This window comes from Gorilla gorilla, chromosome 18 (genome assembly GCF_029281585.2).
Source record: "Gorilla gorilla gorilla isolate KB3781 chromosome 18, NHGRI_mGorGor1-v2.1_pri, whole genome shotgun sequence".
In the NCBI taxonomy this organism is placed as follows: domain Eukaryota; kingdom Metazoa; phylum Chordata; class Mammalia; order Primates; family Hominidae; genus Gorilla; species Gorilla gorilla.
In genome coordinates this window covers 91,829,894-92,983,326 of record NC_073242.2, presented here as the reverse complement: position 1 = coordinate 92,983,326, position 1,153,433 = coordinate 91,829,894, and the positions used below count along the sequence as shown (strand labels likewise).

General features: G+C 36.2%; 3 long non-coding RNA genes and 1 pseudogene across 5 annotated transcripts; 2 read left to right on the top strand and 2 right to left on the bottom strand.

Annotated features, from left to right (window-relative positions):
* Window positions 1–145,163: 145,163 nt before the first annotated feature.
* Window positions 145,164–146,533, bottom strand: LOC129527677 (uncharacterized). Its single transcript, XR_008672699.2, has 3 exons — window positions 146,396–146,533; window positions 146,133–146,307; window positions 145,164–145,373 (listed from the first exon to the last, which is right to left on the bottom strand). It is a non-coding gene; the product is annotated as an uncharacterized lncRNA (long non-coding RNA).
* A 111,412-nt stretch (window positions 146,534–257,945) lies between these two features.
* On the top strand, window positions 257,946–750,762 carry LOC134757516 (uncharacterized). The gene is made up of 6 exons (XR_010131584.1): window positions 257,946–258,297; window positions 344,378–344,457; window positions 545,358–545,425; window positions 574,531–574,604; window positions 748,458–748,618; window positions 749,978–750,762. It is a non-coding gene; the product is annotated as an uncharacterized lncRNA (long non-coding RNA).
* LOC101129149 (NEDD8-conjugating enzyme UBE2F-like) lies at window positions 697,949–698,625 on the top strand (annotated as a pseudogene).
* Window positions 750,763–949,666: 198,904 nt separating the features above from the next.
* LOC129527371 (uncharacterized) lies at window positions 949,667–1,152,667 on the bottom strand. Of its 3 annotated transcripts, XR_010131582.1 has the most exons (5): window positions 1,152,160–1,152,617; window positions 1,148,295–1,148,359; window positions 1,109,764–1,109,856; window positions 956,186–956,284; window positions 949,667–949,737 (listed from the first exon to the last, which is right to left on the bottom strand). It is a non-coding gene; the product is annotated as an uncharacterized lncRNA (long non-coding RNA). The 3 variants fall into 3 exon arrangements; XR_008672310.1 differs by lacking the exon at window positions 949,667–949,737 and having other exon boundaries at window positions 954,090–956,284; window positions 1,152,160–1,152,637; XR_010131583.1 differs by lacking the exons at window positions 949,667–949,737; window positions 956,186–956,284 and adding an exon at window positions 1,043,182–1,043,258 and having other exon boundaries at window positions 1,152,160–1,152,667.
* Window positions 1,152,668–1,153,433: the final 766 nt, after the last annotated feature.

Below are 1,153,433 nucleotides of genomic sequence, written 5' to 3'. Positions count from 1 at the left end.
TTTGTTTTGTAATTTTACCATATATTCTTGTACTGCATAATGACATTTCAGTTAAAGATGGACCACATGTGTTATTGTGGTCTCATAAGATTATAATATCCTATTTTTACTCATCTTTTCAATGTTTGGATGTGTTTATTTTTTATTTTATTTGAGACTCAATTTTGCTATTTTTGCCCAGGCTAGAGTGCAATGACACCATCTTGGCTCACTGCAACCTCCTTCTCCCGGATTCAAGCGATTCTCCTGCCTCAGCCTCCTGAGTAGCTGGGATTGCTGGCCCCCACCACCAAGCCCAGCTAATTTTTGTACTCTTAGCAGACTTGGGGTTTCACCATGTTGGTCAGGCTGGTCTTGAACTCTTGACCTCAACTGATCCACCCGCCTCAGCCTCCCAAAGTGCTGGGACTACAGGTGTGAGCCACTGCGCCCAACCTTAGATATGGTTAGATACACAAATACTTATCACTGTGTTGCAATTGCCTACAGTACTCAGTACTGTAATATGCTGTACAGGGTTGTAGCCTAGGAGCAATAGGCTATACCATATAGTGTAGGCGTGTAGTAGGTTATACCATCTAGGTTTGTGTAAGTATGCGCTATGATATTTACACAACAACAAAATTGCCTAAGGATGAATTTCTCAGAATGTGTCCCCTTCAGTAAGTGATGCATGGCTGTATATGGTAAAGCTCTCCCCTCCACATTATTCTTCTTTTTGTTCCACCTCCCCAAAGCCTGTTTGTATGTTTCATTTTCACCAAATGGACTTCTTAATTTGATTGGAGAATATCTTTATGGTATTTTTATTGTGAATCTCTTGGATTTATTTGTTAAATTAGGTATGCTTTATGTCTTTATAATAGTGTGGCTTTATATCCATTGCTTCAAGCCTCCTTCCATTACTCTTTTAGAAAAATTAGTGGGAGTGACATGTTAGGACCATGGCAAATAACCTAGGCCAAAAAAAAAAAAAAATAGAAGATCTGAACTTGGAAAATGGCAAATTGTAGAGAAAAAATAAAGGATTAGATTAACAGCACGTTTCTCAAGTCAACATAATGAACCCCTTGTGTAATTGGTTAAATTTGGGGTTTTAAGAAATACTAATAAACTAATAAGATTCATTTTCTTTAAAGAGCAATTGTTTTACTCCAAGGTTAGTGGTAAGGAAATAGTAATAAAAACAGGGATCTGTGACTTTTGTGGCTATTTAACATATTTTCCTCACTCATCCCGCCCTCTCACAGAGCAGATGGAGAAGTGTAAGAGTGGGTAGAGAGAAAGCGAGTGAACATTATTAAATAAATAATTGTCTATTTAGTTTGCAGAAAGAAAGTTTTTTGTGGCTGTGAGCCTAGGAAGCTTTAAGCTTAATTGTCCTATGTGCAAATAGTAAGAGAGCTTCTAATAGAAATTTATATTTGTGGAAAGTGCAGAGAAATGGCTTCATCTTGGTGAACACTTAATAATTTATATGCCTATTATATAATATTTGATATAAACACAATATCTGCAATATATTTAACTATTATAAAGCATAATAATAAATTGAAAACACCCCAGCTTAAGAACATATACATTATCTATATCTTTGCAGATATTTTTGTGTATTGAACTCTATTTGGCCACATGGGAGGAATATGTGTAAAATTATACATTATCATTTTCTCTTCCAAATCTGTTTCTCTATTGTCTGTATTTGTCTAAATGGCATGCCATCCACCTAATCACATACAAGATCATGTTTAGCTGCTTCTCTTTCATCACTTACCTACTGAAATGATGAATGAAATATAAAATTTGCTTTTTACTTCTGTCATCTGCAAAACTTTGCAATTGCATCCTCAGAGAATTTTTTTTCCAAGCAAAGTATGTATTTCAAAAATCAACAGAGTGTCATTTTAAAGGCAATCTCTACATTTATTGCTAAAGTCAAGAAACAAAGTTATAAAGACAATTTTAAGGAAAGATAAAAGCATGAGTGGAGTCAATGAGATAAAGGCAAAACAAGTAGAACGAAGCATGAAGATTACATAAAGGAAATTAAATAGAAACAGAGAAATGACAGATAAAAGAATGAAGAAACTAAGAAAGACCTATCCATGACAACAAGTGTGTTTTGATACAAATGTTAAAAGCAGTTGATAATGGGCAGAATGCTGTCTACGTGAGGGGTGAATGCTGAATGTGACGTGCATGTTGCAAGCCCACGTAGAATGATTGGAAGGCAGTTTGAAACCAGACTGGGATGTAAAAAATGGATCAAGATGATAAGATATGGGTTTTAGAATCCATTGCATACAAGTAAGTATGTAAACTTTGAACATGGATTTAAGATGGTTATAAAATTTAGACCGAAATAAAGAAAAAAGGAAGTGACAGTAAGGAAGCAGCCTTATGTAAATAATGAAAGAAAGAGTAACAGCTATAGGATAAATACATTTTCAGAGCTACAGAAGATGTGTAAGAAAGAGCAGATTTGAGAATGTAAAAAGAAAATATTACAATAAATAAAGAATACAGTATAGAAATTATGAGAAATGAGAGGACATTATTATAAAGAATCACTAGGTTCTCTTTCACATTTGAGTAAATGGATTCCACTGGGATATGAGGTTAGTTAATTGCAGGAGGTGAGAATGTAAAAGTGGCCAGTGGAGACTAAGATCTTATAAAAAACCTGTTTTCATTTCAAGAGTGACATCCCAGCCATCCCAGTATTATTATCTCCTAACAATATGACTGAATTTTCTAGATTGTAGAAATTTTTATTTTAAAAGAAATAACAATGGTCAAGTGGGTTGTCTCATATTATCACAATCTATAGAATGTATCATTAACTGCACACCATGTGTCATACTGGTTTTTTTATTAAGAACACTAATTTTTTTAAAATTAACTTTTAATTTTAGAAAAGTTTTAAAGAAAAATTGCCAAGGCAGTACAGAGAATTCCAACAAATTCCCATTCAATATCCCTTCTCATTAACATCTTAAATTACTCTGGCATAGTTGTCACAATTAATGAGCCAGCATTGATATTATTATTAACTAAAGTCCATACTATATTTAGATATTCTTAGTTTTTACCTATTATCCTTTTTCAGTCCTAGGATGCTATCCAGAATATCACATCACATTTAGCCACGTTACCTGTAGACTCCTCTTGGCTTTTACATTTTCATAGACCTTTCCTATCTTGATGAACTTAAAACTTTGGAAGTGTACCAGTTAGGTGTTTTATAGACTACCCCACATTTTGGATTTTCCTGATGTTTTTCTTATGATTAGACTGGGGTTATGGGTTTGAGGGAGGAAAAACATGGGGATAAATTGCCATGTTAATGATATTATATCAAAAATACCTATTATCAACATTACTTATTACTATTAATGTTAATCTTGCTCACCCAGCAGAGGTACTGTACGAGGCTCCTCCAACATAGTTTGTTTTTTCCCCTTCCCTACTATAGTCTTTAGAAGAAAGTCAATATGTGCAGTCAACACTTGAGGAGGGTGGAGTTCTGCCTCACCTGCTTGAAAGCAGAGTATCTACATAAATTATTTGAAGTTCTTCTGTACATGATATTTGTCTCTTCTCTCCCATTTATTTATCCATCCCATGATTTATTTATGCCAGTATGAATTAATTGATTTTTGTATTATACTTTGGGTTATAATCCAAACCAACCTTATTTATATTATTGCTCAAATTATTCCAGCTTTGGCCATTGGGGACTGTTTCATTTGGCTCCTGTGTCCCTTTGAAATACTCCCATTATTTGGTTCCATATGAAATTTAAAGTAGCTTTTTCCAATTCTGTGAAGAAAGTCAGTGGTAGCTTGATAAAAGAGCCTGCATAGCCAAGACAGTCCTAAGCAAAAAGAACAAAGCTGGAGGCATCACGCTATCTGACTTCAAACTATACTACGAGGCTACAATAACCAAAACAGCATGGTACTAGTACCAAAACAGATATATAGACCAATGGAACAGAACAGAGGCCTCAGAAATAATACCACACATCTACAACCCTCTGATCTTTGACACACCTGACAAAAATAAGCAATGGGAAAAGGATTACCTATTTAATAAATGGTGCTGGGAAAACTGGCTAGCCATATATAGAAAGCTGAAACTGGATCCCTTTCTTACACCTTATACAAAAATTAACTCAATATGGATTGAAGACTTAAATGTAAGACCTAAAACTATAAAAACCCTAGAAGAAAACCTAGGCAATACCATTCAGGACATAGGCATGGGCAAAGACTTCATGACTAAAACACCAAAGGTAATGGCAATAAAAGCCCAAATAGACAAATGGGATCTAATTAAACTAAAGAGCTTCTGCACAGAAAAAGAAACTATCATCAAAGTGAACAGGCAACCTACAGAATAGGAGAAAATTTTTGCAATCTATCCATCTGACAAAGGGCTAATATCCAGAAGCTACAAAGAACTTAAACAAATTTACAAGAAAAAAGAAAACCCCATCAAAAAGTGGGCAAAGGATATGAAAAGGCACTTCTCAAAAGAAGACATTTATGCAGCCAACAGACATATGAAAAAATGCTTTTCATCACTGGTCATCAGCAAAATGCAAATCAAAACCACAATGAGATATCATCTCACACCAGTTAGAATGGTGATCATTAAAAGTCAGGAAACAGCAGATGCTGGAGAGGATGTGGAGAAATAGGAATGCTTTTACACTGTTGGTGCGAGTGTAAATTAGTTCTACCATTGTGGAAGACAGTGTGGCAATTCCTCAAGGATCTAGAACTAGAAATACCATTTGACCCAGGAATCCCATTACTGGGTATATACTCAAAGGATTACAAATCATGCTGCTATAAAGACACATGCCCACATATGTTTATTGCAGCACTGTTCACAATAGCAAAGACTGGAACGAACCCAAATGTCCATCAATAATAGAGTGGATAAAGAAAATATGGCACATATACACCATAGAATACTACGCAGCCATAAAAAAACGATGAGTTCATGTCCTTTGCAGGGATGTGGATGAAGCTGGAAACCATCATTCTCAGCAAAATATCGCAAGGACAGAAAACCAAACACCACATGTTCTCACTCATAAGTGGGAGTTGAACAATGAGAACACATGGACACGGAGGGGAACATCACATACCAGAGTCTGTTAGGGGGTGGGGGCTGGGGGAGGGATAGCATTAGGAGAAATACCTAATGTAAATGATGAGTTGATGGGTGCAGCAAACCAACATGGCACATGTATACCTATGTAACAAACCTACACGTTGTGCACATGTACCCTAGAACATAAAGTATAATATATAAAAAAATGAAATACTTCCATTATTAAGGGCTTTTCTTCCCTAGCACTTTCTTACTTTTCAGTACTACGAAATACTCCGGGCTCACCTTGCATAATTTCTGTCCAGTCATAAAATCAGCAACTCCTCCAAAGAGTTCTTGTTCCCTTTACCAGAGAATTGTATTAGAAAAAGAGATCTCTAGGTTAGATATGCTCATTGTTACTGTGGTATTGATGCATGTATACCTCTCAGCTATCAGAGCATGGACATATATGTTTGTATTCTAAACTCTGTGTATGCACATATCCATAAATATTTCTATATAATCATATGTAGTTATTTGAATCCAAATATAACTTCATACAGATATTTCCAACCACGATCCATAACCACATGGATTACTGCAGGCTCTTCTATTTGTTAACCAGCAAACTCCCACTCCGACAGTAAGAAATCTAGCTTCCACCATGGGCCATGTATTTATATAATTGTTTATTTTGAGCATATATATATATAAAGAAATAATACCACATTTTTTAGTCCATACTCTCATGATAAACAGTTTTATCAACTACAATCTAGTGTTTATGTACAGTTTCTTTTGCCTTTAGTCTATTTTAAAAGTATTTTTATTATAGTAAGAACACAACACACGATCTACCCTCTTAAGAGATTTTGAAATGTACAGTAAAAAGTATTGTTACCTATAAGCATGCTGCTGTACAGCAGATCTCCAGAACTTATGCATCTTGCATAACTGAAATTTTATACTCCTTGTCTCCACTCATTTCCAAAGTTACTTATGTAACTTTATATAAAAAGATATTATACCTTTATATAAAAGGGTGCCATATCCTTTCACCCAACATTTATCACTGAAGTTGCTTCATGTGTTTGTACTATATTTAGATTGCTTTGTCATGTTATACATTCCGTCCAAGTATTCCATGACCTTCTCAATGATTTTTAAATTTGCATACATTAAAGTTCACTCCTTGTCCTAAGTTCCGTGAGTTTTCACAAATGCACAGCTTCATACATCAACCATTAGTATGTCATACAGTTGCGTTTCACCTAACATGTCTTTTGTGCTACATCTATTTAATCCCATCTCCTGCTCTCAAACCCATGGGAACCAGTAATTTTCTTTAACCATTTTTATAGTTTTGCTTCTTCCAGAATGCCATACAATTGAGAGCACAAAAATGTACCCTTTTTAGACTGGCTTTATTCACTTTTTTGTGCTGGTTTTTACGTATGTGTGTTTTCAAGTAAGTTGGATAAATACCTGGCAGCATAATTGCTAGATCATGAGTTAAGATCACGTTTTACTTTATAAAAAATTGTCAAACTATTTTGCAAAGTAGCTTTAGCCTTTTGCAGTCCCACCAACAAAGATATGAGCCCCTGTTGTTCCCCATCCTCTGCAGTAGTAGGTAATGTCAGGATTATTTGGATTTTAGCCACTCTAGTAAGTGTGAAGTGGTGTCTCATTGTTGTTTTTTTAATCTTTAATGTGTGTGGGTACATAGTAGGTGTGTATGTGGGGTACGTGAGATGTTTTGATACAGGTATGCAATGTATAATAATCACATCAGGGTAAATTGGATATTCATTTTCCCTCAAGCATTTATTCTTTGTGTTACAAGCAATCTAATTATACTTTTTTGTTGTTTTTTAACAATGTACAATTAAATTATTATTGACAATAGTGACCCTATTTTGCTGTCAAATACTAGGTTCTTATTTGTTCTTTCTAATTTTGTGTGTGTACCCATTAACCATTTCCACCTCTCCCTGACCCTTGTAACTTTCCCAGCTTCTGGTAACCATTCTTTTTCTCTCTATCTCTATGAGTTCAGCTGTTTTGACTTTTAGATCCCACAAATAATGAGAATCATTAACTTGCAGTTCTTTAATGAGAAATTATGCTTATTTTCCATCTGCACATCTTCTTTGATGCGGTGTCTGTTCAGAGCTTTTACCCATTTTAATTGGTTTCTTATTGTTGACTGTTAATAGTTCTTTGCATATTTTGGATATATGTCCTTTATCAAATATGGTTTTGCAAGTAATTTGTCCTAGTCTGTGGTTTGTCTTTTCAGTCTCTTAACAGTGTCTTTCACAGAGCTAAATTTTCCAATTTTAATAAAGTTTATCTTACTACTTTCTGTTTTTATGGATTATGCTTTTGGGTATCGTATGTAAGACTCAACACCAAATCGAGATTCTTTGGACTTTATCCTATGTTTACTTCTAGAAGATTTATAATTTTGCATTTTTTTGTGTGTGTTCTACTTCTCTGTTTAATAAATACATACATCCCCTAAAATGGTAGGAAGAAGGATTTACAAACGATCTGTAGTAATATTTGGGAAGTGGGCCTAATAGTAATGCTTTTATTTTCATAGATATATTTTGTAGTTTTCTATAGTTTGCATTTATAAACTGTATAATAAAACCCCACAAAATTATATATTTGTTAATTTTTCTTGTAAGAAATTCTTTTTTTTTTTAAATTATACTTTAAGTTTTAGGGTACATGTGCACATTGTGCAGGTTAGTTACACATGCATACATGTGCCATGCTGGTGCGCTGCACCCATCAACTCGTCATCCAGCATTAGGCATATCTCCCAATGCTATCCCTCCCCCCTCCCCCCACCCCACCCCACCACAGTCCCCAGAGTGTGATATTCCCCTTCCTGTGTCCATGTGATCCCATTGTTCAATTCCCACCTATGAGTGAGAATATGCGGTGTTTGGTTTTTTGTTCCTGCGATAGTTCACTGAGAATGATGATTTCCAATTTCATCCATGTCCCCACAAAGGACATGAACTCATCCTTTTTTATGGCTGCATAGTATTCCATGGTGTATATGTGCCACATTTTCTTAATCCAGTCTATCATTGTTGGACATTTGGGTTGGTTCCAAGTCTTTGCTATTGTGAATAATGCCGCAATAAACATACGTGTGCATGTGTCTTTATAGCAGCATGATTTATAGTCCTTTGGGTATATACCCAGTAATGGGATGGCTGGGTCAAATGGTATTTCTAGTTCTAGATCCCTGAGGAATCACCACACTGACTTCCACAATGGTTGAACTAGTTTACAGTCCCACCAACAGTGTAAAAGTGTTCCTATTTCTCCACATCCTCTCCAGCACCTGTTGGTTCCTGACTTTTTAATGATTGCCATTCTAACTGGTGTGAGATGGTATCTCATTGTGGTTTTGATTTGCATTTCTCTGATGGCCAGTGATGATGAGCATTTTTTCATGTGTTTTTTGGCTGCATAAATGTCTTCTTTTGAGAAGTGTCTGTTCATGTCCTTTGCCCACTTTTTGATGGGGTTGTTTGTTTTTTTCTTGTAAATTTGTTTGAGTTCATTGTAGATTCTGGATATTAGCCCTTTGTCAGATGAGTAGGTTGTGAAAATTTTCTCCCATTTTGTAGGTTGCCTGTTCACTCTGATGGTAGTTTCTTTTGTTGTGCAGAAGCTCTTTAGTTTAATTAGATCCCATTTGTCAATTTTGTCTTTTGTTGCCATTGCTTTGTCCTTGCCCATGCCTATGTCCTGAATGGTAATGCCTAGATTTTGTTCTAGGGTTTTTATGGTTTTAGGTCTAATGTTTAAGTCTTTAATCCATCTTGAATTGATTTTTGTATAAGGTGTAAGGAAGGGATCCAGTTTCAGCTTTCTACATATGGCTAGCCAGTTTTCCCAGCACCATTTATTAAATAGGGAATCCTTTCCCCATTGCTTGTTTTTCTCAGGTTTGTCAAAGATCCGATAGTTGTAGATATGCGGCGTTATTTCTGAGGGCTCTGTTCTGTTCCATTGATCTATATCTCTGTTTTGGTACCAGTACCATGCTGTTTTGGTTACTGTAGCCTTGTAGTATAGTTTGAAGTCAGGCAGTGTGATGCCTCCAGCTTTGTTCTTTTGGCTTAGGATTGCCTTGGCGATGTGAGCTCCTTTTTGGTTCCATATGAACTTTAAAGTAGTTTTTTCCAATTCTGTGAAGAAAGGCATTGGTAGCTTCATGGGGATGGCATTGAATCTGTAAATTACCTTGGGCAGTATGGCCATTTTCACGATATTGATTCTTCCTACCCATGAGCATGGAATGTTCTTCCATTTGTTTGTATCCTCTTTTATTTCCTTGAGCAGTGGTTTGTAGTTCTCCTTGAAGAGGTCCTTCACATCCCTTGTAAGTTGGATTCCTAGGTATTTTATTCTCTTTGAAGCAATTGTGAATGGGAGTTCACTCATGATTTGGCTCTCTGTTTGTCTGTTATTGGTGTATAAGAATGCTTGTGATTTTTGTACATTGATTTTGTATCCTGAGACTTTGCTGAAGTTGCTTATCAGCTTAAGGAGATTTTGGGCTGAGACAATGGGGTTTTCTAGATATACAATCATGTCATCTGCAAACAGGGACAATTTGACCTCCTCTTTTCCTAATTGAATACCCTTTATTTCCTTCTCCTGCCTAATTACCCTGGCCAGAACTTCCAACACTATGTTGAATAGGAGTGGTGAGAGAGGGCATCTCTGTCTTGTGCCAGTTTTCAAAGGGAATGCTTCCGGTTTTTGCCCATTCAGTATGATATTGGCTGTGGGTTTGTCATAGATAGCTCTTATTATTTTGAAATACATCCATCAATACCTAATTTATTGAGAGTTTTTAGCATGAAGGGTTGTTGAATTTTGTCAAAGGCTTTTTCTGCATCTATTGAGATAATCATGTGGTTTTTGTCTTTGGCTCTGTTTATATGCTGGATTACATTTATTGATTTGCATATATTGAACCAGCCTTGCATCCCAGGGATGAAGCCCACTTGATCATGGTGGATAAGTTTTTTGATGTGCTGCTGGATTCGGTTTGCCAGTATTTTATTGAGGATTTTTGCATCAATGTTCATCAAGGATATTGGTCTAAAATTCTCTTTTTTGGTTGTGTCTCTGCCCGGCTTTGGTGTCAGAATGATGCTGACCTCATAAAATGAGTTAGGGAGGATTCCCTCTTTTTCTATTGATTGGAATAGTTTCAGAAGGAATGGTACCAGTTCCTCCTTGTACCTCTGGTAGAATTCGGCTGTGAATCCATCTGGTCCTGGACTCTTTTTTCTTGGTAAACTATTGATTATTGCCACAATTTCAGCTCCTGTTATTGGTCTATTCAGAGATTCAACTTCTTCCTGGTTTAGTCTTGGGAGAGTGTATGTGTCCAGGAATTTATCCATTTCTTCTAGATTTTCTAGTTTATTTGCGTAGAGGTGTTTGTAGTATTCTCTGATGGTAGTTTGTATTTCTGTGGGATCGGTGGTGATATCCCCTTTATCATTTTTTATTGTGTCTATTTGATTCTTCTCTCTTTTTTTCTTTATTAGTCTTGCTAGCAGTCTATCAATTTTGTTGATCCTTTCAAAAAACCAGCTCCTGGATTCATTAATTTTTTGAAGGGTTTTTTGTGTCTCTATTTCCTTCAGTTCTGCTCTGATTTTAGTTATTTCTTGCCTTCTGCTAGCTTTTGAATGTGTTTGCTCTTGCTTTTCTAGTTCTTTTAATTGTGATGTTAGGGTGTCAATTTTGGATCTTTCCTGCTTTCTCTTGTGGGCATTTAGTGCTATAAATTTCCCTCTACACACTGCTTTGAATGCGTCCCAGAGATTCTGGTATGTTGTGTCTTTGTTCTCGCTGGTTTCAAAGAACATCTTTATTTCTGCCTTCATTTCATTATGTATCCAGTAGTCATTCAGGAGCAGGTTGTTCAGTTTCCATGTAGTTGAGCGGTTTTGAGTGAGATTCTTAATCCTGAGTTCTAGTTTGATTGCACTGTGGTCTGAGAGATAGTTTGTTATAATTTCTGTTCTTTTACATTTGCTGAGGAGAGCTTTACTTCCCAGTATGTGGTCAATTTTGGAATAGGTGTGGTGTGGTGCTGAAAAAAATGTATATTCTGTTGATTTGGGGTGGAGAGTTCTGTAGATGTCTATTAGGTCTGCTTGGTGCAGAGCTGAGTTCAATTCCTGGGTATCCTTGTTGACTTTCTGTCTTGTTGATCTGTCCAATGTTGACAGTGGGGTGTTGAAGTCTCCCATTATTAATGTGTGGGAGTCTGAGTCTCTTTGTAGGTCACTCAGGACTTGCTTTATGAATCTGGGTGCTCCTGTATTGGGTGCATATATATTTAGGATAGTTAGCTCTTCTTGTTGAATTGATCCCTTTACCATTATGTAATGGCCTTCTTTGTCTCTTTTGATCTTTGTTGGTTTAAAGTCTGTTTTATCAGAGACTAGGATTGCAACCCCTGCCTTTTTTTGTTTTCCATTTGCTTGGTAGATCTTCCTCCATCCTTTTATTTTGAGCAAATGTGTGTCTCTGCACGTGAGATGGGTTTCCTGAATACAGCACACTGATGGGTCTTGACTCTTTATCCAATTTGTCAGTCTGTGTCTTTTAATTGGAGCATTTAGTCTATTTACATTTAAAGTTAATATTGTTATGTGTGAATTTGATCCTGTCATTATGATGTTAGCTGGTGATTTTGCTCGTTAGTTGATGCAGTTTCTTCCTAGTCTCGATGGTCTTTACATTTTGGCATGATTTTGCAGCGGCTGGTACCAGTTGTTCCTTTCCATGTTTAGTGCTTCCTTCAGGAGCTCTTTTAGGGCAGGCCTGGTGGTGACAAAATCTCTCAGCATTTGCTTGTCTGTAAAGGATTTTATTTCTCCTTCACTTATGAAGCTTAGTTTGGCTGGATATGAAATTCTGGGTTGAAAATTCTTTTCTTTAAGAATGTTGAATATTGGCCCCCACTCTCTTCTGGCTTGTAGGGTTTCTGCCGAGAGATCCGCTGTCAGTCTGATGGGCTTCCCTTTGAGGGTAACCCGAACTTTCTCTCTGGCTGCCCTTAACATTTTTTCCTTCATTTCAACTTTGGTGAATCTGACAATTATGTGTCTTGGAGTTGCTCTTCTCGAGGAGTATCTTTGTGGCATTCTCTGTGTTTCCTGAATCTGAACGTTGGCCTGCCTTGCTAGATTGGGGAAGTTCTCCTGGATAATATCCTGCAGAGTGTTTTCCAACTTGGTTCCATTCTCCCCATCACTTTCAGGTACCCCAATCAGACGTAGATTTGGTCTTTTCACATAGTCCCATATTTCTTGGAGGCTTTGCTCATTTCTTTTTATTCTTTTTTCTCTAAACTTCCCTTCTCGCTTCATTTCATTCATTTCATCTTCCATTGCTGATACCCTTTCTTCCAGTTGATCGCATCGGCTCCTGAGGCTTCTGCATTCTTCACGTAGTTCTCGAGCCTTGGTTTTCAGCTCCATCAGCTCCTTTAAGCACTTCTCTGTATTGGTTATTCTAGTTACACATTCTTCTAAATTTTTTTCAAAGTTTTCAACTTCTTTGCCTTTGGTTTGAATGTCCTCCCATAGCTCAGAGTAATTTGATCGTCTGAAGCCTTCTTCTCTCAGCTCGTCAAAATCATTCTCCATCCAGCTTTGTTCCGTTGCTGGTGAGGAACTGTGTTCCTTTGGAGGAGGAGAGGTGCTCTGCATTTTAGAGTTTCCAGTTTTTCTGTTCTGTTTTTTCCCCATCTTTGTGGTTTTATCTACTTTTGGTCTTTGATGATGGTGATGTACAGATGGGTTTTTGGTGTGGATGTCCTTTCTGTTTGTTAGTTTTCCTTCTAACAGACAGGACCCTCAGCTGCAGGTCTGTTGGAATACCCTGCCGTGTGAGGTGTCAGTGTGCCCCTGCTGGGGGGTGCCTCCCAGTTAGGCTGCTCAGGGGTCAGGGGTCAGGGACCCACTTGAGGAGGCAGTCTGCCCGTTCTCAGATCTCCAGCTGCGTGCTGGGAGAACCACTGCTCTCTTCAAAGCTGTCAGACAGGGACATTTAAGTCTGCAGAGGTTACTGCTTTCTTTTTGTTTGTCTGTGCCCTGCCCCCAGAGGTGGAGCCTACAGAGGCAGGCAGGCCTCCTTGAGCTGTGGTGGGCTCCACCCAGTTCGAGCTTCCTGGCTGCTTTGTTTACCTAATCAAGCCTGGGCAATGGCGGGCGCCCCTCCCCCAGCCTCGCTGCCTCCTTGCAGTTTGATCTCAGACTGCTGTGCTAGCATTCAGCGAGACTCCATGGGCATAGGACCCTCCGAGCCAGGTGTGGGATATAATCTCGTGGTGTGCCATTTTTTAAGCCGGCCCGAAAAGCGCAATATTTGGGTGGGAGTGACCCGATTTTCCAGGTGCATCAGTCACCCCTTTCTTTGACTGGGAAAGCAAACACCCTGACCCCTTGCGCTTCCCAAGTGAGGCAATGCCTCGCCCTGCTTCGGTTCGCGCACGGTGCACACACCCACTGGCCTGCGCCCACTGTCTGGCACTCCCCAGTGAGATGAACCCGGTACCTCAGATGGAAATGCAGAAATCACCCGTCTTCTGCGTCGCTCATGCTGGGAGCTGTAGACCGGAGCTGTCCCTATTCGGCCATCTTGGCTCCTCCCCCCATAATTTTGCATTTTACATTTAGATCTATGGTTCATTTTTATTTCTTTTATCTGAAAGTTATAGTCTACATCTAGGTTCCATGTTTTCTAATGGTTACCCAATTTTTCCATCAAAATTTGTTGAAACAATTATTATTTTTATATTCGATTGCATTTGTTCCTTAGTCATACATTAGTTGATTATTTTTGTGTGGGTCTATTTCTGGGTTTTCCATTCTATTTCATTGATAAAGTTTATTATTTTCCCAATTTCCTAACACTACACCATTTTGATTACTATAATTTTATGGTAAGCCTTGAAATAGGAGAGATAGTGTAAGTCTTCCAACTTTCTTCTTTTTCTTCTCCCTTTTCTTCATCTCCTTTTTTTCTTTTCTTTTTTGTTTTTTGCTTTTTTTTGACAGAATATTGCTCTGTCACCCAGGCTGGAGTGTAATGGTATGATCTCAGCTCACTGCAACCTCTGCCTCCTGGGTTCAAGCAATTCTCCTGCCTCAGCCTTCCAAGTAGTTGGAATTGCAGGTGCACACCACCACGCCTGGCCAATTTTTGAATTTTTAGTAGAGATGGGGTTTTGCCATGTTTCCCAGGCTGGTCTCAAACTCCTGACCTCAAGTGATCCACCAACCTTGGCTTCACAAAGTGTTGGGATTACAGGTGTGAGCCACCGTGCCCGGCCTGCATCTCCTTTTTCGTATCCTTTTTCTTCTCCTTCCTCCCTTTTTGTGAACAGAATTCTTTATATAAATAAACATTGTAGGGCCTCCGCCTTCCAAAATGTTCTTAAAATGGCCTAGGAAGATAGGAAGGACACTGTTCATGGAAAAGCAGGAACTAGGTTCAAAAAATAATAACAATAGAGATTCATGCCGATATAAAGATAAATCAATGGTCAAAGGAAGGGGAATGTAATTATGTGCATTAGTGTATTCACAAATTGATTGATATGGTTGTCCAAAATATTTGCTTCTTTTCTATTTAGACTACATAAGAATTCATCTTAAATGAGATGCACCACATGCTAAGGACTATTATTTATCTGTGTTATCTCATGTAATCATTAAACCAATCCTACTATGTACATATTAATATTCCTTACTTGAAGATAATGCACTGGGGATCAGAGGGGTTATGAAACTTACCCGACATTCTAGAAAGTGCACAAAACCAAGATTCAAAACTTTGTTTGGCTAACTCCTTTCATGGTATATTTGGGTAATGTTTTGACTTTAATATTGAATGTAGGGAATCCATGGCCCAGAGCTATTTGAGTATGCTTAGCAATGACTTTTTGTTCCACATAATAATAACTAAATGACTTGGCCAATTACTGTGGGTACAGAGTGACTGCCTGTAGGTGGCTACAGGAAACAAATAGACCACCCAAGTTAGTATAATTGGAGGAAAGTTTAATCAAGGGACTATTTATAAAGTTATGCATGGAGAGCAGAGAACCCCTGCCCCCCCCCCAAAAAAAAAACAGAACAGAAACCTAGAATTAGTGAAAACAGTAATTTACCTACTGCTAGACCTAAAGAATTGAGGGAGGGAGTGGTTTCTAAAAGCTGGAAGGTGAGATGTGGAGGTAAGACTGCCTTAAGAGGAACAGTGACCTTTATATGAGGGACTCTATACACTTTACTGACTTTCTTCCCTCTACTCCTGCCATTGCCCCTTTTTAGCTAAACCAAAACCAAAGCAACATATCAAGGGAAGTTGCTGATGTTGTCCATTTACTCAGCCTCTCAGGGCATAGAGCAGGAAAGAGAAGGAAAGGGACTAGACATGGAACAGCAGATAGAGATCCAGCAGAGCAACCTCTTCTGTTCTCAAAACCAAGCCTAGGCCACGCATGGTGGCTCAAGCCTGCAATCCTAGTACTTTGGGAGGCTGGGGTGGGAGAATGGCTCGAGCCCAGGAGTTCAAGAGCAGCCCGGGAAAAATGGCAAAACCCATCTCTGCAAAAAAATAGAAAAAATTACACTGGCATGGTGGCACGTGCCGATATTCTCAGTTACTTGGGAGGCTGGGGTGGGAAGAGCACCTGAGCCCAGAAGGCCAAGACTGCAGTGAGTCATGATTTTGCCATTGCACTACAGTGAACTCAATCCTGGGCAATAGAGTGATACCTTGTGTCACACACACATACCCCAAGCCTAAAGCATTGTGTTACCTAATTAATCTTCATATCATTCTGAAATGTATTACACACACACACACACACACACACCTTGATGCTCCCCCAAATGAAGCTAACATTCCCTTTTAAAAGCTGAAGATTTATATAAACGGTAAATATATTCCCTAGAAAGAACTCAATTTTCACTTTTAAATAAATCACATTTAGTGTTAATTTATATGTTTAAGAACTCATGTAAAAATAAAACAAAACATTGCCAAAGATTTATATATATTATAAATACATACATATACTTTTTGTGTGTGTGCAAAATTTTAATTATCTTCCTTTTATAATTTCTAGGTGCCCATTTTCTTAAATATATTATAAACATCAAACAACAATTTAACAAGCTGACCATTAAATTTTACCTGACATATGCTAGGTAATTTTCAGGTACAATTTAACATTTCAATTCACTCAACAAACATATATTAAAAGTTCAACATGTGCCAGACATTATGCTATGTATTGATTTATTTCATCAAACTAAGTCACTTGGATGGATTCTCTGGAGTTATTTTCCAGGTTTAATGGCAGGGGGAGAGGGAAGGCACTATATTAATTTAGAGCTCGTAAAAAAGGATTTGATTGACAAATCCAGAGATAATGTGAATGTGTGTAGATGTCAGGAAATAAAAATAAACAACCATTTTCAAGTTAAAAATAACAAACCCTAATTTAGTCAAGACTTGTTTGTGGGCTTTTTCTAAGGCAGTTCGATAGTTCTGATCCTTGCGTAATTCACAACTCCTTTAGATAATTTTCTTCTCAGTTGTAAATAAAACAACATATTGAAGTCAGTGAGTTAGCATTGTGTAACATTACAATTTATTTCCACATGGGTTAGTCAAGAAAACATGAGCTACAAAGTAAAAGTAGAAAATATATGTGGAAGTATCTGAATTTATGTTAGTGGCAGACTAGCTTAACTCAGAACATCACTATCTCTAGAAATAACACCTATCAAATACTAAGTTAAAAAAGAAATAAAAAATCAAAACAAAAGCAGAATTTGAAAAAAAATATTTTCCATGCAAATTTTGTGGAAAAAAAAAAAGCCTAAAATCAGAAAGGTATGTAGAATATAGGAGCACCAAAACTACATGTATTCTAAATTACTCATCACGAATACATGTTTTGCAGTTCCCTGGTCACTCTGAGCCAGAGCCAGAAGTAAGGACCCAATCTCGAACAGGGGTGAGGTTGTAATATCACCTTCCAATATTGATCCAGTATTGATCTGGGGTCTTAATGTCTATGTTCTCAGGGTGAGAGGAAGCCGAATCTATAATTCCTTCCTCCTCTCCTTTGGCCACAATATTTATGTCTATTCTGAGAATTCATAGCCTTGTGATCAACGGACTCTCAAACTTTGAACAAGATTGGATGCAGCACCGTTAACAGTGACCCTACGTGCCCCTAGGTGCTTAGCAGAAACAAATACACAGCCTCTGTATAGAACAACGTATCAATCTGACTTTCCAGAGACACACACACAAAATAATTTTGAGGGCAATAGCAGGAAAGCAACAACTGCTAGGATTGTAGGGAAAAAGACAAAGAACATATAATAAAACTAACAAAATCCAGGCCATCTATACTGTTAACAAAAATAAAATGAAAAAGGAAGTTAAGGCAAAATTCATTACTAGACATAAAGGAACCTATTATTGAAAATGATAAATTGTGAATTAAATTCACAATTTTAATTACTTTTCTCATCTAGTAATATGGCCTCAAAATATACCAACAAAAGCTGACAGAACTGCAAGAAGAAATATACAAATCTTAATGGGCATATTAAAAAACATGTTGAAAATCAGTAGAAAACCTTGATAAAATATTACAAATATTATAACATAAATACCATTATTTAAACATTTAAAAAAATTGAGTTTTATAGAACATTGCATACAATAACCACCAAATCAACTGTTTTTTTCAAGCATTCACAGAACATTAAAAAGGTTGATCATGTGTTTGGTGATTAAGCAACTCCCCCAAATTTCAAAGTTTGCCCTCCATCAATAGTGCAATCAGTCAGATTTCAAATGTAAAGATAAAACTAACATTGTGTTATGTTTGGCAATTAAGAAATTCATTGCTCAGGCCGGGCGCGGTGGCTCACGCCTGTAATCCCACCACTTTGGGAGGCCGAGGCAGGCAGATCACGAGGTCAGGAGATCGAGACCATCTTGGCTAACACGGGGTGAAATCCTGTCTCTACTAAAAGTACAAAAAATTAGCCGGGCGCGGTGGCTGGCGCCTGTAATCCCAGCTACTCAGGAGGCTGAGGCAGCAGAATGGCGTGAACCCGGGAAGCGGAGCTTGCAGTGAACTGAGGCAGCGCCACTGCAGTCCGGCCTGGGCGAAAGAGCGAGACTCCGTCTGAAAAAAAAAAAAAGAAATTAATTGCTCCATAATTCATGGGTGAAAAGAGAAAATGAATAAAAATAGTTTATATTTTGACTTGAGTAACAAATAAAACAAAACATTCCAAAACCAATTTTTATCAAAAGCAATACTTAAAGAAAAATTTAAAGCCTTTTATTTATGCTATAAAAAGGAAAGGGAAGAACAGCTTAATGACCTTAGCATTGGAAACAGAAATATGAGAAAGTATATAGCAAAATAAGTTCATAGAATATATAAGGGAAGAAATATTAAAGGTAAGAGCAAGAGTAGGAGGAAGAAAAAGCAAAATATACAGCGCATCAATAAGACCCAAATTTGGTTGCTTGCTTAGTTTTTTGAAGGGCTAATAATATTTATAATTCTATAATAAATCTTACCAAGAACTTAAAATAAGAAGGTCATGAGAAGAAGGCATGGCTACAGATGATGCAGTGAATAAATACTTAATAGAATAATAATTTTAAGTAGATAAATTTGAAAATACAGATGAAATGGACACATTCTATGCATACAGTTCCAAGAAAAAATAGAAATGCTTATACAGTGATACAAAAATTAAGCAACTATAAAAAGATTTTAAATGTTGATACAAAGAAAATTCCAGTCCTACATTTCTTCAATGAAGAATTTTACCAAATATTTAAAAAATAATTTCAACTGTGGATATATTCTTCCATATATTAATAGAAAGAAATATTTCTCAACTTATTTAATGAAGACAGAAAAACTTTTATCCCCAAAATAAAGAAATGAGTAATCATGTTCAGCATTATTAATACAAATATATTAAGCAGAATATTAGCAAAGTTACTCCAGTAAAATACAAAATATGTTAATATATCATGACCTAATTAGTTTTTCCCCAAGAAAGACTTGCTTAACGTTAGAAAATCAGTCAATGTGATTAATCACATTAAAAGATTAAAGTGATTCACTGCCTAATTAATTTCATAGATGCATACAAAGAAGATTTATAAAACAATTTAATGTTTCTTCCATTTATGTAAAATAGGAGATTGTGTAGCAACTTGGAAGATAAGGGTTTTTTAAATTCTAATAAAGAATATCTACAATAAAACTTAAACATATTTTGTAGAACATGGAAAACTTTCTCTTTGAAATAAGAAAGGAGAAATTTCTCTACTATTACCTGTTACAATAAACTTTGCATTAGAAATCCCTGCCTGTGCAATAAGGCAACAATAAGAAACAAAATGTATGAGAATTAAAAAAAAACACAGCAAATGAAATTTTCTTATTCATATGTGGTATCATGGTGTACATAGAAAAACTATGGTTCCTAAAAAAGAATCAAACTTTAAAACAGATTTTCGATGGAGAAATCAGTACAAAATAAAACAAAATTTAAAAGGAACATTTTAATATCATTAAAAATCAAGAAAAAGTTGTAAATCTAATAAAACATGTTTGCAAAACATTTTTCAGGAGACATTTGAAATGACTTAAATAAATAGAAAGATGGTTTATGTTTATAGATTAGAACATTCACTATTATCAATACATCATTTCTGCCTATATTGATTTAGAGATTCTATCAAGGCCAAACAGAGCCCTAATCTTACTGTATTGTTTTGTCCTGCTTATTTTCAATTTCAAGAGCCAAGATGCCATTGTATCACAAAACACTGTTGTATAGAACATTGTATCAAAACACTGTTGTATAGTTGTATAGAACAGATCTTATAACTACAAAACTATAAAATTGTGAAAGTGCAACGATAGAACTGGAATAAACAAATAATAAATGGAACTAAAGAGAGAACCCCCAAAATAGGCCTTTCACATTTGATTTCTGAAAAATATAGGAAGTATTAGATATAGTCTGGGTTTTGAATGAATGAATAGATCTAGAATAATTGGGTATTTTTATGTTTCAAAATGCTTCCCTATTTTATATCAAACCACAAAATCAATCAAAAACAGATTAATAACTTAAATATCAAAGGGAAAAAGTATAAAGCATTGATAAAGGATTGTGATTATGATCTTATTAATAGATAATGCTTGATCAAATATATACATGCAATACCATATCCTCTTATTATCTATCTAGATAACTGCCAAATAATATATGTGAATATGTTTCCATATTTAAATATGTATAAATATATATTAATGTATTCATATATATGAATAGCTCTTAAATGTTCATATATATAAATATATCATATATGTACATAGCTCTGATATATGCACATACTTTTATTTATACATATATATGCATATGTATGTGTACATATGCATATACTTTTATTAATATTAATAAACTTGAAAATATCAAAGAAAATAAGATTTAGAGTTATTTTTAAAATAAATATCTGTATTCTTCAGAAAAATCAAGATTATGTAAGGCAAAGAAAGACTGAGAAAATTTCCATTTTACAAGAGACCAGACTTTTTCTTTCTTTTGCAATGAAGACAGTGGTGGGGCAATTGAAAAAAAACATTAGATTGAAAAAATTAGATAAGGCCTGTGTTTTAGGTGATAATAATTTAAGAATATTAATTTCCTGATTTTAAGTATACTATGATTATGTAAGATAATTTCCTTGCTATTAAAAAATAAACTGAATTTCCTAGGAATAAAGGGGAATATGTATGCAACATCTTTCCAAATGATTCAGAAACAAAGTGTATGTATGTACCTATTATCCATTTGTATGTGTTTGGAAAAATGTGTACTTGGGTACTTTGTCCATTTTTAAACCAAATTATTTATCATATATATATTTTGCTATGTAGTTGTATGAGTTATTTATATATTTTCAATATTAACTCCTTTTAGAATCATGGTTTGCAATTTTTTTTGCATTTCATAAGTTGACTTCTCATTTTTATTTTTATTTTCTGTGCAAAAGATTTTAGTTTGATGTAGTTCCACCATTTTTTTAACTGTGTTTTTGGCGTCATATCCAAAAAATTATTGCCAAAAGCCAATTCTCAAGAGCTTTTCCCTATATTTTCTTCTAGAAGTTTTATGGTTTAAGGTCTGACATTTAGGTTCTAAATCCATTTTTAGTTCATTTTTTTGAGTGGCTTAAGGTAGGAGTCCAACACTGTTCTTCTGCATATGGATATGCAGTATTACTAACACCATTAATTGAAGAGATTACTCTTTCCTCATTGTGAATTCTTGGCTTTTGCCAATGATTTGTTGACCTTCAATATGTAGGTTTATTCGTGGCTTCCTATTCTGTTCCATGAGTCTACTTTGTTTTTGTTTTCATGTCTGTACCATGCTGTGCTGATTACAATTGTGTTGTAGTTAAACTTGTTTGGGTTGATGGTGTCTCAAAGTTCCATAGACTTTCTTCAATCTAATTCAAACTTTTTTCTTTTTCCCTTTCTGACTTGACAATTTCTTATTACCTGTCTTTGAACTCATTTTTTTTTCTTCTGTATCACTGAGTCTGCTGTTGAAATAGTCTATTAAATTTTTGAGCTAATAAAATTAATGAGAATAAAATTAATTCTTCAGCTGTAGGTTTCCAAAATTTGTTTGTCGAACTCCTCCTTTTGCTCATGTATTGTTTTTCTAAAGTTGATTAGTTAATTATAGTTCACTGACAATATCTAAGAGGATTATTTTGAATTTTTTTTCAGTCAAATCATAGATCTCTATTTCTTTAGGGCAGATTATTGGAACTTTATTAGTTTCCTTTGGTGGTGTTCTGTTTTTCCAGTTCCTTCTGATCCCTGTATTCTTCATTTGTGTCCAGGCATTTGAGAAAGTGACCACTTTTTTAAAAACTTCAGAGCCCCTCCTTGTTAAGGAAAAACCTTCAACATTCAGGGCAGCCTGGGGTTCTAGACAAGCAATCAAGTAATGTCCGTGGGCAGGTGGGACTTGCTGCCAAGACTCTAGTCAGGCAGAGCCACTGTACACACTCTTGAGGTCAGGTAAGGCTGCCAGCTGGCCTCTCCAGTCAGTCAGCATAAGTTGAACTTCATAATTGGGCATAATCTCAGGCTGGGCTCTGGAATCATTCATGTTCAAGTAGAGCTACAGGCTAACTGGTATTTCTGGCTATACTCTGTGCTCAGGTAGTACTGCAGGGTGTATGCTGCAGTCAGGTTAGCAGGCAGGGACATTATCTATGCCCTTTAGTAGCATGGATTTGTCAGGCTTCTTAGTCAGCTGGGCCTGAAGGCTGTGCTCCACAGTTGGTTGGGTTATAGGCCGGGCTCCACAGCCAAGAGAGGCCACAGGCTATACTCCATAGTTGAACTGAGCTGCAGGCTTGCTACCTCCCTAGTCAGGGCTACCTGTTGGGCTCAATTCCCAGGCTAGACCATTGGCTGGCTAACTTAGATAGGACTGCTGAACATTCTCCCTTGCCAGATGGGGCCACCGGGCTAGGCTCCGTGTGTGGGCAAAATATCTGGCTGGGCTTTCTGGTTGATTAAGGCAACCGACAGGGATACACATGAGCTAACTAAGAGTTAGCTCTGTATGCCTTCTTTGTTCCTAGCTGATCCCAGGTGTTCTAGCCTTACCAATTTCACCAGTGTTCCTTGCAGGGTGAGACAAAAATGGATATCCTGGGAAGTTCCTAATAATGCTATGGAAGTTAGATTTCTGTCTCAGGTTCTCTTTTTCCCATGGAAAACCTGTAGCCTCAGGGTATCCTCCTCAGCGTGGTACTGTGAAGCCTGGTGAATAAGTGGTACCTTTTCTTGGTTTTTGAGCTCCAAGGGGGTACTTCAGCCTTATCCCTAGATTCTGGGATTTTCACAGAGGTGTTCTTGTCTGTGGTTAGCTAGTCAGTAATTTTGTAAAGGGAACTAGAGCTACAGATCTCCAGTTCCATCATTTTGCTTACAACCACAAGATATTTAATTATAAATAGTGACAGAAATTAGGTCAACTATAATTTGCATACAGCACTATGGCAATCAATGAAGTCTTCGAAAATATTTTTTAAATGTTTCAGAAATAGCATAGCTAGGAATTGCTTATACGTGATAATTGAACTTGTCAAAATTTCTTAGGTATCTGTATACTTCAGTGTTATTTTGAAATTCAATAAATTTTTTTTTGCCTGTTTTGAAGTCTTATGTACATGGTTTACTTGTTTACTGATGTCACATTAAAAAACTTATATTTATGGCTTCCATTCAAAAGTAGAAATCTGGCTACAGCGAGCTCTCATTTCTCCATGGCAAAAATTGGCTAGTACATATATTCTCCAGCTAGCCAAGGTCCCTGCCTCACTTGTGTATACGACTGTTTCCTTCATGCAGTTCACATGCATTCTTGCCACTTGTAGGAATTTTAGTTTATGATTTCTGCTTAAACCTTTCCATTGCAATTTCATATATAGAAAGTAAGAAAGATATGTTTTGTAGATGTTTTGTAGATGAGGAAATTGAGTGCTGAAAGCTGATTTGCCTTGGTCAAGGTTACACAGCTATTAATGACAGATTTAGAGTTTGAGACCAGAATGGTGTGTCTGTGAAGTCTCAGGTTAGCTGCTTCTAAATAAAGCAGGTATATACAGGAAATGTTTTTTCTGTACGCTATGAAGTGATTTTAGAAGGATGTAGTAGCCTGAAGAATTGCAAATAAAGAACATTATTATTTCAACCATTCTCATCTATTCAATAAATGTTTCTTCAGTGTCTACTTCATGTTAAAAATCCTGAAAAATAGAAAATAAACTGTAACTTTTCTTCTTTGTGTGAACATGCAGATTATTATATTTATTTTAAAGCTAGAGATAACTTCTAGTGTAGCAGATAAAGTGGTGGGAAATTTTGGGAAAATATGTAGATAATTATAGGCAAAAGTTCAGCATAATGTCACAGTAAATTTTATAAGGTAAGCTTCATGGAAGTACAAAATAAAAATCTAAATTAAGCCTGAAGTCTCAATAGTAACTCTCTTTCTTTCCCTTCCTCCTGCATCCCTTCTGCATGTAGATTATCCCATGTCTTCTCTTTAACAATAATTTATATGTTTTTCTCTAGAACTTCCTATTTTTGATCCATGCGCCAAAAGTTTCTGTGATAAAATAATATAAATAAGCCTTAAAGATAAGTAGAATACTTAATGGAGCTGTTAGCTACTGACAATTGATTTGATTTAATAAAATATAAGAACTATGTAAAGTTTGTAAGACAAAAGTAATCAAAGGAAATTTGGATAAAGGAATAGGTAATTCACAGAAGAGAAAAATTCCAGTTGCCAAATCAACACATGAATAAGTGCTTAATCAGGACACACACACACATACATATACACAGACACACAAATTACATGGGTAAACAAAAAGGCTGTAAATATTGATTGGACTAATATAAGGTGGTATGAACATTTTTATAATACTGGAAAAAGTGTAAACATTGAATATTGGTTCCAAAATGTTGGATAAAAATTTGTCACTGTCTGATAAATGTAATAGGTATATCACTACTGCTGAGAAATTCTACCTTTGAGCATATACATGTATACTTACGGCAGCATTGTTTTGCGATAAATAGCTAAAAATAAAGTGAGAACAATATAAATGTCCTGTATAGGGGAAAATTTAATGACATGCAGTTTATTGGGAAAATAAATTTTTAAAAATGATCCTGATTGCTGGCAGCTGGTTGCTGACAGTTAGGAGATGACAGGTCAGCAGTATTTCTGACTGAACATAAAGAGTATTCACAGAATATGAGCAGTGCTACCACAGACACCGTGTAACCATGATGAAACAAGAGGCAGATATGAAATCATCAGTGAAACAAGACGGAACAGACACCATGCAACAACCAAAACAAATAACCAAAAAAGAGAGACACAGAAAGAAACACACACACACATAAATGAAAAACAAAAACAGTGAACATCATGGTTTTTGATTAACTGGCTTACTGTTTCTTGGAAATAAATTGTATAAACTCTAGATAAATGAAATATAATGAAAACTCTAGCTGCACATTAATAATCCTTCCTCCTATATAAAAAGTAAAAGGTATCCAATCTCTGGATTGTCTCTATTTTTTTAATCAGACCCAATTAAAAACTGGCCATTACTTTTCTAAATCTTCCTCAAAGACCCTTGGCACAAGACAGGCTAAGGATCCCTTCTAATTATGATTGTAGCTTCACATATTGACTTTAATCATGACACTTATTACACAATTTTTATTACATTGTTGTGTTTCTATGCCTACTTTTTCTCAAGAACTTGAGTCTCTGAGGAAACAGATCTTGTATTAGTTTGGCACCTTGTGCCCAGCACAAGAACTGAAACGTATATGTTCAAGAAACATTTTATTGGCTCAGTGAACAAAAGAATGGATTCATTAATGCATTATTAACCAAATAAACACAATCACCAAAGAACAATCTGCATTTTATTCCATGCATACAATGTTGCATATAAAGGAGATATTATAGATGAGTTAAGGACTAAGTAAAAGTAATCTGGTTTTGTTTTTACATTTCCTTATATCATCTCACATCTCACCTCTCCATAATCCCACAAAAGGAAAGGTGTGGAGATGAAATATAAAAAGATGAGAGATATTGCAGTTTATTGATTTTCAACCATGCAGCCTCTATTTACAACTTCTGAAGCCCAATTTTGAAAGTTGTATGCACAGTAGTGTATTAATTATGGGGATTATGAAACCCTGTAGCTTGATGTGTTGAAAAAGAAGAGGGTTTTAATTTTAGGAGAACTCTCTCTAGATTTTCATGTAAAATAAAATTTCTTGCATCGACCGTGCGCTAATGAAGATCAGAATGTTCTCTTAGTGTGATCAGAGCTACTCCCATGTTGACTACCTCTTAGTGAGTTGAGAGGAAATGGAAAAGCAAAAGCATTGATTTTGAAGAAATTTCTCATCTTGCAAACCACATATTACCCAAATAGATTTAGTCTTAATCTTTTAATAAACTGAAACAGTTAGTGATTTCTGCAAATGGTGTCTCAGCTTAATCTCACAGAAGACTCTACAGTTCTGCAGTGGATTAGAAAAGTCTCCCATCTTTCAATATTTGTCTTTGTTCCTTTCAGTAGCTGAACTTAATTCTTATTATCCTCAATGACAAGGCAATTTCAGATGATGAAATTTCTCATGTGAAACCTACACCTTTCAAATAATAATTCACAACTTCAAATTGGATGTGTGTGTGTGTGTGTGTGAGCATGAATGCATTCACAGCTACCTGAAAGATGCCAGTCTGATTTGTGAACATATAATTCATTTTATAGATTAAAATATTTTAGACATAGGAAATGAAACACCATTGTTTGCAAGAAAAGATTAAACTGACATTATTCTCAGTTTCATAATAAAAGATGAAGTTTCAAAAGTAAAAAATAAATAAATAAATAAAAACTTCACATTCTAATCAATGTGGGTGAGCCAGTAATATTAGGTGGGTATGAAAGGCTAGTGCTCCTTTTTTTTCTGATTCTTGTACCTCACTAGTTCAGATGAGCATTATTTATTGCTTAGACCCTATATATATATAAAATCTTCCTAATTGATTCCCCTATGAAATTTCACCAGACTATCTAACCATCATATCTTTTCTATTAAGTGGTCTTTCTAAAACCACATTAAAAAAAGACTAAAACAAAGATGAAATTTTCCAGCTAATATCTAAAATATTAAAGTTCTTAACCATACACAGGCATTGTTATGAATGTGACCATCTATTTTGATTTTGACTATCACGGCTTCTACATAGATAAGACTCTCCCCTTTAACAAAGGAGGAATCAGAGATTCACAAAGGTTGGGATTTTTAGAATATAGGCTACAACAAGGTTTCTCAGTAGCACCATTATTGGCATTCTAGGTTGGACAGTTCTTTGTTTTGGATACTCTCCTGTGCACTACAGCATCCTTAGCAACTTCACTGACTTTCATCACTCTGTACTAATAACATGCCCTTACCCCTTGATGTGAAAACCAAAAATGTACCCAGACATTGCAAAATATTCCCTTGCCAAATTCCAAGAATTTCCCCCAGTTGTGAACTACTTGGAGTTTAGACACAGTGTTTCTTTTATAATAAATTAATTCACAGTTAATAATTAAATAGACACTCCCAAATAGCCATTAATTAATTCATTCTTTGATTCAGGGTTGGGACATGTTTAAGAACTTGGACTCAGTGCTAGCCTGCCTTGGTTTTTACCCCAGCTCTGTCATCCACTGGTTTTATGATCTCTTGTCAATTCTCAACCCCTCTCTGCTTTAGGTGGCTCATCTGATTTTGGGAATGATGAACACACTTAACCCACAGGTGTGTTCTGAGTACCAAACTAGGTTTTCTACATAAAGATTTTAGAAATAGTGTTTTTCTGGATTGGTAATCATGGTGATCAAGATAAAATATCTCAAAGTTTTCCATTAAACTGCTTTTTTATCCACCCTTACCCTGGGTTAATCATGTCAAAGAGCAGAGAACCTGTCCAGTGAAGTAACCCCATTGAGATGTCAGAAGATATCAGTAAGTGCCTTCTCTATCACCCTCACCAGAACTCCTGCCAAAAACATATCATCACTACAATGTCTGGTTACCATATAACCTGCCGTAATTACTCCTTTCTCATGACACTCTTCAGCACACTCTTACCACTGGAAGGGTTACCAGAGTTGTTACATTTCCAGCAAATAAGAAAGAGGGATCTGCTGTCACATCTTTTCTTGAGAGTCTTGGATGATGTCTTATTCTGCATTGTGAATCATTTTCCACTTGCTTATTTTGTGTGAACACATGTGCTGATTCTTTCAGTTTTGGCAGACTTTTTAATCTTTCTAGAACTAATGATCTTCTCTTTACATCTTTATTAAACCCTTCTTACATATTTGGAGTGGCAGTGCACATTTATCTGTAGATTAAATACAGAAATGTCTTAACAGAAAAAAAAGAAGGCCCATATGTACTTATAGTTAAGGGCCATGGAAACCTTATATGATGTTTGCAATTAAACCTAAATGGAAGAGTCAGTATTAGCCAAAAATAAATGAATGAGCCAGTGAGAGAATACCCTGGCAAGAGAAAGCCAACAAAATACTAAGTACATGAGTCCACAGGTAAAAAAGCATGCATACTCAAAACACTGAAGCAAAATCAATGTACATATATCTGTGAAATAAATGAATGTTTTGACATTTGATATACTGGAAGATCCTAGTGGAAGACATGTCTGATTTATGCACTGATTCACGTAAAATAGTCCACTCCCACCTTTCCCACCTCCATTCTTTGTTCTTTCTATGACTAGCTCTGTTTCATCTTTCAGAGGTCAGCTCAAACTGACCTCCCCAGAAAGTTCTTCTCTTAATACTCTGCCCTGATATAACAGTTTCTAATAAGTGTTATGGAGAAAATCTCCCAAGAATTCTTTGTTTGTCTGGGTGTGGTGGCTCATGCCGATAATCCCAGCACTTTGGGAGGCCTGGGTAGGTGGATCACTTGAGGTCATGAGTTCGAGAACAGCCTCGCCAACATGGTGAAACCCCATCTCTACTAAAAATACAAAAATTAGCTGGATGTGGTGTCACACACCTGTAGTCCCAGATGCTTGGGAGGCTGAGGCACAAGAGTCGCTTGAACGTGGGAGGTGAAGGTTGCAGTGAGCTGAGAGCAGCATGCCATTGCACTCTAGCCTGGGCGACAGAGCAAGACTTTGTCTCAAGAAAAGTAATAATAATTATTTGCTTAACTTTTTATTGATTGTTTTCTAGCCAATACACACACATTTCCTGAGGGGAAGGATCTTCTCTGTTTTGTTCACTTTTGCATCTCCAGTGCTTAAAACATTATCTGGCACACAGTTGGCACTCAAAAAACATTTGTTAAATGAACAAATGAGTGAATGAATAAATGGGTAAAAGTAGCCTTCTGCAATGCCACCCACCAGTTGCATTCCAGCAACCTGAGGCTTTACCAACAACTCAATACCCTGTGATGCTAAGGACATCACTCTGTTCAGAAAGGAGAGAAAAAGAAAACTTCCTTTCAATAAGCCTTCCCCCAATACCCCTTTATACTGTCTTAGTCAAGAATCTGTCTTTTCCATTCTTATCTAATGCCAAGAATAGGTGTGTGCCAGGCCAAGATATTGTACATAGGCTTAATTCGGAGTTATCTTCCATTTCTGGAGGCTTAAACAGGAGCACTACACAAATTCATTGACAGCAGGAGATTAGGCCCAAACACACATTTTTAACAACAGAAATTGTTTATACACTAGATTTACATTAAAATACACACAAGATTTTTCTAAAGATCAGTTGCCATTTTGGAGGTTCAGGGCTGTGTGATTTAATTTGTTAAGGTAGCTAACATAAGCAAAATACATATGGAGGGAAGCTCTGTTTTAAACGTGGGCGGGAAGCAAAATTAAGTCCTGTACTATGTACCACATTTTAGCTATACTAATTTGCTCAGTTTCATGGGCCTCATTTTTTTTCTAATTATCATTAGGAGTATAAAATGAGTGCATGTGAAGTACGTTTCTTCATGAGTCCAGATTTCTAAGGGTCTCATATAGTAATATGTACAATTTAAAATGTATTTCCAATTACAATAGTTTCAAAACTATGAATACAGTACAATAATGGATTTTTTTTAAGCAAAAACCAGCTAAAGTCTAGCTCATATATTTGCCATTTTCATTTCTGACCCCTTTCTGCAGATGTGGGTCCACGAAGTCATGATTCTGCTGAATTCATTTTCTATTACACTTCCTAGAACAGTGTTTTGACCACGTCTGATTATATAGCTCAATTGGAGTGGAGGAAATTACCCGATAATTTAGAAAAGAGTTCCCTTTCAAAGCCTGCAGGAATCTGCTCTTCAATTTAGAAAGAAATTTACAGAATCAGGTTGTTTGTGTGAGTTGTAAGTATTGTTTAGTGTTTTGACCCAGGGTTGCTTGATATGTCATTCAACCAAATATGATTTTATATCTGCCTCTTTTTCCTCCTCTCTGTGATATGAATTCAGACGAACTCAGAATATCTTCTCTGCCATCAAGTCTTGCACAGTCTTTTTCTCCATAGTGTTGTTATACATTTCCAGTAAATGTATTCAAACCAGAACTATAATAAACAAGATTCCCACTTATAACTTTGCTTAAAGTAAGAGACGAGAGCATTTTCTATTTTCATAAGACTGCTTTTTAAAGATATTTCCATTTTTAGAAAAAGAAAGAAAAAAATCACAAATGCATATGTTAACAACCTGTGTTGATTGGAAATGCCCGAAGGTGTTTGTGAAATGGAGCCTTCATGAGATCAATCTTACTTCCTTTTATGTCTTAAACTTCATCTTCATTGCAAATTGCCTAGGCCTTGTGGAAGATTGCTGTTGGGCACACATACGAAGAGGTTAATTACTACCTTATCTCCCACACATTTCTCTATTTCACAGCATCTAGGCTTTTTCTCTGTTACTCAGTGGGGATGCATTAGATTTTGTCCTTCAATTGCTGAAAAGGATTCTGGCTCTATACAGAACTTGGAATAGACCTTCCACACAGCATCATCACACTTTCTGCTTTTGCCATGCTCCCAAGATCAACCTTTTAACATGAAATGCTAGGCACTCTATGTTCACCAATAACTACAATATGCAATTCTGTCTAGTGAGATCAGGTTGGTACATTGGCAAAATAAAACATCAAACTGCAATATCAGGAATGGTCACTCGGCACAGCAGACAGGGAAGAGCGTGGAAAAGGAGATGACTGACTCTTCCTGAAAGGCTTAGGATATATGAGACCGGACTTTGAAAGGAGGCAAAGGGAGGAAGGACATTTTGCAAGGAGGGCATAAAATATGTGAAGCCATGATAACCTCAGAAATATAAGATTTAGTTGGAAATATAAAAACCTATATAATATTTTAGCATCTCAGGGCTCAGGTGGGGGAATGAGAATATCAAATTTGAGAGCAAGGATCAAAACATAGGGATATGTCATAAAATTTTCAGATCTTATCAATCCATATTCACAGAGTAGACCAGAAAAAAATCTTAATGACTATTTATTTCTGTAATAGAAAGAATACAGGGCTTGAAATCAGAAGTCCTGTGTTCTCACCTGCCCACTGAGTTATTTTGGGCAAACCGTCTTCTCTTTGGCCTTAATTTCCTCAACCGAACAATCAGGACAACATAATCATTAATATCCTAAGTCTTTTTGTAAATTGTATGCACGTTGAAAGAGTTTTGAAATTTAAAAAATTCCATTCAAATGAATGTCCCTTCATATGTTTACTCATCTACTCTTGAATGTTTGACTGCTTACCATGTATAAAGCATGGAGCTACGCATGGCCAATTTATCAGTAAGCAAGACAAACAGATAGGACTCCTTGTTTTCAAAGCTCAAGATCCTCTTTACTGTCACCTGTAATCTGAGACCTGTAAAAGACAGAGGGAGAAAGTGTTTCAGGCAGAAGAATCAGAAAATATAAAGACCCAAAAGCAGAAATGACATTGGTATAACACACACACACATACGCATCCGCACACACATGTACAGAAGATGAGAGGGGCTGCAGTGCCCTTCAACTGTTGAGTCCCTTGGGAAAGGACTGGAGCAGTGGAAATTTTATATCCAACTCTTATAATTGCAGCTATAGGACATATGGGCCATGAGGCCAGCAGTGTAGGTGCCATGGCTTTAACCTTTGACACCCTCTCACTAAAACAGAAGAAAAAGTTTGTGTTGCTAGGATACCTCCGCATTCTAGATTCTGCAATGCCTTGAGCCTTTGACTCTTGAGTTTTATGTCTTATTTCATCTGTGAAGGTTCTCAGATGAGAGGAGGGTGTCAGGAAGCCATGCATTGGCATCTTGCTTTGCAAGATACAGATTGACTTCTCTTATTGCTTCTCTCACTTACACATTCTCCTTTCCTTTCTTCTACTTGGTTGCAGAAGTTCTTTATACAAATGTCATATTGGATGAACAATGGCAAATTTGTGCTAAGTTAAGTGCCAGTTCTGCCCCATTGTGGCAGCTGCCTAGAAAACTGTGTGAAGAAACATTCTAAGCTAAGGTAAAGGGCACATCAGGCAGTGGGAGAGAAAACTAGTCAACATCTTTATTGAATTAGGTCAGTAACAAAGTGACAAACTTGGGCTAGATCTTTCTTAAGGAAACCTGCTTTATTACCCCTTTTAAGATTAAAATCACAATCAGATTGCTATGTTCTTGAACATATTTCATTTTCAATATATTTTGTTAGGTGCCAGATAAAAGAAAACTTATCATAGTTGCCTTAAGTACAAACATTACTGCCAAGAGTGTGGCGTAAAAGACTACAGGTATTAATATTATTGCTTATGGTAATTTTTTCCCTTAATAATAATTTCACATAGCCCACCACTGATATTCTCAGCTTCTTGGACATTAAGCAAATGACTTAATATTTCCTAGCCTGCATTCTTAGCTGTATTATGGGGGTAATAATAGAGCTTACCTCCTACATTTGTGAAAATTCAATGAGAAAATTCCCTTAATATACTTGTAATAAGACTAACACTTAAAAATTCCTTAGTAATTTATTAATAAAATTTAAATATAGTGATGATAATCGTATCTCCTATGCTTGTGAAATTAATTCTCCCCAATTTCAACTCCAAAAAGGAGAAACTAGCCAATTCCTAAATCTAATCTCATAAAATAGGGTAATCACATATTTGAGACTTGTTTATTTACTCCAAAAACCCACTGAACTGCTCCACCCAGCTGTCATTAGAAGAAGTTAATTAACAAGACATGCATGATTTCTGCCACTCTCTGTCCCTGTTTTCTTTTAATCCAAGTTCGGCTTCCATTACATCTCCTTCATATTTTGTATATGTGCTACTTTTTCTCAACTGTAGCAGATGAAGCTAAGAGTTAAATCATTCAGAATTAATCTTTATAAGAAAGAAAAAAATAATAAAATATAATTTACAAGATAGCTTAACTTTGTGGAAATACAGGTAAATCTAATCTGAATTGAAAGAGTATTTACAAAACGGACAAATTAGTTTAATGTATAAGTTACTAATTTATTATCTAGGTATCAATTGTCATATTTCCATGTTGTGACAGGGTTTAGATCAGTGCTGTATAATACAAATAATAATCCAAGATACATACATAATTTAACTATTTTAGTAGCCTCAGTAAAAAAGTAAAAAGAAACATATGTAGTTGTAACAATATATTGTGTTTAATGAAGTATATGGAATATATGATTCTTTTCAACATGTTGTCATTAGATAATGTATTCATGAAATATTTTAGGTTCTTTATATATTAGGCCTTGAATATGCAGTTCTGCCTTTTATACTATTAGCATATCTCAATTAAGATGCTGCATCTTCATCAAAGAAACTTAATCTGTACTTAGATTTTCTAAGATTTGCAGCTGAAGATGTAAATCCATATGCCCTAGTGTTCCAAACATATTTTAAATTTTTCAGTAGCTGAATAGAGTGCCCCCAAATAATTTTCTTTGGATATTCACATTGACAAAACTCAATCATCATTTTAAGAAGAACTGATATGACTTTGAAGCAAAAACCAATTAATTTTAAAACTTTATTATTCCTAGTTAAGTAAATTGACGAAATCTTGGGTCAACTCATCATTTTAAACATCAAATTAAAAGAAGTGTCAAATAAATTGAAAAGCAATACTACATATATCAATATCAAAAAGTATTCATCGTTTTCTCTTGTAGCTTTATAGTCAATTTACATGATGCCATTGTTTACAAATACAGTCTTCTGCGCTGATTCTCATTACACAGTGTAGTAAATCATAGCCAATTATCCGTTTTATGAAGAATTTCAAGTCTAACATAAAGTCTCTTCCATAGCAAAATCATGAATAAGTTTACTTTTTCCTTGGAGCTTCACATTTATCTCTTTAATATTCAGCTTAATGTCAACAAGAAAACATAAAATAGGCTGTTGTTTTTATCTTTGATTATTGAAGATTTGGCAAACATTCTTCTATTTCAAGAAAATTTTGAATTAAAATTAACAGTACAGTAAATCTTTGTGAATCGCTTGACTTCTCAACCAGTGACATAACAAAGAACATGAGACCATTTAATTATCTTTTTATAAGCATTTCTGAAATATTTACATAAATATATCAATGATATTTTTCAGAAAACTAAATTTACTTTTTTTTTTTTCTGGAGACAGAGTCTCACTCTGTCACCCAGGCTAGAGTGCAGTGGCACAGTCTGGGCTCATGGCAACCTCCCCATCCGGGGTTCAAGTGATTCTCATGCCTCAGCCTCCCAAGTAGATGGAATTACAAGCATGCACCACCAAGCCTGACTAATTTTTGTATTTTTTGTAGAGACGGGGTTTCATCATGTTGGCTGGGCTGGTCTCGAACTCCTGGCCTCAAGTGATCCACCCACCTCGGCCTTCCAAAGTGCTGGAATTACAGGAATGAGCCTCCACACCCAGCCTCTAGATTTACTGTTGAGTGACACAAGGTGAACATCAGTCTCTTGCTTTAAATTATAATAACTTTAATTTTTAACTTAGCATAGTTGGAGCATCATTTGTCTTCATAGAAACTTTGGAAAATATTTAATCGAAATTCTTTTTCAGATGCAAACATTTCAAATGTATGTGTGTCATGAGTTCAAATTTTTAGGCCATGAATTGACTTTTTTTTGAATTTGGAAGTCTTTTGATTAAAATGTACTCAGATATTAATTAGGCAGTATCTCTCATAGCAAGACCAAGTTAAACTAATTTTGAGTCAAGTGATAATTGATATTGTTAGAAATGTTTTACTTTTTACAGGCAATTATTTGCTGGCTTAATCGAGGATTCATCATTTTAACTGAAACTTTTAAATGTTTTCATTGTAAGAAAATCTCAAAATAATTATTGCTTTTGCCATCTGTCTATCAAAAAATGATTTTCTCTTTTCGTGTACAAACCCAACCATTTTTACGTCTGGTCAATATTACAAGGCCATATCATTTTATAAGTCATTATGATTTTTGTTGTTATTAGACATTTATTTATGATTTTAAGCAAACAAATTTGTCAATTCTATTCTGACTCTTGAGAGAAGCACATTTTTAAATTTTATCTAGTTTATTCTCTTAATTTTTTAACATTACAAACAAATGGTGTCTTCACTCTGCCACAGTTACTTGTATTTGCTATCCAATGTGAATTTTTATATATACCTATTTCTCATTTCATTTTTTCCTTCAGTCTTCTACATAGATGATATGGTTTGGCTGTGTCCCCACCATATCTCATCTTGAATTGTAGCTCCCTAATCCCCACATGTTGTGGGAGGGAACTAGTGGGAGGTAACTGAATCATGAGTGCAGGTTTTTCCCATGCTGTTCTTGTGAGAATAAATAAGTCTCATGAGATCTGATGGTTTTGTAAAGGGCAGCTCCCCTGCACACGCTCTCTTGCCTGCCACCATGTAAGACATGCCTTTACTCCTCTTTCGCCTTCTGCCATGATTGTGAGGCCTCCCCAGCCATGTGGAACTGTGAGTCCATTAAACCTCTTTTTTTAAAAAAATTACCCAGTCTCAGGCATTTCTTCATAGCAGTATGAAAATGGCTTAATACAACATATCACAGCTACTCTGCTGCATTTCCACTCAATTATGCATCATGGATATGCTTTTGCTTTAATCTAAAAATGTGTTCATGTCTTTATGCTGGAGACATTTACTTTATATTAAAATAGTAAGTACCCCAATCTAATTACCAGTTACTATTGCATTGGTGCCACCATAACTCCTGTTTTCTTCATAAACTGTTCAAATAAACGTGTTCCAACACATTAGAGACATACCTACAAAAGGTCATTTGAACTGAAGCAATCTATTAACATTGTCTAGATTAGTGATGGTTTTTTGTTTTTTTTTGAGATGGAGTCTCACTCTATTGCCCAGGCTGGAGTGCAGTGGCACAATCTCAGCTGACTGCAACCTCCGCCTCCCAGATTCAAGCCATTCTCCTGCCTCAGCCTCCCAATTAGCTGGGACTACAGGCACTTGCCACCACACCCGGCTAATTTTTTATTTTTTAGTAGAGTCGGGGTTTCACCATGTTGGTCAGGCTGGTCTCAAACTCCTGACGTCGTGGTCCACCCGCCTCGGCGTCCCAAAGTGCTGGGATTATAGACGTGAGGCACCTTTCCCAGCCAGTGATGTGTTTTACATAATATTTCAAGTAACACACATGTGTATCATGCATACCACATGGGACAATATCTTTTGTAACATATATACATCAAATAAAGTCAAATGCACACCTGAGGAAACAAGAAAGATACGTTCAATGGAAAAATAAATCATGCTGCTTCCTTTTTTAATGTAAATGTAAATTAATTGAAATGAAAGCAAAATAAGAAATGCAGTTCCTCAGGCACATAGCCGTATTTCCTGTGCTTGACAATCATATGTGGTTAGTGGCTACTTTCCTGGTTACTCCAAGTCAAGATCCTGTCATAGCTAGATAACAAGGACTTAATAGAGTGGCCATAGGTGATTAGTATCAAGTATATATTTACAAATATTTATAATTATCAAATATTTGCTTTAAACATGCTTTGCTGTGACAAGTGGTTGTAGCCATTTGTTATTTTAATATTTTAATTTTTAAATAAATATATACGTGTGCAGTTTTGCTGCATGCATAGATTGCATAGTGGAAGTCAGGGCCTTCAGGGTATCCATCACCCAAATAGTGTACATTGTATCTATTAAGTAATTTCTCATCATTGACCCCCTCTCCAAACACCTCTCTTCTCAGTCTCCACTGTCTATGTCCATTCTCTATGTCCGTGTGCACATTATTTAGCTCCCACTTATATGTGACAACATGAAGTATTTTTCTTTCTGCATCTGACTTGTTTCACTTAAGATAATTGCCTCCAGTTCCACCCATGTTACTGCAAAATACATGGCTTCATTCTCTTTTATGACTGGATAGTGTTCCATTGTATATATGCCGCATTTTCTGTATCCGGTCATCCTTTGATGGACACTTCAGTTGACTTCATGTTTTTGCTATTGAGAATATTCAGATTGTAACCACTTAGACTGAAAGAAAATCTCCACTGTATCATGTTGGAAGAGCTAACAGAGAAGCAAATGCATACCTTTAGTTGATTTTGCCAACCTGAGTGCTCTCAGAGTCATTGTCAATTAGGACAGGTAAAAGTTAAAAAAGAACATCCAAAAATGTGGGGGTAGCTGTGGGTGGAATCTCTGCGAGGTAACCTCTCCAGCTTAATTCAGATCTATGATTAAATGTCATCACCTTAGGAATATTCTCTCTTATTACTTCTGTCACCCATTTCCCTTACGTGGTTTAGTCATCTCTGTATCAACAGTCTAGAAGTTTTTAATATATATATATATGTGATTTTTCTTACCTTCATTCCCATAAAAAATAACTCCATGGAAACTGAGAGCTGGGGCACCTGTCCCTTTTAAAGTTTTCTTTCCAACCTTTATTTCAGGCTCAGGGGTACATGTGGAGGCTTGTTACAAGTGTAAATTGCATGTTGTAGGGATTTGTTGTACAGATTATTCTGTCACCCTGGTGATGAGTATAGTATCCAGTAGGTACTTTTTTGATCCTTACTCGTCCCCCACCCTCCACCCTCAAGTAGGCCACAGTGTCTATGATGTCTTTCTTAGTGTCCACTTGTACTCAATGTTTAGCTCCCATTTATAAATGAGAACATGCAGTATTTGATTTTCAGTTCCCACATTAGTTCATTCAGGATAAATGACCTCTAGCTCTATCCACATTGCTGCAAAGGACATGATTTCATTCTCTTTTTTATGGCCATGTAGTGTTTCATATGATATATACCACATTTTCTTTATTCAGTTAACCATTGTTGGGCATCTCGTTAGATTCCATATCTTTGTTATTGTGAATAGTGCTATGATACACGTACACTTGTATGTGTCTTTATGGTAGAACAATTTATATTCATTTGGGTATGTACCCAGTAATGGGATTGTTGGGTCAAATGGTAGTTCTGCGTTTTTTTGAGAAATCTCCAAACTGCTTTCCACAGTGGCTGAACTAATTTGCATTCCCACCATCAGTGTATAAGTATCCTCTTTTCTCTGCAACCTCACCAACATCTGTTGTTTTTTTGACCTTTTAATAATAGCCATTCTGACTGATGTGAGATGGTATCTCATTTGTGGGTTGATTTGCATTTTCTTAATGACTACTGATATGAGCACTTTTCCCTGTGCTTGTTGGCCACATGTATGCCTTCTTTTGAGAAGCAATTGCCGATGTACTTTGCCTGTTTTAAATTGAGTTGTTTTTGCTTGTTGATTTATTTAAGTTCCTTATAGATTCTGTATACTAGACCTTTGTCGAACATTTGAAAATTTTTTTTCCCATTCTATAGGTTGTCTATTTGCTCTGCTAATAGTTTCTTTGGCTGTGCAGTAGGTCCTTAGTTTAATTAGGTTTCATTTGTCTATTTTTGTTGTTTTGCAATTGCTTTTGGAATTTTCATCATGAAATCTTTACCAGGGCCTATCTCCAGAATATTTGCTAGGTTTTATTTTCCTAGAGTTTTTACAATTTTGGATTTTATGTTTAAGTCTTTAATTCATCATGGGTTGATTTTTGTGTATGATGAAAGGAAGGGGTCCAGTTATAATCCTCTGTATATGGTTAGCCAGTTATCCTAGCATCATTTATTGAATAGGGAATCCTTTTCTTATTGCTTGCTTTGATCAACTTTGTCAAAGATCAGATGGTTGTAGATTTGTGGGACTTTATATCTGGGTTCTCTAACTTGTTGCATCAGTCTATGGTTCTGTTTTTGTACCAATACCATACTGTTTTGGTTACTATAGCTTTGTAGTATAGTTTGAAGTCAGTCAGTGTGATGCCTCCAGCTTTGTTCTTTTTGATTAGAATTGCTTTGGCTATTTGGGCTCTTTTTAGGTTCCATATGAATTTTAGAATAGTTTTTTTCTAGTTCTGTGAAAAATGACATTGGTAATTTGACAGGAATAGCATTAAATCTGTACATTGCTTTGGGATGTATGGCCATTTTTAATTCCTATTCATGAGTATGGGATGTTTTCCCATTTTTGTTGTCTTTGATTTGTTTCAGTAGTGTTTTGCAAATCTCATTGAAGATATATTTCACTTCCCGGTTTAGCTGTATTCCTAGGTATTTTATTCTTTTTGTGGATATTGCAAATTGGATTGCATTCTTGATTTGGCTTTCAGATTGAACATTATTGTTGTATGGAAATGCTACCAATTATCCTACACTGATTTTATATCCTAAAACTTTTCTGAAATTGTGTATCAGATCTATATGTCTTTGGGCAGAGACTATGGAGTTTTCTAGGCATAGAACCATACCATGTGTGAAGAGAGATAGACTGACTTCTTCTCTTCCTACTTGGATGCCACTTATTTATTTCTCCTGCCTGATTGCTTTGGCTAGGACTTCAAGTACTATGTTGAATAGTAGTGGTGAGAGTGGGCATCCTTCTCTTGTTCTTGTCCTCAAGGGGAATGCTTCCAGCTTTTGCCCATTCAGTGTGATATTGGTTGTGGGTTTGTCGTAAATGGCTGTTAATATTTTGAGATATGTTCCTTCAATATCTAGTTTGTTGGGGATTTTGAACATGAAGGGATGTTGAATTTTTTCAAAAGTTTTCTCTGCATCTACTGAGATGATTATGTGGCTTTTGTCTTTAGTTCTGTTTGGTGATGAATCACATTTATTGATTTGTGTATATCGAACCTTGTGTCCCAGGAATAAAGGCTACTGTGGTGAATTCGTTTTTTGATTTAGTGCTGGATTTGGTTTTCTAGTATTTTGTTGAGAATTTTTACATCTATGTTCATTAGAGATTACCGGCCTGGTTTTTTGTTCATTGTGTCTCTGCCAGGATTTGGTGTCAGAATGATGCTAGCCTCATAGAATCGGTAAGGGAGGAGTCCCTCCTCCTAAAATTTTTAGAATACTTTCAGTGAGATTGTTATCAGCTATTCATTTTACAACGAGTACAATTTGGTTGTGAATCCGTCTGGACCAGTGCTCTTTCTCCTTAGTAGGCTTTTTATTAATTATTCAATTTTGAAATTCCTTATGGGTCTGTTCAGGGTTTCAATTTCTTCCTGGTTTAATCTAGAGAAGTTGTATGTTTCCAGGAATTTATTCATTTCTTCACGTTTTCTGGTTTGTGTGGATAGAGTTGTTTGTAATAGTCTCTGAGACTTCTTTTTGTATTTCTGTAGGGTCAGTGGTAATGTCCTCTTTCATTTCTGATACTGTGTATTTCAATCTTTTTTATTTTTTTCTTAATTAGTCTAGCTAGCACTCTATTAATCTTATTTATTCTTTCAAGTAGAAAACATTTAGTTTTGGTGATCTTTTGAATGGGTTTTTGTGTCTCAATTTTATTGAGTTCAGCTCTGACTTTGGTTATTTCTTTTCTTCTGCTAGATTTGAGATGGGTTTGCTTTGGTTTTTGAGCTCCTCTAGGTATAGTGTTCTATTGTTAATTTGAAAATAATTTATTTTCAGATAAGCAAATTTATTTCTCCTTTTTTTATTAAACGTAGTTTGGCTGGATATTACATTTTTGGTTGGAGTTTCTATTCGAGAATGCTGATGACAGGCTCCTAATCTCTCCTGTCTCATAGGGTTTCTGTTGAAAGTTTCACTCCTAGCCTGATGGAGTTCCCTTTGTGGGTGACCTGCCTCTTCTCTCTAGCTGCCTTTAATATTTTTTCTTTCACATTCACTTAGAGAATCTGATGACTATGTGTCATGGGGATGGTCATCTTGTATAGTATAACTGAGTGGTTCTCTGAATTTCCTGCTTTTGAATGTCAACCTCTCTTGCTAGATTGGAAAATTTTTTGTGGAAAATATCCTCAAATATGTTTTCAAAGTTGCTTGCTCTCTCTTGCTCTCTATTAGGGATGTCAATGAATCATAGGTTTGGTCTCTTTATATAATCCCATATATTCATGGATGTCTATTAATTCTTTTTTATCTTTTTTTTCCATTATTTTTGTGTGACTGTGTCAATTCAAAGAACCAGCCTTCAAGCTCTGAGTTTCTTTCCTCAACTTGGTCTATTAATACTTATGATTGTATTATAAAATGTTTGTAGTGAGCTTTTTTTTTTAAGCTCTATCAGATCAATTTGTTTCTTTCTTAAAATGTCTACTTCTTTCAGCTCTTGTATCATTTTACTGGATTCCTTATATTCCTTGGATTGGGTTTCAACTTTCTCCTGAATCCTGATGATAGTCATCGTCATCCAGGTTCTGAATTCTATGTGTGTCATTTCAGGCATTCCAGCCTAGTTAAGAACCATTGCTGGGGAGCTAGTGCAGTCATTTGGAGGTAAGAAGACACTCTGGCTTTTTGAGTTGCTAGAGTTCGTGCATGAGTTCTTTCTCATCTGTGTGGGCTAATGTTCCTTTAACCTTTGAAGTATCTGTTCTTTGAATGGGACTTTTTGATTTCATATTTTTTGATGCCCTTGAGGGTTTAAGTGTGGTGTAAGTTGGGTGTATTCAGTCGGTTTCATTTCTGGTCAATTTCAGGGGGCTAAGGCTCAGCTCAGAGTTTCTGAACTGCATGATCTTACCCTGAGTGGCTGTGATCAGGCCCACAGATTCATTCTCTGGCCCCTAAAGTTAAGCACCTGCTATGCTAGAGGAGCCAAGGTGGTCCTGGTTTGCTGGCAACAACACTTCAATGGGGGAGTGCCAGCAAAACCTTTTTGTCAGGGCTGTGGCCATGCTGTCTGCACATATACACACACACATGGGCCAGTAGTGGTAGGGTGGCAGCACACTGGGATCTACGTACACCCATGCTTTGGCAGCAGGTAGGACATGGGGTCTGTATGCATGTGCTGACAAGAGCAGGGCAGTGGTAGGTTCCTGTGCATGCATGTGAGCAAGTTAGAAAGGGGAGGTTGTGGGCAGGTATGTGCTGGAAGGTACCCATCTGCTGAAGCTGTCTGATGGTTAAGCAGAGTCTCTTGGCAAAGGAGCTATGGTGGTGACCACTGAAATGTGCCCTGGTTGGGCATGCAAGGATGTGCTACAAGTGGGTGCATCCAGGCAGGGACCCCAGGAGAGGCCAGCAGACAGGGGAGTGCTCAGATTTGACTGACCTTGTCCAATGGGCAAGACATCCCAACTCTGTCCAGGTCAAATAGTCAACAAAGGTCAAAGCCACCTAGAGGATCAGGACAAGCCTTGGGGATAGACGGCCATAGCCATGCTCCACTGCTGCTCTTCCCATGCCAAACCCTCCAGGCTCTGCATAGATCAGAATCTTGTCCCTGCCACCTCTCCTGGCAGCTCTCCCTGACAGCTGAAATATCTGTGGGAGCTGTGAAGGCTCCTACAGCTAGGATTTCAGAGGTACACAGTGAGAGTGGGCCACTCCATGCCTCTTTAATTCATTTCTTCCAAAGAGCCACTCGGGGACAGGAATGAGTTCTGGTGCTTGGCAATCATATGCAGTGTTCCAAGCTTCCTCTCCTTTACATCCAGGGTCTAGATCCCCTCTCTATCCACTCTCAATGCCTTTCTTGTGATAGTCTGCTCAGAGTTTGCCCATCCTCTTGATGGGCTGGTCTCTCAGTAGAAGAAGGTCTTCCAGACTGTGTCTAGTTGGCCATCCGGACTCATCTCCAGAATAGATCTTTTCCAAGAAATAGTTTGTATCCTTCCTTGAGGTGTCCAGGAATCAGTGCAGGAGAACTCAATGGCACAGGGACTGCCCATGCACTCTGAGCCTCCCCATCTCCTCACGGCAAGTCAGTTGTCACCCAGCATGTGTCTTGTTACCTCTACCCAGACCCGCATCTGCTCATAAAGTGCTCAGGTCACCTGCGATTGGGCCAAGCTAAGCACCCTGTCCACCTGTCAACCACACTCCCTCTGCCTCTTCCCTCCATGCACTGCCCAGTGACTCAGCTGACTCTGCTGCACACCAGTGCATATGGCCTGTGATGGCCTGGGCACATCCAAGTGTGAGGCATCACCAGGCAACTAGAACTAGGCACTTGCCAGCCCACCCCAACATGTGTCTTTCAGTCTTTCTTGCACACTGTCCATCTGCCTCGTCTGCCTCATCCACCAGTCCAAGGAACACTGAGGTGCGAACTGGCACCACCCAAAGGTGGAAATCAGCCCTTACCCTTTCTACCACCCATGTGCTAAGCCTAGCACTGAGATTTTCCCTTTTGCTCATGACTGTATTCCTCAAAAGTGGAGGAATTTCGGGCCTCTGTTGAGCAATCAATACATACACAAACACCTGTGAAATGAATTAATACATTTGCTAACAATGAATCCTACATGCTTTAAGATTGATGTGTGTATATATGTACACATACATACAAATGTCTATATCATGTGAACGTGTACATTTGTGTGTGTGTTTATATATATTTATATATTAATTCCTTTATTCATTGGCATATCCACTATAAGAAAACAATGAAATGATAATGTTAAGGAAACAAACTTAAGAGTGTCTGCCTTTAGATAACTTAGAATCTAACTAGTGAAATTTATGTAAATCCAACTATCACCCAAAATGATCATTTCTAGCAATGGTGATTGCTAAGAAGAAAAGCCACACCATTTAATAAGGGCACAAAGGACTTCAGCTTTATCTTGAATGTCCGGGAAAGCTTATCTCATGAAACAATACTTGATCTGAAATATGGTTAATAAAGATAAGTAGACAAAATAGAGAAAAGGGAACAGCACAAGCAAGGGCTCTGTAGAAGAGGTCACATGGAGTCCTTAGAGAACTTTCAGAAGGACAGCAGCTGAAGCACAGAAAGCAAAAGAACATTATAAAGGTGAAGCTATAGAGCCACGTCCATTGTGTTGAGACTTGTGTAGGCAACACTGAGTATTCTGACCTTTACCCTAAGAGAAATGAGAAGCTACTGAGAGACTTCTAAGCAGTGGGTGTGTGGTGTTTATGAAATATGCAATCAATATAGATACCTTGGATTAGAGAAGTTATAGCACAGATCTTTTAAGGCCATGCATACATGAAATAGCACAGAAACTGTCCCCATCTTCCTAATAGGATATTCACCATGTCAACTTGAAGTTTTGCTTTCCAGACTTCAATGTTTTACCTGTATCATTAAAACAAGATTATATCATTCCCCAAACAACCACTCTAAATGACAACCAGAACTCAAATCTTAACTGTCCTCTTCTTAATAGTGCTTCTCTGAATTCAGACACAGACTTGCATTTATTCTGAATATAGCAATCATATTTAATACTCTAACACTAACATAAAGGTAGTATTCTCCATCTTTTGCTTCTGTTAAAGAATTATTCAATTGTCCACCTACCCTTTGAAATAGGTGATATTATTCTAATTTTACATATAATGAGCTGAGGCATGGAAGTGTTAAATAACTTGCCCAACTGCAAAGAGCAAATAGAAGCCAGAATTCAAAACTTGAGATTCAATTTCCAAAGTGTAAGCTTTTATGAACCATACTGTACAGTTTTGCATACAAACCATCATTTTAAACTTCACAAAATGTAGTATATACATGTTGTTAACCTAATTTAATAGATGGAAAAACATACCTCAACATATGAAACAGTTTGTCCAAGACTGCACAAATAGAAAGCGGCAGGACTGGGTTCTAAGATTTCCAATGTTAATGGCTACATCCATCTACATGTCTATAATAAGAAGATGGCTCTCACCCTCCAACATTGTGATCATATTCAAGATTGGAAACTCATAATATACAGCCCTTCCAGAGTTTTACCTGGAAGGCATGTCATTATTATCTTCTATAGGAAAATATACCAGGCAATGGTATGGTCATAAGTCCATGTTTCATCAAATGCATGGTGAAGTGAAGCAGTAGAGAAAGTTATAAAGTTTCTTTAGAATGTATTTAAGCAGAACAATGCCTCAGGATGTAGGCCAGCTAGTGGGGCCAGACATCAGATGAGAACTGGAAACAAAATATTAAAGATTTTCATTTATTTATTCAAATACATCTCTTTTTAAATGACCATGATAAAGTCTAGGGCTAGAAGGTAATTTTATATGGGGCTATTTCATCAACAGCAGCTTAAGTTTTCCCGGCTATGCTTAAGAAAGAACCAAGGAGACTAAAATAAAACATAATTATCAGTAAAATAGTTTTAAACTTAGGCATTAGCTTCAGTTAACTACAGAATAATTGTTTTAGAATTACTGAGGGATTCTGTGCTGGATGAGAAATAAACTACAAGGTCACAAGGTTGTAATATGCTTTTATATTCTTTCTCCTCTCTGACCTCTTTTTTGTTTTCACCTTTCTTTTTTCAAAGAGAGATTTAAAGAAACTCATTAGCAGCTATGGTAAAAGGTTAGAGGCTGACAGACCTCGGTTTAAATTCTGGCTACTCTACACAATAGTGTGACCTTGAACTAGTGAGTTAACCTTTTAATTTCTCCATCCTCAAAAGAAAAAAATGGTAAAAAAAAAAATTACTGTGCAAAGTTTTGAATTTTAAATAATATAGTGCTTTACTAAACTATCTCGGACATAACAAGTGTTTCTTGGTAAATGAATGATTGAATGATTTCATGTTATTTCCCTTACATTTTTTATTTCCAAGTTATTTGCAGGAAGAGGCTAGGATTAAAAAAAATTGAATAATGATGAAGTAAAGAAAAATACAAATAACACTTGGGAAACCCATCTATGTTACACCATTCTTGCATTCCTGTAAAGAAATGTCTGATATGGGGTAATTTATAAAGAAAAAAGATTTAATTGGCTCACTGTTCTGCAGGCTGTATAGGAAGCAAGTGCTAGTATTTGCTTGGCTTCTGGGGAAGCCTCAGGGAGCTTTTACTTATGGCAGAAGGTGAAGTAGCAGGAATGTCTCATGACTAGGGCAGGAGCAAGAGAGAGAGAGAGTGAAGGATTTGCCACACACTTTAAACAACCAGATCTTGTGAGAACATACTCACTACTATGAGGACAGCAAAAAGCCATGATAGATTTGTCCCGATGATCCAAACACCTCCCACCAGTCCCCACCTCCAGCACTGGGGATTACATCTCAGTATGAGATTTAGAGAGGACATCCAAACGATATCACCATTCTTTTGTAATCAACGGGTTCTTCCTGCTCACTTCATCAACAAAACCAGTTCACTATTGCAGTAAAGAGTTTAATTAACTCTATGCTAGCCATGTAAAGATTGAGTTATCACTCAAGTCATTCTCCCTGAAGGCTTGGAGGTTAGAGTTTTTCAAGAGTAGTTTGGTGGGCAGTTGGCTAGGAATGGGGATTGATTTGTTGAGGTAAAATAATGGAAGTGTTGAAAACAGCCCTCTTGCACTCAGTCAGCCTCAGGGTGAAGGTCATAGGACCACCTGAGTCTTGAATGGTGGGTCTGGGTGGAGTCAGCCAGTCACTAAAAATGCAAAAGTTTGAAAAATATCTCAAAAGGCCAATCTTAGATATTACAATAGTGATGCAATCTACAGGAGTAACTGGGGGAAGTTACAATTCTTGTGACCTCCAGAACAACGGTTGGTTATCTGCTAACTGTACCTGTAACTTAGCAGAGTTCAGGCCCCTCTTATAATTCTACCTGGTGACCTTTTGTTAGTTTTACAAAGGCATTTTGGTTTGGGAAAGGGCTTCTATCATCATCCTTGCTTTAAAGTTAAACTATAAAATAAGTTCCTCCGGTGGTTAGCTTAGTGAAGACAGCCAGCCTGTGAGGCTAGAAGCAAGATAGAGTCAGCCATGGTAGATTTCTCTCACTGTCATAATCTTTGCAAAGGCAATTTCAATCTCCCCTTAATTTTCAGCACACTCTAATCCCGAGGTGTGAGTTATGGAGGTGGGAAAAGGCCAACAATCACTCTAACTTTTTCCCTGTTGACAGATAGCATAATAGGGGTAGGGTTTTGTATTAGTCCATTCTCATTGCCAAAAAGAAATACCTGAGACTGGGAAATTTTTTAAGAAAAGAGGTTTAATTGGCTCATGGTTCCACAGGCTGTGCAGGAAGCTTGGCAGCATCTACTCAGCTTTTAGGGAAGCCTCAGGAAACTTACAATCATGGTGGAAGGTGAAGGGGAAGCAGGCCAGTCTTACATGGCCAGAGCAGGAGGGAGAGAGAAGGGGGAGGTGCCACATACATTTAAACAACCCAATTTTGTGAGAAGTCACTAACATGAGAATAGCACCAAGGAGATGGTGCTAAACCATTCATGAAAGACCCACTCCCATGATCCAATCACCTCCCACCAGGCCCCACTTCCAACATTAAGGATTACAACTTGACATAAAATTTGGATGGGGACACAGATCTAAACCGAATCAGGGATGCTCCCAGGATAAGAGGAGTGAAACTGGTTTTTTAGTTGTCTTTATGTATTCATGAGTGCCTGGCTGGGATCCCAAAGTCTGCATAACGAAAACATTAGTATTTTATGCACAGATTTAGTACAGCACGTAAGTGAACAGCAGACTATAAGACAAATAATGAGAACTATTATGAATAGCAAATGTCCTAGTTTCAGTAGTCCCTGTTGAACTGACCTGAAGCCTTGATGGGTTCAAGTGAATGACCTTGAGAACCAATCAGATACAGTGTCATCAGCCGAAACTCATAAACAATGGACAACAACAAGTGTACTATACGTTTTGTCTGAAATAAAATTTTTGTCTCGCCAGCTCCTCATTTTTACCAAAGACAAATTGCAGTAGAACCCATTTATTTGTAAAATAAGTTCCAGCCTTATTATATATGGCCTGATTATTTGCATAAAATTCAGCAAGAATAATTACTTGCCATATTAGCTTTTTTGTTCTAAATTGGCTGTGCTGGATTTTTCTTCATGTGAAATCTCAGATTAGACCTTCTAAAAGCCTCTTGAGCCCAAAAGAAGCTTTATTTATGTCTGTAGATACTTACATGAATTGGGTGAATTTCTCTCTTCTTGAGGTCCCAAAACAACTTGGGGTTCCTAGGCCTCTCAGAAAGTAACAATTCTTACTTAACACAGGTCAGGAAACCTGTATGGGACAAGGTACAAGGCCAGTTTCTCTAAGGGGCTATTATCATCTCTCTAAGTCAACATCAATTCCTCAAAGCAGTGGGAAACCTGTAATTCCAGTCAAAGCCTTGGTTAACATAAACTTTGTTTCCAATTGTATCCTGTTAGAAATGAAAACAAATTCTTATTGAACTTATACAAATAACTATATTGCTATAAAGTAAGAATACTCACAAATGATTTCCAAATTCTTGAGAAATCAAATAGAGAGAAAAAAATGTGTTTTACATTTTGCCCACAAGTATACTTTACTCAATGGTTAAAAGCCGTAAATAGCTGAAAATAAAAGTTTTCTTGACTCTGAAAGTTGAAACAAAAAGTATCAGCAACACTTCAGGAAAAGAGTTGTAAAAATATTATTTCAATCTTTTATTAGTTCAGCCCATGCAGTTAACTCCTGTTCTGCTCAGTATTCATGAACACATCAGCTGTCCATGAGAGTCCTGGAAGTTTTTCCCTCTATTCCAATGGCATAATCTTTACAAAGTTATCAGACACCTGCATTCAAGACTACCTGTCAGAGTTCTATAGCTGATAATAAAACTATCTTTTGAAAAAGATCAAAGTAAAACAACAGTTGTGGATGATAACAGTCTCAGGCCAGCTATGGTTAATAACGCAATTGACAAAAAAAAATTTGCTTATTTTTCTGGCATACAACAATTTACCCTAATAATCATAGTTATTCCTAATAATATATACAAAGTCAAATAAAATTATTGGAGTCTCACACAATTCTGCAACATACATCAATAGCACATTTATACAAATACATCCCCCAAAAAAGTCAAACACCATCCTATACTTGACATTGCTCTCTGTATGAATTTAACACATGAAATGAATCAAGCATAACTCTTTTAGGCTTCAGGGGACCTAATAGCTAAAAAAAGGTAAATGAAGTTAAAAGGACTGAATTTGGAACTTGAAATTTTGATTTTGGAAGGTCTGTCATATATCAAATTTTAAAATACTTGATATTACAATATAGGAACAGGTCACTCATATAGCTGAAATAATATCTCAAAAAATGTCAAAAAGACAAAAACCTTTACTCTGACAGAGAGAAGTCTCAGTGTTTCAAACAAGAAGACCTAATAAAGATAGCATGAGGCCAATAGAATCTTTCTTTTCTCTCTTCCCTCTTGTCTTTTCTCTGTAGTTTACCTAAAAGGCAAACAAAGGCCGAGGGCACTGGCTCATGCCTGTAATCCTAGTACTTTTTGAGGCTGAGACAAGAGGAATGCTTGAGCCCAGGAGTTCGAGACCAATTTGGGCAACAGGGTGAAACTCCATCTCTACCAAAAATACAAAAAATAAAACAGACAGGTATGGTGGTGCATGCCTGTAGTGGTGGCGCATGTCTGTAGTCCCAGCTACTTAGGAGGCTGAGGCAGGAGAATCGCTTGAACTTGGGAGGCAGAGGTTGAAGTGAACCGAGATCGCGCCACTGAACTCCAGCCCGGGCGACAGACCGAGACTCTGTCTCAAAAAACAACAACAACAACAAAAAAAACACTCAAAACAAAAATCTGTCATTATCTGTCAATATTCTCCATGTTACAAACAATCTTATTCAAACGGGAAAACCAAATTTCTCCTTAGCATTAGTATAATGTTAAACCCAATTTTTCATAAAACCTTATAAATAATCTAACCAATCTTAATCAGTTTGACCATAAGGTAAGATTTCCATAAACCTTTTATAACTCCACAATTTTTTATTACAGAGCAGATCAGTGCAAAAAAAAAAAAAAAAAAGAAAGAAAGAAAGAAAAAAAACCACCTGTTATTTTGATACATGACCCCAGATTCTGGCCCTGCATCAGTGTAGTTTTTATTTTAATGTTTGATTTATAAAAAAACTAAATAACCTCCTTGGCTGACTTGCTCACACTGATAGAACTTCTTTTACAAGATCTTTCATACATCTTCTATAACTTGATTAAACCTTCAGTTTTGTCTTATTATTTTTTAATTTAAGGCAATCTTTAAAACTTCTAAACAAGATAAAATTCCTTTTCCTTAGAAAAGAAAAAGCCGTATTTCCATGGCTTCTTGTAACCTTTTCTCAAAACACATTTTCTTTTCTTTATATACTTTGCATGTAGAACTGTTTCTCTAGCAGTCTCACTACATATGTTACAATGCAAACTCCCAGCAACTTTTATTTTTAGTGAAAAACCTGGTAAGTAAACAATAACACTGTGTATGAGATGCAGAGCACAGGATAGGGACAGAGCTTCAGAGAATGTCTCTGGTTCTTTTCAGCATAACCAGGGGACATGGCTAACTACAAATGTCCCCAGGCTTTACCTATAATTTAATGGCAGTAAAACAGAAAAGTCAAACAATTATCAAAAAAAAGTCATAGAAACAGTTATAACTTTAAAATATCTAGCAAAGACAGTATCTGCCCTGCCTAATTCAAAGTTTCTAAATTCTGAAGACATTTTTATTTTGTTTCACCAATGTTACTAAAGTCACATGAACTGAAAGACATTAAAATTTATATTTTTGTGTGAAAATATGTGATTTAAGCTCTTGCTTTTTCTTTTAAGCCAATTAATTAGATCTCTTTCATATATTTTGGTAGTGAAACAGCACACATATGACACATATAAATACCCAGACAGAAGCAGATCTGGTGGAAGTTGGAAGATTCCTCATTTGCCCAATTTTTAAGTTTCTATTCCCTATTTTAGACCATCAGTTTCTTGATTACCTGTTCTCTGCCCTAAACAATTCCCAGCTGGACAACTCTAAATTCGTATTTCTAAAGAGACAATTCTTAGGTGAAACAAGATACAAAATTCATATTTTACCCAAACCAAGGAAAAGTGGTGTGAGTAAAAGTTCAATTAAGAAGACCAGGAAAAGCAGACACCCTTACACATGGAGATTTCCTTACAGATGTAACTTTCTTAATTGAATTACTGGATATAAGGTGCAGTCTTTTAAGTAACAGGGCCAAGAAAGCATTCAGTTTCTAGGTCCTAGTAGGCAGGGGTAGCTGGAAGGCAGAACACATGCCCCCAAATCAAGGGTCCCATTTTTATACTAAATCCTGGGTCCCCAAAGAGAAAGTAATGCTAGGGGATGAGAGACTACAGTATGGTTCATTGTAAGACCACTTCCTTGAGGCTGCCGGGCAACCCAGCACCAATCAGACCACTCTTGAATCAGTCAGTCCATTCCCCATCCCATACCCTCTAGGTGCCTAAGAGTGTGCTGTGTTTATCCAAACACAAAAAGAACTGAGTATCCCTCTTATCACTGCCATTAACCATCCCTAAAAGTGTATCTCTCATGTAGCCTTTATATACCAAGGCTAAAAGTTCTCTTCTAATGCAAAGTAACGTCTGATGTACCCAAAATTCAAAAAGATCAGGCAAGACAATGCAAAGAAAGCAGAGCCTTAGATTTTGAGAGGCATCTCTCCACTTACAACTCTTGGGGATCCATACGGAAAACAGAGGTTACTCTAAAACTGGAGTCTGTGGTACCTCTCTTTTTTTTCCCAAGGTGTCCCAGGCTATCAGAAATTCCCTTGGCTTCTCTCATGTGGGTATTGATGGTGGCAAGAAGATAAACAGAAGTAAATAGAGAAACAGAATTCAGTGAACTGGGAAGGAAAAAGAAATTTTTTTTCAAAAAAAATTAGAGAAAAATCATAAAAGCTTTTAAAATACTTAAATATTGATGTATGTATATATATTTAAAATATATATCTGCTTATATATTTTAAAATATTTATTTATAGTTAATCAAAAAGCTTATGCATCTATATGACTTGGATATCAGCTTTTAATTAAGCTTGTTTTTAACCATGGAGCTCTTTTTTAAAAAATCCTTCCAAATCTGTTATTAATAGACACTAGTGGGGACAAACCGCCAATACCTCTGACTTTTACACCTTTTCTTTTCCTCAAACATATTTTCCCAAGTGAAATCAATAAGTCTTAAGTTATGACTTAACTACAGATGCAGAACGTGTGGGCAGAGATGGAAAGAGGTTTTACAGGATCTAGAATCACCCAAAAGGTAGCTCAGAGAAAGAAATTCAAGAGAGGAAATTAGAAGCTATCCAAGGAGGGAAAAATAATAAATGACAAAAGTCTCACAACTATCAAACCAGAAGGAACTCATTCCTTAAACCAGGAATTGAACCCTGGTCAGCATGATGAAAGGGCAAAGCCTTAGCTGCTGTGCTATATCATGGGCAGGTGCCATTGCCCTTGCCAGAAGGAGTCTAGGGCAGCCATTTTCAAGCTTGCAAAAGGATTTTTACTGCTCAAGAGAACTTTCTAAGGCTAGCTATGACATTATTAGGCATCTTCCTATTAATTCAAACCTTTTATTTCAATTGTGGAAAATAAGATCTCTAAAATCCTTTTTATTTCAATAGTATACTTCCAATAGTAACTCAATCTAAAAGCCTTTTTAAAGCCCAAATGGTACTTTTCCAGGTTTTTACCGCATAGGCAAGAGATACTTCTAAAGAGGGAGTAGAAGAGGTGTCCCCATGATCCCCAAGAATTCCGTCAGAAATTGTAAGACAAAATGTATTCAAAGGCTTGACACGTTTGGGTAAAAGAGTGAGCTTTCTCGGTAACAGAGGGAGACTCTGCGACAGAGAGAGAGAGAAAGAGAGAAAGAGAGAAAGAGAGGAAGGGAGAAAGGCAGAGAGAGAGAGAGAGAGAGAGAAAGAGAGAAAGAAAGACCTCAGACCTCAGTCCTTTCAGACTGGCCACCTGATAGGAACCTGAAAATTCTTGCCCTCCTAATGGCAGAGTCTGAGAAAGAGGACCTCCACATGGTCACAAATCAAGCTCCCAAGGACATAAAGCAAGATGAGAGGGAAACCTCATTCAGTTTTTGTTCAGGACCCTTCAGCAAAGTTGTAACTGAGCAGTCTGCAGGGCTGGCTTGAACAGCAGGCTCATGGAGAACATAGGCCCACATTTTATCTTATGGTAACTCTCTTTATGACAAAACAACACAGAAAGGCAAATTCATAACACAATGTACACCAGATTCACTACAGCCTCAGACTAGTGTCATAAATCCATCTTCCCACTAGTCATAACCTTACATAGGAGACAATCAGTAATTTTTACCATTCACTCAACTGGCTTGCACAGAGAGAGAAAGAGGGAGAGAGAGGTCAAAAGCCCAGCTGGTAAGAAATACTATCCTTTTGCTAGCTTGCCAGGTTTCTGGGTTCCCTTTTTCTGCAGCTTCCAGAAGAGCAAAGCTGCTTTTGATAACTCTGTGCGCTGCACCATAGCTGTGGGATCCAAGCCACATTACAGAAAAAATGGTTCTTTTTCTTTTTTATGGAACCATAGGCAAAAACATTCCAGTTTTGCAAGATGCAGTCCAACAGTCTGCCTGAGGGAACTGAGTTATCATTCCCCATTCCTGCCAGAGTGATATACACATGACAAAACACAGACACTAATCACCCTGCTCGGTGCCCAGGTATCAATGTGGCAAGGCTCAAACTTGTCCTTGTTGGTCCTTGGCATCTTTGATCTATTCAAGGTTTGGAGGGAAGACCTCCAACCGGGAGTTTAAATGGGTGGTCTGTGGGCAAAATGGAAAACCTGAAGGTCACCCTGAGCTAGCTTCTGCTAACACTTCCTTCAGGGCTCACCAAATGTGACTGATCAGACCAGTAGGAGAGTCTGCTGGATGTCCATCAGCAATTTCTTCAGAGATCTCCTTTATACATATAAGCTCACACAACAAAGTAAAAACAAGCAAAAGGCATTCCAAACCAAGATCCCAGACCAGATTCCAATCCAGAAGAGTATTCTTCCAAACAGGCCCCCTTTTTCTTCTCTAAGTGGGGAGAAATCTCCCCAGCCTTAGATTCTTGCTGTAATCCAGGGAGAGGTGAACAGTCCCGTGATGAGTCTACAGTACTCCAGAAAAGCCAACAGATCAGAAGAAGGAAGGGGGCATTGACTGTGCCTAGAATATTCACTAGACTGGTTTAAAGACATTTTCCAGGAACTTTCTTTCCACTGAAATTAGGCCCAGGAACCATGGGTTGACAGTGCCGGTATGGACAGAGCCAGAGATGGCCCATCAGCTCGTTAAAAATAAGCGACTGCCAGAGTTCACCTCCAGGTCTGTTATTCTGTGGTGGCTGACAAAGTGTTGGCAGGCACCCGCAAGGGGTGACTCCAGATGAGCCCTCAAGTTAATAGTCTCCAAAAGATTTCTCACTGTCCACTGTACAGACAAAACCAATTTACCAGGACTCTGGTATTGCATTAAAAAATGTAATTGACACTAGGGTAGTTATGTGAAAGATAGCATAATATTGCTCAAATCAATCTCGCCAAAGGTTTGGAGGGTTGTTCAAGAAGAGTTTGGTGGGCAGGTGACTAGGGAATTAGTGGGGAATGTTGATTGGTTGGAAATGAGATCACAGAGGTATGGAAAATAGTCCTCATGTGCTGAGTCAGCCTCTGGGTGGGGGCCATAGGACCAGTTGGGTCATGGGTGGTGGTTTTGGGTAGAGTCAGTCAGTGACCAGAAATGTGAAAGCCTAAAAGTCATCTCAAAAGGCCAATCTTAGTTTCTACAATAGTGGTGTTATCTCCAGGATTAGTTGGGGAAGTTGCAAATCTTGTGACCTTCAGAAGAATGACTGGCTGTCATTTAAGCATGTATCTTAGCAGAATTCAGGCCCTTCTTATAATTCTACCTTGTAGCCTTTCATTTGCTTTACAAATGTAGTTTAGTTTTGAGAAGGGTTACTATAATTTTGCTTTAAAGTTAAACTATAAAGTAAGTTCCTCCCATTGTTAGCTTGGCCCAAACCCAGGAATGAGTGAAGATAGCCAGCCTGAGGCTAGAAGTGAGACAGAGTCAGCCATGTTAACTTTCTCTCACTGTCATAACCTTTGCAAAGGTGGTTTTACTTTTTCTTCATTTCTCTTGGGCAATGCTATCAGAATTTCCAAGTTATGGAAATTTAAGTAACTATTATTATTATTTTTTAAAAGAAAAATATTATGTCTGAATGTGGCCTGTCATATTCACGTACTTAATTCAGACAGGAATTATCTGGCCCAAATCCTTTGCGTGTAATTGGTGGGTTGAATAAAATGTCTTCCTTGGTGTAATTTTTCTTTAACAGCAGGTAGCTGGGTTTTGGATTCTGTCCCATGTCTAGTTTTTACTTCTAGGCTGAAATTTTGTGAGCACGAAACTACTTTCCATTAGGTAAAATTATAGTTATTATGTAGCATTAGAAGAAAAAAATCCAAGTATGTTCAGTGAAAATTTACATCAATTGCTAATAGTTCTTATATCCTTAAAAAATATACATATACCACTTTCCATTTTAGGATTTTTATTTCTAGTATGAAAACCCAAATACCAGATTAATTCAAAGAGCTGTAGCCCCAAAAGGACCTAGCTTCTCTTAATGAGGAGGAACAAACTCTGATTAGTTTTGATTAAATTAGAAGTATCACATTGCTTTCCTGAGACATAATAAAAAGACACATTTTATAGGTAGTGAGACACTTAACTCCACCCTTAACCAGCTGCTGGGCATTACTGATTCCGGTGGAATTTAGCTGTCTTTGGAAATTAACAGAGCTGGATGAAATTAAAGACATTTTCTATTTTTTTTCTGATCTAAAGCTTTTTTTTTAAATTATATTTTAAGTTCTAGGGTACATGTGCACAACGTGTAGGTTTATTACATATGTATACATGTGCCATGTTGGTGTGCTGCACCCATTAACTCGTCATTTACATTAGGTATATCTCCTAATGCTATCCCTCCCCACTCCCCCCATGACAGGCCCCAGTGTATGATGTTCCCCACCCTGTGTCCAAGTGTTCTCATTGTTCAATTCCCACCTATGAGTGAGAACATGGAGTGTTTGGTTTTCTGTACTTGTGATAGTTTGCTCAGAATGATGGTTTCCAGCTTCATCCATGTCCCTACAAAGGACATGAACTCGTCCTTTTTTATGGCTGCCATGGTGTATATGTGACACATTGTCTTAATCCAGTCTATCATTGATGGACATTTGAGTTGGTTCCAAGTCTTTGCTACTGTGAATAGTGCCGCAATAAACATACATGTGCATGTGTCTTTATAGCAGCATGATTTATAATTTGGTGAATCTGACAATTATGTGTCTTGGAGTTGCTCTTCTCGAGGAATATCTTTGTGGCGTTCTCTGTATTTCCTGAATTTGAATGTTGGCCTCCCTTGGTAGGTTGGGGAAGTTCTCTTGGATAATATCCTGCAGAGTGTTTTCCAACTTGGTTCCATTCTCCCCGTCACTTTCAGGTACACCAATCAGACGTAGATTTGGTCTTTTCACATAGTCCCATATTTCTTGTAGACTTTGTTCATTTCTTTTTACTCTTTTTTCTCTAAACTTCTCTTCCCGCTTCATTTCATTCATTTGATCTTCAATCACTGATACCCTTTCTTCCACTTGATCGAATCAGCTACTGAAGCTTGTGCATGCGTCATGTAGTTCTAGTGCCATGGTTTTCACCTCCATCAGGACATTTAAGGTCTTCTCAAGGCTGTTTATTCTAGTTAGCCATTCGTCTAATCTCTTTGGAAGGTTTTTAGCTTCTTTGCGATGGGTTCGAATATCCTCCTTTAGCTCGGAGAAGTTTATTATTACCGATCGTCTGAAGCCTTCTTCTCTCAACTCGTCAAAGTAATTCTCCATCCAGCTTTGTTCTGTTGCTGGCAAGGAGCTGAGTTCCTTTGGAAGAGAAGAGGTGCTCTGATTTTTAGAATTTTCTGCTTTTCTGCTCTGGTTTCTCCCCATCTTTGTGGTTTTATCTACCTTTGGTCTTTGATGATGGTGATGTACAGATCGGGTTTTGGTGTGGATGTCCTTTCTGTTTGTTAGTTTTCCTTCTAACAGTCAAGACCTTCAGCTGCAGGTCTGTTGGAGTTTGCTGGAGGTCCACTCCACACCCTGTTTGCCTGGGTATCACCAGTGGAGGCTGCAGAACAGCAAATATTGCAGAACGGCAAATGCTGCTTCCTGATCCTTCCTCTGGAAGCTTCATCTCAGAGGGGTGCCCGGCTGTATGATGTGGCCTCTATTGGGAGGTGTCTCCAAGTTAGGCTACTCAGGGGTCAGGGACCCACTTAAGGAGGCGATCTGTCTGGTCTCAGATCTCAAACTCCATGCTTGGAGAACCACCACTCTCTTCAAAGCTGTCAGACAGGGACGTTTAAGTCTGCAGAAGTTTCTGCTGCCTTTTGTTCAGCTATGCCCTGCCCCCAGAGGTGGAGTCTACAGAGGCAGGCAGGTCTCCTTGAGCTGCTGTGGGCTCCACCCAGTTCGAGCTTCCTGGCTGCTTTGTCTACCTACTCAAGCCTCAGCAATGGTGGATGCCCCTCCCCCAGCCTCACTGCCAACTTGCAGTTCAATCTCAGACTGCTGTGCTAGCAGAGAGCAAGGCTCCATGGGCGTGAGACCCTCCGAGCCAGGCGTGGGAGGGATATAATCTCCTCGTGTGCTGTTTGCTAAGACCGTTGGAAAAGCACAGTATCAGGGTGGGAGTGTCCTGATTTTCCAGGTGCCATCTGTCCTGGCTTCCCTTGGCTAGGAAAAGGATTTCCCCAACCCCTTGCACTTCCCCGGTGAGGCAATGCCCCAGACTGCTTGGGCTCACACTCTGTGGGCTGCACCCACTGTCCAACAAGCCCCAGTGAGGTCAACCCGGTACCTCAGTTGGAAATGCAGAAATCGCCTGTCTTCTGCATTGCTCATGCTGGGAGCTGTAGACTGGAACTGTTCCTATTTGGCCATCTTGGAACCTCCTCTTAAAGACATTTTCTTAGGAGAAAGAATTACACGTATTTTTTAATCCCTTGGATGACATTTTCACTGTTCTTCCTTGACATAGGATAGTTCTTGGCTGTAATTATTACTCCATTGACCCAGAAGCCCACAGAATTTTAACTGTTTCCCTCCAGCCCCCAGTAAAAAAAAAGTTTCCTGTACTGTTATGTAAGAAGTATTGACATAAGGTCAAAAGTCTAATAAAGAAGTGGAAATGTAGAGGCCATCTTGTCCAATATTTCAAGTGAAGTTTGAATCTCCTTAACACACTTAAAGAGGTTTGTGCTAGAACATCTTCCTCCACAGTGACACTGCTACCTTTTAAAAGTATCGATGAACAAAAGGAGCAGTCACCATGACTTTCCCATGAGGTCTTATGTCCAGCCTACACGGCTATATATAGCAATACTCTTTCAAAGTGCCTTTTTGTTTCCTTAACTCCACAGGCATGTCAAACACATGAGAGGGTGTCAATAGGCAAGCCATCACTGGGAGGAAGACTCTTGATTTTAGCTAACCATGAACACAAATGGTCCATAAGTTGGTGCACAGCATGAATTACCTTTGAGTACATTCACTCTATTTAAGATCAATGTTTGGCTGGGCGTGGTGGCTCACGCCTGTAATCCCAGCACTTTGGGAGGCTGAGGCGGGCGGATCACGAGGTCAGGAGATCGAGACCATGCTGGCTAACACAGTGAAATCCCATCTCTACTAAAAATACAAAAAATTAGCCAGGCGTGGTGGTGGGCACCTGTAGTCCCAGCTACTTGGGAGGCTGAGGCAGGAGAATGGCACGAACCCAGGAGGCAGAGGTTGGAGCAAGCCGAGATCGCACCACTGCACTGCAGTCTGGGCGACAGAGCAACACTCCATTTCAAAAACAAACAAACTAAAAAAGATCAGTGTTTAATAGGCTTATTTTCCTCTGATCCTCTTTCCTGTTCTCCTCTCCCTTTGTTCCTTTTCATCTTTTTGTCATTAACTCAACGTTAGCCTATTCCTTTCTGGAAAGAATCCTTAAGGTTCTTGACTTCATCTTGGAGGACTGACAAAAATGGTTATTCCAGATTCATTGAAATTGGTTCTTCATTAACAGACATTTTTTTTCTAATATTGGCAAGCTCTACTTTAGATTATACTAGTTGAAGTTTAAATGTATCAACAGAATTTCTGAATCTTAGTCTACATACCCACTCCGAGAAATGTGTTGTTTTAACCACGTTTACTTAGACTTCATATTTGTTTATTTGCCATCCATTCATCACAGGGTCTGTTATGTTAATTATATTTTCTTATATTCTTTATTCTTGATGCCCTACCAGAACTATTCAGTTCTTCGAGGTAGTAAAGGGCTCTGCAGAAGCATGAATTTCATATGCAAGCCAACCAGTCGGCAGTCTCTACCCTCCAACTACCCTCTTTATTTAGTTCTCCCACACCAAACCAGTATGTCCCCTGCCCTAAGTCAACCCAGAGTGAGGTAGCAGCCCACTGGAGACTCTCCCTGTAGCCCAGAGCCTGTCAACTGTATTCATATTGGCCAACCTTAAGTTCTTTATTCTGCCCTGCCCTGTCTTTCCTGAAGAAACCCCAGTACAGGCTCTGCCCTAGTTTTCTCCCTCACTGTTACTTCTTGTCTTGACCAAAACCAGATGCTTCTCCTGTGGCCCTGAATAGCATTGGATGCCCGTCTTTAGGGAGATATAAGTAGTAAAAATATTTTATGATGATTAGCCTTTCCATGGCATCAATCAGTCACCTTTATAAATGAAGATCCAGGCACAAAACGTGGACAAGAAAGAAAAATAGAAGGAAGGAAGGATGTTATTATAGGAATAGAGAACAACTAGTTCTGCACCCTCATGAAACCAATAGGACATCTGATGACATAAAATCTACTTCCAAGAGGGCTACCTTTAGACACTCCGAGTTCCAGTCTCATGGATTTGAGAAAGTGTATTACTTCACAATTTTTCCCCTCAGATAAATTCCAGAACAAAGATATCATGCTTATGTATTTGGCATCTTGATCATGTGGTCATTATTTTGTCAGCTGAATTGTCTTGTAAAATCTCATAACTTATTCTTGGTAGGCTACTGTACTAGTCCGTTTTCATGCTGCTGATGAAGACATACCGAAGACTGGGAAATTTACAAAAGAAAGAGGTTTAATTGAACTCATAGTTTCACGTGGCTGGGGAGGCCTCCCAATAATGGCAGAAGGCAAGGAGGAGTAAGTCGCATCTCACATGGATGGCGACAGGCGAAGAGAGTTTGTGCAGGGGAAATCCTCTTTTTAAAACAATCAGATCTTGTTAGACTCTTTCACTATCATGAGAACAGCGCAGGAAAGACCTGCCCCCATAATTCAATCACCTCCCACCGGGTTCCTCCTATGACACGTGGGAATTGTGGGAGTTACAATTCAAGATGAGATTCAGTTGGCGACACAGCCAAACCATATCATTTATCTTTCTTCAGCCCATATGTGTCCCTATCTTCTTCTCCTAATGTAGCCTATTTGAACATAATATGAAGAACTCTATAAGTGAAAACTATGATATAATATGCATTATACAAATATATAGTAATACTAAAATACCAATACTCTTTTTACTAAGGTATAGATTGACCTGAAATTTGTCCTTTTATGTTCTTTTACATACTTGTACAGAGCCTGGAGCCATTTTTCAAAATCATTTGTTAAGAATAAGGAAAAAAAGGGTCTTCTTCCTAAAATGTTTGAATCAAGAAGGATCTTCACCCACTTTTCTTGGCTAAACACATCAAACCCAGAGATGCACAGGTTCCTGGTGACTAAACTTCTACTTTGTACTAATTGCTGTGCCTGGACGGTGTCTCAGTAGTGACGGTGGGAGGGCTGGCCTGTGGGGTGCCAGGGGTGCTGAAATGCCTTGCTGTAGTGTATAGATGTTCCTGTCTTCAAAGGATAGCTGTTGGAGAGAACAGTGTCTGAAAGCGTTAAGAGAATATGCCATGAGAAAATGCTCATTTAAGAATTAGTTATCCTGATAAAACATTACAGAGGCACGGGGAAATAGCAGATTGCTGACTTGAGGCTTGTTAACAAGAATCTGCTGTAGAGATGCAGAAGATCACGGCCCCCAACTAATGAATATTGTAGCAGGGAAATGGCATGACAGGTTCCTTCTTGTTCCAATTGAGCCTGCTTCTGCAAGAACAAAAGGTCAGTTGTGCTAAAGATATTGAGAGAAGCTTAGTTTGGACATGTCTTTCAGTGCACCAGAGTTCGATGGCTGCTGTGGAATTGATTTCTTACACCAAGGCCAGATGGTTGCAGAAAAAAATGTTAGAATATGACACTCTACGCAGCAAGGAAAATTTAGAACAAAATCACTCTCAAAAGAAGATGTGAATCTTCAGTGGGCCACAGAGGTAGCCTTTGATTTAATAATAAAATTGGCTCAGTGAAATGCCGATCAACCTATTGCATCAAACAGAGTTTTTGATAATAAATAAATCATTATTTAAGTCAAGGATATTTGAAAATAATAAAATGAAGCATTCTTCATATCCAGCTGCTTTTTGGCATTCTGAACAGAATTTTTTTCCTTCATTTTGAGTGTTGTGTGTAGATATATATGTAATTGTATATATTTTTAAAATAGCATTGCTTCATTAAGAAATTTTTTAAAACCCAAATAAACAAAATAAAAGAAAATATAGTTTAACTATCCCTGCATCTCAAAACAGACACTATCCTTTCCCCATGCAGAGCTCTTTTTTTTTCTCTTATGTCAATCCATATAGATTTTCTTTAGTTCCTCTTTTTCATGTTGGTGAGGGGAAGGAAATAGATTTTTTAATGTAGACACTATTTAAAATAGTTCTTATTTTTCTGATGCTTATAGAACTCTAGGAAACTAATCTCCCTGTGTTCATGTCCTAAATTTTAACAGATTGTCTTATAGAAGTTACGTTGTACCACCACTGTGTGTTTACACATACAGAAGCACATGTGTTTACAGCAGGTCCTCTAATAACATTGTTTCATTCAAGGTCATTTTGTTATAAAGATCAACTTTAATTTTTTTCCCCCATCAAGGGGGAGTAAATTGCTTCCTGGTCAGACCACCGTCTGGGTACAGTTGACAAGTTCTCCCCATGTTCAGGTGGGTTTTCTCTGGGCACTCAGATTTCCTCCCACATCCCAAAGAGGTGCATTTCAGGTTAATTGGCATGACTAAACAGTCCCAGTGTGAGTGAGTGTGGGTGCCCCTTTCAAGGGAATGTCATCCTGTCCAGGGAGGCCTGGAGCCCCATGCTGCAAGGGATAGGATCTGACCACCCATGACCCTGAACTGAAACAAGCGGGTAAATAATTATCTCACTTATCATTAGTCTTTCTTAAATGTATGCATAGTTCCCATTTATTTCAATGTTTAATATTAGACGTGTTTTGATCTTTATGTACAAGTTTGGTGGTTTTCCTGACCAGAAATATGCTGTAAGAGCTTAAGTCTTGTTTATATCAATTAACCTATGGGAAAATTAGTTTCATTATACATTCTTTTCCTGAAAGTCACAATTTCCAAGAACCTATGGATGACATTAACTCAAGACTTCCTCTGTTTATGTGGTTGTGTGTATGCGCATATGCAGAATTTTAGTGCTCAACTGGGTCATTACAAATTGTTTATTGTTTAGTCCTAAACTCACAATTACAGAAGAAAAAAAGCCTGAATATGTTAAATAATTTTACATTCATGTTTGTAGTAATTAAGGCTAGATATTCCTTTTCACTTGCTTCTTCATTTACCTTTCACAATCAGCTGAGAGCACATACCTAAAATTGATATGTATTTCAGTGCATGTGTAATGTAATGTTCCTTTTAGAATATGGCAAGTGCCATGCTGAGGTAGAGATATTCTAAAATTCACTTTGGGCTCAACATACATCATTATCTGCAAAATGTGTGGTACCAGCAATATCACAAAGGGAAAAAGGTACCGACTGAGGCAACATTGGTTTATAGAATATCATACAGTATTTAGACATACAGTTTGTAGATTTTTCAGTTTGACTTCTTTCACTTAGCAATGTTGACTTACATTCCTCTATGTCTTGTCCAGTCACCCATTTCTATCACTGAATCATATTCCATTGCATGCATATACCACAGTTTGTTTATCCATTAACACACTGGAGGCCATCTTCCTTATGTCAAATTTTAGCAATAATGCATAGAACTCCTATAAACACCCATTTGCATGTTTTGCATGGACACGTATTTTTCAATTAATTTGAAAGGAGCACAATTGCTGAATGTTGTGACAAAAGTATGTTTAGTTTTGCAAGACACTGCCAAATTGCCTTTCAAAGTGGTTGTACCATTTACATTTCTATCAGCAATGAATGAGAGTTCCTATTGCTTCATGTCTTCCCTAGAATTTGATTCTGTGTTTTGGATTTTAAGCATTTAAATAGGTGTATGGTGGTTTCTCATTTTTACTTGCAGTTCTCCAATAAAACATGAGGTTTTCATTAGGGAGCTGCAAATAAAAGTTGGAGTTTTATTTGCATCTTTCATATGCACATCTGCTATCTATTTATCTTCTTTGGTGAATTGTCTGTTTAGAACTTTTGCCTATTTGTTAATTGGGTTATTTCTTCTTGTTGATATTTCTAGGGGGCTTAGGGGCTAGAACTAAGTATTTCTCTTGCTCCAGATTGGTTATTCTTTGGTGCAACTCAAAACTGTAAGGGTCTGGCAAAATAGTTTCTTTTGCAGGCAGACTTTTGTTAAAGAGAACAGAATACTCAGAAGTATTTAAAAACTGTTACTTTTCTTTTCCACCTGATAAATATGAGGGGATTTTTTTTTTTCATTCTGCACACCGAGAACCTAGTGGGGTTCCTGGAGGTAAAACTCAAGAAAGTTTGGGGCTCCCTTAAGACTAGGCCCCCTGGAGTTTTTAACTCTCAAGTTTGTTCACACTGAGCCTCCAGTCTTTCACCTATTATGATTTAAGTTTTTCTACCCCAGTACTTGCCTCAGTGGCAGGTTGATGCAAGCGGGCTTCTCTGATCAGCAATGACTCTCTGTATTTAACCATTTCTACAATTTTCACAGTCCACACTTTTGTCTTGGGACTTGAGTTCTCCCTTGGACCCAAGAAAAGTTGTGGATTTTCCGTTTCTTCGGATTTTTTCTTCTTCTGTCCATGCAAGTGATAACTTCCAAGCCCCTTACATCTTGAAATGGTAACCAGAACTTTACCATTTTACTTTTAATTTTTCTCCTTTCTTATACATAGTTTGTGACTTTTAGAAAGAGGATGTAGTTGATTTTTTTTTTCCTGTCTGAAAATCTTATTTTTTTGTTGAAGCATTCATGTATTTATATTTAACATATTGACTTATTTTGGTTTAAGTCTATTATTTAAATTTTTATTTTCTCTTAGTTCAATCTTTCTTTGTTTCTTCTAATCTTTTTATTAATGAAATTTATATTTTAGTTATTCAATGTCTCTACTAGTTCCTAAATATGCATGCTTTTACTCTAATATTGCTTGTGTTTTCTTTAAATCACATTGAATATTCTTGACTCTGTAGGGTCTAGTATAAATTAGTAGGTTTACCATTGACCAGAAAATGTAAGTATTTTGGATATTTAAGCTCCATTTAAAAGTTGATTTTCTGTTAATGTTGCCATGTATTCTATTTCTACACATATTTTAAATTTCAAGGGATGTTATAATTTTGTGTAAAATAGATAATACACTTTTAAATTAGCAGCATATTTAACCCTTTGAGATGGTCTTTCTTTCTCTTCATTTCTGATTTTTTGTCTGGGATTTTCTTCTGCTTTCATGCTTGAAAAACATTTTTTTTCTCACAATTTCTTTACTGTAAGTCTGCTCTTTTCCAATTCTCTAAGCTTTTGTTTGTCAAAATGTCTTTATTTTACTTTTATTTTTGAGGGATACTTTTACTAGTTATAGAAATCAACCTTGCAGTTATTTTCTTTTAGCACTCCAAAGATACTATTTTTTTATGTCTGGGCTCCATCATTGTTGCTGAGACATCACCTTTAAAACTTAAAGTGGTTCTTTTTTTGATAATGTATATTTTTCTTTTGTCTGTTTTCAACATTTTCTCTTGCTTTTGGCTTTCAGTACAGTTATATCCCTAAGGTTTTTATGTTTCTTTGTTTTTGTTAGATGTTGCTTTTGGTTATGGTTTTGGTTTTTCCTCCTTGGAGTTCCTAGAATACCTTAAAACTACAGGTTGTTGGTGTTTACCAATTTTGGAATATTCCAAGGAATTAGCTGTTGAAATACTGCTTCTTCATCAATATCTCTCTCCCTTTTTTGAGTTTCTAATTACATTTAGTTACTACCTGTAACCATTGTCTTATTGTCTCTGACATTATTTTCTATGTATTCTTTCACTTTCTGCTCTTTGTGATTCAATCTGGATGTTTTCTTTTGGCAGATTTTTGGATTCACTATTTTCTTTCTTTCCTTTTTAATCTGCTATGTCCACTCTGTTGATAAATCTACAAACTAAAATTTTATTTTTCAGTTTTAAAATTTCTATTAATACTTAAATATAGATTCCAATTTCTGTTCAAATTTTTCACCTTGTCATCTATTTCCTTAAAAGTATTTGCCACTTTTATATTAAGATCTGATCATTAGAGTGATCTAGGTCCCTGTTTTGGCTTATTACCTAAATTTCTTTACTCATTGGTATTTGTTCCATACAGAGTAGGAAGTTAAAAGAATAAAAAGAAATGTACCTCATAGAGGTTGAGAAGCTCAGCAAAGATTTTAGCAGTTACCTAGTGTTGGGGGAAATATAAATGGAATTCAGAGCCCATTATGGGTTAAGAATCCTGATAAATTCCACAGACACTCAGGTGTGATGTTGAACTGTGCAAGCCCAAGTTAAGGGCAAGCATGATTGGGCTAGATCTTTTAAACACTGGCATCTAGCTTTGAATTAGCTGGATACTCAATTCTAATAAGTATATAAATATATCATCTTCCATAAAAAATGACATCTTACAGAACCTCTTCAGTTTTTCATACATGATATTTGATAATCAATATTTTAAGGTGAAGTAAAAGAGATTAAGAGGGGATTTAAAAAAAAACAACAGGTGAACACGTGATCTAGATGCTTTGATAATCTTTTTGATAAGCCAGTATGTGACTGTGGGCAGAAGACTCAGGTCATGTTTGTTCATGCAAGACTCCCTCTTTTACAAGAATATTTTTAAGAAACATGATTGATATACATAGTAAAGAGTTAACAAACACTTGATAATTATAAAATGAAATGATTTCACTTCAAGGCAATAAAAGTCTTCAAAATGTTTACAAAATTATTTCTCAATTCTATTTGCTGTTGTAGAATATTTTGGTTTTATTTTCAATGCCTCATATTGATCTTGAGCCTCAAATGAGTGGAACAGTGACATACTAGTGATTTGTAGGCATTTCTTTGGACCGGACAAGCATACTAACAGGAAAGCAGATAAACTAGTTCTGCCAATAGATGAAGGAGTCTACATAGAAAGATTTAATCTGCAAATACTTTTTGGTTTATTTCCTGAATTGATAACAATGAATAAGAAAATATTATATCTTTTCTCTTGAACTTCAGAATAAAAACATGTCAAAACATGTATTTGCAGTCACATACCTTGGAAATGTGATTCCAATGTAGATTTTTTGCCTTGGTTCCAGTAACTTACATACAATAGTATTGTGCCTTGAAATAATCCTTTATTAAATAGGAATATGAAAATGAACTTCCTTTCACTGCCTTTGCTTGCTACTCTATGTGCAGGTTGAAGGCAGAACAAAATCCTGCCACATCATTTTTGTGAACTATTATTCCATTATGAGCAGAGGGATTCAGATCCTGTTAGAATAAATTCACCCAGAATGTTTTTTTAAAGCAAAGGAAATTAAAAGTATACTACCAGAAAATGTTTATAATATATATCAAAATTCTTTTGTTTATGCTTTCTAACTTAATAATATCACAGGAAATAATCTCAAATGTGAACAATTTGAAGAAAAAGATATTTTTTGCAGTCATGTTTAGAATTGCTAAAATCTAAATCCACCTAAGTCATCAACAAGAAACTAATTATAATTCAGCCACGTGATGTCTTTTCATACAGTACTGTATCCATATTAAGGAGTAATTCCTTTAAAAATGAAAGCCTATGTTATAATTTTCATTGAACAAAGCAAAATAAATGATGATGTAATTTGTATAGTACATCAAAATTATCAAAATGATTTAATATGAAGCGATTGATGATATTACCAGTTGTTTCTTTTGTGTCTTTGTGCAAGAAATGTCATGTAGCTTTGGGGATAAAAAGAGAAATCTAGTTGTCATTTGGAATCAGGAAGTAAATAATTATTTCCAGAGAGATTTAAAATGGCTTCTACTTTTACAGTGGAAGATTTATGCATCATTATAATAAATACAGTTTTGGGTTGGAGACAGACCTTAAGTATCGGAGTCCCTAGGTATAGCTACACCATGCAACCCAAAGCTGGTGAACAGCCATGGATTAACGCAAATGTTCCAACATAGATTAGGTCTTCTAGGATAAAATTAAGTGAACTCTGGTCATGAGAACCACATCATTTTATACAAAATCCACTACTGGATGTCCTCAGTTTGGACAGTAGTGCAGAGCCGCAAACATATCCATGAACATAGAGAGTGAAAAGTGGGGCCAGGTGTGGTGGCTCACGCCTGTAATCTCGGCACTTTGGGAAGTTGAGGCAGGCAGATCACGAGGTCAGGAATTCAAGACCAGCCTGACCAACATGGTGAAACCCCATCTCTACTAAAAATTCAAAAATTAGCTGGGCGTGGTGGCATGCGCCTATAATCACAGCTACTCAGGAATCTGAGGCAGGAGAATTGCTTGAACCCGGGAGGCAGAGGTTGCAGTGAGCCAAGATCGCGCCACTGCACTCTAGCCTGGGCAACAGAGCAAGACTCTGTCTCAAAAAAAAAAAAGAAAAGTGAAAAGTGGTTTTAAAAATCAGTTGGAAAAGTTGTGATTGTCTGTGATCTTTATAAAAATTGTCAAAATGATGAAAACTCTCTTGCTTTTGATCACAGATATATCTGGGAAATAAAAAGAAAGTAGTAAATCGAGATTTATTTTGTGTACTCTAATTAAAACACTGGAGACTTATGCATTAAAATGTTTTATTTCATGCCAAAAAAAAAAATAAACTGATCAGGTATAGTCTGAACTGTGCTTATTCTCTTCTTGTTGTATAATTTACCATACAGGGTATCTTTTCTAGTATTAATAAATTATGATAAACCTTTCTACATTTGGATCATTCCCCAACACTTTATTCTTCATACTTTATATGTCATAAAATGCCTCTGAACTATACTTTTAAAGGAGCTATTCTTTTACTGTGAAGTTTTTGTGAGTATCATTTCCTCTGGGTTAGTTTCATCTTTTTTGTCACAGACACATTCCTCATGTATGTGAGTAAATTTACCTTCACTAAGTTTCTCTGACTGCATACCTAGAGTCTCTTAAACTGTGGCAGTGGCAGTGTTCCCATGGTCAGCTATTTATTCTATAACTCCATTTCATGTTCAATTCAAACAAAGTACGGTAAACACTTCTGTCATCTTATATACATACTGTTGTTACTTCCTCCAGGATGCTCATCACTTTGCTGTTGCCATTTTCAAATATTCTAATCAAATCCAGTTTCACTTTCAATGCTACCACTTTTGTTTCTTTTCTGCACATTCATCCTTGCTACCTAATTCTTTCTTTTGATTATCAAATTTTGTAAAATGTTACCATGGGTTCATCACTGGAAGATAAGGAGGTGACACAAGTACATAACTTCTTTTCTATGCATGACCTAAAAAATAGACGTGCAGTGTCCAGTCACTGCCAAATGTGATAAGAAGTAATGTGATTGATCAGTGGATCATGATGCACATTTGCCATTCATGTAGTGATTTGTGGACTCAAGAGTTAACAGTGAAGTTTGTACTTTATGCAATTGCTCACAGTTAATAGACTGTGGTAACGGACATTTGAACTGTGTTGTTGAGGGACTGGTGTGTTATTTTAATAAGGCATTGCCACTGAAATATCCCTATTGAAAATGTACAAAGCAAGGACTGCCTTTAATTAGTTCTGAATGGTAGGATTTGGCTGATCATGATTTTCATCTTTATACATTAATGCATGTGCATATTTTTCAAATTAGGTACTGACTACTCACTTAAGAAGAAAGAAGTACATTATAAAACAAAATCCTTAAATCAACAACCAATTCCTGCTGTTATTTTTCTAATAACCTTGGCTGCAGTTATTAGAAATAAGATGCTATAATCTTACCATTAGAACAGTAAAAGATCTTTTCTAGAAAAACTCACCTGTAACTCAAAAATATGCACATTGTAATCTGTTCCATGTTATCCAAATCACTTAATTGGGTTGCTTTACTTTTCTGTAAAATTATAGTAATGTTACTTACTGTTTTATGGTTGGTATGAGGATACAATGAAATAACAAATGGATAGTTACAGCACAGTACCTAGTTCATAGTGGGTATTTGATATATACCATCAGACATCCCAATAGTCTCTACAACAGAAATATCAAGAGACTGAATGACGTGCAGGATGAAGGTACAGGAAATCTCAGAGTCCACTTCCCCTTGTAGAAAGTTCAACTAAGAACTATCCCCAGACCAGAACATCCTTGCGAAATGTCAACAGAAATTTGTCAATGTCTCATCTCCCCATTTTGTTGTGTAGTGGCCTCTACAAGGCAAAAATTAAAGGTCTTTTCTCACTAGACCATGTGTGAAATCACTATATAATAAAAAGCCTTGGCTCTTATACAAAAATCCCTTTGGCAAGTCTTCTGACGGCCTGGAAAATTCAATAAAAAGGTCTTTCAAGGTATGTTAGTTTAGTCATCAAAAACAATCTAATGGAGCTCCAAAGCACTAGACAGAAATTAATCTGTGTGTGTATAACAGCAACGTAAAAAGGAGGCAGTACATTGCAGCCACTAAGCAGGCAAGCAACTCTGGAAGGATTTCACATGATAATAATACTCACAGAGATTTCTCCTTTTCTTTCTGTGCTTAAAAGCTAATAAATGCCTTCTGTTAAATGTCACAGTAACCACATTCTCTGACACATTCTGACACCTTTATGAACTGGGTCTCTATTTACCTTTTTGAGCAATGGAAGTAACCTTATATATACTCTGTGTGGTTTAAAATGGGAAACAGTGCCAATAAGACTGTCTCTTCTTTGCTTCTCTATGAGTCCAAGATTAATAGGAGAATATCATCATGAATCAGATACATTCTAAGAAATGCATCATTAGACAATTTTGTCATTGTACAAACATCATAGAGTGTACTTGCACAGACCTAGATACCATAGCCTACTATATACCTAGGCTATATGGTATAGCATGTTGCTCCTAGGTTACAAACATGTATAGCATGTTATTGTACTGCACACTGTAGGCAGTCGTAATACAATGAAGCATTTATGTATCTAAACATACAATAAAAATATGGTACAGAAGATTTAAAGTGGCACACCTGTATAGGGCATTTACAACGAATGAAGCTTGCATGACTGGAAGTTTCTCTGGGTGTCAGTGAGTGAGTGAATGTGAAGACCTAGACATTATTGTACACTAATGTAGGCTTTATAAATACTTTACACTTAAGCTACACTAAGTGCACTAAATGTATTTTTATTTTATTTATTTATTTATTTATTTTTTGAGACAGAGTCTCACTCACTTGCCCAGGCTGGAGTGCAATGGCACAATCTCGGCTCACTGCAATCTCCGCTTCCTGGGTTCAAGCGATTCTCCTGCCTCAGCCTCCTGAGTAGCTGAGACTACAGATGCCTGCCACCATGCCCAGCTAATTTTGTATTTTTAGTAGAGATGGCGTTTCATCATTTTGGCCAGGCTGGCCTCGAACTCCTCACCTCAGGTGATCCACCTGCCTCTGCCTCCCAAAGTGTTGGGATTACAGGCGTGAGTCACTGTGCCTGGCCCACTAAATGTATTTTTAAAATATCTCTTTCTTCAATAATAAATTACCCATACCTTACACTGTAACTTTCAAACTTTGTAAACTTTTAAATTTTTTAAATTTATTTGTAAGAATACTTAGCACATGCTGCTGTATAAAAATATTTTTCTTTATATTCTTATTCTATAAACTTTTTTTCTATTTGAAAATGTTTTAATTTATTTTATTGTTACTTTTTAAACTTTCTGAAAAACTAATACACAAACATACATATGAGCTTAGGTCTACACAGGTCAGCGTCATCCGTATCACTGTCTTCCACTTCCAGCTCGCGTCTCACTGGAAGGTCTTCAGGGGCAATAACAAGCATGGAGCTGTCATCTCCTGTGGTAACAATGCTTTCTTCAGAAAGTTTCTTTTTTTTTTTTTTTTTGAGATGGAGTCTGGCTCTGTCGCCCAGGCTGGAGTGCAGTGGCGCAATCTCAGCTCACTGCAAGCTCCGCCTCCCGGGTTCACGCCATTCTCCTGCCTCAGCCTCCCGAGTAGCTGGGACTACAGGCGCCCGCCACTACTCCCGGTTAATTTTTTGTATTTTTAGTAGAGACGGGGTTTCACCATGTTAGCCAGGATGGTCTCGATCTCCTGACCTCGTGATCCGCCCGCCTCGGCCTCCCAAAGTGCTGGGATTACAGGCGTGAGCCACCGCACCCGGCCTTCAGAAACAGTTTCTGAAGGACCTGCCTGAAGCTGTTCTACAGTTACTGTTTTTTTAAATAAGGAGAAGAGATAGACTCTAAAACAATAATAAAACATGTAGTATTGTAAACACATAAACCTGCAACAGTTGTTCATTATCACTATCAAGTATTATGTACTCTACACAAATGTGTTAGACCTTTATATGACTGGCAGTGCAGTAGGCTTATTTACCGTAGCATCGCTACAAATACCTCAGTAATGCATTGTGCTATGACATCACTAGGCGATAGGAATTTTCCAGCTCCATTAAAATCTTGTGGGAACACCATTATATATGTGGTCCATAGTTGACCAAAACATTATTGTGTGTCACATGACTGTACTGTTAGATAAATAATACCCTAATATAAGGTCAATATGAAAAATTCCTATGTTAACAAGAAGCAAGAATTTAAGAAAGATCTCTAGATTTACTTTCTAAGAGTGAGAGAAGATAGAACAGGGGGAAGGTAGAATTAATTAAAATTAAATTTTAAGGCCTGGCGCGTGGCTCACACCTGTAATCCTAGCACTTTGGGAGGCTGAGGCAGGCGGATCACAAGGTCAGGAGTTCGAGACCACGGTGAAACCCCATCTCTACTAAAAATACAAAAAATTAGCCAGGTGCAGTGGCAGGCGCCTGTAGTCCCAGCTACTCAGGAGGCTGAGGCAGGAGAATGGCATGAACCCGGGAGGTGGAGCTTGCAGTGAGCTGAGATTGCACCACTGCACTCCAGCCTGGGCGACACAGCAAGACTCTGTCTCAAAAAAAAAAAAAATAAATTTTAATTAAAATTAAAATTAGATTCAAAAAGTTAGTGGGAGAGAAAAGCAGAAAAAACTAACAGAATTGAATAGTTAAAGATTTTGGGGACATCAAGGTATGTTTGCTCCAGGACTTACATATGGTTGGAGTTGCAGTGATACAGTGGAGACAGGATATAACTGTTGTGAACCTAAAAAGAAATACTATTTAGTCTTTAAACATTAAATATGTATGCATTAGTGTCAGATGTATTCAAGTGTCAGCACCAAATACATCACTAATAGTATAATTATTTCAAACTTTATACCAATATATATTCCAGATATTCCACAATGGATGATTATAATTATTATATGTGTGTATGCTATGCTTGATAATTAGAGTGTTATCAAGTTAATATAAATTTGTAATATTATTGCAAATAATAATAATAGAGTGTTACCAAGTTAATATGAATTTGCAATATTATTTCAATGCCTAGCAAGTACTAGACACTCTTTAAAGCACTTTACAGGTATAATCTCATTTCATGCTTACAAAAACCTAAGAATTATGTATACTGGTAACCTTCATTTTACAGACAGAAAAGCTGAAACCCTGAGCCATCAGAAAAAAATAACTACTCATGGCTCACACAAGTGGTAAACATGAGAGTCTGGATTCAAACTCAAGGCATCATGAGTGTAAAACTTAAAGACAACGAAGCAAAGGAAAAGAGTAGAAACAAAATAAAACTATAACATATTGCAAAGATCCCAGCTATACATTAAGTATGGTTATCTCTACTATTTAGGAGATTACTGTTTCTCTGGAGAAGCAACAGAGATTCAAGAAAGACTCATAATACAAGAAAAATACAACATGAATGTCAAGTTCAAATGAGTCAGACATTGCTTTTAATGATGTGGTGAAAAAGAACTTGAGGAGGTCCAGTATGAGTAGAAAATTGGAGCAGATGTACATTTATATTCCATTTCTTAGAAAAAGGGAACAAAGTTTCAGAACAGAATAATGCTAAGATGTCAACTTTACCTATCTTTGGTTCTCTAATCGCAGAGAAAACACTTTGAATCAGAAGAGCTGCAACAGTACCTGTCTTAACAATATCATTTACTTTATAGAGAACAATGAGACGCTTGATAGGCACTCAGTTTTTTTGTTTGAAGGCATAGATACACTCAGTAAAAATTGACTTGTTCTTTCTGCAATATTATATTTGTCATTTTCTTAACTTTTGAAGATGTAAATCCTTCCCAGAGGAATTAACATGTGAACTACTACATATTAAACACCAAGTAGCAAATGTCACTCTTTAGTATTTAATAATATTTAAAATCCTAAAATCCACCTAAAAGAAATTCCCTGATGAAGCAAATTGCAATTTCCAATTTCACCTCTGACTTCTACTATGGCCATGAAAAACTTTTCTTATCTATGAACAAAGAAAGTTAGACAAATTTTAGCTCCCTTTTTTAAAGGTCCAGATGCTTGAGTCTAGGTCCTAAATTGAATGCATCTTTCCTGGCCTCTTACTTTAAAAGAACCCTTTAGTTGGGTTTTTTATTTAATGGTAAGAACAATTCTGAACAACTTAGCATCCCTGCTGCGTCCATTGCAATTGCTTCCTATTTTCCTTCTGAAAGGAAGATTTAGCAAATTGGACTTTAGGCTTAATGTCCTTCAGAAGATATCCCCTCTATATTTTTTTCTTGATAAACTACTTCAGAACTACTTAATACACCATGAACCAACATTGATTAGTATTCATCTTAGTGTTACACATTTCCTGAAAAATAAAATGGTTGCGTGCATTTAGTTTGAAATGTTTTACTAGTTGTTTTAACAGCTTTTGAGTAGTTTCACAATATAATTCCATTTAAGAGGATAGAAAATAATAGGCAATAGAGATAAACTGAAGTAGTAGCTCAGAGGAAGTTAACACTTTAAGTGTCAAAGTAACCTGGTGAAAACACATACTTAGTAATTATTCCCAAACTGGGGTGGCATCCAACTTTCTTCACTGGTATTCTTAGCAAGACATTGTTAAGAGGCAACCTCTTGATGGTAAACTTTATATTGCAATGCCAGAAGATGAAGCTGTGCATTTCTTGTCTGGGTAAGAACAAGCTAGGGCAGGCAAGGCTTCTGTGCTCTCAGAAGCATTCAGTTCTTAAATCACAAAGCCACTTGCAGGTGTTTCTCTGAATCCCTAACAGTAAATCCTTCATTTTACACTATTGCTAATTTATTTTTCTCTCGCTCTTTCAGTCTTACTTTTGATCTCTTTTAATATTACCTTTAGTAGTTATTTTTAAAATAGCCAATTGGAGGTGGAGCAAAATGGCTGAAAAGAAGGCTTCACTCATCACCCCACCCCCACAAAGACACCAATTTAACAACTATCTACTCACACCAAATAAAACCTCAGAAAAAAACAAAAATCAAGTGCGCACTCATAGTACCTGGTTTTAACTGCACATTACAAAAAAAAAAAAAAGGCACTGAAGAAGTAGAAAAAACAGTCCTGAATCACCAATGCCATGCCACCCCCACCCCCAGCAACCCCAGCATGGTGTTGAGAGTATTTCTGTGCACTGGGAAAGGGAGAGCACAGCAATTGTGAGGCATTGAACTCGGTGCTGTCCTGTTCTGTTAGAGCAGAAAGAAAAACTGGAGGAAACTCAGCTGACGCCCACCCACAGAGGGAGCATTTAAACCAGCCATAGGTAGAGGGGAATCACTGATCCCAGTGGTTAGAACTTGAGCTTGTACAACCCTTACCACCATGGGCTGAAGAGCTCTGGGTCTCGAGTAAACTTGAAAAGCAGTCTAGACCATATGAACTGCAACTCTTGTGCAAGTCCTGGTGCTGAACTAGGCTCAGGACCAGTGGACTGGGGGGTCATATGACTTTCTGAGACACACACAGGGTGGCTAAGGAAAAATTGGCATCACCCCTCTTGTAAACCCAGGCTGCACAGCTCACGGCTCCAAAAGACAACTCCCCTTCCTTCCACTTGAGGAGAGGAGAGGGGAGGGAAGATTGAGGAGAACTTTGTCTTGCATCTTGGATACCATCTCAGCCACAGCAAGATAGGGCAGCAGTCAGAGTTGTGAGGCCCCTATTCCAGACCCTAACTGCTGAATGACATTTCTAGACACACCCTGGGCCAGAAGGGAACACACTGCTTTGAAGGGAAGGACCCAGTCCTGGCAGCATTCATCATCTGCTAACTGAAGAGCCTTTGGACCCTGAATAACTAGCAGTAGTACTCAGGTACTACAGAGAGGGCCTTGGGTGAGCCTCTGAGACTTGCTGGCTTCAGGGGAGACTCAGAACATTCCTAGCAGTGGTGTCTATGGGGTGAGACTCCTTTTTCCTACGAAAAGCAGAGGGAAGAGTAAAGGAAACTTTGTCTTGCTCCTTAGGTACTGGCAAGGCCACAGGAGGGTACATCACCAAGTGGAGTCCCTGATTCCAGGACTTGACTCTTAGACAGCATTTCTGGACATACCCTGGGCCAGAGAGGAGCCCGCTGTCCTGAAAAGTGAGTCCCAGGCCAGGCAGCATTCACCACAAGCTGACTTGAGAGTCCTTGGGCTTTAACAGAACATCAGTGGTAGTCTGGCAGTACTCCCCATGGCCTGTGGTGGCAGTGGCCATGGGGTGAGGATCCTCTGCCTTTGTAAAGGGGAGGGAAGAGTGGGAAGGACTTCATCTTGTGGTTTGCATCCCAGCTCTGCCACAGTGCAATAGAATACCAGATATATTTCGCAGGTTTTTGACTCTAGTCTCTGATTCCCACAGAGCCCACAGCACCTCTGGACTCTTACAGGGCCTGAGAGAACTCACTGCTCTGAAGGGAAGGACACAAACCTTGTTGGCTTTGCGACCAGCTTACTGTAGAGCCTCAAGGCCTTGAGTGAACATAGGCAACAGCCAGGGAGTAGTTACAGCAGGCCTTGGTTGACGCCCAGTGCTGTGCTGGCTTCAGGTCTGACCTAGTGCAGTGATAGTGATGGTGGCCACATGGGTACTTGTGTCACTTTACCCCCAGCTTTTGGTGACAAAACAGAGAAAGAAGCTCCATTCATTTGGGAGAAAGTCAGGAAAAGGAACGAGAGTCTCTGTCTGGTAATCCAAAGAATTCTCTTGGATATTGTCCAATATTATAAAGTCGGCAACTCAATGAGTCTGCAAGAACCACAGTGTTACTGGGCTGGGGTGCCCCCTCAAGCAGATATAGCTTATATCACAATACCCAATTCCTTTATAATATCTGGAAAGCTTTCCCAAGAAGAATGGGTACAAATAAGCCCAGACAGTCAGACAGTAAAGACTATAGTAAATACCTAACTCTTTAATGCCCAGATACCAAAGAACATCTACAAGCATCATCACCATCCAGGAAAACATGACCTCACCAAATGAACTGAATAAGCCACCAGGGACCAGTCCTGGAGAAACAGAAATATGTGACCTTTAGACAAAGAATTCAAAATAGCTGTGTTGAAGAGACTCAACGAAGCTCAAGATAGCACAGAGAAGGAATTCAGAATTCTATCAGATAAATGTAACAAAGACATTAAAATAATTAAAAAGAATCAAGCAGAATTTCTGAAGCTGAAAGATGCAATTGGAATACTGAAGGATGCATCAGAGTTTTTTAATAGCAGAACTGATTGAGCAGGAGAAATAATTAGTGAGCTTGAAGAAGGCTATTTGAAAGTACACAGAGGAGATAAAATAAAAAGGAATAAAAAACAATGAAGCAGGCCTACAGAATCTAGAAAATAGCCTCAAAAGAGCAAATCTAAGACTTACTGGCTTTAAGGAGGAGGTAGAGAAAGAGATAGGGGTAGAAAGTTTATTCAAAGGGATAATCACAGATAACTTTCCAAGCCTAGAGAAAGATACTGATATCCAAGTGCAGGAAGGTTATAGAACACCAAGAAGATTTAACCCAAGGAAGACTATCTCAAGGCATTTAATAATCAAACTCCCAAATATCAAGGATAAAGAAGGGATCCTAAAAGCAGCAAGAGAAAAGAAATAACATACTATTAAGCTCCAATATGTCTAGCAGCAGATTTTTCAGTGGAAATCTTATAGGTCAAAAGAAAGTGGTATGATGACATATTAAAGTGCTGAAGGAAAAAAAAAACTTTTACCCTAGAATAGTATATCTGGCAAAAATATCCTTCAAGCATAAAGGGGAAATACAGACCTCCCCAGACAAACAAAAGCTGAAGGATTTCATCAGCACCAGAAATGCTGAATAACTCCTAAGTAACTAAGTTTTAAGGTAGATTGTGCTCAGCAATAGGTTATTAATATACCCTCCAATAAAATTATTTCCAAACTTCCACCATAGTTCAATTTATATGCCTGCCACTTGCAACCACATAGTCCTGACTTGAATATCTTTATTTACCCAATTACTAACTACATTATGTTGTGCAAGTGACTGTTAAGTTGTCTCACCTGTGACAAGAATAGCAATGTTTTTGCTTGGTGCGGAAGATATGAGGATTGAAATAATGCATTTGAGGTCCCCATGGAAAGAATAAATTTAACAAAAATTATTATACTTGTTATTATAAATTAATCTTTTATCATATACTTAGAAGATGATAGGGAATCTGGTACAGAACAGGTGCTTTACTGAATGAATTAATAGAAGTCATTTGCTGATATATTTAGATTAAGATTTGTTTTAGGAAGACACGAATATGATCTAAAAAGAGAATTCACACACATACAGATACACAAAATTATGCATATAGTGTAACCACACGTTCTTAAACATATTTAAAATTAATGCCTGTAGATTTGCATACTTAGAATTTGTTTATCTACTTTAAGTCTCTACTATAATCAGTTAATAAACATTATAGGACATCACATTTATTTTACATCATATAATAGAAATTGATTTGCTATATTCTAGTGAATTTAGCTAATTATGTTCTGCCATATTAATTCAAGCATTTAAAATGTTATTAATAGGAATGGAATAGACAAGTTGAAATGGAAGTAAGCACAGAATACCTTTTTGAACAGACTATTTAATGGGTCATATCTTTAGATTCACAAAGTGGTATGTCCTTCTATTTTAAGGACCTAGACAGAATTATACCTTATAATCCAAGAATGGAAAAATGATGTTGATTTATTTTATTTTATTTTATCTGTTTTTATTGATACATCATAGATGTACAAAGTTTGGGGATACATGTGATAATTTAATACACTCATGTAATTTGTAAAGATCAGATCGGTATGTTTGGAGTATCTATCACTTTATGTTTTTTTTAATGTTCCATCAGTCAAATTATTATTTTCTAGTTATTTTGAAATGTACAATAGATTATTGTAAACTATATCCACCCTACTATCTATCAACCACTAGATCTTATTTCTTTTATCAAACTGCATGTTTGCACCCATTAATCAACATCTTTTCATTCTCTCTTCTCCCCTACCATTCCCAGTCTCGGGTAACCACAAACCTCCTCTCTATTGTCGTATGATCCACTTTTTAGCTCCCATATATAAGTGAGAACATGTGATATTTGTCCTTCTCTGCTTGGCTTATTTCACTGAAGAGAGTGACCTTTAGTTCTATCTATGTTGATTTTTTATGGCTGAAAACTATTCTATGGTGTATATATACAGCATTTTTCGTTTATCCAATTACCCATTGATTGATAGTTAGGTTGATTTTATATTTTGGATACTGTGAATAGTGCTACAATAAATGTGAGAGTGAAGATATATCTCTAATATATTGATTTCCTTTTCTTAGAATATATACCCAATAGTGGAATTATGGAACCATATGGTAGATCTATTTTTAGTAATTTGAGGAACCTCCATACAGTTTTCTATAGTGGCTGTACTAATTTACATTCCCCTTTCTCCACATCCTCACCAGTGTCTGTTATTTTCTATCTATTTCTTTTATGAAAGCCATTTTTACCTGGGGTAGGATGATATCTTATTGTGATTTTGATTTGCATTTCCCTGGTGGTTAGTGGTGTTGAACTTTTTTTTATATACTCATTGGCCATTTGTATGTCTTCTTTAGAAATTCAGATCTGTGTATTTTTTAATTGGATTATTTGCTTTTTCTTTTACTGAGATGTTTGAGCTTCTTATATATTCTGGTTAATAATTCCTTGTGAGAGGCTGGGAGTGGTGGCTCACGCCTGTAATTCCAGCACTTTGGGAGACCAAGGTGGGTGGATCACCTGAGGTCAGGAGTTTGAAGCCAACCTGACCAACATGGCAACATCATGTCACAACTAAAAATACAAAAATTAGCCAGGCATGGTGGCGGGCACCCGTAATCCCAGCTACTAGGGGGTGCTGAGACATGAAAATAGCTTGAACCTGGGAAACAGAGGTTGCAGTGAGCTGAGATCATGCCATTGCACCCCAGCCTGGGTGACAGAGGGAGACTCTATCTAAAAAAAAAAAAAAAGAAGAAGAAAAGAAAAATAATAATAATTCCTTGTCAGAAGGATGATTTCACAAAATTTTTTAAAATAAGAAGCTATTTTTACTAACTGAATTTCTATATCCTAGTTGGTGAAGAGTTTGGGAAAATCCAAAATCATAGAGTTTAATCAAATGTGACTATGATATATGTCATATGCACATATCTTTTTATTTGGCTTTGGTTTTAAATATATTGGAAAAATAAGACTAATGTCTTTTAACAAAACAATTACTTAGCTAGAAAGCCAACCTGCATAAATAATGTAAAAGGTAAAAAAGCTTTATACAAAATATTATTATTATCCATGGTGTTAAAAATAAAGAGGAAAATAAGGCAAGTGGTCAAAATATAAATTACTGGCTAGATAAAATAAGGTATATACATTTGTATGTTTTTAGTGCATATTAACCATATTAAATGCATAGGTAATAAAACAGGATATTATTTTAGAAGTTAAGGATACAAGCCAATGCATAATATAATGACAAATATAATATAAAACTCAACAGATATGCAGATACATATTTACACAGGAAAAAATATCTAAAAAAGCCACATGCCACAGCTAAAAAAGCACAAATAAGTTATTTAATCTCACTGTGTGGTTTCCCTTATCTATAAAAGAGAGATACTAGTTTCACTTACTTTGCAAAGTAAGTACAAGGATTAAAAATAATTTACCTGAAACACAAGGACCATAGTGAATAGTCAATTAATTAATTATTATTATTATTGTTTCTATTGCTGGTAATTAGGTGGAGTAATTGGTGGTGATTTATTTCTTCTCTTTTCATCAATTCCATACTAATTACTTTTACAGTGAAAAGCCTATATGTACAAAGAAGGAAACTAGAATTCAAGCCTTGATAATGCCTCTTGTTTTGATGTCAAATCAGGTTTCCAAGACTAGAAATGCCATTCTTCATGTGCCAGGTGATCAATTACATCCTCAATTACACATCTGTACTTTTTCTTTCCTATAAGTAGAGCATAAATTTCTGACAGGGACCCAAACCTTATGAACGGCAGAAAGTACTTGAGAAGAGTATGGTCACACGTTCTTAGTCCCATCAAATTGAATTTTTCAAAAGTAATGCCAGGTACATCACTTCATCTTCCAGATATACAGCTACATAAATGTAAATATCACAGCACAAAATATCTAAACTATCCATATAATCAGTGCTTCACAGACAGGAAGGAGACTCAGGGACAGATTCGCCTGGTAAAGCAAATTAACTTTCACCTTCCTATTTTTTTTTTCTTCTGTTGTACTGTTGAAGTTAATTACAATTATTATTTGAAGTGTATTTGGTTGATGAGAAGTTTTCATTCCAATCATCTGTCATTAAAAGTCAGGCCTTCCCCACCAGTGAAAAATCCACCAACTAACCTTAGAGGTCGTATAGAGGTCACACAGCAAGTCACATAGAGGGTGACTTTTTTAAATGATTTTCTTTTTCTATATTTTTCTGTCTAAGTTCTTCCATTTTCTGGTCTAAGGTTTCTAAAAATGCCTAATGTCAGATAAATCCCAAAGTTTTTACTCAGGAACACTATATTATTATGAAATTTATGAATACCCACATTTTTATTATATGATTCCTATGACTTTTTTCACTGCACAATTAGTTTCCTTACACACTGTATGTTGAAATCAGCTTTCAGTTTTGTTCTGATAGATACTTTTTTAAAAAGTAGACTAGGAGAAAGTTATCATTAAATGTTACTTCTCAATTTAACTGGTATTTACACAAAGAAGCTTTTTCTGATCTAAGAGAATGAGCTTTTTTTCTTCCTGTTACACTGTATCATGACAATTTATGTTTTATCTTCCACTCTTCCTCTGTCATTTAACTGACCATGTTGCCTCTTATCACTGGCTCTTTTCTCCTCCCACCTTTTGGAAGATTTTTCCCCCATCCCTCTTCAATAAATTAATTTCGCTAATTCTTAAGATCTAAGTTTCATTACTGCTTCCCCATCAAACCTTCCCTGAACTCCATGACTATGGAAAATCTTTTTTTTTTTAAGGGCAGTCACACGAACATGTACATCTATCTCATCCACAGCACTTTTCCAGTTGAATTTTACACTGGTGTATAAACATTTGAATAATATCTTTATCACTATTAGACTACTAATGTCACAAGGGCAAAAAATGAAGTCTGTATTTGCTAACAGTTATATCCCTATTGTCAAGGACAGTGCTGAGAACATTGAAGTCACTCAGTGAATAGTTATTGATTGAGCAAATGAAGATTTTTAGCATTAAATAAAACCACATATGTAGAAGATCTGGTACATATTAAGTTATATTTTGTAATTAGAGTAACTTCTTTTGGACGTAATTTGGATTTTGTAAAATATCAAATGATAGTTTATCAAAATCGATCACTATGGGTAGCTAGTGTAAATTACTTTTTAATGTATTACAAGAAATAAGAGTTGACATCAAAGATAGAAGAGGCAGTGATCCTTTTGAAAGGAACAAGGAAGAAGTGTGAGCAGTGCATGCAGACTGGCAGCTGCATTGGCAGAATATGTCACCGTCTGAGTGGGATCTGCTGGAAAACACTATATTTTCATCTTAAGTAGTTCTAGAAGATTATTTTTAAAACAAACACACACACATTATGGTTTAGCATCTGAAAAACCATGGATAGTAACATGGATAGCTATCCATGGAGAGAAATATTATGTGGTGCAGCAGAAATGCTTTGGGGCAAGATTGATGTGTTTTTGAAGCTGAGCTCTGTCACTTTCTGTTTGTTAGTCTCCTCCCATATAATAGGGAGGCCATGATACCAGTAATCAAGGATTCCTTACAAAATTAAATTAATATGTTTCTCAAATGTTCTGAGTCATAAAGTAACATAGATAATGATCCTTCTCTCCAAAAATCAAACATACAATCAATCAAAGGTAGACATACAAATGTCAGTTAACTAGTTGTACCAAAAAGGAGGAAAAGGGGCAACATTACATGTTAAAAAATGTAACATCTACAAAGCATATTCATGTGAATCATCTAATATCCTCATAAACAGGCTGAGAAGTTGATGCAAGAGAGGAAACTGAGCTCAGCACGATTAACTACACCGGTCCAAATTCACAAAGTCTTCTTTTCAAAAGAAAGAGGTGAAGCCATAACCTGTGAGGCGTATTCAAATTCTGTTGGCATAAATATCTTAGTAGATAAACCTACACTCTACAGAAATGAAATCACTTTAAAATTCTAGCAAAGGAACACACAGCACTTTTTTATATTCCTGGTTTTTTTTAAAAATTTTCTAGCAAATCAATCTACTAATTGTTTAACAAACAAAATAAAAGCATATGAAAGGAAAATTCAACATCAAAGCTATGCAAGGAAGCTATCATCTTGGTAAAACCACCAGTATTTCAAGCAAAGACTTTATCTTGTTGAAGGCATTAAAACATCCAAGTTGAGCAAGTGCCAAAACAAGTTCATGTGATGTAATGAAATTATTTGCTTTTTATGACAAAATGATGAATATTCCAAACTAACCTCAAAAAATTCTAGCCATAGGATCTTAACCCTATAGTTAAGGTCAAAGAAAAAATTATCCTGGTTCCTATTTTTCTCTTTTGTCATCAATATGAATTTTAGATGAGAATTACCAATATAGTATTCACATACAAGGTGACTTGCACAGAGTCAGTGTTCAATTAAATAGCTATTAAGCTGCATGTTAAAGTGTCTCAAAGACAATGACTGGCACACTTTGAGTGCTCACATTGCTAATTCCCTAAATAAGTGAGAGAATTGAGAGCTTATTTTACTTTTACCAAATTACGACCTGCCTCCTACCACCTAAAATGGACCAAGGCCCCCAAATGAATGAAGACAGGTAGCGTAATTACTAATTAAATCGCTGTAGCAATTTACTTATATTTTCTAGCAAGAAATAAACATTTACATAGCAAAAATCTTAACCTAGAAAAAAAGAAAAGAACTTTATATCTAGAATGAAGTAACTGGGCTGGAATACTAATGCACAGAAAGCAACCTAGTAGTGATGTTGGCCAAACCAGAAATGCAGCATATTCATTGAATTCCACTGAAAGTAGAATTGTGTAAGCACTCACTCAGTCTCAACAAGATTTGCCTAATAACAGGAGAGTTACTTTGTTCATTTCTTCAAAAAATTTTTTATATGTCCAATTATTTCCAAAGCTCCAGATAGAAATGAGAGAGAGAGCTCAACCTAAAAAAAAAAAAAAAAAAAAAAGGCCAGGACATTACTATCTTGTGGCATCTGCACCAGAATGGCTATATCAGAATTCCATAAAGGGGACAACTCATAAATGCCATAGAGAAAACACAAAATCTGATATGCTAGTCCCTGAGCAAAGGAAGACTACTTAAAAATTTGTTTATACAATAAACTTTATATAACATTTATAATCTTAAACTTGGGCTTTCTTGATGATTCAATTCTGTTACCATAGCAATTTTCATGTATTTCATTAGATATTGATGTGTTCTTTGTATTGTCTGTCATTGTTAAACAATTACAATCTGTACATGCAATGTAAGAATAATTTGGATTTAATCTATAATAATTAATATTATATGACCTACTTTTCAAAGCACCTTTCAAATAGCAAACACTTTTATGTTCATTGACTTTATGTTATTGATAGTAAAATTCCTGAAATCCTGTGATATATAAACCACAGATATAATCATCTGATTTCACAGATAAGAAAACTGAGACTTAGTGTAAGCTACAAAGTATGTTGATGCTCTTATAGAAAATTAATGCAAAAGCTGGAAAGGAGCCATATTAGTCAGTGTTCTCCAGGGAGATAGAAACAATGGGAACCAATGTTTCTCCAGAGAAACAGAACCTATATACGTGTGTGTGTGTGTGTGTGTGTGTGTGTGGAGAGAAAGAGACAGGAGAGAGAGACAGAGAGAGAGTGAGAGAGAGATTTCTTATGAGGAATTGATTTATAAGACTGTGGAGGCTGGGGAGTTCAAGATCTGCAGTAGGCAAGCTGGTAACAAAAGAGGTAAGACTGACGTAAGTTCTGCTCTGAGGCTAAGTGCGAAGTCAGAATACTGATGTCCCAGCTGAAAGACAACTAAGGGAAGAAAGAATTAATACTTACCCAGACTCCTATTCTATCTGGACCTTCAATAGATTGGATGAGGTTCACCTACATAAGGGAGGACAATCTGCTTTATTCAGTCTACTGGTTTAAATGTTAATATTATCCAGAAACATTCTCTGAGACACATCCAGGAATAATGTTTAACCGCATATACAAGTACCCCATGATGCAGTCAAGGTAATATATAAAATTAACTATCACAGGAACCGAGATATCTAGGTATTCAATGGAAAATACAGGGTAATCAATCAATAGGTTTTGATTACTGTGTATACATTATATAGTCCCAAATAAAAGAACAGCTTATGGATGACTTCATATTTGCAAATTTATTTCTAGAAGGAAAGATTCTCTTAGTTTAGCGAGTCACAGGAAGTCCAAATCATTGAATCCTCACCACCAGCCTTTGCCTGAGAGTTGTGTCCACTGAGGTGTACAGCTGAAGACTGCTCATTTAACCCGGCCATATGCCTTCTGGTTCCATGCATTTGACCATATGGGAAAAGCACAGAAAACTGGATAATCAGCCAAAAATCTTGGAAGAGTTTTGTTAAAAACTGAGCTCTAACAGTCAACATTACAGATTTGCTGCCTGTTTAAATCTTTGTAATAATGCACATTTGTATAATTTGCTCCCAATGTTTATTCATCGAGCATTTAGTCAACAATATTTATTGAATATTTTCTTGGTGAATTTATAGTAGAGGGTGATGCTAGTGTTAGAGGATAAAATATTATCTATGCCTCCTGGGAAAGTTAAGTGTATTAAGATGTTTTCCTTTAATAAAACACAATTGCCTGAATAGAGATATTGTCTGCCTGCTACCTGATAAGATTCCCTAAGGAAAACTCAGTTTATTCACTTCGGTGTTGTTTCTGGTGCTAATTAGATAAAAACTAGAAGCTGGATATTCTTGGTACCTTCTAAATTTGGACAGACAGTTGCTGACAGGCCACTCATAACTAATACTGCATGAGCTCAAGTTTCATATGAAGGGCATTGTATTATATTATTTTGAGTAATATATTTTCCACATATCCACATAGCCCTAATAAAAATCAAATCAGAGTGTTCAGCGGAGGTGAAATTAGAGAAACTTAAAGGGACCATTTTAAAATAGGTATTTGTGTGGTTGGAAAAGTAATGCCTATTAATTAGAGAGCATTAGAAAACCTAGAAAATAGAAATAAAATACAAAGATTGGACCACCTAAATATAACCATTAACAGCCATAGTTATTAAAATATGCTTTTAGTTTATATACATGATATATAAGATATCTAGTATTTATGAACTGCTCTTCTGCTACAATTTCTGTTCACAACAATTTACGTTCATTATTTCATTCCATCTTTTGGACTATCTATTTTTAGTAGTTCTACCTCATAAGTAATAAAAACAAAGCAGAAAGAGATAAAATAACTTGCTCTAGTTAGTCATATCTAGTTAAGTAAATAAACTTTTTTGCAGGTGAGTTCAAAATGTGTGCCCTTAATTATTATATTCTAATGAATATTTATACTCACAGACATACAAATTCATTCATGTTCATAGTTGGGTATTTCTGTAGAAAGCAAGAGCACTGTGTAAATTCTGTTTGTAATATGCTTTTTACAAAATCGTATTATAAAAACATTTTGTTATTTATGCACTATGTATGTTTTCAGAGTCTTAAATTGTTTTAAAGGATAAACTAGAGTTTTTTGTAACACACATGGTACTTGGATTTTTATTTTTAATGTTTTACTATGATTTTTATGAAGTATGTTATCTCGAAAAATATTTCTATCCTTTTCACTCTTTTAGAAAATGAGTAATCCTTTGGAATACCTACTAAACCATGGTGAGTCCTAATGAATTAGAACAGAAAGAACCTTTTGGGGAATGTGAGGATTCGTGATATCCCAGATCCAGGTTAACTCTTCAGGGATGGTGTTGTCCACGTACTGAGTGCATTTGCTCCTGTTTTGAGCATTGACGTATCTAAAAAGAATAGTGTAAGTTATCTTTTTTCCACATGACACTGGGAGAGAAATGATAGAAGGTTCAAATAACCTCTTTAGTCCATGCTGTTTTCTTTTCAGTTGACATATAATAATTATACATGTTTCTGGGATACACAGTGATATTTTAATATATGTAATGATCAAATTAGGTTAATTAGCATGTCCATCACCTCAAACATCTATTATTTCTTTGTACTGGGTACGTTCAAAATCTTCTAGCCTTTTGAAAATACACAATAAATTGTTAACTATGTTCACTGTACAGTACTATAGAACAATAGAACATATTCCTCCTATTTAGCTGTAATTTTGTATCTTTTATCCAACCTCTCTCTTTATCCCCCTCCTCTCTAATCTTCCCAGCCTCGGAAAAACACAATTCTACTCTCTACTTCTATGAATTCAATTTATTTCAGCTCCCACATGTGAGTGAGAACATGTGGTGTTTATCTTTCTGTGCCTTTTTTTACTTAAAATAATGTCCTCCAGGCTCATCTATGTTTCTGTGAATAATAGTGAGGCAGGAGATCAGCTGGACTTACTTTCTAGTCACAACTTTGCTAACCAAAATAGGATCTTGTCCCGACGAAGTGAAGATACCACAGGAACCAGCAGATGGCGATGAAAGCAATCCTCAACTGCCCTCACTGCTAATTAGCCTAAGATACTCCACCAGCACCATGGCGGTTTACAAATGCCATGGCACAAACCCAGAAGTTACCACCTTTTTTCATGGCAATAACCTAGAAGTTACTTCCCCTTTTCTAGAAAGTTCTAAACAACCAACCCACAATTTGCATTGATCATCCCTCAGTTTGCACGTACTTGAAAGTGGGTTTACATGAGTATAAATACGGTTGCCAGCACCCCATATATTGTTGACTGGGCACACTGCCCATGAGATACCCCTGCTCCACATGGAGCAGCCCTGGTTCAATTAAAGATTTCCGTTCAATAACACTGGCTTGCCCTTGAACTCTACCCTGAGATAAACTAAGAACCTACACACGATAAGCCCCAGTTTGGGGACTCACATGTCCTGCACCATTTGGTGACCATGAGGGGACAAAGAAAGCAAGTGACGGACAGTGACTGATACCATTGTGAGACACAGCAGAGATGGCAGTGATTGGGTGGTAAGATGGCAAGTCAGTGCTGATCAGCAGAGAGGGGGTGAGACTGCAGTGATTGGTCACCAGTGGAGATATGGTGAGGTGGCAGTTGATGGGATGGCGAAACAGTGAGAGGCAGCAATTGGTAAGAAACGGTGAGATGGTGATCAATGCTATAGAGTTGTAACACTAACCAAAGGCTCCTTTAAGAGTCATCATCTTTCCTGGCAGGCCATGGAGCTGAGCAGATGAGTGAGTGGCCCTAATGCTACTGCCTCATATGGGACCCACTGCTCCATCCATTAGGATGAAGCTATAAAAGCAACAATAATACCTCAAACCTCTATGAGTCTCAACTCTATGACCTTTAGAGTTTAGAACAAAAGGGACAGGGCAAAAGAGGTGAGAAAAGAAGAACAAAAATAACCAAAAACCACAACTAGTAACAGTTGCTTTAAGCCCCTGGCACCTGAGAATTACCCATCCCAAGAAAGTGTTGCGTGATTGGCATCTAGGATAAACAGATAAGAGCCCTCGATTTTCTGGCCCCTGGGTCAGAATAAGTATGCTTACTATAGGAAAAGGTGCTGCTGACAATAATAATGTCCTAACCATCTCTCTGGTGAGAAAGAAAAAAAATAAATAAACTCCCCGTCAATATTAAGGCTAACCTTCTTCCACTAGCCCCAACATGCTGACTTGCTCAAGTAAATTTACTGCAGGTCTTGGGATCTTGACCCAATATTTGTGTAATGTGTGTTTTGTCTAGCGTGCTATCAAACTGGCTTATAAATAAAAGGACCTTCATAATTAAACAAATAGGATTAATCTGAACTTGTTAGGCTGAAGAAAATGTGTTTTCTAAAATTTAAGATTTTTACCTAGGTAAATCACTAATGTTTGTAGGCTTTAGAATGGTTAAAATGGCTTTAAATGGCAATTAACTTTTTATTACTTTTTATTAAAAGTAAAAAACTTAAATACATTTGAATAGAATGGATAATTAAATAGTGAACTTGTTGTGTCATTTAAAATCTTAGAATTACAAAATAGTTCTCATGTATAGAATGCCAGTTTCTCATAGGCAGTTCAGAATTTCTTGCTTCCTAGGCTTATACAAAATGTGCCAAAGAAATATATTTGTTTATTGGCAGGAAATAATTTTTGTCTAATTCAGAAGTTATTAAAAGGGAGGATCAAATTATGAGGGAAGCAGTGAGAAGAAAATAGAGATGTAAAGAATGTTATAGATAAAAAATGTATTTTTTTATGCTGTAAGTTCTGGGATACATGTGCAGAATGTGTGGGTTTGTTACACAGGTATACATGTGCCATGGTAGTTTCCTGCATGCATCAACCCATCATCTACATTAGGTATTTCTCCTAATGCTATCCCTCCCCTAACCCCGCATTCTGCAACAGGCCCTTGTGTGTGATGTTCCGCTCCCTGCATTCATGTGTTCTCATTGTTCAACTCCCACTTATGATTGAGAACATTAAGTGCTTGGTTTTCTTTTCCTGTGTTAGTTTGCTGAGAATGATGGTTTCCAGCTTCATCCATGTCTCTGCAAAGGACATGAACTCATCCTTTTTTATGACTGCATAGTATTCTATGGTGTATATGTGCCACATAAAATTTATTTTTTTGGTCGGGCATGGTGGCTCACGCCTGTAATCCCAGCACTTTGGGAGGCTGAGGCGGGTGGATCACGAGGTCAGGAGATCGAGACCATCCTGGTTAACATGGTGAAACCCTGTCTTTACTAAGAATACAAAAAATTAGCTGGGCATGGTGGCAGGTGCCTGTAGTCCCAGCTACTTGGGAGGCTGAGGCAGGAGAATGGCATGAACCCAGGAGGTGGAGCTTGCAGTGAGCGAAAATCATGCCACTGCACTCCAGCCTGGGCGACAGAGCAAGACTCTGCCTCAAAAAAAAAATTTATTTTTTTGCAAGGAAATATCTAAGAAATAGTAATTTTGTACAAAAAGAATATTGTGTAGTAAATTCTTGTCCTAGGGTAAAATAACTGGTTATTTAAGAAAGAAATAGTATTGGACAAGTCAGAAAGTCAAAGCATGTTGTAGATGGTCAGTGTTAAGTGACGGCAGGGTTTATGAAGGGGGATTTATGAAAGAAATTTTGCATGTGATTAAGCTAGCTATAATTAAAAGAAAATTTTTATAATAGAATTTATTAAAAAATGGTCTTCATGTTAAAACCAAACTTTCTTAAAGGATTGGTTCACCAAATTACAGGAAATATTGCTTTTAATGCTATAATCATTGTCTCTTAGTACATCTCATATTCGTGTCTCAAAGATTCAGCTGTTACTGTGTCTTGCTTTCAGCTCTTTCTCCCTTTAGAAAGGCCTGGGGTAGGGACAAGGCGTGGTGGCTCATGCCTGTAATCCTAACACTTTGGGAGGCCAAGGCGGGCAGATCATGAGGTCAAGAGATTGAGACCATACTGGCCAACATGGTAAAGCCCCATCTCTACTAAAAATACAAAAATTATTTTTGTGATGGCATGTGCCTGTAGTCCCAGCTACTCTGGAGGCTGAGGCAGGAGAATTGCTTGAACCCAGGAGGTGGAGGTTGTGGTGAGTCAAGATTGTGCCACCACACTCCAGCCTGGCAACAGAGTGAGACTCTATCTCCAGAAAAGAAAGGCCTGGGGTAATGGCTCTCTCCTTTAGCTTCTTTGTCAGCTTTTATAACGTGTTCTCCTCCAGTTCTGAGTGTTATTTTGGCCTGATGATAAAATATTTAATCTTAGTGGTCTATAAAAGCGATCTTTCTCCAAGTATAATTTGATTCTATACTCTTGTTTTTTTTTTTAAGTGTAACTTTATTTTTGGGTTTTAGTTTTGGATTCTTATATTGCTTAAAGGGATTTTAAGTGTTAATCAGTGCCTGCTCACCTCCATTCCTGCCTGGTCTAGAATGTTTAATTGGCTATAAATCTTTTGACTCTGTGTCCCTTGGCCAAAGGAAGTCCCAAAGAAACCTGAAAAACTAACTTAAGCCATTACAGGAGACTTCACTATGCCCCCCTTGATATTTAGGCCAGGTTCATGATGCCTTTCAAAAGTAATGGAAACAAACTATTCCCCTTTTCCACAAAGGAGAAAAAATAGCTCCTTGTTCAACCAAAAAATTTAGTCATACTAATAATTATAAAAAATGTAAAAATAAAAGATGCTCTGGTAATAAATTACAACCAAAATAAAAGTGCCTTTCATTATCAGATATTAGTAAGTACACCCATTGCAATTAAACTTCAGAAAGTCACTACTTGAGTACACTTGTCTATGATTAAACTTGTTTCTTATGAGTCCCTGCAGGCAGAAAAGGTGAACTCCATAACCTATACTTATAAACCCTAGAAAACTTAAGGCTGTTTTTTTTCAAACATGTAAATAAATAATGTGGACACAGGAGCATTAATTTTTTTCTTGTTTTGAATTTTAATTTTCTTCTTCAGCCTCCTACTAAAGTTTGTATCTTCTAGATTTCACATAAAGATGATGCTGGCACAAGGATTTCAATCCACCCCATTTTCTGACACAGAAAATTAAGACATCCTTCCATTGAGCTCCTTAGATCAGGTATCCAGAGAAAGTTTACTCCTCCAATGCTAGTCTGGGACTACACTCATAAAATCAGCAAGAAGCAGTTATAGAAGGTGGACGTCTGCCCTGCTGCAGCCCCATTAATATTAAAGAGGAGTATTTAACCTCTGTATTTAACATAGTAGGAGTATGTATTTAACATAGTAGGAGTATTTAACATAGTATGTATTTAACATAGTATGTATTTAACATAGTAGGAGTATTTAACATAGGAGACCAGCAGAACTTATTTTCTGGTCACAACCCTGCTGACCAAAACAGGATCTGGGCCAGATAGGATAAAGCAAAGAAACTAGCAGGAAGCAGCAAATGGAAATGAAAGTGATCCCTAGCTGTCCTCATTGCTCATCAGCATAAGACATTCCTACCAGTGCTATGACCGTTTACAAATGCCATGGCAATAAACGGGAAGTTATCACCCCTTTCCAAGGCAATGACCTGGAAGTTATGGCCTCTTTTCCAGAAAAATCTAAATAATCCACCCCTTAATTTGCATGTCATTTAAGCTGGGTTTGTGTGAGTATAAATATAGTTACCAAGAACCCATACCTTGCTGACTTCAGACACACTGCCTCTTAGCCCTGCTCCACACGGAACAGCTTCGGTTCAATAAAGGATTGCTTTTGAACAACCCCCAACTTGCCCTTGAATTTTTTCCTGAGAGAATCTTAGAACCCCTACAGGCTAAGCCCCAATCTGGGGGGTTGCATGTCCTGCATCAACAGGATTTCATTTTTTAAAGAGTGAATAGTGTTCCATTGTGTATATATACCACATTTTTTGTTATCTCTTCATTTGTTGTTGGACACTTAGGTTGATTCTATATCTTGGCTACTGATATTTCTTTTCCAAAGGAAAGAAAATCAATATATTTAAGAGATACATGAACCTGTAAGTTTATTGCAGCACTATACATAATTGTCAATGTTTTTAAAATCAGTGCTCAGGATTCTAGAGGCAATCCTGGATTCCTACATGTTCTGGTAGGAATAACCCAGCCAACCAAATAACTGTCTTCAAAGGTAAAAAGGGATCATATGTAAAAGAGAGGGAGAGACATAGTGAAAGAGTTCAGAGAAGAAAACGAGTCCTTCAGGTGAGCTGAATAGGAGAACTCAAGAGGAGGTGACATTTAAACCTAGAATGAAAAGAAGCCTCTTTAGCAGAGCTGTACTGTGTAATACTAGTGACAAAGAAGCTTTTTCATTACTACAAATGTTTGTACACAGCTGAATTTCTAAACACTAGCAATAAATCACTTAAAACCAAAAATTTTGAAATAATTACACCTATAATATCTCTGAAACATAAAACTTTTAGGTATATACAGGATCTGTGTGCTGAAAACTTACACAATTCTGTAAACAAAATCAAAGAAGTTCTAAATAAATCAAGAGTATATGGATTCATGGATTGGAAGACTCAACATAGTAAAGATTTTAATTCTTCCCAAATTGATCTATACCTTTAATGCAACTCCATCAAAATTCCAGCAAAGGGAACAATGAGAACACATGGACACAGGAAGGGGAACATCACACGCCAGGGACTGTTGTGGGGTGGGGGGAGGGGGGAGGGATAGCATTGGGAGATATACCTTATGCTAAATGACGAGTTGATGGGTGCAGCACACCAACATGGCACATGTATACGTATGTAACAAACCTGCACGTTGTGCACATGTACCCTAAAACTTAAAGTATAATAATAATAACAAAAATTTTAAAAAATTAAAAAAAAAGAAAATCTTTTATCACTGAGACACGGGTAGGCACAGTATGTCTATAGACGCATGACCAGATCATGCTCAAGCTCATTCGTCATTAGCAGTATTTGGGAATACTACTATAAAGTGTGTTCTTCGTTTTATAAAATACAATCTTGAATCATACACATCCTTAACAAATTTTAATAATTTATCACAACCTCTGGATGCAAATTAACATATAGCTGTATGCACAGAAATATAATTTAAGTAATGATTGGAAAAGCTGAATGAAAACATGACAGCCCCAAATCCCATTTAATTCATTTAATCAAAGACACTATTACATGTAATCCATTGATAAAAACTGATAGAGTTAGATATTTTCAAAACACCATAATCTGGCCAGTGGTTTAGGTAGTAATGAGAAAACCTAATTTGTGGTTTCCAATTTAACAAATGATATAGCAATATTGAGAGAACTATTAGCATATACTGCAGATAAAATTGTGGACTAAGCAGTTATATAACTATCTAGATGCATTTTATTTACTAAGAGCAGTGGGCCTTGTTAACTTCAGTTCTAAGATCGATTTAAGTATATATTATCAATAAGCTGAAATAGAGTTGGAATAATTATCTGACCTATAGAATCTTACTCTTTACTCTTTGGATTTAGCAATCTTTCCTCCTCCTTCTCCTGTCCACAAAATAAAGAGTCTATGAGGTAGACTTTAATATTAAGATCTCTCTTTTTAGAGAAATTTTCTAAAAAGTTTCTTGACATTAGAAGATTTAGTTTCTGCATCCCAGATCTATTTATTTGTCCAGAACACTAGGTTGAGGCTCTTTTCATATGTCTTAATTCTATTGATTTCCCTAACCCATACCACCTCTGCAATGAGACAGATTTGGGAGGGGTTTCCCAGCGAATAAACATGAGCTTTCTACAAGTATTACAAGTCAGGCATCAGAGCAACATCTGCATTCATCCTCGGCTAGTCAGTCACTGAATTTAATAAATTATCAGGCTTATGTGTAAAGTAGTGTCCATGCCTGATTTTCTCTGACTACCCAGCCAGTGCCTATTTTTATAAGTCAGATAAGAGAAGATAGAAATCTGCTCCTTCTACAAAACTGCAATATAGCAGATATTGATAATAAAGTATTTCTCATGAAATATAGGATTAATTCCACTTGAGAGAAAGTTGGAAGGACTGGATACAAATCTGAGTAATTCCTTTATTTCTTTTTGCTATGATTTATTGAGTGAATATTATGTGCTAGACCTGCTACATGCTGGAGACACAAAAGTGAGCACATCTCATTGAGGACCTGGTCTTCTTGGAACTTACAGACTAATAGGTGGACATACTTTACTATATTCTCACCTATAAATGTAGAGTTACAATTTTTATAAATGTTTAAAAGAAATAAATGATGCTGTAAGTATATAATGAATTCTTTGTCCTCATAAAAGGTTTCCATGAAGGCTTTCTATTGCATCACCTGCAAATTCAAAACAGCTCTATGAATGTTTTTGAGGAGGCACTGTATAAATTACAACTGTCTAATCATGTGCACATAGCAGTACATATAAAATAGTATATATACTAGATAAATTATTTAGTATATATTTAGTACATATGAGAATTTTATAATACATTTATTTAGATATTTATATTTCACACATAAGCAACTTCAAAATTTTTTAGAATTTCAACCACTTATTTATTTGATCTTAAACAGCTAAGAGTTATGCGCCTGTATATATTGCTTTCAAAGAGATTTGAATTTAAATGTGTTGCCATGAAATCATATATACAGTGATATATGAAAATCATTATAACTGAGCACATTATAAACAAATCTAGTGTAATATACATGTATTAGTCTGTTCTCACACTGTCATGAAGAAATACCCAAGACTGGGTAATTTATAAAGGAAAAAGATTTAATCGACTCACAATTTCTGATAGCTGGGGAGGCCTCAGGAAACTTACAATCATGGCGGAAGTCACCTCTTCACAAGGTGGCAGGAGAGAAAATGAATGCCAGCAGGGAAAATGCCAGATGTTTATAAAACCGTCAGATCTTGGGAGAACTCACAAGTTCACGAGAACAGCATGGGGGAAACTGGTCCCATGATTTAATTACCTAAACCTGATCCTACCTTTGACACGTAGGAATTATGGGGATTACAATTCCAGATGAGATTTTGGGTGGGGACACAACAAAACCATATCAATACACAAACCCCACATGGAGATGTAGTGTATCCTCCTTGCTAGGGAGGGCATGGGCTTCAGAGTCATATAAATCAATGCTGTATCCTTGGCTCTGCCACCAGTTATGTGACCCTGGGTGAGTTATTTCCCCAATCCAAGACTCAGCAATTTGTTGAATTTGTAAATTTAAAAACAATTAGACTATTTTTAGGCTTATAAATAATATATGAGTTTCACCCATAACAGTGTTTTCTTCTAACAGAGTCTTTTTGAAAAGTTAGCAAACAAGATTATTGTACACTATTGAGTTGGTTCTATTATCGAGGTTACTTTTCTCCCAGTAGAAAACCCACATACATAATCAAATCACATCTCTGGTTTATCAGAAAGCCTATCAACTGAAAAAAAAAAGTCTTTGTTAACTCTTAAATTAAAAAAGAAGAAATGAGCCTACTTTCCTCCAAGCCAAATTCTAGCTGAACATTTTTCTTTACAACATGGTTTATTGATTGAATATGCATTGCAGCTTGTTTGGTACTTCTTTCTGTAACCAGCACAGACAGTGTTCTCCATGATATGTTAATACAGCAGATGCATAGGATTTTTATCTGATGCCCAAAGGAACGAAAGTCTGAAGGTCACCACATGCACGTTTGTTCCTAACATTTGTTTTGGTTTTGTAACTTTGTTTTAAATCCTTTCCTTATAAATGGGTATCAGGAAGTCTGTATTCTAACTCCGGCCCTGCTTTTGTTGTTGTTGTGTGTTGTTGTTTGCCCCTAGGCAGTTGATTCCAATTTTCATCAGTACCATACGCAGGTTGGATTATTTTGGGATGGTAGATTGATATTATTTGTATGGCATTGTAAAGGAAGTATAAGATAGAATAATAGAAAATAACTGTGAAGCAAGGTACCTGAAAATGGATAAGTTATGTCTTCCATGAGAACAAGAAAGGGACACAAGAGGAGGTACATTGTGCATTTTTTACATCCTCCACTAGCTGCTTTTAAGGGTCCTCGCGGCATAGACATTTTATTATGAAGCTAATCTGTGAAGACAATTAGCACTTTGTTACATCTCCAAGGGCTTTTGGTGGAAATAATATACATTTTGAAATATGTTATGTGACAGTGCCTTTCTTTTTACCAACTCTAGACTTCCCAATAAGATGAGCCAAGAACTTCTCTTTCATGGATTGGCTGGTCGCTGCTGGCAATCGAAAGTATCCTTAAGAGCAGAGATGCAAAGATACAGAACTTCAGTTTTCTGGGCCTTTAAGCAACCTTCAGCCTACCAGTGTGATATTTGTGTGTACAAACAGCAGCATCCCAATGAGATTCTGAATGGGAATCTTCAATTACTGGATGGCAAAATACAATGAGAAGTTCTTAACAATGTGAATTATGGGAGATAGAGGATTATTACTCAGATTTATTACTCCAACCTTTACATTTCATAGTCACTTTGAAATGACTCTTCTGGATCCTCCAGAGATCAATAGTGTATCAACAGTATGTGTATTATCATCGTCATATTTTCAATAATTAGTACACTTGAATGTTTCATATGTGCCAGGTACTTTGTTCTAATGATGAATAGACACAAGATGTGTTCGGGAAATATATACACTCTGCTGAGAGAGACAAGGATGTCAACAGAATATGACAATAATCAGTGATATACCCTCTGGTAGAAGAAATATAAACAGGGATTGTGGGAGCACAAAGGACAAAAACATTTCTATGAGTATTAGACTTATCTTAGCCAATTAAAGTTTAGGAGAGTGCAGAAACTGTTCTAAAAGAGAACAGCCAGTACAAAGACATGGAAGCATGAAGGAACATTAACATTTTCAAATAAACAAGTACATTCGTATATTCAATGTAGATTTACAGGGAATTAGGATTGGGAGGGGAGACTAGAGAGGTAGAGAAGTACATGAGAAAGAAGGAAGGTCCACAGTAAATACAAATAAAGCAACCAAAGTGTTTAAAAGAACAGCTTTAGCCCTTGGTACAATGTGGAGAATGGATTGGATGGTAGAAAGCCTGGTATTGGTTAGGTGTTTTAGGAATACTGATAAAAGATGGTAAGGACTACAACCAAGTAATAGCAATGAGTCTTAGAGCACTCTTTATAATAACTTGTGATGACATCACATTTGCTATGTGCCTGCAAAAAGTTATTCCCATTTCTGAATTTCAGTTTGCGTATACAACCCATAAGATCACCTGGGCCAGATAAATCCCAAAGATTCTTCCTTTTCTAAAATGTGAGACTCTATGACCCATGTATCAGGTATGTGAAGAATTCAAAGCATTCATAGGTTGGCTTTATCCTAAAAACTCAATTGAGTTCATCAATTCAGCTCCAATAATGCAAGTGACAGTTCTGCCTATCTACACTGAGGAACCTAAGTTTATTATGTCTCCATTAATTTCTATAAAGGTGCTAAATTCACAATTTACTTGAATATAAATTACCTTTTTTAGTGCAGCTGTGATTTTCTACTCTTACTCCAAAACCTTCTTCTCTGCACAAAGATCTATCTCTGTGTGTCTGTCTATCAATATTTGACATAATTAAAGTCCTTATTTTTATGTATAAAATGGTTGGTACCCTGCTAAGATCCCATGAAATTCATTTTAGCACGTCTTTGGACCCATCATTCAGCTTTTCTGTGCTTTGCCCTTAACATCTTAGACTTGCAAACTTCTGAGGGTGGCTCTTTGGGCACTGGAGCTTCCATACCCATGGGGAGACCCAGAAACACTTGAGAACTTACCGTTCCCCTTTCCCCAATTCCAGGGTGGCCCACACCCCATGACTGGTGAGGGAGTACAACAGCCCACTTCCTTTCTCTCAGAATGTGGTAAATGCAGGTGTAATTTATTCTTCAAAGCTCTACTGGGGATGATGGTGCATCTGGGACTTCACCTGAAATCACTTCTTTGTTGGCTTCTCTGCCTCCTAGACTGGCTCTCCTCACTCCCTTGCTATTAACAGTTCTTCGTAGGATCATTTTCTTAACACATTTCAATTATACCTGAATTGTTCATCCAGGCTCTGCTTCTGATAGATGCCAATTTAAGACACCTGAAATGTTCAACATTAGTCTTTTGTGTGGCTTTTGTTAGGCAGTTGACGCTGGAGGTATGATTACAGTATTTGGAAGCATAAGGGACTAATTCTTAAATACTATTATCCTGTGCCTTAGAAATTGATGCTAAACAAGAAAGAGATTGTGAGTAGAAAATGATTCTGTTCAGAAAGACTCCACTAACCATAGAAAACTAGCCAAGTGGAAATCAGAGAAAAGTGTCAGAGGTCACTTAGAGCTCGGCAGAGAACATGAACACTGGTGGAAATAAACATTCTAGACACTGTCTTATTTAAACAGGCCTCAGTCCTCTCTGGATGGAACATCACTCAAGATGAGCTGCTTTTGTTCACATTCTGTGATTCTCAAATAGATGACTGAGAAATGTGGAGAAAGGAAGTGATAGTCCCGGGAAAAGTAATTGAGTGACCAGTTCTATCTGGTTCTAAGATAGTCTTTGTTTCAATTTTCCAGCCTTGACACTATTCTTGAAAAATCTCTTACTTCTTGCTAAACCTTTCCTTGGTGGCATCATGTAAGATACCTTTCCCTACTTCTGGGTCCCAGAACCAGCCTTTAGCACCAGAACTTTCCATACCTATGTCTGGGAGAGTCCTATGAGGATGCTGTCAGCCACCAGAATGTACTACTAAACTATTACATCAAGCTTCATTTACATGTTCTCTTGGAAAAGAGACTACTCAGCACATCTCTGTGTCCTAATACATCTCCATATATAAAACACAGAAAAACAAAACATGACTTGTAGTCTCACTGCTAAACAGAATTTTCTGCACCAAGCTGTGGCTTGCCATTTTGTAGGTTTAGGCAAATCTATTCCACAAAAGAGAAAAACCTAGATGTGTTAATTAGTGTGTATTAATCATCCCACAATGTAAACATGTATTTAAATATTACATTATACCCTGTAAATATGTACAATAATTGTCAATTAAAAATAAGAATTCAAAAAGAATATCTAAAAAAAGGAAAAATCTGGAGTCCTTGCTATTCAGGCTATTTTATTAAGCAAATGGTTTATGATAGAAGTCTCTAGTGATGCACTAATCACAAGTTAGCAGCTGAAGTAAATTGTAAATGCATGGTCAGCTTTATTTTTTTTTAAGATTGAGCAAATGTATTATGTCATTTTATATAAATTAACTCATATCTCCACCAACACTCCAAACAGGGCACATGCCCTCTGTCTTGGGTGCATTCAATTTGAAGATGCATTTTTGGTCAAATATATACATTGGCCAGTTTGATATTATAAAATCTGGATTCTGTCACACAATTGCAACCCACAAGAACTCATTAAGCATATAGTTATTGTAATCCTAAAAGAAAAGTTACACACTTTTGCAAATTCCTAAAGTTGTTCATATATATTATCTGAATATTTTGAGCCAATGCAGATGTAGCTATACTTTAGAAAGGCTCTTAAGATCGAAGAGCCACTGTTTCTAGGCTCCAAGGGTGGGCCTGTTACAGTTTACATTAATTATTTAAGCATGACTTTTCTAAAATGCCTATTTTTATATCAAGATATCTTAACAATATAAATAAATTAGCTTAAGGCTGGACTAGGGCATTAATCTTTATGCAATGTGAATTGGGACAAGGAACTACGTCCACATAGGATAGATAAGACCTATTAAGTAGCAGACTTTCAAAAAAGGTGAGATACTTATTAGATGTCATATACAGATTTTTCAGTAATATATGAGTTTACAAATAATGATGATATAGATTTCAGAATGCTTTGCTCCTTATATAATATGTATGGTTAGAAACAGGGAATATGGAAAGAGTATAAGCATGAGAACAAAATCAATTTGTAATCATTTAATGCACCACACTGGTCTATCCTAAAGTAATAGGCAGTTGAAAAGAGTGCAGGATATTCCATTTCTCTCACTGCTCAGTTATGAAAAAATATTTGGTTGCTTCCATTTTTCAACATTATGCTAATGAAATGCAAATAGAAATGGTAGAAAGGAAAACTGGATGGCAAGATGAGACTTTCTGCTGGGTTCAACATTTTAGAAAAAAAGCCCACGGCACAAATCTCATTTTCTGTGTGAAGCAAGAAGGTTAAAATTTGTATTTAATCATGGATTGGACTTGCTACAGCTCTGAAAAGCCATCATAAAGCATTGCTAGCGTGGGCGCATTTGTTGACCAGATAGTAGCATAGGATTCAATTTTCCACCCTTTGCAGTTCAACACAGATAAAAAAGGAGTGAAATGTATAAATTCTCTTCCCCAAAATGATATTTCTAGTTGATGATATTCAGCTGTATCAGAGTCTGCAAAATTTCTTGGCTTTCCAAAGGCAATGACTAAAAAAATCGGAAAGTTGACAAGTTGGCAACCTTAAAATAAGTAGAGATAAATTTTTAAAAGAGAAATTAATAAAAATAAATACAGAAAGAATGTATATGTCCAGGGTGTAAACTGTCCTGCTTTTCAGCTGCCCAGGTCCTTGATTCAGCAAGGACCTGGCCAATGAAAGCTCAGTCCTTGTTGGCCCTGAGAAGTCCTGGTTTAGCAGAACATTTTCTCTGAAATAGCACAAAACACCAATGATGCAAAGTGATTCTAAGTTTTTAGGAAAATCCAAGTATTTGGATTTTCCAGCACCACATGTCACAATCAGGATCAAATGTAGGACCCTGACTGTGATGAGATCGGGAAAAGTGAAAAAGATCCCAGAGAATTGGCAGCAATAGCAGACAGGCATGAAGGCCAAGCAGTGGGGAAGACGGTTAGTGAGGTCACAAAAGGAGGGGCTTAACCAGCTAACTGGCAGAAACACTGAGCCAGTTGGAATTAGCATAACTTGGCTGATGGAGAGATCCCAGATGTTAAGCCACAACGGAATCGAATTGTAGCTATCCTCCTTTATGGACTGACTAACTTTACATTTACAATCTCCTAGCATTGTAATTTCATCCATTTTAAAGCAGTTTCACAAATTTTTAAATGTGAGAATTAAAAGAAAAAAATGTTTACCATATATCTGGCTTGATTCTTATCACATAGGATGTCATAAATAAATATTTTCCTCCCATTTTACTAGAAAAGACAGCATAAATTTTACTTAAAAAGATTATCATGGATTTGCATTTCCTCTGAAATATCAATTTGAAAATCCATTTGAAAACTTTTGAATTACAAAGTGTAATGTCTGTTCATTTACTGAGACTGTTGGGAATATTCAAACCATCTCTTGAATTTATCCACCAGCAAAAAGCCACAACTTTGGAGAATAATCAAATCAAGATAAAATATGCTAAAGAATAGTCCTCAATTCAATTCCAGAAGTCAAATATAGGAGATTAAAGATGGAGACAGAGGGTGTTCCTTATGATTGCCAAGATCTTAGCCGAGGGCCTGTGGCATGGCTGGTGTATGTGCATGATTTGAGAGTTTGTCAAACTTATCATGAAGCTATAGTCCAGCATCTATGAAACAGGAAGCAAAGACGACTATATCATGACTGCTGACGGAAACCCCAAACCCATTATTCAATCACTTGTTTATAATCTATTTTTATTTTTACCTGTTGTCTAGTTGAGCTCCTGATAATATTGCCAGGCCTGCAACTTCATGGCAATCAAAAAGAAAGCAAAAAAACAAACACAATATTTAAACTTGGCTTTGTTTGACATAAGCACAGATATTGAGTTCTTGAATCTGGAAATAGCCGTGATTTCCTTTTACTAGGAATTTTAATGTGGAAGACATAGAAATGAAAATGAAACTACAAAACCCCTGTTTGTGTGTTTCTTTGGTAGCTGTTTAGTGGGGCATTTTATTTAGTCGGTGTGGAATAACCTCAAGCTCCAGGGACCCAAACCCAAGTCAGCTTTCAACATGAGAAAACTCATTTTGATTCCCCCATTTGACAGAGGTGACAAACCTGTGCTGACCTTGGTGACAATTACAGGCAGGAGATGGGCACAGGGTGTAGAAACAGCAGGCATCAATGAGTCGGCTCTCAGAGGTAATGAGCCAAAGATGAGACTCTCTTTCAATTCCTTTGGGAAATTGCTAAAAATAGAATCTTTGCTGACTATAAGTATAAAACTAAAATAAGGATCTGGGAATATTGAGGCCATGAGATTCAGACATAAATTTAAGACCTGTAAAATGAAACAAATTTCCAAAGGTGAAAAGATTGATTCTTGAAGAAAATTAAACTTGATTGAAAGTGACAACAAAATCCATGTAGCCATGGAGTATCATAGCTAAAAGGTCCCTAAGGAAAATAATTCACCCCCTTGATTTTACGGAGGAGGAAAGAAGCCCCGGAGAGCTTATTTAACTTTCTCAAAAAACTGAAAAAGTTTGAGGCAGAGGCAGGTCTAGAACCCTGCAATTTGGAGTAATAGTTTACAGTTGTATCCCACTATCATAAATTGCTTCCTGTGTAGAAGCTACATGTTGTTATTTTCTTAGATATGATAGCAGTTATATAAAATATTTTAAAGTGATACAGATTATTTCAAATATTGGAAGCTGTATTCACCTTCACTAACATTCAGTCTTGTCCTTGACACATAGGAATCATGACATTCATGGTGTTCAGTGTATGTGTGTGTTGAGTGTGTGGGGTTTCTAATAACTTTTTTGGGGGCCCCTATGGATGTAAAATGATTAAGTAAGTGAATTATCAGTTAGTATTCAATTTTAAATCTTGTTGACTAACCCACAAATTTTAACTGAATTAAATGGACTTTAACTCTAGGCATAAAAATACAAAAACACATTCTTGCTTTATGAGCAAAGAAGAAAAGACACAAATTGTAGTAATTTACCAGCTGACCATTCTCATCTTTGGCCCCAGAAAAGAATATTGCTTTCCCTTAGCATGAACATGGCCTTCAGGCATATGTTACGTGAAACTCCACACTGGCCACAGCTTCACTTTGCGGATCTCCATTTTTCTCATGCAAGGGAAATCCAGAGATATAGGGTTTGTCTTGGCATTGTCCTGGTGGAATGGAATGCCCAACATGCAGAGTTTTTATTATACAGTATGCTACTTGTGGCCAAGACATTTATTTGGCTATGTCAATATTTGTTTTAACCTTCTACCATAATAATAATAACAATAGTAACATTTTTGGCTGGTCACATGTTAAACATGAGCAAAGACTATACCTTCTCACTAGTTTTTTCTCAGTAATTAAGTTCTTAAGAAGATGAAAAAGGGAATGTTGTGGGATTTCTGATTCTTGGTTAGAGAAGGAGTTTACCTCTATTTGCCATTATTCATTTTTTTCTATTCTGTTTCTTGAAACAGATGTGATGGTTGGAGAGCTGGCAGTCATGTTGGATAATGAGGTTGAGATCCATAGCCAGGTTCTTGAGGGATTCCTGGAACCACATCAGGCATAAACTGCCTATAGCTGGCCTAGGTTGAAGTGGAGAGTACTATCTTGTCAACTTAACCCATTGCTTTAAGTTATATATTGCATGGAGATAAAAATTCTAATACATCACCTTTCAACAGAGAAATGATGATTTCTTATTGGTACTTCTCTCTGGGGCATCAAACGAAAGCTAATATCTGTCTAAAATCAATGAAAATAGAGGGTCTTATTATTATTGATTCAATAACTTTGTTTAGGAATTTAGTCCTAATAAATTAGAACAGTGTTTTGGCTGTACCTTGTTGATCAATTAAAAAAAAAAGTTAGTTTATAGCTAGGTGCAGTGGCTCATGCTTGTAATCCTAGCACTTTGGGAGGCCAAGGCAGGCAGATCACATGAGGTCCAGAGACCAGGCTTGCCCACATGGTGAAACCCCATCTCTACTAAAAATAAAAAAATCAGCTGGGCGTGATGATGCATCTCTGTAATCCCAACTTTTGGGGAGGCTGAGGCATGAGAATTACTTGAATCCCAGAGGTGGAGGTTGCAGTGAGCCAAGATGGCACCATTGCACTCCAGCCTGGGCAACAGAGCGAGACTCTGTCTCAAAAAAAAAAAAAAGAAAGAAAGAAAAGAAAAAGCTTTTATTCTTGTCACATTTTATAACGTTGTATACTGAACAATACACTCACTTTTCAAAGGGAGGGGAAATATTTGCCTAAAAATATCACTGGTTAAAATGTTAACTACCTTATAATTTCAACTAAAATGTTAGATAATCATCTATAGAACATAATATAAACAAAAATCTCTCTACATTCAACCCCATCAATATTATACCATCATCTATTGGCTTCTTTATTGAATAATTTATTGAGCACCCTGCTCTGTGCCAGGCACTGCACTCTGCATCTTGGATATTTTGCTCTACTTCAATGCTCTTGAAAACCTAGGAGATAAACTTAGTTTTGCCAACTTTTGATTAAGTTCACTTTTCAATGGACTTTAATTAAGGCTTCTCTTGATAACATTACCCTAATTTGCTTGCAGGAATTCTGCATGATCCAGGCTTTCTTTGCCATCCAATATGGCTTTCACATGACATTGAAAGAGAGCAAGAGAGAGAAAAAAAATACAGGGAGAAAGTGAATGCTGGCAACTGTTTGTGTGTGGTTGTGTGGAGGGATGTGTCAGTGCATATGGTCAACCTTACACAGTACTCTTAGATTCTAGAAAGCAACATTTACAAGGGTGTTTGAGTGCTACAAGTGCTGACATCCACTGCCTTAGATTTGTCAGGCTGGTTACAGGGTAGCTTGGGCAGCTGGAGGATTGCTCTTATTTTTCTGGCACTGTAACTGTACCTCCTGGCTGGGCTCAATATGGTTGGTGACTTTCTCAAGCCCCAGAAGACTTTGTAAATTTGAATACTACAAGAAGATCATGAAATTTTAAGACCTCTGTGCTATCTCAGTGTCAGCTGTGCGTTCTTGTGACAGTCTTTGCAACCCCCGCAAATAAATGTATGATTTTAAGACAGTGCTAAGGTCTGGGCTGCCTAGTGTTTCTGTTACCTGGGTTAACACTGATGGATTGGGTAGGCTCTCAGCATGGTCAAGAATCATTCTTTTTGTTCACCAGCCACAGGTACCTGTCAAACCAACTTCATTAATTTGAAATAATAGTGTCTTAAGAGCTGACTGTGTTGAAGTGGTAAAACACCTGAATTATTAAATATCTTAAAATATTTAAGTATATATTTTGTTTTGGGAAGGTATGTTGCTTTATTCCCTTCAAAAACACAGTAACTCCAGTGAATTGCTAATACTGTGTGGTGAAAATCAACTTTGATATTTAGATGAGGACTGCAAGACTGTTTTACTAAGAGATAAAACTAACTATGTATATTTATGTGTAGCCATAATGTGTTTCAACATTTAGTTTGCTTTCATGTAGTACGTGCCAGGTGGGGGCTTCTGAAAAGTGCCCTACTTAGATATAGAAGTCAATTGCTTATAGTTCCAGGCCACAGGCAACAGGATGACAAAATTTAAATGAATAGCATTTGAAGTCAGATTTGGATTCAAAATTCGATTCCTGTATTTAAAACATTTGTGTTTTGGATGATGTGTTATTTCTCTGTGTCTTTATATGAGCATCAGATATTTGTGGAAAGAAGCATTAAAGTCAGTTCCAAGCTCAGGGTATTTTTGTAGCCTTTGTTAGTTCCCTTCCAGTTCATAAGAGAGAGGAAAATTTAATGACCTGGGAATTTGAAGGATGGCATGATCCCTTTTGGCAATCATAGACAGAAAAAGTTATAACACGACAAAGTATTGGGACTAGAGCTTGAAACAGGGATATTCTGCTTGGAGAAGTTAAAATATGAGTAGTGTTTGGAAGGGTAAACTTTGGTTGACAAAGGGGAATCATTTGAGAAAAATATTGGAGACAGTAATGCATGATGCCTGTGTAGAATGTGTGCATTGTCAAATTTACTTGAAGCATAATTTAATTATCTGAAACTATTTTCCTCTGCACTTTCTCCGTCTTGTTTAAAATCTTTGTTGCATCATTAAGCCTATGTGTTTCATTGATATTATTAGACTGGGTATTTCAAATAGCCAGAGCCTGAATTATCACACTTTTTCAATTAATGGAATCTACATGAACAATCAGTGAATACTGAGCACATGACAGCCTAAGAATAAACTTACCACCTTCACTGCCTTCAATAAGCGCTTGACATGCACAACTCCAGAGAAATAACACAATGTCTCTGTCACAATATCTTTTTTTAAAAAACTTGGTCTTCCTTTCTTTGATATAAATATGCAGAGAATTGTTTATAAGATGAGATAACCTGGCTCTCTTTGAAGTGTTTACAACAAAGATTCCCCAGGCTGTTAAAGAAAGATTACAGAAACTATCAAAGCCTTGTTAATGACCATCAATAAAACTATGGCTTAGTTCATCTCACGTTAATCTAAACAACATTTTGTGATCCAAGGTCAGCCTTTCATCTTGGTTAGGCAATCAAACCATGAATGAAAATTCATTTTAGCAGTTATTGAGTGGCATAGGTTTTGGTATCAGAAAGATCTTGATTTGAATCTTAGTTGTACCGTTAACTAGTTTTACACATATAAATATGTTTTTATACATATATATGTTCTAATTTTTATATTTAAAATGGGATGATATCTTTCTCGTATAGTAGTAATATTTTCAAGATATATTTTTTTAAAAAATCTGTCACAGGGCCTAATAGTAAGATTTTAATAATTATTTTTATCTTAATCATGTACAGAACATGTAGTATGTGCATGTATACACTAGACCCAATCACTATCTTAATGGAAATTTATAGTGGAGGAAGGATTCATTTATTACCAAGAAATTATGGTAGGGTAAAATTAATCTTTAGTAAATTCATAAGTGTAGTTCTGGAAGAGTGCAGATGAAAGAATGATTAATTTGGGCTAGAGAAATTAGGGCAGGCATCCCAGCTGCATTGACATTTGAGTTTAGCCATGAAGGATGAATATTCTAATAATCTGAGAACGAAACAAAGGGCATTTCAAATGAAGGAACTGCATGGAACTCAGGAACAGGAATAGCAGTCCTCATGAAAACTGGAATGGAGAAAAGAGATTAGTATTATGGGCTCTAAGAGACAATGACATTCCTTATATTTGCTTCCATCTGAGAATCTGCTACAGCTACGTTGCCATCTCTGCCTTCCTCCTCCTTCTCCAACTTATACTTCCCTTACCTCTCTCTTTTTTTTTCCATTTTGCATTTCATAAAGTCCTGCCACAGCTGTGTTTCCAGAAGACCTATGCTTAGCAAAGGAATCACCAATACACCTCACTAGCACCAAACATATTTTTTGGGAGGAAAAACATACAAATAGAGGAATAGTAGCTTAGTAGCATGCACACCACCTCTTCAAACTTTAATTAAAGCACATCATAAAGCAGTCATAGATGTTTATACATTACAGGCAAAGTTCCAATGGAGAGTATCCCTGCACCCATGATTTTCTATATATTATAAACACAGGAGGTAGGGAATATTGATATGTTTATATGATGATGGAAGCTCACCGGTTGGGAGAACTGCCTTGCTAAAAAGAGGAAGAAGCTTCCATACCTCATTGACTGCCATCAGCTGGTTGCTCCATTTAGCTAACTCAGAAACTTTGAACTAACTGTCTTCTAAGCAACAGTATTCAGATTTGTCTTTTATGCAGCCAGCTTCCAGCTCTAGCCCCAACCGTTGATTGAATCTCTGCTATCCAAGTGTAGACTCTTTTTCTTTCTTTCTTTCTTTCTTTCTTTCTTTCTTTCTTTCTTTCTTTCTTTCTTTCTTTCTTTCTTCCTTTCTTTCTTTTTTTTGACAGAGTTTTACTCTTTTTGCCAAGTCTGGAGTGCAATGACATGATCTTGGCTCAATGCAACCTCCGCCTCCCAGGTTCAAGTGATTCTCCCTCCTCAGCCTCCTGAGTAGTTGAGATTAGAGGTGCCTGCCACCACGCCCAGCTAATTTTGTATTTTTAGTAGAGACGGGGTTTCACCATGTTGGCCAGGCTGGTCTTGAATTCCTGACCTCAGGTGATCTGCCCTCCTTGGCCTCCCAAAGGGCTGGGATTACAGGCATGAGCCACTGCGCCCATTTTCAGTGAGAAGCCTTGATTGTCCTCACCTGGGTTATGTGACCACTCAGCACTCATGGTGTGGGTCAGGGCACTGCAATTAACTTGACTGGAATAGAAAACCTTATATGACAAGAAATGCGAACCAATGTATCTCTCAAGACTTTCCAGAACAATGGGGAAATGATATCCAGAAAGGTATGAAGGAAGAGGTAGCACTGCAAGTTTTAGAGGAATTATAACTCGGTAGCATAACTCAAGAGCATAAAGATATAGTCTGGGAACTAATAGTGAGGATTATCAAATGCCTGGCAAAATGGGGCAAATATTATTAATTATGCATGGTACTGTACTCCTGAAAACTCTTGAGTCTTTAGAGCCTTTCTCAAGCCAACACTACATGCAACCACCACAGATTGTTTCAAGTCGATTTCATTAGACAAAACGTATCTGGCATCCTAGAGTTCTACACTACAGTCATAGAGGAAGTGAATCTCTGTGGATAGTACAGATATAAAAAGTTCTTTAGCTTCTGTGAATCTCTGTGGATAGTACAGATATAGAAAGTTCTTTAGCTTCCCCTCTCCTCGTTTCTACCTCCTTGGTGCTTATATTGGTTAAAGATTTTCTGGGATAAAAACGTTAATGTTGCTATGACAAATGGGGATCTACACTTGGTTTTTATTCCTATCACTAGATTCTCATCCTAATTTGTAACAGCAGGGTAAGTGATGAAGGATGAAGGGGAATATGAAAGGTCTGGACTAAAAATAATTTAAAAATGAAGTTGAGGGGGGAATAAAAATAAAAAAAAAACTGTCTGAAGAACCTAGAATATGAATGTCTTATAAAATACCATACATATACAAAATGGCATAATTATACTGTAATTAAAAACATCTTGGAACATCATTTGGCTTCATTAACATGCTTTATAATCAGGTTTCTGAGCCATATTTGTTGGGTTTGACATAGGAGCTCATATGAGCAACGTGGGCTCCCCATTTCTGGAATTACCCATTAGATAAGAGCAGTAAAACACAGGACAAAAAACATGTGTTGATCACTTCTCCTTTATTTTCAAACCACAGATCATAAATAAAGATTTCACTTTCAGTAAACTAAATTGAGTACATGGAATCTATAGATTTGTTAAGTCACTAAATTAATGGAGGGCTCACTAATTCAATATAGAATGTATATACACATTCACTATGTACTCATTTTCACTATTTACCTATATTTAAGTCAAATAGAGGGTTTCTTAAACTTATTTTAAGCACTTACTGAATAATTATAATTAATCTTCATAAATTAATCATAATTATAAATTAATCATTAACTGATTAACCACAGCATTGGTCTTATTTGATGTATTTGACAAGAAAGAATTATTAATAAAGGTTTTATATTGCTTTGTCCACTGGGGATTTGTCTCTGTAGATTTTGATTGGCCACAAATTCAAATACCCAACATTTTCAGGCTGCTACCCAGATATGTGATTCTAGACTGCTTGGATTTGGTAGATTTGCATAAACTTTCATAGTCTCATTTAATAAACTTATGTAACACTTTATCTAAAAGTTCATTTTATAAACTTTTAAAAAATAAATAAATAGAAGTATTATGGGGAAAGAGCATGTTGTCCTAGATATTTAGATTCCATCTAGATTTAAAATTGTACAAAAATAGGCACTTTATTTTTCTCTGTTTTTCCAAGGCATGGAGAAACCTAGGAGAAATAATCCATATATATTCAAATTGCTATTGTAGTTATTTTTGTATGCGAACAATAAAAGAGTTGAAATTGGACTGTAATATTGATTGCTGCTGAATCCATTTGGAAAGCACTAAGTGCACTTGCAATTTAAATAGCACCATTGTATAGTGTTGATTTAATCCTTCATATAAATATGGTTTACTAGACTTCTAAGAAAGGGAGTATAAATGGATAACGACATATATGGAGTTTAACATTACAAACTTCACAACCACAAATGAATTAGATCAAGGGAGCTTTGAAAAGCCCACTCAGAATTGCTCTCCAAGAATAGAATACAAAAGTAGTAATTGATAGCTCTTCCTGGGGACCCTTCCTGAGAATTCCCAATAAAGCGTGATAATTATAAACAGGAGATCAAAAACGGGTATACTGTTTCTGATTATTAGAAATTGCTCAGTTTCTCATACAGTAGAGACAAATTAATAGCATAAAAGCCAAAAGTGAAAGCCTGTTTTATTTTTGTTGATTTGTTTGTTTGCTCCCCACACTCTGATATACACTAAGCACCAACCACACTGCTTGGCACAAACTAAAAGTATTTCATGAAAATCTTAATAGGCTGGTTTTCAAAATGCGAAGAGCTATCGAAGGAGAAATAATACCTATTTATAGTGTTTTCTTTAAATTTTTGTTGATAAAATAGTCTTTTCAATTCTGCCTTCCAAGATGTTAACTACACATGTTTATGTTTTTTCTTTGCCAGGAATTAATAAGTGGTAGATTTTTAGATGTGTGGGACTGCATTAGGGTTCTTCAGAGAAACAGAATAAGGTAGATAGATAGAGATAGATAGATAGATAGATAGATAGATAGATAGATAGATAGATAGATAGATAGATAATTATGAGAATTGCTCTAGTAATTGTGGAGGCTGAGGAGTCCCACAATATGCCCTCTGCAAGCTGGAGAACAAGGTAAGCCTGTGGTGTAATTCAGTTTGAGTCAAAAGGTCTGGAAACCAGGGCAGGTGATGGTGTACTCTCAGTCTAAAGCTGAAAGCCTGAGAAACTGGAGGACCACATGTATTCGTTCCAGAGTCCAAAGGCCAAAGAAACTGGAGTTCTAATGGCCAAAGGCAGGAGCTCCAGAAAAGAGCAGATTCACCTTTCCTCTGCCCTTTTGTTGTATTTGGGCCCTCAACAGATTAGATGATTCCTCCTCACATTGGGTAATGATGGATCTTCCTTACTCAGTCTACTGAGTAATGCCTTACCAGCTACATGGGTATCCCTTAACCCAATGAAGTTGACACATAAAATTAAACGTTAAGCTCTTCAATAATCCTGTGGCTCAGGAATTGGTCAAAATAAGTCAAAAATGTCATTAATAATACAAAGATAAATGCTTAACTACTGCTTCGTAAACTCTGTAACTTAGGAAGTTTCAAAAATAAAAGGCTTACAATCTAAACAAATTACTAAATGAATTAAAGAAGTAATACTCAATAAAGCAAAACTATCAAGTTATAGTAAATATATCTCTAATGATTATACCACTCTTTATTGAAACAATTGCATTATGTGAAGTTTAAACACAACATGAGCCCATGTACATGAATGCATGCCCCACTTTCATATTGAGCAGCTCACCTAAGCATACTTACATGCTTAGCATACTCACCTAAGCATACTTCATATTGAGCAGCTCACCTAAGCATACTATGCTCACCTAAGCCTTGCTAAACTAGCTGACATTGATGCTATTGTCCCCCTGAGAGCAGCATCTCATCTCTATCCTGATGTGCAGTATCCCTTCTAATGCAACTACAGCACATTTGTGTTTTTGTTGCTGTGGTTTTGTGTGCTGTTAAATCCTCAGTGGCCCAAACAGTGTTGGATACCTAGTAGGTAATCAATACATTTTATAGAATGAATGAAGATGACAAAATACTTCAAATCCTGTAAGTAACCATTGGTATGAATAAGCTTCACATATTTTCTTGCTCTTAAAGCTGGACTCAAGACCAAGAGACCAATTCAATATAAGCTTATGTATTTTCCTAATACATTGCTCTATAATATTATCTTATCTTCCACAGTGACTTTTTCTCTGGTGATTATTTAGCAAATAATAATGCCAAATAGGGTCTATTTAGCACCTCCTGTGCATTGTAAGATGTGTTGGCATCTTCTTAAAAGAGTCAGGTGCCTCTTTTCAAGTCCAGCTATTCTTAACATAAACCATTTATGAAAATAGAATATTGGGGACACAATTATTCTGCCACATCTGAACCAGAACTAACATTTAAGTTGGGTTTCTAGAAGCACTTTATAACTCTGGAAGTTATTTTCCCAAAAAACTTTTTTTACTTATCTTTGTTACATTTGTTTGTGTCTTGTTGCTTGTTCCTAGAGGCTATTTTTTAAGAAAAAAAAAAAGTACATGGCTTTTATCAGCAATGCAGAAAACAAGAACTTCAGTGCTATTGTTATACAAATTATTTAAATAGAACATATTCTACAGAAAAATATCGAGATTGCAAAATAGCTGTGGCTCCGTGGTTTTGACTTTGGTGACGAAAACTGAATAATCAGTGTAAGTACCAGAAACTTTTTTTTTTTTTTTTTGAGACGGGTCTCACTCTGTCACCCAGGCTGCAGTGCAGTGGTGTGATCTCAGCTCACTGCAACCTCCGCTTCCCGGGTTCAAGCAATTCTCCTCTCCCAGCCTCCCGAGTAGTTAGGACTACAGGCACACACCACCATGCCTGGCTGATTTTTGTATTTTTGTTAGAGACAGGGTTTCACCATATTGGCCAGGCTGGTCTTGAACTCCTGAACTCAAATAATCCACCCACCCTCAGCCTCCCAAAGTGCTGGGATTACAGGCGTGAGCCACCACTCCTGGGCTAGCAGGAACTTTTTAGTAAGTAGGCTTGCACTCTTATCCCTGATAATTTTTAGCTTTGGAGCCTTGACCAAATTACTTACATTACCTTTTGAGTCATAGTTTTCTCCTTTCCTAAATGCAATTAAAAATGCCTACAATAAAAGGTCATATAGTTTTGTAGAAAATGTATGCAAACATGATTCTCAGAAAATGATCAGTGCATGACTTGGGCTATTGTGATTGTTTTAGAACCCCCTTTTCTGAAGAAAAGGAAACACCTAATTTCTCCCCATTCACATGTTAGCCACTTTCAATAATGTAAGTTCCATTCTATCAAATAATTGGTTCATACTTATAGATTTTTTCTTAAAAAATATTTTTTATTAATGCATATGAAATGTACATATTTTTGGAATGTATGTGATAATTTGATATGTTCATGCAATCAAATCTGGGTAATTGGGATATTCATCACCCTAAATATTTATTATTTATTTTTATTTTTGCTGGGAACATTTGAATTATTCTGTTCTAGCTATTTTTCTTTTTCCTTTTCTTTCTTTTTTTTTTTTTTGAGATGGAATTTCACTCTTGTTGCCCAGGCTGGAGTGCAATGGCAAGATCTCGGCTCACCGCAACCTCCGCCTCCCCGGTTCAAACGATTCTCCTCCCTCAGCCTCCCGAGTAGCTGGTATTACAGGCATGTGCCACCATGCCTGGATAATTTTGTATTTTTAGTAGAGACGGGGTTTCTCCATGTTGGTCTGACTGGTCTTGAACTCCCAACCTCAGGTGATCCACCCGCCTTGGCCTCCCAAAGTGCTGGGATTACAGGCATGAGCCACTGCGCCTGGCCCCTTCTAGCTATTTATAAATGTGCAATAAATTACCGTTAACTATAGTCACTCTAGTGATCTATCAAATACCAGGTCATATTTCTTCCATCTAAATGAATAGTTATACCCATTAACCAACATCTCTATCCCTCCCTTCTCTCAACCCTTCCTGGCCTCTGGCAACCATCAATCTACTCTCTACCTTCATGAAATTCACTTTTTGAAGCTCCCACATCAGGGAGAACATGAGTGAGAACGTGCGATATTTGTCTTTCTGTGTGCCTCGCTTACTTCATTTAACACAATGACCTCCATGGGTGGACCATGTTGTTGCAAATGACAGGATTTCATTATTTTTTTACACCTGAGTAATATTCCATTGTGTATTTCTACCATATTTCTTTCATCCATCCACTGATGGACACTTAGGTTGATTCCATATTAGGCTATTATGAATAGCGCTGCAGTAGACGTGGGAGTATAGCTGTATCTTTGACATATTGATTTTGTTTCTCTTCGATATATACCCATTAATGGAGTTGTTGGATTATATGGTAGTTCTATTTTTAGTTTTTTGAGAAACTCTGTACAATTTTCCATAATGACTATATGAATTTACATTCCCACCAACAATGTACAAGGGTTCCTCTTTCTACACATCCTCACTGGCGTGTGTTATTCCTTATCTTTTTTTGATAAAAGACATTTTAACTGTGTTGGGGAAACTAGCGCCACAGACCAGGCGGGTACCCCAGTCCAGCAGGGACAAAGGAGTTAGAAAGAGACAGAATAAGAGTTTAAAAGGCGGGTCCAGGGGACCTGAGCCTCTGAAGCTTGCTTACAGCCCAGAGCTCTTCAGCTCCGCCTAATTTATTGATATACAAGCTCTTTGTTCTTAGGGCAGACGGGAGGGGTAGGAAGGGATGAGGAAAAGGATTAATTGGTTAAGGAGAAATCGTGAGTCATTCAATAAGATGTATAGCAGTGGCGGTTTCTGTGAATTTCCTTGAGCAAAGGCGTGTGTCTAAACTACTTAAGATCTTTAACTTATTGGGAGTGGAACGGGTGGGTGAGGGTTTCAGGAGGGGGAGTGTTATCTCGCCGAGCAACCTGTGGAATTCCGCTGAGCGGTTATGCTGTGGGGGCATAAAGACAGGAAGGCAATAAGGAGACTTTTCTCCCCGGAAGCCGCCCATGGTTCCCCATGGGTGTCTCACACAGGGGAGACCAACTCATGTGGCACCCTGGAAACTGTCTTTCCCACAAACTGGAGTGAGAGGATATCTTATTGTGGTTTTAATTTGCATTTCATTGATTATTAGTGATGTTGAACTTTTTTTGCATATACCTGTTGGCCATTTGTATGCCTTTTTTTTTTTTTTTTTTTTTTTTGACACAGGGTCTTGCTCTGTCACCCAAGCTGGAGTACACTGGCATGATTATAGCTCACTGCAATCTCAAATACTTGGACTCAAGCAGTCCTCTTGCCTAAGCCTCTTGTATAGCTAGGACTATTGGCACATGTCACAAAAAATTGGTTAATTTTTATTTTTATTTTTATTTTGGTAGAGATGGGGGTCTCATTATGTTACCCAGGCTGGTCTTGAACTCCTAGGCTCAAGCCTCCCCATTCTCTCGCCTCAGCCTCCCCAGCTGCTGGAATTATAAGGATGAGCCACCCCACCTTGCCTGTATGTCTTTTTTTGAGAAATGTTTGTTTAGATCTTTTGCCCTTTTTAAAAATGAATTTTTTTTTTTTGCTATTGACTTGTTTGAGATCCATAAATCCTGGTTATTAATCCCTTGTCAGATAGATAGTTTGCAAATATTTTCTCCCTTTCTGAGTTGTGTCTTCATTTTGTTATTTCCTTTGCTGTGCAGAAGCTTTTTAACTTTGTGTAATTCCATTTGTCTATTTTTGTTTTGTTACCTGTGCTTTTGAGATATTACACAAAAAAATCTTTACCCTGACCTGAAGAGCTTCTAGAAGCTTTGTAGTTTCAAGTCTTAGATTTAAGTTTTAAACTCTTTTTTACTTGATTTTCATATGTGGTGAGAAATATATGTCTAGTTCCATTTTCTGTGTATGGTTATCCAGTTTACCCAGCACCATTTGTAGAAAAGTTTGTCTCATTCCCATTGCATGCTCCTGGTGCTTTTGTGTAAAATAAAATAAAATAAAATAAAATAAAATAAAATAAAATAAAATAAAATAAGTAGGCTGTAAATGTGTAGATTTATATCTGAAATCTGTATTCTGTTTCATTGGTGTATGAGTGTTTTTATGCCATGCTGATGTGATTACTATACATCTGTAGTATATTTTGAAGTCAGATAGTGTGATGCCTCCAGTGTTATTCTTTTTGCTCAGGAAGGCTTTGGCTATATGGAGTTTTTATGGATCGATGTAAATTTTAGGATTTTTTTCCATTTCTATGAAGAATTAGTTGGCATTTTGATAGAAATTGCAGTGAATATATAAATTGCTTTGGGTATAACTGTCATTTTAACAATATTAGTTCTTCCAAACCACGAGCTTGAAATATCTTTCCATTTTTTATGTCTTCTTAAATTTATTTCATTAGTGTTTTATAGTTTCACTTGTAAACATCTTTCACTTCTTTGGTTAAATTAATTCCTAGGTACTTTATATTTTTGTAGCTACTATAAATGTGATTGCTTTCTTGATTTCTTTTTCAAATTGTTTGCTGTTGACATATATAAATGCTACTAATTTTTGTATATTGATTTTTTATCCTGCAACTTTACTGAATTTATTAGTTCTAGCAGTTTTTTGGTGGAGTCTTTAGATTTTTCTAAATATAAAATCATATTGTCTGTGAACAAGGCTACTTTGACTTCTTCCTTTCCAATTTGGATGTCTTTTATTTCTTTCTCTTGCCTAATTGTTCTGGCCAGGACTTCCAGTATTATGTTTAACAAAAGTGGTGAAAATGGGCATCCTTGTCTTGTTGCAGGTATTAGAGTGAAGGCTTTTGAATTTTCCCCATTTGGTATGATATTGGCTGTGAATTGGTCATATATGGCCTTTGTGAATTTGAGGTATGATTTTTCTCTGCCCAGTTTGATGAAGGTTTTTTTCATAAAGGGATGTTTAATTTTATTGAATGATTTGTTTAGAATCTTAAAATGATCACATAGTTTTTGCTCTTGATTCTGTTAATGTGACATATCATACTTACTTGTTTGCATATGTTTAACCATCCTTGCAACCTTGGGATGAATCCCACTTGATCATGTTGAATGATCTTTGTAACATTTGATGAATTCAGTTTACCAGTATTTTGTTGATTATTGTCGAATCTATGTTCATCTGTGATATGGGCCTGTAGTTTTCTTTTTCTGTTGTATTATTGTCTCATTTTGGTGTCAGAGTAATGCTGGCCATGTAGAATGAGGTTGGAAGTATTTACTCCTCTTAATTTTTTTTGAAGAGTTTGCATAGAATTGGTGTTAGTTTTTCTTCAAATATTTGTGAGATAAGATTTGGCAGTGAAGTCATCAGGTCTTGGGCTTTTCTTTGATAGGATTTGTGGCTTTGATCTTATTACTTGTTGTTGGTTTTTCAGGTTTCTTATTTGTTTATGTTATATTTTGGCTTTGATCTTATTACTTCTTATTAGTTTTTCAGGTTTCCTATTTGTTTATGTTATAAACTTGGTAAGTTGTATGTGTCCAGAAATTTGTGCATTTCTTTTAGGTTTAACACTTTGTTGGCATACAGATGTTCATAATAATCTCTAATGATTCTTTGTATTTCTGTGGTCACAGTTGCTATGTCCTATTTTGTTTCTGATTGTATTTATTTGAGTTTTCCCTTTTTCTTAGTTAGGCTAGCTAATGGTTTGTGGATTTTCTTTACTTTTTCAAAAAACAACGTTTTATTTTGTTGATTTTCTGTGTTTTTCTTTAATCTCAACTTCATTTACTTTTGTTCTGATCCTTAACATTTGTTTTTCTTATACTAATTTTGGGTTTGGTTTGTTCTTGTGTTTTTAGTTCTTCGAGGTCCATCATTACATTGGTTATATGGAGTCTTCCAACTTTTTTTTACATGTGTTTATTGTTATAAACTTCTCTGTTAGTACTGTTTTTGTTGTATTCCATAGATTTTGGAACGTTTCATTTTTATTTGTTTCAGAAAATAAATTTACTTTTAAATTTCCTTCTTGACCTATTTGTCATTCAAGGGCATGTTGTTTAATTTCCATGTGTTTGTATATTTTCCACAGTTCCTCTTGTTATTGATTTCTAGTTTTATTCCATTGTGATCAGAAAACATTCTTGATATAATTTCTACTTTTTTAATGTATCGAGACATATTTTGTGGCCTAAAATATGTTCTATTGTGGATAATGTCCCACGTACTGATGAAAAAATGTGTATTCTGTCGCAGATGGGTGAAATTTTCTATAAAGGTCATTTAGGTCTATTTGGCCTAGTGTGTCGTTTGACCCTGATATTTCTTTGCAGACTTTTGTTTAGGCAATCTGTTCATTAATTAGAATGGGTGTTGAAATTCCCTACTACTATTATATTTCAGTCTATCTCTCCCTGTCAATCTGGTAATGTTTGCTTCATATACTTGTGTGTGTAGATATTCACAAGTATTCAATCCTCTTGCAGAACTAACCCCTTTATCATCACATAGTGACCTTCTTGGTCTTTTTATAGTCTTGGATGAGCAGTCTATTTTATCTGTATAAGTAAAGCTACTTGCTCTTTTTTGGTTTGCACTTGCATGGAATGCTTTTTTTCCATCCCTTCACTTTCAGTCTATATCAGTCTTTACAGGTAAGGTGAGTTTCTTGTAGGCAGCATATAGTTGGATCTCATTTCTTAATTCAGTCAGCTAGTCTGTATTTTTTAATTGGAGAATTGAATTTATTTACATTCATTGGTATTATTGATAACTAAGGACTTACTACTGCAACTTTGTTGCTTGCCTGCTTTATTTTGTAACTCTTCCTTTCTTCCTTTCTTAATGCCATTCTTTGCAGTTAAGTGATTATATCTGATAATATGTTTTTAAGGGAGGAGACCACCCCTCATATTGTCTTATGCCCAATTCCTGCCTCCGAAGAAAGAAGACATAAAAACTAAAAGACAGAAATGAAATCCACAGGCAGACATCCCGGCACCACACCCTGGGCCTGGTAGTTAAAGATTGACCCCTGACCTAATCAGTTATGTTATCTATAGATTACAGACATTGTATAGAAAAGCATTGTGAAAATCCCTGTCCTGTTCTGCTCCATTCTAATTACTGGTGCATGCAGCCCCCAGTCACATACCCTCTGCTTGGTCAATCGATCATGACCCTCTCACGTGGACCGCCTTAGAGTTGTAAGCCCTTAAGAGAAACAGGAATTGCTCACTCAAGGAGCTCGGTTTTTGGAGACGTGAGTCTGCCGATGCTCCCAGCTGAATAAAGCCCTTCCTTCTACAATTCCCTGTCTGAGGGGTTTTGTCTGCAGCTCGTCCTGCTACATTTTAACTTGTTGAATTTTGTTTTTAGTGTACCTATTATACATTTTTGCATTGTGGTTTCCATGAGGCTTACAAAAACCAGCTAATAGGCATAGTAAGTTATTTTAAAGAGTTGACAACTTAGATCATGAAATATGTATAAAAACAAAGAGCAAACTCAAACCAAAAATCTCAATTTTAATTCCATACCAAACATTTTGACTTTTGGTTGTCTCTATTTACATTTTTTAATATTGCCTATCTTTTAAAAGGTTGCGGTAGCTACCATTGTTTTTAACAGATTTGTCTTTTAGGCTTTAAATTAGTGTTATAATTGGATTGCACACCACAATTACGGTAATACAGTATTCTGGGGTTGCTTTTGTACTTAATATTACCAGTGAGTTTTATACCTTCATGTGCTTCATTTTTTGCATACTATTGTTTATTTTTTTTAAATTTCATATTGAAGACTTTTTAAAGATATTTTTATAAGATGGGTCAGGTGGTGGTGAATTGTCACTGTTTTTGTTTGTCTAGAAAAGACTTTATATCTCCTTCATATCTGAAGGATAGCTTTGTTCTATTCTCAGATGGCAGTTTTTTCTTTCAGCACTTTAAAAATGTTTTACTCCCTCCTGGCCTGTAGGATTTTCATTGAGAAGTCTGTTGGCAGAGGAATTAAAGCTCCTTTATATGTTATTTGCAACTATTCTTTTGTGCTTTTAGGATCCTAATTTGTCTTTGACCTTTGAGAGTTTGATTATTATTTATCTTGGAGTAGTCTTATTTGCATCAAATATGTTTGGCATTCTCTGATTTTCCTGTAACTGTATATTTATATCTTTCTCAGGTTTGGGAATTTTTTGTTATTATTTCTTTGAGTAACTTTTCCACCTCTTGCTCTTGTTCAACTCCCGGTAGAACACCAGTAGTTCTTAGATTTTTTTGAGATAATTTTCTGTGTCTTGCAGGAGATTATCATTTCTTCTCTTTCTTTTTTTTTTTCTCTAACAGTGTAATATCAAATAGCCTGTGTTTAAGCGCACTGATTCTTTCCTTTGCTTATTCCATTCTTCTGTTCAGAGCCTCCAACGAGTTTTTCAGTTTAGCAAATTCATTTTTGATTTCTAAGATGTCTATTTGATTTTTAAAAATTATTTCAATTTATTTGTTAAATTACTTTCATAAATTTGTGAATTACTATGCACTGCGTATTCTTAAAACTTCTATTTTAAATTCTTGGTCAGAGAACTCACATATTGCTATCTTGCTATGGTCAATGACTTTTTTTTTTGGGTGGGGGAGGTTATGGTTCCTAGTGGGCTGTTGTTTCTCATGATGTAGGTCTGTGTCTTTGCACTGAAGAGCTAGTTATATATTCCAGTCCTCTCCGTCTGGTTTGATTTTTTTCCTTCAATACGTTAGAGGTGTATTTAGCTAACATTGAAGATGCACCTGGAAAGAAAAACACACAAATTACGGTAACACTTGTGATCTATGCTTTTTCCAAAGGGGTTTTTGTGAACTTCAGTATTTAAATGGGAAAGAGCAAGCAGGAGGGGAAAAAAAGATAGGGAGGGTAGACAGTGAGTTAAATGGTTACATGCTCATGAAGCTCTAATTAGTATATGTAAATCTACATTTTACATGTGAAAAGAGAGAGTAGAGAAAAAAATCAATTATGCACTGTCTCACACTTAGTATATCTACATTTTATATAAGATAAAGTAAACATATGAAAAGAAAAAGTAAAGAAGAAGTAAAGGAGATGAGGCTATGACATGTGGTTGTAAAATTACAGCTGTCTGGGAAAAAAAAGAAGACAGCTTTGATGACTCAGTTCCCAAGCTTAACTTTCCCTTTGGCATAGTGAGTTTCATGTCCCAAGATTCTATTTTTTTTTTCTAATTTTCCCCCATTCTTCAAAATCTTTCAGAGAAAACATTGCAGAAGAAATATATATATATATATATATATATAGTCTTCATGCTTCTTCTCTTTTGGGATTCTGTTTCGGGTAATTTTTTTTTTTTTTTTTTTGAGACAGAGTCTTGCTCTGTCACCCAGGCTGGAGTGCAGAGGCGTGATCTCGGCTCACTGCAAGCTCCACCTCCCGGGTTCATGCCATTCTCCTGCCTCAGCCTCCCGAGTATCTAGGACTACAGGCGCTCGCCACCATGCCTGGCTAATTTTTTGTATTTTTAGCAGAGATGGGGTTTCACCTTGTTAGCCAGGATGGTCTTGATCTCTTGACCTCATCATCCGCCTGCCTGGGCCTCCCAAAGTGCTGGGATTACAGATGTGAGCCACCACACCCGGCGGCTAAAACATTTTTAAACAATTACGTACTTGGCACGTCTGTTTACTTCCTTTCTTAAAATTGTTCTATTGATTTTTAATCCACCTTATTCCTCCTTTCTGCTATCTTTAGTTTCTTTTGCATTGCATTGCATTGCAGCTAGCCTCAGGGGTATGTCCTTACAGTCAGGTACACTGTGAAAGCATTTTATCCTGTAGCATTTTCCTCTTTGGAGGAACCCAAGATTTGATGTAAAAATAGGACCCTTGATTTTTGGGGGATCTGTGTTCTGCCTTCCAGCTGTGCTTTCTTCTCATGTATTTAAATATTAGGCCCTAAAATCTACATGTTTCCTTCCCATATTCACCACAGGGCTCCACCAAGAAGCTGGTATTCTAATTAAGAAACAAGCTAAGTTTGAGCACCAAAATATAAATTTCTATCATTTAGCTGACTCCCCTCAAACACTTTTGTACAAAAAATTTACATCTTTATAAAGGTTTCCACTTGGAAGGGTGTCTGCCTGTGTATGTTAGAAACTCATAGCATTGTTTTAAATTTGTAAGTAATACCTTTGTTTAAGGTACTTTTCCTGGACATCTCAACTGAACTTTTACTTATACCACTGTTTCTCCTGGGTTTGAGCAAATGGCGGTACAATATTTAGGCCTAATATTTTGATTCTGTGCTTTGAGACATAAATTTTCTACCTTGCATCACTTACGAGTTGTCCCTTTAGAAATTCAAATTCAGGCTTGCCTAGGGAGCAATTATTTGGGACGGAAAACAGAAAATCAAGAGATAGGGAGTCTAAAGTGTAGGACAGAAACTAAAAACTGGCAAATGAAGAATCTTATAATCTGTAAGATCTGCTTCTATTTGCCTCTATGTCTATATATTTATATGTGTCTCATGTATGTGGTGTTGCACTACCAAAAGATATGAGCTTTAATTAATTGGCTTAAAAATAAAAGGAAGCACTCAAATCAAATATTTTATCAAAAATATAAAAGCTAGCTCAAATGCCTTTTAGTTCATGGAATTTTAGTAATCTTTGGTTAATGAGACAGTTTTAAAATTATTGGTAAGATAAATTATAAAAGACTTCAAAATTTAATTTAGACATTTGGTCTGAATTAGGGAGGTCAGATTTTGTCTGCTGGATGGTTTAATGTTATAAACTACTTCTGTGATATTTTTTTTTTTTTTTTTTTTTTTTTTTTTTTTTTTTTATTTATTTATTTTTTTTTTTATTATACTTTAAGTTTTAGAAACTACCATCAGAGTGAACAGGCAACCTACAACATGGGAGAAAATTTTCGCAACCTACTCATCTGACAAAGGGCTAATATCCAGAATCTACAATGAACTCAAACAAATTTACAAGAAAAAAACAAACAACCCCATCAAAAAGTGGGCGAAGGATATGAACAGACACTTCTCAAAAGAAGACATTTATGCAGCCAAAAAACACATGAAAAAATGTTCTGTGATATTTTTGATAATTGTTTAACTTGTCTGTATTAGAGCCATTAGATTCTAGGCTATAAAACAAATGGCCATGACAAGGCCTAGTAACATGTGGAGCTCTCCTGGGCCCAACTCTGCCTCCTGGCTATGCTGGGAAGGGTCAGCCCTTATCTGCAGCTCTGCCCTTTGTCCCAGACTCTGCATCTGATTCATAATTAAAATTGCTTACTTCCTAGTTCTTTCACTAAATATAAGTTAACATTATAACAAATGTATGTAATTAAAACAACTACATATAAGATATAAAATTCTTCATGCAAAATATATAAGGAAAGTAAGATGTGTTTTTAGTAAAAAAAAAAAAAACATAGTAAGGCAGCATGAGAATGTGGTTTTTGTTAAAGTATAGTAAATTTGCATAGAGTTTTTTTTTTTTTTTAAAAACTAAAGGAGTAAAAAAATGATAGATAAAACTATATGAATATAAAAAGTTAGAAAAAAAGTAAATTTATATATAGGCAAGATGATCTCTGAGTATAAGGAGAAGTTATAGCCACCTGCAATAAACTTTCACCTTCTGCTACCAAGTCCCAAAATGAAACACGAAACCAGCTCCTTACCTGAAGATAGAATCATTATTTAAAAAATATTAGCTTTACACAGTCACCCAAATTTTTATTTTATTCAAGATAGTATTGAATTTAGCAAAGATTAATTACTATTTGTATAGTTATAAGGATGCTAGTTATTAGAGTTGTTACTGAAATTCAGCAGTGTATGGATATTTTTCAACTGAATCATTCTATCTTCCAACTTCTCTATGGAGAAGAAATATGGTCACATTAGCTACTTAATGTGCCATACCTAAATATTTGATGAAACGATGGAAAATTTATATATTTTCAAAAATGAAATGGAATAATGATTTTAATCGAATCTTCAGAAATAAACTATTTTATTTATCTGAGCATGTAAAATGTCGGATTGGAAATTTCTAACCAACTTATTTTTTAATGGAATTAGCCTGATTTTGAAAAAAAAGTCCTCTAGAAAATATGAAGTATTATCTTGATTTTTCAAGTAATAATGTATAAAATAGTCTTGCTATGACCTTTAATTATTTGGGGGTTGTTTATCAAACACAAAATGTCATTCCAGTGATTAGATAATACTATCAAAGTAATAATTACTTAGGCAGAAATTTGTATGGCAAATTATATAATAGCGTGTTTCTTAGTCCGTTTGTGTCGCTATAAAGGAAGGCCTGAGGGTGGGTAATTTATAAAGAAAAGAGGTTTATTTGGCTCATAGTTCTGCAGGAAGCATGGTGCTGGTAGCTGGTGAGGGCCTCAAGGTGCTTCCACGCACGGTGGAAAGGAAAGGGGAAATGGCATGTGCAGAGATCACATGGCAAGACAGGAAACAAGAAACAGAGAGAGGAGGGAAGCGCTAGGCTCCTTTAAACAACCAGCTCTCACAGAAACTATGAGGAAGCTATGGGGTTGACACTAAGAAATTCATGAGGGATCCACCCCCTTGACCCAACCACCTCTCATTAAGGCCCACCTGCAACACTGAGAATCAAATTTCAACATGAGGTTTGGAGGGTCAAATGTTCAAACTCTAGCAATCATGAAATAGGTATTTCCGTGTACATAATAAGAAAGCCCTGCATTTTGGGAAGAATTGAATGCAGGAGCAAAAAAACAAGCTAGTAAACACAAGGTGTGAAGATGGAATAGTTAAAAGAACAGGTTAGAATTGCCATTATGGTATGAGAAATGACTGGAAGCCAGATGTAAGATGTATCAGTGTAGAAGATATTGGGGTTTTAAAGACTCAATTTATATATAACTGTAGGAAGTAAAAATCAGGGTTTGACAAGATGAGAATGAGAAAATACAATAGGATTTCAAATTTTGTCATCTATCTACCTAGTATCCTTGTCTGGCTATCTTAAGAACTATGTGTGTTACAGTGGATAGCTAGTTGGACATGAGGAAGGCCGAAGCCTCAGCCCCCCAATCAGGAATGTCAGGCAACCATCAGGTGATAGGCAGTTGTTATACTGTCTGTCTAAAATAATAACTGGTCGCAAACAGCATCAGGGAAAAGCAGTCTCCCAATAGCTAGAAAAAAACGGAAACGGGGCATCAGCAGCTTCCTAATAAAATCTCAGGAATTAGGTGAGTGGACTCAAGCATGTGCATTAAGAGGAAAAATGGTGGAGTTTAACTGGTATACGACCTTCTGGGAACATTTGGCTGGTAAGGGAAGAATGCCTTAAGTGAGCATGCATACAACTCTAGGAAACACACTGCACATGTGGCCCCTCTCAAGTGCTGGAAAGCCACTGTGCATGCAGACAGCTAACCCCAAAGGAAGATTCAGGGGAGGAGAGAGGCAGACTCCGGAAGAATACCAACATAGAAAACTCCAAGTAAAACGTCAAACTGCATGTGTCAGTCTCTCAAGTCACACACTTGGCCCTCTTCCAAGTGTACTTTACTTCCTTTCATTCCTGCCCTAAAACATTTTAATAAACTTTCACTCCTGCTCTACAACTTGGCTCAGTCTCTCACTCTGCCTTATGTTCCCTTGGTCAAATTCTTTCTTCCGAGGAGGCAAGAATTGAGGTTGTTGCCGAGGAGAGACAAGAATTGGGTTGACCCATAGGAATTCACCTCTGGTAACATGTGCAGATGCCTTTTCTTTAGATGAGATAAGATTTTGTCTGCAACCCCTACATGTTATGGAAAATTCTAACACCTGCATGCAATTGATTTAATGGGATTTTGCTGATACTTAGCCATAAAACTTCCCAACAGGAAAGCTACTTTCCTGGAATGGTATACATTCCTGAAGTCTTGGCTCAAGCTTATACTACTTTTTACAATCAGAAGAATTACTGTCAGAAATACCCCAGAAATACTGTCAGAAATACTGACTATACCCCAAGAAGTGTTGCTAAAATTTGAAGTTTATTGCTTCACATCAGTCTATATGGTTTCCTTCCTAAGTTTTAATTACCTCTTGGCTTCATTTGAAGTGTTCCTCATACTGATTAATCAGAACTTCTGTACTGCTCATTTCCTGTCCTTATACACTTTCCATACCCCTTGCCTTTTTCACATATGGTTTGGCTCATTTGGATTTGTCTTTTGGTGAGATACTCTTTTTTTTTTTTTCAATAAAAGTCTTTCCTTCTCCTCTTTGCCCATATGTAAGTGATGTCATGCCTATAAACCCCAACCTGTGCTTGAGTTGCTGTAATCAGCTTCCTTCATAACAGAGGACTGTCTTTCTGAAACTAAAGCTCCAGAGAGACTTTTCTACTACTGAGGCTGAGACTGTTTATTACACCCTTTCTGTTCTTTTCCATTTTCTACCTAGCCATGCAGCAAGACTATATTTTTGTGCTCTCCTTGCAGTGAGTTGTGATGTTGTAACTGAATTCTGGCCAGTAGAATATAGGCAAAAATGGCTCTTAAACAACAGCACAACAACAACAGCAACAACACATTCCATAATCCTTCATGATCTTTCTCCCACTGTGCTGACCTAATGCAGGGAAGCTATTGGAGGACGCTAAATCTCTTGGTGATGTCAGATTTACCAGATAGAAGATGTAGGGGTCCTTGCTGACTTGAATTGCACCCTAAAAGAGAAGAGAAATAAAGAGAAGAGAAATAAATTTCCCCAGTATTATGGCACTGAGCTTTTAGGTTTGCTACCAACAGTTATCTCTGTGAATTATGTAGCTGAGCACTACTCGGCCAATAGCCTGGAGCTAGACCTGAAGTTGCTGGCAGACCCTGCACAACTCACTGAACTTGGCTGAACCTTAGCTTCATTAGCTGAAAAATAAGAAGACATAAAGAAAGATTAACATTTATTCTTTCAGCTTATGGTGATGTTATAGACTGAATGTTTGTGTCACTTTAACCTACTGTCCCCTCTACTCCATGGTATTTGGAAGAAGGGCTTTTGGGAAAAAATTTACGTGAAGATGAGGCAATGATGATGGCATTAGTGGACATATAAGAAGAAGAAGAGAGAGGCCAGATCTTTATTTTTTCTCCACAATATGAGAACACAGGAAGAAGGCAGCCATCTGAAAGCCAGGAAGAGAATTCTCACCAGGAATCAAATCAGCCAGTACCTTAATCTTAGACTCCAAACTTCCCAGACCCTACAACTGAGAAACAAACGTCTGTTGTTTAAGCCATCCAGTCTATGGTAGTTTGATATGGCAACCTGAACTAAGATGAGAAATAAATAATACACCATTACTGATAATATTTACCACAAGGCCTAGAACACAGTAGATTAGTAAGTGTTACTTTCCTTTATTCATTCTGCTTTCCTGCTTAAATGTTCCAAGTCAAGTATTTTATTACACATTTTCCTGAAATAAGAGTCAAAAATATTTACTTTATTTTTCTTTAAAATTTAACAGTTTACCAAGCCACATAATTTACACTCTAGTGATTATATTTTTTCTCCTTCCTTGCCACTGCCCTGTGGCTTTTTATTTTTAATTTTGAAAATAGACTCGGTAGTAAAATCAATGGAAAAAAATTTTAAATATCTCTTAACTTAGTCACTCATGAATAATAAAAGTATTTTATAGTCGGCATTATAATTTTTATCAAAAAACTACTTTATTAACCATTCTACATAATCTGCATTGAAAAAACTATTTCAGGATAACATGGGATGGTGGCTGCTATCACTCTGGCTTTCTTGATCCACCTGAACTCTTAAAGATGGGAAGGTTTCAAGAGTAGACATGCAGATTAAATTTGGCTAAGTATAGTCTTTGCACTGGAAAAAAATTGTTACTGCCTTTTTACTTTTTATTCCATTAGACTGTGAGTAACTTGTAGATGAGCGCTATTCTTTACAAGTTTGTTGAAAGAATGAATAAGTGATAGACGGACATATACATTTATACTTTGTTTCCTGTTTCTCTGGCTCCCATGTAACTGCATTTTTTTAAAAATGCTAATAAACTTTATTTTTTAGAAAAATTTTAGATGTATGGAAAAATTATGAAGATAGTAAAGGAAGTTCCCAAAACTCTAAATCCAGTTTACCCTATCATTGAGATCTTCAATTATTATGGTGTACTTCCCCATAGTACAGTATTGATTAATAAATCAATACTGATACATTGTTATTAAACAAAACCCACCCTTTATCTAAATTTTCTCAGTTTTTCCCTGTTGTCCTTTATGTGTTCCAAAATTCCATCTAGGATATCACACTACATTTAGTAATCATCTCGCCTTAGGCTCATCTTCACTGTAACAGTTTACCAGGCTTTCCTTGTTTTTGATGATCTTAATTTTAGGGAGTACTGGTCAGGTTATTTTATGGAATGTTCATTAAATTGGGTTTGTCTGATGCATTTGCTATGATGAGATTGTGATTATGGGTTATTGAGAGGAAGACGACAGAGGTTGTCATTTCATCACATCATGTTGATGATGCATACTAACAACCTTTGTTATCACCACTGATGTTAAACTTGCTCACATGGCTGAGATAATGTCTGTCAGATTTCTCCTTTTTAAAGTTACTACTTTCTCTCTCTTTCCGTACTGTATTCTTGTAAAAGAAGACACTCTGTATAGCACAAACCTGAGGGGGGAATTATGCTCGATCCCCTTTAGGGCAGATTATCTACATAAATTATCTATATTCTGCATGTGAGATTTGTCTTTTTTGCCTCATTTATTTATAATGAATTATTATTCATCACTTATCTGTATATATGGGTTCATAAATATTGCTTTACTACTTTGAGCTATTATTCTATCCTACTGTATTTGTTTTGTTGCCTAAATTGTTCCAGCTTTGGCCATCTGAATGCTTTTTCATTTGAATCTTAAGTGACTTTGTTATACCTCCCCCCTTGTGTTTTTTGTTTTTTGTTTTTGTTTTTGTTTTTGTTTTTGTTTTTTATTCTTTATTGAGACGGAGTCTCGCTCTGTCGCCCAGGCTGGAGTGCAATGGCGCGATCTCGGCTCACTGCAAGCTCCGCCTCCCGGGTTCACGCCATTCTCCTGCCTCAGCCTCCCGAGTAGCTGGGACTAGAGGTGCCCGCCGCCACGCCCAGCTAATTTTTTTGTATTTTTAGTAGAGACGGGGTTTCACCGTGTTAGCCAGGATGGTCTCGATCTCCTGACCTCGTGATCCGCCCGCCTCGGCCTCCCAAAGTGCTGGGATTACAGGCTTGAGCCACCGCGCCCGGCCTGTTTTTAGTATTTCTTTACATTTGTCACTACAAAATGCTATAGGCTCAACTTGTATATTTCCTGTTCCCCAGTCCTAGAATTAGTAATTTTTTTTTTTATAGATAGTTAGCCAACTATTATGTGGTTGCTTTATAGTGTCAATGGTCTATGTACTTAAGTGTGTTTTTGTGGTGGCTGGTAAAGGTCTTTCCTTTCCACATTTAGCACTCCCTTCAGGACCTTTTATAAGGCAGGTTTGGTAGACAAGTATTTGCTTGTCTGAAGTATCATATTTTTTCCCTTTGGTTATATAGCTTAGTTTGTCTGGATATGAAATTCTTGGTTGGAGTTTCTTTTCTTTAAGAATCCTGAATACACACCCTCAGTCTCTTCTGGCTTAAAGGGTTTCTGTTGAGCCTGGTGGGAATATGTTTTAACTGATCTTGTCCCTTCTCTCTAACCGCCTTTAATATTTGTTTTTTCATGTCCGCACTGGAGAATCGGATGACTATGTATCTTGGGGATGGTCGCGTGCTATAAGTATGTGGTGGGGATTCTCTCCATTTACTGAATATGAATGTTGGCCTCTCTAGCAAGGTTGGGGAAATTTTCATGGACAGTCTCTTCAAATATATTTTTCAAGTAGCTTGCTCTCTCTTACTCTCTCTCTCGGATGCCAATGAGTCATAGGTTTGGTCTCTTTACATAATCTCATTTTTCTCAGAGGCTTTGTTCATTTTGCTTTATTCTTTATTTCTGTCTGACTGAGTTATTTCAGAAAATCCGTTTTTGAGCTCTGAAATTCTTTTATCAGCTTGGTTGATTCTGCAGTTAATACTTGTGATTGTGTTATGAAATTATTGAAATGAGTTTTTTAGCTCTATCAGATCAGTTTGGCTCTTTCTTAAAATGGCCATTTCATCTTTCATCTCCTGTATCATTTTACTAGATTACTTAGATTACTTGGATTGGATTTTCACTTTTTCCTGATTCTCAATCCTATCCATATTCTAAATTCTATTTGTGTCATTTCAGCCATTTGAGCCTGGTTAAGAACTATTGTTTTGAAACTAGTGTGATCATTTGGAGATGAGAAGAAACTCTGGCTTTTTGAGTTGTCAGCGTTCTTGCAATGGTTCTTTCTCGCTGTGTGGGCTGATGTTCCTTTAATCTTTAAAGCTGCTGTACTTGGATAGGGTTTTTTGCTTTTATGTTCTTTGATGCCCTTGGGTGTTTGATGGTGGTACAAGGTGTGTTCAGTTGACTGGCTTCATTTCTGGAAGACTGTAGAGGGATAAGACTCAGCTCAGCACTTCCAGGCTGCATGCTGTAACTCTGGTGGTTTGTATTGAGCTCCTGGTTTTGTTCTCTGGCCCCTTGAATTTAGGAACCTGGTGCACTGAAGGGGCTGAGGTGTTCCCAGTTGGCTGGCCACAACACTCCGAACGATGTTGACGGCTCACTTTGTTGGGGCAGTGGCAGCAGGATTTGTGCTCGCTTGCACATGCCAGCAGTCGCAGCAGTGTGTCAGTGTTCACATGTGTTGTCTTGGGTCAGATACCATTAGTAGCGGGGCTGTGACATTCCTGCACTTGCTCACATGAGCAGAGACAGAGCATTGGCAGGAGTGAGGTGGCTGGTGTTTGTGCTTGCACTTGTACCAGCAGCAGCAGCAGCAGCAGCAGGGTCAGGGCACTGGTGGGTGCGAGGCTACCAGCCTCCATGCGTGTGTTTGCACTAGTGGCAGTGCTGGTGCAGGGCGGGTGGGGCCACTGGCATCCTTACATGCATTCACCCTGGTAGCTGTGGCTGTGTGGGGAAGGGGAGGTGATGGGGTTGCCAGAGTCTATGCACATATTGGCACTTGCAATTGAGGTGTGGTCTTGTGCCTGTGTGTCAGTGGGGAGAGAGGAGACGGTTTGTTGTGCTCATGCCAGCAGCAAGCAGTGGCACAATGCAGCGCATAGGCACATATACACTGGAGGGGGAAGGTACGCTAGGTCAGCCTGAGCCATCCACCAGCAACGTGATGGGGTATGGCTGCGGTCAAGTACATGCCAGCAAGCAGGTGTGGGGGAGGCTGAGGTGGTGGGAGGATGAGGGTGGGCTGGTGTGCATTGGTGGGGTTCCCTCTACTGCAGCTCTCCAGTGGTCAAGTGCGGTCTGCTGGCAAAAGAGCTATGATGAAGGTCCCTGGGAACACCCTGTTTGACCATCTGAGGCTGTGCTACAAGCAGGCGTAACTAGGCTAGGGCCCTAGGAGAAGCCAGCAGACTGGGAGGCACTCTGATTGGACTGGCCCTATCTCATGGGCAAGACTGCTCTGCTCTCTGTCCAGGTCTGATTCATGCTAAGGCTAAAGTCTTCTAGAGGAGGATGGTGAGCCTTGGGTACTTGTTATTCCAGGCTGTGCTCCACAACAGACATTCCTACACCAAACTCTCTGGGCTCCATGCAGACTGAAGTCCTGTCCTTGCCACCTCTCTAAGCAGCTCTCCTTGTGAGCTCAAGTATCCATGGGGGTCATGGGGTCTCCTGCTGCCAGCATCCTAGAGGTCTGTGGCAACAGTGAGTCACTCCTTACCTGTTCTACTCACCCCTTCCCCAGGAGTCACTGGGGGCCACAAACAAGTACTGGTGCTTGTTAGTCCCATGCGGTGTTCCCAGTTTCTTTCCCCTTTAGCCTGGCATGTGTGTCCTCCCTCCACCCATTCTCAATGTCTTCCCTCCAAAGAACTGCTTGGAGTGGGTCAGTCTTCCTGATGTCCCAGTCTCTCAATGGCAGATGTTCCTCCTGCTGTGTCTCGTTGGTCATCTTGGCTCCCAAAAAGCTCAGCAATTTTTCTAGGGAGGCCTTGCCTGTTCCTTTTGTTTAGTAGCAGTATTAGAAACCAAGATCAGGGTGCTGGATGAATTCATTGCTACTGAGGTGTTGTTGCTTCTAGACTCTCTCAGTTGAAAGAACAAGAAAATAGATGTGTGTATACACGTCTATATTTATACATAAAATCTTCTTTATCCATTTTGATCCAAACATTATTTCATCTTCGTGTCCTCAACTCTAATCCCTATATAATTGTTATAATCATTATAGGCACTTCCACTTACTTATCCCTAAACTCCAACTCCAATGATGGGAAGCCTGGCTACCAGTATCTATTATTTATGTACTTAAGTGTTCCATTACATAATTCTTTTATTTAATTATCTGAATTGTTAAACCTACCTCTATGAGAACTGACTATGTCAGCTAGAATACAGTGCTTTTTTATAGTTTTTATTTTCATAGTTGTTGTTTCAGTTTTATAGATTCCTCTCATTTCCGAAGTTTCTTAGGTCACATTTTTCTCTGGCCTTTTCAGTGAGGTTGTTCCATATATTTGTAATCCAGTAGACTGTTTTGCTATTGTCTCCTTACCACATAGGATTCTCCAGACCTTCTAGATTATATTATTTGTAATTTTCCTGCATTAGGGTTCATTCTTTGTGCTGTACCATGCTCTGTGTTTTAACAAATGCCTAATGCCATTTGTCCACAATTTCAGTATCAGAGGAAATAGCTTCACCATCCTAAAAATTGCTGGGTGATTAAACTCTTCAGTCCTCTCCTCTTACTGATCTGTTTGTTGCTTGTTTATTGCTTTTTATAGAACGTCATATCATTAGAATCATGCACTATACAGTCTTTTCAGGCTTGCTTCTTTGGACTAGCAATGGATATTTAAGCTTCATCCCTGTCTTTTGTGGTTAGATAGCTCATTTCAGCTTATTGCTGAATACTCTTCTATTGCATAGATGCACCATATTTAGTTCACCCATTTACCTATTGAAGTTTATCTTGATTGCTTATTACCTCTTACAAAATTTTTGGCAATTATGGGTAAACTGATATAGACATTCATTTGTAGGTATTGGTGTGCACATAGTTTTTAATTTTTATTTTTTTTTTTGGTAAATAGCTAGGAAGTATATTGCTGAGTCATATGTTAAGACTATATTTAGTTTTGTAGGAAATGGCCATACAGGCTTTCAAAGTGGTAATATCATTTTGCATTCCCACCAGCAATGAATAAGAGATTTTGTTGTACAGCATCCTCATCAGAAATTAGTATGGCCAGTGTATTTGGATGATCAAGATTTTTGTTGTGGTTGTGGTTGTTGTTTTGATATTGTCATCATCTTAAGGTCAATTTTTAAAAACGATTCTAATAAGTATATAGTTGTATCAATTTATTATTTTAATTTACAATCCCCTAACAACATATGATGTTGAACATCTTTTCATTTGATTGTCATGTCCATATCTTCTTTCTTTTATGAGGTGTTCATATCTTTTGATCACTTTTAGTCAGATTGTTTGTTTCCTTATTTATTTTAAGGGATCTTTTTTTAAGTAAAGTGGTGCATATTTTGCATACACATCCTTTATTAAAAACATGTTTTGCAAAAATTTTCCTCTCAGTTTGTGGCTTATTTTTAAGTCTTCTTAACAGTGTTTTTCTTATAGCAGAAGTTTTCATTTTAATAAAGTGTAACATCAGTTTTTTCTTCTTTCATTGATTATACTTTCGGTGTTGTGTCTAAAATGTCCCTATTATATCCCAAGTCACCTATTCTCCTGTCTTTTATTCTAGAAGTTTTACATTTAATGGTTAAGTCTATTATTCATTTCAGATTACTTTTTGTGAAAGGTATAAGGTCAGTGTCTAGATTTGTTTTTTTGAATATAGATGTCTAATTGTTCCAACATCATTGATTTTTTTTTTAAAAAACTATCCTTTTTTCATAAAATCGGCTTTGCTTCTTTGTCAAAGATGAGTCAGCTATATTTGTGCAATTCTATTCCTGGACTCTATTTTATTACCTTGATTGATGTCTCCATTTGTCAATACCATCATCTTCATTATTTTTGCTTTATATTTAGTCTTCATGCCAGGAAGTGTTAATTCTCTAACTCTTGTTTTTTCTGCAGTATTGTGTTGCTTATCCTAGGCCATCTGATATTTCAGATACTCTTTAGAATCAGTTGTCAGTACATACAAAATAGAATATTAGGATTTTGATTGGGATGGTGTTAAATCTATAAATCAAATTTCATTCAGTTTACATCTTAACAATATTAAATCTTCGAATACATAAAAATGAAATATCTCTACATTTATTTAGAACTACTTTGGTTTCTTTAATCAGAACTATGTAGTTTTCTGCACGTAAGTAACGCACACAATTTGTTAGCTTTATACCAGTATTTTTTAATCTGGTGTTATTGTAAATTGTATTATCATTATTTTTACTTCAAATTCTGATTTCTGTGCTGATACAAAAAAATTAAGTTTTTCTATATTAACTATAGAAAGTATTCAGTGGCCTTGCTATGCTTGCTTATTGTTTACAGAAGTCATTCTGATAACTCATCTGCGGTTTTCCAAATCTTACTTTTGATTCCGTTTACTTTTTCCTTCCCTTCTTTTGTATTTGAACCGTCCGAAATGTTCAGTACAATACTGAACTGAATTGGTGAGATAACTTTCTTGCCTTTTACCTGTTCCTGTTCAGTCTCGTAGCATTTAGTATAATGTTAGTTTTGTTTAATTTTTATTCATTTGTTTGTTTGTTTCTTGGTAAATATTCGTTGTTAAATCAGGAATGTTTGCCTTTATTATTAATTTGCTGAGACTTTTAAAAATATATTACTGTCAGATGTGTTTTTAAAAAACAATTGATGTAATCATATAAGTTATCCTCCATTATCCTGTTCACATAGTTCATTGCAATGATTAATCTATGAATTCTCAACCGGCCTTGCACACCCAGAATAAATCCCACTTGTTGGAGGTATATAATTCTTTTTTTATTTTGTGTAACTTGATTTGCTTATATTTCACTGACAATTTTTTGCATCCATGTTCATGAGAGGTATAGATATGTATATTTCCTTTCTTATAATGCCTTTGTCTTGTTTCAGTATCAGGATAATGCTGGTCTCATACATTGATTTAAGAAGTTGTCTCTCTGTTTCTATTTTCTGGACAACTTTGTGGAGAATTGGGGTTATTTCTTCAATAAATGTTTGGTAGAATTCACCAGTGAAACGATCTGGGTAGGGGGCTTTATTTTTTGGAAGGTTATAAATTATTCATTGAATTTTTTAAATAGACATGGGCCTATTCAGATTATATATTTATCCACATTCGAGTTTTGTGTTTTATGTCTTTTAAGAAACTGGTCAATTTTATTTAAATAATAAAATTTAAAGTCACAGAGTTTTTTGTAACATTCCAGTGTTATTCCTTTAATATCCATAGGGCCATTAATGATTCATCCCCCTCTCAGTTCTGATGTTTGTAACTTGTATATTCTCTTTTTTATTCTTGGTTAGCCAAGTTTACATTTATCGATTTTATTTATTTGTTCAAAGAATCAACTTTTGGGTTTGTCTATTTCTTTTACTGTTTTCTGTTCATTAATATCTTTTATTTCTGCTCTAACTTTTATTGTTTTCTGCATGTTTTAGGTCTAGTTTTTGCTAGTTTTCTAAAGTGAAAACTTTTACATTATTTATTTGAGATCTTTATTCTTGTCTAATATATGCACTGGATGCAATAAATTTCCCTCTAACCTCTAATATTGTTATATCTCACAAATTTTGATAAGTTGTAAATTCATTTTGATTTAATTCAATATATATTAATACCTCATATGTATATCTCAGTGTATTATATAATGTGAAAATTGTATATAATATATTAACATATCTTAAGTCTTTTTTGTTATGTATGTTCTTTAGAAGTTTTTTTTAATCTCCAGATGTTTAGGAAACTTCTAGTTATCTTTCTCTTTTTTGATTTTTAGTTTAATTCCATTGTAGTCTAAGAACATATTTTGTATAACTTCTTTCTTTTAAGTTTGTTAACGTGTGTCTTATTTGCCATATGTTCTGTGATGCTGAATATTACCTGAGAAGTTTGGGAGAAATGTGTATTGTGTTATTGCTGAATAGAATATCCCAACAAATGTTCATTAGATTAAGTTGATTGATAGTGCTGGACAAGCCAACTATTCCCTTAATGATTTTCTGCCTTCCTATTATATCAATTACTGAAGAGGCATGGTAAAGTCTTCAACTATAATACTGTATTTGTCTATTAATCCTCACAATTCTATCAGTTTTCATCTGACATAGTTTATCACAATTCTATCAGTTTTCATCTCACGTATTTTAATATTCTGTTGTTAGGTGCGTACACCTTAAGGATTGTAGGTGCATACCTACACCTAGGATTCTAATGCCTTTTTGGAGAACTGAACTTTTTGGAGAATTGAATTATTATATTAATGCCATATTTATCCCTGACAATTTTCCATGTCCTGAGATTTGCTTTGTGTGCAACTAATACAGATACTCCAGCTTTATTAGATCAGTGTTAGTATGAAATATCTTTCTTTATCCCCTTACACTTAACATATATAAATATTTGTACTTAAATTAGTTTCTTGAAAACACCATATATTTGGCTTTCTCATTCACCTTGACTGTCTTTTAGTTAGAATTTTATATTATCTATATAATAAGTGATTATTGACATATTTGGATTAATATCTATTATATTTTTAACTATTTCTTATTTGTTACACTTCTTTGTTTCTTTCCAGCCCTCAACTTTTAATGTCATCTCTGCTTCTGATTATTTTATATGATTCTATTTAATCTAATTTCTTAGCATACCAAGATATTTTCTTTTTATTTTTAGTCATTACCCTAGAGTTTGCAATATACATTTTTAACTAAGCCTATCTTCATATGAAACTGTAACTCTTCACATGAAAAAATATATTTTATTCTTCTTTCATCTATTATTTTCAGATGCTTCTTCTATATTTATGTAGATTTAAGTTTCAGATTTTTTTATTTAAATCATCCCTAAAGAACTTTTTGAAAATTTTTTTGCAGGACAGTTCTACTGGCAAGGAGTTCCCTCAGTTTTTGTTTGTCATAGAAAGGCTTTATTTTCCCTTCACTTTTGAAGGATAATTTTATTGGCATAGAATTCTAGGTTGGAGGGTTGTTTTTCTCACAAAACTTTAAATATTTAATTCTACTCTTTTCTTGCTGGCACAGCTTCTGAAAACACATTCAGCGTAATGGCTATTTCTTTAATTCTATAGGTAAATAAAAGGTTTATTCCCTGTCTTCTGTCACAATATTATCTTTGTCTTGGGTTTCTATAGTTTGCATATGATACAACTCTTTTTTTTTTTTAAATCCTTCTTGGTGTTTTCTGAGCTTACTGAATCTGTAGTTTCATGTTTGTCATTCATTTTGAAAAATTCAGTCATTATTACTTCAAGTATTTCTTCTGTTGTGTTCTTTTGTTTCCTGCTTCTGTTATTCCAATTGCATGTCTGTTAGACATTTTGAAATTATCCCACTGTTCTTGGGTGTCTGCTCTTTTTTTTAACTGCATGTTGGAAGGTTTCTACTGGATTATCTCAAGCTCTCTGATTCATCTCTCTGTCATATGCATTCTACTGATAAATCTATGAAAGTTCTCATTTCCATGTTTTGTTCTGATTTTTAGGTTTTCTTTGAAACTTTATTATACTTTCCATCTCTCTGAATGCCTACTGTTACTTCTTATCCCTAGTTCTTTGTTTACACTGTATATTCCATTTTTTGCTTTAATGCAGCTCTTTTTTACATATTTGTCACACACCTATTATGCCAAACAGTGTACCAGGTACTAAGGGTATGGAGAACATGATCTATGCACATCTCACTCTAATATAATTTGTTTCTCTCTCTCTCTCTCTCTGTGTGTGTGTGTGTGTGTGTGTATGCACACACGCACACACACAAGCACTGTGTAGTAGAGTTGGAAGATGTAAAGACAAAAAATGATAACCATATGAATGCAAGCTTATGTCAGAAAATAATATACGTTAGGAAGAAATTGTATCATGTTGGTCTGTTACTGAGGGAGTCTTGTGAAAGGGTACTTTATAATGTGTAATCATTCAAGAATATCATTGTGAGGAGATGACTTTGAGCTGAAATAAAATTGTTTAGAAGAATCCAATCATTTGAAGAATCGAGGTAAAACATTCCAAGCAGAGGAAAGAATGAGCCTGATCTATTTAAAAAGCAGAAAAAATACCCATGTGAGTTGCTAGAACACAGCAAATGCAGTGAAGTATGGTATATAAGATGAGATTTTCAGAGTGTACTGGACGAAGATAAAATAGGGACTTGGAAATAAGGTGACTGCATTTTTATCATATGTAGAAAGGCAGTAACTGGGAAGGTTTAATTATGTGTGTGGGGAGGCTGAAGTTTTCTTAACTGATTCACATATTTTTATCACTAATAAAAGAAACATTCTCCCATCTGCTACCTCTTAGGTTAGATGCCTACATTTGCCTCCATAAAAATATGAACTTTGCTGGGCGCAGTGGCTCACGCCTGTGATCCCAACATTTTGGGAGGCCAAGGTGGGTGGATTACCTGAGGTCAGGAGCTCGAGACTAGCATGGCCAACATGGTGAAACCCTGTCTCTAATAAAAATACAAAAAGTAGGCAGGCATGATGGTGGGTGTCTGTAATCCCAGTTACTCGGGAGGCTGAAGCAGGAGAATCCCTAGAACCCTGGAGGTGGAGGTTACAGTGAGCAGAGATTGTGCCATTGCACTCCAGCCTGGGCAACAAGCATACGACTCTGTCTCAAAAACAAAACAAAACAAAACATAAAAAAAAAAAAAACTTAACTGTAAGATAAGTTTATTCTTTCTCTCCGAATCTCTAAAACTGGCCTAGTGCTTGCATACTAAGTGATACTCAATAAATGCCTATTATTTCAGTTAAATAAGTAGATCTACTTAATTATATTGACAGATTTCTTACTCTAATAAAAGATGAAAGAGACATAAAAGTGATTTGTTCATTCATATCCTGAGATGATGGAGGATATGCCACCATAGCTTGCATACCTTGTTCAGTGCTATCAGCATGAACAGGTGAGCTGATTCTTTCCTTAGGAATATTATCCATGGTTTTCTCTAAAGCCACCTACTACTCTCTGCCTAGTAGGTCTGAGATTCCAAGGAAATGGATTTTGTGAGAATCACTTATTATCAGAGGCAAAAAATAAATTAAAGGTTATTTAATCCAGTTCTCCACAGCAGTTCGAAGTTGCCTAACACTAACCCAATTTGGTGATTTTACATTCTATCATAAGGGAGTTTGCTGTCTCCTAAGACAGCCAATACTATTTCTAATGTGAGTTCTTGGCAGTTAGAAGTAGCCATATATGGGCCTCCTAAAAAAATTAGAAAAGAACTCATGCTAGTATTAAGTAACTTTAAATTTGAGAATAATTTCCTTATAATGAGCCTAATTTATTGTTGAATTATAATTTGCATCTTACTCCTGTCTACTGTGGACATAAAGTTCAAGTCCAATCTGTAGCTGCTCTGCACATACTATTTTATGAAGATTTCTATTTCTTTCCATAGAATTCTAGTGAATGACTCATGCACACTGTTCAATATGGGACACCACGAAAATAATATAGTTATCTTAATGAGCTTGTGCAGTCTTCAGATGTTCTAGAAATTTTTGTGCCTTTAAGAAGGTTGAAGTTCATGCCTGGTTTTTGGAAGAATAAATAATGCTGGATTGAAGTAATGATTGTGCAATCATTGTGGTGACATTAAAAACAACAATGGCCTTGGAGCCAAACACACCTAGTTGAAGTTCTGAAGCTACACCTTATTAATTCTGCAAATGAGATCAAGGGACTTATTCTTTCAGAACTTCATGGACAATATGAAAAATGAAGACTTGTTTATCTGGCCATTTGTAGGAGCAATAGATACTAACATGGTTTTAAAATTGTAATATTCACACACAAAATATTATGTCATCATTGTTACCTTTGTCAACATTATCATTATTTTTTGTGGTCGTTGATTTCTCATGAAGCACTGAAGTGAAGAAGACTTTTGAAAATAGTAGAGTGACCATGAAGTAGTAAAAGGGGCACTGAAAAGGTGGTGTAAATTATAGGATGTAATTAATGAGTTAAAAACATATACTACCTCCTTCGTGGTTTGCCAAAATACAGAACAACCCCCATGTGGTCCTTTTTTGGTTATAAGCACCTTACCATCTCTTGATCTGTTATTTTTTCACCCAGTGTGTGGTATGAGGCAAAACTAAAATATTTGTTTTCCTTGACAATCCTGAGGATGAGCAAGAATAATATTTTGCTTACTTTAAGAATGTGGAGGCTGGGCGCGGTGGCTCATGCCTGTAATCCCAGCACTCTGAGAGGCTGGGGCAGGTGGATAATGATGTCAGGAGATGGAGACCATCCTGGCTAACACAGTGAAACCCCATCTCTACTAAAAATACAAAAAATTAGCCAGGCGTGGTGGCACGCACCTGTAGTCCCAGCTACTCAGGAGGATGAGGCAGGAGAAAGGCTTGAACCTGGGAGGTGGATGTTGCAGTGAGCTGAGATTGCGCCACTAAACTCCACCCTGGCAACAGAGCAAGACTCAGTGTCAAAAAGAAAAAAAAGAAAAAAAAAACTGTAAACTGGGGTTTTAGAATCTAGAAAATAAACATGAAGTCCCAAATTTTGTTTTAAAGATGAGCTGGAATCCAATTCAAAAATACAGAGAATTTATTGTCACACTTGTGCCAAAGCTCCTGTCCATATACAACATGGCTTCTTGCCAAATGTAGGTCACTTGATGCTCCATTTAATCCCATCAGTTTGTGAATATGTCAGTTTCTTACAGTACAAAACAGCTAGAAACTCATGGGTAAGATTGTCTATGTGCTATTGACACACTCAAAGTCCCCTAGGTTTCAATAACCCTTTTTCATCCTGAGGGCAGAGTAATGCAATCATAACAGTTAAGCATGGAACATATCTATCCCAACCTGAAAAAAAAAACAGTGAATTCTGGTTTAAATGTTTATTGCACAGAATAAATGTTTGGACACATTCTAATTACATAAAGAATGTCACATTGTTCTAATAAGCTGTCATTCCACTCTGGTTTTAGATATATAGTTTAAAAAGTGAAAGGGTGAACCACCTACAACCCACGGGTGCTTAGTTTCTCTAGCCATTGTTATGGTAGTGGTGATAATCTTTTGGACTCCCATAGGGAATACAGACATAGTTTGGTTCAGTAGCATTATCAGCAATGCTAAAAGGAATACTCCTTCAAAGGAGAGAGATTTCTTATACATCTGTATGTGCACATGTATCATGTACTAATAGTGCATAATAATTCCACTACAGAATATGGCTTCCATTTAGAGAGTAGAAAGAAGATTTGGGTCTGATTCTCTGCCAACTAGTGACCATTTCATGAACTGGAAGGCACGAAGGGGCCACAGAAACTCTGGAAGAAGAAGAGGCTACACTAACTTTTACCAGTCCCTTAAAGGTCATCTATTAATCTTAAAAGAAGAAAAACAAAACAAAACATTCTTTTCTTCCTAGAAACATTGTCTGGCAATGTGCCTATGGTTTTACCATTAGCATGGCAAAATCATGATTTTGCTTTGGGAAAAGCAATGTTGCATACTGCTGGAAGGGTCATTTGGCTTTTGCCTCCAAGAGAGACATGAGTTTTGTGGCCAAGTGCTCCAGCTCAGGGCATCGAATAGTCATACTAAAGCATCTTAGAGTTCTCATGCATCACTTCAAAATCTTCTTAGTCATTCATAGTTTCTGTGACAACTGATTTAAGTAGGCCTTGACTAGTTTCCTGGAGGAGCAACTTGAACAGCACATTGTCTTGGTCCATGTTGTAACTATTTTTGTTTCATACTCTGGGGATTCATTTGATGTGTAAAGATGGGACTGTCATAGTAAAAGTCTCTGCAAGCATTCATGTGCAACCTGGAAGTGCGGGCTCATGGACCCACCCTTGGCCAATGGGAACAAAATCTGATAGAAATTTTCCCCCTATTATCCCCAAGGCAGCAAATTTTGACATATATTTCATAAAGCTCTGCAAAAATTCCCAGTGGGACTGGTCACTAGTTATTCACACTAGCGGCCAACTTGATCATTTATCCTTGTATTGGCTTTTATTCCTTCTCTGTGTCACTTACCTGCCCTGTATTCCTATTCCCTGGTATCATATTACCAAATAAATCACCTTCACATGAACATTTTTCTCAGGCCCCAGAAGAAGACACTTGCTTTAAGTCTTTGTTCCTTGAAGTATGGTCTGTGTAACATCAGTATTGGCATCACCTGGGAGCCTGTTAGACAGACAAGCCTTAAGGAGTATCCTGGACCTAGGGAATTTCAACCTGCATTTCAGCAAGATCTTAGGTGCTCATTAAAACCTGGACACTTTGCCTTAAAATTCAAATATCATACCAGTTTCTATCAGATGACAAATTCAAATGCATCAGAGGCCAGACAAATTATTTAAACAAGTTAAGTTGACTGATTGTCAGACAACAGAGAATATTGGAGTCTTCAAATTGGAAAGCATACCTACTGTGCTATTCAAAGGGTGAAGCCACCACATGAGCATTGAAAACTGGAACCATACAGTAACACAAGTCCCACTTCTTGCAAAGTGTTCTAGAGACACAGCAAATAGAAGCTATAAGCACTTTGTGGGCCCAACAAAGACACCTAGAGGTTGTACATAACTTAAAGTCTCCTACATGGCCTCCTTCTCTCTAGACATTTAAGCTTATGAGGCACCAGCGAGTGAAGGGACACTAGAAATGGACAATCCAGGAATTTTGTAAAGGTATCTTTCTAAATCTCAAGTTTCTTCCATTTTAAACTTATTAATTCCTTCTACCTCCATATGCTCACTTGTCAAATCCATTGTCATGTATTTCTCAGATTTCTCTCCATGCTCTTGAAGGCACAATCTGGCCTCTCAGTTTGATCTTATTCTATGGTCTTTACTCCATAAAGGAATCAACTGTCCCTTTCTCTTTCAACTTTGTTTGAGGGGATATGCTATCATAGACCCCACTGGAATCAACTATGACAATCACCTCCTCAGACCTGCTAGGTTTTCTTGAAGGTCAGGAATTATTTGGATTTCCCAGAGAGTTGTTTTGCTTGCCGTTGTTACCACTGTTGTTTATGATCATACACTCTGCACATTTTCCCATTTTTGAAATCGAACAAATTCAATATTAGCCATTATTTCTCAATAAATACAATGTTACTACATTAGAAGATATTCTAAAAACATGGTGACCATGTAGAAAAACAGCAACAAAAATGTTCCAATTCAAAAAATAAAATGTTCCTCCCCTTGGAAGGGAAAAAATAATCACTGTGCCAGGTTATCACTAAGGATCCTTTAATTTTTGACTTTTCATGATTTTCTCATTCACTGCAATTTATTCTTATCAGCAACTTACGAGGTTCCCTTGGATAGAAAAATGACATGCACCACGGTAGGATTATTACCTCTTCCCATTTGATTATGAATTTTGTTATCACAGTGTAAGCAAATTCTACACTAAGCCTTGTGATCTGAAGATGGATAATAAGAATCAGAAAATCAATACTTAGTAAAATAATTTAGCAAAATAAAACAATAAATTTTTGTATTTGAAGATTAACTTAGTTGTTTGTCTCTCCTTATGAAATTACTTTTGTTCAAGGCCTACTGTGCAGAGAAGGCCTTAGGGAAATAAAGTGGCACATTTTTCATTGTCTTCAAATCTATTTTCTGCTTGAATGGAGTCAGCATTAAATTTAAAGCAAGAAAATCACTCGTTGATGGAAGTCTTAGCATACAAAGCATGGTAGAAAGTTCCACTCACTTCTGCGTGGTCACTCAAGGGCACATATCCTGACCACATAAACATCAGGGATGTGATTTAACACAGCTTGAACGCCTAACCTGTACCACAAAAAGAGGAGATTCTTATTTTAAGAACAAGGAATATTGCTATTTTTCGGTAATCTGGTAGAACAAAGAGCCTCACCTTTTCTGTGTGAGAGACCTGGCTTTAAATCTGTGCTCTTATACTTATTAGCCATGTGATCTTAGATAACACACTGAACGTCACTGAATATTTTGACTCCTATAATCCCTGGTATTTCTATTATATTAGCATTTGTTTGCACATATACAATTTTTATTGCAAAAAGATTAAGTAAAATCTTTTCCTAAATTTCCAGTATTATATTCTGTGCCCTCAGAGTCCATAACATGTCTGTTCTCACCCCATAATACTTTATCCTACACAAATACCCCTTGAATTTCTAGAGCTAGTAGTCTATTTATCAGATAGTGACCTACATAAATCCAGTGTCTGTTTTTTTCCATATCCATTTCCCTAAATTAAAGGACCTCTGGAAATTAGTTGTTCCTTAATAATTATTGATTCTTCTCCTTCTTAGTCCATTTAAATATAATATAGTTGTCCCTTGGTATCCATGAGGGATTGATTTCAGGACACTTCATGGATATTATATTATGCAGATGCTACAGATCCTTATATAGAATGGAGTAGTAATTGCATATAACCTACACATATTCTTCTGTATACTTTAAATCATCACAAGATTACTTATAATACTAATGTAATGTAAATGCCATGTAAATAGTTGTCATATTACGTTGTTTAGGGGACAGTGACAAGGAATGTGTGTTTACCTGTTCAGTACAGAAACAACCATTCTTTTAAACTTTTCAAACATTTTTTTATCCATGGCTGATTGAATCCACTGATGCAGAGTGCATGGCTATGGAGGGCCAACTGTATACAGTAGTACTGCCTTATCCATGGTTTTGTTTCCCATGATTTTAGTTTCCCCTGGTCAACTGTGATCTGAAAATATTAAATAAAAGATATCAGAAATAAACAACTTATGAATTTTAAAGTGCACGTCATTCTGAGTAGCTTGATGGAATCTTACACTATCCAGCTCCATCCTGCCTGGGATGTGAATAATCTCTTTGTCCAATGTTTCCATGAGGCAGATGTGGCTTACCCATTAGTGATTGACATCATCTGTTCCTGATATCCAACTATCAACATCTTCATGGCTCCATGATCCAGGATCATCTGAAGCAAAGGATCCTCCTTTGGCTGTATCCCTGGAAGGTCAATAGTAGCCTAATATTATGTCACAATGCCTGTATCATTCACCTCATTCATCTTATCATCATAGGCACTTTATCATCTCACACCATCACAAGAAGAAGAAAAGAAAATATGACTAAATTATTTTGAAAGACCACATTTTCATGATGTTTATTACAGTATATTATTATAATTTTCTATTTTATTATTAGTTATTGCTGTTAATCCCTTGTTATGTCTAATTTATAAATTAAACTTTATCATGGTGCATATGTATAGGAAAAAATAATATATATAGAATTTGGTACTATTCCTTGTTGCAGGCATCCAGTGGGGGTGTTAGAACATATCACCCATGGATAAAAGAGGACTACTATGTGTTCAGTAAATGTAGACAATTTCAAAGTAATATTATCTGCAGATTATATCTAGCTTTGGAGTTCTCTGCTTAAAAGAAAGGTGAGAGAAATAATTCAAAAAGTTGAACAGCATTTTATGTTAGAGAAAGAGCTGTAAACAAGCTAGTTGTTACTAAACAGTGTCTCAGGTTGATGGCTCAATTTTTTCTCTTTTTAACTGTGTTCATTTCTCAGAGTAATACGTGTTGCCGGAGGGACAGAAAGGTCATATGTAGCATGAGACATATGTCACCTCCTGTGTCATTAGTAGGAGAGTTTACTTTGCCTTGTTTACCTCTTGACAAGCTCCTACTTATTTTCCAGTTCTCACTCAAGTAAACTTGTTTCGAGGGTAAAATTCAGGGAGCAGTTCTACAGGAAGTAAGAAGGCAGCATGGATGGTTTTCAAACAACTGTGCATGTGAAATGCTTTCCATGGGCAAATATTCAGCTTTGTATCCTGCTTTTGAGTGTAATTCATCCAGCTGAGTGACTGCATTGCAAAAATGAGGCTAAAGAAAAATTAATTAATCACTAACAGACCCACATTTCAAGAAAGGTTAAAAAGTTATCCTTCAGACAGTAGAAAAATCATTTAATCTAAAAATCTACATTTACACAAAAGAACGAAGAGTAACTACAAAAGTAAATATATAAGATATTTTCTATTATTTTAATCTCTTTAAAAGACAATTGAGTGTTTTTACAAAAATAATTTAGTGGGAATGTTTATTTACATATATAACAGCAAATTCTGTGACTGTAACAGCACAAATTTCAGGAGGGAGAAATGAAAGGGGACTTCAACAAGTTTGTGAAAAATTAAATGAAAAGAGAAAATAAAATACATAAACTTTACTTCTCAATACAAGCTCTATCACGGTCAAGACACTTTTGTAAGTTGTAATACTAGCCATTTAGTCCATCCCTAGAGAACTGAGGGTACTAGGAATTTAATCATGTCAATGTAGAAATTTTTTATTTTATAAACTGAAAATAAATGGGTGGCCTTTAAAGAATTTTTTAAGATTAGGAAACAAAACGATGTCAGAAGGAGCCAAATCAGGACTGTGAGGTGAGCGCCTACTGGTTTTCCTTTAAAACTCTCACAAAACTGCCCCTTTGATGAGCCAGGAGCATTGTTGCAATGGAGAAGGGGTCTCTGGTAAAATTTTCTCAGGTGCTTTTCTGTTCAAGGTTTAGCCAACTTTCTCAAAACACTCTCATAATAAGCAGATGTCATTGTTCTTTGGCCCTCCAGAAATTCAACAAGCGACATACCTTGAGCATCCCAATAAACTGTTGCCATGATCTTTGCTCTTAATCATGTCACTTTTGCTTTGACTGGACCACTTCCACATCTTGGTTTCCATTGCTTTGACTGTGCTTTGTCTTCATGATTGTACTAGTAAAGGTATATTTCATCTCTTGTTACAATACTTTGAATTAATTCTTCAGGATCTTGATCCCATGTGTTTAAAATTTCCATTGAAAGCTCTCCTTTTGTCTGTGGCTCGTCTAGGTGCAATGGTTTTGGCACCCATTGGGTAGAAAGTTTGCTCAACTATAATTTTCCAGTCAAAATTGTGTAAACTGAACTAATTGAGATATCTATGGTGTGAGCTATTGTTTGTGCTGTTAACCTTCAGTCTTCTTCAATTAGGGCATGATTAAATTGAACTTTTTCTTTGAAAATGGATGTGGATTGTCTGCTACTGTAGACTGCATTTTCAACATTGTCTCATCCCTTCTTAAAATGAATTATCCATTTCTTTGGAGCATTGTTGCAACATAAAATTTTAATAAAGCATCAGTAATTTCACCATTTTTCATCCCAAGCTTCACTATAAAATTGATGTTTGTTTTTGCTTCAATTTTAGTAGAATTCACATTGCTTAGGTAGGAGCTCTTTTTACACTGATGTCTTCTTATGACCTCAAGTTAGATCTTGTGTAGACACATTACAAAAGGAAGTCTGAGTTTATTTTGGTACAAAAAATTTTAAATCCATGCATAGTTTTTTATAATATGTTATTTTCATGAACTTTCTGAAGACCCCCCAATATACTATGACAAGTTTCTTATATTATGCATGAAGTGATATTATATTACTCTAAGATATATTTTGAAAGGCTATGATGGAGGCTATAAACCCTAAAGCAACCACTAAGTTAATTAAACAAGGAATTGCAGCTAATAAACCAAAAAAGGAGATAAAATAGAGTCATAAAAATTTGAAATCATTCAAAGAAGGCAGGTAAAGATTAAAGAAACCATAGGACAAATAAAAAGCTAGAAATAAAATGATAGCCCTAAAACTAATCACACAACTAAATGCAAATAGCAAATATCCCATTAGATTTTTTTAAAACACCTGCAAGACCCAACAACATGCTAGCTGAAAGAAATTATCTTTAAAAAGACAAAATTAGGTTACAACTAAAAGAATGGAAAGAGATATACCATGCTAATATTTATCAAAATAAAGTTGGATATCATATTATATAATAGTAATATTTGACAGTATATTTTGGAGCAAATATGTTACTATGGACAAAGATGATCATTTAATAATTATAAAGGAGGCAGGCCTTCAAGAGACTATAACAACCTTAAATATTTATGTACCTAATAACAGAGATTTAAAATGCACAAGTCACAAACCGATAAAACTGCAAAGAGGAATAGACAAATGCACAGCCAGATATTGCAGTATATATCTCTCAGTAATTGATAAGAAAAATACACAGAACATCTGTAAGGATTAAGATTTAGACAACACTTTCATTTGCCTTGACCTAAATGACCTTTATGGAACAATCTTTTCTAAAACATGAAGGAGTGATACCTAACAAACTCCAAGACAAAATATCTAATGAAGACCAAAAAAAATATACAATTTTGAATTATTCAAGCCTCTTCCAGCATTGACTTTTACATGCCTGTACTCCTGAAGTAGTCTCTTACTTGGACTCTCTGGGCTTTCCTCATTTGAATCCTTCTTTTGCATCTCTCTCCAAAGATTATCTTCTAACGTCTTTGGTTTTTCATTTCTCTCTCCGCATACACTGAAGAGATTTGTTCTAGAGCCAAGTGCTGGAAGTTCCATTCATCTACATTACTCAAGGGTCTGACTATATTCCTCATGGACTTCCAACATTACTCCTCTGGTCCTACCAGATTCTGCCTGGGATTTGAGGATGCTTTAAAGTGAGATCAATTATTCAAAATTAGTATGTTAACCTAGGAATACAGCTAATGAGGGATGTGAAGGACCTCTTCAAGGAAAACTGCAAACCACTGCTTAAGGAAATAAGAGAGGACACAAACAAATGGAAAAACATTCCATCCTCCTGGATAGGAAGAATCAGTATCTTGAAAATGGCCACACTGCCCAAAGTAATTTATAGATTCAAAGCTATTCCTATCAAACTACCATTGACATTCTTCACAGAATTAGAAAAAAACTATTTTAAATTTCTTGTGGAATCAAAGAAGACCCCATATAGCCAAGACAATCCTAAGCAAAAAGAACAAAGCTGGAGGCATCACGCTACCTGACTTCAAACTATACTACAAAGCTGCAGTAACCAAAACAGGATGATGCTGGTACCAAACAGACATATAGACCAATGTAGCAGAACAGAGACCTCAGAAATAACACCACACATCTACATCCATCTGATCTTTGACAAACCTGACAGAAATAAGCAATAGGGAAAGGAACTCCTATTAAGTAAATGGTGCTGGGAAAAATTGCTAGCATTATGCAGAAAACTGAAACTGGACCCATTCCTTACACCTTCTACAAAAATTAACTCAAGATGGATTAAAGACTTAAATGTAAAACCCAAAACCATAAAAACTCTAGAAGAAAACCTAGGCAATACCATTCAGCACATAGGCATGGGCAAAGACTTCACGACAAAAACACCAAAAGCAATGGCAACAAAAGCCAAAATTAATAAATGGGATCTAATTAAACTATAGAGCTTCTGCACAGCAAAAGAAGCTATCATCAGAGTGAACAGGCAACCTACAGAATGGGAGAAGATTTTTGCAATCTACCCATCTGACAAAAGTCTAATATCCAGAATTTACAAGGAACTTAAACATATTTACAAGAAAAAAAACAACCTTATCAAAAAGTGGGCAAAGAATATGAACAGACACTTCTCAAAAGATAACATTTATGTGGCCAACAAACATATGAAAAAAAGTTCAACATCACTGATCCTTAGAGAAATGCAAATCAAAACCACAATGAGATACCATCTCATGCCAGTGAGAATGGCGATTATTAAAAAGTCTAGAAATAATAGATGCTGGCGAGGCTGTGGAGAAATAAGAACACTTTTACACTATTGGTGAGAATGTGAATTCGTTCGACCATTGTGGAAGACAGTATGGTGATTCCTCAAGGATCTAGAAGCAGAAATATCATTTGACCCAGCAATCCCATTACTGGGTATATACACAGAGGAATATAAATCCTTCTACCATAAAGACACATGCACACGTATGTTTATTGCAGCACTATTTATAATAGCAAAGTCATGGAACCAAGTCAAATGCCCATCAATGATAGGCAGGATAAAGAAAATGTGGCACATATACACCATGGAATACTATGGAGCCATAGAAAGGGACAAGATTATGTCCTTTGCGGGGACTTGGATGAAGCTGGAAGCCATCTTCCTCAGCAAACTAACACAGGAACAGAAAAGCAAACACCGCATGTTCTCACTCATAAGTGGAAGTTGAACATTGAGAACACATGGTCACAGAGAGGGGAACAACACACACCAGGGCCTGTTGTGGGGTGGGAGTTGAGGGGAGGTAACTTAATGGATGGGTCAATAGATGCAGCAAACCACCTTGGCACATGTATATCTATGTAACAAACCTGCACATTCTGCACATGTATCCCATTTTTGTTTTTAGAAGAAATTAAAAAATAATAATAATAAAACCCAAAATTAGTATGTTAGAGACATACCCAGTGGTCATGATATTCTGACAGACATTTACATAGGTGTGTACATTTGTGTGTGTATATGTGTATCTATATATTAGATAAATCCAAGTTCTGTTGTACATAGACTATAAGTACTTGTGTGAGTCATTTAACTTCCCTGATCCACAGTTACTACAGCTATAAAACGAGCATAATAACTCCTGCGATGCTGCCCTCATGGGGTTGTTATGAGAGATATAACAGAAATAGGACATGAACGGTCTTTGAAAATATGCTCTTTTTTACATGCATGAGAGATTTTTATTGTGTGTATATTTGAAATATAATGAAAGTAATTAGGTAGTGAATTTCAAAATTTTATTTGTAAAACTTAGATATCAAATTAGATGATAATTAATCAAAATGTTCCCAATCTGTCAGTGGTTTATATGAGAGTATTTAGGTTCCTATCCTGGTTATACCTTTTATTGTTTTTGTATTTCACTACCAATTATTGTTTATCGATTTTAAGCTAGTTACTTAACTTCTCTGAACCTTAGTTTCAACATGAGTTGAAGGTAATAAAAATATCTGGTTCAAGAATATTTGTGAGAATTAAATGAGATAATGTAAGAATCATCCCTACAGGATATACACAACTTAATGGACTTCGTATATAGATATATAGACAAAGGCACAGAGCATGTGGAAATGTAAATTATCTAGTACATTTTCTTGATCATATTAGACCCTTAATTCATTTTGTAATACTATGGTTCTCACTGTTGCCCCCAAGAAACATTTGCCAATATGTGGAGATATTTTTGTATCACAGGCAGGGGCAGAAGGGTGCTAGTGGCATCTAGTGGGTAGAGGTTAAAGATGCTGCTAAAAATGCTACAGTGCACAGGATAGCCCCTTGCAACAAATTATTCAGCCCAAAATATCAATAGTGCAGAGGTTGAGAAATCCCGTTGCAATGAATAAATAAAGCAGCTGTGCAAGATTCTGTTCCCCATATATGTACAGCTTCTAACAAATGAAAAATTTATATATGCAGAGAGAGAGAAAGAGAGGGAGAAAGAGAGGGAGAGAAAGTAAAGTAGAAGCATACGTTTTGTTATTTTCTTTCCTTTGTCTCTTTTGTTTGCTCATATTTTTTTGGTGGGCTATTCTTTAGTTTTGTCGTGGTTAGTGGTCAGCAGGGTCCAATAAAGCAGCCACATCTTATGCAGAAGCTGTGACTACTGTCATAATAAAACTAGAACATTGTGCCCAGCATGGTGACATTATTCCTGATTCATTTTCCCCTGTATCTTTTTTCTTGGAAGATACTTAAATTATTTCTTAGAGACTTTCTGTTCTTCCTCCATAAACTAAATCAAAATATAGGCTGGTTTGGGGTAGAGATAGGCAGCCTTCTCAATTTTGAATTCTATTCCTAAAGACACTAGCAGGATTGCAACTTTTGACTCTGATTGGTAGGATCATTAATATCCTTTGTAGGCTAATTTCATCAAAATTAAGAAATTAAAATGAAAAACAACCCTGAAAATGTATCACAAATTCTCATATTCCACATCTAGACAAATAACAATTTCTGGTTGCGTGAGATAGATACCAGATTGTCAATGATAAACCCCAGATTCTAAATCCTGTGCATACGACCCATGAAGAGATGCCTGATCTCTCATTGTAAATCAGGTTATTGCTCCTCCGACGAGAATTCATTCAGGTGTGGCAGCACAAATGAACAGAGGTTCAAAGTCACGAAGACAAGTGACAACGCTGCATTTTTAGGGCAATAAACATTACACGAATGGCATGAGAACAGGTATCTAGATGAACATAGTGGAAGCGTGATCCTGGAAAGAAAGCAGGAAGGTTATTTTATGTCATGTTTTCGTCAGGGAAGTCATCTGGCTATTTTATTATATTTTATGGCAGCAGTAGGGATAGAGAAAAGATTGATTAGCCATGAGGTGGGAACTCACAGTGTTTGTCAAGCATAGTTAATTATTATTAATACTTGGGTGGCTACTTAAGATGAAACGATGGACTTCCCATTGTTCTTAGAGTAAAAGCCAAAATCCTTTATATGATTTGCAAGGGTAGCTTTCTTTCAATGCTGTGCATCTTGCCCTCCACAACTAGGGCCTTTTCTTAAGCTCTTCTTTCAGCCAAAATATTCATGAAATAAGCTCCTATTTATTCTTCAGATTGTGGCTTAGAATCTACCTGAACATGTTCTCTGATTCCTAAACATAGTATACGTATCTCTCCTTTATATTACCTATTAAATTTTAATTCTATATCAATCAATGCAGTAATTTGGTGAATCACCTACATATTCTATAATAAAGGCAGAGGCTACAACAATCTTAGCTGATCAGTTTATCACCAATGTCTATACATAGTACCTGCTCTTTATTGGGCCCTCAGTAAATACATTTGAAATAAAGAAATTAATAAGTGAATGAGCATATGAGTCTACACACCCTTTGTGTTTTCTCAGGCCATTCTAGGCACAGAGAAATATGACAAAATGTGTAAACTGTATTTTTGTGGAAGTATCTCACAAGCTAGTAGGGGCTCTGATATGTGAACATACAAAGCAAAATAAATATGAAAATAAATAGATATAAGAACAGTGAAGCAGGAGTATGTATAGATATTTGCACCCCTCATCCCCCAGGGAGCAAGGTGTGCATCATCTTCTACCAATTTCAATTTGTGTATCACATTCCAATAAAACCATTCTTCTGTTGTTATTTTTCTTTCAAACAGAACAAATTTGGTTCCTTTTAGATCTTTCGTATTCCTATATCACGTTTTTGAAATCTCTGTCTCTCCCACTCTAGCTCCCTTCACTCATTCAGTTCAAGAAAAGGTTCCTAAAAGTTGCCTCCCTAGGCCGGGCACGGTGGCTCACACCTGTAATCCCAGCACTTTGGGAGGCTGAGGCAGGCAGATAACGAGGTCAGGAGTTTGAGACTGGCCTGATCAACATGGTGAAACCCCGTCTCTACTAAAAATACAAAAAATTAGCCGGGCATGGTGGCGCGTGCCTGTAATCCCAGCTACTCAGGAGGCTGAGGAAGGAGAATTGCTTGGACCTGGGAGGTGGTGGTTGCAGTGGGCCAAGATCACGCCACTGCACTCCAGCCTGAGCAACAGAGCGAGACTCCGTCTCAAAAAAAAAAAAAAGTTGCCTCCCTAACAACCAAGTTTATGACACTCATCCCTTTTCCCTGGCATTTTTACATTATAACCTTGGTTTTATTATTGTACTCAATATTATCTTAAAATACATTCTTACTTGTTAATTTTTAATTTTTCTAGCCTTTAAGATATAAATGCCATGGGAGAAAAAAAAAGCTTTTTTGTGTGTCTTTTTTTTTTTTTTTTTGGCATTTTTCTTCCTGACATCTCAAAGAGAGCCAAGGACCTAGAAAACACCCTCAAATATTTTTCGACTGAGTATATGGATTGAGAAAAGATGAATGCATAAGTTAGGAAACTATAGAAATTCTAAAATTTAGATTTGATCTTGCAGGGTGAAAATGGTTTGCTATTCAAAAAGAGAGAGCTAAATCTGAAGCAGAAAAAAAAAAAAGATATACACTGAGTCACTGAGGCATAAAGGAAGTTATGATATATTAGAGGATTGTTGTTGTTGTTGTTGTTAAGCAGGGAAGCATCCCACTTGTCTTGATCAGGGGCCAGAGACAAGGCTACACAAGTAGAAAGGTGAGGGTAAGGCAGATTATGGAAAAACCTCAAAGTTAATGAATGTATCTTCTCTTCTCTAAGCAATAGGAAGTCACAGAAGGCATTTAGACTGCTAAATGAAATGATGCATTTTGCATTTTAGGAAGATCAGTTCAGCAGTTGGATGGAAATGAAATGGAGGAGAAGGTGGCTGCTAGCCAAGACACCAGCTAGAAGACTGTTGCCAAAGTCTAGGGCGTATTTCTAAAGTGCCTCCTTTAAGACTAGCAGTTTTGTTTTCCTTAAAATATAGACCTGACAATATTTAGTATGATGATCAGCCTTAAAAATGTATCCCTCTCATACTATTTTGTTTCTTTTATTTCTAATGCATTTAATAGCTTTTATTCCAAGTTTATAAATGTAGGAGAATGCAAAGAGACAAAAAAGGATCAGAGACTTTTTTAAGCCTATTCTATTTAATATGCATGTTATCAAAGGTTAAGCTATATAAATGCATTCATAAATAAAGGATAAAGAGAGACCAAGGTAATACACAAAGAAAGGCTAAAGCCAGGGTGTAAGGAGGCCAAGAGAAGGTCAATATTACCATATGAGACTTAAGTAGAGATTATAGGATAGCATACACAAAGAAAAAACAGTAATATTAAAATTAAGAGCACTGGTAGGTATCAGAGGACAAAGACGGTCATGAGGGCAAAGATGTTGATACAAATGCAACAACATGCATGAACCTGGAGGGCATTATACTAAATGGAATTAGCTAAACATGGAAATACAAATACTGCATGATCACACTTATATGTGGAATAAAAAAAAAGAAAATTCAAACTCATAGTAACAGAAAGTGGAATAGTGGTTATCAGGAGCTGAGGGAGAGAGAAAAGTGCAAATATTGGTAAAGGTACAAATTTTCAGTTAAGTTCTGTAAACATAATGTACAGCATGGTGACTGTAATTAATAATAATTCTTGAAATTGTTAAGAGAGTAGATCTCATGTTCTCACTGTGTAAACACACACATGTATGTGCACACATACAAATGGTAGGTAAGTGAGGTGACGGATATGTTAGCTTGATTGTGGTAGCCATTTCACAATGAATATATATGTCAAAACAACACATTTTTACACTTTAAATGTATTTTTATCAATCATATCTAAATAAAGCTGGAAGAAAACAGTGCAATGAGCCAGGGACTCAGCTCCATCCAGTCTCCAGTTCTAACTGTGGTCCTCACTAGCAGTGTAACACTGCGTGAGAATACTACTTTCTTTCCCTAGAATTTACCTCTTTTCTCTCTTAAAATAAAGCATTGGTCTCAAAGTGCTATTAAAATTAGGGGTTCCCTGCTTTCTAAAAGACTGCTAGCTGAAATTAGAGGTAGAGGTATGAAAACCACATGCGTCATTTCAGGACTGTAGAAGGAGTTCTACGTTTTCTGATGAAAATGCTACAGCAGGTATTGCAACATCAGAGTCCCATTTTATGTCTGAAAATATGACTCATTGTAGTCATTTTGCATTGTTGATAGTTCTGATTAGTGATTATATATTTTGTGTTCATAAAAATTGAAACATTACTGCTGTCTTCAGGTGATTTATTTTGCAGACAAAAGTTTATCATACATGGACCAAAAAGGAAACATAAATAACTGAAGAGATGCCCAAGAGACAGGCTCAGATTTTCAGTGCCAAATGATGAATGACGATCATTCCAGCTATTTTACCTGTTTCCTTCTCATAATGTTTGGGTAAGAAAAACAACAGAGTTTTCATTTGATAGCCTCAAAGAAGCACCTGTCAGAATATTTCCTTAGCAGATCCATGAGGCGTTATTATTATGAAATGTTAATTTGTGATAGGCAAAAACATAACTAGGAATCTTGGGGCTCTTTTGTCGTTCTTTCCCCTGAAGTTTCCTATGGGTGGTCTCTGGGATTATAGGAGCTCTGCGTGAGTTTCTCTTAGGCTTTCGGAACTAATTTGTTGACTTTATGGATGAGATAAAATATTCTATTTCCAAAATTTCTCATTTCCCCCAGTGGTGGAAAATGAGTTAGTTGGCAAAAGAGCCTATTTTCCTTTTGATAGAAAATAATTTAGAGCATGTAGAAATGTTGGTCTTTGGGAAAGCAAATTTAGAAAGTGTATCTTGGGCATTGCAGGACACTATTTGAGGAACAAATAGAACCTGATAAACTAGAAAAACGTGGAGAGGCAGGGCCGGGCGCCGTGGCTCACGCCTGTAATCCCAGCACTTTGGGAGGCTGAGGCGGGAAGATCACGAGGTCAGCAGATCCAGACCAGCCTGGCTAACACGGTGAAACCCCGTCTCTACTAAAAATACAAAAAATTAGCTGGGCGTGGTGGCAGGCGCCTGTAGTCCCAGCTACTCGGGAGGCTGAGGCAGGAGAATGGCGTGAACCCGAGAGGCGGAGCTTGCAGTGAGCTGAGATCTTGCCACTGCACTCCAGCCTGGGTGACAGAGTGAGACTCCGCCTCAAAAAAAACAAACAAACAAACAAACAAAAAACGTGGAGAGGCATTAATTGGCATGAGAACATGCTCAAGTGCCGTCTGAGGAGTGGCCTGGTGTTACATATGCAGGATCAACACATATTGGACTCTTTTGGAATCATCCTGGTTTATTCCTTCTCTCAAAATCTGACTATTATTAGGGCCTTCACACACTTCAAGAAGGGTCCTAATTTGGATGATATACTAAATATGCACCCTATATATACATGAGATTAGGTGCAGGAATGAGGTAATTTTGAAGTGTCTTCAATCGTCTGGGGTAATACCCGAGGTTCGTTGCCTCATGCCAAGGAAATCAAGAACACAGACACACAAGACGTGAGTTTAAGAGTGGAAGTTTAACAGGCAAAAGAGGAAAGCTCCCTCGTGCAAAGGGAGGGGGTTCTGAGCAGATCTCCCCGTTCGTGGGGAGATGTAGTTGATTTTATAGATGAGCTTGAGGAGGCAGTGTCTGATTTACATAGGGCACAAGGGATTGGTTGGACCAGGTGTGCCATTTACATAGTGCATGAGGAAGCTGGCCACTCTCCCCTAGTCTTTTATTATGCAGATGGGTTCTCTACCTGGCCGGCGCCATGTTGTCTGCTTCTTTACTGCACACGTGGCAACAAACAAAAGGGAAGAATGAGCCTCCATGTTGAACATACCTGGCTTCCAGGTATCCCTTTTCTTTTGGCGCAGCTGCTGGCATTTACTTATGCAAGCTTCCTGCTTGCTTAGCTATGTTTGCAGCCTGATTTTTCAGGCTGCTTTTTGTTCGAAAAGAAATTACTTTGGGGCTGCTTTTTATTAAAAGGAAATTTCACAAAGGACTCTCTTACCCTCACTATCTGCCTAAATAATTTTTTAAGCCCTTGTATCAATTTCACAGGCTTCCAACAGCTTCTACTTCAAAACTTGGGTATATCTATCAGAGGCCATATCTCTGTTGTTTGTCACCTTTAGCATGGTAGCTAACTCTACCTCTTTAATTCACCTGATGCTGATGTTTCATACCTGAGAATTTGATTTGATTTGCCAGATCTAGATTTGGAAAGGGGTTTCCTCTTTTTTTCCACAAAGTAAATAAGAAGAGAAGGGTGGTTACTTTCTCTAGCAAATATTCAATATTTACTATTTGTTCTTCACATTGTTTTTTCTTGGCCCAGCTCTGGTTAGTTATTGTGGAACTGCATGGGTATGGATACCAATTTCCGCCTATTTTAGGCCGTCAGTTTCTTGTTAACACTTTCTAGTGGAGAGTTAGACTTTGGATCTCAATTCTAAAACTGATTTATTCTATCAGTTATTTACCCCTTCACCAGCTGTATTATATTAGAACATCATCAGTTTTAAGTAATGTTCCATTATTTCAACTCTAAACAGAAAATAGTGTGATATGACATTTTGGGGGGAAAAAAATAAAAATGTGGGCCAATCACTCACCGTAGTACATGACATAAGTACATATTGATTAAATGTTAGTTCTCACTTTTCCTAATTCAAAAATGCCAAATAGGAAAAAAGAGATCAGGGAATTGACATGTTGCTACTCAGCTTTTGACATTCCTGACTTAAAATATCAGAGTAAAAGAAAAATACCTAGGGTATCATATAAATCGGGCTAGAATCTGATTTTTTGTTTCCTATGATGGCATGACCAAAATATTGGATATTGGAGAGGCTTGGATTATGTATAAAATGAACATAGCTAAATGATTTGTTAAAGAAAATGTATGTGAATTGTCAGACACATAACATTTGCATAAGATATTTTTCATTTTGCTTTCCTCATTACAGAAAACACACAGGATTTGGAGTAAAAAGTGTGATGCCTTACAAAGCAGAAATCCAGGATATTTAATGCCCCTGCATTTGGTACATTCTAATTCAGTAAGGTGTCCTCCGGTCTACAGAAACTTCTTCATTATCTTAAGAAGAGTGCATTTTTTATTGCGGTAGAGGATTACCTGCATGAGGCAATTATGATTTCATACACAGTGCAAAGTTGTTTAATAAAAAAGCAGGAATAATCAATGATAATGACTGAGGGAGAATATAAAGTCACATAATATGAACTGTAGTATTCAAATAAACATTAAGGCCTAAATGAATACATATAATGGAAATAAATTAATAAAAGCATAAAGGAAGTGACAACCTTAAATAATGCAAATCAGGAGATGTGATTAAATATAGAGTTTATTCGAGTGCCAAGCTTGAGGATAGCCACCTGGATAACACTGACTGCAAAAGAATGGAGTGAGTGCTTGCAAGTGAGAAGTAAAGATTTCACCTATATAGGGAGAGAGAGAGAAATTTAGGAGTTGCAACATTTTCCATTCCAAGGCCAATACATAAGTTGCAGCAACGTGATTGGTTACAGTTTGCTACGTTCGAAGGAAAATTGCTTTAATGTTCCCTAAGGAGGGTTAATGGGCTCAAGGAGGGGTCTTATCTCTTTCACCTTTTAGTCTTTCCTAATCATCCATAGTACAGGAATAAGGGTGGGAGTTAATCTATAATGAGAGAAGCAGAATTTGCAGCTGCATTCTATGTGATTCAGGCTACATAGTCACATTCCTCTCAAGGCTCAAATAATTTAAAGTTTCAACAGCTTTATGTTTAAATTTTTTAATTTCAAATTTCCTCCTTTTCATCAAGATCTTTCAAAGAAAACATCATAGATGAATTCAAGCTGTTTTGGCTCCTTTTATGTTCAGAAGCTTAGTCCCACATCGCTAGGAAGGCTCATTCCTAGAAAGTCACATCCCATAGCAGAAGGAATTTGTCAGGTTATAAAGCTGATGTGGTATAGAGCAACGTGAAGGGCATTCTTATGTGACCTGAATCAGACTACACAGCTGTATCTCTTCAATTAATGCAATTCTTTGCCTGATAATTATTTTGTTTTATTTAGTTTTGCATTGGGTCCACTGCAAACAAATACCACAGCAGCAGTAAAGGCAAAAACAGAATGAAACACAACAAATGATTATAATTCCTAGAATAGGTAACAGCTCCTTCTACGAGGGTCCCCAAAATCCAAACAAGCTGCTTAGCCAGTTGTTTAGAAAGGACCGGTTATTTGGGTTTTAATGTCAGCCAGTAATTTAGTGATGTTGTCTTATTCATTTAGGATATACACACAACACCCAGCTTTTATGATAGCCCAGCTTCTCACTTAGGCTCCAGTGAGTATATCTAATGCCATATGGGTCTGTAACACAGCCTTTCTCATAAGACAAACTTTATTGTTGAATAACAAGATATCCATGAGGTATTGTTTCAGGCTTTTTTCTATAATTGTTTAGGGCATCTACATGCCAAATACCATCTGTAGTACCCAGTTGTGGCAGAAAGATAGAAGCTAAATGATTATACAGAATGAACCCGACAAGATTGTTAGTAAGGAAAATGGTCATGCTTTAAAAGAGTATGAAATATTTGAACCTGTACCTAGGTATAACCTAGAAAATAAAGTCCTAAATAACCTCCTGGTAGCCATGACCATAGACTGGTGCTGCATAGCCAATAGGCTTTATTTGGAGCTAGTGATTAAACACCCAGTCACTCTTCCCACACAATAGCATGTCAATCAGTACTTTTAATATAATGGTGTGGGTACACTGTTCCCTTAGGTATCCTTCCCATAATTCTAGTGCTATCGGGCCATGTGTCTTTGATGGGATTCTTTTGTTCCCAACCTGAAGGAGCAAGCTCACTGAGCAGACCAAAAGACAGGGTAAACCAAATAAGACCATCTCAAATTGTGTTCTATCCTCCTCAAATTGAGTGGCCTTATTGCTCAGTTTGATCAATGCTATCATTAAGGCTAAATAATTGGTTTCATTTACCAAAAATCTTTCCCTATATCCTTTACTTTGTAAAGTACTATAATTAAGCCAGTGATGTATAACATCCTTGGTCATACAAGTGTTAAGCACCAATGACTATCCTTGAGAAACAGATATATTTCTGGTGTTCTACCCAATATTGTCTTGGAACGGAGATATCTACTACAGTAGGCCAGACTCACTGGAAAGAGGCATGAGGCTGTATACCCAACAAGTGGTTTTCTGTAATCCATTAGTCTTGAGCCCATTGCAAAAAAAGGTTTGCTTCATTGGCAGCAGCTGATGATAGTAGCAACAAAACATAACAGTCTGGTGTCTTGGAAAAGCTGTCTACCTCAGATGTCTTTTTCTCATCTTTGCTAGTTACGGAGAATTTCCATTGTAGATCACAGGTTTGAGATGAAGTACAAATTGGCAAAGTAACTTTCTTTAAATGGGTGATGTGTAAATAGAAATCAATTACTTTTAGCTTAGCAGCACGAGGGTTAGTTTGAAGCACCTGATAATGTCTTTTCTGCCTCGGTTGGGGGGAGCCTTTTAAAAGATTCTGTTTCAAATAGACAAAGACTCCTGGTTGAATCCCAAGGTCCTTGAGGTCCAGGAGCTCACTGTGGAAAGAGTCTTGTTCTAAATTACAGTTTTCAGTTAGCTGTTTTTAAGACCACATTCTCTTTTAATATCATTGATTCAAAATTTTCCTGGAGACATTTTCAAAGATCTACCTGTTACAATTCCAAGTGGAGACAGTTGGTGCTTACCGAAGGGAGTTAATCTTAGGCTAAGCAAAACTAATGGAAAATATTTTGGCCAAGGAATTTTAAAAACCTCAGTTAATTTTGCCATTTGAGGTTTTCATTCTTATTTATTTAAGACAGCGTCTCACTTTGTCTCCCAGGCTGGAGTGTAGTGGCATTATCTTGGCTCACTGCAACCTCCACGTTCCCGGTTCAAGCCTCAGCCTCCAGAGTAGCTGGGATTATAAGCATGTGCCACCATGCCCAGCCAAATTTTTGTATTTTTAGTAGAGATGGGGTATCGCTATGGTGGCCAGGCTGATCTTGAACTTCTGGCCTCAAGTGATCCACCCACCTTGGCCTCCCAAAGTGCTGGGATTACAGGCATGAGCCTCTGCATCTGGCCTATTTATTTATTTTTGAGACAAGTTCTTGCTCTGTTGCCCAGGCTGGAGTGCACTGGTATGATCAAGGTTCACTGAAACCTTAATTTCCTGGACTTAAGCAATCCTTGCACTTCAGCCTCACAAGGAGCTAGGACTACAGACATGTGTCACCATGCCTGGCTAAGTTTTAAAAGTTTTTTGTAGGGACAAGGTCTTTCTATATTGCCCAGGGTGGTTTCAAACTTCTGGCCTTAGTCTATCCTCTTGCCTCAGCCTCACAAAGTGCTGAGATTACAGGTGGTCAATTGAGTTTTAATTATTTTGTTTGTGCGTTCCACTAATTCAGATGACTGGCAGTGATAGGTATTTTTCATACTGACTGAGTTATTTGCCTACTGAAATGAGCACCTCTGTCAGTATAAAGTTCTAGGGGAACTCCTCAGGTTGGAATACTTTTTTTATCTAAGATAATTTTACTTGCTGCTAAGGCTATTGCTTTTCTGCTTGAAAATACTTCCACTCAATGAGAAAACATACAGACCATCATTAGAACATATTTGCATCCTTGTAATAGTGGTAGATGAATAAAATATAATTGCCATACTTTGAAAAGGCCTTCTGTAAAGAAAAAGGACCTTAAAAACTATGAAAGCTTTCCTGGGTTATGTTTCAATGAGTTGGAAAATATACTAAGAAAGATGATTATAATTTGGTTAGAACTATGGGTAGACCATTTGGTCCATACCACAGTCAGTTTCAGAAGATTATGTTCCCCTATCTTTCCCAATTTTCTTGTTGTGCTTTTGGAGCTTTAGATCGAGCTAATTTTCTATTAGAATCAAATGCTTTCTTAAAAGCTAAAATGGGTTGATTTTCGTGTTCAGATACATTTAGAGCAGCTCTTTAGACCATGTAATCTACTAATTGATTTCTCTTGCTTTCTGCAGTGTTTGACTTTGTATGGCCTGGAATCTTGATAATGGTAATGATTTTGGCAATAATTTGACTTCCAATAATTGTAAAACAAGGTGTCCACTTTTTAATGGACTGACTGGAAGAGGTCAAAAAGTCCTCTGTTTCGTAGTATTCCAAAGTCATGAGCTACTGCAAAAGCATATTAGCTGTCTGTGTAAATATTAGCAGTTGTTACTTTTGACAATTGACAAGCTCTGATTAATGCTATTAACTCTGCTTGTTGAGCCAAGATTGCTTCTGGAAGATAAGCACTTTCTGTTTCCTCAATTGAATATACTATAGCATAACCTTCATGATGAATTCTACATTTATACTTTAAGTAAGATTCATCTGTCAACCAAACAACATTAGTGTTTATGGGAAATAGGGGTTGTAGGTCTGCCCTGGGAAAGAGAAATTATGTAATCATGTGGCATTTCTTCTGATGGCAGGGGTAGAAGAGTGGCAGGATTTAGATTATTACATCTGGAGATTATAATATGGGGAAAAGAAAGAAGAACTTTTTAAGAAGCAAGCCTACTCAGTGAATATCATTGAGTGTGGTACAAGTTTAGAAGCACTTTGAGGAATAAAGCACAGAATGAGGAACAAAGACCCTACAGGGACATCTCATCACTATTTATTTGATTTATCTGTGCTCTGATTAACAGGGCAGTAGCAGTTGTTACTTTCATGCAAGTTGGAAATCCTTTAGCCATAAGGTCCAGTTGTTGACTACAGTATCCGACACATCTATTTTGACTTTCATGTTTTTGAGTCAGAATGCCTAGGGTGTTTCCCTGATTTTCATGAGTAAACAATGAAAACTGAGTATTATAATTTGGATATCCTAATGCTGGAACATCTATAAAACTCCTTTTAATGTGTTCTCATGTTAACTGATTTTTCTCTGTCCATTCCAGGTGGTCTGGCTTATCTCATTTTAAAAGAGTATATAAATATTGAGCTTTCAAAGTGAAATTTGGAATCCAGTTTCTGTAGTATCCTGTCAACCCTAAAAGTTCTCTCAGTTGTTTAACAGTTTTGGATTAGGGAAGGCTAATATTCCTTTTATTCTATACAGATTGATAAAAAGAACTTCCTTCAATACTAGATGACCTAAATACCTCACCTGTTTTTAACAGAACTAAAGTTTTTCTTCTGAGACTTTGTGTCCCTTTGAAGCTAATTACTGTAAAAAAAAAATTATTACCTATGGAGGCTTGCTTATTCCCTGAGCAGAGAATAAATAATCTATGTACTGTATCAAGGTGGATTTTTTAGGGAAGACGACATCAAAAAAGTCTGCCTTTAATATTTATGAAAAATAAGTTGGGCTCTTCATACATCCCTGAGGCATGACTGTCCATGGGTATTGTCTGTCTTCCCAGGTGAAAGAGAATAGAAATTGACTATCTTTACCCATGGGAATGCTAAAGAATGAACTACATAGGTCTATTGCAGTAACAGTTGGGATGACAGTCAACAATATATGGGAGTCTGGTACTCATAGATGCTGAGGAATAACAATATTATTCATTTTTCTCAGATCCTATAAAAGTCTTCATCCTCTACTCTTTGGTTTTCTTATAGGGAGGATTGGAGTGTTACATGGGCTTGTATGAGATATAATCAAGCCTCTTATTATATAATTCAACAATATAGGTCTTATCCCTTTCAAGGCCTCTGATCTTAGAGGGTATTTTTTAAGGTTCAGAAGAGGTTCTGTTAGATCTCTTTGAATTTTAATTGGCACAGCTGAGATAATTTTCCCAATATTGATGGAGGATTTTAACTCCATCAGGTACTGATGATCACACAGTATTTTTAACAGTTCTTGTAATTTTTCATGATTTAACATTTTAGTTACTTCTATGACAATATAAATAGTAATCTGTGAATTAAAAAGATCTGAGTTCAAAGAAAAATTTTACCAAATGATTCTATTTTGTCTTCTAATTCTAAATACATTTCCCCTTTCTGAGAGAAAGAGATGCGGTATTGTATAATTCTGAAAAGGGTCTCTCTATCAAATGGATAGGGGCTGAGGGAACCAAGAGTAAAATATGTGTTCCCCTAGGGGATCTGACTGAAAATTGTAGGTTGAGGTATACATGCTGTTGTAGGAATATTTGTTAATCTCACCATTTGTATTGTTTTGTGATTCTGAAGAATGAGACCTTGTAATAAGGTGGGATTTATCACTGCTAAGGTAGCTCCTGTGTCAATAACAGTTTTGTTTGTTTTCCATGTAAAATAGTTTAAATTTACACTAAGGTATAAGTGAGGAGAAAACAGCAGGTCCCTTTGGTTTTCTTGAAACATTCCTATTCTTCCTTTTCTTTGGCCTCTTGTTGTTCTTTCCATTTTAATTTTTTACAGTCTTTAAAAACTATCCAGGCTTTTTGCAGTAATTGCAAACCAGGGAATGGGTTGGTTCTGAAATGTACTAGGCTGTTTAGGGGATACAGATTAGTTGAACAATTGTTCTAGGTTTAAACTCATGACCGTATTTGCCTTTTCTCTCTATTTATGTTTAGTTTTCCTTTCCTTTTCCTCCTTGGTTAGGGTACAGGACATTTGGTTGGCAGAGTTAACATGGTCATGAGTTTGACAGACAGCCTAAATGGGGTGTTGTCTCTTTATTGTAATTGCCAGTTCTTCATCTAATATGTTTATAAAGTTTGAGTTAAGCAGTGTTTCATTTTGGTGGTAAATATAACTTTCTTCTGACAGGTCTGAATATTGTTTAAACTTTTTTTCCCCAAAATCTTCTATAGTATGTTATTACAGGCTCTTCAGTATTTTGTTGGCTTTGTTATACTTTGTTTCAATCAACTGCTTTTCAGAAAACTCAAGGGGAAACATCTAGTAGAGTTTTGGCAGGATTGTTGGGGCCATCCATGATCTGCTTTAGAAAATTTATTGACATCCTAAAGCATTTCTTTAATTTGTCTTTTCAATCCAATCTTTGCCTTTACTTTCTGACACTAACATGTGAACTCACTGATATAAATCAGGGAATCTGGGATCATACATTCAAATATTTAATTCAAATTTCCTAGTAAATCAAATATGGTGCTGAAGAGGATCTGAGAATTCTTTAATTATGTCTTCAGGTTCTATGATGGCCCATGGTTAGTAAACCAAGGCAGGATTTTCTCTAACAGACATGGTGTTCCTGAAATGGAGTTGGAACACAGAAGAAGGAGGAGCAGAAGGAATGGGAAGTGAGTCCCCTGAAAGACGTTTTGTCAGTGGGGCATACAGAGAAGGAGGAGCTGAAGGAGAATAAATGTCAGCAGTCTTTTTCAATTCAGAAATTGTTTTAGTCAATTTTTTGTTTTCCTTCTGCAAATAAATGATTTTATCAGAATGTCTTTTAGAAACTTCTAAGTACCACTGAAAATAACTCTCCCAGGTATTTCATTTTATTTTAGAGATTATTTTCTAATTGAATACACAGATAAACTACTTTAGGTATTTCAAAGATACCCCATTTTGGACATTGCAATTTCAGGTCATTGAGAGTTATGTGAGACCATTTTTCTAAATATTTGCATGAAGAGACACCGTAAGTATTATACATGAATCCAGCAGATGTTTCTAACAATGAGTCTCTTCCTTAAGGAGGAAGACTTGGTTTTAGAAGTGCGATTGCCATAATTTAGATTTTCCTTTTGAAATTTAACAGAGTTGTCAGAAGACCTAGTGGGAGGTTTTAGGATTGGGTATGCTGCTTGTGGGAATAGCTCCTAAAGAGGTCACCCTTGAGTTGATTCCTCCCTTTTATGTGCCTTGGTGATCCCAAGAGACTTGAGAGGTTTGTTTTGTTTTGTTTTGTTTTTTGTTTTTTGTTTTGTTTTGTTTTTTGAGACAGAATCTCCCTCAGCCGCCCAGGCTGCGGTGCAGTGCCATGATCCTGGCTCACTGCAACCTCCTTCTCCTCCTGGGTTCAAGTGATTCTCCTGCCTCAACCTCCCAAGTAGCTGGGATTAAAGGCACCTGCCATCACACCTGGCTAATTTTTGTATTTTTATTAGAGATGTGGTTTAACCATTTTGGCCAGGCTGGTCTAGAACTCCTGACCTCAGGTGATCCGCCCACCTCGGCATCCCAAAGTGCTAGGATTACAGGCATGAGTCACCGCGCCTGGCCGGGACCTGAGTTCTTAAGGTACTAGCTGATCAGCATTTACATGTGCCTCTCAGATTAAGCATAGTTCTCTGTATGTTCTGCTTAAGGGATTTCCTATGAGACCATTTCACATCATGAGCTATGAGCTCCAATACCCCCATAACACCTCTGTCAGCTATAGTGTCTTTTAGCCAGGAGGAACAATGTCTCATCTTCAGGATGTAGTTTGTCCTCATAAAGAATGTTTATGGCCAGGTGTGGTGGCTCACGCCTGTAATCCCACTACTTTGGGAGGCTGGGGCAGGTGGATCACGAGGTCAGGAGATCGAGACCATCCTGGCTAACACAGTGAAACCCCGTCTGTACTAAAAATACAAAAACAAAATTAGCCGGGTGTGGTGGCAGGTGCCTGTAGTCCCAGCTACTCGGGAGGCTGAGGCAGGAGAAAGGTGTGAACCCGGGAGGCAGAGTTTGCAGTGAGCATAGATCGCACCACTGCACTCCAGCCTGGGTGACAGAGTGAGACTCCATCGCAAAAAAAAAAAAGAATATTTATGATTTTGGTCACTCAAAAATAAAACTGCAGATTTGTCAATTGAACCTAGCTTCAGAATCTGGCCAGTTTAAAAGATTACAGTTTTTTCACTTAAGTCACAAAGATTATCTTTCTCTTTTTAAAGAGAAACCATTTCCTCCCTGATCAAAATTTTGAATGAGAGAAAAGATTGTAAAAATTCTGAGTAATTGAAACAAAGAAAGAAAGAAAAACTTGGCCTCACAAAGTAGTGAAAATCATAAATCTACAATGAGCAAAGTATTGAGAGAATAGCAAATGAAACTTCTACCTTGCAGGTAGCGCTTCTATTCCAACCCCGTCAAAGTAGGAATTTGTACTGCTTGAAAAAGTCTGAATCTCAACCAAGCCCAGAGATTCAAACTAAAGACTGGCCTTATCAGAGAACCTTGGTGACTCCAGCAAGTTCTCATGAACCAAAATTACTCATGATGGTACCAAGGCTCTGGTTGTCGGTGAAATGATGGGGATGACTGGAGGTTCACTCTGACTCCCTTTTTGGTAACCAAAATGTCAGCCTTGAATAATGAGATTCAGAAAATATGATTAAGTTTAGAGTTTATGCAAGGGCAAAGCTTGAGGATAGGCACTCAGATTAACTCCGATAGAAAAGAGTCAGCGCTCCCAAGGGGAAGTTGATATTTCACTTATATAGGAAGAGATAGAGAACTTTAACAGAGTTGCAATATTTTCCATGTAAAGAAATACATAACTTACAGCAATGTGATGGTGACATTTTGCTGCATTCCAAGGAAGGTAGATTGCTTTAATATTCCATAAGGAGAGGTCATAGATTTGGGGTGGTGGTTGTCTTATCTCTTGAGCCTTTAGATCTTTCCTCAGACCTAAAGGTTTTTATTTTTATTTTTTTTACTTGAATTACCTTCCTTTATTTAAATGATCTGTATGGATTCGGTGATGACATTGAAGAGCTCCTGACACAGACCGCAGGGTTTCAGGGCTGATGGAAATCAGGGCTGTTCCATGATTTCCTCCTCCATTTCCATGGGGCCTTCTCGAACCCTAATCCAGCAATGTCACGGGGATGAGGTAGCCAGTGGGTATGGCCGATGAGTGTGTCTTTCTGGATTTTGTTCACCATGGCAACCAGGTACCCAGATTTTATTTCGGAAAAAGAGTAATTTGGTCCCAAAAAGAACCTATTCCAACATGGACTAAATAATCGTCTTGAAACCATCCTGAGAAATGCTGATATCTGCTGTTACACGACAGAAGAAATGCAAGACTTCCCAGGCCCCGCCCCAGGGGAAAGTGGAATAAAAACGGCAGCTGGCGTCCATTATCTGGCTGAGAACTTGAACCATCGGCTCTAACAAGTGACATGTAGAAAATAAGGTCTTTCCAGGATCTCTGAGCGGCTGCAGCTCTTCATGGTCTCCAGGTAGCAGCAGATGAGCACATCGGTCTTCACCTTGTTCCCCCACCAGTAGGAGATTCCTGGCTACAGCTTATGGTGCCGGCCCACAGAGCTCTGGTCCTCGTAGTAGACAATGACCTGCTGGCCCCGGGACCACAGCTGCCACAGCGTCAGCACCTCCTGTCAAAGGGCAGGACCTGTGGTCTCTCAAAGGCGGAGTCACCTTTTCCTGGGGATCTGTATATGCCTTGCTAAATCAGCTCTTGCCATCCACACATTCCCCACATACTTCTGCTTCCTACAACTTGCTGAAATGAATTGATGGAATCTTGACCAAAATTGGATGTGGATTTAACGTCTCAGGCTTCCTGCACACAGGGGAACCTGTGTGGAATCAGAGTGGAGCTGCCACAAGCCAGGAGGCACCTGCTTCTGGAGAGAGGCCAGAGCACCCTCTATGGGCGCCTTGATTCTGTCTGCAGAGTCGGGCAGGCACACGTCTCTTCCTACAGTACAAGAGTAAGGGAGGTAGTTAATCTATAATCAGAGAAGCAGAAGTTTCAGCTGCATGCTACGTGACTCAGGCTACTTAGTCACATTCCTCTCAAGGCTCAAATAATTTAGGTTCCAATGCTTTAAGTTTGAATTATTTAATTTCATAGAACACATAAAAGAAAAAAAATAGGCTGTCCTTTCTCTGGAAACGGAATATTGATGTGCACCACACACAATGTTATGTATGTTCTTTCCCTATTTACTTACAAGAAAAATCAGGTATCCCTGCTCTTTCTCCTCCCACATTCCAATTTGTCTGCAGTCACATACTGATATATGAAAAATTCAAATCTCAGAGGCCATTTATATTTCTACAAAAAGTCCTAGATAGCATTAAGGTACATTTATTGAAGATGTGTTGATGGGGTGACTGAAAATTTACAAACTTACAGACTCTAGCAAGGAGATTTTATTGGAACTGGCAATAAAAACACAACTTGTTTGTAAACCACTGTATTTGCTGGTGGTTCTCATTTTTATCTTGCTCATATGCAGGTCATTTGTTAAAATACAGTTGGCTGTCATGTACCCTATGCTTATCGACTCAATTGGTAGGAACAAGGCTGAGGCATCTCACCCAATCCCCAGGCCTCAGTGGTCCCTGACTGATTCCTCTTTTTCTTTCTTTTATTCTGAGATTTTCTTCCATGCGGTGATGAAGTAAGTTAGAACAATAAAGATAACATGGCATCGTGAACATATGGTGTAATTAAGGTGTTCATTGCTGTGTCAGGTGGATAATGAAAGGCTAATACTTTCCCAGGACATTCTGTGGCATGCAGTATAAATGTCTGCCCCTCAGGTAGGTATTGATGGAAAGGTTGAAGTCTACTCTTAGGGGACAGTTTTGTTGTTTTATTCCCATAGCCCTGAGTCAAACACTCACAAAACACACTGATATATTTTTGTTTATTTTTCACCAACTTTAGCTCTTTAGTAACTCAATGGTTTGTCCATTTCTCCCTCGAGGCTGTACAAATATCAGCTCATTTGGTCAGAATTGACTAATGCCCCCTGGATAGCGGAAGTGTTCATGCCCATGTTCCACTCTCGTTTTCAGTTTCCACTGATGGTTTGGACTTTGGGGATGTTCTTTAATTTCTTCTAAGTTCAACTAGGCAATAGAAAGCATTTTATTATGTTTATTCAACATTCAAGGGGTTCCATAATGTTAATTTTTCAGGAATCTGGTCCATTGTATTATTGAAAATGATGTCAAATTATTCTGTTTCTACTAATAAACACAGTATTTTTAAATAAATTCCAAAAAGAAATGATCATGTACAGAATTTCTTATAAAGTGAATTTCCTGGAAAATTTGTTACTCTTTTAAATCAATGAAATTCTTTCCTGGGGGATAGTACCCATTCCTAGGTATACGATTTCCAATTCTGCAACACACACCCAAGGTCTTAACAGAGTGCCAAAAAGCTTGTCAATGCTGCCCTGGCTACAGCTCCCACCTCGCTCACCTGGACTTGCCTCATCCTCTGGTAATACAGTGCAGCTAACACTTACCACTTCTCACATTTCTGCCTTATTGTTCTCTTTATCTTGAAAATCTTGCTGTTCTTCCTCATATAATAACATACGTCTGGGTACAATGACTCACGTCGGTAATCCAGCACTTTGGGAGGCTGACGGGGGCAGATTGCTAGAGCCCAGTAGTTCAAAACCAGCCTGGGCAACACAGCGAGACTTTGTTGTTACTCAAAACACAAAAAATTAGCCGGGCATGGTGGCACATGCCTGTAGTCCCAGCTACTCAGGAGACTGAAGTGGGAGGATCATTTCAGCCCAGGGAGGTCGATGCTGCATGGTGCGACTGCACACCAACCTGGGTGACAGAGTGAGACCCTGTCTCAAAAAAAAGAAAAAAGCAAGTCCAGTGACATCTTCTACAAAAGCTTCTTGGATTTCTAAAAAAAACTCTTCAATCCATATGACAAACACGATCTCTCTCAATAATTGCCTATGTAACTCTAAGAAAATAATCAAAGCAATGCATACGTTATTATTCTTTAATTTCTCAAACTATATTACATAAATTATTTTTACAATAATTTTGTATTTCTTAATTGTACATATTGGAGATTGTTCTATATCATATAATATGATATTAACCAAAAAAGCATTCAAGTTACTAGCTTAGACATTTGCTTTGTAGTTGGACAATTTCCTTCTTTGAAGACAGGAGATAACTTGCTCATCTATGTATATGGAGTGCCAACAAGGGTAGCAGTTATGGGGACATTCAGGACATAGTTGTTAAATAAATGGAAGTGGGTTAGTTTCTACTCATTAATATGTTTTTATTTCAATGGGTAATGTTCATACTGTATCAACTATCTCAGAAAATTCCACTAACTATTATGTCAATGTCTCAGCTTTCGGGGACAATGCTTTTCACCTTAAATTGTGGAGAAAATTTTGTTGAACTCAGTGTCAATGTGGCTTAAAAAATATACGTTAAGGATTTGAAGTACCTTGAATATTGCTTCATTTGAGAAGAAAAAAAAAATAGAAAGTTACCTCTAAAATTCTCCCGTACAGGCCCACCCTGCAGGCATATAATCAGCTTTGCCTTTCTGAAAATTTCTAGCTAACCTTTAGAAAAAGCTGAGTTTTGGGAGCTCTGCAGTAATAACACAAAGTGTTGCTACTACCATTACGAATTTTGAACAAAGAAAAACTCATGAAATATTTAAAAAGATGGCCTTAGTTACTTAACAATTATTATTTTTAAGTTCATGAATAGAAATGGGATTTTAAGAACAGGAATATTCAAACATAGATACCTCTCTCTTGCTCATGCCTTTTATGAGTGTTTTCTTCTTTTTTTTTTTAAAGTTTCAACTTGCCACTTACTAGTTGTACTGGTTAATCAATTTCTGCAACTCTTTCCCCTATTTTCTTACCTGTAAAATGACAATAACTGTAGTAAGGTACACAGCATAGTATAATCGGAATCACTTAATATTGAATCAGATACAAAAGTTACCATGCACATCCCCTGCCAGATGGTGCAACCCAGAGGAAAGACACTGTCTGGTTAATCAGAGGATAACGGTTTAATTCTGGCTTTGCGGCTAACTCCCTTTTTATCCATTCCCCTTTTGTGATCAAATGAGAAGTGTGGACTGAATGTCTACAGAAGCCTTTTTCGTTTCTTCAGGTTCAGCAAGTGCTCGCCGTGGAACAATATCGTATGGGCTTCCTCTGTATCCTGCCAGAGGTGTGGCTTCTCATTGACCTTCATTAAAACTTCTTAAAACACATTCCTTTCACATGGTGTGTATGCCTGTCAAGAACTTATTGAAAAATCTACTGCTTCAAAATCAGGAAATTTACTGAGGAAAAATAAAACAGCAAGGAAGCGTCTGATGAAAAAATCAATATTAGAAAGAAGTGAGGTGAATTCCAAAATGGCAGCTGCCTGGTAGACCTGGAAAGCAACCAGTGTTTTCTGGAACAAGGAACTGTGAGAGTCTAGATGGAGGTCTTTGAGGTAAAAACAAACACATTTTTAAGAAGTAGCCGGGCGTGGTGGCACACACCTGTATTCCCAGCTACTGGGAGGCTGAGGCAGAAGAATCGCTCGAACCTGGGAGATGGAGGTTGCAGAGAGCCGAGATCGTGCCACTGCACTCCAGCTTGGGCGACGGAGCGAGACTCTGTCTCCAAAAAACAAAACAAAATAAAGAGGTAATAAACGATCTGAATTTTTGACAGTACCACAAGTTATTTTTAAAAGGCATTTTAGAGAGCCCTCGGGAAGTATAGAAACACTTAGATTTTCAAAGACTATTGAGAGAATAAAAATGAGACAATATTATATATAAACAAAACAAAAACTAACACTTGTTCAAAATGTGGAATGAAGCCACAGTTTATTTCTTGGTTTAGTAATAAATACTACTTATTTAGATATAGCAATAACTATATAAATATTCATTTATCGGAAAATGGAGACATAATTTATTTGGTAGAAGAGAGAAAGGACAGAAATGTGAATAAGCTCAATCTACATCTACCTTAAAACAACACATAATGTGGCTGGGCGCGGTGGCTCAAGCCTGTAATCCCGACACTTTGGGAGGCCAAGGCAGGCGAATCACCTGAAGTCAGGAGTTCGAGACCAACCTGGCCAACATGGTGAAACTCTGTCTCTACTAAAAATACAAAAATTAGCCAGGTGTGGTGTCAGGAGCCTGTAATCCCAGCTACTTAGGAGGCTGAGGCAGGAGAATCGCTTGAACCCTGGAGGCAGAGGTTGCGTGAGCCGAGATCCAGCCATTTGCACTCCAGCCTGGGGTACAAGAGCAAAAGTTTGTCTCAAAAAAAAAAAAATACATAATGTCTAAATTTGATTAGTCAGTCAGGAGACAATTAGAATATACATACTATTTAGATATATGGAGGTAAATAAACATTTTATTACGAATTTTAACCACATATCTGATCTTCAAAGCATTATCAAGTAGACTGTAGAATAACAAATACAAAAGAAATTGTTAATTAATGGCATATGTAGAATGAAATTTCAATCTCATGAAAAACATTGGTAGTAAACATACGTTTTCATCTGACTTTTTTTTTTTTTTTGAGATGGAGTCTCACTCTGTGGCCCAGGCTGGAGTACAGTGGAGTGATCTCGACTCACTGCAACCTTCGCCTCCCGGGTTCAAGCGATTCTCCTGCCTCAGCCTCCTGAGTAGCTGGGATTACAGGTGTGTGCCACCATGCCCAGCTAATTTTTGTATTTTTAGTAGAGATGGGGTTTCACCATGTTGGTCAGGCTGGTCTTGAACCCCTGACATCATGATCCACCCACCTTGGCCTCCCAATGTGCAGTGATTACAGGCGTGAGCCACCACGCCCAGCCTTCACCTGATTTTTCACAGACACTGTGTATGGTGTAATTTATTATTATTCCGTATTGTAGAGGAAGAAAGCCAGGCCTAAGGAGATAGTGATATTAGCAAGATGATAGTGACAGGAATCATTTCCAAATCTTTTGACGTTAAATAAAATGTAATTATCCTTGCAGAGCACTGCCACTTTAACATGGGCTAGATCTCTCTACTCCTAGTTAATTGAGATTACAAGGACTTTGGAGTGCTGTTGATGCCTTCTATACCCACTTCCAGATAAACAGGCTTACTTTAGATACAGTGTCCTGCACAAGTCTCTGGGGTAGTTTGAGGTCAAGGATACAAGCCCTAAGAGCCTCTTGCTATGTTAAACGTTATGGCAATAGTCTTGCAGTTTAACAGATTAAAAAAGCTATATGGCAAACACAAGCATGTTACCACCATACAGTGATTTCCATTGTAGCAGAATTTTATTTGCTGTCCCTGGAAAAATACAAATAATTAAAAACAATCTGCACAAAACTGACCTGACCGGTAATTAGATAATAATTTTTCTAGCTGTGTGTTTGGATATTGTGTTTGCAATTTTCTCCTCCAATGCTTCTGGATATTCATTCACCTTTATTGATTGTTGACGATAGTCATCATTAGCAAAAAGATATTCCAGAGGCCAAAACCTCAGTGCTTCTGGCAAAGGAGAGAATGTATGCATTATAAGAAAGCACTCACACTTCTACATTTTTAGTAGTCTGTTTCTATACAAATATTTCAAATAGGATGGAGTCATGGGGCATTTTTCATCTGGATTATAAACTCCTTAGTACCTGATACCTGATATCTTTAGGTTCTAAGGCTAACTATTACAGTCAGGGATGATAGCAATACAAAAGGAAAATGTCAGAAAGCTATTATTGTGGCAACTTTTTTTCCCTGGGACACCTATTAACACACAAAGTCTAATACAATTTGACTGCAATCAATACTTATTAATAAGTACTTTTATCTTCTAAATGATACCATTCATTAATCCTTGCATGCATGGATGGATACATTCACCTATTCAGATGTTTAACAAATGGGTACCCACCACAGGCCTGACCTAGTTCTGTGCCCAAAGGATACAGTTATGACAAGCACTGTTCATACTCTTTATATAAGGAGACAGAATGGCAGGACATGGTTTTAATGCAAAATGACAGATGGGATAATCGAAATGGAGGAAGGCCCCAGCTTGAGTTCAGGGTAAACTCAGCTCTGTCCGCTGTGTTAGCATTCCCTGTACGATTAGTACTGCTGAACATTTCTTTTCACAAGAAGGAACAGAGGGAAAATTCAGAAAATTGGACCTAGTTCCAAGAGAAGGGGTGATTCAAATCATGTCTGTATCTTGCTTCTCTGATTGTCCTCCAGCCCAGGTCTCTCCAGTTCTTGCTGAATACTAACTAACGTGAGGACTAACACCAGATGAATGAATAAGAATTGTAATGTCTCTTCCCTCTTCTATGTCGTCTCCGTGAGTCTTATGTTGAGAAAACTGGGAGAGTCAAATGCAGAAGTCAGACAGAGGTCGGACATGGTGGCTCACGCTTTTATAATCCTAGCACTTTGGGAGGTCAAGGCAGGTGGATCACTTGAGGTCAGGAGTTCAAGACCAGCCTGGCCAACATGGCGAAACCCCATCTCTACTAAAAATACAAAAATTATCCAGGCATGGTGGCACACACCTGTAGTCTCAGCTCCTTGGGAGGCTAAGGCGGGAGAATTGCTTGAACCTGGGAGGCGGAGGTTACAGTCAGCCAAGATCGTGCCACTGCACTCCAGCCTGGGCGACAGAGTGAGATTCCGTCTCAAAAGAACCAAAAAATGAAAAAGCAGAAGTCAGACAAAGATCAAAGCCAAGTTTTACCCTAAGCATATCCTTCATGGGAAATATCTCCTAGAATTTTCATCAAACACAATATCTTCAAGATATGCCCAAATATCATACTGTGAAACAGACCTTAAATAGGTATTACCTGCCCTCTGAGCTACAGGTAGAGGGCACATAAAACAATGGCGAGCCTGTTTTTCTCTTTGGCCTTCAGGAACTTTAAATAAGAATAGGATAACACATTTAAAGAATGTTAAATAATACTAGGATACCACCTAAAACATTCTTGGTTCACCTTGTCCCCATAATTTAGCATATTATTAAATGTAATTTATTAGCTTAGTGAACCCTATGTTAATTTTGAAACTGGGAGGAGAATTAGGGAATATATTCAGAGTCAAAGCAAACACTGTTGTTTTTGTTTTAACAGCTGTTGGGAAATAATAATTTTCAGGAGAATTACAGGCATAAATTGGAGAAGAAATACTACTTCTGATATCCCTTGTATTTCTAACTTAAACACATTTCAAAGCATCTTCAAATATTGATGACATAAAGCTACTATTTTTACTCTCCCAGGACAAAAATGAAAGATGTTTATCTTACACAGATTTTTGCCTTACTGAACAGTTTTTCTTGACAAAAGTGTCCTTTCATTGGTTTAATAGCTGAACAAATGGTGCTTTCAATCTTGTGTAATTTGGTCTAAGTATCTGTCATTTCCTAGGACTAATGCCAGATGGACCCTGGGAACATTTCTAAGAGTTCACTGCTAAAATAAAGACAGAGTACAAATACACACCTGGTCACAGGTGATAAGAGTGTGTGGGTAAGAGAGGCATCTGTTCAACAGGAGGCTATGCATGTGGCTTTGCAATAAAGGTATGAGATCGAGGCTGACCTCTTAAAACAAAATGCCACAAAGCAAAAGCCAGAAGGCTGGTTTATCTGTCCTCTTAAGTGACTGCTTGATTCACTTCACTGAGTATTTACTGTCTACTGGGCAGTGAGCTAAGCACAGTCCTTACAACGAGGCTCAAAGCTCACCCTCATTTTACGGATGAGAAAACAGACTCCAAAAGATTAAAGACAATCCCAGATTCATGTTAAAAAAGGTGGCAGAGGTGGGGTTTTAATCCAAAGCCCTCTGATCTGAAACCTATGCATATTCCACTAATTTTTGGAAACTTATAAAATCTTATAATTTTAGGGCTGAAAAGGATGAAATCATTCATAAATCCGTCACCCCTATCTTTCACCAGAATTCCTTCCACAACATCAGCAGGAGATCATCTAACCTATTCAAATACCTCTACTGCTTATGCCTCTGAACATCTTTTCAAACATCACATATTGTATTTGCTCACTTCTTTGCTCCTTCATCCACACTGCTGCCAGGCTGACCACATATACAGACGACAGGAATGTTTTCCCCTTCCAACCTCTTGATGGCTCTCCTTTGCCTATAGGATACATTGTAGAACACTTCAAAATTTGACAAAAATCTGTCTCTCTGGACTCTTTCTGTTCCCACATATTGTGGACAACAGTGATTAACATCAAGAAATACAGTTGAATTATTAAAATGCATATTATTATTTTAGATTCAGGGGTACAGGTGTAGATTTGTTACATGGGTATATTGCATAATGCTAGGGTTTAGGCTTCTATTGAACCTGTCACCAAAATAGTGACCATCGTACCCAATAGGTAGTTTTTCAACCCTACTGCCCTCCCTCCCTCCTCCCACTTGGAAACACTTGGAGTCCCCAGTGTCTATTGTTTCTATCTTCATGTCCATCCACACCTAGTGTTTAGCTCCCACATCTCACAGTATTTGATTTTGTATTTCAGCATGAATTCACTTAGGATAATGGTCTCCAGCTGCATCCATGTTGCTGAAAAGGACATAATTTCAAATTTTTTATGGCTGCATAGTATTCCATTGTGTATATATGCCACATTTTCTTTATACAATCCACCATTGTGGGTACCTAGGTTGATTCCATGACTTTGCTCTTGTGAATAGTGCAGTGGTAAACCATGAGTGTAAGAAATCATTTTGATAGAGTGATTTCTTTTCCTTTGGGTGGAAGCCCAGCAGTGGAATTTCTGGGTTGAATGGTAATTCTATTTTTAATTATTTGAGAAATCTCCATACTGTTTTCCATAGGGGTTACACTAATTTACATTCCTAGCAACAGTTTACAAGCATTTCCTTTTCTCCACATATTTGCCAACATCTGTTATTTTTTGTCTTCAAAATCGTTTCTAAATTTTGTGAAGCTTTGCATTCCTGTGTCACTGGTTATCCTTTTTCTGCCTGGAATTGGCTCCCTAGACCTTGCCATCTGTAGAAAGACTATTCATAAATCATAACCCATTCTAATGATCAACTTATTTGAGAAGTCCTGTTAGGTTCTTCAATCAAAACCAGTCTCACTGAACAATGAGTTTGATGTTTATTTGCTTATAGAATTTTGTAACAAAAGAAGCAGCATATCCTGACTTATTTCAACATGTTTTCTTTCCCAGAGGATCGTGAACATCTTGGGGACAGTTTCCATATTATCTTTTGTGCCTCACCGTGTTGCCGTATATCCCTGGAACACAGTAAGTAGTATTAGTATAATACTAAGTATAGCTTAGAAATTATCCGATGCAAGAATTTAACTTGAGCTATACAGCTGCAGACAAAGTTATATTTTTCTTGAACTTCATTTTCAATCTATCCCCTTCTGTTTAGGCTCTTATTTCATTATATCTGTACTACATTCTAGCTCGAATTCTTTCTAAATCATTCTTAGGTATACACAATGATTAGCTCATCTGGGTGTGGTTATCACATGATTACACCTCCACATAACTCATGCACACACACGTGGAAAATCAAACTCATTGATTTACGAAAATTTATAGACAGTGGTAGGCACTAGCTAGGCAATGACTACTTATTAGAAACATTTTCCATGCTAAATATTTATTTAATTTTTTTAAAAAAAATTCTAAAATTCCCACAATGTGCAACTTCACAACATTTTAAGAGTATTTGAAGATTGTTTATAAGGATTTTGTAAAAATCCTTACAAAGCACTTTGTCTTTTTATTTAACAAATTTAACAATTTTATATGATTTAAACATTTGGGGGTTTTTTAGTAAAAAGTTTAAATACTTGAAAAGTGTACAACTAGTATTATACTGAAAAATATTTAGGGATCAATACATTGCGTATGTATGTGATTAAAGTAAAAACTGACAACAGTTAAGATAACAGAGGATGCAATGAAAGAGAACAACTGTTAAAGAAAAGGAGGGTAGGCCAGGCATAGTGGTTCACACCTGTAATCCGAATAATTTGGGAGGCTGAGGCAGGAAGACCACGTGAGACTAGGAGTTTGAGACCAGCCTGAGCAACATAGCAAGACCCCATCTCCACTAAAGATAAAATAAAAAATTAGCCAGGTATGGTGGTGCACACCTGTAGCCCCAGCTACTTGTCAGGCTGAGGTGGGCAGATCACTTGAGCCTGAGAGGTTGAGGCTGCAGTGAGCTCTGATTGCTCCACCGTACTACAGCCTGGGCAACTGAGTGAGACTCTGTCTAAACAAACAAACAAAACAACAAAAACATGAGAGTGGAATGTCATAGTGCTAGCGCTAGTCAACTAACAAAACTAGCAATCTAGGTGTAAACAGCCAATGAGCTGCAGTCAATCTGAATATCCTAGCAAGGGAAGTGTGTATTCCAAATGCCAAATGTAAACACTGAGATGAAAGCTACCAGGGATGAAAGTTAAACATGTGAAATAAATACTCTGAGTTTTCTCCATCCAAACTGTGGAATACCTGAACCATAAAACTGCTATTCAAGTTTAAAATAAGAGCTTCTAGAATATTATGTCAGGTTCAGATATTATATAGAGTATATATTCTAGTTTTTGTCGTCTATTTCCTACATTTTTCACCTTTATCTTTTCTTTCTCTCACAAGAAAAATACACTTTTTTATTTTTAATTTTTTATTTTTTTGAGATGGAGTCTCGCTCTGTCACCCAGGCTGGAGTGCAGTGGCGCAATTTTGGCTCACTGCAACCTCCACCTGCCGGGTTCAAGCAATTCTCCTGCCTCAGCCTCCCAGGTAGCTGGGACTACAGGCACACACCACCATGCCCAGCTAATTTTTTTTTTTTTTTGTATTTTTAGTAGAGACGGGGTTTTGCCATGCTGGCCAGGCTTGTCTCAAACTCCTGACCTTGTGATCTGCCTGCCTTGGCCTCCCAAAGTGCTGGGATTACAGGTGTGAGCCACTGTGTCTGGCCGACACTTTTTAAAATGAGAATTAAAGTAAAACCTAGACACAGGTGAAGGCAGTCAGTAGGGTATATGTCATGAGTGTTAAGACAGACTAACCATCTTTCTTGCTTTAATCCAGCTTTGGCTCTTCCTCCTTTATAGCTTCTGATTCCTCATTGCTAACGTTTCATAGTCCCAGCACTAGATAACAGAAAGTAATATATATGTCTTACTGTATTTCAGTTCATCCACATAGTGTCTGTCTGCATTTCTGCCCAGAAAGCTACATGCATTTATTCAATCATCAAAAAAAGCCATGGCACATACTATAGGCAGTAGACTACTATAGACACTGAGTAGTAGAGATAAATAAAAATATTCTCCATCTTCAATGGGATCATAGTATTCTTGCAGAGTGTTAATTTCTTCCGGTTTTTTTTTGTTTTTTTTTTTTTTTTGAGACAGAGTCTGGCCCCATCCCCCAGGCTGGAGTGCATTGGCGTGATCTCAGATCACTGCAACCTCCACCTACCAGGTGCAAGCGATTATCATGTCTCAGCCTCCCGAGTAGCTGGGATTACAGGCACCTGCCACCATGCCCAGCTGATTTTTGTATATTTAGTACAGATGGAGTTTCGCCATTTTGGCCAGGCTGGTCTCAAACTCTTGACCTCAGGTGACCTGCCTGCCTCAGCCTCCCAAAGTGCTTGGATTAGAGGCCTGAGCCACTGCATCCAGCCCAGAGTGCTAACTTCTAACTGAATGTTAGAACCTAAGTAGAGGAAGTCTCAGGAAATGAGAGAGAAAGGCATTTAAGTTACACTAGAACACATGTTCAGGGAAAGCATTATATATGAAGATATATATATATAAGCTAGGTTGTTAGAAATAAATAAGAGTTTTCTCTTTGAAAAAAATTCCCAACAAGCAGAAGAGCGTGGCAGTTTTACTGTTATTAAAGTACGCATCACCCCTTTATGACTCTATGCATTACAAATGCTGACTTCTTTATATAATTTCATCTCTCCCACCATATGCGCCCATTAATATTTCAAAATTAAGTAAAAATGCAAATTCCTTTAGATTTGAGGTTTGCTCAACTAGTTAAACTGTGATATTTTTACCGTCCTCTTTAATCTGGTAGTCAAAACGTATAATACATATTCTTTGTAGTGGATTCTGTAGTGTTGCACCAAGATCCTCTCTTCGTGGTCAAGAAAAACTACACACAGCTGCTGGGAATATCTGCTGTTGATGGCCCACAGCTGTGTCTTTCATTATTCGGTTCACTCAGCTGCAGGAAACCGCCTTGTACCTTCTCCTATGGGTGGCCCGTAGTCATGTATTGGCTGAAGGGGAACAGAGGGCCATTTCTTTTCTTTAAATTTAGGACAAGTAAAAATATTCTTTATGAGCTGAGCTCCTTTAGACCCATCAAGTGTTAAGGTCGGGTGGGATCAACACAAATTGGAAGCAGAACTACCAGGATCCAATAATAATAATAAGAAAAAGCCCAGGTAAGCTGCAAAAGCAGGCAGTTTGAAACTACCTGCTACTGTTGTGCTTGTGCCTCACCCTCTGCTTATACCCATGTCTATATGGGGAGGTGGATGTTTCTTATCACCAAGTGATGGAAGAGGAAATGGGATGGTGTGGTGTTTTTTTTTTTTTTTTTGAGATGGAGTCTGGCTCTATTGCCCAAGCTGGAGTGCAGTGGCACAATCTCGGCTCACTCTCTTCCATTGGTCTATGTACCTGTTTTTATTTTAGTACCACACCATTTTAATTGCTATAGCTTTGTAATATAATTTGAAATTAGGGAGTACTATGCCAGCAGTTTGTTATTTTTTCCTTGAGATTACTTTATCTATTTGGAGTCTTTCATGGCTCTGTGTAAATTTTAAAACTGTTCATTTTTCTGTAATATTATTGAAATTTTAATAGGGATTACTTTCAATCTATAGATCACTTTAGGTAGCATAGACATTTTAATTATTCCAATCAATGAACACAAGATACTTTTTCAATTATTTGTGTCTTCTTCAGTTTTTTACATCAGTTTCTTATAGTTTTCAGTGTACAGCTCATTGACCTCCTTGTTAAATTTATCCCTAAGTATTTTATTCGTTTTGATGCCACAATAAACAAGATGTCTTTGTTAATTTATTTTTCAGATAGTTTATTATTCGTGTATAGAAACACAACTGAATTTTGGATATTGATTTTGTATCCTAAAACTTTACTGAGCTTATTTATTTTTCACTGATAACACTTTATTTTTCTTTCTCCCCCGCCTTTTTTTTTGATGGTGTCAAAGATAACCTAAAGGATTTTTATGGGTAGATTCATGTCATTTGCAAAGAGACGGTTTTACTTTTTTCTGTCCTGTTTTGATGACTTCTATTTCTTTTTCTTGCCTAATTGCTCTCCTTATAACTTCTAGGACAATGTTGAGTAGAGGCGGATGGGAGGGTACTTATCTTATCTTGTTCATTGTCTTAGGGGAAATGCTTTAAGATTTTCACTGCTGAGTATAACATTAGCTGTGTGTATGACATATATTGCCTTTATTATGTTGAGGTAAATTTCTTCTGTATCAGTGTTTTTAGAGTTTTTGCTGAAGGAGTGTTGAAATTTGTCAAATGCTTTTTCTGCATCTACTGAGATGATCATATCATTTATCCTTCATTTTGTTAATGGAGTATATCACATTTATTGAATTGTATATATCAAAACACCTTTGGATCCTAGAGATAAATGCAATTTAATCAAAGTGAATGATACTTTTAATGTATTGTTGAATTTGGTTTGTTAGCATTTTATTGAGAATTTTTGCATTTATGTGAATCAGGAATATTGATCTATAATGTTATTTTAGTTTTCTTGTTTGGCTTTAGTATTAGGGCAATGCTAGCCTTATAAAATGAGTTTGACTGTGTTGTGTTCTATTTAACTTTTTGAAAGAGTTTGGGGAGACTCAGCATTAGTTTATTTATTTATTTTTATTTTTATGTTTGCTAGAATTTACCAGTGAAGCCAACTGGTCCTGGACTTTTCTTTGATGAAAGATTTTTGATTACTGATTCAATCTCCTCACTCATTATTGGTCTGTTCAGATTTTCTCTTTCTTCATCACTTACTCTTGTTAGGTTGTAGCTTTCTTAGAATGTATCCATTAATTCTAGGTTATCCAATTTGTTGTCACATGATAGTTCAAAGCAGTCTCCTACGATCCTTTATATTTCTGTGTGATGGTCATAATGTCTCCTCTTTCACTTTTGATTTATTTTGGTATATTTGAGACATGTCTCTTTTTTCTTAACGTAGCCAAAGTTTGTCAATTTTGTCCATTTCAAGAAACCAAGTCTTAGTTTTATTGAACTTTTGTATTGTTTTTCTAGTCTCTATTTTGTTTATGTATTTTTTGATTTTTATTATATCCTTCATTCTGAGGACTTTGTGTTTAGTTTTTTTCTAGTTCCTTGAAGTATTAACTCAGGTTGTTTACATGAGATCTTTCTTGTTTTCCTAATGTAGGCCTTTATCACTATAAATTTGTCTCTTAGAATGTATGAGATGCTTTTCCTGCATCTAATAAGTTTTAGTATATTGTGATTTCAATTTTTATTTGAATCCAAACTTTTTAAAAATAGTCTATTTTGGTTTCTTCGACTCAATGGTTATTCAGAAGTGTATTTGTACATATTTGTCAGTTTTCCAATTTTCCTCATATTCTTGATTACTAGTTTCATACAATTGTGGCTGCAATAGATGCTTAATATCATTTCAAAATTCTTATTAAATGTGTTAAGATTTATTTTGTAGCCTAATGTATGTTCTATCCTGGAGAATGTTCTTTGTGCACTGGAGGAGGATGTGTATTCTGTTGTTGCGGGATGGAATGTTCTATATATGTCTGTAGGTCCATTTGGTTTAAACTTTGGTTCAAGTCCAATGATTCCTTATTGATTTTTTGTCTGGGTGCTCAATCAATTGTTGAAAGTGGGGTAATGCAGTCATGTACTATCTGTTAGTATTTGCTTTATGTATTTATGTGCTGTAGCATTGGATACATATATATTAATATCTATAATTATTATATCATTTTGTGGAGTTATTCCCTTTATCAATACATAATGACCATCTTTGTCTTTTGTAAAAGATTTTGACAAAGTCTATTTTGACTACTATAAGAATAGCATCACTTGCTTTCTTTTGATTTACATTAGAGTGAAATATCTCTTTCCATATCTCCACTTTCAGCCTATGTGTGTAGTTAAAGCTAAAGTGACTTTCTTTAAGCGGCATATGGTTGAGTATTGGTTTTATCCATCCGTTCTATGTATTGTGATTAGAGAATTTAATTCACTTTACATTCAACATAATTATTGAGAGGTAAGGACTTACTACTCCCATTTTTTGTTAATTGCTTTTTGTCTGCTTTGTTGATTCTTTGCCTTTTTTTCCCCTTTCCTTACTATATTTCCTTGTGATTTGATGATTTTCTGTCATGGGATTCTTTGATCCCTTTCTCTTTATCTTGCATTTATCTACCATAGGTTTTTGCTGTGTAGATAGCATGAGGCTCACATAAAACATCTTATAGTTAGAACAGTATATTTTATACTGATAACAACATTGATCATATACAAAAGCCATGTGCTTTTGCTCCTCACCACATATTATTTGTTTTTGATGTCACAATTACAACTGTGTATATAATATGTCCATTAACAAATTATTGTAGCTATTGTTATTTTTATGACTTTGTCCTTTACCCTTTATACTGCAGTTATATGTGATTTATACACCAACATTACAGTATTAGGATATTCTGAATTTGACTATATATTTATTTTTACCAATTCATTTTATACTTCTGTATGTTTTTATATTACTAAGTAGCATTCTTTGGTTTCATCTTAAAGATCTCCCTTCAGCATTTCTTTAAAGGCAGGTCTAGTGGTGATTAATTCCCTCTGATTTTGTTTCACAGGACAATCTATATCTCTCCCTCATTTCTAAAGATAGCTTTGCTGGGTAAATTATTGTTGGTTGGCTGTTATTTTCTGTAAACACTTTGAATATATTATCTCTCTCTCTCTCCCTGGCCTGTTAAGTTTCTATTGATGTCTACTAAAAGTCTGATAAGATTTCCCTTGCATGTGGTGAAACTCACTTCTCCTGCTTTTTTCAGAACTCTCTTTGATGTTGACAGTGTTATTATAATATGTCTTGGTGAAGTCTACCTTTAGTTGAACTTGATTGGAGAATTTTTAGCTTCATGTACCTAGATATCCATATGTCTCCCCAGATTTGGCAAGTCTCCAGCCATTATTATTATTATTATTATTATTATTATTATTATTATTATTATCACTCGAGACAGAGTCTTGCTGTGTTGCCCAGGCTGGAGTGCAATGGTGCAATCTTGGCTCACTCAACCTCCACCTCCCAGGTTCAAGGAATTCTCCTGCCTCAGCCTTCCAAGTAGCTGGGATTACAGGCACCTGCCACTATGGCTGGGTAATTTTTGTATTTTTAGTAGAGACAGGGTTTCACCATGTTGGTCAGGCTGGTCTTGAACTCCTGACCTCAGGTGATCTGCCCACCTTGGCCTCCCAAACTGCTGGGATTACAGGCATGAGCCACCGCGCCCAGCCCATTATCTTTAAAACAAGTTTATTGCCCTCATTTTGTCTTTTCTCCACTATAATCTCTATAATGTGAATATTAAGTCTATTAATGGTGTTCCATAAAATCTCATAGATGTTTTAAAATCCCTTTTCATTTTTTTTCCGTGTTCTCCTATGATTAGACAAGTTCAAATGATCTGTCTTTATATTTGCTGATTCTTCTGCTTGAAGCTCTCTATTGCATTTTTTTTGTTATTTTTTTAAGGTGGTTTATTTTTTTTTCTTCAACTTTTATTTAAAGTTCCAGGGTACTTGAGCAGGATGTGCAGGTTTGTTACATAGGTAAACGTGTGCCATGGTGGTTTACTGCACATATCAACCAATCACCTAGATATTAAGCCCAGCATGCATTAGCTGTTCTTTCTGATGCTTTCCCTCCTCCAGCATCTCCCAACAGGACCCGGTTGTATTGTTCCCCACCCGTGTTCCTATGTTCCCATCATTCAGTTACCACTTATAAGTGAGAATATACTGCATTTTTTATTTTAGTTACTGTATTTTTTAGTTCCAAAATTTCTTTTCGGTTTTTAATGTTTTATATCTCTTGAAATTGTTATTTTTTCTTGTATTGTTTTCCAGATTTTATTATGTTGTTTATATGTATCTCATATTCACTGAGCTTCTTTAAACCAATTATTTTGAATTATGCTTAGGGAATTTGTGGAACTCTATTTCTTTGGGTTTGGTTATTAGAATTTTATTTTATTCCTTTGGTAATGTCATGTTTTTCTGATTTCTTACAACTCTTGAAGCCTTGCATAGATGTCTACACATTCAAATAAATAGTAACCTCTTACAGACCTCATAGACTGCTTCGGTAAGGAAAGACACTTACCTGTGGGGTGGGAGCCTGGCTGGAGTGTGCTGTGTCACCAGACACAATGTATGGGGGCATGAAGAGGCTCTCAATCCACGGCGTCACAGTGTCTCATTAACTCAAGCAGCTGGAGTCTGCAACATCTGCATGGTTTTTGGCAGTGAGGGCTGCTTCAGGGGTCTGCAGTGGCTGTAAGGTCTTTTGGGGTCTTCGGCAGCATCTCTGGGATCAGTAATGAGGGATTCGTGCTACTGGTTGTGGAGACTGGGGCCAGTAGTGTATACAGTCTCTGTTGTAGGGTCTGGCTAGCTGTAGGCATGTACATAGCAGCAGGGGTCACTTGTGAGCACATGCATAGCTAGCAGCAGCAGGGTCCTGTGGCTTGCATAGGCTGTTACAGGGACTGGGGCTAGTGGCAAGCAAGTACATGACTGCAAGGGCCATTTGCAGGAACATGTGTGATTGGGAGGGCTGGCAATAGGGGTTAGGCCCGTTATGTGCGTAAAGTAGCTCCTGGGGCCGAGGCTAGAAATATGCACATGTGCAGCTGTAAGGGACAGCTATGAACTAGCACATGGTGGTGGGGATTGTTGACAGTGGTTAGATTGGCTGTGTGGACACACAGTGCTGCAGAAATTGGGGCTGGTGATGGGCATGCGTGTGTCTGTAGGAGACAGCTTCGTATACCCATACAGAAGTGGGAACTGGGACCACAAGTAAACGTCTAGGCCATTTGCAGACACAAATGCAGTGACCTTGCTAGATGCTGGGGCAAAAGCACACTTGCAACACCAGCTGGAGCAGCTCCAGAGAGTGTGGAGGGAGAGGCATGGCTCAGACAGAGAAGGCAAAGAAACTGCAGGGCCCTCCCTGGTAAAGACTGAGTAGTCCACAGAGGCTGTGCTGGGCTGTTGGTTTCCTTAGCAGTGAAAATTCTTGGTTTCCTCTGTGGCGCAGCTCTTTGTGGTCCGTGATGGTGAACCCTGCGGGTTCCTCAGCAGTGAAAGCTACAGAGGATGCACATAAGCTATGAGGGATTTTGAGGCCCTCAGTGGCAAATGCTGTTGGGATTCTCCGTAAAGTAGACCACTGGAGATAGTCGGGGACCTGCTATGTGGCTGAAACTGGTAATCCTTGCCTTTCATCTTTGTTCTTAGCTGTCTTCAGATGTCTCAGCTATTTTAATTTCCCTTGCAGTCTGAATAGAGTATAATCAAAGTGGGTCCTTTGGAAAGTATTCCAAAAAGCCAGGGAAATTTGTTACTCATCTTTCTCTCCTTTTCCCTGTGAAGGGAACTCATGGGTTGGGCATTCCCACTCAGTGCTGTGCTGACCTGAGGGATGAGATAATGCAGGGTAAATGAAACTACTTCTTCCTATTTGTTTTGTGCCGCTATTCTCAAATGTGGTTGTCCCACTGTGTTGTTACAGCTTCTTAAATGGACTCCTGAATTCTCTAGGGATATTTTCATTTATGGATAGATGTATAATTGTTGACTTGCATCAACAAAAAGGCCCCTAGCACTCACCTGAAGGTCTTTCCCTTGGTGGTGACAAAGGCTGGGATCCCCTCTTCTGCTCTCTTGCTGATGTCACTCCTACTTTTTTTTTATTTAGGAAGATAATTTAAAATCCACAATATCAGAGTTTCTTGTTTGTTGTTTTATAGTCTGCTTTGTTTTGCATTGTTAAAATTTCTGAACCCAGGTAACTACATAGCAATTATGAAACTGAGACTATAGAGCTGATTAGCCTACATTCCTTATGGATTCCATGTTAATTAATTTCACACTAAAGAAAACTGATTCATCTTTACCATTGATGCAATCACGAATTATGCATTTATTTTTTGGAGAGGCTTTGACACAGTCCAAAAAGCCTACAAGAAACTTTAAAAAATAATAATGAAAATATCAAACCATCCTAACCAACAAACACAAGATGATATGTTCATGTTATGGCTATTTATGTGTGTCAACCTGGATATACTATGGAGTCCAGGTATTTGGTCAGTCAAGTGGTATGAATGTTGCTGTGAAGGTATTTTTGATGTGATTAACATTTACCTCAGTAGACATTGAATAAAGCAGATTACCCTCCATAATGTGGGTAGTCCCCACAGTTGAAGGTCTTAGAAAAAAAGACTGAGGTCCCCTGAGGAAGAAAGTATTCTATTTCCCGACTACTTGCAGACTCAAAATTGCAATATCAGCTCTTTTCTGAGTCCCTAGCCTACCGGCCCAAGCTGCAAATTTTGGACTTGCCAGCACCCACAGTCATGTGAGCCAATTATTTAAAGTCTCTGGGTCTCTCTCTAATCTCTCTTTCTCTCTCCTCTCTCCTGTCTCTCTCTCTCCTTCTGTCTCCAGCCCACCCTCATACAAACTGTTGGTTCTGTTTCTCTAGATAACCCTGACTAATATAGCTCAGTAATAAAGAACAACTCTAGAAAAAATTCCAGAGATGACAATGATCAACTTCTGTCATTGTAACATAATACTACAATTGAGCATGTAGTTTATCAATTAAATATGAATTGTTTATATTTTAACAAATACTGTGGAGTTGTTTCGTTTTGGTTGCAGGATTTCATTTGTTTATTTTTTAAAGCACAGTTACATTTTTTAAAACAGGCACTCCAGTATTTTTGTGATGCACTGTCTATGACCATCAGAAATCTATTTCTAGATAATCTGCTTAAGGATTAGAAGGATTAGTCCATACTTCTTATTAATCAACCCTTCAGCTTTCAATTAATTTAAAACCAGTTTAATTTGAATATATGTGGATTACTTTTTATCTCTTTAAAAAACAATGAAGAAAAATATTTGTGAAAATGAATCTGGACTTTGTGTTCACAGTGGTTTCTATTTACAGTTGCTTTTAAAATTGAAGGTGATATTGTCATAAAAATGTTAATGTAAACTGTTTAAATTTTTTTAAGTGTTGAGCATCTTTTAAAAATCTGTGTTTTATTTAGTTTGTGATATGTTACTTGGGTAAGTTATTGCAATGAAAAGGGGTAACTGCATCTTTATACTTCAACTATATTTTTAGAGTAATAATACAAATTACTTATTTTCCAAAAAACACACAAAGAGGTGATTTCCCTCCAGGGAGCTTGAATCACTGTTGATGTAGATCAGTGACAGTCTGTTGGGACATGCCTGGCCCTTGATTCTTGATTCTGAGTGTTTGGAAACAGGAGCAAGACTTACTTTTGAGTATCCCTTTCCTAACTTTAGATATATAATTGTGTGTTAAATCGGTCAAAGCCCAGATGTCAGACATATATCAAATAGCCAAATATCAAGAGACGGCATCTATGTTCCACTAAAGCAGTATCATTTGCCCACCATGCTTCTTGGGTTTTAAGAAGATGCTTGCCATTTTATCAACAGTCACTGCTGAGATAATGCAGTAGAACAAGTTATACGAGAACCTGAAGGAGCTATGGGAAGTGATGTAATTGTTTTCCCTCAAAAAGCGGATCTCCTTTTACAACAAAAAGATAAGTGTTGCTTTCCATGATTTCGGTAATTCAGTAACACGCAAAATAACTGACTGGTTAACAACCTGGTTATTAACAATTAAAGTGCTTGACCTAAAATTTTGATTTAAATGTTGACATTTTCATGGTTTCAGGGAAAACTGGGATTAAATTAAAGCAGCACACAAACCATAATAAAACTTTTTTTCAAATGCATTCCACATCCCTGCTCCTAGTGCCTGCTTGTGGAAGTGTATGAGTAAAGTGTGCATGGTGGACTAGGTAAATGATGCCTAAGGTCTGGGATAGCATTGCCGTAGAGCTTCATAGTCTGACTCTCACCAGTTCCACGAAAGGCACAGAAGAGTAAGCCAAAGAGCATGCATCTGTAAGTCCTTCTAAATCAGAAACTCGCTATCTCAGAGATAACAATCTGTCCTTCTTGCCTATGAAGTACATCCTTCGGAGCTAGAGAAAGGTGGAACATGGCCCAATGGTATAACTCTCTTAGAATTCAAAATACATTTATTTAATGCAACTTTCAATCAACTCCTCAAGGAAGGTGAAATGAACTCATTCTGTAAGTGGATGTACTAAACAAGGTTCTCAATCATCTCTAAACCCAATGGGTCTGCCTAGATTAGGGGTGGTAGGGGGAAAAAAAGGTAAATGGAGGAAGTACTTTACTAATTCTGTGCAAGGTATCATACTTAGTAATTTTATTTGCCTCATTTCATTTTCAGGCAAAAAATTCTGAAGTTTATATATTATCTTTATGATGCAAATAAAATGACAAATTTTGGAGAGTTTAAATATTTCGCCTATAGTTACAACATGTATCTAGAATTCATATGCATGCATATTTTACCCAACATCCATGTTCTTTCCACTGTACTATAAAGTCTTTCTGTATGACCAGTCACCTCATATACAACATAAGTGGAAAGATTAAGCTTTTCTGAAAAGTCGAAGGACATTGTTAAATATTGGAAGTAACAACATTAAGGACATTGAATGTTGTCCTGCATTGAATGAGGCCATAAATATGTACATCTCTTTTAATGTCTTTCTAGTGACCATAAATTATAATACTATTTTAGGGTATTGTAATAGAAGTTCTAGGTATCCGTAAAAATTGTAGTTCTTGTCTTCTTGAAAGTACATGGGAAAATTAAAATTTCCTAATTTCCTGAAATTGGGATGATTAAATATCTAATATTTTGTCAATAGAATACATGAGAAGAAGTGGCCTGCCACTTCCATTGATATGGACAGGAGACAGGGAAACAATGGGTAGAAGAGAGTAGTCCCCTGAGAAAGGACCCACCTTCAAGCCTGGAGACCCACGGCCCTATATAGGGACAGGTGTTTCTGTTTTATGCCCCACAGTTGCCTTTTGTCCACCATGCCCCCTATCCTGTACCCATATAAACTCTGAACCCCAGGTTCCAGAGGCAGATGAACAGACAGAGAGACAAGGAGGCATGCAGATAAAGGGCAGAATGATGTGACAGAGAAAGAGAGAGGAGGAGGAACATCTGAATGCTGAGAGGAATTCAGCTGGGGGCGGTGGGAGAGGATTTTGACTGTTAGACGGCCAGGCTCCAGAAGAAGATCATCTCCCCACTCCATCACCATTTCTGGCTCCCCGTCCATGCTGCCAAGAGCCACCTCCACCACTCAATAAAACCCCCGTATCCATCCTTTCAGTCCGTGTGTGAACAAATTCCTCCAGGACACTGGACAAGAGCTCAGGATACAGAAAGCTGTCACACTGGCCCTCTGCCCTTGCAGAAAGGCAGAGCGTCCACTGAACTGGTTAACACTCAAGCCATCCATGGACTGCAGGCACACTGTAACACATGCCCACTTAGGCTCCTGCACCTGTTCCTCTGTATGTTCCGCTTCTCGTCAGGGGTTTGAGCAGCAGCAGCAGTGACCAAACAGGCAGGCCACACCCCCGCCACCCAACCTGTGAGGGGGATCAGGGAATTTACCTGTTTCACTAGGCCAAAGCATTTAATTGACAATATTTGATTTTTCAGCTTTCTCTTTCTGTGTCACAGTGAACGTCCCGGCACATGTGCGTGATTGCATCATAAAATGGCATAGGGTGATGTGTGGACACAAACCCACTACCAACTTGTGTTGAAAATATAAAGCTTAATATAGTTTAAAATAAAGTTTAATTGTGTTAAGCTATGAAGAAGTTTGATATTTAGTTACTGCAGCATAGTCTAGCTTCTCCTGATTGATGAACTTAAAATGAATATATTTCTCATGTATTATTCCTTCCTCACAAAGTAGAGAAGTACATTAAATAGCTTATACGGGTAAAACATCAGAAGGAAGAAAATGTTCCCATGATCATTATTGCATTTCATCCTTCCTACAACCTATATTTCATCATCTCATTTTGAAGAAGAGGGTGTTCAGATTCACGGGGGCAAAGGAATTTGTTCTGTACTGCACAGCAATTACCTAGAGTCTGGATGTGAATGCAGATAACTTAGCTTTTAGCCCAGGATTTCTTTCTTTTGTCCTTGGCCATTCCCAGTTCTTAGTGCCAAATCCAATAAATGTGTTTTAGATCTAAATGGACTCTTTTAGTAGGTTTTTCCATTGCTTTTGACATTATTGATGTTGTCGTCCTCAAAATTCTCTATTCTCTTGACTTCTGTGACACTACCTTTATTTAAATTCACTCTTTTATCTTTCTTTGCTTCCTTCATGGACTTGACTTCCTCTGCCTGTCTCCTAAATATTCATATTTTTATGTGTTCACAGCTAATTTCTGTCCTTTTTTCTAGCATCTCCAACTGGGTGATCTCATTCACTCTTATGATTATAATTCTCAGTTTTATGCTAATGACTTTGTAATTTATAGGCAGGTACAATATTTTTTTCTGAAATTCAAAGCTCTATAATAGAGTCAGTGCCACAGAGGCATCTCTTTTCGAACATCCCAAAGCCACTCAAATCCATTATACCCAAAATAAATGCACCTTCCTTTCCACCTGCAAGTTACATGGTTCCCCGTATTTCAAATAATGTCATTATCATTCACTTAGTCATTTAATCCTGAAGCTTGGATGCCACTCAAAACCCATTCATCTTCTTCATCACAACACAGCCTGTCAAACTGTAAAATATAGTGATTATAACTTCTGGATATTGTAGCGGTTTTGTGCCCGTTTCCTTCCTTCTGCCAAAATTCCAGATTAGTTTTGTTGTTGTTTGGTCCTTTCCATTGAACTTCTATGCAGACAATAACTAGGCATTGTGCAGCCATCTCCAGCTTTATTTCTCATTCAATCACATTGCTAACAGTGTGCTGTCCTTAGAGCATCTTTTAATCAATTTTATTGAAGTATAGTTAATATATAATAAAATTCACACACATTTAAAAAGTGTTTAATATGTCTTAATAAATGTACTTGCCCATTGTATTCACCACCTTGGGCTGCCATAACAAAAGTATCATAGGCTGGGTGGCTTAAATGACAAATATTTATTTTCACACAGTTCTGGAGGCTAGAAATCTAAGATCGAGGTTCAGTTTTCAGTGAAGTCTTTGTTCCTCATTTGCAGACAGCCACCTTCTCTCTGTGTCCTTATGAGAGAGAGAGAGAGACAGAGACTGAGAGAGACAGAGAGAGAAATAAGAACCTGATGCCTCTTTATAAGTATACTAATCCTACAGAATGAAGGCCACATCCTTATGATTTCGTTTAGCTTTAATTACTTCCATAGAGGCCAGATTTCCAAATACAGTAATGTTTTGGGTTAGAGCTTCAACGTATGAGTTCTGGGGGTACACAATTCAGTCCATAAAACCCATGTTTTCACCACTGTAGTCAAGATATGTAACATTTGTTTAACCATGAAAATAAATTGTGCGTCTCTCACTTTCAACATACTCAGTGTCACAAAAAACAAATGAGACAAAACTAAACTAGTAAACCACTTGTCTGCTTTTGGTTCCTATATTACTTTGTCTTTTTGAGAGTCCATATAAGTGAATCATACAGTGTTTATGCTTTGTGTTTTGCTTCCTTCACTCTGCATAATGTTTCTGAGGTTTATTTGTTGTGTCTTGGCAATCAGTATTTCTTTCCTTTATATTGCTGAGTAGTATTTCATTATATGGAAACACCATGATATCCTTATGCATTCATCTGTTGACTGAAATATAGGTTGTTTTTACCTTATGGCAAACGTATATGTTGAAATTATATGTTCAATTATGGTCTGATTACCTTGTGTATGTTTGTTTTTATATTTTATTAGTGGGCATCTATAGAAAGAGCAAGGTATTTAACTTCTGAAGGAGTGAATGGCACTTTATCTAAGCTAAAAATCTTACCAAGTCTTAATTTTAGGCTTTCTTTATGCGGAGAATACATCTTACTTGTCTGTGTGATCTTTAATCTGAAGTCACAGCCTTTATTGTATCCTAAATATTGCCATGTCGGAAATAAGTTAATACAGGATCCTGTCCACTCTGCCAGGGACAGGATCCCATGTCCTTTCCCATTACCCTTCTCTAAGCACTGCCTGATGACTAATATCTCCCCTGCTTTCAAATCTACAGAAGTTTACTCTGGTAAGGCTCAGATAATCCATTCTGTACATACACAATGTAGCCCTCAGCAACAAACATGGGGGAGACCCCATATGGATTTCTGGGGCCCTCTTTGATTCACCACTGTCTTAGTCAGTTTGGGCTGCTATAAAAAATTAAAATGTCATAGACTGGTTTGCTTATAAACATCAGAAATTTATTTCTCACAGTTTTGAAGGCTGGGAAGTTCAAGATCAAGGTACTGGCAGATTATGTGTTTATTGAGGGCTCTTTTCCAGGTTGTAGACTGCTGACTTTTCTTTGTATCCCGACATGGCAGGGAAAAATAAAGGTCAGAGGCTCTCTAAGATCTCTTATGTAAGGACACCAATCCCATTCATGAGGTCTTTACCTTAATAATTTAATTATCTCCCAAAGGTCCGACCTCCTAATACCATCACATTGGGAGTTAGGATTTCAACATATCAATTTTTGGGGGGAGTGTTATGATCTGACTGTTGTCCCCCAAAATTCAAATGTTGGAATACAATGCTCAAAGTGCTAAGATTAAGAGAAGAAACCTTGTGGGAAGTGATTAAGTGCCCTTATAAAAGAGGTTGAAGGGAGCTTCATTGCCCCTTCTGCTGTGTAAGCCCACATAGAACGTGTCATCAATGAGGAACAGGCCCTCGCCAACACCAAACTTTTTGATGCTTTGATCTTCAACTTCCCAAACTCCAGAAATATGAGAAATAAATTCCTATTGTTTATAAACCAGCGAGTCTAAGGTATTTATGCTGTAGTAGCAGAAACAGACTAATACGGGAGGACACAAATGTTCAGTCTGTAACATACACCTATCAGACTCAGCTGCCCCATCTCTGATCTCCACCTTCTCAGCTCAGAATACAGCAGTGTCCTGCTCAGACATTGTCCCGATATATGATGAGAAATTTCCCATAGACAGATATCTAAGCAATGGGTCTCACCTGTGAGCTCCCCTTCTCTTAGCGATCTCATGGTGCACTGCATATTGCCGGAGCCTGAAATACATCATGTATCTTTTCCAGTTTTAGTTTTAATGGTGCAGTTGATGGCTAGCCTGGAAAATTTTACTACCTAAAACATATAATTTTATATATATTATTTCATAATATTAATTTATTTTTTATTTTTATTTTATTTTATTATTATTATTATTTTTTGAGACGGAGTCTTGCTCTGTCACCCAGGCTGGAGTGCAGTGGTGCGATCTCGGCTCACTGCAAGCTCCGCCTCTCCGGTTCACGCCATTTTCCTGCCTCAGCCTCCCAAGTAGCTGGGACTACAGGTGCCCGCCAGCATGCCCGGCTAATTTTTTGTATTTTTTGTTTGTTTGTTTGTTTTTAGTAGAGACGAGGTTTCACCGTATTAGCCAGGATGATCTCGATTTCCTGACCTCGTGATCCACCCGCCTCGGCCTCCCAAAGTGCTGGGATTACAGGCGTGAGCCACCACGCCCAGCCCATAATATTATTTTAGATATATTATGTCCAAGCTAAAAATCCCTTAAATTTTATGTATCAAAAACAGCTCGGTATGTTTTTGTTTTTCAAGGGCCTCAATGTTTGACTCCTTGGCTCTATTCTTTAGCCTCTTCTAATCTCCATTTCATGCCTGAAATTTTAAATTGCTTACAAAGACCATGATGCTGCTAGGTCCCATCCATTCCAACACACATTTTATCGTTTGACACCATAATTAATTCCTTGGAAATTGGTTATGATCCCCAAAATGTTTCTGACGTCACTTAGATATGTTTACCCAGTATTTGACAATAGGCTACTGTGAGCACATACAACAACTGAGTTAACAAGAGTTTTATGAATCTCTCCAGGTGTGGGAATATAATCTTTTAAATCTTTTAAGCAGTAAACAATCAAATGTCAGCAGTATCTTTCAGATAAACAAATGATGGCAAGTTCTCCTTTGTTCAAGGTGGGGAGCATGCCTGTTCTTTTGATTGTAATGAATCAAGTATAAGAAAAGCCATTTTAAAAATGTTCTTATGAAATACTAGCACTAAATTGGAGGTCAGAAAAAAGTAATGATCAAATATTTTAAAAATAATAAACTTGGCTGGGCACAGTGGCTCTCGCCTGTAAATCCCAGCACTTTGGGAGGCTCAGGTGAAATGATAGCTTTAGTCCAGGAGCTCAAGACCCAGCCTGGGCAACATGGTGGGGCCCCATCTCTACAAATAATTTAAAAATTAGCCAGGCATGTTGATGCATGCCAGTAGTCCTAGCTACCCAGGAGACTGAGGTAGAAGGATCACTTGAGCCCAGGAGGTGGAAGCTGCAGTGAACTGTGATCGCACCACTGAACTCCAGCCTGGGGGACAGTGAGACCCTGTCACAAAATAATAATAATAATAAACTTAGAAGTACACACTTTTAAAGCCTTTAGCATATAAAACTTTGTACATTTCATTCATGTATCTATCAAATATTTATGAATCACCTTTAACATATATAGTACTTACCAGGGATACCCAAAGATGACTGAGGCATTCTTCCCCAAGAATGTCTTTTTAAATTGTTTCCTGAACATATCCTAAGAAAAAACTCTTCTCCTAAATTGAAAAGTCCAAAAGTAAATTCCTTGAAAGACAATCACTTATGGGCGGGAGCAGTGGCTCACACATGTAATCCCAGCACTTTGGGAGGTTGAGGCGGGCCGATCACAAGTTCAGGAGATCGAGACCACCCTGGCTAACACGTTGAAACTCTGTCTCTACTAAAAATACAAAAAATTAGCCGAGTGTGGTGGTGCACGCCTGTAGTCCCAGCTACTCAAGAGGCTGAGGCAGGAGAATCATTTGAACTTGGGAGGCAGAAGTTGCAGTGAGCCGATCTCGCGCCACTGCACTCCAGCCTGGGTGACAGAGTGAGACTCTGTCTCAAAAAAAGAGGAATACAATCACGTATGTGTATCTCTCATCAGCTTAGCAAAGAGATGAAATGAGAAATGCTAGATTTGTCATCATGGAAGGGAGCCACTTAAGGTAATTTAATAAGATTTTGCTACCAAAATAGCTTAATGATTTAACCAAAAATAACAACAAATAGCATTTGGTTAAAATTTTTCCTTCAAACCATTTTAGTATTCATGTTATTTATGCCTGAAAAATATTTACACCGGACAGACCATGAGTTATTATTCCTGTTTTATGGACAGAAAATTTTGGATTTTGTGAGTATAGGCAATGTCAGCACCTTATCTGTATGTCCTTAGCACTTACCATTTTTATATACATTCATGGTTTTCTGCTTCCAGCACTTGTGACATTTGACTGAGAGTTTTGCAATTGGAGCGGGCTCACTTCCATGGAGCAGCCCAGAAATGATAGGGATTAATACTTCTAGAGCATTCCCTGCTCTGTGATGGACAGGAGTTGGTAGATAAATGCTCCAGCTTCTTCACTCTTCCTGGGAGACATGAGGTTTTAATTGTCCTTTGCAAACTCCCAAAGGTCTCAAGTGGGACTGAACCCTGTTTGCCTACACTGTGACCAGCATTGACTTCCTATTTCCCTATTAAGATGTCTAGGATTGATTCAAAAAAAAAAAAAGAAGAAAAGAAAAACTTGCTCACAAATTTTTGTCGCAGGTCAGCTTGCCGAGGAAACAACTTATGAAAATCAGTAACTACCTTAAATTCACATAGTAATAATTCATGGATGTGGGACAAGAATACATGTCCTACCCACACATTTTAGTTTTTAGCCCTAAGAATTGAACTCAGATAAAGGTCTTCTTACCAAATTGTCCTTTTCTGTCATCCTCTTATCAAGTGGTTCTTCACTTTACAAATAAAGTGTGGGCATTTAGCTTACATAATTTGACCTCCAGTTCAGCTCTATTTCTCCATAATATGTGCTAATTATTATTTTTGAAAGACAGTGTAAGCTAATGGAAAAATCAGGGTTTTGAAGTAAGAAAGAACTGAGTTTAAATCTCTTTTCCACCTCTTATTTGCTGTGAATATTAATTTACTATTCTGGTTTTTAAACAAAAGTTTCAGGAGCCTCTTCTATTACATGATGCAAATAATAACAGTATCTAAGTCATAGGATCTTGGTATGAATTAGATGAAATAATGCACATGAAACAACATGGCTTTGTTGGCACTAAATATGTGGCACCTTTTGTTCTGATGATGATTTCTTCTTTGAGAGTAAGAAAAAAAGTATTTTTCATTCAATTTTGGATTAGTGGCGAATGAATGCTTAGAATAAAATCAAGAGCTGGATTTACTGATCTCTTTGAGTAAAAAAGGCAAACTTAAGACTTCTTATATGAAGGAAGTGACTCTGAGTTTTTTAATGCACAGGTAAAAGCTTCAGCAGAACAGAAACCCTCTTACAAACTTTGGGAAATCTGGCTATAGAGCCATCAATTCACAGGCCGAAAGACACTTAGAGAGCAGATAACCATATCTATTTATACCAGTTGGTTTCCCACCGATACTCTCTCTGGCCTCAGGTGACAACATATGAAAGTTGAGCTTATCTGGAAGGCGTTAAATTACTTTTGTTTAAAAAACAGAATAACAATGTGATTCTGTCTAAGCAGGATTATTTATTCCTAAGACTCCATAATGTGCTTCTATGAATAGCCAAGCCTTATAACTTTTGGCAATGCCAGTATAATAGCTATCCACCACTAGGTGACTTCAAGGTTTAAGGTCCTTTATATATTTTATATAAGTTCTTACAATGTTGATGTAATGTGGGTAGGAAAAAAAAAAAACAAACTTCGAGTTTGTTAAATTACTTTTTCAAGGTCAAACAGCAAATGCTTGACAACAAAGTTTGTTTTAATCCTGTTCTGTGTGATTTTAAAAAGTGCTATGGTGGAAAAATATGATGGGGAATGAAACTTACTTGAGGATTCTGAGAAGTTTTCAAAGAAACATTGATTTTGAGTCTATAATATTGTATGTTTTGAGTTCGTACTACAAGCCTGGTACCTTCTAACTGTTTTATGTACATCAGCTCTTTCATTTCTTGTAATAAACATGCGTATTGAAGAAACAATGCCATTTTTAGACCACTAAGATATAAATTAGAGGCAAAGAGAAATTAAATGACTTTGCCAGGGTCTCACAGCCAGTAAGTGGTACAGAATTTGGGCCTGAGCAATCTAGCTCAGAATCCAGTAGGCTATGCTAAACTCACTTTTAACAACAAGAGGATGAATTCATGATAAACAACAAGAAGCAAAAGGAAAGAGGAGATTCTTTTTTTTTTTTTTTGGTGGAGGAGGGGAAGGAGTTTTGCTCTTCTTGCCAAGGCTGGAGAGTAATGGTGCGATCTCAGCTCACTGAAACCACTGCCTTCTAGGTTCAAGTGATTCTCCTGCCTCAGCCTCCCGAGTACTTGGGATTACAGGTGCCCACCACCACACCCAGCTAATTTTTTGTATTTTTAGTAGAGACGGGTCACTATATTGGCCAGGCTGGTTTCGAACTCTTGACCTCAGGTGATCCACCCACCTTGGCCTCCCAAAGTGCTGGGATTACAGGCATGACCCACCGCGCCTGGCCCAGAAAGAGGAGATTCTAAGGAAAGGGAGCAGCATATGCTGCAAGTGAAAGAGTCCTCAACATAAATAGTGGTGTTTCCAAACCATGTTCTATCATGCACTGTGGGCTAAATTACCATTACATTTTGATGGATACATTCAAGAAACAGCTAAATATACTGAAAGTAGCTACTTATTTGAAAGCAGCATCCTTGTGGTTTCAAGAGGAACCACAATTTCTAAAAAGCCTGAATTATATCATGTGCATCTGGAAGGTTTAAAAGTACAAAAAAAGAAAAAGAGAAGAAAATGGCATCCTATCTATAACAGATTGCAAGAACTGGCCCTTTAAGTTTATGGAAAACTGATTACTTAGACCCTGGCTTATTTGACCTACGTATTGATTTGCATCTCATTCAAAACCTCTGTCTCACATTTTTTACTTTTCTTTTCTTTCTTCTTCTTCTTCTTCTTTTTTTTTTTTTTTTTTTTGACAGGGTCTCCCCTGTTTTCCCAGGCTGGAGTGCAGTGGTGTAATCATGATCATAGCTCACTCCAACCTTGAACTCCTGGGCTCAGTGATGCTCCTGCCTCAGCTTCTGAGTAGCTGAAACTACAGAAATGCACTGTCAAGACCAATTAATTTCTTGTTAAAATATTTTTTAGTAGAGACAAAGTCTTGCTATGTTGCCCAGGCTGGCCTCGAATTCCTGGTCTCAAGTGATCCTCCCACTTCAGCCTCCTGAAGTGCTGAGAAAACAGATGTGAATCACTGTACCTGCCCTGCATGACTTTCTTAATTTCTCTCTTTATTTCCTTTCTCCCTCTTCTTTCTTTCTTTCCTAAAGAAACTACTTAGACCCAATGTAGAAAATATAGCACACATCCTATCTTTCACATTTATGTATCTGTACTATGTTGAAGTTTCAAATAGCCAGTTTTCTTTAAAACTGAATTTAAAACATAGGGTTCAATTTTTTCCATTTTGAGAATGAATGATCTTTTTCTTCTAATCTCTACTTGTCTTTAACCAATGGCCTGAAATACTATCTTTCATTCCATCATCTCCTGTGGACTGACTGCTTAGGAATTCAATACCATTCTTGACTTCAACCTTATATCATTATCAATCACTATGAAATAAATGACGCCAATAGTTAACAGCTTGAAACCACAACCATTTTACTATATTTCATGATTTGGGGAGCTGGCAAGAACAAAAGCCATGACACTTAAAAGGTGAAAAAGAAAGTGTGTGTCTATAAACTCATATAGATATATATGTATATATATAAACACACAGATATAACAGCTAAATATTGTGAATTTAATGTATGCAAAATGTTGTTCTAACACACTGAATTATGAACAGATGGAGAACTCAAACACAGGTATATATGAATAAATCAAACACAGAGTACATACATACATATACATGTGTGTATTTTTATATTGCACTACCTTGCTTAACATATATTTATGCATTATAAGAACCATTATATAAAATGCTGTATGTTATATAAATATATCTGTAGTAATTATGATAAAAGTATTGCAGAAGTACACACATGCTCACATACAACATTTGGTACAGAAATACTATAATAAATAAGAAAAAAATTACTGCTTCCCAAGAATGGCTCTATCTAGTTTTGAAACATATAAAAATAGACTATTAACAGTGAGATCATAAGAATGATGTGGGTAAAAAGTATCAATATATTTTTACATTGTTCTTCCTTAGTGAATTTACAACCTTTGTGCACATGAATGTTTCTATTTGACTAAATGAATATTTTTTTCTCACTTCTTAATCTATGTCTGTTCTAGGTTAGTATCATCACCCAGGAATATAACACATGGTTTTTAACATGCACCAGTATTCTTATATGTCTGCCTCATAAAAACTTCATAGTGTTTAAGTACCTAAAAGGAAATGAGGAAAATTGGAAAAATTACTTACACCTATAAATCACCCAGTGTAGGCTAGAGTATGGTAGGCACTTTACCCGTATCATCTGATTAAATCAACCATGTAGTTTAATGAGACAGATATTTTTAGTCTCCATATTGATATGATAGGTAGACTCATGTCCTTTCTCCAAAGATGTCCACACACGAATCCACAGACCCTATGAATATGTTATCTTACATGGAAAAAGTAATTTTTCAGATGTGATTAAGGTTGTAGACTGATATGGTTTGGGTCTGTGTGTCTCCACACAAATCTCATGTTGAATTATAACCCCCAGTGTTGGAGGTGGGGCCTTGTAGGAGGTTATTGGATCTTGGAGGCAGATTTCCCCCTTTGGTGCTGTTCTTATGATAGAGTTCTCATGAGATCTGTTTGTTTAAAAGTGTCTGGCACTCCTTCCTCTTCTTTTCCTTTTATTCTGGCTATGTAAGATGTGCCTGCTTCCCCTTTGTCTTCTACCATGATTCTAAGTTTCCTGAGGCTTTTCCAGCCGTGCTTCCTGTACAGCTTGTAGAACTGTGAGCCAATTAAACCTCTTCCCTTTATAAATCATCCAGTCTCAGGTATATCCTTATAGCAGTGCAAGAATGGACTAATACGTAGACTATGAGATGAGAAGATTATTTTGAGTGAGATTTCTAATTACACAGGTCCATGAAAGAAGGGAACCATTCTCAGTCATGATCAGAGAACAATATAACTATAAAATAATGATAAGGAAAATGCCGTTATTGATCTCAAAGATAGAGCAAGGGAGACAGGAACAATAAGTGTAGATGGGCTTTAGAAGATAGATTGGACAAGAAAAAAAATTATCTCCCAGGGCCTCCAATAATAAATGCAGTTCTGCCAACATGTTGATTTTAGTCCAGTGAAACCTGCATCTGATTTCTGGCCTAAAGAACCATGCTGTAGTAAATTTGTGATGTTTTAAGCCACTAAGTTTTGGTAATTCATTACAGGAGCAATAAAAAAACTACTGAGAATGAGACAGAGGGTCAAAGAAGGACACACACACATATACAAACATCCCAGACTTAGACGTGTGAGAGTCTTACTGTAGGCCCCATAATCTCTTCATCACTCCAACTCGTGTTGAGAGACTATATTTTCTCTAGAAGCCTCTCTTTTGTGGATCAAGGACAGATTTTACGGCACTAGAAGACATAATTCCTGCAGCCGACAGGAAAATACCTTCACAGAGTAAAGATATAATATTATGACATCAGATTTTATGGAAGGTGAGTATAAGAGACATCATTTTGAAGAGCATGTCTGTATCTTCTTTAAACTTGTAGTAGAATATGTTGTCTATTAAGCCTGATGATGCCAGTTATATTAGGACCTGACTGATAAACACTGTCTTGCTGTTTCCTGAGAGAAGACATTGTGCTAACTGAATTAATTAATAGTACCACAAAACGGCAACCCCATACTGCATTGTGTTTCACATTACCCTTGTTTCTCGGTCCAAAAAAATGAAGAAAAACATTCACAATTTTAAAATATGAGAACCTAAGAGTGAATATTAAACAAAATGAATTCTAATAATTAAATCTAATTTCATAGGCTTGATCAAAATTATATCACTGCTTTGTATTAGTATGTTTGTTCTATTTTGAATTTCTCTGTTTTGTGGTTTCTTTGATGTTGAATGCCAACTCAACCATTGTGGATATGTACATATATATGTATCCATGTATATACATAGCCAGTTTTCAAATAATTATATTACATGCACTGTAACAATATATGTCAGCATGTAATATAAAATTATATTTTGAATGTATTCAATAATAAAACGTAATTCAAAATAAATTTTGTGTGATGCCATAGTATATGTGTATGCCTGTGAGCACTTATCCTCTCCCATCTCTCGCCACACACACATTACATTTAGGCTTACATAGTATTGGAGTTACTGGGTATGACAGAGATTTTTATTTCCAGTGGTGGCTTTGGATATTTAGTAGCAATTTTCAAACATGCTATATAGAAAAAGATTCAGAGGCTCCTTGTTCATGGGAACATACAGGCATAATAAGGGATGCTGTGGTCATGGTAGGGGGAAATTGCTGGAAGTAAACATCTCATTTGCCAACTCTAATATAACAATACACATATATTTCTATATTCTGTGGGTTCGAGTGGGTGTATAAGTGTAGTTATTTTATTTCAGGAAGTGATCCTAGGGATTAGGAGTGAGGAATTAGATAGGGTAAAGAGGGAAGAACAAAAAGCCAGTCTAAGGGTGTATTATAAAACTAGTCATCATTATGGGCATCTGAGCTTCTACATCTCTAAGAATATCTAAGGATCCATGTGGAATGCGTCTCTGAGTTGTGTGAGCAGGGGACAAAATTGAGGTGTCATCTGCTGGGCGTGGTGTCTCATGCCTGTAATCCCAGCACTTTGGGAGGCCGAGGCGGGCAGATCATGCGGTCGGGAGATGGAGACCATCCTGGCTAACAAGGTGAAACCCCGTCTCTACTAAAAATACAAAAAATTAGCGGGGCGTGGTGGTGCGCACCTGTAGTCCCAGCTACTCAGGAGGCTGAGGCAGGAGAATGGCGTGAACCCGGGAGGCGGAGCTTGCAGTGAGCCGAGATTGCACCACTGCACTCCAGCCTGGGTGACAGAGGGAGGCTTGGAAAAAAAAAAAAAAAAAAGAGGCATTATCTACTGTTTTGTGTTGTTGTTTAATCCTATGAGTTAAGGATTGACCATGGGATGTAAATCCCTTCCTTGTCCAGTTTTATACTGCATGGGAATAGATACCTCCAGACATCCCATCCTGTGGCATCAAAGAAACCCTAAGACAGCAAGAGAGAGAAATGTGGCTCAGCTGAGACAAGCTATTCTAAATGTTTTTCTAGAAAACTTGTCATTGCAGCAATAGCTGGAATGAAAGATGGGGTATGAGAGGTGGCAGAAACATATATATGTAGATATAACATTCATATGCAAAGCCAGCCTTTTTCAAGAAATGATTTGCCTGACATTTTAAAGTGCGTATGTGAACATCCCAGCACGTTCACGCACGAACGCAAATAATTTCTGTGAATGATTTTTCATGGCTTAAACCAAGAGTGAGCAAACATTTTAGACAATAATTTAAAATGTATAATTACATTAGCATTATCTAGGGGCATCTTAGTACACTAAAGCAAATTGGCCACATACATGGATTAACACTAATATAAGGGCCATGTTCAGAGTTAGAACTCTAAATTCTCTATGGCAGGAGTCTGTAAAAGGCCAAATTATAAATATTTTAGACTTTGCAGGCAATAAAGTTCGTGTTGCTGCTTCTCAGCTCTGCCATCGCAGGAAAAAAGCAGCCATAGACAATACATAGACAAATGGGTGTGACTATCTTTCAATAAAGTTTTATTTACAAGAGCATGTGGTAATTTGCTGAATCTTGGTTTAAATAACAGAAGAACATAATGTTTGTAATATAAGGTTTCCAAAAAAATACATGTTTCAGGTTTTTTTTTTTAATTAGATAATAAGATGCTTGGAAAATAGAGACAATGAACAGGAATTGCCAGGCACCATCTGAGCATGAGGTATTAAATCCTTTAAAGTCAATGTAGAAAGATAAGAGGTCATATGTTGAGAGTATAGGAAATAGCTCTAAGTTAGAATCAGGAAACCTGACTTCTAATCTTTTGTTTCCTGCTTCATCTCTATGATTTTAGGAAAAAAACACTTAAGTTGTCTGTACTTAAATTTCATCACTTGTAAAATGGAGACAATATTAGAAACTTCACAAAATTGTTGTGAAAGTTAAATGCAACCATGTGGAAATGCATCAGCTCTGTGCCTGCCATATATTAGGCATTCAATAAATACATGGAAAATCTCAACCAGATATAGCTTGCACAGGAGGTGCGAACATTCTAGTCACTCTCATCACTGAGAATAATCACTGTGCCTACATAATCTGTGTGGATCTGCAGCAATTAAGAAATTTTGTCTAAAATCACACATCAGCTGTGGTACCGTCAGCAACAGCAGCTCTTGCTTGGGGTAAGACTCTAACAGAGGCCTTACAAAGGAATACCTGGGCAGAAATTCAAGTACTCCCATGACACCAGGTGATTTGTGATGCTTCTCTCAAATGTGGTATAGTATGATTCTGAATCCCACTGCTGATTGCTGTTAGAAAAGTTAACAATATTAAACTTTTTGACTTTTAATAACTAACTTTATGAAGCAGAAGTTACCTTAAGTGCTTTCAAAGCAGAAATATTAGCAAGCAATTCATTTTGGCAAGTAAGAGCATGGCATTTCCCTTCCTCTAAGATTATTGCCTAATGGATCTACTTCCCTGAGAGACAAGTAACTATGTGATTCACTTGAAATGGACCCACATCCTGGGAAAAAGCCTTTCCAGGAATACATCACTAAAAGATGGGGAGGCCTCATCAATTTGTTCAATAGAGTCAGCTTAGTGGGTTAGGCAGGACTTCCTTTAGAATGGGTTTTGCTTTAATATCATGGAGGGAGACTTCACAATTGCACCATTCACTTACCAAGGATCAATAAGCTTCATAGTAAAAACTCTTTCATCAACAGCAGGGAGGGGAATCTCCCTACCATTGCTTTCCTTCTTGGCTGCTGTTTTGGAGTGCCTGCTGTTGCAAGGAATGGTATAAGCCCCTCTCAGAAGTGAATGGAATTCAGCATGAAATCACTCTTCTCACAACATCACTTCTTTGAGAAGATATCTCCAAAGTCATTAAAGGTTTTCTGAGTTCTCCTTAGAATACTGCTGATGTGAGACCTGGCAAAGAGATGCAGAGACAGAGATTGGAGGAAAAAAGAAGCTGGCATCATCTGAATTTACCAAGATCAGAAAAATATTTCAGCCAAAAGTTCTGGGCAGTTTTATTATAATTACACCACTATTCAGTTATTTAAGTGACGTTCTTGTTGCTGCCTTATGATAATTTTTCATTCATTAATTCAACGAACGTTCATGGCCACTTATTCTGGCTCAGGTCTTAAACTAAGTACTAGAATTAACGTGATAAATAAAATGCCATCTCTGTTTTCAAGAAGCTCATATTGTAGTCAGGAGGAATACATAAAAAAGAACTATAAAATACATTAGGAAGATGGTTATGTAATGGAAATATTTCTTTGCTGTATAACTGACCCTCTATATACATATTTCTCAACAAATAGGCACAGATAAAAATGGGCATAAAATTTACAATTGTGTTTTTGACAACTTAAGTTCAGAATTTTTCTAAACCACCTGCTGATTGCCAACTTTTTATTTATTCAGTTGACTTTCCTGTTTATTTCTTATTTCCCTTTGGCCAATACTTTCTGTCACTGTAACTCAGCGACTATTATCATCTCAACCTTATTGTTTGGAATTTGGATGGCAACAACATATATATTCTGATTTGAATGTTGGCACTATTTCAGACATATTTTTAAGTATCAACATCTGGCATTATATGTCAACTTTTCCTGGAAGAAAAGCAGAACACCCCACCCTTTTCCAGGACATTCATCCTAGGAACTCCCTACATTTATCTATCTCTGCTAAACCCATCAATATGTTAGAAGATCAGTCCAAAGAGGATGGATTAAAGAAAAGATAAGAAGCAAAAGACAATTGCTAGAGTCAAGATGCCAAATGACAAGGGTCTGAAATACCATTATATAACGATCTTCATAATGTATTTTATACTTATTTTTTATGTATTCCTCCTGACTAGAATATGAGCTTCTTGAAAGCAGAGTATTATGGATGGACAGCACAAAAAGATGGGTTATAAAAATATTCAAAAACTTCAGTTGGTGGAGCCAGTGGGTCATATTGGTAGATAACAAGTTGGCAGAGCTACGCATGGATTGGAAGGTCAGAAGGATTCTGATTTGAAGACATTTATTTGGACATTTTCTGCATAGGCATAATGGCTAAAATGATTAGAGTTGCTGAGATTCACTAGGGAGAATGTGCTAAGAAAAGAATGTGAGAAAAGAAGAATATCAGGGATGCAATCTGGAGACCTTGATCATGAACCACCATTCATTCATTCATTCACGTAACATTTATTGATGGGCAAGATTGGTTAGCCTCAAGCTTCCAACAACAGGGAGAGAGGGGAGGGGCAGGAGAGAGAGAAATGAGAGAATGCAAGAGATACGTTTAATATTTAACATCTTTTAAAAATAGGAACAAAATACAAGGCACCAACACCTGAGTTCACTTATGAACTCATCAATTTATTTAAAGATAAACTTAGATAATACCTTTTATTTTGTCTGGGACTGTGCCAGGCAACTAAGATGCAGCAAGAAAAGGTTAGAATCACAGATTTTATGTGTGGTGGCAGAGAGACAAGTGTATGTGTTGTTTTCTGTGTTATCACATGACTTGCCCAAATGGCCATATCTGGCACTTGCTATTTACATAGAATGACACTTGTAGAATAATGGATATTACAATGAATAATTATAAAAAATAAAATTGGACCAGGTCTGTGGCTCATGCTCTAATTCCAGCACTTTGTGAGGCCGAGGTGGGTGGATCAATTGAGGTCAGGAGTTTGAGACCAGCCTGACTAACATGGTGAAACTAATCTCTACTAAAAATACAAAAATTAGTCAGGTCTGGTGGCACACACCTGTAATCCAGCTACTTGGGAGGCTGAGGCAGGAGAATCGCTTGAACCTGGGAGGTGGAGTTTGCAGTGAGACAAGATCATGCCACTGCACTCCAGCCTGGGCAACAGAGTGAGACTCCATCTCAAAAAAAAAGATGACAATGTAATAAGTTTCATGAGAGAAGCACACAAAAATCTTCATTGCATTCTGCAATGGAGGGGCTACATGGGTAAATTCATGTGTTAATAAAAACGTAGGCTGGTGTGGTGGTTCACACCTCTAATCCCAGCACTTTGGGAGGCTGAAGCAGGTGGATTGCTTGAGCCCAGAAGTTTGAGACTAGTCTGGGCAACATGGCAAGACCCTGTATCTGTGAAAAATACAAACATTAGACAGACATCCTGGTGCACACCTGTAGTCCCAGCTTCTCTGGAGGCAGAGGTGGGAGGATTGCTTGAGCCTGGGAGGTTAAGGCTGCAGTGAGCCATGATCGCACTGCTGCACTCCAGCTTGGGCAACAGAGTGAGATCCTGGCTCAAAAATGCAATAAAAATAAATAAATAAATAAATAAATAAACTATTTCATTCTGCCAGGCACTCCACCCCTTCAGAGGTAAAACTCATCCTTGGAAACAAAGTAAACAAGACTCCAATTGTGTTGCCCTTTAGACTTTTACTAGAAAAGACAGCTGATGTCATAAGAGATTATAATGTGCACCCTCACCGAAGTTAACCCTCCATCACTTTCCATAACTAACAGACTCTTTTTTTTTTTTTTTTGAGATGGAGTCTCGCTCTGTCGCCCAGTCTGGAGTACAGTGGCGCAATCTCGGCTCACTGCCAGCTCTGCCTCCCGGGTTCATGCCATTCTCCTGCCTCAGCCTCCCGAGTAGCTGGGACTACAGGTGCCCGCCACCACGCCCGGCTAATTTTTTGTATTTTTAGTAGAGACGGGGTTTCACGGTGTTAGCCAGGATGGTTTCGATCTCCTGACCTCGTGATCCGCCCACCTCGGCCTCCCAAAGTGCTGGGATTACAGGCATGAGCCACCGCACCCAGCCAACTAACAGACTCTTATAAGACATAACATTGCTAGCATTAAACAAAGATTCAGATGGTCAGTTTCCAATTGTCTCTCTTATAACAAAGGTGCCAATTTCATCTTTCAATGCCTCAACTCCTGCTTATGAAAATGTTGCCTTGTTTAAAGGAAGAAGAAGAGAAAAATGTCAGTTGGCTATTTTGTTCAACTGCATACAGTCAGCAACTGTGGTTTTCTGGGCTTATTCTGAACACATAGGAAGTATACTGAAGTAGGACTTGCTGGAATGCACCAAAGACAGATGAACAAATGGTTGCTAAGTTTCAAGAGTCTTCTGAATTCAAGGGCCAGTCCAAGTGGGAGCCGATTATACCCACAAAAGACACAATCCCAAATGCCAAATCCCAAATGTTGAAATTCTGAAAGATCAAAATCCCTAGGGTCAAAAAATCACAATCTCAAAAGATCAATTATCTGCCAATATAATTTTGAATAAAACAATTTAAAAGTTATTTAAAAGATGATTATTTATATTTTTAGAAGGGGATTCATTTCAGAATCATAAAAACACACAATAAAACAGGTGATAGTAACATACATATTGCTGCAAGCATAGGCACTCAGGTACAGTAAAGACAGTCGCATGGGTGTAATAGTGTAATAGTTATAAGCAGACAAAACATATTTTTAAAGAAATAGGTCAAAGGGAAATGTATAAACAGATATTATTATAGCTGGTAACTGTGTACACCCAGCATCTGAATTATTGTGAAGAACAATCAAAGTCTTTTGATAGATCAATCAAAAATGGCAATGTTGTCACCTCTTCATATGCAGTTAAAGAGCCAAGATCTCTAGAAATTTTATCTTTCATAAATGCAGATGGACAAAAAGGACATCTCTTCATTTACTGAGGAAGTTTCAATGTTTTTATGTACATGCATGATGCTTACACACAAAGTCAATGTTGTGATAATACACTTTTGTGGAATTAAGTTTGCAAAAAATGCATACTACAAATTAGAACTCTCTAAAAGTCTTTAAACAATTTATACCTACACTATTGGAAATAGAGATGAAATATGTAGCCATAGCAAATTGCAAAAAAAAAAAAAATACTGCTTACAATTTAACATGGTGAAAAAATACTAAAACCTAACAAGATAATTTGACATATGGAAAAGTGTATTGTGGGGATAGGTGTTAGGAAATTGCACGAAAATAGTCTGTAAGAGCTGGCCACTTTCATGATTATTAGCGTATTTTGAAGTCTTGCATCACAATGAATAGCTGCTTTTTATTTTTTAGGATGTAGTTATCCTCAAAGAACTATTTCACATTATTTTCCACAATGCCCTCCTCTTTGAAATTCTTCCACGATTCGATATACACTGACATGAGCATTCCACCGAATCCACTCAGACTCACACACTAATCTCCTCTCGAAACACGCTCACAGACATACCCAGAATAACGTTTACCAGGTTTGTAGGTATTCCATAATCCAGTCAAAATGACACCTAAAATTAAGTTCGCAAGTCCGCCCCTTGTCCACTTGGCACCCATATGCATCTCCTGAAACCATACTTCATTTTTAAATAAAGACAATAACAAGGTAATGGTTCTACCTAATATGTTGCCACTATCCTGGGATTGAAATTTTCACGATTTTAGGTGTTAAGAATTTGAGACTTTAGGGATTTGTAATTTAGGGATTGTGATCTTTTAGGATTTCAACATTTGGAATGATGGCATTGGGATTGTGTTTTTCAGGATTATGATTCGAACCTGTCCAAGTGAGCAGTGGTCACATTGCATACATAATTTTGTGTACAACATTCAAAACTACCATTAGTAGATGGTATTTTTTAATATGTGAAGCCGTGATTATTATTATTATTATTATTGAGATGGAGTTTCGCTCTTGTCTCCCAGGCTAGAGTGCAATAATGTGATCTCGGCTCACTGCAACCTCCGCCTTCCAGGTTCAAGCAATTCTCCTGCCTCAGCCTCCCGAGTAGCTGGGATTACAGGTGCCTGCCACCACTCCCGGCTAATTTTTGTATTTTTAGTGGAGAAGGGCTTTTGCCATGTTGGCCAGGCTGGTCTCAAACTCCTGACTTCAGGTGATCCACCCGCCTCGGCCTCCCAAAGTGCTGGGATTACAGGCAAGAGCCACTGTGCCTGGCCATGAAGCTATTATTATTATTATTATTTATTTTATTTTTCATTATATTTTAAGTTCTGGGATACATGTGCAGCATGTGCAGGTTTGTTACATAGGTATACATGTGCCATGGTGGTATGCTGCACCCATCAACCTGTCATCTACATTAGGTATTTCTCCTAATGCTATCCCTATCCTAGCCCCCCATCCCGTAACAGGCCCCGGTGTGTGATGCTTCCCTCCCTGTGTCCATGTGTCTCTTATTGTTTAGCTCCCATTCATGAGTGACAATATGCGGTATTTGGTTTTCTGTTCTTGTGATAGTTTGCTGAGAATGATGTTTCCCAGCTTCATCCATGTCCCTGCACAGGACATGAACTCATCCATTTTTATGGCTGCATAGTATCCCATGGTGTATATGTGCCATATTTTCTTTATCCAGTCTATCATTGATGGACATTTGGGTTGGTTCCAAGTCTTTGCTATTGTGAAAAGTGCCACAGTAAACATATGTGTGCATGTGTCTTTTTAATAGGATGATTTGTAATCCTTTGGGTATATACCCAGTAATAGGATTGCTCAAAGACTTAAATGTAAGACCTGAAATTATAAAAAACCCTAGAAGAAAACCTAGGCAATACCATTCAGGACATAAGCATGGGCAAAGATTTCATGACAAAAACGCCAAAAGCAATGACAACAAAAGCCAAAATTGACAAATGGGATCTAATTAAACTAAAGAGCTTCTGCACAGCAAAAGAAACTATCATCATAGTGAACAGGCAACCTACAAAATGGGAGAAAATTCTTGCAATCTATCCATCTGACAAGTGGCTAATATCCAGAATCTACAAATAACATAAACAAATTTACAAGAAAAAACCAAACAACCCCACCAAAAAGTGGGTGGAGGATATGAACAGACACTTCTCAAAAGAAGACATTTATGCAGCCAAGGAACATATGAAAGAAGCCATTTTTAAGAACTTCATACAGCCTGTCATATGCATATATTATTTTTATGTAGTAAAATGTCTTGGTTACCAGTTTTTATCCAGGTTTTTTTTTCTTCCTGTCGTTTGTCTTTCTTTTCTTCCTATTTTCCTTCTTTCACCAATTATACATGATTTATTTATTATTACAATATTTGCCTCTCCCTGCCACTTCATAAGCTAGAGTGCCAGAATCAGAATTAATAAAATAGGTAGCATAAAAATGATTCTTATTCATATTGCCATATTATTTTTTCCAAGTGTTGCATCCATTTTCTTCCACAGGGATGTGTTTGCCTACTTTTCCTCCTGTTCCAAGCACTGAAGATAATTTAGAGTTGAAAAATGTTTGCTTGTTTTCCTGCCTTAGAGTAGTCAATCTGGTTTTCTGTGCCAGCCATTTAAATTTTCACATCTGTGTTTTATATGTCGTCAAGTTTTCTGTTTGCATAAGCAAAAACGTGTGACTTCTATGCCCCTCATTCATGTAACTACGTATTTTAAAATTTTCCTTTCAAATCTAATAATTTGAAACTGAGATCAATTTGTTGTTTGTTTCAACATTTAGATGTTCTTTGCTTTTTTTTTTTTTTTTTTTTTTTTTGAGACGGAGTCTCTCTCTGTCGGCCAGGCTGGAGTGAAGTGGCGCGATCTCGGCTCACTGCAAGCTCCGCCTCCTGGGTTCACGCCATTCTCCTGCCTCAGCCTCTGGAGTAGCTGGGACTACAGGCGCCTGCCACCACGCCCGACTAATTTTTTGTATTTTTAGTAGAGATGGGGTTTCACCGTGTTAGCCAGGATGATCTCGATTTCCATCTCCATCTCCATCTCCTGACCTCGTGATCCGCTCACCTCGGCCTCCCAAAGTGCTGGGATTACAGGCGTGAGCCACCGCGCTGGGCCTGCTTTTTTGAATTGTAACTTTCAATGGCAAAATCCGCGATAGCTTTTGCACCGATCTAATAAATATAATGCAAGGTATCGACCACATGCAGTTTAATTTTCCTCCCTTTAACCCTTCACTATGCTGCAGAAAAAGAGGAGTAAGGTGCTATTTATTTAAATGACAGACCGATAACAAGAAAAGAGCAGACTAATTTTTTCAGCAAATTTGGCAGCTAGAATACAGGTGGAGGAGGAGGAGTTGCAACTGTTACAGAAGAAAGTTAAATCATAAGTGCGTTCTGAGGGGAAAGACAGAAATTGGACAATTTGCCCTGCAGAATCCCTGGTGGGTGGTGGGGAGTTCAGAATTAGAAGGTGGATTGTTGAAGGTGTGAACACAGGGTATTTACAAATATTCTTTTGTATCTCTCCTGCTTCTCTTTTATCTCACACACCTTAGAAATTACTCCTTCCTCCTCCAAAGACTCTTTCTTTTATTATTTAGAGAAATCGGTTTATTTAGGTTTATTATTTAGAGAAATTTAATCAAAATACCTGGGCTCAGCCATACTAGTCAGAATGTGGAGGTAAGGTGAACAGGGGATGGGACAGTTAAAAGTGAAAAAGTAATGATTTACATAGTGTACTGAAGACTATTTCTTCTTTAGCCATTGTTTTCACAACATTTTGGAATTGTGGCTTATTCATACTCAAGCGAGAGATGAGAGGATTCTCTTTTGGAGAGACTGAATGACCCAAACACCTCCACATACATATCCCAAATAAAATGTTGGGCTACAATATATAGACTGTAACCCAAGGATAACTAGTCATTAATACTTTCTCTATGCATGTTTTGTTGCTTTATTGAATGGATACCCAAGAACTACTAAATACTTGAGGAAATACTCCAACATAAGAGCGACCAATCAAGCAAATAGGAAATCATAAAATTCAAAGAGCAAATAAAATTATTTTTTCATTAAGAACATTTCATATAAGTGTGTGTGTGTGTGCATGTATTCCTTAATCATTAGAATGCTGAAGAGATAACATCAAGAGAAGGTATTAAGAGTAAGCCAAAAGCAAAAATAAAAATACGAAAAGTAGAAGATGCAAACTTTTTTAAAAGTGTAATTGGAAGTCTCAAAATTTAATTCAAGTTTTAGATGGAGATAACAGTAAAAACACAGAAGAAGATACTTGAAAGTGTCAAAAAGAGCCTAAAGGAAACGGAGTAATGCACACTCACACACACAGACAAACACACACACACACACTCACACACCCCATGGTATACAATCATGAAGTTTTAGAACATCAGAGATAATGATCTTCACTGTCTTCTAAATAGACTAACAGGTCATGTGCAAAATAATGTAAATGCATATAGAATAAGACTTGTCAACAGTAATATTGGATATTAAAATATATCACAATAATGCTATCAGAATTCTCATTAAAAATACTTGAATCCTAGGCTTCTATATCAAAACCAATTATCAATCAAGTGAAAGAGCAGAGCATAAAAGGGCTAAAAATTGTATAAACACTCTTGGTGGAAAATGTACATTAATTAAATTATGGAATAAGTTAAAATGAATACATATAGAAAAGAGGACTCTACATCAAGAGGAAGGCAAATGGATTTCCCAGGATATTCTGCAACCTCAAATTTTGATTATGGATTTTGGAGAGAACAACCAATATAAATTTCAGCATTAACACAAAAGGAAGAATGAAGAATTAATTATGTTGTGGGTTAGGACATGGGGAAAATATTGCTTAGTTCAAGCAAACAAGGCCAAATGATTAAGATGCACACATGCACAGGCTTCTTAGAGCAGCATTTATTGAGATAATCTCATAGGAACAATGATGATTGCGGGCGTGTGGGCTCCTGTTGCTCACTGCTTTCACAGTCAGCACACAAAGACCTAGTAGGACTGGATACCAGACTCTGGGAAAAAGACTCAGACTTTTGTTCGGTGAGAATTTCAATATGTATGAGAGTCAAATCACTAGCCTTTCACCCAGCATCATCAGGAGTTCAATGAAATAGAAATACAATTTCATGGTATCTCTTCTTGCTATGATAGAGCTCTTTCTGGTGTCTTGCACTGTGTAAGTTCACATATGGCTTCACATATTATTTTACATGAAACTTGAATACAAGTCATGACTTATAATAAAGAGCGTTTGTGTCTCTTAAGTCAAAATCTCACCAGAGGGAATCATATACGGTACCCATTAAGTCACTGAATTTTCTGTTACACAGACTTGCCTACATAGGGTTTATAATCTGAATAATAAAAAATTAAACAGGCAATTCCTGGCCATTGTGATGTAGATTTTGATGGGTGAATCTACAGTTAAGATTTCTGAAATTGCAAAAGTCTGAAAATTAATTGATCCAGGACCATAGTGAACAGAATGATATTATTAGTCTGTTCTTGAGTGTGGTGATTAAAAATTATTGTATTAATTTATAATCTTGCATTTTTCCCCAAAATATAAATATATCCCATAAGTGGCACTGGCAAATGTAACTGTCATTTGTCGTGTGACCAGAATGGTTGAGAATCCTTAAATGCAATGATCTCTTTCTTTGAGAGCTTGGAGTGCTTATAAATCATACATTTATGAGACAAATTCAGTAAAAGGGATTTCTTAGCTGATTTTTCTTCTTTAGTTCAGCACTTAGATTGAACCTGCTTGAACCTGGAGACACACAGGAAGAGGCTATGCTCTTTCTTAAGAAGTTTACAACCTGGTGGTGGAGGCAGACAAAATAGACAATCCCAATGCATAATTTTAAATGTTTTCATAGTGGAATTACTGAGATACCTGAATTACAGAGAGGAATTTCCTTAAAAAAGTGATGCTGGGTGGTATTCAGAACTATGAGTTGAGCTATAGATGATGAATATTGTAGGAAGAAGGGGCAATATAGATAGAAGAATAAAGGCATGGACAACATTATCAGAATTGGTCAAAGCATATTAAAGTCAGCTGTGTAATTGCAAGAATAATTTCAGGGTAAGAGAATATAAACTGCCCCTATATGGAGAAACTGACATCGAAGTCTGTTATAGCTGCCCTCAATTTTATGGCTACAGATTTGCTGTCAGAATTTAGCTACCTTTAATGAATCAGGAGCCCTTTGTGTGTTATTTCACCCCAGAATTGTTCTAAGGGTCAACCTTACCGACATTATTTACCACATATCCTGGCCAGCTTTGCATCTTTGAATTGCAGGTTAAGATAACCTGAAGCTAGCAAAAGAGCTTCCTTTTAAGGCTACTGTGATGAAGATCCAGACTTTCACAGTTCCATTCTTCACCAACTCCCCTCCTTGAAACACATCTGAAGGCAGATCTGAGAACTAGTAGGAAGCCCTAGTGCCAGAGAGGGCCACAGAGTAAGAGCAGATCACAGCCTATGTGGGAAAGGGCCTCATCAAAGTATTGTTTTATTTATTTATGTATCTGTGTATTTATTTATTTAAGACAGGGATTCACTCTGTCATAGCCCAGGCTGGAGTGCAGTGGCGTGATCTCGGCTCACTGCAACCTCTGCCTGCCAGGTTTAAGTGATTCTCCTGCCTCAGTCTCCCCAGTAGCTGGGATTACAGGTACCCACCACTATAACCAGCTAATTTTTGTATTATTAGTAGGGACAGGGTTTTGCCATGTTGGCCAGGCTGGTGTCGATCTCCTGACCTCAGGTGATCCGCCTGCCTTAGCCTCCCAGAGTGCTGGGATTACAGGCACCTGGCCAAATGTATTGTTTTAAATGCGGATTTAGTTTTGAGTGACTCCTTCCATCTCCCTTGCTCAGCTTGGACTAATGTTAGGATGCTCTTGAAACAGAAGCATGGAAGGGGGCATCAAAGGGTCTCTTCTGCAGCCTTTGAGACTGTTTCCCACACTACCACATAACCTCAAATAGAAAGTTCTGGAAACACAAACCTTTAAAAAAATCAATCTCCCATATCTCTTCGTCTCCTTGCGCAGTGCCGGGTAAATACTAAGACATAATAAATGTTTACTGAATTGATGGTATTGGCAGCTCATTCACTTTATTCTAATTAAATTTCTCTCTCTAGGTGTAAAATGGCTTTTCATTAAGCACATTTCAGATAAAATTTTTTTAGACAGAGACAATGTAGCCACAAAATGAACTCAAATCCTGTTTGGTTTGATGAGTGCATTTTATTATCTACTGTTTGCTAGCAATTAGATACCAAAAATCTGAAGCTTTGTAAACACAAAGGGGATTAAAGTAGGGCGAGCTCATCAACTACATGTGATGCTTTTCAAGGTGCTGCAGATGAACTGTTCTGTTTTGTACTGTTTGTTTTGCTTTGTTGTAACAGATTCTCTAGAGCATATCTGTTCTCTCAAAGGAACTTGGTACAAATGGCATTTGAGTATTTAAGAAAAGAGCCTCAGGACATATAAACAGACTCTCATTTATCCAGAGAAGGTAACCCACTTTGATAATCTTCCCAAAAGATCTTCATGTCAGTTTAGCTGGCGAATCTTGGAAGCTCATATATGTATTGTCACAGCTGTGTGTGAAATATTATGTAATTAAATTTTACATTACATCAGTCCCAATACATGATAAAGTGTCATCTGGTTAATTCTGGTTTCCAAATGCGCTTTAAAACCAACTCAGAGTAAATATTACATGTGATTCATGCCACAAATTGTTACGTAGGCATGTACTAGCATATTTGTGGTCTTATACTGCATGCCAAATTATGCACTAAATTCAAATATGGACATGCTAATTTCCCTTGTGTTGACAATATGAAATTCTAAGCATTATTCTTTAATCAGAACACAACCAGTTCACTGAAGTCGTAAAGTGGACTTCTCCCACATCTGCTTGCTTTATTCCTTTTTCACAAAGAACTAAGTTCATTAATTCTTCAACATATAAGTAGACAAAGGGAAACTTTTAAAGGTTACATATATGTAACTATATAAACAGATCACAAATATTCACAGTTCCATTAAAGAAAGGGGATAAAGGAATAATCTGGAACAAATATTACTCATCTAATTATAAATGTCTTTGATAGTGTTCCATGCCAAAATTACTAGAAAACTGATGCAGGTAAACAAATGACTTGGGTAAGAAAAAGTACTGGGATATAGCATGGTATCTTAGAGGTAGTCTCAAACCAGAAGAAATGGGGGTATGAAATTAAAGATATACTTCACAGAAAAATAAAGATGTGCCTTTAATTTTATTCTTTTTACAAAATTTAGAAATGACCTGGAAGAGAAAATGGTTTTATTGTAGTTACATTAAGTTTTAGACATTGGGCTATTTACTTTATACATTTAAACAAAATTTTATTGTCACTAAACCCGCCCTAGTTGGCTTTATTTAAAAATTTTTCTCTTTTTGACATGAGAAAACTGGGATCAAGCCCAATCATTGGTATTATAATATTGGTGTAACTACTGAGTGGATTTCAAGATGGAATACAAGTAACAAGGTCAATGGGCTGTGTATCAAGTTCTCTAAATTCAGTGTATTTGTTAATCAGCACCAAACTATGAGCTCATTTATGTGTTTAACAAACAAAGAGAATCATTGTCAGCAGTTCCTTTGAACATGATGAACACAGTGGTGCTAGGGATAGCAGCCAAAGAGTGGTTTGGGAGAGCTTTAGCTAATCACTGCAACCCCAGCATACTATCAACATGGTACCACTAGTGTAAATTACAATATGAATGGTCCATCCCAGATTTACACAATGTATTTTAGTGCCTCTGTCTTTAATTTCATAGGTACTGATCCCCAAATCACCCAAGATAAATAAACAATACAAGTGAAAACAGAAAGCTTGCTATGCAAAATGGAGCCTGCAGGAAAGATCTCGAGAACGCATATTGGCAACTCTAAGGTCCCCCCATAAAGAAATCTTGGATTTTTCAATTTAATGAGCTACTAATACTGATCGGGACAAAACTTTTTGCCTAGATTTTGAGTAGTATCCCTGGAAATCAATCCATTTATTAAACATGTGAGTGTATTCACATGTAAATGTTAGAAAAGCTGTATGCTTAACATTTGTGCCTCTTGCTATATATAGACAGACACACAGACACCCACATAGACCCACACAGACACCACATATGCACACAAACACACAAACAAATACAACCACAACAGTAGCAACAACAAATTTTTGCCATAAAGGAATAAATAATTTGGTTCACTTATATAAGTTTAGAAGTTTGAACATTTGGAAGTTTAAAGTGGTTCTTTGTTATTTATATTTATTCATTCTCATTTGTTCATTTAGTATACACATTGTATAAAATGTGTTCCAGGTATTATCTTAGACATTATAAATGGAATTGTGGGGAAAAGAAGAGACACAGTCCATTTTCTTAGAAATCTCACGTACTAGGAGATAGGAGTAGATTAAGACAATTTAAAAATTAACTTTTATACAGTATGATAAAAATTTATATAAAAAACAAACAGAATGCAAAGGAAGAAATCAGGAGGGACTCCTAACACCATTGGGGTGTATCAAGAAAGTCTTTATGCATAGTTATTTTTTATTTTCTCCTCTTCTTTATTTTCCTCCGTTTTCTGGCCTGTCCTGTTCTGTGATCTCTAAGGAGGACATCTCCTTGGCTCCCATGCCTTCTAACTTTTGTCGAGTTTGTCCAATAAGAGGCATTGAATATAATCCCAGCACTTTGGGAGGCCAAGGTGAGTGGATCACCTGAGGTCAGGAGTTCGAGACCAGCCTGGCCAACATGGTGAAACCCCATCTCTACTAAAAATACAAAAATTAGCCAGGCATGGTGGTGTGCACCTGTAATCCCAGCTACTAAGGAGGCTGAGGCAGGAGAATCACTGTAATGTGAGAGGCAGAGGTTGTGGGCTGAGATCGTGCCCACTGCACTCCAGCCTGGGCAACAGAGCAAGATTCCATCAAAAAAAAAAAAAAAGAGGCATTGAACAATATAAAGTTTGGGATTATTTCCTGCTTTTCTGTGGCTCTGGAAATGACTTATTTTTCTGTGGATACAGTTGGGTAGCCTTTCTCCCAAGCTCTATTTCAACAGAATCTCTAGGTAAATCAGTCACGTCCCTTGTCCCATACAATTTAGTTGTGAAAACTGCTTTTAGCTATTATTAGTCTGTGTGCAATTCATCATCTCCTTTTTAATTTAATTTAATTTAATTTAATTTAATTTTATTTTATTTTATTTTATTTTTGAGATGGTGTCTCACTCTGTCACCCAGGCTGGAGTACAGTGGTGTGATCTCGGCTCACTGAAACCTCCGCCCCCTGGGTTCAAGCAACCCTCCTGCCTTGGCCTCCCTAGTAGCTGGGATTAGAGGTGTGCGCTACCACACCAGGCTAATTTTTGTATTTTTAGTAGAGATGGGGTTTGCCATGTTGGCCAGGCTGGTCTCGAACTCCTGACCTCAAGTGTTCAGCCCACCTTGGCCTCCCAAAGTGCTGGGATTACAGCACTTTGAGAGACTGAGGTGGCTCCTTTTGATTTCCACAACTCTGCCTACAACTCTTTACATAATTTCTAATTACATTCTCTTTAGTTAAACCGTTTTTTGTTTTCCATCATTTTCTGCTATAACATAGACTGACAGACTTTCTTGATAAGATAAACCCTATATACTCTGCAGATTGTAACAATGAGGAATGTTAGCATCATAGTTAGACTCAAGTTCAGATACATGGTCACATGTTAACAGTGGTAGTTACTAAAATTAGTCTTTCTAAAGCTCAGTCTTCTCATCTATAAAACCATAAGATTTGGAAAACCATGAAAATAAGTTTATATCTTGTCCAGAAAGCAATACGAAGCTACACTTTTAAGCAAAGGGTGTATTTCCTGTTGTATGACTTCAAAAATATTATGCTTGAATTTGTCGTTGAGAGGAAATAATATATATAACCCTGAAAGCTAAAGACCAATACTTATTGTTTTTGTTCTTAAATTTTAGCCAGTGTAATTTCATAGGGGCAGTAAGAGAAGATTAATAAGTTGATGTTACTTATACAAAGTCATGGGAATGGCTTTTGAGTTCATATATTGAAAACTTAATTACCATTTTGACAGTATTAAGAGTGAAACTTTTAAGAGATGATTGAGTTAGAAAGGCTATGTCCTCATGGTGAAATTAATGCTGTTATCCTGGGAGGGGGTTATTACAAAACTGAGCTTCTGATAAAAAGATAAATTTTGCCCCCATCTTGCTCTCTGTCTTGCCATGGTTGCTCCCGCCCTTCTGCCTTTTGCCATGGGATGGCCTTCCTCAAATGCCAGCAATATGCTCTTAGATTTCTCAACTTTCAAGACCATGAGTCAAATACATTTTTTTATTTATGAATTACCCAGTCTGTGTTACTCTGTTATAGCAGCAGAAAATAGACAAAGGCAGCTTTCATCTAATTTCTAACACTGTTTTTAAATTCTCTTTCACTACACTAAGTCAACCAATAGAGAAGTTGGAAACATGGTTGAAAGCAGAAATGGGCATGGTATTTTTATTAACTGACATCCTTAATTAATAAAAACGTTAATTTTTTAGTGTTGAAAAGTTCTGGAAATTGTAGGTGAATCATTAACATGAGATAAAATTGTAAAAATTTGAAGGCTAGATAAAGATTACATTTCACAAACTTTTTTATGTGAAAAGTTGCTACCGCCTAATATTTATATATATAATTGCTTACAAAAATCAAAATGTTGATTACATAGTTCAATTTTTGCTTGCATGTCATGCTGGACAACCAAAACAGTTAAAAATTTTAGTACAATATATTTCAGAGTTGGAAAACTCTACAAAATTAGCCTATTCTGAATCAGAATTGAATTTCCTGTTTCCTTGTTCATATCATTTTAGTGGCCCATCTACCATAGAGTTTTCAACAATCTTTGGACCCAGGGTGAAAGAATAAATCTGATTTGGAAATATCTAGGAGTTTAAGTAGTAAGCATTAGTTTACAACTCTATGCCTCACGTTAATTTAGAGGTAATTTCAACTAGAATTCATGAAACATTCCAATAATTACATTTTCAATGTTAGTAGAGTTGGTGCCTTGGAAAATATAAATAATTTCACAACTGAAAAGATATCTTTAACTCATATGGTCCAACTAAACCAATTCAACTGGTATATGATGGCAATTTCAATTATGTCCCTGTTTCTAATAAGTCATTACCTGCTAAGCTTCACCATGCAAAATTTATGATGATCTGCAACGATTTTTTTTCATTTTTTATTCTAAGAGGTGTAGAGAAATCGAACAACTGTAAAAGATGATGAAAATTTGAGCCTATAACTTTCCACAGTAGATGAGATGGTATATGAAGTATCCCCTGACTATGCCCTCATTTGTGATGTTCGATGAATATGGATTAGCAATTAACCATGGCTACACTCAAAGCTAACATAAACTATAGGAATAAATTCAAAGTGGATGATGTGGCATGTAATCTGTATTGATCAACTTACTGAAAAGGATCTTGAAACTACTTTCAAATTTAGTGGCTAAAGATATTTCTTGAACTAGTGTTTTGTTTAATTATATAGGAGCTGTCAGACATGTTGGGAAATTGCTAAGGAAGCAATTAGTCTGGGATAGATTCCAGAAGAACTGTATTTATTTGGAAACTGAAAATAAAATCCATGTTCCAATTTTACAGGATCATAATGTTATTAATAGCTCAATCATTTATCTTTTCTCCCTAGATTTTCATTGTCATTTACTTACCAATTATTTTTTACTGGATGATATGGCTTGGCTGTGTCCCCACCAAATCTCAATTTGAATTGTATCTTCCAGAATTCTCACCCATTATGGGAGGGACCCAAGGGAAGGTAATTGAATCCTGGGGACCGGTCTTTCCTGTGCTATTCTTGTGATAGTGAATAAGTCTCACGTGATCTGATGGGTTTATCAGGCATTTCTGCTTTTGCTTCTTGCTCATTTTCTCTTGCCGCCACCATGTAAGAAGTGCCTTTCACCTCCCACCATGATTCTGAGGCCTGCCGAGCCATGTGGAACTGTAAGTCCAGTTAAACTTTTTTTGTTCCCAGTTTTGGGTATGTCTTTATTAGCAGCATGAAAATGAGCTAATACACTGGACCATGAACACCTTGAAGACAGATACTGTATTTTGAGTCCCTACATACCTCATACATGACACACAGTAGAAGGTAAAGGAACGTTTGTTAAACTGAATAAGGAATCTGGCATTCTCTAGAAGTTTGAAAAGTATAGAATATGTTCTCATCCTACCTATTGGATTTTTCTCAATGATCATATGGATCAGGAGAATCTTTCATGTAAAACTATTTCCAAGCCATAAAGCAGAGAAAAGGAACCATCCCTTTGCTGTTCTCAAATGTTTCTCATAGAAAACTAAACCTAAATGAAAGTTTGAATATTGTCAATATCAATCTTTCTTTGGGGAGAAGAAGAAACTAAAGAAGAACCAATTTAACTTTTTTTATTCAGGAAGATAAAGCTAGTTAATCACACTCATATATATTATCCTAATAAGCTCCAAATATAGATGTTTATACTGATACCAGACAGCAGAATTTAGCAAGATTGAATGTCATTCAAGTCCCAGGTTGTCCTTCAAAAAAAATGGAAGGAATGAAAGGCTACGTTCTTTTAACTAATAAATCTGCAGTTTCTAATGATTTGTATGATATTGTGGAGATGGTATGTATACAATAAGTTACTTGTATTCATCAATATAAGTAAAATAATGTATGTGGGAACATAAATGAATTATTTCCTCACATAATCATGTATTTTTAGGTTTGTTTTCTTCTATCCAGGGACTGTGCTCTCTAAATTTTCAAAAATAACTTAAACAGTCCAGATCCCTTTGGGATTACAGAAATTTAGAAAATTTTCTTAGACCAAATAAAAATGAAGTGTGTCTTGATTTCAGCCTAATTCAGACAGGGAACATCACAGAAAAAAATATAAGCCTCAGGCTAGCAATATCTTATTAATTTCTCACCCCAGTGTCCTTCTCCATCTAAACTACATTTCAATCAAAATAATTAAGATATATTGGCTTCTGATTGATGTCTTTGGGTTCTTTTCCCTCACGTTGAAATCTCCAGGGACAGACTCAATTATTTCCATTTATATGTTTATTGTGTATTATTTAGAGTAAACAGAATCAGTACAGAATCAGTAAAACACACATACACACACACACACACACACACACACACAGAGAGAGAGAGAGAGAGAGAGAGAGAGATAGACATATAAAATAGGAATAAGCTCACATAATTATGGAGGCCAAGGACTCCCATGATCTGTCTGACAACTGGAGAAACAGGAAACTTAGTCTGAGTCTGAAGTCTTGAGAACCAGGACTGCCAGTGTTTGAGGGCAGGAGAAGGTGGATATCCATGTCAAACAAAGAGCAAATTTGTACTTCCTTTGCCTCTTTGTTCTGTTAAGGCCTTCAATAGATTGGGGGATGGCCACTCACATTGGTAAGGGTATCTTCTTTATCCAGTCTGTAGATCAAATGCTAATATCTTCCAGCAACACCCTGATAGACACACTCAGTAATAATGTTCTACCAGCAATATGGGCATCTTTTAGCCCAGTTAAGTTGACACATAATATTAATACCACAAGTCATTTCTACTTTTGTTGTTGTTCTTTTAAAGTCATTTTTTACAATAAGTCAGAATTATATTTAAAATATAAATCAAATCATGTCATTACTTTAAATACATTATTCAAATAATAAAAATCTCAATGTTTATTGAACATAAAATAATATTAAAATCCCTTATCAGATTAAAAAGTGTTTGAAACTCTCCAACTAAACTTTAAGCCATTCTCCCCTTTCTTCATTATGTTCTAATTCTCTATTATTCCTGTGAATTTCCAAAATAATAGTCTTGTTTGTTTGTTTTAGAAAGGTTGGGAATACCCTCTGTTCATCTTGGAATTTCAACCCCATAACTAACTCCTTCAGGTTCTAAAAGTCTTCCATTGATTTTCTTTTATTGCTTTTTTTCCTCAGGTCTTTCAAAGTAAACCTATCCCTGTAGCTTTCTTTAATTAATCTTTATCAGAGTCGTATTTTGTTTATCAACACCCTAGCATTTCTTTCTTACTATCTAATTGCATGCTTATTGGTTGACCTGTGAATTGACATTCTTTCCTCATAGACGCTATGTACTATGAAGTCAGGAGTGATCTTTGTTTTTCTAATTACTATGCATCAATTACCTAAGATAGTACTCAGCATATATTAGGCATGAACAATCATTTTTTGATTTAATGAATAAAATAACTAATGGATCATGGGCTCATCTACTTGGCAATCACATTATTATAAAGATGCCTGAGGGCTGGTATGGATCCAACTCAGGATATATATATGTGCCCATGTCATTACAGTGACAGAGGTATAAAATTGAGGATACAACTTTGAATCATCAACTGTATTCTGCTCCACTATTCCGTCTTTATTGGCCCCCAAAATGCCCATGGTTCACAAATATAAATTATCTTTTAATATTCTTTTCAGTAGGCTTATTTTTAAAGGGTTATGAATAATTCTTCTCTGAAATTTAAAAAAAGGTTTTATTATATTTCTATTCAGATCTGATTAATCTTCCCTACGAATGTGTGCTAGTTGTAATGTGGTTATACATGCTTATATTAATCAACTGATAAAAGAAAGCTATCACTTTTTTAAAAAGATGCTAAAAGTAATCTTCCCTTCTTTGCTAAGAGTTATTGATTCTCTGTGTATATCATCCTCACAGGAAATCAGATACATGTCATGCTTGGGTAAAACTGCTCAGGGCAAAGTAGCCTCAAAAGATTCCCTGAGGACTCAGAAAGAAGCCCAGACTCTGCTTCCCCAGCACTCTGAGCATGGTACAAAGAGTATCAAGGGGCCATCGTCCAAGCACCAGCAGTGCTTTACCATTCCAGAAAGCAACACAGAAGAGACAACCTGTATATGTCTGTACCATAATGTGTAATAAAAATTAATGATAGATAATTTGGTGGAAGAACACTAAGTTTGAAAAATATCTCTGAAATAACTGTTTTAAAAGAATTTATTTTCCAAGGCAATTAGAATGATAAATCACTCAAGGTGTATTTATATCAGAACAGAAAAACAGTTTTACTTTGTATTATAAGTTTAACAAATATTTAGTGAACGAATACATATACCAAAAACTATTTTAACCCAGAAAGCATTTGCCTAATCATTCATTCTTCCACCTACCAGTTTGTCTTTTCAACTGCTTATTTCACCATGCAAGACACTTTTGAGAAATGACTCTATTTTGAGGACTGGATGGGACAATACACATAAAATATGATGCAAACATACTTAGTTCCTACCTCTGTGCAACCCATACCTGGTAAAAATCCACACTCTAAATTAGAGAATAGTATAAAGAAAACTTGGTAACAATAAATAAAATATTTTATGTCCTTGAATGTACTAACTACCTGAGGGAGAGATACACATGGACATATATAACTATGATTCAACTTATTAGATAGGCTAAGAGGTATGTGTTCAGTGTTCCAGCACCAACACTTGCAGTTGATTTAAGCATTTAGAAAATATTTCATGGAATAAGCATCGTATGTTCTGGTTGAAGAAAGAGCAAAAATTTGGGTGGAAGGAAAGCAAAGAACACTTCAGCCAAACACAAAGTCCTTTTAACAAAAAATATATAAAGGATAAGGCACACAAAAATTGATAGAAATTTAGTGGTGTCTTGAATATAAAATATGTTGAAATGTGTTGATATTTTGTTGAGCAGGCCATTATAAGTCATGTGAATTTGCTATTTGCAATGGGACCTACCAAACTCTTAGGATGAGTAACAAACACACTTTTCTTTGAGTAGATCACCTTAGTGAAACAACTTTCATTTGTTTTAGACCGAGATATCACTAAAGCAACAACTAAATGTTTTGCTTATCTTATTTCCTAAAAAAGTGAGGTATAAGATTATTTTCTCCCACTTTATAAATGAGGAATTAAGTGCATTTCTGTAGGTTATCCAGCTAGCAAATTACAAATATTAAACTCAGGCCTATTTGACCACCTACACTTGTTAGTTTCTATTAATTTGTGCTAGTCATCTCCTACTTTGTTTCTGAGATTAAAGGAGATGAGAAATAAAACAAGAGAGAAGGAGAATTAATTCCACCATATCAAGATATGGAGAGCGGCTATAAAGAAAAATTTAGTATTTTAAGAGATGAAGTAAAAAGATTCGGGAGAGGGAAGCCGAGGCGGGTGGATCACGAGGTCAGGAGATCAAGACCATCCTGACTAACACGGTGAAACCCTGTCTCTACTAAAAATACAAAAAATTAGCCGGGCATGGTGGCGGGCACCTGTAGTCCCAGCTACTCGGGAGGCTGAGGCAGGAGAATCACTTGAACCCTGGAGGCAGAGGTTGCAGTGAGCCGAGATTGCACCACTGCACTCCAGCCTGGGCAACCGAGCAATATGCCATCCCCCACCCCCACCCCCCAAAAAAAAGTTTTGGGAGAGTGATTGTATGGGAGAGAATCAGAAAAACGAGGATTTCAGAATTAATCCTCCATGGGTTATTAAGTCAAAGTGGAAAGCAATGGGGCTATTTAACAAGATAAGTAGAAGGAGAAAATACATGGAGAATGTATCCAGGAAAATCAATTCACTGATAATTTTTATTTCAAAAGGAAAGATCCAAAAAAATGAGAACTCAAAAAACCTAAAAAAAAAAAAAAATACATATCTTACATTAAAAATAATCGAGCATTTGATTCAAAAGATCAAAGATTAGTAAACAAATTAATCCCCCAAATCTGCATCCTAGATGCATTAGTAGACACATCTTCACTCCATTTGTTTAGTACACCATCTTTCAGAAAACTACATGCCATGCAATGTGGCCTTAATTGAGCTGAGGATCTTAGCAACCTGTCTAGCTTTGTGAAGAGAAGGTCCTGTGACACAGGGTCTGGCAAAACATAGGTCACTTTCCCATGGTTTTGATTGTTAATTCAAGGGCCGTGACATTGCTCGGGCTGAAAACCAAGTAGAGGAAATGTTTTCTTACGGCATTGATCTAGAGAAATTCAATAAAGAAGCTCCATTTTTCAATGCAAGTTCTAAGACTGGGATGTTTGAGTATAGACTTATGACATTTATTTTGGCAGCTATATGTGAAAAGCTCATTTCATAGTAAAAGCAGGTAGAGCTAAGCAGAAAGACCAAAAAAGCAGAGTCATTGTCCCTTCAGGACCTAGTGCCTAACTCTGAGATGCTGGATCCTGCAATTCTCTCTTTTCTTCAAGATTGCTTGACCTTGGCATTCTTCCTAACAAAGGAATGTTGGTGAAATCAACCACTTAGACATGTCTTAATGAAAATTGTGTATTTTAGGATAATGGAAACAGTATTACAAACACTCATGCATCTTTGAAAAACTGAATCAGAGAAATGCAAAGGAACAAAATTCAGGATGGCCTCCAATTTCTCCTTGAACAGAGGTTCAGAATATATAGAACATGAAGGAGCATAAATGTTTAAGGAGACCCAAAGAAGTAGGAAGATCAAACTGGATGTGTCTCTTCTATGATATTTGAGATATGTTTTCTGCTTTCCTCGGTTAACATTATAATTCCCCAGTTCAAGCATTGTTACTTACTGTTATTTCTTCTATAATTATCTCCCTGAGAATCATTAAACTGGTAAATGTTCATCTTTCTTGTACCTGACTTTTAGGAAGATTGAATCAAATGAGACAGGACAGTTTAAAAAGTCTAATTTTTATGCTTGGCTTAGGAAGCAAATCTAAAGATATGTAAACACAGCTTAAATATTGTGAAGATTGTAACTACATCAAAATCCATATTAACTTCCCATTAAACCAACTCTGACAACATCTGGTCTCTCTTTAAAATCACCATTTGCGTTTCAAAGCCATTACTCATATTTCTCACCAAGTTTGCTTTTTCTTTCTCTTCCTCCTCCTCCTCCCTCATTTTCTCCTTCAGATTAACATCCACCCAAAGAAAAAAATAAATAAGAAGTACATAAAGACCATGAAACTTTAGTGCATAGCTGAATGATTTAATATAAGTAATCATATATAGCCATGATCCAGGTTAAAATATAAACTATTCCCAGTATACCAATTAGTAGTATTTTTAATACCAAGCAAGAAAGTACGGTTGTCTCTCCATATCCATGGGGATTAGTTCCAGGACTGCTCCAGAATATCAGAATCTATGGATGCACAAGTCTGATATAAAATGAGGTAGTATTTGCATATAACCTGTGTACATCCTCCTGTATATTTTAAACATCTATAGATTACTTATGATACTTAATACAGTGTAAATGCAATATAAATAGTTATCACACTGTATTGTTTAGAAAATAATGACTAGAAAAAAAGTCTTCACATATTCAGTACAGACAAAAATTCTCTTCTGAATGCAGTATTTGCAATTAATATTAAGATCAGAAGGCTAAGTGAAGTATCTCTGATCACTATGTTGTCCCTGTATGAAAGGGGAGGTATTTATATCTCTTAATAAGCTCAACATATATTATTGCTTGTTTATAACAGCCCCATGAGATGCAAAGGCTAAAACTTGAAGTAACCTGCCCCTGTTATAAAGACATGATATGAACTTGGGTATGTGTGGCCATCAATATTTTTCTATAATACCTCTGGACTCACAAACCTTCCATTGAAATCTCTTATAGTACACATCACAGAATGTAGTGCACTATACATATGAAAATCCACTAGAAAGTAACATCTTGAGCTCAAGGATCATGTCTTATTCTTACATTGCCACCACCTTCCACAGAACTCAGAACATAGTAAGATTTTAGGAAAATGTGGGGAAAATATTTGAATGGATGGAAGAAACACCAAATGAAGGAAAATAAGAAAAGTGGAAAGAAGTAAGAAAAGTAGGAAAGAAGAATGTAATAACCATAGAAATATCAGAAATTTTCTGATTCCTTTTTTTTCTTTAAAATGTTGTAAATATGGTGTTGGAAAATCTCGATAGCTCTAAAAAACGATACTGATGAATGAATGAATGGATAAATATATGAGCAAATTAAAAATGAGGAAGTGTAGGTGAAAACTCGGTAAATATAATCCTTACCCACATTCTCCACTTCCACCACCACCTCTACCCATAGACTTCAATGTCACTTCCCAGACACAGTGCATTTCTCTATGTGGACCTAACTTCTATGCTATAATTTCATTTCCTGAATCTCCTGAAAGAACCTAATTGAAAACAAAATTATATCCCCAAACCTGCTTTAACTTTTTGCTAAATAACTCAAGAGCGTCAAATTAAACTGTTGGACACTATTACAATCTGTTCAGGGTTGATTATGTAAAAATGGTGGTATATGGCATCTCACACATCTTCAGGAAATCTGCCTTGGTTTGGTGTTCAAAGATTCAGGCAGCATTGAGATTTGAGAATGAAAGCACTACAGTTGCTTAAAAGTTCAGATCAAATTCTATCAAAATGGGACTGAACCATTTTGGATTATATGAAAAGTGAAGAATTATCTTAGTCTTAGACAAATTCTCATCTTTCAAAACAGTCCGGAAATGGTGACATACTCCTTTTTTTTTTCAATTTAATTGACATTGCAATAGTTTTAAGAAGGGATACCTTTAATAAGTGATTAGGCAAGAGGGCTCTGCCCCCATGGGTGGAATCGGTGCTGTTATAAAAGGGAAAGTAAGCCCTCCTCTCTCTTTGCTCTTTCATCATGTAATGACGCACCAAAAACGCCCTCACCAGATGCCTCTGGAGGTCATGAAGTCCTCATCTTTGACTTCATGACCTCCAGAACTGTGAGGAAATAAATTTCTGTTCTTTTTAAATTACCCAGCCTCGGTTATTCCGTTATGGCAACACAAAACATACTAAGATAGCACTCAACAAATGGATGCTATATTTTTTGAAGTATTACCAACTAGTGTTTATCACAGCCAGTAAATGTTGGTCTATATCTAGATACAGTGAGCAATAAATTTGACAAAGTTCCAAAGGCCTTTTAATATCTAACAGAAATTTAAAATGTTGCTTAAAAATTACAGATATGAAAATCTCAATTTTTATACAGCCCTAAGTGGCCATGGGACCTGGTAAAAGAACTTCTGACTTATGCAGCCATATTTGTTAATGAAGAGCATTATTCTACCATTATTTGATTTGGATATTTGTCCCCTCTTTTGAAAAACTGGAATAAATATTTGGGATTAAGAAACAATTTCACTTGCAATATTTTTATAGTATCTCCAGAAAGGATTGGAAATATGCCATGGTCAATTGTAAAACTACACTGCTACATATTTAAGTTTTTAGAGAAAACAACAAAATATTAACAGTAATCATTAGAGGGTGGCAATATCATATGTGACTGTCTTCCTTTGAATAATTCTGTGTATGTGCCAATGATCTAGTTAACATATATTGTATCTTTTTCAGGATGTCATGAGGATTAAGATTCTGTGTTACATATCAAAAGGCAAATAGCATTATTTTGCAACTTCCCATGTGATTCTTTCCAACTAGATGTTAAATTTCAAGTAAGCAGCAACATTTCCATTTGTATTAATGAATCCTCGAAATGGTATACCATAGGTGTTCAATAAGTCTACCAATACTACAGCCTGGACCAAGATGAGTTTTTGCTTTTTCAGAGCCCACCAGAAGTCATAATAAGCTAGTTAAAAGTAGTGCTAAAATTATCTGTCAAATTGCCAAATAAACAATTACTCCATTTTCTTTCTGTATTCTCATCTTCTCTCCCTTCTTTTCTCTTTTCTTTCTCCTCTTTTTCCCCTCTCTCTTTTTCCCTCTCATTCTTCATGTTCTTTATTTCTCTCTCTCTCTTTCACTTCCCCTGTTTCCCAATATTTGGTAAGCATTTGTAAATTGTGGTGTATAGGGGGTAAAATATGAACCTGTGCCCTCTGCTTTCAGGGAGATTATGATCTAGCAAGGAACACAGGCTTTAAGCAGTTATAATCACACACAGCATACACATAGATCACAAACTGTAAACTCAAACTTTTTGCCACAAATGTGCAAAGTAAGAGAGTGGGAAGAACTTGGTTGGGGGCAAAGAAATAATCCCAATTAGCAACAAATGGAATGTTTTGCCTTCAAGTAACAAATTAGTGGCCAGTCTTGCTGGTATGTAGGGAGAGAAAAATATGTCACGAGATAAAGTGACATGATAGGAAAGAGCTAGATCTTTACGGATAATGGCAGATGTGGAGAATCACAAGGGAAAATAAAGGAATATGAAGAAAAAGCGAGAGTCCATGGAACTGGCCAAGTTAGAAGGAGTTACTCCCATAAGCAATAACTCAGAGGTTAATATAAGTGGTATTTTAGAATAGTTTTATTGGAAGCAACACTTCTATTGAAAATTCTTCTCTTGCCAACAGATCTACATCTTATTTGTCCATCAAACTTTAGAGCTATGTAAAACTTACTCTTAGCATAAAACATGAAAATAAAACAAAGAAAAAATAATAGACATTTTGAGATAGTAACCTTGTCATAGCAAAAACAAAAATAGTGCTTACAAGAGAGAAATCTATATACATACTTGCTTATTTGGATTATTTTATTTTTAACATCATTAATTAATTACTGCTATTCTACACATTCCTCCAGCCATGAAGTCAAGAGCCAACTTGCAGAGCATTGACCAAGTTTTGTGCATCTCATGGCCAAAACCATTTTTTTAAATTAATTTTATGTTGGCATAATTGTGGACTCACAGGCAATAATCAGAAACATAGAGACACCTTTTGTTTACTTTATCCAGAGAAACAGTCTTGCAAAACTATAGGACAATATTCACAAAGAAAAGTTGTGACATTGACACAGTCATAATACACAGTCATAATACAAGCAATTTCTTTTTTTTTTTTTTTTTTTTTTGAGACCGAGTCTTGCTCTGTCGCCCAGGCTGGAGTGCAGTGGTGCGATCTGGGTTCACTGCAAGCTCCGCCTCCCAGGTTCACGCCATTCTCCTGCCTCAGCCTCCTGAGTAGCTGGGACTACAAGTGCCCGCCACCACACCCGGCTAATTTTTTGTATTTTTAGTAGAGACTGGGTTTCACCATGTTAGCCAGGATAGTCTCGATCTCCTGACCTCGTGATCTGCTGGCCTTGGCCTCCCAAAGTGCTGGGATTACAGGCGTGAGCCACCGCGCCTGGCCACAAGCAATTTCTTTACTAGGATTCCTTATTTTACTCTTTTATAGACATTCCCACATCCCTCTATGTCCCCACATCCATCACTGACAACTGCTATGCTCTCATCTTCACTCCTATGTTTGTCATTAAAATTGTTATATTAACTAAATCACACAGAATGTAACCTCATCATAAGTCTCTATAATTCTCTAGACCACATCAATGTGTTGTGTGCATCATTAGTTCATTCCTGTTTATTATTGAGTAGTTTTTCATGATGCATATGTACCACAGTTTGCTTAACCATTCCCCTGTTGAGAGGCATTTTGGTTGTTTCCTATTTTTGGCTACTAAAACGCCATGAACATTTATTTACAAATTTTTGTGTGAACATAAGCTTGGATGAATACCCAAGAGTGCAGTGCAGTTGATAGATTGAATGATACTGAAGGTTTAGTTTTTAAAATAATAACTTACTTGTTTTCAGAGTGGCTGTACCATTTTACATTGCCACCAGAAAGGTATGGGTGATCATTTCTTCACATCCTTGCCAGCATTTGATGTTCACTTTTTTTTTAGCCATTTTGATAGACAGGTATGTATTGACAACCCTTTGTGCTTGCATTTCCCTAATAATATTGAATATGTTTTCACACACTTACCATCTGTATTACCTTCATTGATAAAATGACTATTCATGTCTTTTGCCCACTTACTAATTATTTTCAACTGTTGCATTTAAGAGTTATTTATATATTTAGATACTAGTCCTTAGAAGAATATGTAGTTTGCAAATATATTTTCTTTTCTGTGGCTCATATTTTGATACTGTTAATATTATCTTTTTTTCCTCTTTTTATTTTTAAAATGATACTCTTAACTTGATCTTTTGCAACAAAAATTTCGATGGCAACTAATTTACCATTTTTTTAATTCATTGTCTTTAACTTGTTGAATCTTTCAATCCTAGAACGTGGCATGTCTATTTATTTAGATGTTCTGTTATTTCTTTCATCAAAATTTTGTAATGTTAGGCATGCATATTTGTTCATGTTATGCATATATACTTTATTTCATTTGAAATTAGAAGTTATTTTGCATGTTTAATTTGGAGTACCACATGTTCACTGTTGGTGTATGGAAATTCAATAATTTTTGTGCAATTATTTTTATACAGTGAGGTTTCTGAACTACCTTGTTAATTTTAGGAGCTCATTGCCTTATAGATTTGTTGGCATTTTGTACATAGACAATCATGCCATCTGCATATAGGCTCATTTTATTTCTTCCTTTCTAATATGTATATCTTTTGTTTATTTATTTTTCACTTATTTGGTGGCTATAGTTTTTATATGTGGAATATGAGTGGTGATAACTATAGTTTTCTTACAGAATCACTTTGCTAGTGTGAAGAAGTTATTCTCTGTTATAATTTGCTGAGTGTTTGTTCTGAATAGGTACTGGAAGTTGCCAAATGCATTTTCTGCGTCACTTAATAATATCTCATATATGTTTTTCTATTCTATCTTGTTGATGTATTGAATTAGTTTGCTTTATTTTCAATTGTTGAACCGGCCTTGTATACCTAAAATAAATCTCATGCAGTCGAGCTGTATACTTCAACTTGTTTTCCTCATTTTGAGAAGTTTAAAATATGTAATACATAATAATCTGTAGTTTCCTTTAAACGGTGGTATTATTGCTCTTATAAAATGACTGGGGGATTGATTCCTTCTCTTCCATATTCTGGAAGAGATTGTATAAATTTGATGCTAATTCTATTTTGAAACTTTTATAAAATTCTCCAGTGAAAACACTTGGGCCTACTGAAAATATTCACCAGCTATGCATTCGACAAATGACTAATATCCAGAATCTACAAGGAACTCAAACAAATCAGCAAGAAAAAACAATCCCATCAAAAAGTGGGCAAAGGACAAAAATCGACAATTCTTGAAAGAAGATATACAGTCAACAAACATACCAAAAAATGCTTAACCTCACTAATTATCAGGGAAATGCAACCCGATAATTAGTGATAATGCAATTAAAACCACAAAGAGAGACCACATTACTCCTGCAAGAATGGCCATAATTTAAAAATTAAAAAATAAGAAATGCGGTGAAAAGGGGACTCTTACACTGTTGGTGGAAATGTAAACTAGTACAACTACTATGGAAAACAGTATAGAGATTCCTTAAAGAACTAAAAGCAGAACTACCATTCCATCCAGCAATCCCACTATTGGGTATCTACCCAAAGGAAAATAAGTCATTATATGACAAAGACACAGGATCATGCATGTTTATAGCAGCACAACTCACAATTGCAGAAATATGGAACCAAACTGTATGCCTATCAACCAATGAGTGGATAAAGAAAATGTAGTATATATGCACCATGGAAAACTACTTATGCATAAAACAGAAGACAAAAATGGCCTTTGCAGTAACTTGGTTGGAGTTGGAGGCCATTATTCTAAGTGAGGTAACTCAGGAATGGAGAACCAAACATCGTATGTTCTCACTTATAAGTGGGAGCTAAGCCATGAGGATGCAAAGGCATAAGAATGATACAATGGACTTTGGGGACTTGGGAGGAAGGGTGGGAGGGGATGAGGGGTAAAAGGCTATATATTGGGTACATTGTACACTACTTGGTGATTGGGGCACCAAAGTCTCAGAAATCACCACTAAATCACTTATCCATGTAACCAGAAACCACCTGAAACTGTTGAAATAAAATTTTTTAAAATTAAAAATGATTAATTTTAAGTTATATGAATTTCACCTCAAAAAAATAGTACAATCAAAAACATAAATACATTATAAATTAAATGTAAGTAATAGTTATTAAACTATGTATGTTGTCTGTTTTATCTTGGAGTTTTGGTAATTTGCAGTTTCAAACAGTTGGTCCATTAATTTTTAGTGGTCAAATTTATGAGTAAAGCTCTTACAATATCCCCTTATTATTCTTTTAATGTTGCAGAGACTGTAGTACAATCCCTTGGTTTATTCAGATATTGGTCATCTATGTTTTCTCTCTTTTTATTTATGTATGCTTGTATAATATTCATCAGTTTTAATGGATTTTTCCCAAAGGACTAGATTTTTGTTTACTATTTCAGTTCCATTAATTGACAGAGTAGGAGCACCGTCATCTCAGGCAAACACTGCCACTTTAAGTTCCAGCTTAAATTTCTAGCCTCATGCATTTCAAGGAAATCCCTTCTAACAACAAACAAGCAGACAGAAAGAGCAGACACTAAAACATAGATAGGACAGCTCTGGCACAGAAGGAGATGGGGGGAAAGCCTCTTACATACCTGCCAGACTTCACCCTCATACAACGGGCCTCAGTAAAACAGTGGGACTTAATAAGCACATTCCTTTCCCTTCAGGTGCACTAAGATAGGGAAACTAAAAGCAGACTTAAGGCCGGGTGCGCTGGCTCACGCCCATAATCCCAGCAATTTTGGAGGCCGAGGCAGGTGCATCACCTGAGGTCAGGAGTTCAAGACCAGCCTGGCCAACATGGTGAAACCTGTATCTACTAAAAATACAAAAATTAGCTGGGCGTGGTGGCAGGCACCTGTAATCACGGCTACTCGGGAGGCTGAGGCAGGAGAATTGCTTGAACCCAGGAGGCAGAGATTGCAGCGAGCTGAGATCGTGCCATTGCAATCCAGCCTGGGCAAAAGAGTGAAACTACATCTAAAAAAAAAAAAAAAAAAAAGATAAAAGTGGATTTGCAGGTGTGCCAGCAGCTGCAGGAAGATGTATGGGAACAGACACACAACTCTCCTTCCCAGGTAAACACAACAAAGAGACACAGAAGCAGTCCAAGTCTCTGATAAACTCTCCCACCCTAAATCTTTAAAAACTCTTAGTCTGTAAGAGAGTGTGCCTCTGACTTAACTTGGCCAGAAGCCCCTCTCAGGTATATTTTCTCTAAAATAAACCTGTCTCTGACTGTTGAGCCACTTTTCATGTTTCTTTCCTCTGTCTTTAATTTTTACATTCATTTCTTTTATCTCTATTATTTCCTTCTTCTTAGTTTCAAACTATTATACTCTTCTTTTTCTAGCTTCTTGAAGTAGAAATTTAGATTACTGATTAAAAACTCCTCTTTTAATGCGTAACACAGAGTGCTGTACATTTCTTTTAGTACTGCTTTATCATTTTTCCAAAAGTGTTGATGTATTGTATTTTATTGTCATTTAGTTCTAGAATTTTATTTTCTCTGATACTTCCTATTCGACTTATTGATTATTTAGAAGAGTATCATTTAGTTTTAAATATTTTAATGATTTTTTGTTATAATTAACTTCTAGCTTGATTTCATTGAAGTCAGAGAACAAATTCATCATGATTTCAACTCATCTAAACTCATTTTTTAATGGCCCAGAAAATGGTTATCTTTGAGAATATTCTGAGTTCTTAAAAATAAGTACATAGGCCAGGCACAGTTGCTCACCCCTGTAATTCCAGCATTTTGGGAGGCCAAGGTGAACAGATCATTTGAGGTTAGGAGTTTAAGACAAGCCTGACCAACATTGTGAATCCCCGTCTCCACTAAAAATACAAAATTTATCCAGGTGCACGCCTGTAGTCCCAGCTACTTGGGTGGTTGAGGCACAAGAATCACTTGAATCTGAGAGGCAGAGGTTGTAGTGAGCCAAGATGGCACCACTGCACTCCAGCCTGGGTGACAGAGTGAGACTGTGTCTTAAAAATAAATGAATAAAATAAATAAATAAATATATTCTGCTGTTGTTGTTGTGGCATGTCCTATATATGTCAAATGGACACTACTGGTTTATTTTGCTTTCTAGATCTTGTTTGAACTTGCCTGCTTTTTTTGTTTAGTACTTCTATAGTTACTAATATGGGGTGCTAAAATTCCTTACCATGGCCGTGCGCAGTGGCTCACGCCTGTAATCCCAGCACTTTGGGAGGCTGAGGTGGGTGGATCACGAGGTCAGGAGATCGAGACCATCCTGACTAACACAGTGAAACCCTGTCTCTACTAAAAATACAAAAAATTAGCTGGGCGTGGTGGCAGGCACCTGTAGTCCCAGCTACTCGGGAGGCTGAGGCAGGAGAATGGTGTGAACCCGGGAGGAGGAGCTTGCAGTGAGCCGAGATAGCACCACTGCACTCCAGCCTGGGCGAAAGAGCGAGACTCTGTCTCCAAAATAAAAAATAAAAATAAAAATAAAAAAATAAAATAAAAAAATAAAATTCCTTACCATAATTATACATGGCTGTATCTATTTTCTTTTTCAGATCTGTCAACTTTTGCTATATATACTTTGAAGTTCTTTTATTCAGTATGTAAATATTTATGATTGTTGCATCTCCTGATAGATACTTTTGTCATTATATAATGTCCCCCTTTATCTCTAATAATTTTCTTTGCTCTTACGTTTACTGTAGTTGATATTAATATCATCTTTTTTTGAAAAATGTATTGTTTTCATCATCTTTTCCGTATTATTTTAAAATTAAATCTACCTATGTAGTTGTATTTGAAGTGAACTTTTTGTAAACAACACATTGTTGGATTATTCTTTTGTTTCTTTATCCTCCTTTCTTGTCTTTGCTCTGTTTGTTTGTAGTGTATGCAGACCATTGATACTTAAGGTAATCATTGATATAGTGAGGCTTAACTGTGCCACCTTATTTGTTTTTGGTTTGTTTCCTGTGTTTCTCTTTCCTCTGTTTGTCTTTTATTGCCTTTCTTTGGGTTATTTAAACTTTTTAAATTATTTTAACTCGATTTATTTACACTGATTTTGAGTATATCATTTTATGTACTTTTCTTAATTGTTGCTCCAGGAATTACATGCTGCATATGTAACTAAATATAACCTACTAATATTGATGCCTTACCACTTTAGATGAAGTGTAGAAACATTACTTTTATTTAGGTTATATATGGCCCCAGACTTTAGAGATAATTGTCTTAAATATTTATTTTGTATACATTGATCATCTCTTCAGATGGTGTGGTTATTTTAGCTTAAATCACCAAAGATTGTTTTAAAATCTCATTAGAAATAGCATATTCTATTTATCTACTTTTTCTTTAACCCACTGTGATGTTCCTTTCTATCTGAAGCTGTTAAGACCTATTCTTTATTGCTTCCTTTTATTTTGTTAGAAAAAGTCCCTTTAGTCGTTCTTTAAAGTTAAGTTTGATAGCAAATTTTTAGTTTTCTTTCAGTTGACACTATCTTTATTTCTCCTTCATTTTGAAGAATATTTCAACTGAATATACAATTTGCAGTTAACAGCTCATTTCTTACAGTACATAAAAATATTGTGGTGTTTCTTTCTGATCTTTATGGTTTTATTTATTTATTTATTTATTTATTTGAGATGAGTGTGGCTCTGTCGCCCAGGCTGGAGTGCAGTGGCGCGATCTCAGCTCACTGGAACCTCCTCCTCCTGGGTTCAAGAGGTTCTCCTGCCTCAGCCTCCCAAGTAGCTGAGACTACAGGCAGGCGCCACCACACCCAGATAATTTTTGTATTTTTATTTTATTTTATTTTATTTTGAGATGGAGTCTTGCTCTGTCATCCAGGCTGGAGTGCAGTGACACGATCTCGGCTCACTGCAAGCTCTGCCTCCCAGGTTCACACCATTCTCCTGCCTCAGCCTCCTGAGTAGCTGGGATTACAGGCACCCACCACCACGCCTGGCTAATTTTTTTTTTTTTTTTTGTATTTTTAGTAGAGATGGGGTTTCACCATATTAGCCAGGATGGTCTCGATCTCCTGACCTCGTGATCCGCCTACCTCAGCCTCCCAAAGTGTTGGAATTGCAGGCGTGAGCCACCGCGCCTGGCCTAATTTTTGTATTTTTAGTAGAGATGAGGTTTCACCATTTTGGCCGGTATGGTTTCGATCTCTTGACTTTGTGATGCACCCGCCTTGGCCTCCCAAAGTGCTGGGATTACAGGTGTGAGCCACCGCATCCGGCCTGATCTTTATGGTTTCAAATGAGCAATCTGCTGTTATTCAAATTAGTGTTTATCTATAAGTAATATGTCTCTCTCTTGCTGCTTTCAGGGGTTTTTATTTTTACTTAGTTTTTCAGAAGTTTAATTATAATCAGAAGCATAAATTCTTTGGTTTTAACTTGGTGTATATTATTATGTTTGGTTTTAACTTAGTGTATATTATATTCCTTGAATCTGTGGTGTATGTCCTTTTAAAACTTTGGGAAGATTTTGATCATTCTTTTGTCGTTCTTTTAACCTCACTCTCTTTCCCTTCTCCTTCTTTAACTCAAATAATGTAAAAGTTGGATTTCTTTTTATTATTCTACAAGTCCCTGATATTTGGTTTGCATTTTTTAAGTTGGTTTATTTCTCTCTGTCGTTCAGAATGGGTAAATCCTATGGCTATTTCAATTTTACTTCTATTCTTTTTACCTCTAGTATACTATTTAGCTCATCCAGAAAAATTTTTATTTCAGTTATTGCATTATTATAATTCCAGTTAATTCTTTATAACTTCTGAATCTTTGTTGGTATTTCTGCTTTTATTTGTTTGAGAATTCATAATTGTTTGTTGAACCATTTTTTGTGATAGCTGCATTGAAATTTTTGTCAGATAACTCCAACATCCTAATTTATCTCAGTGTTGGTGTCTATTGGTGGTATTTTCTCATTCATGTTATGATTATCATGGTTTTTGGAATACTGGGTGATTTTCAATTGTATCTTTGACATTTTAAATTTTATAATATGAAGCTTGGGATTCTATATAATAATATTTTAAAACTATATAGAGATGTTTTATAATGACCTTTAAAGTCTCCTGTTCAGATTTAGTGGAAACGCTAAATAGTTGTTTATGTTTAGCTTTGCATTGGGCCCATTCCGCATCACCCTAGCAAAAGTGAGGCACTGATTCACAGTGCCTTAATACAGATGGGTGGTGTGGAATTTCAGCTGACCTTCAGCCCCACAGACACCTTCCCAATAAAACTGGACCCAATGACTTGAACCATCTCACTACTTCAGAGTGAGGATGTGAGCTCAGCTCCCCACTGGGTCTCTTGCCACCAGGTATGTAGACACAGAGAGCTGGTTAATATCACTTTTACTGCAGATTGGCAATAGAAAGTCAGCTCTTTGCCAGGCCCCACTGATACCAGAAGTGGGAGACTAGAAAAGGACTGCAAATAGCCATACCTTACATCACTTTGTTCCATCTTGTTGATGTTGGATGAGAATGGAGGTTCACCTTGCCACAGGGCCTGCTTACATTAAAAGATAGGGGAAAGCACACTGCTCCCTAGCCTATACCCATACCAGCTTTTCTGACTTATTGATGATACGGCTTTCCACAAGACCCCACTGACACTTCCCTGGTAGTGGAATTAGAACAATATCTGCTTCCACCACCTGGAGAATAGAAGAACAGCCCCCTGCTCAGCCTCATTGTCCCTGCCTCAGCAGAAGACTTGAAATACCAGCACCTGCTTCTGGTGGGCAAGGGATGAAAGATAAAATCCTTGCTTTGTCGTGCTATTCTCACAGCGTTGGGAAATAAAAGCACTGCTGCCTTTTTCTGCAAGGTGGTGTGAGGAAGGGCCAAAGATAACTCTGTGCTTGGCCCCACTGAAAGCATAGTAAAGTATATATTTCCTGTTGGTTTGTGGCTTGTAGTTGAGCATGTATTGCCAAAAAAGAATGTCTTATTTTGGTTACGTCACCCTCTTTTCTATGGCTAGGAGCAAAAATATTTTATTTGGAGCTTCTTTTATTTTTGCCCATTAGTGGTAAAGGGTTGGAGTCTTCTGCAACTTTCTGTATGGGGTGTATGCAAAGCAATACAAAAACCTCACGGGATTCACAGAAGTGTAATTCAAGTCTTAAGCTTCTTAGGCAGCCAGGCTTCTTTCCACCTTTCAGAGACTATCTATGCTCCTTTATTATGTTATTCCCACAGTTCCTGAGTTGCAAAAAGGAAAACCTAAGAGAGATGGGTCTATTCTACCTTAGTGAATCTAGAAGCTGACTTTACCTCTTGAGATAATTTCATTTGGAAATATCCTGAAATTTAAGTAATATATAATGATAAATATGGTTGCTTTTTTTCTTGTTATTAGTCTAATTTCTCAAATATCTTCTGAGGTAGTTTTAGCACTACTCATAGATGAGAAAACTGAGACACGGAGTTTAATTTATTCAAACTTGTTTGTAAAACTAATAAGTAGTAGAACTTGGATTTGAGTCCATGTGTGTCTGCCTCATATTCCATGACATTCTAATAAAAGCATCAATGTTCAAATTATAAAAGAAGGTGTGATTTATCTAAATAACTTACTAAGAGTCTTCCTTTTGGGAAAGAAAAAGAGTTTAGATCTTTCTTATTTTCAGATTTTTTCATTTTGGTCTCAACTTCAGGCAAGATGAGATACATGTATGTGATTTGGTTAAGCTTCTATCCTATCTCCCAAGGGCATTACTGATTACTGTTTTGTTTACCATCTTAAACTAGTAAATCTATTAGATTCCAGAAAGTGTCTCCAGTTGAATTGATTACTGTTCATAATACTCTCCCACTTACACATTAAGAATATCATCTATAGTGGTACCTCCCTCACCTATTCATTTAAATTCTTGCAATTAAAATTTTATATGTAAAGTCATTACTATTGTGCTTGATATATATGAGGCACTCAATTGTTAGTTCCGTTCCCTGATAGATTTTGCAGAGCAAGTGGAGAAAGGAAAAATGGTTCTATCCCTAGTTGAATTAGGTTTATCATGCCAAAATCTGTTTCAATAAGATATTTCGATATTTCAAATGTATACCTAAGTCCATATGGCCTCAGTTTCCACTTAAACATAAACTGTCAGTTCAGTGAGCTGAGACAGAAATCCAGGCTTCAAATCCCTCTCTGCTCCCTAGATAGTCAATACCCTCACCATATTATATGATACAGAATTTGTCCTAGGTGTTTGTGTTTGGCTTCATTTCTAAATAGGAATTTTCAACTTTTGTACCTCACAAACATTCCTGGTCTTCTCTATCATTCTAGGATAAGCAACTAAGATAAAACCCTCCCTAGTGAAAGAGGTGTTCACCCCAGCTTTACCTAATTAACTATGTTTAGATCACAGTTGGGAATTACAGGGAAGCAGACAAATGAAAGTACAGTGTGACCCATAAAGACACCGTTTCTTCAATTTTAAGTTATGCAACGTATAAATGAAATTGTTTTAGTAGGGGGTTTCCATTTTTAGCTGCTACATTTTCAGTTGGAGACCAGCACATGAAATTCCTATATTACTCTATTTTAACTGCATGAGAGATTTCACTAAAATTAAATAGAATGACATTTATTGTCTCACCTGACTTTTTAAATAAGTGCTTAGAATGATAGAAGTAAACACCAATGCCCCAAACTTTTGACTCTTTTTTCCACGTAAAGTAGAAGCATTATTAGCAGTAGAAGTAGAAGAAAGAGTGAGGAAGAAAAGCACTGTTGCTAGTACTGCTAACTAATCTAACAGCCCTTGAACTAAACCATGCTAAGCTCTTTGCCTGTATTATTTTATATCATACACTTTCCACCAAAAAGCAATTAGGATTTCTAAAAATGCTCAGTTTATACACAAGGTAACTGAGGCTTGGAAATGTTGAGTAACTTGATCAAGAATACACAGGTTATAAATAGCAGGGCTGAGATTGGATTCAGGTAATCTGAATCCAGAGCCTATGTTCTTAGGCAATTTGCTATGTAGATTTCTCTACAGAGAATCTATAAAAATGAGTACTCATTATTATTAAAGTTACGTAATTTAAAGTGATTGTTTCAAGTGCGTGTGTATTTCAAGTATGTGATATGTACATATGATGTGTGTGTGCGTGTTGAAGCATGGTGTAGGTATTAGGTCTATGGAAGGTTCCAGAGTAGTTTTTATTCATGCAATCATTGCCATTTTTAATTATTTGGAACTCATAAGTTTGGATTTGGAATAATACTGCATAGAATAAATATATCCCTCTTTCTAAAAATAAAACAATATATAATAGTTGTTCTACACAAAAAGATGATTTGCGGAAAAGCAGACGGTAATTTGGTATATTAGTGATTTGTTGGGATACAGTCCAATGATTTCATTTAAAAGCAAACAAAACCAATGAAACAACGTATCTTCCTTTTGCTTCCCCAGATCCAGTTCTCACTCTTTTCCAATCTGATTTATGCTTCCTTTCCACTCAGTGTACCCCTAACTGAGATTGACAGCTATGAAGTTTATCAGCGCGACCCCTTATTCCTCTGGCTTCACATTGGCTCTGGTTTCATGACAGAATTGGGGAAGAGAGGAAGAAAGTGAGATCAGAGTATTTATTTCCTCTCTGAAGAATCACCACTGAATGTTTGTGACTCAATTAAATAAAGGCTCTTTTCAAGGTTGCACTTAATATAGGGCACTTGCTTTTCAAATCTCTGTAATCCCTTCCCTTTAGTTACCACTTTGGACCTAGGGTGGCTAAAAACTTAAGATAATCCACCATCCTTTGTGGTTTAACTGAGACATTGCTATGTATTTTGAAATGGTGTCTTAAGGCCTCCTCAAAATATTGTAATTTCTGTGTTTCATTTGCTTCTTGCTAGGATATTAATATAGATATATTTTTAAAGAACTTCTTGTTTCATTCTTTATAAAAACTTTTCATAATAAAATACATTTATTTTTTAAACACACACATATACATTCACATGTATTTTCAAAATTGAAATTTACAAACTCAAATCTAGAGAAATTGAGAGAGAAAGATTTTTGAGGGTCCAATCCTCTCATTTAACAATGGAGAATTAATCACCCCTAGGTCATAGTGTAAGACAGTGACCAAGACAAGACTGTAATTTTGACCTTGAAAATTCTATGAAGGTTGATGCTTTTCTACTGTAACTTTCTTCTGTGAATTGCAATATTTATAGAGTTGAGAATTCCATACCTCTCTATCCATAAAATTGTATTGTATTCAGTGCATTTTTCACAGAAACATACTTCATTTTATACCACACGATTCCTTTTGGCTTTGAACCATAATGATGTAGTATAAAGTATAAATAAATAGCTTCACTTAAAATGCCATTTTCAAAATTACTGCACTTTTGTTCCACAGTGGAAAGAATTTAAGTCAGAGCAACAATGGGTTGACTACAAAGAATATCCCATTTGACAGGTATAAGCTCTGAAGTACAAATATATTTTGAGTTATTCTTAGACATGCCCTCTTTCTCTTCAGTGACCAAATAGATTGTCTGTGACAAATTAGTCTAGTCAGGCACGGAATATACCCAGTATCACAGTATTTGAAGATTTCTTTTCCTGCTAGGTATCAAACTGATCAGGTGTAAGTCATCTTTACTGACTAAAATAATTAGAAAGACCCTCATCCATGAGGAATTTTTACATCACACAAGCCATGAAAGATCACAAATACATTTCTGTTTCTTTCTATGCTAGCATTTCATGGCGTTTTTAAATAATATTAATAATTTATTTCTTACATACCTTTGAAAAGTTCACTAAGTACTTATGTACATAAGGCAAATCCAGTCAGATATAATTATTGTTGAAGCAACATTCTTTTGGGGGTAAAGGGACTGAGCTCATCTTTGATTAACCCTTCTGGACAACTGGGTTTTTACTTAGTATCCACATATGCTGCTCTCACTATTAGGACCTGTGCCATCTGTAAGGATTTTAAGGTATAAGGATAACAAATTCATAAAGTGAGAATGTCTTGTTAAACTTCATAATGAGAATCAGATGGAATTCACTATGTCTTTTATATTGCATAATTGTAAAAGCTAAAAATTGACTATCATCTAACTTATTTTGATATTAAGTGTTAATTCCTCCTCTCTAAAGAACTAATGCGAATTTTTGGACAATATGGCTGAAAATTGTTTAATGTGGTCTCAATATTTTTGTCTGTTTTCTTCTGTCATCTTTTTGTGTCCCATGTCTCCCTTATTCTACACCTCTATATCTTTACTGGTCATTTTCAAAATCCTTTAGTATCATCCTTTAGTATGAAATGTATTTTTGGTCTCCACTGCAATTTATAAATGTCCCCTTTTGTTGTAATATTCAATCAACTTATTTCTGTGAATGTTTGCTCATTCAATTAATTTAGCAAAATGCCTCACTCTAGCTATTCAGAAAAAAGTTTCTCTCTATAATTTAATTGCTTCCTCTTGATATTGATTCACAGTATTTATTGTGATATTTTATTATAAGGCAGAGTCATACTCTGAATATTGTCCAAGCTGAAGGATGCACCTGTTATTCAACAACAACAAAAACTACATTTCCAGTACACTTTTAAACACCTGGCTACCACTCTTACTTTCTCACCTCAATTCCTCCATTTCATTTTCACTACCCCACTCTAGGAGAAAATCATGTTTGTTCTTTGCTTGTTTGTTTGTTGTTCCCTGTTTCATCATTGAATGTTAATATTAAGTATTCTTCCATTGTACTATTTCGATTTGTTCTTTTAATGTGAGAGACATATAGGCAAAATTAATCCTATAATAAATGAGAGACAATACAACCTTAGAGTTTAGGTGCATTCCTAAGAGTATTTTGGAATTGGTTTTGCAGTAGCCACCCCCTACACTAACACACTCAATTTATTTCTTGTTGTAGCATTTCTGGTTTATTTAGATCATAAGTAATGAGTCGACCCAGGAAAGATACACACTGCCTAAACTGGTTGTATGGTTGGTTTTACAACTTTTGCAGGCATCAGAATCACCTGGAGAACTTATTCAAACACAGATTTCTGGTCTGCTCTCAAATAATTATTAATTTGTACTATTTTTAGAAATTTAATTCTTTTGACCAGGTTTGCTCTAAGGAAGTGCACTTTACTCAATTCTGGGTAATAAGAAATTAGTTAGCTAGAAAGCGATTCTCATCTGATATAAAACTATAACCTCTTTCTACAATAAACTGTTGCGCTTTTACCATACTTGCTTCTTTCTGCTATGGAGTAAAGATATATTAAGATATGCAACAATCAACTTCAGCAATGTCATGAAACTGTGAGGGGATAATCATATGATATAAACCTACTACTTCTAGGATGATGGAACACAGAGGTGGAAATAACTTGGGTCCTGGATGATCTTATTCAATCTCTGACCTAGCTTGGGGTCGCATCCTTGGAAGTTATAGTTTTGTTATGACCAATAAGCCTCTGTTAATTTAAACTGAAGTTAGTCACAAATTCAGTCACTTTCTATCTCAACATACATAGGTGCTCAATAGTTTAGAGTAACTTGGATTTCAAATCGGATTTTCAAATCCTAGTATACTCTTTTTCTCTTGTAGGCTACTGATGTCTTATTATTGGGTCAGCTATCCCTGCTGTCTATTTTCCCCACATTGCTACCTTTTCCTCCTCTAAAAATATTCCAAACATTGGTTTTGTTAGAGATCCATCAAAAAATGTATTTGAAAAAAGACAACTTTTAAGAAATAAGCATCATTTAAATAATTGCTTATTAAAATGTCAGAACGGAGTCTTATGATGAATTAAACATGGGGATGAGTTTAAAATCTCTAAATCATGGCAAGACAGCTATTTAGGTGCTATTGTGTACTATTGGAAAACATATTCCAGCTGTTCTAGAAAGCATTACAACAGCACAATCTGGCAAATAACTCTGATCCTAAGCATGTTTTACTCCAGGCCATTGCCTAACATATGGATGGAAATTCCTACAGACATCAGCCTAAGCCTGATTGCACAAACAAGCAGAGTCAAGCATAGCTCCACTTAACTCAGTAACTTGGTATAATACAGTAAGTGTTGTACAGTTTACAACAGTTTATAGTGTTATCTTGAAAATCTTTGCCTGTCACACAATTCAGAGACATAAAGAAATGATAATATCTTCATTCATTTTTAAACAATTATTTTTGCTGTCAATTTATAATTAGAAAAACAAAGCCTGCATTTTATAGTTCTTAGAGTAATTTTGTATCTGCTATTTCAAACGTGAAACAAATCTGTGCACAACCAATGTGACAGAAAATATCAGAATTTTTCAACTGAAGAGATTGGGAATTGAAATTTTAAAATATTGTGGGAAAAGGATCTTTGAAGGTATTATTTTCTTCTATGAATGAATGGAGCATTCATACAGCAGATCTTCTGGCCACTGGTCTGATATATTTTGCTTAGCAGACATAGGGACTGGCATGTAGTCACTACTGTGGTCACTGTTAGAACTAAAACTAGAATCCAGATCAACTGACTTTTAATGTAGTGTGTTTCAAACAGGTGATGATTCTTTCCGTGTGACGCTGATATTTGACACTGAACTATGGTCAAAGGTCTCTTGTACTGTGTCACCAGTGGGTAATTAATACCCTCAAGAATTGCTAGAATGGTAGAGATGGAGGTACTTGTATTGGAAGGCTTGTGCTATCTCTGGGTGAGACCAGCAGGGGAACAGCCTGAATCATAATAAAGCGTATTTGAATTGTCATTCCGTGTCTGTTAAATAATCAGACTTTCTCTGACACAACAGAAGAAATGTTAAACCAGGTAGAATTTCCTGTGATGAGGCTGTAAAATACAGAAATATAAGTATAACAGAATGATGAGATCACCTCCCCTTATATAAGATAGTTTACCTGCTAGAGGAAAAGTAAATAGTGAACAGTTGCTGGGATGATTCCATTATAGATTTTTTGATTGAGATACAAAGGTAACCAAAGAAGGTAATTACTTTACAAAATTTTTTCAAGTTTAAAAAAAACTTTCTAAGTTAAGACATATAAGTTAAGAGAATTAGGAAAATGAGCTAATGCATGTTGGTCTTAATACCTAGGTGATGGGTTGACAGGTGCAGCAAACCACCATGGCACACATTTACCTATGTAACAAACCTGCATGTCCTGCACATGCACACTGGAACTTAAAAAATTTAAAACAAAACTAACATAAATAAATAAATATAGACGTTGAAAGATACATTTTATCTTATATGAAATCTGTAGACATAGAGAAAGATCTACCATTATAATGGGTTATTACCTGGATTGTGAAGCAACCCAGTGCATTTTTAAAATATTAATTCAAGTGGCATTTAGTGAGCGTCTCCTTTGCACAAGGCCCAGAGGGAGGCGTTATGGTGTATGCAAAGATTAGTAATACCTTGCTCATGTCTCTATGATAGGGTTCATTGTGCTGTTGCAAATACGTTTTGTGTTCTTACCAGACAGTGGCTGCAATGGGGGAATCAGATCATAACTGATACTTCTTTGTTTCTGTGGTTCCTGGCCAGTGGCATGATGAAGGGCATTTTATTTTTATCTGCCCACAATCTTGTTATTGTTGTCAAGATTAGGAGAGACATATCAGAAGCCAAACAGAGCAAACACAGAAGTCTCTCTCTGAGTTATAGGGACCTTTAAATTAAATGTTCTATGACGGGATAAACAAATAACTCCAGCATATATTCCAACTTTTCTTGTCCTGTTTTACTTGTGTTGAATAAAGAAGCAAAAACGTTCTTACTATGAACTACATTTTATGTAACATTTGTACATAGTAAGACTAAAAATATCAGTCTTTCAATTTATATTAACGGGCCTCATTAATTTTGTACATCATTTAGAAAAGATGTATTTCCAAATTGCATGGGAAAAGTGCTGGTGTGCACAAGCAATAGCATGAACCTGACCCTTCTCCCCCACAATATGATAGAAAACAAACAAGGACCATAGCAGAAAATGTAAGTTTGTATATAAACACAGACACACAGAAAAACACACACAGACAGACAGACACACACACACACACACACACACAAGCATAATTGTTTTTACTAAGATGATAGGAAATATGTAAGATTCATTGCTAAATTGTGTTTGTGTATAAACACACACAGGCACACACAATATTTTTCTTTTCTCAAAGAGGCAAGTGACCATGCTGTCAAGATATTATTTTTGAACTGTTTGTTTTCACTGACAGTGAAAGTGTTCACTGACAGATTTTGCTTAAAGACATCTCAAGTAACTTTGAAATCTGTGAACCTGGTGACCATGTTGGTTAAGATGCTAATGCTAGATGACGAGTTAGTGGGTGCAGCGCACCAGCGTGGCACATGTATACATATGTAACTAACCTGCACAATGTGCACATGTACCCTAAAACTTAAAGTATAATAATAAAAGAAAAAAAAAAGAAACAGAAAAATGTGGCATAAAGATACTGGCTTATGTACCTTTCAATTGTTGGGTTATTCAGGTATTTAAGCACAGCTTGATTCATGGTCCAAACGGTAGCAACAAGTCTCAAGTAAGGTCCAACCTTGGGTTGCCTTCCTTTCCATTGTCTTCACTTTTTCAGCCACATAGTTGCTAGAAGGAAGCAAAAACCCTTACGTATTCAGAGGTTCAAGTCCATATGACTTGAACATGTTTGGCTTTTTTCCAGAAAGCCCAACATTTATTGATTCCATTGGTTTTATTTGGGCATCAGCTCATTCCTTACCTTTAAGAAAAATAACGTTTCCAGCCTAGCTACACAGAAAGCTGAGATGAGAGGATTGCTTGAGTCTAGAGATGGAGGCTGCAGTAAGCCATGATCGTGCCACTGCACTCAAGCCTCATTGACACAGTGAGATCCTGCCTCGGAAAAAGAAAAAAAAAAAAGTAAAAGAAATAAAAAATTTCTGATTGGTCACATTCTGGTTTCATCTCTAGAATTCTGTTGCCTGATTTGAGCCCAAGTTCCCTTGATTATTGTAACTATATTGTCTTGATCAAGCTACTTAATCTTTTTTGCTTCCAATTTGCATATATAAAGGGTAAATAGTAATATATAACTCGTATTTTTAAATAACGTTTGTGTGCCTGGTTTACAGAAATTGCTAGCACACCCTACGTAGGGATGTCTTCAATAAATTTCCACCATCGTTATTATCACTGGTGAGCTCTAACTCATACAAATTCCATGAGTTAAGAGTAGAGGATGAACAGACCTCCAAAAGGAAATTGAGTTTTTTTTTAAAAGGCGAATAATAGGCCACACCAAAACATATATGTATAGCAGTAAATAGAACTTTATGTGGTTATACTTTATAAAAATGTGTATTACAGCTCCTTTTTTTCAAAATAAAGCCAAAAATAATAAAAGTATATAAAAATGTACACAGAACAGATTTATGGTCATTCTACTTGGCTACTTCTAGTTGCTATTGGGGCAAAGGCTCTTTTACCATTGCACTATGTGGAAATCACTATTCTATTATATTGGGTAACTTTTTTTTGTCAGGAAAATAGTTGCAAGTGGTTAATAGACTTTCTTCATCCAACAAGAAGACTCTAAAGGTAATATTATTAGTTCTTTGGAGCTTGTAATTGGTATATGATGATTGACAAATCTCAAAAATTAAGTCAGTTGAATCCCAGAAAATATTTGCTTCACTAAATCCAAAACTTTTCATGATCTAGTATCAATTTATTTCACAGGAATTTATTAATAAAGATAATGATGGACAGTATTTATGAAGAAAATATTTGACTATACTGCGGTAACCTAGTGACAATACTACTTTCACTAGGGGAAATAATTTGATGGTAAAAGTGCTCTCTGTTATGCTCCTCACCACTCTCTAAACACAAAGATGATTCAAAATTTACTTTGGTCCCAGAATATTTGACATAAGTGTCTTGAAGATTGTGGCGTTTCCACGGTGGTGCCTGAATGTTCTGTACTGTTGTGAAAAGTAATAGTGTTGAAATGCCGTTGCTTTCTACTTCCATAGATCCTGTACTTTCTCGGTTATAGTTGTTATCACATGGTGTACACATTGTCTATTTACTTCTTGTCTGAACTATCATATTTGAAGCTGTGAAGTGTAAGATAAATGTGCATCTTCCACAACTTTGATCAATGGTAACTAACATGATTGAAGAAACCAAGTATTCAAGATAAAACGTGAATAAATTATTGGGTAAATGGACATATTAATTTAAATCTTGAGATATTTTAATTTGTATAGACTTGATGCTGGAGAAAATCTTTTAGGGCACCCAGTTCAGCTAATCTCTAAAGAAGAAATGGTATCTTTCTCATTTCCTTTAGTCAGTGAACCACACTACTTAGTCACGGGCACCAAATTAAACTACTGTGGGACAATTCTTACTATTTCATCCTCTTTTTTCCTTTTCTTTTAGAGTGATCCAAATTCTTCCTCCTTTTAAATGTACTTTCCTTGGGAGCAGGATAAATAGTCCCCAGTGTCTCTTTCTTGTTAAATTCTGTTAAATTTCAGGTATTTGTAATGGTGACATGGATACTTTATTTTTATTTATTTATTTATTTTTATTTTATTTTATTATTATTTTTTGAGACAGAGTCTCACTATGTCAACCAGGCTGGAGTGCAGAGGTGTAATTTCAGCTCACTGCAATGGCTACCTCCTGGGGCTCCTGGGTTCAAGCGATTTTCCTGCCTCAGCCTCCCAAGCAGCTGGGATTACAGGTGCACACCACCATGCTTGAGTGGTTTCTGTATTTTTAGTAGAGATGGTGTTTCACCATGTTGGCCAGGCTGGTCTTAAACTCCTGACCTCAAGTGATCCACCCGCCTCAACCTCCCAAAATGTTGGGATTACAGGTGTGAGCCACCATGCCCTGCCAAGACTTTATCTTCATACCCTGAACAGCTCAAATTTCTTCAACTTTAATACCTCTGATATTGTCTCAAGGTCAATCGTTATAATCATTCAATGAAATTTTATTGGGTATCTGTAAAACATCTCAAAATCAAACTGAATAATCATCCTGCTTATCCTCCTTTATTTTTGTTCTAATTAAAGTAAGAAGCTAAAACTATTAAATTTTACTACAGAATTTATCGTCTTGAGGTAAGTAGCAAAAGAGAACTCTACTATGGGATAAAATGTCATATTTAGGCTGGGCACGGTAGCTTATGCCTGTAATACCAGCACTTTGGCAGGCCGAGGAGGTTGGATCACCAGGTCAGGAGTTCAAGATCAGAAATTAGCCGGGCGTGGTGGCAGGCACCTGTAATCCCAGCTACTCAGGGGGCTGAGGCAGGAGAATCGCTTGAACCCGGGCAGCAGAGGTTGCAGTGAGCCGAGATCACGCCACTGCACTCCAGCCTGGGCGACAGAGTGAGACTCTGTCTCAAAATAAAAAAAATTTAAAAATTTTAAAAAGTCATATTCTTAGTGAGAAAACTATTTATACAGTATTATTATCCTAAAATAGATGCTTCTTGAATATTAAGTTTTTCTTATTCCTGTGGAGAAGCTGTGTATTTCTATGGTGGAGAATAATGTTTGGTTATTATTTAAACCACTACACACACACACACACACACACACACACACACACACACACACACACACACACACACACACAGTGGTTCTAATGATTTGAATATGATGAGACTATTTTAGAGAATGACCAGATAGATTTGAGCAGCTTACCTGGAAATACAATCTTTTTCCATCTCTCTGTAGCCCTTTTGATACATTTGTTTTGACCACAATTTCATTCTGAGAAATGAAGGTTTAGCTTTTCCTTTCAAAGGACGTTAAAAGAAGTGTTTCAACTTAAATTCCCCAAGAATTATCTAGGTCACATTCACAGCCTTTAACTGGCATGATGAAAACCTTTCTTTTTCCCTCAGACGACAAAGGCTATGAAAGTGTGTAGGAAGATGGATAGGGAATTATGGCTTCTCAGTCTTATTCTCACATTTTCTTCAGTCCCAGGGGTGATTTTTCAGCTTTTCAGATTCACAAACTTAATTTCACTGGTTTACAATGTGAGAAGTCTCTAGCCTTGGTGAATTGATTCATGCTATTTTAAAACACAAGAGACTGCTACAGAAACCACAATGTTAAGACTTTAATTTATATTTTTAGAAGTACCTAAGGAAGGAAGCATTAGTGCCTGCTCATCAAAAACATCTGCCCTCAGGAGATAAAAATCATAGGTATCTATAGTTATATTGTTCCTCAAACAAACACTGAACATGGTTATTTAACTTGGAGTCCATTGCTGACGCACACTGACTTTTACAGGAGACTCTGAATTCAGTGGCATCACCACTTTGTACGGAGCCACAACACAAAACTCCCCATTGAATAATTTGACAATTGCCCAGTTAAATAAAACTCAATGAGAATATCAGCCCCTAGTTTATGGAATACCTCACCTTATTCAATATTGATGGCAGTGGTGGCCATCTGTGAAGACACCGGCTGCTGCAGGGGAGGCACAGCCAGGTATGTGCCCTCCATGGAGCAGGTGGGAGCTTGGAACAGGAGGGAGCCCCGTTCCCTTCCGAGTTGGCAGGGTGGGAGACCCACCCTCCCAGGCACAGCTGCAGGCGCCCAGTCGCGGTTGTGGACCCAGGCATTCCTGTGCTCTCGGGGGCCCAGGAAACCCCCTGCCCCAGCAAGCTTGGAAGTGCCTGCTCCCTCTGCTTGATCTCTCTCTGCTCCCAGTGCCTGCTCTGATTTCAGAGCAAAGTTGAGGCTGAGACCCCACTGTTGCAACCTGCCCAGGTGTGCACATGCTTGGGAAGGCACTGACATGGCAGCCCCCTGCCTCCGCAGCCCCCTCCAGATTTTGGGTGCTAACAGCATGGGCGGGAGGCTGCGGTGAGGCTGAGAGTGGCTTGGCGCAGGCCTGCAGGCGTCCCTTGGATCAAACAGCTTGGGCGCTGTGGGCGTGATTGATGGTGGCAGGAGGCAGAGAGGCTCCCGGGCAGAAAGGGGTGGGTACCTAGTGAAGCCCCACCTTCAAGCCAGGGACAGCCTGAAGCCTGGGGGCTGGGCTGTCAGTTGGGGTGGAGTCCATGGCTTGGAGTGAGAACTTATAGGTGCTTTTTCCAGGCCCGCCCATGGCCACCCATGGACCAATCAACACGCACTTCCTGTCTTCTGAAGTCCATAAAACTCCAGACTCAACCAGACTCACAGACATCTGGAGTGCTAGCTGCATGAAGGAGCTACCCGCTGTGGGTCTTCTCTTTGCTGACAGCTGGACACTTGACAGAATGACGTGCCTGAACTCGGGACCTGCTGAATGATGGGACTGAAGAAGCTGTAACACAAACAGGGCTAAAACACGCACTCTCCTCCCCCTGCTCCCCACCGCCCCACCCACTTGCCACATTGGAGGTGATGAGAAGGAGAGAAAAGCTGTGGCCTTTCAGGGAGCATAGTCGCAGGGGCTCCCTGAGCCAGGGCTGTGAAACCCTCTTCCGGGCACTGCAGTTCCTGGCATCTCCAAGCTTCTGAGTGCCACCGCATTCCCCGCGTCCGGATGCAGGTAAGAGGTGACAACGTGCTCGCAGCCCTCGCTCGCTCTCGGCGCCTCCTTGGCCTCGGCGTCCGCTCTGGCCGCGCTCAAGGTGCCCTTCAGCCCGCCGCTGCGCTGTGGGGGCACCTCTCTGGGGCTGGCCAAGACCGGAGCCGGCTCCCTCTGCTCGCGGGGAGGTGTGGAGAGGGAGACGCGGGCGGGAGCCGGGGCTGCGCGCGGCGCTCGCGGGCCGGCGAGGGTTCCTGGTGGGCACTCCGCCAGCTGGCTGGCCCCAGCTGGGCTTGTTGTGGCGGGGGGGGGGGGGGGGGGGGGGGAATGGCGAGCTCCCTCTGGGCTGCGGGAGTGCCCGGGCTAGGTGCTGCAAAGTCCCGCGGTGAGTGCCACTGGGAGGTGAAGCCGGCTGGGCTTCTGGGTCCGGTGGGGACTTGGAGATTTTCTGTCTAGCTAAAGGATTGTAAACGTACCAATCAGCACTCTGTGTCTAGCTAAAGGTTTGTAAGCACACCAATCAGCGCTCTGTGTCTAGCTAATCTGGTGGGGACTTGGAGAACTTTTCTGTCTAGCTAAAGGTTTGTAAACGCAGCAATCAGCAATCTGTCAAAACGGACTAATCAGCTCTCTGTAAAACGGACCAATGAGCTCTGGGTAAAGTGGACCAAGCAGCTCTCTGTAAAATGGGCCAATCAGTAGGATGTGGCTGGGGCTAGTTAAGGGAATTAAAGCAGGCCACGGGAGCCAACAGCTGCAATGCGCTCCGGTTCCGTTCCACGCTATGGAAGCGTTGTTCTTTTGCTCTTTGTGATAAATCTTGCTGCTGCTCACTCTTTGGGTCCGCGCCGCCTTTATGAGCTGTAACACTCACCGGAAGGTCTGCAGCTTCACTCCTGAAGCCGGCGAGACCACGAACCCACCAAAAGGAGGAAACTCTGGACACATCTGAACATCTGAAGGAACAAACTCCAGACACACCATCTTTAAGAACTGTAACACTGTGAGGGTCTGCGGCTTCATTCTTGAAGTCAGCAAGACCAAAAACCCACCAATTCCGGGCACTCAGGTACCCCCAGCAGAAGCTGCATGTAGTACATCTAGTCTAGCCACAGCCTCCATGGAGCTGGCCACTGTGCCAGTGCCTGGAGCCGCCCAGCTGCCACAGCAGCCAGCGTGCCTGGCTGTGTGCAGTGGCCGAATCCCACGCTCACTCGCCCACACACCCCTTGCCACTCTGCCTGCACCTGACTAGCCCTTGGCAGTTGTGGGATCTGGGCTGGTAGCACGAACCAAGCACAGCCTGCTGGACCAAGTGGGTGGAACGAGCTCAGTGGGCACAAGCAATACTCAGGCAGAAGACACTGCCAGCCACAAAGGTTTCCAGCTAGTGAAGCAACACCCCAAGGATCCCGTGACAATATCACTGTGCCGTGACTCCTCAGAATTATCTCTGTTTAACTTACTATATAAATCTAACCAGGATACATTGAAAACTGTACATTTATTCTGGCATTCAGTGAGGGCTAGAAATGATATTGTGATCATAGGTTTTTATAGCCTGGTTGAAGCCATAGGTACTTAATGGAGCTTTGGTCTTAGACTTCCTCTTGGTTAACTATAATGGCTTAAAAGAAAGAATGAAACTATGTTCTTTGCTGCAACATGGATGCAGCTGGAGGCCATTATCCTAAGCAAACTTAATGCAGATACAGTAAACAAAACACCGAGTGTTCTCACTTATTAGCGGGAATATACATTGGGTATACATGGAGATAAAAATGGGAGTAATAGACACTGGAAACTACAAAAGAAGGGAGGAAAGGAGGTGGGCAAGGGTTGAAAAACTAGTCATGGGATACTATGCTTACTATCTGGGAAACATGTTTAATTGTACCCAAAACCTCAGCATCACGCAATATACCCTTGTCACAAACCTGCACATGTACCCCTTGAATCGAAAATAAAAGTTGAGGCCGGGCGCGGTGGCTCACGCCTGTAATCCCAGCACTTTGGGAGGCTGAGGCTGGTGGATCACGAGGTCAGGAGATTGAGACCATCCTGGCTAACATGGTGAAACCCCATCTCCACTAAAAGATACAGAAATTAGCCAGGCATGGTGGTGGGTGCCTGTAGTCCCACCTATTCGGGAGGCTGAGGCATGAGAATCGCTTGAACCCAGGAGGCAGAGGTTGCAGTGAGCTGAGATCACGCCACCGCACTCCAGCCGGCAACAGAGCGAGACGTCTCAAAAAAAAAAAAAAGGAAAAAGGTGAAATAAAGGCAACTGTAATAGCTTACTTAAGCATTTCTACAGCAGGCAGGCATATATATTTTTGTTATACAACAAGCAGTATAAATTCTATATCCCCTAAACTTGAATTCAAGACCTTTTTCTCAAAACTAGCTTTATAACTTGTAGCTCATATCTCAGTGAATGGAAACTTCATGTACAAGATATACCATGTTGTTATAACCCAACGTACTTTTAAGGTTGGAGTACATAATAAAAATACATTTCTTTAATAAAATAGCAATGACTTTGTATTCCTACAACTCATATTGGCATGAGACCCGGTCTTTCTTGGAGACTTGCTCACCAAATATTCCGTCGGTCCTACGAATAAACACTTCCCAGAAAGTCTATGGGTGAAAATAATTATTTCCATCAGCTTAAGAAAAAAACATAAAGCCATCTGCTTCCAGCCACACAAGAGTATAACTGTTACAAGACTTGTCTTCATACTGAAAGAAGCTATACAGCCAGAAAAAATATGTAAATTCTCTATGTTCAGACAATGAGCAACAAGTAGCACATGCTTGTAAAATTTTAGAGCAAGCAGATTAGGTGAGTCCAACATATTTCCTGGCTTTCTGCTGTAGGCCTGTAACATGCTTCAGATCAAGGAGATAAAGGCTAGACAGAGCATGTGGAACCAGAAGAGACAGATCAGTGCTCTGAGGTACTGAAGTAGCTACAATGTTGGAGTAAGTTACCAGAGAATAGGGAACTGAAAAGAGAAAGGATAGAATTCTGCATGAGCATTTATTATAGATCCTAGGCTGAGGGGTGTGTTGTTTTTGCATAGGCTGAGTCACATGGAGGCCTGGCAGAAATGTTAATAAAGAACTGAGAACTGAATAGAAATACCAGCGTTTATGTAGGCCTCCAGACATAGAAATTCTGGTCCAGTCAAGGTTAAGAGACCTTATGGAATATCTTAGGCATTTCACTGAAACTCATGAAAGACCAAGCAGGTAAGAATCGCATACTACTTGGCCGGGCACGGTGGCTCACGCCTGTAATCCCAGCACTTTGGGAGGCTGAGGTGGGCGGATCACGAGGTCAGGAGATCGAGACCATCCTGGCTAACACGGTGAAACTCTGTCTCTACTAAAAATACAAAAAAATTAGCCTGTTGTGGTGGCAGGTGCCTGTAGTCCCAGCTACTCGGGAGGCTGAGGCAGGAGAATGGCGTGAACCTGGGAGGCGGAGCTTGCAGTGAGCCGAGATCTCGCCACTGCACTCCAGCCTGGGCGACAGAGCGAGACTCTGTCTCAATAAAGAATAAAAAAAAAAAAAAAAAAAAAAAAAAAAAAAAAAAAAAAAAAAGGATCACACACTACACTACAGTTAGAGTCGTGTTTTAGAAGCTAGGCCAAAAGATAAAGAGAACTAATAAAAAATAGAACTAAAACTGAATGCTGACCAGGAGATAACAGTCAGTTACCGACAGAATACAATTCAACATCCTTTAAGGGAAGATGGCCTCTAGTATTCCCCACAACTTATTACTCCCAGAGTCCAGCAAGTAACAATGAAGTAAAATATAAACCAAGGTTAAATAGGAAGACATGAGTTATACTAAAAGTAAAGTCAATAGAACAGACCCTGAGATGACTCAGATGTTTAAATTAATGGAAAAGAACTTTAACACAGCTATTATAATTATAATAGAACTGAAATAAAAACACTTGTGATATATAAAAAATGGAAAATCTCAACATAGCAGCCAGGAAATAATAAATATAGAAACATACTAAAAAGTGCAGTATAATTCCAGAAGAGTAATGAGATGTTCTATAGACCGACTCATTAGTGAAACTCATAAAAATTATACAGAAAGAAGCACTTGAAGTCTCTGGAAATGGTCGTAATATCATACAACAAGTGAAGAAACATTTATTCAAGAGTGTCTACTAAAACACAAGGAGAAAAGAGTGTGTAGCATTTGAACCAGTCTTTTCTTCCTTATCCTCTCCCAGCTCCCAGTGTGACAGAAACTCCATTCTAGATGAGTGCAGTCAAGAACACAGGAGTTTTACTAACTCTAACTGCCTGTGTAGGTCTATAGTCTCTTCCAATAAATGGTAGGACATCATTAGATACGTTAAAAATACTGAGTTTCAGATGAGTGTGCCCAGGAAGGAGACGTATTATTTTTTCACACAACCTCCACTCATAAGATGGAGAGTCTACCTTGGGCATGGTTCACCATGAATACTGGAATTCTGGTTATCCTTGACCCGGATCTTTAGTAAGGTGGAATGCCCCATGCTGGAAGAGGTAAGATGAAAAGACTAGAGGCTACTGACTTCCCTCTGTCAAGTAACCTGTTTCTAATTCAGAGGTGTCATGCTGAAAGAAGTGGGCCATTGTGTCTGTTTCCAACTACAAAGTAGTGATTCAGGGATTTTGCCCAGATGGAGAGACAGGTTACAAAAAGGAGTGCTACGAAACTTCCCCCAAAGAACTGACTTTGCATCAGAATGTGGGGAAGTTAAGCTCGGTGGTTCTTTCAAAAACAATGGAGATTATGGTGAAAAGTAATTAAGAGAAGACTGGTACCTTCATTACAGATGAACTTGCAAACTAACTTTCAGGCTAACTAGTCTATCAGAGAAAACCAGGAAAATAGACTGGTAAAAATAGCCTCCTGAGATCAGAACATATATTGAGTACTAACCTCAAAATGTATCCTGCAGGGGTCCAAATTGAATTGGACAAGCCTGTATAGAATGCATTCCCCAAGACATTGTTGCAAACAAAAGAGCAAACAGCAGGCAATTAGTGGAGCTTATCTGTTACATCATGAGGGGAAGACAGAGAAAAAGAATCCTGATGAAGCCACTGCCATCTGAGGGTGACTATAATGGTGTTCAAGGCTCCACCCTCTGTGGAGCAACATCAGAGGCATTGTACTTAGGGGAAAGAGTAATGACTACAGTAACACAAGGAGTCACTAAACAAATATACAAGCAAGAAAACATAAGTCTTGGAGGGCTCGGTGTAAGTAGAATTCAAAGTTGCTACAATATATCATAGAAAACATCCTGTTTACAACCAAAAATTGGGAGTCAGGCAAAGGAGAAAGGAAGCCTGGCTAGTACTCAAGACAAAGTATAGGCATTAAAAACTGCCCGTGAGAGCAACTCTGGGTCAGATAGACAGTGACTTCAAAGTAGCCATTATAAAAATGTTCAAAGAACTGAAGAAAACTATATTTGAAGAAGTAAAGGAAGTATATTGGTAATCTCATCAAATAGAGAATATCAATAAAGTAATAGAAATTATAAAAATAGAAGCAAATAAAAATGAGGGGGTTGTAAAACACAACTGGTATGAAAAGTTCACTAGAAGTGTTCAGCAATAGATTTGAACTACAAGAAGAAAGAGCAAACATGGAGATAGATTAATAGATATTATGCAATCCAAATAACAGAGTAAAATAATGCAAAGTAAATGAAGAAAACCTCAGAGAAATGGGACGCCATTAAATGAACCTACAGATATGTAACAGGAATGACAGAAAGAAAAGACATGAAGGAGCAGAACACTGTATTTGCAGAAATAATGGCTGAAAATTTTCTAAATTTGATAAAAACCCATCTATACAAATAAAAACTTCACATAGGATAAATACAGACAATTCACCACAGGCACATCATAATAAAAATATTGAAAGCCAGATAGAAAAGAAAATCTTGAAAGCAGAAAGATAAAAATGGCTCATTACTTACAAGGAAATCTCAATGACAGCTGTGTTCTCATCAGAAGCAAAGGATGTTAGACGGCAGTAAAGATATTCAACATTTTCAAAAGAATAGTACTGCCAACCATGTCGCAATAAAATCATCTTTCAAACATGATGTTGAAATAGACATTCCAAAATGTAAACAGAAGTGAGAATTTGTTGTTAGAAGACAAATATGTTAGAGAATTTATGTATTTTGCTGGCTGTATCTTGTAAGAAATTGTAAAGGAAGTTCTTCAGGGTAAAAGCAAACGACCCCAGAGCATAATTCAAATCCACACGGAAAACAACACTGGTAAAGATAATTATGTATATATAAAAGGCTTTATTAATATATATTTATTTTACTTTCTTCTCCTAACTGACTTAAGAACCAACTGTACAAAATAATATACGTTTGTATTTTGGAGGTTTTTAACATATAAAAATGTAGTATATTTGAGGATAACAGCACAAATAAAGTGAGTAGAAGAAAAAATGGATTGTGGTAAGAATTTGAAACTAGTAAGAACCATATGGATTTTAAAATAGTTTTTCTAGTTCTGTGAAGAATAGTCAAAACAATCCTAAGCAAAATGAACAAAACTAGAAACATCGTGCTACCTGACTTCAAACTATACTACAGTACTACAGTAACCAAAACAGCATGGTACTGATACAAGAACAGTCACATAGACAAATGGAACAGAATAGAGAACCCAGAAATAAGACTGCACCCCTACAACCATCTTATTTTTGACAAATCTGACAACAACAAACAACAGGGAAAGGATTCCTTATTTAGTAAATGTTTTTGGGCGAACTGGCTAGCCATATGCAGAAAAATGAAACTGGACCCCTTCTTTACACTGTATACAAAAATCAACACAAGATGGATTAAAGACTTAAATGTAAAACCCAAAACTATAAAAATCCTAGAAAAAAACCTAGGTAATACCATTCAGGACATTGGCACAGGCAAATATTTCATGACGAAAGCACCAAAAGCAATAGCAACAAAAGCAAAAATTGACAAATGGAACCTAATTAAAGAGCTTCTGCATAGCAAAAGAAACTATCAACAGAGTGAACAGACAACCTACAGAATGGGAGAAAATTTTTTCAATCTATGCATCTGACAAAATCCTAATATCCAGCATATATAAGGAACTTACACAAGTTTACAAGAAAGAAAAAAAACAGCCTCATTAAAAAGTAGGCAAAGTACATGAACTGACACTTCCGTAAAGAAGATGCACATATGGCCCACTATACATATAAAAACTCCACATAGGAGAAATACAGAAAATTCACCACAGACACATCATAATAAAATTATTGAAAGCCAGATAGAAAGGGAACATCTTGAAAGCAGAAAGATAGAAATGGCTCATTACTTACAAGGAAATCTCAATGACAGCTATATTCTCATCAGAAGCAAAGGATGGTTCTCTATTCTGTTCCATTGGTCTATGTGTCTGTTCTTGTACCAGTACCACGCTATTTTGGTTACTGTAAACACCATTTTAGTGAATATGCGGAAATATAAAAACTCTCATACATTGTTGTTTGCATACAAAAAGTTACCATTGTTTCACAAAACAGTCTTCCAGTTACTCAAAAAATTAAACATAGAGTTGTTTGATCCAGAAATTCCACTTCTGGGTATACATCAAATAAAAATGAAAGCAGGCCAGTTGTGGTGACTCACGCCTTTAATAACAACGCTTTGGGAGGCTGAGGTCGGGGGATTGCTTGAGTTCAGGACTAACCCGGGCAACATGGCAAAACCCTGTCTCTATAAAAAATAAAAAAATTAGCTGGGCATGGTGGTGCTTGCCTTTAGTCCCAGCTACTAGGGAGGCTGAGGTAGCAGGATCCCTTGAAGTTGGGAGGTGGAGGTTGCAGTGAGCTGGGATTGCGCCACTGCAGTCCAGCCTGGGGACACAGTGAGACCTGTCTCTAAAACAATTAATAAATAAAAATGAAAGCATACATACAAACAAAAACTTGTACACAAATGTTTATAGCTGCATTATTCATAATAGCCAAAAGGTGCATAGAACCCAAATATCTGCCAATTGATCAGTGGATAAATATGTGGTGTTTCAACATGACGTAACATTCAACAATAAACTGAAACAAAGTACTTGCATAAGTTATGGCATGGGTGAACCTTGAAAACACTGTTATGTTAAAGGAGACAATCACAATAAGCCACATAATCACACATTATGTGATTTTATTCATGTGAAATGTTCAGAATAGTAAAGTCGATATATAGAGAAAGTAGATTTAAGGCTGCCTGAACCTGGGTGAGGAGGGAGAGAGATTGTGTGTGAGTAGGTCGGGGGGCTGTTCCCATAAAAAGTACAGGAACTACTAAAGGGTGATGAAAACGTTCTAAAATTATATATCAATAAATCTGCTACAAAAAAATAATCCAACACAGCGCTACCCAGTGGGGATGCTGGTCACGTAAGGACACAGTTAAAATAGGCATGCTGATCATGATGACATAAACAAAGCCAAACAAACAAAACCTGCCTTCTCAAAAGCCAAGGAGAGACCTTGCTTTTGTTTTTGTTTGTTTGTTTTCTTCTTTTTCTCATTTCAGAGATGAAATCACTAAAACTCAGTATGGATAACTGTCTTGCCATTGGAGACCCACATATCTTGAGCTCCAAAACGCTTCATATCAATAGTAAAGCATTTTCAAAAAGTTAGCATGGTTCCCATTTTGAGTTAAGAATTTTACGTATAAAAATTTATTTGGTCCTCACAACAATGCTAAAACATAGGCATTGGTATTAGCACCATTTTAGAGATGAGAAAAATGAGGCTTAGAGAGATTAAGCAACCAAATCAATGTCTGATCATCATTAATAACCAGAGGCGTGGTTCTAAATCTGTTTTTTTCTTTTCTCTCCAAGCTAATTTCTTCTCTTCTGGAGCTTGCTAGTTTCAAATATTCTAACTCAGGAAAAATACTAATCTGTTATAAAATTTGATTTGATAAAATATAATTCAATATGAGAAACATTAATATGCTTGGTAATTTGGGAGAAAAACGTTGAAGGCTACTTGGATACGTTGACATCCAAGCAGGGCCTTAACAATATTCAAAATTAGACCCATAGACACAGAGAAAAAGACCATTAGTGCATATATAGATTGTCTTCAGAACCTGAAAATATTTATGTATATTTAAAACATGCCATGATCTTGTCTTACTGCAATTTTTAAATAATTAGCATTTTATATTAATTCCACTTTCATTTAATCAGCTTTTCATTGATAATTTAAAAACCCTTATACTTTTAGAAAAATCCAAAATATATCTACTAATGCAAGTTCATTGAGTTGTAATATGGAGGCAAAAAAAAAAAAAAAAAAAGGAAAGGCACTGACACTTCTGTCTAATGGACAGAGATGTAAATGAGCAGTTGTAGATCAAAGGAAAAAAATAAGCACCTGAATTTGAACACCGCCAGCCTGGATAAGAATGAGAGAGTCCATCTGTCTGAGATGGTAGAAATGTGTGACCCCTGGAAGAGATGGAGAGGGATCCTTTAAACATGAGAAATAAAAATGTCACCAAATTTTTGAGGAAATATTACTTCCCAAGAGCAGAGTAATGAAGCAAAAGCAAAGCTCCAACTGCCAATAGCTGAATTATTAAAGGAAGAAAAGTAGAATCTGTGGACAAGTGCAAACTTGTCCAAGAATTGAAGAAGCTTAATCCAACTCTTCAAGAGAATCACAAGGAGCTTCATTTGACTTTTGTCTGGATGCCTTAATGGTTCATTTGCTTTAAGATTTTAACATTTTTAAGAGTTCAGTTCTTTTTTTCGTGCGTCTCTATTCTCTCCCAAAGAGGAATAGTCACAAATCCATGTCAAGATAGGAAAAATGGGAAAATAAAGTGTCTAGTGTTAAACCAGGGCACTCATCTTATAGGTGCTCCCAGTTAGCTACCTCAAATACAAGTATACCTTTGAAAAATTTTCCTAGTAGGTGGAACAGGATTAAAACTTGCACTTTGGGTCAATAGAACAAGGTTTCATCCTGGCGCTGCAAAAATATTTCATATATGATCTTGGACAAATTAATCTAAAATCTTTAATGTGGATTTTTTATTTGGAAGTGCCTTTTGATCAGGGTGTATTGTGAAGATTAAATGGAATAAAATATAGAGAGTACAGCTGTTTTTCTCTTTTTCTTTCTCTGATATGTCTCCTCTGCTCTGGTTCTGCCTCTCGGAACTCTCCCCAGAGGAGCAGCTTGAATTCTCTATATCATTTTCCTAGGCTACAGAAGAAACAGTTTAAGGCTAAGGAAGAAGTCAAATTCATGAATTATAGTTTGTTGGCCTATGTATAAAAATAAACAATTTGTCCAACTGTGAACATACAATCAGAGCCACTCAGAAGCTTTATTTATTTTCTTTAATAGTGGTAAACATGTACAATTTACACTATCATTAATCATCTAGATGCAGGAATTCAGAAATTCTGTCTATAATGGACAGCAATCAGTTGTCCTAATTCAAGGATCTAAAATAAATTTAATGCATGAACACATTTATTTCTGCAGTTGAGGAATTCATTAGCTTTTTCAATGAGTCTCTTATATCTGGGAATAGCACAGATTACATAGAAATGCACATATATATTTTTGCATATGGAAATATGTGCATTAAATATTTTATAAGGTGTTACTGTAGTAACTGTCTTTAATTGACTATGCTGTAACCTTATTTGATATTTATAACAATATATTTATGCATACAGTAGAGTACGTATGTGTATGCATACACGTGCATAATTTATATTATTTCACTTATGAATTAAAGAAGAGTTTTATAATTACCATGGAGCATCCTGTGATGCACTGCACAGGTTGCCCTTCAGGAACTAAAGGCTCATTTTTCCATCTGAGGGAGTGCTTCCAAGATGACCCTTAGCTGTCAGTTGTCAGCCCCCTCCGTGGATTGTCTCAGATGTAGAAAACAACATCATTCAGGGGTCGTGTCTCTTTCCTGGGCACCATGGGAGTCCAAAGACTTAGTCCGCAAATCTGAACAGGCATCCAGCTTTCCATCTGGCCAACACCTCCCTTTCTCAGATGCTTATCCTAAGAATTCTCCCTGCGAAAATACCCTGCCTGGTTATCTCCATCTCAGAATCTTTCCTCCAGAGAATAATACTCGAAACAAAGACCCAGAAGGAAAGGTCAGCTGAAATGGCGTAAATATAGACAGTTAAACAAAGGCAACAAAAACAAAAACAAAATATGATCATTGCTTTTTTTGAGGATAAAGAGGAATGGAAAGGGCTATAATAAAACATAGTGAGGGTATCTTCCCTAATAGAGGGATGATGCCCACTTTACACAGAACACAGTAGTTAATTGTGCTAGCACTAGATATTGTTTATTCTGAATATTTGGTTCCGCCTCTACTTAGCTGTGTATCTGTGGGTACGCCGCGTTAAGCCTTGGAATACCTATGGTGAGCACTCTTGGCATCTAACCCCATGTCTGACAATAGCAAGAATTAACTAACAGCTAACTAACTAACTAACTAAATAAATAAAAACAAATACATTATAAAAGCTATAATTATTAGATCTTTACAAGTTTATCCACAAAGTAAACTTATATATTCAGTTATTTTTAAGTATCTCAGATGAGCAAATGGATTGATAATGAATCATTTTGAAATTGAGAGGCCTCAAACAATGGTTCACTTGTACTGAAAAATGCCATGTCTTTCCATTGTTTTCCTACTGATTACCTCTAAGAGGCCAAAATAGACTTTCTTGTTTCAGATAACTTGAAGAAATAAATGATAAACATTTTTTAAACACACAATGAGAAAACATTAAACCAAAACCAGCTATATTCGCAAATATGTTCACCACCCCCAGCTCAAAACAGTAACTTGCATACAAATCCCCCCAGATTGAAAATCATAATATAAATGACAATACCACCAATCCTTTAAGTATCATGTAAGCACTAAAGGGAGTTTTATGAAATAACTAATAATACGTGGTGAAAGATTACATCTTGATGTTAGGTGAGAAAATATCAGGATGTATATTTTAACATATGAAAATTTCTAGAAGAAACCATAACAACTGTGGGTGTGATTTCACCCAAGTTGGAGGGTATGGATGGTATTATTTACTTCTTTACATTTTTTGAACTTCCAAATTGTTAATAAATGCGCATAGAATCCATTGTCAGAAACATATATATAATTGTCTTTTTTAAATACATTTATTTTAGGTTTGAGGGTACATATGAAGATTTGTTACACGGGTGAAACTGTGTCACAGGGTTTGTTGTACAGATTATTTAATCAGCCAGGTATTAAGCCTAGTATCCAATAGTTATCTTTTCTGCTCCTCTCCCTCCTCTCAACCTTCGCCTTCAAGTAGATCCCAGTGTCTGTTGTTCACCTCTTTGTATTTATGAGGATTTATCATTTAGTTACCACTTATAAGTGAGACCATGCAGTATTTGGTTTTCTGTTCCAGCATTCATTTGCTAAGGATAATAGTCTCTAGCTCCATTCGTGTTCCCACAAAAGCCATGATCTCATTCTTTTTATGGCTGCATAGTATTCCATGGTGTATGTGTACCACATTTTCTTTATCCAATCTGTTATTGATGGGCATTTAGGTTGATTCCATGTCTTTGATTTTGTGAATAGTGCTGCAGTGAACATTAACCTGCGTGTATCTTTATGGTAGAATGACATATAGTCCTCTGGGTATATACCCAGCAGTGAGATTGCTGAGTTGAATGCTATTTCTGCTTTTAGCTCTTTGAGGAATTGCCGTACTGCTTTCCACAATGGTTGAACTAATTTAAACCCTTACCAACAATGTATAAACGTTCTATTTTCTCTGCAACCTTGTCAGCATCTTTTAAAAAAATAATAGCCACTTTGATTTCTAAAGTGAAGAAAAATTAAAAATACAGATTCTAAATACAGAATTTTAAAAAAATGTAGTCAAGGGGGTAAATTTGCTCTAAGCATGTAACTAAACTGGTTGTGGCTGTGAAATGTTAAAGAATGAATGTTAAAGAATGAAGTAAACACTCCCAAAATAACTATGCACTTTTTTTGTAATAAAAATCAAAATAGTCATAAAGTCTTGGTTAAAGAGAATGCAATAAGTAGCATCCTAATTTCTTCTAAATTATGCTTAATTAAATCACTGATTTTGGTATTAAATTAAATCATTTTATAAGAAGCCATATCAGTTCAATATAAATTTTCAAAGACATACAAGTACTAATGTAACAATGCAGGAGATTTCAGAAAAAAATCACTTTAATTCCCTGGGATTTAACTCAGAGTCTTTTTGTCCCTGTGACATATTTTTATTTCAGCATTGTCAGAGAAATCATAGAAACTTGGCTTGATGTTAACATTTTGCTATGAGTAGAAAAAAATGCTTTAATAAATTTTTGGAGGGAGGAGTAGATATATCTAGCTTACATAAAACCCTAAACTTTATTCTAAGACATCCTGTATTAGCAAACAATAAATCACAAAATATTTGTGTTATTTATGATGACAGTGTATCAGGAATTTCCCATTCTCAATTAGGAAATTTTGGTACTTCTACTCTCCCTGGTCTAATTTCTTCCAATTTCCCTTATTTCAGAAATGCCTAATATACTGTGGGGTATAACCTTTCCTGACACACATCCAACATATGCATTCCTTATTAATAAACATACAATATTTCTTCAAGTGGAGGGGAGTAAATCTTCCTTTGCTATTTCAGGTGATTTTTGTTTTCCATAATTATGAATAGCCTCATGATTAATAGTGACTTATGTTGATATTTTTATAATGTAAACATAAATCAAGGCATTTGTGAATGGTCAAAATAATTGCAGAAAAAGTATTAATATTTTTAATTCAAAAGAGTCCAGTCAACTGGGCTTGGCCTTCCTTCTAGTTTCATATCCCTTGAATTCTGTCCTCAAAATATTTCCAGCATCTTGAAGTCTCAATACCCTACCTCAAATATCTAAAAGTCTGTTTTTCTACCTACTCTTTCTTCTGCCTAAATTGTTCCAAGCTTTATTTCCAGCCACTAAAATGTTTCTTTATTTTCTCAATAAACACAAATGTAATCTCCTGTGTAAAGCCTTTTCTGCATATCCCACTTAGAATTAAATACTTTTATTTTTATTCCATAGAAATTCACATACCTATATGTTAGCATTTGCCAAATTTTATGGTTATTATATGGTTGTGATTAGCAGATTCCTTAGACCCAGTTTCTGCAGATTTGGCTTGGAGGGACCTTGAACTTTGTATTTCTTATGTCACAGTCATATTTCCTTAGGAACTCTAGGGTTAAGATAAATGCAGAATATAGTCGTGCTTCACTTGCTACTTGGTGACACACCTGGTTTTGTAGAGCTGTGTGGTCTGGACAATTTTAAACCTATATGACTCAAATAGCATGAAAGATTGGTGGAAACCTGAGGTGGCTTCTTTTCTGTATCAAAGTGACTTGCAGACATCTTGGGTCTTATTTATAGAAGCCATGCATGGCCCATATAGGTGAGGAGATGAAAGAGACTATGTGCTCACTCTAGAAGCTGTCAGGTCTCTCAATGATGAAGATGCTATACTTGATGCATTTATTGCCCTGCATACTTTCATAAAACTGAGCTAACATAGTGTAAGATGAAAGCTTATTTTTGTTTTATGAATCTGATTGTCTATTGCAAATAAAAACCCATACCATAGCTTTGGTTCTCTAAGTGTATATATATGTATACATGTGTCCCCAAGTAGCAAGTGAGGTTAGGATTGTGGAAATGGGGATGCAGATGGAGGTGAGGTTGGGTATGGGGATGGGGTGGACAGGAGTGTGTGTGTGTGTGTGTGTATATATATATACACACACATATATATATATTTATTATATATTCACATATGTATTTATATATACTATGTATAATATATGCATATTATGTATATACTCCTGTCCTCACACCATCCCCTCCCCAACCTCACCTCCATCTGCATCCCCACCTCCACAATCCTAACCTCAACCCCATCCTCACCCTATTCCCATCTCCACCCCATCGTTTCCTCCAACCCCATTCTCACCCCCATCCCCACCTCCATCCCCATCTCCACACCCACCCTCATCCACTCCCCTACCCTAAACCCTGTCTCCATTACTATCCCCATTTTCACCCCTGCTCCCCAAGGAATGCCCTAAATGGAAGCATCACCATTTGCTTACATTTCTGTTTTTTAGTAAACTATGTGCTGTGCTGTTTTCTTCAGACAATGTTTTAAATCGCTAATCCTAGACGTGTCATATATTTGGTTTATAAAATAACTTATTTTTAAAGAGTGCTTTTATAAAAACAGGAAATACGTTTAAAAGATGCTATTATGTTTCCTTTGTTTCTAGTGGTTTGGTTTTGTTTTTCAATGCAATTGTGACCTCTTTTATAAGCTATACACAACCTCTACATCTACTTTGACTCAAACTAACACTGTGGGAAACGTAATTATCCAAAATGACATTCTGCAAACATGCTGTAATGACTTTCTATTATATTAACTTTGTTGCTTCCATTATCTCGATCACTCAAGAGTCCTCCCGAATGCCAAAGGTAAATCTTGTCTCTTACCTTAATGATCCATACACTGAAATTATTGCCTAGATTTTGGCATAATCCTTTGTGAGGTTTGAGGACACAATTAGATAACAGAATCCAGAGACATGTTTTGTGCTCAGCATACAAAAATAGATGATGTAGAAAGGTGATTTTTTTTAAGTTCATCTTGCTATGTAATTCACACATTGGCAGATGAATAGGAAGAATATTTAGCCACGGTATTACAATACCTATTATTAAGAGAGCTGGGGCAATTCTGGCTGAATGCTAGGTAATTAACTATGATTTGGGTTGATGTCTATAGAATTAAGGCTGGTAAATAGAGAAAATCTTAGAAATTATATAAGACAAAGAGGAAAGATAAATTGTATGCTAGTGAAGATACAAATAAGAATCAGTAGAATGTCAAGTTAGGGCATCATATAGATAAAATGCACCTAATGAAGTAAAAATTAAGCCAGGTTAGGCATAAGTTTAGGGAGAAAATGCTTCCACATTTGGATGAAAACATATGTATGTATAAGTGTATTCAACTTTTGTAAATGACCCAAAACTATTGGAAAGTGGAGGTAAGTATTAGTCATTAGCTCATTTCATAAAAGAGAGGATTCCTGATTCTGGCAACAAAAATTCATTTGTTTTTCTTTATTCTTTTGGTGTTTACACATTTTGCTAAGAAGCATCTATAGTTTATTTCCAATGCTTAGCAGAGATTGGTCTCAATTTCAGTTCCTAGGGATTTCCAGGCTTTAAAAATTTCACAGAATACTAGCAAGAGAGTCTGTGTATTATTTTTGATGAGGATAAGGGCATATTTAGTTGGGAAATAACAGCAACCCAGTCCCAAAAGCAGTAGAATCATATTTCTAGAGATCATATACAAATGATGATATGGTGGAACCAGACCTGCCCCATGGTAAGAATTAAGAAACAAAACAGTTTTTGATTAAAGCTAAGGTATAAAACATCAACATTTAGAGTGAAATCAACAGAAGTATCAAAGGAATTGTACTGTGCTCATTGGAACTCCTCTAGACTCAAAGCTGAAAAAGCAGAAGATAGAAGCAAAATGGATTAAGAGTTTAGAAAAATTACACATTAGACATATTACTCAGAAACCTTAACATAACTTTTCCTTGACCCTCAAAACAGATAAATGGTTAAGGGGGGTGATGGAAAAGTCTGTTACCAAAGTTTTTACATTTTGTGGATGTCCGTGATTCTCTAGTTTCTAGTTCTAGTTCATGAGTCTTATTTATGTTGAATCTTTCTATAGCAGAAGAACCTGGTTCATTTAGAATAATGCCAAAGATCTTAGGAACTTTTACCTCTTATTTCTTTTTAATAACCACATTTTGAATAAAAAATCCTTAATTCTCTAATTATCTCACTGAGGCATGAATCTCTGGGGACTCTAATTGGACCCAGCATCTTTCCTAATTTAACATCTCCTAGAACATAGTTAACCCAATCTAACTTCAGTATGCCCTCTCATTATTTTATCTTTAAATTATTAATACAAAATGGTTAGTATATTAAAAGAAATATGTGTATCTTTCTTTTTTTTTCTGACCATCCTCATTTTCTTAAGAATATTGGGAACAATCACATCACACATATGTGTTTTTAGCAAACATTTTTCCTGAATTTCTTGAATCACTAATTCCCAGATTTCTACATGTATAAGACTAACTTGAGAATGTTGATAAAATGGATAAGTATAACCTCAGATATTCTGAATCCAATATTTTGAACTACAGAGTATGATTCTATATTTTATAAAGAAATCTCATGACTCTGATATTGGTGACCCAGAGACTGTGCCTAGAAAAGCACTTGTTAAAACATAGGCGTTGTTTAACCATTTCAAAATTAATATATGTTATGCACATACTCTGTTTTCAAGGAGCACCCCAGGAAGGAAATAGAAATCCAGGGAAGAAAGAAGGCATAAAAGGAACTGTAAGAAGAAAACATATGACAAGAGCGGGGAGAGATAATATAAAATATTGAGTGCCTTTTATCTTCCATGCACTCTATAGGGCATTTCATATATGTTATAGATTTTAGAAAAATGGAAATGAATTTCCATTTTTGCCAATGAAGAAACTGAGGTTGAGTTAACTTAATGAATCAGTCAGAGGTCCCATAACTCCTAAGGAGCAGAATATGAATCTCACCCGATGTTAGTGCTGGTAAAATATCAATGGTCTATTCTTGACAGAGCAGCAGATGGGAAAATGTGTACACCTTTAATTATAATGTACATAAGACATAAATAACTCCAAAATACAGATACAACCTACTTACGAGGATTAGAAAGTAGCACAGTGGCTGGGGTAGGGTAGGCATTCAATAAAAGTCATTTTTTGCTTTCTCTGATTGAAGAGGTTAATTGGGGGCTCATTCCAGAAGACCAGTGTTGGGCTGGCATAGTGGCTCATGCCTGTAATCTCAACACTTTGGGACACCGAGGCAAAGGGATCACTTGAGCCCAGGAGTTTGAGGCTGCAGTGAGCTAGGATCCTGCCACTGCACTCCAGCCTGGGTGACAGAGAGAGCCTGTTTCTAAAAATAAATAAGTGAATAAAATAAAAAAAGACCAGGGGATATGGCAAACATATTTGGCTTCCTAATTATTAATTTCTTGTTAACATTCATGAGAACAGGATCTGGGTACACTGAAGGAAAGTTAAAGCCTGAAAAATCTCAGAGATAAAACCAACTCTTGCTTTTTATGATCAGAGTCTCAGACAGTGTAGATAACTTGTTAAACATCACAATGAGTCTCAGAAAGCGTAGATAACTTGTTAAACGTCATTAGCGCTGCTAGCAAGACTTTTCATAACATGTTTCCCCTTTTTCCTCTAATACTCCCCCAAACACAGCCTGACGTCCTTCCATACCAAATGTAGTGAGTATTGTGCTGTTCCTGCTACTCAGATCTTCCCTTTTGAACCAAGGCACTCTTTCTCCAGTGGCAGCTGAAAGTGTAAATGGCAGAGGGCTGTCAGTTGGTCTTCTTTGGGGAATTTTTCCAAGGCAGCTGCTTCATCCAAGATGCCCCTTTAATGATGAAGCCTAGCTGCCTCATCTGAAGGCAGGACAACTCTGATAGGCCGACCCATCCCCAGTGTTCCCCAAGCTATTTGTGAGCCTTTTACTGCAGCTCAATCACTGTTGAATTTCCCCGTGTCAGATCAACCCTACTGCCTTCACTCCCATAACGAGTGTTGATCCTGAGAATTCTCTTAATATGTAAGCCTCCAACTATGAACCTGCTATCCTAGGAAATAGACTTAAGACATCAAATTGTTAATTATTCCCTTGAGGTTCTCTGATTTCCTGTATATTGATGACTATGAAATGCCACCTTTTCCGATAATCTCATTTCAAGGACAGCTTTGCACCCCTCTTGACTTAAATTGCACATTAATTAGCAGGAATTAATGATATATTCATTTATTATAATTTTAGGAATGTTTATTAATAGAAATGTTTAATTATTATTATTAAGACAGTGTCTTACTCTGTTGCCCAGGCTGAGGTACAATGGTGCTATCTCAGCTCACTGCAGCCTTCACCTCCTGGGCTCAGCAATCCTCCCATCTAAGCCTTCTGAGTAGCTAGGACTACAGGGACTACAGGCATGTGCCACCATGCTTTGCTAATTTTTAAAATGTTCTGTAGAGGCAGGGGTCTCACTATATTGCCCAGTCTGGTCTGGAACTCCTAGGCTTAAGCTATTCTCCTGCCTAGGCCTTGCAAAGTGCTGAGATTACAGGTCTGAGCCTCTGTGCCTAGCCAACAAAAAAATTTTAAAAGATGTAGATAGAATGCATGGGAAATACCAGGGATGTCCCTTCCTGAGCTGTGGGGATAGTAACAACAGGGTGGTTGCTACCCATAACCCCAAAGGAATGAGAGTAAAGAAAGTATATAGAAGAAGAGTCTGTAGGAAAACCACATTGAGAAGAGGTAGGGCTGTTAGCTGAGGGAAACAGTTCAAATGTACTCTGAAGGGGAGAAACTTAGGAAGTAAATACATTGAGACTGAGAGCAAGGTGTTGGGTGTATTTGGAAGGGAAAAATGAAGAGAAACTGACCACAGAGAATAGGTATGTGCTTAACACCATAGATTAATAAGTAGTAATGTCAGTTAAAACCACCCATAAGAGTGTCTATTCCATTATTTGATATACCAAATAAATATATACTATTTTATAATCATGATATATTTCTACATTTAAATCTTAGGAAGATTTTGAGCTTTCTATCGAGCAGGGCTAAATGTTACTCATATCATATTTCTAACACCTAGCACAGCACTGGATGTAAAGCTGGTGCTTATGTCTTGTTTATCTTTTGCCAAATAAGAGTAAACCTGCCTCTTTCTAAAAAGCTTTTTACTCTTTTCTTTGTATGATAATTTTCAGGGGGATGTGCATGGGGATGTTTAAGAGAGTGGAACATCAGTACAGAAACTCAGAACAGGTGACCAACCTTGGAGGTGAATGGGAAGATGGCTTTCATATCCATAATGCCATTATATTCAGAAAAAAATTTTTAAAAAGTTACATGACTGAGTGGCTGAAAGGAGTTAATGACACAACTAGGATGAAAAATGAGTTTTTTCATTTCCAGCCCCACCAGTTCTTGATAACACATGGTAAGACCTCCTTAAAGGATAAAAAAAATGTGAGTGAACTGCTAGTGTCTCCAAGAGCAGACAAATATATTGAGACATCATGTCATTAAAACATTAAAACACAATCTACCTCTCTTTGAAAATAAGCAGGTTACCAAAATATATTGTCAGGGAGAATTCAGCTTTGATGAAAGGAATCAGAATAAACAAATCTCTGATCTTAATTACTCACTGTTGAGTCTATGGACGAGTGTTGAAAGGATGAAGGAAAGTTCATCAAGAAAAAAAACCAACAAACAAACAAATGAGAGTCATTAGCTCTTGAGAGTTAATCAGATAATTGTACACAAAGTCCTTCTTATTTTAGGCCAGGGTGGAAAGAGAAAGGGAAATATAGGCCTACCAGGGAAAGGCTCTGCCAAGCTTCACAGGCCAAAGAAACAGGCCCCAGATGGAGTCCCGTGGAGTTCTGCCATCTCTTTGGCTGAGCTGAATTGCTGCCATTTGCCTGCATCTGTCAGTGCAAAAAGCAAAATCTCTCCCATCTCACTCTCCTCCTTTTACCTAAACCATCCTCCCCAGCATTTTCAAAATATATTTCATTTATTGTCTTATTATTTCTTAGAGACAAGAGCTGGGACTCCTTCCCCACAAAAAGCAACCCACTTCCTGCTGGATGGGCACTTTTCTGCCTGGAGCAGGTGTTATTTTTAAAAAATACCAAACAAAAATCCTTTACTATAAAAAGCCTAGCTTTAGAGGCTTTATATAATTTTCAGAGCAAATGGCATTAAGAAATTTGCTCTTGCACCTGCCTACTCTTCAGATTTGCATAAATGCTGGTTGCTGTACCAATGAAGCATGGCATTTGGTTCTATTTAATGCAAAAACAGAGCCCTGTCCATCTGTAAAGCATCTTCCAAAAGAGTCACAGACACTTATTTTGCTTAAACACACAAAAGAATAAGGGAGGGTTTCCAAATTTCATAGTAAAAGAAATTTTTAAAATGCAGAATATTAGAAATTGACAGGAGAAGCCTATGTACATATTTTTGTCTCCATAAAATTTAAGTGTCTACCTGAATATGTTACATGCCAGATACTTGGCATTTAATTGTGCTAGCACTTCCTTAATAAAATTAATCAAACAAGCCTAGTTTGAAATTTATAATGTGAGCACATGTTCTTAAATTCTACTACCATCAGTGATGATCTCATCCAACAAATTGTCAAGGACCCAGAGTCTTCAAAAGTTAAAATATTTTAAAAGATAATGAGAAAAAAATAGCAGGGAAGTTCAAGCTGAAATAATTGAAATAATAACTGCTCTAGGTACATAAAAGAAATATATATTTCTTTACATCTTGCTTCAAATGTAAATCTTTTCATATATGTTGCACAGTGAGGTAGTGAGCTTTCCTAAACTTTCATCTCCACTACATGCTACTGCATGTAAATTATTGTGACTAATAGTATAATTATAGTTATATAGCATTCAATGTTAGTGAAAACAAATGTTATCTTCTATATTTCAGCTTATAGAGTTATCCTGGAAATAAATATAAAAATGTAATTATTCTGCTAAAATGATATCACTTCCCATCCATCACACATAAGAAAATGTTAAAGCTCCATATTTGGGTTTGCTGACTTCATTTCTAACTTCTTTTCCTACTGACCTTCTACCAGCTTTCTTTAAATCACTACTGACATTTTGAGCTGAACCATTTTTGCTGTTGGGTAAAGGAGCTGTCTTGTGCATTGTAGGATGATTAGATGCATCCCTGGTCTCTACTCACTAAATTTCTATAGTATTGCCCCACAAGTCATTACAATTAAAAACGCGTCCAGACATTACCAAATGTCCCATGGGCACAAAATTGCACCTCACTGAGAACTACTGATCTGAGTTTCATGAAACTCACATAGATCTTCAAACACACAAAACCATTTACACATGAGTTGTCTTACTTACCAATACTTTTTTTTTTTTTTTTTTTGGAGACAGAGTCTCGCTCTCTCACCCAGTCTGGAGTTCAGTGGTATGATCTCAGCTCACTGAAATCTCCGCCTCCCCAGGCTCGAGCGATTCTTGTGCCTTAGCTTCCCGAGTAGCTGGCATTTCAGGAGTGTGCCACCATGTCCAGCTAATTTTTGCATTTTTAGCAGAGACAGGGGAGCGTCATGGTGGCCATACAGGTCTCAAACTCCTGGCCTCAAGTGATCCACTCGCTTCAGCCTCGCTGAATGCTGGGATTAGAGGTTTAAGCCACCATGCCCACCCACATTTCTATTTATTCGTTACCATCCAACTCATGTGCCTTCGCTTCTGTGAAGTTTTCTATGATTCTTCTAACAGTTAATTCTTTGCACCACCATAGACATATTCCTATTTTATTATATATTATACTGTATTGAAACAGGTTTTGTCTTTTTCATAAATATCTAAATTTATCAAATGTAGAACTTTTATTTTTTTATACAGATTTTGTGTGTCCTATTACCTACTATAATGACTGCCACATGACAAACAAGAGCTTATGGAATATATTTGAAAAGGTGATTGAGTGATCCAGTGAAAACTAAATCAATCAATAAATATTAGTCTATTTGCCACGTCCTGGCACATAGTAGATGCTCAATAAATATACGTTGAAAGAAAGGATGAATGAAAAATGTAATGTAACGTGACTAAGAATGGTGGGAGCCTGTATGATACAGACGCCACTACAGCAATGAATCCCACAGCTTTCCTGGATAGTCATTTCAAATTATAAAACCTCTCAGAATATTAGCTTTTAAGCCTAAACTAAGCTGTTCACGTGAAAAAGTACCTTCATTTCATTGTGGACGTTCTGAATGAAATATACCCCTGTTTGAATTTATCTATTATAACCTTTACTAGAATAGAGGATGAATCTTATGTGATCCCGAATAATCTTCAATCCATGAAAAATAATTACAATCCATTTACCTTTTCCTCTCATTCTTACCCTTTTGTCACAGAGAAATTCTATTATCCTTAAATTTTTTGTGTGGTTTAACATAAACTAATGACTGCATATTTGTGCTGTGAGAGTTTATAGTCAGAATCATGGTAAGAATGCCTTTCAACATGAATTTGTATTGTGCGTATTTAGTAGAGAAAATACAGAGAAAGGGAATAAGGTAACGGAATGTTTGTAAACTGTTTCTTCTCTGACATCATGTAAGTCAGAAGTAAGACAGGTCATAGTTGATGTCTGGACCCTTAATAACATATAAATTGGTGAAACTTGAGGAAAAGATAAGGGGCTTGTCTTTATCCTCTTCTCGTTCCATTTCAGTTTTTGTGACAAGCATAAAATAAGCCCCTTTTCTTCCACATGCTCTCGGTGAAGTAGCCACAAAGACTCTTCCTTCGTGATTGCTGGGATACTTAGGAACTTTTTTATTTTGATTTGAATTTAATGCATTTCAAAAATGGCAAGGCATTTTGCAGTGACTTGAACATCAGCAGATATAAGTACAGCCGATTAGTGTAGGATGAAAAGATAGCAACATCATTGAAATAAAGAGAAAAAAGATTGGTGAGGCATATAAAGAGAGAAAATTTAGGTACTCATTTCCACTTAAATGTAGGTGCTTAATGATAAATCAAATAGAAGACACATATATATTATTATTATGGGTAAGACCCATTAGCATATAATTCACAAACCAGCTGGGATGTAGCTGAGTTTAGAGTCTCTAGGCACAGTTTGAAATCTTGGCTCATTCAATATATCATCTTTTTTTTTTTCTTGAGCTCTAGTTATTCTGTTTTGGACACTATTTTTATATAGTTCTTACAATGTATACCTGTTGATGTAACAGTGAATAAAGATTGCCTTATTTTTGAGAATCTAGTACAGTTTTTGCTTTAGAGTTCTAAAAATAGGGTTACAAATATATATGTGTGTGTGTGTGTATACCCACCTTTTTAGGTAGGAGCTGAAAAATATTAAAAATAGTATTTTCTCCCATAGTCATTTTTCATGATTTTATGACCTTTTTGTTCATGAGCAATCAGCTTTCCTCCTCTTCATGTTATCACATAAATATTGTGTTTGTGAAGATAAAACTCAATGGCTTGGTTCATATATCAATGTATCAAATAACTCACACAAAACTATTTTCTAATATTGAAAAGCAAGGGGAAAAGTTATTTATCTCCGAAATTATAATTTGTTTGTGATTTATCATCAATGTGTACACAGTTTCAGAAAATCCCATAACCAGATTTGTTTTTCCAAAAGTAGTGTTGGGAAGATGACGTAATCAGCTTTTCACATTCTAGAAAAATGGTTGCTCTGGCAGGACAACAAAAGGCAGCTTAGAAAACAGTGAAATGGAAGCAGATTGTGGGAAGCAGTGAACTTAGACTTTAGTTAGACTGTCAGGGTATATTAAAACATTCCAAATGAGGCAAATATAATCACAGTATCTTCTACTGTATATTGAACTGATATTTTACAGGTGTGTCTCTTCTACTTGATCATTCTGTTCCTCTGAATAGAGATCTTGCCATAATCAACTTTATAGCATTTTAATGGCACTATCCAGTTGCTGGAACGTAGGCAGACAATAATGATTTTCATTTTTGAAAGAAAGAGGACATGTTTTCACTGAATTTATAGAGTTGAGAAAGGAAAATAAATTTTGAACCATCCGGCCCTTCCCACAAATCACTAATCTAAAGGGAAAAGTCAAGCTGGGAACTGCTTAGGGCAAAGCTACCTCCCTCACAATTTGCCCACAAGGAAATTCCTGTGGATAAAAAGACAGACAGAACTCAAAGTCATCCTTCTGAGGTTCATCTGAAAGAAATATATATATATTTATATAATTTTTTTTTAAGCTCGTTGCCCAGGCTGAAGTGCAATGGCATAATTTTGGCTCACCGCAACCTCCGCTTCCCGCGTTCAAGTGATTTTCCTGCCTCAGCCTCCAAAGTAGCTGGGATTACAGGCATGTGCCACCACGCCCCGCTAATTTTTATATTTTTCATAGAGATGGGGTTTCTCCATGTTGGTCAGGCTGGTCTCGAAGTCCCGACCTCAGGTGATCCGCCCACCTTGGCCTCCCAAAGTGCCAGGATTACAGGCATGAGCCACTGCGCCCGGCCCCTCTGCCCTATTTTTTATGTAAAAATGCAAACTCACTGACCCAGACTAAACGTGTATTCAGTGGAAGGCTGATCAAGGACTCAAAACATTGCAACCTTTTGTCTCTTATCTACTTCTAACCTGGAAGGCCCCACTTCCAGTTGTCCTGCCTTACCAGACTGAACCATTGTACATCTTACATATATTGATTGATGCCTCATGTCTCCCTAAAATGGATAAAACAAGCTGTACCCTGATCACCACAGGCACATGTCCTCGGGATTTCCTAAGTCTGTGTCACAGGCGTGTCCTTAACTTTGGCAAAATAAACTTCCTAAATTGAGATCTGTCTCAGATATTTGGGGTTCACAGTCATATAACTTGATTTACTCTATGGAAATAGGGTTCATAACATTTACTCTGCCTCTCGTCAATGCTTATTCTTACACGTATATTGCAAAATGTGTGCTCACACATGTGAACACACACACACATTATTGTCGTTTTTAACTCCCAGTAATTATATGGCAGTTTTCTTGCCATTATTCAGGAAAATGTATTCTACAATTGCTTTTACTTCATAATGAATCCTCTGTAGTGAGGAAGAAGTGTTAAACCGTGGAATCTGGAATGGATATGATGTGACCCAATGAATTAACAATCTCATTTCTTTCCTGTCATTGTACAAGCATCACAAAATTTTCTAATCCCATTTTTATTTTGAATATTCATAGTCCTTTGATTATGAGGGGCTTTTTTTTTTTTTAAGAAAAGAGAAGCTTCATTTGTAGTAGATGTTAGGGTGGGTCTACTTATTCAGAATCACTTCAGGTAATTTAATAATTTACATTTTTTTCTTGTGTGTTTGAAAAGTATACTCTGTTACAGTCAATAGGTACTGGAGTCACTCACATCAAACCTTGCCTTCTCATTCCCTCTCCTGTGAAATGAAAAATATGAATCAAGAATTACCTTATCTTAGAGGCTCAGACTGTTAAATTATGCCAATTTTCAAGGCAGCTCAAATGGTTAGATAAAATGTATTTGAAAATCAGCATTTTGTACCAATCACTTGATTCAGTCTCAGTAGATAGCATTACCTTACTCCCAGGCATCAATTAATGCAATGGCTAGAGGATGGATTTCTATATATTCCTGGCCTTACTTTGCCATCAAATTAGGTGCAGAGAAAAATGAAGAACACAGAACAGTAGGCATGCAAAGAAAAAAAACAATTAAAATGACTTTGAATGTGATTATATGAAGCAATAGAAACATTCTGAAGCCAGAGCTGAAGTCATGGGCGTCTCAAAGCAAAAATAATTTTATAGGGGATTCATTCATATGGCCCTTGGCTTTTTTCTGGACAAGAAGAGAATCTAGGTAGACTAAACTTATAATTTCAGAAATCGCCAAATGAGCCTTTTTATTTTACTAGTGAGGAAACCTGGGTCCGAGACTTGGTGATAGTGAGTAATCTTTGGAAAGACAGGAGGAACTCAGCAGAACAGGATAAAAAAACAGATCCTGAGTGTTTAGTACTTGTCACCATCTTATGGCCACAGCCAAAACCAAGTCCCTGCCTCATGCAGACTTTCCCTTGTACCAAACTAGATAAGGCGAAGACATACTGTGCATTTTCTCCAAGGAAAGAGCTCTTCCTTGTTTGTATCATCTATTTAAATTGACCTATTTGTTAAGGGAAGGACATTTGGAAACCCAACATAAGAATTTACACCACCCTATTGCAATATGTTATTTATTTATTTTTCCAAATAATGTTTTTAACAAAAGCAGAGCACTTTTTTAGACACACATATCTTTTTTCCCATGTGTTGCCATGCCATCCATTATGTTGAATGATGTTGATTGTTTTCTAGATTATGAATTAAAATTTATTCTCACTTTCATGCAGGCATGCACTCATCCATCCAAATCTCTAACCACCATCAAAACTGTTGAGCACATCTGATCATAGCAGTCAACCGCGTGGCTCCAAACTCTGCCACTTGCTCACTATGAGACCTTGACATGGTCTTTGAACCCTTTTGAACTCAGCTCACCACTCAATTCTCTGATTTGTGATTTTCCTTCTGACACTGTGTTCATCATAAATTTCACCTCTCAGTAATCAGATTTGGCTTCTCGCTCACTCCTTCTTCAAAGAGTTGTTTCTGGACACTTTGTCTCTATAGCAGTTCATCATCTGAGGTACCTATTTAGCTATATATCTACACAGCAATATATAGACCTCTTTTCTGGACACACTGAAACCAGGGTTTAAAAAAAATAAAAAGAGTTGGTCCCCTGTCTTGAGATTAATGAAACTGAATGTTCTTCCAGTAATTGAGAGGTGTGGTAATAACTTAGAAAATAAATGAGATATTGAAGTTTCTTACCTTGATACGCATGCTGATTTCTAACAGGACACAATTTCCCAAAGTTTCAGCAAGTTTTAGTAAAATGAGCACTGTGTCAGTATTTTAAAATATATATATATTTCTTGTCTATATTTCCTGTAGTTTCTTGGGCATATCACTTAACATCTTTAGGTTTCCATTTTCCAGTAGGAATATAGGGCTGAGAATTTGCTTTGCCTATCTGGAAAACAGGGCGGGATAGGTTGACATAGGAAAAAATATTATTTTGTATAGAAACAATTATATTGTCTGTTGTTTAATACCCACCATATCCTTTGAATTTATTTTTAAAAAAACTAACAATCTTTTAAGTATCAAGAAGTTAATATTGCTCTAAATTAGGGATAGGCAAGCATGCATATAGATATTATGTAAATGAATGACTATGGATGAGTTACATTATTATATCTTTTCATGAATTTAGAAAATAAAGAAGAATTCCAAATCGGTTTCACTACCTGGAGACAACTTTTTATTTTGTAAATTTGGGATTCTGGTCCAAGGCTCTGTGGTCACAGCCAATTAGAAGCCTGGTTTCTTTTTTTGACAGCAAAGACAAGCTGTGAAGACAATAGTATCCTGAGGCCTATTTCCATATTTACTTAGGCTCTGACTCCTGGATTGTGTTTTTTTGAGGAAAAGCACTCATCCAGCCTCCTATGCTCACAGGACTTTTAAAAATTGAGAGTTTTACAGTCTTTGTTTTCTTATTTCCACGTGTCTTCCATACAACTTAATATATATAAGAAAGGATCATAATTCCTGATGTGTACTGAATGCAGACCAAATTGTGCCATTAAACAGGATGTTCTAAAATATGTTATCTTCATAAATCCTCCCCCAAAAACCTACTCGATAAGGAAAATTATACTGTATTTTTAAAAATAATTAAAGTTAAATTTTGAGAGTTTAGGTGGCATGTCTAAAGTCACACAGGTAGGAAGACAGAGATGGGATTGGAACCAGAGATTTTTTGACTTGTAATGTCTTGACCTTTTCGTGATGCTACACTCCTTAAACAGTTAAGATGGGGAACATAAAGTTTTCCTTAATGAGTCCATATTGAGCTCAGTATACTGGACATGACATTCTTTCTAAGTAAAACTGGAGGTCCGAGTCACTTGGCATTTAGAAAATAAAGTATAAACTAAGACTTTTTCTTAGTAAAAATCACTATTCCTACCCTAAGAGTCCCTTGGAGAGATGAAATGCTGGCTCTTTCAAGGTTGCCTAAATAACTTATTCTAAATAAATATCCATAGTCCCTAGTCCTGAAGTTTCTGTTTTAGAATGTCCATGCTGAACCCTGAACATCCTCATGCTCTCCTCACTGCCACCACTGGGCAGTTCCCAGGAATAACTGAGATTAGGAATTACTGCTTTATTTTGTACTTTTCATGTCAGATTAGGCCAGATTCATACTTACACGGAAACAATATCTGATATGCTTGCAAAGAGCTTAAAACACATTGTGTTATTTTCTTGAGGAGTCATAGTTTGGACATCTAGTGAGACTGTATGTTATGGTCACTAAGAACAGGGGTACTAAATTCAGAAAGGCTGGGTTGTAATGCTAGGTTTATAACATTATATTTTTATTTCAATATGTTACTTAAATTTTCTGTGTCTAAGGATAATACAACATCTATAGTTGTAGGCAGATCAAATGAGAAAAGCTATGGTAAGCATTTGACAACCTATTACTGTTATGAATGCCATGGGCACCAGTGCTATACCTTTAAGCTACCACCCAAATGATATAACAAATAATCCTCAAACTGAGTGGCTTTCAGTAGTAAGCATTTATTCTCACACTTAGTGAAGAGGGCACTGGTCAACTGTGATTTTGCTGAGCGGGTGATGGTCTCAGCTGGGTGGCTTTGTGTCAGGATGCAGATCCAGTTGAACATGGCTCTGGGCTCTGGGTTACATTTAGAACTGTTCCATGAACTTTTGTTTTGGGGCCCAGATTCTAAAAACAACAGATACCTGGGGCATAGTTTTCTCATGGTGAATCAGTAAGGTACAAAAGCCAAGTTAAGCTGCACAAGTACATACTGTATAAGAATTCTGCATACATCACTTTTGCCAACCTCCTATTGGTCAAAGCCAGTCATACAGTCAAGGACACATCACTTGAGAGGGAAAGTAGAATTCATCAACCTAAGATCGGGCAGGAAGAGTAATAATAATCTAAACTATCAAAAACTATAATTGCAATGATCTCATTTAATAAAAATGATGCTTTTTAACATTTATTGTGAGATTACCATTTTCCAGATATTGTTACACTTTATATAAATTCTTTTAAAGGTAAAAGAATGAAAAACTACCAAAACTGTTACCGTCATGTGATGAGGACTGTCTTTAACTTTTTCTACTGTGAAAAACACATTCATATTATCACATTGCTTTTACAAGTGGCTCAGAATAGTTTATTATTAGAATAACTGATTGATTTCAGGCCCTGTCCTCAAATTCCTAGAGACATCTCAGATGGGGAAATGTGACTGAGGTGCTAACACTCTGAGAGCTAGGTACTGTCTTTAAGAATAAACTGTCTGGGACCCCAGGAGTGGGTGGCCATGGTGAGCTGATCAGTGCAGCAAATATTTCTTGTATACCATAGTAATCCTGGGCTCATGCCAGATAGAATTTAAAAGTGAGTTTAGAAATACCACAAGTTTTAGTTAAAAAGTTAACAAAAGAAAAAGTAAAAACTTAAAAAAAACTCACATCATAGAAGGGATTAACTGGCAGATTAAATAGATTAGAGCTTATGGTATAGGTAATAGAGAGTAGATACTAACACTGGCTAGCAAATGCTAGGATACATGAGATTTACCTGGGGTATTTTAAATAAATATAACATTGGTCAATTAATTTAATTATAAAGGACAAATTAAAAAATAGAAAAAGGTGATTGAAAATCCTACAAAAATTGAAAACGTGAACAGTCTCTTCAGTGGCAAGAAAATACAAAAGACCATACGCATTTGAAAGACTCAACTTCAATACTATTAAATAAGTGCATAATATAAAAACAGTGTGCTGGCTTTTAAAAAATTCTTTAGGCTGGGCGCAGTGGCTCACACCTGTAAGCCCAGCACTTTGGGAGGCCGAGGCTGGCGGATCACGAGGTCAGGAGATCAAGACTATCCTGGCTAACACGGTGAAACTCTGTCTCTACTAAAAATACAAAAAATTAGCCAGGCGCGGTGGCATGCTCTTGAAGTCCCAGCTACTTGGGAGGCTAAGGCAGGAGAATCGCTTGAACCTGGGGAGGCAAAGGTTGCGGTGAGCTGAGATCATGCCACTGCACTCCAGCCTGAGCGACAGAGCAAGACTCTGTCTCAAAAAATAAAAATGGTTTAAAGGAGGAAGTACTTACTCATGTTCATCAGCAGCAACAGTGTGGGGCGAAGGATAGTCTCATAAATTCACGGTCAAAATGTAGAATATCCCAGTATTTTTAGACCAAAATATGTCATCATCTATAGAAATTTTAAATATGCATTACCTTTGCTTAGTATTTACATTTACTGGTATTTATCAAAGGGAAAAACAATAACAACAACAATAAAAACAAAACAAAAATAAAGCAAACCAAACCTCGTCCATGTATGATAAAAGGCAAGCCTAAATTTTATTGAAATCTTTCAATAGCAAAACTGGTACAGTACTAAATGTTCACATTTGTAAAGACATATACACTAACGTCCATTCATTACATAGAATTCTATACAATATTTAAAAACATTTTTTTAAAACAGGGTCTTGCTCTGTCTCCCAGTCTAAAATGCAGTAGGGCAATCATAGCTCACTGTAACCTCAAGCTCCTGGGATCAAGAGAGCAACATTTTAAAAAAGATTCTGGTCTTAAGAAATATCACAGATAACCCAACATCTTTTATGAATTAAGCAACATTGAGAGTTGTTTTACCGTCAATATTTGTAAGTTCAGAGCATTTCAACTTTTATTTTTTTCTTTCATTTTTTTTTCCTTTGAAACTCATTTCAAATATTTAAAATATGGCTAATGTATTGTTACACTCTGAATACATACAAGACACTGTGAAACTGGACACACATTTCCAAAGCAATAAAGTAAAATGAATGAGACATGTAAACTGTTGGCTTGAATTGCTAATAAGTTAAAACTAAAATCAAATCTCCTTTCCAGGTCTCTGTCAAGAAGAACTGCAGTGGCCTTTCCAATTAATTATCACTGATACAAAGTACTTTGAAGTTAAAAAGGAAAAGAGAATAGCTTTAATTAATGCAAGCAACAGACAAGGCACGCATTAACATTGCTTCTGTATCGTTTGGTGGAGCACGCTTTTTTTTCTTAAACACTAAAGAGCTAGAGAAACATCTTACCCACTTGTTTAATGCCTTTAATCAAACCTTAATCTTTAGATTCACTCAGATCTGAAACAACTAGCTTTATAAATTAAAATGAGAGCCCTAACTTCTAATTGATTAGTTCAATGTTTATGAAAGCTATTGTGTTCTTCTCAGCTGAAGGGCTACCAGGAGAGTTTACCTTCAACATTTTGGGGGGGATGGCAAAGGGAAATGTGTAATTAAAACACAGATAGCAAACTAAACAATGAAAATAAACAAATCTTCAGAGAAATCTGCAAAGGGAGATATAGGTTGTTACCTTTTGCATTAAATCATTGTACATGTATTGATTACGGAAACATAATAGCATAGTTGTTTCAAGACAGTGGGAGGAAAACATGCTAAAATCATCTCCCTCCTACTTGAACCATAATATTTGTTAAGTTGTTAACACACTGATATAGAATTTATTCAAATTTATAGATAAACAGAGCTAAAAAAAATTGGCATATCCATTAAAGAAGGAGGCATATGGATGGCCACAGCAATAAGTGAGACCACTGAGGCAAGCTGAGGCTGTGTGGTGTGTATGTGTGTGTGAGTCAGTGTAGGGGCTACTATATATATATATATATATATATTTTTTTTTTTTTTTTTTTTTTTATGGAGTCTTGCTCTGTTGCCAGGCTGGAGTGCAGTGGCACCATCTCAGCTCACTGCAACCTCTGCCTTCCAGGTTTAAGTGGTTCTCCTGCCTCAGCCTTCCGAGTAGCTGGGACTATAGGCACGTGCCACCACGCCCAGCTAATTTTTGTATTTTTAGTAGAGACAGGATTTCACCATGTTGGCCACGATGATCTTGATCTTTTGACCTCGTGATCCACCCACCTCAGCCTCCCAAAGTGCTTGGAATACAGGCGTGAGCCACCGCACCTGGCTGGGTCTACTATTACATGAGTGCCCTAGTCTGTTTTCTGTTGCTAAAACAGAATACCTAAGACTGGGTAATTTCTAAAGAAAAGAGGTTTCTTGGCTCAGGATTCTCTGGAACTGAGAAGTCCAACAAGAATGGCGCCTGCATCTGTCTGGTTTCTCCTGAGGATTTCATGCTATCTCATAACATGCTGGAAGGTCAAAGGGAAAGCAGACAAAGCCAAAGGAGCCAAACAGGAGGGGAGACCTTGATTTATAACAACCCTCTCTCTTGGGAACTGATCCATTCCACCAAAACTAATGTCATCTCTGGAGAGAGAGGATTGACTCACTGCAGGACTCTGTCCACAAGGGTGGAGGCCCCATGGCCCAGTGTCTACCATTAGGCCCTGCCTCTTAGTGGTTTCACCTCCCAACATCTCTGCACTGAGATTAATGTCCCAGCATGAGTTTTGGTGAGAACACTCAAACCATGGCAATAAGCAACTTTGAAGCCATCAGATAGGAAGTTAAATACCTCCAGCTTTTTTTCCTTTTAATTTTTGTGGGCACATAGTAGGTATATATATTTATGGGTTATGTAAGATATTTTGATACAGGCGTATAATGCATAATAATCACATCAGGGTAAATGGGATATCTGGCACCTCAAACGTTTAACCTCTCTTTGTCTTACAAACAATCCAGTTATACTCTTTTAGTTATTTTTAAATGTACAATAAATTATTGTTCACTGTAGTCATCCTGTTGTGTTATCAAATACTATATCTTTTCATCCTATCTGACTACAGTTTTGTACCAATAAACCATCCTCACTCTCTGCCCTACCTCTACCCCCACTACCCTTCCCAGCCTCTGGTAATCATCATTTTACTATCTCCAGCCTTTTTCTTATGTCTGTCTGTCTATCTATCTATCATCTATCTATCTATCTAGCTAGCTGTTCATCTATCTAATCTACCTGCCTGCCTACTTTTCTGCCTATCTTCCTGAACTACAAGTTTTTCAGGTATAGGGCAAAAATAAGGCATTATAATCGCTCATTTGCTACCCACAAAAGCCAATCGAATTAGGTATTTTCTCTAATTATGTATTGTTCACACTAGACTCTGAATTTGAAAGAAAATGGGGCATTTGTTTTTAGTGATTTGAACATAGAAGCTAGAGCTGACATCTACCACCTAGGCTACCTAGTTACTTATTATTTGTCTTTAGACATGGTACACGAATATTCTAAGAAAATTCAGTTTTGCAGGTGAAGCGAGTACTAGATAGACTACCTGGCTTCCATTTTCAGCCGAAGGAAAAAGGGAAAGTTCAAGCTACATCTCAAAGTATCATCAGAAGTAACAGTTGCTTCCAAGACCTAGAACTGGGTCTTACTATAGTATGGACTCCAATTCTTAATAGAAGAACGGCCCTACTTTTCATTATTCAGTCTCTTCCGAGATTGTTACCTTGAAAAATGATATTGTTATTTTATGTACTTAGGATCTAATAGATGCAGAATTGTAATGTTTATTTGTTAAATCTCCTTGATGCTGCTCAGAATAATGGCATTGTTTAACTCTAGGGACTCAAACATTTTTGTGCTCCGTAGTAACTGATTATTACTTTTCCTTTTTTTTACAAGTAGTTGCAGTTTTAACTCGGCTGAAATATGCTATTTTTTGCTTACTTCATAAAATAAGGTGATCACAGAAATTTAAAATTTTATCAATCATTGCAGGTTACAACATCTTTATTTTTCATGTTAAACTTCATGAAATAATTTATATGGCTTCTCCAAGTCCTGGAGACAGAGTTGAACAGTTAGTTCTCTTTGGTTCTAAATCAGTGCTCTTTCCTTTATTTCATACCTTCTCTGTATTTATAAAATACTATTATCTGGATCAGATAACATAATGAGTGTAAAAGTGGTTTGTGAACTAGCAACTGCTATTTGAATGGAAATAATGATTATGGAACAAGGCAAAATGTATTCTTTTATTTAAAAGTTAGCAAAATCAGACCCATTTTAACAACTTAATAAACAGATTCTTAAACAACCATAATCTAAATCATTAAATCCTGAAACTGCAGTTTAATGTATTTTTAAAAACTTTTTATTGCATGTCCTTTGCATTCACTTTTCAATTTTGGCATTTTAAACAATGTAAAGATTAAGATGTGACTCCTTCTCTCAAGAGTGGAATATTCTGAGGGGACAAAATTAGGCACATGATAATTGATTGACAATCGTGATAATAATGCAACCACACAACAATCGAAAGTAATATGAATCATTAAAAGAAAGAGACTAAGTCCCAGGAATGAGGCAGATAGAGTTTTAGAAAAAGTATCTCTTAAGGAAGTAGCTATTGCCTAAATCTTGAAGAAGTCATATGATTTGAACTTGATCTCAAGACACCCAGTATCATCTCAGTGATTTAGTGGGGATTCACAAACAGCTGTTCATTTATTCTGTTCCTGGAATTGTGCAAAACATTGGAACTTCAAAATGCAAAGTCACACAGTGCCCTCAAGAAGAGAGACAGACACTTTACAGATAACTGTAATGACAGTAAGTACTAAAAAAAGAATGTGGGCCGGGTGCCATGGCTCACATGCCTGTAATCCCAGCACTTTAGGAGGCTGAGGCGGGTGGTTCACCTGAGGTCGTGAGTTTGAGACCAGCCTGAAACCCTGTGTCTACTAAAAAAAAGTACCAAATTAGCTGTGCATTGTAGTACATGCTTGTAATCCCAGCTACTTGGGAGGCTGAGGCAGGAGAATTGCCTGAACCCAGAGGCAGAGGTTGCAGTGAGCCAAGATCACATCATTGCACTCCAGCCTGGGCAACAAGAGTGAAACTCTGTCTCCAAAAAAAAGAACGTGGAAGTGGTGTCATGCAATGCAAGCACAGAGAAGGAAACAATTTATTCTTCCTTGAGGAAGAACTAAAAAAGTTAAAGAAGCATTTAAGGCAAACCTTGGAGGATGGTAGAGCAGGATGGGGTGCTACATCCAAGAGGAAGATAGTGTGAGCAAAGATATGAAGGCATGAAATTATAGGGTTTGAGAAAGCATACATATTAATGTTAGAGACAATACCCACCAAGGGCTCTTCTTCTTAGCCCCAAATAAATACTAACATTTACAAGACTATCACAAGCTATGCCTAGCTGCAGCTACTCAGAAGGATTTAGCCAGGAAGCACACAGCGTACTAGCCAGTCAGTATGCCCTTGTAGAAGTCCACTGTTCACACAGCTGGATAGGAAGTATTTTTTTTGCCACATTCCCTTACCTCTACCAGGTGAAAGTTCAGGTAATGAAGGAAAACTCATACCTTGAAGGCGTGTAATCCAGCCTAATTTAGAAACTTATCTCCAACATGAGCCAGTATCAATCACTCCAGAGCATAGCTTCCAGAATTTCCACACAGGACATTACAGTTAGAGTCCTCTACTTATGGAATTCCAAAGTTGGAGCTCTAAATGAAATTTTTGTGTGATCTATATATAGAAACTCCAATTCAGACACAACTTAATAATCAGGGGTTGTTTTTGCCATAAGCCATGTTGCTTAATAACACATGATAATCTACCTTGACCAAATCCCCAGAGGAGTAAAGAAAGTTAACCAAAGGTCTTATTGTCATTAGAAAAGGGAGAGAGTTTGTTAACCCACAGAAGACATTACTTCTTAAATTTTAGTTTGTAAACAGAGAATCTCTGTGTTAAATATTCATACTCTCGACCTGAACCTGACTTTATGGATAAACATCAGAAGACATAGGGCTTGCACATCTGAATGTTAAGACACTTTCTAGGAGTATTCTGAAGCACACGATGATTTGAGAACCATTGCCAGTGGGTAATTGGAAAAGAAGAGAGGGAAAATGTAGTTTAGATAATTTATTCATTCATCTACTGTACATGCATTTAGTTATTTTGCTGGAAAATGTAGGGAGGATTATAGAATGGGTCTGTGTTCTTGTGTAGAATTAACAATCTTAGCTTTAAAGCAATGGGGAATTTTGTCTGAGGCAACATCATGATAGGATTTCGTTTTTCTTTAAAGGATAATGACTGTATGAAAATGACATATTTGACAAGGACAAATATGCCCCTATTTGGACATATGAAAACAGGTGGGGGATTGAAGAGAAGAGGACCAGCTAAAGTTACATGTATGGTAAGAGTATGAGGAAATAATCAGGTGATGCTGTGGGTGAGGGAAAGCAGGAAGATCCCAAAAGATCATCATAAGTTCACAATCTTGGTAACAGGGCCTAGGGAATAAGACGGAGAAAGTGGTTGATTATCCCTGACAAAATTGTACTTTGGTTTGCGCTGGAAAATGGGTCTCAGAGAAGAGAGGTTAATATGAATCATGTCTCCAAGCCATCTCCTGCCATGATTTCTTCAGCAGTTTGCTTTCCAACCACGTTGATCTATTTCTCACTGAAATATGCCATATTACTTCTAGATGTAGAACCTTTGCACAAACTTTTCCTTCTGTGTGGGATAAGCTCATCATTGTCATCATCATCAACAGGCACATCATGTGTATATATATATATAACATACACGTAAACATTATAAGGATACACACATTGCATGTATATACACACATTATGTTACATATCACACATTCTTTTTCCTAGGAAATTGCCCCTAATTTCCACTGGAGGAGTTCTCCCTACCCAGTGGCCTCTGGGTATCTTATTCCACAGATTGTAACATAATTTTTTTACAGTAATTTAAATATATCTATATTTATATTTTCCTCAAGGTAATAAGCTTCGCGAAAGTGGGAAAGGTATCAGTTTTGTGCCTTGCCCAGTTCTTGTCACATAATGAAGTCTAGTACAGTTTTTTTTGAACTGTCCAAATTAGAAATGAATGTAGTAATCAAATAAGAGATGTTCTGAAACAAAATTTTAGTAGTGGTTTAAGAAATGTATTATCAGTTTGCACATGAATTATCCATAAGATTTCCAAATTTGAAAAATGTTCCATTAATAGTGGGAAGTGGATGGGAGTAGAGATAAGAACCTGAGAGTGTAGTATATAAAAAAAACTGTAAAAAGTCTAAAATAATCACGATCACTGAGGTTTTAAATACCTAAAATACAAGAAATAAATGAGTGATGAATGAAGTTTACTGTATTTTGAAGGAGAAATTCCTCAGAAAAGTGTTTGTGAATAAATGTAAATTACCAATTGTCTTCTAAAGTCTGGTAAAATGTTGACACCACTGCCTTTTTGAATTCCAAGTTAAACAAAAGAAAGTAAAGATAGTTCCTACCACACGCTCAGTACTTTTTACTGGACAATGCCACTTTCATAACCTCTTTTAGTCATCACAAAAAGATAATTGTGATCCCATTGTCCTCTTTTTGAGAGAGAGGAAGGAAATAGATATCAGAAAGTTAGCAAATTTGCTCGTGTAGCACAGTAAGTAAATAAAAATGGTATGTTGCCAAAACAATATTTGCTAGCTCCAACATCTATTTTATTTCAGTAGGTGCATTTTTAACATTGTTCTTATATTTCTTGATCTATTCAGATACCTTTCAATTACCAGCTCAGGTAGCTTTATATACGTGTGTGTGTGTGTGTGTGTGTGTGTGTGTGTGTGTGTGTGTGTGTGTGTGTGTGTATGTATGTATATATTACACTTCCCCAAGATCAGGATAGTTAAGCCTTTGCAGGTTTTGCTCTTCTTATAAATGGAAATATCGCACCGACTCTCATATTTTCTTGGGGTTTTCTATAAACAAATATGTACCTGTCAGAGATCCTGGCTGTAGCCTTATTCAGATGAATCAGTGTCATTTCTTTGAGGGCAGGTAGAGTAATGTTTGTGCCTTTTTCTCATCACCTGCTCCCTGCTTCGATTATTTCTAATTTGGAGAACTCTCTATCCATTCATTCCTCTTAGATCAATCTTTTTTCCCTTGTGCAGGGTGAGGGATCACAGTTCACATACACTCATGTCAGGATGCCAAATTACCAGTTAGCAATTAAGGAAGCTCATTCACAAACAGACATGATCATTCAATTATATGAAAGTCGGAAGAATGATCTCTTCCATGATGCTGGCATTCCTAAGCCACATCAAAGAGGCTGGTATTTATTTCAGATCATTATAGCTTGATGACTGATCAATTTGACCATCTTCCTATTCTGTGGGACAAACAAAAGGAATCTTTGTCTGTATTTCATGGCCATTTATCATTCCTCTGGCTTTCAAATTGCAAGGATGAGATCAAAGGAAAGGGGGAGGAGTGGTATTCAGCAGCCTAACACCAAGAGCAAAGCATGATTATACCTTAGTGTTTTCTAATTGTTAAATATCACCTCTGCCTACTCTGTATTGTGGAATAAACACACACTGCCACCGCTAAGATAACTAAATCCTTCAAATTCTATTTAGATCAAACTCTATTTTCTCGCTTTGATTTCAGAATAAAAATAAGACCCAAATAATCAATCCAAATATGGCTTTCAACTTGTATATTCCTTGACTCTATTGGGAGTTTGCTGTGTAATTTCACCTGGTAACCTTCCTTACCTTGGCGTAAGTTTTCACAAGAATAGTATGAAGGAACGGGGACTTGATTATTTTTGATATTTTCATTAGCAAAGTAAAGACCTAGATTTGCTATTCAAGTAATGCTCCAAATTAATTCACTTGTTATTATAGTTGTTTTAATTCCACAAGCACAAAAGTTATAAATAAGAAGAGCATGTTATAAATATGAACACAGGGATTTTTCCACCGAGAATATACACCTGTGGGAAGACTTTATGCCCGTATCATTCCCATAAAATGTAAAATCTTGAAGTAAGGTCTAACCCTGTTTTGTTTGTTTAATCACAAACTGCGTAATATGCAGCAAAAGATAGGAAAGTCTCACCTAAACCCTCCAAGTCTTCTACTCTCTAGGGGTAGCCACCTTTAACATCAATTATGTATGTATATTTGCATATTAAAATGTATGAAATGTATAGCTGCCTGTGTCTGGATTTACTTTTTTTTACATTAATGAAGTTGTACATTGTGTATTATTTTGTGACTTTCCTTTTCCCCCCATTTATCAGTATGCTTTGCAGTGCATTTATGTTAGAATATATAGAATCTCAATCATTTTCTTTATCAATATATAGTAATTAGTGATACAGTCATTCTTCATCTGTTGATATACTTTGAGGTTTTTAATTCCCTTTAATTTTACAATGACAAAAGTGCTGGGAAATGTGTTATTTTAAAAGTTTAATTTCAACTGGGTATTTATATCCTATTTATTTATTTATTTATTTATTTTTATTTTATTTTTTTGAGATGGTGTTTCACTCTTGTCCCCCAGGCTGGAGTGCAATGTCACAATTTTGGCTCACTGCAACCTCCGCCTCCCGGGTTCAAGCAATTCTCCTGATTCAGCCTCCCAAGTAGCTGGGATTACAGGCACAAGACACCAAGCCCAGCTAATTTTTGTATTTTTAGTAGAGATGGGGTTTCACCATGTTAGCCAGGCTGGTCTCAAACTCCTGTCCTCAAGTGATTTGCCTGCCTCAGTCTCCCAAAGTGCTAGGATTACAGGCATGAGCCACCACACCTGGCCATCCTTTTTATATATAAGGGACATCTGGTACATGGGTTGTTACTCAATATATACCTGATGGCTAATTTATGGCAGATAATTTTTGTGTTAGCCTAATAATAAATTTATATTTATAATGGTGGAATTAAACCTCTCTACCACTTTTAGGTGTATACGTTATAACTGGAGGGAGTCAGGAAGACAGCATCAATTATGAACACGAGGAAATATAAATAATAGAAAAATTAAGAAGTGCTTTTGCAATGCCTTACCCACATGGAAGAAAGATATCTAGTAGCCCCTTCCCTCCAAATTTCTCATCTGCTTTCAGAAAAACTGAAGGAATTCCAAGTCTAGAAAAACTCAAAGGAAAATGAAAAGACTATTAGGAAATTGCAAACCATCCATCCATCTATTTTTTTTGGCTTATTATTTATTCATTTTCTCATTCATTTCTTTTCCCAGGAAATGTTTCTTAAGCACTTATCATGTACCTGTCACTGTACCAGATGATCAAATTTATATTGCTTGTTACCAAGGATTCTAGTAGAAAAATAAAATAAGAAGAAAAAATATTATTTATTGAGCACTTAATGTGTTTCATTTGCTTTGCCATGTTAATCAATTTATTTCTGGTAATAACAGCAGAAGTTAGAATTTTGATTTTAATGATGTGGCTGTATAAGCAGAAGTTCAGAGAATAACTTCTGCCTGTGTATGAGAGTGTGGTATTTGCAGTCAGACAAAATTGATTTTGGATCCAAGCTAAGCCAATAACAAATTATGTGTCTTTCTTTCAGACGTTTGATTTCCTGATCTAGGAAATGGAAATAGTACTAACAAGTCCATCTGGTAAAGTTGAGCTAAAGGTCACACCTGAGACACCATAAATGAGATAGTCATGATTACTGTCACTTTCATTATTGTCTCCTACATTGGACACTTGAAGTGGCCAAGAGCTGTTCAGAGGAATGGAAGCAGAGGTTGACTGATCAGCTTTGCCTTGGGGTCTGGACAGAAGGAAATGCTGCTATTACCTAGCTTAGCTTCTGAGAGCAAGAAAGAAGTCAGAGAGTAGAGAAAAACGTGGTTATGAAAATGTGGAGAATGACTGCCCTGTAGAAATCAGTATCTGTGTGATGGGAAAGGACTCAATCAAATTAAACAGGGGAGAGGGAACCTAAGACCTAAAGACTCCATACGCTGCAAAGCCCTACACAAAATTGTGAGAATTTGCTTTTACTATTGTTTATGTAACCCTTAGTTTGAAGTTTATGCAATATCCTTTTAGATAGATTGTAATGGATAATAACCCCTTGCACTAGAATCTCCTCCAGCTGGCCTTGCTAAATATCAGAGCTGAAGACTCACACATCTGAGAAAGTATTTGCATATAAATGAACTCAGTAGTTATTCTGGACCTTTTGACCTGTTTCAATCTCTGTGGGTGACAACCCTTAGTTATTTTAAATAGCTTTGTTACTCCATGCTAACATGACTTGTATTTTCAAACCTTTAATAAGCCTCTTAAAACACTCTACCTCCAGTCATAAGAGGAGAGCCTGAAATATAATGTCACAAATTCTTTAGAACTTGGGTTTAAATACCAAGGAACAGAGCTTTGGTAGTCACTGAAAATTATGATCCCAATTATTACAGGAACCACCCAATTGTGTCTTTTGAATAAAACCAACTTGTGTGCGTGGGGTGTGGCATAAACCCACAGATCATACTTTAAACGGCTTTCAACAATAACCCATATAGTTTTTGTGATAGGACTGCTATAAAATCAGTTTGACTTTATAACCAGAATTACTGAGATATAGTTGCTTTATTACTTATCATATCTGACTAATTACAGAGAGGATTTTACAAAATGAAGATAAATAGCCTAGAAGAAAGTGGAGGGAAATGAGGATATTAGAAGGAAATAGCTTCAAACACTGCAAGATGTTCAATATGCTTTTGAGAATTTTGAAAGTAAAGAGAGATGAGAGAAGGAGAATTGAGGATTGCTTTCTCCCTCCTTTTTTACGTGACTAATCCCTCTTCCTTCATGAGTCACTTCCTTTTATTTTTTATTTCTTTTAACTTTAATTTTTTAAATTTTTCGAGAAAGGGTCTCACTCTGTCACCCAGGGTTGGAGAGCAGTGGTGCGATTATAGCCCACAGTAGCCTTGAACTCCTGGGCTCAAGAGATCTCCCACATTAGTCTTCTGAGTAGCTGGGACCACAGGTGTGCACCACCACACCCTGCTAATTATTTTTTTATTATTTGTAGAGATGGGGTCTTCCTATGTTGCCCAGGTTGGTCTCAAACTACTGGGCCCAAGAAACCCTCCCGCTTCCATCTTCTGAAGTGCTTGGATTACAGGCATGAGCCACTGTGCCCAACATCACTACCGTTTAGAATCTATGCTTATACTCCATTTAGTCTGGAGTAGGTTCTCTTCTTTTACTTCCTTCTCATAGGGGACTTTCCCCACCAAAGCACTTTTCACTGTGGGTTATAACATCCTACTTTTTCCTCTGCTGGTCTTCAGGACTGTGTTGTATGCATCTCCAGAATGTCTGGTTTATAACTGGATCTTTAGTGCCTAGCATATAGTTGATGTTCATTATATCTGAATTAAAATAAAGTGGCGGCAGGATTTTATAGCACAGTGAGATCTTAATGTCCTTAGAGTATTTTAATTTAATCTTCCTAAGATTTATTCTCATTATGTGTTCAGTGATAATGTATAAATCATGTCAAAATTCCTGGTCAAAGGGATAAAGGAGTATAGGGAGATACATCCCCAACCATGAGGAGATCATATTTTATGATCTTCCTAGTCTTGTAGTTAGGCCAATGTGTGAGTTTCCTATGAAGGGCTCCTCTAAAATTTATTTTTTTAACTAGGACGTCAGTTGCTTGGGAGTAGGATTCAAATCATAGTCAAGGAGAAGGACCAGGTCAAAATGGTGGAAGTGGTCCAAGTGAAATGAAACCAGGGAAAGGGATATTAAAAGAAATTAATTCAGAGTCAAGAATTAGCTCTGAATGCTATTCAGCTGAGCAGATGAATTGAAAGATGATGTTAGAATTTGGCTTTTACCGATATCTCTGGGTGTCACTATTGAAGAGGGTGTATCACGCATACATTAACATTCTAGTTGCATAGTTAGGAATAGGATGGTGCAGATTGGCTTAAATAACCTGTGCATTTCAGGGAATTAGCAGAAGAGACAGACTTGAAAATATCCATTACAGGCCAGTTATAAGTGCTGTTACAGGGACATGAAATAAGCATGGGACGTGGATCAAAAAAAAAACTCTACCTTGAACAATTGGGGAAGTTTTCCCCAAGGAGGGCATTATTAAATGAGGTCATGAAGAAGAGATCAGCATATTTAAATAAATAAATAAATAAATAAAATCAGTGGTGAGAAAGTGATGCTATAAAATGTGGATTTATCTCTAAGATCTGGAAGATTATATCTTACAGCCCCAACATAGTTTTCGTAAATACCTCTTAAATGGCTTAAAGATTTCATGCTTCTTGCTTCAATACATGGAGGATTAGCACAAACAAGGTGTGCCCTTAAAACTATGGATTAAGTCATCTTAATTCTAATCCTTCATATGCACATAGAATTATCCAGTTTAAAAAAGTGCTGGATCCCCTGTAATTTGTGGCACCAACCTCTCCCCCACTCCCAAGCCTTCCTGGAGAAGGTAAGGCAAGAACAATTATCTCTAGTCTAGAGAGGAGAAAAGGAACAAGGAGTACAAGGCCTTGTCTGATGTTCTGCAAGCTTCATATCCCATGATTCAAAAAAGAATTTTCCATTTGAAACCCTCTGGGTGCTGTGTGTGTGTGTGTGTGTGTGTGTGCATGCAACATGCTACCTTTCCATGGATCTCTAATGCTTTTTTTTTTTTTTTTTTTTTTTGACAGAGTCTTGCTCTGTCGCCCAGGCTGGAGTGCAGTGGAGTGATCTCGGCTCACTGCCACCTCTGCCTCCTGGGTTCACGTGATTCTCCTGCCTCAGCCTCATGAGTAGCTGGGACTGCAGGCGCCCACCACCATGCTCAGATTATTTTTGTATTTTTAGTAGAGACGGGGGTTTCACCATATTGGCCAGGCTAATCTCGAACTCCTGACTTCGTGATCTGCCTGCCTTGGACTCCCAAAGTGCTGAGGTTACAGGCAAGAGCCACTGTGCTCAGCCTCTGATGCATTTAAATACACAGTGGTGTAAATGAGAAATTAAAATCTTTCAGAAAATGTAGTTGTTTTATCTTCCCAAAGAAGGTTGATAATTTGATAAGGAAGTGAATAAAATAAAATTTAAAAAAACCCAAGTGTTACTTAGAGATGGCCCTGTACACATATTACATCTTTTAATACAAAAGCCATAGAAGATAAGTAATGTTACACATCTTTCAACATGGAAACACTGCATTCTAGCTGGTTGAAATTCCATTTTCTTTCAAAAGCAGCATAGATGTTGAAACAAGGTACTTTGTCAGGATTTCAACTGAGATGTAGCGAGGAAGAAGCACTGCTATCCAAGTTTAAGGCTACTTTAAACCAGAAAGAGTTCCTTGGAGGAAGAGGAGTCTTTGATGTGATTACTCAAGAGGAGATTCTGGTTCGAATATAGGAGGTGCTTCCTATGAGCCAAAAATGTCAGGCTGGGAGTCAGCAAACATGGTTTCTACTCCCTGGAGTTATCACTAAGCGACCCTAGTCTAAATATGGTCTCTCCTCTATGAATATAATAAAGTGTTTGATAAATTTTTTGTTCACTTACTTTCACAACCTGTATTGGTTTTCTGTGGCTGCCTTAGCAAATTTCTACAAACTTTGTAGATTAAAGTAACAGAAATGTATTCTTTCACATTTCCAGAGCCCAGAAGATCAACAACTACTTCACTAGCATGAAATTAAGGTACCAGGTTTAGTCAGGGCCATTCTCCCTCTGGAGGCTCTTGGAAAAAATCCATCCCTTGTATTTTCTAGCTTCTGGTAGCTGATAGTATTTCCTTGCTTTTGGCCACGTGGGTCCAATCTCTGCCTCTGTCTTCACATCACTTTCTTCACTTTGGCGTGTACAATGTCCTTCTGCCTCCCTCTGACAAGGTCAATGGTCAATGGATTTAGGGCCCTTCTAGATAATCACGGACAATCTCTCCTCATTTAAAACATTTTTCAGGTTCTAAGGACTAGGTAGGGGCCGATATTTGAGTGGCCATTATTCATCCTATTACACTGCTGAACATCTCATTATTATTATAGTTTTAAAGCATATTATAGTGGATAAGACAACAATATCTTGAGCCAGACCTTGCAAATTCCAGGCCAAAGTGCTACATTTTTCTCATTTGTAAAGTGAAAATAAAAACTGAACCTATCTTACAGGCTTGTTATAAAAATTAGAAAGACATTACTTGTAAAGCACTCAGAACAGTGCCTATCACATGACAGGTGCCCAGTAAAATCTAACTTTTATTATTAGCTGTTACTATCTTCCACCCATGAAAAGCCTGTGTATATTGAAAGATCTTGTCTACCAAAGACAGTACATGTATTCAGTTATATTTAATTTGATTCCCAATGTTTTATTAATCAAAGACATTCATCAGTGCTTGTCAGAGCTGATTCAGCAAGAGATAACCAGTTGTGTCCACGGTGAAGTGACATACTCCAGCCAAAGGAACAGGCATTTTACATTTTAACCACTGCATTCATGATCTGAGCCAAAGTTCAAGCTCTTTTAATACTTGTTGAAATAGTGAAAATATCTCCTTTACCTCTAATAAGGAATCTCAACATTAGATTTCTTCTCTAAAGTTCTCTTAAAATCTTATTTAATTACCCATTCTTTTATTTCACATTTTCCATTAATACGCACGGTACCCAGAAGAACAAAAGTAGATATGTTGAGGATCCTAACCTTAGGCAATGTGGTTTCCTTAAGAAGACAACCACAGCTCCATCATCACACTAGAGATTCTTCATCAGCCACTGCTGGAGAATGTGTGGGAAGATGAGGCTATCAATATGAAAGTTATAATATTTACTGCTGTCCTTTAATATAGTCCTATCAGAAAGCCAGCTCAAAGAAGCTCAGCTATTAATTCCATTGAAATTTACTGCTGCGGGGAGAGAGGCGAGACAGAGCCATGGTCAGCATCCCATGAAGTCTTTAAGAGAGACAGAAATATGTTCCTTTTACATATTAGATGCTCGGATGATATAATTGCCAAATCCATCAACGTCCATCTGTGGCTGTTTGGATGAGATCCGACTTACTCTGCAGCACATTTTACAGCTCTGTAGCAACTTTCATCTCCTTAAAGTCCTTGCAAAAAAACGAGGATTCCTATCCTCAGGAGGTACAGATATCTGGCATGAGGGCAACAGTGCTATTGAAAAGAGGAAGTCAAGGCAAATGATCCAATTTCCCAAGTGAATGGATTAATTTGTCTCTATGCACATTTTAGTGGGATTAAAATGGGAAATTAATGCAAAATATGAGATACATGTGTCTTACTTCCTACTCCTAGAGATGGGGCTCCCTTTCTTTTCCATTCTCCAGGGCTGCTGGCACCTACAAGACACCAAGGATGTCTTTCAACAGATGGAGGCAGGTAGGACTCAAATCTAAGTGAAACAGAGACAAGGGATGAGCCGAATTTGCAGACCTATTCTGTGAACTTCAGATAATATGTTTTGAACACTTATCTAATGTTAGGCATTGTGTTTACATGTGATCACTCACAATAAAATTACAGCTGAGAGAATTGAAGCTGTAAGTGGTAAATAACGTAGATAAAACCACATAAGAAGCAAGATGCAGAGTAAAACTCAGAGTTTAGGCTTAGTCTTCTATATCACCTTCTGTGATGTCTTGAACTGCCTGCCTCCTTTTCTTTATTCCCCTTTCTAATTTCCCATTCTCTATGAGTATAATGACACTAATCATCCATATCTATCTGACTGGTTTCTGGCAACTTCATTATCTACACATTCCCCCACCAATAATTTCCAATTTGATTCTGAACACCTGTTTCCCACTTCCCCATAGTACAGAATTATAACCTACTGCAAATAAATTAAAGCATGTGACCTGTGACGACTACTGAAATCTTGCCTGAGGATACTAACCTCTGACAATCACATTATGAGGACTAGAGTATAAGACAGAATCCATAATTTCACATTCGGATGTGATATTTTCTGTATCTCTTTATCTTGTGGGCATTTTAGTGTGTTTTATTATACCCCTATGTTTTATATCTTGTATTTCACTGAATGGTAGAATAGATAAAAGAGGGTACTATAGCCCCCCCTTATCTATGGGGGATACATTCCAAGACCCCCAGTGGATTTCTGAAACCACAGATAGTACTGAATCCTATATACACTGTTTTTTTTTACTATATTTACAAATGTATAATAAAGTTTAATTTATAGAGTATGCACACTAAGAGATTAAAAACTGATAATAAAATAGAACAATTTAACAATATACTGCAATAAAAGTTATGTGAATTTGATCTTTCTCACTCTCAAAATATTTTATGTAATATTTTCAGATCATGGTTGACATTGGGTAAATAAAACTGTGAAAAATGAAACCATAGATAAGGGAAACTACCCTGTATTAAAAAGAATAAACAAAATGTATATTTGAATTTCACATGGGATTGCTGTTAGCCATATTTTCATGAGTTTCCATATTTCATCAGTAAACTAGTGATTATAATGCAAACCTAAGGGTCATTAAATAGATTGGATAAGAAAACATTTATAAAGCAGAGAATACTGTACGAGCAACATAGTATGCCCTCAGTAACTCCTAGCTATTTAAAAAACAAACCATATTTTTCTTAATCACAAAGTTTGATTTTTAAAAATATGTATTTAATGTTTCTCAACATTAAGCCACCTTACTTCTGTTTCATCTTCAAATCTTCCTCTGGTACTTGGCCCATCACAGGCATTCCTTATGCAGTGGTGAAATTGAATTTCTGAGAGTTGTTTATACTTCAAATGAACCCACAGAAATTCTTTCTAGTTTGAAAATTTTTGCCCTTATCTAAGATTAAGTCCTTGGAAACTGCAGAGGAAAGAAAGATGGGGAAAATTTCAAGTAGAAAAGAAAGGAGAAAAAAGATTATCTGTGAGATGTTTATCTAAACAGTCTAGCAGTGAGAGTGGCAGGCTGTGGATGATCTTCTGGTAAGGGAGGGAAGATGAATGGTTTCCAGGGAACGCTGGTGCTGTTCCTTAAAAGGAGCCTGCTGAGACCTGAGCTAGCCTTCTTGACCCTGTTTTAATGAAGGAGGAAGGATGGAGAGAATCATAAAAGGAACACGCACTCTCACACTCCTACAACAGTTCCCCTGGAAATAGTGGATCTGTTAAGGCAGCTGGGATGTGAGGATGCATGGTGTGGTAAAAAGCAAATTTGATTCTGTTGCTGCCAGTCAGTGACCACAGACACATTATTTGGTTCTCTGAGCTCTTTACTTATTTGCAAATTGAAGAAAATACCTCCAGGGCTACTCTGGTGGTTAAATAATACAACCCGTATTAAAGCTATGAACGAGTTTATAGATCTATTGTGCCAGTGGCTATAATCAGCTGTGTATTACAGATACTTATTTGAGGCTAAATGTGAAGGATAGTTTTCAGGGGATGCATGTTTATTGCTCTTTATTGAAAACTGACCCTTATCTGAAGTGTTATATTGGTGTCAGTGTGTTTACCACATAATCCTGTCCTCTTGGCCAGATTTCATGGAACCACAGTTGCATACCTGATTGCAATTTAGTGATTCATATTTTCTCTCTCCTACGACTTAGATTTGAGGCAAAGGTTTATGTATAGATGATGATGGTGATGATGATGATGATGTATGTGAGTGTGTGTTTGTGTATGTGTGTGTGTCAGAGAGAGAGAAGAGGAAAGAAGAAGAAAATGAACTTGAAACATCCCATTAATACCTTTTCCTGGGAGCATTCCTTCAATAAATCACTTTCACAAGAATCCCAGTCTTAGACTCTGCTTCTAGGAAAGTCCATTTAAATCAACTGACATGGAAATTACTTGCCAGAGATTAACCAGCTAAAGGTAGATGTAGGTGTCCCTAAAACTCACACTGCAAAGGCCATTATGATTTAAGAAAAAGAGTGGTCTATAGAGTGTGACAAATTTGATCAGACATATTTATCAGCTGCTAAGTATTAGACCTTGAGAAAATTACTTAACCTCACTGTGTCTTAGTTTCCTATCTGTAATATCTTTCGCACAGGACTATTTGGAGGAATTAAATATCATACGTAGGAGACTTCCTAGATGTCCTGGTATATCATATAAATTTAATAAAGAGCAGCTGTTTTATTACTATTAATACCACTACTACTGTTATTTCTCTGTGAATGATTCTAGCTCAGGGACTCTGCTCAAAGCCTTCTTCGATTGTACAATTTTGCCATTTACAACTGTGTTATCCTTACAGTAGAGCTACAGTTAGAACTCCCAAAGTCAGTGGTTAAAATGGAAAAACATTAGTGTAAACACAATTGGAAGAGAAGGGTTGCCATAGTGATGCTTTTGCCAAAGTAATGGAGAGGTAAGTTAAATGGCAAGGGAGGCTGTAAAAAAACTTACCTGAATTTTTAACTGCATTGAGTGTGATGGATAGAAGAAAAATCTCAAATTGTATTTAACAGACATTTACTCTGCCTTTAAAATTTGTATTTGGAAAGAATGTATTTGTAGTTTACTGCTGATGTTACCCACAGAAATACTGATCTATCATTGGCAAATGTTTCTGCAGAAAGAAGATACTATCACATGATGGTTTTAGAATCAGTCATCCTGGGTTTGATCCCTAGTTCTACAGTTTTTTGTTCTCAAGATTTTGTCCATTCACTAAACTAGGACTCACTTTCCTTATATATAAAATGTGAGCAATAATAATGACTAATTCATATGCTTGTCTGAGTATTGTGTGACTTAATTCTGTGAAGTATTTAGCAGAGAGCCTGGCATTTCGTGAACATTAAGAAGTGCTAGTTATTATTATCAAATTGGCATCATCATTGTTGTCATTATTATCATTATCCTCATTATTTTGGAATAGTAGAGCTTGAGCAGTCCTGGGGGATCATTTAGTTAAATTCCATCATACTATAAAGATTATTTGCCATATATTAGATCATGGTCTTGGCTTATACATGAAAAATTAATAGTCTCTGGCCTTAGGGAACTCATGGACTAAAGGTTCCCTTATATCCAAAAACTTTGGCCTGGCACGGTGACCCACATCTGTAATCCCAGCACTTTGGGAGGCCAAGGTGGGCAGATCACTTGAGCTCAGGAGTTTGAGACCAGCCTGGGCAGCATTGCAAAACTCTGTCTCTACCAAAAATACAAAAATTAGCTGGGTGTGGTTGCACATGCCTGTCGCTCCAGATACTCGGGAGGTTGAGGCATGAAAATCACTTGAACCTGGGAGGTGGAGATGGCAGTGAGCTGAGATTGCACCACTGCACTCCAGCCTGAGCAACAGAATGAGACCCTGTTATTAATTAGTTAAATTAAGTAAAAATAAAAATACCAAAATGTAAGGAGTTTGAGTCTTAGTAGAGCAACTTGCTTAGCATTGTGCCTGACATAGAGTAGGCATTCAATAAATATATGTTAAATTAATCAGTGAATAGAAAGTAACTGATTTAATATGTAGGTTGATGGGAGTTTTGAAGTAGAGCTCCAGGGCTCTGTGCAGCATAACACAAAGATCTAACCTAGTTTGTGGTTGACATCAAGGAGCACTTCCCTAAACATAGAGGAGTTATTCTCTAGCCAATGAGAAACCACCACTTTCACTGGCCCCTTCTTCTCTGGCAGTAATGACTGTTGTGGCTTTCTCAGGACTGAACAGGTAGAACCATGGTACACACTTTGCCTAATACATACCATGATATCATCTTTCAATTATATCATATTTCTTTAGCTCATTTACCTAGTCCAAAAGTGAATGGCTTGATCCCTGTTTCCTGACCCACTAACCTATGGCTTCTCACTGACTCTAACTTACTCCCAGGAGCTACAAGTAAATTATATCTACTGTGTCTTTATGGCTTAGTTCTACTTAGTCACAAGTTAACTCGCCTTCACCTCCATCTCTTTACTCTCTGAGAAGACATTTGTTTTAAAACTCTGCCATATATTAGGGCTTCTAACGATATTCATCTGCTACAGAATTTTGGCTGGATATGAAAAAGATACATCTAGTGATCTAGAAGGGAAAGTTTCATAGGGAAAATTTATTCTAAGGTGCATTGTTCACACTTTAATGGCTTTTTTCATAGATTTCACCTAAATTTCCACATAGTTATATAAAACAAAACTAAAATTTAACAAGAGGGATAATTTGAAATGTATAACTAGTAAACAAGGTGAAATTTGAACTTACTAAACAATTGCTTTTTCTACTGAGCATTTTGAGAATCTGTTTGCTAGGTAGTTGTCTCCCTAATCCTGAGTAAACAGACATTCATGTGTGCACACCCATGTGGTTTGTGTGTGTGTGTGTGTGTGTGTGTGTGTAGTATTTAGGTACAGGGATTAGAGGAACTTGATCATTGTGTAGCCCTTTTATTAACTAAGTGAATTATTTCTTTGTAGATTTCATTGTTATGACCCCTTCCTTCCACATCATTCCAGAGCACTAGTCCATATTGAGCTTTATCAGAAATGTTTCTCCCATGTGTTCTGCCTTGCTTGACATCCAAATGACTCCTGCTATACTTGGCAGCTTTGGGGTCCCAGGAAAATAAGTCTTTAGCTGACAACTCTGGCTTGAATACTGGCTAACACATTGAACTTTAACTTATGCAAATCTGCCCATAGCTTTTCTTCCTTTATAAACTGTGTTTCCATTACTTGTAGGGCACAGGTCTGCGTAGTAGTGGGAACACCTTCATTCTAACCATATGCTCTGTGATTTTGTCTCCATTACTTGCTAGAAAGCCCATTACATTAATCTCAGGTTAAGAAACCATGGTTTATTGGACCCTCAATTTATGCATAAATAGATATTAAATTATCTTTTCTCTATTATTTTGAGGAAACGGGGAGTAATCTAATGTTTTATTGGTTAGAGATGTGTCAGGTGCTATGTTAATTACTTTTACTTCCTTTACCTAAAAATGTTATCACAACAGCAGGACAGATGTGTCTGCCTATTTTACAAACAAGAAAATATTGTTAGAGAAATTAAGTAATCTGCCTGACAACATATGGATGTGTTATTACTGGCGGAACAGTATGTTAAAATATGCACATTCTAGATAAAAGAGTTTCCAGCTTCCATAGAACCATAGAAGCAAAGACTTAAGTTGAAAACACAAGTAACCAAGTGCATAGGATTTAAAAATGGTGAAATCAGGATACAAACCAAAAGTTTCAGTTCTGTTCTGGAGTTGTTTTCATTTATGTCCTGGTTTCACTAAGAATAAAGCAGGTGCTTACAGACTGAATATTTATTTGCTCCTCCCCACCATTTATATGTTGAAACCTAATCCTCAAGTGATATCATATGGAGGCAGGGCCTTTGAGAAATGATGAGGTCATTATCCCAATGACCTAAGAGTTAACTCTTGTAAAAGAAGTCCCAGTGAGCTCCCATGTCCTTTCCACCAAGTCAGAACACACCAAAAATACTAGAAAGCCAACTCTCACCAGGGATCAAATCTCCTGATACCTTGTTCTTGGAATTCCAATAATGTGTCAATATATTCCTATTGTTTATAAGCCACCCAGTCTGTGTCTTTGTTACAGCAGTCTAAACAGACTGAGACAGCAGGTAAGAAAAATGGCTGCTTACTTAAGAGTATGACCTCTAGAATGAAATAAAGGTGTTCAAATTTCAGCAGTGCCACATGCTAGCATCGTGAACTTTGGCTAGTCAACACTTAAATTAGGGTATTGATACTATCTAAAACAGAGTCTATTTAAATATATGATTAGGCATACAAGGTACTCAGCATAGTGCCTAACATATAATTTGTGCTCAACAAATGGTATTTGTTATTACTCATTATAATATGATTTAGTTTTGATGAAACTGTAAATAACTATGAGTGTATAGAAGGCACTTGATGGTTGAAATTAAAAGAAAGCCTCTCTGTTGAAATGATGGAAAATGAGCCCCACCCCATGTGTTTATTTTGAAGGTGTTTATTACTTTCTTAATGGGATATTAATCCCTGTCAAGGATTTGGAAGCAGATTAAATGACCTCATCATTCCACCTAAGAAAGTCATTTCTTCTGCCCAGGCTTCCTGCTGAACCAGCATCTTTCAATGATACTCATGCAATATTTAACCAGTATAGGCACTGGAATACATTTGATTCAAAATGGCCTTTTCCTTAGAACATACGTAATCCAGTCAGAAATTTTTATTTTCAATTCTGAGCCAATACAATTACCAGTTAATCACAATAGTGATTGACCTCTGTTGGTTGGATTATACCATCTGAGAAATTTTACATATATATTTTCTAGTTTTAAATACTCTTAAAACAAGTATTTAATCCTGAGCACTTCTATATACATTTTAAAATAATAATATTGATTGGGGTAGTGTGTCAGGTTGTTCTACTGTTGCCATAAAGAAATACACAGGACTGTGTAATTTATAAAGAAAAGAGAATTAATTGGCTCACCATTCTGGAAGCTGTACAGGAAACATGCCACCAACATCTGCTTTACTTCTGGAGAGGCCCCAGGGAGCTTTTACTCATGGCAGAAGGTGAAGTGGAAGCAGGCAGGTCACATGGTAAAAGCAGGAGCAAGAGAGAGTGGGAGGTGCCACACACTTTCAAACAACTGGACCTTGTGTGAAATTACTCATTACCAAGAAGATGGTGCCAAGCCATTCATGAGGGATCCACTGCGATGATCCAACACCTTCATGATCCACCAGTCCCCAACACTGGGGAATGCATTTTAACATGAGATTTGGTGAGGTCAAGACCCAAACCATAACAGTAGGTAGATGTTTATGTAATAGGTCAAGTCCATTATTATTGCTGACTTTAAAAGTGCTCTCCATATACTGTAACTTCACTTATCCACACACATACATACATGCTTATTGATATAGATTGGCTGTGTGTCCCCACTCAAATCTCATCTTGAATTATAATCCCCAGGTATTGGGGGAGTGACCTGAAGGGAAGTGATTGGATTGTGGGGGTGGTTCCCCGACACTGTTCTTATTATATTGAGGGAGTTCTCACCAGATCTGATGGCTTTAAAAGTGGCAGTTTCCCCTGTGCTCAATCTTTCTCTCTTCTTGCTGCCATGTAAGACGTGCCTTGCTTCCCCTTCACCTTGCACCTTAATTGTAAGTTTCCCGAGGCCGCCTCAGCCATGCACGACTGTGAGTCAATTAAACATCTTTGTTTATAAATTACCCAGTCTCAAGTAGTATCTTTATAGCAGTGTGAAAACAGGCTAATACAGAGAACTGGAACCAGCAGAGTGAGGTACTGCTATAAAGGTAACTTGAAAATGTGAAAGTGACTTTGGAACTGGATAACTGGCAGAGGCTGGAAGAGTTTGGAGGGCCCAAAAGGAGACAGGAATATGTGGGAAAGTTTGGAACTTCCTAGAGACTTGTTGAATGGTTTTAACCAAAATGCTGATAATGATATGGGCAATGAAGTCCAGGCTGAGATTGTCTCAGATGAAGATGAGGAACTTATTGGGAACTGGAGTAAAGGTCACTCATGTTATGCTTCAGCAAAGAGACTGGCAGCATTTTGCCGTGTCCTAGAGATCTGTGGAACTTTGAACATAAGAGAGGTGATTTAGGGTATCTAGCAGAAGAAATTTCAAAGCAGCAACACATTTAAGAGATAATTCAGCTTATTCTGAAAGCGTTTAGTTATATGCATTCACAAAGAGATGGTTTGAAATTGGACCTTTTGTTTAAAAGGGGAGCAGAGCATAAAGGTTTGGAAAATTTGCAGCCTGATCATGTGGCAGAAAAGAAAAACCCATTTTCTGGGGAGGAATTCAAGCAGGCTGCAGGAATTTGCATAAGTAAAGATGAGCTAAATGTGAATAGCCAAGACAATGAGGAAAATGTCCTCAGCGCATGCCAGTGACCTTCATGGCAGCTCCTCCCCTCACATGCCCAAAGGTCTAAAGGAGGAATAAATTATTTTGTGGGCCAGGCCCAGGACCCTGCTGCTCTGTGCAGCTTTGAGACACAGTGCCCTGCATCCCAGCCACTCCACTTCCAGCTGTAGCTAAAAGGGGAAAAAGTACAGCACAGGCCATTGCTTCAGCAGGTGCAATCCCCAAGTGTTTGCAGCTTTCACATGGTGTTGTACATATGGGTGCACAGAAGACAAGAGTTGAGCTTTGAGAGCCTCTGCCTAGATTTCAGAGGATGTTTGGAAATGCCTGGATGTCCAGGCAGAAGTCTGTTGCAAGGGCAGAGCCCTCATGGAGAACCTCTACTAGGGCAATGCAGAGGGGAAATGTGGGGTTGGAGCCCCTAAACAGAGTACCCACAGGGGCACTGCCTAGTGGAGCTCTTAGATGAGAAGGGGGCCACTGTCCTCCAGATCCCAGAAAGGTAGTTCCATCTACAGCTTGCAACATGCACCTGGAAAAGCTGCAGGTGCTCAGTGATAGCCTGCAAAGCCAGCCACAGGGGCTGTGCCCTCCAATCCAGAGCTGCCCAAGGCTGTGGGCACCTGTCCTTGCATCAGTGTGCCCTAGATGTGAGACATGGAGTCAAGGAGATTTTGGAGCTTTAAGATTTAATGATTTCCTGGCTGGATTTTGGACTTGCATGGGAGCTGTGGCCCTTTTGTTTTTGCAAATTTCTTCCATTTGGAATGGGAACATTTACCCAATACCTCTACCTGCATTGTATGTTGGCAGTAACTAACTTGCTTTTGATTTTACAGGCTCATAGGTGGAAAGGACTTGCTTTGTCTCAGATGGGACTTTGGACTTGGACTTTTGAATTAATGCTGAAATGAGTTAGGACTTTGGGGGACTATTGGAAAAGCATGATTGCTTTTTAAATATGAAGGGGATATGAGATTTTGGAGGGGTCTGGGGCAGAATAATATGGTTTGGCTCTGTGTCCCTACCCAAATCTCATCTCAAATTGTAATCCCCATGTGTTGGGGTACGGGTCTGGTGGGAAGTGACTGGATCATGGGGATGACTTTTCCCATGCTATTCTCCTGATAGTAAGGGAGTTCTCATGAGATCTTATGGTTCTCAGAGTGGCAGTTTCACTTTGGACAATACCAATATAGAGACAGGGTAAGTATTATCTTCAGTTTACAGACCAAAAACACAAAGATCACATAATTTTAAGTAAATTGATTAAACTCCCATATAGTAAGTTGAACAGAATACACAGTTTTTCTTTATTTTTTAATTTACGTACTTATTTATTTATTTATTTACTACAAATGCAGTGCACTTTTCAAACTACTTGATTTCCCTTCTCCCCAATTACAAGAGTGTAAAATAGGGTATTGAAGACAGAGATCATATTGAAAATTATATAGTGAATGATCAAATTCATTTGAGCATCCAAACACTTGCTAATTTCATCCCTAATATATGACATGCCCCATATATAAAACGTCAGTTCAGATGACAGCTCCGTATAGCTTTTTACACCCTTTGCATGCAAAATTAGTGAAAGACATTTAAATTGTACTCATTTTCTCAAAGTTAGGCTATAGTAGATTACATATTTAGGAACTGGCCTTGGTGTTTACCATTAAATTTGTTCTCAGTCTCTTAATGTACTTTCTGCATTGCCAGCGCCTCTCCGTAAAGCTCTTTGTTTCAGTATTACCTGAGTCTATATCTGGTTTATTTTGAGCTGTGAAGCTACCCAGTCCTGGTTTGCAATCTAGACATTAGTCATATGAACGTGCAACATTATGCTAATCTCTATAAGCCTCAGATCCCTTATTTATAAAATGTCAATAGCAATAACACCTGCCTCACGTAGATATAAAGTTTAAGTGAGATGAGGCCTACATATGTTTTTAACAATTTTATCTATCAAACTTTCTCAAAGCTATCAAATTTAACTCAGCAAAGGCTCAAAATTATTATCCAGGTTTCACAATTGTTGGAAGAAGTTTTGTTTCTGTTTAAGTTTTTACACCTTGATATAAAGATCTTATGAGGAAAGGTTTTGTAAAATAAAAAAAATCAGCTGAAAGGATGGACTCTTAAGCCTTTGTGATATTGACAGGTTATAAATTATTTCCTCCAAGGTGAAAGAGAATAGTCGCTAAGAAAATTTTTAAAAAGAGCATACCTATGGGATTCTGGTATATAAACATTTGGGCTGGGAATGGAAGTATAGGGCCATTTTGGTCCTTGGGGAGAGAGTAGGGTATGGATGGGAAGCTAAAATGGCATGTTTTCCATACACTGAGTAATTTATACCTTTAGATGTTCTGTTAGTAACAATAAAATGAACTGTGAAATGACACCGCTGAGACAAGTTATGAAACTACTTGCTATTTACCAAGAGTGACAATGGTGTGGCCCTGTGGTGGTGCTGCTTTGCAGATGAACATAACACTTAGAAATGAAATAGAATACAATTGCCCTTGTGTTAGTCTGTAATTCTTAGGGCTTGGCTGTATTGATTGCACTGGGGATATGGAGCTGGCTTACTCATTCCTTTGAAGATGATGAATATATATGTTTGTGTGTATGAATGTATGTGTGTGTGCGTGTGCATGCATATGTATAAATAAAAAATATATATTTCATAATATTTAGGTGTTTATTAGTTGTGCATATACACACATACATACACACAGCACACAGTCCCTAATTTACAATTCAACTTATAGTTTGACTTATAATTTTTCTAATTTACTATGGTGCAAAAGCAATACACATTCAGTAGAAACTCTACTTCTAGTACCCATACGATCCCTCTGTTTTTCATTTTCAATATAGTATTCAATAAATCACATGAAATATTCTACACTTTATTATAAAATAAGCTTGCTTTAGATGATTTTGCCCAACTGCAGGTTAACATGAGTATTCCAAGCACGTTTGTGGTAGGATGGGTTAAGCTATGATGTTTGGTTGGTTGGATGTATTAAATGCATTTTAAACTTAAGATATTTTCAACTTATGATAAATTTATCAGGCCATAGCCCCACAGTAAGTTGAGGAGCAGGTGTGTGTGTGTTTGTGTTTGTGTTTGTGTGTGTGTATGTGTCTGTGTGTGTGTGTGTGTGTGTGTGTGTACACTATCCATCACCTAGTAGATTCTTGTTCTTTGACAGTCTGAGACCATCTACACAAGAATAAGGAATGAGAATTAAGCGTACATTTGAAATGGACAGAGTCATGGACTATTCTGATTTTCATTCTCTTTTGGTTTCTCCATTCTCTCGTAAAAGTTTTCAGGTTTTGTAAATTTGCATCAAGATTCTCATCTTGTATTCCCTGAAGAATTTATACCACCAGGCTAGGTGACACACTCCTTAAAATTCAAACCACATTCAAGTGTGATTGCATTTACAAAACCAGCATTGCAATGAAGTTATGTTGCAGTTTAAAGAAGAAAGTTCATCAAAAATATAGTGGTATTAGTGGTATTGTCTCCTGATCCACCCAACTTATTCATTTTTACATAAGCAAGTGAAATATTTTTCTTCCAGAGCCTAAGATTTTAAGATTTTTAAGTCATTCTTCATTAATAACCAAGATATTTCATTCTGCAACTAAATCCTTTCTCATAGTTTCATTGAATAAAAAAACCATATGGTTCCATAGGTCTGTAAATAATATCATATGGCATTTGAAGGGGAGAGACTATACCACCTTTGTTGCTCTCCCTTTCTCTATCATTTTGCAGCTCTAAATTATGTAAATTCTACCACATAAGTGAGTTGAACATCACCACTGAATTCTGACCATTCTGTCACTACCCTATTTGAAGACTCCATTATTTCACCTTAGGCAAATCTAATAATCTGTTAAGCTATCTTCATTTTATCAGTTTCATTCTCCATCCTCACTTCCAGTTCTCTTAGTTCACTCTCCATCCTTCTTCAGAGTGGGCTGACTGAGAAACAAAATAATGACCAGCTCATTTTCTTATTCTTCCATCATCCTTGTCTTAATATCTACAAGAAAATAAAAAGTGTGAGCATGTAATGCGAAACATCTAAACATGTAATGGAAAATGTCTGTTTTGTCAAAGTCTAGTTGTCTTGCTTCATCTTTTACTGCTCCTGAAACATTTAATAAATTAGTGAATGAATGACTCAGTGAAAGTATCTCAATTTTCAGTATGCTAAATCTTTGTAAATTTTACAAATGCATGCATTGATACTCTCATATTTGTGGTATAAATTGTAACTGGCATTCAAGTCACTAAAAATGGCAGGAGTATCCAGTCTGTCACTCTTTCTAGTTCCTTCTTTAAAGGCTTTAAAATCAACAATATTGGCTTATTGACTATATGCTTCATTTCATTACTGAGAAATTTCACCATTATATAGAGGAAGAAACAGTTTAGGAAATGAGAACTTCTAACGTTATTATTCAAACGTTATTATATTTTATTGTTTTTATATGCTCATTAATTCTTTGGAATTTTTTTCAATGAAAAACAAACAAACACATAGTAACTTGGCTTCAGGGTAAATATATAGCACCAGAAACATATCTCTGTAAATAAGCAAACTTTAGTGGAAATACTGTTAAGGGACCCTGTTTCTCTGTTCAAACTCTTGCCTTTGTTACTGTCAAAAAGAAGATGAAAGAAAAAGAAATCTTGATAAAGAAGAAAACTGAATAAAAAATTGTTGGAGGGATTTAATTTAACTTGGGAATAATTGTTTTATGTAGTCCAACAGAGGGTAATTTAAATTCACAGAGAGTAGGGGATACATGTCTGACCAAAAGAAGCAATGTAAGGCTAGAGTTACTCATCACTTAGAACCTACAGACATTAAGACACCTTGCCAAGAACTCTAAGCATATTAATAATAGAAACATGGTGTAAAGATTTTGTCCCATTAATTTTTAAATGTTGGGACTCTAATATCTGGCCAGAGATGATTATTAAAGGCAAGCAAATTTCAAGGTAAATAAGATCATCCTATCATCTAGTTTTGGCATTTATAGGACATAGCTGCATAACGGTGTCTAATTAACTTAATATATCTAATTTTGTGTTCACTCTGGGCCAGGCACTATTCTAAGCAAAGTGCCTACTTACAACTGCAATCTCTCTAGAAACCTGAGCTCTCTGTATAACACTATTAAACTAATGGCATATCATAATGCATTATTGGATTCTGGTATCTTTATTCCTTTGTTCTGTCCTAGAATACCTCCTCCTCCAACCAATCTTTGTATTGAGCAAGTTGACTCCTGATCTTCCGTAAGGTCATAACTCCTTTCACTTCCTTCAGGATGCCTTGCCTCTGTTTGAATTTATTGATGCTTTCATTTCTCTAATGTGTCACTCTAAGTAAATTGGCACTGTTTATCATATATATATATATATATATATATCAAAGTCTTTGAGCTAATTGCTTCTTTCATGTTTTCATGTTACAAGTTAAGAAACTTTCATTTTCTGAGTATAAGTTGTCAAATGTCACAAAATGAAACTAGGATTTAAAACCAATCCTCAAAACTCTCCAGTGAGTAAGCATCCATTCCTTACTGTACAGCAGAGAATTGGGTTTGGTTAACTCTGGCTTTTCATGCTCTGTGTTTACTTTGCCTTAATTAGGCTTTCCAAAACTTGCGGTTTTGTCTCTCATTCTTTATAAGGAATAGTCACACATACACATAACAAATACAAAAAATGAATACTTAACTAAAACACCAAAAATTTACTGTATGTATATTGTTCTCTTTCTAACTTATTGTGAGCCTGGCTTGAGTAATGCATGTAGTGTGAAGCTAAAATCTGCACTGCTGTTATATCCACATACATAGCTGTTATTTGAAAAGAAAAAATTCTCTCAGGAGCAGAGTAGCAAAGTTAAATTGGAAGGAGAACCAAGACCTAACATCTTATATAAAATGAATGACTTTGGAATAACTATACATTGCATTGATATTTAATATTTTACAGATGCATGTATTCTATTTGTATGTGATATTACTTGACAGAAGCATTTGATGAAATTCCTCCCTCAAGGTCTGGAGGGTTTTTTAAATTTTCATGTTACAATGAATTTCTCAGATCAAGTCAAGGGTAGCAAGAAAAAAAATGGCTCTGAGAAAATTTTTTTGAACCTTCTAATACAGTTAAAGTTGTCTCTATTTTTCAGTTACTCAATGTCTTCATTAAGGTCATCCTGTCCTTTAAAGCACTTATTGATTTCCACATATGTTAAAGAAAGAGGACTATGGGAGTTTTGAAGTGTTAAGTTATCTGGATTCTTCAAAAATTTTGTCTTTGGATATACTAACAATAAAAATTGTGTTGTTAATTAACGTATACATTAAATTAGAAATGTGGATGGCTAGGAGGATATATGGATGAATGTACTGATGGGGTGGATACTAGTATTCCACTTTTAAACATGAAATGTTTTGCTCACAGCAAATGCCTGGGAGTGTTAGGGTCTATTTCTATTTTGCTCAAAGAAAATGCCTGAAAGTGTTAAGGTATATTTCTATCTACAGATTATCTATCAATCCACCGATCTACCTATCTCTATCAGTAGTGGTTGTATTTTGGAGGTAGACTTGTAATTGTTTTTTCTTATATTTCTTTTAGTTATTTTATAATTAACATATATTCATTATCTAATTAACTATTGTTTTAAATTACAGAGCACTGTGGAGAATTATGCATTTAGTTTTTATATAACAGCATTTAATGGGTATTACATGTTTTAATTCCCAGAAGTTTTTAGATGCTACCGAATTTAACCCTGAATATTGCTTTGTGATTTTAGCTTTCTAGTCTTCCTAATATTAAATGACTTGCAATTTGGCTAAGTCCAAATCTCTGTTGATCAACTCTGACTCACTTCCTTCATCATGTCTACCCTCAATGACTGCAATTACAAACTAACATCTCCTTGCTGTCCTTCTGATCCCCTATAATCTCTTTTCACACATATATCTAAAGGGCTACCTGTCCTTGAGGACACCAGCATGGTTTCTATTTCAAGACTTTTGCTTTAGCTCTTCTCTTCACCTGGCGTAGTCTTCCCTGGACCTTTGCATGGCTCAGTCCTTCATTTTACTCAGGTTTTTTTTGCAGAGGACAATCTTGACCAGCTTTTCTAAATTATCCCGTTCACTTTTGAAAGTCCTTATTTCACAATCCTTTTTCTGTCTCCATTATATTTTTGCTGAGTTAATTAATTAATGAATTAATTGCTGGTGATTGGCTCTTTTTCCTATTTGAATACACTATCTTCATGGATAGGGACTCTTGTTTCTCCATCATCATCATAGAATATGGCTCTTCATGCAGTACTGACCTGTGTTTGTTGAATAAATTAATAGAGAAACTAATATAATTCATTGTTTTCATATCCAAAGCAATTTTCAGACTGATAATATATTTAATGTTTATAATACCCCACATAGTGTAAACTTGGTATTTTCATTTTATAAATGATGAAAATGAGGGATAAGATTGTGAAACAACTTGCACTTGTTACGTGGCTGTAAAGTTCAGATCTAGATTTCAGAGCCTGTGGTTCATAATGTCTTCTGCTGTCTTCTCTGCTAACGTTCCTTCATCCAGATTTTTATGTACCTCAACTGTAAGGAAGATGTTCCTAACTTACTGACCTCATGGCAAATTATACCAGGGATTTCATAACCACCTAATTCCAATACCTCTCGAATAGGTTTGAAATTTTCATCAAGTAATCAGAGAGTAAATGTTTCCATCTTTACATAAAAATTGAAAATCATGAAAAATATTCCTTAATGTTGCTCAGTTTGGACTTGTGACTATGCAGAGATTCCAGAAATTTGTATGGATATCTATAATTTCTCCAGTTAGAGAAAAGTGTACAAGTCTAAATTTATTTTTATATTATGGTAGAGCAAATATTCTTGTAAATATCTAGCTATGCATGTTTTGTTTTTACACAGATTAGTAGAGAAGTAATGTCCTATTGCACTGGTATTTCTAGAAGTCTATATCTTAAAGGGATTTGTTTTTACTATGTATCAGGCCAATTTGACACTTGACAGCACATAAAAGAAAGTTTTTATACTGCTCATCTGTATACTTAATTTAATTGATCAATTGTTATAATTGAAGTGGGACCCAAATTACACATGCATCCATTGTCATCTTTATAGAAATTGTTAGAGTTACCACTCCTGAGACACCTGCAATAGATTCAATTTTTCCTTGTTGCTGCTCCGAGATAGCTTCGGGCATTGGCATTATATTGTTCTTGTGTGCTTAGTGTTGCTGTAGTCCTAAGATGACAAAATTCTTGATTTTTCTCTTCTTTTCCCAGTGTTACACAATTTTTAAGTTGAACCACATTCCTCAAATCCTCAAGACAGAAATCTGTTAGTCATATCTCATTTTACCTTCTCTTTTTCTACATTCAATCAATCAGAAAAGTTTGTCAGTTCTACAAATCTATATTTGTATTCATATAAACATTCACATCCACATCACATACCTATATCTATATATCTACATTTCTACCAATAGCAATAACTATGTCTATCTACCTCTCTCTCTCTCTATATATATATATATAAATATGTTTGTATATTCAAGATCTGTTCCTGTCACTACATGTTACCATCAAAGACATGCATTTTATCTCAGTAAAATAGCTGCAATAAGTTCTTTACTGTCTCTTCACTTTTTTGACCCCCAGCTATATCTTCAATAATCCATTTTCGACCCAGAGTAAAATTACTTTGTTTTAAAGGAGATACTTTTTTTCATTTAAAAATTTTTTATTATACTTTAAGTTCTGGGATACATATGCAGAATGTGCAGGTTTGTTACATAGGTATACATGTGCCACGGTGGTTTGCTGCACCCATCAAATCGTCATCTGCATTAGGTATTTCTCCTAATGCTATCCCTCCCCTTGCCCCCCACACGACAACAGGCCTCAGTGTGTGATGTTCCTCTCCCTGTGCCCATATGTTCTCATTGTTCAACTCTCACTTATGAGTGAGAACATGCAGAGTTTGGTTTTCTGTTCCTGTGTTAGTTTGCTGAGAATGATGGTTTCCGGCTTCATCCATGTCCCTGCAAAGTTTTATGTTACTTTTGGACTTAACACATTCCATGGATTTCCACTGAGTCAATAATAAATGTATATTATTGACCATAGATTAAAAGGTCTTTTCTACTTATCCAGTTCTTTCTCCACTAACTATCTGATATGGTTTGGCTGTGTCCCCACCCAAATCTCATCTTGAATTGTAGCTCCCATCCTCCCCACATGTCATGGAAAGGACTCAGTGGGAGGTAACTGAATCATGGAGTGGGTCTTTCCATGCTGTTTTCGTGATAGTGATTAAGTGTCACGAGATCTGATGGTTTTACAAATGGGAGTTCCCCTGCACATGCTCTCTTGCCTGCTGCCATGTAAAATGTGCCTTTGCTTCTCCCTCACCTTCTGCCATGATTGTGAGGCCTCCCTAGCCATGTAGAACTATGAGTCCATTAAACCTATTTTTCTTTGTAAATTACCCAGTCTCAAGTATTTCTTCATAGCATAGTGAGAATGGATTAATACATTCCCTTTTAGTTGTTTGTTACTTTTTCTTTTTGAGTACTATTCTATTGTTAAGATTTACCACAGTTCACATGGTCATTTTCCTGTTGATTTCCATTCTGCTGTGAACACTCAGAAAAAGTTTGTGAGGACACATGTAATTATTTATCTTCTATAAATAATTAATTATTGAATATAAGGTTTTCACTTAATGAATTAACTTAAGGTTTCACTTAATGAATATAAGGTTTTGCTAAGGAAATTTTCTGCATATTTTCAAAATGTCTTTATTCTGTTTTGTGGTACACAGGGAAAGCCTTTACAGATGGACACTGTACAAATAAACTGTATAAATATAACCAGTTTTATTTATTTATTTATTTAGTTAGTTAGTTAGTTTTTGAGATGGAGTCTCACTCTGTCACCCAGGCTGGAGCACAGTGGTGCTATCTCGGCTCATTGCAAGCTCCACCTCCCAGGTTCACGCCATTCTCCTGCCTCAGCCTCCTTAGTAGCTGGGACTACAGGTGCCTGCCACCATGCATGGCTGACTTTTCTTTTCCTATTTTTAGTAGAGGCTGGGTTTCATGTGTTAGCCAGGATGGTCTCAATCTCCTGACCTCGTGATCCGCCCGCCTTGGCCTCCCAAAGTGCTGGGATTACAGGCATGAGCCACCGCACCCGGCCTATTTATTGTTTTATACCTGGATAGATCATTAGACAGAGCCATATTACTAAAGTTCAATTATCAGTATCTAGGACCTCAAAATATTAAGGTGTTTTCTTTTCTTGGTGTGGCATTTAATAATAAACACTGCACTACCTCTACGGTTAGATAGATATTTTGAATGAATGCTTTGCTTTGAAAATGCATGTGTTATGCTCAAGCTGAATTTATCTCGTATAAATACCTAAACGTGAAATTCTGGGTTATAGGATAAGTATATAGTCTAGTGGATAAAGGTCTAGATGTTTGTTGTATCATTTTGCATTCCACCAGCAATGCATTTATGGTCTAGTTTTTCCACACATCTTTCCCAATAATTGGTGGTGTGAATTTTTAAAATTGTATTCTTTTGAATACAATACAATAGTATATATAACAATACAATAGCTAAATCTTATTGTGATGTTAATTTACATTTTTTTTCTGATGGCTTAATATATTAAACATCTTTCCTTTTTGACCATTTCAATTTCTTTTGTGAAGTTTCTACTCAAACCATTTGCTGATTTCTATTGTGTAAGTCAGATTTTCACTATATCCTTTTCAGAAGTAAAAGGGCCTTAATAGTATTACAAACTGCCAAATAAAATTTAAATTATATTTAAAAAGCCAAGTATTTTACATATCACCTAGCTGCCATTTGGAAGAAATATTTAAGGAAACACAAGTGTTGTAACTATTGTGATATAAATTGGATCTAGTTCAATTTCCTTTACTTCAGGGATTCACAATATCTTATTTTATTGCACAATATAGCCTTGTTTCAGTAAATTAGTGAGATAAGGGCAAGTGGCTTTCCTTCCTTTCTCTAGCACCGAACTATACAATAACTTGTGCATTTTGTAAATGAGTACTTTTTCTGTGAAATGAAAAGAGGAAATCATTTCCTGTACATCTGTTGAATCCTAAGTACTATATTAGTTATATTATATTATTCACTTTTTAATACACAGGACAATATGATTGTCATTGTAACCATTTGCCAAATGAGGAAACTGAGATGATATGAGTCACTTACATTGCCCATGGCCAAATGACTGGTAAATAAAAGAACCGAGATTCATACCAATTACCTACCTGCCTTTGTGAGCTCTTGGTCTTCTCTCAATATTAATCAGGATGGCATCATCCTTTTGAATGAAGTGGTTGTCCACGTTCATGTGAGCATGCCCAGTGGGATGTTCAAGAGTTTTTGTTAATTTGTTTACTTGTTTTTGCTATAAAAGCTCAAAACTTGTTATATCAAATGCTTTAGGACTTTGCTCACTTAATGAATATAGGGTTTTGCTAAGGAAATTTTCTGCATATTTTCAAAATGTCTTTATTCTGTTTTGTGGTACACATAGAAAGCCTTTGCAGATGGACACTGCACAAATAAACTGTATAAATATAACCAGTTTTATTGTTTTATACCTGGATAGATTATTAGACAGAGCCATATTACTAAAGTTCAATTATCAATCTCTAGGACATCAAAATATTAAGATGTTTTCTTTTGGTGGTGTGGCATTTAATAATAAACACTGCACTACCTGTACTGTTACATAGATACTTTGAATGAATGCTTTGCTTTGAAAATTCATGTGTTATCCTCAAGCTGAATTCAATTTAGCTTTTGTTCTAACGGATGGAGAAGCTCTTTCACAGTGCTAATCCTTGCTCAGAATTCTCACTAAGGGCTACCACGTCAACTCTTTTTGGTTCCTGTGAAGAATACATGTCCCTATGCTTTGCATTTATTTGACTCTGGAAGGAGTCAAATGAGATTGGAGAATACTTTAATTAATGGTGTTTTTAAGGTAGAAAATAAAGTCACAACTAACAGATACATTTTCCTATGACTGCAGAATTGATAATCACAAAAATAGTATCTGAATACAAACTCAGCAGGAAAATAGAGCAGTCTAAATATACTTATTGTAAGTGAGAACACTGGGGCAAGTCAAGAAAGACCCCAAACAACATAGGCAACACTGTCTTGATGCTGTACCAATTATAAAAGGCTAGAGTTAGCAATGTATGCATGAAAACATAAACTCCCCAAAATTAGAACAGCCACTGAGTCAGTCTTAAAACAATCACTTATATTATGATAGAAATTATTTCTATTAGCACATTAGGGCTCAATTTCAAGGTATGAGCATTATGATATCATTCCTGCATTCCTAGTACATCCCAATATATGCTCTGTGATCACTTATTTAACGAGTCTATTTTTTAAAGGAGAAAGACATAGAAATAAAATTGACACTGATTTTTACTCATCCAGTTTGTGCCAACCCCGATGTTCCCATAACTAACTAGATGACTTTTGGCTTAATGCTGAATGTTTTTTCTTGAGCTTATTTCCTTGTCTGTTAAATAAAGTTGTTTTCTACTCAAAACACTAATTTATTAATAAAAAATAGTATTTATTCAGTAAAATGAGTTTGGGAAACTCTGGGTAATGTATTGCCCATTTGAAAAATTACAAGAATCATTAATAAATTAAAGGGTTTAAAAATCCTGAAGGTAAAGGCATATGTTGCATATTAGTTAACATTTTTCAAAGCTTATTTGATAAAGACATTCATTTGTATCTGCCTTCTATCATACCTGTTAATGATGCATTAAACGCATTTCCATCAAAGAGGAACAGTTTGCCAGCTCTCTTTCCGGATGATGTATTCTAAGATTCTCTGACTCTTCTCCCATATGATTCAGTATGTTACCAGATTCCATTTGGATATTCAATCAGTGAAAGAAATTTACTTCCTTCCTAATTGTCACTGGTGAATATTCCTAATAACTTTACAGAGTGGTGGAGGTTTTTGACATCGAGACTCATCCTTTGAAAAAACTCAGACCAAAAAATAAGTAAAGCACCCAAAATGCATCATAGAACTAAATGTAAAATGCAAAACAGTGAAACACCTAGAAGACAATGTGGGAGAAGATCCAGATGATATTTGGTTTGTCAATGTGTTTTTAGATACATCACCAAAGGCATTATCCATGGAAAAAAGAATTGATAAATTGAACGTTATTACATTTTTTTTTAAAGAAGCAAACCGAATGACACTGTCAAAAGAAAAGGAACATGCCACAGAATGGGAGAAAATATTTGCAAAAGACCTATCTTATAAAGAACTATTATCCAAAATGTATGTACAAACTCTTGAAACTAAACAATAAGAAAATAATCTGATGTTAAAATGGGAAAAATATATGAACAAACACCTTGCTATAGAAGATATACAGGTAGCAGAGAAACATGTGAAAAGATGCTCAACATCATACACCTTTAGAGATTTTGAAATTAAAACACCAGTTAGGGGCCGGGCGCGATGGCTCAAGCCTGTAATCCCAGCACTTTGGGAGGCCGAGGAGGGCAGATCCTGAGGTCAGGAGATCGAGACCATCTTGGCTAACACGGTGAAACCCCGTCTTTACTAAAAATAACAACAACAACAACAACAAATTAGCCAGGCGTGGTGGCGGGTGCCTGTAGTCCCAGCTACTGGGAGGCTGAGGCAGGAGAATGGTGTGAACCCGGGAGGCAGAGCTTGCAGTGAGCTGAGATCGCCCTACTGCACTCCAGCCTGGGCGACAGAGCAAGACTCCATCTCAAAAAAATAAAAATAAAATAAAAAAACAGCAGTTAGACATCACTACACACCTATTAAAATGGCTAAAATCCAAAGCACCGCAAACACCAACTGCTAGTGAAAATGTGGAGCAATAGAAATTCTTATTCATTGCTGTTAAATATGCCATTTTGGAAAACAGTTTGGGAGTTTTATTAATAAAACAAAAGATACTCTTGCTATATGATCCAGCAGTGATGCTCCTTGGTATTTATCCAAAGGAACTGAAATCTTATGTCCACACAATAACTTGTGTATAGACGTTTGTAGCAGCTTTGTTCTTAATCGCAAAAACCTGTAAGAAACAAATATTTCCTTCAATAGACAAATGGATAAGTAAATTGTGGTACGTTCCAGACAATGAAATATTATTCGGGACTATAAATAAATGAGCTATTAAGTTGTAAAAAGACATAGAAGAAAATTAAATGCGTATCATTAAGTGAAAAAGGCCAATCTAAAAGCCTATCATACTATATGATTCCAGCTCTATGACATTCTGGAAAAGGCAAAATTATGGAGACAGTAAAAATAGTAATGGTTATCAGTAATTTGTAGAGAGGGAGGGATGCATAGGTGGAGCACAGGAGACACTTAGGTCAGCAAAAGTGTTCTGTATGATACTAGGGATGGTGGATGCATGTAATTGTACATTTCTCTAACCCATGGAACGTACAGCACAGAGTAAACCATAATATAAACTAAGGACTTCAGGATGATGATGTGGTGATGTTGGGTCATCAGTTCCAACAACTGTACTCTCTGGGGCATGATGTTGATGGTGGGGAGGTTGCACATGTAGGGTGAGGACACATATGGGAACTCTGTTTTCCACTCAACTATTCTGTGAAATTAAAACTTCTCTAAAAAATAATGTTTACATAAATAAATAGTTCCATAAAATCCAAATATGGATGACTATTATACAGAGAATAAAATTCATCATGTATTTTTCCATTGTACCACCCTGATAAATAAAGAGTTCTTTTAGATCTATTAAAAATGTTTGAATACAATAAAATCAAGGATAATTCATTAATGATACAGAAAAAAAGGCTCAACTTCTCTTCAGCATCATCAAATTGAATCATCTGCCATCCTGATCACTGGGTGGCATTAGGCCTCAGCTTTTTCATTTATAAGATGAGCAGTTTAGACTAAAAATAAACAAGGGTATCTTCAGCTCCCTTATTGTATTTTTTTGTTGTTGTTGCTGTTAATAATCCTCCATTTTGCTAGCCTGACCAGTTTTTTTGTACCATTGAAAAGTACATTGAAAGGTAGGTTGATGAAAAAGTAATTGAGGTTTTTGCCAGTAAAAGTAATGACAAAAGCCTCAATTACTTCTGCACCAACCTAACAATAACTTATAAGAAAATATGTAAGAATATCCAAATATAAATAAGAATACAATGTAAGTTTCATTGAATGATTTTGGAGTGGAGCTTTACTTTCATCACATGCTGATGATCGAAGGGATTAAAATATTACTTAGTCAATTTCAGCAATCAGAGTTAAACCCATCTCTACCTTATATAACTACAGGTTAGTTTATGGACCTACACAAATTCTGCAAATTATTTGTTAATAGAATCATTTTAGAGTTGTAAAACTGAGCGTCAGAGTATTTAAGGAACTTAAACGAAATCACAAATCTAGAAAAGGAAGAAATGACAATTCAGTCATTATTTAATGTCAAAATGTGTGAAATTTCAGATACAACATACTATATCCAAACTATATAGCAGTGTACTTTGTATGTCAATATGCCAAAGATATCAATACATATCTATCCTAAACAGTCAATCAAAGAGACACATATACTTTCTGGAATTCATCTTGGGTTTCAAGAAATTATTAAATGTCTTGGAATTCAGAGTCAGGTTAGAACCACAATCAGAAATATATTCTCATTTTGTTTTAGTTTTGTTTTACACATTGTTTAATTAACTTATTAATGAGTAACTAAAATATATTACATAGTGGTCCAAGTACCAGTTCACAACAATTCACTGTCCTTAGCTATTACAAAAAAAAAAAAAGCCGTTCTCATATTTTTGATGACTGGCTATTGTCAAAGAGATTTAAAATGCCACATGTCAGTTTTGGAAAGAAAACTCAAAGTTACCTTTGAAAAATATTTTCATTGAGAGCAACAATAATGATCCCAGTGCTGCCTAACATATAGGATCCTAAACTCATAACTTCTCCTTTTGCTTATTATAGCTCCATAAATTTTGAAACATTAGTAATATCATATAAATGAGAAAATTGCTCAAAAATATTAAGTAGACTACCTTCGTCACAGATTCAAGATGTATTGATCATATTCTTAGGATTTTAGTCTCTCAGCTAACATATCAACCCCAAACTATTGCATGCAAACTGTTCTTATTACTGCAACTTAAAGCATCAAAAGTCTTAACATATTTTCTAGCCAAATGATCACTGGAGGCAACACTTGACCTTTTAAATGGTATGTGACTCCTCAAAACATTTTAAACATTTGTTTATGCATCTTCTTAAATTTGATCCACATATTTTGTACTACATGTGGTTTCACTTTTTAGGTAAACTATTTGAAATATTACATAAAATAAAATACAGAAGCCTTAGTATACAGCTTGCTAATTTATTACAAAAAGGAAAAACAACAGAAACACATGTTACCAAAACCATGAACATAACAGAACTCAAGGAGCCTGCCTGAATCACATGATACAGGGTTTGCTCTTTTGTGTTTAGTCTCTTTCACACAACCTTATATTCATGAGATTTATATTTATAATTGCATATAATATTAGATTCTGCATTCGCATAGCTGTATATATTATATGTATATCTCACCGTTTATTTTATATTCTTGATAAACACTTTTAAATTTGGGACTATTATGAATATTGTTGCTATAAATATTTTTGTATATGCCTTTGTGGTACTTAAGTAAGTATTTCTGTAGCTTCTAAATGTAAGTAGTGTTGCTAGATCTCATATGTCTGATTTTAAAAGATAATCTCAAACACATTTCTAAAGTCATTATTCCAAGATGAAAGTTGAAATTGCTCCATATCCTCACATGCTTAGAATTATATTAATTTTAGTCATGCAAGTGGTTTAGTCATGTAAATTTATTGTATTTTTAATTTCAATTTCTCTGTAGATCAGTGACATTGAGAAACTTTTCACCTATTTGTTGAACATGTAGTTATACAATTTTTGTAAAATGCCACTCAAGAACTTACCAATGTCTTCCCTCCCTTCTCCCTCCTTCTTTTTCTTTGTCCTTTTCCGACCGCTTTGCATTTATGTTTTTTATTGGTGAGAGTTTCATATATGTATGAGTATATAGATTCTAGATAGGAGACCTTTGCCAAATATATGCTTTGCAAATGTCTTTTCTTACTTGGTGGCTTCCATTCTCATTCCTTAAAGGCATCTTTTGATACAAGCTGACATTTTTATTTTTAATGTAGTTCACTTTCCTTTTATGGTTAGCACCATAAAATTCACCATGTGTGTTAGCAGTCTTTGCCCATCCCAAGTAGTGAGTTAATTATTCTATATGTTGCCTTCTAGAATCCTTATTGCTCCACTTTTCACATTTAGATCTATAAACCATCTGGTATTTATTTCGTTTATGACGTGGTGGTAGGAGTATAAATTTAATAAATTCATTTTGTCTAGTATAAATATACAAGTGCATGTTTACTATTTATTGAAAGGACATCCATATTTCTAATGCTCTGAAGTGATACATTTGTTGTGAATCATTTTACTGTACACATGTGGGTGTGCTTCTGATGTGTGTATGCTCTATGTTTAACTTTAGACCATGTTACACTACTGCCTTAATTAGTATGTCTTTATATTGTCTTGATATTTGATAGTTTAAGTTATCCAGTAACGTGCTTTATAAGGATCTTGGTTGTTACTCATTTCATTTGCATATAAAATGTAAAACAACTAGTGGATGCACAACAAACAAACAAAAAAGACAAAACAAAACATAAAAATCCTTGTTGAGAATTACGTCTTTTAAAAATAGATTATTCTAGCCTATTATATGTTTATTACTTTATTTTAGTCTTCTTTGTTCTGTCTCTCTCTTTCACTTTGTAAAGGTATTGCATATCTTAAAAATTACATTTTCCTTGAGTGTTTGATGTTACGTTGATACTATTGCAACAGTTACCCTTTCTTTTTCCATTTCATATTCTGATAGCTTGTTGCTAGTGCATGGAAATGGAATACCTAATTGTGTAAATAATGGAGTTCTTAATTTCTGTCTTTCCCATCTCTGTCTATTTTTATCTGTCAATAGAGATAGATAGAAATAGACATATACATATTTTTTTCATGTTTTATTATATTGGTTAGATTATCTTATAACATTTTTATTTATAAAGTAGCAGTAATGGAATCCTTTTTCTATTTCCCAATCTCTGGGAAAATTTTCAATAATCTACCATTAAGTACAATGTTATCTGTAAAGTGTTTGGTGCTTGTAGCATCTCTTTATCAGATTAATTTTCCTCTTATTTCCAGTTCATGTGGAGCTTATTCATAAATGGGTGGTGAATTTCATGAAATGCTTTTTCAAATGGTTTGAACTAAGCACATTTTTGGTATGTGGTAAATTGCATTGACTGAAATTCAAATGGAAACAATCCCTACTGCCATATCGTATATCATCTTGTTTAGATAATACAGTGTTCATTTTTAATGTTTTATCAAGATATTTCCAATTATGTGCATATGAGACATTGACTTGGAAATTTTTATTCTTCCAATGACTCTGGTATTTGAATCAATACATATATGCTATACGCTGTGTAATTTTGTTTAAGACTGGTGCTATTTATATTTTAACTATTTGAGTAACTCATAAGTAATGCCATCTGGATCTGGAATTTTATTAGTAGGAAAAGTCTGACTTAAATATTATATTAGCTTACTAAATATAGTCTCTTCAGTTTTTCTGCTTCTTGTGTCAGTTTGGCATTGATATCTTTCAAATAAAGTATCATATTAGCCATAAAAGTTTTTATAGCTTTTAGATGTCTTTAGGATTTTATTGATGTTCCCATTCCTGATGCTGGTAATTTTTGTCTTTTCTTTCTTTCACAACCAATAGCCATTCAATTTTGTTTTTGCAGAGTTTTCCTTTTAGATACGTAGTCTCTACTTCATTTGTTCCTGCTCTGATTTTTGTTATTTCATTCCTCTTAATATATCTATCAGTCATTCTAATTTTTATTGTGACTTTTTTTGTGATCCATGCGTCCTTCAGAATTTTCTTGCTTAATTTTCAATATTGGGGAATTTTCTAGGTATATTTCTATCACTGATTTTAACTTAATTATATTGTGTTAGGATGTTAAACTATGCATAATTTTAGACTTTTAAAATGTGTTTGGCCTTAGCTTATGGTCTAGCATATAGCCAGTTTTCATAATATTTCTAAATACAGTAGATAAGGATATGTATTTGCAGTTATTCTTTGCAATGTTCTATATATATCAGGTATAGCTGGGAACAGTGGCTAGCACCTGTAGTCGTAGCTATCAGGAGGCCAAGCGGGGAGAATCACTTAAGCCCCGGTGTTCAAGACTGCAGTGAGCCATGATTGTGCCATTGCACTCCAGCCTGGGTGACAGGGTAAGACACCATCTCTAAAACATAAATAAATAAAATACAAAATATATATGTCAGTTATGTAAACTGCATTAATTATTGTGCTACTATTTTATGATCTTAAATTTTTTTTGTCTTTTTAATTCATCAAATATTTATAGAGATATGTTAACTTATTTTTCTAAGAGTATGAATTTTTCTATTTTTCCTTTTAGGTCAGTGAAGGTTTCTTTCCTATATTTTAAATTATGAGCAAATAAAGCTTTAGATTATTATATCTGTCTGATAGATTTGTTCTTTTAACATCATGAAATGCCTCTCTGTACATCCTGCAATATGTGTTGCCTTAAAGGATAACTTTTCTAATATTAGCACATTTGTGTAATTTTATGTTAATCTCTGCATTGCATATCTAAATATAAAAACTTTTTGTTATTATACTTAAATTTTGTTTCTTATAAACAATATGTCATTATGTTGTTTATTTATCTAGAATCTAGACTGCCATTCATTGTCTTTTAACTGGAGAAATTACAAGTATTTGGTATAATTCAGGAGTGTCCAACCTTTTGGCTTCCCTGGGCCACATTGAAGAAGAATTGTCTTGGGCCACACATAAAATACACTAACACTAACAATAGCTAAAAGAAATTACCAAAAAAAAAACTTAAAATGTTTTAAGAAAGTTTATGAATTTGTCTTGGGCCACATTCAAAACCATCTTGGGCCGCATGTGGCCTGTGGGCCTCGGGTTAGAAAAGCTTGGATTTATTTATTTATTTGCTTATTAAATTTTTTAAAATTATTATTATTTTTGAGACAGAGTCTCACTCTGTCGGCAAGGCTGGAGTGCAGTGGCACAATCTTGGCTCACTGCAACCTCTGCCTCCCAGGCTCAAGCAGTTCTCCTGCCTCAGCCTCCTGAGTAGCTGGGATTACGGGCATGTGCCACCATGCCCAGCTAATTTTTGTATTTTTAGTAGAGATGGGGTTTCACCATTTTGGCCAGGCTGGTCTCGAACTCATGACCTCGTGATTCGCCCGCCTTGGCCTCCCAAAGTGCTGGGATTACAGGCGTGAGCTGCTGCGCCCACCGGAAAAGCTTGGATTTACAATATTTGTGTTCAAAGTACTTCGATTATATGTTTTTATTTGTTCCAAATTTTTTTGTTTTTATTTATTTTCTCTTTTCTGCCCTTCTTTAGATTTACCTATTACTTTTATTTTCTTACACTCCTTAGATTGTTAGTTATATGTTATTTTATTATCATTATTGTTACTGTTATTGTCGTGATTGGCGGTAATTATGTTGTTACCTATATATCATACATATTATATATTATTATTAATTACTACCTTTCAAATTCCCAGAGAGTGCAAAGGTCTTACAGCCCTTGAATTCTTTCATGTGTGTTGTTTCTGAGGTAAACATAATTTCTGGAGATATCGAATATTTTTATTCATATATGACATAGAGGTTCCCATCTACCCCTTGCTCTAGAGGCCTAACCCATGGCTTTTGCCCACCATATAGCTGTCAATACAGTAATATAGCAATTATATTTTTTCTATTCCTCTTTTGGTAGGCATTTAGTTTCCAGAGTTTCACTACTAAAACAGTTCTGAAACGAATATCTTTGTGCCTGCCTCATAGTACTCAAGAGGCTTTCTGTCAACATTGGGTTCATAACAAGAGGGAAACTATATTAGTTGTTATGGGGTCTTTCTAATCTTTTGACAGCAAGTTATATCAAATTATGATTGCTAAGTAGAAATCACTTTGCCTCAGTAAACAGTAATTGGAAGTGACTGTTTTTATTATTGTTGTTTTTGCTTACTTGTTTTCTCTTAATGTTATGATTTGCCACCTTTCATCCTTATTCCTTGTTTACTATTTTAGCTCATTTGTGTTCTCAAATTGCATATTGCATAATCCTTTCCTCCAATGGAAACAGAAAGAGCAGAATGCTTGCCACTAGTTGGCAAAGTTTTGATTCCATTGCAAACCATGCTTTAAAGGTATTTCACAGATGTCATCCATATTATTCTTCAAAGCAGCCCCATAAGAAGAGTGATGCTTATTTTACTTAAAATTTTAGGAAGCAGATTAAGAGACATCCGACATTCTTTCAAATTACCAGTTTCACTTGAAAGCTCACTCATTTCCCACGCCACTTGCTGAAGAAGCCCACTCAAGGGAGACTGCCTCTGCTCTGCATCTGTTCAACATCTTTAGGCCAGAGAGAAATTTTAGGGGCAATAAAACATGCCCTTTTACCCTACATTAAAAAAAAAAAGTAAGACTGCTTCGGTACAGTGTGGATCATTGTTTAATAATGAATGTCTGTAAAACATCCTCACCCTTATCTGAGCGTTTTTCCCCTAGGACCTCTGTAGACCATGAGTCTAGTGGGGGTAGACCCATGGGCAGATCTGGTTATACAGCCTCACTTTATAAATGAGGCTGTCGAATTCCAATCATTTGACTGGCTTTGTGGCCAGACAACCTGTGAAGAAAAATATTTCTTTTTCTTTTTTTTGGATACTGTTCAAGTTATCTCATCTCACAATAAAACTATCCATAAATAATGGCAATACTTTATTTTCACAATAACTTAGACTTTTTTTCTGTCTGTGAAATCAGCACATACCTATTGTGGCAATAGAATAAAAATACACAAAAATATGAAGATAAATGCATTTAGTATTAAAAGTAAAACAAAATATTTACATTTTTACTTTTATTTTCATCCCTCATTCATATTACGTACTTTTTGTTTTCTGAGACAGGGTCTTTCTTTTGGAGTGCAATGGTACAATCACAGACTCATGATAACCTCTGCTTCCTGGGGCTGAAGTGATCCTCCTACCTCAGCCTCCCAAGTAGCTGGAGCTACAGGGGCACACCACCACTCCTGACTAATCTTTAAAATTTTTTTGTAGAGATGAGGACTCACTGTATTGTTCAGGCTAGTCTCAAGCTCCTGCGCTCAAGCAGTCCTCCTGCCTTGGCCTCCCAAACTGCTGGGATTACAGGTGTGAGCCACTGCACCTCGCCTACCTACTTTATTTGTAGTTTGAGTATTTACTCAGTTGAAATCCTCTTGCATTATTATTATATTTTGCTTCCTTTTCTTGATGTGAGAAGCTTTTCCCCATGTTCACAAATTCTAAATTTGTTATAAAGTTCAATTTAAAGGCACTATAATATCCTCTAACATAGATATATGCTACTTAGGTTATTTATTGCCTAGTTATCATGCATTTAATGATTTCCACTTTTTTTCAGTTCTAAAGAATGTGGAAATAAATATCTTATCATATAAATATTTCTCCTGGTTTTACAGCATTATTATATATTTATATTTAGGGATGTAGAATTTCTGGGCCAAAGGGAAAATTATATTCATGCTATATGCATTTTCTAAAAATGCACATTCTGTAAAATTATGCATATAATTTTTAGTTTGGTGGCTAAAACATAGGCTGTGTCATGATGGGGAAGGGATCAAGGATCAACAGTCAGACAGAACACAAGATTATCTGAGGCAGGGGTAAATGAAGTGTGACACTGGCCTTCTCTATAACCTTGAAATCCCCAAACATAGGCAGTTTTGTGCTCTGTCTTGTGAAGGAGACAAGGTTCTCATGACAGAGCTATCTACATACATATTAAGAATATCATCTTTATTCTTTGATTTTCTCCCTACCCTGTCCTAACAACTTGTTTCAGGCAGCACCACTGTCCTGCACTCTTATTCTTAGCTCAGACCTCCCTTTCTCCTTCCAAATATGCATGCTGAGCCTCACTATGTTTGTGGACAATCAACAATTGCCTTCTCTCCCTTTAGGGTAATTGCTTTGCTTTGAAATTGCAGGAAAACCTTCATTTAATGTTTGCATTTGGTTGAAAAGCCTGAGAAGCCTCAGCAAGGACAAGCAAATGAATGTAAAATAGAGGAGGAGAGATGGAACAGAATAAGAAATAAGATTCGGTAGCATTGTTTTCTTTTTCTTTTTGAAAATCAGAGAAACACAGACACACCACCCATACGTGTGGGTCACAAAATCAGAAATTCAAAGATGATGATTTTGAATATCAATGTAAAAATTAGTCAGACAAACTCACAGAATGCAGATGTTTCTCATTTATATGGGTGACTTCTCTGACTTAGATAAACACATGAAATGCTGAATGCCTCAGTGGCAGCCCTGTGTGTTCAGTTCTCTGTCTATAGATACAATTTAGGATGAGAAAGAAAAAATGAGAGAGACCATTTGTTATCATAATTTGCTAATGTTTCACAAAAGATGACCATTTAGTTTTTAATTAAATCTTATAGGACTTACTACCCTCGTTTTTTAGGCAAGGAAATTGAGCCAGGTCAAATTAAGTAAATTGCCCAAAATTCTCACTGTTTTTCCAAGTAATTTTAAAGAGTGACATCCAGAAAATCTGTGACTTCTAGGAATACATTTAGAAAAACATATACCAGAGGGTTTAATTGCAGCATTGTTTTTAACAGCAAAAATTGGAACTAAATACACATCAATTGGATACAGATAAATAAAGTATGAGATATTCATGGACCAGAATCCTGTGCTGGAATTGAAGTGAATGAACTGGCAATGTGTGCACCAATATCCCCAAATTATAATATTTACTAAAAAAAGCAAAATGCTGAATGATTCATGCTGTATGATAACATTATATAAAGTTTGAGAACATGAAAAGCAACTGCAAACATAGATTATAGCTGCATAAATAAATAATAATAGTATAATAAACATTTGTAGGAATGGAATAGAGAAAAACATTAGGAGAGTGATTACATTTGAGTAGGGAGATGGGAATAGAATCAGGGAGAATTTACAAAGGAAATCACAATTCCATTTTAATAACCATGAAGCCAATGGCAAAATCTTACCATTTTATTTAGTCAGGCTGTGGCACTCAGATGTTTATTATATTATTACTTTAAAATAATTTTACTGGATAAATTATTGAAAAATAAATCAAGGATTGAATGCAAATAATATTTCTCAAATAGGAAGACAAACACCCTGCCTCCCAATTCCCTTTGTTCCATGTGAAAATCCACGTGTTTATTCTACTTCAAATCAAATAAATCTGCATCTATGGAGAATATATGCAGAAAAAATACTCTTGTATACAGGCACACACCACACACAAACAAAACACCACCCTGAGATATGTTGTGTGTTATTGCATAAAACATTTTGAAAACCATAGATCTGAAAGAACAGTCATTGAATTATTTGGAGCCAAACAAAGAATAAATATTACCCTAAGGACCTCTTGGATTATCTATTCAGCTTAACTCTTAAAGAGAAAAATGTAAAAAGAGAACAATTAAAAATCTGGTGCCACAGTATAATTTTTAGCCTTGCTCTGTCTACATGCTTAATCTCTGTCCTATTTCCTCATATAAAAAGAGAGCAATGGAGTAATCTATTTCAATGGCATTTGTTTTCAATGAAATTATCAGTAAACCTGAATCATCTATGGCTTCCTAACATTGAAAAGTGATTATATCATTTCATTTGCTGTATCAAATATTAATTAAATGTCTAGCACAAGCTATGCACTATATTAAAGCTCAATTCAACACTTACTAGAGACCTGCCTTGGTACTTAGATGTGGGACTGTGTGTAGTTCTCTATCTCAGCATGAAAGAAAGAGCAGGGATAAGATCCATATATTATGTGAGACATAATCCCAACAAATCATTGCAATCACTTTGGAGAATAAATATATGTCTCTCTTTTTTTTACAGTTGAGCAACCTAAAGCTTAGTTATATTAAACAGCTGTTCACGGGTATGAAACAATAATATGAAAAAGCCAGGATTTGAATTATGTCCTACAAAGTCTAAACTCAGGCCCCTTACGTTGTAGTTAGTGTTGTTAGGAGCAATGATAATTGTTCTTAACCTGATATTGTCAGATTCAGCCTTCTGGTACTTGCTGGAGCCCTAGTTTACCACAATTGATTTGTAGTGCTTCTTGAAAATATTTCTGATTCTTCCATTGTGTGACATTCTAAATTTCCCCTGACTACACCTTCCACCCCTCCTGTTAGAGTACCACGTTGGAATTACCTTCTGTAGCAACCTTAGCTGTGATATCCCCTATCATTTTGAAATGAACACCTTGTCTCAGAAATCTCCACTTATTCCAAGATTCTTAGACTCCAGGCATGCACTGATACTAAAAACAATTTTAGTGGTCACCCCAAGATGTTCATTTAAAGTAAATAAAATAGTACTCTTACCCTTGAATGTCTTAGTCTCATAAGAGAGAATAGCATATAATTACCAACATAGGCAGTGCACGATGTGAGGCACAGGATAGGAATTCCTGTCATTTACCAGTTTAGAAACATGCTCATGTAGAAAACATGATATTCTTTCCTAGAGGGCCCTGAGTTGTCACTATAAAACATTGTTTAAATGCTGTCAAAATCAACTTTTTTAGGAAAAGTCAAAGACCCCTATGGATCTGAATATGTAAGACGATTATGATGTTGAGAAATAATATAGTGGAAAAAAAGCCATAGATCATTCTACTTTCCACTGTGGGTTGTTTCTCAGTTCCTTCTTGGTAACTTGGTTTTCCTTTTTTTCCTTTCTGCTAATGTCAGAATCTCAGACTGTCCTGGTAGCTGCCTCTTTCTGTTCTAGTCTTTGCTAACTCCCTAACTACCACCCTGGATATATAGAGTCTTTGTAGTTTTCCAAAAGGAGAAGAAAAGAAAATGTAAAGATTTTTTTTTTCTTTTTCTTTTTTTTTTTTTTTTTTGGCACCACATAAAACATCTAAAACCTCCGAATCTGTCATCCAAATTGTAAACCTGGTGAAATTCTATCTGCTTTTTAACTCTCTTACCAAACAAAGGCATACCTCATTTTATTGTTTTTCACTTTATTGTGTTTCAAAGATATTGCATTATTTTACAAATTGAAGGTTTATGGCAGCCCTGCATCAAGCAAGTCTATTAGCACCAATTTTCCAACAGCCTGTCATCCCTTTGTGTCTTTGAGTAAAATTCTTATACTTCTTTTAATATTTCAAACTTTTTCATTATCATTATACGTTTATGGTGATCTGTGATCAGTGATTTTTGATGTCAATATTGTAATCGTTTGGTGGGGCATCACAAACTGTGCCCATGTAGGAAAGTGAACTTTGTCAATAATATCGTGTGTGTTCTGACTGCTCCACCAATCAGCAGTTCCTCCATTTCTCTGTCATACCTTAGACCTCCCTAATTCCCGAAACACAACAGTATTGAAATTAGGCCAGTTAATGACTCTACAATGGCCTCCACGTGTTCAAAGTGAAAAGAAGAGTCACATGTCTCATTCTTAATCAAAAGCTAGAAACAATTAAGCTTAGTAAGGAAGGTATTTCCAAAACCCATACAGGACAAAAACTAGACCTCTGGTCCAATCACTTGTCCAAGGGGTGAATGCAAAGGAAAAATTCTTGAAGGAAACTGAAAGTGCTACTCCAGTGAACATACAAGTTAAAGAAAGCAAAATAACCTTATTGCTGATACGGAGAAAGTTTGAGTGGTCAGGATAAAAGATCAAACCAGCCAAAGCATTCCTTAAAACAAAACAATCTAATCCAGAGCAAGGCCCTGGCCCTCTCTTCAATTCTATAAAGACTAAGAGGTCAGGAAGCTGCAGAAGAAATTTTTGAAGCTAGCAGAGGTTGATTCACGAAGTTTAAAGAAAGAAGCTATAGACACAACATAAAAGTGCAGGGTGAAGCAGCAAGTCTTGATATAGAAGCAACAGCAAGTTATCCAGAAGATCTAGCTAAGATTATGTTGATGAAACAGTCTTCTATTGAGAAAAAGATACCAACTAGGACTTTTATAACTAGAGAGGAGAGGTCAATGCCTGTCTTCAAAGGACTGACTGACTCTCTTGTTAGGGTCTAATGCAGCTGGGGATTTTAAGTCAATGTCAGTGTTCATTTACCATGTCAAAAATCCAAGGCCCCTAGGAATTATACTAATTCCACTCTGCCTGTGCTCTATTAATGGAATAACAAATCCTGGAGGACAGGATATCTGTTTACCACATGGTTTCCTGAATATTTTATGCCCACTGTTGAGAGCTACTGCTAAAAAAAAATTCTTTCAAAATATTACTGTTAATTGATAATGCACCAAGAGCTCTGATGGAGATACAGAGGGAGATTTATTTTGTTTTTATGTCTGATAACGCAGAATCTATTCTGCAATCCATGTATCAGAAACAATTTTGACTTTAAAGTCTCATTATTTAAGAAATACATTTTGTAAAGCCATAGGTGCCATAGGTAGTAATTTTCTTGATGGATCTAAGCAAAATACAATGAAAACTTTCTGGAAATAGTTTACTATTCTAGATGCCATTAAGAATATTCATTATTCATGGAAGGAGGTCAAAATATCAGCATTAAGAGGACTTTGGAAGAAGGTGATTCCAACCTTCGTGCATGACTTTGAGGGGTTTAAGTCTTCAGCTGGAAGAAGTAACTGTAGATGTACTGGAAATAAACAGAATACTAGCATTAGAAATGGAGCCTGAAGATATGACTGAATTGGTGCTATTTCATGGTAAAACTTTAATAGATGAGGTGTTGCTTCTCATGAATGAGCAAAGAAATTGTCTAAGATGGAAACTACTCCTGGTGAAGTTGCTGTGAATATTGCTGAAATGAAAGCAAAGGATTTAGAAGGTTATATAGTGTTAGCTGACAAAGAGTGGCACAGTCTGAGAGGAATGACACCAATTTTGGAAGATGTTCTACTGTGAGTAAAATGCTATCAAACAGCATCAGATGCTACAGGGAAAATTTATGTGACAAGAAAGAATCAACTGATGTGGCAAACTTTATTGTTGTCTTATTTTAAGAAATTGCCACAACCATCTCCAGCTTTAGCAATGACCATCCTGATCAGACAGTGGCCATCCACAGTGAGGCAAGACCCTCTACCAGCCAAACGAATGCAACATGCTAAAGGCTCAGGTGATTGTTAGAACTTTTGTAGAAATAAAGTATTTTTTAACTAAGGTGTGTACACTTTTTTACGCAAACTGCTATTGCGCACTTAGTAGACTATATATAGATTTAATAGACTTATGATATTTATAAACACCAAAAAAGAAAAAAATCTGTGTGACTTGCTTTACTACAATATATGCTTTATTGTGGTGATCTGGAACTGAGCCTGCAATACCTCTGAGGTATGTCTATGTTGACTATCTGTGATGCCTTTTGTCATCACTATTAACCATGACTATTACACTTTGCTATAATAATTGTGTTATTAAACAAAAATTGTTTCAATGCCTGCCTTCCCTTTGTACTATAAGCATTTTGAAAACTGAGGTTATAACTTATTTATGGTAATAATTCCGGGACAAACATAATACACAAAGTAGGTGGGAATTGAACAATGAGAACACATGGACACAGGAAGGGGAACATCACACACCGAGGCCTGTTATGGGGTGGGGGGAGGGGTGAGGGATAGCATTAGGAGATACACCTAATGTTAAAGGACGAGTTGATGGGTGCAGCACACCAGCATGGCACATGTATACATATGTAACTAACCTGCACATTGTGCACATGTACCCTAAAACTTAAAGTATAATAAAAAAAAAGTAGATGCTAAGTTTATATTTGTTGCAGACGAGTGTCAAAGTAAACACTAAGTTTTCCACTTTTAAAATCCCTTAAAGAAAATACCACATTTAACTTATGCTCTATAGATAGTTAATGCCTATAACCTCAAGGAGACAATTTTCAAACAATAAAATTATCATATACAGATAAGTTAAAATGGTTTTGCAATCTAACAAGGGTTTTGTAAATCTATACCCTAAAGTAAAATGAAAACTTTCTCTAGCTTCTGACTTCCGAATTTAGTTATTAGGATGAGTCTCATGATTCTTCCAGATCAATGTTTGAAATGGATCTTATTATTCTCCCACTGACTCTACTACTCCTTCTGTAATTTTCTAACCAAGTCCATTTTCAGTTCTTGGCTAGCTGAGGTAAAGAATGGAGAATAATTGGTGACCACTTATTTTAAATGGACAGTTTGCATCTGGGGACATTTTGTGATGACAATCCTTTTACTAGGACTCAGTACCTCACAGCACAAGCACATGTAAAAATAATCACATCAATTCATAATAACAACTAAATGGATGTCTTAACACTTTTTCAAATTATTCAGTAAGACAAAGACATGAGAAATCACAATACACATAATATCACAATCTTAATAAACCTCTCTCATTGTGCCAATCATTGTGTCAAGCACTGCATACATCATCTCTGATGCTTACAAAGCCTTTTGCTATGGACATTATTACCCTTGTTTTACAAATTTAAAAAAACCTAGGGTTCAGCATCAGCTAGAGTGATATCCTAAGTCTGAATGACAAGATGTGGCAGAACAATGGAAGCGACTTTGTTTTATTGCAGAAGGGAGGTTCAGTATTTTTTTAAATTTATTTTTTTCCTTTTAGGTCAATGCACAGAAAGAAATCTCTCTCCTGACTTTAGTACAATGGCACGATTGGTGGCCACAGTCCAAGGATGGTTGCTGGTGAGTAGTTACAGATACCCCAAGACACAGCAGGAGTGAGTAATTGGGTTTATGATGGGCAGCGACTCTGGTGTTCACTGCAAGCTAGCACTGGTGTTTTCTGGATGACCTTTGTTAGCTGTGCCAAGAGGTTTCCTTTTTTAATGCTGCTGCTAGATGTCATTAGTAGCAATGGCTGTGAATTTTGTCTTGTCACTTGCACTAACCCCAGAAGAGAATTTTCTAAGGGACTTATATCAGAGAAGGTCACTAGCTCTTTCTGTCATCAAACTACTGGCTTGTGATTAGAAAAGGCAGGTGGGACGTCAATGGAATGGTAAACTGTAGATTTGGGAGAACGCAGGAGAGTAAATTAGAATTAGGCTTCAAGACCAGGAAATCAAAACTACTATTGATCAGAAGGACAAATAAGTGGGGGCCAGGAGTAGGGAAGAGGGAGTGTTATTTTGTTCTCCTTTTCCATCAGAAAGACAAATTAAATTTTACAGTGTTGCACCAAATACTTTTAGGTATTGATTTTGAAATCTATGCTTGACATTTAAGATAACAGAAAAGATACAAGAAAAGGGATGGGGATGTCACCCAGGCATATGGTAAGATGATGGTCTTTTATCAATAGTGATTTTAAAGATCTCCATAGGAGTGGGGCACAATGTGGATATTAAAACAATTTCTGCTTTTGGTCTTATGTGCATTATCTCAAATATTCTTCTCGAAAATCGCATGGGATCTCACAAGGCGTTAGTTCTTCAATGAGGCTGTGAGATTGTGGCTCACTGAAAGGGAAAAATTTCGGCCCTAGAATTGAGGCTGTCAGAGCTCCCTCTACTGCCTCTCCTTAATTCTAAAACCACATAGCTGTGTTCTGGTGAAAGCTAACAAACTGATCCAGAGGTGAAGTGATTATGGGATTTTCCTGATGCCATTAAAGTAAGAAAATATGTGGAAAGAAGTGCTTCCATGAAAAGTGTCTTTTCATGGAGCACATATTATACTGATTAGAGAAGGGGAGGGTGGAAGAAGTGCTAATGCCTCATAGGCTTAAGGATCTTCATTGTTAAAATTGTGCTTCACGTTTAGAAAGAAGTCACTACTAAATATATGTGCCTTTAAAAATCTTACCAATTTAAGCAACTGTATTGCTGGCATTTTAATCTCTTTGAAGGACTTCTAAAGATGACAGACTTTCATATGTTTCTAACATTTGAGAAAAATCATGAACAAAATTTCCAAAATGCTACCCTTTTATAGCACACTAGAGGATACATACATCTGTCATTCATTTTTATCTATTTGATGATGGGGCTATGTTCTGAGAAATGCATCGTTAGACAATTTCATTATTGTGTGAATATCACAAGGTGTACTTACACAACCTAGGTCACTTAGGCTATGTGGTATATATAGCCTATTGTTCCTAGGCTATAAATCTATAACATACATGTTACTGTATTGAATATGGTAGACAATTGTAACACAATGGTAAGTATTTGTGTGTCTAAACATATCTAAAAATAGAAAAGATACAGTAAAATTATGGTGGTATAATCTTATGGGACCGCCATCATGTATGTGGTTTCTTGTTAACCAATACATCCTTATGGGCCTGGCGCGGTGGCTCATGGCTGTAATCCCAACACTTTGGGAGGCTGAAGCGGGCAGATCACTTGAGGTCAGGAGTTCGAGACCAGTCTGGCCAATATGATGAAACCCCGTCTCTACTAAAAATACACAAATTAGCCAGGAGTGGCAGGAGGCACCTGTAATCCCAGCTATTGGGGAGACTGGGGCAGGAGAATCACTTGAACCCAGGAGGTGGAGGTTGCAGTGAGCTGAGATCACGCCATTGCACTCCAGCCTGGGAATCACAGAGAGACTCCTCAAAAAGCAAAAAAACAAAACAAACAAAATCCTTATGTAGCACTTAATTATATAGCGTTATGGTGAGCCCTACTATGTGATAAGCTCAATAAGATTGGATTCAAATATTATCTCTCTGGTAATTTTGTCTTCATAGCTTCCTTGTCTTGCCAGCAAAATTTATTTTCAAACAATGTTCCCACTGCCCACATTTTAAAACCTTAAATAGTATGTAACTAAATTTATTCCACTTCCACTGACTGCAGTCTTTTAAAGGGTATTTCAGAAAGTAAGACCAGTGTTCATAGGATCCAAGCCAGGAAACCCTACATAGGAAGGACCTGGACATGATCAGGAACTGTTCAGTTTGTCTGAAGCACCAAAAGAGAGGCGATGAGGAATGAGACGCTACTGAAGAAGTGTACAGGCCATGATTGGTACTGGGCCACAAAGTCTATGCTAATCTTTGATTAAAAAGCAGTGTAAAGCAAAGGAAAGGTTTTAAGTATAGACATGCTGAAATGGGAAATGATGGGACTGGTGTTTTTAAGATTCGTTAGCCATGGTCACGAGAAGGGGGTGCAGAAAAAAGTAGTTGAAAGCTCTAAATAATGTTTCTTGGCCAGGCAGAGTGCCTTACTCTCCTAATCTCAGGGATTTGGGAGGCTGAGGTGAGAAGATCGGTTGAGCCTACATGTTAAAAAACAGCTCGAAAAACATGGCAATACCCGTCTCTACAAGAAAATTAAAAATTAAAAAAAAACTAGGCAGGAATGGTGGTGTGTGCCTGTAGTCCCAGTGACTTCAGAGGCTGAGGCGGGAGGATTGCTTGAAACTAGAGTTCTAGACTGCCGTGAGCTAGGATTCTGCCACTGCACTCCAGCGTAGGTGATAGAGCAAGACCTGTCCCCAAAATAAATACATACATAAATGAATTAAAATAAATAATATTTCCTATCTTCAAGACACTTTCAGTATGATATGTTAGAGGTGACATGTAATGCATATTAAATGATTTTATTTATTTTATTTATTTATTTATTTTTTGAGATGGAGTCTTGCTCTATCGCCAGGCTAGAGTGCAGTGGCACAATCTCGGCTCACCACAACCCCCGCCTCCCGGGTTCAAGCAATTCCCCAGCCTCAGCCTCCCGAGTAGCTGGGACTACAGGCACGTGCCACCACACCTGGCTAGTTTTTTTGTATTTTAGTAGAGACTGGGTTTCACCATGTTGGCCAGGATGGTCTCAATCTCCTGACCTCGTGATCCACCTGGCTTGAACTCTCATTTACTGGCACCCTGCCCAGTAAATAAAGTATTATGTAATGTAAATTTTAATTACACTTTTAACTTTGAAGTAGTTGTAGATTGGTGTGCTGTTTTAAGAAATAATACAGAAAGATCTCACATATGGTTCACACAGTTTCCCCCAATAAAAATCTCTTAAAAAACTAATACAGTAATATCACAACCAATATAGTGCTATTTGTACACTTAAGATACTGAGCATTTCCATCACTGCAAAGATCCCCTATATATACTAAGCATTTCCATCACTGCAAAGATCCCCTATATTTCCTTTTTAAAACTAAACTCCTTCCCTCCTGCCCAATATCCTCTTTAAGCCCTAGCCATTAGGTCTCTTCTTCATCTCTGTAAATTTGTCATTGCCATAATGTTACATGAATGACATAATACAGTATATAGCCTTTTGGAATTAACTCTTCTTCACTGAGCATAATACTCTGGAGATCCATCTAGATTATTGCATATATCAATAGTATGATCTTTTAAAAATTGCTGACTAGCATTTAATGGTATGGGTGTATAATAGTTAATGTCAGCTTTCATCCATTGAAAGATATCTGGGCTGTTTCCAATTTGTGACTGTTATGAATAAAGCTGCAATAAACATCCATGAAAAAGTTTCATGCTAACACAAGCTTTCCTTTATTTGGGGTAAAGGGTGAAGAGTACAATTGTTTGGTCTTGTGGTAGTTGCATTTTAAATTATTTAAAAAATATATTTTCCAGTGTTTCCGTGTCATTTTAAAGTTCCCATATGGAAAATATGAATGAATCAGTTTCTCAGTACCCTCATCAGCATTTGTTGTCTATCTATCTATCTATCAATCGTCTACTTACCTATCATCTATCTTCTATCTATCATCTATCTATCTTCTATCTATCCTCTATCTATCATCTACTATCATCTATCGTGTATCTGTCTATCTATCTATCTATCTATCTATCTATCTATCTATCTATCTATCTATCTTTCTATCTATCTATCTTATCACCATTTTAATAGATGTTTGATGATGGCTCATGTGATTTTCATCTGCATTTCCCTAATGGGTAATAATATTGAACTTCTTTTTATGTGATTATTCGTCTTTGGTGAAATGCGCTTTATATCCTTTGACTATTTTCTAACTGGATTTTTTAAAATGTTGAGTTTTGAGAGGTCTTTAGATAGCCTTGAGACTAGTTCTTTAATGGAGGTATAGTTTATACATTTTTCTTTCAGTCTGTAGCTTGTCTTTTCATCCTATTGCCAGAGTCCTCACAGAGTAAAGTATACTGATTTTGTTGAAGTAGAATTTATCAATTTTTCATGGTACGGATTGTGATTTTGTTATCCAGTCAACGAACCCCAACCTTACCTCTTCCATAGCCCTTGATCCCAAACATTTTCTTCTGTTTTTTTTTTTAATAATTTTTATTGTTTTTTTAAATTAACTCTAGAATCTATTTTTATTTAATTTTTATATAAGATGTAAAACTTAGATTGAGGTTCATTATTGCCTATGGAGTTTTAATTGCTCCTGCACCATTGATTTAAAAGTTATCTCTACTGCATTTAATTGTTTTTTACATTTTTGTCAAAAATCATATGTTACATATTCATGTGGTGTTAGTTCTTGACCCTCTATTCTGTTCCCTTCAACTACATTTCTTTTCCTCCAATAATACCACAGAGTCTTGATTACTGTAGCGATTTAATAAGTGTTGAAATGAGGTAGACTTTTTCTCTCTCATTTTACTCTTATTTTTCAAAATTGTTTTAGCTATTCTTGATTAGTTTCCTTTTCCTATATATTTTAGAATAATCTTGCCTATATTTCTAAAAGTTCTTGTTGAGATTTTGATAGCAAATGAATAAAAACTTTTATATCAATTTGTGGATAATTGATATACTACAAAGTTGAATCTTCCAGTCTATGAACGTGAATTTCTTCATTTATTTACATCTTTAATTTCTTTGATCAGCATCTTGTAGTTTTCAGCATATTACTCCTGCATGAGTTTTTCAGATTTATATGTAAGTATTTTATTTTATTATTTATTCAATTTTGGTGTCCACATGTTTATTGCTAAATAATAGGAATACATTTGATTTCTGTAAGTTTATCTTATGTCATACAACCTTATTGAAATCATTATTATTTATTGAATACATTTTCTTGGTAGGTTTCCTGGGATTGCCTATATAGACACTAGTGTTATCTGCATATTGAGGCATTTTATTTATAATTTGCATGCCTTTTATTTTTTTTGCCAGCCTTATTGCACTGTGTTGTAAAAGAGTGATGAACACGGATAATCTTTCATTGTTCTCAACCTTAGTAGGAATGCATTCAGTCTTCTATCATTAAGTAAATGTAAGCTGTAAGTTCCATAAATGCTCTTTATCAAGTTCAAATGTCTTCTTAATCATTGGTTTAGTCATTTTTATGATGTCACTTTAAAATCTTTGGAAGATAATTCTAATACCTCTGTCATCTCAGTGCTGACATCTTTTGGTTGTGTTTTCTGTTCAATTTGTGATGTCTCTGGCTTTTTGTATTAGAGGTAACATCATGGGATGTGCCTGTGGCCTTATTACTACTTGGCGGTGGTGAAAGTCCTTTACTAGGCTTCCTCTGACACCACCCCAACTGGGAGGTTGCCGAGACCAGCTCGGTCAGGGAGACCCTAACCTAGCAGCGCTAGAGGATTTAAAGACACACACAGAGAAATATAGAGGTGTTAAGTGGGAAACCAGGGGTCTCACAGCCTTCAGAGCTGAGAGCCCCAAACAGAGATTAACTCACGTATTTATTAACAGCAAGCCAATCATTAGCATTGTTTCTATAGATATTAGATTAACTAAAAGTATCCCTTATGGGAAACGAAGGGATGGGCTGAAATAAACGAATGGGTTGGGCTAGTTATCTGCAGTAGGAGCATGTGCTTAAGGCACAGATAGCTCATGCTATTGTTTGTGGTTTAAGAACGCCTTTAAGCAGTTTTTCGCCCTGGGTGGGCCAGGTGTTCCTTGCCCGCATTCCGTAAACCCACAACCTTCCAGCATGGATGTTATGGCTGTCATGAACATGTCACAGTGCTGCAGAGATTTTGTTTATGGCCAGTTTTGGGGCCAGTTTAAGGCCAGATTTTGGGGGGTCTATTCCCAGCAGGAGTTGAGGGGTGCCTTGTTACTGCTGGCATGGGGGTGCAGGGCTGGAAGTCTAGGCTGACCATATGTCTCTTCTGATACCATATGAGAAGTGGAGATGAAAGCTACCATGTGATAGCGATGAAAGTTCTGGCTCACTTTTCTGATGCTACTCTGGTGCAGGTTTTGGGAAACGTCATTCCAGCGTGGTAAATGAGGTGGAAGTCTAGATTTATCACTCCAACTCTGCTAGTGTTAATGAGAGTGGGGCCACAGTTTTGTTGTGGTGTTTGACTAAAGTAGATTATTTTCTGAAATGTTTCTTTCTTGCTAGAAGTTCCTTTTCTGGCCTTTCAGCTAAAGATAGCAGACTTTAATTGGGGATTTTTGTCTGTAGCCATTGGCATTTCTGGGATGGTGGCTTCTTTAGCTCTGGGTCTGGGATAAATAAGGTGAAAAGGAAACCCAAGGAATTCACTACTGTGGCATTCCTTAGGCCCAGGGTTCCCCAGCACTCTTCTCTTCTTCTCTCCTTCACAATGTTTTTATGTGTGTCTTATATATAATGCCCTAGGTTTTTAGTTGTACTTAGCAGAAGAAATAGAACAAAGTATATCTATTCATCTATTCTGTGTTTCGAGAAAGGAAATTCTCAAGAACACACATTTTCATAAAGTCTAGACTCCTTTAGCAGCTCTTGTGAGATAAAGCAAGAAAGATGATCAGTGTTAGAATACATAAAGTGAAGAAAAAGAGGGTGTTTGAAGGATTTCAAACACAGCAAACATTTTGAGGACCAAATATTAGTTTATAAATGTGTGATATTGATTGCAAACCAAGAGTAGCTTTACTTGATAATGTTAACCATAGCTTCGTAAATTTCATAATGTGAGCCTTGGCTTTGTTTGCTTGTTTATTTATCCTTAATCACTTCAGTTCTGATACTTCATATACTTCTAATTATTACATATTGATTATTTTGAAAACACCTACAGTTAGAACAAAAGGCATTATAGGACTGTAGTATTTTCAGGATTGATGTTACAGAAAACAAGGAGAAAGAAAATAGGGAACAATAAAATAATAATTTCACCCTTTTAGAGAGAAACATGTTGTTGATATGCTGAATTACAACACGTTCTATGTATGTACTGCAATACACAATGGCAGAAATGCAACTGTAGTTGTTATTAAACATCAAATATTTTACTGTGATGCAATCACATTATGTTATAGAGGAGTGAATGGCATTTTCAGTTTTTCTTGGGCACTTGGTGCAAATCTAGTTATATTAAAAGCCAGAGTTGGAAAATCAATGTGGCACTTTGCTGGTTGATTCCAACGTCAGTGAGAATTGTTAAGACAACAGTCAAGGATCTAACAGTTGTACTTAATGAGATCCAATGAGACTCAATTTGATCTGTGGAACGCTTTTGGTCCATGCTGACACTCTAAGGTCCATATCAACAAGTGAAAAAGAAAAACAATTAAACAATTCAGAATAGTAGAAAAAGTCTGCTTTGTACCATAGGTAAACTTGTTTAGGTAATGTAGAAGAACATGTTTTCTAAAATGTGCAGAATGATATTTCATTACCACATGCCCTTGTGGTATCTGGCCAGGATGGAGATTTATTTCTCCTCTCTTTTGTTACTGCCTTAATTGCAGAATGGAGATTTATTTCTCCTCTCTTCTGTTACTGCCTTAATCAATATATTGTAACAGAAACGACTTTGTATAGGATTCATAGCTATGTTATTAAAACAGCATACCTTTGGGAGGCCGAGGCGGGCGGATCATGAGGTCAGGAGATTGAGACCATCCTGACTAACACGGTGAAACCCCGTCTCTACTAAAAATACAAAAAAGTTAGCTGGGCGTGGTGGTGGGCAACTGTAGTCCCAGCTACTCAGGAGAATGGCGTGAACAAGGGAGGTGGAGCTTGCAGTGAGCCGAGATCACTCCACTGCACTCCAGCCTGGGTGACAGAGTGAGACTCCGTCCCAAAAAACAAAACAAAACAAATAAATAAACAAAAGTATACCTTTCTTATGGCTCTCTCTCTCTGTCTGTCTTCCTCTCTTCTTTTCCTTTTATTCTCTCTCTCCTACCTTGTTCTTGCCTTTGGAAACAGGCTACCATTTTGTAAGGAATCTCAGATCACATGGAGAGGACATGTTACTGCCCCAGTTGACAGGTCCAGTTAAGTTCTAAAGAGACATGAGAGGAGAGCCAGAGTCAACTGCCAGACCTGTGAGTGAATGAGTGCACAGTTCTTTCCAACACCAAGCTTGCAGGCCACCAGAGCTGACTTCACATGGTATGCTTGTGGAGTGTGAATGCAATTAGGAGTCAAGTACACCTGTGACATGGGAAAATTATTTAATCTGCTGAACAGTGGTATTACCTTCTGCTAAAAAAAGAATATCTATTGTTATGGTTGTTATACAAATTAAATAACACGATTGCCATAAATTGCTTATTAGAGGGCTGTGGATATTCTGAACATGAAATAAAGCTTGATATCCTTTCTTCTTTGTATATTTAAACATAACTGTGATGTTTGAAGTACAGTAGTCTGCCCTTATCCATGGCTTTGCTTTCTGTAGTTTTTTTACCTGTGGTGAACCATGATCTGAAAATACTAAATGAAATATTCCAGAAATAAGCCATTCCTGAGGTTTAAATTGCCCGTTCTTCTAAGTAGCCTGATGAAATCTTGCGCTATCCCACTCCTTCCTGCCTGGGATACAAATCATCTCTTTGCCCACTGTATCCACGCTGTAGAGGCCCCCAGAACATTAGACTTAGGAGGCTTCTTGGTTATCAGATCAACTGTCGCACCATCACAGTGCTTGGGTTCAAGTACTCTCCACTATTTCAGCAATCCCCTAGGGGTCTTTGAATGGTTCCCCTGTGGGAAAGGGCAAATCGTGTAATTTAGATAGTCTGATAATAGAGAATGTGAACTTCATTGAAAATAGGTAGATAGGTTATGTTAAGAAACTTTGAATTCAGGCTTCAGGGAGCAAAACAGTGCTCTTTTACATGTTTTAATGCTGCTGATAGAGAAAAAAAGACAATAAAGAGAACCCTTCAAGACAATCCTTTAAGGTAAATGTTGTGGCAAATCAGAAAGCGTCCAGAGAAAAAAAAATGAAATTTTTGGGAGAAGAAAGGATGACAATAAAAAGTCGAAATGGATTCATCTAAGTTTAAATTTGGAGGACATACTTAGGTCTCAGAATTGATGCCTGGAGAAAACAATGCACTGAAAATCACATTAAACAACAACAATAGAAAGACAAAGGATAAATTAGCTAATTCTAGGGTCTCGGGGTTAAAAGGTTCTGATAGGTTTATCTGAAATCTGGCACTTGAACGTCTATGAATACATAGATTCCCATGTATTTAAGTGGTATCCCAAACCACTGAGACATCTTTTTCCATTTCTGGTTGTTTTAAGTGTTTGCTTTCCATTGTATCAGTATCTTTTCCTGAATACATAGGGCATTTACTCTGTTTTAGAGTCACAAAGATAGCATGTTATTCTTTCCCATGAAACACTGTGATGGTTTAAGAAAATCGCGATCTTCATTAAGGGTTTTCTTTTTCTTAGGAAAATCAAAATGAAAAAATACTTTCAATGACTGCGTGCAGGGCTTGCTTCGAAATCTTCTCACATCCTGATATCCTTCCTTCGGACATGCTCTGTTTGCACTAAGATAATTGAGTAACACGGAATATATATGTGATTTACAAAGTATAAACAACAGAAACTATGACTGTGACTTTACAAATGTATTCAATATAGATTGTATTTGTTATTTATAGAGTGTATAGGTCTGATTTTGTGACTTCAGAAATACAAATTGTGATGACTGTCAGGGTATAATCTTGGCATTCTATTAAATGACTATTACTTGAATTTAGAAATGAATTTCAATGTACTGAAGAAAGGTTGGGGGAGGGGTTTTATATTATAACATGTCTTGAAAAAACAATTCTCCCTCATTTGCTAATTGATAAAAACATTTTTAAAAACAGTGATCACATGTCCACATGTTGGAGATATTGCTTTGATTATGGTTTCTTTAAAACTCTCGTGATTATTTTGTATTAACAGTGAGTAAGAAACTCAATTGGTCACGGACAATCGATTATTATTTGAGAGATGATTATTTGATAAGCATTACTGCTACATTCTAGAATTTCACAGTCCCTGAGAAACTGATTGATGTAAATGATGACTGCAGTTGTGGCTAAGAAAGAATTCTAATATAAAAAGATATTTCATGTGATATTGACCAATTTCCCCCTTTCAGTGTAGAGTTTTTTCAGTAATAGAGGTTTCCCTATATAACGTGTCAGAAAAGACAAACATCCCAAGCTAAATTATTGTAAAATATAATAAAGATATTATTATGATGTTGCAAAAAGTAATTATCTAAGGCCTTTGACTAAAGAATGGGAAAGCTGAAATTTGTGAGGCACATCTGGTATAAAGCCCATTTCTTGCTATACTATTTTATTTTTAAAACACTTTTGTTTCATTATTGTAGCAGAACCAACAATAGAAATGCATTTGAGTTGTTTTGTTTTTCAATGTAAAAGGAAGAAAATTATGCTTTTTTTTTTTTTTTTGGCTATCCGAATGCCAGATTTCAGATAAACTAAAAGTGAAAAATACGTACTAAAACAAAAAGAAATGCAAAAGGCTAAGAGTTTATTAAATAATGCTTAGTAAGTTCCAGGGTGTTTTAGTCTCATGGTTGAAAGCACCCATTTTTATAGATTAGCAACAGAAACTGAGGATCAGAACTAAATATATATTTTAAATGCTATGGATTTACTTTATTCCCATGACTGAAAGGATATGCAGTAACTATGGAAAAGAAATGCATTGATTCCAGATATTCCTGACTTATACATCTTCACTTAATAGCTTCACTTATTAGAATTCTTCACTTATTAGCTTATATGAGAGCCTGAATTATCTTTTTTTTTTTTTTTTGAGATGGAGTTTCTCTTTTTTGGGCAGGCTGGAGTGCAATGCCATGATCTTGGCTCACTGCAACTTCCTCCCCCCAGGTTGAAGTGATTCTCCTGCCTCAGCCTCCTGAGTACCTGGGATTACAGGCGTGCACCATCACGCCCAGCTAATTTTGTGTTTTTAGTAGAGACAGGGTTTCACCATGTTGGCCAGGCTTGTCTCGAACTCCTGACCTCAGGTGATCTGCCCGCCTCTGCCTCCCAAAAGTGATGGGATTACAGGCATGAGCCACCACGCCCAGACGGGAATTCTCATTTTTTATGAGTATTACAGGTGAAATATCCAGACAACTAACAGGGCAGAAGACTCATTTTTATCAAAGAAATAAAAATAAATTTTTGTTTTTTTGGAAATACTGTGTAAAGATTCATTGTAAAATTTTCCTCAGCATGTTAACAGAGAAGGTTTTCACTCTCCTCTGTGCATTTTTTTTCCAGTTTGAATTGACAAGGAGTCAAGTTTCTCTAGAAGGCACAGAGTAATCTATATTGAAAGATTCTTATTGGTTGAAAAATGTGTGGAGGGCAGAGTTATCTCGCTTTCATGGTGATCCAATCTACTTTGTTGGCACACTTAGATTCTGATCTACAGATGCTGTTTAGAACTGAAACCAAGCATACTCTTTACATGCTATTTTCAAAATTAGAAAAAAAGAACCTGAGTTATATTTCTATAGTGTTGAGCCTATTTATGTGGGAGCAGTCAACTTCACTAGCATTTAATGCTGGTCAATATATTAGAATTCCTCAGCCTTGTTCACTTATTATTTTTTCTTTTCTTTTTTTTCCTTTTATTTTACAAAAAGCATTCTGTGAACATCTGATAAGTGCTAGGTTTTGTGTACCTATACATAAATCAGGAACAATACAAAAGTATAACTATTTTGAGACAACTCCCAGCATGGTTGTAGGATAATCTTCATGAATCTGGTCCTCTGCAAAACTGTAACTGTTGACAATTATTAAAAATAAACACATAAAGTGTATGAAATCTATCTTGGGGGCTTGCAGCAAATGAAGGAACATTCCTTCAACAGAACCTACTAAATTCCAATGAGAAGAGTGAGGGTTAGTGGAACATGACCCATGACTCACTGCTTCACTCTTCTTTACCCCAGATTAACATTATAGAAACTCCAGGTTATGTGGGCAAAAAAAATGAGGCTTCCTCCTTCTTAGATCTCAAGTAGGCACTATAGCATCTCATCAGGAGGAATAGGCCACCAGAATTTTTTATTCCCACCCCTCAGTTTCATATTGCAGAGAATAAGCTTCAGATGAGTGAACCCAAGAGATCAAGGGCTCTGTTCTTACATCTATCCCACACTCATATAATGGAGGTCCTATCCAACAAATAGCAGATCATCATTTCTGTACTATAATGTAAAATTATGTTAGTTTCTATAAAAAAGTATACTAGGATCTCAAAAGTGTATCTGAATTGAAAGAATAAATAATCAGAAATGCAGAGACATATTGATACAGATTATGGAATCCAAAAGACAATGAGGGGAAAAAACTAAAGAAGAATAATCAGAGCTTTAGAGAAATTTAGGACACCATTAAGTGTGCCAGTGTATGTACAATGAGAGTACCAGAAGAGAAAGAAAAGAGCAGAAAAATACTCAAAGATACAATGGCTGAAAATTTTTCAAATTTTGGGAAAAACCTGAATCTACAAATCTAAAAACCCCATTGAACTCTAAGTAAGATAAACACAAAGAAATTTACATCTAAAAACATCATAGTAAAAATAATAAAAAACAAAAACTACGAAAAATATCTTGAAATTAGAAAAAGAAAACAATTCATATGTACAAAAGGACTCCAATAAAATCAAGAACCAACTTCTTATTAGACAAAATAAAGGGTAAAAAACAGTTATATGACATACTCAAAATGCTACAAGAAAAGAAAAACATCATCCAAAACCCAGCAAAACTATATTTTGAAATTAAGATGAAATAAGAGCAATTCATTGTAAATAAAAACTGAGGCAATGTGTTGCCAGCAGACTTGTAAAAAATATTAAAGAAAACTTTTCAGGATGAAAGCAAATAAAAAAGACAGTAATTTAAATTCATTAGGAAATGAACCAAACAACACTGGAGTACCAGTAAAGGTACTGTACATAATATTTACCCGCCTTTATTTTCTTAACTGATTTAAAAATCTCTTGTCGGAAAAAATAATTATAAAATATTATATGGTGTATATATTACATAGAGATATATTTTGCAATAACAGCATAAAGAAGATGGGTGGAAGCAAAGATGTGTAATTGTAAGCATGTGGCATCAGGTGGTAAATATAATAAATAAGAATATTTAATAAAATAAAAAAATAGATGAAGAGAAACAGAAATGGTAAATAAAAGCATAATTTAATAAACTCTAAAAGCACATAAACTATGTCAATAATTACCTGAAATAAAAATTGAATAAATTGTTCAATCCAAAAAAAAATTGTCAGCCTTGATAAAAAAATAAAATTCTGCTCATGTTGTCTACTGGAGAAACCCATTAGATTTAAAAACACAAAAATGAAAAAGTTACCATATGACACAGCAATTTCATTCCTATCTATATATGCTAAAGAATTAAAAATATATGTCAACATCACAACTTATACATAAATATTTATAATAGCGTCATTTATAATAACCAAAAAGTAGAAATAATTTAAATGGTAATCTATTGATGAATGGATGAATAAAATGTGACATATCCCAATGATGGAATATTAGTCAGCAACAAAAGAATTGAGATAGTAGTATATGTTACAAAATGGATGTGCCTGGAAAACCCTATGCTAAGTGAAAGAGGCCAAGCACAAAAGACCGCATATTGCACCTTTTATATAAAATATCCACACCAGTCTCTGGAGATGGAAAGGATAATAATGGTTCCTGATGACTGGAAATATAGGGAATTATGCAGTGGGACTGCTCAAGTGTGCAGGTTTTTTTTTTTTAAGAGTAATAAAAATATTCTAAAATTGGATGTAATAATGTCTGCTCAACTGTGATAATATACTAAAAAAAACCCCCACTGAATTGTATCCCTTAAATGGTTGAATTTTATGATATATAAATTTGATTTAATTAGGTGAGGATATCTCTATTGATGTATAATTACTATTCATTATTTACTATTCATTTAAATAAATTTATTTAGATAATAATATCTATTACTATTATAAATAAAATGATTATATATTTATTATATTTATAATATGGCTACATTGATTTAAAGTGTGGTAAAATATATGTTATAATTTATGAATACATTATTTCCACATATAATTTATGTATATATTATATATTTAATTTTATATATTATACTATAAATTATGTATATAATGTATGTATACATAATTTTAATATCTGTAATTATTTATCTTTATTATAAAAGATACCTGTCTTTATGGAGCTCTAAATCTAATAGTGGTATAAGGAAAATAACAAGGCTACAAAAAAAATCAGTCTGCAAGTATTTTCTTTCCAACCTCTCCATTGGTTTTTCATTTTATTTTGCGTTGCGTTTCATGTTGCTTTATAGCAGGCGTGTCTGTGGATTCTGTCTTTGCTCTCTTGTTTTACCTCATTGAAATATTTATAATGTAGAGCTTTAACAGTGTTGAACATTTCTACTGCTGTCAATTTGCATTTTCTTCCGTGGACTTGAGCTCCAATGGCATTAGAAGAGACTTGAATCTGCTCTACTAATTACTGTCTAAAGATGATTGAGAGACTTAAAGCCAGACATAGTACATTAAAGAAAAGCCAGACTTTCTTTAAACCCATTTGCATGCTCGCTTTCTCTCTCTCTCTCTCTTTCTTTCTGTCATCTCTCAGATCCCTTTAGGCGTCTGCTTATTTCAAACATTGGATTTAAAGTGCTAATGTGTCTTGATTTCTTTCTCAATCAGTCAATTCTTGGTCCATTAAGCAAAGACTAAAATAAAAATGAGAAAACTTAATGGACACCTGAAAAAACTTAGGAATAACCCTCGCTATTCACCAATAGCTGGGTAAAGATAATTACATAATATCAATCAGAAAATTATTTATACCTTTTCACTTGAAAAGCCCTCGATTTTTTAGTAAAAAGCAAATATCTATATTTATTAATTAAGCTAGTGTGACTAGTAGCTGTGTTTTTTTGTAGAATTTATTATATACTAGTCTCTGTTTTACTTGCTTTGGATTAACTCATTTTAAAGCTAGTTTTTCTGATAAGGCAACAGGGATTGATTTATGAAAGTGGAGAGAATAGAATCTTTTTTTAGTGATTTTAAAAGAAGTAGTCAAATATGTTGGTACTTGTCTTAGTGAGAGATGGAATCCTTCTCACCTCCTTCCCCTTGAAACCATGTGGGCTCAGGCTGTTTCAACCAAGAGCCTGTAATACAAGCAATTGTACATTAGGTCAGGATCAGAATCCAGCTTTCATTTTTCTCTCAGGTAGTGTCTGTCCTCAGTGATCATAACTGTTATGTAAGCTGTCTGACTGTTCTGAGCTCACCATGTTGCAAGGAAGCTCAAATTATTCCATATGCAAAAAAACAAACAAACAAAAAAAAACCACATTGGTTCTAAGACTACATTAAGAGAAAAAGATGCCCAGCTCTCTCAGACCTGCTCTTCTAGCTCCAACCACCATCTGACTGTAATTACATGTAAGATATAAAGTCAGAACCACCAATCAAAGCCTATCTTGAATTATTCTACCACAGTATTTATGGGATAGAATAGTTTTTGTTCATTTTAGCCAATAAATTTTGAGATAATTTGTTATTTATCTATTGCTACTCCGAATACTAAGTTCTGTACTTTCTAGTACACCCCCTTTATTTACAAAACCTTAAATCTTGATAAAGCCTTTAAATAATACTTACAATTTGCTACTTTGCTTGAGATTATTCCAAACAATTTCCAAGATATTTAGAGTCGATTTTAAATATCAGAGTACAGCAGTTCAGAGTCTTGAAGGATGCCAAGTTCAGAAATGCTTACAACTTAATAACAATTGGGGCTCAGGAGATAGACAAGTCAAGGACTACAAATGTGGGCATACCAGAATACAGGGTCTTTTTAAGATTTTACTAGTTGCAGTTTGTATCATTTATTAACAATGCTATGTTCTTGCCTTAAAACGCATGATCCTATGTAATTTCATTTAAAAAAGAAACCTTACAGACAGTAGTACCTGTCACTCAGGCAAGATATAATAAGCATAATTGCCCCTACATTTGAAAGGTAAGAGACTCGGTGCTGAAATAAGTTCTTCATTTTACTCGTGATACAGATCAACCCAGTGGCAAAGGCACAACTCAAGTTCACATCTACAGTTATCGTTATGACACAAGTGCTTCTAGATGGGGGAGTAAATAATAAAGTCTCTGTTTCTCTCTTTCTCTCTCCCTCGGTCTCTCTTTAGTGTTTTTCATCCAACAATACCTATGGCTTGACAACTGAGTCCATTTCTCAGATCTGAATGAACCTTACTCCTCAAGGAGTAACACTCCTCCGTACCCAGAAGCAAATACATTGATATGATGGGTCAGGCACAAAGTTTGGAAAACTTTATTGTCCTAAGGAGATATCAAACAACAGGTCAGTTTAGGTTAAATGAGGTCCATATTTTGTTTAAAAAGATTTTTCTGTGATGATATTAAATATAAATAGGGCCTGAATTTCCTCTGCCAACTCTTCTGTGACATTCACAAACAGATCTACTTCTGAGCTCTAGTAAAACCCTTCCTTCTTTTCCCTCCAAATCTTTGGAGTGATGGTGCCTACTTGTTTGCTAAATTCTGAGTTGTCTCATATCTCTTCACTAACTTGTTGTTTCATTCATTGGCTATGTAAACAATTTCCTGTAACAAATATCCTTTTAAAACATATACTAGTTTCTTATTTTTTGAAAGGCAGTATAGCTATTACTATTCCCATTTTACAAATTGAGAAAAAAAGAACAGGAGGAGGTAAAGGAAACAATTTTCCTAAGGTCACGACAAAAGTTATCAAGAGAATCAGGTTTATATAGTCATGTCCCACCTAAGAATATTTTGGTCAACAAAGGACTTTATGTGTAATGGTTGTCCCATAAGATTATAATGGAGCTGAGAAATTCTTATCATTTAGTGATGTCAGAGTGGTCGTAATGGCATAGCACAATCAATGCATTACTCTCGTGTTTGTGGTGATGCTCACATAAGCACACCAACTGCACTGCCAGTCATACAAAAGTCTAACACTTAAAATTATGTATAGTATATAATACTTGATCATGATAATAAATGACTTCGTAACTGATTTATGTATGTACTATAGTATGATTTTGTTTTTTTTTTTGAGACGGAGTCTCGCTCTGCCACCCAGGCTGGAGTGCAGTGGCGTGATCTCGGCTCACTGCAAGCACTACCTCCCTGGTCCACGCCATTCTCCTGCGTCAGCCTCCCAAGTAGCTGGGATTACAGGCGCCCGCCACCTCGCCTAGCTAATTTTTTGTATTTTTAATAGAGACGGGGTTTCACCGTGTTAGCCAGGATGGTCTTGATGTCGTGACCTCGTGATCCGCCTGCCTCGGCCTCCCAAAGTGCTGGGATTACAGGCATGAGCCACTGCACCCGGCCTATAGTATGATTTTTATTGTTATTTTAGAATGACCTCCTTCTACTTATAAAAATAAACGTTAACAATGAAAACAGCCTCAGGCATGTCCTTCAGGATGTATTTCAGAAGAAGGCACTATTATCATAGGAAATAAGAGCTCCATGTGTGTTTCTATCACCGATAACCTTCCAGTTGGAAAGATGTGGAGATGAGCCAGTGATACTGAGGACCCTGACCCTGTGTAGGCTTAGGCTAATGTTTGTGTTACTGTTTTAGTTTTTAACAAGAGTTTACAAGCTAACAAATAAAATTTAAAAAAAATATTAGAAAACTTATAGAATAATGACATAAAGAAAAAATATTTTGTGCAGCTGTCCAATGTGTTTGTATTTTAAGTCTAAAGGTTATTATAAAAATAGTTTAAAATTAAAAAAATAAGAAATTAGAAAGTACAAAATTTGCAATAATATGAGGTTAACTTATTATTAAAGAAAGAAAAATATTTTTTAAATGAATGTGATGTAGCCTAAGTGTGCAGTGATTCTGAAGTCTGCAGTAGAGTACAGGAGTGTCCTTGACCTTCACATTCACTCACCACTCACTCACTGACTCACCCAGAGCCACTTCTAGTCCTTCAAGCTTCATTCATAAGTGTCCTAGACAAGTGTAGCACTTTTTATCTTTTATGTCATGTTTTTATTGTAACTTTTTATATTTATATATGTTTAGATATACAAATACTTACCATTGTGTTATAATTGCCATAGTATTTAGTACAGTAACATGCTGTACATCTTTATAGCCTAGCAATAGACTATACCATATAGCCTAGGTGTATATGTAACTGTAGGTATGCATATATATGTATGAATTTAATTTTAATAATATTAATTTTCTCCCTGAAATATGGAGAGTGAATGAGAGTGTGTATTAAATTTTGAGGAAAAAAAAGGCTTCTTCTCAACATATAAGAATTCCATCAAATATTTTTTTTCCTAAGCTGCTGTAAATGAAGTTATTTAATTTTGGGCTTTGTCTTTTGACTATATGACTATTCAATTAATTATATTCAATTATTATATATATACACATATAGATAGAATTATTTCTATTCAATTAATTACATTCATTATTCATATATTCATATATTCATTATTCATATATTCATAATAGAATATAATATTGAATAGAAATAATTCTATTTTACAGTGACAATCATATAAATACAGTTATCCCCTTAAAACTGTTTTTCATCATTGTTATTCTTTATTAAGTTGTCTCATTTTTCCAAATAAAACTGTTTCACTGACTTCTCTATGATCAATTATTTTAAAATTTATCCTAGTATGAATATATTTTGTGATAAACTTTTTAAGAAAAATCTAACAACTCAATTTGCTTTTTTATGAAGCTGCCTATACATAGTCCAAAGGGAAATAGATTAGAATTATGTCATTGAGGATGATGGAGTAAGTATCTCCAAATACTTGTTACTTCATAAAAGAAAGACAACACAGATTAAAATGATCAAAATCAATTCTTTAGAACTCTTTAACCATTTTTTTGCGACAATCCAAGGAGTGTTTATTAAAAAACAAAAACAAAAACAAAACAGCTGAATGTTGGTAGGGGTAATGAGTTTTGTAGTATTCTGTCTTATTTCCATCCCACTCTATCGCCTCCATTGTAGCCTTGGAAACCAGTAGGCCCATGATCACAATGAACGCCAGCAGCCAAGCAGACATTGGCAGGGATAAAACAGGACTGAAGCTTCCCAAATGCTCCACTCCCAGAGAACTGTCATTATTTGATCACTCTGGATGCTTCCTAGGAATTCCCACTCACAGGGAGGATTTCTTGTTTTATTTGACCTTAGTCCTCAGTCAAGGCGAACAGTCATTTCCCTGGAGGGAATCTGTTGAATCCAAAGAGAGATAATGGTTCTGCACCACCTCTTTCTGAGATAGTGATAACAGCGATAAAAAGAGGTTGACTAAAATACCCGAAAGAGAAGGCTTGGCAATGAAATGTTCATAGCAGGCTTCGGATGAAGTTTCAAATGCAGGTATAGGGTTGTGTGCACATCAAGGAGTTTTAGCATAAAACAGAAAGACCTGAGAATATCCAAGGCTCTCAGCTCTGGTTTACTTTGAGAAAGTAGAAAGTAAAGAATAAGACAGAATTTTATATTTTCTGACTGAGCCTTGAAAGTAAACCTCAAGACACCTAGAACCCTCTGCAAATGCAGGAAGACTTATTGATCAAAGGCCTTTGAGGACATTACTGTCCAACTATTAGCTGACCACTAAGCTAACTTAGCAGAAACTTTAGCAGGTATACACTACAAAGGATACAGGCGTCATTGAATTAATTCATGAAATTTACTAAATAAGCAAACAGTAATACCAACAGCAATATAAAGTAACAACAAATCAAAAGCTTGGAAGGGAAGAAAATATGATTTTCAAAGTTGCCACATTACATATTTTTAAATAGCTACTTTTTAACAAAAAGTCATTAGATATGCAAAGAAACAAGAAAGTAAGTCCCACTCACAGAGAGAAACAATGCAGTCAACAGAAACTGCATCTCAGGAGGCCCAAACAGTAGATTCAAAGTAAAAATATTGTTGTTAATATTTTAAATTTTATTAATATTGCTAATAAAAAGTTATTTAAAACAGTTATTTGAAATATGTTCAAAGAACTACATAATCATGCCTAAATATAAAACATAAAAATTTAGAAAGAAACAGTATCAACAGAGATAAAATTTGAAAACAAATAAAAATTGTGGAGTCCAAAAGTACAATAACTGAAATAAAATATTCGCTAGTAGGGGTCTATAGCAGACGTGATCTGGCAGACGAAATAATTAGTAAACTAAAAATGTGTTGATTATCCACTTAACGGAAGAACAGGAAAAAAAAAGAAAAATGAACAGTCTCAGATCTCAGAAAAAAAGAAAGAAAAATAAAAGAAAGAAAAACGAACAGAGCTTAAGACCAAAGACCTCAGATAATACATCATCAGACACAAAAATATATGCATAATGAGAATTTTAGAAGGAGAAGAGATAGGAAATGGGAAAAATTAATATTTGTAGAAATAATGGAATAAATTTTCTGAACTTGAAAGAAAACATTAATCTATAATTAATAGTTAATCTATAATTAATAGATTAATGGATTAATCTATTAATCCAATCATTCATGAAGCTCAATATAAACTTCAAGTCAGATGAACTCAAAGAGATCAACAACAAACAAAGATTGTTGCTAGTACACTTGCCCTATAAGAAATATTCAAAGGAATCTTTCAGGCTTAAGTGAAGTAATGACATCGGGAAATATGAGAGAAAATATAAATGTATTTTAAAAAACACCTTACTGAGGTGTGATTGACATTTAAATAGTGAAACATATTTAGTACATACATCTTGATGAGTTTGGGGATAAGGATACACCTGTGAAACCACCACCACCCCTAAAGAGGGTGTGTCTATCACCTCTCAAAGTTTCTTCCCACCTCCTTTATTATTATCATCGGGGTTTTATGGGTATGTGTTTATTTTTGGTAGGAACACTTTATATAAGATACAGCCTCTTAGCAAATTTCAAGTATACAATGAAGTATTGTTAGCTATAGACATTATACTTTATAATAGATATCCAGAATATATTTATCTTGCGTAAGAGAACCTATGTGTCTTTTAACCATCACTTCTAATTTTTCCCTCTCCCTAGTTCCTGTCAACCACTATTCTATTCCCTGCATCTGAGTTTCACTATTTTACTTGCCACATATGAGTAAGATCATACAGTGTTTGTCTTTCTGTCTCTGGAGTATTTAACAATGCCTTCCAGGTTCATCCATGTTGTCACAAATGGCAGAATTTCCTTTTTATTAAAGGCTAAATAATATTCCATGATATATATACATAATGGAATTACATATATAATTATAATTATAAAACTGGAATTATATATTATATATATTATAATTATATATAACAGAATTATATGTAATTTATAAAAATACATTATTTTTTGATATAAAATACTATTCTTATATATTATAATTTTCATTATATATTCCATTATATATAATAATTCCATTATATATAATTATAATATATAATGAAATATTATTTGACTTACATAAAAAGGAAATCCTTTGTATTTATGTCATCCCATCAATGACTTAGGGTGTTTACATATCTGGCTAGTGTGAAAAATGTTTAAATAAATAAGGGAGTTCCAACATATCTTCAATATATTTATTTCAGTTTACTTGGATATACACCCAGAAGTCATATTCCTACATCACATGAAAGTTCTATTTTTAATGTTTTGAGGAACTTTAAACAGTTTTCCATATGGCTCTATCAATTTACATTTACACTATTGGTGTATAATCATTCCCTTTCTTCAACATCCTTGCTAAACACTTGTTAAATTTATTACTTTTTTAATAATAGCCATCCTAACAAGTGTGAGGTGATATTCATTGTGGCTTGGACTTGTATTTCCCTGATGATTAGTGAGTTAAGCAGCTTTTTGTATACCTGTTGGACATTAGTGTATCTTCTTTGGGAAAATGTCTATTCGGGTTCTTTGCCCGTTTTTATTTGAATAATTTGGGTTTTGTTTGTTTGATATTCAGTTGTATGAGTTTCTTGTATATTGTGGTTGTTACCTCTTATCAGATATATAATTTGAAAATATTTTCTGCCATTCCATAGGTTGCCTTTTAATTTGGGTTGTTTCCTTTATTGTATAGAACCTTTATAGTTTAATGTAATCCCATTTGTTAGGTTTTGCTTTTGTTGCTTGTGCTTTTGATTTTAAAAAACGTATTGCCAAGACCAAGGACAAGGAGACTTTTTTTCAATGTTTTCTTTTTTTTTTTTTTTTTTTTTTTTGAGACAGAGTCTCATTCTGTCGCCCAGGCTGGAGTGCAGTGGTGCGATCTCGGCTCACTGCAAGCTCTGCCTCCTGGGTTCACGCCATTCTCCTGCCTCAGCCTCCCGAGTAGCTGGGACTACAGGCGCCCGCCACTAGGCCCAGCTAAGTTTTTGTATTTTTTAGTAGAGACGGGGTTTCACTGTGTTAGCCAGGATGCTTTCGATCTCCTGACCTCGTGATCCACCCGCCTTGGCCTCCCAGAGTGCTGGGATTACAGGCGTGAGCCACCGCACCTGGCCGCAGTGTTTTCTTCTAGAAGTTTTACAACTTTAGATCTTACATTTAGATCTTTAATCCACTTTGTGTTGATTTTTGTGCACTATGTAAGTGTCCAATTTTATTATTTTTCATGTGGATATCCAGTTGTCCCAATACCAGTTATTAAAGAGATCAGCCTTTCTCCGTTGTGTATTCTGGGCACTTTGGTGGAAATATACTTGACTTCATGTATGTGGGTTTATTTCTGGGATCTATATGGTGTTTTATTGGTCTGTCTGTTTTATGCCATTACCATACTGTTTTCATTACTATCACTAGCTAATATAATTTGATATTAGAAAGCATGATGTCTCCAGGCTTGTTCTCTTTGCTCCAGATTAGTTTGGCTATACAGGGTCTTTTGTAGTTCCAGAAGAATTTTAGTATTTTTTTTTTCAATTTAGATTAAAAATGTCATTGAAATTCTGATAGGAATTGCATTAAATTAACCATTATACTAGATATTAAATGATTTAGCACCAATATTGAAGCATTAGAGTTTTCTGAATTTGATAATAAGTTTAACTTTACCAGTGAGTTTTATACTTTCATATGTTTTTATGTTACTAATCAGTAGCCTTTAATTTCAGCTTGAAGAACTTCCATTAGCATTTTCTCTAAGGCAGGCCTAGTGGTGATGAAGTTTGTCAGCCTTTGCTTTTCTGGGAAAGACTTTATCTCTCCTGTACTTCTAAAGGACAGCTTTTCTAGGTTAAGTATTCTTAGCAGATTTCTTTTGATTTTTAATATTTGTTTGTGTTTTCTTTCAGCACTTTGAATAGCTCACTCTGAATACCTCACCTTCAATTCCAATCTGTTGTGGTCCACAAGTTTTTCTGTTGAGATATCCATATAGAGCCTTATGATAGTTCCTTTATGTGTGACAAGCACTTTTCTCTTGCTTTGTCTGTAGCTTTGACAAATTGATTATGTTGTGTCTTGGTGAAGACCTCTCCATGCTGAAATTATTTATACTTCTTTGGCCTTTATGGGTCTAAATATTTATTTTCATCTCCAGATTTGAATAATTTCACTTACTTTTTAAAATAAGCTTGTCCTCTTTCTCATTCTCTGTTTTTTTTTGGAACTTTCATAATTCATATATTGGTTTGGGGGATGGTATCCAATAAGTCTTGTGGGATTTCTTCATACGTTTTTATTATTTTTTCTTTGTGTATCTCTAAATATGTAATTTCAAATGAATTATATTTGAATTCACAGATTCCTTTCTTTGTGTAATTGAGACTGCTTTTTGAAGCACTCTGTTAAATCTTTCAGCTTAAACTTTGTATTCCTTAGCTCCAGAATTTATGTTTGGTTCTTTTCTATAGTTGTTATCTCTTTATTTAACTTCTCATTTGTCCTTGTGTTGTTTTCCTAGTTTAATTTAATTAACAATCTGTTTTCTCTTGTGGCTCACTGAGCTTCTTCAAGATGAATATTTTAAATTTTTGTTAAGCAATTTACAGACTACCATTTCTTTGGTGTCTGCCACTGGAACTTTATGTTCTTCCTTTAGTGGTGTCATATTCTCTTGACTCTATGTTTACTGAAGACTTGTATTGACATATTCATATCTGAAGAAGCAGTCACCTTCTCCAGTTTTTTTCTGACTGTGATCACGGTGAGGATCTTTTCTTTCTTTCTTTCTTTCTTTTTTTTTTTCTTTTTTTGAGACAGGGTCTCCTTCTGTCACCCAGGATGGAGTACAGTGACGCAATCATGGCTCACTGCAGCCTCCACCTCCCAGGCTCAAGTGATCCTCCCGCCTCAGCCTTCCCAGTAGCACGAGCATACCCAGCTACTTTTTTTTTTTTTTTTTTTTGTATTCTTTGTAGAGACAGAATTTCACCATGTTGCTCAGACTGGTCTCAAACTCATAAGCTCAAGCAATGCTCCTGCCTCAGTATCCAAAAGTGCTGAGATTACAGGTATTAGCCACCATGCCTGGCCATGAAGGTCCTTTTCAAGTAAAACAAACTGCTATGAGCCCAGCTTGAGATTCTGGTGATGTCACAGTCCTTTACTATGGTTGTGCTTGACTACTCCTCTTGTTTCCTCATAGGGGAACAAGTTTTAGAATTGTGTATCTTCTCTTGATCCTGTAAAGCCAGCCCTGGTGCTGAGAGCCTCCCATTATTTTCACTAAGGAAGTACTTTGAAGTGCTTAATGTTATGCATCTTGTCCCACACCAGGAGAATAGAGCCACCTGTTAAGATTCACAACTGCTGGTGAGACATGGGTGCTTTCACATGGTACTCATATGAGCTATGCACCAAGACATGGGCTTGCTGTTCATAGAGAGAGCCTGTGGGGTGCTGGGAGAATGTGTCAGCTGTTGAGGGAACCCTCAGACTCACCATCCTGCAGGTTTCATGGGTTGGCCTCTTGGCAAAGTCTGCAAGCAGGTTAGCAGGACCCATGGCTAGGTGTCTGGAACCATACACTGGTTTTTGTGTGCTCCATTTTATTCTCCCTACTTCTAGCTGTCCTCAGATGATTCCACTCTGTGATCCCCTCAATGTTCTGGATGGGGTGAGACAGAAGTGAGCCTCCTGACAACATCCCTCAAGTCTGGGAAAGGCAGGTGCTCACTTCTCTGCCACTTTCCTTCATGAGAGAAATTATGGGCTGAGTTCCTTTCTTGGCTGTGTCAATTGCATGGGTGGGGCAGGACAATGCAGGTAAAGTGAAACTGTGCTTACCCTCTTGTTCCACAGGGGTACTGGTACCTCAACTAGACCGGAAGATTCTCATAAAATTATTCTTTTTCATTGGTGATTGCCAAAATAGTTGTTTATGTGTGGGGATGAGAACTGAAAGCTGATATTCCACCATCTTGCTGGAGTTACTCTCCAGCATGAATGCATTTTTTATTGTAACTCTATTTTATCATAATCAGATTTAAAAGACAACTGTATAAATAAGTAATTATTTGTCTGTATTGATGGGCACATTACTTCAGTTTTCTAATACAATTTGATATCAGGAGGCATGATGTCTTTAGCTTTTTTTGTTTGTTTGTTCAAGATTACATTGATTGTTCAGGGTCTTTTGGGTTTTCATATGAATATTAGGATTTTTTTCTATTTTTTTGTGAAAAAAATGCCATTGGAATTCCTACATCTTTGTTTAATATATAAATATGTTATTTGTGTGACAGTAATGGCAAAAGAGGCAGGGAGAATGAATGGAGCTATACAGTAGAATTATACACTATTGAAATTGAGTTGGTATTAATCCAAATAAGATTGCTAATAACTAAGATGTTAATTATAATTCCTAGAAAGTCCACTAAGAGAAAATTTCAAAATGATTGTAAAAAAGACAGAATAATTAAATAATACTTTAGAAATACTGATATTACACAAGAGAAGGCAGTAAGGAGGGATTGAGGACAAAACTAAATAAGACATACAGAAAACAAATAGCAAAATGGTAGCAATTATTGTTTCTTTATCACTAATTAAAGGAAAATGGATTAAATTTTCAGGTCAAAATTGGAGTTGGCAGAATAGATCTAAAAACTTAGTACAACTATATTCCTTTACAGAGACTTTAAATTCAAAGAAACAAATTGATTTAAAGTAAAAAAATGCAAATAAGTATACCGTATAGACAGTAACTAAAGGTGCATTAGGGTAGCTACACTAATGTCAGACAAATGGACTTTAAGGTAGAATTTTTTACAGGAAACAAAGTAGTACATTTTGTAATGACAAAAGTAATAATCCGTCAAGAAGATCTAACAATTATAAACCTGTATGCACGTAACAACAAATATTCTAAATTCATAAAACAAAAAACTGACATAATAGAAGCAACAATAGGCATTTCCTCTCTAATAATAGAGGCTTTAACATTTTTCTTTTAATAATGTGTTCAGTGATTAGACAGATAATAAGCAAGGAAATAGATTTTAAAAGCAATAACAAGCAACTAGAACAAATATATTTCTATATAGCACTCACGTAAAAGTATAAGTATACACTTAATGTTTTTCAAGAAAATATAAATTAGTAACCACAGAAAATTTGGGCAATTCACAAATTGGTGGAAATTAAACAAACAATAAACACAATATAAATAACCAATTGGTTAAAGATGGACTAGTAAGATAATTATAAAATTGTTTAAGATAAATGGAAAAAGAACATACACAAAACATACAAAGTTTATGAGGTGCCACAAAATAAGTACTCAGAAATTTATAGCTGTAAACTCCTACACTAAAAAAATAAACATATCAAAATCAGTAACCTTAAGCATCTACATTGAATACTAGAAAAGAAAAGCAAACGAAACCAAAGCAAACAAAATGAAGGAAATAAAGAGGCAAGGTTAAGCGGAGATAGTCAAGGCCAGATTCCACTTAAAATGGTAGATATTCGACCTCATAGCTACATTTCTTTTTCAACCTGTCAATCATGATGAAATGCAGACCTGCCAGTTCCTGTAACTATTTAATTTGTTTAAGTAAATATACTTCACAAGAACACACAAGCTGAAGTCATTCTAAGGAAGGAGACATTTGACAATTACCAAACTACCTGCTTGCTTTTTGGAGCACTGGTTCCTGAACACGGCTGCATATTATAATCACCTGAAAAATTAATACCAATACCTTAGGCCAAGTAGAGATAAAGATGTGTATTTAGGATGGCGCTTAGCATAAGAAATATTTTCTGTCATTGCATGAATTAAATGTTGAACATGTATTATACCTAGTGTGCTTTAAAATTAGTGTGAATTCATTACTATTTAGATAAAATGTTTGTTTCTTTTATTTTCCATTTGATACTTGAGTGCAACAAAAGGAGCTATATTGGCCTTTAGTATTTTCCTTGTTCCTGAGGATGGGCTAGAAACACTATAAGTGAAACTCCTCAAATAAGATATTGAAATACTAAAGTAGATGCAAATGAATATATACATTTGGAAGTCTAATTAGTTGTTAATACTTTGGGATGAGGCTTAGCCTAGTGACTGGAGAAGGCATTACAGGGCTTCTGTGGTACTAATAATGTCTTATTTCATGATCTGAGTAGTAAGTCTCAGCTGTGTTCATTTTGTGGTATTCATCAAGCAGTATACTAATTTGTTCAAATTTTCTGAATGTTTGGTATACTGCAATAAGCAAGCTAATTTTAAAATTCATTTTTAAAAATCAGCACCACATTTTTAAATGTCTGCTTTTTCACAAGTCTTTTTCACTTACAAAAGACTGGCAAATGTTCTAATATCTTAAATCTCTGATTATTACTTTTTTACTCCTTACTACTACCAAATGCTAAATTTGAAAGTATGCAATGCATTGGTTTTGCTCTGACACTAACGCAAAGAGTGATGTCAATAACTTGGCAGATTTTTTTTTTAATCCGTTAAAAATACAAAAAAAGCACACAGCTGTTGACATTAAACTGCTGGTGTAAGAATAAATATATGTGAGGGAGAAAAAAAGTCAATGACTTAACTGAAGATGTTCTCTCTACAATCTCAATGTTTGTAAAGCTCTCTTGGCCAAAGGAACAGAAAGTGATCTTCTTTGGCTATTGTGTCTTTTGCTTACTGTATGGGACATCAAAATGCAAGGGATATAATTTTTGCTCTTGATGGCCTTCTCTATTGCTCTCCAGTTTGTAACCCTGAATTTGTAAGAAGCATATATATGCTTTCATTTTCTTTGTTTTCTTCTCTTCCTGTTTTGGCTCCAGAGAGTTTTGCAGTAAAGAAAATCTCTTAATTTCACATTCTAGTACTAAAATGAGATGAAATCAATCTTACTGACATGACAAGTATTTTTTTGTTTGCCCATTCTAGATGGTTTTTATGGCTCACTGAAAAAATTGGTTTACCTAAATAAGGTAATAGTAATATCAGAATCTGTGCATTTAAAAATATTTCTTAGAGAATTGGGAATATTCTTCCCTGATTTTCTAGGATCATTCTTTCCCACCATTGTAGTTGTCTGCCCAGGACCTTTTTCTTTCTTCATGCTCAGTTGTTTAGAAATTTCTCAGGCCCCATGGATTCAACCTCCATTCATGTGACTTAAGTGCAACCTCAAAGTGTTAGTTTCATGACATAATATCAAAAGAATAATAGTATATATGGGTACCTTATGTATATACTCTGGCCCCTGCTTGGCAGCTCCCCAAATTCCAGTCATTCAGAATATTAGATTGTTAAATGTTTATACTATTTACCATCATCTTAGTTTTCATGCATATTTATGATTTTTCTCTTTTGTCATGTCACACCACCTTCTTATAATATAAATACTATAATATAAAAATCTTGAGGACAAGAGCCATATTATTATCCCTTGGTGTCTAGTATTGTGCCTGACCATAGGACACATACACACATAAAATTCTTGAAGAGTAAAACACATGTCCTCAACTTATGCATTACTTTTTGTTTCCCCATCTATGATGCTATTGGCATTGTCATAGTCTCAGAGCCAAGTAAACTCCTCACTATTGTTTATTCCCCACATCCCAGCTTAAATGTGGGTATATGAGTGTACAGACAGGGCAATACTGTTCCGTTTTTCTCTGTCAGTCTCCTAAACCTGCATAATCCAAGAAAGTCTTTATGTAGAGATTATCAGTAATCAGGTTTGAGGGACCCTCTATAGTATACATTAAATCAATACTTGTAGAATTTACATTATGGAGTAAGTGAATGATATAGTCAAAATGTAACTTACCTTTGCCCTTCTAAAGCAACAGTAAACCTAAAAAAACAAAATTCTCTAATTTATAGAATTTTTAAAAAATAGCTTATGATCTGTTGTTAAAATTTCAAGATTGTGCATTTTTCTCACAACTAGACCATATGGACAAACTAAAATGTTAAATGTGGGCCTGGTTTTTAAGCTAAAAGTTATACTGATTCATTTTAGACAAGTAATCTTCTTATGCAAAATATATTTCACATAATATGTTATATTTGTATTAACTGTTAATACAAATAAAATACAGCAATCAACAATTTTTCTAAGGAAAGAGGGGGATAGCAAAATAAGATATTTTGGTAAAAAAGGAAATCAATGATTATTCAAGCCGATTGTTAAAACATGGATCAGAGATCAGATTTATTTTATAGTATGTCCCAATTTAAAGAAATTCATTAGAAAATTCTAGCAAACCGTTTCAACATATGTCTTTTTGGAAAAACCATGTTGCTAAAGAATGAGTGTCATTGCAAAAGAGCATTCAATGTTAATCTGCGAGTTATAGAGTTTGTAATTCCTTGGAGTAATATTTGGATCCACAATGCTGTTTGCTTCTCTCAAAAACCATTAGACAATTCAATAGGCAGAGAAAAAGCCAATTCTGTTTCTTCTTCATTAGCATGCCTGAACTTATGTACATTTGATTTTATTCTGGCAATTAAAATATGAATCAGACACATCGTCACCATGGGTTTCTCCATGGGAGACATATACCTTATTCCCTGCTTTATTAAAAGCCATTTGCTATACCATCACCTTCAGCTAAAATTTCATTTTGCATTTATTCAGGCATAAAATGCATCAAACTACCTGATACATGGCAGTAAAACATTTTGTATACTGTCAGTTTCAACTTGTTGAACAAGTATTTCACATGGAAAAAAGTACCTACAATTGGCAGGTTAGTTCCTAGAGTAGAAAAATCAATACCTAAAGTAACTTTATCTATCTAATTTTCCCAAACTCTTCCAGATACGCCTGAGATCCTTAGTCTAAAATGATGTCTCACTTGTCTGCAAGTAGCTGGGGTGGCCAAATGTTTTTACTATAACAATGGATCAGTATTACCTACTTTAGCTTCCTTTTCAGGAAAGAGGATGGCCCAGGTCCTTGAAATCTGGCCTTTGGTGATTTGGGATTTACAACTTTAGAGAATATGGAAATTACCATCTGCTATAGCTATCTGAATCATTGCCACATTGATCAAAGCAATACACAATAATGCATAGAACAACTCATGGTTTTAAATCTTCATGTTTTCCATTCAGCCATTCATTCACTCAACAACCATTTACTGATGTAATGGGTATTAAAGTTAGAATGTTAAATAAAATCATTTTCTTATATTTCTGTTTATCTTTTTTTGTAGGAGAGATAAGCCTGTAAATCAGAGAGCAGAATAACAAATATTTGAATAAGTATAAAATTATTGTGGTAATAAAGTGAAAAGAGGAAAAAAAATAGCCTTGCCTTTAGTTTGATTTTCCCAAAAACATGACACTAAGTTAAGGCCTTGAGGACAGGTACTTCAACTGAGAGGTGATCCCAGAAGTTACAAGTGAGGGAGTGGGTAAAATGAGGAAGAAAGAAAGAAAGGGAATAAAATAAAGGGTGTGTTAGTTTTACTTCTGTAAGCAAATGAAGCTCAAACAGTAAGGAGCTGTTGAGAAATGGTGTAGTGCATGCTCATAATCACAGGATCAGAGGACAAGAAGGTGGGCCATCTATACTCCAACTCTCATTCTTTAGTGGCAGAGGCTTGCACCGTGGGTGTTAATTTCTCATATTTAAAAATAGAGAACTGCTTTCAATTTAGCGACCCTCAGGAGTATTGGAGAACATCCTTGGACAGAGAAGCAGAGATAGTCAGGCACTTGAGTTTGGAAGCTATCAGCCTGTTGAAAACACATTACAGTTACAGGCAAATTGTATGAACCAGTGTCTATGAACCACACTATTTACAGTATTTTCCATGCCCTTCCCTATGTTAGTATTTAATAATCATGACAATTCGAATGTCAGTATTAATTTTCTTAGTGAATACATATGAAACCAACATGTATTTTTTGAATCATGCTTTAATTTACTATTTTAGACCATACAAATTTTGAATGGAAGCTTCTTTGAGAACTTTGCTATTGGTCCATGAGCATAATTGAAATGAATGGCTTCTAATATCTTATTGGTCAATGTATACCTCTGTTTTATTGTTTATTTCAACTCCCTTCAACACAAGTGATAAAGTTAGAGAGGTATTTTGATTACTGTGGCTAAATGTTGAGGAACATCACCAGACTTCTCAGCTTTGTTATTTCTAGAGAATTATCATTCTAAGATGTTTGCAGAGGTAAAACAAGATGATCATGTACTGATGCATGAGATATTTCCTGTTTGGCTGTGGAGTCACTTAAGGAACCTAGGACTAGACATGCTGATTTACCTCTGGCCTTGGGGTAAAATTGGGAAGAAATATTATATTGTAACATGGGTTTTGCTAAATAGTCATGCTTGCATCATAATTCAATTCTATATTGACTCTGCATCTTTTCTAGAGGCAAGATTCTTCAAAGCTTAAGGCTGTGCTATCCCTCCTAGCTTTTCCGTCTCCGCTCTCTACACTGCATGATTCCTGAGCAAAAGAGCTGGGACTCTCTTCGTGCTTGGATTATTCTCACTTATTTCTTGCTGGTTGGCCTTGATACACAAGACTTGGCATAGCACCTCACAGGTAGTTTGTTAAGTGAATGAATGAAGGACCAGTACTTGCAGCTGTTCTACTCATACTACCACCTAATTCCTCCTATCAGAACACCATAGGAATGGAGTTGTATATTCATTGCTTAGCCTCATGCACTCTCATAATATAAAGTAAGGATGAACTAAGCAGGTACAGCCAAATCTTGCTTGTCTGAATAAAATCAATTTCAAAAGGATATTATACCTCAAGGCATATTCATGAATTAGCAAGTAATTCAACTTAATAGGAATATGGTTCATATGAAAGAAAATAGATACACATTAGGAAAGGCAGAACATGAAGCTCTTTGGCTGAGAAGAACAACGTTTATTTGGCTAGCAATAGGGAAATACTGATAATTTTAACCCTTAGAAATATCCCAAATTTTAGGATGTTTCAAACTTTTTAGTCAATGGAAATTTTGCTACTTTTGATAAAAAATTATGCAATTGGTCAATGTATACCTCTGTTTTATTGTTTACTTCAACTCCCATGACCCATTGAAAAATCTGACCTGACCAGTTAGAGTTAAATGTTGTCTTCAAAAGAAGTATATGTTTTATCTGGTTGCTATATTTTCGTCAACAGGGCTGCTATTTTATGGTACAAGTATTATAATTACCCGATGTGTGTACACTGGTAAACCATCACCACAATAACTTAAAAAAAATCCTATTAGAGATAATTTTGGGACTAGGGAACCTGGCTTTATGGGGAAATTCAGGATTCAAAATACTTTCTTTTAGTCTAACTGACTCTCACTGGAAGCAGGAGATATCTGTGAAATGCTTAGACAAATGTGGTTAATATAGCCTATCATTAATTTGTCAGGTCTAATTAATGGTATCAGTTACCAGATGCAGAGGGAGACCATTACACTTCCTAGGAGTATAGAAAGGCAGTCAAGGATGCTACAGAAACCCATATTCTCCCTGGATCACTGGAAGTAATGGGGTGAAAAATAGTAAGTCAAATAGAATACTTATCACAGATTGAGAATATGCATATTGTTTACTCTTTATTCAACTGCCATTAAGGGTAAGCCCAAACATCTAGGGCTATAGTAAGAAAAAAATCCAAGCAACGTACTTCTAAGTTATGACACACTGAGGTTAACATCCATATGGATGTTGTCTTTGATTTTTCCTGTTTTCTAATTGTTTCATTGATGTCGATGGTGAGCTAGTTGAATTGATGGGGCACTAAGGATATCTATATATCTTTATAGACATATAGATATCTCATACATATATACTACCTACATTACATGTACACATATAGGCATATATGTATGTATATGTATTTAAACATATACATACAGATATGTATACATAATATACATCAAATATAACATATATAATATTTTATGTATCTTAAGCAGACTCAAGATGTCACAGCCTTCTTTTTAAGGCCCCTTGAAGCCTGGCTCCTTGCCAAAACTTTTCCACATAGCTTTTCTGAAGCTGCAATTAATTATAATACTTGTACCATAAAATAGCAACCTTATTGACAAAAATACAGCAACCAGATAAAAAACATACTTGCTTTGAAGACAACATTTAACTCTAACTGGTCAGGTTCTTACTATAACTTGATCACAATAACACTTCAGTTTAATAAAGTGCAAGCCGTGCTTAGCTCTGTTTTCCTCTTTTTAAAAAAATATCTTTGCTTCGGCTGGGCGCAGTGGCTCACGCGTGTAATCACAGCACTTTGGAGGGCCAAGGAGGGCAGATTATGAGGTCAGGAGTTTGAGACCAGCCTGCCCAATATGGTGACACCCTGTCTCTACTAATAATACAAAAAATTAGCAGGGCGTGGTGGCACACGCCTGTAGTCCCAGCTACTGAGGAGGCTGAGGCAGGAGAATGGCTTGAACCCGGGAGGTGGAGGTTGCAGTGAGTTGAGATTGTGCCACTGCACTCCAGCCTGGTGACAGAGCAAGACTCCATCTCAAAAAAATGTCTTTGCTTCTATAATAATTCATATACCTGACTAAAGGCTATATAACTGAAGTGGAGTTTTTTGTTGTTGTTGTTAATATACTAACTTATTTTTAGTATTTCCACTACTTAACCTTGATGCCTTTTCCTATTTTTATTCAGTAGGCCCCTTCATACATCCCTTAGTGATTGACATCTTTATATTCAATATATATGACTTTGAGCTAGATATAAATTCACACACATATGTATATTTACATATATACAAGAAATGAAAGGATATATATGTGTGTATATATTTATACTTGTATATATACACATATATGCTTTATTTTTTTGTGTGTGTATATATTCACTTATATATACACACGTATATATTCACTTATATATACACACATGTATATATTCACTTATATATACACACATGTATATATACTTCCATTCCTTATATTTCTTCTCTCTTCTCTTTGTTTTTCATGTCATTACTGTGTTAACTCAGGACTCTATTATTTTTGTTCAAATAATTGGAAGTTTCTCCTGACCTTGTTTCCTGTTTCAATCCTTGACCTTTACAATCATTTGACAGACTGTGATTGTGTCAGCCACCTATTAAAAACATATATAGTCCTTGCCCAGCCGTCAGAATCTTTCACTGCTTGAAATAGGCTTCACCTTGTTGGCTCTGTCTGTCACTGGATCCTGTCATCATTTTGTGCTCTATCCACATGGAACTTCTAACTCAGTTGCTGTTCATCCACTGGGTTCTATTTAAGTTTTTTTTTTAATGAATATCTTTCCTTTCTTGTTAACTTGTATAAATGTGATTCATCTTTTAAAAATTATTCTAGATTATCTTCTAAGGACCCTAATATAACACTGCACCATAGAAACACTCAAATTTCATATTCTTAAAATAAACTAACTTGCAATTTTTGGCTCTGAATTTTTATTATCTAATTTTCTAACATCCCTAAGTATAGTTTATGCAATATTAATCTTAGTTTCTTATTTTATTAATTTTTTGTATTTGTCATTGATTGTGACAATATGTACATAAAGCTTTTGCACAATGGCATTGATACAAATCTAGGTTGGTGAAAAAGGGGGTGTCTATACTAATGTCTCTTGAGTGCCTTCTGTTACCGAAATACTGCAAGATTTTATATATATATATATATTCTAATTAGAACCTCAGAGTAGCCATGTAAGTAGACCATATGATTTATTGTCCAAACAAGAATACATCTTAGAATGTACTGCAAACAACACTTTTAGTTATATCACCGGAAAAACAGAGGTACACTGGATTTTTCTGGGTAGATCAAGATACATAGGCATTCTAGCTATAAGAGATGTGGAATTTTACTTTTCTTAAAGGTAAAAAGCCTTTCTCAAGGGATGGAGCATAAAGGTAAACTCCAGGCAGTCTGATCCAAACTCATACTTTTCTTTCCTTGATCTTTCAAGGTCATGTTATTTTGCAGTAAAAGTCTATTATAAAATCTTTTTGCTACATAAAAAGCCCTAACTTACAATTTTTGTGGTAGGGAGAATTCTAAGATGTCCCTCAAGATCCAGGAACCTGGGATATATGCACTTCATCCCAGGCATTCAAACACTAACCTAGGTGCTCCTGTGAAGGGATTTTGCTGATGTGATGAAAGTCTCAAATCAGTTGCCCTAAAAACAGGGAGATTATGCTGGGTGAAGGTGACCTAATTAAGTGCATCCTTCGAAAGCAGAGCATTACTTTCAGCTAGTCCTAGATAAAGACTTTAAACAGTCTTATTTCTGCTGGTGTGGAAGAAAGCAAACAGCTTTGTTGTGAACTGATGTTGGAAGCTGTCTGGCTAGGCACCGTGAGCAGTGTTGGAAAATGAGATTTGTCCCTGTTAATTGCTAGCAAGAAAATAGGGACCTCAGTACTACAACCACAAGGAACTGAATTTTTCTAACAATCTGAATGAGTTTGGAGTAGGACCCAGAGACTCAAATGAGTTGTGGTGTGACTGATAGCTTGATTGTAGTTTTCCAAAGCCTTGAACCAAGAACATGTCTATACCATGCTTAGAGATATAGTATACCTAAAGAAACTATGAGATAATAAGTGTGTAGTGTTTTAAGCTACTAAAATTGTGGTTATTGTTACATAGCAATAGACAACTAATACAATCTTTAAAATAGTTATCTAAATAAATTAACAACAGAATGTCTGGATATGGATAAAATCACACATATGATTTGAAGGTGAGATATTAATGAATTCGCATATCAATTATTCATAAAACAGCATCATCATGAGGCTATTCTTCAAGGTAGGATATACTGTTCTATGCATGTTTAATATAAACCTGCAAAAATTCACATAGTGGAAAAGAATAGGAAAGACACTTACTGGCTATTTAAATGCAAAGCATTTTATTATAGCCTCGTGGTAAAGGTTAATATTATTATTTTCAAGGAGCTTAGGTCAAATGGCACGTTCATAAAATAGGTTTTGTTCTGCAGTTCCACTTGAATTTGTAAGCAGCAAAATTGATGAAAATATCCTATAATGTGTATATACTGACTTTTCTTATTTTGAATAGTTTAATTCACGTTCCATCTAGTTTCTTCAACATCAGTTGTCACTGCACCAAAAATTGTATGGTTAAAAGTCACCTCATTCTGCATAGAATATACTAGCCTCCATTATACTTGCCAACATCTTATTTAAAAAGTCAATTTAGCATACTGTTTTCCAACTACTCTCTTTTCTTTGATTCTATTTTACATATATATTTGTCAACTGCAGGGTCTTCTTTTTTGTCATTTTAATTTTAAATTTCTATTCCAATTTTAATTTTAATTAGCACCATTATTTCAAGGCAGCAAGTGTCAAAATTATATTTGAATCTCTGGATAGTTTAAGAAAAGGTAGCTATTTTGTTGAAAATCACCTAAAGCAAGGAGAGGTGTGACCTCTTATAGCTGTAGATTCTAAGTACTTTGAAACGTGATATTGAATAATAAATATAAAACATACCGTCATATGGAAGATGTGACTATTTGAGTCGGAAAGATATACTTTGCTACATTTATTGGAGATATTTACAAGCTAGCTATTCACAAATAAAGATACTAATCTATGAACATAACTAATATGTTAAACAACACATTCTCTGTTTAATATACATGCAGTGCATATGAAGAAAACATTTAAATTACGGCAACAGATGCTTGTTTATACGTATTTAGTGCCATTATAAAAAGGAGCCTGGAGAATATACAACTGAAAATTCTCATGTATATGCCCAGTGCTGAGGGAAATGGATTTGATTTCTGGTAATTTAAGAAACCTCATCACTGTCATTAAACAAATAAGGATTCATTACATGCGCAAAAGAAAATCACTGTGAACACAGTAAAACTTGGAAATAAATGTGATCTAGAACTTTAATTTCTATGCACATTTTATTTGAGCACAATTTATTTAGGAGGTTTATGACCTGTGACTATTTCTAAATTTAATATAACTAACAATTCCAATGGTAGGTCTCAACCACTTGGATAATTGGAATGAAGAGGAGGTTAGCAGCAAAGGGGAAAAAGTCTCTGTATATTAATATCTTGCACAGACACAGTTAAGCTTGGAGGTATCAACTGCTTTAATGAAAGAGGAGGTCATTCAGAGACATAATGGTCTGGTGTATTGAGACATAGAAAAGCCACTATGGAAGGCTCTGAGAAAAAAATAAACTTAATAAATGTCAAGCATAAGAAGTGGAAACCAGCTCAGAGTTCCAATCTTAGGAAAATATCCAATGGTTTCTTAAGCTGTGAATAGCCCTCTCATGCATCAGTCTTGTAGAAATATTATAGTAAGACTTTATATTTAGAGAAGCCTGATATAAATCTCATCTTCACCATAAATGAACTTCCTGACACATGCACAGGTTAATTCTTAAAGCCTCAGATTTCTCACCAGTGACAATGTTTAGTATTTTGTGTAGATTAGTGTCTACAAAAGTCCAGGTAAATTCAATGTATGTTCGTCTCTCTGCTTGGCTCCCTAATTTGAATAGGCGAGGAATAGCCCATCTTTAACAAAGACACCCTCCATGGATACATTTAATAAGAGAAAAATGGAGGTTACCTAGAGACTTATGTATAATAAACCATAGGATTGTCAGAAACAAAAAAATATTACCCTTGCAGCTCACTTCAATGGATCATTCTAGAGTATTAAGAATTAGATAAAATGTCTAAAGAGAAAATGAATGAAGTAAAATGTATAAAAAAGGAGTTAGAAGAAAATGTACCAAAGAAAAGGAAATTTGAAGTTTAGATAAATGTCTTATTTCTAGCACATTTGCCATCATGCTAGAATATGTGGTCAGAATATGGTCAAAAGACATAGCAATGTATTGTGAAGGAGGTATATGCATGTAGGGACCAAAGCAGGGAAGTGCAATCATCTACTTGTAGACAGAATCTATTAATTGCTCATAAATATTAAAGGAATAAATGAGTAAATGGATGGATAGATGGTAGGATTGAAGGACGGATGTGTGAAAGCTTTGGTCCCAAATCCCACCTCTGGAATTTTAATATATTAGAGTTGTGATTTGTAAGGAGAATGGCATTTTCCTACATGATACATGGCTTTATTGCTCTAGGCCAAAGAAAAATGTATAGATGGCTTCTCCATATGCCACCAATATATACACCTGGTTGTTAGATTCTCATATCTCTGTCCTTTTCTAGACATTTCCTCTAGTTGTAGAGTTAGATGCATGACACGTATATATGTATGTACACACACACACACACACACACACAGTATCTAGAACTTCCTCCCTAGACTAACAGCTTCAACATCACCTGAGAAAATCTTAGAATGATATATTAACTCCTGGGCCTTCCTATACCTGTTAAATGAAACACTCTGGGGTGGAACCCAGCAATCTCTATTCTAATACATTCTCCAGGAAATTCTAATGACAATAAAATTTGAGAACCAAGCTCCAGCGCAAGCATGACTCCAGCTTCACTGGATTTTCAACATTTCTAAAAGAAAAACGTAATTTCCTAAAAGATAGAGATAGCCAAAAACAACATGAAATACTTCTTTCCACCCCCAACACCCACTCCTGCATAAAGTCAAGCGAGAAAAAAGTTACAGCGGGTGTCTTGATTGAGTATCATAATTGGAAGTACACTCATGAAAAAGGAGGCCGACAGAAATTTCATTCTAACTACAAAAGCTTATCCAAATGTTCTATTACATAAAGCTCAGAAAAATTAACAGTTGAGTGTCTTCTGTGGGCTCCTATCTAAAGCTGAATTTCATTGGCCACACCTGTCAGCTAAAGCAAAGCTTTCTATCAATGCTTTTCTGAGTTAGAGGGAGTCTATGAAGTTATATTTGAGGATATGAGCACTTTTAATTGCAGGACAGATAGGATATGATAGTATATATGAATACACCCTTTAACCTCTTAGTTGTTTTTCCTGTGTAACTGATGTACTTCTGTGCCCTCTGATCTGAATAGGTAAACCCCTACCTCGAAAGGGGCTGTTTCCAAAGATGAATCACATCCTAAGCTGTTTCTGTCAGTACTTCAGAGAGCACAATATGCCACCTTCTCATTTCAGTTTTTCACAGAACCTACAACCGCTGTGGTTTTCTGACCTCTGCCCAATTTAAATGATCTATCTCACTATCTAGCTGAACTCTTGTTATATCACATGGTAGAATAAAAATTGCCTTGAAAGAACTTATGGTGGGAATATGGATGTTAAATGTGATTCTGGTGAGGTCTCATATGGAAATGAGAACTATGCTGTTGGAAACTGTAGGAAAGGTAACTGTTATAAAGTGGCAAATAATTGGGCAAAATGTATTATTGTGTTTAATGGGAAAGTAGAAATTGAGGGTGATGAATTTAGCTATTTAGCAGAGGAGATTTCTAATTGAAATATTGAAAGTAAAGCTTGGTTTCTCGTTATAGTAAAATGTGAGAAGAAAGAGATAGATTGAAATATCACTGAGCAAAAGAAACCAGAATTTGAAAACTTGGAAAATTCTCAGATTATTCATATTGCAATAAATTAGAGAGTGCATTCTGAAGAGAACACCAGGAGTATGGCTGGACAATTGCTACAAAAAGAGATTACCCATGATTTAAATCAGCCATATAAACAGCACCAGGAATGGAGATTGAACTACATCGGCAAAAACACTGCAAGTTTGGACTAAAGAGGACAGAGAGGGTATAAAATAAATGTAGGCTTTCAGACTCTTGGGATTCTCAGGACAGGACAATAGAGTTATCTAGCTATGAACATGTCTTACCCATCAGGAAAAGGGAAGGATGCCCCCTAGGGTGATTCAGCGACAAGGCTGTCTCTGCCTCAGTTTCAAAGTGATCTCTTCCTTGGTTTGGGTTGGGCCAGGCTGGCACTGCCCAGTGATTCAGGAATAAACTGCCACTCAGAGCCTTGGAAGCAAGACCAACAGCTATAGCCTTGGAGATGGGGCTACCACCCACTTAGGGGGTAGGATCCAGGCCTAAGGCCATGGGGGCAATTTTGCTGCCCCAGTGGGCCTAGAAGATTATTCTTGAGCCTTAAGATCTAATGGAATTTGTCTTTCTAGGTTTTGAACTTGCTTGGGACCCATTACACTTTCTTCATTCTGATGTTTCCCTTTCAGAAGAAAGTAGTGTCTTTCGGATGCCTGTCTCACCATTGTATTTTGGAAGCATATACCTTGTCGGTTTCATGGGTTCATAAATATTATCTAAGAGAAATTATGCAAAAGATGAACCGTCCCTCTGGCATCATCCATATCAGATTTTGATGATATTTAGATTAGACCATGTATTTATAGTGGATGCTAAAATTCATTAAGACTTGGTGCTTTTGGGGGTGGAGTAAATGTATTTTTCATATGAAAAATACATACATTTCAGGAGTTCAGAAGGCAGAAAGTTATGAACTGAATTGTGTCTCTCCAAAATTTACAACTTAAAGTCAGAACTCTCAATGTGACTTTATTTGAAGATGAAACCGTTGATGAGATAATTATGGTTAAATGAGGTTATAAGGGTTGGGCCGTAATCCAATACTGATATTCTTATAAAAAGCATGGATGCACATGCACAAAAAAAAAGCACACTAAGAGAAGGTGGCCATCTTCAAGCCAATGAGAGAGACTTCACCAGAAACCAACCCTACTGGCACCTTGATCTTGGACTTCTAGCCTCTAGATTATGAGAAAGTAAATTTCTATTGTTTAAGCCACCCAGTCTGTAATATTCTGAGATGAAAACTAATGTAGATTTGGGGTTCTTTTATTCTTAGTCTTATAAATCACCATTCTCCCAGTCTTTAGTGCTATGTCTGCAGGTCCTCCTACCCTTATGTTCTCCTTGCTCATTCCTTTACAATCAATCATCTCAAGAGTCTCCTGTAATATGAATATTCCCTTGAATTCTACCATCAGAATTAAATTTTCCCTAATTGCTATCCTCACATATTGCTATTATGGTACCTACCACAATGTGTTGAAATTATTTGTCTTCTGTGTTTACTGATTTAGAACATAAACTTTTTGAGGGAAATGAAAATTATTAATTCATCTCTTCTTTTTACCATATTTTGTTCATAATATACACCTAAAGCAGGCACTCAACACATTTCAAATGAATAGATGATTAAACAAATAAGTGGCTTGCATTGAATCAATCCCTATACAGATAAGTAAGCAGCTCTTAATATGCTGTTGATAGAGAAAGAGAAAGGGGAATTTAAAAAAGCTGACTTTAAATGTTTTTTTTTCAAAAATAGGAATAATGGAGTTATTAAAGTGAATTCCAGAGAACATGTGAATTACTTGACTAATACAAGGTTAAAGTTTCTCTAAAGTAATTATCCAACAGAACAAGTTGAAGATTAAACAAATTCTTTGACATAGAAAAATGAGTAATACAAAGATTGTTGGGTGCAATGCAATTGGAAGTGATCAAAGCAAAGGTCATCTGATTTCAAAAAATTTCATATAAACTAAGAGATACAGCAGAGAGAGAACAAGCATCAGTTGTTGTTTTTTTAATTTTCCTCTGATGGCAAGTGAAATGATCTACATTTCCACAGAGGAAAAAAACATGCTCTCTGGTATCACTCAGTGAGATTCCAGGAGTAGAGAGACAAATATAGTCAATATCTGGGACAAAAAATTGTCTCAGGTCTCATCAGACTTTGGCTCCACCTTTTTGTCATCAGTGTGGGAGCAGCAGAGGTTAAGCATCTTAGAAGTAAGAACCCAGAACAAATAAGAAAGAGTTGCTTTTCCTGCACATCAAGAGCTATAGCCGTTGTGTCAAGAACATGATAAATTATTTTGAAACACACATCCTCCTTTTCTGGTTTGATTGTCAGGTCCAAGCTGAGTGACTTTGAATAAATCACTTAGCCTCTTTGAAAGTTTTCTGTGTGGAACTTTGGAGAGAAAGCATCACAAAACAAGCCACAACATGCTGTGCCTCCTCTATATACTGCTCACTTTAATCTGTGAAAATCTGACCCAAACTGCCTAAAATATCCAGAATGGCATCAGCTCTGCTGACAAAAGAGGGTGGGATTCCATCATTTCAGATGGATGATGAAATGGTTCCACAGCCAGAGAATTGAAAGAGAAAAGAGGCCTCTTTTAAGTGTAAACTTTCTCATCTGTAAACTAAAGATTATCATGTCTGCTTTGTTTCTCAATCAAGTTATAAAGAACAAATAAAAAATAAATTCTGAATATAACATTTATAGCAAACTGTAAAATGGGTGGTAATGTCAATTATTGCAATTGTGACTGTTTAATAATAAACTTGTGAAATTTAGAGACATATACATGTAAGTATTAAAGAAGTGTGGCCTTTAGTTGTGTATACTAATTACATAAATACATAATATTAGCCTCTGTAGACAACTGGATTTTGATCTAGACATATCTGTGTTTAACCACAAGATATATTACTTAGCTGTATCACATTGGACAACTTACTTTACCTTTCTGAACCTTTATTTTCTCAACTTCTTATGGCATTTTGATATGCAGGTAGTTTTAAGGAATAAGTGTGATAATATATGTAAAAGACATAGCACAGAGCTGATGATATGACAATTTCCTTCTTCCTCTATTGTTCTGATTTGTTGCAATCTAACCTCAGTATGATTTCTAGAGCTGTTACTCTTTGTGGTGATATTTTGAGACAATCCACTTTCTTCTATTTGTCTCAGACAGCCAATCATCTGCACTAAATACATACTACTTCCTGTTTCACTAGGTGGCTCTCATGTTGCAAAGTCATTATTTGGAATGCGTGAATGTTTATTAATGATAATTCAGATTGTGCCTCCTTTTCTAAATGGAAGACAAAAATCTGAATATGCTAAATATGATTCTAACCTAGGAGGACTAAGTAACTCTTCTTTCCAGATGATAAATCAGACAGATATATTCCAAGCATCTCTTTATTCATTAGTTTATGTAGTCATATATCCATGGCTTCATTATACATCTAGGGTTTATCCTTTGGTCTGAGTAGTGGATGTTTTAGTGCATGACTGAAATCCACCTCCAAGAGAAAGGCACCAGTTCTCCTAGTAGTTAAAAGTGTCTGCTGACTGCTGATGGGTGAGGATTTCCCCTGTAATTGCTCTTAACAGAATAAAGTGACTCATTCCTAAGAGTTCACTTTTATGGGAAGGAACTCAATTTAACTGAGTGCGGGTGTTCAAGACCCACCTTCCTGGCTCAGTTTGGGACTTTTCTGAAGGGCCATCCAAGTGACAAAAGTGAGCTGCTTCCAGTAAAATTTTCTTTGTTTTATTTTTATTTTTTATAAAAAGGAATATAACTAGTATCTACCTTTTGAAAATATGGGGAATATCATAGGAATTAATACATCTAAAGTACTTTAATAGTGCCTAGAAGATAGAAGGTGTTCAAGAAATGTTACCCGAAGATTACTTAATTTAAATTGTTTGATTAATAGCTGAAGAGGGCACTTTATTAAGCTTATCATATTTATGATCGCCTCAAGTACCATTAAGTGATCCAGCTTACCTATTTTTTTAAAGTAAAAAAGTATTTGGAAGAAGGTATTACTTATCAGAAATCTGTTTTTCACTGATAAAGAATATCTTGGAACCATCAGCTTTTGATTCATTTTCAATCATCCTATGTTTCCATGCACGTCCTCCTGTTCAGTCTTCCAAATGATCTCAAAAGTGTTCTTAGTGAAAGGTGACATTTGTAGACCAAATGAGAACTGGCAATAGTCTCTTCAGCATGATCCAGGAGAAACACTGCGTGGTGGCTAAAGGAGCTATGTGGGGGAAATGCACTGTTGTCTATGCTAGAAGCAAGATGAATTCAGATTGAACTCTGGCCTCCTGGGCAGGCCTTGTGAACCTCAGTGGAAATGAGGTGAGCTGTCATTTAAAGTTGCTGCCTGTGACCCTGTCTAAATACTTCACTGCTTATATTCCCATTCCTTATTTAAGAAATAAAGACAAAACTTTTATTTTTATTTTTTTTCCCTGAATGAGTTCTCAAAATTTTTACCAAGTTTACGTAATTTCTGTAAAATTACAATGTGTTTTATGCATTGTCCTCAATCTCACCCTATTAGGTGGATGCAGATTTCTGGACATGAGGAAAAAAATGTTTTCCAAATAAGGGGAATGGATATTTAATTCATTGTGTAACTAGACAGGAGACAAGTTGCAGTGACTGGCAGAATCTGGCTTTGGGCATCAAAGAATGCAAATAGAGCTAAGAAATGTTAAGGAATGTGGAATGCATGTAGGGGCAACTGTCCTTGGACAAAGAGTCTTTGCCTTCTAGAACACACCACCACTGATCTAGGTGAGTGCTCATGGGTAATTACTGATCAATCAGTCCTGTTTCACATATATTGACTAAAACATTAACCTATAAAAAGGATAATTTCAAAACCTCATAGAGACATCCGGTTAATTAGAACTGTACAGACAGAGACATTTTCCATGTAATTTCTGAAACTGAATACAACATATGTACAGATATGGTCAATTAAGTGTCTAAGACATTATGGGTTAATAATGGGTCCTTTACTGTTGAAATGCTAAAAAACTTGGTTTAAATATTTAATAAGTAAATAAACTCATCTTTAAACATAGGGTTGCAAGAAGTATCTTGTTGATTAAGTATATTCCATTATTGTTTAGTAATTATAATATATATTTGATTATCCATAGTTCACATTAATTAATAATATATCAATATTATTTCAAAAATTAAAATAGGTAGATTAGAGAAAAAATAGAACTCAGTTTCTGAAATTATAATAATTATATGTAATGAGTTTCCATAGACTGATTTATTTTGGAAAAATGTGCTCTGTGGCAGTATAATGGCTAGTACCATTGGCTGCTGAACAAGTATTAAAGGAGCAGGATGCAATGTAACACAGATTTCAACTTTGAAAGAAAAATAAAGTATAGTTTCTACCGTTTATCTACTAGGAATATGGACTTCTTAATGTACACAGCACTCCAAACTTTCCTCCAAATAGTGACCACTAGAGCAAGAGAGGAGGTATAGTTAAGTAATAATTAGATTTTGAGGGATGACTGTTCAGGATCTATGAGGACTACATCTTAATCTTACTATTAGGTTGGTGTAAAAGTAATTGCAGCTTTTGCAATTTAGTGGCCAAAACCACAGTTACTTTTGCACCAACGTAATACTTGCAAGATTTTTGGGTGAGAGAAGAATCCTGTGCCTCTTGTCAGTAGGGTGAAGGCATCCACAGAATTAAGCAGCATGCTATCCATTTCACTGACTCCGTCTGGTCTATATGTCAGCATTCCTTGTGCACCTGATCTTCCTGTTCCTACTGCCTCTGATATTTAGTAGGCGGCTTATTTAATTAATGCTTGACTCTGAAAATGGTCATCTCTGGATGAATCACTCCCCTTTTGTCTTTTGCTAAGCAACAGAAACCTTCTGAATCCCTATTACTTCCTCCATCTGGTGTGCTAGTTCTAGGGAGTCCTTCTCTGGGCTTTGATGGCTCCAAATACACCATCCATACGAAAGAGGAATCCAGGGAGACAGGAGGTTTTAAATATTTTACTTATTTGCTACAAAATGGTTATAATATTTCTCCCTCCCTATTTAGTGGTGAACATTAAATAATAAACATAATAACAACTAAAAGTACTTAGCATTGTACTTTTTTATAGATAAAAGTAATTAAATATATAATAATAATATAATGAAAAGGGTCACTTCTTTACATACAATTGCAAAAAGAAGAAAAAACCAGATGCGAATGGGCATGGGAAAATCTGAGTTCACTTTATCTCTTTCACTCTATGTGCCCTTCAACCATTTTTTATCTGTCTGCAGCCTCACCTTCCTTTAATATTGACTCCAGTAAGTTCTCCCTGAAACACTGATATCTATTTAAGTTGAAGAAAGGCCAATACATGGAGAATTTCTGCCAGGCAAGGTTTTAACAGCTTCCTAATTGCTCAATAAGACAATAGCAGCAACAATAGAATAATAATAGCAATGACAACAAAAAAGCTTAATTAAGAAATAACTTGTCGTTGGTTCTGTTTATATGCTGGATTATGTTTATTGATTTGCGTATGTTGAACCAGCCTTGCATCCCAGGGATGAAGCCCACTTGATCATGGTGGATAACCTTTTTGATGCAGAAAAGGCCTTTGACAAAATTCAACAACTCTTCATGCTAAAAACTCTCAATAAATTAGGTATTGATGGGACGTATCTCAAAATAAGAAGAGCTATCTATGACAAACCCACAGCCAATATCATACTGAATGGGCAAAAACTGGAAGCATTCCCTTTGAAAACTGGCACAAGACAGGGACGCCCTCTCTCACCACTCCTATTCAACATAGTGTTGGAACTTCTGGCCAGGGCAATCAGGCAGGAGAAGGAAATAAAGGGTATTCAATTAGGAAAAGAGGAAATCAAATTGCCCCTGTTTGCAGATGACATGATTGCATATCTAGAAAACCCCATCGTCTCAGCCCAAAATCTCCTTAAGCTGATAGGCAACTTCAGCAACGTCTCAGGATACAAAATCAATGTGCAAAAATCACAAGCATTCTTATACATCAATAACAGACAAGCAGAGAGCCAAATCATGGGTGAACTCCCATTCACAATTGCATTGAAGAGAATAAAATACCTAGGAATCCAACTCACAAGGGATGTGAAGGACCTCTTCGAAGAGAACTACAAACCACTGCTCAATGAAATAAAAGAGGATACAAATGGAAGAACATTGCATGCTCATGGGTAGGAAGAATCAATATCGTGAAAATGGCCATACTGCCCAAGGTAATTTATAGATTCGATGACATCCCCATCAAGCTACCAATGACTTTCTTCACAGAATTGGAAAAAAATGCTTTAAAGTTCATATGGAACCAAAAAAGAGCATGCATTGCAAAGTCAATCCTAAGCCAAAAGAACAAAGCTGGAGGCATCACACTACCTGACTTCAAACTATACTACAAGGCTACAGTAACCAAAACAGCATGGTACTCGTACCAAAACAGATATAGACCAATGGAACAGAACAGAGCCCTCAGAAATAATGCCGCATATCTACAACCATCTGATCTTTGACAAACCTGACAAAAACAAGCAATGGGGAAAGGATTCCCTATTTAATAAATGGTGCTGGGAAAACTGGCTAGCCATATGTAGAAGGCTGAAACTGGATCCCTTCCTTGCACCTTATACAAAAATTAATTCAAGATGGATTAGACTTAAACGTTAGACCTGAAAACATAAAAACCCTAGAAGAAAACCTAGGCAATACCATTCAGGACATAGGCATGGGCAAGGACTTCATGTCTAAAACACCAAAAGCAATGGCAACAAAAGCCAAAATTGACAAATGGGATCTAGTTAAACTAAAGAGCTTCTGCACAGCAAAAGAAACTACCATCAGAGTGAACAGGTAACTTACAGAATGGGAGAACATTTTTGCAATCTACTCATCTGACAAAGGGCTAGTATCCACAATCTACAATGAACTCCAACAAATTTACAAGAAAAAACCAACCCCATCAAAAAGTGGGCAAAGGATATGAACAGACACTTCTCAAAAGAAGACATTTATGCAGCCAACAGACACATGAAAAAATGCTCATCATCACTGGCCATCAGAGAAATGCAAATCAAAACCACAATGAGATACCATCTCACACCAGTTAGAATGGTGATCATTAAAAAGTCAGGAAACAACAGGTGCTGGAGAGGATGTGGAGAAATAGGAACACTTTTACATTGTTGGTAGGACTATAAACTAGTTCAACCATTGTGGAAGTCAGTGTGGCAATTCCCCAGGGATCTAGAACTAGAAATACCATTTGACCCAACAATCCCATTACTGGGTATATACCCAAAGGATTACAAATCATGCTGCTATAAAGACACATGCACATGTATGTTTATTGCAGCACTATTCACAATAGCAAAGACTTGGAACCAAGCCAGATGTCCAACAGTGATAGACTGGATTAAGAAAATGTGGCACATATACACCATGGAATACTATGCAGCCATAAAAATGATGAGTTCCTGTCCTTTGTAGAGACATGGATGAAGCTGGAAACCATCATTCTCAGCAAACTATCGCAAGGACAAAAAACCAAACACAGCATGTTCTCACTCATAGGTGGGAATTGAACAATGAGAACACATGGACACAGGAAGGGGAACATCACACACTGGGAACTGTTGTGGGATGGGGGGAGGGGGTAGGGATAGCATTTGGAGATATACCTAATGTTAAATGACAAGTTACTGGGTTCAGCACACCAGCATGGCACATGTATACATATGTAACCTGCACATTGTGCACATGTACCCTAAAACTTAAAGTATAATAAAAAAAAAAGAAATAACCCATACAGATTATGGTACAAGACGCTGGTAACAACATTCTACTTCATTCTTAATCATCCTGCAGTTCAGTCGTAATCATCCTCCAGGTAATTTTTATGATATCATCTGAGCTAGAAGTTATATCCATCGTGAAACAGTAATTTACTGCAACTTTTAAATCTTCACCAAAGGCCATTCCAAAGACCAGGAGCCAAAACTATCCCCACAAGTATTACTGAGACACAGGGCAGAGTACAAGCCCTGCCATTCACATTTTCTTAAGATTTAGGTAGCTCATTTCCTTTCTTTCTGCCCTGAAGTCCAAATCTAATTTGAACTAGAAACAGGTAATTTTAAAAGTTCCTCCAAGTTTCAAAATACTGACTAAAAAAAAACACTTTTAATTTCAACATTAAAAATAAATACATAAAACAGGAATATGAATTTTGGTACCTTACATATTCAAATAAATGTGTTGATAATGGATATAGTATGGGCCTTAATTCAAGCATACCATGAAAACAGATCTTTTTACTCCAGGAACTAATAAACTGTGATGTAAAACAATGGATTTAGTATTGGATTTTGGCTAATTAGAACTAACAGCTGACTAAATAATGTAAATTGTTGTGTCTGATGTTGGTTAGGATTTCCACTAAGGCATTACATGTCTGTGAATAAATAAATCTGTTAGTTGCTTACTAACTAGGACATGTTTGGTGTTGTGCTGAGTTTGGTGGGGATACACAAATTTATATAATAGGTTGGCTACCTCTAGAAGCATTCAATGAAGGTTACCAGTTAATAATATTAGATTGGAATCTTAATCCCATCTCTTACTTGTTATATAATTAACTTCTAAAACTTAGTATTTCTATTTAAGAAATAGGGATAGATACTAGTAGAATTTAATAAACTGTTGTACTGAATGTTCTTTTAGAGTGGTACATTGAGTCACACATAGTGAATCATAACAAATGCTAGTCATCATCATTATTGTTGTTGTTAATTTTCTGGTTTGAAATAATAGATTTTTTTAGAACTTGAGATGTTTCCCTTGACACATGTATTTTGTTTGACTTTCAAATGAATTATCTGAGAAAACTTTGTTATTTCATTGTAAACATGATGAATTCACAAAAAGAAAGGCATCCATGATCACTTAGGTGGAAAGTGGCAAGGCGAGTACTACAACCCAGGTCTAAGATGCTATTTTCTGTTTCACTCTGTTTTAGTCCATTTGGACATTTATATAAAAACAAACAAATGAACAAACAACAACAACATCAAAAACCTTATACTGAGTAACTTATAAACATCAGAAATTCACTTACAGTTCTAGAGGCTGGGAAATCCAAGATCAAGTCTCCAGCAGATTTGCTGTCTGGTGAGCACCTGTTCCTCATGGATGGCACGTTTCTTGCTGTTTCCTCACATGCTGGAAGAGGCCAAAGGGGCATGCTCCCTTCAATGTCATTTTTAAGAGCGCTAAACCCATCCATGAGGCTGGATGCTTCATGACTTAATCATTTCCTAATGTCTCCACCTCTTAATAGTATCATATTGGGCATTAGATTCCAACATATAAATTTTTGGAGGACACCAACATTCAGATCATAGTACATAGCATGTCATTTCTCAACTGTAATTGAAAGGATATGCCTCTCCACCATATATGCTTTTTGAGATTGTCTAACTTAGTCAAAACATTGCCTATAGCTATCCTTCAAAAGCCTCTTAAATGACCTTCCTGCATCAGCACCTGCTCTACTTAATCTTTTTCCTGAGCACTAAGCAAGAAGGCAGTGGTGTGTTTGTGTAGCATCAAATGAAGAACAGAACAATGAGGTTTCTAAAGACTGTAGAGGTCACTGTGCATTGGGATGCTTGGGAGTGGCTCTGAGAGGGTGGAAGGCTGAACTATGGTTTAAATAACAAGAGAAGTTCTAACACAAAATATATTATGCTATTAGACTTTAAAGTCTCAGGGGAAATTAGGTTATGAAACAATTAAAATAGACTATGCAAGTCTTTGAATGCCATGCTAATAGATTTACAAATTATTGCATTTTCTAGGACAGTGTTCTAAGTTTTTTTTTTTTTTTTTTTGGTTGAGATGGAGTCTCACCCTGTCACCCAGTATGGAGTGTGGTGGCACGATCCCGGGTCTCTGCAACCTCCGTCTCCTGGGTTCAAGCGATTCTCACGCCTCAGCCTCCCTAGCAGCTGGGATTACAGGTGCCTGCCACTAGGCCTGACTAATTTTTGCATTTTTAGTAGAGACGGGGTTTTGCCATGTTGCCCAGGCTAGTCTCAAACTTCTGAGCTGAGGTGATCCACCTGCCTCAGCCTCCCAAAGTGCGGAGTGTTTCTAAAAATTGATTCCCATTATATCACTTAATGGTGGCAGTGGTGGTGTTTGTGTGTGTGTGTGTGTGTGAGTATATGTAAAATATTGTGGGAGGAGGAAGATTCTGTTGTCATATAAATTTGAAAAGTTCTATGTAAAACTAAACAGTGTCAATTTTGAAAATATAAGGTATTCAATCTTAATTGTGAGTTACTGTGAAGGGCATATTTTGTTTCAGTGCTTCCAAAATATAGTTAATTCAGGACCACAATTTGTTGATGTGCTAGCATTTCTCAGAGTACGATTTGGAAAATTATACTCTGGAGGACAGGGAATGACTATAGGATTTCAAATGCCAGTGAGACTGGGCATATATTAGTTAAGGGCAACGGTAGTGGGCAGAAATGGAAAATGATGGAAACCACTTTTCAATAGTTATTCTTCACTTGTGTTCTGATTAGAACAGAAATTCTAGTAGCCTTATGATCTCAAAGATTTCAGAGTTTTGAAACTAGGGGTAAACAAATGTGAAGACATCACTCATAAGATTCTACAGAGCTTGATCTGATTTGAGGAACTTACAGAATTTGTGTACAATCTGGCTACGTTAGGACAAGTAGTTCTTGCCTTTCATTGAAATATCTATTTCAAAGAAATATATATACACACACATATCTAGTACACACACACGCGTATATGTATACACACACACACACACACACTTCAAACATTGGAATGCTTGGTCAGTAATGAAAATTTGTGGTACTGTGTGTGTTTGTGTGTATAGGCATGTGTTTATGCCAGCCTGTACTTTACAGAAAAGTGTGTGTCGTGTATATATATGTATGTGTATACAAAGAGAGGTGGTCAGAAAGGGGGGGCGGAGAGAGAAAGAGACAGAGAGAGAGAAGGAACCATTAGGGACTTTAAAAACCTTCTTATATATATTATATACATATAAACAAACACTCTCCAGTAGGGGTAATTTTAAGGGAGACAGCACAGTGTAATAGAGAATATCCTCTTTTTACTGTATCCTTCCACTTAGTATAATCTTAAGAGACACCTTCTGCTGTACAACAATGGCAAAGGGCACCATGGAGCCACCTTTGAATGTTGGGAATACGCTCTGCATTCCCTACTGCAGTAGTGGGATTTTTGATGGGACAAAGAAGGGCTTCAAAGTTTGTTTCTTTCTCAGAAAGCAATCTCTTTTCTGTTGTTAAAAACTCATAGTAAAGTTGAGACTAGTAGCGGGGATGACCATGAGAGAGGAAAATGTGTTTTTATGTGACACCAATCTTTACCTTCAATCAAAGAGGTCAAATATGGCAAGATAATAGAGAGTGAAGAATTCCTAGGCTTTACTCTCATAATAAACATAGCATGCATGGATTATAAATCTGCTGGAATTAGTGTTCAAAATGCTAAATTAACCATGTCGAGTTCCTGCTTCAATCCTTCAGGATAAAAGTCCAAACTGTTACTCAAGGCATATGATAGCTTTCCAGAACTTTCTTATACGTACTTGGACAGTCTTGTCTTACATTCCCAAACTGATCTCATGAGAAAGTTTAAAGCTAATTTCCCTAATACTCCATGTCCACCTGCTTTCTACTCCATGTGACCAGTCTTACCTTGCAATATTTTCTAGTCATCCTGAACTGTTTGTAGTTGCACATTTTGGTACAATGTCTAATACTCTCCTGCTATTCTTTTTTTTTTATGAGACACAGTCTGGCTCTGTTGCCAGGCTGGAGTACAGTGGCACAATCTTGGCTCACTGCAACCTCCGCCTCCCAGGTTCAAGGGATTCCCCCTGCTTCAGCCTCCCGAGTAGCTGGGATTACCGGCATGCGCCACCATGCCTGGCTAATTTTTTGTATTTTAGTAGAGACGGGGTTTCACCATGTTGGCCAGGATGGTCTCGATCTCCTGACCTCGTGATCTGCCCGCCTCGACCTCCCAAAGTGCTGGGATTACAGGTGTGAGCCACTGTGCCCGTCCCCTCCTGCTGTTCTTGCTTGGCAAAATCCTATTTGTGTGCCAAGAGCCAGCATTACTGGATGAAAATAATTTCTATGACCATGTCAGGTGCCTTTTCATGTGCTTCCATAACGAACCCCACTTTGATGCAATTGACACTTATTGCAACTAGGAGTGCTCTTTAGAGAGTAGCCTTGTGTTAGATTAACTTTTATCTTGTCTACATATAAAAATAATAGGCCCTCAGGAAACATTTACATAACTTATTAATCATTATCTGTTTGTAAGGCAGAGAGTTTGCTAAATAGTATTCCCCTAATAAATATGAAATATTTTATATTTGCCCAGGGTATACGTTAATAAATATATTGTTTTTCTGAAAAAAAGTATAAATGATTTTTTAAATGAAGGTGATTCTTATTTGGTCAGTGCAAAGGTAATTGCAGTTTTTGCCAAATGGCAGTTACCTTTGCACTAACCTAATATAATAAATATGGGTTAGAAGAATCAATTCTGTAGACTTTTATTTATTCCAGTCATGTAAAAATTGCCCACCTGGGAAATATTTCTGAAATTTATCTAATGAGTAAATATTTTACTATAAAACAAACATTCATTCCCAATTTTCTGATTTTAATTCAAACCAAGCCGATTTTGAGAATATAGCTGTTAGTTTTAAACTAGAATATGAACAAAATGAATAAAGACATGGATTGGAAAATGCATAAAGTTCGGAATGTGAAATAGATATCAGGGTGGATATGCAGAACTTTCATGTACATTACATTCTCTCTCTTGTATAATGTTAAGCAAGTCTATGATCCTCTCTCAGTGCTGATAATAATGTTGTTTCTGGCCAATAAAAATGGAAGTTATGAAATAACTGTGTCCTTCAGAAATGTGTTCTAACATGTATTTTTATTAAAATTATGACTAGGTTTTAAACCGTCAAATTAAGCAGTCAATAAATCCCTAAGAATACTAGATGGAAAATTAGATTTATTAATTATGGCCTTAACAGTGACCAAAATTTTTCAAAGTAAAAATTGCCTGAAGTTGAGAAATGCTTTCTCAGCAGGTAGAATTAGAGTTTGGTGACAAAAATAAAATCTGTTTTTAGAATATATATATGTCTCTGAAAAACTGTATTAACATCTATATATGTATAAATTATATATATACATATAGAGATATACACACAGATAGATACATGTATATATATGTGTTTGTGTGTGTGTGTATATATGTAGATAGATAGATAGATAGATAGATAGATAGATAGATATTGCTGAAAGGGAGACAGGTTTTGCTTTGTAAATAAATAACATTGGCTATACAATTTGTTTCTTAATAAGTAGGGTATTAATTTATTAGCTATGCCAAGGATCATCCTCACTGATTAACAGAATAACTGAGAAAGCATATTATGTGCCAACCTCTGTGTTTGATAATTTTAGATATGTGATTTCCTTGAATCCTCTTGAGAAGGTAGATATACGGACATAACTCTCATTTTTACAGATGAAGGATTTGGAAGTCACATAGACAAGCAGATTTGTTGGAACTCAAATGATAAATGACAATCTAGGTTATGCTGACTCCACCCCACTGTCTTTTTTCATGTAATCATGATTTCTGCTTCATCTTTTATTCAATCAAACAAATTTTATTTAAAATAAAACTAAATAATTTAGAGCTCTTTAATGTATATGCAATTACTCTTTCAACTGTTAAGACTGTACGGACTTTCAATATTTAACACCTATCCATTATTTGTTGAGTACCTATTATGTTCACAGACACTATTCTACGTTCTAAAATTAGACAGCAAGTAAAGTATACTAGATTTTTTCCTATCATGGAGCTTCTCTTCTAGATCGGAGAATCTGAAAATAAATAGGGAAACAAGTAAGTAAAAGATAAGGTTCATAGTCTGATGAGTACAATTAAAAAAAAATAAACTGTGATGATGTGATTAAAAGTGAGCTCAAGGTCAGGGAATTTGGGAAGCATGGTGTCTCTCAACTGAATTGTCACCAATTCAGTCTGATGGCCAGACATGGCAGTCTCTAGGAAGAGCGTGACAGGCATCAACACACACACACACACACACACACACACACACACACCACAAAGTGCACAGAGGACTCAGAGAGCTGAAATAGGTTTGGAAGGGTCAAGAGTGAGGTCAGCTAACTACATGCTGGGGGAGAAGGAGATTAGAAGAGAAAAAGTGAGAGAGAGCAAAAGATAGGTTGGACCTTTGCGTAGAGGTGAAAGTAGTATTTCTCAAACTATGCGCAGTAAAGGGCAAGTGGTTTTCTGTTTTGTTTTGTAATTTCCAATTTAATGTTAGTCTGATAATCTTGCAAAACCCAATAAAATTAAAATAAAACTAGAGTAGTAGTGAGAAATTCTCACAAAATTCATTCCATACTCACATTTATCTTATTATGGACTAGTAATAAGATGTTCACAAACCAGAGCAGGTCTACCTACAGCAATTTACATACCTCTGATTGAGAAGATTTGAAGCAGAGTGTTAATATACTATATAAATATAATAAATATGTATGTATGTAAATGTTTGTGTGCTATATGTTTGTGTGTTTATAAAATCACTGCCGGATCTTACAGGCTAAAGTGATGAGAAATTGAATCCCTATCATTGGCCAGTTGCAGAATTAATCACTTCCATGCCCAGGGATCTCAGAAGAAAGCAGTTTACATTAAAGTTTGTCTGAGTTTTATAGTTGAGTAATAATTTTTAGAAAACCATAAAGCTGATGTCAGAGAAAACAATACTCCTGCCCAGTTGGAGTCTCAACACTCATATTCACTTGTGGGTCTAAGCCCAAACTCTTATTTGTAAATTAATTTATTTAAAATCTGTTCACAAAAAGTGATCATGTTTAGTTCAAAAGCCTCTTCTGCTTTTGGCTACTACATTGTAGAAGACATTCAAGATAGAAAAAGGCATGTGAGTAGCTGATCCCAGACCATGTGAATTTGTTTTGCTAATTACAGTTAAAACATGACACAGCAGCCCCATTAGGAATGTTTATATTATTCTCGTTGCACGTTGCAGAGAAAGAATCTAAAATTCATAAATATTAAGCAGAATATCCAAGAGCTTACATAACATTGCAGAACTGAATTTTCAGAAGTTCAAGATCATAATATATACATATTATTATATATACATTTTATTCCCCTGTGAAACAATAAACTCCTTGAGAACAATAGTGACTCCAACAATGTTTCACTTGCTGAATTAGTGCAAATTTAACACACAAAGAAATGTTCTTCAGGGCAAAAACTTCAAAGAACTTTTCCAAATAAACTTTTCTCTGTAAGCACTGGATTAAGTGATTTTTGCATTTCTAACCCGTAGAAGCCAACTACAACACACACCCCCATCCCCACCACTGCCACACACACACACCCACACACATGCGTATACCATGTATGGTCTGGTGGTGCAAAGAATAGAGCCTACTATTAATTTAAGATTTAATGGTACAGACCCATTTTTGAGGTGAAGGAATCATTTTTTTTTTACTCAGTTTTGCAAAGAACTGGATTTTAAAAATTTCATTGAGGATAACTCCTTATATTTATTTAAAAGTATTTTTACCACACTGAAATATGAAACACATTTCTTTTTACCACTCTCTTCCCACCCATTTCAACATGTACCACTTATGTTTCTCCAATGAAGAAAATGAGAGATTTTAAATTCAAGTCCAGTTGTCATATGTTTTCTATAATTTTCAGATGTATTTCATATAGCATCATAATCTTTTGCAGTGCTAGTTTAAGAAATGAAAAATAATTCTTTAAAAAGATATAAGGAAAGTGATCCAGATTTGGAAGAATGAAACAATACATTTATTTTGTGTAAAATAAGAAATTAAATGATCAACACCGATTCAATACATGAGGTACTTTTCCTGCACTTTCAGAGGCCGAGGCAGGCAGATCATGAGGTCAGGAGTTTGAGACCAGCCTGGTCAACATGGTGAAACCCTATCTCTACTAAAAATACAAAAATTAGCCAAGCATGGTGGTGCGTGTCTGTAGTCCCAGCTACTCGGGAGGCTGAGGCAGGAGAATTGCTTGAACCCAGGAGGCAGAGGTTGCAGTGAGCCAAGATCGCGCCGTTGCACTCCAGCCTGGGCGACAAGAGCATGGTTCCGTCAAAAAAAAAAAAAAAAAAAAAAAGCCACGATTTCATTATACTCTAACAGCATGTACAGTTTTATCTAAAAACCTATTAGCTCTCATTTATTTGCTCAAAAAAAAAACAGAATATGAAATTAAGAATTCTGCTCAATGAGAGAGAAGCTTTTACCAAACGTGATGACATGAAATTATGAATTGGTCTTATTTGTCTATTTTGAATTCCATATTTTGTTCCATTACGATAGGTATGAGCGAAAATTTTAAATATCCCGTATTTACAGAGTATTTTATGCATTTTAATTTTTTTCATACACATATTTATATAAGTGCATACATTAAATGTCCAGATCAATTTAGGATGTAAGAATTATTACCCCTACTCGGTCAAACACATTTATTTCACTTTTTTAACACTTTCACACATAATGCTTTATTTTGAATATACTAAATGTGAATTCATCATGTAATCATTACAAAATCTTGATGCTTATTATCTTTGTTATATTTATAGAAGGTTCTGCCAATGTATAATTATGAAAGCCTAAAAATGAGTTATTTTTAAAATAAAGTGTTAAAACATCATAATCAAGAAATTAGAATGAAATAATGTACACATAATAAAGAATACTCATTTTTGATTTTTAAAAACATCGCTGAAGCACTAAGAGGTTAGTTATGTCCAAATTCTTCCACCCAGAAAAAGGCAAAATTGAGAATAAATTGGTTTGTTTTTGGTCTTGCTAGTTAGTTATTTCTAACCCAAATATCCCATAGTATTATTTGGTTTAAAAAAAGTTGACTTCATTCCCTTTATATTTTACTTTTGGTTGCTCAAATACATAAAATTTTTAATGACGCCACTATTTTGTAAGTAATAAACCAAGCATGTGTCACTCAGATTTCTCAAAGAAGAAAATCACTTTCTAAGTGATATTAAAAACTGTGTAGCTTTAATAAGGAATCTGGAAAAAATAATACTTAAAGATTATACATGATATCCTCAGATCTCACATGCTCCATTTAGCTTTTCCAATACTAGAACTGTTGAAATCTTAATAAAAGTTGATTTTATTAATTAAGAGCATTCAAGGCATCAAGAAGATGAAGATGTATTGATTAAAATATGTGTACAATGTTTTACTTGCGTTGGACTTCCCCCATGGAACAATGTCATAAATGACAAGGAAATGCAAACAAAATTATGAGGACACTCTTAATATGACTAATGAATAATTAAAATGAGTAGTAAGGAAGACAAAAAGCATATAGCATACAAGTTACATCTTAGTGCTCTAAACCAAGGGCTTATTCAGTTAACATCTCCTCTTGTCAAATAATGCTAAATCACACTTCATATTAAAACTAAGAATACCAGAAAATGTTTAAGACTATAGAAGTATGATTAATTGTTGTTATCAAATGTGGCTTGTGTATTCTTCTCGAAATGCTTCATTTTACATTGGGTATGCAGGTCTTTCTCCCAAATGCGTTCCATGCTTAGCTAAGATGTACAACCTGCCTTTCAATCAGTGGTTCTTCTCCATTTGCCATGATGCCCCAATCTCTGTCAATGACTGGCTCTATTTTCTACCTTAGGAGAAGACGTGTCTCTAATATATTTTTGACGACCTTATTGTTGTTGTTTTTTTTTATTTCTTCATTTATTTTTCATTAGACTTAAGGACCATACTAAGCATCAATTTTTATTTTGTGTTTTGGGAATGTTCTTTATACTCTGTGAATATGCTTCCTATTCTAGAAGATACGCTAGATCTCAAAGGACCCCACAGTCAGATTTCTTAAAGATACATATCAGTAAAGATCATATATTGTAAATCTGAACCTATTCAAAGAAAAAACTATAATAAAATCAAAGCAGATACTAAAAATACCATAATAGCTGTACCAGACTGGTTAAGAGTGAAAGTTTTGTTTAAATCCCAGCTCAGCCATTTAATAACATTGAATACTATAACTTTCAGCCAGGCGCAGTGGCTCATGCCTGTAATCCCAGTACTTTGGGAGTTCAAGGCGGGTGGATCACTTGCGGTCAGGAGTTTGAGACGAGCCTGATCAACGTGGTGAAAACCCGTCTCTACTAAAAAAATACAAAATTAGCTGGGTGTGTTGGCGCACACCTGTAATCCCAACTACTTGGGAGTCTGAGGCAGGAGAATCACTTGAACCCGGGAGGCGGAGGTTGCAGTGAGTCGAGATGGCACCATTGCAGTCCATCCTGGGCGACAACAGCAAAACTCCGTCTCAAAAACAAAACAAACAAAACTATAACTTTCAAAAAGTTATATAATTTATATTTCATGATCTCCAAAATAAAATTTTTAATAACTAGCTAAGGAAGGCTTGTTAGGCAGCCTAAACTCCCACCTTCATTGAAACACTAGTACTGGATGTTGACAAAGAAATAATCCTGCTAAATGTGTTAATATATATAAATCATTTTAGCTAGTACTTACATGCTATCTACCCAATAATACATATAAATCATTTAGATAGTACTTACATGCTATCTACCCAATAATTGTTGGTCATTATTGGCACTGGTAGTAGCAATAGGAATAGTAGCAGTAGTGCTAGCATTACTAGTATAATAGTAGTATTAGTTATGATGCTACATCTATAATACTCTATGCTAGCAACATAGTGAATGTTAAATGAATGAATAAATGAATCAATAGATAGATGAGATGAATTTTTTCAGAAACAAATAATATATATGATAATGGAGAAGCAAACAATTTATATAAATTCTCATTTCAAAGTATTTGGATTATACAACCTAAAGCAACTTAACAGGTTGTATGGTTCAATTCCCTCACCTATGAACAAAACCACTGGGTACAAGAGAACTAATATTCTGTCCAAAGTCACATAGCTTATGGCAGAATAAAGTTTCTTGGATTCAATTATGTGATAGGCCAAACACTCCAGGATGTATAATGCATTTCTCTTATAATCATGAAAATATTTTGTAATATAAATATAAATTTGAAACATATCTTATGCTTTTATGTATGTTATAGTAATAGTAGTATATATGGTATAGTAATATATATATAACTCATTATGAGATTCTGTTTAAACTCCTGTAATATAATATTCATAAAAGAAAGATTAGTATGTGTCTGTTATCATGCTATGTTGCCAGAGATTATAAAGTTTGCTTCAAAAAGCAATAGTTGTTTTTATGAAACTTTATGTAGTTGAGAAAAAATGAATAAAATATTGAAAAAAAGTCAGTTTTATATTTATGCATACATTGTTCCTATCCCAAACTCATATGCATATTTCCTTTTAGTGAACCCATAAATATAGGACAACTGCTGATGAGTATTTTGCAAAATCTTGTTTTAAGCTGATGATCAATAACTCCCTGATAATTGGAAGTCTTTTTGATCCAAGGAACAAAATTAACCGTTGGAATTATCTTACTGGTTAAGCTTATATTCTTATAAACAGGCATCTGATAAAAAGTAGAGAAATGTTTTGATGGTGCTGGCAGAGAAGGAATCCTCTGTTCTGTTTTCTCTTGCTCTTTATCTCCAATTCTTTTTTCAGAGGAATGTATTAGGCTCAAGCTTAGCTACCCAAATTCCTCGATTCATTAATTATTTCATTCACTCATTCCATAAATTCTCATTGAATGACTTATCTGTAAAGCACTGTGAATGCGACTGCTAATAAAAAAGTCTCATGTAATTGTAAATTCCAGTCCTTATGGAATTTACAATTAAATGAATCAAATAGATGAGCATCTAGTCATTGAGGGTGATCAATAAATGTCATCACAGTAGTAAGTGTACTTTGACAGCTCATAGAAAAGACACCTAACCCGGATACAGGGGACCATGGAATGCTTCCTGAAGAAAATGCCTTCAAAGCGGATACTTGGAGTAGAATGAGCTAAATAAAGGGTATCTTGGGCAGAAGGATCAGCATGGGGTAAAGTCTAAGAGCAGACAGAACACACAATTTTAGAGCTGAAAGGAGGTAACAGTAAGATGTGGGGAACTATGAGAGGTATGGCTAGAGAGATAAGTAGGCATTCAGTGAAAAAATGTTCTAAGATGTAATAAGGTATTAAATTGATTTTGAAGCTAACAAGGAGTTTTAGAAAGAAACTAAGTAGAGGAATAGTGTAATTTGATTTGTCAAAAAGTGATCTCAGTAGGTACTCTCAGAAGGAGTGAATTCAATGGATTACAATCACTATGATGCTTCCTGCTTGCCCCAGATTTTAGGGACTATCTTGGAAATGTGCATAGATTTTTTTTTTTCTTAACTTTTGGCTATTCTGTTAGAAACAGTCAGCGTGCCAGTGATTAATAAATAAAGCCCAAGTCATTGAAGCTACCTCCCTCCAGCTCTTCGTGCTTTTAATTTTGTTAGTATGCCTTGAATGTAGACTCATCCTTGGAACTTGTTTCCCTGCATTTCAACTATAAACATTTTTGTAAATTTTCCAGAGCCAAACTGAGACCCTTTTAGTACATGACTGGTCTTGTCTTTAAGGCTTGGCTTGGCTTTCAGCGATTTTGAAATAATATCTGTCTTAAAAAATCAATTAGCCAATCATCTATATGGCTAACTATTCCTAACTGTACTTAACACACAAGAAAACCTTTATTAGTACATACTAGGTGCTCATCAAATAATTAATGAATAAGTAATAGTACTTGAAAATAATGGTAGCACAAGAATCACAGAAGCCCAGAACCTTAAAGGGCAGAAACCTAAAACTCCCTTTATCTGTGATACTAAGTTCTGCAGTTCCAATTATATAACATTTTCTTCAGTGACCAGAAAATTTTTTAAATTGTCTTTTATATTTAGATTTTCACTAGTCCTTACATTCTGCCTCTCTTTCTTCATGAATTCTTCATGTATTATAAATGAAACGCTATAAATATATTCCATAACAATTTTTTCTAGCTTGGAATTTGATCAGAAGAACACTTTACTTTTGTTTTGATGTAGTTGATGTTTGTTTTTGTTTGTGTTTGGCATATGACTTTAATGTTAATATAATTTTCATGGATTCTGTGAATTGTAATATTGTATGCTTAAATAGGCCTTTTATATCCATTCTAGCCAATGATTCCCTCCGTGGTGCAATCGAAGTTAACAACAAGCATTCAAAAGCTAACATATAGATGTTCAAATATTTAAAAGAAACCATAAATATAATCAGTGTAGAGTTCACCAATACAAATATCACCTGAGTTAATCTCTGGTACAAGTCTGATCACAATAGTTCTCCTGTCATTGTTTAGATGCTAACATAATATTTATATCCATTTTTGTTTATTTAACATGGGAAAATATGACTTTATATTTCATTGAAAGTGAAATTTGGTTGAGAAAATCTTATAAAATTTGATGTTTCTAAAATAAAAACAAAACGCCTCCCAAGTGATGAAAATATCTGAAATCACTCAGCCATTGAATTCTTTATCCCTTTCTGCCACAAGCAGTATCCTCTCTATTTTTTAAAAAAGTGTTTTGATTATGTCTTATATGTATTCAAATTCTGAAATAGACAGTTATAAAAAGAAAATATAAATTATCTGTAGTCTTGCCAGTAAGAGATAATTTTCAGAGTATTATTTGTTTAAATCTGGTATAAATATTTTACTACTCTGTTAATACCATCCTAAGGATCTCACACTGTAAATTGTGTTTTAAATATCTTGACTTGGAATCAAAGTCTTTGGAAATCTGTAGCCTGTCTACCATTGTAGCTTCATGGATGTCTCTCTTCCCCAGGACCCTGTGGTCCATCCAAGCTGAATTAAAAGCAATTCCTGAATCCCACTTTGCTTTTTCCTGTTTCCTTGCCTTTGCATACTTGTATACCTTTGAATTATGACTCTCCATCCCCTTCTCCTTCATCAGCTAAGTTCCTATATTTTTTTTAGCATAATTTTTATCTCTTCTACTTAAGTCTTCCCTCAAACTGCCTGGGTTTTCACAACATTGTCTTCATGACTGTGTTATATGACATAATTCTCTCTAGTACCTTATTCAGCTGTCCTTATAATTAAAATTACATTGAACTCCCATAGGGCTAGGAATTGAGGATTATATGGCAAAATCCCCGGCAACTTTTATATTACCTGCATAGAATGGATGCTATGAGGTAATCGCCATGAGTATATTTTAGTTCATAGCTAGGATGATGAATTCTGTTACTAACTTCCAAAATGGCTGCCACTGTTTCTGATACTGACCAAAGACAGGCTTTTCCTTAAGTGACCCTACAAAATGAAATGTAGTACATATAATCTCCATCCAATCTCATTCTTTTAATATAAAATTGATGTTTAATATAATACTAAGTAGCATATCATGTCACTTTTTGCCACGTATATAAACAGATTACTACAATGGTATAGCTCTCCCACTATCTGGAAGTAATATTAGACAATTAATTTTGGAAATCAATATTTCCACTGGGACAAAACACAACAAAAAGCTTGGAGAAGAAAACGTTATTTTAGTTGGACTAAAATTACAGCCAAGAGTAGGAAAAACTTTTAAACTACAGACTAATCTAAGATTATTTTTTCAGCATAATGCAGAAAGGTGTAACATTAAAATTTTAGAAATAAGTAAATAAGTAAACACATAAAACCACACATCTTTGTGTGTTTTTAAAACGTTTTCTTGTAATGCACTTTCTTATGTGCCCTCTCTTATTATTAGATTAGGGAAAAGAGAAGATAATTAAATATTTTATTCTTTATGATAGACACAAATGTGCAGTGGGAGGCTAAATGTATGGTATCTACCACATACTTTATCTCCACACGTACACATTAATTTAAACTATAAACATTTTGTTTACCGAAAAATATTTTAGAAAGACAGCCTCCTCGGAGAAGAATATCTAGAAAAACATTTACCATCTATTCAAACTAGAGATTCATCCATTGAAAAAAAATTATAATTTTAAGGATTTTAGAGAAACAGGTAAACAAGCAGTTTTCCAACACTATTTGGTAGGTTGGTAGATTATAACAATGGAACACATTTTTCTTTTTTTTGTTTGTTTTTTTAACTTTTATTTTCAGTTCAGGGGTACAGGTGCAGGTTTGTTATATAGGTAAACTTCTGTCATGGGGGTTTGTTGTACAGATTATTTTATCACCCAGGTATGAAGCCTAGCACCCATTAATTATTTTTACTCATCCTCTCCCTCCTCCCACCCTCCACCTTCTGATAGACCCCAGTGTGTGTTGTGGAATCCATTTTTCAAATAAAATTTTTGCTAGAGTTCAAGATGCAAAAATGATCAATGCCCAGCTGCATTGGAGTGTGAGCATGATGCCAATTACAGTGTGAGTGTGACACCATATCATTTCAGACTATGTGTTATTTAGCTGTGCATTTATATCCTCTATCTCTTCAAGTCAGGGAAGAGATCATGTCTCTACATTTGAGAATGTAATTTAGTGTAGTAAACATTGCAGTTAAACTGAACAATATTTATTTCATAGCTCCTTGCATTTTAGCTGGAGTTTGAACATTTGATTTCTGAGGTCTCTGCTTAATCATTATGAAATGACAAAAATAAATCTAACTTAAAGGAAGAAGTGGAAGTAGCCCTGAGGATAAGTCATGTAAAGTGAGACATAATTAGGCAGTCAATATTGTGGTAATTTTTTTTTCTTTTTCTCCACTATGACAATATGTATTTTATTTGTTTTTTATCTTTATTTGATCATTATACAGTATATACATGGATCAAAACATCACACTGTATCGCAGTGTATCCTACTGGAGTATGCATATACATATACATTAGGTCAGGGAAAAGAAGAGATACTTAGGGAAAAAAGAAGATAATATCCTAGTAGACACAGTGTGATGTTTTGATCCATCTATATATTGTGTTATGTTCAAATCAGGGTATTTAACATATTTATCATCTCAAACATTGATTTTTTCTTTGTGGTGAGAACATTCAAAATTCTCTCTTACTGCTGTTTTGAAATATGCAATACAGAATTGTCAATTACAATCACCCTACTTTGCGAAAGAGCATGAGAACTTATTCCTCCTACTGTAACTTCGTATCCTTGAAAAACCTCTCCTTCACTCTCCTCAACCCTCAATCTCTTTCTTATCCCCAACCTCTGATAACTATTCTATTCACTACTTCTATGAGATGAACATTTTTAGATTCTACATATTAGTGAGATCATGTGGTATTAATCCTCTGTGCTTGGCTTATTTCAGTTAATGTCTGCCAGGTTCATCTACATTGTCACACATGGAAAGATTTTATTCTTGTTTATTGCTGAATATTATTCCATTGTGTACGTATACTCCTTTATTTTTATCCATTCATCCATTGGTGGAAACAGGTTGATGGCCTATCTTGGCTATTTTAAATACACCTGCAACAAACATAGGAGTGTAGATAGATCTTTGACAGATTAATTGTATTTTTCCTTTGGAAATATACTCAATAGTGTTTACTTCAAAAATTTTGAGGAGCCTCCGTATTGTTGTGCATAATGGCTATACTAATTTACATTCCCACCAACAGTGTGTGTAAGAGTTCCCGTTTCTCCATATCCCCTGAAGCAATGAAGGTATTGTTAAAATAAGAATAAAAGTTTATAATATACTTTGTCAAAGTACAACGTATTTTGAAAATGCTTGTAGTTGCCTTTAAAAAATGGATTTTTCCAGGGAAATCATATTTTTGTTAACTTATAGGAAACCCTACTTAAATAAATCTACAAAGATTTAGAAAGGCTGAAATCCTAGTGAGAAAACTTAGTAGAGAATAGTAATTCCTAAAGAAAATCAATAGGTGAAAGACTAAAAAATAATATGTGTGTGATATCATCTAAGTGTACATATATATGCATTCATATATACAGATGTACATATATAAATATGTGTGTGTGTGTGTACCTGGGTGAGAAAGAGTGTATGTATACCTAGCACCTGCCATATTAGTACTTGATATGCAGAACCTCAATCATGGATTTCTCATGGCAGATCTTACAATAATTAATAATCATCTCTACTTCTTTGTGTAGTACATCTTCAATTGCTTCTGAACAGCGTTTTTAAAAATCTATCTCCCACAATGCTTTCTGGGTAGTATATTAAATATATGTTAGATGCATTTTTCACATTTAATCTTGAGAGAAACTAGCAAAATGAGAAATTAAGTAAAGACTACAATTATTGTTCATGAACTTTTGATAATATTGTCTGGAAATGTCTGTTCACATTCATATATGAGCAGAAGCCTTCAGGAAAATGGAGACATATTTTTCTTCCATTTAAAGATTGTATTATTTAACATCTATTTCTAAGGTCTTATTTAAAATGACAGCATTTCAAAGGGCATTCTTGTCTGATGTGATGGTAATTTCCTGAGTTGAAAAGCCATTTGTTTCAACAATTATTTATGGAGAAACGCTTTCATAGAATCAGATTGTACAAAGGGTGTGTTTACTGGTAGAACATATAAAGATAACTACTCTGAAATGAACAAAATTTACATTTCTCTGTGATGAACAAATGGACAAAACTATCCCCTAATGTAGAAGATGATGAGATGCAAATAGAAAGAACAATTTTATGTTCTTATGTTCATATAGTGCTTTACTTTCAAACACAGTATCACATCTGAATCTCTTAGAGGCATGCATAGTAGTTAGAGCAGGGCTTTCCACATAGGTTTAAGATTCTTCTACATGATATTACAACTGCTCACCCAAACCTAACACAGCTAACTTTATCATGCCCTATGCCAACGTTCAACCTAATTTCAAACCACTTGCTCACTGCTTAGGTATTATCTGAGGGCAGGAGAAAAATAATATGGGTCAAATGTGCTATTTCCAGGTCAGAACTTATCTCAATGCATTATGATGACTCACTGCTGCTACCACTGCCCAAATATAATTCCTTCATTCTCAATTGTCATAAATGTGACAGATTGTGCTAAAAAATGAAATTAACTACATAAATTATAAAGGCAATATTAAAACAATTCATTCTGTGAAAGTTTGAAATTAATAACAATAAAATTTTATAGAACAAATTTATAGTACTTATTTTGGCCAACTTTATGCTAAATGCCATGCCAAGAAAAGATTTTTCACCTCCTTGACAAATTATATTGCCTAATTTGTTATATCTCTACTTTGCTCTTTATTGTAGTTATCTTGTTTGTATTAACCATAATTTGCCTCACATTGTTATTTATTCTTTAATTGATTTTCTTTTCTATATAAATGTATAAATCTTAAGATATTCCATAAAAAGAACTACAGCAAGAAAATATGCATCTATAGCAGGAATAATAACTGAAATTACAGAGTTGCATTGTCTCATACCTAAAAAAAATAGTTATTTCAAAATGTCACCCAATATTGGTGATGTGACAGACCGGTACATTCATTTATCGGCTGTAGCATTTAAACTATTACATTCCTTTGTAAAGCAATATTGTAGTTTGTAGCAAGAACTATAATGACATTTCTAACCATCCATCAAGTTATTTCACTATTTTCATTTATCTTAAATATATATTTCAGCAGAAGCAGAAACTACATTAATGAATTGCTTCATGCAGCATTATGAATAATATAAGAAAAAAAGACAATTATCTAAATTATTCCATAAAGAAAGAATTATTTAATAAATACCATCTGTCAAAATACTAGAAAACATTTCATTCATCATAGAAAGATGACTGCTAATTCTGGAGATCGATAGTTGAACTGGATTGTGTCAAAGAAAATCAGTGTTGGACAGAAGTTAAAGTGGAGTAAACCCATTTTATTTTTGACTATTGTCATAGGGACAGAGAGACCCCAGCCCAGAACTGGGCTCCATGCCAAGTACAGCAGAAACAACTGGGGATTTATAGTTCAGAAGCAGAGGAGTTGGTGGATGAAAAATTACAAAGAAGAAATATTAAGTCCAGTGGAAATTCTGGCTAAACCAACCAAATAGGATTCCTGCTGAAGGCAGGCTAGCGTGATCAGATACCAAGGGTGGGAAGATTTTATCAGGTGTGAGGGTGATCATGTACCAAAGGCAGAGGTTCATGGTAGCAAGGTTATTTGCGATACTGAATTTTACAAGAACGTGTACAAATGAGCCTTAGAGAAAATTTAGAAGCCTAAATAAATTTAGGTCAAGCAAAGAATTTTTGACAGAACCCCCCTTCTTGCTCAATGGAAGAAAATGTATTCTTTTTTTTTCTGAATAATATGAGTCTGTTTCTCATTCAGTCACCTTTTGTTCGTTTAGGAACAGCTGACCATCTGTTGAGACTTGACTTTTGACTTGTGTATTGTGTCACCCATGAGACATTTAATGAAAAGGATACTTAAGCTTATAAAGAGAAGGACAATGATTACAAGCTGAATCAATCTGTATGCACAACTTTGCAGACCTTCAAGGATCCACCAGAAGTCCTGGGACCTGTATTATTTCCTCAGTAATTTATGCATAAAGGCCATGATGCGTTGCATCTCTTAATTCACCTCTGGAGCTTTCCTGATTATTAGAGAAACATCAGAACGATTTTCAGGACCAATCACTTCCAACCACTACACAAGTGCTTCTCTCTTCTGTAGCCAGCATCATATTTATGGCAATGTGGCTGTGAGAAGAGCATACTGGGTTTCTTGCAACTGGTGGATCACTGATTTAAGATCAGTAGTGATATTGTCTAGGGACATGGGGGATTGCTTCAGTAATGAGTAAATGAATCTGTAGTTGAGTGTAACTTCTTAGAGTGATAGATTCCAAGCGATGGTACCCAAAAGATGGCAAACTTTTCCCAAAAATTAGTGAGATTATTGATGGAATTTATGCCCAGTTCTGCAGCTATTTTTTCTAAATCATGTCCTCAGGAACCAAGATCACCTATAAAAGTCTTTGTGATGTTTTGGACACTGCCTTTGTCTTTATAGTGAGAGTAAGGTGAACTGGAGGGGATGGGTGATTACTTTAGAGATGGTTCAAGATAGGAAGAAAATCTCAGAAAAATAAGCAATATGAAGAAATTTATAAGAATGGAAAGATAACAAGATCCAGTCTGATTGGCCGGTAACTATCAATAGACACTATCAATAGACTTGGGTTCCACTTACAAAATAAGAATTATTAGTACCTAATCAAGGGTGCTATAAATAATTAGCTGATATCTGAGCATGACCAAAGACTGCAATTTGAGAGTAGGAAAAGGATTTGAAAGAGGTTGTCTATGTGTGTTTGGGTTGAGTCAAAAGCATTAGGCTAGGAGGGACAATGGGGCCACTTCCATTTATTTGAGAGATATCTAAGGAATCTGTAGCATCTTGGGGCCTTATATAAGACTTATTGATTGCTAGGTAAATGTAATGACAAATGCTCATTTCCAAAAAGGTGCTAGTGGTAAAATTATTATAGAAACAAACCTGTTCCTTGTGAAGATAGATTGGAGTTAGTGTGGGGGGTTTGTCACAATGTAACTGCCCAGTTTAAAATCATGGAGGGAATGAAAGGGCTATAGCAAAACAGATATACTGATTGATGAAAAGGATTGGGGAAATACCACATGTGATCATGGATAAGAATTTGTAATACTAACAGTCTATTGTATTTTAAAAAATAGTGAACAGTTGGTCCCAAGCTTTCCAAAGCTTCTGTGGGTGAAATTGTCTTCCTGAGAGGTGACGAAAGGAAAGAAATGGGGGATGAACACAGTAGCTTCTAACTTTAAGGACAAGAAAAGGAAGGTGAAGACTAATCTCAGGTGAGAAAAAGTAATGGTGAAGAAAGGGAGTTATTGTGGTAAGAACAGGAAAGTCTCTAGGCAAACAGTAAGGATAAAGAGGCAGGATATAGGCTGGGTTTGGTGGCTCATGCCTGTAATTCCAGCACTTTGAGAGGCCGAGGCGGACGAATCACGAGGTGAGGAGTTCAAGACCAGCCTAACCAACATGGTGAAACCCTGTCTCTACTAAAAATACAAAAAATGAGCCGGGCCTCGTGGTGGGTGCCGGTAATCCCAGTTACTCTGGAGGCTGAGGCAGGACAATCACTTGATCCCAGGAGGTGGAGGCTGCAGTGAGCTGAGATCTCACCACTGCACTCCAGCCCAGGCAACAGTGTGAGACGTGAGACTCTGTCTCAAAACAAAAACAAAACAAAACAAAAAAACAAAACGAAACAGGAAATGAGACAGGGGTATTCCATTGGATCTTGTTTCATGGTGTTTTGCGCTGGATGTCACCTTGTGACATCATCCACTTGTTCTGAGGTTCTTGGGGTAGCTGTCTGCTTGTGGCTGTCGTCTAATTCTGAGGTCTCTGGAAAAAACTTCAGTTTGAATTCTCCAGTTTGAATACTTCTACAATTTGACTAGCTCTTGTATTTCTTTAGTTGCAAAGCAAACTGAAGGTTGAACATCTTGGAATTTGACAGCAGTGGTCACAGAGTAACAGTATAAGATCCCTTCCATTGGGGCACAAGATTAATTTTCCAATTGTGGAGTTTCTAGAATATCGGATCACCTAATTATAAGTTGTGTAAGAATTGATCAGGAAGTTCCAAAGAGAAGGCAGCCTTGACTTAGGGCCTGCAGGTTTTGAGGAGTTACAGCATTCAGACAAATCAAATTAACTAAAATAAAGTAAATGAATCAACATACATGAAATGTGTACCTCCTTCGTGTAAACCATGCTTACCATATGTGAATTTTTTTCTGACCTTTAACATTGTAGTGTTTGCCCTGCCTTTAATTCTGATATTGTTTTTTGCCAATTTCATTAGTCAACATCTCTCCATGTTTCTATGTAGTATATCTTGCTAATGTCAATTTCACTGGGCCACAATGTGCCCAGATATTTGCTCAAACTCGAATGGGCAACATTGTGTTCAAATATTTGGCCAAATATTATTATGGGTATGACTGTGATGGTGTTTTTGGATGAGATCAACACTGAATTGGTAGAATGAGTAGAAGAGATTTTCCTTCTTGATGTGGGGAACCCTCACCCAATCAGTTCAAGGCCTGAATAGGACAAGAAGGCTGATCTTCCTGTGAGTAAGAAGAGGCTCTTCCTGCCTACCTGCTTTCAGCTGGGACACTGGTCTTTTCCTGCCTTCACTCCAACAGAAATATCAGCTCTTCTTAGGTCTCTAGCCTGCCAGATTTCAGACTGGAACTTAGACTGCTGGCTTTCTTGGCTCTCAGGTTTTTGGACTTGGACTGGGACTATGTCATTAGCTCTCTGGGGCCTCCATCTTGATGTCTGTAGATCTTGGGACATGACAGCCTTCATAGGTGACTTTAAAATTCTTTGTACCACATCCCCTCAAATGGTTGTCTAGTTTCTATTTGGCAGTACCGTAGACAGGGTGCTGGCTACCTGCTGAGGAGGCTTCCAAAAATACATATCTATTTTTAGAAAATCACTTTCTTACCTTGTTCAGAAATTTTCCTTTCAGCTTGGCTTATTTATAACATTTCAGATAATTCTTTTTAGATTTTCGCTTAACTAGCTCAGTTTTTCGTTTAGCCACCATTTCCTATTACCTTTTCTTATCGATCACAGAATTGTTCATCTTATTCGTTGTAAATTATAATGCCCTCTTATTTGAAGCAGAAAGTACCTTTTATCAAAGGTGTCAGTATAAGTCCGTGTATCCAGCTTCCTCCTTTGTATTTTCTTTCTCATCATTCATTAATGACATTCTGAGACTGTCTTCTAAATCTTTATAAGTTTCATCTTCCATGTTTTATGATATACAGAGCCATGTTATAGACCCATCAAAGGCTTCATGATCCCACATTTATGTGAAGCTGCATTAAATGTTCTTTGCCATTTATAAATATTTAAATAAGCCATTCTTTCCCACATTCTTTTTTATTTTAACTCTGTCACACTCCCTACTATGGCTTTTCTTTTTCTCTGGTAACAAGATTACTTCTGATTTTTCAACACATATATGTCAAAAACTGAGGCTATGCTCACTATTTCATCTGTGCCACAGGGGACTCTCTCAAGGTTGTTGGCAATTTTAATTAATCAAATGGGTGGAGTTGGAGGCTGCTTTTTTCATTCTCAAGCTCCCGTTACTCAAGACAAGAAGACGTTGAATCAGAATTTTACAGCTTTTAAATACCATTAGAAGATAAGAATCTGAGATCATAAGAAGCCAATTCATTTTGTACTGCTGTTTCATTTGTTTAAAAATGCATTCCAATTTATTCATGAAGTGTCCTGATTAAGGGTAGGAGGAGCTCTTAGGATTTTCCGTATTTCTCATTCCAGTCACAATGCTGAGCATAGCGTAGTTGTTCAAAACATGTTTATCAAACAAAGTTACTGATACAGGGTATTTGAGAAACAGGACTAAAACTCGAGGAGTCTTTGATATTTCTTTTATTACAAGAATTATAAATGTAAAAAATGCAAATGGCAAGTAAAAGAGCTCCATGCTTTTTATTGCAGTCAGTGTATTTTTAATGAAAAGGAAAGTTACTGTATGAAAGGATGGAGCTCTATTAGCATACATTTAAACTTTTTCCAATGTTAGCACTGTATTCTATTGTGACCTACCACTGGTTCTGATCCCAGTCAGCAAGCTGAGACGTTTTCCTTTGCCCAGCTAAGCCTCAGGAACACACTCACTCACCAACCCCCTTTTCACCTCTCTTTCCATCCTCAATTTCTCCCTTTCTTTTTTCACATCTAAGCTCTGGACCCTGTGCTGTAATTTATCCAATGCACCAGCTATTCTCATTCCCTTCTCAATGATTATACCAAGGACAGAAAATGCCCCTAAATTAATCCATCTAATGAGTGGGAAATGCCAAGAATGATCCATTATCACTGCAATTGGAAAATTATAATAGGATAGCTCAGCCTGAGCAACCAGTAAAGCAAATACCCAAAACATACAGGGACGGCCAGACGTGGAAAGCAATCGGGTCCAGAGCTGCCTCAGTGGGGCACTAACTGATTTATATGTCCACAGAGCTATGCCTATCCACCTGTAGAGACATTACCCCAGAGTACCTGTGTGTGCTTATTCTGAGTTTTGAAAAGCTAGATTATGTTCCCTGAGTTGACTCTTAAAAGGTCACTTTACCAAAATGCAATGCCGCAGTGCCCTCAAGTGGTCTCAAATGCTTAGAATACTTATTTCCCTGGATGGTAGGATTCTTGCTAATATAAAAATCTTAAGAAATTTGTATGTTTGATTTTCAGAGAAGTTAAAAGATATGAAGAACAACAATAACAATAGCAGTAGCAATAAGAGAACAATAATAAAACCTTCTGTCACATGCTTACTCTCATTTTTTAGTTGGTTTCCTTGATGCGTAATTTTATCTCACTTTTCTCCCTACCCCATTCTCTCTTTAATACTCCTGTGTTCCCTTAAGCTCACTCTGTGAAGGTAGTGAAAGAACCATTCCACCCAAGGTCTGTTTTGTCAGTGTTGTAGTCTGATGAGTAAGTAACACTACTTTCCTCCCCCACCAATTGCATGAAATAAACTCACGAAAAACAGAAAAACAGACTCTCAGGTAAGTAAAAAAACAATGTGAAGACAATCATAATAGTATCTTGGCAGCAGATGAATATGTACATTGTATATAATGTAAAGAATAATGCAAATATATTTTAATTGTTGGCTTTATTTGATTAATCAATTTAGCAATTGCATTAGTCATTTAAAAATTTTGTTTTGAATATTTTTCTAATAATCAAGCCTCACAGATTTCATTAGGAAGAATGTAGTGGCAATTTTAAGGATGACTATTTTTTGAGAAGAGTTAGGTGTACCCGTTTCTCTTTATTTTAATTTTAAAATACTATGCAATTCTAGTAAATTCTCGAAGAATCACTGATCAAGGAATTATTATCAATGGTAAAAGTCTAGATGTCATGTTGAATAGTAATGAAGAGTAAAAATAAATAAAGTAAGCTAGGTTAGTAAATTGTATAGATATATATGTATATAATGTAAATTACATTTTATTTAGCTTACATAGATATATAATCTCTCTCTCTCACACACATCAGCTATACACCTGCAACCCCTTTTGAGAAAGAAAAGAAAAATAAAAATAATAAAACTGCAGAATATTGTAATTGCATTCACCACAGAAGTGAAGTGGGTGAGAAGTCAAAGTTTGACCAAATACATCAGACAGTCTACATGAAGATAAAGGATGCTTGCACTATCCCCAAATCCTAAGTCATGATGCTCTTAGCTTATATGAATGATAATGAGAAAAACTAGAATGCAAATGTTTAGGTATTACTTCTAGACCTTATTTTCTTGACTATTCTTCCACCAAAAGAAGAAAGGATTACTTTTTATTCACAAGGAGTAGGTTGAAGTAGCTCAGTAGCTCAACAAGGTTACCTTTTGAGCTGGTCTTTAAGGACACCCATATTACACAGCACTTTAGAGGAAAGTCATCAGCATTAGATAAACTAGGAACAGAATCCAGACTCTGAAGTTTATTGCCCTGTGAGATTTTTTTTTTTTACCTCATCTCTTCTTACATAAAAAAATACTTGGGAATACTTACATTGTAAGATTCTTGCAAGAATTCAAAGCCACAATATCTGTAATTCTATGAACCTAAAAAAAAGGCTGGCATGTATAAGGCACAGTTCCCAATATAGTAAATACTCAACCAGTTTAATTTTAATTTTAATTCAACTTTATTTAAGATCATTTCAGACTAAAGGCAATGCATAAACAATTCATATATGTTGTTTGCCATATTAAGTACATTCCATGAAGTTCCAATCACAGGAAATAGATGAATGTTTAGTTTGGCTTGGTCTAAGTCAGAATAAAAGTGGATAGTGGAAGAAAAATTATTTTTAAATGATCTCAATTTATGGAACTTATTAATGGTTGCATGGTTTACTTGTGTTTTAGTGCTTTCATCTTAAAAACAAGAAAATGAAAAAAATAAAGTGTTTAGGAAACTCCTGGGATCATTTCAGTTACTAAAATATTCAACTTATTAATTTATTTGATATATATATTTAAATACCTTAACAGATATTTAGTATATAAAATATTTTAATACAAGAGATATATCACATTACAAAGCCAGAATTAGCTCTCACAAAGTATACTATTATGCTAAATAAGCAGCTGTAAGTGTTTGAAAATCTCATATTTTCCTCTTGATGGAAATAGTAATTGTAATTATGGTAAGGTAGTACCAAAATCTTTAAAAGTATATATTATATGTGACAGATTCTCTTAATTTTATCAATAAATAGTCAGTCACTGATGGTTACAAAGAATTTCCCTTTTTTTAAAGAGTTGTTTGCTCACAGATTTTGTTCAATCATATTATCTAAGCATAGCAACCCTCCAGCTGTGCACCACAGCGGATCTACGTGAAGCATGTTCGCACATCACGCCAAGCACTGCGATGCTAGCCTTCCTCAGATCTCTTTAAATGCACCTTCTACTACTTCCATCTATGCCCCTCTGGTCCAGCTGAATCTCACTCTTTATCTCTGTCTGATCTTGACAGGCCATTTAATATATCAAGTCATTGCTCTTGCTGTCCTGTCACTATACTGCTGTTCTCCTCTTTTTATACAACATCCTATTATCTGCAGCACTCATGCTAACTCTTTTATGTTGACTTCTGAAATCTCCTCAGTCAGATTTAATTGTTCTTTCCCTTGCCTTCTTAGAACACTTGGTGCTTTTCACTACTAATTGTTTTGCTTAGACTTATACAAATGACTCTATCCGTACATTTCATTCATCCATAAATCCATCCACTCATTCACATCTGGTGTTGAAGTAAATATTTGCTTTGCTGTGGGTAACAGAACAGTCTAAGGATTACGACCTCAGCCTTTGATTTCAGAGGGACGTGCCATGAGCTCTTACTCCTTCATGTACCAGTCTGAACAATTTAACTGCTTCAGTAGTTTACTCATCTGCAACATTTGGGCCAAATTCAGTATACTGACTTTACATGGCTGCAGAGAAGATTGATTTAAATGTTTTTAAAGCATTTCACCTGGAACTCAGCAAATACTCAATACATGCTAGTAGCTGTCATAACTATTATTATTACCATTATATCTGTATATGCCAACTACCAATTTTATATCTGTCATCTAGACTTCACTCTTCAATTTGAAACTTATACATCCAATTGTCTTCTAAGCAACTCCATTCCGTTATCTAATAGATATCTAAAATTAACCTCTCAGTGTTGGAACTCCTGACGATTTCCCTAAAACAAAAATTGCTTTCATTTTATCTCCATTAACTACTATGTATATATATATTTAAAATACTTCTACAAACTTAATGTATTTATTTATTTCTCTCAAATCTGTTATCTAATCTATTGGAAAATCATATTGGTTCTTCTAACAAGTATATCTAAGATCTTAACCATGGTACTACACTCCAAAGTGCATGAAAACCGCTTTGATCTGAACCACTGTAATTCCTGACCTGGGCTATCGATTTTGCTTTTCTGACTGGTCTTCTCGATTTGGCCTTTGTTTACTTAAACATATCAACCAAATATATTTTGCTTTATTTTGTTTACTTTTACCAACTCTGCCAAATTTTAGTTTACATATAATAAACTACACATAATTAAACTGTATAATTAGATGTTTTAACATAAATATACATCTGCAAGACCATCACCACAATCAAAATAATGATCTATCACCCTCAGAAGTTGTCTTCTACACCTTTATAATTGGTCCCTCATTCATCCCTCCCTCCCTCAAAGCCAACCAATAAATTGATTTCTTTACCCCATACATTATTATTCTGAATAACAGAATAAGTAGTAAGGCTGGATCATACAGCAGTGTGTGGATAACTTTTTAGGAACTCCTGAATACTTTTTCAAAGTGGTGGTATCATTATTTTATGCCCACCAGTAGCATTTGAGAACTCTAACTGTTCAGTATCTTAGCCAAAAGTTGGTGTGCTCCCACACAAATCTTATCTTGAATTGTAGTTCCCATAATCCCCACATGTGGTGGGAGGATCTAGGTGGGAAATAATTGAATCATGGGAGCAGGTTTCCCCATGCTATTCTTATGATAGTGAGTAAGTCCTCAGGAGAGCTGATCGTTTTATAAGGGTCTTCCCCCTTCACTTGGCTCTCATTCTTTTTCCTGCTGCCTTGTGTAGAAGGATGGGTTTGCTTCCCTTTCCGCCATGATTGTTAAGTTTCATGAGGTCTTGCAGCCATGCTGAACTATGTCAATTAAATCTCTTTCCTTTATAAATTACCCAGTCTTAGGCAGTTCTTTATAGCAGCATGAGTATGGAATAGTACAGTTGGTATGCTCAGTCTTTTCAATTTTAGCCATTCTACTCTGTGTGCAGTTTTATTTCATTGTGATTAAAATTTACAATTCCTTAAAAAGGGTGGTTCCAACAGAAGTAAAAAATAGAACAGAAGATACTAGAGGGTAGGAATGATTGAGGGAAAGAAGGAATACGTAGAGATTTGTTAAAAGATGCAAAATTATAGCTAACTAGAAGGAAAAAGTTATATGGTTCTACAACACTGTAGGATAACTATAGTTAGCAGTAATATATCATATGGTTTCAAATGGCTAAAAGGAGGATGTTGAATGTTCCTAACCAAAGACGTGATACATGTTGGAGACAAGGGATATGCTATACATTATATATATTGAAATATAACCTGATAAATATGTACAATTATTGTGTGTCAGTTAAAAAATAAATGAATTTGCATTTCCATAATGACTAGTGGTGTTGAGGACATTCTTATGTGCTTATCTGATATTCATGTATGTTCCTTGGAGAAGGCTCTTCTGAAATTTTTGCCATTTTTATAGATTGTTTTCTTTCTTGTTGAGTTTTGAGAGTTCTTATGTGTGTGTGTGTGTGTGTATGTATATATATATATATTCATCTGTGTATGGGGATTCGTTCCAGTACCCTTGCAGATAGGAAAAAATCCGTGGATGCTCATGTCCCTTATATAAAATGGCATATTATTTTCATATAACCTACATATAACCTACATATAACCTACTCCTGTTATACTTTAAATCATTTTTAGATTACTTATAATACTGAATACAATACAATGCCATGCAAATATTTGTTATAATACATAGGTTTTTGTTTTATATTTTTTGTTGTTGTATTGTTAATTTATATTTTAAATGTTTTTGATCAATGGTTGTTTGCCATTGTGGATGTGGAACCCACAGATATGAAGGGCTGACTAGACATGTACTACATACACATATAGTTATGTATTTATATTGGTTGTAATCTATAACCTTCCTAAACTCTCTTATTGTTTCTACTCTCTTTTTGTAGATTTAATGGGTTTCTCTACACAGACAATCATGTTGTCAAAGTGAATACACATTTTTTACTCTGTTTTATTTTCTTGCCTTATTTTACTGGCTAGACTCTCCAGAGCAGTGACAAAGAAAAGGGGTGACATCCTGATCCTGCTCCTGATCTTAGAGAAAGATAATTTAGTTTTTATCCATTAAGTATGATCTGTTTTGTTTTGTTTAGGAATAATTGTTGAAGTCTGTCAATGTTTTTTTCTGTATTTATTAGATGTGTATATGTTGTTTTTCTTTTAAAATTATTAACAAATTAAAATAGTACATTTTATTACTAATTTTTAAATTATAGTTGAAACAAATTTAATGCCATTAATTTAAATTAATGTGTTAAATTAAATTAGATTGAATACCGCTTGGTCATTATGAATTAGTCTTCTGTATATTATTAGATTCTATTTTTTGTAATGAATTTGTTTAGTTTTAATAGCAATGTAATCACAAATTGAGTCGGAAAAAGTGTTTGCTGTTTAGATATCTGAAAGAGATTATTTAGAGTTGGTATTATGTTTTCCCTAAGTGTTTACACACATAGCTGCGATTTTTATATCCTTTGCTCCTGTTTGTAGATCTGTATTTCCATATAACATTTTCTTTCTGAGAAAGTCTTCTTTAACAATTCTTAAAATACAAGGCTGCTGAGTCTTCTGGCAGTGAATACTTCCAGCTTATATTCATCTGAATAAGTCTTTTTATTGTCTGCTTTTTAGAAAAAATATTTTCACTGAGTATAGGTTGATAGTCTCTCCGCTCCTCTCCTCTCCTCTCCTCTCCTTTCCGTTCCGATCCTCTCCTCTCCTCCTCTCCTCTCCTTTCCTTACCTCTCCTCTCGTCCTCTCCTCTTCTCTCTCTTCTCATTTTTTCTCTTCTTATCTATTGTTTTCTCTTCTCCTCGCCTCTCCTCCCCTTGTCTTTTCTTTTCTCTTCTCTCTCATTGCTCTAGTTGTTTCACTCTCTTTTTACTTGCCTTGTTTCTGATAAGAAATTGGCTATTAGTTTTAACTTTGTTTCTCTGTATATAAACTTCTCTGCATACTTTTAGATTATTTCTATTTTACTGGCTTGGGGAGAGTTGATACTTTGTGTCTTTATGTTGTATTTTGTGACATTTTTCTTTGCTGGTTTTTACTTGACTTCTTTTTATCCATGGACTTATATCTGTTACCAAATTTGAATCTTTTGAGCCTTTTTTTTCTTTTCCATACTCTTATTCCTCTCTGGAAACTCCCATTAAAGTATATTAAGTTTCTTGAATTTTTTTCCAGAGCTCACCAATGCTCTCTTCATGGAAACTCTCTGATTGCAGTAAGCTGGTTAACATGGTTAGTTAGGTTTGCCTCATTTGATTTTCATCTTTGAGTGCTTACTGTTCCTTATTACCTGGTGTCTAGAGTCTTGATATTTATTGATTCATATATACAATATGGATATCCTTTATCTGAAATATTTGATACCAAAATAATTTTGAATTTGTACGTTTTTAAATTTTGGATATTGCATATACATAATGAGATTTCATGGGAATTGGACCCAAATCCAGACACAAAATTTATTTTATATTTTATATGCTGAAGATAATCTTATAAAATACTTTTTATTAATTTTGGGCATGAAACAAAGTTTTGTACATTGAACCATCAGAAAGCAAAGGTGTCATTATCAGGTCAACAATGTGGGCAATCTGTGGTTTTTGGCATTATCATCATTCCTGACTCTGAATTTATATGCTACTGATAAGCAATCATTGTTTAATAATTATTCACACGTAAATGCTTAACGGTAAAACATATGACATAGTATTAATATAGTGAAAAATAATGTGTTCCAGTTTACTAAGCAGCATAGTAACATCACCAAAATATCTGTATCTCCTGTCAAACAATAGCAACAATGAACAATGGCAGGCTTTCAATCTCCACATCCAGTGCTGTGTTTTGATTGAAAAGTTACTATACTCTGCATTTTATTCTTTATTGTTTTTGGTGATAAGAAACATCAGAAACAGTTGAGGGATCAGGAAGTGGGTGCTGTAGGGATGAGGAGGAATTCTGCTGGAAGGGCTTTTTTAAAATGCTTCCTCCAGAGTCATCTATGAATCATCTACCTCATTAACATGTTTGTCTTAGATGTCACTCTTTGATTTGATAAATTGACATAATTTCTTGTTCTGTTATAAATGCACATTGCTATAGTCCTTCAATAAACCCACCACAAATTTTTATCATGAGGCACTTTTTCTGCAGAGTTAAACAATGTCATCTTTATAGTCACTCTTACAACAATCACCTTGATTCAGAACCACCTCAGCTATTTCACCATTAGTCAATAAACAAACAAATAGAGCCTCATTATCAATGTTAAAATTTTCTTTGATATCTACTTCTTCCAGCTTACAGACACCCTGAAGGTAAAAATTTTGTACATGTAAGGAAGTCAGACATCATTTTTCTTTTCTCACTGGACATATGGAATCCTTCAGTCACCTTCTTGTTCACATCATCATTGAACTTGGTTGCAGGTCAGAGGTTATGCCTGGCATACACAACTGTCTGTATCCACTGTGTTCCGCATGCTAGCAACAGTATGCATACCACCCTTCATGCTAAGCTCCTTTTGAAATTCTTCCACATCCGTGCCTCTGTTCACTGATGCTAGCATGCTGTTCAAGAAAGTGATTTCATATTTACTCTTCATTAATGTAGGTATACCATGGCCACATGGCTGAATTAACGAAGTCATATTTGGAAGAAACCACATGGCATAACCATTATTTTTTATGGGAAGTTCAGCTGAATGATGAACAGAACAGTTATGAAGAGATAAAACCTTGCAGTTATCATCCAGTCCAGCTTCCCTGCAGTTAGCATGAGCTGCTGGTAGAAAATGTTTGTGAAACAAATCCCAACACAGATATTCAGTCCTTGGCATTTTTAATTCCTGTAGGGGCTGTCTCATCAGCTGTAGTCAGTATCTTTCTGGAGCAATAACATCAAAACAGTGATGTTTCATCAGCATTATAGACTTGTTCTGGTGTCACATTTTCTTTTTTTTTTTTTTTCCTTTTGAGACAGAGTCTCGCTCTGTCACCCAAGCTAGAGTGCAGTGGCACATTCTCAGCTCACTGCAACCTCCACCTCCTGGGTTCAACAATCCTCCCGCCTCAGCCTCCCAAGTAACTGGGATTACAGGCACACACCACCACACCTTGCTAACTTTCTTGTATTTTTCAGTAGAGACGGGGTTTTGCCATGTAGGTCAGGCTGTTATCAAATCTTGGCTTCAAGTGATCCACCCACTTTGACCTCCCAAAGTGCTGGGATTACAGGTGTGAGTCATTTCACCCAGTGTGGTGTCAGATTTTAATCAGCGATGACTTTGGCAAACTCATAAATGAATTTCAGTACTATTTTATCAGTTGACACTTTATTACCACAAATCTTTACAAACATTATTTTGTGTCTTTTCTTAAAATTCTACAACCAGCCTGTTGAATATTTACAGTTCCCTTCAATTTTCAATTTATCGTAATAGATCTTTGCTTATTTCATTATCAGCTTACCCTTAGGTGGCATGTGTTCACTGTGATGTTAATAAATTCACTCTTTCAATACATGATGATCTTCATTTTAAACTTTATTCAGTACTTTTCTGCTTTTTATTAAATTATGTTTATCACTTTTAGCATAGGACTTCGACAGTTTATAACTCTGATTTCTTCAGATCCTATATGGTGGTCATTGCAAAACCATATTCTTCTGTAGAATGTTTTATACTTACATTACTGTCCAGTTTTTCCAACAGTTTCATTTCTGTGCTATAGATAAATATAAACACCTCCTATTTTTCTTATCACTGTTACCCATAAATGAGAGTGTCTTTATACCACAGAGCAAAGTGAGTGATGCATTTAGATCTTGGTCCCGTGTGCATCTTTGTGAGGGACATGCCATGAGTTGCTCTGCCCAGCACATATGATATTTTATTAGCCTTTGTGGGCATGCTTTCATGGGGGAGACTTGTGGTGTACAGCAAAGACATACCCAGCTGAAAGGCTGTGGGAGGGTCTATTTTCCCTTGGGAATGCTTAATAAACTGCATGTTGTGAGCTTGTGTTTTGACTGCAACCAATCTCAGGAGGCCAGGTGTGGAATTTTCCACTTGTGACGTCATGTCAGTGCTCAAAAAATTTCAGATTTTGAAACATTTGGGGTTTGGATTTTTGGTTTAGGGATTCTCAACCTGTACTTATATTTACTTTTTATGGTGGGGGGGAAGGTAAAAATGGCTTCCTTTCTTCATCTAAAAATAATATTGCCAACAGTACCTTTAAATTAGTACAACAGTCATACATTTCTCTGCTCAAAATGCAGCAATGACTTCCACTTCCTTCAGAGATAAAATCAAGTTTCTACTAATAATGGCCTACATGCCTATAGAGATTTTCTCTACTATTTTCTTTCTAAACTTATTCTTACTATTGCTAACTCTACTTCAGCTACATTGACCTTTCTAATGTTACACAAACATTTCAGTCATTCTCTATCCTGAGAGTTTTTGCACTGGATAATATCACTATGTGGATAGGATCTTCTCCCTCCTCCCAACCTCCTTTGTTAACATCTCCTGCAAATATTTGCTCATTTGTCACTTCTCTATGAAGTCTACCTTGACAACATCTCATTTAGCATTATAAGCTCGCCTCTTTTCTCTTTTTCTGATCCATATTACTCTAATCTACATTTCAACATTTTTTTTCTATAACAACACGTATAACTTTGTCACACACTAATTAATTTAACATGCTAATTATTTAGACATTTTTTGTCTTCACATATAACCATCCTCCTGCCAGCAGGTATGCTCCATTAGGGCAGGGTTCTGTGTATTGTTTTTTCCATATGCATCTCTATCCTGTTTGCTATAGCTCAAAATTATTTGCTGAGTAAATTAGTAAATCCTGCAATTTTACAGGACAATTGCTTAGTATAGCACATTCAGATGAATACCTTATACACTGCTATCAAAAGACTTAAAACCTAATGGAGGAAACTGACGATGACATTAAATGAGACTTAGTAGAGTGTTTTTGCAAACTCAACTCCACAGTTAGGGCATGATCTTCTTGAAGATAGAAAATAGGCCTATTTTTCCTACAGGACTGGTGATCTCCATATAGTAAATTCTTGACAAGGCCTTGATGTATTTATTTTATTTTAATTTCTTGCAGTCTTTTTGTATTAGATGCACTTCATTGATGCAAAAGCCTTCTTAGAAGAAAGTACAGCAGAACCTAAGTGTAAAATCTCTGATTATCAGAAGGGGTACTACCAGGAATAAAGATTTAAGGACTAACCATAAACTCTAGGTATACATAAGGATAAGAATAATTTACTTTATTTACTCTTTTTAGACAAAGTAATGAAATTGAACTCCTATCTTTTGAACTCCTATCTTTTGTCATATACAAAAATCAACTTAAATAATTTAAATACTTAAAACCTCAAAGTGTAAACTCGTAGAAGGGAGCATAGAGAAAAAGCTTCAGAACACTGGTTTTGATAATTATTTCATAGATATGATACCAAAAACACAGGAACAAAAGCAAAAATATACAAGTTAGACTACATCAAATTAAAAACTTTTACATGGCAGAGGAAATATTCTGTAGGTATAAAGGCAATCTACACAATGGGAGACAATATTTGAAAACCGTATATCAAATAATGGGTTAATTTCCAAAATATCTAAGGAACTCCTACACCTCCATAACAAAAAACCAAATAGCATGCTTCAAAAATGGGCAAAGGACTTAAATAGACATTTCTCCAAAGAAGACATAAATAAAAGCATACAGGTGTATGAAAAGGTGTTCAATAATGCCAACATGAGGGAAATGCAAATCAAAACCACAATGGGATATTACCTCACACCTGTTGGGATGGCTGTTATCAAAAATAATATAATAATGATAAGATAAAATTGTTGTTGATATTGTGCAGAAATAGTTCTTGCACACTGTTGGTGAGAATGTAAAATGATGTAGCTGCTATGGAAAATATTATGGAAGTTCCTCAGAAAAAAATACTTAAAAGTAGAACTAGTATATAATTCAGCAATCCCATGTCTGGGTTTATATCCAAAATAATTAAAATCAGGATCTCAAAGAGATATATACACTCAGTTTTCACTGCATAATTTTTTGCAACCAAGACATAAAAGCAACCCAAATGTCTAGCAGTAGATTAATGAATAAAGAAAATGTGGCATATATATACAATGACATATTATATTTGGCCTAAAAAGGGGGTACTCTATGTTTGCAACAATATAGATTGATCTGGAGGACATTATGCTAAATAAAATAAGTCAGTCATAGAAGGACAAATGCTACATGATTCTGCTTACATTAAACTCTTAAATGCAGAAAATAGAATGGGGATTTCCGGGATATAGGGGAGGTGAGAAATGGGAAGCTGTTGTTCTATGTGTAGAAAACTGCAGTTACACAAAATAAATAAATTCTAGCTATTTGCTGTATTCCTATATATAACAATATGGCATTGTGCTTAAAAATATCTTAAAAGGGTAGATCTTATGTTAAGTGTTGTTATCACACATGCACAGAAACACACAAAGTGAAGGAATACACACATGCACACACACACACAAATGTTTGTACATAGTGAATATATCTATATTCTTCAAAGTGGTGAGAATATCAAGGGTGTGTATGTATGTCCAAACTCATCAAATGGTATACATTAGATATATGTAGTTATTTTTTATATCCACTATACCTCAAGAAAACTGTAAAATAAAAAAGAGTTTGAACTCTGTTTCAATAGTTAGTATGACATTGGGGTCTGGAAAAGATTGCTGTTGCTGAAATTATTTACTCCTTTTTGCTGCAGGCCTGAATTTTTGAACAATCAGGGTAATAATAAACCTAGTTAAAGAGAAGAAAATGTGTACATTTGGAAAACCAGAGATAGTAGGAAATGGGATCAGATGTTGCGCAGGTACTTTTGATACCACAGGAAGCTAAATTTTGCACTCAGTACTTGGAGTTTTCACCAAGTTGTAGGTTGGTCAAAATATTTGGGGTTCAGTAGGTTGGTCAATGCATGATGTGCAATACACATCATATATTGTGGAGGCTCACAGAGTTTGTATTTACAGAGCTGCTAACATATGTTGTGCTCTTGACCAAGTGCTGAACAATGTATTCAGATAGGAAGGATGCTCATGGTTGGCCCTGACATTGTTCATGCCCAACCAACTCCAAAGTCTGTTCTGTTCAGCATGTATTGAGTAGCTAGCACTGGGGAGACAATATCTGCTCCAGAGTTACACGGGTAACACTTCAGAAACCACCTTCACCTCTTGCCTTCCCTTTGCTGGACTCGTATAAAGAAATAGCATATTTTCATGTTTATTGCTTTCACCAAGTTCCATCCCATTGGTAAATTCCTAAAATTGATAGATTCTTAGAAGTGAAAACCTCATCTGCATGACAGATTCAGATTGAAGAGACAGTCTGGTTAGCCTGGTTTTACAGTTAGTTTTTCCAACAATACTCTTTCTTTGATTGCCTCCTGCACTCTAGCATAAAAGAGGAGACAGTGTCCTTACCTACTCAAGGTATCTGTTTTAGAGTGTCATAGCCCTTTATCTTTCTCAGCGTAGTGGAGAAAACTCAAGACGGTAAAGAGAACTCAAAAATAAAGCAAAACATTGAGTTGAGAGAAAGATAAATCGAGAAAATATACACTAGGCCAGACATTGTTCTGGGCTCTGGGAAGCTAAAAGAATAGATAACTTTTATAAAGACCTCAGTATGCATCTTCAGGCATGACTGTAAGTGACTTTTATTTATTAAGTCCTTAAATCTTCACAACAGCTCTGTAAGGTGAGATTTCTTTGTATCCCCATTGCCTAGATGAGAAAAGGCAAGGCACAGGGAGGTTACATATTATCCCCAGGGCTTCACGAGTATAAAAGAGAGAACCCACAAGCCTGACTGCAGAGACTGCCTCTTAATTAGTCTATGCTCCAAAGAATTCAAAGTGCTCAGCATGTAGTTTTAAGAGCTTTCAAAGCATAGAAAGGAGACAGATAAATATGTATTTTAGTGTCAACAGTTATGGATGGCATGAATGATGACCTCTGTGGGCACGAGAGTGTGTTTAAACTATCATTCATCTGTGTCTCTACCTCCTCTCTGTTTTTCTTTTCAAATGAAATATTTACTTTGAAGTGGGTTTCTAAATGTCATCTGTTACATGCTTTCTGCACTAGTCTTAAACTCTTAAATGTTGCTTGCATTTGCGTAGGAGATTCTGTGCGGGAATGCTGGGCGAGAATGAAATATTTATCTAATAAGCTGAAAATTGACATTTCTTTAAGGAATAATTTGGTTCGTGGGCATTTCTGATCATTTCCTACATAATTAAGCCATATTTTTTTCAAGAAGATAATGGGCTGAATTCTACCATGAGAAGTAAGATCAAGGTAGCATATAAGTGCCTGACTATTATGTCAATAAGTTTGTTTTGGATAAAAATTTGATTTTATATTTTTATTATTATTAATCATTGTTAGCCAGTTACCAAAGGGAAATTTACTTTTCAGTAGTGTCAGGAATAAAGAAGACATAGATTTTATTTATTTTGTTTTGTTTGTTTTTTTTATGAAGAAGATGTAGGTATTAGATTCAGCTTTTCCATAAAATCATTTTGAAAAACCATGTAGGTCTCTCCCCTCTCAATTAACTTGTCTTTAAACAGGTCAGCACAGACTGGAACAGGAAGACATAATAGGATTCTAGCAACCTTCACAATAGCCCTCTTGTGAGAGAGATAACGATCCACTTTTCTGTTAGCTTTTGGCAGGGAAAAGTGATAGAGGAAGTATAAACTACCTTACCTTCATGTTTTGGGCAGGCTTCGATTTTATGTAGCAGGATCTGAGTAATTTTTAAAATAATGTGCCTATTATATAGGATTCTTTTTAGCTTCTGGCATTAGATGACTATTGCTTGTTCTGGGAAACTGGTCCTTGTTTTTCAAATCTGTATGTTTTATTTCTATGAATATTTATCTATTTTTCTGAGAATTTGAGAAACACCGCATTGGAGGTAGTTAATCATGGGCATTGTTTAACCAGAAGCCAAATGATTTATTTTAATATGATATGATTCTGCAATTTTCATCATTATGCTCTTATGACATGATTCTACCTCCAACTTTTACTTTATATTTTGTCTTTACTTACTAGATTTAACATTTTTTAGGTTACTTCTTATGACAGTGTTAATTCTCCTGTATTTGATTACTTTATTTTTCTTATTTCCTTTAAGCACTGAGTGCCAGCTTTCTAATTAATAGAAACAATAATGATATTGTTGATGACTATGTATATTCAGCATGTGTTGGGTTGCTAAAGCCTACATAAATGTAATTTTGATCCTTAAAATAGTCCTATAAAATAAGAAACAAAAACCGTAAATGTTGATATATAGACAGATATACATTCTCTTAGAATATATATTTCTGTGAGTGTGTATGTATGCACCCAGAAATTAGTAATATAATTTATGAACAAGATCACTGTTGGCTTCATGTGCTTGGTATTAACATTTGCATCGGTTTTTTTTTTTTACAATGTCATGAGAGATATTATCTCATGACTCACAGATTTTGGAGAGACCAAAATGCCATCAAATATTTCAATTTTAACATGTCTTTTTATGTTATAAGAGATTGAATATTTCAAAGCATTGACCTCTGTATATCTTTAAAACAACCTTATACTGGGGGCAATACTTGTGCCATTGTGTTCAGTCTGTAGTTGAGGAAGCCGACTCAGAGATATCAGATTTTCCTCAGGTTGCTGAAAACTGACCCCAGGCTACTGGGTCCAAACCTTATCTTACTCCCCTGTGCTGCTCAGTTATTATGAAACAGTTTCAAATTTGAAGAAACAATACATTTAGTGTAATTTGGCTTGCATCTTCAGATACCTTTAAGACACATTGAGAGACATAATATTGATAAAATATAAAACCAAGATTTTGAAAACTTGTAATTCAGTATGAAATAGCTCTCACAATCTAACAGAGATAAGAGCTGTCTTGATAATTCCAAACTATGGAAGAAAAAAAATAGGATTAAACTAATGTGTCCAATAAGTCATCAGCAACTGCAAGTTAACCACACTCATACATTTTGGTTATAAGTGCAGACTATTAGTTTGCTGGCTTTTGACAGGGTTCCTCCAAAGTTTGTGTCTACCCACAACTAAGAAAAGTTGAGAAAGTCTGAAAAAATTAAGTCAGGAAATGGGAAGCTCTGGCAAAAATAAAGTCAGGAAATGGGAAGCTCTGTTTTATGAGAAATATATATATATTTTTAATGTTTTCATTGTATAAATAGTTTTAAAAATTCAAAATTTTAAAATAAATACAGCCCCATTGTAAAAAGAATGCTTAACATTCTGAGAGCACAAAATGCAGAATGTAATTTGTATCCTAAATGCTGAAAATATTATTTTCTACTAATGGTTATCAACTTCATTAAATGAACCAAAAATATCACTTTTTCTTCTTCTTTTGTTCCTATCTGCCAACATGCCACATAGAAATTTCCCCTTGATGAGTTTTTGAATGTGTACTACCTCCACATAACACCAATTCGACCATCTCAAAGTTCTTCCCAAATTTCATATAAAAAGAAAGTTGTTCAAGGACATAGCACTATAAGCACTATAATGGAAAAGTCTAATTTTGTGGAGCTAAAAAATGTAATCCACATAGAGCATTGGGTAAAATTATTAAAAACCACTAGTGTGAGGAATGTAGAGTATCCTAATTAAAGAAGGACAGATGTTTCTCTATAAAAATAAGAATGTCAAATGAGAAACGTCTAGCACAATTATGCAGAGAGCAGTGCAAAGAACCATGGGTAGAGAAAAATTAACCCTTGTTTTTTTTTTCTTTTTTTACTTGCAGTTTGTTTGGATTTTGTCATATATTTAAAAATCTGCAATATAATAAAGGTGTCTGTTGGTAATTTATGATTCATAGATATGTGTCTTTGACTATCCTCATAGTATCATTTAATCTGGGCTAAATGTTTAATGTAATTCTGAAGTTTCATTTCTAGGTAAATTTATTAATGGTTTATTCTTTCTTTACTATAATTTAAGTTTTAGGGTACATGTTCACAACGTGCAGGTTAGTTACATATGTATACATGTGCCACGTTGGTGTGCTGCACCCATTAACTCGTCATTTAACATTAGGGATAACTCCTAATGCTATCCCTCCCCCCTCCCCCCACCCCACAACAGGCCCTGGTGTATGATGTTCCCCTTCCTGTGTCCATGTGTTCTCATTGTTCAGTTCCCACCTATGAGTGAGAACATGCGGCATTTGTTTTTTTGTCCTTGCGATAGTTTGCTGAGAATGATGGTTTCCAGCTTCATCTATGTCCCTACAAAGGACATGAACTCATCATTTTTTATGGCTGCATAGTATTCCATGGTGTATATGTGCCACATTTTCTTAATCCAGTCTATCATTGTTGGACATTTGGCTTGGTTCCAAGTCTTTGCTATTGTGAATAGTGCCGCAGTAAACATACGTGTGCATGTGTCTTTATAGCAGCATGATTTATAATCCTTTGGGTATATACCCAGTAATGGGATGGGTGGGTCAAATGGTATTTCTAGTTCTAGATCCCTGAGGAATCGCCACACTGACTTCCACAATGGTTGAACTAGTTTACAGTCCCACCAACAGTGTAAAAGTGTTCTTATTTCTCCACATCCTCTCCAGCACCTGTTGTTTCCTGACTTTTTAATGATCACCATTCTAACTGGTGTGAGATGGTATCTCATTGAGGTTTTGATTTGCATTTCTCTGATGGCCAGTGATGATGAGCGTTTTTTCATGTGTCTTTTGGCTGCATAGATGTCTTCTTTTGAGAAGTGTCTGTTCATATCCTTCACCCGCTTTTTGATGGGGTTGTTTGTTTTTTTCTTGTAAATTTGTTTCAGTTCATTGTAGATGCTGGATATTAGCCCTTTGTCAGATGAGTAGATTGCAAAAATTTTCTCCCATTCTGTAGGTTGCCTGTTCACTCTGATGGTAGTTTCTTTTGCTGTGCAGAAGCTCTTTAGTTTAATTAGATCCCATTTGTCAATTTTGGCTTTTGTTGCCATTGCTTTTGGTGTTTTAGACATGAAGTCCTTGCCCATGCCTATGTCCTGAATGGTATTGCCTAGGTTTTCTTCTAGGGTTTTTATGGGTTTAGGTCTAACATTTAAGTCTTTAATCCATCTTGAATTAATTTTTGTATAAGGTGCAAGGAAGGGATCCAGTTTCAGCCTTCTACATATGGCTAGCCAGTTTTCCCAGCACCATTTATTAAATAGGGAATCGTTTCCCCATTTCTTGTTTTTGTCAGGTTTGTCAAAGATCAGATAGTTGTAGATATGCAGCATTATTTCTGAGGGCTCTGTTCTGTTCCATTGATGTATATCTCTGTTTTGGTACCAGTACCATGCTGTTTTGGTTACTGTAGCCTTGTAGTATAGTTTGAAGTCAGGTAGTGTGATGCCTCCAGCTTTGTTCTTTTGGCTTAGGATTGACTTGGCGATGCAGGCTCTTTTTTGGTTCCATATGAACTTTAAAGTAGTTTTTTCCAATTGTCTCAGCCCAAAATCTCCTTAAGCTGATAGGCAACTTCAGCAAACTCTCAGGATACAAAATCAATGTGCAAAAATCACAAGCATTCTTATACACCAATAACAGACAAACAGAGAGCCAAATCATGAATGAACTCCCATTCACAATTGCTTCAAAGAGAATAAAATACCTAGGAATCCAAGATACTCAGGAGGCTGAGGTGGGAGAACTGCGTGAACCTGGGAGGTAGAGGTTGCAGTGAGCTGGAGATCGCGCCACTGCACTCCAGCCTGGGTGACAGAGCGAGACTCCATCTTAAAAAAATAAAAAATAATAATAATAAAAAGAATATCAAGCAGCATGAAAGTATGGTGGTCTTGTAGAGGTTTTCATGTTTTTAATGGCAATAGCGAACATAGCTTTCCTAGAGTCTGGGATGTGTGACTAGCTTAGTGTTGACAATGATTGTCAAGAATTATATAGGACATAGTTTAAGAAGGACCATACAAAGACTTTCAAATATATTGAAAAGCAGTTGGGGAGTCACATAAACATGTTATAAAGCAGAAAAATATGTCAATATCTGTAGTGGGTAAAATAGATTGAAGAGAGCACATACACTGGTTAGTAGGTGAATCAACAAAAAATCTTTCTTCTGTTGCAACTGTCAGAAAATTCCAATCTGTACCAAATTAAGAGGAAAGAAGTGTGTTCATTAATGAAATTAAAGTTTGAAGGGCAGCTGAATTCAGATACTAACAATAGCATCAAAATGTGTTTGGTCTTTTTATACGTAGGTTAAGGTATCAGCTTTTGTTGCATAACAAACCACCCCATAATTTAGGTGCTGAAAGAACAAACGTTTATACAACTCGTGATTGTGTAGATCAGTAATTTGGCCTGGCTAGCTGGGGAGTTCTCATCTCAGCCGACCTCATCTTTTGTTCTTGGTTTGTTGCCAGTCAGCTAGATGGCTTTACAGGTTGTCAGCTGAGGCTGCAGGAATGACTAGCCACATGACTTTTTATCATTCAACAAGCTAAGCCTGGATTTGAGTACATGACTGCCAGAGTTAAAACAAGCAAGAGCAGAAGAACACAGAGCATCTTGAGGCCTAGGTTTAGGCATAAAACCGGTCCAATGACACTCATACCACATTCCGTTGCTTAAGGAAAGTCACAAATCTGGCAGGGCACGGTGGCTCACGGCTGTAATTCTAGCACTTTGGGAGGCCAAGGCATGTGGATCACGAGGTCAGGAGTTGAAGACCAGTCTGGCCAACATAGTGAAACCCCTGTCTCTACTAAAAATACAAAAAATTAAGAGGGCATGGTGGCGGGCGCCTGTAATTCCAGCTACTATGGAGGCTGAGGCAGAAGAATTGCTCAAATCCGGAAGGCAGGAGTTGCAGTGAGTGGAGATCGTGCCACTGCACTCCAGCCTAGGTGACCGTGTGAGACTCCATCTCAAAAAAGAAAGAGAGAGAGAGAGAAGAAATAAAGAGAAAGAGAAAGAAGAGAGAAAGAAAGAAGAGAGAAAGAAAAGAAAGAGAGAGAAAGAAAGAAAGAGAGGAAGAAAGAAAGAAAGAGAGGAACAAAGAAAGAAAGAAAGAAATGTCTGTCACAAATCTAATCTATATTATGGGGTAGGGGAAGTTGAGTTTATAGTGGGACCTGCAATGTAAGAAAGAAAGAAAGAGAAAGAAAGAAAAGAAAGAAAGAAATAAAGAAAGTAAGTCACAAATCTAATCTATATTACGGGGCAGGGGAAGTTGAGTTTATAGTAGGACCTGCAATGTCACATTACAAAGAAAAATAGATATAGGGACAGACATAATTTTGGCCACTTATGCAAACAAAAGTACTACAGTTGTTCTCTCCATCTCTAAATAGTATTCCTGGCAACTTCTGTGTATTCCCCCAACAATGGTCAATTGGATGTTGAAATTCAGGCTGTGATTTTTCTCATCTCAGATTGGAGTGAAAAAGAGAAATTGCTTTGTAGTATTTCTCTAGAAAGAAAAGATGTATTTTCTTAGGACTTATTTCCACTCCTAAAACATTCCAGAGATTAGTATAAAACTATATATTAGTATATTAGTATACTAACTATATAATTTTAGTATAAAACTAATCTGGAACTATTTCAGCTCATGTGTTTATGTTTAAGTCAGACTTTTATTCCTGAAATCTGGATCATGCACTTACTTTAGATGGGTTAGGGGTGAGCTTGGGGAGTGATCCTAACTCAAATTCCATGGATTCAGAGTACAAAAGGTATTAGACCTTCAGAGAAAAACTTAGTTTTTTTTTTCTCAAATATAGAATGATGAAAAACAGGCAAATAGAAAATATCTACCAGTAATCTAGTGAAGAAATTCTTAATTCTGTGCTTTTGATGTCAGATTATTTCTAGTCCTCTATTCAATTGGTTAGAATGATCGAAGCAACCTGCAAGCAGGAGGATTGCTCTAAGATTCTTATGATTATACATTGAGTCTCTCTTTCTTTCTTTTCTTCTTTCTTTCTTTCCTTTTTCTTTCTTTCTTTCCATTCCTTCCTTTCTTTTTCTTTCTTTCTCTTCCTTCTTTCCTTCCTTTCCTTCCTTCCTTCCTTCTTTCTTTCTTTCTTTCTTTCTTTCTTTCTTTCTTTCTTTCTTTCTCTCTCTCTCTTTCTTTCTTTCTTTCTTTCCTCTCTTTCCTTTCTTTTCTTTCTTTTCTTTCCTTCTTTCTTTTCTTTCTTTCTTTCAGACAAGGTCTAGCTCTGTTGCCCAGGCTGGAGTGCAGTACCATGACCATGGCTCACTGCACCCTCGACCTCCCTAGCTCAAGTGATCCTCCCACCTTAGCCTCCCAAGTAGCTGGGACTACGGTTGCACACCACTACTCCTGGCTAGTTGTCAATTTTTCTTTTTTTTTGGAGAGATTTGGTCTTGCCAGGTTTCCCAGACTGATCTCAAAACTCCTGGGATCAAGGAATCCTCCCACTTCAGCCTCCCAACATGCTGTGATTACAGTTGTGAGCCACTGTGCCTGGCCCTGTGTTGACATTTTTAATTATACTTTTCTATGACCTATAGTATTATCTTTGCTTTACATTCATAAATAGAAAATCTTTGGGTAATATCAAATATAATATGCCAAGGAAATAAAGGAAAAACCAAAATACAGAAATGCATATTACGTTAGATAAAAATATATCTAAGAAGGATAAGATATATTACCCTAAATAGTGTTCATTAAAAATAATACATGCAGACGAAATATTGAGGTCACATTAATTGCTGAATTCATTTTTAAAATGAAGAGATTTTAGCATCTCTCTTCCTCCCTCCATATGCATTACGGCTAAAGATTAAACAGAGTATGCTGTCTATAGCAGTTACTTATTTAATAACACATCGGAGACCATTTGCAAGGGTAAGGCTCTCTAGCACTGCATGAAGAGATTGTGCTTCTTACCTGAAACCCAACACATACTTCATATTTTATTTTGTCTGGCTTTCTTACTACACTGTAACTATATACCTAAGATGGTTCTAGGTCTCTGACTTTTAAATTCCCACTTGTTTGTGTGTCTTACCATCAACTATGTTTACATTTAAGACTATGCTGATCTGCACTTGGCTTTGGAGACATGCTACCCTACACCTAAAGTTAGTTCAAAGATAGTACTGACATTTCTAAAAAGAGAGAGACTATAAGATTCTTTCAGTACACTTGCATTTTTAGGCCTATGTCTAGAATCTTTCTGGTCCCTCATACCTGAGCTGGAGAGAAATTTTAGTCTTCTCTAATCCTAAAATCAACTAAATTGCTATCACTTACAACAGTGCATTCTTCATAGTACGTATCCAATAAATGTCTGAAGAATTGACTTAACAAAGGGTTTAGAACTATAAACAATGATTCCGTCCATGAACTAACTAGTAATCTTTCACTGCTATAGACAGCATACTCTCTTTAGTCTTTTGCCATAATGTACATGGAGTGAGAGAAGATAGATACTAAAATCTCTTCATTTTAAAAATGAATTCAGCAATTACTGTGACTTCAGTATTTTGTTTGCATGTATTATTTTTAATGAACTGTATTTAGGATGGTATATCTTATTCATATGGGATATATTTATATCAAAGTGATATGTGTTTCTGTATTTTGATTTTTCCTTTACATCCTTGGCATATTATATTTGATACTACTCAAATTACAGTCATCCCTTGGTATCCATGGGTAATTTGTTCCAGGACCTCTGTGGATACCAAATCCATAGATGCTTAAGTGCCTGATATTAAATAACACACTATTGCATATAATCTATGCACATCCTTCTGCATACTTTAAATCATCTCTAAGTTACTCTTAAGTAATGCTATGTGAGTAGTTATACTGTATTGTTTAGGGGAAAATGAAAAGAATAAAATTCTGTGGATGTTCAGAACAGATGTGATTCTTTAAAAATATTTTCAATTCGTGGTTGGTTGAATCCACGAATGTAGAACCCATGGATATAGAGGCCCAATGCATGATTAAGCTTTCATACACTGTGTTTGGATAGTCCTTTTTTGAAACTAGAGCTCTCAATAGATTTTTCCCTATAGCTTTCTAATTTCAGTTCTGTTTTTATTTTGTAATTGAATGTTCTATTTTGATGTCTATTCTTCATCAATGATCCATAAGTTCCATGAAGCAGTTTCTCGTATTTGCTATATTTTGCTCATTACTATAATACATAATACACAAACTGACTCACTCCTCAGGTATTCATTGGTTTTAAAATTATATGTCAAGACCTATGTTGGATGATGGGGAGAGAGCCAAAAACAAGGAAGGCATGACTTTGGTTTTTGTAACTTTATAAATAACAACACTACAGTGTTCCATGTGCACTCTAAATGAAGAATAATATGTCTAGGCCTCTTTCTTTGAAATAATTTAACATGTGGATGGACAATTACAATGCTACACACTGTAAGTTTATAGAACTATGGGCAAATGTACTGATTGTCACAGAGAAAGAAATACTTTATTGTGGATATGTGGAGGTCAAAGAGGATAATGGAAAATGCTATCATTAAAATACTTTGTAGACTTTGTCAAATAAGACAAGGCATAGAATAGCACCACAATAAAATGAATACATAAAAATCACTGTATGTGTGTAGGAGGGAATGTGCATTTGAGGATTTAGTGTAATGGGATGTGACTAGTAGTAAGGTCAGTAACTTTCTCAGCAGCCAGATACTATGGAGTCTCACACAATACAGTGTGTGGAATTTACACTGACATTGATGTGGGACTTTTGGAAGAAACATGTGTTTTTCATAACTGAAATTGAGTAGATATTGTAAAATATATTTCCTTGATAAACTACTGCACAACTGAAAACCCTATGCTCTGTTACTTACACCTATGTATATGTGTGTGTGTATATATATATATATTCTACTTAAGGACTTTCTACCAAGTCAAACAAAAGCAGTAAGAAATGATTCCAAATATTTGGTGTAAGAAAGTGTCCATTACAAATTGATAAAATAAAATTGGCAACAAATACACTGGTAACTACTGAATAATACTGATTATTTCAGATATTGAACGACTAAGACTTTATGTGAACAAATATCTACCACAGCCTAAGTTAAGATCAAGTTAGGAGACAACAAAATGGAAAATCATGAATTAGTGATGAACATATGTGGAAAGGAATGAAAGCAATCACTATGGCTAGTAAATTTATAATATGGATAGTACTGATGTGATATTGAATCAATGCTCCTTGGATCATTCATCCACATATTTTCAGCTTTCTACACCCATTGAAATCAATTCTTCCACAGCTTTGGGGCATCAAGCTCAGATAAATGGTCCATTGCTTCTGTCTGAATTTTAAATTTTATAGACAGATTTGTCTGCAGTGAATCAATTGTCTTGAAAGCAGGCTCTGCGGAGAAATACACGGTTTTCAATATTATAAAATATTTTTTCAGTAATTGAGAGAAAAAAGCTATAAAGCATGGTAAAAGCAAATATAACATAAGGGAATTTATAATTAAATAAATCCTTTACAGTTCTGGATGTTGAAGATAGAAGAGAAATGAAGAAATGAAAGGGTCTGTTGCATCTACTGTAATCCATCTCTATTGATCCATCCCTGCCATCAATTCTGTGGATTGCCAACTTGGTTGGTGCTCATTGGACAGTTTTTCTGCTGGTTTTGGCTAGATTCACTCACACATTTGCCTTCAGCCAGCGGTTGAAGGCTTCATTCATATATCTGACAGTTGGCTGGTAATTTGCTGACTGCTAGCCAAGGGACAGGGGAACTAGGCCATATGTCTCAAATCATATAGCAAACTAGCCTGGACTCATGCGCATAGTGGTGGTGGCAGATCTCCTGTGAAGCACTATGAGTGGAAATTAAAAGGTCTCTTAAGCCCTAAGACCATCATTTTCTCTTTCTATTGACAAAATAAAGTAGCAAGACCAGCCCAAATCCAAGTTTTAGAAAAACAGACTCCATATCTTACTGAAAAATCTCAAAAATATTATAGCCAAATTTTTCAATGTCCCATAAAGGCTGTCTTAGTGGAATCAGCAAGAACTCAAAAGAGAACAATCAGGCAACAGGCTCCTCCCACCTCCCAATGCACCAAAAGCATCACACATGCTCTGACTCCTGAGAAAATTAATGCAAAGACCCAGCCAAAGTCAAGCAGAGGAAAAATGTGCTAATAAATATTTTGAAAATAACAATATGTACTTAGTATCAATTGCCCTATACCAAATGTACGACAGTAAGCAAAGAAGGTTACAAAGCACATAAAAATATGAGAATCCCAACAAAGGGCATCTGTAACAAACTTCATATTTAATGGTGACGGACTGGCTGCTTTTCTTCTAAATCTAGTAATAAGACTAAACAATTTTCTCACTTTTTCTTTTCCATATCACACTAGAAATCCTACCAAGTGCAAGATGGCTAGAAAAAAGAAAAGAAAAAGACAAAACAGACAAATTGGAAAATGCTCATGAAAACTGTCTCAATTTGCAGATCACATGTTAGTTTATGTAGAAAATTTATCCCTCCCTCAGTCTCCAGAAAATGTTCTTCCAGCTAAAAAAAAAAAGTCAACCAAGATATTGGGGATAACCCAGGGTGTAATGCACATTGTGACAAATGTATCTAACTGTATTAATAATAAATGGCACTTTGAAAGAGGTAATAAAGATAGGAACTAGCCTAAATAATTTCAGAAAAGAATGTTTTGTCAAAATATAGAAGGCCAACAGCAAAATGAACTGCACATAACACTAATATAATTATGTGTTTATTTATCAAAGGGGTAATATTTAGCAATGATGAAAAAACTACATTTATCCTGTTGTTAATAAGTAAATACAGTATAGTTACTGAGTGCTGAATTTCTCACTGTCAGAGAAAAGACTTGACAAGTAAGTAAGGAGAATGTTAGAATAAATCATGTGGTGCTGGAATATAATCAGATTTATCAGTCTAAAATTATTTATTTTTGTAGATACATAGATAAAAACCAAATATTAATATATGTGTATATATATATTTATTAGTGAACATACTTTTTTTTTGTAACTCTGTTCTCTTAGAGAGCTTATAGGCAGTAATGCAGCAATACCAATGATCATACTTAGTACCCCCAGATCATGACTTCTAAATACCATCCTCTAATACAAGGAAAAAAAGAGAAAACCCCTTGCAGAAACATTGATTCTGAAGTTTGGGCCGAGAAACCACACACTGAGCTTGATCTGGATTTTCTTGTATTGCCAGAAACTAAAATGCTTTACTAAACTTACAATACATTAATAGGACACAAGCACTAACTTGAAAGTGTTTCCAATAAGCACAGGGGGTTGGAGGGGGCAATGAACAATAAAACAAATAGCAAAATTATTGAATTATGACCAGAGAGTAAATAATTACATTTGAGACAATAGTGATGTAAATACATGAGTGAATAATGTTTTAAAATTGAAAAGGACATAAATGGCTTAAGAAGGAATAAAAAAGAAACAGAGTAAACTCAAAGAGCCAAAATGAACTGCAATTTTAAATATGTCTGTACCTTTCCTGTCATCTGTGATTAGAAAATAGGGAAATGAGCGAGATGAGAGCAATTATAACTTTTTTTTTCACTTTTGAGTTGTGATGTGTAAAATTTCACTCTACAATTTTGGAATAACTAAAGTTGTAAGTAGGGACATGGGGTTGGTTGTAGCTCCAACAGAAAAGATATTCTAAACATATTTGACTCTAAGTTTGCCTTTGGGAGAGCTGGTCTTTGTTGTTATTTTTTTGTTTGTTTTCCTTCCTTTGTCTCTTTCTCTTTTCTGTCATGTAAGTAGAGATGATTTTATGATAGCACTTAAACTCAGGAAGATAATGGTCCCTTTGATATTTCTCAAAAAGCCCATTGGCTCATAAGACTACATACTAGATATATTGAGAGAAAAAAAAACATATCTTTGTGTGTGTGCTCTGGGATTTGAGTAAATTCTGGAAAGAGGGAGAACTGTTTAAAATCAGTCAGTGTGTGTTTTTTATTTCCCTAATGTTCCACATGATCTGTACCACTCCAGTGCCTACAACTCCACGAAGGATAGTCAAATTTTATATTGTATTTATTTGAAAATCTGTGTGGCTGCCTTTGAGAATACAACATTTGGAGTTGTTGAAACATTATGCAAATATATATATATATATATATATATATCTCCTAAGTTGTGCTTTATGTCATTCCTTTCTACCCATATACATAAAATGCATTATGATGTTACATGATGTCCACCTAATTTTAATAATTAGACTAACATAAAATAACTGGATTTGAATCATTTGTGTAACATAATAGAAACCAAAAGTAAGGCAGTTACAGTGACGTGACCGGTACTAGAGAGTTCATTGGAAATGACAAAAGTAATTTGGTATTAGAGTGGGATTTCTTTCAAAAAATAAGTTGAGTTAATATTTTTTAAAGCATGATAATACCATTTTCTTTGATTTAATCAAAGGATCTTATAGAAAAACATCTGTCTCTAATGTTATTATGTCTGTTTTTCATTTGGTCTAAAGTCATTAGAGTGCTGAATAGCTCAGGCAGCCTATAAAAAATGCTATGTGTGAATGATACAGTATATTCTTTGGAAATCACTCATCCATGCAAAGTAGCAGGTGATAGAGAACTCCTTCTGAATTCAGATGAAAGGACAAATAATCGTCTCATGATGCATTTGATATAAACCTAATTCAGGATGTATACCAGCTTTTCAGTTGAAAGTTTAAATGATTTGTTTGGTCTTTTTTCTACAGATATTTACCATTTTAACCAAAGAAATATCTTCAGTCTTAGTTGGAATATTCCGTATCATGGCTCAGCCCAAAAAGCTCAGCAGTAAAGTTAGAAGATATAAATGTAATATTGATGCAATGCAGCTTTTTGTCTTTGAGGACTGTTCTTAATTCCTTTGAGTTTAGATATCTGTAAACTAGAGAAAGAAATAATGACACAATATATTAAAATAATTATTAGAGAAAATGAATGATGAGAAAGACAATAAAATATAAAACATTTATTTAGTCATAAAAGTGTGGTATCTTAGTCTTAACTAAAACTTCTAAAAGGTTACAAATATAACTTTTAGATGACTACTGTGTATTCCCAAAGTGGGGTAAGAAGGCTAGATAACTACACATAACTGATAAGCTCAATTAATTCTAAACATTTTTAATTATTTTTTATTGTTTTATTAAACAAATATTTATCCAACCAAACTATGCACTATTGTGTTACTCTCATAGTATTTAAACATAAATACAATAACGTTTTTAATGATAGTATAATAAGTAGAAAATTGAAAACAGTTTTCTTCTACCTGCAATTTTGTATTCAATTACATGCAATAACATTTCTAATTTTTTTATGGCTGAAAGCTCATAAAAATTTACAGATTGTTTCATTTATAAAATACACATTTTCCATGCAAAAAAAATCATAATTGTATTCATTTTAAATTTCCTTATATCTAAATTACTTAAAAGTAGTAGCAGCAGCCATGGTGGTAGTAGAAGTAAAAATAATAGTAATTTAAAAATATTTGTATATAGGATGAAAATGTTAAAAGAGACAGAGATCAAGATAAAGAAAAAAGAAAGAGAGGAAAGAATAAAAAAATATGGGAGTTACTCAGAAATACATAAAGAATAAAGGATAAGAGATGAAGAGATAAAAACATAAAAGAGATAAAGAATAATCCTGGATGCAAATTAAAGAGTTCTGATACATGTTTCAATAGCGTGATTGTTTCCTTACTCTAGATAGACAGTAATTACTTAGTTCTTTTAATAGGAATATTCTTGGAAAGTTATTTGGGAGTTAACTCAAGTTAGACATGCAGATATACCTAAGCTTTATCAGAAGAAAATTTCAAAATCTGGAGAAATTCTGAAAATACCCCAATTTTAAACATAAATATAGAAAAGAAATATGATAAAACCTGAAGTTTTCTTTTTTCTTTTTCTTGAGATTTAGCATAATACCTTTGTGTCTTGCATTATATAAGAATACACAGAATTATAGCTCATATAGTTTTAAGCTTTTTATTTTGAGATAATTACAGATTCCCAAGATGTCGCAAAATTTGTACACGAAAGTTCTGTGTACCCCTTACTCTGTCTTTGCCAGGTAACAGCTTATAGGACAATAGTACAATATCAAACCCAGAAGCTTGACATTGGTACACTCTATATGTATAACATGCCATTTTATTATGTGTAGATTTCAGTAACCAGAGATGGAATCAAGATACAGAACTATTCCATTACTGCAGAGCTCTCCCTTGTGCTACTTTTTTATTGTATCATAAGGGGATTTTCAGTTGTATCAAATATTTTCTCATTATCAATTTGTGATCTCACAATAATATGCATTTAAATGCATAAAGTTAAATTTACATATTTACACGACTGGATAGTTGAGTGCGCGCACACACACACACACATCACTTTTTCAAATGAAATACTCTTCTTGAAAAACAGAGCTGGAAGATTGATCCAAATCACATATTTTGTGACCTGACATTTTTATAGCTTAAAATTTTCTCTTGATATGGGGCCATTGTATTACTATGACCTCAGTGCAGTGGATGATATAAAGGTCTTTTTCTCCCTACTAGGTATATTTGCCTATGCCATATTAACTCGAACACAGCAAATATATATATATATATATATATATATATATATATATATATATATATGAAACCACCGTCTATACTTTTTGTGGTTCTATACCTACCTATGGACAGACAAGTTCTGCTGAATTTAATTATTTGATATACAAGTAGGCCTTTATGATCTTTCAAGCTTTATCACATTGTTGTCTCAAAATGTGTAAATGTTTTTAGAGTTGCCTAAGTAGTAATACAAATAAGTTGTATTGTGCTTTTTTTTCCTGGGGAATTTCTAAGGACTTCATGGAAATATTTCAAGTATTAAAATAAAATATGAAAAATAAAAGCTGCTGGGCACAGTGGCTCACAAGTGTAATCCCAGCACTTTGGGAGGCCAAGGTGGACAGATCCCCTGAGGTCAGGAGTTTGAGACCAGCCTGGCCAACATGGTGAAACCCCGTCTCTACAAAAAATCTAAAAATTAGCTGAGTATGGTTGTGCACTCCTGTAATCCCAGCTACTTGAGAGGCTGAGGCAGGAAAATCACTCAAACCTGGGATACGGAGGTTGCAGTGACCCAAGATCGTGCCACTGCACTGCGGCTTGGGTGACAGAGTGAGACTCGAAAGAAAGAAAGAAAGAGAGAGCGAGAGGAAGGAAGGAAGGAAGGGAGGGAGGAAGGGAGGGAAAGAGAGAGAAAGAAAGAAGCTAATAGTATAAAGGGTTGTGAGGATACATAGGAACTACAAAAGCATAGGAAGACTGAAAAACTAATACGTTTGTATTTGTAAGCCACTTTTACAAAATATTACTGTAGTAATAAACTTTCTTCAGTGCATGACCTCTGCAACTGTGGCATTCAGACACACCAAGAGGATGACTACATCCAGTTTTTCCACTCAGATATGGCTCTGCCTAAAAGACCTGTAACTGATGTTCAAAAAATTAGGTGAACTTCCAACTAAATATCTGAGTAGGTTATTTCAATTTTGAATGTCATATAAACCAAATACCATAGTCCCTCTATACTTACATATGGAGAGATGAGTAGCAGAATTTGGGCAGAATCTGGAATAGAAGATGTTTGGCCAGGATAAAACAGAAGCATGAGCAATTGTGTCAAGTTATTTGAAAACTAATAGCTATTAGGTTGGTGCAAACGTAATTGTGGTTTTTGCATTGTTGGAATTTGCCATTTTATATTGGAATACACTCTTAAATAAATGTGGTTATGTTATATATCATTTTAATGGGCCTTTCTTGCTTTATGATTTTTAGTTAATGACTTATTACTTGCTGTTTATTTTAGACTATGGAAATGATGTTAGACAAAAAGCAAATTCTAGCGATTTTTTTATTCGTGTTCAAAATGGGTTGTAAAGCAGCTGAGACAACTCGCAACATAAATAACGCATTTGGCCCAGGAACTGCTAATGCATGTACAGTGCAGATGTTGTTCAAGAAGTTTTGGAAAGGAGACAAGAGCCTTGAAGATGAGGCGCATAGTGGCCGGCCATCAGAAGTTGACAAGGACCAATTGAGAGGAATCACTAAAGCTGATCCTCTTACAACTAAAGAAGAATTTGCTGAAGAACTCAAGGTCGACCATTCTAAGGTTGTTGAGCATTTGAAGCAAATTGGAAAGGTGAAAAAGCTCGATAAGTGGGTGCCTCATGACCTGAGCGAAAAATAAAAAAAAAAAAATCATCGTTTTGAAGTGTCTCTCTTACTCTACGCAAAAACAATGAGCCATTTCTCCATCGGATTGTGATGTGTGATAAAAAGTGGATTTTATTTGACAACTAGCAATAAAAATCTTCAGTGGTTGCACCCAGATGAAGCTCCAAAGCACTTCCCAAAGTCAAACCTGCATCAAAAAAAGGTCATGGTCACTGTTTGGTGGTCTGCTGCCAGTCTGACCCACTACAGCTTTCTGAATTCCGGTGAAACCATTACATCTGAGAATTATGTTCAGCAAATCGATAAGATGCATCAAAAACTGTGATGCCTGCAGCAAGCATTGATCAACAGAAAGGGCACAATTTTTCATGACAATGCCCGATTTCACGTTGCAAAATCAGCGCTTCAAAAGTTGAATGAATTGGGCTGTGAAGTTTTGCCTTATCCGCCATATTCACCTGACCTCTTGTCAACTGACTACCACTTCTTTAAGCATCTTGAGAACGTTTTGCAGGGGCTATGCAGGAACAAACAAACTTATTTCTCATTGGCAAAAATGTGTTGGTTGTAATGGTTCCCATTTTGATTAATAAAGATGAGTTTGAGCCTAGTTATAATGATTTAAAATTCATGGTCCAAAACCACAATTACGTTTGCACTAACGTAATATTACATTCTCATAAAGTGCTTAGTACTGGTGTAACCTATTTACATAAATTATCTCAGTTATTCCACATAAACACTCATTGTATCTCATTTCCCAGGTAAGGGTATTGAGACCGCAATATATTATCTAGCCAGATTTTGAATATTGGAAGGCTTTTGGGGTCTAGAAGTGCCAAGTTTAATATAAAATGCCAAATATTAGCAGAAGCATGGCCTGTAAGCTGGCTTAAATGTACGGAGTTGTAGAAAACAAATATCCTTTTGGGAAGTAACACTTTTTTGATGTTTGTTTTCAAATGATCACAGGGGAAAGTACAGCAAAGAGAACAATCATCTGATCTCCATTCTCTTTTTTTTCTTTTTTTAATTATACTTTAAGTTCTAGTGTACATGTGCACAACACGCAGGTTTGTTACATAAGTATACATGTGCCACGTTGGTGTGCTGCACCCGTTAACTCGTAATTTATATTAGGTGTATCTCCTAATGCTATCCCTCCCCCCTCCCCCCACCCCACAACAGGCCCCGGTGTGTGATGTTCCCCACCCTGTGTCCAAATGTTCTCATTGTTCAATTCCCACCTATGAGTGAGAACATGTGGTGTTTGGTTTTCTGTCCTTGCGATAGTTTGCTCAGAATGATGGTTTCCAGCTTCATCCATGTCCCTACAAAGGACATGAAATCATCCTTTTTTATGGCTGCACAGTATTCTATATGTGCCACATTTTTTAAATCCTGTCTATCATTGATGGATATTTGAGTTGGTTCCAAGTCTTTGCTATTGTGAATAGTGCCACAGTAAACATATGTGTGCATGTGTCTTTATAGCAGCATGATTTATAATCCTTTGGGTACATGCCTAGTAATGGGATGGCTGGGTCAAATGGTATTTCTAGTTCTAGATCAAAAAGTGGACGAAGGATATGAACAGATACTTCTCAAAAGAAGACATTTATGCAGTCAACAGACACATGAAAAAATGCTCATCATCACTGGCCATCAGAGAAATGCAAATCAAAACCACAGTGAGATACCATCTCACACCAGTTAGAATGGTGATCATTAAAGTCAGGAAACAACAGGTGTTGGAGAGGATGTGGAGAAATAGGAACATTGTTACACTGTTGGTGGGACTGTAAACTAGTTCAACCATTGTGGAAGACAGTGTGGTGATTCCTTAAGGATCTAGAACTAGAAATACCATTTGATCTCCATTCTTAACATTAAGTTGGCCATCTGAGAGTCAGGCAGAATTCTATGAAGAGTCAATTCTCAAGAACACAGATGAGCTTTGAATACTGCTTGGGTAGCATAACAGGGACTTTTGATGGTTGCTTCAATTGGTTCACAACAGACCCTGTCCCTTTGGGTGTTAATGAGCTATTGCAGAACATCAGTGACAGAAGAACTGCACTTAAGGAACATTTAGCTGTGATTATGTTCTTATATGTGCCCATCTTTCTCATCGTTCTCTGTAGGAGGAACTCCCAGGAACCACTGGGAAACACTGGGCAGTGGCTAAGAACCAAATTTTAAGTTCTAGACTCATTCTAAGATTTTTAAAATTATCTGTATGCCTTCGAGGGGGTATTTGCAGGTTGAATTAGAGGGTAAAAATGTGTTAAGAGGTAGAGAAGAAGAGAGAGAGAACACTAATAAGAAATGTCCTAGAAGGCTGGAAAAAATTAGTTGCAGCAAAGTATGTTATAAATGCCCTAGAGAGAACGAAATAAAATAAGTCAAGTTCATTTTAATACAGTTAATACAGTTTATTTTCAGAAAAGATCTAGATTGCTTCTCAGCCTTTTGGCTAAGTTCAAGTTCAGAATAGGTCTAGATTTACAGAAATGTGAAGATGCTGTACAGAGGGTACACAATTTGCTGTAACCATTTTTTTTTCTAACCTTTTAGAAACCTTTAATGCTCTCTCTTTCTCTCTCTCTCTCTCTCTCTCTAATTCAACCTGTAACCACATTTTCCACACCCAAATTCCATTGTTATTAATACTGTACTTTACCATGGTATATTTTTCATAATTAATAAGCCCATCCTTATACATTATAAAGGCCCATATTTTGTAAAGATTTCCTTAGTTTTTACTAAATGTCATTTTTTCTGTCCCAGAATCCCATTTAGGATATTTAGGATACCACATTTCATTTAGTCATCATGTCTTATTGGGTACTTCTTCACTGTGATACTTTTGCAGACGTTCCTTGCTTTGATGACTTTAAACCGTTTGAGTACTGGTCATTACCTTTTAGAATGTCTTCCAACTGGGGTTCGCCAGATGTTTTTCTTATCGTTAGACTGGGAATGGAAGTTTTGTGGAGGAAGACAACAGAAGTAACATTCCATTTTCACTGCATCATGTCAAAGGTACATACTATTACCATGATTTAACATTGTTGATGTTGACATTACCACCTGGCTGATATAGTGTTTGTGAGGCTTCTTCATTTATCAAGTTACTCTTTTATCCCCATTTCCACCTGTTCACTGGAAGGAAGGCATGATGTGCAACACGCTTAAGCAGTGAGGAATTGTGGTCCTCTTCCTTGAGGATCTGGTGTTTCCAAAATTATTCTAAATTCTGCATGATTTGTCTCTTCTCCCCCCCCCTTCATTTATTTATTCACTTGACACCTTATTTATCTCAACATAGACGTATGGATTTATTTTATACTTTGAGTTGCAATCCGATTCTATCTTATTTATGTTATTGCTTATATTATTCTGTCTCTGATCACTGGGGGCTCTTCTAGTGTGCTCCTATATCCTTTCAATGTAACCAAAGTTGTCTCGTTTATTTTTGTTTTGTTTTTTAAGCACTTCCTAACTTTTAGCATAACAAGATAATCCAGGCTCACAGGTATATTTCCTGTATCAGTCCTAGAATCATTTATTTTTCCAAATGAATACTGGGTTCTTCATCCGGAAAGATAGTATTAGAAAACAAGATAAATCTCTACCCAAGCTAGCAATAACAAAAAGAGAGAAAAAGTCTAATCACTAATATTAAAATAAGAGATCTTATCACTTGTGCTTTCTTAGACATTAAAAGGGTAAAGAAATTTTATGAATGACTCTTTGCCCACGTATTTTATACTTTAGATTAAATAGTTCAAATTACTGAGACAATCTTCAAAACTCACATAATGGCGATACAGATAACCCAAATAGTCATTATCTATTAAGGAAATGGACTTGGCACTTGATATCTCAAGTTGCCCACTTGGCCCTCTTCCAAGTGTATTTTACTTCCTTTCTTTCACTTCTGCTCTAAAGCTTTTTAATAAACCGTCACTCCTGCTCTTAAACTTGTCTCAGTCCCTTAAAAAAAAATTGGCTCAAAACTTCTATTATCCTTCAAAAAAAAAGCAGCACCAAGCCCAGATGTTTTCACTAATTCAGCAAAACATTTTAAGGAAATATAATACCAAGAGGGAACATTTCCTGCAGTGTGAGTCCAGCATTGCCTAATACCAAAACAAGATAAAGATATGATAAGAAAAGAAAACTACAGATAAATAACTCTCGAGAACATAGATATAAAAATTATTGAAAAAAAATTAGCAACTAAAATCCAAATATGTATACAAAAGAATTATCTACTACAACTAAGTAGAATTTATTCCAGATATGCAAGAATGCCCTTGCTCCCCAATGCCGTACAACATTGTACTAGAAATTAGCTAGAGATTAAAAATAATAGTTAGAGAAAGAAGATGAAAAACTAATAAAAGGTGCACCAGACAGACAGGAAGAAATAAATAAAATTGTCTTCATTCACAGATGGTATGATTGTCTCAGTAGAAAGCCAAACATTCTAGAAGTACCTCCTGCAACTTAAGTGAGTAATAATAAGGTTGCAAGTGAAAAATCAGTAAGTAAATGTCAATTGTTTTCCTGTACATTAGCAATACATAATTAGAATTCAATTTTTTAAGACAGAAATATTTAAGTATGACAACATATATAACATAATCTATGTGAGGAAAAATAACACGACTCTGAAGAAAGAAATCAAGTACATTCTAAGTAAATGGATAAATATCCCATGTTCACACATTGGAAGACACAGTACTGTTAAGATGTCAGTTTTCACCCAGTGGATATATAGATTCAATGCAATCCAAATTAAAATACCAGCAAGTATTTTTGTAGTATTTACTAAATAATTCAAAAATTTATATGAGATGGCAAAATACAACGAATTTGTATTGATTATTGCTTAAGATTAAGTTGGAAAATTCATATTACACCACCACAAGACTTACAGAGTAAGACACTGTGGTGTTGGTGAAAGAAGAGATATAGATTAAAAGAACAGATCATAAGGAATTGCACTGTATTTCAAGTTTGATGTAGCTGTAGTTGTCAGAGGATTCAAATTTTCATAAGTTTTTCTTCTCTTCGTTTATTTTTCTCTTCCTTTTCCTTTCTTTGCTTCCTTCCATTCTTTTTTGTTTTCCCTGTTGCCTTTGGAGTTTCGTAAGTCCTCCTCCTCCTTAGAGATAGTCTGTAGCTTGAAGCTTTTTCATCTATAATCCACCATAACCATATTGGAGTCCTATTAGTGTAGAAGTAAGATGTAGGGGTGGAAGAATATTTCACAAACTTCTGATTAACTCTCAAGCTTTTAGTGGAACTGTGTCTCCAGTGTGACCTTCACAATTTTCTCTTTAGAGATGTGGCTTCTTTTTTTGCACCCACTATCTACCCCTTTCTCTGACTGTAGCATTCTCAATCAATTATCTTTGAAACTAAGAACCCTGTTGACTGTGACTTTGCCCCTTTCCCTCGGTAAGACAGCAAGGCTGGAAGGGGTTGGAGTGGGGTTCCCTTCTCCTAGGCTGGATGATTTTATGAAACAGAACTTTCTTCTGGAGAGTACGCATTTGTTAAGGAGAAGGTTATTAGTGTATTTTCACCGTGATTACTCTTCCTCTTTTGTTTTTAGAGCCAGGAGGGGATTTTTGTGAATTATCCACTGGTGAAGTTTCTGGTGGTAGAGCGCAGGAAGGTATGGAGGCCCTCCTAAGACTGCCCACCCACACAGCCCTGGGAGACTCTCACTTTCAGACTAGTTCACCCTTCACTCTAGCAATTCATTGACATTAGAAAGGATTTGTTGCTAGCAGTTTGTGGACCTAGCAGCTTCTACCCCTGGTAAGTGGATCACAATATCTCTCTAGCTGTGTTTGTTTCTCCAGAGTACACTATGGCAGTTTTCCCTGAGAACTTACTTCTCTGGTGTGTCTGAGAAAAGTCGATTTTCAGCTTGTGTAATTTTTTGTTGTTGCTGTAAAGAGGGGCAGCTCTTTACATATTGAAGCTGTAACCTGAAATCCATTATTTTTTTATTATACAATGTTAGCTCTAGGTGTAATGTAAAAGTAACAGATGCATGGTCTATTTTATTATCTTCTAACTCTCCACTGGAAAATACATATCACTTTATGGAGTTCAAACTACTTTAAAGAGTTTATGCAATTAAATTCTTTCTTGTTGTATGAACATAAGCTTTTGATCATTTCCATAGTAATCTAAACATTTGAAACATAAAATACAAAATTGAACTTATTCAACTTACCTACTTTAAATGGATATATAATTATGTCTTTTTTTCTGAAATAATATCTTTAGTCAAAGGATTTGTTTTTTTTTTAGCTTTCTGTTTTTTAATTTTGATATTAATTATTTTCCCCACTTGAGTTCCTAAGTATAGAAATAGAATCCCATTATTAAAATGCTGATATCTGACTAGATTATCTCTAAAGAGTATTACAAGACCCAATATTTCATGATTCTATAGTTGTTCTATATTTTCTTTTATACTCAGAGTGTGAACTGGATCTTAGTTATAGAAATATGTAGGTCTAGTTTATTTCAGGATGTTGGTAGAAACGGGGACAAATTATTCACCAATCTTCTTCCCAGGCTCAGAGGAAGATTATATATCCAAGTTTTCCACTATAATTAGGTTGGAGCCATATGACTAGGCTCTGGACAAAAGGACAGTGGAAATACTAGGCATCACTTTCAGGCATGCCACACCTTGGGTATTCTAAGCCTCCAAGACCCCTTAAAAATGTTAACGATTATACTCTCACAGCAGGAAGCAACATATGGTCAATGGGTGTGTGTGTGTGTTTGTGTGTGTGTGTATCTAAGTGGGCACAATAGATATATTTAGACTTGGCAATTTTAAAATTAAAATTAATTGATTAATATAATAAGTTTTTTTCAATTCAATAGCACTTTATAACTTTATTTTTCTAAAAGTGTAGGAGTTGGGTCACCTCAAGTTTTTTAAGGCATATTTCCATTTCTTAACCTGCTGAATCAGAATCTATGTGAATGGAACCCAAAATTTTGCATTTTAAACAAATAGTCTCTCTATAGGCTAAAATTAGGGAAATGGTGCTTAATTTTACAGGCTTTTTCATATTACCCATTGATTTAATCTACATATAAACCTTCTTGTTTTACCAGGAGTTTAACACATTATTTTTGTGCATTTATTTAATTATGTTATTCCTTAGACTAATGAAAACAAAGAAAAAATAGGAGGATTTTAAATATTCATTTAACAAAATGAGGTTTTCGTTTTGTTTTGTTTTGTTTTGTTTTTTAGAGGAAATTGAGCTAAACAATTCCAGAGGGTAAAAATATGATGAAGCCAATTAAAAGGTTAATATGTAAAATGTGTGACAGATGGCAGGCCCTTTCTGGTCCCCTAGAGTTCCAACAAGGCTGACTTCAAGCTTGGGATCTGACTGTGAGCTTCAGCTATGACCACCTTTCAGAATTTCAGATGCTACATCTATGACACTTCAAGGCCCTTGATTTTACCTCTGGGATATAGTCCCTTATAAATCTGCTCCATTGAAAAAAAAAAATGAGATTTCTGTGTGAGCTTGAAGAGACTTACCCCTTGCCTCCGGAGTCCTACCCCTTTACAGAGAACAGACTGTGAATTCCTCTTTCAAACCAGAAATCAGTCTCTGCAACAGTCCCCTGGAGGAGTCTGGAAAAAAAAAAAAAAAACCTGTGCTTCTGTTGCCTGCTTTGTTAATAAATAGCAGATTACATTCTCTGGGGCCATGCTAAATTCATAAAGAACATGTTATGCCAGACAAACTTGATTGCTTTTTCAATAAAGTCAGTAAATTAGTGGATAAAGGAATAGAGTGGATGTAAAATATCTTGATCATAATAAAACAAGTTGATAGGAATTCACACACACACACAAAAAGATCTTGCTTGAAAATTTAATCCAAATTACCTTAGCTTCAAGGACTGTCACATAGATTAAACACTGAAAGAAGAATGACTGTAAAGAAAAGATAATGAAAAATGCTAACAAAGAAATCTATCATAGGCACTTAAAATCTTAATGAATATTATATAAAAGAGACTAAATAGCCCAAGCTTTAATTTCTCACTTTGCCTACTCAGTTGAGAGGCTTAGAGAATAACCATAGAAATTGCTATACTTCTTCACTGTTTGAAAGCCTATCATATTTAGAGCAATTGGTTCACTCAGGTTTACTAGAGTGTAGATATTAATGCTCTGCTCTAAAATTTTAGTCATTTTAAATTCTAAGGGAATTGTGACAAATGCAAGGAATATTTTAGTAATTCCATCTATACTGTTTCATGTTGGGAGTGAGTGAATTTAAGAGAGGTGGATCTGGACTTGGTCTCATTATCTTAGGTGCAGTATCTGGTATTCTAATGTGAGACAGGATACTACAATCGCGCAATTAATTACATAACCCATGGTGTACCTGAATCATAAAGACCCAGTCTTCAAGGTTAGGGTGCTATTGCTTTTGTTTATAATGGAATTCTCTAGTTCTCTTCATCTAGAGGAAGCATGGTATATAGTTAAGATCATAGTTTTGAGTCTTGGTTTGCCTTTTAGAAACTGAATAAACTTGAAACGTCCCATAACAATTCTTAGCTTCTATTGACTTAAATATAGTTTGATGATGATGACAAGAATTACTTACTTCAAGGAGTCTATCACATTGAAGGTACAAAACATATGCTATGATAAAGTTAATGTATAGGTGTCTATGGGCCTTAATGTGTCAGATATGTACCATTGCTCAGTGATTTACCTAATTCAAAATAAGTATTTAATTATTGATGATTATCATAATTAGAGTGGTACTCTTGGAATTGACATTAAGTCTACCTGGCTAGTAGCCTGATATTCTGTTTTCTTATAACAGAAAAGTTGGAATATGCCCCTTTCTCCTAATACTATAATTTATCTTCATGTAACCATTACACTTTTGCCTATTTGATTGAGTGCAATTGAGCCTGTTCAACCTGTTAGACACTTGTAAATTACTAGCCATTTCCCTAAGGATCCCAAACATTTGCATTTTTAAAAATTCTTATTGTCATCCACAATTCTGACGCCTTTCCCTTATCTTTTGCACTGTGCCAGTGAAAATCCATCTATCTATGACAGTTAAATGGCATTAGAAATAAAATAATTTGCCATAGATACAAAAAGCCAGCCATGCCTACATCAATAACAGGTAATATACTAACTGACCATTTTCTAATATTCAACATATGAAGGTAGTTAATACCATTGTTATTTGGAATAAACTGAACCAAATTTTTAATGCTTAAATATGTTCATATTCTTTGAGGATCCATTTCTTCATTTGTAAAATGGGAATAATAATCAACAACAACACAGGATTATTATGAGACTCAAATTATTACTCAGAAGTTCTTTGAAATCCCTAAAATAATGTAGAAGGTTGAGGAGGCTATTAAGTGACCCACTTATTGAGTAAGGAAAGATAAACCCTAACTCTCATTATTACTTTTATAAACTCCAAACAGGGATATTTTTGGCTACAATAAGGTTTTTATGTGCATTAGAAGTAGTTTCATTTTGCAACGCTAATGAACAAACCAGAAATAAGATAATTTGGAAGTAAATATAATGGGTTCAGTGTATTTTAGAATCTCAAAATTTAGAATATTGTTATTGCAAGTTCTTACCTTTTATAATATTACAGGATTTTTATATATATTTTCTGTATTGAAGATAGCTTCCCTAACAGTCAACTCCAAATGCTGTCATAGTTGATTCAAATTAAGCCAATTTTCAAAGCTTAGGAAGAAGACAGAATTTGGGCAAGAGAGACATGGCATTGATTTCTCATTCTGCAACTTATTAGCAATGGAGGCCTTCAATAAATTACTTAACTTCTCTCAGTCTTAGTATGCCTTATGTATTAATTTTGATTTTAACATTTTTATAAGCTGTTAAGCTGTCTACTGATATATATTATTAATATTGCTCAGTGATAAGCCAAAACTAGGAATCTAACCAAGGATACATACCTTAATCTGTATTAAGGCAAGTTGCCAGGGCTACTGGGAGTAATAACAAATTTAAACCATTCCCATCAATGTGGAAACTTGTGAGACAATTATGCATGCTGAATTTTATCTGGGAGAGGGGGTAATTCATTTAATCACTTTTTGAAATTAATGCCTACTAGGAATACCTTCTGTTTTTCTTTTAAGAAAGAGATTTAATTGTCAGGTTAAGAGTAACTTAATGACTGAGTAAAAGGTCTACATTCATAGGAAACAATTTACTTTTGTGAAAAAAGTGAGCTTTTTCTGAAAAAAAAAAACTGAGCTTAATGTCAAAAGAATATATTACTTTGTCCTTGATAAGTATTTTCCTCTTTAAGTTTCAATTGCTAAGTTTGATAAGAAGGAATAATATTACCCCCGTAATACTGTGGGAATTGATTGATTAATGTATACAAATTTTAAAAACATATGAGGATGTAATCAGCTTACAATGCATGTTAATAGCCTTCTCGTTCTGCCATAGACTGGGTTAATCCTTAGGAAGCAGAACCTGAGTCAGAGCTTTCAGAAACAATGTTGATGTGGGAAACCTATGCCAGGGAAAGAGAGGAGGTGACTGGACAGGGCGAGGTGGGAAAGAAGAAGAGCCATTTTACAATGAGCTTTGTGGAGATGTGTAGTGCTTGTGGCCATTGGGGATCACATCTCCCTAAAGCGTTGGAGGATAAATGAGAATGAGTAAGTATGAGCTTCAAAATTGTCCTCCTGAGAGATGGAAGTAACATGCATTGATTCAATAGCTTTCATCCCTTTTTGGTCCAGAGTTGTCAAATAAGGTGTTACATTTTCTGTGTTTCCAGATTAGTGAGTGCTGCAGTGCTGACTGAGAGCCTGCTTGTGTCCAAAACTGCAGTATCAAAGAAGCTCTGGGGGAGTAAGCCCTGGTATAGCTAAGGTACTGCCAGGTTACATCTGAGGAAAGCTGCCTGTCTTATAGTTTCGAGAGGAAATGGTTGCCCAAAGAGCATGTCAAGTATGGACATAATAGGGCACTACTCAAGTAAATGCAATTAAATTCACTGTCTTCTCACCTACATATACACTTGGTGCCACTCGTTGCTGCCTCTATTCTTCCTTATTTAACTATTTTAAAATAGGTTATCGGGATGTAATTTACCTACAGTCACATCACCTTTACAGTAAACAAAAAGGGTGAATTCACATTTGAAGAATGCATGTAGTTTTATTACCAGCACCATTCCCTTTCAGAAGTACATTATTATTAGATTAGCCTGATAGCATCCAGTACAAATTTCCTGCCATTTTATGTCTTTCCTTTTCTTATAACAAGCTCAAAGGGCTAGAGAATAGAAAAGCACATTCTTTCCAGAAATAAGAAGCAAAATATGCCTTGGATTGGCAAAATATTCTTAACTACCAAAACTGGGAAAGAAATACATGTTTTCTCTGAGCCTTTTTGTCTACCTTTGTGTATGACTAAAATGTTTTCATTTTCTTAGAGCTTGCTTGTGAAAATCCCTCTGCAAATTAACTAAAATGTTTCACTAATGGAATTTTGAGAAGTGGGCATACCTATGTCTACAATGTAGAGAGCCTGTGACTAGAGAAAATACTGGAATATGTGGTAATGAGAGAAGAATTCCTGACAGAGGTAGCTTATTCTATGAAAAGCCTATAGCTGAAAAGGCTTTTTAAAGTTTGACATTTGTTTCATCGGCAAAGACAAATCTATTCATTCTAACCAATCCAGGTTTTAAAGCAAATGACAGCCCAGGTATCACAGTGACCAGAACTAGCTCTTCCAGCAGAAAGATTTTGTGATGTTCATTGTCTGAGGAAAAAAGAAGAAATGAAGATAAAAAATAGCAAATGGTCATACGCTACAGGCCTTTTATTTCATAAGCCTCCAACAATAAATCTAGTGACCACTTTCACAAAAACTCTTTATTATAGTTTTAATACTAGCTAAGTGGGCAGAAAAGCCTAGTCTTTCCCTGGATACCAATAAGACACTGTCCCTTCTTACATACACTGGAAAAACACATGGAATGTGTTTGAGTTGTGATATACGAAATAAACTCCTGCTTTTAACTGTTAAAATTCCATGATGGCAGCTGTAAGGAAAATGGCTGAGCTTCAGTCAGGAGTAGGCCAAGGTGGACATCCGGTACAGTATGACACACTGGGTTTGAAGTGCAGGCACACAACCCCACGCATTACATAATCACATTTATATAGCCATTTAATGTAACCTGTTTGTGTGAGTTCATACCTGGCTTTGAGTCACTATTGTACTGTACTGCTGACTCTGTAGGCGGGAGAATAAAACCAGGTCCCAACTGCCTCGAGTGTTCATTCAGCTACCCGCCACCCTTCCACCAACTCCCCTCGGACCCCAGCTCGAGTTGGAACCTGACAGCAACATTTAAAAAAAATTAAGCTGATATAATTATTAAAGTAGCCCTGAGAGACAGATAGTGAGGGGTACCTTCAGATGAGCTCAGAGAAAACCATGTACCCCTCATCTCTCCTAATAGAGAAATTGAGGAGTCAAGAGTTGAAGTAACCTGACCAAGTTCAGGCAGATACTATGAAAGTGCCCTAACAGTCAGCATCATGAATGTCAATCTCTACCTCTTTCCACTGCACGTGGGTAGGTAAAAATATATAGCCATATTAAGTAACTTTTCAACTTCATAATATTTAAAGAGGATAAAAGGTCATATTATTTTGTGAACAAGTCAAAGAACTGTCTTCTCAAAAATGACTAAGATTTACTCTGTTCTTTCCTGACGTTATGTGAAGCCTCTTGCCTCTTTTTTGTTTTCCATATAACATTTTAGACACTCTTGCAAAAAGTTTTTTATTGAATGAAAAATGGGATGACCCACATTTCACTTGATGTCTGTAGAAAAGAATAGTGATTGAGAAAGATCTTTATCTTCATTCAAAAAAGCAACGAATGGTCTCGGGTTACTAGAAGAGGAAGCCATCTTGAAAATGTCATCAATGAAAATAAAACAGACAAGCAAATACAAACAAAACTAAATCCATTCCCAATGCTTGACTAATTTTGAAACAGATGGCCTAATTAGAAACTCTGAAAGAACAAGAGAGAACCATGTGCCAAAGGGAAATAAGATGCATTACCTCTGGGAGGAAAATAAGTGTGTTAGAGATATAACAACTATTACTTTAATGACTTTGGATAGTCACCTTATAAAAAATCTGGTTAATCTAAAATTGAAAATGTAAATTCCCATTGATGGTTATATTATTTCAGTAAACTGTAAAGGAGCTTAAACAATGAAAGGTCTGTTTCCAGCCAGAAAACTATTTCCTTTTTAAAAGTACTTGAATCAAATTTAGCAACATTTATTTGGGGGTAGAAGTAGAATCTTAGAGCTTCTAGAATGAACATGATGTCCGAAGTCTTATGAAATATCTTTGTCATCTTCATATGTAAACAATGTCAAGTTAGAACTGGCAATAAAAGGAAGAAATCGAAATTTCTTGAACAAACTGACACAAACTAGAACAGGCTGAATTACAAGTTAGTGGGTTTTGACTGTCGCCAGAGTATTCAGATTATGGGTGTGGTCGAAATTCAAATATCAGAGAGCAGTTGAACTCACTGCTTTCCAATATCCCTTCTAATCCTAAGATTTAATGATGTGATGAATATATTGAACTCTCTTTGCCAAAGAAAGAGAATAACACAAACTTTCACAATTATTTCATTTTACAAGTATTGCTGAGATGGTATACATAAAACATTTACCTTCTCTAACCCATCTGAACCACCTCATGAATAAAAAGGATATTTTTCATGAGGTACTTGCCAAGTGCAATGACAATCCTCACAGAAATGTCATTTTGTGTGCTCCAGTCACCAACATTGCTATTGGAATTTAGAAAGCAACATATATTTACATATAAGTATGTAAATACTTAAATTGTCTTCATAACTGGACATGAATACCTAATAAGAAATTTAAGCAATAGCAATGTAAAGGCTTTTTGACAACCTTTGGTGACTTTTTAAATTGCCCTAAGTTACCATTTTAGCATTGAGCATAGTGTCTCATGCATAATAGATGTTCAAGATGTCTTGATAAATAAATGAAATAGTATATACCTAATCCTTGGTAATTGAGTATCTTTTCTTTTGTTCCTAAAACAATTATTGAGGTCCCACTTTGTAGCAAGCCCTGAGATGGAGGGATCATTGAATGATTTCTAAAATGTATAACGGAGACTAATACAATGCTTTTCTGTAAAAGGAATACTTGTCTAGTGGGCATGTGGAGAAAAGTGGAATAGGGTGAGAGAACTCAGACATGAACAATTGAGAATACAAATGGAATTAGTGATGTTAGAAAAGTTTATATAAAAATCAGAAAAACAAATAGATGACAATTCTAGCATAGGTTTATTTGGCTCCATAGGATTGTTCTGAGGACAGTGTTGATTGCTTTATGACTATTTTTTCTCATTTGGTTTCTTTTTCACCTGTATTATTTATTTAGAAATAAAGTTATATTTGTGTTTTCCTCAATTTCCTAGAAGTAATAAATTATTGCTTAGCATGGGTGTGGTGGCTTATGCCCACAATCTCAGCACTTTGGGAGGCCAGGAGTTCAAGACCAGCTGGGCAACATAGTGAGACCCCATCTCTGCAAAATAAATTAACCAGTCATGATGGCCCACACTTGTAATCACAGCTTCTCAGGAAGCTGAGGTGGGAGATTGCTTGAGCCCAGGAATTCCAGGTTAAAATAAGCTATGATGCACCACTGCCCTCCACAGAGGAAGACCCTGTCTCTAAAAAACTTTTTTAATAAAATAAAGATAAGTACATAAATAAAAAAATTGCTTGGAAAAATAGAAATTTATGGTAGACCACTGTTAAAAACCTGTTAAAGATGTGTTTACTCTGCAGTTCACATCTGTTTAAAATTTACCAAACATCAGATGAATCAAATCCTACTTCCTGAACTGGATTACGGAGACAATAAGATACATTATTTTCTTTTGTTTTATCTTGTCACCACACACAGGCCCTAAAATAGCCTCTTTTTCAGGTCAAAATAGTCACAATGGAAGGTTTTAGTTGCTTTCCAGTCACGTATTACAGTTACAGAAGATTTTCACATAATCAAAGTTGAGTATTTCAAGAGCGATCAAAAGAGACAGTGAAGTGGAGAGCAGGTGTGCCGACATTCTTAGAGGATCTGAGAATGCAATTAACCAGCAAATGAGCCCTTGTACAGTCAGGCTTCCTGAACAGATGAGCACAACAAAAGCTACCCAGAAATAAGATGGCCAAGGGCTACTCCTGAATGGAGTGTGCACATGGGCATCTGCCCCTGTTCTTGAACTTTAGGAAGAGAGAGGGAGAGATATTCAATAGGGGCAGCAGAGCCAAAATAATTATGCAAATACAGGAAACTGCAGGAGGACATAAAAGTTTAGACTGCTTTCACAAAGGATCTTGTAACAGAGATTCTCTCTTCTCTCTCCCAGTAGCACCAACTTAGGGCTAAAACAGGGCAACAGAAGCAATTCAAGCAAAATTAAAAGCATCATGGTTAAATCACTTGACATTAGTATGGCAAATCCAAAGGCCATTTTGATAGCATTCGGAGTTACCACATTTGTTTAGCTTTGTCAATTATGAGTACTGTGAATGAGAATTAGTTACTTAACGTCTCTGAGCTTCTATACTCTCATTTGTAAAGTGCTGATATAAATAATAATAGTCATCACAGCAGTAGTAAAATAATGTTAAAAAATGCTTCCTTTGCCGGACTGTTATGAGAATTAGAGACAAGTATGTTACTGACATGGATCATGGCAAGGATTTATGTAATAGCTGCCATCGTAATTCCATGGTAGTAATGTACTTAAAATGTATGGGTTAAGCCACTACTTATAATGCACAGAAGTTACAATGTTGACACAGTGCCTGCTGTCAAGGAACTTATTTCTCGCAGGGAAGCTAAGGAATATTAACAGGTATAAGAAACAGGTAACCCAGTCTTATGGTAAGTTGAAATGCATATTAGAGGTAGTGTTAAATTGCTCATGATAAAGAGGTCATGGGAGATAAAGGAGGAAATTAACCACCAGAGAAATATCATGTGCTAACACCAAGAGCTAAGAGATTATGGTTCACCTATAGGATGTGGCATAGCATAGCATAAAAGTTGTTGTGCCCCCTGTTAGCTCCCACAGGGATGCTGCCAAGCTGAGAAGGCCTAAGAAGAGACCCAGAGCCAACAAAGGAGACATAGGTTTTATTAGCAGGAGACTTACAGACAGGGAGATCCAGTGTAGGCACACTGGACAGGGGAACCACATAGCCCAGTGGTGATCGGCGGGGCAAGAGTACCATAGTTGCTTGCAAAAAGCATGCACTTTATATGGCATTTTCACTTAGCACCCTCTCCTAACAAACTCCAGCTGGCAACCTTCATTTAACCCAAAACAAAGAGCTTGGCTCTCTTGTATGTCCCACCATTCACAGGACAGGCCAGGAGCTCAGATAATCCTCACGGATACTCTGAGTTGACTATTCTCAGATTCCTTAGGTTGGAACTCTGAGCACACAACATTCAGGTGCATCTTCTATTCAGGGTCATTCTTGGAGTCTACTTAAGTTAGGTTATTGTTGTCAGCTATGTCTACCATCCACAAGGCTACTTAAACTTGTTCTTCCAGACTTTGGTCAATATCTACTAGCTGCATGTTCTTGATAATGTAATTCTTAGATATAGGTTTCTCATCAGTGAAAGAGGTATATCAATAGCAAATTAAAGAGTTGTTGAGCGATTAAAAGAGATATTTCATAGAGTATGCTTAGTATAATGGTAGCTATTATTATTTTATAATTAAGATTGCTGCTGTTAGCTTATTATTATTATTATTCAGGGAACTATAGCATGTGACTGGCAGGGAATGGGTTAAATATGAACCCTCCATGCTGACATTTCACATTTTGTTCCTATGACAACCCATCCATCAAAATGACACTATATATATGTGTGTGTGTATGTATGTATATATGTAAACTTATATACATACATAAATTATGTTTTTATATGTGTGTGTGTGTGTAAAATATATACTGTCCAATTGTGAACCTGTGAGAAGTCGGATGACATTGCTCAGGACTCCTGCACCCCTTATATACGCTACAATACATCTGTACCTCATACCTCCAGGTATCAATCACAGCAGGTGTCTAGCTTCAAAACTAGGCACTGATCCCAGACATCAAGTGAAGTGGGGGATTTCCTACTCAGGATACAGAGATCAGCAATTGATATTTTCCTACACTCTCATTGTTAGAGCAACATAGCAAGAAACTACAAGTCCCTCTATTTTTTTTAAATATTAAAGCAAAAATGAACTTTATTATTTTGACACAAAGAGACAGAAAGAAAGGTATAATCATTCCAATTGTGTTGATGGCTTTTCTTTACAATCATCATCTTCAAAATTTTTTTTAATTCCTCAAAAGATTCGGATACTTTATGATACATAATATTTGCTTTTCATCCATACAAAAACTTGACAAAATTAAAATTACCTCACGTCCTTGTCAACTTGTTGCTCTTTGCTTTGCTTTTAAGGAAGATGATTATGTATTTGAATCTTGACCAGTCTACCTCCTGCATTGTGTTTTCAAACTTACATTCAGTAGCCACATTGCCTGTAGTTAAATCCTGACTCAGTGATTTGCTACCTGAGTAATCTTGAGAAGGCATTTAACTTCTCTATGCCTCAATTTATTTATGAACCAAAGAGGGGGGATAATGACACTTGCCTCAAAAAAGTTTAATACACATTAAATGAGTTAGATCATGTAAAAAAAATCGAGATCATTGCCTGACACATGTTGAGATATTCTATTTCTCTAAATTGGTCACTTAAAATTATATTGTCTATTTTCTCGTCTCAAAAAAGATAATAAAAGGCCTGCCTGCAGAGTTATTGGAAAGCATACAAATCTATGATAAATGCGATTTACATTAAAGAGAACATAATAAGTACTCAATGAATATTAATTTTCATTATGAGGCGTGTTAATATTTATGTCTTAAGCAATATTTCATCTAAAACTGTTCATTGAGAAAGCTTTAGATTTGGACCTTAAATACAATCTAAAATAAGTGTGTGATACTGGTATCCCTTCTTCATACACAATAGATTTAATTATTGGACCTAATCATTTCAGCTTCCTTGGTAACATTGTAAATTCACATCCTTGCCATGGTCTTATGGTTCAAAGAGTATACCAGCCAGCCTGGGAGACTGTGCTTGGCCATGTGACTTGTTTAGGTCAATGGAATGTTAACAGAAATATGTAAATTGTGCATTTTGGCTTACTCTCTTGAGCCTTTTCCACTGCCTTAAAATATGTCATGAGTAGCTGCTGCTCCTCCAATCTAATCCTCATAATGACATATATGGAACAGAGCCACACTAGTTGATCTTCAGGTCTATAACTCAGTAATAAATTATTCTTATATGCCATTGAGTCAATGTGTTTGTTTTTTATGCAGATTTTTTTTGTGACAACAATTCATACTTCTACATTATTAACAAAGAACATAGCTGTAGCTTCCAAGGAAGCTGCTTACACATTTTTACTAAGAGAACACCCCTTTACATATGGAGTCCATAACAGTTTCCTCATGTAATTTGGCCCTCTGGCTTATAAAGAAGCTAATTTGTCTCTGAGTTTTTCAAAAGTACTTGAAAAACTAGCACATGTGGCTAGTGATGTGAGTCAAAAGTATGGTAATGTAAATGGAGTTCTTTTTTTCTTTCTTATTTTTCTCTTTCTTTGTACATCTGATTCATAATATGCACTCTCAGAAGATAACTGTACAAAATGTGTACGTATTTTCACAAAACTTTGCTGTATTTTTTCTCTTATGATAAATATAATTATGTAACTTTAAACTCCTGGAGAATATGGCATATTCCACAGTAGTCAGTGATGTTTGTTCAACATTTCATGTTAGAGAAAGGGTTTTATCTCTGAGAGTTAAGCTATTTGCCTTTTGTCTCATAACAAATTGGTGGCAAAATAAAGAAAAATTTAGGTCACCTGACTCACAATAAAGTGTGTTTCCTTTTATAGTGATTGTTAAATGTTAAAGAAAACAATAAAGTCACATCTTTTATTTTGATTGGCATATTGTCACTCTGACATGGTTACAGATGGACATTTACATTAGCAAACAGTTTGGCAAAAGAATCTAATGAAAAGCCTATTTTGTAATAAAGTGTTGAAAATCTCATGTAGTATACTGAATGTTGTAGCGAAAGTGAAAAACAGAATGGTTGTAAGGGTACCCAAAGTATGGTTTCTACTGAATGCATATGGATTTCACACCACAATAAAGTAGAATAATAGTATGTCAAACCACCATAAGTTGGGGACCATTCTTATATACACGTATTTTTATGTTCTTATACATAAAATAACACATATGTATCTTATTTTAGAAATATATGGCACCTCCTCAATTATTTAAATCAGCAATGTCTCTATTATTGTCAAATGTATCCAAATGGCCAAAATTGTTCACATTGAGTGACATTTTTTTCAATTGTGGTAAAATACAAAATTTACCAATTAATTATTTTTAAGTATGCTGACATTAATTATAGTCACATTATTGTACAATCATCATTACCATCAGTTTCCAAAATTTTTAGTCAACCCAAACAGAAGCTCTGTAGCCATTAAGCAGTTGTCCTCATTCTGCCTTCTTCTCAGCCTCTCATCACCTTATTCTACATTCTGTTTCTGTGAACTTGACTATTCTAGATATCTCACATGTGTGATCATACAAGTTATATTTTTTGTGTCTGGATTATATTACATAGCATAATGTTTTGAAGGGATGTTGCATAAAAGTAAAAGTAGTAATATATAAGGAATATGGAATAAGTAATAAGGAATAAGTAATATATAAGTAATAAGGAATAAGTAATATATAAGGAATAAGTAATATATAAGGAATAGATTCTTCAACGTGGTTGATGACAAGAAAACACAAACATATAGGCACACACAGAATGTACTGATTTGTTATTAATGAGGATTTAAGTTACTTTTTCTTATTTTATGGGTATTAAGAATGTTAAATATCTTCTTTTTCATGTGTTAGATTCAAATATCTCTGCAAAATAGTTAACTCAGTTTATACTCTCATAAATAGTAAGCAAAATTTCCCACATTACTTTGTATTTTCAGGCCACTAATTTTAATTAACATGTAGGATGTGAAATAAAATCTCATTTTTTGTTAAAATAGGAATTTTGTTTGAAGATTACTGTTTCCTTCAAATAAATTCAAGTAAAATATATATATTTTTATTTTTGGGGAAGAACTGGATTGTGCATTGCCTATTTTTATATTTTTATTATTTTCATTACATTCATATCTGCTCTAACTGTCCTTAACTCTTTCTTCTCAATTATTTGAGTTTTCCAAATTATTTTTCTAGGTTTTTAACTTGAATATTAAATTAATTTTATAAAACTAATTTAGCTTTGTTTATTGTTTGCCTATATTATTCAGTCATTGAAATGTGTTATTTTTTAACTTGAAAGATCTGTGAATTATGAAAAATTTTAGCACCATCAGTGGTTTTTGATATGCAATTCTAATCCATTTACAATTAATTTAACAATTCATTATTTTACTCATTTTTACATATTTTAATTTTATTTTTGCCACATTTATTTCCTTCTTTTATTTTCTACTTAAATTGACCATTTTTCATACTGCTTTTCCTCTTGAATTTATTACCTACAGAATGTATTTTACATTTTACTGAATATCCATATACTTTAAAATATATTCTAATTTACATTTTCGTTTCTGAAAAATGTATTCGTGTCAAAATTGCACTTTCTCTCCAAATGAGAAATACTAGGTAATTTATATGTCAATTGAAAACTAAGGATTCTGTGAACTGTAATCTTTGCCATCTTATCCGCAAAAAGCATATGTGTTAAACACTTTCTGAGTTAGGCATTATATTTTCATCTGCCATTCTTCTCTATGAATTATTTCTCTTACACATTCCCATTTATTTCCAAAGAAATGAATCTCTGCTTACTGTGCATTAGATAACTCATCAGTGACAAGAACTAGTCATCATAACCACATTGCCTCCCTAGTCCTTGAGAACATAATGGGAATAAGCATGAGATCAATTTCTGGCCAATGGGTCATACATGGAAGTCTAGTTTAAAGCTTCAATATTATTTTAAATTCCTGTATAAAAGACAGAACTTTATTAACTGAAAACTTTTTATCTTTTCCTCTTTATTACTACTTATAACCTGTTGTGTAAGAAGCTGCAGGAACCATTTTGAAATGATGAAATGACATTTTTAAGTGCAAGGAGTCAACATAATTTAACTGTTTGGAAAGTGGATGCAGCATGTGGCAAAGCCAGAAGATAGAGTCCAGGATTTTAATAACTTCCTTAAGAAATGGCAGAATATTCAATATGTCTGGAGTCTGTATGTGTGTGTACATGCAGATGGCACACACACGCATGCAGGATAATTAATGACTTCAATATTTAAACCTTTGTTGATCAGTCACTTTTTTGCTTTCAAATAAACATATTCTGAATAGACAAAATTTCTACATAGCTAGACTTTCTTCTAAAAGTTTATTTTTCAGCTATTTGTAAAGTCTAAGGACTGTGAGCATTATATATAACCTGGGCATTCCAAGCAAAAAGTCATTGTGGAGTGTGAGGTCAGCCAAAAACAGCAAAAAAAAAAAAATGTAAAATTGGCAGATCCAAGTGTTCATCTTTTCACAAACATACTAAAAAATTGAAACAAAAAGATAATCAACTTTGTCAGAAAGCTGGAAAATAGTTAACCATTTACAGAAAACAAGTAAACACTGAGTCAAGAACAAGGTAACTTAAAAATTATACAAAATATTTGCAGCATTTTACTTGCCCTAGTCCTACTCCCTTCAGCAGTAGTCTTGAGGATGGTATCCTGAATTTCCTGTGTGGTACTCTGGCCCCAGTTCTTGAGACGCCAAAGAAATTATGTTTATTTGTCTGTTTCAACCTGTCTGGGAATTTCCTAAAGGACTTCTACAAGCTACGTGCCTTTTATTTGCCTAATTTATAATTTTTCATGTTTAAAAGGAGCTAGGCAGAGGAAAGTCTTTAAAAACATTGTAAGGTAAATTAACAATCCACTGCAACTTGGTGCAAAATATTACAACTGAGGTAAACTATAGCCATGCTGAAAGCCAGAGAGAGTTGTTCTTTAGAAATTAGGTAATTGAAAAGCACATGCACATACCAAAGAAATTAGAAGGCAACATTCATTCCCATGGCTACACATACGCTCAGAAAAGACCTGAGATGACCCTCAGCTTTCCAAGTGATGTATCTTTAAGCTGTGCACAAGCAGGAAGAGAAGGCTAAGACAGAGTTGCAAATGATCTGTCTAGGCATTGAAGAAGTGTTCCAGCACAATGTCAATTTACAAAGATTAGAAGAGATACATGTATATAAGTATGTATGCATCTATCTATCTATCTATCTATCTATCTATCTATCTATCTATCTATCTATCTATCTATCATCTAGCTAGCTAGCTAGCTATTTATCTATATGTCTTTTTAATCTATCTTTTCTTCTTTTTTTTTTCTTTCACTGCAGGGGTTCAAGGAATTTTATGAGAAAATACTAGCTAGACAAAGAAACATATACCTCAGAGACCACCCATAACAAATAATACGGACAGTAAAAACAAACAAAAAAGTCTTTAAAAAATACAACCACAAAAGAAAATCTGAAGATCTAAAGAAGGGAGAATCATATAGTTTTTATAGTTAGAAATTACATTTGCAATGTCAAATTTTCAAAGACAAATTATAAAGCATGCAAAGAAAGAAGAAAATATGCCCAATAAAAGGAGAAATGAATAGAAACTGCCCCTGAGGAGGCCAAGCATTAGGCTTACTACACAAAGACTTTGTGTCAAGTTTCTTAAAAATGTTGAAAGAGCTAAAAGAAACTGTAAATAAAGAGCTAAATTAAAGAAGAAGAATGGGATTTCAATAATTATTTATTTTGGGGGGATGAAAATGTTTTCTGAAACATTTCATAGTGCTTGTGTTACACAACATTGTTAATCTACTAACTGCCAGCGAATTGAACATATTAAAATGTTTCATTATACTTTATTTGAATTTCATCTCTACTTTAAACCAAACAAGCATTTTGCAGTTTTATTTATACTAAACTTTGGCAAATTTAAACTAGATTACTGTCTCAATTTATCTCCACAATCCTTTTTTTTTCTATCTGAAAAACTACCTTTCCTGTTTTCATGGATAACTTTCTGTGTTTTAGGTTCTATTCCTAGATCAACGAGTTTCTTCCCTGACAGTTATCCTCTATTGGCTTCAATATTCTCCCTAAAAATTACAGCATTTGACTTAACGATCACAAATATATTGTTTATATGAATCTTTGTATATACATAAAAAATCTGGGTCTATGCTCTCCCTCTGCAAGTGTTAACTAGGATAATTTTAGGCAAATTGCTTAACTTACCTGAGGCTGATGTATCTTATATGCTACATTTATTTTACTACTGCTTGAATAAAAATTTCTCTAGGGCTCTTTTTTTCAGATCAAACTGTATTATGTGAATTTTAATAACTAAAAAACTATAATATGGTGATGTGACATTAATATGCTTTACTCATTCATTGACTACTCTCTACCTATCCTTCACTGTCTCTGGAAATCCAAATAATATTGAAAACAAACATGACTTTTAATCCACTGGGTCTCTTGGTGTCACATACTGTATAATGATGATGGTGAGGGGGAAAATATTTATTACTGTAATTTATATATCTTTAAGAAAAAGACCAATAGATAAGGGCAATTTTGTCTGCTATGTTATCTGTACTTTTATTTGAAGAGGCAAAATTCAACAAGGATGATGTAAAACTAGTTTGCAAATCCATTATTTGCTGCACAAATATGTAGATAGCATTTGCATATTGAATGAAAACAAGCAAAGTTTTCTGAAGAGATAATTCCATTGGACCCATTTAAATTACCCATCCAGCACATTGTCTGCTGTGTAATAGATATTGACTGCTTTGAATTATTTATAACTGAGTAGTCATCCCTCCAAGCATCTCTAAAGCAATCATCTAAGAAAGCAATTTGATTGGACTCAACTTGTGAAACATTTGTTATTATTTATTGTAGACTACATACTAGATATTCAGGGTATGAGATCAGTATTATGGTGAAGAGAAAAGCTGCACACAAATGTCATAGTATCACAGACAGAGTTAGAAAGTAAAATTTCACAATGCAGAAAAAAGTTATTTAGGTAAGATGAGACTACCACTACATTGGTGACCGGTGCTTTTGAGTTATGTGATATTTGGGAAGTTAGTTAATATTTCTGAGTCACAATTTAGATCTCTACAAGTATAGGCAAAACATAAATTTATATATATTGAGATAGGACTTTTTGCTAGACTCTATAACCAGGGTTTGGCATTAAGAAGCTGTACTAGACTTAATACCTATCTTCAAAAAAGCTTCAACATACTGGGAGAAAAAGATATACATAAATTGAAATAAATAATGATACTCCTGTAAGGGAACTTGATCATTTGATATTTTTTCCAGATATAAGTATCACCAAATCCAAACCAAATAATTGAATAACCAAGTATATTTATGAAGACATTCAGAGATGTACAGGCTTCAGGGGAAGTGAAAAAAATGATTTGACGTTTCTTCAAAGTGCTAGGTTCCTTAGAGCTTTTTACTCTTAGAGTGGCTATTTAATTATTTGGCTGGTCTTCTTTCATGTTTATAATATGGTTATTAATAATAATAGGAGCCATGGGTTTCCCTGTACATGTGTGGTGCACACAGCAAGCCTGGATCCTACTGAATATTTTATTTATTTCAAAAGAGTCAGGAAGTTCTTTTCCCTGCTCAGAAACTCCAGCATCTCTTATTTACTCATTTTTCTGACTTGGCTTAACCCTGTCATCCTCAGAACCAATCTGTAGAAAGATGTGAAGAGAGAGAGAAGTTATGAGGTTTGGACTCATCAACTGAAATAGAAGAAATAATTGGAAAGAAAAGCACAAGGCAATCACATGAGTTGGGAGATAACAGAAAGGCATATCAAATTTAGTCTTGAGGGATATCAGAAGACTTCTCAGAATGTGGGACTGCAGATAATAAGTGAAAAACATGAGTCAGCTAGTCGCAGAGTGGGATGGGGTCACAAACTGCTTGCACCAGAAGAATAAGATTTAACAATAATTTATAAAGCATTTTGGAAGTAAAATAAAAAATATTTTGAATACACATAATTTTATTTAGCATGTAAAGTTCTCCTATCCATTTGAATAAAATAATTTTGAAATAGGGTGAATTCAGACAAGTAAAAATAATCTAAATAAGATGCATGCCACAACTCTTGGAGCATCAGCAGCAACAACAGCAGCAACAGCAACAACAGCAGCAACAGCAACAACAGTGGCACAACACCAGATCTCTCATGAACACTGTTCTTCATGGAGAACTTGCAAACTTTCAAGTAACCTGAAGATATAAACCCAGGAAGCACAATTTTCTGAGGCATCCTCCGTATTTAGGACTCTCAGGAAATGAGGAATCTTGTTTTCAATAAAACAAGTTTAAAGTGATATGGATATAATATTCTAGTGAGAAAATTCTAGATGCCAAAACTGAGATTAATGTCTGTAAAGATTAAGAGAATAGAATAAAGACTAGGAGGAGGGGAATAAACAGTCTCTGAGAAATATGGGACACCAAGTTAGAGTAGGTAGTTAGACAGACATGAGCAGGGCAGGAGAGGGCCCCCAGAAATGGCAGGCAGTCATAGGGTGATGGTCAGATCATAAAACTGTCCCTCTGAAATGACAAGTGGTCACAACTGGCTCCAAGACGAAGAGGTAGAAAACAACTTCCTCAACAGGTAGAAAACATCTGGAGCCAGCAAACCTCAAGTCCCTGATAAGGTCTTAAGCATGCGCAGTAGGCGGCAAAATGGCAGAATTTAACTCGTACATAACCTTCCTCTGCGGGCGCTGGACCAGAAGGGAAAAATCGCCCCAAGTGAGCAAGTGCAGAGCTTCAGTGAACACACTGTGCATGCGGCCCCTCCCAAGTGCTGGCCGACCATTGCCATGCGGCAACTGAGGAACAGCCCGCCCCAAGGCCCAAGGGAGGGAGCAAGTGAAGAGAAGCAAACCCCCATAAGAAAGCCAATGTATAAAAATCCCAAGCGGCTAAGGACAGTGACTCATGCCTGTAGTCCCAGCATTGCGGGAGGCCAAGGCTGGTAGATCTCTTGAGCCCAGGAGTTTGAGACCAGGCAGGGCAACATGGCAAACCCCCAACCCCCTTGCCCCGCCTCCCCTCGTCTGGCCGTGTCTCTACTAAAAATACAAAAAATTAACTGGGCCTGATGGGTCGTGCCTGTGGTCCCAGCTACCCGGGAGGCTGAGGTGGGAGTATGGGAGTATCGCTTGAGCATAGGAAATTGAGGCTGCAGTGAGCTGTGATGGCACCACTGCACTCCAGCCTGGGTGACAGAGCCAGACCCTGCGTCAAAACAAACAAACAAACAAAAACATTCCAAGCTATAAGCGGTGCACTCTGAAGTCCCCCACTTGGGCCTCTTCCAATTGTACTTCACTTCTTTTAATAACCCTTTGCCTCTGATTTTAAAACTTGCCTAGGTCTATCGGTCGAAATCTTTCTTGTGAGAAGACAAGGAAGAAGCTCGCTGGGACTTGCCGCTGTTTCTCCACTTGCCACCAGTAACAACCATAATAAAAATACTAGGAAAAGAGAAGAGATAGAAAAAGGAAGAAAAATATTCAAAGGAATATTGGCAGAAACGTCACAAATTTGATTTTTAAAAACATTAAAGTACATATCCTAGAAGCTCAACAAATTCTAGGTAGGATAGAGTGAAAGAGACCCACATGGGGAGACATCATATTCAATTAGTGAAGCTCTAAAGACAAACATAAAATCTTGAAAGCGGGAAAAACAAACAGTAAAAAACGTATCATGTACAAGGGGAACTCGATAAGATCATCAAAAACAATGGAGAGCAGAAAGTAGTGGGACAACATGTTCAAAGGGCTGAAAGTTAAAAATAATCAACTAATAATCTTACATTGAGCAATATAATTTTTCAAAAATGGAGCAAAGCGTTATGGTTTCAGCTCCATATAAAGCCATTTCTATCATCCTTGCAAGGATACAAGTGCAGAATAAACTAACTCATCAAATAATTGAGGTAGGGCAAGCCACCCTCAGGAAATCTGGAGTGACAGGAAAATAGATATAATCACAACAAAGATATTCTTACCTTGAGCAGAAGCTACTGGAGCCATGAAATAATAAAAGCATTTAAATGGTAATTTTCTAAAAAATTGCTGAAAGCTGAATGCAGACTAGCATAAGAATTACCATCTCTTTAGGACCACAGTAGTCGAGGTCTCCACACTTTTTATGCAGTGTATATCCCGAAAACACCATAATTTCTCACAGCGAAGAGCCAAACAAGGTCCACTCATGGCTGTATCAGGGAAAGGTAAAAATATCCATTTTGAAATATGTCCATGATATTCTCTGCAATAAAGTCTTAGTACCCAGAATAGAAGAATTTTCCAGAGTCTTATCTTAGAGTGAAAGGATATGTACCCAGCTTCAGTTCCCTCTAGCTTTCCTATGTCACCTAAGAGGCAAGGGAAAAGATGCTTATGATGTGTGTTGCCAAGACACATGCCCACCAAAAGACTGAGATTTAATTAAAGGCTATAGAATTAATCTCCTCTCTAAATCTTAGCACCATATCATCAGGGATCCAGTATTATAACGGTGGATTATAGCTAGAAGGACTGAGAGGTCCTGAATCTGATTAAGAAGGAGGTAAAATTAAAAACACCAAACAAATTTGAAGCAATTGATACCTACAGCTACAGAAATCATTAAACATAGCTCAACCACAGCCAGATTAAAATGTAAAGGCCTTCATCTGTGTTCTTGTTACCCTATAGATTATACCAGGTTTTCAACCAAAAATTTAAGACGATGAAAAGACAAGAAGAAATACAGTATAAAGAGACAAAGTGAATATCAATGTCACATTTAGAAATGATACAGATGTTGAAATAGCCTGTGGATAATATATGAAAGGCCGTAAGGGAAATTAGGAAACATGTAAGAGCAGATGGGTAATGTGAACAAAGATCTGAAAAGTTTAAGAAAGTTCCAAAACAAAGACTTGAAATTATACTACAAGTTTATAGTAACCCAAATAACATGGGTTTATAGTAACCCAAATAACATGAGCCAAGATCACACCACTGGACTCCGGCCTGGGGACAGAGTAAGACTCTGCCTCAAAATAATAATAATAATAATAATAATAATAATAAGATGTAAAAATAAGTATTCTTGATGAAAAATGCGATGAAAATCGAGCCCTGTTTATAAAAAAGACCATAATGCTTAACATTTTGTGAGTTATTGCTGTTTACCAATGACTCAAATTAGCATTTTAAACATGTTACTATATTAAATACTGCATTGGTATGATATCAGTTTACCAGTAAGAAGATGCCACCTTGGTATCATACCAGTGTATCAATAAGAAGCCTCAAAAGTGTAAGGGTAAAAAATAAAAAAAAATAAAAAAACTAGTCAAATTTTTCACAAAACTAGTAAGTGAATGGTAGGCCACAATTCCTACTGGTATTTGAAACCTGCACCCTGAACCGCTGTGCTCTTCTGCCTCTATCTTTGGAACAGTACTAAGAGAAGACACCTTGATTAAACTTACCAAAAAACAAAAAGAATAATAAAGTAACAGTGAGTGACTTTAAGCAATAATAGCTGGGGAGAGGCAAGTCTCTGTGCAAGTCGATATAGAAAATGACAGGAAAAAGTGTGTTCTCCTAAATAGGTGTTTTCTGTTTCTTTCCCCACATGATAGGCACATTCTGGTCTAGCTGCCCTTATTGATATAGGAGCAAGACTTCTCATCTACCTTTGTATTCCCTAACTTTTTTCTTTCCTTCCACTCTTAGTTAACCCTGAGAGTCATCAAAGTGGTTCCATGCATGTGACATTCAACAAGTCTCTCAAGTATATTGAAGATAGTGTCAATTCTATCTTTTAAAAATTACTTCTGTTTGCCAGTTGCTTACATTTGCTGGCTATAAAACCACTTGAGGAGCAATAACTGCTGATTGTGAGAGTGGCTCTGATCGTATCCGAATGAGATCTCTAGATGCTCCAAAATTTTGGAAACCCTGGGAACCAGAAAGAAGAGAACTCCTTCCACTTCCATCCCACTGAGCCATATATTGAAAGTTGAGTTCCTCAACAATTTTTCTGCCGAAATCTTCAACATCCATATTGATCAATTTAATCTGCTTTGCCTCAAGGCTCACTTCAACATATAAATCTAAATAAAACTTTAAGCTCTGAATTCTGATTCCTTTTATCTAAGGTTCCTCTTCACTACAATTATTTTTCTCATCTTATTTAGAGCAAGCTAGGTAACAAGCAAAGTGATAACATGAACGAAGACACAAACATATTGGTATTTGTTAGCGGAAAAGAGACGATGTTTGTGCTGGCAGCAGGAAGCCAACAATAAATATATTTTAGTATAAGAATAAAATTTCATGAGTGTATATACATGAAGCTATTATTCTAAACTAGTCTTATGATAGTTAACAAAATTAATAAGAGAGAATCTGGTTATAGAATATTGAAGATGCAATTATTAGGCAGTAAAATCTTGACCTGTTTTATTCTGGAAATATTTCATGCTATAAACCAGTAAGTTGCCCTGTAATTCTTATTTTTGCATGTGCTCATTAACTATTCTGGCATTAAAGCTATTCCAATGTTTTACTCTAGGAGTTTTATGGTTTCAGGACTTACATTTAGGTCCTGATTCTATTTTGAGTTTATTGTGTGTATGGTGCAAAGCAGAGGCCCAATTTTCTTTCTTCCTTTCCTTTCCTTTCCTTTTCCCTTCCCTTCCCTTTCCTTCCTTTCCTTTCCTTTCCTTTTCCCTTCCCTTCCCTCCCCTTCCCTTCCCTTCCCTTCCCTCTTTTCTCTCTCTCTTTCTCCTTCCTTCCTTCCTTCCTTCCTTTCCATGTGGATATTCTTTTTTTTAAACACATGAAGAAGAAATTAACCTTTCTCCATTGTCACCCTTTTTGGAGATCTGCTCACCATAGATGTGTAGATTTGTTTCTGGGGTCTATATTTTGTTTCAGTGACCTATATGTCTGTCTGTATGTTAGTACCATACTGTTTTAAACCAGTAATCTTTTGATTACTATAGCTTTGCAGTATATTTTAAAATCAAGAATGCTGTGCCTCAAGCTTTGTTCTCTTTCAAGATTGCTTTAACTGTTCTATGTCTTTTGGGACGCCATATAAATGTTAAGATTTTATTTTATCTTGTAAAACAAAATCCAATGGGATTTTAAAGGGGATAGCTTAGATTGTTTTAGTTGAAATGGTCATTTGAAAAATGCTAAGTGTTTTAATTTATGAACCTAGGATATCTTTCCATGTGTCTTTAATTTCTTTCATCAATGTTTTGTAGTTTTAACTGTACAATTTTTTTTTACCTTATTGGTTAAGTTTATTCCTAAATATTTCAGGGTTTTATTGATGCTTTTGTAATGGGATTGTTTTCTAAATTTTATTTTCAGATGGGTGTTTTTAGTGTATAAAATCATATTGGCAATTACTTATTGGATATGACACCAAAAGCACAGGCAACAAAAGCAAAAGTAGATAAGTGGGACTCATCAAACTAAAAAGCTTCTGAACAGCAAAGGAAACAATTAACAAAATGAAAAGGCAATCTGTGGAGTGGTAGAAAATATTTGCAAGCCATATGTTCGATAAGGGGTTAATTTTCAAAATACATAAGAAACTCCTACAATTTCAGAAAAAAGGAAAAATCTACAACCGAAAATTCAATAGCGATTGCCAGGTGCTGAGGGCTGGAGGCAATGAAGGGTTTTTCAATGGATGTAAACTTTCAGTTATACTAGATGAATAAGTTCTATAGATTCCTTGTACACAATAGTTCTTAAATTTAATAATACAATATGCTGTGTTTAAAAATGGAATAAGTGGGTACATATTTTGTAAGTTTTCTGATCACAAATAATGGTCGGAAAGAGACCTGAGGAAACTTTGAAAGGTCTATTATGGCTTTGCTGGGGTTTGACTTGCTTATTTATCCTGTGCTGGAACCACTCTTGGGATGATTGGGATGGCTGCAGCCTGTCTTTGCATAATTTCTTCTCCGGCAGCAAGTCAGCCTGGGCTTGTGAACACAGTTGCAGAGGATTTCCATACAAAAGCCAGAGAGAGGAGAAGTTCCAATAAACCAACATTTTGGAAGTTTTTGCTTGCATTTTATTTGTAAATACTCCTTTGGCCAGTGCAAGTCACACAGCAAAGAACAAATTCAGAAGTTAGAGAAATAGATTCTAACTCCACATGAAAGGAACAGCAATGCTGCAAGGGACAGGAAGAAATATTTGGCCATTTGTAAAAAAACAATCTTTCATGGTGCTCCATTGATAAAATCCCTTGTCACTTTGGATTTCAATTTGAAAATATCTTCTCATTCTAAAAAGTCACAATCCAACACAAAACCATAGACCCTAAATAGAGGATTCTGGATGCAACAAGTATTCAACCCAATGTGAGTTTTCAGAATTCTGTATTGATAGCTTTTTGTTGTTGTTGTTCTCTAAACATGCTGATTTGTTTCCCCATATTTCTGGATCAGCAGAAGAGGATAGATGCTCATATTGTTTATTTACAGGTATAATATCTTAATTATTCATCACAATATTTCTTAAGATAAGACTATATTTTCCAAAATGTATTTAGCAAAGTGAATGGTTACATTATTGTGGTTGCATAAGTATGTGGATTACTGAGTTAAAATTATGTAGGCTTCTTTATTGTAGAAATGCTTAAGAGATTTTAATATGCTGATGAGCATTATACTTTTCCAATGAGGAAATATAATATGCATTGTTTTCTAAACATGATTTCCATTTTGCAGATGAAGAAAATAAGGGCTAATAACTATCATTTGAAAAAGACTTTTGTTTTAGGGATGCAAGCAAAGGAAGCAGGGTGCCTTAGACACTGAGATAATGTTTTCTGTGTGTTCTGTTGTGCCTAGTACACTATAAATGCTCAGTAAATATTGATGATGGGAGGCAGTGAGTCTTGATGATAAGGGTGAGAAACTGAAATCCCAAAAACTGTTTTGTTGCTTGTTTTATTATGACCTCAGATTAAATTGGGAAATATTGGCCCTTTTGAATAATTGTCCCAAATATTACATTCAAATAAAAGTGCAATGGAGAAAAAAAAAAGAAAAAGACTTCTGTTCTAGGCATTTGCATGTTCACAAACTAATTCAATGTTTACAATTGAAACAGGTGTTATTATAGTGATTAGAAAACTGATGAAATGAAAGATAAGAAAAGCTAGTTAACCAACATGACACATGTATACATATGTAACAAACCTGCACGTTGTGCACATGTACCCTAGAACTTAAAGTATAATAAAAAATTAAATTAAATTTTAAAAAAAGAAAATGATAGATTTGGGTAAAAAAAATATGGTCTGACTCAGAACACAACTGAATCAAAGTATCTTGATTTCAGATGATGCTTCATCTAACCTCCATCTCTAGCAGCCAAGGGGGACTTTGTTTGCTTCTCCCAAGTCTATAATTCTGTTCTGGCCCCAAGTAGGGCACTCATAGTGTGCATACTCATGTGATGCTTTCTTGCCAGGATGACTTGGAAGCATCCCATCAAGCATATAATCTTCCCTCCAAGTCTAATTCCCAACATTGCTCTCTAAGAACACTCTACACAGCTAGGCAGCAAGGCTTCATATTAATCATGTTTTCTAATTATTTATTTATTAGGACAAGGGAGCTGAACACCTGGCAACATTTACATTTGCAATTAGGGAGGCAGCCTCACTTTAGAAGAAGTCTGATTTTATTACGTGCCTTTTCTTTGTAACAGCAAGTTGGCTCGGTGGTGGAAAAAGTTATATTGACATAAACATAATTCATAAATTATGAAATACTGGGAATAGCCTTTTTCTTCTCTCAAATTGGTATATTTTGGACAAATTTTATAATTGAAACTTATGAGGCAATTATTAGTGAGAAATAAACAGTATACTATTATATTAATCCCATTCTTTCACGAATAAATACATTTTAGTTGATCACCTACTGTATCCAAGTGACTATGACTGGCACTGTGACATAATATTCAGATCATGTTAGGATTGGGCCCTGTGTAAATATTAAGACTTGTATATCTGTATTCTTTAAAACAAACATGTAATAAACTACCTTCCAAAGGAGTGGGTTATATGTAATCAATTTCTGAGCCTCACTAAACACTCAGAGACTCCATGTTCTTACTATAAAATAGAGCTAGTGACTGCATCATAGGTGTTTTTGAGGCTTAAAATCTAATTCATATGTGAGTCATACCCAAAATCAGTCAGCTGCTTGCCCTCTACTAGTGCATGGTAATCATGCAGATGAAAAGAGATAACCCATGGCCACAGGCTTTGATGTGAGAGGGGAAGACAAGCTGCAATTAAAATTTGCAAAAATGTAAAGTATAAACTGATTAATATAATGAAAGCATGAAGTATCTATGAGTAAAAGGTAATTTTGGATATGGACATAGGAGCGAACATAGTCAAGTTTTCTAAATATACAGTATTTAGGAAAATAACGGAGATAGGATTAGAAATTTAGATAATGAATGGCTTTAAAATGAGCCTTAGGTGGCTGAAATTTATACTGTAGCCAAAATTATTCTATCAAGAGCCAAGACTCATGCTTTACCAGATTTAATTTAGCCATTGTGTACCTTGTGGGAGGGCCATTGAGATGAGACGAGAAAGCCAATTGGAACGTTGTATGAATGTAATTTCTTGGATAATGCCAGGTCCTCCAACTTCCTGGATTCACTCTAAAACACAAACTCCCCAAAACAGCATTTCTTTCCTTTGGAAGAAAATTTTAGGCTTCTTAGAACCAGCACTTCTCACTCCATCAGATGTTAAAATTAGAATATTTCTGTCCTGCTGGAAGGACTTCAGGGTAGAGATAATGAGAATCCAAACAAGGACTATGAAAATAAAATTTTAAAAAGACAGCATATGAAGACCCCATCTCCCATACAAGCTCTAGATACAGCCCTGTGTACAATTTAAGACTTGTACATCTGAAATCCTTAAAACAAACATCTGGTAAACTACCTTCCAAAGGAACAAATAACACTTAGGCTTATTTCTGAAACTACTCACAAATATATTGAATAGAGGGCACATTGAAACAAAAAAGGACAATGACAAATCAGCTGTGTTACTTTGGACAAACTGATTTACCCTTCATTTCTATGAGGAACAATATTAACCTATGGACATTATATATCAATAAATATATGAGGTCATGGACATTATATTAGACATACAATACATTTTCTATAAAATTATGTTCTTATGAAATAATATTGAATCTATGATTATATTAAATATATTTTATGGACCTCTGTTGACCAGAAAAATTTCAATAAAGTATTTTCCACCATATAAAGAAAAAAAATCAATGAAATAATGATATGGAAATACTACATATTTATTAATCCATGTTATGCCTGAAAAAAGACATAAGTCCTACCTGTAGTGAATGGAAAATAAGCAAATTTATTTTTACAGCTCAAGATTTTAATAAAGATGCACTTAAGAGAGATACCAGACAGCTGAGTTGTTCACTTGGTGGTGATGCAATTGCCCTACATGGGAAGTGCTAGCTACCTGCATGGAGAACAGATGTTACCACTTCTACTTAATGTGGTAGCAGGAAGTTGGTAAAGATAAAAAGTCTATGCTATCTCTAATGATGTAATTTCTGTGGTTTAGTAGCTTCTCAAATCTGTATACCTGGAGGAGACAAGAGCACTTACTCATTACTTTCTTTGCTGTATCCACATACCACACCAACTTTAGTAGACTGAGTATTCATTTGCATCAATACGTGAATGCCAGCAAAATAGCGTCCTCCTTTAAGGCACTAACTGAATTTCTGTAGACCTGACCTTCTTTTGGCGAGGTTATTCTACCCAAAGAAAACACACCTGAAAACCTTCCCCTATGCTGCGTGGCTTCTATATGGACAAGTTCTATGACTGCCTTTAACTTTATCTAGAATAATAGATAGTACCTCTGTATTATCTAATTTTAACCTCTATTATGATCTCTAAGAACATTACTTCCTCTTTTACAATGATTGGAAAGACTCTCAGTTCTAAAATCCCTCCTAATAAAGTCAGACTGGTTATACATCAGCTTTATTATTTCCAAACTATCTTATCACGATAACAATAATAAAAGTAATAATAATGATTGTTATCATTTCTCAAACACTTTATTTGTGCTAGGACATGTACTAAGTATTTTACCTATATGATCTGCTGTAATGGTAACTGTTATTGTCTAAGTTTAAAGGTGAGGAAACTGAAGAAAAAAGTAATCTGGTAAATACATCACATCCAGAGGGAGACTGGATTGCCTCTAAAAGAGTAAAGACACAGAAGTGTTTCCAAGCAATACACAACATGTCTCTCAGGAAGTAGCAAGCCTCAACCCTGAAACCAGATTGCCTGTGTTTAAATTCTGGCTTCAAAAATAGAACCTCTCTAATACGTACCTGTCATACTTTTAAAAAATTTATAATAAGAGTTCCTACCTCATAGGGCACACCTTCGAGGATGAATTAAGGAACATATGTAAAGTACTGAGAATAAGTAGTAAGGGATAAGTACATTGGTTATTATTATTAATAATAATATCATAATTAGGAATCATAGCTAAGGTTCTTCTTTGATTTCATAAGTTAATGATATAGAAGAAGCAATAAGCTGTGAAGCATGAGGCTTTCTTTTTTTTTTTGTTTTTATTATACTTTAAGTTTTAGGGTACATGTGAACATTGTGCAGGTTAGTTACATATGTATACATGCACCATGCTGGTGTGCTGCACCCACTAACTGGTCATCTAGCATTAGGTATATCTCCCAATGCTATCCCTCCCGCCTCCCCCCACCCCACAACAGTCTCCAGAGTGTGATATTCCCCTTCCTGTGTCCATGTGATCTCATTGTTCAATACCCACCTATGAGTGAGAATATGCGGTGTTTGGTTTTCTGTTCTTGTGATAGTTTACTGAGAATGATGATTTCCAATTTCATCCATGTCCCTACAAAGGACATGAACTCATCATTTTTTATGGCTGCATAGTATTCCATGGTGTATATGTGCCACATTTTCTTAATCCAGTCAATCATTGTTGGACATTTGGGTTGGTTCCAAGTCTTTGCTATTGTGAATAGTGCCACAATAAACATACGTGTGCATGTGTCTTTATAGCAGCATGATTTATAGTCCTTTGGGTATATACCCAGTAATGGGATGGCTGGGTCAAATGGTATTTCCAGTTCTAGATCCCTGAGGAATCGCCACACTGACTTCCACAATGGTTGAACTAGTTTACAGTCCCACCAACAGTGTAAAAGTGTTCTTATTTCTCCACATCCTCTCCAGCACCTGTTGTTTCCTGACTTTTTAATGATCACCATTCTAACTGGTGTGAGATGGTATCTCATTGTGGTTTTGATTTGCATTTCTCTGATGGCCAGTGATGATGAGCATTTTTTCATGTCTGTTGGCTGCATAAATGTCTTCTTTTGAGAAGTGTCTGTTCATATCCTTTGCCCACTTTTTGATGGGGTTGTTTTTTTCTTGTAAATTTGTTGGAGTTCATTGTAGATTGTGGATACTAGCCCTTTGTTAGATGAGTAGGTTGCAAAAATTTTCTCCCATTCTGTAGGTTGCCTGTTCACTCTGATGGTAGTTTCTTTTGCTGTGCAGAAGCTCTTTAGTTTAACTAGATCCCATTTGTCAATTTTGGCTTTTGTTGCCATTGCTTTTGGTGTTTTAGACATGAAGTCCTTGCCCATGCCTATGTCCTGAATGGTATTGCCTAGGTTTTCTTCTAGGGTTTTTATGTTTTCAGGTCTGACATGTAAGTCTTTAATCCATCTTGAATTAATTTTTGTATAAGGTGTAAGGAAGGGATCCAGTTTCAGCTTTCTACATACGGCTAGCCAGTTTTCCCAGCACCATTTATTAAATAGGGAATCCTTTCCCCATTGCTTGTTTTTCTCAGGTTTGTCAAAGATCAGATAGTTGTAGATATGCGGCGTTATTTCTGAGGGCTCTGTTCTGTTCCATTGATGTACATCTCTGTTTTGGTACCAGTACCATGCTGTTTTGGTTACTGTAGCCTTGTAGTATACTTTGAACTCGGGTAGTGTGATGCCTCCAGCTTTGTTCTTTTGGCTTAGGATTGACTTGGCGATGCGGGCTCTCTTTTGGTTCCATATGAACTTTAAAGTAGTTTTTTCCAATTCTGTGAAGAAAGGCATTGGTAGCTTGATGGGGATGGCATTGAATCTGTAAATTACCTTGGGCAGTATGGCCATTTTCACGATATTGATTCTTCCTACCCATGAGCATGGAATGTTCTTCCATTTGTTTGTATCCTCTTTTATTTCCTTGAGCAGTGGTTTGTAGTTCTCCTTGAAGAGGTCCTTCACATCCCTTGTAAGTTGGATTCCTAGGTATTTTATTCTCTTTGAAGCAGTTGTGAATGGGAGTTCACTCATGATTTGGCTCTCTGTTTGTCTGTTGTTGGTGTATAAGAATGCTTGTGATTTTTGTACATTGATTTTGTATCCTGAGACTTTGCTGAAGTTGCTTATCAGCTTAAGGAGATTTTGGGCTGAGACGGGGGTTTTCTAGATATACAATCATGTCGTCTGCAAACAGGGACAATTTGACTTCCTCTTTTCCTAATTGAATACCCTTTATTTCCTTCTCCTGACTAATTGCCCTGGCCAGACCTTCCAACACTATGTTGAATAGGAGTGGTGAGAGAGGGCATCCCTGTCTTGTGCCAGTTTTCAAAGGGAATGCTTCCAGTTTTTGCCCATTCAGTATGATATTGGCTGTGGGTTTGTCATAGATAGCTCTTGTTATTTTGAAATACATCCCATCAATACCTAATTTATTGAGAGTTTTTAGCATGAAGGGTTGTTGAATTTTGTCAAAGGCTTTTTCTGCATCTATTGAGATAATCATGTGGTTTTTGTCTTTGGCTCTGTTTATATGCTCGATTACATTTATTGATTTGCGTATATTGAACCAGCCTTGCATCCCAGGGATGAAGCCCACTTGATCATGGTGGATAAGCTTTTTGATGTGCTGCTGGATTTGTTTTGCCAGTATTTTATTGAGGATTTTTGCATCAATGTTCATCAAGGATATTGGTCTAAAATTCTCTTTTTTTGTTGTGTCTCTGCCTGGCTTTGGTATCAGAATGATGCTGGCCTCATAAAATGAGTTAGGGAGGATTCCCTGTTTTTCTATTGATTGGAATAGTTTCAGAAGGAATGGTACCAGTTCCTCCTTGTACCTCTGGTAGAATTCAGCTGTGAATCCATCTGGTCCTGGACTCTTTTTGGTTGGTAAGCTATTGATTATTGCCACAATTTCAGCTCCTGTTATTGGTCTATTCAGAGATTCAACTTCTTCCTGGTTTAGTCTTGGGAGAGTGTATGTGTCCAGGAATTTATCCATTTCTTCTAGATTTTCTAGTTTATTTGCGTAGAGGTGTTTGTAGTATTCTCTGATGGTAGTTTGTATTTCTGTGGGATTGGTGGTGATATCCCCTTTATCATTTTTTATTGTGTCTATTTGATTCATCTCTATTTTTTTCTTTATTAGTCTTGCTAGCGGTCTATCAATTTTGTTGATCCTTTCAAAAAACCAGCTCCTGGATTCATTGATTTTTTGAAGGGTTTTTTGTGTCTCTATTTCCTTCAGTTCTGCTCTGATTTTAGTTATTTCTTGCCTTCTGCTAGCTTTTGAATGTGTTGGCTCTTGCTTTTCTAGTTCTTTTAATTGTGATGTTAGGGTGTCAATTTTGGATCTTTCCTGCTTTCTCTTGTGGGCATTTAGTGCTATAAATTTCCCTCTACACACTGCTTTGAATGCGTCCCAGAGATTCTGGTATGTTTTGTCTTTGTTCTCGTTGGTTTCAAAGAACATCTTTATTTCTGCCTTCATTTCGTTATGTACCCAGTAGTCATTCAGGAGCAGGTTGTTCAGTTTCCATGTAGTTGAGCGGTTTTGAGTGAGATTCTTAATCCTGAGTTCTAGTTTGATTGCACTGTGGTCTGAGAGATAGTTTGTTATAATTTCTGTTCTTTTACATTTGCTGAGGAGAGCTTTACTTCCCAGTATGTGGTCAATTTTGGAATAGGTGTGGTGTGGTGCTGAAAAAAATGTATATTCTGTTAATTTGGGGTGGAGAGTTCTGCAGATGTCTATTAGGTCCGCTTGGTGCAGAGCTGAGTTCCATTCCTGGGTATCCTTGTTGACTTTCTGTCTCGTTGATCTGTCTAATGTTGACAGTGGTGTGTTAAAGTCTCCCATTATTAATGTGTGGGAGTCTAAGTCTCTTTGTAGGTCACTCAGGACTTGCTTTATGAATCTGGGTGCTCCTGTATTGGGTGCATATATATTTAGGATAGTTAGCTCTTCTTGTTGAATTGATCCCTTTACCATTATGTAATGGCCTTCTTTGTCTCTTTTGATCTTTGTTGGTTTAAAGTCTGTTTTATCAGAGACTAGGATTGCAACCCCTGCCTTTTTTTGTTTTCCATTTGCTTGGTAGATCTTCCTCCATCCTTTTTATTTTGAGCGTATGTGTGTCTCTGCATGTGAGATGGGTTTCCTGAATACAGCACACTGATGGGTCTTGACTCTTTATCCAATTTGTCAGTCTGTGTCTTTTAATTGGAGCATTTAGTCCATTTACATTTAAAGTTAATATTGTTATGTATGAATTTGATCCTGTCATTATGCTGTTAGCTGGTTATTTTGCTCGTTAGTTGATGCAGTTTCTTCCTAATCTTGATGGTCTTTACATTTTGGCGTGATTTTGCAGTGGCTGGTACTGGTTGTTCCTTTCCATGTTTAGTGCTTCCTTCAGGAGCTCTTGTAAGGCAGGCCTGGTGGTGACAAAATCTCTCAGCATTTGCTTGTCTGTAAAGGATTTTATTTCTCCGTCACTTATGAAGCTTAGTTTGGCTGGATATGAAATTCTGGGTTGAAAATTCTTTTCTTTAAGAATGTTGAATATTGGCCCCCACTCTCTTCTGGCTTGTAGGGTTTCTGCTGAGAGATCCGCTGTTAGTCTGATGGGCTTCCCTTTGAGGGTAACCTGACCTTTCTCTCTGGCTGCCCGTAACATTTTTTCCTTCATTTCAACTTTGGTGAATCTGACAATTATGTGTCTTGGAGTTGCTCTTCTCGAGGAGTATCTTTGTGGCATTCTCTGTATTTTCTGAATCTGAACATTGGCCTGCCTTGCTAGATTGGGGAAGTTCTCCTGGATAATATCCTGCAGAGTGTTTTCCAACTTGGTTCCATTCTCCCCATCACTTTCAGGTACCCCAATCAGACGTAGATTTGGTCTTTTCACATAGTCCCATATTTCTTGGAGGCTTTGCTCATTTCTTTTATTCTTTTTTCTCTAAACTTCCCTTCTTGCTTCATTTCATTCATTTCATCTTCCATTGCTGATACCCTTTCTTCCAGTTGATCGCATTGGCTCCTGAGGCTTCTGCATTCTTCACGTAGTTCTCGAGCCTTGGTTTTCAGCTCCATCAGCTCCTTTAAGCACTTCTCTGTATTGGTTATTCTAGTTATACATTCTTCTAAATTTTTTTCAAAGTTTTCAACTTCTTTACCTTTGGTTTGAATGTCCTCCCGTAGCTCAGAGTAATTCGATCGTCTGAAGCCTTCTTCTCTCAGCTTGTCAAAGTCATTCTCCATCCAGCTTTGTTCCGTTGCTGGTGAGGAACTGCGTTCCTTTGGAGGAGGAGAGGTGCTCTGCATTTTAGAGTTTCCAGTTTTTCTGTTCTGTTTTTTCCCCATCTTTGTTGTTTTATCTACTTTTGGTCTTTGATGATGGTGATGTACAGATGGGTTTTTGGCATGGATGTCCTTTCTGTTTGTTAGTTTTCCTTCTAACAGACAGGACCCTCAGCTGTAGGTCTGTTGGAATACCCTGCCGTGTGAGGTGTCAGTGTGCCCCCGCTGGGGGGTGCCTCCCAGTTAGGCTGCTCAGGGGTCAGGGATCAGGGACCCACTTGAGGAGGCAGTCTGCCCTTTCTCAGATCTCCAGCTGCGTGCTGGGAGAACCCCTGCTCTCTTCAAAGCTGTCAGACAGGGATATTTAAGTCTGCAGAGGTTACTGCTGTCTTTTTGTTTGTCTGTGCCCTGCCCCCAGAGGTGGAACCTACAGAGGCAGGCAGGCCTCCTTGAGCTGTGGTGGGCTCCACCCAGTTCGAGCTTCCAGGCTGCTTTGTTTACCGAAGCAAGCCTGGGCAATGGCGGGCGCCCCTCCCCCAGCCTCGCTGCCTCCTTGCAGTTTGATCTCAGACTGCTGTGCTAGCAATCAGCGAGACTCCGTGGGCGTAGGACCCTCCGAGCCAGGTGCGGGATATAATCTCGTGGTGTGCCGTTTTTTAAGCCCGTCGGAAAAGCGTAGTATTCGGGTGGGAGTGACCTGATTTTCCAGGTGCCGTCCATCACCCCTTTCTTTGACTCAGAAAGGGAACTCCCTGACCCCTTGCGCTTCCCAAGTGAGGCAATGCCTCGCCCTGCTTTGGCTCGCGCTCGGTGCGCGCACCCACTGACCTGCGCCCACTGTCTGGCACTCCCTAATGAGATGAACCCGGTACCTCAGATGGAAATGCAGAAATCACCCGTCTTCTGCGTCGCTCACGCTGGGAGCTGTAGACCAGAGCTGTTCCTATTCGGCCATCTTGGCTCCTCCGAGGCTTTCTTTTACTTTTTAGCTTAAGCTCTAGACTAGAGAGAAACAATTTTTCTTTCTTTTTTTTTTTTTTTTTTTTTTTTTGAGATTGAGTCTTGCTCTGTCTCCCAGGCTGGAGTCCAGTGGCACGATCTCTGCTCACTGCAACCTCCACCTCCTGGGTTCATGACATTCTCCTGCCTCAGCCTCCCGAGTAGCTGGGACTACAGGCACCTGCCACCACGTCTGGCTAATTTTTTTTTATATTTTTAGTAGAGATGGGGTTTCACCATGTTAGCTAGGATGGTCTCAATCTTCTGACCTTGTGATCCGCCTGCCTTGGCCTCCCAAAGTGCTGGGATTACAGACTTGAGCCACTGCGCCCAGCCGAGTGAAACAATTTTTCATACAGTAGTCTCCCCTTATCTGCAGTTTTGCTTTGAGCAGTATCGGTTATCTGCATTCAACCATAGACCGAAAATGTTAAACTGAAATTTCAGAATAAATAATTTATGTTTTACATTGCATACCACATACTATGTACATGTGCATAAATACATGTATGCACACCATGATTTTACCTTTGGTTAAGCTAAGATAATCTCTTATTATCATTAAATCATGGCTTAAGCAGCTTCACTTTGACACTGGTTTAAATGAGGATAATTAATTCTAGCTGCCACTTATCTCAGTTGCTTAACACAGTGTGATTATTTCTCATTCAAAGTCCATGCAGTTACAAGGGAGGTGGGGAAACATAGTTTCACATAGTTTTTTGGTGGGCAGTAACTTTTCTCTGCCACAGCTGTCATCTTCCCTACTTAGTTCTGAAACCTCCTCACCCTTTGTAAACCAACAGAAAAGGTGTTGCACTTGCAAACTTTTTTGGAGGCAATTCACAAAGGAAATGAGATAAACCACCAATGAGTACATGAAAGATATTTATTCTTGCACCTAATAAAATTATGTGGAGATGTATTTAAAATTATTGTCAATATCCAGTGGTTACTAGAATGCGGGAAAATAGTTTTCAGATATGGTTGGTGAGAATGCAAATGAATACATATTTTAGAAAAATAAATGGCTATGTGAAACACAGTGTAAAGTTACAAATTTTAGAGTGAGCAAATCCAGTTTTAAACATTTCTCCTAAAGTAGTTATTAGATAAATACACCAGGATATGTGAGCATGCGTGTGTGAGAAAATGTTCACTCTAACAATGTTTAAAAAAACCCAAAAACCTAATTGATTAATTGAAAATTGATATTAATTATGGTGCATACATAAAATTTAACCGTTTTAAATAACTATGGAATTTTACAGTTACGTAGGTATGTAGGTAGATACAGATCTGTAGGTAGATAGATAGGTTAGATAGATACACAGATTGATACATAGATAGATAGATGATAGATATATCTGAGATATATTATTAACAAACGTGATTATAAAATGGCTTCCTCCAATCATTCATCTTAACATTGGTTAAGAAAGTAGTGGATCAGCTACTATTTACTGATCATCTATTATACGCTAGGGACATATTTAGTCCGTATAGCAACTCTATAATATGAGTGTTAAAATCTACGATTTAGAGTTGAGGCAAAGAGTTCAATTCACGAGGCTGAAAGTGGCAAATTTGGGATTTCAACCCAGGTTGGTCTGATTCCAAATCTGATGCTCTTTCTACTGAATCAAGCTGCTTCCACAGCAGTTGGAACTTGTCTGCATCTGTTCTATACTTGTTTGCATTTTCCCATTTTGAAGCAGCAGCCACCCCCTGTCCCACCATGCACAGCAACACTTTGATTTCCATTCTCATGGCTGAGGCAGATCTGCTCACCTCCCTGGCATTCATGAGCAGCTCTGCAGAGTGCTGGAGCATCTGGCAACCCACCCAGCCAGAGTGACTGGGAAGCGCAGAAAATTCCTCCGAGAGCAGGCAACATCTGTTTGATAGGCAATGAAAAATAAACCCATAATAAACTCATTTTAGGGGCAAAAAATGGCTTCTCAAAGTGCTGATTATTCATTTTATGCAAGCATAGTAATGTCGGTCTACTTGAGAAGCAGAAAAACAGCATGTCCAGAAGCAAATGATCACAGCCAGAGGGTGAGACTGCTCATACCAGGAGCAAGCACAGGCGATGGCAGATGAGGAAGCATTTAGAAAGATGATACAAGAAAGCCAGCACCACCTGTGGCTGGCTCTTGGCACAGAGATGTGACCCAGGTGGTTGGATAGGGTGCATACGTGTCAGGAATGAGTTTCAATTCAGCAGCAGTGACTTCCTCAGTATTTCTGACTGCCAAGTAAGTTGCTGTTCATCCATTTAGCCATCAATGCATTATTTCCTTTATTCATCCATTCATTGTTCCTTTATTCCAATATTTATTACATGTGCTAATGAAAACATTGTTTTTATTACTTGATGATTTTCCTGGATGTTGTAGTTACTATTAGCTGGGTGTTTAATAGAAAGTTGGTGGTAAGAGATTTTCCATTAATTTATTGAATTTAAGTCTCATAAGATGAAATATAATGAAAAAGGAAAGAAAATAACTGAAGAGTAACATCATCTTTGGTAATAATTACACTACATAGAAACTAGCCCACTCACTAAGTTGTGACTGCAGACTGAAAAAAATACAAAAAAAAAAACAAAAACCAAACCTCCTTTTTTGTGTGTGTTTGGTTGAAGAGGGACTCGCTTAGTGTTTTTCTCAGGCAAAGTCATTATCTATAACTGAGAGGACAGAACAGAACCTTGGCTAAAAGCTGTCCATCATTCTTTTATTATCCTATATGTTTCAAATTTTACCTTTATGCTCTGATCTATCACATGTAACCTGTCTGAGTAGAAAGGTCTGAGTCAGAGACAAGAAAAGATGAGAGAGAAAGAGAAAAACGGAAACACAGAATCTCCCAGACATAATAGGTCATGATAGCAACAACCAGAACATGATTACAAGACAATGATAATTCTATGAAGATAGAGGCATGATAGTTTTGTCCAACCAGCCCCCCACACTTTGTACTCTTGATGTTGAAGACTTAGCATAATTACTTTATAGAGGATGGAGAATTGTCCCTGTACTTTATATATGTGAGAACTGGCATTGATATAAAGACACGGGCAATCATGTCATCCATCCCTTTGTTCTTGCAGCATCAGGAAGGTACTATTTTGTACTGGAAAAGGTATGGCTTTTGGAGCTAGAGAAACTTGGGTTGGATGCTGCCCTCCACTGTTTGCTAGCTCTACATCCCTGCACAAGCTACATACTCAGCTCTCGCATCTATAAAATAGATATAATAACATTTGCCTGATATGATTGTAGTAAGCATTAAGTGAGATGATATTTATGAAGTACCCAGAAGAGTTAATGATATGTACTAATCATTCCGTAAACAGTAGCTGTTATTCCTATAATGATGACTGTGATTATTTTCTCTGAGACTGTGCCTTCATTAGTTAAATTTGAATAATGATACATAAGGTTGGAGTAAACAATAAATGATGTGCATTTTATGCATTCTAAGTGATAACAGTGTTCAATCTAGCTTTGAAGATATAGAAATGAAAACATATTGCTTATCTAGATATGTTTACAAAATTGCATAATCAAATAGCAATGGGCATTTAGATAAATTCTTGTGGCAAAAGAAATTCTCACATGAAGGCCCTGAGCTAGGTTGAGACATGTTCAAAATGAAAGAGAATCCATATCCCCCAGATTGAAGTAAGGTTTAATAAATAGAGAAACAAATGGAAACAATTTATAAGTCCCAGGTTTAGATGTTCAGCAGTTTACATGTTCAGTGTAGGGCAGGTTACAATAAATTATCATGAAAATTAAGCCAATCCTACCAAAAAATGTTCATATCATTGATTTGCAGAGGTGCTATACCTCATCTCATGAATAATGCTTTTTTATTAGGATTGTGCTGATACTGTTTTTCCATGCAGAGGGATACTGCTAGGACCTTTCCTAGGCTAGTCTCACAGGCTGAGTGGCTCTCCTCTCTCATTTCTCCCAGTTCTACATTTTCACATCTTCATAAGCCAGCTAATCTCATTCAAACACTTTTCACTCCATGATTAGTCTATAGGTCTTCTCATCTGCTATTTTGTATTATCCTATGGTTACTTTCCAATAACACTTGCCCTACTTCTTGGTATTTCATTTTATTAAATCTATTTATCCATTGGATTGTGAGCTCTTTAAGAGATAAATACTGTTGCCTTACCTTTTTCATTTCTTCAGTGCATGTATTACCAGCTACTGTAATATTTTATTTTGGCTCATATGTTTTGTATCTACCTTTTGAAAATGTTTGCTTCATGTTAGCAGAGTGATTGTCTCTCTGTTCTCTGCCATGTTCCTAGAACCTAGAAGTTTTCTTGGCACATAGTAGGCACTAAATGTATATTTGTAGAATATATAAATGATGGAGTCATAGCTATAGAAACTGTCATAGTGCCTGGTTATGGTAGTTATTCAGAAAAGTTCTGTTGAATTCAACAACTGAAATAAACCCTGGTGGAATAATATTAGCTATTCTTTAGATCTATGCAGTTTGCATTGATATGCAATACTAGTTATCAGAGTAGTTATACAAATGGTTTTTTATACATTGTCATTATACATTATACAATGTGTTTTAAACATTGTCACAGTGAACATTTTCTCACACATGCATTATCACATATCCTGGTGTATTTATCTAATAACTACTTTAGGAGAAACGTTTAAAACTGGATTTGCTCACTCGAAAATTAGTAGTTATACTAGTTATACAAAGGCAAATCTCAGAGATGGTGAAATGTGGTAAAGGAAGTTCACATAGAAAGAACAACTTGCTGCAAAGGCACAGGGGCACGGAAGAGAGAGGCCTGCCAGGGATGTGTAGCAAATCATGCAAGGTGAAGATAGTTCTTAAAAAATTCAGAGGCAGTGAGAAAGTGCAAGCACTGCTGTGCTGTATTACCAAGTCTATGTTTGAGACTTCAGTAACACAGCCATAGTAGTTTTCGATCAGTCAATTAGGAGACTTTGTTTATGCTGTGATCAGACGATTGGCTATGGTCTGTTCTTCTCTTCTTCGGTAAGCAAAATCAGCTTCTCTGAACTTACAAACACCATAATGAGGTGCAAAGAGGAACTAGGGAATATTGAATGGCAAATGACAGAAAGCAGAGCTTTGGAATGACCTTGAAAGGAACCACATGTGTTGTTGCTTTCTGGGTGCTTGGGGTCACCTAAACATCATCTGATAATGCTGTTTATTCCCAGCAAGGAATAAATAATTTTCTTATATTCATACAGTTCCTATGCCTCAAAGCCAAAAAGTCACAAATAAAGTCCCTCTTTGTAATTTCAATAAAGACCGATTAAAGATTATTAGAATCTTTAGTCTTGTGATGGTCTTAAAAAATAGGGTATGGCAGCTGGGCGTGGTGGCTCACGCCTGTAACCTCAGCATTTTGGAAGGCCAAGGCAGGCAGATTACCTGAGGTCAGCAGTTCGAGACCAACCTTGTCAACATGATGAAACCCCATCTCTACTAAAAATACAAAAAAATTAGCCAGGTGTGGTGGCAGGCGCCTGTAATCCCAGCTACTTGGGAGGCTGAGGCAGGAGAATCACTTGAACTTGGGAAGTGGAGTTTGCAGTGAGCCGAGATCGCGCCATTGCACTCCAGCCTGGGCAACAAAAGTGAGACTCCATCTCAAAAAAAAAAAAAAAAAAAAAAAAAAGGGTTTGGCAAATAAGATTTTCTAGAGAAAATGAGTCTGAAATACTTGCTATTACTCTTCCCTAGTTGAGTAAAATAGATAATTATTATAAAATTTCCCAATTAAATTCAGTTCCCCATACTCTTCCCTGGTTGAGTAAAATAGATAATTATTATAAAAATTCCCAATTAAATTCAGTTCCACATACATACTCTTTTGAACTATATTCTTTTATTTGCATATTATTGTATAAGGTACATGAAGAGAAGGAATGGATACAGTTACATAAATAATTTTTATATTTATGTAAGTATACATATATTTACATAAATAATATATTTATACATATATAATTATATATTGTATATGTATTATATATAAAGCTTTATGTAAACATTTTATATATAATTGATATATGTGATATAGCCATTCTGATAAGAATGTAACTTTTGCCCATTACAGAAACATGTATATGTTGAATTAGGTTAATTGGAATATTATTATAACATGACTTTGGGGGAAAAAATATTAAAATAACAGTTCAAACATCTTTTATCAGAATAGTATTCATTTCCTCTTCAAAACAATTCTGATTCAACCACAAATACCGACCAATATACCAATAAAATACCTAAGGACTCTGAGAAAAATACAAAAGCAGGCAGATTAGTTGATGATGGGGGACAGGCAGCTGGAAAAGTGACTAGCAGGGTAGAAGTAAATGTAAAGTAAACCACGCTTACACATATCATAACAAAACTGCTGAAAACCAAACTATTAAGGGAAAAAGTATTGAAAACAGCCAGAGAAAAGAAAGATATTTTATATAAGGAAACAATGATTTGTATACTATAGATTTCTCATCGAAAAACAATGGAGTAATGAATACGAAGCCTGGGCATGGTGGCTCATGCCTGTAATCCCAGCACTTTGGGAGGCCGAGGAGGGTGGATCACCTGAAGTCAGGAGTTTGAGAGCAGCCTGGCCAACATGAAGAAACCGTGTCTCTACTAAAAATACAAAAATTAGCCAGGCATGCTGACATGCGCCTGTAATCCCAGCTACTCAGGAGGCTGAGGCAGGAAAATCGCTTGAACCCAGGAGGCTGAGGTTGCAGTGAACTGAGATCGTGCATTGCACTCCAGCCTGAGAGAGAGGGCAACTCTGTCTCAAAAAACATAAAATAAATAAAATAAAATAAAATAATAAAGAATATGAGAGACAGTGCAACAAAATCGCTTTTGTTATTACTATTAATCTTTTTATTTTGAGGTAATTTTATCACATGTCAAATATAATACACAAAGATCCTAAGGAAGCCACGTTGCTGTTATCCACTTTTCACCAATGGCAACAGGTTGCAACTGTACAGTACAATACCACCACTAGCATATTGACACTGATAGAGTCAAGATACAGAATAGTTCCATCAGCACAAGGATGCTCTATGTGTCCTCTTCCAGCCACACCCACTTCCTCCTACCCTCCCTCCCCCATTTAACTCCAGCAACCATGAATCTGTTCTTTTATTCTGTATTTTTGTCATTTGTAGATGTTACATAAATGGAATCACAAAGTAGGTTTGAGATTTGGCCTTTTCCACGTAGCATAATTACTTGAGGTCATCCAGGCTGCTGAGTGTATCAATAGTGTTTGTACCTTTTTATCACTGACTAGTGTTCTGTGGTATGATCAGAGTTTATTTACTCATTCGCTTATTGAAGAATTTCAGTCATTTCCATGTCTATGCCATTATGAATAAAGCTGATCATGTATAAACATTCATATAAACACTTTGATGTGAGCATACTTGTTTATTTCTCTGGCATAAATGCCCATTAGTGCAATTGTTGGGTCACATGGTAGGTGCATATTAACTGTTAAAAAGAAACTTTCAAACACTTACCCAGAGCGGCTACATCATTTTACATTTCCACCAACAATATATGAATGGTCCAATTTCTCTTCATGTTCATCAGCATTTTGGGTTGCCACTTAAAAATATTTTTGTTTTCATTTTAGCTATTCTGGTAAGAATGTAGTGATAACTTTTGTGATTTTGATTTTCATGTCCCAAATAGCTGATGATACTGAAAATATTTTCATTTGATTATTTCCCTTCTATGCCTCCTCTTCAGTGAAATGAATTTTCATAACGTTTGCCCATTTTTTGAATCGAATTATTTATTTATTTTACTACTCCATTTGGAGAATTCTTTGTATATTCTAGACATTAGACCTTTACCAGATACGTGGTTTGCTAATATATTATCCAACTCTGTAGCATGCTTTGAAAGCAAATATTGAGTAGGCCTTCTCAATTTTTTTTTAAATATGGGAAAACCGAGGCCTGGGGAGGTATAATATCTTCTCAACATACAAGATAAGGAAGTGACTGAGATGTGGTTTGAATTCAGTTTATTGTGCTATTCACCTCACAGTGCTTCCTTAACCAGAGGTACTTTATTAAGCAATAGATGCAGAGAATCTACTTTCCACCATAATTTTGAGTAAATCAAGAATATTGAGTACCAACTCCTGCTTGTTTTGATTAAATATATTCTTAATGGTTTCCACTGTTTTCAAAATATCTAAATCAAGAGATCCAATTAAACATTGTGCAAATAATTACTGATACTATCCAAACTATCCTGATGAAGAGAGTTATCTTCTAAGCATTTTATATCAAAAGTAAGATGCATAACAGTGTACATTATACATTGTTATTTATGTAAATAAAATATACATGTATACACTGGATTGTGATTCTTTTTTGAAGGAGGATTGTCAAGAATCTTTTTAATGATGTTTGCTTTGGGTAAGAGAGAAACCTTCACTTCTATTCTGGTTCATGCTTTTTAAACTTTTAAATCTGTACTCATTGGCAGGAGGATCATTTGAACCCAGGAGTTCGAGACCAGCCTGGGCAACACAGGGAGACCCTGCCTCTACAAAAACAAAACAAAACAAAACAAAATAAACAAATAAAAACTAGCTGAACATGGTGGTGTGTACCTGTGGTTTCATCTACTTGGAAGGCTGAGGTGGGAGAATCTCTTGAGCCTGGGAAGTTGAGGCTGCAATGAGCCATAATCCTGTCACTGCACTCCAGCCTGGGAGAGAGAGCAAGACCTTGTCTCAAAAATAAATTAATTAATAAAAATTAAAAAATAAAAGTACTCATAAATCGCCATTACTTTAAAAAATATTAAACAATTAATAAAAAGATAAAACATTGCATATGTAACAAGCAATAAAGATAAATTTTGGTTTTTAGCATCAAAATGTTTTAGCATAAGTCTTCCAAAATGTGATTTTTTGGATGAAAATTTTGATATGTCTTGGGGCAGGAATTAATGATGATATCCATAGGATCTGGTATGTTTGATGAAAACTAGACTTTCAATGTATAAATGAAGACACAAGCTCAGAGCGATCAGTTGGATGTCCAAACTCACACATTTAATCAACTACAGAGTCAGAATATGTGCAAAGATTTGAATGATTCCAAAGCCCATGTGTTTTATATTTCCTCTCTTCCATGAGTATTTCACCTCAGATTATCCAGTTGTTTTCAGGTAACTTTACCAAGTGGCCTCACTCCTCAGTTGTCCAAGCTGATGTAACTTGGAAGAGGCCGATAAGTTTATTTGAATATGCATCCAGGTTCTGTCATTTACTTGGACACCATTTTTTAACCAAAAATTGTATCTTGTAAGTGAATAATTTTACAATTTAATCTTCTTCAAAGTCACGTTATTCTGATGAAGCTTCAGCAAATAGCTTCTTTCTGTAATCATGCAGAGAATTTATATATTCCATTATATTACATGCAGCAATGCTAAACTTCTGGATTGGATTCTATTTGGGAAATGTACTCTGTTGCTAACAGATGATGGTTCTGGTCCCTATTCATTTTCAAACCTTTCTTAGGATATAGGATAAAACACTGTTGAACTACTGCCTTATTTTGTTTCTATAGTTAACAGGTTAATCCTAAAATTCTGTAGGAGACAGCTTTACAACATTTTATAAATTAGAAATTTACAATTGTTAAATTGATATATATTATATTCTTCATTACATAGAAGAGTCAACTCAGAAGGATTAGATGGTTTTGTCAAGACACTTAGGTAGTGTCTAGGAATTTGTTCCAGCTCTGTTAATTCCACATTGAATTTTTTTCTCAAATATGCCATTCAGACTTTGTTGCTTATTAAACATTAAAAGTTGATAATAAAGCAGTTCAATTTCTGGAATGCATGTTACATATGTGGCATTATTTATTTAGGCTTCTTGGTGTGAACTTTATCTTTAGCTCAACAAGCAGATTACTTTATCAAATGGTTTCTATGTGGGAAGTCAGTGTGTCTGATTTGGCAGAGGTTTACCATTTACCTGTGTTCCAAGCTTAACCTAAAATACACTTTGAAGCTAAACTCATTTTTTAACATCAAAGTAAATTTTAAATTAAAAAAGTATTGCCTTCACATTTCAAGCTCTCTGATATATCAGCATCCCAAATAAAAGAAATTGATTTCAGTTTATAATCTCTTTGACTTCAGTTTAAATTCTCTTTACTTTTACCAGATGGAAATGTCACCAGATAAAGATGCTAACCACACGTGATGTTAGTGTAAGAATGATAGGTTAATTATTGTCTTAAGTGCTCACATGCTAATGGATTATCAGCAATTACTGATATCATTAAAATATACCACCAAGAAGAATGATTCATAAATCCCATACTACACTGGCTGGTATAAGATATACAATGACTTCTAAAGATAAGACATGTTATTGACACTCTGGCCTCTTTGCATGTAAGCACAGGGAATGACACAAATCAAGGGAAGGTAAGAAATAACACCAACATTTGAAATGTCTCCACAGTATCTATATGCTGTGAGAACCAAACTGGAAAAAAATTTGATAAAATACTCTCAGCTGTGTTTCCACTTATGTATGAAACATGGCACTCCACATAGTTGTTAGAAACATATCCCATATTGGATCCTGTATTGTTGTAGACAGATCATCCTATGAGCTTGAGGACACAAAACTAGATTCACAGATATATGGCATTAGAAGGAAATTTAAAGATATTCTCCTTCAACTCTGTCATTTGATGAATCACCCTGCACTATAGTTCCATCCTTTAAGCTCTCTGAATTTATACCAGCGTATGACAGTTCCAGGAACCCAATCCTAAATTTATTGTTTTTAGGGCCATTGGCAGGCCTTTTTCCCAATTCTCCTTAGTCTATTTTATGCTGTTATAGGCTCTTCATTTTTGTCTTTTGTGACTAGATTTTTGTCAAATAGTCCTTTTCTGTTATCTCCTAAGGACGAGAATTACAAATCAGAGGGCATCAAATTTGATTTCACAATACTTATTAGGCCATACTTGCCAGCAGATTGGAACACTGATGATTTTTTTTTATATCTGCTTCTTCTAGCAGTGAGAAATGCTTTAGGATCCATTGTTTGTATTTGGGAAATATTAGAAGGAGATTTGGATTAGGCTTTATAGTTTAATAATTGTGTCAAAGATTTGTCAATTGTATATCTTTTTAAAATTATTTTATTTTTAATTCTGTGGATGCATAGTAGGTATATATATTTATCAGGTACATAAGATGTTTTGATACAGTAATACAATATGTAATAATCGCATCATAGATAATAATGTATACATCAATAATTTTTCCTCTGTGTTACAAACAATCCAATTCTACTCTTTTAGTTATTTTAAAATGTACAATTAAGTTGCAATTGATTATATTCACCCTGATATACTACTATTAAATAGTAGGTCTTATTCATTTTTTAAAATTACATTTTTGTACTCATTAACTATCCTCACCTCCCTCCAAACCCCTACTACATTTGCTAGCCTCTGGTAACAATCCTTCCACTTACTATGTCCATAGTAAGTAAGAACATATGGGATTTGTCTTTATGTGCCTGGCTTATTTCACTTAACAGAATGACCTCCAGTTCCATCCATGTTGTTGCAAACGAGATGATCTCATTCTTTTTTTTCTGGCTGAATAGCACTCCATTGTGTATATGTACCACATTTTCTTTATCCATTAATCTGTTGATAGACATTTAAATTGCTTCTGAATCCTAGCTATTGTGAACAGTGCTGCAACAAACATAGGAGTGCAGATATGTCTTCAATATACTGATTTCCTTTCTTTTGGGTATATACCCAGCAGTGCAATTGCTGGATAATATAGTAGCTCAATTTTTGTTTATTTTTTTTTTTTGAGAAACATCTAAACTGCTCTCCATAGTAGATGTACTAATTTACATTCCCACCAACAATGTACAAGGGTACCTTTTTCTCCACATTTTCACCAGTATTTGTTATTGCCCATCTTTTGGATATAAGCCATTTTAACTGGGGTGAGGTAATACCTCATTGTAGTTTTGATTTGTATTTCTCTGATGATAACTGATGTTAAGCAAATTTAGATGTCCCTGTTTGCCATGTGTATATCTTCTTTTGAGAAACAGCTATTCAAAATTTTGCCCATTTTTTTGATGATATCATTATATATTCTTTCCTATAGAGTTATTTATGCTCCCTATATATTCTGGTTATTAATCCCTTGCCAAATGGGTAGTTTGAAAATGTTTTCCCCCACTCTGTGGGTTGTCTTTACTTTGTTGATTGTTTCCTTTGCTGTGAATAAATTTCTTAACTTGATATGATCCCATTTGTCCATTCTTGCATTGGTTGCCTATACTTGTGGGGTATTGCTCAAGAAATTTTTGACCAGACCAATGTCTTAGAGATTTTCCCTAAAGTTTTCTTGTAGTAGTTTCATGGTTTGAGGGCTTAGATTTAAGTCTTCATTCCACTTTGATTTGATTTTTGTATATGGTGAGAGATAGGGGTCTAGTTTTATTCTTCTGCATATGGATATCCAGTTTCCCCAGCACCATGTATTGAAGAAACTGCTTTTCATCCAATGCATGTTCTTGGAAACTTTGTTGAAAATGGGTTAACAGCAAGCATGTGGATTGGTTTTTAGGTTCTCTATATGTTCCATTGGTCTATGTGTCTGTGTTTATATGAGTACCATGCTGTTTTTTTACTGTAGCTCTGTAGTATAATTTGAAGTCAGGTAATACGATTCTTCCAGTTTTATTCTTTTGCTTGGGATAATTTTGACTACTCTGGGTCTTTTCTGGTTCCATATCAATTTTAGGATATGTTTTTCTATTTCTGAGAAGAATGTCATGGTATTTTAATAATTATTGTATTGAATCTGTAGATTGCTTTGGATAGTATAGACACTTTAACACTTTTGATTCTTCCAATCCATTAATGTGGAATATTTTTCCATTTGTGGTGTCCTCTTCAATTTCTTTCATCAGTGTTTTACAGTTTTTATTATGGACATCTTTCACTTCTTTGGTTCAGTTAATTTCTAGGTATTTAATTTTATGTGTGGCTATTGTAAATGGGATTCCGTTTTTTCTTTCTCATATTGTCCACTCTTGACATATAGTAATGCCACTGATTTTTGTATGTTGATTTTGTATCCTGAAATTTAACTGAATTTATCAGTTCTAATAGTTTTGTGGAGTCATTATGTTGTTCCAAATGTAAGATTATATCATCTGTAACAAGGATAATTTGACTTCTTCCATTACAATTTGGATGCCTTTTATTTCTTTCTCTTGTCTGATTGTTCTAGCTAGGGTTTCCACTACCATGTGGAATGACAGTGGTTAAAGTTGGCATCCTTGTTGTTCCAGATCTTAGAGGAAAGGCTTTCAGTTTTTCCCATTCAGTAGGATGCTAGCTGTGGAACTATTGTATATGGCTTTTATTATGTTGAGGTAAGTTCATTCTATACCAAGTTTTTTGAGGGTTTTTAAAATGAAGAGATTTGGAATTGTATCAAATACTTTTCAGCGTCAGCTGAAATGATCATGTGATTTTTCCTTCATTTCCTGGATATGATGTATCACATTGATTGATTTGCGTATGTTGAACCATTCTTACATCCCTGGGATAAATCCCACTTGTTGGTGTTGAATAATTTTTCTAGTGCATTGTTGAATTCAGTTTGTTAATATTTTTGTGAGAATTTTTGCATCAATATTAATCTGAGATATTGATCTACAGTTTTCTTTTTGGATGTTAATTGTGTATCTTCATGTGGACTTTTATTCTAAGAGAAGATCCCTAGAAAGCCATGGAATTAAAGTTTGTGCAAATATCATAATATGATAATGGAAATAGGATGTTGTTCTACAAAAAGAACCCTCAAATATGAGAGGCGATTAAAATTTTTTTATTCTTTTCATGGTTGCTGTGAGTTTGGAAGTTGGCAAGGACGTAATGTCAAATTTTCTGTTTCAGAAAATCTTTATATGACCCGAGGTGATTCATCCACTGGGAATTTGGAAGACTAGGGACTGTGAGTGCATTTTCATGGTGGTTTCTTTACTTATATGTCTGGTCCCTGAGTTGTAATGGTTAAATGATGGACTCAGGCAATACTCTTGACCAGAACAAACCTGATCTGCTGAAAAAATTTTCGACAACTATGGGTAGTTTTCAAAACGTTTATGAAAATACTCATTATTAAAAATTAGATACATATATTTAAAAATAATTGGAATCAAAATAAGTTAATACTAACTTTTTATAACAGGTCTAAACAAGGTCTAATCTGAGGCACTAAGAAAGATAAGACATCAGTTTGAAAAGGGCCTTTATCAAAGTAATATGAAATTCTGCTGATATTATAGCAAGAGCAAACAGCAAAATTATGGTGAAGCTTGGGTGGAAGATTGGTAAAAATCATTGACGCTTTATGAAAAGTTTATGGGAAGGTCTCAAATAAATGAGCAGTTTACAAATTGATAACTCATTTTAAGAAGAAAAACAAGACAGTGTTGAAGATGAAACCCACAGTGGAAAACCATCCATATCAATTTGTGAACAAAAATATTTATCTCGTTCATGCCCTATTGAAGAGGACTGATGAGCAATAGCACAAATAACAGTCAACACCATAGACATGCCATCTGGTTCAGCTTACACAATTCTGATTGAAAAATTAAAGTTAAGAGAAACCTTTCCACTCAGATGCAAAAACTATTGCACGCAGATCAGCTGCAGACAAGAGAAGAGCTTTCAATGGACATTTTAAACAAGTGAGAACAAGATTCTGAAGCATTTCTTTGAGTAATTGTAACAGGAAACAGAACATGGCTTTACCAGTATGATCCTGAAGGCAAAGCACAATGAAAGCCATGACTACCAAGGGGCAGAAGTGGCCCAGTCAAAGCAAACCAGACCAGTCAGGAGCAAAAGTCATGGCAAGAGTTTCTTGGGATGCTCAAGGAATTTTACTTGTTAGCTTTCTGGAGGGCCTAAGAATGATAACATCTGTCCATAATAAGAGTATTTAGAGAAAGGCAAATATGTAGCAGAAAGGCTTCACCAGATGGTCCTTCTCTATGACAATGCCTCTGCTCACCTCTCCCATCAACAAAGACAATTGTGTGAGAGTTTGGATTGTAAATCATGAGGCATCCATGTGACAGTCCTGATTTGGCTCCTGCTGATTTCTTTTTGTTTACTAATCTTTACAAAAATCTGTAAAGGGCACACATTTTTCTTAGTAATTTAAAAAAAACAAAACAAAACTGCATGGATCAATCCCCAGACCTTCAGTTCTTTGGTGGTTGACGAAATGGCTAGTATCTTTGCTTACAAAAGTGTTGTGAACTTGATGGAGCTTATGTTGAGAAATAAAGTTTACGTTTTTAAAAGTTTACATTTTAATTTCGTTTTCCACAAAGTTGTTGCCTCTCTAACACGGCAGTCTCAAAGTCGTTGGACTTCCTGCATGGCAGCTTGTCAAATCTCCAAGACCAAGTGTTAAAGTAAATAAGGTAAAAGCTGCATGACATTATATAACCTACGAGTGGAACTCATTTAACTCTACTTTTTTTTGACTGAAGCAGTGGCATGCCCACCCAGATTCAAGGAGAGAGAACATACATCTCATCATTAAATAGAAAAATATCTAAGAATCTGCTTAAGTTTTCTGAATTTTTATAGACATGTAAATCTTACTGATGAAAAAGAAATGCAAAAGTGTGTGTGTGTGTGTGTGTGTGTGTGAGAGAGAGAGAGCGAGAGTATTAGGATGGCTTCTGATTTAGCCATTCTGGTCCTTATAATGCAAAATAAGGCAATGGTAATAAACTATATTTGTACATGTATGATTATAGTAAAAACTATGGAAGGATAAATGACAAACAGTTAAAATATGGTTACCTAAGGGAGAAGAGGGTAGAAAATGCTATAAACACAAATAAAATAGTAAATTTTATTTATTAAATTAGTAGTTTCAAACTGGTACTACTTAATGAAGTATAGTGTATTAGGGTTCTCTTAGAGGGACAGAACTAACAGGCTATATCTATCTATCTACCTATATCTATCTATCTATCTGTCTGTCTGTCTATCTATCTATCTATCTATCTATCTATCTATCTATCTATCTATCTATCTATCTATCTATCTACCTAGAGGAGTTTATTAAGTATTAACTCACAAGGCCCCACAATAGGCTGTCTGCAAGCTGAGGAGCAAGGAGAGCCAGTCCATGTTCCTAAACTGAAGAACTTAGAGTCTGATGTTTGAGGGCAGGAAACATCCAGCACGGGAGAAAGATATAGGCTGGGAGGGTAGGCCCTTTACTCCTTTTCCCATTCTACTGCCTGCTTTATATTCGCTGGAAGCTGATTAGATTGTGCCCACCAGATTAAGGATGGATCTGCCTTCCCCAGCCCACTGGCTCAAAAGTTAATCTGTTTAGGCAACACTCACACAGACACACACAGGATTAGTACTTTGTATCCCTCAATCCAATCAAGTTGACACTCAGTGTTAACCACTGCAATAGAAACTCAAGAAAGAAAGAATGTGGAACATATTTACCTTAAAAATACAGGCCATGTCTTATTTGAAACATCAGAATTGCCAGTGTTTCCTAATGATCATTTATCCACGTGGACTCGAATCTTATTTTAAAGGAATAAACAAGCAGTGATCTTTATGGAGAGCACAGAGATAATTACAGAAGAATGTAACTAATGTAGAACAAAAGAAATATTCTACCAAGATACATAAACTCCCTATAAGAGATAAAAGTTATATTTTTGATAGAACAAATCTATATGAGAAACTTAAAAAAATAGTGTTGCATTAGCTGGGCATGGTGGCGGATACCTGTAGTCCCATCTACTCGAAAGGCTGAGGCAGAGGAATTGCTTTAACCCAGGAGGCAGAGGTTGCAGTGATCCAGGATGGCGCAACTGCACTCCAGCCTGGGAGACATAGTGAGACACTGTCTCAAAAAAAAAAAAAAAAAAAAAAAAAAAAAGTGTTGGGCCAAAGACCTTAACAGACAGCTGACCAAAGAAACTATGCAGGTAAAAAATTAGCATATAAAAAGCAGCTTTACATCATTTGTATGTAGGGAAATGTAAACGTAAGCCACATGAATTATCACCATACACCTATTCCAATGGCCCAAATCCAGAACACCGACATAAAATGCTAAAGATGCACAAAATGCTAACGATATGGAGGAAGAAGAACTCTCACTCATTGCTGGTGGGAATGCAAAATGTTACAACACATCTTCTACTTTGGAAGACAGTTTGGCAGTTTCATAGAGACCTAAACGTACTATTACCATGCAATCCAGAAAGTGCACTCCTTGATATTGACCCAAAGGAGTTGAAAATACATCCACACCAAAACCTGCACACAGATGTTTATAAAAGCTCAGTTCATCATTACCAAAACTTAGAAAAAAAACAAGATGTGCTTCCGTAGGTTCATGGATAAATAAATTGTGGTACATCCAGACAATGGAATATTATTCAGAGCCAAAAAGAAGTGAGTTATCAAGCTATGAAAAGATACTCAGAAACCTTAAATGCATATTACTAAGTGAAAAAAGCCAGTCTGAAAAGGTTATATACCATATTCCAACTACATGACATTCTGGAAAAGTCAAAACTAAGATCAGTGGTTGCCAGGGATTATGGGGAGGGAGGGATAAACAGGAGGAACACAGAATTTTTACAGCAGTGAAAACTACTCTGTATGTGACTATAATGGTGGATACACATCATTATAAATTTGTCCAGACCCATAGTAGGTACAACACTAGGAATGATCCTTAATATTTGCTATGGACTTAAGGTGATAACGATGTGTCAGTGAGTTCATTTGTAACACATGTACCCCTTTGCTGAGAGATGTTGATAATGGGGAAGGAAATGTCTGGCGGGGTTGGGGGGTATGGAGTGAGTATATGGGCCATCTCTTACTTTCTGCCCAATTTTTCTGTGAATTTAAGACAACTCTAAAAAATAAATTCCATAAAATCTTAAAAAGTAATTGTAGCAATTTTATGAACCAGTCTTTATTACTTAATCCTTAGGAAACTGCACCAGATAGATAATATGTTAATCATAGGAACAGTTTTTTTTTTTTTCTTCTGAGTGTGGTCCAAGGTAAAACAATGTCAGTTTAACTTTCTACACAGAATTTAGCTTTTCAACTGTAGAAATATATTTTCAGGCCGGGAGCGGTGGCTCACGCCTGTAATCCCAGCACTTTGGGAAGCCGAGGCGGTGGATCACGAGGTCAGGAGATCGAGACCATCCTGGCTAACACGGTGAAACCCGTCTCTACTAAAAATACAAAAAATTAGCCGGGCGAGGTGGTGGGCGCCTGTAGTCCCAGCTACTCGGGAGGCTGAGGCGGGAGAATGATGTGAACCCGGGGGGCGGAGCCTGCAGTGAGCCAAGATCGCACCACTACACTCCAGCCCGAGCGACAGGGAGACTAACTCTCAAAAAAAAAAAATATATATATATATATACATATATATATATATATACATATATATATATATGTATATATATATGTATATATATATATATAGCTTAAATATCCTGAAATCCCAAAAGTTAACTATGCACTCAACTATATCCGTTCTTTTCCTGACAGTTTCTAAGAGAGAGATCCTATGTTGAATACACTTCAGAGTTTGGCTCCAGATTTCTAGATCGTCTCCTCCACCTCATTCTCCCTAAGCAGCTACTTACTCTTATCCCCAAAGTAGAGACCATTCTTTCTTCTCCACCTCACTCTCTGAATATTCTCTGTGGTCCCCTAGGAAAGAAAGGCTTCCTTAGGGGACCACAGATAATATTATATATTACACAGATAATATTATAATCATATATTTATATTTCAACCTGAAATAACCCATTCCCAATTGAATAATATATCTCCCTCATTCCTCTTGGTAAGAAAAAGACTCATTTAAAGTAATAGTCTCAGTACTAAACAAGAATGTAAACATATTCAAGAACTGGAAATATACAAATTCAAAAGCCCAGCAATCCCACTCTTACATAAGCACTCAATGCAAGTTCATACATATGTTTACCAAAACAGACATACTAGAATGTTCATAGTAGCACTATTTATAATTATCAAAATTGGAAACTACTCATATATAATCATCAACAGTAGAATGTGGGCAAAAATCACATTTTATGTGCACAGTGGAATACTATACGGCAAGGACGATGAAAAAAACCCAACTGCATTTTAATGGATTGGTGTTAAAGGTACTGCTTGGATTGGTACTTGAGTAAAGTAAGGGAAGAAGCAGGATTGGACAGAAAGGGAAGCCCACTTAGTTGAGGCAGTCCCAACAGATTATTCTATCAACACTGCAAAGAGTTTTGAAGAGCATATGGCTGTTGGAGGTTTCTGGAAATGGGGCAAGAGGGCTGATTTTGTCTACTCTAAGTTCATCAGTCATGATGCTGGCCACCCTGAAGAGTGGCCAAGACCTTAGGTGAGGTTGTATTACTCAACTGAATCAATTTCAGAAGGGAGTTGACAGCTGAGGGCTGTCTCCTGGCAACACTCCCAGCAGCAGGGGTAATAAGTCCTTTACTCATAGAAGGGCTTATATGAATGAACCTCAAAAATATAATCCTGAATGAAAGGCTTCAGGTGCAAATGAAGAAGTGCTATACAACTTCACATATATGAAATACAAAAACAGGCAAAAATCATCGTATAGTGCTAGAATTCAGGATAGTGGTCACTATTGAAGGTTAGTGCACAGAAGGAATTGTCTGTAGTGTTCCCTTTCTTGGTCTGGATGCTAGGTATTAGGGTGTTTGCAGTCAGTGTGAGCAGTATTTGAACTGCATACTTGGTATTAGTGAACCTTTCCATGTTCATTAGATAGGGCAAAGATGGGGGCACTCTGAGTAGGAAGGCAGAAATGTCTGCTTTTTAGAATCTGTGTATGAAACTATCAACCTATCTGTCTATCACCTAATGTGCTATCTATAATGTGTTTATGACTGTATTGGGGATGCGAAGCATAGTATTTATTTCATTTCTGCTTTTCAGTGACGCATTTTTAAAAACGAGTATTTGCAACAGTTTCTGCCCTTTCTGCAGTTTCCATTCTTAGATGCAGCCAAACCAGGATTTTCTGCCCTGCATGTTGTTTTTTTAATCTAAAGTAGGTCAATATAGCAACTGAAAAAAATTTATGTAAAATTAGAAGTTCTGGTTCAAATTGAAAAGTTTATCTCCAAAACTCAGAAAGACATTTATCTTTTAAGTCCTATCTAGAAGTAAATATGTAAAAGGGAGACTTCTGGATTTTAGAGAGATAAATAATATTTTATATTCACTTTCATGAATTCAGGAAATCTTTACATACCTGCCTAAATTTATACATACATTCACACACAAACACACACATTACAGAATCTCTGTGTATGCTAGAGAAACAAAGATGAATATGATTTATCATTTCTGATCTTGAACAGCTCCTATTCCAAAAGAAGAGACAGATAAATAAAGAGATAATTATCATATCACAGGGAATCTTAATCTAAAGTTGACTGACCCTTAAGTGGAAAAGGGGGCTTTGGCTGACATCAGTGTTTACATCAAAATATCGTGTTAGTTTTCCAAAAGGTCATATCATACTGCAAGCAATTCATCTCTCTAGAGTGTAAATACTTTGCCTCATCTTCTCACCGTCGCAACTGGAACACATACACACACAATGGTGAAATTCATTTGAGAAAAATTGGTTCAAATAGGAGACCATTGTTATATATAACTCACAGTAGGCCCACATGTTAACTCTTACTTTTGGGTTGTTTTCTCTGTTGCTGGCCTACTTCTAAAAGGCTTGCCTAGCTGCTATCTGCACACCTCAGCTAACTAAATCCTGTTTCTATTCCAGTAACTAGTTAGGTTTAATGAGGACAAAATCTGTTTACTGACAATCTTCGTACCAGTACCCATGTTGGATATTGCTAATAATCAAGGCACTCTTAGCCACCGCAAATATACTTTCAAAATTCTTATCAACCCAATACTTTAGCCAGGCATAACCAGTCGATCAGTGCTGGCTCATAATGTGACACATTGTCGCCAATCCCACCTTCTGGAATTGAGTATGGATTATTTGAGAAAAAATTATAAGTGGATTGTCTGATAGACATAGTATTTCTATAGTAGAAATAACAATTTTTGAGTCCATGATGTTTGGGAACATTTTTATCTTTGAGGAATCAGTGTCGTTTACCATTTTCCAAAACTGTGCTGTGTGTCAGGCATGGTGTCAGCTCCTGGAGAGATAAAAATGAATAAGGACATTCCCATGACCTTGAAGAACTAACATTCTCACAAGTGAGACAAATAAACTAATTGTAGATGATGATATAGGTACTAGGGTATTGATAGGTGTGTGGTACACAGCTAACCTTGTCAACGGGTAAAGATTTTATTGAAATAATTATGGGATACTTTACAGAAGTGGCCCCTAAACTGTCTTGAAAGACATTTGGATTAGAAAATAACAACAAAAAAAAAAAAAAAGAAAAGAAAAAGAAGGGATTCTAGGATACATGTGGAGGCCAAAAGTGAGTAAGGTCAGTCAAAAATTCAGGGAAACTTGAATGCAAAAGACTCATTTGATCATTTGAGCTCATGGATTTATATTCAACATAAGACTCGAGAAAAGTCACTCTGTATGAAGCTCTGATTCCACGTCAAACTCGTATTCCAACTTCCTTCTCCTGGACAAGTGGTATTTTTTTCCAGTTGCTGAAAAATTACATTCTACAGCTTTCTTTCTCCAGTATTGACAAATGGTTAAATGGAAAGGGAGGTCAAAAAAGAAAATCGATGCAATTTTACACAGTCCTCATTACTAGGTCAACCATGTCTTCTCTGTGCATACTCAAGTTGGTTTCCTTGCTCTGAGTAAGGCTTTTAAAAGGTTGCTTGCTGGCTGAACTGTCAGCCCAGGGAAAGAAAAATTAGTTTTCAAAATCTATCTACAGTACAAAAAAAAAAAAAAGACAGTAAAACCTCATGTACCACATCTATGATTCTATTTTTAATTATCATCATTAATGCTAAACCAAACAGGAAACGCTTACTGTCTGGTCATTTCCATTTGAAATAAAAAACTGTACAGATTTATAGCTGGAAGGGTCTTTAGGGATTATCCATGTCAAACATCCTTTCTCCCTTTATTTTGTAAAAATGGAAATTGGTGCACAGAGAAGTCAAGTGGCTAGCGCAAGGTGACAAATTAAGCTGATGGCTGAACCTGAGCTTGGTCCCAGTAGAATGTGCTTAGACGCCCAGGCATTTGAATCTGCAGAGCAAGGGAGGGTACTCTATTTTCAATTACAATTTGTTATTCTGTTAAAAAGAAAGCCTTTTAAATTTTAAATAAAGTGTTTATATGGCTATATCATTGTGCCTATTTGTTTGTAGCCACAAATCTCTGTGTTTGAGTGTGTGCTGGAGTGAAAACATCTACTTTTTATTGTTATTATTATTTTTAATCAGCATTCTCCAACACAGTGGTTCTCTAAACTGGCTGCGCAGTAAAACCACTTGGGGAACTTTACAAAAATCAATGTCCAGGCTCCACTCCTTAGAGATTCTAATTTAATTGGTCTAGGATGGGATCCCAGCTTCTATATATTTAAAATTCCTAAGGTGATTCTGATGCCAATTCAGGACAGAAAACAACTGCTCTGACCTCGCATCATAATCAGGATTCAGTTGTTCATAAACCTCCCCGTATGCATGAGCTCTCTGTACTGCTAATCATTATTATTATTTTATTTATTTATTTTGAAACAAGGTCTCACTCTTTTGCCCAGGCTGGAATGCGGTGACACGATCTCGGCTCACTGCAACCTCTGACTGCCTGGTTCCATCAATCTTCCCACCTCCTCAGCCTCCAGGGTAGCTGGGACTACAGGTGTGAGCCACCATGCCTGGCTGATTTTTCCTTTTTTTTTTTTTTTTTTTTTTTAAGAGATAGGGTTATGCCACGTTGCCCAGGCTGGTCTCAAACTCCTGTGCTCAAGCAGTCTGCCCTCCTTGGCTTCCCAAAGTGCTGGGATTACAGGCATGAGCCATTGTGCCAGCCATAAGCTGCTAATTATTTAATGTGTTCCTCCCTTTGGCTAATATTTAACCTAAATATATTTATTTTCCAATAAAATTTATGTGATTACTATAAACCATAAACAATCAACCCTTGCTATAAAATCTGAAATATAAACTAACCAAGACAATATTATTAAAGATTGGCTAAATACTATTGTTTGTCTGAGATTTTGAGCCTGAAGCCAATTTGTCAAATTTATGAATTAGTACATATTAGGGAAATGGTAAAAAATAGCCACATAACACCAAGACATTCTTCTTGAAATAAATGGATAGGTGAGTATAAGAAAATGCTTTTCTAAAAATCTCTGGTATTTTAAAATTGAAAATTACCAGTGATAAATATCCCATACTTTAAGAATCTATGCTTTAACCTGAAGGAGGGAGCAGAGAATTTTGTCTTCATTTCTAAATCTACAAGCTGACCAGGGCATCCCCTTGTGTCTTGGTCTTTCCTGCTGCTCTCAGCTGGGATACAGGTCACCCTTCACGGCCTCAGGAGGGTGACTCCTCCACACTTAGTTCCCAGGTTTGGTGGCTCCCTCTTTTATGAGGAACCCCACACAAAATAGGGCATGGGGTATCCACTCACCTTACTTCTTTATTTCTCCAGAGTTCCTAAAAGTAGCCCACTAGACTAGTCAGGTCTATGCAAATTGCCCTACAGTTGGATTTGAACAATCAAGGAGGATTTGAAGGTAGAAAATGAGAAGGCAAGTCTCTAGCAGGTGGCAATATTCTGCAATCCCATAATTGAAGACATTCAATAAAATAGGTCCTGAATGAGAAGAAGGTGCCACGGATGTCTGTCCTTACTAAAACAGGGATCTCAATAAATCACTCACCGTATCTTGAAGTGAGAAATGGCCAAGACATGGCTTATGCCCGTATGTGGATGTGTTAAAGGGAAGGACAATGTGATCTGCTACACAGAAGGGTGTGCCATGTACATACACATCACAGTCACATTCCTAAAGCTTTTCAGAGGATACATTAATGATTAACTTTTGTACATGAGGAACCCTAGTCAGCTTTGTCAATGTAAGATTTGTGGCTAAGGCTAATTCGTTTATAACATTAACTATTTTTGCACAGTCTGCGGCTTTTCTTTCCTTTTTGTCTGTGTTGTATTGTTTTATTTTACCTTTCTTTTCTCTCTCTTCTTTGTTTTCACTTTGTTACCTGTCCAGACTTCATGGCTACCTCTCTCATATACAAGCAAACAATTAACATATGAAATATATTTGAAAACAAAAATATGTATCCTCACCCCAAAGCCTCTCCTTTCCCTCAACCCCAACTCTGCAAGAAAAAAAATCAAACTTCCCAAATCCTTTCCTGTTTACTCCCTTGGAAGCAGGTCTGCAGTGTGAATTCTGCTCAGATAGTCTGCAAGTTTACCTGTGTCTATGGGACTAATGTTCTCTCGGATTGCAGAAAGAAAGGTGGACAAGGGGAAGCTAGTGGCAGGTCCCACTTATCATGGCGTCTTATCATGTGACCTCATAGCTATAGTTCCTTTCAAGCTTCCCACAGGATGAACTAGAGGCCTCCCAGTTCCTCTAAATGTTGAACTTATTTAAGTAAATATACTTCACAAGGACACACAGGCTGAACTAATTTTTAAAAAGGGACTAGTCCCACAGTTAGCAATGTGTATGCCTCCTCCTTGGTACCATGTTTCTCAATCTTAATTGTACATTATAATCATCTGAAAACAAACACGAATAACTTAGAAGCACTAGAGATACACAGCATTAAATCTGCATATTTAAGACAGCTTAACATGATATGTTTTTAAACCACCATGTGATTTAAATATGTAACAGGTTTTATACCCACTGTAATTTTAAATTTGTGTGTTAACATTATTATTTAGAGAAGATTTTGTTTTCCTTATTTTTCTATTTTAGTGTTTGTGAGTAATGTATTGATTACCCTTTAATTGGCCTTTAGTATTCTCATAGATTCTCAATGAAGAACAGGAGGCAATCTATAATATACATATACATAAAAATATACGTATATTTTAAGATCCAACAGTCTCCTCTGTTGTTAAAATGTATGATCTTATGTGATGTGCTTATCCAAATTCAACATGTATTCTTTTCTCCTTTCCTCTTGGGCTTCAAACACTTAATCTTATTTCATTTTGTGGAAGAAACAAAGTTCCATATATATTTAAAGACTTTTCCTATATTGTCCCGCAGTCCTGAACAGCCACACCATCTCCCCCATCCCCACCATGATCCCTCCACCCACCCCACCTCTGAATGTTCAAAGAGTCATTCTCCAAGTCTCAACCTAAATATTACCTTTTTGAAGAGTCACCACACATCCTAGTTTTTGATACCATGAAATTTTAAAGCAAGTTTAATATGAGTAACAGCAATGTCCCTCTATCACAAGCACCTCACAAAGAAAAGTGGTTTTATAGATACTTTTTTAAAAAAGGAGGAAAAGAGACAGACAGAGAGACAGAATGAGGAAGAGAGAGAGAGAGAAGGAAAGAAGAAAAAAAAGAGAAAAAATAAAAGACAGGAAAGAAAAAAAGAAAGAAAAGGAAAACAAGCAAGGGTATCAGTGAAATAAGCTATTCTCCTTCAAAACAGAACATTTAAAATGTCTCCTTAATACACATTAAAAAAATACTCTAATCTCCAAAAAGTCATCCATCCTGAGAACAGAATGTTTTGGGGAGACAATATTATATCTACATAAATATCCAGATTCTCACACATTTTTAAAATGCAGAAATAGAATCTTTTTTTATACCAACAATGAACTTAGAAGTACATTTGAATGGTAATTAAACATTTTTTTAAATTTCTTCAATCTTTTATTATTCTTTGTCACCTCACTCTAACTATTGCTTCTCTTCCCATCCACCCATCCATTCCATAAAAAAATTTTACACTGTACCACATGCCACTCCGTTTATCAGATATTTTGATAACTTTAGTTAACAGTAGCACAATCTGTTAGCAAATTTGGGGAAAATAAGAACAGAGAGCAGAAACGTTTGGATTCCCTTTAGATGGTTAAATGAAGGTGGTAGCATGCTTGGCTAAAACATGGACAAAGACAAGCCATTTATGAAATGTTCGATATATTGCATGGCTCAAATAAAAAACACAGTTCTGATCTCGATGCTGATTCCTAGGCTGGCCAATATACCACTACTGGCACATTACTGTAGATGAATGAAAAATGTTTATTGGTTTACAGCAGAGAAATGTCTTTAGCGGATAAAATTGTAAACTAAAATGGGATTATCCTTACCAGTAAATGTAAAACAAAACAGACAACACTTTCAAGTATTTGTATGTGGGAAAGGAGAGTGATGGTGATTGCCCTGTAAGGACCTGCCTTTGCTAAGGGATGCACAGCTATTAAATGTAGGGCTGCAATTGTGTGAAATGTTTTCACTTGGAGAAAGGGCAGGTTTGTGGTGTACAAAAAAGAAGCTCTATTTCTTGTTTCTTATAAAGAAATTGTGCCACTAATGCTCTTTCCTCTTTCCCCTTGCCGTCTGCCTTTGAAATCTCCTTATCCTTTTCTGATAGACAGACGCAAATTGAATTACCAAACAAAAAAAAAAAGTATTTTTTTTTAAACCTAGACACCAAGAACCTGCTATCATCAAATACTGTCTTGCTATTGCCATCTAGTGGCCAGGATACTAACATGCAGTTCTTCTGGCCAAATCAAAATCACAAGGTGTCTTCCAAGGAGTTAAGAGTTAGAAAATGAGAAACTACAGAGATTCAAAGAAACTGATGTCTTCAAGGAGTTAAGAGTTAGAAAATGAGAAACTGCAGAGATTCAAAGAAACTATGTAGGTCTCTGTTGCCCTCCTTCTACTGAGTGGCATCACTTGATCTGGAAAATATATATACATATATATATGTTTTATATATATATGTTTTTATATATATAAATATGTTATATATATGTTATATATATGTTGGTATAAAAATATGTATATATATACATAAAACATATATATAATTTTAATCTAGAAAAATCATATATGTATATATGTGTGCATATATGTATATGTATATATGTATATATATGATTTTTATAGATTGAAACAGTATTTAATTGTAGACTTACAAAATAGCACATAGTAGGGTCCCCTGCCTAATAAACTCATGATATGCACTATAATATAATATACAGTGATACAGTGTCATAAATTATTTTAAAAATTCTAGGAGGCCATATGCCCAAATATTGCTCATGATAGCAGTAATAAGACTATCTGAGCCTGTTATTTTTTCATACGTATAACTGCCTCACCACCTCTCACTTTAGCCTCATCTTTACTTTTCTCTCTTTTCATCCTACCCCTGCATCCACCTATGTATTTATAAATTTGTCAATTCAAGTTTAACGACCAGTATCTTGCCTAGAGAAAAAAAAAATCCTGATTCTCTTTTGACAACTGAAAAATATGCATTATTTTTCCTAAAATTCTAAATCCTCCATATAACCTTAACCATGATCCCAAGACTGGCATGCCCTTACACATAGAAGGCTATAGAGTGAGCCTTCTCAACAGTGCCACTATTGGCATATCAAGAGAGGTAAGCCTCCACAGTGGTGACAGTGGTGATGATGGTGGGGCTAGCCTTTGCACTACAAGTGCTAGGGATGGTTGGCAGCATCCCTAGCATCAAACCACTAGATGCCAATAACATGCTCGCTCTCACACCAGTGAGACAACCACATCATGTCACCAGGTGTTACCACTTGCCTTTGGGAAGAGAGAGTGGGGAGATCACTCATCACTGTTTGAGAACCATTGCTGTTAAGAACCAAACTTCTGGCTATGTTCATAATACATCCCGTTCTGTCTCTTATTTTCCAAACTCTCCTTGACTTTTTGCTCACGTCTTTCTCTCATATTAATTGCAGAAACACTTCAAATTTCTGAAGATCCATACATGCCCATAGCTCTTTAATAATATTTAATCTTTGATTTTATGTTCTTGGAATAATTTAATCTCCCTTATTAGACAGTCGCTATCATGTGACCCAAAACAAAGCATCCCCACCCCCTTTTTTTTTCTATGAAGCTGCATTTCCCAAATATATTCCATGGAGCATTGGCACTAGCTGTTTGATATTTGTAAATGTGGTGCTTGTGCATGTGTGCACACGTGTGTGCATGTATTCGTGTGTGTGTAAAGATTTTTACGGTGGCTCATGCCTGTAATTCCAGCACTTTGAGAGTCCAAGGCAGGTGGATCACCTGAGGTCATGGGTTCGAGACCAGCCTGACAAATATGGTGAAACCCCCTCTCTACTAAAAATACAAACATTAGCTGGGCATGGTGGCAGCCACCTATAATCCCAGCTACTTGGGAGGCTGAGGCAGAAGAATCACTTGAACCCGGGAGTCAGAGATTGAGGTGAAGTGAACTGATATCAAGCCATTGCATTCCAGCCTAGGCGACAGAGTAAGACTCTATCTCAAAAAAAAAAAGAGATTTTTAGTCAAAGTTGAAAAAGTAGCAAACAATATCCCCAACATGGATTTTCACAATTTACATTAATTAGTGTAACAAAGACTATAGAAGTTCCTTTAATTAATATCACTGTTTAGCAGTTTTTACCCTCAAATATATTTAACTATTTTTTTTTTTTTTGAGACAGAATCTCACTCTGTTGCCCAGGCTGGAGTGTAGTGGCACGATCTCGGCTCACTGCAACCTCCACCTCCCAGGTTCAAGTGATTCTCCTGCCTCAGCCTCCTGAGTAGCTGGTACTACAGGAGGGCACCACTATGCCTGGCTAATTTTTTTTGTATTTTTTAGTAAAGACAGAGTTTCACCATATTTGCCAGGCTGGTCTTGAACTCCTGACCTTGTGATCCTCCTGCCTCAGCCTCCCAAAGTGCTACAATTACAGGCGTGAGTCACCGCACCTGGCCTGATATTTAACTATTTTAATAAATTAAAAAATTGATTGAAGAACTTAGCTATGTCAAAGGGTCCTTCAGGCCGATCCTTCTCCTCTTGGCTTTTGAAAAGGTCATTATAGGGCCTTTTCATTTAGGCTTATGTTATTTCTGTTTGAAGATAGGAAGGTGTTACTCAACAAGAAACTACTGACCTACTTTTGAACGATGTCTGCAGTGTGCAAGGGGAATTCTGGAGTTAGAAGTGAACTGGAAAAAGAGAATAAATGGAATATGAAAGGATAGAGGGCCCCTCACAGAGGGCTGCTCACATTGTATGGTGGTTGAAAAGGACTTGGAACGGTGTCCAGATAAATTGTTGATAATTAAACTCTGGCTAAGTATGAGTTAACATTGGAAAAACACTTTACTTTTCCAGAAAAGTTTCATCAAATATATATTGAATGGTTTGGAATGGTTAATTACTCAACTTTTCTGTGGTTTCATGTTGTCTGACTGTAAATTGGATGCTGAGAGGGTTGAGATGGGAGTCTAGCTTGCTCAAGTGATTTTGGACTTCTTCTTGGTTATATTTTCATGCTTTTGGCCTTCATGAAGCACTAAATGGGTATATTATGTGCTTGCAATAGGCAACTACTTAAATGAAATTAAATATTTCTTGTGGGCCTATATTAGATTTAGGGCTTGTGGACAGGGGGAATCACACAGGATAATTCTCGACTGGAAGAAGATTACCAGGAAAACATGGAAAACAGCTACTTTTATCTTCTGTTACTTACATCACTCCATTTAGATGTGCAACCTCCATTTCTTATCAATGCTAATTCTAAAAAGACTATGTTTAGCTAATAACATTAAAAGCGAAGATACTAATGCTAGCTTAAAGGAAGACTTTTTCTTCAGTCAAATTAAGGCTAAAATTTTAAGCTGCAGGGGAATATTACTTATGGCGAATTCTCAAAATAAATAGGGAAGACATTTTTCCAAGGTAGGAACATTACAATTTACCTTGTCAGACTAGGAGTTATAACACAGGAAGGAAATATCTCTCTATTTTGTGTTTGTTTAAGATCCAACGCTTGTTTTTATTTCCACCCATGGATTTAGAAAATAGGACACAATACATTTGTGGTGTCACATGCAATTATTACCCTAGTGAATTGCTAATGAGGCAACTCCAGCTCCAAAGCAGCATTTTAAATAAAACCCAAGAATACATCACATCTTCACATATTGCTTTTATAAATTAACAAATACATTCACATGCATACAAAAATGGGAATGTATTCTGCAAACAAGCGCTGAGCAGCCACCATGCATAAAAACTAAGTTAAGCACTAAAGATGAGGCAAGCAGAAAGTTTTGTGGTCTTAGTAGTCACAGAACTCATTAGTGCAGGGATAGACATAGGACATCACACTAGATTATTGAAGTAAGGAGAAAAATTCTGTTTTAAAGGGATAGGCATAAAGCTGGGGGCAAGACAGGTAGAGTCAGAAGAGTAAGTGATCAGTTCCCACAGATGGGTCATGCTGGTATTTGAAGGAGTACCAGGATTTTCATAGGCAAAAGAGGAAAAAGAATATCTCAGATAAAGGAAATAGAACAAAAACAGGCAGTTGGAAAAGAGATCGGGAAGAAGGAGACCCTCTCTGTGAGGCCACAGGTTGCCAGAGGTTATTATGAAAGGTAGAGCTAGTGAGTAAGTTTTGACATTAAAATTACCTGAAGAAATGTTCACAATTTTAGTTAAAGGTGGCCCATATACTTTTGTAACTGAATATGAATAGAAGTCCCTGTCTGAACCAGTTATAAAATAATAAAAGAAGAAATTACAAGAGATTATATCTCAAAATTTTTAATGTTGAGAATCCCTTTGATCACATCTCATTTAACAGATACAAAAAATTAGGTGGACAAGCAAAATTCAGATCAGGGATCTAGCACAAACTCTTGATAAGACTCTACAGCAGTGCTGGCCGATAGAAATAAAATGCAAGACAATAACCTGAGCCATATATGCAACTTTAATTTTTATATTAACAACATTAAAAGTTTAAAAGGAAGTAAAATTAATTTAACAGTATAATTTACTCAAAAAGATACCTAAAACACTATCTCTATACACTGTCAATATAAAATTGAGATATTTCATATTATTTTTTCAATTTCAGCTAAATTACTTAAATCTAGAAATTTAGTATTTTATACTAAAAAAAGTCTAGATTTGAACTGGTCACATTTCATATATTTAATAACCACATGTGGCTGTTGACTACCACATTGAACAGCACAGCTTTAGAGTAATGATTCTCAAAGTTGGTTCTTATTTCAAGAGCACCAACATCACCTGAGAACTTTCTAGACGTGAACATCCTTGAGTCATACTCCAAAATTATTCAATCAGAAGTAGTTGGTGATGGGAATACAGTTTGGCAATCACGTTAAACAAGCTCTCCTGGACGTTCTGATGCACACTTAATGTGATACGATGGCAGAACCTGGGAACAGAAAGTGTGGCCCTGGTCCATCAATATCTACATCACTTAGGAGCTTGTGGGCGGCAAGCCACCCAGGTGCCAAGGCAAGAGACCGAAGGCAGAAGCTGTTCCAGTATAATAAAGAAAATATATACAATACGAATAGTTATACTAGAAAGATTATAGACATGATTATATATTAATATTATTAATCATTAGTTTGTAGCATTACTCTTTATTCCAAATTATAATCATCTTTGTTCTACAATTATAACCTAGGAAAAACCAGGCCATACAGAGATAGGAGCTGAAAGGACATGGTGAGAAGTGACCAGAAGACAAGAGTGTGAGCCCTCTGTCACGCCCGGACAGGGCCACTGGAGGGCTCCTTGGTCTAGCGGTAACGCCAGTGACTGGGAAGGCACCAGTTACTTAGCCGACCTTGGTCTAGCGGTAGCGCCAGTGCCTGGGAAGGCACCAGTTACTTAGCCGACCTTGGTCTAGCGGTAGCGCCAGTGCCTGGGAAGGCATCTGTTACTTAGCAGGCCGGGAAAGGGAGACTCCCTTTCACGGGGAGAGTTAGAGAAGACTCTGCTCCACCACCTCTTGTGGAAGGCCTGACATCAGTCAGGCCTGCCCGCAGCCAGCCGGAGGCCTAAACGTCTCACTGTGATGCTGTGCTTCAGCGGTCACACTCCTGGTCCACTTTCATGTTCCGCCCTGTACACCTGGCTCCACTTTCTAGAAAGCAGTAGCAGAATTAGTGAAAGTATTAAAGTCTTTGATCTCTCGGAGAAATACATAGAATAAATAATGACGTAAGCTGTCCCCTCTCTCTCTCCGCCTCGTCTACCAAATAGGGAAGGGCCCCCTGTCCAGTAGACACGTCGCTTGCATGACCTTACCTATCATTGGGGAAGACTCACACTCCTTACCCTGCCCTCTTGCCTGCGGCCAGGCATTGGGGGCCACTACGGGTCTCCGCGTCTTGTTGGTAGTGGTCCCCCAGGCCGAGCTGTCTTTTCTTCTGTCTCTTTATCTTGTGTCTTTATTCCTACGATCTATCATCTCCGCACACGAAGAGAAAAACCCACAGGCCCTGTAGGGCTGGACCCTACAGAAGCTTATTGAAAATGTACAATTTCAAAACCTGGGCTTACTAAATCAGAATGTGTGTTTACAACAAGTCCAGGTGAATTATTTGTGTACAAAGCCTTACATCAGTAGTTCCAAAATCTGAAGGTACATTTTAATAACCTGGGAAGGTTCTAAAAATATAAACGACTATTACACCAATCAGATTAGAATCAAAGTAGAGCCAATACCTTCTGTTTTGTTGCATTGTTTGTTGTTGTTGCAGTTGTTTGTAACTTACAAATCATTTTTATGTGCAATAAAATTGGAGAACCATTGCTCTAGAACACTATTTACCAAAATAAAGTACTTCAATTGTAAATGGAGAGCTCAATATTTTTATTTGATTATTATTATTATAAACAATTCTAATATATGACAAAATTGAAAGAACGTTGATATAATGAGCATGTGTGTACCCAACACCCATATTCTACTAATTGTACTATATTTGCTTTATCATACATTCATTTTTAAGCCTTTCCTCTCTGTTTAAGTTGTATCTTTAATCATTTTTAAATTGGGCTGTTTGTGTACCTATCAATGAGTTGTAAAAGTACTTTATAATTCAAGATCCAATTCTGTTTTAAATTTTCAAGTCAAGTCCTTCCATTTCTGTTTTCTAAGTTTTGCTTTTTCTGAGAGCAAATCTTACTAATTTTGTTAAAGTCAAATTTTTCATTTTATAAAATGTTTATGTACAGTGATTTCTGTGTTCAACATAAGAAAGCATTCTTTACCCCAAGGTTGCAAACACATTATATTATGTGTTCTAAAATGTTACATTTAGATATTGATATCTAAAATAAGCTGTTGCTTGATATAAGCAAGCACTCAAAATTGTTTATAATTTTACTCACTATTCATTGATCATGTATGTGTTAAAATATTTCTGGACACCATTCTGTAACTCTAAATTATTTTTCTTTCAATGCATCAATACCACATTGTTTTGATTACAGTAGCTTATTTTAGCCTTGAGATAAGATAATTCAAGGCCTTTTAATTTGATTACTTTTTACAAAATTATTTTGGCTAATCTGGATTCTTTGAATTTCCATACAAGTCTTAGAATTGAGTTGTCAATTTTCACAAAACAAACTTCTGGAAACTTAATTGGAATGGTGTTCAATATATCATTTAAATTTGGGGAGGATTGGCATCTTAATAATATTGAGACTTTTAAAACACATACATGGTTTGTAACTCAATTTATGTAGGTCTTCTGCAATTTCTTTCTGTAAAAAATGTTAATTTATTTAACTATTTATTAAAAACCTATGCTTTCTTTGCATATTTTAAATAAAACCTATTGTTGAGTGTTTTGATTTGATGCTATTATGAATATATTTTAAGTTTAATGTTAGTTCCCTGTGTTGTTGAATACCTATAAATACATACATATATTTATACACACATATATTTACATATATATATTTCATGCTTTTCTATATTGGTATTGCATCCTAGAATTTTGCTAAATTCATTTCCTATTCATAGCTTTGTGTTTTTATTAGATTTTTAGATTACTAGATTTTCAGTGTAAATTGCTAGATACTTGGCAAATAAATTATGTTTTACTTCTTTTTATGAAGGCCTTCCTCTTTGTCTTGCATTATTGAAATGGCTATAAACTTTATTACAATGTTGAATAGAAATGAAGAAAAATACCCTTGTGTTGCTTCTGGTAATAGAAAGAAAGTGATCAAAATTAACTAAATTATGATGTTGGCTGCAATCATACTTGCCTTTATATGTTCTGAGAAAGTTTCATTCTATTCTATATCTAGTTTGCTGAAAATTTTGTCATAAATTGGTGTTGAATTTTTTCAAATGCTTTTTCCATCTGTTGACTATTCTCCTTCATTCTCTCTTTTTCTCCCCTGAATGTTTGTTAGAATTTAGCAGTGTGTTATGAAAAATATGGGCAAGAAATTATGCTCTCCTTTTCTTTATTACAAAAGCATTTGGGTAAATTAAGTATTATTTCTTCCATAAATATTTGACATAAGTCCCAAATAAATTCAATCTTGGGCAGAAACTTTCTTTGTGAAGTTTGTAATAAAAATTTAAGTTATTTAATACTGTTATTATCCATTTCATCTTATATTCCTTTTGTTAAATTGGATTTTCAAGCAATACATACATTTAATGTACCTTATCAAATGTAGTACATATTTTTACATAACATTTTCTTTTTATTCTTTTGTTCTACATAGCACATGTAGTGATATCCCCTGTATTGTTTTTATATAGATAATTCATTTCTCTTTTATTGTTTGTTGATTGTTCTAAATATATATTTATCACTTTGACCTTTTCAAATAATCAACTTGCAGCTTTGTTGATTTTTCTCTACTGTGTTTTTTTCCTGTTACATTAAATTTTTCTTTATCCAAATGATTATCTTTCTTATTCTTATTTTGGAATGTGCATATTATCTTTTGATAGTTTCCAAATGTAAAATCTTAGGTTATTATTTTGAACTTTTATCTTTCATGTATAAATATATAGCTATAAATTGTCCTCTAAGGACTGCTTTACCTGGATCATGTTATTTAATATGTTGCATTTTTATTTTCATTCACTTCAGAATATATTCTTAATATTTATTTATGGTATTTATAACTCTAATAATTTATTGATTTCCAATTTATTTATTAGTATCACATTATATTTCCTCTATTGGTTATACACACGTGCATAAACACATACATAGAAACATACAAACCGTACATTAATATATGCAGATAAAATGCATTTATATTTTATATATTGCATATAGTATACAAATATAAATATTACAAGCCTATGAATATATAACATATATAATTATAATTATATTATACTAATTATTTATGTACACACTTATATATAGAGCTACACATTCCAATTTAGAGTGATTGGATTAAATAAGGCTATATATTGAATTCTTCAGAAGAGCAACAATTGTTACTACTACTGTATTTATTCACACATGTACGTATTTATTCCAACCTACTTATATGGATATAATTTTTTTAGTATAATTGGGTACCCTTATAACAGAATTGTTCTATTATTGTTTTATGTAGTCTAATATTCTGTATATGTTAGCTTTGTTCTAAACTGCTGAAAAATTAAAGAAGTTAAGAAAAGATACAAAAATATAATTTTATATTATCTACATATTTGTCATTTTTGTGATCTTTCCTTTCAGTAGATCATAATTTCATTTTGATATCATACTCTTTCAAACCAGACATTTCCCTTCCATATTTCTTTTCGTGCAGGTAGGCCAATGATTTTTTTCTTTTTACTGTGCTTGTAAATGCTTTTATTGGAGCTAGTTTGTCCCCTGTTCCTGTTTGAAGTCTCACATAAGTCTTGCTCTTATCTGTTCAATCTCAGTTAATAAGTTAGCTTGTCATTTCCAAGCCTCCACAGCAATAGTTTAACAATTAAAATGTTGACACAAGTGTAACAACCAGCACTCTGGTCTTAATTTGTAGTGGTATCTTCTCTACTCTCCCAACTCTGGCTCATAATGGGTAGAAAGTCTGCATTGTGACCTTGGGTTGGGTTTACATTATCTACTTCCTTTGCATTCTTTCCCCATTGCCATCTTCTAAGTTTTTAGCTGCGCATTTGTTTTAATTTCACCAGGTTCTGAGTATGTATTTGTGTATTGGGAGTAGGGAGGTCATGCATGGTAGTTAAGAGGGCAAAAAAAAAAGATCTAACTTGATTGACACTGCTGTGGTTTTTGTCACCGAAATCTTCCTGGAGACAAATTTAACATTGACTACATTTTTTCATGGAGTGATTTTTGAAGTGTGTTTTAAACTACCATCACTATGACTATCTCACTTTCCTATCAATGTGTCAGATGAGAATACATTCTTGGGAGGCTTCTGATTCTTGGTCTCTGGTTCTTAGAGGCCCATATGGAACAGAATTCCCCTTTTCAGGCCCTCATAGCCTCTCTCAACAACCACTGATCTCTGTAACATTTTCCCCAGCCTCTTCTTTCTAGCATTAAAACTGGAAATATGATATAGATGGTCAGTGGGCAAAAGATTACTTTCTACAGTGTAGTTTGTTATGCTCTTGCTATGGACTTGCCTTGTAACTCTAGAATTTGGGAGCATAAATTAGAAACCATATAGTTGTGTTCCCCCACTCCAGGCTATCCCTCTAGGTTTGAGTGAGGAAGCATCTACTCTCTCTGTTCCAAAGCCAACTAATTTCTCATTTAAAAATTACCCTTTAACCCTTCCTGCCATCTTTCTGCGCCACAATGGCGCACATGAATATCCTGACTGATGCTCTCAAGGGCATCAACGATGCTGAAAAGAGAGGAAAATGCCAGTTTCTCATTAGGCTGTGCTCCAAAGTCATCATTAGGTTTCTAACTCTGATGATGAAGCATGGCTACACTGGCAAATCTGAAATCATTGATGGTCACAGAGCTGGGAAAATTGTCGTGACCCTCACAGGCAGGCTAAACAAGTGTGGGATGATTAGCCCCAGAGTTGATGTAAAACTCAAAGGTCTAGAAAAATGACAGACTAATGCGCTCCCAGTCCGCTAGTTTGGTTTCATTGTACAAACCTCAAGGGTCATCATGGACCATGAAGAAGTAAGATGAAAACACACAGGAGGAAAAGTCCTGGGATTATTTTTCTAGAGATGTAATACATGTTTACAAATAAAATGCCTCGTGGACTCTGAAAAAAAATTACTTTAAATTAAATTAAATTACTACCTCAGCCTTTCTATACCGTGACATTTACATTGAGATAAGGACAACAAAACCGGTTTCTGATCAAGTTTTAACGATATCCGTGTCTGTGAAATAAGAGTCTAGGCTTTCAAGGGACTATTTCAAATGGAACAATATTCAGTTGTATATATGAGCTTACAGATTTTAGATAATTCAGTCACAATAGTTATTAGTTATCAACTAATATTAACTGTTTAAGTTATCCTTTTAAATTAGCTTGCAAGATCAAAAATATTACAAAATTGATTTTCAGTATTTTGATGTTCTCCTTAAGACTTATTTCATTAACGAGAAGGATTTTCATCTCAGGAAACTGTAGCCCTGGTGTGTTCATTGTTACAGACACCAGATGCTCCCCCTTTACTTCTCATAGTCATTTCCCTTCTTTTAAGATTGTCTATCCATCAATATCGTCAGACTAAATCACCTTGGACCAGGCCCATCAAAGGCTCCTTTGGCAATGTCACTGGGACCATTTGCAACCTCATTAATGTATCTTTGTGGTGCCTCAAAACAGCACACACACTGCCTTAATTGCTACCACCTCACACCCACTGGGGACCACAAACAGAGAATAAGCAGACTCTGTTACACCCTGCAACTCCTGCGTTAGCATCATTTACTGCAAGATTAATGAGAGAAGCTGAGAAAGCCAGAAGGGTGGAGCAAAGCCATAGATTTAGGCTTTAGAAAACTTCCCATGCTACTTAAATAGAGCAACAACTTGACTATTAACGTAAGAGTTAAAAAATTTACACACTTTAGACACATTACTTACTGTCAATGAACTTTACAAAGCTTTAAACTTGATATTACTATTATTCTAAAAAACTTCAAAATTAAAGGTCTTTTTCCTTAAATGTTTAAATTGTACTTTTATGTGAGGCAATCACATTTTATACATATATATTAATTTTGTTGAGGACATAATTTATTATGATTAATGTGTTGGATATAGTGATTCTGAAAGGAAAACATGTTTAGACTGTAAACATTTCTAAAAATAACTATATTAAAAATGATATAGTGAACAACAAAATTTTTAACTACCCAGTACATTCAACCAAAAGCAAAAATAAATAAATATCAACAGCAACAAAAACACAACAGCAAAAATTCCTGAGTGCTTGATTTCGAATCGTGGTTCTTTGAATTTGAAGTCTTCTCATGTTAATATTTTAGACTTGTTACATAAGCTGTATATATAAAATCTCGTATACCCCCAAAACATTAATATATGTTTTAATTTTTCTAATTATCAAAAAAGAAATATTTGTATTACTTAAGAAAGTACCAACTCATTTCTTGAAAGAGTCCCTTATTGAAGCATGATTCAACTTTATGTGCCAAAATTTCATTGACTTGTTAAAAAATACATATGTTTAATAAAGTCAAATTCACATTTAGATTGTGGTTTCCTACTGGAGTGGAAAAAACAGAGGATGTGATGCTTGGAGCCATGGGCTTGAGCCTGTAAGTCATCTTCACTTATGATCACTTCCCCGATATTCAGGGGTAGGGTAGAGAAGGACATTTTGCTTCACTCAATCCCCATATCTTCCTAAGAATCACTGGGAGAATGGATGCTAATGTAATTAGAAACTATGGAGTCATTCCCAAGTGGTCATTTATTTTAAAGACCATTTGCTTTCTCAAATATACAAAGAAATAGATTATCCCCATCTATTTTCCAAAGTACGAGATAACGTGGGTCTAATGATCCTAACATATAAATAAGCTAAGATGGTTCCAGTGGTAAATTTCAAGATAATAATTATTTTTTATTTGTCACCATAATTATGTGATATCTATCGATTATCTATCTATCCATCTTTCTATCTATATGCATCTGTACCTACTAGCTAGCTAGCTAAGATAGATAGCAAATAATGTGAGAAATACAGAAAGTAATCAGATACATGGAATGTGAAAACCTTGGTGATCAAAGAGAAAGCAAGGTGGATTTGAAGCCAAGATAAAGAAAAAATACCAGCTAGTAGAAAAGAGTTTATGCTATTTAAAGTGCGTATCTGTGTGCACACATATAGCCACAAACGCACACAAACACATATAATTACGGTGAACCAAAGAAGTATGGTGTTAGACTTAATAGAGATTACATACTAGTGAGCAAGAAGAGAAAACAAACAAGTGATATAACTGTAAGTGCTCTAAAACATATTAAGATTAAAAAGGGTAAAGTCATCTACATTTTATTAATCTTAAAAGAGAGGCACCTTACAAAGGGAAGTGCATGTTGTCATAAGCAGGGTAGTAATAATGATATATTTTGGGAAATTGATGGTATGTTCTGCAATAGACAAGGGCTTTGATGTATCAGGAAGGAAGGGCCAAGAGGAAGGATAAAGAGTATATGAGTAGCTTAATGTGAAGATGCAGAAGGTCTTGTGTGATAGCCTATAAGGTTAGTATACATAGTGTGGGCAAAGGAAACCAGTAAATGATTTCAGGCAGTGACATTCCAACTTCATGTGTGCTAAGATCATTTTTGTCCACCAGGTGGGAAATGATTTGCGGTAATTAAGTTGAGATGTATGAGACCATTAGATAACTATTTCCGTAGTTTGGATAATAAATGATGTTCCTAAAACTGATTTCATATAGTGGGATAAAGGGTGACAAAGATATGTGAAGCAGAATGATGCAGATGACTTAAACAACTGGACATAGGGTAAGAGAGAGATAAATTATGAAATATAACCCCTTTACTCCACTGCTAAAAAGAGTAATTGAAAATCCCATATGATTTAAAGGTGCACATTAGATTTGGTGATATCCTAACATATAATTCCTGCTAAACAAAGACATTCTCGTTCAATTACACCACTAATTGTACAAAAGTCCTGTGAAAAACTGTATTCTCATGCTGGCTTAAGAAGGTAATTTCTCATCTTATAATTACAACATTGAAGGCATTTTTCATTGAAATTACTGACCTTTGCCATAATATGTTATAGGAACGAATCAGTACTTTAAACATACACAGTTACATTTTTAAAAGTTTTGTTTTGGTTTTTAATGCACCAGCTTCTAAGCAAGTACAAGCACACACAAAAAATATTGTATGTCCCACATAATGTGGGTGTTCTGACACTTCAGTACAGTTAAATTAATTGTAATAAACAAAAATTGTCACTAAAGTTCTCAGTTTATACCATCTAATACTGTGTGAATACATTTTATTTCCAAACATTATAAAACAGCCAAAAGTATAATAAATTACTTACCTAAGCCCTTTGAGCATTTTTGCATAATTTACCAAAACAAATTGATTTTAGTGGAAAAGCTGCTAATTTACATGGGTAGGAAGTGTTTTCCTTGGTGTGATGAATTTAATTTCAATTTCCCTGTTTGCATGAGTTCACTCCAGTAATTCATCACTGTTACATTAAACTACAACTCTGTTTTGCCTGAGTAGGCCCCTAACATTCAATATATATGAATGAAAATAAATTGTCCTCAGAGTTTGGTTATATATTTTATATAGTACATGAGTGTTAAGGTATCTTTTTAAAAGAATCAACAATTTTTTAAAATAGAAAAACAATGACATGCATTCATTTAAAATTTGAGAAAAGCAGTTTTGTACCTTTACTAAACTTGATTTCAGGGTTTTGTTTTGTTCTGTTTTATGTTTTTAAAAAGAAGGAGACACAGATTTATAGGACACTAAATATGCGCCAGCTTTTGCCGAGGGTAATTTACATTTGTCGTATTATTTTTTCCTTTTGACATTGTTGCTAAATAAATAAATATAAAATGTTTATGGTTTAAAACAACCAACATGGGCCAGGCGCGGTGGCTCATGCCTGTAATCCCAGCACTTTGGGAGGCTGAGGCGGGTAGATCATGAGGTCAGGAGATCGAGACCATCCTGGCTAGCACGGTGAAACCCCGTCTCTATTAAAATACAAAAACTTAGCCGGGCGTGGTGGCGGGCGCCTGTAGTCCCAGCTACTCGGGAGGCTGAGGCAGGAGAATGACGTGAACCCGGGAGGCAGAGCTTGCAGTGAGTGAAGATTGCACCACTGCACTCCAGCCTGGGCGACAGAGCGAGACTGTGTCTCAAAAAAGAAAAAAAAAAAAAGTATATATCACACAGTTTATAAGGTTGACAATCTGGGAGGAGCCTGGTGTAGGGTCTTACAAGGTCACAGTTAAGCTGTTGGCTGAGGCTTCAGTCATCTCAGGATTTGACAGAAGCTGGATAATTATCTGCTAAGCTCACTCATGTGGCTGTTGGCAGGTGTCAGTTTCTCATTGACTTTTGGCCATAGACCTCTCTTCCTTGCCATGTGAACCTCTCCATAGGCAGCCTAAGTGTGCTCAAGGCATGGCAATTTGCTTTGCCAAGAATGTATAATCAGAGAGAGAACTAGCTAGCAAGACAACATCCGAGACAGAAACTACTATCTTTTATGACCTAATCTTGAAAGTGGCATACTATCACTTTTGCTGTATGCTACGGGTCACACAGCCCAACATCTTGTACAATGTGAGAGGAAATTGTACAAAGGCATGGATACTGTGAGGCGTTCATAATCTTGAAGGCCGGCCCCCATGAGTATCCAGTTTATACATTTCAACAGCAAAACTAAAATGTCACAGGTAATATATAAAAGAGTCTATACGAAAAAAAACTTGTCTCTAAACTTGGCAATATCATCAGTGGTTCAGAAATGAAGTTGATCTCTTAACATGTAAGAACTGGACAATTACCATAATGTCATAGTCAAAATATATGATAATACATAAATGTTATCTGTGGAACAAACTCCTTTTTTAAAAATAGAAAAACAATGACATGCATACATTTAAAATTTGAGAAAAGACACCAAAAGATTTATAAGATTCCCAGAAGCTATATTTGAAACTTTTTAGTGACACTAGAAAAATGTGTCACCAATCACCTCTCCTGCATACAGGGTGGGGGTATATGTATGAAATTTCTCCACCCTTTTAAATGGAGATACATACAGGATAAGGTGTTTGGAAAATGGGAATTGAGTCTCCACAGCTCCCAGTTGGTCCATCCCTTGAGCAATGGTAACTAGAACACATTTTGATAATTGTGGTGGTAATAAGTCTTGTCTCTCGGACCCCTTCACCTGCATGTCAGTAAAGAATTCTTTCAATTTTAGCTAACATATAAGTTGATTACAGTGTCTCAAACACATAATGGGTTTGGGTTCAGTAAGAACTTGATGTCAAACGCTCCTTCTCTTCAACTCTCTTGAACTTCACTCCAGTGTTTACATTTTTATAAGAAGTCCATCCTGTGTGTTCCAGCTGCAGGTGTCCATTCCAGATTCACTGTAGCTATTTGAAAGGTGGTGTAGTACCAACCACAACTTTTGATTTTATTAGCAAAGTAAAAGCTTTCTTAATATTAAAGTTGACTTCCAATTCCATCTTCTTTGCCAACATTCACAACAACAACAAAAGTAATGATACTGGCTTTTCCCTTTATAGCATGTATTACGTGCCAGGTATTTTTCTAAGTACTTCACATATAATAACTCGTTTACATATCTAAGAGGTAGCTATTCAGATTATTCGTATTCAACAGGAGAAAGAACTGAGATACAGTGAAGTCATTCTGTGCCCCAAATCACATAGCTGGTGGATAGAAGAGACAGGATTTAAACTCAAGCATTTGCCTTCAAAATCCATACTGGTAACCATAATACTAGTAAGATATGTCACCAGTCACCTCTGCTGCAGACAGGGTGGGGCTATGTGTATAAAATTTCTCCATCATTTTAAGTGAAAGTAGACACAAGATAACATGTTTAGAAAATGAAAGTTGGGTCTGCCAAACTTTTGTCTACCACGGTAATATTAACCACCCTGTGTTTGTCTATTAACCTTGTGTAAAGTTAGCTTTCTCCATATATAAGATGGTGAAAAAATGCATCCTTTTTTCTTTACTTATTTTGGGTCACACAAGTATTGCTTACTTTTAGGTTAAATGGAAACTGCAATAATAGATATAAATTATTATTGTAATAATAGATATAAATCATATATAATAGATGTTTATTATAGAATATAGAATAATAGATATAAATTATTCTAAAGTGTTATTATATTAAGAAGATATAGTAAAAATATTAAGTGAGAGATGATTGTAACTCCTTAGTTGATTGCAAAATACATGAGCTTATATTGTATGAGCTTTAAAATTTTCAGTCCAACAAAAAAATGTTGTCATATCTTCTTGTAGTTCCTTATGTATGCCTCTTCTCTCTAATGTCAAGCATTTTGGTGTCTACTTGATAGAGACTGAACCAGTGAGGCATAAGGACTTCTTTTCCTCCAGAATGTTTTTATCTCATGTGCTGGTAACAGGCCAATCATGTGTTTGCTGAGCTCTCATTATAACTGGCAGATAAACATCCCCATCAAAACAAACATAGCATCACCTTTGCCCATTAAGTATGTATTGGGTGGCATCTTTTACATCTTTCAAACATCGAATGAATGGCTTTTGATAATCTTATTATTAATTACTGGGGCAAGAGAGAAATTATGGGAATGTGTGTTAAAAACATGAACCAAGATATTGGAAGCTGCAGTTATATATGATGCTCCCTGATCCATATTGTCCGTGTTAATGACCATGCCTTGACACTGAACAGAGAACCTTACATTCACAGACCTGATGTCATTAGAGCTAAGGTGTGATTACATACTCAATCGAATATGCCCAGTAAACAGAAACAGTGACACGTAACCGCTTTATCTTATTATTAGACTCATTCATATGTATTATGGCGTAGGGGTGAATCCATAGTGGCCTTCAACTAATCAAAGAACATTTAGTGAGCTCTAATTTTATGCAGAACACTGCATTGCAAGAACACTTAAAATATATTTCCAACTCTACCAAGGTAATTGAATAGTTTACTAATGATTTACTGGTCAGTTGATTGAGAATTAGACTAAACAAATGCAAAGTTCTTTGGGTAACCATTCAGTCAAAACTTCACTGAGTACCACTTTCCCCAGCCCTAAATGCTCAGATATGCAGCTCCTGTCCCAGATGAGAGTTCAGAATCTAATAGGGTGACAAACACATATGCATTTCATATGTCTGAAATGTCTGATGCAGGAGCAATTCTTAAACCAGACCTAACTCTAGGAGGAAAAACATCATGGGTATTACTACTTTCAATTATACCCTCAGTTCCAAATATAAAGGAGGTGTTCAGTGAACAATTATTGAATGGAAGGATTAATAAATGTGTCACAAGAAGTAGTAAGTAGTGTATTATTGGAGCATAGATGAGGGTGTTTATTTAATAATAGGGACAGTCAGAGAAGATATGTAAGAGAAGGGTTACGGTGATGTTGCCTTGATAGAGAAGGAAAGGTGCAATGAAGACGTGTGGAGAAAATAACTGATACAGTTATGCTCTGTGTCCCCATGCCGTTCTCCTGGTGACTTATAACCCCTATAATCATCTTCATAATCCCCAGGTGTCAAAGTCAGACCAGGTGGAGGTAATTGGATCATGGGTGCGGTTTCTCCCATGCTGTTCTGATGATAGTAAGTGAGTTCTCATGAGATCTGATGGTTTTATAAGGGGCTCTTTCACCCTCGCTCCAGACTCTTCTCTTTCCTGTCACCATGTAAGAAGGTCCAAGTTTTCTTCCCCTGTGAAGATGTGCCTTCTGCTACCATTGTAAGTTTTCTGAGGACTCCTCAGCCACGCGGAACTATGAGTCAATTACACCTCTTTTCTTTATTAAATTACCCAGTCTCAGGCGGTTCTTTATAGCTGTGTGAGAATGGACTAATAACCAAGGCTGAGAAAATGCATGTACTGGTACACACAGGTGAGCAAGCCCGTGCCAGATTGAAGAAACTGGATGCATTCCAGAAATGAGTGTTTCTGTCCCAGGCTGAAAATAATGGACTAGGTATACCTAATGAAGACAAGCAGAAATAAATAAAAATCCATACATAATGACTAACATTCACTATTAATGAAAGGGTTCATTTTACATGAGGTTATAAACAGACAGTCATATCGTTTTATAATCAGAGGGTAAATAACTTCTATTTCTCTTTCAGTTAACCCTCATTAAATTCACATAGGATGCAGCATTTCACTGATGAGAAAAAGGCTGGGCAAGTATGGTAATGTTTAAACTTCTCATCAACAATTTTAAAAATGTAAGGTCAAAAATACATTTCTTTAGTCATTTGCATAATTGCGGAATCACTTTAATCCTGCTGAATATGTTGTCCAATGAATATTTAAATATTTCCCCAAAACAATACCTAATGCAATCTTTATCAATAATATGTCTTAGACACTTAGCAATAAAGGTGTCACACAAAGGAACTTTAAACTGCTAACATCTATAATATGACTATTAAGTTTCAAAAGGATTGGGAAAATGGGCCATAAAAGATGAATAACAATAGGTTTAGAGTGATAAAGAAATCACAATTTAGGGGCAGATGTGGAGAGGTCGAGGACAGCACTACAAATTAATGGCAATGTGTTATAATAACTGATACCACCAATAAATGTGTAAATAGCTAACATCATAAAGAGTGAGGAACAAATGATCCCTAAAAATAGTAGGGAAAACTTCACAGAAAAAAATATTTAAATTAGTGAAAAAGATGATAAAAATTTCAAGACACAGAGGAAGAAAAGGGCATCTCCATAAAAGACTATCCCTTGTATATAGGATAAAGTCAGAGAAATGCAGATATTCAAGAGGAGTTAGTAATGTGGCTCAGGTGAACTATTGGGTGTTAAGATGTCTGAGAACAAGCAGAAAAATACATTAGCATTTTTGATGTGTATCTATCTGCCTGTGATGACTTAGATACAGTAACTATAAGGAGCGGTTTAAGCAAGTTCTTCCTAGTTCTCAGTATCTCACATATCTGCTTGTTGTTAATATCTAGACAGTATGGTACATTCACTCTTGCAAGATTAAATCAGAATGCTTGGATTGGCACTGAAGGAGAGATGGTAGAGCAGCCTGATCTAGTCTTCATAGACAAAAGTACCTACACCACAGACAGGGAACGTGCTGGCCGTTGGTATTAGTCATATTAGTTTTATTTAAGAAGGGCATTGCATTTCTCCAAGAGATATTACATGCTGATATTGAAAAAAATCAAATTTGCTAGTATTTTTATACAGATAACTAACATGAAAATGTTTGGGACAAATTTCTAGGTAAAAAGAACTGCCTGCAATAACTTAATCTGCACAAGACTTCTGCCTCAATACATAATGAGATGGGTACTTGCAGAACGCTGTGTTTATTTAGCTTTGGCCTTATAAAGAAACAATAATTTGCATATTTCTCTCAATTAAGTATTATACTGACATACTTAATTAAAACTATAAAGGGCACTGAAAATGTTTCATTCTCTTAATGAAAGAGGAGACATATTACGCAGTTCAGAATGTCTCTGTATTTAATTTTCCCGGCTTTTCTTTTACTGCTCAAACTGTGCTCTTCCTACAAATTGTTGTCAATTAGGATGAAAAGAAGGAAAATTAAAGTCGCTCTTGAAAATGCACTTGTGTTTGTTTGTGAAATCTGTGTGCGTTCACCAAATTGTGATTTGCATATTTCATGTGTAATTAAACCAGGAAAAGTGAACACTGGAAAAGCTAGGGCAGTTTCACCCTCTTACCAGTGTCTTCTTTGTTATTACTGGGGATTCATGTCTAAAGACCTCATCTCTTATCCAAAAACATTATACTCATTTTTTTTTCTCAGATAAATACTTTAAGGATTCCTTTAAATTCCCACTATGTATATTTGAATATATTTAAGGGCATATGTAATGCGGCGCTGCTGGGACCATGAGTGCTGAGATAAACACGGTCTAACAAAATATACACTGGATTGGTTTCTGGGAAGATGAGTGTGAATCACAACCCTTCCAGTGTAATTATGAAAGGTTCACATGAGCCACACTTATACCATTAATAAAATGAAAATAGCGACACATATTTCACTTACTGTATTATAAAACGGAGAATGCCAAACACTTCATGTACATGTAAGCATTTTGTAAGCTGTTACACATCAAACAAATAGAATAAAAATATTTTTCTGAGACTGAATTTTCCTGAAATGCAAGAAGAAAGAAAAAAATTAATGGTCCCTGGCCAAAAGAGACTTACAAGTCTAGTGAGAAAGATAAGTGTGTAAGCTACCTCACTTCAAGTTGAATAGAATGTGTAATATATTAGAGAAATAAAGCAAATACATAAATATGACAAATCTGCCTACAGTTCATTTCGCTTCTGTGAGAGGACTTCTTAGAGTAAGACTACTGGGAGTATATCAAGACTAGAAGAATAAAAATACATTTCCAACAAAGAACCAGGAACACTTTAAAGGAATTAACCTTTGATCCCAGCATTGAAGGAAACATGAGATTTTAATATTTCCAGAGAAATACATTGGCTAAGTCACCTGCCAATGATCCAAGTTTCATTAGCAGTGAGTTTCCGTATACATAGCTAGGCTACTTCTGGTTCTTTGTCAGCTCCTGTTTGAACTGCCGTTGAGTGGCCAACAATTAAACATTTTCAATAAGCTTCACCAAGAAAGAGGGATATTCTTAGATTATCTCTTTCTCACTCTTTTTTTCTCTCTCTTTCCTTCATCCCTCCCTCCTGTCAACCGCTGACAACCACAAATCTTTTTACTGTCTCTATATTTGTCTTTTACAAAATGTCATATGGTTGGAATCATGCAGTATATAGGCTTTTCAGATTGGCTTCTTTTACTTAGTAATATGCATTTAAATTTCCTCCATGTATTTTTATGGGTTGATAACTCATTTTTTTAGCAGAGAATAATATTCCATTGTCTAGATATACCAGAGCTTATTAATCCAGTCACCTACTGAAACACATCTTAGTTGCTTTCAGGTTTTGGAAATTATGAATAAACCTTCTATTAATATATTTTCATATTTTTGAATAGACATGTTTTCAATTTCTTTGGGTAAATATCACGGAGCTCAATTGCTGGATCACCTGGTAAGACTATGTTTAGTTTTCTAAGGAGCTTTCAAAGTGTCTCCAAAGTGTCTGTAATATTTTGCATTCCCACTATCAATAAACGAAAGTTCCTGTTGCTCCACATCCTCATCAGCATTTGTTGTTATCAAATATGTAGTGAAATCTCAGTGTTGTTTAGATTTGCATTTCCCTGATGATGTATGATGCGAATTATCTTTTTATATGTTTATTTATCATGACCATATCTTCTGTGCTAAGGTGTTTGTTCAGGTTTTGACCTACTCTTTATTTGGGTTGTTTCCTTACTGTTGAATTTTAAGTGTTCCTTGTATTCATTTAAGATACTTTGTTTTCACAATAGTCTGTTATCAGATGTATCTTTTGCAAATATATTCTCCCTGTATTTGACTTGCCTTTTTATTCTCTTCCTGGTGTCTCGCAAAGCAGAAACTTCTAATTTTAATAAAGTTCAGCTTATCAATTACTGCTGTCATCAATCACGAAAGAACTTAAAAGAGAAGTAACATTCGACCCAGGAATCCCATTACTGGGTGTATATCCGAAAGGAAATAAATCATTCCATCAAAAAGACAAATGTACTCATATGTTGATTGCAGCATTATTCACAATAACAAAGACATGGAATCAGCCCAGGTGCCCATCAACTGTGGATTGGATAAATAAAATGTGGTACATATACACCATGGAATACTTCAAAGCCATAAAAGGAAAGAAACCATGTCCTTTGCATCAACAACAATTCAGCTGCAGACCATTATCCAAAGTGAATTAATACAGGAACAGAAAACCAAATACTGCATGTGATTACTGATAAATGAGAGCTAAACATTGGATACTCACAGACATAAAGATGGCAAAAATAGACACCGGGGAATACAAAGGGGTGAAGGGAGAGAGGTGAGAAAATGTTGAAGCACTAATTATTGGGTTCTATGCTCACTATTTGTGTGACAGGATCAATTATACCACAAACTTCAGCATTGTGCAATATACATGTAACAAACCTGCACATATATACCCTGAATCTAAAAGAAAAGTTCTAATTGTATTTTTAAAGTCATCATCAAGCCCAAAGCCATCTGGATTTTCTCCTGTTATCTCCTAGAACTTTTGCAGTTTTGCATTCTACAATTATGTTTGTAATGCATCTTGAGATTTGTTTGAGTATGTTTATGAAGGGTGTTAGCTCTAGGTCTAGATACATTTTTTAAGGTAGATGTCTAGGTGTTCTAGCAGCATCTGTTGAAAAGATTATCTTCTCTCCATCCTATCACATTTGTTCCTTTGTCACAGATCAGCTGGAAATATTTATGTGGGTCTATTTCTGGTCTCTGTTATGTTGCATTTATCTATGTGTCTATTCTTCTTCCAGTACTACACCATTTTGATTATTGTAGCTTTAAAGTAAGTCTTAAAATCTAGCTGTGTCAATTCTACAATTTTGCTCTTATCCTTCAGTATCTTTTTGGCTTTAGGTTTTTTGCTTCCCCATGAAAATGTCATGATCACTCTAATGTACAAAAAATAGCTGCTGCAATGTTGATTGGGATTCCATTGTACCTAAAAATCAAGTTTGAAAAAACCGATGTATTAACAATGTTGCATTTTCCTATTCATGAATATGGAATATATAGATTCTGTAGAACTATTTTAAAGTCTCAGTCTTTTACTGAGCCTTTTCTTCTGTACCGTGACTCTTTTATGTGTTTCTCATTCTCCACTTCTGCCCCTTAGGTGGTGTGCTAGTTCATTTGCATTGCTACAAAGAAAATCCTGAGACTGGGTAATTTATAAAGAAAAAGGTTTATTTTGGCTCACAGTTCTACAGGCTATATAGGGAATATGGTTCTGGCATTGCCTTCTGGTGAGGGCCTTAGGAAGCTTCCAATCATGGTAGAGTATGAGAGAAAACCAATGTGTCCACACAGCGAGAGTGGGAACAAGAGAGAGAGGCAGAGGTGTCAGGTTGTTTAAAACAATCACTCTCACATGACCTCAATACTGCAGGGAGGGCACCAAACCATTCAAGAGACATTCACTCCCATTGCCCAAACACCTCCCACTGGGCCTGACCTCTAACATTGGGGATTACATTTCAACATGAGATTTGGAAGGACAAACATCCAAACACTGTCAGTTGGACATGATGACTAGTGTGAGCTGGAGTTGGGAGTTTCCCTTCCACCAAGCCAGTTAGAATCTGATAAAACCCCAGCACTGTGGACTCTGGTAAAATAGTTTCTCTTGAGGGCAGACCTTATTAAGAAGAACAGAGTGATCTGGCTTATTTCAAAATAGTTTATTTTCTTCTTCCTTGGCCAGAAGCACAAGGGAAGTTTTCTTCAATATTTATTATGAGAGCCTGGTTGAGCTCCTGGACATACATTTCACAAAAGTGTGGAGATTCCTCTGAAGATTTTAATGCTCAGAATTTTCCACAGCAAGCCCCCAGCAATTCATCAATTACGGGTTAGTCTTTCTTACACTGACATTGGTTCCGTTGGAAGTTTCAGCTCCTGGGTTTCTGCACCAGTAACTTGAAATTTTCCTTGTCTGTCTGTCTGTCTCTTTCATTTTTAGGGGAGTGGTTTTCCACTTGACCTGAATTCTCTTACAAATCTGAGAAGAGCTGTTGATTTTTCAGTTAGTTCAGCTGTTTACTTATTTTTGGGATGGAGTGGTGACTTTCAAGCTCCTTACATGAAAACCAGGGACCAGAAGTCCATCAATCATCTTTTAAGGTCAAGTTTGACATGGTTTGCATTTCTGTTCATACGCAAATCTCATGTTGAATTGTAATCCCCAGTGTGGGAGGAGGGACCTGGCGGGAGATGATTGGATCATGGGGGTGGATTTCCTCCTTGCTGTTCTCATGATAGTAAGTTCTCAAAAGATCTGGCTGTTTAAAAGTGTGTAGCACTTCTCCCCTCTCTCTTCCTCCTACTCCAACCATGTAAGATGTACCTGCTTCCCCTTTACCTTCTGCCATTATTGTAAGTTCCCTGAGGCCTCTCCAGAAGCAGAAGCCTTTACAGCCTAGACAACTGGAAGTCAATGAAACCTCTTTTCTTTATAAATTACCCAGTTTCAGGTATTTCTTTATAGCAATGCAAGAAGAGACTAATACAAAGTTCTTATTTTAGAAAAGTGAGATGAGGCAAGTTTTGACTTAGTGATGAATATAAAGCAACTTCTTAATGCAACAGATTCTTAGTATTTTATCTTTCAATTAATTAATAACTGCAAATCACTTATTTTAATTGATTAGCATCCATTTCTGTGTTCCCTTATTGGGCATATCTAAGCATTTGACAGGCTTGTTGAATTGAAATGAACTTTGAATTGTTGGTCTATATATTTTTTTCATATGAAATTATATGATGATATCTATCACCTTTGGTCCATCACTGTGCATTTAATGTAAGTGTGGAATGTTGTCATATCTTTCAAATGAACAATTCAAATTGGGAGCAGGATGGTCTAGGACTGGGGCACTAGACAAAAGAAAAGGAAAAGAGTGCCCTAGTTTATAATATTCAGGTTAAAACTGACAATGTATGGCCCATGCAAGAAGATAAGAAGCAGCAACACTAACAATCCAAGGTTATCTAACATATAGGATCAAAAGCATGAGAAGTGGCTGATACTTACATATAAAGAGTGAAGCAAACATGGGAGACAAACTTGATAGGCATATATCATAAAGATTCTGATTTACCTGTAGCTTTCAACTACATGAGGAATAGCAGCTTGAGGGTCACTGGACCATGTCTGTTCTTTGCTGCACCTTGTCCATTATGTGTAATTTGAAACAACTGGGTTTTTTTGGAAAACTTAAAATTGATTTTCAAAACACTGTGGTCAAATTGCTTTAGATGTTGGGAAAACTTCTCTTAAATCCCAAGAATATGTTCTTATCTTCTTACCTAGGAAAACCTTGCTCTCTATTTTGAGGTAAGAGTAACACAAAATCAAAGGAGAGATTCTAAGAAATGATTATATTGGTGGTTCATGTTTGAAATTCATTAGATTCCTTGGTTCTTTGGGATTCCACCATAGACAGCAAGACAATAGTCATTGAGCAATTGCTATGACATAAGTAATGTGCAAAATGTTTTAAATGAAAAGCTCATTTAATACTCTCAGAGAATTAATGGAGAGACCAGAAATGAAACTAGAAACTACTAGTTTCATTTCATACATTACCAAACTCAGACTTTGAGATAATCTTCTTAGAATCAAGATTTTCCTCAAAGAGTAAGAATCCAGAGCTGAGTCAATATTCTACAATATTATATAGTTGGCTACTTGGTTACCTGATTTTTCTGAGAGTTTTGATTAAAAAATGTGTAAAAGATTCTGATAGGACACAGGCTTTTTAAACTGCTTCTCATTCCTTCATCCAAACTCCTATTTCATAAGGTACTACCTGCTTCCTTTGCCTTTTCTGAAACTCAAGTTTCTTATGTTCTAGGGTACCCAGGAGTTCTGAAGGGCATTTCACATTTTTAAGCAATACTCTCTGTTAGACATCCTGCAAAGTACACCTCCAAGGTAGTTCACACTTTAAATATTAGATTATATATTTTTATGACATCATATCTTTACAAGAATGCCACAAAAATATATGAAATAGGAAATGATGTTGGTGATATAGTTAAATTCCAAGGTTTGAAAAATTGTACCTCATTTAATGGGCGCACAAACCCCATTAGCAGTTCATTGTGGTTAGTTAAGAATGAAATTAAAATGTTATATCTTGTTTCAATTCATACGCATTTTTTTAAAAAATGGCCGTCAAGTCCTTAGGACAAAAGTACAGTACTTATTAGGTTATTTGAGCCTAACTCTGCAGTAATCTGAATTTTTATGTATTTCTTTTGGCATAGGGGCATCAAGAGATTTCTGACAAAGGGCATTAAAACTGAGAAAATTTGGGAACCTCTGAATGCTGTAGGTGAGTATAAGTTCAAACTCGGGGCCCCAAGGGTCAAGTTATATTAATAGAGAATTAACTGTTTTTTTGTTTGTTTGTTCATTTTACTTTTTATTTATTTACCTTTTTTGGGACTTACACATATGTCCACAAGTCTTCATGAGTGTCAACCAAAGGGCATGTGACACAACAGAGCAAATCTTGGACAGTAGTAAGTGGCAGGTGCTATGGGGGCATGTAGGTAGATTCCTGCTCATTTATCTTTTTTTTGGATCACTCTAAGGTGCGTTTTTTTTTTTTTTTGGTAGTCCTTTGAGATAAAGTTCTGCAGATCACGTAAGCACCTTCAGTAATACAATGGCTGTGTCTTCTTGAAGCTCTCAGCTTCATAGCTTTCCTTGACTCGGTTTTCATTCTCATCATCATTACTGTCCTGGTTTTTAATCTTATCAATACACTGTCAGCACTGTAAAATTTTCTCCAATTCCAATTTCTAAATAAGCCAGACTAACACGGTACCGTCATCCACCTCAAACAACAAAAGTATTAATTGATAGTTATCATGTGAATTAATCCATAGCCATTTGACTATAGGTCCTCAAAAATATAGAGATTACAAAAAGGAGTTTGAATGTAGAAAAATGACATATCAGTTCCTGGAATCTTTCCTAAAATGTCCACACACGAGCACACTGACAAATTTTAGTAATATTAAGCTATGTTCTTAGATATCTCCATTTTATTTTTCTGAAAATCTTAGCAATATGGTCACTATTTGGCTATTTGGTTTAAAATTAGTCATCAAAATAATCAAGTAAATCAAAGTTAGAGTTATTTTACCCATCTGATGCTAAAAATGAGTCATATTTTAGTCTTGTCAGTATCAGAAACGTCCAGTAGAATCAAAGCAGGAAAGCATCTAGCCTTTGTTAAGTGTCACGTTCGGATACCAATGTAAGCGCTACAAGTATGTTATTACATTTCATACTCAGTGTCACTTATGAGATAGGTACTACTATTCCTGTTTTATAGAGGACTGCACTGATATCAGAGTTGGTAAGTTGCACGATCTCACAACTAAAAAATGAGCAATTTGGTTTTATAGCTGGGTTCATCTATTTCAAAACAGGGTTAAAAAATGAGCACTTTTGGGGGTTATCAAAAAGTTACACACTTTAAGTTGCTAATAATCTGCTTACACAATGGTTTCTAATAATGAACTTCAAATGATAAATTAGCTCATTCATTAAATGGGGGTTTGTTCTGCCACAGAGGGCAAAAAAGATACAGATGCCTCTCCTTATTCATTGCTCCCACAACGTTTCTTCACACTGAGCATCCCCACTGACTTCTGAGACACTGAACACTGAAAGCAGTAAAAGGACATGATCAGATCTTGCTTTGCCCCCTGTTGGGCTCTTCTGAACTCTCTTGAAGCTCCTGGGGATTCAATATGAGCTCAGAGTTCAGTTCAACTTCACCAAGAGAAAGAATGTGCTAAGAATCTGGATCCCATAAAGGGTTCTTTCCCTATGTCTTCCCATTAGTGTTCATTTACTTAAAAGTTTGAAGTCAATATTTTTTAGCTTGAACCTTCAATCATCAGTCAATCTCTCTTTTCTTTTCTTTAATCTAAACACCCGTCTGAACTGATGTGCTATTGCAATGGCGTTTATCCCCAATTCTTTCAGAAATCTATTTGGTTAATGATTCTGATTCAAAAGCCATACTGTTAACAACCACTGATATTTTCCTTTTCACATCTCAGCTTTCAGAAGTATTCAAATAAAATGATTTGATTTCCCAAATGACAATAAAAATTCTCTTTACAAATATCAACTGAATTTTCAGAATTTTGTCAGCTGATCTATTATGGTGTGTGTCACCAAAGTCATTAACACAGTGTTTGAAGCTCATACTCTTTGGGTTGTCAAAGGTGTCAAAGATTTTTGTAGATAACATTCAATAAACTGACACACATTCCTTTTGATTGTCATATAAATCACATTGACCATCCTCTATGAGAGGTGTATGCTCTGTGTCACTGCTCCTCTCTCATATTTTTTTTCCTAACTATAAATCTTCCCTTTTCTGCCTTTGAATTCTGGATTTGATGACACCAAGACAAAACAGATTAGTTTATTCTCGTGATTAGCACATTGATAAATAGTAGCTATCACGAGTTTCATGAATGAATTAGCTGCTCTGTGTACGTACACATGTCTTGATGATTATCATGCCTACTGTTATTCCTTTGTTTCACTTATTTTATCCTCAAACATAGACACTGTGCAGGAAGGAACCAGCAAGGAGGATGTATTTTTAATAGAGAAATAGCCTAATAGGAAAACAGCATGAATTTAAACCAAAATGAAAACTTACCCTTACCACCTCTACCTTGCAGAATTTCATTAACAAAAATGATCTACAGGACTTAAAAGAGAAGTGATATTACTGAAATTAGCACTATATGTTGTAGGCTCTTAAAAACATATGTCTGCTGAGATGTGGTCAACCTGATTGTCAGGCCATTGAGGAAGTAAAGGAATAACAAGAAAAGAAAGCACAGAGTGTGGGATCATGGAGACCTTGGAATTTATCCCATGTGGTATTCCTCCAAGGATTTCCACAGAATCTCTAGTGACCTCAGGAGTATGTGCAGTTTGCTCCAACACTGAAAACTTTAAGAATAGACAGGAATCTAAGCAAACTCACAAGAAAAAAAAAAACATTAAAAAGTGGGCAAAGGATATGAGCACTTCTCAAAAAAAGACATACATGCGACCAACAAACATACAAAAATAGCTCAAGATCACTGATCATTAGAGAAATGCAAATCAAAACCACAATGAGATACCATCTCATGCCAGTCAGAATGGCAATTATTAAAAAGTCAAGAAACAACAGATGCTGGTGAGATTGCGGATGAATAGAAACGCTTTTATACTATTGGTGGAAATGTAAATTAGTTCAACCATTGTGGAAGATAGTGTGGTGATTCCTCAAAGATTTAGAACTGGAAATACCATTTGACCCAGCAATCCCATCACAGGGTATGTACTCAAAGGAATATAAATCATTCTATTATAAAGATACGTGCACGCATATGTTCATTGCAGCACTGTTCCCAAGAGCAAAGACATGGAACCAGCCCAATCAGTCAATAATAGATTGGCTAAAGAAATTGTGGTACATATACACCACAGTATGCTATGCAGCCATAAAAAGGAATGAGATCATGTCCTTTGCAGGGACATAGATAAGGCTGGAATGTATTATCCTCAACATACTAATGCAGGAACAGCAAGCCAATCATTGCATGCTCTCAGTTATGAGCGGGGGCTGAACAATAAGAACACATGGACAAACGGAGGGTAACAACTCTTACTGGGGCCAGTCAGGGGAGGGTGGTGCGGGGAGAGCATTAGGGAAAGAGCTGCTACATGCTGGGCCTAATACCTTGGTGATGGGTTGATAGGTGCAGCAAACCATCATGGCACACGTTTACCTATGTAACAAACCTGCACATCCTGCACATGTACCCCGAAACTTAAAAAACAATAATAAATAAATAAATTTGAAAAAAACAAGAATAAATATTTTAGATCATACTACCAGGTTTCAACCTTACCTTTACCACTGTCTAGATCTGTAAAATGAAGTAAGTTACTCTGTTTTTGAAACTCAATTTTCTCATCTAATAGTGAAAATAATAATAACTCAGAGGTTTATTTAGAGTATTAAATGAAAAGATACATTTGAAATTATTGGTCTATTGAAAGCAACATAGTTTGCACTCAATAAATGTTAGCCTTTCATTATTGTTTTTGTAAATCAGTTTATATTTACATGCCTTTCTATTATTGACTCTTTCTCTTGCTGTATTTTTCTTCTTTTTATGACTCCAAAATACAGAATGCTTCAGGGAAAATAAATAAATAAATGTTTTTCATTGAATTTCTTATGTTTCCCATAAAAGAGTCCCCACCGTCTGCCTTAGTTACATTATAAAACATGGTCCACTGAATTGAAGCCATGCTCATAGAGCCACATGGCAGAAAGCATTGTCTCTTGTGTATGAGGTATTGCCTCTGATTATTTCTCTCAGGAGAAAGGACCAGAAGTTGGAACTTCACAGATGCCTCTGTAATGCAGTCATCAATCCTGTTGGATGACAAATATAATTACTGCAGACATTCAACACACTGATTATATTAATGAGAAGTTATACAGCCTTCTTCCAGTACTTTTGTGAAGCCTTACTTAAAACATTTCATCTTAAAAAAAAAGCCAAGGTCTATGGGGCATATCCTCAATGGGTTTTGAAGAGGGAGCCCTGGAGGAAAATAATGGTGTAGAAGGAGAAAATGTTACCAAAGATAAAAGTTAGTTAGTCTCCCCAAAGGAAACAAACAAACACACAAGCAAAAATAGGTCTAGAGCAGACCCCAAAGTGGCCTTTATACAGTCAAGTCAATCTATCAATCAATGGCTTTCCTGGAACCAGATCAATACCAGGCTAAATATTTATTTGATGACAAAGACTGTGTGTGTGTGTGTGTGTGTAGAAGGTGATAAAAATGGGTAAAAGGAAAGTTTTCCTGTAGTGTTATCCCTAAAAAATTACTATAGAGCCCAATTACTTTAGACCCTATATTTGTTGGAAAGTATCTATAAAACCATTTTTTAATATAGAAAAAAATCTAGCATCCAGGAACTAAGACAAAGACCGAGTATCACATATTGCAAGTAAAAACGAGCATCACCATGTCACATACCTAACTCCAAATTTCCCTTACTTGCCTCAGATTGATCTATTTGTCTTTCTGTTTCTTTGTCTTTGAATTTCTTGATGAAATTCTGTTCAAGAATTTTGTAGTTACAAGCATCAGGTAAACATGGAGATAGAAAGATGATCATGCATTATTTCTTAAGTCACCAGTAATGTAAAGAAGGCAGACTTGTAATGATTCAGAATAATTTGATTGAGGAATATGTAGGATACTGTAGAAACAGGGTGCAAGATCTCATGTTTGAAATCAGATGTGTTGGTGATGTGCTTGTTTAGATTTGGTTTTCCCAAGAAAACATATTTTTTCCTATAGTTTAACTTGGTACTACTTTGCTTACACGACTTGGGTTGTTCAAAAATGAACAGTCTTTCATTTGATTACTATCATTTTAAGAACGTGTAAGTAACCGAAACAGGTTTTAGTACCTTAGCAATTTTAATACATAGATACTGTAGAAGGGAAAAGGTTCTTTTTTTTCTTGGAATGTTACATGGAGAAGTATTGAAGTTGGAGCTGACAGTGGCAGTCTTAGTCAAATGCAGACAATTTCTTTTCGGAATATAAACATTAGAGAGTCAAAGAGATATGAAAAGGAGAGAGAGAGAAAAAGGAAGGAAGAAAGGAAACTTGTACCAAACCATATCTGGTTTTCCCATTGATATAAAGTCAATAATACCTCTATTTTCCTAGAAGTCTGAGCTGAGTATCAGAAATTATCAGTCACAAGTGTTCTGGCTATAAAAACATTGACACATTATTATTAACTAAAGTCTAGACTTTCTTTGGATATCACAAGTTTTCTACCAGTGTCTTTTCTGTTCCAGAATCCAATCCAGACTACCATATTACAATAATTGAGCTTTTAAAGAATACTACAAAATAAACGTTCATACCATACAGATACAAGTTACCACAGTAAATTGTTATTATTAATGCCACCCATATCCAAAATCTCAGGTTCCTTTCATCACAGAAATATGATATTTCAGTGCCAAATTATTTGTTGTTTGTCAAAGTTCTGAGCATATGCACACAATTTAAAAATATGTCACATAATTAATCTGATGTCTATTTATTAGCAATTTGTTAGTGTTATCAATTAAAATCTGTTCCCATTGGAAATACTTTCTTGAACAGTCAACATCACATTATCAAGTATAAGAGAGTGTGAGAAACCACTTTGGCAAACTTCCTCCTATTCATGATAGAATCCCATAACTCAGATCTTAATAGGAATGGATTTAAATTTGCGGTCATTAAGGCATGTCTCCACTTTGTATGAGGGTTTTAATTTCATATTTGTCATTTAGGAAAACTGATTTGTATTTTAATGGGAAAATCACTAGGCAAACTTTTGGAACATTTCACCTAGAGGTTGACAGGAAAGTCAAAAGAAGTGAGTTTACAACTTTAAAAATGAATGATTTGGACTCTATAAACTATAATTGCTTAATTTTTTCAAATTAGATACTCTGTCGGAAATTAAACCAGATTTGAAATCTCCCTGCATGTAAAGAGCATTATAATGCACTCAATTTTCAAAATTTGATAGGTGGTTACTTTTCCAATCAAATAAAGATATATGTTTTATTCATATTTAAAATACACATTTTGTAAGTCTTTTCTATCAGTATTACAAACTATATCAAAAATTGACTTTGTCTCTTATTTTTATAAATATGCTTTTTAAAATTATTTTGTCTACAAAGTTGTGTATGTGTCGTGTTTCACATCAGGAGTTCAAGAGAATTCCTGTTGTGTAAGTATGCATTTATTGAAATGATTTCTTTTTTTTTGGTACAGTGAGAAATATTTTAGCAACAATAAGAAACATAAAAAAGGTAGTTTCAAATGAGTCAGATATAAACTATTGACCAATTTTCTAAAGCAATTTTCTAATACCCCATGAAAACATTGGGTTTTAACATTCATTAGGAGAAAATTAGTCATCAGTATAAAACTAGAAATTAAAAATTTCTTTAATTATCTAAAGTAAGATGTTTTGAAAGAACCTCAGGCACTTGGATACATTATTTATACATTTCGGTTTCCCCGTAGTATCTATATCTTAAGTCTATCATAAAGATTATCTGGAATGATAGATGTGAAGTGCCTAGCATGGCTCCTGGCAAGCATTTAATTAACAGAAATTATGTTTACATGTTTCTCCATTGTGTGAATATCACTTATTAGGTCAACTGCACATATTACATCAGGTCCAGGTGATGCAAAGAACACTACTTCGTTCTTAATCTTGACACAACAGTCTGTACATTTCCACTTTTTTGCTAGATACATATTGTTCCAATAATGTTTTATTATAGCATTGCCCCTCTGATACAGCATATTGTTTAGGGACATGTTTTGCATTTAGCTGTGTAGTATCTTTACACTTCTTTTATCTGGAAGTGATTCTCAGCATTACTGCAACATTCATGACACTGACACTTTGAAAACTACAGGTCAATTATCTTACAGACTGTTCCTCAGTTTTGGAGCTGTCTGGTGCTTCTAGAGATGTGATTCAAGTTGTGGATCCCTTGCCATCTTATGGTTCAAATGAGCCAGAATCCTTTCTCATGTATCACACACATTCAGGAGTAGATGGTATCTGGCTGTCACTCAAAGTAACATTTATCATAATCCTCAACTCATTGTCAGGCTTCTCCACTGCATACAACTATATTTTACTTTCCACATAATAAGCAATCTCCAGGGAAACTTTTTGAGATGAGGCCACACTGGTATCATCAACCCTCACTCCCCATGACAATTACCTGGAACAATTTTAACCATGAGAATTGCAGAGTAGCAATTTTCCACCTCCTCCTCTCCCATCACCTTGAAGAGTTGAAATGCCACTGTCAGAATGTGTTCTCTCTTTTTCATTGTTTCCTTTCTTATATACAATTTATCTATCAATCTTTATATCTATCTACTTATTGTCAAAGCAAAATCACACATTCCCCTTTTATTTAAGAGGTTACAATCCGTCACCGTCTTTATCTATTTTGATGACAAAATTATTCAGATTTGGCTACAGAGGCCCCTTCGAGGCATCTCTTGTGTCTTTTTGTTATGTCCCCATCATTTCTGGATCCGCTGGCATAACTAGATGTCCCAGGCTCATTTTGCACTTTCGTTGTCCTCGGTCCACAATCTGTTATGTCTTGAGGATTTCTGGTTTCTTTTGGTAGTGAGTAGAAACCAAATTCTGAAATCTTAGAAACCAAATTCTGAAAACTAGATTTGCTCATTACTACCAGAATTAGGGTTGTTTCTAAGCCACTTCAGTGAATAGGAAAAAAATGCAACATAGATAATATAAACACATATAATATACACACACACAATCATGATTTTATATATTTGTAGACACAGATATTTTCTTCTTTGGTAAACCACAGCTTTTAACAACAATGCTTTAGCTCATTAGTTCAATTGTACAGTACTTGAAGGAGTTTCCAAATTTCTATACCCCCAAAATTACAAAAATTAAGCATACTAAGAAAAGTGAAAGTTTTTTTAAATTTCGTTTTTTAAGGAGGACTTTTTCCTCATTATTTTTTACTTTTTTCCCTCTCTTATAAACAAAAAGCAGCATACAATATATAATTTTGAGCACTTTTCCTTCTCAATTGAACAACACATTTTAGAAATCACTTTCTATTAGTAAATAGACATTCTCATTAGTTTCAAAGCAGCACTGTACTACATGGTGTACAGTACATGATGTATAGGAATAATTTGTTCAAGAAATTTCTTATGTTTGGGCATTTAGGTTATTTTCAATGTGTTGCACTCACATATAATACTGCAGATAATAACTTTGTACATTGTACAATTTTTTTATATTGCTGCAAGTGTATCTTCAGAATAAATTCTTAGACATTCGATTGCTTGGGCAAAGGACAAATGAACATATAGCTTTGTTAAATGTTGGCAAACTCTTCCTATAAGTGTTTTACCATTTTGCATGTAAAACATGTGGGAGAACAGCGCAGGTTCTCTATATTCTAGACAAGACAGTACATTGTCAAGCTTTTGGAGTCTGGCCAATCCAATGGGTGAGATGCAATATATCAATGTTTTAATTTGCATTTCTCTTATTACATGTGATATCTTATCTATTCATATGTTCAATGCTCATTTTAATATCTTTATTTGAGACTTGTTTGTGTTATTGGCCCACTTTTCTATATGATTTGTGAGCTATTGGTTTCTTAATATTTAACTGTTCTTTATATATGAAGGTTATTTTGTCCTTGTCATTCTCTTCATTTTTCCCCAGTTATTAAAGAATTTTGCCCTCCGCTGCTCCTTCCTTCCCTGCCACCTTCCCCTCCTCCTCTTAGGTCTCTGATTCATTTAGGGTTTTTTCTTGTGTATAATGTGAGGAATCGACTGAATTTAATCATTTTTCTAATTGCTCTCTTGTTTCTCCAGCACTATTTGTAAAAGTTCCACTTTGAGTCAGTGCTTTGAGATATTTAGCTATGCTGGATTTTGTACTCCGTTATGTATTCTTCTGGATGGTATTCTGTTTCATTCTTTTGTCTGCTTTTGTGAAAATACTACATCTTTTTAATTTAATTTTATTTTGAAGAAGTTATCAAGCAGATTTTAATATGTGACAGGATCCATCCTTCATTATACTGTGCAGGTTTTTTCTAAAATTTTTGTGTGCTTATTTCTTCTAAGTGTGGTATAGTATCAACTTACTACCCTAAAGAAAAAAAAACATATTGATTGTATTTTTAATGGAATCAAAATAAAATTATAAATTAAACCAAATTAGGGAAAATTGAAATTGTGATGTTTCAAAACATTTCAACTAAGAGCAAGGGACATATCGTTCCATTGGCTCAAGTCTACTTTTGTGTATTTCAAGAGTGGTTTATGCTACACACATGCACACACGTAGACTATGGAGATATGATATGTGTAATTGCCCAATGGACTTATTTTACTTACCACCCAGAAAAGCCCATGTACTGAGACACTCCTATTGCAATAAAGAAATAGTTTAATAAGTACAGAGCAGGCTACATGGGAGATTGGAGTTCCATTATTACTTAAGTCAGGCTCCCCAAAAATTCACAGGCTAGGTCTTTTTAATGGTAGTTTGGTAGGCAAGGGCCTAGAGAATGGGAAGTGTAGAATGGTCTACAAAAGATTGGGTGGCTTGGGGATGAAATCAGAGGGACTGGGAGCTTGTCTTTTTTGGCTGAGTCAGTTCCTGGGTTGGGGCCAGAAGACCGGTGGAGCCAGTTAACTGGTCTGAGTGGTACCAGCTAGTCCATGAGAATGAAGGGTCTGAAAATACCTCAAACACCAATGATAGATTTTACAACAATAATGTTATCTACAGGAGCAACTGGGGAGGCTAGGATTCTCGTGGCCTCTGGCTGCTTGACCTCCGAGACATAATTTCTAATGTTGTGGTTAATCTGTTTGTTTTACAAAGGCAGTCTGATCCCCAAGCAAGGAGGGAGTTAGTTTGGGAGAGGGGCTGTTATCATTTTTATTTCAGAGTTAAAGTACAAAGTAACTTCCTCCCATAATTAGCTTGGCCTATGCCCAGGAATGAACAAGGACAGCTTGGAGGTTAGAAGCAAGATTGAATCAGTTAGGTCACATTTCTTTCACTTTCATAATTTTCCTAGGTCAGATTTTTCTGTCATAATTTTTGTAAAAGGGGCTTAAATGTGTACAGAGTTTTTCTACCTCTCTCTCTCAACCACCTCAAATAGGCATTTCCATTACATGTGTCTTTTGTTGTAATGAATAACACATTGAACTAAGTCTGTGACAGTTCTAGAAAACATTTAATATTGACCAAATATCTACAACCCACCACAAATGTTACCACATCCTTTACATTATTCTAGCCATGATTCTTCCTTTTTGCCATCAGACAAGTCATTTCTAAAATGGAGATATTGTACCGAATAATCTGAGTTCTGTGGTGTTAAACGAGAATCCTTCAACACCACAATTCTTGGTAATGTTCCGTTTAGTTCATTATTTACTTAACTTCTCAAATACTTTGGACTAAAAGGCTTACAATATTAGGAAGAGTATTTTTATAATTGTTAAACTATTGCCTATTTTGCTATTGAAATTAGTGGCTAGATTTCAAATGCGTGTTTTGTTTAATTCCCTAAGAAGATGGGTGGCATTTTATGTTTTTAATTATAAAGATGGCCTGTAGGGAAATAGCTAATTATCCTAAACATCCTTAAAAACTCCCAAAAGGAAATACAGAAAACCCTATTTCAAATGCATCTGTTAGAATAGCTTAAAAGTCTTTTGACAAACTCAAGGTTCATCACAATGGTGGGATTTATTAGGACCCTTTATGGACATGCTGCACAGAGAAAAAGCAGTATTATCCAATGCAGAGACCTATAGCTGCAAGAGAGGGAAATACCATTTAAATGCAAATCTTCTAATCCAGGAGATTCACTCTCTAAATAGAAGTGAGTCTTCAGGGTGACTCATGAAGTTAGCAATATATGACCATTCTTCCGGGATTACTTATTTTAAGAAATTTAATAATCTGCTTTATTATGTGAGGAAACCACATTTCTACCACTTATCTCCCAGACTTTTCACAGTGACTGTTGCTTATAATATGTGGATTTCCTGGTTATTTAAAGTTTCAGTGGCTCCTTAAGTTATAAATCAGGTACCAAAAAAGCTCCAGTTCTAGCTACATTAGTAAATTGTCTATAATAATTACATAGTGTATATTCTTCAGTCACAATTATTGGAAAAGTATTGAAGAATAGCATCTTACAAAGACGCATGAGTACGAATATTTGAGATAATAATCTTTCATAAGAACATCTCTGTTACTGGAAGGGGATCTGGATCCAGACCCCAAGAGAGGGTTCTTGGATATTGTACAAGAAAGAATTCAGGGCAATTCCACACAGTAAAGTGAAAGCAAGTTTATTAAGAAAGTAAAGGAATAAAAGAATTGCTACTCCATGGAGTAGCCCAAGGACTGCTGGTTGCACATTTTTATGGTCATTTTCTTGAGGATATGGTAAACAAGGACTGAATTATTCATGCCTCCCCGTTTTAGACCACATAGGGTAACTTCCTGACGTTGCCACGGCATTTGTAAACTGTCATGGCGCTGGTGGGAATGTAGCAGTGAGGACAACCAGAGGTCACTCTTGTCACCATCTTGATTTTGGTGGGTTTTAGCTGGCTGCTTTATTGTGACCTGTTTTATCAGTAAGGTCTTTATGACTTGTATCTTGTGCCAACCTCCATTCTCATCCTTGGACTTACAATGCCTTAACCATCTGAGAATGCAGCCCAGTAGGTCTCAGCCTCACTTTATCCAGCCCCTACTCAAGATGGAGTTGCTCTGTTTCAAATGCCTTAGACAGTTCCACTGCAAGATATACACCTATGAACTTTTTCCACAGATTACACTGTATATACACTTAAAAATTACCATATTCTATGGCATAGATAACTGTTTGTAAGCTATGTTTGTGATGTTGTTCCAGAATTTTGGTTTGTAAGAAGCAGCCATCTTCAATATCCATAACTTTTATGATACTCACTTGTAAGTAATCAATGACTCAATCTCTTGGTGATGTCAAAGAAAAAGATATAAGGTGTAAAGGAAATTTATTTCTTAATATAAGTTTTACTTTTGGTCACATAATTAGGATTGGAAGGTCTGAAACTGACTGATTTCCTCTACTAAAACCAGCGTCATGCTTTAAAAATCTCCAAGAAACAGAAAAACTGTATGAGTTTATAAATTAGTTTACATTCCTTGAAGGATTATAGGCATGTGTCTGGCTAGGTAATGAAGTGTTTCAGTGAAATAGGGCAGAAAGGGATTTCAGGTCAGAATCATAGCATATGCAAGTCAAGGGAGGTTTAAAAATCAGATATGTTGATTGAGGTATGTTGGTGAGGACATAGAAGAAAGGAAACCTTTGTACCCTATCGAAGGAAATGTAAATTAATATAGCCATTCTTATTCTGGAAAACAATATGGAATATCCTTGAAAAATTAAAACCGGAACTACCATATAATCCAGCAGTCTCCTTACAGGGTATATATATGCAAAGGAAATGAAATCTATTATCTTGAAGAGATGTCTGCACTCTCATGTTCATTTTTGCATTATCCATTATAGCAAAGAAATGAAATCAACCTTAAGTGTCCATCAGTGAATGAATGGATAAAAAAATTGTGGAATATATACACGGTGGGATGCTATTCACCTTTAACAAGGAATGAAATTCCGTCATTTGTGATAACATGGATGAACCTGGAGGACATTACTTTAAATGAAGTAAGCCAGGCACAGAAAGACACATTTTACATGGTATCACTTCTGTATGGAATCTAAGAAAGTAGAACTCATAGAAACAGAGTGAACTGGTGATAACTAGAGGCTGAGCGGTGGGATGAGTGGAGAAATGTTTGTCAAAGTATATAAAAGTTCAGTTAGGAAAAATAAGTTCAAGAGACCTATTGTATATCATGGTGAATATAGTTAATAATAATAATATATTGTACGATTGAAAATTGCTAAGAGTATATTTTAACTATTTTCACCACAAAAAAACTATGTAAGGTAATACATATGTTACATAGCTTGAGTTACTCATTCCACAATGTGTAAATACATAAAACATCATGTTGCCCACCATAAAAATATACAATGTTTACTTGGTATATTAAAATAAATTAAAAATAAACAGATTTGATGAAGACAAATGACATAGAGGACAGAGACAGTCAGAGAAGAAGGAAGTTGAGAAGGAAGAGACTGAAAGCACGTGTTAGGTTCTAATTATGTAAGAAAATGTCTTTGAAATCTTAATCTAAAATTTTTACAATTGACTATTCTGAAGGAATTTTTCTTTACTCACTGTTTTTCTCAGAGAATAACATGATATGTATTGTAGAAAGATAACTTTGTTCTAGGAGCAAGTGGAATAAATTATCGAGGGGAAAAACAATATTTAGGACACCAATACAATCACTAGGTCATAGATTATGGAGTCTCACCATAGCTATTGAGTTTGTGAAAAATGACTTGAAAAATAAATATGGTAGGATTAAAAGCATTATGCAAATCAATATAGACAGAGAGAAATCAGAGACATTTCTTTATAACTTTGAAGACTAGGCAGATGGTAGCATTATTTGCTAAGTTATATGCTCGTTCATTAAAGCTTTATATTGAGGACCACGTGAAAGGTCTGTAGGAGGGGGCAGGGAAGTTTGGCATGCAAAGAGTCAGGTTCCTACCTGTGTAGAGTAAACCAGCAGGTTAGCAGCCTATCTGAGTTTGTAGGAGAGCAGAGATGTCTGCACCCATGTCCAGACTACATTATCATCAATTTATAAATCAGATTTTCTGCCTATTATAATTATCTGAAAATATACTTTAAAATGTATACCAATGCCGTGGACAGCTTTCTAGTGATTTTGAATTTGCCCGCGTGTAAGTCCTTGGTATTTTTCTTATAAATTCCTCACAGTTTCTAATAAGTTTCTAATACTCCGAATGAGAATCACTGGTATAAACTATAAACAGTAACTGAGGAGAGTAGACACCTGTTTTATTTACTCTCTTTTGCGATCTTCACCTGCATAATTATTTGTTTAATATTTGTCTCCCTCACTATGACATGTAATAACAGAGACCAGATCTAACTTAGACACAGTTTTTTTTGTTTGTTTGTTTTTTGAGATGCAGTTTCACTCTTGTTGCCCAAGGTGGAGTGCAATGGCACGATCTTGGCTCACTGCAACCTCCGTCTCCCAAGTTTAAGCGATTCTCCTTCCTCAGCCTCCCAAGTAGCGGGGATTACAGGTGCATGCCACGACGCCTGGCTAATTTTTTTGTATTTTTAGTAGAGACGGGGTTTCACCATGTTAGGCTGCTCTTGAACCCCTGACTTCAGGTTATCCGCCCACCTTGGCCTCCCAAAGTGCTGGGATAGACACAGTTTTATTTTTTGGAATCCATTACTGTGAACAGGTTAGGGTAAACTGCTCACCCTCTCACTCATTCACTCATAATATCTTTTGAGCAAGGCTTGTGGATAACTGCTGGGAAGATGATGGAAAGTAAGATCCTACCCCATCCCTCACCTCACGGAGTTTACAGTTCTTTACATACAGAAAGAATGAAGGAAGCAACGAAAGAAAAGAGGGAGAAAGGAAGAAACCTGAAGTCAATATATATTCCTACAAGGTTATGTTCATTTTTATATCTTATGACTTACTACAGGTACATGGGATTTCAACATTATTGAATAAACGAAAGGCACATTTGGGGGACAAACAACGTGTGTCTGTGTGTGTGTGTACATGCACTGTACATGTGTGTGTACATGTACTGTAAAATCCACCCATTAGCTCTTTACATATTTTTTTTCCTTTATGGCTGATCTGACAAGAAGTGTTAATAATCTGAATAAGAGGATGATGTTAACTAAGATGCATATGTTTATTTTTAACAGGCAAAATAACTTCTGCTAAGGACACTAATAATTCATGTTTCTCATTGTTTGTTCCCTAGAGGAAGCTGATTATTGTGAAATAGAGCAGAATCCTTTCTGTTTAGAATAGCAAAGTAGGAATGGTTAAATTATCCCAGGTTTCTTAAAACGTGTAGATGCATATAAGTCATTTTAGAAGGGTAAATCTGCCAAAATTTCAAGAGTTGTGTTACGTAGAGCATTGGAAATGATTGGTTCGAGTTAAATTCTATATCTCTAACAACAGTGCTTCTTTGGCCAAACTTCAGAATGAACTGTGTGGCATATAGTGTGATGACTATTGAGAGCTTCTTTAGAGCTGGATATGAAAGCAATATAAAGTGCGTAAAGGTAGGGCACATCTTTCAACAGAAAAGCAATATAAACATCTTTGTGGCGGTCAGGCCCTTAGAAAAAGAATATATAAATTTAATTGAAAAGTTAAAGAAAATACAGAAAATAAAATTTACAAAAATCGTACTTGAGATCACAGAATCAGAATATCTGTGACCTGAGAAAAGCCTTTGAGAGTTTATCCCTACATGTTCAAGGGTTTTTTTTTAATATATATTTTTAATATATTTTTTCTATCAGTTTTGTTGAATTTGAACTGACATGTCATAAAATCCACAGTTTTATTTGTCTCATTCAATAATTTTTAGTAAATATAAAGAGTTCTACAATCATCACCCTAGTTAAGTTTTAGAACCTTTCAATCAACCCCAGAGATTCCATGTGTGTATTTGCTGACAATCTTTGTTTCCACACCCAGCCCCGATAACCGCTAATCTACCTTCTCTCTCTATGGATGTGCCTATTCTGGATATTTTCGATAACGGAATCTTTCAATGCTTCGTCATTCGAGTGTGGCTTCTGTCACTTGGTATAACAAATTAGGCTCATGTGCAAGTCATTCTGGTTTTTTTGTTGTTGTTGTTTACCTTTCTTTTGCCAAATAATATCCAACCACACCAACCCTTTGAATTTAAAGGTGAGGTAACTGAGATTAAGAGAGGCAATGTAACTACATCAAATTCCCACAGCACATCTGCGGCTCTTATTTTTTCTCTCTGGATATAAAACTGTCCTCAGGCACTGGACGCTAGACAACCACCCTGACTTCACCCTAGCTGGCTTTGCTTACCGGGGAGAGACATCACAATATTGAACATGATATTTTGTTGTAGTGCAACTGTCACTTTGCTAAGCCAGGAAGCTTGGTACTCCCCGTTATGCAGGCTTTTATTGTAAACTGCCATCCACAGAAAGCAACAGCCCCCTAATATCAATTTCTTTGGAAAAGTAAGCACATTTACTTTGGTAACTATTTCAGAATTATTTATCTATTTATTTATGTTTCTTCCACATCTAGCCTATAAGCATTCCAATGCCAAGGAGCTCACCAAGGCCTAGGGTTATAACCGACACACAGAGCTGTTTGGCTACAAATACATTTCTACCCAAATTCTTTGCTTTGTAAATAAAGAAACTCACCAAGTTTAACTTTTCTAAAGTCTCACAGTTTGTGTGTAGCAGTGATAAGTAAAGATTTCAGATTTTGTTTATTACATTGATACTAGATTATACTTTCTTTGGGCAACATACAAAAGCTCGGGAAAAAGCTTATTATCATGCTTCCTAAAGTATAATATCCTATAAAATTAAAAATAAAGGCAACATGTAGAACAGGAGAAAATATTTGCAAATCATATATCTGATATATCTGATAAGGGGTTAATGTCCAGAATATATAAAGAACACCTAAATCTCAACAATGACAATATTAATCTGATTAAAATGTGGGTGAAGGAGTGAAATAGACATTTCCTTCATGAAGATACACAAATGACAAAAGGATGTATTAAAAAATGCTCAACATTACTAATCATCAGGAAAATGCAAGATAAAACCACAATGAAGTATCACTGGACACCCATTAGAATGGTCAATAAAAACAAATGCCAAAAAATAACAAGTGCTGGCATAAATGTGGAAAAATTGGAACATTTGTGAGAATGTAAAATTGTGCAGCCATTATGGAAAGTAGCATGGGGTTTCTTGAAAAAATTAAAAATAGAATCACCAATGATCCAGTAATCTTACTTCTGCATGTGTATCTAAAAGAGCTGAAAACAGGATTTTTTTTTTCTTTGAGATGGAGTCTTGCTCTGTTTCCCAGGCTAGAGTGCAGTGGTGCGATCTCGGCTCACTGCAACCTCCGCCTCCTGGGTTCAAGTGATTCTCCTGCCTCTGCCTCCTCAGTAGCTTGGATTACAAGCATACGCCACCATGCCTGGCTAATTTTTGTGTTTTTAGTAGAGATGGGGTTTCACCTTGTTGGTCAGGCTGGTCTTGAATTCCTGACCTCGTGATCCGCCTGCGTAGGTCTCTAAGTGCTGGGATTACAGGCGTAAGCCATCGCACCTGGCCAAAAATAGGATCTAAAAGTGATATTTTGAAACTGCAGCATTATTCGTGATAGCCAAGAATTAAAAGCAACGTAAATGTCCATCCACAGATGAATGGATAAAGACAATATGGTATATTAATACAATTAAATACTATTCGGCCTTAAAAAATTAGGAAATTCTGCTACCACATGGATGAAACTTGAGGACAATATGCTAAGTAAAATAAGCCAGTCTCAAAAGGACAAATACTACATGATTTCACTTACATGAGATATTTAAAGTAGTCAAACTCTTAGGAACATTAAGTAGAATGATGACTGCCAGGGTCTGGAAGAGAGGGAAATGGGGAGTTGATGTTTAGTGTATATAGGGTTTCAATTTTGCAAGATGAAAAATTTCTAGAGAGATGTTGCACACCAATGAGCATACATTAGCACTACTGAAATGTACACTTAAAATGGTTACATTTGTAAATTATGTGTTTTATAAAACAAAAAAGATTAGAACTTAATCGTTGTTAAATGGATTTGAGTATTTGTTTATTCAAAAGGTATGAAATGTAAAACATGTATTTTTGCTAAAGAATATGCAATAAGGCTGGGCACAGTAGCTCATGCCTGTAATCCAGCACTTTGGCAGGCCAAGGTAGGCAGATTACGAGGTCAGGAGTTCGAGACCAGCCTTGGCCAATATGGTGAAACCCCATCTCTACTAAAAATACAGAAATTAGCTAGGTGTGGTGGCACACACCTGTAGTCCCAGCGACTCGGGAGGCTGAGGCAGGGAGAATCGCTTGAACCCAGGAGGCAGAGGTTGCAGTAAGCCAAGATCACACCACAGCACTCCAGCCTAGGTGACAGAGCGAGACTTCGTCTCAAAAAAAAAAAAAAAAAAAGAAAAAAAAAAAGAAAAGAAAAAGAATATGCAATGTATTAAAACAGGTACAATGGCATATGTAAAGATTGGAAATGTGATTTCTTCACTGATGAGATTTGGAATATAGGGTCTTCAATAAAAATATTCCTAAGGACACTATCATTTTAAATGTATCATCAGCTTGTATAACTCATATATTATCTTCTCTCCAATGATGTAAATAATTAGCAGCAAAGAGAATGCACACGCATATTCTCTGGTTTGCTCAACAGAAAAAAAAACTGAATAATTTTGTTTATCTATTACTCACTACATGAGGATGTTCAGAAGACTCAAATGTCTGGATTTTTCTGAAATGCCAAATTAAAAATTTCAGAAAGAATTATATCTGTGGCTTTGCTACACACTCATAGAAGTTCTGGGGTTCTAGCTTATTTTTGTTAATAATTCAAAGCAGGGCTGTGTGTAAACATGTGTAATGTAAACATACGCTGTCCTCGGTGGATTGTTTAGACTCTATTTAGAGTAGACTGAGAGGTGTGTCACATTCCAGTACACCAGTAGGAAGCTATGGAAGGCTCTGTGTGAACAGCCTGTTCTCTGTCCACTCTGGCATGCTTCTGCCTTCCTGAGTTCCTCATGTCCACTCTTTGGTACACCTAAAGATCCAGCTGGCTTACAACTTTCTGATTTATTCATAGAGTGTGTTTGAGTCTTCGTTGCACGCCCTTAGTGTCAGTATCTTAACTTCTCTCAGCCATCATTTCCTTATATATAAATAACTCCCATGGCTATAAATTTATCTTAACAGGGAATTACAAAGACATAGAGGTTTTGACAAAGACTCCTTTGCATCTGTCTATCCCTGGTGTACAATAATTACATCTGAATCATCTTTTAATCATCTAGCTCAGGCCCAAAGCATAATAGGACTTAAGAAAATGTTCATCATATAACTACAGTTTTGTGGTTGTAGAGTAGATAAGGTTGTGGGGTTGGAAGATGCAGATCCGAAATACAGCTAGAAGGATTTTGGTCAAACTATGTATGTCCCTGGTGTCATAGAGAAAGAAGGGAAGGCAAATAGTGTGTAAGATGTGACACAATAAGCTAGATTTATAAAAGATATCCCTGTTATCTAAATGCAGATACATGAATTTTATAACTGTTGGGTGTTTAGTAATTACCTAAGAGCACACTGTCCTCTCTACTTAGAGTTAATGCTTAAAATGTCATTACAAACTGGACAGATTACACATTAACTCAAATGAATCATTACGGGGGAAGAAACTTTCTTATATTTTTCTGGGTCAGAGGTATCAGCTTTTTTTTAATTTTTTTTTTTAATGTTTATTTCAATAGCTTTTGGTGTACAGGTGGTTTTTTTGTTGTATGGATGAATTATATAGTAGTGAATACTGACATTTTAGTGCATTCATAACCTGAGTAGATTACATTGCACGTAATGTGTAATTTTCTATCCTTAGCCCCTTTCCCACCCTCTATCTTCTGAGTCTTTAAGGTTTATTATGTCACTTTGCTTACTCATAGCTTAGCTTCTCTTTATGAGTGAGAACATGCGGTTTTTGGTTTTCTACTCCTGTGTTAGTCGACTTAGAATAATGGCCTCCAGCTCCACCCAAGTTGCTGCAAGAGACTTTATTTCATTTTTTTTTAATGGCTGAGTAGTATTTCATGGTGTATATATACCACATTTTCTTTATCCACTCATTAGTCAATGGGTACCTAGATTGGGTCCACATATTTGCAATTGTGAATTCTGCCCTTTTTAACATATGTGTGCAAGTGTCTATATAATGACTTATTTTCCTTTGGGTAGTGGGATTGCTGGATTGAATGGTATATCTACTTATAGCTATTTAATGAACCTCCATACTCTTTTCCATAGAGATTGTACTAATTTACATTTCCACCAGCAGTATATGAGTGTTCCCTTTTCCCCACATCCACACTAACTAACATCTATTGTTTTTCAAAATTTAATAATGGCCTTTCTTGCAGGAGTAAGGTGGCACCTCATGGTGGTTTTAATTTGCGTTTCCCTGATGATTAGTGACGTTGAGCATGTTTTCATATGTTTGTTTTGGCCATTTGGATATCGTCTTTTGAAAAATATCCATGTCCTTTGCCCATTTACGGGTAGTATTATTTGCTGTTTTGTTTGAGTTTCTTGTATTATAGATTCTAGACACTAGTCCTTTGTCATAGAGTGATTTACTTGAGGAGTATGGTTCAGAGTGCACAGACAAGAATTAGATTTCAACTGAATGCAGAAATAATTTCATAATAAGTGCTTTTCAGCTATGCAAGGGAAGTTATTGCAAAGGATACTGTGAAAATGCTTCTTCAGCAGTCCAGGTAAGATGCAAAGAAATCTCTTAGAGAAGGTGAAGTGTTTGGAGAAACATTTCTTTCATCTCGCAAACTATATTTTACAGTTGGGTAGTTTTCCTCTGGTAAAGAAAAGTTTCTCTCACAGGAGAACTAATGACCTCTTTTAAAGAAAATCAGAGAGAGAGAGAGAGAAAACAAAGATACAAAAAGACAGAAAAAGACACAGATACACAAAATACCACAATTTTGCTTTTTGTTTTTCCTACATACACATACATCAGGTAAGTTGTCTTTGACATTTCAAACACAATATAATTATCTGCATGTAAAATAATTTAAATGACCCTTAATCACTCATTATTATGCACTCTTTAATATATCACCTAGTCACTCTTTAGTACAGCCAAGATCAATATCTTGTGCTACCATACAAAATTTCAAGTTGCTTAAAGATTTGCTATTTTTACTTGCTTGGTAAGTATTAATTTATATTCCTTATTTAGATAGTAATAAGTTAATGATTTTAAAACACATCTTCAATATGAATTGCTGGAAATGTCACACACAATGGAATACTCATCTCTCTGCCACGAGTGTGGAAAATGCAATCATACATCTTTAGTCATTATAAACCAGTGTCCTGTCATTCAGCTCAAGTACACGGATGTAATTTCATATTTAATAAAGTGACCTCATGATTTATAAACCCTGTGAAAAAAAGAGTCATAATTCTGTTTTGTCTGTGTCTCCAACAGCACAAAATCCTCTAATTTCCTACAGTGAATTTGCATCCAGTCATACCATGTTTTGGCTGTAAAGATGTATATACGCCTCATCAGAATGGGGATCTCGATAAGTGTTACTGGTATTTCTCTCCATACAAACAGGTTGTACTCTTGAGTGGGCTCTTTTCTTCCTCTTGTCAAGGCTTCTGTGAGCATCTGTCATTATTTCAACATCTGGAGGAGCAGATAAGCTGTTCCAATTGGAACATTGCAGTCAGCAACTTTCTCCAGGAAACTAAATTTGTCACTTCTGCAAAGCATTTGTCTCTTGCCAGCTTTTGACTTCCTATCCCCAGGCCAAACTGAAAAAAATCAGACCTCCAAGTTTGTAAGGCTGCTGTGCTATGGACTAATTCAGCTATGGAATAAAGGATGACAAAGGGTGGAAAGATCATGATTAATTCAAATTAATTTCTAGAACAGCAGGAAATCTATCTAAATATGATATAAAGATTTAATCTTAACTTGATGCCTCTCCAGCCATTACACATGACTTTCTTCTTAAAGAAATATCGAATGCTATACATTTTTGCCTGACAATTGCTTGTAGACTTACGGTCTCTCTTTGATTTGAGGGACAGGTCATATTTTCAAATTAACCAGAAAATGGCCAGTTGCTCATACAGAGGGTGATATTAAATAAATTCACAAACTAATCACCCATTTCTTACTTTAATCATTTGATTAGAGTGACAATTAAATTGCACAAACATAAAATTATTTTAAAGCAAATCTGATCATATTTCATTCCTTCTGTAATCAATAATCTTCACTGAAGTCCTTTGCCCAGAGAACATCTTGATGCTTTATGAGCTTGTAAAGGTGTTATCCTCTGCTTTTGCTTGATTCTCCAGTCTTGCGTTTTATTCCTACTCTGCCCTCTGGCCACTTGAAATTCTCTATATTATTCCTTCTTGAGAATGTGTGTGTTGTTCCCATTTCCCAGGTGCTTCAACTGCCTAGGTGCTTCTCAAAATCTGTGTATGCAAAATAGGCGAGGGGGTCTTGTTAAAAGGCAGATTTGAAGTTAGTAATTCTGGAGTAGAACCTGAAGCTGTGTATTTCTAATAGTCTTCTAGGTGATGGGAATACTGCTGAGACCTGTAATACACTTTGAGTAGCATGGTCTCAGAGCTCTGGTTTTCAACCATTGGGTGATTTTGTGCCCCAGGGTCATTGGGAAATACCTGAAGATATTTTATGTGTCATAACTTCTGTTCTTACTGGCATCTTGTAGATAGAGGCCAGAGATATTGCTAAATATTTCACCATGGCCAGCAGAGTCGACTAGGACAAATGCTTACTCAGTCCAAAATGTTTATAGTGTGAAAATGAAAATCCTTGATCTAGAAAGCATGTAGTTTTCAGAAACCAGCTCGGCCATTGCCTCTTCTCTGAAGTCCCTAATCTCACCTAAGCAACCCTGATTCTTACTGGCTTCCTCTGTCTATTTGACTCCTCACCCCCCACACAGCAAATCCAATATACTCATTGCTTACCTGCTCTATTATCAATTACTTCTTTATCATGCTTCATTTCCCTTAAATTTGTAAGCATCTTGAATGCAATTATTGTATGTGTCATAGTAGACAGCAACTTTATTTGTTCCGTTGTCAATTTTAGGACACTTATTTATTCAATTAAAATGAGATGTTTAAAAAAAGATCATTAATGTTTTCAAAATGCAATTTAGCAATGACAGCAAGAAGCAAAACAAGGTGTCATTTTGCTTCATCTATCGATATCACAGAAGAATCTACTGTTTCTGTAAGAGTTGAGGAAAATGAGCATTCCCGTTGTTCATAGGCATGTTATCTGGTTCACTATCACTTAGAGGTAAATTGCTGATAGTCTTTAGAATACACTGTTCTTTAACTTCTCTTGAACAGGTCGCTTTTCACCAGTAAACTTGGAACCTAATAAGTCTGTTGACATAGAGAAGGAATTCTTATCCATGAGTATGTGCTAGGGACTCTAACTTCAAAAGGGGGAAATCGTGCACCTAATTTAACATTTTCTATGCTTCATGTAGGAAACAAATCATAGAATCATTATTAATACAGTTTGCCATTCCTGGCCACTGCAAATATGTTTCAATCTTATTATACTGTTTTAAATACATTGAAATATTACTTATAATAATAAACTAACAATAAGGAAGAAAATAATAATAATAAGAAACCTACCAGTATATTTTATTTAATGTATTAATGGGGAAGCACTTATAATTCTATATCATTATAAAAATACTTCAGTAATTGTATTTCAATATAATTAACTTTTGTTGTAGTTCTGTTTCTTGACTTGAAAATATTGTTTATTTTTCTCATAATTGACCCATAGGCTGCAAGGAAAACCAAAATTAAGAGTGAAAACTCTATCCCAATTCAATACTTCAAACCCTATCAGTTTGAATAATTTATATGTCTGAAAACAGTATTTCATGTCTATGCTTTTACTTTTATGTAGAAATTTATTAAAATTCTCTATCATTGGGTATTCAGAAAACACTGTGTAAGGACTATCCTGTAAGACAAATGAAATATATAACATGCTGTATTAGTTTTCTATTGCCACATAAGAAATTACCCTAAATTTACTGGCTGAAATCAACACACATTTATTATCTTACATTTCTGAAAGTCCGAGGTCTGATACATACCTCACTGCAATACAATCAACCTGTCAGCAAGCTGCATTCCATTCTGGAGGCCATAGAGGAGCATCTGTTTCTGGCTCATGGAGCTGTTGGCATAATTCAGTTCCAAAGGGGTGGTGGGAACGGGGTCCACGGTTTTCCTGCTGCTTGTAAGATGAAGGCCATTCACTGCTCTCCTTGGCTAAGAGCCCTTCCTCCATTTTCAAAGTGACCAATAGCAAGTCCAGTCTTTTTCATGTCACATTCTTCTTCCATCATTTTTCACTTTTAAAAACTCATGTTATTAGGGTAATCTCCCCATCTGTGGATCTGTACTCTTAATCTAACTGGAAAGTTCTCTTTTGTTATAGCATATTTATAGGTTCTGGACATTAGGACATGGTTATCCTTGGGGAAACAATATTCTGCCTCTAACACATGTTCTATATATAGGTATAACCCTACGTCAAGTTTTACCCATTCTTATCATTAGCTAACCTTTTGAGAGCAAATTAGTCTGGACACAACTAGCCCAGGTGCCTAGAAATATCTCACAATGAGCAGAACATCCTTTATCTTCAAATTTTATTTATACCTTATGATTATCAAGTGAAGATACCTGAATCATATGTCCACCAATGAAACTTAAGTACATTTTATTGTAAATAAATATAATATATGTAGAGCTATTATAATCAGCTCTACTACAAAATTCTTACTGAAGAGGATGAAAAAGTCTTTGCTAATATACTCTTTTTAAGTTTCCTTTCTAGACCATCTTTTTCTAACTTCCATTAAAAAATTCTATATGCCCCATGTATCAAACTTTAAGAATGACATTGTTAAGACTTAATGCAAATTGAGTTGTTTTCCCCAAAAATCTCGGAGTGCTGATTATTTGCTTCCTTAGGTAGAACTGCTCAGCATGCCAGCCACCCCCACTTTTTTTTTTTTTTTTTTTAAGATGAGGGCTATTTCTCAGGATAGATATGTTAAGGGAGAATATATTAAAGATGGGATTTTTTTTGCATGATGACTACTGAGTCACATATTTTCTTGCACACCTATGTCAGAAATATTTTACTCAAAAAAATATAAACTTCAATTATTTTCTTTCTCTTTGCCTTCATAACTTGGTATAGTAGTGAGATTTTTCATACTGCTTCTCATGTTGATTCATCACTTACAAGACTGCAGCAAAAATGAAAAAAATGTGGATTTTCAAAGTCAGAAAGATTAGTACTTAAAATTTAACACTAAAAATTAGTGGCTTGCACAATTAATTAAACTGAGGGTCAATTCAATATTATTATCTCTAAATTTGAGATAATACATATTTGTAAGATTTGGCAATTAGAGAATATTCAGGACCCCCACAGATACCAAAACTCACAGATGCTCAAGTCTCTTATATAAAATTATGTATTATTTGCATGTAACTTACATACATCCTCCCATGTACTTTATCCTAGATTATTTATAATACCTAATACAATATAAAGACTATTAACGTTTAATAGCATTTAAAATATAAATAGCTGTTATTATGTGTTTTTTATTTGTCTTATTTTTTTTTCTGAGTATATACTATCTGTGCTCATTGAACTTGTGGATGTAGAACCTGCAAGTAGGGAAAGTCGACTGAATCTGATAACAGATATAAATTATGAAGGAGAAGTCAGGGCCAGCCTGGAGTTGATACTCAGATTATTTAAACTCCAAAATATCGCATTCCATAATATATATCTTTTGTAAACCAGTTCTACTACAAATTATATTGGCAATACCTTTGTTAATTCTTAAATGCTTTCATCATTTCTCTATTACTTTTTGTCTTGGATCAAACTCCTACAGGGTCCGGTCTATGTCTAACATTTCTAAATTTTACTCGCAGTCTATTTAAAATTATATTAGACCTATATTAGAATTACCAGCTATGAACTTTACAAATAAGCAAACTAAGATTCAGTGAAATGAAGTAACATTTTCCAGGATAGGAAAGCTACTTGCTGGCAAAGCAAGAGCTGAAACACAATTCTACCTCACTGAGAAGTTCTCCTTTGAACACACTATTAAAAAAAAAAAAAAAAAATCAGGCCTGGGTGCGGTGGCTCATGCCTGAGGCAGGCGGATCACGAGGTCAGGAGTTTGAGACCGGCCTGGCCAATATGGTGAAACCCCATCTCCACTAAAAATACAAAAATTAGCTGGGTATGCTTTTGCCTGCATGCCTGCAGTCCCAGCTACTCAGGAGGCTGAGGCAGGAGAATCGTTGAATCTGGGAGGCAGAGGTTGCAATGAGCCGAGATCGCACCATTGAACTCCACCCTGGGCAACAAGAGCGAAACTCTGTCTCAAAAAATAAATAAATAAATAAATAATTGTGTTAATAATCACATATGGTTTTTTTTTTATTTTTCAAGCAATGTTGAAGATACAAAAACCACAGTAGAATAATAAGGCTCATATGAATAGGACATATTGTAGTAGATATTTTGTTTTAAAAAATTTTTTAATCAGAAAGTAAGATATGTTCCCTAAGTTTTTATCCATCACTAGTACAAAGATGTTATTATCATTCCAGCAGTCCTGGGACAAACTATTAGAGTGAGTTTACCTAAAACCAGAACACATAGGAAATGGAGGTTAGTAAACATCTGAGTTATGTACCATAATTGAAATAATAGATTCTAGATTAAAAGAGATAAATGAAGACAAAAAAACTAACAAGTTTTTACAGATCATGAAATAAAGATTAAGCCTAACAAATGTCTGAAGAAAGGACATGTAAGCAATGATAATAAATAATATTGACAGTAACAGTAATCATGGTAACCAACAATAATATATTTAATGCTTACTATGTGTGAATCACTGAGATAAAAATATGGCTATTTCTATCAGCTTTTACCACTACACTATGAAATAGACAATATTATTATTTTCATTTTATAAACATAGACCAAGACAGTGAAAGACACAGAGAGTATGTACATTGGCCAAAGTTTTGACTAGTTTTAAATAAATGAAATCAGCATCATGAGAATTATTACCCTTAATCAGTATGTTCTATGCAATATGAAAAGAATAAAGCCCTATAGCAAGCATGTGCAGTGTTCAGTGTGGAGAGAAAATGAATCTTGGAAACACAAATACCCTCAGCAGAGTTATATACAGAGTGGTCCAATAGGCCCTCAATACTTTGAATGAATTTTCCATTGATATTTTCCATTTCCTTTTGCTCATAAATGCCTGAACACTGAACAATAATGAGTATGTACCAGTTCATATTTAGTTGAGAAAATACTACCCTGGCTGTCAATGGCTACCTAGCCAGCATAGAGATAATATATTGATAAACATTTCTTGAACACTAATCCAAAGATACATACACACACATATATATGTATATATGTGTATGTATGTATGTGTTTATGGGTGTGTGTATGTATAATCTTATGGATCTTAATATCTTTGCATATTGTGTGTGTTGTCTTTTTTTTTGAGATGGAGCCTTGCTCTGTCGCCAGGCTGGGGTGCAGTGGCACGATCTCAGCTCACTGGAACCTCTGCCTCAAGGGTTCAAGTGATTCTCTCACCTCAGCCTCCCAAGCGGCTGGGGTTACAGTGCCTACCACCCGCCCGGCTAATTTTTGTATTTTTAGTAGAGACGGGGGTTTCACCATGTTGGCCAGGCTGGTCTTGAACTCCTGACCTCATGATCCACCTGCCTCGGCCTCCCAAAGTGCTGGGATTACAGGCGTGAGCCACCACGACTGACCCTTTTTAAAATATCTTGGTATTTATGTACAATGTTGTTGTATGAAAACTTTCTTGGAAGTAAAATTCTGGAAATTGCTTATGAGAAGATTTTATTTTTCAATTTTGGACTGTCTTGATGGAATCCTACAAAATTATATTGGTCAAAGAACACTTGAATAAAGTATCCTCAATAATTACCTATGTTTATTGGGTGAAGATTGCCCCCCGCAAAAAAAAAATTAGGAACACATACATACAGAATATGTGGGATATAAGACTTACATCATTAGTAAAACCCTCCGGGTCTACATTTTTGAATACTACTCCAACATGACAAAGTAGATTATTCAGAATGTTATAAGTCTCTGGAATATTTGAATCACAGTGTACACTAGCCACAGTTAAGCGGCCAAAAAAAAAAAATTAGAAAGAAGGCTGTTAAATCCAGAAGATTGAATTTGTACAAGAATTCCTTCTTGGGGAACCACAGGTAAAAGTAGAAAATGAAATAAAATACGAATTACAAAAGGGGAATGCCAAAAGCAGTTTATGGCTTGCTGTAGTAAACAGCCCTTTAGCCATGCTCAAATTGTTCCCTTTCTTTTTAGTGTTTTTCAAACCAGCAAAAAGGATTGGTAAAGGAACTTTGGAACTAAGAGCTGTTTGCACTAATGAGTCTCCTGACACTGTCCCAAGTGATGGGCATGGCAAAATTCCATCAATAAAACATTAAGATAAAGGACCCACGACCCTTAAGGTAGCAGCCAAATCTCATTCCAGGGACTTGCATTTTTGTGTCAATTAAAGAATAGACTTCAAGAGGTGAAATTCACTTTACTCAGTCTTGTGGGACACCTCCGGCAAACATTAGCACAACAATCGCCATCTTTTTTGCAACTCTCAGGTCTGTGTGCAATGACCATCTCTCTCATTTCTCATTGGTGTACTGTTGTTCTAATTTACTCACCAGGACTTGCATCTACGTTCTAACTGAGCTTGTTGGACACTGAAATGGAGGAAGAATCACAAGCCATTTTCAAACCTGTAAGTATTTCCTATCTTTATAAGTAAGCCTCAATTCATTTTTTTCTTTGCTTCCATCAGGACAGTTTCAAGACAACTCTGTGAGGTAAGATAATTTTTTTTAATGAAACATTGCTTCTATAAGTAAATTTAAATTCTGGGTTCCTTCTGGGGCGATCTCTTTCTCCAATGTTTGGTTCTTGAATTTCAGGGAAACCCACAGTGAAAGAGGTAGTAGTACCACTAGCTCACTCTGATTTTTTAAAATTTGTTACAGCAGCAAATTATTCTATAGTATAAATATTAGAATGGAATTTACATTGAACGTTGGTATATTTCTGCATTTCTCATTACATTTAAATTAACTAAAGGGTTTTTGTTTAAAGCATCCCTTCTCTTGAGGAAAATGTAGGTAGAATTATAAAATCTTGTGGTTTTACATATGGGACTTTCTTTCACTTAATTTGCATTAAGCTGCCACATTTATGCCTTTAAAGAATAAACAAATTTACATTTTTGCATACAACTTGCCTCATCAGAAAAAGCATTGAATATTCAGATATGTGTAATTTGTCTTTGCTGTCACATTAGTTTAGGGTGTGATTTACCCACCTTTTCTAATATATTTAAGTTATACCATGATTAAATAACATGAAGGTGATAGACCAATGGAACATTTTAATCTCACGAAGAAAACAGGTGCACAAATGTTAGAGAGCACCCTGCTCCCACTCACCCTGCAATATACCAAATTCAAGTGTTGCCTATGATAATATTCAACCTCCAACCTGTTCCCCAGAGGCATGGCACTGCCAGGAGCAACTTCTCACTAGCAATAGGTCCTTTTACCTCCGACACTTCCAAAGGCCCTGTCACCATAAACAAGCTCGTTTTTTCTCTCTTGCCTGATAGCTCCAGTTACAAAATAATGTGAGACTTGGGAACTTTAGAGCAAGAAACAGTGCCTTTGTTATCACCTCTATTTCATAAGTGATGGAATGTATTTCATCTAAGCACCAAAGATGCCAAATAATCTATCTGAATTGAATAGTCATTTGGGGGCAGAACTGAGTTTAGAAAACACATTTCCTAATTTTCGGAATAGAACATCTTCTAATATATTGTTCCATGTTTTTGAAATTTAGAAAAATGATTAAAGGATTTTATTGTGAGTGGATTAGATACCTGAGCAGGATGTAAATAGACAATAAGAATAGAAGGCAATCCATTAAAGACCAAAAATAGTTCTTCACAAATCAGAAGACAACAGCCCTTCAGCCTCTATAATAACAGAATGTGAGGAATCTTTCCATTCAACTTCCTTTTCAGATACTAGGAAACAAAAATTTAGATTCAGGAGAATGACTTCCCCAGGTCATGCTTTCAAAAAATGTTGTTTTATTGATTACCCACTCTAGGTCTTGCATATAACATATTACCCAGTGCATTAGGAACCAGAGATATCAATGCCTGATCTGTGCTTTGCTAGGAATATAGCTCTAAACAAAGTAGAAATAATTCGTGTGCTCACAGTATCTTTTGTCTAATTGAAGGAGAGAAAGAGTAAAGATATTTATGAGTAAATATCTACTAATGAATTATAGCTATGGTAGGTTTTTAAAAAATAATTACAAGTTGAAATGAGATATGAAGGGGGTTGCCAGAGGAGGTCTAAAGATTATGAGAAGCTCATTTTGAACAACTACAGTTGAACTAAAACCTAAAATTTAAATAGAAATTGGCTAGGCCAAAACAAAAGGAAAACAAAAACATGAGTGGATGATAGGAACGTAGTCTAAGCAGAATGAGAAAGCAAAGTCAAACCTGCAAATTGTAAGGAAGACAACATAATCGAAGAACTGTAAGAAGACAAAGATAGCTTGAGAGTGTTGAGATAAGTGGATGCTGTCAGAATATATTGGTAATGAGTGCAAAGGCCAGTCTGTATAAGACCTTATTTCAACACTAGGTCCTTTAATTCCCATTCTATAGCTATGGTTTGTTAATTCGTAAAATTATTTTTCTTTTTTATGCAACATGACATAGAAAAAATTTGGAATTCAAAGGTACTTTACATTTTCATGTATTCCACACATCAATCTGGTGCTTTTCTTGCAAACTTTCATTTTGATTGTGTAATCAAAACTATTGGCAAATATGGCCAGCTAAGTAGAGTTAAAGAAATTACACTATATTACATCCAAACATGATGCTCTCAGCCAACGTACAATCCCTTATCATCAAACAGTTTGCAGTGAGCATGTATTTTGCAAGTTTCACTATCTCAATCTGTATTTGCCCTCAAACCTTCCTCAGGCTCTGTCTACACTGTCAAATCTAGAGTTGAGCAGTCTCCCAGGGAAAGGTATCAGTGGAGACAGTTCAGGTCAAATGAGTCCCCTTTTCCCAGATTCTACTCTGTAATAGCCTCATGTCTCCTCTTCAATTTGCCTGCATAAACAGAGCCTTAGGGCAACTGTGAGACTAGCAGATACTCTAAACGTGCCTCAAATAATATTACAGATTTTGAGGTCTTGTCTACAAAGCATATTTGACCCATAATATTTCAACACTGAAAGAGAGGATAGAAAGATTCTATCCTAATTTTGTTTTGTTATATTTGAAGAAACTGAGGCATATTCAGTCATTAGTGCTGTTACGTGGTAGCACAGAGACATTCCTTGGAGGGAGCAGAACTGAATACAAATAGTCGGACCCTTGATTCAGAGGGTTTTCCCTGTGCTTCAGTACATTGTGACTGGGATCCATTCATTCCAACAACCATTTAGCAAGTACTTAATATTTTCCAATACTGTGGGGCTTCTGCAAGACAAATAATCAAAGCTAACCATAGTTTATTTCAAGTAGGAATTGTGCTCAGTGATTTACATGTAATTCTTCTAATTGCCACACTATGGCTAGGCAGGAGAAATTATTATTAACCCCATTCTGTATAAGAAGAGAATGAAGATTTAACGTTTAAATAACTTTTCTCAAAATGACACAACTATTTGGGTGGAGGATAAAATTTCATCCCTAGCCTGAAGTCTTAAGCATTATGCTATTCTGTCTCACAAGTAAAGATTTAGGTATTATATGGGGAAAATAATTTTAACTTATATATTTAATCAATATTTTCTGACTCCTGCTATGCATTTGGGATTATGTTTCTTGCCGAGGATGCTGTGGGGAAAATAATACACATAATTCTAATATTTATAAAGTGTATTAGTCCAGTAGGTGAGAACTACATTTAAAAATTTTTAAGTACTAAGAGTACTTTTAATTGTATTTTAATTGTAATCTTAACTACTAGGGATTAATGGGAGGCACTGTAAAACAGTATAACAACTCAACAGTGGTGCCCAGGAAATTGTTGTCGAGATCAGGCTTAAGAGTTGACAACATAAAAGCAGAAGTGAAGAAAATTAAAGGTAGAAAGAACAAGGGTGGGTGCAAAGGTGCTGGATTGGAAAACAGCTGGATACATTCCAGGCATAGAAATGATCAATGTGATCCCAATGTATCGAACAAAGGGACCAGTGCTGCAAAACTGGCTGAAGAAAAAGACAAGGCATGGGCACTGAAAGATTTTGGTCCTTCTCCTAGAAAGTGTTATGTGACTATGGGAAATTTTAGTGGAGAGGTACCACGACAGGATTTAGGTTTTCAGAAGAATGTCTTGATTGTTATGTAACAAAGAGATTATAAAGGTGCAAGAGTGAAAGATTCCAAGTGGTGACATTTCATTCACTTACTGCCATATTGGCAACCTGGAGTACAAATAGAGAAGGGCAAGTATGTTTGACAAGGCTCCAGAAATCACTGCCATTTAAATATTGTGGAAAGAATGGGGCATGTTTACTCTTGAAAAAGAGACCAAGGGGAAAGCAGGCCTTTTTTAAGGAGAGAATAGAAACAATGGGATAAATTTCCAAGGAGACATATGTCAGCTCAATATGACAGAGTCATTATTATACAAAGAGATTGTCAACGATATGATATAATAGTCAGTTCTCTGCCACTGAAGATATTCAAGGAGATGTTACACGTTTTTACTTTTTGGATATTATAGAACTGATGCCATTACTGGAAGGAACTTTTGGGCAAGGGGCAGTCCTGTGAAATTGAATGCTAAGATCCTTCCTTTGCTTTACAAAGCTAAATTTCAAACAACCTATTGCTAGAGATGAAATAGCATAATTTGTTTCTGTGTATAATTCTGATAGAATTGTTAAATCTTATTTACAAAGTGAGGACCTACCTACCTTCAGAAACTTGCATGGATTTTTTGGCACAAAAGTCATGACTGCTCACACCTGTAATCCCAGCACTTTGGGAGGCTGAGGCGGGTGGATCACGAGGTCAGGAGTTCAAGACCAGCCTGGCCAAGATTGTGAAACCCCTGTCTCTACTAAAAATACAAAAATTATCTGGGCGTGGTGGCCGGCGCCTGTAATCCCAGCTACTCGGGAGGCTGAGGCGGGAGAAACACTTGAATCAGTGAGGCGGGAGGTTGCAGTGAGATGAGATCATGCCACTGCACTCCAGCCTGGGTGACAGAGGGAGACTCCACCTCAAAAACAAAAAACAAACAAACGAAAACAAAAAAAAGGTCATGACTGACTCAATTCAGCTGGGTACCTGCCTGTAAGTGGTGACTGGCCACATAACAGCATAAACTGTGTAGAAAGAGCTTCCATTTAAAAAAGATTTGCCACTCTTTCTCTTTCTATTCTACCAGTGATTATGCAAATACCAAGATTGAAAATATTTTTTATTATTAGTTGTAAAAATAAAATGAAATATTATCTAGAAACTCAAATGTAAAGTAAATTTTTTTCTCCCTGTGCTTTTGTTCAGTTTTCATGATCTCTTTCACTTGGCCCATCACATACTCACAGACTTCAGTGCTCCCTTCCTTCTATGTCCCGTTTTGTCTGCTATGCCCTGCTCCTCCTTCCTCCTTATAGCTGCTAGTGTGATCTTTCTTACATGCACATCTCCTGTGCCTCCCCATGTTTAAGATATGCATACACAGTAAACTTTTCGTTGCTGCAATGTAAAGCTTATATAGTTTTACTTTGATATAATTTTTTTATTATTTTAATCTCATGTACTTGATCATTCTCCCATACAGCCTTTTTTTTTTTTTTTGAGATGGAGTGTCGCTCCGTCGCCCAGGCTGGAGTGCAGTGGCGGGATGTCGGCTCACTGCAAGCTCCGCCTCCTAGGTTCACGCCATTCTTCTGCCTCAGCCTCCCGAGTAGCTGGGACCACAGGCGGCCGCCACCACGCCTGGCTACTTTTTTGTATTTTTAGTAGAAATGGGGTTTTACCATGTTAGCCAGGATGGTCTCGATCTCCTGACCTCGTGATCCGCCCGCCTGGGCCTCCCAAAGTGCTGGGATTACAGGCTGAGCCACTGCTCCTGGCCACATCCTTTTTTTTACTTATTATAATGTATTCAAGTTACTGTGAACTGCTTTTTATTTATTTTTCAAGTAAAGATGTAGAAGCAGTGGTTATTATATATCAAGCATGTAGATTATACATATAATATAATATGCCTGTATAAATATCTATATTATTATTAGTAATATATCTACATATAGATATATTGTATTCATCATAAAGGCAGATATTTATATATTATTATTAGTCTCAGTTATGGTAAAAACAATGGCTGCCATTTGAGGATCTTGATATAAAGCAAGCACTCTAATAGGTAATCTACATATGTGACTTGCAATTTTTTTTTTAATTCATTTATTTATTCAACATATATTTGTTACAGGACACTCTTGGGCATTAATCCAGGAATTTGGAATAGTGCAATGAACAGAACAGATAATGTCCTTGTTTCAAGGAGCTTATATTCCAGCTAGTCATAATATTAAATTGTACAGAGATAAGAATTATTCAATATTAATTCTGTCTCTCTTCTACTTTTCTTCTTATTCTAAGTCCTACATAAATATAATTTGCCTTAGGAAAAATAAAGTATAAATAAACACGTTTTCTCCATATGTGCCCCCAAATGAAAATTCAATGCTTAAATAAGAAACACATCTTAATATGTCTATTAAGGAATGTTACAGCTGCCAGAACAGAAATGGGTTTCTAACCTTGTTTTGATTCAGTAACCTACATTGTCAAGGAGATATGCCAATTGGACTGTATCTTTGAAGCTTTGCCTCCACCATCTGTATTCATTTTAATGTCATGCCATCAATGTGTCTGTTCAAGTGGAGACCATCTTATTCTTAATATAGTAAGGTAGCAAAGAGTGCTTTTCATTTTGGGAATTGCAAGAAGTGCAAGATGGGGGACTTTCTGGGTTGAGGAACAAAGTCCAAGGGAAACCCCTGGTGAGCCTGTCAAAGGCAGAATGTAAGGAGATGTGAGAAAGTGTCACATGTTATCCAAAAGGAGGATGAGTGATTGGCAAGGTCAGGCTGTGTGCAGAGATAGCATTTGGGCCCAGTTCGATTGAAACATGAAAGCTTAGATAAGTCAAAGGGCTGTGAGAGTGGGAAATTAAAAAAAGAGTCAAGTTCTTCCTTATGGTAACTTGGTAAGAAAAAGAATCATTTATGTTAAAGGAATTAGGCAAGTGGAAAGAGAATTATAAAAGGAATCTTAGTATATAGTCCCTAGAATATATTAAAAACACAACAAATTATATAAGTCAATCGAATGATTAATTGTGAATGTGTGCAAGGGTTGGGAGTGTATTTCCAAAATATCCAAAGAGAGTATGACCAGTTAATGTTAATAATCGCTTTTTAAAAATCTCACGAGGCAGTGCCTGTCAAACTGTGATCTTTGAACAGTTTCAATCAGAATCACTTGGTAAACTTTTAAAACAAAAATGCAGCTCCCCTGGCCATTTTTCTTGCCTGTTCCACCCACATATGCCAGGGGTGGGGCTTTTTTAGCAAGTTTCCAGGGGTGAGGAATAGGCCTTCTTCCTTTAATCAAGAGAGGTATTTTTCCAAAATCTCATTTGTGTCTTCACAGCTTAGTTCTGCTTATTCTCCTCCTCGGCTGCACATGTGCCTCTTGCTGTGTTTCCACTGTGGAATCCACACTCCAGCCACACTTGACATGCAGATTGACACCCGACTCTAGGTTTTCCACCTTCCACGATGTCACGTGTTTCTTCTTTGCCTGCAATATTATGCAAATATCTCTCCTTTCCTTTTACCTGACTAGTTTCCATCTTTCTTTCAAAACTCAACCTAGAGTCACTTTCTCTGGGAAGTGTGTGACGAGTATCCCAGGTTCTATGTTAGGCAGCCTTGTCCTGTGCTTCCCCAGCTTTTGGTGGTTGCAACTATTCTTTTCATCTCAGGGTGCACTAATCCATTTACATGGGTTTTTTTATTATTTATTTTGGAATTCCTGTGAAGGGTAGGTTTGGTCTCAGGCAAAATGCTTGTCAGTAACCTCATGTAGTGTCTAGTGAGGAAGATCAAGAGTAAACGATTACAGTAAAGTGAAAAGATTGAAATGATAGGAGAAACACAGGACACTATAAGACAATACTATGGCATCCCAAATCTTATAGACTGCCTGTTGCGCAGTTCAAAACTTACATGTCTGCAGCCCTCCAGAGGCTATTGGTTGCTTGAATTCCAATTTCTGCATACAGCCTAAACTGAACATTCCTCCACAATCTCAATAAATTCTGTGGCCATTGCTAGAGTAGTCTCTTCTCCAGCTGAAGAAATGTTAGCACCCATCTATTTTGTACTTAGCATTGCCTATGTGCTTTGAGTAAGAATGGGCAAAAACAAACAAAAAATACAAAAGCCGTGTTGGCCTTAGCCTCAGGTTAATTATGTGCACTAATTATGATAGTATCTGCTGAAATACATAGATTATTTAATTTATGTCAGCCCTTAATGTGAATTATATCACCTAAACCTCCCATCATTCTTATGGAGTAGGTTGTGATTTTATTCTCCATTTTACAGGTGAGGAGACTGAGGTTCCAATAAATAGACCCATTTGTATATAGTCACAGAGTAATGAGAATATAAAAATGTCGAACTCATAGAATCAGAGAGTAGGATGCAGGTTTCCAGGGTCTCTGGGGGTGTGGAGGTGGGGATGGGAAAATGTTAGTCAAGGGTACAAAATTTTAGACAGGATAAATAAATTCTGGAGATCTAGTATACAGTATGGTGACTATAGTTAATAATTTATTGTATATTTGAAAACGGCTAAGACAGGAGATCTTAAATGTTCTTACCACAAAAAATCATAAGTATATAAGATGATGGAGATGTTAACTTGATTTAACGATTTTGCAATGTATACAGATGTTACAACATCACATTTTATAACATAAATATATACAATTCTTATTTGTCAATTATATCTTAATAAATTTGAAATCCCTTGATTTCAAAACTATGAAGTTGGACTCCAGAACACATACTCATATCCATTAAACTGTCTTTCTTGCAATTGGATTCCACTTTAATATCCACTGTGCTTTAGATTGAGGTTTTATTCTAATCCTGTCATTTCTGGAGAGAGGCAACATAGCAGAGGATCTAGGATCAAAATGCTTGGTTTTAAATCTCAGACCCAGTACTTATGAACTAGGCAGGCTTGAGTGTATCAGTCAAGCTTTCTGTACTTTAGTCACTGGCGAAGTGGAAATAATGAGAGTACACAATTTACAAAGTTGCCTGTATTAAATAAGTTAATACATAATAAATTATTGCAACAGGACTTAGCAAATAGTAAGCACTCAATTTTAGTTACCATCACTACTATTACTACTACTATCATTGCTATTATTATTATTACTACTATAAATAGAGCTACTATTACTTCCACCATAGTTGGCTGGTGAGCACTCAATAGATCAATTAGAATCAGTTTTCCCACCTCATAATGGGCATTTAAATCTTCATTGCTCTCCCTACACAATTTCTTTGAGGATGAAAATAAAAAGTGAGTATAACATTATTTCAAGTTATCTGACTCTGACAAAGTACTTATAAATACAACCCTTCAATTTTTGCTTTTATTAATTTCTTGTTTTGGATGATTCTGAAGGATATATGATAGAACTGGAATAACATTCTAAACTCAGGAGGAAAAAATCTTGAAATAATCTCATTTATATCTCCATGACATCTGATTACCCTTAAGAAGGGAACATAAAATGAAAATAAAGGAACAAGAATAATGTCAAATGATCCTAATGATCAGCATGTGAAATATGATGAAGCTGCCTGATCTCTACCTGCCTATCAAAATATACACTGGACCCTGGACCCTAAATATACATTGGGCTCAATGAGAAAGAGGGTGCTACTTTCATTCATTAATGCAGGAACTTTCACCTGCATGCACTGGTTGTTTTGTTTTGTTTTGTTTTTTAACCTGTGTTCTCTATAATATTATGAGGTATAATACATTACCCCTTCTCATCTTTGGTTGACAAATTTTCAGCTCTGAGAGATGAAACAAGTTACGTATAGACATATTAATAAATGGCAGAGTCCAATGATTCCAGAGTTCAGGCACTTTCCACTAGGATATGACACATCCTAAATATGCTGTAAAACAACTAACAAACAAGTTAATTCACCAGCCCAAGAAAATAATGAGTGTTTTAAGAAATGGCATAATTGATGGTTAAATTAATGGACAAATGGTACAGAAAGACAGATATGAAGAGATGGTTGGAGATCTGTATTTCGATTACATAGATATATAGATAGTTAAAATCCTCAAATCATTCTAGGTTCTAGAGCCTGAAGAAGTGTGGCATTAATTTGAGTGTTCTTACCCTACAGTAAAGTCCCATGTCTCTATGTCTTAGTTTCATAATCACATATTCTTTTTCTTCCTTTCAATCATTACAAGATTACAAATGCTCCATATGGCAAATTTTGGAAAAATTTCAGATGGAAAGCAAACTTACAGATTTTCAAAAAATTCATAACCGCTGTTACATTTTCAACACTTTATTTTATGAGCTCTTTTTATTTGTTCTTTTTTTATATTTTCATATTTCTATATTCTATTGTTTGTTGATCTAGATATTCCTACATCTGGTCTTTTTTTCTCTCCAGTTTAGTGTTCGGCAATTTTATTTAAAAAAATTGATACAATTACAAAAAAATGTGTAATTTTCTATCTTGAAGATTGATAGTGATTTAATTCACTTATTACTCTTTTGTTGTTTCCAAATTATAAATAAAATGTATTATAATTTAAGTTGTCATAAAAATACCTTTGTTACTGAAAGCTTCTCTGTATCCATTTTATTACAATAGAATATATTCCTGATAATTTAATATTAGAAAAAGAAAATAGACATATTTAATATCTTAATATATATTACTAAATTGCTTTCTGTAAATGCAATAGTCATAGCTGGGAGCCTTCAAGAGAAGGGGCATTTCAGAGGGAAAGGCAATATGGGAAAGGCAAGGAAAAGATAGGATATAGATTAAGAAATTTGACAGTAAATGTAGAACTAAAGTATGGAAAGACTGAGCAAAATAATTAGAAAATATCCGTCAGCATTCATTTTAAATTCATAGCCAGAATCTAGAAAACATAAAGTGGGTAAGGTTTTTAAATTTGAGACAATTTTTTTTTAAAGAAACTGAGTGAAGGGATTGTCAACATGGTGTTCAACTACAACAGAGAAGAGATCCCTGACAGCCCATGTTTGGCATCCTGTGTTCATTGAGGTGTAGGCTCACGGAATTTCCTGGCCTTCAACCCTTCAACACAAAGGTTACCTGTATGTTTTACTGAGATGCTTTTGAAACACGGCTGAAATTAACTAACAAAACGCTAGCTCATCTCGCACAAGATGTGTACAAATAACTCCACCAATGTTCAGGCTGGTTTTGGCAGCTCAGGGCAATCAAACATTCTAATAATTGAACCTTGATGCAATCATCAAGGCACTGATTTCTTTACTGTCACAAGTCACCCCAATAAAGATAAAAATGATGGCCTTTAATTATATTTTAATTTTCAAAACTGAAAAACACAAAATAAAAAATTAAACAACATAGTGCCAATTATACATTTTTATTTTGGGGGACGGGTGGCACTGAAGCGTTTTTCTTTCATTGTGATTTCAATATTGCCCTGAGGGTTTTTTCTTTTACTTTTTTCCTAAATGTGTATTTATAAAACTCAATTTATCAAAAATAATTATAGATGACAGTCACAGATAAAATTATTTGATTAACAAGTATGACCCTTTAGAAAATCACCACAATTGTTTAAGAATTACTAGTGGTTGGGCAAACAGATTTAAATGGACACATTCGTGAACACATTTAACAAGTGATTACCGAGATTAAAATTAGAGAATATAAAATTAATTGTATTCTCTGTTTTTGAGAAGCTCACATTCTAATGATAATTACAGGTAAGAATCACATATTCTGCGATTTTTAAGACCAGTAGGGAAAAGACCTCTGTCTTGTTTTTTCTTCTTGTATGCTATGCAGCTCTGATGATAGAATGTATAGGGTTTTCAAAAACCCCAGAGAAGGCACATCTAGTAAAGCCTAGGGAGTTAAAAAAAAATCAATTTCAGAGGGCAGGTCATTACTTAGCTGAATTACCCAGGAAATGATGGCAAACCACGATCCAGCAGGATAAACCATCACTTGCAAAGTCATGGAAGTGTCAAGGAGTTAGAGAGTTAGAGAATTCAGACTATCTGAAATTTGAGTTTGAGGTGAAATTCATGAACTAGGCAAGAGACCAAATCACACATGAATGTTATAAATTTGGACTCTGTTGTTAAGTATTGTTGGAAGATTTTACACAAGTAGCAGCCGTATGAAAAGTTTAGAAAGATCTCCCTGGTGGAAAGATGGAAATTAAATTTGGAGAGTTTAGGAAGTGAGAATGTCATCAGGGTAATTTATTAGACTAGTACAATAGTTCAACTGAGATGTAAAGAGGCCCTTTTCCATGATAATAAATGGAAGAACAGAGAATAGAAAATATATAAAAGATATTTATTGTCAAGGATGTTGAACATGAGTTTGTTTCAAAAAACTCATTTTTTTTTTCGATCCACAGATGTACAGTTGGGCATCTTTTAAAACAGGGACTGTTAAAATGAGAAAGAATGAAAGCTAAATTGCCTTCAACTTAGAATAATTTCTTTTTCAGCTCTAATTTTCCTACGTTCGCTGTGGAATTAGGTATTGAAATCCACTCAAGTTTCTAATTTTCAGCTTCCTTGCACCAACACAGCCTCACAGCTGTGAATTTGCTAATATAATGGATTCCCAGTTAAATCTAACAAGGGGCTCACTAAACAAACATCCTTGCATGGTGTATTTTCATATTAATAAAACTTAGATCAAAATATGAATATGAATAAACTTAGGGGTGTATATTTTCACAGAATCGCTCTTAAAGCTATTCTAATTAAACATGTTCCCTTGACCAAGTTGTGACAGATCTAATTTTTTCATGTGATGTTAAGGGATTGCTATTTTAAATACTTGGCACTACAGTGATGTAGCATTGGTGCAGTTCTTAGATATCACCTAGTCTAAAATTTAAACAGAGGTATTTAAGTGAGGAAGTGATTTAAAAAAACCCAGATACTTCTAATTTATAATCCTGGGATTAGTTCCCTTGATGAGTCCAAATTAGAACATTCCCCTCTTAAAGCCTGAATTGTTGTTCACTTCAATCATGAAACCCAAACAAACATAGTAAAATATAATGCATAATCCTACATGTCTATATTATTGGAAAATCTGGGGTTTGGAACCTGGGAATCTGTATTACAGTAAAAAAGTAAACCAGGTGTATTAGTCCATTTTCACACTGCTATAAAGACATACCCGAGACTGGGTAATAAAAAAAGAGGTTTCATTAACTCACAGTTCTGCATGGCTGGGGAGGCCTCAGGAAACTTACAATCATGGCAGAAGGGGAAGCAGGCACATCTTATATGGTGGCAGTGAAATGGGAAAAGTTTCCTGGTCCCCCTCGCAGGGCATGCGACAGGGGGAGTGGCTCGCTTCTTCAGTGCCCCGCTGATCACACCTCTAGGGGAGCATACAGATGGGCGGGTCGTGGGCTCTGACCCCACAGCAGTGTCTAGGTCTGGATGTTGACAGCTCCCAAAGCCCCAGTGGGTGTGTGCTACCGTGTGCTCTTTTAGTTTTGCCAACTATAGGCGGCTTGTGTTAACCAGCTCAGTTAGACCCTCTACTCTGTGACAAGGACAGAGGGCTTTCTGTATCCCGGGTTCTTGCCTTGGTTTACTGGAAGAATCGGATCACACCTGGGCTTGGAGAATGAGTGCAAGGTTTTATTGAGTGGAGGTAGCTCTCAGCAGATGGGAGAAGCCAGAAGAAGGTGGAGTGGGAAGGTTTTCCCCTGGAGTCGGGCTGCTGAGTGACCTGGGCTCTCCTCCGACTGCCCCAGCCAAACTCCGCATCGTTCTGCTGGTCGATGGCCTGCTGGAGTGTCAGTGCCTGTTGGTGCATTACTCTCCACCTCCAGCCGCTTGTGTGTTCCTCCGCTGACGCGTTCCTCTCGAGGTGCAGCTGCCTGTGTGTCTGCCTGCTAGGGTCTCGGGTTTTGTTTTGTTTTTGTTTTTGTTTTGAGACGAGTCTCGCTCTCTCGCCAGGTTGGAGTGCAGTGGCAAGATCTCGGCTCTCTGCAACCTCCTCCTCCTCCCGGGTTCAATAAATTCTCCTGCCTCGGCCTCCGGAGTAGCTGGGATTACAGGCACCTGCCACCACGCCCAGCTAATTTTTGTATTTTTAGTAGAGACGGGGCTTCACCATGTTGGCCAGGCTGGTCTCGAACTCCTGACCTCAAGTGATCCTCCCGCTTCAGCCTCCCGAAGTGCTGGGATTACAGGCGTGAGGGTCTCGGGGTTTTACAGGCACAAGATGGGGGTGTGGCAGGCCAGTGTGGTCTTGGGAAATGCAACATTTGGGCAGGAAAACAAAAATGCCTGTCTTCACCTAGGTCCGTGGGCACAGGCCCAGGGGTGGAGCCATAGCCAGAGACCATGCCCTCCTCTACCCAGCACTTCCCTTCCGTATCAGCAGGTGAGAGACAGCATGTATGAGCACAGGAAGAACTACCGTTTATAAAACCACCTGATCTTGGTGAGAATTCACTCCCAAATTCCTGAGAGTGGCATGGGGGAACTGCCACCATAATCCAATCATTTCTCACCAGGTCCCTCCCTAAACACATTCAAGATGAGATTTGGATGGGGTCACAAAACCTAACCACATCATTCTGCTTCTGGCCCCTCCCAAATGTCCTCACATTTCGCAAAGCCTAACCATATCACCAGGTAATAATTTTCATGTATGCCCAAGTTGCCCAAGTTTAATAGTGACTACTCTAAGATTGCAAGAATCTCTATCCCTTTAAACTCATTGGAATACATGATTTCAATGAAAATGTTTTTACTGAGAACAAATATTTGAAAATCCAATGGCTGCCTTGACAGATCTGTTCTCACCACCCAGAAACTGTTGAAAAAGATAAGACAGAGGAAGACTTAGACATGTGGTTAGGTTTGGATAGGTGGACTAGGGGTAGAGGGACAGACCATAGTATATTCCTGTCTGTATCCCTAGTGCTTTGCCCAAAGCCTGAGGCATGGCGGGTATCCAGCAAAATGAATGGGAAAAATTAAGGGATTTGGAAATCAGTGACTTTCCTCTCAGTAGGGAAGTAGAGGAGGTAAGCTTTGGCTTCTGAAAGGAAGTCTGTTTGTTTGTTTGTTTGTTTGAGACAGAGTCTCCCTCTGTCACCCAGGCTGGAGTGCAGTGGCACGATCTTGGCTCACTGCAACCTTCGCCTCCCAGGTGCAAGCTATTCTCCTGCCTCAGCCTCTGGAGTAGCTGGGGTTACAGGTGCGTGCCACCACGCCCGGCTAATTTTTTTTTTTTTTTGTATTTTTAGTAGAGATGGGGTTTCACCATGTTGGCCAGGCTGATCTCGAACTCCTGACCTCAGGTGATCCACCCGTCTCTTCCCCCCACAGTGCTGGGATTACAGGCGTGAGTCACCGCTCCCGGCCTGAAGTGCTCCCGGCCTGAAGTGAAGTCTTGAATGCTGCCAGTAACGAATTCTGCAGTCGCCTCTTAATGGGAATAGAAAGCAACTCTTTCACAGACAACCTGTAAGGGGTTATATATTGAAAAGTGAAGTAATGATTTTGTCGTCGATCAAATTAAACAGGTGGGCTTCCTTTTGTTTCTTCCGTGTGCAGGATTCCGGTTCTCCTCTAGATGGTGCTGCTGATTCATGGCTAAGCAGCCACACACTTCAACTCATAGTATGAGTGCAGAGCTCCAACCTGAGGCGCCAGCTCTACACTTGTATCTCTGACTCTTGCCAATTTGCAGGAAGCTATATTTTAAAATGCATTCACTTGGCCAATTCGGATCACCTTTCCTTCCTACTCTCCTCTCATTACCTTTGTTTTCAAATTAAGGAACATGTTTTAAAATAGTCTTAATAGCATTTCTAATTATGTTTATGCTCTTTTTATTTGTGATGTGTACAGTGGAAGGATAGAAATAACTGACCCATGGTTGGGGGGAAAAAGACTGTTTCTAAATGGAAAAATGTCATGTTATACTCCATGTATATATATAGAACTCTATCCTTAGATACTCCATAGGTAACTTTGCCCAAGAGGTTTAATCTTTGGGAGTCCAATTTTTGCCATCTTTAAAAGAAACAGCTTAACACTAGAAATATAGCATTATGAAATAGAAACACTCAGGACTGAAAAGGATGTGGCATCTGCATAGCTGCTCTGTTCTTTCCTTCTCAGGACAGACACCAGTATTTTTTTCATGGTACTTTCTCCCAGTTAGCAAAATCTGGGATCAAAATTCATTTCCAATGCAGAAATGAAGGTGGATGAGTGTCTGAATATACTTTAAACCATGTATTAACCCTGGCCTAGTATAATTCCATTGTTTTATGTTAGTTATGTGGGACCTAAAGAAGGTAGGTGGCCTGCCCTTATTCCCATGAAATAAGTTGCAGAACTAAAATTAGACCCCAGATACACTGACTCCAATTAAGATATACACCATGCTGATTAGGTCCATTTTATCTCTAAAAATCCAAGCCAGAGTCCCAGTACCATTAACACACAGTCTGGGAAATAGAAAACAATTCATTCATTAGTCAATATAACTTATTCAGTAATTACTATGAGCTCAAAACTTTGCTAAATAAATCGTGCTAAAGAGATAAAAAGATATGTTGCCTGCCCCCAGAAGCTATCATTATTGGAGAGAAGAATACTTATAAAGTATTGTTATATGCAATAGCTGTATCTCACATATTGCTATGTGAAACATGTGACATGAAAGGAATGTGTACCAGATGCAGGGACGGGGGGGCATGTGATGTGATAAGCATATACAGAAGGACCATAATTAATGCTGTGTTGGGTGACAAAAGCATGACTCAGGCTCAGCTTACTGAAACTGGAAAACACAGTCAACATCATTTTTTTTTTTCCCCAAGAATGAGAAGGAAGTTACCAGAAGTACTGGAGGTAGATGAACGCATTTGTTTAGGTTGTAAAAATATAAAAACAATAATGATAGTAGCACATGTGAAGTTGGTATTCCTATGTGATAAGTGTCATTTAATTTCCACACCATTGCTGCTATGCCTACCTGTATGTGACAGCCACTTCCAATTTTACAGATCTGGTAATTGAGACTCAGAGATGTAAAGAGGTTGACTTGAAGTCATGCAACCAACTGCAGAAGTTGTTTCAAAGCTCGTGCCTTTAGTCTCTGCATTAGACAGTCGTTCTTATTTTATTTTATTTATTTATTTATTTATTTATTGAAATGGAGTCTCGCTCTGTCGCCCAGGCTGGAGTGTAGTGGTGCGATCTCCACTCACTGCAACCTCTGCCTCCCAAGTTCAAGCGATTCTCCTGCCTCAGCCTCCCGAGTAGCTGGTATTACAGGTGTCTACAACCACGCCTGGGTAATTTTTGTATTTTTTTAAGTAGAGATGGGGTTTTGCCATGTTGGCCAGGCTGGTCTAGAACTCCTGACCTCAGGTGATCACCTGCCTTGGCCTCCCAAAATCCTGGGATTTACAGGCATGAGCCACCATGCCCAGCCTAGACAGTCTTTCTGATTGCCTTTCGAATAGAATAAAAGAAGAAAGTAATCAAATGCCTGTAGCAGTCCATAACCAAAGTTATATCTTAGTTTCAAAAACAAGACGTGGGATGTTTTCCTAAATCTCAGAGAAGGAGTCATTCACGGAGGATTGTGGGAGGACATTTTCATCTGTCTTACTCAGATAGTTTATCTGGACAACTAAAAGCAGACCTGTGCCTGAGCAATACTATTCCCAGAGTGTTTAACTTGCAAAGAGCACCATGATCAAATGATTTGGTGCAGAACCCTACTTTTTAGGTGAGTTATCATGTATCTCTCTCTCTCTCTGTCTTCATTTTCTAAATAGAAAGAAAAACAATATAGTATATTGACATATGAATTAGCACTTTAAAAGCCTTACATGCTAAAGCATATAAATAAGCAAGAAACAGTTCAGCCTGAGCATCCTCAGACCAACAGGATGTCAGAGCAATCAGTGCCTGGAGACCCAGCCACTCCATCTGTGTCGTGCTCTGTGGGTGTTGGTAACATCACTGATTATTCATTCACAGACCTGTTCATCCCATCACCACTATACACTGGGCACAATTGCTCATTGTTCTCCACTGATTAGAATGCTGTGATTTATAAACGGATGATGTAAAAGTAAAATAGACCAAGGCCATTACTTGCAGGTGGATTTTTCTAGTTCCTAGATTCTGGGGTAATCAATCTTCTATAGAATGTCTCCTGCCTACTTACTGTTGGGCTTTTTAAGGAACATTCTCCACTGGCAACTGCACCAAACTCCAGTATGTCCAATTCTAAAAGGCAGCTTAAATATTACTTTTTTTCATGACAGTATAAGTATCTAATTTACTCTAATACTGTCCTTTGTGTGAAAACTATAACATGTGAGTCAAAGACTCTAAATGGACAGACTACAGGGGCTGAGTAGCAAGTGTGGGTATCACTATATCAAGATTGTCACTGCTAAAATACTCAAACTGACTCACGTCCATTAATTGCAGTTGGGCAAAAATTTAGGCTGCATAAGTACTATTAAATTAGAGTGTATTTCTATGCACTAGTTTTAAGAGTTGAACCTGTCTTTAAATATTGCCTTATATAATCACCTCCTCTTGACAGGCAAAGAAGACAAAGAAAGGAGAAATCACACAGTTTGAGAAATGGAAAAAAAAAGTGTGCTTTCTTAATTTCCATCCTGAGTTTGAACCAAATAATGCTCACTTGCTTCTTAGAGGTGGGAAACCGTGCTTTGTGGTTTCCTGGCTCTCTTGTGTGTCTCATGCAGCACACAACCCACTGCCCTGAACAAAGCTGATACTCATACATAATAATCATAACAATAATTATAGAATGTATATAGTGTGGAAGAATTAGGGAGGTGGGGATTAATTAAAGTCTAAAAAGAAGTGGGACTGTGAGAGAGAGAGAAAGTTGCATTTATGGTTATAGGCTCCTTATGCCTACTTACTTCAGTCGGTGTGGAACTTTATCAGCCCATCTGGCAAACTGAGATTTGGCAGATGAGGTCTTCTCAGATATACATGTATAAACAAAAATATCTTTTTTTAAAAAAAATCAATAATGGGAAAGATAAATGATATATTTTTTTCTTTTTTGAGAGGGAGTCTCACTCTATTCACTCAGGCTGGTGTGCAGTGGTGCAATCTCCGCCCACTGCAACCTCTGCCTCCAGGGTTCAACCAATTCTCTTGCCTCAGCCTCCTGAGTAGCTGGAATTACGGGCACGTGCCACCATGCCCAGCTAATTTTTGTATTTTTAGTAGAGACAGCGTTTCTAATTTTAGATATTAGATATCATTAGAAAAGCAATGGTAGGGAGTCAGACCAGGTAGACAAAGGTCAAACTTCTTAATGACTTATTTCAGCTCGTTCTGAAAACTCATGTGCTGGCCAGAAATCCTGCAACAGTGTTCTGGGTTTATGGGAAGTTTTCACTTTGGGAATATGAAAAATGCACTAAACATTAAGTACTGAATCAAGGGAAGCCAGAAATGGAGGGAGGTAAAAGAGAAGAGGGTAACTGCATAAGGCTTCTTTGGATAAATGAGAAAGTAAACTCACTTTTATTCTGTACCATAACTGTCTCTTACAGAGATGCCAGAAAAAATAAAAAATAAAAAAGAACAAGTGCCTGTTTTTAAAGATGCAAATAATATAGAATGTGGACTTAAACCTAACTATCCTTAATCTTTCCAACCTCACAGCCCTGGCCCATTCCACTGTCATTCTGTAGTTAACCAGTTTGATGTCAAATATATAAAAAAAATCGCAACAAACATAGGCAAAATACAGTACATAAACATGATTGTGCAGTCAGTCTCATCAAGCAGTTTGCTTTTCTGGCCATGCTTCAGATGTGTGAGATCTTTATATTCTGACATATGTGGATCTACTTCTTTACTTGTAATGCTGACATAAAATTCCATTTCATGAATACTGTTGAATTAACTATTCCTCTAAAAATTATTCTAGTTAAAGAGTTTTGAAATATTTGCTATTTTTATAGTCAACATTTTTATTTAATATGCATAGTTTACAATTAGTTTTTGATACTTTTTAGAATTAAAGAGAATATGACTTTTGGAAGGCCGGGCATAGTGGCTCATGCCTGCAATCCCAGCACTTTGGGAGGCTGAGGCGGGTGGATCATTTGAGGTCAGGAGTTCAAGACCAGCCTGGGCAACATGGTGAAATCCCATTTCTACTAAAAATACAAAAAAAAAAAAAATAGCCGGGAGTGGTGGTACATGCTTGTAACCCCAGCTACTTGGGAGGCTGAGGCAGGAGAATTGAACCCCAGAGATGGAGGTTGTAGTGAGCTGAGATTGCGCTACTACATTCCAGCCAGGATGACGGAGTGGGACTCCTTCTCAAAAAATAAAAAAAAAAAATTAAATATTAAAAAATAAAGAGAATATGGCTTTTGAATAACAAAAATCTCCTCTCTGGATATATCATGTAATATAAAAGAAAAACATATTCTTAATCTTAGACTTTAAGAAGGTGACATAAGTTTAAGTCTTGTTTCGTTATTGACTGTGCAACATTAGAAAATTGATTTCTCCCAGTATCCATTCCCTCATCTGCAAATGGTTTAATAATTGTGTAAGCACTGTAAACAAAATGAAGTATTTAGTATAATGAAAGAAAGACTTTTAAAATTAAAAGCAAACTCTGCCCATTGGAGTCTTTTTACTGAGTATTGTGGTAGTATCAAGTAAGAATTCTTGTTGTAATTCAGCAAATATATACAGTACGATAATGCTCTTCACCTTATACTTAACCTTTGCTATGCCTGGTGGTCAAAAGCAAAAGACACACTTCCTTGCAGTATATACCAGAGAAGATATAGATGGAATAGATAAAGAGAGGGAATATCTCAAATCAGAGGTATTTCAGGGCTTATTGGCAACATTAAACTGTTATAAACGATATGTCTTCCAAGCCACAGAATCTCAAAGATAATGTTCTTCCTGGAGCATTTTCCAAAGTATTTGCTTTTTATCTTCAAATTGGTAGGGATATTTGCAGAGAAGATTTGGTAGAAGCATTTCCAATATTCAGAAAGAAACTGTCTCCAAATATTATCAAGTATACTCAAAAATACTTATTTATATTAGAAAAAATAGCACAGTGGTACGATTTTTAAAAAGAAAGAACAAATGATGTAATCTGACATAATTTATGCCTTAGAAAAATAAAACTAATACAGTTCATGCTTATTCAGAATGCATTAAGATGCTTTCATTAGATATTTAATGTTGATGTCTTTTGATCTGTAAATTCTTTTTTCATATATATGTGTATATATTATTTTTCCTTTGATGAGGGGTATTTGCTGTAGACAGAGATATATAGCTGGAAGCATGTATTGGGATCCTAAATTGCTTCCCCTTAAAGATGTTCATATCTTACTAAGTGAAGCTTATATACATACCATCATAAATTATATATTCAGACCATCAGTGATAAATCTGGCTGTTAACTTAAAAATCTTTCAAATAATCCAACTCTCACTTATATATGGTATGGAAATTGTGTTATTTTCTACTTCTCATAGCAGCTTGGAAATTGTACAACCTACTTTAGTATTCTTTAGTTTTTAACAAGTAAGACTGGGAATTGAGGAATAATCAGTAATGGTTACCTGCCTTTTCCTATTTAAGAACAATAATGGTGCTCACTCATCCCGAACAAGGCCTTTAATTAATCATTGTAGCTATGCAGGTTGAAGTCCCAATGTTATCACCACTGAAGCATAGCAGTAATATAAACTCCTGCTTAAGTGCTTTTGTTCTGTGAAATAAATCTTTGCATTACAACCATTCCTAATCACTTATTAAAAGTATAACACTTTGCTATTATCATACTTGATTGTGATGTTTTTAAGCCATTTATTTGTTTTATCTCCTTGCCAGCACAAATTTAATTTGCTAGAATTTTTAAGCATATAGTGAATTTGATGGGAGGGAGCAGGAGATTTCTCTATAAAAATGAACTCTCACAAATACAAATAAAAGTAAAAGCAAAGCTAAATTTACAGAATAGAAAAATTAATCTGAATGCCTAAACTAATTAGTTGCTCATTGGACATTTGGAGTAAATTTTAAAGGTGTTTGTGTTATTGGATTCAGCTATTCAACATGACCCAAAAGAAACAACTGATGATACCGAGTTAACCATATTATCTGAAACAAATAGAACTTTCTATTGACTTTAAAGGAAAGTTCTTCTCTAATTTGGAAGTTGAGGTAATAGCCTAATTTGCTTAAATGTTAGTATCTGTGAATAATTTAAGTGAAATTACTACTTTATACTCTCATGGTACTCATAATCCCCGGGAAGACAACTTTTTGAGAGACTATCTTACCAGGTGCAAGTGGTTGCTTTTTAACTCACACAACGAACTGAAAAGTCTTATGAGGACTAATCATTTATCAAGAAAGAACACACCTGAATACCTAGTGTGATGCTGTGTGCCAGTTCCACCCCCAGAGCAGCCATGGAACAGTACATGATCTCCTGACACTCTTTTTTAAGCACACATTGATTAAATGCCTGAATGGAGTCTAATACAGTTTATGAGGAAACGTAATATCACTAATTGTTAAACAAATAGACCAGAACTTATACAGCCAAGCGAGTGTTGCTTTTTTGAAACAGGTGCCTGGGGAGGCTGCAGACTTATTTCAATATATTACCTCATTTCAACACTTTTCTAGAGTTCTCCTTTAATATCATTTCAGTGACCCAGCCAATTGGATCATGACATTTTTATCCAAGAGATTGGAGACTTTTTCACAAACACAGACAGTTTGAGATAGATTCACTACCACGTTCTGAAATTAAACTACCTGATTAATCAAAATAATGTTCACTAATCAATTCTATAATTTAGTGCCTGAAAGTCTTCAAGCAGTCATTCTGAGTGACCTAATGAATGAAGATTTGAATAAATTAATGTATGGCACTTTTACTCCTTAATCAGAAAATCTCTCCTTGGAAATAGTGACTCCAAATTTTGAAAATAAAATGGGCTAATGTATTAAAATAATTTTAGTACCAAGAATACTTATTCCTTCCCTTTCTCATTTAAACATGCCTTGGGTACCTACTCTATGCCATGCATTGCATTAGGTGGAAGAAAGAAAAACATAGGCATTGCCTGTCCTCCAAACTTCATTGTCTAACAGAGAAGACAAACAAGTAACCAGAATACAAGAATCCTGTCTGATTCAAGCTAGAACAGAGCGAAGCAGAGGATGTGTGGGACTAATAAGAGAAAGAAAAGGGAAAGTTTAAAAAAGGCTTCCTGGAGAAGAATTTGTGGGCCTGGAAAAATACATCCTTGTAATCACAGCATCACACTCTTGTCTGGGGAGGACATTAGTATCCAAATAAAAAAAAATGAATCTAGGTTTGAATGACTTCTTTCTCACAGATTTTAACTGTGAGTTATTTTAACACAGATCTAGAGAACTAGGGTTCAGTTAATATGAAGAAAATATATACATTCTGCATTATCTAGGAAAGATCCAGTTTATACTTGTTGTCCTGAGGAAATTGTGACAATCCCTTCCTTTTACTCTGAAAAGTTATGATAAGTGATAGCAAATTTTATATGTCAATCAGACTGGGTCACAGAGTGCCAGGAGGTCTTGTTAAATGTCATTTCTGGCTGTGTCTGTGAGGGTGTTTCCAGAAGAAGTTAGCGTTTGAACTGGTAGATGTAGTAAGTGAGAGTGCCCTTCCCCATGAGGGAGGGCATCATCCAATCTGTTCAAGTCTCAAATAGAGCAAAACAGTGGAGGACGGGAAGATTCACCCTCTCTGCCTGTTTGAACTGGGACCTCCATCTTTTATCTTTAACCCTCCAGGTTCTCAGGCCTTCATATTCAGACTGGAATCTACACCGTTAACACTCTGGCTCTCAGGACTTTGAACTACACAATTTTTCTGGGTCTCTAGCTTGCAGATGGAAGATTGTGGGAGTTAGCTTCTGTAATTACATGACCCCATGCCTAGTACAAAATGTATTTATTTATTTATATAAATATATAGATAGATTTTATATAAATATATAGATATTTATATAGATAGATATTTATATAAATACAGAGATATTTATATAAATAAATATGTAGATTCATAAATATATAGAGTATATATGTCTTTTAGTGTATATATACACACCCTACATGCTACTGTTATATATATATGAGTATATGTATATATGTATACATGTATATTATATATACTCTGTATTTTTTAAATTTTTTTATTTTTTTAATTTAATTTTATTTTTATTTCCATAGGTGTTTGGATAATAAGTGGTGTTTGGTTACATGAGTAAGTTATTTAGTGGTGATTTGAGAGATTTTGGTACACCCATCACCCAAGCAGTATACATTGTACCCAATTTGTAGTCTTTTATCCCTCACCCCCCTCCTACCCTTTCCCTCAGTTCCCCAAAGTCCATTGTATCAGTCTTATGACTTTGCATCTTTGTAGCTTAGCTCCCACTTATGAGTGATAACTTATGATGTTTGGTTTTGCATTCTTGAGTTACTTCACTCAGGCTAATGGTCTCCAATTCTATTTAGGTTGCTGTGAATGCCATTATTCTATTCCTCTTTATGGCTGAAAAGTATTCAATGGTGTGTGTGTGTGTGTGTGTGCATGTGTGTGTGTGTGTGTGTGTATGTGTTTACCAAAATTTCTTCATCCACTCTTTGATTGATGGGCATTTGGGCCGCTTTCATATTTTTGCAATTGCAAATTGTGTTGCTATAAACTTGCGTGTGCAAATATCTTTTTTGCATAACGGCTTCTTTTCCTCTGGGTAGTTACCCAGTAGTGAGATTGCTGGATCAAACAATACTTCTACTTTTAGTTCTTCATGGAATCTCCACACTATTTTCCATAGTGGTTGTATAGTTTACATTCCCCCCAGAAGTGTAAAAGTGTTCTCTTTTCACTGCATCCTCACCATCATCTATTATTTTTGTTTGTTTGTTTTTTTGGCAATTCTTGCAGGAGTAAGGTGGTATAGCATTGGGGTTTTGATTTGCATTTCCCTGACCATTAGTAATATTGAGCATTTTTTCATGTTTGTTGACCATTTGTATATCTTCTTTTGAGAACTGTCTATTCATGTCCTTGGCCCATTTTTTTAAGGAATTGTTTATTTTTTTCTGGCTAATCTGTTTGAGTTCCTTGTAGATTCTGGATATTAGTCCTTCGTCAGAAGTATAGATTTTCTCCCACTGTCAGATGAAGATTTTCTCCCACTTGTGGGTTATCTGTTTACTCTGCTGATTGTTTCTTTTGCTCTGCAGAAATATTTTAGTTTCATTAAGTCCCACCTATTTATCATTGTTTTTGTTGTATTTGCTTTTGGGTTCTTGGTCATGAAGTCTTTGCCCAAGCCAGTGTCTAGAAGAGTTTTTCCAATGTTATCTTCCAGAATTTTTATGGTTTCAGATCCTATATTTAAGTCCTTGATCCATCTAGAGTTGATTTTTTTATAAGGTGAGAGATGAAGGTCCAGTTTCATTCTTCTACATGTGTCTTGCCAATTATCCCAGCACCATTTGTGGAATAGGGTGTTCTTTCCCCACTTTATGTCTTGGTTTGCTTTGTCAAATATCAGTTGGCTGTAAGTATTTGGCCTTATTTCTGGGTTCTCTATTTTGTTCCATGGCATAGAAGGGACATATCTTAATGTAATAAAAGCCATCTATGACAAACCCACAGCCAACATAACACTGAATAGGGAAAAGTTGAAAGCATTCCCTCTGAGAATGGAACAAGACAAGGATGCCCATTCATCACTTCTATTCAACATAGTACTGGGAGTCCTAGCCGGAGCAATCAGACAACAGAAAGAAATAAATGCCATCCAAATCAGTAAAGAGGAAGTCAAACTGTCCCTATTTGCTGATATGATTGAATACCTAGAAAACCCTAAAGACTCCTCCAAAAATCTCCTAGATAAATGAATTCAGAGAAGTTTTAGGATACAAAATTAATGTACACAGTTAAGTAGCTCTGCTGTGTACCAACAGTGTCTAAGCTGAGAATCAAACCAAGAACTCAACCCCTCTTACAATAGCTGCAAAAAGTAAAATAAAATAAAATAAAATACTTAGGAATATACCTAGACAAGGAGGTGAAAGGACTCTATAAGGAAAACTAAAAACACTGCTAAAAGAAATCATAGACAACACAAACACATGGAAATACATCCCAGGCTCATGGATGGGTAGCATCAACATTGTGAAGATTACCATACTGCCAAAACCAATCTACAAGTTCAATGCAATTCCCGTGAAAACACCACCATCATTCTTCACAAAACTAAAAAAGACAATCCTAAAATTCATATGGAACTAAAAAAGAGCCTGCATAGCAAAAGCAATGCTAAGCAAAAAGAACAAATCTGAAGGCATCACATTACCTGACTTCAAATACTATGTGGCCATAGTCACCAAAACATCATGGTACGGGTATGCCCTATATGCTTATATGCATATATTATGTACATGTTTGTGCATAATATATGCATATTCAAATATGTGTATGTGTATCCTATGGTTCTGTTTCTTGTGAGCAAATTATTGAGCCTCAGAGCCTCAATTACCTCATATGTTTAATGAATAGGATGGGAGAATAATGGATGAGGAGAAGAGGGAATGTTTTATTCTGAAGATCGAATATGTTAATGTGTGTGGAATTTGTAGCACTCTGCCTGGCATATATACCAACTACCTATATCTCAGCTACCATTATACTGTTAGCTACTTTTCACCCATTTATTCTTATAATCACATCCACTGAGAGCAGCAGTGCATATGATTTAAAAGCATGCTCTGGAGCCAGACTATGTAAATTTTAATCCTGGATTTTCCAGATTCTGAACTTAAAAGCTATGAAGCCTTCAGCAAATTATGAAATCTCTTTGTACCTCAGTTTTCTCATCAGTGAAATAGAGATATTAACAATAGCATCTACCTCATATAGTTATTGGCAGCATCTAATGTTCATATAAAGAACATTTTTTAAAAGTTTCCACAGTATAGAAACTAGTGTCACAAATATAATCATTATCATCATCACATTTATTTTAAGGCTAGTGTGGGTTAATATTTGAGGTAATTACACAGACCCCAGAGCCTAAAGAACCTATATATTTGTACTAGCCATTGCTAATAATAATTTTTGTAATTCTGTATTTGGTATCAATAGCCCATAAATTTTATGTAACTTTTAAATTACAATTTTGCCTTTCATTCTATTGGACCCTCACTAAGTATGCTGGGACTTGGCTTCCTAGTGTGAACTTGATTTTTTTTCTATCTACCCCTTTCATATTTCACTCCAGTGCTCTCGGGAATTATTAACAGTTAAGATGGCTGTTGAATATTACAGTACCAAGAAGCACCCACTCAATTCATTAATGGTATTTGACATCTGGCAAATGCTCAGAAGTACTGACAGGAGCAGAAACACCTATTTTTTTAGCATCTCTGTTCTTCCCTCACTTCTTTTTTTTTTTTGGCCAAATTTACTTATTCTTTCAATTCTGGTGAAATTGTTAGCTATGATGTAAAATGATACCTGGCATTTGAAAAGGATGAATAAATGAAAAATTAAGTTCTCACCAGAAAGCCGAGTCCCAGATGTGTAGTGAAGGTCCAATATATTGAAAAGCAAAGAAAACTTTTTTGCCTTCTAACTTCCACTTCCAGCAAGAATTATCCTACCCTCCTCGATGCCTAGTTGGAATTATTCATCTTAGTTTTCATCATAGCTGCATGCAGACAGGGTTTCTCTATTCAGTTGTAAGCTATTCGATAATAAACAGACTACTTTTTGTTTTATGCCTTTGTGTAGTTCTTGACTTACTTTCACTGCATTCTTCAGCAAGGTGTTGCAAACTTTAAGAATACAATAAATATTTGTTAAATAAATAACTATGTGACCATAAAATAAAATTAATTCTGATGGTTGACCCCAGCACTCCATTACTCACCCAGAAACTCTATTTCTATGTGTTTGGGCACATCTATGCATATATATATATATATATATATATATATATATATATATATAATTAATTATACATAATAATGTGCACATAATGTATTCCTATGTTTTTGAACAACATTGTAATTATTTTATTTCAATATTGATTTTGCAAACACAACAATATTTGTCTTAAAAATTAGAATTGTTTTAAATTCTCTCTTTCTTGCGCCCACATGCAAGACACACACACACACAGACACACTGAAAGCAGCCAGTAATGCCCCTGTGATGTTGCTTTTGATAGAAAAGCACAAAATAAGTTAGGTATGCTGAACAGGTGAATATCAAAGGCAAACTTCGCCCTGCTGCCATTAACTACATGAAAGCTTTTGGGAGTTATTCTTTTTCTCATTTTAGTGGTTTGTATAATGAGATGAGAATTCAGAAACTCTGGCAACTCTTGGATCCATTTGTAACTGTTAGATAAAGAGAGACGCTCTGCAGAGGAATGATGATTCTTTTTGAAAACACTGAACATCCAGATTCCTGAAGTGGCCAACAATCACCCCTGCCTCGTCTGGTATCACACAGTGTCTTGCCTTATGTAGTATGCTTTACTTTTCACTTTTTCTTTTCAGCTTCAGGAGCATAAAAACACCTTCTCTCCATGCTCATTTTGGCTCACTGTGAAATACAGTCTTGAGAGCAGAAAAATTGAAACACACTTATGCCTCTTAAGAAAGATTGTAGGAAACCAAAGTAATCACACCGCACGTACACACACACACACACACACACACACACACACACACACGACGTAAACAATATCCAACAGCAAGAAATCTGGCCAACTCACTGTGTACATCTTTAAACATTCTAGAGTGTCTTTGGAATGCTGACTCAATTTTGAACTTTTATGCCTGTATTTGCCTATCTTTTTTGCCTTTGTCTTGCCATTACAAATAAATAGCACTTGACTTAGAACCCGATGCCAGGACTGACTTGACTCTTGGTGATTTCTGTAAATGCAGTGTTGTATTACCCTCAAGTGCATCTTCTCAATAGTGTGGATAACTAATATAGTACTACATCTGATGTCAATACCTGAACAATCCCCTTTTTAGGTAAGACTAGATTATGAAGACTGATAAAAGAAAACAGTTTGTAACTAGACTGATGATACTTCCAATGTATTTGGAGAAGTGTCAAGCAAGAAACAGTTTCAAAAGGCATCGATGGGTTCTGATGGTGAGGGGAGTATTCTACAGAAGACATTTATTATTCTAGCCTAAGGGCCAATAGGACAATAAACTCTCAGAAATGCTAGGTGGGGATTTGGAAGTTCACATAACTATATGAATAGTTCTTGCTATTTGGAAATCTTGTGTCATTAATCTTACTTTGGAAAAAAATAATTCTCATATTAGTTTACATTTGCATAATTGGTTGAATTTCCTGGCATTAGTTATTATTTTTTTATCATCCAACATCTTTCCTGAATATAAATGTAATACACGAGTTCTCTTCTCTGGGTCAAAATCAGTGTCTTATAACTTTGCAAGCTCACTGGCTTCCAAAAACCTCAGCCCTGGGAAACAATCCTCCAAAAATCTTGTATACAGACATCTCCTGGGGATCAGTCAAAAACTGGGTATCATACATACCCTTGGTGCATTCCAGCAGTGTCCTTTTTAGGGTGTCTACTTTTCCCCACTGATCGATAAAATCCAAATCCATGCCAGTTTTGTTGTCATAGTTATCATTAATATCCCAGTTTACTGATAAAATTATCCTCATTTTGACAGCACATTATATGAGTACTTTAATCCCCGTTACATATCGTATTTCCTAAAACTATGTTTTTCAAAGTGTAGTGCACAGATTAAACTTATTAGTACAGCCCAAAAATACACTTTTACTGTATTTAAAAGTGTTTTTTTGTTTTGTTTTGTTTTGTTTTTTTTAAAAAAAAGCAAAATCCTGTATCTCCATCCCAGAGATTCTGATTTGATTAGGTCTACTTGGTGCTCATGAAGTTGTATTCATACAATTAATATTCATTGAACACATAACCAGATTCTCTTTTCAGGGCTGAAACTAATCAATAAACAGGACAAGTTATTATGCATTGTCAATGATTCTGCTAACTAAAAGATTTTTATAAAAATCTAAAGCAAAAATTAATGAAGTCATAATATATGACAGCTGTAAATTATCTCAGCAATTATTTAGCCCAATTTTTTCATATTTTAGATAAAGGAAGTAGAGTTGAAATATAGCAATAATACTAACAGCAACAACATAAACTATTATTTATGGAGTGATACTGTTGTTATAGGCACTGTCCTAAGATTTTTATAACCATTGTTGCTTTCTAGCCTTTCAAAACACCAATGAGGAGGGTACTATTAACTATCCTCATTTCTTAAATGGGGAAACTGAACTCAGAAATATTAAGGAATCTTATCAAGATCATAGAAATAATGAGAAGGTGAAGCAAAACATTACCCAAGCAATATGACTTCAGAGCCTGAGTTCTTAAACAGTATGTGCAACTCTTTCCCTTTTGCCCTCATCATCATTCCGTGAACTATGTTTGGATAAGAACCCGGGGTTCTTGATTTCCCAAGACTATTTTCTTTCTGATCTATCATGTTTCCTCAAGTGAAACATTGTCAAAATTATTGCTACACTTCATGCCAGGGAACTTCTCACTTTTGTAAGTGAAAGAATACATTCTAACTCCCTGGCAGCAACAGTTAACCAATTGACTTAAATCTTTCTCTTAATTTATTGATATGCCTTGCTACCTGCTTTAAGAAATATAGTGTTTTGACTACTATGGTGGATTTGAAAAACAAAAGAAGATACATTGTGAGCAAATGTTGGTGAAGGTTTTAAAGGCTGTGTGTCTCATTTGGTGGGACAGCAGAAATCTGTCCAAAATCATACAAAAGTAGCAGCTGAGCAACTCTTGTTGGGGTAGAGGTGATTTTTAGTTTAAGGTTTATTGTATCTTTCAATGTGTTACTTCCATCTTGGCAGTGTTTCTACATTAAGAGGCAATCTTGCCAAACATATAAGCATAATTTAAATGAGGAGATTGTGAAGTCACTGAAAGATGTATGAAATCATGAAAATACCAGAAAATTCTAGAGTCCTTGCCACATATGTCAGAAAATATGCTTTTGCTTTGTTTTGTTGTTTTCACATTTACTAAACAGCAATTCATTAATTCATCACACAAATATCTCATTAGCAATTATTGCCAGTTTTCAATATGAGAAAACTAAAGGTCACTCTTCAAAGACACAGGATTATAAATGGTGTCATTGGGATTGGAACTCAGGTTTCAAGAAATCCATCTGGTGCACACAATTTTCAATTTATTTTTTTAATTCTTTAATAACTTTCAAACTGAAGATTGATGCTTCCATCTATCTGCTTAATTTCTAAGAACTGTCATCTAGAGAGCAGGAAACTGCAGCACAACAGCATGGACTGAGAAAACGAATTATATCTGAAAATGTAGGTCTGTCATCTCTAGATATGAGATCACTTTAGAGTTCTAAGAAAATGTTTCAACATTAGAGTCTATAAATTTTCAAATTTTTCTGTTATATTTTTATTGTCAAAACGAAGTTAACCCAGGAGTGTTAATATGCATTGGTTGCTTTTACTGTAGTTAAGGAATTTTTTTTCTGAATTTGAATATAACTTTATTACTTAATATGTGTATAATTGTGTGCAAGATATTTAATTCTGACTTAGTTTTCTCATTTGTAAAATGGGAATAGTGTCCATAAAACCTCATAGAGAGTTGGGGAAATGAAGCAAAATTTTATGTATAACATCCAGTGTGAAGCACATAATAAATGTCGGAAAAAAGCTACAATTTTGTAAAACTATACGTGTGTGTGTATATATGTATACACAAAGTTATTGCTATACTTTATGCCACTGAACTTCTTACACACATATATACATACACATATACATATGCATTTATACACACACGTACATATATTCACAATCCACATCGATAGTGTGTACATTTAAAGTATACACTAAATCTTAGAAAAATACAAATCTGTTGACTTCCTAATGGACTTATATTACACATTTGAAAACAGTTTTAGATATAGCTACTCTTTACTTGTGTTAATATTACCAATATGTTGTAGATATTATTCAGTGGCATTATTGGATGGTAGATTCTAAGGAATGTAACCAAGTATTAAAGGATTTTTTTTCTCTTTTATTAAGGTCAGTATTTCCCAAACTTTAGGTGTTTGCAAACTGTCATTATGATTTGGGCTACTTCTACATACTATATCAACTATTATTTGTTGATATTTTACAATCAAAACCTCGCTTACCTTGATATGTTTAAAAAGAAACTTTTTATCATTACAATAAATGGAAAGCCACCTCACTTACCTTAAATATAAGATACTAAAATTAAATGAAAGAACAAAATATATACCTTTGTCATGCTCTGTTAAAGGCTTTGAGCCTGAGCTACACTCTATCTTGGTTACAATGGCAAGTGTTGAAGTTGTGTTAAAGACCCATTTGCAACATACTGATTCATTCTCCTTGATGTATCCAGAGGGAATGAAAGAAAGTTGAGAAGAGAATAACTTTCTCACTATAAGATTCAAGGTTAATTATTGCCTTTTCGACATACCGTCTAGAACCATCTCTTATTTCAATAAAAGTCACTCTGATTTACATCCTAGTTTTACATCCCCCACTCAGGCAAATTCTGTACTAGTCGATATCTACTTCTATTTCAAAGATCCTACCAATCTTTTAGGATGTATAAGTGTCAAATATTAAAAGGAGTAGAAAGGAAAGTTAATAGTGAAAGTTGTGGGGTTAACTGTAAGTCAAATGGATTGAGTAAAGCCATTGAATAATGTCTTTATAATTGACATGAGAGTGTGATACAGTTCAGCCCTTAATGCGATTGTCTTGAAAAGTTCAAAGACAAGAGACTACTTTTCCCTTTTTGGTACACATATCAAACAGTTTTGTAATAATTCATGTGATGATGGACTGAGATTGTTTTATGATTGATAAACTCAGGGGATATAATGTATCATTTTTGAAGTAGGTGTTATGGTGATTGGTTTAATAATGATAGGAGGTGTCAAAGATTAAAAATATCAAGGGAAATGTCTATATAATATGCAAATGACTGTTAAGTGCAAGCATTTTTAACTAGATGGAGACAGAAAGCACATGCGCCAAAAAGACTAGAACATCATTCTGTCTGGAACCCTCTGCTTCATCCAGACACCTGGAATACTTTAAAGTTCATTTCTGGAGTGAGTTTATCAATCTCTCAGAGAACATTCTCTCTCATAATTCAGAGATATAAATACAACATTGCAAAGTTGACAATCTTGTAAAAAAGTAGTAAGTAGACAGAACATTTTTTAGCAATATTCTTTTTTTAATAAATGCTTCTATTGGAAGAATAATGACTTCTTAATTAAAAATAGCAATAACAACAAAAAGAGACTGCCTAAGTGGAATAATTCTATTTTGCCCCTTTCTCTGTAGTTGAGCGTTGGAGTGGCTATTTATATGTCTATGTCGGAGGGATAGGATAGTTGAATACATCTAATAAGATATATTATCTCATGCATGGGATATCCACATCCATGGCAAACTATCCTGTATTCAGGAATCTCTGGAGTCCCACAGGCTTAACAGATGACATGTCAACTATCAAATCACTTTCCTAACCCTCATCCCTCCCTTTGTTACGGGGAAAGAAGCCTATGTCATATAGTAGGATATTCAAATATTTTTTGGAAAAAAGTTCTATGCCAACTAAGTAATTTGAATTTGAGTGGGATGAAATATTACAACTTTTAACTGTTTTACTTTATGTACAATTTCCTGAGGAAATTTCAGATAACTCTGTTGGCCCTAAAGACTCACTGCACTGAGCTGGCTCAATTTGCTTTACATATTTTGAAGCTATTTCATGAGCTCTGAAGGGTACACTTTGATTTATTAAACAAAATTATCCTTCATGGGGTGAGTTGGTTGCAGATAAAAATAAGAAAAAAATATTTAAAAAGTATCCTTGGAGCAAAACTTCCCCATCTTCTCAATCATCAACATAAATAAAAACTAATACATTACTTTCCAAAAATCGTTTTTTGGCTTTAGTTGGAAACTCTGTAAGAACTAACAGATAACACCATGTTCCTCTGCTCTTTGTATAAGGAAAGATATCTTATTCTTCATTCTTCTGACTATGTAATAGCCACACTCTTCAGGTAGATGACGTGTCCAATGTACTTTACTTAAGTCAGTGGGATATCAAATTATTCTCTTCTGTATAAAACAATCTGTCTTTAACTATCAACAAGCCCTATCCAAGTTCATTGGATAGGGAAACCACATAATATATTAATTTGTTCTATCTCCCAGGGAGAAAGATCATTTTAAATCCTTAGATTTTGAGTTCTCTTACCAACTGAGACTTTGAGAATTCCTAAGACCTCACTATTTATAAAACATTTTATGACAGTAACTGTATAAAACTTATTTTTACAATTTAGAGAAGCCCAAGAATGCCTCTTCTCAGACTGCAAAGTGGAAGAAGCTCTCCTACTACTGTCTCTGCAAGGGTTAATGGAACTAGCATTGGTCTACTAAAACACTAACTTCACAGGCAGAATGGGACAGGAGCAAAAAACTATTAATTATTTATCAGGTTGATTCAGAGTAAGATACCAAAGAGAAATTTGTCTCAACTGGGGAAAACTGTGATATAAATAGGCCTATACCTCCAGCTTACTTTATGGCCTTGGACCATTTGCTATACCTTGTGCTCCTTCATCTTCTCCTCTAAAATGTAAGTCTTAGAAATATATTATTTCTAAGGCACACCAGCTGATGAAATTCTATATTTTATTCAACAGGGGAAACAAAACTCAGGATAATTACATTGGAATCAGGATAAAATGAATAATAGCTAATACAGGTATATACTTTAATTTACATTATTCTAACACTCTAAATTGCTGTGAGGAAAGAAATAGATGTTAATTACAAAACTAGAGGAAGAAGACAAATTTCAATATTTGTAGATGGTATGATAATCTTGGAGGATGTCACTGAACCAACTGGAAACCAATTATATTAATAAAATGAAATTCAGAGTGCTTAGAGTTTATAACACACAGAAAGATAAAGCAATAGCTTTCCTGAACATCCACAAGGATTGGTTTAGAAGTAATAAAAAGACTTTTCTGCAAAAGTAAAACATATATTAAAAATAACAGAATATGTAGGGCATGTATAAAGTACATATAAAATGTGTTTAGGGACCTTAAAAAGATATTAATAAATTGAGGGTTATACTGTATTTCTCGCTAGATTTGGGGGTAATTAATAGCAATTAAAAGTTGATTCTTCACTACTGATACATGGATTTAATATAATTCCAATGAAAATCACAGTAGGGTTAATGAGATTTGGAAGAAACTTGAATACATTGTTACATTTCATGTAAAATAAGAAAGAAAATAGAATACTCAATTTTTATTTCAAATAGTGTGAAACTGAGAAAGGGAAGCTTGCCATGCCAGATATCAAAATATACCACATTAATAGCTGATATTACTCATTATTCTCTATATGGCTGGTCCTCTTCTAAGCATGCTACATATGTTAACTCATTTTTCTCTTTAGCACAAATCCTTAAACATAAGTTTAGCTTGTACACGAAGAAACTAAGGGAAATAGAGGAATGAATAATGTGCCCTATTATAAACAACAAACAAGTAGTTTACCAAGGATCAGAACCCAGGTCATCTGACACCGGAGTCTGTGCTAGTAACCACTATAGCATACTGAGAGTTAGAAAAAGAATGAAATAGAGAGGAGAACTGTAAAGAGATAAGATTCTAAAAAGATAGGAGTTTGATCAGAGAGAAGAAAATACACTAAAACCACATATCTGCCAATGGACAGCATCACTGAAATGAACTTTAGATCTCCGAATTGACAAGAACCCAGAATCATTCATAATTCTTTACATCCTCTCCTTCATTTTCGCTGCTTTGCCACATTAAATGTTCCTGATTTTCACCACAAAAATTGGCAAAATTATTTTCATGTTCTCTTATTTTCCTCAAATAGGTTTTCTAAGTTTTTAAATTTTGTCAAAAATAGGCAAGACTCTGGCCTTCTGCTTTCTGCATATTGGAATTTTAAGAATAGATTTTAGATAGTTTAGTAATGTTTTTGTCATGCGTGTATGTGCACACACACAAGTTTGCTGCAAAGAGGCATATTCCTCAATTTAAATTACTGATAGAATTCAAAACAAAATTTGTACCGCTGCTTTGAAAATGGTATGCAGAGGGGTCATTGCATATGTACAAAAGTGGTAGATTTTATTTAATGAGATTTTACTATGGCAAGTGATTTGCTAAGAAATTTACATGTGTTGTCTCATCCACACTTCTCACAAAATCTCTTGATAGAAGCAGCATTATTAGCCTTATATTATGTTTTAGGGAAGTGGTAAGCAGATAGGCAACACACTCAATTTATACTAGTTTTTATATAGAATTGAACACAAGGTTTCCGAAACAGAATTTAATTTTTTTTTCATTTTTAAAACCCATATTATTAAACACTACACTGCAGTCTTTGGAAATAGATAATTTTAAAATGTGAGACAATTTTATTAATGCCCACAGATGTATGAAGGTAGTACAGAATGTGCTTTAAAATATGCTGGTGGTATAATTAAAGCATGCTTGACTATGGATGAGGATGCCCAGCATTGTCTTCTGTGGAGGGGAGAGGTTCTTGCTGGAAGAAGAACCACTTTTCAGCATAGGTGATTAATACATGTGGAATTCCCTTCCTACTATGGTTCTGCAATATATGCTTCTTTCTTTGAAGAGTTGTATTGTCTCATGTGAGACTAAAGAGGCAAAACAAGGCAAGAGTAGAGAAAACAGCTCTTACAAGTGTGCAGGTTAAAAGTGGTCACTCCTCTAGGAAAGTGCTCTAGAAGAAATAGTGTTTATGTATAATATATTGTAGAATGTATAATATTGATACACATGAGGTTAGTGCCTACCTCCTGATGTACTTTATCATGGATCAATCATGGATCAAGGCAGATACTACACATAGAATAGCCAAAAACCAACCAAACAAACAAGAAACAGAGAAAGAGAGAAAAAAATTACTCAGAACAAAACCGAATTTTAACAATGGTGACTTTTAAGCAAAAAGGAAATAAGTAAAAAAGCGCAAGGAAAGAAATAAAAGAGGATTTTCAATTTTAATGGAGTATATTGATGTGTCGAATTGCTCTGTGTAGAAGAATAATTTAGTTTCCAATAGCAATCTGTTTCTTCCTTCACTGAATAAATGTTTCTTGAATGACTGTTCTGTGTGAAGAATTGCCATAAGTGGTTAAATGTAAAGACAAACAGCTTTGTCTTCTTGTAGCTTAAATTTGACTAGGTATGTGGGTTGAAGACATAACAACGATAAATCTAATAAATAAATGAATAAATTATGTGTTTTCTTAGAAGTAATTAATGCTATGGGGAAAAGGGGTTGGGAGGGAGGAATATAGAAACATAAGAGACATCATCTGGTGAGGGGTGAGACAAGAAAAAGTAGAGAATTAATGTGGGGGGGAAGAGAAATTACAGGGAGAAAATACAATTAAGTAGATAAATTACTTGATAGTTGTTGCCACATGTTTTCTTACGATTTCCAAGCACAGGATTATCTAATATTTTAGCCTAACTTTTATTTCTGTGTTGTTGGTTTTTGATGATGTGAATTTTATATCTTCTCCTCCAAAAAACTTCATAACATTATAAACATTTGTGCAATGAAAAAATTATGTTTCCATCTATTGTTGAAGTTTATGTTTCTGTTGTTGATGTTGTTTCTCTTATTGTTTTATTGTGGAAATCAGGAAAGGGGCATGAGTTCTACCTTTGGATTAATAAAAAGATGGGGAGGCTGAAGACACAAAACCATAATAAGAATTCAGTAGAGTCCTTTGTAATCAGAAGATAAGACTGCCAGAATGCATAGACAACTTCAGAAGAACTTTAGCAGCAGTGAGATAAGATCTAGTAGCACTTTTGTTTGATATATTTAGGAAAGTATAACCTCAATCAGTGTCTGTATTATACTTGGGAGGGAGGAGAGGGAAGGAGTGACTAAGGTATCATGAGTAAAAATGACATCCATATCATAACATATCTACTTACTGGTTGAGTAAAACATAAAACTTAGGTGCCCTGCATCCAAGACTGATTTGCTTTTTACTTCTCCGTTGAATTCTTATTAGCTTCTTCCCAGTCATTGTTCATGCTCACTTGGCCTTTGTCTTCAAGATATGCATAGTCATATAGCATGATAAAATATTCATTGGCAAAATTATTTTGAGCATGCAGAAAATAATAATAAACACCAGGCCGGAAAGAAAAAAAGAATAAATGGGTATCTTGAACAAAATATGTTTACCATTTCACAATCTGAGTGTAATCTTTAGTGAGAAACTTATATTAAATCTAATAAAAAGTATGTCAGAAACTTTATGACCAAATGTAACACAAATCATGAATGAGTGCTACAGCAAGTAGGAATGAATTATGTCTGCTGTCCGAGCAATATAGGAGAAGGCAATAAGACACTTTTAGACTCGTGTAAGTTTCAAACTATGACTCTAAAAAGTTCTTGCTAAAGTACATGCATTCTCCCAGTGGCCGCATATGTTTGCCTGACAAAACCCACAGTTGGACAATGAGTCCCAAGGTGTTAGCATTAAATTCCCACTCACATAGTAAGTTCTTCAACTCAAGCGGCTGAGCTGACAGCATTGTAAAATGCTTTTCCATAAACAAATTCCACTCTATAGCCTGTTTTTCTCTTAGTTTCTGAAAAGAATTGTAATAGTGAGCTGAGACTGTTAAACAGAACAAAGAAGGAAAGAAAAATCTTTGATTAAACAAAATCCTCAGACAACAGATTTTCCTTTATAATATTGTGTCACCTGAGATTAAACTACAAATCTCCCTTCTTTCACACTAATTGTTAAAAACTTCATTAAAATGTTTTTTCACCCCACAATAATTATAGCAGAAGGAAAATGCTCTTGTTTAACAGTGTGGCATAGTATTTAAACACAGAAGGTCTGGATTTAGGCAGATCTGAGTTTAAATATCAGATCAAGTTCTGTGAAATAATGAAATTTTAACAAAAATGTCGATAGCAAAGGTTAACCACCTATAAAATGGTACTAATATTTGCACCTGATACAAGGGTGTTTGCAAATTTTTGTCAAGATCTTTCATGTAATACACTTGCCATAGATTTGGCAAACTAAAATTCTCTAAAAACACTAGCTACTACTATAAATATATCACCTTCTAGAACTAGTGGGTACTTATTTAAAACAATCAGAGATAATGCTAGTGTCACAATGAACATAAAATGAGTTAATATGTGTAATAGCACCCATGTTGATATTCATGCAAATAAGGAATTTAGCCTGGGCCAGGTGTGGTGGCTCACACCTTTACTCCCAAGCATTCTGGGAGGCTGAAGTGGGTGGATCGCTTGAGCCCAGCAGTTCAAGACAAGTTTGGGCAGCATGGCAAAACCCCATCTCTACAAAAAAACACAAAAATCAGCTGAGCATGGTGGCATAGACCTGTAGTCCCAGCTACTGAGATTGGTTGGCTGAGGTGGGAGGATCACCTGAGTCTGGGAGAGGGAGGTTGCAGCGTGCCAAGATTGGACCACTGCACTTCAGCCTGGGTGAAGAGAGAAACCCTGTCTCAAGAAAAAAAAAAAAAATTATCCTGGCATTAAATGGTGATTTCTTCATACAAAGACTGATACTTATTATTAATATGATTTTTTTGTATAAATGTATGAAGTACATGAGAAATGTTGTTACATGTATATAATGCGTGGTGATGAAGTCAAGGTATTTAATATGATTATTTATTAGGAGGCATTAGGAAGAGTCTACTACATGCTGAGTATACACATATTTCAATTAGAATCTCAACAATATATCCTCAAATATCTCGTTAACAAATTATTAAAGAAGAAACTGCTGTAAAGATATGCACAATACCTTTTTCAAAGTTACACAATTAGTTGCTGAAAGAATTATAATTTTTACTTTAGTTTTTGGGACAAACATACTATTCTTCTTTGAACCGATTATGACTATGTCATTCATAAATTTAGGAATGTGGTATGTGCTATCTAGGGAATAAATATCATTAGGAGAAGTTGTGAAAAGTAATGTTGGAAAATTTACAAAGTGATTACATTTAGGATGGCTAACTAGAAGGAGCTGGTGTTCACTGCTCACAGGAGGGACGAAAGAGTGGCAAGTAAACACTAGCTCTCCAACTGGGTATCCAGGGGGACACATTGGGATTCATCAAAGAAGCAATGTGGCCCCACAGAGAACAGAGAAGAGCAAGACAGGACAGCCGACCACCCCACCCAGGAATGGCCCAGAGCCAGGGGAGGCCCTCCACTGTGGAAAAATGGTGAGTGATTGAGACTCCATGGGTACCCACACTTCTGTTGTGGACTTTGCAACCCTGGACTCAGAAGATCCCCAGTGTCCCCCTTCCACCAGGGCCTCCAGACTGACAGAGAGCTATGTGAAGTCTAAGCAGAGTCGCCATCAGGCACACACAGAGTCCCAGGAAACTTGGATCCCCAGGTACCCCCAGTCCCAGAGGCTGCAGCTCCAGCCATGGATTCCTCATATGACTCCAAGATAGAGGTGGAATCCACAGGGCTGAGCAGCGGACAGATGGCAAGCCTCACCTCCACTGCATCTCACCAGACAAGGCCCACTGGCCTAGGACCCTGTGCAGCTAGCTACCCCAACCCCACCTGAGGTCTCAGCTCTGCCCTTCCCTGGGATGGAGCTCCCAGAGGTAGCAGGTGGGCCACTCTTTTTGCTGCCCTAAAGCCCTTGCTCCTCTTGCCCTCAGACTTGGGATGGAGTGCAGTGATTAGGAACTAACAGGGGCCCACAGCACAGGATAGCTGCCTTCAGGAAAAGTGGCCAGACTATCTTGCATGCAGGTCCCCACCCCTGCTACTCTTCACTGGTCATGGCCTCTCCACCTGGGCCCCTAGAACAACCACCCTGCCCCTGCCTGAACACCTCAGTTGGTGGTAGCTCCACATTTCTTTGAGGAGGAAATCCCAGAGACAACCCATAGCCCTTATGACATTGCAGCTGCAGTGGTACTGCCATTACTGTCCTTGGGCTGGGGAAGGAACAAAGCATGGTTGCTGTGCTGGCACCTCCAGCATGCTTCAACCACCATGTGGAAGAGCCCAGTATCTCTTGCATTTGAGCTCTCAACCTCTAGCTCTTCACCAAGCAAGACCCTCAGCTCAGGCCAGCATCTCAGCAACCCCACCCCCTGGCTGAACATTCCCATTACCCGAGGCTCTGCATTTCTCTAAGATGCAGTTCCCAGAGGCAAGTGAGAGCCCCTCTGCCACTGCCACTGCAGTGGTACTACCCTTGCTGCCCTTGTACTGGGAAAGAAACAAACACCCTGAGTGCTTTAGTCATACCTCCAGCAAACCACAGGCACTCTAAGAAGAGGACAGTTTGTCTCCCCAGCAAGCAACTCACCTCTCCTGCTCTTCACCAAGCAGAGCCCTCTGGCTTGGAACCACAACACAGCTGCCCCACCTGAGGCCAGTCGCACTGATTGGCAGTGGCTCTACATTTATATGGGGTGGAGCCCCAGTAGACAAGCGAAAGGTCCTCTGTGACAATCACTGCTAAGCTCCCTTCCCCTGCTGCTTCCATAATGGGGAAGGAACAAAAAGTCTGAGCCTGCCCCAGGGCTGCTGTGTGCAGCCCAGGATTGCCAACTCAAGATCTGCAGCCAGGACTCTAGTGGGAGAGGAGCTCACACTTTCAGAGCGTTCAGAGAGAGCACGGCTGCAAATGTGAGGAAATACAGAGGAGCCACATGGCTGAGCAAGAGCTTACCTACAAGCCATTATGCTTAATCTACCAGATCATGGCCCAAACTTCAACACCAAAAAATATTTTGTTAACATACCCTCCTATGAAATCAAGAACAAGAATTTGGCTACAAATAAAGACTTGCATAAAGGCTTGGCCCTGTGAAAATATCTATAAAAGAAGTCAACTGACTGTATTCAAATTATACCACAGTTACAAGAACATCAGCCAACACAGATGAGAAAGAACCAATGCAAAACTATGACATCTCAAAAAAGGCAGAGTGTCTTCTTTCTGCCAAATGACTGTACTAGTTCCTCAGCAAAGGTTCTTAACTAGGTTGAAATGACAGATATAAAAATCAGAATAAGGATGGGAATGAAGATAATTGAGAGTCAGGAGAAAGTCAAAACCTAATCCAAGGAATCTAAGGATTACAGTAATATGATACAGGAGCAGACACACAAAATGGCCATTATAAGAAAGAAACAACCTGATCTGATAGAGCTGAAATACACACTGCCAGAATTTCCTAATACAATCGCAAGAATTAAAAGCAGAATAGGCCAAGTTGAGGAAAGAATCTCAGACCTCAAAGATTGGTTGGTTCTCTGAAGTAACTCAGATAAAAAATAAAGAAAAAAAGAATAAAAAAGAAGGAACAAAATCTCTGAGAAATATGGGATTATATGGAGAGACCAAATCTATGACTCACTGAATTCCCTGAAAGGGAGGGAAAGAAAACAAGCAACTGGAAAATGTATTTGAGAATATTATCCATAAAAATTTCTCCAGTCTCACTAGAGAGGCTAACATTCAAATTCAGGAGATGCAGAGAATGTTTGCATAATGCTCAGATTCTCCAAGGGCGACATGAAAGAAAAAATATTATAGGCCACTAGAGAGAAAGGACAGGTGGCCTACATAGGAAAACCCATTAGGCTAATAGTGGGTCATTCAGCAGAAACCCTACAAGCCAAAAGAGAATGGAGCATGTATTCAGCATTCTTACGGAAAAAACAAAAACAAAAACAAAAACCCACACAGCTCTAAAAAATAATTTCATATGCAGCAAAACACCAAAGGAGAAAGAAGATCCTTTTCAGACAAGCAAATGCTAAAGAAATTCATCACCACCAGACTTGCCTTACAAGAGGTACTTAAGGAATGCTGAATATGGACATGAAAGACCATTACTGGACACCACAAAAACACACTTAAGGCCAGGCGCAATGGCTCATGCCTGTAATCCCAGCACACTGGGAGACTGAGACAAGCAGATCATGAGTACAGAAGTTCAAGACCAGCCTGGCCAACATGGTGAAACCCTGTCTCTACTAAAAATTAAAAAATTAGCTGGGTGTGGTGGTGGGCACCTGTTATTTCAGCTACTTGGGAGGCTTGAACCTGGGAGGCAGAGGTTGCAGTGAGCCAAGATCATGCCACTGTACTCCAGCCTGGGTGACAGAGCAAGACTACATCTAAAAAAAAAAAAAAAAAAAAGCACACTCTTAAGTGTATAAAAAATTGATAGTATAAAGTAACGGCACAATCGAGTCTGCATAATAACCAGCTAACAACATGATAACAGGATCAAATCTGCACATGTCAATGTTAACCTTGAATGTAAATGGGTTAATGACCCAATTAAAAGGCACGGAGTGGCAAGTTGGATAAAGATGCAAGACTCAACTGTATGGTGCCTTCAAGAGATCCATCTCACATGCAATGACATCCATAGGTTCAAAGTCAAGGAATGGAGATAAAATTACCAAGCAAATGAAAAACAGAAAAAAAGCAAGGTTGCTATTCTAACTTAAGCTGAAACAGACATTAAACCAACAATAATCAAAAAAGACAAAGAAAGTCATTACCTAATAGTAAAGGTCAAAAAGAAGACCTAACTATCCTAAATATATATGCACCCAACATGAGAGCACCCAGACCCATAATTCAAGTTCTTATAGACTTGTGAAGAGACTTAGATAACCACACAATAATAGTGGGAGACTTCAGCAAACCACTGGCAATATTAGATACATCATCAAGGCCTAAAATGAACAATGATATTCAGGACCTGAACTCAACACTTTACCAAATAGGCCTTACAGATATCTACAGAACTCTTCACCCCAAAACAATGGAATATACGTTCTTCTCATCTACACGTGGCATGTATTCTAAAATTGACCACACAATTTGCCATAAAACAATCCTTAGCTAAGTAAAAAAAAAAAAAAAAAAAAAAAAGTGAAATTGCAACAAACATACTCTCGGTCCACAGCACAATAAAAACATATCAATACTAAGAAAGTTGCTCAAAACTATACAGTCACATGGAAATTGAATAATCTTCTCCTGAATTACTTTTAGATAAACAATGAAATTAAGGCAGAAATCAAGGAATTCTCTGAAACCAATGAGAACAAACATACAACATACCAGAATCTCTGGGACACAGCTAACACAGTGTTTAGGTGGAAGTTTATAGCACTAAACACTCACATCAAAAAGTTTGAAAGATCTCAAATTAACAACTGAACATCACACCTCAAGGAACTGGAGAAACAAGAGCAAATAAATCCCAAAGCTAGCAGAAGAAAATAAATAAAATAATAGCTGAACTAAAGAAAATTGAGACACAAAAAATGGATTAAAAAACCAGAAGTTGGTTTAATGAAGGAAAAAATAAGATGGATAGACGACTAGCTAGATTAATAAAGAAAAAGTGAGAGACGATCCAAAAAAACATAATCAGAAATGACAAAGGGGATGTTACTATTGACACCAAAGAAATACCAAAAACCCCTTAGAGGCTATTAAAACACCTCTATGCACACAAACTAGAAAAACTAAATAAATGGATAAATTCCTGGAAATATTAAACCAGGAAGAAATTGAAACCCTAAAGAGACAAATAATGAGGTCCAAAATTGAATCAGTAATTAAAAGCCTGCCAACCAGAAAAAGTACAGGATTAGATGGATTCACAGCTGAATTCTACCACATGTTAAAGAAGAGCAGATACTATTCCTCCTGAAACTATTCCAAACAATTGAGGAGGAGGAACTCCTTTTGAACTCTTTCTACAAGGCCAGCATCATCCTGACACCAAAACGTAGCAGAGGCGCAACAACAACAACAAAAAGAAAACTTCAGGCCAATATCCTTGATGAACATAGATGCAAAAATCTTCAACAAAATACAAGCAAACAAAATAGAAGCAAACAAAATCCAGCAGCACATCAAAAAGTTAATCTGCCACAATCAAGTAGGCTTTATCCCTGAGATGCAAGATGGGTTCAACATACGCAAATCAATAAATTTGATTCATCACATACACAGAACTAAAATTAAAAAAAAACACATGATCATTTCAATAGATGAAAAAAGACTTTTGATAAAATTCAACATTCCTTCATGTTAAAAATCTTCAAAAAACCAGGCACTGAAGGAACATACCTCAAAATAATAAGTGCAATCTATGACAAACCCACGGCCAACATCATACTGAATGAGCAAAAGCTGAAAGGATTTCATTTGAGAACTGGAACAAGACAAGGATCCTCACTCTCAGCATTATACGTTATAGTACTAGAAGTCCTAGCCAGAGCAATCAGGCAAGAGAAAGAAATAAAGGGTATCAAAATAGGAAAAGAAGAAGTCTAATTATCTCTATTTGCAGATACGTTTCTATACTTAGAAAACACTGTAGTATCTGCCCCAAAGCTCCCACTAGATCTGATTAACCACTTTTGCAAAGTATCAGGATACAAAACCAATGTACAAAAATTAGTAGCATTTCCATACACCAATAACATCCACACTGAGAGCCAAATCAAGAACACAATACCATTCCCAATAGCCACAAAGAGGATGAAATACCTAGGAATACAGTTAACCAGAGAGGTGAAATAACTCTAAAATGAGAATTACAAAACACTGCTCAAAGAAATCAAAGATGACATAAACAAATGGAAAAGCATTTTATATTCATGAATAGGAACAAACAATATTGTCAAAATGGCCACACTGCCCAAAGCAATTTGCAGATTCAATGCTATTCCTATCCAACTACCAATGGCATTCTTCATAGAATTAGAAAAAACTATTTTCAAATTAATAGGGAACAAAAAAAGAGCCTGAAGCACCAAGACGATCCTAAGCAAAAAGAACAAAGCTGAAGCCATCATGTTATCCAACTTTTAACTATACTACCATGTTACCCAACTTCTAACTATACTACAAGTCTACAGTAACCAAAACAGTATGGTACTGGTACAAAAACAGACACACAGACCAATGGAATGGAATAGAGAGCCCAGAAATAATTACACACACCTACATCCCTCTAATCTTCAACGAAGTTGACAAAAATAAGCAAAAAGGAAAGGACTCTCCATTTAATAATTCATGCTGGGATAACTGGCTTGCCATATGCAGAAGATTGAAACTGGACTCCTTTGTTACATCATGTAAAAAATTAATTCAAGGAGGATTAAAATCTTAAATGTAATATCTAAAACTGTAAAAACCCTGGAAGATACCCTAGGAAATAACATTCTAGACATAGGCCCTGGCAAAGATTTTATGACAAAGATGTCAAAAACAATTCCAACACAAACAAAAACAGACAAATGAGACCTAATTAAAGTGCTTCTGCAGAGCAAAAGAAACTATAAACAGAATAAACAGACAACCTACAGAATGAGAGAAGATATTTACAAACTAGGCATCCAACAAAAGTCTAATACCCAGACTCTATTAGGAACTTAATCTAATAAGGAACACACACACACACACGCACACACACTTTAAAAAGTGAGCAAAGGACATGAGCACTTTGCAAAAGAAGACATCCATGTGGCCACGAAGCATATACAAAAACTGCTCAACATTACTAATCATTAGAGAAATGCAACTCAAAACCACAATGAGATACTGTCTCACTCCAGCCATAATGGCTACTAATAAAAAGTCAAAAAATAACAGATGCTGGCAAGGTTGCAGAGAAGAAGGAATGCTATACACTGTTGGTGGGAATGTAAGTTAGCTCAGCCATTGTGGAAAACCATTTGACAATTTCTCAAGGAACTTAAAACAGAAATACCTTTAGATCCAACTATCTTATTAGTGAGTATATATCCAAAGGAACATAAATCATTCTACCATAAAGACAGATGCATGTATATTTTCACTGTAGCACTCTTTACAATAGAAAAGGCATAAAATCAACCTAAATGCCTGTCAAAGGTAGACTGGATAAAGAAAATGCGGTACATTTACACCATGGAATGTTACACAGCCATAAAAACAAGTAAGATTGTGCCCTTTGCAGCAACATGGGTGGAGCTGCAGGCCATTATCCTAAGCCAACTAACCACAGGAACAGAAAACCAAATACCACCTTCTAAATTATAAGTGGGAGCTAAAAAGTGAGAACACATGGACACAAAGAAGGGAACAAAAGATACTGGGGCCTACTTTGAGTGGGGAGGGTGGGAGTAGAGAAAGGTTAGAAAAACTACCTATTTGCTATTAGGCTTATTAGCTGGGTGACAAAGTGATTCGTACACCAAACCCCTGTGACACACAATTTATGTATGTAACAAACACACACATGTACCCCTGCACCTAAAATAAAAGTATGAAAAAAGTCTTATAAAACTGAGAAACTGGAAGGATTTAATAACAAAACAAAACAAAAATAAAAATATATAACATATCGATAAATATAATCATTTAATATTATAAAAATGCCAATTATCCTTCATAAAATTATAAACATTTGGAAATCCAATACAATTTCTACTGCATTTCTCTGGAAAATCTACGTTAAAAAAGGCTTATGAAAGCTCAAGGAAATAATAAAAATCATGAGTAAACACAGAAGATTTATTCTACTAGTTTTAAAATATTTTCCAAAAGTATAATTAAAACTATTTACTTTAGCTGACAAGACAAATAAAGAAATGAACAGGAGACCCAGAATTGCATCTTTCCATGTGTAAGAACTTAGTTTATCATAGATATACATCAAGCTCATGTATGAAAGAACTGATTAGCTTATGAATACATTGACAGAACCTTCATTATATGGAAAATAATAACATAAAAGCTTCCAAATATGCAAAATTAATCATATAGGGTTTGCATATTTAAATATAAAATTTAGAATTATAAAGAGATGATAGAGGAAATGATAGTATACCATTGTTTTTTGAGGTAAAATATCCTATATTAATTCCTGGAAAATATAAACTATTTAAGAAAAAAATGATGGATTAAACTCCACTGAAACTGAGGATTTGTGTTGGAAAATTAAAAACAGAGACAAATATAACAGACAATGACAAACTGGGACAAGTTATTTGCTAAACTTAAAACTGCAAATTATTAACAACTTGAATTTTATAAGGTTTTGCTGCAAGTCAAGCAAATGACAGGAAATAAAGTAAAATAGATACGTTATATCAATTGGTAAGTCACATAAGGGAATACAAATGTATGACAATTATATAAAAGTAAGTACATTCAAAGAAATAAAGATTTACAGAACAGAGGGAGATCAAATTGCATTATAATTTATGTAAGCTATAAAGCAAGATAATGCTTGAGAAAGTGTAGGAATGAAAAGCCTCTGAGTAATGCTTAGATTGCAAGCCAGTGTTGCCATTTGAAAAAGCAGTGGCCATTCGTACATATATGGCCTTGACTAAGAAAATCACATCCCTGATATATCATCTATGCAACATTGTCACAAATAACCATAAGAATTCACATATAAGAATATTCCAAGGGTATTATTCCTACAAATTATGTGAGGTGGAATTTCAACTTAGATGTTTCTCTGTACAATGAAGTAATTCTCTCATACTATCCATAAACATTTGATGTATTTGTGAAGCCTTCTCTTCATAAACCACATTATCATCTTAGGCAAGCTTGTGATAGGAAGCAGTTGGAGGTAAACAAGATTTTTATCATTAGGATAATCCATAAATTAACTGTAGAGTGTGCATTTGATTAAATAATAAACAGCAATATTTTGAAGCATTATATTGGATTTGCATAGATTGGATTTAAATATAGCACTAATGCTGTTCATTACACGTGTGCTTTGGCAAGGCGGGGTAATTAACGAACCCTCAGCAATAAAATATTTATCTTTGGTGTAACTATAAAGTAAATGATATTAATTATCCATTTTACCTGCATACAGTCACATATATGAAATTAAAATTCAATATTAAATAAAAAAAATCTAAAAGACATACTCTATGATCCAGAAAAAAATCACCACAAACACATATTTGTGTGTGTATGTGTTTATATATGTGTATATATATGCACAAATATATAAGTATCATATATATACAAAAAGCTTTTTGCAAATTTCACATACTGAATAAATTGCAGAGAATATATATGCATGTGTTTTTATACATGTATATATGACATGAAATGGATAACAATTATTGCATACTTATACTGAGCTAGGAATTCTTCTAAGCACTTTACATATACCAAATTTATCCTTTGGGTTAGATGTTACAGTCAAATTCAGTTTACAAAGAAGGAAGCTGAGATACAGAGAGTTTAAATATCTTGCCCAAAGTTACAATATATAATGGCAAATATGAACCTAGGCAATCCAGTCCCAAGATGCATCTTAGCTATCACAGTCTGACAGTGCTGAGTCCCCACTAGTTCCAATAACATTTCCTAAGAAAGAAAATCAAAATTGTGTGCCCTGATTTTAAATTAAAAAAAAAACTTAAATATCTATATTTCATGTCAAAAGTATTGACTTAAAAACTTTGGAAAATAACACAAATTTAATTTCAAAGTATTCTAACAACAAAAATTAAACACTTCCTCAGACAGTAGACTCTTATTCAGATAAATCACAGAGTACTGGCAAACTAAGCCACAAATTGGACATAGGGTGTACCTGAATGACTTTAAAACTCCTAGAACAATTCATTAAAAACTCAGCAACATTTTTAAACAGGCCAGAGATATACATATAGGTAAAGAAACACCAAATACCATAAATGAAATACAACTCTCACTTGGACTGAGCAATAACTAATTTGAGCTGTGACAAATGTATGTTATATATTCTAGGACTTTATATATTTACAGTTCTAGAGTGCTTACTTAATTTTATTTCAGTAGTTTTTGGGAACAGGTAGTTTTTTATTACATGGATAAGTTCTTTAGTGGTAATTTCTGTGATTTTGGTGCACCCATCACTTGAGCAGTATACACTGTACTCAATGTGTAGTCTTTTATCCCTCACCCACCTCCCACCCTTCCCCCTGAATCCCCAAAGTCCATTAGATGATTCTTATGCCTTTGCATCCTCATAGCTTAGCAACCACTTGTAAGTGAAAATGTATGAAATTTAATTTTCCATTCCTGAGCTACGTCACTTAGAATAATGATCTCCAACTCCATCCAAGTTGCTGTTAATGCCATTATTTTCATTCCTTTTTTATGGCTTAGTAGTATTTAATGGTGTATATATACCACATTTTCTTTATCCACTCATGGGTTGATGGACATTTAGGTTGTCAGGACTTTCATTTTTTGAAACTTAGCTCCACAGAAGCAGAAGAGAAGGGAAATTATCTGAATCCCAATGTTCACTCTTTTTTTTGAGATGGAGTCTCACTCTGTCACCCAGGCTGGTGCAATCTCAGCTCACTGCAACCTCCACCTCCCTGGTTCAAGCAGTTCCTCTGCCTCAGCCTCCCGAGTAGCTGGGATTACAGGTGCACGTCACCACACTTGGCTAATTTTTTTGTATTTTTAGTAGAGACAGAATTTCCCCATGTTGGCCAGGCTGGTCTTGAACTCCTGACCTCAGGCAATCCACCTGCCTTGGCCTCCCAAAGCCAATGTTCACTCTTTATGAGGCGGTGATATGGTTTGGCTCTGTGTCCCCACCCAAATCTCATCTTGTATGGTACTCCCATAATTCCCACGTGTTGTGGCAGGGGCCTGATGGGAGATAATTGAATCATGGGGGCAGTTTCCCTCATACTGTTTTGTGTTTGTGAATAAGTCTCACAGATCTGATGGTTTTATCAGGGGTTTTTCTCTTTTGTGTCTTCGTCATTCTCTTTGCCTGCTGCCATCTGTGTAAGATGGGACTTGCTCCTCCTTGCTTTACACCATGGTTATGAGTCTTCCCTAGCTATGTGGAACTGTAAGTCCAATTAAATTTCTTACTTTTGTAAATTGCCCAGCCTCAGGTATGTCTTTATCAGCACCATGAAAGCAGACTAATACAGAGAGTTCACGAGTCTCCACAGTAAATGAAACCTTCTGAATCGTAGACTCATATACAAATCTATTACATGTTTATTTATTCATTTAATCAATACTGAGTGTCCAAAATGTAAGGCATTTTGTATATATTGATACAAATACAAATAAGAGATTTAAAAACATAGTTTTTTATTTTTTCCCATTTGAAAAGACAAAATAATGAGAAGAAAGTAGCATAAACAGGTTTTATCAAGTATCTAGTTTGTCAAGTTTCTCATTTACTGTAACATAGTGGGAAAGAGCATAGACTTAGAAATAGTAATAATTTAAAAACTACTTTTGCTACTTAATATGTGATAGTTATTCATCATGAGCATAACTCTATTACCCTGTAAACAGAAGATTATGATCCAAGTGTACAAAAATCTGAAGAGTATTAGAAATATCCTAAGTAGAAGACATGGCAAATGGACTTTGACATATAAAAGACCATAAATATATATTGGTTTCTATGTTTTAATTAAAGATTTTGGAATGAGGCTAATTGAACTCTGATCTGTATATCAGACATTCATGATTCGTCAGTTGCATGGGGATGGCAAATGATCCTACTTTGGGAAGTTTCAATGATTTTTGATTATGATAACTCCTATAAAGCATTTAGTACAATGCATGAATCATTATGTGTCCTTATCAATGTTTAGCTAATATTTCTATTTGTATGTCCGCATTTCTCATGCCAGACCTAATTGAATTAATTCAAAAATTATTTTAGATAAATGAAGTCTTGATATCTGCATTTCAGTGATGAAAACAAATACATTCTCTGAAACATAAATTAATTTGCATTATGAGAATTATTAAATTTGTGGTCTATGCCAGACATGAGTGGTCTATTCCATGAATCCAAGTACCTAATAAACTGTGTGGTGTTCTGCTTTATTTCATTGGCCCAGAGACCTGAGCAGGTGCATTTCTTGGCCATTGAGTATATTCTTTATAATATTACTTGGACTTCTCATCCCTACCTGCTTTGTGACATTCTCTTGCCACTTTTATATCAGAGCATAAAAAGTCATATCCAAAGTGATAAATTTGCACCACAAAAGATTTCAATCTGTCCTGTGTCATCGCACACATCCCATCATCTAATATTGGAATCAGGCATTGACTTTTAGAAGGTCCTCCCTATGTTGATGTATCTGTGGATATACCTTTAGCAAAAGCTCCTTGCAGCCAGGGATCCATGAGCAGATAATGGGATCATTCATGCTGCCTGATTTATGTAGCAACTCTTGAACTGTGTCATCATGAAGCTCTTTCATTCCTTCCACCAAGACCCACTCAAACAGAAATGACTCAAGCCTTTTGAAGGAACAAGCCTTGAGAAGCTATCATTTAAGATAGTAAAAAAAAAGACTTTATTCACTAGTTCTTTTTCAACTCTCCTCATAAATATAGCTACTTGAAAATTTCAAAGGTGGTTTTTATACGGGGTCAACTCCTTTCCTTTGAATTTCCTGTTCCTATAATAGCATAGAGTGCTTTTATTACTGGAAGTTAATGTGATGTTTTATAAAAGAACGGGATTCAGAATTAGGCAAATGTAGTCTTAAATCAGAATTCTGTCACGCTTAATAACTTCAGTTCCTTAGCAATTTATTTATCCTATTATATACTTGTTTTCTTCATCTTAGAAAATGGGAATTCAAGTATATTTTTACAAAGTCACTTAGAAGATTAAATGTGAACCTGTTTTCCAGTGCTTTGCCTGTCACTTTGAACACATTCCACAAATGGTGGCTGAAATTCTTTTAGGAAAAACCTGTGTGTGAGCCAGTTAGTTTTAAAATCTCCTTGGTACTATGAAACAGAGAAATGTTATACTCTGCAAATCTATAAATAAATATAGTCCACCTCCTACTTCCTATCACCTTCCCCACCACACACATAAACCTTATGTTAGAATGGTTATAAAGAGAGGAACATGGATTAGATATTCTCATCACAAATGACATAGCAGCAAGAGTAAGATAACAATGGCTTTGAATTCTAAAAGCCTAGGTTTGAATCTAGTTGCTTAAAAGAAAAAGGCATTATCTATGATTTTTCAAATTTCTCATTTCTCAACTTCAATATTTCAGAAGTATCACATATAATTTTCCTTCTATATCTACTCTTTTACATCCCCATTGCCATTTTACGTATCTTGGACTCCATTATGGTTTCCCTGAACTATGTTATACCCTGGTCTTACCTCCCTCGGGTCCTTTGGATCAGAATTATCCCACCAACACAAAAATACTATCAAGTTGATTATTGGCTTCCAATTCATGGAAGATTTCCCATTATCCTAAATGTAAAGACTAAACCTTTTAAAATAGCTTATGAAACCCTTAGTGAAATAGCCCTTCTCTGGATCATTAGATTCATATTTTACCACATACTTTCTCAAGCTTTCCTCTCCAGGTATACCAAATGTTTTTCAGTTCCTAAGACATATCTTTGCTTCAGAATGCTTCCAAACACCTTTCTTGTAATGTTCTCATTCCCCCAAATCACACCTTACACATTCAGCTGAGTAGCGCTCTAATGTGAACACACACTCTCTCTCTCTGTCTAGATAAATGATAGGTAAATAGACATAATTTTACAGCTATTTTAGATTTATGAAATGATTGTAAAGATAGTAGTGAGACTTTCTGTATACTTTACACCCAATTTTTCTCCTCCCCCTCTCCCTTTCCCTCCTCCTTCCCCTTCCCCTCCGCCTTCCCCTTCTTCTTCTTCCTTAATGGAGAAGGTCAAGCTCTATTGCCCAAGCTGGAGTGCAGTGACACAATCATAGCTCACTGCATCCTTGAACTCGTGAGTTCAGGAAATCCTCCCACCTAAGACTCTCAAGTAGCTGGAGCCATAAGCATGCTCCACCATACCTGGCTAATTTTTTACCCATTTTTTTTTTTTAGTAGAAGAAATCCCATTTTGTTGTCTTGGATGGTCTCAACTCCTGGCCTCAAACACTCCTCTCTCCTCAGCCTCCTAAGGAGCTGAGATTATAGCCATGAACCAATGTGCCCTGATCTATTTTTAAAACCTTATCCTGGTACACTGATCACAATTAATAAAACTGGTCTTGATACATTATTGTCAACTTAAGTCCATAGTTTATTTGTAATTCCCCAGGTTTTCCCTAATGTTCATTTTACATGTCAAAAGCTCCTCTAGAATACATTACATTTAGTAGTTGTATCTTCTGAGGCTCCTATTAGTTATGACAGTTTCTCACGCTTCGCTTATTTTTGAAGACCTTGACATTTTTGAGGATTACTGGACAAGTATTTTATAGAATGGCTTTTAGTTGGTATTTTTGTCTCGTGGTTTTCTCATGATTAGCCTGGGGTAAGGTTTTTTGGGAGGAAGACAGTAGAGATGAGGAAGTGCTGTTTATATCGCCTCCTATAAAATTGCATGCAATCAATATAACTAATCACTGTTAATGTTAACCTTGGTCAGCTGGCTTGAGAAGTTATTTATCAGGTTGTTTCACTATGAATTTCTTCTCTTTTGTTCTCCCTTTCTATACCACATTGTCTGGAAAGGCAATCACTATGGATAGTCTATACCTAAGGAATGGCAATTATGGTCTACCTCTTATTTACAGACTGTAATTTAAAATATTTTGAATAATCCTGTAAAGAGAATTCTCTTTATTTATTCAATCATATTTATATAAGTATGGCCTCATGAATATTTATTTTATATTTTGTGTTATAATGCAGCACTACCTTGTTTTGTTATTTTTTCAGGTTTGGTCATTGTAAGCTTTCAGTTGACTCCTGTATCCATTTGACAATCGTGCCATCTGCAAATAGAGATCTTTATTTCCAATCTGTGTACATTTCCTTTCCTTTTCTTATCTTATTGCACTAGTTAGGACTTTCAATAAGATGTTGAATAGGAGTGGTAAAAAAAAAAAAAAAAAAAAATTGGCCGGGCACGGTGGCTTACACCTGTAATCCCAGCACTTTGGGAGGCTGAGGTGGGCAGATCAGGAAGTCAAGAGATTGAGACCATCCTGGCCATCATAGTGAAACCCCGTCTCTACTAAAAATACAAAAATTGGCCGGGCATGGTGGCACGTGCCTGTAGTCCCAGCTACTAGGGAGGCTGAGGTAGGAGAATCGCTTGAATCCGGGAGGCAGAGGTTGCAGTGAGCCGAGATCGTGCCACTGCACTCCAGCCTGGTGACAAAGCAAGACTCCATCTCAAAAAAAAAAAAAAAAAAAAAAAATTTTTTTTTGCTTTACTTGTGCTCTTGCTTTCCAGGAGACAGTATCCAGTTTTTTAACCTTAAATATAATGTTTTATGTATGTTATTTGCAGATGTTCTATATCAATTTGAAGAAGTTCTTCACCATTCTAACTTTGCTAAGTTTTTTTTTAAATCATGCATATTTGTTGAACTTTTGTCCCTTGCTTTTTCTGTTTATACAACTTTTTTCACTTTTAGTTTGTTAATATGGTAGATACACTGTTTGTCTTATAAATGTTGAGGAATGCTGTGTTCCTGGAATAAATCACAACCGGTTATGTTGTAAAATTCTGTATATCTATTTTTGGATTCAATTTGCTAATATTTCTTGAGGATTTTAATGACTATGTTCATGAGAGATATCAACCTGTAGATTTTTTTCCTTCTTATACTGTGTTCATAATGTTTTGCTTTCTCTATAATGCCAATCTGGTTTGATATTATTAAGTCTGGCCTCATAGAATTATTTAGAAAGTTTTGCTTTTGCCTGTATTTCTGTAAAATATTGTAGAAAATTGGTATTATCTTACTTAAATGTGGGATAGAATTCACCAATGAAACCATCTGTCCATGGTGGTTTGCTTTTCAGAAGGTTATTAATTATTGAATACTCTTCTTTAATAGATATAGGGATTTGCAAGTTGTCTGTTTCACTTTGTGTGAATTTTGATAGTTTGCATTTCAGTCAGATGTCGTCTTGCTTCCATGATTTCTGGTTAGAAAGTCACTGTGAAATTCTTATCCTTGCTCCTCTATATGAAGGGAGTTCTCCCACCCTGCTCTGGTTTCCTTCAAGATTTTTTACTTGTCTTTGTTTTTCTATAGTTTAACTATGCTACATTCAGTTATAGTTTTTGTCTTTTTCTGCTTTGTAAGCCCTGAGCTTTCTAAATCCATAGTTTTGTGACTATAATAAATTTTGGAAAGTTTTTAGTCATTATTACTTGAAGTATTTCTCAGTTTTCTCTTTGTTCTTCTGATGCTCTAATTATGCATTTGTTACATCTTTTGTATGAGTAACATGCTTTTAGTATTTTAAATGGGTAACATACATCTTTCCTTCTCACCCCAGGATTATACTGTTAATGCTGAGTATGAGACTCCCTTCATGCCCAAACACAACTCAGAAGTACAATAAAGTTAATGCCACGAGGACTTAATGTTTGACATGTGAGGGATAAAGCCGGCTCATATATTTATTTTCTCATGCCTTATCCTGAAAGGACTACTAAATGCAGTGCTTAAGCAGATTCTCAGAAAACTGTTCCATGATATACTGGCTGTCTTTCCTTCTCCGACTTAGTATTCTTTTTGTTGGTCTGCTTCCTTGAACTGTAGTCCCTTTTCCTCCAGTTCTAGTTTCTGGCTAATGAAGCTAAAACAGGAGTTATCATCGCTATGAGTAAACAGAAAACAATATACAGAAGTTACCAAGGCCAGAACTTGTTCTAAGTTTCATATATATAATATATGATATGCATCATATATATAGAGACAGAGAAATTTTAGGATAAAATGTTTATATATCTATATGTCTATATTTGTCTATCTACACATACATGCAGGCATATCTATTTCATTCTTTGAAAAATCTTATGGGATCCTCCTTATTATCCACATTTTACAAAATAAACATGAGAGAAATGGCTTGGCATGACTATCAGAAATGTCTTGGCGTGACTTGGCTTTGGGGTCATTAGGGTAATAGATGTATGGACCTTAAGTGAATTTAGGTCATCTTAATTTAATATGCAGAAATATTGAGATACACAGAGTGAAATATTTGGCCTAATTTAACCCTCATAAACAGCTTAGTTACAAATGTTTTACAGTGAACACTGACAATTTCTTTCTGGTTGATTACAAAATACGATTATGTGTGATTTTCTGCATCCTTCATGAGTTCAAATAACTTAAGGGCTCTGAAAGATTATTTGATAATTAAATATTATAAAATGCCAGTTGTCCACACTAATAGAATCATAAAAGTTTTTAAACTTTATTCCCAGGGAATCTTTTAACTCAAAAAGAAAATAAGAGATGAGAAAAGCAAAAAGTTAATGCTCATTATGAATTACATACATACTTATCATTAGCTAAATTTTCTTTTGCTTATACTTGCAAAGAAAAAAAGATCATTGAAGGAGTGAAGCTAAATATCTCATATTTGAGTTAATATATTTTGTTTATTCAATTTTATAATTAGCATTTATTGGCAACTTCATATAAATTAAATACCAGACAAATCTTTGAGAGACGTAAGATGTAAAATAAGTATTTTCCATCCTGGACAAACTCAGCACACACAAAAATATGTACAATAATTATTATGTGAAATTATGATTAAGTTAAATGCATATTACTTAGTGAGTCAGAAACACTAAAGAAAGAACACATGGTAACCTGAGATACACATGGAGAGAGAAATTCTTAGATAAAATAACAGAGCTTGAAGCTATTTTGATGGACTTTAACGGGTAAGAGGCACCTACCAAGCAGATAAAGGCCCAGTAAGAAGACATTTTTAGTAATGATACACATGCAAAATCAGTTATTTTGGTTATGCTGATTAAACTCAAGACATGTTTATTTACTCACAAAAAATACAGGTAATGACTCGATTATTACAGTCGAAAAAAGAGAGAAATAGTATTTATTGAAAATATTTTAATCATAAACATTCTGTTACCCACACATACCTGTCAAAGTCCTTCTATTTTTGACATGCTCTGCTAGTGATAATTATTTTGCGATAGTAATTTTTTGTATATTTTAGGTAGTGATATTTTTCTTTATATTGCTTCGCATTAATATAATTTACATACCATTGTATTACCTCCATCTTGTAAGTTTTAAACAAATATTTTTTTAAAATAATGAATCAATCTATCAACATAATTTAAAGAAACTGTGGCTCTATATTATTCTGAACATTTTTATTACATGTGAGAGAACTCAAAATCAGCTCAGGAGGAGAGGGACTTTGTTGAATCACAATATTGGAAAGTCCAGTGTCCAATTTGGGTGTGTCTGAATAGAAGTTCCGAAGTTGGGCAATTGGGAGTCCCTGCTTTTACTATCTTCTCCCCTCTTTTCTATGCTTTGTTTCTCTTATCTCTTCGTCTCAGCTCTTCTTTCTTTTTATTGGCTTTATTTTCTACTTGGAAACTTCTTAGTTCTGAAAAAAGAGCCTTCAGAAACTTGACCAAAAGGGTCCCTACAACTAGGGAATTCCCCTCTAAGAACATGAATTCTTAAGAACATAAGAACATTGTTCCCCTATAAGAACAATCTATATTGTTAAATCCCTCTGTTAACTCTTTGGAAAGAGGATTTGGACCGAATCCATCAGGTTGATAGGTGAACAAGGCACTTTGACGGATAATTTCATTAGAACACAGGAAAAGGGGGAGCAGTTCCTTAGTGGATAGATGAATACTGGTTGAATTGTTTTTAATCAATTTGTGTGTGTGTGTGTGTGTGATGGATTTTCGCTCTTGTTGCCCAGGATGGAGTGCAATGACTCGATCTCGGCTCACCACAGCCTCTGCCTCCTGGATTCACACTATTCTCCTCTCTCAGCCTGCTGAGTAGCTGGGATTACAGGCATGCGCCACCGTGCCCAGCTAATTTTGTATTTTTAGTAGAGACAGGGTTTCTCCATGTTGGTCAGGCTGGTCTCAAACTCCCGACCTCAGGTGATCTGCCCTCCTCGGCCTCCCAAAATGCTGGGATTACAGGCATGAGCCACCATGCCTGGCATACTTATTTTTCTTTATAAGATTGACTCCCCGAGAGATGTAGTCGGTCTGATTATATGAATCTGTGTCACCACAGGAAAATTTATTACCCATTTCTCTAACATGGGAAGGAAACTTACTAACTCTTACAAAACAGCTACTGATCATCTACACCCTCACCACCTATGGCTGGCCTCTTTTAGATGTAAGCAAACACCCTAATGCATTCATTTTTACTTTTGCCCTAGCACATAAACCATCCATAGACAGAGCCCCAGTTCTTTTCAAATGGTCTCTGGTTGTAGAATATTAAACATCAGGAATTTTGAGTTCCTCAGGTATAAAAAGTCTTCTCAAATGGAGCTGTGAATTTTATGCAGTCACAGGCTACACAAATGTGGTCTGGATATTTGCATAATCTTGCAGCCTGAGTGAGTGTGAGTATGCAGCTGAGACCACCTCCAGAATATGTGTGATCTTGCACATCGGTTATTAATTTAGTCTGGCAAACTGTCAGTCAGACAACTGACCGACCTCTGAGCTAGTGTAGCAGGCAGCTGTGCAACTTGTCATCCCTTTAATCGGGCACTTAGCTAGTCAGGAAACCATCCCTGCAGCTAGCCAACCAGTCAGCTAGCAAGTTAACTAGCCAGTCTGCCAGGCAGCTCTAGTCAGCCAGCCAGTCAACCCCTGAACCAGGGAGGGATTGAGCAAGTGAATAAGTCTCCTCCGTCAGCTTGGCAGCCATGAATATTTCTGTTTACCAATCAGTCATCCATTCTATCAGCCATTCGGTCCTAAACCTGGCACTAGAGGTGGATTGCAGGGTAAGGATTTTTTTTTTTTTGATTTTTTAAAGGTTTGCTAGGGTTTACTGCTTACTCATCTTAATCTTTTTAGCCATCATGAACAAATCAAATCAAATCATTTCATTATAGATTTTCCAAATAGGATATTTAAGACAGCACAATACTGTGAATTCTAATAATTAGAGCAGACACTGTACCACAGAAAATTAATAGCAGGGTTGCAGAACCCATCTCAAAATACTTAGAGAATGCTGCCTTTAGGAAGACTTATTTACTAAGAAAATCAAACTATAATATCTATAATTACAGAATTATCTTTTTAATACTGCAAGTCTCTCTGGCATTCTATGTAGCTAGTATTTCTTAAATAATTTAATATTTTGAAAATAAAACAGAAATTTGCTTTTCAAGTATTATCAAGTTTAAAATTTGAAGTCACTAAAATATGCCTTTTCAGTAATTTCAAATGCATGAACTTGCTCTATGGAAAAAGAAAAGTAAATTCAATGTGTGTTTATTCTGAAATTCAATCATTCTACAATCTTTTGTATGTTGTAAAATAGATAGCGTTTAAACCCTCAAATTTTAAAGAGGGAAGCAAAGCAGAAAAACAAAAACAAAAACAAAAAACAGAACAAAACCAGAAAAGCCCCGCCCTGAAGGAGTACATAAATTTTGACATTGGTGAAGACAAATATTTAACTCAGTAAAGGTTCTAATCCTAACAAAAATACAAATCTTTATGCGGTCACCTAAGAGTGTTTCCAGAGGAGGGGATGATGCTGAGCTGAATTTTGAGGAGCAGGAATTGTTAGCTTGTTCATTTGGTGTGTAGAGTGAATTCAAGGCAGAAACAGCAAGCCCTCTGAGAAATAGGCTGGGGTCTTTCTGAAAAGTACCCTGTGTTCTGTCTTTGGGGATCCTTCTACGTGAGTATGGAAAATAGAACCCAGGAAATGAGGCTGCAGAAGTCACTGAGGCCATAGGGTGTTCCTATGTGAACTTCATCCTGAGAGTTTCAGAGGAGGCCTGGAACGACTTTGTAGGACAGCAGGAATTCTGTGCTTGTCCACATGGTGACAGTTTCTAGATAGCTACTTTTATGTTCTCAGACAGTGGTCTTCAACTTTTTTGTTTGTGTATTTCCAAATGAATTCTGAAAACCTCACTCCCTTTCATGTATTTAAATTGACAAATAACATTTCATTTTAAGAGCAGGTAGTTGCAAGTGTTGTAATAATACTTGGCACACTTTAAATACCAACATTTTTAAGTAAGACATTTAAATCATTCTTATAAAGTGTATCCAATGAAATGAAAATCGTATAGCAAGTTGATAACCACTATTAATCATTCTATACATTCACAAAAAAATTTCTTTACCAGAAATTTTATATTCAATTTTTTCTACTTGAGTTCTTATTTCTTCTATCTTCAAAAACTTTTCCTAATGTAATTGCTTAGTCCTAAAATTATCTTATTTTTAACCACATAGTCAAACTTTACAATAAAACATACATGTAAAATCATTATCAATTATTCATGTAAAATATTATTTTCAGATTACAGCATCCTATAGCCAAAATCTCTATTTATAATTTTATTAATATTATATTACAATTAATATGAATACAATTTTTTGATAAATATATTCATAAGAAAATTTTCAAATTGGTCTGAATAACATGAAGTAAATTTTTAACAATTGGAGTAGAATGAAACAGAGGCCAGCACCAGGAATAACATTTTTTTAACAGAGGTAAATGTTAAGCAGACATCTACACAGATTGGCTCACTGCAACCTCCGCCTCCTGGTTCAAGCAATTCTCCTGCCTCAGCCTCCTGAGTAGCTGGGACTAAAGGCACCCAATACCCCACCCGGCTAATTTTTGTATTTTTAGTAGAGACGGGGTTTCACCATGTTGGCCAGGATGGTCTCGATCTTCTGACATCATGATCCGCTGCCTTGGCCTCCCAAAGTGCATAAAAGCCACTGTGTGTGTGTGTGTGTGTGTGTGTGTGTGTGCTGGGATTACAGGCGTGAGCCAACTCGCCCAGCCCACACTTTCTTAATTACTGACCTTTATAGTAGGTCTTGAAATCAGGTACTGTAAGCCCTTGACCTTGGTGTCCTTCAAGATTACCTTGGTTAATCCTGTGCATTTCCATAGGAATTTTAAAACCTTCTCATCAATTTCCACAAACAACAACAAAAAATAACAAACCATCTATTGCTATTTTGATTGGAACTGTTGTGAATCTATAATAAATTTAGGGAGAATAAACATCTTAAGAGTTTAGATCTTCCAATGGAATAGGTACATCTTAAGGTTTCTTGTATCTTTAGAATCATGCAGTACTGGGTCCTATTTCCTACAACTTTGTTAGTAAGTCTTAATCATGAATTATTTACATAATCTTCATAACTGCCTGTGAAGTTCAACAACACAAAATTAATAGTCATAGAAAGCTAAAACTCATTCTTTCGATTTTTTTCGGTGTGTTTATGTTTGTTTATTCGTTTTGCATTTGTTTCTTCTTTCTTTGAGCTCTATTAAAATTTCCTATCTAAATTCTTTAACCATTTTGGTACTAACTTCATTCAAAATGATAAAGGCTCAAGACTGGCCACTAGCATTACTTCCAGTGCTAAGAAACAACCCGCATTTGTGTTTACAGTAGAGAGTTATAAATTACATTGAAATATCATTCAGTTAGAGTCATTCTCCAGGATTGTAAAGAGATGGATGGTCTCCAGGGGAGGGTTGTCATAAAAAGGAAAATCAAACCAGCTGAATAATACAATAAGTCTCTATATAAAGCTAGCTCAGCCAAGCAGGGATATGAAAGGTGGCCTTTGAGGAGATGGCTGACAGATTTCATTTGTCAAGGATCAGATCTTGCCCTGGTGCCACATGTCATACTTTCCCATCACCCCTTCGGTGTTGTACAGGAACCTTCTCCAGGTGCTGTCAGGGGAATATGCAGAGGCTGCCAGCTAGAGACCAGGCGTGATTAAGTCAAATGTCTGAAAAGCACTATTTTCTCCTCTCTCTTCCGGCTCTAAGGTTCTGTCTCCCCTGTTGATTTACTAATCATGTAGAAAGAAAGTGAAGCTAAACTAAAAGTTTGACTTTTCTTTTATTTTCCTTTTCTTCTTTCTTTCTTTCTGTCTAGCTTCTCTATGCCTTTTTCTTCCTGGTTGTTCTCTTTTATATTTTCTCTTCCTTAACTATTATTTAGCCCCCCCAACTTTTTTAAATTTTATGTAGTTTATCCTCTCTCTCCTAGTTCGTTTGCCTGATTTCTCCTCTTCTCTTTCTCCTTACAAATAAATACATATTTTATAATAATTCCTGTATGTTTGTGATTTTATTAATTTTTTTTTATTAAATGGGAGGAAATCCATCCAAAGGTGGTTTAAAGTTCATGATTGCTTCATCAACTCTCTTAAATAATTTCCTTGACCTTTTCATTCAATCTTTTCTCATGCCCTCCTTTCACTCTCTCTCTTTTTTTTATTTTTTTATTTTTTGTTTTGTTTTGTTTTTGAGATGGAGTCTCGCTCTGTTACCGAGGCTGGAAGTCAGTGGCACCATCTCAGCTCACTGCAACCTCTGCCTCCCGGATTCAAGCGATTCTCCTCCCTCAGCCTCCCGAGTAGCTGGGATTACAGATGCATGCCACCATACCTGGCTAATTTTTGTACTTTTAATAGAGATGGGGTTTCACCATGTTGGCCAGGCTGGTCTCGAACTCCTGACCTCAGGGGATCTGCCCCATCTCAGCCTTCAAAGTGCTGGGATTACAGGCATGAGCCACCGCACCCAGTCTCCCCCTTTTCTATTTTTTATTTTTTATCCATTTGTGTGTGCACGTGTTTGTGTATGTATGTGTGTGTGTACACTTTCTTTAGCTCAAGGCACTGTGCTAGGCACCAAAATCTAAAAAATGAGCAAATTTTTGTCTCTTAACTAGAGGATTTCACCAAGTTATTCCTTCAATTGCCTCTTAGTCTTGACAATTAAGAACTTCAATCTATGTGTCAATAAGGAATCCAAGCATTCGCTATAAGGAATATACAAAGCTTACTCATACACTTGAAACATGATATTCAGAGCACTGCAAGCTATGAAGAGGACTTTAAATAAATTTTGTGATTTACTCCCCCAAAGAAACAAAAGAACCTGGGATTTGGTTCAATCTGAGGTTCCAATACCTGGGTCTCTGTGTGAAAGCTGACGGTTCTCACCAACTCTTTTCCTGACTTTACCCTTTTCTCCTTCCTATCTTTGACTCAATCACTGAAAGCACAATTAAAATTCCCAAAATTATTTCAAAAAACATATTTGAGCTATGAAGCAAAGTCAACCAACCAAACAAAACTTTCTTATTTACCTTATAAAACAAACTAGACATTCTAACCACTTGTCTGCATTGTATCTGCTACGTATTATGTGCAATTGATTTTCTCACACACACACACACACACACACACACACAGAACACATATTATATAACATTATACAATTAGCATAACACAATAAGTTTTGAGAAATGTTGCTAATACATGAATCAATAATTACAATAAATGTATTTTTCACTGTACTATTTTTATAAATAATATGTTTAAACAACAGAAGTCAGAATCTTCAAATTATAAGTAGGAACCTAACTTTTAAACACTACACTGCTTTGAAAAACATTGTAAAAACCTTCTGAGCAATGTTTACGTTTATACTTGGAATGATAATATCTTTCTTAGTTAACTTAAAGTTTGAGGAACTAAAGCAACCTTTTGAAAGAATGCTTTGTCAACCATAACATTATCATCATTTATGTCACTAGTTATGATATCCTTTCATAAATATTTGGGAAAATATTTGAGAACATGTTGTTTGAAGTAGTCAACCTGGAATATTTATCCAAGATATAAAACCTTGAAAACTTTTTTCTGCACTGGGAATCATTCTTTATTTATAACATGATAAAGTAAGTCCAAATACTCTATGACAGATACTGACAGAAGATATGAACTTCTCACTCAGAGACAAAGAATTTCATTACTCATGACACAGCAGGTAGCATGAGTATTAGCATGTTTCTGCTAATTCCACTTGCCTCCCAAATCCATGCAGAGGGCCTACACAGGTGCCTGCATAAATCATGGATTGTATCACAAAAGAGGATTGCTAAGCCTAAGAAATTCTCTATTTCACAGTGAGCAGTCAGCAAATAAGCCTTTGTTCCTAGGGGAGATGTTAACTCATCCCTCAATTGCTTGCTGTAAACATTACACTGAAAAATGGTCCAAGGTAAAGAGTGGTCAATGTCTTGAAGCGTAGCACACAGCAACACATGTAGGAATATGAAAGACCCAGGGAGAAATATCTTGCAACATTTTTCTCTTTTAATTTTGCATTTCTTTTTGAAGAAAAGTAATGCTGAACTCTAAATAGCTTGGTATTCACCATAGTTACTGACTTTGTTTAGTATATTAAACCTAGGTTCAATAAAAACTGTCTTTATTTTAGCCAAGTTAGATTCCAATTCCACTAAAATTCACTTGATACCTACTATGTGTCAATTATTGAGCGGGGTGTCTTATTTCATAAGAGACCATTCAGTACTTAGGAAAATACTCCAATATAAAGGCTTTTAAAAATAGTCTTTCTTTCTTTTTTCTTCTTCCTTCCTTCCTTCCTTCCTTCCTTCCTTCCTTCCTTCCTTCCTTCCTTCCTTCCTTTCTTTCCTTCTTTCGACGAAGTTTCACTCTTGTTGCCCAAGCTGGAGTGCAATGGTGCAATCTCAGCTCACTGCAACCTCCACCTCTCAGGTTCAAGTGATTCTCCTGCCTCAGCCCCCCAAGTAGCTGGAATTACAGGCATGTGCCACCACGCCTGGCTAATTTTGTATTTTTAAAAGAGACAGGTTTTCTCCACGTTGGTCAGGCTGGTCTCGAACTCCCGACCTCAGGTGATCCACCCACCTCGGCCTCCCAAAGTGCTGGGATTACAGGCCTGAGCCACCGTGCCTGGCCCAAAATACTATTTCAAACAGCATTGTGTGAGAAGAGGTAAGGCAATAAGGAAGCTGTTGTCTAGCCTTGATCAATTTTCAGACCGTTTCAAAATGCCTCTGGTGATATCGTTCTCATCATCTTATAAAGTTTTGCAAGTTGTTAGTAAGAGAACATTAAATCACCGGGTCAGTAGAGCCGTTTTCTTCCCTATAATTCATATGAATCCACTAGGTACAGGAAATGTTCATTTAATCAATGTGATGCCATTGTCGTAGAAAAACCTCAGTCATTTTTTTTTAGAGTTACATTACAAATGTTGCAGAATCTGTTTATTGATTAGAGCAAAAATATCACAAAACACAACTCCTATCTTTATAGAGAGTTTATACATGTATATGAATGGAAACACACACGCATGCATGCATATTCACACACGTGCCCAGATTGAAGATTTTCCCTATCACTCTTCCGGTAACCATTCTCCTAGCAAGAGATATCAAGTGCAATAGCCAAAAAATTATTCTACACTTTTCATATTGATCTACTTCATTCAATTATTCATTACCAAAGTCTTAGGCAGATTGATCTTCAAAATGTAAATGTAATCATGTATTACCACACTAAAGCCATACAATGCTTTTCCATTTTAGTTAGGCTAAAGCAAAAACTCCTTAACAATGTATACAACTCCTTAGATTTTCTATATTAGGAGTCTGAAAATTATAACACAAAAGCCAAATATATTTATGACTTTATTTGTAAGTGAAATTTTATTGGAATATAGACATACATATTCATTTATGTACTATCTATGGCTGATTTAATATGGCTCTATAATAACATAGTTGACTAGTTGCAGCAGAAACTGTAATGCCCAGTAGTTAAAAAAGAATTACTATATTTACTGTGTTTGTTTTCTATTACTGCATAACTAATCACTGCAAAATTATTAGCTTGAAACAACAAAAGTATGTTATTTCCCAGTCTCTATGTGTCAGGAGTTGGCACAGTATGACCGTGTTCTCTGTTCAGGGTCTCACGTGAGTGAAATCAAGATGTTGTCTAGAGCTACTGTGTTATTTAAGATTTAGGGTCTTCCTCTAACTGCCCGTTTAGAAAATGCAATTCCTTTGAGTGGCAAGACTCCCAGTTGCTTAATAGTTATCATTAGTGGCTGCTTTCAGCTCCTAGAGCTGCCCACAGTTCTTGCCACATGATTTCTTCCATATTAAAGGCAGCAATGGAGAATGTCTTGTGAGCTAAATCCCCTTGTGCTGGAAATCTCTGAATTCCTCTATTTCTGACCTCTAGAACTAAGATTTAAAGTTTATGTGATAGGTCAGGCCCAATAGGATAACCTCTCTATCTTAAGGTCACCTGATTTGGGACCTTAATAACATTTCCTTTCCAGAAGTGATTGGATTCATGTTTGATTTAATATTTGGAACGAGGAGGCTATACAATTCTGGAAATCTTTAAAGCTGTCTTACAATTTTTTATACCATATGACACTTTATAGAAAACGCTTGCTGAGTCTGGTCTGAATCCTGGTGTGTAATTCAGACACATGTCTCACCATGAGCCGCTTGGTTCATGGGCCCCAGCCACACTAACTTTTGTATAGCTCTCACACTAAACAAGCTATCTTCTACCATGATCCTTCTTAAATGTCAATTTCACTACATAAAACTTTTCTTCCAATATGTATCAGGTGAACACCTCCTCTTTCTTTGACTATTTTTTCATATTTCCTTTCTATGGAGAGTACACTTTAGACCTCCAATCAGGCCCTTCCCCATCATAGAAATCTGTAACTTCCTGCTTTTCTGTCTTTTAACAATTGTGATAGCTGTAATTCTGTATCTGTCATATGATTATTTGATAGGCTTACCAAGCATACCATGTTGACTTGGTACTGAGGGAGTTCCTGGGAGGTAGACTTTCCTTCTAAAACAGGGACAGTCCCAGAAGAACAGGAAGAGTTATTTTTCCTATTATTTAATTAATATCAACATCTGCTTTGACTTTTGTTTTCTAAGCTTCATAAGTACACATAACATATTGTTAGAGTTGACCAATGACCTGTTTGTTTTACTTATAGTAGAAACTCAATAAATATTTTTTTAAAAACTGTCTTAGAGAAGGCCGAGCAAGATGGCTGAATAGAAACCCCCAGCTATTTTTACCCCAACAAGAACAACAAATTGAACAACTCTCCACACAAAAAGCACCCTCATAAAAACCAAACATCTGGTGAGCAATCGCAGTACCTGGTTTTAACATCAAATTAAGAAAAAAGGCACTGAAAATTGTAGGAAAGACAGAACTTGAATCACCTAGATTTGGTCTATTATATAAACCAAATGGATCTAATAGTTATTTACAGAACATTTTATCCAACAGCTGCAGAATACACATTCTTCCTCCTCAGCACATGAATCATACTCAAGGATAGACCATTTGTTAGGTTACAAAACAAGTCTTAACAATTCACAAAAAATTGAAAGTGTATGAAGTGTCTTCTCTGACCACAATGGAATAAAACAAGAAATCAATAACAAGAGGAATTTGGAAAACTATAGAAACACATGTAAATTAAACAATATATCCCTAAATAACCAGTGGATCAATAAAGAAATTAAAAGGTAAATTAAAAAATTTCTTGAAACAAAAAAAATGGAAACAAAACATAACAAAATGTATTGGATACAGCAAAAGCAATAACAAGAGGAAACCTTACAGCAATGAACACCTACATCAAAAAAAAAAAAAAGCAGAAAAACTTCAAATAAAAACCTAACAATGCATCTTAAAGAACTAGAAAAGCAAGAAAAACCAAACCCAGAATTAATAGAAGAAAAGAAATAAAAAAGATCAGAGCAGAAATAAATGAAATTGGAGTGAAAAAAATACTAAAGATCAATGAAATGAAAAGCTATTTTTTGATAGGATAAATAAAGTCAACAAACAACAAACATTTAGCCTAACTAAAAGAAAGAAAGAAAGAAAGAAAGAAAGAAAACCCAAATAAATAAAATCAAAGATGAAAATTAAGGCCTCAAAACCAATTCCGTGGAAATACAAAGAATCATTAGGGGCTACTATGAGCAACTATATGCCAATAAATTTGAAAATCTAGAAGAAATGGATAAATTTCTGGAAATACACAACCTAGCAAGATTGAAACATGAAGAAATACAAAACCCAAACCAATCAATAACAAGTAATGATATTGAAGCCATTATAAAAAATCTCCCCTCAAAGAAAAGCCAGGGACCTGATAGCTTTACTGTTGAATTTTACCAAACATTAAAAGAACAAATACCAATCCTACTCAAACTGTTCAAAAGAGACAGAGAAAGAGAGAGAGAGAAAGAAAGGGAATACTTTCAAACTCATTCTACAAGGTCATTATTACCCTGATACCCAAATCAAAGAAAGACACATTAAAAGAAGGAAACTACAGGCCAATCTCCCTGAAGAACATTGATGCAAATATCCTCAACAAAATACTAGCAAACCAAATTCAGTGACACATTAAAAAGATCATTCATCATGACAAAGTGGGGGTTCTGCCAAGGATGCAAGAATGGTTATGTATACACAAATCAATCAATGTGATACACCATATCAACATAATAAAGGAGAAAACCCACATGATACTTTCAATTAATATTGAAAAAAGCATTTGATAAAAATCAACATCCCATCATGATAAAAGCCCTCAAAAAAAAAAAAAAACTGGATATAGAAAGAACCTATCTCAACACAATAAAAGGGATACACGACAGACCTACAGCTAGTATCATACTGAATAGGAAAAAAACTGAAAGACTGTCTTCTAAGATCTGGAACACAGCAAGCATGTCCACTTTTACCACGATTATTCAACATAGTGCTGGAAGTCCTAGGTAGAGCAATCAGACAAGACAAATATATAAAGAACATCCAAATTGGATAGGAAGAAGTTAAATTATCTTTGTTTGCAGTTGACATGATCTTATATTTAGAAAAACCTAAAGACTCCACAAAAAAAAAATACTGTTAGAACTGATGAACAAATTCATTAAAGTTGCAGGATACCAAATCAACATACAAAAATTAGTACCATTTCTATATGTCAACCATGAGTAATCTGAAAAATAAATAAAAAAGTAATAGCTTACTTTTTTACACTTATAATAGCTTACAATAGCTACAAATAAAATGAAATACCTATGAATAAACTTAACCAAAGAAGTGAAAGATCTTTACAATCAAAACTATTTTAAAAATTGATGCAAAAATGAGAACACAAAAAATAAAAAGACATTTCATGTTCACAGATTAGATAAATCAATGTTGTTAAAATGTCAATTTTACCCAAAATAATCTACAGATTGAATGCAATCCTTATCAATATACCCGTGACATTCTTCATAGAAATAGAAAAAAAATCCTAAAATTTTTATGGAATCACAAAAAACCAAGAATAGTGAAAGCTATTCTGAGCAAAAAGAAGAAAACTGAAGGAATCACCTTACCTGACTTCAAAATACACTATGGAGCTATAGTAACCAAAACAGCAAGGTAGTGCCATAAAAAATATACACATAAAATTAATGGAATAGAATAGAGAATACAAAATATAAACCCATACATCTATAGTGAACTCATTTTTTACAAAATTGCTAAGAACATACATTGGGGAAAGGACAGTCTCTTCAATAAATCGTGCTGGGAAAATTAGATATCCACATGCAAATAATGAAACTAGACCCCTATATTTTGCTGTACACAAAAGTCAAATCAAAATGGATTAAAGACTTGAATCTAATATCTAAAATAATGACCCTACTCCACAAAAAACATTGAAGAAACTCTCTAAGACATTGGTTTGGGGAAAGATTTCTTGAGTGATATCCCAAAAGAGTAGGCAACGAAGGAAAAAAAGGAAAAATTGGATCACATGAAGTTAATAAGCTTATGCACATCAGTGCAAACAATCAACAAAGTTAAATGATAACCATAAGAATGGGAGAAATTATTTGCAAACTATTCATTTGTTAATGGATTAGAAAGAGAATATATAGGGAGCTCAAACAATGGAAAAAAATACTATAATCTAATTTTTAAAATGGACAAAATATCTGAAAAGATCTGTCTGAAAAGAAGACACACAAATAGCCAACAGGTATACGAAAAGGTGCTCAACATCATTGATTATCAGAGAAATGCTAGTGAAAATTATGAGATATCATTTCAGCCAAAATACAGCAGTCTATGAATCAGAAAGAGGGCTTTCTCTAGACACCTAATCAGCCAGTGCTTTAATCTTGGAATTCCTACCCTACAGAACTATGAGAAAAAAGTGGGTTGTTGTTTAAGCCACCCAGTGTATGATCTTCTATTACAGCAGTCCAAACCAACTAATACACGTAATTTGCCTAAAAGCCTAATGTACCTTAGGTATTAAAGGCAAAGCTGAGATTGCAATTTGAGATATCTGGCCACAAACATTATATTCCTCCTCCCTCACCAACTACCACTTGGCTTCAAATCTTTATTTGAATTTTCTTTATAATTTAAGTTTCACGTTTCATTGAACACTGTTCCAGATGACCATAGGGGTGCCAAGGCATGGGGAGTAGGGATGGCAGGTAGACCTTAGTTGGCAAATACATATGAGAAAGCTAGCACCAAATAAGCTATGTAGAAAGTAACAACACACCTCTTCATAATTTATTTTAAAGGATTTAATTAAAAACAGGTTTCCGTTTATTTTTAATTTTTATGGGTACATGGTAGGTTTATATATTTATGAAGTAGATGAGATATTTTGATACAGAAATACAATGCACAATAATCACATAAGGATAAGTAGGGGCCATCACCTCAAGCTTTAATTCTTTCTTCATGTTACAAACAATCCAATTACACTCTTTTATTTATTTTAAAATGTATTAGGTTGGTGGAAAAGTACTGCGGTTTTTCCCGTTGTTTTTAATGCGATAAATTATTGGTAAGTGTAGTCACTGTTTTGCTATCAGAAAAGCAGAAGAGAGAGAGAGAGAGAGCACACACTCTGGGGTTGCAAAAACAAAACAAAACAACAAAAAAAAACCCTATTATTATCTTTCAGTGATGTGGTCTCCCTCTGTCATCCAGGCGAGAGTGCAGAGGTGTGATCATAGCTCACTGCAGCCTCAAACTCCTGGGCTCCTTTGATCCTCATACGTAAGCCTTCTAATTAGCTGGGACTGCAAGTGCACACCACCATTTTCAGCTAATCTTATTTTTTTTTTTTTTGTAGAGATGGGAGTTTTGCATAATTGCCCAGGCTGGTATCAAACTCCCGGCTTTATGCCATCTTCCTGCTTCATCCTCTCAAAGTGCTGCAACTCGAATCATGAGTCACCACACCAAGCCTTCTGAGATCTCTTTTATAAGACACTATCCCACTGATGAGGCTCTACCTCATGATCTAATCACTTCTCAAAGTCTCCACCACCAAATATCATCACACTGGGGGTTAAGATTTTCACATACAAATTTTCAGGGGCATCAACACTCAGTCCAGAGGATTCGATATCTCTAAATCTCATTTTACTAGTCTACTATAGGAAAAAGTGTGCCTACCTCACAAAGCTCTTGGGAGCAATAAATGAGGAGGCATATTGTAAAGCCAAGAAAACTAGTTATTTAAGAACTATAGGTTTGTGTCTTGCTTGCTGACTTTTGTGGATGGCTTCATCTCTTCTATTCCTGATTTTTGTATGTGTTGCAGTTAGTCATGTTAGTCATATTCCAGCAAACTAATATAATATGAGAAGCAGCCACAGTACTGGGAACAGAGGGGATGAAAAGCTCTGTTTTTTGTTTTTTTTTGTTGTTGTTGTTGTTGTTGTTGTTTTTTGAGACGGAGTCTCCCTCTGTCACCCAGGCTGGAGTGCAGTGCCACAATCTTGGCTCACTGCAACCTCCATCTCCTGGGTTCAAGCGATTCTTCTGCCTCAGCCCCCCAAGTAGCTGGAATTACAGGCACTGGCCACCACGCCTGGCTAACTTTTGTATTTTTAGTAGAGGTGGGGTTTTACCACGTTGGCCAGGATGGTCTCAAACTCGTGACCTCAAGCGATCCGCCTGTCTTGGCCTCCCAAAGTGCTGGGATTACAGGCGTGAGCTATCATGCCTGGCAGAAAACCTCTGTTTTATGCCCCCTATAACTCATTAATTAAAGTTTGAAACCCATTCATTATAAAGTATTTACTCTGCCTAATTTTTGTATATTATACAGCACTGGGATTCTTGTTTTTGTTTGTGTGCTTTCCTTAAATAATTCTAGTAATTCTCTAAGAATGCCATGTTTCTTGGGATACCTTAAAATTTGCCTTTCTGGGTCTTATGCCTTACATGCTAGATCTGAACTTCTAGGGCTTTTTCCTTTTCTTATGTAATTTTTAAGAAAAAAATATTGAGAAGATTTTCTAAAGACAAAATAAAATTGTTTATTACCAGTTTAATGAGGATTTTCTTTCCTCTTAAGTCCACTTAGAATGTTGCCTATTCTCAAAACAGGGAGAGAAAAGAAAAGCAGAAGGATGTAAACAGAGAAGCCATTCCAGTGTGTTAGGCACTGCCATATGTCAACTGTAGGAAGCGATGAAAGACCATACACACTGAAACATCACAGGCATAAAGACTGAGAACCTTCTTTAGCTGTCAGCTGAGATCAGAGTCAATCACATTTTCATTTAGAAATTTCCCCTACTTGCTGAAGGATTGTATTATAAATGGGAAAGTAAGTTCCCGTCATGGAGCCTTTAAGGATCATTCCCACACTGCCCCGGAAATTACACTCTCAGAGGCATATGAAATAAAATGATTTATTACACTCATATCTTAGACAGAAAGGCATGGCATGCTGCTCAAGAAGCCGTATGGGAGTAGCTCAGGGGAAGTAGGCTCAGCCAACCAGGTAGAGCTGAGAGAGAGAGGATCTATGGGCAACTGCTTTATTGGAAACCTGGGGGGTGTACACAAGCAAAAGGAATGAGAGAATTTCGTTAGTGTGTTTGAATGTCATTAGTTCAACAGTCAGGGGAGGGCAAGAAGGGAAATTGTGGCAGGTACCTCCTTATCATTTAGTGCACCTGACCACCTGGGCAGGGTGTTCACAGCTGCTTATAAGGATGTGGAGGCAGGAGGAAAATATGACATTTTAAAATTTTACAATATAAAGGTATACAGTGTCCTGGACAAGATAAGTGGCAGGTTAATATGTTGAAATAAAGTGATAACAATGCAAATATTTTACATGACTTTGAAAGATGTAATACAAATCATAGAAAGTGGGATTTACTTAATGACGTAATTAGTAGAAATATGGAATACAACTAAATAATAAAAAGGAACAGACTATTGGTACATATAAAAATTTGGATAAATTTCAAGGGTATTATTTATGCTGAGTGAAAATAGCTATTATATATGCATATAATATGAGTAAATTTATATAACATTCTAAAAATAACAAAATTATAGAGATGGGGAACAGATCAGTGGTTGCAAGGGGTTAGGGAAGGAGAGGAGATGCATGTATAAAACAATTCTGGTGTTTTGAGATGTGGGAGTTTTGAGATGAGATGATAGCTCTGTATCTTGATGGTGATCGTAGTTAACACAAATCTATAAATGTGATAAAATGTAGACCTATACACAAACATGTGCAAAAAAAAATGAGCACAGAAACTCATGAGATCTAAGTCCTCTAGTTGTTTGGTTCCAATAATGTCCATTTTCTGTTTCCTAGTATACTATTATGTAGGATGTTAGCGCTGGAGTCAACTGAATTACAAGTACACCGGACATCTCTGTAATATATTTGTAACTTCTTGTGGCTCTATACATATGTCAAAAGAAAAAAGTGAAAACAAGATCCAACATATGTGCCAGGCATTATCATAACAGCTGGAGATTCAGGCAGTAAACTAGACAAGTTCCTTGTCCTTATGGAGCTTACAGTCTAGCAGAGTAAAACAAAAAAAGTAGAAATCAGATAAATATGTAGTGTAATGTTGAGAAATGATTGCTTCTGTGAAACAAAACATAAAGAGATAATTTGATGGCTGGGCTCAAGGCTTTATTTCAGAAGGAGTATTCAGGGAAGGTAACTCTGCGGAGGTGACATTTGAGATTTAAAATATTTGGATTTTTGGAAGGAGAAAATAACATTTCTACTTAATGTATTATAAAACTGCCAATATAAATCTAGTTGGGCATTCTTATATGTCAGGTCTGAAAATATAATAAAAAATAAAGTGGCCTTTATGATATAATATGTAAGGTTCTTCCCCTGAGAAATATATTTCTGCAAGGTAAACCTGGCTCAATTTTATTCTTGGGAAGAAAATAATGTGTGGATTAGAATAAAAATGGTTTTTTGGATTTTACTTTGAAGATTCATGCTTGCAGATAATAAAATGGAAAGTATTATAATCATTCATAGTACCTAAAATTATTGTGTAATTAGTTTATAATTTTATTATTACAGTTACTTTTTATTAGATATTTGGCATAATCTAAAATAGAAATTTCCTCACTTGATTTGATCTTCACAACCACTCTGTAAATTCTGTGTTATACTATGAGAAGCCGCATTTGACAGATGAGGAAACTGAGGCTGATAAAGTTAAAATAAATTGGCAAAACACACAGATTCTTTGGCAGAGACAGAATTAAACCCAGTACTGTTGGGCTCCAAAGCCTGTTTATAACTAGGGTTTCCCATAAGAGATAGAGGGAAGAATAATCCAAAAAGAAGCAAGTGCATTTGTGAAGAGATGTAACGGACTAAGTGAGACATGAAGTACCTGCAGCTCATTAAAGCTGTGCTAAAGCTCCCAGTACAGCAATAAAATAATGGGGTACTGGGGCAGACAATTTATAGAAACTACATCACTTATGTAATGATTCCCCAAAACTAAGAGGTGGATGTTAGCACTACTTAAGTATTAAGGAATGAAATGAGGAAGTCACTTGGCCAACATTACATTGCTGGTAAGGAAAGAGCTAGAAATTACAGGCACGCCTCTTTTTATCATGCTTCACTTTATTGCATTTCACAGATATTGTGTTTTGTTACAAATTGAAAGCTTGCGGCAACCATTTTTCTAACAGCATATGCTCACTTCATGTCTCTGTGTTGCATTTGGGGAATTCTTGCAATATTTTAAAGATTTTCATTATTATTATATCTGTTATGGTGATCTGTGATGAATGATCTTTGATGTTCCTATTTTAATTGCTTTGGGGCATCACAAACTATGCCCATATAAAACAGCAAACTTTGTCGATATATATTACATGTATTCTGATTGCTCCACCTACCATTGCCCCATCTCTCTCCCTCTATTCCCTGAGATATGACAATACTGAAATTAGACAAATCGATAACCCTACAATGGCCTCTAAGTGTTCAAGTGAAAAAAAAAAAGAGTTGCACCTCTCTCACTTTGAATCAGCAGCTAAAAATGATTAAGCTTAGTGAGGAAGCTGTGTCAACAGCCTGGAAATACCAAAAGCTAGGCCTCTTGTGTCAACCATTAGCCAAGTTTTGAAAGCAAAGAAAGAGTTCTTGAAAAAAATTAAAAATGCTACTTCAGAGAACATACAAATGTTAAAAAAGTGAAACAGCTTTACGGCTGATATGGAGAAAGTTTGAGTGGTCTGGGTAGAAGATCAAACCAGCCACAACATACCTATAAACTGGAGCCTAACCCAGAGCGAGGCTGCAACTGTCTTTAATTCTAAAAAGGTGAGTGAAGTGAGGAAACTGTGGAATAAAAGCATGGAGGTAGCAGAGGTTGGTTCATGAGGTTTAGGGAAAGAAGTTGTTTCTATAACATAAAAGTGCAAGGTAAACAGCAAGTGCTGACACAGAAGCTGCAGCAAGTAATCCAGAAGATGTAGCTAAGATAATTGATGAAGATGGCTACAGTAAACAGCAGATTTTCTTTTTTTTATTTTTTATTTTTTTATTTTTATTTTTATTTTTTTTATTATACTTTAAGTTTTAGGGTACATGTGCACAATGTGCAGGTTAGTTACATATGTATACATGTGCCATTCTGGTGCGCTGCACCCACTAACTCGTCATCTAGCATTAGGTATATCTCCCAATGCTATCCCTCCCCCCTCCCCCCACCCCACAACAGTCCCCAGAGTGTGATATTCCCCTTCCTGTGTCCATGTGATCTCATTGTTCAATTCCCACCTATGAGTGAGAATATGCGGTGTTCGGTTTTTTGTTCTTGCGATAGTTTACTGAGAATGATGGTTTCCAATTTCATCCATGTCCCTACAAAGGACATGAACTCATCATTTTTTATGGCTGCATAGTATTCCATGGTGTATATGTGCCACATTTTCTTAATCCAGTCTATCATTGTTGGACATTTGGGTTGGTTCCAAGTCTTTGCTATTGTGAATAATGCTGCAATAAACATACGTGTGCATGTAGACAAAATGGCCTTCTATTGGAAGAAGATACTATCAGAACTTTCACAGCTAGAAAGGGGAAGCCAAAGCCTGACTTCAAAGCTTCAAAGAACAGGCTGATTCTCTTGTTAGGAGCTAATGCAACTCGTGACTTTAGGTTGAAGCCATGATCATTTACCAAAAATCTCGAGGCCCTTAAGAATTATGCTAAAGGTACTCTGCCTGTGGTCTGTCAATAAAACAACAAAGCCTGAGTGATGATACACCAGTTTATAGCATGCTTTACGAAATATTTTAAGCCTACTGTTGAGACCTGTTCAGGTAAAAAGATTCCTTTAAAAATTACTGCTCATTGATAATACACCAAGTCACCCAAGAGCTCTGATGGAGAGGGATAAGAATGTTTATGTTTTGTTTTGTTTTTGAGAGGGAGTCTTGCTCTGTTACCCAGGCTGGAGTGCAGTGGCATGATCTCGGCTCACTGGAACCTCTGCAGGATTCTTCTGCCTCAGTCTCCCAACTAGCTGGGACTACAGGTGTGCACCACCATGTCCAGCTAAGTTTTGTATTCTTAATGGAAACTTAAGCCATGTTAGCCAGGCTGGTCTTAAATTCCTGACCTCAAATGATGTGACTGCCTCAGTCTCCCAAATTGCTGGGATTACAAGCATGAGCCACTATGCCCAGCAGAGATGAATAAGGATAGCAATGATGTTTTCATGCCTATTAACACAACATCCATTCTGCAGCCTATGGAACGAGAAGTATTTTCAACTTCCAGGTACTGGAAATGCATTTTATAAGGCTATGGCTGCCATAGATAATGTTTCTTTTGATGAATCTGGGCAAAATAAATAAAAGAACTTTCTGGAAAAGACTATTTTAGATGTTATTAAGAGCATTTGTGATTCATAGGAGGAGGTCAAAATACCAACAATAACAGAAGGTTGAAGAAGTTGATTTAGAACCCTCATAGATAACTTTGAGAAGTTCAAGACTTCAGTGAAGGATATAATTGCAGGTGTAGTAGAAATAGCAAGATAACTAGAATTAAAACAGGAACCTGGAGATGTGACTGCATTGCTACAATTTCATGATAAAACTTGAATGAATGAGGAGTTGCCATTTTTTTTTTTTAAGACAGAGTCTCACTCACTCTGTTGCCCAGGCTGGAGTGCAGTAATGCCATCTTGGCTCACTGCAACCTCTGCCTCTTGGGTTCAAGCGATTGTCCTCCTTCAACTTCCCAAGTAACTGAGATTGCAGTCGTGTGTCACCATGCCCAGTTAATTTTTGTATTTTTATTAGAGACAGAGCTTCACCATGTTGGCCAGGCTTGTCTCCAACTCCTGACCTCAAGTGATCGACTCGCCTCGGCCTCCCAAAGTGCTGAGATTACAGGTCAGAGCCACTGCACCTGGCCAGGAGTTGCTTCTTTTAGATGAGTAAAGAAAGTTATTTCGTGAGATGGAATCTACTCCTGGTAAAGATGATGTCAACAATGCTTAAATAACAACAAAGGATTTAGAAAATAAGTAAACTTAGTTGATAAAGCAGTGGCAAGGTTTGAGTGTATTGATTTCAATTTCTGAAAAAGATCTACTGTTGGTAAAATGCTATTAAATGGTATTGCATGCTACAGAAAAATCTTTCTTAAAAGAAAGAGTTGATCGGTGTGGTAAATGTTATTTTATTATTATTATTTTGAGAACTTAACATAGCTACCCCAGCCTTCAGCAACTACTACCCTTATCAGTCAGCAACATCAAGGCAAGATCCTCCACCAGCAAAAAGTTTATGACTCATTAAGAGTCAGATGATCACTAGCAGATTTTAGCAATATTTTTAATTAAGATATGTGCATTGATTTTTGGACATAATGCTATTAAACACTTAATAGATTACAGTACAAATGCAACTTTAATATGCACTAGAAAAGCAAAAAAAAATCATATGATTCATTTTATTGTGATATTCGCTTTATTGTGATAATCTGGAACCAAACCTGCAATGTCTCTAAGGAATACCTGAACCAGAATAAAAGCCACCCCTTCCACCTGCTCCACCCATGTTAGTTAGACCTTGCTAATTGATCCTGGTACCTTTTTTGATAAATTGCATCAGCAACCTTTCTCTGCACATGGCTGTTGGAATTCTGTATTTATGGATTAGAGTTGCTGCAAGAGATAAAAATTATTTACTATCCCATGAATAGAATAATCATAATATCCAGCGTTCCATGATTCTTCATTCTGTATAGTGCATTAGGATCTGCTTTACTGAATTTTTTGTCCTTTTATTTTCCTCTGGCCAGTGTGTAGCTATAATGTGGCTATAGACCAAAGCAGAAATTAAAAACAACTTATGACTTTGTCCTTTCTATGCCCCTGAGGAGCATTAGAATTTAATATGAAAACTTGTAGTTAATTCTACAAAAAAATTAAAAAGAACTCATTATGGGGGAAAATTTGACATAGCAGAGAAAAGCATATATTGCAAATTAGACCAAAGTGTATTTCCCCTATGATCTGTATAACATTACCCAAATAATTTAACCACACCGAGACTCACATTTCTCATGCGAAAGAATGTTACAATATTGCTAACTATCATATTGCATTTTTGCAGAGGGTTAATGTTATATCACAGATAAAGCTGTGAGTACTGTTTGCAGGTAGCACAGAGTAAATGAATATTTGTGATCTTCATGTTCCATTTTGTATGTTGAAAAAAATGGAAAAGAGCATGTGATTTGCACAAGATATGCAACAACATCAGAATCAGAGAATGTTAAGGTAGAAATGACTTTGTGATCATACTATAGTGTCTGCTTCTTTATGGCAGGGTAGAGAAATTGGCAATTTCTTTGTAGTCTTTAATGCCTTGTATTAAACTAATGCTTTATCTAGTTGAACAGCTATCTATTCAAATCCCTACTACTTAGACTAAAAAATGCATAGTATATTAAACAGAAAATTAAAAAATGTGATTTCTAGAGTGTCAGGACCTAGATTATGCTGACTTCCAGAATGCTACATTTATTCCTCCTTACAGAGTGTCCTTTTTAATAAAATATTTACTTTAAGTAAGTTTTTGAATTTTCCTTAAAAGTCAGATAAGAAAATCTCAAAAGAAATCACATTTGTTCTTAAGAAACCACATTCGATTTTGAATTTTCATTCGGATAGAAAACACTTACCTATTTTTTTTTTCTGTTGATCATTAGGTAAATTAATTCTGAATAAACTTGAATTCAAAAACATGAGGAAATAGCAGTACTTTGAGTCTAAAATTAGGTTTTAATTTTGTATTATGTTGCATTGGTTGATTGTCACTCCCTATATGGTAACTTCCCCCCAAAAAATGAAGATGCAGGTGTGGTTGGTGTCAGGACAGCCTGTTATGATGTGGCCTGGAAGAGTAGTTCCCTTATCTGTTGCATAGTTAAGCCCCTGGGGAGTGTGCATGGCAAGTACATTAAAATGCAGCATCCAGAGCTTTAGCCCAGGCAAATCTGATTCAAGAGGTCTGAGCACGGTGCCTTCAATCCTGTATTAGAACAGGGAATTGTAAATGATTCTGATGCATATGTAGGGTTGCTTTTCTATGGTTAATAACAATAATAACACAATTTAAAGATTAGCTTAGAGAAAAAAATGTTTTCTCTGTCTACAATGTTTTCTCTCAGGCCATACAGTTGTGCTGCTTAACATTATTACCAAAATTAGTAATGAGCAATAAGCGATGTGCTTTCAGATAACAGTGCCTCTAACCTGGAATCTCCTTTTGAGTAGTCCATGTTCTTCAATAGTGACAAAGCAGAAGCCAGAGCAGAGGACATCTGTTGTGGCATTGCATTTTGTCCCTTTACGGTGAAGTAGTCCTTCCAGTAATAAAACAAACCACTAATCTGCAAGGTATAGTTTGAATTTATTACGCCATCCTGTTTACATGGGCTAATGCAGTAGCTTCCAAATGGTTCCTGCTGGCATTCTCACATCTTCTCATTCATTCATCACCTGACAACCATAATTATCTTGTAAAATGGATCATGTTAATTCCAGCCTAAAATCAAAAGAGCCCTATGAATTAGGATCACTCACGATTCAAATCCTTCCTTCTATGTCTCCCAATTTCTCTAAAATTATTACGTCTTTCTTTCCTTTACTAATTATGCTTTTACCTTCTTTTTGATTCTGAGTTATATTGAGACCTTTCCAACTTTGGAGGATAATGCTCACTGTTTTTTGTTTTTTTTTTTTTTTCGTTTTCTTTCCCATCACTCCTTTTATATGGCTTCATAGTCTAATTTCTCAGGTCAAAAGTCAACTTTTCTCAAGAGGGCTCCCTGACCATCCAATTGATATTCATTCTTTTCAACCAATGTTTTTCCTCAAGGCACTTTTTACAAGCCGTACTGACATAATTTGACTTTGTGTCTCCACCGAAATCTCGTCTCGAATTGTAATCCCCAGGTGTTGAGGGAGGGACCTGCTAGGTGATTGGATCATGGGGGAGATGTCCCCCATGCTGTTCTCACGATAATGAGTGAGCTCTCATGAGATTTGATGGTTTTATAAGGGACTGTTTCCCCTTCATGCTCTCTCTCTCTCATCTGACGCCATGTAAGATGTGCCTGTTTCCCTCCCATCATGATTGTAAGTTTCCTGAGGCCTCCCCAGCCATGTGGAACTGAGTCAATTAAACCTGTTTTCTTTATAAATTACCCAGTCTTGGGCAGTTCTTCATAGCAGTGTGAGAATTAACTAATACACACACTTTTCTTTTTTATGTATGTGATTTTATGTTTCTTAGCTATCTTCTCTTCTAGATTATTTATTTCATGATAGCAAAGACTGACTTATCTTGTAAACACTACATCCCCAGTACTTAATACAAAGGCTGGCATATAATAAGTGCTTAATAAGTGTTGTGGTTCAAATGAATAGATGACATAGTTACACTGCCTTCTTAGACAAAGAGAAGAAAGTCGTTTAACACAATCGGTAAAGAGCATGAAGAACCTGGAACTGAAAATCAAGTTTTTAATTCTTATTTTATATATTAAATTGCTCAAATAACAGCAATATATATCAATTATATACAATTTAGAAAATGCAGACTAGTTATTAAAATAACAGCATTCATTTCCTTTGGCAATGAAATGAGTCAAACTCTGTAAAATATTTGCAGAGATTTATTCTGAGCCAAATATGAGTGACCAATAGCTTGGGACTTGGCCCCAGGAGGTCCTGAAAACATTTGTCCGAGGTGGTCAGGCTCCAGCTTGGTTTTATACATTATGGGAGATATTAGAAATCGATATACGTAAGATGTACATTGTTTTGATATAGAAAGGTGGGACAACTTGAAGAAAGTGGTGGGGATGGCTTCCAGGTCATAGGTGGATTTAAAGATTTTCTGATTGGCAGTTGGTTTAAGGTTTATGTACAGACTTGGAGTCAAGAGAATGGAGTGTCTGGGTTAAGATAAGAGCTTGAGGAGACCATGGTTTCTTCTATTACCATATGAATCCTCCAGGCAGCAAGTTTCAGTGCAAATAGATTTTAAATGTTTTCTATCAGACTTAAAAGAATGCCAGAATCTTAGTTAATTTTCTTCTGAATCAGGTAAAAAACCTGGGAAAGGGAAGGGATTATTTTCAGAATGTAGATTTTTCCCACAAAAGACAGCTTTGCAGGACTATTTCAAGATATAGCAAATAAACAGTATTTGAGGTAAAATACTTTGATTTGTTTCAGGGCCTGCTATCTGTCATGCAATGCTGTACTAGAGTCAAGCTGTAATTTGGTATCTCATTGCTACAGAGTCAGCTTTGTCAGCTGTAAGATCTGTTTTAATGTTAATGCTGATCAGCTATGCCTGAATTTCGAAAGGAAGTGGGGGATAATGAGGCATGTCTTACCCCCACTTCCCATCATGGTCTGAATAGTTTTTCAGGTTAACTCTGGAATGCCCTTCCCAAGAAGAAAGGTCCATTTAGATTGTTGGGAGGCTTAGAATTTTGTTGTTAGTTGACACCTTATGATCTAAAAACCCAGTGGAAGCCACCATTAACTGTTAGATGTATTTTTCAGATTTTTCAGTTTTTCTGTATGGGAGTCATGCTATTAGACAGTATTCACCTATCTGTCTAACAGTGCTTATAACAAATAACTTACATATGTTGTTATCCACATACAATGTTTGTGTGTATACAACCCTAAACCATCTTTAATCATTTGAATTGTTTCTAATAGCTTATATTGCAAAACACACCACAAGGATCTTTATGTATGATTCTTGATATGCTTCCCTGATTATTTTTATGCCACTTTCTCAGTGATTCCTTGATATTATCATCCAACACATTATCAACTAAAAGAGTCAAACTCTGTAACATATTTGGAGAGATTTATTCTGAACCAAATCTGAGTGACCAATGGCCCATGACACAATCCTCGGGAGATTCTGAGACCACGTGCCCAAGGTGGTTAGGCCACAGCTTTGTTTTATACATTTTAGAGAGCCATAAGGCATCAATCAATACATGTAAGACATACATTGGTTAAGTCCAGAAAGGTGGAGTAACTGGAAGTGGGGGTTTCCAAGTCATAGGTGCATTCAAAGATTTTGATTGGTAATTTGTTGAAAGAGTTATCATTAGAAATGAATGCCTGGGTTACAATAAGGAGTTTTGGAGATCAAAGTTTAATATGCAGATGAATACTCCAGTTAGCAATCTCTAAAGAGAATAGATTGTAAATGTTTCTTACCAGACTTAAAGAGTCTGTTCTATCAGTAATTCCAAAAGGGAGGAGGATATAATGAGGCATGTCTGGCTCCCCCTTCCCATTATGTCCTGAACTGACTTTGGAATGTTCTTGTCCAGAGGAGAAGGTCCATTCAGATGGCTGAGGGCTTACCATTTTACTTTTGGTCTACAACATGTATAGGTTTTTAATTTTTTATTAATTTAAGCTATCGTATTTTGAATTTCCTAGAAATATTTTGTATTTCCTATTTATTTTATACAGCCTCTTCCTTTTGTTTCTTGGTTGAAACTTTTTTTTTTTACTTTCTCTACAAATATTACATATTCCTGTTGATGTAAGGTTTTGATTGTCCTCTCCAAAGACTATGTGCATTTCCTATTCTTTTCCTTCCCATTCATTTGTTTTGGGTTGTAGCTTTATAATAGAGACCCTCCTCTAATGTCTGGTGATACTTGGATCACTGTTCATATTTAAAAATCACTGAGTGTGTTCTGGAGCACTCTGGTTCCACAGTTGCTATTGTCAACTGGTAGAACTCAATGGAGGGTGAAGAGGGAAAACTAAAAGATATTTCCCTAGAGGCATTTGATTTCGAAAGAATAAAATAATAATAATAATAATAATAAAAACCTTCTCCAAGTTTCCAAAATGGGCTCTGTAAATATGGCTGCCAGAATCCTGGGAGCTCAATAGCAGGGATAGATTTTGAATAAGATGACGTTCACATTTCAGTGAATAGAAGTGCACTTAAGCACTCCTTCCGTTTATGATTATGTTTCTCCCAGATCTTCTGTTGTGCCTCAAGGTCCTTGCATCCAGACCATCTCTGGTTCAGTTTCTCCTGAGCAGAAACGTGGCATACATGGGTTTTGAAGGAACAGTGGAAGTTGGAGTCTGACTATTGTTCATGTATCTTTTAAACATCACATATTCCTGCCTCCAATTTCTGAGCCGGCTAATTCTGGGTGAATCCACTTATTTTTTTCTTACAGCATTACACTTTTTAATTTTTAATTCTCTACTTTCTGTTAAGAAAATTGACAATGATTTACCTGCTATAAATCTTTTAAGTATGTGCTGAACTATTCACGTACAAATATCTTTTCTCATTCTTCTAGTACTTAGGTGTATTAATTTTTTTAAAAAAAATGAGTCATCTATCATTTTAGTAGATATTTTGATGGCAAATGCATGCATTTAATAAAATATATTAAGCCTCCTTTTTTATTCTATCACAATAAAATTCAATTGGACATGCATTAATGCACTGTAGATTTACATTCTAAGTTAAATAAGAACTCTTTATTTGAGATGAACTCCATGTTGCATCTTATAATTTCTAAATATTGAGTTGCAATCAAACAGAGTCATTTCTGTTTAGAGATTTATAGTTTAGCAGATGCCCCAACTATTATATCTCTCTGGTTTCCACTCTGTTAATTAAAAGTCTCATTTCTTCTGTCCTTGGCCATAGACCACTGATCTGAACAATTACTCTAGGCAGAATCCGCTGCTAGCACCAGCTCAGGTGAATAATAAAATAGAAATACACTGCAGTTAATTTTGAAGCCTGTCAATGCCACCATATGAAAAAATATATATATAATATTTTAATATTTTACTTGTTGATTGCATACAATAAAGAAAGCACTTTTTTTTCCCTAAAGGCATCTTTGTGCTATACACTAGGCAAAGATATTTATGTTTCTTATGTGACCATCGCAACAACACTTCAAACATATTAACATTACAAATGATTTATTCTTGGATCTATTTGATAAAGACATTGAGGCTTAAAAAATATAAGAACTTGATTAAATGCACATGTAGTTGTGTTAATAATAACAATTAAACTATTCTAAGTGTTTAACCTGAGCTGATTACAATAGAATTGTTTCATTTATTAACACATTTTATTTATAAACACATTTTGTTTATTAACACATTTAATCTCCACAAAATTCCTTAGCAGTGGGTAGGATTATACCCACTTAGATAATTTTAAAAAACTGTAATTAGAGAAATTAAGAAAACAGCAACAAAACTTACTCAACACCATAAAACTTAGGGAGATTTGAGATGAGAAGGACCTATTGCTAAAATATATGTTTCTCCAATATCCATCACACAGCTTGCTCCAAGTATATACCTGTGCACTATATGGACTTTCACAAATATATCAATAAATAAAATTTTGAATTAAAAGAAATGATTAGAAACCTACATGTTTCTTAGGCCACCTGGAATGTTGAATCTGTTCTCTTTTTTGGTAATAAATTCAAGATCAAATTTGAGTCAAGGACACACACTTTTGAAGAAGAAAGCAACTATCTAGGATTTCATCTGGCAGAAGACACTTCAATAGAAGCCCTTTTTTCTCCAACTGTGTTTCACACCTTTTGTCTAAGGTACATTCATTCAGTGTTGACACCATTCACAACTGTGCAAATGACATTATCAGATTGTCAGGCAAATTGAAGCAATTATCTCATGAGTCTTAAGTAATGCACACATTGACATATATTTGCCTTTTGATAACAAGGAATGAGCTGTCAGCTGAAAAGCAGCTCTATCATTGAAATTCTTCTTAGATATTTATTTCATTTCCAGACAAATGACAACTTTGGCAATAAACAGTGATATTCATTCACTTAAGGTGAGTTTTAGGATTAGAGAGCTGAGTTAGCACTGGCAGCTTGGCACATATTAGCATATGAAAACATTCAGCATTACATCTCTTGGGAAAAGTGGTAATTAATCATAGACAAACAAATTGTAAGTCTTATTATGCATAATAGTGAAGAAGTAATATCTTAGCTTCACACAGACTGGGTTTCATTGTGTGATGAAGAGCTAAGAACTGCACAGTGGGAAGCCTTGTAAGACTGTCTGAACATAAAGATCACAGTGTGATGCATTTCTCAGACAGAATAGAGCAAAACAAACCATGAAGGGATAAATAATCATAATTAACAGCCTGAGTAAGATTCTTTTCTATTACTAAAAAATGTGGTCAATTAACGATCATTTATTTTCAATTCATGTTTTAAAATAACAACAGTGTAGTCCGGTACAAAGAGAAAGGCAAGGATTGTCAATTTCTGGCATGTAAAATGAGATCAGTTTTATGTATCACATGTCCAGTTCCTGACACTATTCCTCTCCCATGTCTGCTTGCAAGTCAGTGGCTGGTATACGTTTGGAACTTAGGCATTCTCTAAGTCCACCCTTGAAGATGATTCAGCATTGTCACAAAGCACACATTTATTATGTGAACATATTTTCACTGATCCATAAACTTTGCTCAAATGTTGAACATCAGTTTAGAGTCAGATTAATACAAAAATACTATATTTCATGACTGTTTTGGTATGAAGACAGCTATCATCCAGCTTGATTTATTCAGTTTATATTTTGATTTTGAAATGAATTAAAATATTTTCATGCATCCCTAAAAGCACCATGGGCCTTTGGTCCTGTCCCTACTCTGCTTCATGGTTAAATCTGTCCTGTCAAGAGGTCCCATAGGCCAATTAGACCTTTCATCTTTATACACAGTAAGAAAACACATAATCAGTTTCAGATTCTCAGCTCCTTATTTTTAAAAAAGTAGATTCTGAACATGGATGTTAGCATCAATTTCAACTTGTATCCAAGGTTCTCCATTGCAATATTTAATGTCTTGCTTATGAAAGTGAGAAAGATAAGGTTTGCTTGGACATCTTCAGTATTGTCAAATAATTCTACGAAGTTAGTAATTTCAAAATAAGAAGAAAATATTTTATTTTCTTTTACTGGCAACAAAGGATATTTTCTATTCATTAATAGATTTTTCTGGCTAGAAGGTAAAATACAATTTCAAGATTTATTCTAACTTGGATTTATTTTATTTCTATGTATTATTTGGATTTTGATATTTCTTTACTGTATGAAAGAATGTATATGGCTGGGTACAGTGGCTCACGTCTGTAATCCCAGCACTCTGGGAGGCTGACGAGGGAGGATCACCTGAGGTCAGGAGTTTGACACCAACCTGGCCAACATGGTGAAACACTGTATCTACTAAAATTACAAAAATTAACTGGACATAGTGACACACAGCTGTAGTTCCAGCTACTAGGGAGGCTGAGGCATGAGAATCACTTGAACCCAGGAGACGAAGGTTGCAGTGAGCCGATCTCGAGATAGTGCCACTGCACCCCAGCCTGGGTGACAAAGTGAGACTCTGTCTCAAAAGAAAGAAAGAAAGAAGGAAGGAAGGAAGGAAAGAAGGAAGGAAGGAAAGAAAGAAAGAAAATATATTATTAACTTTTAACTTTTACTTGAGTGATTCTCTCAAATTTGTACACATAACAACTCCAATTTCTTTTTGATTACCATCTCAAATATGATGGCTTGTCTCTGTGATATTCAACTTTATGTTCTTCTGAAAAAAATATATTTGGTAGTGTGTTCTACTACTTGCTTTTTAAAAATAAATATATGAATAAATTAGTGACTTCATCTTGATATGAGCTGAATATTTGGTTAGCAATAATATATTGGCTAAAACTCTTCGTATCTTTTTTTAATCAGGATGAGCAACTCTATAGTCAAATTATGGCAGTATAGCAGAGGTTTATGTTTCTATTTATGTGAAAACCTCTGTAGCCATGTTTTAAAATGATAGGATTCTTTACATGTTTTGAAAATAATGCTTAGCATGCCTTTGAAGGCAGTTCTAACAAATATTCTAAGCTACTAGACTCTTATAGAATAGAAAATGCAGATGTTTGATCTGATTTTGCAAGCCATATATTTTGTAGTATTAGGCATCGATAAGGAAGGAGGAAGACATAGGTCTCCTATATTTCAGGCAGAGGAAAAGAAAAATAAAACAGAGTAATACATAGTTTTGTTAAAGTTTGCATATTGTATCTCTCTTTTATCTGTTGAAATTAGCTTTGAGATAATTTATATACAATACAAATTGCCAAATGTAGAGTTGAATATGTTCTAACAAATAGCAGTGTAACTACCACCACAGTCATGATAGTAAACATTTCCATCACCCAAGAAAAATGCTGAGATTCCAATTTGCAAACGTTTTTGCTAGCATCTTGCCCCAGCAAACATTAATCTGCCTGCTCTCGTGGTTTCATATAAATGGAGGCATGTAGTGCACAGTCTTTTCTGTCTAGCATCTTTCATTTAGTACAACATATTTAAAATTTATTAATGTTGTAGCGTGTATTAGTAACTCATTCTTTTTATTACTAAGTAATACTCTATTCTGTGAATATATATTATAAACTTTTGGAACATTCACCAATTGATGGGCATGTGAGTTATTTGTGGTTTGGGGCCATTATGAATGAAGTTCCATTAGCATTATTTAACAGGTGTAAGTTACAAACAAAAACACATGTCTTCTTGTGACATACATTTACATTTCTTGGGTAAAGACCTAGGAGTGGGATTGCTGAGTCACATGGAAAGCATATTTTAACTTGATAAAAAATTGCTGAATTTTTTTAATGACTATTATTAACATATTGAATTTTTAGTAGGAAGGTATGAGTGTTTCTGTTGTTCCTCATCCTTGCCAACATTTCACATTGTCATATTTCTCATTTGTTTATTTAAGCAATTATATAATCATTTTAAGTCTTTATAATAGATGTATATTCACATGTCATTGCAGTTTCAATATTAATTTTCTAATGACAAAAATGGTGTCAAACATCTTATGTGCTTATTTACCATTGATTCAACTCTCTCAATAAAGTACCTATCATTTTATTTATTGGATTGTCTGTCATGTTGTTATTAACTTGCAAAATGTCTCTATATATTCTGGGTACAGGTCCTTTGTAGAATATATGCTTTTTAAATATTTTCTTTCAGTTTGTGCCTTTCCTTTCCACTTTTACATTTTATTTTACGATTATTATTTGTTTTTTGGAGACATAGAGACAGGATCTAACTATGTTGCCCAGCATGTAGTGTAGTGACTATTCACAGGCACAATTATAGCTCCCTGCAGTCCCAAACAACTGGGTTCCCCTGCCTCAGCCTCACGATTGGCTAGGACTACAGGTGTACACAACCATGCCTGGCACCTTTTCATTTTTAACAGTGTGTTTTAAAAAGGAAACTATGGTTTGTATTGTTCTATATTGCTGTTTTGAATTTGATGAAATGTAATTCATCATTTTTAAATGGTTTAGACTTTTGTGTCTTATCTAAGAAATTTTTACTCATTTCAATGTCAGAAAAATTTTCTCCTGTATTTTTTTCTCAAAGAAAATAGCTTTGAGAAGAAAATATATAAAAAATATTTTATATTTATATATTTTCTAAAATAAAATAAGACATATTTTCTTCTCAAAGAAAATAGTTTAATTTCTATATTTAATCTTATATTTATCCTATCCATCTGCATTTATTTATATTTGTGTATCCTATGAGGGAAAGCTCAAGGTTCATTTTCATATGCATATACCATCATCTCAGCAACTTTTGCTGAAAAGATTTTTTTTACTTCAACAAATTACACTGTCACATTAGTAAAAAATTAATTGACCATGTATGTCTGTATTCTTAATTCTGCTTCATTATCTTTGAAGCTATCAACATGCCAACACTTCCACTTTTTAAATTATTTTGGGTGTACAGTAAAATTTAAAATTGAATAATGTATGTGCTCCAAGTTAGTTTTTACAGAATTGTTTTGACTAGTCTGGGTTCTTTACATTTTCATATAACTTTTAGAATGATCTTGTCAATTTCTTCTTGAATCTTCTAATCAACAAACATGATATATTTTCATTACCAAAAGCAACAACAACAACAAACCAGTACTTAGCAGTCATCACCCATTCCTTTCATCCTCCCCAGTCCTAGGCACCCACAAACTTATTTTTCTTTTATATTTGCCTACTCTGGATATTTCATATGAATGGATTAATATACTATTCAGTCTTTGCGCATGGCTTATTTCATTTAACATGTTTACGTGTTTAATATAAATAGGTTCATGGATTAACTTTGAATAGGTTGTACTTTATACCTTTTTATTGTCAAATAATATTCCATTGTATGAATTTACCACATTGTATGTATCCATTGATCAGCTAATGGCAATTTGGGTTGCTTTTGGCTATTATGAATAATATTTACTTGGCCATTATGAAAATACTTTTATGAATACTCTTTTACAAGTTTTTCTGTGGACACATTTTTCTTTCTTTTAAATATTTACATAGGAGTGGAATTTCTTGGTCATTTAGTAAATATGATAAACCTTTTAAGGAACTGCCAAAATATTTTTCAATGTGAATGCACCATTTTACATTCCAAAAAGCATAGTACAAATGTTTCAGTTTCTCCATATCCTGACCAAAACTTATTATTTGTATCCTGATCATAATCATTCTAATAGGCATGAGGTATTATCACACTGGGGGTTGATTTTTTATATTTTCATATACTTATTGGCCATTGGAAGAAATAGCTATTCAAATCCTTTACCATTGTTGTCTTTTTTTTTTTTTTTTTTTTTTTTTTGAGACGGAGTCTTGCTTTGTCGCCCAGGCTGGAGTGCAGTGGCGCGATCTCGGCTCACTGCAAGCTCCACCTCCCGGGTTCACGCCATTCTCCTGCCTCAGCCTCCCTAGTAGCTGGGACTACAGGCGCCCACTACCACGCCCGGCTAATTTTTTGTATTTTTAGTAGAGACGGGGTTTCACCGTGTTAGCCAGGATGGTCTCGATCTCCTGACCTCGTGATCCGCCCGCCTCGGCCTCCCAAAGTGCTGGGATTACAGGCGTGAGCCACCGTGCCCGGCCCATTGTTGTTTTTTTTAAATTGAGTTATCAGTGTTCCTTATAGATTTGAAGTACACATCTCTTATCAAATATATGATTTGCAGATAACCTTCACCATGTCTGGATTGTCTTTCCACTTTTTTTGAAGATGTCCTGTGATGTCCAACAGTTTTTTCATTTTAGTGAAACCCAAATTATCGATGTTTTTCTGGGTTGCTTGTGATTTAGATTCTATATATAAGACATCACTGCTTAATCCAAAGCCCTGAGTATCTACTCCAGTGTTTTCAGCCAAGAGATTTATAGGCTTAGTGCTTGCATATGTCTTTGGTTTAATCTTCGGTATCTTTATCGTCATATATTTCACTCATCTAATGTGTACTAATCAATTTTTCAGTATGTTTTCAGTTTTCAGTATGTATATATATATGTGCAACAAGCAACAAAGTCATTATTTTCTTCTCAACAAGAAATTCCATACCTTTTAACTATCTCTTCTCTAACAACCCCTCTGCTGCACACACATGCAAGCTCTAGGCAATCCTGAATCTACTCTATCTGTATATTTTTATATTCTGGACTTTCAAATGACTAGAATCATAAAACATGTGATCTTTTGTGACTGCGTTAGCTCACTGAGCACAATGTTTCAAGGTTAGTTCAGTCACATGTGTCAGTACTTCATTCTTTTTTGTGGCTAATAACCAATCGTATGTGTATCTATCACATCTTATGAATTTATAGACATTTATATTGATTTCTCTTTAGCTATTATGAATTAGGGCTGCGAGAAATAATTATGTAGAAGTATTTGTTTAATAATTATTTTTAATAATATGTACGTATATGTAAACAAATACTTCTACACAACATGGCTGTTCATAGCAGCCATGTTCATAATAGATAGGGTGTAAACAACCCAAATTTCCAGACACTCACTGTGGTTTTGATTTTCATTTCCCTAATACCTAGTGATGTCAAGCATTTTATCAAGTGTGTGCTAGACATTTATATATCTTCCTTGAATAAATGTCTATTCATATGTTGTATCTATTTTTAATTGGGTTATTTTTTTATTACTGATTTGTAAGTGTTCTTTATATATTCTAGATACAACCCACTTATCTGACATATGATTTGAAAATATTTCTCCCATTCTGTGGTTTGTCTTTTTACTTTCTTGATGCTGACTTTTTGAAGCACAAAGGTTTTTATTTTTAAATTTGATTAAGTCTAATTTATTTTTCTTTCGTTGTTCATGCTTTTGTGTCATACGTGAGAATTTTTGCCTAACCGAAGGTCATGATTATTTACCCCTGTGTTCCACTCCAAGACGTTCATAGCTGTACCTCTTACATAGAGGTCTTTGATCCATTTGGAGTTAATTGCTGTGTATGATGTGAGGTATGCAAGTGGCTATCCAGCTGGCCTGGCACCATTTGAAGGGTCTTGCCACCATTTTCGAAAATCAGTTGCTGTAAATGTATAGATTTATTTCTGAACTCTGAGTTATCTTCCATTGATCCACATGTCTATCCTTATGACAATGTCACACTGTCTCAATTCCCTGCTTTGTAAGTACTTCTACATTATTCTTACTCTTAAGATTGTTTAGACTATTTTGTGACCTGTGAAATTTCATGTAAATTTTAGAATTAACTTGCTAATTTCTACAAAAAATTTAGGTGGAATTTGTATATAGAGTTCATCAAGTCTATAGATCAATGTAAAGAGTATCATCATCTTAATGATAAGTAATATAAATCGTGAACTTTGTACTTGTTTTCATTTATTTAGATCTTTTAAAAATTATTTCAATGGAATTTTATAGGTTTCAGTGTACATATTTTACATTTATTTGTTAAATTATTTCCTAAGTATTTTATAATATTTAGTTTTATTGTAAATCAAATTATTTTCTTAATATTCTTGGATTATTTGTTAAAGGATATAGAAATACAATAGATTTTTGTATATTTGTATATTAAAATTGTATCATGAAGCCATGCTGAACCTGAGTATTGGTTCTAAGAATTTTGTTAATGAATGAATTTGAATTTTTTTATTTATAAGATCATGTCCTTCCTCCTTTCTAATTTGAATGCCTTTATTATTTTTTCTTGCCTAATTTCCCTGACTAGAACCTTCACTAAAATGTTAAATATAAGTAGTGAGAGGGGGCTGGACATGGTGGCTCACGCCTGTAATCCCAGCACTTTGGGAGGCTGAGGCGAGCAGATCACTTGAGGTCAGGAGTTTGAGACCAGCCTGGCCAATATGGTGAAACCCCGTATCTACTAAAAATACAAAGAATTAGCTGAGCATGGTGGCAGGTTCCTGTAATCCCAGCTAACCGGGAGGCTGAAGCAAGAGAATCGCTTGAACCCGGGAGGTGGAGGTTGAAGTGAGCCGAGATCCCGCCATTGCACTCCAGCCTGGGCAACAAGATCAAAATTCCATCTCAAAAAAAAAAAAAAAAAAGTAGTGAGAGGGGACATCCGTATATTATTTCTATGTTAGGAGAAAAGCAACTAGTCTTTAATCATTAAGTATAATCTTAGCTGTTTTTGTTTTTGTTTTTTAATAGATGGCCTTTATTGAATTGAGGAGGTTCTATCCTATTTCTCATTTATTGAATGTTTTGTTCATGAAAGTATGCTGGATATTTTCAAATGTTTGTTTGTTTTTCTATGTCTATTAAGATGATTATGTGATTTTTTAAAAATTCTATTGATTTTTTCCCTCATGTAGTTTGACACTGTTATTAGGTGCATACAAATTAAGTATCATTATATTTTTTTGGAGAATCAGCCTATTTTTCACCATGTAATGCCCTGATTTATTCCTGATAATTTCCCTTGATTTGAAATTTGTTTCATCTGAAATAAATATAGCTACTTCTTCTTTCTTTTGATTAGTGTTAGTTTGGTATATTTTTATCAATTTATTTACTCAATGTATATATGTGTATAAATTATAAATAAGTATAGCTTTATGTTTAATGTGTGCTTCTGGTAGAAACATATAGATTTGAGTATTGTTTTTTCATCCACTCTGACATTCTCTGTTAATGAGTGCATTGAGACAACTAATATTCAAAGTCATTATTGACATAGTTGAGTTAATGTCTACCATATTTGTTACTGTTTCCTATTTGTCGCACTTGTTTATTGTTCTTATTTTTGTGTTCTACTTTTTTCCACTTTTTTGTGGTTTTAATGAAGCATTTTATATGATTCCAGTTTAATTCCTTTCTTAGCATGTCAGTTATACTTCTTTTTTTTAAATCTTTTTAGTGATCGCCCTATAATTTGCAATATGCATTACAAGGAATCCAAGACTACTTTCAAATATGCTATACTAGTTCACTAATGGCATGAATACCTTATAATAACAAAATTTTCTCTTATCTCTTATATTATTGCTTGTAATTCATTTCACTTGTGCATAAACATACAAAATAATATACATTTATATCTAATTGAATGCATAGTTGCTATTACTATTTTGAAAAAAGTTATTGTTAGATCAGTTAGGAATAAGACAAATAAAAAATGTATTTCACCTTTACATATTCATTCTTGATGTTCCTCCTTTTGTTATGTTGATATGAGTTTCTGATCTATATTATTGTCTTTTTCTCTAAAGCACTACATTTAATGTTTCTTGCAAAGTAGGTCTACTGCCATCAAGTTCCCTTAATTCTTGTTTGCCTGGAAAAGTCTATATTTCTCCTTCACTGTCAAGGATAATGTCACAGAGCATAAAGTTCTACGTTGGTGTTTCGCTTTGTTTTCTCTCAGCATTTTAAATAGCTAATTCTATTCTCTTCTTGCTTTCATGATTTCCGAGGGGAAGTCAGATGTAATTCTCATATTTCTTCCTCTATGGGTAAGGTGTTGTTTTTCTTTGACTTCTCTGAGAATTTTTTTCTACATCATCAATTTTCTGTAGTTTATAAATGATATGCCTAGGTGTAGCGGGCTTTTTTTTTTTGACATTTATCAAGTTTGTTGTTCTTTGAATTTCTTGGATCTGTGGTTTGGTGTCTGACACTTCTTCTGTTCCTTTTTCTTTCTTCTTTTTCTGGTTTTCTTATTACAGGCATGTTACACCTTTTTGTATTTGTCCCACATTCCTTGGATGTTGTTGGTTGTTTTTCAGTCCATGTTCCTTTTCCTTTTTAGTTTTGGAGTTTTCTACTGAGATAGCCTCATGCTCAAAGATTTTCCTTCAGCTGTTCCAGTCTACTAATAAGCCAATCAAAGGCATTCTTCATTTCTGTTACAGTGTTTTTGATCTCAAACATTTCTTTTTGGTTCTTTCTTAGGATTTCTCATTCTCTGGTTACATTGTTCACATGTTCTTGCATGCTGTCTACGTTCCCATTATGGTCCTTAGCATATTGGCCATAGTTAGTTTAAATTCCCAGTCTAATAATTCTAACATCCCTGTCATGTCAGTTCTGATGCTGTTCTGCCTCCTCAAAATTGTGTGTGTGTGTGTGTGTGTGTGTGTGTGTGTGTGTGTGTGTGTATGTGTTTCCTTTTGGCATGCCTTGTAAATTTAATGTAGCAGTTAAGACAATCTACTGTAAAGAGGCTTTTAGTAATGCATGAGTAATGTGTGGGCATAGGCAAAGTGTACTACAGTCCTATGAATCGGTCTCAAACTCTTAGTGAGACCATTCTTCTGTGCTGAGAACTTCACAAGTGCTTCTCCAATTTTTTTTCTCCCTGCTCAGATGGAGAGGATATCTAGAGTGGACTGCAGTTGGGTATTTTCCTTCTCCGAGGTAAGTTAGGCTCTGATGATACCCTAGCTAGCTAGACCCTTGTTAACTAGTCTCTCCTAACGTCAGGCCATGTCAAAAAGAATAAAATGCTCTGGCGTATTTCAGAATGGTATCCTTTGCCCTTCCCCTGCTGGAAGCGTGGGAGAGAGGGAAGGGAGGAGATTTTTCTCTGATATTTAACGTGAGAACCTGGCAGTGCGCCTGAAGGTAAAACTAACAAAAAAAGTCCCCTATTCTTCATGCCTGGGTCCTCTAGAAGTTTTTACCTTACAGATTATTCCACACTAAGCCTTCAGTGTTTCATCAACTCCAATTCAGATTCTCCTACCCCAACACTGATTTCAGGGTGGTTTCTGCTCCTGTAAACAGTGGCTCCCTATGTTTCCCTGCCTATCTCTCCGTTCTTGGGAGGAGATATTTGTCCTGTGTCCTCACCACTCTTACAGATCCTAGATGACTTGCTGACTTTTCAGTCTGTTCAGCTTTTTGCTTGTTGTTAGGATGGAATGGTGACTTCCGGGTTTCTTATGTGCAGAACCAGAAACAGAAGTCTTCAAATTTTTTTTTTTAATTTAAATTTTGTATCTGTAAAAGATTAATGAGGTATCTTGCACACGGAAAATACTTAACACTGAATGAATGATTGAAGACTATAAGATGAAGGATCAAACCACCTTTCTTAGAGAATGGAGAATTTCGTTGTATATATTACTTACAATTACAGAGATATCAGAACCTTCTCCTGATGGGGAGCTATTATTTATTTGTTTGAAGTCTGAAATTTACTAATCTCTTAGGATGGAGATGGATGATAAAGTGTGAACATAAAAGGCTACTACTTAGAGTAGTTTGCTTTCCTCCCTTAATAAAATTCCCATTAAACACAGGAAAAGTATCAGGCCAACCATGCCTGTTTGGCCATTTCTTAGTTGCTACTCTCATAGTATAGTGGAGTAACTTCATCCAATGACTTGAGTTATATTCTATCATCACTAACTAAACATAATTTTAAAGAGTACACCTCAACTCTTTGGGTCAAAGTTTACATCCCTATAAAATGGAGTAGTTACATTACATAAAGTATGTGCTCACTCTTGAAAACTTGGTCAAGCTATTTAGTAAAATATTTCTTTTCTCAATCATTCACTCTCATTAGATGTACTTCCCAGAGAGAGATATAGTTCTTTTGTAGCTCGCCTTAGTGAGAATATAAAAAGAGAAATGACTCGAAAAGAGGAAATAACACAAATATCAATAATACAAGATGCAATATAATTTTATTGCATTTGCTATGACTTTTCAGAACTAAGTGAAAGCTAGCAGAAAATTCTTTATCTGGTCATTAGTTCAGTCTCCGTATAATAAAGTACTTCTAAAGCTATAAAACTTGGCTGAATCATTTGATTTGAGGGAACTGAATATGAAGTTGTTAACATATATTACTCAATACAAGTTTTCTTTTACATCTGCTTCTATGACTTGCATAATTAAAGATATGAAGATTACATTTAATATTCTATTTGTGCCAACTCATGTTACTTTTAAAATTTATTTCCTAAGTTGTTCCCAGAGTTATGTCTTAGTATTTTGAGAAGAGCTGATTTTTAGTAGCACTATACTACATTTGTAGTATGTAATGGCAATGAGACACGCTGTATTTATATGATCTACTTGTTTTATAATTAGCATTGTGATGATTTATACATTACTCTTTATTAGCAGACAAGACAAATGATTATGATGTTGTTAATTTCAGATAGTTTTACTGTGAAAGAATAAAGATGCTACCATTTCTAACACCATAGGGATATTGGTGATGCAAGAATACTGATTTTTTTTTTCCCAACCATTATGGTTATATAAAAGATCATCTGGCCGGGTGCAATGGCCCACGCCTGTAATCCCAGCACTTTGGGAGGCCAAGGTGGGCGGATCACGAGGTCAGGAGTTCTAGACCAGCTTGGTCAACATAGTGAAACCCCGTCTTTACTAAAAATACAAAAATTAGCCAGGTGTGGCAGCACGTGCCTGTAGTCCCAGTTACTTGGGAGGTTGAGGAGGGAGAATTGCTTGAACCTGGAAGGCAGAGGTGGCAGTAAGCCAAGACCATGCCATTGCACTCCAGCCTGGGTGACAGAGTGAGACTCCGTCTCAAAAAAGAAAAAAAAAAGAAAAGAAAAGAAAAAGAAAAAAAAGATCATCTAGTTGAATATTGTGTTTGTGCTAAAAATTCATCGTATTAATTATTCATTTATTCATCCAACAAATAATAGGCACTAGCACTATCAAAGTGCTATAAATACAATAGTGGACAAGTTGAAAAAGGTACCAGTTCATATAGAACATGCAGTCCTCTGAAAGAGATGATCAGTAGACAAATAACTTATAAATAAAAACAAAAAATGACAGCCATATGTACTTTAAGGAGAATTAGCAAGGTCATGTAGAGTGGTAAATGTGGGGCAAAGGATTGAGCTAGTGAAAACAATCATCCACAGATTATACACAAATCTCTAAAGGCTTTATGTCTTCTAATGATGCAGCTTCTGCACATTTTTCTAGCGCACACTTCTGTCTACTAGACATCTCTACCTAGATATACCTGCAAAAGCTTCAAATGCATCATGTACAGAATCACATCCATCATCAAATGCCTTAAGTTTCTAAGCTTAGCCATTTTCCAACTTTTTTATTTTTTTGAGACTGAGTCTCGCTCTGTCACTCAGGCTGGAGTGTAGTGGCGCAATCTTGGCTCACTGCAACCTCCGCCTCTTCGGTTCAAGTGAGTCTCTTGCCTCAGCCTCATGAGTACGTGGGATTACAGGTGCCCACTATGATGCCTGGATAATTTTTTCTATTTTTTTAGAAGAGATAGGGTTTCACTATGTTAGCCAGGTTGGTCTCGAACTCCTGACCTCAGGTGATCCACCCGCCTCAGCCTCCCAAAGTGGTGGGATTACAGGCGTGAGCCACCATGCCCAGACCCAACTTTTTATCAGTCATTTCTTTCTACTGATTTATGACCAAAACATCTCTTAAGCATATCCTTTGTCTCCAGCTTCACTGTGAATACCTCACTAATGCCTTTACTTTGGGTGTTTTTAGTGAACAAGAGTTTTTATGCCACCACTTTATGAGTTGAACATATATAACGCTCACCACAAGATAGTATTAAATATCGGGTATTTGGGCTCCAGAGTTTGCTTTTTAAATCACTATTGCCTTACACACCATTTTATTTTCCCTAAACTATCTGACATCCCTGGAACATCAGTCTATCAAGCATAGCACTACTAGATCAAGGATTCTTCCTCTAATATTTATTCAGAGGTTCGCTGGCACTTATATCAGCAGTACAGAAATCTGGCTGTTAATGGTGATCACCTGGGTACTTGCAGATCACATATACATGTATGTATTCATATGTATCAAACGTGTCATATATCATAGATATATGTTTATGTATGTATATATGAATATGTGTATGTATACAAATATATGTACATGTATATATAGTACTATACATCATAACAATGTTTCAGTTAATGACACTGTATACAACGGTGGTCTCATAAAATTATAATGAAGCCAAAAAATTCCTATTGCTTCCTGGTGACAACTTGAAGTTGCTGACCGTGTGTAGGCCTGGGCTAAAACGTGTGTTTGCACCTTAGTTTTTAGCAAAAATATTTAAAATGTTAAAAAAATTAAAAACAAAAATTCATAGAATAATGAGGTAAAGAAAGAATATATTTTTGTACAGCTGTACAATGTGTTTCTGTTTTAAGATAATTGTTATTACAAAAGAGTAAAAATATTTTTGAAAACTTTAAATGTTTATAAAGAAGTTATAGTGGCTGGGCATGGTGGCTCATGTCTATAATCCCAGCACTTTGGGAGTCACGGCTTGGCGGATCCTTTAAGGGCAGGAGTTGGAGACCAGCCTGGCCAACGTGGCAAAACCCCGTCTCTACTAAACATACAAAAATAAGCCAGGCGTGGTGGCTCCTATAATCCCAGCTACTGTAATCTCAGCTGCTCGGGAGGCTGAGGCAAGAGAATCACTTCAACCCGGGAGGTGGAAGTTGTAGTGAGCCAAGGTCATGCCACAGCACTCCAGCCTGGGCGACAGAGTGAGACTCCATCTCAAAAAAAAGAAGTTATAATAAGGTTATGTTATGTGTTATTAAAGAAAGAAAATAAACAAATTTAGCAGAGCTTAAGTGTGCAGAATCTGTAAGGTCCACAGTAGTGCACAGTAACGTCCTAGGTCATCACATTGATTCACCACCCCCTTACTGATGCACCCAGAGCCACTTACTGCCCTGTAAGCTCTATTCATGGTAAGTGCTCTGTACAGGTGTACCAAATTTATCTTTTATACCGTAGTCTGAATGCACCTTTTCTATGTTTAGATATGTTTAAACACACAAATATTTACCATTGTGTTACAATTGCCTACAGTATTCAGCATAGGTTTGTGGCCTAGCATCAATAAGCAATACCATGTAGCCTAGGTGTGTAGTAGGCTGTGCGATCTAGGTGTGTGTAAGTTCTATCACATTTGCATGAGGACAAAATTGTCTAACAACACACTGCTCAGATTATATCTCTGTTGTTAAGCAACACCTGACTATGTCTGGCCCTCATCTTGCATCTGCAGAAACAAGACAAGAGAATGTATATTTTTCACTCAGGTGAAAACTGAATCTTTGGGTATGAGTTAGACAATAAACAGTGAACTAAATACATAAGTAAATATTACAGTATATTAGACTTTCATAAAACCTGACAGTCATAAAGATTTTAGTGAGTTTAGCATTCCAGACAGAAAAGAGCAAGTTGGGACTATACCTGGTGTGTTCGAGAAGCTTCATGGAGGCCAGAAAGGCCATAAAGAGGTCAATGAGGGGAAAATGTCAGGGTTGAGCTGAGATATAAAAGGGAATAGATTCTGGTAGGACTAGTGTGTAGAAAATACAGTCAGTTCACATTATTCATAGTTGTCAAATTCTATACAGTTGCCATAAATATTGAATTAGTGAATATTGAACTACTGCTCTAAGAGAAGAGACAGAGATGCCTATTATTACTACCTACCTCTCAGCTGGTCATGGGACTTGGAGTGGCCTTATTCACTAACCATTAATAATTAACATTCAAATAAAATGACAGCCATGGTGGAAGGCAGAAGAGCAAGAGAACGCTAGAGTCAGAGAACCAGATGGGGCAGAACGCCCATGTATAACAAGTCCACTCTTGTGACACATATAAATGCACAAGCACACATACACATACCTGCATTTCATTATCTCCACTCTGAAACATAACAACTGGAAGAACTGAATCCATCCTATATAGAAGTGATTTTTTTTTTTTAGTATTTTGAAATATATTTATCCATGTTTTAGGATTAATTTCAAAGAATTTAATTAAGAAGTGCTTCCTTATTAAATTATTTATTTATTTTGCCCTGGTATAGTCTTTCTGCTAGAGAAGGACGGAGGCTGAAGCACTTTTAAGCCCTGCCTCCTCAGTGACATATCATAGTCTCAGTCCTTATCAACCTCTGAATGTAGCTTCTCTCCAGACACTTATCAGAAGGTATAGTCTCTGATTCTGATAAATATTATGTTGCAGAAGAAATGTTTTAAGGAATTCAACATTTGTTCATTCATCAGTGTATTCCAAACATGTCCATGGGTTAAAGTAGCTGTTCAAAATAACTCATTTTTGAATAATGCTAAATTGCCCTTTATCCATTCATTCATTTGTTCATTCATTCATTAATTCATTCTTTCATTGAGTTCTCTAAGTACCTGTACCTGTTATAACTTAATCTTCTTAGTACCTCCTATGTGTCATGAATTAGACTATAGTCTTGAGAAACAGATATAAATAGGATGCTCAAAGTCTATTGAAGTAGACAGATGTGAAAACAAAAATTAGGAAGCCGTACTGAAAGTGCTGATTAGCATATGAACAGCACAAAGATGGGTTGGCTATAACCATTTATTTTACCAATCAGTATGTAATCCAACATACACGCCTACACCCAGTCAGCCAGAGAAGCAGTGAATCAATGAAGTGAACACGTATTTATTGTGCCTCTCTCTGGGGTAGACCATGTGACAGGTGCCAGCAGTGATAAGAATATAGAGAATGCATAGTTCTGCTTCTGAGAAGTTCCTGGCATTTACACTTTTTTCTACTGACACCAGTATACTTCAAAAGCTATTTATTCAGAAGCCATGCCATAAAAATTAATTATATCTAGAATATATTAAATGAATCCAGTAATTACTTTTCATAGGGTCTAAAGTGCATCTATAAACATGGAAAGCAATGCTGGCAAAATTGGTTCATATAAAGAAGGGTCAAACTTCTAAAAAAAGATCTGTGAATGATCTGATACTATGCTGACTATTGACCTAAGCCAAATATAATAAATAACAAATGGAGGAAAAAACAGAAATTAGAAAGGACTTCCAAGTCTCTGTTTACTATAAAAATAAACACACTTTACTTCTTTCTACAAATTATCTGAAAGCCAAGAGCAATAGGGGTCACCTTCTTAAGGAAGTCTTCTGCTGTGCGCTGAATGTTTGTATCCATCCAAAATTTTGTGTCATAGTTTCCAATGTGTTGGTATTGGAGATGGGGCCTTAGGGAGGTAATTAGGTCATAAGGGTGGAGTCCTCATGATGGTATTAATGCCCTTACAATAAGAGACTCGGCAGGATGATCTCTCAGCCATGTGAAGATACAGCAAAAAGGCATTCATCTGCAAACAAGGAAGAAGGCCTTTGGCAGGAACCAAACTGGCTGGCACCCCTGGATCCTGATCTTCCCAGCCTCTATAACTATGAGACATCACTACTTGATGTTTAAGCCACCCAGGTTATGCTTTTTTTTTTTTTTTTTTTTTTTTAGACAGAGCATCGCTCTTGTAGCCCAGGCTGGAGTGCAGGCGTGATCTCAGCTCACTGCAACCTACGCCTCCCAGGTTCAAGTTATTCGCCTGCCTCAGCCTCCTGAGTAGCTGCGATTATAGGCACCCGCCACCATGCCTGGCTGATTTTTGTATTTTTTGTGGAGACGGGGTTTTGCCATGTTGGCCAGGGTGGTCTCGAATTCCTGACCTCAGGTGATCTGCCCGCCTCAGCCTCACAAAGTTCTGAGATTACAGGCGTGAGCCACTGGACCTGGCTCAGTTTATGCCATTTTTAATAGCAACCCAAGCTGATTGTGCCATCTTCCTTTATTCCCACCAAGAATTCAAAGTTTTCTCTCTGACTGGGCATGGTAGCTCACGCCTGTAATCCCAGCATGTTGCGAGTCTGAGATCACTTGAGGTCAGGAGTTCCAGACCAGCCTGGCCAACATGGTGAAACCCCATCTTTACTAAAAAAATACAAAAAAAAACACAAAAAACAAAAAACAAAAAACAAAAAACCAGGCATGGTGGTGTACACCTATAATCCCAGCTACTTAGGAGGCTGGGGCTGGAGGACCACCTGAATCCAGGAGGCCGAATTTGCAGTGAGCCAAGATCTCTCCACCACACTCCAGCCTGGGCAACAGAGTGAGGCTCTGTCTCAAAAAACAAAAACAAACAAACAAAAAAAGTTTTCTTTCCAAGTCATTGCCGATCATGGAAACCATAGAATTCACCAAATTTGTACTTTTTGACTTTTCAAATAAAAATGATGATTTATTGAAGTATATTTGATATCATAATAGTGCTCCTAGTCAGTTCATAGCCATCTCTAAGTAAGATTTCCCAACCACTGAGAGTACATGGATAATTTCAAGAGGAGAAGATTTTAACAATTGTGACAAAGGAATTCCTATGTTAGTTTCTTATTGCTGTTGTAATAGACTACCACAACCTTAGTGGCTTAAAGCCAAATATATTTATTGTCTTGCATCTCTGTGGTCAGATATGTACATTGGGTCTATAGGGCTGCTATCCTTTTGGAGGGTCCAGAGAAGCCTTTTTCAACTTCTTCACTCAGGGGCGCACTCTCAGCTCACTGCAACCTCCACCTCCTGGGTTCAGGCCATTCTCCAGACTCAGCCTCCCGGGTAGCTGGGATTACAGGCGCCGGCTACCACACCCAGCTAATTTTTGTACTTTTTTAGTAGAGGTGAGGTTTCACCATGTTGGCCAGGCTGGTCTCGAACTCCTGACTTCAAGTGATCCGCCGACCTTCGCCTCCCAAAGTTCTGCGATTACAGGCATGAGCCACCAAGCCATGCCTCTTTCTCAGCTTCTTGAGGCTACCTACATTCCTTGACTCATAATACCTCTCTCCATCTTCAAAGTCAGCTATGTAAAATCTTCTCATCTCTTTGACCTCTACTTGCATCCTTACATCTTTTCTTTCTCACTTCTCCCGCAAAACACTCTCTTAGAATCTTCATTTTGATAGTCATCCCTTGTTATGGGGGGAATTGGTTCCAGGAACAGCCACATATACCAAAATCCTACCAAAATCTACAGGCTCAGGTCTGGCTATCTGCCCTCGGGAAAAGTAGGCCTTCCATTTCTATGGGTTGACATCCTGTAAATGTTCTTTTTTTGATCTGCAGTTCGTTGAATCTGTGGATGCAGAACTCACAGGTATGGACAGCCAACTATTTTATTTTATTATTTTATTTTTTAAATGTTTAATTGGGCCAGGTACCGTGACTCACGCCTGTAATTCCAGCACTTTGGGAGGCTAAGGCAGGTGGATAACTTGAGGCCAGGAGTTCGAGACAAGTCTGGGCAACATGGTGAAACCCTGTCTCTACTAAAAGTACAAAAATTAGCTGGGCATGGTGGTGTGTGCGTGTAGTCCCAGTTACGTGGGAGGATCTCTTTAGCCCGGAAGGCAGAGGTTGCAATGAGCCGATATCACACCACTGCACTCCAACCTGGACAGTGAAAATGAAACTCTGTCTCAAAACGATAATAATAATAATTTGGAAATAAAAATTATGTATATTCAATGTGTATAATGTGATGATTCGATATACATATGGCTTGTGTAATGGTTATCAGAATCAAATTAACACATCAATCACCTTCTTCCATGCTGTGCATTAGATGTCCAGAACTTGATCATCTTACAAGCCAAAGTTTGTACTCTTTGACCAGCACACCCTCATTTACCCTACCCTCTCCCCAACTTCTGGAAAACACCATTCTACTCTGCTTCTATAAATTCCATATTTTCACATTCCACATGTAACTAATATTATACAGTGTTTGTCTTTGTGTATCTAGCTTATTTTACTTAGCATAATGTGTTGCAGGTTTACTCATGCTGTTGTAAATGGCAGGATTTCCTTCTATTCCTTCTATTTTATGGTTTGATAAGATTCTTTTATATGCATATAATACAACATTTTCTTCATCCATTTGCTTATCCATAAGAACTTGGGTTGATTCCATAGCTTGGCTATTGTAAAAGATGCTGCAGTGAACATGGGAATGCAGATATCTCTTTGAGATCCTGATTTCATTTTTTTTTTTAGGATATACCCAGAAGTGGAATTTCTGGACCTTGTAGTAGTTCTATTTTTAATTTTGTTGAAGATCTTCCATACTGTTTCTCATAATACTTGTTCCAGTTTACATTTACATTCTCACCAACAGTGTATGAGGGGTCCCTTTCTCCACAACCTTGCAAACATTTATTTCTTGTCTTTTTGATAAAATCCTTTCTAAGAGGTATAAGGTGGTATCTCATTGTGGTTTTCATTTGCATTTCTCTGAAGGTCAGTGACATTGAGAATCTTTTCATGTAAGTATTGGTCATTTGAATGTCTTCTTTGGAAAAGTGTCTATTCAGGTCCTTTGCCCATTTTTTAATTGGTCATTTATTTATTTATGCTACTTAGTTGTGTGAGCTCCTTACATATTTTGCATATTAGTCCCTTATCATATATATGGTTTTCAAGTATTTCTTCCCATTCCATAGATTGTCTTTTCATTTAGTTGATTGTCCTTTGCTGTTCAGAAGCTTTTTCATTCGATGTAGTCTCATGTGTTTATTTTTGTTTTCATTGCCTGTGCTTTTGGTGTCATGTCCGAAAAATCATTGACAAGAAGCTTTTCTCCTGTGTTTTTTTCTAGGAATTTTATGATTTTAGAAGTTATATTTAAGTTTTTAATTCATTGAGAGATAGTTTTTATGTATGATTTGAGACTGTTTCAATTTCATTCTTTTGTGTATGAATATACAGTTTTTCCAATTTTTTTTCTAACTCTGGTTATCCTGCTTCCCTTTTATAAGAACTATTATTGTTTAAGGACATGGGACCATTTGGATAATCCAGGATAATCTCATTTTAAGATCCATAATTTATAATCATTTATGTAAAGTCTCTTTTTCTATATAATGTAACAAATTTACAGGTTCAGATATTAGGATATGAATATCTTCAGAGAGTCATTATTCAGCCAACCATACCCAACTAAATTACAGACTCATATATTGAATTTTATCATTTTTTTCTATTTCTGTCTGTATATCAGGATGGATTTATAGACAGTATTTTTATATATAGTGAAATGTGTAAAAAAATCTTAATATTTCTATCTCCATGGCTTTTTTATTAGAAATAAATTCATATGGCAAGATAAAAAAGACAAAGAAGGGAATACAGTATGATGTAAAGATGAGAGGGATATTTGGTAATTTATGTGGATATGATGTCACATTTTTTATTTAAGAAAAAATAGGCTGGGCATGGTGGCTCACACCTGTAATCCCAGCACTTTGGGAGCCTGACGCAGGTGGATCACTTGAGGACAGGGGTTGGAGATCAGCCTGGCCAACACGGCAAAACCCTGTCTCTACTACAAATATAAAAATGAGCTGGGTATGGTGGGGTGCACCTGTGGTCCCAGCTACACGGGAGGCTGAGGTGGGTTAATCACTTGAACCCTGAGGAAAGAGCTTGCAGTAGGCCAATATCACACCATTGTACTCCAACCTGGGCAAAAGAGCAAGACTCTGTCTCAAACAAACAAAAAAAAAAAAAAAAAGAAAGAAAAAGAAAAAGATATATAGCACAGATTGTAGGTTACATCACCATTTTGAGATGACAAAACACTCCATGTTTCTGAAGAGAAACGTCATGGTGTAGGGGAGAAAAAACGTATTAGGAGATAGAGCAACTTGGATTACAATTCTGGCTCTGTCCTAAATTGCTGTGTCAAATAACCTCTGATGATTTGTTTATATCTATCAATTTATCCATTTATCTATTTGTCAATCAATTTATCTATTTGTCTGTCTATGTATGGTAGGTAGGTTTATATATGTGCATGTGCATATATGAGGGACAATAATACCTATTTTATAACTTAGTCATAAATCCTAGAGAAAATAGGAGGAAATGCCTACAATCATCATTATTTCTAGATAAATAATGTAAGAAATAGCTTTTGTTTTATTTTATTTTATTTCACCATCCATACCAGTTACATCGTGGGACTGGCCAGTCTATATAGACATAAACAAAAGATATGCAGTGTCTAGCTTGTCTTCAAATACTGACTGATAGTGGAATTAGTCCATTTTTTATAACAGTTGTTCATTTTGAGACTGCTGTAGAGACAGGAGAGGAGGCAAGGATCCCAGCTCAACCCTCTCTGATTACCTGAAACCCTTTCTGTATATGTGGTTGTTTCCATTATGCTTGGCAGGGAAGGAAGACATTCTAGTTTGGCAAATCCTCCAGTTCTGGTTTATACTTCCTCTTGTAAAATTTTGCCAAATACTGCTCCATCCCACAGGACTTCTCAGAAACTATCCAAAGGGAAGATGTGATGGGAGAAGAATAATTATTTTACCCATGGAAATAATTTTGCCCACAAATTATTTTAATGTGTCCTTAAAAACATAAAAAGTATCAGACTTGAAATCAAGAAAAGTTGATTCTAGTCCCTTTGCCAGCACTAGGTTGCATATCTGCATAGATTTTCTTTGAAATATTTATCATATTCCCTAGTTTTTTCCTAGAGTTTGGAAATCAGGGAGGCATAAAGCCAAAGGCATCTTTTCTCTTAGAAACTTAAATTCTCCATTTTCAGAGAAATGTGATTTAATAAAAAAAATCAGTACCACAACTCCTTTCTGAGGGCTCTGTTTTGGTCCTTTAGTTCTTTGTCTCTGTGGCACGCTGTGATATTATCTGTCTCTCTGCAAGACACCAAATACGAGAGCTGTCTGTATGACGTGTGCTGAAGAGGACTACTTTATTCCTAAACCGGGGCTCTTCTTGGTCTATTCAAGAATGTTTTACTTTCCCCCAGTGACTTTCTGCTACTATTTCTTTGTTTGTTCAGATAAATAGAAAACAGCTGGGGAAAAAAGAGGTCAGTAGAATAACACAACAATTGAAACAGTATAAGTTCAGTGGATAAATAAAAAAACTGGTATTTTCTCAATTGAGAAGTCCACATTTAAGTCTCAGTACTTGTACTTGGACCTGGACCTTTGGAATTCATAAACTGGTTTACCCTTTTTTTCTGTACGTATAGGTTTCCTAAGATGAATAATACTTCCATGGCCGGTGGAAATATGCTTATTAAACAATGAACAAATGCATATATAAATATTAGCTACACATGTGTTTGCCAATAGATGGTAAATTTCAGGAAGGGGTCACATGCCTGAAGTTTCCTGGTTTTGGAATAACCATCCTGTGATCTTTTCCCCTTCAATTGCACTGCTGTGTTCTTTGTCTCCTAGTTTTAGTCCTCACACTGCTCATACCCTCAATGTGGATGTCATCTTTGTTCTGGACATCTGCTCCTCCTTACCTGATGTTCACCTGTTCACCTAGCAACATGACATCTGATATCAGCCCTGGATGGAGCCTTCTGCTTCCTGCTGGTGGGGTCTTAACTTAGTCAACTCTTTCACTTCCGTTCTTTTTGCCTTTCTTTGAATGCCAATGTATTCTTTATTTTTTTCTTTTTGGTTTATCTGAATATCTAACATTATCTTCATATAACTCTATTTATATCTTGCTTCCTATGGTTAATTTCTGCTGGATGGTCCTTGGAAAGAAGGAGAGCAAAACTTGAATGTCCATGCTGGTGTTTCTATCCCCTAGGATGATTCCTGCAGCAGGAAAACTAGAGGCACAGGCAGAATGCGTTCTCCTTATTCTTCCCTCTTTCCTGTTCTGTGCTCTTTTCCCTTTTCTTTCACTCTCATGCTTGATCTGTCTTCTCTCTCCCTCCTGCCTCTGTCTCCTGACACTTTCACCTCATTTCTCTCTGTTCTTTGCACACCTTCCCATACTTCCACACCTCTTGTTTCTCTACCACCTTCTTCTTACTCTTTTAAAATTTTGTTATTTCAAGTTCTGCCTGATACAATAGTTACAATATCTAAAAATTCTGGATTGTGTAGAGCTGGGCTAATTTAGAATATCCCCGGCTATTTAAATGTACAAAACCTCAACATTTTGTGTCCAGTGTACAGCCCTCTTCTGCTTCTTGGAGTAAGAAGCAGAGCAATTTTTTAAACAATGAAAAGAAAAACCTGTAATCAGACCAATGCAACTGCTGTTCTAGAAAACAAAATTTCATTCTTTATTTTCTTACGTGATTTACGTTTGTTTTTTTTTTTTTGAGACGGAGTCTCGCTCTGTCAAGGAGGCTGGAGTGCAGTGGCACGACCTTGGCTCACTGCAAGCACCGCCTCCCAGGTTCACGCCATTCTCCTGCCTCAGCCTCCCGAGTAGTTGGAACTACAGGCACCTGCCACTACGCCCGGCTAATTTCTTTGTATTTTTTCAGTAGAGACGGGGTTTCACCGTGTTAGCCTAGGATGGTCTCGATTTCCTGACCTCATGATCTGCCCGCCTTGGCCTCCCAAAGTGCTGGGATTACAGGCGTGAGCCATCATGCCCAGCCTACCCTCCCATTTCTAATGACAGCCTATGATGTTGGAATGCAGGACTAGTATATAACTTCCTTTTGTACTCCACTTTGAGCCAATCTACTAGCCACCTAAATATTTGTAAGTATGAATTGAACATGGAAATAAAAATAAGCACAAGCCTAAGGGCAAGGTCTTTAAAGAATGAATTATTAAATCAGAAGCAATAGGTAGTAGATTATGTTTCCCTAATCCAAGCTAGCTTTTAAAACAGAGTCAGATACAGAGCCTTTTTAAAACAGCGGGAAGATCTAATAAATTCTTAATTTCATCTCCTTTACTTACATGTCCAACAATTTTTTCTGTACTGTGGAATAATTAACATACTGATCTTCGCTAGACACTTATATTTTCTAGATTAGCAATAGCTGGCTACGTTTTATATTCTTCGCATCAGAGCTTCCTAAAACATAGCTCAAGGATTACCTAAAAGAGTGTTCCCTGGGAAGTTAATTAAACATACAAATCACTATACTCTAAATAAAAATCTTGAGGAGAGTGTCTGATTCTTGTATACAAGCATGACAAGCTTTGTCCTACCTTCTACCTCAATGGTTTATAAAATCTTAAATCATGCAGGGAAAGCAATGGATTGGAAACATATTTTTAATCTGTCTTCTGAAGTCCGTATATGAGTCATTACTCTTCATAGCAAAGTGATGATGGTCTGACTGGCTCAGTTTGCTCTGTTGGAATCAATTTAGGCTTTGGTCTGAGACAAGGTCTAAGTATCATTCACACAGCCGCCAACAATATTTATCATCTGTGCTGGGCGATAGGGAGGGTTGACGCATCAGAATTAAGTCCAATTCCCAGATTTGTCACAATTCTATGTAAATTACTTTAATTTCATGAGTCTCATTTTCCTTAACTATGTAGATAGAATGAACTTATCTCATATATTGGAGAATTCTTACCATAATGCCTGACTCCTTAGAAAAACACAGAAACAATTTATTCCATCAGACAAATGGCTTAATACTGTGCTAAAATTCTAACAATTCTGTATTTTAAATAACTTAGTTCACCTACTTCCCACTCTTGCTCCCTTCAAAAAGAAAAAAGTTTGTGTCAATCACATGTGTGGAAGATGCCTGGATTAAAATAATGTTCTTACCTAGGCATGACATTGAAAGACTCTTCTCCATTAAATGTTTAGCAAAAAAAAGTATTGTGGGACCAATCAAGTTTGGAAAATTGTTTATTTTATACTATTCTTGGAAATTGATAATGCCCATGTAGCTAGGAAAAAAAATATTATGAGAAATGTACAGTAAGATAAAATTTTATTTAAATGCATATTTTTCTAAATATAGTTGATCACAGAATCTCATTGTTTTTCAATTAATCCTATTTCAAGGATGTAGTATTCTGCAGAATACACTTTAGTAAATGCTAGTATTTAAGTTCCTTGGGGAAAATCTACCCAATCTACTTTCCTCCAGCTACTTCCAGGCCCTTCCTTGAAAGCTAATTAAAACAGTCATTTGAGCTATTTCTGAAAGTCAAATAGTAAAGAAGTCACTTCCTTTTCCCCCTCCAGTGTCATGATCTTGGTTCAAATTATAATGATTAAAACCTTAACAGAAAAACATCGACTTTCAAATTGGCTCATCCCAGATGATAATACCTGGTTATTGTTGAAAATCATAACATATATATATATATATATATATATATATATATATATATTCCTAAGCCCCTGCAAAAAGTGAAAGCATCATTTTCAATATATAAGCTGCACTCTTAAGTCTGTGTTAATTGTTGCTTACTTGACACAAAGTTCTGAAGCAGAGGCACCCAGGGAAGAAAGCATTATGAGAACAGTCAGATTAGATTTGTGACAACAATTAAGCTCAATTCTTTATTGCTTCTTCTTATTCTTAGCTTTGAAATATTTCTTGCACTTGAGTCATTTTGGCTCCTGGTAGCATTGCTGGAGAAAACAAGACATATTTATTAAATAAACAAACAAGAACAAAGCAATAAATCTTGTGCTTTTCATACTATATGAAAATAAATTGAGGGTCTATAAAAGTTTGCGTTGTTTGTGTTAGGCTTTTTACAGAAAGTATCTTCAGAATTTTCTTTCCTGAAAACATGTCTTTGCAGAGTGCTATCAAATTCAAATTATCCCCAGAGGACAGGTTACAGGTGATTAAATCAACTCTCTCCAGCAAAGAATACTTTAAAACACTTTTGAGAGCCCTCTAGGTGTGGCATGACCTTTGAGAAAAGCATTTTGCAGTTGACATAGTTTGTGTTTTTGTTAGAGGTTTCTCTTAGGCAGAGATGAATTAACATCTGCCACCATAAAATTTGGGCTTAGATAAACTAAGAGCACTTAGTAATTTGCTTTACTGCTCATCTTGGGAGCTTTTTGAATTGGAGAATTCAATGTCATTGTCTCTTGATTTCATCAATGGAGCTGTATGAATGAATGTGCACAGTTTATTTCATCGTCTTCAAGAATGACCCACATTCGGTTTGGAAATTAGAAAGAACAAATCCTTTTCTCAAAATTCAGTGCCTACCTTTATGCTTGTAAAGAATATAGAGATGATGTTGATGTTGTTTCCTATGTCACAGCATGTTCATCTACACGAGAAATGTTGAAATAGCTGCGGGTATATGTGAGTTGACTCTCGTCCCACCTTCCTTTCCTAGTACCAACCATATCTCTTCCAAAAGCACATATTCTCCAGCCAACCCCAGCATTTGCATTCTTGTGAAAGACAGCTCTAAAGTCTAAGGTACGTTTCGACCTGGCACTATTGTCTCATTTAAAACTTTGCACAAAGCAAATTCTCAGTAAAGGCTTATTAAGTAAAACGTTTTAAGAAAATGGGGACACCATCGGATATGAAGTTGGAATAATCTACTCCATCTTTCCCACTAAATTTCTCTGAAAATTTATCCAGACTTCAATTTTTCTTTTCTGTAAAAGCAGGCAATTTTTATTTAAATTTTGGTAAAATGGATAATAAGCTTCTGTGTCTAATTAAATAAAGAATATTCAAATATACATTTTCTAGAAAATTCATAGATGCTCATTTAGTCATCATATATTTGTCAAGCTTGTTTGATGGGCCAGAAAGATAAATAAGATCACTGTCATTCTAAAGTAGCTCGCTATAGCAATATAATTCTGTAACAACACACTTTATTTTTGAGCATTATGCTTTACTTCCAAGTGTTTCACACACTTTAATGATTTCTTATGGCTGTCACATCTCATGATGCTACATATAATGTTTATATTTATGTACTTTTTTCTAATTATAAAATAGTCTATGCTGACTTGAAGGAATTAGGCAAATGACAAAAGGTATGAAAAAGAAAATGATATTGTCTATAATCTCATTATTCAGAATAAATGACCTACTGAATTTTGGAAATCATATACTGCTATTGGACTGTCTACGTGTATGCATATATAATTAATGAGTGTGTTTGTATACAAGTGAGTTAATATACTATTACCTTAGGGTCATACTATATATAAAAATGTGTGTTCTGGTTCTGAGATTTTCATGTTATTTTCCTATGGTATCAAATGCCCTTTAATAGCACAATTTTGGGCTGGGCACGGTGGCTTACACCTGTAATCCCAGCACTCTGGGAGGCCGAGGTGGGTGGATCACCTGAGGTCAAGAGTTTGAGACCAGCCTGGCCAACATGGTGAAACCCTGTCTCTACTAAAAATACAAAAATTAGCTGGGCTTGGTGGCAGGTGCCTGTAATCCCAGCTACTTGGGAGGCTGAGGCAGGAGAATCTCTTGAACTTGGGAGGCGGAGGTTGCAGTGAGCCGAGATCCCACCATTGCACACCAGCCTGGGCGACAAGAGAGAAACTCTGTCTCAATTAAAAAAAGAAAATAGCACAATTTTATTGGTTGCAGAATATTTGACCATACAAATGCACCATGCTTTAAGTTCCTTATGTATATACTTCTTTAAGTTTTAGTATATTGTATATACTAAAATTAGCAAATTTGTCTTAAGATGGTCATAAAATTTTTATAAATTAATTTGCTTACTATATATAGTCATTTGGAAGACAAATTTTAAAATGTTATTTGGTTTTTTAAACAAGTATTTTTAAAGTTTTTTTGTCTCTCTTCTTTTGGTTTTGTTTTTCAATGTAACAATTTCCATCTTTCATGTCTCAGGAACTTATCTCCAAGTCTCTTTTTCTCTTGAAACATTTGGGCAAGAAAAGGTTGATCCAAGCCATGTTGCCAATAGATGGAGCTTAGATTTTTCTTTTTCATTCCCCGTTATTATTTGGGAAGATACTATTAGAATATTAATGTCAGCCATTAGCTAGACAGGCCTTCTATTCATAGGCTAAGACCTCAGGATATTTAACATATCTTACAATAGTATATGATTGTGGAATGAATCCTGGAAGATGTGGAGGCAAATATACTGCTGGAAAATTAGAAGTAGTCTAAAATTTTTCCCTTGATAGAAGTAACATAAGATAAGATAGAATGAAATAAAATCATGTGATTGTCTGTGAAAAATAGAGCTGGACATTAGTTAAAGCAGTTAAAACAAATTTTATTCAGCAACTATTAACAATAGGGGAAAGAGCTTGCTTCCTATTTGAGCAGAGGCAACTGGGCATTTTAGAGAGAGGATGAAGGGCTATTGAGGGGAGGCAAGTGGGGTCAAGTGAAAAACTTACAAAAGATTGGTGAGGGCTAATGTCATTAGATCAGCTGTGTCTGCTACCTGGTAATCATCAAAGTTAGGATTTCATCCATCCACAGAAACTGAAGGAGGCTCTCTCCTTTCAGATAATTACATTTCAAAAAAATGGCTTTCAGGTCCTTGAGAAAGACACTCCTGAATTGTAGAAGTTACATATTTTTTCTCAAAGGGAAGAAGATGGGTTCACATGTGTATGCCCTTTTTAGGTAAGTTCTCCAAGTACGGGAAGGTGTTGGCTAGAACAAACAGTAAATTCTCCTGGCAACGCCGAGTTTTCTCAAGTATTTTAATGGGGAGCTGTGGTCATCCTAGCAACAAGGCTTTATGCTTCTAAAAGCCACGCTAGAGTTTGATTGTCCCTTAGTGCCGAGGTTTGGATGGAGCCGTTATGTGCTAAGCATTCCCCAGTAATATATAATTTCTCTTGTGCTCTGCTCCCATGCTCTTTTCTTTCTCTGTCCTTCGTCCAATCACTTTGGCACCATCAAATAGAATATATAGCCACCTGTCCACTTACCACCTTCTCATTGCTGTTGTATTGCACTAAATTTCCATCTCTAATTGGATGAACAAGAGAGACGAGAAGTACAGATGGAGGTGTGGCACAGCAATAGGTCATAAAATGCTTCAGCCAGCTTCAGAAACGAGCTCACTCAAAGTAATGATATGACAACCCTCTTTTTATTCCCTACCCCTTACCCAGTCAAAAATAGCCCAAATCTGAGGAAGTTTCAGGCATGGAGATGGTGATATATATCCTCCAAAGTCTGATATGGTTTTCTTCATTTTTTCCTTTTTTTTTTCTTCTGTCTAGCTCTGTTCTGTTTCGCACTTAAGTCAGTCAGAATTCATTCTGGAATTCACAAGGAACAGATTAATTATTAACCACCATTCCTACTTCCGTTCATCTGAGCAAAGCGGCATGCTCATAGAAATGTGTTTCACGCTTCAAAAACCCATTTCTTCTTCCCCAACACATCTTATGAATCTCTATCAAGCTGACATCGAGAATGGTATTTTTAAGATGTCAGTCATCATCAAGGCCATCTGCAAGACATTTTATTGTAACTCTTATTTCTCTTTTGGTTGTGAAGAAGGATAGAGCTAAAGAGAGACACACTGCCCACTTGTTTTATTGATCTAGTCCCGTTTCAGGTAGCAACATTCAAGAACCTGCTACTTACTCATCCCCCTGATCACTGCCCCCACCATGACCTGGTAACAATGGAAGTCTGTGACATGACACTATACCAGTTGGGATGACAAAGACATGCCGTTTGCTGGATTCAACCAATTAGGACCCCTACAGCCACATCTGTTAAGTTCTCACATTCATTACTCAACAAAGATTACTAACATCAACACAAGTCTTCTTCTGATAACAACAATCAAAGCAACACAGTAATGGTAGCAAAAACTAGGACTGTATATCGATGTTGTCTATGTGCCAGGCATTCTGGTAAATACTTTAAATTTTATTTTATTTGTTCTTCACATCAACATCATATGATGGGGACTGTCATGTTACTTTTTAAAATGAGGAAACTAAGCCCAAAGAGGGAATGTATTGCCCAAACTCAACAGCAGATATGTCATTCAAACCCAGGTCTCTTGAATTCTAAAGTGTAATTTTCCTATATCCCAGGAGTGTGTGTGTGTGTGTGTACTTTTCATTCAGTATTCTGTAACTTTCTATTAGTTCTTAATGTGTATCCTATTAAATAGGTGTTATGTCAATAGCTAATACATTTATATTATTACTATTATGTATGTAATATATAGTAACAGTATTTTCTCTAAAGAAAAGAATTAATCAAAATATAAAGATAATAAAAAAATTAATCAAAATATATACAGTACTAGATAGTATAGTCACTTCTCTTTTCAGACTAAAAGATAATCAATTACATTTTTATTACTGCATAGTTGATCATCATTGAGCTCCTCAAGCACCAGCTGATAGTATTAATTCTCTCTATATTTCCTTTCATTGCTTCAAACCAAGGAGTCTAAAGTCATGGGGCTTCAGAGATAATAAAACAATTCTGTGCCTTAAATTACTCATTATTTCCCTAAGCTTATAGTGGAAATTGTCACATTGCTTCCTGCTAAACATGATTTTTTTTAAAGAAAATCCTCCAGCAGCAATAAACGGCTTGACATTCATATACTAGATTCAGCTCAAATATTAAATAAAGACTTATCTTACACCCTTTCACTAGAAGTTTGTCAAGAATAGGCTCATTTGTAAGCAATTTTCTGTTCTCTATCCAACTTTATTTCCAAAATAGAGAAGAAGTATTCTGATTTAGTGGTGAAAATGGACTTTACTTAACACATGTATTAGATTTGAAATGGACCCAGTTTACATATAGTATTGAATTCAAGATTAATTAAGCATCTGCATCATTTGGGGAGAAATGATTCAGTGTGCTTTCATGGTTCAAACTTTAACAGTATATCTAATTTGCCCAGATAAGAGCTCAAATCCAAGGTTTTGTGTAGAAATGATATAAATTGTAATTAAAGTTGATACAAGTAAAATAGTCAGATAAAAGACTAAAAACAAACATTTTTCTCTCATTATATGTATCTTCTCCATTATATATAAGTGTCTCCTCAAACTTTTCGAAAAATTTTTTTCATAAAAACATTATCAAAATTATTCTGACTTGCATCCTTAGCTGTAGATATAAAATTAATTAATCATAGTCCACTAGAAATAATTTCAACTGCTTTAGAATGTTTCTATTTTTTGAATGAGATATATGGTCTGTGCAGTATGAGCAAAAATAGATAATTTTTTATAACCAATAACACCCCTAATGAGATTCATACCACCCAACTCTCTTTATCTCTCCCTAGCACTTGCAAATAAAGCATCCCCAGGGCTATCCAACTCTAATATCTCAAGAAACCAGGTTAATGGAGAAATATGCTGTTACCACAATTTGGGGGTAATAATTTCCGTGCTCTCACAGCAATTCCTCTAACCCACATTTCTAAAATATGATCCTTCTCTAACTGTAAACTCCTGGTTCTGGAGCCAATCTCCCAGGATCCAAGGTAAGAATTCTAGTCCTGCAATTCCAACTACTTATTAGACATCACAAATTTTGTGATTTACAGATCTTAAAATATCCATTTAAAAATATCACAGTCTTTCCCTTTTTTTTATCCCACCATTTCTCTCTCTCTCTCTCTCTCTCTCTCTCCCTTTCTCTTTCTCTTTTTTGTACTTTTTGGCTTTCTTACTGCCTGACTACCTCTCTTGTCCCAATATCTGCTACATTCACAGACTGGAAACCTGAAATGCATCCTTAATTCCTCCCTCTTTATAACCACCCCAGTGACATGCCTACAACAAAATACCATGCCCTATCCATTCTAAGGATGCCTAAACATCTATGAAAATTCTGCTCAACTTTCATAATCATAGAAATGGCTTCAGAAAAATGGTTCTTCCACTTCTGTGAAGCTATGTTGCCTTCTGTTAGGTTATTCCCATAGATCCTAACTGCTTATTCTCCTTCCAGTAATGACAGTTGCAAATGGGTTTATCTTCACACTCTTGTCAAAGTATTCAGCCTAGAATGGAAACGAAAGCATCCTACTGCTCTAATCAATTGAACGTCCTCTCATTCCCTAGGCTCAGTCCTTGCATATACAGTTCAGATGCCTACATTCTCTCTAACAGATCCTAAGCATGGGATCCTGGGACTCTTTACTTTTAGAGGCATTTGTGTTTGTTTAACATGACAATAACTTTCTCCCTGACTAGACAGACACCAGAACTGTTTTCCTTTGGTTTCCCTGTGACAATGCTTTCTAACCCTTATCTCATCGTATCCACAATCTTCTGAGTCAATAGTGGCTTATGAAGACCTTGGATCATAATTTTCAATTTAGCCATAATACTTATCATTTATTTCTCCAAGTATGTGGTTATTACGTTGTGTTGACATCTTAGTCTTTCTGGGTTACAAACCTAGATCAATTATCCAACATTTGCTTTTCTACGGTTCAAAAAATTAAGATACACACACACAAACACATATAAGTTGCTTGAACATAAAATATGTTATACCAAGGAAAATGTTACTTATAAAAATAAATAGGTGAGAAATATTTTTTACTAACTTCTGGAAATTCATATATAGAATAGTATCTCTTTCTCTGTCCCTGTCTCTTTCTTTCTCTCTCTCTCTCTCCTCTTCTCATTTCATTTTTTATCCTTCACTAGCAAGGAGTCTTTACATGCCATCTCTAAGTAAATGACTTTCCATTTTCTTTCCAGTAATCAAATTATAGAGTTCTAAATAGCAATACAGAATATTCTTTTTCAAAATGTTGAAAATAATGTGTTCTTCTCACCTCTCTTAAATATATGTCTCTCATGTCAATAATAATGGCCCACTGGACTCTGAGATTCTTAAAAATTGTTGGTGCAGGAAATTTCCTGTTCCAGTTAAGATGGAATATGCACATTTAGTTCATCTTGCTAACTGATTACTACCCAGAATACTGGAAAAAAAAAAAAGTAAAACATCTATCAGAGGGCTCTGAGCAGTAGGTAAGAGCTGGCACATAGGGTAGGGAAATCACCACCGCCTTCAAATGACCATATAGTGGTAAATTTCCATTTGTGGTTTTTTGTTTTGTTTTGTTTCGCTTTTTGCTGCTGTCTTGATTTGCTGTGTGTTTTTGTTATTTATTTATTTATTTTTTTGCTCATTTTTTCTTCGGTATCTTCTTGATTAGAATACCTTGTCTCAGAACTGCTGATGGATATAGATAGAAAGAGTTCTAAGAAGAAAAAAAACACACACACTTTGTCTAGACAAAAGGATGAGATCTTGGTGTGGGGGGTTAAAGGATGAAGCTTTTTCGATTCTTCTAGCATCATGCTAGACAAATTCCAGAAACAAACTGGATGTTTATGATGGAAGAAGCAGAGGCAAAAGAGGTGGAGGTGGCAGTGGCAACAGCAGCAGCTTTGCAGACTCTTTTATCTTGCTGTTTTACACCAACATTAACCTGGTCACAGGATGTGTGCAATAGAATGGGTGCCCTAAAACTTCAGGTTTAGTATCTGCAACAGCAGAACAGGGGCTACTGGAAATTCAACAGCATGGAGATTACAGGGTGTGGGAAAAAAGAGACACTTTGAATTTATGTACACATAAGATTTTGGGCTGTACTTTGAACTGATCACGTGTAGAACTGATCAGAATTAACAATACAAAGGTTAAGACTAAATATAAGTCTGGATCACTTCCAAATCCATAATGAACCTTAGATCTTTCACACACTGAATGTACCAGAATTATGCAGCAAAGGCTTTGAAAATTAAACTGTTATTAAAACTATGGTTCTGAAAAAAGGTGGTTCAGAATTTGTGGTCTTAATCAAAGTAGTTTGACTGTTTTTTTAAAGAAGAAAGTAGCTGTCTACAAAGCTGTAATAAGATGCAGAGTCTCATAACAACTTTAAAGCATCTGTTATGATTATGTTCCATGAAATAATCATAGTCTTCAAATGAATAAAAATACAGAAAATTTGGAAAACAAATAGAGTCTTTAAAATAAAAATTTTGGAACCAAAAAACTCAATAAGAGAAATTTTTTAATTACCGAAAGAGCTCAATAATAGGGTAGATGTAACATAAGAAAAGATCACTAGACATGAAAATAGATCAATAGAGATTATAATGTTTGAACATCAGAGGGAGAAAAGATTAAAACAAAATAAAAATAATTTTAGCAATCTGTGTGTGACAGTATCAGAAATGCTAACATTTGTGTCATTAGGGACTAATAGCAAAGATAAAAAGACATAGATACTGACAAAATATTTAAATAAACAATAGTTGACTGCCTTACAAATTTAATAAAAGACATAAATTTACAGATCCAAAACACTCAGCCAACTCCAAGCAGAATAAGCAGAAATCAAACCATTCTGGGGCACTATAATGAAACTCTTGAAAACCAAAGATAAAGGATAAGTCTTAAAAGCAGCCAGAGAAAAACCACACATTGCATAGAGGGAGAAATAATTCAAATACCTGCAGGTTTCTATTCAGAATTGATGGATGTGGCAAGAGAGTGGAATAGTATTTGTTAAAGTGCTGAGAGGAGAAGCTAAAAGTAAACTGAGAGTTCTTATCAAGCAAAACTATCTTTCAGGATCAAAAGTGAAACACAATCTCAGATGAAAGAAAATTAGGACAATTTGTCACCCATAAACATGCTTTAAAAAATGCAAATGGAAGAGAAATGGTAATGAATGAAGAACAAAAGAAAAAGAAGGTAAATATCTCAGTAAATGTAGAGAGGGAAAAATAATGGGTACATAGGGTTTTATATATATATTTTTAAATATTTTACTTAAAGTGACTTTGCAAAGCCAGCTTCTGTTTTATTGCATACAGTTTAAAAATTTAAATAGAGAGTGCAGAAATATAAATAAATATGGTCAAATAATTTTTGAAAAAGTTGCAAGGCAATTCAATGGAGAAAGCATAGTCTTTTCAATAAATATTTCTGAAATAATTGGACATCTATATGCCAAAAAATGAGCTTGACTTAAACTTTGTATTTTGTATAAACATTAACTCTAAATGGATCATGGAGTTAAATGTAAAGGATAAATCTATTTCAAAAATAAATTTTGAGATGAAAACATTAAAAAAATTTGGGGGACCCTGAATTAGACAAAATGTTATTAAAGAAACCAAAATCATGATTAATGAAAGCTAATTGAACTTCATAAAACCTTAAAAGTTTGTTTTGTGAAAGACACTGTTGAAACATGAACAGATAAGCCACAAACTGAAAAGAAAGGTTCAAGTCATATACCTAAGAAAAAACTTGTATTCGGGAAACATAAAGAGAAAACAAATGAGAAAACAAACATGAAAACATCCCAACTTTAACGGGCAAAATATGTGAACAGACATTGCACTGCAAAGAATATAGTGGTAGCAAAATATGTGCATGAAAAAATGTTCAACATCAATGAGTCATTAAGGAAAGGCAAATTAAAACAAGAATGACATAGAAATACACACCTATTAGAATTGCTAAAATAAATTTAAAAGATAACAATATGACAATACTAAGTGCTGTCAAGGATAGAGAGTAATTGGAACTCTTAAAATTGATAAAATTGATGGTGAGAATGCAAAATGGTTCAGTCCCTCTGGAAAACCGTCTGGTATTTTTTTTTTTTGGAGATGGAGTCTCCCTCTGTTGCCCAGGTTGGAGTGTAATGGCCTATCTCGGCTCACTGCAACATCTGCCTCCTGGTTCAAGCGATTCTCCTGCCTCAGCCTCCCAAGTAGCTGGGACTACAGGGTGCATGCCACCACACCTGGCTAATTTTTTTGCATTTTTAGTAGAGACAGGGTTTCACCATGTTAGCCAGGTTGGTCTCAATCTCCTGACCTCATAACCGCGCACCTCGGCCTCCCAAAGTGCCGGGATTACAGGCATGAGCCACTGCGCAACCGGCAGGTATTTTCTTATTAAAAAGCATACACTGGGCCAGGCACAGTGGCTCACGCCTGTAATCCCAGCACTTTGGGAGGCCAAGGGGGGCAGATCACAAGGTCAGAAGTTCAAGACCAGCCTGGCCAATTGTGGTGAAACCCCGTCTCTACTAAAAATACAAAAATTAGCCAGGAGTGGTGGAGGGCACCTGTAGTCCCAGCTACTAGGGAGGCTGAGACAGGAAAATGGTGTGAACCTGGGAGGCGGAGCTTGCAGTGAGCCGAGATTGTGCCACTGCACTGCAGCCTGGGCGACAGAGTGAGACTCCGTCTCAAAAAAAAAAAAAAAAGCTTACACTGACCACAGGACTCAGCAACCCACTTCTAGGTGTTTACTCTAGAGAAATGTCCATTCGTATTCAAACAATAATCTGCACATGGATGTTTATGGAAGCATTATCCTGGTCACCAAAACATGGAAAACAAACAACAACAAAAACTGTTGTACAAAGGGTTCCAATGGCAGCCACAGTGTCCGACTCCACTTGGAGGGTTTCTGTGAGAGACAAGTTGCTTGAAGCTAATTTACCCTTTACATGTAAATTGTCTTTTCTTGATCCAAACCAGCCTCATTGTTTTCAGCTAACTGTAACCAGATGAGGGGGTTACAGGGTGGAAAATTTCCATTTGAACTGAGGTTCCCATGCGTACATCATGGCGCCTCCCAAAGTGAAATGCCTGAGCAGGATGTGGCACCACAACATTACAGAGACAGAAGTATATCTGAGTTTACTGAGAGAACATTCAATTGACTACACTGGCTGGGATCCCACGAGAACATCCCATAAAGGATATTGTTTGGGGATTAAACTCTTTCTTTACTGATATTGTGAATTTTGATGATCCACTGAATATTGAAGCTGCAGAACATCACTTGCGGGACAACTAGGACTTCCGGAATTAAGTGGAAGACTACATCGTTTACCAGATAATAAAAGGGGAAGATTGCAGGCCCATGGACTGTGTTACAGTTTGTCTCTAACATGAAACAGCAAGAGGCAGGCCCCCCTCTATGATCCTCATACTCCTTCTCAGTGCCGATGAATCGCCTCAGTCCTGTGACTATGTTGTCCTGCAGAAGGCCATCTTCATGATTGCTCATTGTCGATGGAGAATTAAACACAAATACAGCAAGAAAATGTGTTTGGGCTTCTTTAAAAAATAATATAAATAAATAAACCAATTGTGGTATAATGAAATACTACCTAGCAGCGAAAGGAACAGACTATCCATAAACACAACAACACTTGAATCAGTCTCAAATGCATTACACTAAGTGAAAGAAACCTGTTTCAAAATGTTACATATTACCTGATTCCAAATATATTACATTCTGGAAAAGATAAAATTACAGAGATGGAGAATAGATGACTGGTTGCCTCAGTTAGAAGTTGGAGTAGTGTTTGCTGTGGAGCTGCACAAAATAAATTTTGGGGGTTATGGAATTGTTCTGTATTCTGTTCTGTTTCTGGTGATTGTGATACAAATGTATACATACGTTTGAATTTACAGAATCATAAACCAAACAACAGTGATTTTACCATAAGTAAATTTAAAATTATATTTATATTTCAAGAGCGACCATATGTAAATATGTATGCATACATACATATATGTGTGTGTATATGTATATATATGTCTGTGTAGTATGTATATATATAAATATAGACAGAATTTTTTGAAGAATTAGTAGTGCAACATTTTGACATCACTTATCCAATCCTTCATTATTTATTAATTTATCTTTCCATGACTTCACTCAGCAATATAGCCTGAGTGCCATCTATATTTATTTATATAGATGAATTAATAAATAATAAAGGGTCCCACCTTCATCACAAATTGAGTTACATTAAACTTCTATTTCTCGGCCTGGCGCCGTGGCTCATGCCAGCACTTTGGGAGGTGGAGACGGGCAGATTACGAGGTCAGGAGATCGAGACCATCCTGGCTAACAAGGTGAAACCCAGTCTCTACTAAAAATACAAAAAGTTAGTCGGGCGAGGTGGCGGGCGCCTGTAGTCCCAGCTACTGGGGAGGCTGAGGCAGGAGAATGGCGTGAACCCGGGAGGCGGAGCTTGCAGTGAGCAGAGATGGCGCCACTGCACTCCAGCCTGGGCGACAGAGCGAGACTCTGTCTCAAAAAAAAAAAAAACAAAACAAAAAAAAAAAAACTTCTATTTCTCTCCAGTCACCTTTAATCTTCCTTAAGGAAGAGTGAAGATTTAAATAATTTCACACATAAATAAAAAGGGATTCTGCTACTCTTTGAGCCTATTTTCTATCAATGAATTGAAGGAAAAAAAAAACAATAGGACATTTGGTCATTTCTTTTCTCTCTTCTTTCTCTCAGTTTCATTTGGCTGCAATGGCTCCATTCATTCTCAATCTCTCTGACTCTCTCTCTCTCTCTTTCTACTCTCACTCTCTCTCTTTCTACTTTCACCCCCTCTACTGTCTCTTCTTTTTTGGCCATTGGGTCCAGAGGCTTCCTGACTTTAAAAAGACCTATTATTATAATACATGGCACTATAAGCCCTTACCCTTAGGAACAAATATCTTTTACTCTGTATTTTTCTTTAATATTTTCTTGTAATATGTATCAGTAATTTATAAATTCAGTGTGATAAAATAATAAAATTTAGACTTTGGAGAGGGAGAAACATTTTACTAAACTTGTTTATTGGACTATATAATACTAGATTATGTAGCCAATACCCTTTAAAATGAATAAGATTTACTCTGCTATTATTCCCTATACATATATTATCATAAAGTATTCTTCAGTGTGCAAGGTTGAATAATTGAGGTGCTAAAGAAACCAAAAAAATGTTTAGGTCCTCTAGATGAATACCATTTAAGTAAATTTTCTTCACATTTATGAATGTTTATATTTCCCCAATATCTAGTGTAGGACAAGACACAAAATATCCCTAGATACAGTTACCTTTGTAACTAAGGACTGAATTTACTTCTTAGGAGAAGAGTCATGACATAAAAGAATCTTAAATTCAATACACAGTTTAGTCTCCTTTCACATAGAGTATAAAAGTAGGTAGTCCAAAGACGATATTGGAAATATTAATATACTCATGGAACCAGGATCCTCTAGGTTGTTTTTACTTGAAGCCTAAATTCTATTTCCAATTTTAACTCACAGTCTAATGTGGCTGATCCAAATCTCGCCATCATATTTATAGTCCAACCCAGAAGAAAAAGATGAAGAATAAGGGAGTAAGGCCAGTAGTAATTGTCTTTTAAGATAATGTTACAAAAAATCTTCAACCAATCATATTTTGCTTGAATCTCCCTCATTGGAAGCTATTGATGTAGAAACACATATCTGAAAATGGAATCTGTAAAAGTCATTGATTATATTCTGATTGAAAAGAGGAGACCGAATTTTGGGGTGATTTATATTTTTTGCGACATTTGTCATATAGTATGGCTTTCCATGTTTACTCTTTTAAATATCAGGTATTTTTAGAGGAAGTAGGATTGCTATTATTGGCTAATTTTCTAGACATTGTAGATAAAATTATTTGAAACTGAAGATATCCAATGAATACTGCTTATTTAGTGTAGAAAATAAATTGTTTTTACAAATAAAATATAGACATATTCAATAATAAATTTTTATCTTGTATTCACACATATAAATCTTGCACCGTTTTAATGGAAAGTTATAACAATGATATAATATGATATAATAAAACAACTTCTACCTATACAAAAGTGGTGGAATTATAATGATTTCTGGTTCTGAGAATAGAATAAATATTATATTTCAAGGAAGATCAGAGATATTCCTCTTCATTTTATATATTTGTCAAGAGGAAATTCTATGCTAGTTTTCAGCCTAACTTTCCAGTTAAAAAGAAGAAAACACATAGTTGGTGAGCCAGCTCAATTAAGTAGGCTGGAAAGATCAGGTTCAAAAAGTTGATAATGCGGCCGGGTGTGGTGGCCCATGCCTGTAATCCCAGCACTTTGGGAAGCTGAGGCGGGCAGATCACGAGGTCAGGAGTTCGAGACCAGCCTGACCAACATGGTGAAACCCTGTCTTTACTAAAAATACAAAAATTAGCTGTGCGTGGTGGTGCATGCCTGTAATCCCAGCTACTCGGGAGGCTGAGACAGGAGAATTGCTGAAACCCGGGAGGCAGAGGTTGCAGTGAGCCGAGATTGCACCACTGCACTCTAGCCTGGGTGACAGAGTGAAACTCCATCTAAAAAAAAAAAAATGATAATATGTTAGAACCACCATTTAGATGGAGAAAATCCCACATATTCATGCTTAGACATTCCCAGATTATAGTAGATACTCACTCCAATGTCAGTAAGAAAGTATTTTCCAGGCCGGGCGCGGTGGCTCACGCCTGTAATCCCAGCACTTTGGGAGGCCGAGGCGGGCGGATCACGAGGTCAGGAGATCGAGACCATCCTGGCTAACACAGTGAAACCCCGTCTCTACTAAAAATACAAAAAATTAGCCGGGCGTGGTAGTGGGCGCCTGTAGTCCCAGCTACAGGCTGGGGAGGCTGAGGCAGGAGAATGGCGTGAACCCAGGAGGTGGAGCTTGCAGTGAGCCGAGATCGCGCCACTGCACTCCAGCCTGGGCGACAAAGCAAGACTCCGTCTCAAAAAAAAAAAAAAAAGAAAGAAAGTATTTTCCAGGGTAAGTGTTATGTCAAAAATGGCAATAGTTGAGAAGTGGACCAACATGTTCCTGTCAGATTCTTTGGGGACGTAAACAATAAATGGTAAATTTTTCACATGACCCAGGACAATCTAACACAATTGACAACTAGCAGTGTTCAGTAAAAATATATTGCCTCATTATTCAGAATTTTCACTTTTTTTTTAAATTGTCCGTCCTCTTTCAATCACTCAGTTTCTTTTAAACCACTAAACAAAATGTGTGTTCATTTATTTCAGTGAAAAAGAGAGGTTCATTTTCAGCTCAGAAGGTCACCTTGGACTGCTAAAATACCACCCTATTTTTTTCTCAAAATGTTATGATAAAACACCTTGAAACTTTTTTCAAAAATCATTATGTTGTCAGAATAACGCTTATAGTTATTTGAGATTTAATCCCAAATAACTTACATGTAAGCCAAGTCATCTCTTTGGCATATTACTTGATTGTAACAAAATGCTGAATTGTCCATAAAACAGAAAATAAAAAGGCTATTCTTAAAACTAAGCCTGAATTTATGTACATTGTGTCTGGAATAATTGGCTTAATGCAAAATCTCAAAATATGTCAGTTTTTATTTTCCTGCTGAATTAGGAACTGATCACATAAGAGAAACTTCTTCTCAACCTCTCTAAACCTTGACTTTTCCATTGACAATGATGAAGATTCAATCATTCTTAAATCTATTTCACAAATATTTATTGAGCATCACTTATGTGTCAGGAAGTGTACTAGGCATTATAAATGTTTTCTTCTTAAAGAGAATGAGAAAATTCATGAATGACCTAATGAGCCATGTTAGCCATGTTTTAGTTTTGACTAGGCTGTGTCTTATCTCTGTTATTTTAAAATATAGGTGTGGCTTTTCTGTTCACCTGTTCTGGTCCTGGAGTAGAAGGGTAAATCGGAAGGATGCATTGGGTTGATCTGAAGCCAACAATCTATTTTTAGAAAAACACTTATTATATCATTAAATTCCCCTCTACTTTTTGGTCCAGTATATTAATTTACAAATTTGTCCCAAGATCAGGAAAATTTCACTAAGGTTTTTATTTCCTAGAGGTCATAATCCTTTCAATAGCCTATATTCATTTAACTATCAAAATGCATATTTTTCACAAAGAATCAACACACATGGCATTTATTATATTGTCTCCATAATTTTTAATTTATTGCAGTATGAAGGATTAACCTCTTTCCACACCTTCAGCTACCCTGTCTTATTAGGACCAGATATTTTATACCAACAAGAAAAGTTTACTCCTGAGACTACATTATTTATGCTCCACTCATTTGCATTGAAAGCAATTATTATCCTCACTGTGAATCTAAACCTTCTGTCATCACCAGGACTCTTCTGATAATCACATCAGTGTACTCTGAAACTATGCAAGGTGGTCTGCTAGTAAATTATGTAGACATCTATTTTTTTCATTTTCTTTAGAGAGTTGATTTATGTTTACTATAAATATAAATCTTTCAAAGATGCAACTCTGTTTAGTCCAGAGCTGTATGGAATATTTACTGTCCCTTTAAAACCCTGTTGTCTTTCCTCCAGGCATCAGAACTGACCTGGCAGGTTAATAACCAGTGCTGACCAGTCAGCATGCAAAGAGTTTGGTCTCTGCCATAAGGTTCGTCAAGCAAGAAGGCCATTCCAATGTAGTGGTGTTCCAGAGAGAGAAAAATCATGTCTCCTCTTGTATGTCAACAGATTGTGTCAAGGAAGACAAAAGTGTTTCTGAAGGCTACTCAGAGACAAAATCTGTCAAAATGTGAATGTTTCTCTGCTATCTTCATAAAGGCAGGTTATAGTGTTAGACATACTGTGGTTGGAAAAATAGACACCAGGCATTAGAGAAAGACAACACCAAAAGGAAAATAAATACAACAATACAGGTTGGTCATGGTGATCCAAGGGACATCTTGATCTGCTAAAATCCATAAGAGCTTCCAAGTGTCAAGACTCAGAATTTGATTTTAGGAGGAAAAAAACATGCCAACAGTCAAGCAGGTGTCAGCCCCAGCTCTGAGATCTGCCCAAACAAGGAAGTTACAGAATAGATGGGAAGTGGGACAAATCAATCATTCAACTCATGAGGAGGAGGAGTTGCCATGGGAACTGTTCTTTCAATTCTCTTAAGAGTAAGGACAGGGTCCCTGACATAGAATGGGACTAGGGATATCAGACAGCTTTTTGATTGATTGCCTTCCCAGACTTTATTTCATGAAATCTTTACCCCTGCCATCCTTCATTCATATAGTTCAGTCAGTAGGATGCTGGGGGCTTTTATTAAAAGAGAATTCCAGTCCTACATCCTCAGTCAATTTAACTAGAGTTAGAAACGTAGTACAAGCTGGCCTAGTCATATTGGCTATTTGGTAATTGGACCTGAGTGAGATTATTTTCTCTTTTCAGGAACCTGCATATCCAATGTGTAAAATAGGGACTATGTGTGGGCATACACTATGCAGTATAAAACAAAGAATCAAAGTAAAGTCAGTTTATCTGGACAGTAAAGAACAAAATAGTCATGCAGGATGCAAGGAGAGGCAGTAGAAAAGGGCTCCTCCTCACTTGGAATCTCTTAGTTTGGTTTGCTTTTTGTCACAAAAGCTTGGTTTCCAAGTAACATCATGGGTTCTTATAATACACTTTACTCCATATTTTAAATCTGCACAATGAGTCTGACCTAATATCCAAGGAAGAGAGATAGTGGAGAAACAGAGTAGCTCTTGTTTCATGACATCTGTCAATTGGATTTAAGATTGCACTTGCTATATGGCCAAGTAAATAACAAGATATATCTGGCTGCTAAATCCAGGCTGGTGATAAAGGACACTGATTCCAACACATTTTTGCTTGGGCCACCTAATTCTGGACTTGAGACTTAATTAAAAGGTTTGAATATCTAAAAATCTTTTGATCATCAGAACCAAGAAATGGAGACTCCCAGTAAGGGCACAAGCCAGCAAAACAAAAAGCTAAATGTTTTAGTCTGTATTATTTTGTTATAAAGGAATACCCGAGGCTGGGAAATTTATAAAGAAAATAGGTTTAGTTAGCTCATGGTTCTGCAGGCTATACAAGACGCATGGCACCAGTATATTCTTCTGGTGAGGGCTTCAGACTGCTTTCACTCATGGTGAAAGGGGAACGGGAGCTGACATGTGCAGAGATCACATGGTACGGGGAGAAAGCAAGAGTGAGAAGCAGGAGGAGGGAGGTTCATAGCTCTTAAACAACCAGCTCTTGAGGGAACTAATAGTATGAGAATTCATTCACGCTTGTCCCAGGGAGGGCATTAAGCTATTCATAATGGATAGTCTCCCATGACCCAAACAGCTGCCATTAGGTCCTGCCTCCAACACTGGTGATCAAATTTCAACATGAAATTTGGAGAGGACAACTGTCCCAACTTTAGCAGCAAGAATGCTTAAAAAACCATCTCTCAAAAGGGAGTACTATGCAATTTGTATGCCGATCTGGAATCATCTAATTATTCTATATATCAAAGGAGAGATAACTAATATTTGATGAGTTTATATAACTTGTTGCGTTCTTATAACTTACCAGATAAAGCTCTAGTTTATTTAACAATCCAACATACACTATCATTCTACTTATTGAGATGAGCAACAAGTTTCATGGTAATGAGGCATCTTTCCATGATCAGATTTGATACAACTCTGTAACTATACATTCCATATATAAAACCCTTCCTCTACATTTTGCTATTTACCAATAGCTACCATTTATTATCTTCCATATGCTGGCTAATACTTTAGCCAGCTAATAGCTATTTTATCTTCAATATCTAATATTTTGATCATACTGAGGTCAAGTAAGTGTGTGTGAATGTGACAAAGCCAAATTTTAAACTCAGAAATGTTTGGCTCTAATGCAGATCACATTAAACTACTTCGATTTTTAAAAATTAAGCAAAGTTGCATATTTAGCCTTTTCCTAGATGCTAGTGGTAGAAAGTCTTTGATTTTCATGAAGCTTAACATGGATTTAAGAAATCCAGATATTGGAGAACCAACTAATATGCAATTTCAATACTTATAAACAGGAATTATAGAGTTCACTGTGGAATAATTGTCAGTGCTCTCAGAATGTACTGGAATAAAATATTTCTTAATAAGTTTAGGCTTCTCTACTAAACTTTTCTCATTTACCTTAAAACGAAATGGGGGAATCAAATATTTTAGTAATTTTTGTTGCTAGCTTTATTTAGCAATTATTCAAGAGTAAAGGTTTCGGGCACATGTTAGTTTGCTAGGGCTTCTTTAACAAAGTAACTACAAATTGGCAGATTAAACAACAGAAGTATATGGTTTCACAGCTCTGGAGGCTGGATATCCAAGACTCACTTATCTACAGGGTTGGTTCCCTCTGAGAGCTGTGAAACAGAAAATCTGCCCCATGCCTTTCACCTAGCTTCTGGGGGTTTGTTGGCACTCTTTGACCTAGATGCATCTCTCCATTCTCTGCCTTTATCTTATGTCATTCTTCCTGTGTGTGTCTCTGTGTTCAAATTTCCTCGTTTTATAAAAACATCAGTCATATTGGATTAGGGAACTGCCTAATGACCTCATCTTAACATGACTAATTAAATCTGCAATGACCCTATTTTCAAATAAGGTCACATTCTGAGGAAGTACGAATTAAGACAGCAACATATGAATTTAGGGGAGGACAAAATTCAATCCACAACAGGGCTTTTTTTTTTTTTTTTTTTTTCCTAGAGGGGCAGTCTTTTACTTCATCTCTCTATTTGGAACTTGATTTCATATTTCAAGTTGCTTTCGGGTTTACAGATACTAACTATGTAGAAGCCAAATCTCATTAACCCCAGTTCATCCCTTCTCTATCCATTTCTGATCTTCTAGCTGTCTTCTGCTTTATCTCTTCCTTGCCTCCAAGCCTCTGCCATCTCTTTCAATGATGTCTATGTAGCGATATGGTTTTTACTGGTTCATTTATACTAGGGAAAGAGATTTTGCTGACTCTATCACTTGCACCTGTTATGGATGATTAAATTTCTCTTATATTCCGACCAGGCAATAAATCCAGCATTATTTTCAGGCAATTGCAAAATTGTTCCATTCACGTCTTTTGTCAAAGGAAAAAAACAATCAGTAAATTTTACTGGGAAGAGAGCATGTCTCATAAATTTCTTTTACAAACATCATAAACAGTCATGCTAGGAAAGAACCAATTTTAATTCATTATTTTTATTCTATGTCACTCTTTTTGAAAAAGATATTTAAAGCTTTGTTCTGGCTGAATTCCACATGTAATATAGAAATGTTTGAAACTGCTGCCTCAGCACAGGACCTATTACTGCCTCTATTGTTTCTCTTTCTTTCTTTCTTTCTTTCTTTCTTTCTTTCTTTCTTTCTTTCTTTCTCTTTCTTTCTTTCCTTCTTTCTTCTTTATTTCTTTTCTTTCTTTCTCTCCTTCCTTTCTTCTTTCTTTTAATACATCATTAAGGGTGAAACATTTTGGTTTTATTTTTTTGCTTTGTTTTTTCCAACAGTTGGAAGACTCAAAGCACTTGCCATATACATGAAAACAAATAGACTCTAGAAACTAATATTGAGCAAGATCTAGTAAATTCATCTCAGTGTCAGGTCAGAGTAAAATCCCATTTACTCTCACAGCCCCCAGCTTCTCGTCTTCCCTTATACCTGACTTCCAGATTTGCCTAACAATTTGTGTTCTGTATAATTCTCTGTGATCTAGAGATAATAGCATTTATTTATCCTTGGATTTCTGATTATATCGTTGATTCTAAAGTTATTTCCACTTTTCACTAGTCTCCCATAACTATTCTTCAATTAACCCTTACAGAAATACTATAGTGGTTTAGTGTTCAGGAAAGTGTTGCATAGATCTTTTAAAGAGGAAAATTGGGTGCATTTAGTATTGTAAAAAAATAAAGAGGATTATTCAGAAATAGAAAATTACCTTTACAGGCCGGGCACGGTGGCTCACGCCTGTAATTCCAGCACTTTGGGAGGCCGAGGTGGGCGGATCACGAAGTCAGGAGATCCAGACCATCCTGGCTAACATGATGAAACCCTGTCTCTACTAAAAATACAAAACAAAATTAGCCGGGCATGGTGGCAGGCGCCTGTAGTCTCAGCTACTCAGAAGGCCGAGGCAGAATGGCCTGAACCCAGGAGGCGGAGCTTGCAGTGAGCCGAGATCGCGCCACTGTACTCCAGCCTGGGAGACAGAGCAAGACTCTGTCTCAACAACAACAACAACAAAATAAAAATAAATAAATAAATAAAGAGGATTATTCCTCTTATTATAGAAAATTACCTTCACAGCCATATATGATCATTAAGAATGCATTAGTTAAGTAGCTCTATTTTTGCCTAAATGGAGCAAATATATTTCATTTTTATAACTCCATAGCAATTTTAATAAGCATGTTATTTGTTAGGTTTCAGTTTCTAGGAGAGGAACATCCTTAATCGTCTCTAGTATATAGCAAATAATGTCTCAGTTTACTTTTGTCATCTGAAAAATAAAAATAATTTACCTGAAATCTCATTTATAATTCTTTAGTAAATGTTCAAAATTGAATCTATGTATATATGAAAGATGCCTTTATGTTGTCATTGTGGAGATTTATTATTATTTGGGTTGGGAAATGGCAGTATAATAGAAGAGAAAATATATTCAGTTTACTAAAAAACAACCCCTGTGACTAATCAGAAACTCAAAAGAAAGTAACCAGTTGTGTATCACCAATCTGTGACCTGGAAGCTCCCTCCCCACTTCCAGTCTTTCTACCTTTGCTTCGAGTTGTCCCACCTTTCCGGACTGAACCAGTGTACTTCTTACATGTATTGATTGACGTCTCATGTCTCCCTAAAATGTATAAAACCAAGCTGTGCCCTGACCACCTTGGGCACATGTCATCAGGACTTCCTGAGGTTGTCTCAGGTGCATTCTCAACCTTGGCAAAATAAACTTTCAAAAAAAAAAAAAACCCTATGAATTGTTGAATCTGTTCAAAACTTTTCTAGATAATCGGACTTCCTTTTGTCCTATGTCTTTGAGCCAAAATTTAATTGAGTTTTTGAAAAGTCACCCTAATGCAAACTATGGACTCTGGGTTATAATGATCTGTCAATGTAGGTTCATTGATTGTAACAAACGAGTCATTTTGGTGGGAGATGTTGATAATGGGGACATTGTGTTTGTTGAGTGAGGGGCAAGGATATATGGAAAGTCTCTGTATCTTTCACTCAACTTTTCTGTGAACCTAAAAGTGCTCTACAAAGTAAAGCCTATTAATAAAATGCATAAAGATTAATTAGATATTTTCCACTATTACTCAAAGAAAATATTTAAAATGTCATTGGAAAAATTTGAGCTTTGAATGAAAGAGTTGTAGTAGACAAGAGTATGAATTTACGACCTTTAGTTGATTGATATGACAACATGCATTAACTTTTGAAATATGTGTTTTTAACACTGCAGATTACTGAGGAAAATTTAAGAGAAAGCCTTCTTTTTGTAAATAGCAGAAATAATATATTTTGAGGAAATACAAATTTATAAAATGTTATAGTTTGTTACAGAGAAAAAAAGTAGTGGGTAGGAACCAGAAATTTTTGTTTTCTTATGCTTTTATGTTATATATAAGAAAATCTAGGTTTACAGAAATCAAGCAAAAGTCTTCAGAAAATTGATGGCAGAGCTATGACCAAAGCTGAGATTTCTGAGCCTTAAGCAGTTACTCATCCACATGGCCTTTTGCACATTGAGTCACTTACTAAAAATAAGTAGTAGATTTAGTGGACAAAAATAAATAAGTACATTGTTAAACCAAGAGAGCTACTGAAATTGAAGAGACTCATATAATTTAATGAGATTATCAATTTCAAGTCATTTTGTGTGAATGAGGAAACTGAAGGCTATAGCGGTAGTTCAGCCATAGTCACTCAGGAAATAATGACTGATCTAGAAACAAGTTCTTCTGCTGATTGACCTATTTTCCCTCAAAGGAGACAGAATAAATAAACTTAGAAAAAATAAAAAGATACCTTAATCCTTTAAGCCTGCTAGAAAAAAGTATCATAGACTAGGTAGCTCATAAACCAGAAAAATGTATTTTTACACAATTCTCATGGTTGGAAAGCCTAAGATGAAGGAGCTGGTGGATTTGGTAGCTGGTGAGATTCCATTTTCTGGTTCATAGATGGCCATCCTTTTGCTGTGTCTTCTTCACACAGCAGAAGGAATGAGGAAGCTCTTTGGAGTCTCTATAAAAGGTCACTCATTCTGTTAATGAGACCTCATGATCTGATCATCTTCCCAAAATCCTCACCTCCTAATACTATCACCTTGGGTTTAGGTTTTAACCTATGATTTTGAGGAGGCACGAACATTCAGACCACAGCATTCTACCCCTTGCTCTCCAAAATTAATATCTTTCTTGCATGCAAAATATATTCATTCCATCCTAATAACCCTCACAGTCTTAACTAGTTCCAGCATCAACTTTAAAGTCTAGTTTCAAAGTCTCATATAAATATAATCTAAATCAGCTGTGTGAGACTCATGGTATAATTCATACTGGCAAATTTCTGTTCACCCATAAACTGTGAAATCAAACAAGTGAACCACTTCCAAAATACAATGGTGAGAAAGGCATACGACAGACATTCCCATTCTAAAAAGAAGAAATAAGAAAGAATAAATGGTTAACATATCCCAAGTAAGTCTGAAACTCACAGGTCAAACAACATTAAATCTTAAGATGTGAGAATAATCTTTGACTCAGCGTTCCCCCTCCTGGAAATACTGGAGCAGGGATGGAGCCCTCAAGACTCTGGAAGGCCACCCTCACTGCTTTACTGAGTGCAGCGCATGCCACAGCTCTCACAGCTTACAGTCATGTGCCTATAGATCTCCAAGACTGGTGGTTCTATCAGTATAAGGTTGTAGGAATGGTCCTGTTCCCATAGCTCCGCGAGGCACTGTCCAGGTGGGAATTTTCTAGTGGCCCCATCATTGTGGTGCCTCTCTGCTTGAGTTGCATAATAGTAGTTCTGAGTGGCTTTATCCTTTGAAATCTAGGTAGAGGTAACCACATTTCCACAGCTTGTGCATTCTGCGAGCTGGCAGAGATGGTACCGCAAAGACACCACCGAGGTTTACCACCTGTGTCCTCTTCAGAAACAGCCACCATGGCCTGCTGGAGCTGAACCTTAAGCAACCAGAGAATGTTGTGTTAGAGGGAGAGCACAGCCTTGAGGAGGCAACAGGAAATGAGTACTGAGGTTGTGGGGGCATACACAGCTACTCCTTTGAAACCATTCTGTCCCCAAAGACAAGACATTTTAGGTCTGTGATGGGAAGGGCAGGCCTGATAATTCCTGAAATACTTTTGTGTCATATTTTCACTATTTGGGACAATAGGTTTTGACTGCTGTTTAGCAGGCTGAATAATTTTCTTATCAGATGGTCACTTAGCTATACCATTGACATTATTTCCTAAACATACTTTCTTATTCTTTTCAATATGAATAGGCAGAGAAGTTTCCAAATTTTTAAGTTCTGCTACCCTTATGATTAAAAATTCTGTCACTGAATTCTTTCTGCTCACATTTTATCATAAGCACTCAAGAGAAGCCAAGCTACAACTTCGACACTTAGCTTAGAAATATATTCAGCCAAATATCCTATTTCATAGCTCACAAGTTCTACTTTTCATAAAGCACTAAGTCACAATTCAGCCAAGTTCTCTGCCACTTTATAGCAAATATCACTTTTTCTCCAGTTTCCAATAACATGTTCTTCGTTTCTCCCTGAGACCTCATCAGAGTGGTCTTACTCTACATATTTCTACCAAACTTCTGTTCACAACCACTTAGATATTCTCTAAGAAGATTGAGGCTTTCTCTACAGCTATCCTCTTGTCTTGCTGGGCTTCACCAGAATTATTCTTAATAGCCTGTTTATAGAAATACAGAGTTTTTCTAGCATGAAACTCCAAACCCTTCAAGTCTTCCACCCATTTTCCAGCTCCAAAGCTGCTTCCACATTTTTAGACTTAATTGTTACAGCAGCACCCCTACTTCTCAATACCAACTTTCTGTTTAATATGTTTTGGCTGCTATATAACAGAATACCATCAAATAAACAATAGAAATGTGTGTCTCACAATTCTGGATGGTGGGGTAGTCCACAATCAAAACAGATCAAGAGATAGGGTATCTAGAAAAGCGCACATTCTGGTTCATAGATCGTGCACTCTAGCAGCATCCTCACATGATGGAAGGGCTGAATCAGCTCCCTTGGGCCTATTTTACAAGGCCACAAATCCCATTAGTGAGACCTCTGCCTTCATTACCTAATCACCTTCCCAAAGTTCCCATCTTCTAATACTATCACCTTGGGGATTAGATGTCAACATATGAGTTTTGGAGGGACACTAACATTCAGCCCATAGCAATATCTCTGCATATAAATAAATAAAATTTGATCCACAGAACCCCTTAGGGTCTATAATCTGGTCTCTATGTTTGTTTTGTTTGTGTTCATTTATTTTGTTTTATTTCTTTATTTTTTGTTGCTATTAAGTTGGCTTATGTTTATTTAAGTTATTTTAAATTATTAAGAAAATGAAGATAAAAAGAATAGTAAATTAAAAATTCAGTGTGTTCTATATAATAGGATATATGCAGGGTATTTTCATATACTGTTTTCATCAATTTCATAACAACAATGATTAATTGGTTGCATTAGTTCTAACTTATAAGGTCACTTATTGAAGCTATAACTTATATAGGCTAAATACAGAGCCTGAAATTCCAACAAATACATATCCTGAGAATTGAACAGTGATTTCTGAGTCATTAACTGAGGCTCTTAAGCATCTGGGAAATATTTATTCAAGTATTTATTCTGTAGACATCCTAATAAATGCATTGCAATTCAAAATAAGTTTTGAAGATTTCTTAGGGTGTTAAATTGTGACAGGCAAACACCATTAAAATAAGGAAGTCAGTTTCAAATGCAATTTCACAAACAAAAAATTTAGTTCTTAAGAAAAACAAATCTATAAATACTTAAATTTGAAAGATGCCTTGTTACTCATAATGGAATATTGTGTAAGGTTTTACCTACCCCATAGCTCAAGTTCACATTAGCAGATGTTGTATAAGCTTGTTAAGAACATAATCATCCTAATCATTTCATTTCTCAATAAGGTTCCAGATGCTTGACTGTAACCATAGTTATATTCTCCAAAGATGTAGCTTATTTCTACAGAAATAGAGATAATAAATTTAAAGAATTAATCTTTAATACTAAATTAAGCATAATAACTAAACATGTTGCTCTTTCTTCAAAAATGTATTGTGAATAATTTATTCATTTAGGCTTTTCAAAAAAAATGTTGAGTGTTCCTTGTGCCCCACCTTATGATAAGCAGTAGTGATAGAAGAATAACGCAAGCATGAACCCTCTCTTCAGGGAATTTGAAAATTGAGACAAGAGATAGAGAAAGCTATAAAATATCAGAGATGAAAATAATATGTGTAATACATTGATCATAACAATTGCAACATCTTGAAGCATTTTTTTAGCTTGTACTACATGTCAGTCAAGCTCTAAGTATTCTATATGCCTTAACTCATTTTTTCCACATTAGATTACTATGATAAACACTTCATATAAATAATCTTTTTAACCCCCAAAAAACACACCTCTACAATTATTAATTACAATTATCTTCATGGTTTTACATATGGAACTGAGTAATTTTAAGGGAGTTCAATAAAGGAGCTATCTATAAATTCTGGATGGACTTAGAAAAGCAACAATGAATAGGGCTGTACCACTGGATTACATACAATAGAGAGCACAAAGTTTTGCCACTCACTTGTATCAAAGGAAAAAAATGCTCAACATTACTAATTATCCAAGAAATACAAATCAAGACCACAATAAGATATCATCTTACATCAGTCAGAATGGCTATTACTAAAAAGTCAAAAAACAACGGATGTTGGCATGAATGCAGAGAAAAGGGAACACTTACACCCTGCTGGTAGGCATGTAAATTAGTACAACCTCTACGGACAATAGTGTTGAGATTTCTAACAGAACTAAAAGTAGAATTAGCATTTGACCCAGAAATTCCAGTACTGGGTATCTATCACCCCAAAAAGAAAGTATTATATTAAAAATCATCTGAACTCATATGTTTATTCAAGTACCATTCACAACAGCAAAGTCCTGGAATCATGCTATGTGTCCATCGACAGGTGATTAAATAAAGAAAATGTGGTGTATATACAGCATGAAATACTATGCAGCCATAACAAAAGAACAAAATCATGTCCTTTGCAACAACATGGATGGAGCTGAAGGCCATTATCCTAAGTGAAATAACTCAAACAGAAAATCAAATACTATGATTCCACTTATAAGTGGGAGCTAAACAATGGGCACAAAGGACATAGAGATGAAAACAATAGACACTGGGGACTCCAAAATGGGGAAGGTTGGGAGGAGGATGAAGATTAAAAAAAAATTGCCTATTGATTACAATGGTCACTACTTGGGTGAACGGTGCACTAGAAGCCCAAATCCCACCATTATGCAATAGATCCATGTAACAAACCTGCACATGTACCCCTTAAATCAAAAATATTTTTTTTTAAGAAGGGGAAAAGCAGAGGAGCCAGTTAAAGGAGTTTGGAGAGGTAGTTGGATGGATAGAAAAGAGGGTCAGTGAAGAACCACAAAACCCAGAAGGAAATAAGTGAGGGAATATATATCTCGACATCTCTCCTTCTACCTAAGATCTACTGCTGGTGTCTCCGCTGACCTGGAAGTCAGAGGTCAAGAAATAATTATGATATACTCCCAAGAGGGGTTGAGATGGGTTGGAAGTGAATATGGGGCAGCAGTTGATACATGTCCAACAGAGAGGAGAAGAGAACATATTCGGAGGAAGGTGAGGATTTGGGTCTAAAAATGCACCTAAGCTCCAGATATGGAGCTGATGAAAACTCCAATCTCTATCACTTTTATATTACTTAATGGTACTTTCCTACTCATTTTACATGTTTAGCAAAATTGTTTATTCAAAGTTAGATGCATGAAAGTCATATAGGACAAATATGATAAAACATGTGAGTGGAGAAATTTCACTTAAGGGAATATTGGAAAATTATTGTCCGATAGTCAATGGCATGCACACCACTTCCATTTATTTATGAACATATATTGAATGCCTGCTGTGCATATGTGGTATTGCTCTAGACATTAAGTGGGAAAAAAATACAATTTCTTTCTTCAAAGGGCTATAAGTCCAGATGAAAAAGATAAGTAAATCAATAATTACAATACACTATGGCAAATGTATTGCAAAAAGCACAAAAAGAATGACAATATTTTGCAAACATTATGTCACTTAATCATCACTACTTCCTAATAACGGTGATTTTTTTTTTGATATTTCACAAGTAAGTTAAATGACTCTTAAAGAAGTTAAGTAAGTTATTCATGACCTGCCTTATTAATGTCACAGTCATTCTGACCTCAAAGTCCATGGTCAAATTCCTGTCATAAAAATATCTCCCTTTGGCCAGGTGCAGTGGCTCACACCTGTAATCCCAGCACTTCGGGAGGCCAAGGTGAGCAGATCACCCTGAGGTCAGGAGTTCGAGACAAGCCTGGCCAACATGGCAAAATTCCCTCTCTATGAAAAATACAAAAATTAGCTGGGCACGGTGGGACATGCCTGTAATCCCAGCTACTCGCGGGGCTGAGGCAGGAGAATTGCTTGAACGTGGGAGGTGGAGGCTGCAGTGACCTGAGATCATGCCACTGCATTCCAGGATGGGCAACAGAGTGAGACTCTGTCTCAAAATAATAATAATAATAATAATAATAATAATAATAATAATAATAAACCTCCCTTTGTGTCAGACAACAAAGGTAAATATTTTGCCAATAACCAGAAAGCTGAGATAAACTGTGGTTGGGGATAGAGACAATGTTATAGTTCTTAAACAGGCTACAATGTTTTCCCCATTATGTAATTTATTGTGCTTTAATACTATGATAAGTTACTGACATTTTCTGAAAAACAGGTATGATATCCAATCTAATTCAGGTTTCACTAAAGATATATGCACATATGTTCTATCCTGCTGAAATAGTTTCATAGCCCACTGCCTATGATCAGTCCTCATATTAGAAGTTATTTATGTCCTGGCACATCATATATTATCCACTATGACCATATGACTATATATAATCCTCAGCTCTTAGCTCTGTACACCCAAATCTTTCATCTACAAACCTCCACTTCCACTAAACGAAATAAAATCATGAATATAACTCTTTATAAAGATAATTTTCTCCCATCAAATATGCGTGAGTACTTCATAGCTGAGTAGTGTAGAAAATGTTAAGCCCACATTATGAAACAGAGTAAATAGAACCTGGAAAATTGTCAGTTTTTAGTGTGTCTCTGTTTACTCAACCATGAGATCATATTAATGTTAATCTTTAAAACCTTCTATAATATAACAATAGAGAGCCTCTATGATGTCGTTACTCTGGTAGAACCTATTTGACTTAATGCTACTTTGAGTTTTGTTATAATTTTACAAATCATAAGTAACTTTACTGCAGGAGAAAAATATTAGACAAGAAAGAAGGAAAGAAGAAAAAAGAAAAAGAGAAAGAAAGGAGGGAGGGAGGGAGGGAAGGAAGGAAGGAAGGAAAGAAGGAAGGAAGGAAGGAAAAAAAGAGAGAAAGAAAGATATCCAGCACCTACTATGTGCCAGAAGATACTATTGTCAGAATTATATATTGGAAATTATTTAGAATAAAAGCAATGCTCCTACCATTTTTTGTTTTTTTTCTGCATTACCTAAATAACTAATCCAGTTTCCTTTTCACCTTGCCATATGGATAAGCCCTCAGGAAAGAATAGATTGTCAAAGAGAATGTTTATATTTTTCCTTGGGATATCCATCTCCATTTAATGTAGAATTTCTTATTCTATTTTCTAGCATAGTTCTTATTTTCATATTTGAGAATTCCATGAGATTATAATATTCTGTCTTCTTTTTTGTACTAGACATTCAGTGTGAGTTTCTTTACCAAATAGCAATGATAGCTTTTAAGACTATTACAATTTGATGTTATGCCCAGTGTTTTACTAATTGGCTTTTTAAATTGTTATTTTATTTTAAATATGATTTTTATTCTTTATTGAAATTTGAACTCTTTGCTTCTGATTTTAGTCATTAATGATGGGAATAAAAAGACTTGAATAACTATACAGCATTAGTAATTAATTAGTACCACCTACAGTTTTAACACCAATTTCATATTAAATATATATCTGAACTTGGTGATCTATGTTTCTCTAATTTGTTAATGCTATGGTCTGAATGATTGTGTCCCATTCAAATTTGTATATGAATTCTAATCACGAATATGTTGGTATTAAGAGGTGGGATTTCTGGAAAGTGACTCTTAAAAGGTGCCAATCCCATTCACAAGGGCAACCATCATGAAAGGGATCTGTGCCCTTATAAAAGAGGCATAAGGGAGTTTGTTTGTTCCTTCTGCCAGGTAAGGACCCATTGAAGGTGTCATCTATAAAGCAGAGAATCGTCACTAGACACTAAATCTGCTGGCAACTTGATCTTTGACTTCCCAGCTCCAGAACTGGGAGCTGGGAAGTCCGAGCTCAAATAATAAATTTTTTGAGGCCTAATTCAAACAATGAATTTCTGTTGTTAATAAATTACCCAGTTTAAGGTATTTTATCATAACAGCCTGCAGGGACTAAGCAAATTACCATTAATGAAAGTTACACAAATAATGCTGGGTGATTGGCTTCTGAGCTCCGTGGGATAGTATAATATATTTGAAAGGATGGGTGAAAAAAAGATAGAAAGTTCTGTAGAAAAGTGTGCTTGAAGAAAAGCCAAAACAAGGAGGAGAAAAACGCATTTGAGAAACATTCATTGCTCAACCACCAATTGTAAATTACTGTTTAGACACTGCAAAATTTGATCAAAATATTAGAATTTAAGTCAAATTCTACATAAATGAATTAATGGCTTTTCTTATCAAAAGTTCCCTTTCCATAGCACTTATGTTTTGGGGACAGAATGGGAAATATGAGAATTCCTTGAGAAGGGATACGAAACTAAAATCAGAAATTATATTATTTTAATACAAACAAAGTCAAACTCAAAGTAATATAAAATAACAACAAAAACAACTAAAGCTGTATTGTATTTATTTATTGTTAGGTTTCTATAACAGCTAATTTTTATTCATTTTCCACGTCACTATACCCACAATTCTACTGAAGATACAAAAATAACTATAACTCAGCCATGCCATTAAATAATATATTTTTTGCTTGTTTATTTAGAGGTAAATATGTACACAAAAGCCAGGTGAATTAAAGACCTACAACATAATAGGATTAGCATCAAGCGTTACTGGGTTCAAAGAAGTGAGATCGTTGTAAAACAACATAGGAAAATTCCTAGGGAAATTACTGTTCTGTGTGCAGTTTCATAACAATTCTAAAACAACAACAGACACATGTTGAGCATTACTTTATGTGGTAGACAGTGTTTCGTGTTCCCATTTGATAGATTAGAATACTGAGTCATAGAGAGGTCAAATAACTGGCTCAAGAAAAATGAGCTTAGAGTTACTTTACTTGGGGCCAAAACAGTGACAAAATTAGTTACAGGTGATGGCTGTAATGTACAGACTGCTTGCATAGCTATTGGCTATCATCTAGAGCAAAGACATCATGCTGGAAATAGTGAGATATAAACTTAAATACATACAGATGAAGACTTTGAACAATAGCCAAAGAACTAAAATTCAATATGGAATTAGTAATTTAGAAAAATCAATAGAGACACATGAGTTGGAAGAGTTTGAGTGGTGACTGATTTTCCTTCAGGGAACCCTGCAGTAAGCTGATTTTGTTAAGTATCTAATTTTAAAGTGTGGCAATGAGAACTGAGAGGAAACCATAGTCAAGACTAACAGGTAGACTCAGAAAAATGTATTAATTGAAAATGTGGATAGAGGAATAAAAGCATATGCAGAATAATGAGCCTGAGACAAGAATGGAAAGAAAAACATTGGCTAAGCATCTATTATGGACTGAGAACTATGATTATTAATTAAATCATAATTTCTTTAATTTATACTTCTCACAAAGGCTCTGTAAAAACTATTAATATTTCTAATCAATAAATTAAAACTAATATGACTCAGAGAATAACCTTCACAAGTTTGCACAGCTGAGATGTGGGAGAGTTTGATTTCCTCAAGACTAGCCCTCTGTTACTCTAACGTTAATTCCTATTCCCCTGGCATCCCTCCTGAGACATTGCAAGATGATACTGGATTAATTAAAATCATAAGAATGTGCCCAAAGTGTCACGAGTAAGGCAACAAAATGAGTTTTCTGATGTACCCTCAACTAAAGAGAAAGTTTATCAGAGCAGAGAATATCCTCAGCATTCTCTGTAATTTACATTTCATCAAATCAGCTTTAATTACAATATAACGTGCTCTCATTGATTGACTAATCTTCACTTTATATTTTCTGCCCTTACTTCATCTTGTTCTTATTTCTATATCACTATTTGAATAGTTTCCAGATTGGACCTGAAAACATTCTATGTGGGAAGTTCTGGCTAGGACATTCATCTTAACATTTCTTCCCCTTATGGAAATGCAGATTCTGTCTTGTGCAACAAACTAATTAAAGTCCCTTCCCAACGCAATATACAAACGGCGCATAAATATTTAACGGCCTGGTTTAGCATTATTATTAGATTCGATGATACATCAAACTATACACTGTTTAAGAGCTGAATCTAAATCATACAGTGTTTCTGAAAACCCCATCATACATGATGTATTCCACCAATAAAATTTAAAGAAAACATTTAGGCTATACTGAGAATAAACTATTATACTTTGCTTGTTTTATGACTTGAACTTGTGCATTTACCAATAACACATTATTCTTTTATTAGCAGTAAGTTGTAGTGGATGAGCCATACATGATATAAGATTACCCAAGGATTATCCTACATAGTATGGCCAGTCCTGCCCCGTGCCTGTAGTATTCAATATTTTGGACATTACCTCTTCAAAAGCTTAATCTCATATATCTCAACTATCTCTACCTATTGGCCTTCCCATTGCCAATGCTCTCTTAAGATCCAGTTTTTCCTACATCTAATTTTATCTTTTCCAGACTTCAAGTCTTCCAAGTTTGTTTTCATGATTTCCAGATGGCCTCTGCTGGTACACACATCCATGGACCCACAACTTCTCAGCAATGTCTCATAACCACTGTAAGCACCTAAGTTTTGCCATTGCCTTGGGCTTATCATACCACTGACTCTGTACTTTCAGACCAACCTCCTGTTCTATGAGCAGTCTTCAATCTACCCGAGTGTTTGAAACCTGTCTGTTTTCTGTTGTTTATAACAGAATACCTAAAACTGAGTAATTTATAAAGAAAAGGAGTTTATTTCTTATTGTTGTGGAGACTGAAAAGTTCAGAGTCGAGGAATCACAATGCGTCAGGGCCTTCTTGCCAGTTGGATGTTCTGCAGTGTTCCGAGGGACACGAGGTATCACACAGAAGGGGGCTGATCATGCTAGCATGCTAGCCTAGATCTCTCTCTTCGTATAAAGTCACCAGTACCTCTCCCATGATAACACATTGATCTACTAACCCTCTAATCCATTAATCCATCAATGAGTGCAGAACCCTTATTATCTAATCTTCTGTTAAAAGCCTCACCTCTGAATACTGCCCAATTAGAGGTTAAATTTCAACATGAGCTTTAGATGGGACAAATATTTATACTATGACATTTCACCCCCACCTGCCCCTGAAACTCATGTCTTTCTCACATACAAATACATTCATTCTATCCCCATAGCCCAAAGTCGTAACTCCTTCCAACACCAACTCAAAAGACCAAATTTCAAGAGCGTAGACATTGGATTTTAAGATGTCAGCATAATCTTCTTTGATTCAATGTTATGAAGTATCCTCTCTTCATAACATTGGGGGGGATTGTGCCTCCAGTGCCTCTGACAGCCCCACTCCTATGGTTTTGCTGGGCTCAGAAACCCCAGCTCTCCCAGTTGTTGATAGCTTTGTGGCGGTCCCAGCTGGGGACTCTGTTGCAGCTTCAAATCCATATTTCTGCTCAGCATTGCTGTAGTGAAGTCTCTCTGTGACAGCTCTACCCTAGTGACAAGTATCTGCCTGAGTCCCTCAGGCTTTTGACAAAATCCCTTGAAATCTGGGTGGAAGCTGTCAGTCCTCCACAGCTCTTGCTTTCTGTAAGCCTGCAAATTAGTATCACATGGAAGTCTTCAAGGCTTACAGCTTGTATCTCTCTAAATGACAGGTCAAGCCACACCTGGGGACACATTCGCCACAGCTGAAGTGGCCCAGGAGCGTCACACTGAAATTCAGGGAGGAGAGACCTGAGGCGTCCTGGGAGCCTGTGGAGGGGGCCCCAGGTCTATCCCCTAAACCCATCTGCCCTCCTAGGCCTCTGGACCTGTGATGGTAGGGGACGCCTTGAAGAGCTCTGAAATGACTTTTTTTTTCCATTCTCTTGATGATCCCCTTCTTTCCCTACTAATTTCTTTGGCAAAAGATTGCTGGGCTACACCTTTGGTTTCCTCTCTCAAATACACTTTGCTTTTCACATGGTCAGGCTGAAAGTTCCAAATCTTTCTGCTCTGCTTCCCTTTTAATTGTAAATTCTGTCTTGAAATTGTTCCTTTGTTTCCAAATCTCATAAGTGGTAAAAAGAAACCATGAAGCTTCTTCTGTATTTTGCTGGGAAATTTCTTCTGTCAAATAACCGCATTCATCACTTTCAATTTGGCCTTCCACAAAGCCCTCAAACGTAAGTACAGTTCATTCAGCCCACTTCTTTGTGAATTTATAATAAGGAAGACCTTTACCCCAGTTTCTAGCACCTTGTCCTCCGGTTCCATCTGAAACCTTGTCAGAATGACCTTTACTGTTCATATTTATATCAGCATTCTGGTCTGGACCACTAAACCACTTGCTAAGGAGTTCCCAACCTTCCCTAGTCTTCTTGTATCCGAAGCCCTCATCAGACTCTAGGTTTTTTTTTTTTTCTAGCCTCCTCCTCCAGATTCTTCCAGTTTCTGCCCATTACCCAGCTGCTTGCCCTTTTCAGGTATTCAAGAGCAACAACCCAGTGCTCAGTGCCCATTTTCTGATAGTCTGTTTTCTGTTGCTTATCACAGAGTACTTAGAACTGGGTTATTCATAAAGAAAATAAATGTATTTCTTACAGTTGGAAAGGCTGAGAAGTCCAAGTTGAGAGGCCACATCTGGTGAGAGACTTCTTGCTGGTGAGGATTCCCCACAGAGCACAGGGTATCACATGGTGAGGGAGCTGGGCATGCCTATTTGCCAGCTCAAGTCTCTCTTCCTCTTCTTATAAAGCCATTGGCTCCCTCTCCAAGGATACTCCATTAATCCAGTCACCCATTAATCCACTAATCCAAGAATAAATTAATTCAATCATGAGCACCTTCATGATCCAATCCCCTCTTACAGGCTGTAAGTCTTGATGCTGCCGCATTGGAGGTTAAATTTCAATATGAGTCTTTTTGTTAGTTAGTTTTGAGACAGTGTCTCACTTTGTCACCCAGGCTGGAGTGCAATGGCACAGTCTTGGCTCACTGCAACTTTTGCCCCCAGGGTTCAAGTGATTTTTCTGCATCAACGTCCTAAGCAGCTGAGACTATAGGCACGTACCACCACGCATGGCTATTTCTTGAATTTTTAGTAGAGACAGGGTTTCACCATGTTGATGAAGCTGGTCTCAAACTCCTGACCTCAAGTGATCCTCCAGCTTTGGCCTCCCAAAGTGCTGGGATTACAGGCAGGAGCCACCATACCCAGCCAAAATTTCAACATGAGTTTTAAAGGGAACAAATATTCAAATCATACAAAACCTTTGTCAAGTAGTTTAGATGTGGCCCACACATAATTTGTATGAAATGTATTAACAAGGAGGTTGAACCAAAATCAGGCACTTTTAAAAATGCTTCATCTTTAATATTCTTGTAGCTCAAATTGTAGTTTTACCTTCAATCCTAATACAACTGTGTTGATAACTGGTTATTAAAATGGTAAATGAATGTAATAGTATGTGCTATTTAAGTAATTATTAATCTCAAGGTTACCTGCATATGTAAAAGTACATGTGACCATTTTGACACTACCCAAGAGCCTAATAGCAAGTGGAGAACAACTGGGAAAAAGTGCTAAGAGTGTAATGACCTTTAGAATACAGTTTTCCAAAAGCGGGAAAAATAAATACCCAGGTCTAACACTAACGTTTCTGATGTTACTGTTCTAATTGCATTTCTGTTACTAGAGTTGGAAACTTGTCAGGTTAGGGGCATGAGAAGAGGCGTTTTCAGATATCTTCAGCATTATACAAGAAGAAATCACTGGTCCTTTGAGAATATAAATGGTAAAACTTAGACCATGGGTGGGTATCAGGAAGACTGAATTTGTAATGTTATGAGAATATGTTTCTGTGTTGTTATTTTTTGTTTTCTCTATTTTTTATTGTCTATTTCTGTTCTTACCATTTATTTCCTTTCTTCTACTTACTTTAGATTTAATTTGCTCATTTATTTCTAGCTTCATAAAGTAGAAAATTAGATCATTGATTGTAAACATTTCTCCTTTTTTTACTGTGAGCATTTGAAGGTCTAAATTTCCCTCTAATCACTATTTAGCTACACAAATCATAATGTATCCTAGTTTCATTACCATTCTACCCAAGATATTTCCTAATTTCTCATTATTTCTTCTTTGACCCATGATTTATTTAGAAATGTGCCCTTTGCAAAAATCTGTTATTATAGATTTCTAGTCAAATTCAATTTTGATCAGACAGCATATTCCTATAATTGTAATATCTCAGGATTTGCTGATACTTATATAGCCCAACATAAAGACAATTTGGTTATTATTACATTGCATTTTAAAAAATGTACATGCTGTATTGTTTCAGTGAAATACTGAATAGGTAAACATGGTTGACATTGTTTATCTTTACTGATTTTGTTTTCTCTAATTGTGCTATAGTTTGAATATTTGTGTCTCCTCCAAATTCATTTTGAAACTTAATCCCCAGTGCAACAATAATAAGAGGCAGGGCCTTTAAAAAGTGATTAGGTCAGAAGGGCTCCCCCCATCATGGATGAGATTAGTGCTTTATCAAAGGGCTGGAGAGAACTAGCTAGGGTATTTCGCCCTTCCATCTCTTCTGCCATGTGAGCTCACAGCAAGAGGCATCATCTTGGACATGAAGTGCAGTCCTTACGAGGTATGGAAACAACTAGAATCTTGACCTTGGACTTCCTAGCCACTAGAACAGTGAGAAAATAAATGTCTGTTCTTTATAAATCACCCAGTCTCAGGTAATTTGTTATAACAGGAGACACTAAGATAATTTGTTCCACCAGTTATGGAGAAAGGAATGTTTACATCTCCATGTTTGACTATGGACTTATCTATTGAAACATTTAGTCCTGTTAGCTTTCCCTTCATGTGTTGTTTGGTTATTCTGCATCTATACTTTCATGAGTATTTGGTTTTCCTGGCAAATTTAAGGATGAAATCTTCAATTTCATCATAAAAAAATGATTCTCATTATCTCAGGGTATGTGCATTGTCTTGAAATCTACTTTCCCTGAATTAATATAGATGTCACGTTTGTGTGTGTCTAATGCTTTTTGTTTGCAATAAGCTATATATATAGCAATGGGATATATATATATATATCTTCCTCTTTCTTTTACTTTTATTTCAGCTTTCTTTTTCTTTTCTTTTTTTTTTTTTTTTTTTTTTTTGAGACAGAGTTTCTCTCTTGTTACCCAGGCTGGAGTGTAACGGTGTGATCTCCGGCTGACTGCAACCTCCGCCTCCCAGGCTCAAGTGATTCTCCTGACTCAGCCTCCCAGGTAGCTGGGATTACAGGCACCCACCATCATGCCCGGCTAATTTTTTGTATTTTTAGTACAGACAAGGTTTCACCATGTTGGCCAGGCTGGTCTTGAACTCCTGACCTTAGGTGATCCACCTGTCTCAGCCTCCCAAAGTGCTGGGATTACGGATGTGAGCCACTGTGCCAGGCCTCTTTTATTTCAACAGAGGATACATGTGCAGATTTGTTACATGGAAATATGGCATGACAGTAGTGAATAGTTTTTTTCAAACCACCCACCCACACCATCTAGTAGTCCACAGTGTCTGTTGTCCCCATATTTATGTCCATGTGTGCTCAGTTCTCAGTTCCTATGTATAAGTGAGAACATGCAGTAGTTGGTTTTCTGTTCCTGCATAAATTTGCTTAGGATAATAGCCTCCAGCTCCTTCCACTTTGCTGCTCTCAAGCTTATATATAAAATGCATATCATCTGGATGGCATCTTGTTTCATAGCTGAGGCTTGATTTCTTTCTTATCCAATCTAAACATCTCTACTTAAATGGATTATTTATCATATTTGGTTTATTTGTGTGTTTCTCATGGTTTTTTTTCTTTTAATTCCTCTATTGGGTCTTTAATTCTGCTTCATTTAGTTATTTTTATAGTAGTTTTGGAGATTGCAATATGTATCTTTTATAACTTTTAAAAAATATTTTACTTCATATCAAATGTAAGAGCCTTTTTTATTATTATTATACTTTAAGTTTTAGGGTACATGTGCACAATGTGCAGGTTAGTTACATATGTATACATGTGACATGCTGGTGCGCTGTACCCACTAACTCGTCATCTAGCATTAGGTATATCTCCCAATGCTATCCCTCCCCCCTCCCCCCACCCCACAACAATCCCCAGAGTGTGATGTTCCCCTTCCCGTGTCCATGTGTTCCCACTGTTCAATTCCCACCTATGAGTGAGAATATGCGGTGTTTGGTTTTTTGTTCTTGCGATAGTTTACTGAGAATGATGATTTCCAATTTCATCCATGTCCCTACAAAGGACATGAACTCATCATTTTTTATGGCTGCATAGTATACCATGGTGTATATGTGACACATTTTCTTAATCCAGCCTACCATTTTTGGACATTTGCATTGGTTCCAAGTCTTTGCTATTGTGAATAGAGCCGCAATAAACATACATGTGCATGTGTCTTTATAGCAGCATGATTTATAGTCCTTTGGGTATATACCCAGTAATGAGATGGCTGGGTCAAATGGTATTTCTAGTTCTAGATCTCTGAGGAATCGCCTTCCTGACTTCCACAATGGTTGAACTAGTTTACAGTCCCACCAACAGTGTAAAAGTGTTCCTATTTCTCCACATCCTCTCCAGCACCTGTTGTTTCCTGACTTTTTAATGATTGCCATTCTAACTGGTGTGAGATGATATCTCATTGTGGTTTTGATTTGCATTTCTCTGATGGCCAGTGATGGTGAGCATTTTTTCATGTGTTTTTTGGCTGCATAAATGTCTTCTTTTGAGAAGTGTCTGTTCATGTCCTTTGCCCACTTTTTGATGGGGCTGTTTGTTTTTTTCTTGTAAATTTGTTTGAGTTCATTGTAGATTCTGGATATTAGCCCTTTGTCAGATGAGTAGGTTGCGAAAATTTTCTCCCATTTTGTAGGTTGCCTGTTCACTCTGATGGTAGTTTCTTTTGCTGTGCAGAAGCTCTTGAGTTTAATTAGATCCCATTTGTCAATTTTGGCTTTTGTTGCCACTGCTTTTGGTGTTTTAAACATGAAGTCCTTGCCCGTGCCTATGTCCTGAATGGTAATGCCTAGGTTTTCTTCTAGGGTCTTTATGGTTTTAGGTCTAAAGTTTAAGTCTTTAATCCATCTTGAATTGATTTTTGTATAAGGTGTAAGGAAGGGATCCAGTTTCAGCTTTCTACATATGGCTAGCCAGTTTTCCCAGCACCATTTATTAAATAGGGAATCCTTTCCCCATTGCTTGTTTTTCTCAGGTTTGTCAAAGATCAGATAGTTGTAGATATGCGGCGTTATTTCTGAGGGCTCTGTTCTGTTCTATTGATCTAAATCTCTGTTTTGGTACCAGTACCATGCTGTTTTGGTTACTGTAGCCTTGTAGTATAGTTTGAAGTTAGGTAGCGTGATGCCTCCAGCTTTGTTCTTTTGGCTTAGGATTGACTTGGCGATGCGGGCTCTTTTTTGGTTCCATATGAACTTTAAAGTGGTTTTTTCCAATTCTGTGAAGAAAGTCATTGGTAGCTTGATGGGGATGGCATTGAATCTATAAATTACCTTGGGCAGTATGGCCATTTTCACGATATTGATTCTTCCTATCCATGAGCATGGAATGTTCTTCCATTTGTTTGTATCCTCTTTTATTTCATTGAGCAGTGGTTTGTAGTTCTCCTTGAAGAGGTCCTTCACATCCCTTGTAAGGTGGATTCCTAGGTATTTTATTCTCTTTGAAGCAGTTGTGAATGGGAGTTCACTCATGATTTGGCGCTCTGTTTGTCTGTTATTGGTGTATAAGAATGCTTGTGATTTTTGTACATTGATTTTGTATCCTGAGACTTTGCTGAAGTTGCTTATCAGCTTAAGGAGATTTTCGGCTGAGACAGGGGGGTTTTCTAGATATACAATCATGTCGTCTGCAAACAGGGACAATTTGACTTCCTCTTTTCCTAACTGAATACCCTTTATTTCCTTCTCCTGCCTAATTGCCCTGGCCAGAACTTCCAACACTATGTTGAATAGGAGTGGTGAGAGAGGGCATCCCTGTCTTGTGCCCAGTTTTCAAAGGGAATGCTTCCAGTTTTTGCCCATTCAGTATGATATTGGCTGTGGGTTTGTCATAGATAGGTCTAATTATTTTGAGATACGTCCCATCAATAGCTAATGTATTGAGAGTTGTTAGCATGAAGGGTTGTTGAATTTTGTCAAAGGCCTTTTCTGCATCTATTGAGGTAATCATGTGGTTTTTGTCTTTGGTTTGATTACGTTTATTGATTTGCGTATATTGAACCAGCCTTGCATCCCAGGGATGAAGCCCGCTTGATCATGCTGGATAAGCTTTTTGATGTGCTACTGGATTTGGTTTGCCAGTATTTTATTGAGGATTTTTGCATCAATGTTCATCAAGGATATTGGTCTAAAATTCTCTTTTTTGGTTGTGTCTCTGCCCGGCTTTGGTATCAGGATGATGGTGCCCTCATAAAATGAGTTAGGGAAGATTCCCTCTTTTTCTATTGATTGGAATAGTTTCAGAAGGAATGGTACCAGTTCCTCCTTGTACCTCTGGTAGAATTGTGCTGTGAATCCATCTGGTCCTGGACTCTTTTTGGTTGGTAAGCTATTGATTATTGCCACAATTTCAGCTCCTGTTATTGGTCTATTCAGAGATTCAACTTCTTCCTGGTTTAGTCTTGGGAGAGTGTAGAGTGTATGTGTCCAGGAATGTATCCATTTCTTCTAGATTTTCTAGTTTATTTGCATAGAGGTGTTTGTAGTATTCTCTGATGGTAGTTTGTATTTCTGTGGGATCGGTGGTGATATCCCCTTTATCATTTTTTATTGCGTCTATTTGTTTCTTCTCTCTTTTTTTCTTTATTAGTCTTGCTAGCAGTCTATCAATTTTGTTGATCCTTTCAAAAAACCAGCTCCTGGATTCATTAATTTTTGAAGGGTTTTTGTGTCTCTATTTCCTTCAGTTCTGCTCTGATTTTAGTTATTTCTTGCCTTCTGCTAGCTTTTGAATGTGTTTGCTCTTGCTTTTCTAGTTCTTTTAATTGTGATGTTAGGGTGTCAATTTTGGATCTTTCCTGCTTTCTCTTGTGGGCATTTAGTGCTATAAATTTCCCTCTACACACTGCTTTGAATGTGTCCCAGAGATTCTGGTATGTTGTATCTTTGTTCTCGTTGGTTTCAAAGAACATCTTTATTTCTGCCTTCATGTCGTGATGTACCCAGTAGTCATTCAGGAGCAGGTTGTTCAGTTTTCATGTAGTTGAGCAGTTTTGAGTGAGTTTCTTAACCCTGAGTTGTAGTTTGATTGCACTGTGGTCTGAGAGATAGTTTGTTATAATTTCTGTTCTTTTACATTTGCTGAGGAGAGCTTTACTTTCAAGTACGTAGTCAATTTTGGAATAGGTGTGGTGTGGTGCTGAAAAAAATGTATATTCTGTTGATTTGGGGTGGCGAGTTCTGTAGATGTCTATTAGGTCCGCTTGGTGCAGAGCTGAGTTCAATTCCTGGGTATCCTTGTTGACTTTGTCTCGTTGATCTGTCTAATGTTGACATTGGGGTGTTAAAGTCTCCCATTATTAATGTGTGGGAGTCTAAGTCTCTTTGTAGGTCACTCAGGACTTGCTTTATGAATCTGGGTGCTCCTGTATTGGGTGCATATATATTTAGGATAGTTAGCTCTTCTTGTTGAATTGATCCCTTTACCATTATGTAATGGCCTTCCTTGTCTCTTTTGATCTTTGTTGGTTTAAAGTCTGTTTTATCAGAGACTAGGATTGCAACCCCTGCCTTTTTTTGTTTTCCATTTGCTTGGTAGATCTTCCTCCATCCTTTTATTTTGAGCCTATGTGTGTCTCTGCATGTGAGATGGGTTTCCTGAATACAGCACACTGATGGGTCTTGACTCTTTATCCAATTTGCCAGTCTGTTTCTTTTAATTGGAGCATTTAGTCCATTTACATTTAAAGTTAATATTGTTATGTGTGAATTTGATCCTGTCATTATGATGTTAGCTGGTTATTTTGCTCATTAGTTGATGCAGTTTCTTCCTAGTCTCGATGGTCTTTACATTTTGGCATGATTTTGCAGCAGCTGGTACCAGTTGTTCCTTTCCATGTTTAGTGCTTCCTTCAGGAGCTCTTTTAGGGCAGGCCTGGTGGTGACAAAATCTCTCAGCATTTGCTTGTCTGTAAAGTATTTTATCTCTCCTTCACTTATGAAGCTAGTTTGGCTGGATATGAAATTCTGGGTTGAAAATTCTTTTCTTTAAGAATGTTGAATATTGGCCCCCATTCTCTTCTGGCTTGCAGAATTTCTGCTGAGAGATCTGCTGTTAGTATGATGGGCTTCCCTTTGTGGGTAACCCAACCTTTCTCTCTGGCTGCCCTTAACATTTTTTTCCTTCATTTCAACTTTGGTGAATCTGACAATTATGTGTCTTGGAGTTGCTCTTCTCGAGGAGTATCTTTGTGGCGTTCTCTGTATTTCCTGAATCTGAATGTTGGCCTGCCTTGCTAGATTGGGGAAGTTCTCCTGGATAATATCCTGCAGATTGTTTTCCAAATTGGTTCCATTCTCCCTGTCACTTTCAGGTACACCAATCAGACGTAGATTTGGTCTTTTCACATAGTCCCATATTTCTTGGAGGCTTTGTTCGTTTCTTTTTATTCTTTTTTCTCTAAACTTCCCTTCTCTCTTCATTTCATTCATTTCATCTTCCATCACTGATACCCTTTCTTCCAGTTGATCGCATCGGCTCCTGAGGCTTCTGCATTCTTCACGTAGTTCTCGAGCCTTGGCTTTCAGCTCCATCAGCTCCTTTAAGCACTTCTCTGTATTGGTTATTCTAGTTATACATTTGTCTAAATTTTTTTCCAAGTTTTTAACTTCTTTGCCTTTGGTTTGAATTTCCTCCTGTAGCTTGTAGTTTGATCGTCTGAAGCCTTCTCTCAACTGGTCAAAGTATTCTCCATCCAGCTTTGTTCCATTGCTGGTGAGGAACTGCGATCCTTTGGAGGAGGAGAGGTGCTCTGCTTTTTAGAGTTTCCAGTTTTTCTGCTCTGTTTTTTCCCCATCTTTGTGGTTTTATCTACTTTTGGTCTTTGATGATGGTGATGTACAGATGGGTTTTTGGTGTGGATGTCCTTTCTGTTTGTTAGTTTTCCTTCTAATATACAGGACCCTCAGCTGCAGGTCTGTTGGAGTTTGCTAGAGGTCCACTCCAGACGCTGTTTGCCTGGGTATCAGCAGCAGTGTCTGCAGAACAGTGTTTTTTCGTGAACCGCGAATGCTGCTGTCTGATCGTTCCTCTGGAAGTTTTGTCTCAGAGGAGTACCCGGCCGTGTGAGGTGTCAGTCTGCCCCTAGTAGGGGGTGCCTCCCAGTTAGGCTGCTCAGGGGTCAGGGGTCAGGGACCCACTTGAGGAGGCAGTCTGCCCCTTCTCAGATCTCCAGCTGCGTGCTGGGATAACCACTGCTCTCTTCAAAGCTCAGATGGAAATGCAGAAATCACCCCTCTTCTGCGTCGCTCACGCTGGGAGCTGTAGATCCAGGCCAGGGGCAGAGGCTCACGCTTATAATCCTAGGACTTTGGGAGGCCGAGGCAGGAGATTGCTTGACCAGCTAGGAGTTTGAGACCAGCCTGGGCAACACGGCAAAACCCTGTCTCTACAAAAGATACAAAAAAATTAGCTGGGTGTGGTGGCGCATGCTTGTGGTCCCAGCTACTTGGGGGCTGAGGTGGGAGGATTGCTTGAGCCAAGCAGGTAGAGGCTGCTGTGAGCTGAGATTGTGCCACTGCACTCCAGCCTGGGTTACAAAGTGAGACCCTGTCACCGAAATATAAATAAATAAAAATAAAATAGAAAATAAATTCATGATTTATTTTGGATTAACTTATGTATAATGTGTAAGGTTTTAAGGTTTAGATTTTGTCCATTGATGTCCAGTTGTTCCTACACTATTTATTAATTCATTGAAAATATATTATTTCTAAAATTTATCTTTGTCTTGCTTTTCATCATTTTGGCTATAATATGTCTAAATGTATTCTTCTTGTATTTATCCTGTTTAGTGTTTCCTGTGCTCTTTTGATTTTTAAGTTTATGGGGTTCTTTTTTACCAAATTTGAGAAATGTAGTGCCTTTATTTCTTCTAATCTTTTGTCTGCTTTATTGTCTTTTTCCCTCTAGCACAGGCATAATTCAGGTGCTATGCAAGGATCTGAGTGGTATTTATCTTCATATTTTTGACTCCCATATCTGTGGATTCAGACTTAATAAAGTTTTTAAAGATGAAGTTATTGTTTAATTGTTAAATTATTATTTAATAATATAGTTATTCGCATTAATTTTCCAGTTTCTCTGGCAACTCCAAACTTTATCTCTAAGTCTGAAATCCAGGAATGCTGTGATTTTTCTGCTTAAGTTTAAGGCATCCAGAACAATTTGGACTACACTCAGGCAAGAAGCGTGTAAGTGGAATTATCAGACAGTGCATTTTCTTGTTTTCAGTTTGACAAACCTCCAATCTTTTCCTTCTTTTTTCCATTATCCGGTGTCTTAAAAGAAGTGTGTGTGTGTGTGTGTGTCTGTGTGTGTGTGTGTGTATGTGTGTGTGTGTGTGTGTATCTGCAAGATGAATAGTTTGCTACAAACTATTCTGACATTATTTGAAAAAGAATTCTAAGGATTTGGGGATCTAATGTGAGAAAGTTGGGTTTGGAGAGTTTTAAGAAAGAGTGTGATATGACTGAATTAACGTGAGGAGAATATTTGGTTGGGTGGAAGATTGGACAGGAAGGGTCAATTGGAGAAAGCCAGAGAAGAGATTGTGATGACTTGCATATTTCCTAGAACAGTGGACATGGAAAAGAATTTTGGTTATATTCTTTACTCCTGGACTTTGGGCATGTCGTTTTATCAACCAACTGTAAAATGAGGCAGTGATACCTAAAAAGCCACTAGTTTGTTTCAGAGATTAAATAAACCTTGTACCACCTTAGCCACTTCCTGGCACACAATAATGCTCTACAGTATTTTATTATTTGTTATGAGTGTCTTACATTCCAAATACTGAACTTTACATGCATAACTACCCATGTATTCTTGGGTTTATACATAGAGATACAAACTAATCAAAGTATCAAGTAATACATAAAAATTCTAATGAAATAATGGATATTTAGTGATATGATTACATAAGAGCATATAATAAGGTGACAATCTAGTAGTGGGAATAATATATAAAATATAAAATTAATTCTAGTTATAACCAATAATAGTTATAACCAATAATAATAAAAGAGTGTTCAGTTTGCTGACCTGCAACAAATATTAATGATATTAAGAAGGGTAACTATTCCCGATGTTAGAGGGGAAGGCAAGGGTTAAAAAAGTCTGAGAGAGAGGGAGTTGGTGGCTCTATGGCAATACAGCTTATTGCAAAAACCTGCAGAGGTGGGGGACCAGCTTAATGCCAGAGCCCACTGCTGCTTACAGGCTGGAGTAATTTATAGGCCTGGGTGGAAGGGGTCTGGGTGTTATGGCTTGCTGCCCGGGAGGATATTGATAAGATGCTCCTATGATCAGACGGTTTAGCCCTTTTTCCAGTGGGATGTGATAGGATGTTCCTTGGACCTGTGTCAAGCAGGATATGACGGGATGTTCCTTCAGCTGGGGCTTTGCCCAGCAGGGTATGATAAGGATGTTCCTGGCAGGGTGCTGTGGCTCACACCTGTAATCCCAACACTTAGGAAGGCTGAGGCAGGTGGACCATCTGAGGCAGGAGTTGGAGACCAGCCTGGCCAACATGGTGAAATCTCATGTTTACTAAAAGTACAAAAATTAGCCGGGCATGGTGGCAGGCACCTGTAATCCCAGAGACTTGGGAGACTGAGGCAGGAGAGTTGCTTGAACCCGGGAGGTGGAGGTTGCAATGAGCTGAGATTGCGCCATTGCACTCCAGCCTGGGTGACAAGACAGAAACTCCGTCTCAAAACAAATAAAAATAAAAATAAAAAAGGATGTTCCTGTGGCTGTGATCAGGTTGTTAGGAAAGATGTTTCTCACAGCCTGTGTGGAATGTTTCACTCTGACCAGGGTCTGTGAAATGGTGGGGGCCTTACAAAATGGTGCAGCTTGGACTAACCCCTGAGAAAGTGAGAAGTAAGATAAGGTCTAAATAAAATTAAGATAATTTATTTCGGTGAAAAGTTTAGTTATGATTTTTTCAGAAAGACAAAAACAGTATGTGAGAAGGCCCCCTGAGAAAGAGAGCATGGAACAGGTGTACAAATCGGAAAAACAAAAAAGTATGGGTGAAGCAGAGTAAGACAATGATCAAACTGCACCTGTCGCTGGAAAAATGTGGAAGAGTCTGACTATTTGGGGCTTTGCATGCCATGGGATAGTTTGGCTTTCATCTTTACAATACAGAGAAACTCTTGGTGTGTTTTAGGAGAAAAACGCAAGTCAACACCAGTGTAGAGAACGTAATGGAAAGAAACACCATTGGATGAGGCAAGTCTCCAGAAGTGTAGGATGATGATGATGACAGTGATAGCGATGGTGGTTGTGGTGATTCTGCTTCTGGTTGTATTTTGTTACAAGAGATTTGAAAAGGAAAAACACTAGAGAGAATATTAGCTAATTTTTGTGTATCTGAGAGACACAATTTCTGCATGTCTGCTCCTCTGTGGTAGAAAAAAATAGGCAAAGAAACACGATAAAATTAGTCTATTTCATACTTCATTAGTGCCAATAGTAGCTGGCTCTTCCTAAGCATTTACTGATCCTTACAGGTAAGCAAGAGTTGCTTGGAGTTAATTAGTAGGGTTTCAGTAGCATTTGAAATGTCTGAACTTAAATACTTAAAAAGGGGTTGGAATACAATTTTATTTTAACATAACATTATCTCAGCAATGACTTTGTGATAACATAATGCAGATTAGATAGAATGTTTTCTCTTCACTCAATCAGATTGAAGTTCTATGTATCAATAAAGAGAGAGAGAGCAATTGTACAGAGATAATCATTATAGCAGTCCCCAGATGCATCTGGGAAACTATTAAGAACCAAAGAGGAGGCTAATGAAAAGATCTCCTGTGGTTATAGAAATTACATGCTTTGGTCTTTCTCTCCCGAAACATCCTTTGTTAGTTTCTTCTGAAAGATCTAGCCAAGACATTATTTATTAAACTGACTCCATTTCCCCAATGTGCTTTACCTTTGAGAGCCAAGAATAGGACTGTCCAAAGAAACATATAATTAATTTTCTTCATCATTTCTTTACTAGTGTGCATATTAGTTAAGGACTTGACTAGCCCTCTAATCTCCTTTCTTTTTTTTTTTTTTTTTTTTTTTTTGAGACGGAGTTTTGCTCTTGTTGCCCAGGCTGGAGTGCAATGACGCAGTCTTGGCTCACCGTAACCTCCGCCCCCTGGTTTCAAGCGATTCTCCTGCCTCAGCCTCCAAAGTAGTTGGGATTTCAGTCATGCACCACCACACCTGGCTAATTTTGTATTTTTTTTAGTAGAGACAGGGTTTCTCCATGTTGGTCAGGCTAGTCCCGAACTCCCGACCTCAGTTGATCCGCCTGCCTCAGCTTTCCAAAGTGCTGGGATTACAGGCGTGAGCCCCTGCACCCGGCAAATCTCTTCTGTCTGTACATACACATACACACACACACACGTTGCACTTACAAATAATATAATATCAACATATTATGAAAGCCATAATTTCCACAATGGGTATGTTTCCAGATGTCTCTGAAGTATTACATTGACTATACTAATTTTTCTTTAGGATTGTTTATATGGAAGCTGATTGATGCTTCCTGACACATGTCAACTCCACCTAAATGGAAAAATGGCATTATTCTACAGAAGAATAGATAGCACAATTAGAATAATCACTTTTTCAGGCAGAAGCACCTTGTCTTTGTAGAAAAGTATTGAACAGTTCCAACTATATAAAATTCCATTAATGCAATCCTATTAAAAACGTCGAAAGAACTGATGTGAACCAAAGAAAGCTCAATTAACGGAGCTGAGTGTTTGGTTTCATGTTCTCAATCCTCATGAGTAATCTTGGGAAAATCAATGGTCAAAATGAGTATCTGGAGAATAGAGAAGCATCTATTTTTGTTCCTGATAGCCTCAACTAAAAAATAGGTGAAATGTATACATGTCAGAGTGGGTGGATGGGTTGATATGTAGGTGTGTGTGTGTGAACATGCTGAATTTTGACCATTGCTAAAACGATCACACATATAGCTTACTGTAAACATGATCAATGACTCATCAACTATATACAATTTACTATACGGAAAAGTTAAAGGTCATATAAGGTACATGCTGCTGACTTCAGACTATAAACTGGTCCTGATGCCTTGATATTTATCATAATTTTTTTAAATTTTTGAAAAAAATGAAGGCAGATACTTTTTAGCTGGTTAGGTTCATGATAAAAAATACAAGTTCTTTATGTATTTTTAAATGAATTATTTTAGGGTATGTCTATTATGTGTGTTTGTGTGTGCATAAGTCAGTTCGGATTTCCCCATGATTCTTGTCTTAGTCAGTTTGGACTGCTATAACAAATTATCTTAAACTGAGTAATTTACAAACAACAGAAATTTATTGCCCACACTTTTGGAGGCTGGAAGGTCCAAGGTCAAGATGTCAGTAAATTCAGGGTTGGTGAGGGCTTGTCCCTCATAGTGGCAGTTTCTATGTGTTCATGTATTATTAAAGGGGCAAACAAGCTCACTCAAGCTTCTTTTACAAGGCCACTAATCCCATTCACTTGGCCTACCCTTGTGACCTAATTACTTCCTTAAAGGTGTCACTTCTCAATACTATTGCATCGGTGATTAGGTTTCACTATAGGAATTTGGAAAGAATGCAGACATTCAGATCGTAACAATTACATTTCAACAAAGTCACCTACAAGGCAAATAAGCCTTCTTCTGAAAATGATTTCAAGATGCCTTTGTCCAGGAATGCTGATGACTGAACATGGGGAGACTGTCTCTGAGTACCATCAACATTGATTATCTCCAAGAAAGGGGAGTGACGATCAAGCACTAGAACCATGTTAAAAACGAAGTCAACCCTTATTCTACCAGCTAGCATACTTCCAATATCTTTCACTCTAAGGTAGATAAAGAGTGTGAGAATTGTACTTATAGCTGAATAAATTAGGAAGAAAAGACATGAACCTATGGCACAAAAATAGGAAAACTCAATACATAAATGTTTAGTTAACATGTTAAATAATAGTTTCAGGTAAATAGTAAGTCTTAGGTAAGAGGGGAGGGGTTTAAATAACAGCTGATGGGTTTACAAAGACATACACAAAAAGCTGGGTCTTAAAATGAAAGGCAGAAGATCTTTCTATGGTGGGAAGTGTCAGAGATGAGGAGACTTGGCTTGATGGGATGTGGATGATAAGTTAGCAGTCAAGAGATGGTATCTGAGGTTGCAAAGAGTCATAAGTTTTGAAAAGCAGGACATGGTAAGATAAAATAATAACAGCCTTACTTATAAATAAATAAATGAATAAATAAATAAATAAATTCAGAAGATTACTTCCAAATGACTTTCTCCTTCAGCACATCCTTATAATGCTTGCTACTGAAACGCTCTTTCAATATTCACAAGGCAAAGTTAGGTTGGGAAAAGGAAATAGGCTTAATGGCTGACAGTTTTGAGGTCAAATTCCAAGTCTCTGTCCTTATGAGTTGTGTGACATTGGGCATACTACCTAACTTTTATAAACTTTAGTTCCACTAATCTAAAAGGGTGATAATAGTGCCTAAAGAAGAGGCATTATAGCTTGTGGTGATGAGAACATGTTCTGTAAGCAAATTTCTTGGGCTCAAACTCTGGTTCCACACTTATAAGCTCTATCTCTTTGGTAAAGCTTCTTAACGCTGTGTCGTCTTTTCTCCGTCTCTAAATTAGATGATCACATAGAGATATTGTCAGTATTGAATGCATTATTTCTGATAATAGTGCCTGGACAACAGTGCCTACAAACTGTTTATTAATAATGTGTATAATATTGTTTAATTACACCATGGGTGGTTTGAAAAATAAAATGATATGTGCTTGTAATGTGTCAAGCACAGTATGCAGGGCATAGTGAAGATGCAGCAATACCACTTAATCTCATTCCTTTTTTCCTGCTAAGAAATATCAAGGCAGATTCCTCCATGTGTCATTCTCTACGGGGAATCTCATTGGCCTCCCGTTATTCTTCTCATAGTCACACTCCCTATAGAAAGAATTCCTACCAACAGTCATAACTAACCTTCCCACAAATGCCAAGAATGAACTTTCTCACTTAATTTGACCACTCAAGTCCTATATAAGTGGAGGTTAAAAATCAATTCCTAAAAGAGGCCATTCTTAGCAGGAACCTATTGAAACAACAACTCCCATTAAGCCATTGATCTGAACTGTAGACACAACTTATTTCACACATTTAAGTATGTTTCATAAATGCACTCACAGAAACCATTTGTATTGTCCTATCTTTCCACTTATATCAAAACTGTGTTATTTTCGCTACATAGAAGAAAAATGTGTAGCAACATTTTCATTATATTCTTCTGCACATGTACCTCTAGAATCTACAGTAAAGAAAAAAAAATAAGCAGACCATCACTTTGAAGATTTTTTTGAATCTATTTTTTATTTTCTATTTTTAAAATGTTTTTAAACTCTAGTTTTATATTTTCTATTTCTACTGTAATGTCAAATCATACTCAGTGATTTAAAGTATTAAAAAACAAACCGTAATTGAATTCCAAGTACACAGAATCTGAATATATTTTCACTTAGTGTATTGAAGTGTAAAAAATAAGTATTTTTTACATTTGTTACCACAAATAATTTTTTAAATATACAAAATTAACTATTAAAAACAATTAGGAATATCAGTTTAAAATAAAAATATTTAAATCAAAAAATACTATCATTATATACATTTTTAATTCGTATGCATGTAAAAATAAATAAATAGAAGATCAGGCAGGCCAACTAACTTGCTTAGCAACTAGTAAGAGACAAGACGCTAATTTCTGAAAATCACCTTGGTTTTCCTTATCTAAACTATATTATTTTATATTTGGTGCTGAAATATAATTAAAATAATACAGTGTGCCTGAAATAGCAAGCCATATTCACAGCCTAAAATAAGCATATTTCTTAATCTTGTTTAAAATCTTAAAATGCTACAGCAGAATCCTAAATAATTATCTTTTTTAATAAAATAAATTTTGTTAGGGAAGCAGAAATTATCTCAACCGAGACACTGTTTGCCATCTGCTCCTGTGAAGTCATATAGACTTTTGATTTGGTAAATGGTTCATCATCCATAGCTATAGGGGCATCAATAAAAATTTCTGTAGTTAATAGATTATCTGTCAGAAAATTCCATGTGTTAACTATTTTTCTCTATCAAATTTTCAAAACTAATTAAATACTTAGGTTAATCAGATGTTGAGAATTTTTTGATGTGATTTTTGAAAAATACATTGTAATATTCACTTATGGATCTTGCAACCTCCAATTGCTCACTACTGGAAGTTGAAGTCTCTGTTTCCAAAGAATATTACTCTTAAAAGTAGCTGAAAATCACACTAAAGGATATTATTCTTAAAAGTAGCTGAAAAGCACCCTTGGCTCGTTATTAATGTGAACTATTTGCAAAGTTTTCTCATGTTTGCAGCATCTGGAAAAGCTAATGGAAGCTACAAAAGACACATCAAGAATAAATGAAAAGACCCTGGAAGAGAGCAATGATTTTGCTCTTTGAAATAAATGAAGATATAATCATTTAATAATTGTATAGAAAGAAAGGCGCAGAGGGGATTGCCATGGATTTGAAATGCCCGTCTTTATACAGAATGTTCTGAATTAGATCCCAATAATGTGGCATGAAGGGGGAGTAAAGAGACTTCAAAAAGCTAGGAGAAAAAAAATAAGAACTTAACTTGCTTGTGTGACCTTGGAAAAGTCCATTTCCTTGTGAGACAGTTTTTTCTTCAATAGAAAAAAAAAGCTTGTGATAGATCAGCAGGTTTTGATCAGGAAGGTTAATTTATCAGCAACCGTCTTAATCAAAGCCATTGACATGCATAACATTCTGCTCAGCATCTTGGAGGTGAAATTTGGGCTCTGAAATTTCTCCTTGATTCTTTATTAGGCAAAAATAAATAAACAAATAAGGGAATTCAAGAGAATGAAAACAAAAATAGCGTGTTTAATTATCTGTTCTAATGAAGACAAAAGTATATCATAAACATCAAGTTAAATGTGACACACAAAAACTGATTATGATCAACGAGTGTATCTCCCACAGATCTGTTGAAAACTATCGCACTGGTTTATCTGTTAGTTTTTATGATGTTAAAAGAATCTGTTAAATAAGATCCTGTTAGATGATATAAGAATCTGTTAGTTATTATGATATAAAGATTTCTCTTTCTCTCTCTGACTTTCTCATGCTTACTTTACTTTAAATATTGTTGCAGATCTCTGATTAATTCATTGCAAAGCCTTCTGACTTTTGCTTGTTTTTCCCATCAACCCCATTAAATGCCAATTTTGAGCAGATACCCTACATCGTGGCAGAATAGATTATCCAAGAGAAGGTCAGGATAGAGTGCAGCAATGATCGGAAGTGGTGTCTTCAATAAGATGGGACTGGATATAGATGGGAAGAAGCACAATGGAAAGAAGAATATTCCAGATCTCACAAATGTGGAAAGCACTCAGTTGGTCTGTCAACGAGCAGTGAGGATCCATTTTGGTGCAGTTACCTAGATCCCTAAGAAAGAAATGAAGGAGAAGAAAGGAAAAGGATTCAATTCTAATAGTGACTCATGATGAGTCTATAGTTCAGGTATTTGAAGAGAACATCCCAGAACACCGGTAACAAAGGAGAATGTCTTGCTGGGCTTCTAAAGATTGGACTGGATCTACTTAAACCTCTGCTATAAAAAGTCACAAGAGGAGCATAGCTAAGGCTTCTTAAGAGGTGAAGGAGCTTATTACAATGTATTTCTTCTCCCTTCCATAAAAATTGACCAGTGTTATTCCTCACACCTCTTGGTCTGTTCTCTGCCTTCCAAGGAGATAAAAATCTAACTTGTAAAATGAATGATGAGCAGATATTTACTGAAGATGTACACACTCCTCATCTTTGTACTCATATATTTATGTTTTAATCATTTATATTCACTCTTAAGAGAAATGTAAATGACCAGGAGAACAAATTTGTAAAATAAAAAGAATTAGCTAATCAAATGATGAAGTATTAACTGAATGTAATATAATCCAATACTTCATAATATGTATACATTATATAAATTAACTTCAAAATCTATGATATAATAATTTTAAAGAGAAGCCAGAAAATAAAATGTTGTATATCAAATGTTCACAATTATATAAACATGCCTAAAATGCTGGATTCTTGAGAGCATATCAAAATAGTACCATTCCTGGAATGATTTAGGAATTTTTTTCTTCTTCTTTTAATTTCTTTTTATTTTACAAATGTGTTGTTTCCAACACATGAACTTGGGTGGACACATTCAAACCATAGCAACTTATAATTCCTCTCACTTAGACCTTCCCTCCATTTCTTAACTGTTAGTTATATTGCCAATGTTTTCTTCACTTGTATTTTGTCCTGTAATTCTATTTATCCTCTCTTCTATACAAGCTGAGTAAAATATATTCTTTTTGAGTGTGCGACAGAAATTAGAAGAAAGAACAGGAAAGGTGGATATGCATGTTTATCTATGGCCCAATATAAAATTCTTCTTTGCAAAGACTGAGATTTACTGTAAGTAAGATAATATGCACTCAGAAATACTTAAGTTACATGTGAATTGAAATATGTCCATGGGAAAAAAATACTTATATATTTTACCCAAAAGGTTGATTACAGGATTCCATGATCATGGTATTCACAGTTCAAACCCTTTTTCATATCATTCAAGACGTTTACTGCTACATAAACACCTCGCAAATTTTATCTCAATTTCTCTCCTGAGGACAATCTTTAGTCTATCTACTTTTTATTCTGAGCACTTATTTAATCATGATACATTTAAATTTCCATATAGTATATGCTTTTCTTCTTTCTTTAAAATAGGACTTCCATTAGTGTTTTTAAAATAATATTGGTCTTATGATCATAAATTTTCTCAGCATTTATATTCTGAAGAATATATATTTCCTGTTTATTTTTGACAGAATCTTTTTAGATAAAAATATCTTATCTTACTATTTTTAAAATGTCACTCCATTGCATACTGGCTTGCATGGTTTTTAGTGGCAAATCTGCTGTTCTTTATTTCTTCCTATGTATGTGATATTTATTTTTGCTACTGTGTGCTTTTAAGGTTATTCTTTATTTGTTTCTTTAATTTCTCTTTTATTTATTTATTTTTTTTGAGACAGGATCTCACTCTGTCACCCAGGCTGGAGTGCAGTGGCCAGATCACAGCTCACTGCAGCCTCAACCTCTCAGGCTCAAGCAATCCTCCCACATCAGCCTCCCTAATAGCTGGGACTACAGACATGCGCCACCACACCCGGTTAATTTTTGTGTTTTTTGTAGAGGATAGGGTTTTTCCATGTTGCCTAGGCTGACCTAGAACTCCTGGGCTCAGGCAGTCCACCTGCCTCAGCCTCTCAAAGTGCTGGGATTACAGACATGAGCCACTGCACCGGCCTCAAGACTATTATTTATTAATGTTTTGTTGGTGTCTTGGGATGTTATAGAAATTGACTATGATATATTTTCCTGTGGTTTTCTTCATGTCTCTTCTGTTCAAGGTTTATTAAGAATTAATCCCCATACCCAAGATACTTAACAAATTTGGAAAAATAAAAAATTTGGTCACTGTATCTTCAAATATATTTTCTGCCTCATTTTCTCTTTTCTTAGAATTCTATTTACATATATGTCTGTCCACTTGATGTTTTTCTACCACTCACTAAAACCATGCTCACTTTTTTTCTCATTCATTCATTTGAATAGTTCCTATTGTTATCTGTCTTTTAAGTCCTCTACACTTCTGTTCTACATTATCTAATCTGCTGGTAATTTCATACTATGTGGTTTTCATTGTAAATAATATATTTTCCATTTTTAGAAGCTCTATTTGGATTGCTGTCCATGTTTTCATCTATCTGTTTGAACATATAGAAAATATTCATAATATTTACATAAATATTCATGTTTTAATATGCTGGTCTGCAGGTTTACTTATCTCTATCATATTTGGTCTGTTTCTATTGACTATTACATTTCCTTGTTACGAGTTGTGTTTTCCTGCTGCTTACATTTGTTTTCTGGATTTTGCCATATTTCTTTAAATATTGCTGGTGTTTGTTCCTTGGTGTGTTTATATTATTTGGATTCAGTTTACATTTTTTGAAGCCTTACCTCTAATTTTGTTAGTGTAGTACAGGTAAGATAACATGACTTTACTACTGATGCTTTTCTTTTCTTGTCTTTTTTTTTTTTTTTCTTTTGAGACGGAGTCTTGCTCTGTCACAAAGGCTGGATTGCAGTTACGCGATCTCGGCTCACCGCAACCTCCAACACCCGAGCTCAAGCAATTCTCCTGCCTCAGCCTCCCAAGTAGCTGGGATTATAGGCGCCTGCCACCGCGCCTGGCTAATATTTGTATTTTTAGTAGAGACAGGGTTTCACCACGTTGGACCAGGCTGGTCTCAAATGCCTGGCTTTTCTGAAGATTATACCCATTGCTCCCTGCATTAAGGGATCTTTCTACTTGGACTAGTAGAAGCATCAACTTTACTAAACCTGTGTACACTCTGCAGATTGTTTTGTTTATTAGTTTCTGATGTTTCTTTCTCAAGTCTTAGGTACTTCCCATGCATGTGCAGAAAAATGCTTAGGGTAGAATTCAAGAAGACAACACTGTAGTCTCTGGAGCTCTCTAAGAAGTTTCCCTTGTGTTTGCTCCTCAATTTCTAGCTGACATGGCCTTTTCACAGTCCAAACTCTGTCTTTTTTACTCAACAAAACTGCTGTGCTCTGTTTGGTTTGACTACCCTGTGCTAAAGCCTGGAAATTATCTCTGTTCAGTAAATTCATGTTATTATAGGTCTCTTTCTTCTTTTCATTATCTTTCCCCAGCCGACATCATTCTGTGCTCCCTGTTGACCAATATCTGACTAACGTTGTTTCACATAGTTCATCAGTGTACCTTGTAACCTCTCTTTTCTTCTGTACTCCATCTTAATGTAGGCAGACTCCTTGTAAGAAGGTGAAATATTCAAGTTTAATATTGCATATTTGTGAGTCCCCTATTTTTTAAAAAACACAACCTTTACTTCCATATGTAATGTGAAACTCAGTTTCCACTTAAATATATGGTACAGATGTTCCTGTTTCATGGCCCACCTATAACCCCAGATCTCATGTATTTAGTCAAAACATTACTAAGTAGATATTTCAAGATACCAAAATTTACTTTGATAGAAATCTATGTCTAGCAAAATCTCATGAGGTCTGCTTCTCATTACCATTAACCCTATCCCACCCTTCAATATTACATTTTTCTATTATAAATTATAGTTTTGGGGCATTTGTTTACACATATATACATATATATCTGTATATATAATATATTTTGTTGTACCTATTTACATGTTTCTCAGATGATGGATTTATTTATACATACTATCTAATTGGTTACAAAAAAAGGGGAGAGTTTTAGGATATTTTAAAGGCACTGGAACAGGAATACAGAACTGATGCTATGAAGCAAATAATTCAGGGAGGAATATGTCTATTTCTAAATGCCTCTCGTTTTTTAATGAGTATGTATAGGTTATGTTATTAATATTGATTTACAAATATATAGAATTCCCACTGCATATATTTTCTCAAATTCTCGGGAGCCCTGTTTAATTTCTCCAAGTACAATTTCGTATTTTCTATTTCCTAGAGCCATTTTGCAAAACAAAACAAAACAAAACAAACAAAACACATCAGACTGGGCCTGGTGGCTCACTCCTGTAATCCCAGCACTTTGGAGGCCAAGGTGGGCAGATCACGAGGTCAGGAGATCGAGACCATCCTGGCCAACATGGTGAAACCCTGTCTTTACTAAAAATACAAAAAATAATTAATTAGCCGGGCGTGGCGGCAGGCACCTGTAGTCCCAGCTACTTGGTAGGCTGAGGCAGGATAATCACTTGAACCTGGGAGGTAGAGGTTGCAGTGAGCTGAGATCACGCCACTGTGACTCCAGCCTGGTGACAGAGTGAGACTCCCTCTTAAAAAAAAAAAAAAATACACAGACCAAACTTCTTTCAAAAAAGATAGTTATTATATCACCAGTAAAACTGAAACATGATTTATTATTTCTATTGTGAAATGCCTACCTAATATAGGATAGATAACTGTAAACATTATGACTATCCTTTAAATAGGAGAATACTTGAAAAATGTATGGGAATTCTTTTCATCAAAAGAAAGGCTTAAGACACAAAAAGTGAAACACTATTAAACCAATGAGAAAGGAGCTCTCTCAGGAAAATACATAACCTCACAGTTTCACTTTGAAAAGGTAGACATGTTATTTCTAAATGGATTCTTAAAATCCATTCTCTGGTTTAATGTTTGTATTACTGTGTATAATTAAAAGGTTTCCCATATGTGTAGATTTTCAATTTCATTACTTGTATGCTTAATAGATAGGCAGGTTTGGAAGGGAAATATATGCTTTGAAATGAGCTATTGCAGACAGTTTTATAGAAAACAAATACCTCCAGTGTAATGTGAAATTCTAATTATCTTAGAATCATGTGATATACTTAGCACAGCACATTCCTAATTTTAAGATTTTTTTTCTATTCTCATTCCATTTAGCCCAGTGTTGTAATCTTTTTTATGTCTGTGTTTTAATTTTGTTTATGTGCCCTCTAACAATGTACTTAATATCTCAAAGTGCTTTGCCATAAGTTCTAAGAGAGGAATTCTTTCATTGCCACAAATGAATTACTTTTCATAAGTTCTACTCCCCACATATTACATTAAATCCCTCTTCAGATCAGTGTTGTATCTCTCTCTCTCACACATACACACACACACACACACAAACACACACAAATACACTCTCTATGGAAAAGGGGACAGATGCAAGATAGCCAGCTGGGTTTAACAGAGAGGACTATCCAACAAATATTAAATAGTAATGCATGCACAAAGCAACTTCGGGTATTGGTACACAGTTTTTATTCTTTGAAGAAAACCCAATCTAAGACTTGGTGAAATTGTGGCTGAATCAATACAGTGCCAAATAGAAATTGGAGTGAGGCCTAGGTTTAAGAAAACCACTCAAGTCTGCCTTACATAGGTAGGAGGAATTTGGGGTGTCTATGATCATTCAATCATCACCAGTCCTTTGTACTGTTTAGGAAAGATGAGTCTTAATCAGTGATTTGGAAGACTTCTAAAAAATTATTATACTTTTCTGGAGATTAGTATGGTGGTAATTAAGTCAGCAAACATGGTAGCCCAAACATCTTCTATTTAACATTTTATGTAATCATACTTAATAGTTGATAAAGACATTTAATAGTTTAAAATATTTGAGAGGATAAAAATAATTTCAGCCGGTAATTCTCTCCTAAACTCTCCTTTCCTCTTCTGCAAAATAAAGGACTCTACAGGACAAATCACCTAAAGAGTCTTAACAAACCGTATTGAAAATAAATGAGTGACATCACCAGGGTTATACAACTAATTTGATGTGAATTTAAGGTTCAGAGCCATCAACTTTTAAGTATATTATTTTCGCTATTCCTGTTTCTGCAGTTGGTTTTGTCTTTATGCAGCTAAACATATTGTTAACATTAACATTTTTATTGAGCTATAAATGAGAAACATTAAAATATATAAATTTAAAGGTTATAGTTTGATAAATTGTGGCATGTATACATCTATAAAATCATCACATATCATTTCCAAAAGTTTTCTCATGCCCATGTATAATCACCTTTCTATCACTACAAAATAAATTTATTTTGTAATTCTTATATAAATATAATTATATACAATGTATTTTCTAGTTTTGTTAGTGTTTTTTAGTCAGCATGATTATTTTTAGGTTAATCCAGATTTATATATTAATCATCTATTCCTTTGATGTCATTCCACTGTATGGATGTACCACTATTCATTCATCCATTCACGTGATCTTGAACATATGGGCTGTTTCCAGCTAGAAATTATTACATATAAAGTTTCCATGAACATTCATGCACAATCTTTGAATAAGCATATGTTTTCATTTGCAGGGGAGATAATTACATAGGAGTGCAGTGGCTACATTGTATGGTAGAAACATGTTTAACTTTTGGGGACTGCTGAATTATTTTCAAATAATTGCACAATTTTACATCTTTACCACCAGTGTATGAGACTTCCAGTTTCTTTACATCTTCCCAAACTTGCTACCGTCACTCTTTTACATTTTAGCCACCCTATTAGGAGTGAAATAGTATGACATCATATTTTTAGTTTGTATTTTCCTAATGACTAATGATGGGCTTTTCATGGGCTCATTTGTCATTACACCTCTTATTTGGTCAAGTGTCTGTTCAAATAACTTACCAGTTTTTAATTGGATTTTGTGGTTCTTTATTGTTGAATTTTGAGAATTTCTTATATATTTTAGATACAAGTCCTTTATTGTATATATGTTTTAAAAATAATTCCTCACATTCTATGACTTGTTTTCTCATTCTATTAACAGTGTTTAGAATAATGTTGAATAATGCTTTGCAAACAGAAGTTTTTAATTTTGATAAAACCCAATTTATTAAGTTATTCTTTTGTGGATAGTATTTTTCTTGTTGCATCTAAGAAATCTTATTTCATCAAAATTCTAAAATATTTGCTCCAAAATGAAGTTTTTTGAAATATGGTTTCACTCTGTTGACCAGGCTGGAGTGCAGTGGCATGATCATAGCTCACTGAAGCCTTGATTTCCTGGGCTGAAGCAATCCTTCTATCTCAGCCTCCCAAGTAGCTGGAACCACACGTACATACCCAGTGATATGGTTTGGCTGTGTCCCCACCCAACATCTCAACCTGAATTATAATCTGAATTGTAATCACCACATATTGGGGTAGAGACCTCATGGGAGGTGATACAATCAGGGGGGTGGTTCTCCCATACTGTTAACATGATAGATATTGAGTTCTCATGAGATCTCATGGTTTTTTTGTTTGTTTGTTTAGACGGAGTTTTGCTCTGTAGCCAGGCTGGAGTGCAGTGGCACGATCTCAGCTCACTGCAACGCAACCTCCAACTCCCTGGTTCAAGAGATTCTCCTGCTGTGTCCAGAGTTGGTGGGTTCTTGGTCTCACTTACTTCAAGAATGAAGCCACAGACCCTCATGGTGAGTGTTACAGTTCTTAAAGATGGTGTGTCTGGAGTTTGTTCCTTCTGATGTTTGGACGTGTTCAGAGTTTCTTCCTTCTGGTGGGTTCATGGTCTCCCTGGCTTCAGGAGTGAAGCTGCAGACCTTTGCGGTGAGTGTTACAGCTCTTAAGGCAGTTAATCTGGAGTTGTTCATTCCTCCCGTCTGGAGTTGTTCATTCCTCCTGGCAGGTTCATGGTCTTGCTGGCCTCAGGAGTGAAGCTGCAGACCTTCGCACTGAGTCTTACAGCTCATAAAGGCAGTGTGGACCCAAAGAGTGAGCAGCAGCAAGATTTGTTGCAAAGAGTGAAAGAACAGAGCCTCCATGATGTGGAAGGTGACCCAAGGGAGTTGCTACTGCTGGCTCAGGCAGCCTGTTTTTATTCCCTTATCTGACCCCACCCATATCCTATAGATTGGCCCATTTTACAGAGAGCTGATTGGTCTGTTTAACAGAGAGCTGATCAGTCAGTTTTGACAGGGTGCTGATTGGTGCATTTATAATCCCTGAGCTAGACACAAAAGTTCTGCAAGTCCCCACTAGATTAGGTAGACACAGAGCACTGACTGGTGCATTTACAAACCTTGAGCCAGACACAGGGTGCTGATTGGTGTATTTACAATCCCTTAACTAGACATAAAGGTTCTCCAAGTCCCCACTAGACTCAGGAACCCAGCTGGCTTCACTTAGTGGATCCCGCAGGGGGACTGCAGGTGGAGCTGCCCGCCAGTCCCATACAGTGTGTCCGCACTCCTCAGCCCTTGGGCGGTAGATGGGACCGGCAGCTGCGGAGCAGGGGGCGGCGCTCGTCCGGGAGGCTCGGGCAGTGCAGGAGCCCACCATAGTGGGGAGGCTCAGGCATGGCGGGCTGCAGGTCCTGAGCCCTGCTGGGCAGGGAGGCAGCTGAGGCCCTGCGAGAATTCCAGCGCAGCGCCGGCGGGCCGGCACTGCTGGGGGACTCGGTGCACCCTCCGCAGCTGCTGGCCCAAGTGCTAAGCCCCTCACTGCCTGGGGCCTGCGGTGCTGGCCGGCGGCTCCGAGTGTGGGGCCCGCCGAGCCCACGCCCACCCGGAACTCGCGCTGGCCCGCAAGCGCCACATGCAGACCCAGTTCCCGACCACGCCTCTCCCTCCATACCTGCCTGCAAGCTGAGGGAGCCGTGCAGCAGCAGGCTGAAGGGCTCTTCAAGCGTGGCCAGAGGGGGCGCCCAGGCCGAGGAGGCTCCGAGAGCAAGCGAGGCTGCCAGCACGCTGTCAACTCTCGCTGCCTCAGACTCTGGAGTAGCTGGGATTACAGTCAGCGCCACCATGCCTGGCTAATTTTTGTACTTTTAATAGAGACGCGGTTTCGCCATGTCGGCCAGGCTTGTCTCAATCTCCTGACCTCGTGATCTGCCTACCTCGGCCTCCCAAAGTGCTGGGATTACAGGCGTGAGCCACCGCGCCTGGCCGATCTGATGGTTTTATAAGGGGCTTTTTGCCGCTTCACTCAGCACTCCTCTCTCCTGCCGCCATGTAAAGGACGTGTTTGCTTCCACTTCTGCTTTGATTGTAAGTTTCCTGAGGCCTCCCCGGCCATGCACAACTGTGAGTCAATTAAACCTCTTACCTCTATCAATCACCTCTATCAATTAAACCTCTTTCCTCTATAAATTACTCGGGTATTTTTCTTCATAGCAGCAGAAGGGACTAATACACCCAGAAAACTTAGCTATTTTTTTTTTTTTTTTTTTGAAATAGAGACGGGGGTCCCGCCCACTTTTTTTTTGTTGTTGTTCAGGCTAGTCTTGAACTCCTGGGCTCAAGTGTTTCTCTCTCCTTGGCCTCCTAAAGTGCTCAAACTGTGGGAATTACAAGCATAAACCACTATGCATAGCCTAAATTTACTCTTCTGTTAGTTTTACGGTTTTACGTATACCTCTAAATGTTTCAATTTTTAGTTAATTAGTGTATAAGACATCCACTATAAATTAAAGTTCAATTTTTTTGCATGTGGCTTTCCAATTACCCCAGCACAATTTTCAGAGAAAAGTATTATCTTCCCACTGAAATGTATTTACACCTTTCTCCAAAGTCGGTTGACCATATAAATATAAGTTTATATCTGGAGTCTATTTTTTACCTTTGACCCATTTGTTAAATTTTAATGCAAAATAACATACTGTTATTTGCATAATGTTGTTTGCATTAAAATGAAACACTGTTATTAGCATCGTAAATTACTGTTGCTTTTCAATATATGTTGAAATCAATTAGGGCTACTACCTCAACTTTGTTCTTTTTTCAATTTTGTTTAGACAATTTTACTTTATTTGCATTTCTCTCTCTATATATATATATTGAATTGACTTATTTCTACCAAAAAGTGCCTGATGACATTTTGATTGTGATTGCAATGAATTTATAAAAATATTTGGGAAAATCAACATCTTAATAATCTTGAGTCTTCTGTTCCATGAGCATAGTATATTTCTCAATTTATTTAAATTTATCTAAATCTTTCCAGCTATTTTATGTTTGATTTTGTGATTGTGTTTTGCATGTTTTTATCATATTTGTCATACCTTTTTGTTTCAATTACATTGTACATAAAATTTTTATGATTTATGATCTTTATTATATAGAAGTTCAATTGTTTTTTGTGTATTTTATCATGCAACTGGTTAGAGGTTTATCCATATTACTGATCTTAAATAACCAGCTTTTGATTTTTTTAATTTTCTTATTTTTTTGATTTCTATTTCCGTGATTTGCACTTATATATTTATTATTTCCTTTATTTTGGATTTAAAGAGTTTTTTTTGTTGTTTTTTAGTGTTTTAAGTCATTTGTTTTAGGTCTTTGTCTTTTCTAACTAAAGAAGTTTTATTTAAGTACTTTTTGCTAAAATCTCATATATATACACATATATATGTGTATATATATATATTTTGGGGTTTTTTTTTTTTTTTTTTTTTTGAGGCGGAGTCTCACTCTTTTACCCAGGCTGGAGTGCAGTGACGCGATCTTAGCTCACTGCACGCTCTGCCCCCGGGTTCACACCATTCTCCTGCCTCAGCCCCCCGAGTAGCTGGGACTACAGGCACCTGCCACCACGCCCGGCTAATTTTTTGTATTTTTAGTAGAGACGGGATTTCACTGCGTTAGCCGGTATGGTCTCGATCTCCTGACCTCATGATCTGCCTGCCTCGGCCTCCCAAAGTGCGGGGATTACAGGCGTGCGCCACCGCGCCCGGCCCTATTTTTTCATGTTCATTTAGTTCAAAATACTTTGCAATTTTTCTTTTCATTTCTTTTTTGACTTTTTTAAAAACATTTGGCATTTAGTTTTCAAATGTTTTGAGATTCCCCAGATACTTATCTGTGTGTATTTCTTTTTTTAAAATATATTTAATTTTGTTGCTGTCAGATATTATGTTTTGTTTTATTTGAATCCTTAAACTTACTGTTATTTTATACAATAGGATGTAGCCTATTTTCATAAATGTCTGCATGCACTTCTAGTATCTATTCTACTGTTGTTAGGTGGAACGCTCTATACATGTGAATTTCATAAATATTGTTGATAGTGTCATTCAATGCTTGAATAAGCTTTTTGATTTTTTTTATTAACTAGAGAGAAAGATGTTGAAATATATGGCAACAAGTGGTAAATTTGTCTATTTCTCCTGCAGTTTTGTTTATGCTTCATATTTGCGAAGCTGTGCTATTAGGCTCATAAACATTTAGGATGGATTATCATGCACCTAGCAGCATTTTTTGCTCTGAAATCTGTCTAATATTAATGTAATCACTTGAGCTGTTTTTGATTAATATTATCATGGACTATATATTTTAGCCAATGTTTATTTTTATTGCTCTTCTCTCTTACTCCAGAGACTTCAATTACCCTATATTGGACCACTTAAAATACTTATCACTCATGTTCTGTAAATTTATTTGAGCCTTTTTTCTTCTGTTTGGGTAATTTGTTGTGCTGTGTCTTCAAGTTCATTAATCTTTTCTTCGAATAGACCTAATATGCTCCAATTCCCAACCATTACATTTTTTAAAGAAATCTGATACAGTGTTGTTCTCATATCTAGAGGTTCATTTTGGATCACTTTTATATTTTCCATGTTTTTACTCCTCATTTTTAGTCTTTTCTTTAGCCTTTGAACATAGGATATGGTTACAATAACTGTACTGTTGTTCTTGTTGGCTAATTTTAGCTTGTCTGTCATGTCTATATTGGTTTTCATTGATTAATTTTTCTCCTCACAGGTTGCATCTTTCTACTTACTTTCATGCCTTTTTGTTTTGTTTTTTTTTATTTTATTTTATTTTATTTATTTTTTGAGATGGAGTCTCGCTCTGTCTCCCAGGCTGGAGTGCTGTGGTGCAATCTCGGCTCACTGCAACTTTGATTTATTTCGATTTAGTTTCCTTTTGGCAGCATGTAGGTAGGTCTTCTTTATTTTAATTGGGGTGGTATAGACCATTTAAATTTAATGTGATGTTTAATACAATCAGGTTTAAAGCCATTAACTTGCTATTTGTTTTCTATTTGTTCAATATGTCCTTTTTTATGCCTTTTAGATTAATTTATATTTTTATGAAACAATTTTTCACTTATTTTGTTGACTTACTAGCTATAACTATTTGTTATGTTATTTGTGTGATTGTTCTAGGTTTATAGTATTTTTGTTTTGTTTTGTTTGAGACAGAATCTTTTTTTTTTAAATGTATTTTATTATTATTATTATACTTTAAGTTTTAGGGTACATGTGCACAATGTGCAGGTTAGTTACATATGTATACATGTGCCATGCTGGTGCGCTGCACCCACTAACTCGTCATCTAGCATTAGGTATATCTCCCAATGCTATCCCTCCCCCCTCCCCCCACCACACAACAGGCCCCAGAGTGTGATGTTCCCCTTCCTGTGTCCATGTGTTCTCATTGTTCAATTCCCACCTATGAGTGAGAATATGCAGTGTTTGGTTTTTTGTTCTTGCGATAGTTTACTGAGAATGATGATTTCCAATTTCATCCATGTCCCTACAAAGGACATGAACTCATCATTTTTTATGGCTGCATAGTATTCCATGGTGTATATGTGCCACATTTTCTTAATCCAGTCTATCATTGTTGGACATTTGGGTTGGTTCCAAGTCTTTGCTATTGTGAATAATGCTGCAATAAACATACGTGTGCATGTGTCTTTATAGCAGCATGATTTATAGTCCTTTGGGTATATACCCAGTAATGGGATGGCTGGGTCAAATGGTATTTCTAGTTCTAGATCCCTGAGGAATCGCCACACTGACTTCCACAATGGTTGAACTAGTTTACAGTCCCACCAGCAGTGTAAAAGTGTTCCTATTTCTCCACATCTCTCCAGCACCTGTTGTTTCCTGACTTTTTAATGATTGCCATTCTAACTGGTGTGAGATGGTATCTCATTGTGGTTTTGATTTGCATTTCTCTGATGGCCAGTGATGGTGAGCATTTTTTCATGTGTTTTTTGGCTGCATAAATGTCTTCTTTTGAGAAGTGTCTGTTCATGTCCTTCGCCCACTTTTTGATGGGGTTGTTTTTTTCTTGTAAATTTGTTTGAGTTCATTGTAGATTCTGGATATTAGCCCTTTGTCAGATGAGTAGGTTGTGAAAATTTTCTCCCATTTTGTAGGTTTCCTGTTCACTCTGATGGTAGTTTCTTTTGCTGTGCAGAAGCCCTTGAGTTTAATTAGATCCCATTTGTCAATTTTGGCTTTTGTTGCCATTGCTTTTGGTATTTTAGACATGAAGTCCTTGCCCATGCCTATGTCCTGAATGGTAATGCCTAGGTTTTCTTCTAGGGTTTTTATGGTTTTAGGTCTAATGTTTAAGTCTTTAATCCATCTTGAAGTGATTTTTGTATAAGGTGTAAGGAAGGGATCCAGTTTCAGCTTTCTACATATGGCTAGCCAGTTTTCCCAGCACCATTTATTAAATAGGGAATCCTTTCCCCATTGCTTGTTTTTCTCAGGTTTGTCAAAGATCAGATAGTTGTAGATATGCGGCGTTATTTCTGAGGGCTCTGTTCTGTTCCATTGATCTGTATGTCTGTCTTGGTACCAGTACCATGCTGTTTTGGTTACTGTAGCCTTGTAGTATAGTTTGAAGTCAGGTAGCGTGATGCCTCCAGCTTTGTTCTTTTGGCTTAGGATTGACTTGGCAACGTGGGCTCTTTTTTGGTTCCATATGAAATTTAAAGTAGTTTTTTCCAATTCTATGAAGAAAGTCATTGGTAGTAGCTTGATGGGGATGGCATTGAATCTATAAATTACCTTGGGCAGTATGGCCATTTTCACGATATTGAATCTTCCTATCCATGAGCATGGAATGTTCTTCCATTTGTTTGTATCCTCTTTTATTTCATTGAGCAGTGGTTTGTAGTTCTCCTTGAAGAGGTCCTTCACATCCCTTGTAAGGTGGATTCCTAGGTATTTTATTCTCTTTGAAGCAATTGTGAATGGGAGTTCACTCATGATTTGGCTCTCTGTTTGTCTGTTATTGGTGTATAAGAATGCTTGTGATTTTTGTACATTGATTTTGTATCCTGAGACTTTGCTGAAGTTGCTTATCAGCTTAAGGAGATTTTCGGCTGAGACAGTGGGGTTTTCTAGATATACAATCATGTCATCTGCAAACTGGGACAATTTGACTTCCTCTTTTCCTAATTGAATACCCTTTATTTCCTTCTCCTGCCTAATTGCCCTGGCCAGAACTTCCAACACTATGTTGAATAGGAGTGGTGAGAGAGGGCATCCCTGTCTTGTGCCCAGTTTTCAAAGGGAATGCTTCCAGTTTTTGCCCATTCAGTATGATATTGGCTGTGGGTTTGTCATAGATAGGTCTAATTATTTTGAGATACGTCCCATCAATAGCTAATGTAATGTATTGAGAGTTTTTAGCATGAAGGGTTGTTGAATTTTGTCAAAGGCCTTTTCTGCATCTATTGAGATAATCATGTGGTTTTTGTCTTTGGTTCTGTTTATATGCTGGATTACAGTTATTGATTTGCATATATTGAACCAGCCTTGCATCCCAGGGGTGAAGCCCACTTGATCATGGTGGATAAGCTTTTTGATGTGCTGCTGGATTCAGTTTGCCAGTATTTTATTGAGGATTTTTGCATCAATGTTCATCAAGGATATTGGTCTAAAATGCTCTTTTTTGGCTGTGTCTCTGCCCGGCTTTGATATCAGGATGATGCTGGCCTCATAAAATGAGTTAGGGAGGATTCCCTCTTTTTCTATTGATTGGAATAGTTTCAGAAGGAATGGTACCAGTTCCTACTTGTACCTCTGGTAGAATTCGGCTGTGAATCCATCTGGTCCTGGACTCTTTTTGGTTGGTAAGCTATTGATTATTGCCACAATTTCAGCTCCTGTTGATTCTAGTCTATTCAGAGATTCAACTTCCTCCTGGTTTAGTCTTGGGAGAGTGTATGTGTTGAGGAATTTATCCATTTCTTCCAGATTTTCTCATTTATTTGCATAGAGGTGTTTGTAGTATTCTCTGATGGTAGTTTGTATTTCTGTGGGATCGGTGGTGATACCCCTTTATCATTTTTTATTGCATCTATTTGATTCTTCTGTCTTTTTTTCTTTATTAGTCTTGCTAGCAGTCTATCAATTTTGTTGATCCTTTCAAAAAACCAGCTCCTGGATTCATTAATTTTTTGAAGGGTTTTTTGTGTCTCTATTTCCTTCAGTTCTGCTCTGATTTTAGTTATTTCTTGCCTTCTGCTAGCTTTTGAATGTGTTTGCTCTTGCTTTTCTAGTTCTTTTAATTGTGATGTTAGGGTGTCAATTTTGGATCTTTCCTGCTTTCTCTTGTGGGCATTTAGTGCTATAAATTTCCCTCTACACACTGCTTTGAATGTGTCCCAGAGATTCTGGTATGGTGTATCTTTGTTCTCGTTGGTTTCAAAAAACATCTTTATTTCTGCCTTCATTTCGTTATGTACCCAGTAGTCATTCAGGAGCAGGTTGTTCAGTTTTCATGTAGTTGAGCAGTTTTGAGTGAGTTTCTTAATCCTGAGTTCTAGTTTGATTGCACTGTGGTCTGAGAGATAGTTTGTTATAATTTCTGTTCTTTTACATTTGCTGAGGAGAGCTTTACTTCCAAGTATGTGGTCAATTTTGGAATAGGTGTGGTGTGGTGCTGAAAAAAATGTATATTTTGTTGATTTGGGGTGGAGAGTTCTGTAGCTGTCTATTAGGTCTGCTTGGTGCAGAGCTGAGTTCAATTCCTGGGTATCCTTGTTGACTTTCTGTCTTGTTGATCTGTCTAATGTTCACAGTGGGGTGTTAAAGTCTCCCATTATTAACGTGTGGGAGTCTAAGTCTCTTTGTAGGTCACTCAGGACTTGCTTTATGAATCTGGGTGCTCCTGTATTGGGTGCATATATATTTAGGATAGTTAGCTCTTCTTGTTGAATTGATCCCTTTACCATTATGTAATGGCCTTCTTTGTCTCTTTTGATCTTTGTTGGTTTAAAGTCTGTTTTATCAGAGACTAGGATTGCAACCCCTGCCTTTTTTTTGTTTTCCATTTGCTTGGTAGATCTTCCTCCATCCTTTTATTTTGAGCCTATGTGTGTCTCTGCATGTGAGATGGGTTTCCTGAATACAGCACACTGATGGGTCTTGACTCTTTATCCAATTTGCCAGTCTGTGTCTTTTAATTGGAGCATTTAGTCCATTTACATTGAAAGTTAATATTGTTATGTGTGAATTTGATCCTGTCATTATGATGTTAGCTGGTTATTTTGCTCATTAGTTGATGCAGTTTCTTCCTAGTCTTGATGGTCTTTACATTTTGGCATGATTTTGTAGCAGCTGGTACCGGTTGTTCCTTTCCATGTTTAGTGCTTCCTTCAGGAGCTCTTTTAGGGCAGGCCTGGTGGTGACAAAATCTCTCAGCATTTGCTTGTCTGTAAAGGATTTTATTTCTCCTTCACTTATGAAGCTTAGTTTGGCTGGATATGAAATTCTGGGTTAAAAATTCTTTTCTTTAAGAATGTTGAATATTGGCCCCCACTCTCTTCTGCCTTGTAGAGTTTCTGCTGAGAGATCTGCTGTTAGTCTGATGGGCTTCCCTTTGAGGGTAACGTGACCTTTCTCTCTGGCTGCCCTTAACATTTTTTCCTTCATTTCAACTTTGGTGAATCTGACAATTATGTGTCTTGGAGTTGCTCTTCTCAAGGAGTATCTTTGTGGTGTTCTCTGTATTTCCTGAATCTGAATGTTGGCCTGCCTTGCTAGATTGGGGAAGTTTCTCCTGGATAATATCCTGCAGAGTGTGTTCCAACTTGGTTCCATTCTCCCTGTCACTTTCACGTACACCAATCAGACATAGATTTGGTCTTTTACATAGTCCCATATTTCTTGGAGGCTTTGCTCATTTCTTTTTATTCTTTTTTCTGTAAACTTCCCTTCTTGTTTCATTTCATCTCCCATCGCTGATACCCTTTCTTCCAGTTGATCGCATCAGCTCCTGAGGCTTCTGCATTCTTCACGTAGTTCTCGAGCCTTGGTTTTCAGCTCCATCAGCTCCTTTAAGCACTTCTCTGTATTGGTTATTCTAGTTATACATTCTTCTAAATTTTTTTCAAAGTTTTCAACTTCTTTGCTTTTGGTTTGAATGTCCTCCCGTAGCACGGGGTAATTTGATTGTCTGAAGCCTTCTTTTCTCAGCTTGTCAAAGTCATTCTCCATCCAGCTTTGTTCCGTTGCTGGTGAGGAACTGCGTTCCTTTGGAGGAGGAGAGGCACTCTGCTTTTTAGAGTTTCCAGTTTTTCTGCTCTGTTTTTCCCCCATCTTTGTGGTTTTATCTACTTTTGGTCTTTGATGATGGTGATGTACAGATGGGTTTTTGGTGTGGATGTCCTTTCTGTTTGTTGGTTTTCCTTCTAACAGACAGGACCCTCAGCTGCAGGTCGGTTGGAGTACCAGGCCATGTGAGGTGTCAGTCTGCCCCTGCTCAGGGGTCCTTCCCAGTTTGGCTCCTCAGGGGTCAGGGACCTACTTGAGGAGGCAGTCTGCCCTTTCTCAGATCTCTAGCTGCGTGCTGGGAGAACCACTGCTCTCTTCAAAGCTGTCAGACAGGGACATTTAAGTCTGCAGAGGTTACTGCTGTCTTTTTGTTTGTCTGTGCCCTGCACCCAGAGGTGGAGCCTACAGGGGCAGGCAGGCCTCCTTGAGCTGTGGTTGGCTCCACCCAGTTCGAGCTTCCGGGCTGTTTACCTAAGCAAGCCTGGGCAATGGCCGGCGCTCCTCCCCCAGCCTCGCTGCTGCCTTGCAGTTTGATCTCAGACTGCTGTGCTAGCAATCAGCGAGACTCCGTGGGCGTAGGACCCTCCGAGCCACGTTCAAGATATAATCTCCTGGTGCGCTGTTTTTTAAGCCCGTTGGAAAAGCGCAGTATTGGGGTGGGAGTGACCCAATTTTCCAGATGCCGTCTGTCACCCTTTTCTTTGACTAGGAAAGGGAACTGCCTGACCCCTTGCGCTTCCCGAGTGAGGCAATGCCTCGCACTGCTTCGGCTTGTGCACAGTGCGGTGCGTGTGCCCACTGTCTGGCACTCCCTAGTGAAATGAACCCGGTACCTCGGATGGAAATGCAGAAATCACCCGTCTTCTGCATTGCTCACGCTGGGAGCTGTAGACTGGAGCTGTTCCTATTCAGCCGTCTTGGCTCCTCTTGAGACAGAATCTTGCTCTATCGCCTGGCTGGAGTGCAATGGCACAATCTCTGCTGACCTCAACCTCCGCCTCCTGGGTTCAAGCGATTCTCCTGCCTCAGCCTCTCGAATAGCTGGGATTATAAGCATGTGCCACCACATCCACCTAATTTTTTTGTATTTTTAGTAGAGACGGGGTTCTACCATGTTGATCAGGCTGGTTTCGAACTCCTGACTTTGTGATCCACCTGCCTCGGCCTCCTAAAGTGCTGAGATTACAGGCGTGAGCCACCATGCCTGGCCTATAGTATTCATTTTTAACTTGACAGAGTCCACTTTCCCAGTAATATTTTATTTTCGATTATATATTTTCATTACTCCTAGCCTTCATGCCATTTTTGTCATGAACTTTATTTCTAGAAATACACTGTTATATTTTTTTATTTATTATTAGCACTATATTGTTACTATTTTGGTTTAAACTGTCATTTACTTTTTAAAGCCATTTAAATAATAAAGGCTTATGTTTTAACCTATGTCTTTTATTTCCCATGTTCTTCTTTGAAAAGATACTTATTTTTATGTTGTATAATTTTTTTTCGACTTAGGTAACTTTCTGTAAAAAATTACAGCAGCGCAGAAGGTCTACTGGTGAATAATCATTTCAATTTTTATACAACTGGAAAAGTCTCTATTTAACCTTTGTTTCTGAAAGAAATTTCTGTGGGTATAGAATTTCTATGGGTTGACAGTTTCTTTTTCTTTCTTTTTAAAAGATATTTCTACCTTTCTTTCCATTTGCATTGCTTCTAGAAAGAAATTTGCTACCATCTTTATTTTTGTATGTAATATGTCTTTTTTCTCCAGATGCATTTAAAATTTCTCATCATCCCTGGTCTTGAGGAAATTTATTACATTATGCCTTAGAGTGCTTCTCTCTTCATGTTTCTTTACTAAGTTTCTTTTATCTATTGGTTTGTGTACTTTATCAACTTGGAAACATTTTTAGCCAATGTTTATTTTTATCACTCTTCTCTCTTACTCCAGAGACTTCAATTACCCCTATATTGGGCCACTTAAAATACTTATCACTCATGTTCTGTACATTTATTTGAGTCTTTTTTCTTCTGTTTGGGTAATTTGTTGTGCTGTGTCTTCAAGTTCATTAATCTTTTCTTCTTATAGACCTAATATGCTCCAGTTCCCAACCATTGCATTTTTTAAAGAAATCTCATCCAATGTTGTTCTCATATCTAGAGGTTCATTTTGGATCACTTTTATATTTTCCATGTTTTTACTCCTCATTTTTAATCTTTTCTTTAGCCTTTGAACATAGGATATGGTTACAATAACTGGACTGTTGTTCTTGTTGGCTAATTTTAGCTTGTCTGTCATGTCTATATTGGTTTTCATTGATTAATTTTTCTCCTCACAGGTTGCATCTTTCTACTTACTTTCATGCCTTTTTGTTTATTTTATTTGTTGAGATGGAGTCTCGCTCTGTCTTCCAGGCTGGAGTGCAGTGATGTAATCTTGGCTCACTGCAATCTCTGCCTACCAGATTGAAGCAATTCACCTACCTCAGCCTCCCAGGTAGCTGGGACTACAGGCGCATGCCACCACACCTGGCTAATTTTTTGTTTTTAGCAGAGGCAGGGTTTCACTGTGTTAGTCAGGATGGACTCAATTTACTGACCTGGTGATCTGCCATGTCTTGTAATTTTTTGCTGATATGCGATACTGTAAATTTTACCTTCTTGTGTACTGGATACTTTGTAATTCTACAAATAATCTTGAGCTTTAACACACAGTTAAGTTTTATCCTTTCAGATGTTGCTTTAAGATTTGGCAGAACCACATTTAGAGATTTTTCCACACTATAAAAGCAAGAATCTTCTGAGTCCTCTACCTAATTCCCTGTGTCCCAATCTGGCTGGTGAAAACAGACTCTATTAACAAATCTGCTTGATCTTTATGTAACAGCCTCTGTAATCCTTGAAGGTAGATATTCATCCAACCTTGGGATGTTTTCTTACACTCATACACTAATCAGTATTCTATAGAGTACTCAAAGGGAAACTTCCATAGGTCTCTGGAGTTTTCACTCAATGCAGAATTCTTTCAAATTATCTTCCTTGAAACCTCTAGATGCCTTAGTCTCTCCAACCTATCAATTCTGTTTCCTTAACTCTTCAATTTCTTTACTCCACCATGACTCTTTCTGTCTATATAGCCTTCTCAAAATCATGAAATTTACCACAAAATTATAGTTTAATGTCAATGTAAAGATGTATATAGTGTCTAAATTTTTTTTTGCCCATGTTTTTCAAAGGAAATTTATCTAGCTTATTTCTTCTTTAAATCATTTTATGATGAGAGTGTAAAACTATAGTCTCATTAGAAAAATAAACAGGCCAGATGCAGTGGCTCATGCCTGTAATCCCAGCATTTTGGGAAGCCAAGGCAAGAGGATCACTTTATGTCACGAGTTTAAGACTGGCCTGGGCAATATAGCAAGACTCTGTCTCTATAAAAAATAAAATAATAATTAGCTGGGTGTCATGACATGTGCTTGTAGCCGCAGCTACTCAGGAGGCTGAGGCGGAAGAATAGCTTGAAGCCAAGAGGTCAAAGCTGCAGTGAGCTGCTTGGGCAACAGAGTGAAACCCTGCCTCTATAAAATAAAAGTAAACAGATGCAGTATGTGAATACTTATAGAATTAACATGGGGAAATTAGATTCAAAAATTAATCATGTTTAATTTTGAGCTAATTCATAAGTGAGGACAATTTGGAAAGGTACACCCTATGCAGTCATTAGGTCTGAAGGGGTATTTTCGAAACTGAGCAGGGAAACAACTCAGAGAGCTCTGCTTTGCCTATGAAAGTGATGGACCTGCCCAAACCGAATTCAAACATATCCCATGTTAGAGCATTTCATAGTTCTAGGGGAACATTGCTAACTTGTACTGAGTGACAGTCTTCAGAGTCATATCCCCTTGTTGTCACATGGATCCAGTGCTTCAGGTTTCCATCTACCCAGAAAAATTCACCTACAGCTTCTTTCTTGAATCACTTTGTGTTTCACACAGAACTCTATTGTCAATATTCTCACAGAAAACCCCAACCAAAACAGATCTAGACTTTAGATGAAATGAAGAAGTTAATCCAAGTTGGGTTTAGGGTATTTTCAGATTCCTGACAAAATAAAAATGTTATTAGGACAACTAGATCTCACTCATTAGGTGGTGTTCACTCTAGGGTATGTCTTACAAAAAGATATATTCTAATTAAAGTGATAATATGTTTCTAGTGTTAAACGAATACTGGTAAAAAAGCCAATGAGAATTTCCATTAAAACTTTTAAAATAGAAAAACAAATTGAATATGTATTGATTTTCTACCACTTAATTCAAGAGAACTGTGACATTTTCATATCAGAAATAAATGTCAGTATTCATTATCAGATAAAACTAAAGATAGAATCCATCAACCAAAGCTTGTGTAAATGACTCCAACAAATTATTCACACCTTCAATTGTATCAGAAACAGATTAAACACTGCTTTTTCTGATTAGTAGGATTCCATATTAAAGGGTAACAAGGATTGTGGAGTCAGAAATTACTTTAGCCATGAAAATCATTAGTTGCCAATTAAACATATTCCATCTGTACCTAGGTAGATAAACCTTGTAGTTTGTCAAAAAAAAAAAAATCAACCTATGAGAAGTAATTAGCTTTTCCATGACTTTTTTCCTTTCTAAACTCTTTTATGATACTAAAGTTTCATGAGAATGATGTTCCAGCAAAATCTGTGCTACATATCTTCCATTTGCTCAGGGCCTTGCTTTGTGACTTGAAGTATAAACTTCATGGAAGGCATCAGTGGACTCCACTGCCCTTTGGGTTAGGTTACAGTAAGACCAATGGGATGCTCAAGTAAGATACTAGAAAGCAGGTGGAGAAGTGAGATCAGAGTATTTATTTACCTGGTTCCTCCCTGCAGTGTTAACAGTGGTTGGCTGTTTCATTTCATTAAGGTCATAGTTTTTTTTTTTTTTTTTTTTTCAGGAATCCTTTTCCATGTAGTTCTCTCCCCAATTTCTACTAACTACTCTTTCCATGACCTCTTTTACCCTCAAGTTACAGAAACATCTTCTCCCCTGTTACTAACCCTGGAAAACCTCACATTCCCTCATTGATTTCCCTCAAACCTGTGCACGCTTTGAAAATAATTCCTTCACTAAACTCTCATGATTTTCTAACTTGAGTTCATGATTATCTGTTTCTTGTTTATGTCTTAACTAATGTCTTTATACATTGGGAACAGCAGAAAAGAACTTTAGATATTGTCCCTTAACCTACCCTGTGAATGAGGCACCTAAGACAAAATACATGTCATAACCTATGTCATAGGAAATCAATTTTTTCTAAATAATAGTATTAATATCACTAATTATTGTAGAGTGACAGAGATGTGACAGGCCATTATGTTGCAGATTTCCTTCTGTTTTAGAGTTAATAATATTCTATTATATGTATATAGCACATTTTCTTGATTCATTAATGTGTCAAAGGACCCTTGGATCATGTCCCCATCTTGGCTATTGTGAATAGAACCTCAATGATTAGCTAAGAAAACACAATGGAGAAAGAATTGTCTCCTCAAAAAATGGAACTGAGAAAACTGGTTATCTACATGCAAAATAATAAAAATGAACTACCTTATACCATATACAAAAGCCAACTCAAAAATGGGTTAAAATCTTAAACATAGTATCAGCAACTGTTAAACTACTAGAAGAAAACATAGGGAAAAGCTTAATGGCATTGATCACGGCTATGATCTCGGATATGACAACAAAAACACAGTCAACAAATGCAACAATAGATAAGCAGGACTACATCAAACTAAAAAGCTTCTGTACAGCAAAGAAAAAAATCAATGGACTGTAAATGCAACCTAAAGAATGGGAGAAAATATTTACAAACTATGTATGTGATAAATGATGAATTTCCAAAATACATAAGGCACTTCTTCTACAATTCAATGGCAAGAAACAGATGACCCTATTAAAATATGGGCAAAAGGCTTGAACAGAAATTTTTCCAAATAAAGCATATAAATGACCACCAAGTATATAAAAAGATGCTGAACACAACTAATCATCAGAGAAATGTAAATCATAGCCAAAATGAGATATCACTTCACACGTACTATGATTACTATTATCAAAAAACAAAAGATCAGTGTTGGTGAGGATGCGGGCTAGTTGGAACCCTTGTACGCTATTGGTGGAAATGTAGAATGGGAAACAGTATAGAGATTCCTCAAAAAATTTAAAAAATAGCACTACTGTGTGATTCACCAATCTTACTTCTGGGTGTATATATATGAAAGAATTGAAATTAAGTTCTCAAAGATATATCTGTCCTCCCATATTCCTTGCAACTGTTTTGTAATTCTTTTCATTATATATCCAATGAAATTCCAATTATATACAGTCTAGTTCCTAAATCTTTTTTGAATCCAATTATTTAGAACGTAATGTATATTTTACTAGTTTAGAGCTTCAACATTATATTCCTGGATTATTTCAACAGCCTGATAAATAATGTCTAGGTCTTAATTATTTTTCAGTTCAAGCCATTCGTCCATAACATCCAGGATATGTAAAATGATTGATTATATAATAATGTCTCTTCCTGAGTAAAATCTTTCTTTGGAAATGTTTTTCATTACTCTTAGTTTAAAGTCTGAATTTCCTAAGATTGTTATTGCTTTCTGCTGTTAGGAAAATGGTGTTCCTCCCCAGCAAAATATGTTAAAGTCCTAACCTTTGGTACCAGTGAATGTGATCTTATTTGTAATTAGAGTATTTGAAGATATAATCAAGTTAAATGAGGTCATAGTGGATTAGGGCAGGCCTTACATTCAATGACTGATGTTATAAGAAGCCAAAATTGTGGGCCGGGCACAGTGGCTCACACCTGTAATCCCAGCACTTTGGGAGGCTGAGGTGGGTGGATCACGAGGTCAAGAGAGAGAGACTATCTTGGCCAACATGGTGAAACCCTGTCTCTACTAAAAATACAAAAATTAGCTGGGCGTGGTGGCACGCACCTGTAGTCCCACCTACCTGGGAGGCTGAGGCAGGAGAATCATTTGAACATGGGAGGTAGAGGTTGCAGTGAGCCAAGATCGTGCCACTGCACTCCAGCCTGGTGACAGAGTGAGACTCCTCCGTCTCAAAAAATAAAAAATAAAAAAAAATTTAAAAAAATATGGGACACAGTGACACAGGCACATACAGAGGGAAAACAGCTATGTGAGGATGAAGGCAAAATTCATAGTGTCTGATGCAGCTACAAGCCAAAGAATGCCAACAATCCCCAGGGAATACTTGAAGCTTGGAAGAGGCAGGGAAAGGTTCTTCTCTGGAGCTTACAAGGGAGCACACTTCATGACACCTTCATTTTAAATTTCTAGCCACAAGGACTCTGAGTGAAGAAAATTACTGTTGTTTTGAGTCATCTAATTTGTGGCTTAAATTTGTTACCACTCTTTATTCATTTCTATAGCTGTAATTGTCATCATTGTTTCACATGCTTTATCTTGTCATGCCTTATACATCCACACACATCCTACAATTCAGATTTAATAACCTCTTTTATTGGTATAGTCTTCTCATTTTTACATTCTATTTTATCCACCTATATTCCATATGTATTCATTTGTGTGGCTGTCAGAGCAAACGATCACAAATTTGGTGGCTGAAACAACTGAAGTTTGCTCTCTCATAGTTCTGCAGGCCAGAAGTTCATTAGTTTCAGTGGACTGAAATCAAGGTGTTGTTAGGACCACATATAACCAGAGGCTCCAGGGGATAACTTCTCTGCCTGTTCCACATTGTGGTGGCTGCTAGAATTCCTTTGCTTGTGGCTGTAGCATGCCAATTTCTGCTTCCATTTTGCAGTAATGGGATAGGTAAGCGTGTCAGTAGGTCAGCTCTGTTTGCAGGATGAAGAGCATATTAAGAGGCATTCTTATGTTGACATTGCTCAGTCCCAGTACTCAGACTCTGCAATGATGACTATGATTCCAATTTTTTAAAAAAGTATTTGACTGATGAGAACTTTTAAGCCTTGTCCTTCCCTCTTTTTCTTGTGTCCTATATCTAGACAAGCTGGTAAGAAAACCTGGGTGATCCGTGGGTACCAGCAGGAGATTCAAACCAGGAAAGTCTCTGTCCACACCAGAGAATCCTCACCCTAGCCTCATCTCCTAACCACAAGGAAAACTCATGCCATTCTTTTTTCCTAGCTCTCTCAAGCCATTTATTTCTCTCCTTTTTTGAATCATTTCTTTTTTTCTTTGATTTCCTTCTTTCTTTCTTTCTTTTGAGTCAGGGTCCTAATTCATCATCCAGGCTGGAGTGCAGTGGCATTATCATGGTTCACTGCAACCTCTGACTCCTGGCCTCGAGTGATACTCTTGCCTCAGTCTCCTAAATACCTAGGACTATAGGCATGTACCACCATACCCAGGTATTTTTTGGTTTGCTTGATTGTTTATTTAGAGATGCAGTCCCACTATTTTGCCCAGGCTCATCTCAAACTCCTGGTCTCAAACCTCCCATCACAGCCTGCTGAGCTGCTAGGATTATAGGTATGAACCACTGCACTGGGCTCTCAAGCCATTTCTAACTGTCTTGAGGGGCCTGCCTTACTCTTTCCAGAGACCTCAATTATGTATATGAAATTGCATAATTTCAATATAATATAAGAGAATTTCATACCTTCTTGGTGTATTTTTTATACATTCTTGATGTCTTTTCATACCTTCTTGGTATGTTTGTGCCATCATTAGTGTCTCCAAACCAAGTTTTGCTAGGGGATCCATCGTTCTCTGCAGGTGATCATAACAGTCTGTTTAGGATACGATTTCTTGCTGTGAATGGATAACCAGGCCATGTAAGCCAGTCAGAAACCCCTTTTTGAAAAGTCAAATATTTTGAGTTAGCTCTTCAAAGACCTAGCAGTGCCTACGCAAGAACCAGATTGCATTTCTTATAATTATTTTTCTTGGGCAACAAATCAATATAAGCTTCACCATCATACTTATTTTCCAGAGTCATAGCTGTTGCTTCATGCCTGAGAAAGGAGACTTACACCCTTTGATGGGTCAATATTACAATACATGCAATGGAAGAATCCTTTCTTGTCACATTTGTGTGGTTGATGGTATCACAGGGATATTTTGCCATGTCCTATTAACCAAAAGAAAGTAAATCCATTGCAAATGTAGGCTTTTTGTGGCTAATTCAATTCTAGTTGTCTCAATGTCTGCCAAGATATTCGCTTTTTAGGTCAGTGTAGTGCCCCACAAAGGCTTTTACAGATGTGTCTGAAGGCAAACGACATCTCATGAAACATGGTTCCATGGTCTCGTTAATGTATGTGACTTTCCAAGCTTAAATTGTGCCATGTTTATTTTCCTCTTCACTTGTCCACAATTTCTCCCATTTAATTTAGATTGTTCAATTACCATTAATTCCAGGCAATCTATTGTTTAATTGGATGAATTTCAATTGCAAATTAAGACTGCTGGTTTCAACCAAGAAAGCTAATTTAAACCTGACAACAGGTTTGTTTAAAAAAAATAGGAAATGGTATGAGAGGATGGAGAATAACACAGACTTTTGTTTGTGTATTAAGGTGTCACTTGTTTGTTTAATTAGAACAAAATCGTAGTTTTCTACTAACGAACTTTCTCAATTGCAGAAATAAGTAGCACCATGACTTTTCATGTGGGGAATATTATCATAAAAAGCTTACCTATCCATTTAACAATTCCAGAACAGTGTCTTCTTACTTAACCAGAATCTTGTTATTTAACGAGCTCCATCTTATAATCATTCTAAGTAACAAATAAAAGGTTAAGAAGAGGTTATATAATTAAAATATGTGGCACTGTATAAAATGTAAGAGAAAAGTGAAGAAGATACTTTCTCAGTAGTACTAAAGGAGACTCTATGAAATATTGGGTCAAGCAATAGCTCTAAAAGAATATAAAGGGCAACTCAAAGGGTGACATGAGACTATTATGAGATTCTGGGCATATTTATGGTTAGGAGAAGAGACAGAAAACTCTTCAGAATAATATACAATAATACCTGTTATCCTTCCTTGCATGATGGGTAAATGTATTTAACAGCCAGCATGTTAAACTGCTTACCCTGGAAGCTTCCTACTAAACAGACAACAATAGAAAAAGTATATAAATGAAGAAATAATTTCTTACATTACAAAATGGTGCTTAGTAAAACTTACTGAGACATTTTAACATTTTGCTAGATGCTCTAGCAGTGTCCAGAAAATGTGCTTATGCAGAGTAGAATGTAAGAGAAAATATTAATGAAAACTCAGAATTTTTAAAGTGTCACATTGTGGTAAGTATAAAGAATACACAGAAAAAGAATTTCAAGTTTGAGCATTTTCCAATGAAGGAATATAATAGATTGTGATGAAAGCTTTACAGAGGTAAATCTCTGGATTCAAAGTGAATAATATAAGTTTTTCTGGTTCTCACACACTCGTCCTCATTGCCCATATCTAGACTTCTGGGGAGTTTATTAATGTTGTTGGCAATCAAGATGAAGGGTTTCACCTACAGGGATGATGACAAAATGAGGCATCATATAATCATTCTATTTCAAGTATACATTGTGATTGTAGGCTGAAACAAGGGGCAGTGGGTTTTTTTTAATGTATATTATAGCTAAATAGGAACAGTAGGTATCAAAATACAGATTATTAAGGAAAAATAATGTTGCAAATGCATTGCCCAATCTGAGTATAAGAGTCTTGATTATATTATTTAGAATGGGTGAGCCTGCCCTGCCAGCTATAAATTTATAACAGTTCCTAGAGAGGATCTTAGAAGGATAAAAATTGATTGGTTGAGACTGACAGCAATATGTTATAAAATGAAATTTATAAAGATTTTATTCTATGATAAACTAAAGAACTGTTTAGACAAATATAAAAATAGTGTTCATTGTGGTTCTGATATAAACTTCCAATTCTTTAACACAAAATGATTGGTGAAAATTGCCATATATAATTAAGTGAAAACACTTTTTCTTGTGTAATGAAAATTTTATTAGCATTCAATCTATCACTAATACCCTTTGTAAAGTATGGCTTTCTGAATTGGAAAGGTCCTTGTTAGTTTCAGGGTTATTTTTACCATATGCAGGAAACATTTATGATTGGCTTAGGAGCCTGCTAAAGACTCATGTCAAATGCAACCATTGTATTAGAAATATTAGAAGTGTTAATCTTATATCTGAGAGGTTTACCTTTTTTAAAATACTGAGCAATATGCTACCTTCTAGGAAAAAAAAATGTTTTTCTAATTTTGAGGTGCTAGCTCTGTGCTTTCTAACCAGGGCCATCTCTGATCTGCAATATCATCATTCTCCCACTTGGAGTGGGGAAAGATTTCTCTTGTGTTCTTATAAAGGAGTAGCCACCTAAAGTCACAGTGGAAAAAGGATCCCTCATTATGCATAAACTTGAAACGATGGGTACTTTCTGCACAACACTGTTAAAGATCCATCTGGACAGGACTTTTTTTTTTTAATATAGCTGTTTCACATACACTCTCATGTAGACTGCACTTAGAATGCTGAGGACTTCTGAAAGAATTCTTAAAATGACAATCCTAATGTGTTGAAGCAGTATACAAATGCAGTGTGACAGTAAAAGACATTGGTTTTCTCTTCTATGCAGCCACACTAAGATAGAATCTTCAAGACAGCACATTCCACATTAAAGCTGGCTTTGGATTGATAACCATGTATGAACCAAAAAGTCACACCTTGAATTTAATTTCACAGAGCACTTGTTCTGCTACTTGTTAGCTCTGCAACTGTGAAAAATGATTTCACCTCTCTGAACGTCATTTATAAAATATAAATAGCAGCCCCTAACTTTAAACATTCTCATAAGTAGATCAAGCTTTTTAATAAATACTTTGCACAGTAACTGGCATACTAAACTGAGTGAACTGATAAATAAAATTAGGTTAGTAAAATTAGACTATTATTGCTATAATTTTTTGGAAAAGTATCCTTGTAAAAAGAGAAATATTCTTATTTTAATTGTGTGAAACTCTATTTTTTTTTTTTGGAGGGGGCGTTCAATTTTTTTTTTCTTCTTTCTCTTGTTTTTTTCTTTTTATTTTTCATTGAAACTCTGTTTTGTCGTAAAAGATTTGCTAACAACACTGATAAAGAAACCACCAAGGATAGTATGTGCCTATGATCTCAAACAGTTCCAGCCTATCAATTGAAAACAAAACAAAACAACTCTACATTTATTTTTTTAAAGTTCTTTACCCCTGAGACACTGAGAGACTTAGCTAAAAGCAATTTTGTCCATTGGATTTGAACAGGATCTTCAAGGGGTCTAGAAGTGGACAGAGCTCCCAGAGGCTGAGTTGATAATGAATCTCCAAGCCTTTCACTGGGAAAACTGGGCTAACACCTGGTACTTCCTCAGGACTAAGTCTCTGGCCCTCTGGATGCATGAAAGCTTTGCTACTTGGGGAATAATTAAATGGTTACAAGGGAAAAAACAGAACTAAATGCTTACAGTTTTGCAAAGATAACCAGCGAGGTGAGAAACTCCCAGCAGATTTCCCTAAATAGTGAGGCTGTGGACCTTCTCGTCTTTCACAGAGATGGCACTAATAAAAAGCAGACCACACTGAGACATGGAATCCGATGTCATTCCTATTCTCTTCCCTGATTTAAGGAAATCAAGATGGAGGCAAGGATGCAGGAACTGCTGCGTAAAATGAGAAATACTACACTGGAGAAAAATAATTAAATTTGTTATTTGCAAGATATAGAATTTGTTAAATTTGTTATTTTCAAGATATAGAAAAAGAGGACATAATTAAATGTTTTATTTTCAAGATATAGAAGAAGAGGAACTAAAATGAGATTTGAGCAAAATACTGAAAGAGGAAGAACACTTTCAAGTCTTGGGATATGGCCCTCTTTATTTACTTTAAAGAGTAACACACAGGACAGAACATCCACACACATCTGTCTGCAGCTACAAATTCCAAATGTCTTATCTGTTCCAGAGAGCACAACATTAAAGGCAATTTTAGTTTTGCCTTTTCTCAATATATAGATCTCCATCAAAATAATGGTATTAAATGGTATTGTGGTATAGGCATGGAGTGAATGGTGCAAAACAAGGAGATGGCAGAGACAGCAAGGTAATTGTCATTGACTCTGTTCTAGGAGCCTCTGTCACACAGGTTTCTGAAGGGTGATGCTTGTACTATTTCTTCGCAAGGGGAGCATTACTTTGCATAGCGGCCGCAAATTCCTCCCAGTATCTGTTCAAATGTGATCAGAGAGCTATCCCTGATCACCCTGTTTAAAATGTCCTCCCAGATGATAATAACTGTTTTTAATAATTTTTTCCCAGTTGCCATCAAAAGTGTATTCTATGTCACTGGTTATTTTCTTACTTATTTAGGGGGCTCTTCATTCTCTGATGCAACCATGAAGGTCAAAGAGGTGCTCTCTGCAAAGATGACTGTGCCTGTGTTCTTCAACTCTTAGGGTAAAGAGTACAACTATCTGGCGTCTGCTGGGTAATAGTTGTTTTTAGTCAAGTTATTTGGTGATGGGGAGGTCATGCTTCATGCCTGAAGATACCAAGTCCTTCTTGAAAGAAAATGGATAGACCTGGGTTATAATCCCAGAAGTACTATTTGCCTACTGGTTTGGGGGAGTTATTTGAAGTAATAGATTTTTACATTGATGGCCCCCAGTATACTGCATGTTCATCTGAAGTCCCCTTAAAACCCGGGCAATTTAACCATAAGCTATCTTGACTTTGGCTTACTTTAACTATGGCCTGTTTCAACTAATAGAATACAGTAGAACTTTTGAACTAAATTTTAAGATAGCTTGGTAGTGTCTACTTCTGCATTCTGGAGAAAGACACCTCCCAAGTAAGAAGTTTGCCTAGCGTGAGACTGCCATCCCATGAGGAAGCCCAAGTAGCCATGTGGTGAGGCACCCATGAAAGAGAACTAAGGATGTGGTGATCAACTCCAGCTGCCAGCCATATGATTGAGACCCTTTTTGTACCTTCTGTTTACCCAGTACCCCTTCTGCCACAACATGAAGCAGAAAAAGTGCTGGATTGTACAAAGAAATAAATTGTGTTGTTTCAAGTTTACACACAAACACACAAATGCCCTCAACCTATATACTCTTGTCATTATCTCTAATTCTTCCTTCTTTCCATTGCTTCACTGATTTTATATATATATACACACACACACATATATTTACATATCTCATATGTAAACTATATTACATATATGTCATATATACATGTATCATATACATATATATGATGTGTGTATATATATCTATATACACACACAACTACTGAGGCATATAACTTAAAACTGTCTGTTTAGATAGCAATGGACTGAGCTTTTTTAAGTATAGAAAATATTTGAGGAGAAGCATAGAAAAAGACAAACCAACAGTACACATGACTAATGACAAATGAAACTGCTTGTTCTGAACACAGAGTGTTTGGACGAGGAATCGGGAAAGGAAGATGAAAACAGGTCACATCCATTTTTCAGAAACCTGATTGTAAGCTAGGTTTGTTCTCTTCAACACTGAAAATTTGGAGGTAGTTGGCCTATGAAAATTGTTAACTCTGTTTACTGTAAGTAATACAAATTCAAGAAGATTCCTGTAACATCATCTGATACAAAACCTGTGGCAATTAAGCCTATCTTACTCTGTCATGTGGCAAAATTAAAGTATGATTCTGATCATAAGTGGACGAGGACAATATGTAGAAAGAAGAATCCTACTACACTGCTGGTGGAAATGTAAATTAGTACAGCTACTATGGAGAACAATATGGAGGTTCCTCAAAAAACTAAAAATTAAATTCCACTGCTCTGTATATATCCAAAAGCACATAAATCAGCATATCCAAGAGATGTCTTCACTCCCATGTTTACAGCAGCACTATTTACAATGGCCAATATATGGAATTAACCCAAGTGTACATCAACAGATGAATGAATAAGAAAATGTGGTACCTACATACAATGGAATGTTATTTAGCCATACGAAGAATAGAATCATATCATTTGCAAAAACATGAATGGAACTGGAGGTCATTAGTTTAAGTGAAATACCAGGCACACAAAGACAAATATTGCGTGTTCTCACTTATACGTGAGAGCTAAAAAAAAAAATTGATCTCATAGAGGTAAGGAGTAGAATGATGGTTACCAGAATCTGAGAAAGGTAGGTAAGAGTGGGTGATTAAGAGTGGTTGGTTAACGGTTATAAAAATACAGTTATATAGAAAAAATAAGATACAGTGTTTGGTAGCATAATAAGGTGACTATACTCATCAATAATTTATCGTATATTTCAAAATAACTTGAAGAGTGAATTTGAAATATTCCTAACACAAATATATGATAAATGCCTGAGGTAGTGGATATCCCAGTTACCTTCATTTCATCATCACACATTGTATGCTTGTATCAAAATTTCATATGTACCCCATAAATATGTACGATTATTAGGTATCCATAAAAAGTAAAATTAAAAAAAGAAAAGGCACATGTAAAAAACAAATGATCAATTAAACCGGAATTTGCACTCTTTGAGGGCAAGAGAAATATTTATTCATGCTCCTATCCTCAGCATCTATCGCATTACATGATACATCTTAGATTCTAAAAATATTAGAGAGTTGGAATAATTAGAAAAAGTGCATAAGAAAGAAATGGATCCACAAGATATTGAGCATAATTAAAAGGAATAAAGGGACAAAATCCAAAGGAAAATCTTTGCAGTTGGTGACATTTGTAAGGACTACAAGCTATGAGTTATTTTTGAGCTACTTCAGAAATAACCAAGGAGAAGCAAACTATTGCAAATTGTGCTGTTTCTGGGGAGAACATTATTTTGCACAGCTGCAATAAATTCCATCCGGTTTAAAAGGGAATACTCTGATGTCAATTGCTAAGGATCAAATCTCACTGACACACTATCTGTTACCTCAGCAATTAGCCTAAACTCTTCAAGAGGTAAAGTTCTCATTTGTAAGCAGTTACAGCAAGGGTTGTAAGGATTGCATGAGACAATGAATGCAACAGACTTTGCTCAGGACTGTAACTTAACAATAGTTTACACAGATGATGCTACTATTTTTATAGATATTATTATTCAAAAGTAATAGCTGAGAGGAAAAAGAAATTCGAAACAGTGAGAGAGAGCCAAAGCAGAAAAACAGAAAATAATAGTAATCCAACCCTTTCTGCCAAAAGCTAGACACCAGAGAAACACTCAATCTAGCTAGCTCCAGATGCTAAGAAAGTGGTTTGCCTAAGACCTTCAAAGATATAATGGCATAATGAAGGAAGCATGGGTTTTGGAATCAGAAATGTCTGGCTTGGGCCTGGGCGCGATGGCTCATGCCTGCAATCCCAACAGTTTGAGGAGGCCAAGGTGGGAGGATCGTTTGAGCCCAGGAGTATGAGACCAGCCTGGGCAACATAGCAAGACCCCATCTCTATGAAAAATTAAAACAATCATTAGCCAGGCACAGTTGTGCATGCTTGTAATTCCAGCTATTCTGGAGGCTGAGGTGGGAGAATTGCTTGAGCCCAAGAGTTTGAGGCTGCAGTGAGCCATGATCATGCCTCTACACTCCAGCCCAGGTGACAGACAAGAGATCTTGTCTCTATCGGAATAAAAATAAATATAAATATAAAGAAATATCTGGCCTGGAATCTTCTTAGGGATCAAGACAAGCTACTTCATTCCCTCATCTTAAAAATTCAGGAGTATTATCAGAAGTCACTGAAAAACAATAAATAAAGCACATCTTGCACATTTTAGATGCTCTTTCAACCACAGATGTTTTTAATGTAAAACTTAATAGTTTACAACATGACATAGAGAAATAGGATTTGGTTTGAGTCATTGCAGAGCAGCCCCAATGCCCTGAGGATTCAGTATAGCAGTATATTCAGCTAAATAGCAGTCCAGTTGAATTTGATTAACTATATGTCCAAATTTGAATATATTTACTGCCTCTCATAAAGTGAATATATGTGAATCCATATATTCACATGCAAAAGTAGGAAGATTTGCAACAGCCAGTTCTACAAGTTTGAATCTTCTAAAGAAGGATAATTCTGTGATGATTTTTAAACTGATTCAGAAGGGAGCATTTTTAACCCAAGCTTGTATTATTTTTATTCACATATTTCTTTAAATTCTCGTGATGTGTGTAAAGTAGTACCACTTTTAATTCATCCTATTCCTAACACTCACAAAATACCATCAAAAATCTAATGCAAAGGGTTCCTTACACAAACGCATTAAAATTCTACCTGGCAGTGATGCTTTTACATATATTCTTGCAACCTATTTTAGGTCAGGTTATCCAGAAGCAGAGCCTAAGATAGGGATTCTCATATACGTGATTTATTTAAGGAATGCTCTCAGGAGTTACTCATAGACGGTAGAGAACACAGAACAGGACAGGGAAGAAGCTAAGCAAAGATGTAAGTTCAGCTGAAGTCTCACCTCTAAGAAAAAGTCAATAATCTAATGGGAAACTCTGGGGCATGAATAGTACCATGTCATTGTCTAACCATGAGTTCTCCATATCAGTTAGCAATTGAATACAGCCTACTCCTGGGAGTGGGACATAACTTCCAGGGCTAGGAGGCTTTGATCATTCAAGGCAGCTCTCCAGAGAAGAGTACGGCCATTAGCTAATGCAGCTGTTATGCACAGAAATGAGGGACAGGTGCACTTGGACAGTAAAGGACATCTAGGCAGGTCTCCTGAGTTATCTACCATAATTCATTCCTTGCATTTCTTAGATCTACTTGCTTATCATATTCAGTTCCTTGCTTTCCACCACAGCTTCTCCAAGTGTATGGATAGTTAGTTACAATTTCTGGGTAAATTGAGTCTCTGCTGCTACAATTGGTCCTGCTATAATATATCTGCAGTTCCACCTCTTCCTGGTTATCAAGACCATTTACACCCACCAATTTGGTAACTACTTTCCTTGCATTCAGGTTTGCTGGCTGGGTAGTTCAATATGATCGGGTGATTATCACAACTTGAACTTTGGTGGAACTCTGTGTCATCTCTGGAAACCAGGACTTCTAGACCCACAGAACCTAAAGTTGTCAGGACAAGAAGAGCAAGTTAAGAAACTGGGTCATTGGAAGTGATAGTGAGCAAGGTCTTTTCTTCTTCCCCTTCTTGGTTCACAGGCCTATATATTCAAACCAGTGGGCATATACTGTACCATACCGTGGCCATTGATATAAGATATATATTGTACTATGAAGGATAGCATCTATTCTCACAGGATAACTTCTCTAATATTGTACCTCAGCTGTGTCTTCTAGAGGTCATTCTGCTAATTTATAAAGTCCAATACTTCTGGGTTGTGTTTATGTTTGGAAAAGACACTGTGAGTACTCCTTGGCAGACCTTAATAGGTAAGTTACATGGAATACATCTGTATGAGTCTTGTCAGGTTGCCATAACAAATATTCTACACTGGAAGACTTAACAGAAATTTATTTTCTGACAGTTTGGAGACTGGAAGTCTAAGATCAATGTGCTGTCAGGGCTGTTTTCTGGTGAGGCCTTTTCTCCCAGAATATAAATGACCACCCTCATTTTATGTCCGCATGTGACCTTTTTTCTCTGTTTGTGCAGTGATAGATAGAGAGAGAGATAGAGAGAGGAAGAGAGAAAGAGACCTTTTGTCTTTTCCTCTTATTGTAAGGGCACCAGTAGTATTAGATTAGGACCCCATACTTATGAAATCATTTAACCTTAAGTACCTCCCTAAAGGCCGTATTTCCAGATACAGTCACACTGGGGGTGAGCATCTCAATATGTTAATTTTAGGGAAGACAATTCAGTCCATAAGAAAACCTAAGATTTAGAGTAAGACCATGCCATTTGCAGCAGAAAACTATATACCATTCAAAAACATTGCCAGGTATAAAGTAAGAACCTGGCCAGGAGACATCAAGAGAGCATGCAGCCAGAGCTTCCCATCCTGAGTTGAGTGCAACAGAACCACTAAATAATAATGTGGCCCCAGAAGCAGTCTGTGAGATGGAAGGGATAAATCTGCAACTGGCCTCGAATGGCTCCAGTGGCCATAAGTGAGCTGTACAAAAAGATAGCCTAGATCCTCATGTCACTCAACACCATTACCCTTTTCTAAGTTCACACTGATGGCCTTTTACGATATTATCTAGTACCAGGTGAAGGGATAGGAAAAACTGTGAGCTTAATTCACAAATAGCTATACATGTATAAATGTTTATGTACATATAAAACACATACACATATACATACCACATATACATATATACATAGTACATATATTCATACTATATATGTGTGTATATATTTATACTTACTATATATATTAAAAATATATATTAAAATATATATTCAAATATATATATATTAAAATATATATATTCCCATTCAACAGCTTTGCCAGCTTTTAAGAGGCAATATTGGTTAAAACAGAAGATGATGAAGTATGTTAGATCACCTCTCAAAGCCTCAATTTCCTCACCTTTTTAATGGAAATATTAATCCTTATATTTTACATGGCTACTCTGAGTATCAGTTTAAGTAATATTCATCAAAAAGCATAATAAACCAAGTGTTACATTAAAAAACCAAACTGTCAAATTCATATACACTGAGCTAAATCTGTTTGCTCAAAAATTTATCTCCAGTTTCTTCAATATTAGAAGCACTCAATAAATAGCTGTTGAATTATATTAAAATTAATAAATATTAGCAATTATTTCTATGGTATTAAGATATTAATATAAGAAGTTAATAGATTATTTGTTTTTCTTCTACATGATAAACTTTGGTAGTATTAATCTCCTATTTCTATTTAAATAAATATGTTTGAAAAACTTTTGTAAATATATCATTACTTTTGTAACTCAGTGAGGTTATATTTTTAGCTGTAATTGCATAACCTTTTCTCACTTAAGAGAATTCCAGACATTTACCAAAGTAACTTTCTAAAACAATATCTGAAAGTAGACAAATGAACTCTCACTTTAATTTTGCTTTTGAGAAAAATTTATGAACTAATTATTTGCATCACATGATTTTAGTTAGAACTCTGAAGCAGACATTGCTATTCCTATTTAAATAAACTAATAAGACAGCAAGCAAAGTAAAGTTGTGGCAGATTGTTTGAAAAAAAATGGGTCCAACTATTTTCTTCCCTGGAACCACTTGTTTTTGCTGTATAACCTGGCAATTTGTTTCCCCAAAAGAAATGTTCGTTTCCCCGCCTCTAAAAGTTGGGCTCAACTTAAGACTTCTTTTGTCGACAGAATCAATGGAAGTGACACTGTGAAAAGTTCTGAGTCTCAAATGCCCTTGCCTGCTTCTATTCTCTCTCTGGAGACCTTGACTTAGACATTTAAACAAGTCTGGCTTCGCTGCTAGATGATGAGAGCTCAGCTGTCCTAGGCTGAGTACCCACAGATCTGAGAGTCCAGCCAAGGTCAACAAAGCCACTTATTTGACCCACAGCTAATGCTCAGTACCTTGCTGACACCAGAAGGTCTGTGCATCAGAGTCCAGCATGAATTATCAACCCACTGACTTATTAGGTTAAATATACAGTCATTGTTTTAACCCAGAAAGGGTGGGTGTTTTATTTTACAGCTAACAGCTAACTGAGGCAGAGATATATGGAGATGTTGATAATCTACCAAAGTGAAACAATGGGTTGGTTTGCGATCAGGAATTCAAGTATGTTTAAGTTTCTGCCCCACTGCCTGAGATATATTGAAAACTTAGAGCCATATCTAGAGTTAATATTATATAAAACTTCTCCAAATGGTTACATGACTTGTTTCCTCATTTCTTTTAGATCTCTGGTCAATTGTCAATTTTAAAATGAGCCTTTCAAGGCCACCTTATCTAAGACAATATAAAAACAATTATTCTTGCCCTGTTTCATTCATTCTATAGCACTTACCATCACTTGAGTTTATGTATTTGTTTGTTTTTCTGCCTCTCTTAAATCACTACTAAAAGTTAAGCTTTCTCAGGGCAGGATTTTTTTTTATTATACTTTAAGTTTTAGGGTACATGTGCACAATGTGCAGGTTAGTTACATATGTATACATGTGCCATGCTGGTGTGCTGCACCCATTAACTCGTCATTTAGCATTAGGTATATCTCCTAAAGCTATCCCTCCCCCCTCCCCCAGATTTTGTCCCCTCCAGGCCTGCCCTAAAAGAGCTCCTGAAGGAAGCACTAAACATGGAAAGGAACAACTGGTACCAGCCGCTGCAAAATCATGCCAAATTGTAAAGACCATCAAGGCTAGGAAGAAACTGCATCAACTAACGAGCAAAATAACCAGCTAACATCATAATGACGGGATCAAATTCACACATAACAATATTAACTTTAAATGTAAATGGACTAAATGCTCTAATTAAAAGAAACAGACTGGCAAATTGGATAAAGAGTCAAGACCCATCAGTGTGCTGTATTCAGGAAACCCATCTCACGTGCAGAGACACACATAGGCTCAAAATAAAAGGATGGAGGAAGATCTACCAAGCAAATGGAAAACAAAACTTAAAAACTGATAAAACAAATTTAAACCAACAAAGATCGAAAGAGACAAAGAAGGCCATTACATAATGGTAAAGGGATCAATTCAACAAGAAGAGCTAACTATCCTAAATATATATGCACCCAATACAGGAGCACCCAGATTCATAAAGCAAGTCCTGAGTGACCTACAAAGAGACTTAGACTCCCACACAATAATAATGGGAGACTTTTTTTTTTTTTTTTGTGAGGGAGTCTCGCTCTGTAGCCCAGACTGGAGTGCAGTGGCGTGATCTCAGCTCACTGCAAGCTCCGCCTCCCTGGGTTCATGCCATTCCCCTGCCTCAGCCTCTCGAGTAGCTGGGACTACAGGTGCCCACCACCACGCCCGGTTAATTTTTGTACTTTCAGTAGAGATGGGGTTTCACTGTGTTAGCAGGATGGTCTACATCTCCTGACCTCGTGATCTGCCCGCCTCGGCCTCCCAAAGTGCTGGAATTACAGGCATGAGCCACTGCACCCAGCCGAGGGCAGGAATTTTATGCATTTTGCTCATGGCTTGATTCCTAGGGCTTAGTGTATTCTCAATGAATATTGATTGAATTAATGAATAAATCAATATTCTACAACCAAGTTCCCTAATATTCTTAGGGAATTTACCCATAAATTACCCATAATATCTCTCATATGCCCACTAAGGTCTACAGAAGAGACTAAAAATGTGTTCCAATGAACTATCTGATAGGTTGCTAAATATTCTATGGATTATTTTGAAGTTTAGTTTTCTGAGACTGCAAATTTAAAAATTTTTAGGCTTTAATCTTTGAATCACAAATTATTCTAACATAATGTAACTTATCTAGGAAAGGAAGAAAATGTTGTTTGTTTTTACTTTCTTTTTATATAAAAGCTTCATATATAAACCTAAATTTCGTGTTGGTTCCTTAATAAAATTGTGTCTCTCTGGGGTGACAACAGATAGGTCTCAAAATACATAGCAAATTATAGGCCATCAGCTAAAGCCTCTCTTTAAAGCTTTACTTGAACAAATAATGGGTAAAAGGATACGTTCTCCAGATGAATATGATAGATCACAGTGCTTTGGTTAAGTGACTTTATAACTTTGGAGAGACAGATCTGGTTGGCTAGAAACACTAATAGATAGAAACATAATTATCACATAAAACCTATAAAACTCAAAATGAGTTGATCTTAATATTGCTGTCCCTCCATGGCCAGTAAGCAAACCTCCATTTTACCAGAGGAATACAGAATAAAGCCATCTGGATTATTGGAGAAAAGAGCATTCAAATGACTTAGATTAACCCAAGCCTTATTTTCCGAGGGAATAGCTCCAACCATCCAGCTAAAAAGGATGTCAATTTAGAACTCAGTTTGATGTAAAGGGATAGAAAAGATTAAGATAATTAATTGGCATCTGACCATGTTTAAAGAGTGGGAAGGTTTCGGATGGAAAACAATCTCAGTAAATTGCATTATAATTATGAGAAGAAAACAGGGTCTATCTCATCGCCTGCAGGGAGCAAGAAATAGAGTCAGTATAACTTTATGAAGTGCTCAGAGTCTGCAAAACATGATTGCTGTTGCCATCAGTTGAGAAAAAAGTGATATATCAAGGAAGACTATAAATCTAATTTGTTAGACTAGATACCCATAATAAATGTAAAGCTATATATTTGTCTCCTTAAAAAAAAATCTGATAGACTGTTTGCAAAAAATAGCCAGACTTTCACTTTCTGTACCCAAGACCTTTTACAACTTGAGTTTGCACGTTCTCCCATCAAGAATGCCTATTTATCCGCCAGTTGAATGTGGAATATCTATGTCTTGATTTGTCCAAAAGAGTGAGTCAGATATGACATCATGCCAGTCGACCTCACAAGGGCATGCAAACTTCTACTTGTTCTCTTCGATCTTCACTGTGCTATGAGAACAAGACTTTCTGGAGTTGACAATGAGAGACTTTTATCAGAGTCCAGTTTTCTCAGCCAAGGCTTTGAATAAGTGAGGACACTCAGCCAGCACCAAAACAAAACAAAACAAAACAAAACAAAACAAAACAAAACAAAACAAAACAGTATGAGCTGATCCACAGGTAACAACTGATATGTCAGGCGCATTGAGCTCCACAGATAATAATGTATACCAGCTCAGGCCAAAATAACTGCCCAGTTGACCTGCAGACTGTGAGCTAAGAAACAGTTAACAGTATTAAACCAGTAAGTAGTTTGTTGGTTTGCCATAAGAATTACTAATTAGACATCTAACATGAGAAATTAGAAAGTATGGCCCAAAATTGTAACAGAGGGAAAAAACATTTCAATTCTAATGAAAACAATTTACCGTCAGACTCTAGAAAATTTGTGCTATTATATGTGGAATAAGGCAAGATGATGAAAAATACCTCGATTTTGGTTAAGATCACAATGGCCACAGATATTCTTATCCCATGCCCTACTCATTTGTATTGTAGGAACCTCTATCCTCACAATCTGTTATACCCTAGGACAGTGTCTGTATTAATCAGGGTTCTCTAAAGGGACAGAACTAATAGGATATATGTACACATGAAGGGAAGTCTATTAGGATAATTGACTCACATAATTAGAAGGTGAAGTCCCACAATAGGCCATCCGCAAGTTGAGAAGCAAGAAAGCCAGTCCAAGTCCCAAAACTTCAAAAGTAGGGAAGCTGACAGTGTAGACTGCAGTCTGTGGCAGAAGGCCCAAGAACCCCTGGCAAATGATTGGTGTAAGTCCAAGAGTCCAAAAGCTGAAGAACTTGAAGTCTGATGTTCGAGGGCAGGAAGCATCCAGCACGGGAGAAAGATGGAGACCGGAAGACTCAGCAAGTCTGCCCTTTCCAACTTTTTTTGCCTGCTTTCTTCTAGCCATGCTGGTAGCTGATTACACAGTGCCCACCCACATTGAGGGTGAGTCTGCCTCTCCTAGTCCTCTGACTCAAATGTTAATCTCCTTTGGCAACACCATTGCAGACACACCCAGGAACAATACTTTGCATCCTTCAATCCAATCAAGTTGACACTCAATATTAACCATCACAGTGTCCATTAATATTTCAGGATGCTGAAGGTAACAAATGCATGAAAGTCAACTTTTTAATATAGATCTCTGCTAGACTCTACTCCTAAACCAAATTAGGATCTTGAAGTGTGAAAAAAATAGCATGATACATAGAGTTAAAATAATACAATATCAGAACTTTAGTATCATTTCAAATCTATTTGTCCTGTAAACACTAAGGCACAAATCTAAGAGTTCTGTCGATGCTTCAAATCTTTCATGGTGTGTTCCATGCTTAGGGAATAGAGTTCAAAATCTGTATTAGGAACTATAAGACTTGTATTACATGGTCTCTTGTCTATGACTGCAGTCTCATCTCCCATTGCTGCTACCAGGTGCTCACATGGATTTCATTTTTGCTTTTTTTCAGGAGCATGCCACAAACCCCAGCTAATTTTTGTAATTTTAATATAGCTGAAGTTTTGTCATGTTGTCTAGGCTGGTCTCAAACTCCTGGGCTCAAGCAGTTCCATAGTCGTTAGATTACAGGCATGAGCCACTGCGCCCAGTCGCATTTTGTTTAAATTAATTTGCTAACAGTTGGCCGGGCTTCTTCTGTCATACCACAATGACTTTGATTTTGTCTTCATTTTCCTAAAATGCATGTACCTGTCTTGTCTGTCTAGAAAGCTCTTTTCATTCTTTCTGTTACAAATCACAATGTAACCTGTGAAGACCTCCTAAATCCCCCAGAGAAGTGAAGGGTTTCTTCTGCATGCTTCCACCGTACTATGCATGCATTTTAGCTGTAGCATTTTTCACACTGTATTATAATAATTGCTTCACAGATCTGATTCCTTGATTATGGCAACCATATTCCCTATCATTTTCATAACTTCACCTGATCACATAGGGCTAGAAATATATCATGGCACCATCTTTTTTGAATATCAGGGATTCTCCAAACTATGCCTTCTGGGTTTCATGTGAACAAGCTACAAAAAATATGAAAATAAAGATGCATTAGCATTTATGATTTTTTATTTGTATGTCTAAAAGGAGCATGGGAGTAGGTGAGCATTTAATGAAAATTATTGAATAATTTAGTGGTGACTGTGAGACCAGCAGAGACGTAGAACAATATACGATTGATTTCAGATAATACACAGGGGCAGTTAGGACTGTGGTTCTATAGCCTGTTCCTTGATAGGGATTTCAGATAGTCAGTACCATGGGTTATGTGGAATATCACCTTCATAACAAAAGATGTGAATGGAGACAAAAAAATGTGCATCTTTGAAATTGTGCTATCGACTATGTCTAGGTTGGAAATAAAGACATCCTGACAAAAGCATATGGAACTGAGAAGGTCAGCGATTGATATTTTTGCTTTGTACAGTCTCTGCCTGTTTTCTAAGTTTACCTTCCAAGTCAGTCAACAATTATGATGCACTCAAAATCCCCCAAATCACCTCTGGAAGTATAAAGACAGTGCTAGTATGTTTCCTGGCAGGGAGGTGTGTTTAAAACAGGACTACTAAAACAAATTAAAATATCAAATTTTCTTTAAAATATATTTAGAATGTCAAAATCCATCTATAAACGTTAAAACGTGTACTTGAGATGCAATTTATAAAAAATCTCAGAATTATTAGAGTTAAATAATTGTACCCCGAGGACCATCTTCTTTAAAGCCTTTATTTTTCAGATGAAGAAAAGGAAAAGACTGGGACAAGCTAGCTAGACTTAAATAAGATAAATAGGATCACTAGACCTAGACTCGTGTTGACCTTTTTCCAAAAACACTGATAAAAAAATAATGAGCTTTGAAAAAAAAATTATAGAATTTGAATGCCCACCAAAAATTTAAGAAGGAAACATAAGAAAATATTAGCCAAATACTACAAAAGCTTCCTATTATACCTAAGGCATCCAGGTTGATATAAGCTGTCTCATGAGCAAAGTCAGTCTTGAGTGGAGTTTTGGTACAAGTACATAATGAAAAGAACTAAAAACTCCAGATGAGCTATAGGAAGTGTACATGTCAAGAAAGCAAACGCTTGAATTATTGACTTGGAAGACAAACATGACCTTTTCTTCTCTTTGTACACAAATCTTTAAATTTTCTCTATTCCTTGTCACGTGAATCACACCTTCAGACACATTCTAGAACTATCCTTTCACTTATAAGGAGAATGACAGAGATGCTTTTCATAATTCTTTTGAACTTCAGTTTTTATACCTATCTGTGAGACAATAATCACACATGGCTTCTCTCCCATTGGATGGTTTATGCTGAAGTTCAGTGAGAAAGATTGACAAACTGAGACAGAAAGGAGCAGTAAGATGCTGGGATTTGGTCCAAGCAGTTTCCTCTCATGTAGGCCAATAATAGAATACTGAAGACAAGAATTTCACTAAATTTAAAATCTTGTCTTAAATACGATTATAATAGCACTAAATTACTCTAACCTTTATTTCATTTGAATATACCTGGTATAATTCATTTCAATACCTGCTATAATGAAAGCAACTGCAGCAACAAAAATTCCTTGAGTCTGTTTATTGCATTCACATCTACTCTTTTATTTGTTCTTCATTGAATATAAATTTGTAATATTACTAGTGATAGAAGAGAAAAAAATAAATAAGAACACTTCACCACAATTACAAAACTTATCTGAAACCTTACAATTAAGATTTTAATCCAGATTATAATTCAGGTTTTTCCTTTTATGTCTATATGGTTTTGACTCACATGTATTCTCCAAAATCAATGCATATCAGTCATCTTTAACTAAGCACTTGATATCTTTTATTCTGATCAATGCATTTATGCCAAAAAATTATAATTATAAAATTTGGAAGACTCAAACATCAATACTGTTTGGTTACATAAAAATATTCAACCAGAACATATTTTGAAACATCACACCTACACAAAATGACTTTTCAGTGTTTCCTTACAAGCAAAGTTATTAAATTCCCTGAAGAGGCCATAATTTTTCCATATCAATTCTCAAAATACTAACTTGAAGAATGAAAGGGTTATGCTAATAATGATTAAATATGCAGTTAAAATTGGGATAAATGTTTCAAGACAATAAAAGTTGAAAAGAATCTAAACAGCACTGAATTACACAAGTGTCTGGGGAAATCTAGGAATTAAGTATAGATCATCATCTCATAGTAACCTTTGATAGTTCTCATTAAAACTGCAGCAATAGAATCTGTTAGAGGCCTCCAGAGAGATATTATGTGTAAATGCAGAAATTAAAAAATGAATATTAAATGATCCTATTGAGAAATTAAGGCCATTCAATTGTGTTAATGGCAGTAGAGTATAAGATCTATGTTTTCAATCTGTTCCTCTAAAAAGGAAATAAAAATCTGCATCTAATGTACAGATTTAATAAAACACAATTCAAATAACATCTATTTTGCATAAGATTTGTATAAAGTATTATATAGAATGTGATATATTTATAATATATATAACACGTACATAAACGTACTTACATATATAAAATATTACCTCCTGGGCACTAAACTGGTCATCTTACAAACATAAGTTTACAATGTCAATGATATGCAACTCCACATTCCCGTTTAGAATAATCTGGTAATGTGCAATTTACCATTTCAGGTCACAGATCTGCACATCACCACAAAATATCAGGATGAACAGGATACTCTATTTGAAAAAATGGGATTTCTAGAGTAAAGAGAATAAAATTAATCTATTTTTGTCACAAACACACATCTGCAGCTTCAGAGAAAATTAAATATAATAAGGCAGCATAGATATTATGCAATTCCATCTGATATTTTTTAAATGTGTAGTCGCACCAGGTTCAGGGCTCTAAGTAAGCAAAAGACCATAGGGTTCACTGGGATCAGTAAAGAAAGACCCCATTTAAGGAGAAAATATTTGAACTGTGTCATGTAAAGTCATTAGGCACTATCCATACTAAGAGAAGCAGAAAATTCAAACAAAGGATTATGCAAGAAAATTTTTATAGTGATTGCTCCGTATTTTGAAGGTTTCATCCTAAAAATAAAGCTCTTATTGAGTTCATTTTCCTTATAATGTTTCAATTATTAGATTTAATTGATGATGCAAGTAAGTGCAGGTGAAGATTTTACTCCTGTTTCAATTATTCATGAAGACAGTGGTCATGGTGTTTTCTCCTGGTTCAAACACCTTAGGGTAAATTTTAAGTGCCGAAACACTCTGTATTAGGCTTTCTACTTCTTAGCAACATTGTAAACATGGCCGTAAAGAAGGGGAGAAACACCTCGAAAATTGCCAGGCAATTATTACCTGAATAAAAGCAACTCATGTTTAGGGCCAAATTATTCCTATCATAGCAAAGTCTCTTTATGAATTTATTATATGAATTTCAGCTCCCAAAGCAAGTTTTATGAAAAGGTAATGTTTATTTTTCTCTTTGTGTAGAAACATTTGGCTTACCATGAAGCATCTCTTCCTTTGTTGCATTTTTTATGACACTTAGTTTGGGAAAAGCAATTTTAGATGTGAAGTATGTGTAATCGTATTGATGGGTAATGGTAAAACATCAGTCAGGCTTTGGGCCAAAAGTAATCTGTGCGATAAAATAGAAAGCTAAGGCCTTGTATGTCAGCACAACTCTGTTGCTCTCCTCTACCTCAGCACCCAAAGCCAAAATCACCCTATCCACACACTTTCTCATAAATGCATGAGCTATTCTGCATGTGCACTGCAATAATTTATTGAGACTCCCTGCCTAAATACCAGAGGCAATAGGTAGTCAGATGTTCAGCATATAAAAATTTGCTTTGTAAAATATTAGCAGAGCTATAAATTTGTCTGTTCCTTTATATAGTTATGCAAACACAAACATTTAATGTAATGTTAGACACTGGCATAAATGCAAAGCATTTTTTGTAATATTAAGGGGCAGCAGCTATTCCTTTTTCCCACTCAAATGCTCAATCTTTCTTGGTCTTTTTATTCTCGTCTTCCATGTTTTTTGTGTGTCTAAGGACTCTCTGTGTCTCCAGAACAGGAAACCCTCATTGGATACTTGACCAGGGGTCAGGAAACTTTTTCAATGAAGGGCAAGATAACAAGTATTTTAGGCTATGTGGGCCATATGGTCTCTGTCTCAACTACTGAATTTTTCCATGCAAATTAACAAAATATAAACAATGGATGGATCTGTCTTCCAATAAAAGTTTGTTTTCAAAAACAGACAGTAGACCAAATTTGGCTGATGGGTCAGTTTGCCAAATCTTGCCCATATGTAAGCTTTTGGGGGCTAGATGTTGGTGTCATTTCTTTTTATTCCGGCTTGCACTGAATTACTAGAACAACTTCATTTCTGTCTGATATCATCACAGACTACACTACTTATGACTTTTTCCAGAGTCTGGAATTCCCATGTATCTCCAGCTGATCTGAACCCTACACTGAAAATATTACACTTCTGTACAAACTTATACATAAATATATAGTTATGCAAACTATATATATATATGGGGTACAAGCACAGAATTCTTACATGCATATATTGCATAGTGGTGAAGTCTGGGCTTTTAGTAACCCATCACCTGAATAGTGAATATTGTACCCAATAGATAACTTTTCAATCCCCACCTGCCTCTCACCCTTCCAACTTTTGTGGTCTCTAGTGTCTATTAGTTCAGTCTGTCAGTGTGCACCAATTGTTTATCTCCCACTTGTAAGTGAGGATATGCAATATTTGACTTTCTGTTTCTGCATTATTTCAGTTAGGATTATGGCCTCCAGTTCCATCCATGTTGCTGCAAAAGCTATAATTTTATTCTTTTGAATGGTGAGTAGTATTCCATATATGTGTATCTATATTATATATATGTGTGTGTGTATATATATATGTGTGTGTGTGTGTGTATGTATATATATATGCCACATTTTCATCATCCATACCTCCTTTGATGGATACTTAGGTTGATTCTATATCTTTGCTATTGTGAGTAGTGTTGTGATAAACATACAAATGTAGGTATATTTTTGATATAATTATTTATTTCTTCTTAGGTACATACTCAGTGGGATTGTTTGGTTCAATGATAGTTCTGTTTTTAGTTATTTGAGACATTTCCATGCTGTTTTCCATGAAAGCTGTACTAATTTACATTCCCACCAACAGTGTATAAATGTTCCCTTTCTTCCAAATCCTCATTAACATTTGTTGTTTTTTGACTTTTTAATAATAGATATTCTGACTGGTGTAAGATGATATCTCCTTGTGCTTTTAATTTACATGTATATTATGATTAATAATGTTGAACATTTTGTCATATATTTGTTGTTGGCCACTTATATGTCTTCTTTTGAAAATATCCATTCATAAACTCTGCTCAATCTTTAATGGGTTTGTTTTTTCTTTTTCTCTTCTTGAGCTGTTTTAGTTCCATAGGAACATTTAACAAGAAGGTAAAAAAAAAATCTCTATTAGGAGAATTACAAAACACTGATGAAATAAATCGTAGATGACACAGACAAACTGAAAAGCATCCTATGCTCATGAATTGGAAAAATCAATATTGTTAAAGTAGCCACACTTCTCAAAAAATTTACAGATTCAATGCAATCCCTAACAAATTATTAACATCAATTTTCACAGAAGTATAGAAAACAATCCTAAAATTCATATGAAACCCCAAAAAAAGCCCAGATAGCCAAAACAATCATATGCAAAAAGAACAAAGCTGGGGGCATCACATTGCCTGACTTCAAATTATACCACAAAGCTATGGTAACCAAAACAGCATGGCACCAGTGTAAAAATAGACATATGGATCAATGGAGCAGAATAGAGAACTCAGAAATAAGCCATATACCTCCCACTAAATGACAAAAGTCAGCAAAAATATACCCTGGGGAAAGGACACCCTATTCAATACATGATGCTGAAAAAACTGGATAGCCATATGGAAAAGGATAAAACTGTACCCATACCTCTCACCATATACAAAAATTACCTCAGGATAACATGTAAGACCTGAAACTATAAAAATCCTAGAAGAAAACCTGGGAAAACCTCTTCTGTATATTGGCCTACGTAAATAATTTATTACCAAGTCCTCAAAAGCAAACTCAACAAAAATAACAATAGATACATGAATCTTAATTAAGCTAAAAAGCTTCTGCATAGCAAAATAAACAATCAACATAGTAAAGAGGCAAGTTACATCATAGAAAAAGCATTTGCAAACTGTGAATCTGACAAATTCATTCTTAATTGTGACTCAAGGAGGGTATCAGTTCTATGCTTCATGATTTAGACTTCCCTATTTAGACTTAAATGACCATCTTTTTCACTCAAGGCTTAGTTTACCCCTGTAACCCCCACTTTCTCTGTAAGCATGCAAGAAGCTCTACTTGGAATATGCGCTAACCTCATCCGTCCACTAGTAATGCTTTAAATTGAATTTAAAGGAATATAGTGGCTTCAACTTGAAAAACTTTAAATTACCATAACTTGGCATGAACTCTGGAGGTAAGTGTTTCCAGGTTTTTTCATATTAGCTCATAAATATACCTAAGGACCTTAAGCCATTTTTATCCCTCCACTATTTACCTTATAGATACAGATAGTTATTACAGCGCTAAAGATCCTCATGCCTCCATACAAGATAGATTTAAGGACCAGAAAAGGCTATGGTTTACTTCAGGAAAGGAATCCTCCAACTCATTTACATTTACATTTAAGTCTCGCTTGCTGAAAGCAGGTTATACGTTTACCCCTAAAGCAACCATCAACAATTAGGGACTGAAATTATAAGTAAACATTCAGATCAATTAAAATTCATTTCCCAGTTCTGGGAGGGACTTTTGCCTTTCCTGAGAGTGAGTGTAGTTCCCTGACATCCTGGCCAAAATCAATGTAATTTTTACCAGATAGGAAAGGATGTAGAAACAGCTGAGTGACAAATTGGGGTTAGTCATCTTTTATAAGCACACAGGAGTGCTGAATCAAAAGGAAAGGATGAGAAACACATATTCAACCATTCACTTTTAGCATGACCTTGGATGTACTGGCTCAGCCTCTCTGTTCAACCTCCCTCCTGTGGAAAATGAGCTTGATAAAGTAGCATCTTAGATCTCATGTAAGTAGGAGGCATTGGAATATATCACTCAGCCCCAAGTACTCAACTCTGCACAGACCGGGTATAGATTGTAAAAAGTTTGATTAAAGAGTGTACTCAAATGACACTTCTGTTATTGCTGAAAGCTCAACAGAGGATGCTGTGTCTCGTCTGCAACCCACTGATTTTCTAAATTACCAATTTATAAAAGTTCTTTTCAGAAACACTCTGCATAATGTGCCTATTGTTCTACCTTTTCCTATTTTTGAAACAAATCAGCAGCAAATACACTTATTTCATTTACTTCCAAAGAAGGTTAGTTGTTTCAGAGATAAAAAACTGAATGCCTTTTAGTTGTACTTTGCCAAGATAATCTAGTCATGACCAACCTGCTTTTGTCGGTATTTTCCCATGAAAAGGACTCAGAGGACCTTGGAAAATTCATGAGGGTGGGAATATGGAGAAAAGAAACAGGGGTCTTATATTTAACAATAAATAGTTTTACAAGTTTGGGACTCTATTCACTGTAGTCTTCTCAGGAAGAAAATCCATTGAGAGCAGCAATGTGAAAAAAGATGAATTCTGCTCACTCCCCTCAACTCGGTAATACTGAACTAACTGTGCCACTCCAACAACAATGCCCAGTTAACAGCACTCAAGTCCAAATGACCATTTCTATGATTGGAGTGCCTGGCTGGGAGAAAGTCCTAAATTCAAAGAATACGCTCAAGATTTCATTGACGGTGGGTTCAATGAAGTCATAACAATCATATCAGTAGTTGCAAATGATAGCTGCTGGGATCATCTTGGCAGATTTTCTGGACTAGTATGCCATCTTATGCTGCAGGATTCTGTCAGGTTGTTAAATAGGCAGGAGATTTCTCCCTAATAAAGCCATTCACGTTAGTATCATCTCAGAGGAATGGGAGCAAATTCTCCTCACGTTTGCACTCGTCCCTGAATCATGGATTGAATGTCCACTTGACCACTCTTCCCAAACTTGTGGTAGAAAAGAGAGATGAAAACATTTATCCGTCAGTCCAGTCTTTTCCCTTAGATCACTTATTACCTCTACACTTCCCTACGTCTCCCAAACTAAAGTAATAAGGAAGACTTATTAAAGCAGGAAACTGTAGGGCTGATTCTTGGAGGATGAAGAAACATTTCTGTTTAGAGAATCAGAAAGACATTGAGAGCAGAAGAAACTTAACATGTCTTTCAATACACCTGGAGGTGTTTTGGGAATCTGGGGATCATGAAAAGCAGTTTGATTTGGTCTAATACACTGGGAGAGCTTGTACAAATAAATGGTGGGAGATAATTATTAGATCATATTATCAAGGTCATTAGATTTTTCCTGAAGGTATAGAAAAATGAAACAACTTTTAATTACCTTTTATCACTATAAGGGTATAATTCTCATTTATCTTTTTATGCATGTTCACAGGGAGCACAGAACAAAATCAATAATTATTGAGGAAAAAAGCATTAGTTAAATGGCAGTATAACAAGTTACTGGACATTCTATCAATTCTTTTGAGAAACATAGTTCTAAATATACACAAAATTCTTACAGGTTAAGTCAAGTCACATGGCTGATTCCAGAAAAGTAGAAGACTAAAGTTTAGAGAAAAGCAAAATAAAATAACTATTTTTTAAAATTTACCCTTTTATGAAGCAAATTTTTATTTAAATGGAACATTTTCTTATTTTATTGAATATGCATTAGCTTCATAAAGTCATTTTTGGAAGAGTGATATAAATATGCTATTAATACATAAATGCATAACAACTCCTTGTATCTGAATAGCATTATACAAAGCAGTTTCATATCCATTAACTCCATAAACCTTGCAGCAACCTAATGAAGCAGATAAGACAAATACAATGCTTTCCAATGGTCAGAGCCACATAGCTAGCTCAAAAAATAAGAACCTAAGTTATTGTAATCACATTCATTGAACCTTTTTTAATGGCATAATAGCATTAAAATCCTACACAACTTACAAGCACTTAGAGTAGTAGGAACAAAATAGAAATATATTTTATATGTCTTATGGACCAGAATAACAAGAATATTAATTTTTACCTGTGTCAGGTCAGGTAGACTCAGAGAAAAGGGTAGGGACTTTGAGATCTTAGGAAGCATCTGTTTCTGGAATAGGTGCTACAATCCTAATTGGCTATTTCTGTTCGTTGAGGCAAAGGTTGATAGGGTGATATCAAGATCCCTTGAGGCACTTTAGATAAATCTGAGATTTAGGGGTGGTAATAATCAAACACTTTGGTTAGCATGTTGTTCCATTCACGTGGATTCTGACTATCTCTTTCTTTCAGATCTGAGCAGAGGCAATTAGGTAGAGTGGATGAAATGACTATTAGGACAAGTAAAGAAAAAATACAAAATGCATGAAGAAATGGAGTAAGACAGGAAGAAATTAGGAGAAGGATGTCAGGGAGGGTGTCATAGGATCATTCAGAGAAAGAAGAAAATACAACGTATGACAGTTCAGTAGCCCTCTAACCATCCAGAAGGAAAATGGAAAACAACCAGCACTTGGGCCTCTCCTCCCCTTGACTGGCTCAAGAGAGGCATTGCTGACTGATCATGTCACTATTACCTACTAGGCCAAGAACACATCTCAATTAATATTCAATTAGTTTTCTCATGCAGATGAAATTCAGTTTGCATAGGTCATGTGGAACTACTGTCACTTTGTTCTGCTGGAGCTCACATCTCTAATATTCTAAAGATGGGTATACCATTAGGCCTTCATGGGAGGCAGAACTTTAAGGCCTGCTCAGAGTACTAACATAAGTGTTGGAGACATAGACATTGCACCAGTAGAAATTTAGAAATTGCCTTCACTAAACTCATGCATGCACCAGAAACATATGCAATGTAAAACATGAAGATACACCCCCAAGCAGGAAGACCACTTCACATAATATTTGTGAAATATCCTTTATGGTGTTTTTGGATGCAAGTCTTATATCTCAAACTGAGAGATATATAGGTGAGGCAGCATACTGAAGTCAGTCTTGAGAACATTGCCAGAATGGAGGTCACAACTTTCTTCCATTCATTTCTGATAACCTAGGCATCCTTCAAATCTAGAGGACTGGAGAACACGTTTTAAATTTTATTTCACAAATATTTTATTGGCTAATTCTATGAGTTAGTTATAAGTCTAGACATCTCACATAATGAGAGCCTAAACTTCTGAATTAATGACTAGAGTTCTCTTTCTCCTGTAGGTTCCTTAGATACCCTCTGTACAGAATATTTTCACTTATCTTTTAATACCCACCTCAGACACCATCTCTTTATAAAGGTTTCTCAGAATCTTCAAAAAGGGTTTGTAGGGTCCTCCTCTGTGCACCCATACCAACGCCACTTTATTCTCCCACATACAAGTCACACACTGCTCAAGTTTATTGTTTATGCACCTTTCAAAAGACAATTACTTTTTCAATACACACTCAAGAAAAGCTTGCAATGTGTCATAATCTAGCTGGACCAAATGTGAAATACAAAAAAAAAAAGAAAAGAAAAAAGACCAGGCCGGGCACGGCGGCTCACACCTGTAATCCCAGCACTTTGGGAGGCCAAGGCAGGTGGATCACCTGAGGTCAGGAGCTCGAGATCAGCCTGGCCAACGTGGTGAAATGCCATCTCTACTAAAAATACAAAAAATTAGCCAGGTATGGTGGCAGGCGCTTGTAATCCCAGCTACTCGGGAGGCTGTGGCAGAAGAATCTCTTGAACCCAGATGGCAGAGGTTTCAGTGAGCCGAGATCACGCCATTGCACTCTAGCCTGGGCAACAAGAGTGAAACTCCATCTCAAAAAAAAAAAAAAATTATATATATATATACACACACACACACACACACACACACACACATATATATATATATACACACACACACATATATATATATAGATATATAGATATATACTGTCAAGTTCAAAGTACATGAGCAGGGTTAGATGGGGTTACTTTGAGCCTCAAGACTCTCTGGTCCTTGTGTAATAGAAACTGCATTGAATAGAATCTCGCACTGTATCCTTGACCCTGGCTCTCCTATTTTAACACTGGGAAGCATAAATATGCCCTCATTCAAGGCCTCACCGGTTCCTGGTAGACAGGGTTTGGATAAAAAGGAAGGAAGTTACATGCAAGATTTTGAATTTTAGGGATTTTAGAAATCATCTTCTCTGCCTCTTACTATGCTATAAATGAGAAAGCATAAGATAATGCAGTTGAATTTCTTTTATAATAGGAGTTATGTCTGAGATATTATATTCTAATTCATTACTACAATTGTCTTAATTTCTCATCTTGGATCACTGCCAAAGCTCCACCACTGCAACCTTCCTTTGTATTACTCAATAGCAATAGTAAATTCAATAGGGTTCTCTGGTAACCCCTGGTTCTTCTGTATTTCAATTTATTTTTGACAATGAACAAACGTGAGCTCTTTTTTCTTGTATGATGTCACACACCTTCCTACATCTGATAAAGGATTGCTACTAGTCCAAAATAAGACCAAAGGAAGGCTTAGTCTGTACTTCTTTACATATTACAATTGTTATGTGTAAGAAAAGAGAGAGAGAGGAAGATTTTGTAAAGAAGTTGGCATAAATTACAGTGTTATTAGTGTAAACCTATCTTTTAAAAAAGTGCCTCATGAGGCTGGGACAATGACTCTGACTTCTTACTTACCTTTAAAAGGTATAATATATAATTTCTGACAGTGCTATTTTTTCTTTAGACTAATGATCCTGCTTTGTTATTTTTTACAAAGCACTTAGCTACTACCTTTTCTCTGAGAAAGATTCTTTTATCTCTATCTCAATAGAAAATGTTTCCTGGCTTTCCCCAAACCGCTATGACTTCTAATACGGCATTGTTCTTCAGTCAATCCCACAAGTACCCATTACAGAGGCAGAATAACATGTTTTGAAAGAAACCAAAGACGTCTTCTTGTTTTTCGATGCAGGAAAGTGGAAAACAATCTCACAATTATTCTAACTGCATAACACCTACAATGAAACTTCTAGAAAAAAAGTATTGAATACTAACCACTTGTTTATTCATTTTTAAATGTTTACTGGAAACCTGTGTAATATATGTTGTAAATGTTAACTTACTAATATGATTACAATCTAAAGTTCATTTCATCTACAAATTGCAGATGAAGAAAACTAAATACAGATGAGTTTTAATAACAAGTCCACAGTTGCAGAGTTGCATCACTTACAGCTGCCATAGAATATTCTGTCCCGAAACATAGAGTATTAAAATAACAGCAACCCATTAAGCTTAAAATTCGGTGCATTAGCAATTTAGCATGGGTTTAGCTGTGTGGTTTCTCAGTCTTAGGTAAGCTACCTCATGCATTGGGAGTCATCTATGGGTTCCTAAGGCAAGACGGCTTTTGGAGGTTGACCGGCTGAGAATGAACGTCTCTCTGCTCTCCTCTATGAAGTCTCTCATCTTCCAGTAGACTGACTTGGCTTTGTTATTATTGAGGAGGCAAGAATCTAAAAGCAAATCTGCTCCACCATGAACAACAGCAAGCAGAAGTATGCAAACCCTCTTCAGGCTTAGGTTCAAAAGCATTAACTTATATCACACATACTTTTTGCCAAAGTAAGTCACGAGGCCAGCCAAGAGTCAGAGTGAGTGAAAACCAGAAACTTGCATGGAAAAGGAGATAAAAATAGGGAGACTGCTATTTGGGTAATCAATGCAACCTATTTACTATGATCTGAATTTGGCCCAAATTTTTCATATCTCTTACCATGTAAAATACATTTACTCCTCCATAAATTTCTAAAAGTCTCATCAAATTACAACACCAGGTTGCGAGCACAGGCATTATGATATACATCAGGTCTGGATGCAGTTCATTGAATGAGACTCCTTTTGAGCCAGAGAGCTATGAATTTAAAAAGCAAGTTATCTTCCTCCTGCATCCAACATATAATAGTACAAAGAATATCCATAATGTCCAATCCCATTCTAAAAGTGGAAGGGAAGAATGGAAGGCACAAAGCATCACTAATTCATACCAATTCAGTAAACGCATTGGCCAAATACTGCCTGTCAACCCACCCACCCCTACCCACACACTCTAAGAGTGGGGAATGTTTCCTGGGCTCTTCTCTGTAGGTTTGTGTCTCCAGTATCTTGTTTACTTGGCACTCTTCTTTGGGTCGTTGGCTCTACTTTCTGAAATGTCCTTTCTTTTTTTGTATCCCCCTCAGAATCTTCTGAATAAATGATCTATGGTGACAGTGAAAACTGAACAGCTTTATTCTATCTCATAGAAATTTGGAATCTCAGAGGACTTCTAGATATTTGAATCATCTTGCCACTTTTTAATCCAAAATAGGCTCTTTTTTACCAATGCAACTCTTAAAAACGTTGTGAGCCTTCTGTTAATCTCATTCAACTCCATTTGCCAAATCCTTAATCACTAAGTGTTTTGAAACATGCCACAGAAACTTGAAACACGTAATACTGCTATGAAACAATACCCTTCAAATTCCTAGATGACTTTTTTTTTTTTTTTTTTTTTTAATGCTACAAGGGTCTAGATCATGCCTGTCCACCCACTGGCCCATGGGCCACATGGAGTCCAGGACGGCTTTGAATGTGGCCCAACACAAAGTCTTAAACTTTCTTAAAACATTATGAGTTTTTTTTTTTTGCAGTTTTTTAAAGCTCATCAGCTATAAGTGTTAGTGTATTTTACATGTGGCCCAAGACAATTCTTCTTGCAATGTGGCCAGGGAAGCCAAAAGATTGGGTACCTGGGTCTCTAGAAGGTACCAGCTAAAGTTTTTTCTGATATCTTAACAAAGGTTATTATAGAAACATCCTATTTATACCCTAAGCCTGTATTTTTCTTTGAGAATCTTTTGCTAGCTGGAGAAACTGGAAATGAGATACTATTTTATTTCTAACCCAGCAAATCCTGGCACCTCTACATTCCTTTGGCATGCTACACACAAACTGGTCAGTTGTTTTGTTAGCACATGCCTTTCTTTCCTTATCATATATGACTGATAGCACTCAGCTGAAACTTTCAACTTTCTGCCTAAGGGACTTCTTATCTGGAACCATAATTTCATAATTATTTTTCCATGTTCTCATTAAAAGCTGCCTAAAATTTTGTGAATTATTTAACTAATACATAAAATGCATTCCAATATTGATTACCTTGGATAAAAACTTCCTCACTATTTTTCTCATAATTTTGCAATTGTTTGCTAACTTTTTTTTTTTAACAGGTTCTACTTATTACTCCAACTAAAGCTAATGCCACATATTTTTGAGCTTTTATTATAGCATCATCTCACTTGGGTTGCCAGTTGCTGCATTATTTTGCTATTGAAGCATAACAAACTACACCAAAACTCAGTAACATACAAAATAGGTATTTATTATTGCTTCCAAGTCTAAGGGTCAGTAGAGTGATTCCTCTTTTCTTAGAAGGGCACATTCATGTGTTAATACTCAACTATGGGCTGAGTAGGCAACTCTTGCCTGTGATCTGCATTCTCTTAACTATTTGATAGTAGAAGACCTGTAGATTGTTATGAGATGGACTTAAGGTCTATACTTGGGACCATCTTCATGTAATCACTTATTTCTATCAGAATAGCCCAGATTCAACAGATGGCCAAAGACTCACTCAACAGCAGGAAGAATTGCAAATCATAAGTAAACAGGGAGGCCATTAATCAGGACTATCAATATAAATAATCTCCCATAAGAACTAAAAGACATATAAAGCCATTACTTCAAACACTATCATGTAAATTTAATACTAGTTGTCTTTTCACCACTGGGGGTTAGTATGTTCAAAGGTAGTAATATGAATGCTGATGTTGGATCTATGATAGATTCAAACCTCCAGCAAATCTACTGAGATGAATGACTTAATTTCTCTCTTCCTCAGTTTTCGTATCTGTAACATGATAATGCTTATTGTGTTAACTAAAAAACCAGGTGTGTAAGAATTAAATGAATTAAGTCACAAAGTGTTTAGCACTTCAGCTAGTAGATAATAAATGTGAGCTACTATATTAGAATATTACATATATAAATTTTATAATTACATAAATTTTACATATATAAATGTTAAAATTATTAGTTTTATATTATGTATGCCTACATTGTCAATTCATCCAACATTAACTGACATTTACAAGTACGTAATAACTTTCAAATTCAAGGAAAATAAGTAAAATTAATTTCCTGAGTTAGATTTAAAAAGCAGAGTTGTGCATTTACATCCTTGTGAAATAGAAATGTTTCCTATATCTTTATTATAATGCAGACTCAAAATTTCAAAATGATATAAACATTTTAGAGAAGTACCTAAGAAGATACTATAATTTTAGAAAATCATTAAAATATACTTGGGTTCCATGTCAACATTTTTCCAAGAAAAATAATGCATGGACCAGATCTATGTATACATCATAGTCCCTGGAGTTACAGAACTTTAGTCATGATACAACAGTTTCCCCTTATCTACAGGGTATATGTTCCAAGACCCCCAGTTAATGGCTGCTACCATGGATAGTACCCAACCCTATATATACAACAGACACCATATAATGATATTTCAGTGGTTGACAAATTGCATAGACAATGGTGCTCCCACAAGATTATAATGAAACTGAAAAATTCCTATTGCTTAGTGACATTATAGCTGTTCTAGTGCTGTAGCACAAGACATTAACTTTTCTATGTTTATATGTGTTTAGATACACAAATACTTATTAGTGTCTTACAACTGCCTACAGTGTGTTACTACACACTCCACAGGTTTGTAATCTAGGAATAATAGATTATACCATATAATGTAGGTGTATAATCAGTTATACCACTGGGGTTTGTGTAATTATATTCTGTGATGTTCATACAACAAGGAAAATCGTCTTAATGACACACTTCTTAGAACATGTCCCTGTCATTAGAAAATGAATGACTGTTCTATGTTTTTTTTATACATACATAGCTATGATGAAGTTTAATTTATAAATTAGGCATAGTAAAAGATTAACAACAATAATTAATAAAATAGAACAACTATAATAATATGCTATTATAAAAATTATGTGAATATAGTCTATCTCTCTCTCAAAATATCTTAATATACTGTAGACACTTATTTTCAGACCATGGTTGACCTCTAGTCAATTGAAACTGCAAAAAGTAAAACTGTGGATAAGGGAGATGGCTGTACCATCATCATTATGTAATTTTAGTAAATGTGATTAATTAATTTATGTGAGACAGTTTCTTCATATAAACTAACAGAAATAATAGACCTTACCTCTTCACAGAATTCTGAGGATGAATTATAATTACATATACACATACATAGACACACATTTGCAGTGAACACTTTCTGAAACATCACAAATGTATTATTTTGCCTATTATCATCTGCATTTCCATCCTAATGTATTATTTTTCATCCAATGGGATGGGAAAAAATAAGCTTGGTCTTAAAACTTTACAGATATATAAATCAGAGAGGTTGACAGCATTGGACATGTGAGAGACTTCATTGTATCAAAATATATAAGAGATGGTTACTGGTATTTTACTGATGAGCTAATGGGATAATATGTAGTAGAAAAAGCTACAAGTGTCATGAACATATGAATCATCCGGCATGAGTAGATAACCTTATCATGTGAAAACATGAATACTAATGGAGATGCATTGCAGAATAAGTTTACATTTGCTCTTGCTATGGTTCGAATGATAGTGTCACTTCCAAAATTCATGTTGAAATTTAATCTCCATTGGGATGGTATTAAGATTTAATCACTTTTGGAAAAGTGATTACATCATGAGGGCTCCACCCTCATGGGAGTTCCTTTCCCTTTATAAGGCACTAATCATGGATTTGTGCCTTATAAAAAAGCTGAAAGGAATTAGTTTAGGCCTGTGTTTACACTTCTGCCTCTGCCCTGTGAGGATGCAACAAGGAGTCCCTCTCATGACGCTGAGTGCCAGTACCTTGATCTTGGACTCCCGATCCCCCAAAACTATGAGAACTAAATTTCTATTATTTCTAAATAACTCGTTCCCAGGTATTAGGTTGTTGCAAAACTAATTGCGGTTTTTGCCATTACTTTAACAGAAATAATAGACCTTACCTCTTGCATTACAAGTAATGGCAAAAACTGCAATTACTTTTGTACCTGCGTAACACTTTGTCACAGTAGCACCAACAAAGAAATCTCTATTACCCATTTTTTTGACCGATCTCATCTCAGTCTCACAGAGAGACTCATAACAGGTTTCCATATCAGGAGATCTGGCTAAGTTCCTAAAAGTGAAAGAATTTGAGCTGCGACTTGGAAGCTGTGACTTCATGATGCAGCTTTGCTTGGTGAGTCCAGGTTTGTGAACTGAAAAACAAACAGCCAGTGTGTCAATAGTGGTTCTCCCACTAACTATATTAAATATGTCTGAGCCTTGAACACCACATCAGTGAAATAAGGCCCTGATAGGGCCCTACTCTCACTGTATGTTTGCACACACACTTAACTCATTGCTTGGCATGCAATGCTCAGTAAATATCCATCATCAAATCATGATTATAGCTCCAGGTAGGTGGAGTTTCAGACCCTGGCATTCTTGAAAACTCCACTCCAAACTCCTTTAGCTCCATCACTGGCCTCTGCAGATTCAACTTAGCCCTAAACCCTTTGTGCTGATGGTTTACAGTGTCCACTTTTCTAGCTAACCCTGAAATGGAGATCCTCACATGGGTCCTGTAAAATTTGCTTTTTCAGCCCAATACAGCACAGCTAAGTGTCTAGCTTCCATTTTTAGTAAGTGAGACTATCCAAGCCCCTTTTTTCATTTTTATGATAGGAATAAACTACTATCTACCTGTAAGATAGGGATCAACTCTTAGTCTACTTATTTGGATGATTTTATAGACCGAATTGTTTCCCCCTCATCCAAATTCCTATGCTGAACCTCCAAACCCCAATGTGTCTGTCTTAGAAGATAGGGCTTTTAAAGAGATAATTAATGAGTTCATAATGGTGGGTACCGAACATGACTGGTTTGCTTATAAGAAGAGGAAGCAACATACATGTGAAAGACCCTGTAAAGACATGGTCTTAAAGACGGCTAAGGTCTTAAGGATGGCTAAGGAGGCCATCTATGAGAGAAGCCTTTGGGGAAACAGAATCTGCCGACACCTTGATTTTGAATATCTAGCCTCCAGAACTGTAAGAAAATAAATTTATATTGTTTAAATCACCTAGTGTGTGATACTTTGTTTTGGCAGCCCTAGCAAACGAATACAAATGAGTATAAGAATCAAAGATGTGAACTTCCAGTTCCAAAATGGAAGCACAGAAGCAAGTTGGCTTTACTCACCCAAAAGAAAACCATAAGCAGGCATATAGCACTGAGATTTTCACCAGCAACTACCCTCAACTGGAATATGAGATAAGAGAGTTCCTGGGGGCTACAGAGAAGTGAAAGTACCTCCAAATAGGTGGTAAGAAAATTGGACTACCATATCTGCAAATTCCCTTCCTGCCCCAGTCTGCTGGGCATCAATTATGTGGAAAATCTCTCCTCAATTCTTGGTTTCTACACTGGAAAAAGTGATATTAAAGTGGTCAACCAGCTTCACCACCATCTGGGGTATCCTGGCAGGAAACCTATCCTTGCCTTTCCCCTGGGCAACACTGTGACTGCCTGAAGGAAGACGTTTCCCTGGGGAGAGACAGAGTCAAAGTGAGGAGCAAGACTAGCATGCTGGTCTTGAAAAATTTGCTCCATAATTTGGCCAAAGTAGATGTAAATCAGAGTGGCTGTTCAGCAGCACCACAGTGTAGGAGGTTCTTTCCATAGGTCCCCTGGGCATAAAGCCCTAGACAGTCTCCCTGTACTGCTGGAATAATCCCTTTGGGACCACCCCCATTCAGGACAAGTAGCACTTTGATCACTTACTAAATCTGAGGTGAATCTGGGCTAAAGGCACAATCTAGAGCCAAAAAGGCAGTGACATAGCATCAAAGATTCGCCAAGCAAATATACCCAATAAAAGAGCAAAACAAGGCAGAAAAAGAAAACTGGAATACATAACTTCAATCCTTCAAAGCAAAGACATAGACACATGCCCAAAACAACCAACAGGAAACAGGGAATCATAAGTTCCTTTTTTTTTTTTTTTTTTTTTTTTGAGAAGGAGTTTCGCTCTTGTTTCCCAGGCTGGAGTGCAATAGTGGCACGATCTTGGTTCACTGCAACCTCCACCACCTGGGTTCAAGTGATTCTCCTGCCTCAGCCTCCTGAGTAGCTGGGATTATAGGCATGTGCCATCATGCCAAGCTAATTTTGTATTTTTAGTAGAGATGGGGTTTCTGCATGTTGGTCAGGCTGGTCTTGAACTCCTGACCTCAGGTGATCCGCCTGCCTTCATGAGTTTCTTAAAAGGACAAAGCAAAAATCCAGTGACCGACCCTAATGAGATGGTGATTTTTGAGCTCTCTCTGACCAAGAATTAAAAATAGTAGTGTTAGGGAAATGAAATTATCTCTTACATAACCCAGAGAAGCAATTCAGAAATCTATCATAAAAATTTAGCAAAGAGACTGAAATCAGAAAAAAAAAAAAAATCAGACAAAAATCTTGAAACTGATAAATACTTTTGCTGAAATGAAGAACTCATTAGAGGCTCTCAACAGCAGAATGGACCAAGCAGATAAAAAAATCAATGACCTTGAAAACAGGATATTTAGGAATACACAGTCAGAGGAGGAAAAAAGAACAAGGAATGAAAGAAACAAGGAATACCTCCAAGATGTAGAAGGTTAACACAAAAGATCAAATCTAAGAATTATTGGTGTTCAAAAGACAACTGAGCAAGAGCAAGGGGTACAAATCTTATTCAAGGAAATAATAACAAATTTTCCAAAATTTTAGAAAGATATGAATATCCAGGTACAGGAAGGTCTGAGAAAAGCCAACAGATTCAACCCAAATAAGACTGTCTTAAGGTCTATAATAATTAAGCTCTCAAAACTCAAGAGGATCTTAAAAGCAGAAAGAGAGAAGCAAATAACATATAAAGGAGCTCTAATTCATCTGGCAATAGACTTCTCAAAGGAAACCATATATGGCACAAGGAAGTAGAACAACATTTTCAAAGTGCTCAAAATAAAAAAAAAAACTGCCATCTAAGAATACTGTATCAAGGAAAATTATTCTTCAAATATGAAGGAGAGAGTCTTTCCCAGGCGACAAAAGCTAAAAGAATTCACCATCACCAGAATCATCTTACAAAAAATGATAAAAGGAGTTTTTCAATCTGAAAGAAAAAAAATCAACATGCAAAAACTTTTCAAAGTATAAAACCCAGTGATAAAGCTAAGTACATGAATAAATTCAGAATACCACATCATTGTAATGATGGTGTGCAATTAACTCATAACTTTAGTATGAAGCCCAAAAGAAAAATCTATGAAAAACAATAATAGCTACAGCAATCTGTTAAGAGATAGGTAATGCAAAAAAAAAAAAAAAATGTAAAATGAGGCAAGTAAAAGTCAAAATATGGAAAGGATAAAGTTGAAGTGTAGAAAGTTTTTGCATTTTTTGCCTTTGTTTCTATTATTGTATTTGTGACCTAAAATAAGTTAACAGACGTAAATATAGAGCTAGACAGGAATACAATAATAGTAGAGAACTTTAACACTCCACTTTCAGTAATGGACAGATCACCCAGAAAGAACAAAAAAAATCAGCATTAAACTACATGCTAAATCTAATAGGCCTAACTGACAATTACAGAATGTTTCACCCAAGTTCTGCAGACTACACATTCTTTTTGTCAGCACATGATACATCCTCCAGAATAGATCATATTTTGGCCAAAAAGAGGTCTGAAAAAATTTATAAAACTAAAAATCATATCAAGTACCTTTTCAGACAGCAATAGAATAAAACTAGAAATCAATAACAAGAAAAACTGCAGAAAAGACACAAACACATAGAAATTAAACAACCTGATCCTTGACCAATGGGTCAATGAAGTAATTAAGAAGGGAATTTAAAAATTTCTTTAAATGAAAATGGAAATATCACATATCAAAATCTATGGGATACAGCAGAGCAGTACTAAGAGGGATGTTTATAGCAATAAGTGCCTATAGCAAAAAATAGAAAGACTTCAAATAAACAACCAAATAATGAACTTCAAGGAACAAAAAAAGCAAGAACAAGCCAAACCCCAAATTAGTAGAAGGGAAGAAATAAAAAAGATCTGAGCAGAAATAAATAAAATTAAGATTAAAAAGTACAAAAGATCAATAAAATTAAAAGTAGGTTTTTCGAAAAGATAAATAAAATTTAAAAAATTTCAACTAGACTAAGAAAATAAGAGGTAAGTTACCAATAAATAAAATCACAAAAAATGAACCATAAAATTAAAACCTCAGAAATACAAAAGACTCGTTAGAGACTATTGTGCACAGCAATATGCTAACAAATTGGAAACCTAAAAGGAATTAAAAAAATTCCTGGTCACATAGCCTAAAGATTGAATTATAAAGGAACTGAAAACTTCAACAAGCCAATGACAAAGCCATAATAAAAAGATCAAAGCCATAATAAAAAGTCTTCCATCAAACAAAAGCCTAGGACCTGCTGCCTTTACTGCTGAATTATACCAAACATTTAAAGAATGGATACCAGTCCTACACAAACTTTTCAAAAAAATTGAGGAGGGAATACTTCCAAATTCATTCTATGAGGCCAGCACTATCCTCATGCCAACACCAGACAAGGACGCAACAACAAAAAAACTAACAAGTTAATATTACTGATGAACATACATGCAGAAATCCTCAACAAAATACTGGCAAACAAAACTCAACAATACATTAAAGGGACCATGTACCACCAGGGTGAATGGTTCAACACTTGCAAACAATAAACATTATACCTCACATTAACAAAATAAAGAATAAAAACCATATAATTGTTAGAATAATAGATGGTGAAAAAGTATTCAATGTAATTCAACATCCTTTTTTTACAAAAATTCTCATCAAAATGGGTACAGAAGGAACATACCTCAGAATAATAAAAACTGTATATAACAAACCCATAGCTAACACTGTTGTGAATGAAGAAAAATTGAAGGCCATTTTTTTATTACTAGAACAAAGCAGGGATGCTCACTTTCACCACATTTGTTTAACATAATACTGGAATTCCTGTCTAAAGCAATCAGGCAAGAGAAAGAAATAAAGGGAATTCAAATTGGAAAGAAAGTCAAATTATCATAGTTTGGAGTTTTCTTATACCTAAATAAACCTAAAGACTCTACGAAAAAAATGTTAGAACTAACAAACAAATTCAGGAAGTTTGCAGCATACAAAATCAGTATACAAAAATCAGTAACATTTACAAACATCAACAACCTGAAGCAGAAATCAAAAACCAATCCCATTTATGGTAGCTACAAAATATATAAATCACCTAGGAATCAATCTAACTAAAGAAGTGAAAGATCTATACAAGGAAAACTATAAAATCCTGATGAAACAAAGTGAAAAGGACACAAAAGAAATAAAAAAAATTCCACGCTCCTGAATTGGAAGAATTAATACCTGAATAATAAAATAATCTGCACAACAAACCTCCATGACACATGTTTATCTATGTAACAAACCTGCATATGTACCCCTTAACTTAAAAGCTTTTTAAAAATTGTGAAAATGACAATACCATCTAAAGTAATTTACAAATTAATGCAATGCCTTTAAAATTCCAACTAAATTCTTCACAGAAATAGAAAAGAAATCCTAAAATGTATATGGAACCACAAAAGACCCCAAATACCCAAAGCAATCCTGAGCAAAAAGAACAATGCTGGAGGCATCACACTACCTCACTTCAACATTTACTACAAAGCTATAGTAACTAAAACAGCATGGTACTGGCATAAAAACAGACACACAGACCAATGGAACAGAATGGAGAACCTAGATATAAATCCATGCATTTACAGCCAATCCATCTTTGACAAAGTATACAAGAATATACAATGGAGGACAAAAAGTCTCTTTAATAAATGGTTGTGGGAAAACTAAATAACTATGTGAAGAATGAAAGTAGATCCCTATCTCTCATCATACACAAAAAATCAAATCAAAATGGATTAAAGACTTAAATCTGAAACCTGAAACTATGAAACTACTAGAATAAAAGTTTGGAGATAATCTCTAAGACAGTGGTCTGGGCAAATATTTTTATGTAAGAGCTCAAAAGCACAGTCAACCAAAGGAAAAAATACACAAATGGCATTACATCAAGCTAAAATGCTTCTGCAAAGCAAAGAAAGCAATCAACAAAGTGAAGAGACAACACATAGAAGGGAGAAAACACATGCAATATATTCACCTGACAAAAATAGTTATCAGCATACATAAGAAGCTCAAACTCAATTGCAAATAGAACAAAGCTCCAACTAAAAATGGGCAAAAGATCTGAACAGACATTTCTCAAAAGAAAAAAAAAGACATACAAATGGCCAACAGGTATGTAAATAAATGTTCAACATCACTAATCATCAGGGAAATGAAAATCCAAAGCACAGTGAGATATCATCTCACCCCAGTTTAAATGGCTTGTATCAAAAAGGCAAATAATGGATGCTGGCAAAGATGTGGAGAAAAGGAACCCTCAGACACAGTGGGTGGGAATGTCAATTAGTGTAGCCATGATGGAGAACAGTATGGAGTTTTCTCAAAAAACTAAATACAGAACTACCATAAGATACAGAAATTCCATAACTGAGTATATATTAAAAAAAATCAATGTATTAAAGAGACATCTGCACTCCCATGTTGATTACAGCACTATTCACACTAGCCAAGATATGGTATCAACCAAAGTGCCCCTCAACAGATGAATGAATAAAGAAAATGCTATATGTATGTATATAAAAAATTGAATAGTATTAAGCCATAAAAAAGAACAAAATCCTGTCATTGACATCAACATGCGTGTAACTGGAGGCCATTATGTTATGGGAAATAAGCCAACCACAGAGAGACAAATGTCGCATGTTCTCACTCATATACGGGAGCTAAAAAGTTGGATTTCACCAAGATGGAGAGTGGATGGGTGACTGGGAAATATAACAAGAGCAGGAGGGTGAAGCGGGAAAAATATATAAATGTATTTTTTACTACTGAACTGTACACTTAAAGATTATAAAGATGGTAAATTGTATATGTATATTTTACCTCAATGAAAGAATAAAGAATCAAAGAGGAAATGCATATATAGCCACAGTTTCGGACACAGTACAACATATTAGTGTCCCACATAAGATTTTTATACTCATGATGGTAGAAAATAAACAACCCACCAAAAACCAATATTCTACACGTTTTGTTGAAAAAAACAATGGACAAATTACAAGCAAAGGATATGCAGAAACCCGATAATTATATTCAGGGAGATGCTGAAGTTAGGCCAGAGATGAGAATCTAAGATGGTATCTGAGAAACTTGGTAATTTATTGTATAAAAGTAGCAAAACTTGGGAATTCAGTTTATAAAAGTAGCAGAACAAGATGAGAGGGCAGAGTGTTCCCAAGGCCTTGCAAATATATGTATAGGATAATTATTTGGGGTTTCTTTATATCTTTTCAAAGTAAGATAAATATCCCACAAACACTGCTTCTTTCTGTTATTGTATCACTTACTGGTGATTAAAACATTCTTTCCTAAGGTGTTTAGGAAGGCTATGAGTAGCTATAATCTTGGAGATATTCCCAACTCTTCACAGATGAAAGATGTGTTCTCACCATGTTACATCTATGAACTCAACCCGGTGTGAAACTCAGGACAAGATCCAGTACCAGTAGGATCCTGTTGATAGTGTTGAGATTCAGAATAGAGCAAGAACCCAGCCACAGCTGGTAAGAAGAGTCACCACAGGCAAACTCCTCATTAATGCTGCTTGTAATCACAACACATTTAGCAGGCCAGAATAGCAGACTAGAAACATAATGTAAGCGTAGAGCCAATATCATTGACCTCCCAAGGAAGGAAATGGAGTTGGCATCTCACTGTATATGGTGAAGCCAGCCTTGTACTAAGCACCCAGGGAGCAAGTAAGAAAAGCTGCAGTTAAGCTATTTCCCATGCACTATTTCAGAAGTCCCTTTACTATCCCCTCTGCCTAGCCACCTTCACCACCTATTTCTCTCAAACCTTAAAAGCTCTAGGGAGACAATGCAATATCCTGAAAAAATACCTGTGCTTCTGAAAGTGTGTTAAACTCTTAGCTCTTTCATTTACCAAATGCAACTTAACTTGGGCAATTTAAATATCAAATATCAACTTCCTCATCTTCAATTTCCCTATAACATTACTCTGAGAATAAGTAAATAAATGTTTGGTTTTCTTTTTTTCTAAGATTTAATAATTTAAAAGTAAATTATTTTTGAATTGCTACAATATCCAAGTTGTTCTAGGTTTTATTTAACAACCGCACAGGGGTTCAGATTAACAACCCAGAACCTTCATAGAATAGATCTTGGTATGTGTCTGAACTATCGTGTGGGCACTTCCCATGTCTCCTCTCTCAGATACACGTGCCTGCATTGTTCCCTCAAGCCTGCATCCTAAATCACTTTACAGCAAAGGTCTTCTATTCCACATCGTAAACCACTGCAACATGCATTTTAATGCGGCATGGTTGCACTCTCCAAGATTAATTTCTGACACTGGCAATAACCGAGGTGTCAATTCCTGTTAACCATCTACGCCTTGGCAGATTTTTGTCAATCCATTAATAATGTGTGTAATTGATAGCAACAGAGAGAGGCCACTGCTATTAATTCACTGCTATTACTGATGCTTATTAAGGATGATGGTAGTGGGTTTTTTTCCTGTCAGTCAAATTGTGGCTTTTCAAAATTAGTTGTAGTAAATAAGGAAAAGAACACAATATTAAGTTCTAAAAATTGATTCATATTTAAATTAGCCACTCTTTAGAAGTATTTGCTCTACACTAGGCAATAGACTATCTACTTTGCATTAATTATCTCCTTGCATTTTTACATTGACAATTTGAGACATGTTTCACTCTCCTATATTTCAGTTACTTGCTAAGGATCAAAGCATAAATAATATTTAAGATTCAAGAAGAGATCCCGGGGACCTTCGAAAAATATAGGGCTACATTTTAATTTATTGTCCAAGGTCATGTAGATTTACTAGAAACAGAGTAATCCTTATCCAGTAGTCTTTAACCAGAAACCTCCATAACTTCTTCCTTGATGGCAAATAGAACTTCACACAATAAAGGCAAATAAGGGATACTTTCTCAGCCTCCCTTGAAGTAAGGCATATTCACATTAACATGTGAAAAGGATTTTAGAAATTCTGTTGTAGAGAAAACATTCTGATGAAGTTTAACCCAAGTTTTCTCACAATTAATGGATCAAGAAACACCATTGTCATATGACACCAATAAATATCCCATAAAACTGAGATTCTGGATTTCACCCTTTGAAAAAGATTGTTGTCAATCCATGAGATGATAAGGAGCAAAATCACACTAAGGTGCAAAAACCACATACACATCTAGTTTAAAATCCAAATAAGTAAAACATCTAAAGTTGTCACTGTGACAAATTTTACAAATCATGAGGCTCAGAACATTTCTGTAAGAATAAAATTATCTTGTTTAAAAGAAGCTTCAGAGCATAGAATTGCTTTTTAGACCAAATATGTATCTGTTGTGGGAGACAGAAAAGTCTCTATGAGAATAAATAGAGTTCTACAGTCAGAGAGGTTTGAACTCACATCCTGGCTGTTATGTGAACTGGGTGGCTTCCAAAAAGGTACAGTACTGTTCTGAGCTTCATTTTTCTTTCTCTTCTGTTTTTTTTTTTTTCTGTTAAATAAAGCTTTAAGCAGTTCCAAATCATTGAATTACTGAGAAGATTAAATGAGGGTAAAACAATCCTTGATACATACCAACCATCCAATAAGATTTGGCTGCAATCACTACTTATCATCATCAGTGACTCTAACAGAAGCATGAAGACCATAGCAAAGAGTCTGGATACAGTGAAACAAGAAATCGAGAGCCTTGTTATTTCCTGCCTAAGGTAATGCCATGAGAAACAAACAAACAAGCAAAATCGTATTTTATAGAGCTGAAAAAAATCATTTATTTAAGGAAAATAAAGAAGACGAGGAGAGGAGTAAGGATTTGACGGGGGGAATGGAGACAGGCCAGGCAGAAATAAAAGCTGGATTACATTTTTAATAGCCTAAAATATGGAAAGAAATGATTGAGGTTGATATATTGCAGACCTGTTTTCTTCTTTGACAGAAAATTCCTTAAGATTCTAGGATGCAAAGATTGGCAGTCAAATTCATTCAGACGTACAGACTTTATTCTTTTATAAAAAGCCATCCCACTGATATGCTTATAAAAGCAGATATACATTGTAGGGACTGTTGTGAAATTGCCAGGCTCTTGTGGTCTCTAGTAGCTCCATTTGCATGCTAATGAAACCAGAGGCCAGATGCCACTAATTACAACCCAGTCACTCTGTCCAACGCCCCACAACCAACTGCCAGTGAATGGACCTTGTCATTCCATTATGCAAATGATACTTAGGAAGAACAGGAATAAATTCTAAATAGTGGCAACCAGAGCCATATATTGGCAGGAGGTAAATTAATAAATATATTCAAGAAATGGAAATTAAAAAATTATTATTCAACAGTAGATTAATCATGGCTGAATAAATATGGAACAGAACAACTTTTTTTTTTCTTAGTGTTCTGAGCAATCGAATGAAACTTTCAGTAACTTATTAAGGTGTAGTAAATTGTATTTCCAGAAATCATCCATCAGGTTGCTAAAGGGTTAAGCATTCTTAACACACTCAAGTGTTTTTTTTTTCTGCATGAGACAAACAAACAAAATCCTTAAGGGTGTTTTTCTTGGGTTACAAAGTTATGTTAAATAAAAATAAAAATGGAGGGAAAACCTTTGCTTCTGAGCCAATGGCCCACACCAGCTCAAGAAAACTTATAAAGACTGATTCTGGAAATGTCAGAAATGAAGCTTGAGCTTTATTTCCTTGTAAGCATGACTCAGCACATGCAGACAATCATCTATTACCTACGTAACCTGCTCTGATCATCCTAAAAGGAAAGATACTGTAAAATAACCAATGAGAATCAAGATGTATGAACTTCTTTTTTTCCGTTTTTTAAACCTTAACTATAACCCCTTTAGGAGATGAGCTTCTTGCCATTTTCTATTTTGGTGTCTGTGTTCTGGAATAGTGTGTTCTCAATAAAATATTCATGTCAAGTAAAACACTCTGACTTTTCTCTTGACAACTGTTATCTCTAAACTACAAGTCTACAGCAAAATACCTAGGTAATAAGGAGGAAAAAAGACATCAAAATGTTTGTTCTTAGTGGTTTTTGGTATCAAACTTTTTCAAGACTCTTACGTATGACCCGAGATTTTTTAACAGTAAACATCAATAGGGAGGTAATTTATAGAAATGAAACAAGATGGGTCGGGAGATCAAACATCTGTGTTTAGATTACAGGTAAATCAATTGTTACTTGGGAAAGTCACTTCAATTTTCCAAGCTTTACTTCTCCCCTCTCTTAAATAAAAATACCAATATCTACTCATAGTCTAATTGCGTTAACTAAATGGGATAATGAATTGACCTAGCCCTGTGCCTGCAACATGATAGCTGTTCATGAAACAGTAGCTACTATTTTGCATACATATTTTCAACTTTTCTAGACCTTCCTCCTGGACAAGCTGTGTGTCTCAACATACTTGAGCCTCTGTTTTCTGTGTGCCAAGTAAAAGCTTTGAACTCAATGCTGTCTAAGAGCCCCTCTTGTTCTTGGTAGTTAGAATTATATGGAGTCAATAAAGAGAAAATCAACGAGTACTTGAAATCAAGACCATTCAAAACAGTGTTTTCTGAAAAGTGACCTGCCTGGAAGTGTGTTGAACACAGCAGTCAGTTGTTAAGTTTAGGAAATCATCTTCCCTAAAGATTGCCTTAGGAGGGTTATATGAGCAGAGATCAGTTCTCCCTAAGGCAATGCTAGTATCATGGCATCATTTTGCATGAAAATCACAGTGAGAGTTTAAAATATATTTTCCACATCTCTATTAGCAGCCTGTTTCTCTCAAAGAACTTTTCACAAGCTCTCAATTGATTGTGCTCTTCATTTTGTGACCATATACTTCCTGTTTTTCTAGCAGTTTCTGATGGTTTGCATTCTAACCGATAATTAAGGCAACTTGTTACATTTGTAATGCGATGAATATATTATGTGTTGTGACATTTAACTTTTACAATTCACAAATTAAGGTTTTATCAGACCGGGTATTGTGATCATATTCTCAGAGAACTTCCTTTTGTCCCCAACCTACCTTACTTCTAATAGGGCTAAGAATTCTTACCCAGAGAGGTTCCTTTAAAACAATTATAACTAATAGAAAGTTGAATGAAATTTCCCATCCCTAGGAAGATTGGCGGTTGGCATTTAAGGTTTGTGTTGGCTTAGGTGATTCATTATGCCAGCCATCCCATTCAGTCTTCACAAGAACATCAACGCATAGTAGGCACTCAGCAAGTACAGACTGAACAGACAACTCCATGAAATATGCAGATGAGGGTCAGGTGTGGTGGCTCACACCTGTAATCCCAGCACTTTTGGAGGCTGAGGTGGCCGAATCACCTGAGGTCAGGAGTTCTAGACCAGCCTGGCCAACATGGTGAAACCCTGTTTCTGCTAAAAAATACAACAGTTAGCTGGGTATGGTGGCACAAACCTGTAATCTCAGCTACTCAGGAAGCTGAGGCAGGAGAATCACTTGAACCCAGGAGGCAGAGGTTGCGGTGAGCCAAGATGGCACTACTGCACTCCAGCCTGGGCAACAGAGCGAGACTCCATCTTAAAATAAATGCAGATGATGTATTTTCAGACACTAGAAATAGGACTTAGTAATGTTAAATAATTCCCCAAGACCATATGTTCCCTAAATAGGAGAATTGAGATCCAAACCCAGATCCCCTTGATTTCAATTTCTATCAAGGATGTTACACCAGCTCTGCTATTTCTGAGCTTCCTCTGTTTCTTATTTTTCTTCACTTTAGAACAATCTTTGGCTTGCCACCAGCAGGCAACTAAGTTTAAGTGTTTTTCAAAGCTTCTCTACTCTGGTGAGGATTTGCTTAAGAAATGAATCCATCACTCAACACAAGGAAACTTAAAACAACAACAAAAATATCTTGCATTATAGTAACTAGGACAGGCAGCAAGTAGTGATTCACAGGAAGTATTTATTTGATGCTAAAGGAGGCATTTTAAATGTAGACTTACTTTGGAAGTTAGTATTTCCAGCACCAAAGAGAAGCTAAATAAAAAGGCTCCAGTACACCATACCTGGGCAGAGTGATGCATAGAGATAGGGAAGAAGATCAGCCAAAGATTGCAGCAGCCTAAGAATGAAGGCAGACAAAAAAATCTCAAAACCACATAGAATGAGCCATTCTCTTACAAATAAGTGATTAGCAGTATTTTTCAGAACACATTAGAATAAGACTGAATATCCTTAACTCACAAAAAATAGACTCTCAAGGTAAATTATGAAAATGTGCTAAAATAATATAGACTTTGAAATTAATGGATTTTGGTATGAATGCTAGCTTCATTTTTAGGAGTGGTGTGGATTTGATCAAATTATTTAATGTCTCTAAGTTCATTTCTTTGCACTGAAATGGAGATGATAATATCTAATTCAGAGTTATTGTGGAGATTAAATGAGATATTGCATGTATAACTTTGTGCCACATGCCTAAAACATGAATAATGTACACTAAATATTGACTGTTATTCATATCCTAGTAAGAGCCTGAATAATAACAGAAAATTTATGCCAATAACTGTTTTGTACCAAAAATATACTATATTTGCACAAGAGACAATGAGTAGAAAGAAGGAAAAGAGGAAACCAAAGAGAATCTTGATAGAGAAATTTTATTTTTGTTGGTCATTTTTGGATGGAAGTAGAAATATACCAGCCATGAAGTAAAATCTGAATATTGTCAGGGAAGTTTTCACAGAGGAGCCCTAAAAAGGCATAAGCACAAACCTGGAAAACAAGGTACAATTACTGACAGAGGATGTTCTCTGTACTTAGGAAAACCCGGTGTGTACCTCAGTTCTACCTCTGTAGTTCAGTAGCTGTGCAATCCACCACAAAGTAGATAATCTTTGAGACTCTATGTCGTGATCTATAAAATACATGTAATGTATTATCTACATTATAATTTGCCCATAAGTTTTGATTAGGGTAATGTTTATAAAGCCCTTAGCACAAACATTGTTACATGGTAAGTGTTGGACAGGTATTAACTAATTTGATTATAAATTATTAAGATGAAGTTGGGTAAAATTGTAGCAATCTATGGCCTTGATTCTTTCAATTCCAGCTTACAAATGGCAAAAGGTTCTCACTGAGAATTTCCAAACACTTTTTAGGATCTGTTCATATTTCATGGGTGCTGACAACCAATCTCCCATGATACTTTCACAGCTTAACAATTCCACTATAAATTGGAATTTAGTCCTTTGTGATCATGGAGTAACCTTGGAAGATAGCTGATTTCAGAAGCAAAAATAAACCCATGTTTAATAAATCAATCAGGGCTGTGTTTCTAAGATCATACCTGAGAGCAAAGAGGACGCTTTGGTTCCAGCAGCCTTATCAAGGGCATTGTTGTCCACTTAATGGAAATGTAATTGCTCCTCATTCCTCTTTTCTCATTAAGTCAATCTCACGGCTTGGAAGCCTCATAGTAGTGATCTACAAGTTTATAAGTAAAAGTGTCTCTTGCTGAGCTGAGAGGCTGCTAAAGCCCAGATGTATTGCTCACTCCTGAGTGCTGTATGTAATCCTCGCATTAAATAATGTGCAAAAACTCCCAGGAAGCTGTTGGTTTTGAAGGCACAAAAAACAAAGGAAAAATTTTTACCCCATACCTTCACCCTCTACAGATGACAGCTCATGGAGCAGCTATCCAACTAGAAATGTTAATAACTACCTTCTCTCCTTTTACCAGCTGTGTTTTACATACATTAGTTAATTTAATCCTCATTACTAACAATGCACTGATTATCATCTCCATTTTATGGATGAGGGAATTAAATCTCAGAGAGGTTAATTGACTTGCTCAAGGCCACACAGGTGGTAAATGTCTATGCCTAAAAGCCTATGTTGTCAGGTTTTACATGCTTAAATAAGATTGTCAGGAGCAGAGATACCTATATTTCAGAACAGGGGTTGGCAAACATTTTCTGCAAAGGACTTCACCATAAATATTTTAGGCTTTACATGCCATTTGATGTCAGTTTCAACTACTCAACTCTGCCTCTGTGGGGTGAAAGCAGCTGTAAACAATACAGAAATGAATGGCTTGGCTATGTTCCAACAGAACTTTATTTATAAAAACAGGCAGTGCGCTGATTTTTCCCATAGAATGTAATCTGTGAATCCCTGTTATGAAATATTAAGCTACTTTGGGGGAAACTGGTGATTCAATGATAGAGGCAGGAGGCAGAGAAACTCTAGGCAGATTGGGATGGGTCCCTGGCATAACCCCACCTTTGAGCTAAGAAGCCTGAAATCCATGGTCCAAAGTAAGAACTTCTATCCCTATGTGCCTGCTCTCTACCAATTGGTTCTTTCTCGATAATGTTTTTTACCAATCAAAAGTTGCCTTTTCCAAAGCTACCTGCGGCTCACCCTGCCCCCAACCTGTGCCTATAGAGACCCCAGACAGCTGGCACAGGGGATAAGTAGCTGGATGTAGGGAAGGAGCAGCTGGATATCGGAGAGAGGCACCTTGACTTCAGAGATGGGGGCTGGATGAGGCAGAGGTAGCTTGACTTCAGGGGAGAGTGAACTACCCTTCCCGTCCCCTTTCCAGCTCCCCTCTCCACTAACCACTGCTTTCATCACTCAGTAAAATTCTCCACATTCACCATCATTCAGTTCATCTGAGTGACTTCATTCCTTTGGGGCACCAGACAAGAATTTGGGATGTGTCAACTGCAGGTACCTAAAAAGGCTGTCACACTGTCCCTTTGCCCTCACTGGCAAAGGGCAGCCACACCAGGCAACGAGGCAAAGGGTCCACTGAGTTGATAGCACACTGCTGTCTGTCTGTGGATGGTGGAGCTAAGAAAGCATTGTAACATGCCCTCTGGGGCCTTAGGGTCATAGGCATCCCCACCTGGAGGCTGCTTTGGGACTTGCATGGAGCTCGCTTCTGACGACACTAAAGTGGCCAGTTCCTGCACTTGCTTGCACGCTCCCTTCCACGAGGGGTGGAGAGCAGCGGACCTGAGTGAGCAGAGTTTGCTCCTGCCAGTACCAAAGAGGCTGGCTGATTCCCGCACTCATTCACTCACACGCTACCCCTCAAGAAGGGTCAAGCAGGGCGGGCTGAGTAAACAGTGCACCTGTCGCAAGTCCTGTGAAGGCATCAAGAAAATACTGTGCGTCACTAGGATTCTAATTATGAATTGCCATTAACCCTTTACTTGACTTTGGGCAAGTCATTGTACTTTGGAGGACTTTAATTATCATCTATAAAATAAGTTAAATCATTTAATGTTTCTCAAAATGTGGACCATAAATCAATAACACTAATAATATGTAGGCTTCCCAACAGCAGAGATTTAGCTGTTTTGTTTAATGACAAACCTCCTGGAACCTATGAGACTGTCTGGCACATGAAAAGTGCTCAGATATTGGTTGTATTAATAAACAAGCTAAGTGAAATAATATGTGTACTAGATTTCAGACCATAAGATCAAACACAAAGTAACTGCTCTGCCATGGACTGTAGTCACCATTAGTAGCTTCTGGCATCCTCATCTATTTACAGTGACCATTCACTCTGTTGTCTAAACCACACCATTCTTGGAGTAAAAAGATCACTATTAATAATTACAGCAGGACAACAGGCATTACCAAGGCCTGGCCCAACTATACCGGACCACAAAGCCAGTTTGTATCTGTTTGTACTCCAGGTTAATTTCTACCATGCCCCCACATACCTTTGTAAAAACCACTGAAGCTTTCCAGCCTTTGCACACCCAGACACTACCTTCAGAAGGAGCACTAGAAAGATGAAAACTGAATGTTTTAGCATTTACCTATAAAAAGGTGAACTACTTGAAAAGCACATTTTACAATCAAAAGCAACTACAATACTTTTAATTAAGAAGTTAAAAATCGCTTCTTTTCCATACCCAATAATACAGCAGGATGCTTGCTCAATAAAGCAAAATAGGTCAGTTATACAAAGTCAAGAAGATGCATTTACTCTTCTCTTCTGAGTACTAATATGTAAATTTCTAACCCTTTGCAGTTCTTTCTGGCTGTAAGAGTCTCTGATCTTGGCAAGTGACAGACCCCTATGGCCAATGAATCACAACTTAAATGAGTACCAAGTTCCCAGCTGATATGTGAAAAGGAGCTCAGTGAGAGGTACTTATGTCCTTTGTGTACTTAAAATATTGCCCTTAATGAAGAAGTCCGTGTGTTCATTTTTATTACAAAAGTAGCAGACCTATCTTACTTTCAATATTACAAGGACAATGCTTGCAAAGATGAACAAAGGACGTTTAAAGATACAGGGTCTGAAAGCTTCCGAAAGCCACATAGTGAGAGATATTAAAACAAGTTGAGAGAATTTGATGTCAAAGGCAAGATCATATCTGAAGCATTTCTCAACACTGTATAAAATGCAAAAACAAAGAGAAACAAAACTCCTTGGAGAAGTTTCTGCTCAATACGCAAGCCACCGACCCTTAGCGAATGTTCCCAATAGCAATCAATGAGCCCCTAACAAGAGCTGGAAGGACTGGGGCAGTAGGAACAACACAGACCATTTGCTCTGATTCAACGATTTTTATGAGCACCATTAAGTGAAAATGGGCAAGTAACTCTGTGGCTCAGGGCAAAGCCCCCACAGCGATGTGATGAAAAATCTTGGCAAGAACCCATGAAAGAGAACCCTTCAAATCAAATCAAACAAATGCGGATCTACTAGGAGGAAGGGCCTTGTTTTTCATTTAAAATAATCTTTTAAAGAGTAGACAATAATCCAAACACCTCTGGGTTACTATATCTTCTAGGAGAATACTGATTTTGATAAAAATATTTAAATAAAAAATTTTAGGTAATTTTACCTTCAAATAGCTTAGGCACCTTAGACCAAAGTTTGCACATTCTACAAATATTGACACAATAACACCATTTTAAATCTTTACCCACCATTTGTTGGGTTATGTCAAATGTAACTTAGGATAAAAAGTTGTTCGGATAAGTGATTGGTACAACTGGAATTTATAGATTAAAAATTTGTTACAAGGAATTAAAAGTTTTTCTTACCTAACCTCTCAATAATTTTCCAAAGAAAATGTGTGATGTGTCCCTTGCTCTGCCCTTCACTCTAGTGTTTTCTTTTGCATTATGGATGCATTTCTTTTAATTTTCTTCATATAACTCTTCACATGTACTCTTGAGATTGCATATTGCTTCAACAATCCTTGCCCAGCCACTAACTTCTTTATTAAAATAATTTTCCTGCCCCCCTTCCTTCAATAGTAATCAATGTCTACCACCACCTCTATTAATTCTGCCACTGATTTTGTGATAACTCTTCACAAATACTGAATGATGTAACTTGAAGGCAGTTTTTGTTGTCTGAATCTGCTTGATGCCAGCTTATGGTTGGCTATAATGCTCAGAAATAGAAGCTATGATTAGACAATACAAGGAGATACTAGTTTAATGTAAGGAAGAATATTTTCATCCTTATCACTTACTGTATTTACTTTATATTCGACATTACAAGGAGCCACTTCAACATGAACACCAAGCCATCTTAAGTTTATTAAGAACCTAATAATGTTTAAGCATTGGTTATGTGAATATAGAATGATGATGATCCCACTTTGGATTTTACATTCAAGTATAAGAAATATCTATTAATCAACTTCTTTCAGGAGTGTTACAGATGGTAGAGTCTGTTTCAACTTTGGGTGCAGGACTTAACACATTCTTTAACACAATAAATCAACATTACTGAGAAACAAAGTAATTATAAGAACCCTTCTAATTCTAGGAATCAATGATTTTATATCAATCATATGGAAAGAGGTAAAAGTGCATGCTTCATGTTATGTTACTTTCTTTTGCTTGAGAATGCTAAATTTGTAAAACTATATAATATGACATACTTGTGACAATGAATTGTAAGAGATTTTATCTAATATTGCTTTAGAATACAGAAATAATTGTTTCAAAGGATAAAGGATAGAAGATTCTGATAAAGCTTGCTTACTTTTTGGGGGAAGGCGTGGGGGGAAATGTCTCAGTGCCCAAGGTCAGTGGCCTTCCTGACTGAAGACTTTCCCAGAGTAGAGGATAAGAGTGGGAACAGGAAGAGCAGTTTAAAGTCATCTTCATAACATTCTGGTGAGTGACTGATTCCTTCAGCAGCAAACAGGCACATGGTAAAAATATTGGTAATGTGAATTTAGTGCTGTTACTGTCATTTTTTTCTTTATTAACTATGATTTTGCTTACAGATAGCAGTCAGAGTAGTAGTATATTTATAATAATGAACCTCTCAGGGTTGCTGGTTTGGTGTTTCAAAGTTTTTCAGTTATCCATATTAAACTTTTAAAGATATCTTGTGTGAAAATTCATTTCAAATTACATAGAATTAAGATACTATGTTATTTAGGATAGACAAATTAAGTGTGTTTGTCATGATTCTATAAATTGATCTTATTTGCTATCAAATATTTTAATTCATGAATGTAGTGTGATAAAATTTGTTAAAAATAATAGGCACACATATTTTCATTGTATTTAAATTGCAATCTGGCCTATTCAAAATTAACATAGATTGATTTTGACCAAAGAGGTCTAGAAAGCAAGACCTTTTGTAAGAGAAGTGGAAAACAGAGTCATTTCTTGGTTTCATTCCACTAACCAAGATGAAGCTGGGTCACAGATTGCTGTAGACATTTTTAAGTAACTCCGTGGATCCCTCTCCTTCCACCCACTTTTCTCTGCTATATTCACAGATAATTCTCTACATATTTATAGTTTGGGAGGGGAAAATGACTCTCCAAGAGTTAACTTCAATTACACATTGGTGGGCAGTAACTGTGCTGAATGCCAGTCAGAACTGTATGTCAAAAATGCCACCTTCTCTCTTATTAATGCTGACTTAGCAAAAACAGAGGGAATTTAGGGCAAGTCAGAATTCTTGTTTCATTGTCCTATTTTCAGTAAGAGAAGGAATTTAGGACAACTTAGAATTTTTTCTCCTGCCCTATTTTATTGCACGTATGTTTATTCATATTCAGCAAAAAGAATCCCAATTTTAGCCTTTGGTGTCTTCATGTCCAAAAAGCATTTTCCCAATTAATTTAATTTTTTTATTTTAAAATTAATATATCTGGCTAAAGACATTAGAAAAATTATATCAACTGAACAAAATTTTTAAATGACTCATAGTTCCACCGGCAAAGGAATAAAGTCGGCTTTGAGTAAACTCTTGAAATGTTCCTTTGAAATATGCTTAATCTTTAATGTTCGTTTGATTGTGATCCTAATACATATATAAGTTTGCTTCTTTATTATTCATTTTTATATCACAAAATCTTTTTTCATTATTATAAATTTTATGGTAATAATATGTTAGATAATTTCCAACCTATGGTAGGAATGTCCCTAGTTTATTTGACCTTTATATGGTAAACATTCATTGTCTTTTAAAGTCTTGTGTATTACAATGATATGTTATTTCTAATTTTTCTCTCCCCTCCATTTGTATTAATTTAGCAGAAAATAAACTTCCAGAAATAAAATCAATTTGTCAAATTTTAGGAATATTTATAGGCTGAAATGTAGAGCATATTGGGATGCATATATTGGTTGGAATTTAGAGAGAAGTAAAAATAAAATAAAAATGATTCTGATTCTGTACATATACGTTCTAACCCTATCACTTTAACTTATTTGACTATAATACTGTGCTCCTTCTCTAAGTAGCATATCATCAAAACGTAATGCAAACACGCATTTCCAATCTTGTGACAATGTAGATTCTGCTTCATTCGGTCCGGGGTAGGGTCTGGGAATCTGCATTCCTAACAAGCTCCTGGAGTATGACTGAACTAATACACTTGCCCCAGAGTTCCTATTGGAACCATAGTGCAAAAGATCTTCCATAGCGTGTGAATACAGGATGTATCAATATTTTTCTCCATGCAATCAAGATTTTACACGCCCTTCTACCCTGTCTACATTATTAAATCTATCATTCATCATTTATACCCTCTTTTTAAAGTTACAGTCCCTGAAATTAACAGGCATTTATATAGACTCCCAATGTCCTTGACTGAATTTATTCAGTGCAGGTTTGCCTAATTTTAATAGTGTTTAAATTCAGGCAAGGTAGCAGATTTATTAAAATCTCCATGAATTCACATCTATTTAAAATTGGATATAATTTATTTTATTAATTTTTACAATAATAAAATTTTTAAGCTTAAAAATGACCCACAGTGCCTACAGAGGGAGGAGAGTGGAAGGAAGGAGAGAATCAGGAAAAGTAGCAAATGGGTACTAAGTTAAATACCTGGTTGATGAAATAATCTGCACAAAAACCCCCATGACACGTTTACTTAGGTAAGAAACTTGCATATGTACCCCAGAACTCAAAATAATTTTCTAAAAAAGACCCACAGTTAATACCAACTCCTATATTGACTCAAATTATGCAAGTCATATTTTGTTGGCCAAGAATATTGGACTGAGTCCTTCTCACTCTGCCATCTCTCTGTTCTCTGTCTTCTGCCTCCCTGTGTTGTGATTCTATCCAGGTAATCCAACATAACCTATTTAAGTTTAGCTGATTAGTAACCTTAACTCTATCTGCTACCTTAACTTTCCTTTGTCACATAACCTGATTTTGAAAGTTCCAGGAATTAGCACCTGGGCAGCTTTGGGGGGCTTATTCTGCCCTTCACAGTCATAAACTAGTATCCTTGTATATGTTTCTGAAAATGAATTTCTAATACATATAATAATATGTAAGTCTAGGATTATAAGGGATCTTATTCTATAATTTTATTCTCTTATGATATCTTTGTCAAGTTTTAATTTTAGGGTTATACTAACTTCATAAAACAAATGGGGTACTGGTATACCTAGTCTATGTATTTAAAATATTTTTGCAAGTGTGGCATTATTTCTTCCTGAAATGTTTGATGTGATTTACCAGTGAAACCATTCTGGCCCAGAATTTTTTCAGATGCATGTTCTTAATAACAGATTCAAAACTGTAATTTTACAGAGATACATTCAAATATTCTCTTTCCTTTGGGAGTCACTTTTGGTAAGTTTTTCTTTAAGGAATTTGTTGATTTTATCTAAGCTGTAAAATTATTATATAATTTTTTTATAATATTTTCCTGAAAGGATGAGACAAAGCAGTCCCCCCATCCAACACATTTATCACTGAATCAATCTGCACACATCAAAATCTGCTCCTTTCTTTTGGAAATTCCCAAGCATTTCAGGATTAACAAAAATGACCAAGATGGGAATAAAACACCGTATAACAAAAGCATATTTTAAGATGTAATGAATGATGTAAATATATATATACATATATAAATATATGTGTATATATATACATATACAAATATATGTGTATATATACATATATATAAATATATGTGTGTATATATATACATATAAATATATGTGTGTATATATACATATATATAAATATATGTATATATATATACACAATGAATTTTCAGGTTTTTTCCCTATAGTTTACTTTTTTTTTTTACATTTTGAAAATGGTAATTATTTGCCTATTATCAATCTTGTTTTTTAGCATTTGTTATTTTAATAAAACTTTACCTTTATTAGAGACGGGTTTCACTATATTGGCCAGGCTGGTCTCAAACTCCTGACCTAAATTAGCTGGGCGTGGTGGCACGCACCTGTAGTCCCAGCTACTTGGGAGGCTGAGGCAGAAGAATCACTTGAACCCGGGAGGCGGAGGTTGCAGTGAGCTGAGATTGAGACACTGCACTCCAGCTGGGTGACAGAGCAAGAGTCCATCTCAAAAACAAACAAACAAACAAACAAACAAAAACTTTATTGAATTGTAGCCTACATACAGAAAACCCTCTACTTCCTAAGTGAACAGACATATGAGCAGCCATGTCACAAAAAGAAGACACCTGTGAAGACAGAACCTTAATCAAGAGTCAGAACATTCGCAGTTCTCCAAAAGCTCCATTTTGTACTCCCTCCTGTCATTGTCTCTTATGCCCAAAGGTAACCCGAATTCTAATATCTTGGATTATAATTAAACGTTACATAAGTGAAAAGGAATTGTACATACTCTTTGTGTCTGCTTTCTTTTGTACAATGTTTTATTTAATAGATTAATGCACATCGTGTATAGACATAGTAGTAGTACATTTGTTCTCGTTGTGTAGTATTTTATTATATATAATATTTTATTCATATATTTGACTATTGACAGTTTCTCTCATCATATCAATAAATAAGCAGAATCTGTGAGATACATGAAACAACAGACACTGAAATTAGAAGACGAGGTATAAATCTAACGCCCACAATTTTCACATGACCATGGATAAATCACTAAATCTTTTCCTAGCACTTAATCAACCATATCTAGCTCAGAAATGGATAGAGAAAATTTAACAAGATAAATCATATATGGAAACACTTCAAATTCTTACTAATATGCTTACAAATTGAGTATCCCTGATCCAAAACCTGAAATCCAAAATGTTCCGAAATCCAAAACTTTTGAGCACCAACATGACACTCCAAAAAAAAATGATCATTGGAGAATTTTAGATTTAATATTTTTGGATTAGGAATGCTGAGTAAAAAGGTTCCAAAATCTGAACCAATATGAAATTAAAATATTTCTGGTCTCAAGTATTTCAGATCAGAGCTATTCAACCTGTGCTTAGCTACTATCATCATTATTTTCATTTTTGATAAAATTAGTTTATGACTGGAGAGCTGAACTTTTTCTGTCTCAAATTTTGCCCTGCCTCTAAAATAAATAAGTAGGAATAAATGATTAAGTGATTTCCAAAAAGTGAAGCAATTATCTTCTCTCTGTCATTTGCTAGTACCATAGTAATTTATCAAAATCATATGAATAAACCTTCAATGTTCTTGTTATAAATGAAATTTCTAAAATTTTTATACTAATATGAATTCTTTATTCATTTAGTAACCTTTACTGAGTTTCTACTATGTAAGCCTTCTGCCAAGCATTTATTAGGCACTCAAAATGAGTACACTTTTAACAAAAAAAAAAACATGAATTCATACCTGGCTTATCAGGTTAAATACCTTAAACAAAACAGGAGAGTAGTGTTGAAGGCACAGTTTGTGTTGGTAATAATGAAATTAACTTGTTCTTCTCTCTGTGTGTCTCTCTTCTTTTTATTCCATTCACTGTAAAATTTTGGGACTATTAGTTACTGCATAAAAGTTGCAGTAGGCATCCTTCTCATTTTAAGAAACAGGCCTTGATGCTTGGGATAAATTTTTTTAAATGATTGAATCAGAAGCAAAATCTAAATCTGTTTGATTCTTTTTCATATCATTTTCCTTAAGAGATACCAGTATTGAACATAAGCCTTGATAACTACTCTAGCTGTGGATTAACTCTCCCCTTTTTGTATTGGAGTAAGGTAGTAACTGGATAGAGGCAAAGCATTAGAGGTAATCAGAGGGATCAATGTGTCATTGTGCAAAGGAAAAGAGATGTAATTGATAGTAAGATTGGGTTAGGTCACTTTCCTCGTTTAAGGCACCTTGTGTTTTATGGCTGTAGATTTTCATTAGTGTTATCATCATCATGATCATCACTTTACTTCCTTTGCCTCAGTATGTGTATTAATAAAATGAAAATGACATCTTGTTTACATACTTCAGATTGTGTGTGTGTGTGTGTGTGTGTGTGTGTGTGAACAGAACAAGGAAGATGGGTTTTATATTTAATGCATTCCATTGTGGTTTGCATAGGATCATACTCTATTTACTAATGAGAGGAAAAGTAATTTTGTCCCCATCTAGAAGTCAAAAATAAAGTGTGAATTGGGCATCCTGAGGAGACAACATCTATGTCACTGTGAAATATGTCTTCTCCCCTTGATCTAAAGAGAATAAGAAAATACGAAATTAGGAAAAATGAAAAACAAAACAAACTCACCGAAAGAATAAGGGGAAAATAATTTTGTATAGGAATATGCTCTAAGTAATCTTCTGTCATTAACTCTATGAGTTAACTTAAGCTTGTTTTATGTAATTTAAATGAGGTAATGGAAGATAAAATGTTCATTGTACTCTATATAAGAATAGCTAAGGCATGAACTCTACAATATAATTTCAGAGCTGAATTAAATTCACAGCCTACTATGGACGCTCCTTGATTTAAACTGGGGTCACATTCCAATAAGCTCATCATAAATTGAAAATATTGTAAGTCAAAAACGCATGTAATATGCCTAACCTACTAAACATTATAGCTTAGCTTAGCCTAACCTACCTTAAACATGCTCAGAACACTTACATTAGCCTACAGTTGGGCAAAATCTTCTAACACAAACCCTATTTTATAATATAGTGTTGAATATCTAATGCAATGAAAGTGAAAAACAGAAGGGTTGTATGGGTACTCAAAGTATGGTTTCTCCTGGAAAGTGTGTTGCTTTCGCACCATCGTAAAGTTGGATCTTAAGTGGCACCATCGTAATCTTGGACTGTCAATATTCGCTAGATTTTGATTTTTGGAAAAAAATGTTATCTTCTTGGGGATCTAGCTTATTAATTTAAAGTAGAGTACTAATTAATATGAATAGAATTTTCCACATCTGGTGATTTCGAAGATTCACTGAGAAAATACGTGAAGTACTTTTCATGGTGACTGAAATATAGCAAGTGATGAAAATATGATAACCACTGCTAGTAGAAATGATGTTGTATATGGAGTTAGTGCTTTCCAAGCTCATTAAACCAGTTGTCTCTGCTTTGTTCTTCTTCTTCATTTGAAGGAATTTCAGATAGAAGGGCAAAGTAGTTGAAAAACTTCCTACTTTTTTTTTTTTTTTTGAAATGGACATCTACCTTGGGCTAGGAAATGAGTTTTATTCTTCCACATTTTTCATTCTCAATAAAAACTCTTTAAAAATAATTTCAAAGTACTACATCAAAAATAACAGACAGCAGTTAGTTGCTATTTCAAAAAGGTGGGTTAAAAATCAGTATTACTTCATTCCCAATTGTGACTTCATTCCTACAAAAGACAGTTAATGTGTAAAGTAAGACACTTCTGAGCATCTCTGAGCTGCAATTTTCTTAGATACAGTATGGAAATAATGAATGTAGGGGGTAGTATCATTCTGGTTACAAGTAACAACAAATTTCATTCAAAGTTAAAAAAGAAACAAAAGATAACCAGACATTCTTTCCACCATTTTGGCTTTTCTCTAAGGCAAGCTCTCGAAAGGAATGGGTAAGTGGTCCCCAGCAGCTCTCCTCTCACATCATCATATTGGGTAAAAACATTTTCCTTCTCCTCAGTTTCAACAATATTTCCAGTTTATCTCATTGGCCTCTTGGAACATTTGTCTGTCCGTGAACAATGTACTTTGATTAACTGGTCTTGAATTACAGCTTGCAATCCATCCCTAAAGTGTGCAGGCAGTAAGCCTGATGCCAGTTTGATAGCAGAGACACATAAATGTATTCACCAGAATAAAGGGAATTGAATAATGAGTGCATAAAATGAAAAGAGCCGTCTGTAAGAGTATTTACTGTATAGGAATTTTATCAGGGTTAAATGAGAAAATAAAAGCAAGATTACAACTAATGACTAAGATATAGAAGACGTTCAAAAAATGTATAAAAACACTTTAAGTGAATAATCTACTAATTAATTTCCATCTGCAAGTGAAATTTGGGACAGCAGACACCATTCATCTCTTGTGATTAATGAGTAGAAATGAGCTGAATTAGGCTTTTAGCTCTCTTCAGCTCACAAGGAAATCTCAGCCATGCATGGTTCATGAAGTATTTCCTGTCAGTCTCTAGTTCTGAGTCTTGGTGCTCTGTCACCTGTGATGCTTATTCTATGAGCACTTTCATTTTCTGTCCAGGTGCAAAGAGGTGGGGTGCAAGAGGAGCTGAGCCCAGCCAAATGTCATGTAGGTGACACTGCCTGCTACTAAGTGTGCGGGTAGAGAAAGTGGTTAAAAGCTGGAGTGCAGTATTCAAACAATCTGAGGTCTGATACAGCAGGACATATTGCTACCAGTGTGTTGTTCACACCTAGCACTTACAGAAGAATTGTAACTGTTGAAACATCAGGTCAGCTCCAAACCTGCACCTGCCTTATCCCTGGAGTTGAATCCAGGCATATACTGATCTGTGCTGATTGTGTTTAGCTTATGAGAACTGACAAGATCACCGCTTGAGGCATGAGATGAGGGGTTTATTTGCAGGAAAATAAATCTAACACACATATACATTATTGTAAACACACACACACACACACACACACACACACACACACACACACACACTATAGTATGTATTTATCAGTGCCCACAGGTTTTGCTATATGGAAAAATAATGCAGGTTTTTTTTTTCAGAGATAAAATATTTATCTATCTTTCTTTTTTCTTTCTTTTCTTTCTTTTTCTTTCTTTTCTTTCTTTCCTTCCTTTCTCTCTTTCTTTTTTTTTTCTTTTTTTCTTTTTTGGAAAAGGAGTTTCACTCTGTTGCCCAGGCAGGAGTGCAGTGGCGTGACCTCAGCTTACTGCAACCTCCACCTCCCGGTTCAAGCGATTCAGCCGCCCACATAGTTCGGACTACAGGCATGTACCACCACAGCTGGCTAATTTTTGTATTTTTAGTAGAGATAGAGTTTCACCATGTTGGCCAGGCTGGTCTCAAACTGCTGACCTCAAGTGATCTGCCCACCTCGGCCTTCCAGAGTGCTGGGATTACAAGTGTGAGCCACCCCGCCTGGCCGATAAAATATTTCAAAGCCAGATTTCATAGACAGAATTGCCCAAGTATCACACAGAATGATTTTAGCGATCTCTTCCTTATCAATAATTATTAAGCACCTACTTTGTGTCTAGAATCATGTTTTTTTTAAAAAAAATAATTATATCATTTTGTAAGAAAATAATTTAAATGTGAAAGATTTAGAAGGATCTGAGATTGAATTCTGGCCCTAACATCTACCTCTCCCAGACAAATTAATATATTAAGGAAATGCTTTTATCTTTTGTTTTTTTTTACTTATTTGCAATGATAGATATAATAGTGCTGTCTATGGGAGTTTTATAAGACTTAAGTGAGATAATTTGTTTTGTGAAGTGCTAAGATGGATCTCCTCAGGAAACATTAGCTATATTTATAATTATGTCCCTGTCCCATCTGTCCCCTCCATTGTCATTCTCACAATCTTGCCCCTAGTTCTAACGGCACATTCTTCTCATTCTCTATTGTAAGGTTATCAGACCTCATCCTGTTCTACAATCCATTTATTCTACACTATTCTCTGTCACAAACCTTTCCTCTATGTTCACACTTTCCCCTTTACATATTGTTTCTATGGTACAGTTCTCATATTACTCTTTTGTATACATCCTACATTTCCTTGTCTAAGCTCCCATCTTTGTTTGGCAAAACTTCAAACACACTTGATGTTAACTCCATGCTTTCTTCATGTCTACATCTACATAGCAAAACTTGGACAGATAAGACACTCTTATTCTCTCTTTAATTTAATTAAAGAGAGAATTAAAGAGGTTAATTTAACCTCATGTAGAGCCTTGGCAATCCTATGGTTTTCCCTTAGTCCACTTACCTCTATAAGTTTTTTAGAACTTTTTTAATCACTCAAACTTCTAAAATATTCCCCTTCTCTCCTCACTTTCAATTAACGATTTGAGAATAAAAAAGCATTTGGAAAAGAATTCTCACAGGCTCTTACCACCATATTTACCATACTACCTCGATCTACATACATATATTCTCATCTATTGCCTTAAATGTACTGGCCATTATCTTAAATAAGGAAAAACCTTTCATTTTTGAAATAGATTCCTTAAACTCTCACATTCACGATCATTCAAAGGAGTTGAAGCAAATTCCCTTTATTTTTCCTCCTTGTCTTAATTTGGGTTTACCTAAAAGCAGATCCAAAGTCAACTATTTGGAAGCAAATATGTTGCTTTATTTATAGTATTTTATTTTATTTTTTTGAGATGGAGTCTTGCTCTGTTGTCCAGGCTGGAGTGCAGTGGCTTGATCTCCGCTCACTGCAACCTCCGCCTCCTGGGTTCAAGCGATTCTACTGCCTCAGCCTCCTGAGTAGCTGAGATAACAACGGGGACATGCCACCATGCCTGGCTAATTATTTGCATTTTTAGTAGAGATGGGGTTTCACCATGTTGGTCAGGCCGGTCTCCAACTCCTGACCTGGTGATCCGCCCACCTTGGCCTCCCAAAGTGCTGGGATTACAGGTGTGAGCCACCATGCCCAGCTAGCCAGTATTTTGCATTAACAGGGATTCCAGGAACCACACTGAAGAAATTAGGAAATGAGACAGGAAAGGGAGGAGACTAACAATTCAGATTCAATCTCCCTGGGTTCCAGAGAGAAGTTGCAGAACATGACAAAATAGCATTCTTTGAGGGAAGAGGAAGCTGGGTGACTTGTCCACCAATTCCATCTCATACTAGTTAAGAGTTACTCCTATGAGTATTAACTTTCTGGAATTCTGGACTACCATGATCCAGAAATAGCCCTCCAGCATAGAGACAGAGGTACTGAAGGTAAGGAGACATCTGGATGAGAGAAAGTAGGGACCCGTCCACCACAGCTGAGCTGACCTCTAGGATGAGCCACAGGATTATGGTTAGGATGGCAACAATGCCTGCTATATTCCTGCAAAATTTCTTCTATTTCTTTTAGGTAATCATGTCAACAAAAACTGTACTGTTATTTCTCCCATCTTATAAAAACTTCCTCTGTGCATCACTTTCTTAGTATCACTTCATCTTCCTTCTGTCCTTTATAGCAAAACTCCTCAAAAAGTTGCATATATCCAAATGTGCCTAACTGACATTTACAGAACATTTCACTCACTGCTGCAGAATACACATCTTTTTTATCAGCACATGGGACATTCCTCAGACTAGATCATACGTTAGGCCATTTAACAAGTCTCAGTAAGTTCAAAAAAGTTGAAATCATATCAAGTACCTTTTCAGACTGCAATGGAATAAAACTAGAAATCAATAACAAGAGGAACACTGACTGGAAACTTCACAAATACATGGAAATTAAACAACATACTTGTGAATGACAAACGAGTCAATAAAGAAATTGATAAGAACGTTTTAAAAATTCTTAAAACAGTGAAAATACGTAACATACCAAAATCTATGAATTACAGCAAAAGCAGTACTAATAGGGATGTTTATAGCAATAAATACCTATATCAAAAAAGTAGAAAGATTTTTGGCCAGGTGCAGTGGCTCATGCCTGTAATCCCAGTACTTTGGGAGTCCGCAGTGGGTGGATCATTTGAGGCCAGAAGTTCAAGACCAGCCAAGCCAACATGGCCAAACCCCATCTCTACTAAAAATACAACAACAACAAAAACTTAGCCAGGCATTGCAGCACGCACCTGTAATTCCAGCTACTTGGGAGGCTGAGGCAGGAGTATCGCTTGAACCCAGGAGGTGAAGGTTGCAGTGAGCTGAGATCACACCGCTGCACTCCAGCCTGGGTGACAGAGCACAACTCTGTCTCAAAAAAAAAAAAAAAAAAAAAAAGAAAGAAAAAATATTTTAAATAAACGACTGAACAATACACCCCAAGAAATGAAAAAAGGAAACCAAACCAAACCCCCAATGAGTAGCAGAAAATAAATACAAATTAGACTACAGATAAATAACATTGATTCTAAAAAATATACGGAAGATCAATAAAATGAAAAGTTACTTTTTAGTTTTTGTTTGTTTATCCCTTGCCCTGCTTCCACTGTTCTCTGCAAGTCCCCGAAGTCCATTGTATCATTCTTATTCCTTTGCATCCTCATAGCTTAGCTCCCACTATCAGTGAGAACATAGGATTTTTGGTTTGCCGTTCTTGAGTTACTTCACTTAGAATAATAGCCTCCAATCTCATCCAGGTCACTGCAAATACTGTTAATTCATTCCTTTGTATGGCTGAGTAGTAGTATATTATATGTAATACTATATATACACACATATATTATGATATATGATATACATTATGATATATCATATCACATATCATATATCATAATACATGTATATCATATATCAATATATGATACGTATATCATATATCAATATATGATACGTATATCATATATCATAATATGATACGTATATCATATATCATAATATGATACGTATATCATATATCATAATATGATGTATATCATATATCATAATATATGTATATCATATATATATTATATATATCATTATATATATATCAAATATATATATATATATATATCACAGTTTCTTTATCCACTCGTTGATTGATGGGCATTTGGGTTGCAATTGTAAATTGTGCTGCTATAAACATGCATGTGCAAGCACGTTTTTCGAATAATGAGTTATTTTCCTCTGGGTACATACCTAGTAGTGGGATTTCTAAATCAAATGATAGCTCTACTTTTAGCTCTTTAAGAAATCTCCACACTGTTTTCCATAGTGGCTGTAGTAGTTTACGTTCACACCAGCAGTGTAGAAATGTTCCCTGATCACTGCCACCATGGCAACATCTACTATTTATAGATTTTTTTTATTATGGCCATTCTTGCAGGAGTAAGGTAGTATCACATTGTGGTAAAAGTCGTTTTTTAAAAAGAGAAACAAAATCAACAAGTTTTAGCTAGAAAAAGAAGAAAGAAGACCTAATTAAATAAAATTAGAAACAAAAAAGGAGACAGAACAACTGATACCACAGAAATACAATGTATCATTAAAGACTATTATGAACAACTGTACACCAATAAATTGGAAAACAGAAAGAATGGATAAATTCCTGGATACATACCTCCTACAAAGATTGAACCATAAATAAATGGAAAACCTGAGCAAACCAATAAAAGCAACAAGACTGATGCCATAATAAAAAGGCTCCAGTCAAAGAAAAGCCCAATAACTGATGGCTACACTTCTGAATTTTATTAAACTTATAAAAAGAACTAATACTATACTCAGATTTTTAAAACGAATTAAAAAGGGGTGAATATTTTCAAACTCATTCTATGAAGCCAGCATTATCCTGATACAAAAACCAGACAAGAACATAACAAAACAAACAAAATGATAACTGTATATCAATATCACTGATGAACGTAGATGCAAAAATCTTCAACGAAATATTAGCAAAATCAATGTAGTAATACATTACAAAGATTAATCACTATGATCAAGAGAGAATCATCAAAGGGATGCAAGGATGGTTCAACCTACACAAATCAATAAACCTGATACATTACATTAACAGAACCAAGAAGATAAACCATATGATTATTTCAGTACTGAATGAAAAAAAATTCAATAAAATTTAACATCCCTTTATGATATAAACTCTCAATAAACTGCATATAGAAGGAACATACTTCAAAACAGTGAAGGTCATAAATGACAAACCACAGCTAAGATTATACTGAGTGGGAAAAAATTGAAAGCTTTTTCTCTAAAACCTAGAAGAAAACAAGGATGCCAACTCTCACCACTTTTAGACCACATAATACTGAAAATCCTAGCCAGAGAAATTATGTAATAGAAATAAATAAAGGACATCCAAGCTGCAAAAGATGAAGTCAAATTAGCCTTGTTCACAGATGTCATGTTCTTATGACCAGAAAAACCTAAATACTCCACTCCCCACCCCCCCAAAAAAAACCTAGTAGATAAAAAAACCTACTGATAAAAAAAATTCAGTAAATTTGCAGGATACAAAATCAACATATAAAAATCAGTACATTTATATATACCAACACTGAACAATCTGCAAAATAAGTCAAGAAAGCAATCACATTTACCATAGCTGCAATAAATAAAAATATATAGGAATAAATTTAACCAAAGAAGTAAAATATCTGTACAAGGAAAACTGTAGAACATTTTTAAAAAATTGAACAGAATACATACAAAAAATGGAAAGATATCAAATGTTCATGGATTGAAAGAATCAATATGTTAAAATCACAATACTACCCAAACAATTTACAGATTAAATGCAATCCCTATCAAAATGCCAATGCCATTCTTCACAGAAAAACAAAAAATCTAAGACTGTATATGACATCACAAAAGACTCTGAATAGCCAAAGCAATCTTAAGCAAAAAGAACAAAGCTGAAGGCATCATGCTAGCTTCAAAATTTACTGCAAAACTCTATAGTAAACAAAACAAAATAGTACTGGCATGAGAACTGACACATAGACCAATGGAACAGAATAGAAAGCCCAGAAATAAATCTTTGCATTTACAAATAACTTATTTTCAACAAAGACAGCAAGAACATACACTGAGGAAGGGACAATCTCTTCAATAAATGGTCCAGGGAAAATAGAATAACTACATACAGAAGAATAAAACTATACCCCTATCTCTCACCAAATACAAAACTCAAATCAGAATAGATTAAAGACTTAAATCTAGGAACTGAACCTATGAAACTACTAGAAAAAAAAAACACTGGAGAGATGTGCTAGGATATTGGTATAAACCAAGATTTTTTGTGTGAGACTGCATTACCACAGTCAACCAAACAAAAGTAGACAAATAACATTACATCAAGCTAAAACGCTTCTGCAAAGCAAACAATCAACAAAATGAGACCCACAGAGTGGGATAAAATATTTGAAAACTATTCATCTGATAAGGGATTAGTAACCAACCTATAAATAAAAAAGCTTTACAAACTCAATAGGAATAAAACAAGCAATTAAATAAGACATGGGAAAAATATCTGAATAGACATTTCTCAAAAGAAGACATGCAAATGGCCAACAAATATTTAAAAATAAATGCTCAACATCACTAGTCATCAGGGAAATGAAAAGCAAAACTGCAATGAGATATCATGTCACCCAGATAAAACAGCTTTCACCAAAAGACTGAATAACTAACGCTGGTGAGGATGTGGAGAAAGGGGAGCCTTCATACATGGTTGGTGGGAATGTCAATTAGTACGACCACTATGAAAAGCAGTAGGAGTGTTCCTCAAAAAACTAAATATAGAACTACAATATGATCCAGCAATCCCACTACTGTATTTATATCCAAAAGAAAGGAGATCGATATATTGAAGAAATATCTGCCTCTCATGTTTATTGCAGCACTATTCACAGTAGTCAAAATATTAAATCAATATGTGTCCAGCAGTGGATGAATGAATAAAGAAAATGTGGTATATGTACACAATTGAATATTATTCAGCCGTAAGACAGAATGAAATCCTGCCATTTGCATCAACATGAATGGAACTGGAGGTCATCATGTTAAGTGGAATAAGCCAGGCACAGAACGACAAATGCTGCATGTTCTCATTTATATGCGGGAGCTAAGAAAACGGTTTCATGAAGATAGGGAGTAGATTGGTGGTTACAGAGGCTGGGAAAGGTAAGGGGTTAGAAATAATGAATAGAGGTTGATTAATGAGTACAAAAATACAGTTGGATAGAGAAAATAATGCCTAGTATTTGATAGATGGTAGGGTGATTATAGTTAACAATAATTTATTGTATATTTTAAAATACCTAGTAGAGAACAAGTGTTCTCAGCATAAAGAAAATAAGTATTTAAGGTGATGGATATCCCAATTACCCTGATTTGATCACTACACAATACGTCAGTGTATCAAAGTATCACATCTATCCCCAACATATGTACATCTACTGTGTATCAACAAAAAGGTGCATATACTTTGTCTACAGTTTCTCCATGTCTTTTCTCTTTTGCACAAACTTCATCCTTACCAACTCATCTAAACATTTAATGAATGTTACTATAGATACTACTTTGCTAAGTCCTGTAGTCCATCTTAAGTATGCAACTTATTCAACCTGTAGGCACCAGGATATACATATAACCACTTCTTTTATGATACTTTACATTTATTTATTTTTTTGAAGAACGTCCTTTCTTTTGTGTGGCCTTTCTCAATGGACAGAGAAAAATTTTAAGAAATTGGCTCACATGATTAGTGGGTGGGGTCGGGGGAAGGGGATGCTAGCCAGTTTAAAATCTGTAAGGCAGGTCAGCAAGTTGGTAATTCAGGCAGGAGTTAATACTGTATTTTTTAATCTGAAATCTATAGGGCAGGCTGACAGACTGTGAACTCAGGCAAGAATTTAATGCTACAATCTTGGGCAGAATTCTTTCTTCTCAAGGAAACCTAAATTTTTGTTCTTAAGGCCTTCCCACTGATTGAATAAGTCCCACTCACCTTATGGAGGGGAATCTCCTTTACTTAACAGCATGGATGTTAGCCACTTTATGGCAACACCTAAATTCCTGTTTGTTGGAGTAACTGGGTACTAGAGCCTAGCCTAGTTGACACATAAAAGAATCATAGCTTCCTTTGCTGATTTGTCCCCTCATTTCTCAGATCTCTAAATGTTAGAGATCTCTAAATGTTAGAAGGCTCCAGTCTTAGTTCCCAGAACTTGTTTCTAAAACCACTCACCCTCTAAATGGGGGGAGGGGGTAGGGATAGCATTAGGAGATATACCTAATGTAAATGATGAGTTAACATGGGCAGCACACCAACATGGCACATGTATACATATGTAACTAACCTGCACGTTGTGCATATGTACCCTAGAACTTAAAGTATAATAAAAATATTTTTAAAAATCTCATCTCATATCTTTAAGCACCAGCTCCATTCTGATGAATCCAAATTTACATTTCCATGACAGTATTTTTCTTGTCTGAGCTCCAGGCTTATATTTATACAAAGCTACCTACCTTAATTATTAATAGGCTATTAGAAACCACAAATTTAAGAGGGCCAAAGTTAAACTTCTGATGCACCACATGCCTATAAAAAAGATATTCTTTCTTAATTCATTTCTGTAAATGGCAGTTCTATCTATCCAGTTGCTAACAAAGTGTATCTTCTATATCAGCGCCTTCCACTCATATAATTCTCTGCTTGAATATTCTTTCCCAAATGTCACCAAAGGTTATTTTCTCATCTCCATACGGTCTCTACTGAAATGCCACTGTATAATGATTGCTTCTCTGATTATCTGTTGCAACATAGCTCCTAAATTCTCCCCCAATACACACAGACACAGAGAGAGACAAAATCATATCTGCTATTCAATAAGCAAGTTGCATGACTTTTTTTTCTCTAAATCATTAATCATAATTTGTTATATTACTGATATGGTTTGGCTCTGTGTCCCCTCCCAAATGTCATGTCGAATTGTGATCTCATGTTGAAGGAGCCTGGTGGGAGGTGATTGGACCATGGCATCAGATGTCCCCTTTGCTGTTATTATAATAGTGATGTATCAAGAGATGTGGTTATTTGAAAGTGTATAGTGCTTCCCCCTTCTCTCTCCTCTATCTCTCTCTCTCTATCTATCTCTTTCTCATCATGTAAAGAAGGTGCTTGCTTCCCTTCACCTTCTGCCATGACTGTAAGTTTCCTGAGGCCTCATAGTTATGCTTCCTGTTAAGTGTGTGGAACTGTGAGTTAATTAAACCTCTTTTCTTTATAAATTACCAGGTCTCAGATAGTTCTTTATAGGAGTATGAGAACAGATGAATACAATTACTTATCAATCCAGTAGGTACATTTTTTATCTCCTCATGGAATGAAAGCTTGGTAATGGCAGGAATTTTTTTTCCATTCATTGCTGCGTCTCCAGTGCTATTAACGTGTTTGACACATATGAGGCCCAGAAAGAGAATGTGCTGGATTTTGGTTACTGATCACTAGCTTCTAATCATGAACAATCACTGTAACAATGGTTACCTCTCAGAAGTATGAAATAGAAGAAAAAAAATGAGAGTGAAAGGGTGTCAGAGGGAAAACAAACAAGTAGCTGACATGGGGGGAAAGAAACAAGAAAGCAGCAAGCCATCCATCCCTTCAGGGAGCAGGGCATGCTTCCCTTCTTCTCCCACCTTCTTCTTTCCTGTCCTTCTTTCATGAAATGGGAGTGAGGGTGTGTGATCTTTAGAAAAACTGAGCAAAGGAAGAATGACTTAAGGATCATGACACACAGGAAGTTATGCCATTAGTAGAAGTCAATATGCAGTTGTGGGGCGAAGCAAAGTAGAAGCAAAGTGACAGTTGATTGGCTGATCTTGTATGTATTTCATCCTGAAGAATTTGAAAGTCTAAAGGACTATATAAGCTGAATGATCTGGGAGCTGCTTTCCTAGGATGGAATCTGAGACCTAAGTGGAGGTATTAGGATTAAGGTTAAAAAAAAAAAAAAAGCAAACCAAACTACACTAACAATTCAAATAGTGAAAATTAAAAATAATAATAATAATAATAATGTCCAAAAGGTAATCTGCGCAAAGTGCAGTGGCTCATGCCTGTAATCCCAGAATACTGGGAGGCCGAGGTGGGTGGATGGCTTGAGCCCAGGCCAACTTAAAGACCAAATTGGCCAACATGGCGAAACCCTGTCTCTACTAAAAATTAAAAAAATTAGTCAGGCATGGTGGTGCATGTCTGTAAGTAATCCCAGCTACTCAGGAGGCTGAGGCTTGAGAATCCCTTGGACCCGGGAGACAGAGGTGGCAGTGAGGTAAGCTCGTGCCACTGTACTCCAGCCTGGATGACAGAATGAGACCTGTCTCAAAAAAAAAAAAAAGAAAAGAAAAAAAGGAAAGAAAAAATGTAATACACCACAAACTCTGTAAAGAGCCAATGGACACTGTAACAGGGAGAGTAAATAGTAAATATATGCTTTGCACCATCACATGACATTTAAATTTGTCTCTAGCACTAGCCTAATTCTTTATAAGTTGACTAAACCTCTATTGGAAGTCAGCTTTTAAAAGACCTGCTCATTTTTATAAGCTAGCACCTGTTGTAACATCTAGCATTTTATGGATATGTTTGAAACCTGTAATGTAAATGATGATAGAAATATGGTTCTTGTTTTGTGCAGGAAGTGAAGAAGTAACTGTTGCTGTGTTAAGTTCTAGCTGAATTCAAAGAGTGCAAGGCCAGAGGCAGGCTTTGTTTATAGCCTCCTATCTGATTTCCAAAAGTGAAATTACTGTTTTTCAGAAAACCTCTTGGGTTCTCAGGCACCTGACCTACAAACAGAAGGTCAAACTTCAATAACTCTAGGATTCCTTTTAAATGCTGAAGATGAAATATTCAATGATCAATAATTAAGCAAAAATTTCCCCACAAAAGATCCCTTTTATAGAATGCTTGATTTTTAAAGACGTTTTACTGTTCAACTTGGACACATGAGATTATAAAAGCCAGTGTGATATGAAATAAATCTATACACAACTACTTAGCAACTGAATCTCTGAAAAGACTCGAGCTCCCTGGAAAATGTTAGTTAAATATCCCTGAATAGCTGGCTCCGGTCTCCTTTTCACACTAATACTCCTGGTGACATAGATTTTGTTTGTTCTCATTATGCCAGTCCCTGTTTCCCAACCACCAAAGTAAGACATAGATTAGGGTGCCAGAGGGATACTGTCTTTTCCTTTCAACTCTTGGTAATTTCCCTCTGATAATTGACTTCTGAAGGGAGCATAGGAAACAGAATTTTAAAAAAAGTTAGCGGATTTGCTAATGATTTCACATTTCAGAGGGTCCCATTTGGTTTTACAACACACTTGACATCCCTATCAGGTGACCTGATCTGAGACTTGTAGTAAAACTTGAAACATGGTCAGGTGCACCTGTTTTCTTCCCAGGGAGGAGATTTTGACACAGAGCCAGTGTGATATATGGAAGGGCTGATGTGGAGAGGGAGGGGAGGTAGCAGCACATGTACACATACTCCCTCTCGCCCTACAGAAACGGTTGTCTCCTGAAATTATCTGATGAAGGGGAAATTGGTGACATTTAGTGTTCATAAATAATGTAAGCATCCCATTTTGGGTTGGCAGCATTGTCACTGGCTGTCAGAATCATTTCAATATCACCAATCTAATCTTAGAACTTTGTTTCCATTGTTTCTTTTTAAAAAGGGAATGGTGAAATGAAAGAGATACCAAGCAGAAAGGCTTTTGTTGGGAAAATCGAGTGGGAGATAGAATAGATGGAGGTTTGAAAAAGCTAGCCTCTCCAGAGGCCTCTCTTATTAATGGAATCCTAATGAGTCTGCTGGTGCCCAGCCTGAGCTATTGGATCTAAGAAATGGGATATTTGCCACTCTTGTAAAGAATGAAAGGGAGAGAAATGCATAATAATGTTATCACTTGTTTGTAGACATTGAATGATTATATCTTAAACAGAATGCAGGTGGCAGAGATTGTTCAGGGAAAAAAAAGCCTTCTGGGATTAAAATGACAAAGAAACACCTCCAGTAGCATTCCATATTAGCACCAAATAGAATAAACATAGCATTATCTTCATTTTTCTTATTCATTAGTGTTTTAAATTTGGAAACCTACTTTCCCTGTTTAAATAGAAGCTTATTCAAATTGAATGTAAATAGAGATCAACTTTTTAAAAGTCCAACTTCTACTCTGTTTTTTCCTAGAATATTCATGAATGCAAAGAAGAGAGAATAGTACAGTAATGAAATGGAAACATTTTTCAAAGCCACAAGTCATAAGATATTGAAATTATTATTATTATTTAAAAGTTGCTGAAAGGAAGCAGCTTGCCTAATGTGCAAATTTAGTAGTTTTAAAAGTGTTTTTAAACTGATATTCAAATTCTAGGAGCATTTATCTAATAAACTAAATGCATCCTAAAGTACCTGGCTCTTCAGATCCACTAGAAATTTTCAGAATGGATTTTGAAATATAGAATTCTTACTACCACTTGTCTTTGAGAGACTCAAATTTGGATCCTTCCTGAGCTGATGAAAACAATTTTCTATTTAAAAATATTATTTTATTCTTAAGATAAAGATATTTGTTAGAACATGACATCTCTCATGTTGTAACTTTAGGAGGGCAAAAGGGACCCGAAAACTTATGAGTGTCAGTTAGTGCTTAGACTAGGGTATGACCCTCTGCTCTTTGAGTCTATTTTAGATTCTACATCTAAGTGTTTGCCAGGTGTTGTGGGAAGGGGGAGATTGGGAGATGTCGGTAAAGTTTTAGTTATGAAGATCTAATGTACACAGCATGGTGACTATAGTGAACAATATTGTATCAAATACTTCAAATTTTCTAAAAGAGTAGATTTTAAGTGTTCTTATTCTCACACACGCACACATACACAAAGAAAGAAAATGTTAACTGTGAGGTGATGGGTATGTTAATTAGTTGGATAGTGGTGATCATTTGACAAAGTATACGTATATCAAAACATCAGGTTGTATACCTTAACATGTACAATTTTTATTTGTCAGCTGTACTCAATAAAGCTGAAAAGCAAAAGAATTCTAAAGGGAAAGCAAAAAATAAATAAATAGAAGAAAAAAAAGAGGCTCCCAAATGGTTGACCTCTTTTCTAATTTCTTATATTCCTATTGGTAAGTTAGAATTTCTGGATTGATTTAGAACTTATTAGTAGCTTTCTGTTGGTTCCATTTGTCTATCAGACCACAGATTATATTCCTCCTGTTCTAGAAATTCTTCCTGATCACTCCAGGCAGAATTATGTATTTACTACTTGAGTGTCCTCTAGTCTTTGCCTTTCCTTCTATTTATCTCTGGATAAATATCTCTGACAGAAGTCTTTACAATCACACTTGACCCCAAAATTGTGTGCCTCTAACCAAGGCAGATATGATAATACTAATCCTTCCCCCTCAGCTATACGCAAAATTCCTGAAGCATCTACAAGGCTTCACACAAGTCTTAATGAATGGATTTCAATGTGCCAATCAGTAAAAGGAAGTTTAAATTTAGCAGGAATATTTATTGAGTATTTACTATATGCTAGGCTTTGCATGCATAGTCACTTTCCAAATGATTCAGTGAGGTAGGTGACATTGTAATCTCCATTTTATAGATGAGATCACATAAATAAGAAGGAGTGGAATGAGAATTTTAACCTAGATTATCTGATAAAAGACCATCACCTTAATCATTTTTCCATCTATGAAATCTCCTCCAATGTGACCTTCAATTATACTGATCCTATGATTTATCACAGCCACTTAGCATATAGTACCCTGCTTACATTTATTTTAAAAAGAGATAAACAATTCTATCTCTTCTACTGTGCTTGAGCTGACCACACATTTTCCAAAGTGATAAACCTATGTGAATTCTTCCAAGGAAAAAGTCTTAGGCAGAAAGCATGCATTACTGTTCTTCATATTCATAAATGTAGTTGTCCGGTTGTTCGTTTCCTTTACCACATCCTCCTATTAATTTTTTTCTAGGCTCTTAGCATCAGAGGATAACCTTAAATGAGCGACATTTTCAAGTGCTTTATATTCTAGGCTTCAGGATCAGATGTTGCCATTTTCAGAGACAGCTGTAGTTCCACTCACAAAAGGCCAAGTATCTTATAAAAGAAGGAGTCATTGTAAAGTAAGCTGTTCAAAGCCATATGTCTGATTCTTTCCAGGTGCAATAGGCACAGGACCTATTCAGGCACCTCCCTGTGTCAGGGGGTGCTTACTTGCTGGTGCTTGTCTAGATATCATTTTAAATTAGTTCATTTTTCATCACTTATTATTTGTTTTCATGGTTCACACATTTTATGTGTGCCAGACACTGGGCTGATAACTGGGCTTACAAAGATAACATGACAGCCTGCCCTTTGTCTCTTAAGAAGTTTACAGTCCTTTGGAAGAGCCTAAATTCTACCCATTCTTTTTATTCCAGAAACTTCTCTCTCTGCTCCAATTATGAGCAATTGGCTCACATGATTATGAAGGCTGAGAAGTCCTATGATCTGCCTTCTGCAAGCTGGAGAACCAGAAAAACTGATGGTTTAAGTCCCTGTTAGAGTCTAAATTCCTTAGAATCAGGAGCATCAATTTCCAATGGCAGGAGAAGATGGTAGTCCAACCTCAAACAGAGAATACATTTTCACTTTCTCTGCCTTTTTATTTTAGTCAGGTCCTTAACCTGTTGCCTGAGGCCTACTCACGTTGGTGAGGTTGATCTGTACTGTCTGCCGATTCAAATGCTAGTCACTTCTGAAAACATCCTCACAGGCAGACTCAGAATTGTCTCACCAGCTATCAGGGCATCCCTTAGCCCAAGTCAATTTGATACGTAAAGTTAACCATCATGCATATGTAGTTTCCTCTTTCACACTATGTTCCTCAACAATATTAACTCCCCACCTTACATCCTATAAATTAAGAGCCACATCATATTACAAACAGCCAGCAGCCACCAAAAATTTTATTACTACCTTTCTTTGTAAACCATTCTATTAAGGTACGATTAACATACAAAAAGCTATGCACATTTAATGTACACAACTTAATGAGTCTGGAGATAAGTATAAGAAACCATCACCACAATCTACTACCTAAACATATCCATCACCTCCAAAAATTTCCCCCATCCTCATTATTTATTATTATTATTTATTATACTGGCAAAGGGACTACACAACAAAAGAGTGATGAGGAGTCATTGTGAGTATCAAGCTTGCAGATCTGGAGCAATCATATAATCAACCCAAGGTAATGCTTGGGTTCTGATGGACTTGTCACCATCAGAGATCCATGACCTGAGATTCCTTTCCTTGGGTGTATGAAAAGTATGTATTATATGGCACTGGAAGTAGTGCAGCAATACAATTGGAGGAGAAGTGTTTACCCACATGGTTTATGAGAAGGGATTCAGTCAAAACCTAAAATGGGCTGTACTTTCATGGTCGTTTGAAAGGAATTAGTCAAAGAGAGCAACATTGTCAAAAAGAAGGTTTTCTGGGAGCAGAAATGACCTTAACTACATAGTATGCTGATGTTATTCACTTCAAAATATTTATTATGAAAGAACGATGTACCAGAATGCAATGTGAGCACACATACAGTCACTACAAATATATTTTTTACGGTATTATGGAGCTTTCAGTATTGAGTGAGAGACAGATGATAACATGTAAACAAGAAATACAGACTATGAAAATAACCATGAATAAAATAAATAGGGAACAAATAGAATTTCTTGGAGGCCTACTTTAGATAGGGTGGTCTGTGATAAATTCACTAAGGAAACAATATTTAAACTACTACATGAATGATGAGGTTAAGCTGAACAAGCCAAGAAGAGATGAAATATCACTCCAAGCAGAGAATACAGCATGTGCAAAATCCCATGGTTTAAACAAAAGTATATCCTGTCCTTGCAACTGGAGGGAGACTAGTGTGTATGTAGTTAGTGACCAAGTTAGTGGATGAATATGATATGAAGTCACGGAATCTTGGAATCTTGTCAACTCAAGAATGATGAGATTTATACATGTATAAAGGAGAGCTTTTTTTTTTTTTTTTTTTTAGAAAGGGTTGCAGCCTGACTGGTCACCATACTGACAGGATAAGAAGCATAGCTTCTGGCCAAAAGCCAGAAGCAGCCACTTTGAAGGCCAGAAGAATAAAACAGGGATTTATTTATGCATAAAGGGGTGGCCAAATATACATATTCAATAAGCTATAGAAGGAATTATGAATATTTATGAAAGGAGAGGCATGCCCATGTGCAGTGGAGCTTCATGCCTCTCCATGGGTCCAATGTTAAAAAACATGGCAGTGTTAGCATGATCTAAGGTGGAGTTTTCAGCCCTCTGACATCAAATGGTGAAGCAGAGAACACCAGAACTCTCACTGCACATCCTCCATAGACTGGCCAGAACCACCCCAGGGTTGGTGGCCCTTTATCAGGAAGGAATGCTGGTCTGTTGTGTTGAAACTGCAAAAGGGAGAGGCAGCAGTCAGGTGGCTGGTTGAAATCAGCAGTGGAGTCTTTTTGAAAGGGCTGGCTTCTGGTTAGCCCTTAGAAAAGAAGGTTGAATTGCGGTTAGCAAGAGACGGGTTATAACACGGCTTGTCTAACTTCCCATCCGGCCATGGCCTGGAACTTAGCTTCCAAGCTGAGGTTCCCTTGGCCAAGAGGGAGTCCATTCTGTCAACTGGGGGCTTAGAATTTTACTTTCATTTTTCAACTTGAATAAAAGATCATTCCTTCAGAGCCTCATCAGAGGTTTGATTGGATTTAAAATGGACTGGAAAGTTTTAAATTCTACAATGTTTAGTAGATGTAATGTAACTTACTTTAAATATAATGCCTCAGCATGCACCATGGGTTTTGAGCAAGCAGGAGACAAAGTGGCAAGAAGAACAATTTGCAGACTCTGCAGGTTGGGTTCAACAGAAAGCAGACTGTCATACAGAAAGTTTGTGAGAGAGTGCTCTTAGAGTCAACATCTATGGAGGTAAAGGAGAAGATAACAGAATTGTGCAAAAAGAGAATCTGTGATTCAGTCTCAGTGGAGTCTTTAGGCAATTCACAGAAAACACTGACGTTAGGAAATCCACTCAATACCATCTTAAGCTGGAGCAAGAAATTTTGTTTTTTCTACCCCTGTTGGATCAGTCATGGGATATGGGCTGTTTCAGGAAAGGGTGTGGTCTTGTGAGAAGTGACCTTCTTTAGTGGAGGTAATTCACAAATGGTGCTAACCTGTGGACTGTGTGCCAAGAGCACTCTTGGAAACTGGGATAATGAGTCATTAAGCCTCAATGAGAGAGACCTAGGGGATTCACCACAACCCACCCTTGTGCTACTTGAATCCAGTTCTGGTGGGAGAAACCATTCAGGATTCCAATAGACCTCTCTTCCTGAGAAAGTTTGTAGGAGGAGGGGCGCTAGCTGAACAGCTGCCGGGCTATAACGCAACTCAACGCCGCAACTTGTATTTGCCTCCCTGCTGAATCATCTATTTACTATCTCTCTTACCCTCAGTTGTTAGCTTTGCACGTCATGGTAGTTTGCCTAGTGCTGTGAAAAAGATCCTTATTCCTGAAGGGTCACATACTCTTCCCAGAATGAATTTGTGGGACTCATCTCTTAAACACCATAATTTGTCAAAAAGGACTCAGAGATACTCAAGTGAATCACCTTGGTATAAACATATTTCTCCCTGTTCCCATTGTGTAACAGCAGCCCTACATTTTCCTGGTGGTCAAGGTCAATAATTCTTGCTGGCACCTTGAAAGATATATCCCAAAGTATCCAAATAGCCTCTAATAGTGAATCAGAACTCTTGCTATGTGTACTGGCAGAAGCAGTATCATTTTGGGAGCAAGGCCATCTAAAATACTAAGCCTAGGATTGGTGGGAAGCACAAATTCCCCAAACACATCTCTGGAAATGATGGTAAGTGGGGACACTTCTGTTTTTACCTCATGGTTTCCAGACCTGTGTATGCCTGGCATTGATGGATGGGACACACACAACAACTTGTAAATGTCATTGATTTAAAACATACTCTGAAGCCTGGAAAATCCTACAAAATTATCATCCCTTTTGAGGTGACCCTTCAGCTGAACCCTTCATAAACCTTTCCATCATTCCATCAGGCTAGCAACTTAAGCCTATGTGGAATGAGCCAAATGGCCACTCTCTCATCTCCTTTACTGTTAAGTAGATTCCTTGGTCTGACAAAATGATACATGACCGACTGTGCCAATTGATGATACTCTATACAGTCATCAGTTGGTGGTATTAGCTGAGGTCTTTAAATCTGGAAAGGCAAACCCATACCCAAAATATGTGCCAAAATAAATTGTTACCCCCTTTCAAAATATAAAAGATCCAATATAGTCAATTTGGCATAAAGTGACTAATTATGATCACTAGTGATCTCTCAGTGGAGTGGTGCAGTATTAAGGATCCAGCATTGATCTCTACTGTTGGAAGATGGGATATTTGTCAGCAGCAATAGATAAACCAGACTTGGTAAATGAAAGCCTACACTGTTGAGGCCACATGTAACTTTCAACCCCACCACCATGGCTATCTTATCAAACTACTCATTGTGCCAGCACTGCATATCTGGTGGAGGTGGGTGTGCAGGACATTTCTTGTAGTAACGTGAATAATGGGCCCCAAAATATGTCCATTTATAATTTTGGAACCTATAAATGTTTTCTTATTTGGAAAAAGAGTCTTTGCAGATGTGTTTAAGGTAAGAATCTTGAGATGAGGAGATATTCTTTGATTATCCAGATGAGCCCTAAATAACATCAAATGTATTCTTATAAAAGAGAGACAAAGGAAGATTTGCAACATACAGAGGAAAAGTCAATGTGAAGACAGAGGTAGAGATTAGACTGAAGCAGCCACAGACCAAGAAATGCAAGGAGCCACCAGGAGATGGAATAGGCAATGAACAAATTCTTTTCCAGAGAAAGCACAGCCCTGCTAATATATTAATTTTGGCCATTGATAGTTATTTCAGACTTCTGGCATCCAGAACTGTGAGAGAATGTGTTTCTGTTGTTTCAAGCTACCCGGCTTGTGGTAATTTGTTACAGACACAAGAAACTAATGTAAATTATGGAGAGCAGATATAAGAGTCTGGCTGTTGTCAACTGGCTGAGTCATTTTTTTTTCTATAACGCGGTTGAATGCCTCTTCTGTAGTGGATGCATTCTAGTGGAGCATAGCATATAATATAATTATGTCTCTCTTTATGTTCATTCATATATGCCATCCCCATCCCTCTGCATCAGACTTCTTCATTCCTTCTCTTCCAATTTTTCTCCTTCCTGGCTTCTAACAAATCTTCCAAGCTATTCACCCTTATTCATGAGTCTATATATATTCTAACTCTGGACTATTCAGGTCACACAGAGTGGATGACCAGGTGCCCTACGCAAATGTCTAACCCTTGGGAAGATTTTCCCTTGCCTTTCTAGGCTGCCCCAGGAATACAGGGCAACTGTTATCCATTGTTGGCTTATACCTACATCATGAGTTGACATCTGTCTATTGGTCATAGGCATATTCTATGTGGCCATAGCTATGAATTTAGGGAACTATTCAGAGAATGTAGAATGGGGAAGAGGAATCTAGGCTCTGTGCTTTTATAGCTCACTTGTGCCTTATCATCCTGCTTGGGCCAGTTCTCAGAGGTACTGCTTCTACCTTACTGTGATTTGCAGATAGAATGAATTTGCTCTGGAATCCTAAGGGTCTACATCTTCATTCCCCCAATGGGTTTGTCCTTTAAGTTCCTTTTATATCTTATGCCAATACTGACACTTTTTATACTATAAGGCCGGACAGAAGAAAAAGTCCAAGGTGCAGGGTCATGATACTGACCTACTGAAGACTTTTACCTGCACCAGACCCAACTATAATAAAATGTATCCGTCTTTATTATCACCTAGTATATGATTTTAAGTAGTCTCCCTAAGTATGAAATAAGCTATTCCAGAGACTTAAGAGGCTTTAAAACATTGAGTTTTTTTCTTTATGAAGGAAGAAGCAAGATGCAATAAGTTTTGCCTTTCTTTGGAGAGGATGCCCAAGCATTGTCCAGATCATTAGACATCTAATGTTTTAATAATGCAGTAGAATCCTCAGTGTTCATAGGGTTTATATCTTGCTCATGGGATAGCATATGCCTTGTCAAAGCCTCCACTGTACTAACCATTCCTTGCTTTCTGGTCTGATTGGCATTATATAATTACTATACTTGTTCAATGCATTGTTTTATAGGATGCATAGTTAAATGTGGACCTTTCGGACTTCATCATAACGAAGGTTAAGATAGTTAACTTAATCAATATGTCAATAGGCACTGTTCATTTCAAGTGAATCCAAACTTTCTGATCCATTTTCCTGAAAAAGATAAAATCACATTTTTCCAAATCATTGGCTGCATACCACGTACCTAAAGTCATATTAATTTGCCCTACGAAAAATACTACATCTTTACCTACAGTTGCAGTTGTGGCTACTACTCCCATGCAGTGTGTTAGTCCATTGTCATTTTCTAATGGTTTTGTAGAGACCAGGCCGGTGACTTATACGGAGATATGATAGGAGAGGATGCACCTCTCCCTCATCCATGAGGGTTTTAAAGATGGCTCTAATTTCTACTCCTGCTCCATAGAATATATTGTTTCAGCTCCTCAGTCCTGATTGAGAATAGGGGCAGTTTTAGGGGCATCCGCTTGGGTTTCCCCACTATGGTATCTCTCACCATCCCTCCAAGAAAACAATGTAGTGGATGTACCAATGACAAACTATATGCATATTCTAACGATACCCTTAGGAACCAGAGACATGCCCACTGAGTAGGTGTATGGACCCAATAGACCCTCTAGATGCACACCTTAGCCAGAACTCTGCTTTCAGTTCTTCTTAGTGCCCTGATCAACTGGGTGAAACATGATGCTGCCCCATATATTCAGGTAGCAATGTCATTTTGAGCCCTATGTTCAATAATCCTTAAAATACTAGGTAATTCCCTTTCCCTAGTCTATAAGTACCTAAAAAAATAGCAGCAGATCCCTTAGTGGAAGGAATGCTGGAATTACTAACATGTACCTTTCCTGCAGGGTACTTCCTCACGTATACCTGGCCTCTTTTTAAGTTAGTCCCATATTCAAAAACTGGCTCAGCTATAGACACTAGGCAAAGATTTGCATATATATATATATATGCATATATATACACATGCATATATATATGCATATATATATGCATATATACACACACACACACACACACACACACACACAACAATAATGGCTATCATCTATGTTGCTCCTAGGGGCATCATGTTCTATTAACCAGGTTTGTGACTCTGTATGAGTTAGTCATCCTTTCTGGATGCTAACAACTGTCTTGCTACTCATTATACTAATTAAGTGGGGCCTTTTCTGCTTAGGGATCCTATCCTATCTTATCTCTTGGTATCACTGGACCCAGTTCTGCAATGGGGAACTATCCTAGCCTACAGAGGAGAAATAATGCTTGTGATGCTTGTGACCCTTTTGCTTTGGTAAGTCAAACAGGTTTCAAGCCCGTGTAAGAGCCTTTTATTTTTACTCAAAATGGAAATCTTGCTGATTACTATTCAATTACGTCTCTGGAACATCTGCACACATACATGCACATATACACATACAAGTACCACCCCTCCTCCCTTGCACATACTTTTTCAAAATATTCCATTGATTTATTTTAAGCCCAGTAGAAAGTGGTCACTATAAATTTTAAGAACTGTCATTTAAATATATGACATTAAATATCTGTCATTTAAATATGTCATTTAAATCTATAATAATATAGTCATAATATCAGAAATTAGAAACTATATAGAAATCCAATATAAGAGACAAATGGGTGGATAGATAGATGATAGATATAGTTTTGCAATGCTAAGTATGAAGACAATAATAATAAAAAGCATGGAGATGGATTGGAACTATATAGAGAAGCCTGAACTTTAAGTGACAGGAGCCACTGAAAGGTTTTAAGCAGGAAGGAGACACATTCCATTTGTACTTTAGAATAAAGTGGGATGGGGTGAGGGAGTGAAAGGTATGTAAATGAGAGATGGTAAAGTTTTGGACCACTGCTCCCACTCTGAAATTTGTTCTTCATTGATAAGTGGGGCATGACTTACGAAAATATTCAAAGCTTTGAAAAGGTTTCAGCCACATTTGGACTCCATTATAGAACTTAGATAACCAGAGGTGGGCTGGCAGCTGGTGTGTATAGGGAGGAGACTACTGGTACTGCTTCATTTAACAAGGTTTTAGTGATCATTAAAAGGTAGGTGTGGACAAAGCACATCTGCAAAGCTAATTGCACACACTGAGAACTTCAGGGGGATCATTTTAGCTGCACTTATCCTCACTTGAAAGTTGCTGTCTGCTAAATGGACACAGTTTAAGCCATCACTCCCCATAGAGACATGGGGACTGGCTCATGAAAATTGAGCAGGCTAATCTAGGAAATAACTGCAAATTAATAAATAAATCTTGATATTATGTAGATTGATATACTTATTTCAGACTCGAGAAAATGCAAGAATTTGGGGGAGGGTGATTTTTAAAGAACTGTTTCAGCTGCTTGATTTTAATGGTCTATTTTTTGAGCTTGAAAGAAGAACAACTTCAGAGACCCATTTCCCTTTCAAGAGAAGGATTAAATAATCTTAAAGTAGTTGATGTGCAGTTTATGTTTGCATTTTTTATCTAATCAGCCAAACAAATATAATTAATTCAGACAGTTGTCTCTATGGCTTTGGCTCCTGGTAGGAGTTGTATCATTACAAATGCAAATATGTTCCTAAAATAATGAAAATGTCATTATCTATCCTTATTCATTTACATGGCCACAGAGAAAACTGAAATACCATTTATTATGGAAGTGACTTTTGTAAACTGTGCAGAGAACATTAGCTACTTTTCCTGAGCAGGACGTAAGTCTGGCTGTGAATTTCTTTAGTGTCACCGTGTCAATAATAGGGCATGCACATTAGGGGTATATTGTAATGAAATAGGCACTGGACCAAGCATTTTCTCCGGACTGGAGATTTTATGTTACTTCTGCCTCTGTGTCCTGTTGGCATATTTCTTAACACCTCTGAGGTTTTATTCCTTAGTAGACAAATGGACACTAAATCTATCTTCTCCTCAAAAGAATGTTGTGAGGATCACGTGAAACACATAACACAGTATTCTCATTTAAAGTGTGATTGTTGCTAGTTACATGTCAGATTGTGCATGTGTGTGCTTTCTTTGTGATTTTTCATTTTAGTATTCTTCCAGTGCGCACAAGCTAATTTTTTGCTGCTCTCAATGCAAAATTAAGAATAACTTTTTACAGTTCTTTCATTATGTTTCTAGGCTGTATCTAATTTCCCTCTTTAGAATTTTCTTCCAGGTTTGTTGCTGCTTTTGTTTTTCCCCATGTATTTGGATGTTGATTGCTTCTAGGGAACATCCCCTCTGCTTACCGGCACAATTAAGCCTTCCCTGGCACTATGGTCGGTAATTTGCCTATGACCATAAAGCCATAAAGCCACTGCAGATCATCTGTCTTCTTCCTTCAAGGTCAAATGGCAATCTATACAAACTTTCACTGCCTGCACAATTCCAGTCATACCAAGCTGAAATTTGTCTCACGCCTTCGCTGACATTGTTCCACGTTTTAACTGTTGGAAGCCTATGGTTTACCTTATCCTAAATGATCTTTCTGCAGCATTTGACACAGCTCACTAGCTCCTACTTGTAGAAAACAACAGATCTGAAATCTTTGTCGTAAATATTGTTGTAAACCCTGTTTGTTTTAAATATGCAATATGTAATTTGGGATTCTAGGTAGAATTAAACATTAATGGTCATTGTTCTTTTTTCTCTTAAAGCTCAGAACATAATAATGCTGAGGAATTTCTGTTACTGTATTTTCATTTTGTTTCATTTTTGTTGTTATATTTCAGTTAGAACACAGAAGAGGCTTGAGACGGAGTCTTGCTCTGTCGCCAGGCTGGAGTGCACTGGCGCGATCTTGACTCACTGCAACCTCCACCTCCTTGGTTCAAGTGATTCTCCTGCCTCAGTTTCCCGAGTAGCTAGCACTACAGACACACGCCACCATGCCCAGCTAATTTTTGTATTTTTAGTAGAGACAGGGTTTCAGCATGTTGGCCAGGATGGTCTTTATCTCTGGACCTTGTGATCTGCCCACCTCAGCCTCCCAAAGTGCTGAGATTACAGGTGTGAGCCACCACACCCGCTAGAGCAACTTTTTTTATGTGCAAAATTAGATAAAGAGTCCTAAAACTTATTTTTCATGTTTGACATGAAATATTAAGAGAGAAAGACCTATATAAGTTATGACTGTAAAACCGACTCTGATTTAATATTAAGGAACACAGAAAAGAGCTGAGAGGCAGTGTAATGTAGGTCTTAATAAAATATACTTTAGAATCAGAGAAAACCCTGTTTGATTTCCTATTTCTCTACTTTCTAGCTCTGAATCCTTGGGTTAGTTGCATAATCATTTTAGGCTTAATTCTGTTTTCAATCAAATGGAAATAATAACTACTATTATGGATTAACGTGAAAACTAAACAGAAAATGCTTACACAATCTTTAAGACAACTCAGTAGTAATAGTGAAAATGCTAAAAATAATTAAATTATTACTTAAAAAAATAAAACAGTAGTAAATATTCAAACTCAAACAAGCTCTCACAAGTCAATTATAACGTGAAAGATATCAAAAAAGATCTGATCGTAATGGGCACTATTTCCTTAGACAAACTTTTAAATATTTCAACTTTTTTTAAAGAAATATGTTCTATCAGATATTTCTTTCACCCCCATATTAGCAGTACATTTCAGATACTTTTTAATAAACAAAATAGAAACTTGATATTTCATATAAATATACATGTCACTATTCTGGTATTCTCATTATTAAGTGTAGGTTTAATCTTCCTTTAGAAATCAATTTGTCCTATATAACATTGTCCTATATAATAGAAAGTCAAATAATTGTGTTTTGAGGTATCTTATTTCTATCTGGTTCTGCTATATGTAACACAGTTCAAGGGGCCAGATGATCTGAGTGGCAGTATCAGCAGATTAGATAGGAGAAACAAAAAGCTGAGAGACCAGTTAAAAGCCTGTCTTAGAAGATCCTTTAATAGGCAAAGAGGTCCATGATACCAATAACAGCCATTGTGATCAAAAGTGTGGGATACGTTTGAAACCCTAGTGAGGTCGACTTAAAATAATTTAGTCACCTATTTTTTATCTGGGGTTGGAACAAGATGAGCATTTCGGTTTGGGTCACAGGGTGCATGGTGAAATAGAAGAGGATGTATAAGACCTCAGCTAGAAAAAGAAACTTGATTTAGAACGATTAGATTATGTATGCTGTATATTTGTATATATGTATGTATAATTATTAGATTGTGTATGCTATACATAATCTACCTATATATATACATATATATACATTTATACACTGTATATTCATGCTTTGATTTAAGACTTTGCCTTAATTTAGAAACAGATTGTTAAGATACAATTGATCAGCTCTGAATTTTTCCTCTGATTAGACCTTAAATTTCATGAAGTAGGGAGCAGAACTTCTCAATAATATTTTTATCAAAATATCCCTACAGTGGAAGAGAGCAAATTAATGTATTGAAGGAAGAGTTTCCTGTCACAGTAAATTAGCTCACAGCAAAAATAAATATTCTAACACATCTTTTATCTTGAAGTTTGTAACTTTCATTCTCCACCATAACATACAATTATATTTATGTAGTGTTAGAATTATTTAAGGCCTCAACTATTATTTGAGTAAAATTAACATATCAGAAATAAATGCCATATTTTCAAAATCTTGACCATAAGACAGCAACATTTTGAGTAATACTAATTCATAGAATGGGTTAGCAATTTGTTGATTTCTTAGGTAATTTCACTTAATGATATGCAAGTATTTTGAAAAATAATGCAAATTAAATTCACCACACATCCACTGATATAACCTAATTCTGATGAAATGATTATTTATTTCTTCATATACCCTTTTAGCCTTTGCCTGACTAATTTCAATGATAGTGTTCTTACAATCTGAAATTTTGAATTTGAATTTTTTTATGTAACATTGCATAATAACTTCCTTTATTTCTTTGTTGCTACCGTTATATTGAATTGTGTTCATATGTATTTTTCAATCATTTGCTTCATGTTGAACCTTTAAATTGTCTTGGATATTTGTCATCCATAAGCAAAACTGGGATATAAAATTAATCACAGAATTATAAGGCTAAATGTAGATGACATCTTTATGAGTCCGATATGTATTGAAACACATCGAGCTCTCTCCAGCAAAGCCCTAAACAGTGCTTTGCTGGTTGAAAAGCAGTGGTTTTCATGGTTGAAAAACAAAAATATAAAACATGGAAGAATTTTTGCAATATTCATGATAATGAGAGACAGTAAGGATTTAGTTTGTCCCAGACATGCAGCAGCCAAGCAGGTTGTGTGGGTGGGCTAGAGTTATCACTACTAAGCATGCCATATAAACAGTATTCTAAAAAATGAATGGCTACTCATGAGCACCACTCACATATAGTTTGCAGTGGCTTGGTTAGTGTGTGCTTTTCCTTGTATATGTGGAAATGACATATATTAACAAAACAACTATATCTGGACTATAATTATCTTGACTATAACTATAGCAAAACAACTATATCTTTCTACTAGTGATGCATATTATTGAGGCATGTTATGCTAGAATTCAAGAAGACAATAGAAGGAATTTTTTAAAAAAGCTACTACGTACTGAGTGTTAACTCACGGCCAGTGAATCTTACATACATGAACTTATTAGGGAGAAAATTATTATCATTTTTCAATTATAACAATGATGCATTACCCAAGGTCATACAGTGAGTATTATATTAAGAAAAAGAGAATTGGAAAACAGGTTCAAGAACAAAATCTATGACTTATCAAATGCATCCATAAACAGAGCATTGATGAGATAAAATTGTTAAAATACACTACTTATGAGAATATTTGAGATACCTTAAGGGAAGCTTTTAGAGTTTACTAGAATATGTGAAGAACTAATTAGTGCAAAGTCAAAGAGTACTCAGTTAAGAAAGTAAGCTTGATCCCATTACTATGTCAACAGGGTTAAACTTGAAGTACTCTCCTGAGAAGCAAGCTTACAATCTCATTAGTACTTTGGTATATGCATATGTTTGCTTGCGGGGAGGCTAGAGGCAGATTTGGAAGAGGTGGTGCATAATTAGGCTCATATTACCCAAATTACTGTTTCTGGGACACTCTTCTTGATGAGCTTTTTTTTTTTTTTTCACTCTACTTCTGTATTTGTATTTTTTCATCTGGGCATTTAGGCAAACTGAGCCTACTTTGATATTTTGCTCAAACACTGGCATGTGAAGTGAATATTTTACTTCTTAGAACACAGCATCCTCGAGAAATACATAAATATTCATCTGGCAGGATGACAAACTAGTATGGATTACTGCCTCCTTCGCTTCCCATGGCAATACCAGTTTAGATATTCTTTTGAAGCAATAAATTTATATATTTATTTCACAACTTGATACAGAATTTAAGAAATGGATTAAGGATGTAGAGAGAAGCTCACTTTCAATGTGTTCATATGTGTGTATGTGTGTGTATAGTGGCAAGTTGCCTAGAGGAAAAGATAGCAGCCTTTATTACATGATTCAGAAAGAAAACAGCAGCTCTAGTTATATTAGGATATTTGGTATTAATACCATAGCAGTTATGGAGCTCAGCTAAGGAAGGCACTTACTAACTACAGATTAAGGAAAGCATTTCACGTTTTATCTATAGACCCTTCAAGCCTCAGAACATGAATAGAAAATTAACTAAGAAAATACCTGAGAAAGTGGCTTTTGAAACATGGTTATGGTCTTAGGTTTTTGAAGTTAACGATCTTTCAGAAGAAGGCAAAGCAAATGTTAATTGGTTGAAATTTGGGCTGAGCTCCTGCATCAAACTCAAAAGAAGAGATTGATAACATTATAGCAAGATAGAGAATAACTCCAAGGAACCATAAACAATTAAGGAAAAGAGAGAAGTATATGAAGACTTCACAAATATAAAACATTAGCTAGGAATTTATATTACAGTGAATACATGATTTACATGGACATAATTTTTGAAATTACTTAAAGAACATAAAAGAAAACAAAGATACAGAGAGATATACCATGTTCATTAATGGTTCAACTTAAAATAAGGTTTTAATTAACTCAAATTAATTATAAATTTAATGCAATTCCAATTAAAAGATCTATCACAACTTTTGAGAAAACTTGCATACGTAGATTTTAAATTTTATATAGAAGTAAACATTCACACATAAGTACGGCAAACTTAAATAAGTAAAAGTATTTGGAGGTATTTGCAATGCTAAGTATCTTTCATCTAGCCCTCCAGATGGATGTTCTTCATTTCCATCTTTGTATGTCTTTGAATGCTGAACCCTGTGGGCCACATCTGCTAGGTTCCCTGTCTGTCTGTGTTCCTCAACTTTGTTCATGGAACACCAATAGGTACTGTCTTCCAGCTCTTTCTCTACTGAAGATAAAAGATCCTACATTTACAGCTCTAGAAAAAGAATAGAACTAAATAAACCCTGCCAATGGTCCTATATTAGGTATATATAAATGTGTTACAGCATTTGTCTCATCTTGTTATGATTTTCTGTCTCTTCTCCTACAATGTTCTCCTTAAGGGCACTGTTATCTTTATCAATTAGTATACAAAAACATATCAATCAATTAAAACATCTTTCAGGCTGGCAAGAACATGACCTATTTAGCCAACTGTAACAAATACTTTATATTCAGAATTATTATATCACTATAGAAAACATTTGTAGGTTTAAATCTAAATAAAGTTTACTATTTAAACATGAAGCCAGCAGTTGGGAAAAAAAAAAAAAAAGCTTTTTTTTTTTCTTACATAATAGCCAAACAATAAACTCTAAGAAAGTTCTATTTCACAAATAAATGAAAACATTACTATCTGTAGTTATTGTTTAACAGAGACACAAATCCAATATAAAAAAATATTTTGAAACCCCAAAGAAAATGCAATTGCCCAGAAAGCAATCAGCCATTTTGAATACTTTGATATTTAATAAAGATAGCTTCATCTCTGCAAGCACAATTTGATAACCAATATTGTATTCTAGATAAATGAAAAAGAACACACCAAACAATGCACTAGAATTTAATTTGAATATAGAACACTTATACTCTCCCTGCAAAATATTAAACTACTACAGAAGAAACATTGTATTTGATTTCTTTTCTTTGAATCTCCTTAATTAGATAAGTAATATAAAATACAAATGTGAAAACCAAAATATTTTAAAATATTTCTTAAGTGAAAGATTACTGACAAGTTATAAGAATATATAAAAAGCATAAAGATTGTAAGATTAATATATTTAAATTTATAAAGTATTATTTAAGACATAAAGTCTGAAAAATCCAACAGTTCAGAGAACAATAATATACTTTGTTTTAATGTCATATAGATACCAAATAGTGATACATTCTGTAGGTAAATAAAATTATATCAAACATTATATTTCTAATTTATTCTTTTTAAAATATGTTATTTTCTTTTCCAAGCACAAGCCATTTGCTGATTAAACTTCTCAAGAAGTTTTTTTAATATTAAGAATTACCTGCAGAGAGTTTTTCAAATGAAGTAAGCTGACAAAAACACATTTAATTTGAAGCCACATGGAAGGTATAATAGAAGTACAAAAACCAAATACAGTCTGAGTTTCAAATTTCAATTAAAATTTTTCATAAAAATAACACGTATAAGCTCTACTTGAGGAACATACTCAATTTATAGAGGATTATATTACATTATATTTGAGGCTTTGTACCTTGATAAATTCCATGTGTAGGGCCTTTTAAGCATAAATGTATTAGTGAATTAAAAAAAACAAAGTAATATGATAGCATTAGAATTGCTTTTAGTTGTACAATGTGAGCAGATATAGCAAAATCCTCATGCTGTTTACAAAATAAATCAGAAGAGATGGAAGGAGATCACCAAAAAGAAAATGGCGAATATAAGTTAATATCTTTTTCCCATTAGCTCTTTCTTTGCTCTTTTCCTGAACTTGCGTGTATTATCATAGTATTATAGGTAAAACTGACCTTCCATATTCTTCCCTATCATCCATGAAATGTTGCACCTGGCATTCACTACCTATGCTAATTTTACCCTACATTATATTGCCAACCTCATTCTTACTATTTTCCAAGAAGTCTGCTTAAATGTCATATTTTCCTATGCTTTCCTGTATTTCTTGGCCACTTCATTGCTTTTAACATTGTTTCCTCCATACTAGACATGTTCTAGGTTAAGATATCAACATGCCCTTATACACTTTATTGTAAAAAGACTTCTGAAATATTACTTCCTCCTAAAACTTCTAATCTTCAAAAGGAAGTAACCCATTGGAGATACATACATACATACACACACACACACACACACACACACACACACACATATATCATATACATATATACACACACATATTATGAACATGGTATATCTCTCCATATATTTAAGTTTTCTTTTATGTCTTTTCAATACCTATCATGAGAATTTTTCTAGGAAGGGACTAATTCTTATGCGGGAACATTATCTGATAAGTCATGTGAGAGGTGAATGTCAGTGTGGGGACACAGAACTGCAATAACAAAGGCCTGCCAAAATGAAAAAAAAAAAAGGTAAATTCATCTGCATTAGAAAGGCATAAGACATTAGGGGAGGGGAGGGGAAAAATAAGAGGATTTAGAGGGGAGGTAAACAAGAAGAGAAAATGGCTGGGGAATAAAATAGGAAGCTAGAGTCCAAGTCGCAGCGTGTATTTGGTTGTAGTTACCCTCGAATCTACATTGTTGATTCTTGTATTGTGTTGTCCTAATCATTCCTGCAGTTGCATCATGTTGTATTTATATTGGCTGAAACAGTGCCTTGTGTAAATGTGTAGTTTATGCCCTGCTTACTCAGTATTCTGTAAAGTAGGCTTCTTACCTTATTTTCGTTCTATAGTCATCAGGATTAGAAATTGATAATCAAACAGCCTCCATCTAATCCAGACATCTACCAGTGTATACCTCTTCCGCATAGCAAGGGAAAGACATGCCCCAGTAGGGATGAATTGTAATTGTACACAGCAAATCTGAAGTGTTGTGTAATGTCATTTCCTAGTCATACAGTTACTACGGGAACACTACTAAGACTAAGGTGACCAGCAGACCTCATGTACAGACATTTTAATATAGCTCAATATTATTTTCAACAATAGATTGAAGTAATCCATCTTCTCTGAGTGCTTTTGTTATACATTTTTCTAAGAGAAAGAATTTTATTTGGATGATGTGTTATCACTGAATGTGAAGAAGACTCTGTACCATTTCAAGCCAAGACACTGCAGAAATTACCTACCTCATGTTTTTCATAATCCAATGAGATATGTCTAACAGAGAAGAAGTGATTGTAAATTAATAGGCATGTCAAAAACAAAAACATTTTTTCAAAAGAACTCAGAGTCAGTTTCTTCAGAAATAAATCATGAAAAGGGTTAAACACTTAGAATTTACAGTTTCCTCTCCAAGACAAATATTGATATATATGTGACCAGTTTCTATACTAGGACTTTATGAAAAGAATGTATAAATGGCTGCATCCATGCTATGGTAGGAGATGTATTATAATGTGTATTTAGTATAATTCTACACCATAAAAATTGGTTTTCGCTTCACCAAATAACTGGGTAAATATAAGATACAGTTCAAATAAGTCCCTCCATTCTAGTCTGGTCTATGTTCCTTTTTATTTTGAGTCATCCTTGGACCCCTGCTTCTCAGTTTCTCAGTTGTCTGTGCCATAGTTCCATCTGATCTGTCGCTAGTTCATCGGATACTCTGTTTTTCAAATTATAATTCTTATTCCTAGATTGGTTTGCAAACTGTCTAAAATTTCATAGTTTAATTAGTAGTATTTTCTGCTGTTTCTTTAAATCAATTGTAATTTGGAAAAACTGATTTAAGAGGGAAGAATTCTCTGTCCTTAATTAGTTTTCAATGTGGAAATGGCTTTTCTATCTTTTTGTGAAGGTACTGTCCCTTCATCTCTGTACATAATCCCAATGTCCTTCATACAAATTTGAACTATTTTTAATCGTTTGTATTCTACCATGATTGGGAGCTAATTGTGATCTTCTAACTTTGGCAAGAATAGAACGTGCTAGCACAGGAGTTGAAAAGAGATCTCACCCTGGGGTAGCAGTATGTATAACACTGTAATTACGTTGTGTAATGAATAGAAAAGCTCAGAAAATAAAATTTTAGCAAGAAAACACACTATAACTTATTGACCATCATAACTGTTCTCTGCACTCAAAGGATGAATCCAACATGTGAATGGCATTGAAAAGCTTCTCCACCACAATCAAGTTGGCTTCATTCCTAGGATGCAAGGCTGGTTCAACCTATGCAAATTAATAAATGTAATTCATCACATAAACACAACTAAGACAAAGACTACATGATTATCTCAATAGACACAGAAAAGGCCTTTGATAAAATTCAACATCCCTTCTTTTTTTTTTTTTTTTTTTTTTGAGACGGAGTCTCGCTCTGTCGCCCAGGCTGGAGTGCAGTGGCATGATCTCAGCTCACTGCAAGCTCCGCCTCCTGGGTTCACGCCATTCTCCTGCCTCAGCCTCCCGAGTAGCTGGGACTGCAGGTGCCCGCCACTATGCCCGGCTAATTTTTTGTATTTTTAGTGGAGATGTGGTTTCACCATGTTAGCCAGGATGGTCTCGATCTCCTGACCTCGTAATCCACCCGCCTCGGCCTCCCAAAGTGCTGGGATTACAGGCGTGAGCCACCGCATCCAGCCAACATCCCTTCATATTATAAACTCTCAGTAAAGTAGGTAATAAAGAAATCTACCTCAAAATAATAAGAGCCATTTATGACAAACCCACAGCCAATGTAATACTGAATGGGCAAAAGCTGGAAGCATTCCCTTTGAAAACCAGCATGAGACAAGGATGCCCTCTCTCACCACTCCTATTCAGCATGGTAGTGGACGTTCTGTCCAGGGCAAACAGGCAACAGAAGGAAATAAAAGGCATTCCTACAGGGAGAGAGGAAGCCAAGTTATCTTTGTTTGCAGATGACGTGGTCCTACTTCTAGAAAACCCCATTGTCTCAGTCTAAAAGCTTCTTAAGCTGATAAGCAACTTTAGCAAAGTCTTAGGATACAAAATCAATGTGCAAAAATCTCTAGCATTCCTACACACCAAAAGGTATGCAGAGCGCCAAATCATGAATAAACTCCCATTCACAATTGCTACAAAGAGAATTAAATACCTAGGAATAGAGGTAAAAAGGGAAGTGAAGGATCTCTGCAGGGAGAACTACAAACCACTGCTCAAGGAAATCAGAGAGGACATAAATGGAAAAACATTCCATGCTTATGGATAGGAAGAATCAACATCATGAAAATGGCCATACTGCCCAAAGTAATTTATCAGTTCCATGCTATTCCCATTAAACTACCATTGACATTCTGCACAGAAATAGAAAAAAAAAAAAAAAACTATGTTAAAATTCATATGGAACCAAAAAGGAGCCCATATAGTCAAGACAATACTAAGCAAAAGGAACAAAGCTGGAGACATCATGCTACCCAACTTCAAACTATACTATGAGGCTATAGTAACCAAAACAGCATGTTACTTGTATTAGTCTGTTCTCACGCTGCTAATAAAGAGATACCCAAGACTGGGTAATTTATAAAGGAAGAGGTTTAATTGACTCGCAGTTTTACATTCCTGGGGAGGCCTCACAATCATGACTGAAGGGGAATGAGGAGCAAAGTCCTGTCTTACATAGTGGCAGGCAAGAGAGCTTTTGTAGGGGAACTCCCCTTTATAAAACCATCGATCTCATGAGACTTATTCACTATCATGAGAACAGCACAGTAAAGACTTGACCCCATGATTCAGTTATCTTCCACTGGGTCTTTTCCACCCATAATGGAAATTATGGGAGCTACAGTTCAAGATGGGATTTGAGTGGGAGTGCAGCTAAACCACATCAGTACTGATACAAAAACAGACACATAGACCAATGGAACAGAATAGAGAACTCAGAAGTAAGCCTACATACCTACGACCATCTGATATTTGACAAACCTGACAAAAACAAGCAATATGGAAAGGAATCCCTATTTAATAAATGGAGCTGGGAGAACTGGCTAGCCATATGCAGAAAATTGAAACTGAAGCTCTTCTGTATACCTTTTCAAAAATTAACTAACAATGGATTAAAGACTTAAGTGTAAAACCCCAAACAATAAAAACCCTAGAAGAAAATCTAGGCAATACCATTCAGGACATAGGCATGGGCAAAAATTTCATGATGAAAACACCAAAAGCAATTGCAACAAAAGCAAAATTGACAAATGGGATGCAATTAAAGAGCTTTTGCACAGCAAAAGAAACTATCATCAGAGTGAACAGACAACCTACAGAATGGAAGAAAATTTTTGCAATCTATCCATCTGACAAAGGTGTAATATCTAGAGTCTATAAGGAACTTAAACAAATTTACAAGCAAAAAACAACCCCATTAAAAAGTGGGCAAAGGACATAAACAGACATTTCTCAAAAGAAGATATCCATGCAGCCAAGAAACATCTGAAAAAAAAAGCTCAACATCTCTCATTAGAGAAATGCAAATCAAAACCACAGTGAGATACCACCTCATACCAGTCAGAATGGCAATTATTAAAAGATCAAGAGGCCAGGCACAGTGGCTCATGCCTGTAATCTCAAAACTTTGGGAGGCTGAGGTGGGCAGATCACCTGAGGTCAGGAGTTCAAGACCAGCCTGACTAACATGGCGAAACCTCATCTCTACTAAAAATTCAAAATTAACCAGGTGTGGTGGTGTATGCCTGTAATCCCAGCTACTTGGAATGCTGAGACAAGAGAATCGCTTGAACCCGGGAGGTGGAAGTTGCAATGAGCTGAGATCGCACCATTGCACTCCAGCTTGGGCAACAAGAGTTAAACTTTGTCTCAAAACTAAAGTCAAGAAACAACAAATGTTGGCAAGGTTGCTGAGAAAAAGGAATACTTTTACATTGTTGGTGGAAATGTAAATTATTTCAACCATTGAAGAAGACTGTGTGGTGATTCCTCAAAGATCTAGAAGCAGGAACACCATGTGACCCAGCAATCTCATTACTGGGTATATACCCAAAGGAATATGAATCATTCTATTATAAAGATACCTGCACGTATTGTATGCATATGTTCATTGCAGCACTATTCACAATAGCTAAAGCGTGAAATCAACCCAAATTCCCATCAATGATAGACTGGATAAAGAAAATGTGGTATATATACATATATACACACCATGGAATACTATGCAGCTATAAAAAGGAATGAGTCCATGTCCTTTGCAGGGACATAGATGGAGCTGAAAGCCATTATCGTCAGCAAACTAATTCAGGAACAAGAAATCACACACTGCATGTTCTCACTTATAAGTGGGAGCTGAACAATGTGAATACATAGACACAGAGAGGGAACAACACACACTGGAGCCTGTCACGGGTGAGGTTAAGGGGAGAGAGAGCATCAGAAATAATAATTAATGGATGCTGGGATTAATACATAGGTGATGAATTGATCTGTGCAGCAAACCACCGTGGCACACATTTACTTATGTAACACGTGCATATCCTGCACATGTACCCCCAAATTTAAAATAAAAGTTGAAGAAAAAAAATATGAACGGGTATAAATTATACAGTAGTTCCTCATTATCTGTGGTTTCACTTTCCTTGGTATTAGTTACCCACAGCCAACTGTAGTCTGAAAATATTAAATGGAAAATTCCAGAAATAAACAATTCACAATTTTCAAATTGTGGATTGTTCTGAACAGCTTAATGGCTGGAACCTCGCATGTTTCAGCTCCATCCTGCCTGGGACGTGAATCATCCTTTGTCCGTCATATTGATGCTGTATACCCTACCCAAACCTTAGTCATCAATATTGTTTGTTCCTTACATTCAACCATCACCATTGTCATGACTTGATGATCCAGGATCACCCCCAGCAGATGATCCTCCATCTGTCATAGCATCAGCAGCTCAATTGTAGCTTAATGGTACATCAAAATGCCTATGCCATTCACTTCACTGCCTCTCATCCTGTAGACATTTTATCATCTCACGTCTTCACAACAAGTATATTTTGAGAGAGAGACCACATTCTCATAACTTGTATTACCCTGTATAGTTATAATAATTCTATTTAATTATTAGTTATGATGGTTAATCTCTTGCACCTAATTTATAACTTAAATTTTATCACAAGTATGTTTAAGAAAAAACATAGTGTATATAGAATTCAGTGCTATCGACAGTTTCAGAAATGGGGGTCTTGAAAACCATTTCTCATGGATAAGGAGGGATTATTGCAGTTATAAGCTTACATGTGCGAAATAACAAATAGCATTCTTTCTTTAACTCAGTTGGATTTCTATCCTGAAGTTACAGTTTTTCAAATGAGAGAGAACTTTATCTCTATCCAAGGTAAAATTTGGAATTTTTTACTTCCATACCCTTCAATTATTCATTAGTCAATTCGGATTTACAGTTCAGTTATATTGAAGTTAAAACACTACCCCAAAACTTTCCTCTCCCCACAACTATCTGTTTTTTAAAATAAATTGTAATATGTGTATTTAAGATATACAAGATAAGATACATATATACAATAAAATTGAACAAATTGGCATATCCATTATCTCACATAGTTACTCATGCCCCCTATTCCTTATGGGGGCATGACAAGGGCAACTATGATCTCCTCATTTAGCAAAAATCCTGAATACAATACACTATTATTAACTGTAGTCTTCATGTTGTACATTAGATCTTTCAGTGTGTTCATCCTACATATTTTTACTTTGTATCCTTTGACTTGTATCTTCCTATTCCCTACTATCTGTTCAGATTCTAAGGTCCAGGGAACTCGGTAGGGAGAAAAGTCTTAATCATGGTTTGTCTTACGTTTGCTTCCATTTATTCCTATTAGCCATGGCTAGTATGACTGGTATGACTATGGCTAGTATGATTTATCAGTCCAAACAACACATAGAAATCCCTCAGACAGATTTAGATAACCTGATTATCTTGTCTAAACTTCATTTTCAACTTTTATTATTGTGACCTCTCTGAGAAATCACAATATTCCCTTTTATCCCCAAGAAAGTGGCCTGCAATTCACCTCTTTGTACCTTGACTTTTTCTCTCTTCTCTGTAAGCTAAATTCCATCCTTTGAAAGGGGCATACTGAAATTTTGAAATCTCTTCTCAGATTCTTTAGGAGCTATGGAAATAGAGGCTATATCTCAGCCAAATCATGAAGAAGCAAAGCATGGCCACCACTCCTCCTGGTCAATCTCCTTCTATGAACTTTGATATTTTTTGAGATTGATACCTTCCAATTCTTCACACAAGAATAGTGCAAATATAAGAGAAGCTTTGCATAGTGCCCTTCTCCTGGAGTGTACTGAAAGGAGGCATGGACAGAGTCCATGTACTCTGCATTGCTTCTTATTCTTTTGTTTTCCCCAAAATGAAGGGAACAGAAAATCCCAATCTGCTTCACTAGTAGAGCTTCATAAATAATGAAAGGCCCTCATGGTTATTCTACTTGAGTACAGGCAGGCTAATTAAATTCAAGGAAATTATATATGTGGTTTCTCATCAAATTGTTTAATCTGCTAAGAGATCACCAAATTATAGTCTTACACTGATAAAACACATCACATGTCTTTCACTGATAAAATCACACATCACATGTGGAAGAACGAGTGAAATGAAGATACCATGCATTGGTCAGAAAAAAAAAAAAAAGGCCCCTTAAAGGCATCATAGAGAGAGATAGAAATGTTTCAATAAGTGAAAATTTTACCTCCTAAATTTAAGAATCATTTTGTCAAACCTCACAGGCATATCATAAAGGCATTTCCACTATTAAGATACTGTCTTGAAAATTGTCACACAGAACTCCAGCTTCATTCAGGTAGAGTGTTAGATCTATGTTATTTCACTGTATTTTAAATGTCGTCCTCCCCTCACTAGTTGACTCTTAGAGAAAAGGGCACAATGGACTAATTGAGCACTGCTTACTTACTAGGCAAGCATAGGTAATATAGGTGCCAAGGGGCTACATTGATACAAACTGGAGAAAGGAGCTTGAGAATCTTCCCAGCACCGTATAGGGCTTATGGCTTCTTGTGTGTTATGTCACTAAATATCTTACCACCCAATAGCAGGAAAATTAACTGGATATTTTCCATTTGCTCTTCCAAATTCTATTCTTCATCCTTCTCTATCCTGTTTCGTGCCCCCAAGAAGCTAAACTGCATGTACTGCCTCATGGGCACCCTTACCCGCTAGCTTCTGAGTTTGGGTAATTCAGAATGCCAGGAGATTAGAGTGAGGGAAGAGAGTAAGGTTGAGATATTAGATATTCAGCTTCCACTTAACCAGTCACTTTGGCAAAATCCTTTTGTGAAAGGCTGCTGCTCTGGGTACGTGGTCCTCTCCACACACCTACTCACTCCCTGCTCACATTAAGTTCTCTCTTTTGCCATAAATCTAAGATCTTTATTCCTCTATTTTGCTAGTCCTGGGATACAGTTCCATGTTTCTTTGTCTTTCTGAAGCCTACCAACACATTTGTAATCAACACCTTTTTTAAACCATCTTAATGAACCTGTTAGGTATGCCATCTGTCTCCTTCTGGGACACTTATAGGTATGGGCATTATTCATATTGTGTAGTGTGCATCTTCCTCTCTGGCATACTGTAAATAGCAAAAACAGAAACCTTAATTCAATGAAAATGTATTACACCTTTGTTAAATATTCAGTGTTTAGTCTGTGTGAGTAAATAGGGCAGTGCGCTTTTGGAGACCAGTTATGTTTGACATAAGTGCCTAATGCTTCTAAAGCTACCCCATGTGACTCTTGTTGATTTGATTTTGTCTTCAAGGGATTTCATATTTCCAGCTTTACAACCTCTGTATGAAAACAGAAGGAAAAGCAAATAACATGCAAAGCCCATGCCTGAAATTGTACATCAGAGATGAAGCAATTTAAGTTGGACAATGAGGAGGGCCACCTAGCTCAGTCAGTAGAGCATGAGACTCTTAAACTGGCATCAACATCACCAAATGCCTAATTCTTTCCCATGAAAAATGTTTTTGTTTTGTTTTGCTTTTGAGATGAAGTCTCGCTCCATTGCACAGGCTGGAGTACAGCCATCTCGACTCACTGCAACCTCTGCCTCCCAGGTTAAAGTGATTCTCAAGCCTCAGCCTCCGAAGTAGCTGGGACTACAGGCGAGTGCCACCATGCTAGGCTAATTTTTGTATTTTTAGTAGAGACGGGGTTTCACTGTGTTGGTCAGGCTGGTCTCAAACTCCTGACCTCAAGTGATCCACCCTCTTCATCCTCCCAAAATGCTGGGATTACAGGTGTGAGCCACCGCATCTGGCTGAAAAAATGTTTTAAAAGAAAATATATGTCTATGTGTTGACATAAGCAACAATAAAAATATTTTTTCAACAAACAAAACATTTATATTTTTAAGTGAGTTTATTTCTCTTTATATGCTTAAATAGATTGTACATATTTTTCTAAGTGTAATTTGTTCATATTATTTTTGAAACTCTAATTTGGGAATTATTTTTAAAGACAGTTTTAAAAAAGTGAATGTGTTCATTGTGGTGGCTCAAGCCTATAATTCCAGCACTTTGGAGGCTGAAGTGGGTGAATCCTTTGAGTCCAGGAGTTCAAGATTAACTTGGGCAACATGGTGAAACCCTGTCTCAAAAAAAAAAAAAAAATTAGCCAGACTTGGTGCTGCGCACCTATAGTCCCAGCTACTGAGGAGGCTGAGGCAGGAGGATCACTTAAGCCTGTGAGGTGGAGGTTGCAGTGAGCTGAGATTACACCACTGCACTCCAGCCTGGGGATGGAGACCCCGTCTCATAATAATAACAACAATAATAATAGTAATGAATGTAAAGTACATTGGCAAATTGATATCCTCGTGTCCTCCTTTCCCTGTATTTGTTTTTACAACTTTCCCTTCAGCATGTAGATGTGGATGTCACATTGCAAACTTGGAATGTCCAACAAATTCCCAGTACACTCCATCATACCTACTTTGCTCATAGACTTTCTTATCTAATTATTGGAAAATACTTTCTTCTTGTTACTTAGGCCAAATGCCATGAAGTCATTTTGCTCTCCACTTTTGCTATCACCCACATTTAAATCAGCTAATCATAATGACTGCACTTTTAAGTACACCTGTAATCACTAGCAAGAGGGGAACTTTTAAGACACAAGTTAAAACCTATCATTCATTGCTCAAAGGTGTCCATTAATTTCCCATATCATTCAGAGTAAAAGCTAAATATGTTAAACAGCTTATAAAATCCTCTACAAAACTATCTGCTACCCGTTTCTCTACAAATACTCCTTCTCTCCTTCTTTGTTCTCTCTTTTCCAGCCTGATAACTGTTTATGCATGTATGTACATGTGCTTCTTTGTGTATATGTATGCAGTATGTATTTTATACTTATTCCCTTGAATATAAGGGATGCACATATGTAGGTAAATTATGTAAGTGTGTATTCATTATCTCTATGCTTTATTTTTTCCTTGTACATTCAGCTCCCCTTTTTTAGAATGCTCTTTCCGTATTTCACCTAATTCAGATCTTTAAGTAACTGTTTCTCAGAATGCCTTTTCTGAAATACCTATTTAAAATGGAAAGCCTTACACCCTTCCTAATTCTTCTTTTCTATTTATTTTCTCCTATATTATTAGGTTGGTGCAAAAGTAATTGCAATTTTTGCCATTAAAAGTAATGGCAAAAAAATTACTTTTGCACCAACCTAATACTTATCATTATTCAACATTCCCTCTTTCAATGTGCTGTTATTACTTAATATTTGCTTAGTCATGAAAGAATTTTTCATGAGGATGGAAATTTTTATGTTTAAATTTTTACCATTCCAGTCTTATATCCCCATAGCCTAGAAAAGCAGCTTTCACATTGTAGGTGTCCAATAAATATGTGTCAAAAGCACAAAGAATAAAATGTGATGTTCAGCTATATTATCCAATATTAAATACCTCAGCAAATATGTGTAAGTTTGTTTGGGTGCATTAATAGGCATCTCCTTATCTTTCTGGATTGATTTTGATGGTAACAAATGGTTTCTTATTGGTGGAATGTTTCCAAAGTAAAGTTCTGAGATAGTTTCTGACTCTATAATGACAAATTTTAATATTTTAATTGGAGACTAAAGCTATTTGACTCTAAGAACTCTGGCTTTTGTGTAGGTGTCAAGAGAGCAAAGGTTTCTTCAATTCCATTGTGCTTACACTCTTATATGCTGAAAAGGAAGCTTTTAGCTCAGAAATTTTTATAATTAGTATCAGAATAAATGTATACCTAGAGAGACCTTTCCAGACTGTCCTACATAAAATAGTATTCCACCCCCATTCAGGGTACTTATCATATTACTCGTTCCAATGTCTATAGATTAAGACTCTCTGAAATTAAATATTTTATTCGTTTGTTTAATACATTCATTTTCTGTATTATTTTTCTCTAAACAAAATTGTTATGAACTCAGGGACCACGACTGTGATGTTTATTTCAGAATCTTCATGCCTTCTAGCTTGCTTAAGAAGACATAGAAGATGCCATTGATGTTTATTTAATGAACGAGTGAGTGGATCCTTGATTGTTCCCTGTATGATGTAAGTTAAAAAAAGCAAAATTCGCTTTTAGCAGTTAACACATGTTCTAAACTCTCAGAAAGTTATATTAAAAACAAAAGCAGAGCGTTTAAATGGGAAAAAACTCACTATGCGTCTCGTAGAATGGCAAAAATCCAGAGCATTGACAACACCAAATGCTGGCAAGGATGTGGAGCAACAGGAATTCTCATTCATTGCTGGTGAGAATGCAAAATAGCATAACCACTTTGGAAGACATTTTGATGGTATCTTATGAAACTAACATTCTTATCATATGATCCAGCAATTATGTTCTTTAGTATTTACTCAAAGGAGTTATGTCCACACAAAAATTTCACACAGATGTAAATAACAGATTTATTTATAATTGCCAGAACATGGAAGCAACCAAGATGACCCATTGTAGCTGAATGGGTAAATAAACTGTGGTACATACAGACAATGGAATATTATTTAACACTAGAAAGAAATGAGTTATCAAGTCATGAAAATACATAGAGAAATGTTAAACGCATATTACTAAGTGAAAGAAGCCTGTCTAGAAAGTCTACAGTATGATTCCAAATGCATGACATTCTGGAAAAGGGAAAACTATGGAGACAAGAAAAAGTTCAGTCTTTATCAGGGATTAGGAGGGATTAAAGGATAAATCAGTAGATCACAGAGAACTTTTAACACCGTAAAACCATTCTTCATGATAATATAATGGTAGATACATATTATACAATTGTCTAAACCCATAGAATGAACATCATAAGTGAACCCTAATGGAAATTATAGTATTCGTGTAATAATGATGTGTTCATGTAGGTTCATCAATTGTAATAAATGTATCAATCTGGTGGAGGCTGTTGATAATGGGAGAGCCTATGTATGTGAGGTATGGGGGTGGGAATATGGGAACTGTCTGTACTTTCTGCTCAATTTTGCTGTCAACCTAAAACTTCCGAAAAAAAAATGGTCAATTTTTCCCCCAAGAATGCAGAGTGGGGGCATTGTTAGCATGCCTCTCCTATTTGGAAACACAAAACAATGTGTAGAAATACACATGGTGAACTTTTTCCAAGATGCAATGGAAGAACTTAACGGGAAAACTGAAAGAAACCACAGACCTTTTGAAAGAAGCAGCAGGTTGCAGCCTACACCGTGAGCCAGGGGAAAAAAGGTAAGTCCCCAGAGTATGAGAGAAGTGGGAGAACTGCCTCTGGGAAATACACTTCCACCAGAGAACCCAGCAATCCACACCATGGGGAGAAGGCCTTAACACTTCCCAGCACTGAAGCTGATTTAGGGAGTGGTGGGGAATATATGAAAAGGAGCAGCAGTGGGGAGTGCTTTGCATGCAATCCCCGTCTCCAGCATGAATGGAGAACAGCCATTCCTGATTCAACCTTGCAGGAATCTTGTGGAAGCCTGCCAGCTAATTCAGGCAGTGGTTGTTGGTTGCAACAAGCTCCCAACTAAGATTTGTAATATAGTCTCCACTAAGGACAAACTCCCTTGGGCAGAACCAGTGGATGTGTGGGAAGTGTGCTGGAGCTACAAGTGCAGGAGCTGGGCACCCCAGCTTCATGGGTAGACTGGGAGGGGCATGGCCTGAAAGCTGCCATTCCTGTCTCCACTGGGAAGGTGTGGCCTGGGGCAGCTTTGAGTTCTGAGCACAGACTGCCTGGAACTTAGCTAGCGTGAGACCCCCCCCTTGCCAACTGAGTGAGAGCTGGGTGGGAGATATGGGTTTAGATGTGTCCCCACCCAAATCTCATGTTCAATTGTAATCTCCAATGTGAAGGTGGGGCCTGGTGGGAGGTGAATGGCTCATGGGGATGAATTTCTCATGAATGGTTTAGTAGCATCCTCTTGGTACTGTCCTCACAACAATGGAGTGAGTTCTCCTAAGAGCTGTTTAAAAGTGAATATCAGTAGCACTTCCCCCACTGTCCCCCATGCCCCACCTTGCTCTTGCAGTGTAAGATATGCCTGCTCCTCATTTGCCTTCCTCCATGATTGTAAGTTTCCTGAGGCCTCCCGAGAAGCCAAGCAGATGTTAACAACATGCTTCCTATACAGCTCTCAAAATCACAAGCCAGTTAAACCTCTTTTCTTTATAAATTATCTAGTCTCAGGTACTTCTTTATAGCAATGTGAGAACAGACTAATACAGTGGGCTTACTGCTGCCTGCCACCCCTCACTATTCCTGAGAACTCTTCTGTACAGTACAGGAAGCACTCCTCCATGGAACACCACCCCAGTGGCAAGAGAACTGCCCTCAGATCCTCAATGGGGCTTGTCCCGTATGTGGAGAGCTAGAGTACAGACTGGCCTGACCCAGCCCCAACCTGGCTTTGCTCCTTTATCCACCCTGGTAGCTTAACACAAAGGGCAGAAACTTTTGGGAGCTCTATGGTCCCATCCATTGCCAGAGACACGAGACTACCTCCCCAGGGTAACATAAGGCAAGCGCAAATCCCACCACTACCGCTGCAGCTGGTATTCTTTTGCAAGTACCACCTCCTGGCTTGTGGCCAACTGACACAATGCGTTACAGCAGCTCTAGGTAGAATAAAACAGTGGGCACTGTGACCTTAATTATTGTGAGTGACCTTAACTATTAACATTGCCTGCAGCACCCTGGCTAAACAGGAGTTCCTTAGTCTGTCCACGTGACCACTTCATTACTATCACAACCAGCATTTGAGAAAGCCAACAAATTAAGATTATTTATAACCAGTGAATATGAAGAGTCTGTCTCTCCTCTGTCACCCTCATCAGAGTTAGTGCTGTTACCCACTGCTGGGAGACTTGAGGACAGATCACATCACTGGGTCTCTTGCAGACATTCTGTAGCACCGGCCTGGGGTATGGCAGCCCCACTGGGTGGCTAGACCTAGAGGGACAGCAACATTTACAGTAGTCTGACTCTCAGGAACTCCTATTCCTAGGGAAACAGGGAGTGCACCACATCAAGGGAGTACCCCATGAGACAAAAGAATTCAGACAGCAGGCCTTGAGTCTCAGAAATTTCTGCATGTGGAAAGTTTCCTTCAGCACAGGCACAGGTGAAGTGCTGGGCTCAGCAGGGAGAGTCTGTGGCTCTACGCCAATAGTCAGGCAGCCCTGGTCCTCATGAGGGGTCTTGGAGAAGGAGATTTCTTTTCTTCCTCATCCACCACTGCAAAAACACCTAGAGCTTATCCATGGGAGCTTAGAGTGGGTGCACCTGTACATAGCCTTTTTGGAAAATTTCAGGGTCACTGTGTCCCCACAGGATGAGTGTCCTCCAGGTTCAGGCTTGCACGAGGAGCAGAGTCACAATCCCTCTCTATATGGAACATCAACATTCCTGCAGATGAAAAAAGGTGTCTGTATGATATGAAAAGCCAGAACACTGGGTCAGTCAGGAGTGTGACTGGAAGGTGGATTGTTTTCCTGCTGGCCTAATAGGGGAGCTGAGGTGGCTCCCCCCATTCCCCCGATAAGATCTCAGTGTTTTACTAGAATTGCTTCAACTACCTCTGTCAAGGTAAGCTATGGGTAAACAGAGTGATATAATAGACTTTGGAGACTCAGAGCAGGGAGAGGAAGGGGGGTTTGGGACAAAAACCTACATATGGGCTACAGTATACACTACTCAAGTAACTGGGGCACTGAAATCTCAGATTTCACCACTGTACAATTCATCCATGTAACCAAAAATCAGTAGTACCCCAAAAGCTATTTAAATAAAAATATATTAATTTTTAAAAATTTATTACAAATTTCTATTAAAAAGAAAAGGAACTCAGATAAATACATTACAGTAGTCATGGTTTTTAAGACATCCAATTAATATAAAACCTTGTCACTACAGGTTATCAAAAAAAGATTAATTGCAGTGGTTAATGCTGAGTGTCAACTTGATTGGATTGAAGGATACAAAGAATTGATCCTGGGTGTGTCTGTGATGGTGTTGCCAAAGGAGATTAACATTTGAGTCAGTGGGCTGGGGAAGGCAGATCCACCCTTAAACTGGGTGGGCACAATCTAATCAGCTGTCAGTGTGGCTAGAATATAAGCAGGCAGAAAAATATGAAAAGAGAGACTGGCCTAGCCTCCCAGCCTACATCTTTCTAAGCAGGATGCTTCCTGCCCTCGAACACTGGACATTGGACTCCAAGTTCTTCAGTTTTGGAACTGGGTCTGGCTCTCCTTGCTCCTCAGACTGCAGATGGCCTATTGTGGGACCTTGTGATCATGTGGTTAATACTTAATAAATTTTCATATATATATATACGTATATATATATATACACACACAGTTCTGTCCCTCTAGATAACCCTAATACATTTATATATAATATATATATTCTTTAGGTTAACAGTAATTATTTTATATCATTTTCATTATAATTCATGCTCATTATTAAAAGTATTTAAGCCAGAGTTTAAGAGGATAATATAGGGGCAAATTACAATAGCACCACCACCCCCCATATCAAAGATAGTCACTTTTAATATTTTGGTATTTTTCTTTCTGACCTTATTATTAAAAAAGTCTTATTATTGTTATTTATTTGTACCCTTTACAATTATGGCATGCATACTGTTTTCTTCCTGGACTTTCTCTTTATATAATAAGTAGAATGAACATATAGTCTTTCCTTTAAAATAAAAGGAAAACTAAAAGTACTTAGTAGGTTTCAATTGGTTTGCAAAAGGCTATACTGGAACTGCCCTGAGTAAATCAAGATGTATGCTCAATCTAATACATATTATTTTTCACAATATTAGATAATTATATAATACAATTGTCCTTGTCAATAGCTACATATAATTTTGAACTGATAGGTGATTGTATACTTCATATATTTTTGGCATTCCACTTGTTTATCAGCAGAGATTTTATTGCTTAAAATATGATCTACTTTTAGGGTTTATTATCTAAAAGTGATTCCCAGAAGTATAATTAATATGTCAAAGGTTAACAAATAGGTTAGAGTACTTAATGCATTTTGCTAAATACACTACCAAGGATGTAAAGTTGCTGTGTTTATATTTTTCTATTTTAAAATATTTTTATTTTAACATTAAGAATCAACTATGAAATAGCAGATACGATCCAAAATACTTCTTCAACGTATTTTGATAAATACACTTACATTTTTACAATTATCTTTTTTATTTAAAAAATTCACCTCGTAAGTACATCTTCAAAAATAAATTTGTTAATGGACAGGTTTGACATTTAAAAAAATCACTTGCAAATGTTATCTAAAATTTACATCATCTCTGACCAAGTAAAACTAAATCTGAATTAAAGTAGTTTTTGAATAAGCTCTTGAAAAACTACACTATGTTAATTAATAAGCTAAAAGTAAATTAAGAGCATCTGTGTTCTTCGTGCTTCCTGATGCTAACTTAATTCATATACTATCTTCACTTTTGGAGAGATTTCTAACAGGGTTGCACATTTATTTTAGAAGAAGATTGAAGACCATTATAAAATGAGTATTGACTCATTTTCTCTGAAATGCTCTCCTTTGACTCCGTATCTCACACCCAGGGCATGCTGATGCAAGTGGTGGGATCCCAAGTGTTTGGGCAGCTCTGCACTCATTGCTACTTTCATGGGCTGGCATTGAGTGCCTGCAGCTTTCCCAAGTGCACCATGTAAGTTGTCAGTGGATCTACCATTCTGGGGTCTGGAGGATGGTGGCCCTGTTCCCACAGATCCACTAGGCAGTGCCCCACTGGGGATTATGTGTGGGTGCTCCCACCCCATATTTCCCTTCCTCACTGCCCAGGCAAAGGTTCCCCATGAGGGCTCTCTCACTTCAGCAGACTTCTGCCTGGATATCCAGGCACTTCCAGCCATCCTCTGAAATTTAGACAGAGGTACCCAAACCTCAATTATTGACTTCTGTGCACCCACAGACCCAATGCCATGTGCAAGCCACCAAGGGTTGGGGCTTGGACCATCTGAATCAATGGCCTGAGTTGTGTGTTGGCCCCTTTTAGCCACAGCTGGAGCAGCTGGGATGCAGGATGCCAAGTCCAGAGGCTGCACAGAGCAGCAGAGTCCTAGGTCTGGCCCAGGAAACTACTTTTTCCTCCTAGGCCTTCAGACCTGTGATGTGAGGGGCTGCTTTGAAGATCATTGACATGCCCTGGAGACATTTTCCCTGTTGTCTTGGCTATTAACATTCAGCTCCTTGTTACTTCTGCAAATTTATGCAGCTAGCTTGAATTTCTCCCCAGAAAGTGAGTTTTTCTTTTTGACTGCATGTTCAGGCTGCAAATTTTCCCAATTTATATGTCCTGTCACCTGTTGAATGCTTTGCTGCTTAGAAATTTCTTTCACCAAACAACCTAAATCATCTCTCTCAAGTTCAATGTTCCACAGATCTCAAGGGCAGGGGCAAAATACCACCAGTCTCTTTGCTAAAGCATAGCAAAAGTGACTTTTGCTCCAGTTCCCAATAAGTTCTTCATCTCCATCTGGAACCACATCAGCCTGGACTCTAATTGTCCCACATTACTATCAGCATTTTGGTCAAAACCATTCAACAAGTCTTTAGCAAGTTGCAAACTTTTCCACATCTTCCTATCTTCTTCTGAGTCCTCCAAACTGTTTCAGCTTCTCCCCATTACCCAGTTCCAAAGTTACATCCCCATTTTCAGGTTATACTTATAGCAGGACTTCATTCTACTGGCACCAATTTAATGTATTAGTCTGTTTTCACACTGCTATAAGAAATACCCAAGATTTGGGTAATTTATAAACAAAAGAGGTTTAATTGACTCACAATTCTGCATGGCTGAGGAGGCCTTAGGAAACTTATAGTCATGGTGGAAGGTGAAGGGGAAGCAAGGCACATCTTACATGGCAGCAGGAGAGAGAGAAAAGAGCACAATAGGGGAAATGCCAAACACTTCACACTTTTAAAACCATCAGATCTCATGAGAACTCACTCACTATCATGAGAAGAGCATGGGGGAAACCACCCCCATGATTCAATCACCTCCCACCAGGTCCCTTCCTTCATATGTGGGGATTACAATTGGAGATGATATTTGGGTGGGGACACAGAGACAAACCATATCAGTTAGTTTGGCTCAAATCCAGGAATTATTAAGCACAGTTTGGAGGTTAAAGGCACACTGAGTGTTGGTTAAATCAGATCTCTATCATTGTCATAATTTTCTCACTGTTATAACTTCTGCAAAGGCAGTTTCAATCTCATCTTGTGTTCTCAACCTTATCTTGTGTTCTCAATCTTATCTTGTGTTCTCAAGGTCCCTGATGCTTCTTGTGTGTCAGATCTATCAGTAAGTGTCTAATATACATTTATCTTATTAAATATACAGGACAAATATATGCAGTCAAAACAGTATTAATATTATCAGTTTCCTAATAAGACCATTTGCATAATGGTGTTGATTAATTTGCCATACATCTTAGAATAAGTAATGGAAGCAAATCTGTATTGGTCCACAGCATATGCTCTTGACCTCCTCCTATGTAGATGCTTTTGTAGGTCTAAGTCCCACATTAACTTCAGCATAATGGTCTATGCAGTAGTGACTTAATAAATGTCTGTTGTTCTAATAAAAACAAGCAATACTATTTTGTTTATTCAACAAAAATTTATTCAAACATTTAACAAGCCTCTGTGCCAGGCACAGTCTATAATACCATAACTTCATCCCTGTGTGTATGCATATAGCAGTTTTTGAATAGCATTAGTCTAGCAGGGGAGAAAGGATGTAGGCAAATGTAAGAAATGAATGTTGTAAGAGAGTTTATTGTTTAAGACATTCAATGTGGTCACAGTGAGGAGGTTCATAATTCTGCCTAGGGGGTAGGGTGGAATCAGAATATATTTCAAAGAAGAATCGATGATGAAATGGCTCCTGAAGGTAAATAAAGATTGACAAGAAAAAGATTATGTGGCCGATGGGCGAAGCAGCGGCAAGCCAGACAAAGGGAAATGCAGATACAAAGGCAAAAAGTGTGTTTGACAGAGCACAGCACATTTGGAGAAATTAAGAAATTGCACTGACTATTTAAATTATCTTTAAACATCTTTTAAAACCTTACCTGATACAGATGTACTTCAGGATTCTGGAATTTCTGAAAGGGAGAAAAATATTTTTTGAATGCAGTAATCACCTGGATGTAAGGAAAGGAAACACTTGAGAGAGGCTTAAAAAGCTTCCAAAAGCTGCTCCAGATCTAGTGACAGACGGTTGTGAATATGTAGGAGGCCGATATTCTTCCTTTTTGTACTGGGTTGGCAAATTTAAACCATACTTTTTGAGGTAGGATTGTCTCAAAGGAGGGGGCATGGGGCCCTTTGATGAGTCAACATGAAATGTGTCTTAATTTCAGGGAACTGTGTGGAAAGTTATTGGAAAGGTGAGCATTATGTTTTAAAGTAATTGCCCCAAAGTGCTCAATTACATGTTTCTTAGTAACAACATCTGTTAGTAGGAAAATAAAGATCAAGTTATCAGTCTCTCTAATGTACCCTTAAGTGATGAATAAACAGATTAAGGCATTTTATGAGATACATCTTGCATTTGGTGGTGACATTTTGCTGCACAGGATTAATAAAACAAGACTGAAACAAAGATATGAGCTTTCCAACTTCTATTATTTCATAACATTTTCTTATAGTTCAACAGGAGTTTGGTAGAAAGACCCTTGGAGTCAGAGGGGTTGGATGCATGGATGAGTTATTCAATACTCTTGTATCTGTTTCCTCAATTATAAAACAAGAATAATAAAACTACCCCTCTCTGACGGGTTTGAGGGGATTAAATGAATTAGTTATATAATTCATATACCTATGAATAGAAAGTACCTATCCTAAAGTTCCATAATGGTGGTGGTTTAACAAATGCTTGCTTGCTTTCTTCTATTTCCTATTGATCTGGTTTCAAGGTAAGTGAAATGTAACTCCCACCATAAATGTAAATTATCCAGTCATGTCCTGTAGGCACAGAAAATATATTGACGACCTAAGTTTGTTTTCTCTTTTGTGAGATGGGCTTAAAATTTTAAGAAATTTCAAGAAAGAAATATTTGCCTAATTGGCCTCTGGGAAGTTCTGGATAAGAAATGAGGAGGTGCTCATGTTTTGATTATGTAGATATCAATATGGGGAAAGGTCTATGATAACAATGAGTCCCAGATGCAGTAGGCATTGTATGAGTCCATCTAGCATTAACCAGTAGGAGGAAAGAATTCACTGGTGACATATGAAAGGAAAACAAAGGAGGTAAGAAAGTCCCCAGGAGATGAAAGTGCCCTGTCTGCTTTGAAATCCATCACACTCTCAACTGACTTGACTTAGACATCACACTTTTAGCCAAATGTATTTTTTTTTTTAATTTTGAATGGGCAGCAAATATATCCTCATGGTACAAAATTCACAAAGCACAAAAGGTTATGGAGGAAAAAGCTTACTTCCCACCTCTATACTTCAGATAACCAGTTTCCCTACCTAGGGGGAACTTCTGTCATTGATTTATGGAGTATCCTTTAGAGAAAATTAAAACACCTGAAATAATCGAAGATGGCCGAATAGGAACAGCTCTGGTCTACAGCTCCCAGCGTGAGTGATGCAGAAGATGGGTGATTTCTGCATTTCCATCTGAGATACCAGGTTCATCTCACCAGGGAGTGCCAGACAGTGGGTGCAGGACAGTGGGTGCAGCGCACCGTGCACGAGCCGAAGCAGGGCGAGGCATTGCCTCATTCCTCATTCGGGAAGAACAAGGGGTCAGGGAGTTCACTTTCCTAGTCAAAGAAAGGGGTGACAGACGGCACCTGGAAAATCGGGTCACTCCCACCTGAATACTGCACTTTTCCGAGGGGCTTAAAAAACGGTGCACCAGGAGATCATATCCCGCACCTGGATCCGAGGGTCCTACGCCCACGGAATCTCGCTGATTGCTAGCACAGCAGTCTGAGATCAAACTGCAAGGCAGCAGCGAGGCTGGGGGAGGGGCACCTGCCATTGCCCAGGCTTGCTGAGGTAAACAAAGCAGCTGGGAAACTCCAACTGGGTGGAGCCCACCACAGCTCAAGGAGGCCTGCCTGCCTCTGTAGGCTCCACCTCTGGGGGCAGGGCACAGACAAACAAAAAGACAGCAGTAACCTCTGTAGACTTAAATGTCCCTGTCTGACAGCTTTGAAGAGAGCAGTGGTTCCCGCAGCACGCAGCTGGAGATCTGAAAACGGGCAGACTGCCTCCTCAAGTGGGTCCCCGAACCATGACCCCCGAGCAGCCTAACTGGGAGGCACCCCCCAGTAGGGGCAGACTGACATTTCACATGGCCGGGTACTCCTCTGAGACAAAACTTCCAGAGGAACGATCAGACAGCAGCATTCATGGTTCACGAAAATCCGCTGTTCTGCAGACACCACCGCTGATACCCAGGCAAACAGGGTCTGGAGTGGACCTCTAGCAAACTCCAACAGACCTGCTGCAGCTGAGGGTCCTGTCTGTTAGAAGGAAAACTAACAAACAGAAAGGACATCCACACCAAAAACCCATCTGTACATCACCATCATCAAAGAGCAAAAGTAGATAAAACCACAAAGATGGGGGAAAAAAAGAGCAGAAAAACTGGAAACTCTAGAAAGCAGAGGGCCTCTCTTCCTCCAAAGGAACGCAGCTCCTCACCAGCAATGGAACAAAATGGAACAAAGCTGGATGGAGAATGACTTTGAAGAGTTGAGAGAAGAAGGCTTCAGATGATCAAACTACTCCGAGCTACAGAAGGAAATTCAAACCAAAGGCAAAGAAGTTGAAAACTTTGAAAAAAATTTAGAAGAATGTATAACTAGAATAACCAATACAGAGAAGTGCTTAAAGCAGCTGATGGAGCTGAAAGCCAAGGCTCGAGAACTAAGTGAAGAATGCAGAAGCCTCAGGAGCCGATGCGATCAACTGGAAGAAAGGGTATCAGTGATGGAAGATGAAATGAATGAAATGAAGCAAGAAGGGAAGTTTAGAGAAAAAAGAATAAAAAGAAATGAACAAGCCTCCAAGAAATATGGGACTATGTGAAAAGACCAAATCTATGTCTGATTGGTGTACCTGAAAGTGATAGGGAGAATGGAACCAAGCTGGAAAACACTCTGCAGGATATTATCTAGGAGAACTTCCCCCATCTAGCAAGGCAGGCCAACATTCAGATTCAGGAAATACAGAGAACACCACAAAGATACTCCTCGAGAAGAGCAACTCCAAGACACATAATTGTCAGATTCACCAAAGTTGAAATGAAGGAAACAATGTTAAGGGCAGCCAGAGAGAAAGGTCAGGTTACCCACAAAGGGAAGCCCATCAGACTAACAGTGGATCTCTCAGCAGAAACTCTACAAGCCAGAAGAGAGTGGGGGCCAATATTCAACATTCTTAAAGAAAAGAATTTTCAACCCAGAATTTCATATCCAGCCAAACTAAGCTTCATAAGTGAAGGAGAAATAAAATCCTTTACAGACAAGCAAATGCTGAGAGATTTTGTCACCACCAGGCCTGCCTTACAAGAGCTCCTGAAGGAAGCACTAAACATGGAAAGGAACAACTGGTACCAGCTGCTGCAAAATCATGCCAAAATGTAAAGACCATCAAGACTAGGAAGAAACTGCATCAACTAATGAGCAAAATAACCAGCTAACATCATAATGATGGGATCAAATTCACACATAACAATATTAACTTTCAATGTAAATGGACTAAATGCTCCAATTAAAAGACAAAGACTAGCAAATTGGATAAAGAGTCAAGACCCATCAGTGTGCTGTATTCAGGAAACCCATCTCACATGCAGAGACACACATAGGCTCAAAATAAAAGGATGGAGGAAGATCTACCAAGCAAATGGAAAACAAAAAAAGGCAGGGGTTGCAATCCTAGTCTCTGATAAGACAGATTTTAAACCAACAAAGATCAAAAGAGACAAAGTAGGCCATTACATAATGGTAAAGGGATCAATTCAACAAGAAGAGCTAACTATCCTAAATATATATGCACCCAATACAGGAGCACCCAGATTCATAAAGCAAGTCCTGAGTGACCTACAAAGAGACTTAGACTCCCACACATTACTAATGGGGACTTTAACACCCCACTGTCAACATTAGACAGATCAACAAGACAGAAAGTCAACAAGGATACCCAGGAATTGAACTCAGCTCTGCACCAAGCGGACCTAATAGACAGCTACAGAACTCTCCACCCCAAATCAACAGAATATACATTTTTTTCAGCACCACACCACACCTATTCCAAAATTGACCACATAGTTGGAAGTAAAGCTCTCCTCAGCAAATGTAAAAGAACAGAAATTAGAACAAACTGTCTCTCAGACCACAGTGCAATCAAACTAGAACTCAGGGTTAAGAAACTCATTCAAAACCGCTCAACTACATGGAAACTGAACAACCTGCTCCTGAATGACTACTAGGTACATAATGAAATGAAGGCAGAAATAAAGATGTTCTTTGAAACCAACGAGAAAAAAGACACAACATACCAGAATCTATGGGACACATTCAAAGCAGTGTGTAGAGGGAAATTTATAGCACTAAATGCCCACAAGAGAAAGCAGGAAAGATCCAAAATTGACACCCTAACATCACAATTAAAAGAACTAGAAAAGAAAGAGCCAACACATTCAAAAGCTAGCAGAAGGCAAGAAATAACTAAAATCAGAACACAACTGAAGGAAATAGAGACACAAAAAACCCTTCAAAAAATTAATGAATCCAGGAGCTGATTTTTTGAAAGGATCAACAAAATTGATAGACCACTAGCAAGACTAATAAAGAAAAAAAGAGAGAAGAATCAAATAGACGCAATAAAAAATGATAAAGGGGATATCACCACAGATCCCACAGAAATATAAACTACCATCAGAGAATACTGCAAACACCTCTACGCAAATAAACTAGAAAATCTAGAAGAAATGGATGAATTCCTCAACACATACACTCTCCCAAGACTAAACCAGGAAGAAGTTGAATCTCTGAATAGACCAATAACAGGCTCTGAAATTGTGGCAATAATCAATAGCTTACCAACCAAAAAGAGTCCAGGACCAGATGGATTCACAGCCGAATTCTACCACAGGTACAAGGAGGAACTGGTACCATTCCTTCTGAAACTATTCCAATCAAATGAAAAAGAGGGAATCCTCCCTAACTCATTTTATGAGGCCAGCATCATCCTGATACCAAAGCCGGGCAGAGACACAACGAAAAAAGAGCATTTTAGACCAATATCTTTCCTTGATGAACATTGATGCAAAAATCCTCAACAAAATACTGGCAAACCGAATCCAGCAACATGTCAAAAAGCTTATCCACCATGATCAAGTGGGCTTCATCCCTGGGATGCAAGGCTGGTTCAATATATGCAAATCAATAAATGTAATCCAGCATATAAACAGAACCAAGGACAAAAACCACATGATTATCTCAATAGATGCAGAAAAGGCCTCTGACAAAATTCAACAACTCTTCATGCTAAAAACTCTCAATACATTAGGTATTGATGAGACGTATCTCAAAATAATAAGAGCTATCTATGACAAACCCACAGCCAATATCATACTGAATGGGCAAAAACTGGAAGCATTCCCTTTGAAAACTGGCATGAGGCAGGGATGCCCTCTCTCACCACTCCTATTCAACATAGTGTTTTAAGTTCTGGCCAGGGCAATTAGGCAGGAGAAGGAAATAAAGGGTATTCAATTAGGAAAAGAGGAAGTCAAATTGTCCCTGTTTGCAGATGACATGATTGTATATCTAGAAAACCCCACTGTCTCAGCCCAAAATCTCCTTAAGCTGATAAGCAACTTCAGCAAAGTCTCAGGATACAAAATCAATGTACAAAAATCACAAGCATTCTTATACACCAACAACAGACAAACAGAGAGCCAAATCATGAGTGAACTCCCATTCACAATTGCTTCAAAGAGAATAAAATACCTAGGAATCCACCTTACAAGGGATGTGAAGGACCTCTTCAAGGAGAACTACAAACCACTGCTCAATGAAATTAAAGAGGATACAAACAAATGGAAGAACATTCCATGCTCATGGGTAGGAAGAATCAATATCGTGAAAATGGCCATACTGCCCAAGGTAATTTATAGATTCAATGCCATCCCCATCAAGCTACCAATGACTTTCTTCACAGAATTGGAAAAAACCACTTTAAAGTTCATATGGAACCAAAAAAGAGCCCGCATCGCCAAGTCAATCCTAAGCCAAAAGAACAAAGCTGGAGGCATCACACTACCTGACTTCAAACTATACTACAAGGCTACAGTAACCAAAACAGCATGGTACTGGTACCAAAACAGAGATATAGATCAATGGAACAGAGCAGAGCCCTCAGAAATAACGCTGCATATCTACAACTATCTGATCTTTGACAAACCTGAGAAAAACAAGCAATGGGGAAAGGATTCCCTATTTAATAAATGGTGCTGGGAAAACTGGCTAGCCATATGTAGAAAGCTGAAACTGGATCCCTTCCTTACACCTTATACAAAAATTAATTCAAGATGGATTAAAGACTTAAATGTTAGACCTAAAACCATAAAAACCCTAGAAGAAAACCTAGGCAATACCATTCAGGACATAGGCATGGGCAAGGACTTCATGTCTAAAACACCAAAAGCAATGCCAACAAAAGCCAAAATTGACAAATGGGATCTAATTAAACTAAAGAGCTTCTGCACAGCAAAAGAAATTACCATCAGAGTGAACAGGCAACCTACAAAATGGGAGAAAATTTTCACAACCTACTCATCTGACAAAGGGCTAATATCCAGAATCTACAATGAACTCAAACAAATTTACAAGAAAAAAACAAACAACCCCATCAAAAAGTGGGTGAAGGACATGAACAGACACTTCTCAAAAGAAGACATTTATGCAGCCAAAAAACACATGAAAAAATGCTCACCATCACTGGCCATCAGAGAAATGCAAATCAAAACCACAATGAGATACCATCTCACACCAGTTAGAATGGCAATCATTAAAAAGTCAGGAAACAACAGGTGCTGGAGAGGATGTGGAGAAATAGGAACACTTTTACACTGTTGATGGGACTGTAAACTAGTTCAACCATTGTGGACGTCAGTGTGGCGATTCCTCAGGGATCTAGAACTAGAAATACCATTTGACCCAGCCATCCCATTACTGGGTATATACCCAAAGGATTATAAATCGTGCTGCTATAATGACACATGGACACATATGTTTATTGCGGCACTTTTCACAATAGCAAAGACTTGGAACCAATCCGAATGTCCAACAATGATAGACTGGATTAAGAATATGTGTCACATATACACCATGGAATACTATCCAGCCATAAAAACTGATGAGTTCATGTCCTTTGTAGGGACATGGATGTAACTGGAAATCATCATTCTCAGGAAACTATCGCAAGGACAAAAAACCAAACACCGCATGTTCTCACTCATAGGTGGGAATTGAACAATGGCAACACACGGACACAGGAAGGGGAACATCACACTCTGGGGATTGTTGTGGGGTGGGGGAAGGGGGGAGGGATGGCATTAGGAGATATACCTAATGCTAAATGACGAGTTGATGGGTGCAGCACACCAGCATGGCACATATATACATATGTAACTAACCTGCACATTGTGCCCATGTACCTTAAAACTTAAAGTATAATAAAAAAATAAATAAATAAAAAATTAAATAATCAATATAGATACATGGAGAATACAAATTAGCAAAAATAAATCAAGCCAACCCATTTTTTCCCGCTCAGACAAAAAAAAAAAAAAAAATTAAACACCTACAAGCAAATATAGTTTTCATTCTTTTTATATAAATGGTAGTGTATTAGGCACACTCTTTTGGACCTTGCATTTTTCATTGAAAAATATAACTTGGAAATTAATTTATATTGATACTGAAATTACTTTCACGTTTTTAACTGAGAGGAAGTTAACTTTTTTTTTTTTTTTTTTTTTTTTTTTAAGACGGAGTCTCGCTTTGTCGCCCAGGCTGGAGTGCAGTGGCGCGCGACCTCGGCTCACTGCAAGCTCCGCCTCCAGAGGAAGTTAACTTTTAACTGAAGAATATAGACCCTGGAATCCATGACACCACAAGAGCATTTCCTGATTTGGGTTTCAGTAGTATGGCATAACTGGAATCCTCACAGAGTGTGCCTTCACGTTGCCATAAATACACATTTATCATTACGTTATTTATTGGTTCATTCTACTCAAGGAGAACTAATAGGAAAAGAAGTAGAAGTATCAGGGTATCAGTTTGGCTGAAAACAATGTTTGCTTATACATATTATGGTGCCACCAAGAGCAACAATAAAATTCCCTGATATCATGTGCTCAAAAATTTGTAGAACTTTTTGTGAGCCAGCAGAAAAAAGGAAAATCTCCCCTCACAGAAAAGAAAGACACTGCCAGATGCTGATTGCTTCCACCGTTCATAGGATCATGAAGAAGCCAGATCCTGCTGGCTTGCATTCTCAGAGGAGGGAATACCAGGTGGAATTGTGGCCATGCGGCATTGTCATGAAGAATATGAGATTTGCAGCTGTCATGGCAAGGAAACCCTGGAGCTTCAGAGATTTTAGATTTTATTAGATTTTATTGAATGTTTAAGGAACCATTCTTCAAGTAGAATGATGAATACAGGCAGATTCCAAAAATCTATTAAAAAAAAAAGAAACCTAATAGGGCACTAACACTAACATATGATATTTTTTATTTTTATTTTTTAATAAAGATGGGATCTCGTTATGTTGCCCAGGCTGGTCTCTAAATCCTGGCCTCAAGCAACACTCTTACCACAGCCTCACACAGTACAGGGATCACCACCCATATGTGGGCTGGGTGAGCCATCATGCCCAGTCCACATATGGGATATTGACATATTTAATCTAGCCAACATTCATTAAGCATCTACTCTGCACAAGATCTTGTGCTAGGTTCTGAGAATACAAAACCAAATAAAAGGTATTATTGAATAAATAATAGAGAAGGATGTGATAAATTATCTAACTTAGGTTTGCACCACATTGTGAGAGCTCAACTTTTCTAGAAGTCAGCCAAAGGAAATTTCACAAAGGTGATTATTTATGAGCTTTACTCTTGAGGGATAAATGAAAGTTTTCAGACACAGAGTCAAATTAGAAATAGAGTTTAAAAAATCATTGCAAATTATATTATAACCAGCTGAGCACAGAGGTCCATGGGAACATAGACCACTGGTCTTTTCAAACTAATCTTAAATAAGTAGTGAGGGTAAGGGAGGAATTCTGGTAGAGGTGATACTCGAGCTTAGCAAGTGTTTAAGCAAAAAAATAAAGTGCCTTCTAGAAAGAGAATGCAAAAGGCAAAAATGGGGTCTTATCTGATTTATTTTTATTACATTCCCATCTCACAGCACACTGAGCTGATCCATGGCTGTATAAAAAATAGATTCATACGGGGACACACACACACACACACACACACAAAGGATGTTCTTGATTATTTTTAATGGGTATGAGAAAGGCTAAATGCACTTAAGAAAGAAAACTTATTATAAGCAAAAAAAGAGGAATATTTGGTCAGATCCTAGGAAAGACACTAGGTGAGGACTGAGGAAGGGACAAATAGGGCATTTGGAGCTTCCTTTAGTTGTTAGAATATAAATAAGGTACATGTTTAGAGTGCTTGTGTTATTCAACAGACATTTATTGTGTACCCCTAGAATATAAATTCCATAAAAGTGATCTTCTGTATTTCATGCACTGCTCCATCCTCAATGTTTAGATGTATGAATCCAGGCACTTTTTCTCAATGTATCAATAACTTTGCTGAATAATAAGTGTACACAGTGGGACAGGGTAGGCATAAGGTACTATGGGAGGAAACAAAGATGACTCTTAGTTTCTGTCTTCAACCAGCGTTTGGTCTAGTGGAAGAATTTACAATCAAGATGATACTTTCTATTTTACCCTTGCTTTATCTATCATTTCTAGAGCAATGAAAATAATAACAAATATGTTTTTAAAAGGAGTCTATTTAGAGCTCTAGTACACATCAGGTTGCAGTTTTCCATCTGTCAACTGCAGAAACAAATCCTCTAAAATATAGTGAAGTAAAGAAATGTGATGGATAAAAGAAGTGGAAAACATTGGCGAAAACAGTACTTTTTTGTCACAAAATGTCAGTGATCACAAACTCAGAGGAAATTAATGGAGGTCTACGTTATTTTTTTCTTAAAAAATTGAAGTCAGAATAAGCCGCACATTGCTTACAAGGAATTTCAAAGTAAAAAGTAGGCCTGGCAGCCAGAGTTTGCCCACTGCTCCAAATGCTGTTACAGTTTACTCTTCCCTGTAGCTGGTATGCATGTTTCAGCTCATTTCTCACCATTATAAATAATTCATTAGACACTATATGTAATTCACAGCCTTCCTTGAACATTGGAAGCCACAGACATGCCTATGCACTGTGGTTCCAGCTACTTGTGAGTGTAGATTTTAGGTGCCAAGGATGTGGTTCAGTAAATTATTAGAAGCATATTAATTAGCTGTTCTTCATTAGGCAGTATTGCAAGAAAGATTAGTTACAAAATGTTAACTGGTAGAAGATCTGATTTATTGCCTATCGTATTAAGTAAAACCAAACAAAATTTGGTACAAGTTCATAATCTGTTGCACTAATTAATTCTGGCATTCACTAATGAATTCTAATATTAATAAATTAATGAATGCAGTGAGCATAAAAAATATTGGATAATGAAGTGATATGTGTATGTTTAACTTTTTGTCTTGTCCATAGAATTTAGAGCTGGAACAAACATTAGCTGTCATTTTGTCTAATCAGATCTAAGAATGACAGAGATGAGGCCCAGAGATGAGATGAAAAGTAACTTGCCCAAGGTTACATTTCTAAATACTCAGGGAAAAAAAAATACAAACACAAAAACAAAGGGGAAAAAAAGCTGGATTCAGGTCCCCTGACATGACCTTATTTTGTTGTTGTTGTTGTTGTGATTTGATAATCCCTTGAAACAAAATAGAAAACTGCAAATGGTCAAAAATGTTAAAAGTCCACATTTCTTTTTCCTCAAAATATGTTCCCAAAACCAAGTTCATCAAAATTGCTTAGGGAGCAGGTAAAAAATGAAAAGAATTGGCTCCCATATAAAAGTTACATAGACTTAGAATACCCATGGTTGATTCCTTGAAAACTATGATTTTTAAGCATCAAAGGTGATTTTTATGCAAGGTTGGAAACCCACAACTCTAAATAAACTTTCCCACATTTTGTATTATTATTCAGGTTGTATTGTCTCCTCTCAGCTCCATGAAAACAGAGATTTACTCTGTTTTGTTAACCGCTATAACCTAGGTACCCAGGACAAGACTTAATACCAGGCACCTAAGAAGTGTTTGTAAAATGAATGATGGAATGCCTGAGTGGATGCATGAATGAATGAACAGGTGACAAATGAATAACAAGTGAATAAAGCAACAATTGTCAACAGAGAATTTTCCAAAAGTTAAAATCATGATTCTTATACACATGGGAAATGAACACATTTCAAAGATTTTATTCAACTCATTAACTAAGGAAGGGACCAGTAAAATGCTAATGATGGTTCTCACAAAATTTAAGGAAGAAGAATTTATCTAGGCCTCCAGCAAAAACATTTAAGGAAAAAAAATAAAAGCAGAGTAGAATAAATTTGCTAAGTTAGATACAACGCTTTCTCTTGTCCTTCAGGGCAAAACATCATCATCTTTGGGTTATCTTTTCTATGAGGCAGAAATCTATAAGTTAACAGGAAACTTTACAGTGTCTGGGCTCTAATCAAATAACAAATAGCAAAGTCAAATAAAGGTACATCTCCTAGGGAATTGAACAATCTTTGGGTTAGCCTTTTAAACCACACCCACTGACTGTGAAAGATTGTGTAGTCACACTGTTTATTTCCAAGTTTCCATAGTTTTTCTTAACATCATGTTAGGCCATATGCAAAGATGCACTATAAACAGCCTATACATTATATATGGAAAGGAATTAATTATTATGAAATGAAATCTCTAAATAGTTACAACTTTAGATAAAAATGAAGCAGCAAATCAAGGTGGAGGAGTATAAATATAGGCAGATGAAATTGTAGGAGAGGACGGATTATCAGTCTAATTTCTTTGGGGTTGTATCAGCACTCCAGAGAGAGAAAGAGATGTAGAATATGATGCTATAGCCTGGGAAATGGTTCCCAGGCCTCTATTGAGATATAGTTCTACCAGGCGCTCAAAGATTAAGAAACCATGTAAGTGGCCATATAGCTCTTGAGTCAACAGAACAGATTATGTGTGCCAGTTGCATGTCTATGGACTAGACATCTTATGTGTGTCAGTTTACTCTTTAGGGGAATGCTAGATACAACAGTGCATACTTTGAAGATTAGTTTTGAGGACTGAATGAGACAGAAGCAAATGAAAGAATTAATGCATATCAGTTTTTGCTTATATCACCATCCTATTCTGAAAAGCAACTGAGACTTGGTTTTGCGAAGGAGAGCCAGTTGAACAGTGCCTGAGTCTCACTCTAGTCACCAACACAGATTTAAGTAAGCTGCTTCTCAAACCAGCTGGTACAAAGAAAAGTCCAGGTTCCTACCATACCATTAGAGTGTAGCGTTGTCTGCTGAGTAGTGAGTAGCTGGTGCAGTGCACAGGTGGCAAAAATAATACAAACAACTACAATGGAGATGGTTCCTAGTTCAGAACAGAAGTTCCCAGGACCAGGCTAAAAGTGATGATTGCAGTAGTAACGCCCCCAAAAGTCTGAATCAGGCAAAGAATGTGAGGCAATCTAAAAAAAGAAAAACAAATAGTAACCTGCTTGCAGAGAAAAAATTTACACATGGAAGAGCTTGGCTAGACATTCAGCAATCTATCAACTACAGCCAAGCTACAGAATCAAGCTACAGGTTTATTTGTTTGCACAATTGTTGCTTGTTCGATTTCCTTTTTTATCTAATTTTGTCCCCAGGTTTTTTTTTCCCCAAAATGATGTCCTAAGAAACATATATTGTATGCAGTAATGATACACTGATATTTATCATCATTTGCATAATAATTAGCAGTGGGAAGAAGTATCTTGGTCTCCTGTGAATATTTTATCTTGTTAGCACTCAATATTAACTACTTGACCTTGCCTAGCTTATAAGATCAAATAGAGCAAAGGCCATCTCTTTCAGTGACTGCATTAATCCCAGGGCACACTACATCACTTGCATATGATAGACCTTAGCAATCATCTTTGGATTGTACTAATATAAAGATAAATAAATGTTGAAAACTCACACTATCTACACTATAGTGAACACATGAATGTGTACATTGTAAGATCTTCTTTACTTCTTGAGAGAAGGTCTTATTCTGTTGCCCAGGCTGGAGTGCAGTGGCGCAATCATGGCTCACTGCAGCCTTGACCTCCTAGACTCAAGTGATCCTCCCACCTCAGCCTCCTGAGTAGCTGAAACTACAGGCATGTTCCACCATGTCTGGCTAATTTTTGTATATTTTGTTGAGACAGAGTTTCGCCATGTTGCCCAGTCTGGGCTAGAACTCCTGAGATCAAGCGATCCTCCCACCTCAGCCTCCTAGAGTGTTGGAATTACAGGCCACTGCACATAGCCTCATAAGATCTTCTTGTCCTCACTTCTAATTTATGCTAATTGCCACTGGAGTGGGCAGTTATGTGGTCTTTTACCAGCTTCATGAAGATGTTTGCTGCCTCCTGGACATGTCTGTTGTCCCTGTCGTGAGGAATGTCCCAGAAATTCCCTTGGTGCTCAAATGTGTGCAAATAAGCCAGAATGTGGTAAAGTTATAGTACCATGGAAGAAAACGTCTACCAATGTGGGAAAAGAGTTCTCACCCCTGCCCACCAAAAAAAGATGGTCCTGAAATGAATTTCCCATGCCACCACACAGTACTTACATTCATTGAATTGTCTTTTACTCTTTCCAGTGATCTCTCATTTCTGGTCTATGGGATCTTACTTCCTAGCAAAGTACTCTCATAGAAGCCTCTGTCTCATGCTGTGCTGCTAGAGATATCAGACTAAGCGTAACTATTGCTGACCTAAGCATGAATTGCAATCATTTTCCCCAGGGGAAATTCCAATCCATAATACTATGGATTGTATTTGTAATGGACATTTTCTCCTACCATTAGAGCAGTATAACTCTTGAGAATCTGAAAAGAAAGCCATAGCTAAAGTATGACAAGGTACCTCCTCACCTACCTGAAAAAGTAATTTTCCTCAGTGGAAATTCCAATCCATAACATTATGGATTTTGCTTGTAATGAATATTTTTTTCTACCATTAGAGCAGTATAACTCTTGTGAATCACAAAAAGAGGGCCATAGCTAGGTGATGAAAAGTTATCTTTTCACCTACCTAAGGAAACAATAGGCAAGCTATTCACTCTACGACAACTTCAGGGACCAAAGGAAAAAAATGAATGAGAAGGGGAAAGAGATAAGTCTTTTAAAATATTGAATATGTTTTACCCAGGGTAACTATTATTCTTTTCATTCAGCACTCACAACTGTATTGTAAAAAGACACTGAAGTCTGCACATTATAGATGAGGAAACTAAGATGTCACATGGTGACTTCTCCTCCAAACACACAGTTGGCAAAAGGCAGAGTAGGACCTTGAACATGGGTTCATGGCTACAAGGACTAAGGGCTATGGTTTTTGCACTGAACTACATCGTTACCAGAGTCAGAAACAAAGTAAGTGCCATAATGTATATGTTTATTGTCTGGGAACTGGCTAAGAAAAACGAGTGAGGCTGACTCTCTTTTTGGACTCAGCCCGCCTGCACCCAGGTGAAATAAATAGCCATGTTGCTCACACAAAGCCTGTTTGGTGGTCTCTTTACACGGACGTGCATGAAATTTGGTGTCGTGACTCGGATCGGGGGACCTCCCTTGGGAGATCAATCCCCTGTCCTCCTGCTCTTTGCTCCGTGAGAAAGATCCACCTACAACCTCAGGTCCTCAGACCCACCAACCCAAGAAACATCTCACCAATTTCAAATCCGGTAAGTGGCCTCTTTTTACTCTCTTCTCCAACCTCCCTCACTATCCCTCAACCTCTTTCTCCTTTCAATTGTGGTGCCACACTTCAATCTCTCCCTTCTCTTAATTTCAATTCCTTTCATTTTCTGGTAGAGACAAAGGAGACACGTTTTATCCGTGGACCCAAAACTCCGGCGCCGGTCACAGACTGGGAAGGCAGCCTTCCCTTGATGTTTAATCATTGCAGGGACACCTCTCTGACTATTCACCCATGTTTCAAAGGTGTCAGACCATGCAGGGATGCCTGCCTCGGTCCTTCACCCTTAGCAGCAAGTCCTGCTTTTCTGGGGGGAGGGGCAAGTACCCCTCAACCCCTTCTCCTTCACCCTTAGTGGCAAGTCCCGCTTTTCTGGGGGAGGAGCAAGTACCCCAACCCCTTCTCTCCATGTCTCTATGCCTTCTCTGCTTTTCTGGGGAAGGGGCAAGTACCCCTCAACCCCTTCTTCACCCTCAGTGGCAAGTCCCACTTTTCTGGGGGAGGGGCAAGTACCCCTCAACCCCTTCTCCTTCACCCTTAGCGGCAAGTCCCGCTTTTCTAGGGGACAAGAACCCCCAATCCCTTATTTCCATGCCCCGACCCCTTTCCCGCTTTTCCGGAGGGTAAGAACCCCTGAACCCCTTCCCTCCGTGTCTCTATGCTCTCTTTTCTCTGGGCTTGCCTCCTTCACTATGGGCAACCTTGCACCCTCCATTCCTCCTTCTTCTTCCTTAGCCTGTGTTCTTAAGAACTTAAAACCTCTTCAACTCTCAGCTGACCTAAAATCTAAGTGTCTTATTTTCTTCTTCAATGGTGCTTGACCCCAAAACAAACTCGACAGTAGTTCCAAACAGCCAGAAAACGGCACTTTCAATGTTTCCATTCTACAAGATCTAAATAATTCTTGTCGTAAAATGGGCAAATGGTCTGAGGTGCCTGACGTCCAGGCATTCTTTTACACGTCGGTCCCTTCCTAGTCTCTGTGCCCAATGCAACTCATCCCAAATCTTCCTTCTTTCCCTCCCACCTGTCCCCTCAGTCCCAACCCCAAGCGTCGCTGAGTCTTTCTAATCTTCCTTTTCTATAGACCCATCTGACCTCTCCCCTCCTCACCAGGCCAAGCTAGGTCCCAATTCTTCCTCAGCCTCTGCTCCTCCACCCTATAATCCTTTTATCACCTCCCCTCCTCACACCTGGTCCGGCTTACAGTTTCGTTCAGTGACTAGCCTTCCCCCACCTGCCCAGCAATTTACTCTTAAAAAGGTGGAGCTGGAGCTAAAGGCATAGTCAAGGTTAATGCTCCTTTTTCTTTATCCCAAATCAGATAGCGTTTAGGCTCTTTTTCATCAAATATAAAAATCCAGCCCAGTTCATGGCTCGTTTGGCAGCAACCCTGAGACACTACAGCCCTAGACCCTAAAAGGTCAAATGGCCGTCTTATTCTCAAAATACATTTTATTACCCAATCTGCTCCCGACATTAAATAAAACTCCAAAAATTAAATTCCGGTCCTCAAACCCCACAACAGGACTTAGTTAACCTCGCCTTCAAGGTGTACAATAATAGAGTAGAGGCAGCCAAGTAGCAATGTATTTCTGAGTTGCAATTCCTTGCCTCCACTGTGAGACAAACCCCAGCCACATCTCCAGCACACAAGAAATTCCAAATGCCTGAACTGCAGCAGCCAGGCATTCCTCCAGAACCTCCTCCCCCAGGAGCTTGCTACAAGTGCCAAAAATCTGGCCACCGAGCCAAGGAATGCCCACAGCCCGGGATTCCTCCTAAGCCATGTCCCATCTGTGCAGGACCCCACTGAAAATCGGACTGTTCAACTCACCTGGTAGCCACTTCCAGAGCCCCTGGAACTCTGGCCTAAGGCTCTCTGACTTCTTCCCAGATCTTCTTGGCTTAGCGGCTGAAGACTGACGCTGCCCGATCGCCTCAGAAGCCCCCGAGACCATCACGGATGCCGAGCTTCGGGTAACTCTCACAGTGGACAGTAAGCCCGTCCCCTTCTTAGTCAATACGGAGGCTACCCACTCCACATTACCTTCAAGGGCCTGTTTCCCTTGCCTCCATAACTGCTGTGGGTATTGACAGCCAGGCTTCTAAACCTCTTAAAACTCCCCAACTCTGGTGCCAACTTAGACAGTATTCTTTTAAGCACTCCTTTTTAGTTATCCCCACCTGCCTAGTTCCCTTATTAGGCTGAGACACCTTTAACTAAATTATCTGCTTCCCTGGCTATTCCTGGACTACAGCTACATCTCATTGCCTCCCTTTTCCCCAACCCAAAGCCTCCTTTGTGTCCTCCTCTTGTATCCCCCCACCTTAACCCGCAAATATAAGATACCTCTACTCCCTCCTTGGCGACCAATCATGCACCCCTTACCATCTCATTAAAACCTAATCACCCTTACCCCGCTCAATGCCAAGATCCCATCCCACAGCACGCTTTAAAAGGATTAAAGCCTGTTATCACTCGCCTGCTATAGCATGGCCTTTTAAAGCCTATAAACTCTCCTTACCATTCCCTCATTTTACCTGTCCTAAAACCAGACAAGGCTTACAAGTTAGTTCAGAATCTGTGCCTTATCAACCAAATTGTTTTGCCTATCCACCCCGTGGTGCCAAACCCGTATCCTCTCCTATCCTCAATACCTGCCTCTACTACCCATTATTCTGTTCTGGATCTCAAACATGCTTTCTTTACTATTCCTTTGCACTCTTCATCCCAGCCTCTCTTTCTTTCACTTCGACTGACCCTGACACCACTAGGCTCAGCAAATTACCTGGGCTGTACTGCCGCAAGGCTTCACAGACAGCCCCCATTACTTCAATCAAGCCCAAATTTCATCCTCATCTGTTACCCATCTCGGCATAATTCTCATAAAAACACACGTGCTCTCCCTGCTGATCGTGTCCAATTAATCTCCCAAACCTCAATCCCTTACAAAACAACAACTCCTTTCCTTCCTAAGCATGATTAGTGTGGTCAGAATTCTTACACAAGAGCCAGGACCGCACCCTGTAGCCTTTCTGTCCAAACAACTTGACCTTACTGTTTTAGCCTAGCCCTCATGTCTGTGTGCAGCGGCTGCCGCTGCTTTAATACTTTTAGAGGCCCTAAAAATCACAAACTATGCTCAACTCACTCTCTACATTTCTCATAACTTCCAAAATCTATTTTCTTCCTCATACCTGACGCATATACTTTCGGCTCCCCGGCTCCTTCAGCTGTACTCACTCTTTGTTAAGTCCCACAATTACCATTGTTCCTGGCCCGGACTTCAATCTGGCCTCCCACATTATTCCTGATACCACACCTGACCCCCATGACTGTATCTCTCTGATCCACCTGACATTCACCCCATTTACCCAGATTTCCTTCTTTCCTGTTCCTCACCCTGATCACGCTTGATTTATTGATGGCAGTTCCACCAGGCCTAATCGCCACACACCAGCAAAGGCAGGTTATGCTATAGTACAAGCCACTAGCCCGCCTCTTAGAACCTCTCATTTCCTTTCCATCGTGGAAATCTATCCTCAAGAAAATAACTTCTCAGTGTTCCATCTGCTATTCTACTACTCCTCAGGGATTATTCAGGCCCCCTCCCTTCCCTGCACATCAAGCTCGAGGATTTGCCCCCACCCAGGACTGGCAAATTAGCTTTATTCAACATGCCCCGAGTCAGGAAACTAAAATACCTCTTAGTCTAAATAGACACTTTCACTGAATAAGTAAAGGCCTTTCCTACAGGGTCTGAGAGGGCCACCGCAGTCATTTCTTCCCTTCTGTCAGACATAATTCCTCAGTTTAGCCTTCCCACCTCTATACAGTCTGATAACAGACCAGCCTTTATTAGTCAAATCAGCCAAGCAGTTTTTCAGGCTCTTAGTATTCAGTGAAACCTTTATATCCCTTACGGTCCTCTGTCTTCAAGAAAAGTAGAACGGACTAAAGGTCTTTTAAAAACACACCTCACCAAGCTCAGCCACCAACTTAAAAAGACTGGACAATACTTTTACCACTTTCCCTTCTTAGAAGTCAGACCTGTCCTCGGAATGCTACAAGGTACAGCCCATTTGAGCTCCTTTTTATTAGGCCCCAGTCTCATTCCAGACACCGGACCAACTTAGACTGTGCCCCCAAAAAACTTGTCATCCCTACTATTTTCTGTCTAGTCATACTCCTGTTCTCCATTCTCAACTACTCATACATGCCCTGCTGTTGTTTACACTGCCGTTTTACACTGTTTCTCCAAGTCATCACAGCTGATATCTCCTCGTGCTATCCCCAACCTGCCACTCTTAACTCTTGAAGTAAATAAACAATCTGTGCTGGCAGGACTATGCTGAATCTCCTGAGGCACTCTCATCAGATGTCCTGGGTCCTCCCAATTCTTAGACCTTTTCCATTTAGTTTTTCGATTCATACAAAACCGTGTCCAGGCCATCACCAATCATTCTACACGACAAATGTTTCTTCTAACAACCCCACAATATCACCCCTTACCACAAAATCTTCCTTCAGCTTAATCTCTCCCACTTTAGGTTCCCACGCCACCCCTAATCCCGCTTGAAGCAGCCCTGAGTAACATCGCCCATTCTCTCTCCATACCACCCCCAAAAATTTTCGCCGCCCCAAGACTTCAACACTATTTTATTTTTCTTATTAATATAAGAAGGCAGGAATGTCAGGCCTCTGAACCCAAGCCAAGCCATCGCATCCCCTGTGACTTGCATATATACATCCAGATGGCCTGAAGTAACTGAAGATCCACAAAAGAAGTAAAAATAGCCTTAACTGATGACATTCCGCCATTGTGATTTGTTTCTGTCCCACCCCAACTGGTCAATGTACTTTGTAATCTCCCCCACCCTTAACAAGGTACTTTGTAATCTCCCCCACCCTTAAGAAGTTTCTTTGTAATTCTCCCCACCCTTGAGAATGTACTTTGTGAGATCCACCCCTGCCCACAAAACATTGCTCTTAACTTCACCACCTATCCCAAAACCTATAAGAACTAATGATAATCCACCACCCTTCCCCGACTCTCTTTTCGGACTCAGCCCACCTGCACCCAGGTGAAATAAACAGCCATGTTGCTCAATAAAAGAAAAAAAAAAGAAAAAGAAAAAAAAATGAGTGAATGAGAGAGAGAGAGTGTGTTTGTGTTGTGTTTAGGGAGTGGAGTAGGGAGAGAAGGACAATGGGGAAGGAGAGAGCAGAAAAACGAAAAAGCTTTCATGCTTTTCAGAAGGAAGAGAAATTTATAAATCTAAACGGAAGAAAACTAATATATGATTCTCTCCCTTGAAGAAAACTCCTTATAAGGTTTTGGTTTTAATCTATTTGCTTAGCTATTTTATCTGTAGTATTTTAAAATGGAAATGGCAAGTTTAAAACTATGGACTTCCCACATTTGTTTTACTGAGTAATATTACAGAAATGGCAGTAAGTTCAGAGGGACTGTTCATTTAAAATACGTTCCAATTGTTGAAACATAAAAACTGACTAGTGACTGATTCTGAAGTCACCTAGTGACTTCAGTGCATATTTATAAATGCATAAAGTGCTAGATAAAATGCATCCAGCTCCAATGAATGATGGGGGAAAGTATTTCTTAAGGCAGAGCCAGTGTTTGGTTTGCTCTCTCTGCCTAGAACATTAACCAAGGTCAGAGAGTGCTTAGAATCAAGTTTGTGTAACTCTTTGATATGCATTCTTAAAAGTATCATATCATTATCACTCATGTCCTGCAAAGATCAGGTGATAGCTTGAACCATATTAATGCTAGATTTAAGTATATCAAATTCATAAACACTTTGTGCTGTACTTTATAAAAATAACACCTTAATTTATATAATCCATTAGAATTTCATAACATTTTCATTATTATCTCATTCAGTATCTCAAGAATCCTTGGAGTATGAACCTTTAATCCAATGATTCTCCACTGTGGGCAATTTTGCTCCCCACCCAGCAGACATCTGACAGTGCCTGGAGACATTTTTGGTTGTCACATCTCACAGTGAACAGGACAGGCCCCACCCCAATTACAGTGAATTATCTGGCCCCAAATTTGAATATCGTCAATGTTGGTAAACATTTTAACCCATCTTTAAAGAAATCCTGCTTTAATCCATCTTTAAAGATGACTAAAACAAGTACCTGAGAACCTAAATTGCCTGAGGTCACATAGCTGGTCATGTATTCTCTTTCCCAGTCTTAGGACTAGAAGCCAAATATCACCACTTATTCATATGTTACCTCCATAGTCATTGTGACTGCATTCTATGTGAGTGTTTCAGTGCTCAGTCATGTTATAAAAATGTCAGATTAAAGGAAAATCTCTCCTTTTGATTTGCAAAGTCAAGGAGAAGACATGCAGGACTTGCAGGGGCAGGGTTGGGGCAGTGCTCTGACAGGATCTCAGCATGGGTTGCCTTTGGTTCCTGGAGCTGTCCCAGGACTAAGGGGCAGGGGGTGCCAGATGAGAAGGAATGCAGGCGAAAAAAGTCTCATTATCAAATTAAAACTTAGACGAGGGAAAAAAGGGAGAATAAGGGGATTTGTCCAGGGAGGAAGGAGAGATGATTCATGAGGATATTCGTGTGGATGAAGAAAGAACTGCCTGGAGCAATTCTTTGATTCCAGTTCAAGTGCCCAGTGGGTTTTAAGTGACACCTGCAGGTGATGTTTTGGGTGTGCTAAGAGCACTTTCAATGATTCTAAATTGAGATGAGCTTCAGACACACAAGACAAGCTAGTTTAAAAGCAGGAAATTCTGACCCATCACCAGAAAATTCTGATTCATTAGCTATGGGTTGGGGCCTGGCAAACTGTACTGTAGCACACTCCCCTTATTGATTCTGATGGTGAGGGTCAGAATAAGTCAAATGATGGAGGTAGCCAGACCTGAAACACAGAGCGAGTACACCTGGATCCTCCTCTCTCTCCTTGTAATGTCTAGCCCAGTGTTCAGAAACACTGGAGATTTACTGTTGGTTTTCCAACTCAATTATCTAAAACCCCTTTTATGGACACTACAGAAGACACTCAGGTATATAAAATGTAAAAATATAAAATACGACAACTGTAAATCTAAGTGTTTTATAATATTAGTTACCTGGAAATAGTTTCTACCTAAAGCTCCATTTCCATCAGGAAGCAGGTATTAAAGTCTCCCCTCCTCATTCATTTTTTTCTTTGGTCCCTGAAGTTGTAGGAGAGTGAATAGCTTGCCTATTTCTTTAGATAGGGGAGGAGATACCTTTTCACAACTTAGCTGTGGCTCTCTTTTCTGGATTCACAACAGTTATACTGCTCTAATGATAGGGGAAAATATCTGTTACAAACAAAATCTGTAATATTATGGATCGAAAGTATTCTAGGTAAAGTATGAGTGTGGGGTTTTTCTTCGTCCATTTTGTTTTATCCCTTCCAACAGCTATGAGTGACTGGATATAGATGTGGGTTTGGATGGGAGTGAAGATGGCCTTGAGGGATTAGGACAAGCTGGCTAGCCCGGAGTTACCATGTTTTCATGTAGGCACTTACTGACATGCACATCTTTTAGTTTGGTTTTTAGCTGTTGCCACATCACCTTGCTGGAAACCATTACTTCTGTCGGGTCTCTGGCCTTGGGCTTCATGAGTTTGTTCCTACAACCTTGAGTCTGGCTGTAATGCTTTGCCAGCTCTGCAGACTTTGGTGGTCATTTAATCTCCCTGATACAAGTATTGTCCTGGGTGCTTAACTAACCCTCATTCTTCATATAACTTCACCCACTACATCTGATTGGTAAGTTTTCGTCTTAAATACTCCTCAAATCCACTCACCTTTACTACCTTATTTCTGATTCCAATTATTCACTTGGATCATTATAGTAGATTTTAAATTGCTCCTCTACCTCCAGACATGAAGATCCTGAATCCACGTATCGAAATGCAATACGTGGATACTCAACATGTATAGAATAAAATTCCGAAATTGATGTATTTTGGCATGACTGGCAAGTTGCCCACCTCCTTGGCTCCTGCTACATCCTACATTATATTTTAAAGTTCTAAGGTGAAGGTGCTGGAGTAGTTACAGAACCCCATGTACGCCATTCTCCTTCCTGGCTCCAAACATTAGCTCTTCCCTCTCCCTGGGATGCCCTTCCTAACTTTATTTATCTGGACAAATTAAACAGACACTTTAAGATTCAGCCTATAACTCACCATCAATGTGAGATACTCTCTGGTCTTCCTTTCTCTAAATTCCTCTGGAAAATTTGGTTACTTGTATCATGACATTTACCATCTCGAATGGAAAAATGTATCCTGTTTCTAAGAAGTGGTTCCTTAAGCAAGTAAGGACTATATCATACTCATACTCATTGTTTCTTTCATTTCAGTCTCAAGCAAAATGCCTGGAAGACATAACAGTCATTCAATACATCCTTGTTGACATAGGAGGTGCTCTGAATTTTTTTTTTTTTTTCTTTGAGACGGAGTCCCGCTCTGTTGCCCAGGCTGGAGTGCAGTGGCGTGATCTCGGCTCACTGCAAGCTCCGCCTCCTGGGTTCACGCCATTCTCCTACCCCAGCCTCCTGAGTAGCTGGGACTACAGGCACCTGCCACTGCGCCCAGCTAATATTTTTTATTTTTATTTTTTTATTTTTAGTAGAGACAGGGTTTCACTGTGTTAGCCAGGATGGTCTCGAACTCCTGACCTTGTGATCCTCCCGCCTCGGCCTCCCAAAGTGCTGGGATTACAGGTGTGAGCCACCACGCCAGGCCTGAACATGTGTTTAACTACTCAGACCTGACCATGTTTTGAGTCTCTAATTTGGAGTTTGTTTGTGGTTTTGAGGACTGAGAAGGCTGACATGTTACTAAGCTGCCTCCACTTCTTTAGTATGACAGGAAACAAACTCTACCAAAGAGACTCAGAATAGACAAGCTTAAGTTTATTCTACCCACTTTGTTCCTGTTCTACTGCATAGGAAATTTTCTCTCCACTAGTTCCCCTGAAAAGTGGTAACTCTCAGTTATACTTATGTGTTTCACATTATATTGAATGCTCTTTTACATTTACTAATATATCTCCCCTTTTCTTTTGCTCCCCTTTTTTTCCTTTGTTTTATAGAGTCCATCATCACCATGTCCTCTGTATTTTCCTAGTGCTCGAATGCCACCTTTGCCTTCTCAGAACAACCATTCCTTTTCCAAAACTGTATAGCTAAATGTTTTAAAAAACAAAATATAAATGTTTTAAAAAAACAAAATTGAAGTTGCTGAAAGACTCCCCCTTATACCTGACTCCAAGAAAAGTGGCGAATTCATCTGGGCTTTCACTGTGGCTACAGTGACCTTAATGGCTTGAAGTGATTTTCCAGCATTGTAGCTCAAAAAAGATCTGTCGCTAGTCCATTCCAGAGCCCTTTATGAAAGTGAGCTATTCATTAACCCAAAAAAGGAGAAAGACAGAATGGTTAGAGAAATCACATATTTGACCTAGCAGAAGCTGTCTCTCTGGAAAATTGCTGAACTATATCAGACAATGTGAAAATCCATTCTGAAACCTTAACAAATGTCCTTTCTCTGACATATTTGCGTAAGACACTTGAGCAATCCTGTGAAAACTATCCTCAGTGGTTTCCTAAAGTGTTGAGTGCTGGCAGAATCAGAGGCCAATTTCACCCTGTTCACACCTTCTTCCTTAGGTGCCAATTGCTATTCCCCAGCCCTGGGTCTCTACCAGGTCTCTTTTGGCATATCCCAACCCATCTGTCAGACACATCAATTCTGGGTTGTCTAAGTCTGCTGTTTTATCCAGGGATTTAAAAGCATGTTTTACATTAACTTAGCTGCCTAAAATAAAAATTGAACTTTGTGCTCCCTCTGCCTGGGGGAATCAGTTTTATAATGAGTGATCACTGTAAAAAAGTTTCACTGTAAATTCCTGATTAGATTGTATAGTTCCTCCAATAAAAAGAAAACTCAAAGCAAGCAAGTTTGATTCTTATTAATTTAAACATTAACACCAAAAGACATAAAAAGAAGTGCCATGGACTATGATATTTGTTTTTAAATAAAAAATAAATATGGTATAAGTCTAACAAAATAAAAAACAAAAATTAAATGATCAGAGGATTTCTAGGTTTTTGTCTGAACTGTCAACTAAAAAGTGGTGTGACCCAAGCCAAATGACTAATTTCATTGAGGTTCGATTTACTTATATGTAAAGGTTATGTCCTGAGGTTTATTAATGAAATTAACTTTTTCATATATAACCTTTATGACATTTTTTCCTGTTTTGCTGTGTATTTAGAATACCTTCTTTCATTTCCATTTCCCATTTAGAAAAATGCTTCTCTTTGTTGAAGATTTAGTCAACCACCTATCCTATAAAAACGCTTAAGAAAGGCCGGGCACGGTGGCTCATGCCTGTAATCCCTACACTTTCGGAGGCCTAGGCAGGTGGGTCACCTGAGGTCTAAAGTTTGAGACCAACCTGGCCAACATGATGAAACCCCATCTCTACTAAAAATACAAAAAATTAGCCAGGCGTGGTGGTAGGCACCTGTAATCCCAGCTACTCAGGAGGCCCGAGGCAGGAGAATCACTTGAATCCGGGAGGCAGGGTTTGCAGTGAGCTGAGATTGTGCCACTGCATTCCAGCCTGGGCAACAAGAGGGAAACTCCATCTCAAAAAAATTTTAAAAGTAAAATAAATAAAATGGCTTTTCTAGCCAAAGCTGCTCTTTTTTGGCACACTTGTTTTTCAGTTCTCCTTGCACCAATAGCACATTGCATTGTTTTGTCTTAGCACTTATTTTATTGTGCTGTGATGATCTGTTTACTTGGACCTTTACCACACTAGTGTGTACAAAGGGTCTACATTTTTATGATTTTCATCCTGGCATCTAGTGCTCAGAACTGTAGCCAGAACACAGTAAGTGCTCACTATTTGATTCTCTTTGGCTTGAATGAATGTATTCTTACCAAGCACAAATTATCCTGGCCTAACCTCTTTCTCTAGCCACTGCTGCACTGACCAGTTCTAAACAGTCTTTCATCAGCCTGGCTTGAGAGCAACCCAAAGCTCTTCACCGTGAACCTGTGTCATACATCTCTTACTTTCTACTTGAGTGCTTCTTGAATACCCTGTGTAGGATACTTGGGGCACTCATAAGCAAGCAAGCAGAAAATGCAAGAGAATTAGCGATCCTGGGACCCCATTTAACCAATGCCAGTTAATACAATTTCCACCCTTTATTCCTCTAGATGCATAGCTCTGAGATAGTGTGCATACGTCTTCTCAGAATGTTCTAGAAAGGCTGAAAGCTCTAGTCATCCACAGCAGTGGCTTACTATAATATGCATCTTTATTTTGGTTTTCTCTTCTTCCCTATTTCACTTCAGTACCTTTCTTATGAATTATTTCCCAAATAAGATACCTGTACTCAACCCCTTTCTCAGCCTCTGCTTTTGGTTAAACCAAACATCCACTAAAGTTCATGATCTTGAAATGTTCAAGGAAGAATGATATCTATGTTCCTGAAAAGTAAAGGTCCATATTGCAACGTTTAAAGTTTCCCTAAATGCGTTAGAGCGTAGTTTTCCTAAATTAATCAATTTCAGTTCTACATGACCTTTACAGAACTTTGTCACTTTCCCATCAAGAACTGGAGTCCACATCCCTCCCCTTGAATCTGGTTGGACTTTCGTGACTGGCTTGATTAATAGAATATACAGGAAGTTAAGTTGTGGAAATCTCAAGGATAGATTAGAAGATGCACTTTCCATCTATCTCCCTATTGGGAAACATTACTTTGAAGCCCTGAATTTCCATATAAGAAATCCAGCCACCCTAAAGATGCCATGCTGGAGAGAACCTATGAAAAAACCAATAGAGGTAGAGATGCCAAGGGGCCCCAGCTGTTCCAGCCTCTGCTGGTGTCTCCCAATTGAGGTTTCAGGTACCTGGGATAAGAAACCTTTGAAATGAGCCCCAGCCACATTCTGAACACAAATTCATCAAAGGCTATCAACCAGAACCTTTCAGCTGGGTCACTTCTAAATCCTGACTTACAGAAACAGTGAAAGATAGTAAGTGATTGTTGTTTTAACCCACCAAGTTTGGAGTAATTTTTTATGCAGAATATATGACTTTAACACTAGGTGACAACATCTTGTTTCAATTCTATATCTTTCAAATATGTAGTCTTACGTCCCTCATGAATAAAATAAATTGATAAAAATAATACTAAATATTTATTGATAGCCTCAAATTAGGGCAAGAAAATGTTCCATACTTGTGCCTAGCAGATACAGAGACATTTTTGCATTCTGCCAAACTAGTTGGCCACTGTGATGGAAATAAATCAGATCACAGAATTACTTTGTGTTATAAAGAACAATAAGACGAAATAAAATCAAGATAAACTCAGCTAATTCTATTTGGTTGCTCAATTTACAAATCATGCAATTGAGATCTTATGTAAGCAGTAATAACTGTATGTTCAACCTTGATAAATTTGCTACTACTGTTTTCACCTTTAAATGCATTCGGAAACATTCTTTAAAGGGAAAAACTATCCAAACTAAAATATGCTAAAGCACAGCAGCAATTTGGTAATCCCCAATTACAGTAAGAATGCTGTAGTGCATTGGAAAAGAAATCCACAAATTCTTTGTTGTACCTCTTATCAATAGATTGTTTATTTCTCCATCTGTTAAATTTTGACTTGGCCATACGACTTCTACCATTATATCATAGTAAACATGACTGAAGAAGAAGTTGAAAATTGGAGCTTGCCCACTCTTCATGCTGGGAACTCTTCAACAATCATGTGAAGAAGCTCCAGCTAGCCTCCTAGAAAATGAGAAACTACATAAAGGAAGGCCCCATTTATCTTAACTCGCCCAATAGTCCCAGCTGACATTCCATATATTTAAGCCCAGCCATCCTGAACTGTCTAGCCCTACATGAGCTGGCCCAGGCTAGAACTTCCCAGCCAATTTATAGAATTCCAAGCAAATAATTAATGTTTATTGTGTTAATTCACTAAGTTTAGGGTGGTTTGTTATATATTAAAAAACTGATACAAATGGAAGTTGCTTTTATTAGATGAATCACATAAAAATATATGCTTCCTTTTTACCTTTCCAGCACTCCCATACTCAAGTATAGTGTTGCCAGGGATAGTCTGTTTCCTTTGCACTATTCATTCCTGGAAATCACTTTCATGCTGTAATTACAGGCATGATGGCAGTGCCTGATTCTCAAGTGAGCCAAGCTGCTGAACTTAAATTCACTTGACCAGCTGGGTCAGTGAAAATAAATGGCTTTCTTTGACCAGACTTGGCTTGGCTCCCTTAATAGTATCATTTTATATCCCTGGTTCAAGGACACAATTTTGCTGGTCAGGGGCATATTACTGATAAACATGCCACAAAGAAATAGTTAGCTTGAACAGCAGATGCAATTTTTTTTTTCCACACAAGAGATTCCAAAAAGTTTTCTTCTTCTGATTTGGCCTGAAGGTCAAACCTCATTAAAGGTTAAAATAACGGTTTGGCTAAGTTTGACTAGTAAGGAAACTGCTTAAATTCTACTTTTCAGAAGCAGTACATTTGGAACTGGACACCTTGTTCATAATCACTGTGATCGCTTGTATTCTGGGAGTGAAATTGCTTTTCTCCCATTCTTAAACTGTGCAAGGAAACTAGGTACGTATCTCATTGTGACTGGTGTACTAGAGAAAACACCTCATTCTTTATGTATTTTCAGCTTCCATCAATAGTTCTACAGCACAATGTCAAAAATTCATGCACCTTCAAACTTCTCAGGTGTCACATTGTATCAAACATGCCATAATAGATAATCTACAGGCACAGCCTTCACAATAACTATTTTGTAGCTCACAGGCATGACACAGTTAACATCACACTTTGAACTGAATAATCTGACAACTTTTCATTTAAAAATAATAAAGGGCTCACAAGGCGCATTTTCCCCATACATGTTTTATTTCATAGCACTTCCAAACTTCTAGTTTGTATTATTCTCTCCCTGACATTTTGCATGTCATATGGAGAGTCTCCTCAGGGAAAGTAAATCAGATTTCTGCCTGGAGTGCAAACTGACTAATAATAATCATCACCATAAAGGAGTCTGTTGTGTTTGGGACCAAAAGTGCTGTCTGGTTGTTATGGCAACCAGGATTTGAAAAGGGATGCCTGGTTGTAAGGGGCAGGCACCAGCATCCCAAAACCAATTCTTCATCCAAGCTTCTCCCAGCAGAATAATTTCCAGTCATTTCTAAAATGGATGCAGAGTGATGGATTGTCAGCTCATATGAACTAATCTCACTCTGGAAAAGGACCACATTTTCATCACAGAATTTGACATTTTCCCCTTTTCACTGGACTGATGTTGACAAAGGAGGGAGGCTAAGTGTATGGCCCTGGTTAAGACCATATATCAAGACTGCTAATTGATACTACAGAGAAGATGCATGTATCTGGTAGGGCATCTCTTCCTCTTGAAACTGCGCTCTTTCTTTTTTTTCCTTCCTTTAACATTTAAATGTATTTTATTTATTCCTCTTCTCAAAGTACTTCACTGACTTCCCATTTTCTTTAACTCCACAATCTAAGATTCCCACTTAATCACCTTTGCTGTAACAGCTTCCTTTCTCTACTTAAATTTGTTATTATGTTTTTGCTTATAAAGTTTAGTTCCTCTTGGATATAACCTTTTATCTGCCTAGGAAAAAATCATCTTTTTAGACTCAATTCATTTGCCATCTTTTTGAGGATTTTGTGCTGTCTACCCCTATCCTCCCACCTACATACAGAATACATGCTCCTCATCTTAAGCTGCATCTATGTAGAATTTGAGAATGTATTTTTTCAATAATATATTTTGATAGTCTACATTTCTTATTATAAGATAATTTAGAAGAGATATGCTACAGAGTTAGAAGAGTTCTTTTTATTACATAGGAAATCCTAAATACATTTTAAATCAATTTATATTCACCAATTTTTATCAGAGTTAAATTGTAGTTACATAAAATTTAGAAGACATAGTAACCATTTTAACAACAAAATACTTTATCACACAATTATTTTACCTGTAACATATTTCTCTCTGTCAACTGTGTACTAATTTTATAATTTTACATAATTGAAACTGTTGCATGTATACAATTTTACTTACAGTTTTGTCTTTTAATGCTATAACACAAACATTTCCCATATTTTGTCATTTTTCACAACTTATTTTCAATGCTTCATATCCAAAAAGATACAAGTATCACTTCAATTTAATACTTTCCCTTATTTTAGAAAGTGTACTCAGTGTATATGTTTTTGCACAAACATTTTGTCTTTTGGATGACTTCCATAGAATAAGCTCAAGCAATAGGACTAGCCTAATGGATCTGCATATTTTCATGTAACTTACTAAACGTTGACAACTTTTCCAGAAAAGATTAAACCAATTTACGCAGATACCAATAACTAACATGGACTCCTTATTCCCTATTCATACTCACATTAGCTGCCCTAATTTTTTCTAATATAAGAGCTATATCAGTCCTGTTTCATTTTGCCAAGTACCAATGTTTCATTCCCTTCAAATCCACAAACATGCAGTAAGCATCTATGACATGACAACGCACTGTGCTAATCATTGAAAAGGCATAGGAAAATGAAACATTAGTCCTGCTCTCTAGAAGCTCTTATTCCAGTGATTAAACAACACACTAACACAACACCAAGAAGTTCTGAGGGAGGCAGACAGGGCCAGAAGAACAGTGAGAAAGGTTCATAAAGGCATGTCTGGAGCTATTGGAAAAGTTTATGACTTAATGTCGTCTCTTTTATGTAAATCATCTATTCAGGCTTTGCCCTGGCTTCTACTAATTTTATTTTTTATTTTTATTTTTATTTTTTAGGAGATGGAGTCTAGCTCTGTTGTCCAGGCTGGAGTGCAGTGGCATGATTTCGGCTCACTGCAACCTCTGCCTTCTGAGTTCAAGCAATTCTCCTACCTTAGCCTCCTGAGTAGCTGGAACTACAGGCACCCACCACCACGCCTGGCTAATTTTTGTATTTTTAGTAGAGTCTGGGTTTCACCATGTTGGACAGGCTGGTCTTGAACTCCTGACGTCAGGGGATCTGCCCGCCTTGGCCTCCCAAAGTGCTGGGATCACAGGCATGAGCCACCTCGCCCAGCTGGATTTTACTAAATTTAATACCTCACCTGGCAGCTCCCTAGCTACTCCCACTCAAGGATCTCAATGTGACGATTTTGTCCTAACATCCACCCACCCTCACCAGAAGCCACTTCATATTTCTCAATTTTTTTTTCTATATTGTCAAGTTTTATAATTTCTTGAAATTTTAGATATGATAAATTGCATTATTAATATCTGACATTTATTGACCACTTAATTTATTATTCCTACCATTGTATGCCGTCCAGTCAGCCACTATACTATATATGCATAGGCATTTTAGGGGACACAGATGTTTTGTTTTAGGCCATTAATTATTATTCTGAGCAATCTAATCACTGTTCTGCAGATTATTACGCTGGCCAGATCACACAACATGACACAGTCAAAAATCCCCATGTAAAATGCTCCAAATATGAACCCCAGCACAAGGTGGTCCTGGACCCAATTAGCCCACTGATTTTTTTTTTTTTTTTTTTTTTTTTACTTAAATCTAGTGTCTGCCTCCTTTTTAAAATCATTCAATGCATTCCAGCAAAACCAAGGTGTTGCGGAATGCATGGAGCTTGATTGCCCAAGAGGGAAACATTAATCACCATGATCCTGATGCTTAGCTTGTTTTCTCTACCAATTTAAGTACTTAGCAACAAAACCCTAGCAATCCAGGTGTTTTAGTGAAATATCATTCTTAGTCATCCATGTTGTGAGGAAAAAGAATCAGTGTGTTCTAATAAGCCCTGCAGAAACACTCTTTTGTAGTGTAACCCCCATGCTGGTTTTTTTTGTTTTTTGTTTTGTTTTGTTTTGTTTTTGGCTCAGACAAGCTCTAATAATACTTCCCCATTTCTTGATGCTTGCTGAGGGGCCACTTCACATGGCTCTTCAGACATGACAACTGCCAGTGCCTTCAAGACATAACTTCAACCCACCCCATTTGAAAACATATTGCTGACTTTCCACACCTGCAATGGCTTACAGGATGGAGGCGGAATTATTGCCTCACAGCTGCATCTTGAAATTAAAGTCCGTTTCATTTACTTGACCCTGGAGCCTTGTCCAAACAAGCTCACTTGAGCTTTACCCAGATGGTGGCCATTTACTTCTGCCTCATTCGTTACTATGCCCTTATATCATGGCCCTGAGCCAGCTGGCACACCAACATAGCTTTTTAATGGGAAGGTTGCACATCCTTATTCCTAATTTGGTAAACACAAAAAGTGGCTGGAAAAATGGCAACAATATTCATGTTGTCTTGTTTTTCATACAGATGAGCCTGCATCGTACATCTATAATGTTTATTTAATTAATCAAGTGGGGCAATTGTGTTAATAGGAAAAAATGACATTTGTGGACAGTAACAAAATGATATGCAGGTTTAGTTATTATATTAATTGGATATTGAAATAATACTGCATGAAAAAACCATCCTATACTCTGGGGCCTGTGAAAACCTGTGCTTATATTAGTCTCATGGATCTGTGGGGTCAATAATGGTTTGGTTTCTCTAGGATGAATTCAGATGAGCAGTACTGCTCAGACTGAAGGTTGGGTTTGGGTCACCTCCATGTGTATTCATTCTTAGACAAAAGGTGAAGGGGAAATGGCTCAAGACATTCTTATCCTATATTAGATCACTGGCACAGCCAGTGCCAACTCAAACTGTGTAAACATATTTAAGGCCTGGACTTGAGTAATGACTACTGGACCAAGCAAGTTTACTCGCTTAAACTTGAAATTAATGGGCTGGGATTATGAATTCTGTCTACAGGAGAAGGAAAAGAAGAGTGAATACTTGCTGGATAGTCTAAATAATCATAGTTGCACACAAATTAGAAGGCATGTAGTAATACTGAAACAACATAATAATTGTAACACTGGATTACTGATACTTTTATATAGGAGTATATATAACATATATAGCATACATATATAACATGTATATAAATATATGTACACCACCACCATGGAAGAATATTTAGATTCTAACAGCCAATGATATGAACCTTTAATTAATAAAGGAATAAATAAAATTAGGAAATAATATATAAATCATTTTAAGAAACTTCAATGCCACCTAATATATTCATAAAATTTAAAAAGAATTATCTTGCTGGCAGTAGGTTGGTGCCCACAGTATTTTGAATTCTGTTCTTTCTAAACAGCTAGAAGAGCATTGGAAGAGGTCATATGACAAGGCCATGATTAGAGCTGGAATGGGCGATTTCTAAGGAAGCTCAGCTAGGAGATCAGCAGGACTTGTTTTCCAAGCACTGGTCACAATCTCAGTCAAAACTCTGCTAATCAGAACAGGATCTGGTCAAAACACGATGCAATGAGAAAGCCAGCCAAACCAGCTTATGGCAACAGAAGCAACTTCCAGTCACCCTCATTTCCATTAGCATAAAGACATTCCCACCAGCGGCATGACAGTTTACAAATGCCATGGCAACGGGCCATAGTAATGGCCTGGAAGTTACCTCATATGATTCCAGAAACTACCCGCCCCTTTTCTAGAAAGTCAGAATGACCTATCTCTTACTTAGCATATAATTAAAAGTGGGTATAAATACAGCAGCCAACATCCTTTATGCTGCTACTCTGGGCATACTGCCTATGGATTAGCCTCACTCTACAAGGAGCAGTACCTCAGCAACTGCTGTACACAGCTGCTTCAGTCAAGTTGGTGTCTAACACCACTGGCTTGTCCTTGAATTCTTTCCTGAATGAAGCCAAGAACACTCCCAGGCTCAGCCACAATTTGGGGACTTGTCTGCCCTGTATCAAAATTACCTAAGAACCAATGTGTGATGGTGAAATAAAATTTTGTACAAAATTTTATACACTCCCTCCAGATTGATGCAGTGGCCATCAGGGGCAATGCTTTCATGATATCTGGTAACTCACATCTTCTTCTGGAATGTTGCCACTTCCCCATCAAGAGGTAGCATCCCCTTCTCTTCCCCTTGCATTTGGCCAGGCTTGTGACTCATTCATAGCCCCTATAAGTTTTGAGTCTATTCATTGCTCACTGGAACACTCAGTTTTGGAGACCGCAGCTATTTTATAAGCAATATGAGAGCCTTGAGGACACCATGCTGTGAGTAAACTCAAACCATGAAAACATCTATGAAGAAAAAGCGACAATAGTTCAGGCCCAGCTCTAGCCACCATTTGACTTCAACTTGATAATAAAATTGAGACAAAACTTTTGTCAAGCTCCTTCCAAAATCCTCACCCACAGAAACCACTAGAAATAATAAAATTATTATTATTGTTTTAAGCCTCCAAGTTATTTATTAGACCACAGTTGTGCCTGGAAGAGATATTCACAAGTACTTCTGGCAAAATTTTTAAGTTACTTTCTTCAATTCGGGATAGAATTTTAAAACAATTTATCAAGAGCCATATAAATGTTTGTTCTCTTTGACCTATTACTGCCTTTTCTAAGATTCTAGTGTAAGTTTTATTTGTGATGAGCATACATATATATATATATATATATATATATACATGTTACATTAAAATAATGATCAGCAACTTTAGAGTACAAGAAGAGGAGGCAAGTTAGGTAACTTAAAGCACACCTTCTGAATGATTTATTGTATACATTCTAAAATCAAAATCAGAGCAAAGACTCTAAGTACATGGGAAAAGGAAAATGCTGTCACATTAACTGGAAAATACCTGGTATAAGACTGTACGTATATTATAACTGTAACTACATGTAGAGGAACATAAGGCAAAGCACAAATATAATTGATTCTACCATTGAGTTAATATATTGGAATTTATGATTTAAAAATATGTTATCCAGGCTTTCTAAAACTTTACTGACATATATAATATTTGCTTCCATCTAGAAACAATAACTACCAAATATTTGGCCTCCACTCCTTATACTAATTTAAAACATGGAGATTTGACTTATTAGAAGTGGAGTGAGACTAAATTACGAGTCAAAAGAATGAGTGGCTGTTGCTGCCACATTCTGGTCATGTCATGATCTTATTTCCTTCTATAATATGAGGATAAAAGCATAGAAAAATACAGATCAATTGACATAAGGAAACTAAAGTATTTTTCATCTTATAATGGCTATGTAATTCTAAGACACTATTTTGAAAACATACAAAAAAGAATTATTTGTGTTGAGGTTTTTATTTCATTTCACTTACATTTTTAAGTAAATATTTAGCTGAGAAATATTTTTTCACCAAAAATTTGCTCTCTCAATCCCTTAGAGTTAATTATTTTCTCCTGAAAAGTCTACCAATTCTAATAACAGTAAAGTCTTTGAAGGAGTGTGAAGACTCAGACTGAAACTCTCAATGATCTGTGTCACGAAACCAGTCACTGTATACTGTGTGTGTCAGCAGCAAATCCATCTACTGTGACTTACTGTAACCATTTATGCAAACCCAAGATCAACTTAAAATAAGCTAACATACTCAGTGGACTGCTTATCATGGCATCATATCTTAAGAGAGGCAATTGCCTTCTAATTTGCTTTCAGAGGCTTATCTGATTTGACATGCAGTCTCTGCATGAAGAAAATATGAAAAAATATTTATCCTGTTTTACAAATGAGAAATTTGAGTCCCAGGAAATGTATTTGACTTCCCTAAGATCACAAAGTTACTTGTAACTCAGTGTTCATTCACCTTAACATCAAGAATTCCAATGTACTGACTTGTCATAGGAAGAAAAATGATAAGAATATTTTTCATATTCCTTTTTGAGCAAAGGATATCTCGGTCTTATATCCTTATTTTAGACATTCATATTGTCTCCAACCTTTTAGCTTACATATATGCTGTTGTTTTTCACTTTGAATATACCCATCTTTAAAAAGCAGATGAGGACCTCTGTGACCAGACAGGATGAATTAATTTGTGGCAAAGCAGCACCTTCTTTGCCCCTTTGCACAACTAGAGTATGCTGGATAAATTATAAAACCAAAATATGTACTTTTAAGGCATCAAAATGCAGTAGCTATAGGATTATATAACAAACACTCTAGTAAGGAAAAAAACCTCACTGATTCTAAAGGTACCAGGTAACTCCTCCTGACCCTGAGAAGCAGTCTATTCTGTTCGTCCCAGGCCCAGACAGCTGGGGTGAAACAAACCAGCAGTTCTTTTAGCATTGTGAAGTAGATTACACATCAGAGGGTGAAGGGCTTCTTGGACATAGTCATCTTTCCCCATAGAACATTGCCTGGGTTCTGAGATAGTGAGGGACGACTGGTAGGTAATATAAAGACATCTAAAAAGCAGAATGAAATCCTGAGCAGTCTTTAGAAACAAAGACCCAACTTGGGAGGAGAGAAACTAGCTTTCAAGCACACTACCAGCCTCTCCTTCAAGAAATTTACTGGACATTGAAGTTGTGTGGAGCTCAAACCCAGAGAGCTGGGCTGGGAAACGCTAAATGTTACTGACAAAGCCAGTCCCTCTAAAAATGGTTGTCTTTCCTTGTTTGATGCCATGAAGCTAATACATAAAACAAAAAGTGAGCATCAGGTAATGCAGGCTTTATTCGATGGCCATGGGATTGAGAAGTGGAAGCTTGATTCACTAATATCCTTCTCAGCTCACAAAAGCTTAAAAATCATAGATAAAGGGAGTTTTTAATGAAAGCATGAGGCATTAAAACAAAGGGAAAGTTATTCATCTTTTCTGGACATGGGCAGAGGACTTCAGATCCAGAGTTGCCACCTTCTTTTTTGTCCTTTAATGGTTTCTTCTGGATGTTGTCATGGTAATATGGTGATTGTCAACTGTCCTGGCACTGTTGGGAGTGTCATTTGCCATGGAAATTAGATGATAATTAAGCTAGAGGTTCTTCGGAGGTCAAGGGAGCTGCCATCTTGAATCCCACCAGTCTTAGCTACTATGGTGATGAAGGGGAACCTTTGACAGAAGCGTAGAAATTTACCTAGGTCATGTAAGCATTACACTGCATAACATAAAGGGCAAAGCTGAATACACACACTCCCCCCCTCCACACACACATACACACACTAAGAGCAAAGCTGAGCACACACACACACACACACATACACTCTTATGACTCAGAAATGTTTCTCCTTAACATATCCTTAAATCGGTATCTACTCTCTATGAATGACATTCATAATATACCCTCAAATACCTATTAAATAGAGCATCAATAATCTGTGATGTATTAACAATAGAATACTATATTGCTATGAGAATCAATGATCTCTAACTACACGTCACAATATGTAGAATCTCACAATGTTGCATGCAAGAAGCCAAATACAAAAGAGAAAATACTGTGCGATGCCATCAACATAAAGGACAAGCACAGATAAAGCTTATCTATGCCATGCTTTTAGATTTCATGATATGATTTCCCTAAAGCAGGTAGTGATAACCAAAGAGCATGAGGAGTCTTCTGGGAAGTTGCTAATATTCTTTTTCTTTATCTGTGGTGCATGATGCATGGTGTATTCAGTGTGAAAATCCATTGAGCTCTACACTTTGACATAAACACTATACTTCCTGGACATTTTACCTCAACAAAACATATGAAAAGTTGATGATATCTTTGGTTTATAGAGAAAGGAGATGGTTATATTAATATTTTTAAGGGAATAAAAATTAAAATAATGCTGAAAAATTAATACTTGGCAAGTATCTGTAATTTAAACAAATTTGATTTTTAAAATTCTGCAAACTGTACAGTGGCATCTCTTTAAATTTTAAATAAGAAGGTTTTAAAATCAGACTAAAGAAAGTAGAATTTCCATTGAAAAAGTTTTACATTAAAAATTAAATATCCTGTAAAATTAAGCCTCTGGGCTGGATGCAGTGGCTCACATCTGTAATTCCAGCACTTTGGAAGGCTGAGGCAAGAGGATCACTTGAGCCCGGGAGATCAAGGCTATAATGAGCTGTGATCACACCACTGCAATTCAGCCTGGGCAACAGACTGAGACTCTGCCCTGTCTCAAAATAAATACATAAATAAATTAATTAAGTTAAATTAAGCCTCTAGTCTTTTAAAGACAGCCTTGTAAGTTCGCTGTGTTTTGTGTGTGTTTTAGTTTCTGTAATCTCTGAAATAGAAGTATCTGACAAAGTGTATCATTTCATCATCTTAGACATCTTTACGTTGTTGAGAACTTCAGCAATAGCTCGAATCAGGGTTATATAAATCAACATTACAACTGGATGAGGTGCAAGCCCCTTCTATTATCTTGTGTCCTACCTTGCTCATTCCTCCATCCTGGTCTGTTTTATATTTGTATCAATGACATATGTAGTCTTGGATTTACCTTTACCTTTTTTCCCCCTGTGGCCAATTATCACTATGCTGGGGTATTTTTATTAAACTACTACTCCATATCAACCTTACTGTGGAAAAAAATGACCTATAGTGACCATCCATTCAAGGGTCTCTCCCATGAAAATTATAAACACTCTTTTCCTAGTTGTTCATATATATGCCTATATATACACATATGTATACACATGTATACATATTTATTTTGTTTATTTATTTTGTGAGACAGAGTCTTGCTCTGTCGTCCAGGCTGGAGTGCAGTGGCGCGATCTCGGCTCACTGCAACCCCCGCCTCCCAGGTTCAAGAGATTCCCCTGCCTTAGCCTCCCGAGTAGCTGGGACTGCAGTCACGCGCCAACACACCCGGCTAATTTTTTTGTATTTTTAGTAGAGACAGGATTTTACCGTGTTAGCCAGGATGGTCTCGATCTCCTGACCTCGTGATCTACCCGCCTCGGCCTCCCAAAGTGCTGGGATTACAGGCGTGAGCCACCATGCCCTGCCAATTTTTTATTCTCATATGAACACTATGAGGCAAAAATTCATATTGTCCATGTTCAAATGCAAGAATAAACAAACTTGTATGCAAATCACAGTCAACTCCCACACTGTATTTTTGGTCTAGAAAATCATAAATACATTATCTTACCCAAACCACCTTCAGTTGCCTGTGAGAATAAAAGCAGGTACTAAATAGAAGGAAATACTTCCATGTAATACTACTGAGAACTTCTCGTTTAAAATTTCTGGAAATAAAAAAAAAAAGCATTGCAAAACATGTGTTAGGTTCTGATGATTTATGTTATCCAAGGTCACAGTTGAACATTGTCATTACCTGAAACATCTTCAACTTCAAAACTTCTAATTCAAACCTTATGCTTTCTGATCATAACTTATGCCTTTCCTGTTTGTTTTCACTCGCTATTTAGAGTTGTAGTCCTAAGACTCTGGTAGAAATGCAGAATATCAGGTCCCGCCTAGACTTTGTGAATCAGAATCTGCATTGTAACAATATCATCGGATAATCTGTATGCACGTTAAGTTTGAGAAGCCCTGTTTAGTGTTTCTTCTGCCACCATCATTAACCTCATTGAGATCTTCTTCATGAGACCTCCATTTCGAGGACAAATCTGTATTGCTAACCTCCCAATCCCTTACCCTTCTATTTTACTTGTCTCTCTTATTTCTCATTCAACTTTGAATCTAGGGCTCATTTAATTTAAACAAACAAACAGGACAAAAATATCAAAAACCTGGCTGCGTTCTAGACCAAATAAATCAAAAATATATCTGAGGATAGACCTAGGCATCAAATTGTTTTTTAATCTCACCACATAATTCTAATGTATGCACACCTTTGAAAACTAAATTTCGTCCAGGCACGGTGGCTCACGCCTGTAATCCCAGCACTTTGGGAGGCCAAGGTGGGCGGATCACGAGGTCAGAAGATCGATACCATCTTGGACAACATGTGAAACCCCCATCTCTAATAAAAGTACAAACATTAGCCAGGCATGATGGCGTGCGCCTGTAGTCCCAGCTACTCAGCAGGCTGAGGCAGGAGAATCACTTGAACCTAGGAGCCAAGATTGTGCCACTGCACAACAGCCTGGGCAGGCTACAGAGCGAGACTGTCTCAAAAAAGAAAAAAAACCTAAATTTCATCTTCCTCTTTTTCTCTTGACTGCACAGCTGCATCTGTCAGGCAAACCTCATTTCCTTTATCAGTCTATATCAATCTAATTGTTCTTTCTCCTTAGCTAATATTGACATGCTAACAAAGTGTAACTTTGGAGAGAATAGTAGGTGACTTTTTATTAACTTTTTTCTTTATTTCCTAAAGTTTTGGCAACTTCCACATACAATTTCATAATCAAGAAACTAAATAATGTATACATAAATTACTGACACTGATTATCCTGGGTCATCATTTTATAAATGGTTTTTCTTTTTCATTTTCTGTGTCTTCCACAATGAATGCATAGTATTTATTATTTTATTCTAAGGAAAATAAGGCTTTTTAATGTTTTCCTTTTTTTTTTTTTTTGAGATTTTGAGATGGAGTCTCACTCTGTCACCCATGCTGGAGTGCAGTGGCGCAATCTTAGCTCACTGCAACCTCCGCCTCCCAGGTTCAAGTGATTCTCCTGCCTCAGCCTCCTGAGCAGCTGGGATTACAGGCACACACCACCACACCCGGCTGTTTTTTGTATTTTTAGTAGAGACGGGGTTTCACCATGTTGGTCAGGCTGGTCTTGAACTCCTGACCTCGTGATCTGCCCACATATGCCTCCCAAAGTGCTGGGATTACAGGCATGAACCACTGCGCCCGGTCTGTTTTCCTTCTTTCTGTCAAGTACTTATCACATTTTAGAAATGTTTGAACACTCTGAACTACATTGACTACTTTGTGTAGAATTGGTATCATTTGTTCTTTAAATGTATGGTAATATTTGGGAGTAAAGCCATCTTAATCTGCAAGTTTCATTGTTGAAAAGCTTTTAACTATAAATTTGGCATTCTTAATAGGTATGACACTCCATGTTATTTAGTTTTTCAGTGAGATTTGGTGCTTCCTATTTTCAATAAATATTTCCATTTCACGGATGTTGTCAAATTTTGTGCATAGTGTTTCTGTATATTTCTTTATTATCCTTTTAATGCCTGTGAGTTCGTCATTATTGTTCTCTTTCATTCTTGAGGTTGGCAATATGAATTGTATACCTTTCTCTTTCTGTCTTTCTCTTGATTAGACTGGCTGGAGGTCTGTCAATTTTATTAACCTTTCTCAAGAACCAACTGATGGCCGGGCGCGGTGGCTCACGCCTGTAGTCCCAGTACTTTGGGAGGCCGAGGCGGGCAGATCACGAGGTCAGGAGATCGAGACCATCCTGGCTAAAACGGTGAAACCCCGTCTCTACTATAAATAGAAAAAATTAGCCGGGCGAGGTGGCAGGCGCCTGTGGTCCCAGCTACTCAGGAGGCTGAGGCAGCAGAATGGCAGTGAACCCGGGAGGCGGAGCTTGCAGCGAGCCCAGATCGCGCCACCGCAGTCCCGCCTGGGCGACAGAGTGAGACTCTGTCTCAAAAATAAATAAATAAATAAAAAGAACCAACTGATTTCATTGATTTTCTCTATAATAACAGTTGGGATTTTACCTGCCGTCTCACAGTAATCTATAGAACAAGTAGACATAAAATCAGTAAGAACATAGAAAACCTGAACAATTATCAACAAACCTTTTCAAATTGACATTTATAGAGCACTTCACCCAATAACAGAAGAATGAAATCATTTTTAAGTGCATATGAAATCTTCACCAAGGCAGATAATATCCTGGACCATAATATAAATCTCAACAATTTTAATCAAATTGTAATCATACAAGATGTGTTCTGTAAAAAGTAACTTTAAAAATAAATGACAGAAAGATTTCCAGAAAAAATGCCAAATGTTTGAATATTGAAGAGCAGAATTCTAAATGGTGGAATAGAGAAAAAGAGGAAGTCATAAAGAAAATTAGAACATAGTTTGAATTTAAAGAAAATGAAAACACAATATATCAAAAGTTGTAGGATGTAGCAAAAGTAGTGCTTAAGGAAATTTGAAAACATCAAATGCTTATATTAGGAAAGAAATGAAGTCTCAAATAAATAATCTAAACTGCTACTTTGAAACTACAAAATGAAGAGCAAACTAAACCCAAAGCAAGAAGAAAAAAGGGAATAGAGTAGAACAAAAATCCATAAAAGGAAAATAAACCATTTAAAATCATTTTGAAGTAGTATATATAGACACGTGTTAATTTCTAAAGAACACAGAATTATGTATTTGGTGACCTCAATCACCTTTTAAAAATTTCTAGAAGAAAATCAAATTAAGAACTGAAAAGAAATGCCTCAAAATGCTAAAGAGTTATATTAAGGAATTATAGGCAATATTTTATCTTTTTATAAATATATCAGTTTCTATTGCTGTATAACAAATTATAGTCATCCCTCAGTATCCATGGGGGATTTTGGTTCCTGGACCTCCCAAGGATAGCAAAACCCACGGATGCTCAGGTATCTGACGTTAAATGGTATAGTATTTATACATAACCTATGTACATTCTCTGGTGTATTTTAAATCATCTCTAGATTACTTATAATACAAAGTAAATGCTATATAGATAGTAATTAAGCTATATCATTTAAGAAATAATGACAAAGAAAAATGTCTGCACACATTTATTAAAAACACTTTTTTTTTTTTTTTTGAGACAGAGTTTCGCTCTTGTCACCCAGTATGGAGTGCAATGGCAAGGTCTCAGCTCACTGCAACCTCCGCCTCCCGTGTTCAAGCGATTCTCGTGCCTCAGCCTCCCAAGTAGCTGGGATTACAGGCGCCCACCACCATGCCCAGCTAATTTTTGTATTTTTAGTAGAGACAGGGTTTCACCATGTTGGCCAGTCTGGTCTCGAACTCCTGACCTCGTGATCCATCCGCCTTGGCATCCCACAGTGTTGGGATTACAGGAGTGAGCCACTGCACTTGGCCACAATACAATTTTTAAAAATAATATTTTTAATTCATGTTTGATTGAATCCATGGAGGTGAAACCCAGGTATACATAGGGCCAACGATAGTACAAGTTAATCAAACTAAGACAACATTCATTTATTATCTGGGATTCTGTAGGTCTAGAGTCTGGGCACAGCTTACCTTCATTCTTTGGCTCAGGGTTTCAAGGCCAGGAGCATTTCTTTACAGAGTTTGGGGTCCTCCCGCGAGCTCACGTGTTATTGGGAGAATTCAATTCCGTTGTAGGTCTTTGGTTTTTTATTTTTTTTTTATTTTTTATTTTTTTTTGAGACGGAGTCTCGCTGTGTCGCCCAGGAGGGAGTGCAGTGGTGCCATCTCGGCTCACTGCAAGCTCCGCCTCCCGGGTTCACGCCATTCTCCTGCCTCAGCCGCCACCGGAGTAGCTGAGACTACAGGTGCTCACCACCACGCCCGGCTAATTTTTTATATTTTTGGTAGAGACACGGTTTCACCGTGTTAGCCAGGATTGCCTCAATCTCCTGACCTCGTGATCCAAACGCCTCGGCCTCCCAAAGTGCTGGGATTACAGGCGTGAGCCACTGCGCCCGGCCGGTCTTTGTTTTCTTTCTAGCTGTGATCCAGGACTAATCTCAATGCCTCACCACCTGGCTTTCCCAGAGGGTTTCTCACAATACGACCCCTTCTTCCCAATCATCAGGAGAATCTTTTCAGGAAAGGCCCAGTCCTTTTTGTAAAGGCTTTCACTTAATTAATTCAAGTCCAGCAGGATAATAACCCTTCTGATAAACTCAAAATAAATTGATTTCGGATCTTAATTATATCTGCAAAATCCATTCATCTTGGCATATAAGTTAACCTAACCATGGGGTAATAGCTCATCATATTCAGAGATCCTGTCCGCATTCACGGAGTGAGAGTTACACAGAGTACGCACACCAGGGAGTGGGAATCTTGGGGGCCATTATAGAATTCTGCCTGCCACAGTAACTTTTGGTGTTTTCCACATTTCCACCAAAACCCTATAAAATTGCAGAAATTAAAATAAGTAAATTTGATTTTAATAGTCCATTCAGAAACACGAAACTTTTGGTGACATGCATATATACAGACATGTATATTTACACTTATTACAATTTAAAAATAACTAGATAAAATATATATTCAATCATTACTATTTTAAAGTGTGGTAATAGCCACACCCTTTTAAAAAATTTTTGTATGTATGTATGTATTTTTCATGCTTTGTATGAATGTATGTATTTTGCACAAATCTAAAGTATTAGTGAAAGTTCTGCTGCAGTGTTCACAAAGGTACCCACATACATTTCCAGTGCCTTAGCAATATCCCCCAAGGAGCTACTACCATCTCTTTTTGCAACTTACTGGAGCTGTTACAATGTCAATCACGTGTCTCATATACTTCCATAGAGATAATAATGTCCCCACAGGAGTCATTACTGTGTCAACGCAGGTGCCTGAGCCTTTATGGTGTCAACAGATATGCTACGTTAATGTCAGTGGAATGGCCTCACACAAGTTCTACTGCCATCATAAAAATAAAGGAAAAGAAACCCAAAAAGCAGGTTATTATCTGATAAGGAATCTAAATTAAACCCTCCAAAGCAGAGTAAGGCTCCCCAGAGACTCACAGTTTGTCCTTAACCATACCTCATTCAGCTCTTTTTGGAATGCGTTAAGCACAATAGAGTTTCCAGGAAGGAAGTACCGATATCTGCTACTTTAAAACAGTTCCAAGTCTTGAGAGGCAGCCCTCTTAGTTAAAAAACAAAACAAAACAAAACAAAAAAGCCCACTCTGGCCAACTAGTCTATCAGATATTTTGATAGCCCCTACATTAAGAGAATTGACAATTATTTTGTACCGACGCACTGCTTGCCTGTCTGGTGTAATTTCTGAAATTAAAACCCAATATAGTGTGCTGTTTTGATAGCTGGTGAAATGGGGACAGCCTCAAAGGGCCTATGTGAAAGACCTTCACCCACTGTGCTTTTGTGCATAAGGTCACCTAGCCAAACAACCATCTCCTCCTGATGCTGAGGACTAGGAATGTGCTCATTTATACCTGAGGAGAAGCTTCAGTTTTCTGCCAGCCTGTGAAATTATTCAAGCAAGACAATTACATTCTTTCTTGAAAACTGGGATGCACCTTACCTCCTTGTAACTACAGTGTTTGCCTCCCACAGTCTGGGTAGTTCACTCTGTTCTTGAATGGAACCACCGTTTAGCCCTATGTGGTGCAGGGTGCTCCTTCCCTGGGCTGTGAGTCTATGTGAGTTTCTCATAAACAGAGAGCACTTTATATGAGACTATAAACTGCTCCTGTTCTCATCTGTCCAGTTCCAGCTGCTGCATGTTCAACCATCCCCTTAAGCCTAGGGTGGGAATGTCTTCCTCAACACTGGGGTAAACAGGAGGTAACCAAAACAATTTATTATCCTGTGATTCCATAATTATGCCCACTGCCACTCTGTTTTATTTTTTTGTTGATTCTCGTCCACTTTTATTCTAGATCTTTGCTAAATCTTTGGAGTTCAAAAGAAATCTTTGATTTCAGACCCGATGATTTTAGTGTTTTCTTCCCTAATCATCCCTCAGCGTATGGACTGAACTATACAGTACAACTATGACAATTGTTTTTTTAGTTTGATTGTAGAGGTTATTTCTAAAGATGCACCATGATTACACATGCATGTTTCATAAAGTCCTGCTCATTGTTCTTTTCTCTGTCACCTTGCCCTCGCCATGCTCACTCCAGGCAATAAAGATGTATTTTAGCTTTACAATGCAACACAGTTATGCTATAGGAGGCAATCAGCGTGTGCAAGACAGAGCTCTGTTGTTTTTATGCTGCATTAGCCAGAATACAGCAGGCAACACATCTAAATGCAACTGGACCTTTCTTGGTGGTAGAAGAAGGAAAGAGATCTGGTGTTAAAATGGGCAGAAAAATAAGGAGTTAGTGGGCAGAAAGCCAAGGAAAGAACATGTTTTGGCCATCTTGTAAAGCAGACTTGGTTTGGAAGACAACCTGAGGAAAGAGTAAATATTTCTCCAAACTCACAGTGTATTCGTAATCATTTCTATTTAGAAATGTGGAGAATAATGTTTGTTAATGCCATCCAAAGATCATTAAAGTTTAGAGCTGTCAGATGGGGTAGGTGTGAGGAGCTGAAGAACTCCTTAATTCGTATTTGACAAAAGATTGTTAGGACTAAGTCTGACATTCCTTCTGATGATTGAGAATTTCTATGTATTTTGCTGGTGTTAAATAAGAAAATGTATTTTTTTTCAATATACACATTCACCCAATGCATTAAGTTAGCAAAATAGGTCACCAGTTTGTAAAGTCCTCTATATATTAATTTAGAAATGCTTTCTCTTGGGGTTTCTTTTAAATTTTCTTCAGTGGCATTTACGCTTTGAATTTTTGAATATAACAACACTTCCTGCCTGACTTAATCTGGGGCCCTAATTAATTGTTGTATCAGGTCTCTAATTGCTTAGGTACTTAGGGTGCTATGCATCAAATATTAAATTGTTGGCTAACCAGCTGGGTTGCACCTGCAATTACGCATTTGCAGATATAACTAATTGCCAAAATTTCATCCATGGAGAATCCAGCATTTGGTTCTCTTCCCACAGTTATAAAGGGTTCTGGTGGTTAATGGATCACAAGGTCTTATAAACTACACTTCAAATTATAGGATATTAGCATTTATCATATTCAAAAGTCTATTTAATTGCTTGATAAATATTAATACATGTGGTTGTTTGATAATCATCTTATTTTCATAATAATACACAGTATTTTGAGGGGCACGAGCCTCTTAAGGGTGACGGCAGATTTGAATGGTCAAAGCACATCTCACCTGCCTCATGCTTTTAGAAATCCTGACGATGAAATAAAACAGCAGGGCAGAGAAGTTTAAATCTTCAAACTTGCTGAAAAGTGCCTAGCAGCAGTATCCCAACTCTCAAACCGCTGAAACCATATTAAGAAGAAACTGACAAGTGGGGCAAAAACGTCACATAGAGGCCATTTTTAGCACATTTAAGACCTACCAAGAACTTAACTTTGGGGACATATTTAGGTTTATACAGCTTTTATTATAAATTTTTTTACAGGTGAAAAAGGAAGAAAAAAGTGCATTTAACAGAGCATTGCCTGAATTTCAACGTGTTCAGCATTTTTTCATGCCTTTCAGAGATAATGTTTCCTCAAAGCTACCCTTTCTTCCTTTAGATTGAATGAAACAAATAAAAATTTACAGTTTATGTTAAAATATCTAAAATTATATATACACACACACTAAATTATATAGATTATTTAAAATAAAAAATTATATAGAATCTATCTGCATAAAGAAGAGTGTCCATAAACTATAATCTCTGAAGTTTTTATTTCAGTCTGTGGCTCGGCACTTGATATTTAGAGCTTAACAACTATTCTCATGGTATACCATTATTTTCTGAATATTGCTTTAGTAGAAACAAGTGGATGTTATTTTGGTGACTGAAAATTTACTTAACACTTGCTGGCTACCTGAAATTGTAATCAAGTAGGAGAACACACAATCATCGGACTGGTCAAAATAGGGTACCAGAAGAAATGTGTCCACCAGAGATGAAAATGGATATCTATAAGTTAATGGAAATATAGAGGTAGAATTCGACAAAATTTCATTTGGATTTAGTTGGTCTTAATGATTTTGAAATGAGGACTACATTTAAAAAGAACAATTGAGTAACAAGATAAAAATGAAAAGGAATAAATATAATTGAGTAATTACTGTCTTTTAGGCACTTTACTAAGAAATTTACCTACTTTTTTTATTGATTAACATATCCTATGAAGGAGACTCCATGATCCATATTTAATATAGGAAGAGCTAAGACTCACAGAGATTACACAGTAAGTTCAAGGTCACAAATTTAATATGTTTCAGAGCCAGGGATTTGAGTCTAGACAGACTGGAGGTTTGATGAAAGGTCAGTCTCACATCCAATAGGCTCTACAGATTTCATAATTATATGACAATTAGCTCATTGATAGTTATATCCATTATCTTACATATGTATTGTTATAATCATACCTAGTTATTGTTATAACGATGCCTAGTTATAACAATACATATGTATATGCATTGCACATGTCTAAACTATTGAAATATGTATTGTACATGTCTAAACATATGAAATAACTAGGTATAGTTATAACAATACATATGTATATTGCATTGTACATGTCTAAACTACTGTACATATTATATATGCCTAAACTACTTATACTTTGGAGCTTTTACAGATGAGTGAGATAATATATACTAGCGTGTGTATGTATATTTATGTCCATGTCAGAACCTAATCTAAATCTATTTAACTATATCTTAATTATGTCCATCTATTTTGCAGATTCAAAAATAATTATCAACTCCTAGATCAAAGAGCTAGTAAGTGATCTGCCTGGGAGTAAACACTAATATTGTTCATTCAGGACGTACAATAGATGTCAGAATGAAGGGTATGTCTTGGCAGTCACACATAAAAGTTAAAATTCTAATTTTATGAAAACCTTACTCTGTGACCTGGATGCAATTACCTAATTTTCCTCATCTTCAATTTCTTCATTTAGTAGATATAATTTATTCATTCAACCAGCATTTATTGAGCTTCTATTATATTGTATGACTCTGTCCTAGGTCATGAGATACTTTATTAAATGAAAACTCCGAAAAAAAATACCTTCTCTTGTGGGGTTTACATACGAGTGGGAGAAAGAGGCAATAAATTGCAGGTCCAACAGATAACTTACCCTGCTAGAAGGCGATAAATAACAACAAAAAAGTCATCCTTATTCAACACATTGTGAAGGTGAAATGAGATTAACTGTACAACATTCCTAAATCAGGATCCATCACACAATAATCATCCATTCATATGCGATTATACTATTTCCTTCCTATTCAATGCCCTCTGGGTCTCTTTCCATTTGCCACATTCCTTCCCCAATGGCAAGAAAAGTAAATACTTACCAGAAACAGCTCCTTTACAGCTGTGAATTCCTAAATCCCCAAGATCTATTCTTTCTTTCTCTTTTAAAATTGTAGTTTTCATAAGAAATAACTGTGTCACGAGCTTCAACTTAACTTCTACAGATGTGAGTAGTAAAGAAAGATGCAAAAGAACAGAAGTGTAACAAGAAATGCCTGCTGAAATTTCCTTTGTGCCAAAAACCAAAACTTTGAGAGAAACAAAGATCAACACAAGGAAATTCATAATTACTCCGATGTGGGATAATATACCATATGCCCCTCTATAACCGGGCACAAGAGGACACTGGCTAAATGGCTTTCTTAATGCACTCTATTGGGTCTAGGTACAGAACTGGAAGCCATATGGTGCAATTCAGCCCTCCACATGAACTTCCAAGCTTTTATGTTCTGCCACATTATTTCACTATTATTTTTTATTTCAATGTGCAAACTGGTTTTACGGTAACAATCAAGACTTCATGAGAACCCCACAAAGAGAGGTAACTTCTGTTTGCCTTGAGCAAGGCTGTGGGAGCTCTTTCAGCCTGGCTGCTGGCTTTGGATTTGGAAGGTCCAGAGCTTCCAGAGAGTGAGAGGTGAAATGCTGTGCAGCCAATGTGTTTAGATAAAATGCAAAGGCTCCATGTAAAAAGCAAATGCCATTGCAAGTCTGGCTCATGGCCCCATTTGCACCTCTGGGCTACAGAGGATCTCTCAAGCCCCATTGCAATTTAGACTAGCTTGTTCATGTACTTGTCCATTGATGCATCATTCAACAAACCTTAGCTAAGTATCTGCTCTGTCAAACACAGAGCTAGGCTCAGGGATACACAGAGATGTAACACACCTCTCCAGAGCTTCGTATTCTTTAAGTATGGTGGGCAACACAGACATGTTTAGACATAATTCACTGTGGTGCAATGCTCATAAATCTAAGTGAGGAAAAAGTGCTTTGGAAACACATACAAAAAAAATCTAATGACTAATAGGATCTGAACAGATTGAAATATTTCAAATCAGCCATAATGGCAAAATATGTGATAATAATAAATAGAAATTCACTGGGTAGAAAATATCAGGGTGGCATTCAAGACAGATGAAACATAACTGTGAAGATATAGAGTCATAAAATTGTACTCTATGTTAAGTCATTGGTAAATTATTTAGTAGCTGAAATGTTGTTTTGTTGATGGAGATGGTTGAGGAGGCTGTGTGAGACTATGAATGCTGTGTGGGCCATGAAGGTGGAGATGATGTGGAGCTGCTACATAACTTTTTACATAACAGGAGGACTTGATAAAGGCTGAGGTTGTCTACTGAATGCATTAACAAATTATTTTTGAATTAATGTCCACCTTATTTTTGGGAAAGGAAAATCTCAGCAAATCATCACCTTATTCACTTACTAAACATAGCATCTTTACTGAAGCAGAAACATGTATTTATAATCAACTTATTATAATTTAGGATGGCTACTCTTTATGAGTGCTGAAGTTTTATCAACATTAGCTATTAAGAAAAATAAGATGAAAGAAATTTGTGGAGCAGGGGGCCACAGGGATTTCAGGGACAATTTTTCTGAAAAATTATAATGAATGGGATAGAAAATGGTTCCAGTTCACACTATGTATCCAAGAATGTGAAAGTGATGGCTTCAGACTTGGAGCAAAACTTTAAAAAAATGGCTTAGGGTGTAAAGAGTAGAGTTCAGTTCTTGAAGAGAGGGTTAGAAAAACAACTAGTCTGCATATAATAAGGTTTCTACAGCCCCACTGAGATGGTCCACTCTTAGGTTCTGCAGATACAGCCCACAGGGAGAAAAGTCACTGGTCCTCAACATTCCTTAAACCCATCTTGCTATTGCCGATGCAGTTCCATTACTAGGAATGTTTCTTTCCTGTTTGTACTCTTTTAAAAATATGCATCTGTAAATGTCCAGGTTGAGGTTCAAAGGAAGCTTTTGTTAAAAACTTTGACCTTCCATGATCTTTCCTTTTCTTAATCTCATTTATTTTCCTGATATCACCCATTTCAACTCTTAGAACACAAAAGCTTGGATTTAGAAATAAAGGGTCTTTAGTGTCTGTCTCAGACTTGAAATAAACCCAACCTTTAAAATGTCTTCAGAATACTCATCATCTGCATGGTCACTCCAGCCGAATTTCAGACCAAGGCTGTTTCAAGTCCCTAGTTAGGTCTGGGCAGACTAGGATATGAGTGAGAACCAGGAGGAAGAAAAGTGAGTAATCATTGAATGTAGACCTGCCGAGAACAGATGAGCATCATTGAGGGGAGCTCCTAATTACTGAAGTCGCAGTGTAAGTCAGCAAACAGTCCTTGCAGAGTCCTAGGTGGAATCTGAAAGGGAAGGATAATTCTTGAAAAGTAAAGACTGGTCCTAAAGGCAAAGTTAGTTTTCTGGAGTTTAATCATATTGTTAGAAGATTGGTAGAGTTGAATGTGAGACCTTCCTCCCCAATAAAGATATATTTACCCAGACAGGCCGAGAGGACAAAGAGGCTTCCTGACAACTTTTTAATTTATTTCTCACCTCTATGAACCTCTCTTCACTGCCAGGTCCTAAAAATAAAATGTTGTAGCTTCTGGATGACTGCTGGCCTCATCCTTTGAGTTTCTATGAGCAAAACAGACCTTCAACATTTTCATAACCCTGTATGTTCAAGAGTACATGCTTTGGAAGAAATGCTGCATCACCCAGTGTAAGACCAAAATGTGGCTATTATCCCTGCCAGGGCCAACCAGCCAGCCAACTCCAAAATCATCCTGGTGTTGCCTTACTCAATATCTTCACCTTGTAATAATTAAAAATATTTTCTTTGCCTTTTTTTTTTTTTTTTTTGAGATGGAATCTCACTCTGTCACCCTGGCTGGAGTACAATGGCGCGATCTCATTTCACTGCAACCTCTGCGTCCCTGGTTCAAGCGATTCTCCTGCCTCAGCCTCCTGAGTAGCTGGGATTACAGGCGTGCACCACCACGTCTGGCTAATTTTTGTATTTTTTAGTAGAGACGGGGTTTCACCATGTTGGTCAGGCTGGTCTTAAACTCCTGACCTCGTGATCTGCCTGCCTCGGTCCCCCAAAGTGCTGGGATTACAGGTGTGAGCCACTGTGCCCGGCACCTTGCTCTTAGTAAATTAACAAAATTAATGAAAGAAAATTCTGATATTAATTCAGTAGCCACTCATGCTAAGGACAGAGTTGGGCATCATCTAGATACAAATAGTTTTCATCACTGATTCTCTCAACAACCTTGCAAGATAAGAATTATTGTCTCTTTTTTATAGAAGAATATACTCAGACTTTCAAAGATGAAGTACTTTGCACAGGGATAACCAGCTAGCAATAGTGGAATGGGAATGAGAATTTAAGTGTATAGTGGGGGTTGACTGGCTGTGATTCTAGACCACTTGAGAGTCCATTTCTTCTATAGTTTTCTTTGATATATTGAGCAAGAGTGAAAAAAAATTTGAATTCCAATCAATATCTGTGTGCAGATGTTTTTACTTCATGGCCTAATTTTTTGCTAACTACAAGGCAGGTATGGCAGGGATACTAGGACAGACATCTGGCACAACTGTTCCACTGGCATTGATATAGTTTTTATTGGATTAATTTTACCTGTGAAATTCTGTCTTTCATCTCTGAATGCCCAAGCACATCCCCTCAAGCACTGAAGGAATTTGAATTATGAAAGGGAATGTAAGAAGTTCAAAGAGGGACCCATTTTTATCTGGGCAAAGTTTTTATTTAAGTTAATTTAATTAAAAGTGTACTTTTTTTTCTAGAGGGCTTTAGCCCAAATTCACATTGAGGTATCTTCTATTTTTGGCACTGCGATTATCAACATTCTGTCATCCAGGATATTTAGCATCTCATCTTTAATCTTTCTACCTATTTGTGAAATGTTGATGTACTGCCTTCTTAAGTTGCTCATTGGAATCAACTAGTAATTTCCTAAAACACAGATTCTATGGCCCTATCTCAGGTATAATAAACCAGAATCTCTAAAACTGAGAGCTGAAATGTAAATTTTAATGTTTCAGGAGAATCTTCTGGCATTTGGAATTTAGAGAACACATTTGAATACATTCTGTTATTTAATCTTTCCAACAAACCTTTGCAGAAAGAAGCACTATAAAAATTTTAGAACATTGAGGTCAAAATATAGAAAGTTAAGCTAAATTTTAGAAAGTTGAGGCAAATTTTCCATGGGAAGCCAGATAGGATTAAACCTCAGATCAACAACCCACGAACACAATACCCTTTCCATTCTTTCTTTTGTCAATTCAATGACTTGTATGGAAAGACCACATAGTAGAGAATTATGGTGCTAGACAGGATTTATCCAGGGGTATAGTGGGGGTAGAATGGTTGGGCTTCCTGGAAGGCTTTGTTGAGAATTGTTGTGAAGCAGCATTTGAGTTGAGATAGAATGTAATGTTTTGTGCACATGGAATCATTGCATGATGGCTCACATGCTTAGTGTTGGCCAATTGTAATATACCCCTTTAGATTCCCAAGTTCTTCTATTTTTTAAATCTGTTTTTGTTTTTTCTTCCTTCCATGTTATTGAAGTCTACTATTTCAAGCTGATTCTCCAACAAACTTTCAACAATTCCAAGCTGACATTCTTTCATAGTAATTTCATAGGTCAAACAAAGTCTATATCTACATCTGGCATCTTTACTGATACTGAAGTAAACCAGACCCATATGTAGTTTGGCTCCCCTAAAAAATTATGGCATTAATTTTTTTTTTTTTTGAGATGGAGTCTCGCTCTGTCCCCCAGGCTGGAGTGCAGTGGCGCTATCTTGGCTCACTGCAAGCTCCGCCTCCCAGGTTCACGCCATTCTCCTGCCTCAGCTTCGGGAGTAACTGGGACTACAGGCGCCCACCACCTCGCCCGGCTAATTTTTTGTATTTTTAGTAGAGGCGGGATTTCACCGTGTTAGCCAGGATGGTCTCCATCTGCTGACCTCGTGATCCGCCCGTCTCAGCCTCCCAAAGTGCTGGGATTACAGGCGTGAGCCACTGCGCCCGGCCAGCATTGATCTTAAAGAGTTAAACAATCTTCCTTTCTTGCACAAACAATGTAGAAACTTCTCACAAATTTTGTACAGAAATGTGAAAATTATTTTTATAGAAATGTGGCAATTCCAAATTTTCCCCCTTCAATGGTGTATTTTTTTGAAATATTCCTTCAATACACAGTCTTCATCATCGAACAAAATTTAACCTGATTCTTTGTATTTTTACTAAGTATTTAGAAGTGAATGCATCTAGATTATATTGACATAGAGAAATATGCACACATATGCAAATATACACTCACACACATGGATCTAAAACTAGTAATAGCACATTTCCTCTTAGCCCTACTTTTTGCCTTTGTGAAATAGCTGGATGTCACATGGAATGTAAATGTTTTAAGTAGATAAATAACGTGCTTTCAACTAGAGGCTCTGACCCTAACTCTAGCAGTTTGCCCTTGTGAATTAATCATAAATATGTAGACATGCACACATACAAAGTTATCACCATAATCCTGTGGGGTGAATAGATTATATAGTCTAAATGAAAAAAAAAAACATTCAAGGAAGATTAAGTAATATGTTAAAGGTTACATAACTAATAAATATCAGATATGGTTGAAATTCAAATGCAAATTCTTTCATAGCACAAAGTATATGCTTTTTCTACTCTACAATCATATAAACCCATGAATGTTGTATTTAAAGTCAAGGAGAGATTAAGAAAGCCAAAGGACTTCTTTACGAGTGGGATGATTTTAGAATTCTGTGAGCTCTCATTTTTTAGCAACCCTTGAAGCACAGTCCACTTTGTATACACCAATGTCCTCAAAGAAATGAAATTTTCTGAGCATCCTGCCATAACCATGTGCCATTTTGTAACTGTAAAATCAGTTATCTAAAAACAAACAAACAAAAAGATAGAAAGAAAGGAAAAGAAAGAAAAAAAATGTGTTGTGCAAAACTGAGGACAATCTTTAGAGTGAGAATTAATGGGTTAGAGTATATAAAAGTATTTGATTTGGGCTTTCTAGGACATTTTATTCATTCATTCAGTGTATTTTGCACACTAGATGTGATTACTTGTAATATCTCATTTAATCCTATTAATAATTTCAACAAATAAGAAAAATTAAGAAATGGGGGAAAAGAGGAAGGGGAAGAAGCAAGATAATATGTATTTTTTTCTTATATTATCCACCTTGAGTTAGCAAAACTAAGATAACTCAAATGTGGTTTCAAATAGATGACTTACATGAGAAAATTTACAGTATATTTCACCCATAGCTTTGCAAAAGGAAATTTAACAGTCTGTTAGGCAACCTCAGAAACACTGGCATTCCAAGTAGATATAATTGGCCTGTGCTTAAAAAGCAACAGTAAATGACAAACACATGAGAAACAAGAAGTACTGCTGAGTGACCTTGGAGAGGACTGCCTTCAGCATGAGGCTGGGGACATTCACGTCATTATCAGGGAGTGGGAGCACCTGCCTGTTAGAATAATCAGATTTTGGAGGACATTTTCACAGGGGGCAATTGCTGGGTGCCAATCTCTCACTCACTCATTATGGCACCAGGTGCTTTTGATTACGTGAGAACAAGCGAGATCTACCTGGAGGCACATCAGGACTCCAGCTGGAGGTATTAAAATTCTTGACAAGGTAAAGCGGTGTATTAAGAGCTTTGCCACTTAGAAGCCTCTTATTAACAGAGAATCCACAACTATTCCTATCCCCTCTTATTTCATCTGAGACATTAAATAACACTGCTCTGATCAGTTTGGGGGCAAAGTCATTAATTTTATGTTTGAAATGGTGGTGGGGGGGGTGACAAATTGTCTTAGCTTTTGAGGCGTCAAATGAATTTCAAAGAACCCTGAAAGAAAAAGTTCACATTTTCTCTTTTAAGGTTTAAGATGTTTATGAGAAGAATGACTGATTGACTGGCATTGTTCAATGACTGTTACAATTATAGGAACTCTTCCATGTGTCATGGTCTTGAATCAATCAAAGTAATCAAGAAATGTTTTAAAAGTCCCCATGACAGTAACAAGTCAAAAGGTAACCCTTGATAATACAATGGACAAAAAACATAATTCACACAAATGGTATACAATCAGACTGATAAGACCTCATACTAATCGAACTTTAGCCAAAGCTAGATGCCCTAATACTAATACTACTAAGAATGTAATAATATAATCCGTAAGGGGTCCCTTTGTTAAGCCATTTTGCTAAATGCTTTGCATGCTTTAGATAATTCAGTAATGCGCATGATCATAGCATCTACCTTAGCACCATTTGCTTAAATGATGAAATTGAGGTTTAGAGAGATTACTTAATTTTGCTATAATCACACAGTTAGTGAAAGGTAAGCCTGACAAGAGAATCAAGTTTCATTTGGCAGATTGCAGACTCTGCTTTCTTAAATATCAGTTTATCATTTAGTAACTCTTTGTAAAGGGATATCATATTTCCTCCAAACACAATGTTACATGTGTTATTTCTAATTTATTTGGTTGTAGGGAATATTGCCATTGCTTTATACCATGGCCTCCTTTCTTTAAGATATATGTGAAATTTTATTTTAAATGACTACAGTTTGAGAAGTTCCATGACATGCCTTAATCTGTTTCTTCATTTGGCTCAAATAAAATTTGGAATTTCAACTTAGAAATTAGAGGAATGATTAGAAATTATAATAGAGAGGTTTTTTTCTTTTAAAATATAATTGCTAGTTTTTCAAAGTGAATATACTTATCCCAGTTAGAGATGAACCTGCTAGATATTAACTCAAGATAGATTAAAAACTTAAATGTAAAATGCAAAACTATAAAAACCCTGGAAAACAACCTAGGCAATACCATTCTGGACATAGGAACAGGAAAAGATTTCATGGTGAAGATGCCGAAAGCAATTTATACAAAAGCAAAAATTGACAAATGGGATCTAAGCTTCTGCACAGCAAAAGAAACTAATGACAGGGTAAACAGACAACCTACAGAATAACAGAAAAATTTTGAAAACTATGCATCTGACAAAGGTATAAGATCCAGCATCTATAAGGAACTTAAACAAATGTATGAAAAAAAAAACATTAAAAAGTGGGCAAAGTAAATAAACAGGCACTTTTGAAAAGAATACATACATGCAGCCAATAAGAATATGAAAAAAAAAGCTCGACATCACTGATCATTAGAGAAATGCAAATCAAAACCACAATGAAATACCACCTCACACGAGTCAGAATAGCTATTATTAAAAAGTCAAGGCCGGGCGCGGTGGCTCACGTCTGTGATCCTGGCACTTTAGGAGGCTGAGGCGGGTGGATCACAAGGTCAGGAGTTTGAGACCAGCCTGGCCAACATAGCGAAACCCTGTCTCTACTGAAAATACAAAAACATAGCTGGGTGTAGTGGCAGGTGCCTGTAATCCCAGCTACTTGGGAGGCTAAGGCAGGAGAATCACTTAAACCCAGGAGGCGGAGGTTGCAGTGAGAAAAAAAAAAAGTCAAAAAATGACATGCCAGTGAGGTTGCAGAGAAGCAAACACTTATACACTATTGGTGGGAATGTAAATTAGTTCAACTATTGTGGAAGACAGTATGGCAATTCCTCAAGAGCTAAAAACAGAAATAACATTCAACCCAGCAATCCCATTACTGAGTATATACCCAAAGGAATATAAATTGTTCTAACATAAAGACACATGAATGCATTATGTTCATTGCAGCAGTATTCACATTAGCAAGGACATGGAATAAACTTAAATGTCCATCAAGGGTAGACTGGATAAAGAAAATGTGGTACATATAAACCACAGAATACTATTCAGCTGTAAAAAAGAATGAGATCATGTCTTTTACGTGACCATAGATTGAAGTGGAGGTCATTATCCTTAGCAAACTAATGGAGGAACAGAAACAAAATACTGCGTGTTCTCCCTTATAAGTGGGAGCTAAATGAGGAGAACACATGGACACATAGAAGGGAACAATAGACACTGAGGCCTATCACAGGGTAGAGGCTGGAAAGAGGGAGAGGTTCAGGAAAAATAACTAATGGGCACTAGACTTAGTACCTGGGTGACAAAATAATCTCTACAACATACCCCCATGACACAAATTTACCTTGGTAACAAACCTGCACATGTAACCTGGAACTTAAAAAATAAAGTAAATAAAACATACCTGCTAGTTTGTCAAAGTTAATATACTTATCCCAGTTACAGATGAGACAGCCTAGATATTCCTGATTTCAATGTTTCCCCCATAACCACTCTGTACTTAAAGGCAAAAGTGGGATCTAGAGATCACACGTTGGTTTTTAATAACTGATTCAAATTGTAATTTAGGAGCTGGAAAAGGAGAGGAAAGGGTTTTCTACCACACATTTAAAACCACAAACTACTACTTTACATATTTCAGGTAATTTGGGAATGAGGCTATAGATATATTAAACGTTCACCATTTTACAAGCAATTCCTATACACTAAAACACTAGGGAAACTCAATAATTGCTGAACGGAATGAGAAGTATGTTTCCAATTTAGAAGAACAGAAAAACTACTGCAGAGAAGCAGTGTAAAATAATATAAGGAAACCATCACAGGGCTATATACCGGCATCAACAAAAACCAACCTCAGCTCCCCCTAGGCCATATATCGCTTCAATCGGCAGACATTGCTGGGAATTCCCAGTTCTGATGGAGAATGCAATGAGGCTGCATTGCTGAGTGATTGCCTCTCTACACAGACACTTTTAAACTATTGTCCAGGGCCACATGTCAAAAAGGGGCTGATCAGGGGATAAATCTATTGTTCATTTGACTGTAACTTCAGATTCCTGTTAGTAAAAGGGAAAACATTTTCTCTTTTTTTTGGTGATAGATGTTAGGAAGATTTTAAAAAGTAAATGAGGTTATAACGTAAATATCCAAATTTTCTTTAAAGCACAGTGGAACTGTCAATGAAGAAAAGTCAGCCAGAAATATCATAAAGCTAATTAAAATTATGTCAAGCGACAAACTAATTAGGACACCAGTGTACAGAGAGATGTCATTGTGACATTTTTGGGGGGAAAAAAAGCAAGCATTGAAATGATTTTTAAAAGTTAAATGAAATAGAGAATTTTATACAATAGCAGGAAAGCAAATTAATTACTGCTTCACTCAACACTGACAGAAAGCACAATAAAAATACCATCATCGAGAGATGTGTTTAAAGATGAAAAAAAACTTGTTATTTAGCTGGCAGTTGCTTGCTTTATCCTCTGCCAAAGTGGCTCGTTACCCTCTCTGAGTACCTGAAGGAGTCATTTAAAGTCCCAGGCATATGTAAGATGAGAAAGCCCCACCAAAGCAAGTGAAATCTCGAGGGTGGGTGTACCTTTAAAGGTCTGAGTCCTTAAAATTATGAAATTCATTTGCATGAGGTACTGACAAGCTTCACTATAAGGAAGGAAAACACAAGAAACATTACAGCTCTTCAATTTCTGAAATCCATTTCTGTACACGAGCTACTGGTCATGTCTTTGCAAATTTCTTGAGCAGCATCCCCATAAAACAACAAAATTGGGCACTGTCAGCAGAAAAGAAGCATTTTGAATACATCAGTCAGAAAACAAGCACATTTGAAAACCAGACTTAAGGAAAGGTCAAATGGAGGCTCTAGATAAACACTCAAAGCTCTCACGTGAATGCCCATATCTATCTATTCGGAAACTGATATACTGCTGACTACCACAGTCTTGCATTTCACATGATTCCTCCTCATTTCATCTCCCATAGCAAAATTTAATTAAATATTTCTATGTCTGGCTTTTTGATATGCTTTTGAAACTTTCAGAATAATTCCCTTAAGCCTTGAGTACTCCCGAAAAAAATATATTCATGCATACAAAGAACTCTGCTAGAAGTCACTATGGTTAATTACAGTAAAACAATCTTTGTGATTTGTATCGTGTATAAAGTTAATTGTCTCATTAACCTTAGCTATTGTAATCTAGGTCCATTATAAATGAGAATCAAAAGACGGGCCAGAAATTTTTTAAAAAGTAATGACATCAAAATAGCGTCTATTCCTCTACTGTGATCTTTAAGATTTAAAAGTATATCTCTTCAGTTTAATAACTAATGAGTGATGTAATGTCATAATGATAGATTGATAGAGAACTGATCTTAATGTGTTAATGTCACCTTAGGATATCTTAGCACATCTCAGATTCACTATATTTATTTCTCTTTATCATTTCTACCTCTCAGCAACAGAAAATTAAATAAGTACTTTAAATGGAAGAAACAAGTCCCTTTAATATGAGATCTTGAAGGTAGAGGTCTCTATAGGTATAATAATGGAGAACTACTGGAAATTTCTGGTAGCCTCTGGTAGCTTCCAGGCTAGGTCCCGGAAGAAAGTAAAGCATTCTGACTTGGGGGCTGAAACACGCAATAAAGTGACAGGCTTTGACCAGCATTAAGGAGGCAGCATTACGTGGGAGCAAAAGTTCATTCATTCTTCCACCAGAAGCTGAAAATCTGAAATCTCAGAGCTTGAAGACAATTGAAGAACCAAATGATTAACTAGATATTGAAGATACCTGGAAGTAGATTAAGGTTAATTTGTGATTTGACTCAGATATTGCTAACTAAATGTCTTTCTGTATTTGTCTCAGTTGTGCTTTATTGGCCCAGATAATACGTGTCAATGTACAATATTAAAATGACAAGAGCCACCATTAATGGAATGCCTACTAAGTAAGCATCAATTGAATATTTATTTTTACTTGGTAAGTACTTCATTTACTTTTATATTCCTATTCAATCTTCAGAGAACCCTATTAGGTAACTGATTTCCCTCATTTTACAGAAGACACAGAGACTGAAGTGCCCAATCTGGCTTGGTCTCTTCTCATGCAAGAAAATGTACTGGCCATCTGTATCACTCAGAGTGCCTGGAAAGAGAAAACAGACTCTAACATGCCAACCATGCGTGAAACTTTCTTAGCCTTGCAAACTAGTAACGTGTGACTTGGCACACAATTAGCACACTGATCTCTGCCCAGTAAAATGGGTACAGGATTGTCTTAGGAAAGGACGTGTGTACAGGGAGAATTTAGAAGATGTGATAAAGAAACCAAAACCCAGAAAGATTCCTTTTTCTGAAGAGACAGAATAGGACACTGGATATACTTTGTTTAGGTTTTCAGTTTATTTTCATTTAATTTGGTGGATCTTTGGTCATAGGCTCTTTCTAATGAAAACAGTACAAGAGAGCTCAGCGTAAAAAGATTTTACTGGCTGGGTGCCATGGCTCATGCCTGTAATCCCAGCACTTTGGGGGGCCGAAGCAGGAAGATCACAAGGTCAGGAGATCAAGACCACCCTGGCCAACATGGTGAAACCCCATCTCCACAAAAAATACAAAAACACAAAAATAAATTTTAAAAATATTAGCCAGGCATGGCCGCGGGCACTTGTGGTCCCAGCTACTCGGGAGGCTGAGGCAGGAGAACTGCTTGAACCCAGGAGGTGGAGGCTGCAGTGAGCCAAGAAAGTGCCACTGCACTCCATCCTGGGCAACAAAGCAAAGACACTGTCTCAAAAAAAAAAAAAAAAAAAAAAAAAGATTATACTAATCTTATATAAAAACATTCTATTTTTTTTTTTTTTTGATGGAGTCTTGCTCTGTTGCCCAGACTGGAGTGCAGCTGTGTGATCTTGGCTCACTGCAACCTCCACATCTCTGGTTCAAGTGATTCTCCTGCCTCAGCCTCCAGAGTAGCTGGGATTACAGGCATCCATCACCACACCTGGCTAATTTTTGTGTTTTTTGTGGAGTCGGGATTTTGCCATGTTGGCCAAGGTGGTCTAGAACTCCTGACCTCAGATGATCCGCCTGCCTTGGCTTCCCAAAGTGCCAGGATTACAGGCATCAGCCACCGTGCCCTAGAATATATTGTTATAAAGGGAATTCTATATACTTTACACAGCAACATCGAAAATTTTTTGAAAGCCTTAATTGAAAACCACAATCATTTCATAGTTAAAACAGAATTTTTCTAGTATTATTTTTTAATAACCAGACTCTCCACTATTTTCCTAGAAAAAGCAAGAAAATGTATATAATTAATCTGGGCTGGTTACATCATTTTTAGAAAAAAAAAAAAGATGAAAAGCCTAACAGAATGAAGCCTCTAGCAATAGGGGGAGATTCTAAAGGGCCACTGAGTTTTTTTCTCCCCTTTAAGCTTATTTCAGTGTGGCGGGTGGGAAGGGTGGCTACCGAACCATCTAGAATAAAGGTAATTGGTGAACAAGAGCCCAATTACTGTGGAGAGTGATTCTAAAACATGGCAGTGACTCCTTGGCATATAAAAGAAGTCACAAAAACTCTGCTGTTGTTTCTCTGTTATCTTCTGATTCTCTCATTCCTCTTCTCAGGTCTGGGCCACTCTTTAGTCTCATTTTCACTCACTCTCATCACTCTCTTTGTATTTTGCTAACTTTCTTTGTTCTTACTATCTTTACCTGCTTAGATTATGAAATTCACTACATATCTTAGACACGCTTGTGAATGTTGACCACTTAGAGGACTCAATCTGGAAAATACAACTATAAAATATATTGATTGTCTAAAGGGCTCACACATGGCTCATCAGATATGCTTTCTGAGAGTGCCCCAGAATTCTTGATTGCTTTCAGGAGCCAGGACCATGGGCTTGCAGACACCAAACATTTTTTAGAAGTCCAATATCTGCCCTTTCCAACCATGTGCTTTTGGTTGGTTGTTCTTTGAAATTAATCATTTAAAAATTTAACAACAAAAAGCAATCTTAGAATGCTGTAGTTTCGTTTCTTACTAATTAAAAAAAAATATGCTCCTTTTCTATCCCTTTCCACAATATCAGGGTGTTTTTTTTATTGCGACTTAAAGAAACCTATTGAAAATAGCTTATAGTAAAAGAATAGTGATTGAAGGATGCAAAAATTCAGTCCTTCAGACATCCTAAACAAAGAAACAAACAGAAAGGAAAATACACATCCTGGAGGTTGAAACTTAAATATAAAATTTAACAGTTGCAGCATTTTCCCAGTGCTCAGTTATAAAGACTACATACTCCGTTTTTTTTTTGCTTGTGTGTGTGGGTGTATACGTTCATTCTCTGTGTGTGAAGGTCTGATCCCAGAATAAAAATTTAATCTGCTTATGAATAGTTTCTTCTCCAACATTGCCTTAGCAAACTAATGCAGGGACAGGAAACCAAAGTGAGTTCTCAAGGCCCTGAATCTTAACCCATCTCAATAGATAACACTGCCTAAATACAGACACTAGTTCTCTTATTTTAACTTCTAAGTGAAAATCAATTAACTCAATATTTAGACTATAAGGTTCACAGGTGCCTATCTCTGAGCCAATCAGTGCTTGCCAGTGAAGCAAGATGTAAAAACATGTCAGGCCTACCATTTTAGCAATTGCTATGGGCATGGTTACATATCAGCAAAGTACAAAAGGGATAAGGCAGGCACTCAGTTTCATGTCTATGCTATGCTGTTGCATTGCATTCATGCAGTCATGCAATCAATAAGGATGTATACAGAATACTACAGACCCTATAGAATCCTCCGGAGGTTTAGAATTACTCACTGTACATTTATTTAAGTTATTCTAAATTTTCTCCCACCGTAAAGAGGTTTTCGTGTAGCAGTGCTGAAAAGTTATTAAGTAAACCAATAACATACAAACGTATCTCATTATTAACTGCAAGGCATCCAAAATAATATGTGTGAATAGATGGAGAGAGAAAATGTATTTTTAAAAAGAATAAATGGGGAAACAAGCATATTAGATATGAAAGCATATTATAAATATATCATATATACTTAAAATGTGCAATGATACTCAAGTGAATTGGGTTATTAATATTATTTTCATCAAAAATAGAAATAATATAATTAAATGTTAATTAAATATTAATATTACTCAAATTACCAAAGAGATTGTAAGTAGGTCAAGAAAATAGTTTTAATAAAGAGATTATATCAATAATTATTTATTACACATCACTTAATTCACTTAAAATATAAATATATGGTTGATGACTTGTTGCTTTCAGTTTTTGATGGTTTGATGAAAATGCACGCTGGAAAGCACTTATTGGAATGAATTTTATAGACTATATTTAAAAGCTCATATGTATGTGAATTTAGTGATTTAGTAGATTTCAAAACGTATTGATTTTAATTTGGAAAACATTATGAGGAAAATGCTTAAAGGTCTGTAAAACTTCTCTAATATTTAGTCAAAAATACTTAATAGTAAATATATATTTGCCTTGCAAAATTAATTAAATACACACACACACACACACACACACACACAGTTACTTTGAAGCATGCAACAGATTCTCTATTGCATTAACTGAAATGGAATAGAAAATATATTTTATACCAGAATTCTATTAAAAATCCTTCATCACAAATTTATTTGAAGCCTATCCTTCCAAGTAATCAACATGACAATTATTTTGGGAATCCAGATTTTTTTGGTAATTATCTTTAGAAAGACTGACACTTAAAACAAATGGATAGTATCAGTTATATAAATGCTTATAGCATATTATTATACTTTAAAATTTTATTTATCACAGTTTTGTACAACCCGGTTGCTTATAATTTGCTGTAATTGTTCCTCAAATACAGCATTAAGTTTTATGGCTTCATATTTTCCTTGACTAAAATGTTTTATTACCATAACAATGCATAGAAAGTGGAAATACTGATACCCATAACCTCTAAGTAATGTTTGCTTATTATTTAATGTGGGGATAGGAAGCTTAATTCTAAGTAAATCAGAAAGTTCCAAAGCATTTTTTTTCCTGCTAACATATTATTTCTGTCTTAATAATCTTAGGGCTTTTAACAAATAGAGACATTCTATTTTATGCACTTTTGTGTGTAACAAGGCAGGTGTCTCTGTTAATGTCCAAAATAAGAAAAACAGTGTTCTAAATTAAACTTCAGTTTCTTGTTTTTCTACAGACCAATGTCCTTTGCGGGAGCATAGAAATTTACAGCCAAGCCGAGATCTATTAGGATCAAGACATAAAAGGAAAAAAATGACTTTTAGCGCAAAGGGAAATAACCTTTTACAATATTAATAAAGGCTCTCTATACTTACTATATATCTTTGACCTGTAATGTCAGAAATATAGATTACACCCTTAAATCATGCACTTCTATCTTCATACCAAATTTGCACCATTCGGCTTTATCACAAATGTGTCCAGATTTTTACAACATCTGGCACATTTATAGCAATTAGTTCTGGGCAGGCTGTAGTGCCGCCAGTCTCAACTGCACAGTCCAAGTACAAACACAAATTATGATTAGTAATGATTTATTCAATGATGAAGTCATCCATCTTAGTCTGCTAAAGCTTAAAATTATACGAGTCGACAGTTGTGATTTGTGCTACAGTTTTCTTTGATAACATCAAGTTCGTTCCAAATGTTAAACTAAATGGATACAAAAAATAAAAAAAAAACAGCTGAAATAAATACTGTGCTGCAGAAAAACACTCTTAGAAAGGCATTTCTTTATACTCATGGGATAAAATGATGAAATTGTGCCAATTATACCAATCTTTTTCAAAGCAGAAGAGTAAAGTACGGTGTTTGGAACACGGAGAGATCTTGTAAATTTTAATTAATTCAGTTTTATCACCAGTTGGCTAAAAGCCTTCTGTCATTTATAAAAAGTGTTACATGTGAAAATCTCATAAAATATTTGGCTTATGATTAACAGTGGTGATTTTTGAAAGAGCTAAACTATGATGCATAATTTTTCTCTATCCTCTATATGTTGAAATTTCTTTCCCCATTTCTACAGCCTACCTATGGTCTATTCATGTTTCAAGTTCTGCCAGATGCCTTCCTTAGTAACTTACTTGGAGAATTTTGCGCTGATTATAGAGTGTGGAATTGATTGCATTCATCTTAGTCTAACTATTTACTATTTCACTCATTGATGACATTGTAATAGTATTCATTAAGAGTCCATATCCTGTGTATTACATATTCCTCACAGTGCTGAGTATAGTACCAAGCACACCATAGGTACTTTAAAAAAATGTTTGCTGCTCTGTACTAAAAAGTACATGGGTGCTATGGTTCATGTAGACATATCTTCAGAAGAGTCTCTGCTGATGATACAACAGTAATAAAATATGCAGTAAGATCTCAGTCTTAAGAAACTGTGCAGATGTACAGCTGTCCAACAAAGATCTGTGCTCCTCTTTCATCTTGAATCTAGGCAGGGACATGAGACCAGTTATCACCAATATAGTAGATGTGACTTCACTAATCAGCAACACCCACTTTGACTTTATTTGAGTTAGAAATCATCTTGGCTTGTGTTAAGCCACTGAAATTTGGAAGTTTCTCTGGGTAACTGTTATAGATGAGACTAAATAGGGGGCATCATTATTGTTTTCTCTTCAAATTGGATTGTCTTTATTATTTGTATAGCCCAAAATAGTCTCTTATTATTTTATATTCAGAAAATAAGCAAACAATTAAACAAGAGAAGGACTGGTAATAGACTAATCTAATATTTTGGAAATCTGATCTTCATTTATTCTTCCAGTAATCATTAGCTCCACTTAATCTGTAAAAAACATATTGTACAAGAATCTGGAGTGGTATAAAGAAGTAACCAAAATATAATGTATCCCTGCCTTCAAGAAGTATACACTCTCCCACAAAATAAAAGGATTTTGCAATTCTGCTGGCAACTACTCTGTGGAATTAGTTTTCCAAACTTACCACTTACTAACTTTATAACTTTGTCTAGTGTTTATGCCTTAATTTTCTCATCTTTAAGATGGGAATAGTAGGAGTTGCTACCTCAACAGGTTGAAGTCATAATTGTGTATGTTTGAAATGTTTAGAATAGTGCTTAAGATACAAGGTACACTATGGCCCTGTGTGTTCTGTGCTAATATATATGTTTAAAATTTTCTAGATAAGTAAATTAGGTCTATTGGAATTGAATAATATAGAGTGTGGAATTGATTGAACAGTAATTGTTATTAGATAGAAGACTCCAGATTGAAACTCAGTTTTTCTGATACTAAATCTTTTTTTGATGCAACTCTAATGCTTGGTCGGGGAAAATCAAACATGTTTAAAACAGTGAACTCTTAAATGATCCAGGTAATTAAACCAATTTTTTTAGAACATTTATCTGGATACTTGTGATCATTTTTTGTTTTATTCCACTTATACAGATGTGATCACAAACTACTCTTTTAATGATTTATGAAAGAAGTTATTCTCTCTCTTTGGGCACTAATTTTTTTCAAAATTAATATCAGATTATTCTGCTTGCAGAGGAGTAGGATTTTTTGGGGTTGCTATTTCTTTGAGCTCAATTTGTATGAGGCTAAGAAAGAAATACATTAATAGATGAATCAGTTTCCTTATGTTAAAAAGGCAAAAAAAAAATGGAGGGATTTTTCTTTCAGCCTGAATTGTTCTACTAACCACATGGACCACATATGATTGACAAGTCTAACTTCCTGACAACTACATAAAGATGACAGGTAATTGAGTCACTATAAACTTCAGCTGCCCAGAACTGCTACCCCAACCGATTCCGACACAAAGGAAAATCTCCCTCTTTGTTAGTCTCCTTTTCAGATAATACTTTCAGCCATTTCCAGATGCCAAAACATGGTTGTCAGTCCTTCTTTTTTCCTTCCTCTAAAAAAATGAATCTCATAATGCTTCTCAAATGGGAAACATGCCTACACTCCCAATCTGGCACGCCTTAATTCAAATCTTTATTGGTTCTCACTAATATTACTTTCTTCTCCATTCAGTTATCAAAAACCCATCCCCTATACTAACTACTGAGGAATATTAGTAAATTTAAATTGTGGTCACAGAAATGTGCTGCTAATTTCTAATGAGACCTTTCCCCCAATTAGGTCATTAGCTCCTATATTTCAGGCCCTGTTACTTAACTATCTTTGATGCTCCTGTGTGAAGAAAAGTGCTGGTACGGAGTCGTTCCTGTAAACAAAGAGTCTCATCAAAGGGAAGTCTGCAATTTTTTTTTTCAGAATTTGACTTCTTTAGCTTTAATCCTGTACTATACTAGGCAAATCTATTAAAGAATTTATTACCCCCTAACTAGAGTTTAACTAGCCCCTCTTGCAAGCTCTGCCATTGGCTTTAGTCGACTAGAATCTATATAGGTGATTTTCTGGCAAAACAGAACTTGACTGTTTTTAAGGTCATATTGCTGCCTATGCCTTTCTGTTTATCTCTTTTTATAGTTCACTTGGCTTTTGACAAACAGCATTGCTTTCTAATCTAACAGCTTCTATTATTTACTTTGTTTTGTTCTCAACTTGTCTTAAGCTATTTCTAGAATCCTTATTTTCGGATTTTTCCTTATTTCTGGCCTTTGGGAAGTCCCTATCTATATCTTTACTTCTTAGACTCTCTCAATCCTCAGTTGCAATATTGCCCCTATTATTATCTGTTATTGACTAACGTTATCTCTAGATTTTGACATGATAGTGTACGACTTGGGAAGAGACCACATACTTAGTGTCACCTGGCACTATGATCTAGCAATAATAGCAGACCCATATCTTGGGAAGGCCAGGTGGAATTTTAAAAGTTAACAGCAGCCAGTAACTGTTCCAGGAGTTGCCAGTCCTAAGAATAATGGAGTAGTCAAGGCAATGGTGCTAAGTAGAAACTGAAGCAACTGAAATTGGAATTACTGAGAACTGAGTCTCTCACTAATGTTGGGAAAGCTCAGGATTATAAACCAATTTAAAAGACTTACATTCAAGAGCCAGATTTGAAAGACAGCATTCATGGCCAAATTCAAGGTCTTAGACATGAGGAACTAAGAATTCCTTGTTAATTTAGTATAGAAGAGTCACCACAGATGCTGTGATACAGAAAGAAACTAAAAAGCTTTCTTTCTTTTCCTTTGTCTATCCCAGTATCTTGTAAGTAATTACCAAGCAGGAAAAACAGAATTCTTATTTAAGGGGACAAGTAGACTTGGAACCGGAAAGTCCAGTATGTAAAATGGAGCTGCAACGATAGTTCAGTTCAGTCAATAGGAACCACAAATATCTCTAGAGAAGCATTCTCCTCTGCAGGAATATTCCAGGTAGATAGCCAGATAGAGATAATTTGTCCTTCCATGTTTTAGAAGCTCTCCACCATCAATAGCATCTTACTGCTAACTTCAGTTTGTTGCTACATATGTTTGGCTCTCAGCTATGTGGACAAGGAGGAAAGGAAAGATATTTTATCACAACAGCTAAGCAACCTAGTGTGTTTCTGCTATTTAAAGGGTCTTTTTCCCTTTAGGTGAGGTTCTCTAAGGATTACATATTTTTGCAGGAAGGACACTGGATGCACATCTTTGAATAATCAGCTAGGAGAACATAACGGACCAAATATATTCTTTCCTTTTGTGATTGTTAACTGTTCTCAATGCCTGTTGAAAAAAACATTCCCATTCTTCCTGGTTCTGTACAGCACTGAACATACTGTCAATAAGTCATAAGAATTTCTGCAACTTCCTTCCCTTTCTATTCTTCTGCCATGCATTACATGTCAACATAGTCAGCGAATGAGACAAGTTAGACATATTACATCAGGAGACTAAATTCTCTAGAGTTGATGATATCCTTAGGGGAAGACGCTCGATATTCTGACAGGTGCCTCTCTTAAATTAGACTTTTCCTGTGTGTCACATTTTCAGTAGCCACTCAGGAGCAGAGGAAGTGGGATTAGATTGATTTTTGGACTGCTAGCAATATAAATAACAATTAACTCTCATGTCAACTTTTAGCAGGCAAGCACAATTGCAGAATGTCTGCATTTCAAGAAAGAATAAAGACATTTTCCTTTGGGCTGAATGATGTAAGAGAGCATATGCCAGAACCAGAAAGATATTTTTACAACCTCACTGAAATCCTCCAACATGATATAAGACAGACCTCTAATTCTTATTGCAGGTCTATTTATGATGGAGAGTTCCAAATTCCTTAGCATGGCTTAAAAGGCACGGCCTGACCCCAAACTGCTTTTGTAGACTCACCTCCAGATAGGGCTCTATAGAAGAAAAAAGGAGTATCTTCTCACCTATGGCAAGTTTCATGGATCACACTCCTATAACAAAAGACAGATTTATAAGAGAAAAGCATGATAGATTTATTTAAGTGAAGATTTATGTGCCATGAGAGACTTCAGAAATGGAGACCCAAAGACCCAAGGAAAACTGGGTATTTTTGTGGCCAGTCATGTAGAATTGTGACTGAGCAAAATGGGGATATGATTTAATAGTGATAAAATGAGAGGCATTTAGCAAGTCCTGTTTCTTCAGATTCTTCTTAGCCTCAGGCTACAGGAAAGAATCCCTCTGGAATAAGGGTCTTCTGATCTACTTTCAGGGGAAATAAGAGAATTCCTTTATGACTATGCTTCAGGGGAGTAAGGTAGGAGAAGGTAGCAGTGATCTTCCTGCTTTTGAAGTTTTCTCAGTTGTTAAGGTGCCTTATTTGGTGGCATGTTTGGAGCCCTGAAAGCTCCCATGCCCCATATATTCTAGAAAAAAATAAGTGATCATTTTCTGATATTTCTATATCAAACTCGTATCTTGGGAAGGCCAGGTGGAATTTTAAAAGTTAACAACAGCCAGTAACAATTCCAGGAGTTGCTAGTCTTAATAATTACAGAATATTCAAGGCAATGGTGGGCTGCCCTGGTCTTTATTTCATATTGACTATTCTATCGTTAGACTTAGATTCAGCAGCAAGTGAAAAAATGGCTTAAAAAAGATTGACACTTTTTTTCTTCACGTGTTAAAAAAAAAAAGTCTAGATAATAAATTTTAAAAAAGAAAATGAAGAGTCCATAGGACTGATGAGATGGGCCCATGGATATCAAAAGTCTTAGTTTCTTCTCACTCATGGTCATGCTATTGTCAATATATGCTAAATGCCTTCTTGTCTTGTGGATCAATATGGTTGCTTAAGCTCCAACCATGAGAAGTGGAAAGAGAAAAGAAACGCATGTTTATTTTGAAGGCACTTTCCAGAGCTACCTAGATTCCATTGTATCATAACTTACAATGGAATCTTGTTTTACTGAGAAAGTAGCTGAGAATGAATATTTGGGAACAACATGTAGACCCTGTCCCAGCCAGTTGGTGAACTTTTACCAGCTTTTCCTGATCCCTGAAGAAAAAAATTAATCCTGTAACCATGTTCAAATAGAAATATGTTAAAACATTATTTTAACACAATATAGGCTCATTTTAATTAAATCTTAATGACTTATATAAAAAGAACAAGTTGACCCATAAAGAAGATGAATATGTTTTTTGTAAGACATGTTACCTTGCTTCAGGAAATTTCTCTCTCTGTCTCTCTCTCACACACACATACACACACACACACACACACACACACACACACACACACACACACACCTTAAACATAAATATTCTGAAGTTTCCTCCTCTAAAAAAAAGTGAGTAGTAGTTAGTTTCCTGGATTCTTCTTGGTATTTTAGACAGGTTTAAAAGGAGGTAACATCTGAGAAATTCTTTTTCTAAAATGTAGGATGCATTAATAATCTTTCCTAAATGATGATGAAGTGAAGAATGGACACTAGCATACTCCAGGTATCGCAGTTCTCTTAGGATCTAAATGGGAAATGCCATTAAGGGAACTAATTCATTTCTAGAACAAGAAGCCACATAGATTATATGGTTTGAAGTTCCCTTCATTTATGCAGCAAATACATTTTCAGCATCTATTATGGGCTGCACACTAATTTGGGTCCTGAGCTACAGCAGATAATAAAACATATAGAAAGCTTGAACTCATGAAGCTCATGATTGAAAGGTGAACACACATTCCAATAATGATGTAATGATGTGCATAATTATATTTTGAAGGAAAAGTATTATATGAATGTGTATTTCAAGGATAAGTGTTATATGAATGTGTATTTGAAGGAAAATTAGCATAAGCATGTGTAAAAATGGCAGAGGTAAAATTGTAGGGATATGTAGAAAATGACGACTTCCTGAGGCTGTGAGATTTAAGTAGAAATCTGAAGGCTGAGAAGGTGGTAACTATGCAAGAGGGAACATCGGTAGGAGATCAAAGAACAGGAGCAAATTCCAGGCAGAGAAAACAGCATGTGTTAAGACCTTGAAATGAGAAGGGGGGTGAGGAAATTAAGGATATTGGCATATTCACTTTAATGTTCTTAGCCCTAGTTTATTGGTTTACAAAATAGAAATAATAGGAATTATAATTTTCTCATAGAAAATAAAGTATAAGAAATGATTTGTAAACAACGAAATGCTTCAAAAACAATAATTATTTTGTTTACCTAATATAAATGATAAAGCTCTAGGTGGTTCATGCTTACTATATGGCTTGCAAACCTCCTGCTTTGCCCCCTAAAAGCAGGGTTAGTATAATACTTTACTTAGACTATACTTAATGGGTCCATCTCTTTGTGATTATTAGAAAGAAAAAAAAATAAATGTTTAAGTTTGGTAGGTAAAAATAATAGAAAGTACCACTCCAAGAAGTATCCATGGATGCCCCATTATTAGGGTCATCTGAGAACCAGACCCCAAACTTTAAATAATCCTGATTATCTTGTTTATTTGAAAATACTGGTGGAAGGATGGGAGGCTTAGGGATTATATTTCCAAACATTACATCATGATCAAATACCTAGCGCCTGTATTTCCAGTTAGTCTCGTGACTTTGTTTGACGCAAGACAATAAGATATTGCTGTGACCTCTTCACAAGAACCATATTTCATTGAAATCCATCTAGTGTGATAGACTTAACACCACTGTAAGGAATACATTGGCCACTACTGAGTACTAACATTGTTTGTAGGCCATAGAAGGACAATATGGTGTGCCCCTAAGACCTTTGGCTCTCTGACTGCAATTACCTGATTCTAAATTTAATAGCAATCAGACAGACAGAAATTCCCAACGTGCCACAACATTCAATTCAAAATAAAACTCAGGCTTTCTAAACCCTTTTTAAAATGTGGCATGTTATTCAGAATTAACAATTATAATGAGCGCCTACTATGCAGAAAGTGACCTCTTAGCTGCTTTCACACAGTCTGCCTGATTTAAATATTCCTAACAAGCCCTGTGATGGATCAGATCAAGCATTAGTGTCCCTGTTTTGCAGCTAAGAAAGCATATATTGAGAAATATTAAATAACTTGTATAAATCATATCGCTCAAGGAGAAGCAGAGCCAGGATTTTAATTTAAGTTTACCTTGCTCCACATCCAGTGTTTGTTTTCTTATAATAAACTACTCCCTTCTTTGCATGTATCTCCTCATGCCTCCACCCTGCATAAACTCTACACTAAGTTATACAAAGGTTATTGAGAAGATGCAATGGACTTGCCTGTTTTTACTACAATCATCCTCATTAAAGTCATGACCCCTTAGGTCAATGTAGAGAAGAAAAATGGTTTGACTTGCAGAATTACGATTTGTTTTTGACATTCTGATACTGGAAACATATCTCCACACTAAATCTCAGAATGAATGCTTCATAGACTATCTTCAGTCCCCTTGTAATTCAAGCCTCACTGTAACCATAATGACCCTCAAATTGTATTAAGCTATTAGACCCCCCAGGCAGTAGTAGAACCAGAAGATTTTTAAAGTCTCCTTTTGGGAAATTATTATTCAAATATTTACCTTCTCAGGAATTCTCAACATCTAAAGATCTATAACATTACCAATTAAGTTGTTCAAATATCACACAGCGGTAACAATTTCAGTCTTCCAGGAACCCAATTTAATGATCTGTCTTCTCTCTGCAGCACATAATGTTGTATATCAAATGTCTGAAGAAAAAAGATTTATGGGCTGGGCGCAGAGGCTCATGCCTGTTATCGCAGTACTTTGGGACGCTGAGGTGGACAGATCACCTGAGGTGAGGAGTTGGAGACCAGCCTGGCCAACATGTGAAACCTCATCTCTACTAAAAATCCAAAAATTAGCTAAGAATGGTGGCATGTGCCTTCCAGCTACTCGGGAAGCTGAGGTGGGAGAATCACTTGATTCAGTGAGGCAGAGGTTACAGTGAGCCGAGATGGCGCCACTGCACTCCAGCCTGGGTGACAGAGCAAGACTCTATCTCAATAAATAAATAAATAAATAAATAAATAAATAAATAAATAAATAAATAATAAAGATTTACGGATCAGATAGAGCAGGTCCTTGTTATTAATTCAGACTATGTATTTTAAAAAGTGGACAGAAGAGATGTAAGAGATGTAATCTTAAGAAATCTCACAATCTATAGTTCACATAATGTAAGCTGTATCCTAACAAACATAGCTAAAAATTTCTCTTTCCAACAAATATGCCACTGCCCTGTGGAAAGAGTGGTAACATAATATACCATTCTGATGTCTGTTTGCTTGGAAAATTTTTGTTTAATTTTTTTTGTTTGATCAATTATTTTTATTGTTTTACATTATTCTTCTAAATAGATAATTTATGGACATAGTGATTTTCTTCTTCAAGTTCACATAATACAAATTTACATACCATGCAATAATATTCTATCTGTATTTCTCAACAAGGAACAAATACAAGTATGGACAGGATCACGACACTCATTCCACGATATTTAACATCCCTGAATTTCTCCTCTAAATGTCAATGACATCCCCCACACCAGTCATTGTCACAACCCAATCTCTTTGCACATACAGTTTTTTAAACATTCCCTGACTAAGGGATACTGCTCCCAGTTGAGAGCCACTGAACCAGATGTTGAATAAAACCCCACAACATTTTAAGCAAAGGAACACAAAGATAGTATTTATGGTAAGCAGGGACTGGATAAAGCTCAGATTTTTTTTCTCGTGAGAAGCCAAACTCATTGCACATACACATATATACTCCTGTTGAGTTAGTATAGCAAAAGAGAACGAACAAATGTAAAAGTGTGCTACCTTTCTTTAGTTATTTAGTGTTCTAGGCTTCCTATGATTGGCCCAATCCTTTTAAGCATATGAGCAAAAGACTTTATGACATAAAAGTCTTCTAACAAGTTGGACAGGCAAGTTTTAATTATTCTTTGAATTGGAGATTTCATATATCTTTTAAATTCTCTCTGTGAATAAAGAGAAGTCAGAGAAGTTAAGGCAAAAGTTAACATGTAACATAATGAGGAAGACTATAGTAAGGAGCTTATACTAATGCACTAACATTGAACGAGACTGTGAACCTAAGAAATGAGTTGCACAGCCATGAGGAGTGTCAAGGACATAAAATTGGGAAAAGGAAAGTTCCCAAACTGGCATAGCCAAAAAAGAGAATCCAATAGTTAACATAAACTAATTTTCAGAGGTAGGTAGGGTTAGGATAGGGCTACCAGGACAAAGATGATTGGAATATTGGCAGCAAAAATAAAAAAGAGATATGCACCACTGAAAAGTTACTACTGGAAAGACTAGTGCAGTAATTAGAAGCTTGGACTATGGGAAAATAAACCAAAGATGCTTTCAGGTTAAAACTAGAAGGAAAAAAAATCAAGAGGGCTGGAGGTTCTAAGCAAATGCACAAGCCAATACTGGATTTGAAAATCAGAGCCAGGGTCTTTAACTTGTACATGTGTGCTCTACAGACCAACAGCATCCATATCTCTAGGGGTTTGTTTGAAGTACAGGTCCCAGTCTACAACTGCTAAATTCACACTTTAACAAGATCCTGGGGGGTAATTTACCTACACATTAATGTTTAAGAAACACAGAACTAAACAGTCTCTAATAACATTGGACAATCATATTATTCCATTGAGCATTTCCTCCCTCACTTAATCAGAACCACCTAGTTATCCAAGCAAAAACCATGGAATCACTACCAGCTCTCTCTTTCCACCTTTTATAACTATGCAGTCAATAAATTCTATCCAATATGAAATAGCATTGTATGACCTTTCTCTATCACTTCAGTCGTGGTTCTCTGTCATTACCTTGATTGACTTCCTTACTGTTTCGTGACTGAACTCTTGCAATAGCATCCCAACTAGTCTCCCTGCCTCTCATGTCTCCTCTAATTGCTCTAAAACACAGATCACATCATGCCTCCATCTGCATAAAAACTGATACCGTCTCTATTAAATAAAGAACAGGTTGAAAACATCCTTATTTCAGTATTGCAATACACATGAACCTTTTAAATCATGCCTCATCTCTAAATACTCCTCTCTGTACTACCCTTGCTGCAATGTCTTTCTCTTTCACAAGGAAGGGTCTTTGCACATGCTATTTTTCTCATATGCTTGATACTCTGCCTTAACTTGGGTTGCCCTAAAGCAAATACCCCCAGATATGTTGATAGACTCTTAGGTAAAGATAAATTTATTCTGGAGGTGATCTCAGTAAACAGGAATAAAGGAGATGGCAAAGTAAAACAGAAAATGGGAGGCAGAGGTGAGGGGAACAAACAAAAACACACTCAAAAACAATGGATGGTGTACTTATGAGCTGGTTAGCTCTGGTTACCTCATTAGAAGACAGACATATAGACATTTGTACCTTGATTCACATTCCCCATTTTTGGAGAGCTGTAATGGAAAGCATTCGTCTTCCTTACTGTTGGCTTGCTCCTAGGCATGGCTGAACAGCCTTCTACAGCTGTAAGAAGAAAAAACAGAGAGATGAGACCCTGTGGTGAATGCATCGTATGGACAATGGGCAACAGTACATGGATTGTACACCTCGGCTGTGATGAAACCAGGTGGTCCAACACATTGCTGTGCAGGGCATCACAAAGGTATGCTGCATACTCTTAAAACACTGACAAATTCTTTTATCCTGTTCCCTCAGTATCCATGCTTAAAATTGTACTGCTATACTCATGATACTGTGGTATAATTACTGTGTTGATCTCCTTTCCCCAATGCAATGCTATAGAGATGAAAACGATACACAAAGTATCACATTATTTTGATTTTTAGTTTCTAACCAGATTGTAGCCTGGAAGAAAGACACACGCTATTTGCGTTTCACAAAAGGAAGCTGTTACGGATTAAGTTTTGTACCCCTAAAATATATGTTGAAGTCCTAACCCCCAGTGCCTCAAAATGATTTTATTTGGAAAAAGAGTCCTTGCAGAATTAATTAGTTAAGTTCAAGTGAGGTCATACTGTAGTAGGATGGACCTTTAATCCAAAACAACTGCCATCTTTAAAAGATGTGGGAAAGAGAGATCCAAAAGGAAAATGGCCATGTAAAGACAGAGGCAGAGATCAGGTTTCTGCCACCAGAAGCCAAGTAACGTCTGGAGCTACCAGAAGCTGGAAAAGGCGAGAATACCTTCTCCCCAAAAAGCTCCTAAGGGAACACGGCTGTGCCAACATTTTGATCTTGGACTTTTCATCTCTAGATCTGTGAGAAAATAAACCTCTGTCATCTTAAGCTATCCAGTTTGTGGTACATTTTCATGCAGCCCTAGGAAACTAATACAAAAATTACATGTTATAAAGTGTTCTTTAAAATCAGTAATGTTTATTAAATCATAAATACGCTATGGAATAGAAAAGGGCTAGGTCGAATTTCAGAACATCTGGTCCTGTGTTCAGCCTTTTCATTTTACACATGAGGAGTTTGCAACTAAGAGAAATTAAGCAATTTATCTAAAAATGCACAACTAGTCAGTTGGAAAGCCCAAACTAAAACTGAGACTTTTGATGCTCAGTCCAAGGTAGCTTCTACTCCACCATAGGACTCATCTGCCTGCCATCCCTATCCAACTTCAGTCATATAGTCTCATCCTTTTCTGACAGGCTCATGTAGGTTGACCTAAACACTCACCATTTCTGATTGTCACAGAATAGAATACCCCTTTTTTTCCTAGCAAACTGCTAGAACACAGGATCTAAGCATATTTAATGCAGTGGTTACCATGGCACCGATGTAATTTAATTACCACTCTTTTGTGAATATTTTAAAATAAAGTTGTTAAAAGATCAAACAGCACATTCAACATTGTATGGCTATAGAAATTATAAGTAGCTTTTTAACTGAAAATGTTCTGTTCCTGTAGGGAGTTGATTATTTTTTATGAGTTAAAATTTAATTATAGTATTGGATATATGTGTGTTTCTTTAATATATTACTATGCTTCAAAAGTTAAATATGACAGAAACATTTTACCTTTTAATTTACAACTCTGACCAGTCACTTTGCAAACCTCAGCTACAATTTTATCATTGTATTTTATATCTTTCTGATTAGAGAAAGCCCCATGTGCATACAATATTCAAGAATGTCTCAGACAAAATAAAGAATTCCAAGGAGTTTTACCATTTGGCATTGGAGATTTATGAATGGATGACAGCATGCCCATCGAACCGTTTATTTATATATAAGCACTGATGTACCTATAAAGCACCAAATTCAATGCCAGGAAGTTGAGAAACAAATAGAAATAAGTAACTTTTAAAGTCTCACTACTCAAAGTGTGGTCCAAGGACCTACAGCATCAAATATCAGCATTACCTGGGAGCTTGCTAGAAATGCAGAATCACAGACCCCATCCAAGACCTATTGAATCAGAATACATATTTTCACAAGATCTTACTGGTGATCCCCTATACATACTCAAGTTTGAGAAGTCTCGTTCTAAACAACTCATAGTTTAAGAATGAACAAAACTTGTACATAATTGCAAATGAGTGTTGCATGTGCTGTAATGAGCTATGCAACGGGTAGTGTGATTGAAATTACAGACGTGGAAAGTGCTTAGAGTGCAGAAGAAAATGGATATGACAGGGGCAATATGCAATCTAATAAGTAGTGTTTGCTTGGGATCTTGAATGATGAATGGTAGTTTGCCAAGAAGACGAAGGTAGGGGACATCACTGAAATTAAACAGGATAAATAGCAATTACAAAGGTAGAGAAGGATAAAGTAAAGACTATTCTAGGAAATGGAATTGGTTCAGATTGATCAGAGTATAGAGGTTAATAGGATCCTGGCAGAAGATTGAGTTCTTAGACAGGAGCTAAGTCATATAGTAATAAAGCGTTTAGATACTTGGTTAATATCAAACTAGTAATTATTTTAACTTAGAATATTATAAATTATGTGGACCAAATTTATCAAGAAGGTTGGCAATCATAAGACCTAGAGGAAATTTTCTTTGGCTTAAATACTTGTCATTTTGTATCATGTTTAATTTTGTCTAAATTGCCTTTAATAGTAAGTATCTGTTAATGTTTTGCACATCTGGACTGTAAGCTCCCTGAACTAAAGGAACTTCTGCCTTCATTGCTTTATCCTTCATACTTAACTCAGTAACTGACACATCATAAGTGCTCAACAAATATTTGATATAAGTATCAAAAATTTCTTCACCTAAGGGTTGACTACTAATTGGTAAAATTTGAATTATATATATGCCACATAAATTTGACATAGATAAATACGTTTTAATAAATGCAAAGTATCAGAGAAATTAAAGATATATTTATTAACAATAGTTCAGTTTCACTAGAATTTGGTTCCAGGAGATGCATAAAAGGACTTTGGTAGCCAGACTATGTCCTATGTCGACACAAAAGACTGTGCAGCCTTAGTCCACAAAGTGCTTATAATAGTGGGAAGTTCACAATCCCATTGTCCTTCCTTATTTCCATTATTTATACAGAGAACTGTGAGCTGCCTTTAAGTATCTTCAGATGGATACAACCTGTCATGTCCTCCCTTGTGTGATGGAGATGAAAGTATATACTGTACTTTGCAAATCTAGAGTGAAAAACAAAAGCTTGGAGAATTTCTGAATTCTATGGCATTCACAGGTGATAGATATGCACATTCTAAAGAGAAAGCCTCTCCATGAGGTGGATTGCCTTCTCGCCACTGTCAGCCTAATTAAAAACAGCTACAATCCAAATTGGTCAAGACTGTCACGTAAGAGTAATGATGTTCTGGAAGTTTGAGTCTAATTCACGGCAGTACATTGAGCCCAAGGCTCCAGTTGCTTTCCAGTATTCTGGAAAGAAAAACGTTGGCACATGTTCTTCCAAGCAATTTGATCTCCTTTTTCTAAGTTGAATCAAAAGGCCTTTACATCCAGATATGTCTGAGCTATATATATGGGCACTCTTAACTAACCCGTTCCTTCTCTATCAAAATTTAAACACACAGCCATTTCCCAGGGCACGTTCTGGACCCAGGTGACCAAGGATCCCCCTTAAAAAATTCTAGAATCACAGTGTTCCCGGTTTCTCCCTGGTGAACAAGAACCCAGAATCATTTTAACCTGTTTTCATTTGGATTGCTTCAGAACAAGACTCTACAAAACCAATAACCTGATTGTAAGTAATATATTTGGAAGTGATTTTATGGAATGCTGGTAAGTGCATAACAAAATGAGACAGAAAATGGGGGAGTCCGAAGACTGGTGTGTGATGAAGCAAGTTATCACTCAAGGTAACTAGAGCTGAATTCTACTGGGGAACTCTGATACAGAGTATAGATACTGGCCTCACACTTATTGCACTTGAGGGGTGAAGGAGCTGAGAAATTTATACAATTCTTGTCAGTCATTACTTAATAGCTGCTCCTGGGTGGGGACAGTGCTACAGCACTTCCATTCTACCATGCAGATAGGAGAGCATGCTCCCATAGCCAAAAGAAACCAGCCAGTAGGAAGTTGCAGATCTTAGTAGCTCTAAGTTGGTGGCATGAAATGAGAATGTGACAATGCTATATGGTCAGTTGCAAACTGCCTGATACAATCCCCAAATAACTCTTTCCTAAAACCTGAGCTTGTTTTCTCAATTTATTTATTTTTAAAAATTTTGTAGATGGGGTCTTGCTCTTGCTCATTATCTCCAGGCTGTAATGCAGTGGAACAATCATGACTTACTGCAGCCTCAACTTCCTGGACTCAAGCAATCCTCCCACCTCAGCCTCCTGGGTAGCTGGGACTACAGACGGACAACACAATGCCTGTCTATTGTTTTCAAAAAATTATTGGTAGAGATGGGGTTGGTCTCACTTTGTTGCCCACAATGGTCTTAAACTCCTGGGTGCAAGTTACTCTCCTGCTTCAGTCTCTCAAAGGGCTGGGATTAGGGGCATGACCCTCTGAGACTGGACCTCATTTTTGACATAAAATAAGCTATTATTCAATAATAGTATTCTTTCCAGAAAGAAAGATATTTTCTTCAATGAATGTGTGTGTGTGTGTGTGTGTGTGTGTGTGTATATATATATATATATATAAACTTCACCTTTTGAGTGAAGTTTTAACTTTTGAGAGAGAGATATATATATACACACATACATACATATATATATTTATATATATACACATACATACATACATATATATATATATATATATATATATCTCCAGGAAAAAATTCAGCTTACTGACTTAATAATTACACCACTAAAATAAAAGGCCATTCACCTATTTCTACAAATACAAGAAAAGTTATTTTTAAAAGATCACCTCTGTCTCTGCCTTTGACTTGATTCTGGCTGCAATCTCTCACTAAAAATAGTAAACAAAATGAAATTAATTCCTGGTGGAATTCTCATATGTTAGGATCTCTGCTTCAGATATTTTAGTAATTATTTGATTTTAGTTGTGAAAGCATCAACAATAAGGAATGCCAATTATTTACTGTTCTTCATCTAGGTTCTAACCAATGAAAAGCGGATGGCAGATGCCATATGGAGATTTATAAGTATTTAAGATTTATAATTACCCATGTATAAGTATTAATCATTACTGGAAAATCTATAATGAAGAATATGGTTTGTGCATGACGTAAACAAGGTACACCCTACTTCCTCTTCTGTTTCTTCTTCACTCAATTTCTTCATCCCCAAGGGAAGAAAATCACACCTACTGACAAGTTCCACATAATTTGCAGCTAACGTTAGGTAGGAAATCTAGCCAAGATAAAGAGCAGAAACCATGAGACCTAGCTTGCCTGCATATAGCACAGGAACTGGAAGCCTAAGAGAAGCCATTACATCTGTGCTCAAATAGTCTAAAAGAAGAAGCAGAGTTAGGAGTGCCTCATTTGAGTAGGAATCTGAAACCGATTTCCAAGCTGGCACAGAAAATATGATTTGCAAATGTTTGGCTGTCACCTATTTGTCCATGTATTTTGCCTTAGAGGGAAACAATTTAGAAAAAAGAAATAGGCTAGCACTTCATGGAAGTGTAGGAGAAAAAAAAATTTTCTTCTTTAAGAGTGCCCCTTGGCCGGGTGCGGTGGCTCACGCCTGTAATCAAGCACTTTGGGAGGCCGAGGCTGGTGAATCATGAGGTCAGGAGATTGAGACCATCCTGGCCAACATGGTGAAACCCTGTCTCTACTAAAAGTACAAAATTTTAGATGGGCGTGGTGGCACGTGCCTGTAGTCCCAGCTACTCAGGAGGCTGAGGCAGAAGAATCGCTTGAACCCGGGAGGCAGAGGTTGCAGTGAGCCCAGATGGCGCCACTGCACTCCAGCCTGGGCGATAGAGCTAGATTCTGCCAAAAAAAAAAAAAAAAAAAAAAAAAAAAATAGAATGAAAAAGTGCCCCTTTATATACAGTAGTAAACACGAAAGGAAAAGAAAAAAGTGATTTTATAGATATACTGTACAGACTGTTCATCTCTCTAGTGGAAAGAAGGTTAAGTGGACTGCCTTTAAAGTCTTCATATTCAATTTTCGTGAACTATGACGGGTATCAGAGTTGCTGTCTGAATATGTGGACTTATCCTATCTTCACTATATATTGGCCTTGTAACTTTGAGCAAATCCTTAATCTCTCTGACCTTAGTTTGCTATTCAATCAAACAGATCCTTAAACCATTGCTATAGGGTTAATGACATTAAAACTGGGTTTCACTGAGCCCAAGGGTTTACTGAAAGCATGGCAAAATGCACTGAAGCAGTGAGTGCAAGACCAAATGATTGGGGTCCCAAGACTCCTGGTCTTTTTCCATGCAGAGTAGCTCCATTTGACATAGTTTTAGCTTTAGGATCACAGACAAGATTTAAAAGTAACAGAATTTTATCACAAAATACTTTTCTCCTGAAGAATATTCGAAAAGCAATGAATTAGTGCATAAGAAAACTGCTCTATAAACTCTGTGTCATTATACAAGTGCTAATTTTATTTCTCAGCATTTGAAGATAGGGTGTCATGCATATAAAACAACCCATTGTTGAAAATTAATGACAATTTTTAAATGCAGTAACACTATAAAGTTATTTGAAATTTCTACCTTCTAGTATTTCCCATTCAATCATAAATACTTCCTTTAAAATGACTCTCTAATGTTCATGTACAACTTCCAGGGTTTAAAATGTTAATACAGTAAAGGTAAAATGGAAACAGAGGGCTTTCAATATTTGTTTGTTTGTTTTTAATCAAAGGAAGTTATTTTAGTCTTTGATAGTGTATTTTCAATTTATTTAGAGAATACTGGCACACCACATGCGAAAGTTGGTGGGATATTTAGAAATTATCTGGTCTTTTCTTTCAATTTTTTATGATAAAAATGAATACTCAGTTTAGGAAGGTTAATTTACTTATTGTCTCACTTATTCAGGAAAGGTTTGTTTAGCCCTTATAATGTTTTACCCATACTATTGTGTACACAGAAACAAGATGATTACCAAAGAGTCTCATCTTGACAGTTAATAGTCTAGAGAGGAAATGCATACAGAAAACGATTGTATTACAAGACTCTGGAAGAGTTATAAAACATGTGTGGGTTTCTCAGCTGTCACAAGGAAAGAACAAAAATAAATGTGGAGAAGTCCTAGATAAAATTGTAAATTGCCTGAATAGCCAGTGATACATGAGCAAGTAATAAGACAGGATACAATGAGGCCTCCTAACACTATCTGTGAGAAATGACAGCTGAGGAAACTTTTGAGGGTCTCATATTTAGTCTCCGGGATATCTCTTTCCTAGTTCAGATATATGAAACACTTTTTTTTCTTTTAAGAAAAATCCTTTTAAGATTCCAGCTCACATTTTTCTTCCGTAGAGCTACCCTCAGTACCTACTCTGCCTTCTATCGAGTGAGAAACAGTTTGCAAAGGAACCTCTTGACTTCCTTTTTCTCCAGAGGAAATCCACACACCTCTTAAAGATTTATTTTGTTATTTTTATTATTTTCCTTTTTCAGAATATACAGACTCTAAAGCTTAGTCTTTATACTATGTACCTGGATTAGCTTTCTTAGATTATTCCACAAAGCCTGGCATATTCCAAATTCTTAAATCACAAACAGTTCCCTCTTATCCATAGGGATATGTTCTAAGTCCCCCAGTGAATGTCTGGAACTGTGGAATGTACCAAACCCTCTATACACTACATTTTCTCCTATACATATATGCTATGATAAAGTTTAATTGGGCACAGCAAGATATTAGCAACAATAACTAGTAACAAAATAGAATAACAATATACTATAAAAATCATATACATGTGACTCTCTCTCTCAGAATATCCTATTGTAGCATACTTATCTATTTTCAGACTGCAGGGGATCTTCAGTAACTAAAACTGCAGATGAGGGCTATTAGATCTAAGACAAAGCCCACATCTCCTCTCGCTTTTCAAAATTCTGTAGGTCTTACCGTATTCTTTCACTTACATATTCTTAGTAGCATTTTCAGGTAGAAACAGCTGAGTATTTGAAGCTCATAAATCTTCAGGTGGGATATGTAGTTGGATCCAATGGGATCTTCAGAGTGGGGCTACCAGGCTAATCCTTAATGATTTATATTTGACGGGATCTCAAATTATGTGATTTTCATCTAAGTGTCATCTTATGACTCATACAGCAAATCTGTCCCTAAAAATCATTCCAGTTCTGAGAGGTTCTGTAAGTATCTAGAGGATCATGCAATAGCAAAAACATGTTTGTAGCTTATCAAGGCTGTTTGGGGTGCAAGAAATAGAAACCCATTCAAACTCGCTTAAGCACAAACCACTTCAGATCTGTATTCATTACTATATGTAAACAGATTATATCTCTTTTTCCAAAATCCCATCTTAAGATGTCCCTTTCACCTCAAAAGTATCATCATTTGAATAATATATTATAGGTCACCTCATCAATCAAGGTGAGATATGAAATTGATTGTAAGAATATGTGGGAATTAAATAAGACCATAAGACATTAAGGTCTCTCTTCTCTTATTCTGTTCTTCCCTTTCATCTTCTCTACATATGGACAGAGAGCTTGTAAAAGGTAAGGTGAAGAGTCAAGGAACTTGATGATTATTCATTGCGCAAAAGCTTCTGGAGCTCTTATCAAACCAAATATTTTGCAAGACACAGAGTAAACAATATAAAGTCACACATGGTATTTGTCTGGATGATACTCAGTCCAGTGAAAGAGTCAGATAAATAGAGAATTAACTCTAACACAGAATACCAAGCCCCTCAATAGATGTAAGTACATTGTGACAAGAAACAGAGATAAGAGGAATATCGAAATCAAACTGAAGGAGATAGGAGATCTGAAATTTTATTGAGCAGCTATTAATTATAATTTTATTTTTGAGCATGCTAGGGGCACTCTAAACAGAAATATATCAGTGGTTTGGTATAAAGCATATTTGAGAGATTTTAGTACACTACAATGCAGCTTTTGGTTTTATTTTAACTCAAAGATATATAGTGGTAATTGGGTTTCCAGTCATTGGGATGGTAAAAAAAATAGAAACTTCACTTCTTTGGAAGATATAGTTGGATGATTCATGTGTGTATGCATGCGTGCAAACAAGTTTACAATGAGATACTATTCATCCTCTATATCATGACAAAAATTAAAAAGACTGTCCATACCAATTGTTAGTGAGGATATGGAAAATCATTCTCATGCACTAGTGAATGAGAACTGAAAGTAAAAGCAAAAGTACAACGATTTTCAGAAACTGGCTATATACATGTATGGTATATTTATGTACAGATATCTATATAGTATATATAGATATATTTATATACAGATATCTATATAGTATAGATATATTTATATACAGATATCTATATAGTATAGATATATTTATATACAGATATCTATATAGTATATATATATTTATATACAGATATCTATATAGTATATATATATTTATATACAGATATCTATATAGTATAGATATATTTATATACAGATATCTATATAGTATATATATATTTATATACAGATCTCTATATAGTATATATAGATATATTTATACATATAAAACCACTGAAAATATGTTTACATGCATATATACATATACGTGTAAAAAAGTCATTTCATGCCTGAGTATATACCCAAAAGAAACTAATACTTATGAGCACATTTTGTAATTGTACAAAGTTATTTTTAGCAGTTATATATAATAACTGAAAATTGGAAAAAAATGAATATATAAATCAATTGTTGTATATTTATAAAATAGAATCCACATAGTGATCTACATAGTGATGAAAGGGATGTACTACTGCTGCACGTGACATCATGGAGGACATAATCTCAGACATAATCTTGAAGGAAAGAAAAGCTAGACACACAATTTTATTTATATGAATCCAGTCTAATATATGCATAAAATTATTCCACAGTGAATGTGGTCAGAAGTGATAACATCTTGGGAGCTGATTCACTGAGTGCAGTAAAGAAACAGCTTATCAGAATGACAGAAATAGTATGTATTTTGTTCTAGGTAGTGGTCACATGAGTGTAAACACATGTAAATATTCAGTAAGCTGTACTGAAGGTTTATGCAATATTCTATATGCAATACCTCAATTTTTTAAAAAGTCCACCATGTTTTTAGGGAGATTGATTAGTTCATTCATCCAAGCATTTGAGCATTCAAAAATACCAAAAGCAATGCTAATAACTAGACATATGTGGAGAAAAGATATAGAGGGCTTCATAGAAAAATTAATGGGGGTTGGAAAATATTAAAATCAACAAAAATTCAATTCTCAAATACTATGTTTCAACACATGATGCTGAAATGGTTTGCTTGTGTCCCCAGCCAAGTCTCACCTGAATTGTAGTTCCCATAATCCCTATGTGTCATGGAGGGACCTGGTGGGAGGTAATTAAATCATGGGGGCAATTACACTCATGATGTTCTTATGATAGTGAGTTCTCATTAAATTTGATGGTTTTATAAGGGCTTCTCCCCCTTTTGCTGAGCACTTCTCCTTGCTGCCTCCATTCTCCTTGCTTCCCCTTCTGCCATGATTGTTAAGTTTTCTGAGGCCTCTCCAGCCATGCTAAACTATGAATCAATTAAACCTCTTTATAAAATATCCAGTCTCAGGTATGTCTTTATTTTCAGCATGAGAACGGACTAACACAGTAAATTGGTACCACAGAGAGAGGGGTGCTTCTGTAAAGATACCTGAAAACGTGAAAGCCACTTTGAAACTGGGTAACAGGTAGAGGTCGAAACAGTTTAGAGGGCTCATAACAAGACAGGAAAATGTGGGAAAGTTTGGAACTTTCTAGAGACTTGTTGAATGGCTTTGAACAAAATGCTGATGGTGATATGGACAATGAAGGCCAGGCTAAGGTGGTCTCAGATGAAAATGAGAAACTTCTTGGGAACAGGAGCAAAGATCACTCTTGTTATGCTTTAGCAAAGAGACTGGCAGCATTTTGCCCATGCCCTAGAGATCTGTGGAATTTTGACCTTGAGAGAGATGGCTTGGAATTAGAACTTATGTTTATAAAGGAAGCAGAGCATAAAAGTTTGGAAAATTTGCAGCCTGACATGTGATACAAAAGAAAAACCCATATTCTGAGGAGAAATTCAAGCACGCTGCAGAAATTTGCATGAGTAATGAGAAGCCAAATGTTAATTGCCAAGACAATGGGCAAAATGTCTCCAGGGCATGTCAGAGATTTTCACAGCAGCCTCTCCCATCACAGGACCAGAGGCATAGGAGGAAAAACGGTTTTGTGGGCTGGACCCATGGCATTGCTGTTTTGTGCAGTCTTGGGACTTGGTGCCCTGTGTCCCAGCTGTGGCTAAAAGGGGCCATTGCATCAGAAGATGCAAGCCCCAAGCCTTGGTGGCTTTCATGTCATATTGAGCTTGTTGGTGCACAGAAGTCAAGAATTGAGGTTGAAGAATCTCCAGATCCCAAAATGGTAGATTCACTGACAGCGTGCATCATGTGCCTGGAAAAGCTGCAGACACTCAATGCTAGTCATGAAGGCAGCCTGAAGGGGGGCTGTACCCTGCAAAGACACAGGGGTGGAGCTTGCATCAGCAAGACTTGGATCTGAGACATGGAGTCAAAGAACATTATTTTGGAACTTTAAGGTTTAATGACTGCCCTGTTGGATTTCAGACGTGCATGGGTCATGTAGCCCCTTTGTTTTAGCCAATTTCTTTCATTTTAAATGGGTTTATGTATCCAATGCTTGCACCTCCATTGTATCTAGGAAGTAATTAACTTGCTTTTGATTTTACAGGCTCACAGGTGGAAGGGACTTGCCTTGACTTTGGGAGACTGTTGGAAGGGCATGATTGTGTTTTGAAATTGAGGACATGAGATTTGGGAGGAGCCAGAGCTGAATTGATATGGTTTGGCTGTGTCCCCACCCAAATCTCATCTTGAATTGATAATCCCCACAAGTTTTGGGAGGGACCCAGTGGAAGGTAATTGAATCATGGGGGCAGTTACCCTCATGCTGTTCTCATGATAGTGAGTGAGTTCTCATGAGATCTGATGGATAAAACCCTTATAAAAAGGGGGCTTTTCCCCCTTTTTCTTGGCACTTCTCCTTGCTTCTGCCATGTGAAGAAGGATGTGTTTACTTCCCCTTCTGCCATGATTGTAAGTTTCCTGAGGCCTCCCCGCCTATGCTAAACTGTGAGTCAATTAAACCTCTTTCCTTTGTAAATTGGCCAGTGTTGGGTATGTCTTTATTAGCAGCATGAGAACAGACTAATACAGATGCTGAACTTAATTCCAGTTTTCATTCAAAATACAAAAATGCATTGATTGAGTGTCTCATGAGTTCTAGGCACCATATTGAGAAATGAGAATTCACAGGTGCAAAAGAATGACCTACTCTCTTACTTTAGGGAACTCCCTTTCACTTGTACCCCATGGTGCTGTCAAAATGTCCACATTTTATCCCAATTTAATTAAGCACCAATGGCTCCAGCCTTATCTGCCATGTTTAAATAGCTATAAAGGTAAAAATATATTCCAAGCTCACTATTTACTGTCAATTATTGTATTATGTTATTAATATATCTTCTCTTTTATCTGAGCATATATGCCGGCACTACTGAATGTTTAGAGCAGAAATACATGTTTAAGGCAAAAAAATAAAAAATAAAAAAACCCAGGCACCATTGAGTATTTAGAGCAGAAATACATATTTAAGGCCAAAAAAAAAATAAGTCTATAAAACTAAAACTGGCTTGATGAACAGATCCAGAAAAACTCTACTGACATTACTGACATTAATAACTATGTCTTTTTTCAGATTTGAAAAAATTATTTAAAATGTTTATGATAATATCTAAATTAATGAACCCAAATTCATAACTGAAATCTGAAAATAATTTAGCAAAAATTTGATAGCTCTATATTATTCTCTGAAGTATGCATTTCAATTGTGCATTTGGAATGATTTCTCTCTCCCTAAGGAAAAAGCTTTTTAAACAGTTATAACATGTCTCTAAAAGATCTAGGTAATAAGAAAGAAATACTTTCTATAAATTTCTTTCCATACTGTACTGCATGCCACAGACACGTAGAAGACTCCTAAGCTGTCAAGAACTGCTAAATGATAAAAGGGAAAATGATGAAAAGAAATGGAACCTTGGAGCTGACCTCCTAAAAGCCAAAATTTCTCCTGGGATTTCTGGATACAAAAGAGAGGCTTTAGTACTTCCCAAAGAACACCGGATCACATTAACTTATTCAAATATGAGGTCAGATCTCAATGTTTAGGTTTAAAGCTGTCCCATTTGTGCCTTGATAAAGGAAAAAAATGGACAAATCACACCTTTGAATAAATTCATTTTAATCCCTTTCTTCCTTTTGATGTAATAAAAATAGTCTTGTCATGTATCTACGATTGCATTTAATGGTTGTCATTTACAGAAATGGAAGAATGATATCTGAGTATAATGCCTTCAAATATGGCTAATAACATTTTTACATAAGGAGAAAAATACTTTTATTTTACATGAATAAGACCATTGCTTCATGATGATGATTACTGAAGATTCAGCAGCTTCTCTTATTATAGGATAATGATAAGAACAGCTCCATCTCTTCTCTGTCATTTATGTTAAAAAATGGTAATTCAGGCAAATCTATATTCTTAATGTTTGCTGTAACCCCATTAGTTTTCAGAAAAATTATTGTCAAAAGTCTTGCCTAATTACTGCCACTTTACCTGATTTTAATCTCATATTTTAAACAATAAAGATGTCTCGATCTGTTACATTTTAAGATGACCTAGTAAATGCTGTTTTATTTTTCTTCCATTAAGCATTTCTTAAGCACATAGCTTGTCATTTCTCTACTAATTTGCTGTAACACTCGTTGATAAGTGGACATTAATTAATGTTAAATTACAATGAAATTTTTATGGAATTACAGGTGACATCCACATCAGCACTAAATGAGTTCATCATGATTAAACTTATTACCATTTCTAATTAACCTTGAGTGCCCCTGGATGTTAACTGCACACCAGGCAAGTGTACATGCAGTCTGCAGCTTCTACTGAAAGCAAACTCTGAACATCACACAGCCATTAAGAGTTTAAGAAAGAATGTCACAGGCCACATTTGTACTCATTGGGTGTGCAGAGGATCAGAGAATGAAAACATCAACCATAATCTAGAGACTCTGGGCAACAAAATTATTACTCTCAAAGCAAAAGTCAGAAAGAAGCCTTCCGGAAATAGAATTCACTTTGAGTGTCATGAGCATGCATAGAGAAGGTTTACTTTATTCCCTATCATCAAATAAGACCTGTTCCTTACTGTTCTCACTCCCACTCCCAATAGCAAAGTTTTCTCTGATGAATATTGCGTGACCACAAGCTTTACACCTAGAATCTGTTTATCTTCTTCATGACCTGAGAAGTGTCACGGACACTGAGAAGAACTGATCTGATGTCTACACCTGTTTCGACTGACCTACTGAAGCAGATTCTAGCGTATAGCAGGAAGTCAAAGAGGTCCATTGCAGACGGCTCCTAACTCTTTAAGCACCATTTTCTCACCATGGAAAGGTGCTGCTCAGAGTATCTGCTGGAGGTTATGTAACTGAATGACAAATTCCGCTGCCATCTCTCTGGATCCACCACTACATTTGCTTCAAATCCAGTCAGTGACTGAGCATGACAATGTAACTAGAGCAGGATCATTCCAGCAATATGTGAGACACCTCTAAAGATCAACTTCAGCATAAAGACTCTCTGTTGTTTCAGCCAAAACTTTCGTGGAATTGCACTGCAGTCTGAGACTATCCCAACACCATCCTCCTTCCTCTCTTCTCTCTTTCATGGGGGTAAAAAATCATTCTAATCTAAGGGCTGTCTCTGCTTTCTCCAGCCTATCCATTTTCATCTTGGCAAATGTTTCTTAGGAGACCCAAGTTAAAACACCAAATCAACCCCTTCTCTACCAAAAATAAAAATAAAAATAAATAACCAGGAGTAGTGGTGTGTACCTGCAGTCTTAGCTACTCCAGAGGCTGAGGCAGGGGGATCCCTTGAGTCCTGGAGTTTGAGGATGCAGTGAGCAAGGACCATGCTACTGCACTTTAGCCTTGGTGGCAGAGCTAGATCCCATCAGGAAGAGAGAGACAGAGACAGAGAGAGACAGAGAAAAGAGACAGAATACCAAATCATTAGAAAACATCTTACATTCTGATGAATAAGCATTAATAATGTCTGTTTCCAGGATGAATGGCTAATAATGGCAAAATAGAAAAGGGTTTGAAAATGTGATAGAAAAGAAGGCAAAAGTCCCTCAAAATAAACTTTTTGGTTAAAAAATAAATATGACCAGGCAAGTATCAATTTGATTTTACTAGCAACTATTAAAATGCCTCTGTACACTATATTGCTCAGCTTAACATGGGAGTTGTCAACATCAAAACCCAGTTGCTTTTTTAAAAATTTAACTTTTGTTGTAAGTTTATGGGTACATATGCAAGTTTGTTATACAGATAAACTTGTGTCATGGGGGTTTATTAAACATATTATTTCAGCACCAAGGTATTAAGCCTAGTACCCATTAGTTATTTTTCCTGACCTTTTTCCTTCTCCCACCCTCCACTTTTTGATAGGCCTTAGTGTCTGTTGTTACCTTCTATGTGTCTATGTATTCTCCTCATTTAGCTCCCACTTATAAGTGAGAAAAAGCAGTATTTGGTTTTCTGTTCCTGTGTTAGTTTGCTGAGGAAAATGGTCTCCAGCTCCATCCATGTTCCTGGAAGAAACGTGATCTTGGGATTTTTTAATGGCTGCATAGTATTCTGTGATGTACGTGTACCACATTTTCTTTATCCAGTCTAACACTGATGAGCAGTTAGGTTGATTCCATGTCTTTGTAATTGTGAACAGTGCTGCAATGAACATACAAGTGCATATGTCTTTATGATAGAACTGTTTATATTCCTTTGGATATATACTCAGTAATGGGATTGATGGCTTGAATGGTATTTCTGTTTTTAGGTCTTTCAGGAATTGCCACACTGTTTTCCACAGTGAAAACCCAGTTCTTGATAAGTTGTTAACTTAGTTTGAGGTCAAATCTATCATATCTGAGTTATATCCATATGTCCATCAAAAACCAGTATATTTTATACATGTCTTCTGTGTATACGATATTATTAAAATTCAGGGACTCCATAAATTGAGGAATTCCAATATTTAGAAGAATGGACATTTTAATTAAAATTTGAAGACCCTTACCTTATGAGGTATTGAATGTGGAGGATTTTATTGCTATCACATACATTTTTATATTACAGTGCCCAATACCTCACAGGCAAGATAGGGGTTACCTTGAAGCCTTCATTTTCTGGGTAAAATTACCATTAGGATTATGTAAAACTCTTGAATTTAGATAATCCTATCCTATACTAACTTTACCTTGCAACTCTTTCAATATTGAACTCCAATTTTTTCAGTTTCCCCATGCAGTGGATAGAACACACCATCCCTTGTTTTGTGAAGCTGGCTTTACCACTAGGATCCAACTTTGAGATGTTTTGATCTCAAACACTCCACTTCAGAGCAATCACACACACACACCTAACACCTGGTACACAATCTTGACCCTCTCTTTCCCACTACCCTATTAAATATAGATTTTATTTCATTGCTAATGCCCTCTGCCCTGGTATCCTGAAAATATATCTGTGGATAACATATCCTACCATGTTAGTCAGTAAATAAAAAATGGAATGCCCTAACTCTTCTATAAAGAAAAAATAGAAATGTATTATAAAGTAATTTTAAAATTTAGAAATAATTAATCATGACTATACAAAAACAGAATGAAGTAACCCGGTGCTTATTTCTCTCTCTTTTTTTTTTTTTTGTTGAGACAGAGTCTCGCTCTGTCACCCAGGCTGGAGTGCAGTGGCGCAGTCTCGGCTCACTGCAAGCTCTGCCTCCCGGGTTCAGGCCATTCTCCTGCCTCAGCCTCCCCAGTAGTTGGGACTACAGGCACCCGCCACCACGCCCGGGTCATTTTTTGTATTTTTAATAGAGATGGGGTTTCACTGTGTTAGCCAGGATGGTCTCGATCTCCTGACCTCGTGATCCGCCCTCCTCGGCCTCCCATAGTGCACCCAGTGCTTATTTCTAAACACGGAAATATCATGAGTGTATCAGCTATAAAGCCAGACTGATACAGTTGAGTTGGTGACTGAAATACAAAAAGCAGCACTGCTACTAAAAAAAGAAAAGAAAGACAATATTCTGAAATACTGAATAACCTCCTAGACTAAAACACAACAAAGTAAATATCTCCTCAATGAGCAGAGTAATCTTCCTCCAAAATTTAGTGCATATTAAACCCATGCAAACATACTTTCTTTACATGGAAAAGAGAGTTACATTACAGACCCAGATCATTTAAAATACTTTCTCCTCTAATGGGTGTTTGGAAAGATATTCCCAAGTTGTGATGGATATGGGAAAATTCCTTCTTTGAATAAAGCTGCCCCACAATTTATTTATTTATTTATTTTGAGCCAGAGTCTCACTCTGTTGCCCAGGTTGCAGTGCAGCGGCAAAATTTTGACTCACTGCAACCTCCACCTCTCAGGTTCAAGCAATTCTTCTGCCTCAGCCTCCAGAGTAGCTGGAATTACAGGCGCGTGCCACAACACCGGGCTTTTTTTTTTTTTTTTTTTAAGTAGAGACCATGTTGGCCAGGCTGGTCTCGAGCTCCTCACCTCAGATGATCCACCAGCCTTGGTCTCCCAAAGTGCTGGGATTACAGGCCTGAGCCACTGCTCCCCGCCAGCTGCCCCACAACTTAAATGAAGGTTGAGGGCCACATCATTGTGCAACGAAAAATATCCTCATATAATTCTGAACAAACTTTCCAGAAAACAGTAACCCTTCTGTTAAAAATTGTTAACTTAACTTTCATTTAGCCCTAGTTCTTAAGCCTGGGTCAAATCCCTAGCCTTCTTTGAGAAAACATAAGGTCAACTAGGCATAATATATATTTTGGCTGGATGAATGACTTATTCTTAATTGATTATTTCTCTCATTAAAAATAATACATTACAAATATTCTAAGAAAAATACAGAATTATACAGACCAGGTAGATTTCCAGCTTGCCAAATACTATTTAGACATATTTCATCAACTCAGCTTATAATAAAGCCCCTTTCCCTCCTCTTCATCACTTACTTCTTCTTTCTTCACTTCTTCTTTCTTTCATTACTCAGGGGTAAGGGCCTGGAAACATCCCATCTGGTTTTCTGCACTAATCTCACCCTAACAGAATTTCCTAATAGCTATTTCAGCAAACCAATGGTATGCACTGGGACACTTTTGCGACTGCAAAAAAGACAAACAAAGCCTTCCTCTGAAAGGCTTCAAGTAGACCATGAGCAATGACTCCTTTCTCTCAGCCATTGTCTTTCCACTCATAATTGTTTACATGCAGACTTATTTTTATGTCAATCCTTGATTGGATTATCATCAATTTCATACCACGGGGTCACAAGGGCACAAGAAACCTTTAGCCACAGTCTTCTTTTGTAACAGAGTCTGTACCTTTTCAGACTGCTGAAATAGGATAAAAGGATTTGCTTTTCATCATAGGACAAATTAAATTTTAATTGCCTGTTAAAACACAAATGTCACAAGCAAATCTTAAAGGCAGGGTTGCAGTCCTCTCATATATCATGTTTTAGTCCCATTTGCATGCAAATTAATTCTTTTCTTCACTTTAAATATGTATTTTCACAGAATATGTTAAAGTTTTATTTCAAAACATTATACAGTGATGCAACCTTAATATAAACATAAATATACACATATATATGCAGAGAAGACAAACTTATTTTAAAAACAAAATCATTTTCTATATTTATATTGAGTATAATGCATCAGGTAATCATCTCAGGTAAATATGGTCCTATTAAATAGAAGAGTTTGTAAAATATTACACTGTACATTAATTAGAGTTTATATATTTTTTGGTCTTCAGGTATTACCTTATTTTATAATACATTAATATGCTTCTGATGAACCTCATCTCTCTTACAGCTTCTATTACATTGTCTTTATTCTGAAAATGACAAGGTTTTCTTGGCAACAAGTTGTGTACTGCTAGGTACACAAGGCTTGAGAGTGAAAAGTAAAAGATACATTCTTAAAATCCTACCAATGCTGATGTGAACATAATTATTTAGTTTCATTCAATTATCATTCAAATATGGCATGTAATTGTGAAACTTATGGAACTATGAAAGTATTTATAATGATGCAGGCTTAATTTCATTAATTTAATGCATAAAGCACATATTACACAGAGACAGACGTCAAATTAAAAACTCTCAGACTCTAATTAGCTTTAGAAATCTCTTATGTCTAATTGATATGGCTGTCATAATTAATTTAAATAGTGATTTCAAACGGACTATGATGCAGAAAAATAACTCACTCATTAATAATCTTTAAAGAGAAAAACGTGATACAGAAATATCTATATATGTCTAGATACAGATACATATAGATGTGTGTATATATATAATTTTCTATATATCCTTTTATTCTATATAGCTAATGGATCACATAAGAAATACAGTTCTAAAAATTTAATCTCTATGAGTACATTATCATGTCATATTTTAAAGTCCTATGATTAACCCAACGTTTTTAAATTCACAAAACATTCAGAGCATTTATTTTCATCACTAGTTGTGAATTTATTCTATCTAAATTATGCATGTGAATTATTTGACTGATTGATGAGTATTTCATAGAATTTTAGCTTTAACAGATATTTTAGCAAAAGGAATAGATAAATAGACAGATGACTGATTCATGCTAGGTAGACATAGAGCTAATGTGGGCAAAAGATAAACACGTTGGTGAAAGAAAAATATAAATCTAGGCATAGGTTTTGGTGATGTAGAATAGTTAGGTATCTTAAACAATAAATTAAAGTATTGAATTTAATTCTAGAAGACAGAAACACATATTTCATCATTTGATTACCTGGATACTCAAGGATTATGAAAATGCTCACCTAGCTACACAGTGATTGCCTCTTTATTAATGTGTTTACCCATGTCTATAAAATGTCTCCAAATTAGATGGGTCCTAATTAAAAGTACATGTCTACATTATATCTACATTAGACAATAGGTAAAAGTATTCATTTAGATTAAAAATGACTATAAGAGAAAATATAAAGCAAAACAAAATGAACAAACAGAAAACAAACAAAAATGGGCAGTAGGCCTTACTAATAAAGAAACTTAGAAAAATAAGTGTCACAATCTGACCACATGCTTTTCTTAGGACACAGCTATATTACAGTGAAGAAATGGAGACCTCTAAATGAAAGACAGATCGCTGAATTCAGAGGCTTCACCAAAACATAGATCAGATTTTTTTTAAACAATCAAAACATGGAAGAAGTTGCCACCACTTCATTTCTTCCTTTGAGATGTCAATACCTGATCTAAGTCTTCCAGAAAAGAACAGGAAGACAGAGTCACTATGCCCCCTCCTGTAAGTCTTCACTTCATTTTTGGAGTGTGATGGTTAATATTGAGTGTCAACTTGATTGGATTGAACCATGCAAAGTATTGTTCCTGGGTGTGTCTGTGAGGGTGTTGCCAAAGGAGGTTAACTTTTGAGTCAGTGGACTGGGAGAGGCTGACTCGCCCTCAATCTGGGTAAACATTATCTAATCAGCTGCCAGTGCAGCTAGAATAAAGCAGGCAGGTGAATTTGGAAGAGCAGTCTTGCTGAATCTTCTGGCCTTCCTCTTTCTCCCATATTTGATGCTTCTTGCCGTCAAACATCAGGCTCCAAGTCCTGCAGGTTTTGGACTCTTGGGCTTACACCAGTGGTTTGCCAGGGTTGTCAGGCCTTTGGCCACAAACTGAAGGATGCACTGTTGGCTTCTCCATTTTTAAGGTTTTGGGACTTGGACTGATCCATCACTGGCTTTCTTGCTCCTCAGCTTTCAGACGTCATGTCATGGGACTTGTGATCATGTGAGCCAATTCTCCTGAATAAACTCCATTTCATATATATTCATATATATATATATATATAATATGTATATATATACATACATATACACATGATATATATATACATATGATATATATAGACACACCAACTTCAAGAACACCTTCCTTTTCAATTACAGACATCCATGATCTTCATAACCCTATTTTTCTCCCATCTTCCTTCAAATTGGTTCACAGGAATGAATGGTGTATCACTTAGCAGCTCAAGCTTGACTTAAAGTCACATTTCGTTCATGTAAGGGATTTGGAGCAGCACAACATTTTCTCTGTGTTTTCTGAGAAATTATCTAAATTAAATGACATCATTTTCTAACAGTTTCTTGTAGTACTTTAAAAATTCTAATTATGTAAATTAGATTTCCATCATTACTTTTTCATCTGTGAAATATATTTTCTATTTTAATGTGCATATATATATATGGACCAGATTCCACAGAATGACCTTGCACTTTCTTAGCAGTATTGGAGGATTCTTCACTGCATGTGTGTGGTAGGCTGAAAAATAGCCTCACTAAGATGAATTCACTTCTTAATCCATAGAACCTGTAAATATTACCTGATATGGTAAAACAGGAAGGATTTCCTTATATGGGAAAAACATGATTAAGAACCTCGAAAGGTGAGACTTATCCTCTCAGAGGGAGTTTTCACATGCCTGCAGCCACCAGAAGCTGGAAGAAACAGGAAAAAAATTTGTCTCTTGCACTTCCAGAGTTAGTGCAGCCCTATTAACACTATGGTTTCGGATTTGTGGTTTCAGAACTATAAGGGGATAAATTTTTGTTTTAAGGTACTATATTTGTGGCAGTATGCTACAGCAGCTTCAAGAAACTGAAACAATGTGATAAAATATGGACTTTTGGGTCAGCTTTACTCCTTGACTTCTTGTGATCTTGGGTAAGTGATTTCTTATTGTCTTAATTTTTGCAGCTATAAAATTGATGGAAAATAGTTCCCATTCCATGGTGTATTAGTCCATTCTCACCCTGCTAATAAAGATATACCCAAGACTGGGTGATTTATAAAGGAAAGAGGTTTAATTGACTCACAGTTCTGAATGGCTGGGGAGGCCTCAGAAAACTTACAATCATGGCGGAAGGTGGAACAAACACGTCCTTCTTCATACGGTAGCAGCAAGGAGAAGTGCAGAACGAAGGCAGGGAAAAGCCCCTTATAAAACCATTGGATCTCATGAAAACTCACTATCAGGAGAGTAGCATGGAGGTAACTGCCCCCATGATTCAATTACATCTCACCAGGTCTCTCCCATAATTTTGGGGGATTATAGGAACTACAATTCAAGGTGAGATTTGGGTGGGGGCACAGCCAAACACATCACATGAAATTGTTGTGAATGTTTTTAAAGCAAAGTACTATATTAAAAGAGATAAAGTGAATGACATAAAATATGGATAATCAGTAAATATTAGCTATTGTTATTTTTATTATTAAATTTATTAAATTAAATAATTAAATTAAAAAAATACCAAAGATGCTTTTGAATTTATTCTCCACACATGCTACAGCAGAACAAACCACTGACTTAGATATAATCCTTGAAAATTCCTTTGCAGTTGCCATGTAAACTGGCAACTACATGGGAAAATTTGCTTCACTCAGTGTTTTTATGTCAGTTGACAGAAATGCCTCTTTTGATATCTTCTCAAAGAGATTCCCAAGCTGAATAAAGACAAGACCAGAAATGTTGCTATTCCAATGACATAAGAGAGAGCTTCCACAAAAACAATAGGAGAGCTGAGTTCAAGGAAAAATGTCGTGTGGCATATTTTGGGCTGTATTCCACCCCAAACTATTAAAAATACTATAGTTATCATTGGACAGGACATTGGTTAATTATATTAAATGAAAGAATCTGTCCCATTATCTATGCTACTGTGCATCTAATTCCTTCATACACACAGACACTCTTCTCATTTCTCCTGCCATGTCTTCTTTCCACCAGGCCTTGAAGCCTGGACCAATTAACACAAATAAATGTTCACCTGGAAGGATGACAGTGGTTGTCCCTTTTATGGAATTGCTAGGTATGAAATATCTTCCTTTCTGTATATTCTAAGAAAATTAACTATTCTGAAAATTGCAAGACAGTAGACAAAATAGATCCTAATGACTGAAGTATAAATTATGGCTGTTCCATTAAGGTTTGGATCACCAAACTTCCACTCCCAATAATTTTTTTTTCTTGTCTATGTTCGTTATAGAAGCTAGAAATGCTAAATAGTCATTTGTCTGCATTCTTGAAAGACAGATCAGGCCCTCTGATATAATTTTGCCTGTAGAATACTGGCATAATTTTCCTAGGCTGGCACTGCTACCTAGTCCCTGCTTTCTAGTCTCTGCTCTCTGTTCCAAATGTGGATGTGATGTCGGGACTGGGCAGCTGTCTTATAACTAATAAGCTAAAAATACAAAGCAAAGGCACACACACACACACATATATTTCAGCAGAATTCCTGCCTTGACAACATGAGCTGCTAAATCATCAACATCACCCAACTAAAATACTTAGCCCCCATTTATGTTATATTATTACTTGCCACTGAATGCATTCTCAACTGATATATCATAGGAAAAATAGACCTGTGGAAATGTCCATCATTTATGAAGCACTTATTCAAAATATATGCAGACACCAAAGGCTTGTTCCCACCCTCAAGGATCTTATAGAGTGGGGTTAAAAACATCCCTACGTAAAGACAGTCATGTTTAATCATTATTTTACTAATGGCATCTACAAGGCACAATGACAGCATGAGGGAACAAGAAACACGAACAGTAAATAATTCAAAGAAGGCTTAACATATAAGGCAGTACTCAAATAGAGTCTTAAAGAATCACCCCAGATGCATAAGTAGAGATCAGCTGCTTCCAATATAGGAAACATAAGTACAAATGCAAGCATGACATGTTCTGGTAATTGTATGTGGTTTATTGTGCTTAAGTATGGCACTTTGGAGAGGGCAGAGGAAGTTACAGTAGATAAACTGGATATACTGGCAATTGTCAAGAGAGAGTATGAACAATATACAAAATTGCTAGAATTTATACTGTGAACTGTAGGCAGACACTGAAAATTTCAAACTGAAAATGTTCACGTTATATTGTTTTTAAAAAAGATGTCAATGAATATCAAGAACCCATTTAAAAGAATACAGAAGGGATTAAGATAAATCTAGCAGTGACAGAGTTCCAGTGGAGTACCCCAATTTTATGAATTATAGAGAACAATCAGATTTTAATTTGCCTGCATTCAAATCTTACATTTGTCATTTGTAGGCTGAGTGGCATCATAAACAACCTCTCTGCTTCAACTACTCATCTATGAAATGAGAGTAGTAACAGTTACCTTTCATACAATTGTTATAAGGATTAAATGCATCAATATTTGTTAAACACATATAACAGTATTTGGCAAAATATAAGGACTACGCAAGTTTGATAAATAAATAGTAAATCATGTATTCAAATGAAGCATTATCATAAGGGATAAGAGTCAAAACTTTTTCAAGTTTTCTAATAGCTAAACTCTGGTTCTCCATTTAATCCTTCAAGAAAGTAAATCTTCCCATAAAATATAAAAAATTATTTTTCCCCAAAATGGATGATTTTTGTTTTAGAAATTACTAATTCTTCTAGTTTACAACAAGAAAGAAATTTAAAAGTATCAGCTTTTTAATATAAGAAATTATTATGGCAGTCTGTGAAACTTTAAGCAATGTTAAAGCTCCTCAGTATAATTAATGGTGTCACAAAGCTGGGTATACACATGCACACACATAGAGAGAAAACCAAGAGGAGAAAATTACTTTCACAATATGTCTTAATATTCAGAAGATTAAACTTTTAATTTTATTTTCTAGAAGGTATGTAGTAACCAAGGAAATATTTTAACAAAAGGAAAGAAAATCACATGTGTACTTATGTGCTTATGTGGCCTTTCGTATCTGCCATTTGACCCTACCAACCAAAATTTTTCATGTCTTTTTTTCAAGGAATTAGCACCTGCATGCGAATTTCCATTTTGAAGGTAGCCTTCCAGTGGTGAATTTGATAATTGTATGAGAATGAAGAGCTTTAATAAGCTGTGGCAACATAATAAACTGTCATAGAGAACTAATTATCACTTAAGGAACTCACAATAGCTGTCATCTTTTCATTCTGAGACTGCAAACCCTATACAACCATAGAAAAGGGAAAAACAATCCACTTCTACAGAAGCATGCAAAAGAGCTATTTTCTGCCTTGCTAGAAGTAATAAAGGAACTAAATGTGAATAGTCATTCATCATGTAAATGAGTGAAGTCGTTTGTTAGAATTATATTTAATAGAACTGAAAAACACTCAAAAGTCACTTTATTAAAATTTATAATAAAGTTTTTTTTCTTATTTTTATTTCTATTTTCAAAATGAACTTTGCTACTTCCTAAAACATCTCCCTGGTTATTTACGTTTCCTTGGAAACATTAAGATTCCTGTTACTTTTTAAAAATGTGTTTCTTATTACATCACTAGCTTCTGATTATTGAAAAATCTGCCATTTAGAAATGTCAGAGTATTTGTAAATGAGTAATAAAATTATATAATTATAAGACATAAAGAACTGAAACTTGATTGTATAAACCAAAAATGACAGAAGAGTATTCCTGAACATGTACACTTCACCAAAACAATTATAAATCAAAATATTTATTTACCTCCGTTATTCTCCAATTAAGCATACAAACTTTCAATTTTAAAAGATTCGTGTTTTGTCTAGCTTTGTTCCTTGGTCCCAGACCGGGTAGGATTATGGTTTGTTTGTTTTTTTCCTCAAAAAGCACAGAAGTAAAAATGCTACTTCCGGGAAGAGTATGAAAGAACCAGAAGACAAAAATAACCCAAGTAAAATCAAGAAAATATAAAAATCAAACATAGCTAATGAATAAGGAGTGCTATGGTGAGCTAATTTCCAGAGAGAAGAGATACAGGATCTGGTTGTGGACAGGCAGAGACAAAAGTTCATCAGATAAAGGGAGATTTAATAGATGGGCAGCCATTTGTGTCACACCTCCCCTCATTGTTTCAAGTCACTCCCCTTCCCGTTGAAATGACTTTTGGGGTATTTAAAGGGCTAGGATTTTTTCTCCCCTTTTTCCCTTTTTAGGAGTAAGAACTTAAAGAGTAGGACATTCAAAAGCAGCTGCATCCATGGGGAAAATGAGAAAGTGACTGTGTATACCCAGGGAAAAGTCACAGACTCAGAAAATAGCTGATAGGATCTTAAGTTTACACCTCATACTGATCCTGGCACAGGGACAACCTACAACAATCAATCAATCAATCAATCAATCAATAATACAAAACAACAAAGAATAACAAAAAACACAAACCCTAGGGAAGGAAGAGAATCTGATTTCCAGAATTACACTACATTATCGGATACAAACAGCTATCTTTTATTAAAAAAACTCACAAGTCTTACAAAGAAAGAGACAAGTATTGCCAATTTCAAGGAAAAATGAAATCAACAGAAACTACCCCTAATTAGAACTAATGGCAAGTCTGTTAGAAAAAACTTTAAAGCAACTCTCTTAAAGATGCTCAAAGAACTAAAAAAATGATGTGGCAGAAGTTAAGAAAATGAAATAAAGAGACAGAAAACCTAAAAATAAACTTTATAAAGTTCTGAAGCTGACAAATACAATAACTGAAATAAAAAATTCACTAATGGGATTTTGTCTTAGTCCATTTGTGTTTCTATAAAGAAGTACTCGAGGCTGGGTAATTTATAAAGAAAAGTTTATTTGGCTCATTTTTTTTCATGCTATACAAGAAGCAGGGTGCCAAAATCTGCTTCTGATGGGAATCTCAGGCTGCTTCCACTCATGGCAGAAGGGGAAAGGGAATAAGTGTGGGCAGATTGCATGGTGAGAGAGAAGGCAAGAGAGGAAAGAGGAGGAATCAGCCTCTTGAAGACAGCCAGTTCTTTTGGGAACCAAGAGTGAGAACTTATGCCCACGAGAATGGCACAAAGCCATTGATGAGTAATTTACACCCACAACTCAAACACCTGCAATTAGGCCCGACATCCAACACTGGGGATCAAATTTCAATGCTAGATTTGAAGAGGAAAAATAAACCATGTTCAAACCATAACAGATTCAAAGGCATAATTGAGCAGATAGAAGAAAGAATCAGAGAACTTGAAAACAGGACAATAAAAATTGAATCTAAAGAAAAGAAAGAACAAAGATTGAAAAAGGTTAACAGAAGTTAAGGATCCTATGAAACATCATCAAGTGAACTAACACACATTTTGAGAGTCCCAGAAGGAAAAGAAAATAAGAAAGGAGAAAATATAATGTTCAAACAAATAACAGATGAAAACACAACAAATTTAATAAGAGACATGAATATTAAATCCAAGAAGCTCAACAAATTCCATGTAAGATGACCTCAAAGAGACCTACACCAATATACATTATAACCAAAATTTACAAAGAGAAAGACAAAGAATCTTGAAAGCAACAAGACAGACAGCGAGTAATTATATACAATGATTCTCAATAATACTATCAGCAGTTTCTTCATAAGAAACTTTTAAAATCATGATGCAGCAAGCTAATATACTCAAAGTGCTAAAAGAAAAAAATCTTATATTTAATAAAACTGTTATTCAAAGATGAGGAAAAAATTAAGACATTTCCAGATTTAGAAAAAGCTGAGCAAATTTGCTACCACTAGGACTTCCCTAAAAGAAATGCTGAAGGGAATCCTGCATGGTGAAATGACAGTATGCTACACAGCAACTCAAAGCCATTTAAAAAAAATAAAGATTGCAATAAAGGTAAATCCATGGGCAATTATAAAAACTACTATTATTATAACAATTTTAGCTTGTGTTACACTCAGTTTTGAGAGTTGACAGGAGTTTGCACAGCTGCATTGCCTCAGTTTGTAGCTCCACTTCTTTATAAAAATGATTTAAGAGATAATATATTTAACAAGAAACATTTTTAAAATTCTAGGTGACATCAGTAAGGTGGCCAACTGGAGTTGCCTGATGCTTATCTCCCACCACATAATAAAGGAGATCAAAGCAACAAATAAATAAATAGGTCTTGACTGAAATTACTGAGGAAGTATGCTGGAGAGAACCACGGGAGTAGCAAAATTCCTATGGAGCATGGAATTCCAGGTTAGCATCGTAGAGAAGAAAAGAAGACACCCAGACTGTGGCACATTGTCTTCGCTGCTGGAATTGGCTTAGAGTCAGGGGGTACTCGTTATTGCAATAAAAAGCTAAGATAGAGACCCCTAGAGGTCTCCACTGCCACCACAGATGTCAGCAATCCTTGCTAAAGGAGAGTCTTCCAGTCCTCAGGCCCCAAATTCAGTTTGGAGAGTTGTGGGAGTTTGCATGGCGGCACTTCCTCAGAGTTAGAGCCCATATTAAGCATACTCTCACCCCTATGAACTAAGCTGCTACAGCACAGTATCATCTTGAAACCAAACCTACTGTTAGAGTATGTCCTGTACTGGTCATCAGTAGTCACTAAATCTTCATCCCAAAGGCCCCACCATTATTCCATGACATTCACACAGTTGTGTATAGCAGCACAATCATGGCTGACTGAAGTCTAGGCTCAACAACAAAATAAAAGTGAGCCTTGTTGTCCAAACCCACTTGGCACACTACTCCACTGAGGAACAGATGAAAAAGCACAGTAGGGCAGCCACTGAAAAGCTAGCCAAGGCCTCATGCGCGTGTGCACCCAACCCTGGCCTAACAGCTAGTCTGGTGGTGGCTTGCCTCCCTAGGGATCCTTTTGCACAGCCACCTGATCTGCTGTTCCTATGCCATTTCATATCTGGACTTACAGTCCAGGGGTGGCCTTTCCTCCTCAGAGAGCCTATTGCAGAGTCTGTCAGCCCATAAATCTTGCACAACTCTGAAACCACAATCAATCTAGTGCCCCAGCTACAAGCAAAATCATACCACCACTGTCATAAAATCCACAGCCTAGACCACTGAGAAAAATCACAGGCATTACAGATGACTATTACGGCTGAAGAAACTGCATGGAAACCAGGCTTAGTAAACCCACAAGCAAACCACTGCATCATACTCAACTGACATTTTAGGACCCTTCTACAGGAGAAAAGTCTCTCCCTACAAAAGCTACTCCATCAAATAGAAAAAATAGACTATTTCACTAGATGCGTAGACATTAACATAAGAACACAAGAAGCATAATAAAACAAGAAAATATGATACTACTAAAACAAGATAGTAAGACTTTAGTAATACACCTAAAAGAAAAGGATATTTACAGAATATCTGAAAAGAAATTCAAAATATGAAACTCAGAAAGATACAGAAGAATACAAACAATGCAATAAGATCAGAAAAAAATAATAATCAGAATGAGAAATTCAACAGAGATAGATATCATGAAAAAGAACCAAAGATAAATCTTAGAGCTGAGGAATTTAATGAATGAAATTTTTAAAAATACAACTGATAGTTTCAAAAACAGGCTTGATCAAGCAGAAGAAATCATTTTTAAATGTGAAGAAGGATGTTCTGAAATAACCCAGTCCAGGAGGGAGGGAGGGGAATATAACTAAAAAGTAATGAAGATATCCAGTGGAACTTATGGAACATCATTAAGCAAACATGTTTTCTAAGAATAACAGAGACAGAAAAAGGCATAGAAAGACTAACAACATAATAGGTAAAAATTTACAAGTCTTGGGAGTGATATGAACATTAAGATGCAAAAAGTATAAATTTACCAATTAGATTAGACCCAAAAGGATCCTAAGGCACATTATAATCAAACTGTCAAAATCCAAAGACAAAGAGAGAATTATAAAAGCTATAATAGCAAAGTATCAAGTCATATATAAGGAATCTTAATTACACTGTCAGATATCTTAACAGAAACCTCACAGGCCAGGAGACAATGAAATGATATATTCGAAGTGCCAAAAAAAAAAAAATTTAGTCAAGAATACTATACCCAGCAAAGCTGTCCTTCAGAAATAAAGAAGAAATGAAGACCTTCTTAGAGAAATAAAAGCTGAAGGAGTACATCATCACTAGACTGGCCTTATAAGAAATGCTTAAGTTAGTGCTACAACTGGAGATAAAAGGATGATAATTACTATCACCAGAACACATTAAACCAAAACACTCGTTACTAGAGATAAATTCATTATCAAACTCAAAATATACCAATACCAGAATGGGGCAATCCTCTTGTATGAAAGTTTTAAGTAAAAATGATAAAAGCAATGGCTACAATTAGTGGCTAAGAAAGACATAATAGAAAAAGATGTAAATTAAGGCAACAAAAATACAACCTGTGGGGAGGTAAATAAAAAGTCTAGAATATTTTTGTGTAACTAAGTTATTATCAGCTTAGAATAGTTTATTATAACTACAGGACTTTTTACTTTGGTTCCATGGTAACTGCAAAGAAAGAAATTGCAGCAGATGCACAAATAAGAAAAAAAAAGAAAAGAAAGCATAGCAGCATTACCACCAAACCACAGAAGTAAACAAGAGAGGAAGAAAAGACCAAGGAGTCTGTAAAATAACCAGAAAAAAATTAAAATAGCAGAAGTAATTTTTACCTATCAGTAACAACCTTGAATGTAAATGAATTAATTTCAACAATTAAAAGATAGAAGAAAAGAAAGCAGAAAAAAAAAGTCTTTTCCAGACAAGCATAAACTAAGAAAACTCATTAGCACTAGACTGGCCTGAAAAGAAATGCTTGAGGGAGTCCCATATCTGAATGTGAAAATATGATAATCACCATCATAAAAGCATGCAAAATTATAAAATTCACTGTTAGAGCACATACACATAGGAGAAATAGAAAGGAATCAAAACTTATCACTACAGAAAATTACCAAAACACAAAGATAAACAATAAGGATGCACAAAGAAACAAAGGAAATAAAAAACAATGACAAAACAATTAGCACAATGACAAGAGTAAATCCTGAACTATCAGTAATGATCTGGAAAGTAAGTGAATTAAATTTCCCTTAAAGATATAGACTGGTAAATGAATTTAAAAAAAATCCAATTATATGCAGCTTACATGAGACTCTTACCATTAAAGACAAATATAGACTGAACGTGAAGGGATGAAAGAAACTCCATGAAAATGGAAACCAAAAACAAGCAGAAGTAGCCATGCTTATTTCAGATAAAATAGACTTTAAGTCAAAAAATGTAAAAACAAAGATTAAAAAAGGTCCTTATATAATAATACAGGAATAATTTCAATAAGAGAATGTAACAATTATAAATATATATGCACCCAACACTGGCACACCCAAATATACAAGGCAAGTATTCCTAGAACTAAAGAGAAAAGCAGACCACAATACAATAATAGTAGGTGACTTTACCCCACTTTCAACAATGGACAGATAATTTAAACAGAAACTCAACAAAGAAATATTGGACTTCATCTGCACCATAGAACATATGGACCTAATAGGCATTTACAAAAGATTCTATCTAATAGCTGCAGAGTACATGTTCTTCTCAACTGCACATGGAATATTCTCCAAGATAAATCATATGGTAGGCCATAAAATGATTCACAACAAATTTTAAAAGATAGAGAACATATCATGTATCTTTTCCAACCACAAAGTACAAAATTAAAACGAGGAAAACTTTGGAAGCTTTACAAAGATATGGAAATTAAACAACATGCTTCTAAACAACCAATAAGCCAGTGATAAATTTTAAAAAACTTAAAAATTTCATGAGACAAATGAGAATGGAAACACATAACACAGAAACCTCCGAGACACAGAAAAAAATAAGTTTATAGAAATAAATGCCTATATTAATAAGAAAAAAGGCTTCTAAAAAACAACCTAATGATGTACCTCAAGGAATTAGAAAATAAAAAAAATAATAAAAGGAAACTAAGCCAAAATCAATAGAGAGAAGGAAATAATAAAAAGCACAGAGCCAATATAAATGAAATAGAGACTTAAAAATATATTAACAGATCAACAAAATGGAGAGTTGTTTTTTTTTTTTACAAAAAAAATGTTAGGAATCAAAACACTTTTAGGTAGACTAAGAAAAAGAAAACAATATTCAAAGAGATGAAATCAGAGATAGAAAAAGAGATACTGCAATGGACACCACAGAAATACCAAGAGTCACAATAGTTTATTATAAACAACTATACATCAACAAATTTTATAACATATAAGAAATGAATAGATTCCTAAACATATACAACCTACCAATTTTAAATTGTGAATAATTAAAATTCTACATAGACCAATAATGAATTAGAAAATTAAATCAGTAATAAAATGTCTTCTAAAAAAAAAAAAAAAGCCTAGAACCTGATGGCTTCACTGTTGAATTCTACCAAACATTTAAAGAAGAGCTAATACCAATTTTTCTCAAACCACTCCAGAAAACTGAAGAGGAAGGAATACAACTAAGCTCACTTTATGAGGCCAGAATTACTCTGATTCCAAAATCAGATGAGGACACAGCAACCAAAACAACACTACAGGGCAGTATTCCTGATGAGCACAGATGCAAATATTCTCAACAAGATATACAGATACATAGATCAATGGAATAGAATGAAGATCTCAGAAATAAATTCATGCACCTATAGCCAAATGATTTTTAACAAAAGCCAAGAACCAACATTAGAGGGAATAGAGTCTTTTTAGTAAATGGTGCTGGAAAAATTTTATATCCACATACAGATAAATGAAACCAGATGCCTACTTCTCACCATGCACAAAAACCAACTCAAAATGAATTAAAGGCTTAAATGTAAAAGTTCACACTATAAACCAACTAGAAGAATATATTGGGGAAATGCTGATGATGTTGGGCTGGGCAAAGATTCATTTCCAAACAACTCAATAGAAAATAATAATAATAAAAATCTGATTTAAAATTGGGCAAAGACCTTAATATACATTTTTCAAAAAAAGTCTTACAAATGGCCAACAGGTATATGAATAAAAGCTCGATATCACTAATTGTCAGGGAAATGCAAACCAAAACCACAATGAGACTCCACCTCATAGCAGTTAGGGTAGCTATTATCAAAAAGGCAACAGATAGCAACTGTTGGCAAAGATGTGGAGAAAAAGGAACACTTGCACACTGTTGGTAGGATTGTAAATTGGTAGTCATTGTGGAAAACAGTATGGAGGTACCTCAAAAAAAACTGAAAATTGAAATACCGTGTAATCCAGCAATCTCACTACTTGGCATATGTTTAAAAAATGAAATCCGTATGTTGAGGAAATATGTGCACTACCATGTTTAGCATTTATTTAAACATTTAATAAATAGTATTATTTAATAGTATTTAATAAATTAATTAAATTTTAATTACTTTAAATTAAAAATTTTAATTTAATTATTTTAATTTAATTTAAAAATTTAAAATTAAAATTAAAATTAAAAATTTTTAATTTAATTATTAAAATTATTAATAATTATTAATAAATTATTAAATTTAAATAAATACTATTAAATAAATACTATTTTGTATTTATTTAAACATTTAAAATTATTTACAATAGCCAAGATTTAGAATCAAGTGTCCAATGATGAATGGATAAAAATATGTTGTTTATTTTGAATAATATTATTCAGTCATAAAAAAGAATGAAATACTGTCATTTGTGACAAAATAGATAAACCTGGAGGACATGTTGTTAAGTGAAGTAAATCAGACAAAGAAAGACAAATACATATGATCTCGGTTGTATATGAAATGAAAAGGAAAAAGTTGCTATCATAGAAGCAGAGAGTAGAACAGTGGTTTCTAGGGACTGAGAAGGTGAGGAGGAAGGGTGAATAAAGAAAGGTGGGTCAATGAACAAAAAGTTACAACTACATGGGAGAAAGAGGTTCTCCTATTCTATTATTCTATTATAGAGTAGGGTTACTATGGTTAACAATATAACATTGCATATTACAAAATAGCTAGAAAAGAAGCCTTTGCATGTACTCACCAAAAATAATGATAAATGTATGAGGTGATTAATATGTTAACTAGCATAATTTGATTATTGTATAATATATGTGTGTTGAAACATCAAATTGCACCCCATAAATATGTACAAATTCAACGTATCAATTAAAAAATTTAAAAGAACTAAATGTAAAAATAATTTTTAAAAAATTCTTAGTCTAAAAGCTAATATTATTGTAACTCTGGTAACTTCATATTTTGTTTTTCTACATAATTTAAGAACCTAATGCACTTAAAAGAAATATTACTTTACATTTATGGGCAAAAATGTGTATAAACATGTAATTTTGTGACATCAACAACTAAGAGACAGGAACAGACCTGTAAGGGAGTAGAGGTTTTGTATGTTATTGAAGTTAAGCTGGTATAAATTCAAATGAGAGTGTTATAACTTTAGCATATTAAATATAATCTTCAGGGTAACATCAAAGAAAACAGTTGTATAACATGCACAAAAGGAAATAAGAAATTTTTAAAGTATTCTATAAAAAATCAACTACATTTAAAAGAATATAGTAATGCAGAAAATAAGGTACCAAAAAGCTACAAGAAATATGTGAATAGCAAAATGACAGATGTTTAAGTTCCTCCTCATCAGTAATTGTTTTAAATATAAATGGATTAAACTCTCCAGTTGAAACACAGAGATACCAAGAATGCATTTTTTAAAAATGATCCAGCCGGGCACGCTGGCTCACACCTGTAATCCCAGCACTTAGGGAGGCCAAGGCAGGTGGATTACGAGGTCAGGAGATTGAGACCATCCTAGCTAACATGATGAAACCCCATCTCTACTAAAAATACAAAGAATTAGCCAGGCGTGGTGATGGGCACCTGTAGTTGCAGCTACTTGGGAGGCTGAGGCAGGAGAATAGTGTGAACGCAGGAGGCAGAGCTTGCAGTGAGCGGAGATCACACCATTGCACTCCAACCTGGGCGACAGAGCGAGACTCTGTCTCAAAAACAAGCAAACAAACAAAAGATCCAACTAAATGCTGTCTACAAGAGACTCACTTTAGATTCACAGACTCAAAAGACTGAAAGTAAAATGAAGAAAAACATATTCCATGGAAATAGTTACCAAAAGAGAGCAAGGGTGCTTATACCAATATTAGACAAAATAGACTTTGAATTAACAAAGGTTATAAGAGACACATATTAATAAAAGGTTCGGTATAGCAAGATGATATAACAATTGCAAACATTTATTCACCTAATAACTGTAAAAATATATGAAGACAATCTGATAGAACTAAAAAAATACTTTGTAATAATAGTGGGAATCTTCAATGCCCCTCTATCAATAATGGATTGAAGAATCAGAAGATAAGTAAGGAAATGGAGGACTTCTGAAAGGTATATACAGAATGCTGTCATTGCCTCTAGCCAACAACAACAGCACATACATTCTTCTCTTACTCAGTCTTTTTGTTATATTTGGTCCTTCAATGAATAGGATGAGGCCCATCCACAATGGGGATGGCGATCTGCTTTACTCACCATTTCAAATGTGAATCCTATCTAGAAACACCTTCACAGACACACCCAGAATAATGTTTAACCAAATATCTGGGCACCCCATGGCCTAATTAAGTTGACACATAAAGTTAAAAACACACACATATATATCTTAGTGCTGTTAACTGAGATAGCCTAGAAGAAATGGTACTCCACTAGCAATGAGAACACCTAGCACTCAGATCTTGGTATTTTTTTTTTTAGTACCATTCTCCAATAAAACAAACCATTACTTTTTGAAGAAAGAAGTGACACCAAAACAAGAACAGGGAAAACATGCAGTACAAAATGGTGGGGGAATATTCTGAGAACACGGAAGCCAACTTGAAAGAATTTCCAAGAAATAAATTTTGGACAATTGGAATAAGAAAATACATGAAAATAATGTATTATGATCAATAAAATAAAATAAATACCAATCAATACTCTTATTATACAATACCAATTAAAATGTATAAAAATAATGACAAAACACTATTAGCAAATACTCAAGTGATTATTGCTGCAGATAAGACACATCTGAATCAGTTGGAATTGGCAAGTGAAAGTCTAATGAGAAATAAGGTACATTCAAAGTCTCAAACAAAATACAGATTAATGACAATGAAAAGTAATAACTTTAAACTAAAGAAATAAAAAAATCAGAGTTAGCATTATCAATAATAAAACGTGTTGACATTGTATATCTCCGACTGTGAAGTACCTAGAAGGGCAGAACACAACCTTGCTTCGGTGGTATGTTTGCCACAAATGCACAGCCTCTATCTAATCATTAAATAACATCAGATGATCCCAAACTGAGAGACATTGTACAAAATAATAGGTTGATAATCTTCAAATCAGTTAAGGCCAGGAATGAGAAATAAATATTTAAGAAATGTCACAGATTGGAGGATAGGGTATATAACAACTAAATGCAATATGAGATCCTGGATTAGATTTTGGAGCAGGCAATGGGCATTAGTAAAAATACTAGTGTATTAGTTCATTTTCACACTGCTGTAAAGAATAACTGAGAGTGGATAATTTATTTTTTAAAAATAGGTTTAATTGACTCACAGTTCTGCATGGCTGGAGAGACCTTGGGAAACTTACAGTCATGGTGGAAGGTGAAGGGGAAGCAAGACACATGTTACATGTTGGCAGGAGGGAAAGAGAGCAAGAGGGGAACTGCCAAACACTTTTAAACCATCAGATCTCCTGAGAACACACTCACTATTCCAGAATAGCATGGGGGAAACCACCCCCATAATCCAATCACCTCCGACACATCAGGATTACAATTAGAGATGAGATTTGGGTGTGGACACAGAGCCAAACCATTATCAACTGGAAAAGTTCAAATAAGGTCTGTAGATATAATAGCATTATGTCAACATTAATTGTGTTGCTTTGATAACTGTACTGTGGTTACATAAAATTGTTACATAACAACTTCATAGAAAACTAGATGAAAGGTATATGAAAATTATGTAATATTTTTGCAATCTTTTCATTAGTTCAAATTATTTAAATTTTAAAATATGAGCCTGTTATTATTCAGTATGAGACATGCTGACACAAACGGTAGGGTGGATCTAAGAAAGGGATCTAATCATTTCTTTCAACAAATGTTATTTTAATCGTACTGGGACATCTACAGTGATCTTCATGTCAAAGCACTTGTAAAGTAATGAGACAAAGTCATTATAGCCTCTTAACAAGATGCATCCTAAGATAATAAAAAAACCCATATATGTTAAGGTCTTCATTAGTGAAATTAGGAAGATTTGGCTTAGAATTCTTGCACTGCTAGCTGTTAGTCATGTGATTTACAGCAAATACCTTAATTACACCAAGCTCCAGTCTCCATTTTTGCAATATCAGGTTATTATTGTACCTATTGCACAGAATTTTTGGTCAGCATTTATTGAGATGACTCTGAGAAGTCTATTGAAATATGGTTGGAAAAAAGTACTTAGTATTTATTAATGTATTATGATTTGTTTTTGAAAAATTAAAGGGAATTTTATTATCTGGTTACATAAGAATTTGCATTTGCAAATAACACCAAGACTCTTTTAGGGGATATTAATAAGGCTTTGAAGAGAAACACACAAACACATTCACATCTCATATAATATGAAACAATTGAACTACAAAAAAATACATGAGTAGTGGTAATGGAGTCAGCAGAAGTGGTTGTAACAAGGGAAACCACCTCTCCACAATGATTGTATCTGACACTGAAGACGACTTTGCAACTGACACTTGCGTGAAGTCACTGTTTTTAATGATAGTGACACAGGTAGAGTTCTTTTTCCTGAAAGCACCTACTGTTCTTTTGCAACAAATACACAATTTTCTGATTCACTTTTGGCATGAAAACACTGAGAATGGTAATAATCCAAAATTATTTTAGGTCTTAATACTTCTTGGCAAAGCATCACATTGGGCTTATTACTCAGCCCTGACTTGAGGAAGGTATAAAAGCCTATGTTTTTTTTATTTTGTTATTTTTTTCCCCAAATTGACAGATGACACGAGGCTTAAATAGAGAATACGATGGCTAACACAGCCAGACTCCAAAGAACACTGAAGTTATATGCCTTAAATAGAAGATCAAATTAAGAAAGAGAACCTGGCTTTTCATGAATTTAGAATCAGTGTTCAATGACCAAAGCACAGGGTAAGAATAGAGGAATATGCTTCTTTTTTACCTTCTCATTATATATTAAAATTGATCATCCAAAACCCAAGGGGTATTTAGCAAATGTCACTGAACCCACAAACTCTGAGTTCTGGTATGGGGTTCTGAGACAGAATGATCTGGTTCTGGGGTTATTCTTGCATTAAATAGAAGTGCTATGTTCTAAAAATGAATGGTCTAACCCACTAAGATTTTAAACGACCTCAGTGTATTGAATGGGGAAAGTTGAATTAGTTTATTTTATGCATGAGATAAATTCAACAGAGGGACAGGAGTAAGAACAAGGTGAAGCCCCTGAGTATATCTGAATACCCTAGACACTTTCATACAATTTCTCACAGAGCATTACACATACACACACACACCCTCTACATATCTGCATTTACCTTTCAAATTAAGTGAGAGATTACTTGAGAGAATTTCTGTTGTGTTCTTACTTGCTTCAACATTTCTGACGAGAGAGAATTGCACTCACAAAGTTGTATGCCATAGGTATGCAGTAAATATCAAAATTCCTGGGATGCTCTCTGGTGGCTTCCTGACTGGGGTGAGTTTGACAGACTGCATTGTTATAGTTGTCATGACATACACAAGAAACACTCTGTGCAGGATCATTGGGGGTCATGGCATTTGTAATCTTCAGAAGAGGCAAGAAGAAAGAAATCTCACGTTTGGAAAATTGTCAAGAAAAAAGGCAGTATTGAGAATAATACCTAGGGGAATAATAGGACTTTCAGAGAATTTTGAAGACAATACGGAAAATGTAATTTAGAAGCGGAATTAACAGGCAAATATATTATGCTTTTAACTATAATTGTATTGTATAAGGCAGTGTTTACTTGTATTAGATAGTTCTTTTATGTTGACAGAGAGACCCGAACATTTCACATATCTACGAAGATGAAGAATTAGTGAAGCTTGCTTATAGTCTGTAAGTAACTAAATATTTGTGAACGAAGATAATGATGGTGATGATAATTTGTAAGTGTATTTGATGCATTTATCTATAAAAACCCATCTAGCCTCAACTGATAGGAACACACCATTCATTTTCACTTGTGGTATTAATAATAAGGCAAAATAAGAAAAAGTTCCCAATTTCAAATATTTCAGAGAGTGTATATTTGGGGCAGGGAGTATTATTCCTTTAACTCAGGCTCTTCTTCACAGAATTGTCCAAGTTAGTTCTTCATGTAGCCAATCTGACTATGCGGCTTTTCTTTGGCTCTCAGTTATCTATGAGACTATGTCTAACTCGCTGTGTGTAGCTATCTGGCTTTTCTCCACGTGACCTTAACTTGTCTCTGTAGCTCTCTGCCTGGCATCCTCTTTCCCCATCTTCTTTATAATTAATGGACATGATGAACCTCTGTTTTTGGAACTCTGATTTTGGAAATGTTGTTTTTCTGTACAACAGCAGTTTTCAGCTGGGATCAATTGTGACCCCATACCCATGGAATATTTAGAAATGTCTGGAGACATTTTTGATCTTACGACAGCTGCAATTGGCACTTAGTGGGCAGAGGGCGGACACGTTGCTAAGTATACTACAGTGCCTAAAATAGCCTTCCTCGTCCTTCTGCTCCAGCAAAGATTTGTTGTTCCAAAATGCCAATAGTGCTAACCTTCAGAAACTCTGATGTAGAATGAATATATCCTCTTTCTGTAACGAATGAAATTCTCTTTATCCTTCCACACTCCATTCTAATGTTACCTCCTCCATGAAGCCTCCATGAGTATAACTGATCCCATAGTTGTGCTTCAAATAATTGTTTTTGTCTCCTATACTACATATATGATGCTGTACTGAAATTATTTACACATGTGACTAATCTCCATTGCACACTCAACTTATTCCAGTGCTCGGTACCCTGTCTTGGTACACGGTAGACATTCAAATCTTATGAGTTCCTGAATCAATAAACAACACACTTTTATACCCTTGGGACTGGTACAGTGTTTTGTTCACAGTAGGACCTCATTTTTTGTGCTTGTTTTTTGATAATCTGAGATTTTTTTTTTTTTTTTTTTTTTTTTTTTTTTTTTTAGGCGGAGTCTCTTGTTGGCCAGGCTGGAGTGCAATGGCGTGATCTCGGCTCACAGCAACCTCTGCCTCCTGGGTTCAAGCGATTCTCCTGCCTCAGCCTGCCTAGTAGCTATGGATAACAGGCATGTGCCACCACGCCCCGCTAATTTTGTATTTTTAGTAGAGACGGGGTTTCTCCATGCTGGTCAAGCTCCTGACCTCAGGTGATCCTCCCGCCTCAGCCTCCCAAAGTGCTGGGACTACAGCCGTGGGCCACCGCGCCCAGCCAATAATCTGAGATTTTATAATGACCATTCTCATCTCTAATATGAGCAGATAAAAGAACGTACGTAATAGTTGAATTGGGTCATTGCAAGTAAACCATTTTAATAAGGCCTGTCACAGAGCAAGTACTGTATAAATATGTTTTGTTGTTTTTAAATATTGATTATTCCTAACATTTATGGATTTTACTAAGAATTATTTTACTGTAAACCTAGCTCTAAATTGTAGAATCACAAAATCATATCTCCATTCATGTGTAATAATGCTTCAGTTATTCCTAAAATATTTGTACCCCATATTTAGCAAACCTTCTCAGGAAAAGAGCTTTCATTTATGGATAGAAGCAATGTTCTCTTTTGTCAGCCTCAAGTATATTATTTAGATATATAACAAATTCATTTTATTTTGAAAAAAAATCCTCCAGACGTATCCTTCTGTTTAAGTCTCAAATCTTAGAATATCAATCTATGTGAATAATATGTTTTAGTCTAATTGTAAATATTTCATTTTTATAGCGTTGACCATTGGATTTGGGGCTATTCAATGGCTTGGAATTATGAGGCACAGCATAAATGTAAATAAGAACTCTCATTCATTTTTTTCTCTCTGGATTTTTTGGCAAATATTGAAAGAGATATAATTTGGATCTATTCCCATGTCTACCCAGATAAAACCGTGACAATTATTCTTTCAGTAGCAAGCTGGAAGATGCTGCATGCTGAGTAGAATTAAGGTTATGCACACCATTCTGTCCATAAACATTGGAGGTCACGTGGTTAGGTTTGATTTTAATAATGGGCTCTAGATGGTCAGGTAAATATTCAAGATCTGACGTTAGTTTATTGAATTAATGACTTGTGACATGAGAATAGGGACTCCTTAAATGAGTTTGTTTCTGGCAATCATTTCAAGATCTCGAAAGCTCCCAACCTTATCAGAATTGTGAATTACTTGACTCTAAAAATATTAGGCAAAAACGTAATAACCACTCTCTAGAGATAACTGCTTCTTCCTGGTTCAGTTATGAGAAAAGAAAATAAAACAGGTGAATCAAGTGAATAAGAGAGATAATCAAATTCAATGTGTCAGTAAACTCTCAAATCCATTCTTATGTTATCATAATTGCATTATCCAGACTCTTTGTGTGACTAACTGAGCAGAAATTCTCCTGCCTTCAATCCTATTATTGAACACAGGAAAATAAAACAATGAGAAACAAAGTGAAAAATATAATTAGTCAGATTCTGGACTGAATACCTGAAAAAGTGTAGTCATGAAACCCTCTCTTTTTTATCTTTTATTCCTCTTTCTCTTTATTCCTCTGTTTTTCTTTGTCTCATTTCATCCCTTCCACTCTCACAATTTTTCTGCAAATATATACTGATATCATAATAGTATTCTTTGTAAATCATGCAGTGTAGATGCAGGATTCACAGAAGAATAAGAAATAATTTATATTTTTCAGAAATTTAGATCAATATACTTAATGAACATTTGTTGACATTCTTTCAGCACCCATTGTTCTTTGTATAGTCTTCACAGCCAGATTTTGCTTGGAGAAAAAAATCTTATTTTATATCTACAACAATCAGTGTATTCCATTCCTTCATAAGAGTGGATGTTTGGACAATGGATATGTGAATCTATAAGTTCAGAGATTTATGTTAAAATGATCAAGAAAATACAGTTCACTTTTTGCAGAGTTTTAAATCAGAAGGATATAAACCTGGAAATTCTGTAAGCCATTTTTCCAACTGCAATGGTGAAAGTCCCTGTGAAAAATAGTATGACAGAGGAAATCAGAGAAATGCATTTCTCTGTGTATGTATATATGTGTGTGTATATACATATAATTTTTAAATATATCTAATAATTTAAACCAATTAATTATTCTTTTACTTTTTTCTTCATTTTCAGTAAGTAAATTAGTCAGGATCATATTGACTGCAAATAACAGAAAAGAGAAGATTCAGTTCATATTTTCACGAGCAACAGGAAATCTTGGGACAGATTGTTCAAGTATGGATCTATAGGAGACATTGTCGTCAATGCCTCACACTCCTCCCTTTTTGACCCGTTGTTCTTAGCATGTTTCTCTCAATCTCATGCTTACAAGTTAACTCTTGTCCATATTCATCTTCCTCACACTTAAATACCTTGATCATATTCCATACGGAAAGAAATAGGGAAAAATGAAGGCCAAATATATGTTCATACTCATCAAACTGACACTATGAACAAAATCTGGGTCCTGTTAATAAGGAAAAAAGGCAGTGCATACATCAGTAAGCAATGGTCAACATATTTTCTACCAAAGTTGGGTCAATAGCAATAAAAATAAATTCTTATTAATTCAATATACAAAAATTATTTCCAATAAAAATGATATATGATCCAAATGAGGTATGGGCTGAAAGGTTGCACAAGTCTAAAAAAGAGAGAGACTACATTGAGAAAATATTCACAGGAAAAATAATGCATGAGCTGAATATTAAAGGTCAGGAAAAAGTTAACTAGGAGGAGTGACAAGAAATATATTACAAACAAAACAAGCATCATTTGAAAAGTTATTGAATCAAAAAATGTATTAGTCTCTTCTCAGGCTGCTAATAAAGACATACCTGAGACTGGATAATTTATAAAGAAAAGAGGTTTCATTGACTCACAGTTCCAAATGGCAGGGAAGGGCTCACAATCATGGTAGAAGGTGAATGAGGTGCAAAGGTATGTCTTACATGGTGACTGGCAAGAGAGCATGTGCAGGGGAACTCCCCTTTATAAAACCATCAGATCTCATGAAACTTATTCACTATCATGAAAACAGCAAGGGAAAAACCCACCCCCATGATTGAATTACCTCCCACCAGGCCCCTCCATGACACATGGGGATTATTACAATTCAAGGTGAGATTTGAGTGGGGACACAGCCAAACCATATTATCTTACCCCGGCCACTCCCAAATCTCATATCCTCACATTTCAAAACCATTCATTCCTTCCTAACAGTCCCCCAAAGTCTTAACTCATTTCAGCCTTAACTCAGAAGTCCACAATCCAAAGTTTCAACTGAGACAATGCAATTCCCTTCCGCCTATGAGCCTGTAAAATCAAAAGCAAGTTAGTTACTTTCTAGATACAATGGAGGTACAGGCATTGGGTAAATACACCCATTCTAAAAGGAAGAAATTGGCCAAAATGAAGGGGCTACTGGCCCTATGCAAGTCTGAAATTCAGTGGGGCAACCAAATCTTAAAGCTCCAAAATGATCTTGTTTGACTCCACGTCCCACGTTCAGGTCACACTGATGCAAGAGGTAGGTCCCTATGGTCTTGGGCAGCTCCACCCCTGTGGCTTGCTTGGTACAGCCTCCCTCCTGGCTGCTTTCATGGGCTGGTGTTGAGTGTCTGTAGCTTTTCCAGACACACAGGGCAAGCTGTCAGTGGATGTACAATTCAGGGGTCTGGAGGACAGTGGTCCTCTTCACACATCTCCACTAGGCAGTGCCCCAGTGGAGAATCTCTGTGAGAGCTCCAACTCCTCATTTCTCTTCTGCACTGACCTAGCAGACGTTCTCCATATGGGACCACCTGCAGCAAACTTCTGCCTATATATCCTGGCATTTGCATACATCCTCTGAAAGCTAGATGAGGGTTCCCAAACTCCAATTCTTGACTTCTGTACACCCACAGGCTGAACACCATGTGGAAGCTGCCAAGAACAGCATGGAGAAACCCACCCCCAGGATTCAATTACCTCCCACCATGTCCCTCCCCATGATACATGGGGATTATTACAAGTTGAGATTTGGATGGGGGCACAGCCAAACCATATCAAAAAATAACATAAAATATTCAATGAAAAGCAAGATATTTGGAGAGGCTGGTGCAAATTCTACTTAAGAAATTGTAATTAAGGTTGTAATAACACAACCTATCATATGTGTTATCAATAAATCAGCCATATTCAGTTTCATTTAGCAGAGTTACAAATTGCTCCATAACACAAGGCTCAATTGACTTATGTACCCTTAGTATAAAATATTTTACTATCTTTGCTATTCCTAATTAGATAACATAACTTTGACCTACATATTTATGTACTTTGAGCTCAAAATGGGCTAGAATTAAATTTGAATACATAGTAATATTAGTATTCAATTAAACAGTCACATGTTTTGTTACAAAGTCACTCAATCATGGATATTCAGTATAAATATATATATATATACACACACACAGCTAATATATCAAAATAAATTGCTACTATAAAATATACTGTATCTCATTTTTAAAACTAAAAGCCACTTTTAATGTATAAAAATCACATGTAGAAATTATATCTACTTAGTAAGAACTTTATTCAGTGGTGGAGAAAAACCATTAATAGTTTGTGTGATCAATTTTATGTGTAATGGGATTAGACCACGGTGTTCAGATATTTGATCAATCATTATTCTGGATATTTCTGTAAAGGTGTGTTTGGCATGAGATTAACATTTAAATCTGTGGACATTGAGTAAAACAGATTACCCTTTATAATGTGGGTGGATGTATTAGTCCATTCTCTCATTGCTATAAAGAACTACCTGAGACTGACTAATTTATAGAGAAAGGTTTAATTGGCTCACAGTTCCACAAGTGTAAAGGAAACATGACTAAGGAAGCCTCAGGAAACTTACAGTCATGGCAGAAGACAAAGGGGGAGCAGACATGTGTTACACGGCTGGAGCAGGAGAAAGAGAGAGAATGGGGAGGTGCCACATACTTTTAAACAAACAGATTGTGTGATAACTCACTATCAGCAGAACAGCACCAAAGGAGAAATCCATCCCTGTGATCAAATCACCTCCCACCAGGCTCCAGACCTCCAATAATGATTATTGCAATTTGACATGGGATTTGGGCAGACACATAGACCCAAACGCTATCAGTGGGCCTCATCCAATCAGTAAAAGGCTTTAAAAGACCAGATTGACCACCCCTTAGGAGAAAAAATTCTTCCGGCCGACTGTCTCTGGACTTGAGCTGCAACTCTTCCCTGGATATCCAGCCTTCTCACCAAAGCTGCAAAATCACCTGAGCCAGTTCCTTCATATGCATATGTTAATACTCTTGGTTCTGTTTATCTAGAGGACCCTATCTAATACAGATTTTAGTACTACCGCATTGCTGTAACAAATACCTAAAAATGTGGAAGTGGCTTTGGAACTGGGTAGTAAACAGAGGCTGAAGGAGTTTTAAGGTATATGTTAGAAAAAGCCTAGCTTCCCTTGAACAGCCTGATGTTGGAAATATAGATGTTAAAGGCCATTCTGGTGAGGTGTTAGATAGAAATAAGGACTGTGTTATTGGAAACTAGAGGAAAGGTAGTCCTTGCTATCAAGGGGCAAAGAATCGGGACAAACTGTGATCTAGTGTTTTGTGGAAAATTGCAATTAAAAAGTGAAAAACGTGGATGTTTAGATGAGGGGATTTCTAAGCAAAATTTTGAAGACACAGCCTGGCTTCTCCTTGGTACTTACGGAAAAAAATGTGAGAGAAGACAGATAAATTGAAAAAGAACATTGTCATGCAGAAAGAAACTAGGGAATGAAGATCTGGAAAATTGTCAGCCTATCCATGTTGCAAACACTGAGGAAGTATTTTGTGGAAAGAATACAAAGTGTTTGGCTGAACAATCACTCCATAAACAGTTTATGGGTGTAACTCATGGATATAATCAGCAGAAGCCTAGAATAGAGATGGTTTTGTGCTAGCAGAAACACTGCCAGCTTCTACTAAGGAAGATACAGAACAAAATGAAGGTTGTTGGACTCTTGTATTCTGGAGGATTGTACAATAAAGCTATGGAGCTTTAAACCTGAATTATCCTTCAGGAAAAGGGAAGATCAATCTCCAAAGGCAATTCAGAGATAAACAGGACTGATACTCTTACCAAAGACTGAGGACAATGTGGTAGGTGAGGGCTGGCAAGGTTGCCTTTTCCTTGGTTTCAGGGTCTGGGGTCCTCTCCTCAGTTTTAATGGGTCAGGCTTCCACCATTCAGGGTCTTATGCCAGGATAGCCACTGAAAGTTGAAAGTTGCAGGGATGGGGCTGCTGTCCAGGTCTGAAGAGAGTGATAATGGTACCCAGAAGGCCTAGAATGCAGGCCTGCCACCCCACTGCACTCGAGGACAGAGCATGGAGCCAAAGGGGATTATTCTTAATTCTTAAAATCAAATGTACTTGGCCCTGCCAGCTTTTGGACTTGCTTGGGACCCAAGCCCTTTTCCATCTTTCTGCTTTCTTTCTTTTAAAATGGGAATGTGTGTCCCATGCCTGTCCCACCACTGTATTTCGGAAGCAGATACTTTTTTTGGTTTCACAGGTTCATAGCTGGAGAGGAACTTTGCCTCAAGATGAATCATACCTGAAGTGTCATCCAAGCTTGATTTAGCTGATGTTGAGATGAGATTTCAGGACTCAGGGTTGATGCTGGAATGAGTTAAGATTTTGGGGCTGCTGGGACAGGACTGAATGTATTTTGTGTGAGAAGAACATGAATTTTAGGAGTTGAGGGTGGAATGTTATGGCCTGAATTGTGTCTGAAAAATTCATGTTTTGACATCTTAAACCCCAGTACATGAGAATATGGCTGTATTTGCAGATGGGGCTTTAGAAAAAGTGATTAAGTTACAATGAGGCAGGTAAGGTGAGCCCTAATCCAATCTGACTAGCTTCCTTTTAAGAAGATGATCTTAGAACAACACATAGATACACCAGGAAGGCACAGGCACAGAAAAAAGACCATGAGAACAGGCAGCAAAAAAGCAGCCATCTGCAAGCTAAGGAAAGAATTCTCCGTGGAAACCAACTCTGCTGGCACCCGGATTTTAGATTTCCAGGCACCAGAGCTGTGATAATACAGATATCTACTGTTTAAGCCACTCAGTCACATGATGGTCATAGTGACAATCATGAAGCAGGTCCTTTTAAGTCAAAACCCTCCCACAGACAAATGCTACAATGTTTTTAATCTCTAAGTCTCTTCCCATTTCACGGGCATAACTTGTAGGAGACAAGCACGGCTTGACTACTTACAGAGTTATTTTCATGACCAACATCTTCAGCATCCATCACACTGCTGTTAAATAAATAAACTGTAGTTTAGATACAGTCACTTAGAGTTGGAGCTGAAAATATAGAGTCTATTATTGGAATTTGTTGAAATGGTAAAAATTTTAAAAATTATGGAATATACATGAGGCTTACTGAGGAAATAATTTCTCTTGCTCTGTCTCCATATATATGTGTCTGTGTGTGTATTACACATGTATACCTATTTCTCCGTGTATTATACATATATACTACAAACACACACACACACACACAAATATATATATAGGGGTGACCTTGGGGAGCACTTGGCCTCAGGCTATTTCTTGCGAGTATTCTAAATGTGCAACAATCTCAAAAGCAGTAAGGCATCCTCTTTAATTTCTGCCGCAGTAGAATTGTCCCAAATCGTCTTTTCAGGCAAGCATCCCGCCTGAAAAGGGTCCTTTTCCCTTTTTCTCCTGGCTCTGAAAAACTTGCAGCCAGTCTATAGTGTGAATCTGGTCCATTGTCCTTTGAGTTCTTCCGGTAAGGAACAAGGCAGCAGGCACTTGCAGAAATATTCCCTAATTGTGGAAGAAGGAGCTTACCCCCTTTACTGACATATTTTTTCCTGTTGATCTCCTCACTCTGCTCTTGTTTGCTTTGTTTTGTTTTGTGTTGGTTGTTTCCTGTTGAGGCAGAAATATGGCTTCCCGTTAGCATAATGCTCTTTACTGCTAGCTTACAAAACCCACGGTTTTTTAAAGGTCCTCTTCATAATATCCATGGGCCTCAGTGATATTCTTAAAGTAAGCATTGTTTCCATTATTTATCCTAGAAAATAACAACAATGATAATGACAACAAAACGGAAAGAAGGCCAGCTTCCGTTGTTCTTTAGGCCAGGTTATGAGATCAGCCAATTCAGGCTGTGTTATGCAATCTCACCAAATAGTTTATTATATTTTGCTAGAACCTCCATGCAGACATTTTGCTTCTTTTATTTCAAATGCTCATTTAATATTAGTTATTTGGCACAATTATTGTAGTGCAATGGAAAGGGACCAATAATGGGAGCCTATAAAGCGGGTTCCCACACTGGTTAAATTTTATTGTTCAATTACTAGATTTTAGTGTCTGTGCCAAGATCTTTTCCTGTAGTATCTCATTTAATCAGCACAATTTTCTCAGCTACTGGTATTATTAACTTTATTTCAATAAATAAACTGAAGTTCATAGGGACGAAATGTGTTTTCAAAGTTTTCAGAACTAAAGTCTATGCAGCCTGGGATTCAAATCCAGATTGTCTTTGGATATCTAATTTGTTTATTCAACTGCTATGCTATGGTGTCTTCTTAGTTTTCTGGTACCAGTTTTATTATAGTAGTGTGCTTTGAGACAACCATGCCTTTTCCTTTTGTCTCGGTGTTCTCACTTGTCACAGTGAAAGCAGTGAGGCTTCATAAAGTTTAAAATACCAGGTTTGCCTTTGCATTCTGTTTCTGTGGAACACTCCTTGGCACCTACTCATTTCTGATACTTTCAATGAGAGATTTATTTTCCCCAATGCTGGCCATGATTTTGTATTCAAATTATTCCCTTATGCTTCAAATGTCCTTTCTATGATCACCATGACATCTACTCAGAACACCAAAAATTTGTCATCAAATTCACAGCATCAGCCATTTTCAGGGGCAATGGTGTTTCCCTCTTGTGCTCATAAAACCTTTACTGAATCTTAGGGAGTTTAATTTCTGTTGTTAAGAAAGCAGCATAGCTACCCTGAAAGTTTCTAAAGTGAAAACACTTTGAATAAATGCATCCAACAACCAAAACGCAACAATTACATATTTGAAGATCAGAATGAAATTAGAAGGTATTCAGTGCACTGAAGAAATATCAAAATTTCTAGACAGATGGCAACCCAAAATGATTACACATTACCCACTACTATAACACTGATTCTGAAAGGACTCGAATGGAGCCGTACTGCAAATGGTATCGTCTTCTATATTATAATTTTTAAAATATTGGACTAATATATTACTGTTCATCTTAAATAGGGTTTGAAGCAGTTCTCTCTTCACCACCAATATCTTTGTGATTATAGAAGGGAATCTCACCTTCAGTGACATGCAGATGCAAAGAGTCAAGTCACAAAGACATTCCCAGAATTAACTTATAAACTCAGCAACCACGGATTTGAAGAGAATATAGACATTTGTGAGATCTTCCATGGACATCAATTGATAGGATTAGTTACTTAAAGATTATACTTGAGTAAGTACATTCTGCGGTTCAGAATAAAGATCATGAAGCAGGCCCAGTGTAGATGGTGAGTGGCATGGTCTGCACTGACAAGAAGATAAATTAATTCTCTTATCTCACAGAACCACTCCCTTTTCCACACTGGTGAAGGGTACTGCCAGTTCCATAGAAAAAGAGACTGGAGATAAGTATCAGAAACCACTAATGAGCATTTATACTTATTTATATTAATGAATACAACAGAAAAATATACAGGATTTTTTTTTTACAAAGTCTAGAATCAATCATTCTTAACTTTTTAAAAACTATTTTTATAAACTTATGGATTTAAAAAAAATCCTACAATTTTGTTTTTATTTTGGAGTTTTATTTTAAATAGATTAATTGTTCCTGATAGACACTGCTTCACTGTTATAATCAAATTCTGATGTCAAAGTTGGGAAAAGTATAAAATTCAGTATCCTCAGTGAGAATTTCTTCTTAGATGTCTTTCATGTTACAGAAGCAACCCTACATATTTAGTTTATTCATAGCATAATCTACTTAGACTCTTTCATAGTCTAAAGGGTCTAGTTTTAAGCATGATTTTAGCAAGTTCCATTTTGTAAATTCTACTTCCCGCTGCAAACAGAAAGCACTACATTTCAAAGAGGAAGGTAAGTTGATACACTGATAACTCAAATTTTTACACACACACACACACACACACACACACACAAATGCAATACATTCCTATTTAAGATTCAATCTTAGAATTATAATGAATTGATAAGTCATGAGACATCTATGAATTCTAAAAATAAGTCATAACTTAATTTGCATATTATAATGTCAAACAATACGTACCTATCATATTAGGGTTCTCTAGAGGGACAGAAGTAATAGGAGATATATATATATATATATATAAAGGGGAGTTTATTAATTATTAACTTACACGTTCACAAGGTCCCATAATAGACTGTCTGCAAGCTGAGGAGCAAGGAGAGCCAGTCCCAGTCCCAAACCTGAAGAACTTGGCATCCGATGTTGGAGGGCAGGAAGCATCCAGCACAGGAGAAAGATGTAGCCTGGAAGGCTAGGCCAGTCTCTCTTTTTCATGTTTTTCTGCCTGCTTTATATTTGCTAGGAGTTGATTAGATTGTGCCCACCAGATTAAGGGTGGGTCTGACTTGCCCAGCCCACTGACTCAAATGTTAATGTCTTTTGGCAACACCCTCACAGACACACCCAGGATCAGTATCCTTTAATCCAATCAAGTTGACAGTATTAACTATCACAGCTATTGACAATGAGAATGCATAGCTATGTAATAAATTAATATTTATATCTGGTAGTATAAGAGGTATTTATTTTCTTTTACCAAAATTTTCAGGTTTTGTGATGCTGTCACGTAAGTAATCATGATTACTTGTATGAGAAAATCAGCTTTTTCAATGTTGTTATACAAAGAAAGTTCATTTGTTTATGAAAACATGTTCTAGAAATAGATTTGTCTTACTTAGTTCAAAATATGAGTGTATAGTAATTTCATTACCTGTTTCATTACCTACAATAATTTCACTTTTATCTAGCAGAACTAGGTTAGGTCCAAAGTCATCAACCTGCTTATAAAACACTTTCTACTCTACAAGGTAGGAAATTATTTTTGAAATTTTATTTCATTGAGATCAATTTGATTCATCCGTGGGTAATAGTATAAAGAAATTATTTCTAGCTGCCCATTTGCTACATATACACCTAGCTTTACATAATCAATAGAAATATGTGCTTTTGAGCTGAATATCAAAAAAGAAAAAGAAAAAGAGTAGGTCACTAGATGGTGCCATAATGTTATTTTTTACTTTATTGTCAGGGATTCTGGAAAGGTGTTGTAATCATTTTTAAGAGGCATGTTGTCAGATGCCATGAAGAATAAAAAGTAAACTTAAAGTTAACAACTTAGGGAGGAAATATTATTAATCTTAAAAATGAGTTATATTAGCTGTATTGTGTTAAATTGAATTAAAATACACCAATGAGACTGGGAACAAGTTTTGACAATATCAAGGTAGAAAAATGTTCCTTTTTAGGTTGAGGTTAGTGATTTTGTTCCTAAAACCACATGTAATTACTCATTTACATATGTTAGGCCATACATAGGAAATAGTACTGTTTTCTAGCTACTCAAAGAGGTGACGATACCTTTCATTCCTTAAATAACCAAGTGCATTTTTAGGTGACTTCTGTTCAATCAAGAGTTTCCTCTAATAATTGAAGCTGGGTCCTGTGCTTTCTGCTGTGATTTTCATTGTTGTTAAACATAGACAGCAATGTATATTATTTGTTGACAGAACGTTTCTCCATATCACTGATACTAGAAAGAAACTGCAGCCCAAGTGACAGTTTTTTCAAACAACCGAAAATATTATACCACGTCTGAAACAAATTGAGAGTAATATTCTTGTTTTGGGAAATGCCAGACCTTGTTGCAAGGGTTATAGGTAAAAATACTGTGCACACAGAAACAGACACATATAAGCAGGAGAGAGGTTTATTTGCATTTCTGAACTTCCCCACTGACATAATTACTCAGCAGAGGAAAAAAAAAAAAAAAACAGTTTCTACCTCTCCAATCCTCAACGACCATTTACATTCACAATGTTCAAGAGACCTAACACTTTTAGGCACTTTGGAGATTTAACGGTGGAGGAGAGGAGAAAGACTTAAAAGTCTCAAAGTGCTTCTGTATTTCTCTCATTATTGGAAGCAGTTTAACAGTGTACTTCCAGGTCTCTCTTTTACCAGAGTTTGCTCTTTTCAACATTATTATTCAACATGAAAACTGATTTTTCAACCCAAATAGAACAAGAAACCTTTCCAAAAAGGTGCAAATTTCAGTGTCAGATTTAGATACATCTTGATAACAAAATTTCATTTTTCCCCAAACACTGATCTGGGATGTTTCTGAGGATAGGCCCATTCCTTTCAGGAAGAATTTGTATAATGTTACTGAGATCACCAGAGATCACCATTTCTAACTGACAACAATGCAGGATCTTGGATTTTGGAGGGATTTTAGAATGAAAACAGTGAACAAAGAAAGAGGGTCAGACTGTTTTCAGGGAATATTTATTATCTATTTTAATTAAGCAAGGTAACTGTTTTTCTCACCCATTTAAATTATTACTCCACCCTAAACTTGACAAATTAATATCTAATAATATATTAGCACATGAGAAGCAATTATAGCCTTTCTGTTTTGGGGATGGGGTTTTTTGACGTAATTTACAATAAGGTTGGGCTTCTCTCTGACTTAGGTGAAGATGTAGTTAATATAGATTATTTATAGGGCTGCTTGACACTCTATTTTACAGCATGTTTCCCTGGGGATGTTAGTTTGTAACAACCTTTTCCTTCCTTGATGGCTATTAATGATACCTGGCACTGCTTTCTTTACTTAACAGGCTATATACAATTAACCAGAGGCTTTGACATTTTGACTATGTCCTAGCTGAAATGATATGAATGCTGATAGTCTTATACTAATTCACAAGACTTTTATGCAATAGACATAGGAGTAAAAAGAAATAAAGTACTCTGAGTTTTTGTTTAAAATATTGATCTTCAGCCCAAATCATTGCTTAATTTGGATCAATGTATTGAGCTGAGGTTTCCCCAAGATTGAGTGCCTTGCTTTCTTTCCTGCCGTCCAAATAGTTTTATAGATACCAGTGGGACGTTATGTATTAGGCAAAGTGCTAATTGCTTCACATGCATTGGCTCCTCTGCCGGTACTGAGTAAAGGGCTATTATAACTTTCATTTTATGGGTGAGGAAATAGAGGTTTGAAGGTGACTAAGTGACCTCCTTAAAGGCACCGATTTAATCTGCAGTATAGCAAAAAGCAGTTGCTGTAATCTAGAGCCCCAGTGGACCTGGGTTCTGTGCTTTTTGTTGTCATTCTAATTGTTAAACATAGACAGCAACACATATTATTCGTTGAAAGGACAGTTTTCCCATATCTCTGTATACGATATTGGTCTTAGGATGACAGAGTGAAAGAAACATTAAAATTTATCTGTGGCTGGAGAAAAGAGAAGTCGTTTTGGTAACATATAATAAAATAGACAATCACCTGAGAGATTTTCTACTTCATCCAAAAATTATAATGGGTACCATCTTATATAAATTATTAGTAGCTGTTCAGAGGTCTCATTTAGAATATGATTTTTGCTCTTTTGTGTTTTTCCCTTCCCTCATTTGTTACCATCTTCGGGGCTGTCAATTAAGGTAATCCAACCCAACCTGACCAATGTTGGCAGGTGACTTCAGTTAGTCCTATCAAATATTCTTCTCAAATAATTATATTTTCACAAGTAGGACTTACAGACTCAAATTAAGTGGGGAGGGGCTAATCATTCTGAATATCGTGCCCCAAGGAAATTTCCATCAGTTCCTGGTAAAAGATCCTTGTTTCTCAGCCTTCATGCAGCCCACTTCTTTTCCTTTCTTACCACAGGTACTTCGTATTATTTACAAACCTAAGTTTCCTTGTCAATAGGAGGTAATAATAATTTAATAAACCTTTTTTTTTTTTTAGACAGGTTCTCGTCTCCCTCTCTTGGCCATGCTAGAATGTAATGGCACTGTCTCGGCTCACTGACACCGCTGCATCCCAAGCTCAAATGATCCTCCTGCCTCAGCCTCCCAAGTAGCTGAGACTAAAGGCATGTGCTACCATGCTCAGCTAATTTTTGTATTTTTTGTAGAGATGAGGTTTGGGTATGTTGCTCAGGCTGGTTCCAAACTCCTGGACTCAAGGGATCCACCTGCCTCGGCCTCCCAAAGTGCTGGGATTATAGGCATGCGCCATTGCACCAGGCCCTAATAAAACTTCTGATAACTTTTTTGAGGATTAATTAATTTGAATAATACAAATAAAATGTGGGCACAATGTCTGACATATAATAATAGTTCATACATCAGTTGCTCTTCACCCCCTAAAATGTAAAAAAATCCTCCCATCACCACCAAGAAAAAACATTTATACCCTTCCAATCATAGTCCTATCAAAATACCTATGATCTAAGCACCTTTTGGTCCTATTGCATTGTAAAGACCAAAGACTGGTTCCATTGTTTCTAGATTGCGTTGTCTCCAATGACCTCCTCATTTTGTAATGAGGAATTGTTTCAACTACATAGAATTTTCTTTGGTTTTCTAATTTAATTTTGAATAAAAAGGTTATCAATTTCTTGAGATTGAGAGTGTCATCATGTGTCCAACAATAATAAAGATTGGATGGTGTGGGGGAGAGTGAAGGTCTGGAGAAGTGGCAGGGTGGTGGAGGATAACATATTTAAATTATATTAGAATTTAAATTAAAGCATGTTCTGAAAAGGCAACCATTACTGTTTATACAAGGCTCTTTAGAAAAGAATTTAAAGTTACAACATACAAATTAGCTCCAGACATTCTCTCAGCCCAGCTCTGCACATACTAATCAATGAGGCATAAAGATATAATTGGTTCACAGACGCATTTGTTGGACTGTGTTTACTAGGCTCTTAAATACCACATTTAAGTTTTGAGCTTAAATCATCAGCAAATGAATTTCAGCATAAAAAGGGGAGTTTCTCTGAGATGTTTTAAATGTATTTGAAGATTGATATGAAAAGTTTCCACCACTCCACTCTAAAGAATTTATTTTAAAGCATGTCATAAAGGAATTAAGTAAAATGCAATTTGGCAGTAAAATATATTTATGGAAAAGCCCACAGGCCTCTACAGAAATCATCAGTGAAGTAGATTTTTTTCCAAGTATTATCTGTTTGCGTTTCTGGGTTTGGTAACATCGTAACTGTCCATAGCAAGAGGAGCAGAAATTGAAATTTGGCAATGGGTTTAGGCATTGTTTCCTGGATGCCTCAGTCTTATTCTAAATTAGCCACCCTACAAATCCTCTGGGGAGGTTTTCAAAGGAGAAAATGCTTTGAACTTAAGTTCTTCTTCTAGCTGTAACTCTTTGGACCCAAATCCCTTCCAGAAGGTCCTTCTTTCTTCCCTATTAACAGCTAAATCATACTTTTTAATCTAAGCACAACAAACACAGGCTCCCCCCAGAGCCATAGCAGGTGTAGTGACTCACAACAGTCTCTTCAAGTAGGACCTCAGAATCCTCAACTCACTGCATTCCCAGGCAGACACTAGCAGTAGATTGATGTTGGCACAGAGTTAATTTTATTTGCTATCTTGCTGTAGAATATTAGGCTAGGAAAATAACTCCAGAGATTAGATCATTAAATTCAAAGTATTTAAACATTTTATGAACACTAACTAAAAATGATACACTTCTATGTGAAATAACAGTGTATCAGGAAAATAAACTTCAAAAATTAAAAAAAGAATACATCTTCATTGATCATAACAATTATAAGTACAACTTTTGCAACAGAAGTTTGTCAAGAATTTCCACTGTTTTGATGTCATTTTATTTAAACTCATAACCACTCTTTTATAGAGTTATTATTATATCTTTTCTGGAGATCATAAAAATGAACCACAGAGAGGGTATATTTCTCAAGGGCACATAACTAATACTGTAAAGTCAATATTAGAGCCCAAAACTTATGATTCTGTATCACACTCTTCACTTACATACCTTGTTCTAAGAATAAAAAGCAATCATACATGCACTATCAAATGGACAACAGGAAATTCTCTATTGTAAGAAATATGTATATACAGGGGAGTGCTCTCAGTCCATTTGGCTCATACTGTGAATGAATAAAATGAATTCCAGAGGATTTTTATATATTAATAAAAATAACTATATATTAAATTGTACTTGCTATGAGTCAAGTGCTATGCCAAACCACTTCAATTATTTCCATGAATTTAACCATTTAAAATTTATAACAACCCTAACAGTAAATGCTATCATCATCTCCATTTTACAGATGAGGAAACTGAAACATGGACAGAAGTCATGACTTGTTAAGCTCTCACAGATGGAGGTGGAGTAAGCACTCTGTCTTTAAGTTCTGCAACCATAAATAGTATACTAATACAGCTTCTCAAATATTTATAATCTATATATTAAAGTACATATGTTTTCAAAAGAATCTGGTACCATGTCATCCGCATCTAATGGTGTTACATAATTAATGGTTGTAATTATGTAACCATAATATACTAATATGTTAATATGCTAATAAGTCTGCTCATTTACTGTTCAAATACAAGTAGTATGTTCAAATAGTGAAAATGTTGCTCATGCTCTAGAGCATTATATATAGTATAAAATTTTTAAAAATAACTTTTCAAAATTATATTATGAAGAGTGATAAGAAATGTATACCAATCTTTAGAACTAGCAAAGCAAAAACATTTTTAAGTAATCACAGTGCTTCATTTCTCAAATTACAAATAAAATCATCTTAAATGTAATAAGCCATCAAAGGAACTCTAAGTGCCTGACAAAAATGAGAAGACAACAATGCATCGCTCTGTTCCCCAACTCATTTGAGACCTCAGTTATTTCCATGAATTCTGAACAAGCTTCTCCCAAGAGGTTGATGAGCTACCTAAAAACTTTTTAGATTTTGTGTCTTGAGAATGTGAGTGAGTGTGAGAGTGTGTGTGTGTTTTTGAATGATAAATTTACTCTAATACTTATTGAGAAAACTGATTTTATAAATACAATTTCTAGTAAGATGACTTAAAATAACAGACTAGAATCAAACTATCTTGAATCTTTTTGGAAATTGTTGGAAAATTATAATAATCCACAATGACACAGAGTCAATGTAGAAAATCAGTATTTTATCAGTGATTGGGAGTAGATGATCTTTAAGTGTTCTCCATGTACTAGGCACTACCTAACTGCTTCGGAATATATTAATTTATTTAACCCTCATTATAACCTCATGAGATGGGCTCTACACCCCTCATTTTATGGTTAACATTTGCCCAAAGTCATACACATAGCAAGTGGCAGATATAACTTCCAAAATTATGCACTCTAGAATGCTCCAGAGTTTATTCTCTTAGGACTAAACTCTACTGTCTGAGAATATTTTTAAAGGAAAAGAAATGGGACAAATAAAAAGAAAGGGAGGTTTAAAGAATGGCTGGGCAGGAACTGTATTTTTTTCAATAAGACCGTAGAAAATAAAAAGAAAATGAAAAATAAACAGGTATATTAGAATTGAGATAAAGCAGCTGAGTCAAAGGCTATGCTGTTACTCATTTCTGCTGAAATATTATAGTTTACCAAATGAACTTACTGTTTTTTCCAGTATTTATTGAGCAGCTGTCACATATTGGATAGTGAACAGGACAAATAGGGATACTGTCCTCTTCTAGATAAATGTTAGCAGGAGAAAGAGTAATTAAAATATTCCCACATATATATATAGAAATGAGTATAGACAGATTTGAACATGAATGTGGATATGGATACAGATATAGATCTATATATCTATACCCACATGTGATAATGTCAAATATTGATATGTGTCTTGAAGATAGTAAAGCAATGAATATAGCAGGGCTGAAGAGGAAAAGGTGTTTCCAATGGGAAAAGATTGTTTTTGTGTTCTCCTCCCCAGCTTCAGTGTGCCTTTACTTCTAATGACCCACACCTGTAATTTTCTTTGGCCACCCGCCTTTGGACTAATGGAATGCTTACCTACATTCCGCCCCCCACAAAAAAACGACCTCCCTGAAAATGTACTTCCTCTATGGCCACCACAAGGCAACATGCTAACCACTGATGAGCACCTTCCATGGGGTTATGGAAGCTTAAATCTCTTGACTCCATTGGGGGAAAACTCTGAGCTTACTTTACACCCTAGATTTCCCTTATGTGATCGAGTTCAAGTATCTCCATTGAACTTCGGTATTTCCTTTCTTGCTCCCCCATGCTTTTGGCAAAAACCCCTTGAGAGCACTTCCCTAACAGATCTATGGTGACTCACTGTCTCAGTTTGCCCCACTGTGTACACTGGGACAATCCCAGGCAAACTGAGATGGTTGGATACTCTATAAGTCATCATCTGCAAAACCTGACCTAAGACATCAGGGAAAGCCTCTCTGAAAATACAGTGTTTATGCTGAAAAAGAGCCAACCATTTGAAGAGCTAGGAGAAATGTTTTCTAGGCAAAGAAAAAAATGGCAGAAAAAAATGGCACTATATTCAAGAACATGTGGCTGGAGCAATCTGCATAAGAGGAAGTGTGTGGGTAAAGGAAGATAAATAGGCAGGAATGTAAATAGCCTGCAGGAACTTGGCAGAAAGGGCAAGAGAAGTTCATTATTATATCAAATTATTACATAAGCTGTAGACACCTTTATTGGGTAGAATTTGTATGTATGTATCTGCATGTGTGCATTTTTCTCAATGAAAGTATGGTCTTGAAAATTTAATTTTTGAAAGGGTAGTCTGTCAAACAAAATGCAAGTTTAGATATTACGACACTTATATCTGGAGATTACTTGTAGTTTTGATTGCAGAGTTGAACGTAAACCCAGCCAGGAACTACAAACCCAGAGATATACCAGGGAACCATGCTTGAATTATAGATGAAAACAGAATGCAGGTTGAGTTATTGTTTATAACTTCTACAACAAAAGAATGACTCCAAGTGTTTAGGGATTTGTTCCTATATTTGAATACCTCTGCATAACAACCTCACTTGTAGCCTCCTGGAGATGCAACATGGTGGAATTCTGAAAGACTCTGAAGTTGAATAATTGCACCATTTCTTTGATCATTGTTTTTATTTTTGCTTTTGCTGTTGGTGATCTATTTTCGGTTTCTGAATCCCCAGTTTCTTCATCTGCACACAAATAGATGTGATCTGAGGGATCAGAGCATTTTATACAAATCACGGAGCATAATTCCTGGTAAACCCTCTCTAATTAATAGTTACAATGTTGAAAGTGACTGAACCTCTCTAAACCACTGGCCCTTTTTACACATAAAATAGTGTAAAATACATGGCAGAAGATAAAGCATAGGAATAGTGTGGAGGGTGAAAATCTTCAACTTAGACTGGGCTTCAAGAAAGAAAGCAGGCCGGGCACGGTGGCTCAGGCCTGTAATCCCAACACTTTGGGAGGCTGAGGCGGGCAGATTACCTGAGGTCAGGAGTTCAAGACCAGCCTGGCCAACATGGTGAAACCCCATCTCTACTAAAAATACAAAAATTAGCCGGGCGTGGTGGCACACTCCTGTAATCCCAGCTACTTGGGAGGCTGAGGCAGGAGAATTGCTTGAGCCCAGGAGACGGAGGTTGCAGTGAGCTGAGATTGTGCCACTGCACTCCAACCCGACAGAGTGAGAGTCTGTCTCAAAAAAAAAAAAAAAAAAGAAGAGAGAGAGCAAAAATGCCTGAAGGATCCTCTGGGCTTCAGAATATTTTTTCCAAGAACATTTTTCCTTGTATTTGTAACTTTTGAATAAAAGAGTTTACTTGAGAAAGCCCCTGAGGGGGAAAACAAAACATAAATAATTTTACATTGTTCCAAGAACAAGTTAGAGTATCTAATAGGTCTTACCTGTTGGAAATGTTAATGCTTTTATTAGAATTGTACTGCACAAAATGCAGTCTTTCACTTGAGGAAAGATTAAGAATCATATTATATTATTGATGCACCCACGTAGCCTCTATTAACTTGAATAAAGTACATTCACGGAAAATTAACCCTCTGTATGTTTATAAAAAATAATCTTTCGACAATTTTCTAAAACCTTTGGCAATTAATTCTCTTCCCAGGAGTTAATGAGCTTACTTTAAATGCTTTGATGCTTAAAAAGAAAAAAATTTACCAAAAAACTTGTTAAATTATCCAAACCCACACACAGATACACACATATATAATACATGTACATTATATAAAACATTAAATACATATTATTGAAGTATGTTAACAAGGTTTGCCTTGCAGATAGTTTAATTTAGCTGACATAAACTCCATGCATACAATAGGAGATTTTACTATGTAGGCAGATAAATCCATTTTATATAAAAAAATTTGCTGGAATACTGAATTTTTTATAACAGTCAATGGGAAAGGTCAAAAACTGCTCTGATTACATATAGAAAACACCAACAGTGTTATTTTCTAACCTCTATTTTGCTGGTGAATTTATTTGGGCATTGATGGCTAGCATAATTAGATAATTTTACTCTCAAAGTAGAGGTTAGTAAGCTAATTAACTGACTTACTTCCTAAAGGATTTTGTTTGGGACAACAAAAAAATCATGTGAAAATGGTGGAAAGGATTTAAAATTGGATCAACTTCTAGTTTAGCTCTTCTGTTTTCTCTATAGTTAACTAAATCCATAAATTAATGAGCAATTGCCTGATAGGCAGTGCCTGGCTACATTTCTAAGGTTAGAGATATAAGTTCAGGAGCGCATATACTTTATTTCTGAGAGTCCAAGATGGGGAACCATTCACTAACAAAAAGAAAGTTAGATTTTCTCCAGAAAATAATGAACTTGGGATGCCCCAGAATTTTATTTCTTATGGTTTCAAAGTGATGTTGTGTTCTTTTCTCCTCAAAGATTAGAAAATGTTCAAGACTGAGTTAAATAAAGACAATTGTAGAAAAATTTTACCCACCTAAAATTGATAGAACTGAGGATATGACTATGTAGATATTGTCTTCCATTAATGTTTATGTGAAAATTACGTGAGATCTTCAAATATAATCTTTAGAGATATTTGGTGGAACACAAATATATAACTTAGTGATTTGTTTATTCAATTTCTCCGCAAATACAACTTCAAGGCGATAGCCTCCGTTACTCTCTAGACTCCCCCTGTAACAGAATGCTGTTCTGATGCTTCCTCCCACATGGACATTTTCCATATTATCCTGGAAGTGAGGAGTGTTCTCCTCCTGGGGCTAGGGATGGAGCTCTCACCTCTCTATGGTCAACCCACATCATTCACTGGCTTTTTGTAATATGCCATGTCAGATGTATGGTGTGTACCCCAGCTAGGCCATCAAGTTAACTTATTAGCAGGAGTGATACGAAGGCAGAAAGGACGGTCTTCACATGCATTCCTCAGTCAATGGTGCACCCATGGCCTCATCTGTTACGGGGGGAAGCCTCTTAGGGGTTGTCAGCCTGTCTCTGCTTAGATGACTTTAGGGGCTTTCTCTTACCCACAAGGTTCGACATCTCTCAGACTATCTGCAGGCAGTCCCAGGGCTAGTCCCTGCACCTGGATGAGCCATGAGCACCACCATCTCTCTGCTGGCATTGCTCATGTCCTAGCAAAAAGACTGGTTATTTCATTCCCAAAATACAATGGTGAGACAACTAAGTATAAAGGGGTCCCTGGAGAACCTTCCACTGGCCTGTCCACTGGGAGGAGTGCTCCCTGGCGTGGAGCCACGAAAGTTCATGCCATTTTGCATGGGGGAAGCCATTTTGCATGGGGGAGGAACCTGGCTTCTCCTGTTCTGGGGTGGTAATCTGAAATTCAATCTGTGAGATGGGGGCCTGTTAACAGGAGTCTCTCTTGCTTTGCTGAGTTCTTTTCATTTTCACACAATAATTTCCATTTTTCTCACACTTCTATGTTTCCACAAGCCCAATCTTTTCTGGTCATGTGACGAGGACCCCGTTTTTGGCTGAACTAAGGTGAAAGTCCTGCAATAACGGAAAGCTTTTTGCCTCTCAGGATAGCATCAAATCTTATGGGTGAACTAGTGTGGATCCCACTTGCTTTTTACACACTCTTTTTTCTTCTACTCTCTCACTTTGCTGCCTTTATCCTGCCCAAAGCTAGCCAACTTTTTAAAAAAAATTTACTATTTTAAACAATACCCCTCAAACAAATGTTCATCTTCAGACCTTGCCAAAAATCTAAGTAAGAGAAAGTCTGACCCACTCTTGCATTTAGTGCTTTGGAAGTTAGCACTCTGGTTCTTAGTTACCTCCACATAAAAGTCTAATGTGCTCCACATATTCTACGCATTCAACCCTTAAAAATTCTACGTCTGACCACTTTGCATTTGTATAATGGGAAACTAACATATGAGGTCAAGTATTTTGATCATATTGAACTGATACTAAATCAGCATTTTATTTAAAGCTTTATGATTTTATTTGTTTCTTCGTATGTTTCTCTTTTTACTCTCTGCTATGCTGAATCTATGATAAGCCTAACATTTCTTAGCCATGAATGCTTCCAAAATGATAAAGAAGGCAGTGTGTCAGTCTGTTCTCACATGCTAGTAAAGACATGCCCAAGACTGGGTAATGTATAAAGAAAAAAGGTTTAATGGACACCCAGTTCCATTTGGCTGGGGAGGCCTCACAATCATGGTGGAAGGTACAGGAGGAGCAAAGTCATGTCTTCCATGGTGAACAGAACACGAAAGACCTGCCACCGTGATTCAATTACCTTCCACCAGGTCCCTCCCATGACCTGCGGGAATTATGAGAGCTAGTTTAAGATGAGATTTGGGTGGGGACACAGCCAAACCATACCAGGCAGTATCTAAATTCTCAGAATTCTCAGAAACAATACCAGAAGTACTGAATGCTAATCTCTTGTCATCTATGAGGACAGCCAGACTTCCTAGTAAAGAGGGAGCACAATTCAACAAATTTATTGGGGAAAATGGGACTTGAACATTGAAAAAGGCTTGAGATTTCAACAAAATCTTCCATGTCTCAGACGTGAGTTTGTATCCTAGCACCATCACAAACACTTTGACCATGATGAAATTATTTAATTCTGACTAACTCATTCTCTTACCTGTATTCTCTCCTTTGGTTTTTGCCAGACATGCCTAGCACAATGCCTAGAACATTGTAGGTTTTCAATAAATATTTGCTGAATAAATGTAAGCTGCTATAAATTTACAGTGGAGTTGTATTGTATTAAGACTCTTCTTACACATGACTTTCTACTTGCCACCATGTTGCATAAAACTATAGCCCAGAATACCAGAGCTGGAAGAAATGTTCAAAGTCACCTATGTTCTTTTTAGTTAAATGAGTGAAAACTTAGAGCCACACTGAGGGTATCAATTACTTAAAAGAGTCTGTATTGTTGCTAAAAAGAAATCTGTAAGGAAACAAGGTCAGAAGGTGAGCAAGACCTCAGTCTCCAGAGGTTATTACCTCTCAAATCAGAGGATTCCTCTTGAAGGACCATTCGAAAATACCAAAAAAAAAAAAAAAAAAAAAAAAGGGCAGAGAGGATGGACTTAGGAGAAGAAAAAAGAAGAAAATCAACAATCAAATAAGCCTATAAACACAGTTACTCTCATACTAATCAAACAGTGATTTTCCCCATTTTTATTTCTCAGATCCTGCCCTTTAAATAAGCTTTCCATGTAAGAGCTGCTTACAAGCCACAATTGCATGCATTCTGATTAGATTAACAGTCTGTTACCATTCGAAATGGCTAAAGGGTGTTTGTGGGTTTTTTTTTTTTGTAAACAAAAAGATTGTTCTCTTAAAGAATGACAGTCATCTATATGGTTCTTATTAAACAAATATTAAAACAGAACTTAAACAGAAACCAACTTGTGGCAATTTAAGGATCACCAATAAGACAAATTATCGTCTGTTGAAAATCATATGCTTCCTTTATTTGTCCATCTATTTAAACCTGTCAGTCAAATCTCACTACTTGCCTGGTCCTTTTCTTGGCTCTGGAAATACAATGGGGACAAAAACAAAGATATAGTTTCTGTTCACATGAAACACCCTAATGAAGGTGAGGGACATTAATGAAATATAGGCACATGAATAAATGTATAAAGACAAACTGAGATTATGTTCGAAATCACAAGACAGAAACTCTATGAGTGCACATGGCAAAAAAACCAAACAAACAGATCTTAACGTACACTTGTATTTTGGTGGTAGCAGCTGGGAAGTTTTCTCGAAAAGTGACACTTGGAGCTGAAACCTAAATAATGAATAGCAATTAAGCTGGTAAAAAATTATACATTATTGGTGTGTGTGTGTGTGTGTGTGTATGTGCGTGTGTGTATACTTATTCAGAATAATATAACATGTGAAATATAGGATTTTGGGTTCTATTTTGCATTCAAATTAAGTTTGGTTATTTTTAAAATAAGAAAGAATAGTACCTGTTTACTAGGAGACATCCAAGTTCATGATTAACTTGCATACTTATTTAATGGAATTGCTTTAAAATCAATACCTTTTCAACTCTGAGTATATGTGTTTAGCAAGAGGCACTCAAGGTTGCTATCTTCTCCAACAAAATACAGTAGTAGCAAAATCTGATGAAGCAGAGGAAAAGCACTTTAAAAAATGCAAGATGGAAACAGAATGAGAAGTGCATTACCTCCCAAGATACCATTCTGGCTTCTGCAATAATATGCAGAGTCAAAAGGCAATAGACTACTTAATAAAAAAAGAACTTCTAAAAAATGTAAGCATCCCAAATGTCTGTATTTACATATATGGTTCACTTTGCATTTCAAAATCATTTGGAAATTCCCTAATCCTGAATAAAAAGATCAAAATTACTAGTTGCAGAGTTAAGAGAAGAATGTACTTTCAAGTACTCTCGTTATAAGTCCTGGTGAAAATTTTACTTGAAATCAATACATAAATTACTTATTGGGCTAAAAACAGAGGGCATCGTAGAAAAGAGAGCATTGGTGACCTTAGCTCGTTAGGCTGGATGGTTAGGTGAAGGGCATGTATTCCGCGTGCAGAGGGATGGGTAGAAAGGATCTTAGGAAGCCCTGTGAGACCAGTAGGGTTAACCAAAGGCATGTTCATTCATACATATTTAAAACAAACATCCTGATGAAGACAGTTAGCATATTTCTTAAAAAGACTTGAATATTAAACCCTAAGAAATTCCTGGCCTAGTTAAAAATAAAAGAATTGATTCTAAGTGGAAGCTATGGCTGTATATTTGTGTTTGTAGGGAAAATTCGTATCTTGAAAGGCTTGTACCCAAAATAGAGCCAATCATATAAATGCCATCTGAATAAGACACTTATATTTGGTAAGCATAAATTCACTCTGAAATACCATTTCCCTAATAACCACTTTAGTTGTTATTCTTGTTTCTCCTAGAAATACTAATGCAATGATAATAAGAAAGCATACTTACATTTTCCACTAAATTTAGAATTTTAGTAATTGAAACACAGATGCAGTGACTTCAATGGGAAATTAATTTGGTATTGTCTTGCTAGTGTTAGATACACTCGGCATGAACATATTGCTTATACTGGTGGTGATATACACACAACATAACATACACATACACACAAATAAAACTGAAAACTCAAAAGAAATATGCATTGATAAAAGTGGAAGAATTTTTAATGATATATTAACTGAATTATACTTTATTAACTGAGTATATAATGCAAAATTATATATAAAAATTTATAAACAATTCTGTAACATTTACCTTGATAGCCAACATTAACTAAACATACCATATTTTGTAATGAGTAATCCTTTACCGATTAAAAGTTTACTTTTTTCTGTAGGTGAAAGAGGAAAACATGGATTGAAATCTGTTTTTTATTACCTTACAGAACCTCAAATATTGATTATCCTTTTAAGTCACTTCCTTTCTTCCTCTCTCCCTCCCTTCTTCTCTCCTTCCCTCCCTCCCTTCCTTTCTGCCTTCCTCCCTCCATCCCTCCCTCCCTCGTTTCCTTCCTTCCATCCTTCCAAAAATATTATAGTCTGTTGTAATCTAGGTGCTATACCATGTGTTGGGAAATTAAATAAATGTCTAATGAAATGGGTTCCCCTCTTCATAGAATTTACGGTCTAGTGATAAAACAGGTGTTAATAAATAATCATACTGGAATCGTTACTTTGAAGGAACGAAGTCATGGTCTGATGACTTGAGAATTTCAGAGAAGACACCCCCAAAGAGGTGAAAGTGGAGCTGAGATCTGACAAATGTATAGGGGTTGGTGAGGCAATGTGTGCTGGGGTAAGGGTATTCCTAACAAAGAAAATAGCCTGCACAAGGACCTAAAGTGACAAAATTCATGGCAACTTTTGGTATATAAAATAAATCCTGAAGGTAAATGTTAGGGACCTGTATGAACACAGGTGAGAAATGAAACTAGAGTATAACACTGTACAGATAACAGTTCACGTTAAGGATTTTGGTCTTTAGTCTAAGACCAATTAAAAAAATAAATATTTAGAGAGTTATATTCACAGAAATGGTATGGACAGACTTTCATTTTTAAAGGATTGTTTTATCTGCTCTATGGAAAATAGATTACATGATACGGAAATTAATTCTAGGAGTTAGGATGCTATTGAAGAGATTCTGACCAGATGTAATAACAGCTTGTGTTAGAGTGGTAGTAGAAGGTATAGAAAAAGAAGATGAGAGTTTCAGATACTTATGAGGTAAACTCCAGCTGCCAGATGAGGCAAAGAGAGGGGATGAGGATGACTCCTGGTTTTCCAAATTTGCTTGTATCAGAAAAGAAGGATTAGATGGAAAAAAGTATATACATTCATAGTACCTTTATTATCACTACTAGTTGATGTCAGGGTGGCAGATGGATAACGTTTAAGAATGTTAGAAAAGAAATCCGGCATAAAATATAAAAATAAATCATCAGAGGATAATTGAAACAACACACATTGATAAATTTGTCTGGAAAAAGTGCATATACAGTGTTTATTAATCAGGATAGGCTCTATGGCAGTAACAACTCCTAAATCTCATTGGCTTAATATAAAAAATTTTATCGTATTTGTTTTTGCCTTTTTTGTATTTATTTGTGTGTATGTTTGTTGGGAGGGTGTGTTCTAACATCACTTATGTTACACAGTATGGATGACAGATATATTCAGCTCCATTTAGCATGTCAGAGAACCACGCTGATGGAGGCTTCACTATCTTGTAGCTCGATGGATCTCTGGACTGCAAATTGGGGCAATTTCCTCCCCCAGATAATATTTGGCAATGCCAAAATATATTTTTTGTTGTCACAACTGGAGAGGATAACCCTGACTTCTAGTTGGTGTAGGCTAGAGATACTGCTAAGCATCCTAAATTGAACAGGACACCCCCATGCCTAACCTCAACTCAGAATTACCTGCTTTAGATGTCAGTAGTATCCAAGTTGAGAAACCCTACTGTAGCTGTGCCATCAGCATATTCTGTGATCACACAGCAGGGAAAACGACGAGTGACTCTTCAGTACTTCTTTTTGAAAATAATGTTTTTGTCCACAGTCCAGTCGCCATAAGTAGTCACATGCCCCTGCTTAGATGCAAGGAGGATGGGGAATGGAGTGAAGTAGATGATATATTTTATAAGCACCATTGATACTAACAAGCTCTAAAGCAGCAGTTACTGCCAAGGTCTAAAGCAGTAACTATATTGTGCCATTGGCATCATGCGTTTAGGTTACGGTATGAAAGTGGCAGGGCCAAGGGCATGTCCAGGCATGAGTGTGGTCGGCACCTGATGCAGGTGGCTAGAAGAATGAATGTGAGTCTGCCAAGGATTTCAGGCTGACTTCTGCCTTCAGTGAGGTATTCACTGAAACCCAGCAAAAGGCAGTATATTAACTTTCCAATGTAATTTTCTCAGATATGTGTGAAGATGGAATTCATTATACTGGAGAATTGAATATTAAAGGTAATTAATGAATTTGGCAGCTCTTTTATTCTTAGCATAAGCTGGGAAAATTCTAGGGTTCACAAAATAAAGCAGGTTTGCTAGTTTCTAAGACATTTCTTCAAGTGGAACTTGTGACAAGAAACTAAGAAAGCAGCTGTATTTTTTTTAGTTCCAGAAGTTTCTCAACTTCTAAAGTAAAAAAAAAAAAAAGAATAAATCATAATGGAATTAAAGTTATTATTCACTTTTCTGTTTTTTCTAGCAGATATTTCCTCAGAGTTAAGATCTTAATAATTGTGGTGAAAAGCATTTGCTAAAGCAGCAGAGTGTAACTGTAAAGAGAGGAAACTCTAGAGCCACTGGCTCTGCTGTCTTTTAACTGCGTGTCTTTTGGCCTTAATTTCTTTATCTTTAAAATGTCTACACACTTCAAAGGAGGACTTTTAGAATCATTTATTTCACAGCAAAGATCTTGGCACATTCTTCATATGTAATAAACACTGCATGCTATTAGCATTATTAGTATTATTCTGATTGCTATTTTATTATTAATTCCAGATCGAACTACTCGTGTTGTTTGGAGAATGATGCAGAGCACAAAGGAAGGCTTCACTTAGACCTCAGATGTGACACAGGAATATTTTTAGTCAAAGGTGAAAGATTTGCATCCTGCTTTTCCTTTGCTTGTTTGGTTATTTTAAGTTCATGTATCAATCAGTGTCCAGAAAAAGAGAAAGAAATCACAGCAATAATTTAAACTGCGGGATGGTGTGATGAATTTAGTAGAGGGTTAAGTACTAAAAGACTCTAAGAGGTCCAGAAATTGCAAATGCAGAAAGCAGCAAATACGTGTGGGCTGAGGAAAAGTGAACATGAGCAAAGAATTTAGAAGATATTGCCCTCACTGCCATCCAAGGCTGACATTCTTCTTGAGGAGGATAAGGGTGCCACAGGAATATATGAGCTGCTGGGGTGACAAAGAAATGCCCCAAAGGGAAAGGGTCAGTGCTGGTTTATAGAAACCACTCACCAAGCGGTAAAGACACTTCCTGTCATAGCTGCTACCTTTTGCTTATCAATCTGCTGGCTCCTGTGTTAGGAAAGCATATTGGAACCAGAGAGAGTGTCCCCATCCTCCTGCTCTTTAGTTCAGTACTGTGCCCATCAGATGCCTTCTATGCACAAACCCTAACTTAGAGCCAGATGGTAAAGGAGAAATGTTTACAGAGTCCAATTCCAGTATTATTAGGAGGGAGCTGTAATATAATACCTGATTACTAGCACAGACAATGGTATGCTGGAGTTAGTTATACCAGCTTGGAAGAGATGATTATGTGCATTTCTTATCAGCTCCACATTCAGTGGCATCTTGTAGATAGCTTGAAATTGGCTAATAAGGAAGTGTCTAAACAACAGAAATCAGCAAATATTATAATTTGGTGCTTCTTGTTGTTGTTGTTGGAGAGCCAGTTTATTAGTACACCACTGGATACAGCCCACTTCACAGAGAACAAACATATTAGAAAAGAAAGAATTCAATTAAAAAACTCATTGAAATGCATAAATAAATGGAATAGTTCTTTTTTCAAAATTATCAGCTGTAGAATCTGGCAGTATACATTCCATTCTCTACCATTTCCTAGCTTTGTGACATGTAATATAATCTTCTAAACTAATATTTCCTCATCTGAAAAACAGAGAAAAAATTATGACCTCTGGTAGTATTGTTCTGAAGATTGAGCAAGGTAAACCAGATAAAGAGACAGGCACAGAATAAATCTTTTCTGAGTGTGAGTGATGATGAGGATTAATGCCACATAACATTTCAAAGAAATTTGCTAAAAGTTTTAATATTAAAACTCAGCTAAATGTGTCATGCATAAACTGACAGAGATGTTTGGTCTTCAAAAATTTGCATGACAATTCATTAAAAAAGTCTTTAAAATAGTCTAAAGGAATAGACTATTTCTTTAGAATAGAATATTATGTTTTATATTATTATGTCTTATAATTTTCTGATATTTATGTTACTTAATAGTTTATTTTCTGGAAAAATTATCCTTTATCCTAAGTGTTCATCTAAAACATGAAAGAAAAAATATTTATTTTCTTCCCTTGTTGCATTGATAGTGCCTGGAACACAGTAGGTGCTGTGTAAATGTTGAATGAATAGATTAACAAACGAATGAGCAAAGTAGGTAGATATTAGCATCAACACTTCTGAATTACAGAACTGAGGCTTAGAGAGGTTAGATGTTCCCTCAATAGAGCTAGAAAGTGAGAGATCTAAATTATCTGGACTATTAGATTCTCGAGATAAACCATTGTGACCTACACTTGGTGCCCATTACAACAGTCCCTTTTTAGAGAAAAATTACAAGGTAGTTCAAATTAGGAGAACGTTTGAAAAACTCCAGTGTGAAAACTAGAGTCCTAAGGTCCTAAACCCTCCCCACATTTGGAAATTGGAAAATTTGAAAATTTTTCTGTGTTTTCTAAATTATATCAAACTCAATTCAGGTAAGTGATTGTATTAGTCCATTTTCACTTTGCTATAAAGAATGGCCTGATAATGGAGTAATTTATAAGGAAAAGAGGTTTAATTGACTCACAGTTCTGCAAGGCTGAGGAGGCCTCAGGAAACTTACAATCATAACAGAAGGGGAAGCAGGCACATCTTACATGAGGCAGGAGACAGAGAGAGAGCAATGAGGACAGAGCCACACTTTTAAACCATCAGATCTTGTGCGAACTCACTCACTATCATGAGAACAGCAAGGGGGAAATTCACCCCCGTGATCCAGTCACCTCCCACAGGTCCCTCCTCCAACATGTGGGTATTACAACTTGAGATAAGATTTGGGTTAGGACACAGAGTCAAACCATACCAGTGATGGTAAACTATGACACTGTCCTAGCAAACCTAAAATTGGGTGACCTCCTTAGATGGAATGAGTTTAAGTATTGTATGGTTTTCTCTTCTTCTGTTTCTTCTCTTTTACTGATTCTTTTATCTAATTTCCAATTAAATCTCATGTGAGTTGTATCAAGACTGGTCACTTTTATTTCAGGATTTTTTTTTTTTTTGAGTTGGAATCTCACTCACGCTATTGCCCAGGCTGGAGTGCAGTGGCATAATCTCAGCTCACTGCAACCTCTGCCTCCCGGGTTCAAGTGATTCTCCTGGCGCAGCCTCTCAAGTAGCTGGGATTACAGGTGTGTACCACCACATTCAGCTAATTTTCATATTTTCTGTAGAAACTGGGTTTCTCCATGTTGGTCAGGCTGGTCTAGAACTCCTGACCTCAAGTGATCCACCCACCTCAGCCTCCCAAAGTGCTGGCGTTACAGGTGTGAGCCACTGTACCCGGCCAGGATTCTTACAAGCTCTGATCAATATAAATCCTTCCTTTATGTTTCTTTCAAGGCCTGGAGTAAAATTTTTTTTTTGTTAAAAGTTTTTTACAAAATATTTTTCCTGCCACATGCTCTGCATGATGATATTTCTATTTATTTGTAAAACTGTGGAATCTGCCAAATTGGACATTTCTATGCTATAAGAATTCTTCTCTATGATGTGCTAACAGGATAACTTTCTTTCTCTCCCTTTCCCTCCTTCCTTCCCTCCCTCTTTCCCTCCCTCCTTGTCCCTCATCTCTTTTTCTCTTTCTCTCTTTCACTTTCTCTTTCCTTCCTTCCTTCCCTCCTTCCATCTTTCCCGACTCTTTTATAAAGTTTGATTAAAAAAGATAATATATTACATGATTCTTAAAGGAAGTAATTTCATTATTTTATAAAAACCTTATATACTTGGTTATTTTAATTAAAAATGTTCGCATAGAATTTTCAGGTGCTTTTATTAATGTCTTGTTCTTTTTATAAAATGCTAAAATGTGTTATAATAAAAGTAAAACAGAATAAAATACAGTAAAATATTTACCTTGGAATACTTAAAATCCTCAATCAATATCAACTTTTTGTTATTTATTGACTTACTTTAAAATAAACTTCAAGTATATGGTTATGCAACATATATGATATTTTATTCTGAATTGTGTGAGAGTATGAGGCACATGTTATATGCTAAATAAAATAATGAAGTCTACATAATGTTTTTCCAAGGGTTATGGGACATTTTTCAAATACTACTTTTCTAGTGACAAAATTTATTCAGAGGATGAAAAGGTCAGAAGACAACATACTTGAGTAATTCAGTTATTACAAATCACTATTGGCCAATTACAATAACAAGACTATCTGCATCAACTTTTGAAAATTATAAATCCATTTTACATTCATTGCCTCATTTTGTTCTTACCACAATCTAGAGTTCTAAATGGGACAGATATGTTTTACTGATTTTAAAATTGCTCAGAGAAGATATTAAATACTTGTTTGACCAATATCTTCAGTTAACGGAGGACCTGATGTCTTCTCTCACTTAAGCTACAGACTTTCTTGGTACAAAGTTCCTATTGATAGGACAGTTTGTTATACTCATGGCATCCTTGACTTTAGCAGTGGAATGAAATGTAAAGATCTCAGAAATAAATTTCACAAAGTTGGCTTTTGTGTAAATGTTATAGCAAATCAGATCAGTTTAAATCTTATTTCTGTTTTATAAAAATCTGATTGGCACAACTGGAAAATCGCCACAGTAGGAACAGGTTAAGCATATGGGGAAAATTGCAATCACTCTGACATGTTCCTATGGATCCAACTAATCAATTGTGTCTATCAGATCCTAAGAATTCACCAAATGCTTGTTTTGTTTTGTGCTATACCCTAAAAAGAACTCTGAGTCATTTGGTAGTAAATAAAATGTATAATTATTTACAAAGTATATATTTGAAATCCAAGAAAGTTCGTCAAATTGTCTTACTGGGAGAACACAGGGTGAAACAGTGACTTTTCTCTTCTGCTAAAAGTCATCATATTTATTGTACAACTTCCATTATGACATTGATGAATATCATAATGAAAAAACATTCCAATAATAATGTCATTACTTTAACAAATGTAAGCATTCTAAATTTACATGTCTCCTATCAAACCCTGTCAATACATATGCATGATTTGAGTACTGTTAGATGACTTGCGTGGCTGCAATTTTATTGTCTGACATTTTTTCTTTTTACTTGGTGTGATGTAAGACACATTTTTCAATTACTACTTCCCCTTCAAAATCCTGATTTTAATAGCTGATTTTTTTTTTACTTTTCCTTTTAAATGCATTGATCATAAAACAAGCCTGGCAGAACTAGAGTTCATTATGCTTTTAGGCCAAATACCTGCGATGAGTTTTACAATCTGTCATCTTATTTCAAACTTTATTCCTCTACCACCTCGAGTCCTTTTATAGTTTCATTTATTTTCATCTTGAAATCCTGCTTTTTCACTTTATTCTTTTTTCTTTCTTCCTCAGTTTTCCCAGGTGAGGTTATAAAACCAAACTCTGGTGAGCTGGACTACAGGAACATTTGGGGGATGGAGGGAAGAGGGAAGAGAAGAATGAGGAATATAGATCAGCCTAAGCAGCCTTTAGAGGCAAAAGGATACCTTTGCAACAGTTCCTTGACTGTTCTGCTTCACTTTTTCAGAATAAGCAGCTTCCTACTTTCTAAGTGGTTCTGTAAATCTTTCCAATCAACAGCAGTGCTGTTTGTTATCCTGCTTCACACAGAATCAAATGTGTGCTATTCTTCCCTAAAATAACTCTTGGCAGATTTCCCGATTGCTCCTGAATTCCAAATTATTATTTGCATCCATATTAGTTGGGATTTTCCATTAACAAGACTTCTTACTTTAATTATTTATATACCATTTAAAAAATCCCTCATTCATATTTTGGTTCTCATTAAATAAAATTAATTAAATTAGATCATTTTCCCCCCCAGAAAAAGTAAATGTGATTAAGCTGCAAGAGAGAAAAATAATAACAAATTTTTTCTCTAACCTCTTAAGTTTAGTGGTTGGGACCCTGCAAATTAGACTAACAGAAGACAGATTAACAGGAGTAAAGTTTCATTCTTACATATGCATACAGAGGGCTTCATAGAAAAACAAAGACCCTAGTCAGGCGCGGTGGCTCATGCCTGTAATCCCAGCACTTTGGGAGGTCAAGGCAGGTGGATTATTTGAGGTCAGGAGTTCAAGGCCAGCCTGATGAACAAGGTGAAACCCGTTTCTACTAAAAATACAAAACTTAGCCAGATGTGGTGGTGTGTACCTGTAGTCCCAGCTACTTGGGAGGCTGAGGCAAGAGTATTACTTCAAATGAGATCACACCACTGCACTCCAGGTGACAGAGCAAGACTCTGTGTCAAAAAGAAAAGACCCCAAAAAGCAGCTAGCCCTGAGAGCTTATATAATTTTTAATTAAAGAAAAATTGTCGTCTCCAAAATTCAATAAATTCAATGAATTGTGGAGACAAAACAACAGAAAACTGTGGAAAAGTCAGTAGGAAATATATGAAGGAAGTTGGCGGAAGATAAAGATTATTTTAATAAGATTTATTTGCAGACCCATCTCCGTGCCAACTTTCAGTTTTTATGGCCACAAAACTTTCCTGGGAGGAGAGACTTCTGGTAAACTTTGTTTCTCAGATGGCATCTCTCTGTATCTGTTGATTCTCATTTGCCTTCAGCTCAAAGTAATCTTTATGCAAAAACGGCATATTTTGGGGTGGTATATTCTGAGCCACATGAAAGATTTCAGAAAAAAATTCCCTATCTCTAACTGAATAGTTGGGTGGTCTTACTTTGTTGAGTGCTCTTCATGGTACTTAGCTTATTCCTCTGTAGAAGACCTTCTTAATTACTGTTGATAGAAAGACATACTTGAGTATTCTGTGTGCTAAATATTCTTATAACACTTGTTAAGGATTCAATAAACATCATTCTTGTTCCATTTAGCCTACATTTATTGAATATCTACCATGTGTGAATTCAGCATACCCTAATAATAAAAAAATGAATAATATGACTAACACAAGATGCATGTCCTAGAAAAGCTTCCATGTAGGGAGTGTAAATATGTCTAGGGATTGCACGTTAAATGAATATGTTAATATTTCATAAATAAGGCCAAATAGTGAAATGGGAAGGATGCAGGGAAAGTTTTCCAGATGCAGAAAGCACAAAAATAACTTTGACAGATTTGTGCACTTTTACGTTTTTTATTTACTTTTACTTCATCTGAAATGGCTGGATAATTCCAACAAATGTTCAGCCCTGCAATGCATACAGACTCAACACTTTCATTGCTGAGAAAGTTTATGATCATTTCCAATCCACCATTCTTCAACTCACCCTCCCTGACCTTCATTTAACACAGAGAATCAGAGACTGGCAGTACCTTGGGAGAGAGAGGTGCCAGTACCCTCTTCACGTAGCTCTGTGTGAATATAGAGGAGATTAAATTCTATAACAAAGAAATGATGTCATTTTTCTTGTACCAGGTTTTAGAACACATTTTCTATCATGTGTGTAATAAAAATCTGAAATCTAAATTGTCCATTACAACTTTATATTCCTTTAAGCTAGTCCTACCCATTCACATTCGTTATGCATAGTAACTTGAAAAGCTGTACAAATTTCACTTCTATTTTCGACAATAACTTAAGACTCTTGTGGATGCACTACCATCAATACTATTTGGCAAATTAGTAAAATTTGAGTCCCATTTGAAATCCTACTTCTGTCTCCTTAGATTAGTCACCTAATTGTGACTTTCCTGAGACTCCCCGTTCCTTTTCAAAGTGCTATGTTCTATTCTCCACCATAGTTTCCCTTGTTGTGGATGCCTGAGATTAAGCCTGTTCAGCCATGATGAGGCTGACTCCAACCTTGCAAAGATTACTTTTGTCTTATTTCCATGCTTGTGATGCATATAATTAAATTAAGCCCTAGGTACAAGCTATAACTCTCCTCAGAAGTAAAACACTGAGTAGATTAAGGTGGTGTTTTCACAAATCTAAATGTGATAAAAATTTCACAGAACTGCAGGCAGACACACACACACACACACACACACAGAAGTGAATGCATGCAAAAACTGGTGAATCATGAATACGTTTTGTAATCTAGTTCTTAGTATTTTGCCAGTATTAATGTCCTGATATTGACAATGTACTATTAGAGAAAGGTGGTAGAGGTTAAGCAAACCTCACCTCACCATAGTCATTAAGAAAAGGAAGCCAGGCGCAGTGGCTCACGCCTGTAATCCCAGCACTTTGGGAGACCGAGGCGGGTGGATCTTGAGGTCAGGAGATCGAGACCATCCTGGCTAACAAGGTGAAACCCCGTTTCTGCTAAAAATACAAAAAAAAAAAAAAAAAAAAGAATTAGCCGGGCGTGGTGGCAGGTGCCTGCAGTCCCAGCTACTCGGGAGGCTGAGGCAGGAGAATGGCGTGAACCCGGGAGGCGGAGCTTGCAGTGAGCCAAGATTGCAAGCCACTGCACTCCAGCCTGGGCCACAGAGCAAGACTCTGTCTCAAAAAAAAAAAAAAGGGAACTACGCTTTCAGATGATTGGGATTCAAATCCAGCTGTATAATTTAATAGTAATATGAATTTGAGCAAGCTCTTTTAGGATTTTAAATCTGAAATCTTCAATTCTAAAACTGGGATAAAATACTGTCTATTTCTCAGGAAGACTGAGAATCGAATAAAATAATGAATGCAGAGAATGTGACATAGACCTTGGCACATAGTAAAAGCTCAACTAATCTTTCTTTAAATTGTTTAGCATAATGATGAGGTTGGAAGTAAGAGTCAACTAATAAACTCTGTAGAATATGTATTTCTCTTTGAAATCCAGCCAGTACACACTATTTCTGTTGAATCTCCCTGGTTATTTTAAAGAAAACTGTGCATGAACTCAGTGCCCTTTGAAATGACTTAAGTGCAATTTGTGTTATATTGCAATACAGAAAACATAACTACAATTTCTACTGAAAATCATCTGATTTACACAGAAAAAAACGGTTAGTTCTTCAGTGTTTCTACATAGTCCTATTTCCATTTTTCTTATGTGCATTTGGATTATGATTTTATGCTAACACCCAGAGATTATTTTAGTCTGATCTCCTGAGAATAATCTGCGAGGTATAAGATCCAAACTTTTAAACAAGGGGATCAACTTTTCAAAAAACTTCTTGGACTTTAATTGGCATTCCATTTCTTAAAAAGTGACTTTATTGTCTAATGGCAAGCATATGAAAGGTTACAATGGCAATATGATAAAGCTGTAGCACACATATATTACTTTCAGTGAATAGGCAGTTTTCATAGTATGTCTACATATAAATCTACACTTGTCTTCTGACAGACTTGCAGGAAAACAAATCCAGATGTCAAAAAAATGACAGAATAGTTGCTAAAACAATTTCTTAAATGATTCTGTTAAAAGAGGGTTTGGGACTCACAAAAATCCAACAGAAACCTGGTTCAGGAACGCCACTTATAGTGACAAAGACATCAATGTCATTTGAAAAACTAATTTATCTAAGAAAAAGTGTCTAAGAAAATGTAGATTATTTGCTACTGTATGAATATTACATTCAGCATGTAGGAGAAGAAAAAATCATGCACCTTAATTTTGTGAGGAAGCCCCATTTTCACTATTCTCTCTTGTTGTTTTTCTAAGTTTCAGATGCTTCCAGAAGCAAGCTTAAGAACTCGGATAGAAAAATCACAATAAGGGCTGGGCGCAGTGGCTCACACCTGTATTCCCAGCACTTTGGGAGGCTGAGACAGGTGGATCACGAGGTCAGGAGATTGAGACCATCCTGGCTAACAAGGTGAAACCCTGTCTCTACTAAAAATATAAAAAATTAGCCAAGTATGGTGGTGGGCACCTGTAGTCCCAGCTTCTCGGGAGGCTGAGGCAGGAGAAGGGAGTGAACCCGGGAGGCGGAGCTTGCAGTGATCCGAGATCAGGCCAATGCATTCCAGCCTGGGTGACAGAGCGAGACTCCATCTCAAAAAAAAAAAAAAAAAAAAAAAAGAAAAAAGAAAAGAAAAATCACAATAAAAACAAAAGAATAATGAAAATGTTTGACTAGGAAAGTAAATAATGAAAATGTTTGACTAGGAAAGTAAAAGATTATTATATCCATACAGCTGGATTATCATTTAGTCATTTATATATGACTTTTAAAAAGTACAAAATTATAATAAAAAGCCAAAGAAAAAGGATTGAAAAGCATTTGTTGAGTATATGTGCATGTATAAATTATTTTAATATTTTAGAAAAAAAGTATATAGAGAATAGACATGACAAGTGTATTTAAAATGTTATCAGTGTTGAAGTTTGGGGAAATTTAGAGGCTTTTTATCTCTCAACTGTTGGTTCCATAGAAGGGGCACACATTACCTTGAAGGTATACACATCCATAGACACACATGTATATGTATATTTAAAGCCAAAACTACTGCCACTGAAGAAAAACTGAAGATAGGAAAGTACAATCAATTCTTCTACGTGCTTCTGAAGGTGGCCCCACTTCCTACTCATCAGACTCATGGTTAGCTAATCCCTTTATTAGGGATTTTTCTTTTCAGCTGTAAAGCCTTCAAGCCCATCACTAAAACTCTCTTAAGATTTTGACCTCTGCTATTCTTTTAGTTACTCACTGCCTCTCATTTGAAAACTACTTTTATGTCTTTGGCTTTTAGTAAAATTCTTTTCAATGATCCTATTCTATTGTAATATGATGTAGAGCTCTGTATTTGTTCTGTTTTATTTTGTTTCTTGGCGAGAATGGGAATATGGCACATGCACATTCACTGTTTGCTTCCAATATACCAGTCATTAAGCCTATATATCAGGTGGAGAACTATGAATACATTATGGTCTCTGCCTCAAAGAGCTGACAAACGAGGAGGAGACAGAAACCAAAACAGATAATTTCTTTGTTTTCTTTTTTTAAAACAGATAATTTTAATATCAAAACACAGGAAGGCCTAGAGGCAAAACACAGTGGGAAGGGAATGATCATACGTTGTTACTGAGTACCCACTGTTAATCAAAAGCAGACATTACTTATCAGAAAGCTTGCAACCCATCTTCCCTTGCAATGAGTTCTGCCTCTTGATTATCCAGGGTCATTCATTTTCCCCACATACTCAACCACCACCTCTCTCTATACATCTCTTTGGAGACTAGAGTTCTCAGTAATGCAACCCTAACATGGAAAATGGTAAGTAGGCAAGGGCATGTCAGACCGAGGAGGGATCAGGCCATGAAACATTGCCCTTTGAATTTTGTAGCTTGTGCTGCAGTGCTTCTGGCAAAGAGAAAACTGCACGTTATTGCGAAGTATTTAGAAATGAATGTTTTTTAACGGTAAACTTTCCAGGCAATAGGAATAATAAAATCTTTCATAACAGAAGACAGAGTGCAATCAAACACCAAAACTTTGGAGTCAGTGGAAATAAACTACCCACCTTAAAATGAGGAAGATATGAACAGAACCAAGATGCACTACTGTGAGATGGCCTGTAAAGAATATCCAAATTATTTTTGTAGTAAGTATTGAGCTTGCAAAGACTTCTCTGTTCAAGATGTGCTAAATTTTAAGGGTGTATTGCTCTCCACGTATTTTTATTATATCAACTTTATTAATAAAGTCATTGATTTGTGCTACAAAAATAGGTTTCCCATACTTGCATTTTTAGAAAATTTCTCCTAAAGCATCAGCATATTTTATTTATATGGCATCATTATGTTATTTGGCATATAAAATTTAAAGATTACTAGTTTTTTAATCATTAACTTATTTGCAATATAAAATGAGACTTTTATCCCAATGTATTTTTTTCAAGTCTACTTTGCTAATAATAATTCAATTTCTCATTTCTTTTTGTTTGTTGATATTTTATGAACATATTTTTCGTTCTCCTGTGTTATTAGTTTTGTATTAATTATGTAAACTTAGTAGTCTGTTACATTGGTGGACTCTAATGAATGATTTCTTCCTGTATTCATGTCCTTGTGTAGTCCTCTCCCATTGATTCTGGGCTAAGCATGAGAACTGCTGTAACCAACAAGAGGGAGGTGGAAATGTAAGTTCCATCCCTAAGGTTTAAGACTTAGAAGTTTCTGATTTTTGTCTCTTGAGGAAAGCTAGATTTTTAAGTACCCTGAGACTATCATGCCCGAGAAGCCCAAATTAACCATATGAAGAGGCTACTGGACAAGATCCAAGAGATACAGACAATGTAAATCACAAGACCGAGATGCATGATCACTGCAGATGCATCTGAACTGGCCCCAGCAATTCGAGCTACCCCAATTGCTGCCTTGTGAAACAGAGACAAACCCATCCTCACTGTGCCTTCCCTCAATTTCTTACCCTCAAATTTGTGAGCAAGTAAATTGGCTCCTGCTCCAAGAATCATCTACAAAAATAGGGGTAGTACTCATTTCAATTTTAAAAAAGCCTAGGAAAAATAAAATATGTGAATACAACTATGTGTTAATAAGATTAAGCAAAATAAAATCCAGAAACAAGTTCAAAGTGTTAACCTCATTTATTATTGAAAACAAATGTTTAAAACCAGTATCGTTCCACAATGAGATCTGCCATACCCACTAAAATTCCTAAAATAAAGACAATATGAAATGTGAGTGTGCATGTGAAACACATGAAACTTTCATACATTGCTGGTGTGAGTATAGGAAGGTACAGTGCCTTTAGAAGACTGTTTTAGCTTTCCTATGAAGTTGAACACTTTTTCCCTTTGAATCTTCTTTTTAACTAACAACCAATTCATTGGTTCTTATCAAAAGAGGAATGAATGCACGTGTCCACCAAAAATGACTTCTACAAAAATGTTTATCGCAGCCTTCTTCATTGCAGCCGAAACAACTTAATAACACAAATGGGTTAGTCACTGGAAAATGGAGAAACAAATTCCAGTCTATTAACAGAATGAAATACTACTCAATAAAAAGAAACAAGCAACTGATTTATGTAACAACAAAGAAGAATCTCAAACACATCATGTGAACGAAAGAAGCAAAAGTGCACCTGATTCTGTTGATAGGAAGTAGAAGGATGGGCAAAAACAATCTATGATAAAAGAATCACAAAGTTGTGGCCTAGAAGCTGAGAAATGGTGAGGCTGACTGTAAGGAGGCATCCTTATAGTTCTAAGGCATCCTTAGAACATGGAAATGTTCTAAATTCTAATTTGGGTGGTAGTTATTTGGAAGTATTCAACTGCCAAAACTTATCATCTTCACTTAGGAGCTGTGCATTTTACTGTATACAAATTATCCCTCAATGAAAAACCTTAATACAAAGATAGAGAAAATAAGTTCTGATGTGCTATGGCACAAGTAGGATGACTGTGGTTAAAAATACTACATTGTGTATTTCAAAATAGCTAGAAGAGAGGATTTAGAATGTTCTCACCTTACCACACATACACACACACATACACACACAAATGTATGATAATAGATATGCTAAATACCCTGATTTGACAATTACATAGTATGTACATGAGACCATCCTGGCTAACACGGTGAAACCCCGTCTCTACTAATAATACAAAACAAAACAAAACAAAACAAAATTAGCCACGCATAGTGGCGGGTGCCTGTAGTCCCAGCTACTTGGGAGGCTGAGGCAGAAGAATGTCATAAACCCGGGAGGCGGAGCTTGCAGTGAGCCGAGATCACGCCACTGCACTCCAGCCTGGGTGACAGAGTGAGACTCCGTCAAAAAAAAAAAAAAAAAAAAAAAATTACACTCTACTGCATAAATATGTACTATTATTACATGTCAATTAAAAAGAGTCCCACTAAAGCACTGGGAATAAAAAAGAAATTATGTGTTTTTGTAATTTATAAAAGTGAGGAATAGACTCTCAGTAAATTAGTAAATAAAAAGCAACAATTTTAAAAACAAAAACCTGAAGCACAACAAGAAGAAGAAATTTTTTAAAATAAAAAACTTCCTTAAGGAACAGAAACAGTAGTTTTCAAACTTCAGTGAGCATCTAAATAACCAAGAGGACTTAGTAAACTACAAAATGTGGGCCCCACTATTGAAGTTTCTAATTTGGTTTGTCTGGGGTGGGACTTCAGATTTGGCATTTCTTACAAGTTATTCGTTGTTGTTGCTGTTTTTTAAGACACTTACTCTCCCTCTGTCCCAGGCTGGAATGCAGTGACGTGATCATAGCTCACTACAGCTACGAACTCCTGGGCTTAAAGCCATCATCCTCCTGCCTCAGCCTCCAGAGTAGCCGGGACTACAGGTGTTTGCCACCATGCCCAGCTTAATTTTTCATTTTTTTGTAGAGATGGGGTCTTGCTATATTGCCCAGGCTGGTCTCGAACTCCTAGGCTCAAGCAATCCTCCCACCTTCACCTCCCAAGGTGCTAGGAACAGGTGTGAGCCACCGTGCTCAGCCCTCCTCACAAGTCATAAGTGATACTGGTGTTACTGGTCTTGTATTTATATGCTGGAGCTACCGAATAAGAAAATGAAAAATAATAAAGATAATACAACTGAGTATAATTCAAATATCTCAACATCAGATAAAATGTAAATTTTCAAAACTTAGAAAAAAAAAACAGCCCCAGATTTTACGAATTGTAAAAATATCAGATGAAACAGATGCATTCTTAGATTTTAAAATATGAGAGGAATACATGACACTTCAACTTTATTCAAGAGAAATTACCCAGAACTTATCCTAGAAGTCATCAGGTAATGCTAAATATTCGAAGCTAATGACCATTATTTTCAAAAAGGGTATTGACAATGACAGCCAATTATCATCCAGTATTGCCCTGGACATTTTAGCCAGTGGAACATGTCAAAAAACAGAAGCATTAACATACAAATGTTAGAAATTACCACTAAGAAGGTACAATTAATTCCAGATTGTGTGGTTGTATTCCACATACAGACACAAAACGTATAGATGGAAAAAACAGAAAAAAAAAATGTGATATTTCCTACCTGCAAGTTCGTTATTATTCCCCTTGGCCTGTCTGTCAGCATTTAGATATTTAGTTATTGTCAACAAAACTGCAGCCTGGAGAGACCACTGTGATATACACCACAGACCTGAAACATATTCCTCAAAATTTCACGTTTTAATATTTTCAAGGGTCCTGGAAAATTCTATCCCGTCTTTTACATGTATTCAACCACCAAGTCTCATTGAATATACATTTCCACTGAAGCTTGTCATTTTATCCCTTATCCTCTCTTATGTGCACAATTATACTTACCTCCTAACTGCTGTTTTGCCTTTAACCTCCCTTGCCTTGAATCCATCCTCCTCACAAGTCAGTAAACACAGATCTGGCCACAGCATTCCCCAACTTCTGACCAAACACTGTAGCATTGCCTATACATTTATCTTACTAACATATTTTCTGTTTCAAAATTTGATAACATAGGGTCATACACAAATCAAAAGTCAGGCTCCCCTTCTCTTGTAATCTTGTATTTATCTTATTAGAATGATAGATCAATAGACAGATAGGCAGACATGTATAATATAAAATATACGATTAAATTAAATGTCCCTTTTATGTTCCCTGATTTTCTAGATGCAAAACTGTGTGTTTAGCAAGAATTCCTGGAGGAGATCATTAATAGCTATGTGAACAATTTGTAAGAATTTTTTTAAATAAGGAGTTAGAAAACCTGATAAAATTGTTTTACATTGGACACAGAAATCCTTGGATCTTTAAGAGACTTTATATATGTGTGTGTATACACTTTATATATGTGTGTATGTGTGTATACACATACAAACAACCTGCTATACTTCCTACAATCCATATGTATTTATGAGCAACAATTCTGTACTTTTGAACATAGCACCCTTGTTTAGAACAGTAGTTCTTAACCTTGCCTTTACATTTGATTATCCTAGGGAGTTCTAAAAAACATTGATGCCTGAATCCCATCTCTATAGATTTTGCTTTAATTGTTTTGGCCTGTGGCTTTGACCTTAGGAATTTTAAAGACTGGGTGATATGATTGTGTTGCTAAGCTTGAGAACCACTGCTTTAGGATCTTGCTTCTTAAAATCCTTGAAAATAGAGTGTATAAATTCTTAAAGATATTTAAATTGGTGTGAACTGCCATATTTAAGAAATAAAAGTCATGACCAAGAAGTCTCTAGATATCAAAATATCTTCAAGAGCATAAGGCAAATGTCAACTCTGGTGTGTTGCATAAAAGCAGACTAAGGTGCTACTCACAAACTCTCTCATTTGCCTCTTTTGTGGCTTTCTCTGATTTCCAGTGAAGCTACAGAGATTACATGGAGGTGAGGGAGAAAGTTTGGTGTCCTCAGTCATCTGGGAGGACTAACTGAGCAAGCCTATACAACACACAACAGAATAAATGAACAGTGAATATCAGTTGACATCTCTCTAATCTCCATCAAAAACTGTGTAATCAATATGTGACGCATCAGCCGGGCATGGTGGCTCACTCCTGTAATCCTAGCACTTTGGGAGGCCGAGGTGGACGGATTGCCTTAGCTCAGGAGTTCGAGATCAGCCTGGAAAACATGGTGAAACCATGTTTCTACTAAAAATACAAAAACAACAACAACAACAACAACATAGCCAGGCATGGTGGTGTGTGCCTGTAATCTCAGCTACTCATGAGGCTGAGGCATGAGAATTTCTTGAACCCAGGAGGCAGAGGTTGCAGTGAGCCCAGGTTGTGCCATTGCACTCCAGCCTGGGTGACAGAGCAAGACTCTGTCTCAAAAAAAAAAAAAAGAAAAAAGAAAATATCTGACGCATCTCTGTTGGGAAATGTCCTTTTGGGATGTCCCTAGAGCAGGAGTCTGCAAACCATGGCCCATGGAGCCAAATTCAGCCCACCCCTTGTTTTAGTACAGCCTTTGAGCTAAGAATAGTTTTTAACAATATTATGAGGTGGTTGAAAAAAATCAAAAGTTGGCTAATTACATGAAATTCCAATACCAGTGTTTATAAATAAAGTTTTATTTGAACAAAGGCATGCTCATTTCTCTCCCTATTGTGTATTGCTTCTCCAGTGCTACAGTGACAGAGTACAGGCATTATGACAGAGACTATATGGCTCGCGAAGCCTAAGTTACTTATTATGAGTTCCTTTACAGAGTAACTCTGATGACCACTGATGTAAAGATGTTTAGGAAATAGCTGGTTTTCCCTAGAAATCAGTATCTAACACATTTATCCTATTCTGCCCTTATTGTGCCAAGAAGAAATCAAGCAATTAAAGAGTAGTAACTGCCACTCTCAATTTGAGCAAAATAAAGTTGATGAGCTAACAACAAAATTTCAAAGAAGAAAAAAGTCAGCATAATTTGTCTTTCAAAATAAAACAAACAAATATAAAATCTTCAATAAATTAGCACACCTATTCAGATAAAAGCATCAGAATCTGGGCATTAAGAACATCTTTCTGCTAGCAAATATATTGTTTGGCAAATGGACCAAAAATATATCTAAAAAACAAACTAGAAACTGAAATAGCCTAGATAGAAGGTACAGATAATCATACTAATAAAGAGAACACCTTTTAGAAAAAGAATTCTTATTTGGTATTGATTGACACGTGTATAACATTTTATTGGAAAGAAATATAATGGATTATCTAAATTAAGTCTAGACGTCAAAAACTATTTCACATTCTTCTCGCAGGTAAATCCATTAATAAGAAACATTATTGACACAGAGAATTAAAACTTCTGATTTTGCAGCAACGCCCCATCTCAGCTGATTCCAAATGGATATGGGCGTTGCTGAGTCATATGTATTTTACTGATATCCTAGATTCATGTGTGTAACACATACTGATGAACTGTGGTAGATGGCACTTGGCAAATTAATTCTTGAAGACATAAGATCAAGTCTTAAATCTATCACTCTGTAGCTTTTTACTTGTAGCAAGTTACCTAGCCTATCTATTGAATTCATATATTTGCAAAATAGAGCTATCGAATGTACATGTGGTGAAAACTAAGTTAAAAAGTAAAAATAAGAAATACAAGAAAATGTTCTATAGAGAGTAATAAATGCCATAATTTTAATTTAAAAACAAGGCAAATATCTTTTTAAAAATATTTTAAATATTGACAAAATAATTTCCCACCTGTGTATTTGTGGGTATCACTGATGGCAGAGAGGAAGCAGTGGAGCTATACACAGATGCCAGAGAGCCTACCTTTTCCAGACTGTGTCAAAAGACCTCCTTATCCTGTGCTTTATGAGTTGGGTTTGGTTAACAGCCCCAGCAGCAGACTAAAGAGAGGAAGAAAAGAAAAGCCTCAGGTATTCTTAAAGATTAAGTTTCATGGGTCAGCTTGGCTATGCTATGATGTGGAATTTTTTGGTCCAACAATAGTCTAGATGTCACTGTGAAGGTATTTTGTAGATATAATTAACATATACCATCACCTGACTTTAAGTAAAGGAGGTGAGTATTGATAGTGTAGGTGGGCCTCATTCAATCTGTTGAAGGCCTTAAGAGCAAAAACTGAAGCTTCTTAAAGAAGGAATGCTGCCTCAAGACGGAACTATAGAAATTGTTCGAATACTCCAGCCTGCCAGCCTGCCAGCCTGCCCTATGCATTTCAGACTTAAGATTCTAACATCAACTCCTGTCTGAGTTTCCAGTCTGCCGTTCTGCCCTACACATTTAGGACTGCCTAGGCCCTGCAATCACATAAACCAATTCCTTAAAATAAATTGTGTGTGTGTGCGTGTGTGTGTGTGTGTAACTGTCTTAAATAATTCTTATAATTATCTATCTATCTATCTATCTATTTTTCTATCTATCAAATACAAAGAGATGTCTCCTACTGGTCTGTTTCTCTGGAGAACCTGGCCAATACAATATTGGTTCCACTGCTCTGACTCTTCTGCAAGGTCAATGCAGGCATTTCCATGCCTCCACCCTAGTCTCAGTTCCCATTATGTGGCCCTCTTTACCTCTCTTCTCAATATGCACTTCCAGTTACTGCTTCCTCTCCTTTCCCTTTTAGCCCTGGTGGTGATAAGAGAGCGCGCCTGTTCATAGTCCAGATATTCTGCATTATATCTTTTGATTTCCTTCCATCTTAGGCACATAGTTGTAAACGTGTCTTAATTTACTTCTCTTCTAAATATCCTAATTTGAGTATCTTTAGTTTTCCCACTTGAATCTGGACTGATACAGCACTTCACAGGTGGTCAGAATAAAATAAAGTCTCCATAAAATGTTGAAAACAATGGCTGCCCTATATTAATGTCCTCAACAAAATGTTAGCCATCGTTAGCCTAATTGTGCTAGTTTAATCTTCATTGCAGTGGTTTCTCGACATTCAATTTCTGCACTGATAAATATTTTTAAAATGTTTAAAATCCCCCTCATCTTTTCTAGATCCTGTAGTCTTTCTCCAGGGGATGCCAGCAGCATCTTGGCAGTAATTCAAAAGCTGCAGCAGCCTCAGGGTCAAAGATTCTGCCTCTCCAGGGGCCGGGGTCACTTCGGCTGTTCAAGCAGGGCCAGTTCCCTCCAGGCAATGTGCGGGGAAAATTATCTTTTCAGAAGCAGAAACAGGGAAAAAAAAATCTCTTTCAATTTTACTGAGATGAGAATGAAGGTGGTGTGCAATGATCCACTCTACTTTATTCAACAAACACCACAAGATAAACCATTTTGGCGAAGGAGATAAAATATTTTCATTTTGAGCCCCAGAAAATTTATTTTGTGCCAAAATATGGGACTTAGTAAAATAAATACATTCTTACATCTGTGAGGGAGTATCTGTGAATTCTTCTTCCTCATCCACGACTCTGTGACAGCAACACGTACATCCCCACCTGCCTATCCAGGCTCTAGTAACCATTTTCCATACTGCAGCCAAGACAGGCAGTCAGGCCGCTTTCCTGTTTCAATGTAGTTTAGAGAAAAATAATCAAAGCTCCTTACTCAGGTTGTAGCTTATCTAACTTCCAACCAATCAGCAGCAAAAGACCCAAGAAGCTATTAAGCATAAATCCCTGCCTTGGGGGCTAGGGGATTCCCTAGGACCCCACATTCACAGTTAGATGTAAACTTCACCTGATAGTGAACTTTTCCTCATTTTAATGCTAAAAATCATGCCTGGCAGTGGAGATTTAAAATGCCAATGTTGGCTGGGCACAGTGGCTTACTCCTGTAATCCCAGCACTTTGGGAGGCCAAGGAGGGTGAATCACGAGGTCAGGAGTTCGAGACCAGCCTGGCCAAGAGGGTGAAACCCTGTCTCTGCTAAAACATACAAAAATTAGCCGAGTACGGTGGTGAGTTCCTGTAATCCTGGCTACTCAGGAGGCTGAAGCAGGAGAATCACTTGAACCCAGGAGGCAGAGGTTTCAGTAAGCCGAGATTGCACCACTGCACTCTAGCCTGGGAGACAGAGCAAGACTTCATCTCAAAATAAATGAATGAATGAATAAATAAAATGCCAGTGTTACATGCAAAGTATGCAGAAGCCTGTGGAGCCACCGTGCAAGCGCTAAAGAAACCCCTCCTATACAAACGTTGATGAAACCCTTTCCTGTAGAAAGGCCGCTTAAAACTAAACCACCTCCTATCCTCAGAGAACAGCCCATCCTTTTCCTTTTGTGGTGCTGGCTCCCTTGTGCACAAGCTCAATACAATTTAACTTTCACTTTGCTGCCGTATCTGGTGATCTTTCTGATTCTAACCTGGGAGATTATAAGAACCCAGGGCACAATCCCAGTAACAAAGCTTGAGTCATGTTCCGAAACCAAGGATCTTCTCCTCAGCTTAACATTTGTTTCCATTGTTGACAGGATAAAATACAGGTTACTCAGTATGACCTCAAAATACATTTATAGCCTCATGTTCAATTCAACTCAACCACTTGGAGCTCTCTGGGCATCTGGGTGTATTTTATACTGTTATTATTTGGGATGTATGTTTGCTTAAATTTATTTCTCCCTTATCTTTGTAGATCTCCATGTGTCCATCCCTGGCTTATCTGTCCAGCTCATACTGCTGTTTCAAGTTTCAGTTAGGTCGAAAGGAAGCCTCATCTGTTCCCCAAATTTAAGTAGATACATATTTCTGTGTTACCATAGCTCAGGATCCTCAGCCTACCTTCCTGTACTATGCCTCATCCCATCCCTGAATATTATAATTGTTTTGGCATAGAGTGAGCTTTGGATAAAACCTTGGCCAATTAATGGACAAATAAATGAATGAAGAAACAGGGGAGCCAAGAAATGTAAATGAATATAGACTCTTCTTATTATTATGTTATTATCATTATTATTATTTATTTTTTTTCTCTACAAAGCTGTTCATTGGTAAAATTTTGAAAGCCTGGGGTGGGTCTGACAGCTTTCTCGTCTCAGTAAAAACCCCTCAACTCATACCGTTAGTCTCTAGCTAGTCCTCAGAATTCAACCAGCATTCCCTGAAAGCCCTCATTTGCATGTCTTTGTTCATGTTCTTCTTTAACCTGGTATTACTCGACATGCATCTTTCAAAGTCTATAGAAAAGCAATTCATCATTGGCCTTTACCATATTCTCTACTCACAATTAATCTCTATAAACTTTCTTATCCTATTAAATGTAGCTAATACTTGAGAGAGGTGATATAATCTAATGACAATTAGATTTGAGTGATGACCTAGCCAACTTTGTAACTTTAACTGTGGAAAGTAGTTTGTTCTCTCTGAGCCTTTGGTTCTTCATCTGAAATGTGGTTACAATCTACTTATTTTGCCTCTGGGTTATTAAGACTACATGCAAATCGGTGTGTGAAATAAATTAGCACAACCCTGGCATATAGGGAGGTAGTGAACATTTATTATACATATACTCCTTGAAATCAAATGATCCTAGAAATTTGTCAATCTAGTATTAAATTTTGAAATAAATCTGTTTTATTTAAAATAATTAGCTATATAAAGTGTTTTACATTTTAAAATAAGCTTTACATTAATGATTCTTTATAAATGTCTTTTCTTTAAAAACAATGATATAGTAATTGTGTTGGCAGCCCAGCATTTTGGAAGTACTAGTCTCATTGAAATGCAATTGCCATCTGCTTGCTATTCACACTTGATTCCCACTTGCTGCTTGACCTCTTTTAAACAGGCACATCCATTTTCATCTTTGAATTTGTTTTATGAGGTCACTGACTGCATTAGCAATGTGTGTGACCAATGGGGAACGCTTATGACTGAGAAGGGCCAAATGAGGGAACAGCAGTTCAGCATCTTTAGGGCCCATGATGGGAAGAGGAAAAGAAGAGACGAGACAGGAGGATAAAAAAAGAAATTAGGTTCTCAGCCAAACCCACAAAGAAGAGATTGAATCAATTTGTCTGGAACCTGATCAAGATGCAACAACCTTTAACCTTCAGCACATTTAGGGCAGAGTTTGCTGCAAAATTCCAAATGGCTTTGCTAGTAAAAGCAATAGCTGATTATGTAGCCACAGGTTTTGTTGTTGTTGTTGTTGTTGTTGTTGTTGATTTCCAGTCATTTTTATTACTATAACAATTGAAATTTCAAATATTAAAGTCAGGTTGTTCTTTGAGAAGTAGAGAAAAAGAACACCAGAAATGAGACTTTCCATCTTTCTACTTACTATATTAGAATATTTCAATGTACCCAACAATAAAATCTTACTTTTCCAATTTGGTAACAGGATAAAAGGCAAGGTGCTCTATCTGGGAAAAAGAATCAAAGGAAATGTTTGATAACAAATATATTCTATAGTTTCTATCTAAAACAAGTGAATAATTTGGTGATTATTTGGCGAATATGATTTATTTAAAAAGTGTATTGATGATACTCCAATGGATTTTATTTTGGTCTAGAAAATTCTGAAAGATTGCCTGCCTTAATCAAATCAATTAGGTAATTTCTAAAACATAGATTTATTTTTGAAACTATATATATTCTTGAAATTATCAAAGTTGTTTTGTTTTTGCATTTCATCATTGGCAAATTATTGTCAACAGCGGAAACCTTCTTTGGAAGAAAAATGGAAACCTTATATAAAACCTTATATAAAACCCAAATGTGTGTATATATATATATAAATAAATCAGAATTATATATATTTGTAATCAGAATATATATATATATTCTTTTGTAATTAGAGCCATTTTAAATGAAATAAGGGAGAGTTCTTGAATTCGCATATGTGAAAACAATTAAAATTCTACTTCATGTCACTGTGAGTAAAGAATCCTAACCTAGAAATTCAAAAAAGTTGTACAACAATGGAGCAAATTTAGAATGTTTAGACTTCTAGTCTAATGCCCTTTCTGAATATGTTCAAAAGGAAGTCCCTAGATAGAATGCATCAGGCTCACCTCGTGCACATGTCAAACATAAGCTAAAGTTTCCTGAGCCCCATCTTAGATTCACTGAATCAAAATCATCCACAGCCCAGGATTTTATTAGGTCTCAATATTATTCTTAGTGTACTTTGAAAATTATGAAACAGTCTTCTTTTTACTCCAACAGAGTCTCCTTTAATCCTTTTTGAATGTTTTGTAGGCATTGCATTAAACTTGCTTTCTTTCATCTATTTACTTACTTCACTATTTTGTAATACTTATTATGTGTTGGGTATTGATTGTACTACGTGCTGGTCATACAATATTAAGCAAAACATTCAAGGCCTCTTCTTTCATGAGGAATTACGTAGACCGAACATTAATGAAGCTACTCAAACAGTTTGACAGGTAACCAGTAAGGCTGTTGCAATATTTTTCCTGATAAAGGAACAATTAGAAGCAGTATGTTAAATTGTAGCACTTACCTAATAGTGGTCTCCCTTCCCTAGAGTTTCCTGAGATAATTTGCAGTAGTTTACATGGTGGTATGTTAATATGCCTTTTATTTCTAGTAATTCCCCATTGATTTTTTTTTCTTTGTTTCTTCCTCTTTTTTTATTGCCACCAAGAACTTCTGTTTCTTGGTCGCAGTGGCACTACATGAGTTACCATGGTAACAATGCATTTTGGAGGATAACAAAAGTAAATATGCATGTACTATGTAAGCACATCAGTTGCTAATTCCTGGAGGAGGGCTGAAATTGTGTTTAGCAGGCTTTTGCTTTGAAAATGGTCCAAGTTTTGTTTTTAAATATATTTTCTTAATTGAATAGTTGCAGTTTATTAGAGTCAAGAAAGACGCTTTTTAACAGCCATGTACAAAGGGTCAGAGAGAATAAAATGTATCCTTTAAAGACAAACATGATTTAATGAATTTAGTAGAAGGGACTAAATTAGTCATGCTAAAAAAGATCAAAATGACATACAATATTGTGTACTCCAAAGAGACACTTTCATTGATTTCTTAAATTCGAGGAACAGAGACATAAATACAGTCAGTATTTATTTAGTATAACATTCTACATCAGAAAAATAGAATAAGATAATGTGAAAGCCCAAAGGATCCTGGGAAGCCATCCAAGTCCAAGGTAACACAGTGAGTGAGTGGTAAAGCTTGACCTTGAACTGATTCCTTCTCACTCAAAGTTCATTATTTCCCTCCATGAAACTTGGAGTGCTGCCTTTTAGCAAATAGGGTGTAATAACCAATGGTCCCATTCCCTGTTGTTTCCTTAGCCTGCTGCCATGGCCACCAGCTCATCACCTGTTACCTGTAATATTCCAACATGCTCCAAATTCTTTCCCCAGCCTTCTTTCCTGACCTCCCCAATCTATTGCCACACTTCTAGGGTAAAATGTCAAGTTTTCAAAGCACGTAGCATAGTGCAAACTGTTTGGTTTTGCTTTTCAAGGCATTTCCTATCGGGGACCCAACCTTGCGTTGTAGAATAATCTCCCACTGTTTCTCCAGTTAGCCCCTTGGTTCCACAGCTATCAAACTACTTGCTGCCCCTTGAACACTCCAGTTCTTTTTCCTGTTTCTATACTGTTGCTCAGCCAGTCCACTTTGCATAAGATGACCTAGCATGCCACGCCCTCATGCCACCCTTAGCATGCTAGAAACACTATACATTATTTGGCACACTGTATAGAGAACACCTTGTCTTCAGTATTTCTCTTGAATTAATCCACAGCACTAGCATAGCTAGCTGTTTTTGCTTTTCAGATTATATGGCATTTTTTACACCTCCTCTAAACATTTCACCATGTGGTAATTAGGGATTTACAGTTCCATCTTTTCCTCCTGACTGTGCTCAGGAGCAAGTACCACGTCTGACTCATTTTTTTTGTGTCCAGGGACAAGCACAGGACCTAGAACAAATGATGGTGAAGGATGGAGTGAATGGCCAATGCTTCTGAGATATAGCACTATTGTTCTTGACACCTGCCAAGCAGAAAATTGTACATAAAAACAAACAAAAATTCTTTTATTCTGTCTCTTGCAGCAGACCCCAGGAGGGTATGCTGATGGGTAAAAAATGAAATATTGCTTCACCTCCCACCTCATGATCTAGTTATTTGTAATGGACCTATTCTCCCAAAGTAGAAGTTACTGCAGACCTGTATGAAATACTCAAAGGAATGACTGGCTTTGCTCTTTGTATAATTTGCATTACTACACAACTGCATTGGTAAAGCACTTCTCATACAAAAAAACAGTTTACTGACTATTTTTATAGGTCCAAATTATGTCATTTGGAATCACACACTTTAAATTTTCTTCTTCTTCCACATAAACACATTTTAGTTCTGCATTCATCTTAATCTTATCTATTGTCCAGACTATACTCTTAGCCCCATCAACTCTTTATCATTGGGCATAATATCTAGCTAATTCACCACTATGATTGCACTCTCTGTAAGCAACCCATTTGGCAATGTTTCCAGTGACTAATTACAGCTGCAATTATATGTTCTGAACATTTTCTTATTTGGTTTAAGAGAAATAGGGCTGGGCGCGGTGGCTCACTCCTGTAATCCCAGCACTTTGGGAGGCCGAGGCGGGTGGATCATGAGGTCAGGAGTTCGAGACCAGCCTGACCAACATGGTGAAATCCCATCTCTACTAAAACTACAAAAATTAGCCGGGCATGGTGGTGGGTGCCTGTAATCCCAGCTACTCAGGAGGCTGAGGCAGGAGAATCGCTTGAACCCAGGAGGTGGAGGTTGCAGTGAGCAGAGATCGTGCCATTGAACTCCAGCCTAGGTGAAGAGCAAGACTCTGTCTCAGAAAAAATATACATTGTTTTGATGACAACATTATTAAATGACAATAAAAGCCAGGCTTTAATTTTTTTCTATCAGGGCCTATGCTAACTGTGTTACATATACTGTGTCATTCAAACCTCCAAGATACAATCTGAAGGAGATACACTGACCTAAGTTAACAGATGAGAAAACTGAGCCTCCTACACAAGTGTCTTGCCCAAGGCCGTAACATTCCGAGGATTCTAACTATATGCTGTTGAAACTATATGTTGTTTAACATACAGTTAAAACTATAAACTATATGCTGTTTTCACGGAAGATTGAAAGCAACTCCTAGATCTTCTTTGTTCTATTTACTGTATTTTTTTTTAATTATGAAAGCAAAGTCAAATATTGTGTTAAAATCATTAAATTACTATGCTATAGTTCCATTTCAGAGATTCAGGGGTATCACTGAAATCCAACAAGGATGTGGATATACAGGATTACACAGGTAAGACATGTTATAAATGCCCAGAAGAATGAATTCTGTTTCCTCATACATTCTTGACTAGTATAGGTTTGGCGCAATACAGTTTGTATATGCTTTGTCTTCTGTGGCCAAGGCAGCTTTCAAGAAGCATATTGAAAAATTATCATTTTGATTGTGCTACAAAATATATTTTTCATCTACAATATACAATGCTGAAGTGACGACTGACCTATGAAACCTACTCCTGGAAATCTGATGATTGTTTCAGATGGAAGAGTTGAAAGATAATTTTGCAAACTGTAACTGCCCTGGAATTTTAAAAGTTTTGAGTCAACTTTGACTTCCTGAAGTATTTCACACTCAGAAGCAACGAAATGATACTCTTAAACATTTATCCTTTGTTCAGACACAACGATGGCCTTCATCTCATAAAAATAAAGCACAGTTAATATTTACTTTCAACTGAAAATTTATCATTTTCTTTTGAAACTCCAATTATTCTATCTGCAAAAGATGTAACTGAAGGCAATAAGTAAGTAAATAAATGTCAGAAACAAGGCTGAATACGCAGAAAGTCCCCTGGTAAGGTAAAACAAGGCATGAGATTTAGAATTGCTGCCTTCCAATGGAAATCTTTTAATAAGTTATAGAAGGTGGGTGAATGAGCAAAAATAAAAATAAAAGAGAATAAAACATAATAATCAATAATAATCATAAAGGAAAGAAAGGCAATAAAATAAACTGAAGGTTCTCTGTTTTTCCCATTAAAACTAGGGCTAGCAAAAAAATCATATATGATTGTACACTAATGTACATAAAATTCTACATTCCACTTCAGCAGATTCCAGATTTCCCAGAGCTTTCTGATATACTTTCGGGTGCGTGTTGTTTGTGTATGTGTATGTGCGTGTTTCAAGCTATTCTTTGCAGTAAAATATAAATACAGTTGTCTCTTGGTATCCATGAGAGATTGGTTCCAGGGACCCCCATGGATACCAAAATCTGAAGCTGCTCAAGTCCCTTATATAAAATGGTGCTGTATTTGCATGTAACCTACACATATCCTTCCGTACACTTTAATCTCTAGATTACTTATTCAACCAAATAAAAATGTAAATGCTATATATTTTAGGTTGGTGCGTAAGTAATTGAGGTTTTTGCTGTTACTTTAGTAGCAAAAAACACAATTACTTTTGCACCAACCTAATAGTGTTTATACATATTTTCATTGTATTAATTTTTATTTCTGTACTTTTTTTAACTTTTTGAATATTTTCAATCTGCAATTGGTTGAACCTGCAGATACTGAAGGTCAACTGTATAAGTTTTATCATCCAGATTTTACATATAAGGGAATTAAAGGTCAGAAATGTAACATATCCAAGACCATCGAATCAACAAAGTTGGAGATTTGACTTTCATACCAGCTGATGTAACTGCATGCCTTCCCCATACACATTTTAAACTGTCAATTTTGTAGATGTGTGTATGTTTGTGTGTGGCTTTGTGTGTATGTGTGTGTGTGTTTGCAATGTGAGAATAAGAATTGATATACAACAAGCAACATTTTGTATTTTTCTGTTTTCAAAACAAACATACACAGAAGATCATTTAACCACTAATATATTGGAAAGGTATTAATTTCAAATAGGATGCAGTTAAAGTGAATAAGATATGTATTCATGATCATGTTATAGTAAACATACACCGCTATTCTACCTACTACTCACCACTTCCTGTCTCCTTGACCCCATTTCTTATTCAGCCACTGCTGTGGCAGCCACTCTGCTGGAGAAGCTGGCGGTACCTCCTTGCGGTCTTAGTTTCCTATCTCCTGTGTCCCACCTCAGGGTTTCTCTGACATCAAGGCACAGAAATTCAGCACAAACTCACTCAGCACCCATGGCCCTGCAACTCGGAATCTCATGGATCTGAGTAGTGCCTGGATCAAGAATGCTTTCTAGCAGGTCCAGACTGTTGCAGGCTGTGTCACCACATGACCCGGTCATTCAATAATGCTAGAGTTATCCAGGCTGGATAAGATTGGTGTGTGGAATCTCTGGAAACCTCCAATAGGAGGTTCTTAGATGAGATTCCTAGGACCTGGAAAAAATCCACGCCTTCGACAGAGGAGAACACCTCAGAATCTGAAAAACAGCTCCCGCCCTGATGCTGGGCCCTGGCAGAGACAAAGAGAGACTGAAAATGATGGAAATTAAGTGTCCACATGGACAAAGCTGCCCATCATGACTTGTCATGAGGCCGAGCAGGTGCAGCAGGGGTCCACCATGGAAAGCAATGGACATGTTATACACAGGCTGGGACCATACTGATTTGGAAGGTGAGCATAAATTATACAAAGATGTGGCCCCATCTTCCACATCAACTACCTGTGTCTCACCAGTGCTTCCCTTGACTCACATACCTCCCCAGCCAAAAGCTTGTCTTTGTTTTTATGACCAACTAATGGAAGAGGAAAAAACTTAAACCTGGTTCACAAATGGGTAAGTGTGATTAGCTGGTGCAGGCCACAGAGGGACTGCTACTTTACCAAGGGCCACCCAGGGGTGTTCCCGAAGGACAGTGATGAAAAACTTTCCAACGAGTGAAGCTTCGTGTAGCATAGCTAGTGATCAATTTTTTATAAATAGGTAAGTGGCCTGGGGTGAGAATACACAGGGAGCCCCTGGTGAATGGTTGGCTGGTGAGTAAAAGACTGAGAAGGTGCAAGACTGATTGGGATTGGGACAAAGGAATTTGGAAGAAAGGTATGCAAATGAACAAAGAGAAGGCAGCACAAAGTTCGAAAACGTTTGTGTCACGCGTTAATGCTCACAGAGTATCCACTGAAGAGAAGGCATCCAGGTAAGACATGAATACAGCTCACCACACAAGTATTAGTGCAAGGGCCCATGAATGGAATGGCCTTAGCAGCAAGGATGAAGGCTAGAATGGACCATACACCCTGGGCTCCCTCCCAACAAGTATGACCAAATAACTGTTAGCCCTTAATGCCTAAAACAAGCAGCAGAGCCCAACACTGATCCCTCAAGATGATACTCTCTCTTTAATGAACCAATAGCCATGTAATGACAGGATAATTACTGGAAATCTGCACTGAAGAAGACAGTCATTATTTACATAAAGGTTTGCCTTTTCTGTTTGCAGTGCCTATGGAAGCACTATCAACCAAATACTTGTCAAATTCCTAATGTTTTCATGACATTCTGCACAGCATGTCTTCAGACTAGAAGACAAGTTTGTGGCAACAACTGTGCAAAAATAAACCTGTGACTGTAACCCTCATTCATTACATAAAATTAGAAAACCTTGGTAGGGTTTAATGGCCTGTACCTGTAATCTCAGCACTTTGGGAGGCCAAGGTGGGAGAATCACTTGAGGCCAGAAGTTTGAGACCAGCCTTGGCAACAAAAGGGAGACCCCATCTCTACAAAAAAAATTACTCAGATGTGGTGGCACATATTCACAGTTCTGGGTACTCGGGAGGCTGAGGCAGAAGGATTATTTGAGCCCAAGAGTTTGAGGCTGCAGTGAGCTGTGATTGTGCCACTGCACTCCAGCTTTGGCAACACAGTAATACACAGTCTCTAAATTTTTTTTGAAGTAGACAACCTCAAAAAATAGTGCAATAATACATTAAAGGTTTAGCCAAAGCACCAGCTAAGGAACAAGTCCTTGAAGGATTCAGATGCCACACTCCTATATGTGATATTTGCAGAATCAACAGCTCTAATGTATAGTCCAGAGAGGATAGAATACATAAGCTCAGGAACCAAATTGTGGAATCAGGAACAACTCTTTTTACCTTTATTCAGTTTGACCTAATTTTATTTATTTGACTCAATTAAGGAAAACATAAAAGTATGCTTTTCATCCTCATGACCTTAGGCAAAACTATATTAGTGTTCTTGATCTGGGATGAGTGGAGGGGATCACTTCCACCAGAAGAAACAATATGTTTTCCACTGAATTTGAAGCCAATGCTACCACCTAATCACTTTGACATTCTGTCAGCAGTCCAACAGGCAGAAGTATTGCTATTCTGACAGAGGTAAATGCCTCTGATTAGAATGAGCCCCAGTCATGCCACTGGGTTGTCTTTTGGTGCTTCTGTGCCTGGTAATGTTAATGTATAGGAAATTATAGGAACCACAGCACAGCAAGAGCAAGTCAAACATTGGCTCAGACTTCTCCTTTCGGGTAAAGAGTCAAGAGTGACCCAGCTCTAGGACTAACATCCTACAGCAGCAGAAATGCTGGGCAAAGGAGAGTGAAATGTAAGTGCTGGAGTAGACAGATAATGAATTTTGTCTCTGTATCAGCCACAGCAGTGGAGTTAGCAACTTGTTCTACCAAACCTTCTCTAATGTTTTGCAGAGCCTGGCTATATTAGTTTTGCATTACTACAAAGGAATACCTGAGACTGGTTAATTTATAAAGAAAAAAGGTTTAACTGGCTCATGCTTCTGCAGGCTATACAGGAAGCATGGTGCCAGCATCTGCTCAGCTTCTGGTGAGGCCTCAGGGAGCTTTTACTTATGATGAAGGTGAAGCAGGAACAGGTGTGTCACATGGCAAGCGAGAGACTGGCCAAGTGAAAATGTGGGAGGAGACAGGCTCTTTTAAACAACCAGCTCTTGTTGAATTCATAGAACAAGAACTCACTCATTACCTGAGTATGGCACCAGGCCATTCATGAGGAAACTGCCTCCACGATCCAAACATCTCCCATCAGGCCCCACTTCTAGCACTGGGGAATCACATTTCAACATGAGATTTGCATAAGTATCCAAATTACATCAGCGGCCTTCCTGATAGCTACTCTAGGAGAGACTGAAGTCAATGAAGGATACAGGCCAATGTGAGTATTGCAAAGTGCGCTCTTCTTGACAGCTCTTACTGTGGCCACTATTGAAGCAACCAAATTCATGCATGTTTCATTAGCTTCTCTGCAATGCAACTTTGTTTTAGACCAATGCCAAGGAATTCTTTCTTCCTATCCAGAGACTTCTTTGATTTCACCACATGGGATGCCCAAGAGAACTCTAATGATTTATGCTGGTGCGATACAGAAGTATATGGGAGTGAAAGCCTTGGGGATGTTTTGACCAATGCATGATGGAAGCTCACAGCTAAATGCTATTCATTTTTGTGCTGAGCAGTCAGTTTTCTGAGAAATTTCACCAGCCTCCTCAGAATTTGTGACTCAGCATGAGTGGCACAAATAAATGACCAATAGTGCATATTTATTATGCATTATACATACGAAAAACCATATGTTATTGGTTTTCCTTCTTTCTTGGTTACATTACTAGGTTTTTTTACTCCTGTGCTCTGGGATTATTTCCCACACAGACCACCAGCTTGCAAGCCTTTCATATGAGGCTCTGATTTTAGGGAACTTAGATTAAAACACTTGTATTTAGAAGTGTCTTTTAAAAATTATGCATATATATTCATGCATAACTTTCATTTTGCTGTTGGCAGTGGAAACTTTATTATAGACTCCACTGTTTGTACTCCTAAGCTCTATCAGAGTATCTTCATTGAGAACTTGGCATTTGACATAGTCTCGGGTACATGTTGACTTTCAATAGAAGTTGTAATGGTGTTCTTTTGTGGACCAATCACATCCATTTTCCAAATGAGTTTCTCTGTCTTGTCTTAAATGGTGTATAAAAACATGTGGCTTATAAATATTAGGCTTTGGGTAAAAACTAATACTGTGGATTCAAGGGGAGTAGTATGGGCCTAGCCACTGTAAGAATTTTATCAGATCCTATTTCATTAGCTGATAATTGTGTGTGATCCTATGTACTTGGTGGATGTGTATTCAATCTCTCTTGCCCTGTACAACACTTTGAGTTAGCCATTATGATGAACATATCCAGAGTAACACATTTAAATGCAGAGATGGGATTTGAACCCAGACCTTTGGACTCCAAAGACTACGTTTTTAAAATTATAATGTATTCTGCCTATCACTAGACCACATTCTATTCCGGCAGTCTAGCTGTGAGGCATATACAGGGATGTAGAGAAGGTCACAGTCAACACAGTCATGCCTGAAGGGTATAAAAAAGGCTTGTGCATCAGAAAAATTACATCACATTTCATTCGAATAACTTGCAGGTCGACATTTTATAGAATATATAAAATGGCAATAAAATATAATGGAGAAAATAAAGATAATTCATTTTCTCAGAAGCACTGATCATCAGGAAAGGCATATTTTCTTTTTCTCCTTTGTACCAAATGGGGGAATTTGTTCAATATTCTTAATTTACATAAAATATACAATGCAGTTAGACACCTTAAGTGCTCTTTGCATTTAGTTCATCACTATAAAATTGTTTCCAGAAAGGAGAAACTTCTCCGTGTATTTTATTTACATTTTTTCAAGTCCAACTTTGAAGCCGCTGCATGAATAATTCATCGGGCTTGATGTTTAACGACTTTGTACAGGGTTTTTTATTTCAAATTTTCAGTTGGTGCACACATTTGCCACAGACTTGTCAACAATCACTTGAGGATTCACCTACTTTCCCCCATAAAGCAAGAGCTGAAGCTCAAAAGAGTCTTCCCTCATTACACATGGGCATTAGCCATTTCATATCATACTGAATGGACAACTAGTCACGTTTGCCGTTTTCCTTTAATATTTACCGTGGAAGTCAATTAGGTTTCAGTCACAATGAAACAGTGGCTGTAATCCACACAGAAGCAGCTCAGTGGAGTGGAACAGTGCATGGAGAAAAGTAAGAATGCTGAAATAATGGATTTAATAAGGAAGTGACTGTAGAAGTACCGGAATGCTTTAGGAAGAGATGCCTCAGTGCTGGGCACAAGAAATTAAACAAGAGTGTGGCTCTAAGTTGCCTCATAATAGTCCAGCTGGACTGGACTTCAGATGATACTTGAGGGCTTTCTCCTGACATTTTAAAACTACGTACTATACCAGCTATAGTTACACAAAGTATCTTATAAAATGTCTTTAGGATTAGCAGTAATCACATCCATTTATAACACCAAAGGGCAACACGGAACAGTGGTAAAAAGCCTGGCTCCACCTCCACTACACAGTAGCTACATAACCTTAGAAATTAAGTTGAGATATTTGATTCTTTCTTTTCTCAGCTATAGCCCAGAGGTCATGAAAAACAATGTATTGAGTTATCGTGTTTTTTAAAAAAATGATTTATCTATGCAAAGCACTTCCTATTTTCCTGATACATAGAATGCTCAGAAATAAGAACTATAAATCTATAACTGCTAATTAGCATTTTATAAATCAAGTTTAAGGTAGGAAACAAATAATTTGGGGGAAAAAATTGGGATACACTGTATGAACCCTAAGAGAATATCATTCTTACAACTTAAGACAAATATGTCTTAAACTAGGATACTTTAGCAGTATCCTAGTTTGATGTAGAAATTGTGTACAGTACTTTTTGAAACAGAAAAGTTCAGACTCCTACAAATATTGTGATCAAAGTCTGTAGAGGCCTAGGCATCCACATTTTTACAAAAGCCCTAAAGTAAGTCTTACAAATATTCAGTCTGTTTTTTTTTTTTGTTTTTTTTTTTTAATTTTTTTAATTTTTGAGACAGAGTCTCACTATGTCACCCAGGCTGGAATGCAGTGGTGCTATCTCGGCTCACTGCAACCTCCAGCTCCTGGGTTCAAGTGATTATCCCACCTCAGTCTCCCAAGTAGCTGGGATTACAGGTGCATACCCACCATGCCTGGCTAATTTTTGTATTTTGTTTTTAGTAGAGACGGGGTTTTATCATGTTCGCCAGGCTGGTCTCGAACTCCTGACCTCAAATGATCTGCCCTCCTTGGCTTCCCAAAGAGCTGGGATTACAGGAGTGACCCACTGCTCCCAGCCTTTACTCAGTCTTGAGAACAGCAGAAATAATCAATAGTAATAATTATAATTATAGTAATGATAGATATTTTTATTGAATATAAATTGCTGGGGCCTATGCCAAGTAGTTTAAATATATTATCTCACTGAATCTTTCCAGTATTTCTGGTCACTTTATTAGTGGGTAAACTGAGGCTCACAGAGGTTAAGTAATTTGCTCATGACCTCAGAATTTGTGAGTGATTTAGATGATATTCACACCTGAATCTACCAAGTCCATAGATGGCAGCCACTCCTACTGGGTGTAACATGACCCTTGTTCCATGTTGGGATTTTTTCAGTGATAGAGTTTGTTTTCAAGCTCTCCAGACTTGAGCAGTGAGAACTAACACTAATCATGTGCTTGAGCTCTGTTGGCTTCAAGTATACCTTTTCATATTTAATATGTGCCCATCTCATTTGAATCCATGACAAAAAAAAAAACAAGCTGGAGGAAATCTATGGGAAATCATATACATCATGTCTTAGTCCTTGAATCTGGAGCTTGTGGAATCTGGAGCTTAAGTGAAACTGATTTTAAATTAATATCTTTCAAACATGTTGATCTCTCTCTTGAAATATAAAATACTTAGCATTCTATTTACTTCTGCCTGATTATTTTTATATTTCCAAACTCAGTTCACTAATTACCTTGTCCGAGTAGTCTTTCCTGAACTCGCAAAAGAGTGGAAGTTTCCAGTGTTCTCATTATATCCTGCACCATACCTCTGACTTTGCACTAATCACACCATAATTTTCTATTTCCCATGATGTTTTGAGCAAACTAGATACTTGCACATTGATGCTTTTAGAAAGAGGAAAGGAAGAGAAAATGGGTAAAAGGAAGGGAAACCTGGATTCATGAATGGAATATGTGAAAGAAAGACCTGTAAGTACTAAAGATAGTGATTTCTAGGAAGCTTTGAGAATCAGGATTAGGAATATAAAATGTATCATAAATGTGTACATTAACTTAAGTATAGACAATGCTATATATTTTTGTACGCTGCTAAATTTATTTTGCAGTGATTCCTTTGAAAACATTAATATCCACCCATTTCACTTACTTGTGATGACACATTATGTGCTACTAGAATGAGCTATAAGGAATCAAAGCTTCTCTAAAAGCCAACAGTCTTTACAGAGGAGACAGACACCTGTGCAACTAAGCAGGACCTCTGATGGAGTTAAATGCCAATGTTTCATTAATCATAGAGTTCAGTTTAGCAGACTTACAGATGCTCAGGTATGGCAGGAAGCTGAGAGAGAGAACTGCAATTTTCTCTGGGGTCAACAATAAAGGAGAAGTTCTCTGATGTGAAAAGGGTAAAAGTTTTAGAGAAAGAAACATTCAGAGTTAAATCTCAATTCCGCTTCTTTTCTGGTGTGTGGTTTCTAGTAAGTTACCCAACTTCTTTTATCTACAGCTTGGTCTGCAGTAAAATGGACAGTAACACTTAAAAGCTTTTGTGAGGAAGGGAGACAATATTAGTAAAATAACAAGAATATATAGACAATCAGTAAGTGAAATCACTGTTAGTTGTTACATTAAATAATACTATCAGTCAACATCAGAATGTACTTTTGAATGTCCACTCCTGCCGTGTATGTGTGTGTGTGTGAGGGAGGGAGGGGAGATAAAGAGAAACAGAGAAGGAAAGAGAGAGAGAGAGAGAAACAGCTGGTCTAGTGTGTTTCTAACCCACCCTGCATTCATATTTAATGATAATTCCATTTCACTTTTTCTAACTGCTGCACATTTTGAGTATGTGTGTGTGTGAGCGTGCACGTGTGTGTGTGTGAGACAGACAGAGAGAGAGTGAGAGAGAGATGTGTAAGCTAAATGAGATTGATGGAGAAGATGGATTCCTAAATTGTTGCTAATGATCTAGACATTTCACTGTTTTGTCAACAAAGCCCTATTGTTGAAGGCAATGTTTTCTCACTATGTCAATATCTCTGCCATGTTGTGTTGATATTAATGGAACTGCCAGGAAAGGAATTTAATTAATCATTTCCCAGAATAACTACTGTCAGCATTCATCTCCTAGCTGAAGGCATTCAGCCCAGTGAGGAGGGTCTCTCAGCACATGTTCAGGCCCCTTAGTTATGTGGTGAGAATATATTTGTATAAGGCTGGTTGAGATCCTGAGAAAGAAATTAAGTTTGGTCTCTCAGATCTATAAACAGGGTATGCTTTGTTCCACAAACAATTATTCAGATTACTCTACTGTGCCGCTACTTTGCATGATATTGTAGCAACAATTCTGCTCTATGATAGACCAGATAGGATAATTACGTGAATCTAGGAAGGACACAGCATTTAATAATACCCTGTTTCTGGTTGGGTATGATGGCTCACGCCTATAGTCCCAGCACTTTGGGAGGCAGAGGCGGGTAGATCACTTGATGTCAGAAGTTAGGGACCAGTCTGGTCCACATGGTGAAACCCCACTTCTATTAAAAATACAAAAATTAGCTGGGCGTGGTGGCGTGCATCTGAGGTCCCACCTACTTAGGAGCTTGAGGTGGAAGGAACCCTTAAACCTGGGAGTTGGAGGTTGCAGTGAACCAAGATGGCGTCACTGCACTCCAGCTTGGGTGACACAGCAAGACTCCACCTTAAAAAAAAAAAAAAAAATTGTTTCCTCTAAAAAAAAAAAAGTGCTTAAATCTTTAGTATATTTTACATTTTGACAACTCAAAGAAGGAGGGTGAGAAGTGTGCTCTCTCTCTGCTTACTCTTTTTTTTTTTTTTTTTTTTTTTGAGGCGGAGTCTCACTGTCGCCCAGGCTGGAGTGAACAGTGGCACGATCTCGGCTCACTGCAAGCTCCGCCTCCCAGGTTCACACCATTCTCCTGCCTCAGCCTCCTAAGTAGCTGGGACTACAGGCGCCTGCCACCACGCCCGGCTAATTTTTTGTATTTTTAGTAGAAACAGGGTTTACCCGTGTTAGCCAGGATGGTCTCCATCTCCTGACCTTGTGATCTGCCCGCCTCGGCCTCCCAAAGTGCTGGGATTACAGGCGTGAGTCACCGCGCCCAGCCTCTCTGCTTACTCTTTTATGCTTCAAGAGTAACTGACTGGGTTTCTTTGCAGAGTCCTGGCTGGGCCACGTTTATTAGTGGGTCTTGCTCTTCTTCCATCAGTGTGGTTGAATGCTCACTAAAAACAAGGACATGCCCTCCATGGGACAGGGTCTTTTCTACTTTATACCTTGTTATTCTCCTGGTTTTTGTCTTCTGCTCCTGGTGTAAATAAACAAGAAGCTGCTAACATACAAAGTTTCAAATTTAAGCTTAGGATGAACAAGCCCCAAATTGGAGTGTGGGGTTTATATCCTTTTGGCAAGTATTATTTTGTTAGATAATAAGGCATATCCTCCAGCTCAGTTTACCAGTGCTCCGGATGAGGGTGTGAGGCAGATGCTCAACTAATCATAAATTAGTACCTTGATTTCATATTTTCTTTCATGTATCTTTCCCAGGGATTGTATGAGGAGGAGAGAAGATGGGCTAATACAGAGTTACATATTACTGAATCAACTGAATGCAAGTGGATATCTTCCCAAACCTACCTTACCTCCCAAAAAGAGCTAAAATAACTAACTCTTGAAATGAAATTATCTCCCCCACACATTTCATCCAATTACAGGATCTATTTCTTCCTTATTAAAATTATTTTGTCTTAGTGTGAACTCTCTCATAAGTTAAAACCTTCACACAAACCCAAACATTTCCCAGAAGGAGACTGTAATATGTAAAGAGATTTATTAATTTGTGAAAAAACACTGAGAGCTCAGCTTTCATTATTTTCTATTTAAATCATTAAATATGGGCACATTTTTGTCATCTAGTGACTAGCAGCAGGATAGAAGGAAAATTTTCTTATACCATCTGTGAAAATAAATGCACACCCAGGTCCCACAATAAATATATGTATCTTTGAATAAAACTAAAATACACCCTATAAAAATAGATAAATGAAAGCAGCAATTGTTTCTGTGGTGACTGCTTCACCAAAGCTGTGTTTATTTTTCTGTCTGCTTTCAAATATTCTGAAATAATAAGAGAGTGATTCTCCGAAGCTTCAAGTTCCATATGTTTTCCTGCGATAACTAAACTCTGCGTGGAGATGAATGAATGCATGATGTTATACATTGGAATTTACTTGGCAAGAGCAGGAAAAGAAAGAAAGAGTCAGTTTAGTGTTTCTAATTGTCTGCAGAGCTGAAGGTTAAAATTTGTAGAAGAAAATAGTTACAAAGGACTAGAATTCAAAGGCGGCACTGGGGGAGAGAAATTTGAAGTAAATAATGTATCAAAACCAGTCTGGAGTCTTCTCTCTAGGAAGTGTCCTGTGTGGGATCTAATTTTAGGAGAATCATTTACTAAGTTCACGGAAGAAAATAACTTTCTTGAATAATTGTGATTGAACAAGGCAAGAGCCCTTAGGTGGGGAATAAGGGACATCATTGGTGGGATAGTGAAGTCTTCCCCACCATTATATTAGATAGCCATACCTACAGTCACACCACAAAAAGAGGTGAAGTAAGGCAATAATTTGGGGAGGATAGTCAAATAAATATTTCTTCCCTGTATGTCTGTAAGGGTAAACAATGTAATTTTGTACTTTTAGCATCTCTCCATGCAATACTTTTTCAAAATCAAAAATTACACACAATTTTATCTGCAGTTACATACAAACTTGGCCAACTAAAATACTATAAAGAGTACAAAGAAAAAGTGAGGCTCATTCAGAGGAAAAATAAGAACAAATAAGTGGTATCTTCCAGATAGATTAGTACAAACATACACAATAATTGTCATATAAATCTGTTTTGTTCCTTCTGGAAATATGGATGAGGGTCCCACACTGGTAATAGAAGTTGTGGTCTTCCAGAATGTGGCTGAGATGAGAAAGGGTGGGCAAAAGCAAGTAAAAATGCCACAAAACTTTCTTACCATTTTCAAGTTATCTTTATCTTAATTCATCATTTACTTGGTTGTTTTAAACTTTTGATTATTTTCCAGAATTCTGACAAAGTTGGTTCTAATAATGCTTGTTTGTCAATATTTGTGTGAAAGGATGTCTGCTTAGAACTGCATACTCTGCCATTTTGCTCAATAAGTTATCTAGTTATGTTTTTTCTGTCATTATTATTTGTTTTTATGACTGCATTGGTTCAATTGAATTTATATTGTTTCAATTTTTAATAACTTTATTTTTAGAGAAGTTTTAGATTCATAGCAAAATGAGTGGAAGGTACAGAGTTCTCATATATTGCAATCATATCCATAATTCAAGGCCCAGTCTCTATTGCTCACATGCTAGAAATTCTTCTTCAGTTATTTCCAGCAGATGAATACTCATATACTATCCTGAAGTTTAGAGTTACATAGAAATGTATCTAAGTTCAATAAACCCATTTTACCAAAAGGACTCAGAATTCCAAAGAAGAGTGCTATTCCAAAAATGTCATGGTTGCAGAGCAAAAAATGGAACCCAGATAATTTGATCCTTTGTGTACCTTATAGCTACTTTTAAATTCTTGGATTTATTCAAACATCATCACTTTAGCCCTCGTGGTTTGAATTTCATTATGCATAATTCTAAATTACATAGATTATATTTTCACTGTTTTTGTGGTTAAATGGCAGTTGGACTGGACTAGTTCAATATACTTCAATATCTTTCTTGCCCATCTGTAGCTTGCCACACTGCACATTTATTAGGAGACATTTTAACTACTGGGAGTTTATTAAATAGCTTTATTAAAGAATAATTTATGTACCATAAAATTCTGCCCTATTTCTGTATAGTTTGATGCGTTCAGGTGAATGTATACATTCCTGCAGCCATCACCACAATCAACATTTGGGACATGTCCATCATCTCTAAAGTTCACTTATGCCCCTCTCTAGTCACTCCCTGCCTCCTGTCCCAACTCAGCCCCAGGGAACCACAGGTCTGTTTTCTGTTGTTACAGTTTTGTTTTTTTCTAGAATTTCCTTTGTGCCTGACTTTCATTTGGCATAATGATTTTGAGATTCATCTATGGCTTTGCCTGTATCAGTAGTTTTGCTAAGTGCATTCCATTGGATGGATGTATCATATTTTGTTTATTTTTCACCAGTTAATGGTTATTTGTATGATTATTTGTACTTCTGTTCCCCAGTGCTTTGGCTGTTATGGGTACTGATATAACATTCACACAAAAGCCTATGTATGAACAATTGTTTTAATTTCTCTTAGAAATGCCTGGAAGTGTCATCACTAGGGCTTACTCTTATGTGTATGTTTGACATTTTAAGTAACAGACAAATTATTTTTGTTAGTGGTTGTGCCATTGTGCAGTCCCTCTGTATTAGTTTGCTAGTTTGGGCATAAAGTACCACTGAGAGAGTGTCAAACTAAAGAGATTTATTTTCTCATAGTTTGATAGTTATAAATGCAAGATCAAGGTGTCAGCAGGGCTGATTTTTTCTGTCTTCTTGACTTGTTAGCTGTCTTCTTCCTGTGGCTTCATATGGTCATTGTCCTGTGTGTGTATATCTGCATCTAATTTCCTTTTCTTACAAGGATACAAGTCATATTGGATAAGATTAGCAGCCATCCATTTGACCCTATTTAGTTACCAATTTAAAGGCTCCAAATACACATTTTGAGGTACTGAGGGTTGGAACTTCAACATTTGAATGTTGAAAAAAACACAGTTCCTCCCATATACCCATCAACAATGTATGAACATTTCAATTCTTCCAAATTCTCATCACTATATGATAAATAGTTGCTATTTTACTAGGTGTGTAGCCATATCTCATAGTGGTAGTAATTTTTATTTTCCTAATGACTAATAATATTGAGCATCTTTTTGTATGCTTATTGGACTCTGTATATTTTCTTTTGTAAAGTACCTATTCAAACATTTCTTCATTTATCTTAATGTGTTGTTAGTCTTCTTACTGAGTCATAAGAGTTCTTTATATTTTCTGGATCAAATTCTTTTGCCATATATATATTTACTAAATAATTTCTTCTATAACTTGTCTTTTCATATCTTAAGTGTATTTTTCAAAGGCCAAAATATTTTAATTTTGATTAAAACCAATTTACCAACTTTTGTATGGTTCATGATTTTTGAGTCCTACCTAAGAAATTTTTCCTTAACCCAAGAATACAAACCTTCTCTTTTTTCTTTTTCTTAAATAAATGGTGTGAGAAAAGAATCAATGTTCATTTTATTCTGCGTAAACATCCAGGAATCTCAGTACCATTTATTGAAAAGGCTATATTTTTCCATTGGATTACTCTGGAATTTTTCTTGAAATTCAATAAATCATATTGTATAGGCTGATTGCTGAATTCACACCTCTGTTTCATTGTCTTCTCGTAAATTAGGCAGTTTAAATTTTTAAATCTTTTATTTCTAAAAATTATTTTAATTATTCTGTCATTTGCATTGTCATATAGTTTATAATTAATTAAGTCCTGGAAGTGTGATTTTTTTTACAGAAGACAACTCTCAGTTGACATTATTCTGATTCCCTCTTGAATAGTCTTGTCATCTTTATCTCCAGCTATGGTTTGCCCCTTTTTGCATTTATTTTGCTCCTCATATCATTTGGGAAATACAAACGTGTGTGTGTGTGTGTGTGTGTGTGTGTGTGTGTGTGTGTGTGTGTGTGTGTGTGTGTTTGGGACCCTCATCCATGTTTCCAGAAGAAACAAAACAGATTTGTATGACAATTATTGTGTATGTTTGTACTAATCTGTGTGGAAGATACCTGAAGAAGTTGTAAGGTGCCTGTGTCTGTTTTTCCTTTCTTGGAACTCAGGGCATAAAAACATTAGGCATTGCTCGAAAACATTATAAGGCCAATGAAAATCCCTCAGTTTCCTGGAGTAAAATATTATGGTTGAGACGCACACACAAAAAAGCTTCTTATAGGCTGGATGAAAAGCTAGGAAAATATATTTTTTTGCTGGGGAAAATCAGGGAATTAAAAGGTGCCCACATATAATGGAGAAACAAAGCCACATACATGTCAAGGATAGGGCACATGCTCAGGAAAGAGCCGAGAAAACTCTAAGCTTTCCCCACAGGTGGATCTCTTGGCTCAGTGCAAGCAGCAAGTGAGGGCTGAAGCAGACTTGTCATGACCTGGCTAAGTGCTAAAGATGTATCTCAACACAATGCCAATTCATAAATCCTGGAAGTAGTATTGTGTTTTTTTTTAATTGTTGCTTTATTCAATTTCTATAGCTTCAGGCATTTAAGGAAATCTGTGTCAAAACACTAGTTAAACACAAACTAAAGAAAAGAGACTTCGGTGACTACACATGACAAGGAAACAAGTCATTAATAAATATTAGAGAAGTCACAAAGCAAATGAACATTCACAACCTTCAAATATCAATAACAGCAAAACCTAGCAAAGGTGGAAAATCTGGTGTTCAGGACAGTTACATTATCATTATTGCATTTCTTGCTTAAAATGGAAAAAATACTGTAAAGACTACAAACAAAGAGAAAAGTGAGGCTCATTCAGAGGAAAAATAAGGAGAAAAAATGGGCAAAAACAATCTGAGGAAGCCCAGACACTGGTCTTAATGAATGAAGACAAAATTAACTGTCTTAAATATGCTCAAAGAGCTAAAATTATACATAAATAAAAGAACACTATCTATAAATAAAATTATCTATAAAAATATTTTTAAATTAAATAGAATTGTAAATATTATAAGTAAATAGAAATTAAATAGAAATGCCAGAGATCAAAAGTATAATGGCTTAAATGAAAAATGTATTTGAGGGACTCGACAATAAATTTGAGCGAGCAGAAGAAATAATCAGAAAACTTCAAAATAGGACAGTTGAAATTTTCAATCTGTGTAAAAGAAAGAAAATAAGACTGAATAAAACTGAAAAAAAGTCTAAGGTACCTGTGGAATAATTTCAAGAAGTTCAACACATGCATGATGGAGGTCCCAAAAGAAAAAGAAGAGAGAAAAGGAGGCAGGAAAAATATTTGGGAAAAAAGTTGCCTAAAATATTTCAAATTTGATGAAAGACATAAATCTACACATATAAGCTCAACAAGATACTATATAGGTTCCGATAACAAACTAGGTTTATGTATGTTCTAAAAAAAACTCTGGACCCCACTTTTTCCTCTAATTGTTTATGTAGCCTATACAACAGGGATCATGGAATGCGTAAGCAGGTGGTGATTTCCTGCTTTGCAGACTTAAGAGATGTTTATTAGCTTTACATAGGAAGTTTCACTGCCTCCATTATTGCTGTCCAGTGACTTTTTCTAGTCGGAGTAGCAAGATTTCCTTCAGATTGCAATAAGGAAGAGACAAAACCCAGATGCAGAAAACTTAACAGCATTGAGAAGGGCAAGATAAGTCTTTTCTAGTTAATCTACACTTGGACCAATCAACTTCCCAAATGTATTGGAGCAAGCAACCCTCTCTAGGAATATGAATGATAAGCACTCCAGGTTAAAATCTGAACTTCTTAAATAATCAAATGAGAAGATTGACAATAAACAAGAGCACTGACCCTAATAGTTATAATCCAAACTTACTGGGCATTGTCTACAAATTGTCCAGCTTTTGGAATATAAATAATATAATGAGAACAACAGCTTTTGATTTGCTGTAATAATGATATGATAATAAAATGACATTTCTTTAAAAAGAAATAAAAAGCTCAACAAACTACAACTACAAAAACGTAAAATCATTCACAGAAAGATAGATTATAAAGAAACAGCCAAAGGGAACAAATTCTTAAAAACAGCAAGAAAGAGGCAAATTGTCACAAAAAGGGACCACTGATAAGATTAACAGTCAATTTTTTAACAGAAACAATGGAGTCCAGAAGGCAGAAAGATAACATATCAAACTTATGAAAGAATACACACACACACAGGTCAACCATGAATTCTATGTCTAGGAAGATTATTGTTTAAAAATGAAGGAGAAATTTAAGACATTTATGGATAAATAAAACCTTTCAAAATTTATTAACAAGTGAAACTGTCCTACAAAATATTTTAGAGCGAGTCTTCCAAGTTGAAATGAAAGGATAATAGACAATAACTTGAAACCATTCAAAGAAATAAAGGCCACTGGTGAAGATAACTACACAGATAAAATTGAAGCTGGTAATATTGTAATATGCTTTGTAACTTAACATTTTATTTCCTACATAATTTTTAAAAATACATAGAAATAAATATAATTTTTATCATGAATTATAATCTGTGACAACATAAAGAGGGGAAAGAAACTGTATAGAAGCAGATTATACAACTTGAAACTAAGTTGGCATTAATTCAAATTAGATATTTTATGAATTTAGTATATTAATTGTATTCCCCATCACTACAATTAAGAAAACATCTAGATTTTTGGGGGGTTTGGATTTTCAGGCTCTTTCTAGGCTATAGAGTTCTTTCCAGGTGACCTGTAGCAGTTTGAGAGTTAAACATCAGTTTCCACTGGATTCTAAAGATCCAGGAGGAGCTTAGTGCTGTGTCTAGACCTTCAATGAACCCATCACAAAATTTTAAGCCAAGCCTAATTCCAGAATCCTTACAAATGCTCACTGAAAAAAAAATTCCCAAGATTATTCAGGAGTCTCTTATAACTTCTGTTCCAAGATGTTTATAAAGGACCTTAGTTACTTGACTCTCAACTCTGGTACCAAATTCCCCTTTTCTTTCCTCAAAAGGTTACCCCAACAACAGAACAGAAGAGAAATGATCTTACAGGACATCATAGTTGGCTTGCTTTACAGGAGGAGAGGAGTAAGAACATGGCTCTCTGCAGAAAGAAAGAATGGTAAAATTGAGATACTTGTTACTCAGCGTACTTCCTAGGCTTAAAAGAGAACAGACACTGCGCTTAAGGGAGTTCAGAATGAATCAAGGAGTGAATCATTCAAATGTGGCTGCAGTTTTGCATGTATCACAAATGGGATCCTTCTGAGAATGCTAGTACAGGAAATTGTGACACTGAGCTAATTCAGCCATAAACCATATTCCTGTAATTTTCTTTCTTGCTGGTAATTTATGGAGGAGCTTGAGAAAGCTACTCTATGCTAGGATAGACTACATATCAGTAATTTTGATAATGAGTTCTATGATGTATTTTTCTTCTTGTATCTTTTCCTCCTACCATGATACCAGTAATGTATAAGGGATCTGTGTAGTTTGAATGTATTTGAATAACTTCAATATACTTCAGCTCTACTTCTTGATTTGACCCAAAGAAGCACCAACAGGACATAAGTATTCTCATGTATTTTAGAAGCGTAAAGTCAGTGAGAGAAAACTCAACATCAAGAATCTGAAGCAAGGTAACTTGTGAAAAAAGAATGTGAAGAAAATATTGGGTACTTTGTTTAGAGCGTAATAATTAGATTTTCTGGTTTCCAAAACTTGAATTGCAATAAAGGGAAACTCCGATGTACTATTTTTGCAGTTTTCAGTATCAAATAAATATGTGTATAAAGAAACAATAAAATTGATGTATTTGAGTACCTCTAAAAAAGAAAACATCTAAAAAAAAAGTATACACAAATGAAAGAGAGAAATCGAAATATTACATTAAAAAATATCAACACAAAAGGAGGCTGTAATAGAGAAAATGAGGGACAATAATCTTATGACATATCAAAATCTACTGGAAAAATGGTATAAATCTTTTCTTATCAATAAGTGCTTTAGGGAGGGATGCAGTGGCTCAGTCCTGTAATTCCAGCACCTTGAGAGGGCAAGGCAGGCAAATCACTTGAGCTCAGGAGTTCAAGACAAGCCTAAGCAACATGGTGAAACCTAGACTCTACAAAAAATAAAAAGTTAGCCAGGCACTATGCCAGACAACATGCCTGTAGTCCCAGCTATTCAAGAGGGTGAGGGAGGCTAAGGTGTGAGGATCCCTTGAGCCCAGGAGGTTGAGGCTGCAGTTAGCTGAGATCATGCCACTGTATTCCAGCCTGGTAACTGAGGAAGACCCTATATTAAATACAAAAATTAATAAATGGTACTTTAAATATAAATTTGTTAACTATTTAAAAAGCAGGAATTGGCCAATTGGATAAGAAAGTCATGATCCAACTGCAGGCTGTCTGCAAAAATTTCACTTCGGCTCCCAAGACACAAAATTTTGCAAGTAAAATCGTGGTAAAAATATTCTATGCATAATCTTTTGATTACTAGCCTACCTATTGTAATAGTAGACACAAATAATTAAGTCAAAACTGCTAAAAGCAACAAAGACATTACATAATGATTAAAAATATTAATTATCAAGCATAACGACTCTGAACACCTATGTACAGAATAACAGAGTCCCAAAATATATGAACACTGATAGAATTGAGAGAAGAAATGGACAATCCTAGAATTATAGTTGGAGACTTCATTAGCTCACTTACAATAATGAAGAGATTATCTAGACAAGAGATCATTAAGGAAATAGAGCACTTGAAGCACACTATAAGCCAACAGGAGCTAATGAACATGTATAGGACATTTCATCCAACAACACCAAAATACATATTTTTCTCAAGTGTACATTTTCTAAGATAGACAATATGTTGGGCCGCAACATGAGTTTCAATACATTTAAAAATATTTAAATCACACCAAGTACCTTCTCTGACAATAGAATGGAGCTAGAAATTAAAACACAGGAAAAAAAAACCTACAAAATTCACAAATATGTGGAAATTAAACAAAACACTCTTAAACAACCAGGGGCTGAAAGAAGAAAACACAAGTAAAAATACACAATATTTACAACGGATGAAATAAAAACACAGTAGAGCCAAACTTAGGGGATGCAACAAAGGCAGTGCTCAGAAAAAAAAGTATTGCAATAAATGCCTGTATTTTAAAAAAATCTCAAATTAATAAGCTAACTTTACACTTCAAAAACTACAGTGGAAGGGAAAACTAAATGCAAAGCTGGCAAAAAAATAAAGAATAGGATGGAGATAAATCTAACAGATTATAGAAAAAAAATCAGAGAATTAACAAAACCAAGTTAGTTCATTGAGTGTTGGCAAGAGGAAGAATAGAAGTTCCCAGCTTTAGTTTCTTTCACAGACAGACCAACAAGTAGCTTTTCACAGGCAAGAAGGCCTTTGTGAAAATTTTAGGTAGAATCTAAGGATGTGACTGATGCACCCTCTTGGACTAGAAAAATGGAGAAAAGCCACATTAGACAGGTATAAGGGGCACTTTAACTTTAATTATAACACCCCTCCCCTGGGCAGCACAGAGCCATACCAAGAGTTGCCTTGGGCTTATAGTTTCTCCAGTGGAAAAAAGAGAGCCCAAGGCAGATATGAAACTTCTCCAATATTCTGGGGCACTTTCTGAGAGGCCCACTTCTTTTTTTATTTTAGGGGGAGCACTGAGGGAATTTGCAGAGCTATACCACCTACGCTCAGCTAGGAAAAAAGGAGGGTAAGCTAATACTGACCTGCATGTGAATCTTAGCACTGGCTCTCTGCCGGCAGCATTACCCAACCAGATAATTCAGCCAGTTGCTACACCCACCACTGAAGCCAAACTAGTCACACTGTTTGGCCAGGGTGCATAACTGACAGTCCTGCCTGGCTTAAGTCTCAGCTAGTTGCCCTGCCCAGCCATAGATTCCAGCCTATGTATGGCTCTGACTGGGAAGGAAACCAAACCAGCAGCCCTTCCAAAATAAGGAGCATAGTCTATGGCCTTACCCAACTATGGAATCTGGCCAGTGATCTCACCCACCACACAGCCCAGCCTACCTCTACCCAGCCACGGAGAACAGCCCTCAGCTTGCATAGCTGTGGAGCCCAGTCTACAGATAAATTCAGTTGTAGAGCATGGTGCATGACCCTGCCCGGGCAGGGAGCCCAGCCAGCAACCCCATATAGTTGCAAAGCATATTTTGCTGCCCAGCCCTACCTGCTAGATTGGTACTGACCCTGACAAACCACAAAGCATAGCCAGTGGCCCTACCCAGTGAAATAATCCAGCCAGGGACCCTGCCCAACTGTCATATCACATCATAGAGTCTAGCACACAGTTCCCCATGAATGCAAATACCAGCAAATTAAAATGAAATGGTAACTTATGCAATGGGAAAAATATTTGGAAACCATGTATCTGATAAGAGGTCAGTATCGAAAATATATAAAAAATTCGTAAAACTCAATAGCAAAAACAACAATATTACAATTTTAAAATGGGCAAAAGAACTGAATAGACTTTTTTTTTAAAAAAAACAGCCAAAAAATACACAAAAAGTTGTCCAACACCACCAATCATCTGGAAAATGCAACTCAAAATCGTAATTAGATATCACTTCATACCTGTTAGAATGGCTATTCTCAAAAAGCCAAGAGAAAACTGGTGTAGGCAAGGAAATGAAGAAAAAGGAACCCTTTTACACTACTGGCGGAAATGTAATTTGGTACAGCCACTATACAAACAGTATGGAGGCTCTTCAAAGTATTAAAAATAAAACTATCGTATGATCCAGAAATCCTACTATTAAGTAGATGTCTTAGTTTGTCTGGCTATCACATAATATCTGAGACTGAATAATTTATAAAGAACAGAAATGTATATCTCAAAGTTCTGGAGGCTGAGAAGTCCGAGATCACAGTATTGGCATCTGGTGAGGGCCTTCTTCTTGTGTCTTCACATGGCAGAAGGCAGAAGAATGAAAGGAGTGAACCCTCTCTCTCAAGCCCTTTTATAAGGACACCTAATCACATTCAGGAAGAGGGAATCTCTCATTACTTAATTACCTTTTAAAGACCCCACCTCTTAATGCCCTCTCATTGGCAAGCACTGAATTTTGGAGGGTACACATTAAAATCACAGAAATATATATCTGAATGAAATGAAACTAGCATATTGAAGAGATAGTTGCACTTCCATATTTGTTGCAGCAAAATTTACAATAGCCACAATGTGGAAAGAAGCTAATTGTCTCTCAATGGACAAATGCATAAAGAAAATCTAGTGTGTATATACAAATATATGTGTGTGTATATATACTTACATATATACACAAATATATGTGTGTGTATATATCTGGTTTATATAATACTATATATATAGTGTATACACACACACACACACACAATCTGTTTTATGCATATATAAAACAAAATATTATCCAGCCATAAAAAAGAAGATAATCCTGTCATATTGGCACAATATGGTCATTGAGGGCATTATGCTAAGTGAAATAAGTCAGAGAGAGACACACGTCATATGATCTCACTTACTTGTGGAGTCTACAATTTGAACTTGTAGAAACAAAGAGTAGAGTGGTGGTCATCAGAGTTTGAGAGGGTAGGAGTTATTAGGAGATGTTGGTTAATGATATAACCTTTGAGCTGTAAGATGAATAATTATGGGGGACTAATGTACATCATGATGACTACAGTAATAATACCTTATTATACACTTGAAATTTACTAAGAAAGTAGACCTTAATTTTTTTTTACCACACACACACACACACACACACACACACACACACACACACACACAGGTAACCATGAATGGTGATGGATATGTAAACTCACTTGATCGTGGTGATCACTTAACAAGATATATCAAATAAAAAGACAAAATCAAAAGTTCGTCATTAAAAAAAACAAAAATGTTAATTCTTTGAAAAGATAAAATAAATGACAAGCCATTGGCTAGACTGACCACAAAACAAACAAACAAAAAACAACTAAAATCAGAAATTAAGTTGGGAATATTACTACCAACCTAACAGAAAAAAAAACTACAAAAGAATATTATTAAAAACTATGACAACAAATGATATAACCTTAGATGAAATGGATAAAATCCTAGGAATGCACAATTACTGAAACTGACAAAAGAAAAAATGGAGTATCTGAATAGATTTAACTAGTAAAGAGAATGAATCAGTAATAATAACAATAATTTTAAGGTCACTAACCAAGAGAAGTCCAATACCAGATTGATTCACTGGTAAATTCTACGAAATATTTAAAGAATAATTTCCAATAATCTTTTCAAAATCTTATAATAAATGTTAAAACTTCTGAACTCATTCTATGAGGCCAACCTTATCCTTATACCAAAGCCAGTTAAGGACATCAGAAGAAAAATAAAATTATAGGCAAAAATATCTTAGTAAGATATGCAAAAATCCTCAGTAAAATACTAGCAAACTTCATCCAACAGTGTATAGAAGTATTATACACCATGACCAAGTGGATTTATTCAAGGAATACAAGGGCGATTCACCTTAAGTAAATCAAGATAATGCACTGCATTAATCAAATGAGGGAAAACACACACACAGACACACAGACATGCACACACGCACACTCCATAATCATCCTAATTGATGTAGGCATAGCTCTTATTAAAAACCAATACCCTTTTATGATAGAAACACTCAGAAAACTAGCAATAGAAAAGAATTCTTCGAAATGATAAAAAGACACTTAAGAAAAACTCACAGCAAACGTTGCTCAATGCTGAAAGCCTGAAAGCATTTTCCCTAAAATCAGGAACAATAAAAAAAGGTTTCCCCCACACTTCTATTCAACACTGTACTGCAAAATCTTGCCACACTAATAAGGTAAACAGAGAAAATAAAATACATCCAAGTTAGAAATTCATATGGAATTTCATTTCAGGCTGTTTGCCTGAAATAGCCAAAACAATGTTAAAAAAAACAAATGTGGAAGACTCCTTTACTTACTTCAGCCTTTCTACATACCCACAGTAATCCAAGTAGTATAATAGTGACATTAGGATAGATATATAGACCAATGAAATAGAATTGGGATTCTACGAATAAATTCATAAATCTACTGCAATAGCTTTTCGTCAAGGGTACAAGGAGCATTCAGTGGGGAAAAATCTCTTCAATAAACGTTTTTGGAACAAGTAAATGTCATATGCAGCATAAACAGACTAAGACAATTGAATTTTGGGTTATTTTATTACTCAGCAGAGTCTGCTTTGCATTAACATTATTTACAGGATTTTTTCTCTTGTAAGATAATTATTCAAAGATCAGGTCAACTGATCTTTGAAAAAGGTGTCAAGAACACACACGAATATGATGTATATATTTCAAATATATTCTTATGACCTCTGTATTGTCTTCTAGTTATTGTAAAACTTTCCTCAATAAGAAAAAAATAGTATGTGTGTATATGTATATATTATTTCCATCCCTTTACAGACTGATGCACTAACTCATGAAATCTAGATGCCATTTTATCTTTTGTTTTTGGCCTGATAACGCTTTCTAAATTATATTTTCTTTCACTTGTAATGAACACAAATTACATAAGCAAAGAAGAGCTTCATATAGATTTTTTAATGGTAATATTTTTCAGGGGCAATAGGATACAGATATAAAAGTAGTAACTATGTTTTCTCCACCACTGGGGACAGTATGACTTCTCTGAGTGAATGCAAAAGCAGAAAGGCCCAAATGTCCTAAGCTTACTTCTCTCATCAAAGCAAAAGATCTTCATATGGGAAGAAAATACATGGTGTGATATAACCAAGAAATATATTTCTCTCTTACATTAGAAAAAGAACGAAGTAATTGATCAAACAAACATGAACTCAAAGTACGAAAGAAAAACATTATCAGGTATGCCATTTAGATATCTATGTGAAAATGGTTAAATGAGAAGGATGATGTCCACTTAAATTCTGAGGCCAAGCTGGAAAGTACATTTTCTTTTCTGAGTATATTAAGAACAAACTTTAAATTATTTAAAGTATGTTGTATGTTGAGACCATACAATAGTGTTGCTTATATTTATCTTTAATTTCAGGTTAAAACACTTTTGTTGTATAGATAATATAATATATAATACATATGTGCATGGGTATGTGTGTGTGCATGTATATAATTATCTTAAATCATATATGCATACATACATGTATACATAGTTATATTAATTACCATATACATATGGCTACATATCGTTTCTTCAAATTCTAAGTGTCCAGGAATATAGAAAATAATACAACTGATGTTCGTCTACTCAAATAACTTAACACATGATATTATTTTATATATTTATTTATATATTTATAATTATATATTTATTTCACTGCTTTAAAATAAATTATGTTACAAAGAGTTAACATCTCCCCGAATATTCATCTTTTTTCTTCCTCCCTAAATATAATTAATATCAATAAATTGCTGTGCATCCATTAATATCTTAAAGCTTTTATTATATTTGTATATTTACAAATGCATGTTCTCATATACAGTACATATTTTAATGTATGATTTTTTTCTACAATTTATATAAATCCTGTCCTTCAGATCAAACTTTATTAGTACTTTTTTGTGCCATTCAATGTTATGTTTGTTTTGTTGCTGTTGTTTTAAGGAGTTTCACTTTGTCACCCAGGCTGAAGTGCAGTGGTGCAATCATAGATCACCTTAGCCTCAAACTCCTGGTCATAAGAAATCTTCTTGACTCAGCCTCCTAAGTAGCTAGGACTACAGAAACATGCACCCATCTAGGGTATTTTTTTTTTTTAATTGTTGTTGAAATAGAGTCTGGTTATCTTGCCCAGATTGGTATTGAACTCCTGGCCTGAAGTGATCCTCCTACCTCAGCCCCTCAAGTAGCTGGGATTTACAGGTGTGAGCCACTCTACTTGAGTTGTTGTTATTTTAAAGACTCAGCCATGATTATACATACTTAAAGCTAATTCATATGTCTTTGTTGCTGGACTACATTGTATGAATATCCTTGAATTTATTTATTACACATATTTATAAATTATACATTGATTTTTGTGAGCTACAGTAATGCTTTGGAAAGAGAGAATTTTACTCCATCAGCCAATTGATGACTTATTGATTCACTATCTCAGGAATAGAATCTATCTCCATTTTACAGAAACAAGAACATTATCTCATTGCTGTAGTTGAAATTCAGATTTATATTTTCTATGTTTTGAAAGTTACAAAAACCAATATTCTAAATAACTACTTTTCAAGAAAACTGAGTATATTGTTGCTCTAAGATAGTAAATCAATCAACATTTACTACATCTCATTAAGTAGCCAGCAGTGTGTTAGGAACTAGGGATACGGAGTGAAGAGAGAGAGAAAAAAATACCTTTATTATCCAGAAATTCTGCTTGAGATGGCAAATACCAAGAACAATGAAAACAGGAAAGAATCATGTAAATGCAAATAAGCATGGAACTGGTAGAAGTTAGGATGTGATAGAGTAATTCTGAGAAGGCTTTGTAGGAAAAGACTTTCCATGTATTTTGTAGAAATCAGAAAACTAGTTGATGGTATTCACTCAGTGAGAGCTATACTAAAAATAAAGTTGAAGGATAAGGGGATTAGAAGTAGAAAAGTGTCATAGAAAGAACAGACCATTATTTTGATTTTCTTGGGCATAATCTGACTATCCATATTTTTTTCCTATATGGTGTATATTAAACTATAAAGGTCTTGAATATGACAGCTGGATCACTGTTTGCACATCCAGGATTAAAGAACCTGAAAAGCTGAAGGTGATCTATAAAGAGTTATTGACTAAATAAATAAAATATGAAAACATCATCATCATCATAAAACTGAAATAAACTAAGGAGCAACCTAATAAAGTTTTGAGGACATTATCAGAAGCCATTTTTCAGTTTCTCCTATTCAATTCATACAACAGGGGACATAGCTGTATTGGAAAAAGGTTGGTTATTCCTTATTAGACAAGAACAATATTTCTCTTGGATGATATTTAAAATAATCATAGATTTAACAAGAAAAAAATGTAGACAGAGAAGAAAACACAGTTGAAAAGTTAGTAAAGAAACATGGAGAAAAAAAAAACCCACAAAGTATCAAAAACTAAGCTAAACAAAACCTAAAAGAATATCAGTATGTCAATGTCCTCCTAAATTTGGCCTTGGTGCCCCATGTCTAAACAAGGTCAAAAAGAATTAGCAGGACAAATGACCAACCCATTTATAAAAGTTGTAGCATTAAAATAAAATCAATTGATATACACAAAAAAATTGCCTCAGAAGAAAAAGCTACTGACAATTATTGTATTTTGACTGACACATTTTAAAAGCACAGAGAATATCTGTGACTTTCAGCAAAGAGAACCAGCATTTTTGATACACAATTGTCTCAGAAGAAAAAGCTACTGACAATTATTGTATTTTGACTGATACATTTTAAAAGCACAGAGAATATCTGTGACTTTCAGCAAAGAGAACTAGCATTTATGGATATGTGCTTATCACTATAACTGCAGAGATTATTTTGTATTACAAAAATGTTGGCCTCAAATAGCGGCCTTTACCTGTACTTCTCATTGCAATCCATTTTCTAGGTACTTGAAGTCCTTCATGATTTGATTACAAGACCTTTTGGCTTTATTTTATGTATGATTCTTACATGCACTTACTTGCTCAGAAACAACTGTCTTCCTCTCTGTTTACTCCACCTTCAACCTTGCTGTATAAATCAATGTTATTATCTTCAACTTCTTCTTCTCTCACTGGTAAAAAGCCTAGCTGCTCTTCACAGTCCTGCTCAGTTAGCTTCCCCATGGGACTTTTCCTTGAGCTCATTTTCACATGCTCATTGGTATCCAAATTAACTCCCGTTTTCCCTCTGCGTTTCTGTGACATTTAACATGCATCACTAATGTCAAATTGTTTACATTACTCTCATAACCAATTAAAAAATTTACTGACAATAGGGTAGCACAGAAGAATATAAACCTGAGCCACTATGCATTTTTAAAAAAGGTTTCATATTTTGAAAATTTTAAAGTTGCAAAAAGAGTGAGGAGAAATCCTATATACCCATCTCCTAGCTTTCTCTATTGTTAAAACTTTACATAACCACACAATAATTGTCAAAATTATAAAAGAAACCTTGGCACAACACTATTCACTGAAAAAAAAAAGTATTTGGATTTCAATATTTTTAAAATTAATGTTCTTTATTCTGTTCCAGTCTCTGATTTAGGACTCCAGACTGCATTTAAGAGCCATGTCTTTCTTCTTTTCTCCAATTTATGACATATCCTCTGTCTTTTTTTTTTTTTTTACCTTACATGATCTTGACACTTCTGAAGAACACTGCTCAGTTATGGTATACATGTCACTCCAATCGTGTTTGTCTAATATTTTCTTTTTCTGCAATTTAGTGCATTTGTTACAAAAAACATGAAAGAGGCTATGATGTATCATCACATGGGAGTACTTAATATCGATGTGTTATTGATGATGTTAAACTTGATCAACTGATTATGGTGGTATCTGCCAGCACTCACCACTGTAAAATCACTGTTTTCCCTTTGTAATTACTAAATATTCCAGAGGAGAGATTTTGAGATTATGAAAATATACTGATTTTGCTTCTAATCCTTTGTACTAGTTTTATTATTGCCATGGGATCTTGCCTTTAGAATTTATTACTGTGATTTTATTAATTTTAATTTAATTAAAAAGTTAAAATTAAACTTTATTAAGCTATTGTGATTTCTTTATTCTCATTTCTTAAATTTATCAATATGAAATTTTTAGTGAGAAGTTCTTTCTTCTCCATTTATTTAGGTATTTAGTTAATTAATCAGTATCAGTTTGTGAATATTTATTATTCCTTGGGTAATAATGCAAAACAGGAATTACATTTATCCTTGCTTATGTTTCCTGCCCCTCCCACCACAGTGTGGCCATTGGAAACTCTGACTGGCTTCTGTACTCTTTAGTCATACCACACCCATCCCATTAGTTTTTAGCACATTCTTGCACCACAAAATGTTCCAGCCAGCATAGTGTTTTGAACAATGGCAAAAAGACAATTTGGAAACAGGCACATTGAAGTTTAAATCTGGCTCCTAACTTCTTGTTTTTCCAAGTATTATCCTTTTCTCTGAGCGTCAATTTCCTTATTTGTAAAGTGGGCCTCATTGCATTGAGAAAGTGACAGTTGCCAAAAAATTGTCCTTGGTATGTTTGGATAATGCGCACACTGTCTACAGCCATCCTGTAGCAGGACAAGCCCGCAGACAAAACCCCTCATATACAGAGTTAAAGAAGGAAGGGCTTTATTCGGCCGGGAGCTTTGGCAAGACTCACGTCTCCAACAACCGAGCTCCCCAAGTGAGCAATTCCTGTCCCTTTTAAGGGCTCACATCTCTAAGGGGGTCCACGTGAGAGGGTCGTGATGGATTGAGAAGCAGTAGGTATGTGACTGGGGGCTGCATGCACCAGTAATTAGAACGGAAGGGAACAGAACAGGACAGGGATCTTCACAGTGCTTTTCTTATGCAAATAACCAATTAGGTCAGGGGTGGATCTTTAACTACCAGGCACAGGGTGTGGCGCCGGACTGTCTGCTTGTGGATTTCGTTTCTGCCTTTTAGTTTTTCCTTCTTCTTTCTTTGGAGGCAGAAATTGGGCATAAGACAATATGAGGGGTGGTCTCCTCCCTTAATACCAGCTGCACTTTCTTATCTCCTCCACTTCTAAGTTGAAGAGGCTAAATTTTTGGTAAGTGAAGCAAAAGGGTCTGGAACTCCTTTCCTCCATTGGGTCCTTACCTATAAGTTCATTAGAGTAAGAATACTGGGGCCTCAATCATCATTGTCCCATCTTGTTCTTAAAACAAAGTGCGTGCACCGATAGAAACAAGCCAAAAACACCCAGAAGCTACCATCTCACTCAGAACCTAGAGTAATGGCTCAGAGAATTTGTCCAAGGGGAAATGTAGTCCATTAAAAAAATGCTCTGGTCTCTCCTAAAGAGTACTGACTTTACTTGAAACAAATGGTAGGGAAAATTCAAGTGTAAGGGTGCTCTCAAAAATAAAAACATAGCTGGGTGCAGTGGCTCACGCCTATAGCTCCAGAACTTTGGGAAGCTGAGGCGGGCAGATCACAAGGTCTAAGAGATCGAGACTATCCTGGCCAAGATGGTGAAACCCCATCTCTACTAAAAATACAAAAATTAGCTGGGCATGGTGGTGTGCACCTGTACTCCCAGCTACTCAAAAGGCTGAGGCAGGAGAATTGCTTGAACCTGGGAGATGGAGGTTGCAGTAAGCCAAGATTGTGCCACTGTACTCCAGCCTGGCGACACAGTGAGGCTCCATCTCAAAAAATAAATAAATGCATAAATATATAAGTAAATAAATAAATAACACTTAAGACTAGCAAGTGAAGCCACAGACTAGCTAATTCATCAGACAAAATTGGAAACAGAAAGCCAAGAAGAACATTATTGACATTAGAACTAACCTCAAAGACTGCCATCAAAACCCATCTCTGCCTGAACTAAATTAGTTAAGACAGCTGAGCAATTTATGTCCCAGAGCATTGTCATAACAACAGAGCAATCAGCCCATAATTATTGGAGCCTAGAAGTCTGGATGTAATACCAAATGAAGTTGGCAGCTTAATAGAGAAATTAGGGAAAGGTATAGCAAAGGAAAGACTGTCACACAAGTATGACACACATACCTAAGATGGCACTCTGTAAAAAGTGACACCAAAAGCTTCAGACTACAGAAGAAAAAATCATCACTAAAATAGTTAACCAAATTTACAAACACACACACACACACACACAAATTAAGTGAACACAAACAACAAAACAAAACCTGGGGGTGTGGTAGGGGTCAGTATCCAAAGTCACTAAAATGTTACTCACAATGTCCACTTTCCACAACAACAAATGAGATATGCAAGAAACAGGAAGCTGTGACCAATACACAGGAATAAAAGTAGGAAACAGAAACTGCCAATGAGAGGGACAAGATTTCAGGTTTAACAAAGACTTCAACTTAGCCATTAAAAATATGTTCACAGAACTAAAGGAAATGAAGCTTAAAGATATAAAGGAAGTAAGAAGACAATGTCTCATTAAATAGAGAATATCAATGAAGATATATAAATTATAGAATGAAACAAATGTTAATTCTGTAGATGAAATGAACAATAACCAAAATAAAGGGGTACTACAGAAAATCTGAATGGGCAAAAGAACGAATCAGTGAACTAAAAGATAGATTAATAGATATTATGCAATCTCAATAACAGAGATTTTAGCATAAAGAAAAATCATCAGTCTCAGAGGAATGTAGGGCGCTTTAAGCACACCAATGTATGTATAATGGAAGCACCAGAAAAAGAAGAGAAGAAAAATAACAGAAAAAATAAATTGAAGAAATGACCAGTGAAGACTTCCCCAAATTGCTGAAAAATACAAATCTACACATTCAAGACACTCAACTAACTCTAAGTAGTATAAGTGCAAAGAGATCCTAAGTAAAAATGCTGAAATTTAAAGAAAAGGAGAAACTATTAAAAGCTGCAAAAACCAAACAACAACAAAACAAAAATACTGACTCATCATATATAAGGGACACTTTCAATAAGACTACTGCCTAGTTTTAACAATAGACTAGAAGAAGTTAAAAAAAGAAATTCATAGTTGAAGACAAGGCTTTTGAATTAACTAAATCAGACAAAAATAAAGAAAAATGAATCAAAAGAAATAAAGTCTCCAAGAAATATGAGATTAAGTAAAATGGCCCAAAGTAAGAATAATTGGTGTTCCTGAGGGCAAAGACAATGTGAGTCTGGAAAACTTATTTGAGATACTAATCTCTAATTGGCTAGAGATGTAGATATCCAAATCCAAGAAGCTCAAACATTTCCTGGGAAATTCACTGCAAAAAGATCTTCACCCAAGGCATAAAATTATCAAGCTATTTAAAGTCAATATGAAGAAAAAAATTCTAAAAGCAGTAAGACAAAATCATCAGGTAACCTACAAAGGAAAGCCTATCAGATTAACAGCAGACTTCCCAGCAGACACCCCAGCAGACACCTTACAAGCTGAAAGGGAATGGAGTTTTATCTTCAAGCGTCTTAAACAGAACAACTATCAGCCAAGAATTTTACACCCAGCAAAACCAAGTTTTAAAAAGGAAGGAGAAATAAATTCATTTTCAGACAAACTAATGCTGAGAAAATTTGTCATTACCAAACCATCACTACAAGAAATACCAGAAGGAGTTCTAAACATTGAAAAAAAGGCTGATATGAACCAAAATAGAACCTCTTGAAAGCTCAAAACTTACAGGGCCTATAAAATAATAATGCAACAATAATAACAAAAAACTATCTAGGTAGCAATTAACATGATGAAGAGAACAGAACCTTACATCTCAATATTAACATTGAATGTAAATGGCCTAAATGCTACACTTAAAAGATACAGAATGGCAGAATGAATAAAAAGCTACAATCCAAATATCTGCTCTTTTCAGGAGACTCACCTAGCACAGAAGGATTCATATAAACTCAAGGTAAAAGGATTGAAAAGTTATTTCATATAAATGGAAACCAAAGGCAAGTCAGAGTAGCTATTCTTATATGAGACGAAACAGACTTCAAAGCAACAAAATTAAAAATGACAAAGATAGTCATTATGTAATGATAAAAGATTCAATTTAGCAAGAAGATATCACAATCCTAAATTTATATGCACCAAACACTGGAGCTCCTAGATTCATAAAACAGTTATTACTATACCTAAGAAGTGAGATAGACAGAAAAACAGTAATAGTGGGAGACTTCAATGTACTGCAGACAGTACTGCATAGGTAGTTCTTCAAGACAGGAAGTCAATAGGGAAACAATGGGGTTAAACAACATGCTAGAACAAATGGACCTAACAGATATTTACAGGACATTCTACCTAAGATCTTCAGAATATATATTCTTCTCATCAACACATGAAACATTCTCCAAGACAGACCAGCCCATATGATAGGCCACAAAACAAGTCTCAATAAATTTTTAAAAATCAAAATCATATCAAGTCTCTTCTCAGACTACAGCAGAATAAAACTAGAAATCAACTCCAAAAGGAGCCCTCAAAACTATACAAATACATGGAAATTAAATAATCTGCTAGTATGATATCTGGGTTAACAATGAAATGAAGACAGAAATTTAAAAGTTACTTGAATTGAATAATAATGACACAAGTTATCCAAACCTCCAGGTTTGGATAACAGCAAAAGCAGCACTAAGAAGAAAGTTTATATATAGTGTTAAATGCCTACATCAAAAGGTCTGAAAGAGCAAAAATTGACAACCTAATGCCACACCTCAAGAAACTGAAGAAATAAAAACAAACTAAACCTAAAACTAGAAGAAATAACGACAATCAGAATATAACAAATTGAAATTCAAAAATACAAAAAATACAAAAGATCAATGAAACAAAAAGCTGGTTCTTTGAAAAAAATAAACAAAACTGGTGCACCACTAGCTAGATTAGCTAAGAAAAAAAGAGAGAAGACTCAAATAAGCTCAATTGGAAATAAAACTGGAGACATTACAACCTACACTACAAATACAAAAGATCATTCAAGACCACTATGAATACCTTTATATGCACAAACTAGAAAACCTAGAGAAAATGAACAAATTCCTGGAAACATATAACCCTCCGAGATTAAAAAAGGAAGAACCAGAAACTTTGAACAGACCAATAACAAGCAGCAAGATTGAAATAGGAATTTAAAAATTGCCAACAAAAAAAAAGCCTAGGACCAGATGAATTCACTGCTGCATTCTACCAAACATTCAAAGAATTGGCACCAATACTACTGAAACTACTCCAAAAGATTGAGAAGAAAGAAATCCCCCTTGAATCATTCTATGAAGCTAGTATCACCGATACCAAAAGCAGAAAAAGACACAACAACCACAACAACAACAAAAAAACTACAGACCAATTTTCCTGATGAACATAGCCACAAAAATCCTCAATAAAATACCAGCTAACTGAATCAAAAGTACATCAAAAAGATAATTCATCATGATGAAGTGAGTTTAATCCCAGAAATACAGATATAAATTAACATACACAAGTCAATAAATGTGATACATTGCATAAACAGAATTAAAACAAAAACCATAAGATTATCTCAATTGATGCAGAAAAAGCATTTGACAAAATCCGGCATCCCTTTACAATAAAAACTCTCACCAAACTAGGCATAAAAGGGACCTATTTTAAAATGATTAAAGCTCCATATGACAAACCCACAGCCGACATCATACTGAATAAAGTTGAAAACTTTCCTTCTGAGAATAGGAATAAGATAAGGATGCCCACTTTCACCATCCAATTCAACATAATTCTGGAAGTACTAGCCAGGGCAATTAGGCAAAAGAAAGAAATAAGGGCATCTAAGTTGGAAAAAAGAAGTTAAATTGTCACTGTTTGCAGATTATATGATTCTATACCTAGAAAATCCTAGACTGCTTCAAAGGTTCTTAGATTTGATAAACAAATTCAGTAAAGTCTCAGTTTACAAAATCAATGTACACAAATCTGTAGCACTGCTAAACACCAACAACGACCAAGCTAAGAATCAAATCAAGAACTCAATCACTTTTACAACAGCTTCAAAATAAGAATAAAACACAATATATAAGAATATACGTAACCTTGGCCAGGCACGGTGGCTCAGGCCTATAATCCCAACACTTTGGGAGGCCAAGACGGGCGGATCACAAGGTCAGCAGATCGAGACCATCCTGGCTAACATGGTGAAACCCCATCTCTACTAAAAATACAAAAAAATTAGCTGGGCGTGGTGGTGGGCGCCTGTAGTCCCAGCTACTTGGGAGGCTGAGGTGGGAGAATGGAGTGAACCCGGGAGGCAGAGCTTGCAGTGAGCGGATATCACGCCACTGCATTCCAGCCTGGACGACTGAGCAAAACTCCATCTCTAAATAAATAAATAAATAAATAAATAAATAAATAAATATAAAAGAATATACTTAACCAAGAAAGTGAAAGATCACTACAAGGACTACAAAACAATGCTGAAAGAAATCACAAATGACAAAAACAAATGGAAATGTACCCCATGCTCATGGATGATAAGAAACAATATTGTGAAATGACCATACTGCCCAAAGCAATCTACGGATTCAGTGCAATTCCCATCAACATACCACCATTATTTTTCACAGAATTAGAAAAAAGAATCCTAAATTCATATGGAACCAAAAGAGAGCCAGGATAGCCAAAGCAATACTAAGCAAAAACAACAAATCTGGATGCATCACATTATTGGATTTCAAATTATACTGCAAGGTTATAGTTACCAAAACAAAATAGACCGATAAAACAAAATAGAGAACTCAGAAATAAAGCTGAATACGTATAACCAACTGATATTCAACAAAGCATACAAAAACATAAATTAGGGAATAGATACCCTATTTAATATATGGTGCTGGGAAAACTAGCAGGCCACATACAGAAGAATGAAGCTGGATTCCCATCTCTCATCTTACATAAAAATCAACTCAAGATAAATCAAAGACTTAAATATCAGACGTGAAACTATAAAAATTCTAGAAGACAACATCAGAACACTTCTACAGACATCAGCCTAAGCAAAGAATTAGTGACTAAGACCCCGAAAGCAAATTCAACAAAAACAAAAATAAATAAATGGGACCTAATTAAACTAAAACATGTCTGCAAAAGAAATAATCAACAGAGTAAACAGACAAACCACAGAATGAGAGAAAATATTTGCAAACTATGTATCTGACAAAGAACTGGTATCCAGAATCTACAAGAAACTCCACAAATCATCAAGAAAAAAAAATAACATCATTATAAAGAGGGCAAATGACATGAATAGACATTTCTCAAAAGATGACACACAAGTGGCCAAAAAATTATGAAAAAATGCTCAACATCACCAATCATCAGGGAAATGCAAATTAAAACCACAACGAGATACTACCTTACTCCTGCAAGAATGGCCATTATTAAAAAGTCAAAAAACAATAGATTTTGGTGTGAATGTTGGGACAAGGGAACACTTATACACTGCAGGTGGAAATGTAAATTAGTACAACCTCTATGGAAAACAGTATGGAGATTCCTTAAAAAGCTAAAAGTAGATCTACCATTTGATCCAGCAATCCCACTGCTGAATATCTACCCAAAGCAAAATAAGTCATTATATGAAAAAGACACTTGCACATCTATGTTTATAGCAAAAAAATTCACAATTACAAAGATGTGGAACCAACCTAAATTCCTATCAACTCATGAGTGGATACAGAAAATGTGGTATATACACACATGAAATACTACTCAGCCATTGAAAGAAACAAAATAATGTCTTTTGCAGCAACGTGAATGAAGCTGGAGGCAATTATTCTAAGTGAGGTAACACAGGAATGGAAAACTAAAAACTGTATGTTACTACTCTATGTATGAGCTAATCTGTGAGTATGCAAAGGCACACAGAGTGACATAATAGACTTGAGAGACTCAGAAGGGGGAGGGTGGGAAGGTATCTCAGATTAAAAAAACTGCATATTAGGTACAAATGTACTCTAATGGGTGATGAATGCACTAAAATCTCAGAATTCACCACTACATAATTTATCCATGTAATAGAAAACCACATGTACCAAAAAAAGCTATTGAAATAAAAATAAAAATAAAAAAGAAATAAAAGACTATGTCTAACTTTTCATTAGAAACAGTGGAATGCAGAATATGCTGGTATGGGACAGTCAAAGAACTAGAGGAAAAAATGTAAACCAAAAATCCTATATCTAGCAAAGCAGTCTTTCAAAAATAAAAGTGAAATAAATACATTCCCAGATGAAAAAAAAAAAAAAGAAAGCAAAACAAACAAGCTCAAAGGAATTCATTGCTAGCCAACCTGACTTACAAAAAAATAAAAATGCTAAAATAAGTATTTCATACTTCACACAAGTAAATACTGAAATATAAATCTGCACCAAAAAAAAATGAAGAGCAAGAATACAATTATATAATTATTAAAAAGTATGAATTTATATTTTATTACGTCTTAGCTTAACTGGTTTAAAAAGCAATTTTATAAGCAATATGTATAAAATCATATAGTTATTGTTGAGGCTATAACATATAGAAATATAATGCATTTGACAACAATAGCGCAAAGAATGTGAGAGGAAGCAGAGTTGTACTGGAGTGAGAAAATGACACAGAGGGCAACCTAAACTCAAAGGCACAAATGAATAGACTAAATAAATAGTAAATAAGAATACAAATAAAACAAACTTTGCACATACGTTCCTGCTCTCTTTTCTTATCTCAGCTTATGTAATAGATATAAAATGTATAAGCAATACTTATAACAATGCCATTGAGTTTGTAACATATGTACAGGTAATATATGTAATCATAATAACACAAAGCTGGAGGAAAAATAGATCTACACAGGAGCAATAATTCTATATCTCACTGGAATTAAGTTAGCATAACCTTGAAATGGATTCTGATAAGTGTGTATACACACACACACACACACACGCACATACATAAAATAAGCCCCAGGATAATTACTAAGAAAACAACAATAAAAAATAAATTTTAAACATTAAAAGAATATAAATGTTATACTAGAAAAATAATCACTTCAAAGTAAATAATTTTAAAAATTGAGAAACAAAACTAATATTAGCTATATAAAGATAAAAATTGCAAAAGTAAATTCAGACATATTGATACAGATTTTAAACGTGAATGGATTAAATACTCAAAGGCAGAGGGCCACAAACTGGATAAAAAATTAATGACTAATTCTATACTGTTTACAGGAGACAATTTTTTTTGAGACACAGTCTTGCTCTGTCGCCCAGGCTGGAGTGTAGTGGCGCTATCTCAGCTCACTGCAACCTCCACCTCCTGGGTTCAAGCGATCTCGAGCCTCAGCCTCCAGAGTGGCTGGGATCACAGGTGCGTGCCACCACACATAGCTAATTTTTGTATTTTTAGTAGAGACAGAGTTTCGCCATGTTGGCCAGGCTGGTCTCAAACTCCTGGCCTCAAGTGATCCTCCCACCTCAGCCTCCCAAAGTGCTGGGATAACAGGCATGAGCCACCGTACCCAGCCCCTACAGGAGACATTTTCATTCAAATATATTAATAGGTTGAAGGGAAAATGGTGGAAAAATACATTATTGAAAAAAGCAACCATAAGAAAAATAGAGTGGCTATTCTAGTATCAAAAAATGACATTAAAAACTAAAAATCATGTCTTGCATATAGAGGGACATTTTATGATAATCAAAGGATCAAAGTTATAGCAGTTTTTAATACATGCACTGACCAACAGAATCCCCAAATACCTGAAACAGAGGCTGAAATAAATGAAACCAGAAACAGACAATTTACCAGTCATATTTGGGACACCAAATATTATTGGGATGCTCTCAGTAATTAATAGAACAAAAAATACCAAAGCTCAACAAGTAAATGAAGGACTTGAATACTATAAACACATTAGTGTTAACAGGCATCTATAGAACACTGTATCTAACAACAGCAGATTTGCATTCTTCCCAAGTACATGTGGAATATATTTCAGAATAGACCATATGCTAATATATAAAACAAGATTTAGAATTTAAAGCAATTCATATTATGCTAATTTGGTTAACTGGCCATAATAAAATTGAATTCAAAATTAAGAAAAGAATTTGAAAAATTCACAAATATATGGAAATTGATCAAAACATCTTTAAATAACTAATGACTCAAAAAATAGTTAAAAAGAAAAGCAGAAATACTTGCAAATAAATAACAATTAAGACACAATATCCCAAAACTTACGAGATGCAGCTAAAGCAGTGCTCAGAGGGAGTTTTACAGCTTTATTATAAAAGAAGAAATATTTCACATGAACAACTTAGCCTTCCACCTTAAGACACTAAGAAAAAAAGATCAAACTAAGTGTAGGGCAAGCAAAAATAAAGAAAACATAGGATTAAAAGAAAAACTAATGAAATCGAGAGTAGAAAAAATAAATAATGATAATAAAACCAAAAGCTAGTTCTCAGAAAAAAACTGACAAAATGCACACAGTTTAGATAGATGATCTAACAAAAATAGAATGATTCTCAAATTATTAAAATCAGAAGTAAAAGGGAACATTACTACTGACCTTATAAGAATAAAAAGTATTATAAGGTGAAACTTTGGACAACTATGTCAACAAATTATATAACTTTGATAAAATGAACAAACTCCTAGAAAGACAAAAACTATGAAACTGACTTAAGAAAAAAGACAATCAGGAAAAATGTATCCCCTTCCACAAAGAAAACAAAAATTCCACGACCAGATGAATTTACTGGTTAATTTTACCAAATATATATACAGATAAATTTATACGATTATTCAGAAACTCTTTTTAAAAATTGAAGATAAATAAACACTTCTCAGTTTATTCCATAAAGCCAGTATTACTCTGATACCAAAACCAAAGATAACACAAGGGAAAGAGGGAAAGAAATATTATAGTTCAATATATTTCTTGTAAATAAAAATGCAAAAAGTCCTCAGCATAATACTAACAAATTAATTCCAGCAACATATAAAGTACACTAATTAAATATTAACATATTTATATATACTAATATATATATATACATAAATTATGTAACCAGTTGGAATTTATCTCAGGAATATGATGTTGATTTAGCATACCAAAATCAATTAATATAACAGACAATATCAATAGAATGAGGAGCAAAAATATATTATCTTCTCGATTTGGAAATAGCATGTGACAAAATTCAACACTTTTTCGTGATATAAACATACAACAAACTAGGAATAATAGGGAATTTCTTCACCCTAAAAAAGGTGAAGCTGATCTATCAAAGCTAATATGAGACTAAATGATGGAAGTATAAACTCTTCCCTGCTAAGATCAAGAAGACAAGGATTTTCACTCTCCTTCCATTCAACACTATACTGGAGAGCTTAACCAGAGCAATTAGATAAGAAGGAAATAAAAGGCTTCCAGATGGGAAAGGAGAATTAAAATTTTCCCTACTTATATACTGCATGATAGAAAATTCTTTTAAAATAAAGAAAAGGAAAAATATTCAAGCTAATAAATGAGTCTAGCACAATTACAGGATAGAGATCAATATACAAAATTCAATTGCATTTCTATTGAATTTCTAGCAATAAGCAAACTAAAATTAAGAAACCAATTTAATTTACAATATTTTTAAAACCCTAAGAATAAATTATCAAAAATTTATAAAACTTACAATCTGAAAATGTAAAAATTGTAGAAATAAATAAAAGTAAACCTATAAATGAAGTAATACACTATGCTATGGATCAGGATACTAGTATAGTTAACATGACAATACACTCCAAATTGATCGACAGATTCAACACAGTATCTATCAAAAGCCCATATCATTTGAAGAAATTGACAAGATCCACTTAAAATTTATATGAAAATTAAAAAAGCCCAAATCCACAAACCAAACTTGAAATAAAGGAGAAAAAATTTTTAAATCCATACTTCCCATTAAAAGAAAGCTACAGTAATCAAGAGAGTGTGGTACTGGCCCAAGGGTATATATATAAATCAATGAAATAAAGTTGAGAGTCCAGAAATAAATCCTTACATTTACAGTAAATTGACATTTGAGACGGCTGCCTAACAATTCAATGAGAAGAAAATAATCTTTCCAATAAGTATTTCTGGGAGAACTTGATATCTACATGCAAAAAATAAAGTTGGACATTTTCTTTAAACCATATATAAAAATTAATGCAAAATAGATCAAATACCTAAATGTAAGAGCTAAAGCTATCGTAGATTATAAATTGTCATATAAGACACTAAAAGCATGAAAGGCAAAAGAAAATAAACATCATCAAAATTAATATCTTTGTATATCAAAAGATATTAAGAAGTAAAAATATAACTTACGAATGGAAAAACAATTCTATCTCCTTAACTCATAAGGGGCTGGTATCTAGAATATATAAATAACTATTACAACTAAATAATAAAAGGACAGAATTTAACGCAGTTTTTTCAGTGAGCAAAATACCTGAGTAAACATCTCTCCAAAGAGGATATATGAGTGGCCAATAAGCACTTATTAAACGATATTCCATATCATTAGTCACAAGATAAATGCAAGTTAAAACCACAAACATCTACCACATTCACCCACGAGGATGGCTAGTTTAAAAAGACAGACAGAAACAAGTGCTGGCAAAAATGCGAACAAATTGGGACCTTCATGCACTAATGATGTAAAATGATGCAGTTGCTTTGGAAAACTATTTGGCCACTCCTTAAACAGTTAAACAGAAATACCATATGATCCAGTAATGCCACTCTTAGAAATACAGCTAAGAAAAAAACACATATCCACGCAAAAATTTGTTTTTGATGTTAAGAGCAAGAATACTCAGTAATCAGAAATGAAAACAAAAATTATCTACCAACCAATGAAAGGACAGAAAAAAATTGGTATGTCCATATAATGTAGTATTATTCTGCAATAAAAACAAAATACTGATACATGCTATAGCATGGATAAATCCTTAAAACATGCTGCGTGGCAGACGTCAATAACAAAGAACCCCATATTGTATGATTCCATTACATGACATTTTAAGAGTAAGCAAATCTACAGAGACAGAAAGTGGATTAACGGTTGCCTTGGACTGAGGGGAAGGAAGCTTGGGTAATGATTACTAAAGAGTGCAAGGTTTTCTACTGGAGTAATTAAAATTTTCTACAATTGATTTTGGTGATAGATACAAACTTTGAATATCATTTGAAGAAATTGACAAGATCAACTTAAAATTTATATGAAAATTAAAAATGATGTACATGTTTAATGGACAAATTGCATGGTAGATGAGTTTTAACTCAATAAAATTTTAAAAATTAAATTTAATCTAAATATGTACATATAATTTTAAAAATATTAAAGGACTATAATCTACAAGAATAATTTGTTCTGACATCTACCCAGTGTCCAAATAAAGACTCTTGAATACAAGACACCAAAAGACTCAAATAATAAACTATTAATAAGACTATCTGAAGAAAGGCCTGGCTGCTAAGATAACAAATGCTAATTCCCTGATAAAGTAAATAAATAAATAAATAGCTACATACCACTGGGAAAGAATTTCAAGGAAAAAAATGGATTCAGTGTTTTATTAAAGGGATTTGAAAGCTCCAGGGAAATTTAAAGTGTCCTTTTGTTCCCTTGTAAAATCATTTAATTATTTAAGTGATATTCTTAAGAAAAAGTAATGTTTATGCCATTTCTATAAAAGGTACTGTGCAAACTGAAGGAAAAAATATATTCTTTTAACACTAACATATATTGAAAGAAGAATGATGCCATATGGCATAGAAACTAGGCAGAACAGAACTTAACACTGATGTTTTGCAGTGGGTCCCTGAACAAACTCTATAAAATTAAAAAAGCCTTTCTATAACCTTGATATTTATAAAATGCTTTAGGAACAAAATGTAGAAAGAAAAGTCTGAGCTGATGCAACTTAAAACACATCTAAAAGTAATTACCAAAGTTTCTGAAAAGTTATATAAATGATTCAAATGTTGAGATGTATGATAGAGGATAAGAGCATGGTTTCTAGAATCATACTACTAAGACTGGAACCTTGACTCTATACCTCATGAAGGGCAATCTCCTTTCCTGGGTAGTAGGAAAAACAATGGCGAAATAATTTATCACACTGGGATATTATGAGGTTAAATTTGGTGATACATATGAGGCATTTAATACTGTTAAATAGTAACTACCATTATCCTTATAATAGATATTATTTGAAGTGTGAACTAATTTTATAGACTCTTTAAAGTGTTTTGATCCAATTCATTCATGAGGAACATCTTGATTAGTCTTGTTGATTCCTTAAAACATGCCTATTGTCTAAGTGAAATAACCTTTAAAAATGTGTGCATGTGTTTGCATTTGTAAGTAAACATCTAGCTAATTATCACAAAGTCACATGAAGTCACAGACCTCTCAAAATTATGGCACTGGTGTTGTCATGGTGCTGCTTTTCTCTCAGTCCTGAATTCTGAATCATACTGATCTTTCAGGGAGAGCAAGAATAATAATTTTTCAATGTTGGAAAGAATAACTACAGAAAACTGGCTAGCTCTTATGAAGAAGACATTCATATTCATCTAAAACCTGGGCGCTTGAACTCTTGTGCTACATGGTGAGCTGAATTACATAAGAAAAAAATCACTTAGTTCATCTGCACTAAATTTCCTCATATTTGATTTTATAATGATAATTTATGAAATGGTTCATTATAAGAACTCAATGAGACAATATTATAAAATTATAGTGTTTTACTTGGTATCTAGTATAAATAATATTCAACAAAGGTCACATGTCTCATTCCCCATCCTTTCTTTTTTATTTTATTTTTTTTAGAGGATCTTGCTGTGCCTCCCAGTCTGGAGTGCAGTGGTGTGATTATAGCTCACTGCAGCCTTGAACTCCTGGGCACTAATGGTCCTACTGCCTCAGCCTCCCAATTATCTGAGCCTATAGGTGCATGCCATCATGCCTAGCTAATCATTTTATTTTTTATAGAGACAGGGTTTGGTTTTGTTGCCCAGGCTGGTTTTAAACTCCTAGTCTCAAGTTATCCTCCCCACTCAGCCTCCCAAAATGCTAGGATTACCAGCATAAGCCACCACTCCTGGCCCACTATTTTTCAATAACAAAAAGTTGCTTCAGAAAGGAAGTAACGTTAGTCTTCCATAACTTATACTTGGTTCAGCTAATGTTGTTTCTAGGAACAAGGGATTTCTTTTCTAAGTAACTGTAATATTACCCTATAAATAACCAATGCTCAAATCTTCCCTGGATGATATGTAGATCTTAAAATGTACCCTTTTCCCAACTCAAAAGACCTAATAATGTACCTCAGTGATTCCCCAAAGATGGTTAATAGGTGAGAAATTTAACTTACAAAAGAATGACATCAACAAAATTGCACAATAGGAAGTTTTCTACCATCATCTTCGCACAGTGCAACAATTCTGCCAACCACCCACAGATAAGAGTACCTTTGAAGGAGTACAGCGGTCCAACAGAGAACTTCCAGCACACCATGAAGCAAAAAATCTGAGAACAGAGTCATTGAAAAGAGTAAGAAAATCAATTTTGCCTTATCCACATCACCCCTTCCCAAAGTGTCACAGCTCAGTCCCAAAAAAGCCAATTTTGGGTCCACAATTCCTCCCACAAGAGAAAGTGAAAATGTACTCAATGAGTGTCTGACTTCTCCAGCTATACAGGATGCTACACAAGAGACCCACCTCTTTCCAACCCCACATAGATAACTGAGGGAATCAGCATGGCTACATGACTGTGAGAGTTTGAGAACAGGGAAGAAAGATGGCGACTTACAGGGCTGAGAAGGACAGTCAACAAAGGACTGCATATCTTATGGAACACTTTATGCTCTCCACCAGGACACCTGTTTTCAAGCCACTTGGGACACCTCACTTGTAGAAAGCCCCAAATGGCCAAAGGAGGCTTCCATAGCTCTGTACCCTTCCCCTATCCATGGCCAGCTCTACCTAGGTACCATCTAAGTGACAAATGTGAGCCTTTGCAGATGGCTTACAAGCACATGCAGTTAGCCAGCTCAACTCTATGGGACTAGCAGAAGGCACACAAACTATAGAATTTCAGGTCACTGTCTTAAAGAAAACAAATGAAAGGCTGTCAGCACCCAATCTGGCTTTACCGGATTAACAAAATATATACATATTCTTAAGACTTCTCCCACCTCAGGAGGGAACAAAAGCAGTTCTGGAAGAGCCATAACCACCAAACAGGTCTGGGAGAGCCTCAGAATCTCAAGCTGGGCTGATGATGAAGGCATTTCTCTCACAAATCAAGTTAGTAAAGACTGGAGGATTTTAATGCTTCTTAAGATGTAAAAATAGCAACAAAAAACTTTAAGGAACATGGAAAAACAATAAAATATGATGTAACCAAAAGAACACAATAATTTTTCAGTAGTCAATTCCAAACAAATGGAGATATATTAATTAGCTGAAAAATAATGCAAAATAATTGCTTTAAGGAAACTCAACAAGCTGAACAATATGATGAATAAAATGAAGAATGCAGTGAGTTTCAACAGCAACCTTGATCCAGCAGAAGCAAGAACCTGTGAACTCAAAGTTGAGTCATTTTAAATTATTCAGTCAGAGGAGGAAACAAAAGAATTAAAAGGGTTAAAGAATGCTTACATAATTTATGGGACTATATCAAGATAATTAATGTATGAATTATGAGAATCTTAGATGGAAAAGAGAGAGAACAGAGAAGAAAGCTTATAAAATATAAATAATGGCTGAAAACTTCCAAATCTTGGAGAGATATGGATATCCAAGTGCATAAGGCTAAACGATCCTCATACAAGTTCAACCCAAAGAAGACTTCAGCAAGACACACTCTAATCAAACTGACAAAATAAAAAACAAAGACATATTTTTAAAGCAAAGAAGAGGTGTCTCAAGTACAATAACATTTGTATTAGACTATCAGCAGACTTCTTAACAGAAACCTTACATATCAGGGGATGGTGGAATGATATATTCAAAGTGCTGAAAAAAAATACGAGATGTTCGTCAGAAATGAAGGACAGATAAAGACTTTTCCAGATTAAAAAAAGTTAATGAAATTTATCACCAATATATCTGCCTTATAGGAAATTCTAAAGATAATTTTCAAGATGAAACAAAAGAGCACTAATTAGTAATATAAAAACATATAACAGTATATGTTACTAACTAAAGTTAAGTATATACTCAAATTTAGAATACTATAATGATGATGTACAAATCACATTTAACTCTAGGATATAGGTTAAAAGGCAAAAGTATTAAGTAAATACAGCTACATACATCTGTTAATGGATACACAATATAAAAATAAGTAGATGGTGATATCAAAATAAAAATGTGCAAGGAGGGAAGTAAAAGTTTATTTTTGTATACAGTTGAAGTTACATTGTTGTAACAACAGGACCTGAGGGGGCCCCAGGGGTGGGGCGAGTGCCACAGCACGGGCTTCACAGCCTCCTGGAGAGGAAGCCAATGGTCAGAGGACAGGTGCAGGGCCACAGCCCTCCTCCCTACAGCCACTGCCCTACCCGCCAGTGGGGCAGGCCATGGGTCCTGGGAGAGAGGGACAGGCAGAAGCACTTAGCACTTCTGATATGATCCACAGTCCCAGGACACACTCAGCACAAAGAAGGGGAATCCCGGACAGCAATTCTCTGCAGTACACGGGGACAGGATTTCCAGGGAAACGTGTAGTTTAGGGAAAAAAATCATTGAGTTTTTTATATGAGTTTCATGGTAACCACAAAGGAAAAACCTATAGTAAATATACAAAAGAAAAAGAGAAAAAGTTTATTAAAGTGTACACCTTCAAAAAGTCATCAAATCACTAAAGAAGAAAACAAAGAAAAACTATAAAACAGTCAGAAAACAATAAAATGGTAATAAAAAGTCCTTACCTATCAATAATTACCATAAATGTAAATGGACTAAATTCTCCAGTCAAAAGATATAGAATGAGTTAATAGTTAAAAAATAAAATCCAACAATAGGTTGCCTTACAAGATTCTCAATTTAGCTTTAAAGACACATACAGACTGAAAGCAACAGGGTGAAAAAAAAATATCCCATGTAAATGGAAATCAAAAGAGAGCAAGAGTAGCTATTTCTTTATCAGAAAAAAAATTTTATAATAAAAACAAGAGGCAAAGAAGATCACTATAAAGTGATAAATGAGCCCATTCATTAAGAGGATATATCAGTTGTAAATATATGCACTCAACATCAAAGAACTTAACTATATATATATAATTAATATATAGTTATATAAATATAAAATAAAGGAAGAAACTGAAAGCAATACAATAACAGTGAGATATTTCAATACACCATGCTCAGCAATGAATAGATCAACTAGGCAGAAAATCAATTAAGTAACCATAGATTTGAATTACACTTTAGACCAAGTAGAACTCACAGCCATATTCAGAACATTCCATCTAAAAGCAGCAGAATACACATTCTTTGCAACTGCCTACAGAAAATTCTCCAGAATAGATCATATGTCAGGCCACAAAACAAGACTTAATAAATTTAAGAAGACTGAAATTATATCAAGTTCTCTTTCAACCACAATGGCATGAAACTAGAAATCAATAACAGGAAGAAAATTGGAAAATGTACAACTATAAGAACAATAAACAACACACATGACAATAGGGTCAAGAAGGTAACAGAAATGAAACAAATATCTTCAGACAAATGAAAATAAAAACACAATATACCAAAAGGTATAAATGTACCAAAAGCATTTCTAAGAGGAAAGTTTATAGTGATAAATGCCAACACTAATTTTATATAGACAACATAACTTTAAACTTAAAAGAACCAGAAAAAAAGAACAAAATCCAAAGCTTTGAAAACCGTAAAAGGAAATAAAGATCAGAGCAGTAATAAATGAAATAGAAATTAGAAAAAAAATAGAAAAGATAAAACTGAGTTTGTTTTTCAAAAATAAATATAATTGATAAACTTTTAACTAGTCTAAATAAGCAGAAAGGAAAAAGACTCAAATAAATGAAAAATGAAATACAATTCATACTACAAAAACATAAAACTCCCTAAGAGACTACTATAAAAATATATGCAAAGAAATTAAGCAATTAGAAAAAATATGATAAAGTTTTAGAAATATGCAAACATCCATGACTGAATCATGAAAAAATAGACTATACAAATAGCAAGTCAGAAGATTAAATTAGTAAACAAATATCCTCCTTCACTTATAAATTCTACCAAATATTTAAAGAATTAATAGCAATCCTTCTAAAACTCTCCCAAAAAAATGAAGAGATGGAAAACTTCTAAATACACTTCATGAGGCCAGCATTACCCTACTACCAAAGTCAGGCAAGAATACTTGAAAAAAAGAAAATTGCAGGCCAATAATCTTGATGAACTTGAATGTAAAAATCCTCAACAAAATACTAGCAAACCAAATTCAACAGTACATGAAAAGGATTAACACCATGTTCAAGTGGGATTTATCTTTGGAATGCAAAGATGTTTCAAAATATGCAAATCAATAAATGTGATATATCACATTAGCAGAATAAAGGAAAAAATGTATACAATCATCTCAATAGATGCAGTAAAACATCTGACAAAATCCAACACACTTTCAAAACAAAAACTCTCAACAAATTAGTTATAGAAATAATGTGACTCGATTAAGGCTACGTATACAGCCCACAGCTAGCATACCAATTGTGAAAAGCTGAAAGCATTCCTCTAAGATCACATGCAAGACAAGGATGCCCACTCTTTTTTTCAATTAACATATGAGATATTCATATTTTTAGTATACATGTGATAATTTGATACCAGGATAATTGGAATATCCATAAACTTAGTATTTGTTTAATCTTTATGCTAGAAACATGCAAATTATTCTCTTTCAGCTATTTGAAGCGTACACAACAGGTGATTGTAAGCTATAGTCACCCTACTAATCATAAGCTATAGTCACCCTACTAATCTATCAATCACTAGGTTTTATCTCTTCTAACTGTATTTTTGCACCCATTAATCAGCCTCTCTTTATCCTTCCCTCTCTCCTACACTTCCCTGCCTCTAGTAACCACCAATCTACAGTCTATCTTCATGAAATCCACTTTTTGGGCCCCCCGTCACATAAAAGTAAGAATACACAATTTTTTCTTTCTGTGCTTGGCTTATTTTGCTTAACATAATGACCTTCAATTAACAATGTTGCTGTAAATGCTTCACAAACATGGGAGAGAAGATACATTTACATATTTATCTGTACAATGTTTGCCAAGATATAGTGGCTGTAAATGCATAGATTTATGTCTTAGTTCTTTATTCTATTCCATTGGGCTATGTGTCTGTTTCACGCCAGTAGCATGCTGATTTGGTTATTATAGCTTTGTAGCATATTCTGAAGTCAGGTAGTGTAATGTTTCCAGTTTTTTAGTTTGTTTGTTTATTTGTTGTTTGTCATCAGGATTGCTTTGACTATTTGGGATCTCTTGTGGTTTTATATGAATTTTAGAACGTTTTTTATTTCTGTGAGGAAATATTTTCATTGGTATTTTGATAATTTGATATATTCATATCTTTGATATGTTTATTTTCTTTCTATTGGATATGTACCCAGTGGTGGAATTGCTGGATTATATAGTATTAATAGCTCAATTTTTAAGTTTTTAAGGAGGAAACTCCATGCTGTTTTCCAAAGTGGCTGTACTAATTTGTTCCCACCAACAGTGTATGAGGGTTGCCCTTTCCCCACATCCTCACCAGCATCCATTGTTCTCTGACTTTTGATTTTTTGAAAAAGCCATTTAAACTAAAGTGAGATAATGTCTCATTGTGGTTTTGATTTTCATTTTGCTATTAAGTTGTTTGAGCTCCTTAAGCTATAAGTTTTATAAGTTTATAGCTTAAGGTCTTATATTGAAGTCTTTAATCCAATTTGCTTTGATTTTTGAATATGGTGAGAGAGAGAGAGGTCTACTTTCAGTCCTCTGCATATGGATATCCAGTTTTCCTAGCACCATTTATTGAAAAAACTGTCCTTTCTGCGTTGTATGTTCTTGGCACCTTTGTCAAAAGTGCGGCATCTGTAAATGCATAGATTTCTATTTGGGTTTTTCATTGTGTTCCATTGGGCTATGAGTTTGTTTTATGCCAGCAGCATGCTGATTTGGTTATTATAGCTTTATAGCATATTAGTCAGGTAGTATGATGTCTCCAGTTTTTTCTTTTTTCCTCAGGATTGCTTTGGCTATCTGGAATCTCTTGTGGTTCCATATAAATTTTAGAACTTTTTTATTTTTGTGAAGAAATATTTTCATTGGTATTTTGATAAAAACCATATTGAACCTGTACATTACTTTGGGTGGTATTGTCATGGTAACAATATTAATTCTTCCAATCCACAAACATGGAATATCTTTTCATTTTTTTGTATGTTCTCTTCAATTTCTTTCATCAGTGTTTTACAGTTTTCCTTATACAGCTCTTTTACTTATTTGTTTAAACTGATTTATCGGTTTCTTTTTCAGATTATTTGCTGTTGGTGTATATTAATGACATTGATTTTTGTATGTTGATTTTGTATCCAAAAACTTTGCTGAATTTATCAGTATTTTGGTAGAGTCTTTAGGTTTTTCTAAGATTATGTTGTTTGTGAACAAGCCTACTTTGACTTTTTCCTTTCCATTTGAATGCCCTTTATTTCTCTCTTGCCTAATTGCCGTAGCCAGGATTTGCAGCATTATGTTGAATTATAGTGCCCTCATAGTTTTAGTCAATATAGTACTGGAAGTCCTGGGCAAAGCAACTAGACAAGAAAAATAAGTTAAAATGTCTAAATTGAAAAAAACAAACAAAAACATAAATTGCTGAGGCGGGTGGATCACCTGAAATAAGGAGTTTAAGACCAGCCTGGCCAACATGGTGAAACCCTGTCTCTACTCAAAATACAAAAATTAGCTTGGCGTGATGGCGGGTGCCTGTAATCCCAGCTACTCAGGAGGCTGAGATAGGAGAATCACTTGAACCTGGGAGGCGGAGGTGGCAGTGACCTGGGATTGCACCATTGCACCCCAGTCTGGGTGAACTCAAAAAAAAAAAAAAAATTAAAAAAAGAAAAAGAAAACCCTAAAAAGTCCACCAAAAATTGTTAGAACAAATTCAATAAAATTGCAAGATAAAAATCAACATACAAAACCAGTTGAATTTTTATGCACTAACAACAAACTCTCTGAAAAAGAAATTAAGAAAACAATGCCATTTACAATAGCATTAAAAATAGTAAAATAATTAGAATACATTGAACCAAGGGTGTTGAAGATCTGTACACTGAAATCCATTAAACTCTATGAAAATAGCTGAAAAAGAAACACGTAAATAGGAAGATATGCAATATTTCTAGATTGGAAGAATATTTTTAAAATATTCATACTATTCAAAACTATCTACAGATCCAATGCAATTTCTATCAAAATCCAAATTATATTTTTCACAAAAATTGAAAAAAATAATCTAAAATTCATATGGAACCATAAAACGCTCCAAATACCCAGAGTAATTTTCAGCAAAAAGAACAAAGTTGGAGGCATCACACTTCCTTATTTCAAATTATATTACGACTTAAGGTAACTAAAACAGTATGGTACTGGCACAAATATGTAGACCGAGGGAACACAATAGAGAAACCAGAAACAAACTTAAACATGTATGGTCAATGAATATTCAATAAAGTCACTGAAAATACAAAATGGGGAAAGAATAACCTCTTCAATACATAGTGTTTGAAAACTTTGATATCCTTATGCAGAAGAATGCAATTGGACACAGATTATACCACATATTTTTAAAAAACTCAAAATGGATTGAAGACAAAAATAAGACTTGAAACCATAAAACTGCTAGAAGAAAACATAGAGCAAAATTTCTTCACATTAGTCTTGGCAAATATATAGATTTTTAATATGACATCAAAAGCACAAGCAACAAAAGCAAGCTAAGTAAGTAGGACTTCATCAAATTAAAAAGATTCTGCATGACAAAGGAATCAATCAACAAACTGAAAATAAATATATGGAATAGGAGAAGATATTTGCATACCATATATCAGATAAGGGGTTAGTATCCAAAATATATGTGGAATTCATATAAGTCAATAGTAAATAAATAAATATCAAACAAATAATATCAATAAACAAATAAATAACAAATAGTAAATAACAAATAATAACAGTAAATAATAAAAAGCAAAGGACCTGAATAACATTTTTTCAAAGAAGACATAAAAGTGGCCAACATCTGTGTAAAAAGGTAGCTCAATATCACTAATCATCAGGGAATTGCAAATGAAAACCACTATGAGATACGACTTAATACATATTAGGAAAGCTATTATAAAAATCTAAAGCTATCATGAGGATGTGGAGAAAAATAACCTTTGTACTGCTGACAGGAATGTAAATTGGTACAGTCTTCATAGAAAACAATACAGAAGTTTCTCAAAAATTTAAAAATAGACTATGTTCCAGCAATTCCACTTCTGGAAATATGTCCAAAGTAAATTATATTATTATTTTAAAGAGAGTTCTGCACTCCTGTATTCATTGAAGCATTATTCACCATAGGCAAGATATAGAAACAACCAAAATGTTTAATAATAGATGAATGAAAAATAAATGTGATATATACGTATAATGGAATATTATTCACCTTTTAAATAGAAGGATATTCTGCCATTTATGAAAACATGGATGAACCTGGAAGACTGTGCTAAGTGAAATAAGCCAGACAAAGACAGACAAATACCTCATGATATCTAAAAAGTCTGAACTCATAGAAACCAAGAGAGCTGAATGATGGTTACCAGAGGCTGAAGGGTAGGGAATAATGGGGAAATCGTCAAAGTGTACAAACTTTCAGTACAATATGAACAAGTTCTGGAGATCTAATGTACAGCATGCTGAGTATAGTTAATAATACTCTACTGTATATTGGAAATTTGCTAAAAGAGTGGATCTCAGGAATTCTTAATTGAGATCACAAAATAAAACAAAATCGAATTTTGTGGGCTTTTTACCTGTCTACAGTTCATTCTGAGAAATCATGCCAATTCTTTGCCTTTCTGGGAATATTTAGTGCAAGTGAAACGATAATCTGCAGAACCATGAGCCAAATAAATCTTTTCTTCATAAATTATCCAGCCTTAGGTATTCCTTTAGGGCAACACAAAACAGACTAAGATACCATGTCTCATCACTACAGCTGTGTGCTGCCCTCCATGGCTCAGCCTTTGTAGGCACTCCAGGAGGAGCTGATGTTCCCGGTGGCTGGGCACAATGAAAATAATAATAAAGAGATGGTAATGCTTACAAAATAAAGGTGAAATGACAAATACTAGTTTCAGATTACCTTTGTTTCTATAGCCATAGAGGAAATACTCATTTCTGTTCTACTTATTTGAGACTAATATGCAATACTATAGCTGAGTAAGATTCAATATGATTCATAACACAGAGGTCCCTATTACATTAACATGTTTAATACTAAACCAGATGACATAGTCAGTAGAAAGTAATTCTCTGTGCACATGTGTGCTTTGTGCAAGAAAGGGACTCCCCTTTCCCATGTATAATTATAGAGGACAAAATCACCCTAATAGAGTATATCGTTTATAAGCATGACTGGTGCTATGGTTTCATTGTGGCCCCCATAAAATTCAGGTGTTGTCAATAAGTATTAAGACAAGGAGCCTTTAAGGGATGATTAAGCCATAAGGGCTGCCTCTTCATGAATGGATTTAAGGTCCTTTTAAAAGAGGCTTCATGTGATGTTCAGCTCACTTGCCCTTCTACCTTCTGCCATGTGAGGACACAGCGTTCCTCCCCTCCAGAAAATGCAACAACAAGGAACCAGTCCTGGAAGCAGTCAGCAGTCCTCACCAGACAGACAAACCTTCTGGTACCTTGTTCTTGGACTTCCCAGACTCCAGAACTGTGAGAAAATCAATTCTGTTTTTTGTCAATTACCTTGTTTGTGATATTTTGTTTTAGCGGCACAGACTAAAATAGCTAGTATTCAAAAAGGGCAAACAAAGCAGATGGTTTCTTTAAATACGTCTTTTGTGGGTTTCCAAAGAAAATGAACTAGAGTTTAGAAGCCATTTAGAGATATTTTAGAATGAAAACCTAGCTACTATTTGCATAATCCTTATATTTTAGGAACAGACAATAATGGTTCTAAGTTGTTGCTCGGTGCATGAGACGATACATGGTTATTCACTGCAATAGATGGGATTTCCAATGTTTATCTATAGAAACCTAATCCCCAGAGATGTACTAGGGGAATATATGAATAATTTTATGAACAAATATATCATAATCTATTGCCCAATAAAGAACAAGATTTGGTAGCATCATACATGTTCTGAGAAGTCCTAAGATGAAGTACCTCTATATTTTTATTCAAACCAGATTGTGTCTAACACACTAGTCCAGATTTAAAAAAAAAATAGACATTCAAAATAATGATTTGAAGATCTTTTCTAGAAATTATTCATTTTATTTTTGTTATTAAATTCTACTGATCACTTTATACCACAATCTAGTTACTAAATGATTATGTTCTCATTTTATTCTTCTCATGAACTAAAATATGTTATAAAAGAACAGTAACTAAATTAGTAATGATGCAAGGATACACAAAGCAAGGATCATTATGGGAAGCCCTGGCAATTGATTTTTAAATACATTGCTAATCTAGATTGGGCATGAAAAAGAAAACAAAACAAGAGAAAAAAACAGGAAAAATATCATCTATATCATAACAGGATAATTAGTTACTTATTAAAATAATTAGTTTTATGTTTATTTTACCAATATGCCAAATGCACAGTAAGGTAATTTAATAATTAAATTTGATTATAGAAAATAGGTATTTAATCATTTTTCTTTTGAGAGGAAAATTATTGGTGATTCTGAATTTGTTTATGTATATTTCTTATCACCTTTAGGAATTTTCTAGTAGCAGATTTATTAAATGTTGCAAATGTTTTCAAAGTTTCAAATATGTATTATCGTGTACATTAGAATGTACCTTTTATTATGCATGTTGGTCAGAAGAAAATTTTATTTTTAAAGGCATTACCTCAGTAGTGCATTTAAATGCTTTTAAAGAGACAGGAATGAGTTCACAAACAAAAAATCAAGTGATTAATTTATTTAGAGATTACTTCTGTTTGTCACTAAGAAAATGCTCCAAATATTTGCTGTCTTATGAGTTCATCCATCATGCATTCATCCTTGCCTTCACTCACTCATGCATTCCTCCAATACCTGTTCTGATGCAGCTGCTTCATAGTATCTACGTGCACGGACTTTGGAAACAAATTGCATGGGCTCAAGTCCATTCTGCAACACACAAACTGTCTGTGCCTGTGACTTATGTCTCTAGGCCTCACATATAATGGGAGACAGAAGGTAATGCCTGCATGGAATTGTGGAAGATATAATTTGTTAATCCAGTAAAGGACAGAGGACAAAACCTACTACACTGTAATAACTCAGTTACTTCTTTATTTAATAGTAATTATGCCCATTGATATGCATTGATTACTTGCTATATGTCAGACTCTATGCTAAGAATAAGTTGTGTATGTCTTAACTCATTTATACATATATATACACACACACAAACACACACTTATACACACAGACATATATATACACTTAACTTTGTTTTATGAATTTTTCAATAATTTTATAGATTATATAATAGAATAGCATAGAATTTAAGTAAATCATCTAAGACCATGTATTCAAAAGACAGTCTGACCAAAATTAAAACCAGGTAATCTAATTCTGAAACTTGCACTCCCTATGACTGCAGTCCACTTCCTGCTTTTTAATTTGCAAACATAACTCATCTAATTCAAAACATTTGCAGGTACAATATGTCACCTCCAATACACCTTGTAGAAAAATAAATTCTTTGGGATAGAGATATTTGCTCCTTTTACCTATTCTTTCCATAAACAGTTCAAAGCAAATTAAACATTGAAGTAAACTGCAAGCATTTAATCAATCCTAACACCCATTTATTGCTGCTTAAACTACAAAGCAATAGAGATTATCTCTTTAATATTTAATGCATTCATAAATCTGCTCCAGAAAATCTGTCTCTTTCTGTGTCTATATTTCTTCCATGATGGTTTATTGCTTTTGAGAAGTTTGTAGTGTGAAAGTTCTACAATACTAAATCATTTTGAGCAAAAGAGAAAGAAACTATATTATAAATGCAAATAAACCAGATAATAACATATTATTAACCTTCAGTGGTCCCCCTGAACCATCATTAACACATACCTATTATGCATTTATATTTCTGTGTTCATTGTGCTTGACACTGAAAAAGCAGAGATGTCTCAAACAACCTTTATCTTTATTGAATACCCAAGTCATCACAGAAGAAAACAAATGCTTTATTCTATGCAAAATCCATATGATTACTAAATCAAATGAATAGTGCTCTAATAGAAGGATGTATACTAGACTATAAACTCCATGAGGAGAAAATTTTTGTTATTGTTGTCTTCTGCAACGTATCTCAGAACTTAGAGTAGGTTGTTGGGCATATAAATGTTCAACAAATATTAAACTAGTGAATGCGTAAGTGAATGAATTAATCAACATGGAGAATATGTAATACAATTTGCTGCACCGGCTTAAGATAATCTTCATAAAGATGGTTTGACATAGGTTTGGCTCTTCTGGATGGAAAAGGGAAAAAAATGATGATATTGGTCACTTTTTTTTTGGTGATTGTTATAACTTTTGGAATGGTTCATAAACTTTCCAAATTCTTTTACATTTGTAACACTGTTATCTTTTTTCTTTTTTTTTCCAACTGTGAGCCATTCCATATTGCATCTTTATTGCAAAAGTCAACGTGCTTCTTAGAAATTCAGATTGTGATTGATAAAACAAACATTACATATATGAATTTAAATGTATAAACAGAAATTCAACAGTATCTCCTATTATTACACAAGTTCACAATTTTGTAAAACCATAATACAGGCATACTATACATCAAGAGGTACCACTATTCCTTTTCATATGATTTTTTTCCTTTTTGAAATAATGATCCATCACTATGGACCCTTTTCACCTTAACATTTAATGTTAGTGGAAGCAATATCATTTTTTATTGAAATCACTCTGTCTTATCCTAAGTGTTTTCTAACATTTTGCAGGAAGAGACTTGGTGTGAGCATCATTACAAAACTTTAGCAGTTATGATTCTACTATGCCCCTTCCAAAGAGGTAGTAAGGTGAAACTCAAACACAGGTATCAATCAAAGATGGAACCTCAGACTTTTATTTGTTTTCTGGTTCTTTTAACCACATTTTTGTTTGGACTTTGCTTACTCATCAAACTCAGATCAATTCTCTGCTGAAAGAAACAAGTAATGTGCGTGTGTGTGTGGTGGGTGTGTGTGTATGTGTGTGTGTTTAATATTACAAAATGCACTCTGCCTTCTCCTCTGTCATCAAAAATCCTTTCAATATTTGTTTGCTTACAAAATGAAATTTAAAGGGATTATCTCATTTCCTTAGTTTACCTTTCCAGTCTCATCTTGGTCCATCTCTTCTCTCCACACATCAGCCATATTCAATCTCTTGGTTCTTGGAACACTCTGTCTTCAGTCGCTTTCCTGAAACAGAAGTTACAATGAGTTTACATGATAAAGAAATGTGTTACGGTGTGCTTACAGGGGAAAAGATATGACATACATGTTAGGGCGTGCTTAAAGCGGAAAGATATGAGAAAAGTAGATAGATAAGGTTGAAAGAATTAAGCAGTAATTTGGTCTCAGATGAAGACTACCTTCTTAATAATTCCACAAAAATTCTGGGCACAAATTACACCACAGAGTTATTTCTACCTTGAGATAATGGGGCCAGCCTCTTGAATTCAGTTAGTCATAGACTATGTCTTTGCTCTTAGATGAGGGAAGACTGATACTTACCAGGTGAAGTTGATTCCATTTGTTGATTCCATTTTTTGTACTATTCCTTAAATAAATAAACAGTTATGAGCTGCTAGCAGTCAACACTTACAGCATCTTTAGTGGGTGAGGCTGCACCAGTCAAGGAAAGGGGATTGGGGAAATATAAGCGTGCATTCCACAGGAAAATTTTTGTACTGCTCATATCCACTTGTTTTCATGTTAAGTTCATTCCCCACAATCACAGCTTCTCCAGCACTCTAGTCAGTCACAACCTGGGATAATTTACAAACTGCAATCCCATGCTGCAATTCTCCCACAGCCCTTACTGAAACCTATCATCTTCCTCTGCCACATGTTCTATACCTCAATCCTCCTAGGCTGGAACTTCTGCAGATCTAGACCCTCATCCCTGAGGAGTCTGAGGTGCTGGTTACCATGTTCTGATCAGATATGCTTGCTGGACTTGTTCATGTACCAAGTGATGCTCCAATGGAGTCAGCTAAGTACTCATTTGGGTCTCCTCTTTGGCCAAGAACAATTATGCAGAGAAGGAAGCAACTGTGTATTGTCAGCAAATATCACAGGAGCTAGGAAATGAATGTTCCAGCATATGAAGGAGACCTGGACAGGGCACTTGCAACATGCACTATGCAGGCTAAACTCTTTACTGCTTCAGGACCTGTGCACTTCCCATCTTTTTACTTAGAATGCTTGTCCTTCTGCTGTTTCAATGGCCAGCTCTTCCCCACAGTTCATTGAGAATCATACCTGCTTCCCTTTGAGAGACACCATTGCCAACCATCCCACCTAGATCTTATTGTCATCATTCACATCATTCCTGTGTTTTCCACTTTTTAATATTTAGCTAGATTTACAATAACATAGTTTGACACTTTATTTCAGTTTTTTCTCTTTTACTACTAAAAATGTATGCTTAGTGAGGATAAAAATAAATTTGTTTTGTTCACTTCTGTATCACTAGCCTCTAGGATGGAGACAAAAATAGAGAAACAGAGAAGATGTATTGGGTGCATATTTGAATGCAGCAGTTGTGTATAAAGGTTGTAACGGTCTTGGGTACTCAACCTTTATATAGACATTGTGAATTTCTCCATCATATTAGGAGCCTAGGATAACTGTGTTTATTTACCTGCATCACTTTCCCAAAATACCATGTGTGCTCATTATAATGCCTCCAAATCTCATCACCAGGAGCATCTCATGTCCTTAACTACTCAACCCTTTTTTGCCTGTCTCAATTTGCGATCTCATAAAAGACACATTTGGTTGCAGTAAATCTATTTTTCCCTCCCTTTTTTCTTGAAAGAATCTACCAACTTCTTATCTTGATATTAGGACACAATGCATTAGGTTTAACATAAAGCCAAAAGATGTGTCAACCATTCATTGTTAAACAGATACATTTGGTTCATTTTTCCTCTCACTAATATTGTATTTAAGTAGCTTCAGTATGTCTATGCAGCTTTGGAAACACGTTCAAGATATTTTATTCTCTTTATGATTAATTCTTAACTATTAATTTCAGAATCCAAATTCAGGATGATGTAAATTCCTTACTTGCAGAGTAGTGAAGTGTAAGAAAGGTTAGAAAAGTCCCAGAGATAGGACTCTAGTTCAGTTTATTAATTCTATGTAACAGGAAAATGATGTAGCTCATATGAGGAGAAAAACCAAAGTTTATTTTTAAATACACACATTTGGATGCATTTTTGTGTAAACATACGCAAATATACACATTTGTATATGTATATATACACACATATGTACAAGTATATGTGCGTGTATTTATATATAGAGAGAATGCTTATAAATAAGATGTAATCTTTTTTATCTAATATATTGAGACACTTGACTAAGAATGGTGGTATTGTTAATATCTAATATCCCATTCCCACCAGTGCTACCCTTTAATAAAGTTTTTGCCTCTCATCAAAACACAAAAGTCAGCTCAAACTGTTTATTTTCATATCCTTAGCATTATTGATTTTGAGCACTCCATATGTTGTTTTGTGTACTTTTGAAGATAAGATGTAATTATTGAAAGAAATGGATCAATGAAATAAGAGATTTAGCTGCTTATTAGTTTATCTCACTCTGCCTCAAGCTCGATTTCTCAAAGAAAACAAGCCATCTGTATGTACGCTTTTTGGGAAAGAAAATTAACTAGAGTCGGTGTTCTGGGTGAATTTCTGATATTTACTTCAATTACTCTGTGAGGCATCCCTAACATGACTATGAACTCTGAGAGAACTTGTGAGAAGAGTTGCCATTCTATTACAGCTCAAACATCAGTGATTTTCAAGGATTCATCGTGGAATCTACTCTAGGCATACTACAAATAGGATATGTAACTGCACTTTGATATTGTCTAAACTGGATTGTGTTCATGCTTGTTCTTTAAGAATATAGTTAGGTTATGAAACAACCTAATTAGCTCTTTTAATGACCAAGACACTGTCCCTCTTGTTAGGCAATTTAGTCTCATCTTATCTGCTCAGCTCTTAAGGAAGTCACAAAAGCAATGCTTCCTCTCCAACCCAGGCTTAGAGGCTTAAGATGAATTTATTTCAAACATGCATATTCATGATTTTCCTTTATTTTACCTTATCTGCCCCTGCCTTTACTTTCTTAAATCTCATTTTAGCTTGCGTGTAATACTCCGATATTTTGAGTGTACCCTTGGAAAAGACTAATGCATAAATTAACATAAATAATCTCTTAAAAGTAGTTGTATCCTAAGCCATCTGTCTATCTGAAATCTAACATCTTCTATTTGATTGGTTGGACAGATCTCATGATGTTGGATAACTGTAGAACTTACCCAAGTAGAAATAAATAATAACTTTTGAGGTAAAAAGAAAAGTAAAAATAAATTTCCTGGAATTTTCTCAATAACTTCTTATCACAGATTCATGGAACCTTGGGAATAGATAGAACAAAAGCTCACCTGAGGGTTTTATTAATATTGATATGGTTCTCATTTGTTCCTTCAACATTTTGCACCTTCTCTTATATTTTTATTGTATAGTCTCTTCTTCCCTTTCTCTGTCCTTCAATAATTTGCAACTCTGCAGAAGGGAAGTTAGATGGTTTACCTATCAGAAGCATTAATGGGACTGGGGATACTGATCTGGTCCCATCAAGCACCTGACGTTTGAATTCTCTTGTAAATATTTCCAAAAAATACTTAGCCTCTATTATTATTGTACCACTACTGAGAGCAAAAATAATTAGGAGTAAAAACAATAAAAATGATTAAAAGCATATTGTTATTTATATTATATTTGAGTACTTTGATGCCTCAGGAACTTTTATATACATTACTTCTCATCCTTGTCTCATTTAGTAAAGTTACTCTTGCCATGTTTTGGAGAAAGTAACTGAGATGTCAAGAAGCAAAGTGACTTGCGCAAAACCATAAATGTTGGCTGTCAGACTAGGAATGTTAGCACATTCACTAATGCACATTCTTGGAACAACTCTAGTGATGTAGAACTCAGTAAATATGGAAACAGACATTGTTTTTCCACTCAGGGGAAAAAGGTTTTAATTAAAAACCTATATATGAAGGTGAATTCAAACTATATTCTGTTAGACAATTGATTACTCAGAGTAATTAGAATCTATTATAGTTATTCTCATATTTCAAGTGTTCACACTTATATATAGATTTATATATTACATATATAGCAGAGATTATTTATTAGCATAATGGTATTTCTGAAAATATTTCTTATACAGACCTAGAGTGATACAATCGAGTTTAGCTTTTACAAAATACACCACAATATATACCAATATTTCTCAGTTACTTCATTTGGTAAGAATTCAGATTCACATACAAATTAAGATTTGCTCCAACAGCACTTTTCGAACTTGAGTGTATAAAATGCAATTCAACTTACTCAGCAGAATGATGCACCCCCAAAACTAGAGTAGTTAGAGTTTGCTGTGAAGACATAAACTACTACATTTACTGCCACCAAGTTTTTGGTAACATCTAAAGCAAAGGAAGGTAGTCATAACATCTGAACCCATAAAAGCTGGTTATACAGAAATTACTACAGTATGGAAAATTAGAAGTCACATCCAAAATACATGGAATAAAAGAATGCTTATTATTTTAATTTCTTTTAATGCATTTATACAAGTACTTATTATTGACACCTGCTCTAAAACACATATAGTGCCAGAAGCTGGAGATACATATAAAAATAATGTCTGGGTCAGGCACGGTGGCTCGTGCCTGTAATCCTAACACTTTAGGAGGCTGAGGCGGGCAGATCACTTGAGGCCAGGAGTTCGAGAACAGCTCGGCCATCATGGCAAAACTCTGTCTCTATTAAAAAGACAAAAATTAGCCAGGCATGGTGGTGCATGCCTGTAATCCCAGCTACTTGGGAGGCTGAGGCCGGAGAACTGTTTGATCCTGGGAAGCAGAGGTTGCAGTGAGCCAAGATTGCACCACTGCACTCCAGCCTGGGTGACAGAGCAAGACTGTCTCAAAGTAATAAATTAAATTAAATTAAATTAAAAATAGTATCTGGGCCTTAGTCAAAAGGAGTGTATAGTCTCATATGAAGACAGATTTTATCATAATGTAGCCTATGTTACTGGTATGCAAAAAATAATGGAAGAATGGGGGTCTGGTTTTGGAGAGGAAATGACATTTGCACCATGTTTTGAAACGAGATTAGGATATTCTGGGAAAAGATGCAACAAGAGGCAGGCAAAGACAGCATTAGAAGTTTATTGTGTGCCTTGCAAATATGTAAACTTTGTTTTCTAAAGAAAATAAGGATTTATTTAAATTATAAGAAAAATGACATTAGCAACAATAATAATAATGACATTAGTAGGTTTTAATTATTCTGGAAAAAACACGGTGAATAGACGGGGACTGGGTAAGAGAAAAGACAGATTAAAACATTCTAGGCAGGAATTGATGAGGTCTAGCTATAGAAGCAGTAAGAAAAGAGAGCGAGGACTCAATGACTATTCAAGGGTCAAGGTTAATATGTGTATTCTGTACATAGAACATATAAGCCAATTGATTTGGACCCTCCCTGTGTACCATTTCGAGCTTATTGTGGCCATGTTCTCTAACAGCATTGCACAGATGCAATCAGACAGTGGCTCATCTTGGCCTTTGCTGCATACCTCTCCCTTCCTAATCTGGGTCTTTTCTGATCCTATGGCAAGGGACGCCTGCAGAACCTGCTCTTTGTTCACACATATGTACTCCACAGTGTAGGAGGCTAATGCCCACAGGGCTATCCATGACCAAGTGGAGACAATGAATAAATCCACCCCTTTGTCTCTGGAGCATTTTATTCTAAGATATATTTCAAAAAGCAACTTAGAAGATGCCAGCTGATAGCGCCTTCAGTCACCCATAGCAATGACCAATACCTTAAAACAAATGTATGTAGCGTTTCTCTCTTGTGTTACTCCCCCTGTCCTTTAATCCCACTTCCTGTATGTCATGCCCCAAATAAAAAAGTGCATATTCAAGCCTGTATTTCAGGTTCTGCTTTTAGGGGAAACTAAGTCAAAGTATTGGTTGGCAAGAAATATCTTACCAGGTGTGTCTTGTTTATAGCTTTCTGTCCATAGTCCCTAAATCAGAGAAAACTCTATAAAGACCTTATAATGATATACCTACAATCTCAGCAGATGTATTATTTGATGTTTCAAAAGACAGGATCAGAAGAGCCATGAAATAAACTGAGCAACACCCCAGGAGGAGTTCTAGCATGACAGAATTAGCCAGGCCCATCTGATTCTCGGTGAGATCTTTCATGAGAAAAGTGAGTGGGGAAAAGCAAGATCATTGGACACCTAAAAAGAAATTAAGGCATGGGTACAGAAAAGGCATTAGGTGAAATTGTGGGAATATGAGTCTGTAAGCTACACTCCCGAGGAAGCAGAAACCATTAAGTGAACAGACACGAAGTAAAAAAAGATACCCAAAATATAAAGGAAATGCCAGATCATGGTGAGAGAAGAGAGCAGATGACAGAATCAGATGCCATAAGAGAGACAGAGAGAGACAAACAAAGGTTACTCAGTTTCTAGCTGATTTCCATTTTCTGTCTTAGATTTTTAACCACAAGTATCTTACAATAAATTTCATTTTTTAAAAAGTTCTGTGTCATCCTCTGATTGTTGTAAGTAGAAGAGCAACACTAAATTTTTTCTCATTCTGTTTCCTTTGGTAACATTTGGCAAAATCTTTCCACAGTCCAGATAAAAAGGAAGTTCCTCCCAGACTTCCCACATACTTCTTCCAAAATCTTCCCCTTTAACTGCAGTACATTTTCATTGATTTCGCTATCAGGAGCACAGCCAGACAAAATCATCTAAGACTCATGACATTATGCAATAACTTGAAAATACCAAGCACTTTAATGTAATTATCTTGTCTAAAACAGTTTAGCAAACAGAAAGTCAAGCTTCTGATGGTTTATGCTAATATGCCTCAGAAGCAATCACACTGGTTATTTTATTATTTCTCTTTCCCATATGTCTGTAAGTACACCTCACTTGGAAAAGGATTAAGACAGACAAGACAGACAGACAGCACTTTTATTTCTTAAAAGTTGATGTTAAATCAATACTAGTGATTTGCTATATTATTTCAATAATACTATTGATACTATCGATGTTCAATACTATTATGTAAAAACACAATAAGTTTCCAAAGTAATTTCATTTGTTATGCACTTGAAAAAAAGGAAGTGAATGATATATTTTAACTGTAAAACAGAATTTAAAAAACACAAAAAAAATTCATAATATTATAAAACAAAATGAAAAGAGATGTTGAGCTTCCACCTTCCATCTATGGTAATATTGAAAGACTATGGAAAGGGTGTGATCTGAATTAGGGTTTGCCAAATTTTCCCTGTAAGTAACCCAATAGTAAGGATTTTTGGCTTAGTGAGCCACGAAACCTGTCATAACTAATGCAATCAGCAGAGTAGAAGCATTTACAAGAAGGCAAGATTCAGACATTCAAATTCAAAGTTGGTAGAGTTCAAAGACACTGAGTCTTAAAAATATGGCCTGTGTGGGCCAGGTGCGGTGGTTTACGCCTGTAATCCCAGCACTTTTGGAGGCCGAGGGGGGGCAGATCACGAGGTCAAGAGATCGAGACCATCCTGGCCAACACGGTGAAACCCCATCTCTACTAAAAATACAAAAAAATTATCTGGGCTTGGTGGCATGTGCCTGTAGTTCCAGCTACTCTGGAGGCTGAGGCAAGAGAATCGCTTGAACTTGGGAGGTGGAGGTTGCAGTGAGCTGAGATTGCGCCACTGCACTCCGGCCTGGGTGACAGAGCGAGACTGTCTCAAAAAAAAAAAACAAAAAAAAAAAAAACAAAACGTGGCCTCTGTGGAGGGATGAGGACAGGTAATTTTTCTGATGGAAAGGGAATGTCGTAGATTGAGTTCCCCAGGAACTGGAGGTTCATAAGAGAGTGCTCTCGGGGGTGACCATGTGTAGAAGAGAATAGAAGAAAGCAGAATTGGGCAGTGGAAGAAGTTATGCAATCTCAACAAAGGCCTCGGACAATCATATGAGGAGCTTTGAAGCTGAGATGACTCCCTCAGAATTGTCCCAAGTTGGCTCAAGAGGGCAAGTTATTAATGCTTTTACATTGATTAATCCTCAGGTAAGTAATGGTCAAATAGAAGTATATCCATGAGGGAGGGGACTCTTCTCAATTGAGTTCTAGAAGCAGATGCCCCAGGATTCCTAGGAAAACCTATGAGGGAGGCTAGTAGAATGAACTCTAATCCCTCCTCAACAGCTGCTGTCAGAGTTGCAACTACTATTCTTTCACCTCTGATGCCATTCTACACTCCTTCCACACTCAGCTAGTTCCCCATCTGGCATAGCAGATTCCCCCAGTGACATAACCCAGATCCGTATGCTTGACAGATTTAAGCTCATGTTTACCATATCCATTGTAAGCAGAAGTTATTGAACTTGTCCAATTACTATCAAAATCAGGCAAGGGAGTACAAAGAGGCACCCAAGTGAATCGCTTGTGTGTGCCAAATTCATTCATTCTGCCCTCATTTTGACAATTCCACCACCAACAGCAGCCCTGACTTCTTTTTATTAATAGGACTAATTACCCTGTAAAGATGGTAGTTCTGCTTCTTGAGTGCTAGTCTCTTTCATGAAATCTGAAGTACCAAAGCGGAAGCTGTAGTTTGTATTTCCATAGGACTCTGTGTTCCCAGTGGAAGCATTCCCACCTTAAAAACTAGGACCCTTAATTTTAGAGTCCCACATTTCAAGAATAAGAATAAGTCAGATATTGTATTTCTGATAAGTGGAAGTGATGGTTAGCCAAGCCATGCCTGGGTTCCTGAACCTATGCTCCAAGTGTACACCATATCCTGGAGGATGACTCTCCATATTCTCAAGATGTTATCCCCAAATTGGTGCCTCATTTGTGCATTAAACTGGCTATTCCATCATTCTATCATTCTGGCAATTGGCAGCTTCTGAGCAGTGTGGAACATCATGTGACCTGTGGAACTCATACATGGTAAAGGCCTCATACCACTTTTTCTATCAAGTGGAGTCCTTGACTTGAAGTGATATTAGGGATTTTCCATGGGTGGATTAAACACATTTTCTAAGACAGTGACGACAGCAGAGGCCCTATTGTCAAGGTAAACTTGCACATAAAAGTATAGAAAGATTTCACCAAATTGCTTTGTGATTTTTCTACAACAGATCATTTTGGTGGGTGCTAAACGTGATTTGAAGATCTTCACACTTTATGTCCACTCTCTTTCATTGGTCCACGTGATTCTATCCCAAGAGTTCTTGTCCTTGATTTTCTGAACATTATTCATATTCATGTACATTCTAACCTCATGCTATTATTGTTCCAAACAGCCTCTAATCACTGCTTAATCATTCTCCCAAAGTTGTTTTTTTCCAAAGCATCAAGATTAGCAATCAAAATGAACAATTCTACTGTTTTTATAGTTACTAGTTTTCCCACAGTTCAAACCTCTGTAAACATTTCAAGAGCTAATACCTTTGCTTAAACTAGTATAATATTCCAATTCAATGTGGGTGAAGTTTTGACAATTGCATTGATCCCTTCTACCAGAAACAATCTGCTCCTCCAACGGCCAGTGACTGGTCCCTTAATGCCAGCTGGCTGGCAAGTGACCCAGCTGGAAAGTTCCATGCTAGATCCTACTTCCTCCAAATTCCCTGGCAGCAACAAATGTAGTTTGAGTCCCCCGAAAGCAAACTCTAGTATGAAAATTACTTTCTCAGATACTTTTAGAAAACAATCTTGGAGTCACCTCCCTGTAAAATGGGGGAAAACAACACAGGATTGACCAGAGAGCAGACAGACTAGGATTCAGGTATAACAGAAGTCACCATCTCCAGGAGAAGGTCTGACGCCGGGATAACACTTCAGTGTTGCCCAAGAACTGACAAAAAAGGCCAGTTTCTTGTGGCCATATAGGCCAGTCAGTGTAGGAGGACTGACCTGGGAAGAACTGGAACCTTTGTAGAGATGAGGCTTACCTGAGGCAATCCTTAAAGATGGTAGAAAGCTGAAGGCTGTCTGTTGGCAGCAACACACGCTTCAACTGGGTGAATAAATCCTTAATTTTTGAAGAAGTAGCTAGGCAGTATATCATAGTATCCACTGCAGTGGGGTAGAATAGGATCTATATTTCAACCAGATTGCAAGTACCTCATGCCTAAAGATCACGTTTCTGATGTTCACCCAGTTCAACAATACATTTAGTGACCACTTGTTGTATGAATATTAATGTAAAACTATTTGAAAGGATAAGCAATATATCATTATGTAGTTTGTGATTTATTATTTTTAAACATAATCCTGTATCTCTGCAATACATGACGTTAAGTATATTAAAAATCCATTTGCTTTATCACTTATTTAAGAAACATATATTTAACTGCTAGATACTGTGCCAGATACCATATTAGATGCTGGAGAAGTAATGCAGAGGATTTATGGGCACTACCCTCACTGAGTTGATTTAGAAAGATTAGACAATTAAACATGTAATAGTTTCACTTTTCTCCAAAATCTCCCTTAGGTCTCACTCAAAACACTCAATGCAGACATGATTTCTCTACGTTTTTAGGACTTATTAGAGGTTGTGGTGGGAACATGGCAAACACAAATTAAAATTATACATAAAGGAATAATAAAAATATTAAATGAGCTAACATTTGCAATTACAAAAATGTCCAGCACAAAGCAAAAGCTACAAATAAAAACATGTAAGTTATGATGAATACTAAGGAATTAACTAGAAAAGTGATACTTAGAATTTTCTGAGTTGAAAGCAGCTTCTTTTCACCAGTACTTGGTTGAAGAAATGATTTAGGTAGAAATTGCTTAGCATGTTGGAGAAACAATGAGAAGGCTACTAGTTTTACTGCATTTAAGAAGTGACCAAATCAGAAATCCATAATTTTCTCTTAAGCACGTTGTATATTTCTGGAGAATATTTGGTGTATTTTCCCTGTTGCTGTTCTCTGAAATCAGGCCCACATACCACTCTTTACAGCCCCCTATAGTACTTTGCAGGGGGTTAGTCACATCATTGGAATTCAATAGGCCTTTTGATTAAATAACTATAAAAGTTACTAATTTCAAATACAAGAAAATGGTTCTTTTTTGGGACTTGGAGACTATTCTATAATCAAACTAGTAATATTCTCTGATTTAAATTTAAAATAAAGCAGAATGGGTACTTTTTATGTTGTTGTTTTTAAACAGCATGAATCCTGGCCAAAAGCACTCCAAGGAACTAATCTGAGTGAATCACTGCATTTCCTAGTGAAACTGTAAATTTCAGCATGGATTAAAAAAACATAAAACCTCAACACTTCAAGATATTAATTAACCTACTTATAGATATATGTAGATAAATGGCAGAACTTGGAACCCCCTTAGATTTTCTGACTTTCCCTACTTAGTTGTAAAACATCAAAGAGAGAGTAATAATAATTTTCTGGGTCTTTTTTTGTATCTTGAATATTATATTATTGTTAGCAGATGTTAAACTTTTATTGATAAAAATGAGATCATTCAGGGAAACCATTGGCTTTTTTAAGTTTCTTTTTAAAACTTTTTTATTTGTGGTCTCTTTTTAAAAGTGTTTACTATCACCTTTATTAGAACAGACTGTCAATAAATTCTGAATTCTCCAGGTAATCTCTTAACTCATTAGATCATTATTTTTGTGAGGGATAAAAATGAAGCTTACAAGTAGACTTTTTTTGTTATTTACCATAACTTATTTTTACCCAGAGCTATAAGGTAGAAACAAATCAGAGTCCAAAATATGAAGTTTTAAGTTTGATTCTTCTAGTAGTACTTAATTTTTTCCCCATCAGGAAACTGGATTTCCCAACCTTAGGAGAAGTAAATATATAATCTGTGGGTCCTTTCCTTGTCTTTCTGTATGTAACGTAGATCAGTTACATCTTTTTCAGTCTCCTATCTCTCTCAAGCTATTGTTTAAAGTCAAATAGGCCATATAATATTAGTTGAAGACAAAGGTGGCCAAGATTTTTGAGGATTATTAAAGCACTCAAACAACTCTGTCAGAAAATATTCCCAACATCAGATGCTGAGTACTGACTACTACTCTTTAGTGAGTACAGAATAGTGCTGGAGGAATTGTAGATGACAGAAATAATTTCATACTCATTTTGTTATTTTCTTTGAACAGAAGATGACAGTGTGTAACACTGAGTATGTGAGAATGTGAATTTATGAATGAGCCAGTCAGGCATGTTTAAACCAGAGCATCAGTAAGCCCCCTGCCATTATGGTGAACAAGGAGTCAGACAAAAACATTAGCCTTTGTTTTCTTTCTTCATGGGTTCTTACATTAGGATTTCGACAAAAAGGGCTAATATCCAGAATCTGCAAATAACTTAAACAAAACTTACAAGAAAAAATCAAACAACCCCACCAAAAAGTGGGCAAAGGATATGAACAGATACTTCTCAAGAGAATTATTTTTCTTAGTTCTCTCTGCAAACCAAAGTAGTTTCCGTGGAGAGAGAACAATGGCCCCCAAAGACATCCACATCATAATTCCTGGAACCTGTGTATATGGTATCTTACATTCCAAAAGGGACTTTACAGATATGATTAGGTTAGAGATTTTGAGATAGGAAGACTATTTTAGATTATTCTTATGGGCCTAATGTGATCAAAGGAGTCTGGATTAGTCTGTGCTCACACTGATAAAGATACTACTGGAGACTGGGTAATTTATAAAGAAGAGGTTTAATTGACTCACAGTTCCACGTGGCTGGGGAAACCTCAGGAAACTTAGAATCATGGTGGAAGGGGAAGCAGGCAGCTTCCTCACAAAGCAGCAAAAAAGAGCAGTGAGAGCGCAGGGTAAAAAAATTGCTTCTTTGAAAACCATCAGATCTCATGAGAATTCACTCACTTTCATGAGAACAGCATGGGGATCCAATCACCTCCCTCCCTCTGCACATGGGGATTACAATTTGAGATGAGATTTGGGTGGGGACACAGAGCCAAACCATATCAGAGTCCTTATAAGCGGGAGGCTCAGAGTAGGAAATGTGACGATAGAAACAGAGACTAGAGAGGTAGAAATTTTAATATGCTATTGGGCTGGCTTTGAAGATTTAGAAAGGGATGAAGGGCCAGGGAAAGCAGATGGTCTCTAGAAGCTGAAAAAGTCAAGGAAAACAATTCCTCAGCAGAGCCTCTAGAAGGAAGGTAACCCTGTTGACCCTTTTTAGACTTCTGACCTTCTCAACAGCAAGATAATAAATTTTTGTTTTTCAAAGCCACTAAGTTTGTGGTAATTTGTTACAACAGCAATAGAAAACTGATCTAAGTCCCAATCTCCATCTCTAAAGAAATATCTCTTCTTAAATTAGTCTTAGAGTGAATAAAAGACAAAGACTCAAGCTATGAACTCTCTGTGGGTTCTAAAGATTAAATGTATTTAAAATAATACATGGCGAGGCTATACAAAGGAAGATTTACATTTTGGTTGCTATGGTGATTATTAAATCTACATCTATGTAATGCATTATTTTGAGCAACACAAGGCATTTTGAACAAAACAAAGTAATGCAACACATTCCTATGGCTCATTACAAATATATAACCTTCTGAAATAAACATTTCAGGTTCAGCTTCAATAATTTTAATATCTACTATGTCCTGGGTATCCTATGAGTAAGTGTGTGTGTGACAGAGAGAAAGAGAATTTCCAGTACTTTATGTAAAACATTATCACCACGTCTTTCTTTTAGCAGTACACTCTAGTCATTTATTAATTCATATAATTATTTTAAAATATTTACGGCATAATTGAAATGGATTCATTATTAGGAGATGTTTGGAAATATTACCCATCTTTAATTTGTGAGACATGTCATGGTTTTCACAAACTTTTTGAATCTTTATTTGCTCTTCATCCTTATTTGGTAAGCTAAGACTTCAAATTCTTTCTCTCCCTCTTCCTTTCATATGAACTCTTCTTGCCTTAATGTTGAGATGCCAGGAATTCATGGGATTAAAATGGTAGCGCTTTCTCTAAGAAATTTGCATTATCAAAGGTTTCAGAGTATTACATTCTAAACATGAAGCCCTGTTGTTAGAAGTGTTATTTGTCTAATCTTTGGCATTTTAAACTCCCATTTATAATAAATTGTACAGTTTACAAAGCACTTTTCTTTTGGAAGAACACAAGGTTTAGAGTTATCATTTAGGGTTCTGACACAAACTCCGCCACTTCACAAGCTGAGTGAACACTGGTAACCTGCCTCAGTTTCTTATCTTAAAAAAAAAGAAATAAGTGGAAACGATAATACCTATTGTATATCTTTGTTTTGAAGATGTAGTAATATATTTTTAAAAGAATGTTAAACCATAAGAAACAATGTAAACAATGGTAATAATTTTTATTACTATCATTGTAATGGTTATCTATTAACATATAATAAATATCTTGGAACTTAGTGGCTTAACACAATGAACACATGATCTCGTAGCTTCTGTGGATTAGGAATCTGGGTGTGGTTTAGCTGACTCCTCCAGTGGAGATGTGTTAGATGGGCTACAATCAAAATGTCTGGCTGGGCTATAGTTATCTCAGGGCTTTATTGGGGCACATACACTTCCAAGCTTGTATATATTATTGTTGACAGTATTCAGTTCCTCAAGGGCAATTACAGTGAGGCCTCACTTCCTGGTTAGCTGTAAACTCCGGGGATACCATCAGCTCCTCATCAGGTGGAACTCTCCATATGGAAGCTTATGACATGGCAGCTGGCTTCCCTCAGAGCAAGCAAGCAAGAGTGGATGCCCAGGAAAAAAAGCCAGTCTCTTGGTAACTTAATTTCAGAAGTGATATTACATCATTTTTTTTTGGTATTCTATTTATTAGAAGCAATTCATTAGGTCCAATCCATATTCAAGTGAACAGCGTGCACCAGGTTGTGAATTCTGAGAACTGGAAGTCACAGGGGCCATATTAGAAGCTGCTTGCCATAATCATTGTTATCTAGTTCTTAAAATTGCCCCTCACCAAAATTCTAGCCACGGGGTCAAGGCATTTTGCTTTAAAAGGAATCTTGGATAGTTAGCCGAAGGCAAAATAGACACTCAGGTCCAGTTTTAAGGGTCCATTTCCATGTGCATTTGAATTTATATTTCATGATTAAAGTACAAGGAACACATTATAAATTTTCTTACAGGAAACTCTTATCTAGGGGTCTGGGTAATGGAATATGCCAAGCTATGAAGTTTTGCAAAACACTTGGTTGCAGGGGAAAAACAGATTAGTGCTCTCTTAACTATGACTAAACCAGTGGGTACGGCATGCAATCACCATTTCCAAAACAATTATGTTGAATTTAATAGCTCTTCAACTCTTTCTGGTGCTGCAACAAGACTACTGATTTAATGGTGCACCAAGCTGCTACAAACCAGAGGTTAAAACCCGTGGTTAAATGACTCTGGTGAGTGGTATTGAAAGCTATCATCAGGTGGACAGTTCTCAGACTCCAGGAAGGGGGAAAGAGGAGGGTGGTATGAGGAAGGCGGTAAAGAGGAAAATAGAACAAAACAGGAAAAGCCAACAGGCAGCTGAAGCTTTCAAAAGCACTCAGATACTGCCGATTTATTATTTTTTTTTTTTTGTCATTCCAAATGTTAAATTGAGGTGATTATAAACCTCTTGTTTGTTTCGTTTTGCTTTCAGTTAAAAAGTGAAAATTAAAAGACAGTGGGGATAAACTGCAGAGAGAGCTTTTGACAGCTGAAGGATGGAAAGCCCATTACCCATAATCATAATACAAACCCTCTGGACAATGCTGGGGGAGGGAACCTCTCACAGGAGAGGCGCTGGAAATGACCCAGGCCTGGCAGGCCCTGAGGCCATCACAGGAATGAGATTGCAAACCCCAGGGAGAAGCATTGAAGGCTGCCAACATGGCGGGCTCTGAAAGCTGCACTCTGCCATGACAATGGAAAGCAGGAGAATTGACGGTGAACTGATTGGCAGTGGGTGGGAAAATGGAGAAATAGGCTGCCTGCCTGGAAGGCCAGATACCTGGTAGGAGAGAGGTCTGAACAGCCGATAGACCTACAAAAACAAAACAAAAAAACCTGGATGCCAGAGGAAAAAATATATATAATCAGAAATCAGTTAAAAGAGTGAATTGTAACTTTAAATCCAGAGCATGAAATATAGAAATGGAAAATAGATTAACGAATACTTCTTCGTGTAGTACAAATAGAGCTAATGTTGTCCAAATAAGCATAGAGAATAAGCATAGCTGCATTGCGATGTTTTTGTTAGAAATTTTATTAACCACACAATCCATAGTTATTATTGTTGCTTTAAACAGTCACTTAGCTTTTAAATAAAGTGTGAAGACATTTAAAAAATACTTTCCCAAATTTAAAAAAAAAAAATGGTGCAGAAGTCATAATGTAATCACTCAATGAATTTTCAAAGGAAATGCACCTTTTAATCTGCACTCCAACTAAAAGACAATCACCTGCCTTCAGACGGTTCATGTCTCCTCCATTTATTATCCATTCCACTGTCGCCAATGATAATCACCGTACTGATTTCTAGCGTCATAAATGTGTGTGTTTGAACTTTACGTAAGTGAAACCTACGATATGCTCTTTGGTCTATTTTGCTCAACGTTGTTTCAAAATTTGTGCATATTGTGTGTGAGAGACTTTTGATTATCATTGCTGTATAGCAATTCAGTGTGTGAATGTGTCACAAACTAACGATACACTTCACTTTTGAAGGTATGTTATTAGTGTTTAGGTTAGGCCTGTTCTTTGTATTTCTGTTGTGAATGTTTTAGTACTTTGTTTTTTCTGCCATTTATTTTGGCTTTAACCTTATGGCTGCATTTAAAAGTTCTATAGGATGCAAATGTTCACCTTTGGTAGATATTGCCAAATGCCCTTCTAAAGTAGTTATACCAGTTATATATACAGCTACCCACTCCGCCTCCTGAAAGCAGTGCATAAGAGTTTCTGTTGCTCCGTATACTTTCCAGCATGTGGTATGTTTTGTCTTTAGTGTGATAGCTATTATATTATAGTAGGTATGCAGGGATACTACTGTATTGACAGCTGTATGTTTTTTCTTCTCCTACTTCTTGAACCCCCAGCCTCATACCTCTACTGAGCTATTAAGCTACCTCGTGATATCCTCATGACAATCTGGTAAGATAAGATGATGCAGGCGGGGTGAAACAGAGATGTTTACCTGTCCAAAGAAGGACCACATGGAACAAGCCGGAGCTCTTGAACTGATCTGGGACAATGCCAAGAATGTCCTGCTCCACTAAAATGTTGACACCAATGACAGCAACTCCTTAATTCCCCTCTAGATCCATGTAGATGTTGAGTTTTTACTTAAATATTAACTACTAACAAATACTAGTTCAATCATAGGATGGAGACAAATAAAAACCCCATAGACACACAGTAGAAAACAACTGAAACTCAGCTGTGGTTTAAAAGGCAGAGTAATATTTGGCAAATCACTGGACTTCCCTGAGCCCCGAATTTCTAAACTATGAAAGCAACAGATAGTTCTATATTATGTGCAGTATATTCTTCAGTACTGTAAATTCTTCCCTTTATGAAATATATCAAAGACTATTTACCATCTAGAGGACATAAATTCAGTTTATTTTTTATTCCCTAGGTTTTAACTTCAATTGACCATTGGAATTAGAGTAACTATATTGTCAATCACATCACAATTCAGGAACACCTAGAATTTCAGATTTACATTTCTCAAATTAAAGGCAAATTTTTAAAAGTCTAAATATTTTGCATTACTACAAAGAAAATTTCAAGCCTTAATTCAAAATATAAAGGGAATGATTCTAAAGAGAAAAAAAATCCTGTAACACTTCTTGATTATTAATGTATCCTGCAAAATCTCGATATGACATAGCAATTGTGGTCAAATACTCGTCAAATATGTGTTCATTAATCCTCAGTAGAAACAGAAAAATTTCATTAAGATTTTCTTTCCGCATTACCCTGTTTGCTTTCCAGATCCATTTCAGATATACATGTAGGTGTATTTGAAACTTGCTTATGTAGTGTGGATATTGTATATTCATATTTCCTCAACTGTGAAAAACAAATGAATAGATTTGTGCTGAAAAAAAAAAAACACACAGTTTGGTTTGTAATCTGTGGGTCTTACTGGATGCATCAGGAAAAGCAGAGGTAACAAAGTAGAATCTCCAGGAGGAGGAAAAAGCATTATCCTTAAGCCAAAGTCAGAGAAGGGATGGATAAGTCAGAGATAGTAAGTGTTGCTAGCAAGAAAACAACACCTCCACAGATAGTTCATATATACGGCCTTTCATCTTCAATAAGTCAGAAAGCCCTGAGTTTTTTTATCTTTATAGCTTGAAAATGAACATTAATTTGAATGGGAATGTGATAAACATATAAATAAAAATCAAGATCTAGCATTAACAGAATTAATAATTGTTACAAGGTCCTGAATAACTCATAAATTAATTGAAGGAATGGGTGTGTTTGTTGAAAGAGTCAACATCAGAGAGACTCATGCCTCTCTGTCAAACACGGAAAACACGAATAAACACAAAGGGATAGAAGATGCTCATGGAGTGGTCCTGGCCAAGGTATATTATGAGTTCTTCTTTGATCTCTCTAGTCTGAAAATAAAATGGTAGAAAGCTGACAACGATTTTTGTTTTCAACATAGCGCTCCACATTGTTTCCTGTCAAAATTGCTATATTTATTTCTGTTATCTGTTAAAAATTAAACATCTATTATAGAATATATAATGATCAGAAAGATGTCCATAATATATTGATAAGTTTATGTGTGTACATGTTTGTGTGTGTGTTTACAGTTGACTCCTGGGCAACACAGGTTTCAACTGTGTGGGTCCACTTACATGCAGACTTTCTCCTCCCTCTGCCACCCCTAAGACAGCAAAAAAAAAACAAAACAAAAACCTGCCTCCTCTTCCTCCTCCTTGGCCTACTCAATGTGAAGACAATGTAGATGAAGACTTATGATTATGGATTTCCACTAAAGGAATAGTAAATATATTTTCTCTTACTTTTGATTTCCTTAATAACATTTTATATTATCCAGCTTATTTTATTATAAAAATACAGTATATAATACATATAACATACAAAATATTTGTTAATTGACTGTTATTGGTAAGGGTTCTGGTCAATGGTAGGCTATTAGTAGTTAAGTTTTGGGGGAGTCAAAAATTATACATAGATTTTCAACTGCATGGGGGATTGGTGCCCCTAACTTCTGTGTTGTTCAAGAGTGAAATGTATAATGATGGGGAAGATGTCCATAATATATTGTTAAGCTTAAGAGAGAGAGAGAGTGTGTGTGTGTGTTTGTGTGTGTAGAGAGAGAGAATAGGATCTATCCCAACCCAAACTGGTAAAATATGGAATAGGTTTTATCTACCTTTTCTGAAGTGCTAACCGGACTTGTACACCTTTTTTAATAAGAAAAAAATACTTAATGAATTGCCCAAGTTACATAATGTTAATGTTTAATTTCATTTTAAAATTATTAACTTACTCTTCTGAATTAGCCAATGGCCAATCAACAAAATAGTCAGTCCACTGGTTTATGCTTTGGGTACCCCCAAATCATTCATCCATCATTAGTGGGGAACTTGGGAATCTGTGACAAAGCTTAGAATTCACAGGTGTATTAATATTAATGCAATAGTAACAAGGAGTATATATCAACAACAACAACATACATTGTGAGTTGACTGCATCTAAAACATTATACCACATGGTTTACAAATGATGATACCTTTTACTGTCACAGCAGCCCTATTAGGTTTGCACAATTATTTCCTCCTATTTTTGAGATGAGGAAACTAAGACCAAAGGGCTTATGAATCTTGCACAAGGACTTACAATAAATGGTGGAACCCAAACAGTCTGATACAAATATGTTCTTTAAAACGATGCCATGCTTCCTCAGAAAAGAAAGATTCTGCTTCCATAACCCACATAACAAGGTAATGAGGACCACAGATGGCATCCCAGCTGTGTCTAATATACACCTGGGAGAGCAGTGTCACCTGAATCCATTTCACATCCCACAAACGGAAACAAAGTTTTGCCAATTATCTGGTTAATCCTGTTAATTTCAGTGAAGCAATGAGGCTTCAAGATAAATTTTATTTGGCCTGAAACTTTGATTTGGCCGTCTGCATCAATTGAAAAAAACTGGATAATCAAGAAATCTTCACGAGCTCTGCTTAGCCACATCCAACTAGGTATCAGTAAATTTCCTCTCAATCTGGTGTAAAATTGGAAATTTCGTCTTAAATATTGTATATGCTTGTTATGTTACTTTGGATCATACATAGATTGCTACTCAACAATTTTCAAAGATTGTGTGGTGTTTATTTGAGCATATGGTAAAATTGGAGCTTCAGGTATTAGAGCAACAGGTTAGAACGTGAGGGAGGTAGGAGGAGGAAGGTCAGAGGCCTGGAAAGTGAGTTGTTTCTCTTGTAATTTAGCGCCTCTCTTCTCTCAATCTAGAGAGACCTTAAATGATGTGTATCTATTTATTTTAAAGACCACTTGGGGAGACGCTGTTAACTATCACCAAATAAATTTCACATGATCATTCTTACACCCATTTATTTCCCGTGCCTTCTGAAATAGAAAAGAAAGCTTCACGTTGTCATTCTCTATATTAGATATTAATTCCTAGATGAGTTTGATTTTTTTTGCAGTTGAATGGTGATAAAATGAAGCTATTTTGAAGCACATTAAATCTGCAAATTTGAACACTTTGATACCAATGTTCATCTTATTGCAAGGTATCCTATTTTCACCTTCATAAAATTGAATGCTTGTATGTACCATATAATTAAATTTGGCCATACCAAAAACTCAAGTCTATGAATTTATTAACTTTTGACTGCATCACTGCTTAGAAACTTTGATAAAATTTACTGCAATTTCCTTAATCTCTGATGTAGCTCAATCCTGAAGTTTAGGGAATTACAAAGCCTTGCTTTCTTATTTCTGTGGCCCCTATCACAATTGCACAGTGCTATTCTGGCAAAGACGCCCACAATTAGCAAGGAATTCTTTTCTTCTGAGACACCGGGCTCCCCTCAGTGTTGGCTCTAATACCTGCCCTCAGGAACAGAATTGTTCTTCTAAGGGAAGTAGAAATTAGTTGTTGTTCATCAAGATGGAGACTTATAAAATACATTCTGGCTGGTCACCAGAAAATAGAAATTTTGCAAATCTTAGAGAGTTTGGTGCTGCTAAAGGTGGCATTTGCAATCTGTTCTTTCAGCAGGATTTTATTCAGATCAGTTATACAGGAAACCTAGAGTATATAATAAGAAAAAGGACAGAGAAGAACAGATTCCCTGGAATAGAAACTCACAAAGAACCAAATATGAACATTTTAAAGGAGAGATGTGCTTTTCAAGGGAGAGGGCCACAGGCCCATCTAATCTGTTACACTAATTGCTGATATATATATATATGTAAATATCAGCAATTAGTGTAACGGATATTTATGTGTGACATATATATATATATCAGCAATCAGTACATAATTAGTATATATGATATATATCAGCAATTAGTATAACAGATACTTTATGTATACACACACACACACACACATATATATATATTGCTTTCTATAGTGTTGCCAAGTATGAACTTATAGTCTTTTCTGCCTTATTTCCATTTACTACCAACCACATGTCTATTCTCCGATCAAAATAGATGGCAAATATTTTCCAAAAAAAAAAACACATTTTTACCCCTCTGGTTTCTTATCCATTCTGTTTTATATGTTCAGACCACCAATCATCTGCTCACTGGTTAAGTACAATCCAGAAGTTAAATCTGTGACGTCGTTTCAGCCATGAATCTTCTCTGCTCTCTGTCCTGGTCCATTTTCTCAAAACTATTGTCTATACAAGCTATATTCATCTGCTTATATCCCTCTCACTCTTCAGCCCATTCTGATTCAGTTTTGGTTATACTATTCCACTGAAGCTGTACTCATTAAAGTCATTCATGCCTTCCACACTGGCAAAGAATGGCTTTCTCTGTTCTCATCATAATGGACTTTTCATTAGCTCTCAAAAAAAATAAGGTACTTTTCAATTTGAAATATTGTATTTGGACTGAAGCTTACCGCTCTGCTGATGTATTTTTTTTTAATTCTATGGTTTTTCCCCCATTATTTTCCTGTGATGTCTTCCCCTCAATCTCAAATCTGTAAATTGTGGTTGCTGTAAATTGGGTTTGCTCAGGGTTTGGTCATAGTCACTTTACTATACTCCTGCCACCACCTGCTCCCAATAAAGTTATTACTAGTTTGGTGCAGAAGTAATTGCGTTTCTTGCCAATTGAAAGTAATGGCAAAACAGCAATTACTTTTACACCGACCTAATAGTTCCCAAGGAATTAATCACTATTCTTATACTAATCACTACTAGATTTATACATTTAGGCAAGAATTCTCGGTGATTATGATATTTTTATATCTAAACTTTCTATAGCCCTGGAATAATCCCATATGTATCTCAAACACAACTTCCCAGAATTTATCTTTTGATTTGCATTACCATGACCTGCCTTCTATCATCTACTCAGTTTTCCATGCAGAATATCAATGGAGACATTAAAGTTCCTCCCTTTCTTTCAAACACTCCATATGATACATGAGCAAGTTTCAGAAACTTTCATAAAAGTGATCTCAAATCTGTACAGTTCTCTGTTGACTACCATGTTAATTTAGTGTGCCATGTGTGTAGATGTGTGTACACAATTATACATCTGAACAGTTGAAGTTGTACTCTGAATGGTATACCCTAAATTTTACAAAGTTGCACCTTTCTGTACGTAAGTGTGATATTTTTAACGTGTAAAAATTAGATTACACTCATATTGTATGATTCTATTTCATTGAAATCCAAATGAAACAAAACTAGTAATAAGAAAAATCAGAATTGTGGTTCCTATGAGGGAGATGGAAGTTAGTGGACAAGGGGAAAATTGACTGGAAACAAGTCCAAGGGAATGTTCTGGAAGGGTTAACTTTCTAATCATACAATATGCGTGTAATCTATATTTCGTTTTAGGTAGTGGTACCAATAGTTTACAACCTCCAAAACTAATCTAGCTGGATGCTGAAGATCTGACTACTTTATACTAATTTTATATCAAAACAAAGTGAGGCATACATTAAAGGTTTTAGTAACTTCCCCCAAAATAGCAAAACAAAATGTTTGCCCATCAAAAGGCTCTGAATGAGCCTGCCTAGGCCTCTAAACTCAACCTGCCTCAATATTCTTTGCTTATACTGCTCACACCATACCCATCTTGTTCCAGTTTCTTTAATATGTGAAGCTCTATTCTCCACCTGGATGATCTCCACCACTACCATCAACCATGCCCCCCTTCACCTGGCTACTCTCTGTCTCTCAATGTTAATGTTTATCACTCTGCTTCCAAAAATTCATTATCTCCTTTATGATCTATATTAATCTTTTAAACTTTTTATTAAATACCACAATTTGCAATTGTTTGATTCATTTTTCTTTGCTTGCTTCTTGATCTGTCTCCATCACAGCATAAGGTCTTAAGAGCAAAGCCTGAATATCTCCTGGTCAGTACTGTACCCTTGGTTAGCATAACACATTTGACCCCTGAGCAACACAGTTTGCTCACCTGTGTTGCTCAGAGGAACACAGAAGACATATATACTTGTTTATAGAGGTTACACATATTTTGGCCGGGCGCGGTGGCTCACGCCTGTAATCCCAGCACTTTGGGAGGCCGAGGCGGGCGGATCACGAGGTCAGGAGATCCAGACCATCCTGGCTAACACGGTGAAACCCCGTCTCTACTAAAAATAGAAAAAATTAGCCGGGCGTGATGCCGGGCGCCTGTAGTCCCAGCTACTCGGAGGCTGAGGCAGGAGAATGGCGTGAACCCGGGAGGCGGAGCCGAGATAGCTCCACTGCACTCCAGCCTGGGCGGAAGAGCGAGACTCCGTCTCAAAAAAAAAAAAAAAAAAAAAAAAGAAGTTACACATATTTATAAATTTATTCATGTTTTGAGGTTCGGTGAAAAAAGGCAGATATTAGAGAAAGTTCTAAAAGGCAGCTAGTCCTCGTTTGGCAAAATGAGAAGGACATTCTAGGCAATGGGAATGAGTGAGGCAAAAACACAGAAGCATGAAATAATTGCATGCATAGTATAATTGGCTGTTGATGAAAATGATCCTGTATGAAGTAAGAGTGGAAAATAAAATAAGGAAAGTAAAAGAAAAACCCTTTTGAAGATAGTTTTTTATTAAAATTGATTTTAATAGATGTTGATGTCTGCATTTTCTTTTGTTATTGATGTTGATGTATCTCCCTCTAGTGTGTCAGTTAAACAAATTCTCCAAGCTTTATTTTCTCTGCAAATAAAAACAGTAGGTCTTTAATCTTTAAGCACAGAACTTTGAGGGATAGTCTCCCTGAAAATGGATAAAGACTGATGAGCTAGGATTTTTTCTGTAATCATCATACAAAAGAAAATTATTCAGCCAACATTTATCTGACCCTATGAACATGTTATGAGAGAACATGTTCATATCATATGCTAAAGTTCTGGTAAATGAATCAGAAGCATTATGCAGCCATAAAAAGATAAGAAACATGTATAGCCTGAGAGTTAAATAGAAAATAAAAATAATTGACCACACAGAAACTCTCTGAAGCTAACTCAAGAAGTAACAGCATAGAGAAGCAAATTACCAGATGGTTTTGACCCAACAGGCCAGGAAAGGAAAATACAATGTTTCAAAATTATCATCATTCTGAAGCTGACTATCTTCACCTTATGAAATTTTGTAATCTGAGTCTTCAAAGAGTGAAGGGTTATCTTTATGCTGAAGACAAAAAGCTGTTTTAGGGCTCTGGAAGTCACACAGGGCACTAACTCATCTATGTTGTCAGACAAACAGCTGTTATCCGTATCTGTGGAAAGGCAACAACTGATGTTTTCTGACATGGTGTTATGTTTACATAACATGGAGTAATGAGTGTTCCATGTTGAGAATGAAGCCATGTCAAGGGGGCACTAAAGTGACACTACTGGTCTTATGGAATCACAGAATCTTGGAACTGGAAAAGTTATTGGGCTATTAAGCAAAAGAACTCAATAGATCATGGAATCAAACTTAAATGTGTAGTTGCAATTTTATTGGTTTCAGAGCATCTGACTTGAAGGGGTAAACTAAAATATCACAGTGATGTCCTTAACAGGACTATTTGCATCATGGGAGGAAATGTTGGGGAAAAAACTACAATGGAACAGTCAAAGTCAATGAGTAGTAGAGGAGTGGAAATCTGAGAGTACAGACTCAGCTCTTATAGCTAAAAAAAAAAATCAAAAACTACCATTATTGTTATTGTAAATATATAACAATATAATTCATACATATCAATATTTATATATTATTCAGGATTTTTTTTTCAATATTTTATAGAAATACTGACTTTGGTTCAATAGAAAGAAGAATGACAGCTGGGCACGGTGGCTCACACCTGTAATCCCAGCACTGTGGGAGGCCAATGAGGGTGGATCACCCGAGATCAGAAGTCTGAGACCAGCCTAGTCAACATGGTGAAATCCCGTCTCTACTAAAAGCACAAAAATTAGCCGGACATGGTGGCGGGCACCTGCAATCCCAGCTACTCAGTAGGCTGAAGCAGGAGAATTGCTCAAACCCTGGAGGCAGAGGTTGCAGTGAGCCGAGATTGCACCACTGCACTCCAGCCTGGGCGAGAGGGCAAGACTCCATCTTAAAAAAAAGAAGAATGCCGTTAGGTCAGAACTGCCCGGAAAAGGAGTGTGTTTCATGGGGATGTAGTAACTTGCATGTCCCTGGTCAAAAATGCAACAAAATTAGTATTTCAAATGGGGCTTACCATCAGATTGGATGTGTATCAGTGATATTCATAACTCGGGGGATAGGAAGAGTTGATTTAGATAAATATAGTTGGAAAGCTCATTATTTATCTTTAATTATAAAATTGTGATTTAGAAAGTTTAAAATGGGCATACCAGAGGCAAATGTAGGCTTTTAAGAGCCATTTTTAAAATTATGTTTTAGTTTGTTTTGAAACTGACTTTTTTTTTTTGAGACAGAGTCTCACTCTGTTGCCCAGGCTGGAGGGCAGTGGCGCAATCTCGGCTCACTGCAAGCTCCGCTTCCTGGGTTCACGCCATTCTCCTGCCTCAGCCTCCTGAGTAGCTGAGACTACAGACGCCCATCACCACGCCCGGCTAATTTTTTTGTATTTTTAGTAGAGACGGGGTTTCACCATGTTAGCCAGGATGGTCTCGATCTCCTGACCTCGTGATCCGCCTGCCTCGGCCTCCCAAAGTGCTGGGATTACAGGCGTGAGCCACCGCGCCCGGCCTGAAACTGACTTTTCTATTAATTTTATTATTCCAGAAAAATAAACTAGTTCAAATTCAAGGGGGAATAATCAAAGTTTATAACCAGAAATATGAATAGTTGATCCAGCTATTCAAATATCAGCCTATTCACATTTTTTAATCTAAACTTTCAGATTGAAAGACCATAATTTTACTTTCATCTTGTAGACATTTAGAGACTTAGAAGGGCTCAAGGAGAAAGGGCAAAGTGCTATTATTAGACAATTCAGACCAATGAGTGCCGGGCATTTGCACAACTCTAAACTAGGGGACTGAAAAATGTTCTCTTTAATGATTCTTTCTTTCCATTCCCTACTGTTTTGCATGCTTTCAATTTCTCAGTTTCTAGCGCCATCACTCCATTTCCAAGCTCCTGGGCATGCTATATTTTGCTTAAAATTGTTGAGGTATTCTCTTTCACCTGCCATCTGAGAGTAGGGGGATGTTTGGAAACCAAGATCTTCAGTGATTTTATTTTTGCTTCCATTTTCAACCACATTTACTGTCATCCTCTCACTTACACTTCTGAGTATCTTCTCAAATTGTCTTCATACAATCTGCTAAATAAGTAGGAGGCTATAGTTTTCCATCTGAGCCTCTGCACTCTCTTGAACTAGAATAAGCCCTTGACCCAAATTAAACAAATCTTGATTCTCTTTCAGAAATGTGAAATTGAAACTGAGGAATGCTATTTTTTTCTGGGGATATGTTTATCTCGAGGGACCTCCTAAGACTTATGGGCTATTTTTCTGCAAAGAGAACCAGAGAAAGCACTCAGAAAAAAGAGAAAAATGAAACAGATCAACACAGACCAGAAAATAGAAAAAAAAAATGTAGTGAGATAAAAAGATGAAGTGGGCAAGAGAAGAACACAAGGACAAAATCAGAGATAAAGAGAGGGATAGTCTTAATCCCTGGCCAATCTGACAGTCTGTTTCCAGACTATAGGAGGTTTGCCTTTGTGCACTGGCAAAATTTCCACAGAATGATTCCTTTCTATTTCCAATAATTATCACTTGTTGTCATAGCTTATTTGAATGAATTTGAGTTGCTTTAGTGCCAAAAAAAATCTCTGAATAAGACAATTCTTTCCAAACCATTCTGTGTGCTAGAATGCCCCTTTGCCCTACAATTCATTGGCCTTAGTCTTTCAGCCTTCAAATCTCCTTCTCTATGTAGCCCTTCACAACGTTTTTTGGCCATATTTATCTCTCCTCCATGCTTCCGTAGCATGTTCTTTTGCTATGTTTTCCTGCTCTTCAGAATTTATTTATTGTTAGTGGAATATACTTGATAGATATTTCAGGTAATATTTCATATGTATTGAAAAGTACATTGTATTTTTTGGTTTAGAAACTAATGATATATGATTCCATATGGTTCATAATTTGTTTATAAGCACAAATATATAGATATATTTATACACATTTATGTATAAATATTTGTAGGCGTATATGAGTAAATTCTGTTGAGTCATTTACATTTTCTACATCTTCTTATTTTTGTTCTGCCTAACCTATTGAATTTTTAAGGTGGTATGTTAGAAAGAAATATACTTTTTCTTAGAATTGTTTCTGATTTGTTGAAGTTGTTGAAGTCTATAATATTATGTCTTCATTGTGGGTTGAATTTTTATCAAATTAAAATACCCTATCTTGTCATTTAATATCCTTTAAATTACTTTTGGCAGATACTGTTGAAATTCCTGTTTTAATCCCTCCCCCCCCCCTTTTTTTTTTTTTTTTTTAAACATTCATAGGGTATTCACTGTATTCCAATATGTGGTAATAACGTGATTGTAGATTTATTGTAGGTGGGGGTAGTTCTACCAGCCATTTTTCCTTTTATGTGAAAAGATTCACCGTACCTTGGAATCATTTGCCCTCAGGGACACTATCTTGCTGCTCTAGTTCCAAGGCTCACATTCAATATACTGGTCACAGGAAAACTCAATGGCTCTTGCATATTTGCTACTCTATATGTAACTCCTCTTTTAATAACAGAATATGTGTTATTGCCTCTAACTTTTCAATCTCTTAACTACAAGTCTAGCATTCACCCACACAAATCCTCATACTGTACCAAGCTTCTCTAAAATCTATTTGAGACTATGATTTCTTTGCTCCCATCTGTTTCCATCTGTTTCTTATCTTTTCAGGATTCCCACCAAATTTCCAGTCAACTGATGATCTCTCCTACCTGCCTATACTGTGAAATTTTCTTCTACTTGGTGCTATTTTAATCTCACCACGTTGTAATGATGTCTTTACATGTCTCTTTCCAAATTTCTTTTGAGTATCTTGAAAGGAATGATTTCACAGTCTCTAATTTTAACACCTACTGCTGTACCTGCCACTGGAGCACTTAATACATATCCTTTGAATTAATAAATGTATAAATATTTCCTTCAAAAAAACCTGCAATATATTGTTTATTTCTCATTTGAAACTCAACATTTTCCCAAAGATGTTGTTTTCAGCTCTCCTAAAGAATGATAGGCTCATTTGTGAGATGCTTCCCATTAAAATTTCACCTTGGAAGATTTCACTTGAAGAACATGCAACCTAAAAAACGTAGTTTTTATAACAGAACACCTTTCATGACCTTAGCAATCACATTGTGATTGGGTCATTATAATGGATGTAAACAAGTAGAAAACTAGCACTGTGCCAATAATAAAAGTAACTTTCACTTTTTGAAAGACCTAAGCAGCTGATCCAGCACCCCAGAGCTTGCTACAGATATTTCCTACCGTAGTGTAAGGACCACAGAAGACTCAGTAGAACATTAAACAGATTTTTTGAAATCAAACCTAATGAAAGTGCATTTCAGTTAGGGGAGAATGAGGAGAGAAAGGGACAAGGAAGAAAACGTGTGCAGAGCATCAGCCTCTCTAATCTTGAAAAACAGAGCCCCTCTTTGGGACTGAGCTCATATTGACTAACCACAGAAATCACAGCGCAAGGGTGACAGAAACTCCAGAGGAAGCAGGGATCTGACAAACTTCCCTGATAACCTTTACTGCCTGGACACAAGAATTGAGCTGGGCTTTGAAAGTGAAAGGGAACCTGCCTGGCAAACAAGCTGAAACTACAGAAAAGTTAAATTAGAGCCAGTGGGGGGATATTAAAAGCAGGAATAATTAGGGCAGCAAGAAAAAAAAGAATGAAACCAGATGATTAAAGGAAGGCTCCAGAGGCATGGAGCTACCTGTATAGCATTCTGACAACTATTAAAATCAAATTTGATGTTTTGCCTAATTCCAGTTTACATTTTTGGTTTGCAATGTGTGTGTGTGATCCTCTATTATCTGGTTTTTCTTCTACTTTTTTTTTCCACTTGGCTACAGCTGGGTAGGAATGAAAGAGTGCCATGATCCAAACTGGATTTTAATGAGGACAGCTCAGTGCCTGCCAAGTCCTTGGGCGTGAAGTTGGGGAGCTGGGCCTACTGGTCCTTAAGGGTCCCTGCTCTGGAACTGAAAGCCCCTCTGTTGAAAACTTGGCAGCCCTTCCAGAGTCTCTTTCCCCTCTGCCAAGCAGATGAAAGCAGCGTCTGGCTCTGTACATGCAATGCTGAAAGTTGCCACAACTGTCAAAGGCCCAAGGAAGGAGCACTTCTTTTCCCTGACATAGATAGCTTCAAATCCAACCCAGGGACCCTCAGCTGTTGTCACCTTTCCTGAAAGATAGCAGCTTTTTTATTCTTCATAAATTGCAAAGATGCCGCTTTTTACATTTAGCTTGGTAAAGACCCAAGAAGAAAACTTTGCTTTAAAAAGTCATCCTTATGAAGGGCACTGTTGCTTGCTGATGTGTCTAGACACAAAAGTTTATGTGGGAGAGTATTAGGCAGTGAGGCTAAAGTTTCAAAAATGAGTCAGACTCTAAACTTTCTATGAATAAAAGAAATGGTTTCAATTTTCTATGGAAATGTTATGGGGGAAGCAACAAAGCTGTCTAAGCAGAACAGTAACAAATTAATTTTTTAAAAAATTGCATGAGAAAAATGAAACTTGCAGGCTATGTGAGAGAGAGAGAGAGAGAGAGAGATTTGAGATGTATCTACCAGAGATTGAAGACAATAGAGATACTATTTTAACTGTAGGTAGAATGAGAAAAGCCTTGGCAGAGGGAAAAAATAATATATATTCCAGATTTACAAAGAAGATATAATCAACAAGACTTAGTGATTGACTTTATAGGAAAGAGTGAAAAAAGCAAGCATGAAGATGGCACACAGTTTTCAGGCTTGGTTATCTGAATGAATGGTGTTGTCAATCATAAGGGCTGAAAATTAAGAGTAAGAAAATTAGTTTGCTCCTTTACAATAATGGGAAAGAAATCACAAGTTTTGGAGTTATTTATAAAGATGGAAGTTTAAAAATATATTAAAATTGCTGTGCAACTATTGAAACTAAATATTGATGTATTCCTGTAGCATTTATGGGCCTATATATTTATTTGTCTATTTGTATATGTAAAATGTTCTTGAACATCTCCACCAGTGTGCATGCCAATCATGATTTCTGTTGTGGCATTAAGAACAAAATCAAACTCCATCCCATTTGAATACTACTCCTGAAGTACAAATCTCCCAGATTGTGGAGGATTCCCAAACTGGAGAAGAAAACTCTATCTGTAGAAAATTAAAGCAGATGGTTCCAGTGGGCTAGTAGTTCTCAATGTTGAGTGCTTAAACATCCTTATGTCCAGTTTATGCCCCAGACCAATGAAATGAAATTTGCAGGCATAGGACCTAAGTGACAGCATTAAATTTAATCAGCTAAGGAAAATGGAGTCTAGTTTTAGAATTACTAAATAAGGTTATATCTGACACAAATTGGAAAGAGACAGCTAGGAGACAAAAATACCAGGGGCCAGTCCAAAAGAGAGGAGTACAATCACCCTCAGCCGAATAATAATGGACAATCAGGAAAGAAGAACTTGCCTTTGAAGAACAGTACTGCAGGAAAAAGAATTAAGAACACCCTTCAAATTGGTTTGACCTGAATTGACACAGCCAAGGCTCATTTCTTGGGTGAGGAATACCTGGTGGTGTTGCAGCAAATTAAGAAGCAAAGCATGAGAAGACATCAGAGATCAGGTATCTTCCAGGAAACCTTCCTCATGTCTTATTGGCTTAATTTGTTGACCAGCATATTCTTAAGCTAACTCCCATTGTCAGGGAAATGTCAAAAGCTGATTGAATTAAGTACAAGTACTAGAGGTGATAGTAGGTGGGTACCTGCTTATTTTAATTCTATAAATCTGCATCTGCTCCTGAGCATGGAATAGATAAATGTAAACCACTGCATTAAAAGTAAACTAAAATTTTTCTCGGTGTTCCACATATAGATATTTGCCACTTTTCAATCTTATTTTAATAAAGTGGCATAAAAATAACTAGTTAATGTTTATTCCCACACTCATCTTTCCATAGTAACATCTTCATCTGACAGGTTAAAGTCACTCATGGTGACTAAATGGCTGCAGTTCTATGCCTCTACATGAGCTTCATTTGATCTTCAAACAGAGAGCTAGTTTCTAGTTATTCTCCCAAAAAGCAAGCAACATTCTTCCCCACAAATGTCTCAAATTTTTTTCACGATTTAATGTTAACTTTATATTAGAATAACAATGGAATTAAAGAGAATTTAAAAATACCTGTAACTCCAAACACACACTACTCAAGCATTTTCAATTTTGTGAACTGCCTTCTAGTTTTGTTCTATATAAAAATTACCTTTTTCACTTCATGATTTTGCTCTAAAATTTATTAATTAGTATCTTAGCATTTTCATTTAGTTTGATTTTGTATGCACATACACACAACTTATCTTTTTAATGCCATCTTAATAATATTCACAATTATAACTTTTTATTTCCTTTTGAGCCTTTTCCTGATAATAAATTCCCTAAAGGAAGATAAGTATGTAAAGTTCTATTGGCATATTTAATGTTTATGGATAAGTATACAGATGCCTCTCCACCTAAGATAGAGTTATGTCCAGATAAACAATAATGATATTTTCAATTTACAATAGAGGTTTATCAAAAAATAACCCCTTAATAAGTCAAAGAGTATACTGAATGCCTATCACTTTTTCACCATAGTAAAATGAGGAAGTCCTAAGTTAGGGACCATCTGTATATAGACAGATCTATTGATAGATTAATTAATAAATTGATTGATAGAACTGATAGATAAATGGTTAATACAAGAGGTTTCCTCTTTTATTAGTTTCATTCCAGCATTATTTTATATCAATTTTATTGCAATACCTTTAGAAAAAATAACTACGTGTGTGTTTCATACTTATTTTGTTATTTTGCTAGCCAAGCGACAATTCAATAAAGCTTTAAATTGTGTTTTATTAATAGTAATGGTTGACATCATAAGGGCTCAGTAAATATTTGTTGAGACTAGATTTTTTGTTCATATACTATTTATATTTTATCTTAAGTAATTTTCTTTGCCCTTAACCAAGTCTTTTCATTCAAAAACCTATGCTCTATGAGATGTCTGACTAATGTTGAATGTCAAAGGTGATGATAGAAATAATCTGATCCTGTCAGTTTAATTCCTTTTTCTTAATTTTAGAACCACTAACTTCGCTTTCTAACCATAAAACTTAACAGCCAATTGGTACTTTTTTCTGTATTAATTTTTAAAAGATTCAGTAAAACTAAATGACATCTTGACATATATGCCTTTTCTCATCATAGATACCTAAGAATAGTTTTATTATTAGTTAAAGTTTTTCTTGACATCTGAATATTTTATGGCAATTTATTTTTTTAAATTCAATCTGTCTTCTAAAACGGAGAGTTCTAATTCTTTACTGCCCTTAGAATAAATCAACATGTATCTTAAAAACTAGTCAGTCATGATTTTCTTTGAAAAGAAGATTAACTTAAATTGTTCATTCAAATGAAGTTGCTCTTCACTTTTTAGTTACAGTTCTTTATGCTTACTAATATGAAATTATTTTGGAATCTTTATTTACAAAGTGGTTGAAAAATACTTTGTATCATGCAAACATTCTAACAAGTAGCTCAGGTAAGAAGCAATCTACCTTAATGGAAGGAGCACTGATGCTAATTAAAATGTGGATTTTAATCTTTGAGCTATAAAAAACGTACTACGTAACCAGGATCTAGTCCTTTTGCTTCTCTGCAACTCACCTTACTCTTATGAAAAATGAGTGAGTTGATCTAGAACAGTGGTAGAAAAATGGGTAGTAATTAATGAAAAAAGTCATGTTTAGAGGTAATGTTATTTTTTCATTCAACATTAAAATTGATTTATGTAGGATAGTGTGAAAAAACGTATGTTACTTTATAATGTATTACCTGCCTTTTTAATATTAGAATGTTACCATACAATGTAGTGTTGTGTTAGTTAATGTTTTATCTTCCAAAGATAGATAAAACAACATTTCCCATCTCACTTGTTTTACCATGTTGCCTTGATACTCTTCCAATTTAATGATTGGGAATATAGCACTTTTTCTTAGATCTGATTGGGTTTGTAACAGCTGTGGCCAATAGAGCACAATGGAAATGACATTATGTAACTTCAATGTCTATGTTATACAAGTCAATGGAATTCTAAACAAAAAACCTTGCTTTTAAAACCAACTAAGGAGTCCAACTTTCCTGAGGTCTCCATGTTACATGGAGAGACCGTTTGTGCATGCTCTTATTAAAAACTCAGCTGAGATCCTAGTCAACATCCAAACATGTGAATCAAGATGCCTTGAATATTTCTAGCCCTCAACCATTAAGTCTGACCAACTAGGGCCCCTGACATCATGAAGCAGAAACAAGCCACCCACGTTGTACACCTAGTCAATTTTTCAGATTCACAGACTCCATGAGCATAGTAAAGTGGTTGCTTCATGCCACTCACTGGGATAGTTTGTTCACCAGTAATAACAAGCAAATGGAAATTTAGAATTCATAAATACAGTGCTATACTGTAGTGTATTGCATATATCTGGAGTACTATATTATAGTATGCTATACCATGCTGTATATAATCAAAACTTAGGACATGTGGCATTGGCTTTGGTATCAAGCAGATACATGGGAAGCCTTGAAGAGATCTTTGGTAAAAGCCAGAAGAACTTTGTTAGATCAAGGCTTACAGGACTGAGAAGAAAATACTATAAAAAGATCTACAAAATAAAGAGAATTTGTAAAGTCACAGAAAATTCAGAAAAAAATGTTACCTCAAGTGATATGGGAAGTATAAAATGTATGTAATGAACTTGAGGAGTTACTGAAGAATAGCTCCAGATGGAACATAGCACGTGCCATCTGCCTTCGTCTGTAATAAAATAAGCCAAGGCAGAGATGGACTAAAGAATAAACTATTTAATGTTCAAGTATATTTTGAAGGATATTTGAAGTCCCTAGAATGGCCTTTTCAAATTGTAACGGATTCTCAAAATAAGAAACATACTCCGGACCAAGATCAATTCCAGGATGAAAATATACCTAGAATTGTTAAGACCTTAGAAAGTTCTAAGGCGATGTCTCATACAACTTTTCAGAAAGACCAACTGCATATAAAGGTTCTCAAGTCATACCTGAAAGACCCATTTTATTAAAGAAGCAAGGATTTTGATATTTTAAGGTCATGACAATCTACACACTCCAAAGACTAGTTCAACTGTCTCCATGTCTTAATTCCAAAGTCCAAAACATGATGAGTCAATGTCCAGTACACTCCAGGGTGCTGTGGTCAGGGGTCAGGCACAGACCCAATACAAATCTTCCATGTCAGGACACTACTCAGTCAAACAAGTTAAAGTGAGCAGGTCCTGGAGAACAAAAATAGCCCTAGATTTTGGATTGGTCAGACACTACTGAAAGTATGTTCACAAAGCCATCTAGAAATATACAAGGACAAGTGAGAAAAATGATGCATTTTGCACCAAATTCTGCTTGTGCCATTAAGAAAAAAAGAGGTTTTCCGTATTTTTTAGTGTATAATACTACTTTCTGATTGTCACTCAGAATCTCTACCTACAACAGCTCTGCTTAACATGTAGGTAATATGTATGTATGTATGCAACATGCATGTAATGGCTTGCCTTATCAGGCAGTGTTCCATCTAAAATAAAAGTAACATTAACAATCTTACAGATATATCTTCCTATTTTGAATGGCCACACTGAGGTCACTTTAGTAGATCTCAGTATTGAGATCACTGGAAAATAAATGCACAATAGTGCTTTTTATTAAATTATATCAAGGAGAGATGATTACAAAGTTTACTAAAGTAACCACAAGCCTGTAGAAATTAATAAAGTACAATTCAGAGAAGATGCTGCATAAAGATGGAAGATACATAACCTGACTTTGGTTGTCCCAAAGGATAGAGTACAGAACCTTGTGGTATTTAAGCCAAGTGTTTGAATGCTATCTATTTATAGAGAAATAACATTTGTTATTTACTTGGGAGAGCTCCCACTGAAATAATGGATTTCAGAGACAGAGACAGAGACAGAGACAGAGAGAGAGAGAGAGAGAGAGAGACTTTCACTTTCAAATTTGAATGTGAAATTATAAGTGTCTATACGTTTTATACCACTGCCAGAGAACTACAATGATTTCTATTGCAATTTCCTAAGGAAATCCAGTCTCTGTTCTCCAAACATAGAAGCATTGTACAACTGTCAGACAGGAAGCTCTCCCTTGAGGAAATAGACATCTCCAGTAGGACCCAACAGCTGTTGGAGGAATCTCCCAGCAGTGATATTTACAGCGCTCCATTTTAGGTATTGTCAGTGCTAGTCATGCTGCAAAGTCAGTGCCATCACTATTATTGAAGCTAATGGTTAACTGAATATGAATTAAATGGCTGTTTTTGTCATAAGTGACTCAGGCAGCATACCATGTTCATTCACTCAGTGAGAGGGCAGCCTCCTCCTCAGAGCAACAGTACTAAAAGCATTTTGTCCCTTAGGAAGGTGTATTTTTCATGTTTCTGGGCACACTCAGGAATGTCACTGTCCCGTGAGATTCGGGACAGCATCACGCACCCTGGGAAATGAGGAATGTCACCCTTGGTATGAGAAGTCCAAATGTCCCAGCTGTTCAGCCTTGAAAATTCAGGCACATTTCTACTCGCATTATATGTGATTAAAGTGCACAAGTTTGCAAAACTCACCTACACAAGTAAAAGCTTAAGAAAATAAAACCCAAATCCCTTGACCCACTGGGCTACACTTCTATTCCAGATAAAATATATCTGTTTGGAGGTGACAATGAACAAAACACAAAATTGATTGACACTCTGTACCACTTTGAAATCACAGAGCTAGCTCTTACAAGATTAATGCTGGAATTCTGACCTTTTGCGTCTTCATGTTATGACACATCCAATATTTAACACTCTACTTTCTCTCAACATTCAACATTCTCAACATTTGCCCATCTTTATATCTTTCCTGTATGTGCATTCTTCTCCGTCTTCCCTCCTCCTTATCTCTGCTCCAATCTTTTCTTTCATTTCATTTCCTCCATTGATCATTAGTTTATACAACTTAAAATTTTAAGAGTGCTTGATTCAGAGCAGATATTTCAGACATACTTGCTGAATCAAACATAAAGGAATAAATGTCACCGGTTTATTTTCTTGTTCTCTGCATTCATTGTCTCTTGAACATTCTAAAAATCACCATTGCTTTCAAAGCTCACTCTCAAAACTAATTTCACCATGATTTCTGTCTTTCTACTGGAGCCATGACCTCCTCTCATGCATTCTCTCAATAAACAATTTATAAGTCTTACAAGGAAAGAGACAATTTGAGATTCCAAACAATAACATAACCACAAAAAAAAGGAGGTCAAGATATGGAAGCAATCGAAGTATCTCTTGATAGACAAATGGATTTCCTTTTAAAGTGGTGTATGTAAACGTACAAATATACAATTTGGAAATTCAGCCCTGTTTCCTCTCTTTTGGCAATGTAATGACCACGCAAGCTACATTCAAAAGATACTTCTGTAGGGCTGTGAAGCTTTGACTAACCCCTCTATCAAGAATAAATAAATAAAGTATGGTGAAGTATGAAAAGCATGGATTCCATGGCTAAATGAATTTTGGCTTATTTATGAGCTGTGGAGTTCAGAAAAGTTACTTTTATCTCTTAGAGCTTCAGTTTGCTCACCTGCACAAAAGCAATAACAATGCCAACTTTATAAGGGGTTGTTCAGTGCCTAGTACATGTGAGGGCTTCTGTTAATATGTTTTTTGCCTGTTCTTCTCTTCTACGCTCTTAGCAAACTGTATATAACCTGCCTCTCACCCATCTCATTGTGACTTTTTATACATCTTTTGTCTTCCTGGAATGCAAGCTCTCTGCCTAGCTCACAGTGCCTAGAATATGGCTTTAGCAGTAATAATTACATCTACTGAATGACTTGTATGTATGAATGTGTGTGTATATGTGCCAGACATCAGAGTAGACCCATTTTTGTGCTGTGTTCATCTTTTGTCAGCCCTCAAATTTTAGATACTTTTAAAATTCCCAGATAAGAAAACTGTGGGCTCATAATGTTCATGTCACACATTAGTGAGGGTAGTCACAAAAATGTGAACCTTTAAAGTGCAATTCCAGTACCCATCTCTTAATCTCTATCACTACCCTGCCTTTTAAACTGGGTGGGTGTAATTAATCTTCAATGATTGAAGTTCCAGAGAGTCCTAATAAAACTAGCAGTCATACATGGCCCTAGGCAAAAAAAAAAAAAAAAAAAAAAAGCCATATATATGAGTACTCCTACTAACTTCTTTTAGAAATTATTTTGGTAGAGTTGGCATGCACAGAGTTACTTTTTGTATCTTGCTGAATCCCAAATGCCAATAAATTAAGATTACCTGATTGGCAGAGAAGACACAGCTTTCTGTGCAGTGGGAGAGAATATGGAAGCTTGTGGCATCTCATTAACTCTCTAATTTCCTATATTGGGCAGTATAAAATGATGAGGCTGAAAAGGCAATTTACCTTTCAATACAAGGAAAGCTGCTTGATTTCATTTCCAGAGAAAGCTCTTCTTCCTCCCTTTTAGTCTGTGGAAAATTGAAGGGAAAGAAAAATACTGTGTCAATAAGCTCTGTAAAAAGTTTATGACATAAGAGGAAACAAAAACTGAGTTTAAATACTATATAATGTAAAAATGCTTGTGCCAGTTTTAAAGGAAACAACTCATATTCAACAAGTATTTGTGCTGTGGACGGCCTGGGGTCAACACTTACCTGTGCTGTCTCACTTAGCCCTCAACACTGTCTGTTGACCTGTGATTATCTTTACATCCATATGAGGAAAGGGAGACACACGTGATTCAATAAGTGCCCAAAGTCACACTATTAGTGTCCAAGCTGAAATGTATACTCAGAAAGTTTAACCCCAGTGTCTGTGCTGTTCACCCCTGTATTACACCAACAGAAAAGTGTGACCCAAATGAGGGTGAAATCAGAGAAGGACGGCATTGGTATGGTGAAAACTTTGGAAGCTGGGGTTGGACTTATAGAGAGCGTTATCCAAGAGCCTCTATGGAGATGAGGGGCCCTCGACTTACTTTGTGTACATATAAGGAAGCCTTTCATAACAGAAAGTGCTCATCAAATCAAATTGTGCTAATATACTTATTTTAACAATTCAAAATGGCTTTCTTATAAAGCACTGGGCCCTTTTTTTTTTCCAGATGCGTTCTCAATAGTGGATGACCCTGGATGGTCTGCTCCAAATATTTTATACAGAGGCAATTTGGTTGTCCACTATTTCTTAACATTCCCTCCTTAATCAAGCTTTTCTCTCAGTTGCTACATAAACACTGCTAATTCCCATCTCTATTCTCTCTGTTCAAGAGAGAAACCTTTCCCAGTGAAACTTACAGGAAGTGCTATTGAGTGATAAAATCTGGGTTCCTGGAACTAGAGAGACGCTCCCTCATCTATAATCCCTTCTCTCTCCCCTCCTATCACCAACCATTGCCCATGTTTCAGGACCTAAGTCAAGTCTCACTTCCTTCCGTCTTTATCAAGCAACCTCACCAACATCTTCCAGCTACACAAGGATCTTATTTCACTCATACTGAAATATTTGCCATTTTTTAGTGTTTTTGAATAGTGGCTTTTGCCATACGGATGAGAATACAAACTCATAGAAAACAGGATGCTTGGACAAATTAGTGCAATTGTTTCCAAATTCCTCTACAAACATAAAAGTATGCAGAATTCTCATGCATAAACTAGACGCCAGTGGGAGCCTCTGGTGGAAGCTGAGAGTGCTGGCCACCAAGTGTGTTCATCCAGTTTCCCTGCCCTCTCCTCCCATTTCTTCTCCAAGAAACTAAAATAAGAAATGGACAAGGGGATCATAATCAGAGGGACTGAATTCAAACTCAAGCTTACTGAGTGACATCGGGAGAGTTTCCATTCATTTATTAAGGTCTATTTTATTTCTGCAACGACCATCATACACCAACCTCATGAGTGATATTTAGGCTTCAAAGAAGTGAACAACCAATAACGTTTTACTTTCTCCTTTTGTTTCTTGCTTTCCCTTTCCCAGATTCTGTTTTTCCTCCCATTCTTCCCACCACCCTTTTCCATGACATCTTTTTTATTGCTATGTCTATGGTAGGTCCCTGCATACATTTATCATTTCATGTCCTAAATAGCAAAGATATATTTTGAATGCATTATAATTACAGATATATGCAGTATGAGGTATGCTAAGAAAAATAATATGACAGCCACCATGTTTGTGTTATTGGACATACTTATAGAACTATTTTTATGTATGGAGGTAGAGTTTGCATATTCATGGAGTATGTTTTCCATTCCACAATACCACATCAGGCAATATATTACATCTCCTGGCCTGCTTGATATTCAATGCTAATAAAGTCTCATAGAAATAAAGCTATGTGGTAATAGAATGGCAGCTTTTTATTACAGAGATGTTTCTATTATGCTAATTTGATTTAGATGATTTACACAATAAGTGTAATTTCTTAATATAAACAAAACTCTAGTCAAATTTTAAAATGCCTCTACCTCTGTCTGGCAAATTTACATACCTCACAGTTTTATTAAATATATTCTGTGGAGATAAAACACATTTTTTACATAACAATCACCTCCAGCTTTTCCAGGGAGAATTAGATGGCATAGAACAGCTGCATATCTGTAATTGTTTTACCACCTGTTCTAAGGAAGTGAAGGTTCTGTACCCTACAATGGTGACTGGATAATGTTTTGCTCATATTTCAAGGTCATCAATTCTACTTTTATCTTTCAATACCTCTGGCATGGGAGGGGGAAGGAATGTCTGATAGAGTTGATTTTCCAAGGATTAGAAATTTTCCAGAAGAAAGGAATTAAATAGGGATTTACTTGAAATGAACGAGATGACTGAATGAGACAGCCACCATCTGTGATGAGCTTTAATTTCTTTCCTGAAAGGCAGTTAGTTTTATTTTGATACAGAAAAGATAAAATGGTTGAGTTCAAAAGCAATGGAGGCCTTTCATTCAGAAAAAATAACATGAAAATGTGACGATATTGTTTAAATAATGATCTCTGTTCTCTCTCATACACACAGAATCTTTCATACTCACTCACAGAAATCACCTATGCTGATTAATGAATTTTAACTATAACACATTTAAGCAGATTGACCAATCTCAATCACAAAGGTGCTATATATTGATGTCATTCCGAGCAAATGTCACCATCTTTGTCAAATCACCAAAGTAGCCAAATCTGTGTCATAAAGTTAATGGAGCTGACCCAGGTGTATCAATGACACTGCTTTTGGATGTCTTAAAGCGATATTAGTGCTATGACTCAGTATGATGAGGCATGGTATTGAATTCTAGTGATAGATTACAGCTGAGACAAGGAGAAGGACTCTTTGGTTTAATCTTATTACACATTTTAAATATCTAAATTCTTAGTTCTTAGTTTTATGTCTTAAGACATAATTTTGCTTAATGGGTAGTTATGCAAGGACAAAGGAAATATACGTTAAATATTACCTTCCTTTTCTAAATATTCGTTGAAAAAAGAAGGAGCAAGGGTAGGAAGGAAGTAGGAGACTAATTTGAGAGTTGTTGTCATTAGCGTACATAAGAAAGTAGTAAAAATATAGTCATGGACGTATCTGAAGTTTCTGCCTAGATTGATAGATAATGGTCCTACTAGTAGGAATCAGAAATGAAAGGATGGGAGCATATTTAGGGAGTAAAGAAGAGGATGAAGCCAATTGGAGCTGCACAAAGTTTGGAGTTCTGGGCAGAGCATCCAAGAGAGACTTCCCCAACTCGGAACTGGTGTGTTTTACACTATGAACAGCAATGTACTAGATCCCTGCTTCTCAACTGGAAGCAATTTTGACCCCAGGGGACATCCTACAAAGTCTGGAGTCATTTTTGGTTGTTAAACTGGGGAAATAAAAGGGGCTGCTACTAGCATTTAGTTAGAGTCTGGGATACCGCTAAGCATTCTGCAGTGTACAGGACAGAGCCCCATTCCACAACAAAGACGTATCCAGCTCAGAATATCAATAGCGTTGAAGTTGAAAAGCCATGCGATAAAAACCCTCTTATTGACCAAACTCTAACCAGGTTTATCTGAGCCTTTTCTCATCTAAGCTTCAACTTTGACTTATAAAAACTTCAAAAACACACTAATATAGTTCCTAGTAGCTCAATGAGGCCACCTCCTTAAGATTACCTTAATTTCTTTCAAAGTGCCTGCCCGGGAAAATTCAAGTCTACCAAAATAATTTACTGTTCGCACAACCCGGCACCTGACAATGCAGTCTCTGATTCCCAGTCTCTGTAGGTGTGGGAAGGGCCTACCGTCAATAAGAGCCAATTAGTAAAACCAGATGGGTTTCACGTGGACTATCTCCCCGTCCTGCTGGGTCCGGAATTGGTAGGTTCTTGGTCTCACTGGCTTCAAGAATGAAGCCGCGGACCCTCACAGTGAGTGTCACAGTTCTTTAAAGGCGGCATGTCTGGAGTTTGTTCCTTCCGATGTTCGGATGTGTTCGGCGTTTCTTCCTTCTGGTGGGTTCGTGGTGTCGCTGGCTGAGGACTGAAGCTGCAGCCCCTCACAGTGAGTGTTACAGCTCTTAAGGCAGCGTGTCTGGAGTTGTTCTTTCCTCCCGGTGGGCTCGTGGTCTCCCTAGTTTCATGAGTGAACCTGCAGACCTTTGCGGTGACTGTTACAGCTCATAAAGGCAGCACAGACCCAGAGTGAGCAGCAAAAACAGGTATTGCAAAGAGCAAAAGAACACACCTGCCACAGAGCACGAACGAACCAGAGCCAGTTGTTACTACTGGCTCGGGCAGCCTGCTTTTATTCTCTCATCTGGCCCCACCCACATCCTGCTGATTGGTCCATTTTACAGAGAGCCAACTGGTCTGTTTTACAGAGAGCTGATTGGTCCGTTTTGACAGGGTGCTCATTGGTGCATTTACAATCCCTGAGCTAGACACAAAATTCTCCACGTCCCCACTAGATTAGCTAGATACAGAGTGTTGATTGGTGCCTTCACAAACCCTGAGCTAGACACAGGGTGCTGATTGGTGTGTTTACAAACCCTGAGCTAGATACAGAGTGCTGATTGGTGTATTTACAATCCGTTAGCTAGACATAAAGATTCTCCAAGTCCCCACCAGATTCAGGAGCCCAGGTGGTTTCACTCAGTGGATCTCGCACCGGGGCCACAGGTGGAGCTGCCTGCCAGTCCCACGCGGTGCTCTGGCACTCCTCAGCCCTTGGGCGGTCGATGGGACCCGGCACCGTGGAGCAGGGGCTGCGCTCGTCAGGGAGGCTCAGGCCGCCCAGGAGCCCTCAGCGGAGGGCGGGGGAGGGGTGGGGGGGTTGGGGGAGAGACTCAGGCATGGTGGGCCGCAGGTCCCGAGCCCTGCCCCGCGAGGAGGCAGCTAAGGCCCGGGGAGAAATCAAGCACAGCAGCTGCTGGCCCAGGTGCTAAGCCCCTCACTGCCCCGGGCTGGCTGGGAGGGCTGGCCGCTCCGAGTGCGGGACCCGCCAAGCTCATGCCCACCCGGAACTCGCGCTGGCCAGCAAGCGCCGCGCGCAGCCCCGGTTCCCGCGTCTCTCCCTC